Below are 975,175 nucleotides of genomic sequence, written 5' to 3'. Positions count from 1 at the left end.
ATTGAATGGATTTATGACTCTTCAGCCACATGAAGTCTTTTAGATGGTGCATTTCAGATAGCATTGAGATCAGTTGTGGATATAATAGAAAACCCAATGATAGTGGCTTAAAGGAATAGGGATGGATTTTTCTTATTACTGTGTTTCACTAAAAATAAGACCTAGCTGGACCACCAGCTCTAATGCATCTTTTGGAGCAAAAATTAATATAAGACCCAGTCTCATTTTACTATAATATAAGACCATGTCTTACATAATAATAATAATATAACATAATATATTATGATATAATATAAGACTGGGTCTTATATTAATTTTTGCTCCAAAAGATGCATTAGAGCTGATGGTCCAGCTAGGTCTTATTTTCGGGAAAACACGGTAAAAGTTTGGAGGTTAATGGTTGCTGGCAATGGTTCAAGACTTCAAAAATGTAAGACCAATGTCTTTGTGATTCTCTTGGCCTTTCCCCTCATGGTTCCAAGATGGCTACCATAGCTCCAGGCATGACATCTGCATTTACGACAAAAAGAAGGAAAAGTGGTATCGTCATGTTTTATATTTGTCATGTTTTATTAGGAAAACAAAAGCTTATACAGAGCCCAGCTCCATCACCAACCCCAGCAGATATTCACCCCCTGAACATTAACCTGAATTTTCACATTATCACATCTACTTACAAAGGAAGCTGGAAAAGTGAATAGTTAATTTTCCTAGCTTCTATAGTGGAGCCAGGAAGGGAAAACGTGATTAGGAATGGGTGTTGGAGCTATCAATCTATATTTATCCGCCACAGGAAGACCAATCAATTATTTTTCATTTATTATTTAGAAGACAAAAGAAGTTTCAGTTGGATACAGGGAAGAAAAACTTTTAATTAAATGTTTTGGGGTTAATAAGATTATATACGTTTAAAGTATACAATATTATAATACATTCTCTGTGTATTACATTGTGTGCTCACCGTCCAAAGTCTAGTCTCCCCCATCACCATATATTTGACTCCCTTTACCCTCTTCAACCTCCCCCCATCTCCCTAACCCTCTGGTAACTTCATACTGTTGTCTGTGTCAATGAGTTAAAAAAAAAACCAAAAAACTTTTAACCCTCCAGTCAGGCTACTGAGGCAGACAGTGATGCCTCTATCCTTGAAGATCTTCAAGTTGAGAAATATTCAATATTATATGTCTTAGAATATTTAGACATTCAGTTGCCTGAAGTGCATCAGGTGATTTGATTAGGCCTATGATTATTTGATTCACTATTTCAAACCTATAACTTCCATACCTGTCACAGCACTGTGCAATACAGCGCAAGACAAGATGGTTATCCCCTCTGATCCCCTCTTCGTCGGTCCTTCTGCCCCTCTATCTACTTCATTGGAAAATTTCCCAACAGCACTTTTCTTTTAAAGGTTCTAAGGGTAATGCTGTTGCTCTTATTCAAAACTAGCTTCAGGTGTGTCAAGAAAAAAAGAAAAAAAGAACAGGATAACCAAGGTATAAGTAAAAGATCTGGAAATCAAGATGTGTTTAATTTACCAAAATGCATTTGGATAAAGTTAAAAATTGATCCAAGGCCCCTATTAGGTAGATGGGAAGTAATTACTTGAATATGATGTGGGCTTTTTACAGCAGAGTCACAAAGCTTCCCTAGACATAATATTATACAAGATTATGTGTTATGCTGACTTCTAAAGTAAACGCATTTGTAAATCACTTGGCAAACGTGTGGAGAGCCCAGGGTTTATTTCTGCTTCATATTGCACTGTAGTCTTGGCTGCACCAGGTTCCGTAATGGCAGCAGCTAACCTTTTCCAGACAATCCTTCATGCCCTGGAGCAGAGCAGACAATATGCCATTGTGAACTTACACAAGATTTGCAAATGTGATGCAATTTAGATGTACCAGTGGCCTGAACTTCACAAACCCACCAAAGATTCTGGCTAGCCAATACTTGTCAGCTAGAAAGCATGAGGAAACTTGGGGTAAAGTCCCTTTACTTAACCATGTTTGAAGATGATATAAAAGACACTTTCTCCCTCTGTGGTCTTTTAAATGTGACCGGAATGAGAATTGGGATTGGTTTCACAATAACCAAACAAATCATCTCTTTCATACACATTTATTTTCATTACAGGACTAGATGAGCTTAGGGAAACTTATTAGCTCCTAGTGTTTCTGTAGAGTTTTGAGAGCTGAAAGCTCTTGTTTTCACCACGCACCAGGCTCTTTGAAAGTTAGAGTTATGTCTATGCAAGTTATCTCAAATTCATTTCACCCATTCAACAGATTTTTACTGAGTATCTTTTCATAAGCTGGTGTTCTAAGTGTTAGAGGTATTTCCTATTGTGAACTCACACAAAATTACAAAGTAGTTGTTATTATCTACATTGTAAAAGTTAAGAAACTAAGGTCCAAAGAAAGGAAAAAAAAAAAAAAAAAAACAACTCTCAAGGCCACACAGCCAGTCCTTGGCAAAGCTGAGTGGAAAGCCTGGTCTGTTTCACTCCATGTTCAAGGCTTTTTACGCAATATCTTGCTGCCTTCCTACTATCAACTGTCCTTAGCATAAAGGCCCATCATTGTAAATGTATGAAATCTTTTTTGAGACTGCAATTCATGATCATTTATAGTTATTCTGCCAAAATAGTTAATGTTCATGGTATAAGAATTGAAAGGGGACTCTGCCTTCGTTAACTGGTGTAAAAGTTCACTCTGTCCTCTCCTCCCCAAAACTTGATTTCAGAAGACTTTAAGTTGTAAGTAATGATAACCCATGCTTCCACTAACTGTCCCACAGGCTCGCCTGAGGCTGAGAGTTAGATGGGTCCTGGTAGGAATATCCTCAGAGGGGTGAGGAAAGAACCCTAAGTCTGCAGTTAGGAACTGAGTTTCTGATCTGCTTGCTCACCATCTGCATTTAAGTTGTTTAAATTCTGCATGCTTCAAGTTCAGGGGTGTGAGGAACAAATGAGATAACATATATGAGAGGAGTTTGAAATTGGAAAAATAATATACAAAGGATGACCATTATCTAGCTTGCAAAGCAGAAGGGATTGAAAATGAAAGGCAGCATGAAAGAACACTTCAGCTCAATTCTACAAAATTTCTAATAAAGCATTATTTAATTAGAGACTCCAGGGAGAGATAATGAAATTACACATTGTCTGTCATAGCCCCTTTCTTACTGGTATCTGGGGCATGAAATTCTGAAGAGCGTTCATTCTTCTTGAGCATACGTACAACTGTGGTCGAGAATGGATCCATCTTGCCTCACCAATCTTCTAAAAGCCAAGTATGACAGTGTAGCAGAGAAAGATATCTAATGCGCCATCAATCACAGCTGCTGAATGGGAAGGTCGTCATGGATCAGAGGACAGTGAAGGGCAGCTAGCCAGTTTCCATTTGGTTGGTAAAGCCTGAATGGCCTCCATGCACCGTGGGCAAGAATCACAGAGGCAGGTTTTAAAGTGTCCTGAGGCCCAGACAGGAAGGAAAGGGCACCAGAATGATTGGTGTTGGCTTAAAGACCTCTGTCAAATGATGGTAAGAAGTCTCTGATTCAGCTCTCCAACCCAGAGGCAGGGTACATCACCCTGGCCCATTCTTTCACCTCCCCAAATCACCGCTCCATAACCCCAGTCTTCTTTATTCCTTACCCTCTTCAGCCTACTCCACGTTTCCAATGAGCTCGTTGGTCTCCAGATTTTCCACTGCCGTTTCTTAATTTTCGTATTACTCCTACTTAGAGAGATCAGCTGTTAGTCAAAAGCACACATGGTGTCTTCTAGAGACGGCTTTAGAAAGATGGAGCTGTGAAATGCAGAAAAGGTGCTGGCAGGAGGGGAGTTAGAGGAACTGGACTTCCGCTCTCATGTACGATGACATCTTGGGAAAGGCTTTTTACTTCGCTGAGCCTCACTGTCCACATCTGTAAAAGTGGGAATTATCCTCGCTTGCTTGTTCCACACAAATCAAATGTTTGAAAATGCGTGAAAACATTCTACAAATGCCAACAGTCCCGTTCTTCCCCCAGTGATCCTATGACAAAGGCAGTCATTCAGCTAATGATCATTGCGTGTTTTTGATGGGCCACACTGGGTTGGGCCCTAGAGAAACAACAATAAATCTGGCATTTTCCCTGAGCTCAGGGAGCTCACCTGGGGATGGGATTCAGCAGCACTAATTAAAATAGACTCCGCTAAGTCTCATAAGTGAACATCAGAAAGGTGCCCAGCTCAGACTGAAGGGTTTTACAAGGAGAGAGATAACAGAAGGACTAAATCTGGAAGGATGATAGGTGAATTCTCTAGAAGGAGGGGGCAAAGGTCATTTCAGGGTACAAAGACAAGGAAAAAGAGAGTGAGAAAAGGTTAGAGTATAACAAGTATTTCAATATAGCTGGGGCCTAAAGTGAAGGGAGCAGGGAAAGATGACCCTGGAAAGTCGGGAAGGAGGCATGCCCTAGGTGGCATGCTGCACGCTCGTTATAGTTACGCAGTACTCATGAAGTGCCAGGTACTTTTCTAACACATCACATGAGTGATACTTTTAATTCTCCTGACAACCCATGAAATCAGTCCTAGTATTACCCACTGCTTATGGAAATGGAAATTGAAGCTCAGGGAAGTTAAGTAACTTGCCCACGGTCATGCAAATGGAAAGTTTGCCAAGGAATTGGTTTTTACCCTGAGACGATTGAGAAGCCACTAAGAGATTTTCAGCAGGTTCTGAGGGGCCAGTTCAGATTTAGTTACATTTATTCTAGTGCCTATCTCTTTCCAGTCATTTAGATAATTTCTTGACAGTCTGCATAATTGATAAAGTATATGTCACTTTCTCATGTGGAAGTTTATGTTGTTTGCTTACATGATTAACTATCTCTTCAGTTTATCAATAAAGTAATCCAGTAATTGAAGTCTTCTGGGATGGGGTAGATTATAAATGGAAATTAATACTTAATGATCGATTATACTTAATTAAACTTGGCTAATTTTGCTTTTCCTTCTTTCTCTAAGAATCTTTTGTGAGGGTTAAACAGAAGAATTAGTGGACTTGAAAAATACAGAAACTTATAAAACAAATTATTTGAAATCCTTTTTTTTAGTAATTTCTTTTCTAAGAATGTATCCCAAGTAGATAATCAAGCATACGAAGTTACCCAGACAATAATCGTGAAGTCCACTTGACATTTGGGTAGCATATAGTCTTTCTAAACAGAATACGTCTGGTTTATCACCACCAGCTAGGTTGGTAGGAAGCTCCATCAGTTTTCTAAGTTTGAGTTTTCCTCTTCCATCCCTTGGGATTGTAGAGAATCATTGAGCTAAGGCAGTACAAGAATTTAGGAAAGGTAGTTCCTAGGAGGTTTACTCTGTAGGCTTGATGCGTATTGTAAAGGCCAGCTCCTCTGCTGATGACATCAAACCCTCTGGACCAAACTCAGTCCCAGGAATGTAGAGTAGTCCCCAAGTATCTCACCGTCCCCCTTTCAGGTTGTGCCACCTCCAGGATGCCACCACCTGCCGCCAAGTTTCCCAAGGATTTCTTTCCTCCTGAGAAATCACCACCTCATTCCCAGTCTAGGAATACCCCACCCTTCTGCTTCTAGACTGGCTCTTTCCCTCTTGACTCTAGAATGTCAAAGCCTCTAATCTTTTCCACCCTAGGACTCCCAGTTGACTCACCTCCCTGAGCACACACTTTTGAAAAGAAGGGCCTGTTGACTTGCCCATGGGACCAAGTAAAGTCCAGATGGCCATTACTCAAAGCTCCATGTGGGTCCTTGGGAGGAAAAGGAAAGAAAGACCTCTACTGTTTTATAATGAACCCACGGCCTAGAAAACAAGCCCAGTTTATTCTCAATATATGGGGTCGGACAATTAAGTTCGCAAACTCATCCTAGAAAAAGTGCTACATACCTCATTACTGAATATCACTATGGTCAACTTCGAAGTACTCCCCTTGGGAAGCTATGCACTGATGCCAGCTCCTAGTCTTCGAACCAACACTTCAAAGCAATTGTGGAACTCTTTTTCTGGAATGGCCATCAGCGCTGTCGTTGTATTACCCTTGATGTCCTGAATGTCATCAAAATGTCTTCCTTTCAATATTTCCTTTATCTTCGGGTAAAGAAAGAAGTCATTGGGGGCCAGATCAGGAGAGTAGGGAGAGTGTTCCAATACAGTTATTTGTTTACTGACTAAAAACTCCCTTACAGACAGTGTTGTGTGAGCTGGTGCATTGTCGTGATGCAAGAGCCATGAATTGTTGGCCAAAAATTCAGATTGTCTAACTTTCTCACGCAGCCTTTTCAGCATTTCCAAACAGTAAACTTGGTTAACTGTTTGTCCAGTTGGTACAAATTCATAATGAATAATCCCTCTGATATCAAAAAAGGTTAGCAACATCATTGCAACAAGTTCACGAACTTAATTGACAGACTTGTATTCTGCCACATTCAATTTTTAATGTCATTCAATTCACGTATTATAGTCTAAATCTGGAAAAACTTAACTATCTAGCTAATGGGGTTGTATATTGAAATAATATACAGCAATTAAAGGGCTCTGTTTTTAAAGATTATTTCAGTGATTTGGAAACACTCTTGATATGCTCATTTTTTAAAAGTAGGTTACAAAGAGGAATGTGCAATCTAAATCCAGGCTTTAGAATTTATTACACACACACACACAGGATTGTATCATAGACAATCAGTGTTTGTCTCAAGAGTGGTGGGATTATGATTGACATTTATTTTCCTTTTTATGCTTCTGTGCATTTTCCCAATTTCTTCCATGTATTTGCATTACTTTTGTAATGATACTCAGTGCACAGTGTAATGATGGTGTGTGTGGGGCAGGTATTGGTCCTTTTTCTGGACTCGTTAACTCACTCAAATGAAGTAGTGACTTATCTTGGCAGATTTATTGGCTGGAATAAGAAGTTAACTTGAAAAGGAAATAATAGTGTGAAAAGCAACATATAAGAAACAGAGGAAAGGACAAAAACTTAAACCTTTATCAGGACAACATACTGTTGTATTTTTTAGAAGTTCTTTTTGTTTCTTCTTTAGAGATATAATAAGTGACACAAATATATATATATATATATATATATATATATATATATATTTTTTTTTTTTTTTTTTTTTTTTTTTTGTCAAAAATGAGTTCTTGGGCAACATTTAACTTTCAGAAATAGGACTGATATTTGAATATCTGTGTTGGATGGTGGATCTTTCATTGATTCACTGTATGATTGGGAACAACGCAACAACCTCTCTGGACTTTTAAGTTCTTCCTCTTTCATTTTTACTGTGTTATTTAACAAAAGCTTCAGTAGCACCTGCTACATGCTAGCAACTTTCCTGAGTGTTTTGCAAATATTAACTAAATGAAGAAACTGCGAAACAAACAGGGGTTAAAAGCTCATCAAAGGTCACACAGACAGCATTAAAATCAGGATTCAAATCCCAGACTCTGTTATATTTGCCCCAGTGGGTTGTTGTGCTGGACTATATGACATTAACATGTCTGTCAATTTTTGTGGGCGAAACACCTGCACAGCCCCAGACACGTTCCCTCTCCCTACTTCCTATATCTCCTTTTGTCCCTAGAATTTTCTTTTGGAAACCCAATTGAGAAAATTATCACATTTATTCCAGGATTTATTTTTATGAAACAACAACTCTCCTTCCATTGGGCATTAATTTCTTAACTTCCCTGTTTTACACTCACCTATTCAGTACTGAATATTGAATTCAGTGTAGTGAAAGAGAGATCTTATGTTCGGGTAGCTCAATAAAATGGCACTGTTGGGTCCATACCCTTCAATGTGGCAATCCTAAGTGTCATCTACCTAACTCAGCTAGCCGCTGGTTTTCTGGTTAGGTCAAGTACAAACATCAGTTTACCATTTTGGTATGCCAGGAGAGAGAGACAGACAAAGAGAGAGGAACTATTTTCACTTTTTTACATATAGAATGTTCTATATGAAAATGTGAAGTGGAAACTTCACATTTTTAGAATTTACTAATTTCAAGAAAATTTTTGGAATAACAAACTCAATTAGAGAATGGGCTCGCTAGATTTTAGTGAGTAAACAGCCTTCTTCCTTGTGCACTAACAGTAAAGATTTACTTGCCCACTAATGTAACAATGACCAACCAATCACATTTTTGAAGAATTGAGATCTTCAAAAGCTAGTTCAGGTGCAGGCCTGACCCCAGCATTTGCAGGGCCTGGGCAAGAGTACAAATGGAAACCTCCATACCATATTTTTAAATACTTAAAAGGTACAAATCATGCCAATATGATGTTAAAAAATAAATTCTACTCTCTTACCCTAACAGATACACCTTCCTAAGACGAGAATTGAACTTAGGATTCTCCGTGCTCTGGTGTGTTCATTGTCAGAATGGGCAGCAGTATGGGCAGTCGCCTCTGGCTTGACTCCTTCCTCTGCCCACTCCCAGCTCTTTCTTGCATTAGAAATGGTTTCTCTCACACTTATGGATAGTCCGGCTCACTCGAGGCAGCTCCCCAGCTGCTTCCTCTGTCACCTCTCAAGCCTAGGAGTGCATACACAGTTCACCCTCAGCTGTGCAGGCCAGGAGGTACAAGGATGTGTGTGGGAATCCAGATTTCTTTCCCATTGGGAGGGTTGTGACAGGGAATGAGAGTGGAGAGGCAAAGCAGGGCCCTCAAAAGTGAGAGGCCCAAAGCAGGGGACCCCTGGCTGGGTCTGAAAGCTGTATTTCTCCAATAGATCCTCAGTCATCTGCTATGTTTGGTGGAATGGAAAGGGTTAGGAGGTGAGGCAGTAGAAAATGAATCTTCCACGATGCTACTCTTCGGCCCTCCTAGAGGAAAAGATCCTGTGCCTCTTCTTTTGTTAAAATTAAATTAAACTTAGGCTGGTAGCTATTCCACAATTTGAGTTTCCAATATAGAATTCTGAAAGAACGAGGGCAGTCTCGTTCAGAGGAAAACCTGGAGCGCTCACGCAGAAGCGCTTCATCCTTCATGGAGTTCTTTGGGCTGTTTCTGCTCCACCTTGAGCTGAACACTGAGGATATTTTTAGGCCTGAAAAAGGAGGGGCGACTTTAATGGGACATCAAGACAAGCAAATCTGAGCATAGGCAGAGAGGGTAGTCAGCCAGGATCTATTAGATCGCCCCAACTAACAGAGAGTCAGTTGAGTTCTAGGATGATGGCACCGTCTGTTGGTACAATGCTGCTGCTGCTAATAGTGACACTATCATGTAGTGAGCACCAAGTAGGTGCCAGGCACTATGTCAAATACATTATATCTAGCTAATAAAATATATAATTATGTACATTATTTATTTTATTTAATCCAGCAACCGTTGAAGAAAACCTTAAAGTGGTTCAGGAACTTGGCCTGGAGTAACAAGCTAGTTAGATGGCAACACAAATTACAATCCAGGTTTATCTTCCTACAGAGCCTAAAGTCTTAATCAGTCTGTTATAACCAATTAATGCTTTATAAAAATAGGCAAATTGGTGGAATTCCAGCTGAAGATAGACCTAGCTGGAACTATCTAAGGATATCTTTAATATCTAATAAAAGCTTTAGGCATCCTGAACTGAATGGACAAAGATGGCCTGAGGGAGAAGCCACCTAGAAGGCGATTGCCATGTGCACATGGACCAAAGACTGAGGAAAGGAGCTTTGAAAATTTCCTCACCACGTCGCAGGGTGAGGGTGGGGTGGGGTTTCAGGGCCAGGTGCATAACTTAAAAGACAGGCCTTGTGCTACTACTGGATAGACATGCAATGGACCAGGGCTAGTGACTAGATGCTGCAGTCTACAAAACTTAGCAGATTTTGGAAGTATGGAGAATGTCCTCGATCCTAGGAGCTATACCAATACAAATCTTAGAGAAGCCTGATTTAGGATTCAATTAAGAGAGGAATGGATACATCTCATCCACAAGACTGGATTCAAGAGATGAATGCATGAAAAGGTCTTGAGAGGGCAATCCTTAATTCATTTGTTTTTATTAAGACCAAGAGAAACTGAACGCTTTAAAGTTTTCATGATTCTTTAAACCCCTATCTTTGCTTCCCATAACTGTTTCTTTGAAACTGAATGTAGTAGAATGACTTGAAAAATGAAGAGATTTGTTCCCTTGCTTTGAGGAAAAAATTTAGGAGTAGGGAGGAAGTGGAAAAGAGAAAGGTGAATGGGCAAAGTAGGGGAGGCAAGGCAAGAGGCAGAGAAGAACCCAAGTAGGAGAATAGCTAGTAATTATTCAAAGACAAATGGGATAACTTTTCATGAGCCTGAAGGAGAAGGAAAGGAAAGCTTGTCCAAAAACGGGAAGAGACTTGGAAATTAATGTATGTCCTGAGACCTCCTCCATCCCAATACTGATGCTGACTTACCAGTGGTTCCCTGCTCTGTGGGTAAAGGTTTACCTGGGAGATGGGGATTGAGACTGGAAAGGACCTGTTTCTCTCTACCACAAATGGGGGATTTGTACCTTCCAATTTAAAACACAGAACATGAGGGTTTGCATCCAACCACTCATCATGTTAAAGAAATAGTGAACAACTCATAAGAAATAACAGTATGTTGCTTTTCAAAATTCTGTCTTCATCATCTATAAATTTTACTTAAAGGAAAGCACTAAACAAATATTGAAGTTAAACACTTCAGCAGGCATATCCTTAGGGGTAAAATGTATTTGATGTCAACAATACTTTGAAATGCATCAAAATACTAAGATTGATTAATGGATGAACAGAGGGGTGGATAGTTGGGTATAGCATATATGATCAAGCAAGGACAGTAAAATATTATTTATAAGATCTAAGTGATTCTTAATGGGTGTTCACAACTTTGCAGTTTTTCTGTTTGTTTGCAAATTTTTAGAATAAAATGTTGGAGAGATTCTCTTACTAGAGAGAAGACGCTCTTTTAAAAGACAGTACACAGACACAAGATTTTCAACCTTTTTTTATCATGCCATTTTAAAAAGCTCACCGAATAACAAGAGTGCTTTATCTTTACCTGTTTCTTTTGTGTCACCTGGCAGCCTAGTATACTGGTACGTGATAAAGGCATGTTTCATTACTATACACTTAAATCTTAGGGGAAATATATACTATGCTATTGTTCTTGTTACATGTTAGAGAAATCCCATATCAACTATGAATATTCCATTTGACTATATGTGAATGCATCTATTCACCACAGTATCTGTTTCCTAGTTAACAGATACTAAGTAGAGATTAATATATATTGTCCCTGAAGAGTTTTTTTGTTATGTTGGTTGGTTTTTTTCCCCTCTAAGTTGGACCTTAATAATGAGATGTAATCTAAAATAATGTCCAGAAAAGACTGCAATTATCAAGTGATAAAATGTACGCATTTTATCTTAAAGCACAAAGCATTCTTATGGATTCTATGAGTGTGGTTCTGGGTATTTAAATTTTAAAATCACTCCTTGTAACTGCAGCTGATGCTCTGCAGTGACTGGGAGTTCAGAACAAGGAGGGAGGACATAATTTTTTCCCTATCTTTCTCATGTCCACCAACAAAACAAAACAAAACAAACAAGCTACAAAGTAGTGTTGAACCATGATTGTCTGAGATTCACCCAAATTAACCCCTAATAGTATATTTTTGACAGTTGATTATTTTTTTCAAATTACCTGCAATTGTGGTTATCCTTGTCGTCTTTGGTACCTATGCTATGCTGATTAGAGCATTCTAAGATATATCCATAAATAGTGGTAATAGTTATCAATAATAGATTAAAAGTTATCTAATAAACTTATTTTAAAATATTATGTTTGTTTACACTTAATTACTTAAATAGAGTTTGAAAAGAAAATTTAGTTTCAGGGAACTAGTGGAGTTCAAGATTTTTAAGTTAGCAGCATCTATATGATGAATATTTTCTTTTTTGTAGCAAAACAGGTGAATTTCAATATCAGTAAGCACTAGCAAATGATAAGTCTTAGTGGCACTTACAGTCTAAAGAAATGAAACAAACCCCTGATTTTCTAAGAATATAAAGTATAAATGCTTGAATCATAAAAGCTATCAGTTTCAAATTTGCTATTTTTATCAAGTGAATACAATGGATTTGAGTCCCAAAAAAGTATAACAAACATCTGATTTTCAATGATTCTTCGATATTTTTAGGATACCTGTATTACTTAAATATCAGACATGTAAACCAGTTTGCTCAATCAATGATTAATTACCCTGCTCAGACTTTGACTACTGAAGAGCTTTAAAATGCCAGAAATTAAAAGCCCTTTGCAGAATATCCAGGCTATGTTTCTGTTGTTGTTGTTGTTGTTTTGTTTGTTTGTTAATAAAAAAGAAAAGACTGTCACATAGGCAATGTGGATATGTGAAAAGCCCTCTGTCATCAACAGCCACGCCACTTTCTGGAAAGGTAAGAATAATAGTATTAGAAATGTGGGCTATCTAAAGAAAACAATATGGTAACATAATGGGCATTTAGTGAATTGCTTACTATTTTTAAACAAACTATTTACTAAGTAAAACTGTTTTCCTCTTTCCTTTGAAAAGCATTAAAACCTTGAATGCATTTAGATAAAGTGAACAAAAAACTATAGTTAAATCACTTTTTAAAAACGACGCATTTTCATTTGTATTTTTAAAACAGCACAGAACAAAAAAATGTTAGTTAGCCTGAGGGTTGTGAGAATAAAAGTAAGTAGAAAGAAAGTATAGCACAGAAAGCATATACCCACTGAAACAAGACAATGAACATAATCAGTTATACGAATGATTAGAAATACAACTTACCTCCTCTGACAAAGGTATTTGTGGGGGTGCAGGAAGGGACAAAGCCATGATAACGGATTAAGGAGCCTATCAGACCTCAGGGTCTCAAACAAAATACTCCCAGTTTGAGACAGGTAAGTCTCAGACCTACCTTCTCCCCAAAGATTGTCATCCCTCAGAAATTCTACCTTAGAAAAAATCAAACTTCAGTCACGTGACTATTGGAACCCACATACTGTCTTCATGCTACTGAGGGTAATTCCAGAAGTCACTGTGCCTATAAATGATTACAGTCTGTTCTCCAATGAGGCTTTATGAACCATGCCACTTTTTCAGGTAGCACAATTAGCCCGAGATGAACCGTGCAGCCTGTCAAAGAAAAAGTTCTCTCTCTTTTGGTTATGCTTTTGCTAGAGAGCAGGCAGACACAAACACAACCAAAGTTGTACCAAAGCTTCATTTAATCACTCAGTCAAACATACATGCTTTTTAAATACAGGCTGCACAAGAGCTATTACTGGATGTGTCTCCTGAGCTGCTTTTCAATATGAGAAATTTTTAACACATCACACCAGGATTATAATTCCCTGAAAGGACCTCTAACCTGAAAGCAGACAGGGATTTCAAAAAAGAGACAAAGACATACACTTCATCTTGGCTGCATTTTTAAACCACTCTCCCAGAACAGACTCTTCCCTCCCTTTGGTAAACACACGCTTCTATACATTAAAATAAAGAGAGTATATAAATGAACAACACGGTGCTGTCCCGTGTCAACAAATCAGCTCCAAATCCATGACAGGCTCACCATTTTCCCAAACAGGCATTTGGGGTATAGGCTTCGGGGGGAAAAAAAAAAAAAAAAGAAACGCAAAAATGCAAACCAAATACAAGAGACACTGTAACCTAGGAGAATGTTGTTGGCTAGGCTTTCAGAGGTAAGGTCTTACATACACTGTCTCACTTTTGTTCCGGTGCGAGATAGATCCATGGGTGCCAGGCATGGTGACACACAGTGGGCATTAAAACCACACAGTCAGTCTTAGCCAATTAGGTAAATTAGAGATCATTTGATGGTATTCTATTGTTGCTATTGTAATCACAGTGATTTTCCCTGGTAATGGTGCTTTCGTGATGAAGTGCAGTTCTCACAGGATAATTGTGAAAGATACCGAAAGATTCAGGGATGCAGCATCTGGTTTGAAAAGCTCTTCAGATTCAAATTGGCATTTTACTTTATCTTGAAAATTTATTAGAGATTCAGATCATGCTGGTTTAAATGGAAAGGTGAAAGCAGGGTAATTTCAATCTATGAATTATTCAGTCTCAGCCTGGTGCAATTGCCATCCATGAACTGATGCTCTGACAGTCCCTTCGTAGACCCTCCATTACGCTTGTCATTTTTATTTCTTTATCTACGATCTGTTTCTCAGTTACCAGGCTTGTCCCTTAGGGCTCGGCTTCACAAACCAGAGTGTTTCGAATTGGCAGTAACCTAAATGTGCTGCTGTCTCAAATCGCCGTCTCCACCGGCTGTCTTTTTTTCCAAATCATTATAAACCACATCCATGATGATATCTGTTAGGCTGTTCGATCAGATGAATTAAAACACACACACACACACACACACACACACACACACACACACGGGCATCATTGCGAAGAAGAGTTATGTTCCGCTAACATCACAAGAGAAGATAAAGTGATGCTTTCTCTTTCCTTCTTTGTTGTCAGCGTGACCCATCCTAGTTGCATAGCAAGCATCACGCAGAAAGGAGCCAGTACTAAAGCAGGCTTGCCTGGCACCGTGATTTCCAACCAGAGCAGATGAAGACTGTGTGGAAGGCAGACTAATCCAGACAACTGTATACTTAGCGAGCACGATTATTTAGAGAATAAGAAGAAGCCATCGGATGACCGAAATTAGACTGCCATTCTCCCAGGCTCCACCTGCACACAGACTGCCGTCACAGCGATTCTCCACTTGATGGCTGGTCGTGTCACTGCTAGTCAACAGCTGTCCCCGTATCCAGAGAGGACTGGGATTGATTTAGGTCAGTGAGTCTGGCTTCTCCTTTAAACCGTGTTCTAACTGAGGACTGGGGATCTCCGCCAGCCCCTGTGACCAGCCTTAACTGTGAGCTGGGAGAGTCACACAGCATCAGTTCAGTGGAGTTGCCTGCACAGGCCCCGGCCAGACCAACCATGAAAGGCACTGTCTCCTTTGTCCTAGCCTTTTTCCTGCAGGTCTAGCAGCGTGGCATAAGAAGCCCCCAAACTGTTCCCACCGGTGGTGGGAAACCAGCCGCGCTCCACCAGGCAGTTTGGCCACCAGGCTCCGAGCAGTACCTGCTCTGCTGAAAATTCACGCTGCCAAGTTAGAAGCCATCGTGTACATTCAGACTGCTTCTCTGCTGCTGGCTACACAAAGGTAAATAGTCCTCATGTAAGGAAGGCTAAGTGGTAGCAGGAAAAGAACACTTTGAAACTCGGTCGCTTTGTGCCTAGTTGTCTGCCGCACTGCGACTAGAAAACTGCAGGACCGGAGCTCTGGCAGTTGTGATACTGCAGAAAGCAGCAGCTATGACACAGCAGTCAGCTGACTTGCAGGGTGTTATCAGTCAATGTCCTCCACAGAATCAGGCCAGTTGCTAGGGTGGCACCAGACTGATGACCTAGATTGTGACGCGTGTTTTAAAGAGAGCAGCCTTTCTCCATCCACACCTGGCAGCCATCCTGCACACCTGGCTGGGACATCTTCCACTGCTTTTCTCTCAGGCAGAGCTTTTAATTCACCGCCTTCAGGACTTAACTATTTCTGTCCTGCATGCTAAGATGGCAGGGAATTCTTGGGGTGACTATACCAATGCCAAAACAGGTTAAAATCATCACTGTCCTTATTGTTTTCATTAATTTCAGTGTCAGAAGAATAACTGTGGGAGAACGCCTGCCCACATTGTGGTTTTAAAAGCACACTTCATTTTTTAACAGCTAGAAATTGCCTTAAGCTACTTGTATGCTGTAATGAACTAGTAAATTGTACCTAGTGGAATGGCAAGAGCCATAGGAAAAACTGGAAGGTAAATTAGTCCAGCAGCAGCCTTCAATCACGGCCTGGTTGCTATAAAGCCGTGCCCGTGCTTTCTTGCAAAACACAGGTTGTGCATCACAATTAATCTAACAATGGAGCAAAAGCCTTATATGGTATTACCCCAGTGGGTTGAGGAATGCTAAAATAAGAAGGCAGTCATTACCAGGCATTGTTTAATGACTGTAATCATACTGAATTAATTTAACTTGCTGCAATGTTTAACAGAAAGTCAATTATAAATGTGTGCTAAAAGAATAGCAACACTAGTATTTGCATAGCACCTTCCTCTGAGGAGACATCCTCTGAAGATAAGCTCATACCCTCGACACTAACAGAGCACTCAGAATGTGCTAAGAGCTCTACAGAACCGTCCATGGCCAGCCTCTCTGAGGACAGAAGCTTATGATTCTGAGTCAGACATGTACACGTTGCATGAATAGCATACAGGGGATTGACCTGGGCTAGTCACTCCGTAAGGATTCAGTGATGCCTTTTCCCATTTGTGTCTTATGAATTTTATTTTTCTGTTTGCTTCTCATCGGTTCTCTCGACATGCATCGTGCTCCAAAGAGGTAGTTTATAGACAGCAAACAGAGAGGTCAGAACTAGATAAAGAGCATCGTCCATGGAATTGTAGAAGTACTACTGTAAGTGTTAAGTGACATTTAAATAAAGGACTGATTCCTTTACTTTGAGGCACTGAGCTGGCAGGAATGAGCTGTAGGCCCCTGCTGAGGGATGTTACCCAGAGAGGGCCACACATAGCGTCTCTTCTGCAGCTTTTCCAGCTCTTATTAGGGAATCCCAGGCTCATAAATTCGCCGTGCTACCTTATTTTAAAACCAGCTGTCAGGAGATGGGTCCCAAATGACACAAATCACCAATAACTTTTAGTGTAATTCCTCAGAGGCACTGACATTTTTGAAGAAAATTAAGTGTCTAGAAATGGTATGGCTATCTAATTGGGGGGGTTTCAAGCACCAATTCTCCAGGTGGGAAATCATTTCTGAGGCTCAAGGGGGCTTGCTAGGGGAACATCTCTCTTTCATCATATGGCAGGTGGTCGGGCTCATGGTGCTGACCTACCAGTTGGGTAGCTAAGGCTCAGCCTGGAACCCCCCCAAAGCCAGTATGTGCCACAAATGAGGGTGGTCAGTGTGGGCAGCAGAGACTCTGGAAGTATCTCTCACCCTCCTCAGGACATCCTATCTTTCCTCATGATTTCTCTCTCATCCTTGTCCACCAAGGAAAAAGTGGCCCATGCATTGGTATTTTAAAAAAGCATCTACCATGTACCCAAGATGGAGAACTACCGATTAAATATGCAAGGTATTCTTTTTTGCACATGTGAATTTGTGGTAAGAAATCCAAACATACTGTATGAATTTTCGTTGAATACAAGAATGAGAAAATAAAAATGAGTCCTTAAATGTATCTACCTGTACTGTTAAAATTCTGTACTAATCAATAAAAAGGAAATAATTTTAACAAGAGAAAATCTATATAGTTGTGCTACACCCGCGTGTCGCCTGCAACTGGGGACAGTGTAGCCACACATGGTAGTCACATCTTCCCAAAGCTCCTGCTTCCTTCCTCTCTTACCGCACTGGCCACCTTGTGTGTTGACTTTTTGTTCTCCTAGTGTCCTTCTCAGGGAACCTAAGGCTCTTGCAGGGCAGGGGCATAACACATGCATCTTAATGTCCCCGTGCCTTCACTCTGCCTGGCAGGTGGCTTGTCTTTAGTATTTGTGAAAGAAATGAGGGGATGGTGAAGAACACCTTCCTGTTGGAGAAGAAAGCTCAGAGACATCCAAGCTCCCAACATGAGAACATCAAGCTCTTCTTTCATTGTAGATTATCCTGAAATAATACGCTTCCCAATGACTGAAAGAATGCTAATTCTCAACTCTAAATATTGACTGAAAACCTATGTAGCTAAGAATTTTAACAGGGTGTGTATATGGAAACGTGGATGACGTGCTTTATGAAACTCAATCAAAATGCTGTGTATAGTTGAGGGCTCACAAATTTCATTTATTTTTAGATATTTAGAAGAATGAGGCATACATTTTATTTCCCTTTGCATTTTGGGCAGTGAAGCCAGTGAGGTGGTGGCGCTCCATGCCTTTGTTAGAAATCTGCCCTCTCCAGTACAGATAAGGGAAAAAAACCTCTGTTCCTATGCCCTCTGGAAATCTCCATTTCTGATATATGCGTGCTATTTATTTATTTATTTATTTATTTATTTATTTATTTATTTATTTATTTATGTAGCCATGCACTCGCTGGCAGTCTTGTGAAGTTGGATTACTTCTGAATAATACTTTTATATGCATATGCAATACAATAAATAGGATTACAAAGGAAAATAATTGTAGTAAACATCGTAGCTTAAGAAAGTTTGCCTTATAAAATCAAAATCCTTCCAAGGTGAATTTGCAAAGTCACTTTGATTGTCTTATTATCCAGTAAGAAAGGAAGTTTAAGAAGCACTTAGACAAGATACAGGGCTGGGAAGGAAAATAGATGGCTATATTTACTGAATTTCAATAAACTTGAAGCCAAATATTTCTTCTCAAAAGTGACCTTTTCAGTGACTAGCAGTTTCCCCATTTTCACATTTAAAAAAATACTACTATACTGTCATACTGTCAAATCACATTTTATAGACCCTTCCTAAGACTTTCAAGGAAAAAAAAGTAAAGGCAATTGATTCTCTCAAATTTTGTTTTACAGATGAGGGAGGAAATTGAAGCTCAAAATAACTGAGTCTCGCTACAGCAGCATATACGTCAAGAGGTACTCAACTCCAGGATGCAAATCTCTTAAACCTCCATCAGACCACATCCTATTACATATTTAGTCAGTAATGTGCAGGCATTGGTAAAAACTGGGTACTGAGCCATTGGAGGCTTGAAATCAACCATAGTGGGAATATTTATACCATGTAAATGAACGACCACTAAAGATCAGGGCTTTTTTTTTTTTTTTTTTTTCCAGAGACCTGGTTTACATGTAATATATTTAATGATACCAACTTGTAATCATGTGTTCCTTTATTTCAACCCCAGAATCCAAAATGCTTAAGAATATAAAGCACAACGGTTAAGCATAAAGCTCTCAGGTCAGAGTGCCTCTCTTTGGAACCCATACCAATGATTATCTCTCTGACCTTGGGCAAGTTAATTTACCCATTGGGATTCAACTTCCTCTTCTGTAAAACAGGGCTGATAATACTGTGTGCCTCACAGGTTGTTATGTATATTCATGAAGTGTTGTGCATAAACTACTAGCATGGATTTTCACACATGATAAGCTCCCAATAGCTGTTAGCCATGATTCTTTTCATCTTCTTCCTCCTCCTTCATCTTCGTATTTAATTGGTCAGCATGGCAGGTTGACATTATTTGCACTGCAACAAGTAAAGGTGTTTTTTTGTTTGTTTGTTTTGTTTTTTAAGAGATTATAGGCAAAAAACAAAAACAGAAAAACTATATACAACCAACTTGGGATTCGAAGGAGGGTTACCCTGTGGTTCCTGACTCTTGTGGGTAATAGAGATTTGAAGGGCTGGTGTTAATTTTGCATAACTTCTATAATCTAAGACAGTATCACAATTCAACAGAGAAATTATTGATGGATATATTTTCAGTATGATTTTAGAGAAGTCAAATTAAAACTATACACTTTATTAGGGGTCACTGTATGGAAAATGTGTAATCAGGCCTCTTGCTTCTATGGTTACATAGCCTCATTCATGGATATGTTTTCACTTGTGGAGTCTAATGGCCAAGTTACACACCCGCTGGGACATACTATAATTTTCAGAGCTACGAATTCCTCTATGAATGAGATTGAGCTTTGGGGGAAGAGGCTTTGCTAGAGGGCCTGGAGGACTTAGTCCACAGAGGGCAAGGAGTTAGAAGATTAAGTCAGTTCTGTCCATTGGCTATGAGCCAGTGAGACACCTTCTCTCCCTCTTTCTGTTGGCCTGGGCATGATGACCATGGATGGGTCCCACAGGTTCTGTCCCATCTCTGGGACCTCAATGCAATCAGACTGTTATTGAACGCAGGACCACTATTATAGGGAGAGGGTAGAGGAGCAGCTGAGAAGAGATGGAGCAGAACCACCCTCACTTCTACCATCCCAGTCCAACCACAAAAGAGTAATATAATATTATTACCGTAGTACCCTAGTCTCAAATAGAATCCCAAGGGAATACAAAATAAAGTCATGCAGTTCTTATGCACTGAGTGTTACAGGTAGTATGTTCTATCAGTTCAAAGAAAGGACAGGTCACCTGGTTTTTCTTGTCCTGCCTCTTTCCACAGTTTGGTGGTCATCTGACCCATCCACTCTGCACTTGCTCATTGTCAGAGCAAGGTCCACTTCCAGAAAATGACATCAGATGTGACAACAGGAACTCTCTCAATGGCCAGGCTATAGCCAGGAGACATCAGCCTTCCAGCCCCTGAAGAAAAGTGTGTGTGTGTGTGTTTGCTGATTTTTAAAAATTAAATTTATTGGGGTGACAATGGTTAGTAAAATTACATAGGTTTCAAGTATGCATTTCTATACTACATCATCTATATATCACATTGCGCGCTCACCACCCAAAGTCAGTTCTCCTTCCATCACCATATACGTATTTGACCCCCTTTACCCTGTTCTACCATCCCCTTTACCCTCTTATCCTCTGGTAACTACTAAACCATCGTCTGTGTCTATGAGTTTTTGTTTCTTTGTTTGTCTTGTTCCTTTGTTGTTTTCAGTTTTATATCCCACATATCAGTGAAATCATATGGTTCTCGACTTTTTCTGTCTGACTTATTTCGCTTAGCATAATAATCTCAAGATCCATCCATGTTATTGCAAATGGCAGTACTTCATCTTTTCTTATGGCAGAGTTGCATTGAGTATGTATACCACATCTTTTTTATCCAATCTATTGAAGGACACTTCGGTTGTTTCCATTTGTTGGCCACTGTAAGTAATGCTGCAATGAACATTGGAGTACATATATCTTTACAGATAAATGTTTTCAGATTTTTTGGGTATATACCCAGGAGAGGGATTGTTGAGTCAGTCATATGGTAATTCTATTTGTAATTTTTTGAGGAACTTCCACACTGTTTTCCATCGCAACTGTACCAAGTTACATTCCCACAAACAGTGTATGAGGGTTCCTTTTTCTTCACACCCTCTCTACACTTATTATTTGTCTCATTGATGATAGCCATTCTAACAGATGTGAAGTGATATCTCAGGATGGTTTTGATTGCATTTCCCTAATAGCTAGTGAAGTTGAGCATTTTTTTATATATCTGTTGGCTGTTTCTAAGTCTTCTTCGGAGAAGTGTCTGTTTAGATTCTCTGCCCATTTTCTAATTGGATTTTTGTTGTTGTTGAGTTGTCTGAGTTCTTTATATATTTTGAATATTGGCCCCTTATCGGAGGTGTTGTTTGCAAATATCTTCTCCCATTCAGTTGGTTGCCTCTTTGTTATGTTGATGGTTTCTTTTGCTGTGCACAAGCTTTTTAGTTTGATATAGTCCCATTCATTTATTTTAGCTTTTACTTCCCTTGCCTTTGAGGTCAAATTCATAAAAACTTCTTTGAACCCAAGGTTCATAAGTTTAGTACCTATGCTTTTTTCTATGCAGTTTATTGTTTCAGGTCTTATATTTAGGTCTTTGGTCCATTTTGAGTTAATTTTGATATATGGTGACTGATAACAAACAGACAGTTTTATTCTTTTGCATGTGACTTTCCAATTTTCCCAGCACCATTTATTGAGAGGCTTTCTTTCCTCCATTGTATATTTTTGACTCCTTTGTCAAAAATTTTGACTCCTTTGTCAAAAATTATCTGCCCATATTTACGTGGGTTTATTTCTGGGTTTTCAATTCCATTGTATTGGTCTGTGTTTTTCTGCCAATACCATGCTGTTTTGATTATTGTCACTTTGTAGTACAAGCTGAAGTCAGGGAGTGTGACACCTCCAGCCTTGTTCTTTTTTTTAGGATTGCTTTGGCTATTCAGAGTCTTTTGTGATTCCATACAAATCTGATGATTTTTTTGGTTCTATTTCTTTAAAAAATGCCATTGGGATTTTGATGGGGATTGTAATAAATCCATATATTGCTTTGGATAATACGATCATTTTAACTATGTTGATTCTTCCAATCCATGACATGGAATGTCTTTCCATTTCTTTGTGTCTTCTTCAATTTTTCTTTAAAAAAGTCTTATAAATTTCAGTGTTTAGGTCCTTCACATCCTTTGTTAAGTTTATTCCTAGGTATTTTATTCTTTTTGTTGTAATTGCAAAAGGAATTTTTTTTTCATTTCTTTTTCTGAAATTTCATTGTTAGTATATATAGGAAAGCTATGGATTTTTTTACATTTGTTTTGTAGCCAGCAACTTTACTGTATTTGTTTATTGTTTCTAACAGCTTTTTGGTGGAGTCTTTAGGATTTTGTATATAAAGAATCATGTCATCTGCAAAAAGTGACAATTTAACTTCTTCATTCCCAATTTGGATGCCTTTTATTTCTTTCTCTTGCCTGATTGCTCTGGCTAGGACTTCCAATACTATGTTGAATAGAAGTGGTGATAGTGGATAGCCCTGTCTTGTTCCTAAACATATAGTGAAGGGCTTCAGTTTTTTACCATTAATTGATATTAGCTCAGGGACTGTCATATATGGCCTTTATTATGTTAAGGTATTTTCCTTCTATACTCATTTTATTAAGTGTTTCAATCATAAATGGATGTTATATCTTCTCAAATGCTTTTTCTGCAACAATTGATATAATCATGATTTTTGTCCTTTATTTTGTTTATGTGATGTATCACATTGATCAATTTGCGTATGTTGAACCATCCTTGTGCCCCGGGGACTAACCCCACTTGGTCATGAGGTATAATCTTTTTAATGCATTGTTGCATTCGATTTGCCAGAACTTTGTTTAGGATTTTTGCATCTGTATTCATCAGAGATACTGGTCTGTAATTTTCTTTTTTTGTGTTACCCTTACCAGGTTTTGGTATCAGGGTAATACTGGCCTCATAAAATGAATTAGGAAATATTGCGTCTTACTCAATTTTTTGGAAGAGTTTGAGGAGAACAGGTATTAGATCCTCTCTGAATGTTTGGTAGAATTCAACAGTGAAGCCATCTGGTCCTGGGCTTTTGCTTTTGAGAAGACTTTGGATAACCGATTCATTTCCCTACTGTTGATCATTCTATTTAGATTTTCCAGTTCTTTGTGTTTTAGTCTAGGAAGACTGCATGTTTCTAAGAACTTGTCCATTTCTTCTAGGTTATTGAAATTGATAGCATATACTCCTTCATAGTATTCTTGTATGATCCTTTGTATTTCTATGGTAACCATGGTAACGTCTCTTTCATTTCTGATTTTGTTTATTTGCGCCTTTTCTCTTTTTATCTTAGTGAGTCTAGCTAAGGGTTTGTCAATTTTATTAATCTTTTCAATGAACCAGATCTTTGTTTCATTATGTTTTTCTATTGTATTTTTGTTCTCTATTTCACTTAGTTCTGTTCTAATTTTTATTATTTCCTTCCTTCTGCTGACTTTGGGTTTCATTTGTTCTTCATTTTCTAGTTCTTTAAGGGTTAATGTTATATTGTTTATTTGGGATTTTCTTGTTTCTTGAGATAGGTATGTAATGATATAAATTTCTCTCTTATTACTGCTTTCGCGGCATCTGGATAATTTTGATAGGATATATTTTCATTCTCATTTGTGTTTGTGTATCTTTTGATCTCTCCTTTTATTTCTTCTTTGACCCAGTCATTCTCTATAGCATGTTGTTTAATCTCCACATATTTGGTTTTTCTTGCTTTCTTTTTGCAGTTGATATCCAATTTCAAAGTCTTGTGATCAGAGAATACGCTTGGTATGATATCAGTCTTCTTAAATTTGCTGATGCTAGTGTTATGTCCCAACAGATGGTCTATCCTTGAGAATGTTCCATGTACACTAGAAAAGAATGTATAGTCTAGTGTTCTAGGATGAAGTGCTTTATAAATGTCAGTTATGTCCACTTGGTCTAATGTGTCATTTAACGTTGATATTTCCTTACTGATTTTCTGTTTGGATGATCTATCCACAGCTGTCAAAGACGCATTTAGGTCTCCTACTGTAATTGTGGGGTTTTTTTGGTTTTGTTTTGTTTGTTTTTTGTCAATTTCTCCCTTTAGTTCTGTTAGCAGTTGCTTTGAATATTTTGGTGCTCCCTGATTGGGGTTATATATATTAATAAGTGTTCTGTCTTCTTGTTGTATTGTCCCCTTTATCATTATGAAATATCCATCTTTGTCTCTTGTTACTTTTTTTATCCTGAAGTCTGTTTTATCTGATAAAAGTATGGTTATACCCACTTTTCTCTGGATACCATTTGCTTGAAGTATCAATTTCCATCCTTTCACTTTGTGTCTATGTTTGTCCTCGTAGTTGAGATGTATCTCTTTCAGGCAGCATATGGTTGGGTTTTGTTATTTGATCCAATCTGCTACCCTGTGTCATTTTATTGGTGAATTCAGTCCATTTACATTTAAGGTGATTATTGATATATGAGGATTTCCTATAGCCATTTTATGTTTTGTTTTCTCTATCTCAGTGTCTCCATTGTTTCTTTGCCTTTTTGTTGCTGTCTGTTATTTTAGTGTGGTGGTATTATATGACTTTTTCCCTCTGTTTCTTCTTTTTATATATTATATGTCTCGGTTCTAGATTTTTTTTGTTTTTGGAGTGGTTACCAATAAGTTTATGTAAAAGAAAGTTTCTTATATACAGTAGTGTTTTTCCTTCAGCGTGCTTCTTATCTCCAGTCCCCTTTACAGATTCAGATCTTTACTCTCTCCCATTTTATGTTTTTGTTTTCACTAGTTATCCCTCCTTATGCTGTGAGTTAATTTCTGAGTTGCAAGTTTTCTTTTTAATCTCTTTTTCCTTTTTTAAATGTTTTTATCTTGTTTACCTTTTATGTTATGTTTAAGTGTATATATTGCCCTATTTTGTGAGAAGCCAGAAGAGTGCAAGAGAAAATAAAACTCCCTTCCCTCCCTTACTCTCCCCTCTTTTTTCCTCTCGTATACCCATTACTCTTCTGTTGTTCTATCCAATGGAGTCAGAAAGTTCTTGTACAATTCTTTCATTTCTTTTCTTTTTTCAAAAATTAAAGTTTATTGGGGTGCAATGGTTAGTAAAGTTACATAGGTTTCAGGTGTACAATTATATAATACATCATCTATATGTCACAGGAGGGGTGGTGGTAGATGAGGGTAAACAGGATCAAATATATGGAGATGGAAGGAGAACTTTCATTTAACTCTCAAGTTTCTCTCTTCTTCCATCTGTGTCATTTCCAGATTTCTATCTTCGGTATCACTAATTCTTTCCTCCATCTAGTCAACTCTATTTCCAAGCTGGCTGTTTCATTCTTCATCTCTTATATTGAGTTCTTCATCTCCAGAATTTCTATTTGGTTCTTCTTTAAAATTTCAGTCTCTTTGGTAAAATATTCATTTTGTTCATTGATTTTGTTCTTGAGTTCATTAAATTGCCTATGAGTGTTTTCTTGAATTTCATTGAGTTTTTTCAGAACTGCAATCTTGAATTCTCTGTCACTTAAGTCACATATTTCCATGTCTTTAAGTTCATTTTCTGTAGATTTTTCATTTTCTTTCTGAGTTAACCTTGGTTATTCATGGCAATTAATGACTTATTTTTCTTCCTGAGCATCTACAGGCATGGGTTCTGTAGCAGATTGATATGAAAAAAAACTTTCTTTTGCTTTCCAGTAGGTGTTGCTGGAATGTTTTATTTTTTCTCTCCCGCTGAAGCCTTTTATTTTCTCTCACACTGTAGAGTTTTATTTTCTCTTGCACTGTTCTGGCTTCTCAAATGATGGGGTATTTCCTGGAAGGTGAGCTTCTCGTCTGTGAGCAGGTCCCCTGGGTCTCTGGGGGTGATAGAGTTCTGAGTTTCTGAAACCCCAGTGCTACCTCTGCAGCCTGTGTGTCTCAGCAGCTCTGGTTGCCCATGCAAGGATCCACCCAGAAAGGTAGAGGCAGGGTGGGCTGTGAGAGGCGGCTAGTGTGTTTGTGACTCCAAGCAATGGTGACAGCCCATGGCTGTCTTGCCCCTACAGTTCCTTCCCTATCACAGGAATTAGTCACATTGTGCATCTGCAGGACTGTCTCTCCAGTTCTCAGGGCTGTAGATATTCTTTGCTTTAATCTGACACTGCTACAATTTCTTCTGAAGCCCACTTCTAACACTGGGAGGGTGGTGGTGGGGGCGAGATCTGGGAGGGTGGGGGTGAGTCGGTCAGCCTCCATGTCTTTGTTTTCTGTTTTCTACCTAGTAGTGAGGGCTTAAACCACAGTTCTCATCCTTCTGTATTCAGTCTTTGCTCCAAGGCCTCTGCATGGAACGTTGGGTTCAGCTGTGTTATAGGCTGATCCCTCAGGTAGGAATGCGGGCCACAGGGAGTGCACCTACAGCCTGAATTCTTCCTCTCTGGAGACTACAGTGAGCTCCAGACTGCATTCTGTGGCCCGCATCCCACAGCTCTGCACTCCCCCTTCCCTCCTCCCTTGCTTGCCTGATTTGCCCACCTTCAGATGAGTCAATGTGCAGATCTCTCAGACATGCCTGTGTGTTGCTCAGGTTATCCTTTGTTGAATTTTAGCTGTTCAATTTGTTATAACTTCCAGGAGAGATTTCAAAAAGCACTCATCATGCTGCCATTTTCGTGATGTAAAGCTGAGAAAAAGGTATTTGCAACCCAAATACCAATTTGGTATAATAATGGAACTGCAAAACAACAACAACAACAACAAAAACAGAAACAATTACCATTTAGGGAGTGTCTACAGTGTGCCAGATGAGCATGATAACCTTAATCTTCCTGATCATAAATACAATAATACAGACAAGGGCTGGCATTAAGTTCGTGAACTTGTTGCAATGATGTTGCTAACCTCTCTTTGATATCAGAGGGATTATTCATTATGAATTTGTACCAAGTGGACAAGTAATTAACCAAGTTTACTATTTGGAAGTGCTGAAAATGCTGCATGAAAAAATTAGACGACTTGAACTTTTTGCCAACAATGCATGGCTCTTGCATCATGACAGTGCACCAGCTCACACAGCTCTGTCTGTGAGGGAGTTTTTAGCCAGTAAATAAATAACTGTATGGGAACACCATCCCTACTCACCTGATCTGGCCCCCAATGACTTCTTTCTTTACCCAAAGATAAACAAAATATTGAAAAGAAGACATTCAGGACATCAAGGATAATACGACGACAGGTTGATGGCCATTCCAGAAAAAGAGTTCCAAAATTGCTTTGAAGGGTGGACTAAGCACTGATATCCATGCATAGCTTCCCAAGGGGAGTACTTTGAAGGTGATCATAGTGATATTCAGCAATGAAGTATGTAGCACTTTTTCTAGGATGTGTTTGCAAACTTAATTGTCCAAACTTGTACATGCATACAGCCAGAGTTCCAAATGCTTTACATATAATAACTCATTTAATCCATACAACAACCCTATTGGGAAGATATTATTATTATTCCTACATCAATTCCATTAGGTGGGAACTATTATGCCCCTTTCACAAATAGGAAAATAGAGGCATGAAAAAGTGAGTACTGTTCAAATCACATATCTGGTACAAACAGGCTGGTGGATTCAAACCCAGATTGTCTGATCTAGGTTCAAATTCAAATCTGTGCTTTTAACTATTACTATTTAAATATAGGCTTTCTGCGAATTAGTGTTATTTGTAATAGTCTCTACATGATTTGGAACTGTCTAGAGAAAGAAAGAAAAAATACAAACTAGATTTGGAGTCACTCAGGGGAAGGGATAAAATCTAACATTTGGTAAATAGGGTAAATTATAAGAAAATAAGGAATTATTAGAAAACTAGGCTTTCATTAAAGTGTTCCTTTAATGATATTAGGTTGGTGCAAAAGTAATTGTTAAAAACAAATTAAAATTGTTTTCAAAATTTAAAAACAAATTGTTAAAAACAAAAGTAAAGGTTAAAAACAATTGCAAAAACCACAATTACTTTTGCACCATCCTAATATTTTAACTCAGTAGTATGCTGGTAAATTGGTTCTCTGAGGGAGCAGGGAAGTCTTGGCTTGTAGTATTTGCCAATTTCCATGGTGTAAATACTCCCACTGTGGCTGATTTCAAGATTGCAATAGTTTAACAACCAGTTTGCAAAATTCCTAAATATTTAACAATCATTTCTCACAAGGTAGTTGGAGTTGAATTCAGCTCACCCCAGTTTGAGCTCAAGGAGCAGATCCACTGTCCCCTCCAGAATCTCGTATCATTTTATAATACCTGTACATTCAACTCAGACTTCATATTAAACACATGGCTCTCTGATTCTTCAAGACCTTACGTAGTCTCCTGTATCATTCTTACTCTACCTCTCAAATTGTGTGCTTTTACCTGTTGTACTTAATGAAAGGTGTTTTTACTTTAGTTCTTGATTTTAAAAGAAAGGTGAGACATTTATACTTCTCTTCCATTGACTATCTAATAAATCTAACAAATGGATGTGACTTTTTAAGTGATCCTTGATTGACTGGGTAAAATGAAGTTGGTCAGACTTTTGGAGACCTAAGGAACCTGCAGGTGCATGTTTACATGTGTACATACACACAGGTCATTCAACAATATTTATAGCAAGCCCTGTAAAACTAGGGGCATGTACAAGCACACAACATTCACAGTTTTGGATTGGCACCTTCCCGCACTTTCTCATACTTTACCCATGCACAATGTTTTGAGGCCCCAACAGTCATGCAAGTCACTCATAAGTGCATGATTACCATGAGGTCATGATAAGAATTCAGACCTAGCAAATTAAATGGCAATTAGCCTTTGAGAAACCATGTAACTCTAAGGATAATCACCATGTTCTGTGTAATTTTTTAAACATCTTTGGGGGCACTAATTTGTAAAGCACATATAACCAAATGAATAATTACATAGCAAAGAGCTAAAAGGTAATTACAAAATAATTGCATGCTATTTGATCCCTCCATGAAAACATGTTTAATAGAATATTCTTTTAAACTATTTATTGTACCTGTCGAACACTTTAAAGTTATTCTTTTTCCTTAGTTCTGTTTAATGCTAACTCTTAAATAATGTTATTTGGTAAAATATGGTAACATGCAAGTTTTAAGTGTAGGTTAGAAAATTAGTATGAAGTTTAATTTTTTTCCTATATTAGAGTAAAGGTTCTTCGCTTTTAAAAGTTCATTGTGAATGCAGTCTATTTTGGAAAAATATGTAGTGGTGCGAGTTTCTTGTTTGTTTATTAATGCAGGGCTCTTTCTAGTATCTGGATGTGCTTGCAATATGCTTTCAAACTATCAGTAACTTCTTGTTCCATTTCATTCTAATTACAAGTCTGGCTGCATTTCTCTTTCCCCTTCTCTCTCTGTCCTCTCACCTCAGCAATGGAAACTAATAAAGGTCAGAGATAATAGTAAATATGTGCATGTGCATGGGGGAGAGATCTTTGAGCTAGGAGATAGAAGACATTGGGCAGATCACTTACCTTCTCTAGCTCAGGCTTATTAATTTAAACTGAGAATAAAAACATTTTGTGAATAATGCACCCAAATGCATAATGCATGTAGTAATACTTCAAGAAGTTTGAAGCGCTATTTTTAAATATAAGTACTAATATAATTGTTTTCTTTAAATTTGGAGTAATTCAAGAAATATAAAATGAGCTAGTTGTATACCATTGCTTACCCTCCACCCTCACTGCTCCTAGACCTTGGTTCTCATTCCATCCTGTCTTTGGCAATTTCTTGTTCTTATCATGTTTTACAAGTGGTCAAGAACAAAAAACTGCGAAAAGCCGAATAAGTGGTAGAGAAATTATTCTGTATATCTTAACAGATTAAGTTCATTACTGTTTCACTTCACCGTTAGGAAATTTTAGGTCTTTTTCCTTGAAAGATATTGCTTGCTACAATCAACAGAATACAGAAATGGTCGAAGAGTTGAAACTGGCAAGAATTAGAACTTTTCAACACCACCAGTGTCCTTAATGTAGTATAGATGGTGAAATTTAGAAATATACTTACTTGCAGTTGAAACTTACAACCGTAAGTTGTAAGTTTCTCCATGCCTTTGTAAAATGATCTACTTCCAAAAAGTTTTGCCACATTGACTCAAGGCTCTTCTAGGCTCAAAGGACGTGGTGCTAGGGAATGACAATCCCAGGGGAGATACAAACTGACAGTAGGTTTTCATTTTTCAGATCCTTCATGTCACTGTGGCTTAGTCCACTGATAATTCAAAATGGAACCAGCCATTTTTCATTTACTTTATCACTCAACATACCACTGTTTCCATGATAAATTAAATGCTGTTACAGCCACCAAAGTTATTGCCTACATATGAAAGAGAGCTGAAGAAGTCAGCATTATAATGTTAAGGATAATATAATGAGAAAACCAATACAGAGCCAATGAAATCTCCGAGTTCAGGTTCAGAGTTTCATAGTACATTAAAGTGATTTAGCAGAACACATTTGGGAAAATTAGACTACTTAACAGATGTGTGAATGCTTTCTGGATGCACATTAGATAAAAGATCAGCCCTTAAGATACAAACATCCAACCAGCATCCAGTTTGTTAACTTCTTTGACATATAAAGATGGCTGCTACTGAGGAGAGCTTTGTATTCTGCAGTTACTGGGGATGTTCAACACTGTTGTAAATTGAGGAAGGAGATAAGGAGATGGTGACAGCATATGTTAAACATTCTTTTAAGAAGTATGGTTAACAAGGAATAATTAGAAGTAGTAGTTAAAAAGGTACATATCTATAAATGGGGTTTTGGAGTGGTTATTTATTTATTAAGGATGGAAAACTTTTAAAATAATTTTATTGGCTGAGGAAAACAGTTCGTACAAAGTGGTAAGTTGGAGATATGGGAAACAGGAGAATTAATTAATGGAGTTCCAGAGGAGACATGAGATGGGGTCAAAAGCAAGGTGGCAGAGTTGGCCTGGAGCATCCATCTTATCCTCTGAAACTGAAGTAAAGGTGGTATGAGTGTAGGAAGGAGCTACTGGCTCCTATCTGTCTGAATGTGGGTTCTAGAATTAAGGGCAATGTTGCAAATATTTTTCTAATCAGAAGAGACAGAGGCTATTATCTTCTCAAACATGTATTTTGATACTAATTAATGCCAAGATTGAATTAGTATTTTTAGACAATAGATCACTTTTCCTTTTGGGAAACAGTATAATATAGAGGTGAATAATAAGGGCTTTAGCATTATGTTTAATTTATGACCTACCCACTTACTAGCTATAGTATGTCACTTATAATTCTTAGCTTTCTCAAAATTAAATAGGAATAATAACTAATAATAATAATAATAATAATAATAATAAATATACCTTGGAATTACTGTGAGAATTAAATGAGATGACTAATAGCAAACATTCCAGTAATTTTAGATATTTTGATTGCTGTTACTACTCTTGTGGTAAATTAAAATTAATAGATATGTTCATAGAGTGCTATTAAGAAACATTTCTCCCATTCTGTATACAGTTGATGTTTTAGACTCAAGAAAGACTTTAACTGTATTGAATTTGGCATGTTAGATTCATTTTATTATTCCATTCTCCTCAGATCCTTCTGAGTTCTGACTCCATCATTCAATGTATTTATTGTCCTCCCCAAACTGTGTGATATGTGAATCTCGTGAGAGTCCTGTGACAGCCACTACTATTATATTATATATGTCATATCCATTTTTACCTTCTTCCTGACAAATGCTTGGTTGGTTCAATTGTAGCAATGAGCTCAATTAAAATACTCTATCTCCCAGTATCACTTGCAGCTAGGGTGGTCATGTGAAACAGTTCTGACCAATGAGGTGAAAGCAAAGTCACTGGGTGGGCTTCCAGGTAAGCTTATTAAAGAGGCCAGACCCACGAATATGGAAACCAGATTGTAAGAATAATGGAAAGAAAAATAGCTTGGGGCTTGATGTCACTGTGCAGCTGCTGTGTATCACCCCTCACTGTGTATCACCATAGTCCTAGTCTTGTGGCAAAAACAACCCCTGTTTGGTTAAGCCTATGATATCAGATTTCTGTTACATTTGGCAAATGCAATTTCTACGTGCTACAGCTGCCATCTGTAGTCTCATCTAAATATTTTTTGGGAAAAAAGAAACCTAAATAGAACAGAGTTAAAGATAGAACACAATGGCATATCATTACCAACCATCCTCCAGCTTCATTGGTGTTTTCCAGATTTATTGAGATACAACTGATACATAACGTTGTATAAGTTTAAGATACATAATGTGATGATTTGATATACATACATAGATTATTCTTACATTAATATCTTAGTATAAAATGTCATGGGAATGGGTAATTGTTTCACCAGTGGTAGTCTTGTCTCCATTATTAAATCATAGGTATAGATTGTGTCTAGTTTGTTTTCTATTTGACACAGTGCCTACCCTCTCCTGAATGGGTGGTATGCATTTACTATAGATTTGTAAAACTAAAAGGGGTCTTGCAGCGATCAACTTTTCTTGATACAGATAAGGACACTGGGGCTCAGATGTCTTGTCCTAAGTTCCCAGTGAGTCCTTGAGCCAGCACTCACCCTCATATTCTCACAGCCAGTGTTTATTGCACTGCACCACCCCATTTGAATAACTCACACAAACCTTCCTTTTGTCTTATACCCTCTCTTCAGGATCTCATTTCAGTTTACCTAAAGTTGTATTATTAACCTTTTAAATATCCTCAGGCATTCATGAAGAATTAAAGAAAGTCTTGAATATACTTTGGCTCTGAGTAACTGAGTATCCCGTCCACAATCACAGCAAACCAATGGCAGTAGGAAAGTACACTTACAGGCTTCTGCAGCTACAGGGGCCATGGCGCCAAAAAGGAAACAGACTGAAAAAGGGTCTCAAATTTCCCTTTGGATTTGGAGTGGGCCACTTTGCCTTCACCCCCAATGTTGGGATCTCAGTAAAAATGGCTTTTCCCCAGTAATGATCGTCATGCTTTCTAGATGAGAAACAACTGTAAATTTCTCTTACCACCCTGAAGTGGGACAATATTGGCACAAACATTTCCTTGATATTTAATAACTCCCTAACTCCCTCCACCTGCTGCAGCTGCTACATGACAGACACAGAGAGAGATTAGATATGGCATTTGCACCTGGCCGGCCATAAACTGCCTCTGAGTTGCATAGGAAGGTTAGCAGGCCCAACTCCCTTCTCTCCTTAGAGCCAGAATGTGGAAACATGAAAGAGAACTGTAATTACTTATAAACAATATAACTTCTGTGGCGTGTATAAAATGAATGGATTTATTTGCCTGTGCAGAGTAGAAGCACCTTTTCCCAGTTGTGGACAACTCTGGGCTGTGGTTAGACATGCCTCCTCTTCCCCTGGTCCTTTATATTCAAATGTTTGGCTATCGGTTTTGTTTCTATCAGAGGGATAGGAATGGACTCATTGATCGTGTGCTCCGGCGGCTGGTTAGTGATTCTACTCTTGAAAAAGGACTTTTTCTCTTCATAACTTTGCCTTGGTACTTGGTGGTACATCCGCCTCCAGCTGGCCTCTACTCTCAGCACTCCAGTTTTCCTGACCCAGCATTGATCCTGAGGTGGGAGAGGTATAGCTCAGCTTGGGCAAGGGGGTGGAGCTAGGTGCATTTTTTGGAGTCCTTTCCTTAGTGATGATTCAGTGGATCCTGGATGGCTGAAAGCATGATTCAAATGAGTGTATACACCTCTACAGCCAGCTATCATCTATTGAACCACAATGTAGTAGGTTGAGAGCATTTAAAAGGAAACAACAGACCCCATATTCGCAGATTATTTTAATGCGTTCCTGTATTTTGTTTTCCCTCAAAAATCCTAATGCTCTGCACTTTTGTTACCAGTATGTTATACAAGCATAATTCATTCTTAGAACTGAGTAACTCCTTTGCGCATGTGGAGTTCACACAAGGAACTTGAGTTGCAATGGAAACTTGCCGTATTGGTTGCACTTTCCACTTTTGTTTTCTGCAGTTCCCAAACTTTTCAAGTATGAGAGCCCATTTTCTACCTAATAATAGTTCTGTTTCAGTCTCTGTTGACTGAGAATACCGAAATCTACCATGAAAGCAGCATGTATTTTATATTTATTAATCATTACAACAACAGCTGAAAAATAGTGGTGCATATATTCCAATACATTACTTATGCTGTCCTTGGTAATTCTTGGTATAAATATAGATTCTAGGACTCCTTAAAGTAACGTTAAGGGTTCCCAAGGGTTTAAGGCCCAAATTATAAATATAGTCACTCTTCTAAAGAAGGAATGACTCTTGCAGAAGGAATTTAAAGGGAGGGCTGTTAAAAGCACCTTGGAAAAAACTTAACAAATAAGATCTTTGATACACCATGTTCCACAGGACAAAAAAAAAAAAAAAAATGCAGAAGCTAGGAAGATAGCTTTTAAATTTTCAGCAATCACTTTAGGTGTTATTCCTCTGCTATTTTAGCCACGCTATGGATATTTTAATGGACCAATGTAATTACATAAAATTCCTAATCAGCTAAAAAAATTTTATGTTCCTACAGTGCATAATTCTTAACCAATATAATCACTGTGCATTAGCAATAGTGAACTATGCTTGAAAATCCCTATTTAGTAAAATTACATTAAGTAAAATACACAGTATATGATATACAATTTGATTTAATTTTTATATGAGATTATTAACAAATATTGAGCTGTCATATATAATCTAAAACCATGTTCTCTATTCAGGCCAGTAAAACAATATTCAGGTAATTGAATATGTATTAAAAGTTATTTCCAGTTTCATTTTCCTTTTTGATTTGGAGCAAGCAATGGTTTGTAAAAGATTCTCCAACTCATATCTTAAAACACAGTGCAGAATTCTAGTATAAATTATAGTCTTTGCTTCTCTAAATAGTGTGGAAAAAAACACACTGTATCTCATTTCTCAGTAATCCTCAACTGTTTCTATTTTCTTTTTGGAGTCTAGTCATCTTGATGGAATTACATTTGGTTTGTAATCTAAAGACCTGATGTTTTCACTGGGTGAGAAGAAATGAAAGGATCAACCTCACACCTAAGCCAAACTAGTCCTTGAGTAATCCTCTACAGATAGCAAACATTAGAACAAACAAAGATAAACTTCACATGGGCAGCCCCAAGGCCATGCATCCCTAGGAGGAATACTTTGAGACTTCCCTGGGTGCCTAGTTACAAAATTGATATGGTCCATGGTGAGAAAACACACACATTCCCATGAAGAGTTTATACAAGTTACTGAGTAACCCCCACCAAGCAGGCAGGGGACCTGATATCTTCTCCTCGTAGGGCTGCCCAGAAAGATCTTTGAAAGCCAAAGAGTAGACTACTAAAATAAATGTAACTGCCCTGACAATATGCAGTTGACCTGACAACATCTTATGGCTACACACCTATGCCGCCCTTTCAAAAGGTCAAAATCAAAGGCTGCACTCCAAGTCCTGTTTTGTAGCTCGGGATTACCTTCTTCATGTAGTGTAACACCTTCCTTCACCCTAAAAACCCCAAAGCCTCTCCCCCAGCCCACCATCGAGCCCATTCTCCCTGGATTTGCATCCAGGTGCAAATGCATACATGTGGTGGGAATCCTTCATCCAAATGCAAATATTTTGCAAGATCAAAATTCTCTGCTATGGACTGTAGGGCCAGCCTCTAAGAAAATTTGCATTTTGACTGGTAATATAGGCACAGCCACAGGTTATAGAAATGCAGGGACAATGAGATCATTACAAAATCAAATTAACAAACAAATGAGATACAAATATACTCTATTAACTGTCTACATTTTTGAAACAGGAAGAGACTAGAATTTAGAATGCTGAAATGCATCCAAATGAAAAGGGGCAGGAAGAATTTTAATGAATTACAACCCTACTTGAGATGCAGACTGGATAATTAGAGTCTCCATTACTGTAACTCAGTTTCAGCTGACTTGATTTAGCCCCTTCAGATGATTTGTTAGAAAAAATGAGTGTATTTTAAAGTAAGAGTCATATTGCTTGTAGTTTAAGACAGCTAAGTTACAGAGAATAGGCAAGCTAATATCAGAAAATTTTAATTTAAACACATCTCCAACCAAATGTGTTTAAATGACTTGCTAATACATTTTAAGACAATATTTTTATATTATAAAAAAAAGAAACAAATGAAGCCAGATATTTCCCCCCCAATTTAGTTCTAGAAAGTCCTGTGTCAGTTTGTTTTATATCCTCCTCCTTAATCCAAATATACTGACACTGAAAAACCAAGAAATCTAGAGTCAGTGTTGCAGATAAGCATGAGGGCAATTAAAATTACTGATAGGAAAAGTGTCACCTACAATTTGTAAGATGAAGTTGTACGTTGAGGAGACCCATCATGAGGACACAAAGTTGGACCACGACCAGCATCACACAACCTGATTCCTGGGGGCGGTCGGGAGCTCCCTTCCCCACCAGACGTGTAGGTTCATACCCTCAAGAGCTTTAGGGTTGTACGTTGGCCCTGCACAGACCTGAGCCACTTCTACACACGAGGTATGTGTGGTTCGAGGCTTCCCTGGAGATGGAGCTCCTAAATCAGATCTGTAGAACGCAGGAAGATCAGTCTTAGCAACCATGGGCAACGAAGGATGCCACGTGCATTTCCTGGCTTTTAGGCCTCCCCAAGTGTGGGTAAAATTGCTCATGGAAAATGATTAGCTTTGCCAATGTTGTTTATATTCTCATACTAATCTGAAGAAGACTGCAAGTTTTTTTGAGCAAGAAAAGTCTCCCTGCTGCTGCTTCTCCTGCCAGGCCCCCATTCCAACACATTGCCAGACGTTTGACCTTTGAGCCATCGACCAGAATAGGAAATACAAGCCAGATTAGCTGAGAGACTCTATTTGGAATCATTTCACGTGAGTATTGGCACATGATAATCACATATCCGTCTCTCTTCCTCTCTCTTTCCCACCTTCCCTTCCTGCATTTCTGAAACCAGAGCAGAAGTCTGTGTGTGTGCATACTTGAGTGTATGCAGTGTTCACACCTAACTGTGATTGTAAAACTCTCTCTTATCACACAAAACTTGAAAGGCTTATCTTTATTAGAAGAAAGAAAAAAGTTACCCCACCCCTACCTCCTTAACCCTTCTCCATTCTCCAGTAAAACTTCTACTCCTTGATGTTACAGAGAGCCAGCAACTTGGCTTTTACAAACTCTGATTTTTTAATGCTTGCTTTAAAGGACACAGCACTTTATATGTTTCCATTCTCCCCTGGGATCAACACTGGTCTCAAAATTCAATTATATTCTAAAGTCTGTTAGTACTATGGTATGATGTGGTTTGTTCAGGAAGTACCAAACTCAATGCCAGCATGTATCAAGTATTCAGTAAGAGTTCTTTACCTTCCTACCCCTTATCCTTAAAGCTCAATGAAGGTTGGTATAGCTTATACCGTATGCTCTTTACTCCACTGAGAAAGCTCATACCATTTACAAACCATTTAAATAGTAAGGCTCTTTATTTTCTGCACGATTCCAAATTTGTGCATACAAGGTCTGACAATTAAGTTCACGAAGTTGTTGCAACAATGTTGCTAACCTGTTTTGATATCAGAGGGATTATTCATTAGGAATTTGTACCAACTGGACAGTTAACCAAGTTTACTATTTGGAAGTGCTCAAAAGGCTGCATGAAAACGTTAGACGACCTGAACTTTTTGCCAACAATTCATGGCTCTTGCATCATGACAATGCACCAGCTCACATGGCACTGTCTGTGAGGGAGTTTTTAGCCAGTAAACAAATCACTGTATTGGAACACTCCCCCTACTCTCTTGATATGGCCCCCAATGATTTCTTTCTTTACCCGAAGATAAACGAAATATTGAAAGGAAGACATTTTCAGGACATTCAGGACATCAAGGGTAATATGATGACAGTTCTGACGGCCATTCCAGAAAAAGAGCTCCAAAATTGCTTTGAAGGGTGGACTATTCCCAAGGGGAGTACTTTGAAGGTGACTATAGTGATATTCAGCAATGAGGTATGTAGCACTTTTTCTAGGATGAGTTTGTGAACTTAATTGTCTGAGCTTGTAGTTCCTGACGTGTAAGACTATTGCTTGTATTTATTTTATGGTTCATTAATAGACATTTATGCAGTGCCTTTTAGGTAGAGTACTATGAACAGTACCATAGTGAGGCTGCGGGGCAATGCAGTGTGGTTAACAGAGCAGTCTCAGGAATAACGTTGAACAAGCTACCTTCATGCTGTTCCTTAGTTTCCTTGTCTGTAGGCGTTAATTATAGTGTCTACCTCATAGGGTAATGAATGGGGAGGATCATGTAAAGTGCTCAGAAAAGTGTCAGACACACATTAAGTGTTTATGAAATGATAATTATTTTGACGTCTCCAGGAGCTAGTTGCAGGGATTATAACCAGGGGTCCATGAACTTCTAGGGTCCACAAATGGATTTAGAGTGTCCTGAACTCCTTGAAATTATTGGCAAAATTTAGAGCACTTTGTCTAAAGAAGAAGTTTGTAGTTTTCATCAGACTTTCAAAGACAGTATGTACAAAAAGCTTAGGCTCCATTAAACTAGGGCTATAGAAATACAAGACAAATTTTGCCTTCAAAGACCTCACAGTCTAACAGAGGAAATGGACAGTTAGTGGTAATAAAATATGATAGCAGTTATGTAGAAATGAGTTCAAGATGCAATGGGACACATAGAAGAGCCACCTGAGGGAAGTGATGCAACAAGAAAAGTTTCCTAGAGCAGGTGGCATTTAAGGGAAGTCCTGAAGCATGAATGTGACATAGCCAAATGGAAAAGGGGAATAACAATGTTCCAGGCATAGGGAGAGTCATGCACAAAGGTATGAGCAAATTCTTGAGTATGAATGGGCCAAGAAGAAACTACACCAGAGGTAAAGAAGCTGAAGGAAGTTAGGAGGCTGGTGAATTAGCCACAAAGTGAAGCAATCAGTGCTTAAACCAAGTGGTCTAGGGTTCGAGATAGCAGGTAAGCTTTCTTATGCTTCAGGGACTCTTTATTCTGCCAATTAATTATTTCAGATGTGTACTGAGATAGATTCCCTTGCATATACCTAAAACATATTGTTTCTATCATTCATGCCCACCAACTGTAGTCACTGATATTCATGTCAGAATTAGGAAAATCTATTTTTCCTAATGAGGAAAAAAAAAGGGCAAATTTGAAAGCTAACTTAGTCATAAAAAAGTATTTCCAATTCCATTTTAATTTGTGTCTGAAATCCAGCTGGAATGACCTAAATATTCTTTGTGCATGCAACATAAAGGGTAGCTATGATCATTTCAATGGTGGTGACTAGTTCTACATATTCTGTAGCGAAACATAATCGATTCTGTAGCTTCCTAATGATCTGCCCCAAGGAGTTATTATTCCTGATGGCAATTAATCAAAATTAAAACAGGCTACATAGAATGAAGTAAATTCAAACATCTAGCCTCAGTTAGGAACACCTGCACATTAAGACTAATCATGGGCCCTGCTTGAATGTGACAGGTATATCAATATTATAGAGAAAATAGAAGGGTAACATTTTCCAGCAGAGTTCCAAGTGTATTTCCAAAGGGTAAAGGCTCTGAGCCTCAGTCTGTGTTAAACAAAACCACACAAAATCCAGTTTTCCATTACATTGAAATGAAAATTATTTTCTTCCAAAAAGCTTATATAGTTGTGGCAATTTGCATTACAAAACATAAAACGCAGATACTGGTGACAGCAAAATGGAGGAATAAGAGTTTTCTATTGTCTACACACACACACACACACACACACACACACACACACACACCAAGAACACCAATTTTGACAATCACCCACAAATGAGAGTGCCTTTGTGCAAGTCCAGGAGTGCAACAGAGAAATTCCAACACACTGTTGGAGAAGAAAAATAAAAACTTGAGATTGGACACACTGAACAGGGTAACAGAAACACTTTCACTTCACCCAGGTCACCACTCTCCCAAGGCGGCACAGCTCAGTGCTAAGAGACCTCCTATACTAGTGATTTTTCCAAGGAGGAAGTGAAAACATGTGAGTGAGTGCCCTCCTTCCCCAGCTGTGCAGGATGCTGCCAAAGAAGGCCACTTCCTTCTTGTCCCATCCAGAATACTAATATGTGCTATATGACTGAAGGATGGGGAGGGACTGGGAAAACAGCAGCCAGGCTATCATTGGAGGGTAGAAAGGGATGCAGATTCTACTAACTGCTATGTGGACCCCATTGGGAAGGCCAGCCACAAGCCACTGGGGATGCCTTATCTGTGGATCCCCCCAACTGGACCACAAGCACCCCCAACACTCTGTATGGCCCATCCACACACACCTCTACCATCATGTGGCTGGCTCCTTGTTCATTCCCTCCAAAGGCAGCGAGTGTTGGCCTTTGCAGACAGGTAGTGAGCATGTGTAGGAAGGTGGCCTAACTCTGCAGGTTTGGGAGAAAGCACAAATACATGAGCACTCAGAAGTGACCTAGGGAGGGCAAATGGGAGGCTGTCAGCATTCAGCCAGGCTTTGCAGGATCACGAGAAAGAATACCACCTTAAGAATTTCCCCTCAAGAAATGTGGAGCATATGTGGCCATAGAAAATGTCTGAGAAAGCCTCAGAATACTCAGCAGGGCTGACAGAAGGTATTTCTTTCCCAAAGCCAGTCAATAGAGACTGCAGGCGGTAACTACTTCTTCAAATGTGAAGACAATAACAAAAGACTTCAAGTAACATGAAAAATCAGGGAAATATGATACCACCAAAAGAACACAATAATTTTCCAGTAACCAACCAACTCTAAAGAAATGGAAATCTGCAATTTGCCCAATAAGAATTCAAAATAAAGGATTTCTGGTCAAGATGGTGGAGTAGGTATATGATGTGCTTGCCTCCTCTCACAACCACATTAAAATTACAAATAAACTACAGAACAACCATCATTGAGAATTGCTTGAAGTCTAGCTGAACCAAAGCCCTACACCTAAGGACATACAGAAGAAGCCACCTTAAGACTGGTAGGAGGAACAAAGACACTGAGTGGGCTGGTCCCACACCCGCGTGTGACCATTAAAATCAAGAGGGATATCTCGGCTGCAGAGGTCTCCCTCAGAGAAGCGAGGGGTCCTGGCCCCACACCAGCCTCCCTAGCCCAGGGTTCCAGTGCCAGGGAGAGAAGTCACCCATAACTCTGGCTGTAAAACCAACATGATTGTGGCTGAGTGAGACAAGGGCTGCTAGAGTTCCAGATGTTCCTCTTAAAGGGCCTGTGCACACATATGCTTGCCCCAGCACTGGGGTTACAATTCACAATGTGCCAGGGACATATGAAGAGGAACTGAATTGTCTGGCTCAGGGCCAGGACTGCAGGGGCAGTTTTATCCAAGACAAAAGTCCTGGCAGAATCCATTATTTCTTTGTTGAACCCTTCCACCTTCTGGCACGCAGAGGCAGGTGACCGCCATATCTGAGTTTCCATCAACCTGGCTAACACTCTTTGCCCCACTCTGATGGTTCCCTGAGACCCTGCCCCATCCAACTTGCAGACCACCCAAGCCACATCCAGTGGCTTTTCCATACAAACAGCCTGTCTTGGCTCATGCTGCAGACTTTCCTAAAATCTCTCAAAGGTTCATAAAATCCAATAAGGAGCATCTGCCTTTGCTGTGTACCATACCTCTGTCTGAACAACCCTAATCTGGCCCTCATGGCAGCCAGCCTTGGTTCATGGCTTAGCCTTTCCTCGGTATGTCCAAGCAAAGCACATGTGGTAGCCATCTGTGGATTGCTTTGTGGCTTATGCCAGGTGGCCCAAGGAAGAGCAGAGACTGTGGCTTAATTTGGCCTGTGATTTGGCCCCTCTCAGGAGTCCCTGGGGCTGGCACACCTGGTGGCCAGGTTCGAACTGAGTCCAGTGGAAGCATCACCCAGCTTTCTGCAAGGACGGCACACCCAAAGGACAGACTGGGCAGGCACCAGAGCCCTGCTAAAGTGAATACTGCTTTGTAGGGTCAGCCCCTGGACAACAGCTCCTCCACTGTAGTCATGGAGAGTTCTCAAAACCAATCAGCCCGAGGTTCAGTCCCTCCTATTGACATACAAACAGCAATCAACTACAACAGGAGAGTACAACAACCCACACAAGGGACACACATGCAGCACCCGGCTCAGGTGACCAGGGATACCACACCATTAGGCCCCATATTACATCTACTAAGATGGGGAGACATAGCAGCCCTACCTAATACATAGATACAAACACAGGGAGGCAGCAAAAATGGGGGGACAAAGAAACATGTCCCAAATGAAAGAAAAGAACCAAGCTCCAGATAAAGAACTACACAAAATGGAGACATGCAATCTACCAGATGCGTAGTTCAAAACACTGGTTATAAAGATGCTCAATTATCACAGGGAGAACTTCAACAAAGAGATAATAAACATAAAAATGGAGATAGAAAGCCTAAAAAAAGAACCAGTCCGAAATAAAGAATACAACAACTGAAATGAAGAATACGTTAGAGAAAATCAACAATAGATTAGATGAAGCAGAAGACCAAATAAGTGATTTAGAAGAAAAGTTACCATAAAACACCCAATCAGAGCAGCAAAAAGAATCCAAAAAACTGAGAATAGTTTAAGGGCTCTCTGGGACAACATCAAGTGTACCAACATTCGCATCATAGGGGTACCAAAAGGAGAAGAGAGGGCACAAGGAATTGAATACCTATTTCAAGATATAATGACAGAAATCTTCCTTAACCTGGCAAAGGAAATAGACATACAAGCCCAGGAAACACAGAGCATCCCAAACAAGATGAACCCAAAGAGGCCCAACTAAGATACATCATAATTAAAATGCTGAAATTTAAAGACAAAGAGATAATGTTAAAAGCAGCAAGAGAAAAGCAGTTAGTTACCTATAAGGGAGATCCCATAAGACTGTCAGCTGATTTCTCAGCAGAAACTATGCAAGCCAGAAGAAATTGGCAGGAAATATTCAAAGTGATGAAAAGCAAGCAACTACAAACAAGATTACTCTACCCAGCAAAGCTATCCTTTAGAATCAAAGGACGGATAAAGAACTTACCAGACAAAAACAGCAAAAGAAGTTCATCACCAACAAACCAGTATTACAAAGTATACTAGAGGGACTTCTTTAAAAAGACAAAGAAAAAAGATAAAAATATATGAATAATAAGATGGTAATAACTACATACCTATCAACAATTACTTTAAATGTAAATGGATTAAATCCTCCACTCAAAAGACATAGGAGGGTGGAATGGATAAGAAAATAAGACCCTTACATATGCTGTCTACAGAGACTCACTTAGGATCAAAAGATACATGCAAACTGAAAGTAAAGGAATGGAAAAAGATATTACATTAAAATGGAAACAAACATACAAACAAAAAGCTGGGGTAGTGGTACTTATACCAGACAAAATAGACTTTAAAACAAAGGCTATAACAAGAGACAAAGAAGGACCCACTAATCCCACTTAGGGTATTTATCCAAAGAAACCAAAAACACTCCTTCAAGGGGACACATGCATCCATATGTTCATTGCAGCACAGTTTACAATAGGCAAAATGTGGAGGCAGCCTGGGTGTCCATCGATGGATGAATGAATAAAGAGGAGGTGATACATATATACAATGGAATATTGCTTGGCCATGGAAGGGAATGGATTCTTGGCATCTGTGGTGACCTGGAGGGTATTGTGCTGAGTGGAATATGTCAGACAGAGAAAGACAAATGCAGTGTGATTTTGCTTATATGTGGTAACTAAAGAACAAAATAAGCAAACAAACAAAAGAAAAACAAACTCATAGATACAGAGAACATTTTGATGGTTGCCAGATGGGAGGGGGTTTGCGGGTGGGTGAAAAAGGGGACGGGATTAAGAAGTACAAATTGGTAGTTACAAAATAGTCTAGGGATGTAAAGTAAAGCATAGATATAGTTAATAATATGGTAATAATTATGTATAGTGCCAGGTAGCTACTAGACTAATCAGGGAGATAACTTCTTATATAAATGTCTAACCACTATGCTGTACACCTAAAATTAATATAAAATAATAGTGAATGTCAACTGTAATTGAATTTTTTTTTTAATTTTATTTTATTAAATTTATTGGGGTGACAATTGTTAGTAAAATTACATAGATTTCAGGTGCACAATTCTGTATTACATCATCTATAAATCCCATTGTGTGTTCATCACCCTGAGTCAGTTCTCCTTCCATCACCATATATTCGATCCCCCTTACCCTCATCTCCCACCCCCCACCCCCCGCCCCCCTTACCCTCTGGCAACCACTAAACTATTGTCTGTGTCTATGAGTTTCTGTTTCTCATTTGTTTGTCTTGTTCTTTTGTTGTTTTTGGAAGGAGGGGAAAGGGTGAAGGGAAATAAAAGGTTCAAACTTTCAGGTATAAAACAAGTATGTCATGGGGATGTAATGTACAGCATAGCGAATATAGTCAATAATATTGTGATAGTGTGGTATGGTGTCAGATGGTTGCTGGACTTATCATGGTAATCCTTTCTTTATGTATGTAAATGTTGAATAATTGGTGTACACCTTAAACTAATATAATATTGTATGTTAGCAATACTTTAATAAAAGTCTTTAAAAGAAGTAATGGATCTCAGGGAATATAAAAATATACTAACCAAATTTGAACTAAAACCTTTGCATAATTATAAAATTATTGTGATTTAATTAGCCCAGCCAATGACACAATTTTTTAGTTGGACTTTGTACCATTTGGTATTATAATTTTCAGTTATGATGACCATTAAAACCCACTATCAAAATAAACTCAATTCTGAGCCTGGAAAAAAAAAAAGAATTCAAAATAGTTGTCTTAAGGAAGCTCAGTGAGCTACAAGAAAACACAGAAAGACAATTCAATGAAATAGAAAAACAATACACAAACAAAATGAGAAGTTTAATAGATCTATAGAAATCATTAAAAAGAACAAACAGAAAATCTTGAGCTGAAGAATAAAATGAATGAAATGAAAAATGAAATCAACAGCAGACTAATCGAGCAGAAGAAAGAAGCTGTGAAGTCAAAGACAAGTTATTTAAAATTATCAAGTCAGGAGAACAAAGAAAAAAAGAATGAAAAGGAGAGAAGAAAGCCTATGTGACTTATGGAATATCATCAAGAAAAATAATCTATGCATTAGTGGAGCACCAGAAGGAGAAGAGAGAGAGAAAGGAGTAGGGGAAAAAAAATGTTTAAAGAAATAATGGCTGTAAATTTCCCAAATCTTGGAAGAGACTTGGATATCCAAGTTCATGAAGCTCACAAGTCACCAAAGAGATTCAACCAAAAAAGATATTCTCCAACATAGATTATAATAAAAGAGTCTGCAATGAAAGACAAAGAGAGAAATTTAAAACCAGCAAAGAGAAAAACAAACAAACCTCATATACAAAGGGACCCTCCCATAAGTCTATCATTGGATTTCTCATCAGAAGTCTTGCAAGTCAGGAGAGAATAAAGTGATATACTCAACACACCAAAAAGAAAATTGCCAACCAAGAATACTTTACCCAGCAAAGCTATCCAGAAATGAAGGCAAAATAAAGATTTTCCCAGACAAACAAAAGCTGAGAGAGTTCATTGCCACTTGACCTGCCTTATAAGAAATGGTGAAATGAGTTCATTATGCAGAAATGAAAGAACGCTAATTAGTAACATGTAAATATAAGACACATTTATAAAGATAACTGTATAATCAAATTCAGAATAATACTGTAATGTGGTGGTGTGTTAATATTAATTAATGTATTGCGATAACAACATATTAATTAAGTTAACATATTAACTCCAGCATCAAGGTTAAAGGACAAAAGTATTAAAACTAACTATAGCTCTGATACTTTGCTAATGAATACATAATATAAAAAATTGTAAGTTGTGATATCAAAAGTGTACAATGAGAGGGGAATAAAAGAGCAAAGGGGTAGAGTTTTTTTATGCAAAGTTATCAGCTTCAAATAAACTGTTATAACTATCAGATGTTTTATGTAAGCTTCATAGTAACCAGAAAGCAAACAGCAAAAGTGAAAGAAAGGAAGAAAGGAATTACAAAACAGCCAGAAAACATTAGTAAGTCCTTACCTACTGATATTTACTTTAAATGTAAATAGGTTAAATTCTCCAATCTAAAGACATAGAGTGGCTGAATGGATAAAAAAGAAAATCCAACTATCTGCTGCCTACGAGAGACTCACTTCACCTTTAAGGACACACATAGGCTCGAAATGAAGGTATAGAATAAGATATTCCATACAAATGGAAACCTAAAGAGACCAGAGGTAGCTATACTTAGACAAAACAGACTTCAAGACAAAAACTATAGTAAGAGACAAAGAAGGTCATATTTTAATTATAAAGGGGTCAATCCATCAAAAGGATGTGACAATTATAAATACACGTGTACCCAACATTAGAGCACCTAATTATATTAAGCAAATACTAACAGATTTGAAGAGAGAAATAGAAAACAATACAACAATAATAACTAGAGGGATTCAAGACCCCACTTTCAATACTAGATGAATCATCCAGGCAGAAAGTCAATAAAGAAATATTGGATTTGAACTATACTTTAGAACAAAGGCCCTAACACACATTTATAGGACATTCTATCCAACAGCAGCAGAATACACATTCTTCTCAAGCCCATAGGAACATTCTTCAGGACAGATCATGTGTTAGGGTCACAAAACAAGTCTTGGCAAACTTAAGAAGACTGAAATCATACCACATACCTCTTCTAACCACAATGGTATGAAACTAGAAGTCAATAACAGGAGGAAAACTTGAAAATTCACAAATATGTGGAAATTAAATAACATACTTTTGAATAATGAATGAGTCAAAGAAGAAATCAAAGGAAAAAAACACCTTAAAACAAATGAAAATGGAAACACAACATACTAAAACTTATGAGATGCAGCAAAACAGTTCTAAGAGTGAAATTTATAGCAATAAATGCCTCCAGTAAGAAAAAATAAATCTCAAATAAACAACCTAGTTTTACACCTCAAGGAACAAGAAAAAGAAGCACAGAGGAAGCCCGAAGTTAACAAAAGGAAGGGAATACAAAAATCAGAGCAGAAATAAATGAAATAGAGGTCAGAAAAATAATAGGAAAGATTAACAAAACTAAGAGTTGGGTTTATAAAAAAATAAACAAAGTTGACAAATATTTAGCAAGACTAACCATGAAAAAAGAGAGAAGACTCAAATAAAGTCAGAAATGAAAGATGACACATTATATCTGTTACCACAGAAATACAAAGCATCATAAAAAAACAACTCTGATCAATAATATTCCAATTAGTTGGACAAACTAGAGGAAATGGATAAATTCTTAGAAATATACAACTTACCAAGTCTCAATCATGAAGACATAGAAAACTGAACAGACCATTAATGAGTAAGGAGATTAAATCAGTACTAAAAAACCTCACAACAAAGAAAAATCCAGGACCTGATGGCTTTACTAGTGAATTCTACCAAACATTTAAAAAAGAATTAATACCAATCCTTCTCAAACGCTGAAAAAAAACTGAAGAGAAGGGAACACCTCCAAACTCTTCCAAACTCATTTTACAAGGCTAGGTTTAACCTGATATCAGAGCCAGACAAGGACACCAGAAGAAAATTATAGGACAATGCCTTTGATGAATATAGATACAAAAATCCTCAACAAAATACTAGCAAACAGAAATGAACATCATTTTGAAAGGATTATACACCATGACCAAGTTGGATTTTTCCCTGGGATACAAGAATATTTCAACATATGCAAACTAATAAATGTGACACATCGTATTAACAGAATGAAGGATTAAAATCATATGATCATTTCAATAGATGAAGAAAAAGCATTTAACAAAATTCAACATCCTGTCGCAATAAAAACTCTTAGCAAATTAGATATATAAGGAATGGACCTCAAACTCATAGAGGCCATGTATGACAAGCCCGTAACTAACATCCTATTCAATAGTGAAAAGCTAAATGCTTTTCTTCCAAGATCAGAAACAACACAAGGGTGCCCTCTATCACCACTTTGATCCAGCATACTACTGGAAATCCTAGCCAGTGCAATTAGTCAAAATAATAATAATAATAATAATAATAATAATAATAATAATTTAATGGAGCCCAAATTGGAAAGGAAGAAGTAAATTTGTCTTTGTTTGCAGATGACATGTTATTATATATAGAAAACCTTAAAGACTCCATCAAAAACTATTAATAGAAGTAATGAACAAAACAGTAAAGTTTCAGGATACAAAATCAATATACAGAAATCTATGATATTTCTATACACTAATAATGAACTATTAGAAAGAGAAATTAAGAAAACAATCACTTTTACAATAGCCTCAAAACAATCCAGTACTTAGAAATAAATTTAACCAAGGTGGTGAAATATCCATATACTGAAAACAATAAGACATGGATGAAGAAAAAACAGGATGACAGAAATAATGGAAAGATATCCCATGTTCATGGATTAGAAGAATTAATATTGTTAAAATGTCCATATACCCAAAGCAATCTACAGATTCAATAAAATTACTATCAAAATTCTATTGGCATTTTTTCACAGAAAAAAAAAAAAAAGTCCTAAAATTTGTATGGACCCACAAAAGACCCTGAATAGCCAAACCAATCTTGAGGAAGAAGAACAAAGCAGGAGGCATCACACTGATTGATTTCAAATTATATTACAAAGATATAGTAAGCAAAACAGTGTGGTACTGGCAATAAAATAGACACATAGACCCATGGACCATGTAGGGACCCCAGATATAAACCCACACATACTACATGGTCAACTAATCTTTGACAAAGGCACCAAGAATACAAAATGGGGAAAAGATAGTCTCTTCAATAAATGGTCCTGGGAAAACTGGATATTCACATGCAAAAGAATGAAGCTGGACCTCTATCTTTTATCACTTACAAAAATTGAAATGAATTAAAGACTAAAAATGCAAGACTTGAAACCATAGAACTCCTAAAAGAAAACATATGGAAAAAACTTCTTGATATTGGTCTTGGGTATTTTTTTAATATGACACCAACAGCATAGGCAACCATAAACAAATAGGACTACATGAAACTAATAAGCTTCTGCATAGCATAGAAACTATCAAAAAAATAAAGAGTCAACCTACAAAGTGGGGAAATTATTTGCATATCATGTATCTATCTGATAAGGGGCTAATATTCAAAATATTTGAATCAGAGTAATGGCCTCGTATAATGAGCTTGGCAGCCTTCCCTCCTCTTGGATTTTTTGGAATCGTTTGAGAAGAATATGTGTTAATTCTTTTTTTAATGTTTAACAAAATTCACCTGTGAAGCCATATGGTCCAGGACTTTTGTTTGTTGGGAGCTTGTTGATTACTGATTCAGTTTCGTTGGTAGTAATTGGTCTGTTCACATTTTCTGTTTCTTCTTGATTCAGCCTTGGAAGATTGTATGCTTTTAGCAATTTATCCATTTCTTCCAGATTGTCCAATTTGTTGGCATATAGTTGCTCGTAGTTCCACATGCTGCTGAGAAGGCAAGAAAATAAAAGACAAGAAAATGTTATTGGATTCAGCAACAAGAAAAGTCTTTAATGATTTTGGAGTGGCATGTTAAGAGATTCTGTTCCATCTAAGAAAGCATGTGTGAGAGCAATTGTGGACAGCAAATAAAGATATATTTTTATTTATATAGATATCAATAGATAACTCAGGAAGTTTAACTGAGAAAGGGAAGAGCAAGAGAGAATAAAAATTGAAGATACAGTGCCTGTAAAATACTGTGTAAATAAAATGTATTATAATGATTTTAAAAAACTGAAGGTAACTAACAAGTTAAAGGGGGAGTTTTTGGTGAGAGAATTGTTTGTTAATAGAAAATAGAAGAGACTTAAAATGTTGAAAGGGAAAATCTAATGAAGGTGATGGAGCATGAAGGTACAGGAGAAATGAGAAAAGTCATAGAGATCTCTAGAAGATAGAAAGTGATTGAATCCGGAGATGGTAGGGAGCAGTTTAACACCCTAGATGGCCTTTGTTTCCTTTGTTGCAAGTGGAAAGGAGAAAAGTGATGAGTATAGATGAAGGCTAATTTGCAGATTTGGTGGCATGAAATTAAGAAGGTACCTGTGTATTTTGTCTGTGAATTAAGAGTTGAAGAGGGGAAATTGGTGATGTCACAGGATTAATGAGTTTATGGAGAGAATGAAATGCCTCTGAAGAGAATTGAGAGAAAAGTGACTGTTGTGTGATTTCCTCTGATAGTGCTCAGCTGCCCAGCTGTGAGCCTAAACAGTTGGACTTATTCAAGATTGGGTTTCAACAAGTACATGAAAGAGAAGGATAATGAGGCAAGAGAGTTGCGAGATGACGGAAGTAATGATAGAAAAATCTAAGCAGCACAGGGAAGAATCAAAGACAAGAGGAAAATGATTGACAGGAATGGCATTGCAGGTTCCACTCAAGGGATTCTATTTCCAGGGTTTGGGTTAAGGAGACAGCATGCTACAAGGAAGACTAGTCACAAACAGGAACCTGTATGAACTGGTGAAAGTTGACAGACTCACCAATTCAGAGTAGATGGATAAAGCAGGAGATGGCTCAGAAACCAGCATGAGGGAAGGAAACAGTTCAGCCATGGCTGAGATTAGATATGCCTAGGCCAGAATCTAACCTAAGAGCTAATTCAATGATCATGGTCTGTCTAGTCTTCTGTCCCTCTATTAGGGATTGATTTGTGTCCATGAAAAAGATATGTTGATATCCTAACACCTGGCTCCTGTGAATAGGACCTTATTTGGAAATAGGGTCTTTACAGATGTAATCAAGTTAACATGAGGCCATTTGGGTGGGCCCTAAGCCAATCTGACTGTCCTTGTAAGAAGAGGGAAAGAGACACAGACAAAGTCACACAAGGATATACCATGTGACAACGGAGGCAGAGATTGGAGTGATATGTGTGCAAACCAAGAGATGCCAAGGGTTCCTGGCAACACCAGTAGCTTAGAGAAAGGCATGGAACAGATTCTCCCCTAGAGCCTTCAAAGCGAGCATGGCCCCGCCAACACCTTGCTTTCAGGTGTCTGCATCTAGAACTGGAGAGAATAGATTTCTGTTATTTAAAACCATTCTGGTATTTTGTTATGGAAGCCTTAGGAAATGAATACATCCACTATGCTTATTTATATATGACTGGGCCTGGGTCATAGGTATAGTTCCTAATGTCATAGGGCACCTATAAATGTTAGACTGTGATCAGTATTACTGAGGCAACCCTCCATTTCTAAGTAGAAATTGAACATTTTCATTCTCTGTAAGTGTTACTTTCAACTCTCATCCAGTGATATGGTAATTCAATGCACTGTCACTATCAAGCAAAGATGTCCAAAGGTTAAGTTCATCCAATTGGAGGAGAACTAAAACAAGGCAAAATGCCTTGTATGTAAATTTAGAAGTAATAGATATTTTAAACTAGAGTCAATCACAGTGCCAGAATATCTGGTGTTTACTACATTTTTACTTTCAAAAAGGAGTCAGTGCACTTTTTCTGGTGACAGTACGTGCATATTTTGTGTACTAGAACTTTTTTTTCACAGTATTGTTGACACACGATGATTTAATGTTCCCATCTCTACTGATTGACTTGGCATAAACAATGCGTTTATGTGCCAACAACTAAGATGGATATACATGACCTCTTTCTCACACACATGCAAACACACACACACACACACACACAAACACACACACACAGGGAGAGAAAACGGAAAATGCATCAGTTTTTTATATGAACAAATATTGAGAATATTATTGAGAACAATTAATTAATACCCTAAAGATCGTTCCCAAAAGGCTCAAAGTTAGGATATCTTTATTAGTCAAAGAAAAATGTGACGAAAATTAGAGATTTTCTATGGCCTTTAAATTATTTTAGGCTTTCAGCTTTACAGAGATTATTTAAAACTTAAAGTAATAAACGGTTTATATAAATCAGGGAGGCAAATACAACCGCCCTCAGGAGCTGGGCAGGTAATAAAAATAACTGAAGTTGGCCAGACTGTATTCTTGGGACCAACTTTGTTTACACATTAAATACCCAGCCTCATTTCCATCAAGAAATGTGTTTTCTCCCACTTTTCTTGAAACTTCCTGCTCAGTCTATCTTTCATCTTCTCATCTTTGTAGAGGAATAGCTATACAATTATTTCACCATTCTATAAATTCTGAAAAGGGAAACAACAGAGCAGCAACAGTCTGAATGGCGGGAGAACTTCGCCCTCCATGCTGACAAGACAGGGCTTCACAGAAAAGGAGCAGGCCTTCTCCGGCTCCAACTGGTCAGTCCCAAGTAGGGATGTGCATCCAGCCTAGCTTTTAAAGGGATTTTGTATAAAATCTCTAGATTTCTAAATGTTAGAAACCAATTTTGTTTTTTTAAATACACAATGATGGCCAAAAACAGTTTGAGGCCATACAAAACATGACTAAGATCAGATTTAGCCAACAGGCTGTTAATTTACAACCATTGCTAATTATTGCATTTTTTTTTATTGTGGTAAATATATGTAACATAAAGTTTTCCATTTTAATGAGTTTTCAGTGTATAATTTAGTGTAGTATGTTCACAATATTGTGCAACCATTGTCACCATCCAGTTCCGGAATATTGTCATCATCCCAAGCAGAAATCCTATACTCATTAATTTGTTGTGTATTTTTACTACCAAATTTAAAATGAAGAGAGCTTTAAAATGAAAATGTCCCAAACAGTTATTATATTTGTTGTTAAAAAAAAAAAATCTCGTCAACTCTCAGCTCCAACCTGCTTTCTGCATTATCAGTTCATTTGACCCAACTCTGGACCTCATTATGCCCTTGAAAATGGCTGCTCTGTGCTCAATGAACTTTCCTGTACTCTCCACCTCTGTTTTCCCCACTCTTTCTACCTCTTTGTCTCAATGAAACCTAAGGCCGTTCTGAGAACATCATTTCTCCTGTAGGCCTCTGAAGTGGAAACTGCTTATTCTCACCTCAGGTTTGGTAGTTGGGTCAATGTTTGCCTACTTTCAGACATTCAACCTGCTCTCTTGTAAGAGTCCCCTCTCCTTTGAGACTCACCATTCAGCTAAATCTCACATTCCTCCTCCTTATTGTTGTCATCTGCTGTCAATTGATTCATCTGAGATTTCAAAACCTGGCTTCCAATCTTCCAGTCCACCTCACCTCCTGTCATCATTTTAGACAACTTCAACATATACTGGATGACCCACCCAAAATGCGAGCTGTTGATTTACTGAACTCTTTCCCTTAGCAACCTATAAAATCACAAAATCAGATATCCCATTCTCAAATAAAACTATTGTACTTTCCGCTCATTGACTCCATCACCCCACATCTTCCAACGTATTAACACTTCCAATCCACAACCCCATGTCTTTCTCTTTACCCGTCAGCCCCACTTGACTTTACTTTTCTGTTTATTTAGGTACTTACAGTCCCTCAGTATAACTCCTTTGCAAAAACTATAGTAATTCCCATGCTTCCTTCTCCCATCAGACACACAAAGCCCCAACCCCAGATGAACCCAACCATCTTTCTGTTCTCACACCCAAACTGGAAAAAAGACAGAACTGAACTCACTGGTATCAATAACAAGCCAACATCCAACCTAAACACTGCTTGGCAACCTAACTATGCATCTCCAGTGAATTCGGTTGATCACTTTTCTAAATGATTATTTTGTACTTCCATACTTTCTCACATCTGTTTCTCCCTCATCTTCCTAAAAGCATCCATTGCTAAATTCTATCAATTTTACCTCCAAAATGTATCCTCAAACCATTCATTTCTCTCCTTCATTGCTACCCAAGACTTTATCATTTCTAGGGTGGGTTACCACAGACGTCTTCAAAAGATTCTCCCTGACATCTTATTGCCTTCTCCATGAATTCTCCACACAGCGATTAGAGTGATGTTTTAAAAATGGTAATCAAGGCATGCCATTCATTTATTTAAAACCTGTCCATGACTTTCCATTGCATTTAAAACAAAATCTAAACTGCTTAATATAACCCAGCGCCCTGTATGGTCTGGGCTCTACCCACCACTCCTTTTTCTTCTGTACCACTTCTTTTTCATATTCAGTACATTCTAGCCACATGAGTTTCATGTGCCAAGCTTTCCTTTCTCCTGACTTGGCATATTCTGTTCCCTCTACCTGATGTGCTCTCTGCCTACCCCATGTTCCTCACCATTCTTCACCTAGACAACTTCTATTCATTCTTTAGGTCTCACATTTAATGACCCAATCTTAGAGAAGTCTACCCTCACCAACTCCTTTAAATTATGCTCCTTTGGTTCCTTCTCATGTGCCAATTTATTTTTCTTTACAACACTTACATACTTATGTTTGTATTTACTTAATTTCTGACTTTTTCATCAAACAGTTCCTTGAGGGCAGGAACTATATCTAATTTGATTTCCACTCTATACTAGCTCCTGACACCATGTGTACTGTGGAAGGAGTGTCCAGAAGTATTTAAATTCATGCTGAGTGAAAATTCATTCCTAATTCCATATGGGGAGTAGAGAGAAGGTATAGAAAAGGTAAAAGGTAGGAGAGGTATTTTATAACTATTTTGGTATGATTACTGGCCCCCCTTTTTGTCTTTACTAAAACAAAAAACCTACCCTATTTTCAGTGCTTCAAAAACAATCATACTGTACTTGGGTTAGAAGAGACCTTACTATAATAACCTCATATTACAGAAGAAGGAATTGTATTTTGCTATTTTTTTTAAACTACAGGGTGATTTCTTTGCTAATGTTTTAAAGCAGGAGTCAGTAAATTTGGCTGGCACACCAAATCTGGTCAGACACCTATTTTTGTAAATAAAGTTTACTGAAACAAAGCCATGGTCATTCACTGGCTATATCTGCTTTTGTACTACAGCAGTAGAGTTAAGTAATTGTGACTGGGAATATGGCCTACAAGCCTAAAATATTTGCTCTCTGGCCCTTTACTGATGTTTGCTAACTCCTGCTTTAAAGTATTGAAAAGTAGGTTTCCTTTCAATATCTTCCCCTTTTTCTGATTTGCTTTTATCTTTCTATTGACGTATATAAACATTACAGGCACAAAAAGCACTGATCTTTAGTGTACTGCTTGATCAATTTTTACGTAGGTGTACACCCAGGTGAAGCATTACTCACATGAATATATTGAAGATTTCAAGTATTCTAGAAGGTTCTCTCATATCTATTTCCAGTCAACCCCTCATGGCCAGATGACCACTTCTTTAACTTCTATCACTAACAATTAGATTTGCCTGTTCTTGAGCTAACTTCATAGAAATGAAAATCATACAACACATACCGTTTTTGCTAACTTCTTTTGCTCAATATAATGTCTGCTCTTTTGTTTCTGTGTAGTAGTCCATCTGATGAAAATTTCGTAAGATATTTATCCATTCTTCTGTTAATGGACATTTAGATTTTTTCCAAACTTGGGACATGAACATTTTTATATGTGTCTTTTGCTGGGCAAGTATACACTCATTTCTTTTGAGAATATATTGAGGGGTGGGTTTGTAGGACATACTAGCTTAGTAAGGGGTGACAGTTTTCCATAGTGATTATACCAAGCTACATACCCACCAAATGTGTGAGAATTTCAGATGTTCTACATCTCTCCAATACATGATATTGTTACTATTTCAATTTTAGCCATTCTTGTGGGTCCATAGATGTACCTCTTTGTGGCTGTATTTTGTTATTTCCCTAATACACATCTTTTCATATGGCAATTTGCACAGCCTCTTTTGTGAAGTGCGTGTTCAAGCCTTTTGCCCTCTTTTTAATGAGAAAAAAATATATATCCTTCATTAGATATATGCATTATGAATATGTTATACCAGTATTTTGTTTCTTTTATGCTTAGTGTTTGTGTGCCCTGTGTAAGAAACCTTTGCCTACTCCAAGGTCATAAATATATCCTATGTTTTTTCTGCACATTTGTAACCGATATCTGATAAATTATTTTTTCTGTATATGATGTGAATTAGAGGTCAATGTTCATTTTTTTCTGTGTGGATATATAATTGCCCTGATACCATATATCAGAGAAAAAATAAACCCAGTTTCTTTTTTCCACAAAATTATAGTGGTGTCTTTATTATAAATCAAGTAATTTTATAGGTGAGAGTCTGTTTCTTCTGAAACAATGAAATATTTTTAATATTCCATTTTATATCCTCTATTAGCTTTTTAGTTATATCTACTTGTATTGTTTTTAGTGGGTTGGTGGCTATACTAAAAATTTGCATATGCATCCTTGACTTATTAAAGTTGTCGTCTCAAAAAATGTAAGAAACTTACAGCAGTTTAACTCCATTTACATCTCTCCCACTCTTTGTGTTATTGTTGTCATGTATTTTACTTCTATATAAAAACCCCTAAGACACAATTACCATAACTGATTTAAATGTCAATATTCTTTTAAATTTACCCATATATGTATCTTTTCTTATGTTTTTCATTACTTTCTGTACATCTGTGCTTTTACCTGGGATTATTTTTCTTCAGCCTAAAGAACTTTTAATTTTTCTTACAGAGTGTGTCTGCCCAAAACAAAATTTCTTAGTTTTTGTTTGCCTAATTTCTATTTCTTTTTAACCTTCACTTTTGAAGGGTATTTTCATTTATTAGAATTTTAGATAGTTTCTTTTTATTTATCTCTCAGAGCTTTATAGATATAATTATATTGTCTTTTAACTTCCATAGTTCCAGTTGAAAAGTTAGTCATAAGTTTTATTTTTTCTTCTTGTAATATAATGTGTCTTTACCCCCTCTGGCTGCTTTTAAGATTTTCTCTTGGTTTTTCAAAGATATTCTTAGGAATAGTTTTCTTTGTTTTTAAGCTTCTTGAAGTTCACTATGATTCTTGGACCTATGGATTTATACCTATCATTATTTTTATAAAATTCTCAGTCATCATCTCTTCAAATATCACTTTTGACCCATTCTTTCTTCTCTCCCTATAGGACTTTAGTAACAAAATGCTAAACCGTTTGTCTGTATCCCTAGTACCTCTTGCAGTCTGTTTTATTCTATTTCTTTTTTTCCTGTACTTACATTTGTATATTTTCTATCTGTCTTGTGATTCACTAATCCTGTCTTTTCTTTTTTCTTGTTTTATGTAAAAAATATTCAGTGAGTTCTTAATTTAAGATAGTGTACTTAATATTTCTCAAACACCCATTTGTTGCTTTTTAAAAGATTCTAAGTCTCTGTTTACTTTATCTTTTCATCTACTTTTTCTATTTTCTTCTATTAAAAATATTTATAATAGTTGAAGTCCATGCCTGCCAACTCTAACATCTTGATGATCTTTGGGTCTACTTCTACTGTCTAGTTTTTCTCTTAATCAATTACATTTTCATGCTTCTTTGCAAATCTCATTATTTGGTATTGTATGATAAACACTATAGATAAGACAACTATAGAGTTTGAGAATGTTGCTCTTTCTCCTTCAGAGAGGGCTTATGGTTTTGTCTATTAAGTAGATAAGATTAGGGGCTGATCATCTCAACCCAACCAAGAATGGTGCTAGTTTTGGGTTGGCTCACACCTTCAGTTAGCCCCATTCCATCTGTGGTTTTATATGTCTTGAGGGCCAGACCTTCTTTTGTTTGTTGAAGACTCCACCCTTCAGTGGAACTTTGTCTCTTAAGTACCAGACTTCCGGAAATTTTATTTTGTGTTGCAAGCCCAGTTCTTTCTTGAACATGACATTCCTATAGTTTTGATTGAGAGACTGGTGGATCTCTTTCTCTGTCTCTTCTACCCTTAAAGTTCTGACCTTCAGAGATTTTGGGCTTGGATGTTTAGCTTCCTGCCTCATTCACATTCAATATCTGACAAATGTTTTAAAATGAAGATATATATATATTTCCCCCCCACATGTACTCCATAATGTTTTAGTCAACAACAGGTCTCATCTATTATAGTGGTCCCATAAGATTATAATGGAGCTGAAAAATTCCTATTACCTAGTGCCATTGTAAAGTTTTACCACAACTGATTACTCATGTGATGCTGGTGTAAACAAATCTACTATGCAAGCCAGTTGTGTAAAAGTGATGTATAACATATTTTTACTATACCTTTTCTATGTTTAGATATATTTAGACATACAAATATTTACCATTGTGTTACAGTTGCCTGCAGTATTCAGTAGAGTAACATGCTGTACAGGTTTGTAACCTAGGAACAACAGGCTATACCATATAGCCTAGGTGTGTAGTAGGCTTATGTAAGTGCATTCTATGAAGTCTGCACAATGATGAAATTGCCTAATGATGTATTTCTCATATCATATCCCCATTGCTAAGAGACACAAGACTATATGTGCATATGTATTTTGTGTTGGTGGTGGTTTGTTTTGTTTTTTTGCCTGACCCTTTCTCGAAGTCATGGCTTCGTCTGCAACTGATTTCTCTCTGTCTTTGTGGTTCAGTCTGCTATACTGCCCTAGCACTCAGCAAATATCCTGTGAGAGAAGATTCAATGATCATGTAGAATCCAATTTATCCGTACTGACCAATATGGATATAAAAAATTCTGGTTTTCCCCTTTATTTACCTATTAGAGCCTATGTCCAAACACAGCATATACTCCAGGCAAGAAGATGGCTGGCAGTTTTAGCCTCTTCTCTCTCTAAAGTTTATTTCTTCTAGTCTCATATGCTTTTATAGCTCTCCAATATCTTTAAAAATATGACTTTTGTCATCTTTCTTTTTATCTAGTTGTGATAGTGTTTTGCTACTACCACATCATACTCGGAAGCAGAAGTGTTTACATCTCTAACGATTTCTTCTACTTTTAATGTCATTTTGAAAAAAGAAAAGTATTCTAAAGTGTTAGTCCAGGTAAAAAAATTAGTCCAAGTATTAGAGCGTAACTTTGATTTTTACATGCAGCTGAAAGAAAAATGGAATTCACTTAAAATAAATTCAGTTGATAGGAAATTTAGATGAGGTATATCAATTCCATAAGTAATGCGGAACGCATTTCTAGTATTCACCCAAACCCATTTAGCCTCTTTCCTGGGACACGGAGTACAGCCATACTTCAGGTAGGGCCATGTGCCTAGTTATGTCAAATGAGTTATGAGCACAAATGATATGTGTCACTTTCAAGAAGAGGCATTTAAGAATGAGTGAGCGTTCTCTACACTCTCCCTTTCATGGCAACCACAGAAGTCACATGTTTTGAAATGGAATCACCCAGCCTAGTTCCATAAGCCACTGCTGGGAAAAGGGGCCACTTTGGGGAGTTGCTGGGCTCACAGTGCACTTTGCACTAGTAGGAATGAGTTTTCAGGACATGTCTACATCACATCTCAGCATAGTCCATCCTCTTAAGGCAAATACAGTAAGGAATACCTAAGCTAACATAAAGACATTTTCTCTGATTATTGTATTTTTAAAAGTCTTCCAAATTCTAATAATCTAGATATTATAGGCAATGGTTATCATAATAAAATTACTTTTAAAGGAAGGTTAGTGAAGCATATTCTTTAATTACATAGTATGGAATTTTGCTAGGAATCATGCTTTTCTTTTTCATTTTATCCTCAAAGCATATACATGAAAGGAAAGCTATATCTATTCTGAGCTAAGATATGTCATACTTTCAACTTGAAGTAATTTTAGTGATACCATCTTGCATATTAACATTAGGAACTTTCCAGTCTTGAGAAGTTAAAACTATATAGGAGGGAAGCAAATTTTAGCCTTTAGTTCTTCCTTTTCTCATCTATCATATCATACCCTTTAGCTGAGAGCACTACATTCAAACCTTCCCTTCTCAAAGTGATCTTCCCTCTTTGTCTCTCCCAACCTCTCTTGCCCATGTTAAAACCTACTTGAACCTACTAGGAAAGCTATTATAAAGAACTGTACTGTAAGCTAGTATTGCCCAATAGTAGCTCAATACAATACCTTCTTGGATAAGTCTGCATTTTAATTGGAAACATATGTAATATAATGTAATGGGATGAATCCTAACTACGGCAGCTTTGCTGCTATTTATTGGTTGGAGTGGTGAGCTATCAGAAGATTGCAGATTTTCTCCATTTTCCATCAAAATACCTTCTTGGGTGGCTACTTGTCCAACCTATACATAAAGCCATCCTTGAGTAAAGTCACTTATCTAAGGCCGGACTGTTATTAACTCTCAGTGATGGTCAATTTTACATGTCAACTTGACTGGGCCATGAGTTGCCCAGATATTCAACCAGTATTCTGGATCTTTTTGTGAGGTGTTTTGGGATGAGATTAACATGAAATCAATACACTGAGTAAAGCAGATTGCCCTCCCTAATGTGACTGGTCCTTATCTAATCAGTTGACGGCCTGGATAGGACAAAAAAGCTGACTCTCCCCCAAGTAAGAGAGAATTCCCCCTCTTGACTGCCTGCATGCTGGAACATTGTTTTATTTATTTATTTATTTTTTTCCTGCCTTAGGACTTTAACTGAAACATCAGCTCTTTCTGGGTCTCCAGCCTCCTGGGATTTGGACTAGAACTACAGCCCTGGCTCTCCACCTTGCTGATTGCAAATCTTGGGACTTGTCAGCCTCCGTAATTGAGATCAGTCTGTCTATCGATTAGGTTGGTGCAAAAGTAATTGCAGTTTAAAAGGTTAAAAATAATTGCAAAAACAGCAGTTATTTTTTCAACAACCCAATATTTATCTATCTCCTGTTGGTTCTGTTTCTTTGGAAAACCCTGTCTACTACACCATCCCTTGACTTTAGAATTACACTGTGTGTGAACACCACACTTTTTCAGGGTCTAGAGAGTTGATAGTCATCTCACCCCCAACAATTGACTAAAAAAAGTTTATAAGCAGAAGCAATGGCAAAAAATCCAAGATATACTAAAGAAGCAAATTATTGAAGGCTTAATATGGTTGGTTTGTTTAGTGACCATAAGTAAATAAACTTTGAAACAATCGCAGAAAATGGAGAGAAATGAGACCAGGAGAAAAGAAAAAGAAAAAAGAAGAGCGAAAAGAGCTAGCCAGGAAAGGCCACAGATAGCAGAAGAAATGACAAGAGATGATATGCAACATTGCTGCGAGTAGCAGATCGCCTGAGGTGTGAAAGTATTTCAGGGAAATTATGGGAAGTGGAAAAGAAGCACAATTTGCAACTAGAGTAGATGAGATCTGGGGTTGTTGAAGTCTGATTAACCACTATGTCCACATGGGCATTGATGAATATATTGATTGAACTGATAATGAAGATCTAGAGTCATTATGAAAAGATAACCTTGGATGGGTTTGTATTCTATCACACGGTATTGTGATTAATATTACTCTGTCCTTTCTTACTGCCTAACAAACTACCCCAAACAGTGATTTAAAACAATGATGTACTCGTATTGTTCCCATAATGCTGTGGGTTGTCAATCTGAGTGATTCTTCTGCTGGATTTATCTGGGATCAAACATGTGGCTGAAGCCATCTGACACTCCCACTGAACTCCACGATAGCCTCAATCACATGCCTGGGACAGGACACTAGCATTGGCAGGGCATCTCAGCTTTTCCCATAGGGCCTTTTATCCTCCATTAAGTTAGACTAGCTTCTTCCCAACATGCTTTTCTCAAGCTTTCAGGTGGACAAAGCCCAAGGTGTGGCGCTTATCAAGCTTCTGTTTGAGTCATGCTTGCTAATGTGCCATTGGCCAAAGCAACTCATTGACCACATCCAGAGTCAATGGGGGCGGGTCCACATAAAGCAGGAATACCACTGGGCAGATTTATCCTAAGAATCTACCACATCCACTGTGAATTTAAGAATTTAGAATATCAGTAGCCTTCTCCTTACTTAGTACTTGCCTGACACCCATATTTCATAATTCACGGCGGGGGGGGGGGCAGTAGTACTTACACTCTATCGAGAATTTTAGACACTGTTTTGGGTGTTCTAGTGAGATATAGCCTGAGCATGCACGTTTAAAATGTATATTGTTTTATTATAATTTTGTATCTTGCATTTCTCCTGTATATTTTAGTTAGCGCATTATGCTGATTTTTTTAAAATACTAGATGCATAGTAGGTTATATTATCCATGGATTTTCTTTCAGGATAGTAAAGTTACATTACAAAACACTTGTTACCACGAGGCAGTGTTTTAGGTCTGGTATTTGTGAAATTAATGAGATAAGTTTGAGTGTTTAAGGATAGTTTTCAGTTATTTGTAAACCTTTGTAGACCAGATGAAGTGTCACTAAACTATTTTAATTGTGATTGTTGATTTCGATCTTTGTGTTGTGAGAATGTGGGGCAGGAAGGGGAGAAGTGTCATTCACGCTTCAGGAAGCAGTGAAAAATCCCCAAACGTTGGTACCTTACTCTTCTCCAGAACCCTAAACTGCCTCAGCCACCCTCCTTAGCATGGCAAATTTGCTTATAGATTATAGTTCGACTTGTGAACTTATTGTAGAACAATATACACAGGATTCCTTTCTAGCTTGAGGTTGTAACAGAACAGATGGTGCAGTTCCTGAGCCCAGCAGCTGGAAGGGACAGAGGCTGCACTCCGCACACAGTAGGGGCACTGTAAACCAAGTACATTGCGGAGGTTGACGGGAAGCCATCCACTCCCCAGGCAGTATCCTTATCTCTCCAAGCCCACACCCCTGGCCGGAGCAGCGGTGAGCTCGGAGCAGATGGTGAGTCCCGGATGCCAGATGTGCAGCACACCCTGCGCCGTCTGGGGCGCTGAGTTCTTTGGTCCCTGCCCCACCCAATCCCTCCCCTCCCCACGAGCTCCCCGCCACGGTCTGCGCCACACGTGGTATCAGATCACCGCGGGATCCCAGGAGGGGAACGGAGGAGTGGGAGAGGCTAGATCCTGCGCCCGCAACGCGCTCGCCTCTCTTCTCTGCCTCGCGTCACCTGGCAGCGAGTGCGGTCTCTGTGCCTTCCACCCCCTCGCTGCAATCGAGCGCCTTTCTTCCTCCCATCCTGTCTTTCTCTTATCTGACATCTTGTTTTCGTTACTCTGCCCACTCCCCAGCGAGTTTTCCTCCCAGCAGACGCGCGGACCCAGCCCGCTCTCGCACACGCTCCAATTGTAGGTCAACTGGTTTGCTAACGTGGACTTAGGTTTGCTCTTAACGGCTTTTCCATAAGCGAAATCAGCCTCTTTCTCCACAGGGCTCCAACTGTCACTGCTTTTACTCAGCTGTTGGGTTGGGGGTGGGAATCTCGTGGGTTGTGCTCGCATCCCCACCGCGTGCTGAGGTCACTAGGACGGTTTCGGGACGCCTGGGATGGGGTAGGGAGCCCATTCAGACACTTGTAGAAATGCAGAGACACGCGAATGAATGCACTGGGACACAGCGCTGAACCCCTTCACAAAGCGTTGCTTCCAAGGAACCACGCCTGGGGCGCAGCCTCTACCAGTTATTTACCTACCGTAAGCGCCCTCCTCTCAGACCAGACCTGAAACCAGGATCGAATCACTCGGGCATCGGGTACACCCCCTTGGCAAGTTCGCCTGGCATCCTGGGGCGCTTCTGCGGCGCTCGCGGACCCGACTCCCCACCCCACCGCACCTTTCCCGCACCCTGCACGCTTCCCCTTGTCATAGTCCCGGGGCAGGGGAAGCTTGAGGATTCGGGTGCAACCAATTGTCAACCTCCCTTTTCCCTGTGGCTTTTTCTGCTCCCACCCGCCGCGTCCACACGCCTGTTCTGCCCTGCTGAAAGAGCCCAGGCAGCTGCAAGCTCAGTGGGGCCTCTCCGTCTGCCCGGACCTGGGCGAGTGCCCAGACCCGGTCCGAATGTCGGGTGCTGGCCGGAGCGTGGGGCCTACACGCACAGCGATCAGAGCGCATTTAGGCGTCCAGAGCGCAAACTATGGGCACGGAGAGAAAGGGGGCAAGTGGCTAGTAGTTCCGGTCAGTGACGGAACTGGGCACCATCGCCCAGGGCCAAGTTGGCTCTGGGGTGGGAAAATGGAGGAGCCGAGCACCCAGGAAACGACCCCCAGTCAGCCGCGGCCGGTTACAACTTTAAAGGGGGGGGGGGTTAGGAGTTCGCGAGGGCGCGTGGGCGTCTTCACTTGGGCTGCGTCTGTGTGCGCGCGTGCGTCTTCAGCTCCTTCCCAGGTCGTAAAGCCTAAACGGAAGACGGGTGTTAAAGTGCTGCTGACAGGATCGCCTGAAACATGTTTACAGTAGGAAAGACTTTCCTCCAGAAAGCACAGCCTTAGTCGATTCCAATTTATTTCCTCCCTGTAACTGGAATCGAACGGTGGGGCTCGGCCGCCGAGGCGGGACCCAGCTGAGCGCCGTTAATCCCGCCGAATCCGCTCCGAGCTCCCGGCAGAAGGAGCGGGACCTGAGCCACAGCGTCGCTGAGCTCCGCCAGGCGTCCTAGCCCAGGGAACCATGTTTTCAGGAGGAGGGGTGGGTTTTTGCTGCTCCTGAAATAACGCGCGCCGCTTTTCTGCACCGCTCTCAGCAACGGAGAGCTGCTGGCGGAGAAACCGCGTTCTAACTCCTCCCGCTTCTGCAAGATACGGACGCGGTAATTGATAACCTCCCGGATTCAGTTACTAGATCCAAACCCGAGACTGGCTTCCGCAGTCTCGGGGAGCTTCCGACAAGTGAACAGGAGGCGGCGATCGGTTGCCCTAAACTTTGATTTATGAAACAAAAAACATCAAAATTAACCGACACACCTTATTAACCGCTCACCGTTTAAACTGCTACTTAAGGAAGGTAGAGTAGTGGAGGATGATGTGGGTTCGGGAGAGGAGGAGGGGGAAAAGAAAGTCTGAGGATCCCCACATTTTCCCACGTCTCTGCGGACGCAGGGAGGCTCAGCGCTGCCACCTGGCGGCGCCTCCTCCGCAGGATGGGAGCTGGCAAAACCTTGGCTTCGCGTGGGTGTGCCTGGCCTAGGCTTTCCGAAATGGGGCAGAGGCTCCAATTCATTCTTCGAATCTTCGTGGCTCAGGCAAACACTCGTTTTCTGCTTGTTCTCATCAGAAAATCGAGAGAAAAGGAAAATGAGTTGGCATTGGTGTGAAGGGCTTACTTAGGCCCATCAGGTGCTAGTCGCTGGTGAGGAGGGGGAGAGAAATGGTTGAAATTATTAGAAATGTGGGGTTCTTATCTCTTATTCTAAGACTAAAACTATAGCCTAAATTTCATTTTACTCCAGATTTATATTTTGATATTTTGCAAATAAGAATTACCTCCATACCATTTTGATTATTATTTTTCAATGCAACCCCCATAAGGGAAGTCCAGTTCCAATACAACTTCATCAGCCCAAAGCGATGAAGGGCAAGTTATGTTTGTTTACTTGATTGAGAAGTCAGCCTTGGATGGAGGATTCTTTTCCATAAAGTGTGGAACCAAAAAGCCTGTGGCCTTTCAGTTGAAAAAGGCCAATGACATCAAATTTCCCAGGGCTTCTTTCCTGTCTGTGAAAGTAACAAGACAGGGTTTTGTTTTTTTCCCTCTTTATTTTTATTTGAAGAGAGTATTTGTCAGGTCAGCCCAGCTCCTACAGCCACTGTTTCTATAACCAAGGCAAGGCAAATCTTGCAAATCAGTGCAAATCCAGATTTGTTAAACTAATTTCCCTTCAGGTTTCCCCCCCTATATTCTATAGGAATATATTAAGCAGTGGGATAGAATCTTATTTCCATCTACACCCCATACTATTTTATGGATGTGAGATTGTACGTTGTATAGGTGAGAGCAGAAGAAATGAATTAGCAGATAATACATTACATCATATAGAATTCCATTATTTAATGGAAAATAAAATATTTATCTTAATTTAAAATTTGAAATGTCTAGCCTCATTGCTAATAAAGACAGTCTATTATTTTAAAACAAGAAATTGTTTTGCAAAATTATCTTGGTTTCAGTTAATATGGCTTAAAGAGTAGCATTAAGAATTACTTCATGTACTGCAAAGCCAGCAGAGGGAACACTGAGTACTGATTTAGTAGGGGCCACCAAATATCTGGTATTTAGGGGAAAAAATATCAGTAATGGAGAACTGGCTACAAAGCATATGAAGTTAGGTAATGAGAATACAGGAATCTTTTCTCATTATTTGGTATTCAGAGGCCTAACACATTCCAGCCTGCACATACATACTCAGTTGGTGAGAAAGATGACTTTAATAAAAGGCCATTTGTCACATGTTTTCTTTTAAGAGAACTAATAACACATAAAAACAAATCTACTTCAGAAGTTTAAGCATTCATATATATTACAATAATCCTATAAAGTCAATGGAAATTACTAATATATTTCTTCAATTCTAAGATGAACTTTTTTCATTTTCAACATGTCTGAATTAGATATATGTCCTACAACTGGGGAATGTCACAGTTTCATTGGCAGTTCTTCCTTAGTGGCATGTAACAATGGTGTTTCTTAAAATCTATTGGATTTGTTGCAATACAGAAAGTACATCTAATGATTAGAAATACACCAGTGACTATTTTTTTGGTATAAAGTTTTTAAACTTTGTGTGCTCTAAGCATAAACAAAATTACTATGACTGCTTTGATTAACTTCCACTTTCCCCCATCATATTCAGTGGTGGAAGGGTAAATGGATTTAGAAATATAATCAATTATATTGATACTCACCTTGACTGAATTGTCACAAAATAGCTACACTCTCAAATCTTTGTTGGTATAAATCCCAAAATAAATATTTTTTTTTTATTTTAGTGACGGTATAGATTTTATAAACAGACCTCTTAATTTTTATGTCAGATTGATAACATTTAGGGGTATGTTTGGGTTGCATACCAAAGAAAATTAAATGCATGCTAATACACCCAACTTTGTTACATGCAAAAAAGGTCCCTGTGGGTTTTTGTTTGCTTTTAATATGTGTTTCCCCTTCTAAAAGGAAAAGCATATAACTTGGGTAGCTAATGGTCAAAATGTTTTTGCTTTTACCCACAAAATCATTCTTGCTTGTGGTTGATCTTTAGAAATCAACTCCGATGTTTCCAAAGGATGTTCTTTCCAGTAAAATTCTAAATCTGACAACCTGGGACTCTTGCCAACCTACATACAAGATAAATAGAAATCTGCTACCTAGTACTAGTTTGATCTGAATCAAAACCACCTATCATTGGCCTATAGAAAAACAGTTGACTTATTATGGTGTTAGGGAAGAATTTGTAATTTTCACACCTTGGAACAAAGGTAATTTTGTGTCCACATTAGCATGTGTTCTGACTACCTAGGCACCTTATCTTTGCCACAATACTTCTCACTGAAGTTCCTTTCTTTTAAAATCACTAGGAGTTCAGTGTTGCCACTTTTGCCCTTGGATGGAGTTCACATCCACCATCTGTGATTTTTTTTTTCACATTGGTGGCCATCTCTTCAATGTTGGTCTGTTGAACAATAGGCTGCTTCTGCTAGCAGGAGTGCCTTTGGCATCTGAATTATGAAGGGAAGGATAATACCATTTACTGAGGGCTTACTGTACATCAAACTCATTGAACCCTCACAAAAACCCTACATAAAGTAGCTTGTGGTGTTCCCATATCACAGATGAGGAAAACTGAGGCTTGGTCACATAGCCAGGGTTACAAAACAAGTATGAAGGATGAGCAGGTAGGTCTAATATAAATCTAGAGGCTCCCTTCTCTTCTGCCACCTCCTACAGTTTGCCTTGGCCTTTCAGTTCCATTCGATTCAAGTAACAAATATATAGGAAGAATATACAGGAGGATAGATAGATAGATAGATAGATAGATAGATAGATAGATAGATAGATAGATAGATAGATATGGAGGAGGCAGAGGACAGAGAGTGAAGCAATCTTTAATTCTGAAGTAAAATTGATTCCCATCCTTTACTCACCATTATTATCCTATACAAAACTCTATGGAAATTCTCCCATTCAGTTAATTATGGACCACTGCCTAATGTGTTCCAATGAAAAGCTCCTCTGTTTGGGCTACTCAGGATTTACAGGAGAGTTTAAATCATTAAATAACCATAGTTAACCCCCGTTTGGTTAAGAGAGCAAGTCATTATTGCAAAAATTCCTCTTTTCTACCACAAACAGCACAAAAATTGCTCTGAAGGGATTTACACAACACATCAACATCTGTGCTGTACCTAGAGTTGTTAAAATAATTGTGATGACAGGTGTCTAGGTACCACTTTCTTAATGGTTTTCAATATCCATTGATTTATTGTTGTAGGTTTCCCTCCCCTTTTTACATCATTGGCTTTATGAAGGAGCAGAGGAACAGATTTGCACTAGAGACTGATTCTTTATGCCAATACTGAAAAGAACTAATAAAAATAATCACTTGGCTTTTAAGCAGAAAGCTTCCATTTACAGTATTTCACCCTTAGCCTCCCTCCCTTCCAAGCCCCTTGTTATCTAACATAATGGTTAGAATACATTTCCGTCTCTCCCCTTAATAATTTCATGCATTAACATCCTCTTCACACACACACACACACACACACACACACACACACACACACACACACACACCCCGCAAAAGGAAAAAAAGAGGGAGCAGAAATCTCAGCTGTACTTCTAGCCCTTTTAAAAAGTTTGCTCTGTAAATTGGAATGAGGTCAGATTTGGAGCTTCTCATTGCACGCGGAGATTATTATTGCATCGGGTTCCAAGCCAATGGGAAGCACAGGGGAGGGGCTTGGCACGAGGAAGCGTTGGTTACAGCGGCTGATTGGCCCCGGCCAAGACTGTGAAAGGATAAAGAGGCGCGAGGCGGAATTGGGGTCTGCTCTAAGCTGCAGCAAGAGAAACTGTGTGAGGGGAGGAGGCCTGTTTCGCTCCCGGGTCTCTAGTTCTTGCACGCTCTTTAAGAGTCTGCATTGGAGGAACTCTGCCATTACCAGCTCCCTTCTTGCAGAAGGGAGGGGGAAACATACATTTATTCATGCCAGTCTGTTGCATGAAGGCTTTTTGGCTTCCTACCTTGCAACAAAATTGCACAAACTCCTTAGTGCCGATTCCGCCCACTGAGAGTCCTGGAGCCAGAGTCTTTTTTGCTTTGCATTGTAGGAAAGGGACTAAATGATAGAGACGATGTCGCTTTCCTGAGCTCCTCAGAGCGCTTGTGAACTGGAATCAACTGCTTCAGGGGAGGAAGAAGAAAAAAAAGACTTGTCTGGAAGGCGGCGAGAAACTTGCATTGAAGCTTCAGCAACCAGCATTCAAGAAACTCCTCTCCACTTTAGCACGGTCTCCAGACTCAGAGCCAAGAGACAGAGCAAACTGCGGCGCGGTGAGAGAGAGAGAGAGAGAGAACGAGACAGAGAGGGACAGTCTCCAGCCTGGGAACTATAACTCCCCTACAAGAGGCTCAGGACTCCTTCCCTGCATCTTTTGGAGACTTTCCTCTCCCACCTCCGCCGCGGCCAGGAGTGGAGGGGCCCGCTCGGCCGCCGCGCGCCTCCTCCCGCTTGGCGTGCGCTTGGCTCAGGGAGCCGACAGGGCCCGGCGATAGCGCCGCGGCCGCCGCAAGGCTGTGAGCGCGCGTGGGCGCCCGCCGAGCCGGGGCCATGGTGCAGCAAACCAACAACGCCGAGAACACGGAAGCGCTGCTGGCCGGCGAAAGCTCGGACTCGGGCGCCGGCCTCGAGCTGGGCATCGCCTCGTCCCCCACGCCCGGCTCCACCGCCTCCACGGGCGGCAAGGCCGACGACCCGAGCTGGTGCAAAACGCCGAGCGGGCACATCAAGCGGCCCATGAACGCCTTCATGGTGTGGTCGCAGATCGAGCGGCGCAAGATCATGGAGCAGTCGCCCGACATGCACAACGCCGAGATCTCCAAGCGGCTGGGCAAACGCTGGAAGCTGCTCAAAGACAGCGACAAGATCCCTTTCATTCGGGAGGCGGAGCGGCTGCGCCTCAAGCACATGGCTGACTACCCCGACTACAAGTACCGGCCCAGAAAGAAGGTGAAGTCCGGCAACGCCAACGCCAGCTCCTCGGCCGCGGCCGCCTCCAAGCCTGGAGAGAAGGGCGACAAGGTCGGTGGCAGCGGCGGGGGCGGCCACGGGGGCGGCGGCGGCGGTGGGAGCAGCAACGCGGGGGGCGGAGGCGGCGGCGCGAGCGGCGGAGGCGCCAACTCTAAACCAGCGCAGAAAAAGAGCTGCGGCTCCAAGGTGGCAGGCGGCGGGGGCAGCAAGCCGCACGCCAAGCTCATCCTGGCGGGCGGCGGCGGAGGAAAAGCGGCGGCCGCCTCCTCTTTCGCTGCTGAGCAGGCGGGGGCCGCCGCCCTGCTGCCCCTGGGCGCTGCGGCCTCCGACCACCACTCGCTGTATAAGGCGCGGACTCCGGGCGCCGCCGCCTCTGCGGCGGCCTCGGCCCCCACCGCGCTCGCGGCCCCGGGCAAGCCCCCGGCGGAGAAGAAGGTGAAACGCGTTTACCTGTTCGGCAGCCTGGGCGCGGCAGCGTCGCCCGCGGGCGGCGTGGGTGCAGCCGCCGACCCCAGCGACCCCCTGGGCCTGTACGAAGAGGGGGGCGCGGGCTGCCCGCCCGACGGGCCGAGCCTGAGCGGCCGCAGCAGTGCCGCCTCGTCGCCAGCCGCCAGCCGCTCGCCCGCGGACCACCGCGGGTACGCCAGCCTGCGCGCCGCCTCGCCCGCGCCGTCCAGCGCGCCCTCGCACGCATCCTCCTCGGCCTCGTCTCACTCCTCCTCCGCCTCCTCCTCCGCGGGCTCCTCGGCCTCCGACGACGAATTCGAGGACGACCTGCTCGACCTGAACCCCAGTTCAAACTTTGAGAGCATGTCCCTGGGCAGTTTCAGCTCGTCGTCGGCGCTGGACCGAGACCTGGACTTCACCCTGGAGCCGGGCTCGGGTTCGCACTTCGAGTTCCCGGACTACTGCACACCCGAGGTCAGCGAGATGATCTCGGGGGACTGGCTCGAGTCCAGCATCTCCAACCTGGTCTTCACCTACTGATGGCGCGTGCTGGAGAGGAGGGCCGGGGCGACAGAGGGAGAAAAAGTGGACAGAGAGAGAGTTGAAAGAGAAAAGGGAAAATAAAGAAAAACAGAAAAAAGGAAAAGGAAAAAAAAAAAGTGATAAGCGGGGCCGGCTCGGGCGCGTGGCGGTCGCCGGAGAGGAGCGCGCGGCGTTTGGGGACCCGCGCTCCCATCCCCCACATCCTCCGGGGACGCGGCGGAGAGGAGGGAGACGGGCGACCTTTTATTGTTGTTGTTGATGTTGTTGTGATGGCGAAAAAGCTCCTTTGAGTGTCCTCCCCTTTGCGTGAAGAGACCCCCCATTTGCTCCCGGGCTTCCGGACTGGTCTGCACCCCAGCGAAAAGCCGAGTTGGGAGTTTTCTCGAGACTGAAGGAATCTCGTCCCTTTTCTCATCGCCCCCTTGGTGTTCTTATTGTTTTTTATTTCTTGGTCAAGAAAGGAAGGGGGTTAAAACAAAATCCATCGCACCTCTGGGGATTTTGTCCCTAGCACCCCGCCCCCCCTTTTTTTCCCTGAAGACGCAAGGCTCGGGAGGCGAGTTTGACCGACGGCAGATGTTTTGGGGCCACATAGTCTCGAGCCGCCGGGACCGAGAGACTCCACGTTGGCCAGTGCCCGTTCACCCCCCTTTTTCTTTATATTTTTTCTTGCTCCCCTCCACCCTTCACCCCTCCCACCCCCCCACCCCCCGCCGCCGGAGATGTGGAGTGACCGGCGCTCGGAAATGGCCTGAGAACCTGGTTGGAAGAAGCCACACCAGCGAGGGCGGGGGGCGGGGGCGACGAGGACGCAGACTGGAAGGGGGCGAATAAACTGAGATGCATTTGCACGTTGGGGAGAAGGTGGCGGCGGCTCCGGGCCCCCGTCTTCCACGTGGATGAAAAAAGCGAGGGGACCTCCCGGGCCCGCGGGAGGAGGAGAGGCGACTGTTGGATGTGATCCCGGGCAGTGGAGGGCGAGTGGTTTCGGGGGAAAAAAAAAAGCTTTTTCTTCTCTTAATCGGAATCGTGATGGTGTTGGATTATTTCACTGGTGGGGTTACTATAGCATGTTCTCCTGTCTATCTTTTAAAGATTTCTGTATGAGACTGTTGAGCAGTTTTTAAAATAGGGTAGGATAATATAAAAAGCAGATAGATGGCGCTCTGTTTGATTCCTACAACAAAATTATCACCAGCTTTTTTTCATTCTTAACTCTTTAAAGGATTCAAACGCAACTCAAATCTGTGCTGGACTTTAAAAAACAATTCAGGACCAAATTTTTTCTCAGTGTGTATGTGTCTATTCCTTCTAGGTGTAAATGAGAAGACGTGTTTTTTTCCCTCACCGATGCTCCATCCTCGTATTTCTTTTTCTTGTAAATGTAATCAGATGCCATTTTATATGTGGACGTATTTATACTGGCCAAACATTTTTTCTTATTTTGTCCCTTTTTTTCTTATTTTTCTTTTTACTTATTTCTTCCTTTTTGTTTTTTCTATTTTTTTTTTTTTGCTTTTTTTTTTTTTTTTTGGTAGTTGTTGTTACCCACGCCATTTTACGTCTCCTTCACTGAAGGGCTAGAGTTTTAACTTTTAATTTTTTATATTTAAATGTAGACTTTTGACACTTTTAAAAAAACAAAAAAAGACAAGAGAGATGAAAACGTTTGATTATTTTCTCAGTGTATTTTTGTAAAAAATATATAAAGGGGGTGTTAATCGGTGTAAATCGCTGTTTGGATTTCCTGATTTTATAATAGGGCGGCTGGTTAATATCTCACAGTTTAAAAAATCAGCCCCTAATTTCTCCATGTTTACACTTCAATCTGCAGGCTTCTTAAAGTGACAGTATCCCTTAACCTGCCACCAGTGTCCACTCTTCCACCCCAGTCTCATGAAAAGGGGAGGAGAATTAGCCAAACACTGTAAGCTTTTAAGAACAACACATTTTTAAAAAATAAAATACTGTTCTGTCCAGAGGCTTTAAAACTGGTGCATTTACAGCAAAAAGGGATCCTGTAGCTTTAACTTGTAAACCACATCTTTTTTGCACTTTTTTTATAAGCAAAAACGTGCCGTTTAAACCACTGGATCTATCTAAATGCCGATTTGAGTTCGCGACACTATGTACTGCATTTTTCATTCTTGTATTTGACTATTTAATCCTTTCTACTTGTCGCTAAATATAATTGTTTTAGTCTTATGGCATGATGATAGCATATGTGTTCAGGTTTATAGCTGTTGTGTTTAAAGATTGAAAAAAGTGGAAAACATCTTTGTACATTTAAGTCTGTATTATAATAAGCAAAAAGATTGTGTGTATGTATGTTTAATATAACATGACAGGCACTAGGACGTCTGCCTTTTAAGGCAGTTCCGTTAAGGGTTTTTGTTTTTAAACTTTTTTTTGCCATCCATCCTGTGCAATATGCCGTGTAGAATATTTGTCTTAAAATTCAAGGCCACAAAAACAATGTTTGGGGGAAAAAAATAAAAAAAAAATCATGCCAGCTAATCATGTCAAGTTCACTGCCTGTCAGATTGTTGATATATACCTTCTGTAAATAACTTTTTTTGAGAAGGAAATAAAATCAGCTGGAACTGAACCCTAAATCTTGACTTTTGTCATTATTATGCCCAAAGCCTAAGATAGGGAGGGCCCTACAATGTGTAGAAACTACACCGTCTGCCTTAGCATTTAAATAAGTTCTCAGAGAGGAGCCTGTTAAATGCCATCTTATTGAGGAATACTGAGTTCTTCTCAGCCAAACTTGGCAGGCCTTGACCCTGAAATGATGGCGTCAGCTGAATATGTGTCAACTCTATCCGCTTTCTAGGAATTTTCTGAGTTTACCACATTAAAAAAAAAAAAAGCCCTTTGTCTTGAAATTTTAAAAAGAGGAGGGGCAATGTAGACAGAATTCTTTAAAGATGAAACTAGCTAGCTGATCTTTTTAAAACTTTTATTTTCCTACAGTTGCTTTCTCCTTGACTTGCCCATAGTTACCATCTAAGAATGGCTAGAATTGTTTTCCACAGATTAAGAACAAATAAGCCTGTTATCAATACATTGTGGAGGAGAAAGCCTTTACCAATTATAAAATTTAAAAGTTGTATAAGCTTCTTCCTTAAAAGCAGAAAGGTTTATGTAGTGCTAAAATCTTGATTTTTGCCATGCCCAACGGTTATTAATGTCAGTGAAGTGCTCCAGTAAGGATGACCTGGAGAAGCTGGCTTGGTGAAGGCTGGGAGGAAAGCTCTCCTCTTAATCTGTGAACAGCACACATTCAGCTAGTGGAGAGTTACACTTTCATAAACAAGAGGCCCACAAGTAGTATTGAGACCTACATACAAGGAGAAAAAGTACCTTTGGATTTCCTAAGGTCCATTAGTATTTGGTTTGGAATCTACAACATGCTAAGTAGCATTATTTCCTGTTTATTTTGAGGGTTAAGAGTTGCCATTCACAAAACCCATCACTTTCCAAATGTTTGTTAATTGAAAATGTGTGCTTTATATGTCTTCTAGTTTTTTAGCACTGGAGAGGAAGGGTTAATAAACAGACGTGATTTAGAAATAACCCTTTAGTCATTGGATTGCTTGTAGGTAAGGGAGAATGTCCAGCTGGAAAGAGTTTTGGAGCCTGTAGTACAAAACAAGCAAATTTTTTTTTTCAATGAAAAGCAGTAATTTGCCCCCTCCAAAATAATAAAACTGTGTTTCAATATAATTTCATCTTTTGAAGATCATTATGTCTGCTAGTTTACAAATTTTTCTTTCATGTAGTTACTAATATATTTAGTTTTAATTGCATTTGTGTTCTACAATTGTAATATTTTTTAAAAGGAACTTAAAACAACATGGTATCTTAAGTCTCAAAGACCTCTGCAAAAGGAAGAACGCTTCTATAAAGTGCATAAATTTAATTTTTGTTCATTGTAGTGATAATATGATTGCTTTTTCAGATCCAAAGTATCAAAACCTTGACATAAATTTATATGATGCATTTTTTAAAAGTATATTTTATTTTTAGGGTTCTCCTGTTAGAACTATGTTTATTCTCCCTTGACTTTCCATGTAAGGGTGGCTGCTTTAAACATTTTCTTTTAGAATTTTGATAATGTTGTTTTAAAAATAAAAGCTTAACTGTATGTGTCCTTCCTTAGGAGGTGATAGAGTAAATGTAAGAAACATTTTTGTACTTTCTTTCCTCTGAATCAATTTTCTTTCATAAATACGTGTTAGGTGGCACAAGGCATAATAAACCTGAGAAACCAAACAGTTTAGTATGACTTTTTCTTTCAGATGATTTGGATCAATAGAAAATAATAAATTTCAGATTTTCTTTTAAGAATATCAAGCCATTTTTCTTTAAAGTCACTTGCTTCTGGCCCTGTGCTCCGTCAGAATTGTGAATCAGTAATACTTGCTTAAGCAAGTCTTATCAATTCCTAGTTGAATACCTACCTAAAAGGGCCAAGAGAAAAATAAAGAGCGTGTAAGCTGATGGGGTAGGCTGAGTGCCTAAAAGGGCTTTCCTGGTTCTGTGCTCACTGCTCTGGGGTGCTGGGACCCGGGTGCTGGAGGCATAAAAGAATTCTGAAGAAAATAAGAAAGCAAAGGGAAGTGGACATCAACATTTATCAAGTACCATATTTCCTTTGTTTATAGAATGCTCATGAATTAGAAAACATGGCTTGGGGAATGCTACGGGTCAGAATGTTTAATCATAAATTTAAAATAATTTGAGATTCCTAAGGAGGCATTTGGAAAGATCCATGTGTCAAATAAAACAAAACAAAACAAAAACCCCCAAACCTGCTAGGACTACAAATCCATCTTATCCATTTGGATTTCTCAGGGTGGAAGGTTTATGCTTTCTTCTTCTCAGGTGGTTTTAGGTTGAGGCCCTTTTTTTCCATCTTTGAGGTCTATACAGTACTTTTCCAACCCATATTTACTAATGTTTAACCCTTCCTTTCTGATTCATACTGGAAAATGTTCAACATATACATTTCTATATCTTCATTCTATAATTTGAAAGAGAAAGTGAGGGAGAAGGGGAGGGAGCAGCATCTCCAGACATCTGCGTGGTGGCAGACTTGGCTAAAAATCTACCAGATTCCCGTTTGCGGGAAATTCACATGCTGCCATTTAAGTCCCCCCACACAGTGATTTTAACCCATCTTTCTAATTCTCCAAAACTCTTAATATAGCCAAATTGGTCTCTCCCATTAGACTGGAATTCTTAGAGAACAGGAACTAGGTCTTAAATACGTGTTTCCCCAAATGTGCCTTCCTGTTGCGTTGCATGTAATAAATGTTTAGTTCTCATTTGTTGACTTTATATTTACATTGTTTTGGTGGTGCCTTAAGAGCTTCCAAAAGGCTTTTGCATATTATGCTGCCTATATTATTGCACCTGTAGTAAGTTGGAACCCTGGATTTAGTGAAGAGTGGCTCTTAGACCAACTAGCTCTGGTCTTAGACCAACTTGACTGTGGTCGAATTTCTTAGCCTCATTACACCTCAGTGTTCTAAACTGTTAAATAGAAAGAATGCTTTCTAACGCATAATGCTATTGTGAGACTGGAGTGGAATTACACATGTACAATACCTGGCCTCCTGTATGGGCTCATGAGATGCTAGCTTCTTACCTCATGGAATGTTGCACAAAGGTGATGCATGTACACGCCTCGCACAGTGGAAGCAGCATAGAAGACAGTTCTGAACAAGTCCCTGGAATCTGTGTCTCCCAGTCTGGGACATGAACCCTCACATTAGAATTACCTAGAGATTCTTGTGAAGGGCAGAAATTATAAAGATTAGCACAAACTCTGGGGCTGGGGGCCTAATAAGCCCCCCTCCCATATATTTACAGTGCTCACTGAAGTGGGAGAATCACTGCCCCATAGTATTTTTGCATATTCTCCTAATAAATACACAGCAAGGGATTATTACCCCCTTTTGTTACATGGAGAAATGGAGTTGAGAATGGTTCAATGACTGGTCTGAGGCCACGAGGTCAGAAGCAAGAGAAAGGGCACTCCCTTTCTCTTGATCCCTAGTTTGGATTTCCATAAATGTCTTCTACACTCCAGTAATAGAGATAGAGACTTAACCAAGGCCTGAGGCCCCTGGGTGCCTCAGACTTCCTTTAGCCCTCGGACTTCCTATTCCTATCCATTTCCCAAGGACACCCTCCTACCATCCTTGCTGAAAGAGTAAGAATAAGTGATTAGATGGATTGAAAAAAAATATAGATATTTATATCTATATGTATATATATGTATGTATGTATATTCCAGTTCTAAGATAAAATATGAACTCGGACTGAGTTTTGGAAGAAGTTAACTGAGTCAGAAGAGAGTAGAAACAGTATAAATATAGTGAGTGGAACTTCCGCTTGTGTTAAGAGGCAGAGAAAGTGAGAAAAGTGGAAATTATTTAGAGGAGCACGTTCAGCCTTTACAGAGAGGGCTACAACCTACCCATTATATCCTAATGAGATTGACCGTTGGCTACAGTTAACTTGAAGGGTTTTATGGTTTCCTGCATGTGTTGTTTTCCTTCTCAATGTTAAAAAGAAAAAGAAAAAACAGGTTCACATCACCAAACAGTATTTCCCAGGGGGCCGTTTGACCAGGCTGCTGCATTTTGACTTGTGCCTTAGTTAACAATGTACCTCCATGTGTGTATGTCAGTGAATACAGGTGATAATAAATTTAGCCCATTTTATTTTCTTCTGACAGTTTCAACTCAGTGCAATTGGTTTATGGAGTGCTGCCAAACAGGCTAGGCCTAAGTCAAGTCAGGGCAAGAAGCTTCATGTAGGGCCTTCCCTTTACCCTGAAGACTTTCTGTTTAAAAACAGTTGTAACTCATTTGTACACCAGTACACAGACTTGCTTTGCATCACACACAAGACCTTCAAATGATATTCCATTTGAGTTTTTGGGGTTTAAGGGGGAGTTTTTTAAGGGTAGGACTTAAGAGTAGAAACAAATGAAATATCATCCTTTACTTAGCCTGTTGGTTCTTTAGATATTTTCCCAAATATATAATTCTTCAGACTAGTTTTTGAACATAGAATAAATATGCTATTTCCTGACACACAGTGCAGTTGAAAGACAGGAGGCAAATGAAAAACCCTATTATCCTTGGTTCTCTGGGTAGTGAATGCCCAGCAGTATAGTGTGATGATTGGCTAAAGTGCCTGGTGCATGTAACTGCTTTTATAAGAGCTGAGCAGCCCCGCCCGGTTTAATGATCAATTAGCTCCCCTTGTATGCGTGGTTAATTGCCACTTTCTTCCCAGTGCTTGTCCTAACTTCCCCAGCTCCAACACCTAAAACCTGTGAAAACAGTCTCTTCTGGAACTCCTTCAGTCTTGGCCTCTGCTTTCTCCCTCCCCTTTCCCACACACCAGTTGTGGGCCTTTTATCTCTCCTGTTTGTCAATCCCCTCAGACTTTGAATAATTTATTTGAAGTTCCTGGGATCTTGTGGGGCTATTGTCTCAAAACACATGGCACTTTGTTCCTCACCTGGCAGAAGTAGGTCCAGAAGCCTGTCTGTGAAAGAGGTGGTCGTAAGTACATTTGGGAATTTGCTAACAGGTTTGATTTTGGGGTGAGCACTTCATGAATCCAAAAGTCAGAGGGAAAAAAAACTGTGTGGGGTGAGGGAGAGGGGTTGTTGAGGGTGAAAAGTATTTTGCATTTCCCAAATAGTGTCTCTCAAGATATTACTAGGTGTTCTATGAACAAATATCTTGTGGTCAAGTAAATTAAAGAAATGCTAGCTAAGAAGATTTCCAATGTTTATGGTTGTAACAATGCATTTTTATACATGTCTGTGCAAACATATGAGAGTTTTACTTGAGTAGTTCCTAGTGGTGGAATTGCTTGGTCCTAGTGTTATGGACATAGGCTTGTAACAATTTTCTACCCTTGAGCTGTTTAGGTAAAGTGATTGTTGGGGAGAAAAAATAATGATAGGTCTAAGAGAACTAAAATAAAAAATTAAACCAAATTTTCAAACAATCATTTTACCCCCCAAAGAGGGTGAATAGATTATTTTAGCATGTAAATAAGCACATCTGCAAATCATTCTGAGGTCACTTTTCTATCCCAAGTCTCTGATTACATATATGATTTAAAAAAAAACAGAACAGAAATGGCCTTGACCCATATGTGGTGACAAAAAGTATATAGGGATTTTAGCACTACTGAAATGAACGTGAGGACAGATCAATTCTTTGGTTTTTTTCTTCTTTCATTAAGCTGATTCTCATTACTGTGTTATTGGCTTTAATAGTGTTAGGCTCTGTGATTGTAAGAAACAGAGACTTAAGTAACCTGAGATCAAGGGACTTTATTGCAAAGATATACATGACTACAAGGGAACTAGAAATTTCATGAGAGTTCTGGGATAAATATAATTCAAAATCCCTGGCTCTACTAAGCAGGTTGATCAGTTGCCTAATTTAGCATCAAGACCATGCTGCTATTAATTAGATCAGGTATTCTCTTGGTTTTTCTGTGTCTTGACTTTCTCCCAATTCTTGATTCTTTTTTCCATATTTTATCCTTCAAATTCCCTTTCAAGACAGCACTTCCATGACCAGTTACCTCATCAATCACTTGCCAGACAATACAGTGGTTGCTTCTGGGTATGTGCCCCCTTCTGTACCAGTCATTGGGTTTCTACCCACTGATTAGCTGAGTATATTCTTCACTCTCCCATTCCTCTTTTTTGCCTTTGCTCTTGGTGTCTGAAAACCCTCTCACTTCCTCTTACATTCTTCCTTTGGCCTCCCTGTACTCTGGGGGAGTAAGCCTAAAGTCTATGGAACATCTGCCTGTCCTCCTCCACTATCCACAATATCCTCACTTGAAACAGTTTGGTTTTTAATATAACTGATTTTTTTCCCCTGTGGCCCTAATTTTGACACTAAGGTATAGAGATATAAACAACAGGGATTAAGTATACCACATCCTAAAGAGAGTGTCCAGTACTGGGGGCCCTACCCAATCCAGAGCTGACCCTAATATAATCAATATTCTCATCCCACAACACCCAAGTCCAAATAAGCAGACAACTCTAGAAAAAGAAGGAAGAGTGTCAAAGAGTCATGAAACATCCTTGAGGGGAACACAGCAAATCCTTACTCCATTCCACAGTTGAGTGATGGGAAAGTTCTGAGGGATTCAGAACTGGCTTGTTTGTTGATTGTCTTCTACCATTTGACACAGAAAGGATATGAGTTTCCACAGCTCAAGTACACTGAAGTAGGAATCTGAGAAGTCTGTGGGTAGTACTTTGGGGAACAGGAATTGGAGTGGTAAGGAAGAATTCAAGAGAGGGGGAATAGGGCTGTCAGAAGAACCGACATACGTGCTCTTGGGAAAACCACCATTTGGATACCTGCCCCTCAGAAGGCCAGCAATGACCAGTAGGTGTTCACCGGAGAATCAAGACAGAGACAGAGGACGATAGCAGTGGCCAGTTCAGTAACGGGATATTTGTGTTGTTTTCTCTCCCTCCAACACACTGGAAGAGCTAAGTTTTGAAGTGGTGTGGGGAGAAAGTATTTTTCCACTTCAAGCTACTCAAGTTGACTCCAGAGAAAAGGAGAGCAGATGTAAGTCAAGTTTGAAGGTAAATTTTAAAATTGTATTGACTTTTTAATAATTGGAAGTGACCAGAAAGTTATGGACTTATACCACAATGTCATTAGACGCTCTATTTTGTTTTTTATTTTCTGTACCATGATGTCAATCTTATCACACTATATTCTACTGGTGGAACGTCCATGTGACAAATTGGCAAAAGATATTTTGGGATGAGCATAAGAGTACTTGACATATAAGTAAGACAAGGAGTCCATCCTATCTAGTCATCATAAAGCCCAAGATTCACTACTCTCTTTCTCCTTTAAGCAGATGTGCACATAAATATACAACCAGAACAGTTCCTCTTTCATCTGTTTTACATAAAAATTTCTGCTTAAAAAAATGAAAAAAAGAATCAAACCACTGCTTTAGGGTATGATCATAGAGTCACTGATTATAGAACTTTAAACTTTTTAGATTACAAAGAAACTTTAGAGGCCATTTGACCCATTCTCTAGATGGAGCGTACCAATCCCCTAAACCTCACATAGTCCTGGAAAGCAGTCCATGCTCCCACATTGACTATTATTACCAATATTGTTAGTAAAATCCATGTCCCCTCAGAACAAAATAAAACCCAGTATCTTCCCATTAGGACTACTGTTAATTAGGCATTAGAAGAACATTAATATGATTGAAACTTTTTAACTAAATAATCATCCTGTTGCTTAACTACTAGACATGGTTACATTTTAAAAAGAAGATACTAGTTAAGTTCAATAAAGCTGTTCAGTTGTAGAAGGATGGGCAGTTTGACAAAATGAAGTGAGATGCTTCAGGAAATGTGGAAGAAGATATCTTTAGCTGTAGGTTGGTATTTGGTCACCATTTTGGCAGGCTCACTGGTAGTTGGCCTTGGGAATCTACAGGAGGGGCGATTCTTCTAAGTTGTTTCAACTTCTCCCAATTAATTCCTTTTCTTCTTCCAAACCCACATGTTCTCCAAGAGTGGGAAGATGTTAAGGGCTATGTTCAAATGTTGCAGGTCCAAATGCCTGTTACTAACAAAACTGGCTTCAAGAACTTCTTGATAAACCACAGCATTTTATAAATGAAACCTAGCCCCAAATATTTAGGGAGTAGAGAAATCCAAGGTATTCCCATTTCCTCCCTGCCCATTTGTAAGAAGACAGACCATTGCAAATGAGGACTGCCAATTATTTTCCCCGTTTTGCTACCCTTAACACAGGCCTTAACAACTGTGGGACATTTAAAAATAAACCTGACAAAAGGTAATTGAAACTATTTTCAGTTCCCCCTAAAGTAAGTGGCTGGAGTCCACTGTGGTTCTCTAACCTGTGCACACTCACCCTACAGTCCCAGGAGGCCCTCCTCCAGAGCATACACCCCTCCACCCCCACCCCAGGGGTTCCTGCGTGGCTCAGTCCCTGTGGAGGGAGCTCTTTTCTCTCTATCTCTGAGCCATCTCTGACTCAAGTTGGTCCATCTGGAAGTAATATTACCCGAGCGTTTATACCCTGAGCCTGGCTCTCCACAAGTGACTGCATGTTTCCTGAAACCAACTATTGGCAGCTGTTACATAGGCATTTTCTGCTTTTTAGATACCTATAATTACACCAATTATGCCAATCATTGATGTTTATAAAGGATTTAAAATTTTACACACCCAGAAGAGTGTATCAGAAAGCAACATCTAAGACAGAGTGACACCCCACAGAGGGGCCTATTTGGCCACCGAAATTACTGTAGAGTCCCTTAAATTGAGCGTCAGTGAGGCTTCTTATGAGCCTATATGTCTTCGGCAAGTTAATCCTATTGCTGGAATAAAATTCCTTTTAGTTAAGGACCATAGTACTCAATCTTAACTTTTATTTTCAAAGGAAAGAACCATGTGTTCAAGTTAATGAAATTGTTTTTGGCCTCAAACCCTCTAAACCTCAATGTGAGGATGAGAGGTGGGCATTCCTCTTGTCCCAGGCTCCACCTTTATATACAATAAACACAGCACTGGAGCATCCAGTCAGCTTGCCGACCCAGAGAGCAAGAGCCGTCCTCAGTGCCAATGCGGAGCCACATTTGAGCCTGAGGCAAAAGGAAAAAATGAGTAATACTGGTTCTGTCTTTATTTACAATTTTCATACTTTGTTCATCTTGGATTATTTTTTTGTATTCTTTTTTATTTTACTTTTTAAAATATTTCTTTAGGATATTATTTATCTTGGTTACTGAGGTTTTTGGCTCCCCGTTACATTTTGGGCCCGATGAGTACCTCACGTGCTTCACCCTAGCCCTGGCCCTGGGTTCCCTGGTGCTGATCTGACGTGTGGTTTGCTGGCTCAGTGACTGGTCCACACATCCGAGTCCTCACAATATGCCTGCGTTTTATGTATATTCCATTTGCCCAGCAGCCAGCTGGGCAGAATTAAACTGTTTTTAGTGAGTACCTGAGACATTAGAACACTTGTCTTTAATTGTTAGTGTGTATAGTGATTGTCTAGGGTACTTGATAAAGACGTGGATTGCGTCTTCATACCTAGAAATTTGGATTTACTAGCCATGGTAGAATTTGGATCTCTGCATGTTTGTGTTTTTAAATAAAAATGTTTCTGATGCAGGTGGTTTACCAACCACACTTGAGATGTTCATGACAAATAATGTTTAAAATCCCTCTGTTTCAGGGCTTTTATGTTATTTTACAATTATATAAGTAGTTATATTTCGTGGGTATCACCTGTTCCTTAAGGGGTAAAGGGGATTACTGTGGAATGGCAGCTGCTTATGGAATAACCCCCCAAAAGTAACAATAACAAAGTTAACTATCCAAGCTAACTCTTTAAGTAACCAAGAGCCAGAGTCAGGAAGTTCTGTGACGGTAGGCAGCTGGCACTCTCCAGCAGGTACAATTTACTGATCATTCAGCAGACATTAAATAAAACAGCGCATGTGTAAGCACTTGGTATCTAAAAAGCAGCTCATAAAGGCAAGGAGTTATTGTTATTACATTTATTCAGTGTTTCGAGAGACACTTGAGACGTTCCATAGACCATTACATTTCTTTACAAATCCCTGTTAAGCCAAATTGTCTAAATTTAATGGGATTATCCCCTATGGAATGATTTAACAATATTTCTCAAATTGAGGTCTAAGGACCACCTATTTATTATGCAATCACAGATGACCAGGTAGTTTTTCCTGAAAATGGTATTTGGAGCTCCCCTAAAACCCTAAAAAGCTTCTTTACAGACTCTTGTGGAAAGTTGCAGCATTATCTAAATCAAGATGGGAGGGACTTAATAACAGAAGCAGGCAATCAGTTAATATGGGCAGGTTCTGAGCATTTGCGTGAGCTATTTACTGCACTTAGTTTTCACAGAGCTGGCAGCGACTTGACCCACAATCAGCACAGGCAGAATTTGAACTCAGAAAGTAGGATATCAGAAACAGAGCACTTGATCCTTCCACTGTTGCTAGCAGTGCTAGAGGTCGTGCTCCTGTAAGTTTCAGTATCTTCCTCTTCAGGGTAATATTCCTAACCAGTTTATCAGTGCTCCTTCCCTGGATAGTATTTCAGGTGACCACCCCCATCTTTGTTCTCTGTTGAATATTTCATGTTTGCGAAGGGCCTTTGCAGATGGAGGACCCCATCACTCAGCCTAAAGCCTATGTGTTTCTGGCAAGTCGCAAGTCTACTTAGAGACACCCCATCCTTTTGGAGGTTGGCCACTCCGCTGCTGTCTTAGAGCTCCCTGCCCTACACATTGTGGACTTTCTCTTGTGTGCCTGCCAACCCTCAACATCCTTATCTGATGCTGTGGGACCCACTATTTATTTAAATAAAATAAAATTTTATTTTATACTGGTTTTGCCTGGCATAGAGTGGTTTTGATTCTATTTCTTCTATGGTACATAAGTATTGACCTGGCCAACCCAATTCCATTTTTCCAGTGCACACTGGCTGTGGGTGAGACTGTGCTCTGTGTTTGAGAATCTTGGTTATCTTTCTGGAGCAAGAGTGGCCCAGGGCAGCTGGTTAGGTGAGTCCTACACGAGGGAGAAGGAACAAAGTGCTTCCGGTGAAAGACAGGCAGCAGAAGAGGTTTTCACCCCAACTTGCTGCAGGCTGTGCTAGAGAGAGGGGGCTTCAAGTTCTGATCATTTCTGCTTCAGCACATGGCAATCTTTTTAACATCCTGACTTTTTCTTTTTTGGGAGGTGGGCAGCAGGGTGTGTGTGGGCCAGGACGAGATGTGTGGGGGAGGATGGAGAGAGAGCCAAGCCTGGGAAAAATCAGAAAGGTATAGATGGTTTTTTATTTTATGTTTGGAAGTTAAGAGGGTGAAGTTCAAAGGCAAATCTAGCTTCTTTACCCACATTCTCTAGACGAATGCGCACACACACATACTCACTCAATCCCTTATGTCATACGGTTTCTACCACCCTTCTCCTGTTGCATCGCTAACGAGGAAGGTGATATTTTGAAAGACATTTGATCCAGCTAATGGAAGAGGAAGAAAACAGGGAGATGAGATCAGAAGGATTTCTGGGAAAGAAAGGGTGAAACACAAGGGACAAAAGAGTGAGTCATCAGGCCAGAGCAATCATGAGAGACCATCTGGCTCAGTGCTGCCGAATTTGGGGGCTATATTTATAATTTCTAAATTGGTTAACAGTTACCTGTTTTGCTGCATTAGAGAGGTGGGGGTAATGTATTTATTTACGTCTTTACCTCTGACAATGAACATTTGTGCACAGAATGAGGTAGGGTATTATATTTTGGCTTGGGCATCTGAATTGATCCTTTGAGGAAAAAAATATCTGACTGATAATGAAAGGAAAAACAAAGGTAAAATAAGGTGGCAAACACTGGTTTACCTTTTTCCTTGTTGCAGAACCCCTTTCCCACTATTGTGGCTGAAAATGGCAGATACTCAATTCCCAGCCTGCTTTGTGGCCAGGAACGGCCATGTGTCCCACAAGATGACCTAGGGAAAGGCTGCAGGGGAAAGAAGGAGGATGTCTGAGAATGAGTTTCCTGCCAGGTCATGGGTGAGAGGCCTTTGATGAGTGCGTGTTCCTGTTTCCTTCCTGTTTGGAGCAGCTGCAGTGGCTTATCCTGTGGCCGTGAGGGAAAGCCCACGAGAACCATGGCAATGCTGACCCAGAGCCACGACATGGTAAACTATGGAACCAATTCAAGATCAGCACCGCTGACCTTCTAGTTACATGGGGAAAACAAACTCACATTGATCAAGCCACTTGTGATCAGGTGGTCTGTTGCTTGCAAACAAAATCTTACCCTATACGGGCAGAGAAGGCCACTTTCAAGTTACTGCTTGGCTTGCTCTGAGGCAAGTGAAATTACTCTTAAATTATTACCACCACTAATGGCATCAACAATGATATTTATTCAACACTTTATATACTTGTGCTTTATATATATTGTTTCATTTAATACCAGTCCATTGAGACAGATATCATTATGCCCATTTTATGGATAAGGAAATAAAGTTCAGAGAGCTTAATTTGCCCAGGTCTAATAAGAAGTAGAACTGAACCTAGGCTGTGTAATTCTATAACTGGCTTTCTTTTCCATTAGGCGTAAGACAAAAATTTAAAGTGTGGCCTATGTTTTAAGGACATTTTTAGAAAGTAGTTTGTTATGTGTTGTTCATATGTAATAGCATTCACTTAACATCGCACTTATATCGATCAACATGTCCATTTTTATATTTCGAATAGCAATTTAATTAGAATTAGTTTACAAGATTTTCCAATATCTGAAGTAATAAAAGTTTGTCAAGAATGATGTGAGAAAAGAAAGCAAAAGGCACTTTCAAAGAATAATCAAATCTTAAGTTTGAAAGAGACCTAGAGAGTGTTATGCGACTTTGTGAAATGTTTTCCTGAAGTCAGAATTTACCTTAAATATAATATGCATATCTAACAGAGTAATAGCCCCTATTAGAAGGAAGGAAGGAAGGAAGGAACCAGCATGTAGTGATTTTATTAAATTTAGTTTGGTTCCATTTGATTGATGAATTATTTTCTCAATGATCATAATTGGTTAAATAGAATGAGAATCTTGAATTTTTCTGGAGCTAAAGCATTTGGTCTGTGGTTAATCTTACTGACTTCCCTTTCCTTTTGAAAAAGGATGTTTGTCCTTCTCTGCCTGTTGCCTTGATTACTTGAAAATTCCTAGTGGTGGTCCTTTGTCATCTGTAAGCCTTTTGGGTCTCTAGGAGGTATTCCTGAGAGGCCTCAGAGACTCAACCCTGGGGTAACGAGCAGAACAAGTTCCCACTTTGCCCCCCATTTGGTTGCTCTCAGCCAGCATGCTCTCCTCCTTCTGGAGTGAAGTCTCCTGATGGTGAAGATAGAAACAAAATGGAAGCACAATGGTTCTGAGTTTTCTCTAGACCAAGCAATGGGCCTGTCCCTTTCTTTTTAGCTTCATTTCTGAGCCACAGACGTTTTCTCTTTCAGGGATATGTCTTAGAGGCCTCTGGGCTTCAAACTTCCTGAATCTGTTTGAGGTTGGTGCCCTTCTTCTCTCATCATCCTTGGTCATGTCCCTGCTTTCATCTTCAGCTCATGTCCTTTTAAATCTGAGCACGCCAGAAAGCTTCTCACACAGCTTGCTTGCGGCTGTCTTCAGCTTTTCTTCCTCATGCAAGTACTAATAACACAAACTCAAATGATTCCGATTTTGAGAGTTCTGTTCTCTTATACTATTTCTCATTTTCAATTTTATCTGTCTTTGAATATTTAAAATCTGGTTTCTTAATCTCTAAAAGAGTATGTTGGACTCAACCTAGCTTTCCTTTGTAGGATAATTATGATCCTGTGGGTCTCCTTTCCACCTGCTCTCCAAGTTTCTTGTTAATTCCACTGTACTAAAGAATTACTTTCCTGACAAGAATCAAGTCCAGAAAAAGCATTGAAGTTCTACTTTAGAAGGGAAATTCTAGTTTATTCAAATTCCAGTGTAAAAGGGAAATGCACCTGTTTAAAAATTAATTAAAATCTCTAAATAGGAAAAAAAAATCTATTCTTTATTCTTAAACCAATTCTATAGTCTCCTCTTTACTGGAATTAATATGATATATTATTCCTCTTAGGGTGTTAAAATTTACAATGGTGGACTAAAAATCATGCATAGTTGTATTGATTTAATTGGAAGATTTTTAAGTAATTCTTTTCTTCTTTTAATATTCCATGGATGCAAAACTTTAAAACACAGTGTATCTTTCATTATTAGTTATAACTGATTCTTTTTTAAATGCCATAATTTAACTGTACTGTGGCCAAAAATCATGTTTATTCTTAAGACTCCTACTTGACTGTTTCCTGCCAGTTATTATTTTTTTTATGGAGTCTGTTTTCAACCCTAATTTTTCATCAAAGTAGCTTTTGCTACTTTGTATTTGAAAAGAGAAGGTTTTTCCAGACTTTTATGAGATAGTTGAATAAATGATGCATCTACATGGTGTGACTAAAACCTCCTTTGTTTATTAATATATTACAAATAATATATTATGAATAATATAATGAATAAGTTATAAATGAAATCCTTGGAGAATCAAATGTATAGTCTTGCAGTACATAATGCACTGAGTGTGTGTGTGTGTGTGTGGTGTATAAAACCAGTTCTCTCAATTGAAAGGAAACAGATACCATATTTAAAAATGGATTTAATCACTAGGATCACTGTCCCAACAAGAAGTCAAGTGAGCAGTTTCTGGTTGATTGAACAGCTCCACAGTGTCATCAGGGACCCAGGCTCTGTCCTTTTTGCTGCTCTGCCATCACTAGACCAAATTAATGGGTTTAGCAGCTCCAGACATTTTGTTCTCACGAAACAACACCCAGAATCAGGAAGGGAGGAGAGAGTTTCTCCTCTTCCTTTCTCTATCTATCTGTCTCTTTCTCTTCCCCTCCTCCACCAGAGGAAGAAGTTTCCTAAAAACACCCTGCACACATACACACACATATTTTTTCATTTCTTATATACATGTATTTACAATATTATTAAAATTTATCAACATAGGCTACAATTTAACTACTGTCACTGACCATTATTAAGGCAAAAGAAATTAATTCTACTTGTCTTCATTATTTAAAAAAATAAGTAAACTGAGAAAGAAGAAGAAGTCTGAAACAAAGCAGGAGGTGAGGATCATTATACCCTGATTAGGCATGTTTGTTGATAAATCATATTCTCTGCAAGAAAACTCTACCAGTAAAAACCTAATGTAATACAATTAACTGCACATTAGGGATTAATTTTAATTTCCAGCACCAATATTTAAAAAACAGTTACTTTTAAAAAATAATTCTTTAACTTGTATGTACATAGGGAAGACAGTGGACTATTTCAGGACTTAGCTTTAAATGAATCCTGTGCTGTGTCCACAAATTATCAGTATTGGAATCCTGTGGGATTCTTCTAGTCATATTCCACATGTGTGAACTATATTAACTGGTATGAGTTAGCACTGACTTTTGCATGTAAGCCCAGATTTAACCTGATGCTGCAGCAGACCCATTTTAGAGATGAGCCTGTTTGTACATGAACATGAATAGATTATGAAGGCTATAATTAAGGGAAGGGCATGTACTAGTGTTTTGCTTATTTAATTGCCCACTAAATGAAAATGCTTGAAAAAAATTTAAACTTTGCAATTGGCACAAAGCCTTTAGCAAATAAGAGTTATGGATGATTTCTTTGTTTCATTCAGGAAACTCTATCAGATGAGAGCTTTAGTCTGGCTTCCATTCCCACAACTCCACTGACCCAGCTCTCACTGCGATAGTCAGCATCACCTCTGTGGCTCAATCCATTGTGTTTGGTTTGATCTTGATCTGACTAGCCCTCCCTGCACCACTGGACACTGCTGGCCACATCCTCATTTTGGAAATGCTCCTCATGTGGCTTCTGTGACATCAGATTCTCCTAGCTTTCATTGCTCCACATTTGCTTCTCCTGGGCTCTTCTGCTGCTGACCACACCTTAAACATTTGTGGCCAGTGGCTCTCTCTTCTCACCCCGTCCCTCACCTTCTCCAGTGAGTAAGAGTATCGAGCTAACATGTTCTTATTCATGTCCGTGGCTTCTAAAATGAATCTGTGCCCTGGCCTCTGTCCCGCACTCCAGACCTACTAACAGCTCCATGCGGATGTCTCACATCCATCTCAAATGCACACATCTAAACGTGAACTCCTGGGCTTCTCCTCAAGACGTCTCTTTCTCTAAGTCACTCTTTTTGACAAATGACACTATTGTCAACTCACTGGTACAGGTTATTAAAGGAAACAATTCTTCAGCTTTCCTTCACCTGCATGTCCAGTGATTCACTAAGTCTTCTCCAGTCTACCTTCTCTGTGCCTCTGGAATTTCCCTCTTGCATGCCATCCCTGCTGCCACTAATGTAGTCATCACCTCATCATCTTCCAGTCTTGGATATTGTGGCTGTCTTAACTGTTCTCCTATCTAGTCTTGCCCCACTTCAGTCCATTCATCACACTCTCCAGCATGATCTACTTAAAATATAAATCCAATCATTTCACTCCCCCGGTTGGAATGAATCCGTTAATGCCTCTGCATCACCTTCAGGAGGGTTCAAATGTTGTTGCGTGGTTTTACTATACCTTAGGAACTGGTCCTGATTTAGCTGCCTAGTGGCATTTATTACCACCCCTCTTTCTCCTTTACTCCCAACATCTATTTTCTATACTCCAACAGTACGAAAATATTTTCAGTTACTAGAATATACCATGCTTTCTCACTTTTGTGCTCCTGGTATGATTTTCTGGCTTCCTGATATGACTTCTCGAATTTGTCACCTGGCTAGCACTCTTCCTTTAGAAATCTGCATAGTCTTCTCTCTTTGGGGATCAGTCTGGTGTAGGCCCCCTTTGACGTGATCCCTATTACTCTATGAATATCAAAGCCTTTATTTTATAGCCATCAGTTTGCCTTTCTTTCCTACTCACTAGAAAATCTTTCAGGGAGCAACTGTGTCTTATTGGTCCTTGTAAGTACCTCATCTTGAATAGGCCATTAATATATGCTCATTGAATGTGCCATAAATGAGGCAACTAGTTAAGACAGAAAATAAGTTTAATAATTTTTTTAGCGAAAAAGGAAAATAATTAAAAATTATTTTCAACTCACAAATGACTTTGAGGTCATATTTTGGTAGGGAATATGGATATTTTTATTATAGCAGAAACATTATTTTGTGTTTGTTTGTTTAATTGAAGACATTTTGTTGAGGTGAAATGCCTAGACATTGGTGGCAAACACACCTGTCTTCAAACACCATGCATGGTTCCTCTAGTTGTTTGCTCTTAGATGAGTCACTTATACTTTGAAAACTCATTTTCCTCATTTGCCAAATGAGGAATGTATTCACCTTAGAAGTATGTTATGAAGGTTTAAATAAACTTATATAAAAAGTATCTGGATATACTAAATGTTCAGTAAATATTGATCATCTTTCCCTTCTTTGAGTAGCTAATTAACCTAATGGGTTAATAGATGATGTCATTTTCAGATGAGAAAAAACTATCATTTGGCCATCAGATAATATGGATTATAGAATCTAAATATCTCAAAATCGGGTCTATTTGTTCAGTTCTTGAATTATGGTAACTTTGTAAGTTTTGGACTAAACTCATTTCATAGTAATTAATATTATATAAATTATTTTTTTCTCTATAGTATTATAGAAGCATCTACAATTTTCCTGATTATCTATTATAGTAATGAGTCTATTATATTGACCAAAGTGGCCTAATTTCATTTCTTTCTTGAAAGCATTTTTAAGTATACTAAATAATGCATAACTGTGCAGAGTTAACGTAAGTCCAATGATAATCCATATATTGAAAATTACTATGTGGAAAGTCATACATTTAATAATTTATTTTCTTTGCTATTGCAAATGACACAAAGCACTGCTCATAATTCTGGAAAGTAAATCACATTAATGTGGGAAAATGGATTAAAAGGGAGACTGTAATTTAGATAGTTACTAAAATGAGTTTTCAGATAAATAAGCTAAATCTAGGCAGTGAATTGGGCAACCTGACATTTTTTAAAGTATTTTACAAACATTTGAAATGGCTTTTAAAATTTTTCCTAAAGTCAAATCTGTCCTTTTTTCAGGTAAATAATGGCTTGACTTGAAAGCCTTGGCAAAGGGAATAAAGTCTTCTATTCCCAGTTCCCCACACTTTATGGGTTCTTTCACCACAGATCTCTAGCAGGTTAAACTGGCTACATACTGGCTTCTTTTCACAATACATGAGTAATTACTTTAAATTGCTCCGTTTTATTAAGTGAAATCCAAAGAAGCTTCTGTGCCTATCTGACATTTAGTTAATGAGCACAGTGGTACCTCCAGGAGATTAATGGAACTTTGATAAAGGGGTGGTTTAATTGGTGAAGTAGCACATCTGGATTTCTTTGGGAAAGGGGTGAAATAATCCATATATTTGAATGCAACTTAATGTAATTACATTGTAATTTTGTTTTTTGCCAGAAGTCAGTTTGCCACTTGAAGTGAGAACTGGAGGATAACTCATATAAGTAATTAAAATCTATCAACAAATATTGAGTACCTACTATGTTCAAGGCTCTGGGGTAAGTACTATGACAAATACTAAGAAATATAGGATTTAGTATCTATTCTCAAATAACATACACTATAGTAAACAAATTAATTGGGAAACGTGTATGTGTGCATGACAGTGTTCTGCACACATTCATATATTTTGAGTTTACATTTTAGTAATCAACTTTTCACTGATCTCTCTGTATAGGACAATGTGTTGGTAATATCAAGAAGTATTAAATATGGTTTATTATTTTACTTAGAATTTGCTTAGAGAAATAGGGCACTGAGGTAAAAAGAAACAAGTGAAAGGCAGCATATGATAAGGTTCAACATTAATAACCCTTATATTTGCATAACACTTTAAAAGTGCTTTCATATATACCCTATATTACTTTGTAAGCGGGCATTTTCCCGCCAAATCGCGTCGTAACGCGGGGCTTTTTTGACATTTTCTCGCCAAAATTAGACTTCCGTAAAATATTCATACCTTTCGATCTATTTGATATTTTTCTATGAAACTTTCGGTGTTTTAGTTTAAAAAGAGGTCTCTATTTATTTACTTTGCAAAATTTTTGCCGGTTCCAACTAGAGGCGATATGACGAGTTTACTCGTTTCCCACAAACAATGTGTTTTAAAATTATTCTTCTTAGTCCTGCTTTCCCCTTAAGCTATAGCTCCACCTCCCTTTTACCAGTTACTGTCTCTCAGATTGCCTGAAAATCTTACACTCATGTCCCCACTGTGTCACCCTTCTGAGTGCTCTCAATCCACTGTAATACAGTTTTGCCTGTCTAACCTTCTGAAGCTTTCCCCCCATTCGCCAAATTTAACCACGTCTTCAGTTATCTTACCATGGGATCTCTCTGTCAGGGTTGACACCGGGAAATGTTTTTAAAACACTCTACTCCTCTGACTTCTCCAATACCATTTTCTACTGCTTCTCCTTTCTCTCTTTCACCTGAGGTGGAAGGAATTGCCTAGAGTAGCGTTCCCCTAGTAGCCTCTGAGATGGTAAGATGACTTTAGATGGCACACATACCATACCCGGGGAGACCTCAAAGGAAGGCAATGACGGTGGGTTAACAGGGTGAAAATTGGGGGAAAAATAAAAACGGGGACAAGAAAGGGTAGAAGTTTCTCTATCTGACACCAGGCTTTCCGGGTAGGATCCTTTGTATATCCTCAAACACCAGGCCAGACTTCCTCCTCTCTGATTGCTCTGAGAATCTATGTCCTGAGCAATCTGAGGTCCAGGGCTTGAGGGGAGCCCGGGCTGTACCAAAGCCCAACAGTGGGAGTTGAGATTAAGTGGTTGGGGAAGATGGGAGGATGTAGTGTTGGGTTTCAACTCAGCAGCCACCAAAAGAAAGAATGAGGTAAAGAGGAGCTCTGGCATCAGACCTAGCTATGAAACCAGAGGACAATTTCTCATACCAAACCAAAGGGTCTTCCCCGCCTCTTCTCCTGCACCCTGAGCCTCCCACACACATCAGCAAGTCCCGCTGACCTTACCCTCAAATCTGCCTGCTTCTGTCTACTACTGCTCTGGTCCAGACCACCATCACTTCTTGCTGGGCTGATATACAAGCTTTTAACTTCGTGTCTTTTCCTTCTTCTGCCCTCTATACATTCTTCTTCACACAGCACCTAGCAGGATATTTTTGAAATGAAATTAGATTATGTCGCTCCCCTAATAAAAACCCTATAAATGTTTTCCATTGCAGAGTATAACTTCCAAACTCCTCAACATAGCTGCAAGGCCTTAAGTGACCCTGAATCTAATGTTCCCTGTTGCTCAGTAGATTCTAGTCATAATTTCTTTGTGTTCCTTGAATATGCCAATCTTAAGGGCTTTGCAATAGCTGTTTCTTAGGCTTTTCAGATCTCAGCTCAAATGTCCGTTCTCAGAACAAACCCTGCTTAACCAACTCCCACCATCTCCCAACACATCTCTGGTGCATAACTTATTCCGCCCCTCCCGGCACATCCCTGGTACATAATTTACTTTCTTCTTGGAACTCATCTCTGGTACAAAAGTTACTTTTTTCATAGCTTATCACTATCAGAAATTGTTTATTCTCCTCTCTCACCCCAACCATCACTAGGACACAAGTGGCCTGACTGTCTCGATTCTGTTTGTCTCTGTTATCTCAATGCCTAGAATGATGGCTGAGGCATAGTAAGCAGTCAACAAATATTTGTTGACTACTGAATAAATGAGGTCAGTACATCTCTTTGAGCCCAGAGTTTCCATTGAGAGAAAATTAAATGAGATTTTATATATATCACATACATACGGTATATTAATATAATGTCATTGAATATATAATCTCATTTCATATATTGATATGTAATAAGTAAAATCTCATTATATATAATACACACACATAAAATGAGATCATATACTATATAGATGTCAGATCTATATGTATACCATTTATATCTATGTCTTTTTGGCACTTAGCACAGGGCCTGGCCCGTATTAAAAGTGGTAGGTGTTATATTTTCCATGCATAAGGCATAGTAAACTCAGGATTCTGGGAACAATTTCTGAAAGTTACATTCATTCTACTGACAATGCTTATTGAAAAATTTGTAGTTTCTTTAGAAATTTCATCTGAATAACTTGCTGAAAACTTTTTCAAAATTATAAGGAAGCCACTTGATAACAGGTTTTCATAAATATTTTCTCAAACCCGGTGGCAATGATTCAGGAAAAGGAAACTTTGAAAATCACTGTTCTGGCTTTTACCAAATAACTTAACCCATTCAGAATATTTGGGAGTTCACTTCAAAAGGCTGCTAGGGAAACAAAATCTGTTGAACAAACACCTACATCATTTTGATTAGGAATTAATCCTCAGTATCTAACCTTTCTTGAAAGGGCCATTAAATATCTTTTGGCTATTCAGCTCATCTTTGTTTTGAACTAAGAAAAATTGAGCTGAATATTCATTTTTAATTGACTGATAAGAATGAAAAAAAAAAGTTATTTTCTCCTTATTTCAGGTGTTTTTGCAACCTAGTTAGCTTTGTCATTACTTGAATATCATTATTTAATTTTTTTAATTGAGTAACATTTCTTTGTTTTCATAGTATTTGCTTTTATAATTACTTTCTGTTTACAGAAGTGAGGCAGTGTGATTTTTCAGTCAGAACATTAAGTATGTTTGAGTAAAGAAATTATCCTCAAAAAACAGTGATACAGTGCTTATGGTGATGATACAGTATCATTTTAAAATAAATTTATTTAAATAACAAAGCGATTTTCTTTAAATAACGTTGTTGAATAAATAATAAAGCTATTACGCAGCTATGGCAGGATTGTGAGGGTGGTATATGGCCACTTAAGTGTGAGAAACAGGTCTACAGTAGTATTTCTTTTTTTTATTTTTATTTTTTTATTAGGGTATATTAGGGAACAGCGTGTTTCAATAGGACCCATCAGCTCCAAGTCGTCATCCTTCAATCTAGTTGTGGAGGGTGCAGCTCACTGGCCCATGTGGGAATTGAACTGGCAACCCTGTTGTTCAGAGCTCGCGCTCTAACCAACTGAGCCATCCAGTCACCCCTTACGGTAGTATTTCTATCTGTCCTGAAGGACTAGTTTTTTTTTTTTTTAATATTTTCAATCTACTGCAAGGTGCCACTTTTATAAGATAGTAACAATTAATTACTAGAAAAATAAAAGTAAAAAAATGAAAGGCATTTAAAGTACCAGCTTAAATTTTAAATTATTAGATTTAACACTCATAAAACAATTCTGTCAAATTACTATAAAAATCGTAAACATCTATTTTCAGTTTCAGAACTGACTTCTTTGCATACTGGTAACAGCTGCAGACTGGCAGTCAGTTCATGGACCACACTTTGAGTAACACTGGCCTAGAGAAATGATACAGATGGGAGAAAGGTCAGTATTTCAGGAGGGAACAGAGGAAGGGTGATTGCAATGTCTCCTTTTTAAAATCTGTATTTCCAAATAGTCACTACTAACTCCCATTCATTCTTTCTTCTCCATTCCTATTGACTTAGTTCAAGCTCTCGCTTATGAATTGAGCATAAGTGTGATATTTTGTAAAAGTGTTGTTTCTCATCAAACTGTTAAAAAAAGTGAGGCCTATAAAACTTTTCTATAAAATTGTCCAGTGACTGTTCAAGATATTGTTCTGTATATAGTTCATACTTTGAGCATGGATCTGTAAAAACTTTCCTTTAGAATGTAGTACCAGGAAAATATTTTCTTCTTAAGAATTGATATGCTTTCTTTCATTCCTTCAATTAGACAAGGAGGGTTGCATAACACATACTGTTATATACTTCATGGATTTTTGCCAGGAAAATCAGGGATAGATTTAATATACAATCACAGTAATTATATTGTATGCAATATTCTTCCTCATTTACATAGAGGAAAGGAATAGGCATTGGAAAATCCAAGATATGCTTACTTTTTCAGTACATCTATCTAAATAAGCCATTATTCTTTCTTTTTTCTTTTTTTATTGCAAATTTCTAAGGTCTTCTAAAAGTTTTGAGTAGATACAGGCTATAGAGCTGGAGATTTAAGTGTTGTGGTTGTTTTAAAATTGTCTTATTTTATTGCCATGGAATTTAAATTGTCCTCTGAATTGAAACAATTAACAGAAGAGCTCATGATAGAGCTAGTTCTGCATGTATTTTCTGGTTATTGTTGATAGACTGTTGGAAGTGGACCTAGATTTGTTCAGGATATGAAGTAGGCATGATTCATCTGGTTATTTTGAAAGGGCTGTCTGTCCCAGTTCCGGGAGAAATGCATTTGTTTGCCTGCTCCACTAAGGAGGAAGGCAGACATGAAGTGGATTGTATGACACCATGATTACTGGTCTTAGATAAGGAGCTCAAACTGCAGTGTCAACCCAAGGGCATCCAGGCAAAAGTAGTGTGGAATGGGATTTGCAAAGACCAGGAAGCAAAGGCTTTGCCTAAAGTCAGTTTAAACCTTTATTCCTCTAGGTACATTCCTTTTTTTGTTTCGTTTCGTTCTGTTTTCCCAAGTGAGTTTAATTTACCTCACATTCTTATGGGAAATCCAAGAACTCTTTAACTTTTCCAGTATTTTCTATGTAACTGCTGGTCAGGAAGAGATACCATTCCAGGCCTATCTGGTGACATAGCTGAGGAGGAACCAGTGAATGGAAGGTGAATTAGGGTCAGGGGGATTGGAGCTGTGAGATGATATACTCAACGATAAAGTGTACAAAATATAATGGTTGGGTGGCAATGACAAAATTAATATAACTTGAATTGGTATTTGGATTTTTCACCCATTATGAACACTGATTTAGAGTGAGGAGCATTTTGCAACATCAAGATTATTGTTCTTTATTAGTGATTAGGGTTTGGGAAGTCTTGAATGTGCTACTCAGTTGAATTCATAGAGGAGAGATGAGACAGGAAACAAATTCCTGAAATATTTACTAGAGTAGAAAGTGCTGGCTGCTTGTTTCTCTAAAAAACCCCACAGTAATGCGTTTAAGACATTTACATAAAAGTTACTGCACTGATCAGCATAAGGTATTTATATGTGAGTCCTTGCTGCATGGAATGTCCATTTTCATTGGCAAGAGCTTTAGTACAGAAACTGTGACGAACTTAGTGGTTTACCTGTGATAGAAGGAATGAGATAACGTCTATTAGCTGTGTTTAATAGAATAAATTGTTTTCTAGTTGTATTAGGAATGTTCTGGAATAGAGTTGCAATAACATACTAGGACGTTTTGGCTAAAAAAATTAAACATTCTGTTTTATATTGTGAAAATATAAAGCAATGAGCTTATTGATGTAGCAATACTGTTTGTTGCATAAAAGGAAAGACCAAGGAAACAAAACAAATGTAACCTTGCAGAGATGTTAAGCAAAGTATAAACAGAAAAGTTATATTAGCAAGTGATCAGATTTTATAAACAATAGGAACATTTATGGAATTAGAATAATTTAAATCTTGCCATATTTTGGCAATAATTTAAAAAGCAGTTCATTTAAACACTTCCTATAACTCCAGAATATTTATATCGCCAAAGTTGATTTGACTAGAGCTGATGTTTCTATTGTTATAATCTAATTTTATAGAATTATGAGATTTGAAGCCTAAAAATAGCAACAGAATAATAATAGTCCCTTCTGACCATGATGAGAACTGTTTGTAATTCATATTAATATCTTTAAGCTATTCTATGTTCAAAGTGATTACTGTGGGAGTGATTCACTTTTTAAGACAACTAATTTATACTTTGACATTAGTTTGACTGCACAGGTATTCCTGTATAAAATATTTAGTCACTGACAAATTAGAAGTCTCAGAAGAAATTGTTTCCTTTTTTTCATATTTCATATTCTGTAGACAGTTTTCCACTCAGATGAAATACTTCAAAAGCATAAGAGAAAAGAAGAACTTTCTTTATAAAATGAATTTAGTGTTTCCAATGAAATCTTTTCAACACACTTCAAAATTTTTCCTTTTAGTGGCATGCATGTAACCAGCAACAGATAATGTAAGTAATCAACCTCACAATTGGTAGGAATCAGATTATAAAAGTTTTTCATATTAACTTCGTAATTTTTTTGTCTAGAATCTTTTGCTGCTATAGCACCATGGTTTTCTAGACCCTTAATATATCCCTAAAATTGCTGGACCCCCTATTCCATGTCCCTGGCTATATAATGTGCCAAATTTCTGTGACTTCTCAGGGGACTTAGGTTATCACGGTCTTCTCTGGTTCTGGGCTCCTTCTTTTGCTGAGTTATTTTAGATCTGAGACTGTCCTTTATTATGTTTTCCCTGCTCTGCATCTTGTTGATCCAGATAGAGAATTGATTCTTGTTTTTTTTTTTTTTTTTTAAAGTTCCATTAAAAAAAATAAAGCCAATCCCAGAAGGGATTACCATATGTAGAAGTCCTTACTGAATATTTTCTGATGGCAGAGAGATTTAGTTAAGAAAATTCAAATATTTTAGAATGAAATGTTAAGAACACCTGGCCCAAGGATCCTTTGACCCTTTCTAAATATGGCGTTGGACTCTAGCAATATTGCTCTCCCATCCTCTCCCCTTTCTTCAGTCTCATTTTCTCAGGCCCCAATACTCTTTATTTCAAACAAAGAGGTGTTGAGCTACATTTTTTCATTGTCCTGGTTCCAAGCCTTCATCTCCCCACTAGTAGTTTAGCAAGAGACTCTCCTAAACAGACATTGGTGATGTCTCCTAAGGCCATTCTTCCTCTTGTATTAATAGTAGTAGATGCAAAGATCAGGTCCCATGCCCTCCGATACATTTTTTTTTCATTGTTTGATGTAGGAGTTCCATAACAATGTTGAAAAGAATCTGTGAAATCACCATCTGATCTTTTTACCAGACAATCAAGAAAAAGCTTCTGACATTTTACCATTATGTATGAAGTTAGCTATAGTTTTTGTTTTCTCAAGATATCCTTCATCATGTTGAGGAAGGGCCAATACACTCCTAATTTGCTAAATTGTTTGCTTTTCTATGAATGGATCTGGATTTTAGTAATTGTTTTTCTGAAATCATTAAGATCTGACAATTATTCCCCTTTAACTTGTTATTCTGTTAAATAACTTTGATAGATTTTTCTAATGCTAAAGGATTCATATATCCTTTGAGTACATCATACCTGTTACCACTGTTTAAAACACAGTGGTAAATTAAATCTTCTAATATTTCATTAGGATATTTAGATCTGTTTTAATGAGATTAAATTATAGTTTTCCTTTCTTACACTGTTCTTTGCCAATTTTGGTATTAAAGCAATACTAGTTCTATAAAACAAAGTGGGAAACTTGCTCACTTTTTCCAATTCTGGAATAGTTTATGAAAAATAGAGCTTATTGTTTATTTCTTTTTTACTTTAGTAAAAGCTCACTATAAAATCATTGGGCGCTGATGCCTTTTTTTTGTGAATAGATTCATGTTTTTGATTTAAAATTACAGACAAATTCAGGTTTTCACTTTCTTCTTGAACCAATTTTGACCTTTTATGTTTTTAGATGATTTCCAATTTTATATTTTCAAATTCATTGGCATAAAGTTGTTCCTAATATTTTCTCATGATAAATGTAAGACATATAGAAACATATAAACATCCTGTCTTCTCTTTTTTAACATCAGCATAGTCAACATCAGCATCTTTATCTGTTGATCAGCTCTGTAATGTCTTTGTTTCCATTGCATTAATTTCTGTTCTTTTTTTTTCATATTGGAAGCTAGTTGTTCCAGAACCATTTGTGGTACAGACTTTTCTTTCCCTATTTAATTGTTTTGATGCCTTGGTCGAAAATCAAATGACTGTATAAGTGAGGTCTTTCTCTGGATTTTTTATTTTGTTACATTGATCTGGTTGTCTGCCTGTATGTTAACCCACAATGTCTTGATTACCATAGCTTTAGAGTAAGTCTTTATATCAGATAATGTAAATCCTACCCTTACAATTAACATTCATATTTAAGTCTGAAATTAATCAGTAACCTCTATCCTCCTCCTCCTCCTGAACAGCACAAACCCTAATAGAATGCTTAATTTCAATCTCTTCTAATATTTGATGTTACATGGTTTCCCCTTAGTTTTTACCCTCCAAAAAATCAATTCTTATTATTGCTTTTCGTTTTATTATCAATACTTATTTATATTTCTGAATGCATAGCAATTGCTTTGCTTAATCTTAGTATATGACACCTGCTCCTTCCATCAAGTGACATTTCCTTATTAATAAGAGTTGGCGCATTGCAAACTGTCTACATCTTTGTACGTCTTATGTTGCCTCATTCTTGAATGATAGTTAAACCGAGTATAGAATTCTGTGTTATTTTCCCTGAGTACTTAATATTACTATATCCCCTTTCTGCCTATATTGTTGCTAATGAGAAGTCTGCCATTCCTCTTATTGTCATTCCTTTTTGTGTACATATTTCTATCATTCTCTCTTGTTGCTTTAACATTTTTTTCTTTGCTATGTTGTGTCTGTACTTATTTTTATTTATCTTGAGGACCTGATTCTTCGATCTGTCGATTCATGTCTTTCATCAAAATGAATTCTTAGGAACTTATAAGCATTTATTTCTATAAATATATGATTATATATAAAATATATTTATACATTTATAAACATATAATTTATGTAGTATATAAATTGCTTGTCCTGTTTTCTCCCTATACTTCCTTTCAGAAGATTAATGAATGTCTTTCTCATTTTAGCCTCAAAATCTTTGAATTCCTCTTTCATATATTTTATCTCTATTTTTCTGTTTTATTCTAGGATGGATGTATATATATGTGTGTATATATATATATATATATATATATATATTTATCTCCATCTATTTATATATTATATATATATATATATATATATATATATATATATATATATATATATATATATATAATCTCCATCTTGGTCTTTCTTCCAGCCTTTAGCTGTGTTCAGTCTCCTCATTATCTAAGAGTAGTGTCAGTGGCCCATCCATCTACCTGGGACTGTTCCATGTTTTTTGGCAGATTTCCAGCTGCCAATATTGCTTTTCTTTTTGCTTTCTGGAAGAGTAGGCTGGAAATGTTGGGAAATTAGCACCCCTTCCACCAGCCCACTTAAAATGACTCAAGAATTGCTGTATAAATACCCAATTCCCTGGTCCCTTAAGTGAGATAATTCTCACTTTTGTTTTGTATCACATTTTAGTGGTTTTCCTTGTGATAGAGCACTCCCTTCCTTGTATCACTTTTTTACTTTCCTTTTGTTCCATGCATTTCTCTAGTAAACTACTAGCTCTTACATTTTTTTCTGATAATCTGCTTCTGGGAGAACTCAAACTAAGGCATTTAGCATAATTTTTCATTTTAAAAAATTCTATATGATTTTTTTTCAATCTGCCTATTTTTTCCCCTATTTGCTCTTTATGGTACCACTTCTTTCTTTCATAGTTTTATTTTAGACTATCTCAATTTATAGCCTGTTTTTGTTTGTGAGCTCACGTTCAGCAAGGATTGTATTGCCTGTGGGAGTCCAGTGTGCATGATTTGTGGGTATCCCTAAAGAGTACTTTTGATTGCTTATGCCAAGGTACCAGGATTTTCACTGATTTGGTACCCATACATTCACTTCTCAACTTGGAATTCCTGCATCATATGAATGTTATGGACTGATTGATTGTGTGCCCCAAAATTCATGCATTGAAATTCTAAGCACTCCAATGTGATGGTATTTGGAGGTGGGGTCTTTTGGAGATGATTAGATTACGAGGGTGGAGCTCTCATGAATTAGATTAGTGCCCTTATAGGAAGAAGCATGAGAGCTTGCTTTCTCACTCTTTCTTCATCATATGAGGACACAGTGAGAAGATGACCATCCATGAATCAAGAAACGGACTTTCCCCAGACACTGAACCTGCCAGCATCTTGGTCTTGGACTTTCCAGCCTCCAGAACTGGGAAAATAAATGTGTGTTGTTTGGGCAACCCAATCTGTGATTGCCCAAATTTGGTTAATAGCATCCTGAAATGACTGAGACAATGGGTAATAGAAATGTGAATTCTTTATCCATATATTGTGCAGTCTTGGCATTTTGGTTTCTCACAAGACTTTTTTATGCACAAGATCTGTAGGGTGGTGAAAAACTTCCCTGGTGTGTCCCTTAGGGGGAGAGTGGAGTTTTTCTGGCTCCTCTTTCATAGTATGGGCAGTTCTATGCAGGAATCAGCTGTAGCTACAATATTGCACGGCAAAGATCTCATTTTCTGTCATAGCACCGAAAAGCCCTATGGATGTCTGCTACTTTTCTGAGTCTCTCTGTACTTAAGTTATGTTTTTACTGCTCGGTTTGAAGTTCTGTCTTTCTCTCTGGCACTTTGGAATTTCCCTTTTATTCTTTCAAGTGTGTTTATGTGTGATATTTCTATTTGTTTGTAATGGTGATGGGGGATGAGATCTAACCTTAGTGTGGTCTCCCAGTCTGCCACGTTGTTACAATTTTGAGATCCTCTGTTTGAAAAATGGGTTGCCACTGCAGCCACTGCAGAGTAATTTTCCATGCTGCCTTGCCTTGTTCGTGGTGATTGTGTGATCCACTGAGCTGTGAAAGGTTGCCGTGACCGTGGTGTCCTAAGTAGTCCAATCCATACCATGCAGACATTGAGGTATGGATTATATTGACTGGAAAAAAATAGAATGTGTTTTAAATCACAGAATTTTAATAGGACAAAGGTTTTTACCTCTGAGAAGGAGGAATTCCAGATTTACAAATTAAAAGAAAAATTTCTGAAAAAAAGATTTAGCAAAAGTGAGCAGGGCACAAGGATAGATCTTTTCAAAAAGGGCTTTAGCTGATTACTCTTTCTTTTTGGTTTCTGCAGGTGAAAGTATAATGAAAGATAGGTTGTATTTGACATACCCCTAGCTGCCCATCCACAAGGATTTCCTTATAAATACAAACATCACTTAAAAAAAATTGCATGAAGACTTTTTTGGCTTGTATGAAACCACAATCATGCTGATTAATTCTGACTTTTGGTGTAAGGCTTTGTGAGCAAATGTATTCACTGTCTTTAAGTCCATAAATCTCCATGTTCAGTTATATTTTCTTCTGCAAAGTAAGTCCAGATGGTTTTAATTGATGTAATAAGGACAGTAGGTACTTAATACATTCTTGTTTATTCAATTAATATATATTTTAAATAATGGTTTCTAAAACATATGTTTTGAAAGAAACTCACCTGTTTCTTAACATACTTATATCCCACATTCTACACTATATGTGCTGAAATTTTTTATCACCGGCCTCTTTTTGAAGCCAGTATATCTAAATTATGACAATGCTATCACTCCAGAACTGGTTGGGTCCCAGGATGTCCAATTAACAGTCTTCCATTATCAATTCCTGAGATTCAGGGATTGTGTCTCCCTAAAATATGTGAGCTATTTTTCAGCCACATTGAAGTAGATCTTGAAAAACACCAACAAAGGGTGTACACAAATATTAAATGTTAGTTAAATGGTACCATTTCCTAGAAGGGGGTGGTTGAAATATATCAAGCCTGAGGATAAAGGTGTGGAAGGATATATGATTAAGTGGCACTTGGAGTATATTAGATCATTTCCAAATTTTCTAATCCACCATCCATTTCTCTAACTTTCCTATATTTTTCATCACACAGAGAGTAGTCTAGAGCTCAACGTTCAACTACCCATTTCACAGAAGAGAAAAAGAATGAATGGCATACTGCTGGTTTATACTTTAGAATATAAAATATAAAAATGAAAAATAGATGGGAATTCAAGTGAACTATGTCTGGGTTTAAATTCTAGTTTTGTCCCTTACTATCCTATGAGCTTGAACAAATTCAGCTTTTCCAAGAAGAGGGCATAATGGATACTGCCTACTTTTCTGGGTTAATGTAAGGATTAAATGAAATCATGAACATGAAGACAGCACAATTAACTGGCATGTAATAAACACTTTTCTTTTCTCATTTTTCCAACATAGTTCCTGGCTTTCTTATACATTTAGATATTACCATAAAATCTGTCCAAAAGAATTTTCTTTTGAATTTGTTCCAACAAACATTTAATAGGTACCTATTATCTGTCAACCCATGCTACATAAGAGTAAATAATATAGAAATACACTGTACCTGAAATTGATTTGTCTCTATTTAATGTATTAGCCTTCATAAATGAACTTGTGTTTCAAGTGGGTTTGTATTGATTTACCTAGTGTTTCACTTTGTCCTCCATGTGACCCAGGTCACATGTACTTCAGAGTAGACAGGACCAAAGTCAAAGCAGAGTCTCACTAGGAAGCAAGCAAGGCCAGTACCCTCTGGGGTGCTGGTAGTCAAGGCCATGAGATTAGTTTACTAGCATGGCATATTTAATGCGCCGAGCTAAGGACTGAATTCTGATGCTACGTTCTCACTCATCAAAGCAAGCAAAAAACATTTTTAAGTTGAGATATTTTTAAAAAAATTAGTAGCACAGGAGAAAAATAACCCATTACATGGATGAAAAGCAACTTTTTAAGGAAGGAAAAATGAGAAGTCAATAATGGAAGAAAGTTTAACCCTGCGTGTGATGGGTAAAAACACCATGTGTGTGCTCAAAGACCAACTGATGGTGCCTGCAGTGGTAGTCGAATAGGGAGTTATTGTTTAATGGGTGCAGCGTTTCTGTTTGGGAGAAGGAACAAGTTCTGGACATGGATGGTGGTGATGGTTGTACAACACTATGACTGTACCTAAGCCACTGAATTCTGTGCACTTAAAAATGGTAATTTTATGTTATCTCTATTTTGCCACAATACATGCATACATACATACATACATACATACATACATGCATGCATACATACATACATACGATGCAGATACAGTCCCTTCCCTCCACTAAAAATAGAAGTTGGCTGGTTGAATCTGGGGGTTCTCTAGGAAACCATTCCACTTCCTGATGGTTAAAATGCAAAGGCACAGCACTTCTTTCTTTTTTTTGTAACTTGTGAGCTGGCACATGGGTGTATATTTAGGCTTCCTGCGGCCTGCTCTACTTAGAGAAGTCAGAGGCTTTATATATAAATCATTATTATTTACAGATGATAATGATGTGTTTTCTGTCTCAAAGCCATCCTCTAATAATCGTACAGCACTTCATATTTCTCACGGTGCTTTTAAAGCTATTATCTCGGTTGCTCTGCAGAACCCAGGAGACATTATCTTTGTTTTATAGTTTTGAGGAAATGGAAATCCAGAGAGATTAAGGACTCACTGTAGTCTTAGCATCCTCGGCAGGACTAGTAGTTGGGCATCCTGGGTGCTGAGTTAACATTCTTTAGACACAGGACAGTTAGACTTTCATTTTACAGGTGCGACACGAAAACATCTGTGGAAAGAGTGAAAAGAACCACGGTCCATCACGTGAATGTTTGCTTTCTCTGGAAGTAAGTGGTGATGGTCAGCATGACCAACACTAAGACAATTGAACATTTTTACTTTCTATCCAAATGTTTTGGCATTATATCATCATACCCTGAATATGAAAAGAATTTAATACCCATATTGGATCAAAATCATTTCAAACCAGGCCATACTTGTCATTATAGTTAGCAAATGCAAAAGACTAGTCTGAAAAGCTAGGTAGCACTGGGTTAATCAGTCTTAAAGCATCTTTACTTAAATTCATCATTTTATCAGGGCATTCAACTTCCATATTCGCAAAAAGAGACAGAAAATTAGTTATGCCCTGATTCATGGGCTGCATTTTACATAAATGCAAAAGATAAAACTGAATTTTTAAATAACTTTTTTGGGTAGAAAATAAGGGTAGAAAAACACAATTAATAAAGCCAGGGATAAGATTACATGCACAAACACATTTACCTTTTTACCTTGAGTAGATGCTAGAGAAGGAGGAGTAAATTGGGCTTTATATTTCTAAGGAAAAAGACAAATAGGGAACCTGCTTAATTTCCAAATTTAACCATAAGATTAAAGGCACTCTACAAATGAAACACGTCTTGTGATCTTAAAACCTGTGAAACATTTCTCCTATAGATTCACATAAAGTGGGCGGGGTATAATACAGTGAAAAATGTCCTTAGCAACATGGCTACTGTAGACACGAACATAGCTTTCATGTCTGTGGTTCTTTGATATCCTTCAGCAGAGGCTGATGGCATAACACCAAGGCATGTTCTACAAGGGGTCATTGAGAATCTGTTCCAAAGTCTCAATTTCACATATAGTAAAAATAATGGAAATATAATACAATTGGAGCTCAAAGTCAATTTAAAAGAATATCTAAAATACTTATAGCATTTATAGTAAACTTTATCAATGCCAAGTGTATACATATTAAATACTGGTATATATCAAAATCAGTAAGGGCGGGCGTAGGGGATGAAGCAATAACCTTAGCAATTAAAGCATAACACGATGGGTGGGACATTCTTGTTCTCAGGTTTATTCTTAGACAAATATGGTTTAAGGGAAAAGGTTATAGTGGATTGGATGGCAGCAGAATTAGGTGGATGAGGAAGCAGTTCAAATGTAAAAGTAATTAGATAATGAATGCTATCGAAGTAGAGGGAGATTTTTAATATCCTTTCCTAGGCATTCACCAGGAATTATTAATCTTTTTGTGAAATCAGTGATTTAGTTGAAGGTATAGAATTTGTGATTGTTGGATCCATCATATTAGATATGTGCGCCCCCAGATTGGAGTGATAATTCTAGCAAAATCAAAGTCATCAGAGATGAAATTAGGTCATGTGTTTTTGACATAGTAGAAGGGAATATACTGTCCTGATATTTTCCCCAGGTTTTTTGTATCATTCATCCAATTAAACACATGCTGAGTGTGAGGCACGGTGGTAGGTACTAGAAATGCAATGGTAGATGTGACACAGGACCTAGAAGGGATGACGTGTGTAAACACTGCCAGGCATGTCTAAGTGGTGGAATAGAGATGTGAATTAGCTACAGTGTTTGTATGAAGCATGGGGATTGTTCATTTCTTTGCATATTGGAGATCAGGGAAGGCTTCAATGAGAAGGAGAACCCAGGTTAAAGAATAGATCTTTACTAATCCTAAGCCTTGGGAAGGGTCAGAGGGTAGGGATAAAGGAGACAGGAAAGGACACAAGAGAGGCATATTCAGGCATATAAGTTATTGAGTATGGATGGAGATGTTTATGTGTGGGGTGGAGAGACAGTAGGAAATTATGTGAGGAAAGAAGACAAGGTCAAATTATAGACGAAACTGAATTGGACTCTGGAAATGGAGGAAGCTATTGATAAGTTTTGTGTTTTTTTCCTCCCTTAAGGAAAGGAATAATTGACATAAAAATGGCATTTTTATAAAGGTCACTCTGGGAACAGTACTTCAAATTGTTTGGATATGGTGCTGGGTGATACTGGAGGAAGAGACCATTATTGGAGACTGTATTTGTCTGTTTGGGCCACCATAAAAAGGTAATGCAGACTGTGTAGCTTAAACAATAGAACATTTATTTTCTCATAGCTCTGGAAGCTACAGGTTTTATTTTATTGTTTTAAACTTTTATTTATTTTAAGTGTGTTTTTCCAGGACCCATCAGCTCCAAGTCAAGTAGTTGTTTCTATCTAGTTGTGGAGGGCACAGCTCACACTGGCCCATGTGGGGATGGAACCAGCAACCTTGGTGTTATGAGTATCGTGCTCTAACCAACTGAGCTAACCGGCCACCCCTGGAAGCTACAGGTTTTAGATCAAGGTCCTGGCCAATTCCATTCTGGATAAAGATTCTCTTCTAGCTTGCAGATGGCCATCTTCCCACTATGTCCTCATATGACCTTTCCTCTGTGTGTGTTTGTGATGAAAGAGAGAGTAAGAGCTCTCTTATGTCTGTTCTCATAAGCCTACTAACCCTATGTGGAGAAAGAGAGAGCTGTCTGATGTCTATTCTTATAAACCTACTAATCATATGAGATCAGGACCATACCCTATGACCTCATTCAATCTTGATTACTTCCTTAATGGTCCTATTCCAAATGCAGCCACCCTGAGAGTTAAGGCTTCAACATACGAATTTTGGGGAGACACAAACATTTGGTTCATAACACAGACTATTACAGTTATTCAGGTAAAAGGTGATGAGGGCATGAATTGAGTAGTAGCCATGGGGCAGGAGGGGGAGGATGTCAGAGATGACAAGGAAATAAAATTCCTTGTGACAGTTCTTTGTGACTGTTTAGGTCTTTAAGTGTTGAGTGAGGGGGGAGGGGAAAAGTTTCAGTAACTCCCACATATTCTTTGTTGTTATTCCCTATAACAGTGTATTAGTCAGGGTTCTCCAGAGAAACAGAACAAATAAGATATTTATATACCTACTGGTCTATATATCCTATTAGTTCTGTTCCTCTGGAGAGCCCTGGTATATATATGGACTTCTCATGGGATTTCTCAGCCTCCATAATTGCCTGAGTCAGCCGGGAACTCTGACTGCAAGCTGGAGAACCAAACATGTCAGTTGTGTAATTCAGCGTGAATCCAAAGTCCTGAGAACCAGGAGCTCCGATGTCTGAGAGCAGGAGAAGATGGATGTCCCAGCTCAGTAGAACAAATTCACCCTTCCTCTGTCTTTTTGCTCTCCTCAGGCCCTCTTGGTGGATGATGCCTATGCACATTGGTGAGGGCCATCTTCTTTACTTAGTCTACCCATTCAAATGTGAGTCACTTCCACAATCACCTGCAAGCACACCCAGAAATGTTTTACCAGCTGTCTCTGGGCATCCCTTAGCCCAGTCAAGATGACACAAAATTAACCATCACAACTGGTTAGGTGGTAATACTGCTAATAGGAATAAGGATTATGGGGGAAAGTTTCTGATTTTGAGAAAAAGCTGGTAAAATTAGTTTAGGACATGTTAAGTGTGAGGTGTCTGTGGGTCTTGTGAGCAGAAATGTCCACTGAGCAGTTGGATTTGTAGATGTTTGGTTCAAGGAAAAAGAAACTGGGCTGGAGGTAGAGGGGTGGGGTCATCAGAACACAGACCCATAGTGAAGAGGGTCATCATGGGTAGGCAGGTGTGGAATAAAAAAAGGGGACCAAGAATTGACTTGTGGGAAGAAACTGGGCATGGAGACACCAAAAAAACCCTGGCTAAATGTGTTATTACTTTATTTTAAATTTAGGAGGAAAAAAAAGAAATACTTTTGGTTTAAAAGTTTATATTTTCCACATCAGACTTTCATCCTTTTTCTTAGTACTTTTGTATGAGCACATCCCCACCTTTATTGCTGACTCAAAGTGGTATTTTTGCTAATAAAGTAGCATCCCCTGGAAGGTGCTGTAACGAGTAAAGGATTGTACTTAGCTGTAAATTTAACCTCTGTAACTCCAGTTGCAGAATGAAGTCATTTATTACAGGGAAAAATCGCTGGCTCTGAAGGAGAAGACAAATGGTTGCCTCTTTGCCCTAGTTTAAATAGGATGATGGCTGTTGAACAGTTCCTTAAAGGCAAGGTCTGTTCTGTGGAGGCTACTGGCAGGTATTTGTGAGGCCGACAGTGTTCAGGGCTGTTGTGGGGGCAAGTGGTTCCTCTTACAGGTGGGAAGGTCTGTTATCAGAGTTCCTGCCTATGCTCTGGATCCAGAGATCTGTCTCTAGCCCTTGTTATATTTGTTATATGGGCTAAGCTTGCCAGTGGGGGGGGGGGGGAAGCAAGCTAAATAAATAACAGAATAAAATACTACAAAACTGAAGGAAACTTCTTATGAGCTCACATTATATGAAATGTAAAATGAATATTAAAACTGACTGTATAGAGTCTAGTTGCCTAAAGCAGGAGCTAACCCATGCAAAGTAAAAGATGGCCTACTCCAAATCATGGTAGAGAAAGTACAATTAAAAACTGAAAGCATGGGATAGAAAGCAGGTGACTGAGGAAAAAGACACCCTGTTTATTGCTTATGCTTTTTAATTGTATTTATTAGTGATAGGTTTTCTGGATTAAGTCAAAGCTATAATAAAAATGTCTCTCTGAGACACTTCCATGACTGGGATGACCTTGATTTTTCTTTTTTTTTCTTTAGCCTAGAGGAGAAACTTTAATAATACCCTTCTCTACAAAGCAAAATATTTATCAGTTCTTTCTTGTTTAAAGCTGTTATCATCTCAAATAAGTATTTCCCCAGGAAATGAAAAGCAATGGCAAAGTTACATGAATTTGGAACATAAAAATATTGCAAAATTGGAAGAAAACAGGTAAGACCGTTTCCATTAAATTGCACTGCCTTTGGGTTAAAGATTTTATCCAAGTGAGATGTAAAGGATAACTGTTATGAAATAGAAAGTCAGGAATTAAAACCAAAAAATATGCCTTTTAACATGAAACAGGATCAGATTTTTCCCCTTGAAGTAAAGATACAACTGTTGCATAATCACGTTGGCCTGAAGGACTGTTCCATACCTGGGGCAATCATCCAGGAACCTGAGTTGTAATCAGAAGTTGTGATGTACATTTTACTCAAAAAGTACCATCTATCTAATTAATACAGAGGGTTTCAGAGAAAATTCTATAGTGGCTGGAACCCTGATTCCACAGGGAAGCTTATGTTATAACAGCATAAATGGAGAATGGTTAGATGATAAAATCTTGGTGAGTAAAAGCAGAATGTACAAAGACTGGGCAGGGGATAAACCTCAACAGAGGGAAATGTTTAAATCCATTTTTTAAAAGATCATGCTGTTTTAGAATCTTCTAGAATAACAACTTGAAAGTGATCTTTGGTTCGGAGGGGAAGAAAGAATGCAAGGAGATGTAATGCATTAAGAAATGAAAGCAGAGGTTAATGGATTGTCTTGGAGAGATGGAGGGTGGAATTTGTTGAGATCTCTCTTGTACGAATGGAGCAAAGTGCCACATGTGACACATGAGAATTCCGTGGTAAGACAGACTTATACCAGTATGCTCCTAAATGTAAGGTAAGCCATTAGGTTGGTGCAAAAGTAATTGCGGTTTTTGTAATTATTTTTAACCTTTTAAACCACAATTACTTTTGCCCCAACCTAATATTTCCTTCAAAATTATCCCTCAAAATTATCCTTCAGTGAAGGAGTTGGCTTTACACATAAGTCCTTGATACAATCTCTCAATTTATTAACTACTTTCTTTTGAACAACAAATTATTCTTAGGGAAGCCACACTTACCTCAATCTTTGGGCCTCAAGCTAGTTTTGAAAGCTTACAGAAGTCACCTAACAAACTAGAAATGAAGAGGCTAAAAATATTTTATACAGACTTAAAAAAAAAGAATTTGTTTCCTAGGAATAGTTTCATAATCATCAATTTTGCTATCTTTATAAACAAATCCTTTAAAGGTAAAATAAGTATTGTGTTGTGTCTAACTCAACTATACACCTATGGGAAGAATGAATACTTTTTTTGATGTTATGTGAATGACTTTTTGTCGGTTGGGATAAAATTTTTAATGTCAGCATCATGTGCTCAGGAAGAGCTGTGTTTTAAACAATTTTAAGAGGAATAAGATGATGGGCTCTGGTAAAGGGAGATAAATGAATCAGTGGCTATGGGGATGACAAAGATGTATGTAAAGAGAAAACAAAATTGTTTCACAAACTGTGAATAGCAAATAAAAGAAAGAGAGATGTCTAAGTTACTATTTCTAAATTTATTAATGTGACTAAAATATGTAATCACATTCAATAAGCAGACAGGATCTAAAAGTGTGTCTATTCAAGTTGGCAAAACCTTTTAAAACAATCTTCTCACTGGGAAAATGGGGGATTACCTTATATTTTTTCAGTGACATAGAAAACAGAGAGTTTCTCAAACTCCACGGTTGCCTGGATGAAAAACCATAGATTGGACTGAATACATGAGATTCCTTGCTCTTTATGAACCTTCTAATGGTCTAATGTGGCTAAATATATTGACAGAAAGACGGAAGCGCTAGATTAGGAAATCTAGTTTCTGCTGTAACTTCTATAGCACAACAATTTTCTCTCCAGAGTTTGAGTAGCTTTTGTTTTCAATGCCCATCATTCTTAAGGAAGATTATTTACTGAAGTTCCAGACCTTTATCAGTGAGAATCAAAATGAAACTTACTGATGTAATACAGAATTGTACACCTGAAATCTATGTAATTTTACTAACAATTGTCACCCCAATAAAAAAAAAAAAAAAAGAAACTTACCATCTAGTATTTTACTATTTCAAATTTCTTTACTAAATATAATGAGCACTCAATAGATGCCTGCTCTTTTTATTATTGTCAGGCTTCTAGGCTAAACACTTCACACTTCTGATGACATTTTAGTCATACAATCCTGCGATGCAGGTAGTTTGTTTGACAGGTGGTATGTTATTTTATAGGTGGTAACTGAAGCAAAAAAAGGTGACATGACTTGATCACAAGCCAGGTGATAGGTACCAAGGTGATGATTCTTCAAAATTTACATTCTTAATAAAAATTTCCACTACCTCCTGAAATGACTGAGAAAGGTGATGTGACTACTGAGGAGGGACACTTAATCCAACCTGGAGATTCTGGAAGCACTTCCTACTGGGGATGATGGTGTAGAAGGATCTGAAAGGTGAGTAAGAATTAGAAATAGGAAAAGGTGGGCAAATGTTTTCAGAGAGAACAGCATGAGCAAAAGCCCGTAAGTCTGAGACAGCATTGCGGTAAGTAGTTCAGTGTTGTCAGAGTGTACAGCGTGAGTCACATTGATGGGAAATACAGATTGGGGGCGGCTTATGTGGAGGATCCTATATGCTAGGCTGGGAGATTGGATTTTACCCTAGGAAATGGCAATAATTAGAAACAATGACCGTAGCAACAACCTGAGTATAAGTAAAACCAATGATCTGTATGGCTTAGAAATAACACAGGATTTCTATTTTCCAGACAGCTTTTGGATATCAAAAAGATGAGCTATTAGTTATTCTTAATATCATTTTTGCAATATGTTGATTATTGCTTGGATATTTAAAAAATGAAAAACATTTGAGAACAGGCAAGTCTCCTTAGTAATGTTTCTGACCAGAGAAGTTGTTAGGGAAACCATGAAATGTTGGAAATTGAATGGTAGCCATTATTATGTGTAGCTGCGATATTACTTTTAATTTTATATCTCATTTACTCCTCATAATGAAGTCCAGGAAATAGGTGATGACTTCTCAGTTTTATTAGGGAAGTAAAACCAGAAAAACTGCACCAAAGGTGAAGTGACTTGTTGAAAGAAATCTAGTTTAAAATGTAGTATGGTGAAGACACAGTGAGCTCACAGTGCTGGCTGAGGAGGCCTGGAAGTTGGTAAACCAACTGCAAACATTGGGAAGAGTTAACTCTTTCTGTGGGCAGATGCAAAAAATGAAATATATCAGACTCCGCAAAACCCTACCTGCTTGTTAGTAATTTGTTGGTAGGTTTTTTTTTTTGTTTTTTTTTTTTTGTTTGTTTTGTTTTTTTTTTAACAAGAAGATAAATTAATGGTAAGCTACTGTATAAACTTTCCAAGATCTAAAACCTATAAGGAAACCAGAGGTATAACTTGGAAAGATAAATGACTGAGGGTATCTGAACAAGTAAGAATCAACCAGGTAATGCTGTGATTACATTAACAACCCTAAAATCTCAGTGGTTTATGACAAGAAAGGGTTATTTTTTGCTTGCATTGACCACTGAGGTTTGGCTGGGAAGGCTCACTCTAGTACCCAGATTAAATCAGCAGCTGTATCCAGCACTGTAGCAGATGGAAAGGGAAAACGTGAAATCACACACTGGCTCTTAAAGCTTCCACATGGAAGAGACATGCTCACATTTCATTGGCCAGAACAAATCACATGGCCACATTTGATTCAAAGGGAGTAGGGAATTGCATTCCTACCATGCACCCAGAGGAAGAACAACAAAAATTTGGTCAACAACACTAACTATCACCACGAGATCTTAACAAAAATAACAGTGCAAGCAGCCTAACAAAAGGAAAAGTTCTGGAGCGAGGGGTGGCATTAGGGGCTTATAATTATGTGGACATGTGATGACTTATTCATAATGGTGACTAAGAGGAGAATAATATTTAATATATCATTTCATTGGAAGTGTTGCAGTAGTTGGCTAATTTATGCTGTGAGAAGTTTGCTGACAAACACCATAGGATCTCTCACTGGAAATAGTACTGACTAGGTCACACTGAGACTTTGTATGGGATATGTTTATCATCCCTTCATTCTCATCAAAGGCTCAATCAAACCAATTATGTTAGTTCTAACTTTTTTTTTTTTTTTTGAAAAGGTGATTCTAATAGTGTTCCCAGTTGCATTGCTATCTGCTGGCATTGGACTTCAGGAACTTATTTGTTATGAATTTTCTCTACAAAAATTTCATGCACCAGATAAGATTCTACTTGTCGCTACTTCTATACTTTATTCAGTAAAATATCTAATTTTGTACTATCACATAGAAAATGAACTAGGCAACTCAAATATTTTCCATTACTGAAATAATCTCATTTTCAGGGAAAATCTGATTTCGAAACATCATTCTCCAAATAGAACAGATTCCTTTAGAAAGCATGTACATGAGCGGTTTTTCAGATCCGGTTTCCTCAGAAGCTGATAATGAGACCAGGATTGAAGGGCAAGTGTCATAGTCTATTTGGGATGTGATCCCAGATAGCACCAGAAGGACAGTGAGACAGGTAAGGAAGGAAGCCAACACAAGTTCCTTAATGAGCAGGTGACTGCTGTGGGCAACTGACGCTCAAAGTTGGGGACCTCTGAGAGACAGTGTAGATTACAAGTTAATACAAGCATACCTCAGAGATACTGCAGGTTTGGTTCCAGACCACCACAATACAGCCAGTCATGATCTTTTTGCTGGTGGAGAGTCTTGCCTTCAACTTGTAAAAAATGGAACATCTGTGAAGTGCAATAAAGTGAAGTACAATGAAATGAGCTATGCTTGTAGAATCTTCCTTCCAGGTGGGGAAGCTGGGGTAATTTTAAACCAACTTACCTCCTTGATTCCTTGAGGGCTGCTTTGAGGGGCATTAACTCCCTGGCACTTCCAGCCTGCACCCCTGCACTGGCAAAGTGGGGTCTGGCAGCCAGAGGAAGCCCTTGAACAGAGAAGTAGAGAGGGAAGAGACTTGCAGTAAGACGCCATTGGCCTGCCAGGAGGAATGACAGGGTGGAGCCCCAAGGGAAGTGCCAACATTGTCAGTACAGAGAGGATACTTGGCTTTCTAAGCCATTTGCTCTGCTATAGCCATCAATGACCCTAGACGTTAACTTTTTAAAAATATGAAAAATGTAGTGTCATCTGGGAAAACATGGCATCTTTTAAAAATGTAGCAGTGGCTAGGTCATACACAGAGTGGCCAAGGGTGGAGATGGAGGAGTTCTGACCAGTTCAGAACCAAGATTCTTGGGAGAAATGACTTTGTTCATAAGCAGGCTGGGAAAGGGAAATGCCTCAAACGGCTCATAGGTGTGTTTCATCAAGCAGGGAGGAAGCTCTCTTAAAGCCATGTACTTTTCACCTAAGGGCAAGTGGCCCTTACCTCTCATTCCTTGAGAAATGAGAAAAGAGAACCAGTAGATATTTTCAAAGGTTTGGTAATGTTTTAATAAGTTTAATTACTACACTATAACAGGAAGTGGAGTATTGGATATTATTTAGAAGTTAGAGACTCTTAGTTAATTAACTCTAAACTCAAGTGTTTTCAAGATACAGGAGAATGGAATTGTCTGGAAGTATTGACCATTATTTTCCAAGCAGATCTCCGAGGATGGCGGAAAGTAAGGGTTTGTCGGGGGGAGGTGGGGGGGAGGTAGAGTTCTCCTAAAAAGAGAATTCTGGAAGTCATCATAATTAAACAAAGAGGAAAATGTGCCAGGCAAGAGTGGGTGGGAGCTGTTTTCTCTTTGTGGTTGGTTGTGTTGCATTCAAGATCCCTAACCTAAGATGAGGTTTCTGAGCTTCCAGTAGGCGAGTAGCCACCCAGGAGACCCAGGGCTCCAGGAAGACAGGCTCAGGTGTCCTGGCCCCGCAGGTGAGGAAACCCACGCTCCAGGAAGCCAGCTGGGCGGGCAGCGAGTCCTGACTCTGCTGCTCCGTTGCCGCTAGCGGATCCAAGGGCGGGACAGGCGCTCAGGAACCCGGCCCGACGGGCGCCGCTCGCACTCACGCTCGCTCCTGTACCCGACCTCACGCTGTGGTCTGAGCCGCCGCCCTGCTCCTTCCCCACGCCCGCTTCTGTTTGTCTCTATTCTCTGGCCCCACGGCCCAACGCTGCGCGTGTCCAAAGTAAAGGAACTCCTTTCTATCGACTAGGGGAGCGGAGGGAAAGCGCGTGTTACCTTTGCCCTGCACCAAGGGTCGCCCCGTGCGCGCGGGCCGGGACCGCGGTGCGAGGAGAGGCGCTCATCGTCTGGGAGGGTACGAGAAAGCGGGCATCTCTGGTCCTGGGATGCAGTTGTCCCCGTTCCTCCTGTTCACCGCGCCGCCCGCGCTCACTCTGGGGGAAGTTGGTTGCAAAGTTTCCGAGTGAGGCGTTGGCTCCTGCAAGTAGCGCTCAGGGCGGGTGTGGACGCCGGAGGCAAGGACAGAAGCGCTCCTCGCGGTGTCTTTGTTCTGCTCTGGGGGACAGACCTGGCCAAGGAGTCGCTGGGAGAGAGAGGGGATCGCCAGAGACATTCCGGACCCAGCAGGGGCTCTTTGCTTCCTCTCCACCTCCTCCTTTAGGCATCTCCCCCACCCCCAGCCCAACCCCAGCACAGTTCCCAAGGCCCCAAGCCTCCTCCACCCCAACCCTTTACCCCCAAACTTCACTATCCCGCAAAGGTCCCACGTCTAGGATGGGGAAAGAAAGAGGGTGGAGGTGAAAGTGAGCCCTGGGCCAGGTACCTCCTGGAGAGTGGCTGTTTGCTTTGGAATGTTTCGGGTTTTTCCTTTGCCCTAGAAATTGCTTCCCCACACGTGCCCCCATTCTCTCCTATTTCCCCCACTTCTCGACTTTCCTCCTTTTCAATTCTAGTGAGATATAGAGGAAAAATTAGCGCTGTTCTGTCACTCAGAGAGCCAATGCTGTGATCCGCAATTGGGATAAGGGTTTAGATATTGGAGATGAGGATGGGGTCCCCAATTCTGGAGTTTTGGGAACAACTGGTAAAGGACCTGGGGAGGAGTCTGGAGCTGCCCCCGGTCGGGACACTTCATTTGCTTAGGGCGGAGCTGTGGGGGAGGGGATGGACAGGGCGATGCTTGGCGGGACCAGCAGCGCCAGGGGGTAGAGGATGGAAGGCGGCCTGGGACCCGAGCCAGATATTTGGGGCAAAGATAAGGCGTTGGCCTAGGGAAGAGAACAGTCGAGGAGGGTTTGGCTCCAGGGTCAGAGGGAGCCAGGTCATCCAGAGTCTTGCCGTCCCAGATCGAGGATGGGCAAATTCGGGGTCTGATAGCTGGGCGCGATGCTTCAGGTGGGGACCCGCCCTTGAGCCCCTGGACCAAGTTGCGCAGTACCAGCAGCAACAGGTAGTCGGAGGTGGGCTTTGTCCTGAGGATTAGAGGGCTCTCCCAAGGGCTCGCATGTGGGGTACGCGGGGGAGAAGAGTGTTCTAACACTTGGAGCCCCTCTGAGTTGTTTTGGTGTGTTGGGTGGAGGGGGTGAATCTGGGTGGAGGAACAAGGATATAGAGCTGGGGGTGAGTTCCACCTCGGATTGTATAACTGCCGGTATCTTCTGGGGTTGACCCCTTGCCCTTCGCATTTTGTCTCTTGGGATGATGAAAAAACTGGCAGAAACTCGATGCCAAAGTGGATTGTTCACGTTGATTGGCAGGGAAAGTGCGAACAAAGAGGCGCATCTCCCGGAAACAATGATTTTGGAGATTCACCCCCCCCCGCCCCCCCGCAGACGTGAGCACGTTGGGCAGGGGGCGTTATGGAGGGGACCAGGACCGGCATCTCCCGGGAAAGTTGGAGCGAGGTGGTGGGAGGACAGGGTCGGGGCGAGTGGCGTGGAGCTGGGGACTGAGCGGCCCGGCGCCTCAGAGGTTCGCAGCCGGGCGGGAGATGCGGGGAGGGAGGGGGCGGAGAGGGAGGGAGGGAGGGAGGGGAGGGGAGAGGAAGAAGGGGTGAGAGGGAGAACCTGCCGCCGCTCGCCGCCTCTTTGTCTGCTCCGGGACTGGGAACAAAGGGGGGAACTCTGATGAACTCTCCTCCCCTCGCCCCGGACGCCCGGGTATCTCCCTCTAGCAACTTTGCAGCCTCGACTTTCTGCGCTGTCAGGCCACACAAAAGTGTCCGCGCGCCTCGCGGACTGCAACAGGGGAATGTCTCTGAAAAGTGTGACCAAGTGGGAAGAAGGTGAGTGGAGACTGTTGTCTTGTTTACCTCTCTCCCCCTTAATGCGCCCCGCTCTCCGCCCTTGGAGAATAGAGGAGTCGTCCAGTGACGAAGTTTAGCTGGAAAGTTGTACCTCCTTTCCCCCGCTGCCTTCTCTTTTGTTCTTTAACGAACTTGCACAGATGGTTTTATTTGTTCATTTTTAATAGGCGAAAGCCAGGCAGGCATTTTTCTCAAGTGCCTCTTTCTGTGAGGAGCTGGGGCGGGAGAAAGGGCATATTAAGGGGCATTGCCTCGTTGGGTCCCAGCGGCGCGCACACGGGAGAAAACACGCTGAAATCGATGGGGTCTGTCCAGTCTCACCCCTACCCTGCCCAGACTTTGTCATGCAAAAGAAAGAGATATGGAGCTGGGGGTCGTTTCCTCACCGTTTTATAACTTAACTGTCTGTGGAGTGCTCAGCAGATCCAACGCACAATGCCAAAGCTGCAACAATAGAATGCAGAAGAGGTTTGAGTTGAAGGGGAGTGGACTCTTGTGTTTGTGGTCCAGGGGCTTAGAGGAAACAGGTAAGAGTTCACGAAGTTTTCTTTGAGGCTAGGGTGGGTGGGCAAAGCCACAGGTTTCCAACTGTCAGAGATGCAGGGATGGAGGGACGGGGCCTGGACCACTGGTTAGAGTAGGCCATCCCGTGGGCCCCTTTAGTTTCACCACCCACCCAGAATAACCTATACTGTTCTTAGGATCCATCATCACCTCTCTCACTTTACCCCCCTCCCATTTCAGTATGTTTGAATAGAAAGTGGAACATGAGCCCCCAAAGCTTCTCAGACCCTGCCCTTCTCCTGCCTTTTGTGTTTTAACCTTTTGTTTCAATCTGCCACGCCCGCCCCAGAGAGGGATGGCTGTTGCTGCTCTTGTGGGTGCAGAGACACCTCAGTCTCCTCTGTGTTGATAGGTAAAGGGAGACTCCCTAACTTTGTTTCCCAAGTAGCTCAGCTTCGCAGTGTTTCTAGGTTGGTTCTTGCTCAAATGAGGGAATCGCTCCGCAACTAGTAAACCTCCACTTTATATGAAATTTCTTTCAGTGCTTTTCCACTTTACCACAAAAATTGCTTATTCGTCTTGTCCTGTCACTTGGTTAACAGACGTTTAGGGACAGCATCTGGGAGTTAGTTGAAGGTGGGCAAATGTATGCTCTAGCTGTTAGGATGTGTTGAAATATTAGGAATGTGTAGAAGAGGCTTTTTGAATTCGACAATGCAAATTTAGGTCATTATCTTCAGGTATGTTTTATGGGATCTTTCCAAATACCAGCGTAATTTATCACTGTCTCCATTCTCCTCTCCTCTCCCCACCCCAGAGCTAGAGGCTTTCCTCACACCCTTGGACTTACCCGCCTTTTCAGTTTGACAAGACATATGAAACATCAAACTAAACGTGCTGCTAATAACTGGAGGAAATCCAAACACCGTCTCTTTTAACATCTTAAAAGTTACGATTTTGCATAGTAGTGTCCATTATTACAACTTGCACCTAAAAAGGATTCAAGTGCCAGAACTATGTAGTTTTGAATTTTCATGTCAACGACTGCAATATATTAATGCTTTGGTTATTTATTTTTAAAGAAACTGAGTGTGTAGAGTAATTTGGAAGCTAATGTTAATTAATTTCAATTGTACAGGTGTAATTATTATTATCAGCATCCAGAAAGCATCAAGCAGTGCATTGTACTTACGGGATCTTTCTATCAGTGAACATTATGGAAGTACCGATACAACATCATGTCATTCCTGGATGAAAAGTTATCGAACTTCTTCATTTGGAGTTACATAAAAGTTAAAGTGTTGGGATTTTTGATGATGCCTTCCCTATGTGGATTACTACAGTTTGATCACTGGGAATTCTCCACCTTATGGAAGGTACTTTTCTTTTTAAATATTCTATAAGTGCTTCATTTTTGGGTGGGTGCTAATGCCATTAGAGAATTGTCCAGTTATGTTGAGCTGTTGCCTGATGAAAGTGATTTATGACTTTTGGTTTCCTTGTTTTGAACTGGTTTTTGTAGATTCATTTTCATTTGGAATGAAGATTTGGGTACTTCTGATGAAATCTCATTAATTTTACAATGTGTTCTTCAACATTAGCGTGCATATAAATGTGGATTATGTTGTCACTAAGGAAAGTTATGTAACGATGATGGCCCCAAGAGGCAAATGTCCTATTTTATTTATCATTGATTTTGGTTTAGCTATCTCAGTGAATGTTTCTACATTAGCAGAACTTTTGTGGTTTGCATTATTTTTTTTCACTTTTGAAATTTCATTTTAGTAAACAAAATCCAGAAGTAACCAGAAATAAATGAATTTCTAATAAGTGGGAGTCAATATCAAGTACAAGTTCTAACAGAATAAAAACTTGACTATGTAATAACAAAGAAGCTGTAAATTTGTTTAGTCTTTATGGTCTACATCAAGTTTTTATAGTGTTCATTAAGAGTCTTATATTTCTTCTTTTAAGTCTTACAATTCATTTTTGTTCATCTCTGTGAGAAAGCAATTAAAAGTTCACGTAAATACTGTTGGTAATATAGAAGTATTTTGATGCAGTATTTACTTTCCTCCTTTAACTTTCCTTGTTTGCCTTGGAAAGTGAGAGTTTTCTTTGTTTAAAATAGGGTGCTTTGAAATGATTTAAGTTGAAAGATTTGATTCTCCAAATGATTCAAGTTCAAAGTGCTTTTCAATCTTACAGAGGGAGAAAATATCCTTGATACATTACTTTAATTGAAAAATGTTAAGGTCTCGTCAAAGAAGATAATTGGGAATTGCAAATATTTTTATTCTGTTATAAGTAAAAAAGTATTAAGATTTGCTTCTTTCTGGTTGTATAAACTTGTATAAACAAACTGCTTAATCATTTTGGACTTTAGTTGATCATCTATAAGATGAAGATTAGATTCAAGAAACTTTAAGAAATCTTTTAGCTTTAACATTGTTTGATTTACCGATTGCTCCTATAATTAAGGTATATCCTCTCTTGTGAAGTTTATTTTTAATTTGTTGAATAATAGAGTTAACTGATGTGGATAACTTCATGTGTATTAATAATTACTTTGTATGAATTCTTAGCTCAGGGAATATTAGTTTAGGAAATATGTTTTAATTTTCTATAAAGTATACTTTCGGCAATGTGTGATATATGGAAATGTCAGAGTTCCTCAAATGTTTTCAACAAAAGTTTATCTGCTGAAATATTTTTTGGGGGGTGGAAAAATGCAGTATTGTTTCTCATCAAGTGTTTTACCTACAAATGTCTGAAGTAAATACGTTTGAGTTTATTCTAATGGCCACACCGAGTTGGGCTCAGAGGCTGAGAAACAGACTTGGGCATGAAACATACCTGAATTTGAATCTCAGCCCAGGCAACTATTCACTATGATACTTTCGCCAGGTTACTTGATTTCCTTGGGTCTCAGTTTCCTGATTTATAAGTGGGGATTATAACACTTTTCTCATGGGTTGTTCTGGGGAATGTATTTTTAAAAAGCGTATATGTAAGAAAAAACAGAGGGCTCAACATCTGTAAAAGGTCCTATTATTACCATTCACAATGAACTAGTGATGTTTTGATACTTCCAACTTTCTTCGTTGACTGCCTTACAAGTTTCAAGCCACATTAACCAAAAATATTCACTGAAATGTTCAATTTGGATAGAAGTTTTCACATATTTAAATGTTTTTTTCTAATTTAAAAACATGTTCTATTGAATTCTTTTATCCAGTTAAGTGAGGATTAATTCACTACAACCAACATTTGTAAAGTCTTACTATGTGTAAGCATGTTGCTGAAGGTCATAGCTTCATTTTGGAATATGTGGTCCTTCTATTTCCTTATAGACATTTCTGTAAATTGAGATAATAGCAAGTTTCTAGAATGGGTTTACTCAATTTCTCTATTTTCGATGCTATCAATGATGAGTAGACTTATAGTTTTTAAAAATTTTGTTACTCACTTTTCAGCTATAGTGTTAAAGTGATGGTTCAGTAGTTTCTTGATGAGGAAATCAAGAACTATTGCATGTTTTCTGATATTAGTTTTTATAGAATGATCTTTACTTAAATAGAAAACTCACAGTTAGTATAAACAACACTTGGAAGAATAGCATATCATTGTGAAATGAAGTTTGAAGTCCTGGATTTTCATTTTCTAGATCTGTAATTTAGCAACATCTGAGTGATTATTTAGTTTGATGAAGATGCTATTCATTTACCCTTAGGAAATTTTTGATGAGAATGTTAAGGTATTGCTCTTTATTTATAATTTACCAGCAGATAGTTGCCTAGCAATGATAATGTTAAGAAGAAAAATATTAAATAAGTCAACATTAAAATGGGAAAATATTTTTTCCCAGATGTATCCAAAATTTTATGTTTGTGACCACATTTATTTTAATGAGGGGATTGTATCATTTGTATATCAACTACTAATATAATAATTTGTAATTACAAAGTTTCAAGTGACAAATTCCTTTAAATTGTTCAATATGATGCTAATTCTTAAATTATAACCAAATATACTCAGTAACTTTACTGTAAGTATCACATTTTATCGTCTTGGTGATTTAAAACTCTTCGTTGATGTGGATTGGTTTGAATTACTGAAATCAGAACAATGTACCAAGTTATTTCAAATAAATTTATATAGGAAGAAAATCTAAATATTTTTATGTGCCATCTAAAAATGATGAATGCAACATATACTAAATATCTTATAGGTAAACAAAAAGCATTTATCTTTTAAGTTTATAGTAACTCTAGGAGGTGATGTCCTGAATATTTTGTTATATTTTCAGTACCATGTCTACTTATTTATTTGCTATTAGTTTCTTTAGGTACAATAAGAGTTCCCAAATTTACTTTGATTTTTTTCTTTATCACCTCAAATTTGCTGATTTTTAAATGCCAGTCATTTCTAAGAACTTTGGTCGTAGTTTTGCTGATTATTGTTGAAGATACAGATGTTCGGAAATATATTTTTCATGAAACTATGAAGCTTATGTTAGTCATTCATTGTTGCCTCATTCATTCTTTTTCAGTAATATTTATTTAGTGCCTTCTATGTGCCAGACATTGTTCTAAGCTCTGAGGATACAAAAGAAATAAAAATCCCTGTACTCTTGGAGCTTTTACTAGTGACAATAAAAAATATGTTAAAAGTCAGCATCTACTACGGAGTAAAATAAACCAGCAAAGGGAGATATGGAGTAGGAGGGAAAGGGGTTGCAGTGTTCAGTGAGATGGCCAGGGATGACCTCATGGAGAAGGTGACATTTGAGGAATTCTGTGAAGGAAGTGAAAGAATGAGCAAGCGACATCAGGTATACAGGGCAAGTGCCCGGTATAGCAACAGAAAGCAAGGAAGGTGCAGTAGCTGGAGTGGGGAGTGAGCGAAAGTGACAGTGGTAGGAGATAAGATCATAGAGGAAATGGGAATATGGTGAGCAGATCACGTGGATCCTTAAAGGCCATTGTGCGGACTTTGATTTTTTATTTTTGCTGAGGGAGGTGGGATTCCACTGAAGGGTTTTAATGATTGACCTGCTGTAACTAGTGTTGTAACAGGATGACTCTGGCTGGTGGGTTGAGATCAAATTAAAGATGAGCAAGTTCAGAAACAGGGAGATCATTTAGGAAACTATTTCAGGCATCAAGTGAGAGGGGATGGCTACTTAGACAAGGGTAAAAATAGCATGGAGGTAGTGAGAAAAGGTTGACTTCAGAAGATATTTTGGCTGGAGGATTTTCTAGTGGATTGGATCAGAATTATGAGAGAAAGAGAAGAGTCAAGTATGATTCAGAGATTTTTGACACGAGCACCTGCACGGACTGAATGCCTATTAACTAAGATGAAGTGTGGGCTTGGGGTGAGGGAGACCAGAAGCTCAGTTTAGACACAATATTAAGATATGTTTTAAGCATCTTGATAGTTTGATACACAAGTCTGCTTTCCTGGGTAGAAATCTAGAGGTAAAAATTTGTGAGTTGGAAGAGATTACGTTTTATTTAAAGCCAGGAGTCTGGATGAGATCACCAAGGGAGGAGTGTAGAAAGAAAAGGGGTCTATATACTAAGCCTGGGGACCTTCCAGGTTTAGAAACGGGGAAGATGAGAAGGGGTGGGTAAAGAATAGTGAGAAGGGCCTGCCAATGAGATGGAAGTCCTGTGCAGAAAGGGTCTCTAGGAGGAAGGCAAGATCATTTGTGTCAAGTGCTGCTGATCGCTTGAACAAGATGACAATTGAGAGCAGAGGTTTGGGTTTAGGCATTTGGGACAACAGCACTTACTGGTAGTCTTGGTTAGAGCACTCTTGGCAAATGGTGAGAGAGATCACATCTTTTTCCTAATTTGTGTGGTCCTTTACATACCTTTAAAAAACATCTATCCTAACTAAAACTACTCGGTACTTTCTAATTGATAAAATGCTTTCACGTATGCTATCTTTGTTAAGTCTAAGAGAGGTGGGATGATAATATCTATGTTTATCTTATAGAACAAGAAATTAAAGACTCAGAAGTAAAGTGATTTATTGAAAGTCATCCAAATATGAGATAGGCTGTCTTTTAACTTCAAACTCTTTGCTATTCATGATAGGGTAGATAGTAATGCTAAAACAAATTCCAATGAAATGTGATACGGTAGAGGTGATAATAGCAGAGCATACAAAGTATAGGATTATATCAGGGAAGGGAGTGATCTTTTGGGGTCAGGGAAGACTTTCTCGAGTTGGGATTTAAAAGATGCATCTTAACGTGGTCAAAAGGAGGGACATTCTTGCTTTGGAAATAAGGGATGTTAACTGGAATGTATTTGGGATGCTTAAGCCATTTGATTCATGTTGAACATGAAGGAGAATGAATGAGAGACAGGCTAGAGTGATAGCAAGTGCTAGTTCAAGCTTGGATTGAAAAATTGTTTTAATAAAACAACTACTAAGTGCCATCTTAAATGTCCCTTGTGTCATACCTTGTGTATAAGGTAGTTATACACAGCGTATTTAGCGATGCCTGAACTTATGTACATCACTACAAATGCATTGCCTTAGTCACTTTGGGCTGCCATAACCAAGTACCATAGACTGGGTGGCTTATAAACAACAGAAATTTATTTCTGATCGTTCTAGAAGCTGGGAGTCCAAGATGAAGGTGGTGGCAGATTTAGTGTCTGGTGAAGGCCTGTTTTCTGGTTCATAAACAGCTGTTTTATTGCTGTGTCCTCACATGGTGGAAGGGGCAAGGGAGCACTCTCGGGTCTCTTTTATTAGGGCACTAACCCCATTCATGAGGGTGCCACTCTTGTGACCTACTCAATGCTCAAAGGCTCCACCTCCAAATGCCATCATATTGGGAATTATGTTTCAACATATGAATTTTGATTAATTTTGAGGAGATACAAACATTCATTTTATAGCAAGTATATTTTCAAAATTCTCTTCTTCCTTCAAAAATATATGTACGTGTGAATCATATACCATTGAAGAGCCTCTGGTGACTGTATTTCTAGACTATATCAATCAGGATGCTTTTAACATCAAGTAAGAAAATACTTAGCAAAAAGTGGCTTAAAAAGTAAGGGTTTTTATTTTATTTTTTGGTTTCACATTAAAGAAATTTGGAATAGGACTATTCTAGGACTGGCTAATTTAGCCGCTCAGCAATGTCACAGTTCCTGTTTAGCTGACCTTGTCCTGGTCCTGAGATAGCTGCGGCAGCTTCAAGCATCGTGTCTCCAATTGGGAATGGAAGATAGAAAGATCAGAAGAGTTGAATTTTTGCATATACTTATTTATTTTAAATGTACTCGATTCATGATATTTTTTTTGGGGGGGAGTAAATGTACAGAGTTGTACAGAGTTGCAACCATCCCATTTTAAGAACTTTCTGTTACCCCTAAAATATCCCCTATGCTCATTGACAATCAACTTAAGTTCCCACCCACCTGGCTCAGGCAACCACTAGTGTACTTTCTGTCTCTATACTTTCTGGACCGTTCACACATAAATGGAATTATGTGGCCGCAATTAGCAGCCTTTTTATCTGGCTTCTTTCTCTCACTGTAAAGTTTTTGAAGTTCATTCATGTAGCATTCATCAGTAGTTTGTTCCTTTTATTGCTGAATAGTGTTCCATTGTAGGGATATATCACATTTTGTTTTTTTATTCACCAGATGATGGACGTGTGCATTGTTTCATTTTTTAGCTATCATGAATAATGCTGCTATGAACATTTTTGCATAAATTTTCGCATGGTTTTCACTTCTCTTGTGTAGATATGTAGGAGTTGAATTGCTGTATTGTATGGTGAATTTATATTAAACTTTTGAAGAAACTGCCAAACTGGTGATACAATTTTACAGGTTTGAGTGTTCCACCAGCAGTGTATGAGGGTTCCAGTTTCTCTACATCCCGGCCTTTTATATCTTTTAATAATGATATGAGAAGTCTTCCCAGGGTAACTACAGAAGCCCATGACAAAATCTCCTCACTAACAAGGGAAGTGAGATTATTCTGAGAGGCTTAGACTGATCACCTAAGACCCTGGGCCTGGGAAGAGGCCCATTATTGCCCACTGGTGTCAAGTGTCAAAACAAAATGGAAGAGGGATGGCTCGTGACTTAACCCACAGAGTCAGCCACATGTCCGTGTGTCAGGCTTAGGACGTATTATTGATTTAAATATACTAAGTATGTTTATATGACAATTATGTGCTGTTTATATGACAATTATGATTTGAAAGGTGGCCACCAACTCGAACAGAAATAACCCATTCTGTTGGAATTCAGGTTATTCTCTGCTTATCACATTACGAATTTCTGAAAATTAACCTGTCCAAACTAATAGCAAAACAAGCACAGCCTTGGTGAGTGACTTTGTGGGCAGTTGCTAAGCCCCGGCATTCCTTTCCTATGAAGTACCATGTAACTTTTCTGGCGTCCCAGTAACAGTTTTTTATAATCTTGGTTAAGTGTAAGTTAACAACCACCAAATCCTTGGCTTAAGATATAGAAAGATACTTAGACTGTGTTGAGTGTTGGACAACGTGGCAGCAACTTGAAAAATTATTTGAGCTTGGATGGAAAAAAAAACAAAAAACAAACCAAGGTTTTATTTCTGTATTTTCATAGTCCTACCTTATTCTTTTATCTCTTTTTAAATATATTTTTATTATGTGGTATAACATCCATAAGGATAGGTAAACCCACTGTATGTACAGGATATTGATGCTGCCCTCTGTTGAAAAATCTAGAATATGTGGGTCATTCAGTGGGATGATGGAATTTCAAGTGATTCATGCTTGAAAGTCCCTGAAAATCTCAAGCAGAACTTTTGGTAATTAGAATGTATTAATAGATAATTCTGACAATTTAGGCATAGCTACTGATAATCATGGGGGGAATTTTTGTTTGAAATGCATTTCTATGACAGTCTTGCTCTTAAAATCATTTTGTTTTCTTCACATTTTAGAGTAGGTACCAGGATAGACCTAGAATTTTGTTAACTGTTGTTTTAATACTAATTTTTTGAATTAAGCAGTGACTTTTTAAAAAAAATCTAAACAATTCCAATAGTTCTTTCATAATGGGTAATTTCACTCGAGAGATGGAGAAAACCAAGAAGAGAAATTTAAGTTTCTTAAACTATTGGTCTTAGTGAGAATGAAGTATATACATCTTATAATTTATAGTTCAGTGTTCTATTTCTTAGAGAACTAATAACTATTAACAGAAACCTCAGACATTTGTACAGCAATAACTTATATATCCTTTTACTTGATTCTCACTTGAATCCCAAGTAGTAAGTGTTAGTAACGTTCTCATTTTACTGGTGAAGAATTTGGAGTTCAGAGAAGTATCTTGCCCAAGTAATAGACTAGTAAATGGAACAATTCAAGTCCATTAATTAGGTACCAGCATTTAGACAGAGATGAGAGATTATCCCCTTAAGAGGTCCTACTCAAACTGATAATTTTTCTACTTGCATGTAGAACTGGGCCAAGCTGCACATGCTTTCCTCATTTCTTCTCCATTTGGGTAGACCCTCTTTGAACTTGGCCTTTCACTGGTGTGGCTGTCCAACTGGTAGACGTCCTGAGCCCCTGCTTTTCAGTAGTGGCCTAGAAGGAAGACGAGAATGTGAGTCTCCCTCAACACTCTACACCGAAAGTTCTATTGGCTACACTTTTTGTGGCCCTGATTTTGTGTCCCTGAGGCTCACTTTGGCCTGGACCTATGGTTTCACAGCTTCTGTTTGTAGTGAAGGGTGAGCCTACCATGTTACAGTGAGTGAGGTAGGCTGTTAGAGTGCATAACTGAGGCTCTTTAACATTCTTTCATTGGGATGCAAGTAGGATATAGAAGAAAGACGTCGTCTAAAAACTCCAACACCAAAGCTGGGCACTTCTTAGCTCTCTGGCCTCCTGTGGTAACCCCATGTTTCCGCTCCTTGCTCTATTTATCCCCCAACAAAAATTGACATGCTGAATGCTGTCCCTTCCTGTTTGCTCCCTTCCTCTAGAAAAATATCACACTGCACTAGCACCCAGGATACAAATTCCTGATGGTGGATCAGTGTGGAATGGAAAGCCCATTAGGCGTTGGCACAGTGAGTTATGTGACAACCCTACTGAAATACTTCCTATTGTGTGTGGTTGGCCTCAACCATTGAAATAAAGAGATGGCACTGTCACAAAAAGTTACCAGCATATGTTTTCAGCTTCTTTCATTTTTTTGAAGGTTAGTATAGTTTAAATAATAAATACAAAAATTCACTTCTTATCATTCTGTCTTTGGGATAAATAAACCTTGGTTCTATCATAATAAATTTTCAGCATTTGTCTCAGCGTGAGAATTTGGGTGAAAGTTCATAGAATGTTTTTCTTCAAAAATTTCTGTTGAATTCTGCCTGACTCTGCAGCCAAATTAAAAGAAAAAAAAAATCTCCCTTGACTACAATGATTAAACTACTATACCTAAATATATTCTGTAGGTTTCTAGCCAAGTGGCTGTAAGAATGTATTTGAGATACAAGCAAACAAATACGAGCAAGAAGCATCATGTTAACAATATCCTGACGCCAAGTCCTTGTTCAGTGGTGTGGCCTCCTGAGTTCCCAGGGTTTGTGCCTGACGAGGCCTCCAAAGCTGAGGATGGGTTTGCCTAACTCTAGCTTCTTAGTCAGATCGCGTTTGGAACTTAGGAGTTGGTCCAGGTGCCTGGTTATTTTCTGATTCCGGTTCTGCATCAGTTTAAGGCATTATTTACCTCCCGATTCAACTTAGTTATGCAAATCCCATGACTTGGTGTGCAGATTCAAATAGTATATCTTTGCATATCCTGGTCTTTTGTGTTCCTCGGTTGTTTTGTCACTGACCTCAACTCTGTCTGGGCCTATCCTACAATGGTTTCTTGTTCTTGATTCTCACCTCTTTACATTTCAGTTCCCAGAGCTGGTCAATTTGTGGATGCTGGCCAATCCAGTGGCCTGAGGTTCAACCTCCTGTTCTTAGGGAATAATCTTGGACCCTAACGTGTTGCTGAAAAAAAAACCAGAAATCATCTAACGTATTTTTGAGAAATGAACTCTGCATTTGCTTTCATTTCTGCCCTTCTTCAGGGCATTGCATTGATTCACATGCCAACAGTGACATCCCTGAAGTATGGTGAAATTCAGAGCCTCTCAATCATCTGAGAAGAATTAAGCTGTGCTGAGTACCATTTTATGTCAAATATATCTTAGTGTTCTGGTTCTTTGAAAATTGGTGATGGATGAATAATATATGTGCTGATTCTTTATTAACCAGACTATTTGATGACTTGACATAAGGAATTCTAACTAACTAGCTGAAACAGGTTAGCCTTGCTGGGAGACCTTCTGGAGTAATGAATGATAGTAGGGCACATTTTGTTTTGAGTTGCTTACACCCAGAATGAGCAGCATTTAATTCTGAGCTTCATTTACAAGCAGCTGTTGATTGAAACTCTATGGCTAGTAAAATTGGATGCTTTTGAGAGGGGAATTGGATGCCTGGGTCCAATGGAAAAAAGGGAGAATTTTCATGGTATTGTCTTGTGTATCTTTTGAACTTTGAGCTATGTGACTATTTTTTTTACCTACTGGAAACAGGATGGATGGATGGATGGATGGATGGATGGATGGATGGAAAGAAGGAAGGAAGGAAGGAAGGAAGGAAGGAAGGAAGGAAGGAAGGAAGGAAGCAAGGAAGGAAGGAAAGATGGAAGGAAGGAAGGAAGGAAGGAAGGAAAGGAAGGAAGGAAGGAAGGAAACAATTCTAGGGAGCAATACATCAATTAAGTAATATTTCTAAGCCATATGCTTATATAAAAAAGCTCTTGGGAGATGAAAGTATATAGTAAAAGGAATTTTTCAGAGATTCCTATATACTAGGCATTTGAGGAAATGATCTCTGAACCTGTCAACAACCCCATAAAATAGGCATATAGACCTGGGAGTTGGACGCAGGTGCACTTGACTCCAACACTATGCCATGCTGCCTATCTTGCTCTGCTTGGCTGTTATAACAAAATGCTGCAGACTCTGTGGCTTAATAAACATTTATTTCTCACAGTTCTGGAGGCTGGGAAGTCCAATATCAAAGTGTGGGCAGATTCAGTGTCTGGTAAGAGCCCTCTTCCTGGTTTGCAGATGGCTGCCTCGATGCTGTATCGTTACTTATCAGAGAGAAAGAGAGAGAGAGAGCTCTGGTCTCTTCATCCCCTTATAAGAGCACCAATTCCATCATGGGGTCGCCCCTCGTGACCTGATTCAAACCTCCTAAAGGACCCCACCTCCAAATACAATCACATTGGAGATTAGGACTTCAACATATGGATTTTGGGGGAGACACAAACATTTATCCATAGCACTGCCTTTCCAACAAAGATGTGGCATAAAGGATCTATTAATATTCTCTGGTCTTAACTCACTGGTCAGAACTGGCCCCGAGCAAAATTGTCCTGTAGGGGAAATTTGGCTACTACTGTGTATAGTTTCCATCTTCTCAAGCCCCTGTTCTCCCTTTGCTGTGTTCTTTCCTTCCCTTTGTCCTCTCTCCTTTTCTTAGTCATCCAGAGCAGTTGAGGCTCTCAAAATATTATTCCATCCATGCCCACCCACCCACCTACCCAACCACCATGCATCCTCTCATTCAGGTATCATTGAGTACCTATTACATGTCAGGCCTGGACTAGATGCTGGGGATACAAAATTAAGAAAAATGGACGTGGTTCCTGCCATCCAGTAGCTTAAGAGGACAAGGCGTGTCTGTATATAAATATGTTTGGGGAACACTGTGCTTATGTCCCTTTTGGAGGCTCACCAGGCCCTCTAAATGCCCTGAGATGTCTGGTGGTTAGAGTGCTTTGCTTTGCTTTGCTTCTCCTCTCTCTCTCTCTCTTTCTCTCTCTCTCTCTCTCTCTCTCTCTCTCTCTCTCTCTCTCTCTCTCTGTTTTAACTTCTTGAATATGAAATCATGGTTGCCTCTGTTTTTGTTTTTTGTTTTGTTTTGTTTTTTAAAACTTAGAACATTCATTAACAAACTCCACAGAACTAATCTTTTGACAAACATTTATTTCAGAAATAATTACTCTGAAGGTTTCCTTCATGAAGATGCAGTAACTTGACAATTTAATGTATAATCCACTGCAAAATAATATTTGAATTTAAATGGTGGGCTTTAGTCCAAAGAAGAAATGTGAGGAATTTTAGGCACTGTTGATGTGTCCTGCAGTGTAATAATTTGGGGAAGCAGAAACCTTTCTGTGTCTTTCACGTCATATAAGGTAGTTGCTCACTACAGTTCTGAAAAGACTGGCCCAAGACAAACAATGATGACGACAACAACAACAAAAAAACAGCAACAGAAAACTGCAAGATTGTAACGGGCTAGAACAGAACTGTTCAGGAGTGCAGTAAAATAAAGATGATGTAAGCAGGAGACCATTACGTGTAGTCAGAATGATACATACTGTTGGGCTCAGAGCAGCTCTTTGGAAGCTCACAAAATCATTTGAGAATATCTGAGAGAAGGCAGGTGGTGAGCCTCGTCCAGTCCCAGGAGAGCCATCCCAGCTTAGGCAACAGGGACCACATTCCCTGAACTCAGGCACAAAGTTTTCTCATACCACGTGGTTTACCACCTCCTTTTGCTGCTTTGCTTGGTTTTCAGTCATTTAAGTTTCCTCAGTGGTCACCCTGACGCTCTGAGGAGAATGGGTGGCGGTGGGCTGGATAATGGTACCCCAAAGAGATAAGGTTCTAATATCTGAAAACTGTAAATGTTCCCATGTAAGGAAAATGGTCTTTGAGTGTGTGATTAATTTAAAGATCTTGACATAGAGAGATTATCCTAGGTTATCTGGGTGGACCCTAAATCCAATCACAAGTGTCCTTATAAGAGAGAGGCAGAAGGAGATCATCCCCACAGAGCAGAGTAGGTGATGTGACGATGGTGGCAGAGGTTCCAGTAATGTGACCACATGCCAGGGAATGTCGGGGCAAGGAATGGATACTCTCCTAGAGTCACTGAAGGGCACACATGGCTGTCAACACCTTGACTTTGGACATCTGGCCTCCAGATTGTGAGACAATATGTTTCTGTTTTTTTTAAGCCATGGAGTTTGTGATGATTTGTTAAGGCAGCCCTAGGACACTAGTATAGATTATAAACTCTGGGAGGATTAGCCATTGTCTCGACTCTGTACTTGGCTTATTAGGCAGACTTCTGGACATAATAGGCACTCAAATACTTGAGTACTTGAACTGACTTCTTCACTAGCTCAATTCAGACCCTGAAGATTTGTATTTAAAATTTTATTGGAAGAGAAGTAAGACCAGCAAGATCTGGGTATTCATTTGCAAAAGAAGAAATTAATGCCCCTGAGGCTTGCTCTCTTGCTTAGGAGTTTATTGCATCTTGAAGCTTGGATTTATTTACCTTTTAATGTAACAATTCCTTTGCTATGATGGAATATTAATAATACCACAAGAAGCCTTCATCTAGCAGAACAAGAAAAGCAAGTCATTCTAGGCAATGGTTTGACGTCTTAATTAGGCACAACCTTGATGCTTGCTTTCTCCTTTTGCACTGACAATATCTAAATGACAGTGTTCTGGGATTTCTGGATCAAACACGAAATGTCTTCTGCTCAAATCTTCCATGAAATGTAATTTTGAAACTATGAGCTTGGTTCTTACTCAGGCAGAACCCTGAGTGCATTTACTGGGATTAGCTAAATGGGGACTGCAGGATCATGTTCCATGGGAAGTATAAACATTTCTTTCTTTCTTTTTTTTCTTTCTTTTTTTTTTTTTACATATAGAGAAGCTACATAAAATAATCTGGAAGCTTGACTCAGTATAGGCTGGTCTGGTGATGAACATTATTCTTTCCAATATTATGGCATTTTTTGTGGGCATTTTGTTTTTCTGCTGCAGGGAGACAAAGTCTCCTCTAGACCATTCCACTAGAATCTGTTACATTGTAAAGCAAGTAAGACTTAAAATAAAAGGCCAGAACATTTTACTGGTAGTATTAAACCAATGGCAAAGGAAAGGGGAATTACATATCGCGTGGCATTGTTAATGTGTTGGTTTTGTTTTTGTTGACATATGGAACATAGTTATTGGGTTCTTTACATATTTACTGTGAGATTTGTTTTTTAAGCACTTACACCATTGCCTGATGCCACATAGAAATGTTAATACACTAGTAGACTTTGCAAAATTTAGTCACTTTCATTGTTTTTAGTAAGAAAGTGTAGCAGGTATTTATATTAGGTTGGTGCAAAAGTAATCGCGGTTTTTGCAATTATTTTTAACCTTTTAAACCGCGATTACTTTTGCACCAACCTAATAGTAGTATAGCTGAAGTGAAATCACAGTTGATCTCCACTTTGCTTGTGCAGATGGGTGGGGTGAAGATTAGATTTGGAAGAGACCCTTTTCCCCATTGAATTGAACTTGTATTTGCATGATGGTTACCTTATCTTCTGATTAAGGTTGAAATTCATATCAGACAGGTTTAGCTTTCAGTCAACACACCACATATGTCCAATTAATGAAATCCTTGGTTTGTTGTTGGCACCATCCTCATCTCTCTCTGCCATATTTTAAATATGCTCCAAAGGTGATGCCATTTACAGATGGTTCCCGGCTTACCATGGTTTTACTTACGAGTTTTTGACTTTTATGATGGTGTGAAATTGATACACATTCTGTAGAAACCATACAGCTGATGATACTCTACAGTGTACTGTATTGCCAGCATTTTTTGGATATTGTGGTTTATGTTTTTGCATCCCATTATGTCTACAAAATGCCCATCTCTGTCTCCTGCTTCTGGTGAGAAAAAGAGGAAGGCAATGACTCTTGAGATGAAACTCAAGATAATTGCCCAATTGTAGGCTAATGTAAGTGTTCTGAACACGTTCAAGGTAGGCGAGGCTAAGCTATGATGTTTGGTAGGTTAGGTATATTACATGCATTTTCTACTTACGGTATTTTCAATTTACCATGGATTTGTCAGGACATAACCCCATTGTAAGTCGACGAGCATCTGTAGTTTTTCCTACTAATTTCTACAGCCTTCTCACCAAAGTATTAAGTAGTGTGATTGGGATCGTGCCTAAAAGGTTTATTGTGAAATTCTCTAGAGACAGGACTATGTACCAGACATTGTATTATTTTGTCTGGGACATAGCAGTTGCTCAATAAATAATTATTTGACCGATGATTAAAATCTACAAATTTTGGTGTCAGCAAAGCCTTAATTAGCAAGTTAGGTGTCCTGGGCTCACATCAACCTTATAACTTATTTTGTGGTGAAGATGAGTGAAGAACAATGTTCTTAACAGTTTATCCGGTGCTGTCCAAGAGAAATATAATGTAAGCCACAAATGTGAGCCACACATGTAATTTTTAATTTTTTAGTAGCCACATTAAAAAGAAAAATAAACAAATAACATGATTTTTAGTAATATATTTTATTTAACTCAAAATATTGAAATATAATTTCAATATGTAATCAAAATAAAAATTATTGAGATATTTCACATTCTTTAGTCTTTAAAATCCTCTGTATATTATGTATTTACAGTACATCTGAATTTGGCCGAGCCTCATTCCAAGTGCTCAAAAGTGACATGTGGCTAGTGGCAGCCATATTGGATAGCGCATGTTTATACCATCTGGAGGCTCTTATTTTAAATAATGATTCTTGCTAATTAAATATAAAATTCAAATTTTATAAGCTATTGAGTGGGATGCCTAGTCCTGTCAATGAATTGACACAAAAATTGTGTCAGCTGTGCAACTGAAACAAAATTTACAAAATAAAAATTCATCATTTAGAGATTGTGTAAAATATGTAATGCTGTCTAAATTTTAGGGTCCATGACCAAGTTTCCATTAATCTGAGATTTAGATTTTCTTCTGTGCTATTGTGGGGCAAGTTACTTATTTCTCTTATGGCTCAGCTTCCTTTTCTGTAAAATGGGGATAGTATTTGCCTCAAGGTGTAGTGATAACTTTTACAAAGTGTTTACTGCTGAAGCACTCAGTTCTCATTGTTAACTGGAATTAGTTCTTATATAGTATTTTCTCTGGCACACAAAACTCCAAAAGAAAATGGATGATTTCTCCCCTATTTTTGCTAACCTTTTAATAATTTCCACCCCAAAGTCAGGTACCCATTGTAGCAAGAACTTGATATGATTAGGTGATGAAAATAAGATAATTGATATTTTGTTTAAATCAGTTCAACATGGGCTGCTCCAGGTAGCGCCTGTACAGGGGGCAATGGAGTATGCCAAGAAATATAAGACTGGTATTTACAGGTAGGAAACTTGGGAGAGCATTAGTTAACTTTCTTGAGCTAATGAACTGAATTTGGAAGTTCCACTGATGCATTTCCATTAACATATACCAATATCAAGCCAACAGCTCTGATCTAGTTGGGAAAGGTGATTGTGGTAGAGAAATGATTACAGATATCTCTAGACTCTTCATTCTACCAAACGCCCGTTTCACTCTCTATTCTTCTGGTTTTATAAATTGTGGGAATATGAAATTTATGATAGGAAAATGTTTTTAGCCATTTTTTATTTGCCTTGCTTCAGGTAAGGATGAAACAAATAATAAGAAGAAATCATTGGAGTTACTGGCTAAAATCTCTTTCAGTATCTTACCAAAGCTCATCTTGTTTTCTTGTTTTTAAATGATATAAGTATATTTGGAGTATAGGATTTTATCTTGCACTTGCTAAGAAGTTTTGTATAACTTAAGTACCTTTATTTACATGTAGTCATTGATTCTAATTCTAGTGAGGTTATCTTTATAGGTAAAGCTTATCTTTATAGGTGACCACCAGAAGTCTGTTCTTGGGAATTGACAGTCAATTTTTTGTTGCTTTCACCAATAATGAACCAGTGTTCTAGTCTCCGTTAATTGTTTGTGGCAAAACACTTATCAGGGGAAGAATTTATGATTTCAACAATACTTGACAAATCCCTGGCAGACTTAGGGAGAATATTTTGATTATTGAGGCTGGTGTTGATGAAGATTCTTTTCAATTTTGTAAAAAACCTTTGATTAGTATCAAAGTTTGGCCCAAACACAGTTGGACTTTGGTGGTTGAAGACAGCTCTAAGATGTCTTATTGAAAGCAACATACCTTTGCAAAATTCTATATTTTCAAACAAACAAATAAATAAATAAAATGCTTTTTCTGCTTTTCATTCTTATGTAAATTGAAAAATGTACACAAAAGTACACAAAACTGGCCCTTGTATTTTTTATGTTGCACAACACAGATAACTGTGAAGCTGAGATAAACATTCATTTAAATGGAGAATATGGAGCCACTCAGCCTTCCTTTCTTTTAAAATGTTGCTGTTAAAATATGTGGGTACTGGTGATGGTGAGTCTAGATCACTGTGAATGTAGTGGTTTCCCTTTTCTCTGACTCATTGGTTGTAAAAACCATATATTTGGTTTATTTTTGAATAGGTGAAAGTTGGCAAGCCAAATGTGTTTTCTTTGAAGGAGATCAGTCTGATGGTCCCTTTTGCTGTTGGTTATTTTTTGCTCTTGCTGATCTTTGACATAGTCCGCCTTAGTAGCAATGTTGGAAACTCCTCTCTGAAACAGATAGTCTTCTGATTTTTCACTGCACTTTTTTCTGTGTAGAATGTGCACAGAAAGGGAATCATATCTGTAGACCTGCTGGAACAAGCTATATCCCTGTGGTATCTAAGGGGTGGATGCAACGGGTGCATAATTTTCCCTCCTGTGGAAATAAGATAATCACTCTGCAGTGTTCCTGTGAGTCAGGAAGCAGTTACGAAACTACAGATATCCTATCTGACTTAAGAAAATTGAGGTGGTTTATTTGGGGGGTGGGGGAGGGGGAGAAGAAAGAAGAAAAGAGGTAGTAACTTGAAAATAGAAATACTTGTTTTTCTGTATCTACATGCAAATCTGGTGGTTCCTTAATTTTGTTGGTAAAGAAAGCTAATAGGCGTGAACCACTTTTCCATCTTCAGATTGTGCTCTTTAAAACCTTTGTTTCAGCTTTGTTAGGACACTAGTTAGGAATAGAGTAATTTTCCTTCTTGGACCTGAGTTCTGTTAGTCATTTGGTAAGGCACCTCTCATCAAAGGAGCAAAAGGCAGGTCTAGCCAATATTTTAAAACCTAGGAAATACTAATATGAAATAACTGTTCAACTGATGGGTTAGCAGGAAATCCTGGAATAAGATTATTTCTTTCATGATAACAAGAAACTGTATCTCAATTACTTTTCTAGAGAGCTTTTATTTTCATTTTGTGATTACTGATCCTGGTTTGAAGATTCACTTGTTCTACTAAATGATGATGATGTTGAATACTTAGGGATACTTGGTATATTTCACAGTTGAACAGAGTTTTGTTCTCACCAATAACTGTGAGTATGTAGCCTGGACATCAGTCTTTATTGAGCCAATAAAGTTTTATTTACTTGCTCTTCAAAGCTTGGTTTGAAAGCCCTACAGTAGGTAGATAAATAGGTTCAACACAGATTTCAAATATTTTCCTTTTAAATGAAGCACGGGCTGATTTACTTACTGGCTATGAGCTATGAAAACATTTCAGTTGATGTTATTAATATTGCTTGACTCTCAGAGAGGGTTCATTTTGGAACAGGTTCTTGGGTAGTAAGAGAGGTGAGAGTGGTTCTTTCCACCAAAGCTGAGTGATTTACTTAAAGACTAAGTTACAGGAACTGAGATAAATAAAGCCTTACCCTGGACTGTACCCCTTCTTGCCTTTATGATTCGGGTCAGCATCCAAGGGAAAGTGGAATCAATTTTCAGGAATATTTCTCATTAGTAGAGTTGAAATTTCCCTGAAAGGCTTGGTTCCTCAAGATTTTATCATGGAAGAACTGGTCAGGTACCTACCATTTTGAGCCCTGGAGACCTACAGTAAGATGGCTTACAAATGTTGAATATCCTATAAATACTAAATTCATTCCGATATGCTTGCATTTTTGTAGTTAACCATTACATGCAGTAAAAGCAAAGTACTCAAACTCCATTAATAGGGTTTCTTGCAGGCATAGAAGGGCCACCACATGGCACAGTGTTGCCTTCAGGAAGATCCTGGCTTCTTGAAAACAACTCCTAGTACTGTAATACTGTACTAGGCTTATCCTGAAATAGAGATTCTGTAGCAGGAGCACTGGATTAATTTTGATTAATATTTGGTTAGACATACTTTAATTATGCATTTAATTTAAAAAACCACATTGGCAAAGTTAAGTTTCTGCAGGTATCCAGAGTAACATGATGATTTTACCCCCTACCTCACCCTTTCAAGAAAGGACGATATGGGTGTGGGCTCTTGGCCAGTGTTTAAACGTAATAGAGTGCTTCCAACACTGAAAGCTTTTATTCCATAGGCAATTTGGATTCTTCTGAGTTATAGTGGATGGTCTGTAGGAATGCCCGATATCCTCTAATGGTGCAGATGGTGGCTATTGAACATTAAAGCATATGCCTGCAAACATTTTAAACCGCTGCGATGTAGACTCCTCATTTGCCATTACATACTAAGTGTGTGGAGCTGCAAGTGTGCCACCTTAATTACAGGGCTTGACATTTCTAGGACTCACCAAGGAAGATGCAGTTGTGCATCGCTTCTTCCCATGCTGAAATGCCAAGCTTCTGTTTTACAGCACCAAAGATTAAGTCCAACAGGGTAGTCCCTATTCTCAGGACTGGTATTTTTTGCCTCCATCAATGTGCTGATACAGCATTTGTATAATAAAAATGGACCTCTGCACCTCTTTAGAGTGTTTCAAATTTAGACAAATTCATGTTTTATCAAAAGGTTAATCCTGACAAATTATTGTAAATTATTTCTAGAAGGTTTGTTAGAGGTGCAGTTGGATTAATTCTATTTTATGCATAGTCAGATGTATATATTTTACGAAAGATTTACTGCCTTTTCTGTGATAAAACTAGAACCAGAAGACTAGGGATTCTCACCGTGGGACCAGAATCTTTGCCCTAATGTGCAGATAAATGATACCCCTAAAAGGTTAAATTAGAGCATTAATATTCCTCATTGCAGCTCTCTATTTTCTAGTATAATACATGTTTTTCCTGTTTTTGTGACTGTTTTTCATTCTCAGTTTCTCTTTTTAGTGGGAAGGTAAAACCCCTATTCATTTATCTTCTGGAAAGAAGTATCTTTGTGTTTTCATGACAGGCACTTCTCATACCTATTGTTTCTAGAAGCAAGAGGACTTTTTTCCGTTTCTTTGCTTTCTGGGTCACACAGATACAAAGAGAGAATGAAACAAAAGTGGGTCTTAAGAGAGGAATATAAATTAGTGTTTCAAACAAGCCCAAAAAAGAGAAAAAGTATTGAGCGTATAACTCCAGGAGATGACTTGATAAATGGAAGAGATAAATTAAGTACAGGCAACCCCTGCCTTCGAGGAGCTTACACTTGGAGGCACGCACGTACACGACAGCATATAAAAGCAACTCATGAATAAATGCATTGATGTCTTGGAACTTTCCATAATGAATGATGTATTCCACTGCTAGGGCTGCTGTAACAAAGTGTCACGTACTGGTGGCTTAAACAACAGAAATTTATTATCTTACAGTTTGGAGCTGGAAAACGCAAGACCAAGATGTTGGTAGGATTGGTTTCTTCTGAGGGCTAAAAAGGAAGGATCTATCTATTCAGTGCCTCTCTCCTTGGCTTGTCGATGGTTGTCTTCTCCCTTTGTCTGTTCACATCATCTTCTCTGTGTGTGTCTGTGTCCAAATTTTCTCTTCTTATAAGGGTACCAGTCATATTAGATTAAGCCCCACTCTAATGACCTCGGTTTAACTTAATTACCTCCTTGAAGACCCTCTCTCCAAGTACAGTCACATCCTGAAGTACTGGGTGTTAGGATTTCAACATACGCATTTTAAGGGACACAATTCAGCCCATAAAAAATAATTGCACTTGATACTGACACTCACTTCTTTTCTCATTTCTTTCAACTGTTGTTTCAAGTATCGAAGAAGTCAGAATTTTCAATATTGTGAAGTTTCTCTTTAACTGTTCTGTGTTAATGATCTGGAAATTGCTTTTAGGGTTTCTCAATGAATTTTGAAGTTCTATTATAGAGCTTGGGAAGGGTGACTTATCACTTCTTATCTTCTGGTAATCTTTATTGGTCTGGTATTGCACAAAACAATGAATAAAATAGGAAAAAGATAATATTTGAAGAAGGAAATGTTGGGTCAGCCCTTATTAAAGAACCTCATCATCATCATCGAACACTTATTGAATACCTGCCATATAAGGGTCCTTTCAGATAGTTCTGACATCAGTAGAGTGATTTTTTTTTTTTTCCCAGCATGTCTGCTGAGTTAAGAATTCTTGGGAGAAAAAGAGGGTATGAGAATATCATCTCTTGGGTACACTGTTTTCATAAATTTTGTTAAGTAAAATATACATAAGAAAAGAACACCAATCTTAAGTATACAATTTAATGAAATATCTATCCCAAGATAAACTCTTTAGGTTAAGAGTGTTGATAGCTCCTTTCTGTCCCTCTCAGTTACTGTTCCTCCCAAGGGTAACTACTGTCAAGACTCTTATTACCCTAGATAGAGATTTTGTACTGTTTTCCATTCATGTAAATGGAATAGTATACTATGTGCTCTGTTGTATTTGGCTTCTTTTGGTCAGCATTTTTTTGGTGAGATTCAGCCATGTTGCTGAGTGTAACAGTAGTTTTTGTATTTTCATTGCTGTACAGTTTTTGATTGTTTGGATATGTCACCCTGTGTTTATCCATTCTACTGTTGGTGGACATTTGGGTGTTTTGCAGTTTTGGCTTAAGAGTAGTGCTGCTATGAACATTCTTATAAATGTCTCTTGTTGAACATACGCATGCATTTCTTTCATGGGATGGAGTAGCTGGGTCATAAGGCATATATTAACCATGAGTAGATACTGTCAGGCAGTTTTCTAAAAGTTTACCCATACATATATGAGAGTTCTGGTTGTTACCATAGCTTTGCTAATACTTGATACTGTCATCAACAATTTTTAGATTTTAGCCATTCTCTTGGGTGAGCAGTGGGAGCTCATTGTGATTTTATTTTAAATTTCTCTGATGACAAATGGGGTTGAATATCTTTTTATCTGTTTTGATTATGCAAATATCTTCATTTGTGGAATTATTTAAAGTAATCATGGCCATTGAACCATCCTTCATGTTCCCAAAACTCTTCTGAGTCTTAAGTAGATAAATAATGGATTGATCTTTCTGCCAATTTTGGTTCTTTATTGCTAAGGTAAAGGGGTTGATTGACTTGGGCAGACTAGGTTTATACTTAATAACAGAAGCCTTGTTCCCTCTCAGCAGTTTTGACAATAAATTTATGGACCCAGTTTGGGCAATAAAATTATAGTCACCCTGTTTATACCCATCATCTCTTCTGCACTGTTTAAAAGTTTTCTATCAGAAATCATTCATTTATTTTGCTGTTGATGTGCTCTTAGCTTTATGCCAGGTAGTTGTATAAACACTGGGGTATAAAGATAAATAAGGCTTTCCTACCCTTAAGGTCCTAAGTATTGTGGAAGGAACAGATTATAGAAGAACAATTTTATATGATTTAATCATAGCTCTGTAACCATAATTCTAAATTCCAGTGGAGTTAGATTTCTGCAAGAAGAATATCTATGCTAATGAAATGATTTGTTATACCCAATAGCCTGTGTTGATGATCTACAATATGGTTTATGCTACTAATAGCGACTTAGCAATTATATTTGGTCTAAATCACTGAGAAAATTCGTTGTGTTTTCTTCTAGCTTTGTGAAGCAATAGTTTAAAAAATATCCCTCTTGGCATTCCATTTGTCTCAAGATCTTAATTTGTGTTGTATTTTTATGGCCAGAGAATTCTGTCATCAGTTGTTTCAAAGAACTCATGTTGTGTGTGCAAGCCTTAAACCTTTGAGTAATGGTAAGAGAAACTTGTCTTAATGAGTTGAACTAAACGTCTTTTTAAAAAAAATCATTCTGGTCCCTATGTCCTCATTCAGTTGGATCTAGCTGAGTTAAAAAGGCAATCTAATACTGCCCCATACCTAGCAGAGACTACTGCTTTAATTTAAATGTGTCCTGTTGTCACATCTGCTCAGGTGCTCAGGTCTCACTCTGTGCTCACTCCCCTGTGTAATTTAATTGTAAATACTGTCTTGGAGTTGTATGTTTACTTGTCCATTTCCTAGATTAGATTGTGACCAACAAAATCCCTGGCACCTGGCATGATGCCCAATACAAGTTAGGTATCTGGTTAATACATGCCTTTTGAAGGAATGAGGATACACAAATAACATTAGAACCCAAACACACTCATTCATTCCTTCCACATGTAATTACTGAGAAACTGTCATGTACCTGGCATAGAGCTAGGCACTGGGGCTGGGTCAGTATGGCCCAAAACAGACATTCCAACTGCTCCAATAATCTTAGATTTAGGGGTTGGGAGTGGGTGAAGAGCAGGCAATAATGAAAAATCCCACAAAGCAGCGTTTAGTTACAAATGGGGATGAGTGCTTTGTAACACAGGAGCATGTGACAAAGAAGCCTGGCCCATATTTGGGAGCTGGGAAGGCTTCCCAAAGAACGTGGCACCTGAGATCTGAAGGATGAACAGGAATTAACTAGAAACAGGTGGCACAGACCCAAAAGTATCTCAGGCTGAGGGAATAGCCTATGCAGAGGTTCTGTGGTGAGAGGGAACATGGTGTGCTGGACCACAGAGATGTCCAGAAAACAAACCTGGGGAGATAGGCCATAGTTTAGACTATTCATGGCCTAGCAGGCTTCACTGAAGATGTTGTTCTTGAAGAGCAATGGTTTGCATTTTAAAGGTTGTATGAGAAGGTATACTGTGTTTCCCAAAAATAAACCTAGCCAGACAATCAGCTCTAATGTGTCTTTTGGAGCAAAAATTAATATAAGACCTGGTCTTATTTTACTATTATGTAAGACCGGGTATAATGTAATGTAATATAATATAATATAATATAATATAATATAATATAATATAATACAATATAATATAATATAAATACGGGGTATTATATTAAGTTTTATTCCAAAAGATGCCTTAGAGCTGATTGTCTGGCTAGGTCTTATTTTTGGGGAAACAGGGTAAGATTCCTATGACCAGATTTGTGCTTTATAAGGATCACCCTGTGCTAGGAAATAGCTCATTATTTTACAAATGTAAATAAAGGGATAGAATCAAATATTTATCCTCACTTTGCTGTGTAATTTATATCTCAAAGCAATTGAATAACACAGGAAGAGATGTTTCTCTGTAGAATTGTTCCAGCTAACACATGAAAAGGAGTGATAGGATACCAACGTTTTGTAGTACTTAATGAATTATGTGTCTAGGCAGTAATTATCAATAGCTGTTAACATTACAAGAAGAGAGACAAGCAAACATTATGTGATTCCTGGAAGTATACAACACCACATTTGGTAGCCTTGTCAAAAAAATCAACCCTGAATCTGACCAAATTTATGGACCTGACTAGCATATTTTTAGGAGATTGTGGAGGAAAGAGCAGAAGAGTGTGCTACCCACATCACCAGGGAGATACAATAAGTAAAATACAGATCTTTGGAAATTCTACAGCACAAACAACCTGAATTATTTCAACTAAGAAATTGCAAGGGGGAGAAAAGAGAGATGGAGGGGGAATTTATAGAGTAAAATCCACAGATTAAAAGATTTACATAAATGTATAGACCCTATTTGGATTCTGATTTGAACACACTAAAACAAAATGAAACAAATCAACATTTAGGAGACAGTTGGGATAATTTGAACACTGGCTGGATATTTAATGATATCGAGGGCTTATTATGTATTATTCTTGTGTAATAATGTTATTTTGATTATGTTTAAAGAACAACAGAAAGAGTCCTATCTTTGAGAGCTACATACTGAAGTATTTATGAAACGGAATGATGTGATATCTAGGCTTTGCTTCCAAGGGGAATAAAAGTGGATGAATGTTGAAATTGGGCAATGAGTCAGTGTTAGTCCATTTTTCTTTTCTTTCTACATTTGTTTATGCTCCACATTTTCCATTATAAAAAATTTTGAGGGGTGGCTGGATGGCTTAGTTGGTTAGAGCGCGAGCTCTGAACAACAGGGTTGCCGGTTCGATTCCCACATGGGCCATTGAGCTGCGCCCTCCACAACTAGATTGAGGACAACGAGCTGCTGCTGAGATTGTGGAGGGGCAGGTGGATGGCTCAGTTAGAGCACAAGCTCTCAACAACAAGGTTGCCGGTTCAATTCCCACATGGGATGGTGGGCTGCGCCCCCTGCAACTACAGATTGAAAACAGTGACTGGACTTGGAGCTGAGCTGTGCCCTCTACAACTAGATTGCAAGAACAACTACTTGGAGCTGATGGGCCCTGGAGAAACACACTGTTCCCCAATATTCCCAAATAAGAAAAAAAAAAAAATATCTAATGAATATTTAAAAAAAAAAAGTTTTGAAAAGTTATAGGGAAAAAAAAAAAGAGATCACCCTAGGTTTTACTTTTCTCCTCACTGCCCCCCCACCACCCTAAATCCTCAGTATGTTCAAGTGAAAATTTTATCAGCCGTTCACATTTTCATGTATTAATACATTAAAATATTGTAATTTTACTATCTTGACATATTAGTTTATTTTAATTAATCATTTAAAAGAATGACTAATCTTTTGGAAAATTAACAGTTATTTGTGGAAAATTTGGATATTTAGGAGAAATCTAATGAAGATAAATAGCACTGATAATCCTACTATCCTGAAAGAGCTATAATTAATATTTTTGGTTATCTATTCTCATTAAAGTAAATATATGTATTTTTAAATATTATTTGCATCATAAAATTGTTTGATTATATGATGAGTTTCCTGGTTCTTTTATTAACAGTCCATTGTGAATATTTTCTCAAGGCATTAGAGATTCTTTTATAATCAAACTTTAGTGGTCATTTAGTATTATATCATATAGACCTTAATGGCAAAAAATTTACTTCCCTCTTGTTGAACATTTAGGGTTTCTTTTCAAATTTTTAAATTATGACTATGTGAATGATGCTCTAATGAATAGCCTTATAGATATATCTTTGCGCACACCCTGATTATTTCCTTACAATGAATTCCTGTAAGTGAATATCTGGGTCAAGAGCATGTATTTTATAGCACTTGATCCATAGCCCTTAAAAAGGTTGATACTTATTTGCACTCCCATAAGTTGTACATGGGAATGCTTGTTTTTTTCTGTGCCCTCATCAACTCTAAATATTTCTGTAATTTTGAAGGGCCAGTTTGTTGATGAAAAATGGTATTAAATTGCTTCCATTTGCGTTTTTCTGATTACCATTGAGGTTGAAATTTTTTTCCTATATATTACTGCATTAGTCTTCCAATTACCAGACGTGTCCTTTGTACATTTTTTTTCTATTTGTGCATTCTTTTTATTATTGATTTTATATATTCTTTATATATTAAAGGCAGTATCACTTTGTTAGTCATATTGTAACAATAGTCGCTGCATGTTTTTCAATTCAGCTTATGGCATTTTCTGGCATACATTTTTTATATTTTTATATTCTCAAATTGATTAATCTTTTTGTTCACGGGTTCTTTCTATGGTATTGTAAAATCCTTACCATTTAAAAATTGCTGTACTTGCCTCCCCCCCCCCCAAAGTTTCACTTCTTTTACATTTGACTCTAATTCACATACACCTTATTTTGCTATATTGTTTAGAATAGAGATCTAACATTATTTTTCTGGGACCAATTGTCCCAGAAATTCAACAATTCTCTCTGATTTGAATTACTATCTTTCTCGTATATTAAGATCTTTTATACGTGAACTTCCTATACTTTTCCAATGCCATGCTACCTAATATAAATAACAATATTTTAAGCCTTGCAACTTTATAGATTGTTTTAATATATAGTATCGATACTTTTTTTTTTTTCTTTACTTTATTCTGTTAAAAGAAAATGTATTGGCCTTACTTCCCCTTTTAATCTCCCAGATGACTTTCTCTCTCGTTAAGGTCCAACAAGAATTTTCTTGTGATTTTGAATGAGATGACATTATACCTACTTAAGAGAGATTCGATATTTTTACATTATTCAATCTTCTCATCCAGTAAGGAATAACATGTCATCTTTTAACTATATATTCTTTTATGTTTTTCAGATAAAGTTTTGTATAGGCCCTACATCTTTTTTGTTACTTCCTAGATATTTTTTACTTGATGATATAATTGTGATTGGGGATCATGAAAATGTAACAATTTTATCGAGATACAATTTACCATTTTTTGGCTTACTTTCAAAGATGAATTAACTACCAGGCACAAAGCACACATACGACCTTAATACCACTTTTAGTTTTCTACTTAGCCTTTTTAAGGGTGATTCTGATTGTCTGTCATTGCATATTGTTTTTCAAGACAGGAAGCAGGATTATGTAATGTAAAGATCCTTGTAATGTAGAGATACAGAAACATTAAACTCTGGTCTCTGCTTTATCATCACCTGGCTGTGTGATCTTGGGGAAATCATTTAATGTTTCTGGATTTGGTTTTTTTCTAAGGTTCTTTCTAGTCTCTGTTTCTAAATATATAATAGGCCCTTAAAATATTACAGCCTCACGATTTGTGATCTAGAGAGAGGGATATCAGAATTTAAATGGTAGCATAACAAATGAAGTGATACTGGAGTGAAATTTTGAAATATATTCTGTATTTCCTCCTTTTTCTATTTACCTAGTATATGTTCAGTTTGGCATTTTAATTACTCAGAATATTAGCTTTGTGTCCTAAGTCTATCAAGTGTGATTAAGAATAAAGCATGACCTCACTCTGAAGGATATGTCACCCCTTTATTTTAGATGCAAGTTTTAACACTTCTGGGGGGGAGAACACAGTTTTATTTTAAGGTTTATTTTTTTTTTTTACAACAAATGACCCAATTTTAATATTTTGTAGCTGGTAGCTTCTTCATATAGGCTGTCTCCTTTTTACTGCTACAAGAAAAGTGTTCACTTAAACTGCAATCTGAAATGCTTATTGATTATAGAAAATAATGGAAAATTAATGACTGGGAATCCATGCCACAGTCCAATCATGCAGAGAATATGCGTCTAGTGGGGCACTCAGGATTATGAACTTCTATTAGTTGTTTTTCATTTCTACCACTGAGTATGTAACAACACTCTTCTCAGAAGTAACCGAACTTACAGAAATAGCTCATGAAGTCATTTGCTATTTAAATGGTCTGCACTTTTTAGAATAAATACTCTTTAACTAGGACGATATTAATATATGTCTTTGACAGCAACTGCATTGAGAAGACAGCCTTTGCAAAGCACTTTTGTCACCCATCCAAGTATGGCTCTTTTATGTGTATCTGAAGGAGCTATTGTGTCAACAATGAGCATCATAATGAGTCTAAAAATCTGACTCAATAGAACAAATGTATTTTAATGGCATGCATTTTACTTTAAAAGGATGTACCAAAATAGAGTGAGAGCCTGAAAGCAGGGCATTATTTTATAATGGAAGACTAATATATGGGTAGTTCTAGCTAAAGTAAGAGTGTAACTGGGATTGAAAATTGACTTAGGGTGGATAAAATAACCCCATCAGCAAACCACAAATGACTCTATAGGAGAGTTACCTGGAGTGGTATAGGAGAGAAAATTAAAATGAGTAGAGACACCCAGGAATGTCCTTTACTGAAGTTCACCCCAGTGAGATGCACGATTAAGTGGGGCCTAGGACTCCCTTCCTATGGCACTCAAGTCACCTAACAGCTTGCTACGAACTTGCAACATCACAGTTACTAAACTGCCACACAAGCAATCCTGGAATAACCTGTTTCTTTCAATGTTTAAATTCTGCTTAAGTGTGCTGTGATATTGAGGGGCAAAGAGGTAAGGTTGGAGACAGATACATTTTGTAACATTTTTAGGATCGTGCAAAAGGGGTTTATTTTTAGAACTAGGGACCAAACTTGCATATTAAAGTCAATATTATATGACAAAAATTTTCATTGGTATTGACATCACTATACTTCTGGAACTGATTTTTAAGGACTGAATATTATGTGTGTTTTTGGTAAAAAAAAAAAAAAAATAGCATTTTATGGGACTATTATGTAGTACATTTCTGCATTTGTGTTTTTCAATTTATTAGGCTCCCTAGCCCAAAATATTGGATGCCTTGTTTGTGTGTATTTATATACCAAAGAAATTAGGCATGTGCTGGCAACATGGGGGCTATATTTTTTATTACTGTCAGTGGTGATCCACATGGATTTTTGTGTGACATCTGCTGGCTAAAAACAGCAGCAACTCTGTTCCATCAAAGGAAAGGCGTTTTAGGAGACAGAACCCCTTTGGCAAGATGGAACAGAGGAAACCATAAGAAGAATGTGAGTAGTGAGTTGTCACTTAAGACATTTTATTTTCTGGGCAGGGTTTCCTGTTGACTCCAAATCACCATTTATGTCCCTCACCACCTCCTCTTTTGTGCTTAGATTGCTACACAGTTCCAGGTTTCTTTTGCAAATTGCTTACTTCAGAAATGCATGGTGTAGTTCTTTTCTCCTTCCTTTAGATGCCTCCTTTTAGATACTAATACTGTGTGATTTGCAACTTCTTGAGGTGCAAGTCTGGAAAGAGATAAATAACTATAAGAATTAGAATAAGCACTGCTCATTGAGTGCGGCCACAGTGGACAGGTAAACTGACATGCATAGTGGTCTCTGATGAAGGTGCCTCTTACCCTGAAGTGCAATCCTGAGTGTCGTTTGGCAGGAAGTACCTACGAGCTTTACAGCTTTAATATGGAACAGGGACTCCATGATCTGCAGCTGAAGGGTGGTGAAGCTAAATGCGTATTTCCCACTCTCCTAGGTTGACGGAAATATGATCTACCTTTAAGAAAGTAATATGGACAGTTACTTTGGTGCAAGAGGTCCGATGTCTTTGAGTGCTGTTGTATGCTGTATCACTCCAGCCATGTTATAAACTATTTAAGAAAATGGACCATATCTTATCTACCTCTGCATTATCTGTGAAACAGTGCCTTCCATTGAAGCACAGATGGCTGTGGTCGAATGAATTGAACACTTAAATGCTTGAATGAGGGAAAGAAACTTAAGGACCATTCCCTCTCAAGTCCACATTCCTGAACTCTTTGTTCATCTGTGTTCTGTGATTCCCCCCACTGAAAAGACCCTTGGCATGTATAGATGATACAAAGAAGACATTCCTGTCAATTGGCACAAGAGAATGAAGGGCAGAGGTTAAAGAGAAAACAGGGAAAGTGAAGCTTTGGGGCTAAGGAAGTGTCCCCAGGCTGGGAAGGTGGATGGGGAGTCTCTGGTAGGGTGTTGCCCCCACCAGTGTGGGGACTGCCCTGGGAGGTCATGGCTAGTTCCATGCAAAGCCCCAGAAGTGAGCTTCTCTTTACAGAATTCCATACTATATTTCATTGAACAGAAGGCAGTCTTTTGTTCTTTGGCAAGCTGCACATTCCAGAGTCTGATGTGAAGAGGTCAGATTTGTGAATGATGGAGGGGTCCGTTTAAGGAAAAGTCATCTTTGTTGAAAATGGAATGGAATAGCTCAAGGGTGAAAGGCGAGGCGAGGCAGATGCCGTTTTTGTGTATTGGTGTTCCCCATGATCTAAAACATCACCGGTGTGTAGTAAACACTTTAATATCTAGTTGTTGAGTGAATGCTACCACACATCCTACACTCAAGAGGCTGATGCAATTGGTCATGCCATGCTCAAAGTGAGGGGAGGAGCTAGAATAACAGGATTTTAAAGTTTTCTACCACAAAGTCCATCCCTGTCACTGTTTCCTACTTCTTCTTTGAATGCCTTCTTCTTCCTTGACCTTCTTTGAGACATTGTTTGTTGTGTGTTTCACTAGAAAGGTATTAAACTTTTCCCTCATTATCTCCTGTGCCTCGCTAGAGTGACAGTTCTCTTTCCACAATGAACTTGCCACCCAGAAAGAGTTTGTTTTATTGAAATGACTGAAGTCAGTTTTCTTTTTGCTCTTAAATGAGTTTCTGAGTGCCTTTCGAAGCTGCTAGTAAAGAGAACTCTGGCAGGGTGACCAAAAGGCCGGCGCGGCCCATGTCTAGTTTAGACAAAGTTAAAAAAGGGCTCACAGTTGTAGTCTCTCTCTCTGAGACTAAAATTACTCATTGGCACCAGAAACTCTTTTCTGTATTTTAAAAATACTTTAGCTTATAATTTTGCACAAGACATTTGCCTGTGTTGATGTTGGCACCACTTAACTCAACGTCTTTTTCCAATGCATTGCGTACCCACACATGTGTAACCCAGGATGACGGCATAGGAAATATTTCCAGCCTTGAGCCATACTAAAGAGAGGAAGGCAATTGCAAACACCTGCAGCATTCCTTAGCAATCTCTTGGCTTACCTTTTCACTTGCTCAACCTCAGATAAATTTGCTCAGTGATAGAGATCTGAGCACATTATGGGAAAATCGGAGACAAAACTTTGGGAAACGTTTATTCACAATTCAGCAAACATTGATCGGACCCAGATTATGTGTTAGGCACTTTCCTGGGTTTGGGGGCTGTGGGTATGAATAAGGCAGACACCCACCCCTCACAAAATTAATTTATTCTTTTCCAGGGGAAGTAAGGTTAGGAGAAGATACTCAATTTAAGAGTTACTTGTTTTTCTGCCACTCGCTGCACAAACCACTTCTTCCACTTACTGCTTAGCATAATTCTGTGAGAAAGACTTTATATACGTGGGAACTCTGCCTTTGAGGGTTTGGATAATCTGTCCAAGGGTCCACAGCTCCATTCAAGGTTAGTTAGCCCCAAATCACTTTGATTCTAGCAAATGCTCTTTGGTCCTAACCAAGTTGCCACCTGCTGTTGCATACCCTACACTCAGCAGTGCTGATGGAATTGGTCCTGCCGTGCTCTAAGTGAGGGGAAGAGCTGAAACAGCAGGATTTTAAAGTTCTCTGACACAAAGTCCATCCCCACCACTGTTTCCTACTTTTTCCTTGAATAGTTGGATACACACTGGCCTGGGCCACAATGCCATCTTTTCATGTAGGCGTTGCTTGGGGGGAAAAATCTTTTTTTTCTTGAATTCTTGGTCAACCATAGGCCATTGTTCACAGATACAAAACTATTAGCCTAGTGTCAAAACAGGATACTTATTTTATTCTGGGAAGAAAACCTTGAAACACATCTGATTTTTAAAATTTCGCTAAAAAAATAATGAGGTAATTTTCAGTAACCATACCTCCTAAAGATATTGCTTTTCTTTTAAGAATTCAAAGTCTGATATTATCTCAATTTACTGCATTTCTCTAATGCAATGTAGAATTAGCTATAAGCTTGAATTGCATGTTTCACAAGCTAATAAAATGGCAAGAATCACTAGCAGCAAACATTTACCAAGAGAGTATTTCCTATTTCTGCTACTCTATAGTATGTCTCAAGTTTTCATCCTTACTCTTGGGGTGCAAAGTCAAAGAACAGAAAGGTGCTTCATTCATAATTTGGTAATACTTGAGTGCCTTCCCCTTGAGGGCATAGCATGCCACGTTTAATATTATCCTCTTTATGGCATGCCACTTTTAGTATTAGTTACTTCTTTAAAAATATACTGTTTTATTTAAGCATTTAAACAATTGTGGCTCCATTGTGTACTTTGTTTGTTTCATTGGAAATACAAAGGAAGCTGTCTTGCTCACACACAATTGCAAGTCACAGTTGAGGTGTTTGTGTGTGTTATTGCTGAACAGAATAGATTCAGCACATAAGTTTGTAGCTGCGATGTACTCTAGGATGTGGAATTCCCTTATGTTTGAAAGGATGTGGAGCATTCTTTTGAGGGCTGCCTCACATATTTAATGTATAGCTTGTGTTGTCTGGGGACTGCTACTCAGAATCTGCCATCTGTAGTGGGTGGCAACCAAATCTCAGCCTTGAAGAATTCATCTGTTAATTTCTTTCTTTCTCTGACTTGATGACACCATTGTGGTTACTCTTCCTCCCTCTCCAATCAATAACATCTCATTTTCCATTATTACGTCTTAAGTATATTGCAGTGGTTGCAAGCTGTTACATTTTCATTTTAGAAATGTGATGGCTGGAAAAATCTGTGAGGAAGAAGTGTAGTAGGAGTTCAAGTTCTCCAAACAGGGGGGTCTTTCAGATGAATTAGTGTCGATGAAAGAGCAACTCCATCTGCCTTCGTTTCTCCGTGTTAGCTCACCCAGCCCATGTCACCATTTTATAGATGGAGAGCCTGGAGCTTGGGCATGAAGTCCTGTCCCCACGAGTCAGCTGTACCTCCCAGAGTCCTTGATCCTGACGCCACTCTTCCCTGTTGCTGCTTTTAAGTTTCACACTTGAAAGAATATCAGAGGATTTTGTACTTGGGTATCAGGAAGGATGTATTTGGCTATCAGTAAAAATCACCCTGTTCTATGCTGTTCTTTACCTAAATGTGGGAGTGGCAGACCGCATACAGTGACTGAACCTGAGGTCACAAATTGGTCTTTGGCAAATGGAAGTCATCTCCTGGAGAGTGATTTCCTATAAGTCTCTGTGTGCTAGTCTTCTTAATGTTTGATTCTCTAAGGGACACCACGTTTTTGGGGGGTGGTGTGGGAGTATTCTTGACTTTCACCCATGCATTTCAGATTTAGAAGAAAAATAGTAGCCTGTGTTTGAAAAGTTGTGTGGGAACCTTTCTTGGGAAGAAATGAAAATGTTTAGGGAATGTGTTCCATAATTGGGCGAAGAGTGTGGTTTAAGATTGCTTGGCCAGGTAGGACTGTGCAAATTGGGACTGGACAGTGGCTGCATGTTATCAGACAATGCTGATGGGTAAGCCCACCTCAGAGGACACTTTCTTTGTGATAGTTTGGGTTCGGGTGTTGATGGGAGGCTAGGCGTGGGGTTTGCTGAGTCTCCCCGTCCTCTGACATTCCCACTGGCCTCTGTCTTGGGGCCAGTGTAAGGCAGTGGTGGCTCTGGGCTGGAATGGGAAAAACACTGGGAGGAATGGGAAAAATTCAACTCTTGCTCCACTTAACCGGTTCTTTCTGGGAGGTGTGTCTCTGTGCAATTTGAGTTATAATGAAAATCACAAGGTGCAATATTATATTCCTTTTAACAACGAAGAAACATCGTTAGGTAGAGGTTTTGCCCTGAAGGAATGGATTGAACTGATTTTTGTAGTGAGAATAGGGTCAGTCTTGTAGATATCCATGATTTCTTTCTCTCTCTTCCTCCCTTGCTCACACCCCCTTCAAGTCTACTCTATAATCTGTTGATTTTGTCTTTATAATATTTTCATGTGGGTTTCCACACCTAGGACATGCCCAGGGCTTTCTTATTGTACAACCTAAAACCACTCTTCTTACCCTTCCGGCTCATCTTGTCTGCTCCTGTTGAAACAGGTTAAAATCTTCCGGAGCAGGGTGGCCCGAGGCAGTTACCTCATCTCTTGGTGCCTCAGGTGCCTCATCTGGAAAATGAGCAATGCCATTGTACCTACCTCTTGAGCTCTTGTGGGTTTTAGATGACTTAAAATAGGTAAAGTGCGCAAAGCAGGCCGGGCACACAGTAGGTACTTTACCAGTGTTAGTTGTGTTTGTTGTTATTGTTATGCTCATTTCCCACCCACAGCCAGGTAAAAACTCTCAAATGGCTGGTGTCACTTATGGGGTAACGTCCAACGTGGCCTGAAGCAGGCCTCACCTTACCCTGCACCTTTCCGCCTTCTCCCTTGGTACTGATCTACCCCACCAGTCTGCCGGGCTATGAGTCCCTCCTCCCTTTACTCTCAGTTCTACTCATCTGTGTGTGTTTCCTATCACCGTCCTTCCCCTATGAAAATCTCTCTTCTGGGATTACTGTAGTCTCCCCTTACCCATGGGGGATACATTCCAAGACCCCCAGTGGATACCTGAAACCACAGATAGTACCAAAACCTAAATATACTAAGTTTTTTCCTATGCATACATACCTATGATAAAGTTTAATTAATAAATTAGTCACAGTAAGAGATTAACAACAATAACTAACAATAACAAAAACAATTATAACAGTGTACTATTAATATAATAAAAATTATGTGAATGTGGTCTCTCTCTCTCTCTTTCTCTTTGATACCCATCTGATAACCGAGGTGACTACTAAGTGACTCAGGGCTGGGGAGTGTCTGCCGCCTGGAGATGCTGGACAAAGGGATGATTCAAGGTCCCGGGTAGGATGGAACAGTACTGCTTGAGATTTCTACTCATGCGACTTAGAATGATGCACCGTTGAAAACTTATGCATTTTTTATTTCTGGAATTTTCCATGTAATATTTTTAGACTGCAGTGGACTGCAGGTAACTGAAACCATGCAAAGCGAGACTGTGGTTAGGGGGTACTGTATTACCCTCACCAATCTCACCATCTTTTGAGTTTGAACAGCTCACCCCTCTACTTTACTGTGACTTCAGGTTCTTTTTCCTTTTCCTCTGCCTTTCTTCTGACTTTTTTGTTCCCTTTTACTCCTATCCCCACACATCCACTCCTACTTTTCGTTAGTACAACAGCTTAAACAATAGGAGGAAGGTTGCGCTTTATCGTATTCCTGGACGTGTAGCACATAGATTGGATGACCAGAAGGACTGACAATTGACACCTCAGCAGGCTGAGAGGACCCTAAAGCCCCCTTACCCTGAGTGTGGGTAAAGTAGAGGATAATAAAAGTTAATGAGAATGAAGTTGCTTAGCGCAGTTCAAGGTGGAGAAGCATTATTACAGCAAGAGGATAAACAGAGGTATTTAGGGTGCAAATCTGCAGCACTTATGTTTTGCTTAATAACGTCAAAGAAACTGCCTCTTCATTTTATGGAAAAACAATATTTTAAATTCTAGAAATTTTACTTAATTCTTTTTATGTATGCATGCGTATATGTGAGTATGGGCGGATACACATTCGTATTTTAAAATAGAATAATTTACTGTGAATTTGCTAAATTAAAATAGTGTGTATTGTTAATCTTAGGGAGATATTTTAGGACCACATGCTTAAATGTTCTTTTGAAGCACACTATCATTTTTGAGTAAGCTCTTTCCCTTTCGTGGCTTTTCATTCACCTTTCTCCAAAATCCCTGTAAATTTTACTAATAACTAAGGTGAATTAAACAAGGCCCTGACATTCGAATATATTTGTTCAAGATCTGGTTCATAGCTTTGTTTTCAACTGGTTTTGTGAGCTTAAAAGCCCTGCATGCTTAAAAACATTTTTGTCTTTTTACCTCATCAAATAATTGGTGAGACCCTGAGGTTTGCAACTGTGCAATATCCAGAGTTGAAAATGTGAAAAATAAGGCTAAAGAAAAATTCCCTTTTGACATGCTGGGTATAATCCTTTCTTTTTGAAGCAAGTGGAGGTATTTTGAAGAAGGGCAGGTATTTTTCTGTGAGGCCAGGAGGCAGTTGCGTGGATCTAGAACACGTGCTCAGGAATCATCACCTTGTTGGCCTCCCCAGATATTCTGGCAGAGTTCAAGGTAAATGCACATCTTCCCGTTTTCTAACTGTCACCTTCCTTTCTGCCCACAGTGCTCATTGATATTGAGCTGGTGAGAGTGGATAAATAATTTATATTATAGTATCAGCTTCGTCAGAAACCCGTAAAGATTTCTTTAAGGGTTTGGATCTAAAATCTTTCTGAATTAATACCTAAATTATTAATTATGTGAAATGAGAGTCTATTTCTTGCCTGTGGTGTATGTGCTGCTATATTTTTTTGAAACTGAATGATTTGTGGATCCCTTTATCAGTTGTTCCTCTTTTTGGGTCTAATGCAGACAGCATGGAGGAAATGGAAAGTTCCTGACATTTCACAACCACTACTAGATGTCTCTTATGGCCCTGATAAATTCAGCGGACGAAATAAAAGCAGTGAGTGAGTCTTTTGGGCCTCAGTTTTCTAATCTGCAAAATTAGGAGATTCATTGACAGTTCTTTCTAGCTTTAAGTTCTCTAATTCTTTCTTTTAGAATTTGTGTGGAATTTATAATATTTATGGGAACTAAAGTTGAACCCACTAAAAAGAGAAAAAAATCAGGTTATCTGTCACAGGGTTGTTTTTTCAGCCTAGTCTCTGCCAATCCAAACCTTGTTATAACCACAATGTGGGAAGATATGATGTCCCATTATTATTTCTTTCACTTGAGAATGCTTCAGCTATATAGATCTGTCATAGCAATTGTTATACTGGTGGGTTTCCCCATATCCATCAGAAGAAGAAAATCCATCACACTTTTGACTACTTTTTCCTCTCCAAGAAAATGATCTTTAAGAGAATGACATGTAATATAGACTTTACGATTTTTAAGGCATTGGAGAAACTGCATCTGAAATAAAATCAATACATGATGCAGTAGTTTGTTTACATTTAAAATATTGAATGGCAGAGCATTTTATCAAAGACTTTGGAACCAAACACACGTCCCAGACTTACCTAGAGTAAAAGGACAGAAGGTCGTAGAAATACGGGTCTGGCCACTGTGTATAATGCCTAGCTGTGGTTCAGTTACTCTATATGTATCACCTACACCAGCAGAATGAGGTAGATTCAGAAGAGGTTAAGAAATGCAGATATTTATTAGGGTCAGTATGTTTAGAGATTTGGTACTTAAAAAAAAAAAAAATTCCATCCCATAATCTCAATGTAAGTTCTAATGCTGGTTCCCAGGCAGCTCAGAAGACAAAAGCACAGGTTTAACCTTCATATTTCTGGTTTTCTTTTGCACTCTGTTTTATAAGTATAGGTATAAAGTATGTGTTGCTGTTGCATCTTTCTAGAGAATTCCTTTTTTTTTTTTTTTTTAATGTTCTGTAACAGTTTATCTAGCATGGAAATTACTGGCCCTTGAAATTTAAAATAATTGGCCAATAAAGCCAAATGGGCATTGAGTCTTTTTGTTAGAGTAAATTACTTTATTCATTTCTTAATTTCTTCTATGTTATTGGTTTACTTTTGAGAATTGAAATCTATACAGAAAACCATCAGTTGCATTAAGATTTAAAAATTTTCCCATGAATCATTTTGCAATATGTATGTGTATCAAATCATCACATTGCACACTTTAAACTTACACAATGTTATGGGTCAGTTATATATAACAATAGAGCGGGGGAAAAAATGAACTTTTACCATGAAATTATATATTAGATAATCTTCATTTACTTAATAACATTTTAAACACATAATCATTTCTAATTTTGTTTTCTATTTTTCTTTCATTAGGCCTGTATTCTTTCCCCACAATATCCAGCTCCTGGATTCACTTATTTATTCTAAGGCTTTTGGTTTTCTTTTAGTGTTCCACGTGCTCTTTAATCTTTCCTTCTCCTCCAGCTTTCCTACTGTATTCCCATGGCCCCTCTTCTCATATACCGTGGGACCATACTCACAGGTCAACCTGAAATCCCCCTGCCCTGGGAACAGAAGGCCTTCGCTCCATCATGGTTCTCTTTCTCCTTCCTTTTCCTCAGGAAGGATGGTAGAATGTACGGGCTTTTGTGTCTGTCGGATCATTTCCTACATGTCTACCATCACCTGCCTTCGACTGTTAGTGCCATTGCTGCTCACGGTCTCATGGTTTACAGCCACTATCACTGTGCTGGCTTCACAAAGGGGCTGCTCTCTGCTTTCTCTCTCTAGTCCAAGCTTGCTCATAGACCCTTCCCGTAGTTCCTCCAAGATTTATAAGTTGAGGCTATAATGTTAATATGATTATATTAAAATTTAAGGTAATAGGAGAAAATTATAGCATGGAGAATAATTTACAACTAACAGCGAGATAGGATTATTTTGGGGATCCGTAGGCCCAGGTCATCCACAAGGTTGTAGTTTAGGGTTAATGTGTCCCCAGGCTCTGGCTGCCTTTCATGGGGGTGGAAGTCAGCATTTCCCACCATCCACGGGCACCTGTAAGTCAATCTAGACTCTGGAGAGTCCAGGCCAAAAATCTCCCTGGAATTGGAGAAAAAAGGGAGTTTCTTTCTCAGCCTAATTTTATTTTCCCTTTCAGGATCTACCTCTTTCCAGGATGACTTATGAAAAGAATACTCATTTCCATCAAAGAATATGTCACAATTACCTAGAGTTTTGTAAGCTTGTCCTATAGCTCCAGCCAGACAGCCACATAATACAGTGGTCCATAAGTTGTTCGCTTTATGTCCACAGGCTTTGAGTGATCTAGATATCTATCCCATGATGCTCTGCATAACATTTTGTGACTGTATGCCTTCTGGAGAACAGCACTACAACCTTCATCAGATTGTTAAAGTGGCCTGGCATTGCTCCATATGATTAAGAATCACTTCAGTAGTTTAACATCTGGTCATTGCTTCAAGTCTGGATTACTTAGATAGGACATCCATAGTTTCATTTAGGTAGGACTTCACTCATGGTCCTTCCTCCATAAACACATAAAGATCAGGCTTTCATATCTTCTCTCCAGGGATCTGTGTCTCTGCTTCTGGTCTCCTACAAACAATAGCTCACATGCAGACCTACTACTCCAAAGAGGAGTTTGTAGAAACCACATGGTCCAAATCCATTCTTGGACAAGAAGCATTTCTCCAGGCTTAGCAGAGTCTGCAGAGATGCAGTTCTGCCGAGGCTTTACAGCCACGGCCTTGTCACAATCTTCATTTCATATAAGGTCTTTGCATAATTAAACTGCCTATTTGGCCAGTCTCCCTAGGACAAAAAGCAGTCTTCTACAAAGGGGTAGGATTTGGGAGATTGTAAAGACAAAATTTAATTAGCTTTGAATTCTTATAACCACACATACCTTCTTCTGCCAGCAATCTTTTGTAAGATGGAAAATTCTCTGAGGCCACTTGCCCTAGGACATGGAACCCGGTGGAGCAAGGATGGCAGATGAAGATTTCGTTTGTCCTGCAACATCTTGCCCCAGATATCTCATCTTATCTCCTGCTACGCTTGGAATTCAAGCACTCAGGCATCCATCCTGGCCTGATGTTGGATTTCGCAATTCTCTCACAGTTCCCTTGGACTCTGACTGAGTCCTTCTGTCTTTTATGAAACTGCATTGTAATGAGCCCAATGTATGATGCCTGGCAATACATTTACTAAATGCTATTTCTCTTTTGTGTGTGGGACTCATTCACTCTTCTAAGCAATGCATGGATATTCATTCCAGTCCAGGCTCCGGGTTAGGTGTAGGAGTGGGGTAAAGTCATTTGCAATGGGATTGCAGCTTTGAAAACTGGGGACCAAGGCAAAATAGTCTTGAGGCCCTCCTAAGATAAAAGAATGTTCCAGGAAAGTTTTCTTTCCCTGGGCCTCATTTTGCCTCTGCCATCCACCTCCCAGCATAACTTTTTAGTTTGAAACAGGATTGCTCTTTTGCTTTTATCTACTGCTTTTCTGTCTTGTGTGGCTCTCCTTATAAGAGGTGGGTTCTTGAACTTTGAAAACAATATCCTGGATAGTTTCCAATAGGCATGGAAAAATGGAACCCCAGGGATGCAAATTTGGGTCATCCCTCATTTTTTCAGGATAATGCAGTTTCTTGCTCGGGTGCCATCAATGAAGGTTGAGGACCTCTCACATCCATTCCACACGTTGTAACTAAGGAGGTGTATTGCAAAATGGTGTTTCTGAATCTAGCCACAATCAGTGCAAGGGTAGACATTTCTCCAGACGTGATCATGCTTTCTTCTTGCCTTTGTTCCCCATGATAAGATTTCCCCCACTACTGGTATGTTTTCATGAACATTTCATAGGAAGTTGGGAGTGAAAAGTATCAGACGCTTTACTATCATATTTCATCTGAAAGTTTGAAAATTTTTATAGATAATTTTACAAAATTATAATTTGTGATCATTTAGACATTAATAGGGAATTGTAACCAATTTAAAATAATGTCTTTACTCCTGAATTTGAAATTTAACATGAAGGAAATATAGCATTAGGAAGCACTCAATAGAGTTTAATATTAAAGCATCTTTCAGTTTAACATCAATTTTTAAGTATCACAGTGAATTATTTTATTGTAAAGGATTTGATAGTCCTCTTTAGTATGACTAAATGTTTCATTTTGAACTGGATTAAACAATTATTTCACGGCATTATCAACACCTTAGTTGAAAACAGAGTATGTAAAGAAAAGTTGTTTCATGATAAACCATTTTGTAATTTGGATCTTCCCTAAATTACATGGTCTCCTCCCCAACACACCTGATTATTTTGAATTATTACCATTGTGATCCATGTTCCAAAGGAGGAGACAGTTTTCTGAGTTTTCAGGGCTAGGTGGCTGTGCTGACCCGGGCTTCTGTGGCTGGTGAGGTTACCATTCACTTCCCAGATAGCGCCTGATAGCAGGACCGGGGCTGAGCCTGTGTTCCCTTAGTGTTTTGCCGGGTTGGGCCTGTACTATCTATCTTATTGCAGTGTGCCTCTTTATGGTATTTGTTCAAGCTGTTTGTGTCCAGCCTGGATCAGGTAGATTCCTATCTCCTTGTTATCATTTGTGTTTAGTTGTTTTTCATTTTATTTCTTTTCCTCAAATGCGTAAAAGATGGTGTCTTGGGCTGCTGTAACAAAAATATCACAGACTAGGTGGCTTAAACAATAGAAATTTACTTCTCATAGTTCTTTCTGGAGGCTGGGAAGTCCAAGATCAAGGCGCCAGCAGATTTTGGTGTCTGGTGAGGGCCTGCTTCCTGGGACATAGACAGCTGTCTTGTGTCTGTGTCCTCACATGGCAGAAGGGGTGAGGGAGGTTCCTGGCGTCTCTTTTTTAAGGGCGCTAACCCCATTCATTAGGGAACCACCCTCATGACCTAAGCACCTCCGAATGGAAAGGCCCCGCCTTCAAATACCGTCACACTGGGGATTAGGTTTTAACATATGAATTTTGAGGGGTTACAGCATTTAGTTTGTAGCAGATGGGTTAATATACTGTGTATTAGACCTCCCAACAAAGCCTAGAATACAGCAAAGAGTCACCAAGAGCTAGAACCAAAGGGGATTTTAATGTCATCCGGTCCTTCCTGTCATCGCAAAAATGCCAAGACTGAGGCCTAGAAAGTTTTGGTAGTTTTGACAAGGAAACCCAGCTGTTGGTAGTAGAACTAGGACTCCTAAGGATTCCTTTCACTAAGAGTGGTGCCTAACCGTGTCTCCATGTCTCCCTTCTCCTGCCTGTACTTATTTCTGTCTGGATTTGTAATCCTATGTGGATTCCTATAGCTCATTGCTGAGTGTACCAAGAACAGGCACATCACCCCCCCCCCCCCCTTTAAGCACATGAGCTGTAATGTGGATCTTTGTCTTTTTGTGGGGTCTTCTTATTTTTAATACACTTGTTGCAGCATATGCTGGGAGCCTGCTGAATGTTTTCAAATGTCAACTATTGAATAATTTCAAGTATTTTTATTCATTAGTCCTCGTAAGTACAAATGCCATTTCTGTCCCTTCAAGTGTATAAAACATGGGAGTTTGGGGCTTGGCAACCAACGTACGGGTACCTTTATCGGGTACCTTTATTTTGAAATTTGTTTTGTTTGCAATTAACAAAAGATAAAGGGAAAAAAAAGGCCCTTTCTGATGGTTTGGCTGGGGTCCTAGAATTTGTACATGCCTTTGCAATATGCTCATGCTATATAGCATATCTAGTGTCCTCAGTCCCTGCTCTTGGTTTCAACTGACCAAGTTAAAGATTAAAGGAAGAAAATTGCTTTTCTGCTTCCTTGGGATTATATCATAGTAAATACGTTAAAGAGTTTTTAAAAATTTTGGTGACATACACATAACATAAAATTTATCACCTCAACCGTTTTTAAGCGTACAGTTAGTTCAGTGACATTGAGTACATTCACATTGTGGTACAACCATCACCACCATCCATCTCCAGATCTCTTTTCATCTTGGAAAACGGAAACTCTGCATAGTAAAATATTTTGTATACACCAATAAATCTATAAAGGTAAAATAATAAAATTCTTAGGGCAGAAGGTTCAATAGTGACATATCACTAATTTGATTTGTAGTCTCTCTTTCTTTAATACTTCAACATCTTTAAGTAACATTTATATGGTGTTTTATTATAAACAGTCTTGTTTGATATTTAAAACTCATGGGAGGTAGACATTAATATTCCCATTTTATAAATGAACAAATTCAAGTGGTCGTAGAGGAGAGGTAATGAAGGAGTCAGAATTCCCACTTGGTGCTGTTGGCCTGAATGAAATCCTTTCTGTTTCTGTTACACTGCACTTCAGTACTGCGACGAATCTTTTCTTTCTTTATCTAGCGTTCTCTTTATTTGGTGGGGGTGGGGTAGGTGTTGAGAAGGAGAGGTGGATTTCTGGAATTTCGTTTTAAATTGTGGGTCTTGCCCTAACAGCAGACAGTCTTGTTCGTAACCTTGGGCGTCTCATCAGATCAGGGGTTATGGTGCTTTGCCTAAACACTTAGTAGATGCAGCAGATGTCTATTCAAATATTACTTTAAAAAATGTCTGGACTTGTATTTAATTTGCTTCCATTATTCACTAATTAAATTGCAGATTCTTTCTCCTGGGGATGTTGCACTAAGCTGAGTTTCTTCGATTGTTTGTGTTGGACAATGACAAAATAAATCTTTTGCATTGTAGCTTCATGACAAATCTTGCTGAATGGGCTAAATAAGTCCACAAGCATCTTGCAACAGACTTATTAAAAAAAACCACACAATCTATTTCCTTTTCTTTCTTTTTTTTTTTTTTTTTTTTTTTTTTGGCAAGACGGAGCATGGACAAATAGTGGGCTTTTGTTTGTTTTTATTTGTGTCGAATATTTTGATTCTGGTGCTTAAAATACCTGGAGGGTCTTAGATACAGTGCAGGCCATGTGTTCTATTGAATGTCAGCTCCCTTGGTCTGCATGGATTTTTACCAACAACAGCATAATGGAATTCAGATATTTTAAAACCACACGTGTGTTTCTCACACGGCTGTCACATTTAAATCTTTAATCAGTCTTTTCAAGAGGTTAGGCATAGCAACCAGTTTGTCCTAGGACTTCATCTAGGGTCCTTATCAATTGTTGCCTTGCTATATTGTGTTTATAGAACCTTCTCCCATGTGCTGTTTTCATTTACAGAGACGGGGGAAGGAAAAAAAGAAGGAATGAGCCAGAAGAGTTCAATGTTCCTCCAGACCAGGGGATTGTCACAATAAGCCCTTGATATTTTTGAACAGAAATGCTTTCTTACACTGAAAATGTAAATTATCTCTATCCCTCTAAACACACACACACACACACACACACACACACACACACACACACAATTTCATGTTAATATTCACTCGTATCCACAGATAATTTAAGACTTCACCCTCACAGTAAATAAATACCTGACACTTGAGAGCACCAGCTTTGGGGCAGCCAGTGTTTCTGCTGAGCCTTTCACATAGATTATCATATATAATTATAACCTGGTGAGGAAGTTGGTCTTCTCCTCACTTTACAGATGAGGAAAGTGAGGTTCAGAGAGGTTAAGAGACTTGCACAAAGGTCTCAGCAATAATAAATGCAGGTCTGGGATTGTGTCTGTTCTGTGATAGAAGTACTCAGGGTTTTAAAAAAGCAGCAATAGTTTTTCTAGGATTGTTGCTGATTTTAATGTTCTTTAGACTTGAGAGCCCATGTGGAAGCAACTCAAGCATATGTATATTAAAGACAGTCTCAGATAAAATGTAAGAAGTTCGTTTTGCTTCACAATGTGCTAACTCTGGGAGAGCTGAAGTGGGGAGCTGTCGAGCTACCAAAAATATTGGATGGGAAGCTGAATGCTTTTTAAAATCAAGTGCCTCTGAGTGACCCTAGACAGTTGGTGAGAAAGAGTTTGTCACCAACATAAATAATTGGGAAGAAGTGTTGGAGGCGTTTGAAGCAACCCAGAGATTTCCATGTGGAACTGTTGAGAAGACCCCAAGGAGTGTGAGAAAGGAAGGTTGTTTGGTGTCCCGGATGAAATAAGGGCTGGCTCTTAGCACCACAGATGGAAATTGCAGCAGCAAATAACAGAACTAGGAGAGACATTTCCATCTGGATTCATTCAGAAAAGGATGTCGGAGAACTATAACAATGGAAGTAAATAAATCATCCCTGGTTCTGTCAGAATAAAACGAAGGACAAATTTAAAGTGGGTTCTTCACATACGTATTCCTATTTTGAGGCACCCTCAGCCATATAAATTATATTGTAAAGACCTGTTTTAGCCTTATATATTTACCTTATTCTCAAAGTCAAACACTTCTTTCCACAGAATATCATACCACCTTATTGTTAGGCATATATTCTCCCAGTTTATTTGTGGAATGAAATGTAGATATTTTGTTCTTAATATTGTTTCCCAGTGTTGGTTAGTTTGAAGACATTATATGGCAGACACAGTCATATTCTCTAGCTGTGTTGTAGTGTTTGAGAAATGCTGAGGTAGTTCAGTAACCTTTTGTAGGGTAGTGATGAAATTCAGGACTGGAGGGTGATTTATAGGTCAGTAGGAATAAAATATTGCTTATTTCTAAATGTCAAGTCACAATGACCTACTTTTTTTTTCTTCTTGCTTATCTTTTTCATGATTCAAGTTTTCAGGCATAAATTATTTGGGGGCTTTTCCTCTTTTTCTTTGCTGCCTCTTCTCGTAGGATCCTTGTGCTCTGGTACTTACCTGATAATGTGGATCTTTTAATCATATTTTAAATTAAAAGGCATGGGAAAAGATTTTGACACATTTAAGTAGGCAAATGACTGTGTTGTATTTGTATACAAAAATGCTTTCTTCATTGAAACTAGCAGGATTTCAGATATTTAGGAGGCTCTCTCTCTCCCCTCTCCTGCCCCCCCGCACTAGAATTGCTTGAAAGCAATAGAAGGTTGCCCCCCCCCCAAGAAAAAAAATATCCACATGTTTACATGCACATAAGATTTTTTTCATACAGTTTCAAATGGGGGATTCATCCCTGACTCCTGGTTTCAATCCTTTGTTCTGAAATATCAAAAGTCATTTTGAATGTACTTGGCTTTGGGCACTGGCTATTTGTGTGGTCCCCAGAGAAAGGTGGCTTTTTGAGGTTGTATGAGACTTAATAGGAAATTTGGACATTTCTAGATTTCAAGCGAATGCGCGATGGGGCACACTAAATAAGGAAAAGAGAGAGCTTGAGTTTCAGAGTGCATATCATGGGGATGTTGGATTGGTGAGAAATGAGACTAGAGAAATATTAGAAAGCGTAATTAATGACTTAGTTTTTTTTTTTTTTTTTTTAACTTGGCACATACACTAACCATGAAGATTTACAGTAACAAATGCAGTGAAGACAAATAAAGGTAAATATTTAAAGCTACATTAGACCTTGAGAATTAAGGACAGAGATCTTTGAAGGCAGGAACCATGTCCCAGTAATGTATGTTCAGGGAGCTCCTGTGTGTGAGTAAATAATTGGCTCTGGGAGTGGAAGAGGCCAGTCCTCATTAGAGATCTTCTGGGATGAGAAGAGTTTTGGGTCAGAGATTTATCTTGAAGCTTATTGGTTTTAAACTATTTCCCCCCAAGGCATCTCCGGGATAAGCCACCTAGGTGGGGCGGAAAATCTGGAAGAGTTGTGGGGCCTCCTTAACCTCCTTTCTCTTCATCATAGAGGCACTTTAACTCTCCAGCTCCTGAACTGCTACTGAGAGAACTGCAGCTAAACAAGCTGCAAACTTTGGCCTAACAGGAGCCAAACTGTCATCTTAGACCACATTTACCATCCCACTAGCATTATAGAACAAAAGGCCACAAAACAAAAAAACTTGTCTTCACCCTTTGGTGAATGCCAATAATCCTGTTTATACCATTCACACGACATCTATAAGTAATGGCTTATAGTGCCTCAGTTTGTGTACCAGACTGAAAAGCCCTTAAATTAAGGTCAGGGATCTTTTCTAACACAACCAAGTAGTCCTTTTACTACCAAAGGAAGCCAAGCACACTGGTGATTAGCAGATAGTTGCTGAGCAAATACTAAAAAGGCCAGATAGCTAGTGTCACTTACAATCTCTAAACATTCTCTTGAATTTTTTTCTAACTCCTGATCAAGTTGGAACAATTCAAGGTGATGTTGCCAGAGGCTGAGCCATTTGCTTGTAGTTATGACAATTAGTTTGTAACTTACCCTAAGTCTCCATCAAAACGACATTGTAGTCCTTGCATTTTTGGTTTCCCATTGATGTTTATGATGTATAGATTTTAAAGGATGGAATTGCAGTCAGATTCAGATCATTTTATTGCGTGGCCTTAGTTGTGGTCAAAGATGAAGGAGATTCATTCATTACATAGCCATTCATTGACTACCGTCTGCTAGGTATTGTTTTATGCACTGAGGCCCTAAATACGAATCAGATGTGGTGTCTGCTTACAGGCAGCTCTCAGCTTGGTAGGGAAGATAGATGCATGAGTAGTGATTGCAATATCTAATGTGTTAAGTGGCTGAGAGGCGAAGCTAGGAGGGACAAAGGAGGGACTAATTGATTCTGCTTGGGGGCGGGGAGTATGTGCCAGGCACTGGACAGGGTGAGGAATGAGAGTGGAATGGAGATATTGCAAGCAGAGAGTAGAGCCTGTGCAAAGCACAAAGGAAGGTTTGGAGATCACTGAGTGGTAAGCCTAGAGTGTCGCATGTGAGGGCCAGGAATGGCTGGGGATGAGACAAGAGGTGGTTTGTAGAGACTCGGGAAGGGTTTTTCACCCCCATACAGAGTAGTTTGGATTTTTGCTTGTAGGCCGCCAAGTGCTTTTGAATCGGTGAAAGCAGGTTCTGACTATCAGTTTTGTTTTTTTTTTATAGTGAATATCTACACCCAGATCTCAGTTCTTGCCTGGGGTAAATAGTTAAGTCAGGACTCGTTGGCCAGAGGAGCTATTTCACCACCCTCCAGCAAATTATTAGGGAAACTTAAAATTCAGTGTAGGGTAGAGCGACTGCCCAATTAGCACAAAATCATTGTAGAAAGTGGGGAGATCCGCTTGAATATAAGTTCACTTATTTGTTTGCTTAGAATTAAGAGAATTAGGGTAAACATGAAGTGTTTCTCATTCTAGCATTTTGATTTGGGGATCTGAGTAAGACTAATCGCATTATCAGTGCTGTTCTTTCTAAACTGGCTTAATATGGGCGGATGTCAAAAAATAGTGGCCATTAGTGTAAATAAAATAGCAACAACAATCAAAATACTGAATTTAGGTCACCTTGCATTTGGTAGGGTAAGAAAACTACTTAGACCCAGTACCTATATGACCTGCATAACTGGATTTCCACGTTCTGGCCCCCTATTCCTGACTGGTAGTTTTAGTAAAACAAAAACAAAAACAAAGCAAAAAAAAAACCCTAAAACTAAAAATCTCCACTTTGTCATGCACGTAGTAGCATTGTCACCCTGTTCATTCCTTTATCCAATGACAAAAATCTATTAAGCACCTATGAATTGCTACTCTTGTAGGTTAAAATTTAGGAAACAAACAACAAAAAAGAGACCCTCTTTACAGTTCATTTCCAGAAAAACGCTTAATATAGATACTTCAGGAACTGTTGGAATGAACACTTTGTTATTCACTCATTAATTCACTAGATATTTATTTATTTTGAATACGAAGGAAGGGCCAGACACTATGTTCAGCACTGGCTTTGGGAATTTAATGCCAAACTCCATGTTCAGCCCTTGTCTCCATGTGCGTTTTCCATTCTAGGGGAGTATAGACAAATGATGATGGTATTGGAGTGTAACACGTGAAATGCTCTGACAGTGTAAACATAAGGTGTCTTGGGATAGTACATGTGGGTTATCGGACCCAGAGTTAGAGGGAAAGACTTCTTGGAGAAAGTGGTATCTACAGAGAGACTTGAGAGCAAGAATAAGTCAATGGAAGGTGGAGAGGAAGAGAGAGGGAGGATGGCACAGGGAGGGTGTTGCAGGCATTTATAGGAGTATGTGCCAAAGCCCAGTGTGTGTGTGTGTGTGTGTGTGTGTGTGTGTGTGTGCGTGTGTGTGAGGGGGGATTTAAAACACCTTAGCCAGGCTGTATGTACTGTGGAGTCTGAGGTGGCTGGAGCATTGTGCAGAGCCTGATCAGGCTTTGAATTACTTTCAAATGTTTGGAATTCATTTTAACACCAATAGGAGATTTACTTCCTAGAAAGATCAGTGTGGCGGGTGTGTGATGGGGTGAGGTGAACTTGAAGGTAGACAGGAGGTTTCTGCCGTAATTTGTAATTCGATTGGGAGATAACAGTAGCCTTAATTAAGAGAGTGGCTGTAGGAACGCAGGAAAGTGGCTGGAATCCAAAGATTTTTCAGGAGGTAGGTTCTAATGAGACTTGGTGAGTGATGAGGTGGTGGTTTTGGGCAACTGGTTAAGAAGAGGATGCTCTGTCCTCAGCTGGGAAACATAATACTTATCAAGGGGGGAGGGAGGATGGACATTATTTTCAATGTAATTCAAAAAGTATTAAAATAAACTGTTTGAGCTAAGAAAACTATTCTCTGCTAGCTCAGCCAGTATGTAGATGTGTTGGAGACAGGAAAGGAATAAATCCAGAAGGGTGAATGCACTCCAATTTTGAGTTGTCTCTCTCTGCTTTTGAATTTCAAGGCCAATTGAATATGGTTCATTAGCTGGAGGGAGACTGTGATCCTATAATCTTTTTCCTTTTCAGAAAACTAGAGAAATGTAAACTCTCTTGGAGAAAGTGTTTTTTTGTACCCTTTGAGTAAAAGCACTTTCACTTCCACCTTTAGTTGATAATTAATGGAGTCTGGTGCTTATCAGAAGCCATCCAACACTCTTGTGTCCAAGTTGCCAGCACTCATATTTTATGTCCATTCCACTTTGAGCCAAATAATCTCCAGTGGTACTTAGCTGCTAGGATCTCAAGCCCCCCATTCTGTTGGATTTTCACATTTTTTAAAATTAAAAAACAAAACAAAGCAAACAACTCTTCTAGAAAAGTGCATTTGATTTGTTCCTGAATTAAGTTTTTCACCTTCTGAACGTGTCATCCACATCACTAATGGAAAAATGTGGTCTGTGGTCCTCGAGAGCTTGTCCTTTTCATTTTAAAATGTTTAAATATAAAATATTAAAATTGTCTGCACTCTGTGAGAAGAATGTATAGCTGGAATTTTAATTTGATTATCTTTCCCAATTTTCCCAGGCTTTCCTAGGCAAGTACTTTGTTTGAACAGCTGTACTCCCTGTAAAGCTCAGTAACAAATGAATCAGGAATGATTTTCTGTAGCAAGTCAGATGAAAGGAACTTCCTAAAAAGACAGGTCATTAAAAAAAAGAAGGAAGAAAAACTAGCCAAAATTTGAGAAATTTAGCAACTATTTTTTAAAAATACAGCAATTTGCTCTAATCTTTTCTAATAATCTTAAAATATGCTATCATTAATTGAGAAAGCTCCTCATTTTTTTTTAACGTTTTAGTAATTGGGTGGAAATAAGATTTAAAACTAAAGTCAGTAGGAAAAGAAAAGTGCTAAACTCCGAGAAGCATAAAAAAATAGGAATAGAGCCGTGTAGTCAGTTTTCTATTTATAATTTTCTGTCATCTATATGTGTGTACCCATGTGTTGGAGTTAGGGGGATGGAAAAGGGAGAGGGAGATTCACAAAAAGATCAAATTAACATGTGAAAAGATATTTGAAAGAGCTGTGGGATAGAAAGGCTTTTGGCTTTCAACATCTTACCTACTGGATAGATGTGAAAGCATAAAATAAAGCTAACCTAAATTCAGGGAAACATTGATTCACCCAACTGAATAAACAACTTACTGAATTCGCTAATCTAATTAATCAGACTGCCTCTCCTTTCCAAAGTAGATTCACAAGCAGTAAAATAAATTAAATCAACATTTCCCCTCCCACTTACTAAAAATAAGCTTTCTTTCCCTGGGTAAATTGGTCATTGAAATTCCCAAGGCTGTACTCCCTTAGTCCACTGGCAAGAAGCAATTGTATGGATATAAAATTGTTTCTCTGCAGATTGCAGAGTTCGGGTTCTGAGTATCATATCTTAGCTCTACCACTGAAACTGATGAATAGAACAAATATTAACTGAAGGTTTTCTTGGAAATAAGGGGCCTATGGTTGGTGTTGATTGCAGATAAGGGAGTCTGTGATTTACAGAAGGATCTTTTATGAAGCTTGCAACTATAAAGATGGTAGGAAAAAATGACTTGGGGAAAAAATCCTGGAAAATTAAGGATATTTAAAGTTTGAAAGCATTGTAATTGTGAAAACTTAGACATAGAAGTAGTACAAATATTTCAGTTCAATAGTCTGCCGATCTGGTACTTAATGTTGAGTTTGCCTAACTAAACCACTAGAATAACATTCCATTTTAGATTGTATGAATATATGTATAATACAGTGGGGCCTCGGTTTTCGAACGTCTCCGTAGATGAACATTTTGGTTTATGAATGCCGTAAACCTGGAAGTAAACGCTTTGGTTTTAGTACACGACTCATAAGTCAAACATGTCACACATCTTCCGCTGAGTGCAAGATCCTGAGGCCTAGCTGTCGGCTGTTTTTGAACGTTTCAGAACTCGTGGATTACGTTCGAAAACTGAGGTACCACTGTAGTTTTATACAGATATATTCACAAAAGTACAATATACCAGGAAAAGTGAAGGACAGAGTAAACAGGGAATAAAATGAATCAAAAGATTGCAAAAACAGTGAATGACAAGCTGTATGCAAATTATAATAGAGGGATATTCTAGATAACAAGTATGAGTCAACACTGTATCGCTACATTTTTAAAATTTTTAAATTTTTTAAAGGCATGGCACCAGAATGCAGAAATAGGAGTGTAGATTAGAACTGAGAGAGAACCCTTTACATTAAAGTTCTGCTCACACTTGCTGGTTTCCTTGCCTTCATCATGAATGGGCATACTTCCAAGGAAGAACCTAAATGGAATGTGCTTCCAGCTAACTTCTTAATGCCACTCACCTTAGTCATCTTTCTGGTGCTTTCACCTTGAGGATCAAAGAAAGAGTCCCCAGGGATTGCCTTTTTCTACATTTCCTTCTCTGATGGACCTATTCCCATTCTCTCCAGTCTTGTTCACCCTTGGATATTATGCTCAAAACTCATTTACATGCTCAACTAACCTTAATTAAATTGTAAAGGAAGATCAGGGCATGATCAAATTAAGTTCTGAATATAGTTGAATAGTTGGGTATCAGTTTAATGGATTAAACAGTTCTTGGAACAGGTTCTCTTTCTGACAGTAAATCAGTATTATTACTCTCACTTCTTAATACTCTTCTACTTTCAAGTGTTGGTTCAATGTTTATTTTTAATTTATAGACTATTTTGCTTTCTGGAAATGCATGCTCACCTCTTTGTATTCAAAATTGCTTTCCTCTCTGACTGGGAAAGTTGTTAAACATTGGAATGCCCTTCTGAGATGGGCTGTGGAATTACTATTTTTTACTGAATGTGATGGATTTTCATGTGTAGTAAGGATGGTTTAGGCAAATCTCTGAAGTTTGTTTCTAAGCCCTGGTAAATCCCAGAGTTATTGTTGTTGGGTGTTGCAGTATGGCTACTTCAGTTAATGGAGGCAAGATAGTAACTATATTTAGTAATATTTTAAATCCACCATCTCTGTATTGTTCTGTGGTGAAATATACATAAGATTAAATAAAACATTTCAAGCTTAGTTATCATGTATTTGGTTGTAGTTTATCATGTTATCCTTAAAATTCCATTTGAGGGAATGATTGGTTACTACCAGAGATGATCCATGTAAAGCATTAAGCATAATGTCTAGGACCATGTAAGTGTGCTCATAAATGTTAGCTATCACTATTGTTATTTTTAATATTTATAATAAAATGTTTTTCATATTTATGTTTATTTTTATTTTATAACAAAACTTGTTTTTATATTCTCTGTGCCTTTGTATGACAATTCACACATCACACATGCATTGAAACAGCCATCAAAAATTTATTTTTTGCATACTGTATTTCAGGCATTGGTACTAGATTCTAGTGATGTAGACATGACTAAAACAAAGTTTTTATCCCTCTTAAAATGGTTTACCTTTTATAATAATGTGTTATGCTGTAGCATATTTATTTATGTCTTCTAGATTGTGAGTTCATTTGAGGTCAAAACCATGGGAGACAAAAAATTCATGTCAACTTAACCTAAATCACAAAGTAGTTTGCATTGGTAAACTTTCATTTTTTAAATTTCTATTTTATAATTTTTATTAGCACTTAGCACAGTGTCTGACACAGACAGCTCTTAATAAACCCAACCATTATTATCAGGCCGTTTATTTTCAATGTTGCTCTGTTCATGACTTTTCATTAAAAACTACTATTTAGTGAGGAGGCTGAGAAAAGGATTGAGCATCATGCTAAAAGACTGGGTATTCTTTTCCAGTTTTATTGAGATATAATCGGCATATAACATTGTATAAATTTAAGGTGTACAACATAATGATTTGATAGACGTATAAATTGTGACACGATTATCACAATAAGTTTAGTTAACATCTGTCGCCTCACATAATTACAATTATTTTTTTTCCTGTGACAAACTAATTTTAAAATACTGTATTCGGTTCTGAACATATTAGGGATGTTGACAGCTGTAGCATAATGATATTCCTATCTATCCATTAGGAGACCATACTGTAGCTGTAAAAGCTATTGTTATCATCTTCACCGTTACTCCCTAGTAACAATACCTTGTGTTACGTAGAGGTCCCGTTTTCTGGTCTCATTTGAACCTTACAATAATTCTATGAGATATGGAGCACAGCAGATTCTTCTGTAGTTTATGGATTTGGGCAACCTTCCTAGATAATCTAACTGATACCCCTAGTATCATGGATCTACTAAGTCGAGCATCAGGGTCCAAATCCAAGTTTCTTCTAAATCATTGTGTTCACTACTAGATTATTATGGCCAAGTTATTACTTGAGCAGTCAAAGAATCCGGAACTGTTTTATCATGGAAGAGAAAAGCTATGTGGGAAAGATGATCACTGTCTTTACACGTGTGAAAGCCTATCTTGTAGCTGGGGTATTAATTTACTCGTACTCTGAAACGTCTCAGGGTAAAGCTTCTAATGTGTGTTGCTTACGTATACTTTTATTTTGGCTTAATGAAGACTTTGTTCTTTCCTATGTGCAAGTTCACGGGTGGAGCCTGGCCTGCCCTGCCCTTGGGCTCTGGCCTCTGCCCGCCTATGTGCCTCATTTCATTAAGTTCTTCTAAGTTCTTCCTACTCCATTCATGACTCCTTGTTGTCTCTCCTCCCTCCCCTCCGCCCCCCCCAAACACACACAGGTCCTTTGCATTGCTGAGCCCTCTGCCTAGAATGCTATTCCCTTTTCCCCACAGTTTTGCTTAGTTGAATCTTACGGATCCTTTCGGACTCAGCCTAAAAATTCCTTCCCCAGAGAAGTCTTCCCCTAAAGAATGTGAATGTTGTGTGACAACCTCACTGAATGAGTCAGGGTCCCTAATTGGAAGCAACAGAAACAGACTCCAAGCAGAAATGAAATTTATTGAAAGGATATTATAAGTTCCTAGGAGGGAGCCCTCCTTGTGTTTCCCCGAAAGTAAGACCTAGCTGGGCAATCAGCTCTAATGTGTCTTTTGGATCAAAAATTAATACAAAACCTGGTCTTATTTTGCTATAATATAAGACTGGGTCTTATATAACAGAATAATATAATGTATTATAATACCGGGTTTAAATTAATTTTTGCTCCAAAAGATGCATTAGAGCTGATTGTCTGGCTAGGTCTTATTTTCAGGGAAACATGGTAGTTAAGTTTTCAGGAACAATGTCTAAAACCATGTAAGAGAACTGGCCTAAAGCGGAAACTGCTGCCATTTGTGCTGCTCCATGGAGCACTAGATGCTACGGTTTGTACTGCTTCCAGGAAATCTGCTTTATTGCATTTGCTGCCAGCAGTTGTGCTGTGCTGCTTTGGGAACTCAGCTTTGCAACTAGTGTTGGCCCCTAAGCCAGACACCTCTGTTGCCATCCGGACAAATCGAATTCACACCAGTATGTAGCATCCTTCTTTAGGTTGCTCGCATGTGAATCCCAGTTTTGCAAGAGTGAATCTAATTGGTGATGCTGAAGTCACCCTAGTTGCAAAGGAGGGTGGTGAACTGAGTTCCATAATGGGAAGGTGGGACTCAAAAAGCTGAAAATTACCCAACCACATCAAGGGTGTTCAAAAGGTGCTGACCAGCAAGAAAACATGACAAATATCTTCTACACTGACTGAGAACCAGTGTTCTCATCTATATTATAGGCCAATCATACTTACCTTATGGGGTTGTTGTAAGGATTAAGTAAGTTAATGTATGTGAAACTGATTAATAAACTGTATATAGAGATATAAATATAAAATAATATTCTTTTACTATGATTTATAGCTTTGGTCACAGTATAAAATCGCATGCTTAATAAATTGATTCATTTACTTTAGAGGTTTTTAAAATATGAAGGATATTCTACTTGCCCCAAAGGCATTTTAAATGTTCAGGAGAAATTGAAAAAACGAAGTAATTCTTATATTAAAGAGCTGCCCTCATACATTTACATCATCTCCACATTTTTTATTTTGTAAAGGAAACATACTAAATGATGCCAAGCATAGAAATTGTGGTTTTAAAAATTTGGGTGGGTTTTCAGCTACTTTTGACTTCGTTTCTGAATTTTAAGTCTCTGTTCTAATCTAGTTTGTACTCTGGTTTCATCATGAATACAGCCCTCTTGTTCCAAAACAGACAATGGGCTTATTCAACCCTCAGTGCCCTCTGCCTTTGGTTGTTCTGCTATGGTTCTTTGGTGACTCGACTAGAGGGATTATTATCTCAGAAAAAATGTAGACGTGACAGCTGAGATTTTAGCACAAGTAATAGCAGTTGTGTAAAAGAGGGTGTTAGTGTAAATGGTTGTAGCAGTTGCCAGATTTGCATTAATGCTCACACAGTGGGAATTTTTCATGTAATCAGTGAATGCAATTCTGGCCTGCAGAGGTCAAGTTCCTCTATAGAATGGGAGAGGTCAGTATCAGTGTAATTTCAGAGGAGAAAGAGCCATGCAGGGCTATTTTCTTATTTGGCAGACATGTTCCGCAGTATAACGTATCAGAATTTTGAGTTATGGTACTTGTTTTGCTTTCCTTTTTTGTAAATATTGAATTAAAATAATAGATTGCTAGAAAAAGTAAAACATGACCCAGCTTGGCAACGCTGAGAATTGGGTTATAATTCTCAGATTGTTCAATTTCTGCCATCTTAAAGTTGTCTTTTATTCATGAATATGGGGAATTCCAAAGATAAGTGTTTTCAGTTTTCACATGCATTCTTCCTCAAGTGATACTTCATACGAGATAGGACTGCCTCCTGAATCTCCAAATTTCTCATGTTGAATTCGGAGGAATTTCCTCTCAAGATATCCTACGTCTTTCTCCATATCTCCTCAACCATTTTTCTCCCCATTGACTCTCTCTCTCTCTCTCTCTCTCTCTCTCTCTCTCTCTCTCTCTCTCTCTCTCTCTCATTTACCGTAACCTAAATAGATTAACGTTTGTTCCAGGACTTGGGATGTCTGTAATCCTTCCATTGTTTTTTAGTAAAGGTCTTAGCCTAGAAGTGGAAGCTGCCTTATAAAATAGCATGTAGTAAATAGAGTTCACTGGGGTACACAGAGCACTCTTGTAAATAATAAATTTTGGTGATTCAAAATTTATTTAGATTTTCTGATATAGATCAGTATTTATATGATCTGTGACTATTTTCCAGCTATGAAAGTTCTAATTTCATCTCTCCAAATGCATACTGTGCAGAAGGAAGTTGCCTGTTGTCTGTTGGTTGGGGAGGCGAGTGAGGTAGATTGAGGAACAAATGGAATGTTCAGTGCTGAAGCTTTTGCTTTAATTGGTGATACCAAAAGTAACCTGAAACTCCCCTTTAGTCTATAAAGGAGTTCTCAGGTGACTGTGGGGGTGTATTGTGATTGCCTTTTATTTTATTGACTCACTAAATTCTTAGATTACTCTCTACCATTTAATATTGACAAACCATAAAATTCTTACGGAAGCTGCTCAGTGGTGACTTATAAAGAATTATCTTGTTAATAAATTCAGCATCATTTGGAATTCAAGCTTAATTAAAATGGAAAAGTAAATGATTACGTAAAGATTTTTCCTCATTTAAGCTTAAATCCTTTTATTGTCTCTTTGCCTTTTTTCTAAATTCAAAAATAGATTTTATTTCAAACCCATTTTTCCAAGGTGATTTTTTCCCCAGAATCCATTGTAATATCTGTTCTGTTGTTAGCTTTTGAATTAAAGGTTTTTTTGTTTGTTTGTTTTTTTAAATTTAATTAGAAAGGTCGAGAAGGAGTTCTGAAACAGTGTCTGAGGGAGATAAAAATGAAAAACAAATCTTTGTTATCCAGGCATGTTTTAAGTTTTAAGGATGCTGTTTAAAGATAATGATTGTTTATGGACTCTTTAAAGATGTTTTCTCATAAGAGTGGCCAGATAACAGATTAGTTATCTGAGAGTGGGTGGAAAGGCCTTTGAAATTGCCTGGGTGACAATACTACCTTCTGGTACTTAAAACTCTCTTTTGAAGTTGGCTTTTTATATTGGAAAATCAGAAAATATGTTTTCCTTTCTTCTTTTATTAACCAGAAAGTAGTACATGGACCAGAGTTTTAGTAAAATCCTTAGAAAAATATACTGTTTTTTTTTTTTTTTTTTTTTTTTTGTGATCGACTCCCACTTTGCATCTTTCAGCCTTTGTGGATTTCACGATTTTTCTGAGTTCAGATTCTTAGCATAATATGGATGCTATTTTTTGTAAATGATAACTACTTACCAAGTATACACCCTCATGCCTTAGAATTTGAGGGCCTCTTCCTTTTTCCCTTCTCCAGATAGTCTTTACTGCAAAATAGTGATTAGACATCTACATAACTTATGAAGTGATCACCTGATAAATCCTGCAGCTCCCAAGCTTGTTGCATGGGTGCTAGACTTATTAGGTGATCACTTCATAAGTTATGTAAATGTCTAATCACTATTTTGTACACCTGAAAGTAATATAATATTGTATGTTAACTATAATTGGAAAATTAAAAAAAACACACAACTATCTGTTTGTATTTTTGTTTTAAAAGAGAGCTTTGGATTGAGATCAGTGTTGTAGGGCCTGGGACATTCCTGTACCACCTTTGTTATACAGTCACGCTAACAGAACAGGGTAAATGGAATGGGCTGTCAGGGGTCAAGGCTGGAAACTTGCAGAGACAGATAGTGAGTTTGGGTTCTCCGGAGTAATGGGAGCCCCCTTCAGTCCAAGCTTATCTGAGCTCACAAAGGAGATTCACGGTCTATTGCTCTGCAATAGCTATTTGAGCAGGCACTTTTCTTCCCATCTAGCTTTTAAGTGCTTCTGGGGCCCTCAAGCCTATTCACTTAGGCCTCTCAGATTATGAATACATAAACCTTAATGATTTTGGAGTCCTAAAGGAAGACATACTAACTAGAGCATCATCAAAACATGATTCCACTAATCGAATGAACAAGTACATTTTAGGGTACCACAAATTCATTCGATTTTAGTAGAGTACAGTAGTCAGTTTCTGCAACTCTTGCGAAGCAGTCTTCTGTGTCAGCATTGATAGGATGGTTGATATTGATTATAAATTTGCATTCAAATAGTGGAACTGGTATTGTATGACGCAACTTCTGAGAGCAGCAGCAATGATTTTAGTTTTTATGGTTTGACAAAATACATAAGGCATTTGATGAATACCTAAGTTGGTTATTTCAAGCATTTTTGAGCTTTGGTCTTGCTATATTCAGAAGTTATGGAGATTATGTAGTTTATCCCCTTTTTCAGTTTTGTCTTTCAAAATAAAAATTGTTATGATGATGATTATAAATAGGCTGGGTCTCTTAATATATTTTAAATACTTCAATTGTTTTGATGAATGTTTGATATAATCTGAATCCAACTCAAAATCCCTTCATGAGAGAATAGAAGCAATCACATGAAATTTGTTATAATAGGATTTAACCTGTAGTGTTCCGATTTTCCCTTCAATTTTTATCAAGTTTTTAATTGCCCACCAGATGGTTTCTTTTAGAATTGGCCTTTTTTTTTCTTTTTTTTTTTTTGGCTTTAGTGCCTGTGGGCAAATGTAAATTTATAGGAGAATTAACAAACCGGGGATCTCCGTATAAATTAATAACTGCACTAGGGAATCAAGTAACTGATTTCTCTCCTTTTCTAGTTGGCTATGCATGTAAGGTGGTAGAGCTAGGACTGGGAGATCAGGGGGTTTATTGAGACATGACTGACTCCACAGTGTTTTATTAATATAAAAGGAATGTATATTTATTGTAGGAAATACAGAAAAGTAAAAAGAAGAAAAGAAAATCCATTATTCTCCCACTCAGAGAGAATGTGAACATTTTAGTATCTTTCATTTCAGTCTTTTACTGTTTTGAAATATTTTATGTGTAAAAAGTATACACATATTTCTGTAATAAAGAATAAGAAACTACCTACCTGTATGTACATCCACCGTCAGCTCAGGAGAACAGTAGCCATCTTGTTTCATTCCCCAGTCATGCCTTCTCATTTGTGCCCAGATGCAGTTTTTCCTTTTCAGTCAAAATTTGTCTTTCAAGGTAAAAAATGTTATTGTGATTATTAAATCTTAATATATTTTAAATAACTTAGTATCCTGGATTTATCATTTTCTTGTATTCCTTCATAGTTTCACCTCCTATGTGTGTGTCTCTAATAATAGCTTTATTTTGTATGCTTTAAGTCTTCAAATAAATGGAATTGTACTGTATTTCTTCGAATGCAACTTACTTTTTTTCAATCAACATCATATCTTTGGTGATGTGTGTGGCTGTGGTACATTTATTTAAACTACTGTATAATATTCTTTTGTATGAATGGACTACAGTTTATCCATTTCCTGTCAGCAGACATTTGGATTTCAGTTGTGGGGCAGATTCTATCAGTGCCTCACCTATGACCCTTGGATCTTTCTTGGTCCTCTCACCAGCTTCCAGATGCTGTTATCTGCATCTATGCCAGAGGACTCTTCCCCCTCTCCCTGCAGAGAGCTGAGTGGCCCGTGCTCAGTGCAGCAGGCTACACATGACACTGCGAGCAGCTCTCAACCAATGACTTGAGAGTTGGGGGTCTAAATACCTCAGCTCCCTCAGATCATTACAGCTCCCTTAGTTGCCCCATAAGATGACACTCCAGTCATCCACTGAGTCACTGGTTTAATCATATACCCTCTATTGGCTGCTGCCTTTTTTTCCATGCATTACTTCTTCACAAGTTGACCACTTTTCCTGTTTAGTTTTCCTTCTAAATGACCTTAATCCTTACCTCAGGGTTTGCTTCTGAGAGAAGCTAAATTGAAACATGTTGTTTACAGTTTTGGTCATTGCAAATAATACTGCTGTGGACATTCTTGAATGTGACCTGGGACAGACCGTGTTCTTCTGGGGTATATTTCCAAGTAGAATGACTGGGTTACAGGAAATGCATATATTCAACTTTATTAGATGATGCTGACTCCTTTTCTAAGAAGTAACCAACACTCACAAGTAGTGAATAAATATTCCCATTACTTAACATCCTTGCTAATTTACCTTTGATGTTGTGGTGAGCACAATTTCTCATGGTTTTAATTTGCATTCTTGGATAGTTAGTGAGATCGTGTATCTTTACATATATTATTGGCCATTTGTATTTCTCCTCTGTAAAATGCATATTTGTATCTTTTGTCACTTTTTCTGTTGGCCTGTAGTTTTTCTTTGTAGGAGCTCTTTATGTAATATATTCCAGGTAGTAGTGTTCATGTGTTTTAAAAATATTCTTTCCCAGTTTGTGGCTTGTCATCTCGCTTTCTTATGAACACTTTTGATGAACAAACATTAATTTAAACAGATGAATTCAGAAGAAAGCATGAAGTCTTTTACAGTTAAATATGATATTACTTGTAGGTTTTTCTTAGATGACCATTCAATTGGAATGTTTAGATCATTTGTATTTAACGTAATTGTCTGTACGATTGGGTTTAAATCTACTATCTTATTTATTTTCTATTTTCCTTATTTTCTTTCTTCTTTCTCTCCCTCCCCTTCTTCCTTCTCTTGTTTTTGTTTTATATTTAATACTTCATACATACAATCAGAAATCCAATATATTATTATTATTATTATTATTATTATTATTATTTTTAAGGAGGGCGCAGCTCACAGTGGCCCATGTGGGGATCGAACCGGCAACCTTGGTGTTATCAGCACCATGCTCTAACCAACTGAGCTAACTGGCCACCCCAATACATTAAATTTTAACAGCGTTTTTATCATGTGGACAAATAGAAGATTCCTTTCTATAGTAGAATTGCCAGCTGTGTAGTGGATATCTGGAATAAAGTGTTACTGACAGAATGGGTTTTGAAATCCCTCACAGAGTGAAAAGTATGGAGTGTGAGTTTGTAATATTGGGCCACATTCAATGGGTGACATTGTTTGCTAATAAGGTGGCTCTTGAAATGCCACAGAACCAGACAAATATGCTAGTAGGCACCAAATAATTGAACATGATACTTACCTTTAAAGACTAAGTGAGACAGTGATAGGCAATATATAGAGAGAGGAATTTAGAGGAATATCTGTGTGTAGCTCATCAGGTCCATGGAGAAATTATTCTCACATCAAAAATCTCGTGCAAGCGACCCAAAACCATGGCTTACTCCATTCATCAAATGAAGGAAGGCTTGTTGCTCAGCTTTCCTACATTAATCTGCCAGTAAGTTCAGCAAAACTCTCATTGTTTTTTAAAAAACAAATTGAAATGACACAAGCAAGTTTTATCAGTCCACCTAAGTCTTCCTGCTTTAAACGGCTTAGTGTAGAGGAGATTTTGTAATGTTTATAAAATGAGGTTGTGTTAGGTCATGGAAATGGTGTTTGTTTGTCTGGCAACTATTTCAGTGGCTGTTGTATACTGCTTGATATGCTTTGTTTGGGAACGTGTAATACCATAAGCATACAATTTTTTGCTCTGTATTCTTAAAGCAACATTGTACTCTGTGTACATAGTGTAGTATATAACAGTTCTTGTGATATAATGTGTGAGACCTGACATGTGTCTCACATTATCCAACTACTTCACTTTATAGAAAAAGAAGTGGGCACAGAAACATAAGAACTCATTTCAATCATGCCAACTATGAAATCTCGGTAGATCATATAAAATAGATTTTTAGCCCATAAATGTATTAGTAGTTGATTATTGATTTGACAAAACTATTAAAAAAATTCAAAAAGAGTTGTTCTTTTTACTGTCAGCTCCCTTAATTCAGAATGTGACTGATGTTTTAAGAATGAGGAATACAGGCTAAGTTTCAGGAGAATGTCTTTTTCTCAAGTGACACATTCAGTGGAAAGTTGTGGGAAGGGGGGGTTAGGGATCATAAGTCTAAGCTTAGGAGTGTTATAGCCAATCTCATAAAATTCTCAAGGCCAAATCTCATGCATGCCTGCCTTTATGTAGCCCCTGTCAGTGATTGCTTAAGAAAGAGGCAGCACTTAAAAATGGTGAATTTTATGTTATTTATATTTTACCACAATAAAAAAAAATAGAAATGCAATTTTTTTTTTAAGGTAGGCTGTGGATTTACCCCACTTTTTCTAATGCATTGGGTAAGAGTGAAGGTAGGTTTCAATGGGTACAAGTTCTGTGACTTACCTAAAGGGAGCTACCAACTCTGAGGACAGGCATCTCTTTGGATGGTAGAGCTGAGGGGACAATCAACAAAAAGCAGTGAGAATTAAAGTTAGCCAGCCTGCCTGCTACAGGCTGCCCAACCCTCTCCTTTTTCTGCCATATTGAAGAGGACTTTATTCCTTTCACTCTGGCCGTGCTAGTCTGAATGACTCAAGATTCCATGTAAACTTGAAGAGATGGTATTTTTTCAATACCTGATATGTGTGAGGCAATGTCCTAGAAATTGTGTATACATTACCACAGTTGTCTATTCCGAGCATACACTGGAGGTAGTATTATCCCTATTTCATGCACTGCATAACGATGTTTCAGTCAGCAATGGACCATGCATATGATGGTGGTCCCTTAAGATTATAATGATCTGAATTTCCTGTAAGAAATGGAAGGCTATGTGATTCAGCAAGATTTTTTTTTTTCCTCTTTTTACTCTCAGATGGGAGCAATATCTACAGGGCTTGGCAATAGCTTCCCTCTCACTCACAGCTCCTCAATTTTGCGTGCACAGATTATATCCCAGTCGGTCAGCCACTGAGCTGTTTCAGCAAAGAGGAGGCTGTCCCCCAGCACTGTATATTCAGAGGGCGCTACAGCCCTCCTGGATGTAGCTTGATGGTCTTTAGAGTACATTGTAAATTCTTTGTTGAGGCCTTAAGATCCTGTACAAGGACACAAGTTCACAGGAGCTACCTTAACAAGTATTAAGTAACACTGCTGCTTTAGTAAAAGCTTTCTCTGGTGGTGTGGGGCCAGGCTGTCCTGCACTTAAAATGATGTAAAGTATAGATAAGCTTTATTTCTTCCATCAGTTCAATGGCAGAGAGTTCCAGATAGGGTCAATGGAACCAAAAACAAATTTCCAAAGTCAAAATATTGCGGGTGTTTCATGTTAAACACCCTCTGTTTTTTATGAATACCACAAAGTGCGTTAATTTGATCACTGCTCCAACATGCAATAGCCAAAACCACATTGCCGTGACAATCCCCTGTGTACCTTTATCTCTCTTATCTTAATTTATTAGTCCCACTGATCCTCAGGCCAACTTTCCCTCCCTCCTGACAGTCACTAGTATGGTGATCTACACCTCACCCAGCCAGTTTCTCCTTGATATTACCAATCAATCCAGCCCATATCTCTTCATGGAGCAGCCTTGACAGCTTTGATGTTCTATTTCTCACCCTGTTGGGAGGAAGCAGGGGGAGGACTTGTGGGACCATGTTTATAAAGTCTACAGTGGTGAACAGTATCGTCCTAGGCTTCACATTCACTCACAGCTCATTGACTCTCACCCAGAGCAACTTCCTGTCCTGCCATCTCCATTCATGGTAAGTGCCATGCATAGGTGTACCATTTTTTATCTTTTATAATTTTACTGTACCTTTTCTGTGTTTAGATATGTTTAGATACACAAATACTTACCATTCTGTTACAGTTGTGTACAGTATTCAGTACAGTAATATGTTGTATAGGCTTGTAACCTAGGAGCAATAAGCTACACCATATTGCCAAGGTGTGCTATAGGCTGTACCATCTAGGGTTGTGTAAGTGCGCTCTATGATGTTTGCACAACAAAATAGCCTAACACTGCCCTTTTCAGAAATTATCCGTGTTGTTAAACAATGCATGATTGTATATAAGAAAAATGAGGCTCTGAGAAGTACAATAAACTAGCCAAACTTACACAGGTAGCAATTTTAAGTTAGAATTTAATCCCAAGTCACAGTTGTTGAAGTTCTTGATCTTTTCACGATGACGTAATTGCTTCAATTTTTTTTTTACCCATCCAAGTTAAGTGGGGGCAAGAATTTAGTACCTCAGACTTGCTATATATTTTTGCAAGGGAAACAAGTATAAGAAATAGGATTTTGTTTGGCATGAAGTGAGTATTTCATTTATTTATTAGATTTTTAATGAGAGCCCACTTTTAAAATATTGGATTTTGTTTGGCATGAACTATTTTTCTTGTTCATTAAATTTTTAATGAGAGCCCACTTTGTGCTAGGCATGGTGATCCAGCTCTGAACAAGACAGACATGGTTTCTGCTTGCATGGGAAAATAAATTATGCCATAGCTGTGTAAACCCACTTTATCTGTGTGCAGAAATTTATTTGAAACCTAATTAAGAACAAAAGTAAAGCTTTCAACTATTTTTTCTGCTACTTTTGTTGCCATCAGTTGTCGTCTGGTTTAGCAGGAGCAAAATAGAGGAATTCGGCAAAATGCCTGTCTTTGGAGAACTCCAAAAATAGATTTAATACATATGTTAAAAATAAATGCATTCAGTTCTTATTATTCATGGTAATTTTGCTCTATAAAGTCACTGTAATCACTGAATTAGCAAATATGAAACCATTGCTCCTAGAGGAAATATAAAGTTAGGTTCCTATGAGCCTTTGGTCACAACATTTCCTTCAACTAAACAACAAATAACCTTGTTTTATGTGTGTTTCTGTGTAAAGACACTTTGTTTAATAGTTATTGTAGATTCATTTACATTGAACTCATATCCAATAAAACTGTAACTCGTGCCTGAAAGAAGTTTATCTAATACATGTATGTTCTCTGTAAGGCACACCATAGCCTTCTTGCACTGGATAGCATTTCAGCACTATACTTGGGGCACATTCTAAACAGCAAAATCTCTGACAAAAAGCATAAAAATGCGAAAAATGGGCACTAAATAGACTGCGGAAAGAATACTTGTTGACAGTACGAGCTGAAAAAAGAGCATGCCTTGTTGGACCTCAGCTGGTAACATTGTTTGGTAACTCAGAATTTTCCCTGCTCTGCACTTGTCCACTAATGAATGTGAAAGTGCCGAGAGTATTGATTTGGGGGTTTCAAATAAATTTTAGCTAGTTAGGCAAGTTTATATATACTGTGACTAATGAGGATCAACAGTACCAATTTCAATAAGAAAATACAGAATCAAGAGAAATACCAGGTGTGGCTCTGCAGAGAATTAAAGAAGAGCAATGTGAAGACTCCAGGGTGGAGTTGCTGATGGGAGGTCAGGTGAGGCATCTCTGAAAAGGCCTGAGATCTAAACTGAGGTCCAAATTTCACAAAGAAGCCTGTTCTGTGAAGAACAGGGGGAAGGGCATTTGAGGTGGGGTAACAGGCAGAGCAAAGACCTCAAGAGAGTATGGAGTGTGGTGTGGGGAGCCCAAGAAGGCCAGTGTGACTGCTGAGGACTGGGAGAAGGGAAGGACTGGGGAAGGGAGGCAGGCGCAGGTCTGGTCTCTGCGGCTTTGTAGGCTGGGTGAGGAGTGAGGATTTGATTCTAAGTATACCTAGACCAACATCCCGGATGATTACTATGTTTGTGCTGTTGAAGGTCAGTTTAGGAGCTGATTGTGAAGCTGTGGGGAACTGTGGCAGTGTCCTGGTCCTGTGAGCTATTTAAAGTGTGCCGTAGAAAATTAAATTTTCTTTCTTGCGCAAGTCTTTCTTCACCCTGTGAGTGACCTTCTTTGCCTTTCCAACAAATTCCTGGACAGGGAATCCTTCCCTTGTCAGAAGTACTTGATCCTGACCACTCCTTTGTTCTTCATTTCCTGACTACTCTCCATTTGCACTCCATCAGTGACTCTTGGTATATGAGGTGTGATAAAAAAAATACAGTGAATGTTTACATTAAAAAAATTACTACAGTGAAAAACACATTGCCATTAGTGCCCTTCAAAATACTCCCCTTCGCTTCGAACACACTTATCCCATTGTTCTTGCCACTTTCTGAAGCAGCTCTGGAAGTCCTCTTTTGTGTCTTTAGTTGCGCTGTTGTGGCTGCCTCGATGTCCTGAATCATTTTGACTTTGGGGGAGAGCCAGAAGTCGCACGGTGCCAGATATGGTTGAATAAGGTGGGTGAAGACACACCGCAATATTTTTGTTTGACAGAAATTGCTGTATACCAGAAGTGATGTGTGACACACAGCATTGTCATGACGGAGGATGATTGATGGCACACTTTAAAACACACCTCTCAATTGTAGTTCACACCCGACTGACTGTACTGAACAAGTTGAAACTTGTCACACACTGTTACTAAGGTTCAATGTGCCACTTCCCGTATTGAAGATACCTGCTTTTTTGTTGGATGGCACTCAGCAGCAGCATTCACCATATGTTTGGATCACAACGGATAGGCTCCATGTCAAACATCACTTCTGGTGCAGAAATTTCTGTCAAATAAAAATATTACACTGGGAAAAATATATATATACATATTACACTGTGTCCTCATCCACCTTCTTCACCGGATCTGGCACAGTGAGACTTCTGGCTCTTCCCCAAAGCCAAAATGACCATGAAAGGTAAACATTTTGAATAGATTCAGGACATTGAGGCAGCCACGACAGCACAACTGTAGACACTCATGAAAGAGGACTTCCAGAATTGCTTCAGTGGCAAGAATGATGGGACAAGTGTGTTCAAAGTGAGAGGGAATATTTTGAGGGAGATTAATGGCTATGTGTCTTTTACTGAATACATTCTTTTGATTTAAACATTCACCGTATTGTTTGGTCACACCTCATATTTCTCTGGCAGTGTTATCCCATTTTTTAAAATTCCTATGAGTAGGGGGACGTTTTTGCTTCTTTATTTTTCCTCGCCCTAGATACAAGAGCTCCTATATGTGTCGAATGACACTGAGCTTTTGTATTCTGGTGCTATAATCTTTTCTTCACCCTGTGACCATTATGAATGAGAGTGAAATATGAATGGGTGATAGCATAGGAGTTGACTGGGTGGTGGGGACTGAGGGGTAGGGAGGGGGAAGAGGGCAGTGCTTACAGGAGTGAAAGTTACCTAAATGCTCCATGTCTGAGTCTTCTCTTAATAAGGAATAGCAATACGTGCTGGGAAACAAAGGGTTGAAAGAAAAGAACGTTTAAGGTTTTTGATGTTTCTTAGTTTCTATGGTTTTATGGCGGTTGTAGAGCCGTTTGGCTAGCTCAAACCCTTTGGGAATGTGGCAAGAGTAACATAAAGATGCACATACTTCACTACCTTTAGGCATGTTGGTAACTCAAAGGTCTGATTTGAACATTTTATGCCACATTAACCAGTAATTTATTACCTTTAATCCCTGTCTAGATTACTCTTTAGTAAATGGATTGTATTCAGCCCTTCGGTTCTGTTAAGAAACAGAGATTGAGGATGATAGAATTTGTGAGTTTTTAAATTTCATGGAACATAGTTTATATGTTATATTTGTCAAACGTCCTTCAGCATGTTTGGTGAAAGTAGGCAGATTAAATTTGCCTTTTCCAATATCCTCTGAATTTTTAATGAGCTGCTATACGTCTTGTCATTTTTTCCCCTGCCTATAGCTATTGTTTTCAGCATAGCTGTGTTCTATAATTCTTTTTTCTACAAGAGTAATTTATTTCTTTTACTTTTCAAGATGGCTTCCATTTGTCTGCATGCACGTGCCAGATTTAGTATAATATAAGATATGTAAGACCCCTTTTCTTTAGAAAAGTTTTCAAATGTGCCCATGCTTTGAAAATCATCATTGTGTTTTCCAAATACGAGGAGGAATGATTTTCCAGAAAGAAAAAATATATTCCCAGTAGATGTCAGTTGATTTCTTTAATCATAAATTCATATTATGGGCCTTTAAAAAAACTGAATGTTTGTACTAACCACTATAAAAATACAATTATAAGCTACTGTGTCAATTAGGAATTAGAGGTTCTTAGACCCATGGATTATTCCATAGTTCTGTGAACACACTAAGTCTGCATGTTAAAATTCATTTTAAATATAATTAAGGACAGAAGTAAAGCTTTTAACCAGTTCACTGCTAGTTTTTGACACCATCAGCTGTGGCTGAGTAATGCAGGATCAGACAATAGACTTATTTAGCAATATGTATATAGACACATATATGAGAACTCTAAAAATACAGATACTGAAAAATATTTTACTCAAGTCGAAATTTTCTCCACTTACACAAACACTATAATTTGGTTCTGGAAAACACGTTGACTGTTTTTTTTTGTTGTTTTTTTTTACCTTGGTTTTAAACCCCAGAAGAAAAAGCACAGCCCCTACTAGTCAGAATGAACATGTTGATGAGTTGTGTGTCATTGAAAACAACCCCTCACTCTCGAGAAGATTAAGAACACAGCAGTCTCAATTGTGTGATGGGCATTGCTTGGGATCATGGACTAGACAGGAAACTGTGGCTTTATCTGTGCCCAGCTGTCTGCCATATGCAACCTACTGAACGCAATGATTTATGTTGAGAAAATGTGAATGATTCAGTGCCAGATGTAGCTCTAATGATGGAAATACAACTCAGAATATACAGATCACTAATAGTAACTTCATAGTTACGCCAGAAGATCAAATCAATATATTAACCCTATGTGCATGAAGGTAGAGCCACTTAGAATTTCCATTATTACTAATGGGGGTAATTTTATGAAAATATCACATCTGTGACAAACAAGTGTATATGCGTTTGTCACTATATTGGTAGACATGTGAACTCAATATTGGTAGACACTATATTGGTAAACATGTGAACTGCTTTGTTTTATAGACCTCTGAGGGTCAGTATCTGGGTGATTGGTGACTTATAGCATCATACAAAATAGTCACATTGGGGCTGCCGAAATTTTTTAATTCAGGGATCTAAGGGAGACTATTTACAAGGAGGTTGCCTGAAGTTAAATTAAAGTTCAGTTTTATAATATACACACTCACCATGTGTATGATAGTGACATTATATATCACCAATCATATTTCTTACTACACATTCATTTATAGCATGTCTTTATCTATTATTTTGTATCTCCCAGAATAGCTGTTGACTTGCCTCTTAAGATTTAGTTAAGATTTCCTCATATCCTTCCATAAATGTTGAAAGGTTTGAACCCACTCCCTTACTACCCCTATCAAGATGTCTTTGAATTTCCAGGGATCTTCTGGCCATTTCTTGTTTTGGGCTCATTTTCAAACTAACTCTTAATCTCGTTCATATTGGCTCCTACAGAGCTTCCCCTTTCTTCTTTCTGCAGAAACTCAAACATGAGCCTCAGGCTCCTTTCCATGATTTTCACAGAAAAAAATAACACAATGCATTATGAGAATAGCGATCTTAATGACAATTTGGCAACAGTGAGGGAGTTTAGAAACACAGTAATACCAATAATTTAAAATTTATAGTAAATATCCCTGTTCTTCAATATCTTACTGGCCATCCTTTATCCACAGACTCCAGGATTTTGCAAGTTGCCAGTCTTTCTCTTGTCTCTCGTTGCCCTCAAGTGACTCATAAAGATGTTTTCCTAAATAAAGGCAGTTTCCTCCCAATGGGAGATTCTGGCATCAGCTGTTATAATAATACTTATTTTCCCCCCAACAAACACACTTGCCATGCAGGATGTTCTCAAATTCTAAGCTCACTAGCTTTCTGTCTGTATTTTGTAGCGTATCTGTGGATTTTTTTGTTTCAGATTACATCAGGCTGTGATTACTTTGACCATCTATGCCAATGGGGAAAGGCACTGGTACTTACTAAAATAAAAGAGTTATCCTGGTTGCTTCTCATACTTTTCCACTTTATGGCACACATGCAGGAATAAATGGATAAAGTTGCCTGTGGCCAAAGATGAGTGGCCCAGCAGCTCCAGCTAGTCCCAGGGCTTTGGCCATTTAGGCCCCATGCATCCAACCCAGAACTGAGGAGATCAGTATGGAAGCACACCTGTAAACATCTCATGGCTACCCATTGGGAAGTTCTGGAAGACTATAGCCTCACTCAAGCCAAGGAAAATCAAAGGAGCTCCTCCTTTGTTTGGGCGAAAAGTCCCTGTTTGGGACTTGTGATACTTTAAGGAGATGTAGTTTTTAAATACATAGTTAAATATATATGGTATTAAGTTGTATTACCTCTAAATATGGAACTCTAAACAGAACAAAACCTAAAGCCTACCCTACAATATTAATATTACTGCATTGTTTTTTATTAGGTGATATTTCTAAATGTACTGTATTAATATGAGACATATAACAAATCTTTTGCATTTATTTTTATTTTAACATTCTAGACATTGCTCCTTTTAATTAGCTGGATAATTTAAGGGGGCTTTGGAACATCTGTGGGAAAATCACGTTAACACATGGGTGGTTAATTCTAAAGCTCATGTTCAAGAGGCATGGTGTGTGATCATTTATTTTTTTCATTCACGTATTCATTCAGGAAGTGTTGGCTGAATGCCTGGTAGGTGGTAGGGAAAGAAAAGAAAAAAGTGTGTCATAGTTGCTTCTTCTAAGCACTTTGGAACCTGGAGTTGAATGGAAAGACAGTCCTTGGATATTTGATGCATTAAAGTTATGGATGAAAGAGTTTATAGTTAATTGCCAAAATAACAGATAACAACAATGAAACAGGAATTCTTCTGAAACGGTGCTTAGAGTGAGGCAGCATTGTTAGGGAGTAAGGTATGATTTAAGCTGGTCTGTGAAAGACGAGTAGGATTCAGAGTGGCTAAAAGTGAGATAGCACTAAAACTGTGGATTCTGGCAGAGTGCAATTTAGGATAAGAAAGGGCTTGTGTTGAAAGAAAATACATACCTCCCAGAAGATAGGTAAACATTAGAACTAAGAGTTTCTCTAAGTAAAATTTTATTTATTTTTTTGAAGGAGAGGGTGAGATAAAGAAGAAATGATCAATGATGTTGGTATAACTCTAGTGTAAAATGATCCAGCATAATTTATTCACTAAATATTTGCAAAGGATTTTGTGTTAACTGTTCAGATGGGTGGTTATTGTTCCAATAATGAAGAGTAAGTGTCTCAAAATGGTTGCCTACTAAGAGAGCAAAACTAGGAATAATATGCATTTTTAAGACCTTGTAAATATTTTATTTGTTCATAGCCAACACCTTTATGGAAGGGAAACACTTTTGCTACTTTATGACAATTTATCTTGTTAGACATTCTGGAAGTTCTAATGGATGACAAGAGAAATAAGAATTGTCTGCTTCCCTTCTCACCCCAACTCAGAGTAACCACTTAGAGGTTATTTATTTTCTTTTTCTCCTCAGGATTGCTTTAGGGTCTGCAATAGAAATGATATAAAACTGTGATTTTTGAATTCCTTAGGGCTAGGGGGCCAGGGCTATTTTAAATCCTTAGAAAGAAGCGTGACTAAATTCTTATTTCTTTCTGGAATGTGCTGGTCTGAATAAATTCTTCTCATGAGTTTTGAAAATAAGTTTGTATGGGAAAGTTGCCCAAGAATTATAGTGTAAAGGGGCCAGAAAGTGTGTGTAAGGGGGAGAATCCTAGCTCTTCTACTTATGTCATTTTAATCAGTAGAATAACTCAGAAATGGAGAAGAATCTTTTTGCCAGTTGTAAAGAAATGAACTCATACCTGTTAAGCAGGTTAACCTTGTTTGTGAAAGCTTGCATTGCAGTTTTCAGTAATAGTATTTTTCTTCCACTACTGACCAAATCTGAAACTTTAAATTGTTCACACAAGAGATGTTATTCAATTTATAAATCAACTGTTTAAAACATCTCCCTCCCTCTTTTCCTCCCTCCTTTCCTTTAAATGTTTTAAACCTACACCAGGCCAGGCACCCCTTCTGGTGCCTCTTGCCTTTCTTCCCACATGTCCCTACGCTTTGATTACTTTCCAAACCAAAACCTCTAGATCTTCTCGTTCTTACAAATGGCAGTGTACCATCTGATGAAATGGAATGGATGTATCATCATTTATTCAAGGAGTTTCCTTTAAAAAAAAAAAAAAAGCAACAAAATGTAGCAGTTCTCCTAATTAAATTAGAGTTAGAGAAGGCATTTAATATTTTATTTATTTAAAAAATTCCACTAACCCTAGGGAGTCCTGTGTGTGCGAATTAGACATGGCATGTAACATTTTTCAACAGAAAAGCTGAAGAGAAAAGCACCCCAAACAGACACAATACATTCTGTTTTTACAGGTCCACAAATAGCAACAAGACAAAGCATTATGTGGGCTGCCCTGAGGTCTTCTGCAGCGTGGGCTGGCCTCTCTTCTCGTAAGGAGAGATCTGCGTTTGATTGTCCATTGCCCTTCATCTCTGTGCGTATTCAGTCATAGGGGGTTTTGTTCCCTAACTGCTCTCCAGGTTCGCAAGAGGGGCCATCTCCCTCCCTAGCCTGTCAGGCTTCCTGCATGTGTTTGGGTGTCCTAAAGCTCTGAGGAAGCCTTCCCACCAGGGCATCTTCCAAGGCATATTTTTCTGTTATATTGTGTGCAGAATTGGAGCCTGTATTCCAGAAGATTTGGTACAAGATGTAGTCCTGTTTCCAGAGAATAGTCAGTCTCGGCTTTCTTTACCACTATGAACACCTTGATAATTTGGTCTGCCTGAACCTAATTTTTTTTATTTTATTTTACCTACGGGGATCAAAAATTTCAAGTTCCTTTATTCAAATCTACATAAATGTCATCATGTAAAAGTCATTTGAAGATTGTTTTTCATGCAACAAAGAGCAACATATCATGTCTTTATTTTTGGCCCCAAAGTTGAAATGAATGAAAAGTGTTTTAACAAAATGGATTTATTGGGAAGTCCAGTACAAACATGGCCGAGAAGAAAATGTGGTGTATATTCTCTATTTACGAGTTGACCATCGTCACTTTTGTAATTTGAGAAATAAAACCTTCCAGAGATATACAGAATTAATCTCACCCTTTGAATTATTTTAGTGGGAGAGGGTTTTTTGTTGTTGTTGTTGTTTAAAACTCAGGTGAAGTCTGATACTTTTGTCTGAAGTCCACTTGGCCTTATTTTGTTTGACATCATTGGACAGCACAATGCAACCTTATACAGCACGACTACTGTGCCTTAAAAAAATTAAAATGGGTCAGTGAGAAGATAAAAATTTAATTTCTTTTAACAAGAGGAACATGAGAAAACTATAAAGTGCTTACCCAAATGGAGATATTTCCATGGATTTGTAGTTAAGTGATTTGGAAAAGATTGGTTTATTTCTAAATGTAAAGTGATATCCCCACTAAGACATACTTGTGGCATAGGAAGTCTCTAGAAAAAAAATGAAAAAATTATAAGCCATGCCCATAGACAATACTCAGCAAAAACAGAGTGTGGAAAGACAAGACGATGAAGCTAATCTTAGTCATGGTAGAGAGTGGAGAAAATTTGAGAATTATGTGCACTCAGAAAAACCCTGTATGTGCAACAGTTCATACTGAGGTAGCCTGATTGAAAGTATTTCTCTTAATATTCTATTATAGCACTTGTATTACCTGCCCATGGTCTCAAAAGAACTTTCACCCAACAATTTTAGTCCGGCTCACACAATGTCCATTTATCTTTCTGAGCCATATTCATTTCACAGTGGTGATGCAACTGATTACAGAATCAGTTAATTTGAAAGAAATACAGCATAAGTACAGTGAATCATGAAATGTTTTTATTACATTTTTAGATTCTCATTTCCTTTGCTCATGGTCCTGTGGGAGACTTAAGCAGTAATATAGTTTTGATTTCTTTTTTCCACATTCCTTGCCCATGAGAAGGCAATCTTCCATTTATTGTCTTTATTTAGTACATTCTGATGGTTTTAAGAAATCAGGGGTTCACGCAGTGATAATTTATTGAGCATCTACTAAGTGTACAGCACTCAATTAGGTGTTAATTTGACATTTTCATTTCTTTCAAATTTGGTTATTTACTGATTTTTAAAGAATGGATATTAAGGTAGACTAGAATGAAGAGTTTTGTTTTCTTTACCAGTTGTTTGCGGCTTATATTAATATGGATTGAACAATGAAATTTGCTGTCTCCACACCATCTACCCTTCAGACTTTTAAAGGCACTACTATAGAATTAAAATTAATAGATCCTTCCTATCGGCCAAACTCATGGATTGGAGGCACTTACTTCAGAATAATGTTGGCTTCTAGTGAATTGAATAGATTTGTATAGAAATTCTGTTTTCAGAAATAGAACCAGAGTTTGGATTTAATTGTCCCCCGAAGATCTGCTTGAAAAATTTGCCCCAGGCCTGCTTTGCCCTTTTTCCCAAGTCATCCCAGAATTACCACTTTTTTTTTTTCTGCTTGGCTTTCATAAAGGTAAGAAGGGCAAACTTGGTCTGTTTTGCAGTGCCACTATTTTTACCTTCCATGAAAAATCTTACCCTCCCCCCTCCCCCCCCACCTTCCACCCATTCCCACTGCCTTGCATAGACAGGACAGACAGAGTGAATGTGAAGATGAATTCAAGGACAGTGCTAATGTCCCTCACCTGCCCTTAGCCACAAGATTTTTTTTTTTTTTTGCATGAAATTAGAAGTTCATATTAACTGCTCAACTTTCAAACTTTAATGGAGAAGCCAGTCATTATTCTTCCGTGGTATGATCAGTCAATTAAGTTTGTATTATGCCTCCTGTCTTAATATTTCCCTTCTTTTAGCTTCTCCCCAACCCCAGAGATCAGTTTCTCTGCATGTGTCAAACTTCCTTTTCTCTCCTCATATTTCATTCTTCCAGGATCTGTAAACTGTCCAAGTTCTCATAGCTCACTTAAAAATGGATCGAGTCCAGAGGGACCAGTGCCGACTTCTCGTTAATCTATGAGTTTCAAATTCACAGACTTGCACCAAGAGAGGTGGGAGAGGAGGAAAAAAAAGAAAAGAGTAAGCTCACATCTCCAGGAGAGCAAGGCCCTGCTCTGTTTCTGTGGCAGGATTGTTACCTCTAAGTTCCACTCTCTCCAAGGTGAATTCTGAGCTGAGTGGTAGAGGGATAAGTCAAGTTGAATCCAGAGAAGTGAGGCAAGTATTTGCCTAGGACCCTGTGATTTAGCTTGCTGATCAAGGAAGAACATGTATATTCGCTGAATTCCCAGGCATTTCAGCCCTCAAGGAAGAGGATTAGGAGTATCCAAGGGTATTGACCTGACTGTATGGTGAATTATAACTAGAGTCTGTTTTAACTAGCACAGCTTGAGTTTCATACTTGAAGTACAGCTTAAATCAAAATACTCTCCACCATATTCTGGTGGGAAATTTGTTAAATGTTAAAGTCTAATCTGAAAGCAAACATAGCTTTAAATAAAACTATGCAACGTCATTTAATAGTGTTTATAACTTGAGTGACGAGTGTCTGGACCTAATAACCCAGATAGGAGAAGTCATTCCGCGGCTCTCCTTTCCAATCTGGACCTGTCTGGAAGCGTTTGTTTGTACTAAGTTTCCCAGTCTAAAAGTCTGTGTCATTGTTTAGATTCTGCCTGAATAAACAGGCAGAATGATAAACTTCCTCTGCAGGTGAGGTTTATATCTTTTGAACCAGACCATAGCCTCTAAGCTATGGCTTTCCTGTCCAGAGCCTGCATAATCAGTTTTGCAAATATTTTGGGGAGGCCCTACTATGTGCCCAGGCCAGTACTGTGTACTTGTAGGCATAATGATGCCAAGGATACATAGCCCCTAAGGAAACTGTGGTCACTTTGGGAAACTGAATCTGACACACATGAAATAAGATGCTCATTTAGTAAAATCCTTAAGTAAATATAGTCAAATTTCATGATGTCAATGTCATATTCAGCTCAAGCAGATATTATACACTTGGCAATCAGAAAGAGGAAAAGTGAGTCTTGGCTTTAGTTATTAGGGGACAGTTTGATGAAATAAATTGGATTTGAGATGGTCTGTGCAAATGTGTTCAATTTGGGGAGCCAGATTTTATACTTGATCTTAGCCAAAAGGCCAAGAAGCGACAGGTGCTGGATTTTAAAAGAGCAACCAATAAAATTAGCATAGATTTCTCATCCATCCCCACAACTCTGGGCAGGGGCCTGAACCAAGGGTCCCCCAGTTCATCAGCGCTCCCAAAAACTCTTATTTTCTGAATATGCTGTAAAGATATCATTTTCTCTGTACACATGAATGAATAATGTTAATAGTACCAAATTAGAGGGTTTTTGGATGGCCAAGGGTCTTTAGACCAGGTCCTATGAGGAATAGTTGAAGGATGACAGTGCATGAGCTCAGGGCTGAGAAGTTTAAGGACAAACATAATACAGATTTTCAAACATTGCAAAAACTGTTCTGTTACAGAACAAGTTAATTTGTTACAGATCAATCTAGGGTGCAAAGTTGGGCCTGTTGAGTGTATGCACCAGGGAGCATACAAGGATTTAGCTCAAATAAGAGTTTTTGCACACTTAAAATGCCTGACAGAGCAACTGTGTTTCAGATCAGTGAGTTCCTCATCGCTGAAAGTGTGACGGAGAAGTTGGGTGTCTACAATGCCGGCTGTGTGGAGAGGGTGGCAGGGTTGGACTAAGTGGGCTGCAGGGTTCTTTTCAACTCTAGTATCTTGATTACTGGGTGTGTATTTAGGAAACCCAGGAAGAAGAAATATGGTGGTTTTCTAGGTAGAGGTAACTACAGGGCAGACAACACCTTTGGGGACCAATGAGGAGAACTGGAGGTGTCCTGTGTTAGGGGTGTGCTCAGGAATGACAAAGGCACGAGTGGATGATAGGGAACTTTAAATATTCTGGTAGTCAATGGGGAGCCATCATGCTTCCCGTCCTGGGGAAGGATATGATAAAAGTCAGTGTTTGAGGAAGTTGTGCTTTCTATTCTGTGCTAGAGAGATGTAGGAGAGAGAGATACATAGATAGATAGATAGATAGACAGACAGACAGACAGACATAGATAGATAGAGATTGGTTTCAGGCAGGGAGGCTATATAGGGACTTTCTCATTTTCTTCCATCTTACCTGTGCTGTGGTGGGGGCAATGGAAACAGAAAAAGGGGGCAAAATCAGAATTTAATGGAAGGACTAATACCAGTTTCTTTGAAAATGGCTCTGAAATAGGATTCTCCTAATTCTTAATTGAGAGTTAATGTGGTTGCTTTTTAGATCAGTAGACCACAATAAAGAATTTGCATTTTGGTCTACCACTCCAGCCAACCAGTGACCTGAGACAAGTCATTAAAATTCCTCATATTCTAATTTCCTAGTTGTGTCATTGCAGCGAGACAGAACGTTTATAAAGCATTCATAGTCCTGGATGAAAGGTGCCGCGATATATTAATATCATACTATGATTATTTTGTTATTGTGGTTATTGTTCTTAGTTACAATGATGAGGCCATTTCATATATCCTGCCTTAGGGATATTTTTGTCTTCCAGCAGGGTTCTGAAAATGCCTTTTCTGTAAGGTATTCTTTAAAAACACTGGCAAATCTTTCAAATCTTTGTTTCAATATTGGTACATCAAGGGAAAGTGAAACATATGTAATATTCAAGATTATCACTCATTTCTCCCTCAATCTAATATCTAGAATATATTGAAAATACATTGTCCTCATTTATTTACAAGAAGCTATAATGATTTAGATTGGTGCTGTCCTGGGGTATTGATGTTTTTTTCTGTGGAATTCTCTGAACAGGCCTTTCCTGAAAAGAATACATTAAGACTGTCAGAATCATTCTTTTCAGCAGACTAAGCTTTGCAGATGCCCTTTGTTGAGGAAAAAGAAAATGCATTATTCTGAAAGTCCTTCTGATCTTAAGGAAAACTGAAAATATCAAATGTTCTTCTATCATTTGAACTTCTCTACAAGAAAATCCCAGAAATTTTTATTTTCTGGACTAAGATAATTTAGAGTTTACGGTATTTTAAAACATGAGATTAGAAATGTGCTGAAGAATAATGAACTTTTAACATGGATTTACTGAAAGGAAAACTTCCTTTGCCCTTGAAAAGCAGAAACCATAGAGCCCCTTTCTATTTTCTATTTCATACTTTTTTGCTCCTGAACATTTCCCTGAGTGAAGTGACGTGTCTGGCATAATTATCCTGGAATATAATTACTTAACGTGTGTCAGGAAGACATACTTCAGATATGTATTGAGCTCTGGTTGGCTGGGTCCTGCACAAGACCATGTTTTTTCAGGATTGCAAAACCAACTACCAAGCATTGGGAAAAGAGGAAAGGAGGATATCCCCTTCCAATGAGTTGGTTTCATAGTTTAGAAATCCGTTTCGTGCTTGCACTGGCAGTGCTTGAGGTCGAGAGAGAATTTATAGGGGCTTATAAAATGTGTTGCCCTTTGTACCTAAAGCCACAGACCTGCTGTTAATAGGACATGGACCCGAAGTTTTTCTGGTGGTAAAATTTATAAAGCCAAACAGTAACCTCTTTGGGAAGTTCCTCAAAGACAGGACTGAGTCTGTTAACTTCTATTTGTATAATGTCTAGCACGGGGCCACAGGTTGACAAGCCCTTACAAATGTCTTTGTTGTTGATGGTTGAAACTGGGAGTTCAGTGGGTTTGTTTACCATGAGAGATAGGAGGAGAGCTCGTAGAGGGGGAGGGAAAAGATAGATGGGCAGGTCAAGGACATATTTTGGCAGGTGTTACTACTATTCTTTAAGAAAACGAAAAAAATGGCTCAAGTGATCTTCCAAGAGCCTCCTGGCTCTGTGCTAGGAAACCGGTTCCTGGTTTGAAGGTTATCTGAGATGTTCGTTGTGATTAGAATGCAAAAGGTCATTTGTGGCTGAATTCTACCTTGGCTTTACTGTCGGCCTACGCTGCTTCATGTTTTAGTTCAGGCCCTCCACACTTTCTTTCCTCCCTCTCTCCCTTTCTTTTTCCCTCAATTACTACTTATTTGTGCCTGTTTCTCTTCTAGGTGGTAATGATCTCCCTCTTTTCCATCTCCTGTCTGGGGACCATTTAGGGAAGGTGGAAGTACTTCTAACCAGCATTTTCATATGTGGGGACGTTGAGGCTTGCTTACGGACAGAAAACAGGACATTTTGTAATGTGCGTATTGCGTTTTCTTCCACATATAGTGCAAATGGACCATCCTGTCCATAGGATGAATATAAACTGTAGAACTATTGCAGTTGATTGTTATTGTTTAGAATGTATTCATCTAAAGCAATTTTGTTGAGAAAAATTTCTCAATTTGGGAAAAAATGGAGATTAGAATCCAGTTTGCAATTGTTACGTTGTTGAGTTATTCCTGAATTAGCAAGAAAAATGAAGAAAATCTTCTCTCAGGTAGTATGTTGCAACTGAACTGAAATTCTGCTCTGCACAAATGTGCTTGTGAAAAGTTAAAGTAATTTAGAATTAAAAAGCCTGTATGTTGCTAAGTTAATAGTTAACCTCCTTCTGGGTTTTACCGAAAAGATGATCTATAGTAGAAGGAAGAAAAGATACATGCGTACAAAGTATATGGTGTGTTATGCTTTTTAAAAACTTGGCATGCAAAAATTACTGCGATTTTAGGTACATATTCTTATTTTAAAAACGTTCTTTTTCATTTGCTACATAGAACTCTGTTCGCTGAGGACTTTTACTTTGTATATTGATCAACAGGCACACTTTCTACTAAGAAGCAGGCCTCCAACCTGATTTTGTCTCTGTCCTAAGTATAGTCATGCTTAGTGCAATTTTAACTTTGTCTTACACTCTGGATTTCAGTGGAGCCCTTGTAGCCACACGTAGAAAATGTCACCCCTCGCAGGTTCTCATCCGTTGGTGGGATGGCATCCTTCAGTTCCAGCCTGTTTGTTCCCAGCACCAGGTTGTTGTGCCCTTTGCATCTGCAGGGGTCCAGTGACCTTCGTCAGTGGTGACCCTCCTCGAATCTGGTTTTGCTTCCAGGTTAAAGTGACACTACACTCCGGCTTGCCCAGCACACTCTCATTGCACACCCACTGTCCCAGTATAATTATTTGAAGCACCTCTTCCATTCTCCTGGTTTATTCATGACTTACCTCAGGTATTATTAGTAGGGAGAGACCAGTTCAAGTCGGGTGTTACTTTATACCCAATACTGTTGTTTTGGGGAAGAGAAACCATTGTTGTTAGTAACTTAGTAACAATGGCTCTATATTAATAGGTTTCTATCTGGGAAGTGGGTATCAATTATTCATTTAATCGATATTTATTCATCACCTATCTTGTGGCCAGTACAGTTCTAGGTATTGGGAACATAGAAGTGAAGAAAACAGTCACTGCCCTCAGGAAGCTTATGTTTTGGTAGGGGAGACTGGCAATCATGAAAAAAAGATAAAATTTAATGTTAGGTAATAATAATTGCCATAAAGAAATAAAACAGAGTGTGGGGATAGAGATGTTGCCAGAAGTGCTGTTTTAGACGGATGTCACAGACAACTTCTGAGCAAGCGACATTTGAACCATCATCATAGTCATCTCAGATGGATCCTGTACAACAGGGAAGGCCTCCCTGAATTACCTGAAATAATCCCAGAGGGGCCTGGAACCTTGCCAGGGAAAGGACAGTGATTAGCACCAATGCTATGTAATTTGTTTTGTGTTTTGTCTTCAACTGCTATGAGCTTGCTTTCTACATCTTATCTCCAGGCTCAACAATCCCACCATTTGTTTACTTGGTGTGATACCCACGTCACATTTTCAGTCAATTTCAAAGTTCTGAGAGCTATGGAGAGAGGTGTGCATTTTTGAACATGGCGCAGCAACACTACTGAATGTGTCCTGAGGCTGTTTCCTGTCAGTCACGTGGCTGTGTAGGGAGGCATTCTGGGAAGTTCTTTCTATGTGCCAAGTCTTAGTTCAGAGCTTCCTGCCATCTGAGAGGATTGCAACACTTCCTGAAGCTTATAGTGAAGGGAAATGGGCTCCTATATCCAGAACCTTCAGATTTAAGTGTTTGCCAAGTGCTTTGCAATCTGCCTTTCCATAATTCTCTCATGTCTGTGATGGGGTTTATCATGCTGGTACAGCACTTTATTGCATAATGTCGGGACAGATGGAGGTGGCAGAATGGAGCAGAAGAGCAAGAAATGACACTTAGCTGTGAGCTCTTTATAAGGATGGTCTGTCTGTGAGCTTCCTGTGGGGAAAAACATGTGACTGGCACATGGTATTGGCTTTCATTAAAAGTTGTGGCGTAAATAAGCTACACAAGGTGAGGGTGAGCTGCTTTTTATCTGAAAAGTTTTGAATACAATTATATTTCATATTAAGAGATCCTGTTGTTAAAGAGGAATTCTATTTCATACTCTTTTGCAGGGCAAATTTTCCTGATCTGGATTTTGTAATGAATTTTAAAGATATGGCATTTAAAAATTTTTGGTAAATGAAGAAAGCGTGAGTGGTGAGGTTGCCACTATATGGTGGGTCGGGGTTTGAATTGCTGACAGTATCTTGGATCCTATAACTGATTGGTCTGCGCCTATGTCCACGTGTCCACCCGTCCATCCGTCTTCCCATTCATGTTTGTCATGTAGGAAGTGGTTCTATGACTTACCAGTAGTGTGGTTACTCATCTCACTTGGACTCAGTTGTCTTACCTATAGAATAATAGGTATTGTTTAGATTAGTTAAAGGATTCTGTTAATTCTAGAATCCTGAAGAGTCTTACAGTTTGATTATGTGCAAGACATTGGAAACAATACAAACATGAATTAAACGTGGGTCCCACCTCCAAAAAGCACACAGTCTAGTAGGTGTGCTGACATATGGAGGGCTAGTAGTAATGCAATTAGAATGTGATCAGGAACCAAACACAGCTACAGTGAAATTGGGGGGAGAATTTGGAGACGGGGGTGGGGGGGGTTATTTTTGGCTGCAGGTGTTAAGGGATGCTTGAGGGCTGGAGGAAGGTGGCATTTAGTTTGGAGGGAAGTGACACTTATTAAGTTGATGAGCGTCAGTCGATTATCATCCTCCTCCCATTTAAATTTCACAATGAGATAGGCTTTATTATCTCCATTTAGCAGATGAAGAAACTGAGGCAGGGAATAAGAGTAAGTAACTTGTCCAAAGCCTCCAGGCTGTTCAGCCACAGAACTGTGATTGAGAAGGAGGCCTGTTCACCCCATTTCATCCTTCTGTCTTAAAGGTTGAGGCAGTAAAGCAGTGAGGGAGCAGGACAACTCAGGTGAGTAAAATACCACCTTCACTGGCATGACCTGGTGGAAGTGCCTGTGTCCCTGAGGAATAGCAGGAACATCAGGGGACCTGGGGCACTGTGCGCCCCAATGCTAATGGTAGAAACGGAGCCTGGGAAGGCAGTTTGGGGTTCCTAGGAGAGGCTCCCAGCATCTGGCCCTCAGGTCTTTATTTGGCCCAAATGGAGATTTTGTGTGGGGACAGACATGATTAGAAGAATACATTTCAGGATGTTTATGACTGTGAGACTTCATTATGATTGTAACATGCTTTCATCTACCTCAGCAATTCAGTGTGATGCTGAGGAAACTCCTCCCAATGTCTCCTGCTGTCTAAGCCCTTGAGAGTTTCATCCAGGGTTTTACACTAAGGAGCACACAGCCCTGGCTCCACCAGTCTGAACATCAGCACTTTTTAAATCCGCTGCTCAGTTTTTGGGATTTTGCGAAGAAAATTCCTTCATCTTGCCCCTCTCTGCTGTTCCCTCGACTTTAACCTATTTTCTGCTATTTCAATACTTCTTTTGCTCAATAAACAAATAATTAGCACTCCTTTGGTTTTGCTAGTGCAAAATATACCATAATATTTAGATTAAAACAGTGTAATTACTACACTAGAAAAATATATCCCCGGTTACATGATGAATTCCTCATTTTCCTTTTTATTCGTGGTATCCTGGGGTGGCCTACTGGAGAAAAAAATACTATTTGATTCTCCCTGGGTGGTCAGACAGGACTTGTAAAGACTCTTGTTTGTTTTGTGTTGAGGCTTCAAAGGCATGCAGGCTTCCCTACATAAAGATGTACTAAGAAAATAGGGATTTTTTTTGAAACTGCGATGTATAAAGAGAAATTCAGAGCCACCGTCTTCCTTCAGAACTACAAGCTAATGTGATTAGAGGGCCCCCTTTCACCACTCAGCTTTGTTATTTCTACCTCTGGTCATTACCACCAGTCTTATGGGGAAATTTGTATTATAAAAGCTATTTCCACCTGTGTTGTTTTTTTTCACCGTCACACAAACATGTACTTTAATTCTTAAAACCACATTTATTATTGAGCAAAGTTAGATTTTTTTTTTTTTTTTTAAGATCTAAGAAATCTGGTGTGTGTGTGTGTGAGAGAGAGAGAGAGAGAAAGATATTCAGGATGCTGCCTGAACATGTTTCAGGCCACGTGCTCTGCACATTCCAATTAGTAAGGCCCTCCTGCTGTGGTGTGGGAGAAAAGTTTGGAATGGGGTTAGGGCTGGCTAAATGTAGTCTACTTTTTAATGCTGTCTTTACTGAACTCCCTCATTAGCACCTCCAGGTCAGCTGGTTCCGTGTGCACAGTTGGTCTTTTCTGCCTTGCATAGTGTGTATCCACCATTTTATTTACCCATGCTTATTTTCTCCATTTCATAAAATTAATTGTACTTGATGGGGGAGGTTGATAGTGCTGAATTATTTTAGGCTTGGCAGGAACAGAGCAGCTGAGTCGTGGATCAGACGAGTGATCTAATAGGCTGTCTTGCCATCTGATTCATGAGACGAATGTGTGTAGCCAATTACATGAACCCCTATATAAGAGAAAGATGACCTTGAGCCCCTGTGAGCCAGACAGTTGCTTTAGGCAACTGCCGTCTTTCCCCGAAAATAAGACCTAGCTGGACCATCAACTCTACTGCATCTTTTGGAGAAAAAATTAATGTAAGCCCAGGTCTTATTTTAATATAATATAAGACAGGGTCTACTATAATGCAATATAATATAATATAATATAATATAATATAATATAATATAATATAATATAATATAATATAATATAATATAATATAATATAATATAATATAATAATATAATACCCGGTGTTACATTAATTTTTGCTCCAGAAGATGCCTTAGAGCTGATGGTCCAGCAAGGTCTTATTTTCAGGGAGACATGGTGTGTTCACCTACTGAAGCTGCTCCACCTTCTTGGTATAACAGGAATGTAGTATATTGCTTAACCCGTACAAAATTATTTCTTCTTAAAAAAAATAGTCACTATGTGAAATAGTTGAACTTGCCATGACTTGCCCAAAACTTTGCTTTTGGAATGAGGTGCTTAGAAAATAAGTATTTTGGGGGTATAACCTTTAAAAGAGAGCAAAACCTCCAAGCTTCTTCCTTATTGTGTCCAGACATAACCTGTTGTTATAGACTATTTTTTAAATGAGAAATATTAGAGAAAGGAAAATACATTTTTTTGAATAAGGAAATTAGAGATATTATAAGCTAATTTTGCTGGATATTGTATTGGGCAATTTTTTGTAGATAAATACATTCTCACAAAATACCAGAATTTTTAAAAAGATAAATCTGGGTGCAGGAAACAAACTTAACCCTTGATAACATCTTGCTTATCTTTTTAAGTCCTGGAGTCAAAGTTCGCCATGGCTTTGATGTGACCCTACCAGTAATGGGCTGGCACTCTGTAAATCGCCCACGGTGTAGTGGGAAACACTTCCCCCTTGGGGTCAGCCAGCTCCTGGTTTTGATCTATGGCTCTGCTACTGCTAGTTCTATGACCTTGGACAAGTTACTGCACAAACTCAGCCAGTCTCTTTGTCCACAGCCTTCTCTTGCTATTGAGACCAACCTTACAAAACGGTTTTGGAGGTTGCATGAAATAAGCTACAGAAAATCACTATCTAGGGTCTAGCATGTGTGTTCGTGTTTGTTCCCTTTCTTTCGTTCTGATTCCATCCCCAGGGTGAGTATGTGTTCAAGTGTAGAAATATTCTGTTAGCTTTGGGAGTCACTATGGAGAACATCTAAAACATTTCATTTTCCAGATAATGAAGTCTAGGCCCACAAAAAATGAGTGACGTGCTTGCAGTGCCCTAGAATAGGAGTAGCAGAGCTGGTGGTAAAACCATGCCTCGCTGGATGCTTCCAGCTTTCTCCAGGTGGAGGGAGGCCTTAGCATTTTGTAGCAAGTTCCTGGCCTGGCTCCAGAGCAATCAAGGCCAGTGTTAAAGGTATAATTTAATAAACAATCAACTTTCGAAAATTTCCAGTAGGATCCTACAAGGTAGACAGAGCTGTCTACTGAAACTTTACTGTGTCCTTCAGTATACTCTTACAACTTTTGACTCAGTTTCCCTTTCTCTCCTAGTACTCAGGATACTACAGAAGCGTTAACACCCAGCATGTTCAGTTCAGGTAAGAGACTGTGGATGGGGAAGCTTTCCAGATAAAGGCTCAAACTGCTTCTCTTTGTGGCTACAGCCTGGTGCTTGCTCTTTCCTGGGCTGCTCCAAAGATCCTAATGGTCACCCTTCCCCTGGTTCTTTTCCTGGCCTCCTTAGAGGGAGGTGCATGGCAGATGTCAACTCTCTATCCTTTGTGTTTTAATCTTTTTTTCAATGTGTATCTCTTAAAGATAAGAACTCTTTGTGTTTTGAAACAAATACGATACTATTTTCACACCTAAAACAAGAGTTAACAATAATTCATTCAAATCAAGTATCCAGTTAATGTTGAATACTCCCCTTGTAGAGACAGATACTGTAAAATCAGATCTCTTAGGGATGTGATATACAGCATGATGACTGTAGTTAATTCTGCTGTGTGGTATATTTGAAAGTTGTTAAGAGTAGATTCCAAGAGTTTTTACCAAGAAAAAAACATTCCCCCCCCCTTTTTTTCTAAAGTATCATTATGTGGTACACTTTAAGCTTATATAGTGCTGTATGTTAATTATATCTGAATAAAACAGGAAAAATAAAAGCACATCTCTATGTGGTATTTCACATATTCGAAGGTACCAGAAGTTTAGTCTAGAGTAGTGGTTCTCAAGGTGTGGTCCTGAGATCAACAACATCAGCATTGTCTGTCTGGAAACTTGTCAGAAATGCAAATAGTTGGACCTTACCCCAGATGGACTAAATAAACGACTGTGGGATGGGGGTGTTTTAACAGGCCCTCCAGGTGATTCCAATGCGTACCCTGTTTCCCCGAAAATAAGACCTAGACAGACAATCAGCTCTAATGAGTCTTTTGGAGCAAAAATTAATATAAGACTTGGTCTTACAGTAAAATAAGACCGGGTCTTATATAAAGTCTTGCTCCAAAAGACTCATTAGAGCTGATTGTCCAGCTAGGTCTTATTTTCGGGGAAACACACACGGTAGTAGAGTTAAGGAACCACCAGTCTCTACACACCCTATTTTACACTTGTCTTTGTGTTTAACACAGCAACATGTACTGAGACTCAAAATCCTTACCCCTGGTCACTGTGATATACTAAGAAATATATATTTTGGTATTTGTCCCTGTGTCGTGACCAGAGTTCCTAAAAACCTTGTAATTTCCTAAGAGCAATAGGAGTATCTTTTGTTCTAATATTTATTGCCCCTGCTCCTGAAACAACTCTGGAGTGTTGAAGGTAAAAGAACCATCTTTTGTTATTCAAAACAAGTCCCTTTCAACTACACCTGAGTTTCTGTTACTGCGTTGACTTTTGGAAACCCCTAAATAAGGGAGTCTGGTTGCCAGGGGAAACAACCTGTGATTAGAGGATTGGCACTTTCAGGGAAGGCTGGAGGTTGAGTTAATCACCAGTGGCCAATCATTTAATCAATTATGCCTACTTAATTGCCCTATAAAATGAGGTTTGGAAAACTTCTGGTTCCATAAGAAGGGGTTTGGAGCACTTCCGGTTGAACTGGCGCTTGGAAGCTCTGCATACCTTGCCCTAGGAGCTTTCCGTCAGGCTGTTCCTAAGTTATATTCTTTATAATAAACCAGTAATCTGGTAAGTAAACTGTTTTCCTGAGTTCTGAGAGCTGTTCTAGTAAATTATAGAACCAGAGGAAGGGGCTGTAGGGACACCTGATTTATAGCTGGTTGATCGGACGTACTGGGTGATAACCTGGATTTGCAGTTGGCATCTGAAGTAGGGAGCAGTCTTGTGAGACTGAGCCCTTAACCAGTGGGGTTTGTGCTCACTTTGGACAGTGAGTGTCAGAATTGAATTACATTGTAGGACACCCACTCAGTGTCTGTCAAAAATTGGAGGATTGCTTGGTGTGAAAAAGAAACATATATTTGGTGTCAGAAGGAATAAAGGAAAACGGGAATGGAGGAGAACGGGAGTTTTTGCTCTTTGATTACCGATATGGAGCCAAGCCTTTCCTTGTCTTTTGGGGCTTATCCCAAGCCTGCTCCACCTCTGCCTGTGGAGAGCCTTCAACTTAGCCTGCTGCCGCATTCGGAAGGTTGTGTGCAGCTGGGCTGGAGGTCATGGTCAGGACTTCCTGGGACAGGGCAGACTGAGTGAAGTTGGAGATATAATGTATTTCCTAGAGAAATTATGCACTTCTTTTTAAAAGTGCATACAGGCATACTTTGGCGATATTGCGGGTTGGGCTCCAGACTACCATGATAAAGGGACTATGGCAATAAAGTGCGGTATAATCTTTTTTGCTGGGGAGCGTCTTGCCTTCCCTTTGTAAAAAACTAAACACCTGTGAAGCGCAATAAAGCGAAGCAGAATAAAAAGAGGTATGCCTACAGTTCTAAGGGTGTGGTTCTCAACCAATGCCTGCACAGTGGACTCACCTGGGTGGCTTAAAAAACACTGTCAACTGGTCTGACCCCAAGAGATTCCAGTTCCAGTTGAGTTGGAGGTGTGTGTGGGTTGGGGTAGGTGGTGAAAGGGGTGGGGTCCCAGCCTTAGCATGGCTCAAAGGCTCTCCTGATGATTCTAACTGCAATCATGGTTCAGAACCACTAGACTTGTGTTTGTTTGAGATTCAGATGAGAAATAACTGAAAATATCTTGCAAGAGTGCACTCTTGGGAGTCTTACGCTGCACGTCAGTTAAGTGCTTTCATCAGCTATTAGTGACAATATGGGGGGTATTTTTCTGCTATCTATATAGCCTTTTCTGTTTGTTGCTTTGTTTTTCGCAGGCACAGATATGTTGCACAATATATCTGGCCAGTTTTAGGTAAGGAGATTTGACTACCATTTGTCTACCCAACTGTAGGTGTCTTAAGGGGGGAATATGTGTTTCTATAGCTGGCAAGTGACCTCCCACCTCACCTCGGCAGATCCTTTCATGTAAGTAGATACAGCTCCAGGAAGCGAAATTAGAGAGACTGATGTTACATCTTGCAGTGTGAGGCATTTTAATTTTTCTAATAGTATCAGTGGGGCCAGAACCTTCCTTGCAGTCCCGAAGTAATGGAAAGGAAAGATTGAGCTGTATTTGTTGGTTGAGTGTTGAAATATTCCATGGAAAAGGGAAAGGGAAACAAGTTCTACCACTGGTTTTTCTTGGCAGGTTTTATCACCTTCCCCCCCAAGTTTCTGGCAACTGTGATTAGAAATTGACTTGCAGGATTTGCTCACACTCCTTCCCAAGACATCTTTTGCTTGCTTGCTGCTGACTAGCAGTAGTTAATTTGCTATCTCTCACATGTGTTATCCAAAAATCACAGAACTCATTAGAAATAAACAGCATGAACTTGGTCCTCACATTTAGAGGATTAGCCAGATGTAAATCTAAGTTGCACTTGGGAGGTTTTGTGGGCCTCATTTAAAAATAAATAGAACTCTAGCCTTGAGTAGAAACAGATTTTTTTTTTTTTTAAATGAAATATCTTACTGGAAAACAAATTTTATTTTTCCAATAAAAAATATGGGGAGGAGGTAAGCTTTTCTGGACGCCAGCGCTTATTTTATTCCATGCCCTTTACTTCTGCTTGCTGAAGGCAGATGTGGCAGAAATAAAGACCCAATTTTATTTTCCAAACTGGGAAAAAATTGAATCAATTCAGGAATTTATTCTTAATTGACAGCAGACGTTTAAAACCTGATTGGTCACGGTTGATTATTTAATGTGCCTTTTAGGAAAACAAATATACATTTATGTGTTTCCCAAACCATGTAGACTCAACACAACATAAGCAGGTTATTGAGGTACTGGTCTTGAGAATCTCTAATTTTTAGAGCTTTTAAAAAACATTTCTTGCTAAGAGAAATTGAAGAGCTATTTTTCATGTGATTGTAATACATGATTTATGTGATTAGAAAATTTCTGTTTTCTATTGATATGCAAACTCACTGCCAGCAATACCAAATATTCATCTGCCACCTGTTTTTAATTCCAGCAAAACCTATAATTAGAATGAAATGAAAAATACCTTACCTTTGAAGAATCAGAAAAATAATTCAAATATATTGAAACGTTTTTGTTTATCCTTCCAGATCATACTAAATCAGATGAGTATACAAATGCCAAGGGGTTGACTCTACAGGTAGTGATTATATTTCATGCAGACATATAAATTGAGTTAAAGATCTTCTAGAGACATCCCCATGAGCTGATTTTGATCATTCTGGTTTCTAGCACTCCCCAACTTTCACAATTATATGTCACACTACCTTCTGTTTTCTATTTATTTATTATAACAGTGACTATAACTTGCCATAGAAAAGCATAGGCTTTATCAGAACCAGTACAGGACTTTCACCTGTCCTGTCCATCTTTCTGCCCATGAAATCATTCATTTTTTATTCTTGTTCAATCCTGAGATCAGGATTACAGTGTACATTCCTACTGTTTTCTAGGGACAAAGATAGTTTGCCCGGGTAGCTTTTCTTGAGTGTTTCAAAAGAAAGAGATGGTCAGATCTGCAGCAGACTGGCTTTTCAGGATGGAACCTACGTCACTGAAGGTGTGTCACGAGGGGAGTAGTATAATAGTTTACTGATCTTCCTTACTTCCCAAGAGCTACTCACCCCTTCCAAGCACTTTAGTAGCAAGGTACTATAAAATGTCAGTAATTAAGGCTACAGGGAAGGGGAAAGAGAGAAAAGTGAAATATCAGAAGCAAGCAGTGCTATCCATATTCATATCATGTCCATAGGACCTGAGAAATGGATATTGAAGTGGCAGAACCAGACTGCCTCTTCGTTCCTATGAACTAATTAAATGTGTTTTCACTTAAAAAGGATAACAATGTTAGATCTTAATGGGATTAACCTAACTGAAATTTATTAGGAATTGCTTTGACAGTAAAGATTATGGATGACTTAAGTTCCATTTTGAGATTGTAGCTTTGATTCCTGTAATTTTTGCTATTGCTGCTCTGCCGGAGATACAGTTACCAACAAAACTTGAGTGTGGTGTGATTGAGACTAGGAATATGATTAGAGTTTGAATATTTTTCTCTTTTTTTTGATGATTAATTTTTACTTTATTTTCATATGAAAGTGAGGTCTCTTTAGCTAAAACAAAGGCGCGTACCCCCAACTTTCAAAAAATAATAAAAGCAATGGTGATAGTACCTTAGGCTCTATCTTGCTCAGAATTATCTAGATGAAACGTTTCTTCACCGTAAATTCATTGACAACTACCTATTCCTCCTTTTTCTGTGTATGTGTTGCAGGAGCTCAATATTTTTTTATTGTGGTGAAATATACATAGCATAAAACTTACCATTTTTAATCATGTTGAGCATACAGTTCAGTAGTATTCAGTGCACTCATATTATTGTGAAACCTTTATCACTATCCATTTCCACAACTTTTTCATCTTCTCCAACTGAACCGCTGTAACCACGGACTCCGCATTCTACCCTCCCTCCAGACCCTGGCAATTACCGTTCTACCTTAATTCTATGAATTTGACTATTCTAGATATCTCATAAGTGGAATCATAGAGTATTTCTTTTTGTGACTGGCTTATTTCACTTAGCATAATGTTCTCAAGGTTCATTTATGTTGTAGCATGTATCACAATTTCCTTTTTAGGACAGAATAATATTCCATTTTATGTATATGTCACATTTTGTTTATCCGTTCATCTGCAGTGAGATGAATGGGTTTCTTCTTCCTTTTGGCTACTGTGACTAATGCTAGTAAGAATATAGATATACAAATATCAGGATTCCTCTATCATTTTTTTGAATTGCTTCCCTATGAGAAATATTTCATTCTGATTATTTGATAAACACAGTGGCTGGTTTTGATACTGACTTAATGACTTAAATATTGTTGATAGCAAAGAAAGCCTTTTATGTAGCATAATTGGAGTTAGTATGTTGGGTAAGGGTTATGAAGAGTCCCCCAAAACACATGGGGACAGGTAAACAAATGGCAATAAAAGCCATTTTAGAACACACCTGACTAGACATCATGACCCACTTTCTCTGGAAAAGACCTGTTGGGATAGAATTTTTTTTTTCAATCTGATTTGTAAAGATCTGTGTTTTAGAATAACATTAGACATAACATACAAATTTTGGAATTTCATTAAAAAATGTAAAACAGCTGGAAAAATTAAACTCTCTGGTTAATCAAAATCATCAATGCAGAAAACAGTTGGGGGTTCTCTAGATAGTCAGGCTTATATCTTGGAAAGTTGATTAATAGCTCATACTGCTAGCACATACCTACCTGAAGATGGTATACTGAGGGTACCAAAAAAATGGATATACATGATTTTATGAGTATTCATCTTTTGTTATTGGTATATATTGAGTATTACAATTTTAATACAATTTTTCCATTCTTAAAATGTGTATACTTTTTATTGGCACCCTCTGTATATTCTATCCTCACATTCTTGGTGTTTTTGAAGTTTTCTCTACCTTCTAAAAACAACCTTGAGGTTATAATGCTTTCACATTCCTTAAGTTTAACTGGACCAGAGACAAGCTCCTTCCTGAGTTAATGCTGTTTATTTGGCATGTACTATATGTCAGAGTTATATGATAGCAGTAGTTAACCTTTGTTCAGTCCTTGGCATATATGAGGCACTGCTCTATGCTCTTTGTACATGTAAGTACGTAACTTAATTTTCTCAGCATCTTAATGTGTTTGACACCAACATAACTTCATTTTACAAATGAGGAAAGTGAGACAGAGGAGTTAACATGACCAAGGACACAGGAATTGGCAGAGTTCAAGACTTGAACTCAGGCATCTGGCTTCAGACCATGTATCTTTGATCGCTATGCCACACTGACCTGGTACTTCACTGTTCATCTAACTTACGAGCTGTGTGGGCAACATTTGCTGGACAACAAATTCTTTTGCAGAGCTTTTACAGTCAGTTCTGTGTGTCTGTCTAGAAACTCATGCCATATTAAATGATCCCATAGTAGTTTAGAAGTTCAGTACCAAAGGACCAAGTTTTCTTCTGAGCACAGTGCCTTTTATTCCACCTTTAAAGGTAAACACATTTCGTAAGAAAGGAAATTAAAAAGACCATGCTTAGAAATTTTAAAAAAGAATTTATGCATTTTTATAAAAGGTGTTATTACTTCATTATGAATTTACATTTCATAAAGAATTTACTAAAAGTATTAAGAATTAGCCTTACTCAGAAATTTGGTATTAGAGAGTTTGTAAGAAAAGTCTACCAGTGTCCACTTATAACTGAGAGATTGCTCTCAATGTAAGATGTTGATGTTTTCAAACTTGTAGCCACTTTCGTTTCGGGCACTGAGATAAGACGCAGCATGGGTGAAATTATATGGTTCTTGTCCTTTTCCATCTGACTTATTTCACTTAGCGTGATCCATCCATGTTGTCGCAAATGGCAGTATTTTATCATTATTATGGCTGAGTAATATTCCACCTGTATATGTACTACATCTTTATCTGATTATCAAAGGACACTTAGGTTGTTAACATGTCTTGGCTATTGTAAATAATACTGCCATGAACATAACCCTGTTTCCCTGAAAATAAGACCTAGCCGGACAATCAGCTCTAATGCATCTTTTGGAACAAAAATTAATATAAGACCTGGTATTATACTAATATTATATTATATTATATTATATTATATTATATTATATGTATTATATTATATTTATTATGTTATGTTATATTATATTATGTTACATAAGACCGGGTCTTATATTATAGTAAAATAAGACCGAGTCTTATGTTAATATTTGTTCCAAAAGACACATTAGAGCTGATTGTTCAGCTAGGTCTTACTTTCGGGGAAACGCGGTAGGTGTACATATATCTTTACAGATAAGTGTTTTCAAAACTGTTGGGTAGATACACAGAAGAAGGATTGCTGGGTCATATGGTAGCTCCATTCTAAATTTTTTGAGGAACCTCGATACTGTTTTCCATAGAGGCTGCATCAATTTACATTCAGACCAGCAGTGTACAAGGGTTCTGTTTTCTTGATACGCTCTCCAGCACTTGTTATTCCTTGTCTTTTTAATGGTAGCCATTCTAACAGGTGGTACCTCATTGTGCTTTTCATTTGCATTTTACTTATAACTAGACAGACAATGATAACCATATGATCTCACTCATATGTGGGATATAAAACAGAAAGCAACAAACGAACAAACTCATAGACAAAGACAACATTATAGTGGTTACAAGAGGGGGAGGATGAAGAGGGTAAGGGAGGTCAAATGTATCGTGACAGAAGGAGACTAGACTCTGTGTGGTGAGCACATCTTGCAATATACGGATGCTTTATTATAGAATTATACACCTGAAACTTATATAATATTAACCAATATTACCTCAATAAATTTAATTTTTGTTTTTTAAAATGAAGCAGCGTGGTAGTTCAGCAAACCTTAATTAAGGGAGTGTAAAGACCATGCATGGGCTTAGTTAGGCAAAAGGTTTAAAAATTACCCTTAAGTCTTCATTTTATACTCTGTAGAAAGAGAGAATTCATTTTGGTCTGTTTACTGGATTAAAAATAATGTATGTAAATTGTTCAGTAAAGAACCGGACATAGGTTTCTACATTTATATTATTTGTTATGTTAATATAATTGTTTTCATTTTTGACCTTTGACTGTTTTGAAAACTATTATATTTACATGGTTCAAAACCCAAGAAGTATAAAAATCTCCCTTCCATCTCCATGCCTCATCTCTAAATTCCTCCTTTTCAGCCCTCACAGGAAACCACTATCCTCAGTGTCTTATGTATCCTTCCATAGTCTCTTTATGCTGCACAAGGAACTATATCACCACTGTACTTCCTCCTTTTACACAAAAGGTAGCATATTACACACATTGTGCTCTACCTCCCATTTTTTTCACTTAACCATGCGTTTTTAGAGATCTTTCCATATCAGCTTATCGGTATAGTTCTCATCCTGCTTTTTTAAAAAAGTGCTAGTTTTTATTTTGCTGTAGCTTGACTCACCATCATTACAGTCGAGTTCCCATGTTCCCTTCTCTCAGTTTCCCCCAGTGGTAATCTTGCATAACCCCACAGTACATTGTCAAAACCAGGACACTGACCTTGGTACAGCACTGTCATCTCAGATAGAGTCCTTTTTTGGATTGTACCAGTTATTATATGCATTCTGTTTTTGAGGGGTATATTTCTATGAAATGTTATCATCCCTGTACATTCAGGTACTCATCATCACAGTCGGTGCAGAGCTTGTTCCCTCACCACAAAGGAACGCCTTTCCTGCTACTTTTTAATAGTCATACTCTTCTCTGAATCGTAACCACTGGCAAGTGCCAATTAATCAATTAATCCACACATTCTACTTTTAAGAAAAGCCAACCATATGTTATACCTTCCTTAGGGGTAAGAATCCTATTTTCAAAAAAAATTTTTTATTCCCTGCAGGCCTGAACATTTAATGGGTGTGTAATAATGACTTGTTGTAGCGCAGAGTCAAAATCAAAATAAAGCCAAGCCAAACAGAAAACTCAGAGTTGAAAAACAGATGAGTCAGGATAATTTGCTTTCAGAATAACAATAAAGTTCACTTTCTTAAATAGGAACTTCTCAATGTGCATTAAGTGATAACTTACTTCTTACAGGACTCAGTAAACATGAAAGTGTGAATGGTCAGAAACACAGCTTCTTGAAAGCGTAACTTTTCACTTCAAATCATTTTCTTTTTTTAATCATTTTTTTTGTCTTTAAGGACCTTTGTTGCAGCATGATAAGGTTTATTTTTCCTAGTTGAGTGAATGTGAGGCTGGGAGAGGGAAGAAAGCTGACAGTTACTGAGTCTAACATGCCATTTGGTTTTGTCCTCCCAACAACTCTGATGTCAGAGTTATCATTTTACAGGAGAGATTCAGAAACTTGTCTCTCGTCAGTTTATATCAGACAAGAATCCAAACCCACGCTCATTACTACTCCATAATGATGCTTTGCTTAGGTTAAAGGTCAAGTTAGAATTCAGGTTCCCTGTCTCTTTTTTTAAATGGCGGTGGGTATGGCATTTCAGCACATTACTCACGTATAAAAGATACACACTGTAATAGTTTATAGAAATGTTTAAGGGCTTCGGAGTCAGCCAGACTTCTGTCTAAATCCCAGCTCAGCCATCCGCTAGCTTCATGCTGACTATGGACATGTTTTATTTATTGAAGCTTCATGTACTCATCTATAAGTGGAGATGCCGGTAGTTCCTCCATCGGGTTGAGGGAATTAAATGGAATAAAACACTTAGCATAGTGCCTGGTACATACCACTCATTCAATAAACAGCAGCTATTATCATATGTGAGTCTTCATTGTATGGAGTTTCCACTTCTAAAATCAAATTATGAGCAAATATTAAGATTGTGTTATGTGCAAAAGCAATGTACTGTTGATGGAATTAATATAGCTACACAGTGACTTAATTTTTTAAACTGAACAAAAATTTTAAATGTCATTTTGCCTATACAGTTTTAAAATTTATCATTAAAGTTTCTGTATCTTTAAATCTAAGGCTGCCATTCCCCTCCTCCTTCCCCCTCCCCCCCAATGTTCTTGGCTTTTGGTCTCTGAATGAGTAGCTTTTCCCAAAATGAAAAATTTGTATTTATGTGTAGGACAACTGTGGAAGAACTTTTGTAGTTCAGCTCTAAGATTCTGGTAATCTTATCCCTATTCATCTCTAGACATATTCATTACCTGAGAAATGGTGAGGCAGGCAGCTGATGAGGGTGGGTGGATGTGGTGGGTGGTGAGGGGTGCTCATTGTATCCATCTTCTGTAAGGATAAGAGATAATTAAGTGCAATCCGCAGGCATTGCCACTGCAGTCACATCCTTGGTGTTGTTCAGGGAATGTGCTTAGCTCTGCTCAGCAGGATGTTTGTTTGTTTAGGGTGAGGATTCTGTGAGAAGCGTTTGTATCACTGTGACAGACAGACTGCAGAGAGCTCTTTCCTGTGTTACAGATTGCTAGGAAATTGGATAGGACCTCCTGAGAAATGCTATCCCATGCCTTCTCTCAGGACAAGTTTGTGACATACATTAGAAGGCGGGGGGTGGGGGTGGGGGTGGAGAGCCGGAGGCTCCATGGGAGTGAGCTGCGATTCGCATACCATGGACATGTAATGTCTTCTATACTTAGGGACTCTGCACATAGCAACAGAGTATACTTGGCACACCATGGAAAATGTATTAATGTTCCCTCGAGAACCTCTTGGACTTCTCCAAAAGAAAAAAAAAAGAGCTTGCTTGGCAGATCTCATCAAAAGTCTAAATGATACAGTTTAATGTTGACTTATTGAGGTTGAAATCAGATGGGGATAGAACAGTGGTTCTCAAATCTGGATGCATATTAGAAGGATTTTTTTTTTAACTTTCCAGATGATTTTACTGTACAACTGGGGTTAAGAGCCACTGGGATAAGGAGAAAGCACATTGACAAAATGACAAAAGGGCAAAAACAACACCCAAGAAGAAAATCAAAATAAACCCTGCACCCTACATTGGGTGAATGGGTCCCCATATTTTCCAGTGAGGACACTGGCCTTTTCAGTTGGCTGAAATTTCTCTCTTCACATTCTGAAAGTGGGCCCAATGGGCAGATATCCTGTTGACTGCTGTGTCCACCCAGCTTCATTTCTTGGTGTGTGGGGTACAACTGCCCTGCTTGTCTCTGGAATGAGTAGCGGATGTCCCCCTATTTACCTTTGGAATCATTATTTCAAGCCTCAGCCCTCAGGCTTTAAGCAGAAATGTGTGGAACATTCTAAGGGATATTGTGTTTAAAGCTTAATAATTTGTCTCTTTCATATAAGAGAAATAACTGTGCAGCGTGGACAAAAGCCCTCTGAGAAAACCAGGTGTTACACATTTATTCCAAATAAGTCATTCCCTCTCTTGAGCTCTCAAGTTATAATTTGGAAATCATTCTTTTACTTGTGAAAACTGGAAAGCTCCCCCCCCCCCCATCCTTTTGATAGGAGCTGTAATAAAAGTTCCCATAGGCAAAAGTTTTTGATTTGATATGATGCAGTGGCTCTCTTTCTAGGGAAGTCCTGGAAAATGCATTGCTGGTTTCTTCCCCCCACCTCAATTGCCTGCATCTTTTATTCCCTTGAGCTTCATCTCCAAGCATGATGTCACTCACATGTCTTCAGTATATCCCAGGTCCTTTTGCAAATGGAAACTACAGAAGAAACAGAAATTGGTTGAGTGCATAAAGTATCTTTCTGAGATATCCTAAAGGGTCTGTTCCAGAGGCACTGAATTCCAAAGTATTCACTGACATTTATCGTCATGCCTCAAATTATTAAATGTCTTTCTGATCACATGATGCCATGTTTTGCATAGTGTGACATATCTGTCCTTTTTTAAATGCATAGGAATTGGCAACACTCTCATTTCACTGGTGGTTTTGCTGAAGCATTATCACAAGACAGCCGGAATGATTGATGAGAGCTCTTCACAGGCAGGGAAATGCTGCCAGCTTGCTTTCTGTTTTGTCTTACGTAGAGTTTTGCTCCCATTTTCTTAACTGAAATAAAAAATTATCCCTTTTCATCCTAGTAACCATAATCACATTGTAAGAGACTTAAAAATTATCATTTCCCAGTGCTTTTCCTCAGAGTGTAAGCATTATTATTTAATGTAAGATTATTCTTTTTTTTTAATATGGAAAAACATAGACCAATATTTAAATTTCCTTGTTTTAATTGTAAGAACTCAGGACTTATTGGAGAAGTTCAAGTGTGTCCTGGACTCCATCTGAAATGGCAGCAATATCAGACTTGATGTACCCTTCATAATTTTTAAAAAGTAACATTAAACTTGTGCCTGAGAATCAGATGACTTTGGTAACATGGGATCCAGTGAGGCAATACTCATTTCTCTATATCCTCTGATTTTTTTTTTTTTTTCGTGTCTTCTGAAATTTACTCTAGAGACAGCCATTTGTGAAAGAACCACATGCCTATCCCTGACTGGACAGGCCCAGAGATGGAGATAAGCAGGCTTTTCATAGATACCTATTTCTAGTTCCTTCTTGCAGGAAGGCCGCGAGGGTGGAGGACAGCTCTATATCTGGAAAGTTGAGCCAAACATGTGGCTCAACATTTTTTTGTAAACATGAGGTTACATTTGAACGTAGTATATTCTTAGGTAACTCTGAACCTTGGCGCCTGTGGCTTGTAGTCCTTTAACAATCATATTTAACTTTGTCTAAGAACTTGTGCTTCATTTCACCTTCCTCTTCTAAAGTATTATGAGTGGTCCATTCTTCAGAGAAGAACTCCTATCTTTTCTGGTGTTAAGATATAAATTCTTAGGTCCTTCCCCATTCAATACTAGGTATTTAAGAAGTTCTCTGCATGTTGGGAGAATGGGATATTGCTCAACTGATTAATTATTTGGTTGTTGTAGTTAGGATTTATAGATTCTGCAACTACTGTAAATGGTTTGTGGTTAGATAGGCAGAGTGAATCACTATTTTAAACTAACAAGAATAGTGACTTTAAATGGAGGTTTCTGATTGGCTGCCTAAGGCTGTTACAACTGTGTCAATAATTTTAGAAAAGATGAATCGGAAGTATTAGTCATCTTTATTTGTGGATCTAATCCTGTGGATAAGCAGTTGGATATTCCAAGCAGTAATCCTATAGGACTTGGAACATAAAGGTCATACATCTCTAACAGTAAGACACAGAAACACATATGTATATAAACATAAATTTTGGAATCTGTTCCTTTTTTTGGGGCATGGCTGTGTGGTTCATGTCTCTAGGTGGTCTAGAGGCTCATTGAGATTAAAAGAGTTTTACATTCTGGTTTCTTTGCGGAAAAACAGCAAATAGAGTTCAAATTAATAAGTATTCTTGCTTGGTTGCAAATAATTCCTTACAGGTGATGCTGAAGCTGAGCAAAGCCAAGGGCGGGGAGAAGAGGAAAGGGATCTGTAAGCCTGTGTAGATACATTTCCTGTTTCCCAAAACTTGGTTCAGTTCTACCATCAAAGCTAAAGAAATTGGTTGGTTTTCTTCCTGGGATGGTCTATGTCACAGTCCTGTCAATCAGCTATTAAGTCCCACTATTTAGGCCTTAGATTGGGGCATTAGAGTTCACAACAGCTGGGCATTTCCAACTCTTACTTGATTCTGTCCTGCTCCCATCGTCTACGTATGCTTGGTCCTGGAAATGGAGAGGGAAGAGTGAGAAGAAAGAACCAGATTTCCCATTTAGATTTCAGTGACTTGGAATTAGGAGTTGGCTTAATTAGATTTCACCTTCTTTTCTCTTAACTTGAAGAAAAACAGAGGTGTGGGGGTACTTATAAATAAATAGTGTGACCTAAATTGTAGCAAGGGTATGTGACATCTATATGATGACTAGATGTATTTTAGAAATACAATTTTTGTACCAACAGTTGTTATGTTAATTATATATTTTTACTAGGCTGAAACTAAAAATAAAATTATGCCTTTCAAAGCAGTCCAACTTTTTTTTATTTTTAAATTATAGAAATCAGATGGGCCTTCAAGGCAATTAATATAGGGTAGGTTATATTGAACCTGCCTTTAGAGATGTGTAACAACTTCAGTTAGTGCCCTGATGGGCCAACTCATTACTCATTTTAACATTGGCAATGGGCAACATGTTACAACACTGGTCTTAGGTGAATGCTACCTAAACCTGGGCTTTTGAAATTTTTTTTCAAATGGTTAACTGAGCTGGGAAATCAACATCAATTCACATTCTTTGATTATTGTTCAGTCATTTGAGAAAAGTTTGAGAGACTTTTTAAAAGAGAAGTTCATGTGCATTTTACTGTCTTTAATACTGAACCATTTCATACCAAGAACATAAGTTTTGAAGTTAAAAGACCATTTCATAGTAATTGTAATTATCACAGCATTTAAAAGAATCGGTTTACCAAGAAGAATTAAAAAAACCTTGAAGAATTAAAAAACGAAAAGGTGGGGGCAGCTGGGGACTGAGGAGCAATTTGGGGTTATGTTGATCCTCTCGGGGCTGCCAGACTCTCTGGGCAGCAGAGTTCACACAGCTGGATCAAGGTCGCACCCTGTAGTTTCTCTTTCCACTTGGACAGAAATGGAGGTGTTGGGCCTGTAATCTGGTCCTTGCCCGTAGCCAAGTAAGGGTTATGCAGTATTTCTGTTTTGAACACATTTGTCCTTATTTTCCCTTTTCTCTGCTTGCCCACTAGAAAGGAAAAAAATAATCAGAGGTACTGCTTGGGTGGAGCCACTCTTAGATCTCAATGCCCCAGGGTTTTCTAGGTTAACAAATTAGAGCTTTCCAGTCTGCTGAGTAGGGGTGAACTGCAGCTGCTCTGTCCTGCCTTCTCAGGTTCCCTTCCTCCCTTTCCACTCCAGAAGAGAAAGAAGCCCAGTTGCTGAGCTCAGAGGATGCCGGTTGGGGAGTACAGAGACTGTTGACAGCAGCTATGTCTTTTTGTGGGAAGGAATTCCAGCATATTCTTGGAAGGGACGAAAAATATCCACCTTTTAGTTTGCTACTTTTGTCACATGGCTGCGTGTGCCTCAGAGCTAGGCCATGCTGGGGAGGGAGGATGATGTGGATTAAGATTCCGAGAGGATGGATGGGAGGATTGAAGCCTCTGGGGCTCCATCAAAATAGGAGTCAACATCCAAGGAAGCAGAGGCAAGCCCGTTGGCTTGTGGTCCTTGTGCTCCCGGGTGAAAGATAAAGGACCTCCGTCAGTTGTGTGGGAGTTGAGAAAGCTGGGAAGGCAGCTTGATCCTCCTTGGAGAAATAAGATTTCTCATGCTGCCTCCCCCTGCCTCTCTCTGCTGGGGGTGTGGAGCAAGCAGTGAGGGAGTGGAAGGTTTTCTGCTGGAGTTTATTGAAAAAACAGCTGCCCTGCTCCATTTCCCTCCCTCCCATTCCCCCACCCCACCCCACCCCACCCCACCCCATCCTTCTTTCTGTGGCAGGATATAACTGCTGTAAACTTTGGAAGGGGTGAAGCATGTGAATAGTTTTTGATACAGGAATTTTTTTTCTTTTTCTTTTTTTGGCATAGAGCTATTAGGTTAATGCTAGAAAAAAAAGGTAAATAAAATTTGATATAGTCATTCTAGAAATGATTTGTATGCACATTCTAGAAATGATTTGTATGCATCCAGAAGTGGGTCAGAGTTTAGTGTTTGACTCTACAAGGGCCTAACTCAGATAAGGTAACAGCCAGTATTCCAAGCTGGCCTGTGCATGCCAGGGCTTGAAAGCCGGTTTGTAGCTCTTCCTTTATTATCATAACCTCTTGAACAGAATACACCATTTGAAACGACAGTAAATTCTTCTCAGTGGATAAGTTTATGACCTAGTTTTTGACCAAGAGCACTTATGGGATTGAATGGTGCAGGGAAGAGTAAAACGAGCTGGGACACCATTGGCCAGAAGTTCTGTGCAAATCGGGAGCTCGGGGCTAATTAGAATCCGAGACATTAAGCAGCAGCTGTTTTATGGTGTGAACTTTTGCACAGAGGATTTCAAGAAGCTCATTCTCCTTGGAAGTCTGTGTGCAAAGTGGTTCTTTCCTGGCTGTTGCTTCATTCTTCTTCGGAGGCCTCTTTGCACTGAGTGTGAGCCTTTTGTGCCAAACCTCACAATAACCTTATGGCGCCTGGAGCTGCTGCACAGCCTGACCCAGGGGATTCTGGGTGTGCACAGTCAGAGCTGAATGAGTTCTGCTAACTCTGGGATCGGTCCCACACCTCAGAACTGGAGCTGAAGAACAGAAACGACAGGGATGTCACAGAGAAAATGCTTCCTCTGCCTTTCCCTCTCAGAAACTGTATGCTTGGCCCTCACCTCTCTCTGAACTCTTGGACCCACTCTCACCCTTTCCCTTTGTACTCTGTTAAATCTGACCTCGCTTTCTTCTTGTACTTAACATGTGAGAATAGATTTTTCAGGGAGAATCCTAAGAAATACATTAAAATGTACCTAAAGTTCACTAATGGTACACAGACCTTGGGGTATGGTTAACAAATTGTTTCCTTCCCATCCCCTCTCCTCCCGTCCTCCCATCCCTACCTCCAATTGTTTTTCTTTCTCTCCTACCATTGTATTTGCTTTTACAGTGGAACTACTAAACAAAACATTCTTAGACATGTTTTAGAAAGTGAAATCACTCTCTAGAGGGCATGATGAAGTCTGGGATCCATGAGAAATTGCAGAATTGAAAAGGACAAAGCTAACATGAATTATTAGTTAGGTAATTGATTATCATTAATAAAAGGTACTGAAATGATTAATATTACTTAAATGATTACAATTATAGAATGCACTCAACTTTCATATTACACATTTCTTTTTTAGACATGCACATCTTACTTCAGAAGATATGCATGCTAGTTACTGTTATTCATAGACACATGAAATCTCTATGCAAAAAGCTCTTTAAAATGGAAAAATATATTCCTATCATGTACAAATAGAGAAATAATTATATCAGTGGAAGTGTACAAGAAAATATTAATTATTAAGACTCTTTAGACATTGTTTTTAATTTACATTAAAGTTTAATTGAAGTTGGAAAATGTAAAAGAGAAATATAAGATTGCATAAACAATATTATCTATGTAAAAAATGTACTGTCAAATGTTTAGAAGAAACTATACCAGAACATCAACAGTAGTTGCGTAGGGATAATGAACATTTAAAATTATTTTTTCACATTCTCTCCATTCAATTTTCCTCAATGAGTAAGCAAGTTTTTTACAATTAGCATCTTTTACTAACACACTTTAATGAATAACTATGAGAATGGCTTCCTCTGGGTCTGTTTTTCTGATAGGGTTCAGATGAGTGTATGAATGATAAAAGTTCAAAAAAGTTATGGCTTTAAATCTATTCATATTTGCAAGGCTTTCAGTCTTATGTGTAACTCACAATTTTGGGATAATCCTGGGTGGGTGATTTATCCCCAGGTTTCGGGAGGAGAATAGAACATTTCCTGTCTTCATGGTAGGCTGCCATCTTTCTCATGTGATTTTTTCCCTTGGACTTTAAGGACGCGTTTTTCTTCCCAGTTCACATTATGTTTTTTGGTTTTTCTTCTGGGATCTTGCCCTCCTTCCTTTTTATTGTTGGTGGTGTACATTCCCTTTCAACCACCGTGGAGATGATCCCTGAATCTCTTTATTGAGAATGACTCATAATTGGGGAGCAACAAGTCACCCTTAAAGTTAATAGCGCTTCTTAGGGACCCCGTTTGTGGCAATAAAATTTGCAACTAGGCATGAGCAATTTCAGTTTGCAGCTCAGTGTTTTAATTGCTTGGAGATGTCCATAAAAATATACTGTGGCAAGTTAAAATTGCGTATGAACTGCTGGGATTCTTTTCTTAACAAAAAAAAGGTGCTCCCTAGAAAGTGCTTTTCTGTTCGGCAGTGACACCTGATTGTTGGCCCAAGCATTTGCTGCAGCCTGAAATGATCGAGCTGTACTTGACACGCAGTAGAGAGGCACATGTTTCGCAGACGGCGGGCTTTCCATACCTGACCTGAGACATTATTTGAACCTGAAGTAGCACCACCCAGCTTGGTGAATTGAATAAAGCCTTTTATTGTTGAAGTATTTTAGGCCTGGACTCGACCTACCTAAGAAAATAACATACCACCTTTATTATACCACCTAAAGAAAGTGAAAACTATATAATTGTCCCTATGCTCCCTCTACCTTTTTAAATCTCAAAAGCACACATAATGGAAATTAGAATTTTAGGATGAAAATCTCTTCCCCTTTTTTTGTTTTGCCAATTTCCAAAGGTTAAGGGTGAAGAAGTCTCCAGGTGTCATGCTTTCACTAATGATCCCATGTGGTAGATCAGTGTTTCAGGTGCATTTCTATTTCTTGCCTATATCTGTACTTCTTACCTTCTTCCTCATCTGTCTTTCTTGGTGTCACCCTCCGCCACCCCAACTGCCCAGTCCCAACATCTCAAAGGTCGATAAATATCTGAGATTATTGCCTACTTGTAATGCCCTTCAATTTGCTGTATTTCTGTAACAGAGGCCATCACAAGCTAAGCTCGGACATATCAATTATACCCAAAGGATTCTCTCTTGCTGGGTAATTGTGCTGAATAAAGACATTCTGGGTAGCACCTAGTACCTTATACCTAGAAGGGGATTTAAGAAACATTGTATTGTTAACCAGTGAATTGCATAAGTAACTATCCTTTGAAACCTAACAAAAGTAACTGATTTGGGGAGTGGGTTTTAGAGTTCCTCTGCCTGATTCTGTAGATTGTTTGTGGCATACAAACGTGATATAGTATACATTCTTATCCCTCTTAACATCGGGGATACTGAGAAATGCATCATTAGGAGATTTCATCGTTGTGTGAATATCAGAGTACCCTTACACAAACCTAGATGGTATAGCCTACTGAACAGCAGGCTATATATTGTACCACTGTCATATATTCAGTCTGTTGTTGACTATCTTGTTTTGTGGCACATGAGTGTGTATTTTTTTTTTGGGGGGGGAGGGAGGATCATTCTACTATCTGAAATGAATATGTAACATGAGCAATAGACGTTTAAGACCAATAGGGAATCTTAGAGAATTTATGATGAGAACATTGTGACCTCACACTAACGGAAAGCAGATTCCTAGAGGAGGTAGAAAAGTACACACTCTGAAATCAAACTCCCTAAGTCACTTACCTTCCTGTAGCTTAGTTGCCTAGACCTCATAGGGTTGTCGTACAGTCTGTACTACGCAGGCTCTTCAGGTAACCCGTGCCAGAATGAACTTGAGGCTCTCCAAGCTGGCCTGCGTAGCTGAAGACCACAGACACCAGTCCTTGATTGAGTTTTGGTCTTGACCACCACTGGTCTTGGGCCAGTCACTTTAACCTTCTGACTTCAGTAACTTCCCATGTGGAATGAGATGATGGTGCTATATGATCCTTTCCCTTAAACCTCTCTAACCCAAACCATAGGTCCAAGAGTCTGGCTCTATGGAGGGTAAGGGGCTCCTTGCAACAAATGCCCTATCTGGAGCTAAGGCAGTGCCCTTTCTCGAAGCCCAAGTCCCTCTTTCTATACTGTCAGCCCTGTTGAAGGAGTGAGGGTGGGGGGACAGGGGCCCATAGGCATCTTCACTGTGTTGGATGTTAAGTGCTTGGCCTTAACTGCCACCATTAACAGCCTTGACAGAGGTGGGCAGTAAACTAACTTCCTTGGTTCTAAATTGCCGTCTTTCTTCTTACACCCTACCTGTGTTATTTTATTACTTGTGAAAAGCAGAGGAGACTCTTGGAGGACAAATAATCCCTTGTAACATTAAAACAAACAAAAAGGCACTCCAGATGGCTATTTGTGCTTGTTTTACAACTGGATAACCTAGCTGCCCGCCCACCCATCATTCTTTCCAGTTCCCTGTGGGGCCTCTGAACCTTTTCTTTCCTTCAGTCTCCCCCAGGTCAGACTTAACGATGAACAACACTGTTGGCAGGTCGAAAATGGGTCTGTATACTGGGGCAAGGCGGAGAACAAAGCTCAGTCTGTCCCCACTTTCTGAGGCCGATGGACAGCCTCGTAATAATGCACCTGACATTTGTTGAGTTGTTCTTAGTTTCTAGGGAAAGTCACTGTCCATAAGCGCGCAGAAAAGATAAATTTATTTGGTATCTACCACGTTTGTCTTGATCTTTCCATTCACAGCATTCTCATATAGGATCTTAACTTGCCAGTGACAAGATAAAGCATGTAAGAGGGGGAGGGTTTCCTCAATCTACCTAAATTCTATCCAGTTCTTTCAGACCAATTTTTGTAACTTAAAAAATAGAAAATCACTACTGCATTTTTTTGAGAAGGAATTACAATGACATAGTTGATGTTTAGAATCATGTTTGAATCACCTCTATCTGAGGGCTAATTTCCGTATGAAAAGAAAGATCATATATATAATATCTATGTATTTCTCAAACTCTTTTCTCCAGTACTGTAGAATAGTGACTTGTGCATATTTGATGCTCAATAAATCTGTGTTGAATGAATAAACGAACACCTCTAAATCTTGTCTCATCCTCTATTTTGTACCCTTTGCCATCAGCACAGTTTTTGAAAGTCTGCTAAAGCCAAATGAATCTGCTTGCTATTTTTTTGCACACAACATGTTTTCACTGTCACTTTGCACCAGTTGTTCCCTCTGCCTAGGTTGCCCTCCTTCTCCCATCCAGCAATTTATATTCTCTATTACTACTGACAAAGTTTAGCTCAAAACCTAAATCTTCTAATAAGCCATGAGTGAGTGGCCCGTCTCTCTGGGTTGTCTTCTCTACTTCTTTCCTCCATCACTGACGCTGGACTGGCTTGTTCTGTTTCAACACCCGAAAGCCCAGGCTTTTTCTTAAATAATGAGTGTCCTTTTATAGTGGAAGAATGGGGAGTGTGGACCTTGAGTGTGTGTTAGAAGGGCCAGCTTATCCTCTTTTCACAGAACACCAGGGGCGGACAGATTAAGTATGTTGATGCCTTTTTGGTGGCAGTCCTGACTCCCGGCTAGCATTTATGGGCTCACATGTACCTGAGATGAGGCTTATTTCCAGATGACTCTTTCGCAGTCCTACTCTTTCCTCTGACACCAGTCATTAAGAGATTAGATTTCTTGAAATATCAGCATTTGTTGGTCCCCTGGCTGCTTAAAGCTCTGTAGCCTAAGAAGGAAGGGATTTCTGAATAGATTTTCAGCAGTGAAGAAACGCTGAGTTTTAAAATAAACATTCATAGCGCAATGCACTCTTTTACCTGCTGTGGATGGGCATCTGCCTTTCAAAAACTTAATTGCAGTCAAGGGCATTTAGAGGTGTTTATAGAGAGGGAGGAGATATTGGTGGGGGGAGACTGACCTTTGTGTCTCATTCTATTTGGTAGCCATCACACAATATTATTTGAATATGCCAATTCTTATCATATATAAACTTCTTAGTTGGAAGGAATTGCTCAGTTGCCTTCAAGACATATATATTTTTTTCTGGATCAGTGTTTTTAGGACCAGAGATTACAGGATTCTTCATGGATCAAGTTATTCTCTGGCCTGCTTTTCAGCAGCAGAGAGTGTGAGATTTTATGAAATAGGGTTTGTCGTACTGAAGTGCTTACTGATAGCAGGAGAAGGAATGAAATGAGGCCGAGGATTCAAGCTGGTTGCAACATCTATAAGCAAACTGTGTGAAAGTAACTGTACTTAAAAAGGGAAGGATGTGACCACTTGACATCACTTGGCTCTAGGGTTGTGAGGACCTGAAAATGGCAGATCCAGTTTTGTATGGTAAATAGAATAACATCCTGCCTTTATGGTATTTTTATGCCCCGTTTCTTAAAAAAAAAATCAAAAAAAAAATCTTTGTGTTGGAGCCTCTTTGATGGACAGGAGCAGAAGGCAAAGCTGTATATCTGATGGTCATCTCTAAACCATTTGCGTGATTAGTGAATTGGGACTCTTTCTTGTACATGGGTAGTGCTGTATTAACAATGATTTGCCTAGTAGGATTACTAGAGACAGAGAAAAACTTTCTCTTTGACTCTACTCCATCCTACTGGGTCTTGTACCTTGCAGCTAACTGTGGAAACCCAGTACAACTGGTGGTCAGGCTTAAAAAAAGATGAAGTGCAGTTCTTCACAGTTTGAGCAGAAAAATAAGGAAGTGCCACTTGGCCTTTGAATAGAAGCTGTACCTGTCCGGACCCCATGTACATTGATTCTTCCGTTAGCACGTCTGTTTTCATTTTATTACTGACGCTTAGCTTATGAATAAATCCAAATGGCTTCTGTTCTTCCTCTAGGTCTTGCTAATTGACGTTTTCACAACAAATCATTTTTCCTTCCTGCTTCTTCCTTAACCTTACCTGGGGACCTGCTTTTCTAGGTGCAACTTGTCATTTTCGTTTCCTCCGGCTTTTCTTTCTCTCCCATTTGCTGCTTATCCCCACTTCTTTCCCTAGCGATGAAATGAAAATCTTGTATATTTTAATATGTTTAACAAATAGTATGAAACAAACCAAAATTTACGGCTGAAGTATTTTAAGCATTGTTTGTTTTCACAATTCATTGCTTCATTTCATGGAATATTTAAGAATATACACTTTCTTCATGTTTTTGGTGGTAGACCTCATGGCCACAAATTGACAATGACGTGTATGCCACCAATTTAACCTAAAATGGAACTAGTGATGGAGCCTGGACAATGAGCAAAAGTTTATGACCAAAATGAATAGTAGGCACTAAACATTTCTCACATTGTTATCTTCTCTGTGAATCGTTGGTAGGGTCAAGGAATAATTTTCATCAGCGTCTTGACTTGTCTGGCCAATTAAGCAGACATGTCTCTGCAGTGTAAGCCTATTAAGTGAAAAGGGTTGGGTCCTATTGGGTATAATTGTGTTTAAGAATAGCCCACCATCCCTCTTGTAATTTTAGCAAAATAAATAAGTATCCTAAATAGAAGAAAGTCATGGTGAAGCAGAGCAAAACCTGTAACTGTTACTATAGGCCAAATGATGTTACATGTACGTGTTTATCAATGTGTGGATTTCGTAGGATTTTGTTCCCTCTGCGGTATTTGAGACTCATGTGAAGTAAACTAGGCAGAAGAATATTAGCTATTTAGACCTATAAAGGATATTTGGAGCTAGAATATAAAAAGCACATGTAATAATTAATATAAAAGCAGCTGAAAGTGCCTGAGGTCAGTAGTTGCTACATCTATATTGCATGTAAACAAAGTATTAGCTAAAATTACCTTCAGAGGGCCCTAATTGCATCTGTTTTGATTTAATGTAGTTTGATTTAATGCTATTTTTAATATGAATTTGCTTCATGGTTGCTCTGTTGATTGCAATTTCCGTTCCCTGAGAAAAATGTATCTGAAATGGGATAGTTATAAACTTTTTTTTTTTTAACCATTTGATGACCCTGTGTATATTGAAGGCATGTTATCTTATTGCATAGAATATTTGGTTGAAAGAATGCAAAGCTAACGGATATGAGGTAGTAATTTAAACTTAATTCAATTTGCTTACAGGTTTTAATGTAAAATTCATCTATAATGAAGTGCACAAATCTTGATGATATGTTTGAGTTTAGACAAATGTGTACACTTGTGTAACTTGGACTTCTATCAAGATGGACAAGGTTACTAACGCTCCAGCTAATTCTTGCTTGCTCCTTCCCTGTCACTCCCTGCCTTACTGTAGCAATAGACATGTACTGATCTGGCTTTTTTTTCTAACATAGATTAGATTTGCCCAACCTACAGCATCATGCAAATGAAGTCTCACAATACGTACACTTTTAAGGCTTCTTTCACTCATAAGCTTAATTTTAATAAAGAGTTTTCACAGTATATGTGCACGCGCACGCGCACACAGTGTGACAATTAAGTTCGCAAACTCATCCTAGAGAAAGTGCTACATACCTCATTGCTGAATATCACTATGGTTACCTTTGAAGCACTCCCCTTGGGCAGCTATGCACCGATGCCAGTGCCTAGTCCATCCTTTAAAGCAATTTTGGAACTCTTTCTAGAATGGCCATCAGACCTGTAGTCATATTACCCCCTGATGTCCTGAATGTCATCAAAATGTCTTCCTTTCAGTATTTCCTTTATCTTCGGGTAAAGAAAGAAGTCACTGGGGTCTAGATCAGGTGAGTATGGACGGTGTTCCAATACAGTTATTTGTTTACTGGCTAAAAGCTACCTCACAGACAGTGCTGTGTGAGCTGGTGATGCAACAGTCGTGAATTGTTGGCGAAAAGTTTAAGTCATCTAACTTTTTCACACAGCCTTTTCAGCATTTCCAAATAGTAAACTTGGTTAACTGTTTGTCCAGTTGGTACGAATTCATAGTTAATAATTCCTATGGTATTAAAAAAGGTTAGCAACATCATTGCACCAAGTTCGCCAACTTAATTGTCAGGCCTCGTGTGTGTGTGTGTGTGTGTGTGTGTGTGTGTGTGTGTGTGTGTGTGTGTGTGTGTGTTTATCTAAAGGAAATTAGTTATGATTAGCACTGGTGTAGATATAAAGCAATCAGAGAGTGGTCTTGTTTCAATTAAGAGAAAGGCAAACTTAATATATTATAATTTTTAGATGGCTAAGCTAACAAATACTTATTGATCTGTTTTTTAATTGAAATTTTAATTGAGAGAATTAGAGACTCACATACGACTGTAAGAAATAATATAGTCTTTACCCAATTTCCCCCAATGGTAATATTTTGCAAAAATATAGTAAAATATCATAAGCAGGATATTGAATGTTGATGTAATCTACTACTTTCAGATTTCCACAGTTTTACTTGTGTGCGTCTGTGTTTGTGTGTATCTATTCTGTACAGTAACGACACTGAGCATTTCCAGCAACACAGGGATCCCTCTTGTTGCCCTTTCATAGCTACACCTGCTTCCCTCCCACCTCTCCTCTCTTGTCCCTACAGCCTGGAAACCACGTGTTGGTTCTCCATTTCTTTAAACAAACAAACAAACAAACACACAAACAAGCATCATGAGAGTGGAATCATATAATTTATAACCTTTTTTGATTGGTTTTTTAAACTCACTGTAATTACCAGGAGATACACTCAAGTTATTGCGTGCATCGGTAGTTTCTCTTTTTTTGTGTGTGTGTGGAATAGTATTCCACTGTATGTATGTACCATAGTTCATTGAACTGTTCACCTGTTAAGAGACATCTGGGCTCTTTGCCGTTTTTGGCTATTATGAATGAAGCAACTTTGAGCATTTGTGGACCCGATTTTGTGTGAACGTAAGTTTTCATTTCTCCAGGATAAATGCCTGTGAGTGAAATTGCTGGGTCGTATGGTAATTGCATGTTTAGTTTTAAAAGAAACTTCCAAAGCATTTTTCAGAGTAACCATACTATTTCATACTACCAGTAATGTATGAGTGATTTAGTTTCCCTGCATCCTCACCAGAATTTGGTGTTGCCATTATTTTTTATTTTTGCTGTTATCATAGGTATGAAGTGATAATCTCATTATAGATTTAATTTGTATTTCTCTGATAGCTAATGATGTTGAGTATCTTTTAATGTGCTTATTTGCCATCCCCATATTCTTTGGTGAAATGTCTGTTCATGCCCTTTCCCCATTTTCTAATTGATTTAAAAAACAAGAATCTATGCTTAAACAGATGAAACAAAACACAACCCAACTAGCTTTCAAGTACATTTAAGAAATACCTCATTTAGCTTGAGAGGTGCTATTAGTAGCTGCATAAGTAGATAAATTGAATCAACTGATGGATGTAAATGGATGTTTTGCAACAAATGAGTGAAAAGAATTGTGAAATTTCTGTGGCTCCCACAATTTTTCTGTCAATAGCTTGGGCTTCGAATCACTCCCATCTCCCAGTTTCTGTGCCTGTCCCCTGCTCTGCTCCAAGTCTTACATTCTCCTTTTCTTTTCTCTATGACAAACTTGGGTGACCGATTCACCCCCTTGACTAGTTTGCTTCTGAAGCATAGTGATGGATTCCTTAAACAGGGTTTATGGATCAAATGGTTTTTTTTTTATTTTTCAGTAGGACTGGAGTTTTTGAGATTATCTATCTTTGCATGTATTGGTCATATTTGCTTCTATCAGTCTGCGGACGACAATATGACAGAGTCATCTTGATGCAAGGATAAGAAAAGCAGTCTAGAAACAGTGCAGAGAAGCTTTCCAGTATATTTACTAATGAATTTACTGTAGAGTGACATATGAGGGTCATCAGAACATTTTCTTAGGTGATGCATTTCAGACCAAATAATAAGGTAGACAAGAGCCTGAAGGCTTCCAGACGAAAGGACCTGGATTTGTGACCTTGTTCTGCCCTTACTAATTTAGTGACATTGGTCAGATTACTTAACCTCTCTGAGCCTCCAGTTATTTATTTGTGTAAATGGGTAATAATTCCCACACTACTTCCACATGAGTTATAAATATCAGATAGGATAATGTAATGCATTTGTAAGTGATAAAGTGCTACGCAAATGTAAGCTGCTGTTGTGTTTATAATAATTATACTTCTTCTCCCCACGAGTTTATAAAGCAAACAGAAATACAACCTGGAAGAGAAACAGTCATTTTCACAGATTGAGAGCGAGTAATTACTGTAAGTTTCCTAAAGGGGTGGGGCGGGGGGGGGGGGCAGGAATCCTACACATTATTTTCTTAGATGTGATTTTGTTTGGTGGGCAAGAAAATGCTGAAAGAATCAATCAACAAGCAATGATTGCACTTCAGTTAGGCCATGATATGGCCACTGAGCAAAGCTAAGAGTGAAAATGGAGTTAGTTTAGGAGTATTCTCATCTTACCCATTTAAGTTCTAGTTTTAAAGATGGGTTATTAATCAGCTGCCAGTCAAAGCCTTACCTGAGTTCATATTTCCCCCTACTTTTGTCCTTAATCATCACCTAGATTAGCCTTGTGGTAAGGAAGCCAGACAGACCCAGGTTTGTACGAGGAGTATTAATAACTGTGTGTGACCTTGGATGAAAGACTAGATTTCTCTCTTTATCCATAGTATAGATTTAAATTAAATTAATTGATGGTGGCAAATATGCTGGACATCTGCCTTTAAATAATAACTTAGAGTGATTTTAGATACGATAGACATAGTATAGTTGGCAAACTTGTCTATAAATGGAGAACTTCAGAGAAAAGATCAATGAGGATTGCCGAATTGTTTTAAAATAGGTGATTGGTAACGACCAGTTTGGGAATTGAGGAAACCAAGAGCCAGCTCTCATGCATGCAATTCTTTACCCCAGATCTTAATTTAGGCAATTAAATTTTGTGATTTAGGAAAATTAGAAGATCTAAAGGCTGTGGTAAGGATCAGAAGAGATTAATGTATGTTAAAATGCTTTGGGAATTGCAATGTGCTATGTAAATTTTGTTGTCAGTTGTAGAGGCCTTGGTAGAGGAGGTGGTAAGTACCGTGTTTCCCCGAAAATAAGACCTAGCCGGACGATCAGCTCAAATGTATCTTTTGGAACAAAAATTAATATAAGACCTGGTATTATATTATATTAATTATATTATATTATAATTATATTAAAGACCCAGTCTTGTATTACATTAATATAATACTGGGTCTTATATTAATTTTTGCTCCCAAAGACGCATTAGAGCTAATTATCCGGCTAGGTCTTATTTTTGGGGATACAGGGTAATAGAAGAAAGGGGTGTGAGAAGGGTATGTATTCATCAAGTTTGAACACTTGTCTAAGAATACTTCCAGTTATTTGACAGTGTTGGGGAAAAAAATTTATTCTAGACTCCATATGTATCACTACCCTACTCTTGGAATATACAGCCATGAATTGAATCACTGGTTACTTTACGTTTTAACAATTCAGTTGTAGATGATGCTGTTAAAAAGATTGTCCCTTAAATCTGGAGAACTAGTTCAGTGATTTCGGAGAGTACAACAGGGAGATTCTTAATTTAATGGAAACTCAGCCAATGATTAGATTTGGTGACAGGAAGGGGGTCAAGTGGATTATGGAAAAATGAGGAAGGAAGTGAATTGAGTCATTATGCTTTTAGTTACGGTATATTTTTACAATTGATTCTGAGGGTGGTATATTTAATTCATTACAGCATTTAAGGACCAATTTCAGATTAAAAGAATGAATGATTGAAGCTCTAACCAAACTAATCCCAGCTACTAGAAAACCATAACTTTTTAATGTCCTTTAATCTGAAATAGATTATGGTTTTTCTGTAGTATTAGACTCTTCAAATATTTATTTCCTTTCAAGTACAAGGGTATATTTCACGCTTTTTGCCAATTTTTAAGTCAGTTGCTTCCTGCCTTTGAATGTAGGATATTGGTAACTTTAAAAATGTGCATGTTTTAAATGTGAATTACATTAGGAATTTGTTTACACTTGTCCTTCCCTTATTAAGAATAAAAATTATATCTGGTCAAAAATGCAATGTTCTAACCTTTAAACATCCTCTTATGTTTGTTACTTGTATCTGATGGTATGAGCGGTTCCTATATTCAATTCTTGCCCTGAGAAAGAGAACTCTAAAGGAATTTATTAAACAGTGGCTTTGCATGCATTCATCACTTTTCCCTTTGTGACTAATTTCATGTAGCCCTTTCCATGTGAATCAGATTTGTGAATGATCTCTGTCAGCTCACGTGAATAGGGCCACATGGGGGCTGTGCCTCTGTTTCTTTCCTCTCTTTGCATGGTTGCTTCTGGAGCAGTTTAGCCTCACACCTTTGTTCCTTTCCTTCTCTAAAATTCTTAGATGTTTGTTAATTCACATGAGTATATGCATCCTTCAGCTTTTCATACTGACCCATGATTGTGACTCTGGGGAGTGCTGTTAATATTATTCTTGGTGTTGGTTGTAGTCGGTATTTGACTTAAAGGCTTCAGAGAGGCTTTGTCTGTCAGCTTATTGAAAATAGCAATACTGTGCCCCCCAGTATTTTGTCACTTTCTGTCCCCCTTACTCTACCTTGTTTTCCTTTATAGCACTTAGCACTATCTGATGTTAGTAAATGCTTATTTGCTGACTGGTTGATTGTAGGTCTTTCTACTAGAACGAAGCACTACTTGGCAAGCACTTTGATTCTATTCCTTCAGCCTAGAACTATGCCAGGCATACACACAAGTATTGGTTCAATCAGTTAATATAATAATCCCGTGAAACACAACCATTTCATGACATAGGTTCTCCTGATGTTTATTTCAGGTTTGAAGCTTGGTATCTTTAGACTGTGTTTCTCTTTCTGGTTTCTAACACTATGTTTTGTTGCACTGGAGAAGAACTTACTAACGAACGTTATTTTGGAAGAAAGGAAGCCAAATGAGAATGGGTGTCAGGTTATCAAGTAAATATTGGAACAATTTTAGCCTCTGATTGGAAATGTTTATTTTATTCAAATACTATGTATTTGGTCTGACCTTGGAGTTAGTTACTTTTAAAGCTGCATAAATGTTAATGAATGTTTATAATGTGGACTATAAGCTGAAAGCATTTATAATATAAATATTTAAGCCATATGTTAGAAAATTACCAGAGCATTGCTGCTATTTTGGATTGTGGAGGGAAACTGTCTGATTTATTGACGAGAGCTGGAAATTTGGAGTCCTGGGTTCTATTTCCATTTGAGCTTTTGACAGCACTTCACAAAATGTCTCTGTTGAGTAAATGTTTAATAGGACATTATTAATCCCTTTAAAATAATACTTTTATAGCACTTCGACTTTTTTGTGCTCCAGTTACTCAGGCTTTATTGATGTTTTGTTAGTCCATTCTTCAGGTTTTTTTTTTAAAACCTGTTAAGGCCTCCACTTTAGTGTATGTGTATATATTTGTGGGGAGTTTCATTCCATCTTATCAGAGCCTCATTAGTACATTTTTTTTTACCTCACATTTGTTTAAGGTTTACCTGAAAAAAACCAAAAACAAACAAGTCTTCATAAAATACTTATAAATATCAAATCATATAACTGTGCCTATAGTAGCAAACATAATTTACAAAGCAAGAACAAAAATAAAGACAAATTGGACAAATTTTGATGGCGATGGGGAATGTTGTTTGAAATGTAAGTAACCGAAGATATGAGAACCTCCTTCTCCAAAGCAAAGAAAGCAAAGGAGCTGGACCTCGATAAATCTTGAAAGGAGGTAACTATGTACAAACCAGGTGCCCTATTTAAAGCAACCTCATTTACTACCATTAGTGTTATCAGGTCTTGTAGGTCAGCCTTCTTTCTGTCTGGTGTGTTTGGTTAATTTTTCACTGAACAGGCTTTACAATTGGAGCAATGGAATAGACTATAAACAACAGCTAAAACCACTACAGAATTCCAAAGGCCTGAGTCAACTCCGCTTACTTGACTCTTTTCTTCTCTATGCTCACCGGTCTTGCTGGGGATCTGAGAGGGGCGGTACCACTGGTACTCTATCCTTGTGGCTCTTGATAAAAGTGTAACTCCCAGTTTCAATTGTAGACCTGCTGAATCAGACACCACTGGGGAAGAATTTTGAAGTAATTTTAACCAGTGATTCTAAGGCACATTCAAGTTTGAGAACCACTATCTATTTCTAGTTTAGAATTGTCCCTTGTCTTAAGGAAGCAATTGGTGTTTCTGTCTTCTCCTGGACCACGTTACGCTGTGAATGGAGGGGAGAAAACTGATATATGAAGAAAGACTTTTTTTTCTCTTCTGAATCCATTTCTTAATACATAGTTTGTAGGAGGAACTGAGAACCCATACACTCATTTCTTCAAGGGGCCTGCTCTGTATGGGATATCGTGTATCTAGTAGATTTTAACGTATTGATGTATATTTGCAAGGAAAACATCTGCAGATATGAATGAGAAATTCTGTGAGCGCAGCAAGATCATACCCATTGGTGCATATAACCACTTTGATGAGGATGCCATTTGGCTGACCAGGCCAGATGCATTTAGTATACAGGGTGGGTTGGGGCCGAAACTTCAGTTCTGAGCGACACTGAGAGCTTTTTACATGTGATTGGTATAGAATCTTCTCTCATAAAACAGCACAAGAGTCTTGAGACAGGGTTCAAAGTAGAAATACTACTAGCAGTTCTAAAAGGGAATATATATGGTTGCGACCTTTGTGATATTTGTTTTATGAAGGGTCTCTGTAAGGGTCTTCGTTTCCTAATGTGTGAAATACAGCCCATCTAATGTTACAATACACTCTGCCCGAGACTTTCAGCAGGGGAACACACTTTAAATGTATCAGGAAGGAATTCTAGAGGTTTCGACTAATCACGGAAAAACCGAGCTTCGTTGTCTTACATTGGGCACCTGTGATGAAAGGAAAAAAAATTTTCCTGGGTTCATGTAAATCAAAAATATTGGTGTGGCCAGCTCCCATTACATCATTCATGGAAAGAGTCTGTGTGGGAACTCAGTAAGTCGGGTTCCTTGCATGATGTGATGGAGAGAGTGAGTAAGATACTGAACATTTTCTGTGTTCTTGCCCTTAACCATCACCAATTTGCGAGAGATTAAGAAGTTGAAATGCAGTAGGGAGAGTTAATTTATTTTGGTACAGGCAGGTGGCTAGGTCATGAAATTTCGTTGAAATGCTTTAATAAACTACATTAGATTAAGTATTGTTTCTTTAAGTAAATTAAAGGGCTTGAAGAAACCCAGGAAGAGACCAAGGTGTGCTTTTCTCACTGGTGTGACAAGGCGTATGCACTTGAAACTGTAGGGCAAATGAAGAGCATGGCGGAGCTGTTTGAAGAATTGTGATGTGGATACAAACTGGACTTGCGCATTGGGTATATGGAAGCCGGTGGCTGCACATACTCTCATCTCAGAACTCATCCGAGACATGAGGATTTGGGGAAGTCACAATGTTAGGAGAGATCCACAGACTTTCTGGAGAACCAATGCTGACTTAAATTCTTGCAGCTGCGTTTGGAATGCACCTCCCTGAGTTCCCAGCTCAAAATTTGGATTCTCTCCCTATTCTGTAGGCTTGTGGGAAGGATTAAATTGGACAATATTTATAAAGCTCCCATCCAGTTTCTGGTGCACAATAAGTATTTGGCCAAATGAGGTTCTCCCTTGACCCCCCATGAAAAATTAAATGTTTTAATGGAGGAAAAGGAATTATTCCCGAGATGATAAAGCACCGTTGCTGCCAGTGGCCTTCTAATGTGCTTTTCCTTGTACCAGTTTTTATTGGAGACAACCCTGAAATGAACTTTTCCCTTTGAATAGTAACTGCAGTTGTGTGAGAGAGCCAGATTTTCCTCCTTGCTCTCTAGGAGTTCTTTAAACCATAGATGATCCCATTAAACACATGAATCCATGAATATTCTTGCCCTCAGAGTGTGAGGTGGGGATAATGAGGCAGAGACCACAGTTACTAAGCGACAGAACTTACACCTGGTGTGCCCGGGACGGTGTAAGAAGAAGCAGAATAGTTCTTCCCAGGAAACCAAGAACCAAACAGGCACCTGTAACCTCAGACATCTCAATAGAGCAGGCTCATGGTTTTGTTTGTTTTTCATCTCTTTGCTATGTAGGTTTTTAAAAAATGATAGAAGCAGCAGGTTATGCAGGTTCCATGGGACACCTGTTTATTGAGGCTCTGCCTGGGTGCAGGGCGGTGAAGAGTGAATAGACAGCTGTGCATCGATAGGAACTGTGAAGGCCCTCGCAAATGCAGAGCACTTACACACATACGAATCTGCCTCAGCCTTAGATGTTTTGACTCTTGCTTTGATTACTTGGACTTTTTGAGAGGCACAGCTTCACTTAAGATTAACCGAAGCAACATCTTAATTGTACGAGTAACAGCTATTGGGACAACCAACTATAATTAACTTTGATGTTTTCAAATTCCTTCTTCCATTCTTTGGTTTGCCTTGTGCTTTGATCCGTAATGATGTGTGCAGAGTGTATTACACTAGAAGAGAAATGTCTGTGTTCATATTAAACATTACCAGACCATTCTTTTCATTGAGTGCCGGGTATTTTCATCTCATGGGTAAGATGGATTGGTAAGGAACCTGCTGTCCTCTGGTAAGTATGTTTTCAGTTGAAATAACAGCCCAAAACATTGCAAATTCAGGGTCTGAATAAACTCTCTACCATGGCCTAGACAAATATTTGTGATGTTAGGAAATAAAGTAGGGTATGGAAATAGACTCAAAAGATAATTAAGTGAAAATAGATTTATATCAATCTTGATTCAAACTTACCACCTACTTATCTGGATTATAACTTTTCCTGTTATAGTCCTGGCTCAGGGAAGAGTTGGAAACTCACTAGGTGTTCATTTTCCTACAACTTCCTTTTATTCTCTTATTATTGTAAATTTGAAGTTAATATAAAAATGTGACCTATTCCTCAGGAATTAGAAGATACGTATTGTAGCTCTTCGGTCACTTGTGTCACTTTGGGCAAGTCCCTTCATTTTCCTGAAAATCAACTTTCTCATCTGTAAAATGGGTGTTGTTACTTGATGGATTCCTGTGGTATCAAATGAGATAAATGTATGTGCAAATGCTTTGGAAATTTTTAACTAGTGTATAACTAGGATTTCATAATTATGCAGAGAGAAAGGCAGCCCACACTAAGCAGACTAGCATGCATGCTGCTTTTTCAAGGTCTAATCATTTACCTCACAAATACGTACTTGCTAAGAAAAGTTCTGTCCTCTAGGTATCTGCCTCTTATGTTAGAGGCTCCATTAACCCTTCGTATCACTGTTTTGGAACCTGTATCCATTAGGTGAAAGACTCACTGTTTTATGGAGTATACTGACAAACTGAAAATTATTGCTGGTTCAGATAAGCCCCAGTCAGTTACAGAAAGCAAACACAACTTTCTTTTTCTTTTATGTTTCTCTCTTTTCCCTTTTCCTTCTTTCTTTTCCCTCCAAATTTTTTGGAACATACAAAATTTTGACATAGGTGCCCAGATTTTTAGATCAAATTATGGATACAGGAATTTGAACTTGTCTTATCCAGGATATGATATTTTACATTTTATTTTCAATATAGATGAGCCGATTTATAAACCTATATCTAATCATTTTTTGCATTTGAGGTTTAAGAACTTGACTAAATATCACTATTTATTTTGATCTTGTACCCATTAGATATATTGAAATCAGGTTCCCCTGTAATTCTGTTTGCATTTTTATATTATATTTCTTGATCACCACCTCACTGGGTGTTAGTTTAGGAGGGTGATTTGAAGCAATTGCTTCTGCAGATGATTGCTTCTTTATGTACGTGTCCACTCATTTCTCATGTAAAAAATATGAATTCATCACAAATATGACACAGTTCTTACAGTAAGTGTGTGCTAAGTATTAGATTAGCACGGTGGCATTTAGAAATGCTCATCCCCCTTGTTCCTTTGAATGTATTTTGTTGTTTTGTTCTGTGTGGCATCAAATTTACATTTGTCCTTTTCTCTTAAGAGACAAGTTGTGGGAAGGAAAAGACAAGATCATAACATTAAGATTGAATGTGTTTCTCAATCTTCACATCCTTCACTGGTTTCTTTGATGCATTTGAGTTTGCTATAAAATGTTAGGGGAGGAAGGAAGGCAACCAGCGATAATCAAAGGGGAAAAAAGATCAGCGTAGGACTCGGTGACATTTGAGGCTAAGTTTTGGAGCTGTTGCAAGAGTTATTGCTGCCTGTGACTGTTTGGCCTGGCTACATGTCAGAGCCATTAACTTCAGAATAGCAGAGCCTTTAAGAGAATGTACTCTTTTAGAAAACTCCTCATTAATTTAATTTATGGAAGGGGAGAGGAGTTAGGGAGCAAAGAGCTGCAATCATGGGGTTTAAAGAGTGCCTGTAGTTTAGGTGCTCTCTCTCTCTCTCTCTCTCTCTCTCTCTCTCTCTCTCTCTCTCTCTCTTTCTCTCCCTCCCTCTCTCTCTCTCTCTCTCTCTCTCTTTCTCTCTCTCTTTCTCTCCCTCCCTCTCTCTCTCTCTCTCTCTCTCTCTCTCTCTCTCTTTCTCTCCCTCCCTCTCTCTTTCTCTCCCTCCCTCTCTCTTTCTCTCTCTCCCTCCCTCCCTCCCTCCCTCCCTCCCTCCCTCCCTCCCTCCCTCCCTCCCTCCCTCTCTCTCTCTCTCTCTCTCTCTCTCTCTCTCCTGGATTACATGAAAAATTAAAAAGATCCCCAGCCTTGCGTTTTTGTGGTCTCAGAGACCTGTCCTACTTGAGATGGAATTGCCTCCTCAGCAATGGCTTTTGGAGTTCAATGCCTAGCATGGATCCCAGCTGGGAAATCAACTCTAATTAAGCTTTGGCTTGTTTTGATTCTCTTCCAGCCTAGTGGTTGAAGAGCTTTGTGTATGTAGTCTCTTGCTAACAACTTTTCCCACACTCAGGAAAATGCACCTCTGCAGTGTTGATTCTTACCTGAAAGGTTTGGCGACCATCTCAGAAGAAACAGCAGACTTGTGTACATGTGCGCCTCTCCCTTGGGTCCCACTCATGGCCATCACCACATGTGGGGAATGGAAGGAACAAAGCCGTCATTACTAATAGAATAATGGGAAAAACCGTGGTGTCTGGGTCCACCAATCTATGAGAACATGCCAAGATTGGCCATTCCTCTTTCTCTTAACTGTGTTTTGCCCCCCTCCCCTGCTAGGATAGAAGAGGGAGGGTAGGGTAAGCCAGGTGGAGACAACATTTAAAATAGTAAGTAAATCATTCAAAATATTTGAGCCTACCTACTATTTGTCATGTGTTAAGGTCCAAAGGAAGGAAGAATGTCATCATGCTGTCATTGCAAGGCAGGGATGTCGTTACCATGGTGCGATGCATACAGTGCCATGATAGCCGCGGAAAAACATGCTGCTAGCCCAGTGTGTGTCCTGGGGAGGCCAAGGGAAACTACTGAGGAAGTGCCATTTTGAGAATTGCGAGGTTTTGGAGTGAAAGTGGGACCTTTATGTACAAGGAGTATTTTGGACAGTGCTATGGTGAATGAAGGGATATGTTCACCAGTAGTTCACTATTTCTGTAAGTCATTTACTTGTTCTTTTAATATTTATTATGTACTATCTTTGTTCCAAATGCATTCTGTGCTACCGTGTTTCCCCAAAAATAAGACCTAGCTGGACAATGAGCTCTAATGTGTCTTTTGGAGCAAAAATTAATATAAGCCCTGGTCTTATTTTACTATAATGTAAGACTGGGTCTCATATAATATAATACAATATTATAATATGATACCGGGTCTTATATTAATTTTTGCTCTAAAAGATGCATTAGAGCTGATTGTCCAGCTAAGTCTTGTTGTTGGGGATACACGGTATGTACCAGGAGTAAAACTGGTGATCAAGCCAGATATGTAATAGAGTTTTGTGATGGATTGGATGTGGGAGAAGGTCTCAAGATATCTGACATATACAACTAGATTGATGGTGGTCCATTTACTGAGCAAGGAGGAGGACCAAGCTTTGAGCAGGAGTAAGGGTAGGTGGCAGATGATGTAACAGTTTGGCTAAGCTCCTTTGACATATCTGAGGGAGATGTTAAGTGGGTGGTTGGCGTGACGGCTTTAGAGTACAGAGCAAGCCTCTGGGTGGGAAATACAAACTTGAGATAAAAGTATGTAGATGGTAAGTGATACTGTGGGTGAGATTGACTAGTGAAAGAGCAGAGGGAAAGGAGGCAGTCCTATGGGCCAGGGTCACCAAACGACAACATTTCGTGACTAGGTAGAGGGGATGAGCTCATAAAGGATACTAAGAATAAGGAATGGAAGACATGGTATGAAAATCGGGAGAGTATATTACTATAAAAGTCAAGGGAAGAGAGTATTAAGGAGGTGAGACCAACTGCAGCCAGAAGAGGGGGAAAGCCAAATGTTCACTGGATTGAGAGATATGAATATCACTGTCATTTTAATTTGAGTTGTTTCTCTGGAGTGACTGGGGTGGACGCTAGATGGGAGATGAGGCTTTTGCTCTGGGGGCGCTTTGGAAATGCATGTGATAATTTTTTTGGCCATACTTGGTTGGAGAACAGGGCTGGCACTTAGTGTTAGTGAGCGAGCTCAGGATGCTGGTATCTTGCAGTGCACACAGGTTAGTCCTGCGCATGAAGAATTGTTTTGTGCGTAACAAGATCCTCAAATGTCTCAACAGACCTTCATATAATGTTAAAAACAAAACGTCTTTCAAGTATTTGAGCTGGAACCTAACTTTGCTTTACATATAGGCACAAAGTATTTGTGGTTAGGTTTTAATATATACACACAGATTTTCCAGGAATAAAACTAATTTGTAAATGGGAGGAAGATTGATTGTACATTGTTTTATGTGGGCCTTTACTAAACATTGTTCACAATTTAGGAAGATCATGTCAGCAGTGGCCAAACCCACTTGTGGGATCTGAATTACCAGTCAAAACACTGCTGATCAGTGTTTGTAGCTGTTGTGTTCACCGTGATTCTGTATATGGGTGCAAGCATCTGTCTACTTCATTATATCCTCTAGTATGGTTTTACACAAATATTTAAATTAAATAAACAAAATTATTTTAAAGTACCTTCCTCTTGTTTTTTTTTTTCCTTCCATCTTTTTATACTTAGGACACTAGAGTGATTTGCTGTGGGAAATTATTATGGAGATAGGTTATGCTACTTATGCTTTTTATTTCATGATAGGAAAGTATGCTATGTAGAGGGGGACTTAGGATTTTCAAGCCTACCAAACCCTGGCTAGAACTTGAAGCATCATGTACTGTATTTCCCCGAAAATAAGACCTACCCCAAAAATAAGCCCCAGTTAAGATCGTCAGCCAGATGGACGTGTTTAGTTATAAGGATGTTCCAGAAGATTATGACATGACTGCATTTGAATAAATGTAGATTGTTGTAGATGAAAAAATAAGACATCCCCTGAAAATATGCCCTAATGCATCCTTTGGAGCAAAAATTAATGTAAGACCCCGTCTTATTTTCAGTAAAACACGGTATACCATTGAAAAGAGCTATGTATCTTGTAGTCTATTGCTCCTTAAAGCATGATTCTGAAACTAGGTCATCAGAATCACCCGGAGGGCATAGACAGCGCAAGTTCCTGTGCCCCACTCTACAACTACTAAATTCCCGTGGGAGACTCTGTAAGATGTACTATAACAAGTCTCCCCTCCCCATATATTCACGATTCTTTTCCCACTAACACTTGAGAATGCACTCCTGTAGACAGGGATAGTCACTTAAGAATTTAGAGAAATTGAGGGACAGAAGCAGATTTTTGGGTTAAGAATAATATTCTGATGGGACTTGAGGAGGTGGTTGAAGGAGCTTGGGACTACGTATTGGCTGTAAAGCAGTGAGGTTTGTGTTGTAATGTTGCAGATGAAAAATGTTGATGGAACAAAGCATTTGTGGACGTGGAAGGGAGGAGTTATTAAAAAGTAAAACAATACAATATAGTGATAGCTTATGGGGACTAAAGTAATAAAAGGGGGATAAACTGATTAGTGATGGTTTCTGGCTGGGTATTTGGTGGGGTCATTGATCGAGCTGAGGAGTTCAGGATGGTGGGTTGCTAGGCTGTGAGTTCTGGTTTGGGCATGCTGATGCTTAGTTTCCTGTGTTACCTTTAAGTGGGGATATGAGAAGATACAGATGTGATTCTGTTTAGGAGAGCAGTCTCCCAGAGATTAGAATGAGGGAATCACTCATATGCAGGTGGTAGTTGAAGCTGATTGTTGGTAGAGATTGTCCCCCAGGGAATGTATGGAACTTTCATTAAAGTGTATATATGTGGGCTTGTTTTTTTCCTTGTTTCTAAACAAATCTTACTCCTAAAAATATAAGACTCCTTTTCGGCATGGTGGTTTTGATTATTGAAGACAGAATGACTTGCAAAGTGAGATTAAGGGGCTATAGTTACATCTTTGCTGAATAAGCTTAATTGGGGTGTAGCGTGGGAAACCCATAAACCCTCTGATATGCAGCACACCTCTTGCTTAGCTGTGTAGTCCAGCCTTGCAATCAGGGCTGTGCCTGAAAGAGACTAATGCCATGGTTTATGACATGGTAAGGAAAACGGTTACTAAAAACAGCTGCCAGTCTACAAAATCAGTGCAGTTTATAGAAATTGCATCCGTGAGATCTATTGATCAGGAAGGACCCAAAGCTAGTTAATTTTTGTTTTTTCTTGCCTTTGCATTTTCTTTCCTCTTCAACAATATATATACTCTAGCTTTTGAATTTATCATAATTTGGGTGGAGGTATCTTCAGTAAGGAGATTCTAGATTTTTCTAATAGTCATTTCCCAGGGAATTCCTTCCTTTTCACTCATCACATTTGAACTTACAGATAAGATGTAAAATTAAAGAGACTGATGTCTTGGTTTAGCCGTTGACCTCTGCATATCAAAAATCAGCTTTCTGTTTGGTCCTCCTTTCTCTCTACCATTATGAGACTTGGCGGTGTCAAGTTATTCCTTTCCTGAACTCTGTGTACTTCTCTTCTTCCTCTGATAGTTCAGTAACGAATTGGGCAAATACTTCAACAAATATGTTTCTTAGTCAACACTAAATGCCTTTAGTTAGAAGTCTAAGGCCCCCATCTCTTATGACAGCTTTCACTGCTGGTGAGTTTCACTTTACAGTTTCAAGTCACAAAGTCCTTGGCTCTGGGGACTGACTTCATAGGGGAAGAGTCAAAATACTTTAGACCGTTTTTGTAGTGCCAGCTGTGGCTCATGTTGTGTCAGCAATTCCATCATCATAATTCCCAACATTCGAGGGTTTAGAATGAGACTGTTAAGTTTACCACAAACTGAAGTTGGGTATTCAAGAGTTGAGCCTGAAGCAAACTTTTTCATTTTAAAAAAATGCAGTTTCTCTATAAAGCCACTTATAAGGAAGCAGAGCTGGTGATTATTGGTGTTACAGTACCCAAACGACTTGGTTTATTTCATACTGCAGGGACATTAGTCTGTAATATAAACCAATCACTACAGGAGTTTGGGGAAAAGACTATGAACGTGAGTGATATTTAATTTTGAGAGGTGTCTGTTTGAATAATTGAAACTAAATTTGCTCTGAATTTTAGGACCATTTTCAAGGCCTGTTTATCCTACTGTCTTCTGGGGACACAAAAATGCATCGGGCTCATGATGATAAATTCAGTAGCAATACACACATGTTCAGGACCTCAGGCAAGCCGCTTTTCCCCCAACCTAGGAGTAAGGGCCATTGCACACATATTGATGAGAATGCAGTGCAACTTGGGTCTGCTGTTGAGTTGGGACTATCTTGATTCAATAATTTGCTTCCATTTCCAGGTAAGCTTGATCCTGAAGGACCTCTTAGGGAGAACAGATGCCTGGAGATTTTTGTTTGTTTGTTTGTTTTTTAACAGTAATGATGATGGAGTTGGGTGGCTATACCCCCCGCCCCCTCCATGCTCTGGCCTCCCTTGTGACCAGTTGGAAGCATATGCAAGATGTTAATTTGTGTTAAGCACAAATCTATGGCCCTGGAACAGAAACAGTGTGACTCCCATGGGGATGAACCCATGACTCTGGCCTCTATAACACTCCATGCTTGCATCGCCTGAATTTCGTAGCCTATAGGTCATAGGAAGGAAAACTAAAGATGACTTTGTCTGTGGGTTACGTCCCGCCAGTCTTGTCCTCTCTCTACTATGTTGATAGGCATTCATTCCATTTTTCTTCTTCTCTTTACCTTGTTTTGGCTCATTTCCTTATTCATCTCTTCTTGGTATATCTTCTCTTCCTACTTCCTTACTCCAAATAATTTATATTTGGGAACTATTTGTAGAGAGTCTACTGAGTACTGTAGTAGGTGATAAGCTCAATGTTTTCATGTATATTCTTTATGAAATTTGGATGGAATCAAATTTATTGATTCTAAAATGATATGTATATGTATACATATACACACATATTGAATGTATGTATTGTTAAAAGATAAAGTAAGGCATATTAAAATTTTAACTGGTTTATTTGAGCAAAAATTGATTTGAATGAACAACGTCCAATCTAACAGATAGGAGCTGTACAAAATGAAAGATATTTGTAGGTGGAAGGGTGCAGGAACAAGCAGTTATACTGGGCAAAAAAGGGGGTTATTGCAAGGTTACTTTCCTATAGGGGACAGGGGGGGTCTACCAGGCAGATGATCTAATCTAACTAGTGCTGATCAGGTCATTCCTGATTGATTGGTTTAAAATTCTTATCCTGGGAGAGATGAACCTATAAATTAAGTCTCGTTTTGGTGACATGGGGCTTAGCACAAGTTACTCCATTTTGGGGCCTGTTGTCTTTTTTTATTTCTTTTTAACAGTATACATTTTGTAATCTGACTCCAGATATTTCTGTAATTAAATAACATACCAGTTATGCTATTTAGGTTACAGAATTGAAAAAACTTTAATGAATTAGAACAAGATGTTCTTTCTGACTCCAGGGCATGTGGTTGGTGAGCAGGTGAGGGCTCGGCTGTGTGTCCCTTCACCCTCCTGATAAGACATGATCGTATAGGGCAGAGCTTGCACAACCTTATGGGGGTGGTTCTGTCGTTAATTGGTACTAAATCTCTTTTCAATGTGTGAGGTTTTTTTTTTTTTGAGTTTTTTCTACTACTCAAAATGTGATCCCAATTTTAAGCAAAGTGTCACAAATACTCAAGGGATAACAAAGTATTGTTAATGTAATGAAAAATTCATATATCTAGGAGGATGTATCTAGATTTTTAGATTATTAGAAATGGCAAATGGTCTGAGGAATTATTTGTGCAGATATCTGGCGGTTCATATAATAATGTGATGATTTGCAAGCAAGGATTAGCCAGGCCTCTGAGTGTGACCCATCGTTATTGTTTCCCCCTCAGTAATTTAGAAGATAAGTTTCAAGCATAGACATCTTGTATCGCACTGAACGGGTAAGTACTATGAACGCTAGGTGTAGGCCTCTTAGCTTCCTAAAGTGTGATGGTCGTCAATTAGAATTATATGCCTGCATAAATAAGTATCTTGGAAATTCATATCCTAGTTTTCTCTCCAAATCCAGTGCCTTAAGTATAATAAGATGAAAGGTAAGAACCAAGGAACCCGATAAATAGGGAAAGCACGAGTTCTGCTTTAGGTCCCCTGTGTGCCTGTTAAGAAATGAGCTTATTAACCTCACCTTCACCATACCTGGTCCTTTCCATACTCATTTTCTGTCTTCTGTGTGTAGATAACATGACCCATAATGCTGATATAACTCTATCCTCCTTTAATTATAACTATATTGATGTTGTCAATATAGTTAAACCTATTATTAATACCTGGGGACGTAAGAGGGAATATGACTGTGAATTTGCTGCTACCAGTATGAGACCTTATTTTTATATAGAAATCAAATCATGAAGTGAGATGCAAACCATTTAGATGAAATGTGTATAAGAACCAACTTAGGTCATTATAAACAGAGTGAACAATTTGACTATCTTGGAACGAATTGTTTCAGAATAAAAAGTTAACCCTGGAGTTCTGTCTTTTTCCTTTGAAAATGATAGAGTAGTTCCTCAGCTCTGTGATTCTCTTCCTGTTTGGGGGGACAGGATGTTGGATAAATGGGAAGGTCCTCATATGTCTACTCTACTAGCTTTGCAAATGGATCAAGTTTCCATTGTTTATCTGGGGAACAGTTCAGTTGTCTCTTGTCAAACTGGAAGAATCTTCTTATAAAGAGAAGGCGATGCTTTAATGGTGTTTGTATCTATATGGTCTTTCTATTCCATGACCTTGAATTTTACTATAATAGTTATAAAATTGCTTTTCAGTTTGTCTTCTTATATGTAAAACTGATCAACGTGTTGTGTATAGGAGGAGTGATTCGTAGTAACTTAAATATGTGTCTCCCCTATTCCTACTCCCCCAAATTCCCAAGGCATTTCAAAATGAGTCTTTTAAATGAGATTTGAAATTTTTCTTTCCCAAAATCTCAAACCTATCTTCATTTCTGTTGTACACTTCCAATGAACAATGGAAATAATACTCATATTTGATTTGACCATTGATTTGTCCCAAGCAGTATTTTTTTCCTATTGGTAGGGACTATGGGAAATTTTACTTGGGGTGGAGGAGGGGCAGGGAAAGAAAGAATGTTGTTCTTTATGATATTGTTCTCAGATTTTTGGGAATACTCCTTCCACATACATACATTCCTTTCCTACACTTTCTCTCATGAATTTCAAAAACAGACACAGTGCTTTTGTATCCCACAAAGGGATTACATAAAAATAAAAGAAACATAAAATTGGATTGATTTGAATGAAAAGACAAGCTAGAGTGAGATGAAGAAGATACCTCGTAAGGTAACTTACGTACCAACTGCTTGATAATATTGAAGAAAGATTCATAATAAAGATGGCAGAGGAAGCAGATACTGTGATACATAAACAGACATGAAGGCTTTTTGTCCTTTTTTGTTGTTTTAGAAATATAAGAATCTTGGCCTGGGTTTACCTTCGTCTACTGGATCAAATTATGGGGCAATTATTCTCCAAATATTCTTATGACATATGATGTAGTCTAAATGTGTAGTTTCTGGAGTCAGAATTGAGGTTCAATTCAACCTGCCATTTCTGACTTTAATGAGTGTATGTGTTGTGAATATGTATGTTGGATTTGAATTAGCAATTCCTAAGAAATACAAGCAACAGCCTCACCTTTGAAGAACTGGGGGAAGGATCAGGGTTATGAGCACAGAACAGAGTAAAAGGGTGTGATTATAATGAATTAAATACATATTTTTGATGGGTCTTACTCAGTGCCTCTCACACCTGGCCTCATCTGGTCACGCCTTTGCTTTTACACATATGATGTCATTGGCAAAGCTGGGCTTCTGGATGCTTCCCAGCACTTGCACCCTGAGCCGAGGCTAATTCTGTCACCATGATTAGCTACATGTGGATAACTTATCTATGACAATTAAAAAATCAACAATTGGCTTTTTCCTTTTGCCAGCTGGCCACTGTCTGCAGTTGTTAGTTGGCTTGTGCTGAGGGAATATAAAATTTAAAATTATTCTAAAGTTAATTAGGGAGGGACATTTGTTGCCAACTTACTACCCCCATATAATACAACTACAACCAAATGTGAATGATTTTCGGATGATCCAAATTAGTTTTCCCCTCTGCCAACGAGCATGGAGCACCAAGATTAGAGAGTAATAGCAGAGCATTATTAATAGGTGGGTTTTGGAAAGGATTCCATTTGCCTTAGAAAAGGTTATTGGGAGGAATACCATTCAGAAACATTTACTTAAGTATTTATTTTTGGATTTATGATACCAGTGTGCTGCCTTTTAATTTGTTTTAATTTGTTCCTTTTCTGTTGAATACTTAGATTCTTGTGTCTTCCTTTTGATTTTGTCTTTGTGAATTTTTTTTATAACTTTAAAAATGACAGCACCCATTGCTTAGCATATGGGACAAAAGGAACTCCCCCCCCCCCCCCCCGGTATTTTTTGTTTTTTTTTTCATAAGGAATCTAAAAGTTTTTTTCCCATCTTTCCCGCCTTCTGTTAAGCCCCAGATGACCTAAGGATTTAGAGGTCCTGGGTCAGATCCTTTCTTCTTTGCTTCACACACAACTGTTCCTTATATTGTGATCCTTCTAATTTGTATGGGGACTGTGCAAGTAGAACAATATATGTGAGTTGTTTATAAAATATATAAGCTTTGAGATGTGGCAGGGCCTGTCTTTATGCTTTGGCTTAGATCAGTGCATGTTAAGAGAAATTAATGATTCTGATTACATAGCTCCCAAACAGTGAGGACCTTAATTCCTCTTCTGCTTCTCCCTTTGAATCAAGTTGATTGTGAAAAGTAACGGCTACAGTCATTTGATTTGCATGTTTTTGGCATCCAGGAAAGCATAGGGTGGGGTGGGGGTGGGGGGGAACTTGTCAAAGCCAAACCTAAAGAAGCTTGTAGACATTGAATTTGCTCTGAGCAATTATTAATTTTTTTTCCCTCCTTGTACTTTGTTAAATATGTAGGAAAGGAACATCAGCTTAAGATCTGTCACTCTGGCTCCAGGCCAGCATGCCAAATTCTGTCATCTTTGCTGCATGGCCAAGCATCTTTATTACATGTTATAATTCTGCTTTTGGGCTAGATCCAGCAATTCTGATACAACATCAGATGGTTAGGGGTGTGGAAGAGGAAAAGGGCTATATTCATCTCTAGATGAGGTTTTGGGAGAAGTGTGAGAGCAGGATGTATGTTGCAGTTGTCTAGGGCAGGGATTTTTCATGGATGCCACAAACCTCTCTGCTGCTTAGAATTTGGATTGCATTATCAATTTCTGTTCATGCAGATTGTTGTTTTTAGACTGAAGACAAATGCTCTGGCCACCACATCTCCCAGGAGCTCAGCAATTAGCACCAGCCTTGAGAACAGTGTCACCATCATAAATGTGCAAGTTTTGTCCTATTGCCCTGTTCTTGGGGTCCACCCGTGACACTTGACCTCCATCAGTCTGGTGGAGTGGGAAGCTGAACTTCTGAACTATTTTGTCTGCACTGGTCTAAGATTAACCATTTCAGGGTTAACTCTTCTCACTCCTTTCTTCAAAATTGCTTTAGAGGGGAGGGAGTAGTGGGGGCAGATAATAGTTTTTAAAAAACAGGAGGGGAAAAACGATTACATTTAATTCTTGAGCAGTGAGCCTACATACTACCTTTTGCAATAGTCTCTCCTTCCTGCTCTTAGGGGTTTTGCAGATGAAGCCCTGGCTTTGGTTTGTCAGTGAAGGACTGTTTGAAGCTGCAGAGAGCATTCAGCAGCTTTGCAGCAAGCAGTGACACAAGGTTCCGGCCACTCTACCCCGCCTTCCACGTATTGTTTCAGGATTGTCAGAAAACAGGCTAGGATGAGGAGGAAAGTGAAGTTCTTTTCCCCCTCCAGTTTGGCTGCTGAATGAAAGCAGTCACTTTATTTAGAAGTGAGTAGGGAGGGAAATGCAGCTTAGGGTTGACACCCTTCTGGTGCTTATCCATAAATATGAAATGGTGTTAGAACACCAGACACCAGAGAGCTTTCTGATTGGCTGTTGGTGATGTCATCTTGTCATTAATACTGTGCTCAGAAAATAAACTGATCTGCCTCTTTTCTTTCTTTCTCTTTTTTATCAATCTGAAATGCATAAAATCTGTTTTGTAATAAAAATGAGACATGTCAGTCAGAACATTTTGAAAAAATTACTGTATTTCTCAGGTGTTCAAGAGTCATTTTGGCCTTCACTTGGGTGCTGCAATAATAAACCACAAGTATTCAGCCTGTGTTGTCTTACTGCTTAAAAGTAAGGCAGACACTTTTCAACACCTGGACACCAACGGTTGACATTTACCCACATTAAGTGCTAGTGCAGAGTCCATGGGAATTTCTATCTGTCAGCCTTTAAATGTCCTGGTGTGGTTTTGGGTATGGGCGGGATGTGGATGGGTCATGAAAAGTGCTTTCTTTATTTTCTTAAATCCTAATTTTATTTCTTTACCTCTGATAACTCTTTAGTCGAATCTAAACTGGCCTGCTTTTCATTTAATTGAGAGATTAGATGAGTATTCATTGTATCGCAGCAGGAGGATCACACTTGTGGCATGGCTAGGCTGTGTGTGTGTGTGTGTGTGTGTGTGTGTGTGTGTGTGTATGCATGTGTGTGTGAAAAATCCAATAGCATCCTTGCTACATAGGATTTAAAATTCTCAGAAGGAAAGCCACTGCCCAGCAACTCTGACCCTTGCATTGATTTGTGACCCCTGGAGTCTGGGAAGGCTTGACAATCCTCCATTCCTATTGGTTAACTCTGACTGAAGGAGAGGTACTGAGTTTCAATTAACCATTGGGAAGCATTGTATGTAAATATAGCTCTATGTGTTTTCTATAAGTGAAATATAGAACTCATCTTTTAGGGAAAGCCGCGATTCTTTATCATGAGAAATATTGGCTTGAATAAGCTCACCCTTTCTTGTAATATTTAACTTTCCTTGTGAATAACCCTTTAAAAATGTACTCCTTTGTTTGTTAACGTACTATTGAGTAGAAGAATCTCCTATCATGTAGGAATGTTCTGTAAACTCACCCCCTCACTTCTCTCCCTGAAGCAGTTTCTTATAGTGAAAGTGCATCTAAGAGGTTACTCCATCACTAATGAAATGGCTGTCCAAGGTTATTTTACGCATGCTGTGGACATATTACTTGAATTAGCAAAATGCCTAGCAAGCAGGTGTAACTGATTTTTGCCATGCAACTGTATCTCTTATTACAGGGAGACACCACATTACTTTTCAAAGTTTCCCTTGTTTTCAGCAAGGTTAGAAACCATAGATTTAGCAGCCTTTGGGGTCAGAGGGAAAAGAGCAAGACAATGAATCCCATTCATTCTTAAGTGCTCTAATGAGTCATAGAGATAGTCTATTTTCCAGGTTAGAGCTCTGTCTCTGACAGGCTTTAATTATCTGTGAGTTGGAACAAGAAGTGTTATAAACATGCAAAAGTCTTTCAGGAATAGATTTTTAAAGGAGATGAATCACCCAAGTTGGTGTCCTGCTCAGCCTTTTTCCAAGGGGCCTGTTCCTTCTACTCCCTTTGCTCCATTGCCACTTGATCACGTGACAGCTGTTTGCAGACTAAAGGAAAGAAAATCATTCACTGCCAGGAAACTTAATCCTGGGCAGGTGCAGTTTGAGTAATGACTCTGGGCCTGAAGGTCAGCATGGTTGCAGAGGCCTAAGCTTTTGCAGATGGTCTGAGTGGGAGGAGCAAGATCCAATAACCTTTCTCCCATCCGCAGCCCCCAGACTGCCCTCTCCTCTGGGGTAGTGCTACCATTTCTCCAGATTCTGCTGAACTTTTGAACTCAAGTACAGTGCAGTATTAGGATGTTTGTTTATAGGTTTCAGATAAAGCAGTAGCGGATTTTAAGGAAACAGTAGACAGATCCGTTTTCCTTTTCCTCCAGTGATGTTAGCGATCTAATTAGAAGTCAGTGTTTTAGCAGCTTCCTCTGTATGTGCTTTGGGTTCTTTTCTTTCTAAAAGACGCTTGTGGACATGAACAAAAGCCGGATGTTGCACTAGAGCTTCTGAACAAGTGCTCAGCATTAGATATGTCTGGAGTTTACAGAGCACGCTTTCCTCCACACAGACCCAACGAGAGAGATTGTGTCCGGTGTTTTGACTTATTTTCATCGTTAGAGCTGCTATTTTCACTCTATAACACTGTCCCTCTGCCACTGTATTTCATATCCATTACTAAAGGACATTTTTTTTTCTATTTATATTGCTTGAAACTAATTGAGATTCCAGGTACACAATCATGTTACACCCAAGGGCTTGTGTACATGGAAAATCATAACAATAGTTCAGTAAAAGATGATCCAGTCACCCTTTCTGGGGACAAGAGGGGAACCAAAAAATCCCATACAATAGTTAAGCATGCACTGCAGAAAGTATCAAATATGTAAATTTCTAGAGATAAGAGTCCAGCATAGTCTCAGTTGCAACCTAATTTAATGAAAACTGTGATTTGGGGGAGAGTGTAGAATATTTACTAAACTAATCCATTTCTCTGAATAGCTCGCTCATTTTTTGTGGCTTGGTGACCAAAACTTAGAAATCCACAATTATACTGTATAGATGAACCTTGTTCCATATTTAGTGTATAATCTCCACTCAGGGGCTACATAGGGCCATGAGCACCCACGTAAGAGCTAAAAATATAAGTTGCCGCCCACCTTGTCCTGAATTGGAATCATACATAATTGCTCTTTGCTTTAAAAATCTTTGTTTTAGAAAAGAGTTCAAGATCAAGTTGTTAGTGGACAGTCTTTTAAATGAAACAAGTGCCACTTAGCTCTTGGAAGAATATAAGGAGATAAGTCCTGTGTCAAATCACGATGGGGATACGTTCTGAGAAATGTGTTGTTAGGCAATTTTGTTACTGTGTGACTGCTTAGGGGCCGTGATAAAACACAAGACTAAATCAAGCACAAGAGAAATGCAACCAAGACGAGAAATGATGCAAACACAAACACGTGGCATAGTGTCTCCTAACAAACTTTTTTTTACAAGTAGAAAGAGTACACTAAATTAACAATAAAAAATATAGTATATTAGATACATAAGCCAGTGACATTTATTATTATGTACTGTGCATAATTGTATGTGCTGTACTTTTATACGACTGGCAGCACAGTAGGTTTGTTTACATCTCCGTCATCACCAACATGTGAGTAATGCCTTCATTTAAGATGTCACCATGGCTTTGACATCACTGGGTGATAGGAATTTTTCAGCTCCATTATAATCTTACAGGACAACCGTTGTAAATGCGGTCTGTCATTTACCAAAAAGTCATTTTGCAGTGTGTGATTGTCATGCAGGGTGTCATGTGGGGTCTCTGGTCCCGCTCCCCACATATGAACGCAGGACATGGTGAGGCCAAAAAGGAACACCCACGGAGCCATAGATGGGGGAGTCATACCACTCTAGTCTCGCTGGCGGCTGGGTTGGAGACACAGGAAGCAGGAGCCACACTATCTGCAACCTGCCGTTCACTTCTCTGCAATCCGCAACCCGCACTATGCTGTGCTAACTGCAGTCTGCGCTTGCTAGCTCAGCCACCATCTTCTTGCTAGCCCTCATTTTTTGCTAGCTTAGCCACGGCAATTATATTCGTGGCCAATGGCTCACTGGTTACAGCTGACGGCCAACTAGCCACAGCTGATGGCCATCCAATCCCAGTTGATGGCCATTTACTACCTGAGCCAGCACCTTTCAACGTGAGGCCGAGAGCCTGGAAACTGCACTCCTGGCTCTGTCCCCACAGTGACTGTACTTGTTGAATAAATATAAGAAATGAAGGAATGGCATTCTTGGCAGAATTGATACCTCTTATTGCTTACTTAGAAAGTAGCGTGATTAGTCTGGAAGCTCTAGACTCATCCTAGAAGTACACATATCAAGAAGTGAGCATAGAATATCTAGAAGCAGTAACTGATGGGCTAGGTTGCTGGAACTGGTAACAATGGAAAGTATAGAAAGTTCTAGTGGTTTCCAAACCTGGCTGTTTGTCCATGTCATCTCATGAGCTCTTAAAAACACAAACCTACCGAATCTTGGACCTAATCTCCAGTATCTCTCATGCACAACCCAGAAACCACTGCCTTTGTCCACAGATCAGAAATGCCAGGGAGGAGAAATGGATTGAACCCATGGAGGTTTTTCAGGGAGACCGTAAACCAGAGGTGGCAAGGCTCTGTCGGCACACAGCGAAAGAATTATATCGTTTTCTTGGTTTGTTTTTAAATGGATTCAGCAAACATTTATTGAGCATAACACATTGTATCACATATTGTCTTAGAAATACACAGAACAAAACTCATTTCTGCTGATGGGCTCACAGACTTATCTTGAACAGAATCACAGTGTCACTTGTCCCATGTGTTACGGCCTTCTGAGCACAATTACTGTAGGAACTGAGAGGAGGTATAAATAGTAGCTGGATTTGAAGAAGGCTTCTTCAATGGAGGTGATATTTAAACTGGCGTTCTGAAAGAGGAGTTGGGTTTTTGCCAGGAGTAGGAAGGCCAAAGGGGAGATTAGGAAGATGAAAGATGACAGCGCATGTGCAAAGACCAGGAAAAAAGAGCATGGAATGTTTGGGGAATGGCGAAGGCAATGGGTGACTGGAGGCGAGAGATATGCCTGTCATCAGTAAGGTAATCCCCCTTATTTGTGGAGGGAGTATGTTCCAAGACCCTTAGTGTATGCATGAAACTACAGATAGTACCAAACTCTGTATGCACTGTGTTTTTTCTATGTGTGTATGCATACATATGATAAAGTTTAATTCATAAATTAAGCACAGTAGGAGGCTAACAACAACTATTAGTAAAATAGAGCAATTATAACAATAGATTTTAATAAAAGATATGTGAACATGGTCTCTCTCTGTCTCTCTGTCTGTCTCTTTCTCTCTCAAAATATTGTGTTGTACTCACTTTTTCACTTAGAGGAAGCACTTTTTGGCTTCTCTTTGTCATATCTGAATTGCCAGCCTCACTATTCTTGCATGTTGGGACCACTATTAAGTAAATGAGGGTGACTTAAACACAAGCACTGTGATACCACAGCAGTCGATCTGATAACGGAGGCTACTCAGTCATTCGTGAGAGAGGAGAGTGTACAGCGTAAGGGCACTGGGCAAAGGGGTGATCCATGTCCTCGACTGGAGCGATTAAGAATGAGTGAGATTTCACCACATGACTCACAAAGGTGCACAATTTAAAACTTAAGAATTATTTCTGGCATTTTCCATTTAATGTTTCAGACTGCAAGTAACTGAAACAACGGCAAGCAAAACCATGGATGGAGGCAGGGAGGGGGGGTACTGTACTTTTGTTTGCTAGACTAAGGAGTTTGGGATTTTATACTTTAAATAATTCTTTTCTCCCCATAAGGGGAGGGAGCGATGTATGGGTTTTCTCTCCAACAGAATGTAAGCCCTCTGAGGGTGGGGAAACCTATCATCCAAAGGTGGTTGTCGCTTTGTGCATGTAGTAGGCACAAATAATGCCTCTTTCGTTACTTAAAACGTTTTTATATATGGCTCATGAAGCAGAATAATCAGTTTCTCTGAGAATAGTTGTGTGCCTTATTTTTCTTTTAATAAAAACAAAAATAAATTAAGGGGATAAAAATAATTAGAGGCAATCTGCTAGTTCTCTTCCTTTTTGTCCCTTTGATACTTCTTTCATTCTTTTCATATCTTGCTGTGGGGATGACTTGCTCCCTGCACCACCCGGCTCCTCCCCATAACATCAAAGTGAGTGTAGCCCACAGAACCAAGAGGGCTTAGAACGAGCCTGTTTTTCTTCACACAGCTCCCAAGATGGATCCACAGGGATATGGGAATGGAAAGATTTTAAACATTTGTGATCCCTGTCCACTCCATTTTTATCACTACAAGGCCTTCACAGACTACATACATGTTAAATGGCCCATATCCGTAGGCCAGAGGTGCTGTTTCTAAGAGCTTGCTTCCTGTTTTTTTTTTTTTTTGTTTGTTTGTTTGTTTGTTTTTTATTATTGCTGGTTTGTTCGCATCTCTGCAGAATATTCATGAGATAGAAAAGGGATTTTATTTTTCTTTTAAGGATGCCAAATCCAGGTGGGGAGTAATGATCTTGATGAATCTTAGCACTTGTCAATTTGAAAATGTTCTGAGAAAACAAATGGAAAGAGACGATGGATTTGTTTATATGGTATCATTCAATGATTCAAAGCTGCAGATATTTCCTATTCTACTTTTGAAGGTAGGGATTGCAATGAATAATAGACAACCCTTCAACATGAAACATTATCAGGCTTGAGGGATTTTATTGGTTTTTTTGATATTTCATTGTTTTGTCGTTTGTCCTTGTCTCTGATTACTCATTCCTCTGACAAAAATTTGGTCATGCTGTTGCTTTCTTCTTTCCCCTAAGCTGATATTGTATGATGGGAATTATTTCTCTCGTTTTTTATCCCTTTCTCTTATTAATTTCGTTGGTTTCAAATAAAGCATTTATCTAGACCTAGATGGTTTCAATACCTGTGTCAATTATACATCTGCTTTTGTCTTTTCCTTCAAATATTTTGTGTTTTCTTTGTAAATTTGTTCATTGCAACGAATTTTAGTTAAAAATTAAAATATAATAAAACCTGTGAATCCCGTATGTTGGGCTAATGTTTGTCTTTGCTTGCTTAAACCTTCATCAATGCTTCAAAAGTAATAGCTAAGTGATACTATCCTAGATGTGGTGGTGGTGGTGGGGGAGAGGTGTTTAAAAATCCTAGAGTATAAACTGTTTTCGTGTGTCCTCAAGTACTTCAGAAGTCTCCATTTCCACAGCAGTACTTGATATGGTAATTATATATGATTCTCCTGTGTTCATTAAAATATGAGCCTGAGGCTCCGCTGACAATTTGTTAGCTTCCCATAGGTTGTAAGTAATAAAATTGCTTTGCTTTAAAAAATCTAATTCAGTACTTCCACTAATTCAGATGAGCTTTCTCTCCATTCTTCTCCCAAGTAGGTAATGAGAAAAATTGTTTTTTAAAATACCTCTGAGAAAATGAGGGTGGTCTTGCCATGGAGGAGGAGGAGAAGATGTGGGTTATCTTAGAAGGTGAATGTGATTATTTTTATTGCCTTGGTCCTAAAAGACCTGCAGTTTCAAATCCTTTCCCTCTTAGTTCCTGCAGTCAAATTATCTCCTTATTTCCAAAAGAGATACACATTTTTCCCTAAAATTGAAAGTTTCCATCATTTCAAAAAGGCAGAAGAAATGGATGGAAAAAAGAGTTTAAAAACAAGTCCAAACAAGAGCCAAAAGGTGGAAGCAACCCAAGTGTCCATTGACAAAATGTGGTATATACATGTAGTGGAATATTATCAGCCTTAAAAAGTAAGAACATTGTGACACATTCCACAACATGGATGAAACTTGAGGGCATTATGCTGAGTGAAACAAGCTGGTCACAAAAGAACACACATTGTATGATTCCATTTACATGAAATACCTGGAGTAGTCAAATTCGGAGACAGTAGAATGGTGGTTGCCAGAGGCTGGGGTGAAGGAATGGGGAAGTTAACATTAAATGGGTACAGTACCAATTTTGTAAAATGAATTCTGTGATTGTACGATGATGATGGTAGTACAATAGTGTGAATGAACATAATGCTACTGAACTATACACATAAAAGTGGTTCAAGTGGTAAGCTTTATGTTATGTATTTCACCACAATTAAAAATTTCAAAAAACGACAAAAAGGAAAAATTACTGTTTTAAAGTTATAATGTAAGACAAATGTCATTTTTGGTAATTTTCAATGTTTACCCATGCAATATAAATTACAAATATGTTTATCATTGCACCATCTTAAGAAATACAAAGATGTACACAGTCTTTGCTAAATAAAATCATTGCATTTAATGTAAAAACAAAACAAACCCAAGTGCAATTAGATTTTCTAATTTGTGGTATTTGTGTGTCTCCTGTGCAGACATTTTTCTCATTTGGATTCCTGACGTAAAATAAATAAAATTGCTGTTATTGTTCTCTTTCTCTCTCTTTTTCTGTATTTGCAATTCCTGGAACACTTGAAATTATATACATATTTAAAAACAAAGGATTAAACTAAATTAATGCTACTTAAAATTAGTATGTGCTTGACGCATCTGAGGATTTGTTAGCATTCACATTCTGATTTAGTGAGCCTAGGGCAGGACTTGAGATTCTGCAGTTCTAATAAACTTCCCCTTCTGAAGTACTTGGAAGCCCTGGATGGTCTGCTGTCCTCAAGGCTAATTTAAGGTTCTGCCTTCTAAGGTGTGCTAGTCATTCACTTTACCACTCCTCCCCCTGCTTTCTAGATTACATGATACTGTGGCTGTTGTCACCTCAGTCTTTTAGACCTTGTGGATTTCTGCATATTAAAAATCTTTTTTAGTTTTGTTTTAGTGGATCACTAAGTGAAAGGAAATGAGGTAATGCTCATCTTTCACAGGAAGTTCCCGTTCCTCTCTTCATTGTTTGTGGCTATGTGCTTGGTGTTGGGAGATAGCTGATGAATTTAGTAGGATCAGCAACATATATCAACAATCCCTGTCTTACCTAACGTTAAAGTGCGTAAGTATTTATGGAGCACAAAGTATGTGCTTATCCTCAGAGTTGATAGATATGGCTCCTGCCTTAAGGAAACCAGTTGGGTATGCTTTAATCCAGAGATGGAGGGAGAGGAGCTTGGGTGACATTTTTGAATCAGGCATGTTCTTACAGTCTGCCTTGTCTTGTAGGTGGTTGGAAGTTTCTTCTTTAGAGTTAACGTTTTCACTGTACCTCTCTGTTTCTGTCTTATCCACAGAATACCCTCCTTTATTTGGTTTCATATTTTCCAGCCCTGCTGATACAATAAAGTAGAAAGAATCACTCTATTCTTCCCAATTTTAAGCAACAGAATTTGCTTATTTTGTGAAAGGCCTTTCTAAAGTGTGTCCCTGCTACTTCATCATTGAAATTTCAGAAAATTTTTGTAATTCGGCAGTGTTGAGGGGAAAATAAACATGGCCTTATAATATTGTATGGAAGGCAAAATTCTGATATGGTCCCGAAGATCTTCTCCCTGACCCCTATTGCATATATGACCTGAAGAATCCCTGGGATGGTGGATATGATGGATTTTAAGTTTTGTGACATGGTATGGGGTGACCTTAAGATAGGGATATTATCCAGGTGAGCCTGACTTAATCACATCAGCAATTAAAAGCAGAGTTTTGTCTGCTGATTGAAGAGAGAATGAGAAGGATTCAGTGTACCTTGGTGGCTTAAAGATGGAGGGGGCCATGACAAGGAATGCAGGCATTCTAGAAGATGCCTGTCAGCAAGGAAATGGGACCTCAGTCCTACAACCTTGAGGAACTGATTTCTACCAATGATGAGAATCAACTGGACAGTTGGATCCCCCGCACCTCCAGAGCCTCTAAATAAAAACTCAGTCCAACCGTAACTTAGATTTTAGCCCTGCCATAAGCTGAACAGACAACCCAGCCATGATGTCCAGGACTTTTGACTACTATGCAATGCATATTAGTGTGCAAATGCATTCACAGAAGAGTGTACAAGCTTCAGCAGTGAAAATAAGATAGTCCTGCTTAGCCAACTGGACAGAAAGTCCAGTTACCTTACCGATAGTGGAAATAAAAAAATGTCCCTGATATGAAGAAAGTATCACACAGTGGAAAGAACAGTGAGAGGAAAGCTGAGCAAATCTTGGCTCTTTTACTTCCTAGCTGAGGCAAGTCACTCACTTCTCTGGGCCTCAGCTATAAAATGAAGAAGTTGACCAGATATAACCGTGGGTTTTATTTACCAAGTGTTGTACTCATTTCCATAATTTTCCTTAATCCAGCCTAGTCCCGATCCACTAAGTATAGAATGAGGGGTGTCTGTTGCATGTCTTTTTGGGTAAATTTTTTAAAAGCAGCTGAAGATTTTCTGGGTTTGTTTCTTAGGACCAGTAACAAATGTTGTCATGTCAGAATTGCAATAATCTGATGTTTCTACCAAAATGCTACATCAAAATATATTACTTGGAAAAAGTAATGTCTAAGGTCTGCTCTAGTTCTAAAAAAAACTAATGTCCATGAACAATTTCCATATCCTTAAAACCTAGAGATTTCCTTTTTGGTTGTTTATAATATACAACTAGAAATTGATCTTTAAAATCTAGTTTTGAAACCTAGGATGATTCTGATGAGACATATTTCTTTGCCTGGAACACCTGCTCATCAGAATTCATTCTTTGTGTGTTTCTCCAGCCTTTTGGGGTAGGCACATAGTTCTTTCTTGTGCATCCCTGTGTATGAGCCTGGTTCCTTGAACTTAGAGTCATGTGTATATCTGTGTCTGTGTCTGAGTGCTGGGTTTTAAAGGAAGTGGTTGCCTGGAGTTCTCTGAGTTGTTCGTCTTTCTCCTATGAGATGAGTTCTTCCCTGAGCTTAAGGATCTTGTTCAGTGTGAAATAAAAATCTGCAGAAAATTAAGGATACTTAAGTTACAATGTTTTGGGAATATGATGATATTTCAAAGGAAAAGTGCTAATTATGGAGAGCTTTCCTTCCTCCAGCACTTGGAGATTCTCTCACTGATGTGAAGTTGCTGCTGGTTTTCATAAGTAGGACTGTAACTGGGAAAACAAACCTCACCAGCTCATCTACCAGGAAGATGACGGAAAGTATCTGTCAGTTACTAGAAAGGGAGACAGGACCACTTTTTCAGCCACCTCCCAGCATGTAGGGAGCTTCTAGGCATGTTTTCTTGCATGGAATTGCCTACGTGGTTGTATTTAAAAACTTCTGAGTAGCTTTCCTACCTATTTTAAAACATAAACAGGCCAGAGGTGGAAATGCCTCAGTTGTGTAGTTCATGGCTCCACTACAGACTTTAATGAAGTCCTTCCTTCCACCCACAGGGCATCCCCTCCGCTTGCACAGAACCCCATCAGAGCAGATCTGTCGTGTGAGCTGTGTTCCTCCATCACTTTTAATTTTGCCTCAGTCCTCATTCGACATTTAGCTTGTGAAACTAACTCTTGTGGAGTTATTGTCTCTATCATCTTTAAACAATACCAGAGGCTGGTGGGGAAGGGAGAGGGAGTCACAGCACCGACACGAGCAGAGCAGGTGCCTATTGGAAAATGTGCAAAAGCAGTGATACGCTGGGAACAGTCTTGTCCTTCTTCCACATCCATTCTTTACTATTCGTAGAAGTGACATGTTTCCTGACAGAAACTCAGGCTTCTCATGGTCTGCCACGTTCTTGAGAAAGCTGTCTTGCGAATCTACTCCATGACACTCATTAACCATTGCTGCCATTCCAGCCTGGTGAGAACCACCCCGTGTGTGTAGGGTTACAGCAGAGTCCTTTGGATTTGTAGTGTGGTAAGCACTTTGCAAACAGTTAAGCTTTATGTGAATGAAACTTCAACAATTTTATTGAACATTTATAGTGTACCTTTAATTTCCTCATTCTTATCTGTTTTATAAAATTGAGGAGTCCAGAGATCAGTAAGAGTGGTTTGGTCTTAGAATGCTTATGTATTTAACGGTGTGCAAAATTTCTGGGGACTCCTTGTGCATAGATGCAGCCAATTTTATTTTACAGGTTACCTAACCTTCCACATGACCAAATTTCAGAGTTGTTAAGTTATAGCTGTAGTCTCTTAAGCTGCAGCACTGAACCAGTGCACCATCTTCAAAGGTCCTTCAAAGTGGTGATTTGGGGAGGATGCCCACTGCCTCCCTGACACAAGGGAATGCTTCTACTTGGAGCCATTTATTGTTTGGTTAGTGGAGCTGGGGTTTTACCTGAGGTCTTAGCTTTGAATACTGCGTTCCCTAACTAAAGGCAAATTATATCAGTTTCGGGGGCTTTGGTTTCCTTATGTAGGCAGTGGGTGTAAGGATAGCTGCCTCATAGTGTCTTGTGATTATTGAATTGGAAAACTGACTGTCAAGTACCTGACAACAAAGCCTGGTACTTAGTGAGCAACATATGATACAAGTTAGATGTGTGTTTTTTTGGTTTTTTTTTACGTTTGCTTTTTAAATACAAAACACCATTTTATCAACATTAACTTACTCTCGTGTAGACAACAACAAAAACCATACCAAATTATACTTTATATAATGCTTTTAAGTGCAAAACTTACAGTGTGGACTCTTCCCAAAGCACACATTTACATACTGTATTCCCCTCCCTTACCTTCCTGATAATGTTTCTAAGAATTGCTTGGGGCAAATCACAGAGAAGGAGCCCACGGAGGGGCTCAGCCAAAGGCCCAGAATCCACCAGGCAGCTTGGGGTGCAGAACCGTGCTCCAGTCATTTCTTATTGAGCACTTTCTCCATCTCAGTTGGAGGGTGAGCGGTGTCCCCTGCGCAAGCCAGTTTGTCTTCCTTGGCTACACTGCGTAAAGTGTGAAGCCACACAGGATGCTCTTAACAAGTGAATCGACATGTTTCTTTTTTTCTCTCTGAAAAAGGAAAGATACATCTCATGTGGATGCTGGCTGCAAGCAGTGGCTTTGGGAATGTCTCGAGGTCAGTCAGGGCTGCTGTGGCAGTGAAGTGTCAGTGTGTCGATTTTAGTTTCAGTCCTTTGGTGCAAACAGACCCTGTCCTTCAGCTCAGCTTTGTGTGTGGCCTTGACTGGGCTTCCTCCTCTGCTTGATGACAGTGCCAGGACCTCCACACTGCCAGCACCCACCCCCTGGCTGTACCGAAGGGCTCCCTTGGAGATCTTTGGAGGAGTCTGAGAACTCCTGCAAACTCCCATTCCCTGTGTTACTTTGCTTCAGGTTCTTTTTGCTGCTAGCGAAATAATTTCATTTTTCTTCTTTTTTCTTCAGAGCTGCATCATCTCGCTGGGTCCAGTGTTCTAGTCATCTCCCTTTTCCTGTGGTGCCTTGTTGTTTGTTTAAACAGCTCATATTATATCCTGTCCTTTCCTTTTCCCTACTTCCGGTCCCCCATGGTCCAGGGGCAGGTGTCAGGAAAGGTTGGTGCTGTTACGTGCATTGTCAGGTTCATGGACTCTCTTAGGAGTCAAGGCCTAGTCTAACTGGTTTTTCTTCCTCTTTCTTGATTTCCTAGTGTTCTTACACCACAGGGTAAGAACTAAAACTGTAGAAAGTGAGAAATCTGTTGGACTTTAGAAGTGAATGTTCTCTTGAGTGGAAGTCGGAAGACTTACTTCAAGTGCCCTTTCTGCTGTTTTCTCGTTGGAGGACTTGCCGAGTAAGTTATTAACCTTGTTTAAGCTTCTATTTCCTCACATGTAAAAATGGACATAATATCTGTCTTCTCTGTGGGTCCACTGGGAAAATCAAATGGGATAAAGTATATGTAAGAACTTTGCAAGTTGCAAAATGAGTTAACCAACCTGTCCAAGGCAATATGCTAAGTGCTGTGGGAGAACTAGTCTATCTAGAATAGTGAAAAAAAGGTGCAGGATTTAAAGTGATAAGACATGGGTTGAGTCCCAGATGTGGCACTTACTATCTGTGTGACTATCAGATAAATTACCCTTTGGTATCTTAATGTTTGTGTCTTTAAGAGGGAGATAAAAATACTTGTCTTGCTAGGTTTTAATACTTGTTTTAAAAGGAAAGGAGGAAAATTTAAGGACAGACTATGGAAACTTGAAAGCTAACATGTATATTATTATCATCATTTCAGTATATTTTGAAGCAAACATAAAGCTTTTGTCCAAAAGTAATTTGTTTTGGATAGGCTTAAAAATACTAAAAAAAATACACACATGAAAAACAAACACAAAAACAAAACAAAAAGCTAAAATGAATTGGAATCACTCATTATTTTAAAATTATTTCAAGGTTAAGACTTGTTTCATTGTAGTGACCTTGAATTTCACAGTTCACAATAATATGAAATGCAGTTGAAGTAATCTCTAAATAAAAAACTGAGGTTTTGATACTGAAACTCTATATATGTAGAATAACATAGGAAATTTTTTACTGTTCCAACGAGAAACATAAATCAACAAAAATGCAATTTTGAGGAGTACTTAAATAAACGTGTAGTGTCTGACAAGTCAAATGGACAGATACCAAATAAAGATACTAAGTATTTGATCAATGTAATTAATAACAATTAAGAATTAAGGGATATATTGTACTTTGTACCCCACTGAGAATGGACCTTTTCACATGCACAAGACATTTCCAAGAATTCGTCATATCACTGATTCCACTATTTTCAAATTTTGGGTAATTTGACTGTATACCATTAAGTTGTTTGTAATAGTTGAGTTAGTCTTTCCTGCTGTTTTAGAATATGTGCTTTTGACTCCAGCTGAAAAAAAGAGGCTTTGAAAACCTCACAGTCTGATGAGAACCATGACCATTTGGAGCTAAACTCCTCCCCAAAGAGCTTACCAAGAGAAAGCAAAACGGACCCATTCTGCCACAAGTTACTACCCCCTATCCTCCTCAACCCCAGGCTTTCCTAGTCTGCATAGAAGATTGGGGAAGAGCAAAGAGGACAAAGGCCCATCAGCTACCAGAAGTGAGAGGAAAAATTTCAAGAGACCTACTCATAGAGATTGGGTGTGACTGCAAGGAGGCAATGCAGGCATTGGATGTCCTGGTTGAATGTCTGCTCAGCCTGACTTGCCTACCTGACCCTGTATTTATCTGGGTTGGGGAGGAGAGACCTGGAGAGGCAGAACAGGAAGAAGGGCTGCCAGGCGAGCAGCTCACATACCCCCTGTTTAGGTTGGCTAGGATATGGGAGCTCTCCAAGGGTGAAGTGAACACTGAATGGTAGTTGGTCTTCAGCTATCTTGCTAGACTGTCCCTATGAGGCTGGCTGCTGGTACTGGGAGCCAAGGGCTGGGTAGAAGAGGTTGAGCCAGAACTGGGGTCAGATCAACATCAGAGAAGTTGTGCAGTGAGGAGGTCCCATAGGGCTGTCTGGAGAACTCACCCACCAGCCCACACTAGCTAGGGAAGTGATCATGGCAGGTCATATAGGCAGACATTTGCCTTTCCCACCGTACCTGTTGCTTTCAGGAGGAGGACGAACTGGAGCTCAGAGGAGGAATAAAAGAATAGATCCCAGCCCTCCCTGTTTTCAGTCCAGGCCACTGCTTTGCCTAGTGTCAGGGCAGGGGCTTGCGTAAAATCACAGTTGAACTTGAGAATAATAATTTAAGTTGGCCTAGAGTTTTTTTTGTTTGTTTGTTTGTTTTTGTTTTTTGTGGTGGGAGGAATATTGGGGAACAATGTGTTTTTCCAGGGCCCATCAGCTCCAAGTCAAGTCATTGTCCTTCAATCTAGTTGTGGAGGGTGCAGCTCAGCTCCAAGTCCAGTCTCCATTTTCAACATTTAGTTGCAGGAGGCTCATGCAGGGATTGAACCAGCAACCTTATTGTTAAAAGCTCGCTCTCTAACCAACTGAGCCATCCAGCCGCCCCTCTGGCAGCTCAGTGGCAGCAAGTTGTCTTCAATCTAGTTGTGGAGGGCACAGATCATTGGCCCATGTGGGAATTGAACCAGCAATCCTGTTGTTCAGAGCTCGTGCTCTAACCACTGAGCCATCTGGCTGCCCTGGCCTGCTATGGACTAGAGTTTTAATAACCAGAAATTACCCCCACATGGTGAAATCTGCCTCAGATTAAAGATGGGAAAGGGGTTCAAAAACAGCAGTTGGTAGCTCTGATGTGAGTAAAGCCATTTCCTGTTAATTGTCCCCAAGATGGCAACTCTCAATAAATCCAGTTTCACAAATCCTCCTTCTTTATGTCATTATGATAGCAAATATTCATTCCAATATTCAAATTTATTCCAGAAGTGTTGGTATTAAGTGATTAGCTTCCAGGATTTTTTTTTTTTTTTTTTTTTTTAACTTTAATTTATTTAAGTGTGTTTTTCCAGGGCCCATCAGCTCCAAGTCAAGTAGTTGTTTCAATCTAGTTGTGGAGGGCGCAGCTCACAGTGGCCCATGCGGGGATTGAACCGGCAACCTTGTTGGTAAGAGCACTGCATTCTAACCAACTGAGCTAACCGGCCGCCCCAGCTTCCAGGAGTTTTGCTCTTATTAAGCTTGTAGACCTTCTTCATACTGCATATGGTGTGAAGTCTATATGAAGATAAAAAGATGACCCAAGGCACTAGATGTTTGCATAAGAGAATGATTTGTGATGACTTGATGGCCTCTTAGTGCATGAATGGAAGTGTCTTCATTTTAAGAATTGAGTTTCTGTTGTTGAAAGTGTGTAGGGTAGATCCCTGAGACATATATAAAACAGATTCTAGACAAAATAATACAGGGATGCACTGTGGAATTGAAGGAGCCTCATACTCCTTATTTGCTTAAGGAAGACTATAGGCATTATATGATGCCATGTCAACACAGCTTAATAAAAAGCTACCTTGGAAAGGGAGAAACAGATACAACATGACTTTTCTAATGTTTTCCAGAGAGTCAGTGAATGAATTGAGAAGCGGATCCAGGATTTCATGTATCAGCACCATAGGTTTTATCATGTATATAATCCCTTTTTTCTGTTTCTGTCAAGATTTTAAAGGGGGATTATGGTTTGAGTTAGAGAGAGCAGGCAATTCAGGCATACCACATGAAGTTGTTAAATCTCAGAGGCTTGAGATTTCTTGGTTCCTTTTAAGTTTTGGGAGTAGAGCACTCCTGGGGAATGATATTAGGAATTGGCCTTACGGAGGAAATGCAGCTTTGGGGCAGTTAGCTTTTGAAGCTGAGAGAGGATAATAGGTCGGTGAACAGGAAGGTGGGTAAGTTGCTTCAGGTTTAGACAATCAGGGCAGTGAGAGGTGATAGTCCTCTGCAGACTCTTACTAATAGTTCTTTAGCAGGACCAAGTGGTTCTCCAGATCGAGCTCAATTTCCCATTGAGTGCGTCTTCTGGAGTTTTGACAAATCCTGGGTACCCTCTTGTGAAGTGTCTATCTCTCTGTGCCCTGATTGCTAAGGCTGACCTATCGTCTCAGCCAACTGCCCATTTCCTTTGGGTCTGAAAGGAATAGTTTAATTTACATCCTATTTTAAAGATTTAGGGCTTGGGGAAAAAAAAAATACCTGCCAAAAAACGTGGCTGTCTTTCTTTCCCACATTATTAGAGGTCCTGTATCTGGTGCATAAATCAGAATACAAGTTACTTCTAGAAGCAAACAGCAGGTTGGCGGGTAGAACGGGATGAAAGACTAACTGTCTGACACATCATGTGCTTTCCTGAGTGGGAAGTTTGAATCTGCTTATTGGCAGAATAAGACCTAGGTAAGAGAGAAGAGAAAGGGTGGAAGAAGGACTGAGGGTTATTTTAGGAAGAGCAGGGCAGTTTTCACCCACTCAAGAGATGAAAGGACGCCTCGGGAGAACTGGCACACCTCAGCAGGCCTTAACCTCAGGCTCTGTGCAGGCGAATGTTTTTCTTGCTTAAAAGGCATTGAGTCACCTTGGTAAACGTCATCCATAACTTGGAGGTGGACTTATTCCTTGCCCCAAGCTCCAAAGCTACTGTGAGCCCTCGTTAGGAAGACACTAGCATACACACAGGTACCTACGACACAAAGCAGTGTTGCTGTCCTTCAGAGAAGTGGCTTGGCAGCTAGAATGATGCTGCCTTGCTGGGAGTCCCCTGCCAAAGAGTTAAATCATCTGAGGAGAAACCCGAAATTCCACGTGGCTGCCATGCATCAAGAGCAATGTTTGGGGCAGTGCTCACAGGACTCCAGCTTGAGGGAGACTTGATTCTCGACAGAGAGGAAAGAGCTAATGGTTCTCACCCGCTCCTGTGTGGGACTTTTTCTTTCTTTTTTTTTTTTTTTTTTGATACTTTGTTGGGATCATAAAAGAGTGTGAGTAGGTGCATTGCTGATAGTAGCGTATTAAATCTTTGAAGCCCTTGCGTGTGCTGGCTAAAAAGTCCTGGATGCTCCTTGTGCCAAACGGGGGGGACGTATAAATGGCTTTGAGTTTCAGTTTCCATGTCACTTAGAATTCTGTGCTAGAAGAGCACATCTGCTCTTTATTTTACAGATGAGGAACTTTAGTCCCAGAGAGGGAGTGATTTGCCCCTTCCCCTGAGATCAGCTGGCAGAGTTGATACAAAAATCTAGGTCTTCTGATTCAGCCCAGTGCCTTTCCCTGTATGTCACACCGTTTCCCTCATTATCTTGAGATTTGCTGGAGCCACAGGACTACATAATGATTGTGCATGTGTGGATTTTAGTGCTACAGCTGAATTAACTCATCATGTCAGTCTAAACCCTGAGTGCGTTTCCGCCACACATGGTAAACCGCCACTCCTGCGGTCTCAGAATTGGGTGCCTGGAGGGTATAATCACCTGGAGAGCTCTGCTGCTGCAGCCTCTGTTTGCACTTCTCTGCCTCCACGTGTCTGGAGGCCTGGACCAAAGGGGTGGAGCACATGTAAAGGCATGCAGCCCCACGCCGAGCCAACGTGGAGCCCATTGAGCGGTATTCACGTGGACTCCATATATTTTTGAAAATCCGGGGTGTGGTTTTAAGGTGGATTTAGTTCCGTTTTAAGAACACTTGTTTAGCAGGGTCTGACACTGAGATGGAGGGGTATTGCCTATTGCCCAGGCCTCCAGTGATGAGGATTTCTTTGTGTTTTCTCTGGGCTGGAAACATCTCTTCAGAATTAGCTTTGCCTTTCCAACTCGTGACATCTCTTACATTATTGGGTGCAGATTTTGTGTAATGGATTTTATTGATAAGGAACTGAATATAAATCTTAACAGTGATATAAAGTGATTGCTTAAGGGGACTTTTGCCATTTTAGGCCAGGACCAAAATCAAATTATGTCCCAGGCTCTGTGGGATTTAGTTTCTTGGTTGTGGTGCTGAATCACCCTGCATATGTTCTCGTTCTAATACACAATATAAAACCTATCAAGATACTTAAGTGGATTTGGGGATTCAAATAGCAGTTATGGAAAATCATTTCTTTTTGTGTGAAGTGTACTCGCTCCTCCCATTTGAGTTATGCCAGCCTCATTTACAGCCCGTAACTTTGTGCCCGTATCCATTCCCAGAGAAGAAGTGTTCCTTTTCCTTACAAGCAATTTCTAATTTTTCAAGGGGCCAGCCAAAGTTTGCTTTTGTTGCTTTTCTATATGCATGCCTGATTTCTCAGAGCCTTTACAGGGAACAACAACACACACCGTTGGGCTGCCTGAGGCATTTTAGCTTTAGGTGTTGGTGCTGTTGATTTGCCTGTACTGGACCTTCCTGTACAGCCTCTGGGGTTCCTCATTTCCTTCTGTGCTCCCTTGGTCCCACGTACTCGTTGCTCATTTGGCTTTATTGACTGTGAGAGGGTATGGGCAGGTGGGAATTACGATACCTTTGCGTCTGGTTCTTTTTGTTCCCCCTTGAGAGCTGGTATTAAAGAGGAGGATGGGAAGGTAGAGAACTGGAGGAGGGAGAGGAGGCAGAGCAAGCAAGGGTGATGATTGCCCATTAGTTTAGCCGGATGTTAGCACTAGGAGATGGTAAATGAAAGCAGGCTTCCCCTACAAGGTCCCTTTCCTCCTCGTTACTGCCTCAGGCCCTTAGTGCCTCTTTCCTGCCTAGGTTCTATAAATTACTAGCATTTATTACCTCAGGTATATATTGAATTAAAAATGTGTCTGTAGGCTGGTCTGGAAACCTAATCACTCTTTATGATACTGTTTCTATGAGAAGCTGTATTCTGAGTTCCAAATAAATTACGAACATTCCTTAGGAATATGAAACATCTGCACGTTTAGGTAAGTAAATATACCCTTTGTCTCTGGGTCTTTTTAAGTTTGTACTTCCTTTCAGAATCTAGAGTTGTGACAGATAATTTTGAAGATACCAGAAGGGCAAAAAGCATATTGTTTTCTGGCAAATCTCATTTGCTACCTCCACATGTTTCTAAGAGCTCTACATTTTCTTTTCAGTATCTTTCAGAAGACCATGTTTTGGTCTTTGGATAATTCTACTTTCAGAATATAGTCTGTAAACTGGGAACTTGCTTTTAAAGTACTATACAGAGTTTTCTCATTTTAGAATATCTTTTTTTTTTTTTGGCTGACTTCCCTAAATACTGTAAACTCAAGAAAAAGCTCCATGGTTGCAGATCTGGTATCGATTATCATTAATTCTTTCCTTTATGACTTTTCCACTTAAATACACATTTAGAAACAAACCAAATAAACATTAAATAACATAACTAGATTTTTGACTTGGGTGGTCCAGTTAGTTTCAACATGTGCTTAGCTTTGAAAGGTGGTTATAAAAACATTACATTTAACCAACACATTAAATGATTGCAATGGATTTTTTTATTTAAAAAATTTAAGTGTATTGATTCATGTATCTTTAAAAAGAAACCTGGGATTATTTATAATTGTATTGCTATACAAAATAAGTGAAAAGGTAAATTTTTGGACTTATCAGTATTTGGTCTCTATTTCATTTTATTCTGTAAAAACCTGATTGACTGGTTTCCATCTATGTGACTTTGGCCAAGTCACTTAACTCTGAGCTTTGGTCTCCGCATTTGTGACAGGGGAGATATACTAGTTATTTCCCGGACTGTCACTTCTGAAATGCTAGGATTCTGCAATTCTGTAAATTTAAAAATTGATTATTTAAAAGAATCACACGAAGCAGAACGTATACTATTTACTTTGCACTAGAAGTGGGGAGATGGAAAGTTCTGGAATGATCAATAAAGGTTAAAAATAACATGCAATCCGAGCCTCCTTTAAAACACCAGTCTTTATTCGTTGCCCTGTTTATTGAACTGTGCATATGGTTGGGAAAATAGATGGGGCATCTGGAAAAAATATTTAAAAAAAATTATGGGCAGAGACTATGCTTTAGCACCTTAAATACTCGTATGTTGTATTACAGTGAGTGGCAATACTGCCATTAAATGCAGTGCTAACTATGTGAATTAGCCCCATTAGAACCATTGTGGATTTGGCCCAGTGGTGTTTCGGTGGTTTCTGGATTGTTTGTGAGAAATCAGAGCTTCTAGAGCAAGTCTTGGTTCTTCAGGTTGGCATTTTGCGTGTATCTCCCCAGTACAGAAAGAAGTCCTTTCCCTTTTTGTTTTTCTCTTTCACATCTTTTTGTGATTGTCTTTGCTCTGCCTTTCGAGCGGTCCATTTCCCCACATTACAGTGAGAGTTTCTTAGGCGGCAATCAGTTGCCCTAAGTTACTTTCCATTAGGGTTCTTAGCTGGTTTCCTTGACTAAGAATTGGGGATTAGACAGTGATCTTGTAAAACCACGCAGAGAAGGTGGTTAGGTAGAGGACAAATATATTAAATGTTAAAATAAAATTGGCACTTTAACTTACCTTTTTTCAAAATGAGACGTGAGCTGTTAGTTAAATCTGGTTCCTGCAAGCAGAGCCTGGGGCAAGCCATTCTGATTTGTCACGAGGCAGCCTTTGGGCAAATGTTAATGGTACATGAAGGAAAAGTGACCACAGTGTTTCATTTAGGTTCCTTTGATCACTGTTAATTGGTTTTTAATAATACACCAACCTTTTATCCGAAACCAAAATATTTAAGTCTGGCAATAGGTTCCGCTCACCCCCAACCTAGACTGGAAAGAAGAAGATTGGCTATTTTGTCAATATCTCATGTAAGCAACCTCATTCTTAAGAAAAACTGTAGCAGTGGAGACTTAGGAGCTTTTTTCCCTGTTTGTCCCAGGATGATGAGGGAGGGGAGAGATCATATTTTTCGTGTCGCAAGACCCTACCTACTACTTGGAGTATAGTAGGGACTTTCTGTTATTAGGCTTCTTGTTGGATTTGGTTTCTTAGGACCCTGCAAAAATCTTCATTTGGATTTTTTTATAAATGAGATAACATCTACTTGGTTTGGGAAGGCAGAGGATAAAATGAAATATGTCCCTTTTGTCCTTCTGTTGTAACTTCAGAAATGAGGGTTTTCCCCCCTTAGAATGGGTATAATCATGTTTTTTTTTTAACTCTGTAAATACAGAGTAAATGTTAACGTTTATACTTTAATATTCACACTTAGTAATAGAGAGTTAATGAGAGACTTAAAAAATAATCTTAAATCTTACCTCTCAGTAACAGGCTGGTACAATATGATTAAGTTCTTAGAAATCAAAGAAAGAGGTCAGTGCCGTCCGTGTTAGGACCATGTGTTGCTTAAAGTGGGAGAGAGTCTGGCCCCATCTATTCTATCTGCACATGATTGGTCTCTTTATAAAATGGGTTTGTTACCATCTCCACTTAGAACTTGGTTACTTAGCTCTGTTTCTGTGAGTTGCATGGCCATGTTTTTGCCATTACTTTGTCACCTTCTTGCTTGACTTGATATTTTTAGGCTTCTCAAGGATTTATTATTCTATGATGCAGGCATCCTGCCTTTGGATAATTCCACTAGCTGCTTCTGTACTGGAACTGATGTTAGAGGCTCAGGTCTGTGAAGCTATTTCTATGCTTTGGGTACCTTGGGTGCTTAAAGGCAGAGCCTGTGTTTGTCAGTTGGTGGTTTAGACAAGTTATAGGTAAAACATTATGACAGACTCTGTCTAGATTCTTATCTCTCTCGCTCCAGCAAAATGAGACAGAGAGAAATGAAGTTTCTGAAAAGGCTTTGTTTGAAAAAGGGAGATGCTGGTGTCTTAGAACAACTCAAGCCACTAAAACAGAATAGGGCCTGGAGGTAGGGGAAGCCATCATAAAGCTTTACGTGAAAAGCCAAAAATGTGTGAAGTTAGGCCTGGTAAAATCTAAAACACCGAAATAAGCCATCCTGGAATGTGAAGGTGTTGGTTTTATAAATTAAATAGAATGAAATCTTCAGTGCACCTGAGGTCCCAGGATGGGTTGGCAAAGACATAGTGGACGTGAAACATAATCTCATTTTAAATGTTTCCATTTGTTTTACGTGTTTAGTTTGTTTTATAATATCCAGATGTGAAATCTACAGGCTGAAAAAAGGTCTGTTGTTAAGACAGCAGAGTTTCTTTGATATGAAATAGTTTAAGGGGATCTAAGAGACTGCAAGACTTATTTTTAGACAACATCAAGCCACACTTGTGAGGGGAGGAGTTGGGAAGAGTACATGTGCTCGGAGCCTGGTTAGCCTGGAGTTATCTGTAGTTGCCTGGAGCTTGGAAAAACTGGAAGAAGCAATTGCTCAATATAAACTCCCGCAAACCTGCTTTTCAAATTATGCCGAACTGGCCATGTCAGATCTGTGACCCTCACTTCTTAAGTGACCCAGCTCACTTCTTAACATGCCCATAGTTTCACAAGGAAAATGACCTGGGTTAGAGGAATCATTCATTACATTTTAGTCCACAAATTCCTTTTGGCTACCACCTCTTTAGCCCATTTTAAACTCTGTTAGTGGAGAAAGTGATATCTAAGCAACAGTAAGAAGATGAAGTCACTTATCGTGAAAGTTCTGTAAACCATTCATTATTATGAACAGAAGATCTAGTTTCTTTTGGGGCCTGTAGTGAAGTATTAGTTTCATGGCTATTAGGTTGTGTGTTTTTTTTTTTTTTTTTTTTTTTTTTTTATCACCTTGAGTCATCCTTTGACTTGAAGATCTAGAATAACATGCCATCTACAAAGAAATGATTACAGTAGTTGGTCTTGACACACAAAATAATTATATTTACAAAATTATTTAGAAGGTTTTTTATTTGCTTCCTGCAGCAAGCCTGGCATAAGTCTGTACTATATAAGTGACGTTTTGAAGACAGGATAGACATCCTCCTGCTTTCATGGGGCCGTTGGTCTCTTCTTGCCAGTATGTGGCTGAGTACCAGACTTAACAGTTACCACCACCACCCCCCGCCCCTTCCTCCGTGAAAGGCACTGTGGAAATGCATAGGGATATAAGGCTCCTGGCACACAGCAGACACTTAGTAAACACTGGATATAGGCAGCTGATAGTAAGTGGCAGCCCTGGTGCATGAATTCTGAAGTCGATGATGAGCCATGCTAAGTTTTTGTTTCCCAGCCTCAGTTCCAGTGCCCAGGCTCACACAATACGATCCTGGAAGGATAGCTGCTGGCATTTTACTGTTCTTTTACAGACTCAGCTTAGGAGGATTTTGCAGTAGAGTTTGAATCTTGATCCTGATTGTCCTTCCCCCAGTGTCGCCGCTTTGAAGGCTTTTGTTGTCTGAGGAAAGTTGTCCTCCCGGCCTTCTTACCAATTTTGGCAAAGGATCAACGGATAAACCTCATGCCCCGAAGATCTCATACAACTCCGCTGGTATCAGGACACTGATTACATGCAAGCAATCCCCACACTAAGAGCTTTAAACGTGAGATTTTTCTTTGAAATTTGAAAGAAAGTGGAATAAAAAATGTGCTTGCTTTTCAACATAGATTGATTAGCTGGCATGGAGGGAAGGCTGGCCTTTGAAATCTATAGGCATCACGTTGCAGGCGTGACCCCACTGACCCTGGTAGATTAGTAATGGTCTACGCAGCCTGCTCTGTCAGCACGTCTGGCAGGGCGTGCACAGATGGTGCCAGTTGGAGAAAATCACTGCTGAACGCCGCACTGCAGCCTAGCCTTGGCCGTGCAGCCTCGGGAGGAGGAGCCGAGACTGGGCTGTTTACAGACTTGTTCCTGCCCAGCGCACTGGAATAGACCTGTGGGGATGCCAGTCCGGTCTAGGATGCCGTTGCAGATTGTGATTTAAGTAATGCTTTCTTGTCGTAGTTTAAGCCTTCCTGCACCGTTGAGCAACTGGGACTTTTACAAGGTCTGTGGCCTTGGGGTTGCTCTGAAAGGGAATTTGAAACGATTACTGATCTCATTCCAAGGAGTCAAACATATAATGCAATACTTGTTTTCCTAGCTTCAATCAGCCTCAGGAAAATGGGAGTAGCCTGGAATGGGAGGAGGAGGAGTCTCTAAGAGTTTGAGTAATCAATTTAACTGAAGGGCAAAACGAATTTTATTATAGAAAGCAGCATACCTGACCTCTGTCCTTTCCAGCCGCCATTGGTTTCTGGGTTGTCAACTGGTAGCCTGAGCGTCTAGAATCAACCCGCCTTGTGTGGGGTCAGTCCTAGAAATGGTGACTCTGCTCCCCACAGATAGGAAAGAAAAGTCTCATTAACATTTAGCCTTCAATTGAAATAGCCTCAGCATCGAACTGAGCTGAAACTGTAAGCGTGCTCTTCTGAATTAGACATTTTGTTCTTTGAAAATTCTGCTTGGAATTGCATTGACAGTCCAGTGTTAAGGAAATGTACCCTCCTAAAATACCTGCATCTGAGCCGTATTTCCGCAGGTTGAGGACAGGCTGAAAGAATACTGATGTTAAACAAAAAATCGTGGGGTGTCTGTAATTGCAGAGTGTCACTCCATCAGCTGGTGGACAGTCACCATTTGTAACTTTGTCTCCTTCCGGCCACAACTTTGTTCATTGAGTCTTTGTCCAGATTCGTCCTGTCTTTGCTACTTGTTACTGTTTAGCTGACTTGTTGGATTTTGGGGGGACTGTTTTATGAAATATGTTTCATTCTTGAAGAATTTTCCTTGGAGATGTTGCTGTGGTGAAATGGGAGCTGCTTTTTTAAGCTGTCACTTCTGATAAGTTTACAGTGGCTTCATAAAGGAAACTTTGTTTATCCCCAAAGACATAAGGAAAGAGATCTTGTACAATAGGTGCTAGTGCTTTTGGGAGATCGAGGCATAGCCTTAAGAGCTGAAAGCATGAAAAGGGCATTTGCTAAACTCAACACCGTGGGGACACTGAAGACAGCATCACTTAGTAGAGTCTGGAAGAGAGAGACACTCAGAAAGCATACTTAACTCTGACAGAAGTGAAGTGTACCTCTTCTTGGTTAATAGAGCATCGCCTATGCAGCTTTTTGACTAAATGTGAGGTGGATGAAGAAAGAGACGTCAAAGATGGCTCCCTGGTAGGACAAAAGGGTAAATGATGAAATGCATTGGCAAGAGGAAGATGAGGAATTCATCTTGAAGCAGTTTGTACTTGAAACGTCCATTATTAGGTCCTTGAATGCCTGGGTCAGGATTTGAGCAGAGAGGTCTGGGGTATAGAGAGAAATGGGGGCATTGTTGACACATAGCTGGTCATGAAGCCACCGGAGTGAATATAATTGTATAGCGAGCTAAGAGAAATGAGAGTGAATGAAATTCCGTAGAGAACAAAAAGCAAACTAGAATTCTCCTCCCACTCTGGTATTTGAACAGTGATGTGTGTTTGCTTAGAGAAGATGGGTAACAAAAAAATTATTTAGTAATTAATTGTGTTGGGATCATGCTTCTTATATCAAATAGATAGGCAAATTCATAAGAGCCTTTGGAAATACAAAAATGAAATTCTTGAAAATAACCCTGAAGTAGAATTTTGGAGTGCTTTGGTCCACTTCACAGATGCTGCTATACTATTTGAAGCAGATGCCAAAACAAATGAGAAGACGGATAGCTGAGAGTTTGTAGTACATGAAGCAAGCATCTGCTAGATTATTTAGTAGTGGGAGCAGGAAGAGCAGAGGGATGAGAGCAGCAGAAGCCAAGAATAAAACCTGGTCAAGCGGCCACATCAACAGAGCTTGGCAGACAGGCCTACTGGCTTTGGTAATTATACTGGTGCCTGCTGTATGTGTGCCTTTTCCACTGAGTTTAAAAAAGGCTTTCCTCTAACTACTGGGTCTCTGAGAAGTTGAGCTGCTTTGCCCTTGGTGGTTTTTTCCTGTGGAATCTTTGCTGTGTCTGTGCTCTAGGCTGTGTCTGCTGACTCCACGATAATACTCTGGGCCCTGCTCTTTCACACAGCTCCTGCCCATCTCCACCTCCTGCCTGAGCTCATAGAAGGTTTGTGAGGACATGCCCTTCTGGAAGAGCCCAGCAGAAACCGCATGACTGCATGGCGAGGCTGGCACATGTAGACTTGACCAAAGCCTTGTCTGTTTTTATTTTTCTTTCTCTCCCTCCCCCTCCCTTTTTCTCTCTCAGTACTTTTGACATAAATAATATGTAACGGAATAAGATCGATAGGAATTTCATGGCAAGGCTTGTAGCTTGTGGTGAGGGCTCATTAGCACTGGAACTTCCTTTGGATTAATACTTTTATTTTGAATAGAACTCCCTTTTTTTTATACCCACAATTGCCACCATTTCTGTTGTAAGTATTCTAATTCTGGGAATGATATAGAAAGAAAATATACCCAAAAATGTTAGGGAAATGAATCCCCAAAAGAATTCTGTACTTTTGACTCTGTATACCTCCACTTCATATAATCCCAGAATAAATGTCCAAGAGACTTTTCGTTTTTATCCATAGCTGGGGTTTTGCTAATGTTGTTTTCTGGGAGAAGGTAGCCATAGACAATGATTATTGATGCATTTTGGCCCTCTGCTTTTTGTATTATCCTTTAGAAGGGGATACAGGGTACACTGAAAGTAGGATATCCTAAATATGTGCAGTTGGAAATACTTCTGGCATGTTAAATTTTTTTGTTATAAAACTCAATTTCGTTGGTCATAAATGTGTTTTCTCTCTTTGCCCAAATCAGTATTTCTTTTTAAAAAATTGTTCACAGCTTCCTTTATGTAAATATTATGCAATCATAAAAGTTAAGTCCATCCCCCTCCCCTCTTTTTCTGCCTATCATGTACTGGGCACTGTGCTACCTTCAGGAACTCAAAGATGAGTAAAAAATGGTCTCCGTTTTCAAGAAGCTTAGAGTCTAGTGGTAGTGAATGCAGACATAAATAGATGCTTGTAGTATAGTATGAGAAGGGCTGTGGGAGTATAACTAATCCATTCTTGGGGGCTGGTATCAGGGGGCGCTTTTGGGAAAATACTCTCACTTGATCTTAAAGAATGAGGTGGAGTTAGTCTAATCCAGGAAGAGCGGCATGTTTTCTAGTCAGAGGGGTGAGCCTTAAACATCACGGGATAGGCAGATACCTGCAATTGTTTTGTATTCGGTATTGGTGAGTTCTAAGAGACGGGGTGGGTATCCTGATGGGAGGCAAGGCTTGAGAGTAAAGCCAAGGTCAGGTCTTGGAGTAAGGTTCATGTAGCGGCTGATGGGTGTTTGATAGTAGATGACTCTTCCAGTGGTATGGACAATGGATGGAATTGGGAAATGGGAAGAGACTTGTAGTAAGGAATCCAGTTGGTAGTTAATGCCAGACAGAATGAAGGCCCGGATTAAGGCAGGGACTAGAGGACAGTCGGGAGGAGATGGATGGATGTGAGAAATATTTGGAGATGAAATAGGGCGGACTTTGTGATTGTGGTTATGGTATGGTGCGTGTGGGGGTGATAGCAGGTGAGTTATGGGGATCTCATCTCTCCACCTGAAATGGTTGGGTGGATAGCATCAGCTGGGATTGGGAACAGAAGAGGAAGAATAAACAGTTGTGAGTTTGTATCATTAACACATTTCCTAAGTATTTTTTCAACTTTCAAACTGCGTCTAGGGTCCTGTTTTATTTCTCCTTTATGTGTCCGTCCAAGCCTGGCAGTAGTGAATTTGAAATCTCTGGATTGTAAGAATTACTGTCTGTATTGGGCCTTTATATCTAGAATCATGAATTTAGGAGGACTAGAACTGCCCCATTCTCGTGATTTTGAGGACTTTCCTCATATAACCCACAGTAAAGCCTGTTAGCACTGTCTTCACAATATATTCAGTTTCTGGTTCCTTTTTATGGTTTCTACTGCTACCACCCTTACTGTGTAGCCTGCTTACTCCCTTGATAGTCTGCTCTCTACAAAGCAGCTAGGATGGCCCTTCTATAACATAATCAGATTATACTACTCTCTGCTTCAGCCTCCGGTGACTTCTCATTTCACTGAAAGTTTAACAAAAAACAAAAAAAGTTGTAGGTTGGGTTCCCCAGGACAGACACTCTGAGTCTGAGGTTTGCTTGCAGGAGGCCCATTGAGGAGTGCTCTAGGGCACAACACCTGAGAGGGGTGAGGGACACAGGATTGGGCAGAGTGAGGTTGAGCTGTGATGCAGTTCCAAGAGGAGCGTCAGCTGACGTTACAGTGATCGCTGAAGCTCGGTGACCCTTCAGACAGATCCCTGTTACCTTTCATGGACCAGTCACTGTATATACCCAAGAAAGGGTAACAATTCAGTCAGGGCGGTTTCCTTTGTCATGCAGTACTTGGAGAAGGACTCAGCTGGAGTTGTCAACAAGCAGCATTTCCAGCAGCTGGAGGAGTAAGTGTTTTAATCCCCATAGAGTATCTGGATGGGAGGGAACCCACGTGGCCTGCAAGACTCTGTATATTCTGATTACTTATTGCTACCACCTCTGTGACCTCAATTAGTACCTTTTTTTTCCTTTGCTCACTTTGTCACCTTGTCAGTAGATCCCTATGACATGATATACATTTAGTTAGATTTTGCCTCATGGGAATGTAAGCTCTGTGAGGGTAGGGACTGCTCACCATTTTTATGTGCCTTTTGATTGTGTATCTTCAAGTGTTTTGAAACTTGTTCTTAGAGAAGATAGCCTATAAAGTTGTGCTTTTCTTTAGGAAAAGTAAACATCGAAAGATTTAGAAGTGCAAATAAAATATAATTTAGTGGTAGTCGATATTTTGGTCTGATTCTTGTGGGACTCTTTTGGATACACAAATTCACCCAGAGCGCTTTCCATGTAATGAGGTTTACAACAAAGACTTTCCACAGTCCCTATTTTTCAAGACTACATCTATTGTACCATGTAAGGGTGTACTCGTTTGCCATTGCAATATAATTTTATATTGGACAAGCTTCACTTGAAATAAACATGTATTTATCTGAAGGCAGAAATTAGGCTATCATCGTTAATAATTCAGAAGAGTTTTCAATTAAGCATTAACAACAACATTGCCTTTGGCTGTGATCTGAGTGTTTGAGCTCATAATAATACTGACTTATTTTTCTCAATGAAGATAAAATGAAACCCCATATAACCAGAACTCAACAACTCTAACTCTTTAATCAACATATGCTCTCTTTCAGCATCTTTCTTAGGAGAAAGATATATGATAGTAAGACACATCAAGGATTTCAATTTTTTTATTTGTCCTTTCCCAGGGATATCCTGAAGTCTGCGTACATTTGATCCAGTCTTCTGTGACAACATCATCACAGTTCACAACATTAAAAATTCTGATTCAAAAATGTGATCTTGCACTACTTGAAAATTCTTTATCATCAAAAAATAATTATGTTCATTACATGGAAATATGGACTAATTAATGTATTTCCTAAAGATCTCAGTGAAAGTTACAGAAAGGCTTCCTTTTATTGGGTGGGAGATTAATTGGATGATCTGTACTGTCCCTGCTAACTCTTAGCACTCCCCACCCCCGTCAGAATGCTTGAACCATAAATAGTTTTCTGGTTAATCTTTAGTGAGTCAGAAACTCAGTTTAAACAAGTTATTCACCTTGAAGTCTAATAACACATTTAGTGCATGTACTTTTGGTTGGAAGAATCTTGCACATTTAGTGATTGTAGACATACGAATGCGTCTTGTTCATTTCCTGGAGCAATATGGTTGATGCTTCCACATTGCAAGTAAACACAGTGATTCCTCAGACTAGCAGAGGTATTGAAGGTACTTGTATTACTTGGCATGCTTCCTTCACTCTATATGCATACATGTAAAAAACAATAAAGTGGCACTCTCATATTTTATCTACATGCATTTTTTCATTTTATTTATTTATTTGCTACAAAAATGTTCCTGAATCCAGCATACTTCCAAGTAGACCAGTAGCATTCTCAGTGCTTCACGTTTGACCCTAATTTTTTTTTTAATAAAAAGGCACTTTCCCACCTCAGACACTAATTACTAAAATCACATAATTTGCCAGACAAACACGACTCAGTGGTAGTATTTGAGCAACAAATCAATGAGCTAATATTGATGCAACACACATGCCACATGAGCATGACACCATCTGGGGTTCTGTACTTGATTTATACAGGGAGACTCAGCATCTCTGTCTTTAAATGCCTCAAAATCTAATTAATAGCAGACTGAGAAGAAAAGGCTGAAAAACATAACCAAAGCCCTTAAACCAATTTCACAGTTGCTAGTGGAGTAGTGTCATCATTCATTCATTCACTGAGTATTTGCTGAGCGCCCTGCTACTTGTCAGGAGGTGTGCTGAGAGCCGGGAATAAATGGGGAATGTGACACAATCCTGGTCCTCTAGGAGCTTACAGGTGGAGTTTACTGTCTTTGACCATGTACTTAGCAAGATGAAAAGATCATCTTCAGTGAGATAATTATATAGACTACTTATGAGTAAATTGTCTGGAACATTTTCTACCTGACTACTGCAGAAAGCACTCTTCATCACTAGTAACCGGTGTGTGTGTGTGTGTGTGTGTGTGTGTGTGTGTGTGTGTGTATGTATGTAAATAAGGAAGGCAATGTTGCAAAGAGAATCATGGATTTGGGAGTTCTGTATACAAGGTGTGATCAAACAATATGGTGAATGCTTAAATAAAAAAATTATTATAGTAAAAGACACATTGCCATTAATCCCCCTCAAAATACTCCCCCTCCCATCCAACACACTTATCCCACAGTTCTTGCCACTCTTTGAAGCAATTCTGGAAGTCCTCTTTCGTGAGTGTCTTTGTTGTGCTGTTGTGGCTGCCTCGATGTTCTGAATCATTTTGACTTGGGAAGAGCCGTAAGTTGCGTGGTGCCAGATCCAGTGAATAAGGTGGATGAGCACACACTGTAATGTTTTTTGGTGTTTTTTTTTTGACAGAATTGTGTACCAAATGTGATGTGGGACACAGAGTGTTGTCATGATGGAGATGATTTACGGCACACTTTAAAAAACACCTTCTCTCAATCGTAGCTCACACCTGACTGACTGCACTGAACAAGTTGAAACTTGTCACACACTGTTACTAAGGTTTGACACGCTGCTTTCTGTGTTGAAGCTCCCTGCCTTTCCTTTGGATGGCACTCGGCAGCAGCATTCACCATATTGTTTGATCACATCTTGTGTGTATGACAAAAGGAATTTGAAAATTATATTCTTCGTGTATTAATTGTTAGTATTTGGTGGTAGAGGATTGATCCTCATTAAACACCCCTTCCCAGTTTTTAAAGATAAAGGTGGTGGCATGCAAAGGATATTTTATAGTTTGTGGGTTTAATAGTAGTGTAATGGAAATGTAAGGGCCATGTCTCATGCCTTTGAGATTGATTATTGATAAAGGGAAATTAATGGATTAATAAATTAACCGATAATTCCAGGCCTCTGAATTTCATTTGCATTCAGGCTTGGACTTATATAATTTGAAAGAATTACATAAAAGCAGGCTATGTGCATGTTTTCTTTTGTTTCACTGAGTAAATTTCCACGCCATCAGGAAGAAATGTTGGTTGTCTAATGTTCATCTATTTATTTATTCAGATATCACTTGAATGTAAGCTTGAATGAAGGCTGACGTTTTCATATATTTTGGTTATGGCTGTAACCCCAGCGCCTAGGGCAGGAGCTGGTGATAACGGGTGCTCAATGGGTTTTCCTTAAATTAACGACTCTGTTGAGGGCTGGTTGTGTTTTAGGCACTCTGCAAGACATTTAGAAATACTGGGAACTCGAACCCAGAGTCCATGACCTTAGGGAACTCGTCATTTATCAGGGAGAAAGATAAATGAACAGAAAATGACAATTTGTAACAAGCGCTCTAGTAGGAGTGGGTTGAGGAGAGTGAGTGTTCAGGAAGCCTTCATGGAGGTGATGGTGATAATTATATTCCATATAGTGTGTTCTTCAACAGTGAGGGGCCAGGGGAAGGGCTCAGCAATCTATGCACGCAGTAAGAGGGTTCATTTTCTGTAGTGAATTTTAAAACAATAGAACTGAGTAAAAGTTGGTCTTTGTTTTATTACTATTTAGGGGGCAATTCTGATGTAGGACTGCGATAAAATACTCCTTCTCCCAGGGTGGCGTCAGACCTGCTCTCACCCATCCCCATACACCCCTGAGTGTGCCTCAGCTTTCTCTGGGTGGAGTTTGGCCCTTTGAGATACTTGAGATTCAGAGACAATTGTCTCCCTGAGAGTAGAGCCTTCTGGCTTGGTAATGATAATTTTACACATGTGTTCTATAAAAAAACAAAACCAAAATTATTGAAAAAGCCTTAACTCTGAATACATATATAATTCAAGACAACCCGGGAAAAAAAGAGAAAATATGTTTTCTATAACTCTCAGAAGTCTAAGAAGGCTTTTCTTTTCTCATCCTTTCAGAGCAACATGATCTTTTAAAGAATCTGATTAATCTTCAAAGTTGATACTTCCTCGGGTCAACCTCATATACTGTCACATTTCTGTGATCAAAGAATGACCGTTCATTTGTTGAAAAATAATTTTCATCAAAAATTGATGTTTGAATTCTACCATTTTTATTTTGAATGCCTTATTTTAATCCATCGGTCGGTTATGGTTATATGCGGGGTTTTATTTTTTGTCCCCAGACTTAAAAAGGAATTAATCCCTCTCTGTACCAGCCATCTGCCTCCCAAAATTCAGAACTCAGTGATCATCATTCTCTATTGAGTTTTTATCAATATTTTGCCATATTTTGGGTGATGTCCATTTTTGTAGGCTGTTAATGATGTTACCTCACTCTGTTTTTTGGATATATGGAATGAATTAAGAAGTTAGACTCAATATCTAGCACAAGCAAACAAAAATTCAGTTTAAGAAAGCTTTGAATTCCCTGAGATAGATTTTTGTGCCTTGAGGCAATCACTTTTCAAATGGTACTTAATGCTGTCTGTGGATAGTCATACCCACCAAAGGAGCTTATTTACTGGGTGGCATCTACACCATTGATTTTTGCAGAGTAAATCATAAAAGCCTATTAACATCCCATGATGCTGAGCATAGAACTAATAGGAGAACATCTGTGAGGTCAGAGATCAGAAGTAGACTTCAGAAAGTACTATTCAAAAAAGGATGAAATGGAAAACACATACAGAGGCCAGTGGGTGAAGCAAAGACTTTAGGGAAGGTAACAAAGAACAAAGTGTTTCACTGTGTGACTTTTTTGTCAGTGGGATATTATGGTGAATTTAATCTATTGCTAACCTAATTTACTCTTCACCAAAATTTAGCTGATTTGAACATGCACACACCTTTTGAGCTTCCTCTAATTTTCTCTTATTAGGGTTTCAAGTGTTTAACTTAATTAATTGAATTAGAAAATGCAGGAAAATTCAATGTTGTAATCTCATTTAATGCTTTTATATTGGGGTGAGACCCACCGAGGACAGAAATAACAGTTGAAACACAACAGTTGGGGACCAGCAGCATCCTGTGGAAATTCCTACAAAGTAGCTTGGGGTTGCTCTGAGACTGTGAGACATACTAGGGATCTGAGAACTGCACAGTAAGTACAATGCAGACATGTTTCTACTGCTTTAGATATTGTCTGCAGCCCATGTTGGACCTTAACTGGCCTTGGAATGAAGGGGACAGTTGAATAGTTTAGGAACTTTTCTCAAAATCTGGCAGGTATACTAGGGAAAGTAGTTTTGAATGTGAGGATTTCATTATATTTAGATTACAGTGAACAAGTCTTTAATGTTTATTCTGTGCCAAATATTGTGCTAAGCATCGAGAGGTGTAAGATAAACAAAATAGAATCCTTGCCTTCAAGTGATAACTCTAGTGGACCTACATCCGGAAGGCTCTAGAACCTATTACAAGCCTCCAAAGAGAACCCTATGGATGTGTTAAATTAGTTTCAGGTAAATCTTACTTAACTACTCATTTAGTCACCCATTAACCATTGTTTTGGTGGAAACTGGGGGAAGAAAGTCTATTTCTTAAGAATATGATAAGGAAGGCGTAGTCAGATAAGTAGGAGGATTACCAAGAGAAAATGGTGTCTAGAAAACCGAGGGAAGAGTTATTTCCAGAAGAAGAGGGTGAGTCAGGCATATCAGTTGCCACTGAGAATACAAGTAAGATAAGGTCACAAAACTGAGTTAGCAGTGATGTGGAGGTAATTGGCAATCTTTGGGAAAGATGTTGAGTGGAGTGGTGTGGGGTAGCCTGTTTGCAGAGGGTGGATGAGGGAAGTAGAGGCGGCTTCTTTTGAGAAGATTCTTTTGAAAGAGAAGGGATGTGTGTGTGTGTGAGAAGTAAAGGCGGTAACTTAAGAATCAGACACCATCAGTACCATCAATTTGTAATTGTGATTTTGGACAAGTTACTTAATATCTCTGGGCCTCCATTTCTTTGTAAAACAAGGTCTGGTACTGGTAGTTACTACTTCAGAGACTCAAATGAATTAACACAGTTGTGGTAAGTAGATTCCTATTAGGTTGGTATCTTAAGAGAGATACAGTGAAAATGCAGTGGTAATTTAGAAGACAGTTCGGTTAATTCCAGATTATGGACTATATACTGTATTTCTTGCTCTGTATTTTCAGATGTGGTGCAAACATAAAATTTACCATCTTCATTACTTCTAAGTGTACAGTTCAGTAGTGTTAAGTATATTTACATTATTGTGCAACAAACCTCCATAACTTTTTTCCATTTTGAAGAACTGAAACTCTGTACCCATTAAATAATAACTCCCTTTTTCCTCCTTCCCCCAGCTTCTGGCAACCACCATTCTACTTTCTGTTTGTAAGAGTTTGACTTCCAGATACCTCATGAGTGGAATCATACAGTATTTATCTTTCTGTGACTGACTTATTTCAAAATCCTTTTGAGGGCTGAGTAATATTCCACTGTATGGATATATCAGATTTTATTAATTCATCTGTTGATGGATATTCATGTTGCTTTCATCTTTCGGCTATTGAATAATGCTGCTGTGAACATGGGTGTGCAGATACCTATTTTAAAAAAATAAGTGATGTTCACTTTTCTGTTCTATGTGTGTGAGTCATGGCCAGTCCAAGGCCAGGTGCAAGAATGGGTCATGCAGGGGAGATTCAGATCATGTCATGAGAGATTCAGAAGACCACTGATGGAAGGAAGCAGAGCACAGAGATGGAAAGACATTTTTCCTTTAGAATTTATGAAGTCCAATTCCCGAGTGCTGTGCTTGTTGTATTATTTTCCAGTAGAGAAGGGAAGGTCACATCTTCAATTCCTTTTTTAAATTTTAGTTGCTAGAGATCCTCAAGTGTGTCTCCCATCGTGTTGGGCTGTAAAGACATTGTTCTTTGCAATTTATTTTTTTTTGTATTATGAAGAACAGTGAAAATAGATTACCTTATAGATAGGTGAAACTCTGCGATGGATGAAGAGGACATTACAAAATTCCTGCTGCAAATTAATGCAAATCTTTTGTTTCTTTACCGGCTGGGGATGGAGAGTGCAACCACCATTGTGCCTAGTCACTTCCTGGTGGTCTTTGGCCGCGGTGTTGTTGGTCTTATTCCTTTCCCACCTACGTAATGACAAAAGAAAAGCAAAAATTGATGCTGTGTCTTGTGGTTGTCTTTACTGAACTTTTGAAAATGTGGCTGTTTTAAACCTATATTGGAAGAAACTACTGTTTCCCTGAAAATAAGACCCGGTATTATGTTATATTATATTATATTATATTATATTATATTATATTATACCCAGTATTATATTGTACTCAGTATTACATCTATTATATATTATATTATATTATATTATATTTATTATATTATATTATATTATACCCAGTCTTATAGTATAGTAAAATAAGACCAGGTCTTATATTAATTTTTGCTCCAAAAGACCCATTATAGCTGATGGTCTGGCTAGGTCTTATTTTCGGGGAAACACGGTATATGTATCCTGACAATTTCTAGAGAAGGGAGTTGTTTACCTGATCAAAGGTAGAACACTATTAGCAAGAGTTGATGTCCCAGGATGTGCTTCAGAGCTGAACATAGTTCATCTAGCAGGCAATATTGTAATCCCACAGACTGTGGTCATTTCAAAATTTACTCTTTGACTTTGTCAAAGTTTTATGAGCAAATTATGTTAGATGTCTCTTCAGTGACTTGATGTTGAAAAAGCTAATGCAGGGCTATGAAGAAAGTAGATTGGGACTGTCATTTTGTACCCCAAAAGTAGGAAAAAATTAAAAATCAACCAATTTAATGGTCATAATGCATGTTTTATCCCCTAACTAGATGCTAGCTTTATGACCTGCTGCCTTCCCACCTCCCTTCCCCATTTAAATTTGTGGAGAACACGGCCATGCTCTCCTGTTTCCAACTTAGCTCCTGAGGGTCTCCTACCACACCTGCAGACCATCTGTCTGCGTTGTCTTCTGACCTAGTCCCTATCCCAGCTCCTTTGAACTTTTATTTCACTCGGTTCCTGCTTCCTTTAGATGTAGCATTAGGTGTGTAAAGAAGTGACAGTCTGCTCAGTTTATATAAAGGATGTTGGGCATTTTTGCTCCAACCTAACTAGAGCTCAGCCATATCAGAGACTTTGTCACATTTTCTGAGGAAACTGGGGCTCTTTGTGCTGAAGGGAAATTGCTTCGTGGGAGACCTGGGGACTTCTCTTAGGGGAACGTGCTTTATTTACCCCTGAACACAGATGCATAAAGTTCAGCACACAGGTTTCTCATTTGAAATCAGGCAGGAATCTACTGATCCATTGTGCAGACTTTTGTAATTTTAATATGAAAAGGTTAAATGTTTTTTGGACATGCCATAGGATCTAGGCCTGCTCTGGGTGAATTTATGCTCGGCCTAATCTTCCAGTTCTGATTGGATGTCATTCCCCTCAAAAAGCTAGTATTTGAATGTTTTGTAGGCTTTGAAATGTTGATCTGCAACCTAAATAGAAGTGACTTTTGCCGAATAAAAACTGTGAGAAACAACTGTTCCTGGGGGATAAAGCCTAGACACAGAATCAATAGACCAGGATTTCTTTCCTAGCTCAAATGTCTCCATGCTTTCTGAGTAAACAGAGGAACACTTTCCCTCAATGTAAACATTTTTGGTGGATGGAGTTTTTAAAAGGACTGTGCCTGCCTTTACTTAGATAGAGGATTTTAATTCTAAGTTTTGGAATTTTATGAAAGAATGGGAGAAAATACAGTGAGAACACAGAGCAAGTAGTAAGAAGGAGGTATCAGTGGTTACAGTGAAAGGGCTGGCAGGTACCCAGGGCCTGGGGAGAGAGAAGGGCAGAATTCCAAGCAAGACAAGGAAGCAAGACTTTGCTCTCTCCTCCTCCACTGAATATGGTTTTACCTGACTCAATAAATCTTCAGATACCATCTGCTATAGGAAGCCAAGTCTCAACATTTTTCACTTCAGCATGGACTAAAATTCTGTTTGTTCTGGTAGGCTTTCCCTGGACTTCCTCTATTTCCTCCATCCTTCTAGTGCCTGTGGGGGCCCAGTTCATACTAAGCTGTACACTTTTCTCTTTAAATAAGACTTTTCCTCCACTCCCTACTCCTACTGTGGTTTACCTGTTGAAGTGATGATGTTCTTCCGGTCTAGGTGACTAGGTCCCGATATTAAGAAAATTTATGCTAGGGAGTAAATAGCTAGGTGTTTTATCTAGGGGATTTGATACCTAAGACACTAAGCACTGGTGGGGATTTGGGTCTTCTGACAAGAAGCCTAGGAAGAGATTGTTTTGGAGTAGAAGGGCCTCTTGAAATCTTGTATGTATATGCTTAGCCAAATGTGTGGCTCTGGCCATATTTAAATAAATATGGTGTAGTAAGAATGTTTCTAAAAATGCAGAGTTGCTGTTATTCTACCTTAGAAGTTTCATTAAATATTAGAGCTGGAAAAATCCAACATTGGTCTTATTCTGAAGATCTTTTTCATGAATTGATATATGTATGATTTGTTGCCATCTCTTGGGGTTGAGAGAAGGTAAAAAACAAAAAAGGGAAAAAGAAAATCCCCCTGAAGCTCTGCTTCTCACTTGCAAGAAAGGCTTGGCCCACGGTCTTGCCAGGATGAATGAGATTGGTCATGTGTTTGTGTTCTCAGGTTAATTGTTTATTTAGCTGGCATTCATTTGGATCTAAATACCCAAAGCTATTTTACCTGAAGTGCCTGATTTTTGAGTAACGTTTGTGATCATTTATTGAAACATCTAGGAATAAATCTAGCTTTTATAAGAAAAAAGGATAAATAAAAGGGTCATTAGAGTTATTAGAGAATGATATTTCATTTTTTACTTTTTCCAGAGAAAAATCAAGACGAGTTAGTTTGTTGTCTTCATCAAGTATTTTATGTCTCCTCCCAGTTGGTCAGATCCTTTTTTATGTGGCATTTAGGCCTTGAGTTTGTGTGAGTCAACAAATGGACAACAGCAAATGTTCGGCCATCTTACTGGTGTCAAGCCTAGCAAATTGGCAAATTATATGAATACACCAAATGCATAAACAAGTTTCCATGAGCCAAGTATTCCAAATGAGGACAGCAGCTGCCGGTTAGATCCTTAAGAATAGAAATGCCCCTCCTGATCCTCTAATCTGTTGTTTCCCCAGGTTGGGAAATGTCAGCTCTAAGATTTATAGATTTAGGGCTCTGGGATAACAAGTTTCCTCTTTGAACTTTTTAGCTCTAAGAGCTTCTTGTTACCAACCAGACAAAGATCTAGAGACATTTTATGCTTTCCTGTATAATTCTCAAGTCATTCACAACATCAGTGGTGGGCTTAAAATTTTTTTTGTAGAGGGGCACTGGTACAAAGTACTCATCAATAAACCACCAAAATTTTCAGAAGTTCCCTTAAGCTAGTAACTTCTTTATATTGGTAACTGGAATACAAAACTCTTACACTTGTACATGTTTTGCTGTCTGAGCTTAATTGAACCTTAATTGAAAGCAATATCCTTAGGGTAATGGAAAAAATTCAGTCCCTCCTCTGAATGTCTGTAGTTTTTCTCTAATACATCTCTCCCAAACTTCCCCTTAAAATGTTGATGTTAGAAAGATGGTTTTATGCTTTGGAAGGTTGTTACCTGTGTAACTGAATTTGAATGTCTATGGTTCATTATTCAACGCTGAACTTGATATAGGAAACATCTGGTAAATCAATTAAAGCAACTTTAAGCATTATTTACAGTAGCCAAGATATGGAAACAACCTAAATGTCCATTTAGGGATGAATGGATAAAGAAGATGTGGGGTGTGTACACGTACATACACACATGAATATTACTCAACCATGAAAAAAAATTAAATCTTGCCATTTGCAACAACATGATTGGACCTTGAGGGTATTACACTAAATAAGTTAGATGGAGAAAGAGAAATACTGTATGACTTCACTCATACATAAAAAAAAGCAAAACCAAATGAACAAACAAAAACAAACTCATAGATGTAGACAACAGCTTGGTGGTTACTGGAGGGAAAGAGGGTAGGGGTGTGCAAAATGGGTAAATGGAGCCAAATGTCTGGTGACGGACGGGAACTAGACCTTTGGTGGTGAGAGCGCTGTAGTGTATACATGTTGCAGTATAATGTTGTACACCTAAAACTTACATGTTACAAACCAGTAGTACCTCAATTAAAAAAACACACAGGAAAACGAAAAAGAACAGAAAAAAATACAGCTTTATATCTTGCTACAAATAATCAAGTGGCAGGTAGCAAGGACTTCTGATCTAGTTGGTCCTCTAATTGCTTTTGATTAAAAAAAAAAATTGGTAAACCGCTTGGTCTCTGAATTTTCCTTTCTTTGATTCCATAGTGTCAGGAGAACATTTCCATGGATATTTTATTTATATAGAGAAACAAACCTAAATCTCAAACCACCACTTATAAAACCCACAGACTCCTGGGCTGTCATTTTGGTTGCGGACTCTGAACTCTTTTCTGGTTGTGTTCTGTGTGGTAGATGAATGTGTCCGATGGGGCTGCATTTTAAAAGCAAGACAGATTTAAGGATATAATTTAGTGATGTTTTGCTGAGTGCACTCCTCGCTATACATGTCTGTTCGTATATTTTACTATTGTAACAATATTCAGTTATCTCTCAGCCTACTTGAGGCAGGCCTAGCAATTTTGTGATTGTTTTAAACATACATAATAGCTCAATATGTGTCTGATTATGACATTAGCCATTTTTGGTTAACTTCAGTACTATTTTGGACTGTGTGTATGAATCAGTGTATATTTAACAAGTGAGCTGACTAAATGCCATTAAATGAGTTGTCCTTATTTTGGCGTATGCCCTGCCCCAATTTTAAGTTTTCATATTGAAATCTAGCATTTAACTACTACTTTTAAATCTCTGCCTTTTAATTTTGGATACCAAATATGGCAGATTTATTCAGGTGGCCAAGTAGACTTTTTCTGACCTTGAATGTGGTTTACTGGTATTACATTAAAAAAAAAAAAAAAAAAGAGTATTTGCCATTTTAGGATAGCATAAGCCCATGAGATTTTCTAAAGATCATTTTTAAAGTCAGACTTGCAGCTGCCTGACATCTACATTTTTAGCCAAAAGGCATCTTCTTTACATTCGTGTTTAAGTGACCCTGGAATGCAGTGCAGGGGTAGTTTGCTCTGGGTTAATCTTTGGACATTTCATAGCTGACAAGCACCAACATCTGTGGTTTATATTGCATTGTTCTTTAGGTCTAGAAATAGCATTCTCCTAAATCTAACGATAGTTAGGGGAATGTTTACTAAGATGGTTTGTTTTTTGTTTGTTTTTTTCCATTTGCACAGTTTTAAAGCTGGAGGTAAAACATAACACAAGTGTGATTAAAAAAAACCTGTCATTCAAAAAGTAATTCATAGCACTAGTAAGGTTAAAGTAATACCAGGAACTCATGTTTTGTGCTGGAATGTTCATCAAGATGTATTACTTTTGTTTAGTAACATATTATATCTGTGTACTTTAATATGAGTGCCAGATATTAGTTCACATAGGCTTATTGAGGAAAGTGTATTTTTATATGCATATACGTTCAGGGTAAGGCATTTTATTTGTGTTTTTCCAAAGCACAACCAAAAAGTCAAATGAGATACTTTTGTTTTAATATAATTTCAATGGAGTCTGGATAAGAGAGTCCTTTGAAAGTTGAGCAGACCGCAATTCATTTATATACAAAGAGCTTTTGGTCCTACAATGTTGTGCATATAATCTTATTAGAAAGCCCTTTAAAATCAATAAAAAAAAAAAACAACCTTAAAAGTGTCGTAGCATTGAGTTCATTCTTCTAAAAAGAATCTATTTTTAATTACATTACTCTTCTTGAAATGTACAGAGTGGCTTTTATTTTTAAAATGCTCTTATCTGATGTATATATTCACCACTGTCCAAAATATGTTATATTTTGTTCTAAGAATCTCTATTCTTAGTCGTTTCAGAGCCTAATCTTTAAGGCAGCCATTTTGCTGAAAAGCAGTTAAAGCCAACAGTCTGTCAGCCTGGTCTGGTTCTCTCTGAAAGAGGTCATAATGCATTTCTTTGCCCAATGTGAACGTTAGTTCTACATTTTTGAATGAAAGAAACTTAAGGTCAGAGAGTTAAATATAAAAAGTAAATCTTGCAGACAGAGCACTCATTAGCATCCACTCATCAATTTCAAATCTGGGAGCTGGGAGACCATTGTACTGTTATCATACTGATATTGAGCTGATAACAAATTTGATGAAACGCTGGCAGTTGTGAAGGGCAGCTGATAATAATGGTGCAAACTCAACAAAAAAGTTTAGTAAAATCTGCAGGAGGCATTTTCTGTCATTTGGCCTTGTTCTGTTGGCTGTTGGTTTTTGCTTGGCAAGAGGGAGGGTGGTACTTATCTCTCCAGCTAGAGAGATTTTAATGTGCTTAAAAGTGTTGAGCACACACTGCTGTTACTGCCTCTCCCAGACAAGACAAATAAGTGGAAGCAGTGGAGGCAAATGGAAGTTGTATATTGAGTAGGAAATTCCACCCAGACTTACACAATTCACGTAAACCTGATAACAATTTGCATTTTTTTGGTAATAAAAATAAAAGAAGGCTCTTTGAACTATTGAGAAGCCTCTTTTCCTCTTTCTGTTCAAGATGTAGTAACTGAATGGGCACATAATCTTTGAAAATGAGGTGGCCTCAAATAGTGTTCTCTAGGATTAACAGTACATTTTGATTCTTAACCACTTCTATGTAAAGTTAAATGAGATCTTCCATATAATTAAGTAGCATCTTAAACCATATGACTGGTCATGTTTCTGCCCTGCGGAGTTGATGAGAAGAAAGTCAGCCTAACAATAGGGCCAATTCCACTAATTAAAGTCATGCCCAAGTAGGTTAACATGATCTAGATGTTTGATTTTAATACAGCTTGGGAAGGGTACTGAGTCCTGAAATGTTCTGTTCAGAAAGCTTTGCTGTGTAAAATTTGCCGTTAACATGGCTGATGAGTCTTAATTAGAATGATAAAGTTGCTGGTGTGATGTCTATTTGAGAAGGAACAACACTGGGTTGCCTACATATTATTATTTTTAATGTATTAAGATACCTTTCTTTGCGAATGGCATTTCTGAGTACCTGTCTTCTCTGCTCTGTTTCAGGTGTGAATCATGGTGACACAGTGAGAGACGGTGATTTACTGCTTTGGGGGGCATGCGTGTGTATGATTAAGGGATGTAAGTGCAGGACTCCAGGATTTACTTCCTTCCTGTTCCAGCGGGGATAGCCGAGGAGAGTGAGTAATGGGATAATTTATAACACCACAGGCCCTTCATCAAGAGACCTCTAGTCAAAACAGGAAGATAAAACTCAGATTTCAAGAGGGAGAATACAACTTTGGTCCTCTGGACACACTTCTTTGCAAGCAGTAGAGTCTTCAGAGTTTTCGTTTTACTTTTTCAAGATTTCCATAAAAAAGGTTAGTGTGTCAATATTAGTTAAATCATGTAGGAACTCTGTTAAATGTTATATATCTTTTCTCCATGCTTTTTGTTTCTTAACATTCTTACATTGTTGGGACATCAAAGAAACTTAGTGGCCTAATTATAGAATTCAGGTTCTTTTTATAAGGTCAACATATTATCGAGTGTGAGGAGTGTAATGACAAATTCAACAATGTGTTTTTTTTGGAGCTTACTAAAAACTAGTCTGTTTCTTAAAATCTTTCATTTCCATTTATATGTACTTCATTCCAGTTTTGAGACGATGAAATGGGGGTTGTGTGGATAAAGAGTTTTCCCCCAACTTTGTGTGTGTGTGTGTGTTTATGGAAAAAGGGTTTAACTGGCTGTGAAGAGAACTTTATTAAGGAATATTTTTTTAATATTGCGAGCAAATTATAAGAGGAGTTGAACGGGACATTAGGTAATATTCGAATGGTTTGTTTCATCTCTAGTAGGTTGAGATACAGGATTGTGCTTTATTTTCATGTCTTTTAAAAATGCTAGATACAGCATTTAGAACAAAAATCATTCTAAAATTAAGATGTATCATCACTTTGGAATTGCTTATTGTTCAGAGATTTTGGGCTCTATTTAATGTGATAGGATCTTTTGACTTCTTGTTGGTGACATTAGGTTTAGGAAAAGTGAATACCACAGTGTTATTTTTATTTTAAAAGTATTAATTTTACCTTTCACTTTGGAATGTCTTAGCAGTTGGCAGTAGAATTCTTATATTAGAGATCGTAAAAAAAAAAAAAAAAAAAAAATGGGAACAGTTCCAGGCTCTTCCTTTTCTCCCATCTGCCCTAGGTGACTGAAACATTCCCATAAATAACCGGTACCCTTTTGAACTGACCTTGAGGTTCGTGTGATGTAAATATTGATGGCCTTGACATTTCTTGGTATGTGTACAGTTCAGGAGGCACAGTATCTCCAGATAACTCAAAGCAGGTGGATGAGTGGGTAGATAGCCGTGGTCTCACACTGACCCCTGTAATTCAGAGGGGCCCTTGCCATCACCCTATTTCTGGACTTTGTGCAGGGAGAATGTCTCAAAGGCAAAGTAATCTACTAGTTCTGCTCCTCTAGGCCTATCTGTATCTCAATCTCTCTGGATTGAATCCATGTTAACCTGGCCTTATACTAAGAATTTTTCTAGGAGAAATAATATGTGAGTTGTGTTTCCCGCTTTTACATTAAGGAATTCAGTGCTACTACCAGGGTGATTGTGTACTAGCTAATTGTTTGGGCTCTGGAGCCAGAGTTCTCAGGTTCGAATTCTGGTTCTATCACTTACTAGCGATGTGACGGTAAGGAAATTATTCAACCTCTGTCACCCTTTATTTTCTCAGCTATAAAATGGGGATAATGTATTAGAATTAAATGAGAGCTATCCAATTGTGAGGGACAGTTTAGTCAAGATTTCTTAAATATTAGGCATTAATAAACTTTCAGGTATGCTGTACCTGTAAGAGACTAACCTATACAAAGCTGGCAAGACCTACAGTGTGAGAAAATCTTCTGTCTATTTGGAGGTTCGCATTTCTGGAGTATATTATTTAGTTTCATGAAAATCATATGTTGGAAAAAATAAATGAGAATGAAGCATTGACTTTGCAGAAAAGGTTTAACAAGTTTTATTTTGCTATGGGTTTTAAAGTAATTTTTCTGGTTTTACGGAATGTGTGTATTAGACATGGGAATATTAGAATATGTACTTACTTCATTGTATTGTAAAGCATTATTGGTAGCCTTAATTTATACATCCATTGTGCTGCAGTTTTAGTTGCAGAACTACCCCCTGCAGCGATTATTATAGCACTTGAGAGGATGGAATTACTGCATTTTGTTTTGGGTATTTTTTTCACTAAGAAGCATGGGCACCATGAGATGGTACTTACCCATCTGTCTGTGGAAGCATTTGTATGTATATTACCTGAGCAATTAAGCGCCACTGAGAGAAGGGGTTTAAAATGGAGAAGAAAGAGGGAAAATTGAAATAAAAATAACATGATGGAAATTACAGAAGCTCTTTGCAAAGAATATCTAACTGTTCTTAAAAGCAGATTTCATAGCCAGTTGCAATACCATTGACTATTGTCTTTAAGAAACCACGCTCAATCCACAAAGTTGAGACTGAAGTGCAAATCTGGAGATTTTCCAGGGCCGTCAAGCAGTGCAGTCTTCTAGATCTCAGATTCAAGGGGAAAAAAAAAATCCAATTTACAAAGTAACTTCTTCCATTGATTGTGAGCTGTCAGTGTTTGGTAGGTCCTGAAACATTAACTGATTAAATTCTTCAATGCTATGCGGTCATAATTATGGCCTCCGCTGTTCTGAACTTCCAAATTTGTGTATTGACACATGGGATGTTCACTAAATGAGTAGAAGAGAGCAGAGTGGAACGTTCTGGTATCAGCTTGATCTTTCCTAAGGAGAACCAGTAGAAAGACGTTGAATTAAATTGGAATATTATTTGCTGATTGCCTTTGCTTCCTAGCACCTAATATATGGTCCTAGCCCTTAAAAGCACCCCATGTGACTAATTCTCCTTTTTCAAATATACCAGATGCAAAAATACCCTGCAGTGGTAGAGAGGGAAGTTTCAGGTGTACTTCACACTCCTGAGCTCCTGGCCAGCTTGCTTCTCTTGTGTTTTAAGCACTCACCCTTTTCAGTTCAACTTGGGGGATAAAATGAAGTGTCGTTCCCCCCCCCCCCCCATATTAGCTTGTCTTGATTTTTTTCCACAGAGTTCTTTCACCCATGTGGTAAGAGTGGGGTCAGGCTTCCCATAATTCGTTGTTTCTCTGCACACTTGAAAACCTGTGAGCTAATGACTCTGTGGGAGTTTCTGTGATGATGGGGCTGGAGAAATCAATGTCATTTTATAGATGCAGAAACTGAGGTCCAGAGAGGTGAAGAAATTTGCCCAAGATCCTTAGCCAGTAAGTGTCAGCACAATACCTAAAATCAGTGCAATTTTGACTTTTCCACTAAAGCATACTCAGGGGCAAAGGGAGGTTCTGTTGTGGTTAATGGATTGAATTGGACTGACTAGGGAGTGAAAGAAAAAGGGTATAAAGATAGAACAAGGAAACAGGGTTTGTTTGAGATTGTGTTAAAGGAGTACCCTTTGGTCGGGCAGCGTGAATATTTCTCTGATATAAGAGAAAAGGAAGAGATTAAAAGCTCTGTGAAGCTCAGCTCAGATATTTTTAAATAGTAGTTTGTCTTCTGTTGAAACCATGGGACAATTACTATTGATTCCTAATCAGGTAACTCAGTGTAATGATGTCTGGACAATTTCTGCTTCTACCTTCTCGCCTCCTTTGGTCCCTGTTACCTTTTGTTTTGCTAAAAGAAAAAGCAACTGAAACACTGTCCAGAGCTGTTAACTGCAAAGATCTCTAGTGAAACCTCTGGCTCTCATCCCAGGGTGAGGTCACACAGTCTGATATTACTTGGGTTCATGTCGGTGTGTCAACTAAAATGCAAGACATATTGCCATGATTCCTTTTCAGTCATTTGTCAGGAGTGGCTCTTTGGTCACTTGTATGCTTTGTATAATCGTTCAGAAGCAGAGCCCATCCATGAGCATACGTGTATCTTTTCTTTTTCAGTGGATAGTTTTAAATTCATGTGGAAAACATGACTTTTAATTGTAATTGGTATTATGGCTCTGGCCTTATCTGTGCTCACTCATACGCTTAAATTCATACTTGTTTGGGCAAGTCTGGAGGTCTGGTGTTCTGGTTTCCTGGAGTCACTTTTCACCATTGTTTGAGGAACCTCTGGGAAAGACCTTGTTCTTGGGGAACACTTAGTTGAATTACACAAGAGATAGCCACAGGACAAGCAGCCACTGCTGGTGCTTCATACAAGCAAAAGAATTAGTCTATGTTAACTACATACATATATCTGACAATAATATTCATGATTACTAATGATGAAGTGCTTATGGTGTGCCAAGTGCTTTACACGTCTTCATAGCAACACTTTGGAGTTTGTGCTATTATTAACTTATTTTACAGACGAGGAAATAAGAAATAGAGGTGAATAGAGAAGAGACATGTACATTCTTAAAGAGCTTATGGTGTTGTAGAATTAATACTCACGCATTCATTCAACGAGTTGAGTGCCTACTATCTATAAGCTGAATTATAGGAATTTATGTACCTCCTGTGCTAGTCCAAATGAGCTTGCAACTGGAGAAATGTTTACGTAAAACACACTTCAAAATGTGTTACTAGAGGGGAGGATTCCAAGGAGAGAGCATGCTGACATTCACTTGGATTACCCGATTGAACTCCTTTGGGAATCATGTTGGGAACCTCAGGAGTTTTGACTGTGTTAAAAGCCAAAGCAGAAACTCAGGAGAACCGATTCACCAAAATCTGTGTGCCACATTCAGTATGTGAAATGATACCAGTAGCTCTGTTGGGAACGGGGTTGGCAGCAACAGCAGTAAGTGGCTTGGGCAACTGTGGGAAGTGACATAGTTGGGGTCTCAGCAGCTAAATTAGTACCTTGGGCATTAGCACCTGTGACATCGGTGCTCATTGGCAGATACCGCTGGATGGGACCAAGCAGGAGAGGAGGAAATTGGCAGATACTATGTGATGGTAGAGAAGGTAGTGTTCGTGAGCTTATCAGTCATTCATCTCCTGAGGAGTCCATGCCATTTGCTCATGGCGGTGAGGATGCATGGCTAGAAGGGAAGAGTATTGGTAACTAGAGAGAAAGGAATCCCTACTAGCAAATCAGTGCTTCAGTTTGGGGTGTGCTTTGGGGGCATGAATTCCATAAAGCTGCATATAGCAGGTGTTTGTTCTGAGCTTCTTACCTACTGTGCCTCAGTTCTCTTTGGGAAGTGGTAATGGTAATAGAATTTACCTCACTGGGTTGGTTTAAGGCTTAAGTAAGTTAACATAAGCAAAATTCTAACAGTGGTGCCTGTCAGCCATTATCTATGTGCTAGCTCTGATGATTGTGATGAAATAATAGCAGTCAGTCCTTTAGATTCAACAATATCAGGCACAAACTACTCTGCCAGAATCCAGGGGAGATTTTTTTTCCCCAAAAGGAGACATACCTTAATGGAGGACATAAGATATACACAATTGTAAAAGTGATTAACTTTTCCTAGTCAATTTTTGTCTATCTATGCCTGTCAAGCCCAGGATGTCCTCTCCTATCTCTTGTCACGGATTCTCATTCTCTCTGGCCATGTCAGACAACCTACGTGACTCAGATTAGGTTCTCTTATGTCTTGGTACCTTTGCACAGCCATTCCCATCAGTCTAAAATTCCTTTCTTCTTTCATCTGCCTCTTGAAATGGACATCCTCTCTGCAGTCTTTATTTATTTACCCAGCTGCCCAATCAGCTTCTATTGTGTTGCTCCTATGCCTTCTTGTGCATTCCGCCATTAGATGGTGCATTCCCCAGGAGGAATTTATATAAATGTTCATATTTCAGATTCTATGTAGTTTAGCTTATTGAATGAATGAATGACAATTTTTTCTAACTCCACTGTATGTATCTACTAACTTTTCTGAGCCTCAGTTTCCTCATTTATAAAATGGGTTACTTGTAAGCACCAAGAACAGTGGTTAGCATACATTAAGCACTCAACAAGTGTTGGCTTTTGTTATGAATGTAACTTTCAGAAGATATCTTTTCAACACAGACTTTTTGTTTTGATTATAGTTTTATTCTTCCTGATTTATATATTTTAATCTTCCATATTTACGAAAGTACTCTTCCTCCACTACTCTCAGACATACTTCCCTGGGGCCATTTACCTCCCACTTAAAAGCAAAGGAAGCTAATCTCCTTGGCTTGAAATCAATACCATCTAGACTAGAGAGGATATGCTAATTACCTTTGCTAAATGCTTTTTGGCCAAAGGTGTGAAAGTCTGATTCTATTTAGGGAAAAAATTTGAAATTTCTGTCTTAAAATTTGTGATTATGGAATTTGTATTTTGAAAGGCAGTAGTATCTCAAATTTAATGGTAATCTTTTTGCAGTGGACTGAACATAAATTTTTCAAGGTCCTTGTGGTTGAAAGAACTATACAGCAAGGCAAAGATTTCTGTGACATAGTATTTAATTTCATTGCATTAAATTTAATTTCTATAAAAATCCTGCAAAAAAATTTCCCCCCTATATTGGTAGCATGTTTTTGTGGATATTTAAAGCCATTCATTTAAAAAAAAAAGTAAAGATGGTTTTAAAGAAGTGTACCTAGGCTGTCAGCTTGCCTCAGTTTCTTCATCAGTGAATATAACTGGGGCCACCTGCATACCCCCCTGGAGTGTTTGGATGAATGACTCTGAGCTTGTAAAGTGCTTTGAATTTCTTGGATGAAAGGATCTCTGTAAGCACAAGTCTTAGGAAGGTATTATATGTAGGCTTTGTAAACGGCTGCACAGCCTGTTTTGCAAGAACACTAATGCATTTCTGGGTTTAGAGTTGTAAAAGATGTGCATTCAGAAGCCTCAGGCTGCATCTTGTGAGGTTCCTGAGGCATGTGTCACCGCTTGCTTACCTCTAGCATAGATTCTCTCTACGCTACAGGGAGCTACATGCCTGCACATGTGGAGCGACCATTTGGACTTCAAATTGCCTGCATTTGGTTCCTGTGGTATTGAGGGAAAAGCCCAGGATGTTAGGAGAGAGGATGGGCTGCGTGTGCTTGGATCTGTGTCCTCACTTCTTGAGAGCCTCTAGGGTTACTGGAATCATGGCATGAGAGAGCACACAGAAGCGTGCTTTGATGAAGTAGAGCTGGGGGAGGAGGTGTGCTCTGGGAACTGACACTGGGATTGTGAAGAACTGGATTTGAGTTCTGGCTTTTCCAGTTCCTGGGCTTATGCCCTTTGGCAAATTGGTTAAGAGTATTAAGCCTCAGTTTCCCCACCCTGCCCTTCATTCATTGTGATGCTCAGGGCTAGACTACGAATGCAGGTCTACATACTATATATCTAAATATTTAACAGTTATAAATCAAGCTGAAAAAAAAGACACCTGTCAAAATGTGTTCAGAAATTCTTCTAATCTGAGAAATACACTTTCATAACAATCTTGAAAGACTAGGTTTGAGTTTTGAGTTTCCAGTTCTTCAGAGTTCCACGCCTGACGAGACAGCATGCGCAGAAGCGTGGGCCCAGCGAACATGCCTGCGGACATCTGAGTGCACGTGTCCATGCTTGATGGGGTTACATGTGGAAGACTGAGCCACCCTTCTGAGAATATCTGGGAAAAGTCTGCCTAGGCCCTGTAAGTTAGTGTGGACTGTTTGAACAGGGCCCTTCAGGGTCTCAGGACCTAGGACGTGATCCAGAAGGGCATTTTAGGCTCCTGGTGGGCATGTTCCTTTGGTTGTGGACTCCTGCGCATGCCATGGCATGCCCTCTTGCCTGGAACTAAAGAAGGTACTGCTTAAGGGACTGGCTTCTGCATTCATTGCAAAATACATGTGATCGCGCATTTATGAAGTGCTCAAATCACATAGATGAAAAGTCGTTTTTTTCTAGCACAATCATATCCATGTTTAGCAATGATGCAACGATAGAATGATGTCTTATATTCCTTCTATCTCCAAGACCTGGCACAGTGCTCTGTTTTTACTTAGCGTATAATCCATTCATTTGATAACACCAATTAAATAAATAAATATCGGCTCCCTCTTCCTAAGCATTGTCCTTGTGGTGTTGATAAGAGTAGTGAGCAGACACAGCCTCCTGTTTTCATAGAACTGATGCTTTAAGAGGAGGAAACACAATTAAAGGAATAAACATGTAAAAGATATAGTTTCCTTTAAAGATGGCTTACTCTCCCTTCATTCCTTTGTTCATTTACATATATGTATGTATATGTACATGTGTATGTATGTAAACGTATATAATGTGCCCATGCCAGCGACTAGGCGCTCTGCCTCCCCAGAGACGGAAAGAAGAGTGATCACAAAACAAGAGTATGGCGTTAATTGTGTGAAGCTGTTAACTGCAGGCAATGTCCATGCCCTTGGGAACTGATGTTCTGCAATTCTTTCTTTTTCATTTCAGTTCATGAACTTTTTATTCATTCTCCACTGTATTTAAGGGATTGTCCTAAGCTCTATGAGAGGTTAAACATGATGAGATTTCAGTCCGTAAGAATTTATAACCTACTGGAGGTTATATATAAATAAATAAAAATATATGTATATATATAAATAAAAATTTTAGACCAGTTTTTCATGTGTGATAAGCGCTTGCACGTCAACAATTTTTACTCACTTGCCTGCGTCCCTGTGGAGAAAGTGAACTCTACTCCTCTTAGCTTTCTACTCTGTCTCCTTCAGTGGAGCTCCTGCCGGAACCAAGTCACACAGTGGGTGTGTACTGAAGAATTCTTTTCATCACCCTGGAATGCTGTCCTTGGGATTCAGCCTGACTTCTCTCAATGGGGACTCATCCATCAAGAGGGCAGTAGTGTAATTATCTCAGCTACTGTGAAGCCACTGAAAAGCACTTGATGAATCTGGGTGTAAATTTATTGTGAAATTTAACAAAGGAAAAGTCACCTCGTTCTTTTCCCTTTCTTCCCTTCAACTTGAATTGCATTTGGAAAGTACTTCTGTTAGGATAAATATATGTTATTTGATCTACTGTTGAAGGGCCTATCCTTCCTGGGTTGGAATATGAAAATACCTTCCAGAAGCTAAGGAGATACTTTGGCTGTTTACATCCCTTTGTGGTGACAGTCATGCTCTAGTTCTTGGTCTTGATAATTAAAAGTAAAATAAAACAGCTAGGAAGAAAAGTATAACAAATTGTGGTGAGCCATAATTTTGACAATCAGTAACTTCTCACACAGTTGATAAAAGAAAGGGTCAGGTAACCTTCACCGTGTATTTATCATAATCACATACCCATTGTGGTTTATCCCTATAAATAACGATTCTTCTGTTATAGTTACTATAATGTTTATGCAGATGTCAGTTAATTTTTGCATGTGAGTTGCAAGAGGTGGTGACCTTTCTCTGTTAAAGAAGAAATTACGGACTTGGTTGTTGGAGGCTGAGTATAATAGAAAGAAGACTGCTAAACCCAATTTTATGATTTCTCTCACAAAAAAATGAATGTGATTTTTTAAAACCTAAAGCAGTATATTTGGGGATCTATATTTCATCCTTCAGGAGAGACTCCATTTGCACATAGTTTCCCGCCATCTCCCATCTCTCATTCCCCTACCCCGTGCCTTTTTTTGAAACTGCCATTCTGGTTGCAGTTCTGTTTCTAACTAGTTGTATGATCCTGGGCAAGTTTCTCAACACATCTGGCTTCTTTCTGTAAAATGAATGTGCTGGTTATTGAGATCTAGGGTTTCTTCTAAGTTTAATGTTCAATGATTAAATAAAATGAAACGACTGTCAATTGAAGCTACGTAGTATTTCATGTATTTGAATTATTCAGGAGCCTTTATTTATTTATTTATTTATTTATTTATTTATTAAATTCACATGCATAGTCTCTGTCTACCAATACATTGATATACTGATTTTAGTCAGTCTAAAGCGGGGCCTTGGCATGTATATTTTTTATAAAAGTTCTCCACAGATTATTCTGATGCACTGCAAGAATTGAGAATGACCATTATGTTCTCAGTGATTCTAAAATGGGGAGGGTAGTAGGAGTCCTTGAAAATTTAAGAAAGCTGTGGAATTTTTCCTGAGAAGATTGTATATGTACACATTTTTTAAGCCTTAATTTAAAGGTGTTTATGAACCTTCTGTATTTACCAAGTCTTGAGTTAAGAGTCCCTGATCCAGAAGTTGCTTCTAGGATTGTTTTTATGCTCTTCTGCTAATCAAATATATAATGCCAACTGTGATGGGATTTCAGTGACTACTGATATATCTGGTAGGAAATTCAATTGAGAGCCAGCCAGACAAAAATTTATGTTGAAACGAGGGAATAGTGGAAATAGGGGTATTAAATCCTCCCCCAACCCTCCCTTGGCCTTATTTACTGAGATCTGACCTTTCTGATAGGCTTCATGACTTCTTTGGAATGTAAAGTTGGGGATACTAATATTTGCCACCAGGCAATATTTATTTAGTGATGTGAGAACCTAGGGCATTAGTTGACTGCAAGTGTGATAATTAACAGGACCTAGGAAAATGCTACCAGAAATAATGGCACCTTTGTTATCACAGTGATTTTTTTTTTTTTTTTTTTTGCCAATGGCACTGAAAGAAAAGTGATATTTGTTATCAAATCAGGCAGGGAATTTACTAATGATTAGAGAGGCTGCATTCTTTCTAGTATCTCACTCTTGTATTCACAAATATCTTTCTCCCATGGAAAGATAAAAACACTTGACCAGGGCCATAAATTCGTTCTGTATTTGGAAGTCCCTGAACAGCCTTGACCTCCTGTTCTTCTTATATTGAAATGATGCTTATTATGTGGTGATAGTATTATGAGGACAGAGGAGAAACAGTAAGTGCATCAGAAAAATTTCCCCAAAAGATTGTGGCCTTTTGGGGGCAGAAATATGTATTTTTTGTTGTGGTGATTGTGGTAGTAGTGATGGTCCCCCCAATCCCCCAATACACACACACACACACACACACACACACACACACACACACAATCTTACACAAGAACTTTGTTCACAGAAGTAGATGTGAATTGGATTGGCTAAAAGTAAGCACAAAACAAAACAAAAACAAAACCCAACTTTTCACTGTTTTCTGATCAGATTTCTGCTTTGTCCTGTTGATTACACTTGCCTTGATTACTCCTCACTATTCAGCCGGCATACCTCAGTTTTTATAACCTGATAGGCTTGGGGTCCACGGTGATGGAAATGGAATAGTTAAGAATTTAACTTCTTTATTTTGAAGGTGCTTACATGATGTTTTATGGCACCCTTTGAACTATAGACTGGGTATTTCCATGTATATTCTGGGCTTAGCTTTTGAAATTCCAGAATTGGAAACACAAATTACTATCTCACTATCCAGAGTGGAAAGTGTTATTTCTGTAGGTCATTTGAAGTCTGTAGATTGGTCCAGGGGAGGGTACAATGGGCTGGGTCCTGCTTGTCTCCAGTCCCAAGCTTCCTGTTGCACTGTAGTTGACCTGAAGCTAGCAACTGATATGACATCATTTTGGGTGTTGCTGGCACATTTTTCTTTTCTCAGTAGATCTGCACTAAATTATTTTTCCTTTTCAAAACAGAAAATAAGGAAAATTTTGGCTTGCTTTGCATACCCTACAGGTATGTCTGGCTGTTTCTGATGAGTGAAGTATTGTCCCCCTGTTTATTTCCTTCCAAGGAAGTATCTGTTGAAACAATATACATTTCAATCATCTTTATTATAGAGCAGTCTGAAAAACCTTTAGGGCAAGTCAGGAAAGCCCCCTCAAAGGAACTTCTCAGCCCCTGAAAGACTGGCCTAACCAGATACCAGCAGCTCATATTTCTGATTTTTAGAGATTTCTTTGGTGATAATGAGCGACCTCGCAGAATAGTCAAACATTTTATTTAAAACTGTATGTTAGAAGAAGTGAGCAACCTTCTCCAGGCGTTGTTTTCCCTTTCTGAGTGTATCAGTCTTAACAGGACAGAAGTACAGTGAAGGGGGGATCACTTTGTTTAACACATAAATGAAGTTGCAAAGCTCAGGTCAACCTGGGGTCACAGACCCTTTTTTCTTTTCTATTTCCTGGCCCCTCAGGATCTTGTGCAGTATTTTGCTATTAAAGATGGCTGCTAAGGAGGCTATCAATAATTTGAATTTCAGATGCATTAGTATCATTGTTTTTTCCATATTCTGGCGTAGGGATTGAAGACTTTTCTAGAGCCTGGCCAGGTGCCTCTCATACCTTATTATTGGCTCTTGAGCAGTTTAATTTGGTGGTCTTCCTGTACTCTCCCTCTCCACCCCTACCAGGAGTTTTGCACACTTAGAAGTAAGCTAGTTGGACTTAGATGCCCCAAAATAATCATAAGAAAGGAAACCTTCATTTTGCTTGGATTTTGTAATTCCTGACTCCCTTTCCAGTTCAGACTCCTCATCTGCTTTTTCACAGATATCGAAAACAATATGATTTCTCATTACCATGTTTACGTATTTCTGATATAGTATCCTATATTTTCTCCTTACACCACCTGCTCCAGAGGAGTGAAAAGCCTATTTGTGGCATATAGATATGTTCACTAGCAAAAGCAGAGGGGAGGAAAAAGGCTGTGGGTGAGGACTAGAGGAGAAAAATGCTCAGTATGAGTGAGGGGTAGAAATAGCTTTGGGGTTTTGATTAGAACTTCAGTAAAAGAGTGTCTGCCAACTTTGGGTTCTGTTTATCAGCTGTTGGCATCCTACCCAGGCTGGAGTGGGCAGGAGGCAGGCCTGTTTCTAATTCTCCTTCCAGAAGTGGAGTTCATTGTTAATGGAAGAATATTGCATAATTATTGGCTTTTATGATGGTCATTTTAGAACAGTGGTTTGCAAACGTTTTGAAACAGAGGAAACTTGAGGTGTAGTAAAACTTTAAATCAGTTTTTCAATCAGTGCTCCTTTGCTAAGGAAGCATTTATTATAATACAATAATAATGATAAGAATATGCTTTCCACGTTTGATTTCATCAATCTCCAGAGACTTCAACAACTCATGTAAATCATTGCCTCCTAACCCTTTGCCTCTAGCCTCTGGACTAAAACCCATACTCCTGTTTTCATATTACTGCTTCATGTATCCATCTAGCTATACAGGAGGTACATCATATGAAACACGAACATGTTCAAAGCTAATCTGTTATCTTTTCCCAGTTTCTTCCTCTTGTATTCTCACTCTTTAGAAATACATCCAAGTTAGAACCCGGGAGTTACCCTTGACTCCTTTTTCCTCACAGTCAATTGGGTCAGTAAGTCTTTTCTGTTTTATCTGCTAAATATCCTTGGTCTCTGTCCTCTCCTCTCTATTTCTGTGGCTACTGTTAGTTCAGTCTCTTATCATTTCTTGCTAGACAATGACAATAGGTGTCGCCTGTCTCCAGAGTTAGACTTTTAAGGAAATTTCTGATCACTTCTCTTCCCTGCCTCAAATCCTGAAGGGTGTACAAGACCCTTCCCAATTTGGCCTTTCTTCGTCCTTTCCCCACATTTTTCTTCCTCATCCTATGTTTAAAGTACCCTAAGCCCTAGTGTTATTAAGAAATAATGCTCTTTCATATTTCATTTATACATGGACCCTTTCTGTTTCTGGTTCCTCCCCTTCTCACTTCCTCCTGGAAACGGTCCTACTTATTCCAAAAGGTAGCCCAGATGTCTTCTCTGTGATGCCTCTGTCAACATCCCTTTGTTTGTGGCCCCTTTGTTATAGCAAATGTCATGTTAAATTGTAATTGTTTACATATCTCTCTCCCCACTGAACTGGTTATTTCTTAAGAGCAGTGGCTATGTAATGTCTAGTACCTAATAGATAGTCAATAAATATATGTTGAAAGAATGTAAGCTGAGGATGAAGACTATGGGTGTTACACATTTTTTTTAAAAAATGTGGATCATTGTAAAAATGCATATATTATGTCTATTAACAATACACTACATTTTGGCATATTTTCCTTTTGCCTTTAAATTTTACTACATTGCTGTCTGGTGGAGATGAAAGTATAATTTGAAATTTTAAAAAAATCATAAACAGTGGCCTAATACACACAATAAAATAATGCCATAACCACTTCCTCCTTCATTTGGCAGAATATGTCAACCCTGCCCTCTGTCCTTATTAAGTCAAACTTTATTTCCTATAGATTTGTAAGTCTTCTAAATGTCTCAAGTGTCTAAAGTCATTCACCCCATCAAAATCCCAATGACATTTCTAACACGTTGCGTACGGCAGGGTTTAAATCCCTCGTGAAGATTCTCGTGATCCATATGCAACGTGCTAAAAGAAATAGAACAAAAAAAAAGACTCATTAGATTTGTATTGAATCATAAAAGACTTCGAATAGCCAAAGCAATCCTGAGAAAAAAGAGTTAGACCAGAGATATTACACTCCCTGACTTCAAATTTATACTATAAAGTAACAATAATCAAAACAGCATAGTATTGACAGAAAAACAGACACACAGACCAATGGAACAGAATTGAGAACCCAGAAATTTACATATATACGAGCAAATATTTTCGACAATGGAGCCAAAAGCATAAAATGGAGAAAAGAAAGCCTCTTCAATAAATGGTGATGGGAAAATTGGAAAGCCACATGCAAAAGAAGGAAACTACACTGCTATTAGTCACCATATACTAAAATTAACTTAGAATGGATCGAAGTCCTAAATATATAATACCTGAAGTAATAAAATGCATAGAAGAAAACATCAGTACTAAACTTATGGACCGTTGTCTTAGAGAGGATTTTATGAATTTGAATTCAGAGGCCAGGGAAGTAAAAGCAAAAATAAGCAAATGGGACTACATCAAACTATAAAAAAACTTCTGCACAGCAAAAGAAACCATGAAAAAAACAGACAACCAACTAAATGGAAGAAAATATTTATAAACAAATCCTCTGATAAGTGGCTAATATCCAAAATAATAGGGAACTCACACAACTCAACAACAAAAAAACAACCCAATCCAAGACACTTCTCCCAAGAGGACATACAAATGGCCAACAGATATATGAAAAGATGTTCAACTTCCTAGCAGTTACGGAAATGCAAATCAAAACCACAGTGCAATACCACCTTACATCTGTTAGAATGGCTATTATCAACAAGATGAGTAATAACATGTGTTGGTGAGGTTGTGGAGAAAAAGGAACCCTCATACACTGCTGGAGGGAATACAGATTGGTGCAGCCACTATGGAAGGCAGTGTGGAGGTTCTCAGAAAATTAAGAATAGAATTACCATATGATCCAACAATCCCTCTCCTGGGTATCTACCAAAAAAATCTCAAAACATTTTTTCTGTAATGATATATGTACACCTATGTTCAGCATTATTCATGGTGGCCAAGACATGGAAACAACCAAAGTGTCCTTTGCTAGATGATTGGGTAAAGAAGATGTGATACATATATACAATGGAATACTACTCTGCCATAAGAAAAGATGAAATACTGCCATTTGCAACAACGTGGATGGATCTTGAGATTATCATGCTAAGTGAAGTAAATCAGACAGAAAAAGTTGCGAATCGTATGATTTCACTCATGTGGGAAATAAAACTGAAAGCAACAAACCAAAAAGACAAACAATCAAAAACACATAGATGCAGACAGCAGGTTAGTGGTTATCAGAGGGTAAAAGGTGAGAGGGGGAGGTCGAGGAGGGTAAAGGGGATCAAATATATGGTGATGGAAGGAGATTTGACTTTGGTTGGTGAACACAATGCAATATATAGATGAGGTATTATAGAATTGTAAACTTGAAACCTATATAATTTTATTCACCAATGTCACTCAAATAAATGTAATTTAAAAAAGCATAAAAGTCATTCATGTTTCAGAAACCAAGATCCTTTCAATCACAGAATGTCTGAACTTATCGAGGGTGGGAGAACACTGGACAAATTGGATCGGATCAAAGCAATTAGATTATCAACATTGAATTTGTTATATTTTATAGTAAGGAATCCGTAAATATTGCTGTTAATAACAAATTGAAAGATGATGAACAGAAAAGTAAGGTACAAGGGATCCTATTGATGACAATAATAGTTTTAAAATGACTTATGAGCAACTAATTAAGGAATAGTCATTTATTTGGTAGGAGCTTGCAGTTTCAGAGTGTGGCTCAAGTGGTTCCTTCATGCTCTACACCAATATTGGCAGTGCTACAGTGGGCATAGCCGAGGTCTAACTTGTAATTTCCTAATGACTAATTCTAGAGAATTAACTCTCTCCTGATTTTTAATGTATAGTGCACTTTATTGGATTTAATTTTTAAAAGTTTCAAATATTATAAAAATACATATACATGAACCTAGTTTAATAGTATACACATTGGGTTTTAATTTCCAAATATTTGGAAGTGATCCTGTTATTGATTTCTAGGTTAATTGCATTATAATCTGAGAAATACATTGTATGTTTACGATCTTTTAAAATTAGGTGAGTTTTTTTATGGCTCAAGTTAGGATCTCGTTGAATAATTAACTTACTCTCAAAGAATGTGTGTTCTACTGATGTTGGATGGAGCATTCTCTATGCCACTAGATCCAGTTGGTTGACACGTTGTTCAATTCTTTGCTATCCTTATTGATTTTCTGTCTACCAGCTTGATCTATTACTGAGAGGGGGAAATATTGAAATCTCCAACTATAGTTAAGAATTTGTCTACTTTTATATTTGTCAGCTTTGCTTCGTGTATTTTAAGTTTTGTTGTTAGGCGCATATACATATATGATTGCTATGTCTTCTTGGTGAATCAGCTATCATATGTGGTATTATATCTTTATCTCTGGTAATTTTCGTTGTTCTGAAGTCTACCTTGTCTGATACTAATATCATCATTTTTCTTTTTAAAAACTTTAGAGATAATTATAGATTCATATACAACTGTAGGAGTAAATGCTTTACTTAGTTTCTCCTGATGGAAATATTTTACAGACTAGAATATAGTGTCACAACTGGGAATTTGACATTGATACAAATCACTGAACTTATTCAGGTTTCTTCAGTTTTATATATTACTTGTGTGTATATTTAGTTAAATGTGATTTTTTGATATGTGTAGATTTGTATATTTATCAACATAATCAAGATACAGTGGAGTTCTATCATCACAAATGTTGGAACATCCCTCACGTTGCTCTTTTATAACCACATTTACTTCTTCCTCTCCCCCAAGTCCCCAACCTCTAGCAACCACTAATCTGTTCCCCATTTCTACAATCACTTTAAGAATGTTACATAAGTGGAATCACATAGCACATACCTTTTTGGAATTGGCTTTTTTTTCACTCAGCATAATTCCCTGGAGATTCATCCAGCTTGTTGTTTTGTTGTTTGTATCAACAGTTTGTTTAGTTTTATTGCTGATTAGCATTCCGATGTTTAATTTTATAAGAAACTAAACATTGTTTAGCGTTTTCCAGAGTGGCTGTATCATTTTATTTTCCCACCAGCAACATATGAATGATCCAGTTTCTAGAATTTGATGTTGTCAGTGTGTTTACCTTACACATTTACCTTACCTTACCTTTACACATTCTGATAAATGAGTAGTGATATCTCATTGTGGCTTTAATTTGGATTTCCTTGATGGCTAATTATAGTGAAGATCTTTGAATGTACTTATTTGCTATCTGTGTATCCTCTTTAGTGAAAAGTCTGTTCATGTCTTTTGCCTATTATATAATTGAATTGCTTGCTTTTCTAGCTTTTTTGCATTGTATATTTTTTCATCCTTTTACTTTTAACCTACCTATATAAATATATTTGAAGTGAATTTCTCATGGATAGCATGTAATTGAGCTATTTTTAAAGCAAATCTGACAATCTCTGACTTTTAATTGTGTTTAGATCCTGCACATTTAATGTAATTATTGATATATTTGCATTTATATTCACTGTTCCATTTTTCTTTTTTGTTTGTTCCCTATATTTTTGTTCTTCTTTTTTACTTTTCCTGTTATATTTTGGGTCATTTGAACATTTTTAGTTTTCCCTGTTAATTGTGATTTTGGTAATATCTCTTCATGCAGCTTTTTAGTGTTACCCTCCCCCCCATCGGTTACAAAAATACCTATTTAACTTGTTAACATATATCTCATCACTTCATTTAGAATGTAGAACCCTTCTCCTGTAGGTCCATTTACACTTTCTCCTTGATGCCATTGTTGTCATATGTATAACACCTGCATGCTTTGAACATCCTGTCAGGTACTTTTTGCTTTCAACTATCAAACACATTTTAAACTGCTCAAGAGGAGAATAGTCTATTATATTTATCTAGGTATTTACCATTTCTGTTGTTCTTCCTTTGTTCTTGTTACTCATGTTTCCTTTTATTATTATTTACTTTCTTACTGAAGAACTTCCTATAGTAATTCTTTTAGAGCAGGTGTGCTATGAATTTTTAGTTTCCCTTCATCTGGGAATGTCTATATTTCTCTTTTATTACAGATACATGATTTTACTGGATATAAAAGCTGAGATTAGAGTTTTGTTTTTTTTTACTTAAAACCTTTTGTGCTACTTACTTCCTTCTTGATAATTTGCATATGAGATATCCACAATTATTCTAATCATTATTTTTCTATATACAACCTATAATTTTATTCTGACAACTTTGAAGAGTGTTTGTCTTTTTTTTTTTTCAAATTGTGGTAAAATACACATAAAATTCACCATTTTAATCATTCTAAAGTATATTGTTCAGTGGCATTAGTTATAGTCACAGTGTTGTTCAGCCATCACCACTCTCTTGTTCTGGAACTTTTTCATCACCCCAAATGAAATGTCTTTAGTCTTTAATAGTTTCTCTTGTCACAGATTTTTTTGAATATACTTTGAGGTTTGCTCAGGTTCTTGCATCTGTTTGTTTATATATTTTGCCAGAGTTAGAAAATTTTCTACCCTTGTTCTTTAAATACTGTTTTAGCACATATTTCCCCCCTATATCCTTCAGGGACTTTGGTGACATGAATGTTAGACTTTCTGTTATTGAATTGCATGTCTCTGGAACTCTTCATTTATTTATCAAACGTTTTTATTTTGCCTCTGTTCAGATTAGATTATTCATTTATCTTCAAGTCCACTGAATTTTTTCAACTGCCATCTCCATTTTGCTCTTGAGTCCATTCAGTGAATTTTAATTTTGATTATTGTTTCCGGCTCTAGGATTTCCATTTGTTTTGATTTTCTATTTCTTTGTTCGGACTTTTTATTTTAACATTTGTTTCGAGAATGTTCATTTTAGTCATTCAAACATTTATATAATAGCTGCTTTAAAGTCTTTGTCACATAATTTCAACATCTGTATCATGTCGATATTGGCATCTGTTGACTATCTTTTCTTTCCTGTGTGAAATTCTCATGGTTCTTGGTATGTTGAGTCATTTTGGAATCTGTTCTGGATATTTTGAGGATTACATTATGAGATTCTGGGTTGTGTTTAAATTCAACGAAGACCTTCTTTTTTTTTTTTTTTTTTGTTGTTGTTTTTTAAGCAGGCAATTGACCTGCTTAGGTTTAGGCTGCAAGTTCCACCTTCAGGGAGCTATTGTTTTAATATCAGTATGCTTTTCAAAGTCCTGTTTTGGGTGTGCACCACACAGTGGTCAGTCTGTGATCTCTGCAGTGGTTCATCTGTTAGTTCATTCTTTTGGTATGCTAATTACATTTTGATCCACACATTTTCAGTTTGGTGGTGATCCCTGGAATTCATCAACAATGTTATAAGGTCACTTTCCTGAGCATCTCCCTCTCTGTGCACTCTCCCTGGTACATTTCAGTTCCTTAGAGTTCAGCTTGTCAGTTCTTTAGGATCTGCTGTCTACTTCCCTGTTTGGGGCCAAGCAGAAGGAGGACAAACAGTAAAAGTAGCAATAGGGATTGGCCTCATCCTCTTGTGATCAGATCTGCATCACATGGATGGAAAGAGTTCTATCCCTCAGAGGTTTTGCTCTTGCTGACCTCTATTACTAGTCACTGCCTTGGAATTCCCTGTAGGCAATGGCATGGGAAAAATGGCAAAAGAGGGAAGAAAGAACAAAAATGGGGGATTTCCACCTCCCCATAAATGTTAGAAGTCCTCAGTTTTGTTCCGTGAGCCAGAATTAGAGGGCTTCTAAAGCTTTCTCCATCACCTCAGTGCTCAATTCTAGGTTTCCAGCTATATTAACTTCAGGCCAGAGGATTCCTCTGGAAAATAAATGGTGTCAACCCACTGTCACTTCAGATTCCAGTGGTCTTCTATGATTCGCCTCCTGCTATGTACTTTCCAGAGTTTTCAATAGCTGCTTTCTGTCATCTGTCCAGATTTTATGGTTCTATTCAGCAGAAGAGGTGGGTAAAGCATGCTTACTGCATCTACCCAGAACTAGAAGTCTGTCCTAATCCATAATGATTTTTGAACAAGGTGGGGGATGGCATTTATTTCCTCCAACACTGAAGTAGTCATGCATGTAAATTGTGAGGACCGTATTTCAAACTGTTCATTAGTTCTGTATGGTTTTGTAATATGAATTATCATGAACTATAGTTAGGTGTTTATGTATATAGCAATATGGTTATCCAGGTAATGGGACAAAATGTTAAAGACTTATGACATACATAAGTGGGTGTACATATATAAACTTACATACACATATTGTGATTTGATAAGATTAATTTAAATTTAGGCTAATCCTTCAGCGATTGTATAATTGTCTTCAAGTCAAGGGAGGGACATGCTGTACTTAGTATTTGACTGACATTCCTATTCTAAAGAATAAACATCAGTAAGCCAAGACAGTGTGAATCTCTGTCAAATATTTGAGATGAAAACTTTAATTTTCCTACTTCACCATGTTCCATCTTCTTGACAATTAACAGAGAAGAAAGTCATTATAATGGTAAAAAAAAAAAAAAAAAAAGGCTAAATGGAGTTAGTGGTAGAGTTAGAAATCTATGTTTTGAATAGTAAAGTTCAGCCTATTCCCAAAAGGAATCAGAAGAGAAGATTCTAAGACTGACCTAATCATAGGTCAGTCAAAGAATCTGACCCTATTTGTGTATTTCAATCTGAGAAGGATTTAATGCAGGGAATTGGGTTACAGTTGTTAAGAGGCTTGGAAAAGCAAATCCAAATCAGGGCTGCAGGAACTGTGAGTGCTGCTGCCAGTGTGTGCTCCTCTGTCCCAATACTGCCCATTCAGTCACTACTGGACGCTATGACCCCATGTTTCTTTCACGAGTTGTGTTGTACTCTGCACTAATCTGCTGCTATGATAGCTGCCAGTCAAAGACAAATTCTAGCATCACCAGTTTTATCCTGGTGCCTCTTATTGAAAGAATCTAAACCTAGAATCTTGCTGGAAAAGGAGTCTGAGAAATGTAGTTTTCCAGGTTTCAAACTCCTGTAATAGGGTTAGAGTTTAGAAAAATAGGGATGGTACTAATTAACATAAATGTTTAGTTGATTGACATTTTAAAGTTTGTCTTTGTCATATAATGTGCTGTCTGCTAAACAAGATTTTAAGCTGCTTGAGGGCAGGAATGGGTTTCATATTCTATATAACTCTACAAAGCATAGCATGGAAGCTTGTGCTTTCTTAGTGTTCTTTTCATATAATTGTGACCAAAACACCAAGTTTGCCTTCAAATGCAAGAGTGATGTTATTTACCTCTGGTTGGTTCCAGAGCCATCAACTGAGGAACACGAGGCCATCTCCTCTTTAATCCCTGGTACAAACACTAGAGAAATTTAAAACTATGTTCCATAGGACTACTGGGTTAGGGCATCGGTCTTCGTCACATTTACCTACATTTTAAAGAACAAAATTGTCTTCTTACAAGCTGTAGACTTTGGAGGCACAAGTATGTGCAGCTAGGTCAATTAGTAGTTACCCAAGTGACCTCACATCTACTGTTCAGGGGACTGTTTTGTGGATTTCCTATTTAGAGAAATAGAGGAAATTTCTCCCTCCCCTTCCCAGATGTAGTGAAAAAATATCAAAGCATTCTGCAGTTAAAACACACACACACACACACACACACACACACACCCCACACACACAGAAAACCTAGTCTAAGTATAAAAAGTAATTAAAAAATTTTTAAACCAAAAAAAGGTCACATAAAATTTGGCTACTTAAATATTATAGAGATTTTGGCATATTGCCAAATATTTTCACTCTTTTATAGTTTATTTTCACAGATTATTGAATCTTCATGAGACTTTTTATTGCTGTGTAATATTTCACTAATTAGATATGTCATGATTAAGTTTCCTAATTGTTGATCATTTCTTTTTTGCCATTATAAATAATACCGCATGACATATTGTGCCTGAAATTTTTCATATTGGTCATCATTTCCTTAAGATAAAGTTCTAGAAGCAGAGCTACTGAGATCAAGTAAAGAAAGCATTTGTTTTCTTTAATATTTTGAATACTTTTTCTTTAAAGTACAATGTACATGTAGAAAAGTACACAGATCATAAGTGTACAGGTCAGTGAGTATTACAGATTCTCATAGACAGCACCTAAAGCATTGCCAGCACCTCGGAGACCACCCTCATGCCTTAGATTAGTTTTGTCAGATCTTGAACTATGTGTAAATGGAATATCATTATTTCTGTTCTTTTGAGTTTGGCCTTCTCCTCCATTCTTGCACCATGGTTGAGAGGTTTAAAGATGCTATCACATTTATTTTAGTCACAGTATAAAATTCCATTATATGAATATAGACTGTCTACTCTACTGCTGTTAATGGACATAGGTTGTTTCCAGCTTTTGGTGTTATGAGTAATGATGTTATGAATATTTTTGTACAAATCTTTTGATACATATGTGTGTACAGTTTTGTTAGATATCCACATATCCACACAAACACACATGCCCTAGGAGCAAACTTGCTGGGTTATGATGTGTTCATCTATTCAGTTTTATTAGGCATTGCCAAACAGATTTGGAAGCTAGTTGTGCCATTAGCACTGAAAGCACATGAAGTTTCTCGTTGCTCTGCATCCTTGTCAGCATTTGGTATTGTCAGACTTGTTCATCTTAGCCATTCAGGTGGGTATGTAGTAATATCTCATCATTGATTTAATATGCATTTCCCTCTAATGGAGAGTGAAATGTTTAGTGGACATTTCATTACCCTCTTTTTGAAGAATTTATTCAAATTTCTTGCCCATTATTTTTAATTGAATTTTATTTTTTCGATTTCTAAGAGTTCTTTGTATGCTTTGGAAGTGAGCCCTTTGATAGTTATGTGTGTTACAAATATCTTTGCCCACTCTGTGGTTTGCCTTTTGGCTCTCATAATGGTGCCTTTGATGAACAGGAGATATTAATATTAATGTACTCAAGTTCATCAGTCTTTTGTGATTAATGTCATTGGTGTTCTACTTAAGAAAATTTGTTTCTACTCCCAAATCATGGAGATATTCTTCTGTGTTTTCTGGAAACTTGATTGTTTTATTTATTTATTTTTTTAACATGCAGATTTACAGTCCACTTGGAATTGACTTTTATGTACGTTGTGAAATAAAGAACCACTTTTCGTTTCCCAGATGGATATAAAAATCGAACCAGACATTTGTTGAAAATAGCACTCTTTTCCAAAATCCCTGTAGGGCCACCTTCTTCATAAATCAGCTTCTCATATGTGTGGGCTCCTTCTCATCTCATGGTAGAGCATGAGATGCTATTTATGACTCACTTTTTTGTATGCTGATTATCTCCATTGCTGTCCTCCCCTCCGGCTGGCCTCCGTACATTGATTATCTTTGTGGTCTTTAGTATAGGATTTTAGTTGGAATACCAGTACATACTTCCCAGACCAAAAATATGCAGTGTTACCGCTTCTACCTGGTTCCTTTATGAATTTGGCATTCGAGTTATGTCACTGAATTATCTAAAAATGACTAACTTGGTGGGCTTCTTTAACAGTTCTATAAAGCTTGTATGCTGTGATTTTTAAAATTATTTCTCATTATTCATTATGTATGTATTGACTCAAATAATTTCAAGCTATCATTTTTAGCTTTAGTTGCTTCTTCCCTTCCCCCAAGTTTTTCATCAGAGGTGCCTGAAAGAAGATAGACTGATTTAATGTGATTTTGCCGCCCCATTATCTCTTTTTATTGTTTGTTTGGTAAAGGCAGTTTACAACCAGTGAAATTATAAATAGTGAAAGAGGTAGACATAGCTGGTGAGGAAAAAGAGCAGAGAATTTGACTAATCCATAAAATAATTAGGCTATTTTTAAATAATCTGGCACCAGATTTGAGAGTGGGTTAGGAGTGCTAAGGGGAAGGGGTTACTTTAGGAAACTGACTTTAAAATTATCCATTTTCCATGAATATATTTGTATTCTCTAATTTTGCTTTTGGAAACGTTCAGATAGCCTCTCTCACAAGCAAACATTAGTGCTTCATTTCTTCTCATATCCTGAAATGAACTTGCAGAAAAGAAAGCTTCATCAAAAAATTGTCCTGAGTTTACTACATTTAAAAAATACTTATGAATATTAAAAAGGAAATTTAAACATTGTACATAGTGCTTTGGAAAGTAGCATTAACATCTTTTAGCGCTAAACTAGTTGGTCATTGTGCACACATTTTTTTGCTAAAGGTTAACTAAATTGTTTAGACATCTTTAATGGGTGGACATCTATCTGCTGGTATTTACCCAGCTGATTAATGTGCTAGATTTCTGTAGAAAATTCTTTTAATTACTTATTATGAACCGAGAGTGGCTAACTGTATGAGACAGAATTGCTGTATGAAGTTCTTGGTGACCCAAAGAGTTAACAAATATTAGTCTATACAAGAAAAAGAGCTCTTGATTCTTTGAAATGAAGAGGAACTTAGTTCTGTAACTACTATTAGTATAATACTGGCAATTTACAAAGCTGTTTTTCCATTTCTTTGCTTCTACAACTATATAGCAATGCTCCGAGGACACGGATATTATGTTTTTAAAAAGAAGGAAGCAGAAGCTTAGGGATTTCAAGGACTTGGGCCCAGAGGCATTCACCCAGATAGCTTGTAATAACAGCTAAGGTTTATTGAGTGCTTACTGTTTTCTAAGAACTTTTCTAAGTGCTTTCCCCATATTAAAGTTTTAAATCTTCACATTAGTCCTGTTAGGGAGGTACTACTGTGTTTCCCTGAAAATAAGACCTCGCCGGACCGTCAGCTCTAACGCGTCTTTTGGAGCAAAAATTAATACAAGACCCGGTCTTATTTTACTATAAGACCGGGTCTTATATAATATAATAATATAATATAATGAATATAATATAAGATCCAGTCTTATTTCACTATAATATAAGACCTGCTCAGTATAATATAATTAATATAATATAATACCAGGTCTTATATTAATTTTTGCTCCAAAAGACACATTAGAGCTGATTGGCTAGGTCTCATTTTGGGGGAACATGGTATTATTATCACTGTTTTACCTAGGAGAATGCTGAGGCATGAAAAAATTAAGTAATATAGTCAAGATCCTTGATAACTGCAGAAGCGGATGTAAACCCAGCCTGGACTATACCACCATTTTGACAGGGAGTGGAACCCATTTTTTTTTTAATTGACGTATAGTTGAATTACAGATTGTATTAGTCTCAGCTATAAACATTAATTCGACATTAGAATACATTGTGAAATGATCACCATAATGTCTAGTTATCTGTCACCATACAAAGTTAATGCATTAACATGGACTGTATTCCCATACTGTCCATTACATTTCCATGACTTATTTTATATCTGAAAGTTTGTGTCTCTTGCTCTCCTTCACCCATTTTGCCTCCCCCACCTTGTCAACCGCCAGTCTGTTCTCTGTATCTGTGAGTCTGGTTTTGTTTTTTGTGCTTGTTTTATTTTTCAGATTCCACATATAAGTGAAATCATGTGGTATTTGTCTTCTCTGTCTGATTTATTTTACCTAGCATAATAGCCTCCAGGTTCATCTGTGTTGTTGCAAATGGCAAGGTTTCTTTCTTTCTTTTTTTTTTTTTTTAATCACTGAGTAGTGTCACGCGGGGTGTCAGGCGGGGTCTCTAGTCCTGCTACATAAGAACACAGGATATGGTGAGGCCAAAAAGGAACACCCACGGAGCCATAGATAGGGGAGTTATACCACTATAGTCTCGCTGGCGGCTGGGTTGGAAAAAGAAAACAGGAGCCACATGATCCACAACCCTCACTTTGCTGCTTGTTGGCTCAGCCACCATCTTATTGCTAGCCTCCATTTGCTGCTAGCGTAGCCACGGCAGTTATATTAGTGGCCAGTGGCTCACTGGTTACAGCTGACGGCCAACTAGCCACAGCTGATGGCCATCCAATCACAGTTGATGGCCATTTACTACCTGAGCCAGCACCTTTCCATGTGAGGCCAAGAGCCTGGAAACTGCTCTCCTGGCTCTGTCTCCACAGTAGCATTCCAGTATATGCGTGTACATACACACACGCACGCACACACACACACATACTGTGGGGACAGAGCCCCAGAGAGCAGTTTCCAGGCTCTCGGCCTCATATGGAAAGGTGCTGGCTAGGGTAGTAGATGGCCGTCATCTGTGGATAGTTGGCCGTCAGCTGTAACCAGTTAGCCAATTAGCCACGGCTGTGTTGGTTTGTCAGTCAGTTGGTTGGTAGGCAGAGAAGCGGACAACAGGTTGCAGGTCATGTGGATCCAGCCTCCAGTGAGACTATAGTGCCACCAGTGAGAAAATCGTGGTATGACTCTACTATCTATGACTCCATGGGTGTTCCTTTTTGGCCTCGCCATATACTGCATTCTTATGTGGGGAACGGGACCAGAGACCCAGCAGGCCGCCCCGCATGACAAATGGCGCAGCGAGCAGGGTCTTCTGCACGACACACACCCACACATATCACATCACATATCCATTTTTCCATTGATGAACAGATTGTTTCTATACTTTGGCTATTGTAAATAATATAATGAACATAAGAGTGCATATGTCTTTACAGGTTAGTATTTTTGTTTTCTTCAGATACCCAGAAGTAGAATTGCTAGGTCATAAGGTATTTTTATTTTTACATTTTTTGAGAAACTCCATACCGTTTTCCATGGTGGCTGCACCAATTTACATTCCCCTCAACAGTGCATGAATATTCCCTTTTCTCCACATCCTCACCAACATTTATTTCTTGTGTTTTTGATAATAGCCATTCTGACAGGTGTGAGATAGTATCTCTTTGTGGTTTTAATTTGCATTTCCTTGATTATTAGAGATGTTGAGCATCTATTCATGTGCCTGTTGGCCATCTGTACTTGCACATCCTCTTTGGAAAAATGTCTATTCAGATCCTCTGCTCATTTTTTAATCCAATTTTTTTTTTTTGCTATTGAGTTGTATGAGTTTTTAAAATATATTTTGGATATTAACCCCTAATTAGATACATGATTTGTACACACCTTCTCCCATTCAGTAGGATGTCTTTTTGTTTTGTTGATTTCCTTTGCTGTGCGGAAGCTTTTCAGTGTAATGTAATTTCATTTGTTTATTTTTGCTTTTGTTGCCATTGCCCTTGCCTTTGGAGTGAAACTCAAAATACATCACTAAGAGCGATGTCAAAGAGCTTACCACCTATGTTTTCTTCTAGGAGTTTTATGATTTCAGGTATTACATTCAAGTCTTTAATCCATTTTGAGTTAATTTTTGTACCTGGTGTAAGAGAGCGGTCCAGTTTCATTTTTTGTGTATAGGTGCCCACTTGTCCCAGCACCATTCATTGAAGAGACTGTCCTTTCCCCACTGAATATTATGGGTTCCTTTGTTGTAAATGAATTGACAAACATAAAAATGGGTTAATTTCTAGGCTTTCTACCCCATTTTTCTATGTTTCTGTTTTTATACCAATCCCATGATTTTTTGATTACTATAGCTTTGTAGTATAATTTGAAATTAGGGAGTGTGATAATCTTTTTCTCAAAACTGCTTTTAGAATTATTTGTTCTAGTTCTGTGAAAAATGCCATTGGAATTTTGATAGGGATTGCATTTAATTTGGGTAGTATGGCTATTTAACAATATTCTTCTAATCCATGAGCATGGGATAGCTTCTCATTTAATAGTGTTCTTCAATTTCTTTCATCTATGTCTTATAGTTTTCAGTGTACAGGTCTTTCACCTCTCTGGGTAAATTTATTCGTAGGTATCTTATTCTTTCTGTTGCAGTGGTAAATGGGATTGTGCTCTTAATTTCTCTTTCTGATAGGTCATTGTTAGTGTATAGAAATGCAACACACTTTTGTATATTAATTTTGTATCCTGCAACTTCACTGAATTCCTTTATTCTAACAGTTTTTTGTTGGAGTCTTTAGAGTTTTCTCTATGTAGCATTATGTCACCTGCAGATGAATCTGTGTTTTTGACTTCAAGTTCAGGGTTCTTACTGCTTTACAACAGTGCCATATAATAATATTGCTGGTGATTTCTGTGGATTGAGATATGCCACTCTTAAGTCCTGGATTGGAATCTTGCTTGGGTCCTGAATCTGAATCATTGTTTCTGTTCCATTGCCAGCATAATGGTAGGGACTGAAATGTCTGTTGAATTGATTTGGATTTAAATCTGATTCTGTTTTCTTCCCTCTCATTTTTGTTTTCTTTGTAACTAATGCAACCCCCTTGCTGCTCTTGAGACACAGTCTCCCCCTCTCTCCTTATCATGTGTCCTTTGTCACTGCTCTCCCTGTTGTAATCCATGCATCCAGAAGGGCCCACTTCATGCTGTATCTGAGACATTGTGATACTCACTGCTTTTCTGACTGCCCACAGAATTCATTGTCCCTGTTGAATATTTTCACATACGTAGACTTCTCTGGCTTCTATATATTCTGTAACACTTATTTATGTGTGTGCATGTTGTATTGTATTCCCAAACCCTAGATTTCAGGCTGCCCAGTGACTTGTTTATGTTATTTGTTTTCACGTGTTCATGAGTTTGTATTGGGAATCTTGATTCTGTTCCATTGTTTAATTGTCAGTCCCTGCATTGTATTAGGTTGTCCCAACAACTGTGACTTTATAAATATTGCTGTTCTCTTGTAGGGTATATTCCCGCAATTTTTTATTCTTCAGATTTTTTTATTCTTCAAATTTTAAATTCCTCATTGCCTTTGGTTCTCCATATAAGGTTTAGGATATGACTTGCCATGTTCCACAAAACAGCATTTAGTTATTTTTATTGACATTGCTTTAATTTGTAGGTTATTTTGGGGAAAGTTGAGATTGTTTTTCAATTTTGAATTTTTCCATTCATGAGCATTCTCTGTCTCCAGTTGTAATTTTCTTTTCTTGGTATATTCTTGGTGTGTATATTCTGTAAGTGATCTCATACATCTTTTTTTCTTTCTATTATATTAAATTAATAGAAACCTTATACTATTTATTGCTATTATAAATGGGTTCATTTTTCCATTAGTTTTTGAATGATTATAATGATTTATAGCAATGCTTCTATCTTTCATGTTTAATTTGTATCCAGGCACCTTGTGAAATTATTCTTAATTCTATAAGGTTTTAGATTCTATTACATTTTCTATGTAGACAACATATAATCTACCAATAAGGACAATTTAAAATATTTTATTTCCAATTTTTCACCTACTATTTTGTTTTATTTCATTGGTTAAGATTTTTAGTATAACATTGAATAAAAGCTTACTGAAGACATTTTTTCCTAATTTTGATGTTTTATCAATAATTACAATTTTTACCAGTTTTTCATATTAAAGTTATAAACTTGAAATATACTGAAGGACATAAAAAAGCACACCTCAACTATAAGTCTACCTGTCTTGTAAAATTTTCAACCTCTAATGGTAAAATACTAGAAGAGTATGTTGTTTCTTTCCTCCCTTTGATTTTTTAAGACATTTATTTCTATACATACACATTCACACGTTTGCAAAATAAATAGAACCCTTATGTTCATATTAATCTTTACCTGTTTTTTCACTTAAGAGTAGATCCATAACTTTGTAATTTAGCATATTTATAGATTAACTTCATTCTTTTTAATGGCTAAAGAATATACCTTGTGTGGGTGTGCTATACATCTAATAATCTTCCAGGGAGTGTACATTGAGGGTCCTTCTTTCCTGCCTGCAATCAGTGCTGAAATAAACATCTATGTGTACATATTTTCATAGATTTGTATTATGTCTTAAGGACATGTTTCTAAAAGTGAAGCCACTGGGTAAAAGAAAAGGCATGTACTCTCAAAGCTTTATATTGTGGCAAATTTGAAGCATATACTACAGTAGGAAGAATACTATTATGAACGGTCCTGTACTCATCACCCAGCTATGACCAATGAACGATCATTTCAGTTTCATGTACACTTATACCCACTCTCTTCCTGCAATGGGATTATTTAGAAGCAAATCCTAGATACCACATTACTGCATCCTTAAATATTTCAGTAGTAATATCAAAAATATAAAGTCTATTATTTAGAAATGTCAACACAGTACCATTACCATTTTTGAGAAATTAACAGTAATTTCTTTATTACCAGCAAATTTCCAGTCACTATTCAGAATTCTCTGATTGTCTAATTTTTTTTTTTTTTCAGTTTTTCTTTGAACCTGGACTAAAAAAAATTGGACTCAAAGACATATTGTAATCGGTTAATATGTCTTTTAAGTTTCTGTTAACCTATATGTCCCTTCTGCCTTTCTCTACTTTTCCCTTGCCAGTCTTTTGCTGAAGAAAATGTGCTGTAGAAATTCCCATTGTTTGGATTTGCTAAATGCATCCTGTTCTTTTGTTTTCTGTCTGCCCTGTAAATTGGTAGTTAGGTTTAGAGCTAAACAGTCCAATAGAAGAGTCACATGTGTGTATTTGAAGCTAATTAAAGTTAAATCAAATTAAAATTTCAGTTCCTCAGCTGTACCAGTCACATTTCAAGCGCTAATAGTCATGTGTGGCTCAACACTACCATATTGGATAGTACAGATATATAGTATTTACTTTATTATAGAAAGTTCTATTGCACTGCAGTAGTCTAGAGCTTTGCTTGGATTTAGGTTCCATTTTTTCTCTCTTTAGCAAGAATTATTTATGTGTGATATGTTTATCAGAAAGCTCGTGATGTCTAGTTGTCGTGTTGGTGATCATTACCCAGATACATTATTTCAGTAGGGTTTTCACACTGATGATGTTCTAACTAACTCCTCAATTATTAGCTGGGATACTGCAACAAAAAGAAATTATAGAGCTATGTAATTTCAGATTTTATTGGCATAAATAGTTCAGGTTCTCTCTTGTTTTAGTCTCTACTGTGTCTGTTATATACCTTTCATCATTCCTGATACTGTTTGTTTGTGCCTTCTCTTTTTTCATTACTTTGCCAGAGGGTCATATATCTTAGTATCTAAAAATAACTTTTGGCTTAATTGGTCATCTCTATTTTTTTTTTACTTACATATTTTTATATCTTTATCATTTTCTTCCTTCTACTTTGTGAATGGTATTTTCTTTTTCAAATGTTGGATAAGTAGTTCATTATGTATTTTTCATCTCATGTAAACACTTTCTATTTCCTGTTTTAATCATAAATTTTGAGAACAAGTTCTATATGATGTGGATTTTGATTTTTTAAGATATCATTTATGATAGTACAGAGTCAATTTTAGTAACTGTTTTATATGTATTTGAAAATAATGGATATACTCTACTTTCTGGCTACAGGCTTCTAAATGTATTTATTGGATAGTTAATTTTGTTTAATGTTCTACATCATTACTAATATTTTATCTCTGGATTTGCAGTGTTTGACAAAAGGTGTATGAGTATCTCTTATCAGGATTTTGGACTTGACAAGATCTCATAATTCAATTAGTCTTTGTTTTTCATTTTTAACACTATATTATTTGGTGAGCATAAGCATATAATGGTGACATATTATTCATGGATTATTCCTTTTATTATGGAGAGCCACTCTTTAACCCTTTATATGTTTTTGCCTTAAATTATATACTTTTTCTGATATTATCATAACAGCTTTTCTTTTAGTTATTATTTGCCTGGTATATCTTTTCTAATCCTTTATATTTGATCTTTCTTGGAGTGTTTTAGAGTTCTCTCTTTTAAGCCTCATCAGTTTCTCTTTTAGTAGGTGCATTTTATGAGTTCACCCTTATTATTATTACATATGTATTTTGATTCATTTCTACCCCATTACAACTTATTTAGTGAGTTCTAGTTACCATTTTTTTCTCAGGTTCTTTTTTTCTCATTTCCTGATATGGTTCCATAAAACTTCCTTTAATTTTTTTTCCCTCTCTGCTGGATTGGAAGGCACAGATGAAATTTCTAATGTTTTTCACTGATTGGTTTTAAGAGTTGAATATCCTATGTATTATATAACTACAATTTTTTCTAATAAAATCTATAGTTATTTAATGTTTAGTGTCCTCCTGACTTTGAAAAAGTCATTAGAATGCCTTAGCATGCTCTACTAAACAATCCTCCTCGTTTGTTTTTGTTACCTAAAGTTTTAACTTTAACCCTGTTTAACATTAAAAAAAATTGGTTATTACTTTCTCAATCAAATTTACTGATACTTTGCCAATTTCTTTGTTGTTTATTATATTCCAATGCTTTTTTGAATCCCCTGGCTTAACTTTTTATTTCATTGAAGTACATCCTTTAATAGTTTTTTGTTTGCCATCATATTTTTACATAGTTTTTCCCTTTTCCTGAAACAGAAATTTATAAAGTTGTTATATAATTGATATGTGCAAAGAATGTACACATTTGCACACATACTGTATGTGTTTACTGTGAAGCAAAATAGTAAATTAATGCCAACTAATTTACCACAGGCATTTCAAAAGCTGGTCACTTTACCTGTTTATAACCCCTTACTTCCTCTGCAAAGGAAACCACTAATCTGAATTTAGTTTTTTTCATTCTTTTGCTTTTAAAAACACACATTGGGTTTTTAAGAATAAGTTTAATAGATTTAGATTTGTTTATATTTGAACTTCATAAAAGTATTGCATTGTAGTAGTCTTTGTGACTTGCTCTTTATTCAAAATCATTTTTCTAAGATTTGTTAGTGTTACCTGGATCTTCTGTTGTAGCTGTGAATAATATTACATTGTTGGCACACACTGCAATAAATGTATTTATCCATTCTCCCATTAGTGGACTTTTATGTTTCCTATTTTTTTTCTTTTTTTTTTTTTCTGTCAATAGTAGTATGGTTAAGTTCAGTCTTGTACATGTCAACTGATGTACACATTCAAGAGTATCTCTAGGGCATACATCTTGGAGTGGAACTGCGGGGTGTGGACTATACAAATCAGTCATTAGACTCACAACCACCATTGGCTTAGCTTGTATTCCAGCATCTTGTCCATAGTGATGTTTATAATGGCATTTCTCCTTTAATCTTTGCAATGGGTTTGGAACAATGGATTTGTCATTTGTGAATTTAAGGCACTGTCATGATTTGAAGTCACCATCATTTACTTCTTACATGTTTAGTTGTCAGATTGGAGACACTTTCTGGAATTATAAGGTCGAGTCCTTTATATGATGAAGTGGCTAGAGTTTTCACAAACTGCTTTTTTTTTTTTTTGTCTGTAAGGAATGAAGAGAAGCAGCTTGGCTATTCAGAGTTTAATGTATATCATTGTTCAACTGGGGGTAATTTTGTTCCCAGGACATTTGCCAATGTCTGGAGATAACTTTGACGTTCACAAACAGGAGGGGCTGAAAATACTACCTACATCTACGTAGTATCTGAGGGTCATGGATGTTGCCAAACATCCAGGACAACAATCAGAACAGCATCCCACAATAAAGAATTATTTGGTCCAGTATGTAAATAGTGCCAGGGTAAGAAACCTTGATGTACCTAAAGGTGACCAGTCATCGTGTTCTGGAAGTACCAACATTAAAATTTGATGGATTCACACCGTGTTTTGCTTTTTCTTTTCATGCCACATCTGAGCAGGTGTACCTTTGGAATGGCGAGGTGATAAAGCTAATGAATTACTTGTATAATTTCTATGAAGTGTTCCATTAGTGCGGAATGAAAGATTAATTATCAAGAAGTCGCATGTACTGATCTACTCAGTTGTATGAAAAAAGCCAGGTGTAATTTCTATTAACTGCTCTAAAGAAAATTCTTCAAATGCTGGTGGGGATTTTTCCTATCCTGAACTTCTTAGGAATAGCGCTCTTCCTAGCCATCTCAACTCTGATCCAGAATGAGTGGGAGTGAGGCATTCCCATACACATCAGCAGTAGCTGAGGGGGGATTTGGATTTCACTGAATTTGGGGGTGGGGGGGGGAATCAGACACGCCTCCCATTACTTGATTGGGCCCAGCTCACAGTAGGGCTACCCAGTAAATGCTGAGGAACAATAATTCAGGAAGTCTGATTTGCTTCCTTTCTGTTCCAGCCTTCTCCCAGTCCACCAACTGCTGAATCCTGAGTGTGGGCTCTGACAAAGGGAGTGAAGGAGGGGGATGGAGAGGAAAAGGCAGATAACAGCCGAATGTAATCAGCATTTTATTACCATCCTCAGGAAGTAGGAATAGGGAAAAAAAACTTGGTTGGAGCAAGGAAAGTTAATTATGTGAGGTTATTTGACAGGAAATTACTAAATACAAACAGACAGAAGAAACACATTTTAAAGTAGGGTAGGACATCTAAAGTTACTTCACTGTGTGTATTTAAAACCCCAAAGCAAATTCTGAAAATAGCAGTTTAAACAAAAGCTATCTTATCTGATAAAAGCATTTCAAACACAAAGGGAAATTTATATATTGAGCAGGCAATCTTAAAATAAACCGATTTGGTTGATATCTCTGCGAATTTAATTGTGGGAAAACCCCCTTAGATGTCTGAATTTATCCTGTAAATGTTTTGGATTTATTTCAAATCTGGCCTTTCAGTTCTATAAAGGTGTGTCTGTGTATGTGTGTCACCCTGGAAAATTAAGCATGTGTGGAATTAAATGAAAGTAACTGTGTGTGCTCCTTTTCAATATTTTAAAATTTTCTCTAAGTTCAGTTCAGTTTTAATCGTATTTCCAGAAGAGTGTTATATCAATAAAGTACAAAGAACTCGAAAGTGTTATCTAAAATATTTGTTTTCAGAGATCATGTATTGTAAATGTTTTAATTAGTCTGTGATTGATGAATGTAATATCATTTGTTGTTGCTTTGCAACAATTGAGAAAGACTGCAGAGTTTTTATAAATTAGCCAAACATGTTTGGTAGTGTTTTCCTTTAAAAGACTAAGTGATTAAGGAGCAGGACTTTTTCCTACCCTTAATTACTTCTGTTTCTCTTGATGGGCTACTGCTGAGTAACCATTGTTGCAGACTTAGAATGGAGGGCCAAAAGTGCTGTTGAAAATTCTGGACCTTTTAGATAAGGCTGCCATTCTCTCCCCACCCCACAATACACACGTATATAAATACGTATATATATATGTATATACATATATGTATATATACATACATAGATGCATGCATATTTATATATGGTTTTTGTAAGGAAAAGTAGAAGAAAGTTTATTTTTTAGCTCTCTAAAATGGGATTCTCTAAGAATATATTTTTTTAATAGTTAAGATATTGAAGAGTCATGTCATAGAAATAGAGTCTGAGTGAATGTAAAGTTGCATAATCTGTGGATAAAGTTACACATTCCAAGTTCAAAGAAAAAGCAATATTTTGAAAACACAAATGGAGCTCAAAGTCTGCATTCCTTTTAAAAAGCCAACACCTGTGAAAGGAATGCAGGTTGTTTCCACTTGACCTTCAACTGTGGAGCTGGGTGAGGTGCTTAGATCTTAAGGGGGTCTCATCTAGGAGCACTGCTCTATATAGCAGGGTCTCCTGGGGCAGCACCTGCCCTGTCTGTTGTCAGGAAGGGGAAATATGGCAACAGTCAGGAATCATCAGAGTGCTTCATAACCCCTGCTTTGAAGAGCTTGTTTTGTATACTACTAAGTCACACGGTGATGGATGAGTGGGTGTAGATAATGTGAAGTAAGCCATAACCCCTCTAAGCGATCAGGCTTGCATTTTGCAAGTCCTGGGAAACCCCGGGCCACGTAGGAGTACACTTAGGCTGAGTTCTCTGAGTAGTAGTTGAAGATAAAGGCATCATTGATGTTCCAGACAGATTTCTCATCATGCATAAATAATTCCTTAGGACGGAATTAGCTGCCTTGAGTGATGCTTCAACTCCTTTAGGCTGCTCGCACTTAGTTCAGCAGTTTATGGTGGTGTCTGAAGGACTAAATGAACAATTTAAAATCGGGAAGAATGTTACGCATAAAACAGTCTTTTTGAATAAGGAATTTATTCATACAACTTTTGATGGGAAAGTGTGGTGGTCTGGCTCATTTGTTGTTGATTCATTAATTCTGTAGTTGTTTATTCAACAGATATTTCTTAATTACCTTTTGTATGCCTGCAACTATTGTCAAGATTGGGAATACAATTTTGAGCCACAGCTGACATTGTATTGTCTCCACTTCTTTTCTTTTATTTTTTTAATTAAAGTTTATTGGGTGACAATGGTTAGTAAAGTTACAGGGTTTCAGGTGTACAATTCTGTAATACATCATCCATACATCACATTGTGTGTTCACCACCTAGAGTCAGTTCTCCTTCCATCACTGTATATTTGATCCCTTTTACCCTCATGTACCAACCCCCCATCCCTCTTTCCCCTCTTCCCCCCTGGTAATCATTAAATTTCTTGAAACACCATAGTTAACTATCACATACTCATGCCTCCTCTACAATCTGGTTTTGTGATCTTGGGCAACTGACAGTTTCTCTGTACCTCAGTTTCTGTGTATAAATTAAATGTTTTCCCCAAATGACCCTTAAGATTTTGGTCAGTGCTAATATTTTCTATATATATATTTATATATACTTTTGTTGTTAAATATCTTTATTCCTATGACTTCGTTTGGTACTCTAGCAAGCGACTGAATATGGTGGTACCAAGTGGATAAGTGTAGATGGTTATATTCAGATCAGAATTATTAATTGGGTTTCCATGTGAACTAGTTACCTTTTCTGAGTTTATACCACTTTATATCTACTAGCTGTTTGACTGGCACATGCAGTTTCTTAAAACTCAGGGTTATTTTAAAGAGAAAGATTAGATTTCCACTGATGCTGGAAACATTTCAACTGTTCTGAAGTATGATCTCTGAACAGAAAAGATCATTGTCATATGTAACACTCTGCTGAGACAGTAGCCCAGGGCAGTTGAGATGTTTTTAGCTCAAATCCATTGTTAGCTGACAGAACAATGCTTAGAACAGGGTTATTGAAATTTGGATCTTCTACAATGTGATATGATTTGTAATGTTGATGAACTTAACCACTGATTGCATCACCTGATTTTGTAAATAAAGTTTTATTGAGACACAGACATGTCCACACATTTTCATATTGTCTTTGGATGCTTTTGGTCTACGAGGGCAAAACTGACTCGGTGGGACAGTGCCTTATGGCCCATAAAACCAAAAATATTTAGTGTCTGGTCCTTAGAAAGTTTGCTGATACCTGGATTATAGGATATGCTTGTAGAATTTAAAGCCTCAAACACTAGATTCTAAGGTTGTGTGGGACCACAATGTACTGTTTTGAGGAAACAGTTTATATAACTTTTTTGCAATATGCTTTTGAGAGATGAGCCCTGTTAATTTGTAACTTTTTTTTATTTCATGCCATTGAGATGGCAGAATTTGATAACTATATGTAGGGACAGAGTCCCAGAGAGCAGTTTCTGGGCTCTCAACCTCATGTGGAAAGGTGCTGGCTCAGGTAGCAGATGGCCATCAGCTGTAACTAGTTGGCCATAGCTGTAATCAGTTAGCCATTAGCCACTGATATAACTGCTGTGGCCAAGCGAGCAAGGCAGATTGCGGATGTCATGGTTAGCAAGCATGGTTACCCAGTGCGGATTGCTGCTAGCAAGTGCGGTTAGCAAGCGGATTGCGGATTGTGTTGATACTGCTTCCTGTGTCTTGCCTGGCCGCCAGCCATACTGGGGTGCAGGAGACCCCTCGTTGGGGTATTGGTGGATGTTTGCTTTTGTGTCTCTACCAGCTGCCAGCGACAATATAGTGGTATGGCTCCCTATCCATGGATCTGTTGTTGTTCCTTTTTAGCCTCACCATATCCACGTTCTTCTGTGGGGAGCGGGACCAGAGTCCCTGCATGACACTATATATCCCACAGTTTTCACTCTTTTGGGGAGATTTTTAGTTTCCATGAATTGGATCCATAAGTGGTCTTGTCTGCTTTAAAAGCTGGGAACCCAAAATTATTGCTAAAGGATTTTTATTCTGTTAAATAATTGGTCCTACTGAGCCTGAGATCCAGCTTTCTTCACATGTCAGCCGTGAGGAGAGATGAGACAGACTTTTGGAGATGTGTAAGCACTTGGAGACCCTTTTAATCTTCCTCTACTGTTTTCCTGCGTTTGTCATTTATGGGGCTTTACGGTTTATGTGTCTTGCCTGCAGGAGTGCTGACGTCAAAATTAGAGAAAGCTGAAATCAGTCTCAACTCTGGCCATTTGTCCAGGAAGCTAGGCCCACGCTAGTGATCCTAAATGCTACATTATAAACTAGGAAAGCTGAGCGCTATGAGTGTCAGAGTGGCAGGTGGACACTAAGGAGGAAACCCTGGTGTTTCCTGTCCAGGATTTTCTCAGCGACTCAGAGGGGTTTGTGTAGACACATCAATTTCAATGTAAAAGGGTTTAAAGGTGAGGAATGTAGCTGCTCATTAAATGTCTACTACCACAGAATACATCACATTAAGGGAAAAATAAAGAAGTTTTAGGATCCAGCAGGGCTGCTTTTATGGGTTCAAATTTGCCTTTTACAACTAGTCCTAGCACATATTTTCTGAATAAATATTGGTTTATTTAAAATACAAGCTCTTTAGTGTTTGAAGTGCACCAATGAAAAATTTGTATTTGACCGGAGACTTCATGTTTATGGCCAAAAAAAATGTAAATTCTTAGTTTCTTTCATCCATATTTATTGAGTCCCTACTATATACCAAACATTCCTTGCCCTCTAGTAGCTTACATTCTATTGGGCATGATTTATAGGTTTAAAAGGTGACAAATGCCCCAAGAAGGGCAAACTTGTGGACCAAAAGAACATGATGAGGAAGGAATGGGGACAGGGATGTTCCAAGAGGGTTCCCACAGGAGGCTAATGCTTTATTCTGACCCATCCCTAGGGATATTATTTTCCTTAGAAGGGGAGTACAATAGTTCCCCCTTATCCGCAGTTTTGCATTCTGTGGTTTCAGTTTACCGCTGTCAAGTGCAGTCCAAAACTATTAAAGGGAAAATTCCAGAAATAAACAATACGTTTTAAATTGCGTTCCGTTCTGTGTAGCATACTGAACTCCTGTGCAGTCCGGGCTGTGAATCATGCATTTGTCCAGCTTCTCTAGGCCGTACACATTACCCACCCATCAGTCTGTCAGGGGTCATCTCAGTTATCCTGGTGTCTCAGGACTTGTGTTCTAGGAACCTGTATTTTACATAACAGTGCTTCCCCCCTCCTCAAAAGCTCAAGAGTGGTGATGCTGGCAGTTCAGATATGCCAAAGAGAAGCCATTAAATGCTTCCCTTAAGTGAAAAAGTGAGCACAGTACAAGATATTTTGAGAGAGAGACCATATTCACATAGCTTTTATTAAAAGTACACTGTTATACTTGTTTTATTTTATCAGTTATTGTTGTTAATCACTGTGCTTAATTTATAAACACTTTTACTGCGATGTTCGACTCTCGTCGAATGATAGTTCCATGCCGCTGACTGCGGCATTCGACTTCACCCCATGAGTTCAGTGTTCCAGAGAGGACAATTAGGGAAGCAGGTGTACATTTTTCTACACTTTTATGTTTTTCAAGAGTGAATAACAATAGGAAATTTTTGTGCTTTAATAATTTATTTTAATGTAGCACCTTAACTGTATTGCCTTAAAAACATGACTTACTATAATTACTTTTTGTGGATTTTTAACACATTTTGGAGAAACAACTTGAAATCACTTAATGCAGTAAAAGGGTTTTAAACTTTATCATAGGTGTATGTATGTATAGAAAAAGCATAGTAATATATAGGGTTCTGTACTATCTGGATTCAGGCCTCCACTGGGGGTCTTGGAGCATGTTCCCCGTGGATCAGGGGGCATTTGTGTATGTGTAAAGCAAGTGCCCAGGCCTCGAAGGACAGGCCTGAGGGCAGAAGCTCAGACAAGGATCCTGGGGCATCCCCCACCCACGACTATCCAACTTCTGTTTTTCCAACTTCTGTTTTTCCCTCGGCGGGTCCCAAGGACCTGGATTCATACAACAAACAGCTTCCATCCTAAGAATGCAGCCGGTGAAGTCATGCAGTTTTGTGAAACAGACCTAGATGCAGCAACATCAGCAGTATACCAGGCAGATGACCAGTCAGGGTGCCTGCCCTCCGTCCTCCGAACCCGGCTTTCCTGGATGGGTTCTGCTTTTTACGCCTGTAATTTCATACACTCCTTTCTTCTTTCCAGAATATTTTTCTAATTAAATGAGATAAAGGCAGGAAATCTGTAATAAAGTACTAACTTTCATGTATACCAGATTAAAAAACAAACCAAAAAAAAAACACCATGAAAAAAACCCCAGCCCACAGAGTAACACAGTCTGGTGGGAAGAGATCAAAGGGCAGCCCCATGACTGGGTTGGTGAAGGGCTCCTTTCCCAGGAGGTCCACATCCTGCCCCTTCAGGGCAGGGATAAGGCAAAGGAGGAAGTGGAGTGCAGTGGCGTGAGTGAGCACAGTTCTCAGGGACGTGGTCTCAGTTCCAGGGCTCCAGGACTGTGCCTGTGAGTATGGGAATGGTTCGCACACATCTGCTTGTATTCATAAACACAGCTCCAGGAGGCACGGTTTTAAATTACCACTCCCACCACTGCTAACCTCCCCCTTAATCCTGTAAAGATGTCAGGTCCAGATAGACCTTGGTGGGGAAAGGGGGGAGGGGGGGAGAGCTCTTTCTGACAACCACAGATCAAATAGCCGGAGAGCCTGAGGATTGGGTTGCAACAGGAATACCCTAATCTTGATTTCATTGTTTTTCCTCTCCCTAAAAGGGTGGGATTGGGTTTGGAGGTGGCAGGAGAATCTGCAATGGAGTTGCTGACACCATGTAAGGAAAACCTCTAGGGCTGCTATTCCCATTTGGAGGGCTCAGCAAAAAGGCCAGCAAACAAGCCTGCCTCTGTTCAGTAATCCTTCCCTCTTCTGCTGGCGAATCATACAAAGGCAGGCCGGCAGCTGTGTGAAGGGGCTGTTCTGTGCTGGTGAAGGGAAGCTGAGTGACGGCTTTGCTGTGCTCTGAAATTATTACCTGTAAGTGCAGGCTGGCCAGGTGACTGCAGCCGTGACTGAGAGGTATGGAGACTCCGCCCATGCCAGGCTGTCAGCACTCTGAATGTCCAGAGCAGGGGATTTATGCTTCCTGTCCAGCCTTTGAATGCTTCTGTAGATATACTTAGCCGTGACAATGCTGGTGTGGGAATTTCCCTAGGATGGGCCAGGACTTGTTTCCAAAATAACACCTTTCAAAGCATGCATAGACTTTGAAATTAGATAATTGTGTGATATTTATAAAATGAATTATGTTGTACTAACAAAGTCGGGGCAGCTGTTTCTGTTGCCGAATTAAATAACACCTTATGATTCATTAAGGTTAGAGGGGAAGAGGCTTTTTTTTAAAAGTTGCTACTTGATAGTCGAGTCTTTGCAAAAAATTTAGACAATTCACCAAGTAGGTAATACAGTTTCAGGCTACATGTTTATGTCTTGGCATGGTTAAGTTGTCCTGTTTCATTGGTAAAACACATAGAATTTAAAATAGCTTAGGCATGTATGCAGAGAGACACAAACATAATACTTTATTGCTTCTGTCCTGCATGAGTTCTCAGTCTAGTGAGGGAGACAGATGTATACAGATAATTGCAGTACAGTGAGCTAAGTGCTAACAGAAGGATAAAAGGAATGTTATAATGGTATGTGGGATATATCCATTTACAGTGCAAATGAAAAGGAGGGAACCACTACACAGAGGAAGTGACATTTGAGCAGTACTTGATGGACGAGAAGGGACTTTGAAGCAGAGCCGGATGTTGCCTTCTTTCAGGGCCCCTTATTCATCAGACTCCCCTTACCCCAGGGCCTTTGCACATTCATTTCCCTCGGCCTAGAAAGCTGCTCCCATTTCGCTTCTCTAGTTCTGTCTTTTAGACCCTAAATCCCATGTTACTTCCTTGTCAAATCTGGCTTCTCTGAGTCAAATCTTCTCTATTACAAATGCTCATTCATCAAGTACCTCTCCTTCTAAGCACTTATAACACCTGTGCTTGTATATTATTTGCATGGTTATCTGAATATCTGTTTTTCCTACAAGGCAGAGGCTGTCTTTTTGTTCAACTTTGTTTCCTGCCTAAATAAATACTTGTTGAATGAATTAGATGAAGGTGCATTCAAGGTGTGCAAGAACGTGTGTGCAGACAATAGCAAGTAGCTGGGAACGTTGGATTTTGGGGTGTGAATTGCAGGAGGCAAAGGATTAAGCTATTGAAAGAACTTTGAAGATCTAATCTGTTTATGTACTAGCTCATTTAATGCTTTTAAGTATAAAAAGAACTTTCAAAGCTCTGTCTCAAATATATTATCAGTACCAGATGGGTTAAGTTGAAAATGCAGTGTTAAAAATATAAAAACTTATTTTTGCATGTGGTTTAGTGGCTCGAATAGATATACCTCTTAAAAATTGTGATGAAGCTGCAACATACATACAGAAAAATGCGTACACCTTGATGAATTACGACAAAGAAAACGTATGTGTAACTCCCATGCAAGTCAAGGAATAGGTAGAGTTCCTGGAGCCTGAATTGTAAAAATCAATATGTGTCCTGTGCCAGAAGTATAAGGATGAGATAGAAAATTTTCTGCCAGACTCTTAAGAATGTGTAAGCATTAGGGAGAAAGGAGGAGAGGGATTCTCATAAAGCTTCCATGTTCACTCATGAACTTAAGTGGTGTGAGAGCAGTGCAAACCCACTGTCCCCTCATGCATCCCCAACAGGGCTGGCAGGCACAGGGTGGAGGGTAAGCTGAACTGCAGGGGCGCAGGGGGGCATAAAGGTGTTTTTTTTTCGAAGACCCATTGACATCTGTCTCCTCACCTGGAGCATTGCTTTTTCAGCACCCTTATTGGTGTGGAGCCCAGGAGCTGAGTTTAGATCTTGTCAGCTTTCTAGGGAGCGGTGTGGACTTAACCAGCTTCCCGCACACAGGTGACTTTGGGATAGCCTGTAATACAGTGGTGCTGGAATACCTGGGTCTGAGTGGCTGCTCTGTCACTTCGTAGCTGAGTGTTCTCGTTTTGAGTTAATTTTTGTGTCTCACTTCCCTTATTTATTTCAAGGGGATAATAATGCAGTTTATTTAATAATAGAGTTATCGTGAGATTTGATGCATTCACATATGTAAAATGCTTACATCACAACCTAATATAAAGTAAGCACTCAAAAAGAAAGGCTCTCTAGTTAAAAAGACCTTCTTGTTTTTGTCTTGTAGTAGTGTGGGTGTCCCTAATGGGCTACCAAAGTAATATGAGGACTTTTGAGAAACAAGATAGGAGAGTGAATTGTATAGCTTTGGTAGAGGAAAAAGGATGTACAGAAGGAACAGGACTTGATTTTCTAGACTAGGAATTCGGATATAAAAATGATGGAGTCATGGATATGGGTGGAATGCATCTCAGGAAGAAACAGTAAGAATGCACATTGAAAGGGAATATCAATTTGCTCTTCAAGGTTATAAGGGAACATTTGTGTTGGTAGTTGGGAAAGGGATACCATAAGGAAACTGCAAGAATGCGGAAGGTAACAAGAATGACCTTGAGAGTAACCTCAATAGAGGACCTGCCCATAATTCCTAAAAGAAGTACCAGGGAAAGGAATTGAGTACTCATGACTCAGATGTGTAAACTGAATGCACGGTACAGGTTAGAGAATTTGAAAGTAATCTAGAGAGGTAAACTCAGCTGTTTAGGTAGCACTGAAGCAGAGAGGTACTCATTCTTTTCTTTTCTTTTCTTTTCTTTTTTCTTATTGGGGAAGGGGAACAGGACTTTATTGGGGAACAGTGTGTACTTCCAGGACTTTTCTCCAAGTCAAGTTGTCCTTTCAATCTTAGTTGTGGAGGGTGCAGCTCAGCTCCAGGTCCAGTTGCCGTTGCTAGTTGCAGGGGGTACAGCCCACCATCCCTTGGGGGAGTCGAACCGGCAACCTTGTGGTTGAAAGCCCACGCTCCAACCAACAACTGAGCCATCCGGGAGGCAGCTCTGCTCAAGGTGCCGTGTTCAATCTTAGTTGCAGGGGGCAGAGCCCACCATCCCTTGCGGGACTCGAGGAGTTGAACCAGCAACCTTGTGGTTGAGAGCCCACTGGCCCATGTGGGAATTGAACCGGTAGCCTTCAGAGTTAGGAGCACAGAGCTCTAACCGCCTGAGCCACCGGGCCGGCCCAGAGGTACTCATTCTTGAATATGGTAATGGAAAGATGGGAGCTAGAAAGGAAGAATACACACACATATGTATGTATGTATGTACATATGTGTTATTCTACCATGTCGGGTACCATGTTCAGAGATTTGCATTACTTAGTTTTATTCTGAAAATACTCCTGAGAACTCAACATCATTAGCCCCATTTCTCAGATAAGGAAACAGGCGGAAAAAGTTAAATACCTTGGCAACATGTTAAACACTACTGGGGGATTAGACCTAAGGCTGACTTTCAACCAAAGACTCCTATTTTACCACATTGATTCTTTTATTTATTAAGGGGATATGTTTCTGTATTTAAGAAACAGCCTTTAAACTTACAGATAGAAGCACTGCGAACAGCATTTGGGGAAGAATAAAAAGCCAAGAGAAAGAAGTGATAATACTGTGGTCATATACCAAATAGTGCCAGGTCAGATGGAGGCGTTTTTGTACGATGTTTTTTAAAGCTTACATTACAAAATTAACATAGTAAAATGACACGAGGGAGGTGAGATTTCAAATGTCCAGACCTTTGCAATGAATCTCTTTTTTTTTTTTTTTGCAAGAACAGCATGTGGTAAAATGTAGTCTTGCCTTTCAAACAGTTTTATCCCCAGAACGTTAAGTAAATAACCAAAGAAACTAAAGTGCAAAGTTTAATTTAACAAAGAAAATTCAAAATTGTTTTGGGAGTGGCAGAAAACTGGGCAATAGTAACATTATTTCAAAGCTCAGAACAAGGGGAAAAAGAGTTGGTACCCTTTCAGCTATAGTCTGGAGGCTACGACATTTTCGACTGAAGGCCAGTTCTTACTGTGTATAGCTGTTCCTTGTAGTGTTTTGTTGTGAAGTCTTCAATACCCTGTCTGGGAAGAATAGGCAAAGTCCGTGTTTGTGGGTGTTTGGATGGGAAGATTGCTTCGTATGTGTGAAGTCTTCCCTAGCCTTTAAGAGCAAGATTCAACCTAAAGAAGACAATTGAAATGTATTAAGCTTTTTATTAGCTTGAATGTTGAGGTATTTTGTTCATATTATAAGTCAGGGCTTCCCCCACTCAATGCTAATGCAGTAATTTTTAAAATCTTACATGTAGGATTTTCTATTTGTTTTTTTAATCAGGTCCATTATGTGAGTTGGGGCCCACTGCTCTCTCTTGTCAAGATTTAATTCAGTGGCTATTTATGTAAAAGTTCTCATGTGCAGAACACTGTTAACTGATGTAGAGAGATCATTGATGCAGGAATCTCAGGGAGACTGTGGTGTAATGATGAGTTAAAAAACAATAACAGCAATAACAGCAACCACCACCAAATGGCCATCATGAGCAATCTAGGAGTGTTTTCTGTTAGAAGAGGGATAGAATATATTCAGTTGTGTGTATTCAAGGAAAGATAACCAGATGACCTCATACTGGAAGATGCTGGGTACAATCTGTCTTTCTGGCCTCGAAACTAACATAGTGCCTTGTATAAAATCGGCAAAAGTAGGCACGTAATAGGTAATCAATAATTGTTTGTTATTAGGGGAAGTTAAAATAGGTCTTCAGAGAAAGACAGATTTTGTTGATTTGGAAATGATGGTATGTGAATACAAGATATATTCCAAGGGCAAGTATAGGTAAATATAGAGCTGTAAATCATCGAATGTTTCCATAAAAGTGAATTGATTAGTTTTTGTGGTATATGGGGGCATACTTTTGAATTTTAAATAATATTTGCAATTTCATATTTTCTATGTTTATTTTCTTTTAATGCCGTTCAAGTCATGGAAATAAATATTGAACAGGACTGACCAAGCTGAGGCCTAAAGATATTCTTCAATCTTCAGATCTTTAATCTGATATTTTCAGATCTACTTAAATACTCATCAGGAAGAATTGTATACCACGCTTTCATCTGGGATTATTTTCCTCCTGCCTAAGAGCCCCTGTTAGAATTTCATTAGTTCAGTTATTCTGGTGATAAGATCCCTCGAATTTTATGTGAAGGACTTTATTTTTGAAGGATATTTTCACTGGTTATAGAATGCTTGGAGGTTATTTTCTTTCAGTGCATTAAAGATATCATTTCTGATATCATGTCTTCTGGTTTACCATGATTGTGTTGGGAATCTGTCAGTCTTATATTGCCATTCGAAAATACTCTGTCCCCCCCCCCCCCGTTAAAACTCCCCCCCCCCGCAGCTTTAAGAATGTTTACTTTGTGTTCCAGCATTTTTAAGGGTTCCTTTTTGTTTTTGGTGTTCGGCAGGTTTACTGTAATGGTGTAGGTGTGAATTTCCTCCAGTTTACTTAAATGTATGATTTGTAACGTCTTGAATTTGTGGCTTGATTTCTTTGATCAGTTTTGGAAGAGTCTCAGCCATTATCTCTTCAGATATTGCTTTCACCCCATTCTCTTCTCCCTTCTCCTGGGATTCTAATTCCATTAGCATTAACCTGGGTTTCATAGGTTGCTTTTGTGTTTTCTTTCCATGCTTTAATGTGGATATGTCCTCCTGATGTAGCATCGAGTGATCCGTGATGCAGCATCCCTGACATAAGCAAGGATTCAATTGTTCCAAAGATGGCCTTTGGTCATCTTGAGGGCTGCTCAGTTTCTGGCACTTTTTACTATGTTTGGTTGTATGGTTCAGACCTTTGGGATCCCGACTGAAGCTCTGGGTTGTTAACAGGGCCTGTTTCCGTTAGCAAGCCATGACCTCCAGTTTTTGCCTGCCCCGTTCTGTGAGGCTGTTCAACTTCTTAGTCCTTTCGACTCTCTGCAGTAGAATCTGCAAACGTGTGAAAGAGGAAGTCAGTGTCAGGCTGCCTTCTCTCCACAGTCAAAGGCCTTTTTGCCTCTCTAGTCCTCTAATGCCTTCAAACAGAGGCTACGTTAATCGTGTTTTCCCCTGCTTATTTAGTTCTGTGTTGGGAAGGTTGGTCAGATCTAATGTAGTCCATTATATTGAAGTAGAAGTTGAAGGACTTCTTTAAGGTGGTCGAACCCTAAGTGTTTTGATACCTCGATACTCTGTTCCAGTAATTTCAAATGCCAATTGACCGTTAACCGGGCTGCCCTTGTCTAGCAGAAGTTTTTGATCAAGTTTTTGGAAATGTTTTCAGTGCCATAATAAAAACATCGTAATATCATATGTTGGCATTTAAAGACAGACCTTATAAATTTTGCTTATATTATCTCATTCAATCTTCACAACAGCCACGTGGCATCCACCGTTACAATTAAGTTCTCCATGGAGACTTACCTGCAGTTGTAATTAGTGAAGAAATTGGGTCAGTATTCTAGTTGGTGAAATGCTTATTCTGGAAAATGGGGATGGGGAGAAGGGAGTATTTGGGAGGAATTTAGAACATTAGAATTTTAAAGGACTTGGTGACTAACTGTGGAGTGAGGAGGAAGTGATCCCTTTTCTTGGATAAACTGAGAAGAAGGAGGTTCTCCCTTTAAAGAAAGGGATTATATTATGAGGCGAGGTTCAGCAGGCTCAATAACGAATAGAGAAAATCAATGTTGAGCTGTGCTCCCAGAAGGGGGAGTTACTGTGGCAGAGTGAAATTGTTATTGAACATTTTAAGGATGAGGAGAGGAAAAGAAAAGGAGGCAGGACAGTCTTGGGGGAGAGCCTACAGTAGATGCTGCACTTTTTCCCCTTCCCCTTCCCCTCCTGTCCTGACTGCTCCTATTTATTGAGGGCCTACAAAGTGCCAGGCACTGGACTGTTTTATACACATTCTCATTTAATCGTTAGCCCTGTAAGATAGTTACATTATGGTCCCATTTTATAGCCTTGTCCGTATGTCAGGCAACAAAGCCACTGCGCCAAACGGAGCCAAGCGATGAAGCATACACTTGATTATGAGATCGACGCGGATGATCAGGAGGCCAGAACTGAGTCTGCGTGAGGGCTTTAGCATTTCAACCTGCACACGATTGGCCAAGCAAACTGTGGTTTGGGGAAGCTTCTGTAGGCAGCATAGGATACATGAGAGGCTGAGTGAGAGGTGGAGAGAGTAGCGTACAGGGAACAGTTGGGGCTACTTCAGTAGTCATGTTGAGTCATCAAGTCCTCTACTGGAGTAGAGCCAGCAGGAAGAGAAAGATGGGGCTGGTGTGAGATTTCAGAGCCAGAAAGGTCAGGACTTGGTGACTGAAGATGTGAAAGGCTAAGGAGAGAAATGTCACAAAGAAGGTTTTCAGCCTGGGGGCAGAAGCTTTTCCCCCTCACAGCTCTTTCCTGCTTCTGTGCTTCCTGAACTCTTATTCTCCTGACTTATCAGGTGAATGCCCCCTGTCCTGTAAGACTCCATTCAAATGCCTGCTCTCAGCCAAGCCTTTCCTGCCACGCCTCACTCCTCCTTCCGGCTAGGAGGTAGCTCTTCCCTCTTGTTTCAGCTGTTTGTGAAAGCTGTACTTCCAATATAGGAGTGTCATTCTTTTCCCCCTTCCCTTCTTTCCTTTCTTCTTTGCTCTTTAAACAAACGAAAACAACCCCACCCCCCTTTTTGGGAATATATGTACATAGCTAGCACTACTTTGAGTTTTTTGAGTGAAAGGTTGTTGATTTCTTTAGGATTTTATTGTTATTATCTAATAGCACATCTGATATGTATTATGCACTGAATAAGTGAATAAATAAATGGGAAATCATGTGCTAGTGCCAGAAATAGGTATAAATGGACAAAGTTCACAGCAACATAGAATGGAAGTCATCTGTAATTGATATGATTGTCAAATGGTGTTCCTTCTTTTGGTCTTTTTTACAAAAAAAAAGTCCACATAGGTTTCAGTATATGTCATTTGTCACTACTCCGTAAAAAAACAGTCAACTCTACAAGCTCTGTGTTTTGAGACAATAATAACCAAGAAAAGGAAGATTAACAAAACATGCCATACCGTACTGTTATTGGTGGGCTCTTCCATTCCCTCTGATAACTTCCGTTTCCTTTGACAGTTGAGTTTACCACTTTTTGTCCAAATTTCTGCTTGATAAAGGTTCTTGTGAACTATAAAATGCCCAAATATTGGACAGGAGAAGAGGGAGAAATAGAGGAAACACTTTATAGAATGACTCATTTGCTTCAGGGGGTTGAATATAATACAGTCCCAGGGAATAAGTGCCAGTTTTGGAAAGCAGAGAAAAATGGGATTGCACAGAGCTTGGAAATTTAAGAGAGGAACTATGGAACGAAGGTGTAACAGAATTCATTTATTTAGACCTAGGTTGAGAATTTTTATATTACGAAAAATTGCCAATAAAAACAACTTGCCACTTCATCTCAAATCCAGCATTTTGTGCTTAAAATATATGGTTTTGTGGTCATTAGCTGGCAGGCAAGCCTTCCCAGCAGGTTTGTCTTGTGGTAGGGAAATCACACAGCCATAATTGCAGCATTTTTTATTCACCTCTTGAAGGAGATTCTCTCTTGTTGGCTCTGTGTTTAGTTATTTGACTATCTCTAATAATGCAGGAAGGTTAGCATGTGCTTAATAATTTTTAAGCTCCTGGGACTAGACTGGAAATGATTTTATCTGCAATTTGTCCAGTGACAAGCACACTGTTGGAGGAGAATAAATATTCACTATACTTTTTATTAGCTCATGACCAATCATAAATCAAAGCTATGAAAAAAGTTTAAGTAGCTTTTCCCAATTCCTGGGGCTCATAGCTCTCTGTTATCATTTGACCAAAGGTGGTAACTAGGCACCAGTGCTACTCTGGGGTGATGAGTTTCAGGGACTTGAGCCTTGCCCTTCCATCTAGCTTTAACATGTGGTGTTATAAGACTAGTGAGAGTAAACTTTTCAGTGTACACCTCTCCTTTTCCCTCAGGTAGGACTCTGAATTTTAGATTTCATGGATGAATAGGTAACCTTAGTGAGTGATCTGAGACCACAGTACATAAAAATGTGTCGATAGTTCAGGATGACTGATAGCTCCTCTTGTAACCAAAGCCACCTCCAATTTTTTATAGTCCTGCAGCATAAGCCATCTTGAACAGATAATCAATTCCATTGTACAAACAGTCACTTCTGTTCACCAGGGAGACTCACTTTCTCTCCCCAAGCAGGACTATAAAAAAAAATAACCTACATAATCTAAATTATTGAAACTTCTGAAATATTGGGCCATTTTTAAATCTAGCTGTCTGCATCTCCTCTCTACACCTTGCCCCTCTTCCATTGTGAGTTAAAGAGCAGTGGAACCATTTAAGCGTTATTACACAGATCCCTGAGAACTTCAAAGACATATTCATATGCAAACACACACACACACACACACACACACACACGCACGTGCGCACGTGTGATTAGTTAAGGTACCATTTTGTGGCCAGCTTTTGCCCAGAATTTTGATCTTTAAAGGATTAGGAGAAAATTCATTTTTCTCCTTAAAAGAAATATCAGATTGCATTGCAACAACATCCCATTGACAGCAGGAATTCATTTTTCTTGAGCTACTTTCTGCATGTCATTGAATTAAAAACTGTTAGAGTTTGAATTCGAAATCTGAATTGCATGAGGTGTTCACTAAAAATATGCTTGTGAATTAAAGCTTTTGATTAAAGCAGACTTAACTTAGAGATAAACAGTTCATCTACTTTTTGTCATCCATTAAAATGCCATTATACTGTAGAATGAATGATGCTGGGTTTCTTACTCATTTCTTCCACGTGGTACACACAGTGTCTTTTTTGCCATTAAAATATTCAGTGGTATTCAAATACAAATTGAGTCATTCATTCATGCCACAAATATTTATTGAGATTTTAGTAGGTGACAGGCACTCGTTTGAACAAGACAGGGTCCCTGCCCTAGGAGCTGACATTTGAAAATGTAGGTTATCAGGGTCTAATGACTTCAAGTGTAAAATCTTCTTAGTAGCAGTTGGGCCACTAACAAATAATGATTTAGAAGGAATCACTAAACCTCAGAATTTCATGAAGAGGGAAAAAAAATCAATAGTAAATGATTCAGGCTTGTTAGTCATAAACCATTTTTTTCATATCTGGGTTTCTGCTTGAGACATGGTTGTTATATTGACTGAGGGACTTGGGGTAATGGAGAGTGATGTCACATCCACTGCACTGTGCCGTCTCCAGGTTCTAGCAGACAGCTTAGAGACCATATAGAGCTCTCATGTTTAGAAATGTTGACCAATTCCAGGTGGAAAGTCAACCTTGGACATTTTTTTGGTTTGTTTGAAGTTAACAGACTCCTAAAATGACCTGTCAAACTGCCGCCATGCCCTCAACTCAAGCCACCGTTTTCAGGTGCCACAACAGCCTACAGCAGCAATTCTCAAAGTCTGATTTGCAGATCCTGAAGTCCTTCTGACCGTTTTAGTAGATCTACGAGGTCAAATCTATTTTTGTCATCGTGCTAAGAGGTTATGTGCCTTTTCTATCTTACATCTCTCATAAATGTACCGTGAACTTTTCCATTGTACATTTGGAAACTGCATAACTTAGGGAATCAGTATTTTCTAAATGACCAATGATCAATGTTACAAAATTATGCATAGGTAAAGATCAAGTGCTAAATAGGCCAATGGATTTTAATATATGAGAGTATGAAAAGTTCACTGATACGGGTTCAGAGTCCTATAAAAACTATGGTTGTGGAGTTTTTGTGTAATATCAAGGAAGGAATATCCAAAATTATCTGAAGAGGCTACAATATTATTACTCTGTTTTCCAACTATATATTTAGTGACCATGGGTTTTGTTTATGTAACTTAACCAAAAGAAGATGTCACAACAGATTGAATGTAGCACGTAGGAGACTCCAGTTGTCTTCCATTAAGCCAGATAGACGTGAAAAAATTTGCAACAATGGAAAACAATGCCACTATTCTCACTACATGTTTGGGAAAAATCTAAGCATTTTTTATAAAAATTTATCACATGTCAATATGGATATAGGTTTTAGATTGTTTTAATGAATTAATATTAAATATTTATTAGTTTTAAGTTGTAACATAGTAAATGTCAATAGCTGCAACCTACATCTAAGAAAAAGAAAAAGTTCTTTGGAGTTCACGGTAATTGTTAAGATTAATAAAGAGGTCTTGATATTAACCAGTTGAGGAATGCCTGATCTAAAGGAATGTGTTAGCAAATCCACCTTCAGACAGTTCATATATAGAGTGAGAATTTGAAGCGGTTATATTCCCCAGCATCCAAGATCTGCTCCTGGTTCTCATTTTGAAGCAGCTTCAGGAAGTTTAGATTGAGTTTCCTTAATGGCTTAGGGCTCTCCATTCTGAGTGCGACAACAGTGGATGAAGACAAAAAGCGGGTACAGTGATTTAGTAAACAGAGTCCATTTTTAATCTCCAATCTCCGATGTCCCAAAGTCATGCAATCCTCTAGGACCATTTAAGAGTTTCAAACTACAGCTAGTGAAGATGGAGCCTTTTACAAGGCTGGCGTGGCATTTATTCCTGGAGATGCAGCTTGTAGCTCCGCATGCTAAAAGGAAATCAAAACTGCTTATCAGAAACATCTTCCTCTTCCATTTGAAAATGAAGAATTCTGCCTGCTCCACTTCCATCGCAGCAGGAAGCCACACCCAGCTGCCTTCTCTGTCTGGACTTGTTCTCAAGGTCACCTATGTAATTTTTTTCAAAGCCTCAGTGTCCTTAGTATTCTCAGAGATAATAGCACCAAGCCCATCAGTCATCATTTCCTCGTCCTCAATTTTCTTTTTGGCTTCCTGCAATTTTAATCCCAAGCCTCTGCAATTCCTTTCCATGGAGGCTTAAGTGGCCCCATTTACAACCAATTTTCAGCTAATATTTGATGCATTCTTTTAAAATAAACCAACAGGGTGCTCGCTCTGCAGGCTTTGTACCTTTGGACCTAATAAAATCAAAGGCCTGATAGTGGGCTTTACACTGACTTTTTTTTGGTTTCATGATTTTCAAAGAAAAATAAAGAGATCTTTAGAAATGGGAGGTAGATATTTGTTCTTGATGGGCTAATTTAAGAATCTAGTGCTGTCATTAATAAAGGGAAAGAAATTACTCTTTCATTTGTGTTGCACATTGCACCAGTTCTTACAAAGGGGAGAGAGAGGGAGGGAACGAGAGTGGGGAAGATGAGTAAAGAAATCATAGATTTTTCTGGGGGCTGCTTCCGTCTAACCATTTTTGGTTGCCTTATCTCAGGCCCCTTCTGTAAGCCGATCCAGCTCATATCGGCCTGACACATGAACCATGCAAAGCTTCTTTTTAAAGAGATTTTAATTCCTGCTTGACAGGCTAGGCCTATGAGCGACAATAGGTGTTTTTTTTCCTTCTTCTTTTTTTAAACAAGAGTGAAAGCCACAGTGCACCTGGTATTTCATTGAACACTAGACATTTTTTTTTTTCTAGAAAAGAAAAAAAAAGTTAAAAAAAACCCTAAGCTTTAAGTAATAAAACAGCTTAGTTTGCCAGGAGTCACGTACTAAGAAAAGAGAGCCACCATTTTTGGCCTGCCTGAAGATAGTTTTGTCTGTAATCTGTTTTAAATCTGTTAAGGATTTTATCGTGTTTGCTGCCTTGCTATAAAATCATCTCATTCCTTTAATTATTTTTATTCTAGTCTGAAATTTCATCCTTCATTAGCCTCCGTGTGGCGAAATATCAGAGTATCACATCACATAAGATAAATGACATCTTTGGACCCAAGATATTTGGGTAAACTGATCATGTCCAGTGTCTTGGTGGCGGGGGCCGGGGGGATGGGAAGCTAGAAGCTGGGATCATCTTTAAGGGTTGTGTGAGATCAAATCCAGAAAAACAAGGAAATGATTTAGGAGTGGCCTAAGTGTCCTCTTGCAAACATGAGATGAGCTCCATTTTATTTATGACCATAGCAGATTTCAAACGGCTTTCATTTCCCGCCAGTAGTATGTTCTGTAAGCAACTATAAGGTGTGAAAGTAATGCTGATAGCTCTGATAATGGAGATAGTGATGGCAGGGCCATGACAAGGGTGGTGACAATAGAGGGCTGCCGGTTACTAACTGAGCACTAGTGCCAGCCTTCATGTTCAGCACTTTACATACTTGTTTCTCACTTAATTTGCATGCCAGTTCTGAGAACTAGGTGCTGTCATCTTCATTTTACAGAGGAGGAACAGGAAACTGGGACACCAAAAGCTGGGGTAACCTGCTTAGTGTGATGCTGAATGGCAGCTTGGTGCCAGAGCTGATACCACGTTGCACAAAGTTGGTCTAATCAGCTTTTTAACAAACCATTTACATCAAGGGAATAAGAGCCACTTATAACAGTATAGCCCAGCCTCATTTACATAATATTTTTACACTGTCTTAATCCTTCCAGTATGCTGATGAGGTAGATGGTCTTATTATCCCCGTTTTGCATTTCTTCGTATGTATGGTACTGTGGTGATAGATGTTATGTATGATGAGTTGGAAGAATTGGGGAAAACTAAAGTAAGGAACGGTTTCTGGTTATGTGAACTATGTTTTATAGTTCAACATTTGAGTGTTATTAAAGTTCTCGTAGAAGAGATTTTTCTCTTCTAGTTATTAAAAATAGGTTTGCTATATTCATGGGTATAAGTTTTTCTCATAAGGGCTTACAGCACTGCATATTTCTCAGTGGACATATTTTAAAATTGTATGTTTGTTAGTTGGAAGGCATTTTCAAAGCTAGTATGATACACTGATCTGGAAAATCAGGGACCTAAGGGTAAGATTGTGCTTTGCTACTAATTAGCTCTGACTTTGACCTGTCTGGTCCCCACTTGCCTCATCTTTACTGTAAGGGGGTGGGATGATCAATAAGGACATACAATAATTTCTTTTATTTGTTTTGAAAAAGTTAATGACACCTTGTTCTTGAAATTTTTATTACTCAGTAATATAATACTTACACATGTCAATTTTTTTCCTTGTAAATATATGAGGAACTGTCATCTTACACACATTGAAAGACAGATGAGAAGCCATTAGAAAACAACTTTCAAGTCTATTTCTTCTATGGCTAAGGAATGAGGTGCTGTGTTGATACTATATTAGGTTGGTGCAAACGTACTTGTGGCTTTTGGAATTATTTTTAACCTTTTAAACCGCATTTACTTTTGCACCAACCTAATATTTAGTCTTAGGGCCTAGATTATGTTTTTATCAGATTACCAAATCTCAAAAATGTGACATTGCCAACCATCCTTCCTTGCTTGCTTGATTCATTTCTTCCTTTTAAAATAATTCAGTAAAAAAAGCCATTAGGCAGTTCTGAGCAAGGAGGCCCAGTGAGGCTAATGAGCAAATATGTTGAAGGTAATGGAAGCCAGACTTATTATCAGAGAGAAAAGTTACAGATACAGAAAAGAGGAAAGCTAGAATGAACCTTGTGCTATGAATTGGAATTTGAGGTGTTGGTGTGAACTCGTGGTTTTCAGTATGTAGAAATGATATATATGTAATATATAATATATATTTCAATATGTAAACAAACATAAATTCTAAAGTATATGCATCTGTGTGAATATGTACATATGTAGACATATACACACAAAAAACAGACCCATTTCCTGACTGCTCATTGAAAGGACCAGGATGCAGGGACAGCCCAGTGCATATGAACATATTTATTGTCCAGATCTCAGTTTCTAAATACCAGTCTTTGCTGAAAGGAACCACATGTCTTTGAAAAAAAAAGTCTGGTTCTAGGGTTCAGGCAGGGAGGGTGCAAAATGAATTTTGAGTATCTTGTTGTGCCAGAAAATATAGAGGTTTTCAGAGAATGATGGGAAGGTGCCAAAAGAACACAGCAGCCAACTTGAAGGAATTCCCACTAGCAAACCTGGGACCATGTGAGCATCAAAATAATAATGATATTTTAGATAATATCCCACTAAACAAACCAGGCATTTGTGGGGCCATACTGATATAAATAAATGCATGAATAAATGGGGAAAAGAGAAAATTCTTCCTTTAAATAGGATGCAGTCTGATAAATAGAAAGAATATTGAGGTTGGAAAGATGATGATTTGGCAAACATCATAATAACAATTCAGGTAAGAAACATCAGTGGATGCTGAAACTAGTGAGTGAAATTTGGATGAGGATTAGGATATTTGTTTAAACTCAAAGTATCTGTCCATACATCCTTATTAATTATAAAAGGCAACACAATAACTCTATTGGGGAAAATTGGAAGATTCGACCATACCCTAGTTGATCAAAGTTACTATCACCATCACCAGTGATGTGACAAAATGGCATCATATGTCAGCTGATGGGATGCAATGAAAAGAACACAGTGTCATTTCCCAAAAATGTCATCTTTGAAGATTCTCATGAGAAAATCTGACTAATAACCAGTTTGGGGGCATTCTACAAAATAATTAACCAGTGGTCTTCAATAATAAAAAGATAATGAAGGTCAGGGGAAAACTGGGTATTGCTCCAGATTGAATGTGCCTGAAGAAAGAGGACAAACAAGTACAAAGAGTGATCTGGGACCAGATTATTTGGCTAAAAAGAACATTATTTGGGTGGTTGGCTCAACTTGAATGGGATCGCTGGTAAAGAGAATATGGACGTTCCTTGAATAGTTTGTACAACTTTTCTGCAAGTTTGAAATTCTTTTGCAATAAGAAGTCTAATATTATTAGTACAGGAATGCTTAACTTTTAGTTTTCCCTGTATTGTACAAAGTTAAAAGGAATAGTTTCTGAATTCTGGTTTCTTAATATTGAAAAAATTATGAAAACATATTTGAAAAAGAAAAATAAGAAACAGTGAATGAGAAAAACTTGGTTTCCCTTAAAATTATGAAAAGTTTCATAAAAGGCATCTTCACAATTTTTGAAGTCTGTGGCACGTTAGGTGTTGAAATGATATCCTGAAATATGAGGAAACTACAAATAAACTAAGAAGCTGCTTACTACAGGACTTCCACAATTAAGAAACGGAATAGGAACGGCTTGGAAAAGATGCAAACACTGCTCTATGAAGCAGCAGGAAGTGAAAGGAGAGCCTCTCACACTTTAGTCCAAGGATCCAGGAAGTTGGACAGAAGAGAAAATCTCTTCTGAGACTCCCTATTCATTTAGTGTCTAAGTCGATTGTTTTATAATGTTAAACATGGAAATGTTTTTGTATGCTTTTAAAAAGCAAGTGTGTGAAATTTCCAGTAACTGGCTTATTTTCCAGTCACTTCTTTTCTCTATAGAGGTTGTTGTTAATGTCCTCTGTTCACTTCAAACTTCCTACCCTGCCAATTTGCTGCTTATTTAGCTCCTCATCAGAAGAGACGCTTTAGGCATAAACTCCCTCAACTTCTGCCTCCCTGTTCACACAAGTAAGCAGAACCCACCCTCTGTGCCTTCACCCTAATGGAAAGTGGACCACTCCCTGAATCCCACTCAGTTCCCCTTTCCCACACTCTGGAACCCAAATCAGTTTCCCTCTTGTCTTTATCATCTACCATTGTCACTTTTTCCTTCTTTTTTGCTTTCTTTTCATCTGCTCACTCTTATTTCTTTTTTCTCTTTTTATTGAGATAGAATGCATATGCCTTAAATTCTCCATTTTAAAGTGAGAATTCAGTAGTAATACATTCACAAAGTTGCAAGACTATTGCTATGATCTAATTCCAGAATATTTTCATTACCAAAACAAGAGACGTCATACCCATTTATAGTCACTCTCCATTCCCCTCTTCTCCCTAGCCCTTGGAAGCCATTAATCTACTTTCTGTCTCTACAATTTGCTTATTCTGGATATTTCATATAAATGAAATCATGCAATTTGTGGACTTTTGTGTCTTAGCATATTTTTTTCAAAGTTCATCCATGTTCATACGTTCTTTTAGTATGTATCTTTTTTATGACTGAATAATATTCTATTTTAGAATATACCACTTTTATTTATTCATTCATCAGTTGACAGACATTTGGATTGTTTCCACTTTTTTGGCTATTTCTGAATAATACTGCTATGAACATTTCTGTACAAGGTTTTCTATGGATGCATGTTTTCAGTTCTCTTGGGTATATGTCTAGGAGTAAAATAACTGGGTCATAGGGTAATTCTATGTTTAACCTTTTGAGGAACTGCCTGTTTTCCAAGGTGGCTGTACCATTTTACAATTCTTCTAGTGATATATGGGGGTTCCAATTTTTCACATCCTCCCCAACACTTGTAATTGTCCGTCTTTTAATATTAAAGCCACCTAAGCAGATACAAAGTGAATATTTAAAAAAAGACCTCTTAGTCTTTTTTGGACATCACGTCCTCTGGGGAACTCTCCTGAACAGTCCCAACTGCTTCCCTCTAGAGATAGTGTTGAAAATCCCTCATATATGTATTTCCGCAGCACTCTGCTTATCTTGATATCCTCATTACACTGAATTATAATTGTCTGTTAACTTGATCTCCATTACATGTTAGGGAGAGTACTGAAATATTATTTCCTATCGTGTAACCCAGGATTAACACAGCGTCTGACACAGTTCTTTATTCTCATCATATTTTTGGGAGGGGTAGGGTGGGAAGAGGGAATGCAAATGAGAGTCTTGTGGTCTAGACTTCATAGCATTATTACCTGAGCCGCTGAACATAAAAATGGAAATATTAATTGGTATTACTGTATTTGTTAGCTGATACTTAGTGGTCTGGGAGAGACGACAGAATTTTTTAGCCTGTATGCTTGGTTTTCTAGAAAGGTATGTTTTCTTACTATTGTGCTGATACAGTCAAGTTCCTTAATTTACCAAGAAGTTGGAGGGAAAGAACTGAGGCTATAATACAGTATCACACCTAGGTGACTTTAAAAATCTAAATCGACTAGCCATTTTTACTTGCACCATTTTGAAAAGCATAAATGATTGAGAACTGATTGTCCTTAAAAAAAAAAAAAAAATGCTACCAGTTACATATGCTAGACCAAAACAATTGGAAATGTAGATAGATGGATGTGAAGGGGAGTCATGAAATTTGTAGACCTTCAAAATTAATGCTCAATTCTGAAGATGTTTAGTTAAAAGCATCAGAAATCTGAGATTCATTAGCATCAGAGTTGAACAGATAGGGATCAGTGCTGGGGTTAAAAGCGGGAAGTAGAATTAAACATAATTAAAGACTTTAAAAAAGTTTGAATTAAAAAGTACAGCTTGAAGTTTGACTCATACTAAATTATAATGCCCTGTGCATAAGTACAAATTAAAAGACATTAAATTAGTTCTTTTGAGAATTTCTAAAAATCTTTTTCTTTAAAATTAATTTTAAGTAATTTTGTTTCCAGTTATTATTTATGAGCCCATAAAGATTTGTGTTAGTGTTTTAGATTATTCTTAGTTGAAATGATGTTATACTTGGCCTAGATAGCCATTCCTTTATTTGATAGTGTTTTCAGTGTATTCTTGGAAACTCTATCCAGCTTCTTTGCTATGATTTTTGAATGCTTCTGGAATGAAGAGGAAATGGAGGAGGGAAAGAGAGAGAGAAACAAATGTAAGTTGGACGTAGATCAGTGAGATAATATCAAATGAGGCCAAAATGAACTTGGCAGATGCTCTTCTCATGTTTCCCACTCGAGCACACACATATTGTTACTTGGAATACCACTTGCATTTCTTTCATACTTAAAAGACTTTTCCTCAGCTTCAGTAATAAACTTGAACTTCAAATAGGAGCCAGGAATGAAGATTGAGTGTTTTTTTTCTTTAATGTCTGAATGTGCTTAGAATGGATATTTTGCTATTAAGGTTTGGTTAGTAAATAATATAGTAGATGCATTTTAAGCATAGACATGACGGTGTGGAGAGGCAAGATAGTGAAAGATGTACCATCTTTAGATTCATGTAGATCTGAGTTTGAATTCGCATTTCACCGCTGAATATTTGCATGATTTCTGCAAATTAATCTGTCTAGCTTTCCTTACATGTAAAATGGGCATATTAAGTTTTACTTGATAGTGTTGTGTTAGTAAATTAATTTAATGATACATAGAAATCACTCAATAAATGGGAGCTGTTTTAAAATTATTTGCTGGGAAAAAAAGTGGCTCAATAATTCTTAGGAAAAAAATCAAACATTCTTTTGAATGCCAGCTAGAAATGCTATTCTCATGATGTTCAATTTAGATATAAATGGTAGGTCTGTTTCCCTGCTTCCTGTATGTAAACATGGTAGACAAAGAGAAAAATGAAAAAAACCTTGAGTGTTGTAGCAGATAAACTTGTATAGACAAAAATAGTACAATACCATGTAGTAACGTGTTTATTAAAATTAAATGGGAATAGAAGGGATTCAGTATTTTATTTCTTGTGGTATTTATGTCACTGCAGACAACTGAGAATTACCATTTAAAAACTACATAATTATAAATATGTGTATATTTACCTCCTATATAGATCTCAAATAATATATTTATATGGAATATATATAGATATATATAGAGAGATATATGTAAAATATGTCAATATGTATCTCTAATATATCGTTTGTGTGTGTTGCAAAGGAAAAAGATCTAGGTAACTTTCCAAAAAGTTAATTCCTATTATTTTTTAAAATTAATTTTAAACTAAGTTTAGGTCACAAGAAGGTACAAAAATAACAGAGTTCCCATGTAACCTTCACCCAGCTTCCCAAATGATAATATCTTGAACAATCGTAGTAAAATAATCAAAAACAGGATATTGACATTGGTAATTTATGCTTCAAGAGTTTAACCCATTTTAGTGTTTTTTTTTCTTTTTTTTTTTAAGTTCTTTATTAATCTCCTCATGAAAAATCTCAGTCACCACAGATAAAGTGACTGATGAATCTTTACTCCTTCTGTTGTCCAGTCTCCACCTCACTTTTTGCCAGTACCAACATTGGCCTTTGCAGTTCCCCTACCTTTCTTCATTCTGTTCTTGCATTCTTTTCGCTGTTTTCTTGAGGACTTTTTCTTCTCATACGGGCCATGTCTTGTAAGTCTATGTTTGGGTTCATTTTTCTTTGTGTAATCCACGGAGTCATAACTCGTGCCAAAGCCAGTTGTCTTGCCACCACAAAAATGGATTCTGAATCTAAATACAAAGATGACATTTGGTGTGGTCTTATACATTTTGGCTAGTTTTTCCCGAATTTCTGTCATGGGTACTGTTGCCTTCCCAGGGTGAGGGACATCAATGACCATTCCTTTCCGGTGAAGTAGTCTATTGGTCATGAACTTCCTGGTCTGGATGCTTACTTTGTTGTTTATGATGGCAGCCGACCCTCAAGCAGCCAGGGAGGAAAAGAGACCATTCTAGTTTTTAAATGGAGGAAATTCTTTGTCTTACTTAATTGATTTTCACTTAAGTATACTTTTCAAGAGTCATACTTTTCAAAATATCATTTCATTAAGGTACACTTAATGAAATGACATTTTGAAGTAAGAACGTCTTGGTTTAAATCTTGTTTGTCTCTGTCACATATTTATTCCTGTGTAACCCTGAGGAATTTTTTTTTTTTTTTGCATCTATGATGGTCTGTTTCTTCATCTGTGAAAGGCGATATCATTTACCTTGCAGAATTGTTGTAAGCATTGTCAGTTGTGTGTTGTAAGGGCCTTTACAATAAATGGTAACTTTCACTATTACTGTTTTCCTGCTATATTTTCATCAAAATTGAAAGTAGCTGGTCATTATCTTTGTACATTTGCACTTTGTGAATACCTTTGAGTTAAAGACCGGTAAGTAACGTGCTAAAACAACTTGATGGTTCCTTTGTGTCCATCTCTTTTTAAGGTGCCTGCTAGAGCCCATTGGCTTCCCTCCACCTTCCTCACACCTTACCTGCTCAGCCAGCTCATCTCTCTCTACCTTTACACTACCTTCTTCTCCAAGTGCCTTTTGTTATATGGATTCTATGGAAACCAGTAATTTTCAGATTTTTGTTTGTTTCATTTTAAATAACACTTAACTTAATTCTGTTTTATAAGTAGTTGTTCATAGTTCTAGTTAGATACCTACGTCAAACCCTAGCTCCTACAGGCGACTCCTGGTTAGCCCTACACAAAAGTTGTCTTCCAGGGAACATCGTTTCCAGTGGTGTGGTGTGTCCTGGAGAATGCTGCTGCCATGATGTCTTTGGAGAGAGGGGACGTTGTTCTGTTTCTAAACCTGTCCATATATTTTTATCTCTCTACTTGGGTGTAGCTGCAAAGTTCTGTGCCTCACTCTTTATTGTACTTTCAAATTTCATTTAGCCCAGAAGTGTCTAACCCTATTTAAATACTTTAAAATGACTATTTTTCTATGTTGTCCCAGTAAATGTGCTTTGGGGTATAAGGAGGACCTAAAGCTGCCCTCAAAAGACAGTTTTCAGTTGATTTGGAATAGAAATTGTTGTTTCCTTTTCATTTTTGTTGAGGCGCAGATTAGGAAGAGCCCATGGACTTTTCTAGTCTTCTTCTCTCGCATCTGCTCCTGCTCGAACTTAGCTTCCTGTTCTCTTGAAGTCTGTGTAATGGACTCCTGTTTCCAAGTTCTTTTTTTTTTTTTAGTATTTTGGTACTTAGAACTTCTACCCTTTTCTTATTTTCCAACTTTCCATGTTCAAGAGAGGGACCATATTTTCTTACATCTTATTCAAATGTGTTTAAGGCATATTTAAAAATGTTCCTTTATGTTTTAAAATATCCCTTTATGTTTTAGCAAGTGGCATATCGTTTCCTGCTTTAGTTTTGGCCTTAGTCTGACAAGCCAGGGCTGAAGTAGGGGTGAAAAGTTCACTCTCCGGAAGTGTGGAATCACGTGAAGAAGAGCAGCCTCTGACTCCTGGTGATTCCCTGTGGATGTGTTTCTGGGAGAAGGCAGCACAGAGGGCCTTTTTCTCAGTCCTGCTTTATGTGCTTGAATTTTTAATGAGTGCGTGGCACTATCATTATTCCAGGAACTCACTATAATGCCCTTATTATAGTCTAGATCAGTGTTTTAAAATTAGAAGTTGTAACCTATTGGTAGGTTACACAATCAACTTTATAAATAGAGATCAGCATTAACAACGGGAATAGAAAATGAACAGAGTGCATTGCATGTAATAAGAATATGTATTATTTTGTAAAACTTTTGTTTGATGATACATATATACATACACATGCAAACATACGTTTCCATAGCGCCCTGCTTATGTATGTGCATGCCTGCATGCTGGCATTCAGACACGACCCTTTATCCCCAATTCTCTTCATTCAAGAACCCAATTTTCAAAGTGTGTAAGCTTCTCAGTGAATGTATTCTTATAAAATATACATAATTTCATATTTTGGATTTATTGTACCTGCGTTTTAATTTATGTATGTGTGTGTGTTATATCCTATTTTGTTTCTTATTTTCTCCACTCAGCATTATATTTTAAGGCCTACGAATATTGCTGTTTACAGCTAATCCATTGCACCTGACTGCTCATAGTATGTTACAGTGTGCCTACAACACAATTTACTTAGATATTCTTCTCCAGGGATGGACATCCATGCTAGCTCCATCTTACCTCACCATGAGCAAGGCTGCTGTGAACAGCCTCAGACATGCCCCCTACCAGAAAATACTAAGGGGCATTTATATAGCATAGAGACTAACAGAATTTCCGGGCCATAAGGCATATGTATATAGCTCAGACAGTGTAAACACAATAATTTCACAAAGTACTCTCAGATTACCCCTGAAAGCTTCACCAGTCCACACTCTCTGCAGTAGTACAAGTGTTGATACACTCATATTCCCACCAATACGTAGCATTATTAAATTTTCTGTTTTTCCTTATTTCTGTCTAGTGGGTGTAAAATGGTATCTTTTTGTTTTAATTTGCTTTTATCTGACTACTGATGAATTTGATCAGCTCTTTACATGCTTGCTGTCTTGTGGATTTTTCTCTTCTGTGAATTCCCCTTCAAATTCACTGCATATTTGTCCACTGGAAGTTTTTGAATTTTTGCTGTTGATTTACAAAAGTTCTTTGTGTATTTCAGTTGGTCCCCGGATGGTTTTCGACATGCAAGTATTCTTTTAACCTGTCATTTTTCTATTAACTTTGTCCATTATGTTATTTTTGTGAACAGAAATCTTAATTTTGATATAATTCAGTTCATCAGTTATTTTCCTTTGGGAGCTTTGTGAAATAAATAGTGTGCCTCTGTTATTAAATTCATATTTTCTATTATATTAACTTTATAGTTTTATTTTTCACATTTAGGTCTTTAACCCATCTAGTATGTGTATATGGTGATAGGTAGCAATCCAGTGTTGTATTTCTATATGGTGATTTTGTTTCCTTGACAAGTTGGTACCTTTGTGGTGCTCCATTGGTCTCTTCATACTTTAACCTTAAACAGCTAGTGCTTGGTGATATATTTCAATAGCTAACAAAGTAAGTTCTTATTGCTTTTTATTTTCAAAGTGGACTTAGGTATGTGTGTACTTTATCTTTCCATATGAATTTTGAAAAATCTATTAAGTTCCTCAAAATACAACTGAAATTTTAATTTGGATTGTATTGAACTGATAAATTAAAACAGAGACACTAACGTCTTTTAAATAAGTTGTTACACGCAGGAGTTTTCAGTGTGTCTCCATTTATTCTGTCATCGTCTGTGAATCTTATTACAGTTCAAATTATTCTCCATAGGGATATAGATATTCTTGTTAACACTCGGAGTCAATAGAACATGAAGATAAATAATACAAATAATCTATATAATGATTTTTAAATAATTATAGAAATTGAGGGGTGAGCAGTTATTACATTACTAATATCCTTTGATTATAGATTATTTGTGCAAGAAGTAGTAAAGATAATCTCAGATACCCCAACATACTATAAATAAGAAAACTACCCTCCAGTGAGTAAACAACTCACTCAAGATTACAGAGTGAGACAGTGAGAAAATCTTAAATTGAAATCAGGTTTTCTAATTCCTAGTGCATTTCTTTTGCCCATAATAGCCATTTATCTCTGATATCTTGGCATTTAGTGGTATCTCCCCTCCCCCGATAGAATTAATGTTACAGTTTGCTTATGCTTTCAGAAAAATCAGCTTCTTTTGTCACTGTTGCTCACAGAAAGAATGGTTGACCTGCCAAAGTCAAAGAGAGAAAGGAAAAAAAGCCTTTTGATCAGCATATTGTTTTCTTATTAATAACAGTGTGAGTTAGCATTTGGGTCCCTGCATTCTAGCTGTGGTTGATAGAGCCTTTAAAAAACATATAGAGTGGTACTTGCACAAAATAATTGTCACACATTAGCATGTTAATGAAGTGTTAGAGTGTTAGGCATGGCTGGCACGCTGAAGAAGGAGAGAAAGGATCTGTCTTCACTGCTGTGTCAGCCAGACTACACAGTCAAACGAAGGCAGGGCTCAGGCTGACTGGCAGGGCATTATTCATTCTTGACACGCACTTTCTTCCTCTTCTTTCGTGCATGTTGAAACTTGGTTTTTGCTGTCTTTAACCCATCTAATTTCCCCCCAATAATTTGGTTTGGGGACATAAATGAGTGCTCTTTCTTTTTTCAGACAGACAGCAGAACTCATAAGGGAGTAATTACAGGACTAATTCTTCTGTTTTAATGACATCAATTGAATAACATTAAAAAGTCAAAGCCCACACGATTTCATAGCTTTTTAACTTGGCGCATTTGAATCTAAATAATATGCGGTTTTGCTGTGAGTTTGTCTCTGTAGTAGCGTCATTAACTTAAAAAAAACTAAAGAGTGTTCGTGTATGTGTGTGTGTTTCTGGAGCTAATCATGTTGGTGGGTGGCAGAGAGAATCCTTCCATGTTTCCTGAAGGTTGGTGAGATGTCAGTCTGCTCTTGTAGCCAATATAGATGCTACTCGCCCACGTAGGAAACCCTAGAAAGCTGCTGAGATGCCATATGGTCCAGTGATTCCAAAGCTACATCTTAGGGATCAGCCTTTCTTCTGGATTTTCTTCTTATTCCTCCCCACCTGTCAGGACTTCTTTACCGAGCTGTTCCCTGCCTACCGACACCCCATCAACTCAACACATCTAAAATCCAGTTCACTGTCTGTCTAAAACCCAGGCTTTCTTCGGAGTCTTCTATTTCTCCAAGTGTTAACAGCACCCTTCCAGGCTGGTAGGCTCATCTCTCTCTATCTCTGTCCACTAAGTCCTGATCACTACTGCTGTGTAGTGTCACTCATGTTTGTGCCTCTCCTCTGCTCCTGCCCCCTTTGCCTTAGTGCCGGTCTCATCGCTCATACCTGCAGGCTTGAGCTATTGCTCACCGTCTTTTTACCAAAGTACCTTGCAAACTCCTGGTCCAAAACTTACCTCTACTCTGGTGTTGGACATGACCATTTATTAGCTAGTCTCCTCGGGCAGCCTACTTAACAACTTTTCTGAACCTATTTTATCATAATAGTATCAACTTGAAGAATTGTTTTGAAGATTAAGGAGATAATGAATGCCAAGTGCCAAACATAGTACCTGGCATATAATAGGTGCTCACCTTGTCCCACCATCTGCCTTGATCTCCTTCAACAGTGATTTCTTTCTTTTCCACACATACAGGTCCCTTCTTCCTATTTGTATCCAGAGCTCCCTTTTCTCCAGCTCAGATTTCAAGTTCCCTGATAACCCCGTTCCAAAGCAGCCTCGCCCAGCCCTGCTCCATCACTGTCCTGCACAATTGCTTTTTACATTTTGGTCTTTTAAAATCTCTTTATCTCTTTGACATTATCTTGTGTTTATTTGTCTTACTTTTGCTCTCTGACCATCTTCCCACTTCTGCACTAGAATGTGAGCTCTACAAAAGCAAAGGCTGTGTCTGTTGTCTTTGCTGCCGCAGCCCAGAATGAATGAGGGAGCCCTAGATATCTTCTTAAGGCTCATGGGTTGGAATTAAGCTCACACACACACAGACACCAAGCCCTTAAGCCATTTGGAAAACACAGCAGCTGCAGCAGGAAGAGGATGGAGAAGAGGCTTCTAAAGATGAAGAGTTCCGCAGGGGAGGAGAACTTGCCATGATGGGCCTTTGTGTTTTATACCTAGAAGAAATACCCGAGGGGTGGTGATGGTAAGGAAAGACCTGAGTAACACCATAAAATTAAGTTTTTCCTTTTGTTGGATCAAATAGACTTTCTCATGGCGCTTTCTTACGGCCACCTCATTCCTGGCCTTGGATTTCCTTCCTCCTTGCTTCTGATCCCTGCCAGGCCTCAACCTGCCTTGTCCATGACCAGGACCTTCATCCTTATTTATAATCCTACTTCAGGCCATGTAACCTTGCTCTTAGTGACCACAGATCAAACCTTGCTGAAGGCTTGGCCTCCTCCTGGCTGGTGCTGGTCCCCAGCCTCACTCCCTATCTGTGTGACCCTGAAAAGGCCTACACCATCACTCTGTCATTGTTTTTCCTATTCTGCGGACAAATAATAAGCATGTGATTTGTATATTGTGTGAGGCTGTACTGTTGCAACTATAGTATATTAAATCAGAGTGGACAAGAGCACAATGACTCAACCCGTGATGTGGGCAAGAACTGTGTTGTCCTTTTTTCCATGACCTCTGCTCACCCCGCCACCTTCCCATGTCCTTGCCTCTGACCAGTCCATCACTCTGTATATATTTCTCCACTGCTGACACAAGTTCAGTGCTTCCCTAACTACCGCAGGAGAAGCTTGAACGTCTTAGCCTGATGTTCAAGGCTTGCCCAGTCTGGACTCCACTTAGTTTCCAGTCATGGTTGCTAAGCAAATCGCTGCCCTACTTTTCCCAGGCCCACCACCATCACCAGATTTATTTGCATTGAAGTATTTAGCTTTGTCACAGTTACATCCCTCTCTGGAGCCACCCTCTTGCTCCTTGGTGCATTTCAAGTCTGAGCCAAATTCAAGTCCTGGTGCTCCAGGAAGTGTCTCCAGTTATCCCTGTGAAACTCCCCCCTTGCACTTTTTCTTCTCAGCCCTTCACTTACAGGCGGTAGCTTCTGCTCCTTACAGTGCCACTCATCTCACTGTGACTATGTTGGGCGTCCCCACTTGGCTTGAAAGCCCCTTAAAGTAAGGGATTTGATTTTCTTCCTTTAAAAAAACATGTAAGTATTATTACTGTTCTCAGTTATCACTGGAGATGAAATGATATTTACCATTTTTCTGGGCACTGTCTTTCACATACTGTGCTGGATGTTTTACTTACATGGATTATTTCATTTAATTTTCCAGTTACTCTGTGACATGAAACACATATTTTACAAGGGAAAACAAATTTATTCAGCTGATATTTGAGGGAGTCTCAGTTCAAAGGTCTGTCTGATTTTAAAGCTTGTGCTCTTTCCATTCTCCAGTGATGGTAGCTCAAAGTGGTATACATTTGAAATTTGGGAATAAAGATCAGAAAAGAAAGGAGAACTGACTCTGGGTGGTGAACACACGATGCCATATATATTAGGTTGGTACAAAAGTAATTGCGGTTTAAAAGGTTAAAAAAAATTTTTGCAAAAACCGCAATTTTGCACCAACCTGGTAGATGATGTATTATAGAATTATACACATGAAACCTATATAATTTTACTAACCAATGTGACCCCAATACATTTAATAAAAATTTTTAAAAAAGAAAAGGAGAATGAACTTTCTAATATGATCTGAATATTTTGGAACCTATTATCAAAGAGAATGGGTAGTAACAATGGGGAAAGACTCACAGTCTGTCAGTGTGACTAACAAGACACACATAACATTTTTCTTTATGTAAAGCCATTTTTCGTTCTTGTTTCTCCATCAGAAGATTAATGGGCGGCCAGTTCAGTTGAATCAGGGCATGGAGAACACTGACAAGTAGATAAGATAGTATCATTGATAATACCAGAATTGTATTTTAGCCAGTGTTTTCCAGATTCCTTTAAACTTTTTTTTCACTAGAAATGTTTACAAGTAAGAAAACTATTGGGTTTTGACCTTTTTTTTCTTCTGTACTGTTTTGGGAGCCAGGTTGTTTAGTGGAAAGAATGCTGGTTTTACTGCAAGTCAATGTGTTTTTAGGTTTATATTGAATACAGGAGGAGGGGTACCTGAGTGTAATTTCTAAATAATTTGTTTAGAAACTAGAGCAATACAATCCCAGCCTTTGAATTTGTCTTTCCTTCTGTTTTCTTTTTTTGTGCTTTTTACAAAGGTATGCATTCTTCCGTCTGTTCATCCAAATAATTGACTGAGGACATTTACTTACGTCCTAACCTCTGAGCTCTAAGTAAATATTGCTGTCAACTTTCGATGCAATGTTGTATGACAAGAAGAGTACAGGAATATAATTTCTCAGATATTTGGGACAAGCAGTTAACTCTCCTAGGGCCTAGGTTACAAAAAACAAAATTAGAGGATGAGAAACGATGGTCTCTGAGGTCTCCTCAGGTTAACATTTTTCAGAATCTATGACTTCGTGTCCACTTCTTGCCTCATTAATCTCTCCTCCAAAAGGAAACCTAATGTCTGGCAACATCTGAGGAAACAGAAAGAGTATGTTTCTAAGAATTGGAAAGACTGTTGGAATGAAGCAATTCTTTTCTTCTCTCTGTTAAAGACAGCAGTGTCTTGATCATCAGGAAATGAACAGAATACAAGAAAGGGACTCCTTGTCGTATGTGATAAAGAAGCTAAAAAAACCCAAACTTGGATGATAGGATTCTACCTGTCCAGACATAGCCAAGAGGGAGTTGGAACTGGGGTGGTGTAACTGTCCCACAGTTTTTTTCATTTGAAAGAGCCAATCTTATAATATGACTAATAAAGTTTGCTTTCTATGTTCAGGGCAATCCATCCAGAATTGACTTAATGGTAAGTCAGTATCATTATTCCCATTTTTTCAGATAAGAAAACTGAGGTTTAACAGATGTGACCTCCCCATGGTCACACAGATAGACTGGTGGGGCCACGATCAGTTATGTCTCATTGTGTTTCACTACTGATCCTGGATTGTTTCCACTGGGCTCATTTCTATCAATACTGGATATTCTGCTGAACCATATCATTCACAGGCTCAAGACCTAGCTTTCTCTGTAGTTAGCTATGTCTAGGGTGTGTGCGGAAACTCACTACCAGATCTTTTTTGGTGTTATGACTTAATTAAATGTTGCATAATAACGAAGGCACACTTCTATCAGAAGTGTGAAAACACTGTTTACACCTGACAAAATCAACTCATTGTTGTGTCTATCAAGGTATAAGAATGTAAATTGTAAAGTGCTAGACAAAGGACATTTTTGTCATCTTCTTATTCTTAACATTATGGGTGAGCAATACCGATGGAGTGAAATGAATATTTTTCAATTATACTTTTCCTTCCTAAAATACTCATGGATCATCAACCTGATAATCATTTTTACAATAATTCATTGCCGTTTTTTTCTTTGCAGAGCCTAGTATTGTACCAAAAAATACAATTCATTAAAAGAAAATCAATTTTTTAAAAATATTTTAAATTACAGACACAGTATTTTAAAATACAGACTCTTTTTTTTAAGATCAATTTTTACCTTGGTTCCTAATATAGCTGCTTCAGAAATGTTGAGAGGCCATTATATGTTTGGTGTGTTGAAAGTGAATTATAATTCCAGTTGCAAAATTATTTTCTATTCTAGATTTTTGAACCAGGGCTCAAGCGATGAGTGGTTTTCTATTGATTGAGCCTTCTAGAGCTGTGTTGTCCGATCAGGTAGTCACTAGTCACATGAGGCTATTTAAATTTAAAGTAAAATCTAACATTAAATAAAACTAAAAATTTAGTTCCTCAGTCACAATAGCCACATTTCAAGTATTTAATAGTCACATATTTCTAGGGACTACTAGGTTGGAAAGTGTAGATACAGAGCATTTATATAATCCCAGAAAGTTCCATGGGACATTGATGATCTAGGGTCATTTTAATGATTTTTTTAAAAAGACCTTTATTTTTTTACATAATAATTTTAAAAATTAAGACTATTTTTAGAGCAGTGTAAGTTTCACAGCAAAACTGATGGAAAGGTAGTGATGAGGGGCAGTGTAGCCCCTGCCCCTCATGTGCATACCCTCCCCTATTATTAATGTCCCCCACCAGAGTGGTGCAGTTGTTACAACTGATGAACCTACATTGACACATCATCACTCAAAGTCCATAGTTTACAGTATGGTTCATTCTTGGTGTTGTACGTTTTATGGGTTTGGACAAATGTATAATAATATGTGTCCATCATTATGGTATCATACAGAGTACTATTTTTGCTGCCTTAAAAATTCCATATTCCACGTATTCATCCCTTTCCACCCTTCTAATCTCTGGCAACCGTTAATTTTTTTTACTGTCTCTGTAGTTTTACTTTTTCCGGAATGTCATAGAATTGGAATCATCTAGTATTTAGCCTTTTTTCAGATTGTCTGCTTTCACTTAGTAGTATGCATTTACATTTCCTCGTGTCATTTCATTTTTTAAAAAATCCCTGAATAGTAGTCCATTGTCTTGACATGCCACTGTTTCTTTATCCATTTTCCTACTCGGTTGCTTCCAGGTTTTGACAATTATGAATAAGGCTGCTCTAAACATCCGTGTGTAGTTTTTTTGTGTGGACATAACTTTTCAACCCTTTTGGGAAAATACCAAGGAGCACAATTGCTATCTGGTAAGAGAAGGTTTAGTTTTATAAGAAACTGCCAAACTGTCTTTAAAAGTGGCTGTACTATTTTGCATTCCCACCAGAGATGGTTGAAAATTTCTGTTGCTCTACATCCTTGTCAACATTTGTTGTTGTCAGTGTACCTGGTTTGGGCCATTTTAATAGATGTGTAGTTGTGTCATTATTTTCATTTTTATTTCCTTCGTGATATATGATATGGAGCATCTTTTCATATGTTTATTTACCATCTGTTTATAGTCTTTGGTAAAGTATCTGTTAAGATCTTTGGCCCACTTTTTAATCGGGTTGTTTTCTTATTGTTGACTTTTGTATATTTTGGATAAGAATTCCTTATATATTTTGGACAATAATCTTTTATCGGACATGACTTTTGCAAATATTTTCTACCAGTCTGTGGTTTGTCTTCTCATTATCGTGACATTGTCTTTCACAGAGCAGAACTTTTAAATTTTTTTGAAGTCCAGCTTATTATTTTTTTCATGGATTATGCCTTTGGTGTTGTATCTGAAAATATATTGCCATACCCAAGGTCACCTAGGTTTTTTCTTATGTTATCTTCTTGGAGCTTTATAACTTTACATTTAGGTCTGTGAACGATTTTGAGTTAGTTTTTGTGAAGGGTATAAGTTCTATGTCTAGATTTTTTAAAGTTTTTTTTTTTTACACGTGGATGTCCAGTTGTTATAGCGCCATTCATTGAAAAGACTATCCTTGCCTCATTGTGTTGCCTTTGCTCCTTTGTCAAAGATCAGTTGACTGTGTTTACATGGGTTTCTTTCCAGGCTCTGTATCTGTTGCATTTACTTTTCTATTTTTTCGTCAGTACTACACTTTTTTTTTTTTTCCTCCCTTTTTCCGCCTCTCCCCACTACTCCGGTTCAAGCTGTTGTTTTCTTAGTGTAGTTGTGTAGGACACAGCTCCCTGACCCATGCTGGTATTATGAGCCTTGTGCTCCCTCCTGGCTGAGGCAGTCGGTCACTGGTCAGCCGCTCTCAGAAGCTCTCGCCTGCTGCCGGCCGCTCATGATGGCCACTAGCTGCTCATGGTAGCAAACAGTAGCCCACGGTAGCCCATGGCAGCCAGTGGCAGCACACAGCAACTCACGGCAGCCTAGCTCCGGGGAGAGCCATTGTTCACAATCTTAGCTATAGAGGGCGCAGCTCACTGGCCCATGTGTGAATCGAACTGGCGACGTTGGCGTTAGGAGCGCGGCGCTCCAAGCACCTGAGCCACCCAGGCTGGCCCCAGTACCACACTGTCTTGATTACTTGATTACTGTAGCTTTATGGTAAGTCTTGAAGTGGGCTAGTGATAATCTGCTTTTAATAATCTGTTTATTTGGATTGACACATTATAAAGTAGGTTATTGCCATAAAAGGTAGCCAGGTCTTAAAGCCAGAAGAAGTTCTGGTGTGGGTAGTGTGCTTTGGAAATTCTGAGAGCTATTTCTAATTCCACATAGCCAGCTATGTATTATTACGTTGTTTGCTCTAATATATGTAATAGCATTGGCCACTGTAATTTCACCTTGTTTCAGAAACGGTATTCTAAATAACTATAATTTTATTAAATTCGCTGTGTTCTTGGTTTTGAGTGGTTACATCTTTGGCTAGTGGACCTGGTAAGGAGCAGCCACAGACTCAAGTGAATTTAGTATAAAATCCTAACACAGGGAGTCTTAAGTTACAGAACTACTTGTTTAAGTTCGTTTTGTAGTCAAGAAATTGTCCTAAGAAGTGGACCCTTGAAGGCCACAGGGAGTTCAGCAGACTGTCTGGTGGCTGTCTGTCCAAGTTCCTTGGGGCAAAGAAAAGAGACAACGGATCCTTGTTCTTTGACAGCTTGATTGAATGTGTTCAGTCCTGAGTTTTGAATAATTTGTTTAACTAGAGATATTTTGCACAGTGAATACAATTTCTTTGGTATGAAATTTAATCCTTATGGTATCTTTAAGAATAATTTTAACACTTCCCAGATCTCTATATCTACTATCCAGTTCTGGGTAGGTGTCCAAAGGCCATTACTATTTGAGAAGAAAATTCTATTATGCATTTGTGATTTTTTATCCTTAATAACAGCTAGGAAGTGTAGAAAATATATGTATTTATAAGATGATTGGTTTGAACGTTTCTCTTGATGTTGCTCCCTGCAAGCTTACAATATTTGACCAATTGTCTCTAATTCTTGTTTCTCATGTATTGATTAATGAGAACAATGTATAAAAGATAATTCACAAACTGAACAATTCGCTCAATGCTAATTAAAAAAAAATGGCTGGACAGGCATACCTCCAAGGGCTTATATGAATTGAATATGAACTTTGAGAACAATTTTGTTCTCAGCCAGTGCTGGTTGTTCTTTAAAGTCTTTTGTGATTGTAAACGTCTTCACTTAAAATTATTTGCTATAAGTTAGATTAATGTGATACTTTTTGCTTTAAAATGTTCTTTTTTTTTTTTTTTTAACTAGACCCCAGGCATAAAGGAACTGCTACTCACCTTATGAACCCTAGCAAACCCCCTCCTTTCAGAAATCTATTTATGGAGAGGACTTGAAGCAGGAATGAGTGGGTGTGTTGGTGCCTCCAGTGATGTGATCTCAGCTCTCTGGGCGCTTACAAAGGGTGTGAGCTGTTTATCATCCTTCCACAATCAATCCAATCCAAACCTGGTCAGGTTAACACTTAGAAAGCTTCTGTGGTCAGTCAAGAGTATGAGCCAAAGAATTGATCCAGCAGATGGTTTCTTCACATTTACTATCCCCAAAGTTTTCTCTAGTTCAGTTATAACCTTACCTCTTGTAGTTGCCATGCTTGAAATTGGCTCCTTTGAAAGTGGCAAATTGTATAGGTTGTATTTGTTTTATAATCCAGTTTGGTTTTAAGTAATTCAAATAATTTAGCTAATAAAATAATCTCTATTCACTTTGTGTGTGTGTGTGTGTGTGTGTGTGTGTGTGTGTGTGTGAATTGTTTACCTAGATTTGAATAGCAACTGGGCAACACTTCCTGAATAAAAGGGTGGAAAATGTTTATTTCGCAATATGGTGGTCCTAATTTGTTTGCCTTATTTGAAGGTTCAGAACATAAATATAAAATGAGTGACACTAGGTTTCAAAGTAGCAGTTGGCCCATAGTTAAACTGGAATGCTTTCTTAATGTAAGGGGTCATAGGAGTGAATGGAGAGAGGCAAGCACAATATTAACTATTTATTATTAAAATAATACCATGAAAATTCTAGATGCTTCTCATTCTCTGAAAGGAAGCTTGTGAGTGCATTTGAAGGGGCAAAAAAGGAGATCATGCAAAGTTTAGTTTTGAAAACTCAAATGTCCTTTGTTCTTAATCCCTGCTTAGTATTATGGATTTTGGAGAAAACAGTATGTATTTGTATTTTCCATTTCTATTTAACTTGAATTTCTAATCTTTCATATTTGGCCAGCTACTTTCTGAGAACATATTGTACACATGTTCTGATGCTGTTTGAAGGCCCTTTGAGAGACAAGAGTTGATTGAAAGCTTTCAGTTCTACTGAAGTGGGTGGCCAAAGAGCTGGAACTGAACAGCTGCCGTACACCCATTGAACTTTTGTCATTTATAAATTATTTTCCGTGCCATCTGGAGCAAGAATGGTGCCATGGTTTAGAGAAACTCTTTGTGGGGTGCATTCATATCCAGTGCTTATATAATTTGCTTATTACCACATGCAACTAAAGTTTTTAAATCTTTATTTGCTTGGAGGCTTAAGACGTAAATAAATACGAGTGATTTCTTTAAATGTCACATTAAAGACACTACCTCCACCCCAACCAACATTTCCCTCTCCCTCTCTCTCTTCCAGTGACTACATCCTGCCAGCTTTCAGCTCCAGTGGAAAATACATTAATCCCAGAGTCTCCATGAGGTTTCCTGTTTGATGACATAATCAGAAAATCCTCCTCACATTGCCCTTGGGGTTGCTGCCTGGATGCTATGTTGTCTTGGTGGGCGTCACTCAGCCATCAAAAAAATCAGCACAGGCCATAAACTCAGAGCCTGAAATGCGTTTATATCATGTTAAAAGAAATAAAGCTGTGGGCTTGTCTGCAGCACTAGTAGAGAATTTCATTAATCTGCAGGTTCTTGCTGGCATTGAATGCACTGGCTGGTGACTTCCAAGCATATGGCATGAGCTGGTGCAGTGCCACCAACAGGAGGTATTTGAACTGCTCCAGTGTAAGCTGTGAGACGACATCTCTTGGAAAAATGCCACAAACGCTTGACTACTAGACTTTGGTAGTGCCGGTTTAAGTTAGTTCCACCATCCTCCCCACCGAGACTGTTTACCGAGTAGGTTTTACCTTCTTCGTGGCTGATCACAGGAAGCTGGGACAGAGAAAACTACTGGGAAGAGTCAGAAATAGAAGATGGGGATACATTCTAAAATGAAAAAGCAAGATGGCATCTGACATGTAAAGTGGTTTGCTCTGCTGTTAAAAGTTCTGAAGTTAAGATATTGTAAGGCAGAAACTTCAGGAGCTGACTTAGTTGGATGCAGAGAAACTGCGATATAAAAGTTGAACCAAGAATATGATGATATTTAGATGCCAAAGGGCATGGACAGCTTTACAAGTTTAGAAGTTATTGGCATAGGCAATTGAACATATGCTCAACTATGGATTTTTCCTTCGTGATTTGGAGAATTTTTCATGTTTTTTGTTGTTGTTTTGGTAGGCTGCCATAACCCTCCATTTGGTTGACTTGGATCTGGTGTCTCCTGCCTTGGATCTTGGAAGTCTATGCTTGATTAGCATTTGATCAGGATGAGAAGTAGGAGCAGGCCCCCTGGCAGGACTTACATGTACTAGATACAAACTGCCTTCCTGATTTTTCCTCCGGTTGTTGTACCAAACTCTTCTGTCTAGTTCAGGGCGTACTGGTTGGAGAAAGAGAAAAGACATTACTTGTTAGAGTTTCAATGGAGGGGAGGGAAAGAGTAAAGAGAGGGCTTTAGCCTTAGCCCCAGTGAGTTGAAAGCCTGGGAAGATGCCATCATTTATACCTCTTGGTATCAGAGATGTCGTTAGGTTTTCCATATTACATTCTAAGCAACAATATACCTTCCACAGGTGCTACCCATTTGGTTGGGGAGTCTGGACTATATAAGACTAGGATGAAAAAAATTACATTTCTTTATGGCTCTTGTGAATGTTTTTGAATTTTATAAATCACTACTGGATGAAGTATAAAATTTATAATTCTGGATTTCAGGTTCTGTGATTTGTTTTCTTGCATAATGCTGTAGTGGTTACATGCCCAAACTGTGAGCATGTGGTTCATTTAAACGTCGTATGCCTTATACTAGAATAATGGTACCCACAGGGTGGGAAAGGATCTTAAATATCACAGCTGATGGATGAATTGCTTTTTATATTGATGATATTTTTTTCCAAATGTCATCTGACTTGAGGATAGCTGATGACAGAGTCCACTTCTTTCCTGAGTCCATTCAGTCTTTGGGTACCTCACATACTTGTATTGGTCAAAAAGTCTAATTGAGTTTTCATATATGTTGACTTTACCCACTTAGTTAAACTGAAACTATAATTCCCAGAATCCCTTTCTCACACAACCCTCTCGTGTGGTTCTTGGTTAAACTTGGGCACAAGAGGAATGTGTGCAGGTTTTAGAGATAGAAGAGGAAGAGCAGCCAGTTTTCATGCTCTGGAGATCAGTGTAGGGACCCAGGCGCTGTGACGCTCAAATGTGTTGTCATTCATCTCTGGCCCCCAGTACTGGTGTGGAGCTCCCCTTCTCCACTTCCTGTGTCATCTCTGTTGGGTTTTTCAGGTTCTGGACAAAGTGTGCAGCTCTGCGGTAAAGGCATTGCCTTTTCCTGCAGGTCCACCTTATTATCCACGTTGGAGTTGGTCAGAGACTGGGTCTCAGTTTTTCCTTGTTCGCCCTCATTTCATATGTAGCTCCTCTTCTCAATTGCCTGCCTGCTTGAAGTGTAGCAATTCCTCACCAAACAATAGACACAACTCCTATAGTTGCATAAGATTAACTTCTTTTAATAAATCCCTTTTTATATCACCCACAGTGATGTATGCCACTTTCTGGTCAAACTCTAATAAATTATTGAATTGTTCTATTTATCCCCTCTCATGACACGTACAGTGTAACATATGACATGCATTTGAAGATGGCTGTGGTCTCCTTCCTAGCTATAGTTGCTGTCTTTCTAGTTTAACACCTATAATTCCTTCTAGTCGTCTTGATATGACATGATTTCCCCCTCTGTCATCATTGTGATAAATGTTTTCTAGTTATTCTCTATCCCTTTTGAAACCTACCCAAAACGTTTAATGCTATTGCCCAGGTAGGTTGTGACCAGCAGAGAGAACAGGTGACTGATCCTTTTTACTATAGATATACAATGCAGCTTGGTTGGATTTGCAAATTTGCCATCACACAAATCTCACTGAGCTGAATGTTTCAGAACATCCACGTGACAAAATGGTACCCTCCCTGGATACACTGGGAGTCTCTTCATGTCGTTTCTCAGAAATTTCCCCTCACTTCCGCTTGTCAAGATTTGTGTGGATCTTGCCTCTGTAGTTGTTTCCTGTCCAGGTTTTGATCAAAATGTGGAGTCAAAAGGCTTGAGGTTACACCTCAGCTGCTATTTTCTAGCTTTGTTATTTGAAATGAGTAATTTAACCACAATATCTCAGTTTTCTCATTTGTAAAATGGAAAATAAAATGTTTTACCTCCCTCATTGAACAATTGTGAAGGTAAAGAGTAACAGTGCATGTAGAGGTATTGGGGCAAAGAGTAATGCACCATACAAATATTAGTTTTTATTTATCAATCTTAAAAGGAGATAAATATTCCTTCTAGGTTATTGGTAAAAAAAAAAAATGGTGAAGCAACAGGACCAAGGACAAAACCGTATCTCTAGGGACCGTCCATAGAATGACAGTGATTGGATGTTGATGCCATTTTGGTTCAAATGTTTATTAGTCTAACAAAGTACCCTACTGTTCAGTCCATATTTTTACATCTTGTCCTTGAAGTTGTCATGAGTGCCTTTGTTAGGTTTCTTACTCAAGTTCAGATATATTTTGTCCACCATATATCCCTGATCCCAGGCTACTAGCCTTGACAGAGAAGGAAATGAGGGATGTCTTGTCCCTATTGAATCCACACTGTGTGCCAGGATGGTCACTTTCTTTTCTGAGTTGTCATAAACCATTCTTTGAACAATTTGCCAAGAATCTTCTCCAGGATTACCAATAAGTGCCCTGTTGGTATGTAGTATTGGGATTCTCTCTTTTTGTTTTTCTTCCCTGTCTTTTTGCAACTAGAACCTTTATTTTCTTCCTCTTCAGTCTTCTGGTACCAATTCTGTTTCTCCATCAGTATTCATGAAAGGGAAATTCAAAAGCAATTAACTTTTTGTTTGAGTCCAGATTGTACTCATATTGCTTTTGTGATGGCTCACCTCATTTTTGCCAGTGCAATGGTAAATCTTAAGCATCAGTAAGCTGTGTTTACTATTGTGAGTTCAGAATAGTTAAAATCCATGTAATTTGCAGACCTTAGAAATGTATGCCTAAATATTGTAAATGTATTTTAAAATCTAGTGTCGTTTTCAGTTCCCGTATGCAAGCAAAACCAACAACATAAAAAGCCAATATATCATTAAAGACATTATAATAACACAATATTATTGTTAAAAAAAAAAAAAAGCTGGATTCTTTTTTTAAGTGAAGAAGAGCCTGAGAAAAGCCCATTAAATTAAGTTTTTACTTGGCCCTGTTAGTTTAATATGGACGTGAACAGATGATAAAATGATTTGCACTGAAGATTTTATTTAAAGCAACAATACTAATAAAACTGGCTGTTTAGCAACTATTATATTCTATGCTATGTATCTGACGTTTTCCATTTGTTACCTCATTTAATACAATTACTCTGCAAAGTAGGGGTTTCCAAATTTTGGAAATGAGAAAACAGACTCAGACAACTAGTAAAATGCTTAGTAAGTGCCAATCTGGAATTTGGATCATCTCATTACAGAGTTGCAGGTTTTGTCATTACACCACAAGGTAACTCTAAATGACGGTTTCCATTTGACTTTTAAATTTTTATTTATTTAGTATTATGATAACCATGCTGAGTGACCTTTAACTTGAGTCATGTCAGTGGGACTTGCTTTAATAAAGCTGTTACCTTAATAAGTTGAGTGATTGTTGAGTTGTACTGCTGTATACATTTTAGATTAAAGAAATTTACCAATGAAAAAGCTGCTTTTTTCTTTTGCTGGTCATAAGTGGAGATTTTGCTTTATTTATTACAAATCAATTAATGGTCCTTTCCTCTAACACCCCATCCATCAATGCATAGAAGTTTCCATTGATAAGGAAACCTCACCGAGAGAAATCAATTGTCCTTTGTCATTTTGACAGGAATTAGCCATAAAGGTGGATTAATCCAGAATGCAATAGGGAAATACCTGCAGGCGAAGGCCAAAACCTAATTTTGTAAAATCAAAAGTGTCATAAGAAAACTTCACGATCGATGATAACAAAAGGCTTTGCTCCTTGTTCAGACTAAGGATTAATTTGCCTCCCTGTCATAAGAGTTGAAACTACTTTTGTTTTTTTCATTTCACCACTCCAGTCCCATTGCCAGATGCTGTAGAAAGGCTCAAGATAGTGGATGCTCTGTTTCCCAAGGCTTGGTTGGAATTTAAACCATTTTAATAGGAAACTATATAAGAAAATCTAGTGTAATGTCTGAAAAATGTACAGTTGCAGATCTGCACGAGGCTGTTTTCTGGCTCTGCTGCGAGGTTTCTGTAAGACTGGTGCAGCAGAATCTTTGGAAAGGAGAATTTTCATTAACACAGGCTCACCAGAGGAATGTTTGAACCTGTATGAGCATAGTTAAAGCAACAGCTCTATGCATCCAGTATTACTAATAGCATGTTGGAATGCAGCAACCGCAGAAGCTGCATCAGTGGAGTCTTATTTTAAAAGGTGATTGTAAACATGTTGAGTAGTGACCATGATTATGAAAGTAGGCTGTTTCCCTAGCACTTACGGAAATTCATTTTTGAAGAAGTTTAAAGATTAGACATTGAAAATCCTCTCTACTTAGCTGTGAAATATAAAGTATTCAGGAATCATTTGTGCTTCTTCTAGTTCATGTTTATCCCCAGGCTGAAACATTTTAAACCATTTTTGGCCCTTTCCTTCGAGGATATTGCCTAGCATTTTGATTTTTTTTTTTTTTTTTTTTTTAACATATAGGTCAAGTTCTTGACTAGAAACTCATCTAAATAAGATTTACTTCTGAATCCCTGTGTTTAAATAGCATTGGGGAAACTGTACTTAACTAAATGGTTTTCCCTACAGTAAGATAGTAAGCATTGAGTGTGTGTGTGTGTGTGTGTGTGTGTGTGTGTGTTTTCACTAAAAAGGTTTTTTTTCAATATTTTAACGTTACCATCATTTTTAGAAATATAAAAGTCTAATAGCTTTGTATGCTTGTTTCTCCTTAAATATATTTATATTTCAGTTGTATATAACCTTTATATACAAACCTTGATATTGGACAATGCTTTTTTTCTGGATATTCCTTAAAGAAATCTCAAATACCAGTCTACTTCAATTTGCCTAGATAAGCTTTTAGATAATTTCTTGATCTCTTAATGTAACTCAGTACATGACTCCTAGTGGTAGAGTTAAGTGATTAGTATTTGGATTAGAAATTGTATAATTTGTTTATAAATGGTATAACCCTAAAATATGATTATAGTATTTCCAGCCTCTTTCAGTCAACACTTTGGTTAAAAAAGAATTCTCGTGTCCCTAGAAATAAATACTCTCTCCATTTTCCACAAATAACAGTCAAACTTTCACCTAATTAAATAAAATTTCTTTTTAGCTTTTACTTCCATAGCAATCCTATAAGTGACTAATTTTTCTAATCAAAGCAGTATGTTAAATTATGCTGTTGTTAACATTATTTTAATTCCATTTGTGAGATCATGTGCTGAGCCATCAAACAAGTCTCTAAAAGGGGTTGAAATCATACAAAATATGTTCTTTGACAACAGCAAAATTAAATTAGCAGTTAACAACAAAAAAGCCATCTAGAAAATTCCTCGGCATTTGTAGTAAATTGAACAACATACTTCAAATAACTCATATGTCAAAGAAGAGTATATTTTGAGATGATAATAATGCATATCCAATGTATCAAAGTTTGTGGGAGATGCAGCTAATGCACTGCTTAGGGGGAAATTTATTGCTTTAAATGGTTCTGTTTGAGAAAAAAGTAAAAATTAAAAAACGTACTAGTTGATAAAACTATTACAAAATCTAAAACAAAAACCAAAAGAGTGATTACCCCTGAGGGAAGAGGATTGCAATCTGGGAGGGACCCACAGAGGGGCTGTATATGTTCAATTTCTGTAACTGATGTGGATTATGGGTATCTATTATGGGTTGAATTGTATGACCCCAAAACTCATATGTTGAAATCCCAAATCTTAGTACCTCATAATATAATGGTATTTGAAAATAAGATCTTTAAAGAGATGATTGAGTTAAAATGAGGCCTTTAGAGTGGGTTCTGATACAATCTGGTATCCTTACAAGAAGAGGAAATTTGGACATAGAGAAGAGATAGCAGGGAGGGAACACTATGTGAAAGAGATAGCAAGAGGGTGGCCCTCTACAAGTAAGTCAAGGAGAGAAGCCTCAGAAGAAACCAACCCTGCCGGCACCTCGATCTTGGACTTCCAGCCTCCAGAACCGTGAGAAAATAAATTTCTGTTGTTTACAATGTCTAGTTTGTGGTGCTTTGTTATGGCAGCCCTAGCCACCTCATACAGTGTGTCCATTTTTTTAAAAAAAAAATCTTTATTACATATGTTTTAAATATTTTTGTATATTCAGTAATTTGTAAGTCAATTATAAATGAATAAATGGATGTCATATTGAACCAAAAAATTGCCCTTCTGTGTCAGAGCATGCTAATGACATTTTCAGGACCCCAGTTTTAATGTGTAAACTTATGGGAGTAGCTGTGTGTAAATATTTAAAACTTGACAGCACTGTAGCTTGTGGTAATTTTACATACCTCAGAGTTGTGAGGCTAAGTGAGAAAAATCTAGGTTAAGTCCTTAGAACACATGCTGGTACAACACACAGTAGCAGTATTAGTGCTGCTGCCATTTCTTGTGATTATTTCATTGCAGTTTAGTTTTCTTGAAAGGTATAGTCTCCAAAATGAGTCTCCTACAGTAGACCTTGGGAAAAGGGTAGTGAGTTAAATTGGTTGAGAATACAGCTGTTTCCTACTGGCATGAGGTTAAAACATTTTGGAGTGAGAGGGATGGTGAGTGTCCTTTTGGGGACATATTGTTCTGCCTGGAGCTCCAACATGGTTCTCCATCTCTAGCAACAGATAATGAGAGAGAAATTTCTCCTTCCAGGGCTACTTCTGCCTTTAGGACCGCATTCATACTTTTTCCAGAGGAAGTTAAAAGGAAGGGAAGGGTGGGGCGCGGGTGCTGTTGAGTTACTTAGACCTGAGTTTGTGGACCTGAGTGGCATATGGGATGACATGTGTGTCCATCCTTAACATGAGGCATATATTAATTGGTATTTGTTTTGGGAATGATATTAATAGTCAAAATGCTGTTGATCGAGGGATGAAAGGAAGTATATGTGGAGTGTGCTGTTATTAGAGATCAATGAGAATTCAGCGATTTCTCCCTAAAACATTCTTTTTGTAAACAAACCTCTTTCTCTTCCTTTCCCTTCCCCTCCCTCCCTCTCTCCATTTCTCCTCCCCATCATGCCTGGAATTCTAGTATTAAAGATGCTGTGGTCTCTTCCAAGGATTTATTTTTGTATGATGACCATCCTGGAAAGTAAGACCTCGCTCCACGAGATTGATTCATCATATTGCTTTCCCATATGGCAGCTGGACTGAGAGTAAGGATGGAGGACTGGATCTTGAGAGGTGTCCATCAGTTGGGCTCAGGAGTCCTCTGTCCAGAGCATGTGCTCTCAGGGACCTCGCTTCTCTACCATAGCATCTAAACTTTGATAACAATAATAAACTGATGTAAACACATCCTGGATCATCTGAATGGTAATATTATAACAAGGTCTTCCCATGAAACATCAGTACTGGTGTTTACCTCTGTGCCTGCCGCTAATTGTAGTTTTTGTTTCTGGCTTATGATTGATTTGCGAATGGTGAGTTTCTACCAAGTTTAGGCTGGATGACATCTTTTCCTGATGTAGGTTATAGAAAAAGTGGTAGGAGAATTGAACCATCCTGCTGCCCAGAGTAATGCGGGCACTTAGCTCCAGAGACTCTTGGCTCCAGCATGAGCGCTATAGTAAGGCTCCAAGGGACAAATTTGTTGTAGCAAAATCTCATCTATCACATTCAATTAATGTTGTTAAATTAAATTGTGTTGGTTTTACAGTTTTTCGTAAAATGTTGTTATACATTTATTTTGGCCTTATAGTTGTATAGGACTTAAAGCTTAAGGAGTTTATTCCTAGTTCCATATTGTGTATATTTTTTAAAGATCTAATAAAATAATTTAGGTTAATACTGGGAGGGTGACTAAAATTTTGTAGATTTTTCAAGTTAAAGAAATGCTGGTCTGGTGTGTCGCAGAGAATGTTAGGACAGAGTGAGTGTTGTGATGAGGGATACTGGAAGAGGCATGGGAACGGATGAGAGATTTAATAGTTGGAGATGAAGAGGCTTTGGTAGGCACTTTTTAGGTATCCTGGGTGAATAAAGGGAACCTAGAAAAAGATTTCAGTAGGTAGCTTCTCCCCAAAACATGCTCAAGTTCTGGATGAGGTATAATATTAAGTAATGGATGAACTATCTCAAAACATCTGACATCTCTCTCCTGGATTATTTCAAAAACAAATGCATTTCTAAAGCCATTCATTATGAAAATTGAGGTCAATGATCTCTATAAAGAAAGGTAAAGTGGTGTCAGACCCTTTCCATTTAGCTACTGGCAGGTCTACAGGCCAAATGTGGGGTCTTACACTTGCGCAGTGAGAAAATGGAATCAGCAACAGACAGGAAGGCAGAGGGGCAAACGGATAGTGTGACCCGGGCCTCCTCGTGCTAATTCTGAATTCCTGTGTATAAACTGCTGTTGAGATAAAACTATTTTATTTTTGTATCCTTTTTAGTACTTCATTTACTAATCTCACTTTTAGTTGGATTTAGAAATGAACCAGCTTTATATCGAATTCTGAGAAAGGGAGTTGTGTCCCTCAGCTTCTTCTGTGGTTGACACACAATTGTAGGAAAGGAACTTGACCTAAATGACCTATACTCACTTTTAATTTAATAGAAGTATAACCCTATGTCTAAATAAAAATGACAATTCTTTTAAAAATAAACATAGATTGGAAAGTTAACATCTTGCTGATTAACTTTATGAAATATTACCACATAGAAATAACAATGACAGCAGGAAGTAAAGCATGGGAGTTTATGATTTCTGGGCCTTTTGGCATGTTAGTACACTAGGGAAACATGTATCCTGCAAAACACAGGCATTTTTATAATACGAAGAATGTACTGTAATTAGACCAAAATAAAATTTCAGAATCTCTAAATAAAGAATAGAATTGTCACTAGATTTCATCAGAGAAGATGTAAAATTACTTAAGGTTCTGTATATGTGTATAAGTATTTATATTTCATCACATATATCACATATATTACATATATAATAAGAAACATGTTTTAAACACAGTATCACATGCACAGTGAGAAACTTTCCTATATATACTGTAATGCAAAACTTTTTATTTTGTGTGTTTACCATTTAATCCATTTTGTTCCTATACTCTATGGTGGGGAGAACTACAGTGAATGGAAATTCAGTCTTATGGAGAGTGTTGACTTCAGCGAGCTGATTTGAAGCTGGATTTAGTTTGCAGCGCACACTCATCACTTCCCCTTTATAACAGCATCAAACACCAAAATGCAGTCCTTCTCAAAGAAAAAGAGTAGGGCTGGGGAGGAGGGAAATGAGATTTGCCTTTTAGAAATTAACAGTACTGAAAATGTGTATGTGAAATTACAACAAAATTGTCATCTAATAAAAAGGTAAAAATAAAAGATACCTTAGAAGACACGAAACAAGTATGAGATCAAAGATTAAAAAAAGAAAGTGATGTTGACTTTGTGGTGTAGTAAAAGATTAGAAAACAGACAGAAAGTATGAACAAATAATAACTGGAAACGTTACAAAGTAGGTTTGGCTTTCAGATCTTCCCTTAAATGACACCTATTAAGGCTTTGTTAAACTAATTTACATTTATTTGATAATGAAAGAACTTTTGAATGTGATATTTTAAGAGTTTTTCAGCTTTAGTAAGATAAAAATGTGTGCTCTCCCTTTTTCCCCATAAAGCATTCATTAATGTGTTAAATGAAATAAATGAACAATTAAAATCTGGGTTTTCCTTTTGTAACATTTTCCTTTAAGGAAAGAGAGAAAACCTTTGGTGCCTTTCATGTTCAAAGGGATTCTACATAGAATGACCTTTTCATATTGTATGATGCTTAAACCATGTGCTGATAAAAACATATGTGCAAACGAATGACAGTGTAACTCCCACATATAACTTCCACAGACATGCCAATATCAGAATTGTAATTTAGATTGCTTAATGGATCTCCCAAGTGATGCTTGTTTATCTAAAGTTATAATTTTTACCTCCCCTGCAGGAGGTAGGGAGGACTTAGGGACTGCAGATATTTCTTATTAAACTCCCACAGCAATAAGTAATCCATGTTACAGCATAGAGTTGCGTTGAAGGGTGCATGGTGGAGGTTTTACGTATGCTAATTTCATATTGGCAGTCACAGCATTTAGGACAAGTCTTTTACTTAGATCACTGGGATGTAATAGCGTTAACATGTGTCCTGTACTTTCTGTACTAGTGAGTGATGTTGAAAGAGCATCATGAGTGTTATCTCCATTGAAACTTCACAACAGTGGAGTTGATATTATTTTATCCCCACTGCTCAGAGGAGGATAGAGAAGTGAACTAAGTGAAGCTCAGAGAAGAAATTTGCCCCCAGCCACCTAGTATCCGGGAGCTAGGTAGGATATGAACTTACCTAGATCACTTGCTGGAGGGCTTTTAATCAGTCCTCTTGACTAATGATTCCCAAGGACAGGCTTGGATACTAGTAATACAAGTAGGAGGTGAGTCCCAAACAAGTGCCATTTAATTTTGGGTGGCCTATTTAGGGGAAAGGAAGATGACATTATATGGAAGAGTCTCATAGGAGGTGGGGTTGTATCTCAAGTGGAAGGATTAAACTGAATGAGAAGAGTGAAGATTCTAGCAGGAGAAATGCTTTGAATAAAGTAGTGAAGCAAATGTCTGTTCAGGACATGGACAGGAGATGAACTTTACTGGAGGGGAGACTTTCTGTGGGGGAAACTGGGATGTGAGATCGGCATTGCTCATCAGAGTTGTGAATGTATGTTGTTGATGATTAAGGGTAATTTGGGGTCAGATTCTTAAGTCTTGAATGCTTAGCTAAGGAGTTTAGAGCAGTGTTTCCCAAGCTGTATTCTGTGCAGTCCTGGTACCCCGTGAGGTATCTTGTGAAAATGAATTCCATGGTCAAAAAAAAAATGTCGGAAACCTTTTGCAAAGTTTCTACAGACTTCTCAGTCTTGAATTTACTAATTTATACTGTGTATTCCTGAGAAGAAAGAATCTGAGCATAGGATTTTTGTTTTTCAGAATACCCAAGAACAGCTACCCTGCATGCTAGTTCTCTGTTGTATGCTGTTTGGGAAACACTGGCTCAGACTGTTCTGTGTAGGATGAGGCATTAAGAAACAGTTCTGATGAAATATATGGTGATGGAAGGAGAACGGACTCTGGGTGGTGAACACACAGTGTGATATATAGATGATGTACTACAGAATTGTACACCTGAAATCTATGTAACTTTACTAACCATTGTTACCCCAATAAACTTTAATTTAAAAAAAAAAAAAGAAAAACAGTTCCAAAGTGGGCACTAATGAGAATATGTGACGTATGCAAAGTTTTATACTGCTTAAGTCTGCCTGAAGTTTTATTATTCTCTTAGGCATAGATCTCAACAGCTGATTTTTAAAATACAGAGAAGTCCTAAACTTTCATGGAATCCCAAAGTAACTTATAATAAGTACTAACTTTGACGTGTTTTTTCAAACAAATTTAAATGCTGAGCTTTCGGCTTCTGATGTTCTTGTTATTGACACTGAGTTTTCAAGAATTTTTCCTTGTTGATCTCATTTATCTAATGACATCAGTCCTACATTGGGCGTTAGGTACTGTAAGAGGTATGTGGCCAGGGAGAAGCATGACCACCATTTCCTGTAGCATTCTCCACACCACCATGGTGTTGAAGAAAGGATTCACTAGGACCTCATGTAATAGATAAGGACGTGGTGGGACTGAGGTAGTTTCCAGTCTCTCTGGCAGCTGTTGATAAAGCTTTAAATGCTGTTGCTAGCACCCTGCTCTTAAAACTCCATTCTGACAGTTTGGTCTGGTAGAACCATGCAACATACCTGGTACTTGTGATCTACGTTTTCAACTCCAGATTATCACAGGATTATGGGAGATCGAATCCAAAAATTGTTGCCTCCTTTACCCATATTTGGTACAGAACCCTATGGACAAGTGACTTTCTTTAGTAAATACTCGGTTGCATTCTTCTCTGCCTTTTAATAGCTATTTTAAGGATCATTGTCTTCTTTAAGCTTTGAAATAAGGTAGCAAATACATATGTCTTAGTTAAATTAGCGAAACGAGAACATTTGATCCAGAGAAATGTTAGCAGGATCAAAAATACTATTAACTAGTTAGTTGTAAAGGCCTTCAGTTAATATCTCTTCTTCCCAAATACAGGTTGAAACATTAATTTTTAATGGAAATTGTCATGCTTACCAAGGATCATGTAGCAGATGCTTGTATAATTCTTCTAAATGCAGATTTAGACTGTAATCAGGGAAGATGACTAAAAATTAGGAGGGTAAAGTGCAGAATAAATCCTGAAGTTTTCTTAAAAGCAATATTGTATTTAGTCCAAATTCTACTCTAAAAAATATAAATGGAAGTCTTTTAGGAGAAGGGCTTTTTTTTTTAAGATGTCCAGGGGTAAATATTTCCAACTTGTCTTTTTGTATTACTCATTCCATTTTTTTCTTTTTTTGATCACCCTGAGTGGTCAAAAGTTTCTCTACATTCAACAGCAATCTTTTTTATTTAAACTATTCTTAGAAAGTGTGTGTGTGTGTGTGTGTGTGTGCGCGTGTGTGTGTTGCTGTTTTCTTTTGGTTTGTTTGTATCTGGTACTCGTGGAGATTTTTGAAATATTCAAGAAACACTTATGTCATAGACAGTGTTTACTGTCTTTCAACAATAGCTTACTTTTTTGTTGTAGTTAATAGGACATGCGGTATTAGAGCATGTATTTGAGAAACAGGACAGACAGCATCGAGGTAGAATGTGAGGCACTGGAATCCTTATGCTTCAATTCAAGTCCTGGCTCCACTTTATACTAAAGATGTAACTTTTGGCAACTCAGCATCTCTGGGCCTTGGTTTCTCCTTATGTAAAATGGGATTGGTGATAATAGTACCTATCCCATGTCTTTTGTAGCTATTTAAGAGCTTAGGACAGTACCAGATACATAATAAGTATTAAATAAATGTTAGCCATTGTTACTAAACAAATTAGTAAAAAATGTTAGGCATTGCTTTTAGATTTTATTGTTTCAAAAAAATGGTTTCTTATTTTTGGTGGGTTACAGCAGGAGGGGGAAGAAATGAGGCAGGAGGGCAGTGTAATTTTTGTGTGTTTATTTGTTTTTAATATGATCACTGGGACATCTTTAACTGGAAGATCGGACTTGATTGTTATGTTTTTATTTTTACGCAGTAGCCATATCATTTCCCCCCCAAATTAATGGCAAGCTTCAGCACTCTCTGTCTATAGGCGTGTGGAAATGACTTCTATTATAGCTTTGTGTTCTCTACCAGAAGCTTGACAACAAACTGAGAAAACATTTGGCTTACCTTCCTAGTTTCAGAAACCTTCTGTGGCTCTTTGACACTAATGTTCACAATGTTTATGGTCCTAAAAAACCATAAACAGGTATATCAATGGCTGTTATTGCGGTTGTCATTGGTGAAGGAGAGGGGGCACAGAAACACCAGACTCTATATAGTTGTTGGTGACATTGGTTGCTTTTTTGGTCACAGCGTTAAGTGATTAAAAATCAGGTTATTAGTTAACCATAATTTATTTACATAGTTAAATTCCACAGAACTTTCTTTAATGCCATTACTGACCATGAAATTGACAGTTTGATATTTTAGGATGACTTTTGCTTATTAGATGTTGTCTGAAATATTTTGAGAAATATGCTTCTGGTATAAGTCCAATCTCATCTCTGAAGTATTTCCAAGTTCTTTGGTTTAGAAGTTTTCCTGATAGTTTGCCACTAGAAGCTGTGATGTGTGTTTGAGAAATTCCAAAGCCTTTTCAGCCCATCGCCCCTAAATTCTTTCTCTAAATGGTTTCTCAAAGCCTGTATTACTACTTCAACTTCCTCCCAGAGTGATGACTTCTAACCCTGTACCTTCAGTATGCAGCACTCACGTTTGCTCTCACCCCTCCAGGTGGTATTTCATCTAGGTTATACCATCTGCACCTCAAATTCAGTGTCTTCAAAACAGAATTATTTTTCCAGCTGTGTCCACTTTCTTCCTTCCCAATGTTTTGTTAGTGACATCCTTATTCTTCTGGTTACTGAGGTGTAATGCCAGGCAACTTTTAACTTTTCCCTATGCCTTATTCTCTTTATCCACACAGTCCCCGAAACCTTTGAATTCTTCATTAGTACCCTTTTTACCCAACCATCTCTCTCTCATCTTTTTCCTTGCTTCCTACCTGGTCAGGAACACATGGCCCCACATCCAGATTATTGTAACAGCCTCCTAACAAGCCTCTAAGACAAAGGTATTCTGTCCTCTTCTGTGTAGCTTTCTGATTAAAGCCCGTGGTTTATGTTTCACTCCTGATAGGATGCTTAGAGTGGTTCTCAGAAAAGCCCGGACTCTTCAATCAGCTCATCTTCACTTGGCCCTGCCATCATTTGCCCTCAACATCTTCCGTTCTGAGCAACACTTTCTTTTTTATGCTTAGTGTCATAACTTCCATCACACCACACTGCTTTTTAACTTTTTTTTGTTCTAGTCCTTTGGAATCTCCTTCTCCCGTGTTTCCACTCAGCTGTCTTTCATCCATTCCTCTTGCGCTTCAGCTCATGTCTTCCCATTTCCCATCATCTGTACCCCTCCACTTAGACTCATGACCCGACCCTTATTCTCTTTTTCTCTCATTTCTTGCCTTCTATGGATGCTTAACTGTTACCTATCCATTTTATATATTTCTATTTTTATATTTCCATGTTTTATAATTTCCACTCAGTTTTTAATTTCCTAAGGGCAGGTATTATGGATTACGTGTATATTTCCCCTCAGAATGATTTATATAGTAGGCACTTAATAAAAAAATGTGGAGTGAATTCCATGGTTAAAATTTGGGGGCGTCAGAATATGCACGGTTGTGCTTGGGATCAGATGAGATGTTATGAGACAGCATTCGTATAAGTACTGTGCAAATGTAAGGTGGTGTGAGTAATTTGGGGCATGTTTTGGGCTTTGTTGATAGTGTCCTCTATTCTGGAATAGCAACACTATGCCTGGACTTCTCATTACCTTTAAAGTTTAAACCCAGACACTGAGATGTGTTTCCATAATAGGTCTTACAAATAAGAGCTGATTTTCTCAGATGTTGTTTATTTACATCTGTCCAGGTCTTTTATTTATTTACTATGGATATTTGTTAGTCTTTTTCTGTCTAAAAGCTTATTAATAGAGGTGCTATTTTACTGTCACCTCTGCACTGCTGTGGTCTCCATTATGGGGCTAAAGAACCTTATTTATCTTTACACACAATTAGTTGAGGGCAGGGATTATATCCTAGTCCTTTGCATTATCCCTTACCGCCGTCCCATATTGTCATCCCTCTCAGACTAGCTAATCTGGAATTTCAGATGCACCCCCTCTCAGCCATTTCCGCATTTCAACTCGGACCAGCCATGGTAAATCACAGGCTAGAAGGGGAGCTGCTTGCATTCTGCAACAGAGCACTGTACACCTGAGCATTTGGTTGGAAAGGAATACAGAATCTACAGCTCTAGGGCACGCATGAGTCTTTTGCATCTGAGTAACATACATTTTTTTTGCCCCAGATGCATCTGTCTACATTAATTTTTTTCTTCATCTTTTTTTCCTAGGTGTTCATATTAGTGATTATGTTTTTTCCACCCCCTCTCTTTGTAGGATCTGTATTTACTGCTCCGGCAAAGTCTAACTTGATTTCAAAAGTGTGTCTTCTTTTCCATCATCAGGTCACCCTGGTGTTCTCCCTGAATATCCTGCTCAGCCGCCCCTGATCCATGGAAAGCTGTTCTCTGTTGTCCACCCCCCAGACGCCCTCAAAACTAACAGACAGAAAAGGGAAATGGCTAATGGTAAGAATTTTTTCCCCCTCTTCTTAGAAAATTTCTAATACGTTTACTTTTAAGTGCTGCCAATGCAAGGTTTTTCTTATGTGTGGGTGGTATGAGTATAGTTCAAAAATGTTGTTTTTAGGATATTAAAAGTTTAGGAACTTGTTTTGGATCCTTTTCATAGTGATGGTTCAGGAAGAAGAAGATGAAAGAGCACATTACAGATAACTTTTTCAAACATTTAAACATTTTTGACATTCTAAGTTTCAGATCTGAGAGTTCCATTGACTTCTGGCTGTCACCTCTGGCATGACCCACCAATAACTTAAACTCAGTATATCCAGAGACAAACTGTTTGTTCTACTGTAACCTTTTCTTTTGAGTTTTGTACTTCAAAAATTGGTGTTGTCATTCACCTGCTGCCCCCATGCTCTACCAACCACTCATTCCGTATTTAAGTAACGTGCCATGTACTCCAAATATTTTTCTAATCAGTCACCATTTTTCCATTCTTATATCTTCTATCTTCTATCATCTCCAGGCTTGCCTGGTTCAGTCACCTTCTTACTAGGCCATATAGTCTACTGTGGATAACTCTACCCTGCTCCCACTCCCCTAAAATAGATCTCATTGAGTTATTTCCCTTATGGACTAAAGAGCACATTGAAAGCTTTTCTACATTTCCTGTCCCATCTGTATCATTTCCATAATCTTTCCACACCTGGATCGACTGATGTCTTTGATCTGATAGTCTAGTCCTGGTCCAGTTCCTGAGTCAGTTCTGGTTGCGCCAGGGTGAATGTAAGTGTTTTTGATCCCCCACTTACCGCTTTCCGTATCCAATGGGCACTTAAAATTAAGCAATTATCTTAGACCAGAAATTTGGTGGCACGGTGATGTCCTCTGAGTTGCTGTATTTCTCCTATTGTCCCAACTAGTATTCAGAGTCAGTTCCCCTTCCTCATGTGTCATCATTTGGTGGCAGTGATTTGCAGTTCTTCCATCCATCTTGTTTTGACCTAGTCTGGGCTTTTGTTAGGGTCCCATAGCCTAAAGTTGGCCAGTTACTCAAGTCAATAATCGAGCCTTTCTTTAAAGCTTCAGCTTGCACTTCAACTTCTTGATAGTTGAGGTGCCTTCCATCTCAATTATTCTTATCAGGACTGCTGATTATGATACCCAGCAACACCTAGGGGATGGTTCTTTGCTCACTGTGTATGTTAGTTTCCTGTGACTACTGTAACAAATGACCACAAACTGGGTGGCTTAAAACAGTGGAAATTCCTGTGTTAATGGGAACGTACTCTCTCCAGAGGCCTTGGGGAGAATCTGTTCCTTGTCTCTTCCAGTTTCTTTCTAGTGGCTGCTGACATTGCTTGGCTTGTGGCTGCATCACTCCATTATCCACCTCCATGGTCATATTCCTTTTCCTCTTCTGTCTGTAGTCAGACCTTCCGCTTCCCTTTAATAAGCACACTTGCGACTGCATTTAGGGCCCAACTGATAATCCAGAATAATCTCTCTGTCTCAAAATCCTTAATTTATTCACACCTGCAAAGTTTTTGCCATAGAAGGTAACATTTAGCTTCCAGAGATTAGGACCTGTTGTATTTGAAGGCCCTTGTTCAGCCTATGGCACTGTTTTCCTCAGCAACTTTGGACCTGTCACTTGTCCTGGAAACACTGGTCCTGACCATTCCTGAGTCACAGTTCAGCTTATAAAGCCTTTTGACAGAACTGCTTCCTATCTATCTACGTCGCCTACACCTAGAGAATTGGCCTCAGCAATACGGTCCGTTTCGCTAGAGTCTGTCTCATGCCAGGGACTGTTACCACCTCCTGGGCTCCAGTTTTTGCCTTCATCTCATACGTTGAGTTATAGAGAAGTATCAAGTCTGTTTTCAAAAATAGCCTGTAGGCTCCCTTCCCTCTCTATCTCCCACAAAGATCTTGCCATTCAGGCCCTCCCAGATTGTCTGTTGTGCTTCACTTGAGTAGGGCACCCTGAGACGTGCCATGAGATATGGGCTGCTGTTTCTGTATCCAGAATGCCTTTTCCCTCCTTATTTGGTGAAGTCATAGTCATTATGCAAGGTCTTGTTCAAGTGTCACATTCTCTGATGCTTTCCTGAACTGTGCCCCTCTCTGCTTTTCCCTGAAGAATTAGTTACTTCTTCCCTCTCTTCTTCCTCAGCATTCTGTTTATACTTGGTTCTCATGCTATGTGTTACTACCTCGTATCTACGCGTCCTCACTAGACTTCCAGGAATAGGAGGAGATTATTCATCTTTTTTATTTTAACCTCGCACATGACCCACACTCAGTGCTTGATATAATAATATATAATATAATAAATACGTGTTTAATTGATCAATTTCAAATTTTCCATAATTCACAATATCTTAGGCTATGTGAATATTTAATAATCTCTCAATTTTTTATTAACTCCCAAATAATTTTTTAAGGTGGCCATGTGCCATTCATTTTGGCTTTTGTTTCCAGTACACATAAATTAAAAATACTCTAATTTATGTATTCTACACTTAAATTTTATTCATTGTGAGTGTAGGTTAATTACATTTAACACTCTGTGGAACTAATTTACTTTACTATGAGACTTTACTAAATGTGAAAACTACCAGTGTAATCTTGTCACTTAATTGTGTTCTTGTAGATCTAGAACTTTAAGCAAGAATTTGGAATTTTATTTGTCAGGATTGCTTCTTTTGATTTAATGGCGATCTGCCAAAACAAGACTTTTTTTTTTTCTTTTCCCTTGATGCTTTGTTTTGTCTGAGTAGGTCTGATTTCAGCGGTTCCCCGCCCCCCCCCCCCCCCCCCACACACACAACACACACACCTTTTCACTGGCAGCCAGGGACAGAATTGCCCACCATCTCCCTGATCATAAATGTTATTGCCTGTAAGGTATCTAGCCTGTTGCATTACGGGCATCTGTTTCCTATTTCTAGGAGTTTTGTAGAGGGTACTGGTATTTTATTACATTGCATGTCTTATATTTATGAGAAACTCAAAGGGCTTTGAGGATTTTCTTTTTTTGTGTATCTAATCTTCTAACAGCTCTCTGAGGTAGGTAGCCTGAAGTGTTATCTCCATTTGGCAGATGCTATAGGAGAGGCATCACACAACTGATGTGGCCTCGTAACAAATTGGGGGCTGAGTGGAAACTGTCTCCTGTCTTTCAACTTCCATTTCAGCGATTGAGCTGCCAGATGACTTAATTTTAATTTTTAACACCTAGATCCATTTTGCATGAAATATTAGGTTGGTGCAAAAGTAATGGCGGTTTATAAGGTTAAAAATAATTCCCAAAACTGCAATTACTTTTGCACCAACCTAGTATTATTGTCAGCACTCATGGTAGCCAGCGTTCCAAAGTTAGTAGTACTTTTTCTATCTTCTGCATCCTACAGTTCCCTTCTCATTTGTTACAGACAGACACACACACACACACACACACACACATACACACACACACACACTCTCACGCACATGCACACACGCCGGCTCATGTATAACAAAAATATACTTTGTTATAGAAGCATATAAAGTGTACTTTGTATAATAAAAATATACTTTCTTTCAAAATAATTTATATACAAATTGGGTTCAGGAGACTATATGCATATATGAGATTTAGCTTATTTTATGTATGAGATATTGGCTTATTTTATACGTTTTGACTAACTTTTTTGTCAGTTGAACATACTATATAGATATTAGCTAGAGAAGTGAAAACATTTAAAAATACATACAACCCATGATAGTGAAAAGTGGAAGGAAATAACAAATTCTATAAATTAGACAGCAGGTACTCATTAATAAGTGAAATAAATGTTTTTTACTTAGATCATTCTTCCATGCAAAGGACAGGATCATCAAAGTGAGTTTATACTGTAACTTTCATATACTTTTCCTGAAATGTTTTCTTCTCTCTGAGGACAGTTAATACATTTTTTGAACGTAAAATTTTACTGCAAATGTTAAGTTCTTGATCAGGTTTGCCTGACTCTTTAAAGGGAGTGTCTCAAGGGGCTTTGTGACTGCAGTATAGGGTGTGTAGCAAGGCCTCTTTCTTCTTCATGACTGCATTTGGAATGCCCCACTCTTTTGCCAAGTGGCATTAATTATACTGTTGCTACTAGGGCGCTAAGAGCTGCCTGGCAGGGAAATCTCCCCCGTTTCTGGAGTCTCCAAGGCACAGTTTCAGTTTATTGCTGTGGAATGGTGGTGAGGCAGCCTCTGACACAGCTGCCATAGGAATCAGCCTTGAGACCTCTGTGTGATTTTCCTAAGCCCTGAGAAAGGATTTAGAGCACCTGGTGGGGTTTGCAAGGCGCCACCCCTCTGCTTTGTCAGCCTCTCCTCCCACCCCCAGTGCTTCTCAGCACCACCCAGCTGCCCCGGTTTTGCCTTGAAACCATTTGGAGTGGCTGGAATAGAGGCCACCCAGAGCTTCTGTGAGCAGCTGTGGCTGCAGGTCTCCCATTGGCTAGAGCAGAGATGGTTCTCACTTATCTACACTGAACACGGGTGGCCGTGATCCCTTAGGATAATGCAATTTCTTAGTCTGGGGGTGGAAGCTATTGTCTTCCTTTCCAGCTTGTTGTTTGAAGTAGTTTTGAAAGGCTTCCGCCTTTTGCTGACTCACAGACACACACATAAAAATCCCTCCCTCCCCTACTCCTTCCCTCCCTTCTTCCCTCCCTCATCCCCTTTTAATGGCTTTTGAAATGACTAAGAAGATAACAAATCTCCTTGCTAGCGGGTAACAGCTTAAAAAGTAAGTAGAAGGAAATGTTCACCCAGGTCCACAACGTCTGCAAACCTTCATCCAGTCTCCCCTCTTTCACTGCTAACTCGATTTCGTTTTCTGTTCCTGCCTCCCATCTTTAAACATTCTGGGCTGAGCCACACGCCTAAATGTAGCTTGTAATTACAGAGGCGTAATTCACACTGGGGGACTGTGCAGATGAAGAAGTTGAAGGGTGCCATTTTTGTTTCCCCGATAGAAATTTGCCCTTTCTAATGAACATGTTATGAAGACGCTTCTTCACCTACCTCTCACTTGTGCTGAACTGTAATTAACATGAATGAAGAACTTGATTGCTGGTGTGTGCACCTGGGCTCTTTGTTGAGTCTCTCTTAGCAGTTGATGGATTTCTAAAGCAGAAAATCAGGCTTATTCACAATAGAAGCTTATAGTTTTAGAAACCGCATGGTTAGGAGTACTGTAATTTTGCAAGATTTGGCAGGCATCAATGAACCCAGTAGCCACAGTGACCAAGACTAAAAATGTAGAAAGTCAGCTTTCCTTCTTAATTACTTTTAAAGCATGTTAGCACAGTCTCAGGGTCAGAACAACAGTTGCGATACTTCATTGTAGTGATATTTTTTTTCTTGCAATAAAATAATGTTCTTGTGGGGTATTTTTTATTATTATTGAGGAAAAATTGAAAGAGTGTGTAGACAGCTTTCTTGGTAGCATTATACATGTCTGATAATTAATAACATGCACTCATGGTGCACTTGAAAATTCCAAATATATTAGATCTCCTATTTTGTGTGGGTCACTACCTGCCCAACTCAGTAAGTCACTTAACTGATAACATGGGCACCTTTCTTAATGATATTTTAGACAAATATCAGGATGCAAAACTAGTCTCTGTTGTCTATTTTATGGTCATCAGCTCATGAAAATACTGCCCAAGGGCTGGTAAACAAAATTTTCTCATGTTTTTACAACACAGCTCCCCTAGGGTCCCTAGGCCTAATTTGTTCTTAATAATTTTACAAAGAGACTCTATTCTTTAGCTCACCATCAATTTCTAGACTGTCTTCAAACAAGCCTTGGCCCGATACAGACACTCTGCCAGTTTCTAGGCAGTAGAAGGTTCGGGAAAATAGATCATTGTCCTTCAGTGGTAGGTATGATATAAGTTTTAGATGGGGTGTGTGTGTTGTGTTGTGTTGTTTGTGTTGGACATAAACATATATATCGCTCCTAATACAAAAATCAGAAACCTTTTAATTTCCCTAAGGCTTGTCTCCAGTGCTTGTGCCTTGAATGCAGATTATAATAAATAGAAGCAGGCTCTGTCTGGAAATGCCGGACATCGCTGCTTCAGTTAGAGCACTTGTTCCAGGCCTCAGGGGATAAAAACAGAGGGCTGTTTTCTAGCTTGCCCTGGAGCCCCTGAGCCTTTGCAGACTGATGTAACTGCCTTTATATGCAGAATCTTGCCTGCAGCCTCCCACACTGTGGGGAGAGAGTCGGGAGGGTGGGAGGAGGGAGATGAATTATTCAGCCTCTGCTAAATGTCAGGCACTGTGCTGGGTGCTGTAGACATTTCACTGAATCTATATCACAACTTGACACGGAAGTGTTTTGTAAATGAGTCAATCAAGAGCTTCAGAGCTCAGATAGTGGGGCCAGACTGCTTGGGTTTGAATCATAACTGTGCCACCTTCAAAGTATGTGACCACCCAGTGCCTCAGTTTCCCTGTTTGTAAAATGGGGATAATAACAGAACCAACTTCAATTGTTTGTTGTTGGGATAAACTGAGAATTGTAAACGGCTTGGAAGAATGCCTGTCATACACTCTAACACCAATCAATGTTTGTTAAATAAAGGGAAGAGAAAGAGGTTAATGAACTTGCCCCATTCATATAAGTAGAGTAAGTAGCTGGGTTAGGATTTGAACCTGCATCTGTTGGCTTTAAAAAGGTGATCTTTTCACCTCACCACCAACCATACTCCCTTTCTTTTCTTCCTAGTTACGTTTCAATAAATAATTTTTGAGTGAGTTCACTTCCTTCCTCCTCACTTTACCTGATCAGAGCGGGTTTCTGGTCCTGGTATCACTCTGGTTTTTACTTTTGCTTCTTCTGGTAGGGCATCCTAGGGCCTGTGACTTAGAGATTAAACATTTAAGACTCTCCAGGTAAGCAGGCGGTAAGGGCTCCATTCTCCAAAAGACTTTGCGGTTTAGCTGACCATTTTAGTTGCATGCTTCGTCTTTAAAGATGAACTCAATGGTCCTGTGTTGTTTCTTTATTTTTTTTAATTATTGTTATTTTTTAATTTATTGGGGTGACAATTGTTAGTAAAATTACATAGATTTCAGGTGTACAATTCTGTATTACATCATCTATAAATCCCATTGTGTGTTCACCACCCAGAGTCAGTTCTCTTTCCATCACCATATATTTGATCCCCCTTACCCTCATCTCCCACCCCCCACCCCCCTTGAGAGTGTAATGCTGAGCGAAATAAGTCAGACAGAAAAAGCAGAGAACCATGTGATTTCACTGATATGTGGTATATAAACCAAAACAACAAAAGAACAAGACAAACAAATGAGAAACAGAAACTCAGACACAGACAATAGTTTAGTGGTTACCAGAGGGTAAGGGGGGGGTTTCTTTATTTTTTAAAATAATTTTTCAATTTGAGTTGACATGCAATATTATATTAATTTCAGGTGTACAACACAGTGATTAGACATTTACATGCTGTATGAAGTAATCACCACGCTAAGTCTAGTACCCATCCCTTTGATGTCTCTTACTGTTACTTTGTGTGTTGGCTCTTTTCCTCCCTCAAAAACAGAAGCACCTTGTGAGTAGAGTCTGTGTCTTACACTTCTCGTTGTCCTCATCCCAAGCGATTGACTCTCTGCGGAGAACATAGGTAGTAGCTCATGGGTGTTTGGATTGAGGAAGGAGAGTGTCATATTAATGGCTTTGTTCTAGCTCTAAACATAAAGCGACATGGGACAGCTTTTTTACCTCTTCATGGTGGCAGGATCAAGAGTTTATAGTCTGGGTTTGGGGATCTTTGACATGTCCTTTGCTTCATCTAGCAATTTCTGCTGGGATTTTTGGTTCTCAGCTTGTCTCCCTCTATCGTAAGTCTCCAAAGGTTGTGGAATTGGCTTGAAATTGTGTGTCTTATGCCAACTTTCCTTCTTTACACTCTCTCTTAAGAAATGCTGCTAAATATGGAGAACGTATTTACATAGTCCTTAGGTGTGATGATGAGGAACATAACATTTGGTCTCCAGTAAGGAAAACATGGAAAGGGGTTTGATTACTCTTGCCTCAGTCCCACCTAACTCACCTACACATGTCCAGTTTATTTTGGACAGGAGTTTTCAATAATGTTAAAATTTATGTAAACTGCAATGGGATTTTTCACTGAGGATGCAGGAGCTTTAAGGGAAGACAACACTATTAATAGAATGTGGATGTGTGTGGTTTATTTTTGTTTTCAAAATGGAAATGTTTCTTTGGGGGTTTTGGCACACTCTTTGATATGTTGAAAGATGAGAAAACATAATTTCGGAAACTCAGCATTTCTACCATATTAGGAAATTTACAGTGCTTCAGATTTCACATTTAATGTTTTAATTGCCTGGTTTGGTAATAGAAGAATTTCAAGCTTCTCTCTTTCATTTAGAGTTACCACCACTCCCCACCCCCCCTTCCAGTGGTGGCCTGTTTCCAGCTTCTACTTCCTGCCCCAGCCCCAGCCCCAGCCCCAGCCTGGACTGAGTATTTGCTCTGAAAAAGTAGTTCATCACATGTCCTTTTGAATCAATGTCATGTTGACTTCTTACATACTTTTTTTGGGGGTATGTGTGGGTGATACCACACATGCAGTTGTTTCCTATGGTGCTTGAAAATATCTTAGAAGTGCAAATACAATTGAGTTGTATTTTTGAAACTTCTAAGTTGTCTTTGAATAGAAGGTGATACTCTGAACACTAGGGAAAGTACAGAGGAAATCAAAGAAAGTGCTACCATCTTGGTCTGAGGGTGGTATTTAAGAGACATACCTATACCTTATAAAAGAGAGAGGGAGGGGAAGAGAGGGAAAGGAAGAAAGGGGGAAAGGTGGAGATGGGTAAGCAGAGTAGAGAAGAGAGAAAAGAGGAGAGTTAGGTTGTATATTCCATGGAATACACAAGTTAAGGCCTTCTGGAAAAATCAAGGCCCAAAATAAAGTTGGCGTATACTCTTCTTGTAAAAACCTTCTTAGGAGAAAACAGTGATAAAAGGACTTTGGAAAGTCGTTTCTTGTGGACAATAAAATGTAATGGGAGCAATCCTATACTTCATCTTAATAGTTATACACAGTCCCAAGGCTTAGAAGGGAAATTTGCTTTTATCTAGGCTCTATCACTAGGCCACTGAGAGTGGGGATTATTTTCACTTTCCATGGACAGCTCTCTCTAGATATTATTTGCAATTAAAATGTGTATTTCACTTTTCAACATCCAAATACAATTTTGAATTATGTGGTAATCCATGCTTATTGTAGAAAATTTGGAAAACACAAAAAGAACTTCAAAAGGAAAAAAAAATAAATCTATAATTATAGTGCTAAAGACAATTTGGATCTATTTCTTGTTAGTATTTATTTCTATGTGCTTATGTCTATATTGCTATTTTATATAAGTGGAGTCACTGTATAGATATTTTGAATTATTTCTTCCTGTAACAATAAAATAAAAATGACATTTGATGGGTGTATTGTAATTCTTGTGATTGTATCACAATTTATTTCACAATTTCCTATGGATTTTCTGCTGTACTAATTGTGTTGTTGGTGGTTTATTGTATTAGGTAAAGCAATGCTATAAAAAACATCTTGGGCATGAATAGCTTTTCCATTATCCTGATTATTTTATCAAATTAGTGTTTTGTATGGGGACTACTGAGTCTTTTTAAGGAGCCGCACACATATTGGTAAATTGCTTCCCAAGAAAGTTGTATACTCCCAACACAAACATTTCAGAATTCCCTTCAAGATGCCATTCAGCCAAGACTGACCTCCCTCTTTTTTTTTTTTTTAAGACTTCCCTAGTCTGACAGCAAAAATAATATCGGATTTGTTACTTAAATTCATATTTCTTTGTGAATCATTTGTATTGGTGGAAATTTTATTCTTATGTTTATTGGCAATTTGCTTATTGAGTTTTGTAAATTTTCTATGAGCATTTTTGTATTTTTCTGCTGGGATTTTAATCTATGTGACTTCTTTTTTTTAAAATTTTATTTTATTAAATTTATTGGGGTGACAATTGTTAGTAAAATTACATAGATTTCAGGTGTACAATTCTGTATTACATCATGTATAAATCCCATTGTGTGTTCATCACCCAGAGTCAGTTCTCCTTCCATCACCATATATTCGATCCCCCTTCCCCTCATCTCCCACCCCCCATCCCCCACCCCCCTTACCCTCTGGCAACCACCAAACCATTTTCTGTGTCTATGAGTTTCTGTTTCTCATTTGTTTGTCTTGTTCTTTTGTTGCTTTTGGTTTATATACCACATATCAGTGAAATCACGTGGTTCTGTGCTTTTTCTGTCTGACTTATTTCGCTCAGCATTACATATGTGACTTCTTATATATTCATGATATTAATCCTGTTTGTTGTTTGACTTACTTCCTTTTTTACACAGACATTTAAAATGTCATTTTTGACCTGGTGATAAATGTTTATAACATCATTTCTCTTCTTTTCCTTTAGTTTCCTTCTTCTCTTTCTTTTCACTCTTGCTCTACCGAAATTCTCATCATTTTTTTCTTTTCTATGTAATCTATCTCTCCACTTCTCCAACCTACTTTTTCCAAATTCATGTCCTGCCTCTATTCCAAGCAAGTCTTGCTTCAGCCAGATTTCTCTGCTGTTGCCACATATCTTGCACATTCCACTTCCATCTCTGTGCACGTGTTTCCACCCCTTGACATCATATCTTGCCCTTCTTTCTCTTATCATTTAAGACAGAGTAGCTATGTCACCTCTTTCAGAAAATTTCCTGTCCATACTTCAGCATGCAGTGATCTGTCCTTACACTGTGTACAGTACTCAAGTTTTACTTTTCATGTACTAATTTAAAGCTTTAGTTATACTGTCATCTGTGTATGTTTTGTCACCCTATGTATACCGCCAAGCCTTGTAAACATAGATGCTGTTTTTTCGTTCTCTGCATACCCTCTTTCCACCTGAGTACCCCAAACACCCACCTAGAACAGTTTCCCATGCATGGGAGAACTAACTGAGTACTCAGCAAAATGTTGTTGATTGATCACTCTGGTGGTTCTTTCTTCTATCTGGCTTCCATTTCCTTTTTCTTAGTATCATTAATTTTCTTCTTCAGAATAAAGAATCACTTGGTATATTATTTAGGAAACCATGTTCCCTACTTGCTGCTTCCCACTCTGAAACATTATCTTGTGCCCTAATGTGTCATGGTCAACTACCACAGAATCTTGAAGTTCAGAAACTGATTAGCTAATTTTCTCATATCTCTCATGATATATTTTTGTTTTCTTGGCAGAATAGTCAATATTATTTTCTAACTGTTAGTACACATCTTCTCTGCCAACTCCCCATGTTTTATAGCCTAGACTTGGCTCTTATGATGTGTAAGATCCTCCCCACATTTTAGGAAGAGGACTGGGCGTGTGTGTGAAGAATTTAGGGATGAAACACCGAACAGTGAAATATGGGTCCTTAATGTACTGGGAGATTAGGAAGAGAGAGATAGATGTAAGATACGTTACTCAAGAAAGGTATTATAGATGTGATTGATTATGGATATAGACTTATTGGTGAGATTCACATGGGGCATGGGGAAAGAGAGGGCATTTAACAGTTGGAATAAAATTAAACAAAGGTCCAAGAACTGTTAATAGTAATAGTATTTGGTAGAAATGAACATGGTATATGAGTGGGAAATTGAGGATAATAAGGATATCTAGGACCAAAATGGGCAAGAAGAGCACATAGCTATCTTTCAGAAAGAAATCAATCTATGCTATGAATGAAAGCCGACCATGAATTTCTGTAGCCCCTCGCTTGACCTATTACATGGTTTTCTTCTTCAGATTCCTGATGGCTGCTATCCCTGTAGTAATTATGCTTCTCAACGCACTTCTCCATTCTTCCCTCTCTTATTTAGCCTCCCTTGAAATGACATTCTACAGAGACTTTTAAAATTTTCACAAAGAATTTCCCAAACACTACGTCATTTGATACTTATAATAACCTTGGACACGCTACATCAGTTGAAAAGTAGGAACCTGGAGTTCAGTGAGGTTAGTAACTCTCTTGAAGCCACAAAACTAACAAACAGCAGAACTGGACCGTCAGGCTTGGGCCCAGATGTGGTCAGTGTCCTTGTAATCAGTCATGCTGTGCCTGCCATTTATGCTCCCTCTATACGTTCATTCACTAGTTGAATGAACTAGTTTTCATTCACCAGTTTTTGGTAAATCTTGATTGACCATCTCCTATGCCCTGGTCTCCAAGTTAAGGCAAAGTTGAACAAGGCACACTTTTTGTTCCTTCTTTGAGTTGGAAGGGATTATAGACAAAAGCTGGCAGTTGGGGTCTTGGGTGATGTTGCCGTGATGGGGAAGCCCGGTGCTGTGGCTGCGCCTAAAAGGACTTTCAGGTCGAAATTGCTGCAGGGACTAAGAACTAAGACTTCCTGGAGGAAATGATATCCGAACTGCGATATTGGGAAAAGGTTAAGTGTTGGTTTTTTTTTGTTTTTTTTGTTTTTCAGGAATAAGTAACGTAAAGGGCCAGAGGTGAGAGAGGATAATGATAAATTTGGGGAATTAAGAACAGTTCTATTTGCCTGGAATGTGGAATGTAAATTGGAGAATGGCAGAAGAGGAAACTAACGAGGTCAGATCATGTGTGGTTTTGTAAATCATCAACAGAGATTAGAAATTCTCAGGGCACAATGAAGAACCGTTTGAACCGTTTGGAGCCTGAGTAACATGATCAAGTGTGCAGTGTAGGAAGAGATTCCTCTGATACAATGGGAAGGATGAGCTGCTAAAGTAGAACCAGCAGCAGAGAGAACATAAAATAATTCTCTCTTCTTCAGTCTCTGGCATAACCTGAAGGGATCAAAAGATCTCTTTTAGAGTCAAGTGTTCAGACTACCTTTTTTCCAGCTAGATAACCAAGGCCAACTTTGATTTCATTAAAATTGTACACTTTTTTTCTTTGTCTCTAAGTCATGGGTCTAAGAAAACAAGCTGTTTTTATAAAAACAATATGTATAAATTTTTCTAAAATGTTTAGAATAATGTTTAAGTATCTATCTGTAGCAAATACAATTTTAAAAAATCTTGAAAACACAGAATGTAGCTCAGGAGCTCTTCATTATGGACTGGGTTCACCAATAAGACCACATTGTAAAGTAAAAAGAGCTTGGTGAAAACACAAGTGCTTTTCTGTCAGAGAGTCAGCCCTGGGGTCAGGTTGACCAGTAGAGCTAAACTGTTTGACTAATAGAACTGCTTTTTTTCTACGTAATGAAAATACTTTTCTCTTGTAGTCCTTTCTACATTGTTCTCATAAGCAACTCCCTTTAGAGAATACTTCTGTAATTTGTCTCTTCATTTCCCCCCAAAAGAGAGATGCTAGATTGTTTTCAAGGTGCTAGTGGAAAGGAACCGAAAGCAGAGGGTGCGGGAAGAGACAGTGAGGACACAGGTTCTTACAGTCACTGGAGAACTCTGAATTTGGTGACCCCCTTCAGCATCCCTCAGGGGGCCTTAGTGTTCTATTACTTTGGTAGAAAGAGTATGTGACTCCCCTGCCTGCCTTGCAGTCTCGTTGCCATGGAAACTTCCATTCCATACACCTGATTCACACATCATGCTTGGCTAAGTCCAGACAGAGGTCACAGACTGGCATTTGCCCTTTGTTTCCCCTTCTTGTGTTTGCCAGACACTTAAAAATGGATACAGAGAGAAGAGAGGGTGGGTGGGCAGTGTCGTGTGTGAGGAAGCTGTGTGTCAGGGGTAGAAGCTTGAGGATTTCAGAAAATAATAGCTGTAAAGGGAAGAGCAGAGCAAATGGAAAATCTATGTGTAGTTTTAAGCTTCTCATGGAAGCAAAGTCTTTGATCCTATGATGTGTCTGAAGGTGATTTTCTGGATATCCGAGCCAGCTAGGAAATGAGTGAACAGATTCAGGAAGCTTTTGCTCCTTAGTGGGTTTTCTGTTCCATTTTCACTGAATTGTCCACTAATCTGAGCTCCGTGATAAATACCTTAGGACTGTAACCTGGGTTTAGGCAAACCATCAATTACAGGTGTGAAATAGGAATCAAGTCCTCTGATGATGCTTCTTATACCTTTGCTGTAAAGTAAAATATTGTGGAAAGCACAAATAATTCTGTGGAGGTTATTATTCATGAAGGGTGCACACACTGGCTGGAGTATGTTTCTATTTCCCTCTGATGTTTTCTTTTCCTCTCATATCACTTCTTTAATATATAACTTAGAGAAAAGGACACTGTAGGAGAGCAGATTATTAACCTTCTACCCCATCCAGAATTTCTGTTTCATAGGTTGAGACATTTTCTTTTGATTTCTGTTTGTGAGACTGTTTTAGAAATTAGAAAAACAACATAAAGACTTTTCAGATTGACATGGTAATCAGTCCTCCTAAAATATTAGGTTTCAAACCTTATGTGCAGTGTAGTTAGGTATCACCCATGTCTTGGCAATGAAGTTAGCTAGCCAGTACTTGCTCTGCCTTGCCCCAACTTACTCTTCTGTTGCCTCTAATTCGTTAATATCCCTCCTATTTAGATGGCCTCAGTTTACAAAGTGTGCCCTCAACAGCAGCAGCGAGGAGCTCTAGTTTGGTGACAACCAGACAGACCTGAGTGAAAAATCACATCTCGCTTGTGTTCTTGGACGAATGATTTTATTAACCTCCATTTCCTCACCTGTGAAATGGTCTTGATGATGTAAGGTTGCTCTCAAAATACTGTAATTTTTAAAGTGCTTTGCACAGTGCTTGCTACATATCTATTGCTATTATTGCTTTGCTAGGTCATTTTAGAAATAACATTTACAGCACTTGAAATAATACTCTTTCCGTCAGTATTGCTCATTTTTGTTGTTACTGACTTTGGAATAGGTGAGTGTAGACACGAGCTAATATGAGTGGTGGGTTAAAAGAAACAGATAATTTTTACCAAAAAGAGAATGTGTGTGAACCCACTCTCCCTCTCTTTCTCTCATTTGTGCGTGCACACTTGGTCTGTTTTTTTTGTGTTTTTTTTTTGAATCTCACTGCAAATTCATGCAGCAAAATGAAAAGGTTGTACACTTACTGGAAGACAGAATGCTGTCACAGAGACCATCTGTCTTACAGAGCAGTGATGCTGCGTCGACATTTCCAGGCAGTATGTGGGGACGTGTGTGAATTCCTATTCGGATGATCCAAGGGCCATTCTAAGCTTCCTGCCCCCTCTGCCTTCTCTTGTCACAGTTTATTGTTTTTTTATTGTGGTAAAATGTACATAGTATAAAATACATCATTTAAACCATTTTTTAAAGTGTACAGTTCAATGGCATTAAGTACTTTCACATTGTTATGCAACCATCACCACCATCCATTTCCAGAACTTTTTTTATCTTCCCAAACCGAAACTTTCTACCGATTAAACCGTAACTCCCTATCTTCCTTCCCTTCAACCGCTGGCAACTACTGTTCTACTTTCAGTCACTGTGAATTTGACTGCTCTTGATTCTTCATATTAGTGGAATCGTACAGTATTTGCCCTTTTGTGACTGGGTTCTTTCACTTCGCATAATGTCTTCAGGGTTCATTCATATTTGCAGCATGTGTTAGAATTTAATTTCTTTTCAAAGCTGAATGATACTCCATTGTGTGTATAGACCACATTTTTTTATCCATTCATCTGTTAATGGACAATTTGGTTGTTTCCACCTTTTGGCTATTGTGAACAATGCTGCTATATGTACATAGGTGTGCAAATATCTGTTTGACATTTATTGCCTTTTATTATGGTACATGTGGTGAAATGTTAGACTGGATCAGGGTCTTCATTGTGGGCTCTTCAGCAGCAGTAGAATTGATCCTGCTCTGCATGTTTCTATTATGGTAAAAAAAAAAGCACAATATAAAATTTACCATCTTAACCATTTTTAAGTGTACAGTTCACTTGTGTGAAGTATATTTACATTGTTGAGCAGCAGATCTCTAAATTTCTTCATCTTGCAGTCCTAAAACTCTGTACCCTTTGAACAATAACTCCCCATTCCCCCTCCTCCCATCCTCTGGAAACCACCATCCTACTTTCTGTTTCTGTGGGTTTCACTGCTCTAGGGACCTCATATAATTGGGATGATACAGCATTTGTTCTTTTATGACTGGTTTATTTTACTTGGCATAATGTCCTCCAGATTCATCCATTTTGTAGCATATGGCAGGTTTTCCTTTTTTAAGGCTGAACAATTTTCCATTATACCACATTTTGTTTATCCATTCACCTGCCAGTGGACATTTGGGTTGTTTCTGCCTCTTGGCTATTGTGAATAATGCTGCAGTGAACATGGGTGTGCAGATAGCTCTTCAAGAAGTGGAATTGCTGGGTCATATTGTAGTTATATTTTCAATTTTTTCCCCCAAACCTCCATACTGTTTGCCATAGTTGCTTTACCATTTTACATTCCCACCAGCAGTGCACAAGGCTTTCAGTTTCTCCACATCCTCACCAACACTTGTTCTTTTTCTATTTTTATTTTTTATAGTGGCCATTCTGATGTGTGTGAGGTGATATCTTATAGTGATTTTGATTTCTAATGCATTTTCTTAAAACAGTTGTAAAGAACTTATTAAAAGCAAACAGATGGACTAAGATCATAGTTACGTTTAAGATGAAGAGAAACTGGGAAAGCTGTGGAGTTCCCAGATCAGGCGTTGTATCTCCTCTGACAATTCCTCTCAGCGTGTGTGTGCTCTTCTGCTCAGCTGTCTCTACAGGACTGAAGGTTGAGTTTGGCCTCTGTGGTGTGGTGTGGCCTGGCCGACAGTCTGTCGCCCTCTCATCCTTTTGGAGTCCTGGGTGATTAGTAAGCATTTTCTCACAGCAAATGACTCACAATGAAATGTAGCTCCAGATACAAAGCTATTTCCAAAAAAACAATGATGTCTCACTCCTTTTTAACCATTTCTCTTGACTACTTCTATGTGTAATTTAAAAATATTAACACTGATCTTAAGTCAACATTCTTTTATTCATTCATTCAGTGGCATTAATGGAATACCCAGAACAATGCTGTCCAATACAAATATAATGCAAGCCACATATTTGATGTCATGTATTTTCTAGTAGCCATGGTAAACAACAGGCAAAAAAAAAAAAAAAAAAAGAAAAAGAAAAAAAGCAGGTGAAATTAATTTGAACAGTTCATCTTATTTAATCTGATGTATCCAAAATATTGTCATTTCAATACATGATGAACTTAAAAACTGGAGATAGCTTATTTTTCACACTCAGCCTTTGTAATCTGCTGCTCATTTTAAACTTACAGCACTTCTCAATTTGGATTGGCCACATTTCAAGTGCTCAAGAGCCCTGTGTGTCTAGTGGCCACCTAATTAGACTGTGCAGACTGAGCATATTTAGCCAAGGACATATGATGTCCAGAAAAGGTCATCCCTCAACTCAGCCTGGTGGGCAAGATGCAGCAGTAAAGCACTAATGATGGTGTTGAGTGCTCGGGGAGGAGAGGAGCACAGTGGTACAGAAGCCCAGAAGAGGGGCTCCCTGCAGCCGAGCTGGGTTGCTCTGCCACCACTAGACCTCAGTCCTTTGAACTAGTCCCCTGTCGGGAGAGCTCTGAGCTGGAGTTTGGCATGGGCCCCAGTCCATCAGACATTAACTTTTTGCCTCATGTGTTAAGAGAGCCGCTGGCAAGTTTACATTTAATTACAGACTCTGCCCTCGCCCTGGGTCTGTGAGCAGGGATTTCCGCCCTGCAACCTCACTGCTGTACAGCCTGCCTTTCATTCCCACAGGAAGAATCATTCGCTCACTGGTCCTCCAGGCGGTGCTGGCCAGGCACACCAGCTCAGTCCTTTGAGCTGCCACACCTCTGGGAAAGTTGAAAATGTGGTGCTGAGAGAAGGGAAAGAAAAGAGAATTTTTGATTGTTTTCTTTGTCCAGACACCCTTCTACTCACCTCTCGGGAGTGACACCAAGAGCTCTGGTTGTTAATGGAAAGGTCACCGTTCTTGGATGGGCTTCCCTGGAAACACCCTGTCAGCACCCTGACCACCCTCCATGCCCAGCTTCTCAGAGAGTTACAGAGGCACCTAGTGTGGGTGGTAGTTAGGCTCCCGCAGCGAGGCAAGCCTGTGCATCTCCCCAGCTCCTTGCATGGGGATGGGTGGCCAAGTTGTGTTTACAGAGAGCCAGCCAGGAAGCACAAGGGAAGAGGAGGCACTGTTTCCACTTATCCTCCCACCTCCTTTTGGCTTTCTCTTCTGGCATTGCCTGAGGCCAAAAAGGGATGGGAATTTGGCAAAGTGAAAGTATATCATTATATTTACCTACCCCTTTGTCTCATCTTGCGCCTAAGGAAGCGAGGCTGGACTTTTTTTCTACACTCAGAGACTTGAAATTCTTTTCCTCCTGCCGATGTGGAAGAGGCTCGGAAATCAGTTCCTTTCCAGGAGATGAATGATATGGCAGAAAGACAGGGTCAGATGAGGCCAAGGGACGGGAGCCAGAGTCTTACCAAACTCTTGCAGGCAGCACTGTGACTGCTCGACATGCTCTGCTGATGGAGAAGGGGAGGCCTCAGAGCTCCACACTGTCTGAATGCTTCCACCCATAGGTGGGATCGAGGGAGATGGGAGACTTGAAGGGGGCAGGAATGAGTCTGGCCCTTCTGGAGACTCTACTGGTGTATGATGACATGTTAAAATGTGGAACCATTAATATAACCAGCCTGGTCTAGGGCTCTACTTCTAATCTCTTTTCATCATATTTTAAACTTGACGTGATGAGCATGTATTTCTCTGGGAATTGTGTATACCTTCCACCCTTAGGAATCAGATCCGTGGTGTAAGGATCACAAACATCTAAATAATTACCTAAGTTAACAAAAAGGCCAAAGTAAAATATTCCTTCTCCCAGGAAAATAAAATAGATGAAAGCAGAACAACTGCTCCTCTCATTAATCGATACTCACAAATCTCTTAAAACTCAAAATGGGCTTCATAATGTGCTTTAGCAGACAGTATTTTTATTAACAAGAGGTGTTAAATTCAGAAGTTAACTCCAGGAGATGAAAACCGATTAAGACAATGGAAAAGGTCACAGGATTTGAATGTCACACATGCATACTTATTTTGTACTTGGAGAATGAGAGAGGGTCACCGTTCCTACTGTGGCCTAGGATCGTATGCATTTTGGTACTGAACATATTTTGCGTTTTTCTTAGCTTTACTGGATGGGTTGAGGTTGAGTCAGCTTCAGCAGGTCGGTGGACCCGATGGGGAGCGAGCTGGGGTTACAACACAGGCTGTGGTCAGTCAGGCACCACAAGTGACGTCCAGCACAGCCAGACTGTAGGCTGCGAGTTTGAATGCTAGCTCCACTACTAATTAGCCCTGTGTGAGTTACGCAGCCTCTCTTAACCTCATTTATTTTCTGTAATATTGGAATTGTACATTTATATTTATAGAGTTTACCCATGGAAAAATGACTCATTTAAAGTACTCAGTCCACAGTGCCTGACAAGGATTAAATTATTAGAAATACTAATTGCTATTAATACTTCAGCTAAAAATGCTGAGTTGAACTGGTAGTAAACAGCTGTCCTTGTTTATTTCGGCCAGTAGCAAAGCAATACATTGTTTGGTTAACACTTACTTGCCCTCTTTGGAAAATTCTTTAGTTACATATGCTTTTTCTTCGCAGGTGTGTGATGTGTATGTATATAGAAGGCCAGTAATTACCCCTTGCAGATGGAGCTGACCAAACACAGTTTTTCCCATGGTGACTGCAAAAATAAGAAAATAAAATTCAAAAAAAATTTGAGGTTGCATGGTGCTGTCACTGGACTAGGAGGAGTATGGAGATCGTGAAGTTTCTGTGGCTTTTGGTTTTCTTTTAGTTGAAGGTGTTGGGTGAAGATACAGAGGTCCTACTGAGTAACTGAACAGGATGCAGTTGGTTGCTTTGAAGTGAAGAAACTGGTCAAAAGTACAAGTGGGAGGAGAAGTTGAGGTTTAATGAAGGAGGGTCATTATTAATGTTTCCATGGTTTTAGCAGTTTAAAAGTTGGGAGTTTAAGTAAGGTTGTTGGTTGTGGGGAACACATCCCACAGACATTCAGACATGGTTGAAGTTCAGTCTCTCAGTCTTCATTTTAATCTGAAAATAGGGAGCCAAGGCTTCTGAATAACACAGCAAAGGGATTGCTTCATAATTTTAACAGTGAATGCTAATTACCACATGTTCACAATGGCACAGGAGTCTGAGAGCAACACCATTCTTCCCAAAGCCAAGTTGTGTGAACATTGTTTTTCTGGGGAGGAGAAAGAATATTATTACTACTTGGGATTACTAATTCTTTAAAAAAGATTTATATTAATTTCCCCAATGCCTAGGTGTAACATTAGCTTTCAGTGAACAGTTGGTATCTTTCTGCACCATCCATAAAATGGTCTTGGATCCATTCTCTTTGATTCCCTTGTATAAAGGTTAACATGGAAGGCTTCATTTATTTGATTGGAAGATAGAATTGACTGCATTGGAGATTTGGCCCTCTTGATTCTAGAACAGGATTAGAAAAAACTGTTAGCATGCCCCCCCCAATGTATGTTAAATTAAGCCCATATTTTATTTCTAAAAATTAGATTATTTTCCCCTCCAAAGACCCAAGAAGTGTAGTATAAAGTCAACACTACATCATCAGTAATAATCCAAGGGTAGAAAGAGCAGGGAGAATTGGAAACTACGAACTAAAGCCCAACATTTAAAAAACTCTTCTACTTCTCAGCTCTTTCAATGTAAGCAAAGGATAGAAGAGTGAGAAATGAGGTATTACCTTCAGCGAATGCCCATGGTTTGGGGTACTTGGAGTCAGGAATTCTGGATTAGAAGTCAGCCTCTCCCAATAACCTAGTGAGCACTAGCAAATTTTTGTAATTTCTCTGAGTTCTCCTTTCATCATTTGTCAAATGAAAATACTTCACGATATTTTGTGTGTGTGGTTGTTCTATTAGACGAGATAGGATATATGTGACAGTTTGTAATCTGTTTGACACTCCATATCTCTCTTTGTCTCACCTGACAGAGGGGAGGAGGAGGTACAATCAACCAGTAGCCTCAGTAATTATTTTATATCATTCACCCTAAATTATCAAGAGAGGACTGTAAACCAACAATCTCCATTGTCTCACCTCCATCAACTATCATTGCCCCAAGCCCAAGAGCTGCTATTGGTAAGACAAAATCCAATAAAAGCAGGATCTAGGTTCATATCCACGTCCTTTTTGCTCACCCTTTCCCATCCGTGATGGCCAACTGGGGATATTAACCTGGGAAAATAAGTAAATTTTTCTTTATCCTTTTTGCCAATCCTGTATCACCAATTTCAGTCTTCATGAGTTACAGGAGTTGGTAATTTCTTTCTTCCCAGTAGTGGCCTCTTTTATATTGGTAATCTAGGGAACAAACTTTGGAACTCTGGAAGGAGACATGGAATGGTGGCAGTTTCCTTTAGCCTGAGAGCTCAGGGCTTTTGCAATATCTCTGCTCCAAGTTTCCGCTCTGCCTGGAACTTAGGTAAAGAAAATCTGTCTCTACCTATGTTACCATCCTTGCCTTAGTCTAATCTAGCAGGAGTGACTCTTTTCTAATAGGGTTGCCTAAATTTTTGTTTTTTTTCTTCTCTTCATTGAAGAGTGGGATGAACATCTTATCATGCTCTCAACTGGTGTAGGTTTAAAGTATTGGAGAGTTGCCTTTTCAGTGTGTGCATTGGTGGTGCCATACACGTGGCATTTTCCTGCAGGCTCCACACTCGACTGCAACAGCCAGTGCCCTCAGTTCTCTTAGGGCTTGTCGCTGGCCTGGCCCTGAGCATGGACTCTGCGATACCAGGACCCTTGATGAATTCTGAAAGCAAGTTATTAACATCCAACTATGAGAAAGAAGTGAATTGGTGGTCTGATTAAAACAAATAGATATAGTATAAACATTCATTTCAGTGATGTAATAAAAAGAAATAGGAGTCAAGATTAGGAATCTAGTCTTGGCTTTGCCACCAGCTGGAACTGTAAAGGTGGTAGGATAACTTGATTTTTATCAACCTCATATCCAAATACATTATTTTGTATTTCAGTTTATGAAATAAGATTTTAGACTGAATTATCATTAAGACTTCACTCAGCATTATGATTCTGTTTGTATGTCCAGAATTTTATGTATGTCCAGTACTTCTGATTATAGTTTAGTTGTTTTTATTAAGGAATACAATGTTTGTATTTTATATGACTTAAAGAATATCACATGTTATTTAAGAGGGGTCATTTTTATTAACATGCTCAACAGACAAAGCACATTGGAGACGAAATACAGTTTTCCACGACTCTGAATACTCTGCCCCACTGGGGAGACTGGTCAAGAATAATTATCTCACAAAAACAACCTAAGAAACTAAAGTGTAACGAAGACTTCATGTCATATCTTTTGTTGGGTCTTTGGAAAAGAGACTATATAATTAAAAAATCTGAAAAGCTGAGTTCAAGACTAGATATTACTTTTGGAATCACTTGTTTTGGAATTTTAAAAAATGGAATTATCGGATCAGAATTGACTTAGGTATTCTTTGAAGACAGGAGAATTTTAATTGCCTTTGTAAAAGCTGAGCCTCAACTTTAGCTAGTGTTCAGATGCTTCTCTCTCACATGAAACTCTGTTGATAGTTTATGGATTCTTTTCAGAAGAAAGTTAGAAAAATTATCTAGGTGTTTATGAAATCCAACAAAACTACAGTTGGAAGATAGAAATGTTCCCTTAGAAAGCTTTATACCTGTTCCTGAGAAAGATGTATGAACAATGCACCAGCCTGTTCTTGTTCTTGTTTTAAAATAAACATATTTTTATTTTATGTAGTTGGCTCCTGATGAACCATTCATGGAGCCATTTAAGGCAGGAGCTTTGCACTGGTATTGAACCAACTGAATAAAAGCTGTTTATAACCTTGTTATACCTTTCCAACATAAACACTATCTCTCACATAAATCATTTTATATATTAGTTTATGTATAACATCATGTGGGAGCTTTTTCTTTTACTTTTTGTCTGATCTGGATTGCAAGCTAGGCATACATATTCCCTGACAGTGGTGTGCTGGGTTATCTTTTTACATTCCAAATTGGCATAAGCCAGAGTTATTTATTTTACACTTGTCAAGGAATAGCACTTATTACGATATCCTAACCAGGGCTCACAGTCATTAAGTATTTTTTTTTAAGCTATTTCAATTTTCTATCTATGAATACGAGTATAGCCTTTGGATGAATGCTTGCATTGAGTATTCATTTATATCTTACCCTTACCTGTCATTATGGTCCCCCCCTGAAATAGTTTGTTTCTCTAGAGGATTTCTTGGAGCGTGGTTGTCCATGGATATATTTTGTGTTGACGGTATGTAAGAGGATTGGGAACGCTATACATTTTTTTCCCAAGAAGATTAAAATGATAAATATCAGTATGGCGACATTCATCTTTGGTTCTCTCTTTTTTCAAAAAGGTTGATTATAATTTTTAGAGCAGCTTTAGGTTCACAGCAATATTGAGAGGAAGGTACAGAAACTTCCTACATACCTCCTGTCCCCACACAGGCACAGCCTCCCCCGTTACCAACATTCCCCACCAGAGTGATGCATTTATTATAATTGATGGACCCATATTAACAATTTTATTATGACCCAAAGTCCATAGTTTACATTAAGGTTCACTCTCGGTGTTGGACATTTTATGGGTTTAGATAAATACATGGTTACATGTACCCGTCATTATGGCATCCTATAGAGTGTTTTCACTGCCCTGTAAGCCTCCTGTCCTCCAGCTATTCATCCCTCCTCACCCGCCCAAGCCCAGACAAACACTATTTTTTTTACTGTCTCCACAGTTTCGTATTTTCCAGAATGTCATAGAGTTGGAATCATATAGTAATTAGCCTTTTCAAATTGGCTCATTTCACTTAGTAACGTGCATTTACATTTCCTCCATGTCTTTTCATAGATGGATAGCTCATTTCTTTTTATCTCTGAATAGTATTCGGTTGTCTGGACATACCACTGTTTCTTTATCCATTTTTCTACTGAAGGACGTCTTAGTTGCTTCCAGGTCTTGACAATTATGAATAAAGCTGGTTTAACTATCCAGGTGCAGATTTTTTGTTTTGTTTTGTTTTGTGTGTGTGTGTGTGTGTGTGTGTAAATATAAGTTTTCAACCCTTTCGGGTAAATACCGAGGAGCACAATTACTGTAGGTAAGAGAAGGCTTAGTTTTACAAGAAACTGTCAAACTGTCTCTATAGTGATTGTACTGTTTTGCATTCCCACCAGTGATGGTCAAAAGTTTCTGTTTCTGTTGCTCAACACCCTTGTCAGCATTCAGTCGTGTCAGTGTTCTGGATTTTGGTTGTTCTAATGGGTGTGTAGTGGTATCTTGTTATTTTAATTTGCATTTCCCTGATGACGTGATGTGAGAGGCCTTTTTTTTTTTTTTTTTTTTCATCCTTATTTGCTAGTTGTATAACTTCTTTGTTTAGTTGTTTGTTAATGTATTTGGCCTATTGTTAATTTTTTTCTTATTGTTGACTTTTAAGGGTTCTCTGCATATTTTGGATATCCAAAGTCTTTTATCAGTATACCTTTGGCATATATTTTCTCCCATCTGTGACTTATTTCCTTCTCTTGACAGTATCTTTTGCAGAACAGAAATTTTTAAATTTAATGAAGTCCAGCTTATTATTTCTTTTATAGATTGTCCCTTTGGTATTGTACCTAAAAAGCTTGTCTCGGTTTTCTTCTACGTTATCTTCTAGGAGTTTTATAGTTTTATGTTTTGCATTTAGGTATGTGATCCATTTTTGAGATATTTTTGTGAAGGGTGTAAGGTCTGTCTCTAGATTAATTCTTTTACATGTGTAAGTCCAGTTATTCCCACATCATTTATTGAAAAAAAACTGTGCCTCAGTGTATTTGCCGGACTGTTTGTCAAAGATCAGTTCACTATATTTATGTGGTCTTTTTCTGGGCTGTCTGTTATGTTCCATTGATCTATTTACCCATTCCTTCACCACTATCACATTGTCTTCATTGATTACTACAGCTTTGTAATAAGTCTTGATGTTAAGTAGTGTTAGTCCTCCAACTTTGTTCTTCTCCTTCAATATTTTTAGCTATTCTGGGTTGTTTCATTTCTTTTTATGCATTTAGCAGATTTTATCAAAGCTATCCTTGGATTTTTCAAATATAGGAAGTGTTGTTTTCTAGATACAGAAGCTAATCATGATAAATATGATATATCCTAGAAACTTGGGAAGGTTGGAAAGAGTGACTGGTTGACCAAGCTTTCATTGAACAATGTATCTGAACCTATTAATCAAAGAGGTCAGCATTGTTAGAGGAGGTTTCAGTTCTTAAATGTTATCTGACTGTAACAGACAATATTTCTGTTCCTCTTCCACATGTCATTTTCCTAATAAATAATTTCAAAGGTTCCTTATACTTACTGAATAAAAAGCCAACACTCAAGACCACCACTAGTTGACTCCAATCTACCTTTCTAATACTGGTCTCCACAACTCTTTTGTGAATGTGTATTCTGAGAGAAGCCATAGGTTAGGGAGAGGAAGATGCTAGATTTAGAAAACTCTGGATTCAAATCCCCGGGCTGCATTTATTAGCTGTGTGAAATTCATCACGTTATACCATCCCCCTGAATCTTAGTCTTCTAAAGGCTAAAATAAGTAAATGAATATATTTGTTGTCATCTGTGATACTATGTAAGTAAGTATCATGTAGGGTCAGAAATGTAGATCCATTCCTTGAACTACTTATTGTGGCTAATTTAGATTTGTAGTGTATGAACATAGGACATTTGGTATTTAAGAAATACTCATTTTCCATGTCCTCTCTTTAGGTGGTAAATTATTTTTTCCTGGTATCTAGTATCAAAACACTTTGACCACAAACAAAGATAATTTTAAGAATAGATTTGGGGCACAAATAAATTATTTCCAAGTTATAAAATAAAAAAGACTATACACAAATCTTTTTGACATCTATATTGAATCTTTAATTTTACGTGTTACTCAGTTATGAAGAGGAGAGAGAACATAAAATCTGATTATTGTTGGATTACATATATGCTCAGTATTATATTTTTTGGCGGTGTTTAATCCTGCAGAAATATCTAGGAGTATATACAATGCAGTTTTCTCAGATCCTGCTCGCCATCTGCTTTCAAAGTGACAAATGAGCATCATATTATACCTTTATTGCCCTTTATCTACTAAGTCCAAATTCAGGGGAAAGAGGTCACTATTCTTTTTACAACTAACTTGACACCAACACTGCATATTTTATCATTTGTCTTCTTTATACAGTTTTGTGAATATCATTCACCCTTTCTTGGCCCCCTCAAATACTAACCCCCGCATACTTTTTGCAACAGATATCCTTAGCTCAAGGAAATAGGGAACTCATTCATTAGGAATGTTTGATTGGATTTTTCAGAAACAAAGTTGGTTTGCTTTCTTTAGAATTTTATTTTCTTTCAGACCTGATTCAGTGTGGAAGGGAGAGAAATTAACAAGACAGTCTTGGAAAACTGATGTGAATCACAGCAAGTTCACAGATGTACGTAGAAATTGGGAGGAATTAAAATATTAAAATTGCTTGGATTATCTGTATATTAGATGCTTCATATACATTACTTAAGTTTTATCAAAAGCATTAGCTATGGTGAAGATGATTGTGACAATGACTAGTCTCATTGAACAGATAAAGAAACTGGCTCAGAGCCAAGTAACCTGGCCCAAAATATATTGTTAGTAAGCATGATAGAGTTTTCCTTGTTTATTGTATGCAGCAAAAAAACCCCCGATGTATTTTGTGCAGTCATATGGGTTGTAATAAAATCAATACTGCAATTGTACTTTTTTTTCCAAAATCTTCAATGATTTCATGCCCCGTAGGAACATAATATTTTAAGATCAGATTTTTATACTGCTGTCTATGCCATATGCTCAGGATGGCAGTGACTTATGGAAGAGCTTTGCTCAGGAGGGGCATGTTCTCATCCTCTGGAATGTATTACACAAGTGATCTTTAAAAAGAGAAGAGCATATGAAGATGACCATATAGAAATAACTCTATTATCGTGTTTCCCTGAAAATAAGACCTAGCTGGACCATCAGCTCTAATGCATCTTTTGGAGCAAAAATTAATATAAAACCCAGTCTTATTTTAATATAACGTAAGACTGGGTCATTAATATAATATAATATAATTTAATATAATATAATATAATATATAATATAATATAGTATAAGACTGGGTCTTGTATTAATTTTTGCTCCAAAAGACGCATTAGAGCTGATGGTCCAGCTAGGTCTTATTTTTGGGGAAACACGATAATAGAGTTATTTCTATATGGTCATCTTCATATGCTCTTCTCTTTTTAAAGATCACTTGTGTAATACATTTTCGGGGAAGCATGGTATTATTGACTGTCTAATGTCAGCCACGTATGTGCCTGTTTGCTTTATCTGCATTAATTTTTTGCTCCATACAGTGCTCTCATGGGATAGGCACCATTATTTTTCCATTATAGGTGAAGAGGCTGAGGAACAATAGGATTCTTAACTAGCCAAGGTCCTAAAGCTAGGGTGGGTTCAAATCCAAGTCCTCTCACTTAGCCTTTTGAGATAGTGACTCTGGCTCCCTGAGAGCCTTGACTTGGCCTCAGTTGACTTAGGAAATAATTTTGTGTCTGTATTTAGAAGCCTATCATATTTTTTCATTAATTATAAGTCATGTTCACTTTTTGGGACGGTAGCTGTAAGATACAACTACAGGCATAGTTGCATAGAAGGTGAGAGAAGATTAAGTCATTTGGAAAGATTAGGAAAAGCTCTCTGGGCATCCTTTCAGGAAATCCAAGTTTCAGCTGGGCATAGGGACTCAATGTTTGGAAAGAGTGGGAGATTTTATGTCTTTGCACATGGGTGTCCCTGCGTCATCTTGGTCTTCAGCCTGAACCGCTCAATGATGGAAACACAAATCTTGGCAAAGATAAAAGAGGAGAACTAAAGGAAATACAACATAAGTTTCAAAGGACTAGAGTTACATAGCTGTAATTTATAACTCCACTGTCCCTGTGATAATTTACAGTGGATTGTTTATCTTTTTCTGTTTGGGAATATATTTTCCTTTATATTTAAAAATATCCGGTATTTAGAATTCTTTTAAGTATCATGATTGGAGGGAGGAACTATGCAAACTAGGTTCTTTACATTCTTCCTTTTCTTTTTCCTCTCTCTTTTATTCTCTAAGATAATTTAAATGCTTTCTTGTTCATCGGTATACTTATTCAGTGGATATTTATTGAATGCTTAGTGAATGCCAGACCCTGAGGATAAAGATGAGATGCTGAATCTGTCCTCAAGGCATTGGATTTTGGTCGGAGAAACTGTCCTGTACTCAGCTAGGCGCAATGTAAGTTAAGAAGTGCTACATACTATTTTCTCACAGTTGCCAGTAGCAGCTTTGTGCTTGCCTGTAGGTGGATACATGTTAAACATCTTCATTCAGATAGAACATTAACCTTTTTTTTTTTAAATCTGCCTTTCCATTTGATTGTTTACGTTCAGGCCACGTTTCTGTCTTTTCTTTCATTGTTGTTATTTGTGTTTAAGTTAGGGTGCTTAAAAGCCTTCAGAAGCCTTGGCTCCAATTGAATTGGGGAGGGCTCCCTCTCTTCTAGAAAAACAAAGAGGAGAGCTTCTGTGCTACTGTTTAACAAACTCATCCCCTTTTTAGGACTGTAAACCACTAAGGAATGTTTGGCTACTTACATAGGATCCTTGGCTTCAGATCAGAACCTTTTTTGTACTGTTCTGAAGGTCATTGTCCGGACTTATTCACAGTGCACAGAAGTGAACCTGCTGGAGAGGCAGTGCGCAGGGTGGCTTCTCCACCAGCCATGTGCCCTTTATGTTTTCTTAGTGTTCCTTCCGTGCCATGTGCTAACTAACATTGTCTTTTAATCCCATGTGAAGTGCTGTGAGTATTACCTTTCATCCATGCCATGTTCTAGAATGTTTACCCCCTGATAGTTTATCACCTTTGATGGCTCCCTGTTTTAAATAAAACAATTCACAATAAAACAATAAAACAATTCAATTGAAGCCATTGTCCCCTCCCCCCAAAAAAAGTGCTACATTAGGACAAAGAAGGCAGTAGTTCCTCCTATGGTTATCAGCAGACACGTGAGCTCAATCTATGATAGCAGAGCTGGGTAGGCAAAGGTGGGCAGAGAGGGCGTAGGAGATGACAGTACGCAAAAGCCTGAGCACTTGGAAGGACGGAAATAATTATCATCACCTCACAGCTAGAAAACTGAACACTGTCACCAGCTTAGTTTATCTGTGACAGATATGCCACCAACACTCAGGGTTCGGGGATCTCCCTAGCTAGGCTTCATTTATTACTGGCTAAAATTGGGCTGCTGCTGCAGCTTTTATTTACTTTCTAACTTTTTCTGGCTAGCTTGATAGGTTTGAATTAGATGTAGATGTTTTCCACATCAAGCGCTAATCATACTGTGGAAGTAGGGAAAGATTTAAGCTGTCTACTGTGACTAAATGGAATGCAATATTTTCTGTCATTTGTTTCTGTGTCATTTTCATATTTATTTTTCTCAGGAAATACTATTTTTTTCTGGTATGCCATTAGGATATATCTCCTTGATCATTACCTCTGTATCCATATCACTCCTTCTCTCAGCTTTCTTGGGAACCATCCTGGACAAGCATGGCCTGTCAGTGGGAAGACTTGCTCTATTTAGTACTTTAAATTTGCTAATTCGGTAGTTTATATTGGGACAGCCAAAAGCTCATGTTTAAATAACTTATAATTCCTGGGAAAATCATAAATCTGCCTGACATGATATTAAATAGTTTGCACCTATAAGAAACTTTGCAGATGGCTAAGATAAGTATGAAGGGTGTTTTATATGTTTTGACTTAATGTCTCTTCAGTTACATTATACAAAATTCAGCAGACTTCTCTATGATCATTAGGAAAATGAATGATTTTGCTGCTGTAAATCACAAATACCACAAACTACAGGAGGATTGTAATTCACAGGTATGCACATATAGTTTTATGGTATCTTCCATATTTATTCAGAAAAATACATCCTTAAGAAATTTTCCCTGATACTGGTTGCTATAGTTAAGCTACTTACTTCCAACTGTTAACTTTGCTTATTAAACTTGCTGGGTGTCCCAAACATGATTGTGTAAGATAAAAGAGCATGGTGCCATAACTTTATAATGATATGTCAAAAATAGGGTACACACAACATACATACATACACACACACGTACAATTGAATACACACTGTTCACGGTGTTCTGATTCAGGGAAACTGGAAGATGATTTGCAGATATCATGATCAACTTTGTATTTGTTCCAGAAAATTTCACTTGAGGAAAGATATGCTTGGCATACAGCAAAAACCCACATTTTATTATATAATTTGTTTTGTGATTTAAATATTTATAATTTATTCAACAAACAAGGTAGTGTTGAATAATGAGTGAATTTAATTTCATGAGTAAAAAATAGTGCATGAATGATCTACCATTTTACAAAATGAACTGTTGAATTGTGGATATGGGTATGATTTTTGTGAGCCTTGTTTCCTCTTTCTCCCTGTCTTCTTCTAGCCCCATCTATACATCCTAACCTCCTTGGTCAGAGAAAAGCACTTTGAGAGAGACATCTTCAAGAATTTTAATATAATTACATTTAAGATCAGAGTTCTGTTTAATGTAATGTCATTGACTGATTTAGTAATTTCTAGAATTCTGCCCAGACTTGAAAATACTTTCAGTGCCCATTGCTGAATACTGCTGTTTTCTGAATATTTTCCTTCTGGGATTGAACCGTACAGGATTTTGTTTTTTTAATACATTCCAGTGGTATAAGTGTATTGGCTAGTAAAGATTTCTTTAATTGACCTGGTTATAGTACAAATGATCCAGTCCCTCTGCTCCTAATTTTTCTCCTTTTTAAAACCAGAGATTAATAACCTGCTGTTATCTCCATCACCCTGGTGAGAGATTCTGTCAACAGTGTTTTAAAAACGTAGCTTTGGGGTTAGACCTGGGGAGTGGCTAGGATTGTAACAAAACTATATCCATGTTTTTCTTTTCAATTACACATGTTAATTTAATAAATTGTTACTGAATTCATATTCTATGTTCCCTACATAAGAGGGAACATTTACTAACCTCCCCCCCCCCCCGCCAAAAAAAAAAAAAAAATGTCTGTCCAAATAAAATTCCCTTTGGACTATTCTTTCCTGCTCTGAGGACAGACTTATGCCATCCCCCAATCCATTTTCTCTACTCCCAGTGTACCTTGTATATATATGGTGAGCCTTCAGAAGTCCCTGAATGAATTCCTTTGTCATTGTGTCCCTTGTATCCAGTAGAAGTCTACAGCGGAACAATAGTGGTGCATGGTCTGCACTGGGGAGGCCTGGGCTCAACTTCAAAAGTGATTTCCCCATCCTGACAAGGCAGGACATGCTTTCCCTGGGCTGCGAAGTCACAGCTCTATCCTTGTGCAAGACTGTACCTCCCTTTTGCTTTTTTCCTTCCTGGGAGCCACTGAGTCCAAGTGTGACTGCCAAGAGGAATCCAGGAAAGCCAAAGAGGCCGAGCATGGCAGGCCTTCCTGTAGCTTCCACACAGACTTAAGACCCCAAAGAAGTGAGTGCGGATCAGTGGGAAGGAGACAGCCAAGCAGGGGAGCAACCACAGCAGTCTGAAGGCTGAGACAGCAAGAAAGGATCCTTGGCAGTTCTGTCTCCTTGGCAAGATTGGAATATGACTTGGGCTCTCACTAAATTACCTCACAGCGAATTAGTTTTTACCAAGCACCAAAGGTGAGGATGACTCCACTGAGCTGAGGACAGATGAACACATAAAAGAATGTTAATTAGTCTGCAGGTGTGATTGTGGGGATTGTCACTCTTTCAGGAAAGGGTTACATCTCAACTTTTCCCCTATCAGGTGAGGTTCTTTGGTTCAAAGCCAATATAAGAGCTTTAACATAATCTTCTGTGTGTGTGTGTGTGTGTGTGTGTGTGTGTGTGTGTGTGTGTGTATGTGTATAAGACTGGTTTTCCTCTTTATACATATAAATCTTAATTTTTTGTGGTCTTTGGGTGCATGTGTTTCAGAACTACTTTCTAGGTGAATTTAATTAGACTATTGCAGGGTTTCTTTTTGACATTTTAGTAATGAAATCACTGATTGGAGGCTTATGCAAAGTTTGCTGCTATAATAGGATTTACCAGAGTTCCATTGTAATTCTAAATTAGTTTTAAATTTCTGCCCCTTGCCTTCCTTTTCATTTATGTTAGACGTTACTACTATATGGAGAGAAGGTATTTTAATGATAGCAAGATGTCATTGAGAAACCCCTGTTCTACTACTCCTAAAAACCATATAGAATATCAACAGAGGGTGATTAATCCCTGAAATGACTCTCAGGCAGGGTTTCTGCACTACTGACATTTTGACCTGGATAATTCTGTATCGTAGGGGGCTATCCTGTGTATTGTAGAATTTAGTAACACCCTGAACTCTACCCACTAATTGCCAGTAGCACCCCATACCCCCCAGTATACAACCAAAAAAGTACCATGGAGGACAAAATTGCCCCTAATTGAGTACCACTGCTCTATCAATAGGTTTAACTAAGGAAAAGAAGGTTCAAAACATGGTAAACATGTAGATTATGGACCTATTGGTTTTGCTTTTTAAATAATCTGTGTTGTACATCAGAAAAAGGAAGTACAGCCATCGGAGATAGGGTCTGCCACTACAGTTCCCACTTAGCCACCAATTATCCATTACTGACTGGAATTTGGTTTAGATTAATATAAGCAATTATAAGTCACTCCGAACAATATTGATTTTGATGCTGTCATTATCAACCAAAGAACTTCCAGGTGTTTATATAACATGCAGAACTTTACGAAGGGGACAGATACCCTGATCCCTGGGTTCTTTCATAGTGCTGGTTTATTGGGTGGAAAGGTGGAATGGTTGGAGACCAAGATGCAAATGCGGCTCATGTAAGTAAGACTTTAATGACTGAACAAGTGAAGAAAAACACCCACTCTACACTGTATTCAGCAGTTTTATGAATGGGAGGTCAGATACATGATCTAAAGGCAGGTTTCACTGAATTTGCCATCTTTTCTATTACTACAATTGTCTGGAATATTGTGTTCTTCCTCTAGAGGATTGTAATTCATTTTTTTCTCACTCTCCTCCCAAATTTGCTTCTACCTCTGTAGTTGAATGTTTGAGCTGCCAGACAAGTAGAATCATGTCTCTTCCGAGGTTTATTATTAGATGTCCTGTTGTCTTTATTTCAATTTTTTTGCCTCTGTATTGTCTCTTCACATGAACATACTTGTTTGCCAGGTACGTTTGCTTTTCTTTTTCCTCTTTTTGATGTCCCATCCCTCCTGCCCTTGTTTTCTTCCCTTTTCTCTGACTATAGAAACTGTCAGGTGGCCTCGCTGGCATCATCTTACCTTTTTTGAGCTATGTTACCCTGAGACTTGCATTTATTATGCCTCAAGCACTCTCTTCCTTTAATGCTCTAGCTCTCCGAGGGATAGTTAATGATCTTTGCAGCAAATGAAGGTGAACTGCAGTCACATTATTGTTATAATACAGCCAACTGTACGGAACAGATTGGGCTGAGCTTTGAACAGCTGGGGCTGGCAGAGTGAGTCTTGACTCCTCTCGGAAGAGTTCCAGAACTGCCAAATCATCAAACTTGAAGGGGAAAGAGGGACAAGAAAGGTTGTGGCGATAGTGGTTCCTGCAGGTGCTTTTTGCCTTAGTGATCTACCTTTTTGAAATTTTCACGGGTTTGTAGATCCAGGAAAGCATGGGCTAATTAAACCCAGGGGCGGCTGTCACTGCTATTGGACTTGCCTGCTTAGTGACTGTGATGGCATTTTATTGTTCATTTGCAGGTACTGAACGTGTGATGAGATAGATGCTTCTGTTGTTCAAACTTGGGCCTCTCTTCAGCGCATTGAGACTGTTTGCAGTTTTTAGGAGAGTTTTGATTTGCAAAGTGTACAGAACCCTGATATAAATTATTGAAGGATCTGTGGGGACTTTTGGACTTAGACTATAGTGTGTCTTCCTGGTGGAGTGAATAAATGGGAATCAGTGTGGGGTAGGGGAGATGTCATAAACTGGTCTAGCCTATACATATGTTTTTTGCCCATGCAAGGAAATATGTGTGTGTGTGTGTGTGTGTGTGTGTGTGTGTGTGTGAGAGAGAGAGAGAGAGAGAGAGAGAGAGAGAGAGAGAGAGAGAGAGAGTTTAAAGAATCAGCTGCCAATATGTTTTTAAAAAATCTCTCTCTCTCTCTCTCTCTCTCTCTCTCTCTCTCTCTCTCTCTCTCTATATATATATATATATATATATATATATATATATGTATGTATGTATGTATAATAAATATGGTTTATTTTTCCATAGAAGCCAGAAGGTCTGCCTTCCCTGTACTGCATTCTCCTATGGTCAATATCAGCAGGGGCTGAGTAACAGCACCCCCATACTTGTCCAAAGTGGGCAAGGCAGGGCCTTCACACTCCATAGAGTCCTTACCTCACACTGTCATAGTCACTTTAGTGGCCTCTGCAGGAGAAGTTCAGGAGAGAATACATAGAGGCTTTGGGATGAGGAAGAGCTGGATTTGACTCTTCGCTTCACCAACAGCTTTGTCTATTTGGGCAAGTCACTTACTTTTTTGAGTCTTAGTTTCCTCATGTATAAAATGGGAACTTAATTCTTCATCTCATATAGTTGCTGGAAAGAGTATTAAGTGACGTAGCATATTCGACACCCCTAAAACAGCTATGCACATACCTAGTAGAATTGCTACACACGTTAGCCATCGTAATTTTTTAGTTGTCATGTATCATAGGTGAATTGATTCCAGTTCTTTAGAGTCACAATGACCATGTTATAAAATTAGATAACCACTTCTATTACTCAGGACAATGAGGACACTTGTGTCTGGGCTTTCTATTTCTGTCATACATTTTAACATTTACAGTATCTCTAAGGGAATAATACAGTAGAAACTGAGCTCTTAAAGGAGGCATTATCTAAAGAAAGAAAAATCTTATAATTTAGTTCATATTAGGTAGACGCTTGGTTTTCTTTTGACTGGGTCATGACTGATTTTGGATCTAAACTCCTGAAGTTTGTCACTCCACTCCCACACCAATTACATTCGAAGTCAGGTTGATGACAACCCTTTGGACTAAAGATACTCAGAATCTTCAAGGAAGGGAAGGTACAGAAATGAGAGCACTATGTCAGTTAATATGCTTTTTTTAAAAGTGGAGTTAAATTTAGTTTTTGTTAGGCTTACATTGTTATTGAAGGCAGCAGCTAATCAGTACTTTGCTTACAGATTCTTGAAAATTTCAAAGGATTTTTTCCTACATTATTACATTCAATTGGCATTTTTTCCTCTCTAATGTTTGACCTTTGACCTCTGTCAGAAGGTTCCAGCACACATTTGGCTGCCACACCAGGTTGGGGGGCAGGGGCTTCCTGGTTATTATATATATATATATGGTTAAGAAACGCAGGTTTTTCCGCCTATTTTTCTACTTCCTGCAAAGATGGGTGGATATTTCACTTAAATGCATACTCTTGTCTCAAAATGGTAAAGGATAATAGTCCAGTAATTTCTTCTTATACTTTGTGAAAGTATCTGGAAAACTCTCGTGAGTTCCAGTGCAAAGCTTCTTAGAAAAAAGAAGGAAAAATGGCTTAAAAATGTGAAGGCAGTTCTGGAACCAGCGGGAGAAAACTGATGTAAAAGGTGACAAATGATTTGTGATTAGCTCACTCATGGTGTTCAAAAATGAAACCACGTGTTGCATGGAACCAGTTATGTTTTCAAGTGTTGTCTTAAACCCACCTTGGATGTCTGAATGACATTACGAGGATAAACAGTCCCTGAACTGAGACATGAGAGAAGAGAACATTAGTTTTAGAGCCCTACTTTAAAAAATTCATGAGTATGGATAGGTCTACCTCTGGGCCTTGATATTGGACCCAAACCCGGATTCTGGTTCCAGGTGATTACTCAGGACCCCTTCTCCTTCTTGTCTTCATCTGACACTGTTGAGGGAGGGGATGAAGAGAAAGGGAAGGAGATGAAGAGAGGAAGTGAAAACGAAAGATGAAGAAAATGAAAATTCTCTGTGTTTTATCAACATTTTGTCCAAATCATCAAAAGGATTTTGTGTTTAAATCTAAGGAAATATTTACGTTGATCCATGTGAAATTGTCAGTATTTCAAAACAAAAATGGCAATTTTACATAGTTGAACTGAATACAATTATTACAGTTTTGTTAGAATTTCTACAGGTCTCCTGACTGGGTATATGGAGTAGTTTAAAGAGAGAGAAATAGTTTGGCATCCAATTGGTGATTTTTTTTCCCCATATACTTTACTAGAATATACAGGTATTTTCTGCTTGGATTTTCACTGTTATCAGGATTTTCTAAAATTATGATTATTGTGTCAAGCCTCTTAGTAGAGGAGACTGAAAGGAGAGCACAATGTGAGGGTGATTGAAGCCAGCAGAGTCTTATCAGATCCTTCATCTGGGCACATGCATGGCAGACTGCGTTGGGCTGTGGGTACCAAAGATCCAAAATTGTGTTTTTACCTTAGCAGACATAATGTTTGTTTTAAAAATAAGAAATGGACATGAAGAGATGAAATGCTGTCCATATGGATATGATTTATTACAACTTGTTTTTAGGGTAGATTGAACTTTGTTGAAAGTTGTTAAGTTTGCTCAAGTAGGCATTTTTTCCCTATTTTTTTTGTGGGGTCAGAATGATTCCATGAATACTATTATAGTTTGGGCAAGAAAATAATTCACATAGTTAAGAAAAATTAAATATCTAAGAAGGCCCGGAGGTAGTACAATCAGCAGTTCTCTGGTTCTGGGGTTGGGGTGGGGTGGGGTGGTGGTGGTGGTGGTGGTGTGTGTGTGTGTGTGTGTGTGTGTGTGAGAGAGAGAGAGAGAGAGAGAGAGAGAGAGAGAGAGAGAGAGAGAGAGATATTCATGGGGGAGGTTTGTTCAGAATGAGAGACAGATGCTTCCTTCGCTTGCTTGTTTCCTGGTTTTCAAAGCCTTTCTTGTTGTTTTATTTTAAGATTGGGAGCCTTCTGGGTTTGTCAGTGAGGGCGTGGAGAGCCGACGGGCGCATGCGCCCGCCTCTATAATTTGCTCTTCCTTGTGTAATATCAAGTGGAAGTGTGAAGCACCACAACTGCTTTGAGCACAGCCCACTTCCCTTCACCCACAGAGGACGTGAAACAGTTATACCAACATCAATCAAGGAAAACCCACAGGCTGAACTCACACCGTTGAAGCAGGTGCGTGAGTGAGCACTCTCCAGCAGGCACACGTGATTGAGGTGTACCTCGGCGTCTCGCCCACAGATGTCAGTTATGATGACTGTGGGGCTCTGCCCGCTCCTCACACACCCAGAACAGGCATATCATACTGTGGGAAAGAGCAAGGATCTCTCGTGGCATCTCAGTAGCTGATTTACTGAGACTAGGGAAAAATGCAATATCTGGTATCTATGTGTGTGTGTACAAATACATTGACATATATCAAATATATGTATGTGGCTGTATGTATATGCATATATAGAGATGTATGTGTGTACATATACACATCTATATATACATATGTGTGCATGTTTAAAGCAAAACACGTGGGCCATGAGGTGAAGAGAGAATATGAACATCTAAGACATTCTGTTGATCAGGTGAAGGTGTAATAAAAAAACACACACATACATATCTCTCCCTAAGTTGAACCATCGGATATATATTGAGCTTTAGGAATTTCTGCAAAAGTTTTGAGTCATTACAAAAAAAAAAATTTAACACTAGGACTTCAATATGTATTGTACTTTTAAACAATTATTAAGTCATTAGTTCCCCAAATCTAGTTGTAGGTGTTATTGGTTATAAGTATCCACTTCAAGCTGATACTTCAAAATGTTATGCATATTATTTATATTTTAATATGTGGACTATTACCCTTCCTCTAAGCAACATAATATAAAACAAGACACGCTTTTTAACCATCAAAACTGGCTAAGTTTAAAAATAAATATAATACCTAGTGTTACAGTAGGTATGGGTAAAAACATGCTATTTTTGGGGGAAATTTTTATATACTATGTAGAGATTATTTCACAATACAGTTGAGCCTTGAACAGTGTGGGGGGTTAGGGGAGCCAACCCCACAAACACACAAAAATTCATGTCTAACTTGACTCCCCCAAAACTTCTAATAGTCTACTGTTAATCAGAAGCCATACTGATAACATAAACCATTGATTGACATGTATTTTGTTTGACATATTTATTATATACTCTATTCTTACAATAAAGTAAACTAGAGAAAAGAGAATGTTAAAATCATAAAGAAGAAAAAGTACATTTGCAGTGTTTATTGAAAAAATCCACGTATAAGTGACCCATGCAATTCAAATCCGTTGTTCAAAGGTCAACTGTGTGTAAGGTCAAAAGCCAAAAATGTGCTTATTCATAGTTCCTGCAATACAGCTTCTAGGAATATTTATCCTAAGTCTATGATCGAACACGTGTAAAAAGATTTTGCTACAAGAATGCTCCATCACAAACTTATTTTTTATGAATTTTGTTAGAAATGCCTAAACAGTATTAGGGTGGTCAAATAAATTAATAGAAATTTACCATAAAATACCAATTTTGCATTAAAACAATGTTACAGATTTTTCTATGATCCTATTAAAAATACGTCGTACATGCACACATGAATCTGTAGGCCTTGGAAATAATTGGAATATTATATATAAACCTAAAAGTTACTATCTGTAGGTGATTTGAGAGTAATTAAATGTCTTTAATTTGCCTATCCATTTTGAACAATTTTCTAGTATTTGTATGTATTTCCTGCATGTTAAATGTAGCACAGGCAGTCATGAAAACAGCAGTTTAAGTGTGTAAATTATCCAGAGGTATCTCTGAAGACCAGGAAGGGAAAGAGCTTTTTAGTTTTTCTCTAGATGACTGTTTCACAGAAGATGTCAAAGACGATTGGTTGTTTAATTCCACAATAAATGTGTCTATGTGTGCCACTCACTGTTCAAGGCTGTGTTGTGTCGCCCTGTGTTTTTCACATGGCAAATGACTGAATCTGTCTACTTGCTATGCCGATGAATATGGCTAACAGCCTTACTAACATTAAAATGAAAAGTCTAATACGGACATGTAAGCATTAACCATAAACAGTGACTGTTTGCTTTCTATTTTTGCATATGTGTTTTATATGCTCTATACCATCTCACGTGGTTAAACTTTGCCTACCATGTGGAGAGTTGGCAACTTCAGATGTTGGGAAAACCAAACGCAGCTAGAAAGATCATTGGGAGAACTTGACACCATTCATGAAAACTTTAAAGGACACTAAAAAGCTTATCGGCAAGTGCTTTGAAAAATCTGACCTCTCCTTATTTTGTAGGTTTTGGGCTTTGAAACTCAATCTGGGTTTAATGTTCAGCAGGTGTCCTTTGGGGAGTTAGGACAGGATTTGAAGGGTGGGAGATTAGTGTGATGAATTCAGTGTCCGTCCATCTGGAATGTGGAGACTGGGGAGGATATAAATAGGAGGTTTGGATTAGGGATGTCTGGCTGGAGGAGAAGCAGCATTCAGGCAGACTTGGAGATACTCATCTAGAAGCTGAAATGCTCCTTTGAGCCCCCAAGAATCTACCCAAAGGGCAGTCTTCTGATGTCCAGGCTCTATCTCACCACAGTGATTCTTGAAGTGTAACTTCATGTGGCCTCTCATACTGGTATGAGATTAGAAATTAAAAATTCCAGCCCCAACCTCCCAGGGCTCCAAAATGAAAAGATTTTTCATGAGTTCAGCTATAAAAATAGCAGAGATTCTTGAGAAGAAGGGTTTGTTTTGGATGCGTACCAAGTTGCGTGTGTGTGTGGGTGTGTGAGGGGGATATGACCATGGCTACTTGAACTTGGTTCATTTCTTTCCCATTGGTGAAAGGAGGAAGTTAAATTTTGGATTTGGTTCTATTTCCATGTCCAATGAATCAGGAGAGTTAGCCCATCTGTTACTCTACTGCAGTTTTGTTGTGATATTGTGGGAAAATGTGTCGTATTCACTTCCTCTTTCTTCTTTTTATCCTGTTCTCTTATTAAAACAGATATGGTGCCATTAACTAATTGCCTTGGGATAGTTTGAAGTATAAAGGAGGGGGCAGTTTAAGCTATTCCTGAGACAAGCCCAGAATGATAAAATAAATAAAAAATTAAAGGAATCAGTTGCCCTAAAAAAACCCAAAACAACAACAACAACAAAATTGTAAATGTAGTAAGATTGAGAAAAACATGTCACATGACTTAGGCATGCTAATCTAATCACACACAGAAAGCAGCCTGTTTTCTTACTTGCTGGATCACTTCCACTTTATATTCTCACAGGGAACAATATATTAAGTACAGTATTTAAAAATATTTGTTGAATCCCACTGTCTGATTTTGGCAAATCCCAAGGAAAAAAAGAATATATCTTGGACTGCGTGAACCTTTCTGGGAGGATATTGGAGTTTTCCCAGAGAGGCTGGCTTCACATTGTGGGAAACGCTGGTGTGGTAGATAACACTGTTAGAATTTATATTTCAGAGGGCATTTCGTTTTCTTTAGGTTTTTGGACCAGTCACAGCTGATCTTATATCTCTCAGGATCTGAAAAAAACCAAAGTGTATGCTAGTCTTTCCTTATGTTGATGTCATTTCCTTTTGAAGGGCACCCTAGCTTGTAACCCCCTCATCCTGTTAAAGCAGCAGCCTGAGCTCACTAGCACTGAAATATCCCGCGTCCGCAGAGAAGATGTGGGTGGTAACAAGTGAGCTTGGTTGAAAGATAGGGTATTATGAGGTGAAATGTCTTCATTGGGCAATGCATTTTTTTTTTCTCTTAGGCAGTGTTGAAGCATCAACATTTTGGCAAAATCTTAAGCTAATTTTATGTAAATGTGGTATCACATAGCATTGCCTGAGTAATTGAAATTTGTGATGAAAATAAAGATGAAATATTTAGAAAGTAATGTTCTAGCCCTTTTATGTAAAAGTGTGCACTAAAATAAAAGTGTGTGATTATGAGGAGTGTAAGTGAAATAAATTCCTTTAGTTTAAATTTCTCAGCATGTATCTGGCATAAAATCATTTTCATAGATGTTATACAAGGGCTTATCTTACAGCTCTATTCCACTGGCTGCTTAAATGGGAAATAGAAATATCTGACCAAGTTCTTTTGCTCTTTTGGCTTGTAACTTTGGGAAGCTATTTTACCTATAATTTTTTCATCTCTAGAAAGAAGATAAGAGCATCACACTCAGAGGATTTTTAAAATAAACTTTATTTTAGAATAGTTTTAGATTAACAGTAAAGTTACAAAGATAGAAAGAGTGTATTCATATACCCTCATCTGGTTTGCCTCATTGTTACCTTACTATGGTGTGTTTGTCAAAACTAAGGAGCCAACACTTGTACTTTATTATTAACTGAACTCTAGAGTTTATTTGGTTTTCACCAATTTTCCTCTAATATGCTTTCTCTATTCCAGGGTCTTATCCTGGACACTATATTACATTATATTACATTTAGTCATGATGTCTACTTAGACTCCTCTGATCTGCAAATTTCTCAGACTTGTTTTTGATGACCTTGACAGTTTTGAGGAGTACTGATCAGCATTTTATAGAATGTCCCTCATTTGGGATTTGTCTGATGTTTCTTTCATGATTAGACAGGTTTTTTGAGAGGAAGACCACAAAGGTGAATCACCATTCACAACACATCATATCAAGGGTACATACTATCCATGTGGCTTGTCACTGTTGATGTTGACCTAGAGCACCTGGTCAAGGTCATGTTTGCCAGGTTTCTCCATGGTAAAGTTATTCTTTTCCCCACATTTTCTTACTGTCCTTTTTGGCAGGAAGTGAGTAGGCACAGCTCATAGGGTTGTTTTAAGGTTGAAATGAGATACAGCTCTTAGCACAGAACCTGATGACTATAAAACACTCATTAAATGTCAGTTAACTGTTACCATAGTTGTTGCTTTTGCACTAGTCCTCTTCAGTGCTTAAAAGCCAGTAGTCTTTAGGACTTCTTCCTCGTAGTTCTCCAGCTCTCAGTCATTTATTGATGATGATCAAAAAATAAATGAGTTTTCACAAACCTTTCAAGGGAGATGACTGTACTCAAAGACACTTTAGAAAAGATGTAGACGAATTCATTCAAGCTTTACCACTGAAAGACTGTGCTAAATTGGGATCATTAGATCTGGTCCTTTCAAGAATGAGCCTGCAGCTGTGGGGGTGGTAGTTGTGGGGGCGAAGGGAGGGCAGCCTAGTCTTGGGCATGACTAGGAGAAGGAAAGTAACTTGGGAGCTGAGCCCACGTTAGACTGAGGTCTTTTTGTTTGTTTGTTTTCCTTCTTGTTCAGGTTTGATAGCTTTTCGATAGAATTTAGAGTTCTTAGAATAAACTGCTGCAGCACTTCTGTGTAAAATGAGGGCCTTATTCTGTGACCTGAAATGCTTCACACCCATGCAGTTGTTGCTGGGGTAGTTCGCTGAGCCTAGATAATAGAGTTTGGAGTCCTGTGTAACCATGTCTGTTGGAATAAATAAGAACAGCTGGTTTGTTGTACAGATACTGTTTGGCATGAATTTTTTATTTAAGTCTCTTCATGTATCTAGTAAACGGTAAGCAATATTCTAACATTACTAAAAGCTTCCCAAGTCTCCTTCCAATAAATTTCCTTTACTCCTCCCATTTAAAAGTTCATAGTATAGGGCAAGGATAATGTACCAGAGAAGGAATGCTAGGGAAGTACCGTGTTTCCCCGAAAATAAGGCCTAGCTGGACAATCAGCTCTAATGCGTCTTTTGGAGCAAAAATTAATATAAGACCCGGTCTTATTTTACTATGAGACCGGGTCTTATATTAATTTTTGCTCCAAAAGACGCATTAGAGCTGATTGTCCAGCTAGGCCTTATTTTCGGGGAAACAGAGTATTTCTGAGCTAGAGAAAATAAGGTTCCACTTCTAGTATGTATTCTTTTGTATTTGACCTTCAGCTTCTCTCTTAGATAACACATTTTTTGGACTGTTTCTCAGTGAAAGCAAGATGTATGCAGTAGTTCTCTTGCTGTTCTGTATGTACTGAGGAGAGATTTATTCATATTAAAATGGAATACTCTGACCCTGAGTGCTTAATGGTGAGAACATTTGCATTGGCATTAAGGGTAGGTAAGTGAGGAAATATTCTTTTGGTCCATTTAGAGGACTAGCAAAGAGATTACTTCCTTATATCGTTGTGGATTTTGGTCTTAACAAGCTTACTCAAGACTGAGTGCCCCTTTCCTGTCCTGTAGAGAACCCGGGAAGCACTGGAAGCACATAAATGGCATCATTCATACATTTATTCTATTATCTTTGTTATTAAAGGCAGGAAGAAATTTTACTTAACCTGCCAAATTAACTCTGGGGCCTAAAGGAGGAGGAACTATCACAGAAACATTGTCCTGTCTCTCTCTATCCTTTTGTCAAACTGATATTGAGTTCTCAGAACTGGGGACTAGAACTATAAGTAAGAGTAAGGTAGGAGCTATGAACTTCAAGAATCAAATGACAGTCTTTATGGTCTCTAGAAGGTTTTTTTGTTCTTTAAAGCCTTTGTGAGACTCCTGTGGTCATCAAAGATGCTCATGAATGTATTAACTGCCCTCCTTGGGGACTTAAGATAGTCACACTTCCTTTCCTCCTTTGAGGTAAAGCATCACCATGTGACTGGCTTTGGCCCATGAAAGTGTGAGCACAGGTTACATATGTTGCTTCCCAGATGGATTAATTAATTTAAGAGTCACTGTGGGATTTGCTTCATCCCTCCCACATACCTTAGTGGAAACACACATTGAGGTGGAGCCTGCACAGTCTAGTCTCTCAGGTATCCTAATGGAAAGATCTCCTGACCCAGGTTGGACGTGTAGTGTGAGTAAGAAGTAAGCCTCAGTGATTATGAGTCACTAGGGTTTGGGGGTGGTGTGGTGCCGCAGCATTATCAGCCTGTCCTGACTAATGCAGTCAGTATAAATATCTCTTTAGAGTTGCAGGCCTAGATGTTTGGGCTATGGAGGGAATATTCACAGTTATGGTGGTGGCATTGGTAGGAAATCTTGTAGTCACTTGTTACACAAAAACTGAGTGTTGCTTCTTAGAGGCGTGACCTACCTTTCAGTTATAGTTGCTACATTTCTTCAAGGAGATTACATCTCTTCTAACACTGCATGTATACTTTTCAACAAAAATCTTACATAATGGAGAAGAATTCTAAAGAAGGAAAAAGTAAAGTGTACATACACACACACACACACACACACACACACACACCCTCCCTGTTAACTTACTCTCCCAAGAGTCACATGAGAGATTTTAATGCCAAACTACTGGTTGAGTGCCAGGAAGAATTTCTTGGGTGGACATAATGCTTAATTTATATTTAGGGAATTTCCACTACTAAATCACAGAGCTTGTAAAATTTGAAAAGAGGTGGAGGGGGTGGAAGAGGGGAAAACAGGGCCCAGGGATGTGGTTGACAATATTTCTTTTAATTTAAAGCCACCTGAAGGCTTCAGTTGAATAATAAAGTAATCCCCATATGGTTTCCGTTCTTTCAATATTAGGACCTTAGAAACGCAATCTACTTTTAGCCTTGGCTTCTGCTTGCCTCTTTGTCAGGCTGAGAATGCTTCCCGTCTGCTTGCTGGTAGGAATGTAAGCAAAGCTCCATTTCTCCTGGGGGCAGTTCCCAGGCTGTACTTTCTCCATGGGCAAGTCTGCTCATTTTCAGGGAGGACCAACTACTTCAGGGCACTCGTGACTCCTGGATAGCCTGGGCCAACCAGGGCTACCACGCTGATGGGGATTTCATGCTTAATTAGTGAGGGAGCCTCCCTTTACAGCACTTTTCTCAACCCCTTTTTGTTCTTCCCTCCCTTACAGTTCTGTTTAGAATAAACTTTTCCCCCCAAAGGAAAAACAATACAAAACGAAACAAAACATTATTCACTTGGGTTTTGTTGTTTTCCCTTGAAGTTTTTGTAACCCTCAGAATCTTTAGAAGGGCAAATATTCAGTAAATCTGGAACTTGAATATAGAGTTATTTTCAATTACTTGTATGTACTTTGATTTTTTTAATTTTTCTCTTTTTCTCATCCTGTGTAAGGTTACTTTCTTCCTGTGCTCATAGGAGCTCATGATATATACTCAGGAAGTTTATAAAAAAAACGTGTTGAGAAATAATTTTACGATACGATGCTGGAAATCCATTATGACCATGTACTCTGGGTTGTGTGTAACTGTTCTGATCTGAATTTGTAAACTCCTCTACTGATATCATTAAAATGCCATGAGATCACTGTTGTGGCTCAAAAAGAAGCTAGCTGTCTAGGAAGTCAGAAGATAGGCATTTTGATGCTACTTCTTGTGATATTGTCACTATTTAACTTCTATACCTATTTATTTAAAAAATGAGATGAATGGTACTCACTTTTCCACATTCATGGCATTGCAAAATTATTTCTTTACACAAGGACCATCAAGATAATATGTATAAAGTGGCCTGAATTTTGGAAGCAAAGTCTTACCAAAGTATAGGTAGGTGGAGGTAGAGGAAAAACTATTTTATATTGAAGAGCAAGAGTTTGAAAAGGTTGTAAGCTCTTTCAGTTGACCATGCACTACTAAGTGTTTGAGAACTGTTCCCTTTCCACCAAAGCCTGCATTTTGAGGTGGTCCCTCTGGCACAGTCATTGTATCAGTTTCCTCTTAGTTTGAGATGACAAAGTGCTTGTTGAGCACAGAGGCACTCTAAAGATGCACTCAACCAAAATGGACATTCGTGATGCTCAGAAACCACTGGAGAACATACTATTAGGATGAAAATGATCTTATCTGGCCCATAATTTAAATGCCGTTGTGTGTGTCTCCTGTACACAGTGTCCCAAAATGATATTTCGTGTGTTTCTAGTATTGCCTTCTATAAACTAGTCTAATATATTAAACCATGTTTGATTTTTAATTGTCAATTACAAATATAGTGACTGAATCAAATGTAAATGTAATCAAATGTAAAAGAGAATGAAATGTAAAACACAAAGAAAATCAAACACAATCCTGACACCAATTCCAATTGACATAAATGTCTCCATGTTCTATAATATTCCCCAATACAATTTTGAAACATGTATATCACTTAAACAAACAAACAAATAAACAAACACAAACCACTTTCTCCTTCTGATTTCTTTGCATAACTTTGCAATAGTATACTTTAAAATCTACTTCCTGAGATGAAGATACTGGCACCTTACCCTTTTCTTTACCTCTCTATCCACTTCTACTCTCCAACATGTGTGAACTGTACATTTATTTTCACATTGCTGAAGTTGTTAACAATTCTGTTCTGTAACTATTACGAAGTCACCCCTGTTACATATTCAGATTGATACGAAAAATTGAAAACCAGTAACCAGTGTCTGTGCTATATCTATGCAAATAATGTTCATTACAGGGCCAATTAAGATGCTCTGATTATATTCTTTTCCAATTTCATGACTCCTGTGCCTCTCTACGAAAGGGGTCAAATGCAGACTCTTAGTTTTATCAACTCATTGAAACCATACAACATTCAGTTTGCTTTAAACTTGGTTTATAACCTTCTTATACAATTTGTTAACCTTGAGGTATTTGATCTTTGTGTTTTCTTGATGGGGAAACAAATACAAACCTTTAAAAAGTTGAATGTTCTTTCTAGGATCAATGTTTTCCTTCATTAAATTTTGGGATCTCTTTTAATCTTGGTGTTCTCAAATTTCATAATGGTGTTTGGGTCTCATTAATTTTGAGTGGTACTTGGAATAATCTGGCAACCACATCTCCATTGGCCCTGGGACATTTTCTTTTATTATTTTGATATGTTTTTCTTAGGTTTTCTCTGTTCTTTCTTAATGGAATTCCTGTCAGGCAGATGTTGGGTTCCCTCACTTGGTCCTTCGCGTTTCTTACCCTTCCCTCACATTTTTCATCTTTCGTGTCTTTGTTCTTATGTTGTAGGAGATTTTGACTCCATTTTCTAACCCTTTCTATAGTGTTTTTAGTAAACAAATTTTTAATTTCTAGGAGCTCATTCTAGTTCTTTTGTTGTTGTTGGGCATGTATTTCAAAATACGTTAAAACAATGGTATAAAGCACCAGCAACCTGCCAGGACTTCATCTGTTAGAGATCTACATTATAGAATCAAAATTCCCTGTAGGTATTTGAAGAGACAGCTAGAATTACTATCTAGTTTCATAATCTGACCACGTAGGGAAACAATATGAATTGCTCATTGGCCATCTGATTTGAGTTTTACCTTACTATTAATGAGTACTGAGCAGCAGCAATACAGAGAGAGAGAAAAAAAAACACACGCACAGGTGCCACTATTAAGGAGTTTATGGTGCAGTTTAAGAATAAAGAAAATAAACTCCATACTGCTGGATTATGCAGAATGGAATTTTAAACCAGAAGCTGTGGGGGTTTTTTCTTTTTCTTTTTTTAGACTAAGATTAATCCCTTTGTACCCATAGGTATTTTTCTTCTATATCCTGGATTTTTAAAAAATTTATTGAGAGCTACAGAAAATCAAATTGTTAGATGAAGACTATTGGTTTTGATACATACACGTATGTTCATATTCCATTTATAGAACCATCCATCATCTATCACAAGATTAAATTTACCAAAATCTAAGTAGCAATGGGTATTGTAACTTAAAAAAAAAAAAAACTGAGTAACTTATTATGTGTGACAAGTGGCATTTTATTATTTAGCTTGAATTATTTAATTACTATTATGCTACCTTTTATCATTCATTGACACTTATGTGTAAATCTTAGTATACTCACATGCTAAAGATATTTTCTTTTCCTCTTCCTTTTGTCTCCCTCGTCCTCCTCCTTCACCTCACCTGCTGCATATTCTTCCTCTCCCTCTTCTACGTTTTTCTTCAGTTTTATTCTCCTACAGTACTGATATAAAAATATGCCCAGTCCAACTTGTGTCTGAATATTTTTTACACATCTTCTACTCAGTATTAAGATGACATGGGATTATTTCCTAAATAAGTGGTTGGATGCATATTTCATATATTCTTGGTCAGAGACAAGGGGATAATGGTTTTATTAACATTAAGACCACCTGTTCTTAGATGGTAGGAAATGTAAATGTAGCTTTTGTTGAGTTAGGACCTTAATTGGATATCAGAGGACATTTGTTTGTACTTGAACTTTTTCCTACACACTAATTTCTATGCCTTGTTTAAAGACTGTCTTGATCTGGAATGGGATAACCATGTCTGAGGACTTGGATACTTAACCTGGCATCAAAGTGAGACTTAATTGAATCAGCTTGTCACGGTGTTACTTCTGTTTTGAAAGCTCTCTACAAAAATATACAAAGTCTGACAATTTCATTCACAGAGAACAATAATTGCTCCTACTTACTATATCTAAGTTTCCATTCCTAAAATTGTTTTTCAGTTCTGAAATTTGACTGTCAGTATATTTTGACTCAAGAAAACTCATGAAGAAATATTATACTACTTAGAATTAGGCATTATGTTTGTCAGTTTCCATCAATGAAAAGTTATATTTCTTGGGTGAACTAATTCTGAAAATATAAATACATATTAATTGATATTTAGAGTAAAGCTATTTGAATAGGAGTTTAGGATGAGAAACTGGGCTGCAGCTAGAGTAGTAGGATAACTACTCTGTTGTTAAGTATTGCTGGTTCCATATTTTCCTTGTAATACTTATATTTTTATCATACCTGGTTTCACATGTAAGAGATAAAAACTGCTCTCTCTATTTAACCTGATAGAATTGCCTTACGCTTGTAGGTAATTAACATTTAAACATTTTGCTGATGGTCAAAGCCGAAGGTGAAGGTATAATCTTGGATATAATGCTGTTGGTTCTTAGAGCATCTTCTGGCAGAAGGCATGTGATATAGACAACAAGGATCATGGGGACAGATTTAATTCAGTTGTACTTTTTAATCAGAAAAATAGAGTTATTTGTTCAAGTGCAATATAAATGTGGGAATATCTGTATCTCTATCTTTGGATTTCTTTGATTAAAGCAATCAATAAAATATAGGGCCTCAAAACTTGAAATGTGGTGACTGGAACTGCCTCAGAAAGTGGTAAGAATAATGGGATAAGTGTGTTCGAAGCGAGGGGGAGTATTTTGAGGGTGATTAATGGCAATGTGTCTTTTAGTGTAATACAATTTTTTATTTAAACATTCACCATATCTTTTGATCACACCTTGTATATCCAAAAATATTATCATTTTAATATGTAATCACTATAAAAATTACCAAGATATTTTACATTCCTTATTCATATGAAGTCTTCAAAGTATTTTACAGTTTGAATTAATCACATGCTAAACGCTTCTTAACCACATAGTGGCCATATTGGACAGTGCCAACATGTAGGTATTGGAGAAGGTTCAAACCTTGGCCTGCTCAGCTGACAAATATCCTTCTATATAAAAACACTAACAACACTGATAACCTAGCAATAATTTTAAGCTAATCTGTGAAATTAGTTTACTTTTTCCTTGAAAAGAGCCTAGATATGGGCCACTGTAGAAATGTTGGAATCCAAGTGCTTACTGCTGCTCTTAGGTTAATTGACAATGATTAACAGCAAAGCATGATATAAGGAGGGCATCTAATATTCAGTATATTTCTAAGGCTTATTTTCTCCATTTAAGTTTGTCATATCTTTATAGATAACTGGTTATAAACATAAAAATAGCAAAAGTCAACTTCCTTGGTCATCTCCCATCCCCACCTCCTACAGCTCAATAACTGATTCCAACGTCATTTGGTAAGACTTTAGAACTGTGTGGATTATAGCCTTTTCCCCTTTGAGGGTCATCTTCTATGTACTCAGTTGGTTATTTCAATGTAAGCAGAACTCAGAGGTGGAGGCTGGTGAAAGCCCAACCTGTAAATACAGCTTCGTAACAGTCATTCTATATAATTTAAATATGTGCACATTTGCTTCTCTATAACTGATCCCCCCACCATGACAAAGTTATCTGGAATTTGCTTAAGAAACAGTTTTATATAAAATGCAAAACACCTAAATTTTAAAATTATTTTTAATTGACATATGAGAACAGAATTTGGGAGTTTGGGGAAACAACAGAAGGCTATAAATAAAAGCCTATACAACTATTTTTCTGAAAATTCTGAGACAGTGAGAAACTTGCAGCACCATGACAAGCTCCTGCTATGGCCTGTGACACCAGGAAAAGCAGCATCTTTCCTTACTTGACCCGGGACTGCCATTTTGGCTTTATCACCTTGAGGGTTTCCATGACATTGCAGGAGTGCCCACACTGGTGTTGACAGGGATTCTCACAGAGAGAACTGGACATAGACTCTGAGAAAAGAGGTGATGATAAGAGCTAGGAAAATTTAAGTTATCAGAGTTTCTGTAACCGCACCTGATTCCTCATGGGGGAGTGGCCTGGGTACCTTTGAGGTATGCACATAAGGGGTTATATCTTGCTCATTTAGTTATTTACAGGCACAACCAAGCAACTGAAACTCAGTAGTCATCACTTATCCACTGGGGATATGTTCCAAGACCCATAGTAGATGCCTGAGTCCATGGATGGTGTTGAACCCTATATATACTATGATTTTCCTAACATACATACCTATGATAAAGTGTAATTTATGAATTAGGCACAGTAAGAGATTAACAACAATAACAATGGAACAATTATAACACCGTACTATAATAAAAGTTATGTGAATGTGGTCTCTCTCTCAAAATATCTTATTGTACTGTACTCACCCTTCTTGTGATGATGTGAGACAATACAGTGCCTACGTGATGAGATGAAGTGAGGTTCTCATAATGGCAGGCAATTTAAATTTTATGAATTGTTTATTCCTGGAATTTTCCATTTAATATTTTTGGATCAGAGTTGACCACGGGTAACTAAAACCGCGGAAAGTGGAACTACGTATAAGAGGCGACCAAGGTAGTAACTATGAATTATAAAGGTGTCCTAACTTTTCCAAGTCTTTGTGGATTTCTAGACATAGTCTTAGTCATCAAATTTGATCAAGGCCATGTAATTTCAATTTTTTTAAGGAAGGAGTTTGGCAGAAGTTGAGATTGATGGGGCCACCTGCTTTTTGTAATTTCTTTCTTTTTTTTATTAAAGTTTATTGGGGTGACAATTGTTAGTAAAGTTACATAGGTTTCAGGTGTACAATTCTGTATTACATCATCTATAAATCCCATTGTGTGTTCATACACAGAGTCAGTTCTCCTTCCATCACCATATATTTGATCCCCTTTACCCTCATTTACCACCCCTCCTCCCCCCTTACCCTCTGGTAACCACTAAACTATTGTCTGTGTCTATGAGTTTTTGTTTCTCATTTGTTTGTCTTGTTCTTTTGTTGTTTTTGGTGTATATACCACATATCAGTGAAATCATATGGTTCTCTGCTTTTTCTGTCTGACTTATTTCGCTTAGCATTACAATCTCAAGGTCCATCCATGTTGTCACAAATGGTCCTAGTGCATCTTTTCTTACCGCCGAATAGTATTCCATTGTGTGTATATACCACAACTTCTTTATCCATTCATCTATCGAAGGACATTTTGGTTGTTTCCATGTCTTGGCCACCGTAAACAAAGCTGCAAAGAACATTGGAGCACACGTGTCTTTATCTCTAAATGATTTCAGATTTTTTGAGTAGATACCCAGGAGAGGGATTGCTGGGTCATATGGCAATTCTATTCGTAATTTTTTGAGGAACCTCCACACTGCCTTCCATAACGGCTGCACCAGTCTGCATTCCCACCAACAGTGTATGAGGGTTCCATTTTCTCCACAACCTCTCCAACACTTGTTACTATTTGTCTTGTTGATGATAGCCATTCTAACTGGGGTGAGGTGATATCTCATTGTGGTTTTGATTTGCATTTCTCTGATGATTAGTGATGTTGAGCATTTTTTCATATGTCTATTTGCCATTTGTATGTCCTCTTTGGAGAAATGTCTCTTCAGGTCCTCTGCCCATTTTTCAATTGGGTTGTTTGTTTTTTTGTTGCTGAGTTACATGAGTTCCTTGTATATTTTGGATATTAGCCCCTTATCGGAGGCACTGTTTGCAAAAATCTTCTCCCATTCAGTTTGTTGCCTCCTTATTTTGTCGACGGTTTCTTTTGCTGTGCAGAAGCTTTTAACTTTGATATAGTCCCATTCATTTATTTTAGCTTTTACTTCCCTTGCCTTTGGAGTCAAATTCATAAAACGCTCTTTGAACCCAAGGTCCATAAGTTTAGTACCTATGTTTTCTTCTATGCAGTTTATCGTTTCAGGTCTTATGCTTAGGTCTTTGATACATTTTGAATTAATTTTGATACATGGTGACAGATAGCAGTCCAGTTTCATTATTTTGCACATGGCTTTCCAATTCTCCCAGCACCATTTATTGAAGAGGCTGTCTTTTCTGCATTGTGTGTTTTTGACTTCTTTTCAAAAATTATCTGTCCATATATATGTGGTTTTATTTCTGAGTTCTCAATTCTATTCCATTTGTCTGTGTGTCTGTTTTTCTGCCAATACCATGCTGTTTTGATTATTGTTGCCCTGTAGTACAAGCTAAAGTCAGGGAGTGTGATACCTCCAGCATTGTGCTTTTTTCTTAAGATTGCTTTGGCTATTCGGGATCTTTTGTGGTTCCAGATAAATCTGATGCTTTTTTTGTCCTATTTCTTTAAAAAATGCCATTGGGATTTTGATGGGGATTGCATTAAATCTGTATATTGCTTTGGGTAATATGGCCATTTTAACTATGTTGATTCTTCCCATCCATGAACACAGAATGTCTTTCCATTTCTTTGTGTCTTCTTCAATTTCTTTAAAAAATGTCTTGTAGTTTTCAGCATATAGGTCTTTCACATTCTTGGTTAAGTTTATTCCTAGGTATTTTAGTCTTTTGGCTGCAATTGCAAAAGGAATTGTGTGTTTTTTTAATTTCTTTTTCTGAGATTTCATTGTTAGTATATAGGAATACCATCGACTTTTGTACGTTGATTTTGTAGTTGGCAACTTTACTGTATTCATTGATTGTTTTTAATAGCTTTTTGGTGGAGTCTTTAGGGTTTTCAATATATACCATCATGTCATCTGCAAAGAGTGACAATTTAACTTCTTCATTCCCAATTTGGATGCCTTTTATTTCTTTCTCTTGCCTGATTGCTCTGGCAAGAACTTCCAACACTATGTTGAAAAGCAGAGGTGATAGGGGACAGCCCTGTTGTGTTCCTGAATGTAGAGCAAAGGGCTTCAGTTTTTCACCATTAATTATGTGATTAGCTGAGGGTTTGTCATACATGGCCTTTATTATGTTAAGGTTATTTTCCTTCTGTACCTATTTTATTAAGTATTTTAATCATAAATGGATGTTGTATCTTGTCAAATGCTTTTTCTGCATCAATTAATATAATCATATGATTTTTGTCCTTTATTTTGTTTATGTGGTGTATCACATTGATGGATTTGTGTATGTTGAACCATCCTTGTGCCCTTAGGAGGAACCCCACTTGGTCGTGATGAATAATCTTTTTAATGCATTGTTGCATTCAATTTGCTAGAATTTTGTTTAGGATTTTGCATCTGTATTCATGAGAGATATTTGTCTGTAGTTCTCTTCTTTTATGTTGTCCTTACCAGGTTTTGGTATCAGGGTAATATTGGCCTCATAAAATGAGTTAGGGAGTACTGTCTCTTCTTCTGTTTTTTGGAAGAGTTTGAGCAGGACTGGTATTAGATCCTCTTTAAAGGTTTGGTAGAATTCACTAGTGAAGCCATCTGGTCCTGGACTTTTGCTTTTGGGAAGGTTTCTGATGACTGATTCAATTTCGTTACTGGTGATCGGTCTGTTTAGATTTTCCAGTTCTTCATGGTTCAGCCTTGGAAGGCTATATGTTTCCAAGAACTTGTCCATTTCTTCTAGGTTATTGAATTTGGGGGCATATGGTCCTTCATAGTATTCTTGGATGATCCTTTGTATTTCTGTGGCCTCCGTGATAACTTTCCCTTTTTCATTTCTGATTTTTTTTTTATTAGTGTCTTCTCTCTTATGTTAGTGAGTGTAGCCAAGGGTTTGTCAATTTTGTTAATCTTTTAAAAGAACCAGCTCTTTGTTACATTAAATTTTTATATTGTCTTTTTGTTCTCTATTTCATTTAGTTCTGCTCTGATTTTTGTTATTTCCTTTCTTCTGCTGACCTTGGGTTTCATTTGTTCTTCTTTTTCTAGTTCTTTAAGTTGTAACATGAGGTTATTTATTTTGGATTTTTCTTGTTTCTTGAGATAGGCCTGCAATGATATAAATTTCCCTCTTAAAACTGCTTTCGCTGCATCCCCAAAATTTTGATAGGGTGTATTTTCATTCTCATTTGTTTCTATCTATCTTTTGCTCTCTCCTCTAATTTCTTCTTTGATCTGGTCGTTCTTTCAAAGTATGTTGTTTGATCTCCCTGTATTTGTGGATTTTCCTGATTTCTTTTTGCAGTTGTTGTCCAATTTCAAAGCCTTGTGATCAGGGAATAAGCTTGGTATGATTTCAATCTTCTTAAATTTCCTGAGGTTAGTTTTATGCCCCAATATATGGTCTATCCTTGAGAATGTTCCATGTACACTAGAAAGAAATGTATAGTCTGATGTTTTAGGATGAAGTGCTTTCTAAATGTCAATTATGTTCATTTCATCTAATGTGTCATTTAGGGCTGCTATTTCATTATTTATTTTCTGTTTGGATGATCTATCCATAGCTGTCAATGATATATTTAGGTCCCCTAGTATAATTGTGTTTTGGTCAATTTCTCCCTTTAGTTCTGTTAGTAGTTGCCTGGTATATTTCGGTGCTCCCTGATTGGGGACATAAATATTGATGACTGTCATGTCTTCTTGTTGTATAGCCCCTTTATCATTATGAAATGTCCATCTTTGTGTCTTGTTACCTTTTTCACCCTAAAGTCTGTTTCATCTGATATCAGTACAGCTACACCTGATTTTCTCTGGGTACCATTTGCTTGGAGTATCAATTTCCACCCTTTCACTTTGAGTCTATGCTTGTCCTTGTAGCTGAGATGTGTCTCTTGGAGACAGCATATGGTTGGGTTTAGTTTTTTGATCCAATCTGCTACTCTCTGCCTTTTTATTGGTGAGTTCAGTCCATTTACATTTAGGGTGATTATTGGTATGTGAGGATTTCCTATCAGTCTATCTTTAGTTTTCTGGTAAGACTGTGTCTTCATTGTTTTTTTTTTGCCTTTTTGTTGTTGTCTATTATTTCTGTTCGGTGGTATTCTATGATGTTTCCCTTTTTTTCTTCTTTCATTACAGTATATATTTCAGTTCTGGATTTTTTTTTTTTTTTTTTTTTGAGTGCTTATCCTTAAGTTTATGTAAAAGAAAGTTTGATATTTAGAGTATTCCATTTTCTTCTGCATGCCTACTTTCTCCATTCCAGTATTCTGGTTCAGGCCTTTACTCTCCCCCTTTTTATGTTTTGATTGCCACAAATTGTCTCTGTTGATAGTGGTCATATAGCCTCCTTGAGTATTTCCTGTAGTGCAGGTCATGTGTTAGAAAATTCCCGCAGCTTCTGTATGTCTGGAAAGTTCTTTATTCCTCTTTCATATCTGAAGGATATCTTTGCTGGATATATTTTTCTTGGCTCATAATTTCTGTCTCTCAATAGTTTGAATATTTGGTTCCACGCCCTCCTGGCTTGTTAGAGTTTCTGCTCAGAAATCTGATGATGATCTAATGGTCTTTCCTTTGTAAGTTACCATCTTCTTTTCCCTGGCTGCTTTGAGGATTCTTTCTGTGTTGTTGATTTTTGACAGCTTCAATACAATGTGCCTTGGAGAAGGCCTGTTGGGGTTTACGTAATTAGGTGTTCTATTTGCTTCTTGGATTTGAGGATCCAGTTCTTTCCACAAGTTTGGGAAGTTCTCATCGACTATTTGTTTGAATATATTCTCTGTTCCCTTCTCTCTTTCTTCTCCTTCTGGTATGCCCATTATTCTTATATTGTTCTTTCTCATGGAGTCAGGAAGTTCTTTTATTTCTTTTAAGTCTCAAGTCTCTTTCTTCTTCCATCTGTGTCATTTCCAGGTTTCTATCTTCGATGTCACTGATTCTTTCCTCCATCTGGTCAAGTCTACTACCTAAGCTGGCTGTTTCATTCTTAATTTTTCTATTGAGTTCTTTATCTCCAGAAATTCTATTTGGTTCTTTTTTAAAATTTTAATCTCTTTGGTAAAATGTTCATGTTGTTCTTTGATTGTGTTTCTGAGTTCATTAAACTGCCTTTCTGTGTTTTCTTGCATCTCAGTGAGTTTTTTTCAGAACTGCAATTTTGAATTCTCTTGTCATTTAAGTCACATATTTCCATATCTGTAAGTTCATTTTCTGGAGACTTTTCACTTTCTTTCTGAGCTGTCTTGTTGCCTTGGTTATTCGTGGCAATTAATGATTCATTATTTCTCTTCTTAGGCATCTATAGAAGTGGGTTCTGCAACAGGTTGATAGGAAGAGGTCTTTCTTTTGTTTTCCAGTACGTGTTGGTAGAATGTTTTATTTTTTTCTTTGACTGCAACCCTTTTTTTTTATGTCTCACACTGTAGTGTTATCTTTTCTCTGCACTATTCCAGCTTCTCACACAATGGGGGGAATTCCCTGGAAGGCGGGCTTCTCCTGTGTTAAGAGTTTGCCTAGTTCATAGGGTACCAAGTCCCTTTGGGGATGCGGAGAGCTTTTGAAGTTCCAAAGCTCTTCCTGCATCAGATTCAGTGCCCGTATGTTTCAGTAGTTCTGTTTACTCCTGCAGGGATCCGCCCAGATTGATGGAGACAGGGGCGGGGTGGGTTGTGATAATTGTCCCAGAGCAATGGCGGCGACCACCACCACAGCCGGTCCTGTTTCCAGAGCTCCCTCCCCTTTGCCAGAACTAGTTGGGCTGTGAATCTGTGTCTGTGGGCCACAGTTCTCAGAACTGCAAATGTTCTGTTCTTTTGATCTGACACTGCTACTGTTCTGCTTCTAGCACTGGGCATGTGGGGGCAGAGCGAGCTCTGGGAGGGTTGGGAGGGGGCGGCAGTCTCAGTGCCTAAGGCTTCTGTTCTCTGCGGCATTGAGGGCTTCCACCACCATTTTCAACCTTCTTCCCTCAGTCCTTGCTCCGAGGTCTCTGCCGTGAGCATTGGGTTCAGCCGTGTTATATGCTGCCCCCTCAGCCCTGTGGGCCATAAGCGGAGCCCTAGCAGTCCGAGTTCTTCCCTCTCCCGCAGCTGCAGTAGTTTCGGGAAGCAGCGAGCTCGGAGCACTGAGCTAGGTTTGCATCCTGTCCCACGTGGCTCCGTCTCCGCACTTCTCCCTTCCCTCCTCCCCTGCTCGCGTGATTCTCCCACCTTTAGGTGAATTCAGTAGTGAGACCCTTCGTCTTGCCTGTCTGCTGTGCAGGAAGTCCTTTGTGCAGTTACAGTTTTTCAATTTGTTGTAAATTCCAGGGGAGTTTTCCAGAGGCTCACCTCACAACACCATTTTGATGACCTCTCTCTGTAATTTCTTGAAATTGAACATGTTCAAATCCGTTTAAAAAAAAAAAGCATGTATGTCTCAGTATTGTTTATATTCTCATAGTACAACAGCAACAACAATTGACTCTTAGATATTACCACCTCTGGCCGGGCACTATTCTAAAATGTTTTGTCTAGAACTCATTCTCCCAACAACCATGCGATGTGGACACCACTCTTTTCGCAATTGTATAGTGGAGGACACTGATTCCAAAAAGGTTTCATCACTTGCTCAAGGCCACACAGTAGTAAATGGTGAAGCTGGGATTTGAGCCCATGCAGCCTAACTCCCCAGTTCCTGCTTTGAATCACCACTCTAAGTAAATACCCACATGTGTGGTGAATGGATACCTGAAAAAATGTTTTACAAACCAACTTATTCACATGTATTGAGTTTGAAATATATTCAGTCCTCCAGTGAAGCTTTGTGAAAATGACATACATTGGGCTATTTTAACTTGAAACTTAGCAGGTTTTAAACATAGATTTTTAAAACATCAGTCTTATCTAGAATAGAGGTCATCTCTAGGAAAAAAAGCTTTTGTGCTGCTCAAAAAAAATATACTAAATAAATTAATACAGGGATAGAATATTGTATTGTTGGGTAGTTGGTCTAATATAGAGTTCATAGTTAAGAGCTGAATCTTGACCTAAATCTTTCTTTTCGCTTTTTAAGCCATTCTGACACTTCTCATGGACATACCCATGTGACAGATGAGAAATTCAGGCAGAGAAAGACTTGCAGAAATCATCCAAAAGGCTCTTCCTTTGTTCCTGTGCTCTTTCTGACCAGCTCTTAACTTACACCTCTGCAGTCTATATTGATGATCCTACTTTTACTCGCTGGGCTCATTTTTCACAGTTAGTCTTTTCAGTATTTGAAACTCAGCTTTCCCTAAATAACTCCTCACTTTTGTCAGCGCTCAGACCCTCGCAGTCTCTTGTTGTCTGGGCAGGAACCTTACCTGTGAGTCTGATCTCATAAAATCCACCCTCCATCTGCTTTCTTGGATTATTTTTTTGAAACCAAATGTACTAATGTAATATCTTATTCGGAATTCCTTTTTCTTAGAGATCTCTCTGGAGGTTTCTATGGGCTAATGGCACCCCACCCACTTGACATTTTGCCCATTGCATTATATGTTTCTTCCAAAGAAAAAGAAATATAATTTTCCTTTTCTGACAGCATGGGAGACGTTCTCTTGCTGTTACTCTCCAGGAAAAATCTCATAATCTAACTAGACAAACCCTTGCTGAAAAATTAGACCAAATGGCATTTGTAAACTCCAACGAAAGCATTTTTCTTTTGTGAAGTTATTTCCTAGCTGGAAGTGTTGAAACGTTACATATACTGATACCAGTTAGGTTTATGGAAAAAATGAAAAGTTATAAACAGCTGGATACACTGTCAAAACTGAATCCTGCCAACCTCATTTTTCCCTAGTCCTGTTGCTGAGAAATTTGCAGCATTTTTAATTCACATTTATGACATGAATGAGAAAAGTGAATTGATAATGTTTAGTTGCTGAAAGAAAGACTGGGTAGCTAGTAGCTAGCTCTTTTTTGCTTATTTGGTAAGTTCAAATGAAGGAAATAATATTAGAAAATGTATGCTGGTATCATATCCCTGTATCCTCTTTCTCACATTGTTCTCACACATAAAATCAATGCATGAGCAGTTTGCGTGTATGCCTGGTACCATTCGTTTTTGTTTTTGCTTGTTTTGACTTATGCTCTAAACCCACTAGGCAATGAAATATCTTATCTTGAGAAACAAATAATGATCTACCTCTTTCAGGTTACTAGGGAACTATAAAAATCCTAAAGATCTGTAGTATTTGTTTTCAGTATCAGATCAAATAAAAACATTAGAATGTTTTTTGCAATTTATGCTGCACAAATGTGATTTTTAATAAGGTTCTTTTATTTCCTAATTAGCACTGCACTATCTAATGTATTATAAATAATCTTCTTGTGCCCTTTCTGTGATTGAGAACTTCTTGTGAAGGAATAAGCATGGCCAGAGACTTATTTAGCATGCTTGTTAAATAAGATAAACACGATTGCATAATCAAATGTTTGAAACAAAAACAGGATGGAGCAAATATTTTCTAATCTATGGTTAATATTAAATGTAAATAACTTCATTATCTAATGTGCCTTCTGTTAAGAATTAGATTAGTGGCATGCCTGAAATTGAACTTTGAATCTAATACATTTTAGACAAATAACCTCTTCCTTGTCTTGAAATACAAATTATGACCACTAGAGTCATTTTATGAGTGCTAAATATTGCAGTGATTTCTTAAGCAATATTTATCTGTAAACTTACAACCTACGATGGCATTGTCAAAATTTTAGAGCTACATTTGCTTGGGTAATCTACTTAATCTCTGCCAATTGTCAAATTTGACCTGCATAAAATGAAGTAGTATGTCATTTGAAGTATTGTTATAAATATAAGAAATAATGCAAATAAAATATCTCACATAGTGCCTGGGACACAGTGATTATTAAAAGGTAGTTGTGGCTCAGACAATTTCACTGGTGAGTTCTCTCAAGTAATTAAGAAAGCAATAATACCAATCTTACTCAAAATCTTTTAGAAATTAGAAGAAGTGAGAACACACTTTATGTAGCGATCATAATCCTGATACCAAACAAAGACACACAAAAAATAATTTTTACAAGTAGAGACCTTGGGCCGGCCCAGTAGCTCAGGTGGTTAGACCTCCATGCTCCTAACTCTGAAGGCTGCCGGTTCGATTCCCACATGGGACAGTGGGCTCTCAACCACAAGGTTGCCAGTTCAATTCCTCGAGTCCTGCAAGGGATGGTAGGCTCTGCCCCCTGAAACTAAGATTGAACACGGCACCTTGAGCTGAGCTGCCTCCCGGATGGCTCAGTTGTTGGTTGGAGCATGGGCTCTCAACCACAAGTTTGCCAGTTCAATTCCTCGACTTCCACAAGGGATGGTAGGCTCTGCCCCCTGCAACTAAAATTGAACACGGCACCTTGAGCTGAGCTGCCGCTGAGCTCCCGAATGGCTCAGTTGGTTGGAGCGTGTCCTCTGAACCACAAGGTTGCCAGTTCGACTCCCGCAAGGGATGGTGGGCTGTGCCCCCTACAACTAGCAATGGCAACTGGACCTGGAGCTGAGCTGTGCCCTCCACAACTAAGATTGAAAGGACAACAACTTGAGTTGGAAAAAAGCCCTGGAAGTACACACTGTTCCCCAATAAAGTCCTGTTCCCCTTCCCCAATAAAATCTTAAAAAAAAAAAATAAGTAGAGACCTTAACAAAATACTGTCAAATAGAATGCAGTAATGCATAATAATAATAATAATAATAATATAATATATCACAAACGAGTTGGGTTTATTGCTGGAATGCACAGTGAAGCACTTGGAAATTGATATAGTTCACCAGAACCACAGAATAGAGGAGAAAAATCATACGATGATTTAAATAAATGCAGAAAAATTATTTGACAGAATGGAATATACATGTATAATAAAAACTTGAAGTAAAGTGGGAATGGTTGGGAACTTTAAACTGATAAAGTGAACCTATGAAAAATCTACAGCTAACATCATACTTAATGGTGAAATGCTAAAGGTTTTCACCCTAAGATTGATAACTAGGCAAGGGTGTCTACTTTGACCTCTTTTACTTACTATTGCTTTGGAGGTCCTCCTAGCTAGTACTATAAGAGAAGAAAAATAAAAGAAAACCAGATTGAAAATGAAGCGGTAAAGATCTGTTTACAGATGATATGGTTGATTGCACAGAAATCTTAAAGAATCTACAAAAGAACTATGAGAACTCATAAATGAATTTAATAAGGTAGCAGAGCATGGTGTCACTATACAAACTTGAATGTATTTTTTACATGATAGTAAAAAGAATTAGAAAAATAATTTTTAAAATTCCATTTACAATACCATGTTTAAACATAAAATACTTAGGAATAACTTTAGTAAAACATGAAAAACATCTACATTGAAATCTATAAAACATTGCTGAAAGTAATTAAAGAAGTCCTAAATATATAGGAAGAGATGCCATGTTTATTGATTACGAATCTTTATAATGTTGAGATATCAGTTATTTCCCAATTGATGTATAGTTTCAATATAATCCCAACTGAAGCTCCACCAGGCATTTTTGTTTGTTCTGTAGAAAGATGAGCTGATTCTAAAACTTGCATAAAAATACAATGAGTCTAGAATAGTCCAAGCAACCTTGAAAAAGAACAAAGACTTCATGAAACTATAAAACTGTAATAATCAAACTTTGAGTCATGTAACTCAATGGATAGAACTGAACAAGAAATTAACCCATGAGATTCCCTGAAAATAAGACCTAGCTGGACAATCAGCTCTAATATGTCTTTTGGAGCAAAAATTAATGTAAGACTCGGTCTTACTTTACTATGATACAAGACCCAGTCTTATGTTATATAAGACTGGGTCTTATATTAATTTTTGTTCCGAAAGACACATTAGAGCTGATTGTCTGGCTAGGTCTTATTTTTGGAGAAACACGGCACTTGTACAGTCAACTGATTTCCAACCTCAGTGCCAAAGCAGTTCAATGGAGAGAGGAAATTGTTTTTAGAAAATGATGCTGTAAAAAAACCTAGAACATTGACCACTACCTTACTCCATTTACAAAAATTAATTTGAAATGGATCATAGACCTAGAAATAAAAGCTAACGTTATAAAGTTTCCAAAAGAAAACAGAATATCTTTGCATTTTGGAGACAAACAATGGTTTCTTAGGCCACGGAAAGCAAAAAAAATATAAAAACTGATAACACTATATTTAATCGAAGGAAAACTTAAGGTAATCAAAAGGCATTGTTAAGAAATTTACAAAATACCCATCTGACAAAAGATTGATTCCCAGAACATGTAAAACACTTCTACAACTTGATAATAAAAAGACAAATAATTCAATAAAAAAAGAGGCATAAACTTGGTCAGGTACTTCACCAAGGAAGATGTACAAATGGATAATAAATGCATGGAAAAAGTGCTCAGCATCATTAATCACCAGGAAAATGCAAATTAAACCACATGAGATACATCCATTGGAATGGCTAAATTTACAATGACTAACAACACATGTTTGTGAGGATGTGGAGCAGATCTAATTATTACAAATTTGGTGGGCATATAAAATTGTGCTACCACTTTGGACAAAAGTCTGGTTATTTCTTTTAAAACTAAACATATGTACCATGGCACCTACAATTTTACTTCTAGGTATTTTTCAAAGAGAAATTAGAACATATGAGACCACAAAAATACTTGCACAAGAATGTTCATAGCAGATTTATTCAGAATAGCCATAAGTGGAAATAGCCCAGGTGTCCATCAGGAGGGGAGTAGATAAATTGTAAGGCTCATAAATGAAATACTTTTCAGTGTTAAAAAACAAAACAAAACAATACAAAAAACTACTGATTCATGCAACAACGTAGATGAATCCAAAAAACTTTTATGCTGCATGAAAAACTTTACACAAAAGAGTACTCACTGTATGGTTCCATTTATATCAAGTCCTTCAACAGACAAAACTAATTTATGATAAAAATATACAGAACAGGAGGGATAGGGCCAGGGTTGACCAGGAAGAGGCATGAAGGAATTTTGGGGTGGTGTGAGTTTCTTTATCTTGATGGAGGTTTGTGTTATACAAGTGTACATATGTTTGTCAAAGCTTACTGAGTGGACAATTAGAATGTATGTATTTCACTGTATGTTAATTTTGTTTATAAAACACTAAACAGATTTTGAAGTCTGTCTCATGCATGCTGAAGTGTTTAGTGGTAAAGTGTATTGATAATTGCCATTAATTTTTTGAAATGGATAAAAAAATAAAATAGATTGATTAAAGGATAGGGGGATGGAAAGATATATAGGTAGTTGATAAAAAGCAAATATGACCAGATATTAATTATAAAATCTAGGTGGAGGGAAATGGGCTTTCATTGTGTATTCTCTCAACTTTTCTGTGTATATGAAAATCATTTCATCATAAAATACTGGGGGAGAAGGCTATTTTTCTGTTCTAACCATCAAGGGTAGAAATGATGATTCTGTTTTGCAGGTGAAGGCACTGAAATCTAACTCCTCAAAGTCCAACAGAATTGGCATTAAAATTCAAGGGGTTTTAATCCTACAATCCATATTCTTTTTGTGTTGTTGTACCATGTTCTAGATCCAAACACCCAGAGCCCATCCAATAAAGTATGAAGGGGCCTGAAACCTCAGCTGTGATTTGTACCCCTGTGGCTACTGTCCAGTTTCTTAATAAAGTGTCCTTTTTTAAAAAACAAAAATTATTTTTGAGGGGAAGGATGCTTATAGTCAGGTTATTGAGAATACCTTTATGAAGTATCCATAAAAGTAAATCCTAATATGAAATCAGTTATAAGGTAAAATCTTTTTTCCTCAAGGAATTCTTTGTCCTCCTAAGCTCACGTACAGGGAATTTTAGATACAAAAAATAAAATTCCAAGTACCTTAGACTCATAAGCCCAGGCCTATGGGTATCATCTTGTTGATGATGAGCACATCTCCTGCTCAGAGGAGGGCCGCAGGCAGGCCCACTGAGCAGTGTGTGGCAGTGGAAAGGATGCAAAACTGGGTGACTCGGACTCTAATCCCTGGTCTTACTTTAACTGGTCCTGTGACTTTGTACAACTCCCTTGTCCTTTCTCAGCGTCATCCTTGAGCCTGCTTTCCTTATTAATGTGAGGATAAAAAATAAAGCATGTTTCAAAGTTGAAAGAGAGTTAAAAGATAATCAAGCCCAACTGTCTCATGTTATTGGTGAGAAAATGGAAGCCCAGTGATTTGATCAAGGTAACAAAGCCAAACAGAAGCTGAGCCATGCCTTAAAACAATCTGTTCCTGAGTTGTTTAGTGCAACTGACCCATCGCAGTTATCTCAATGCAATAGCTATGAAAACACTTCAAGGATAAATGCACCATAGGAATACAAAGTGTTACTATTGATATGTCTTCATTAAGACACACGTAAATATTACATGTATATTTTTACTTAGACAACATGTCTTCTGGATTATAACATGTATACTATGGTTTTATGTTAAGTCTATAAGTATAGAGCTATGTGTAGATAACAGTCTATCTGTAGGGAAGTGGTGTCTGGTAAAGTTCATTTTTGTTAATACTCTGATTGCTATGGTGGACCTTCCTATAGATTATTTGAAGTGTAATATTCAATATACGTAATAAATTATGAGACAGTGTTTCAATTGGAGATGTTCTACTGGGACCTGGTTGATTAAAAGTACATAAAGCAACTGTGTACAGTATTACCTTTTGAAGTAACAGGACTTTTGTAACACTGTAATGAAATATAAAGGCATGTTTTCAAATATGTTATTTTATTTTTATCCTTGAAAAGCCAAAAGACATTTTGAGGTAAAACAGGCTAAATGAAATTTCTTTAAACCAAAAGTGTATTGGGGCAACTTTTAGATTTTGCATTGCATTTGTGTTTTATAGACATTATAAAACACAAAAAGTGTTGCATAATTTTTACATCTTTATTGAGGTATAATTGAAGTACAATAAACTGCACATATTTAAATGCAGTTGGATCAATTTTGGCATGTTTTTACACTGGGGAAACTATCACCACAATCCTGATAAAGAATATTTTTGTCGTCCCCCAAACTCCTCAGAACTCTTTGCAATCCCTCCCTCCTTATAACTTCATCTCCAGGAAACCATTGACTAGTTTTCATTTTCTAGAATTTTTTAAATTTATTTTTCAATTACCGTTGACATACAATATTAGTTTCAGGTGTACAAAACAACATAATGATTAGACACTTATGGGTGAGAAAGGTGAAGGGATTAAGAAGTACAAAGCGGTAGTCACAAAATAGTCACAGGGATGTAAAGTACAGTATGGGGCATATGGGCAATAATATTGTAAAAACTATGTATAGTGTCAGGTGGGTACTAGATGTATCGGGAGGATTGGGGGGATCATAAACTATATAAATGTCTAACCATTACGCTGTACACCTGAAACTAATATAATATTGTATGTCATCCATCTTCTAGAATTTTAATGGAATTTAAATGTACAATTTTTTTTTGGCCTGGCTGCTTCACTTAGCATGTTTTGTTTTAATTGAAGTATAATTGACATACAATATTATATTAGTTTCAGGTGTGCAACATACTGATTCGACATTTGTATATCTTATGAAGTGATCATCATGATAAGTCTAGAAATTATCTGTCACTATACAAAGTTATTACAATATTGTTGACTATATTTCCTATGCTGTGCATTATATCCCATGACTTATTTATTTTATAAGTGGAAATTTGTACCTCTTTGTCCCCTTCACCTATTTTGCCCATTCCCCTTTCCCTCCTCCAGACTCATCTATGTTATTGAGTGTATAAGAATTTTGTTTTCCTGTTTGTTTGTTTTTTCCTTGTCCTGTGGTTTTCTATTATGTAGATGGATGTGCCATAGATTGCTTATCCCTTCATCTGTTTGTTGGACATTTGGGTTAATTTCCAGTTAATGGCTATTATAAAGAAAGCTACCAAAATTATATGGATATGTTTTCTTTTCTCATGTGTTCATACCTAGGACTAGAATGATTGGATTATACAATGTGTGTATGCTTAATGTTTCATGAAACTGCTAAATTGTTTTCCAAAATGGTTATACCATTTTACATTCCCACCATCAGTGAATAAGAGTTCTGGTTGCTCAAAATCCTTGTCAATACTTGGTATGGCCAGTCTTTTAAATTTTAGCTAATCTAACAGAGGTGTACTAAGTCACCTAATTGTGTATTTAATTTACTTTCCTCTGAGGACTAATGATGTTTACATCTTTTCATCTGCTTTTGGCCATTTGCATATCTTCTTTTGTAAAGTGTGTGTCCAAAACTTTTGTCCGTTTTTTAAAAGTTTTTGAATTGCGAGCATTCTTCTTATATTTTGAATACAAGTCATTTATCTAATATTTGTGTTGAGAAAATTTTCTTCCTGAGTATGGATGGCTTGACTTTTCATTTGTTTAGTGGTGTCTTTCCAAGAATAAAAGTTTTAAGTCTGATTTATCAACTTTAGCTTTAATTGTTTTCTAGTGTTTTATTTGTTCTATTTATGAAAACTTTTCCTACCATAATATTACAAATATATTCTTTTACGTTTTCTTTTAGAAGTTTTATGTTGTACATTTAAATATTTGATCCATTTTGAGGCAATTTTTTTGTTGTGAGGTAAGAATCATCATATTTTTTTCCTCCAGTTTTTATTTTGAGTTGATCCAGCATCGTTTATGGAAATGACTCTTTTCCCCATTGAATTGCCTTGACACAGTTGTTAAAAATCAATCAACTGTATATGCATAGGCCTATTTCTAGGCACTCTGTTTTGTTCCAGATATATAGCTCCATATTTTTGCCAGTCAGCCACATTCTTGATTACTGTAGCTTTAGAAGTAAATCTTGAAATCAGGTGAGGTGAATTATCCAACTTTTAACTAAGTCTTTCCTATTTCCAAATTAATTTTAGAATCATGCTGACAATTAATACCAAAAAAAAAAAAAGCCTAGTGGGTTTTGTTTGGAATTATATTGAATCTGTAGATCAATAGAGAATTGACATCCGTGAACATGGTTCATTTCTCCATTCATTTATGTATTCTTTAATGTACCAATATTTTGCAGTTTTTAATATAGAGGTATTAGATATCTTAGATTTATTCCTAGGTATTCTTTTTATTTTCATTTTTTTTTTTTTGCCACTGATATATTTTATTAGTTTGTGTAGATTATTTCGGATTTCCTGATATTTTTTTAGGTAAACAACCATATAACATGCAAATGTTGTCACTTTTACTTATTCTCTTTGCCTGTTATTCATTTATTTCTTTTCTTGCCTTAATGCAATGGCTCAGTCTTACAGTAAAATGTTGAGTGAGAGTATTGGAAGCAGGCATTCTTGTTTGGTTCTTTATCTGTTGGGAAAAATTAGATCTTTTACTCTTAAGTGTGATATTAGCCATTGTTTTTTCCTAAATGTCCTTTATCTTTTAAAGAAGTTCTCTACTATGCCTAATTTGCGGAGAGTTCTTTTTTTTTTTTTTTTAAATAATTAAAGGGTGTTGGATTTTGTTACGTGCTTATTTTTTCAGTTTTTGAAATGATTATATGTTTTCTTCTCATTTATTCTGTTAATATGGTGAATGGCATTGATTTCTGCATGTTAAACCAAACGAACACTCCTAGGAAAATCCTTCCTTCGTTATCGAGTCATATATGTGTACACACACACATGTGCGCATGCACACACATACATATATAATATATGATAAGGTTACATTTGATATTTTCTTAAGGATCTTTACATCTCTATGAGCGTTATCGATTTTCTTTTTTTTACAATATCTTTTTAGATTTTGGTGTAAGTGTTATGCTGGCCTTACAAAACAAAGTTGGACAGTAATCCCAACTTCTTTATTTTTTGAAAAACAATTATGTAAGATAAATATTATTTCTTCCTTAAAATTTTGCCAGGATTCACCAGTAAAATCACTTTGGCATGGGGTTTTCTTTTAAGAAAAATATTTGATAATTTAATTTCAAATATGTATTCCCTCTTTCTGTTTACCTTGTGCCAGTTTTGCTAACTTGTATTTTTCAAGAAATTTGTCAATTTCATGTAGTTGTCACATATTTTAGTGTAATTCTGTTGTACTGTCTTATTATCCTTTTAAAGTCTGCTGGTTCTGTGCGATTAACCCTTGTTCATTCCTGATATTGCTGATTTGTGTTCTTGCTTTCATTTTTCAATATTTTGAGGGCTTTGTCAACTTTATTGATTTTTACATGTAGCTGTCTATTAGATTTTGTCTGTTTTATCTTTCATTGAGTTTGTTTTTTACTATTTTCTTCATTCTACTTATTTTGGGGTTTAATTTGTTCATTTTCTTCAGATTTTTATGGTGGAATCTTAGGTCATTAATTTTATATCTTCTTTTCAATATAATCATTTAAAGTTATATATTTATCTCTAAGCCCTTCTTTAGGTTAATCCCACATCTTTTAGTATGCTTTATTTTTATTGTCATACAGTTCAAATAATTTTTAATTATCTTGTGGACTTATCTTATATCTATGAATTATTTTGAAGTGTGTTATTTAATTTACAGATTTTGGTGTTTTTCTACGTGGTATTGTTTTCCAATTTAACTACTTTGTGCTCAGAGAATATACTTTGTATGATTTTTAATGATTTTTAATATTGAGGCTTTGTTAATGGATCAGAATATGATCTGTGTTGATGAATGTACCATGCATATCTGAAAGTAATATGTATTCTGAAGTTGTTAGATTAGCGGTCTATAAATGCTAATTAGATCAGAGAAGTCAGTGGTGTTTTTAAGATCTCCTATATCTTTGCTGATTTTTTTTTTTTGGGGGGGGTGGAGGGGAGGAATCTAGTTTTTCTATGAAGTACACAAAGAGGGATATGAAAGTCTCTTACCTAGAGTACAAAGTTGTCTATTTCTTTCTTTAATGCTGATGTTTGTTTTTTATATATATATATATTTTAGTCTGTACTAGTTAGGTATACTGACAGATAATTTTCTACCTGATGAATTGCCGTTATCATTTGAAAAGTTCATTTTAATATCTGAAATTGTTTAATATCTGAAATCTGGCTCTTTGTCTTAAAATTTATGTTATTTGATATGAAAGCTTCATTCCATGCTGACTAACTGCATAGCATATATTTTTTCCATTCACTACTGTAAACCTATTTTCTTTGTATTTCAAGTTTCTCTCTTATAGCCAATGTATAGTACTTCATGCTTTAATGTGCACCTTCCCAATCTGTGCCGTTAAATTAATTAAATCTTTAGACTATGGTTGGATTTAGATTTACCATTAAATTATTTTTTGTTTGCCCCCTCTATTTTTTGATCCTCACTTCCCACTTCCTGCCACCTTTTAGATTATTTTAATATCTTTTCATATTTCATTTTAGTTTGTTTCATGTACATATTTTGTTTAAATCTATTTGTGTTTTTTCTATGAGTTGTATATACCAAACCTTTCAGTCTATTTAGAGTTAACTCTGTACCACTTCACATAAAATGTAGAAAAATCACAATGATAATAAGTTATCCCCCACTGGCCCTTATGTTACAGCTTTTATGTGTGTGATATCTACATACATTGAAAATCCCACCATAAAATAAAATAGTTTTTGTTTTAAATATTTATATGTATTTTAAAGAACTTAAAAGAGAAAATTGTTTACATTATCCAGGAATTTACCATTTGTATTGCTCTTTCTTCATTCCTGACAATCCATGGTTCCCTCTCATATCATTTTCCTTCAGTGTGGAGAATATCCATTAGCATATCTTAAATATCAAGTCTCCTGGTCATGAATTATCTTATTTTTCCTTTATTAGAAAATGCATTTATTTCACCTTTATTTTTGTAGGATATTTTCACTAGACATAGAATTCTGAATTGACAGTTCTTTTCTTTCAGCCATAAGGATGTTCTACAACCACCAGGCCTCCATGGTTTCTGATAAGAAATCCTCAGTATTTCATCCAATTCCCTGTGTGTAATGGGCCATATATATTTAGCTCTTCTCATATATATATATATATATATATATATATATATATATATATATATATATATATATGTTTTCAACCAGTTTGACTATGATGTGTCTGAGTGTGGTTTTCTTCGTGTTTGTGTATAACTCAGCTTCTTGAATCTGTAAATTTAGGTATTTACTAAATTTGAAAAGTTTTCAGGCATTATCTATTCAATTTTTTTTTTTTTCTCAAAACTGCATGATCTCACTTATATGTGGAATCTAAAAAAGTCTATTGTCTTTTAGAAGTGGAGAGTAGAATGTTGTTTACCAGGGAGGGGAAGTGGGGAAACGGGGAGATTTGGTCAAAGAGTAAAAAGCTGTAGGATGAAGAAGTCCAGAAAGCTAATCTATAGCATGACGACTATAGTTATACTGTATTGAATATTGGAAATTTGATAAAAGAGAAGTGACTATAGTAAACATTTCACCATGTGTATCAAATCATGTTATACACTTTACACATATACAATTTTTATTAAAAAATAAAATTTTCTTTCTCTATATCTTGTCCCTCTCTTTCTGATACTCCAATTACATATGTTAGATCTTTGGAAATTGTCCCATAGGTCTCTGAGGCTCTTTACATCTATTTCATTCTTTTTTTCACTCTGTTTTTCCAGACTGGATAATATCTACTAATCAATATCTAAGTTCCTGATTCTTGCTTGCATTATTTCCATACTGCTTTTGAGTCCACCCAGCAAGTTTTGCCATTTTAAATACTGTATTTCTTCCAAAAAATTTTTTCAAGTTTATTTTTCTCTGTTGAGAATTCCTATACTTTCATTCATCTCAAGAGCATTTTTCTTTACTCATGGAGCATAATTATAATAGCTGCTTAAATATCTTTGATAACTCCATCTCCTGGATCATTTCATTTTTTTATCATTTCCCTAGAGAACTGATCATATTTTACTGGTTCTTTGTATAGTGAGTAATTTTAGATTGCATTCTAGATATTGTGAATATTGTGTTATGTAGACTCTATTATAATATCCTATTGTAATCAGTTGGAGATGATTATGTTTATTTTAGCAGGCAATTAAGCCACTTAGATTCAGACTATAAGTTGTGTCTTAACTTTGGGAGCTGGTTCAGAATTCAGTTTATTTTTCTAAGCCTTGCTATATTGGCTTGTGTCTCTCTGGTGCATGTGCAATTTGGGTTTAGAATGAGACTTGTGCAGAATGCTAAAATCTCTGTTCAGCTTGTGAAGCCTTTGAGAAACTCGTTTGAGATTGTTTCATGCATGCTTAGCTCAGGAATTAAAGTGATACTTGTTCATTCACAGAACTAAGGGATCCCTTTCTCTCATCTCTGAGATTCTCCCCAAACTCTGCAGGAGTCCTTATTTCTGGTTCTTCTTGCCAGAAAAACAGAATTTATCTGGTTGTACATCTGCCATGGCTCACCACTTTGCAACTGGGGTCTACCCTTGAGGTAATACTGCACAAGAAAGAAAATAAAATAAAATGGGAAACATCACAATGCAGATTACTTTTTCAGTTTTTGACTCTTATATAATTTGCCTGCTTCTCAGAGTCCCCAGGTGGTTGGTGTTTGTGTGTGTGTGTGTGTGTGTGTATGTATGTATGTATGTATGTATGTGTGTGTATTTATATGTGTGTGTCTTTGTGTATGTATGTGTGTATATACGTATAATTATATAGATAAAATTTAAAGTTTTTAATTGTAATCAGCATAAAAAATGAATAATTAATAGGCTTATCCCACCATTGAGCCAGAATCAAAATGGAATTTTTTTCCCCCAGAAAAACATTAACTCTATGTCAATGTGTAGAATATTTCTTTTAAAATTGGCCAAGCCATTGTGGCAAAGTTTTCTCTTCATGTGCAAATTGTGCAGAGAAGAAGAGGACTGGTTGTCAAATTGTGTCCATTTTATACACACACACACACACACACAATTTAAGAAAATAGCCGTTGTGATACTTTAGATTCCATACTTCAACTACTCTTTGCATTTATCATGATTTCAAAGGTATGGAAGACAATATTATGTTTTTCTCCTCCACTGAGTTATTAAAGATGAAATTGATTATATATGTGGAATGCTTGGAGCCATCAGAATCAAGCTGTATATCATTTAGAGTAGTATTATTACTGTAGTAGTATAGTATGCACAACTAATACTTATAATATTCTTTAAACCTCTTAGGATCAATTCTTTGTGGTGACTTAAATATGTTTTAGTTAAAAATAAAGGGTTTAAGAATTAAGATTAATGACTATATTTCTTGGGAAATGCATATAGTAGGTCATTGACAACTTCCTTATGAAGGTGTGTTTCTATAATGATAAAACATAAACACTAAAGGATAAATTACTATGTCTGAATGATGTGCATTTTGGAAATAGTACTATATTCTTTTGTTGTTTCTCAAAATAATCAGAAGCTAGTGTGAATCATGTAATATGTAGTTCTACTTTTTTTTTGGTGATGATTAAGTGATTCTTAAGAAAATAAAAATGAGGGCAGCAAGGCCATTTCATGTAATAATAAAGTTAATTTTTTTAAAATAAAGTATATATGGACATGAGATAAAGCATGAGATTTTCCATATGTTTAAGATACCCTTTTGACTCTGAACTGGATCAAGTTATTTAACTAGAGACCAGTTACGGAAAATATTGCAGTGAAAGAATTTCCGAATGTGCGCTTTCCAAGCATTTATTCTTGTTTGCACCTTGAAATCATGGATACAGAAATAGCAATTCTCTGAATTTATATTATTATTTGTAAAATGATCCATTATTTAGACATTTTGTAATATGGCAACAAAAATTTTAAAATATCTGAATTTATTTTCTATTTTATTATGTTACCTCTACGGTTTACATGTGGAGATGAGGGTAAGGGGGATCGAATATATGGTGATGGAAGGAGAACTGACTCTGGGTGATGAACACACAATGGGATTTATAGATGATGTAATACAGAATTGTACACCTGAAATCTATGTAATTTTACTAACATTGTCACCCCAATAAATTTAATAAAAAAATAAAAAAAAACATGTGAAAAATTGAGATATAATTTGCATTTGGTAAATACCCAAATCTTACTTTTAATGCTCAATGGCTTTTCACAAATACACATTTAACACATGTAACCTAGATCAAGATATTGAACATTCTGTTACACCTGAAACTTTTTCCATACCCTTTTCCTTTCAATTTCCCCCACCCCCCAGCAGTTAATCACTTTTAACTTTTATCAGCAGGGATTAGTTGTCTGTTCTTAAGTATCATACAAATAGAATCCTACAGTATATACTCTTTTACAGAATGTTTTGAGATCCATGTGTTGTATGTATCAGTAGTTCTTTTATTTCCATTGTTGATGAATATTCAATTTATCAATATGCTCCAGTTTGATTATTTTCTCTTGCTGGCTTATTTCTATTTGGGAGCTATTGTGAATAAAGACACTGAGAACTTTCTTTTACATGTCTTTTTATGGATAGAGTTCACATTTTTCATGTTATGTAAGTTCATTTTAAATTATTTTGAATATAATAATTTGTTGAATTTCCTTTGCATGTCAACTCTTAGAAGATATTTTGCTGTGAAAAGAAAAAATGGTTCCAAGATATAAAAGTCACACTAAAAATTTTCAACATTCTCCCTATTTCAGACTAAGGATTGTCCCTATTAAATTCTCCTGTACAAACTGTAATAAATAAATAAATAAATTTTGTAAATCTATTAAAAGATATAAAAATTAAAACATACCTCATATAAAAAATTCTTTTTCAAACAACTTATATGACTATTTCACCCCTCAGAGCCAAAGCACCTGGTTCCATATCTTTTCTCCACTATGCTATTTCACTATCCTACATAATAAGCAGTTTAGGTGCTCATCTCCCTATGAGACTGAAAACTTCTTGAAGACAAAGACCATCTGTGTCTTACTTGTGTTCTGTCTGTATTATCGAGCACTTTTCCTTGCACATGGCAGGTATACAGTTTATGTTGAGTTAACTGAATAAACCACCTTTTGTCTAGGGTGTTTATTTTGCCTTGCAAACGTCATTTTTTGCTATGGAAACACAACAACACTTAGGTTTATCTCAGGAGTTTACTATTCCCTTTATGTCTTAAGTCTTTTGTTTAATACATGACTTATCCCAGTTTCCTGTTTACATAGGGTAGGCTTTTGATGAAAATTCATACTACCCAAAACCTATAAAAGATTTCTGTTTTATTAATTTAATAACATTGTTAAACTTCACCGATGTGTCATTGAGAAAACAACCTCAAGTGAAGATTTTATATATATAGTATATATATATATATATATATATATATATATATATATATATATATATGTATATATATATATATGTATATACACAAACATGCACACACACAAATATACATATATGCACACGCATGTATATTCTTAATTCATCTTTGCTTTTAAGTTATGTATACTTAGTGCACTATTTACTTAGTGTGTAGAATAGAAACATCATTTTATTTATCTATTGTCAGTGTTGGCAAAAGACACAGTATCTGTTTTATACAATTAAAAGACCTTGAAATTATGCATGATTTTTCACTACTACTGGGATTTCTAGTTGAATCAAAGGTCATTATTCTAATGGTCTAAGACCTCTCTTTTTTTTCCTAGTAGATCTTTGCAATGCCCATCTGTCTGGTTCATAGTATAACCTTTTTTTGATAGGAGCAGGGTGGCAGATGGACAGCAGATGGGAGTTTTGCCCTGCCTTGTGGTTCAGATTCTGGCCCAGGCAGAAACTGTCAGGGACTGTCAGTTTGTCCTCACAGCTTGTGGGCTCCAGTACTGTATTTGGCATTCCAACCAAAGGTCTGAATTAATGCCAAGATGGACCAGGTATTGGTCATTGTGACTAAAGACAAACAGTAAGGGTGGGGACACCCAGTGGGTCTGAAAAAGCACTTAAGAGGAAATGTCTTTTCTATTTCACCCTATGCTGATTTTCAGGACTCCAGAGTCAGCTCCTGCTCAAGATTAAAGCTGCATAATTAGGAAAATACTATCATCATGTAGGTATTTACGTATTTTAAAAATATAATTCAGTTTCCCAAAAGCCTTGGTTTCGCTACAGAACAAGCGAAGAAACAAGTAAGAAATAGAGATAGACCGACAATGAATGGCTTGATCCTTAAACCAAATGTTTTTGTCTAAATTGCTGGACAACTTGTCATCGTCTGGAATTCCTAAGGGTCCTGCATGATTAAAACTTGGACTAATGATAACATTTTGAATACAGTAACTAAAACTGCTTCTACCAAAGCATTAAAAGACAGTTCATGAGATTGCTAGTCTTTACAAGGGGAAAAAAGAAAGTTTTTTGTGTTTTTTTCCATGCTGAACTATCAACAACGCGTAGCGTACTCTTTTTTTTTTTTTTTTTTAATTAGTTTCAGGTGCACAAAACAATGCAATAGCCAGACATTTCACCCCCCACAAAGTGACAACCCCCTCCCCTAATCTACTGCCCTCCTGACATTGTACATATCTTTTTTCTTTTTAATCTGTGCATAAATTTGCTGCTTTACAAGTGACTCTCTTCATTTTAGGTAGAACCCAGGTTGGAGTAAACAGGTGAGGCTCGGTAAATCCTACTGGAGGGTATGCCTTATGTTGACCATAAATAAAGAGCAATAATGTGTCAAACTGTAACCCGAGCTGGGTTTTTTCCTTACTTATTTAGTTTCTTTAGACTTAATGCTTGGGAGAGATCACATTGTGTCCTGTCCTTGAGCCTAGTCTCAATTTTGATTAGTAACAAGAGTTTATGTGTCACTAATATGTGTACACAGATCTTTTAAAAATTGTACATCTGAAGTATAGTAAACTTGCGTATTCTTTCTAGCAAGCCATCACTCACTTATCACCCTATATAGTAAAGGAGACCCTTAGAATACACCATTACTTTACTGTACTCTAAACTAAATTGAAATATTGTGCCCTGCTGGTTAATAATATTTCTGTTCACATAATAGGTAAATTATGACATTATTACACAATTTATTAACACAGATTGTTCACATTTGAATATTTTCTTGTGTTCTGGGAATTAGAGGTCACTTCTACATATGTAATAAATTATGCTGTTCCAAATTATATTAATGTTGGGTTGTTATACTCAAATACATTATGGTTGCATTAGTTCAAGATATGCCTTCAATGTAATTTAGCTACCTGTAGTATTCGCTACCATAGGGCAGTTGAAATCTTAAATTAGAAAAGATTGCTGGCAATTATTTACCTAAACCTTGAGTAATCTGTGTATTATAAAGTGAATATACATTGTATTCCATGTTCCATCAGGTATTCTTTATCTTTCTTTTCAATTTTCTCCTTTCCTAACTTAATAAATATATTGAAATTTTAGGAAACCGTGCGTATGTTCTCTGGTGAGTGTGTGTGTGTGTGTGTGTGTGTGTGTGTGATTATCCATTAGGTTATATATTTGACAGATGATCAAAATACCTTCATTTTGGAACCTTGACACTATATCTGAGCTTCCTTGAAACCAACTCTTTTATTCATTTTTTTACAAAAGAATCTTGAAATAGAAAAACCCTTGTTACAGTGCTGCCTGCGCTGGCCTAAGGACTGTGTTACACCCCCGCAAGCTATAGATGTACTTTAATGTGGATCTTGCTAACGTGATTTCAGGTGAGGTGTGGACAGGATCTAATTAGTTGTCAATCTGTAAATGCTTGGACAGAGGCTTACTTTGAAATTCTCAATCTGACTGATCCTACCACAACACTCTGATCCCAGATGGCTGTTTTATAGTGAGTTCCTGTGAGCCACAGAGTTAAGGCAAAGTTATGAACTTGAAGAAACTAAGCAATCTCTGTACTTAGTCGGTTAGATAGAAGCTCTACCTTGCAGGTATGTTGTCTGCTTTCCCAATATTGTTCCTGCTTTTGGGAAGCAGCTCTTGGAAGGTTACAACCACACTGAGCTATTCTACAGAAAATTTTAAGGTATCTTACGTTGAATGTCTTCCATAAGTAGCTAATTTCTTGATGTAATCATCCTTTAGGTGGTATAGTGCTTATAGATTTCAAAGTGCTGTACATATCCTTTATCTCTTGATTTTTAACCCTACCCCCCCAACACTGGTAAGCAGAGAAGAAATTCAAATAACAAAACAAATCAAAGTTTGGCATCCAGTTTGATTAATTATTGCCTTTTAGTCATAGCCATTCCTACTGGATATATAATGGCAACCTTGAAAAAGGTCCTGAACTTCAAGAAACTTACATTCGAGTGGGCAATGCAGACGATGAATAGAGCCAAATTTTAATAAGTAAATGTTACCACAAATACTAAAGCAGGCAAAAGTGCCAGAAAGAGGAAGAGGGGCTGCTATTTTATGTAGGGTGATCAGAGAACACCTCTCTAATTGTGTGCACATGTGTATTTATATTTTTCATATTTAACTTTTCTATTGAGATATAATTTACAGATTTACGGAATAAGAATAGCACAAATTTTAAGCATACAGTTTGGTGAGTTTTGATGTTACCTGCACCCATATCCATATATAGGGTATTTCTATCATCAGAAAAAGGTTGTTTCTGCCCTTTCCCTGTCAGCCCTGTCATCTTCGCTCCCTAAGGCCACCACCATTCTGACCTTTTTGCCACAGATTAGTTCCGCCTGTTCTGAAACTTTGTACAGTACACAGTCTTGTGTGGCTGAATTCTTTCTTCCTCTTAAGATGTTCATCCATGGTATTGCTCTATTGTGAATAGTCCTTTTTATTGTGTTCGGTTGTCTGGACATACCTGAGTTTGTTTATCTATTCTCCTGCTGATGGGCACTTGGATTGTTTACAGTTTGGGGCCATTTTGTAGAAAACTGTTAGGAAGATTTTTGTATCAGATTTTTATGTATATGTGTTTACATTTCTCTCAGGTAAGGACTAAAACTAAGTGCTTAAGTTTATAAGGAACACCCATACTAGTTTCTAAATAGGCTGATTTCCCCTTCCACCAGCAATGCAAGAATTCTGTTTTTTTCACATCTCCATAAACACATGGTGTTGTCAGTCTTTTAAACTTGAGCTACTTGAGTGGGTGTATAATGGTGTCTCATGTGGTTTTATTATTGAATTGTAGGATTAGATAGAAGTTCTTGGTCAGATATGTCTTACGAGTATTTTCTCCCATTCTGTAATTTTACCTACTTATTTCCCTAAAGATGTCTTTCAAAGAACAAATACTTTATTTTTGATGAAGTCTGCTTTATTGTTTTCTTTAGTTGTCAATATTCTTTTCTCCTCTCTAAGAATATTTTGCCTTCCCATGATCACAAAGATATTCTCTTGTGTTGTCCTCCAAAAGTTTTATAGTTTAATTTTGATGTTTAGAACTATGATAATCTAGGATGCATTTCTATGTATATAATGTGAGGTGTGGGTAAAACTTTGTTTTCCTCCTAAATAATTATCCAATTGTTATAACATCACTGGTCGAAAATATTTTCCTTTATGTATAGAAATGCCTTGGTTGAAAAATCAATATTTTTGGCTTCTGTTTAGGATGTAGAAAGATGAAAAGAGCATTGTTTCCACCCTTACAACAACAAAATGGTAGAAAGTTTGCTAATGCCTAACTTTCTTAAACCCATGAGAGAGCTACGGTCCCAAGGAAACTGACTAAAATCTGAAGGACAATTAGCAGTAAGTAGGTTTATTAGAATGGTAAATATTGAAACCAGAATCCCCCGGATTCAGAAATGAATACAAAGTGAAGACGATGGTTCACTAAAAATATCCCACTTTCCCCAAAAGTTTTGATAAGAAGAGAAGGATTGGTGCACAGGTAGTAAGTGACGTGGGAAAAAGGATTGACTTTTAAGGATAAATGTGATTTGAGATACCTTTATAAGACAAAGGGAAGAAGACAGCGGAATGGGAAAGTGTCATTATAAGAAAAAAATAGAGAAAAAAATAAGGAAAACGCATAAAGTGGTAAAGGAGGTTTGTTAATGTACTGAGATATGTACTAAGAGTTCCTAGTAGTACAAATACCCTTATATAAATATGAAAAGATATATAATTTGCAGCTTCAGTAAATTCTTTATGTCAGATAAAACCTTATTTATAAGTATTTGTTTTATCCTGGTCATTCATAAATAAATATTTACTAGTAAAATACATATTTATATTTACAGACACATATATTAATCTCATATCTTCCTTGTAATTTTTATTTTGAATGAGCTAGCCAGGAAAAAGTTGTTTCATCTTCGCTGACGTGTACTGATATGCACTCTGTCAGAATACAGCTTTTTGGTAATGGTGCAATAAACAACTGTCAGTCTGATGCAGTACTATGTAACAGACACAATAATTCAGTCATTTCATCTTACTTGACAAAAAGGAAAATGGCTTGAGAAAAGGCAGCCTAGAGTACCAGGTTGAAACTCCAGGTAAGGCAAGTTTTAGGGTTTCTACTGTTACTCTGATGTCTCTGAGGGCAAACACGGTGTACGCGTTCACGTCTTTATCATCATTCCTAGCATAGAAGATGCCTCAGAATGTCAAATGTTTTGAAAGAGAGTATACATTTATGTAAGTCCATTATCAACATTTGAAAGCACATGGCTATGTAAACATTTCTAATCTTATATTTGACAATGAGTAGAACCTCTGGAAATTCTAGAATTTCAAGCACAGCCATGAAGTTTCAGCTGACTTTAGAGATTTAGTCATGATAGCCCTTTGCTCTGGTCAGGCTACCTGGCAGAAGCAGTGGAAACGTGCATGCCTATGCTTCTAAATCTTTGACTGTGTGGATAGGATTGTATGATCTAATCTAGTCCCATAATATCCGTCTTATTCTAAATATTCACCCCTTTCGATAGTACAAAGACAGTACATTATTTTAAAATATGCATTTCTCTCTACTCAAAACATGGGAGATGGGATTGTATCTATATCTTAAATAGTAACACATTTTAATAGTAGAAATGGGATTGACATTGGGAACTTTAGGTTGGCTGTCACAGTGGATCATGTAGAAGAACTTGGCCAAGTTTATCAGCCATATTTGGCCTGGTTTTCTGCATATGTTTGCAAGATGCAAAAGCCAGTTTGCTGCTTGAGGGCACAGAAACCTGGAGGACAAGCGTGGAACTTGTGCCATTTAATCCATTGGGTGTCTTTCTTCTGCCTAGATTTTGCCTAGAGAGGACTGATTATACCAGTAGACTATAAACAGAAGAATGATGCTTCTCTTTGCCTTTCATCAGCTACAGATTTTTATACAATGTTCTTGTCAAGCATTTTTGGGAACACAGCTGCAAAAAAAAATTCAGCATGAGCTTTTTGGTAAAAAATACAGTTCTAGGTATGAATGATTGAACGAATGAGAATTAACAAACTCATTTTCTTCACTTAGGAGTTCTCAATTCCTTGTGGAAGTTATCACTTAAAATGGGACAGCATGAAAATATTTGTATTCACATGAAGTTAGTCCCCTATGTAAAATATTTCAGAATTTTTGATGACTCAATCACACAATTAAAGGTCATATAGTTATAGCTGATTCAAACCCCAAAATGAATAGAGATGTCAAAGCATTGAACATATTGGATGTTTACACATGAATAAGCAAGATGACAGAATTTGTTTTCAAGCAGATCTATTTTTTTGCCTTTGCATAGTTTTGGTAGTTCTTCAACTTGCAATTTTCATAGAATATTTTTTCATATTTATATTAGCATGTAATTGGCATATATATAATTACATAGTGGCGTATGTAAAATAAATGCTGCTCCTTCACACAAGAGGAAAATGGGTATGGGTTTTTATTTCCCTTACTAAAATATATCTAGACTATTTAGTATTTCGGAGATAACTGTAGTTTTCCTTTTTAATTGGAGTTAATGGTTTTAAGTGATGCAGCAACCCATTGTTTCATTTTTAAGTCAGTGATCTTAATATTTCAGGGCAGGTATTTGAGTTTCAGGATTTGGAAGAACAGAAATTTTGACACATTTGTTACTTTTTGCCTTCACCACATTTGGTGTTTGAATACTATCAACACTCTTTAGCTATCAAAGGAAATTGTACACTAGTCTCATAAAACCTTCACATAACCAGACACCGAAATACTAACTCAATGTCACTACATAACTCTGGGGGGATTCTCCCTGTACTCTTCTCAGATCACTGGAAAATGTTGTATTTGAGGAAGGTGTTTCAATGAAGTTACCAAATTTATTGTTTTAATGCTGTGTGTGTGTGTAGCCTACTGCAGTTGCTCCAAAGAAGAACTGGTTGCAGTGCATTGAGGTTGTTGAAAGATAAATTGGCCAGTGATAAGTAGGCAAGAAGTGGAGATGGGTGACTCTCATGATTTCCAAGTTGCTGTATACTCTAAATTTCTGTCTTTCCCTTTGTAATTTGCAGATTTATTGAGAGAAGCATTTTCAACGGTCTAATTCTTCAAATCCCAACATGTGCTGGGACATAATGAAACTTCTACCTGTTAGAATTAGTATGAAATTCTAGTAACTATTTGAGGTGTGAAAACAATTGATTTGGAAACCCTGAGAATCTCATGATACTTAAAATCATACAGTACTGACCTTGCTTATGTGTATTATAATTTGTCTTTCCCACTGTATTGTGATTTCATTAAGAGCAGGGCCAATTACCTTTTTAAAATTTCCAATCCCTGGCACAATATTTGTTGTATCGGAAATATTCAATAAATGCTAGTTTAATGAAGAAAATAGTGGATGAAGCAGCTTAATGACTCATCAGGATATATCTGTTTGGTAATCTTCATTGAAGACGTGTTTTTTTTGTTTTTTGTTTTTTTTATAATTTTCTTTGCTTAGGTAAGTGGCGTGAATTCATATCCATATTTTTCCCTTCTGGATCGACTGATGTTGTCAAGGAACTTCTATAGTCATAATAAAAAGAACACTGGAGTTATAATACAAATGAGTGCTCGAGTATAAATTTTGGCTTCACTGCTCACGTGCTGTGACTCACTGGGAAAATTATTTATCTTCTCTGAACCTTCATTTCACCATCTCTAGAATGGGTTAATATCATCCACTCCATATGATTGCTGATTCACAAAGTTACCTTTCTTCCTTTATTCAGGAAGCTTTTGAAATTCCCCATAATATTAAACTGCCTCGCTTATGTAGTAAGGATAAATTTTTGAAATATTTAATAATGCTTTTGAAATATTCCCTGTAAATCCTGTTGCCCAGTAGCTGCCACAATCATAAAATCAATGGTCTTTATTGCATTAGGTGTGCGACAGATACAGTCTAGCTTCTGGAACAAATGTGTCATTGTGCATTTGTCAGAAAAGTTTTTACACAAGCCAGGATTTGTTGAAAATGCTAAAGCTGTCATTTTACGTATTGAGAAGAAAGCCTAAGGATGTAAGACTAAAGTTTATAAAAGTGGGACCCAACCACATAGGAAGGGAAGGTCCCAGTGGTGCAAAATGATGCTTGGTGAGAGATAGGAAATAGAGACAGAGAGGAAGGTGATCTAAAAAGAAAACAAGAAGGTTGAGGATGGAGAAGAGAGCAATGGAGCCTGTGTCAACCTGTCACCCTGGAACCCAAATGCTTTTTGGGAGTCTCTAAACCGCATTGGCCTGGGCAGTAAAGTTGAAAAGTGGCCTCTGAGAAAGGGCCACTCTACTCACGTCTCCTCCAGGTACCGCATGTCTTAGAATTGGCCCAGAAGTTCTGGTGGGGCAGAGATACTGAACTGAGCTTATAAACGGAAGTCATCACACCTTACAGGGGACCAGTGTTACAGCACAAGTGAAATCCGGCAGACACTACTCCTCTGCACCCGGGGTCCTTGTACTGGACACAGCTGTGTCTCTGAGATCAGGAGTGAGGAGTGAGAGCTGAGATGAAGAGTCTAGTCAATTGGAGCAGAGAGAAGCATCAATGTCCCATGCCTATGCTGAGAGGACTACTCCCAGACACTTCAGAAACATATGTAGTGAGGGTTAAGCCCAAAGCCCGAAGACCAGGCCACATTACTTGTGCCTCATTCAGGATGCAGCAGCCCACCTGAGAAGGACAGGAATGGAAGCAGATGCTTTGCCTCCACACCACAATATTATATGATCTTCCTGCTGTGATGCCAGTCTGTCAGGAAAAGGGGGGAGGGAACGAAAACACAGAAAGTGAAAATTTACCCCCAACTGGCTATTTTCTGAAGAACCTGAGTTATATCAAATGAACAAGCTTTAATTTTTTTTATTTTTTTTTAAATCACCAAGTGAGAATGAAGTCTTTTGAGCAAGATAGGCTTAGTTATGTGATGGGAAACTAATTTTTTTTAAATTGGTTTTTGCACATCTATGTTATAATCAGTAAATTTCAAATCAGTCACACTAGTCTGTCTTTCTCTTTGTTTGTAACTTACATATGTATAGTGTGCTCATTTATAATTTACGAGTTTTTAACATTTTATGGTGTACAGAATGCTTTCACATGCACCCTCTCGTCTGTTTCTTACCATAACACAGTGAGGTAATGTCAGTATTATTATGTTTCAGGTGGGGAAATCAAAGACTTGTTCACACCAGATAACTGACGAGGGAGAGGGAGAGGGAGGAGAGAAAGAGAGAAGAACGAGAACAGCTGAAAGGTCTGATCATTCCATGCTCAGGAACCACTACACCTGCTACTGTGTTGGGCCTCATTTTATTTCTCTCTAAAACTCTGTACTCTGTTTACAGTAGAATGGTTATTTGTAAGGACCACTTACACATTTTTCTTTTTAATTGTAAGAAATAGTGCCACAAAGCTCTATCAGGATGTATTTAAGTAAAATATTCTCTTGTTATCTAGCATGCAATGATTCTTTTGATTTGGTTGTTTTAGTCAAAATCTCAGAAGAGTCTGTCTTAGATGAGAGTTTATGAGTACATCTGGACAAAACAGAACAACAACCTATGGAAAACTCATTCTGATCATTTCACACCCAGGAAAAACGCATAGAACAACAAAAGTCAATATTTTATAAATTCAAGGTCAATATTCGATGTCAGTGTCAATAGTGTATGAGTTCCAAAGGATGTGTGTTACTATTAAATTAGAAATGAATCATTCTTATTTGATATATAGTGGATTTAGCCACATAATGGACAGAAACAAAGAGAATACAAAGGATAGGGAGCAGACATAGCTCGTAAGACAATTGCAAACCTCTTATGAGTTTTGATACAAAGTAATAGAGACCATCTCATCTCCTGGGCTATTTATTTATCTTTAGCATTAGTGAATTTATGGCTTATATTCTCTACCTTGATATAGAGTCCTGATTTGCTGCATGTCTTTGCCCTGCTTCCGCAGATACATTTCAGGACAGTGACTATGCATTACAGGTTACATATCTATCACGCAGATCTTAAATAGATGGGTGCTATTAGAATTGGGAGAGCAGCTGTAATTTGATGTTCAGGGAAACTTTTCCCTTTTAAATATGTTTATGTATTGTGTATCACCTTTCATTGTAAGCTTTTCCCCCTCAGTATTTAATCTAGTTTAATTTGTTGAGCCATTGGTCATGATTGTAGAAATCAATCTGTAGGTCTTTCATTGTAACGTAGTTTGTAACCAGTCAGGCTCATGGAGAACTCAATTTGTGTGTTTCTTTGAGAGGCACACATTAAAGCAGGCTTCTCCTCTTTGCTTGGGAATTTTTTCTATTTTCCATCAGAGTTCAGAGGGCCATGCAGCACCCCCACCATTCATACAACTTACTATTTAAGCAATTTCTTTTAGGATATTAAGAGAACATGTTGTCCCTTTTATGTAACTTTTACTTTCAAAGTCAGACCAAATGAGCCATTAGGATGTTGTAAATTCATATCTTAAATTCCTTTGGCATCCTTTTAATATTCATATTTGTCTTCACACCCAGCAGAATTTTTCCAGCCCATCTATGCTGACCACCACTGATGAGGAAACCCATCTTTTTTTTGTTCCTATGGTGACGGCCTCTTTGCTACACACTTTATAGCAATCATTATTTGATACGGAAGACAACAAATTTAAAAATGCTCAGGTAAAATAAATTAAATCTTCTCATCCATTACTTTAGAAAATGATAGCACCACGCATATACAGTTTCAGATGAATTGTTCGAATATTTTTTGGCTAGATTGGGAGAACATGTACACTGATAAGAAGCCCATTTGATTTACAAAGTTTTCCATATTATTCATTAACACAAGGTCCTTAATATCCACAGCTCATTTTTTTCCTACTGATAATGGTTCCATTGTGCAACATATAAATATAATTTAAAAATATCCCTACCTGTATTAAAAATATGCAAACTTTTTTTTTTCACTGAATTCTCATGGGTTGTATTATGTAGTCAACTCAAGACTGAAGTTTATAACTTGAGTTATGGCTGGGGCAACAACATAAGAGAGGCATTGAAGTATTGTAACAGAGAATGTATTAATGATGTGTTTACAATGAGCCTACTTCTGCCATTATTATTAGATAAGTTTTCCTTTTTCTTTTTATCTATTAGGTATTTCACATGCAGCTATTTTTTTCTCTTTGTTTCTCCCATTTTCACTTAGCTCTTCATGTTTTTCCTTCTCTTTTTGATATAAAAATGATATTAACTGGAAAGTGTAAATAGCTTAGAGCTATTTAAGGAGGGTAGGAAAGAGAATTTGCCAGACCTGAAATATTTCTCTATCTGAATCTAGAACATAGCACACATTGATATGAGTTCTCTAATTCATGTCTATTTGGAAATATTGTGTACACATTTCAACAAATTTTGGCAAAAGCCATGTCCTCTAATGAGGAAGTGACTGTCCTCTTCTTGTGTCATTTCCCAGCCCTGAAGTCCTGTTTACACTAAGCTCCTTTGTTAAGGATTCAACATAAAGGTCTTTGATACCGTTGAGCCCATCTTTGAGTCATTCTTAGCTGACACTTTGTGTCTGGCTGGCAATTTTTCCATGAGTGGTAAGGTCAGCCTCACACAATATTACACAACCTCCCCCCACTCCTTGTGCGTCAGTGAGAATCAAATGACTCCTAATAGTGAAAAACAAAATCTTGGAGTAGGGTAGAAAGATGACCAATCTCTAAACAAAGCAAACTGATGTTCAGACTGGAAGGATTCTCTCATGTTCATTATGCATTTTACTGGTTCTCTGTGAACAGCTTTTACTTGCTAAATTACTCTTTTAAAATGTGTCTTTAATATACGTAATCATCATCTATAATTTGTGGTTTCTTTCCTTAATTAATAAAGTTACAGAACATTTAAAGGCAAGTCAGGCTCAGCAGTACAGTGAAGAGGTGTTGAGTATTGAGTCACAGAGTACTGAGTCAGCAGACCTTCCATCCACGGGTCCGTTTGAAGGACCCCTAACTTCTCTTAGTCTGTCATCTCATCTATACAGTTGGAATAATCATATCTACCTCACAGAGTTACGTATAAGTTAATGTGTATAAAATAACTCAGTAAACTGTAAAATGAAATAGGCTCCTATTCCTTTAAGAGCCAGAAGAGTTTGCTGTCTTGATTTGAGAAAAGGTCAGAATATGGAACCTTTTAGAAATTGCAGCCTAAAGTTTTAGAAAGACTGATTTGATAAATATTGGCTTAAACTAGTGGGATTTCCAATAGTCCAATTGCAGCATTTTTCTTATTACTTTGCCTCTGTGAGGCTATCATGTTATATTGGAAAAATCTTCCCTTAACCATGAAATTAAAAATGGAACTGCATTTGAGTTAGCTGCTACTATTTCAGTGACTTGTGGACAATGTATTTTGAGTAATTGGCTCCTTCCAATTGTTTTAGCTCTGACATTCATCCTCTTCTCAGTCCTTTCCTCACTGCTTGGAAAGAAGCAGTGGGGAATTTCCACTGATTCATCTCTGTCCAGTTTTTGATGGGCACATGCAATTTTTTTTCAAGAAGCAGGTGTCTAATTCAGAGAGACTGTAATACATACATTTTAAACCTCGTGGTAGATACACTAATTAAGGAACCTATAAATAAAGTTGAACTTTGGAGCCAAATGGTTGTTGGGGCTTGTCATCTTCATAATGAAAGTCTTTGCCATTATAATCTCATTTGGCAAAGATGCAGTTGCCCCCTTGGGAGATGACTTGCCAAATCGTCATCCATAATTCTGAATTGCTGCCAAGCCAGACTATAATCTGAAAACGACTTTACATTCTTTTTTTGTGGTCTGTGCCCTTAACCTCAAGGATTCAGTTTGTGAACATTGAACTGCCAGAAACTGGAGAAGAGCACCTTTTAGAAAATTACAGTCATTAAGGTATAATGCCATATGGGCTCAAGGGGTGGCATAGATGCTCAGCAGCGTCTTATTCATTAAGACTGAAATATGTATACGGACAGTAATAATAACAGCATATTTTAGAGTCTGTGTGTTATGAACGTGAGCACTGATGCAATTAGATATTGACACCCCACTTTATTTATTTATTTGTTTGTTTGTTTGTTTCTGGTATACAAAGTAACATAATAGTTAGACATTTGCACCCCTCCCAAAGTGATAACCCCCTCTCCCAATCTACTGACATCTTATATACCTATTACAATACCATTGACTAGCTTCATTATGCTATCCTCCACCTCCGTTAATACACACACACACACACACACACACACACACACATTTTTTTCTTATAGTTGACATACATCATTATTCTACTTCCACTTCAGCTGTACAATGCATTGGTCTATGAAGTGCTCCCCTTGGACAGCCTGCATTTTAACTATGTAGTAACAAAGTTCACCTCTCCCTTCATCTTTCATTTGCATGTGCACATGGAAGGAGAGGGCTAGAAATTGAGTGAATGCTGGCCTGAGTGCTTGGCTGTTTATTTACCTGACCGAACAGCCTGAAGCTTATATTCCTCTGTGTTATTTTTTCATCCAAATTAAGCAAGTCCAGTGGGTTGCACAAAAGTGACATACAAATATGTGTTTACTTGGAGGAATGCTTGGTGATGAAGCATCCACATGAGAATCCTGACAACCCAGTAGGTACATTTCAGAGTTTTTCCAGTTCAGAGCTATGTTTCCATCACCCTTGACTAATACCAATGCTTTTGTTGTTGTTGTTGTTACCCTCTGAACAGATCATTTTAAATTGTTCTCCATAGGGATGTCTAGCTGTCTATCAATCTTTCCATCTGAATGCAGGAGTATTTGATTAGTGTGTTTAAAGTAATAAAGATGTCAACAGTAGTGTCACCTTGATGGATGCTAATTATTAGTCTTTAATTGGGTCCTCTGCTTTGGCCACTATCCTTGCAGATTGTGATTTTTATGGTTAAAATGGTGCCCTGCTGTCCAAAGACTTAATCATAAATTTTGGTCTATCTTTGTCTAACGATTCTGCATGTAGTGGTATAATCCCAGTAACATACATTATCTTCGTTCGTTAAAAGCAAGCAGTGGCTTTCATAGGGGTGATTAATGCATTTATAAGGAGCTTGAAGAATCCTTGTTGGGATCACAGCAGAGGTTATGATGATTATTCTTGCTGGGCATTAGAATTAGCAGCAATGTTGCATAGGCTGTCTGAAGATAATTGAAGATATTTATGCAGTCCCTGTTTAGCACATTAACGTTGTAAATGAGACTATAACTGCAATGGTAAAAAGACTTAGGGTTTGTAACCTGAAGATGCTATCAGTATGTGGTTGTCACACCAATGAAACTAAAAGCAAGTTAAATTATTTGAGGGCTTTCCTTCTTTAGAACAAACAGTCTTGTTAAACAGATTTGGGGTCACTCAATTTGAATTATCTGTTGATTAAAATGTCTTTTCCACTGGGGTTTTTCAGGCTGAATTATCCCAGTGTTAATATATGTTTAGTCTTTAATCTCCTTACTCAAGCCCAGAGATAGAATTTTAAATAAGAGAAAACGTGCTCGGTGATATATACTTTTATGGGATTTCCAAGGTACGGATGATTTGTTCATGTAAATATATGTCTGTATGTACCACACATTAATACTTCTCTGAAATAACCATATTTTATTGAAGAGAAGCTCAACATAAAAGGATACCTTACTATTTTATAAGAGCAGTTTGCCTTCAAAGCAATTACAAAATATAACTCCTTGCACATAGTAGATATTTTAAAAGTGTTTTAATACCATTAAAGAAGATACAGTTATAAAAAAAAGGGTTGCTTTTGAGCTAATGTTAGTATGCACCTATTGCCTCATGTTTAATTTTACTTTTTTCTATGCTTATAAATTAAACTAGATAGTACTTCAATGTATGACACTCCTAAATGTTAGATGTGTTTATGTCTCTTTTATTTCCACTAATTTTTATGTTCAATTCTAATGATAACATCCTACTACAGTGTTTTCTACTAGCTCTATTCTCTTACATCTAGGCAAAACTGTTCCTTAACTTCTAGTAAAGAGAAAATAATTTAAAAAGAAATTGAACCATACTCATTTTCAAATAAGGAAATGTCAAACTGCATTATATATAGGAAGACAATTATTCCCCAAGTGGTACCAGCTTAGAGAAAGAAACCACAGACCTCAGAGACCAATCTGGGAGAATAGTCTTTTTATAAATAGCATGTACTTGACATTTCTGGAGGTGGCTATAGTTATAATTTGGGATGATTAATAAGGTCTACTTAATGTATTTCTTTGCTGGACATTTGAGGCTATATGCCACGCTGCATAGCGCTTAGAAAACCCTTCAATTTGAAAGCACTGTATTGGAGAATCTTTAACACCTATTTGGGGTTTTACAATGATGACTTACTGCAAAGTCTTTTTATCTTGCCATCATACAGTTTAAGGTAAAGGAAACGTTAATTTCCATGTGTTCTGGTATGCTCTGTCAGATAATGGTTACCATCAGTGAGCCAGTGTACATCTCTTTACCAGAGTGGTAATGTGGAAAACATACACACACAGAGTATAGCCTCTCTTACAGGGAAACTTTACCTTTTGGAATTTCACTCAGACATTGCAAATATCGGCGGGTCAGAAAGGGCTGTTGGAAAGCTTAGGTTGGATGAGGAAAGCCAGAATTAATTGAAGCAGGAATGGGGTGGGGGAGAAGCCTGGTGTGGAACCTAAGGGAGGACTGGAGGTTATCTGAATAGTGATTAATTCCCTGTGAAGGCAATACACATCCCCAATTTGTTTGTCCACTCATTTCCACAATTGCAGCACTCCGCTTACTAAGGAGGGCGAGTCTCATTAGAATAACCAGAGAGAAACTCTTCTGTGGGCACCGAGGATCAGTGGGCACCTAGTGGAGATCTAGGCCTTATAATTACACTGTGTGTGATTCTGCAAAGAGAAATGCAAACTGCTTGATTGGAGGTGTTAGCTGCGTTGCTTAGTCTCTCACTATGTGATTACTTCCTTTTGTAGTTTTGATAAATTAACATTGCCTCACGTATTCAACAGGAATATTTTTTCAAGTTGTTTTTTTCTTTTTTTTTAAGCCCCAGGGCTTCTGTTTAAAAATTCAGGTTAATTCTCGGAGGCTTTCAAAAGCATTTCTGCATCATGCTACTAATTAAGATAAGGTTATCATTTTAAGTTATACCAGGAATGCAATTAGAGCTTCTAGTGAGAACTGGAGCAATCAATTTTATACAAATTATTCAGACCTGGAAAGGTAGAATACAGTTTTAATAGGACAAGTGAACATACTGTGATTTATTAGATATAATGTGAATTCAGATGACACCTGAACACAGCATCTGCAAACCATCATGTGCCCGACGGACTGGGAATCCAGTTCAACAGCCTTTCATCAGAAGAGATTTAATAATATACCTTCTATTCCCCTTTGTTCAGTGGCCGTTAGTTTAGATTTGAGAGGGATTTTTGTTTTCAGATTTGAATGGTTTTAGACATTAGAAAGTCATCTGTAGGATACAAAGCACAGATGACCTAGCCCTCTCATTTATCTCCACCGACGTGTGTTGCAGTGAAGTCTGCTTGCTTGCTTTTTTCTTTTATAGTGTCTGCAAAGCCAGGTGACCAACTGACAGTGTAATTAACTCACTTTTTCTGTGTTGTCCATCTCTTCTGAAGAGTATTGGATGTTGGATAAGAAAGTTACATGTCTTATCTGCCAACTGTCAGTAATTACTTATTCATTAAATGGATACCTGTTTTCTAAGGATGTCTGAGGACAGAAGAGTTGAACAGTGCCTGAGAAGGTTGTATATCTTTTCCTCCTAAGATCACTGCAGGTCATTCCAAGCGCTGCAGTGGGACATATAAATAAATTATAGCACTTCTGGGCTTTCTTTTCTTGGACACCTTAAAAATATTTGCAACACTTTTTACTTTTTCCCCGGTTAGCTTTTATTCTCATTTAATATGTCAGTGGGTCCACACTTTGCTATGTGCCTAAATTCTTCAAATTGCAGCCATTCATTTCATGTGCATTTACTGAGCTTCTGTTATGTGCCATGAATTGTGCTAGTTATTTGGCATATTGTGAAAAAAAGAAAGTATACAACTATCTACAATATGAGCCTGCCTTTCTTACCTTCACCATTAAACACGTAACATACCGTCTCAACACGTGACCTTTCCGTATAATTTACAGAGATAAATACTATCTGGTACAATCTCATCCATCTTCTCTCTCCGTCATATATACTATTATCTACAGCGGGAAGATTTTTTCTTTCTGTTCTAGCTCATAGAAAATGTCGCATTTCTGTATAAAAATAACCTGATTCAATTACTGAATTATTTTCTTCTTCTCTTCTTTATGTCAATCTTTCTCACTCCTCTGCTTCTTCTCTTCAAGCGTAAAGCATGCTTAAGGTTTTTCCCCCTAACCTATGCATAAACAGTCAATAAAAATCTATTGTCTTACCTTTATTACTCATTCAAATTTCCCAGTTGCCAGTTTTCTTGAATGTGTGTCTGCATAGATTCTGGTTCTTCTTTCTCCTTTCCTTAGTACAAGAGTCTGGCTCCTGGACCAGCAAATCTACAGACCAATGAACACCAGTGGCCTATGTTTAATTCTCGTTCCATGTAACCTCTTAATAACATTTGGTATTTCATGCTTCTGGAAATTTGCAACCTTCTTGAATCCATGTTATTTTCTCCTGGCTTCCAGTCTAACTGTCTGATTATTCATCCTTAATTTGCTTTGCCAAATTATCCTTCTTTACCAGTCTTTGTAGTGACAGTATCCCTCAGGGTTTCAGCTTTACTTTTCTTCTTTACTTATTCTGTGTTAAGAGATTCTTAAAAGAAGATGCTTCAGAGATGAACTGTGAGTGCCCTAAAATCATATCCTACTTATATGGTACAGATTTGGATATGTGTATCTTCCTGAGAAGAGGAGTCATAGCTTTTATGTGATTCTCAAAGGCACCAAAGACTAAAATATGGTTAAAATCTTACTTCTTGAATGATTGCATCATATGTGGCATACAACTCCAAACCACTCCTGTTCCTATGTTGTGTTTTCTCTCAGGTAGCAGCATTGCTCTTCACAGTGGTTCTTTTTACAGTTTTTAAATTAAATTTATTGTGATAACATTGGTTCATAACATTACGTAAATTTCAGATGTACAGCTTTCTAATGTGACATCTGTATACTCTATTGTGTGCTCACCACCTGAAGTCTAGTCTACATCTGTCACCATATATTTGCCTTTACCCTTTGTCCTCCTCCCCACCTCTTTCCCCTCTGGTGACCACCATTCTGTTGTCTGTATGAGTTTGTTTGTTTGTTTGTTTGTTTTGTTTGTTCATTCGTTGTTTTCTATATTCCACATATAAATGAAATCATATGATTCTTATCCTTTTCTGTCTGACTTATTTCACTCTCAGGGTTCATCCATGTTGTCACAGTGGCAATATTTCATATTTTCAATGGCTGGGTAATATTCTATTTATCCATTTTTATCCAGCCATCCGTCAAAGAATACTTAGGTTTTTTCCATGTCTAGGCTATTGTGAATAATGCTACAATGAACATAGTGGCACATATATTTTTATGAATAAGTGTTTGCAAAACAATACTTTTGATAAGGGGTTAATATACAAAATGTATAAAGAACTCATACAACTTAACAACAAAAATACAACCAATCTGATTTTAAAATGGGCAGAGGACCTGAATACACAATTTTCCAAGGAAGACATACGGCTGCCCAACAGATATACTCATATAAAAAGATGTTCAACATCGACCCAGGCTCTTAAAAGATCCTCCTGTGTCTTCTCCTACATTCATTGATATACCAAATTCTCTCAGTTATAATTCACAAATATAATTGGGCTATCACAATTTTGTCTTAACTACATTCTCTGTCACCTATTTCTCACCACCCTGGTCCAACTTGCACAGTAGTTCCAAAAATGTCTTTTAATATATCCTAAGACAAAAAACCTGCTCATACCACTCTCTACTACTGAATATCCTTCTGTATATTCCTTCCCTCCGCCCATATAGGTTAAATTCCAAGTCACTTGGATTATAAAAGCCTTCATTGGAATTTCCCTTACTTATAAGAGCCTTTTGAGCCCTTTGCAATTCCCCAAATATGTTATGGGGCTATTTTTATTCCCTGAAGTGAAGTCCTCTCTGGTCTGCATGGGTGATTTTTATTTAACTTTCAAGATCCATCTCAGCCATTACCCTGTCATCGACATTTTCTCTGGTCCCAGGTAGAGTTAGTCATGGCTTCAACTCTGTCCTTGACTATTGTTGCATGAACTCTGTATCTTAACTTTTTAAATTCCTCCCCCAAACAACATGAGAGGCCAGGGAATTGGAAACCAGTTATCTGAGCATCCTCAGTGCCCAACATGGTGCTTCAAAACATGCTTTCTGAGAACCACAATCTCTCAGCTTTGGGCATGAGTACATAAACTACACTCTGGATCATATTCTGGATCAAACAAACAAATCAATCTTTTCTGATTCCTTCTTTCAAAGAGATTCTAACTCCTTTGATTATTAGTTATCATCTCCGAATTCCCCAGCATGATGCATTCTGAGTAAATGCCTATCATAGGAAACATATGTTGTAATATATATGTTATACACTAGGAGAGAGGCTTGGATCTATTTTGTGAAACAAGATGACTAGCATATATAAGCACAAAATATATTTTCTTTGGAATACCTTTGAAAAGAAAGGTGAATTCTGAGTATGCTGACAGGAGCTTCGGTGTAGTTGATATGTGACATCCTCCTTCAATTTTCAATGAAAATGTAGTATTTCGAAACTTTCCAGCAACAACTTTGCATATTACATAAGGAGAAAGCTCTTCACTCCCCTCCCCCAGGTAACTCACTCCCCCTCTTGCTAATGGTTAAGACAATCATCAGACCAAGGCAATTGATATCTTGGGCCTTAAACTTCACACTGGCACACTTTAATAAAAATGATGGATCTTTTCCTCTTTTCTGAGATTTGTTAGGTAATTTATTAACAAGATGTGTCCTAGGGAAATATATTTTTTTCTGCTATTACTCTCTTAGCAACATTTTTTGCTAATGAGAAAAGTGGATCACAGAGAAGTTAAATTACTTTTTATGGAGTTTTTGTCAGAGAACCATAAGTGTTATATTATTAAAAGTTACATTTTTTTTTCTAAAAGAAATGTAGTGCTTAATAATCTATATTAATACTTTATCCTAAGTCAACCTGGTAAATAGTTTCTAGATACCATGAAACCAGCACAAAGTCATAGTATCTTATCACCTTCTGATCTACCAAAACATCATCACTGTTTCATTTTAGTCCCTATATCTATGTAGAGAAAGAAATCATAGGCATTCTTATTCAGATTTTGATGAAAAATCTAAAAAGGAAACAAGATGAAAATAGGAATAGAAAGAGTTAATTTTCTTTCTGGAATCCCTTTCTTCCTAAAGGCTCCTAAAACATGAAAGGAACTAATTTTTTGGTTGTGTTGGTAGATTAATTGGGTGATGGGCATTCTGCTTTTGTTGTTACCGTTTCTGAATACTTAAAGATTTCCTTTCCTTTTTAGATGATTTAATATTAGACTTGATTAGATGGAATTTAAATCTAAGTCACTCTATTTTTCCAGAACCTTTGCTCAAACTTCATTTCATCCTACAAAGCGTCCTGTTATGAAACATCCACATCAAAATTCTGCCTTCATACCTTGTCACCAACAACTCAGGCTTGTCGTGAGTCTCTTCTTTACTCTCTGAAACTGAAGTTGCTTATGTTAGTTTTGGCCACCCCAATGTATTTTCTTTGTAATAGAATGGAGTCTAGTTTTGTAAATGCTACAAGGCTAGAAGCTGGATTATTATTTTTTTCCTGGATGGATATTCGAAGGCTTGCATCATTGTATCCTGGGGTATGTTAGAGTTGAGGGACTTCTCACGATGTCTGATCATGTCCATGAAACTCCTGCACATCCCAGATTATTGAGTGTCATACGCCATAATGATAATTAATCATCTCTGTTGCAAGGGCTTTTTGGCACATTTAAGAAGTTGAGGGTATGAGCTGATGGGCACACTCCTGTTAACATTGCTTTGTTACAAGACAGATTGGTCAAGGCCCCCTTCCTACTTCCTGAAAAACAAGCAAATCCTCTGGATGCAGATCCCCACTCCCTCTGTTCTACTTGAACTCTTGTTTCTAGCGTTTGGTACCTCCTAGGTTTCTGCTCACAGCTCTCCTATGAATGTTCAGCATCTTATCTTTTCTGCCATTTTGATTTTGCTGATGAGATTACAGATAGAACCAGCCATCTGCTTGTTGCATTCCAGAACTGGCTCTGCATACATCAGTTATCCATTTTTCTACCCCTGTTGAGTCCCAATTCATCAATGACAATCCTAACAGACTGAAGCTTCCTTCTCAGCAATATCTGTGCAAGAATAATTTTTTGGGGGTCTTGATTCCTATACATCAGTTCAAAGGTGCTACCAACTGGTCCCATATTAGTTCTTCGAAGACATTTAAGCAATGTTGTTAATATATGGGAGTGATAAGAAAGTAACTATGGTACAAGATTGTATGTTGAGAATTAAATTGAATAAATCTCCACAAAATGGTTCTGATTTATATGAGTCACAGTTAACCAAAATTTTTCTATAAATACATGACACAAGACATTACAAAATCCCTAAATTCTAATCAAGGTGGTCTCTGGGGGGAGAAAAGTGAGGCAGGACTGGAAAATATAATTTGCTAATAGAAACATAATCCAAGAATTGTACCCTGTTTTGAGAAAGGCTGTGTAAATATAACCAAGTTAGTGACTTAAGAAAGCATAGGAAAGGAAAGTCACAAAGGCAAATGTTGTTGATGCCCATTTAAGCATAGTCTGGTAGAGAGAAATTCCTGAATAAAGGACTTGAATGTTACCAGAAAAATTAATGGTAAATTGAGCATCTGTTAATGTTCCAGGTCTATGCTAAAAGCTTCGTCTGCATTACTCTCATAAATCTTCAAAATGACTTTTGAGGTACCCTTGGCTTTAAAGTATCTATGTGTTATATAGAACTTGACAGGTTCAGGGATTAGCCCTAGTTTTTGCTTATTACCAAGCAATTCAATTATAGAACTGGGATTTGAACCCACATTCAGAGGCTCTTAAGCGTACAGTCTCAACAACTATGCTACGTGACTTTCTTATACCAAGAGTATTTCCCACAAATAAATGAAACTTTTTTAAAAAAAACACTTTTATTTATTTTAAGTGTGTTTTTCCGGGACCCATCAGGTCCAAGTCAAGTAGTTGTTTCAATCTAGTTACGGAGGGCACAGCTCACACTGGCCCATGCAGGGATCGAACTGGCAACCCTGGTGTTATGAGCATCACGCTCTAACCAACTGTGCTAACCGACCGCCCCTAAATGAAACTTTTAAGGTCTTCTAACTATTCATATATCAGACAGGATCCTGTAGGCTCAAGACAATCAAGTTATAGGAGTTCCTCACCCTCCCGCATCCCAATTCCTTTGTGCCACTTTGAAAAATATTTCTTCTCCCACCCATTCATGGAAGCCATTAATCCGTTTTCTGGTTCCATCCACATTTTTATAGAAGGTTCATCAACTTGTAGTTATAGCTTGTCTGGGATGAAAATAGGCATCAGTCAGATTGACAAGAATGTCTGGTTGAATTGACAGTTGTGTATCTCATTGTAAATGAATAGATTGACATTCTGATTAGAATTTGGTTTCTATGTTACTTAGTAGGAGAATTCATTAACATGCTAAGTACAGACATGTGTCTCCTTGAAAATATTATTTTTTGATACAATAATAAGATGGCATATGCAAATGTTTCTGTATTTGTGAGAGTGATGAATGTGTGTCTGGATCTAAAAATATAGCTAAATATACAAAGTCAAGATGCCTGGTACACTCCAACATCTTCTTTAAATATGATTTGAATTTTTATTGGGGAAAATATTATATTGGTAATCAAAAGCCAGAATCATAGTGAAGCAAATATCCAAAATCATATTGAATTTCAAATATCCAAAATCATATTGAATTTAGTTTCAGTAAGTGTTTTGAACACAATTAATTCATCCAACAAGTATTTATTGAGCATCTTCGTCAGGCTAGAAACTGAATGAAGAAGTGGGGCATTGGGCAGAGGGTAGGTCATTCTCAGTCAGAAAAACAGCATGTGTGAAGTGTTTGAAGGAGAAGAACATGGCATATCGAGTAATGCAAGAAGGCAGAGATTGTCAGAGGAAGAGAAAGAAACCAATGTGAGAATGGTGTGAGTGCAAACTGGAGAAGTAGGCAGGCCTGGATTTATTACTAGTTTCTATGAAATATATTACGAAGAGTATCATTTTACTCACTGGCTCTTTCTGAATACACATGACTACTATTTGATTCACATCAGTCCCATCCTTACTGCTGAAGAAGCTTACGCCATCAGCGTACCATTTTTTATCATGTATGCTCAATGATGCCCTCTCATCTGGATTCTTCCCATTGATTTTAGATTTTGACTAAAGTTCTCCCATCTTATATACGCATAAACAACTATTCCGTGACTCCATGTCCCCCTACAGATATTGCTTTCTTTCCTCCCCTTTATGGGCAAATTTGTTGAAAACATTTCTCTTTCTTCATTTCCTTGCATTCCAGTCACTCCTGTAGTTTAGTTTCCGTCTTCATCACTCCATCAAACAGCTTTTTCTAAGTTTACAGTGACCTTCTATTGTCAATCCCATAGTCCTCTTCTTAGTAAACATCTTAATAGCATTAAAAAATATGTGCTGTTTTAATACTAACTCCTCTTGGCTTCTAGAGTATTTTAGTCATGTAACCTTCTCAACTCTTCTGTTCTCATACATCCTTAGAAAACAGGTATCCACTTTATGGATATATATATATATATATATATATATATATATATGTATATATATATATATATACATATGTATGTATATGTATATATACATATACATACATATGTGTATATATATATATATATATATATATATATATATATATATATATATAAATTTCTACCAATATATTTTCAAATTCATCTGCAATGAATCAGTTATTTAATGTTGGTACCCTCAAAATACCTCTTCTGTTTTACTTCCTACTATCTCCAAAATTAGTCTTATCCCCTTGCTTGGCTTATTATGAGAGGTAGTTTAGACCACACGTCCCAGGGACAGAGTGTGTGGGTTTCTGTCCCAGCTGTGTGACTTATGCAAGCAGCTAAATTTCTAACAGTTTCATTATGTATTAAAGATAATTATATCTGCCTCATATAGTTTTTGTGAGGATAAAATGAGTTTATATATGTAAAGTACTTAAAGCAATGCCTGGCAAATAGTAGATGTGCCTTGGATATTTATCCTTAGTTATAATTTGTGAATGAAATCTGAATTTGTATTATCTACTTACATACGTATTCAGTTGTCTATAAGTATCTCCACTTCCAGCCCCAAAGACACATCAGAGGGAATGTATCCAAGATCACATACATAGAATTCTGGTGCTTCCTACCCAGAAAAAGTCTGGTCACTCCTAGTGTTTCTAGCCTTCACGAGTGGCTCAACCATCTTGTCATTTGCAAAGGCCAGAGAAATACACCATGCTCCCCACCCCCCACCATAATTCCTCTTTTCTCTCAATTCTCTCATTTCCATGTTATCATCAAGCCCTGTCAACTTGACCCACTAAATTACAATTAAAGCTTCCATTTGTCAACGTTTTCACTGCCACCACCTTAGCTAGAGATACTGTCATTTCTTGAGTATGATCAAAAAGCGCACCCAGTGTTCACTCAGTGTACTCATCACCCCAAGTAAATTCCCCGCTCTGTTGCCACAATTCTCATTTCCAAAGGCCAACATGATGATCTCCCCTTTACTTTAAACCTTTTCATGGCTTGTTATTAATCTTAGGATAGTCATCAAAGTTCTTTATATGGTCTGTCAGTCCAGCCTCTGAGAACTCTCTAGCCCATCTTGCATTCCACCTTCTGCTTCTCCGTATGCTCCAGCCACACCATCCACTTTCAGCTGCATATATATACTTTGCATACTTCCCCTTCTGGAAAGCTCTCCTCAGTCCTGCCCCATTTACAAATAAATTCTTATGCACCCATTAGATCTCAGCTCAAACACCACTTCAGGAAAGCCTTCTCTGACCTCCTTATCTACTCCAGGTAACTCCCATAAACTATATTCTTTCAAACTGTATTCTTCTCTTTCAAATTTTCATTGTAGTTTAAGTTGGTGGTCTCCAAGATCACACTCAGGCCCAGTGATTTACCAGGACTCACAAGACTCAAGAAAACTGTTGAAAGCTGTTTTACTCGTTGTTACAGTTTATTACAGTGAAAGGAGACCAGTTAAAATCAGCAAAGGGAAAAGGTGCATAGGTAGAATCCAAGAGAGGCCAGTCATAAGCTTCCAGTTGTCCTCTTTCAGTGGAGCCGCAAATAGAGCCCTTAATTTTCCCTCAATGATGTGTGACAACATATGTGAAGTGTTGCCACCCAGGGAAGCTAACTCATGCCTTAATGGCCATGGTGTTTAATTGGGGGTCAGGCATATAAGCCTGAAACACCTTAGCTACTTCATCTCCAGCTCCCTAGAGGTCAAATTAATATAGTGTGATCCAAAGCCTCAGGCATACTAAAATAGGTGTTTGCCATAAATCCCATCATTAGCATAAACTTCCTGGTGTGGCTCAAAGCCTCAGGCATACAAAGACACTCTTACCTGGTGGGATACTGCAAGGACTCACAAGTCATCCATCTCCTGGGTGCCAGGCAGGGGCCATTCCTGAAGATTTTGGGAATATGTAGGGTTTAAGCTCCCAGGCCTGCTGAGTTATTCCTTTCCTGCTCAAGTTTCAATAGTTCTATTATATGATTAATGTCTATCTTCCCAATGGACTGCATGAGAGCAAAAATCTGTAACTGTTTTTACTCAGCATAATATACCCAGACTTTAATCATGGTTGCTGACCGATAGCAGGTGCTATGGAAATACTTGTTGAATGAATTAATAAAATCTTTTTATTGTCCTTCCTTCCTTCCAGTCTATACTGTGTTCTGCATCCTTTAGTCCCCACTGCTTTCATGGACTTTTTCTTTATTATCAAGTCTCATCATTCTGTGCATAAAGTTATTTTGTGCGAATGAACAATATAGAGTAAGAATGTAAAATATATAGTATATTCCCATAACTCCCAATTATATTCCTGTACTTCCAAGTAATACATGTAATCAGTATATCAGATTGTGTGATACCTACTTCTGCTTTAAGAATTTCAGTAATCAAGTCATGTTTAACTTTAAAGCCACTGACTGGATATTGAATTTTATCCTGGCTATCTCAGAAATAAAGGGAAAAGTCCCCTGGAACGAGGGGGTATGTCCCCATTTTCTCTGTGATTTAGAATAGCAGACATGTCTGTCCCAGATGATCCTCAGCATTTTAGTCTTCAAGATGCATGTGATATCCAAGCACTTGGCTCCACGCACAATCTCTTTACTCAGCCAGGAGACAAAAGGTGCAGGGCCTATTTTGGCCAATGACTTTGAATAAATCTCTTTTCAAAATTTTCTTTATTGTGGTGGTATTGGATTCTAGCCCCAAATATAAATATCCATAAATCTATGCTATCATAAAAATGATTGAATCAATAAATGGGGGAGAAGTGACAATTTTCCTCTGCAGAAGGATTCCAAATAATGTAGTTAGATATTCTGCCGACAGGTAGGTGGGACATAACTTGCTACTCCTCCGTGTGGGCTGCACATGGTGACTTCCTCCCAAAGAGCACAGCGTGGAGAATTGGGAGGGGGGTGGGGAAGAAGAGTAACTTTATGAGGGAGAAACGTGTCGAGCACCGCCAGAGCCTGGTGATCAAGGTTCACATCAGCAGAATAAGGCATGTTAGGCTATGCACCCCTAATATGTGATGAGAAGGGCAATGGCACTTCACTTCTGTGGCTTTCACCTCCCCCGAACCCATAAGGAAAACAATCAGCTCAAGCAAAACTGAAGGTCATGCTACACAATACCTGAGCAACACTCCTCACACTGTCACCATAATCAAAAATTAGGAAAGCCTGAGAAACTCATATCCAAGGGACAACTAAAGCCACATGACAAATTAATGGGGTGTCCTAGATGGGGTTCTGGAACAGAAAAGGGACATTAAGTAAAAAGTAAGGAAATGTGAGTCAAGTATGAACTTTTGTTAATAATACTGCATCAGTTATTCATTGTGACATATATAGTAAGATGTTAATAGGGAATATTGGGAATTCTCTGCAGTATCTTTTCAATTTTTCTATATGTCCAAAACAATTCTAAAATTTAAAAATTATTAAACATTTGTTTTGGGTGTGTAAAGTGTTTCAATTTAATCTCAATGCTATTCAGTGTAATTTGTTTATCATTTATTTGTGTTTCATCAAGAAATATCTCAAGTTGACTGCAGTTATTTGGATTTTTAAAAGTGATTTTTCTGTAACAGACACAGAAAACATTACATCATTGCTTTATTTTGGGGAAATAACTATTTTTTGTGATTATGAATTTCTGAAGATTCTTTAAGAAACTAGAAAGACTCTAAAATGTTATGAGTCAGAGTGTATCCAGTTTAGAAATAACAGGACAAAACCATTAAATTAGCTAAATAAATTGGCAGAAAATCAAAAACCGTATTTTTGAAAGCATGAGTCCAGACAATGTGTCTGTAAGATACACTTTACCAACTTAGTTTGATTAATTTTTGTTTTTCTGAGGAGATGATTCTTTTCTGTAATTATCGTTCTGTTTCCCCTGACAGGCTATCTAGTACTGGCCGCCTTAAGCTCCCTGTGAATTGAGTTATTCTCAATAATACTCTGTTTTATGAAGGCATTATTTGAGTGGCTGTCCACTGTGATCTGGTTATTTGGAGTTTTACATAAAACAGGTGGTTCTTCTATCTCATCAACATTTCTTATTATCTAGAATTCACCATCTTTTTGTTGGTGGCCCATCATACTTAGTCCATCACAGATGGGGCTCTATCACACTGTTTGCCCATTTGTTTGGCTTCTATTTTACATCTTGGGCATTTCTCTTAGACACCCCAAGTTCCCTTGTTTTCAGACTTTATCAGGGCTCATGCTATAAGGTTATATGTTTACTTACATTTTGATTAATTCCCAAAAGGCTTTGCAGCAGCTAATTGTATTTATTGGGCTCTGAAATGATCCAGGCAACTCCGATTCTAATCAGAGGTGGCATTTACTTTTAGTGGGGCTAGGACTGATGCCCATAACCCAAGAGCAAGCAGACTCTGATCTGTGAGCCCGTGGTCCCAATGCTGCTCTACAGGGCCATCCTTAATACCCAGATGCCTCGGTCTTGACCCTGTTTACCCAGACATCCCTACTGATCTTTTTTTCATTCAGATAATGCTTTGAACTTGACCTATTGTGCTATGACTAGAATCTCAAGAGCGCAGGCTAGAGTCAAACACAGGAAGGTGTGAATCTTGTCTCAGTCATTTGTTAGCTTTTGGATCTTGAGGAAATTACTTAACCTCAGTGGGGCTCAGTTTCCTCGTCTGTAAAACCAAAATAATAATAGTGGATTTGCAGAGTTATAAAGATTAGATTAAAATGTTTCTAAAGTTCCACTAGAAAGCCTGATTCTATATCATGGGTGCTTAATGCACATTCATCATCATCAGTATGATGATTCGATTGGGTTTATCTGCCTCACCTTCTCCTTATCTGGCCCTTCTAGCTGGCTCTCTATTGCGCCATATCTCAGCCCCACACGTTGATTTATACATTTATATGTTTTTTTTAGTCTCTGTCTCTGACATAAACAAACTTGTCAATTTTTGTGCCCTACTTTAATTTTCTTTAAACCTCTATAGGATGCCATTTTAATAGGTACCACTAGTGTAAACATGCCATTAGAAATGTTATATTTTCTTCTTTGCGTTTTGCTGTCTGTTGTTCTCATAATAACATGAAGAGCTGGGTAGAACCACGAGGGAGATCTGCTGTGGATTTGTATTGGGAGTGTTGAGGTCAGGTGAGAGAGGAAAGAGGAAAAAAAGAGGCAGAGTAATGGACTCTGGTAAAAGAACTCAGGAGCCTAACTGCCTGAATTTGCAACCAGTCTCCCCCCCACCTATTAGCTGTGTGGCCTTGGTCGAGTTACTTAACATTTCCTCAGTTTTCTCATCTATAAAATCGGGATAAGAATAGTAGCTAACTCATAGGTTTTCTTTTGAGGATTAAATGTGGAGTGCTCAGAGCTATGCCTGGCATGTAGTAAGTAATAATTAAGTATTTAATATTATTAGAATTATTCTTTTCCCAAAGCTTCATAATATCGACTACATCTGATCATCTTACTGATAGATATGGCTTGTTACAGCCTCAGTAATTACAGAGTAACAAGTTCATCTTTTATCTTTTTAGTATGCCTATACAAATAAAAGTTTGTTCTTTCCAAGTAGGTACACTAAGAGGTGGTATACTTAAGTCAATATATCAACATTTTTGAAAAATTATTTAAAATTTTTCTTTAGGTTCTGCAAAAAAAAAAAAAAAAAAATTAGTTTGGTTGCCCTCACAATTCTTTGTCTTTTGAATGTAGAGTATCAAAAGTTAGACATTTGTGACAACATGGATAGATCTTGAGATTACTACGCTAAGTGAAATAAGTCAGACAGAAAAAGTCGAGAACCATATGACTTCACTGATATGTGAGATATAAACCAAAAACAACAAAAGAACAAGACAAACAAATGAGAAACAAAAACTCATAGACACAGACAATAGTTTAGTGGTTGCTAGAGGATTGGGGAGGGGGGATGGTAGAAGCAGGTAAATAGGGTCAAATATATGGTGATGGAAGGAGAACTGATTAGGTGGTGAACACACAATGTGATATATAGATGATCTATTAAAGAACTGTACAAATGAAACCTGTGTAATTTTACTAATCATTGTCACCTCAATAAATTTAATTTTAAAAAAAGAAACAGAAAAAAAAACAAAAAACCAATTCTATTAAATTTAGATAAATGATCTATGTTGAAACTCTCTCTTCTAAATATTTGTATATTTTCATGTACTCATATAATTACATAAATTGCATAACTTTTAATCTTAATAAAATTTATACGCAATATCCATGTACACATAAAATGTGTATGAGAATTGAGAGGGAGTGTCAAGATCCAGTATTTAATGTAAAGTGAATTATTTTCATAAAGAAAAAGTCCACCGTTGAGCCACAGTTCATTTAAAAAAATCACACAGAACCTTTATCATGTTCTGTTTTTTAAAAAGCATAATTGAATTTAATTGAATTTTTGACATTATAGAATGAATTCTACATAAACCATGCATTCAGGTAAATGGAGGAAAAAATAAACATCCTTGTCTTTCTGGTTCTGGAACTCTTTTCTTCCCTTCCATATCTTTACATTCCTATAGACACCATAACACTATAGCACTGATCTTGGGGGGCCTGTGGAAAAGGCCATCAAATGCAGGGGGGCCGTGCTCTGATGAGATGCTCAATCTAACTGAAAGACTTGGGTGTGTGTATGGCTGTCTCTTCTATTGCTGGAGAAAGCTTCATTGCTTTAGCAGCCAGCAATATATCTGTATTTATTTGGCATCTTAAACATGGTATTTTAATTATTTTAAAGTTTCCTCTAAAAGTCTGCCTCACTACTTGAATGGAGATGTGGTCATTTGTGCTAATTGCATTTGAAAGTCTCTATTATATTGGTGACAATAAGCTAATGTTTACAACTTTTGTTCATATCAAATGCGATTAGGCACTTAATTATGTAACAATTTGCTACCTTGGTATATTTTGCAAATACCAAAAAGCATCAGTCCATTTCCCTAATGCTGCCTGTGTCTGAACTACAGATGCTTTGCATAGCTGTGGCTTCTACTTCAGGAGCCCAAGGTCTTAGCTTGAGAACTCTCTGCCTGACTCCCAGACAGTGATTTGAGACTAACACAATATTTTTATACTAGGGGCTCTGCAGTGAGGCTTTTAAAAATGAGATAAATTAGGAGACAGTATGACTTGTGGATCTCTAGGATCATAGACAGAGTAGTTTACATGTTGAAAACAAGATCTTAAGAAGCCAAAAAAGCTTCTGACACGAAAGCAGAGTATTAGAGCCTGGACATGAAGAGCCTTCCTTGTTTTACGGAGAGGATGGTGCTGAGACCAGAATGGTAAAGGGACATGCACAGAGACAGGCTGGGCCAAAACTGGGCCCTGATTTTGAGGAAATCAAGCCCACCTTCCCAATTTTTAGTTTCAGTTCTTTCGATCTCAGAACAATTGCATAGTCTAATACATACTTAGCAAAAAGATCAACTATTGTGCTCTGCCAGGTTAATGTCAGGAGGGTTGGATGTGTCTTAGAATCTCATCACAGAGTTAATTTTACTCTAATGCAAGATCTCAAGATGAGCTGGTGTTCTGTTAGGACGGCGTGCCATCATCCCCTCCCTCCACCCTAAGAATGTGAATAGTATTCCCATTGTGAGAACTGCTGATTGACATCAAGCACCTCTGTTATCATGGCTCTAGTTACAAATGCGAAAGAAACTAGATATTTTCAACCTAAAGGTTCTCTCTGTATAGTTAATTAAAGACATTTTAAGAAGACATTTGGATTATGGGAAAGCGATGATATCACATTATGACATTTATTTTATTCCTTACCCCAAGAATCTCAGTAATTGGTTCACCTATTCAAAACCGTTATTTTATCAGAGGGTAAAGGGCCCCCAGTGAGACCTCATTTACCTAATTGGCATCTTCTTTTAAAAATACCTCTGGACATAAATGAACTTTTTGATTCGTGAATGTGCCATTCATTTGCTTTGAGACAATTTAATATAACTTATCTAATTTCAGTGAAAGTCTATAGGAAATTTTAGCCAAGGGTTGACATTTTATTTATGCCATTCTATTAAAGAATCAATTTTATAAATTTAATTAAAATTCCACATAAACATAAATTGTGCGGCTCAGGAGGCATATTGTTGAGGTTCTCACTTTACAGCTGAAGAAACTAGAGCTTGAAAAAAGATAAACTGCTCACCTATAGTCCTATAACGAACAGATAGTTCATTGGAAAATGGGCCCCAGACCCAGAACTTTGGACTTCCCGTCCAGTATTCTTCCTACTAGGCCAGGCCATTTTACCGCCCTGAGTGGGCGGTAATCAGAGGTGTTTCATTCTATGCAAGGCTGTTGTGGTATAGAACAAACAGAAGTATGCTCATTGCTTTCTAAGAACTCATGCCCTCATGGGTGTTATGTCTTCCCATGAAAGAAAGTTGTGTTTTTCCAAATACAGTTGACTCTTGAACAACACGGGTCTGAACTGGACGCAGGTCTACTTGCGTGTGGATTTTTTTCAACAAATACAGTAAATGTATTTTCTTTTCTATGATTTTCTTAATATTTTCTTTAGCTTACTTTATTGAAAGGATACAGTACACAATACACATCACATACAAAATATGTGTTAATCGGCTGTTTGTGGTATTGGTAAGGCTTCCAGTCAGCAGTAGACAGTTAGTACAGTCGGCACTCTATATCCACGAATTCCCATCCACAGATTGAAAATACTGTTTTTGATCCACGGTTGGTTGAATCTGCAGATGCAAAACCTGTGGGTATGAAGGGCCAAATGTAGTTAAGTTTCTGGGTAGTCAAAAAGTGAGATGCGAATTTTTGACTGTGTAGAGGGCCGACACCCCTGACCCCCACATTGTTCAAGTGTCAACTGTACATCCATGTTTCCTTCAAAGATAGTTACTACTCCTTTTTATTTGTGTTTTTAATACCATAGAATCCAATCATGTGGTAACCAAAAGCAACAACGAGACCAAAAAACGGTCGGATAACTGCACACAGTCAGTATCTGATGATGGCAGCCTGTGGTTTAGGTGGAACAAAATGTGAATAGAGGCACAGGTGATCCCCATAAGTTACCAATGTGATGGGCCTCCCACGAAAGCAAAGGCAGGTTATGCTGCACTCATTGAAATCCAGACTCTTAGACTGAGGGAGGCCATAGTGCTGTTGACGTTGTGTGGTTACACCATTGGGCCATGTGGTACACGTCAGTCAAAGAGCTACCGATAAACTGCAACATATTCATAGGCTGGGAAATGGGATGTTGTCTAGAGTAAAAGTGACAGTGTAGTGGCTAAAGAAATGCAAATATTTCAGATAGAGAAGAAAAACCTGAGCGGGCGGTGATCAATTCCTTCTAATAACTGAAGGACCGACATATGGAAAACACACTAGACTTGAGCTCCCAAACTTCTAAATAGAGGGCCAAGAAATAGAAACTACATTGCGGCTTCTGCTAGTGTGGAATTAGACCTTTGGTTCAGGGCTTTTAAAGAATCAAGCTACTGCCTTCGGGAGATGGAATGGCCTGTCTCTCCCAGGGCACTGCGTTTCCAGTCACTGGAAGTATTCCCTCTGAGCCTGAATGGTGGCATGGAGGCAATATTTTAAAGGGCAGCATTCACAATTCAGATTTGCCTTTGGACCAGATGACCTTTTAAGGTGCTTTCCAGCACCTGGGGTTTTATGATTCTATTTCTATTATGCATTGATGCTGGGTATGTGTCACGTTGTTTGAACCAAACACAGAATGGACAGGAGCACAGCCTGGAATGTTGATGGCGCTCACATCTATTTTGTGTTTCAATTTCTGGAAGCGGTCTTTGTCTTTGTGGCGGTTTGGTCCCTGACCTTCTGTAACATTTGGAGCCCAGCCACACTGTCTTTGTTTACTGTAAAGCGCATGGAAAAACTGACTTCCTGACAGTGCTCTGCGAAGTCTAAGGTCAAACCACTCACAGGTGAACAAACACAGTCCTTCCACCTTAAAATTGTCATTTGGCCCCTGTAAAATGGACCAGGGTAATAATACTGTTTAACAGAAAGAGGGGAAATCAGTACTCTGCCAGCAGCTAGCAATTAGTCACTTTGTCAGTCAGCTTTGTGAAGAGTGAATGTTAATTCAGTATCCATTTTGGGGAAGTTAGAAAACATGGCATGTAATTTTAAGTCCTCTAGCAACCTACTAAATAAGCCTATAGACCCTTCCTTTCTCTACACTATCATCACATCGTTAGTATTTCCCAGGACCAAAGATAAAGAAAGCATAGCGTTCTTTTTCACTTATGGGCCTTAAGAGTTACACTCATTGAATGTTTATATCATCCAAGCTATTTCTTTCATGGTAAGACCTCAAAGTGGCCTAGATGGGTTGACTTCCTTTCGAGAGCCATATCCATGTTTTTTTACTAACTTCTTCTGTTCTTTACTGTCATCAAAAGCAGTAGGTCCCCTTTGTCAAAGAAAGGGAAGTATCTTCCTGGACAAGAGTATCTCAAACTCCTCAAGAGCCTAGACAGTGCCTCATTCATTTTATCCCCCTCCAATAACACACTGACTTACATTTGCAAGTCCACATAACACATTTGTGTGTCACTGAATAAAACAATGCCCTTGTTCACATATTACCCATTTACTCCAAATCATTTATTTGTGAGATCCAAGTTTTTCTCTTAATATTTAAAGATTAGTTAACTATAATGAGCTATAGCAATGTAAAGAAAAATAATTCCCAACATAAATTTACATTTTTTCCCCTTTAAGAATGCAGGAATAAATTTGGATTTGGCTATATTTTTTTTTTCTTTCTTTCCTTTTTTGTCTCCAGTGTAAGCAGCCTCTCGAAATGCCCTAGTTATCTAACATTGCTCTTGAACTCCACTTAGAGGTGATATACTATCCTTTTACTAAAATATATCTGGGTATTAAAAGCCCAATTCTTTATTGCTGATGAGAAAGATTATTAACACTTTTTTTCCCTAACTATAATATGAGGCAATAACACCCCTTTTTACTTCCAGAGCCAGAGGCAATATGTCATATTAACCTTCATTAACTGCCTAAGAAATGAGGTTCATTCATTAATTTAGCATTCTGGTTAGCTAAGATAGTGAGAGAAGGCTGTGGGTTCTCCCTTTGCTACATATAAATACACAAATGAATAACTAAATAAAGTAAATAAATAAGTAAATAAATAAATGAAAGGCAAAGTGTGTTAGCACACTTATTTTATTGCTTCAGTAAGTGCAGCTTTGGGGTTGGCAGCTAGTCCTGGATGAGGTGGGTCTGCAGGTGGTGGGTACAGATTGAGGTGGCTGGAGCAGCGGGGAGCAAGAACCACCAATTCTAAACAGGCCTGAAGAGGAGCATCTGAGGTGTGTGATGGGAGAAAGCAGGTATCATCAAAAATGTGGGCCAAAGGTGGGAAGAGAAAGTGGTTTTATTTCTATGTGTGTAATTGCACGATGGATCTTTCCCCTTTGCTGTCCTATGAAATGCCAAACTCTCTGTAGAGTTTTTCCTTGTATATAGCATTGTTTATAATTTTTCCATTTCTACCTCCATTACTTTCATTCACTCATTCATCATTTTGTAAAAAGCGTATCAAGTGTTGTGCTAGCTATTGGGGAAACAGATTAATGACACAACTCCTAAACTCAAGGAGCGGCTTTCTTTATTTATCTAGCTATAACAAACGGAAGGTCGACTTTACTATCATCATTCTCTCCATGCCCCAAGAATACCTCAGTTTTGTCATTTCTTTCTTCATAAAGCTTTGAGAATCCATCTCAATTTTTCTTCTGCCACTACCAGAGTTCAGGCACCAACCGCTTATAGTCAGACTATTGCAGGAGCCAATGTATCACTCTCTTATATCCAATCTCACTTCTACCCCATCCATCTTAGCTATGGCTCCCGGAATCATTATCCTAAATTTTGGTGGTTCTCATGCCTTATGATAAGGGTAAATGCCCTAGCCTTATGATGTGGTTCTCCTCAATCTAGCCCCACTTCTACAAAACGAATACCCTACTTGACCCACAGTGATCCCTTCATGCACCTCCAAGCAGAGTTATGTATTTTCCCCTCTCTGGTGTCCTTCCCGCTGTTTTTCCAGCTCTGAGGTGGAACAGCATGGTGATTAAGAAGGTGTCCTCAGGGGCCTGACATGCTTTCCCACATACTTGTTGTGTGGTCTTCGGCAACTCATTCAACTTCTCGTTTGTGCTTTTGTTCTGTATCATTGAAAAGAGCTTATTAAAGCAATACTCCTCTCATAAGATTAGTAAGATAGTCGGTTCATGGATGTAAATGCTTAGAAGAGACCCTGGCACGTAATAAGTGCTAGTGTTTCACTAATGCCATTGCTATTATTGTTATGACCAAACTCCACCCTCTACCCTGATCACACATGTGTGAATGTCTGCAAATTTGAAAAATCCCAGGGTGTTTTGGGGACCTTTCCTGGCATTTCCATAGAAGTAATTTTCCCTGCTTAGCCCTTCTGTGTCATGACTTATCTGATGCTCATTGGCAGGCAGATTTAGACTTATTTATTATTTTTATAGGAACTAAAACTTGAAGAGATAGCTACCATGTTTCCCTGAAAATAAGACCTACCCCGAAAATAAGCCCCAGTTAAGATCGTCAGCCAGACAGACGCATTTAGTATGTTATGACAATGTTCCAGAAGAAGATGACTTGACTGTATTTGAATAAATGTAGATTGTTGTACATGACAAAAAATAAGACATCCCCTGAAAATATGCTCTGATGCATCTTTTGCAGCAAAAATTAATATAAGACCCAGTCTTATTTTCGGGGAAACAAGGTAGCAAATCAAGATAGCAAATGGTTAGTGCCAATAGAAAAAGTAACACAGGTTCCATAGATTACACATTATCTGAGGGCAGGGACAGTGCCTCGTGTGTCTTTCTCTCCCTTATGGTGCTTTATGCCTAGTTATTGACAAAAGTAAGCCAACATTATTCTTATTATTTTCTGATTCCATGGGTGATATACTCAGAGTATCAGGAAGAGACCATTCTACTTAAATAGTTAAGGTGCAAGCAGATAATAGGATGTCTTTACTGGTAGCATATGAATGTGAAAGAATAAGGAGCCATCCTCAGTGTTGAACAAAGTGTTGTCCAGACCATCTGGACTGGGGCTCTGGACATAATGGTTTAGTGAGTTTAGTTTGGGGGCAGGCTGCCGAATGGACTGAAACAAAAAGAGGGAGACCAGAGAGAAGGTTTTTGAGTGTGAGGGTAAGAGTCCCTGAGCTTAGACTCTAGACATGAGGAATGGAGAGGACATTGTAAATTCAAGGGTTGTTTGTAAGGAAAAAAAATCCATGGGACTTGGGAGCTTGCAGAGGATCATGACAAGGAAAGAGTGAAAAAGTGACTGCTGGGTTTCTTCCTGAATGATTTTGGAGTATCCAAATTGCGAAAAGGTTGTCTTCGAAGGAAAAGAGATGTGTGCAGTTACTAGACTGTGAGCTCCACGACAGCAGAGACCATGCCATGCCATCTTGCACACCACTGGATCCCCAGTACTTAGGGCAGTCCCTGAAACACTCACACAATTGGAGGCTGATAAGTGCATCTTGGCCAAATTAATGACCACGTACCTTGATAGTTACACAGTCAAATAACACAAGTTGGAGACAATTCTTACACCCTGTTTAACGATTCTCTGGTTCTAGTTAGCTGGAATGATCAATTTTTCTAAAAAGTCATACCTCTAACATCAGGGGTGGAATGTCCCAAATAAGCAGCTTTTAAAATTCCAGGATGAGTGACGGAATCTACAAGACCCTGAGGCCATCTCTCTCCTACATGCCTTAATGTAACTAGTAAAACGTACCTGGCAGTGCAGCACCTCTGCAGAGAGGCACTTCAGAAAGCAATTGTTTGCTCTCGCCCTGCTGAGAAGTAGCAATATCTTTGTGGCTTAAGGGCTCTAGCTGCAGCCATGAACAGTGTTAGAAAAATATCACCACCATTTGCCAGCACGAGATGCCAAACTGCAAATAAGAGGCATGTCAATTCAATGAAGCAGAAACATTTCACTTGTTTTAAATGATTACTTGCAGGAGACCTTTATTGTTATGTGTTTGTATGCCTTTAAGTGAGAAATTGCATTTTTTTGAAAATGATGAAAACCATCTCTTCTCCCTACATAAGGACAAGCATTTCCCACTTGGTTGAATATTGCCTGCACCACTCACGGAAGAAAGGAGCGTTCTTGCCAAGCATCTTATTCGTCTAAAAATAAATTATTCAGAATGCAGGTTGAGATACAGATTGCAGGGAGAGATAATAGAATTGGTTTTCCACGCCTGATCATGCTCTGAAGACATGGCGTGTGCTTTTCAGGAATCCACTTAAGTGGAATCAGCTTTGACTAATACAAACTAGAAATAATATTGCTGCCATCCAGCTAGTGTCTGTGGTACAGCATCCTCAAAATGTCTTCAAGGATCCATGGTCTCTTTAGTCTATGTAAGTGTGCATAAATAAAAGTATATATGCATTCACAAGCATTTCTTCAGAGGTGCATTGTTCTCATTGTTCTTTTAAGGAATTTTCTTCCTGGAATCATGAGAGGGGCACGTCTCTCTTATCTCCTTCCGACTCCCCCCTGCCTCGGCAAAATAGTTGACCACATCAGCAGCCGACTCCAGTTGTCATGTGGTTTCTCATGTGATGCTGGGTCTGCAGCACTTTGGAGCAAGAGCCTTTGTGACTCGGCACTCATGGACAGTGGCGTTCGGGGACAGAAGAGATTTTGGAGGGGGTGGGGAGGCCAATACACCGAGAAACGTCAGAAATAAAAGTCGCATGAAGTACTCTGATCTATGTATTCCCCCTTTTTTTTGAAATTTGATTTTAACTCTTGCTTTTTTATGGTTTGTGTCTTTTTTTTCTACCCCCGCAGGAATCGAGCTGCGCTTTTCTTTTTTCTTTTTCTTTTTTTTTTTTTTTTTTTTTTTATCCTGAAACCAGATCGTGTTTGCTCCCAGCTCCAGGGCTGCATCGCCGTGGGCACTCCATCCTCCCCGTTACCTGAGCTGCACCTGATGCCTCCCGCCTTGCCGTGCCAGGTGCACCCGCACCGGACTCCTGGTCTGCGCAGTGCCAACAAGGACCTGCTTCTGGAGCTCTGGCCGGGGCCCCTCGCGGCTGGAGGAGGGGACTTGGAGGACAGGGCGAAGCTGCACAAGAGCCGGGGTGGGACGGATAGAAAGGATACCAAGGACCGGGCAAGGGCAAGTTAGGAATACTATCCATCCAGTGCCCACCGCTCCTCCACCAGGCAAGGGCAGAGCAGCCCTGCTGTGGGCACCCGGCTCAGGCTACTCCTGGAGCTTAGTCCGGGGGTAAACCCATGCCGAGATGTTGCATTGTACCTGAGAGTGGAGCTGAAGATGGATAAAGCAGGTATCTGGTGTATCTGCCTGACGAGGCAGTTGGAGAAAGGAAGGCAGAATGAGGAGTGGATGAAAAGAAAGAGGAGCTGCCGAATGCTGTTTGATTGTCTGCCGCTGGCTCTGCGTTTTCATTCTAGGGAGGATGGCATAATATATAACCCGGTACATGGATGAAGGACCTGTAAATTGTAGCCTGGATGTCCCCGGCGCTGACAAGGGAGAAACTGATGGGCTAGGTGACTGTACCAGTGTCCCCAGAGAAAATAGCAGCCTTGCAGCATGGATTTAAATGCATGTGCATGCATGTAGAGACATGAAAAAAGATTTCTGACCATTTTACACAGGAAGTCTGTCACTTTGCTGGATCAGGCTTGATTGCAGCTTGTATTTTCAGCTTCAGCTCAACTCCCATTTCCTGACTAGCTAGAGCGCATGGCCAAAGCAGCTGCATGCAGCATTTTCTTGTTAAAGTGAAAGCAAGCCCCTCAGCTTTAACTCCTTGACGTTCTGAGTGCTCTGAGCTTTGCTGGGACTGATTGTGGGGTTTTGTTTTCTTCTTTTTTCTACAAATCCCTGTAAACACAGCTGTATTCAGTATGGTGAAAAATTCTATCCTGTAAATAGAAATCTGATCGATTTAATCAAAATAAATGTATCCCAGATGACTTTGAGACTAGCTGGCTACCACAGGCTTCAGATGCTAAATGTTCAATAGAGATGAATGCATTGTAATAGTTACATGTTTTAGAATTCCAGGATCAGCCTATAATTAAAAAATAAATGCTTTTCTAAGGACGAGAGATGATCCGACCGGCTCACAGCTAGATGGTTAAGTACAGGTGCGCATGCTGTTGGTGAGGTTTGGGAGTTGGCGGTGTTGCATTTCAAAGGGCGCGTGCCATGTGGCAGAGTATGGCCGCAGCCGATAAAGAGAAAGCGTGCATCTAACTTGCTGTACGGAGAGGCCAGTGCCCTCAGAACAGCCTCTCATGAGGTTGAAGGAGGCACTGAGGCGGCTTTTGGATTCAGATGAGTGAGCTGTGGTGCTCCAGCCTCAGCCTGGTGGAGTCAGCTCAGACCTGGAGATGAGGAGCTTTCACAGTTGTCATGGGGAGCTCTGCTGGGACGCCTGTCTGGCCCTTCCACTGTTTGTTACTATTTCTACAAAGGCAGCTCTGTGTGTTGGATTATGTTTGGCCAGCTGTTGACGCATTCCTGCGGGTGGGGCTGGGTGAGGATCTTATTACTGTAGTTCCAAACTGTAGAGCTGTGTGCATGGGAGTAGGGAGGGGATGGAAAGCAAGCAAGTTGGAGAATCAGATCACTCTCGCCGCTTTCTGCAGATAGTCCTAGAGTGAATCCAGAAAGACTTACAGTGGAAAGAAGGAAGGTGGGATTAATGGGGAGCTGAGGGAAGGAGAATGAAGCTTAGCAAGCTCATAAGAGAGAAAAACAGACTTAGAACTTCAAAGCTGCATAGAGAAGCAGAATGTCAGCAGCTTGTAATTAGCGGTTCACGGTTGCGTCAGTGACTATCTCTCTCCAAGAATAACTATGTGATGTGTGCCACAAAGTGTAGAAGATAGTCATAACTAAGTTATCAAACCCAGTTCAAACAAGGGCAAATGGATTAAGGAATTTTCTATGTTTGTAAGTCAAATACTGATGGATTACACATAGAAGACTTGCTGAATTCTGCATAATTGAAGGCTGAAAATTCAATTTGTTGGGGGGTATGTTCATTAAATAAAAACTATGAACCTTTAAAAATGCAGATTAATCATGCAGGAAAATATCATTGCGAGCCCCATCAATTTATTTCCCTGAAGAGCCCGAAACAGCACTGCCAATTTCTTATCTCTGCATCCACACATAATTTTTGTTCATTTATGTGCATTAAAATGGAGAGGAGTCAAAAGTGACAGTCAAAGAGACACGGTCAATTAAATTATAAAATTCCCATTTTAGAATTCAAAACTGTCTGTGGGGTTCTGATTTTTGTTGCTAGCCCAAGTTTAAACCGTGAGGAAGCCTTGGTTGTCTTGAAGCCAAGCAGCAGTCTATTAGTAACCCCGTGGGAAGTCAGGACACCACCGTGGTTGAGATCTGAAGGCCACATTTACTTGCCTCCCTTGTCTCTTTCTTGTGCTTGGAGATTTTGGTTCAACGACAGCCCCCACAAAGAGATGGTGGGAGGAGCTGATTGGTTGATAGGCTAGAATGTTTACTCTTATTTGTTTTCAGTGCTCCTCCACAGCATTCATTTTATATTTGTATTTGTGTTCACGCTGCACAATTACTCCTGACCCGCTTTGTTTCTCCGCCCGAAAAAAAGTCAATTTTAGTTCAGCATTCCATGCCTTTGGCTTCCTGGGTAGTATGTGTATATGTATTATTGGCTTACCCATGTATGCATTTCCCCTTTTAATGTGGATTAGGGAAAATTGTAGGCAGAGAAAGCTGTGTATATTAAATCAACAGCTTTTTGAATCACATGTAATATAATTTAAATATACTTACTTTGACGTTGCCAAAGCTGACATTGTCTGAGCCCGTTTAATTTACATCTTCGATTTAGTCAAGAAGCGGAACCTGCCAGATCAGAATAGGGTATTCTCTGCACCCAACAGGGTGGAAGACATTATTTTGTTTGTGTTAGTTCAAACAGCTGGTCATTAATGCAGTCCCCATTTCTAGAGTGAAGTGCTGGTGGACGTGAATGGCTGCCTGATTAATGCTGCCCCTCCGACGGTCCTTCACCCAGCAGACATGCTCACAGCAGAATAATGTAGCATGATGTGATTGCACTCTAACAGGGTAGTATGTCATTGTGTCACCAAGCAATTGAGGTTATTATGGGGCAGGGCAGACAGACGGGACAGTGGGGTTAGTAGACCGTAGCATTTTTAGAAATACAGGCCTGACCTACTTAGAGTTATTCTCTCTGGCTGGCAGCTGCATGGTACATAACGTCTCTGATAGGCTGAGGCTGTTGCTAGGGGGAATTAGCATGAATTTTTCCACACACAGACTTAGTGACTGAATGGTAAGAGCTGACTGGAATTAAAGAGATTTGGTTTAGTATTATACAGATTTATCTGCCTCGTTTTTCTTTCTCAAGTGCAGAGAAAGGGTGAAAAATACAGATTTTGTTCCCATTTGTTCTCTGACCTTCTTGTTCTCCCTGCTCCCCACCCTGCAAGAGGTAGGAAGAGAGGAGAACAGGACAGATATAACATTTTGGTTAATCTCTTACTGTTGGGGTCATTGAAACAATGTTGCAAATTGCGAGATATTTAAGTTTAAAGACTGCTGGGAATGACTAACAGAAGGTTAGATTATTTTTCCTCTTCTGTGCACTAAGCTGTTTGAAGTTGGGCGTGCATCTTTCATACACTGTATATTTAAACTCTTTTTCCCTTTTGGGCTTGAACAAAACATTTATATAAATTCTTTTCTATCCAAACAGATTGAAGCTTGCACTCTCTGGCTTGTTTAAAATAAGGTAGTAAGGATTCCAGATTTAGACAAGAAAATGTATATATACCCTTTTTTATTATAAAATGTTTTTTTTCTGGGCTATTTTGGGTTTGGCTCATTTTTCAAAAGCTAGCCTAATGTTTATGCTCATAGATAAAACTTAACTGCTCCCACCATACCCTCTTTGCTTCACAATGTACAGAAAGACATGGATTTTTCTCCAGAAGAAAGAATATCTGCAGAATTTATCTGGAGATTGTTTTTCCTTGTTGCTGACATATGCACTGCATGTAGAGAGCTCACATAATCAATTTTATAAGATGACCCATTTTTTCCCCTCCTTCTGTGTTCTCCAAGTATCTGTGTGTTTGTGATTTTTAATAGCTCTTTTCTAAAGGTGGATTTTTAATAGATCTTTTAAAGCAATCTGAAAATCTATCAGGAGAAAATTAAAGAAATGTATAGTCAAGAATACTTTTATTTTTCCTGTTCTTAATTGTATACTATCTGTGCTTAAACCACAGTGGCCTTTTCTTACCTTTTATTGCTGAAAGGAATCATTATCCTGTCCTTTTGATTTGAAATTAATTTTTGTAAGAACATACTGTTATATCCCAAGTACACAAGAAACTTGGCTACCTGAGGGAGAAGAATAAATGTAGATTTTTGTACGATTGTAACATTGGATTGATTTCTTGGCCACATTAAAAAAGACAAGAGAAAATTTAGGTGTGGATTTTTCTTTTCATTTAGGTTTTTAAAAACATTCAGAACTATTTAAATATGTATGTTTCCATAAAGTAATTTCCACTTACACCAGAGACCACAGTCAAAACAAACAAACAAACAAACAAACAAATATTCTAATGGTGTCAGAGCCAAGAAATTCATCAATATTCTTTTTTTTTAACCCATCAGTATTTACGTTTCAGTGTATAAATATAGCTTATCAAGCAAAAATAGAGGGTATTTTCTGATGTTGTAATTGATATTTCCTATACTTACTAGCTTTGAGAATCCCGAAAATAACATTTATTGTAAAGGTTTCCAACCATACTAACAGTCTTTCTTAACTGAATAAAATATCAATTTATATTTGTTGAATAAAAGATTACCTTGGTGTGCTGCTCCTTCCAAGATGGAGCAATTTCATTTATTATTTTAGTAAGTGAACATTTTCACTCTTAGTCTATGCTACTTACTTGGCTTAGGTCATTGGACAATCATTTAAATATTTAAGTTCAAAGTTATGGAAATAAATGTCACTTTAAAATCACTTAAGTAAGGGAAAATGTTAGCATAAATGTATTAACATTTGTTAAAAGGACAGATGCCTACTTTGTATGTTGAGTACAGCCTGTGTCCAGGTACCCAATGAGATCCAGTGTTTATTGTTTGATTAATAATAAATCGATCACACTGAAACTGTTGAGGGTCTTATTTGGTTGTTTAGGTTGGTAAGAATTTTTCATTGTTGTGGCTTTCATCCATTATTAGAGAAGTAAATATAGGTAGGTCAAAAACAAAAGCAAAAACAAAATAAGCATATTTTAAAATGTCATTTATGCTGCCTTGGCTATATCGTTAAGCTTAACTTCTAGATACTCACTTTGATAATGTATATCCATAGTATTTATGTCATCTGTGGCCATTGATCCAAAAAACAAAGGAGCCATCACCCTCAATGATGGCAACAATCACTTATTCATTAGCTAAGTGTTTATTTTCTGCTCACACATGAGCCTGGCTTCTCCAGTTAAAGGGTTCAATATGGACCAGTGAGTTTTGGGGATGTTGCTGGGTAAACAAAAAATGGAAAAATAGCAGTTGGTTGTTTTTGGGCACCAAACATAGTTAGATCTTGTGTGAAAGAGTTTCTTTTATTGCATTTTGTCCACTACCTAATGTTATGTAATTCTTATAACTCGGGGGAAGAGCTGGTAATAATAACACTAGATGCTTGGAGAAGATCTGCTTTCCTGATCTCACAGACAAGCTACATCTCTTCCAAACCATCTCAGTGCTTTTATAATATTGAAGATTTAACAATAAGCCAGGATGTACCTTTTGTGAAGCCATAAAAGCAGATTTTCGACATCATTATTTAAACCATTAACAGTCTTTCAAATACCTTTAAGTGCCCAGGCTATATGCTATCTAGAACTGTATGAGTCACTCTAAATGTTTTTGTTTTGTTTCATTTCCTCCTCCTTTCCATTAATCTCCTTCTACTCCTTTAAGTATGACTCTTATATGTTCCCAAGCAAAGGACTAAACAAACCGTATTTTTGCTATTTACCCTTCTGCTCACCTCTGTAACAAACTGAATTTAGACTTGTCTGCCTCCCTCAGGATGATGCCAGCCAGGCTTCCTTTTCTCCGTGCTCCTACTTTATTTGAGGAGTCATTACATGGTCTTTTGTTAGTCTGTTTCTCCATGAACCTCTAATCTGTTCTTCATCTATGTGCCAGGCACATAGAAATTGCTTCACAAACATAAGTTGATTAATGAATGAATAAATGAGAGAAGCCAGATTTCCAAAGATAATGAAGTCTTCTATCTGCAGACATTTTTTTCGTTTGTTTGTTTGCTTGTTTTTAAAGGCCAGACAGTAAATACTTCAGGCCTTGTGGGCCATAGAGTCTCTGCTGCACTTTTCATCTCAGTTGGTGTAGTGAGAAAGCCGCCATAGACAATATGTAAACGAATGAGCATGGCTGTGTTCCAATAAAACTTTATTTTAAAATGAGGCAGTGGGCCAGATTTAGGCTGACCCCTGGTATAATTATTACAATATTTATAATTATAATTATTATGATATTTTGAGGATGTGATTATACATGACATGTATACTGAAGATCAATATATTAAAAATGGAGAAAGATTTCATACAATTGAGTAAAAACTAAGACAAAGGGAAAATAATATTATTTGAGATGAGAATTTAGTGCCAATCTACCAAATTTTATTTCCTTGTTGATGACATAAATAGAACAGTTTATTTTAAAATTCCAGGATAAAAGCAAGAATTGTTACTCATTCTTACAATAGAATGCTATTATATTGTCGAATACATTAGAAAGAAGAATGCAAAATTTTTACTTTTCAAAATTGTCCTTCTAGTGCTGGTTACCTAGAGACAAGGAGGAAGCCCAACCTCTGTTCAAAGAGCTGCCACAAGATTCAAAATGTTCAAAATGGTCAATATGGAAGCGTTGCCACTACATCTGGTTATTGTTAAAGATTCTTTTCATCAATTTATATGCTGTGTGATTTCAACCACCTAAGTCAGAGCTTTCTTTTTTCCCCACCTCCCCAGTCCCTTTTCCATTAGATAGTAATTAATCTGCAGTATTAGAAGGTCTATAGGATCCCTTTCATCTTTTCTCCTGTTCCACTGGAATCTCTTGCCTTTCTCCTGTGTTATGTGACAGTATATGTTGGCCTTGGTTGATCATGTTGGATGCAGTAAGCAGGTTCACATAGTATCCTGGGTGTCAGGCAACCTACCAGCTGTGTGATCTGGGGCTCCTTAATTAGCTGCCCTAAGCTTGAACTACCTTAATCATAAAGTAAGGATAATGATGGTGTCCACCTCACAGAAATCTTTTAAGGGTGAAATGAGATCATGAATAAAACCCAGCTAGCACTTTGTACATGTTCAATAAAAATTTGACTGCTGGTACTATGGCTTCTATTACTGCTCTGGTTCTCCTCATTGGGAGTTATTCTGCAGACAGCGAAGTGTGTGATCTGCCATTAGGCTTTGAGATCTTGGTGGCATCATCATTAAGGGTGACTCTCCTTAATGTCAGGAGTCATCTATTTTATTTATCTCGGGGAATCAAATATCAGAAGTCCTGAAGCCAAGAGCAAAGGAGACACAGAAACCCCGAACAAGTCTAGAAGTATACAAAACATATCAAGGAATGATGTACTCACTGTTTCATATCCATTTTTTTTAATTGGTTGGGTGTGTTTTAGCATGTTTTCTTCTAGGAATGTCCTAGAGGCACAGTGGGTTTTCTGTCTGTTTAGAGTAAGGCCAAGGACTAATGGAACACAAAAGACTGCTATTCTACCCTAAGGCTACAGTTTCATTTTCTGAAAATCATGCTCAAGGGTTATACCCTCCAGAAAATGTACCCTGATTAAGTGGTTTAGGAGCAACACATGCCCACAAGCAGTTCTCACTCTTAAGCTGATTTTGTGTCAAATGATTTTTTTTTAAAAAGCATTTGTTGTTCTTCATTGGCTGGATAACTTCTCTCTCCCTTCCAGCCTCTCTTTAGCAATTACGTTCCCATTGAAACCTTTTCTGTCCCCCAAATGTGGCCTAGGTTATCCTCTGTATGAGCACCCCTGAGGTCCCCAAGCAAAACACTTATTAAACTGTTATTCTCGCTTTTCATGTCTCTGATCACTCCTACAAGATAGGAGAACTGTCTTTCTTTAGTATGATATTCCCAGCAACTAGTAGAGTAGCAGGAGCATGCTAAGTGCTCAATAAATATTTGGGGGCTTATCCATTCTGTATATTCTAATAATATTAAATAAGTCCCTTGGAATTTTGCTTTACTAATAGTAGTAAGCAAACATTAATGGGGAAGTTCACAAGTTAATCTATCTCAATAGGAATAGAACATCACCTGTAAATGAAGGGTTCCATCCATAGTTACGGAATTTGTAAATGATAAAATCCATCCATTATTGGAACTTCTTCGGAGATCAGAACCAACTAATTATACATTTTATTTAGACATAGTGAAGATGAGAAATCATTTTTTTATAAGTCACAAAAATAGTAATTTTATAAAGCACTTTGTACAAAAGAATGATCGTTCTTCTTTTGTGGCCATTTTGTAAAACATATTATCTTATGCCAGGAGTGAGACATGTTCTTAGTTCTAACAAGCCATCGAGAGCTTATTAAATGAAGCACATCAACTGAATTTTATGTTGTGTCTTGTCTTTATATTTTTCTTTGATTAAAAAAATCCTTTAGTTCTCTATCCACCCATAAAAATGTTACTTTGATGCTTTTAAGGACCCTTTTGTAAACCATAAGACTGCAGTATTTTAATAAAAGAGAGGTGTAGAGGCAGGGTCGGGGGTGGGGCTGTAATTGAACATATCTGGTGTCCCGGGGTGTCTCCCTTGTGGCTGCTCGTGGCCACAAATGGCCATGCACCCCAGCATGAATGCACAGCATGGAAGTGAAAGCTTTTTTGTGTTTCCTGCCAATTATTAGGTGTGATTGAATATTTTGAAAGAAACCAGTACATAAAAATTGGCATTTGTCTAGTAGAAGTGATCTCCCCACTCCCCACCCCTCGTTTTCTTTTCAAATGTGAGACACCGACATTCAATTCTGCCTACCCCTCTTATTAGAGGTACACATCAATTTTATAAAATACATTCAATAGATATGGGGCAGACTATGTTGGGCTTACTATATTTTTTCCTTCGCTAACTACTGTAGGTTTCCATGTTTTTCCTTGTTCTGGTACAGGGATGCCTTTACTTCATCTTTTTCTAGGACCACAGTAATCAAAGTTCATGCCCCAAATGAACTTTGGTTTAAGTTTTTAGTTGTAAGAACGAGGAATGCCAATTTTGTTTTCGAAGAATGACCACTGGTACATTTAATTTGCAAAATGAAAAGGTATAACAGAAATTGTAATTTTTGCAGTTTTATTGAACAAATATCTCTGTACATTTCCTTTTTGGGAAAATATTCTATAGGATTTTGCATTTTCACATTGTTTCATCAGAGAACCCAGCAGTAGCATGTGTGATATTTGGCAATTTAATCTTTACTGGAAACTGAGGACTATTAATTAAAGAATTAAGGAAGCCCCAAGATTTTTTAGGCAGCATATATACATATAGAAAGAAAGAGTCTTATAGCAGAATATTAGTTGCTTAGAGCCAACTCAAGTGAGGACCAGCAAACTAAGTTTAAACAATTGCAGCCCTCTTCCCACGAATTCTCTGCATTGCTGGGAGTCGGAAGTCGGCTTGGCTTCATCTGCGGAGCATGGGAAGGATGGATAATTGAAATCCTTGAGAGAAAATACTGATGTGATATGTGCAATAGAAATATACACTTATATTAGAGAAATATACACTTTATGTCTCAGAAGCCTTTGGCGTTTTGAGGAACCACTTTAGCATATAGGACTGCTGTATATTCCAGGAGTTTATATTTCCAGGAGTCTTCTTTAGGACTGACATAATCACGTCTGCCTTCTTTATCACATGTATGAGTAGAAAGGTTAAAAAGGATTGAGATCTATGTTTTAGAGAGCTGCTCTTTTAAAGATCAATTTTCAATATAGAAGGTTGACGTGGCTTTATTATATATACTCAGTCCTTAAAGGAGCATTAGGTTAATTTCCTTTAGATCTATACATTAGACTATAAAATCCATGGAGACAGGTGTTATATCAATTTAGCTCACTATTGCCTGGCTCCAAGAAAGTGCTATATAGTATCTATTGAATGAATTGAAAGCAGTGAGTGGCATCAACATATTTTAACCCAAAATTCCTAATGTAAATGATTAGCTTTCAGTTCAAAATGTAGAAAAAAGAAAAGAAAAAAAGAAATTTCTAATCATGTGACATGGTTATGTCATTCATGTCCCTTTTATTTAAATAAAATAAACTTTTCTGAAGAAAAGTATAATTTTAACCACTCTATTATCTATATGACACTTACTGTTATACAAGGCTTGCTCTTAGAGAAAAACTGTTATGGTAGTGATTGCTTGAGATCTATTTTTCCTTTATAAAATTATTTAGTATTATTTAACCAATCCTTAAAAGTATCCATAAAGAGAACAGGTGGCAGCATTTATTTTTTTCCTGTAAGTAGAAGACTGACTTAGAAAGGTTATTATATAATCATTTGTCTAGCAGGAATTAGAGTAAGTATCTTAGAACTTGAAGAGACCTTAGAAATAATCTGATGCTCCCACTTCCAGTCATTTTGCAGGTAAGAAGATTGGGTCATGGAGAAGTTAAGAAATTTGTTCAAGGTCACACGGCTAGTTTTTACCAGAGCTCATTTTTCCCCGTCTTCATTCTAAAGTTGTATATGACCTGCAACCCTGCTATATCTTAGGCCTTATTCCTCTAGTTCAGAGCTAGTCTGTAATTCTTATGTTTTAGAAGTCATTTGTGCTTGTTTATACTTAAGATATGTATTCCTAAGAACTCAGAAAAAATATGCGGAAATACTGATGTGATACTGGGCAGTAGAAATACATATATACGCAGTAGGCTTGAGTGTGGCGACATTCAATATATTGTAAGAAAAAGTGACAAAGCTAGAAATGTGAAATACCAACCTGGATCTGCTGTCAACTAGCTGTATGACTTTAGCTGAATCATTCATCTCTCTCGAGGGACCAGTTTTAGATAGCGAGAGGACAGCATTTTGATGATTGCTTGAAGCCTTTTGTAGTTCGCTTCCTCTAACAGGCTACCAATGCCCCTCAAAAAGTGATCCTATATTTTTGGAGCAGTGACTTGAAGTATCTCTTTAGTTGATTGTGGCCTATGGACTCTCTCGTGAATTAAAGGAAGTTAATTTCCAAATAATGACACGACACAGTTAAAGTTGTATCATAAGGAGCTGTTCCTACGGCCATATTAAAGGGAAAGAAGAGTCCTGGGTCTAAAATTCTACCAGACTTGTACTGGTTTTTAATTTCTAGAATATAATAATAGATATGGTTAGCTTGAACTTTTGTTTATAGTTGGGCAATATTAGACCCCAAAAAGTTAATATATAACAAAAGTCCATAAAAAAAAGTATTGAAAAGTGTACTATCCAATATGGTACCATCTAGCCCTGAATATCTACTGAGTACTAGAAATGTGGCTAGTATGAAACAGTATGTGCTGTAAGGATAAAATACGCACCAGATTTAAAAGATCTAGTACAATAATAGGAATGTAAAATTTATACTTCATTAATTTAATATTGATTACATTTAAATGTTATTTTTGGAGATATTGGATTAAAATGTTATTCAAATTAATTTCCTTTTATTACTTTTAAAAATGTGATTTCTAGAAAATTTAAAATTTATATGTGGCTCATATTATATTTCTGTAAGATAGTGCTCACCTGTGTTATAACTTGCCTACTTTTATGTGTAGAATAACCCTGTCTCAAAAGCCTTGTAACTGTCACAGTGGATGCAGAATACTAAGAAGAATAGATGACTATGACATTTTCAAGAGGAGTGAGCCTCCCACAGTTAGGGTGGAGGCTTCTTTCTGAAGGTTGCTAGCTGTGCTCACATTCATGTTTTAATGCCAGTGAGCTTATAGTTCCATATATTTGCTGATAAGTGACCTAGAGATGGGTGTGGTCAGCTACCAATTCCAATCAATCCACTGATTGAAATCAATGTTCAAGGCCTCTGTAACTTCCACAGTGCCAGATGTCTTGGCTTTCGAAAAGATTTTTCCTTTTTTAATGCAGCTGGCTGGTTTCAAGTAGATTCAGTCTGAAGTTTTTACAATGCCAAAAGGCATAATTACCCATAGGATTCATGATAATAGGAAAATTACAAAATTTGGAAGAGAAAAGATGGAATAGATACCCTAACGGATCATAAAGGGGTTATTATAACTTTGCCAGTAATAACAAAACGTTTGAGCAATAACAATTGTAAACTTGTGGGATAACCACCATCGTCATGAACAAGCTGTAGGGCTCTTTCAAAGTCGTCCTGAATTTGTTTTGAGAGAGAATAAATAGAACACTGATTATCTTAATGTTGTTCAGTGTATTTCAATATTGCTTCAATATTGCTTTCCCATACTGGGGAAGTATGACTGCTTAACATTATAATACTCAGACTTATCATATCAGAGGCTTTTCCTGTAAGATTTAAAGCTCACTGTAGTCCTAGAGTGGAAATGGACATTTTCAGTGATGAGGAAACAGAGGTGTAGACATGGTAAGGAATTTGGTGATGCTGAACCACTTCTCTTGATTTAGAGCCAAGTACTATTTCCATATTACCTTGGAAATATACTTCCTTAAAACTACTATTATTATTTTTTTAAATCACATTACTAAAGCATAGTATCTTTTAGCTCCCTAAATCCTCTTGACATCTTGTTTCTTAAATCACAGAATAAAATGAAGCAAGACCTGTCCAAAACCCTCAACCCTCTAGGAAAACTGTTTATCAGCAAACAAGTATGGAAATAGCTGAAAAGAACCAAGTACTCTTTGAAGTAAAGGGACATTTTGTTTGCTAACTAAGTGAAAGGAATACTTTCATCGACCAACTAATGTAACTGTTGCAGTCAATTACTTGAAACTGAAAAACAAGCATCAAAAGAAAAGGAAAGGTGACTTTTGCTTTATGATATGACTAAGTCGGGTCCTATGGACTAACACCTCTGCCAGAAAACAACTATAAATTCTAGAGATAATACCGAAAGCAGCCACTTGAAGGCACTAGAGAGTAAACATAAGTAGGCAGAGTGTAATAGGCATCTTCTTGAAGGAGGGGGATTGAATGGAGTTGTTGACTGTCTTTATGACTCTTAATCTTTAGACATGGCATACAAAGGAAGAGTGTTCTGGTGAAGAAATCTAGTTTTTCTACATAGGGAACCAGAAAATGGCATCTGGGGAAATCTCAGCCATCAGAGATAATAAAAGGAAATTCCAGAAGGGAAAGAGCTACGAGTAATTGTTACATTCTGTTGGTCCACATATCTGGCTTACCTCTGTTCCTATTTATGTATAACAGATTCAAAACATCTCAGCTAAAGATAAAATATCTGCATTAGACCAGAGCTATTTATCTAAAAATCAAAATTTGCAGTTCTTAGTTGAAGCAAGATAATTGTAAGCTAAAACAAATGGAACAACACTTGCAGGAGAAGAATAACAAAATCCAGAGTCTCTACATATTACCATTTATACGGTCCAGGATACAATCCAATATAATCATAGTGAATGAAGAGATAGAAATCTCTGCACAAACATAGAAAAGACAAAGAACCAATGGAAATTCTAGAATTGAGAAATGCTAGATCTGAAAAAATTCATTTGATGGACTAACAGCCAAATAGAGTTGATGAAGGAAAAAGTAAGTGAGTTTAAGATAGACTAATAGCAATTATTCATTGTAAAAAACAGGGAGAAGAACAGATTGAAAAAAAAATGAACAGAACTTCAGAGATCTGTTAGATAATATTAATTAATTTACATGTACCTGTAATCCCAGAAGTAGAAGAGAGAAACAGTGGAGCATAAAAATGTATTTGAAGAGGCAAGCCTAGTCAAAAGGTTAAAAGTCAAAGATCAAGAGAAAAATCTTCAAAGCAGCAAGAGAAAAATGGTGCATTGCATACAAGAGAATAATGATTTGATCAGCTGCTGACTTTTCTTCAAAGATTTTGGAGGCAGAAGAGGGAAGAGCATTTGTAGAAGGCTGAAAAAAAAAACACATGTTGACAAAGAATTTTATATCCGACAACAATGTCTGTTAAGAATTAGGAAAAAATAAAGACTTTTTTTAAATAAAAGAAAGCTACCAGTATTCCTTAACAGCAGACTTCTAATGCGAGAAGGTAAAAGAGAAGTTTTTCAGGCTGAAGGAAAGATGACTGTGGAAATTTAAGAATTTCTCCTGTAATCTTTAGAGCAGAATTCCTCAACTTGACTTCTCTAGAAATTTGTGCCAGGAAATTCTTTGTTGTGGGAGCTGTCTTATGTGTTCTCAATATTTAGCAGCATCCCTGGCCTCTACTCACCAGTAGTACCTCCCCCATCTCCCCCAGTTGTGATAACCAAAAATGTCTATACACATATACACATTGTCATATATCCCTTGGGGACCCAAATCACCCATGGTTGAAAACTTCATATATATTTATGTATATGTATATGTATACACACACACACACACATATATATATACACACATACATACATGTACACAAACAATTTTAATATCAAAAACTATACTCGTATATTCTTTGGGTGTTGAAAATCATGAATCATTTTCTTGATGCTTCAAGTTTGGTGTGTGTGTTTGAAGATTAAAATGGAATTCTTAAAAATATTCCAATAACCCAAAAAAGTCAAGAAAGCTAAGATAAACAAACAAAAATAAACAAACAATATCAGGTGGCACACACAAACTCAACCATAGAAATAATTAAACTAGACATTGGGATAAACATTCTTACTAAAATGAGATTGTCAAAATGGATTAAAAAGAGAAGCAAAATGTAATTTTACATTGTCTACATAATCATATACTTTAAATACAAGAGTTGTCTGCAAAAGATGCACTTATTTCAACTATAAAGACATATGTAGTTAGGTTGAAAGTAAATAGATGGGAAATGTATCACACAAACAGGTAAGAGAAAAAGGTTTCAATGGCAGATAAATTTCATTTCAAGACTAAAGTATTACCAGAGAAAGACAAACATTTCCTAATGATTTAAGCGTCAATTCATCAAGACTACATAGCAATATATATGCATCTAATAACAGAGCTTGAAAATACATTTCTCCCTTTACCTGTGATAATATAAAATTTATCAGTGTTAAAGGGAGAAACATGGAGTTCCACCAAATTGGTGATTTTTAACTGCATTCTTTCAGAAACCAATATAACATCTACACAAAAAATCAACAAAAGAAATAAAAGGTCTGATGGCATATCAACCACTTTGACTTAAATATTTATAGAGCATTATATCGAACAACTGTAGATTTCACATTCTATTCAAATGCACATGATGTGTCCTTCAAAACATGATTTCCTGGGCCATAAAACAAGTCTTGCTATATTTAAAAAATTATTAAAATCATACAGGGTATACCATAATGTAAATAAGTTAGAAATCAATAACCATAGGAAACAATCAATAACTCAAGTATTTGAAAATTAAACACAATCCATAGGTCGAAAAAATAACACAAAAATGAGAAAATATTTTGAACTGAATGATAACGAATATGCCGTATATCACGATGTAAATGGTGCTTACAAATTTATAGATTTAAAATGCTCATATTGGTGTGACAGAATAAGAAATATATATTTAATCTCTGCTCCCAGTTCCTGATACAGAGCTCCTAAAACCCTGATAATTTCCTGAGTGATAAGGACAATGGGAGCATTTTTTGTTACAATATTTGGTCTTAGTCCTCAGTTCCTTACACTGAGCTTCTAAGACCCTGGATATCTCCAGAGTGAAAAGAGTGTCTATTTGTATGCTAATGAGATGACTGGTGGTTGGTGTCTCTTTAGGATGGGGGCTGATTTCCAGAGGAACCAATTGAATGATTAGAGTGTTGGAATTTTCAGAGCTGCTCCCTGATGTCTAGGGAAGGTAGAGGGGCTGGAGATGAATTTAATCACCACTAACCAATGATTTAATGAATCAAGTCTGCCTAATGAATCCTTCATTAAAACCCTAACCAATGGGGTTTGAAGATCTGCCAGGTTGGTGACCACAGTGAGGTGCTGGGAGCATGGTGCACCCAGAGAGGGCAAGGAAACTGTGCAACCAACCCCCAATCTGTCCCTTGCTCTATGCGTACCTTCCATTGGGCTGTTCCTGAGAATAAATTGGTAGATGTAAGTAAATTAAGTTCTGTGAGCCAGTCTAGCAAATTCCTTAATCTGAGATGAGGGTCCTGGAATCCCCAATTTATAGCTGGTTGGTCAGAAGTATGGTCACAATATGGAACTTGTGGTTGGTATATGAAGTGAAGAGGGGTGTCAGTCTTGTGGGACTGAGCCCTTAACCTGTGGGGTCTGTGCCAACTCAGTAGTTAGTGTCAGTATTGAATTTTAGGGCACCCAGATGGTGTCTGGAAAGTTGGAGAATGGTTTAATGTCAGAGAACAACCCACCCATTTGCTGTCAGAAGTGTATGCGTAAAGAAAAACTAAATTTTTCTTTTTAATTGGAATGGAAGTTCTAAAAATCAATTAAAAAATTTAAGTTCCCACTGTGACAAGTTAGACAATAAAGAGCCAATTAAACCTCTAGTGAGGAGAAAAAAAGGAAAATTATAAAAAGAAAATGGAAATCACTGAAATAGAAAGTGGAAAAATAGTAAAAACAAAAATCAATTAAACCAAAAGCTCATTCTTTGTGAAGAAAAATAAAATTAACCTATACCTAGACTGTTATATAAAATATGAGAAAAGACAGAAATTGCCAATATCAGGAAAGAAAGAGACACATTATTACTGGTCCTATGGATAGAAAAGATCAATAAATTCGACAACCCGGAGGAAATGGACAAATTCATTGAAAGACAAAATTTATCAGAATTGATGCATGAAGAAATAGGAAATTCACATAGTTTCCTTTATTAATAATTAAAAACTTCCCAACAAAGAAAACTAAAGACCTCAGTGGCTTCACTGGTAAAGTCTATTAGAGATATAAGAAATAAGTAATCCTAGTATCACACAAACTCAGGAAATAGAAGAGGTGACTTCCTCTTTCAGCTAAGATGGAGTAACAACCTGAAACAAATCATAAAATGGAGCTGATTATTGTTTTTAGACAGGTCTAAACAGTAAGTATTTCCTAGAATTTCACTGTCCATAACAATTTTCTGCGATAATAGAAATATCTCCGGACTGCCCAATACAGTAGCCACCAGCCACTGTGAATACTTAACCCTTAAGATGTGGCTAGTGGATCTAGAGAGTTGATTTTTAAACTTAATTTAAATAGCCACATGTGGCTAGTGGTTACCATATTAGGATAGCTTATTAGAATAGGTTACCATACTAGAATACATAAACTTGAAGCATCAAGGAAAATGATGCAATGATTTTCAATAGCTAGAGAGTATACAGATAGTGTCATTAAAATTGTTAGAATAAAAAACGAACACATAACATGCTATATATCACGTGAGTAAATGATTTATCCATAATCCCCTATCACCCAACTATTTTCATTACTGGAATGATATGCTAGTTTTGACTAAATTCAATGTTATTAAAATAGTTTTGTATAAGGATATTTAAAACAAATTTATAATTATGTGTATTATGTAATATATGAAACAACAAAAGAATGTATGCTGTGATATGATGGCTTATGTTTGTAATATATGTACTATATAATAGCATCAGTTTTCAAAGCTCTAGAGGATAAGAAATACACAATAAAATTGTCTGACAAAATATAACCTTTGAGAATGCAATAGGATCTTACAACCAGTCTTAATGAATATAAATTTTTACCATATTGGCAAAGGTTGGAATTGCTAGTGAAGAGGAACTTCTAGTTGATGGACTACCAAATGCACAGGCTTTTCCTGTAATTTGTTCTACAGACTAAAGTTAGTATTGTCAAACACTGTAGGCAACGTTATAGATTTTTAAGGCTCCAGTTTCATTACATCTCCCATAGTATTAAATGTAATTCAAACACTGAAAAATGCTCTTCTCTCATTTTGTCTTTTCTTTTTGATGAGAGATGACTAGATCCACTTGAGAAATGATTATATTGACCATTGTAGTTTTAAATTTTCTTTAGCATTACAAAACTGGCAAGAAGTGGCAAGCTGGTAAGTCCAAACAGATCCGTGAGGCATGATTTCACATCACAGATATTTTCTCTGTAACATAATAGAACAAAGTGTTCAGTATTGAGCTCTTCCCCAATGAATTATGTTCACCTTGCATCCTTTACAAACAGGTTTCATTAATATTAATCATTACTAATTGTAATTAAAACTTAAAACTTGCCAGTGAATAATGGGAATTACACTTTTACAAATTTTGCCTCACAAAGACATTATTATTTTGCTGCATCCTGGTCTTTGTGTAGGCTGATAGCTTTCAAAGAACAAGCCAAATTGTCAAACGCTGTCAGTGCATAATGTCATGTTCGATCTGGAGCTGAAAAGTGTGGCCTCAGGTTTCTGGCCTGTCTTTTCATGTCACAGAAGCACAGAATTGTTAAACAATCTGGGGAAATTGAAGGCAGCAAATGTGTAATAAAATTTTCTATGTAGTTCAGAGCTACATAACAAGAGGGACCAATAAACTTTGCTCTACTCTCACATTGGATGCTGACTTATCTGCAGGAATGCCAATCACAACAGATGTAAAGAAAAACAGATAGAACTTTGTAAAAATAAACTTCAGGAAATAGCTTTAAAGTCTTTTTTTTTTTTTCCCCTCTCTTTCTGTTTAAGCTAAAGCTCAAAGCGTTCCTAAAATATTCTGTTGGAAACAATGAGAATGGAACAAGCTCTAGTTTCCATTTTCTCCCTTGTTTCTGGGCTTTCAGGATGGCCTCTTAGTAACTCTGAACTTGTAGGGTGTTTTAATTAAGGATTTCATTGTTAGAGCGTAATATAAACCTAAGCTCTCCCGAAACAATCATGCTTTATTTATGGTTTTACAACAACCTTATGTTTTATCTTGTTGGCATATCACCATTGTATCTTGGAGTTGCTTGCGAAGCTTTCAGAAAAACCCCAGAAGCTTACAGGAGACGCAATATCTTCAACCACTTTGACTTTCTTTTTTTCTTGATGAAGTGATTTATCTCTGAAAACTGTACTCAATTCACTACATGGGACTTATGAGTACATTTATTGTTTTAAAATGTCGTATTTTCTTAGATCAAATGAAGCGATTATATTGAAAATAAGGCAGTTAACTATTGAAAAATAATAATTTCTCTCTGTTTCTGCCAAGAACATTATGTGTGTTTTCCTCACATCAGGAAATGGGAATAATTTTGACCATTCACTTTATTTCAGAAGGTGTATGTGATTTTGTCTTATAAGAAGTAAAAAAAAGCTAAACACAATACTAACTATTCATTACCAAAATTAATTTACATTGATGTAAGATGTGAATAGAATTATCCTCTCTTCCTCTTTCTAATACAAAATTGAGTCATAAAGCCACAAAGTGGGGCAGAACAAGGTAGGCGTCTGCAATAGAGAGAAAGGGTGAGCTGTGGTGCTCAGTACAGGGTGTCAGACCCAAGGGGGTGAGGAGGCATTGATAGGAGGGCAGGCTGGCAAGGGGGTGTAGAGCCTCGTCAGTGTGAAGAGAATGTTCATGTGCCCGGTGTGGGGTTTTGGAGTGCAAGCTGGGAAAGAGGGCATCCACATCTAGAGTGGATTGAAATACAGACCCCCAAATACATATGTCCAAGTCCTAATTCCTGGGTACCAAAGCTCACTTAGCTTCCAATGGCTGTTGGCATTCCTTGGCTTGTAAAGACATCATTCCAATCTCTGCCTCTGTCTACACATGGCTCTCTGTGTTTCTTCTTTTTGTCTCGTATAAGGACCTTTCTCATTGGATTTAAGGCCTTCTCTATACCAGGATTACCTTATCTGGAGATCCTTACCATAGTTATATCTGGAAAGACCTTTATTGCAAATAAGGTCACATCCTGAGGTTTTGGGGGACATATCTTTTGGTAGACCGCTATTCAACCCATCACAACATGGAGGAGAGTGACTCATCTTGTGGAGTCAGAGGTCAAGAGGAGTGATAAAGACGTCCTTGTGGAGGGCACCTGCCTGGTGTATCAAAACCCATATAGGGTAGAAGAGCATGGGGGAGGCAAGAGAAGAGGGCGAGAGAAATTGGTTATTCAGGATAGACTGATCAAATGGACAAATATATTGAGGGTAATGAAAGCCAAATTGCTCACTGTGAGAGAAGTAGAAAATATGGAAAAACAAAATGTTGGAATTGAGGGTATTGGTGTGAACTCAATTTTTTTTTATTACACTCAGATAGATATAGTAGTACATGGAGATGTAAGTGTGTGTAGGTGTGTGTCCCCCACCTCTGTCCACTGAAGGGGCCTGGGAACAGGACACGGCAATAGCAATGAGCACACTTAGCACTCATATCTTGGCTACTAATGATCAATCTTCACTAGAAGAAAAGAGAGCTTCTTGGAAAAATGGATAATTTTAGAGTTTGGATAGAGAGAGTACGATATGAGCGTGGAGTATCTTGTGTCAGCAAGTATGGAAGTGCTCAGAGAATGATGCGGATATGGACACAGGGACACAGGAGTCATGTTGAGGAGGTTCCCATAGGCCAAACTGAGAATAATTTGAGCATGAAAATAAAGATAGTAACGTATTACAACCTACTAAATACAAACCCATAAATCTATAGTAAATGACTATAGGTACACCTCGGAGATACTGCGGGTTTAGTTCTAGACCATCAAAATAACGGGAGAATTGCAGTAAAGTGAGTCATAAGTTTTTGCTAGTGCAGGCTCTTGCCTTTAATATGTAAAAAAAAAAAAAAAATGCAACATATGTAAAGTACAATAAAGCAAAGTGCAATAAAACGAGGTATGCCTGTATATTGAAAATGTAATGAATGGTATATTTAGATACTTTCAAATATCTCCCCACAAAGTATAGTTACTAATAACAAAGAGGAAAATGAGTAACTTTTGCGTGGAAAAGCCCTGACAAACACCACCTTAACCAAGTGTTCAAAGTGAACATCATCAGTGATATATAAGTCAAAATTATTTTTGAAACATGAAAAAGATGTCAAAGGTATGAAACTCAATGAAAGACTAAGAAAGTGTTCCAGACTGAAGCCCTCTAGAAAGATAGCTCATTGCAGTGTGTGATTCTGAACTGGACCCGTTCTTTTGACAGTGAGTGAAACATAAATGGGGTCTGAAAATTAGATAGTAGTAACATCTCAATGTAGGAATTGCTTAGGAAATACCTGGAGCAAAAAAAAAAAAAAAGCACTCAATGTTAGCTGTGATGATGAAGATGATGATGATGATGATGAAAATGGCTACTGAAGGACCACATGAAAAGATATCTACTCAATATCCTGGAATTCTGGAACAGAAATGTTCTGGATTTATATGTCCAAGAAAACCATTTCCCTCAGGTCTAATCAAGTTAAATTAAGAAGTAAATGTAAATTGCATTCTTTTTAGGCGACAGAGAAATAAAAAGCACTTTGCCAGGTAATTCAACACTTGGGACTCAGGAATGGTAAAATTAAATTGTTTGCATGGAAGGGAAAAATTCAGTCTTCTTATAGTACCCAAAGAAGAGCAATGACTATGTGAATGGGAGCTCAGATAGTCCCAACACTGGAGTGCCGGGGGCAATTCACTGAGCTGTAGAGTTGGATGAGAAAATGGCAAGCATGCCAAGATCCTTTTGTGAGAAAGGAACCCCTCATTCTATTTTCAAGGGAAAAATAAATCCCAGTGTTGAATTAGTACTTCTCCATAGATCTTTACTTGTGTTTTCCAAAGTTTAGAACTCAAAGCATGTTGTTATTTGTATTCAGGGAAGACGTATGTATATTCTCTCTTACTCATGTTGTAATGGTATTTCTGTGGCTTCTGCATATCCATAGGCTGTCATTTGAGCAACTCCAACCCAACCCAGCATAATCTCAATAAAAAGTATGCATCTGTATAGAAAGTGTTTCCATAATGGCCACAAAGCCATTGTCCTAAAACTATCCCATATTGTCTTCAGTTGTCACTGAATGTGGATTTGACTCTTGTAACGTGCAATCCCCAACATGTTGGGTTATCTGATTTTCCACAACGCCTTATATAAGAAACAATAAATTATGAGTATAACTTCAATGGTGAAAAAGTTGGTATATGGAAGAGGGATGATAGAAGCAGAGAAAAATTGAAAGCTGGGGGTAGGGAGGTGGTAGATGAGGGTAAAGGGGATCAAATATATGGTGATGGAAGGAGAACTGACTCTGGGTGGTGAACACACAATGGGATTTATAGATGATGTAATACAGAATTGTACACCTGAAATCTATGTAACTTTACTAAAAATTGTCACCCCAATAAACTTAAAGAAAAATTCAAAGCTGGCAACCTGCCTGATAGGAAGAAAACAAACAATGAAAATGCTGACAGAGAAGTACTTTGTTCCACAGTTCAAAACAGAGCACTTGACAAAGTTTCTTAAGTTGTAAATTCTAGTCTTACCTATTAACTATGGGAGACCTTGAGGGAGTTATACATTAAATTAACTCTCTTTATATCAATAAAATAGAAAAAATAATAACATACATGACCATCTCACCCAATTGTAGTAAGGAACAATTCTATAATAAAAGTGTATTTTACACTTCAAATGTAAGGTATCAATCCCTTACATGTTTATAATGCTGGTTGTTCTTTAAATAATATATTAAATATGTTAATGTCTGCTTAAGCCCACGGAGAAGTATATAACAAATTTATGAAGGATTTGCATTAAAGAGAATCAAATTAAAATGTGGTAAATCCTAGATAAGTGAAAATTCACTTAGCTGATAGTTTAGGACTTTTGGTTGCAAGTCACAGAAACCCAACTAAACATAGGTGACACACATACCTGAGAAATCCAAATTACGGTTCAGGGCTCAGAAGTGGGAAAATGCTGGGATGGGCTTATATTTCATCTGTATTGTCTTTATTCCAGGCGGTCTCTTTGCATATGGTGGCAAAGATGACTGCCTGCAAATAAATGTCTTTTATTTTCTAAGGGTTATCTCAAGTCATGCAAGAAAATCATGAAAATCTACTTTGGGTATATCAGGAGAATTGTTTTTGCTTTTCATAGCTCATTGTAAGTGGAACACTGAATTGAGATGTAAGATAATGTCCTGCAGTGCAGAGGTTGGTGTAGTGTGGCCAGTGGGCGAAGCTGGTGTGTACCCTGTTTTTGGAAGTTTTATCTGAACAGACATAGACATTCATTTACATATTGTCTATGGCTGCCATCAGGCTGCAAGGGCAGAGTTGAATAGTTGTGACAGAGATATTTTACTATCTGCTCCTTTCTAGAGAAAGTTTGCTGAACACTTCTGCAGAGGAAAGTGTGTTTCTAGTCTCAGCAATAAACTTCTTGGATTTTTGTTTTTCATTTTTATGATGATGGTCACAGACTAGATGATCCCCAAGGCTCCTTTTTGAATTCCACTGTTCTTTCTCTGATGACTCTTTGGCTCTGTTCCTAATGCAACTGAATGCACAATGTAATGGAAGTTCCTTCTCTCTTCTGCTAAACTCATGCCTCCTCACACAGTTAAAATCCTGTCCAAATTTAGAAATCTCCAAAGTCATTTTTCTCAGTTAAAGTGAGCTGGATTAAAAATTACCCATAAGGCCACCGACACACTGCTGTTGAAAAGAGCATCTCTTTTATGCATTGTGCATAGGTGAGTACCCACTCACCTAACCAGGTAGCAAGCTAAGATTCTCCCATAGCATATACTAGCATCCATGATGGAATCAGAAGCTCCTCTTTACTATGGAGGATGACAAAAGGGAAGTGTGGAATGAAATGGTAGGAAAAGGATACAATAGTCATGGACTGTGAGAATTAGAAGACCTCTGTGATTTGTTCACTCAAATGAGAAAATGACTCCTGGTCACCTTTTGCATCCTTCAGTGACTATTTTGGCAATGTTTATACATTTGAGTTTAAAAATCTCAAGCTATAGATGTTAAAAGCCTTAAGTGATGAAATTATAAAAATAAAATTAAAACATTAAATAGAGACAAAAATCTCAGAGCCAGCTTCCTCTTCTTCACTCTTCCATTGGTGTTACTTCTAGTTTCTCAAACCAGTTAGGCAGTCCTTTGCTTTTTATTACTTGATTATTGATGGTTTTTGCCATGTGTTGCAATAATAATGGAATCATTTATATGTTTATGACCTTGTTCAATGTCTAATTATGTGACTAGAGAAAGGACAGTGACATTTTCTAATTGCATAACCCTATAGCACCTTGACAGGGAACTGTAGTTCAGAGCCTGTACCTTTTTGTATTTGTGTGGGGGCTGAAGGGCTAATATACAGAGGGTGCCAAAAAATGTATAGACATTTTAAGAAAGGAAAAAACTGTATTGAAATTGTAATATAAGACACAGACAATAGTTTAGTGGTTACCAGAGGGTAAGGGGGGTGGGGGGTGGGAGATGAGGGTAAGGGGGTCAAATATATGGTGATGGAAGGAGAACTGACTCTGGGTGGTGAACACACAATGGGATTTATAGATGATGTAATACAGAATTGTACACCTGAAACCTATGTAATTTTACTAACAATTGTCACCCCAATAAATTAAATTAAAAAAAAGCAATTGTAATACAGTGAATGACGCTAGCATTCATTTGCTTAACGCCATCTTTTGAGTGAACGTCATACTACACATTGCTACCATAATTCAACCTCGAAAAGTAATACATAGATAACATTTCTTAAAATATGTACATTTTTGGCACCCCTGGTATTTAGTACATTATCCTAATTACCAGCATTTTGCGAAGGGATATATATAATTGTTACGATGGAAACCTTCCTGTTTTAATGTAGACTTCTTCATCAATGGTAGACCTAAGTGTTGTTCATTTTTGCATAATACTGACAGAATTACTTAATTTTTGAAAAATGGGAGCTTAACTCCAGGCATTTTACATCATTTCAAGCATACCCTAGTATCTTAAGGCATAAATATTCAACTATCTTCAACAACCTGAGAATAAAAATAAATATTTTAACAAGAAAAAAAGTGTGCCATGACAAGCTCTGACTTAATAAAAAAAGACAAGGAATGGTCTCTGTAGACCAAAAGAAAAATGAGGCCTCAGATATATTTGTACTAAAGGAATGTTATGAATGTGAAAAGCAGCCTATAAAAAAAAATTTACTATGTTATTGCAAGACTAATAATGCTTCTTAGTGAAAAAAAATGTATAACTCGATTTTACTTGTCTCCATTTAATATTTATTAACTTTATTTTTATAATTATATTGCCTGAAGATTTAACTTCAAGTACAACAGGATGAGTTTAACAGTGTTAAACAAGGCACATGTGAAAATTGGAAGTAAATGAAAACAAAATAGTGAGAATTCTTTAATGGGTTTTAATCAGAACACCAACTCAGGTGTGCAAGAAATGCAATTTGTTTTTGTACTTTTGAACCTAATTTTGCTTTTGAGCCTCTGATCCCTGGGTCATCATTTCATTCAATTCAGGAATCCTTCCCTTTCCCCAAGTGTTACACGTAAGTTTTAGGGGTGACACAGGGCTAAGGCTTCAAAGGGAAGGGTCCGGAAGGAGGCTTGCTCTTTCATGGCACCAAGCAGCCATGACAGTCTCTTTCCACAGTGGCATCTATCCACAGTGGCATAGACTGAGATATCTTCTTTTACATGTGACTCTTCATTCATTCTTTTCTACAATAGTGCTTCTTTACTTCTGACTTTTTCTCCAGTTTTCTCAGGACTCTTTTGATCACATGGAGAACCTTCTATTTCTTCTTCACCATGCTGATCCAGGGGTTACTCTGGGGGCTCTTTGAGACCCTATTTTCCTAAACACACGTCACAGATATTCCTTTCCTGGTATCTTGCCACCTTCCCAGGGCTAAAACAGTGTAAGTCCTTTTTCCTCTTAGATCTCCAAAATACCTGAATGTAGCCAACTATTTCTCCGAAGTCTACTGAGATTAAACACCCTTGCTTCCCTTCAAATTTCCCTCCTTCTCTGTGAGGAAACTTTGTCTGGTTTGCAAGTGAGATAGTCTGTCTTTCTCTATTGGGTGTATACTCAGATTATTGCTTATTTGAGATTGTTCTATTTCTTCCTGAGGACTAGGCTATTAAAACCAGTGTTGACTCCCTTTGTCTCCTTTTTTTTTTAAGCCTTCTGCTGGGTTATGCCTTCTCTAAAGCAACAAATTTAAAAATGCTCTGACTAGATAAACAGGGTAAAGATCAAGGAGTATCAGGTAATATTTCCAAATACTATCCTGTCATGAGTAAAAGTATGGTTTGTATTACAATGGCAGAGTACAGGTGATTGAAACACCATCTTGTTCATTACTGCCAATCCTCTTTGTTTTTCAAATGGCAGAAGAGGAGTCAACATAGGTAGAATCATGAGCCAACATCATGACTGGAGAGGTTTTAAACATCCTGTTGGTTGTCTTCCTGGGCTTTTATAATATCTGTCTGAAAAGTAGATTCAATTCTTTGATGATGGCATCAACCCGTTTTTGCGGTGCATAATCTGTTGCAGTAAGTGGACTTCCTTGTATTATTTTACCACCAACTGATCTCTGGGTCCCGTGGAATGACAGAGTAATGGGTATTGACTAACAAGTAGAAGTCTCATGTTCAAGTTCTGACTCTGTCACTAATTAATTCTGAAATCCTGTATTTAGTAATTACCTTCTTTATGTCTCATTTCAAAATATATAATAAAGAAGCAGACTGATTTTCAAGAATTATATTCCAGTTTTATTTTGAATCACATACATACCACAATGGGTGAGTTTGGGGTATAAGATGAAGGAAAGATCTGGATCCTGAAAATTCAAGGAATTCAAGTTACTGGAGAATATCTTGGGGTTCCTAGAACCCCAACGCAGGGAAGAGTTAAAGAGATTAAATAGAATGTTCTTTGGCAAATAAACATTCCTTATTTAACATTTTTCTCAAACCGGAACATGCCCATATTTTTTTTTTATTTCAGCCAGGCTGAACTATTTGACTCAGTTGATATTTCTGATATAAAACTCGATGCAGTAATAGCTGTGTTTTTGCTGTTTTAGGTGCATGTTATAAAGATTCACATGTATTCAATATAGAAAATCCATACAGAATCTCTAGTCCCAAAGGATTTATATTTGTATTACATGACACTTTTTATTTTCACAAGTTGGTTTAATAGAAATTGCTTAGGCATTTTAAATGATGGCTTTAAAATGTGGGGGTGGGAAGAATGAGAACACTTGACCTCTCTTCATAAAATTGAATTGCTCTTTATATTTAAAGTTTTGACACACACACGGAAAGAATGAGAGGGAGAGAGAGAATATCCTTATTTGGTAATGAGTACCCATTAAAAGGACAGTATATTACATTTCATCTTTCTACTTCACTTTTCTATCTTACAGATTTTTGAGCAAAGTGCTATGAGACCTCTAGAGTTAAGAGGCTGGAGACAGGTAGTTTTGATGATATTTCAAGGAGCACTCAATCATGTGTATATTCCGAGTGGCGAAGTTTAATTAGCTGCAATTAAATCCAAAACGTACTGTGTGTCTGGCACTGTGCTGTGTGCCAAAGTGGTGTGAAGGAGAAATGAGAGCCGTTGACACTTAGAGATGAAAAGAAACTTAGAGCGGTTGGTTTCCTGCCCAATACAGTTAACAGGTCACTAGTGCCTTGTTTTAACTTGTGGATCAGTGTCAGCCCCTTATTGCAGAGAGGCAGTGTGATATGAACAAAACATGGCTATCTTTAGACTCAAAAGTCCTGGGTGTGAGTCCTCGCTTGACTACTATCTATTTTATGAACCTGTTACATGGAGACATGATGACTGTCCCATCTGCCGTTCTGCGTTGTTTTGAGTGGCAAATGAGATGATGTATATATCAACGTCTTGCAAACCAGGAAAAGCTACTTTGTCGTAAGACTCCTGTCATGGGCTGAACTGCGTCCTCCCCAAATTCATAAGCTGAAGTCTTAATCCCCATATTACCTCCAAATGTGAATATTTTAAAGATAGTCTTTTTTTTTAAATTTGATGTGTAATTGACATAATATTATTTTAGTTTCCAGTGTACAACATAATTATTTGATATTTATATATATTGTGAAATCACCACAATAAGCATGGTAACTAACATATCACCATACATGGTTACAAAAAAAATTGTTTTTTTGGATGAAAACTTTTAACATCTACTCTCTTAGCAACTTTCAAATATGTAATATGGTATTAACTATAGTCACTGAGCTGTGCATTATATCCCCCACGGCATTTATTTTATAACTGGAAATTTGTACCTTTAAAGAGATAATTAAGTTAAAATGTCATGGTAGGCAATAGTTTAGCAGTTACCAGAAGGTAAGGGGGGAGGGGGTTGGTAGATGAGGGTACACAGGATCAAATATATGGTGATGGAAGGAGAACTGACTCTGGGTGGTGAACACACAATGTGATATATACATGCTGTATTACAAAATTGTACACTTGAAACCTATATAACTTCACTAATCACGGTCACCCCGATAAATTTTAATAAAAAAAAAATGATGTCACGAGGATGGGTACTAATCCAATATGACTGGTGTCATTATAAGAATAGGAAATTTTGATATAGATATACACAGAGGGACGATCATGTGAAGACATGGGTAAAAGGCAGCCATCTCTAAGCCAAGTAGAGGGGCCTCAAAGGAAAATAACCTTGCTGAAACCTTGGGAATCTTGGAATCTTAGCCGCCATGATACTTTGTTATTACAGCTCTAGCAAACTAATACAACACCTTTTAGTAATATTATTTTACATGTGCAGTGTTTGAGAGCCAAAGGACTCAAATAGTGTGCAGTATTTTCCCTTGAAGACTTTCTTATAGGGTGTAAAGAAACATACATATGGAAAATAAATAGCATATGATTAAGTGCCCAAATTAGTTACAATTACATTCGGTGCCATTAACATGTAGGCCCCTTCTATCCCAGCTTTCTACTTTCATGGTTTTGGCTTTTACCAACCTTAGGTATTTTTTATCCAATATTAAACTGATGGTTTCATCTTTCAGAATCCTGCTTCATGCTCTAAGTCGAGGGAAATAAATACTATGCTCTAAGAACTAAGCCAGGTATTTTAAATAGACTTTTCAAAAGTTTAATCTCCGCAGTAACATTTAAGCTTTTATTAGTTCCATTTCCAGGTGAGAAAACAAGGTCAAAGAAATGAAAGCTAGTTGACGGTGGAACTCGTGTTCTAATACTGTTGTGCCTAAACATAAACCTGAGATCTTTCTATGAGAGAGCTGTTTTTTGTCTTAATTCTTATTTTGTGACAAGGATATATAGTCCATTAAGGAATATATACAATGGAAGAGGCAGAGAGAGGCCATTAAAAGTGGCTTTTGTGATTGTTGTATCTGAAACGGTTTCAACAGACTTTCACATCAGCAGCTCCTATTCTGGCATAGGAAAATGAAGGCTGGGAGTGAGCCTGACAGTCTAAATGCATGCGCTCTGTGAGGGGATGTGACTCACCCCAAAGCATGTGAAGTAGGGGAGGACTGGCCTGTCACAACATCAATACAGCCACACTTTATAACTCTTGCAGAAGGAACTGAGGACCTTTGCTTTGCAGACAGTGTGCCTCCTGTGCTAACTTTGGCTGTACAATGTCAGTCCTTGGGCTTTCAGTCACATGACCTTCTACACCGCCGGCTCTTTAGCCTGTGTCCTTATTTCTGCTGAAATAAGCAGAACGGATTGGCATCACGTCTCTTGTTTATGGAGTTTGGAAACCTTGGTGTCATTCTCACGGCTCTCTTCTCTCCACCCCACCCCCCGACCCTCATCCCCCGCCCTTTGCTCTTCTACGTTCTGCTTCCTATCTGCAAAAGCACGAAGCCTTGACCATTTTTCATTCTTGGTGCTGTTTAATTGAGCTACTATGAACTCTGCCCAGGTTCTCAATTTTATTCCCCTGCTGCTTGGGTTGAGCAGATTTGCCTGTATGAATGGTCTGATTTAAGCTGACTGTTCTGTAAGCCATAAACTCTCCAAACAGATCCCAAGCTTCCCAATCTGTGTTGTGTGCTGGCCTATTCAACATGATGCAAGCTTCATTTGCTCATCTCAGATACCAACTCCTCCAGGAAGCCCTCCTGAACTGGATGTAATCTCTCCTTTGAGCTTTCATAGCTACTGCTTGTAACTCTCTTGGAGCATGATTTTTATGCTACCTTTTATTCAAGTCATGAATTTTTAAACTTGTGTCTATGTTTGATAAACATAAAACCCTCATGTTTTTCTGAAATATTCCTGCAATTTTAAAACATACTCAATTTTGTGGTTTAAAACAGATCACGGGAATTATAACATTGAATGTTCTTTTTTAGAATATGCATGTTCCTCTCGAGACTGGTATATTTTCTGCCCACTCCACTGTTTTCAAAGTTCCCCTAATTGAGGTTTACTGATTTAAATATCTTAGACCTTGGATGGTGGAGCCTGTACCTACTACTTCTCTGTTTTCCCCTAATATCTAATGTATTCAGTAAGTATTACTTTTGGATCATAGTAGGGAAAACTGGATAAGGCTTAGAAAATCCACACGTTAAAACTACACAGTTAGCCAGGCACTGAACTGTGGTCAACCAAATAAGCTGAACTGTCAAGAACTTACTTACAAAACACATGGGTTTATGGTTGTGAGACTAGAAAATATGGCTGTATTTTACACCACAGAGGGAAGAGCAAAGAAGTTTATGCATGCCACAGAGGCAGAGATCCTAGACATATTTCCCTGTCTGTCTTTCTGTGCACTGATTTTTATTTTGGCAAACTGAAACAAAGGGCTAGCAACTCCCATCTCCTTTTTCTTTATAAATAGAATGACTGGACTGGCCTTGCAATCACAGCCTCTGTGGGGTACCCACTCCCTCAGTTTGAGGGAACAGTATTGCATCTGAGTCTTAGCAGAACGGAAACCCTAAGCAATGGCTCAACCCATTGATTTTGTTCTCTGTCACCATCCACTTGAGAGATCTCTGTGGGAAAAAAGAGGCCCCACTCGTCAAGGCCACAGTGCTGGAATCAAATCAAGTCATTTATTTCCTTGGGTGGTTTAAGGCTAAACAGAGAAACAATTTAGATGGAAGAAAGCTATGTACTTTCAATGTCATCTTAAAAATGAATATCTATACAGACAAAGTAGATTAAGTGGGTAACTAGGGTTGGGGGAGGAAGTGGGGAGTGACTGTTAATGGCATAAAGTGTATTTTTAGGGTGATTGAAATGTTCTAAAGTTAAACTAATGATGGTCTTGTAACTATACTTAAATCCATTCAATTATACACCTAAAATGGGTGAATTTTATTGTATGTAAAATATCTCAGTAAAACTGTTTTAAAAAATGGGTAGAATGATATGAATGAGAGAAACAGTGTGGCATCAGGGGACATCTCTGCACAGTGGATCCAAAGCTAGGCAGGTGTGTGGCCAGGGCCAATCCGGATGCCATACCTGCAGGATGACGTCCCAGACAGTCACTCAGCAATCAGCCCCCACAGGCCAGCATTCACCCAGTAGCAGCAGGCATCAGAGATGCTGCAATTCACTGCTGTTAGTGTGATTATATTGACTTCAGTTTTTAAGCTTTTTTCTTCCTTTTTCCACTTTCTTAGCTACTAAAGCATAAACACCTGTGTTTTGCAGTTGTCTTTGCAGAAGCCAGTAACATGGGTTTGGTCGATTGCTCTCTTTTGGGTCCTTTAGATGATCAACACCCGTCACTGGCCGAACCAAACACAAACCTTAAACAACCCTGGAAGCATCATAAAAGAGCTGTAATATATGTTTGCTATGGACTCAACTGTGTTTCCCCAAAAGTCGTATGCTAAAGTCCTGTCCCTCCACGTGACTGTGTCTAAAGACAGGATCTAAAGGATCTTAAGGTTAAGTGAGTTCATAAAGCAGCACCCTAGTCTGAGTACCCTGCTCACCTCCCATCCCCGTATGAGGACACAGAAGGAAAGCAGAGAGCCACAAAAAGAGCTCTCACCATGAACCAAATCAGCTGGCTCCTTGTTCTTGGGCTTCCCAGCTCACAGAACTGGGACAAATGAATTTTCATTTTTTCAGCCACCCAGTCTGTGGTATTTTGTTACGGCAGCCTGAGCTGACTAATACAGTGTCCTTCCAGAAAAAGAAGTACGTCCACGTGTCAAGCGTGTTGATTTCTCCATAATAATAGATGTTCTGAGATATTCGAGCCATTTTGTTGTTTTGCAGAAATAAAGACAGGCTCATTTTTCTTTTGTTTTGCTACCCTGGTCTCCCCCATCCTCCCTTGGGCTTTCCTTATCCTGTAACAACAGTAGGGTGGATTGCTCACAGCAGAAAGCATACATCTAATATAAATTGTCGTGAAATTTCTTAGAAATATTTGTTCCCTGGCCAGACTGAGTATGTGGATTCATCCTTGTCCCTGTACCTCTACATACTCAAGCACTAAATGTGATTTGATTTTAGTTTTTACATATTTTTTGAATCTGCTCCCTCTCTTTCCTTATTCCATGTGCCGTTATTCATTGTCAACATCATCTCTCATATGGGTTATTATAATTACCTCCAAAATTTCTTTTGGCTATATCTTTACCTGTCAATGGCTTTCAATTTCCTACTGAAATATAACCCACTTGCAGTATCTCTCGTGCTCTGTAGCTTGTATGTCTTTAGACCCATTTCTACTCATTGCTCTTATGTTAGTCTCCAATATTGCTGTTCAGCTTGCAGTACCTGAACACAGTATGCTGTTTCATTCCTCTGTATCTTTGACAGGTCTTTTTGTTCCTGAAATGTCTTCACTCTTGTATACTCTCATCCATTTTTCTTTATGGCTTAAAAAATGTGACCAGGGTGAACTTCTATAATTTGTAATTTAATATACAGTTTTTAAACTGGGACATTTTTAAGAGTAAAAGTAGCAGCTTATCAATTATTACTCCAGAACCACAATCATAAATTGAAATTATCTTAGGTAAATAGAATAAATTACTATATTATTTCTAGTTAAAACTTTACCTCCTTTAGGAATCTATCAATAACATGCTATAACTCCCCTTTTGTTTCCACATGATGCTGTTCACATCTTTAGCATAATGTATTAAAACGATCTTTTTTACATTCTGGCTCCACAATATGATTTGAAAGGAAGAATTGGACATTTCTCATTTTTTGAGGTCCAGCACTTAGCCCAAGACTCTAGAGATCAGAGATCGATAAGGAGGTAAACCCCATATTTGATGATGCTTCTCCTATTTTGCAAGAAGCAGCTGAGATTTTGAGAAGCTGTACAGAAATCCAGCAGTCTTGCAAGGCTGAGGAGACTTAAATTGAAGGTCAGTGTCCCCCAATATAGAATGTCCTAGGAAAGACTCCAGGTTTTTGGTTGGGATCTCAAAAATGTTTCACACTAGGGAGAGAAGTGACAAGAAATTAGAAAGTCAGTTTCAGCTCAGAAAATAGAAGATCAGCTTAAACTCAGATTCAAATCAGCACAATACTTGATCAAATGAAAAAGCAATCTGCTTCTAATTTCACTGATTGCCAGAAGCAAAATTAAATCCAAACCTAGGAAAATATCATCTAGAGCAGGGGTATCCTAACTTTTTCCAATGTTTTTCACCAAGGGCCATATTCGGTAAAATACACAAACAGCCGGGCCACTCACTTGAGGTGAAGTACGTATTGCCTCAACTGGTTTATTTAAGTAAACTAAATATATTTTTGGAATTTGCTGCGGGCCAATAAAAAATGGATCACGGGCCGCAGTTTGGGCACCCCTGATCTAGAGCCTCAAATCATTTCTCCATTTTTATATACAATGCCTGGTATATAATGAAAAATAACTAGACATACCAGAGGACTAGATAAATTGAACAAAAATGAGAAGAAATAACAATTAAAAAGCCCAAGTCACTTACATATTGCAATTATCAGACATGAACTTAAAAATATCTCTGATTAAAATATTCAAGACATTATGTACACAAGTAAAGGGTAACAGCAGAGTATGGAAAATATTTAAAAAGTAAAATAACTGAAATTAAGATATGGATATATGGGTTTGACAACAGATTAGACACGGCTCGAGAGATGATCAGAACTATAGTCCTATTTCTATTTTTCTGAAAGTAAGTCAGAAGAAAATATTGGTACTTAGGCATAAAGATAGAAAAGGATAAAACTATACAAAAGAAGAGATATATGGAAAAACAGTGAATTGATCTAACATACATGTTATTAAAATTTTAGAAGGGGAGGAGACATTTTGCAAATGAGTCACTAGCTGATATCTAAGTTGCACGTGTTCACAGTAAAATTTCAAAAAACTAGTTGAAATCAGCAGCAAAAATTTGAGAAGTTTTGACTATTGGTGAGACAAGTACTGGAGTTCAGAGTGTGCTAAAGAAAATGGACTCTGGAAATTACTCAAACCTTTATTTGAGACTTAAGAAAAGCCACTTCCTAGGAGTAAGGGTCAAAGCAGAGGGTAAGGGAAAACCTATAATATAGACCAGCATAAAACAAACCTTTGACAGGGTCAAGGTAATGTGCCTATACTTTGCCTGCCATAGAAAAAAAATTGATCTCTTCAGATGAAGAAGTCATCATTCAGAGCTTCTACATTTTTTATTCATAGGGTTTAATATTAATAACAAAAAAAATTGAGACATAGTAAATAGCATGACCAAATAGTAAAGAGCAGGGAAAAAAAAAATTGCAATAAACTGACCCAATGTGATTTAGATATTGGGGTTATCAGACAGGATTGGTAAAATAGTTATGAATAATATGTTCAAAAAAATAGCAGAAAAGTGGAGAATTTAAGCAGAGACTTGAAATCTATAACAGAATCAAAGTGAATATTGGAACTGAAAAATACAATATCTGAAATTAAGAATTTGGTAGATTGTTTCCATTGACTAGGTAAAGCAAAACAGATTTAATGAAAAGGAAGATATGTTAATATTAAATGCTCATACTGAAGCAGAATAGAAATGGAAAATACAGAACAAATACAGAATGAAACCGAAGCAATATCTGAATACATACTGAACAAGAATTTCCCAAACTAGCAAAATCTTCAAAACAGTTTCAAGGTACTCCATGAATTTCCAACAGCAATATCTATACATAGGGAAACTGCACCTAGGCACACCATAATCAGAAAAGAAAAGAAAAGAAATGAGTATGGAAAATATTTTAAAAATAAAATAATGGAAATCAAGATATGGATATATGATTTTGTGTAAGGAATGAAGGAAGGCAGGAAGGAAGGAAGGGAGGGAAGGAAGAGAAAAAGACAGAAGAAATTGAAAAAATTTGGAGTAGAAAAGTTACATTAAAAGGAGCAATAAGAATACTGATGGATCACTTTTCAGATGATAATAGAATTATACCTTTAAATTATGGAAAGAAATTATCTGCCAACTTAGAATTCAATAACAGGTGAAAATAGTCTTCAAATGTGAAAGCAAAGTGATAACACTTCCACACAAATGACAAGTGAGAATTTCTGACCATCACAACTGCACTATAGGAATTCTGAATTCTTTATCAACAAAGGATGTTGATCCCAGAAAGAAGCACAGAGATGTAGAAAGAAAAGTAATTCATCAAAAAAAAATGGAATAAATAAAATATAATATAAGTAACAGTAATAAAACTTCTTGATTAATATAGAAGAAGGCTAAATAATGGAACAAATAATAGACAAATAGAAATAAATGACAAATAGATTTAAACCAGTGAATTAGTAATTAAAAGTAAATGGATTAAATTCTCCAATAATAAGATATAATTGTCAGACTAGGAAAAAACAATAAAACGATTATATCTGATTACATGGAAAACATTCAGTACCTTTCTGTTTATTAAGTCCAATGAAAATAACTTATTTTAGTCTGATTTTATTTTTAAAGTTTTGAGGCTATCTTAAGTAATGTGTTTTGTTTTCTGAAAAGAAATCATTCAGTATGTTTAAATCTTTGATAATGTTAAATGGATACAATTCTCACATAATGTTAAATGAATACAATTCTCACATAATGTTAAACGGATACAATTCCCACATTAATGTGCTTTTAACTCTAGCCAAGCTTATCTATGACTGAAGTGAAATCTGTTCGTATCACTGTTTTTTGATGTTTGTTAAAGCTACTTATATAATTTAATATTATAACTGTATTCTGATTTTCCAATAAATAGACCGAATTATTAGTCAGTTTTGGTGCAGTAACAAAAAAATTCCTGGATATACCCCAGTTCTGCTGTCTGAGAGCTCTTAGTTCGTAGTTTTCTATAGCTTTTAGCTTCGTTTTCCTAGATGTTCTTCCTTTTCCTTCACTTTTTTTTGCCATATCTGAATGGGACATTATAGAATATATCCTACTTGGGTACTGAGCAGATTTATCAGCATAATAGCAGATGGGAAAAATTGGGGCCCACAAAAATTGTTTTAATTTGCAGTTGTCATAGTCTTTTGTTAATCCTGGTTGGTGCCACTTTTATCAATACAGTCTGTCAAACTTTTAATGGCTCCATATGCTGATATAACTAGACCCACAATTCTGTTTGAGACACACCTCTCTGTAGATTTATTTTGAATTTACTGGCTTCCTGGGGGAGTCAAATACACATTCTCTGTATTCTGAGCACTTTTTTCCTAACTAAAAGATTTTCTGTTGGCAATCTTAAACCATATATAGCGTTTCACTAAGGAGGTGATAACCATACTCCATATTTGGTCTTTACCTTGAGATCTAGTCTCAGTTTTGTTGCTCAAGCATTTCTCAGTATTTTCTTTTATGGGTTGTACATGATAAAATAACTATATTTTTCAACTCTGCTAGAACTGGAGTTTCTGGATTGTCTCTGTATACATTAATCCCTGGATTCTCTGTATATACTTTCATATCAATTCCATGGAGCTTCTTTTTTCCTTATAACACATTCTCAAAGGCAGCTAATAATAGCAATCCAGGCACCCTAGCAAAATCCTTGCATTCCTATCTCTTTACCTAAAGCCACAAGTTTAGTAGGTATATTAGCTGACTTCCATGCTATCACAGAAGACATTTTAAACCAATATCACATAACTGCATAACATAGGTCATCATTTTTCTCAGCCTCAAATAACATTTTTCTTACCACCTACCACCTGGCTCCAAGGCCAGAGCCTCATATTTTATGTATTATTAAGTCATCACCCTACTTCTGGTACCAATTTCTCTATTCTGGTTCCAATTTCTATGTTTTTCAGATTTGCTTCAGTAGCAGCAATCATAAAATCTCATTAATTTACAATAACAAACATTTGTTTCTTGCTCTCATTACATTTTGGCAGCTAGTGAATCAGCAGCTGCAGCTCTGGTCCACATGTCTTCCCATTCTGAGATGTACATAGAACAACCTGTATAATATGTTTTATCTCTACATTTATGCTCCATAATATACATTCTTTCTGCATATCTTCTGGTAAAAGGAAAGGGCAACCTAGCTTCCAGAAACAACCAATGTGTCTTCAAGCGTCTGCTTGTATGTGGCTCACATTATATCATCTCCTATGCCTCTGGCCAAAGCCAGTCACATGACCAACGCTTACAATCGTATGGGGAAGTGTACTCCTCTTACATGGCACTGCAAGTCACATGGCAATGGATGGGGTGTTGTATTGTTATAATGGAGAGAGGAACAAATAATAGAGGACAATAATATACGAATACACCACGGCTGATTGTGTCTAAGAAGCTTGATCAATATGGTGGAATGACTTACTAATGCACTGAGAGGCCCATATTCATTGATTTCCTGCCAAACATACTAAATGGAAAACTAGAACCCTAGTTAAAATAAGAAGTATATATGACACTATTTCACCTTTTCTTATGGCAGAATAGTATTCCAGGGTGTATATATACCACATCTTCTTTATCCAATCATGTGTGGAAGAACACTTCGGTTGTTTCCAAGTCTTGGCCACTGTAAATACAGCTTCAGTGAACATCAGAGCACATATATCTCTATGGATAAATGTTTTCAGATATTTTGGGTAGATACCCAGGAGAGGAATTGCTGGGTCATACAGTAATTTTATTCTCAATTTTTTGAGGAACCTCCACACTGCCTTCCATAATGGCTGCACCAGTCTGCATCCCCACCAACAGTGTATGAGGGTTCCTTTTTCTCCACAGCCTCTCCAACACTTGTTACTATTTGTCTTGATGATAGCCGTTCTGACCGGAGTGAGGTGATATCTAATTGTGGTTTATAAGTCAGGCTGAAAATGTCGAGAACCATATGATTTCACTGATATGTGGTATATAAAACTGCAAACAACAAAGGAATAAGACAAACAAATGAAGAAATAAAAACTCATGACACAGACAATAGTTTAGTGGTTACCAGAGGGTAAGCGGGGAGGGGGGTGGTAGATGAGGGTAAAAGGGATTAAATATGTGGTGATGGAAGGAGAACTGACTCTGGGTGGTGAACACACAACATGATATATAGATGATGTATTACAGAATTGTACACTTGAAACCTATGTAATGTTACTAACAATTGTCACCCCAATAAACCTTAATTTAAAAAAAAATGGATTGTCCAATAAAGGTTTTATGAAAGGAAAAAAAGAAAAGAAGGACTGGTATGTCACAAAGCTTTCCTCATTATAGAGCAGTGGAATTATTGTGATATTCATTATTGGATTTGTTATTACCATCGCGTTAGTTATATGTACATTTTATATTTATTAAGCACTTATGATGTACCATAAGTGCTTACCAGGCATAGTGGTAAGCCTTTTTTTGATCTTATCTGTTTAAAACTAACAAGAACCCTGAGGTATAACTATTTCTCTTCTAATTTATAGATGAGAATGTTAAAGGACAGAATAGTTAAACAATTTGCTCAGGGTCACAGATCCCTGCCCTTATCCACTATATTTTCTTTTTCCATTTTTGTATTTCATGTAATGCAGAAAATCTGTTAAAATCATCATCCATCCTCTATTTGGACATTGCAGGAATGGTGAAGTAGTTTATTCTAATTTATCATAGCTCAAATTACTAGAAAACAATTTTAATGGGTCTTTAATCTGTTTCCCTTAATGCTTTTTTCAGTTGGTCCTACTTCTATCTTATGGGGCTAAACATATAGAAAATAATCCAGTGCTTTTTCCTTCAAGTAGCAGAAACAGCCAAGTTTTACCTTTTCCATTCTAAAAATAAATAGTTTCTTCAACAATTCCTTATATGACATGAATTATAGGTTTTCACCATCTTGGTTACCTTTCTCTTGGACTGTCAAACTCTTAAGTGTGGAACAGGAACTGGTGACAATATAACATATATGAACGTTTGTGCTAACAAGCATTGGTGGTTTCTGTTCAACTGAAATATCTCAGAACATGAAAGAGTCCTTGATGTTTCAGCAAATCTGGCTCCTGTCTCTTTCTTTGGCCTGAATTGTTATATTAATGAATGGCTATATTCTGCTGTTACTGAGGAATCAGTGTTCATCACTAATACTTTTGTGGAATCTTGGCCTGAAGTCTCCTCTCGCATCTCAAAGATTAAAAAAGGATTAAAGATGAGTGATGGGTTCCTCTGGGTTGCTTTGGTAAATTTATGTGCTCATATAGAACATTAATTGTTTAGGTTTAACTTCATGGCTCAAGACAAACACCTGCACGTTTATATTTGACACGTGTATTTGTCGAATCCCGAAGCTGAAGGGAAACTTAAACAAACCAACTTCTGGACATCTCTTCCAAATAACACACACAGCAAATACATTAGTTCAATTGTACTTTGAAATGTCAGCTCAGCTGTTCTTTTACTCATGAAGCTGTTAGACGATTGTCTTATTTAAAAACCCTACACATGGAAATAAATATTAAATTCCTCTCTTACCATTTGTTAGCTCTCTTCCTAGTGGTCATAAAAGAGAATTTGCCATTTAACAAGCTTATTTATTTGTTTCATTCTATATAATGAGGAGGTCAGGATGGAGACATTCCAACATGAATATACTGATTAAGAATAACGTGCTATAAATGAGGTTAATCATGTTAAGAAAATGGAAGTTGTCCGCTGTATTTCCTAGGACTTCTAACGATTCTAATACAATAGTTATCTCAATCTTGCAGCCATTCAAATATGGGAAATAAAGTCAGAGAATCAAGTACTACTTTCTGCCATTTGATCTTATTTATTTATGTCCTTTGTTGTTGGATTTGGGGACCCAACCTTGAACTTGTTCAGATAATCAGAGTCCTTAAGTCATACAGCTCACCTGGGAGTCTTGCTGGCCGTCACCCCCCAGGGTTTGTGATTTAGAGGACGTGGGGTGGAGTCCAAAAGATCTTGCATTTCTAACATGTTCCCAGATGATGCGAATGCTCCTAGTCAGGGGACTCCTCATTTGGAACCATTGGTCTAGAGAACCTTTTAAATGGATCTGTCTAGTTGAGGAATTGAGGCCTCTTCCAGGTATTTGACAGTGTGATTCATAACCTACTAATTAATGTGCAGGGAGTTGCCCCTGAGCTACAACACTGAGCCAGTGTAAAAGAAACAAAATAAATCCCAACAACAGTTAGTTCAGTAGTGTGGCGGTGGTACTAGAGTTGGAGATGATTACATTTGGCATGTGTAGAACAAAGGAAAAGGGGAGTGGTTGGGTGAATGGAATCATTCTTTAGACTTTAAAGATGTATTTTAAAATTCCTATCTATAGTCTGTCTATCTATCTGTCTATCTATCTATCTATCATCTTGCAATCATTTATCATCTATTTTTTCCATGATGTGTGAGAGAGTGTCATTTAGGCACAGGTTTATTCAAATCTTCTCAGAGGGGAGACTCAGATTTTGAAAATGTCCATAGTGATTATTTTTCTGAATGAAGGAGGCATATTTTCTAATAACCAGGAAACAGACATTAACATATTACTATACTCAAAGGGTCTGGGTTAAGGTTAATACCTCATTAGCTGCATTAACAATTTGACACCTGTATCTGTGATTAACAATATTAAAACAATGCATAGTGTTGTGGCACCTTAATTCAGGGAAACATTAATTTACTTGAATGCTGAAGATTTATTGATATACTTATTACATGTTAAATGTCTTTTATTAAATTACCATGAAAGCTTTATTTGATTAGAACTTCCTAGTAATCTTTTTCCATTCTCTATTTTCAATTTGTGTGTGTGTGTGTGTGTGTGTGTGTGTGTGTGTGTGTCACTGGTAGTTCTTAAAACAGAATAGAACGGGTTTTTTAAAGTTCCGTGTGAAAGTCAAAGTCCCTGTCTTTCTATAAGCACGTTTTATTTTTTATATTTATTGTGATTACTATTATATTTGATCTTTCTTCTACCATATTATTTTGTTTTCTATTTATCATTATGTTTTGCTTTTTTGGCATTAACTTCTACCTGTTAATGGAAAATTGATGAGTTTCATTTTCTATTTTCCCTTCTACTGAGTTAGAAGTTATTCATTCTATGTAACTTATTTTAGTGAGTTTCTTAAGTCTTTACTATACATGCTTAACAAAGTATAAGTTTAATATAAATTTTGATCTATACGAGCATATAAGGATCTTAGGGCTCTTTAACTATCCCATCTCTTTTTGGTAATTTCCATCTATTATCTACTCTTCCTTGTGTTTAAATACAGGCGTACTTCAGAGATATTGTGGGTTTGGTTCCAGACCACTGCAGTAAGGTGAGTATTGCAATAAAGTGAGTCACGATCTTTTTGCTGGTGGAGGGCCTTGCCTTCAAGTTGTATGAAACACAAAATACAACATCTGTGAAACACAATAAAGTGAAGTACAATAAAACAAGGTATACCTGTACCTCTTAGAAATTAGTTCTTCTTATGAATATTAATATTATTATTTATGCTAAGTGCTTATTTAGATTTACTCAAAATTTTACTGTTATCTTTGATCCTTAAAACTGCCAGGCACAGTGAAACATCTGAGATTCTGCCCTCCTTATAAACTAAGATAGTCTGATAGTTTCATGGATGTTGACAGAACACATAAGTTTCCTGGGTCAGAGACACAGAACTGTTACTCATGGCGATAGTTATAGTAGCTATAGTGTTTCACCATTTTTCTAATGGCTTTGTTCTCCAAAACCACAGAGGTGATTCTCTGATTCCTTGGTATGTTATCGGTGTGAGCTATGGATGATTTTATTTGCCCTCCTTGCTGATCTATATGGTTATATCAGATTATGTGAAAATACTAAAACTTAAGCAGTTTCTGTTGTGCTAAAGGAACTCAAAACCATTTTTTCATTTTTAAGGGTATCTGTAGATATGTACTTTATCAAAGCTGTCACCGTCAGAATCCATCCGCCTTACTGTTAATTAAATAGTAAACTTGAAAGTATGATGTTATTGACAATAAGCCCTGAGGTAAAATTTTGGAAATTGGTCTAAAATGATTTCTGAACGTGTGATTCCAAGTTCAATAAAATACCTCATAGGAACTTTTGTTATGGACTATAGTGTCTCTAAATTAGGAATCTTAAGTGAGGGAGATTGCCCTGGGTTAGCTGGGGGTACAGGCAGTGCAATCACAAGGACCCTCATGAGTGAAAGAGGGAGGCAGGAGATGTGATAAGAGGAGTGAGAGTTATGCAGTATGAGAAGGACTTCACTGTACGTTGCTTGCTAGATGTGAAGATGGACGGGGCCAGGAGCCACGGAACACAGGCAGACTCTAGAAGCTAGAAAAGAGAAGGAAACAGATTCTCCTCTAGAGCCTTCAGAAGGAATGAAACCCTGCCAACACCTTGGTTTTAGCCTACTGAGACCTGTTTTAGACGACAGACTTCAAAAATGTAATAAAATAAATTCGTGTTCTTTTTTAGCCAAGAAATTTGTGGTTAGTTGTTATAGCAGCAATAGAAACCTAATACACTACGTCATTAGATTATTATAATGATTTAAAAACTTAATTGATAATGAGAAAGTGCTTTGTAAACTGAAGTACCATAAATGTTAATTATTATTAATAAAATTAAAGTGGGTTCTAACAACTCTAATTAGAAGGATGAGGTCTGTTTCAAACAAAATTTGGATTAGAAATGGGCTAGTGGGTCTTTGCCATTTTCATCAACTTTAATAGGTTTCCTCCCAAAGTGAATTAACAGAACTGTTCAAAGCAACCCCTCTGGGACCAATCTGAAATTAATTTTTCAGCTTGATCTCCACAACATTCTCTAAAGCATAAATTAAAAAGAAGCAATAATTCTTCTCTGAGCAGAGCAACTGCTTAACTTAGAGGTCCATTGGTGCAGCACACAAGTGGCCTTAGAATAAAACAACCTTTGCTGGTTGTAAAATTTTAAGTCAAATAAAAATTTGTTAAATATGTCATAGCCCATTGCAATTTAGTTCTAATGATAAACTAATTATTTTAAAATTTTGCATCCTGCAACTATGTAGAGGAAGCATTTCCAGCAGTCCTAAGCTCATGAAACAACCAACTTTTAAAATCAACCCATAGGTTTGCTTTAAACAATTCACCTATATAGCATTATGTAGAAAAATGATTAATTGATTAAAATCTTCACTGTTATTCCTGATATATTTCTGTCCAATTAAAAATAATTCACTTCTGTGTCTTGAAAACTTACTTGTTTATCCATGCAGTGGTTTTTGAAAGTATATCAATTATTGAAATTAATGCAAATCTGTCTGTAATAGACATAACCATGGTTTCAAACTGATTCTGATAATTCTGTTCAGTCCAGCATAAAAGGAAAGACAGACATTGTAGGGACACCTACTCTATACTATTACTCTCGACCTTGAATGAAAGAATGCTCCTTTTGAGTTAATTCGTGCTCAAAATTATTTTAATTTAGCAATTAAGTAACAAAAGCTTCCTGGGAAACTGAGCCACTAGACTTCTGGGAATTGTAGTCTTCTCCAAAAACAGAGGAGCTTAAATGACACCAGGGTAAATTTCTGCCTCCAGGAGTTGAAGAGTACCAGGGAAACATGGGTTTTATTTGTAAGGAATTCTCTCTGGGCCCAAACTTAAAATGGTTGGGTGTGGCATGCCTTTTAGCAGCACAGTTTGAATAGAACAAAATAACGAACTGAATTTCGGTTTGCCTTGGTTTGGTGTGTCAGTATTTTGTTTCTTGGACTTTGTCCAATACAACTAAATATGAATTGTGTTTTTGCATTAATAACCTTTGTCCTAAACTGTACTAGCTGCTGCATAAAGTAGACTAGTCCTGCTAGTTCTAGGCATTTGACTTTCCCATGGAAATCCTTGGCCACCTTGTCTCTAAAAAGAATGCAGTCCCCTCTGGCCATTGGAGTAGGCCCATTCTCCTAAAATCTTCAGGTTTTCCGGTGCCCTGACGTAGCATCCCTATTTCCCAGTAATGGCTACCTTTACTGTCTCACTGGAAATTGCTGAGAAGAAGGAGGTTTCTGTGGAAGAAGGCTCGTATGATCCCAAGGCATATTGCTTGGTTTATTCAGAACCCAACACCCGATTATTTACTTTCCCTAAATATTGTGAAGCATCCAAGATAGTCAGTTCTGATTCTGTCACCTTCTTCTTCCTTCTCCATCCATGGCAGGAACTTCGTCTTTCCAGTGTACTGTGAGTACAGAGGACAGGGCTCCATGTTTCCATTATCGATGAGGGTGTAGTAACAGGGCTTTGCTTTCCAATGTCACAATTGTGTCAGCAGACTAGCCCCACAACCTACAAGGTAGGGCCCTCATGAGAGTGTTTTTCACCAACCTGATCTTGTTCCTTTCTCCAGGCGACCACCACACAGTGGCCCAACCAGACTCAGTGTAAGGCAGCCCCTGTTAATTTCAACCAACTATTTATTTATGTCACGTTCACTGGTGTTTTTTATCTCCCTCCTCCACCTCCTCCCCCTCCACCTCCTCCCTGTCCTGCTCCTTCCCCCTCCCCCTCCTTCTTTTTCTTTTATTTTCAGCTCAAGAAATGTGGTTATATCATCTTGTAACACTGCTTATCCTACCTTCTAAAAGACTTTGTTAACAGGCTCATATTGAAAGTCCTACCAGTTTATATTCTATACATCTGATTCAGGCAGTAACTTCCTTCCAATGAAAGGTCCATTTTCTTATTACTTCTCTTCGTTTTGTGCCTGTATAGGTCTTAGAGTTGATCCTACCTTTATCAGCACCTCTTGTTTTTTTTTTAAAAAATATACGGTAATATTTCACTGAGTTATGAAACTTTAATATGAGATGGATGAAATAATTTGCTTTGTGGATTGCTATATACTACTAGAAAGAAAGGGAGGGAAAGAAGAATAGATGGACCCATGACACTCTACCTACACCAGATCAAAAACCAATATAGTTAATTTTTGAAAGCTTCAATACAGTGTGCCTTGGAGAAGGCCTGTTGGGGTTAAGGAAATTAGGTTTTCTATTTGCTTCTTGGATTTGAGGATCCAGTTCTTTCCACAAGTTTGGGAAGTTCTCATCGACTATTTGTTTGACTATGCTCTGTTCCCTTCTCCCTTTCTTCTCCTTCTGCTATGCCCATTATTCTTATATTGCTCTTTCTCATGGAGTCAGAAGGTTCTTGTAGAGTTCTTTCATTTCTTTTAACTCTCATGTGTCTCTCTTCTTCGATCTGTGTCATTTCCAGATTTCTATCTTCGATGTCACTGATTCTTTCCTCTATCTGGTGAGCTCTATTACCTAAGCTGGCTATTTCATTCTTCCTTTCTTTTATTGAGTTCTTAATCTCCAGAAATTCTATTTGGTTCTTTTTTAAAATTTCAATCTCTTTGGTAAAATGTTAATTTTGTTCTTTGATTGTGTTTCTGAGTCCATTAAACTGCCTGTCTGCATTTTCTTGCATCTTGTTGAGTTTTTTCAAAACTGCAATCATAAATTCTCTGTCATTTAAGTCACATATTTCCATGTCTTTAATATCCTCCTGCCCTCTCTTAGACTACAGGTCTAAAATCTGATTCAGTCATTGTGGGGGCCTGATATTCTGCATTTCTAATAAACTCCAGATGATACCCATGCTTTTGTTCCTCTGACTGCACTTTGAACAAGAAGACTAAATGGGATCTAAGTATTTAGACTTTTGATTTGAATTTTAAACATGCAGTTTGTTGTTGTTGTTGTTCTTGTTGAAATGCATAGGAGTAAATTTTCAATCAGTATTGGAAAGCTTAGGAAAATTTGAAATTTGCTGTATTTGTAAGTTTAATCTATTTAAACTTCAAAGGTTTGCTCAGAACATGGAAAGATTTTGCTTCTTAAGATCATAAATTTACCCAATCAGGCATATGAGGTAGAGTATTCTAATTTATAAGTGCAGTTTAAATTTTTGAAGGGAACTTGGTTAACTAAGTTTTTAAATGAGACTGATTATTTTAAGGGGAATTCAGTTTGTGTAACTTGGGTTTATCACACACTAATCAAAATTTCCTCCAAAAGTCACTGTATTTTATATAACATTTACTAAATGTATAAATAGATGAGAAGATTTGCAAGTTGAATTTAAAGCAAATTATGTTTCTTTTTTACTGTGATAAACAAAAATATATTTAAAACACAAATAACTCTAAACAGCTTTTTTTTTTTTTTCAATGTTAAAAGGGGCCCTTGACACTACTGAGAAAATTCACCCAACTCTGGCAGATGTCTTTGAAAATACTTAATTTCCTCTGCATTGCCAGGGCTTGTCTTTTGATCGTTGTTCTTCCTTGGGTGGACATCTGGGAGTACTTTATATATTGCTCAGGACTCTCAGCTCACTTTTAGTAGGTGGGGCTTTATAATTGATTCCCGGGCTTTCTACATGGTATTGGTTTGTCTGGAAGCCTTGCCCACGTGATTATCTGTCTATCTATCTATCTATCTATCTATCTATCTATCTATCTATCTATCTATCTACTTATCTATCTATCTATCTATCTATCTATCTATCTATCATCTATCTATCTATCTATCTATCTATCTATCTATCTATCATCTATCTATCTATCTATCTATCTATCATCTATCTATCTATCTATCTATCTATCATCTATCTATCATCTATCCATCTATAATATCCCTCTTCCCTTCTCTCTCTCCCTCTCCTTCTGTCTCTCCCTTTCCCTCTCCCACTCCTCACAGTTTCCCCCAAAGATTCCCTTGTCTTTTAAACTCTTTACCCTTCTGCCTTCTTCCCACCACATCCCATGGTGCGATCTACTTTTGTCCTCAGTCCTTTGGTCCAGGTTCAGATCCATCTAATTTTCCATTGTGGAGATCGCAGGGGATTTAGATCCATGGCGGTAGAGAATAAGATTAAGGAAGGGGAAACATTTACAAGACAGTAGGAATTTAAGTAAATCCTTTATTAAACTAAAAAATATATATATCTTTTGACTCTTTTCTGTGAATTGGATTGCATGACAAAAAAAAAATCCCCTTCTTGGCTTGATATTGACTTAGCTTCCAAAGAAGGCAGCATAAGTACAGACCTTGGGGTCGAGTGCATTATCCTGAAGCTCCTACATAGATCACTGCTCTCTGGCATTCTAATAGAGTAAATCATAATTCTGCTTTACCTTTTATTTCTGCAAGTTTGTTCCTGCACTCTCCAAATTGTTTCTCCCTCTCAAGAAGGTGATCTCTTAACTAAGCCTGTTTTTAAAGACTTTTTTTTTTTTTACTGCAGTTTTAGGTTCACAGAAAATTTGAGAAAAAGGTACAGAGATAGCCCATATATCCCTTGCCCCTGTACATATACAAGTCCCCTCCCCATTATTTACCCCCCCTTACTCCCACCAGAGTTGTACATTTGTTACAATCAGTGAACCTACGTTGACACATCATTATCACCCTAAGGCAACAGGTGACACTATGGTTCACTCTTAGTGTTACAGTCTATGGATTTGAAAAAAATGTATAATGACACATATCCATCAATATAGTACCATGCACTGTAGTTTCACTGCCTTAAAAATCCTCTATGCCTAGTCATCCATCCATCGGCAACCACTGATATGTTTAGTGTCTCCATAGTTTTGCCTTTTCCAAAATGTCATATAGTTGACATTATACAGTGTGTAGTCTTTTCAGACAGCTTTTTAGTAATATACATTTCAGTTCCTTCCATGTGTTATCCTGTTTTGTTTTGTTTTTTTTTAAAAAAAGCATAGTAGGATCCTATTCTCATCTTCCCAGTGACTGTGCTTGGAAATCAACATGCTCATTTAAGCTCAATATCTGGGATGCTCATTAAATTGAGACCCTTCTCCCCACCTCTCCAGCTTGTGCTTAACTTTCTAGTTTCCTGGCTTGCCTTTCAATTTCATACCAGAACCTGAGTCCTGTCCTTGACCTTACAATGATTAGCAGCTTATCTCTGAAAGTCCCAGCCCTAGGTTGATGGACCATGTCTTAGAAATCTCAATACTTGGATAATCCACATCTGCTTCTAACCAATTAACCTACTAGATTGAAGACATATGATCTGCCTGCATAGTTAGTACAAAGATTTGTCTTATGTTCCCAGCACCTGGACAGTAACTCCTGGATGTAAGTATAAGCCCTGATTGAAACCCAAGGTCCCTCACCGCCTTGAACTTTATTATTTTAACTGCTGGTTTTGCCCTTGGGGGCAAGTCATGCCACCTGGTTAGTTTCCCCAGCTCTAGACCCTTCCATTCCCTGCTGTCATTCCTTTTCCTGCTGCCCTGCTCATGCTCCCAATGTGCAGAGAGCCCATGTGAGTTACAGTCTTGCACATTTGCAGTTCAATTATAATTGATGTTCATAGGCATGTCCTTAAGTCACTACAGGAGCGAAAGGTGCCTTCTAAATCATCAAGGAAAGAATAAATTATGTTCAGTAAAATTTTATTGTTCCCATATTTTCATTCCTTAAAACCTGGCAATCCATATTGGAAATGTGGTTAGCTCAATATTAATCAGATTCATCAACAGTCCATTCCTGAACAGCTTAAAATTTACGGCCTTAGGAAAGATCTAGATGATTGAATATTTCATTCCATATCTGGGTATTTGACATCAGGTCCATAGATTTCAGAGAGAGTTTAGTATAGCGGGAAGGTAATTTCTCGCACATAAGCCCGCAGCTCCTCGGCCATTCATGCCAACAGTCTCTAGTACCTGCTGATACTTTCGTTTCAATTATTGACATCTACAGCCTTCTGGTTCAATTCTTTCATTGTTTGAAGAATTTAGCACCTGGTTCACCACTTCTGCCTCTAATGTTACCTCCTTGATAGTAATGAAATATCCAAATTGTGGCAGGCAGAAGTGCTCACTAAATATTCTATGTGTTACCTTCCAGTCGGTGCAGGTAGTGGGGCTGTATGATTGGTTCTCACTGATAAAATGGTGAGTGGAAATGACAAGGCTTTTAAAAGCCAATGTACCATCTCTATTTTCTTGCTTCTCTTTTGGCAGAAAAGGGAAGACATTTTAGTTATTGCATTCAGGCACATGTTGAGATGCAGAGCCAAAAATGGAAAGCTGTCAGACTTTCTAAGTCACTCAATGGATAGAGCAGTCTTAAAGAGTACCTAAGATACAACTTTGCATGCATTAGAAATGTGGGAGTTTGTTTGCTCCCACTGGAACACTGAAGTTATTTGTTACTGCAGTATAGGATTACTATGATAAATGTGTAGTTTCAATACCCTGGACTTTAAATTCCTTGACCTCTTTTCTTCCAATGGTCTTGACTTTCATTTTACCTCAGCCATTCATCCCTTACACTATCTTGGTTGCCACCAATAACAACACCCTTTGCATAAACTAAATCCTAAGTACCCTTCTTCAAACACCATCCCTGATATTTCCAACTTCCTTCTGCTGGTATCCCGACTCCAATCATTACTCAAGTCTCTAATTTTTACTATTTCTCAATCCACTTATATCTTCATTTCCTTCCTTACCTGGTATATATTTTATAATCTACCATTACCACTCTTCCTGTGCACATTGCCTTCTCTCCCTTCTTGGCAGAACCACATTCTAGGTTAAATGTAACTTCCTTGAAACACACTCACTTTGTGTGAACAAGCAAGTGGGTATAGCTGAAGAGAAACATGAAATCCTTCTGGCTGGATTCTAATTATTATCTAATATTCCTACTGTATTTTCCAAGTCCTTTCACTCCCACACTCTCTCAAATGAGTATTTCATATCTTCTCTCTCCTCAATTTCTCATCGTGTTTTTATCTCTTTTCATTCTCAGCTGATGACCTTACTTCTTATTTTATTGAGAAAATATGAGCAATCTGAAAAGCACTTCCACACATTTTCATGACCAAATCTACCAACCGGCTTGCATCTTTATTCGTCTATTCTGCTATCCCTCAGCCACCTCAGATGAACTGTCCTTGCTTCAGCTAAGGACAACTCCATATTTCTGCACTGGATCCTATTCTCTATGCCTAGTCAAGGTTATTCATGTGCAGTTTTCTCTCTTTTCTCCTGCATTATAAATTCCCCCTTTCTACAAAGTCATCCCATCAGCATAAATATATGTTCTGCTATCTCCTATCTTAGAAGAAAGACAGGAAAACCTCACATAACTATATACAACCCTGCAATTCTCACCATTTCTCTGTCCCCCTTTATAGCTCAACTCATATAATGGGTTGTTTATACATCGTCCCATTTCCTCTCTAATTCATTCCAATTAAAGATTTATATATACCACTCCAATGAATTAGTTATTGTCAAGACATTCAACTTCTACATCATCAAGACAAAAAAACAACAACAACTGTCCATTTTCATCTTACTTCATTTGACATAATTTATTACTTCATCCACATTGAAACACTTTCTTCCCTTGGATTACGAGATCATTCCTTCTTGGTTCCTCCTACCTCACTATCTTTTCCTTCTCAGTTTCTCTTGTTTCACATCTTCTGGACCCTGTGTCATGTGCCCCAACATGGGACTCAGTTTTTATGCCTTGTATCTTCCATCTCCTGGTCTGTCTTTTTTGATTCCATAGCTTTAAGTAATATCTATACTGACTATTCCCAAATATGTCTTCACCCCAGACTTCATATTCAAATTCCAGAGTAGATGCACAATTATGAAAAACTCAATGTAAAGAACACAAAGTACTGATGGATTTTATTTTTGCTTTTCATTCTATAAATTGAAGCATGGGAAAACAACTTTTGCCATACAAGCTATAAAGTGAGTCCCTAAAATATCTCAGTAATTTATTTGAGTTTTTGAGGCATTTGAATACTCTGAGAGATGAAGAGAGGCCAATTTCCTCATAATTAATTCCAAAAGCACTAAGATTAAACTTAAGTGAACTTGTTTCATTTCTGCCATCAGAGACTAGAATCAAGTTAACTTTGTTTGGTGATACTTTATATGCTAAATGCCTCTTCATTTCTCTGTCTGAACATAGATGTGGTCCTCACTGTTTTTCTTTTTTTTTTTTCTTTTTCTTTTTGCCGAACTTTCCCCACACTGTAAGGGAGTGCAGACAAAGAGTATAAAATACACGAGTCTACTGAGTCTTTTGAGACAGATTACAATGTAAGTGATTAAATTATTATTTAAGTAATTAAGGCCAGCTACATAGTACTTTAGGTTTAAAACTTGGGCTCCTGAATATAAATTTTGAAAAATTTATGTTTGGTCCTAATCTGCAATGATGTTTAAAACTTTATTTATTGGCTTCCCATTGGAAAACTTGTGTGAGCAGAAAAAAAACCATTCAAAATATAACAGCCCTGAAAATCAGGGAATTTGGTCAATAACAATCCAGAATCTTGGCGGTATTTGTGCTAACAAAGTTTGGATGGGGCTCTTGCAACCCAGTGGGAAGAACACTGAATTAGAAATCAGGGTATCTGCCACCAAATAGTGGCTTTGAATGAGTCACTTCACTATGGGCTTTAGCTGCTTCATCTAAAAAAAAAAAAAAAAAAAAAATGAAGTTGAACTTGGTTTGTAAGGGTCATTATAAGTACTTAAATCTTACAACCTACTTTTCCCTTCTGTCTTTACAAAGATGAATGAGAATGAATGGGAACTTGTGCCTTCTTTTTTGGTGTGTGTTATGTTATAAACTTTTCAGGCTCATGTATATGACTTCCCTGACTCCTGGTAGAAAGCAAACCCCACTTTTATATTCTCTGAAATAGAGTCCATTTTTGTTCTGTTCTAGTATCCTTCTGTTTTTATTAGGATATGCATCCCTTCTTTTGGAAAAATGCTTCTCTCTCCGAGCCATATAATTCTCTTGGTTTTACCATGTTCTTAAATAATTTCTCTCCTGTTTCATAATGATTATGATTTCAAGCTGCTCCAACTTTAGGAGACTTTTCTTCTGATCATGACTGATTTATCCCAGAGTCAGGCATGTGACCAAACTGGATCAAAATTTTTCCTATATTTGCTAAAACTGGAGATGGGGTGGTGGGGTAGGCATTTCCTCACTTGTGATGAAGTTGGGAAATAGGAAGCAGGTGACTTCACATTCTATTGTTCCCTGCTACGGGGAGAAAATTGGTCTAAGAGCATGATGTGAAACAATGAGGAACCACAAGGCAAGAGATGAGAGATATGGCCTTGGTGGTATCTGAATCTGTGACCAGCTGAATCACTCTGCTTCTTGCAGTTACATGAGTCTTCCAATAAATTCCAGTTTTTGAGTGAGCTAGTTTGAGTTTAGGTTTCTGTCTGTTGCAACCAAGATTAATTACTGACTTTTAATTTCATGCCCAGTCAGATATGGAAATTTGTGGTGGAAAAAGTAGTCATTTTTTTTCGTTTTCTTTTTTTCTATCCCCACACCTTTGTAAGCTATCAAAATAATTGAGGACATATGGAAGGATTCTGGTAGGAATTACTATCAATCTCATTCAAAAATGGCTTACTTTTGTTCTTGTCTGTTCTGCATCTTTCATCCCTTCTTTTCGTAATAGTCGTTGGCTCCCTGACCCCAGCAATGACGACTTGATCTAGGATGCCATAATCATGTGCTTTATGGCTCCAAGACCAGTGATTAATCCAAGGTATAAGCATAACACCGATGAGGGCCTTTCCCTGGATTTTTTTTTTAATTGGATCAGAAGAGATGCCTCTTCGACTCTTGGGCTACAGAATTGCTAGCATATTCATCTGATATGTCCATGGTTCTGCTGTCCATACACAATGCTGAAAAAGTCCACCTTCAGTGTGAGAGAATTAAGCTGGAAGGCAGAGAGAGAGACAGATAAATTTTGGAAAGGAAGATTCTTAATGCTTTGGAAGTTTCCCTTTCCAGTTTTCACCAGCTAGAGGCCCACCATCACAGTTGGGTTCTTCAGAAGCAGATGCTGAGAGGTTTGGCATGCTGTGTATTTTTAGGGATCAGTGATCATGGATTGTACATTGGGGAGGGCACATACTATCTTGCAGAGAAGAGGACTCTGCATCGTCTTCGATGAAAGGGGGAATGCCAGTTCTTACTAGGGATGTGTGAGCCACCTCTGCAGGCTTCAAAGTTGCAGAACACTATGGAGTTCAAAATTTTGAGGGGACTTTGCCCAGATGACCCATTCCAAGTGAAGAGGTCCCATTGTCCCAACCAAGCCCTGATCTTTATCAGCCTGACTTGGTTGGGTATTTTCCTTCTCTCAAGTTTGTCTTTCTATTAAGCTGAAGTCGAGACCAGTTTTTTCTTTCTCCCGTTGTAGGAAATGGAGTGTCTTTATGAAGGACCACAGAAGACCTCTGGCTTTCACACTTGGTTTGCATTGTCTGTTAATCACCTGCCTCTTTTCTATAACTTTTTCTAGAAGAGTGGTTTCTAATGGAGATCCCAGGGTCAGCAGTATCAGCATCATTTTGGAACTGGTTAAAAAATATATGTTCTTTGGCTCCACCTCAGACTTTCTTAAGCAGAAAATTTGGATTGGGCCCAGAAATCTGTGTTTTGCAAATCCTCCAGGTCATTTTGAGTCATGGTAAAGTTGAGAATCACCATCTTAGAATGTCAATATTACTTAGCAATAGCCGTTAGATAACATTGTCCTCTTAGTTACAAAGTCCCAGCAGCTCTCAAGTACCTGATACATCATATCAGCTAGTGCATTTCCTTCTACTGGTATACCGTCTTAGTTCACCACTATTGTGCATTTTCACCATAGGAACTCCACCTTGTGCCAAGGAGCTGTCTGGACTCTACCTACCCAGCGATTGAGTCCCTTTTGCTGAGTCTAGTTTAAGTTAGGATTCTACCACTTGGCACTGAATGAATCCTGGTTAATATATCAGAAACGCCAAAGTGTACCTGTGGGAATGTATTTTTTATTAACATTAATAATAATAATCGTTTAGTACCACATAATCATATAGTGAATTGCTGCTTACAAAGTGCTTTAATGTCACTTTCTGTGATCATAACAATACAGCTGTGAGAGGAAGGGCAAGGCTGAATCTATTGTAGATGCATATGGCTCTCTATATCATTGGATCATATTTAGTTTTTCTTTCATTATGATATGCAACATAATGTGAAATAGAATAGAAACTTCTGGTTGTTCATAGTAGTGCAACATGTTCTCGTTCTTTTATTGCCTCTAATTGAAACTTGCTTCTGTAATCTCAGGAGGACTGAAAAGATAAAGACCTGTCCTCTGACTTCCTCAGAGGCCTTTTCTGCTGTCACTGAGATGACACTATCCATCTACAAAGCATATGACAGTATTCAATGACAATATTTATCACATTTTCTCTGGGTGTATATACCGTTTCCAAATGACACAGTTGATTCTATCATTCTGTCAGTACTCAGATTCAATACCAATCACTGCTCTCAACTAACTGTGATTTACATCAGTTGTTAAGACAGATGAACAGATTTTCCCATTGCACAGTTTCTGTATTTTGCATCTATGTTCTTGATCTCTAGGTCTTTAAAACTGAAATTTGTAGCCTTTACTCCTAGAGATATTTTGATTGTAGATATTTTAACCAATCAACCAGAAAACATTTGTTTAAACATAATATGAGACTGGTATTAAGTTAGGTATTATGGCAGAGAAAAGAAAATGTGTAAGACATAGTCAAAGTTTACAAACCACTGTATGCTGAGGTGAGTTTCTAGGTTGGTTTCCCTACATTCTAGTCTGATGTAAGAATTCTTGTGAAAATGAGTAATTGAGGGGATGTTCATGGTAGAAACCTACGAAGGAGGGAAGGAAACAGGATGGGACAAAGGAAGAAGCTAGGCGAAAGTGTGGTTTCATCAAACATGTAGTTTCAGATTATTTTTATTGCAGAACCCTGGAGAGCAAATCATACAACAGAGTTTGTCCTACACAGAGAAGAGGGGACTGGACTATTTTACACTTTACACCAATCAGTCACTGACTGTGGGTGGCCTTCAAGGGAAGGTGGCATAACACCTCAGACATCTCCAGTGGAGTCTATTCCTAACAGGCAAGGTCCATTTTCTGGAGAAGTTTGCAGGTAATGAAACTTTAGCAGCCAATAATTGTAGCAGCTGGGTAGTGGGTGCATGAGCCTGGTAAATGGGAATCAGACAGGGCAGAAACAACATCTCACGTTTAGAACATAATTACCTATAAGTCTAATAATAATGATAACACTGTTAATAATAGCAAATAATTATATAGTGCTTAATATATGTCAGACACTGTTTTTTGTTTTGTTATTTCCTGAGGTCAGTAGTTTTATTTTATTGTTTTAAAATTAATTATTTATTTTTTTAGTCACAGTTGACATTCAGTATTATTTTATATTAGTTTCAGGTGTACAGCATAGTGGATAGACATATAATTTATGTAGTAATCCCTTTGATTACCCTAGTATTCACCTAGCAGTTGCAGCATTATTGACCATATTCTCTATGCTGTATGTTACGTCCCCATGACTATTTTGTCACTACCCACTTACATTTCTTAATCCCTTCATCTTTTTCACCCAGCTTCCAAAACCCCCTCCCCTCTGGCAACCATTAGTTTGTTCTCTGTATCTATGAGTCTGTTTCTGCTTATTTGTTAATTTATTTTGTTTTTAGATTTCATATGATATTTGTCTTTCTCAATCTGACTTGTTTTACTTAGCTTAATACCCTCTAGGTCCATCCATGCTGTTGCAAATGGTAATATTTCATTCTTTTTTATGGGCATGTAATACTCCATTGTTTATATGTGCCACCTCTTCTTTATCCCGTCTTCTATTGATGGGCCCTTGGGTTGCTTCCACACCTTGGCTGCTATTTACATGGGGAAAAGTCTTGAATGGCAGCTTGATCTATTGGGGAGGGGCCTGGGCAGACTGAGTCCAAGGCACCTATAATTTTTAAAAAGCTTCACAGATGTTTCTGATACACATCCAATGCTGAGAAACACTACAATAGATTGGTAGAACGATCCAGTGTCTTTCAACATTTTTTTCCCAATAATTACCTCGACTGTGTGGTAGATTTCCATGCTCTAAGTTGACACATGATATTAAAAGCATATTTGGAAAAACAAATATGATTTGGCATTGTTTGAAATTAAATTCATATGGAGGCATTATTTCAAATTAAATCCACTTAAAGGAATTTAGCATGTTCTACAGGATATCAGTGGATAGAGATTGAAGCTCAAATCCCAAACCAAAGTCAAGTCAAAGGAAAGAAGGCTGCGTAACAGTCCTAGGCTGCTACATGCCACAGATATTGGCCCTGCGTTTTCCAGCAGCTGCAGCAGTGAAACTTAGAAAACATTATTATTAAATCAAATGCTAGGAGTTTCCCTGTAAAAATCTGGAATATTACACTAACAGACATTTGAAGTAATGCTTGTTGTAACACAACTCTGCTGGGAGGGGCTAGGACAACCCAAGCCGTCTGCTGTACATCATGGTGAGTGGAGTGAGCAAAATACAGTTGAACAGAAGAACGACTTTAGAGTCAGCCAAAGCTCTGGCGGTAGAAAACTGGTGAGTTAGAGGAATAGACAAATTTTCCTAACTGTGGGGTGGACAAGAAGAAGGGGGTAAACTCACTGAAAAAAGAGCCTTTGGTTTTTACTGAGGGATTTTCAGCTGGAGCTCACTTGCTCTCAGTTACGGAGAGGGGTGGCAAACCTGGAGAGAGGTAGGTATATGAGTTCTGGTTAAGAGATTGCTTAAAGGATCTGAAAGCTTCCTGGAAAAAGGAAATTCTACGGGAAATACAGAATCAAGAGGCAAGAAGGTCTTTCTCCCACATACCATTTCCCTGTGATAATGTCCTTGGGCTGCGTTTTCACATCAGGCCAGACTAGCGATGTCTTTGGAAAAAAGGAACAGTCAAGGGATGATGGAGCTGAGTTTCCACATGGACAGAAGAGGGAAGAGCACTGAGACTGTGAACCTGAGCGTTTTCAGAAAGCCTCTGCAGCCTCCTCTTTCCTTACTGTGGCCAGTTTTGCTGATGCCCTATTGTTTTAATTGATGCTTCTTTTTTACAGAAGGAAAAATGCGAAATCATAAAAAAAAGTCAGTGTATTTTACTTAAATGATAACTGATTCAAGTGATCTGTGATATTTTTAATTTCAAGATTAATGGCATCATGGTAATTGAATAGATAATATTTTACTAACTTATTTGGAAGAATTATTTGCAGTGATTTTATTAACATTTTGTATTTATGGTATAGCGCCAGTAAGAGAAATTATTTCATGTTGATGTAAGGGAAAGACTCTGTGTTTTTTTTCCTTGAACTTTAATGCTTTCAATGAAAGGACCTCAAGGCATATGCTTCTTTGAGATAAAACACATTTGCATCACTGACTTTCCTCTCACATCATGGGTCTCTGCCTTCACCCCCTTGGATGTCAGCTCAAAGGCATGTCTTATCTCTTCCTAACATGCAACCTGCCATGTTATATTTCTTAAATGAATGAAAACCTTGTTTAAACAGGAAAGAAACATAATGATCGCCTTACCTGTTTAAATGACTGCATGAGTATGCTTTGGTCATCATCATTAAATGTGTTTAGTTGGCAAGTTCTGCTGTATGAATTACTCTATAAGCATTCCTCACAATAGTTATTAGGAGATGGAAATATAGCTAAGTAACTACTTCCACGTGCATTTTAAAATTAAAGGCCGCAGTTTAATAAACTCAAAAAGGAATGGGGTTTGCAATTAGAACTTAATTCTGATTGTAGTTCTTCCATTCACTTTTTTGTGACCTTGGGCAAGGTATTTGACCTTGTTATGGCCTCAGATGCTTCATCTATGAAATGAGAATAAAATCCACTTCATTAAGTTATATTGAGAAAGAGATGCTATGTGAAAGCACCTGACAGAATACTTAGAGTAGAAACAGCATAATTTTTTGCTTCTTTTAGAGTTTTTATTTTTATATTTTTAATTCTTCTACTTTGAGAATTCACTAGTAATATTGTATATTATTATATAGAGGTTTAAAGCTGATTCTGTTAGTATCTTCCAAGAGTGAGTCAAATTTGCAATTTTCTTAAGATAACAGAGAAGCTTGAGTGAGAATACAGCTGTGGAGCTAGTGGGTCGGGTAAGTCATCTTAGCTCTAGTGATTTTTCTCTTGCCTTTTTGATCAGCTAGCATCACTTTTCCATTTTAATTTTAGTATTTCCAAATATTATCAATACAAACATTTTCTAGTTCCACAGAAAACAGTTCAGAATTTACATGCTGGAAAGGACTAAATGGGTGGCAACATTCAGGATATTTGCAAAAACAGTTTGACAAGTTCAGTTTAAAGAGAAAGGGGCATAAGTAATGGGCGTCAAAAATATTTATGGGCATGAATTCAAGCTGCCTGACTTTTTCAAAATAACTAGTTTACAGCTTTAAAGCACCCACCTAAGGACATTTTTTTATAGAGGACAACATAGAGGATAATGAGATCAGTGCAGCTGGCAAGGTCAGCCGGGACACTGGCTAGGGAATGGGAAAGATGTTCCTGGGATTCATTTCCTTCTAAATAAGGACATATTCCATGATTTTGAAAAAAGAATACCTGTCATTTCATAGATATAGAAAGATACTGGATTTAGAAGTAGTGTGATGAAGTAAAAGGATATGAGTTTGGAGTCAGATATACTCCTGAGGTCACATGCCAGCTGGATACGTTGGAGGAAGTCATGTATCCATCTATGCGTCTGTATCTGAAAAATGGGGACAGTGCCATCCAATTGTCTTATTGGTTATGTGAATTTAAGTGACATAATTCATGTAGAAGTTCCTGACATATACTAGCTTCTCAAAAGAGTCCCCCCCCCCTTTTTTAAACTAATGATATTCTTATTTATAATTTTAATGGTTAAAACAACCAATCCTAAGAGGCCGAGGAGATTTGGAAACTTCACAGAGTTCTCACAAAGAAACGTTTTAAGGACTCGTGTGAAATAATATCATGAACATATGGAATAGATTTCCAACTTGAACACACTGTGGCCTCAGGATTAAGATTAAAATTATTGACTTTTACCCACCCTGGAAAGTTTGACAGGAGTTCAGTGCCTTTGACCCCTCACAAACCTGACTGAGTTTGCCAACACTGTGGAGCCAGGAAATGTTCGATGAAGAAATGTGTCTGCTCCCAAGACTTCAAAATTCATCTGATTTAGAGTTCTGGGTTATACATACAGCTGACCTATTGTGAGATTGACCATGGAGACTTAATACAGTGACCATTTTGTCTTCTGTCCTCCATTTACACTTCTGGTGGCACTTCTTAGAGATTAAATTTCTAGTTCAACCAAAGCATTTTCTTCAGCATTACTCTTTAGCTCATTTCCAAAGTTATGCTACAGTTGGATGAGGTTCAGTTGCCTCTGAGAGACTGTTGTTTGACGTTCAGATTCCATTCACATGAGTTTATCCTTCATAACTCATAGATGATCATTAATAATAAATTCTGTCATAAGTATGATATGTGAAAAGTAATTTTTAGGAGGCTGAACTTCTAAGGCAAGACCTATTAAGCTGTAGTTAGACATTTAAGTTATAAGGAAACTTACTGCCTCTCTGAATTATGCTCAATCTCTTTCTCAGTCTTACTGATGAAACTTCTCATTTTAATGCAGTTGTATAATGAAATTGCAGATTTAGGAAATGTCAGAACTGAAAGTTCATTAGTCCAACTTCCTAGTTACACTGGTAAGATAACTGATAAAAATATTTCCTTTGAAAGGTGATTTGCAAAATATACATATTTCATGAAAGAGAACAAGACTGTTAATGTATGAAAGGATACTGCAGGCCAAGGCCAAATTTAAGAATAGGAAACTAAGTTGCTTATTTGTCCACTGAAGGTTGGACAATAGGAAAAAGTATGACTTAGTGGAAAATATTTTGGATTCTAACAAACTGAGATTCAACTCTAACTTTTACTAGTTATGTGACCCAGTTACTTAACTTTAAAAAACCTCATTATCTTTATCTTATAAATGAAGATAAGATTATGGGAATGTTGAAAATATTGTAGTAAATATGCAAAACCCCTAAGGCACACCTAAAATACTCATATAGAATATCCTCAATAAATATAAATACTTGTAATAACTAAAAACATATTGTGGCTCTGAATCATCATGACTCACAAAAACTATGGTCTTTGAGAAACAGAAAATGATAGATAATTCTCGATGCCCTACTACTAGTCCAGAGTTATAGACCAACCTTAGCGAATTTGAGTGACTGAAGGTCTTGGTGTGCCCAGTGTAACAAGGTGACATTAGATAACACCAAACAGTCCAGGCCATGAAGTAGTAGAATATAATGGTGAATATTGTGAGCTCTAGTGGTAGAGGACCTGTGTTTGCATCCCTGGGCTTCCACTTCTTAGTTGTGTAATCTTGAACAAATTATTCAAACTCCAGTTTTCACATGTATAAAATGGCGATTATAATAGTATCTTTCAGGGTTGTTGTGACGATTATGTGAAACAACTCATGAAAAATCCTTAGGTCAATGCTGGGCCCCCACTAAAAACTCTCTTCGACTCTGTTTCTGTCTCTGTCTGACTCTGCTCTCTGCCTGTTTCTGCCTCTTTCTCTGTCTCTGTTTTTGTCTCTGTCTTTCTGTCTCTCTGTATCTCTCTGTCTCTATGTCTCTCTCTGTCTCTCTCTCTCTGTGTCTCTCTCTGTCTCTGTCTCTCTCTATATATATATAGTTGCAAAGGACACATAACATAAATTCTATAGTCTTAACTATTTTTAAGTACATAATTCAGTAGTATTAAATACATTGACATGTTGTGCAACCATCACCGCTATTTATCTCCAGAACTCTTTTCATCTTACACACCTGAAACTTCTATCCATTAACAATAACTTCCTGTTACCCCTCTGCCCAGCCCCTGGAAACCATTATTCTGCTTTATCTCTCAATGAGTTTAAATTAGCTACATTAGCTATCTCATATAAGTAGAATCATGCAGAGTTTGTACTTTTGGAACTGCCTTATTTCAGTTAGCATAATGTCTTCAAGGTCCATTCCTATTGTAGCATATGTCAGAATTTCCATCACTGTTAAAATTGAATAAATTCCATTGTATGTATTTATCCATTATATGCATTTATCCATTTAGTTTATCCATCTATTCCCTGATGGACACTTGGGTTGCTTCCACCTTTTGGCTTTGTGAATAATGCTGCTGTGAACAAGAGTGTACAAATATTTTTGAGACTCTGCTTTCAATTCTTTTGCGTGTATATCCAGAAGTAGAATTGCTGGATAATATGGTAATTCTATTTTAAACATTTTGAGGAATTGCCATAGTTTTTCCGATAGTGGCTTGGGTGAAGGTGCTGCTATTCAATGCTGTAGATTCCAAAGAAAAAGAATCAGATTTGAGAAGGGGCAGGTAGGAAATAAGTTTAATTTGGACCATACTAAGTAGGAGGTTCAGCTGTCCCACCCATTCATGTGTATATGGTGTTTAGTTCAGTGGCTAGATCTAAGTTTGGGAGTTATGAGGATATCAATTGTCTGTGAAAGACATGGGAAGGGGTGAGATCATCCAGGAGAAAATAAAGGGACAAGATAGGTAGGTATGAGGCATCACTGAGGAACAGGAACATGTATGTGTTAGGCAAAGCAAGCAGAGTCCAGGAAGGGGCCTAAAAGGTGGGAGGAGAGCCAGAGAGTGTGGTGTGAATATGAATTGAAAAAGAATATTTTAAACAGTTATCTTAATGTCTAAAGCTACCGATTAGTCAGGAAAGTGGAGATCTAAGACATACACCCTGTTTTGCATTGTGTGAGGGGGCTGATGACATTGGCATGAAGTTTCATGCGCAAGCGGGGACAAGTCAGATATTTCTGAATTGAAGAGTAAAGAGTAAAAATATAATGTCAGGAGGCACAGAGAAAGTTTCCAGTGGAAATTGGCTATAAGAGGGAGGAGAATTTGAAAGAAGACAAAAATCTAGCAATAGAACTTATATGATGGTAGATAATTACTAAATCTTCTCTGTCCTTTATGGTAAAATTAGCCATTTGAGATGGGGCTAGTGCCACTGAAGAACTAAATTTTAAATATTATTTAGTTTGAATTAATTGAAATAAGTACACATGGCTATGGGTGACCGTAGAAGCCATAGCAGAGAGCAATGGAATCTATAGAATGAAAAATACATTATTAATGGGTATTGAGGGAGATTTTTGTTTTTGTTGTTTTTAAGTTAGTAGAGACTTGTACAATTTTATTTATGTATTTAATTTTTTTATTTTAAAGTTACAGTTGACATACAATATTATACTAATTTCAGGATATACAACATAGTGATTAGACATTTAGACCTTATAATGTGATCATCCAAATAAGTCTAGTATCCATCTGACATCATGCATAGTTATTATAATATTATTTATTATGTTCCTTATCCTGTACTTTATATCCCCATGACTGTTTTTATAACTGGAAATTTGTATATCTGACTCTCTTCACCATTTTCACCCATCCCCTCAACCACTATCCCTTCTGGTACCATTAGTTTGTTCTCTGTATCTGTGAGTTTGTATCTGTTTTGTTTGTTCATTTGTTTTGTATATTTAGATTCCACATATAAATGAAAATATATAGTATTTGTCTTTCTCTGTCTGACTTGTTTTAGTTAATATAATACTCTCTAGGTCCATCCATGTTGTCGCAAATGGCAAGATTTCATTCTTTTTTATGGCTGAGTAATGTTCCATTGTATAAATGTACAACCTCTTATTTATCCATTTGTCTATCTTAGGTTATCCATTTGTCTATCATAAGCAACTTAGGTTGTTTACATATCATGGCTATTCTAAATAATGCTGCCCTGAACACAGGGATGCATATGGCTTTTTTAATTTCTTCGGATAAATACCCAGAAGTGGAATTGCTGAGTCATACAGTAGTTCTATAATTAATTTTATGAAGAACCTCCGAACTTTTCCCCATACTGGCTACAGCAATTTATAATCTCACCAACAGTGCTCGAGGGATCACTTTTCTCTACATCTTCACCAACACTTATTGTTTGCTGATTTTGGATGCTAGCCATTCTGACAGGTATGAGGTGATATCTACTTGTGGTTTTAATTTGCATTTCTCTGATAATTAGTGACATTGAGCATCTTTTCATGTCTATTGGCCATCTGTATGTCCTCTTTGGAGAAATGTCTCTTCATGTCCTCTGCCCATTTTTTAATCAGATTGTTTGCTTGTTTGTTTTGTTGTTAAGTTGTATGAGTTCCTTATATATTTTGGATATTAACCATTTATTGGATGTTTCATTGGCAAGTATTTTCTCCCATTCAGTAGGTTTTTGTCTGTTTGTTTGTTTGTTTTTGTTTTGTTGATGGTTTTCTTCACTGTGCAAAAACTCTTTAGTTTAATATGGTCCCATTTGTTCATTTTTCCTTTTGTTTCCGTTGCCTGAGGGGACATGTTCAAAAATTATTACTAAGAGCAATGTCAAAAAAGTTTACTGCCTATGTTTTCTTCTAGAAGTTTTATGCTTTTAGGTCCTATATTTAAGTCTTTAATCCATTTTGAGTTTATTCTTGTATATGGAGTAAGAAGGTGTTCCAGTTTCATTATTTTGAATGTGTCTGTCCAGTTTTTCCAGCACCATTTATTGAATAGACTGTCTTTACCTTACTGTATATTCTTGCCTGTTTTCATTGATTAATTGAGCATATAGACGTAAGTTTATATCTGGGTTCTCTATTCTGTTCTATTCATCTATGTGTCTGTTTTAATGCTATAGTGCCATGCTGTTTTGATTAGTACAACCTTGTGGTATAATTTGATATCAGATACCCTGGTACCTCCAACTTTGTTCTTCTTTCTCAATATTGCTTTGGCTATTTGTAGTGTTTTGTGGTTCCATATAAATTTTAGGATTATTTGTTTTTGTTTTGTAAGAAAATGCTATTGTTATTGTCATAGGGTTTGCATCGAATCTGTAGATTGCTTCGGGTATTAAGGACATTTTAATGATGTTAATTCTTCCTATCAATGAGCACAGTATATCTTTTCATTTATTTGTATCTTCTTTAATTTTTTTCTTCAATGTCTTATAGTTTTCTAAGTACAGGTCTCTTACCTCCATGGTTAAATTTACTCCTAGATTTTTTTTTTTTTTTTTTTTTTTTTTTTTTTTTGGATGCAATTGTAAATGGGATTGTTTCTTAATTTCTCTTTCTGATATTCATTATTGGTATATAAAAATGCAACTGAATATCATTTTTTTCATCCTGCTACTGCTACTTTACTGGTTTTATTTATTAGTTCTAATAGTTTCTTTGGTGGATTCTTTAGTGTTCTCTCTATATAGTATCATGATATCTGTAAATAAGGACAGTTTTACTTCTTTCTTTCCAATTTGGATGCCTTTTATTTATTTATTTATTTATTTATTTATTTATTTTCTCTGATTGCTGTGGCTAGGACTTCCATTACTATGTTAAATAGAAGTTTTGTCTTGTTCCTGATTTTGAAGAAAAAGCTTTCACTTTTCACCATTGAGTATGATGTTAACAGTGGGTTTGTCATATATGGCCTTTACTATGTTGAAGTATGTTCCCTCTATCCCCACTTTCCTGAAAATTTTTATCTCAGTGTATGCTAGATTCTGTGAAATGCTTTTTCTGCATCTATTGATATGATCATATGATTTTTATCTTATTTTGTTTATATCATGTTAATGATTTGCAGATACTGAACAAACCTTGCATCCCAGGAATAAATCCCACTTGATGATGGTGTACGATTTTTGTAATATATTGCTGAATTTGGTTTGCTAATATTTTGATGCAGACTTTTGCATCTACATTCATCAGGGATATTGGCCTATACTTTTCTTTTATTGTAATATCTTTTTCTTGTTTTGGTATCAGGATAATGCTGGCATGTGAAAAGAGTTTGAGATTTTTCCCTTCTCTTCAATTTTTTGGAATAGTTTAAGAAGGATGGGTATTAATTCTTTGAATGTTTGATAAAATGCATCTGTAAAGCCATCTGGTTCAGGGCTTTTGTTGGTTGGGAGTTTTTTGATTACTGATTTGATTCCATTAGTATTTATTAGTCTGTTCAAATTTTCTGTTTCTTCCTGATTCAGCCCTGGAAGATTGTATGCCTCTAGAAATTTATCCGTGTCTTCCAGTTTGTCCAATTTGTTGGCATATAATAGTTTGTAGTATTTTCTGATAACCTTTTGTATTTCTGTGGTGACAGTTGTCACTTCTTCTCTTTCATTTCTAATTTTATTTACTTGAGCCATCTCTCTTTTGTTTTTGATAAGTCTAGTTAAAGGTTTATAATTTTGTTTATCTTTTCAAAGAACCAGCTCTAGGTTTCATTGATCTTTTGTATTGTTTTATTTTTTAGACTCTATTTCATTTATTTTCGTGGTGATACTTGTTATTTCCTTCCTTCTACTCACTTTGAGCTTTGTCTGTTCTTCTTCTAGTTTCTTTAAGTGTAAGGTTAGATTATTTATTTGAGATTTTTGTTGTTTCTTGAGGTAGGTCTCTATTGCTATTAATTTCCCTCTTAGAACTGCTTTCGCTGTGTCACATAGATTTTTACATTGTTGTGTTGTCATTTTCACTTGTCTCAAGGTATCCTTTGATTTCTTTGTTGATCTCATTGTTAACCATTCATTGTTTAGTAGCATGTTATTTAGCCTCCACATCTTTGTATGATTTTCAGTTTTCTTCCTGTAATTTATTTCTAGTTTCATAGCATTGTGGTAAGAGAAGACACTTGATAAGATTTCAATCTTTTTAAATTTATTGAGACTTGTTTTGTGTCCTAATGTGGTCTATCTGGAAAAAATGTTCCATGTGCACTTGAAAAGAATGTATATTCTGCTGCTTAGGGTAAAATGTTAAAAAAATATATATCAATTAAATCTTTCTGGCCTAATGTCATTTAAGGCTACTGTTTCCTTGTTGATTTTCTGTCTGGATGATCTATCCATTGAAGTCAGTGGGGTATTAAAGTCCTCTACTATGATTGTGTTACTGTTAATCTCTCTCTTTATGTCCAAGAATATTTGCTCTATAAATTTATGTGTTCCTGTGTTTGGTACATAGATTTTATTAGTTATATCCCCTTGTTGGATTGATCCTTTTATCATTATGAAATGCCTTTCTTTTTCTCTTGTTATAGCCCTTGTTTTAAAGTATATTTTGTCTGATACAAGTGTTACTACACCAGGTTTTTTGTTTGTTTCCATTTGCATGATATATCTTTTTCCATCCCTTTATTTTCAGTGTTGTGTGTCTTTCGATCTAAAGTGGGTCTTTTGTAGACAGCATATGTATGGGTATCTTTTGTTTGTTTGTTTTTTTATCCCTTCAGCCACCCTTTGTCTTTTGATTGGAACATTTAGTCTGTTTCATTTTAAAGTAGTTATTGATGTGTAAATAGTTATTGTCATTTTATTAATTGTTTTCTGATTGTTTTTGTAGTTCTCTGTTCCTTTCTTATTCTCTTCCTCTCCTCTTTTATATGTTAACTTTCTATAGTGCTGTGTTTTGATGCCTTTGTCTTTATTTTTTGTATATCTCTTATAGGTTTTTTTGTTTGTGGTTACCATGTGCTTCATATATACCAAACTATATTTATAGCAGTCTATTTTAAGCTGATGGTTGTGTAAGTTTGAACACATTCAAAATCACTACCATTTTTACTCACCTCTTCTATGTTTATTTTTTTGTCATTATTTTTTAGTTCTGTTGTGTGAATGTGTTTATTGTTGTAATTACACATGATCTTCTTACCTTTGCCTTTTAACATTAGTGCTAGCTTTATAGTTGGTTGATCCACTGCTTTTATTACGTGTTTGCCTTTGTCAGTGAAATTTTTTCTATATTTTCTTATTCATATTTTTGATTTTTTCTTTTCTTCTTAAGAAGTCCCTTTAACATTTTTAGCAATACTGATTTAGTGGTGATAAGCTCCTTTCATTTTTTCTTATCTTGGAATCTGTTTATCTCTCCTCTGATTCTAAATAACAGCTATGCTTGGTAGAGTAGTCTCAGTTGTAGGTCCTTGCTTTTCATCACTTTGGATATTTTGTGCCAGTTCCTTTTGGCCTGCAAAGTGTCTGTTGAGAAATCAGCTGACAGTTTTATGGGAGCTCCCTTGTACATAAATAACTGCTTTTTTCTTGTTACTTTTAAAATTCTGTCTTTGTGTTTAACTCTTGGAATTTTAATTATGATGTGTCTTAGTGTTGGCCTCTTGGTTTTATCTTGTTTAGGACTCTGTGCTTCCTGGACTTGTATGTCTATTTCCTTCGCCAGTTTAGGAAAGTTTTCTATCATTATTCCTTCTCATTGGTTTTCATTTCCTTGCTCTCTCTCTTCTCCTTCTGTTACCCCTGTGATGAGAATGTTGGCACACTTGATGTTATTGTAGCAGTCCCTTAAACTTTCTTCATTTTTTTAAATTGTTTTTTTTTCTTTTTGTCGTTACAATTGGGTGTTTTCCTCTACCTTATCTTTCAGATCACTGACTTGTTCCTCTGCTTCATTCAGTCTACTGTTGATTCCCTCCAATGTATTCATTTCACTTATTGTATTCTTAATTTCTGACTGGTTCCATTTCATGTTTTCTGACTCCATTTTTATGTTTTCTATCTCTTTGTTGAAGTTCTCATTGAGTTCACCGATTCTTCTAAGTTCATTGAACATCCTTATAACTAGTGTTCTGAATTCTGCATCTGGTAGATTGCTTGTCTCCACTTTGTTTAGTTCTTTTTCTGGAGTTTTATCCTATTCTTTCATTTGGGATATGTTTCTTCGTCTCCTCATTTTGGCTGATTCCCTGTGTTTCTTTCTATGTATTAGGTAGATCTGGTACATCTACCAGTCTTGGCAGGGTGGATTTATGCAGTAAGTTTCCTGTGGTGACACACTCTCTCTGGTCACCTGAGCTGGGTGCTCCCGGGGTGTCCCTTGTGTGGGTTGTGTGTGTCCTCCTATTGTAGTTGTGTCTTGATTGCTGTTGGGACATCAGTAGGTGGGATTGACCCTCATGCTAACTAGCTGTGACGAATGGATGTAACTACAGAGGACAAACTGTTATGCAGGAGCTGACCCCATGGAGCATGATTTAGTTTAGCAGGGCTTTGGTGCCTGCTGAATCCACATTTGGGGTTCCTCATTTGTAGAGCTAGTTGAGTTGTGCTCTGGTGTGGTCTGGAGTAGGCTACTTAAGCCTCTTGGGAGGGGCTCTGGTGCAGGCCAAGGTCAGCCTCTGCCTGTGCCTGTCCCAGGGCCACGTGGTAGGAGCTACAAAGTGATATGCAGTTGATTCCCAACTCTGATGGTCTTGGAGTTGCCTGGGAGAGTCTAGGCCATGAACTGAGACCAGCTGCCACTAGTGCAAGTCTTAGGGCTGCTTAGCAAGAGGTACTGGGCATGCTGAGACCAGCTGCTGCTTCTTTGGGGTTTGTGGACCTTTGAGGGATTTGTACAATTTTATATGCTTATGAGCATTAGGCAACAAAGAGGAGTGTTTGATGTTGCAAGACAGGAACAGGGAAGTAATCAGTAGAGTCTCTGAGAGAGAGGTAGTGAGATTGATGGGATCTAAAACAGAGATGGATGCATTGGTCTTTTAGAATACATGGGTCCCTGATTCTATGGGAGCAAAAGAGGGAGTGTGATGGGTTTGGATACTGTTAGGTGTGTAGGCTGGTGGCAGGAACTTGAGTGGGTTTCCAGCTGATGGATTTCATTATCTCTGCAGGATGGGAATTGAAGTCATCTACTATGAGGGAGGGGAAGAGTGGTATGTTAGAGGTTTAAAGAGAATTCAGAAGATTTAGAACAGCTTTGTGGAAAAGACAGAAAGCTGACTAGGGAAACATATGAAGTTTGTTGAGCAATTCTTATTTTTTAGATAGGGAAACTGAAACATAGGGAGGTTATACAAGTTGGTCAATATCTCTCAAATACAGAGAACAATAATTGGGCCTTGAATCTTTCTGATTCTACAGCCACAGTTCTTAACACTACCAATCAATTGGACCACCCACTAGCACCTTATCTATTCTCCTTTTGACACTTTGAACCCCATCTTTTATCATATTTATTTATACAAACTTTGTTTCTCTTAGTAATTTCTAGGGTGCAGGATCCATCCTCTAATTCATCTTTGTATTCCTACAGTGCCTAGCACCATTTCATGCTTACAGAGGAGGCTCAGTAAATATTTGTTGAGTGAGTGGATGGCTGAATAAAGAAAGGGAAGATGTATGAGGCACAGGAAAAACCCTTTCTCATACTTGGGTTAACCTTCCTTATTCTTATGCATGATTGGCTCCATTTCTATTTCACATTTCTGGCTTAGACATAACGGGAACCTCTCCCTATTATAATGACGGTTTGGAGAGGCATAATTTAAAATCAAGTGAAGCAATGCAGTGTAAAAAGAAGGGCTGTTATTTTTTAGACATTTTTTTCTTTTAAAAAATTATTATTATTATTCTGAGTACAGCCATGGCTTAAAAACTGACACTTGGAAGGTTCACTTTTTCCCAATATAACTGACATCACAGAATTATACCCTTATCTTTCATTCTCAAGGATATAAACAAACATTGGGATTGGCCAAAGCCCTGACCTTGTGAGTGACTAAGGCCCCTTGGAGTTAAATTCTAAGATTTTCCTCCTGGGACTCAAATTCTATTATTTTGTGCTATATTTACCAATGATGTTACACTTTATCTTTATCTTAGCAAATATTTAATTTGTTGAGAGAAAACATGTCATGAATGTGTTACTCATAAGTTTCCATATTTCCCAAAGATCCTGGCAAGTGGCTGAGATGGAACTTCTGGAGTCCTATTGACAAAACTGAAATGAAGCCAAGTACCAAACTCTAGTGAATTTAAAGGTGGATGATATGGGTATTGTACAGAAGTGAACAGAAATATGCTACATGATTTGATATGGACAGTTGATCAGTTATCAGCCCTTCCTTTGCAAAATTCTGCTTAGCTTTGCAATTAACTGGTTTAAGAAATAAGCATCTAGAAATCAAGAAAACGTATCTTCTCCACTGAAAATTTGGGGAACTTATCTCCTTTTTCCAGTTTCATTCTCTGTTTAGTTAGACATACAGCTGTCAGTGGATAAATCTAAGGATTGACAGAAACTTTGCAAAATCTAACTTTCGTGCTAATGTCTAAGCTTCTGAACTGAAACGCCTTTGAGAGAATAAAATACCTCTTGACACTGATGCTTTTGATATTACTAAAACACATAGTATTTTAGAAAACTGAACTAGGCTGTTTAATTAGAGAAGTTTTTATTGATAAGCACCCTTAAAAACTTATTTGTATTCCAAGCTGAAATCTGACAATAAAAGCAATTCCTTTGATTTCCCAAGTGACCTCATAAAAGGGTTTGGGCTAACTTGCTCTAATTCCAAAATCTGAAAAAAAAAAATAAATTTTATCCAGATGTTCGGCTTGGAGATTCGTGTTGCATTACAAACAAAACGGGATGTTTGTTTTTGGAAAATCTTACTACTGTATATAATTTAAAGTAAAGGTTACAGGCTTTTCTTCATTCTTGTCACAGCTTCTTGTTTTTAGCCTCTGAATGCCACTTTCCCCCTTCTGAGTCTCCAGCATTTCTATGTTTGTCGACAATGTACATGATTAAAATGATATTTTCATATTTCAATGTAGTTGGAGCTCCTTAAAGCACAGGGTTGTAAGTGCAAAAAAAGATATGCAGTTCCCTAATGGCTTATTACCATCACATTTGCAATTCAGATCAGCTCTAAATTGACTGAAATTTTTAAACACATAGCAGGCAGTTTAAACTAATGATTGTCTGGAGGTTCACATCTGACATGAACTAAGCTTCTGTTCAAAACAAATTGCAAATAATTCCTCCCTTAGAGTCAAAATGTCACTTTTAAAACTCCATGTTATTGCTAGATTTTTGTCAGTTACATACAGGAAGAAAAAAATCTGCTTTGTAGTGAGTGTTCTACCTTTGAAAGGACTGAGTGACACCATCTTCCTTTTAAAAAAATATAATAACACAACAACACCTAAGTATATATATGGTTCTCCATCAGTTTCACCAGGAATCACCCCCCTCCTTCCCCTTCAAAAATCCTAATTGTAAAGTAAAACACCCTTGGGGCAGTGGAAGCCCAAGTTGCTTAGCAACCCGCAGCAGGTAGCTGGGATGCAGCTGCAGCTGTCCTGATTCTTTCCTAAGAACCTTCTTATTACTGTTTGTGTTAATCTTTAACCAGGCTTTTAAAACACAGTCTTTCTCTGGGGTCTCTTGTTAGATTGCAGGGGCCTACTCAAATGTTTTCCCAGAAGTAATGGTCTTAAGGGTGGCTATTGAATGTTTGGAGAGTGATAAGCACTGAAAGGGATTAGAATTGCATGTTCCAACTAACCTTATTTTACATTCTTGAAAAATATCGTGAAAATTGTACCCTAATAGGAACAATGGTTGGTGTTGACACACAGCTATAACCCTGCTTTTACTCCCAGCTTGTAAATATGGTGAGGCCACCTCACTATAATTGTTGCTTTTAAAAGGCCCACATTCTCCTACAAAGACCACTTAAGGAATTCATTTAGAATTTGTAGATAGATTTAGCCTGATTCTGAAGTCTCGGTTTAATTATAGGAGAGCTAGGTATGGATGGATAGATATAAAAATAACTTTAATAGGGGATTGAAAAATCTCCTTCTTTAAAGAAGTGTTTCTGCCTCTATTGGGAGGTTCCTGACAATCCAGAAACTCTGTGTTTGGACTTGAATTTGGCCAATCCTTTGAAGATAAAACTGACAAGAGAGCCACATTTACGTTTAATAGTGTAGAGATTTTTACTTTTTATTTCCTCTGTTGTGAGATTTGGCTAAATGTCAGAGACTGCCCACAATTATTAACCAGTGAAGGTAAGCTCATAAAACATTTTAAAATAAAGTGATTTCTACATTCCCATTACACAATACAAGGCAAAGTGAAGACGACACAGTTTCCCTGAGGTCTTTTCATTCCCTTTCTCTCAGTAGATTTAAAAACAAAAACAAAAACCATCACAGATGATTCACTCCCAGGACCTTCATTCTGTGTCATTTAAAAGGAATTCAGGCCTTTTCCCATCATAACATTTGGTTACAGACCTGATCCTATTATGCAACATAATATGTGCTTAATAATACAGATTAACTGGCTTGGAAATTGGAGAAAGGTCACAGCATATAAAGGAGATAACGTTTTCATATTTCTGGACCTTATCAAAATTAATTTATATACATAGAATCTTCAAATTTTGGATTAAAAACATATACACATAAAATACATTTTTCTCCATATTTGTGAATTTTATAGATATTCTTTTTGTTTGAGGTTATTTTTTAAATATTTTGATCTTAACTGAAAAAATAAAAAAGTATGGCTTCCTCTAAAAGGTTGATAGGTGATAGTGCCTTCTAGCTACTGGATTCATATAAACTAGTTCGTTTCTATTCCTCTGATCCTACCAAACATCAAACTCAAGGAATGTACATTATATTTTTGATGGGGAGACAGAGAGCTTGTTATCCAATTTTTAGAACACCATATTTGGATGCGTTGATATTCTGATGATATCAGGTGAATCTCTCCCATTGTAATGTGGCACTTGGGCTTCCACAATACTGGTTTTGCATTTAGAAGACTAGCTAATTTTTCTTTCCAAGAAACATTGGCCATACTATCTAAAATGATAAACTCTCTGTATAATTTTCATTTGTCTCCTATTTAATCTCCAACCTCTACCTTTTGTCTTTCTTTAGTGCTGAATTATTTTGTTATATGAATGATTGCCCAAGTGGGTCAATTTAATTCTGAATATCATTGGTATTGACTACGATTTTGCTAATGAAAATACCTTTGTGAAGTCTTCAAGGCAACTTAAAAAACAAGGTCCTTGATGAACCTAGAAAAAAATTCAGAGAAAAGAACGTATGGATAATCATGTTGATAGATTTCATCCTATCAGTCAAGTTTGCCAGATAATAATTTATCAAATGCTGGTAGAGGACAATACCAGCTTAGAAAAGGGCAATTTGAAACAATGTGCATGTGCCTGGATTGTAGAGGCTTCTTCATGGGGTTGGATTTGGCTTTTGTCTCTGTAGGCTCCACACCTATGATTAGCAGGCATGATGTTCTCGTTATCTCCAGGCAATTATCTGTGTCTACCTAGGGCACACAGTTTTGTGGACTTCACACCCCTGTCCCATTAGGCGCCGAAACTGTGGCCTCAGAGCCATCAATCCACATTGATGGCTCTGAGGCCATTATGCCAGAACAGAATTACAACCCCAGGCCTGAGGGATTTATCATTTTGGGGTAACTCACTGTGGGCTCTCTGGCTTCTATGGTGGTTCATTATTTGGGTATGAACAAACACTTTGAATGTTTCTGGCAATCTCTATTTTTTTTTTTTTTGACTCCTGAATCTAGGTATGAATAAAACAACATATATTTTATTTTTCATTACTATATACATTAAATGGAAAAGATCTGTAGATTTGTTTAGTTCAGGGATTTTCAACCTTGGCACTATTGGTATTTTGAGTATGATTGTCATTTTGGACCCAATAAGTCTTTGTGGTGGGGGCTGTCCGTGCATTGCAAGATATTTAGCAGCATTCCTGGCCTCCATCAACTGGATACCAGGAGCAGCTCCCCATAGTTGTGATATGTTTCCAGACATGCCAAATGTCCCCTGGAGAGCAAAAGTACCACCAGTTGAGAACTACTGGTTTAGTCCCTTACCTGAAACTGTGGTGGAGGCCAGCACATCAGCATTACCTGTAAGTTTGTTGGACATGCAGGATCGCAAGACCCACCCCAAGTAATATGTTTTAACAAGATCCCCAGGTGACTTCGTCTGAACATTAATGTGTGGAAGTGCAGGTTTTTTTCTATCATTTTGAACAGAAGTCTGGCTAATAGCAAAATTTCAAGGTTTGAAATCCAATAGTATCAGAATCCTCACTCGGCAACTTGATGTGTATATTGGCCAACATATTTAAAGCCAGGTTAATAAAAATATTTAAGAAAAAGAAAAGGGAACTAATCTTTCTTTCTCTAATTAGCATAATAGTTTAGATTTTTGGCCCACTTTGTACCAGGTGAATACAAATTAGTGATACTTTGGAAATATTTCTGTATTTTCCAACCTAATCCAGAACTAACTCTAACAATAATAAACACAATAATTTCTCAGGTATTTATTAGGTATTAAATGCTCTATTAAGTACTTTAATCCTCACAATAACTGTGAGGTATTAACCTCATTTGACAGATGAAGAATTTAAGACTCAGAGAAATTAAGTCCTTTTTCCTGATCACACATTTCTACAAAGTGAGAGACCCAGCACCCACACCCATGTGCTTTCCATCATACTATTCTAACTTTCTTTCTAAGCAGAGGAAAAACAATAATGAACATTTTCTCCAAGCCAATTATACCTAAACAATATCCACACTGATTATCAGTCCCAGAAATGAGCAGGGGGAAAGAATCACTATTTTTTCTTTAAATCCCTCTTTTGTTCTATCTTCCTAGGCAGTGGTCTCATTATATCTTGAGAATGTCTGACTGCAGCCAACAGCTTGAGGTGAAGAATCAGGCTCACCCATTTCCATCCCTTTGCCTGGACAGAATTAGCGTCAGCAACAACAAAGCCACACAGTAAGAAGCATTCTTGAAAAGGATGGATTTGTCGCTCTTGTTTTTGAGATTTGCCCACTGATTGCTAGGAATATGTACTATGGGCTGATTAGCTAGCCCAAGGGTTTAATGAATAGACACAAACTGAGAAAGAAAACTAAATGTGGAATTTTTATGATTTAATCGGAAACTAATACCCCTGTGATTTTTTTTATTCTTCCTTCATTAGAGAAAACCTCTGCTTCAGCTTCTGATCCTTTCTTTGGCGGAACCTCTTCTACTTTATTACCAACCTATTTTTTTATTCAACCTATATTCCATTAGACGGTACTCCCAGCTTTCTTTTATCACCATGGTGACACCATGTTCTTATGCCTTTATTAAAAATTTATCTTAAATAGATCTTCTAGGAACTAGTCTTTTAGGCAATGACAGTTTTTCAGTTTCAAATCCACCATAATGTCCAGATACTGGGAATTTGTGTGCAAATATTATTCCACTATTACTATAAAGGGAAATAAAGCAAAATGTTTAAAATTAGATAGCTGCTATTCCTGCTAGCTGCTTATGCATGGAAAAAGACATTTTATATGCATTCCATTCTTATTTTGCAAGTGCACTTGGCATCCAATTTTTTTAAAAGAAGAACTTTGTGTAATCTTGAATTAGTTTATATGATCATGTATTATTGGTAAAATTTAAACTTTTAAACTTAATGTTACCTTTTCAAGAATATAGCCTATAAAAAAATCAGAAATGCTAAGAAAAATTGATATGCATAAAATTGGCCTCACATTGTTTATAATAAAAAGCTTAAAAACTACATATATGTCCAACAATGGGGGGAAGAATTAAATAATAGTATAGTGATATGGTTAAATGATACATATTTCTTAAGAATGATATTATAAATCATTTTAGTGATGGCAAAAGGATTATAACATGTTAATTGATAAAGATACAAAATTTATATATGATATGACTTCTATCTTTATAGCTATGTCTATAGCTTTTTAGTTAATTGAATATCTTTGGTTATATGTGTATCTATCAATTTATAAAATTTTAAAAAGCCAAATGTTAATAGTGACTATACTTGGTTGATTTATCTTTTTAAAGCTTTTCTCTGTTTTCTGCAGTTTCAATAGTGACCATAAAATGCTTTTGAAATCAGAAAGAAAAATATTAAATATAGAATTAATGTAATTTAATTCTACCTGGATTGTAGTCATATGATTAAGAGGTCCTTGTGATTTTGCATATTTTTATTTTATTTAAAGAGTCTATTGTTACAGGAACTACTCTTAACCTGCTACTTTTGTTAAAGAGGGTTTCAAAATAATTATTCCAGATGAAGGACAGAGACTATTGTCTTCACCACAGATAATGAAAAACGAGTTATAGGAGAAAGGAACAAAATCAAGGGACATTGTCCTAAGTGTGTATATATTAAATAGATAATTATCCAAGTAGTCAAATCTGGAGTCTGCAGATGGGTTTGACAAAAGAAAAGATTACAGGTATATTTTTCATTATAGTTAAACAAAAGTGTACTTAAATAAAGCAAAAATGTAAGAGGATTCTTTTATACAAGGATATGATTAATGGGTATTTTGGGGGGAAATACTCAAAGGATGGTGCTGGGATAGTAAGGAAAAGGCACAATATTGGGTCACAAGATCCCTGGGATTCTAGGTTTGGCTGCCATCACCAAGACTTGGATAAGTCATTTAATCTCTCTCGCCCTTGGTTTTTTCACTTAGCGTATAAACAGTTTGATTAGATGCTCTCTAAAATCCTTACAGTTGAAAGTTTGATTTATTCTGCTAGTTCATATGTTCTTGTAGCACACATCACATTATGGGAATTTACATTTCTGAAAGTTGGGTCAAGGTCCTGGATGATCCTCAGCAAGAACAACTGTCTGGGCATCTGCGGTGACGATAGGAATTCTTTGGTGGCCAGTCAGCTCTGTTATTCTCTCCAGCTAAACGACGCCAAGCAGTACGGAAAGAAAGCCCAAGCACACAAAGTCTTTTCTTCATTTCCACCAAACAGTGCTTTTTCACTTGGAACACTATTTCCACATGTGGAAGTATTTCATGTTTTGTAAAGTGCTAGTATAAATTTGTGATGAGAACCAGCAAATGGTGATAATAGCTGTTCAGTTTTATGATTACAAGTATCTGTGAAACACATACAACATGCATTTGGATATATGAGTGTATGTATTAAAAAGACATATAAGTATTGATAAGCATAGATACATGTATTAGATTTTAAAACACCTTTATTGAGGTATAATTGATATTCAACAAACTGTGCATATTTTAAGTATACAGTTTGCTAAATGTATATACGTAAGCCCTCCCCAAAAGCAAATCAACACTCAAAACGTCACTCCAAAGAGTTTCCTTGTTTCCCTTTGCAATTCCTCTGCAAACTCCTATGTGCTCAAAGTATTGATCAACATTCTTTTTTAGGGGGAGGAGGGAACTTTGGATATCCAGTTATCTCAGTAGCATTTGTTGAAAAACTGTCCTTTCTCCCCCTGGCAACCTTGTTAAAAATCAATTGCCTACGTGTGTGGGATTATTTCTGAAATAACTATTCTGTTTTCCTGGTATAGTTATCTTGGTGTATGCCAGTATCACATTGTCTTGATTGCCATAGTTTTATCATAAGTCTTGGAGTTAGATAGTATCAATCCTCCAAATTTGTTCTTTTCTTTTTTCCAAAGCTATTTTGGATATTTCAGGTCTTTTGAATTTTCATGTGAAATTTAGAATTTTGTCAATTTCTGTGAGAAGTCCTGTTGAGATGTTTATTTGGACTGCATTGAATCTCTCAATCAATGTGGAAAGAATTGATATCTTAATAATACTGAGTTTTATGATGTGTGAACACAGTGCAGCTCTCCATTTATATAAGTTTTTCTTAATTTCTCTCTACAAAGTTCCATATTTTTCCTTGTATAGGTCTTGCATATCTTTTGCCATATTTATACGTAAGTATTTTATATTTTTGATACTTGTATATGGTATTGCTTTTTTCAATTTCAATTTCTGATTCTTCGTTAGTCTAAAAATACAATTGACTTTTTTAGTATTGATCTGGGCTCTCAGAACCTTGTTAAAATGAATTTTTAGTTCTAGTAGATTTTGGGGGGTAGATTTTATAGGATTTTCTACATATGTGATCATGTCATTTGTGAATAACGACAGTTTGACTTCTTCCTTTCCAAGCTGAGTGACTGATTTATTTTTACTTGTCTTAATAGACTGGCTTAAAACTTTTAAAAAGATGAGTAGATATGGAGTGAACAGACATCATCCAGATTCTAGGTTAAATGCACTCAGGATTTCACCCCTTAGGATGGTGTGTTACCGTGTTTCCCTGAAAATAAGGCCTAACCGGTAAATAAGCCCTAGCATGATTTTTCAGGATGATATCCCCTAAACATAAGCCCTAATGCATATTTTGGAGCAAACCTTAATATAAGACCTGGTCTTATTTTCGGGGACACATGGTAGCTGTACATTTTTTGTAGCTGTCCATTATCATGTTGAATAAGTCTCCTTCTAGTGCTGCTTTTTTGATAGTTTTTTTGTTTTGTTTTGTGAAATCAGGAATAGATTTGGATTTTTCAAATGTTTTTTTCTGCATCGTGTGTGTGTGTGTGTGTGTGTGTGTGTGTGTGTGTGTTAATTAATATGGTGAATGACATTGATTGATTTTTAGTGTTAAACCAAACCAATATTCCCTGAACAAATATCACTTGGTTGTGATGCATCATATTAAAATATGTATTGTTGGATTTGATTTGTTAAAATGTTAAAAAAAATATTTTGTGTCTGTGTTCATACGGAGACTGGTCTGTAGATACCTTGTAATGTGTTTATCTGATTTTGGATTCAGAGTAATGTTATTATAGAATGAGTTAGGAAGTACTACCCTCTCTTCAAATTTCTAGAAGAATTTGTTTTATTTCTTCCTTCAGTGCTTGATTGGATTGATTAATGAAGCCATCTAGATATGGATTTCTCTTTGGGGGAAGATTTTAAACTAAAAATTCAATTTCTTAATAGCTACAGTGCTATACAGATTATCTATTTCCTCTGGAGTAAGCTTTAGTAGTTTATGTCTTCTAAGGAATTTGTTCCTTTCATCTAGTTGTCATTTTTATAGGCATAAAGTTTATAAAATTCCTTTATTAGCTGTTTCAGTTATCAATGTATTTCCCCTCCAAATCCATTCTTTTTTAACTTCTGTGTGATAATGGAGCTTTAAACATTTCTCCTTTGCCACAAGCATGATGATAAGCTTTGTCGATAGAAAGCACTGGAAGACATTGTACAGGAGGGATTTTTCTTCCCAGTTCCTAGTGAGAGTCAATGCTCTATGTGTCTTTTCACATTTTTGCAGTCAGAGCTTTTGAGCAAAGAACGCTGGCACCCACGTTAGAGGACGATTGGATAGAACTGTAAAGATAGAGACATCTGGAGAGATATGCAGATTTCTCTCCCCAGGCCCATTTGTTTATTTTTGTTTATGTTCCAGGGTGGTGCTATGGGAAATCCCCAGAGAGGATTTGTTTATACTCTGCAGCAAAGGTCTCTCTACAGGGGAGGATGGCAGGGGTGCCAGCAGCCCTATAAAAAGCTTGGTGATTCATGATTTTGGAGTTCCTCTCCTGTGGTGCAAAACTCATTTATAAGCACAGGGTACCTGGGTTCCATCGCCTCACATCGCATTTTCTTATGGAATAATATCTGCATGTGGAAATAGTGATGTGATGTGGAAAAAGAGCACATGATACTCCACCACATAACCCTGGGGGAGAACTGAGTCACGAGGAGTGGACACAAACTGCTCTGTATGTAAAAGGTCTGTTCCCTGAACAAGAGGTTTATACAGACATTGTGGAGGGCTATCTTGTCAGCTTATGGATCTGATAACATTTCTGAACTTTCACAGTGTCAGACTTACTAGTTCCAGTTTGCTGTAGTTTTGTGACTTCTTAGCACTGCTGCATGGCTGTTGGCAGTGCGCTGCCCCAGCAATGCATCCAGAGCCTGCAGTTCTGCTGTAAACTCACAACCATGGCCACTGTACTCATTGTGGCCTGCTAACATGGACACCAGATGTTCCAGGTGTTGTTGCTCTGTGCTGTTGGTAAACAGGCTCCCAACACTTTAATCTCCTCTGCACAATATCTCACCAGCCTTAATCCATTTGCACCCCATCGGGTTCTTTCCCACAATCCTTCTGCCATGGACGCTGCATGCCCCTTGCTGCACACCACCCCACCAAGCAGTGTGCTCCCGACACCTTGACTCCTTTTGTGATCTCATTCACCAGCATTGTTTCACCTGCAACAAGGAGAGGTTTTTCATTTACTTATTTAGTTTTTCCTGCTTGCCCAACACCTGTAGGCCAGCTCTGTCTTAGGCAATCCAGCAAAATTCTCTGCCATGTGGTAAGCTGCAAGACCAATTTTTCCAATAAGGTCTTAATTTAGCCTTGAGGATAGGACTCTTGTTTGTTTCTTCTTGAGTGCTTGCCGTCAAACTCATGGTTTTCTTTAGAGTTTTCTTTACATCTTTATCATTATCCTTCATTATTGTTAATTATTTTTTATAATTGATGCAGACTTTATTTATACAAGACTCTTAAATTAGTTGTATCATGCTGTGCATTCATACAGAACGTGGTGAACTTTCAGGGCTACAGGGAGAAGAGCTTACAAACTCAATAGTTAATGGTTTTTCATATCAAACCTTCTGTGATCAAATTACTGTGTGTCTTCCATACTCTGATTACATTCTGACTGATACTTATTTACAAAAATAAATTTGTAATCACTATGCAATAAACTGCACATAGTTAAAGTGTAAAATTTAATACACTTTGACATGTACCCACCCATAATAAATAAGATAATATATTCATCACCCCTTCAAACCTTTCTTCATGTCAAATGGTATTTTAGGGATCACATAAAGAGAAGTTGAGCTACAGCTATGTTTAGTATAGGTTCATTGGGATCAGTTTATGGGATTCATAGTCACTTTCAAGTATAAGTAAGTTACTGCTGGTCACCCTGGTTTAGGAATGGCTGCTGGAATTATTTCTACTGCCTACTGTTCTCACCAGCGTCTTGATAGGAAGGGTCAGGGCCATATAAACTTGTCCTGGGGCACTGAGCATGGACCTATGTGGCGAATGGAGGAAAACTAAGGCTTACAATATATACATATATAGATCCAGGGCCTTGTCTGTGGAAAATTGTTCTAAATTCTATACTCACATGTACAAAGGCTTGATAGAGGTTTTCCCCAGTCATCAACAAAACTTTTAATTAAATTGCTAATAATGCATCAAAAAGTTAAAGAATCATTTTTAAACTTTGACTAATGAAAAGAAAATAAATTTTGATTAACCATGCTGGAGGAGAGACTAAATTAGTTAGCTGGAATCTTTACAAAAGAGGCAATCAATAAGTTGAAATCAAAAAGGTAGGCAAAACTTGTAGATGTGCAGCTGTCAGGTTATTAATAAAAATGTTTATTTTCCTTAAGTTTATAATGTTTGTGGTATTTTTCAGCTTTTACATTTTGAAACCTGTGGCGCTTTATATTTTCATTCCAAATACATGTTTACTTTTATACCTAACTTTGTATCCGTAATTTTGTATTATTTTTCCTTAAAGTGGGACCCACAAAATGCATGAACTTTGAGTCTCACACAATCTGATTCTGCCCCTGCCGCCAAACATCATTGTACTTGAACATGACACAGTGAATGGTATTGTTTATAAATCAAAGATTATGTAGGGATTCTGAAAATACTGATGATGATGATGGTGATGACAGTGATAGATTGTGATGGTTGTGATGATTAATTCCTGTTTCTTTTATTCCTACAGAACAAGCTATATCCATTAACTTCTTTGTAGAATTTTCTGACATATCAAAGATTTCTTCTTTGTATTTTCTCAAAATTGTACTTACAGCAATTTGAACTTCATCTTGATCTATTCTCACTACACAATGAGAAATTCTGGTCAATATTTGCCATATGTTTCTTTATGTGGTCAATGTCTACAAGGACTCTATTTTTTCAACCAAAACTCAGAGTACACAGCTTTTTTCTAGTTTATACATTAATGGTATTATACAATATGGTATTTAAAACCTTACACAAATATCTGGTTAATTTGTATTTACTTATACTTAACTGCTTTTATTATAAAAAGTACAAGAAAATTGAGTGCCTATTTTTAGTACCTATTTCATGTACATATAAAAGTACATGAAAATTGTACTGGGAAATTGAGGACAATGTTATTTAGAGTATGCTTTATTTAATCTTCAATAATTATATCTTCAGGTATGTTTTTCTTTTAAAAGTTAGCATTGAAATTGGTGACTTCAGCATATTTTAGGTTCAAGATAAAGGTTAGAAATTCTCTTGTGTAATAAGCCTTCAGAATTATTCAACACAGAGTAAAATCATAACTATACTTTTGTTGTATTTCATTTATTTGTATGGCAAAAGTATTTTTCTGATACCTCTAGTTTCCTTTTGTTCTTCATGTGTATCTTCATAGTTTGAATAGAATGCTTTCCTTCTTTTCTCTCTTTATTTGTCATTTTTAAAACAGATTGTTCAATCCCAAGACATACAGCTCTTTGATAATGGCTAGAAAAAAGGGTTAAAAGAATGGTTTAGAACTAATTCAAGACAGAACAATTTGATTCCTGCTTGGAGAAGGACACAGGAGCTGAATAGATGGGCTGTGGAGCCTGGGGAGGAAATTGTGAGTACTTGCTCTGATTGAGTATCATTATCCTCCTGTTGTCTAGGAAGATGATTGTTATAATTAGCGACAAATGTCATGGGCAACTATAATTTACCTTTTCTTGTAACAACTGATAGTTTACCTTTTTCAATGCCTCTTCTACCTACCAATCATGTGGTTCTCCCCACTCCTCCATAATAATCAAATATACGGTAAAATATATTTGTCTTATAGTGCTATATATCAATGATACTTACAACAATAACATGACTATTAATTCTTAAAAAAGCATTAAATGGCCACTTACCCAAATTTTAGACTCTTTTTTTTTCTGAAAGCTAATTGGGATGACAATTGTTAGAAAAGTTAGATTTCAGGTGTACAATTCTGTAATACATTATCTCTATCTCACATTGTGTGTTCACCACCCAGAGTCAGTTCTTTTTCTATCACCATATTAGACCCTGTTTACGCTCATGTACACTCCCCTCCCCCCTTACCTTCTGGTAACCACTAGACTATTGTCTGTGTCTATGAGTTTTTTGTTTCTTAATTTGTTTGTCTTGTTCTTTTGTTGTTTTCAGTTTTATATACCACGTTTCAGTGAAATCATATGGTTCTCTACTTTTTCTGTCTGACTTATTTCGCTTAGCATTATAATCTTAAGATCCATCGATGTTGTCACAAATGGCAGTATTTCATCTTTTCTTATGGCAGAATAGAATTCCATTGTGTATATACACCACAACTTCTTTGCCCATTCATCTATTGAAGGACACTTTAGTTGTTTCCATGTCTTGGTCACTGTAAATAAAGCTGCAGTGAACATTGGAGCATACTTGTCTTCATGGATAAATGTTTTTAGATTTTTTTGGTAGATACCCAGGAGAGGAATTTCTGGGTCATATGGTAATTCTATTTTTAATTTTTTGAGGAAAGTCCACACTGCCTTCCATAGCAGCTGTACCAATCTACATTCCCACCAACAGTATATGAGGGTTCCTTTTTCTCCACAGCCTCTCCAACACTTGTTACTATTTGTCTTGTTGATGATAGTCATTCTATAGACTCTTTTAAAATTAAAGTTCCTTCAAGGAGAAATTAGAAACCATAGGGTTCTATAATACAAGGTGTGACCAACCAATATGGTGAATGTTGAAATTTAAAAAAAATTATTACAGTGAAAGACACATTTCCATTAACCCCCCTCAAAATACTCTCCCTTTCTTTGAACTCATTTATCCCATCATCCTTGCCACTTTCTGAAGCAGTTCTGAAAGTCCTCTTTTGTGAGTGTCTAGTTGCGCTATCGTGGCTGCCTCAATGTCTTGAATCATTTTGACTTTGGGGAAGAGCCAGAAGTTGCATGGTGTCAGATCCGAGGAATAAGGTGCATGAGGACACACAATAATGTTTCTATTTGACAGAAATTTCTGTACCAGAAGCCAAGTGTGACACGGAGCATTGTCATGATGAAAGATGATTTATGGCACACTCTAAAAAGACACATTCTCTTAACCATAGCTCATACCCGACTGATTCTACTGAGCAAGTTGAAACTTGTGACACTCTGTTACTGAGGTTGAAGGCACCTCTTCCATATTGAAGATCCCTGCCTTTCCATGGTATGGCACTCGGCAGCAGAATTCACCATATTGTGATCACAATGGAAAGGCTTCGTGTCACACATAGCTTCTTGTACGTCAATTTCTGTGAAATAAAAACAGTACGTTGTGTTCTCATCCACTTTATTCACAGGATCTGGTACCATGTGACTTCTGGCTCTTCCCCAAAGTAAAAAAAAAAAAAAAAAATGACCATGAAAGGTAAGTGGTTTGAATCGATTCAAGACACTGAGGCAGTCATTACAGTGCAGCTAAAGATACTCACGACAGAGGACTTCCAGAACTGCTTCAGAAAGTGGCAAGAATGATGGGATAGTTGTATTCAAAGTGAGAGGATGTATTTTGAGGGGGATTAATGGGTAATGTGTCTTTTGCTGTAATAATTTCTTTTTAAATTGAAACATTCACTGTAGTTTTTTTTTCATGAACATGGGATGATTTTTATTAATTTAAATCTTCTTTAGTCTCTTTTAATAGAGTTTGTAGTTTTCAGAGTGTAAGTTTTGCACTTCTTTTGCTAAATTTATTCCTAAGTATTTCATTCTTTTTGAAGCTGTTACAATGTTTCTTTAAATTTCATTTTAAGATCGCTCATTTTAAGTGTATAGAAATATAATCGATTTTTTAATTAGTTTCAGGTGCACAAGACAAAGTAATACGTGGACGTTTATCATTTATATCCTTTACACTGTGGAGCCCCCCTCCCCCATCCACAATCCCTCTGACATCGCACACAGCCATTACATTTCCACTGTCTCTATTCCTAATGCTGTACTCCGCTTCTCATAAGTATATACATACATATACATACATATATAGTTGGCATTCATTATTGTTCAGCTTCAGCTTCAGGTGTACAGTGCAGTGATAAGGCATCTACATCATCCCTGAGGTGGTCTCCCAAATGGGACAAGTGTTCATTGGATACCCTACAAAATCTTTACATTATTGATTACATTCCCCAAATTAATTTTCAAAATCCCGTGGCCATCTTGTGGTTACCGACTGTTTTCTAATCCCCTCACCATCCCCCTTATCCCCACCCCCACATCCCATCTATCAACCCTCACTTTTTCCTCTATGTCTCCAAAACTGTTTCTGATTAGTTCATTCACTTATTCTTTTCTTTAGATTCTGCATATAAATGAGATCACATGGTATTTGTCTTTCTCTGTCTGACTTATTTCACTTAACATAATGTTCTCTAGGTCCATCCATGTTGTTGCAAATGGTAAGATTTCTTTCTTCTTTATGGCTGCGTAACACTCCATTGTATAAATGTACCACAGTTTCTTAATCCAGTCATCTACCGATGGGTATTGCAGTGGTTTCCGTGTCTTGGCTATTGTGTATAGTGCTGCAATAAACATAGGAGTGCATAAAGTTTTTTGAATTAGAGTTTTGGATTTCTCCGGATAGATATCTAGGAGTGGAATTCCTGGATCATAAGGTAGTTCCATTTTCAGATTTTTGAGATACCTCCATACTGTTTTCCATAGTGGCTGCACCAATCTGCAATCCCACCAGCAGTGCACAAGAGTTCCCTTTTCTCCACATCCTCGCCAGCACTTGTTGTTTGTTGATTTATTGATGACAGCCATTTTGACTGGGGTGAGGTGGTATCTCATTGTGGTTTTTATTTGCATTTCTCTGATGGTTAGTGAGGTTGAACATTTCTTCATATGTCTGTTTGCCATCTGTGTGTCCTTTTTAGAAAAATGTCTCTTCATGTCCTCTGCCCATTTTGTAATTGGGTTGTTTGTTTTTTTGGAGTTGAGTTGAGTGAGTTTTTTATAAATTTGTGATATTAACCCCTTATCAGATATATCATTGGCAAATATCTTTCCCCATTCAGTAGCATCCCTTTTTGTTTTATTGATGATTTCCTTTTCTGTGAAAAAACTTTTTAGTTTTATGTAATCCCACCTGTTTATTTTTTCTCTTACTTCCCTTGCGCAAGGGGATATATAAGTAAAAATCTTACTCCGAGTAATGTCTGTGAAGTTTCTTCCTATATTTTCTTCTAGGAATTTTATGGTTTCAGATCTTACATTTAAGTCTTTAAGCCATTTTGAATTTATTTTTGTATATGGTGTAAGGAGGTGGTCCAGCTTCATTTTTTTGCATGTGTCTGTCCAGGTTTCCCAGCACCATTTATTGAATAGACTGTCTTTACCCTACAATACATTCTTGCTTCCATTGTCATAGATTAAATGGCCATATAGACATGGATTTATTTCAGGACTCTCTATTCTGTTCCATTGATCTATGTGTCTGTTTTTTTGCCAGTACGATGCTGTTTTGATTACTGTAGCCTTGTAGTATAATTTGATGTCAGGTATTGTTATACCTCGCACTTTGTTCTTATTTCTCAAGATTGCTGAGGCTATCAGGGTCTTTTATGGTCCCATATAAATTTTAGAATTATATGTTCTATTTCTGTGAAAAACGTCGTTGGTAGTTTGATTGGAATTGCATTGAATATGTATATTGCCTTAGGCAGTATGGACATTTTAACTATATTAATTCTTCCTATCCATGAGCATGTTATGTGTTTCCATCTATTTGTATCTTCTTTCATTTCTTTCTTCAGTGTCTTATAATTTTCTGAGTACAGATCTTCTACTTCTTTGGTTAAATTTATTCCCAGGTATTTTATAGTCTTTGAAGCAATTGTAAATGGGATTTTTTTTTTTTTTTAATTTCTCTTTCTGATGTGTTATTATTGGCATTAATAAACAAATGCAACTGATTTCTGAATATTAATTTTGTATCCTGCTACTTTACTAAATTTATCTATCAGCTCTAATAGTTTCTTGGTGGAGTCTTTAGGGTTCTCTATATATAGTATCATGTCATCTGCATGTGATGACAATTTTACTTCCTCCTTACTGATTTGGATGCCTTTTGTTTCTTTTTCTTGTCTGATTGCTGTGGCCATAACTTCCAGCACTATGTTGAATAGAAGTGGAGAAAGTGGGCAACCTTGCCTTCTTCCTGATCTTAAGGGGAATGGTTTTAGCTTTTCCCCATTGAGTATGATGTTAGCTGTGGGTTTATCATATATGGCCTTTATTATGTTGAAATATTATCCCTCGATTCCCACTTTCTTAAGGGTTTTTGTCATAAAAGGCTGCTGGATTTTATCAAATGCTTTTTCCGCATCTATTGATATGATCATGTGATTTTTATTTTCCATTTTGTTAATGTGGTGTATCACATTAATTGATTTGCAGATGTTGAACCACGCTTGCATACCAGGGATGAATCCCACTTGATCATGGTGTATGATCTTTTTAATGTATTGCTGAATTCTGTTCGGTAATATTTTGTTGAAGATTTTTGCATCTATGTTCATTAGCGATATCGGCCTGTAGTTTTCTTTTTTTGTGGTGTCTTTGTCTGATTTTGGGATCAGGGTGATAGTGGCTTCATAAAAAGTGTTTGGGAGCCTTCCCTCCTTCTGGATTTTTTGGAAGAGCTTGAGGAGAATGGGTAATAATCCTTTTTTGAACATTTTATAAAATTCACCTGTAAAGCCATCTGGTCCAGTGGTCCAGGGCTTTTGTTTGTTGGGAGATTGTTGATTACTGATTCAATTTCCCTGGTGGTAATCAGTCTATTTAGGTTTTCTGTTTCTTCTTGAGTTAGCCTTGGAAGGTTGTACGCCTCTAGAAAATTATCCATTTCTTCCAGATTGTCAAATTTGTTGGCATATAGTTGCTCACAGTAATTTCTTAAAAATTTTTGTATTTCTGCGGTTTCTGTTGTCACTTCTCCTCTTTCATTTCTGATTTTATTAATTTGGGTCCTCTCTTTTTTTTAATGAGTCTGGCTAAAGGTTTGTCAATTTTGTTTACCTTCTCTAAGAACCAACTCTTGGATTCATTGATCTTTTGTATTGTTTTTCAGGTTTCTATTTCATTTATTTCCGCTCTGATCTTTATTATCTCCTTCCTTGTACTCCTTTTGGGCTTATTTTGCTGTTCTTTTTCCAGATCCCTTAAGTGTGAAGATAAACTGTTGATTATTGATTTTTCTTGTTTCTTTAATACATATTTTTCTGCAATACTATGAGTTTCCCTCTTAGGACTGCTTTTGCGGCATCCCATAGATTTTGGGTCGTCGTGTTTTCATTTTCGTTTGTCTCGAGATATCTTTTGATTTCTTCCTTGATCTCCTGGTTGACCCATTCATTATTTAGTAACAAGTTATTCAGCCTCCATGAATTGGTGTGTCTTCCAGTTTTTTTCCTGTAGTTCATTTCTAATTTCATAGCACTGTGGTCAGAGAAGACAATTGGTATGATTTCAATTTTCTTAAATTTATTAAGACTTGTTTTATGGCCTAACATATGGTTTATCTTGGAAAATGTTCCATGTGCGCTTGAGAAGAACGTGTATTCTGCAGCTTTGGGGTGACATGCTCTGAAAATATGGATTAAATGCAAGTGGTCCAATGTGTCATTTAATACTGTTGTTTCCATATTGATTTTCTGTCTGGAAGACCTGTCCCTTGTTGTCAGAGGTATGTTGAAGTCCCCTACAATGATAGTGTTACTGTTGATCTCTGTCTTTATGTCAGTCAATATCTATTTTATATATTTAGGTGCTCCTATGTTGGGTGCATAGATGTTTACCAGGGTTATGTCCTCTTGTTGTATTGATCCCTTTATTATTATATAGTGTCCATCTTTGTCTTTTAATATGTTCTTCATTTTAAAGTCTATTTTGTCAGATATAAGTATTGCAACTCCAGCTTTTTTCTCATTTCCATTTGCATGAAATATTTTACTCCAACCCTTCACTTTCAGCCTGTGTGTGTCTTTTGATCTGAGGTGAGTCTCTTGTATACAGCATATACAAGGGTCTTGCTTTCTTATCCACTCAGCCACCCTATGTCTGTTGATTGGAACATTTAATCTGTTTACATTTAAAGTGATTGTTGATAGGTACGTAGTTATTGCCATTTTTAAATGTGTAGTTAGATTGTTTTCATCTTTCTTCTATTTACAGAAGTCCTTTTAGTATTTCTTGCAGTGCTGGCTTGGTGGTAATAAATTCCTTTAGATTATTCTTTTCTGGGAAGCTCTTTATCTCTCCATCAACCTAAATGATAGCCTTGCTGGATAAAGCAATCTAGGCTGTAGGCCTTTGTTTTCCATCACTTTGAGTATCTCCTGCCACTCCCTCCTAGCCTTCAATGTTTCTGTAGAAAAGTCATTTGATAGTCTTATGGGAGTTCCCTTGTATGTAACCCTCTGTCTTTCTCTTGCTGCTTTTAGGATTCTCTCTTTGTCTTTAACCTTTGCCATTTTAACTATAATGTGTCTTGACGTGGGCCTGTTTGGGTTTATCATGGTTGGAACTCTCTGCACTTCCTGGGCTTGTATGTTGGTTTCCTTCATCAGTTTAGGGAAGTTTTCGGACATTATTACTTCAAATATGTTCTTAATCCCTTGCTTCCTCTCTTCACCTTCTGGTATTCCTATGATGTGCATGTTGTTGCACTTGATGTTATCCCAGAGGTCTCTTAAACCATCTTCATTGTTTTTTATTCTTTTTTCTTTCTGTTGTTCTGTTTAGGTGATGTCTGCTAACTTATCTTCTAAGTTGCTGATTCGGTCCTCTGCTTCATCTAACCTGCTGGTAATTCCTACAAGTGAGTTCTTTATTTCAGTAATTGCGTTCTTTAGTTCTAACTGGTTGTTCATTATGATTTCTCTATCCTTCTTTGTGTCATCTATAAGCTCCTTAAACATTCTTATCATCAGTGTTCTGAACTCTGTCTATGATAGGTTGGTTACCTCTGTTTCATTTGGTTCCATTTCTGGAGGTTATTCTGTTCTTTTATTTGGGACATGTTTCTTTGTTTCCCCATTCTGGCTGACGCTCTGTGTTTGCTTCGATGTGGTAGGTAGATCCCCTAGAGTTCTTAGTTCTTGCTGGGTTATGTAGTATGTGTCCTTTATATTTGACTTATACTACTTTGTTCTTCTCCTCTGCGTGTGCTCCAAAGGTGACTCTTGTGTTGTGTATATTGTCCTGTTAAAGAAGATCTTTAATTGCTTTTCACTTGTAAGTAGGTGGGTTAACTCCTAGGCTGACTAGTTGTGAGGCTTGGCTCTGCCAACCGCAAGGTGTCCTGCTGCGTGAAGGTTGACCGCTTAAATGTGGTTTGGCCTCTATGGGCTCTTGTGCCTGTAGAGAATTCCCTCTGGGTGTGTCACTTGTAGGTCAAACCCGGTAGTACTCTGGTTTGGTCTGGAGTTGGTGTCTGGGTGTGTTGAATCTTGTGCCTCTTAAGCTGGGCCGTGGTAGGGCAATTTCAGAACAAAGCAAATCACCAAGCACAACAACAACAACAACAAAGAAAGAAATCAAATACCTTCACATGTAAAAACAACCGACAACCCACACTCAACACAGGCAAAGATATCAAAGATGTAAAGACAAAACAAAACAAAACAAAACAAAACCAAAAGCAGTGCCAGTCTTGGCTTAAGCCCACCAAGTTATCTCCAGGTTGTCCTCTGCTGTACCAAAGAATCTTCTGTGTATTGTGTAGGCAGAACCGGTCACCTGGCACCCTGAGTGACGTTGGGACTGCAGATTTAGATGCGTGGGGCTGAGGGGTCTGGATGGTAGTTTCTACAAAGTCAGTGCAGTTTCTGCCCTTGCTTGCACGTATGCGCACTGAGCGTAGCACCACCAGCCCTGTGTCCAGTTCTCCTGAGTCTTAGGGCACTTCTTCCGTGTGTGTGTGTGTGTGTGTGTGTGTGTGTGTGTGTGTGGAGATTTCTGAGCCGCTGAAAGCCCAGAGCTGCATCTGCCGCTTACTGCTGATCCCTGGGAGTGCCTCAGCAGTTGTAATTGCCCTGCCCTAGGCAGGCCAGACAGGGTGGGGGCTGGGGATGGAGGCATCTTCGCTCTCCCAGCCCAGCAGTGTCACACTCTTCCTGCAGGCCAGAAAAGGTGGTGGCTGGGGGTGGAGGAGTCTGTTCTCTCCTAGCTCAGCAAAAATCACACTCTCCCAGCCTCTTCCCTGGGTCAGAGCTGGGTCTTCCCAGAGCCTGAGCACTAAGGCTCCTCTGTAATCTGACACTACTCCTCAGTTCAGGGGCCAGTTTAAGTCTCTGGAAGGGTGTGGGTAGGATTGGAAGGGAGGAGAGGCCCAGGTATGGAGTTTGTGTCCTATGTCCGACCTAGGGCCAAACTGGAGGTCTCAGCGGAGGTTATTGCTTCAAATGCTGGATATGCTGCCCCCTCGGCGGGAGACGCAGGGAAAGAGCCCACCTCCTGGCTTTTGAGTTCTCTGTTCGGTCCTGGGATCCCCTGCATCTCTGCAACTGTGGATGCCGGCCGCGTCTCCACAGCCGCAGATGCGCACCACGTCTCCACTCTGCTCCCTTCTCTCTTCCCCTGCTCGCCCAATTTGCCCACCTTCAAGTAATCCTTGAACGAATCTCTTAGCTGTTCTGCGTGATGAGCAGAGAGTCCTTCGATGGGTTATAGATGTCCCGTTTGTGATAAGATCTGGAGGAGAACTCAAAAAGTGTGCCCCGCTGCCGCCATTCCTATGACATCACTCTTCACCGTAGGTTTTTATCACACCACGTAGGGATGCCGGAGAGGTTCTTTGAGATATTTTAGGACTATTTCTTATTAATCTTATTTCTAAGGGTAGTATAGAGGGATATTATTTACTGTACTGCATAATGCCTTTTAAGAACAATTTTCATAGTCTTTAGATTTCATTTGTAGTGTAATTTTTTCAATTGCATTTTTAACTTATTATGGTAATTCAATAGAATTACATGTAACACAAGTTGATTTTTAAAAATAGAATGCAAAGCAAAATTTTATAAAGCATTATAGAATTAATTGTGAAGAATGTTTAACTAGCATGTACCTGTGCTAGGCATTTACTACATGATAATCATAGTTGTTTAATTGCCTTTAAATGAAAGTAGCTCAAGTGCTCTTTTTAAAATATCTGACTATTTTGGAATTCATACTGTATCTTGATGAATAATCCCATTGCATAATTTTAAATAACAACACCTTATACTTAGAATAGTAATTAAGTAAAAAGTATCAATCAAATAAGTAAATAAGTAGCCAATAAATCTCAGACAAAGACAAGTGTTCCCAAAACTGGAGGGATGTTAAATAATATCTCACAATATGTTTTTACCTGAGTGTAGCTACTGCCCTAATATTTTTGTTTCTTTTACTACCACAATTTTAGAATGGCCAACATTTCATGTCAACATGTCTATTTTATATCCTACGATCTGTATTTGTTCTTTATATCTTCACTGATACTCTGTTCTAGGCTACCATTAGTATTCTTTTAATTATTTTTCATAGCCTTTGCTCAGTGTTTATTTTCCATAACATCACTGTAGATTTTAATATTGATCATACACTGCTTATTGAAATACTTGGCTTTTGGGACATTGATTCTTGGTTGTCTTCTATTACCTGGACTGCTGCTTATCTCACTACTATTTTTTTCTACTTTTCTAAATGTGTATGGTCTTTAGTGCCCATTTCCAGAACATCTACTCTTTTCTTCCTTCCTTAAGGAGTATCTATTTTCTATGTCTCAACTATCATTTCTCAGAGGACAAGATTATGAAAACTAACATTTTTCCATCTCTAGACTTGTCTTCTAGACTCTTCAATCTAGAATAGTCAAGGACAATGAGACAGAACTAACAAGATCAAGGATTTTTTTTTGTTTTGTTTTGAGGTCATAAAGCTATCTAGTGAGAGAGTTGAAAGTATGGAAAAAATTGAAACAATGAGAGTCGGTTATTGAAGAAAACAAAATTGGAGTTTATCTGAATTTCAATTTTTACCTTTATTTGAAATAAGACTGTGTTTTTCTTTTCCATATACATTGTTATCTTTCATCCTTTGTTTAATTTCAGAAGTGGTTCTTGTGTTGCTGCATAGCTTTTTGCTAAAGGTCAATAAAATATGTACTATATCCAGCTATTTTCAAGTAATTAGTTCAGGTACTAAACAAAGGCATATAATTTTTCAGGTGATAAAAAAATTCAATTGCTATTTATACCCAAAGTTATATTAATGGCACTGGGGCAAGTTCATTATTTTAACACCACTTGCTGATTTTGCTGGCAGTGATTACAATCAAATATAATACTTTTTTTTATAAAGTGCTTTTAAGCTACATACTCAGAGTACCTGGATCTCAAGTGACACTCAAGGTGACCCTTCCTTTGTATGTTAGTTCGTAACTTCACTTTCTGAGCCTTGATGAATACATTTGCATAGGGTTCATTTTGGTGATTACAGGGGCCACAGAGACCAAACTTACTGCATTTGTCCAAATTATCATGCAATCAAAAAACAGCATTGCTACGAATGTGTGGCTGCTGCAAGCCGTTATCCCTGTGGTAACTTTTCTGACTTGCTAAGCAAAATAAGTCAGATGGAAAAAGTCAAGAACCATATGATTTCACTCATGTGGGATGTAAGACTGAAAACAAATGAACAAACAAAAACTCAGACACAGACAAGTGTATGGTGGTTACCAGAGGGAAGGGAGGTTGGGGGGAGGAAGAAGAGGGTAAAGGGTGAAGGAAGGAGAGTTGACTTTGGGTGGTGAACACATAATGCAATATACAGATGATGTGTTATATGTAGTATTGTACACTTGAAACCTTTATAATTTTATGAACCAATGTCACCCCAATAAATTTAATAAACTTAAAAAAATCATAGGATTACTCAATAAAGTCTTGACTTTTTTCTTTTTTTATCATATTGTTCTTATATAAGGATAGGACTCAAAAACAAAGAGAAAAACAAAGAAAACTTCTATGTGAAAGACTTAAACAAAGGCACAAATTGGATTTTTTGTGTGCTAAATGAAACATAATATTAAAACAATGAGACTGATTTTTATATAAAATTGTGGAATTAGTCTCATTATCTTAAAATCATACTCTGACTATTCTTGTCACCATAAAAGAGTAAAGAATGGTTTGCTGCCTAAAACTTGGTTTTACTAATGAAGAAAATATTTGTGCACCCCTTCTGTTAGTTATTAGAAGTCTTGAGGTAAAAAAAAAAAGCCCGCGGTTGAATCTTAGAAGTTAAAGTCTATTTGCTTACCAGGTTAATGTTCTCCCCCAATTTTATTTTGTTCATATTCGTTCTTTTTTTCTTCTCTGTCACTTTATACTTTTTCCAAGATGTTTGGATAATAGTTGTTTAGCAATATGTCCATACCTTGAATAATTCATAAATATAAACAACATAGAGTTCCATAAGTAAAACTGGTGATTCCACACATGCCTTCTGCTCTGTATCTTCGCTGTATGGGCCTTCGGCTGCTTATCATTTTTTTTTTTTTTGAAGGGCAGTTCCACACAAAATATTTTCTTGTTTTGTGTTTCATTTTCTGAAATGAAAATATCTGCATATTCACTTATTGTAGTCTATGTATAGGGAAACAGTATTTGATAGTAAAGAAAATTTTAAACCAAGTATTAGGTGGAAGTGAGAAATAAAATCTTAAAATGATTATAAGAGTACACATAACTAGACAAAATCATTATATTTTATCGATTATTTGATACAAAAACATGTTGGAATAGAAAATTGGTGTTACTATAAACACTTGTAATATATTGCTATATTGGAAATTTGGAGATGGAAATTTAAGGAAATGATTTGAATATTTTTATTTGAGTTATTTCTATTAAAGCTCATTTAAATATTCCTATTCTTATTCAAACAATGAGTAAATTGAAGCACTGTGAGTTACCATATATTGTAAGTCTTACAAAAATATCACCATATTCATATTCTTGTTAAACTCATTTTGCTATGTGCTAGGTCCTGCCAAAACTTATAGTAATATTATGATAAATCTATTGAGGGTATTTTGAGATATAGTAATTGAAGAAAATGTTTTCTGTGTGATGAAAGGCAAAAAATTAAGGTAGTAATAGTAAATACTTTCACAAAAGATACAAATTCTATAACAAATGATTTAAGAAGTCCCGTAATATGCTTATTTATATTTTTACTAAAAATTTAAGAATTTAATTTCATTTCACAATTAGACTTTTCTCCAATAATTTTAGATAAAACCACAACAAAATAAACAATCCCCCTCACCCAAAAAACCCCTAACACCTAAGGGAAACCAATTTAATTTTACTTTCAAGGATATTTATGAGTTATACTCTCATCTTCAGTTCTGTTCCAAAGTAATAAAAACATACGTCCACAATATATTTATTTTCTCCTCCTCCAGATGTTAGTCTGATTGGATTATTAGTCAACTGTTAAAAGGTGCACCAGTTTTGTTTTCTCTTTTTTAATAAAGCAGGCTACTCAATCTCATTGTACATGAAGAGAAAACAAGTTGTAGGCAAGTCTATTTTACGATTGTAGATTTAAAGCAGACTTAAAACCTACCAAGAAGATATAATATCACTCAAAGTAAATTAAATGAAAAATAGTTTAAACCTAAATAAAGAAAAAAATGATAAGAATATTAAATGCATATTATAAAAACCTATACAGTTGCTACAAGTAGAATAATAAGTCAGCACTGAGCTTTCTAACAATTATCAGAAACTGGAACCTGCACTGTTCTGTTATTCATAGTTTACATTTAAAAATAAACCTATTGTTCAAGAGGTACAATTATTTTGTATACTGATCCCAGGAAGAAATTTCTTGCAGGGTTTCTCATTAAGTCAATAATGTAAAGAACAATGTACTCTGTGATATTCTTACACATAAAGAGTTCTGTGGTCTGTCTTTAAAATATACATATATTAAATATTCAAGAATTATTTATTATATGATATTCATATTAACATATGCAAATCAATATATAAATATATTAAATATTAAGGAGCAAAGATTAATATAACACCCCATATTATATTATATTATATTATATTATATTATATTATATTATATTATGTAAGACCCGGTCTTATTTTACTATAAGACCAGGTCTTATATTAATTTTTGCTCCAGTCTTATTTTTGGGGAAACACAGTATAAGTACCATGAGCCAGCAACGGCTTTAATATGCACCTGGCCAAGTCATATGTTTCCATACAGAAGGGCTCAGATACCAATCACTCAGAAACAAAAGTAATCATTTTTGGCAAGCTCTCCATAATGTACAACTGGGATTATAATTTGTGATCTTATGCAGTAGGTTAACTAGTTTTCTAGGTATGTATTTTGCAATCAATTCTCCTCTACTATACAGAGAATGGCATGCTATCCAAAATGAACCATTCCAAAGGTGCTTTCCTGAGACTTTTTTAAAAAAAGGCCAAAGGGCACATGTGATTGGTTTGCCTGCATGCGTAGTTTTCAAGCTAATTGTTTTTCAGCCACATACCCTCTGCTGGAGAACTCTGGGTACCTGTTGGTCCCTTCCTCTGTGTATCTAAAATTACATCCCAAGGAACTTCTTGCCTCTTCCCTCAGGGACTGAGAGGCTTTCTGTTCACCATATATCCTGTTGGGCAGGCACCTCAACTTCCCTAAGGATATTTTAGTCCATCCCAATTTAGGCACATAGTTCCAAGCTAAGGCAGAACACAAAATAGCTGCACTCCAGCTAACTGTTAAGGAATACTACCTTAAGGTCCCTGCTGCTCCAATTCTATGGAAAACTCACTTGAACAAAAGCATGTTTATAAACACACACATACACACACACACACACACACACACACACACACACACACACCCCTGGAAGGATATGTAGTCTGACTGAGAACTACATTAGTTGATTGCTTATTGCTGTTGGGCCTCCATATAATTGCTTTTATTGAATTGCTGTTTTAGTGCTACGTCTCAGCCTACATTGAGTAATTTTATGAGAAACAGTCTCATGAAACATGTTGCTGCATTTAGTGTAAGAATGCTTTTGGGTTTCTTTCACCACCGAGCCCCATCCTTATGAGGACCCATGGGAGCAGATTGTCTTAGATTTCAGAAGCGGTAATGCTTGTTCTGGGCCACATTCCTCCCCACCCGCCCCTCATCCATGCTGTGGATAATGTATCTGATTGGGTCACATTGGAACCCTGGACTTCCTGGCTCTGTTCCCCAAGGCCCTCCTTGCACCGGATGCCAGAAAATGTAGGGTCAATATATGACCTTCTTTTACCAAGAGTTCAGACCCACAGGCAGCTTGTGTATTTACTTCAGTCCTTGCTTCAGCTAATTTCTCCTATTGTCTTTTTCCCCTTGATTTCATTTTTTATCCTCTTAGTTTTAATTTTTATCTCTTATTAGTATGTTGTATAGATTTTGAAAGCTACCTTAAATAATTTATAGAAGTGGGCATGAGATTTTTGAGAACAGTGAAGGCTTTGACCTTTCACTGTTACATGGCCTCCAAGTTTACGGCCCCTGGTGTGCTTTAAGCAGCTTCCATGTGCAGTCCGAAGGCCCTCAAGCTTTGTTCACTGTTCCCTCTGCAGGCTTTTTCCATACTGATAAAATGATATTTTACCACCTTCCCCAGGGAAGACATGAAACATGGTTGCTGTTGTTCCTGCTTCTGTACAATACTTGTGCTATGCTCTTTAAGCATATACATTTTAATGTAAAATGTAAGACTTCTTGGAAGTATTAGATTCTGTGAGCTTAATGTTTTTGATGACTCACATTGTCACTCAGTTCCTTGGGTGATTTAGTAAAAGATCTGAACTCGTCTCTGAAATGAATGCACTCATTTAATAAAAAATGAAATGTTTACATAATTATTTTGATAGAAGTTGACAGTAAAACAAAAATTCTGATGTGTGCTAGTATTAAATATTGTCAGTAAACTCATTGCTTCTTTGTCTGAAAATACTTCTTCCTTAAATGGCATAGCAGAGATTCAGTATACTCTGTGAGTAGCTTTAGCATTCACACTTTTGAATAACAAAGATAAATATAGGAAAACCATTTTTATTAGGTTATCATTCATTCACTTGTCCATTTACTCCTACAGTCAACAACTACTCTGTCCATTGTACTATTAGATACAGTAATGAAAATTCAAAATCCCTGCCCTAGCAGAACTTACGCTCTAGTCAGGGAAGGCAGATAATAAACACAAAAATGAATTAATAAACAGCTAAACATTTCAGATGGTTGCGGATGCTATGCAGAAGAAGAGGTGGCTCTGTGTAGTGATGACTTTGATAAGAGGAATCAGAGCAGGCCAATGATCTTTTTTTTTTTTAAATTAAAATTTATTGGGGTGGCAAGTGTTAGTACAGTTACATAGGATTCAGGTGTACAATTCTGTAACACATTTTGATATGAGATCCGGATCAGAGAGGAACCAGTCATGCAAAGATATGGGAAAGAATCCTCTAAATAAAGGGAACAACTAGTGCAAATGATCTTAGGTGAGAACAGCTTTGTGTGCTCAGGGTCCAAGAGAAGCCCAGCATGATTTGAGGGGAGAGACATCAGAAAAAGGTATGCCAGGATGAAAAAGGGCAGGCAGAGGGCAGATTATTTGGGGTCTTTAGCTGTGCATGTCTATCTGTTGGGACCTTGAGGAAGTCACATAACAGGTCTTGGCCTCAGTTTCCCTTTCTCTAAAGTAAAGAGGATGAAAAGTACTTCATAGTCTTGTTTGTGAATATTTTATGTGTTAATTCACCACTGTTAAGTGCCTGGAAGAATGTCTGTTCTGAGTAAGAACTATATATGTTATCTGCTATTATTATGTATGTATGTTTGCACAGTACAATTTTCCCTAGCTAACAATTTATTGCCTTGATAGAATTTTAAAGCTAGACTAGGTCTTGGAAATTATGTTCAATCCTGACATTTTACAGATGAGGCTTTAGCTCAGAGAGGTCAAATGGCCTACACAAGTTCCCACAACTATAATAGTAAGTAAATGTTTAGACTAGAATCTTGGTCTCTTGACTCTCAAGCCAAGAGCTTTCTACTATTAGATGGTGTTGGTCTTTAGTTATCAACCTAATAGCTTAGAATGATTTTCCTTAGCATTTGCCTGATAGGATTATATTTAGAATAGTGTTATTAAACCTGTATTTTTTTGTAGGGACTGAGATAGTTACCATATTGGTAGTGAATTTCCAAGCTATTGATTCACTGATAACTGAAAGATATTTGGAAGTAATTAGAATTTAAGATTATTCTAACTAAGATTAACCACAGATTCAAATATCCCCTTAGTAGCTTTGACATTTACACTTTTTGAAAAAGATGAATATAGGAAAATTGTTTTCGTTTATCATTTATTGATTCATTTATTCATTTCTTCAATGACTCCTCTATGCCCTCTTCTGTTCTAAGTACTGCAGATACAGTGAAGAACAACATGAAGTGCCTGCCCTCATGGAGTTTAGACGGAGGGAGTAGAATATAAACACAGTAAACAAACAAATAACTAGAAAAGGTAATTTTAGGGCAGTCCCAGAAATATTTTAAAATTGGAAAATTAGGCAATCAGTGATTTGAATGTCATTATGATAGACAAAAATATTATCAAAAAAATTGGAAGCGCTAATCACACTTTAAATACTTAACTCATTTAAACAATTTATTTTTCAAGCCTCAGTTCTCAAGCCTTACTACCCACCAATAAGCTAATTAATGGGTTGTATATATTCAAATGCAATTATGCACATGGTGTTATTGAATGGAGGGTGTTACATTAATACCTGGCATAAAGTCTTTGCTAAAGCATCACTATAAGATTAAAATTATTTTACCCAAAATATATGCTTTAGTAGTTCAGAGTAATTTTAAACTTTAACTTGTCTTTTTTTATGACATTACAGGTTTTTCAAGGCATTGGAAAATCGGTGCTTAGGGTAATCTTTTCTTTGTCTTTTTATAGGGAGTCTCTTACCTAGGAAAGGTTTTGTTCCAAAAGTTTACTTGTAAGCCGTTTTGAACTCATTTCCTATAGACGCAGTGCTCAGCATGGTGGTGAGGTTTAAATGCTGGTTCATGGAAGTTTATTTTCTCATTCTTAAAGCTGGAATTTTGCATTTATGTTGTTCCCTTGCATTCTGGCCCAATTTGGTTCAGAAGGAGGATGTGCATTTTACTCCTTCTCTGAGCTCAGAATTGGACAGAGTCCATTCTTCGAAGCTGATGAGATATTCGTTTTGCACCCCCTGTTCTCCTTTCCGCACTCCTGCATTCACATAGCACCTGCTTTTTAGGCAACCAGGAGTTTATTGCAGTCAAAGCTATGTGTGCCTATTTTCAGTTTTCCATCTTATTGGAATAGTATCAAAGTTGATAATGGAGTACAAAATATGGCTAGTTGGTATTCAGGATGCCAGACAGGTATTCTATACTATTGGAATGACTTCTTTTAAATTTTGTTCAAATATTTGATTTTAGGGCACAAGAACTTATTTTCCTAGAGTTACCTCCCTTTGCTCCCTCAAAACATCTTCTGGTTAGTCAGCGCTTTGGCTGACTGGTCCTGAAATGTTCATGGATTGCTCTTGTTTCTTGCTTTGGGATGGTATATGGAATTTGAAAATCTATGAGATTTCCCTCAAGGCAAGCTTAGGCCTATAAACAAAAGCTAAAAAATTATAGCAATATTATCCGATTAGTTTGGGTTCACCCTGCTTTTGGCATCTGCTTTATTCTCTATAGTGCCGTTGTGCACTTCGCTGTCACTTTAGAGAAATATACTCTATGAAATCCTAGCCTAAGCAAAAGCAAACGGAAGCAGTTAAGTTTGTCCCACACCACACAGTATGTAGTTCTGCTGCCTGCCAAAAATAGATGTAGTTTATAGTATGTTCAACTCCATTGCTCATATTTTTTCATTTCCTCTTCCCAGCTGAATAAATGGGGGGAAAACAGAAAAAAATTACTCCCATAAAAAGTACATTTTCCCCCCTCTATGTTCAATTATGGAGGGACATCTATAAATACAGGCATAAAGCCCAGAGGAAAGGAGATATTTCCGCAACGTTGTCTGATAGTCACTTTAGGTTCCAAATAAAAATTGTTTGGAAATATATTTAGGACATATAAGCAGAAATATTGACATATGGTATGTGATATTTGGCTGAGTTTGTGGATGACATATGAGCCTGCCTGAAGGAGCTTTGCTGGTAATTGTATAACCTAGGAAGAGTCTGATTGCCAGAAACATGGACATTCAGGGATCTATGAAAACTTACTGGCCATGCAGAAGAATTTATTTGGTGATTAAATCACAGGAATGTAACTAATACAAAATATGAATAAAAGTAATGAGACTTTTAGAAATAGTTAAACGATTCAGTTTTTATTCTTGTAATTTCCTAAAGATGTTATTTGCTGGGCCCCAGGTAGCTATGACAAAAATATGACCTTGGTTAATACCTACAATTGATTCGAATTTCCAGGCTGCTTAGGGTGTGAATTTATCTGTTCATTGCAATTTTACCTCTAAAGCATATGACACATATGCTTATAGCATGTTTAAAGTTATAATGCACTTGGATTTATGTGAAAGAGCAAGATTTGCAGCAGTATATGCTTAAACCTGTATTCACTTAAAAAGGAGAGCTTTGAAGAAATAGCATAATTTATTATATGCACATTGGATTGAAATTTGGAAACTTAGTTTCTGGTTTTACTTTTTTTACGTCTAGTTTTATGAGTTTAGATAAGTGACTTAATTATTCTTGTATTTATTTATAGATCACAAATATGGGAGGTTATCTAGTTGATTTCCAATGAATCCCACTGGATAATTTTCTGGATAAAAGCCCTTTATTATGCCAAGAGTATTGGATGAAATATCTACAAAATTATATAAAATGCAAAGAAAAACTTTCTGAATAATTGATTTTTTACAATTATTTTTACTTAATCTTGTGGCACCTGCAGATGTTTCTATATTTATTATTTTTGGAGTTAGGAAAAAAGATGTCACCCTTCTACCAGGAGCACATTAGCCATTGATCCTTGAGGGACCATCTTCATCTAGCAGCTCTGTAGCCACCTGTATCATTATCAGAAAACAAGATGGTATACTCAAATAAGGAAAATAAAAAGAGTTTAATGAATTGAAGGGCTAGCTGGAAGTTGTAGTCAGAGTTAAGGAGAACCTAAAAGGAATGGCCAAAATCTTTGCGACAGGCAAGAGCAGGAAGACATTAACAACTTAAGGCCTTCAGGGGTAAAGGGAGAGAGTGGACATTGGAATCTTTAGAGACATTTGTGGGTAGTTGTAGTTGTAGCAGAGGATGTCTGACCAGAGCTCTGTGATTGGTGGGGAAGCCTGGCCACTTTCCAGCAGGAATGGAGTTGTAGGAAGAGAATAAATACACTAATCTTTTTCTCCACTGACTTTCCAGTCTTTCAAGTGTCTACCACTAGTGAAATTCAAGTAGAAGCCAGGGGCCAAGGTGCCAGAGAGATGCAGTCTGGTCAGGTCAGCCTCCAAAGGCCCATATCATAATAGAAAAGGATCAAGAGTGATTCTGGAGGGACTAATAGAAAATATATAACTTTGTGGGGGGGTGTAAATATCTATTACATTGTTTTGTACACCTGAAACTAAAAGCAAAACAAAACCCAGAATATATGTATCCTTCAACCCCCAAAGTTAAATCTGGGGTTTAAACTTTTATTAGTTTGAAACAATAAAAAATTAGAAACAAACGAAAAAATCAAGTACATCCATATTTTATGCTATAGAAATGTTTTGTTTATCTTATAAAAATTAGATGTGTGTGTTATTAATAGACATTTAAAATGATTCTTGGCATCATTAATGGGAAAAGTCAATTTCCAATTTGACCTAGACTTGGGTATCTGTCGCCATATTGCTGTAATAATAATATTCTTACTATGACCCCAATTGACTTATCTAAAGATTTTGAAGAGATAGGTAGTGCAATCAGAACTAGGAGGGGACCCAAAGCAGTTCAAGATCTGTTTTTATATGTTGTTGAATTCAGTTTGCTGATTGGTATTTGTGAGAGTGAGGTTTTTTAAATCTAAGTTTATGAGATATTGGTCTGTAGTTTTCTTTTTTGTATTACTTTTGTCTGTTTTTGCTGTATGGCAATACTGGCCACATAAAATTAGATGGGAAGGGTCTCCTTCTCTTTTATTTTCTCAAAAATGTATAAAATTATTCTTAATTCTTTAAATTTTTGGTAGAATTCTCTAGTAAACCCATCTAGGACTGCAGATTTTTTTTTCAGCAGCTTATACATTATAATTTTATTATAATTTCATTAATGCCATTAAAGGTTATAGGACTATCCGGATGATCCAATTGTTGGTCAAGTTGTCGTAATTTGTGGAGAAACTAGTCATTTCTTCTAAGTTGTCAACTTTACAAGTGTAAAACTATTTTTAGTATTCTCTTGTTAACTCTTTAAAACAACTGTAGGATCTGTAGTGATATCCCCTATTTCATTCCTAATATCAGTGATTTGTGTCTTCTTTTTTATTTTGTCAGTCTTGCTAGAATTATTAATTTTATTGATTTTTTTCAAAGAACCAAAGATTTTTGTTTTATTAATTTTTTGTTTTCCTATTTTCATTTTATTGATTTCTACTATTATTTTTATTATTTCCTTCCTTCTCCTTGTGTTGGGTTTACTTTGTTTTTTTGAGATACAAAATTTTACTATTGATTTCAGACCTTATTTCTACTGTAAGCATTTAGTGCTATAAATTTCTCTGTCAGCATTGCTTTAGTTATATCTCACATATTTAGATATGTCATGCTTTCATTTTTTAAAACTGAGTTCTATGTACTTTTAAATTCCATCAAGATTTTCTTTTTGACCTATGGATTATTTAGAAATGTGTTGTTTAATTTACACAGGTTTAGAGATATTCTAATTTTCTTGAAGTTATTGATTTCTGATTTTTTTTCAGTTATAGTCAGAGAACACACCTTGTATAATTTCAATAGTTTTAAATTTGTTGAAATTTGTTTTATGGCTGCAGGATATGGCTTGAGTTCCATGTTCCATGGAAAAAAATGTGTATTTTGCTATTGTTGTGTGGAGTATTCTATCTGTGTCATTTAGGTCCTGTTTGTGTTGTTCAGATCTTCTCTATCCTTGCTGCTTTTCTGTCTAGTATTATCAGTTTCTGAGAGAGAGGTATTGAACTCCCTAACTATAATTGTGGATTTATTCATTTGTCCTTTCAGCTCTATCAGTTTTTGCTTCATGTATTTTGAGACTTTTGTTTGGTGTATACATACCTAGGATTGTTATGTCATTCTGTTGATTTGATCCTTTTATCCTCATGTTCTTTTACGCTAGGAATTTTCTTTGCTTTGAAGTCTACTTCATCAGATATTAATATTGTCACTTCTGCTTTTTTTGTTTTTTAAGTAATGTTTGCATGGTGTATTTTTTTCACCTTTTTTTTTTGGCTTAAACAACAGAAATTTATCTTCACACATTCAGTCTATAGCATTCATTACATAACAACATACAGTTCATAACAACAGTTTACAAATGTCAGCTAATAATAGTAGCCATGATATTGTCAATGTAATTTTTTAAAAAATTTATTGGGGTGACAATTATTAGTAAAATTACATAGATTTCAGGTGTACAATTCTGTATTACATCATCTATAAATCTCATTGTGTGTTCACCACCCAGAGTCAGTTCTCCTTCCATAACCATATATTTGATCCCCCTCACCCTCATCCCCCATCCTCCCTCCTCCCTTAACCTCTGGTAGTGGTTTTTCACCTTTTTACTTTCAGATTTCATGAATTCTGGTGATCTGTCCTGAAGTTCACTGATTCTTCCTGTCATGTCTACTCTGTGAGTATTTTTCTTTGTTATTGTGTCTTTCGACTATATAATTTCTATTTGGTTCTTTTTTATAACTTCTATTTCTTTGATAAGATTTTTTTTCATTTGTTTTAAGAGAAGTAATTTAGCTTGAAAAATTTTTTAAATTAAAGTTTATTGGGGTGACAATTGTTAGTAAAGTTACATAGATTTCAGGTGTGCAATTCTGTAATACATTATCTATATCTTACATTGTGTGTTCACCATCCAGGGTTAGTTCTCTTTCCATCACTATATATTAGAAATATTTTTTTTTTAATTTTATTTTATTAAATTTATTGGGGTGACAATTGTTAGTACAATTACATAGATTTCAGGTGTACAATTCTGTATTACATCATCTATAAATCCCATTGTGTGTTCATCACCCAGAGTCTGTTCTCCTTCCATCACCATATATTCGATCCCCCTTACCCTCATCTCCCACCCCCCACCCCCTGCCCCCCTTACCCTCTGGCAACCACTAAACTATTGTCTGTGTCTATGAGAAGTTGTGGTATATATACACAATGGAATACTATTCGGCGGTAAGAAAAGATGATATAGGAACATTTGTGACAACATGGATGGATCTTGAGAGAGTAATGCTGAGCGAAACAAGTCAGACAGAAAAAGCAGAGAACCATGTGATTTCACTGATATGTGGTATATAAACCAAAAACAAATGAGAAACAGAAATATTTTTATGATGACTGCTTTAAAACCTTTGTTACATAATTATATCTGATTAATTTCAGTGTTTGCATTGGTTGGTTGTCTTTTCTCATTCAAGTCTTCATTTTCTTGTTTTTTTTGTATGACAATCATTTTCAGTTGTTGCTTGGACATTTTGTCTTATGCTTGAAGACTCTGAAGTCCTATTTAAATCTTGTTTTAGCAGAAAATCACCCTGTTTAGATTTAGCACGCAGTTCTTGGCTTAGTTTGTGGGCTTTGGTTCCATTGACAGTTTAATGTTCAAAGCCTTTGCCATGTTATTTTGGTCTGTTAGACTTCTCAGATGCTGCTTGGACTCCCAGTGGCCCCCAATGGTGCTGCCTCAAGAAGCAAAATGGGTTTCCCGAGGCTGGGCCTCCGGGTATCTCTAGGTGATAGAGGGTAGCCCAGGCCTCTTGGGAAAAAGAGGCTTTCTGAGTCAAAATTTGTTGTGACATGATCCCCTACCCATATCCCCATCTGATCCAGTGTGTCTGGGCAGAGGAGGAGAGTTTTAGGCTCTTGGAGGCAAAGAGACATTCCAGGCCCTGCTACCTGTGTGGCTGACTCCAACCTCCTGGTTCTACCCACCCACCTTTGTGTCCCCAGGTGGAAGGGAGTTTTAGGGAACTTTAGGCTTGTGGAGGCTTCCCTGACCAGGCAGTTGTTCTGCTAGGATCTTCCCCTGAGAGGGGGACAGAGCGTGTTTTCAAGCTGAGCTGCTTTTTTGGGTGGGATTTCCTTACAGACGTTCTCTGGAGGGGAATCACATGCCCAGGTGGATAAAGATGCTTCCAGAACCATGTTGCTTTTTTGATGTCTCTTGTTTGTGCCTCAAGTCTCTGCCAGGAGAGTGTTTCTCCCATCCTGCCTGTTTCTCGGTCCAGCTCACCTGGTGTTTGTTCAGTCTCTATCACAGAGAGGAACGATCCTACCCCGGCAGCCTTGGGGGTTAGGAAATGCTGGGTCTTGGTTGCCTTCTTCTGTTGGGTGCTGCTGTGTTCCTCCGCTAGTCAGGTCCCAAAGAATAGCTCACCTATTCTTATCAACTATCAGCAATCTACTTTAACGGCCTTTTGTTGTTTCTAGGATGAGGAGTGGGCACAAACTGATCTATGCCATCTTGTCTGGACCAGAAGTCCAGGTCTATTTTATACAAAGGGAAGATATATATATATATTTTTTTTATCTCCTTCTTTTCTTTTTTTTTTTTTTTATTAGTTTCAGGTGCACAAGACAAAGCAAAGCTTAGACGTTTATCATTTATATCCCTCACACTGTGTGAACCCCCCTCCCCCCATCCACTATCCCTCTGTACGTTCCCCAAATTAATTTTCAAACCCCCATGACGATCTTGTGGTTACCGACTATTTTTCAAAACCTCTCACCTTCCCCTTATCCCCACCCCCCCGCCCCTCTAGCAACCCTCTGTTTTTCCTCCATGTTTCCAAAACTGTCTCTGATTAGTTCATTCACGTATTCTTTTCTTTAGATTCCGCATATAAGTGAGATCATATGGTATTTGTCTTTCTCTTTCTGACTTATTTCACTTAACATAATGTTCTCTAGGTCCATCCATGTTGTTGCAAATGGTAAGATTTCTTTCTTCTTTATGGCTGCGTAATACTCCATTGTATAAGTGTACCACAGTTTCTTTCTTTTTTTTTTTTTATTATTATTTTTTTTATTTTTTTATTTATTTTTTTTATTTAATTAGTTTCAGGTGCACAAGACAAAGCAAAACTTAGACATTTATCATTTATATCCCTCACACTGTGTGAACCCCCCTCCCCCCATCCACTATCCCTCTGTACGTTCCCAAAACCTCTCACCTTCCCCTTATTCCCACCCCCCCGCCCCTCTAGCAACCCTCTGTTTTTCCTCCATGTTTCCAAAACTGTTTCTGATTAGTTCATTCACGTATTCTTTTCTTTAGATTCTGCATATAAGTGAGATCATATGGTATTTGTCTTTCTCTTTCTGACTTATTTCACTTAACATAATGTTCTCTAGGTCCATCCATGTTGTTGCAAATGGTAAGATTTCTTTCTTCTTTATGGCTGCGTAATACTCCATTGTATAAATGTACCACAGTTTCTTAATCCAGTCATCTACTGATGGGCATTTCGGTTGTTTCCAGGTCTTGGCTATTGTGTATAGTGCTGCAATAAACATAGGAGTGCATAAAGTTTTTTGAATTGGAGTTTTGGATTTCTCCAGATAGATACCTAGGAGTGGGATTGCTGGATCATAAGGTAATTCCATTTTCAGATTTTTGAGATACCTCCAGACTGTTTTCCATAGTGGCTGCACCAATCTGCATTCCACCAACAGTGCACCAGCGTTCCTTTTTCTCCACATCCACGCCAGCACTTGTTGTTTGTTGATTTATCGATGATAGCCATCTTGACTGGAGTGAGGTGGTATCTCATTGTGGTTTTTATTTGCATTTCTCTGATGGTTAGTGAGGTTGAACATTTCTTCATATGTCTGTTTGCCATCTGTGTGTCCTTTTTAGAAAAATGTCTCTTCATGTCCTCTGCCCATTTTTTAATTGGATTGTTTGTTTTTTTGGAGTTGAGATGAGTGAGTTTTTTATAAATTTGTGATATTAACCCCTTATCAGATATATCATTGGCAAATATCTTTTCCCATTCAGTAGGATCCCAAAGGGAAGATATTTTAATGAAGGAAGTTGTGAAGGAAAAAGTCTGCACCAAGCACAAGGAAGTGGAAGTTGTGGAACCCTATTTCTTTGGAAGCCATGGGAAGCTGAAGAAATGCAGCAGGTCCTCAAATAATGTTGTTTTCTTCAACGTCTTTTAGTTATAACATGTGGGTGAGATGCCTTAGGAACATACCTTGTTTATATCTATTAGCCTACGGTAAAAATGATCTCATTATACATCATTTCACCACTTTCTAAGGACTTATTTATGACATTAAGTGAGGAGTTACTGTACTCTAGACAATTTGCACATCTATCTCTGAGTGAGGGCGCTTTCTATTTCATCCAATTTTAAGACTTTTATGTTTCTTCATTATTTCTCTATACAAATGGATGTGTACACGTAATGATAAGCATAGTACTTTTTTTTTTTTAATTATTATTGTTCTAAGCCATTGCTCTGCTTCTGGCATGCCTTGAATTTTAAACCCTTGAGGAAAAGAAATCTATTGTAAAATTTGGAATATTGTTTAGCAGTAGATGAATTGATAGAATAATAAAAGGGTCAATGGTGATTACTTAATTGAGCTGACAAAATTTTATATGTGCATATGAAGGGAGATATTTACATGTAATTTTATTCCCGTCCTCTGGTGCCGTTCTGAGAGGTTTGATTTAAGTTATTTATAAAAGAAATTATTTTATTATGATAGTTAAACACTTTGGTATAATTATGTGAGTCCATACAGAATCCATTATTCCAGTGGCCTTAAAAGTGAGTGCCCTCATCTCTTGGGAAGAAAATATTAACATTTTTGTCTCATTGTCCTTTAATTTATATTTTGTGTATATTTTCAAATGTCATAATATATTAGAATACTAATACATGTATGACATTTTAAAATTACATAATTTGGGGCACTGACAGGGTGCTGTAAAGTAAAATATATTGGAGGTTAGTGATTCAGGAAATAGAAGATTATCAATATTTGCTGCATAAAACAGTACTTAAAATTTGGGGCATAAACCAGTGGCACTAGTGGCTCTGAGTCTTAGAATCATGTTTCAACAGTTGAGTTGAATAAGATTTCTCAGTGCCATTTCACAGAGAGCTTTCAGTGAAGAAGCCACCCCTAATTAGGCTTACCTGACTCCTATCACGCTGGTATGGCGTGCAAGCATGAATTTGTTTTTAAAACATGTTATCTTTTCCACTTGTACATGCAGTGCTTTTTAATTGTCATTCATTGCTTTATTTGTCTTTCCTATCTTTCCTATCCAAATAGGTTATAATTATTGCCACACATTTCTAAGTAGCAGAGTCCTATCTTGCTGCTTACTGGGCATTTGGGAAAGATGCTGCTGGGGAATAGTCACTCCACTATTAGAGTTTTATTTTCAGGGGATTAGAAAGCTTTTCTTTCAAGATTCCTTCAATATGAATATTATCTGAGGAATGAACACTTTTTAATTATTTATTGGATTAGTGATTAAGTGACCATCTGCTGAGACTAAAACAATGAAGGAACAGTAAACGAGTGGATTCAAGAGAAAAGACTGAGAAACTCTTAGAGAAAGTGGGTACATGTTGAAGGATAATATTTCTATATTTTGTTGAGGTTTAGTGTAGAGCTTGCTCTGTAAAGAAATGGATTGTTTTCATTTTATTTTTATTCATTCATCCACTATGCTTTACAATGTATGTTTTATCTAAGTGTTTTAAGAGATTAGTGACTGACCACTTGTTATTACAGGATAATAAGTGCTTTAGTTCTGGTATTTGATATAGTCTAACAGAGGCTCTCAAGCATACTCATCTCTGTGATTTGCTAAAGTAACATTTTTGATGACTTCTGGTACAGTTGATGAAATATAGGAAAATAAAGTTCAGATACATTTGGACGAAACCTTAATTATCTCCTCTCTGTCCCTTTGACTTTACCATCATGGACTGACTCCTCTAACCTCATGCTTTTGAATGCCTTTTTTTCTTTTTAATATTTTTTAATTAAAAAATTTTAATTACCATTGACATACAATATAATATTAGTTTCAGGTGTGCAAAACAACTACTGATTAGATATTTATATACCTCACAAAGTGATAACCCAGTAAGTATTACCCATCTGACACAGTACAGAGTTGTTAAACAATATTACTGACTGTATTCCTTATACTTTATATCCCCATAACTTTTTTCAATTACAGTTGACATTCAATATTATTTTATATTAGTTTCAGTTAATCTTTTTTTAAAAATTAGTTTCAGGTGTACAAAACAATGTAATAGTTAGAAATTTACTCCCCTCACAAAATGATAATCCTCCTCTTCCAATCTACTACCTCTCTGACATCGTATATATGAGGTCTACCAATTACGTTTGAGAGCTCATTCTAGAAAAAGTGCTAGTTACCTCATTGCTGAATATCACTCTGGTCACCTTCAAAGTACTCCCTTTGGAAAGCTATATACTGATGCCAGTTCCTCGTCCACCCTCTAAAGCAATTTTGGAACTCTTTTTCTAAAACGGCTATCAGAGCTGCGGTCATATTACCGTTGATGTCTTCCTTTCAATATTTCCTTTATCTTCGGGTAAAGAAAGAAGTTACTGGGGGCCAGATCAGGTGAGTAGGGAGGGTGTTCCAATACAGTTATTTGTTTACTGGCTAAAAACTCCCTCAAAGACAGTGCCATGTGAGCTGGTACATTGATGTGATGCAAGAGCCATGAATTATTGGCGAAAACTTTACGTCGTCTAACTTTTTCAGGCAGCCTTTTCAGCACTTCCAAATAGTAAACTTGGCTAACTGTCCAGTTGATACAAATTCATAATGAATATTAAAAAATTTAGCAAATTTGCAAACTTAATTGCCAGATCTCGGAGCTGTTACAATTCCATTGACTCTATTCACTATGCTGTGCTCCATATCCCGTGACTATACCGGGGGGTGCCAAAACAATGTATATACATTTTAAGAGATGTTATCTGTGTATCACTTTTTTAAATTGAGTTGAATTACGGTAGAAATGTGTAGCATGACGTTCACTAAAAAAATGGCACTAATCAAATGAATGGTAGCATCTCCATGTGACAGGCAGGACAGTTAAAGAAAATGGCCGAAGCATGATTGTTGTTCGCGGAATGCAAGACCATTTTGAAGTGGTATTTGAAATTCAAGAACGTTGTGGAAGCACGACGACAATGGAGGCATGAGTATGCAACAGAACTTCCTTTTTTTCCCCCCTTCTTCAGCCTCCCCCACTCCACCTCAAGCCATAGTTTCCCAATCTTAACACCCTTTGACTTCTATCTGTGGGGGGACCTTCAATGATGTGGTGTACCATAGAAAACTGACTACACTGGTGGTGCTTCAGGAAGAAATTGAAACGGCATGCACAGCAATACAAGTGGACACTTTAGTCAACGTTGCTCAAGCAGTAGTTCACCATACTCAGAAGTGTCTGGACGCTGATGGTAACCACTTTAAGCACCTCTTGTAATTGCAGAAGTCAAACGTGGCTTATATTCATCTTTTGTTATAGGTATATATTATTACAATTTTAATAGAGTTTCTCCTTTCTTAAAATGTGTATACACCAGGTATATATATATATATATATATATATATACACACACATATATATATATATATATACATATATATTTATTTATAGTTATATATACATATATATTTATAGTAAACATTCAATATTATTCAGCTTCAGCTTCAGGTGTATAGCACAGTGCTCAGGCATCTACACAGTCCATAAAGTGGTCTCCCTAATAAGACAAGTATCATCTGACACCCTACACAATCTTTACAACATTATTGATTATATTCCACAAACTGTCTTTCAGGTCCCTATGGCAATATTGTGACTACTAATTTGTACTTTCTAATCCCTTTACCTCTCCCCCATCCCCGTCTCCCTTCCATCTAGCAACCATCAGTTTTTTTCTCTATATCTCTGAGTCTATTTCTGTTTAGTTGGCTCATTTATTCTGTTCTTTGGATTCCACATACAAGTGAGATGATATGGTATTTGTCTTTCTCATCTGACTTATTTGACTTAGCATAATATTCTCTAGGGCCATCCATGTCATTGCACATGGTAAGATTTCATTCTTCTTTACGGCCGAGTAATACTCCATTGTATAAATGTACAACAGTTTCTTTATCCAGTCATCTACTGATGGACATTTTGGTTGTTTCCATGTTTTGGCTATTGTGAATAGCACTGCAATAAGCACAGGAGTGCATATAATTTTTTAAATTAGTGTCTTAGATTTCTCTGGATAGATACCCAAGAGTGGAATTGCTGGGTTATAAGATAGCCCACTTTCACCACTTTTATTCAACATAGTTCTGGAAGTTCTAGCCACAGCAATCAGACAAGAAAAAGAAAAGGCATCTGAATTGGAAAGGATGAAGTAACATTGTCATTATATGTAGATGACATGATACTATGTATAGAGAACCCCAAAGACTCCACCAAAAAAACTATTAGAACTGATAAATGAAGTTAGTAAAGTAGCACGATACAAATTAATATTTAGAAATCAGTTGCATTTATATACACCAATAACAAACTATCAGAAGGAGAAATTAAGAAAACAATCCCATTTACAACTTTTTCAAAAACAATAAAATACTTAGGAATAAATTTAACCAAGGAAGTACAAGACCTGTATTGAGAAAATTAAAAGAGACTGAAGAGAAATTAAAGAAGATACAAATAAATGGGAACACATACCATGCTTATGGATAGGAAGAATTAATATAGGTAAAATGTACATACTGCCTAAGGCAATATATAGATTCAATGCAATCCCCATCAAATTACCAATGACATTTTTCACAGAACTGGAACATATAATCCTAAAATTTATATGGAGCCATTAAAGACCCTGAATAGCCACGGAAATCTTGAGAAGTAAGAACCAAGTAGAAGGTATCACGCTACCTGACATCAACTCATACTACAAGGCTATAGTAATCAAAACAGAATGATATTGGCATAAAAACACATAGATCAATGGAAGAGAATAGAGAGCGCAGAAATAAATCCATATCTAAATGGTCATTTAATTTATGAAAATGGAAGCAATAATTTACCTTGGGGTAAAGATAGTCTACTCAATAAACGGTGCTGGGAAAATTGGACAGACAAATGCAAAAAAATGAAGCTGGATAACTTCCTTATGCCGTACACGAGAATAAATTTAAAATGTATTAAAGACTTAAATGTAAGATTCAAAACCATAAAACTCCTAGAAGAAAATATAGGAAGTAAATTTGCAGACATTACCCTTCGTAATATTTTTACTGATATATCATATCCCCTTGGGCAAGGGAAGCTAAAGAAACAATAAACATGTGGGATTATATCAAACTAAAAAGGTTTTCCAGAGCAAAGGAAATTATCAATAAAATTAAAAAAAGGTTGTCCTACTGAATGGGAGAACATATTTGCCAATGATGCATCTGATTAAGGGTTAATATCCAAAATTTAAAAAACTCATACAACTCAACACTAAAAAACAAACAACCCAATTAAAAAATGGGCAGAGGATATGAAAAGACATTTCTCTATATAGACGGCCAACAGACATATGAAAAAATGTTCAACCTCACTAAACATTAGAGAAATGCAAATAAAAACCACAATGAGATACCACCTCACTCCTTTCAGGATGGCTAGCATCAATAAATCAACAAACAAGTGCTGGCGGGGATGTGAAGAAAAGGGATCCCTCGTGCACTGTTGGTGGAGTTGCAAATTGGTGCAGCCATTATGGCAAACAGTATAGAGGTTCCTCAAAAAATTGAAAATGGAGCTATCTTATGACCCAGCAATTGAGTGCCTTTCGACTCTTATGTTGACCTCATTCCCTCCAAATAGTCAAGACTTATTGCTGGTTCCTAGATCTCTCACATCCTTTGCTGCTTTTCGCTAGGCAGAGCCCTGTTTGATTTCTTTCAGTATTATAATAATATTCCAACTTGTTTCTCTACTGCTTCTTTTTCTCTAATAGTCCTACTCTCTTACAACCCTCAAAACCATTGCTCTGCTTTTGGCATGCCTTGAAATTTAAACCCTTGAGGAAAAGAAATCTATTGTAAAATTTGGATTAGTATTTAGCAGTAGATGAATTGATGGAATAATAAAAGGGTTAATGGTGATTACTTAATTGAGCCTACAGAATTTTATATATGCGTATGATTAATGTTCTACTTTCCAATTATAAACATACTGTTCTCTTGCACTAAAATTTCCTGGTTTCCTGTTACTTGGTAGAATAAGTATAAACTCAACAAACTGGAGTAAATAATCCTCCACAATGCGTAAACAATCCTTACAATGGTTTTCCCCATTATTATGTTGTGTGCATATTATTTACAGTTGTGAGTATAGCATATCATGGGAGCATAATAATGAGAGGTAATTACAAGTCTGTTAAAAAATGAACAGTTCTTGTATTTTCATCAAAGTTGATAATTTACTTATATCTTATAATGTTGTATGTATTGACATCTCAGTTCCTTTTGCTCAGGATATAGAAGATAATTAGATCATAAAATGATTCTAAATTAATTGACAGATATGCTGTCTTATTATTTTTGCCTTTCGATATCCCATCAACCCTTCAAAATGCCATCATAAAACCATCACAGTCATGGCCTCCAAAAAATCCTTGTTCCCACATCCAGATGTCTCCTAGCTGTTTGTTAATTCACTCCAGCACTTTGTTTAGCATCACCTGTTATACTTACTTTTCTCTACCATGTTGGATAGTAATTTGCATGTTTATGCAATATTGTCTTTCTCTACAACTTGGGAACCAGCTTCTGGGAGATGGAGATTTTTCTCACGTTTCTTTCAGTCCTTTTAGTAGCATGACACATGATTTACTAATCTATTAGATCAGTGAATTTGAAGGGTTTTTCGTTTGTTTTGTATTGTTTTGTTTTGTTTTGTAACCATTGCTGTTATTCTTGCTATAGACGGACCATTCCTTTAAATGAAATCTTATATGGAAATCTGTCAAAGAGGAAAAAATATAGACTCACTCTGGTTGGCAAGGGAGTGATTGTTATATTTTTCCAAAATATCCTCTTTCTAGCTACCCCTTGCTGTCTCTACAGAACACCTATGGCTCTGCTCAGTTTTGTCTGAAAACGACAGTATTCAGTTTATATGTCATGGTCAAACAGGGAGAGGCCTTTTAATATCATCACCTTAGTTGTTTATCTGAAGTCTTAAATCTGTGCTTGGAATAAACTCTTAAGAGAAGAATGCATGAAGATGTATGTGGGCTAGTGGTGAACTTATGTTTCATACAATTGCATTGTCCTTTTATTGCCAAATTTCACCCCTGATAAATACCATCCTCTCTGTTGGAAATATCTAGAAATTGAAGAAAAGGAAGTTAAATGTCAACACAATAGAATTAGATGTTTTCGGCATTAAATGACTTAGAAAGACAGTTCATAAAGGTTTTCCCCATACCCTCATATCTGTTCAAAGAAGAAAGCGGAACTGGGAAAAAGCTGGCATTTCACATGCATGCCGGAGCAGTGGGCGAGATTGATAGATTGGTTTGGGGCATAGTATTCTGTTGTGTTCTGAAAGGTTTGGGTCATCATAGCTAATGGCCAGAGCAAGACTCAGACAAAAATAATTCTGGCTGTGAGGAAAGAGATTGGTTTGGGTGGATAATGTTTCTGTACGTGTGAGAAATGTTTCTTTGCATAGGAGGAGAAAATTGCCTTCAATTCTGATCTGAAGAGGTGTCAAGTTCTGCTCCTCTCTAGAGCTATTGCAAGTCAATTATTAAGGGCAAAGAATACTTCTAATACAGGGGAAAGTTTGGAAGAGGAAGAGAAAAGAGGAAAGGGAGGTAAGGAAAATATGAGATATTTGCTCTTAGGGTATAAAAATTTAGGTCTTCACCAAATACGGTGAATATTCTAATAGCATCTCATCTTTCACAATCCAAGTCTTTTTATTCACTTTTCCTCTTCATGTTTCTTCATCCCCCTTCCCTTCTACCTTTTTATTTTGTGTCTATTAGGATGTTGGAGGGAATATTTCCTCTTGTCTGCTGTCTAGGAATTCCTGCTAAAGCCCTAAAGCTGCTGCAAAAGAAGCCTGGTGTACCACTACTGTCTAAGGAAAGCAAGCAAGAGACCAACCCAGGTTGTTTAGAGGCAGCTGAACAAGCTGAGATGCTCTAACCCAGTCACCTCTCTCCAGTTTCAATCAATAGACGATTAAGTGTATGAGGAGGGTGTTGTAATTCAGTGGCCGAGTAGGAAATGTTTGTAAGGCCGACTCTCTACGATTATTATTAACAGAGGTAATTACTCATTGGTTCTAAAAGAAAGAGAAAATGGCATTTCTCTCCTGTTAATCTATGCTTATGAATCCAGCTTTCTGATCCACTCTGTGAACAGGAGAAGAGAATTGTCAAGAGACCCCAGGAAGGGGTTAGAAGCAATTTAGTATTATTGCACCTCAGTTGTTTAGAGTGGTTATTATGATGCCTGAGTTTCCTGTTGGTCAGCTGGTATGTAGATAGCTGACCTTGAGCCAATTTTCTACTGCCAGGTGCTTGTGAGACAAGGGGAACCATAGTAGTTGCTGTGGAGAATACTGCAACTGGCAGAACTGTGGGGTAAAGAGAATTGAACGAGAGCGTATCCCCTGGTAAAGAAACTACAGACTGAGGTGTCCCCACTTGTGAATGTCCTAGGAAATCACAAGAGAGACACTTGCCACTCAGAGGGCATTCAAGGTTAATCAGCAATGAGAAGGCTACCCTAGCACCACATAAGTCAGTGATGTCAAGCCTTTTCCATGTCTTCTTATCCTCTGTCTTATCCAGCATAGCCAGAGAAACGGAGATCCAGAAGAGGGAGGGGAAAATACCTTGAAGAACTTAACCACATCTGCTTTCCCTGTTAGATCTCTGAGCCATACTAGAGAAAAGGGAAATATTGAAGAGGGTGAATATGGGATGGAGTGGAAACTTGAATAGACTGGACTTGTCAGACCCAGAGTGACTAGGACATAAGGAATGTGTCCGAGATGATACTGAGGAGATGGGAATTCAGGAGCAGGGTTGACGAGAGCCACTGGAGAAGGATAAAAACATTTCATGTTTGTATCTGCCAGTCTCAATGTGTCCTCCCACCCAGAATTCACAGGTTGAAATCCTACCCCCCAAAGGTGATAGTATTAGTAGTTGGGGCCTTTGGGAAGTAGTTATGAGGGTGGAGTCCTCATGAATGGGATTAGTGCTCTTATATAGAAGACCCACAGAGCTCCCTAGCCCCTTCTGCCATGTGAGGATACAAGGAAAAGTCCGTGACTCAGAAGAAGGCCCTCACCCCACCATACTGGCACCCTGATCTTGGAATTCTAGCCTCCAGAACTGTGGGAAATAAATTTCTGTTGTTTATAATCTGCCCAAATAGACTAAGCCCAAATAGACTAAGACAGTATCCTAATAATTTTAGACTGTTCAGTAAACCTCATGTTATTTGGGTGCATTACACTTTCATACTACTTATACTGTATGTTATATAACACTGAGAAAGTTAACTGATACTAATACCAGGCCTGACAATTAAGTTCGCGAACTTGTTGCAAAGATGTTGCTAACCTTTTTTGATATGAGAGGGTTTATTCATTAAGAGTTTGTACCAACTGGACAAACAGTTAACCAATTTAGAAGTGCTTAATAGCACTTCTTACTATTTAGAAGTGCTGAAAAGGCGGCATGATAAACTTAGATGACCTGAACTTTTTGCCAACAATTCATGGCTATTGCATCACGACAATGTACCAGCTCACATGGCACTGTCTGTGAGGGAGTTTTTAGTCAGTAAACAAATAATTGTATTGGAATACCCTCCATACTCACCTGATCTGCCCCCCAATAACCTCTTTCTTTACCCAAAGATAAAGGAAATATTGAAAGGAAGACATTTTGATGACATTCAGGACATCAAGGGTCATACAATGACAACTCTAATGGCCATTCCAGAAAAGAGTTCCAAAATTACTTTGAAGGGTGCACTAGGCACTGGCATTGGTGCATAGCTTCCCAAGGGGAGTACTTTGAATATCACCATAGTTATATTCAGCAATGAGGTATGTAGCACTTTTTCTAGGATGAGTTCGTGAACTTAATTATCTGACCTCGTGTATGTCTGGCTTTTATAAAGAATCCTGAGCATTTAATCTTCTTGTTAGCATGATCAGCATGGTTAATAATTGTCAAATTTTTTGATTCTAATAACCTGATCCATAATAATTTACTGTGATTCTTAAGTAAGCTGATAATTGTCTTATTTATAATGCTAGCTCCTGCTATTTGTGACAAATTTTAATAGGAACTTCTCAATAGTAGTGATGGATTGTCTTTTGATTTTCTATTAAATGAAGATAAGAAACTTTGACAAATTGCCTCTAAGGAGTCAGCTTTTATTTTTTAAGATGAGACCCATTACACCAAGCATGCATTAAAAAGCCATAAAACTAAAAGTAGCTTGCTATGGGATGGATCATTAAGAACCATCTCAGAAATAGAGGAAATGGATGTGGGCTTAGCAGTTGTTGTTGTAGATGAGTCGGCACTTCAGGAGCTTGAGATAGTTGTCAATCTTATTTGAATCCCTGCGTAGGCAGTGGAGCAAGTTATAAAACGCAAAAAGGCGAGAGTCTTCATCAGCTATCTGCAGCGATGGAAGTCCCGACCAGACAGAATAGACCTCATTTTCTTTCACTCCAGGTTGAACCTAATAACCAAAAAGATAGTGGCTTTAACTATGTTATTAGAATTTGCTTCTCTTTATCCTTCTAATTGTTGAATTAAGCTTTGTGGAAGAGACATGAATGTAAAAGTCAATAGAGGCATGGATTATTGAGCCAGTGAATCGGAAATCTATTTGTGATCCAAAACTTAGAAGCACAACTCAAGTATGTTTTCTCATATGCATGTAATGACAGATGTAGTATGTTTGTGTAGGAGTAGATAGATGGAGAACCAGAACGTTGCTATTTCAATGTAGATGTGAATGTGAGCAAGGCACAGAGGAGGAGCTAGCCTCAATCCTCTCACTCGAGGAATGATTTCATTTCCTGAGTCTTGTCTCTGATGTGCACTTAGTACTTTATTTCTTCCAACAGGCCGCCATAATTGCATTGATCGTTTTCCTGCTTTGAACCCATTCTACTCTCCATCTAGTCTATGTACCAGAGACCTTAGAAACGATGAGGGCTTTACTTGATGTCTTGAGAGGCAGATAATCTAGGGATGACTAAGGTTAAGATGACCTGCTGAAGTAGTCAGGACACTTTCACAATCCACCCATGACAGGTAACCCCCAAATTTCTATGAGGAAGAGCTGCTTTCTTTTGAGGTCTGTGGGGTGGGAGGTGCAGGAAAAGTACCTATGAGGAGGGGGGTGCCGGCAGCAATCCAACAGTAGTGAGGGCTGGGTGGTGGTGGCCGCCTGACTGGGATAACAAAAGGCCACTGAACAACATGAGGGAGGAACACGTGCTGTGCTGCTCAGCACTCTACCAGCCTCTGTGCTGGAAGTCCCGGGGATCTGAGAGACCAGACCGAGGAACAACTTGGCAATGAGGGATGTGAGCCAGTTTGAGAGCTACTAAGTAGAAATGTGGGGTGACTGTAGACTCTGATCACTAAAATAGCTTTCTCCAGCAGACAAAGTATATATATTTTTTAAGCCTGGGATTCCCTGTTGGAATTTATTATGTTGGTGCAAAAGTAATTGCAGGTTTTGCAATTATTTTTAACCTTTTAAACTGCAATTAGTTTTGCACCAACCTAGTAAAGAGTGTGTGTGTGTGTGTGTGTGTGTGTGTGTGTGTGTGTGTGTAGACGCACATTTGCTGTCTTGTGTTATGTTTTTTATTTTTGGTGCTTGAGCCCTAAGACAAAATTTACTGTGCAAGGGACAATGATATCTGAACAAGAATAAATAAATGTGTGGTAAAACAAAAAGAACAGAAAATGATGTGTTACAGAACAAACTAGTGAATTCTGAAAGAAGGCCCATGGTAATGAAGAAAACAGATATTCCATGATTTGAGTATCTAGGTGTTTATTTCATATGTCCCAAGGTAAAAATGTGCTTTGTGTTTGTGTTGGGTATATTCTTCTCCTATGAAAATGATCAAAGTGACAGAAAACATGTACTTTGTGCACAATAAGAGAAATAAAAAATTGCTCCTGTTATGATTCCTATAATCATATATTGTTCTTTAGATGATAAAATATTTCTGAGAACTTCAGAACGCTGTTTAGATGTTATCTCACACATGTTGAAATGATCCCATCTAAATGTAGATATATATTGCAAATGTTAACTCAATCTAAATATGACAAATTATTTGGGGGACATTAAATGTAATGTGTGGATTTAATTTTTGAAGCCCTCCCCCAACAAAATTTAGGATGACACAACTTTCTGAAAATTAGATAACAAAGAACATTTCAGAAAAGATACATTCCCTTCCTTTGTGTCCACTGAAGTCTAGTGCTTGTTGGAACAGTATTGATGTCATGGCCTCATTTTTTCAGCGTCCTTCCTTCCCTAACAAATTTGTCTATCAGGGAGTTGGGGGAGTGGGGAGAAACACCATCCAATCTGCTTTTGATTTTCTCTTTTCTCCCTTCCCACTCTCATACTTTGGTGTAGGAAGAAAAGAGAAAGAATATGAGCAAAAGTTCAATAACAGACATCCTGGGATACTTGGAGGAAAATATTGATCTTGCGGATTCTACTCTCCAGTTTCCTTTACCATGAAAATATTTTAACCGCCTGTCCCCTGGAAGGGCCAAGACTTGGGTAGATTTGTCTGCAGAGTAGGGAAAGTTGCACCTGTCAACCATCACAATAGAATGCTAAGATTCACTTGCAATAGAATCTATCTCTACAAATGACTAGGTCTTGATTTGTTTAATAGCATATAAATAAAGCATACAAAACAAAGAATATTTCAGAAAAGATACATCCCCTTCTTGCATGTAAAATTACTAAATCTTGTCCACACAGAGTGAGATATTTCAGAACTAATTCCTCATCCGAGAGTTCACCTCTTTCATGAATGAGAAAAACAAGCATCAAGAGGCCCCTTACCTGGCCGACAATCTTCTCCATGCCCTCTAGAAGCTGTTTGTTTTGTTCCTCAATCTCTATTGCTCTTGATAGGATAGTGTCTGGGGCTTCTTGCAAACCACGCATTTCTGCGACTAGATGATACAGTGGATCATTCCAGGAGCGCAAGACAGTGAGCACCAGGTTCAGAAGGTCTTCGTGCTAAGAAACCATTAAAATAATTACATTCAAATAAGCACAATACAATGGGTTATGTGTGCTTTTTGCTCAGAGAGACTGACCTAAATATAAATATCTCTTTTATTTCTATGTGCATGTAAAATTATTTGTAGATGGTAAAATTTGTAAAAATACAATATTTAAGCAATTGGCTTACACTTTGCTAAAATTTTTAAAAATCTGGCTTATTTAAATAACTACTTCCAATGAAAGTTCTAATTTTATAGTATGATTAATTTTGTTTTCTTTCTGAATTCTACCATTCACCCCTTCAGGGAATTATTTTATATTTGACTGCTTTGCTTGTTCATGGGGAGAAACCAGATAATTTTGTTGGAACCCAATATGTGCCTTTCCTGACTCAGGAAAGATAGAACCCCCCAGTATCAATGACAAAGGGTCCAAATCATTTTCACCCAAAGATTCATTCATATTAATGAATCAAATGGTTCATCAATATATTCATTTGTGCTTTGTAATTTTATTTTACAATATTAGAGGAAAGATAACGAAGCAGTCGTGGAATTCAGAACCATGATCCCTCGATCTATCAACCCTGCCCCATGCTGCTATCAGAACAGTCTAATTGTTGTATTCAGGTGACTAAAATGACATAATGCTATCTTGAATAACAGCATTAAATGAATTCACAGTGGAAGTTTTTGCCTTCTAGTTTACTACTACAAAGATCATGCGTGAGACTCCAAAGAGGGCCATCATCTCTGATTTAAAAGGTTTACTTCTTCGATGTCCATGAAGAAGGCTGGTGGTCAGGGAAATGCAAAGTAGAGAAGAATGGAATACACATTGCATTGGAAACATGCAGTAGGATATGAAAGAAAGGGACTGGAAAGTGGATGGCAATATAGTTTTGCTAGGGGCATTAAGCATAACAGTCAAGAGTGAGGGTTTTGAATTGGATGAAGCCCAGACTCATTGCTTACTGCTGATGTGACTGGTGCAAATTCTGTAAACTCTCCAAATCTCAGTTTCCTTATTACAGTAAGTTTAATAACAGTACGTTGTGTTATAGGATTTTGTGTGATGATTAAATACAGTAATGCACATAAAGTGCTTTTTACAGTGTCTGGCAGTGTAGTAACTCTCAATAAATCTTAACTCCTCTTTCTCCTCCTCCTTTTTTACCGTATTCCTTTATTTTATTATCATTATCATAATTATTAATGAGCTTAGCAGACAGAAAAAATGCTAGTACCATTAACAAAGTTGTAAAGAGAGAACAGGTTGTGTTTATGGGGGGTAAATATATGAAGATGTTTATTTTAAATCATTTAAATCATGTTAACCATGGTTATGGCAGGAAATCAGAAGGGAGAGATTATAATGATAAAAAAATTGAAGCTGGGGGTTGGTATGTTGTCATCAGAACAGAGGCAATAGTTGTAGTCATGAGAAGTAAAACATCGTTTACAGGACCTGCTTTGGGGGGAGAAATAAGAGATGGCAAAGGAGTGAGTGAAGAATGACAAAAGAAGTAGGAGTCAGAGAATTAGGAGAATCAGACGGAAAGCTTTGAAAGTCCAGAAGAGATGGCTCAAACGGTGCAGTGGTCAGTAATGAGAAATGCTATCCTTGTAGGAGCCACTGGGTAACAAGCCGTAAATAAAACTGCATGTGTATTTCTTACATATTCATGAATTTTGCAAACCTTGTATTTTACACATGAAAGTCCAATTCATCTCATGTTTTCATACAGGATCATATATGCAGTCTTGGGTTTAAGGCATTGGTTATCATCCTATTGTCTGCATGGACAATTTATAGATTTGTTATTTATTTTGTTGCTGCAATCTTTAGTCAGCATTTGATTTTATTGATAATTCATTGAGCACATAATGTCATTTTTCGTTAATTGCTTACTCTTCCTGCTTTTTGCTATGCATGTGCAATTACCATTATTTATTATAGTACCTCTAATAATCAACAACATGGTAATACCCGTACACTGCCTCAGATTTTTTGTGACAAACTTGGATAAAAGACTCACTTTAGTCTGTTGGGCTTGCTCCTTGTCATCAGGGGTAGGGAGGGAAGAAGTGTGGCAGCTGTTGATGGTCTTGGTAAAGAATCCCTTGCCCTGGGCATACCGTTTATCCTGTAAGTGATCAAGCATTTCAGTTAGGACTGTTCAGGCATTGAATCAAAAAATCCATTACCAAAATATTAACACTCTTGATATATATATATATATATATATATATATATATATATATATGTATCTATATATGTATCTATAGATACATATATATATATGTATCTATAGATACATATATATATGTATCTATAGATACATATATATATAGATACATATATATATATATATATATATATATATATATATATATTTCTTTTTTTTTTTTTTAAATGAGAGCCACCTAAAAATTGAAACTAAAGAATTAAGGAAGTTACCCCTTTCTCTATCTTTTCTATTATCCCTTTACACACATTGTATTTTTCATCTAACTTTTCTAAATTCCAAACTCTTCTCTTTGCTATTTCCTTGTTAAATTTCAACCTTCGCACAAGTTACTATTTGGAAAGCAAACATTAAAAATACCAAAAATATGAAAAATTAAATGTTTTACTAGGTATCATCTTACTTTAGTATTTGAACCAAATATCACAGTGTATATGTACTTATATTTAGCCATTTGCTCTCTTGTTCAGTGTAGCTCTGAATCAATATGCTCTTTAATAGGCATTATTAAATTGTAACTTTTCTTTGACTAATCTCTGAATCCATGCATATACTTTTCTATGTTCACGACTGATACAGACTGCAATTTGTTGATCATAACAAAATAGAAAGTCAGAAAAATGGCCCACAATTTAAAGAAATATTAAGCAATGGACTGAGAATAAGAACAGGAAAAAAAAAAAGCTAACGCGTTGACAGATAAAATCGAATCTTTTGCCAAAGTGAAAATGTAAAGAAATTGCTAGGAAGATTTCAAAGACCAAAGATGGCCAGTCAAAAATGGAAGACGAACAAAAAATTAGTGATTAAAAAGACCTAGATGAACACATATTTGTTATAAACATTGAGTCACGTTCTTTATGGAGACTCTTTGAGTTATTAAAACTCTAATCTACTGTGGGATCCTTGATTGACCTAAAAGAGTTAACATACAACTTTTAAAATACCTTAATCCAAAAGAGAATAATTTTTTCCAGTTCTAAACTAATCCTTCTATTTTAGTTCTAAATGTATATACTGGAAATCTCAGAACAATAATTTATAGTGTTTTGGGGGGCTCAGAAAAGCTAACTTTTATTATTTATTTTCCTAACATGAAGTTTAGTTTAACTTTGTTCAATCCCCCCAATTCACTGCAGTGCAATTTTCAGTTATTAAATACCTAGTGTGCTAGATGAATCAACATGCTTCCTTTTCCTCAGCCCTACCTAAGAGTACTTTTTTTAAGTGTCTGTCCCCCCACCCCCCACCCCCGGTTCATATGTTGAAGCTGCAACCCCCAATGTACTGTGTTTGGAGATAGGATTTTTACTGAGGTCAATTAAGGTTAAATGAAGTCATGAGGGTGGAGCCCTGATCCAGTAGGATATTGTCCTTACAAAAAGAGATGGCAGAGAGTCCTCCCTCCCTCCCTCCTTCCCTCCCTCCCTCCCTCCCTCCCTCTCTCTCTCTCTCTCTCTCTCTCTCTCTCTCTCTCTCCCTCCCCCCCGTCTCACCCCCCCACCCCCTCCACCCCATGTGAGGACACGGGGAGAGGGCAGTCTGGGAAATAGAGAGCCCTTTCTAGAACCTGACCATGCTAACACCTAGATCTCGGACTTCTACCTCCAAAACTGTAAGGAAATTAATTTCTGTTGTTTAAGATACCCAGTCTATGGTATTGTGTTATAGAAGCCCAAGCTGACTAATAAAGGCACTTAGAATTTTTTGTAAATTTTTAAAAATAAGAATTTAAAAAATGAGTCTGCTCTTTAAGAATTGTTGGGATGTCATGAAACGGTCCCCTTTCTTGCTCCACAATTTATTATGTGAGGCCTCTCTTTGCCTGTAAGATACATAATTTGAAATTTGCCTGATGTGTCTTTCTTGTTTAAAGTGTGGTGTAGCCCAGTCATTCACGATGAGGTTTCTTCTGGGAAGAAGCCACGACTGTGGTACTTACAAATTCATTGAACATTTCGGAGGAGAGGTTATGGATGTAGTGAGACAGGATGACTGCGCGGTCAAACAGGTCTCGCAGGGACACTTGGCAGTTGGCAGCCCCGCTGGGACAGACGGGCAGGGAGGCCGCGCTCTTGCACAGGAGTAGGTTTGATACCAGCAGCAGCAGGAGTGGGAGTGACCCTGCTTAAAAACAGGAGCCGTTCTCAGGTGATCTATTCAACTGAGGTTATCAAAAGTCATTCTATGGAGGATAGTCTCATTTTTCCCTATTGCCGGCAGCAAGAGTTGGTTCTGCCATAGCTGGGGTGGGAAGAATCAACTCCTTCCACTGTATACATTTAGATCTATAATTATATTTGTACAGATGCATAGTTTGAGAAGTAGGTAACTCCCTACATTTTTGTACTGCTCCCAGACATGCTTCTGTACCTTGCAAATATGTGGAGCTTAAATTAATGCTGAGCCCAAGGGTTTAGGCCATTCTCTTAAGATAGTTGACTGTTATGGGAGTTTCTGCAAAGTTTCAGCATCTTGGCTCTCTAGGAGTTTGTAATTTGTTTAACTCTCTGTTGACTAATACTTTCATTTTAGACACTGAAAGGGCAAGAACAGCACAGTTGATCGGTTTCGTTTACCTTCATGCTTGATAAGAATAAGCACATGACTGACTGATTGTTAATATGGAGTATACAGAGAATGCTAATATAAAAATGATGCTGTAGCCTAGATCTGCTAACTAACATTAATAACTCTATGCATTTGCTTGACACTTTGCCAAAAATTATAATTTTTTTAAAAAAAATTTGTTTCACAATAACCCCGTGAGATAGCCTCAGCCTTCATTATTATCATCAAATTATATTGATGAAAGACAAGGCTTAGAGAGGTTAAGTGATCTTCCCCCAGTCCCATTCCAGCAGGTGGAGGAGGCTGGATGCCAATACCATCATCTTTTCACTTCCTCATGTCATATCACACACACCTGTGTGCTGTCAGTCTGCATATGTATAACAGGGACCACATCAATTTGTTTTCTCAGCAGATGGACAGACACAGACCTCTAACTTATCAATACTTACACTTGCAAAAGAAAAGAAACAACATACTAAAGTAGCTTTTGGACTTTAAATAACTCCAAAACAATATCAGGGATAGAAATGTGTTGATCAGAAAACTAAATTTTTATGGAATCTTCAATAATTGTAATTGGAAATGTCTAAGTTAAAACTAGGCAAGTGCGAAAGTTTTCTGTGTGAAAAAATACTTAAACCTAAATCCCTAAAAATATCTAAAAAAAAGTTTAGACTGTAACTAAACAACCTGTTACCTGCAAATTAAAAAAATTTTGATGTTGTGAGATGATTCATATAAGAGACTTTTAACTTTTCAAAAACATAAGTTTTTCAAAAGTTTATTTTATATGCATTGTAGTTATGTAATGTAGATGGATGGATATTTTATCTGCATGTATAAATAAAAAGTGCTTTCCGATAGAGAAATTGGAATATTGGTACTAGGAAATTCATAACTAGATAGATATTCTTTAACTCTGAGTACGTTTATCTGTACATTTATCCTCTGAAAGATTTTCACAGCCTAAGTTGAGATAAAATAGATAAATGTTTTTCTTCTTCATTTCATAAAATAAATTTTATGGTTATACTAATTTTTTTTCTTGCAAATATCAACCAAGAAAGTACAGGAGATTAGTTGTTACTAGCCTGTTTTTCCTTTTGAAATGTCATTTGGCTTAAACCCAATTGACAAAGTATTTTAAGAGACAATTCTACTATCGTCTATATTTTGGCTTCAGAATTGCAAATTTCATGAGGTTGACCCATCTTGCCCAAATCACGTAAGAGGCCTGGGAACCAGAAAATGTTAGTTTCTGCCTTCTGGAATTGTGATAAATTGGACCTAAAAACACTTTTGGTCTTATTCCAGTTCAGGGTTTCTCAATCTTGGCATTATTGGCATTTTGAACTGGATAAATTTTTGTTCTGGGGCCTATCCTGTACATTGTAGTATGTTTAGCAGCATCTCTGACCTGTACTCACAAGATACCTGTAACACCCCACCCCGCATTAAGACAACTCAAAACATCTCCAGACATTAACCATGTGTCTATGGAAGAAGAAGGATTCCTCCATTTGAGAACTGTTACTCTCTTCTATTTTGCCCTTGTACAATTGCTTTTTAGAGCAACGATTAGATAGCTTTTCTAAACTCTGTAAATCTTAAACCTCTTGCTATGAGGATATTAGCTAAAATTTCAAATGAATAACCCCACAGGAGTGCTGATAAAGCCAACAACTCAGGGAGTTGTTGCACATACCTTTCAGTGACAACCCGTTGCTGTCCATCGTGGTTATAGTTCGGGAAACACCCTTCGCCAGAGAAGATCTGGTAGTCCTACAGCCTTCTCTTCCCCAGATATTGGCTTTATAAACCTTTGACATCTTCATGAATGTATTTAATCAGGCATTTGCTTCCCTTTTACCAGTCATCTATTTCCGTCATTGAGATTACCCCCCATAATTTCAAACATCAAATGGTATTTTATTTCTTATTCATATTCAGGAAGACATACTGGTCAGAAATGAACATTCTAGGAAGGATTTTGATTAATTAGACCAAAGGAAATGAGAGAAATGATGAAGGTGAGACGTGGAAACTAGTTTGGGTTAGAAGACCTGTAAAACTCTAGAAGTCATTTATTTTGAAACACCTTCATTTCTCTGCAGTTTCTTGAATATAGTGTTATATTTCACTTAGGTACCTTAGGTATTATCAAAGGGTTTTATTTATTTCATTCAGATTTTCTGGGTGAAGTCAATATTTCAAAGCTTACACACTAAAACCGGGAAATACAGAATAAAGATTGAGAAAATCGGATTTTTCAGTGCCTCGTTGTACTCTCATTATATTTCCCTCATTTTCCCCTTGTTTTTACACACCTTTTTGTCCTTTTTAAAATGGACAGTATCCATATGGTACTTTGTTTTCAAATGTGCCTTTTTATTTGGTTATCTCTTTTAATTTTAACACATATAAAAGTTCTATTATCACCCCTACTTTACAGATTAAAAAACAGAGGCTTGGAGAGGTTAAATGTCAAGGATACAGAAGAAGTAATTACTCAAGTTAGATGCTGGAAGGATTATTGCTTCAAGAGGAATCAGGAGGGATGTGAAGAAGGCTGGGAAACGTATCGTTTAACAAACACTGCTTGCTGTGCACCCACATTGAGGACGGACAGAAATTATCACGACCTTAGGCAGTTTATTTTGGGGAAAGCGACATAGTGTTTTTTCAACGACAAACACACACACAGGAACACACACACACGCACACACGTGCACAAACTCATATCCTTGTATATGATGTAGTAATAGAAAATTCACTTCCACTCTCCTCAAGGATAGGGGTGAATAAACTGTCATTAACATATGATCACTTTATTTCCCTGACCTCAAGCCACTCTGGGGTTAAAGTGACACAAACTCATCTTTCTGGGCTTAAAAGTTCCATTTGCCTTTTAGAGACATCCTAAATGAAATGATTGTAATGAATAAGAACTAAGTTGTTGACGACTTTCTCTAATTTTATGTCCATGCATCTAAAGCAGCCTGTGACCTTTAGTTTCAATTTTACCATATGTCTCTTACAGTAAAATTGACAGATGAGGTAATTTAAAAAATAATCCCTTTCTTATGACATTTACTTTTTCTATCGTTGCTACTGCCACGTTTGTGCTTTAGCAATTATCAGACTAAGTGCTCTTATGGGGACTTAGAAATCTTAACCAAGACTAACATCACTTAAAAACTACCTTCCTAATTGCCTTAACTTAAGCAACACTAGATTTTCAATCATACCCATCAACTGTGATGATTTATAGTCTCTAACAATCTAGAGCTGGGTTAGGATTCCATACACTCAGACTAGGTATCCATTTTTTCTCCTGGACAGTGAAAGTATGAATTATTAAGAGAGCAGTGCCGTGTGGTAGAGAAATTAATGCTGCCCTACATTTCCCTCCTCTACTAGAAATTTAAGAGTAGGGAAATCTGTCATGAGAACTGACAACTTAATCTTAAAATTTAAAGGTGTTGCAACTTTTGTAGGTAGCCAGGAAAAGAATAATCTAAGGAAACCTGAGTTGTGTTTATTCAGTGGTGGCCAATTGATTTATTTACCTCCAAAGAGGTATGTGTTTCTCTGTGAAATTTCTTGTCTGCGTCCTTGCTGCTTCACAGCTCTAAGTTTCCCCTTAATGGGATAGTGCAATATCTAAATAATGCAAAAGGCATATATCATGCAAAAAGTCATACTTGTCATATTTTTTTCTGCCATATATGTCACCCAGTTTTCACCTTAATTTTGTATATGTTCTTTTGCAGATCGTTTCTTTCTTAAGCCCTGACCTTAATTTAGAGCAATAAAGAAATTCACTAAGAATGGACTTACCTGTTTTTATTTACAAAAATTTGTTTGCCATTTTGGTCTGAAGGTTTAGGATCAAACTGAGTGAGAGCTGATGATTATTAATTCCTGTCAAGTAGCTGAATAAATAGCTCAAATGGTGTTCAAGCTCCATGATATTTTTAGCTCCTGAAACTAATAAACAATTTTGCTAGCTTTACTAAATGACTCTTATTTTTAATGTTAAGTGACATTAAATTGGTTTTCATTTCTAATTAGTAATGGAGCTTGTACTTTCTTTATATTTTCTTTATCTCTTTTTAAGTTTGGAATGATATTGTTCATCTGTCATTTATGGTACAAAAATATTTAAAATGCTTCACATAACTTGAAAGGTAGATATAGTGGGAAATCTAAAGAGCAAAAGATATTAAGAGGTTTAAAAATTATCAGAATAAATAGATCACAAGGATATTTCAATTTCTATTAGTGAATTGTCTTTAAAAATTTGCAAATGATTAAAAGTGTATTGTTACTAACAATTGTCACCCCAATAAACTTTAATTAAAAAGAAATAAAACATAAAAAAGTATATTGTTTATGAACTTAAAAATTCCAATTAGCCATCTTCCAAAACTCAGACTAAAAGTTAAGATAGGATATTTGTTGTTTTCAGTATAAAAGATCAGACAATGTAAAAGGCACATTGGAGAAAGGATCAACCATAATGGTAATTTCTTGATTTGCACTGTTGTCAGGATAAACAAAGTAATGATTTAATTACTGTCTACTATTTACATTCACTTCATGCATATTAAGACATACATTTTTTTCATAAGTGCCTGTGTTCAATGTTTTTCTCTTATTAGAGCTTTGCACACCATCAACTTCCCAAGAGAATTCTAGGACCCAAGTTCTTAATCTGTTGGCAAAGTCCAGAGAGCATTTGTTCCTCAAACAAAAAAGCCGTAGTGGAAGCATTTGAAAGTTTCCCCGGTAATTCCTTTTCTTTTTCTTTCTTCTGCTTTTTTTTTTTTTTTTAATTATATGATATTCATATCCTTTGATCTAGTTTTTTGAGTTCTCTGTATTAGTTTGCCCTATGACTTTCTTGTTACATGGTTGTTCCGAACCACCTGACCCTTTGGACAAATTTTAATGCCTGATACAAGATAATGCCAGATCTAAGAATGATGTATCTAGAAACTTCACAGATTCACACTTTGAGATTACATTTTTTCAAGTAAAAGCATCAAATATTTGACTGTTACTCATGCTAAGTGATACAGACAATAACTTTCTTTGGAAAAGATTCTTTATGCTTCGTTACATATGTACATGTATGTGTTCCTTGTCTAAAGGGAAATAGATCTGAAGCATGCCCACTTCCAAGAATATCTGTCTGTCTGTCTGTCTGTCTGTCTGTCTGTCTGTCTGTCTGTCTATCTATCACCTTCTATCTATCTATCATCTATCTGTCTATCTATCTATCTATCTATCTATCTATCTATCTATCTATCTATCTATCTAGCATCTATCATCTATCTATCATCTGTCATTTATATTGAGAGTCATTGTCTAATAGGAAAAGGGACTCTAAACAGGATGCCAACTTTCAGGCATAATTTTCATCTTATAATTAGCACAGTCACCACCAAATAGAATGGAAGCTATAGCAATAGACCATGGTCCCTGACGCTCCCTGAACTGACAGGCATTAACTCTTTTATTTTTCACTTGTGGTGAGATTGTGGGGATCCTAAGAGAAGGACTGGGACAGTTAAGAGGAGTCAGGGCACCTGGGACGTCAGAGCAGCAAATCTCTACTCATCTGAAGAGAATGATTTCAGTATTCTAACAACTCCTAAGGCCGTACAAGCACTGACACAGATCATCTCTGCCATCCTCCACTGTTAATCATTGTCAATATATTGAAAGAATTCAAATTGAGAAGTAGGGCAGGGTCTTCACAGGAAATACCATCCCCAGTCCCAGGCTACACAACCACCACCCTCCAATACATTTTTCTATTAGAATTTGTTGAAAGTATCTTAGCTGTGACATGTCCATCTATCTTTTTCTTTCTTATTCATTAAATGCAACATTTCTTACTATCGTAATATATACTTTGATATTTAGGGATTAACTAAATGGACACTTGTTTAACAAAGCTCTTTATCATCTGGGGTTGAAATATAAATAAGATTTAATTCCTTGATGGAATGATTTATTGACAAAAAGAAATTTATATATATATATATATATATATATATATATATATGTACTTAAATATATATATATGTACTTAAATATATATATATATATAATACTCTGTAGTTCTATATATATAGATTGGTAAATATATAAAATGTATATATGAAAGCATATATATATATATATATATATATATATATATTAAACTATAGGGGGAAAGTAAAGGTACAGGGTGCTGATGGGGATTTCTGAGATAAGGCTATCACAGAATTTTGATTCTCCCTACTTCTAATAAAATCAGGAAAAACTAAGCTTAAAAAAATGCTAACAAAATTACATTTGCTTCAAAGGTGAAAGGAAGCATGAGTATATTATTTTTACCCTCGTACATAGCTGGGAACAATGGATAATACAAGCTGATTTTTTTTTTTGGAAAAGGAAAGGTGTCAACACATGATGCAAAGTTATCATTATAACCACTAGAAGAATGGAAAACAGATTATAACCCTTCTAACTTCTTAGGAAAAGAAAATATCACACAAATACATATATACACACTCAAATGCAGACAACATACAACAGATTCCATTTAACAAAAGGTAGAAAACAAAGGAAGCATAAGCAACAAAATATGTAAAATTAGAGGCAAGAATAAGATCAATCATCAAACATATTATGAGATAACTTTACTTATTAAAAGAAAAAAATGATTCAGTTTCTCTAAAGATGGCAAAAACCAGTTAGATGCTGGATATAAGATATATCCAAAACAGTTGTTTTCAAAGTGTGAGGAGCTTGAGGTTGATTCTGACCCCTAGGGTACATTTGCCAATGTCTGAAGACATTTTTGACTGTTGTAACTGAAGGTGGGTTTGCTCCAGGCATGTATGTACTGGGAAGAGGTCAGAGGTGCTGCCATATGTCCTGTAACACACAGCACCCCACCAAAACAAACTATTGTGCCACCCAAAATGTCAATGTTGAGAAATGCTGATAAAAAATAAAGTGGCTAAGAAAAGTTAAAATGAAAATTTAACAAAACCACATCAAGGAAATTATTTAAAATTGCTGGAATAATAAAGTTACTAATATCCAAATTTAAAATTTAAGGCAAAAATTATTTTAAAAAAGACAGTGTTTTGTGATGTTGTTTATGATCAACAGTGGAAACAATCTCCGTGCATTTAATAATAGGATGGAATTTAATAATAGGATCCAAAACATAAAGTGTGTGTGTGTGTGTGTGTGTGTGTGTGTGTGTGTGTGTATGGTGAAATAACCAAGATGCAAGATGTATATGTATCTATTTCAAACACCTATAAAATGTTTACAACAAATGACATTATACTTCTCCATAATGAAAATGTACCAATTTTCTAAAAATTAGAACACATGGCAATGAGTATATATGTAGTTCAGTTTGCTTTATTTTATTTTCTCTTAATAGTCACCAATGATTATTTGATTGCTGGATCTAAATAACTCCTGAGTCCTTGACTGTACTGAACAATTTTTTGACATTCAACCCTGTGTTGTTCCCATTGGCTTGTCATCTTCAGTGTCATGATTTTACTTGTCATGTCCATGAAGATGATCCCAATTCTATTTTTTTCCCCGACTTCTCTTCTAAGCTGCCATCTACCTGCTAGACATTTCAGCCTATATGTCTTCAACCAAGATATGATGAATTATTAAAAGAAAATCTTTATTCAGCTTTTCTTAAACTACTGTCTTCTCTGTCACTCACAATTAACCTCTCAGAGTTGTGTTTATTTCCTTTTCTTTTGTCTCCCTTGAATCACACTCAACCAATTGGTATGTTGCAATTATTCTGCCTCTTTAACCTCCATAAAATTTTCTTTTCTCCTCTCTCCAGGTTATCTTGACCTGGATATTTATAATAGCTTCTCTTTCATTTTCTCCTGACTATGTCCATTTCAATTTCAATCTGTTTATCCATCAGGAAGATTAATCATCCTGAAGGGCAACTTCTGAACAATCTCTAATTTGTCTAAATCATTGTATTTGAGATCAGAGGAGCCATACAGTAAATCTAACCAAATATCTCATTTTACAGGTAAAGAAAATGCAGTAACCATGTATAATTATTGACAGAACTGGCACTGGAACTCTAGATCTTTTGCCTGCCATACAGGTCATCTTTTTTTTCTTGCCTTCTTCAGTCATATTTGTGCCCACTGACATTCTTATGCAGCTAATGGTAAGTCTTGGTGAGGAGATACAGATGTGACCTTGAAGACAGCTTGAGAAACATGTTACTTCAAGGAAAAGTGCCAAGGTAATTGGGTTCCCAAAGAAAAAGCAGAGAAACAGAATATTTTAAGAATTTAGGAGCCTTAAAGGAAACATAGCCACTGTCAAAGAGAACTTGAGTGTGATTCTAAATCATGTTATAAAAACAATGCATTTTTAAGAATATTTCTTAATGAGTTATGTAGATAAGGAATGAAAAGCTATTAATGTTACTTCTTCTTCAAATTGGTCTTTGGTTTATCTGCCACTTTGATCTTTAAGAATTCTTTTACTAATATGAGTCTTGTATATGTCATAAATCTTCATTTAACTTTTTCACTTGTCACTCCTACATCATTAGTAACATGAAAGTCAGAGAATTCATGTAGATTAAAAAAAAAATTAAAGGTTATCTGCCAACCACTTGAGAGAAGCAATATTATTATTACCATTATAGGTAATATGGCATTTGAATGTTCTTTCTTCTACAGGCCATTTTGTACTCATATCTTATAAGATTAGTTTAATAGATGAGGAAAGGGGTATTTCTTCCAGAAAAGGGCATTAATTTTATAGAGAAAGAAAGAGGATGAATATAGGCTTTCTGTTAATAACTTCAGAGTAGGAGATAGACTTTACTTTCGGCCTCATCTGAAAATAGACAATTTATGAAAATCATGGATACACAAATAGGAAACAGGAAATTGTGAGATGTTTTCATGTTTGATTTATACAAAGCTTGCCCATTACGATCACATCAAATATATTGGTACATATATTTATCATTTAAGTATATTTTTGGAAGATAAGTATGTGAAGTAACTATATCTTCTAAACTCTTCTCTACATAATTGAAGTTTAAAAAAATGAAGTAATCATACGATTCAATGTAAGAGAACTTTAATCTCAAATGTCAAGACAGAAAGATTTTGCCCCTTATTTTTCCAAGCAATTTCAATGATTGCTTGAAATTGTTGAAATTTTATTCATTCCATGTGCTTGTATAGATCTGATTCTTATTTTTGGTTAGAACCTTTCACATTTTTGTTTACACATGAGCATATTTAATAATTCAGAACAGTCTATCAAATTGTTTACTAGGCGTTGCAGACTCTAAGCAACTGTTAGTGAAATCATTAATAATTTTTACTTTTCAAATACTATAATGACAAAAAGTGATGATGAAAAGAGTGAAACTATTTTTTTGGTGCTCTGTTCCAAATCCAATAACATACCCACTGATGGGGAGAGTGTTACTTGATTATCTTAACTTTGAAAATTCTGTAACTCACTTCAACTCACTGTGTTTGGGGAGCAGTAGTTGTGTATGTGTGTCTGTTCTAAATTACTCAGATATTGTCACAGTCTCACTGTGTTTCACAAAAATATATTACATGAAATATATATTTTAGTTCCTCATCAGTGTTTTAAAGTTTTAAGAAAATGTATCTTTAAAAAAATTACAGGTAGCATTTTCATTATTTGAGGTGTTTCTAGCAATTCAACTCAAAATAAAAATCTCATAAAAATGATTCAACTGGAGTTTTTTCAGTGACGCTAGAGGAAAGTCAAGGGTATGAAAGTGGACATAAGGCAGTTTTTGATGGATTTAAAATTTTTATATAACATGTATATAAAATGAAAGGTGAAAAACTTAGTCTAGATAGCATCTTATCACCCACGCCCATTTCACACTGATAACCACTACTTCCTTCAAAGGTTAACTAAATTATAAACGCACACCTGTGGAATATTTGTGCATTTAAAAAAGTCATTAAAAGTGGAATACACCTTCCTGTTTGGTCAATTTTAATGAATATATTTGCATTTAATAATAGCAGCCCACCTTTAGAGCTTTCCTGCTCATTTTCTCTGCCTTTATCCTAAGCAGCCAGATTTCCAAGGTTAAAACCAAAGGCTTTGTGAAAATGTCATGGGTCTGTCCTTGTCAAAAAAAAAAAAAAAATCTTCAAACTTTTCTCTTGTAGTTTAGTTCAGTGTCATTGAAGCACAGGAAAATTTATTATCCCAAACATAAAACCAAAAATGTTGTTTTGTAATGTTATGAGAGACTTTATTATGTATATTCTCCTTTTCAACTGACACATTTTAGCACAGTTCATAAAAGTGACATTAAAACTGTTTTATTTTCATTATAATCCCAAATTACAAATACATACATATATATATATATATATATATATATATATATTCAATTATAGTCAACATTCAATATTATATTCATTTCAGGTATACAGCATAGTGGCTGTACATTTATATAACTTATGAAGTGAAGTCCCCTATAGGGCTAGTACCCACCTGGCACCATACATAGTTATTACCATATTATTGACTGTATTCCCTATGCTGTACTTTACATCCCATGACTGTTTTTATAACTGCTAATTTGTATTTCTTAATCCTTTTACCTTTTTCACCCAGTCTTCTGATCCCCTTCCTACTTGGCAACCATCAGTTTGTTCTCTGTATTATGAGTTTGTTTCTGGTTTGTTTGTGTATGAAATTAGACCACTTTCTTACACCATATACACAATAGTCTCAGAATGGATTAAAGACATAAATGTAAAACTTCTAGAAGAAAACATCAGCAGTAAACTCTGTGACATTGTTCCTAGTAATATGTTTTTGGATATGTCTCCTCAGGCAAAGGAAACAAAAATAAACAAATGGGACTACATCAAATTAAAAAGTATCTGCATTGCAAAGAAAATGATCAACAAAATGGAAAAACAACCCACTGCATGGGAGAAGATAGTCACCAATGATACATCTTATAAGGAGTTAATACTTAAAAAATATAAGGAACTCATAAAACTTAACACCAAAAACCCAAACAATCCTATTAAAAAATGGGCAGAAGACCTGAATAGACATTTTTCCAAAAGAACATACAGATGACCAATAGACATGAAAAGATACTCTGGGGCGGCCGGATGGCTCAGTTGGTTAGAGCGTAGGCTCTTAACAACAGGTTTGCCGGTTCGATTCCCACATGGGATGGTGGGCTGTTCCCCCTGCAACTAAAGATTGAAAACAGCGACTGGACGTGGAGCTGAGCTGCGCCTGCCACAACTAGATGAAGAAACACGCCCTGGAGAAACACACTGTTCTCCAACATTCCCCAATAAAATATTAAAAAATAAGTATCACTGTCAAGGCTCTCTTTCTAAAAGAAAAAAAAAGATGCTCAATGTCACTAATCATCAGAGAAATACACATTAAAACCACAATGAGATATCACCTCACACCTATCAGAATGACTATCATCAATAACTCAGCAAACAAGTATTGGTGAGGATGTGGAGAAAATGGAACCTTTATTCACTTTTGGAGGGATTGCAAATTGGCGCAGCTACACTGGAAAGCAGCTGGAGGTCCCTCAAATAATTAAAAATAGAACTACTTTATGACCCAGCAATTCCACTTCTGGGTATTTTTCCGAAGAAATCCAAAACACTAAACTGAAAAAATATATGTATCTCTATGTTCATTGCAGCATTAGTATTTACAATAGCCAAGATATGGAAGCAACCTAAGTGTCCATTGCTAGATGATTGGATAAAGAAGATGTGGTACAAATATACAACGGAATATTACTCAGCCATAAAAAAGGAATGAAATCTTGCCATCTGCAACATGGATAGACCTAAAGAGTATTTTGCTATGTGAAATAAGTCAGACAGGGAAAGACAAATACCATATAATTTCCTTCATATGTGGAATCTAAAAAAACAAAATAAACAAACAACTTTATATCTTACACCTTATCTTTTAGAAAAGGTTATGTGAGTAAACTCCAAAATTTTGGATAAAGAAATATGCTTTCTCTTTGGAAAAAAAATTGTATGTCATTGTTTGTTAAGGAGTTATATAGACGTATGCACAAATCATTGAATAAGAAAAAGGAGTTTTGAATTACATTATTGATGTACGTTCTGGTTTACTGGGGCTGTGCCTATATGATTGTGCCAAAATAATTACTTTATTACTAAATTTGATGAATATGATTTCTCATGGTTTGTGAAAACTCCTGATTCTTGCATGTTCCCTTCTGCTCATGAAGCTCTATAAGCTAGTGATGTCCAGCAACTTCCAATTGAATCTAATCCTCCCAAGGTATAATGAAATCAGATAGACCAAATAACTAATTTGTATCAGTGATCGCTCTGTCCAGGACTGATTTGATGATATATTGAATAATATTAAGAATACTTTTTGAATCTATCATAAAAGAGACTATAAATGGTTATTTTGATCATCTGTTGCTATAAAAAAATTACCCCAAATTTAGTGGCTTAGAACAACAGAATGTCTTCCTCTCAGTGAGTGGTTGTGCCCGTTTTCCTGAAAGGAAAACTGAGGCTCTGTGAAAAAAAAGCACTTCCTGATAAATAAGATCTTGTGGTATACAGGGAAGGTGAGAGTGACTTTTGAGCATGAGATTGACCTCTAGCATCCCATGAACTTAACACTCCATATCCTTTGTGTTCCCTTCCTAGATATAATCAGGTAAGAGTTACTGTGTCACTTTAAGCAAATTATTTATCTTGGGCCCAGAATTAACCTTCAGTAACAGAGGGAATACCTCTAACCCTCCTGCTCACAGAGCTATCACAGGGATCAGATGGGTTAATGACTAAGGAATGGTTCTAGGCTTAGCTGTGGAACTTTGGGCAAATCCTTGTGCCTATCTGCACAATGAGGCAGTTGGAACAGAGGGTCTCTATGGTCCGTTCCAGCTATGATATTCTAAATTCTATTCCCACTTTCTTTGAGCACCTATGTTCTCTCTGCTTTCTCAGAAGATTTCATTGTGTGGCACTAACATCAGTTCCCCTGGTCTCCAGGGCACAGGGCTGATGGGGAGCAGCTGGTCCTGGCAAAGGGGAGGGCCCAGAGCAGAGTTTTAAATGGATAGGAAAGAGGCAGCTGGACACAATCAGGGGAACAGACAGAGTAAGAATTCCATCCTTCTGTCCCTGCCAGCGTAGGTAGGTGCAGCAGCCATAGATTCAGTAACGGCAAGAGACCTTTTACTCCCCTATCACTGACCATCCTGGTCCTATCTCTGGCTATGGTGAAAACAACATGTCGACTCACAGGGGTGGCAGTGACATCCTAGCTGCCATGCAGGTGGTAGACATTACCAAGTGGGTGGGAGAAGAACACTTGGAGCCCTGAGCCTGGGCCCGGAAGAGAAGAGCAGTGAGGGTGGGCTGGACCTGCTAGAAGAAAGGGACTGGCAGCACTGAGGGGGAGAAATGCCACCTAACTCAGGAGGGGCAAAACCAGGGTGTGGGGGTGGATTGGTGGAGGACAAGTGTGTTGGAATCCTGCTAGGGAGCTGGGATAGAGCTGAGGGGCTTGGGAAAAGCCCAGTTCAAAGACCCTCCTGTGTAGACATATCTGGACCTGTTCTTCAGTGGCTCTGGGACTTCCAGAGAGATGAGCAGCTGGGAGATGAAGTGAGCAAGATGGCAGCTGGGACCTGGACAAATCCTGTGCCTGCATGTGGGGTTATGCTCCCAGCGCAGCCCCGTCCACCTGCATTCACCTCCCCTTTGTCAAGGTACTCACATTTGACCCACTAAGTGTGTGTGTGTGTGTGTGTGTGGGGGGGGGGTGTTCCTGTGAGGATGGAAGTTGTGCCGAGAAAGGGGACCCCAATCAGACCTAGTCCTGGCACTTTCCTAAACTGAGAATCCACATAATAAAATGATGACTAAGGAGAAAAAACAACAACAACAAAACAAAGGAACAGAATAGATTCCATCTATCAATGGGAAGGGTATCAACATGACATTGTAAGAAAAGTGTGTGGAATGGAAAATTCTGTCGTGTCTGCTTTGGAAAACACAATCTGCAATAATCATTATACTCTTGTGCTGATAATGTTTATTTCTTAAATTATCCTGCAAATGACCTTATATGTGTACAATCTGATCAATAGTTTTTATTCAGCCAGCAGCACATTTTCCCCTATTCTCCTTCAAGTGTTACCATGGAGTGTCAAAGTCCTCCTTTGGGCCAAAAAACTGTTTCTAAAACTGCTTTTTGTAACGTGGAATGTAAGTTATGCAAAGGAAAGAATATCAGAAATAATTATTTTGTCTTTGCAGAGTCTAGATCGGGGGTCAGCAAACTTTTGCTTGAAGGGCCAGATAGTAAATATTTTAGGCTTTGCTAATCCAAAGGTGAACTGAAGGATATTATACAGGTACTTATAAAACTATTTAAAAATGTAAATAATATTCTTAGCTCATGGGCTGTACAAAAACAATTTGTTCAGCTGGAGTTGGCCTGCAAGCTTACAGTTTGCCAACCTCTGGCCTTGATCATTAGACAGTGGTACAACTCAAATTTTTAAAGCCTGTGAATCACTTTTTGTTTGGTTTTAGGGGGTGCGTAGGTGTCGAAAATTTGACATCTACAGTGGTCACTGCAAATATTTTGCTTAATGCTTTCGATTTTAATTGCAGACAATTACTGCAGATGGTGTTGAATGAGTCTTCCATAAAACTTGTCAATTATTTTAAGTTATAAAACTAGTGTGGACATGAATCCTAGATATCCAGAGAAAGAAAATAATGATGATGAAGGAGGAGGAGGAGGAGGAGGAGGAGGAGGAGGAGGAAGAGGGAAGAAGAAGAAGAGAAAGAAGGAGAAGGAGAAGGAGAAGGAGAAGAAGTTCAGAAAATCCAATTCCTTTTTTTTTTTCTTCTTTACGTCTTTGGATGAACCTTAGGTACAGTGGTAGTGTTATTCATTTTCTTAATTTCATTATCATTATTTTTGAATGCATAGCTACTCCCACTGTTTCTCTCTCTCTCTCTCTCTCTCTCTCTCTCTCTCTCTCTCTCTCTCCCTCTCCTCTCTCTCCTATCTACCTATCTCTATCATCTATCATCTCTTCTTACTCCCTTCTACACTCCCTTTATTTCATTTTTTATGTTTTCTATCTTTATTTTTATGTTTCCTATCTCTTTGTTGAAGCTCTCCCTATAAGGATCCTTGAGCATCCTTATAACCAGTGTTTTGAACTCTGCATCTGATAGATTGCTTGTCTCTATTTTGTTTAGTTATTTTCCTGGAGCTTTGTTCTGTCCTTTTATCTGGGACGTTTCTTTGTCTCCCCATTTTGTCCTCCCTGTGTTTGTTTCTATGTATTAGGTAGGGCTGCTATGTCTACCGGTCTTAGTAGAGTTCTCTTATGTAGTAGGTATCCTGTAGGGCCCAATGGCACAGTCTCCCTGGTCACCAGAGCTGGTACTCCAGGTGTGTCCCTTGTGTGGGTTCTGTGTGCCCTCCTATGGTAGTTGAGCCTCAGTTGATGTTTGAACATCAATAGGAGGGACTGACCCCTGGGCTGATTGGTTGTGAGGACTGGCTGTGACTGGTTGTGAGGAGCTGTTGTGCAGGGGTTGACTCTATGGAGTAGGATTCACTTTAGCAGGGCTGTGGTGCCTGCCCAGTCTGCCCTTTGGGTGTTGTCCTTGGAAGTGGCTGGGTGATGCTTCAGCTCATTTCAAAGCTGTCCACTTTGTATGCCAGCCCCAGGGCCACTTTGGAGGGGACCCGCTGCAGGCCAAATTCAGCCACAGCTGGTACCCTTCCCGGAGCCACCTGGTGTGAGCCACAAAGCAATCAGCCACCCACACTGTGTTTGGAGGTACCTTAAGTGGCCAAGCCAAGAACCAAGGCTGGCTTTCACTAGTGCAGGGTTTAGGGCTGCTCAGCCAGAGGTACGGGACATGCTGAAGCCAGATGCTGCTTGTCTGGGTTTTGTGAATCTTTGAGAGACTTTAGGAAAGTCTGCAGCATGAGCCACGGCAGGTGGTTTGTAAGAAAAAGACACTGGAAGCATCTGGGGTATGCCCACAAGTTGGGAGGGGCACAATCTCAGAATCACTGGGGATTGGCGAACAAATTACGTCAGCCAGCTTGATGGAGATTCAAATATGGCTTCCACCTGCGTCTGCACGCCAGGAAGGGGGAGGGCTCAACAAAGAAACAATGGCTTCTGCCAGCCCCTCTGTCAGGAGAAAGCTGTCTGTCTAGCTCTCACCCTGAGGGCAGACAACTCAGTTCCTCCCCATATGTCCTTGTCACCATTCGTGCTGCTGCCCCATGTTGGAGCTCAGAGCCAGAGATTCGTCTGTGGGTAAGTCCATGGAAGATTGCTATAAGAGGAGCACCTGGGAGTGCAGCCGCCCTCCATCCCACTCAGCCACAATCTCTGCTGGTTTTCAAAGCCAGAAATTATGGGGACTTTTCTCCCCAGCACTGGAACCCTGGGCTGGGGAGGCTGGTATGGTGATGCGACCCCTCGCTCCTTCAGGGGGGATGTCTGCAGCTGAGATATCCCTCCCAATGTTTAATGGTCACATGTAGGTGTGGGCCAACCTGTTCCACCTCTCTGCCCCTCCTACCAGTCTTAAGGTGGCTTCTTCTGTTTGTCCGTAGTTAGGGCTTCGGTTCAGCAAGATTTCAGGTTTTTCTCCATGATGGTTGTTCTGTAGTTTAGTTGTAATTTTGATGTGGCCATGACAGAAGTTGAGCACAGCATTTGCCTACCCCACCATCTTGGTTGGAAAAAATTCCATAGGAAGATTTACTCTCTACCTGCATTGACTTTTAGGTGCTATAGTGTCCAAGCATTAAAATTGGGGGCATTCCCAGAAGTGCATAGATGTGAGCCCTGCCTCATAGTCTTTGTTTTTGGTGCTGCAGCCTCTTCCTTTCTCTGGTCCACCAAGTCCTAAGCTTTCCCTCCTGAGCACCCTCCAATTCCAACCATTTGCATAAGCCTTTGTATTTTTTCTTTCCAATTTGTTTCTCAGACTACTATTGAGCCTCTTGATGATTTTCTTTTCAGATTGTTTTCTACTTTGGTTTTCCTGATACTCACTAATATATTTGACCTTAGATTTACCTCTCCTCCTGGTTTCAGTATCTGTGTATACTGAGTTTCTCTTACTGATCTAAATTTGGCTTTTAGCTTCATCACAATTTTATGAACTTTATTTTTTTTCTGGTGTAGTTTCTGGTGTACAGCTTAAGCTATTTATTTATTTTGTTCTGCTTGTTCTCAGCTTCTCAAGCAACTTTGAGAACTTTGTTTTATCTCTAGACTATGCTGCCTCACATTTTGGTCCCACTGCTAATTTCCTATCATTCCACTTTTTGCCACTCATATTTGGTCTTTGTCTTTTTCTATCCACTATAATTTCATTACTGTATTGGTATTAATCTTCATAATGTATTATTAACCTGATGTACCAGAGAATTAAAAGAAATAAAAATACAACATTAAAAATAAATCCCCCCCACCCAGAATCATATAATCCATCAGTGCTACCATTTTTAAAAATTATATTCTATCCATATATTATTAATGTCCCTTACCTCATTTTTCAGGTCTATGTGGTTCAATTTTGAAATAGCATTTAGACAACATTGGGTTGTTAAACTGTACAGACTCATGAATAACTATGTAAATGTTAGTTATTGTCCATTGGGGCTATTCTGGGGCCTATGTTATAGCTCACTGTGGGATGATTGCTACCGAGTGAAGGTTGTATACTGTGAAGTGCAGTCACCAAACAGGTGGGTGGAGATAAAAGAAAGCAATGCCAGGGAGACATGGAAGGTCTTTGTTGCTTTGGAAGGAAAAGCTTTCCATGACTATCATCTGGAGTGTAAATTCTTACTCTTTCTTTGTCTATTTAAAAAAATGAGTTATTCGGTTGTCTTGCTGTTTAGTTGTTTGTGTTCCTTGTATATTTTCCTTATAAATTCCTTATGAGATATGTGGTTTGCAAATGTTGATGGTTTTTTGGGCTGTGCTTTCTAGTTTGATGTAGTCCCACTTGTTTATTTTGCTTTTGTTGTCTTTGCTTTTGGTATAAAATCCAAAAAATCTGCCAAGACCAATGCCAAAGCGGTTAGCCTCTATGTTTTCTTCTGGAGTTTTTGGTTTCAGGTCTTATGTTCAAGTTTTTTTTTTTTTTTTTTTTTTTTTGTCTGTCTATTTTTTTGTATGGTATAAAATGATTATCTAGTTTCAATTTTTTGCATTTGAATATCCAATTTTCCCAATACAATTTAACAAAGACACTGTCCTTTCTTCACTGGATATTATTTGCTCCTTTGTTGTAAGATAATTGACTCTATATGCATTTGTTTATTATTGGGTTCTCTGTTCTGTTAATCTATATGTCTGTTTTTATGCAAATAGCACACTATTTTGATTATTATAGTTTTGTAATGTGGTTTGAAATCAGGAAGTATAATGTCTCCACCTTTGTTTTTCTTTCTCAAGATTGCTTTGGCTATTCAGTATCTTTTGTGGTTCTATACAAATTTTAGGATTTTTTTTTTCTATTTCTGTGAAAAATGCCATTGGGATTTTGATAGAACTTGCATTTAATTTGTAGATTGCTTTGGGTAATATGGACATTTTAACAATATTAATTTTTCAATCCATGAGCATGGACTAGCTGTAATTTTATTTGTATCTTTTCCAATTTATCTCACAATGCCTTATCATCTTCAACGTACAGATCTCTTACCTCCTTTGTTAAATTTATTCCTAAGTATTTTATTGTTTTGATGCCATTATAAATGGGATTGTTTTCTTTATTTCTCTGTATGAGTTTGTTGTTGGTGTATAAATATGCAACTGGTATATGTATATTTAATTTGTATCTTAAAACTTTACTGAATAGACATTTTTTTCCAGAAAAGAAATACAAATGGCAAATAATACATGAAAATATGCTTAACATCACTAACCACCAGGAAAAGGCAAATTAAAACCACAATGAGGTGTTACTTCACATCTGTTAAAATAGTTTTTATCAAAAGAAACAAGAAACAGCAAGTATTGGTGAAAATGTGGAGAAAGGGGAGCTCTTGTGCACTGTTAGGGGGAATGTAATTGGTACAACCATTATGAAAAATCATTAATGAGATTTTCAAGAAATTTAAATTAGAAGTACTATATGATCCAGCAATTCCACATCTGGGTATATATCCAAAGGAAATAAGACTATTATCTCAAAGAGGTATGTGTACTCCCATGTTCATTGCAACATTATTCACAATAGCAAAGGTATGGAAACAACCTAGGTGTATGTCAACAGATGAATAGATAAAGAAAATGTGGTACATACAGGCAATGGAATATTATTCAGCCATAAAAAAGGAAATTCTGCCATTTGTGACAACATGGATGATTCTGAAAGGCATTATGCTAAGTGAAATAAGCCAGGCAGAGAAAGACAAAACTGCATGGTATCATATGTGGAATCTAAGAAGTAAAAAGTTGAACTCATAGAAACAGTGAATAGGAATGTGATTGTTAAGGGTGGCGGTGGGGAGAAATAGAAGAATTTGGTAAAGGGTGCAAACTTTTAATTATAAGATTAACATGGTCTAAGGATCTAATATATAACATGGTGACTATAATTGATAAGGTTGTATTTTATCATTAAAATTTTCTAAGAGAATGGAACTTAAATGTTGTCACAAAAAATAGGTAAATATGTGAGGTGATGGACATGTTAATTGACGAGATGAAAGGAGGAATCCTTTCACAATGTATTCATATATCAAATCATCATGTTATTCACTTTAAACACTTTCAGATTTACTTGTCAATCATACCTCAATAAAAAGAAATATTTTACTCTTTCTGTTAACTATTTGTGACATTTGATATATTTGTCTTATTGTCTATGTAGGAGGAAAAACTTATCCTTGGGAGTATCTTTTGAGAGAGGCAGAATCAAGACGTTAGTGGATATTTTAATTGAGTAAAGTACCATTTAAGCAAAAGGGTTAATGTGTAAGTAGTTAATGATGGATGGAAAGTCCCTCAGCTACATGTTTCAGTTTTAAGAGGACCCCACTTTTTGGCTTTCTAGTATCTTTGTAGGTGTTATCTCTTTTAGGATTAATCAACAGACCAACCTCAATAAAAATGGTCATTGGTATAACTGGTGCCTAGTCCTTGGAGGTGCCAAAGTCCCTGTCCCTTATCATTTGAAATGTCTTGTGTGGATTAAAAGCCACCTCCCTCCCCTCTACCCCCATATACACACACTTGTGTTTTTGAGATTTAAAACGGTGAGCTAATGCTAAGAAGGAGATCCTGTTTTCCATGCTATACTCCTCCTGTCAGGGTAAAACAGGTGGTGTTTAAAATTTTTCAGGGTGCTTGAACGGCAGTGGAAGTTGTATGCGTGTATATGTATGCCACTTATATACACATGTACACACACACACACACACACACACACACACACACACGACAATAAAGCTATTGACATGGAACCAGAAGTTAGAATCCCACTTTCCATTGTACTCGTATGAAGATCTCAAATTTAGACTTCTGTTACTTTAATTCTCTTCTTTCCAGTATAATATGTGAATGACAGAAAATAATATTAACTTTACCCCCTCATTTTCTTAAAAAAAAAGAAAAAATTTGTAAAGAAATACACAAAATACACATATATAAACATACATATAGCACAGCCATAAAGTGCAGCTGAAGGCTGTTGATAAGGATGTTGTTAACTTTTTTCTGAAAGGGTTGTGACAGAGTCATGACGACCAGTCACTGAAAGAATAAAAGTTTTTGATTTTGCCAAATTATTTTTTCCAGGATACCTCAGGTTCTAAAGGCTTTTGCGGGATACAAATGAAACCAAAGAAACTTGCTCTTATGTTGCTATTACCTTGTATTGTGGTACAATTTTGAATCTTTCGGAGTGCCTTAGACTCTTAAGTCTCATCTGAAATGGCTGCTATTAAACTCTTTATTTGTTGACTTGTGCATATTTTACTTAAACAATATTTGTATTATGTATCAGCATAATAGATGGAATTTAAGCTGATTTTCCAATTAGTAGGATATTTTATGTTTTTTTACTGTGTATGTTTATATTAAAGTTACAGGGACTTTGCATAAGGTTTTCATTTTTATTTAAATAACACCAAACATTTTGTAGCTGGAAAATCCAATTGGGATGACCTAATCTCTTTCATTCCTGTTGCTTGCTAAAAAGTATGAACCACATCAGATAGTGACCATTTTGCAACGTATACAATTCCTGGGAAATCAGACCACAGTCTCCTTTAATGATTCATCCATCCCAGGACTCAACCCAGGCTGTTGGAATTTCTTATGATACATACCTTAAATTTTGAAGTCACCCCATATGGTTTTTTTCTGCTTTATACAGAATTTGAAAACCTCCTTAGTCTAATAATCCCTAAAATATTTAACATAGTCATTATTATTAAATGATGTTGGACCTAATTTTCTTTAAGGTAAGCAATCTTAAGCATTTAACATTTCTCATGTTTTTCTTTCCACTCTATCTTTTTTACAGTTCAGGACATGAATTAATGATCACAACTGAAATTATTTTAAAGCTTCATAGTTTACAAAGCACTTTTATATCCATGTTCTCTTGTATTTGGTTCTTCTAAGGATGTTGCAATAATTCGTCTGGTTAGATCAGGAAGCAAGAAATCTGGGAAGAGGATGAAGTTATGCTAATATGAAATGAAGGGTCAGACAGAATAGGAGATAGATATGGGAGCATCAAATAATGCAATGTGTATGTATTTCAGTTGCCGAGCTATATAAGAGATGTTAAATGTTCAGAACAGTTTCCCTTTTCTGATTCACTAATTTTTATATCAAAGTCAAAACCTCTTATTGTTTATAGACTTTTGCCAGGTCAGATTATTTATCAGCAATGGGACAAATGGGACACCAAACCCCACTGTGACCAACGCAGTGCACAAACGACCCACACACTGGGTGCTCACATAGACCTTTATGAATGAAACAAGCTGGTATCCACGTTGTGGCTACCAGTCTCTCTTTGGTCTCGTTCTCTTTCCCTTCAATGTTCTGTATTCTTCCGTACTGTACACTCCATCACCCACTGGTTAGGCAGTGAAAAGAGCTGAAACACATTTGTATAGGAAGACCTGGGGATGAAGTTGTGTCCCAAAAAGCTGAAATTACCTCCATTCCGGTAGACTGCAGAGAAGTCGTTTCCCCATTTTTTTTCCTGAGCATCGATGAACATGATTTAAATGCTGCAAAGTTTGTGTTGTATTAAAAAAGGAAAAATTAGAATTATTTGTAAAGTTCCTAGCTGAAGGATGAGTAGATGACCTGGTCCCTGAATGTTTAAACTCTTAGAGAAATTTCTTTAGCTGTGATATGATGGTCAGGGTTGAAAAATCAGAGCTCAGGGCTTCTCTTGGCCGTCACTTGGCTGGCAGATGACGTCCTGCTCTGAGTTTGCTCTCTTTGTCTCTGCTCTGGTTGTCTCCAGATTGTAGAGCAAGAAAACTTAAAAGGCTATTGGGGTTTTGTGGGTCAGATACCCAATGGCAAAAAATTTTCCCCACTCTGCTATCCCACAAAGAAAATAACCTCTTTTTGAAATTGGAAACTTTAAAGGAAGATTTATGAACCTTCAGGTTTATGAAACCATCTGGTGCTTTGGAGTGTGCAGGCTGGTGGCTTTGACAGTTCAAAGTTTGGACTGGCCCCCCACACCCCTTCTTAGAATAGTTCAGTTCAGTCTCTACATTGATACCTAAGAGGCTGGTCTTTTAAACTTACTGGAAACTTGTAAAAATCAGTAGGATTTAGAAGAATATACCTGTTGCTTTTTAAAGGTAATTTTACTGTTTGTTACATGCCACATGAAGGAGTCCCGATGATGAACTCTTGAGTTTCCACTCTGCTTAGCTTCCTTGCAGGAGCACTGTGTAATTTTGGTTTTGTTTTGACAGTTGGTGACCTTTGACCCCTCTCAGTAAAATGTTTAGGCTGAGGAGAACTGAAAAGAGCTTTCAGATGGGATATTTCCAACCTCTTTCAAGCTAGAGTAATCTTCCCCTCAGCACAGCAGCCCTTATATAGAAATGGTTTTCAGCCTCTATACAGCATTCTGGCGGAACAAATCAGATCAAAGCCTTGCTTAATATGTTTGAAAAATGCACATCCGCATTGCAGAGCAAAAACATGTTATGGAAATCAATAATATCATATTCAGGCAGCCCTAACTTCAAAGTGACTCCTATGTGTGTTCTCAATTTCAAAAGAAAATGGAGAAAATGAGAACAGGGTGCATAAGTTTTCTCTGCTTAATTCTATTTGTAACTGAGCTGAGATCTCAAATGTCTCTTTACTGCTTTTTGACAGGTCTCCAAGGACTCTGGGCGTAGGGCAATCTGCTTATTAATTGCCTGCACCTGTGATAATCTTGTACACTTAGGTTACAAGACTGGCAAACTTTTTTTCACCCCACACTTTTGGAATGCAAATTATTTACACTTTTTTTGGAGGAGTAGCATTTCAGTGAGAATATAAAATGAGAGACACAGAAATAATGTGTATTAACCCTTTAGATTCTTCCATTCCCTGAAAATTGGTTTGTATTGATTTTTTTCCCCTATTATTGTTACAATATTTGTTGACGACCATTGTATAACTGTCTGTCACTCTATTAGGTACAGTATAACCATATATTTAATTATAAAATTATCTTTAATAATATTCATACCTTTATATTATATAACCTTTGGCAGACAGGACTATTTTTTTACATGTTGAACATGCTTTGTGCTAACATTAGAACATGTCGTCATAGGAGTACATTTATTCATATAAACTGTTTAGTGTGTTATATCAGTACTTGCTTGACATCTGTATCATGCGTGCACTGTCTGATTTGCTAGAAACGAAATAGTCACCATATTGTGATGAAAGGATCATATAAAATCAACTCTCCCGCCAACCCTTTGTTTTTTCCTGAAATGGTGATAGTAAACTATAATATGGTAGAGGACCATGTTCAGGATATAATGGTCAAAACAAGAGGCCCAGGGATTCAATCTTGAGATCTGATCTGTTTCTTAACTTTGCCTTAACCTGTTGGATGTCATGTTGAAAGTTAGGCAAGGTGACATTGTTTCTTCCATAAAAATAACTCTTATTTTGCTACTCAATGTCTGATAAATCTACTTGTTTATAACCTTTTTCCAACACAATGTTAACATGTCAAAGTTCGTATGACAGACTGAGATGAAAACTGTTTGAATTGTGGGTTTTTAAATGATACTACACAATCATTTGTTTAGAAAATGGGGAGACTCCAGATTGACCAGATATGATACACTCGGATATTTGTCTAAACTGACTCATTTGTGACTGAATCTTGGTTTTACCAGAGCTGCATTTCTTTTCAACTCAAACTCCAAAAATGCATCAAAGATTTTGATCAGGTTCCTTTGGATTCACTTTTAGCAAATTCCTTCAGATGCAGCTTATAGACTAAGGTATGCCTCCCAACTCTTTACAGAATGAAATTGCATCCCCTAAAATGTTTCCTTCTTATACTGCTCTGTAACTGATTGGTGTAAAAAGGCTTCTTTTTACAGATGTAGGCCTCTTTCTTTCCCACCATTTTTCAACTGGTGGAAAAGAAAAGGGCTCTTTAAGCATTGTTCAGTGAAGACACAGCTAAGCTCAAGATTTTAGAATCACCTTTCACTCATTCCTTTTTTATCCTCGTATCCTATCCATCCCCACTTCTCTCAGACATTTTCTCCAGAGAACAGGTATTTTCACTTGACTCTCATGTCAAGTGCTATGAAAATATTTTTGAGTTTTGACAGATGTATCAACTTCAGCTTTTCTAACTAGCAACACCAAATAGAGTGACAGAACACCATAATGACAGAACAGTGTAATTTCTGTCACACACATTGATTTCCATCTGCATTGATAGTAGTGATATTCACTACTATCACTACATCTGTTGGTAGTAGTGATATTCTGTTTCCCAGTAATCCTGGGGATTACTGACATTACAACTGCCAATTGGGTTTGATCAATGGTTGCCATCACTTTTTAGAAAGGCACGTTTTAAAACATCACATGATGTGACTCTCAATTGCTGTGTTTGGTAACCCCTCAGAATCCATCTGTTGTCCTTACCCAGAGATGTAGAAAATCTCTGGAAAAAAAAAAAGTATATATATATATATATATATATATATATATATATATATATATGTGAATTTTTGTCCTTTCTTGATAAAAATAAAAAGTATTAATACCAGTAACCTTTGTAATATATTATTTGTGTTTAATACTTCTTATTTTTACTAAGAAAGGGTAAAACTAATTCACTTAGTTATATTTGTTCTTTCATCCTCAGCTATGAATCAAATTCTAATTTTCACTCTAAATTTAGTGAGACCCAGATAAAATGTGTTACTATTCCTTGCTTTATTAAATACTTCATTATGGAGTTTTCTTCATGTGTTTTCTGACCACCAAGTTTTGCCAGAGAAAACCCGAAGTTTGCTTCAAAACTATCACAAGAATTTGCCAGCTTTGAACTCTTGATGGTTTGTTTGAGATTTTATACTAACCACACATTTCTGGGTATATGAGCACACATATCCATGCTTTTCTGCAATATTATGGTAAAAGTCTTGGTCAACTTGTTTTCAATGGGGGTGGAGAAGCTGTATTTTTAGTATTAGAGTGACCCCTGGGTCCTGGGTAAAATGCAGATTGCAGAAAAGAAGACATGACCAATCCAGGAACTTTGGCCTTTGGCCCAGAAATATATCTTGATGGGTCTCTGGCCGAATTTCCACTGTGATTCTTTGCACAATAAAACTGACAACCATGAGTTTTTCTCAAATGTTTACACTGTAGTTTCCTAACAACACATGAACACTATTGAAACATTTAGAAATAATCTCTGGATTCTCAAAATTGACAAGCATTTGTCTGACCTTGAAAAATGTTGTAGGCCAGGAATTTGGAATTCCTAATCTGGAAGAACTAAATTAAATAAGATAATGTATGTGAAAATGCTCTGTAACTTGTAACTACCATACTAATATCAGTCATTGGTATTTGTAGTTCAATAATTTTCTTTTGCTTCCATGAAATAAAGTTCAAGTTAGGTCACTGTTATTTGATTTAAATATGTGTCATAGTGAATTACAATTTGAATGCGGTTCAGAATTATAGATTCTATTCTTGCTTCTGTATACCAGACATCTGTTGGTCCTGCCTCTGCAGAATACTTTTACACCTACGTCAGGAGAAAGTTCCTCCTTTTTTTTTTTTTTTTTTTTTTTTAAAATTTTCTTTCAGGATTCGTCTATTCTCCACCTGTGTCCATGCTTTTTGGGTGGGTTTGACCTTATTATGCTACTCCAGGGATGGCCATTGTCTTAATCTGACCATTAGGGATTTACTGGGATGACTTCATGGGTGGGTATGTGAATAATGTCAGCTTAACTATAATCATTTATGGGACTTTTGCTAGAACTAACTGGGAGGAGTTAATCTTGTAGCTTCTAGTAGTGGTGTTTTCCATATGGGGACAGTCTGCCTAAGAATGCAGTCAACATGGAGAAAAGCAGAGGGATGGAGAAGGAGACATATTCTTGATGACAAAAGTCAAGCTTCTGCATCTACCCACACTCAGAATCACTTCCATTGACCTTCCTCGCTACATGATCCAACGAACATCTCTGCCCTTTTGTCTGTTTAATTTGTTTCAGAGAAATTTCTGTTACAGGCAACTGAGTGTTCCAGTTGACTCTCATTCTGTCACTCATTGATGGGCTAAGTAGTTCCGTGATCTTGGATTTGCCACCTAACTTTTCTCAGATTCAGTTTCTTCATCTGTAAAATTAAATTGTGTTATTTAGAATTGGAACAGAAAGCAAAAGGCACACTGAAATTTAAACATTTCAAAGAATATTTGTTTATAAATAAAGGTATGGGAACTGGGTAGCATTAGCTGACTGGGATCACCTTATGTCCAAAGAGATGTGGGGAGAGCATATCTAACACCTGAACAGAGAGAGTCTTGCAGAGAGAACGCCTCGAGGAAGCCATGACTTGTACTGGGGGCAAACTTAATAGGAGGAAACCAGGGAAATAAGTTCACTAGTCTCATTGTCCTCCCTTCCATCTTCTCCTGCCAGGACTTCCCATTCCCTAATCCCAGCAGGAAGACTGATGGTAAGGGGACCTGTTGAAGTGGCCCACAGAGCTCACCCCACGGAGGCAGATAGCTGGGTGGAGAAGAGTAGAGAGTGGGGGGACAAATAGATAGCACTTGGCCTGGCAGATAATCTTGAACTTGTCTTCTAATTCTAAAATTAAATGAGAATCAGTGAAAGAACTAGAATGAGGTGACTTTGGGATCAGCTGGGATTTATGTACCTATGTGATGGGGAAAAGAGGAAAATCATATATATATATATATATATACATATATATATATCACATATATATGTATATGTATATGTATATATGTATGTATACATATGCATATATACATGCACATCTATCATTCCAGTTCATCAAGAGCACAAATAATTTGCTCATTAATATTTATTGTTTTTAATGACATGGAAAAAAAGTTTAGCTAATTTACTAGTTAAATTAGATAATGCACTTGTTCAAATTGTTCTTGAAAGTTTCTTTTAATAATTCGAGTGGGACTTTATCTGAGTGTCAGTTTTGAAACTGGACAAACAGGTAATTTTCTTTCATATTAGGTGCAGTTACCAGTCATTAACTTTATCAACGGCATGTGCTTGAAAAAAAAAAAAAAAAAAAGCAGAAAATGAAAAAAAAAAAATATATTTTTACAAAATAGCCACTAAATGCAGGCCAGGTGTTTCATCTGGTTTTTCAACTAAAGAAACAATAATTTGTTTCCATGCTGGAATAAAAGCTGACCATGTGAGGCTGGCTTATTGCAAGACAGTAAAGTATGTACAAACCAGGTATACTGTTCTTGTGGGTGATTTAAAGAATGTTCAAGAATAACTTTTCCTTTATTTTTCCCCCATTGACTTAATTGCTGAGTAAGCTATGGCTGCACTGTATGGTACAATAGAATACTCAGGGAGAAAATAATAATTTTGCGTGATAATATGCAGCTCCTGTAAATTTAGAAAATGCCTGTTCAATTTCTGTTTTTTATTAGAACTGTGTCCTTATAGCTATGAAGCATAAGCTTATGTGTTAATATGCAATGTAGTAAGACCACCCTCCTCGTTGGTAGTAGTGATATTCTGTTTCTCTAGTTCAAGAAACAGTCCTCCTGTCTGGGGACGGTTCCCCTTGTGCCCTTCCCTCCGGGGAAGTCAACATTCAGCCCGGGGCAGAACTGCCCACTCCGTCTGTGTGGAGCTTGTGCATGGTCCTAACCTCAGGTCTCCAGATCCCACAAGTCTGTCTTGGCCATGGTGGGGTGCAAAGTGTGCAGTGTCTCAAGATTTTATTCCGTCTCAGAGGGTTTCACCATGAGGGGTTTAACGCATAGCAGTAAAAACAGACTTCCCAGAAAAGAATGCAAATATGACCTTCATTGTCTTCACAAACTTAGATTAGAAATCTTAGCAAATTGATTGAGGTATATTTTCATATAACTTTTTTTTTTTATTGGGTGTCCAAGGAATACCTGCCAACTTGTAAAGGCATGTAATTCATAACCTGAGGACTTACTATAAGTGATTTCTGCATAGTGACAGAACAGTGTAACACTTGCCATATTGATTTCCATCTGCATTGGAGAGCTGCAGTCTGCACACAATGGAAGAGTTCAAAGATCTGGGATTTGACCCAGAAAAAAACCTGACTTCCATCACTTGTGAGGAGCATAAAATTTGATTTCACTCTAAAAATAGCCATTTCTTTTTTTTTTTTTTTTTTTTTTTTTTGAGTTTCTGTTATAGCCTCGGCCCCATGGGGGTTATTTAGTACACATTGTCATATTTACATTTATAGTCACACAATAATACATGGCAGGAATTAATATCCTCCTTTTACAGCTGGGGAATCTTTTTCTCTCTTGCTTTACTTATCCCTCTCATGTATATAATTTGTTTTACATTTTAACCGTGCTTTTTCCTAAACCTCTCACAGATTTGTCCACTGCATTCCTGACTTTCTACCACAAGCTGAACCATCCCTTACCTGGATAATCAACAGTTTCCTAGCTCATATCCCTGTATCCACTTTCGCCTCTTCCATTCCATGCTCTGTAGCTGGACTTAGCTTTAAAAATGCAAATCTAATTGTCTCCACTCCTACCCTCGGTTGGCTTCCCCTTGTCTACAAAGCCCACATTCACATATGTGGCAGGAGCCTCGTCTTGTTCTGTCATCTCCCTTCTCTCTCCAGGATCAGTTCCTCTAGCACATCATCCTCCGGTGTCTTGCCCTTGCTTATTTTCCTTTGCTTAGAAAGCTTTTCATTGTAACTGCCTCAGTTTCTCCCACTGATCCCTTAGATGTGTAATGTACATGGCAGTTCCTCAGACAGTGACTCCTAACCTTTAGGCTAGGTGTCCTTGTCATATGCCCATCTTTCCCCTTTCAAAAGGCATCTTAGGATTGCAATTACTTGCTCAAATTTCTCTCTTTTCCTCTAGAAGATATAATCTTCATGAAACCAGTAACCTTACTCATCTCATTCTATTTTCACCTTGTAATGCAGAGTCTGGCTCAGTGTAAGCATTCGATAAAACATTTTTTCCAATGCATAAAAGTTTTTGAGAACACGGGAAACCTGCGAGTCCGCACCCATATCATGACCCATGTGTGTTTGACGCCATAGTACAGCTTTCCCTCCATTTCACTGCTGCCCTGTGGAAGGGACGATGTGGCCAGGAAAGTTCACTTATATTACTTTCCTATTTTCTTTCTCAGGAACACTATTCTGGATTCAGCTTTAAATATTGACAGGTTCTCAGTTCTTTGTGATAATAGAGCATATATTTTAAAATAGTATTTTGAAAACTCTAATGGACTACTTAATGATATATTTGTATGTTCTGAAAAAGTTATATAATCTATAACCCTCCTGTGAAAATTATCGTAAACTAACTCAAATTTTTATCTTAAATTTTATGTTAAGATTTAAAGTAATTTTTATCATCTCCTAATCTTTCTTAAGTAAAGCTTTCCCTAAAACATTGTTTTTAAATTGCAGTCATTACTTGGGTATTTACTTTTGCACATGTAGTACCAAGAAGAGGGAGGTAAGCTGCTGTCGTATAAACGTGTTTGTTCATATCAATAAAGAGGAGGAATTAATTTGTTGGCAAGCACTTTGCATGTGGAAGGTGAATCTGGTTTATGTTTGTCAGTATGGAGTTAGTTAATCTGTGAAGTTTATTAATTCCCAGTCTAAACATTGGTGAGTAATAGAAGTGCAAATGTTGGCCCTGGCTTTGTTTAGCTCATTTCTACTGATATTTATAAACACCTCTTTAGTTAGCAATTTACAAAGATTACAGATTGCCTGAAACCACAGATAATGAGGAGTGTAGAAACATTCTTCATCCCTCTGTACAGACCTTATTTTTTCAGGCGTTTCTGAGATATGACTAACTGAAAACATAGAAACAAGTATCTATGGCTGTCTAGTGGAGGGAGAGTAAGCATTTAAGTTTGTTTCAAATTTTAAGGAGGTAATTGATATTTGGTATGTGCTGCCCAGCAGATACCTGCTTCGAACTGGTGCCAGTTCACCTCTGGAAGAAAGTTTTGGGCCAGAGAGTCTTTCTGGAATCCAAGAAACCTGGCAAAAGTATGAAAAAACAGTACCTGTGGAGACCTTTGCTTTCCAATGCAATTTGAATATTAGTGGAATTTATTTTTATTTTTCTTGTTATCTGCATCCATTTTGTAACCTTCCGTGGACATTCCTATGATTTCCAAATGAATTTAAGCAACTGTGATGAAGCATTTTTGGTGTCTGTTGTGTAATTATAACTAGTGGCAGTATGTGAAGGTTGGTTGGTTTGTTGTTTGAGAGTTAAGAATATTCAGCTCAACCATGCCACTCCTCAGTTTGCTTATAAAACTGACCAGTTATGGTTGCATTTAATTTGTAAACATGCGTGAGCTTAGAGCTGAATCCAATCTCTCCCTGACTCCACTGAAAGATCTCTTAGGTTAATGACTGTAGAACTAGACATTGGGGAAATATAGTCATGTTTCAAATGACTCATGAATGCAGAAGACAATTTTCTGTTGCCGTTTACTTGAAAGATGAACTGTTTTCGAGTATTAGCCATGAAATATAGAACTTTTGAGATACTTTTTGAGGTTCTAGAGACAAAAATAACTTTGTAACATTTGTTTCTTTTACTAATTTGTGTCTTTTGCAATTTGAGAACTAAAGGGGATATTCTTTAGAGAATAAAATGTTGAAAGAGACATTTTCACAAATCTCTCAAGAGTTACTCTTTATTTTCAAATAAATGAAAATGATGCATGTGCTCCTCCTTACAGGGACTCTTGGTACGTTTTACAAGTCAGTTCTCAAGAAATGAAACTATTTTTAGGTGAAGCAGAGTGAAAATTCTCAGTTGTGAATCCAAATTGTCTGGAACAAACTCTCAACTGTGTATATACTGCATGGAGATTCTTTTTTTTTATTGTATTTTTAAATTTTTCAATTACAGTTGACACTCAATATTCGTTTATATTAATTTCAGGTGTACAGCTTTGTGGTTAGACATTTATATAATTTATGAAGTGATCCCCCTGTTTAGTCTGGTACACATCTGGCACTATACATAGTTATTACAATATTATTGACTACATTCCCTATGCTGTACTTTATATCCCAGTGACTATTTTTTAATAACCAATTTGTACTTCTTAATCTCTTCACCTTTTACATCCAGCTCCCTAACCACCCTCCCATCTGGTAACCATCAGTTTGTTCTCTGTATCTATAAGTATGTTTCTGTTTTGTTTGTTCATTAATTTTGTTTTTCAGAGTCCACATATAATTGATTTGTGGATGTTGAACCAACCTTGCATCCCAGGAATAAATCCTTCTTGATCATGGCATATGATCTTTTTAATGTATTGCTGAGTTGATTTGCTTATTTTTGTTGAGAACTTTTGCATCTATGTGCATCAGGGATATCAGCCTTTAATTTTCTTTTTTGTAATATCTTTGTCCAGTTTTGGAATCAGAGTAATGGTGGCCTCACAGAAGCTTAGGAGCCTTCCCTCCTTTTCAAGTTTTTGGAATAGTTTGGGAAAAATAAGTGTTAATTCTTCTTTGAATGCTTGGTAAAATTAACCTGTGAAGCCATCCAGTCCAGGACTTTTGTTAAGAGTCTTTTGATGACTGATTTGATTTTGTTAGTAATAATCAATTGGTTCAGAGTTTCTGTTTCTTCTTGATTCGGTCCTGGAATATTGTATGTTTCTAAGAATTTACCCATTTCTTCCAGATTGTCCAATTGTTGGCATACAATTGCACATAGTATTTTTTGGTATTCCTTTGTATTTCTGTGGTATCAGCTGCTATTTCTCTTTCATTCCTGATTTTATTTATTTGGGTCCTCCCTCTTTTTTTCTTGATGAGTCTGTTTAAAGGTTTATCAATTTTGTTTATCTTTTCAAAGAACAAGCTCTTGGTTTTACTGATATTTTGTATCTTGTTTTAGACTGTTTTGTTGATTTCTGTTATGATATTTATTTATTTCCTTCCACTCACTTTGGGCTTTGATTGCTATTGTTTTTCAGATTCTTTAAGTGTTAAATTAGATTGTTTATTTATGATTTTCTTTTTGTTTCTTGATGTAAGTCTATTGCTATGAATTTCCCTCTTGGGGGTGCTTTCACTGTCTCCCATAGATTATGGGCCATTGTGTTTTTATTTTCATGTCTCAAGGTATTTTATGATTTCTTCCTTGATCTTATTGTTGAGCCATTCATTATTTAGTAGCGTGTTATTGAGCCTCCATCTGTTTGCGTGTGTTTCAGTTTCTTTTTTGTAACTGTTTTCTTGTTTTATACCATTGTGGTCAGAGAAGGCACTTGATGATTTCAATCTTCTTAAATTTATTGAGATTTGTTTGTGGCCTAACATGTGGTCTATATTGGAAAATGTTCTATGTGCACTAGAAAAGAATGTATGTTCTGCCGCTTTGGGGTGAAATGTTCTAAAAATATCAACTAAATTAGTCTGGTCTAGTATGTCACTTAGGACCACTGTTTCCTTGTTGATTTTCTGTTTGGAGGATCTGTCCACTGTTGTCAATGGGGTTTTAAAGTGTTCTACCATGACTGTATTACTGTTGATCCCTCCCTTTATGTCAGTCATTATTTGCTTTATATATTTAGGTGCTCCTATGTTGGATGCATAAATGTTTACAAGCATTATATTCTCTTGTTGGATTGAGCCCTTTATCATTACGTAATGTCCTTTCTTTTGTCTCTTCTCATAGTCTTTGTTTTAATGTCTATTTTGTCTGATATAAGTATTGCTATCTGATCTTTTTTTTTTCCATTTCCATTTGCATTGAATATCATTTTCCATCCCTTTACTTTCAGTCTCTGTGTGTCTTTCTATCTGAAGTGGGTCTTTTAGGCAGCATATGCATGGGCCTTGTTTGTTTGGTTTTTTATCAATCAGCTACCCTTTGTCTTTTGATTGGAGTATTGAATCCATTTACATTTAAAGTGGTTATTGATAAATAGTTCTTGCCATTTTATTCATCATCTTTATATTTTTATTCCATTTTTCTTCCTAAGGAAGTCCCCTTAACATTTCTTGTAATACTGGTTTGGCAATGATGAATTCCTTTAGCTACTTCTTGTCTCAGAAGTTCTTTATCATTCCATCAGTTTTAAATGATAGCTTGCTGGGTAGAGTAGTCTTGGTTGTAGGTCCTTGCATTTTATCACTTTGAATATTTTGTGCCAATCCCTTCTGTCCTGCAAAGTTTCTATTGAGAAATCAGCTGACAGTTTTATGGGGCTCCTTGTAGGTAACTAACTGCCTTTCTCTTGCTGCTGTTAGGATTCACTTTATATCTTTAACCTTTGTCATTTTAATTATGGTATGTCTTGGTGTGGGCCTGTTTGCATTCATCTTGTTTGGGACACTCTGCACTTCCTGGATTTCTATGTCTATTTCCTTTACCAGGTTAGGGAAGTTTTCAGTCATTATTTCCTCAGATAGTTTCTCAATCCCTTGCTTTCTCTCTCTCCTTCTTCTGGTACTCCTATTAGGTGAATGTTGTTATACTTGATGTTGTTCCAGGGGTCCCTTAAACTATCTTCATGTTATTTTTATTATTTTTGTTGTTCTGAATGGGTGTTTTCTGTTACCTTGACTTCCAAATTGCTGATTTGGTCCTCTGCTTTATATAATCTGCTTTTAATTCTTTCTACTGTATTCATTTCAGTTATTGTATTCTTTATTTCTGACTGGTTTGTTTTTATGTTTTCTATGTCCTTTATTATGCTTACTATCTCTTTGTTGAAGTTCTCACTAAGTTCCTTGAGCATCCTTATAACTAGCATTTGAACTCTGTCTTGGTAGGTTGCTTGCCTCCATTTTGTTTAGTTCTTTTTCTGGAATTTTCTACTCTTCTTTCATTAGGGACATGTTCTTTGTTTCCTCATTTTGGTTGTTTCTCTGTGTTTGTTTCTATGTATTAGGTTGATCTCCTATGTCTCTTAGTCTTTGTTGGGTGGCCTTATATAGGAGGTGTGCTATGGGACCCAGCAGTGCAGTCTCCATAATCACCTGCACTGGGTACCCCAGGAATGTCCCTTGTGTGGGTTGTGTTTACACTCCTATTGTAGTTGAGCTTTTGGCACATCAGTAGGTGGGATTGAGTCTCAGGCTTATTGGCTGTAGGATTAGCTATATTCACAGCATATCAGCTGCTGTGTGTGGGCTGACCCCTCAAAGAGGGATTCACCCCAGTGGGCTCATGTGCCTGTTGAGACCACCCTTTGGGTGTGCCACTTGTTGAGTTAACAGGTGGTGCTTTGTTGTGGTCTGAAGGCGGCCTCAGGGTGTGTTGGTTCTGTAGCCTCTTGGGAGGGACTCTCCTGCATGCCAAGGTCCACTGCTGCCTGTGACCAGCCTGGGACTACCTACTGGGATCTACAAAGCAACCCACACTTATTCTCTGCCTGTGCTGGACCTAGAGATGTGTGGGAGAAGCCACACTGCAAGCTTGCTATTGGCACTGGGGCAGTTCAGCACAAGGCCCAGGGCACCCCTTGTCTTGAGATCACCTGCCAGTTGCCTGTAAAGGTCAGATGCTGAAAGAGCCTTGGGCAGTATGCAAGTTGGTTGAGGTGGGGTCTGAGATGGTAAACAGGGTGGGGTAAGTGATGTTCATGAAGTTAATGCAGATTTGGGTGTGGTGCCAGTGCTGAGCCTAGAGCCTTTTGCGAAAGTCTCATAGGACTGCCACTGTCTGCCTTTGGCCCATGGACCCCCAATAGTTGTTCAAGAAAGATTGGTTGGAGCTATTTGCCCACTGCTGAAAAAACAATGTGGTGCGCAGGAGGAGGCTGGTTGTCCAGCTGCAAAAAGTGAATCAGAGGCGCACAAGTTGGGTGGGGTGGGATCCCAGAGGAGTTCACCAGACCAATCAGATTCGAATTTGGACATGTGGGAGAGGGCTCTACCCAGGAAAGATGGCACCCATCTGTAGGCTACACAGAAGGATTGTTCAACAGAAGGACAATGGTGGCTGTCCCTCTAGTTCTCACCCTAAAGCCACTACTCAACTCAGTGTTTCCTTGTATGTCTCTGACATTTCCTGAGTTGTCATCCCTCTGCTAGATCCCAGGGTGAGTGCCAACAAGTGAGTCTGTGAGTGCGTCACTTAAGATGTCTGGGTTTCCAGCCATCTTCTGTCTCAAAGGGATGATTGGAATCCCCACTGATTTTCACAGCCAGCTGTTGGGGGACTCTTCTTGGCACTGGAATCTGGGCTGGTGATCCCAGTGTGGAGTTGGGTCACCTTGTTACTCAGGGGGGCCTCCACTGTCAGGATATCCCTCCAGATTCTCAGCCACCACATTGAGTATGGGGCAGATTCCTGATCATTATTTAGATCCTAATTAGATAGCACACTTTCTGCCATAGTTCTGTAAATGCCTCATGGGTTTGCAAATCTATTTTGAACCCAAGGTAGATGCTTTATCAGTGCCATTCATTCTTGCCTAAATGTATTTGGATGACAGATAAGAAGTCACAAGCAGTGACTTTATGAAATCACAAGCAGTGCTTTTGCCATATCCTAATGGTCTGCTTACATTTCATATGTATGGGACAGTGCCTTAAAGTTTCCCAAATCATTCCACTACACCTGATTTGGTAAAAAGCAAAGTGAATTTGTGATACCTGAGGCTAGTCTTTGATGACACAGACAGTGAGAAAATAGCATGTTGTGGCTAGCCATTTTATAATGAAGACATTATTGACATCACTCATACTGTAATGCATTAATTTATTCATTAATTAACATTACTTTTAAATACATATTGCAAATACCTTTTCTTAATACAGCATTGCCACATTTACTTCATGAGGTACAAATAACTAGAAAGCATACATTTTACCTTAATGGGTTCTGTGTTCTTTTTGAGAAAACAGGACATATATTGAAGGGAAAAAAAGCTTCACAGAATAGTTTCTTAATGATCATAGATTTTAGATTTGAAAGTGACTTTATGACCTTTCAAATCAAGGTCCTCTGCAATGTCTTTCATAGAACAATGGCTCTCATAAACATTCACATAAGTGACCTTCAATTAACTCTCCCACTGTAGGATGCCCTCTATTCTCCTCTAAAACATATGTACTGGTTTCCCCATTTTGCTGAATAGTCACCTTGGCAGGGGTGTGGGGGAAGGGGAGAGAGCTCTGCAGCTAGCCCATCACAGCGCCCTACAGGTGAGTTAATGCTTACCAATAGAGAATTGTGTCTGTCCTCATACTGGTTAATACCCATGCTGCTTGCTATTATAATTATACATTGTAAAGAAGTGCTTTGTAAATTGATGACATATGAGTGTGATAAGAGCTATTTCAATAAAAATGAAAGTTAAGTACGTTGGTAAGACACTTGAGTCTAAAAAACATCACTATTGAATTAGGAATGATCTACAAAACATAAACACTTAAAAAAATTAAAACTTAGGAGTCTGTACTCGGATATTTTTCCAATATCTTTATATTATTTTACTTTAAATGAACTAAGTCTAGAAATCATAGAGTATGTATAATAAGTTCAATTTTTGAAAAAGAAAGAGGGTGGCATATTGGAAATTTCACTCGCTGGGCATATTTAAAGTAGAGGCCATGGCCACGCATGATGGGAAACATTTATTTATCATTTGGTGGTTCGGATTACTGTATTTAAAGGACTTTTCAATTAACCAAGAAATTACTTGTGCTGATCAGTTTGGTTAAGAGGGATTCTACCACTGACTATTGCTTCCTCTGGGATAATCATAATGAACATTTGCATAGTTAAATGTTATGATAACTTCTGCAGAATAAAAAAACTCAAGTTGTTTGACTCAGTGTTTCACAAACATTTTGGAATTCACAACTCTTTTCTGATTCACATTTTGGGAAATTGTAGTTCCAAAGGAAAATTTTCAATCATCTACTAGTCTGTATTATTTGTGAAATATCAGCAACGGTAAAAACTGTGCTGTGCCCTTTGAGGAAAACAGAAGTGAATCAGATATAACCCTAACTTTCTGGTTGTTTACTACCTAAAGTGGAAAACACACACACACACACACACACACACACACACACACACACACAATTAATTTTAACACACTGAGGCTGTTGCCAATATGGTAAGATAGATACAAAATATTAATTTAATATGTGAAGAAACTGGATTACAGAGAGGTTTAAATACCGTTCCAAAGTTGGGCAGTGTATGATGGACTCCACATCTAATATTCTTTTCAGTTTAATAGCATAGTATAAAAAATTCCCATAAAGTCTGACAAATATAAAGTAAGCTTCCATAGTTTTCTGCTAAATTAATTATTTTTGATTCTGAATTAAATTATAAAAATAATTTTGTCACTGACTCAGATCTTAAATTTTATTTTCTGGAGTATGGAATAATAACATTAAAAAAGAATGCGTGCATTTTTTTAGTAGGCTTTATGTTAAGTACTTATTTTTTAGCATTATTATTCAATAAAACTGCCCAAATCCCCTTCCCCCACCAGCCCTATATGGGGATGGATTTTCTTTCCCTGGAGAGATAGCCAGTTTGTCAGGGTCTCACTGAAGCATACAGGACTTCATATGTAACTATGACAGGTAAAGCCTCATCTTCCATGTTATAATAGCAAGGAGTAGCACAAGTGGGTTTTTATTGGTAAAAAAAATATTTCTGATAAACCCTTTAATAGTTTGTTCCAATTTATTATATTAAAGGAACAGAAAGAAGAATACAGATAGTTTTTTTTAAACTCCTATCTATATACAGTTAGAGAATAAACTTTGTTGAAATGGTTTTCTTAGAAAATAAACTTATAATGGTTATTTGTTGAAATGGTGAACATTAATCAATAAACTTATACAATGTCAAAAACCAGTTTTTCCTTTTTCTTTACCATGATAAAAGTTCCTTATTAGATATTGAAAAAGAATGATTTAAGAAAAATGCAAATATCTAAAATATTATTTACCGTGGATACTAAGGTCATTAGTTCTTTATAAAAATTATATAAATGTTTAAAGGGAAAACAGATAACATTTTAAAATTAATGTTTTCCTTTTATAAAATTGGAGAAAACAAAGTCCTCTTAGAGTTTTGAAATGACACATTTGGATATTTCATTATTTCATAACCTTCCCTTTGTGTTTTATTTTGTATTTATTTGACAATGCTTCTTTATTTTGCAGGTCTGTTTGGTTTTAAAATATTATCCCAGGGCTTTAAGCATATCTCCTTATTTCCTGAAAGTGAAATCTGAGAAATGCATGAATAACTGAGAAGTTTTATAATTAGAAGAAATGGCATGTCAAAAGCAAGGATATGAGTGAATAAGCTTGTCCAGAGAGCAGCTGGAAGTTCAATGTCCCTAATAGTCCACTTTGCCTGGAGCATTCATTGGGTATGTGGTTGGGTTGTGTAAAATAATTTAGGGCCAGATTGTGAAGGGACTTGTGTGACGTGTTGATGAATTTGGACTGTATCCTTAAGGAGTGGTGAATTTTGAAGAAGGTGCGAAGTTAGAGAAATTTTTAGGAAGAATATAAAAACAAAAGGTTTTATCCCTAATATATCTGAAAGGCAAATACAGTCTAACATACTATTATCTACAGACTGATTTTTCGGTTGTAAATCAGACATCCAAACTATCATTGCCTTAGGTATAACTACTGTGCCTGCTAAGAATAAAAAGCAAAGAAAGCTGTGCACAGTTTTTCTTATATATTTCAATTGTCCATTTTAAAAGGTGAAGCAGCTCCTTTAAGTCATACATTTGTAAGGTTATTTCACTGAAGTAGATTTCTATGCCCTGAGACAATCTTCCTCCTTACAAAGATTTCCTTTTCTCTCTCTGCATGAAAGCCCAAGAGAATATTGAGAAGACTGAGAAAAGGCAGGTTTAAAGCCAGCTCTTGAGTAAGTTTAAAACATAACACAACATGGAGAAATGCAAACCCAGGGAGAGCAGGAGGCTGCTTTCAGCACAAACATGGAGGGTTATGGAGGCTGGACTAAGGAAGTCACTAAAGGGAGGTGACATGGAGAGGTTCAAAGATGTTTTAGTAGAATTGGCAAAATTGAATGATTGTAAGGGAGAGGGAGAAAAGAAAAAACGATCCCAGTTCTTGATTTGGGCAACAAATTGCATGGTAAGAGAACACAAGTCAGATCAAAGAGGAGTGAGATCGGTGGTTTGGGAGCAGACCACTGGGGTTTCTGTAACCAGACTAAGGAGTTAAAGCATTTGTGTCACTCAAAGGGAATTTGACAGTTTCAAAGGCAGGGAAGCTCTCTATAGGTATCAAAATTATGTGTCCTTCAAGGGCTATCCTTTCTGCTTCCTGCTAAAATGGCCTAATGTGAGTATAGTGCACATACAGGCAAACGAGTGAATGCTCACTCTTCTCTTATTTGGCCAGAGTAAAACAACCCAGGAGTACACTTGTGGTTTTTTGTAATGTATTTGGGTATTTATTGGTATTTATTGCTTTGGTATCCTAACATCATTATGTTAAGCTTTTAATATGTGTAGTATTACACAGGCATACCTCGGAGATTTTGAAGGTTTGGATCTAGACCACGGCAATAAAGCAAATATCACAATAAAGCAAGTGACAGGAATTCTTTGGTTTCCCAGTGCTTCTAAAAGTTATGTTTGCACTATACTGTAGTTTATTGTGTGCAATAGCATTATGTCCTTCATGAAAAACATACTTTATGGTTCAAAAATGTTAAACATCATCTGAGCCTTCAGAGAGTCAAAATCTTTTTGTTAGTGGAGCGTATTATCTTCAATTCGTAAAAAACACAGTATCTGCTAAGTGCAATACAGCAAAGCACAATAAAATAAGATATACTTGCATAAGGATGTGGTTACCCAATAGGTGTATAGAAATCCATGTAATAGTAAACTGATAAGTTGCAATTTTACCAAAGAAAGTAATCATGTATCTCAATCTTTCTTACATAGACAAACGTTCCTCACTGTAAGAAATGTTTGTCTGAAGGACGTTGAAGACACACACAGACACACACATACACACACAGTCCGTTGTGAATGACATAAAATAACGAAGTTAGTAAATATCCATTATATCTTCTATCAGAAATTTGACATTCATTATAAATTGGACAATGTTATTATACATTATTGAAATGAAATGAAACATGTAAAATGAATGAGTTCTATTTTACAAGGTACAACCACTTTGTGGGCAATGTATTTGTAACAGTATTTTATTATGTGTTTCCTGATGTGAGGGAAATATAAATTGTGATGTAGTGTTCTGAGGTGATTTAGATTTAGAAAAAAAAATGAATGGAATTTTTGCGATGCATACATTAAATTGTTGGCTTTTACATTTGATTTTGCTTTACATATAGACTTCATAATCAGGTTTCAAATACATAAAAGGGAATTCATTCAAAAAACTAGAGTTAGAAATTCATTTTAAATATTTAACGATTTAATTAAATTTTATTAGTGTAATACTCCTTGTTTTGTGGATGAAAAATTGACAAGCATCTCATCTGGTTTGTTTGTTTCTTTTTCATTTTTGAAAGCATCTTGTCTAGATTTTATCATTCTGTATTTTTATAAACAATGATAAATACTAATCTCTTAAAATCATTTTTTTCACATCTATTGAAGTTGCCAAGAAAGAAGTAGTAAATAATTGTGAAGTATTAAAATCCACAGAATTTACTCATTGCATTGCTCTTTTGATTTAAAAATTGATATTTTGTACTGTGTCTCTAGAAAAAATATTGATATGCCTTACTCCAGTTTTCTATAGTTTTCGCCAAACTACAGAAACTGTTTCATGTCCTACTTCTCAGGCCAGGTGCAAATGATGCTCACTGCTGCACTGGAGCTTGGGGCATGGGTAGAAGCCAACAGAGAGGACGAGTGAAGAGTGAATTACACGAAGCACCCCACTCTCAACAGTGTGTTCACTGTGGGGGGTTTGTGGGGACTGGAAGTACCCCAAGTTTATACCTCAGGATTATACAAGCTAGTGTGGAAATACCATCAAAGTACAGGAAGACTTTGACCACATGCATTTCTATGGTGCCTCATATTCGTATTCCACCTATGTTAATTGACATAAGCATCTATGCCCATGTAGGTCTGGATGACTTGATGACTTGAGAAATTTTACTGACAAGATGAGGGAAAAGAAAGAGAGTGTAGGTTGCAATATTTATCCAAGAGGCAGCAGTTGACCCTGGGTAGCAGAAAATCTGATTCTCCAGATTTGCCTGATAGAACACCTGCTGTCTACCTTGATGGTGATCAACAGTAAGAATTACGTTCAAATGTGCTTCTGAAGGAAAAATAAGGTATGTGTTCGAAATAATAGATATAGATAGTTATTAACCATCCTCTTTCTTTTCAGAACAGCAAATTTACTTAACTAAAATTCACTCTTACTTTCGTCAAACTTTTCAGATTTGGGACCACAGGCTACCAGTAGGTAGGAAGTTATATTGAGAACAATCATATATTCCATTGAAAGTTGTCGTGTTATAACAAAAGATGAGAATTGGTCTTTCCAATTTGGTCAGCACTAGACACACATGGTTATTCAAATTTAAGTTTAAATTAATTAAAGTTAAAGAAATAAAAATTTCATCCCTTTGATAGCCACATGTCATTTGTGGCTGCCATACTGAACAATGCAGAAATATTTTCTTCATTACAGAAAGTTCTATTGTATTGCACTGGAGTAGGAATTCTACGGTTATTGTTCCTAGTAAACAATATTTTTTTTACGTAGGTACTACTAGACCTATTAACAAACAAATACCAATAGTTCAGTTCTCAGGAGTATTTCTAAGTTATGCTTTAATGTGTGTGTTCCTAGTTGTCAGACAACTTTTTTCTATGTGATGAAGATCCAGATTTTTTCTTCTGTGACTCTTCCATGCTCCAAATCTTTGGAGTCCTGCTTCTAGCTGCTGGAAGGGAAAGAAAGTGTACAGAATCTGCATTGGCTTTTTAACTACCTTGACATAAAGGGATTAAGTCAACTTTCCCTCATAATCCATTGGTGAGAACTCGTCTCAGGGACCACCTCTATGCAAGGCTTTCCAATAGCAACGTTAGGTTATGGAAGGAGAAGCCGTTAAGAAACTCCTATAGATAAGTTCCTCAATAATTGAGAAACTGCAAAATAAATATGAGTTTTGCATGGAAACGTAACTAATGGTCAAGGAACACTTTGCTAGTTGTTAAACTAATTGTAGTCTATCATCTTTAGCATACATATATAACTCTTCTTTACCTTTTTTTAGAACTGGTTTCCATGTTTTAATTTGATAATCTCTAAGAACCAGTTAATATCTTTATCTTATACATTAAAACTCTTTGTGCTTTACAAATTAAGAACAATTCAATAAGACAACCTCATTTTTACTTACTTATATAAAATGTTATAGATTTATGGGAAATTTAAACAAAAAGAATCTTTATGTAAGCTTTCTATTTTATAGATGAAATAGTGATTATCTCTGTTTCTAGTAATTTTCTCTTGTGGGTTTAAGTATGATTTAATTTAGAAGAATAGAATTTGTATAAAATTAGAATTACATATATTATATGGAGCAAAGTACACTTGTAAATGAGTCTTCCTACAAAGAGATGCTGGCAGAAGTCTCAGAATTTTCTCTTGTAAATCAACTCTCAAGTTAAAAGATAAATCCCAGAGGATTCTTATTAAAAATCTGCATGTGAATATCATAAGTGAATGTCCAGTGCATATACAGACAAGCATACTTACCCTTATTGACTTTGGCACTTAGGAACACATACACATTCACAACAGAAAGATGCTTCAAGGTTGCCACTACACCCAAATTCATTTTGACCATTTTCTTCTATTCCTCTCTTTATATATCTATTGCTATCTAATTTCTACTTCTAAATATCTCTCTCTTTCTCTCTCTCTCTCTCTCTCTCTCTCTCTCTCTCTCTCTCTCTCTCTCTCCATCTCCCCTTTCTCCCCCTCCCTTGGTAATCCTTTCTTTGTACAGTAGTGTAGGACTGTAAAAATGACCTTACAAACTGAAAATGCCCAAAGCAGATTTAATAATCAATAGGAAAAATTAGGTTTCTTCAGTGACCTTTACAATTTTTTTGTTAAAACATTAAAATCTCTGTTACATTCAGTCATAAACGTATAGGGAAATGAAAAAAGCAGTGAAACTACTATTTATTTAGTATTTTATAATTTAAAATGAAATCCTGAGATTTAAAGTGTTTTATTTCTTTGTAAGAACTTATCAAGAGTAGTTTGAACCATGCTTGCCTTCTTTTCATCACGTATCTTATGATATGGAGCAAGTACATTCTAGACCATGGCAAATGGCCATACTTCATTTTAAGTTTAGATCACCTCTTGACATTTCATCCTTTGTGCTTTCAGTGTCAGGAAATATCAGTGAGAATTCTTTAAATGTGTAATTTACTGATGTCACTCCTCTGGGATACCTTCACCCTTTTAATCACAACCACTTTTCTTGTTCATGTTCGTAAGTTCTCTTCCATTGTCTTAATGGCTACATGTTCAGAGTCTCTTGAAAGGCAGCAGGATCAGCTATTTATGTAAGATTCTAATTTTATGTGCACTGTTAGCACTTTTCATTTCTTTGCTGTACTTTCACATTTGTTGGCGATTTCACTCTTGATTATCCGTTTTTGTAAAATGTTACATGTGATTTTCATGGAGAGACAAGGGGGCAACACAACACCATGGTGTCTCTCTGTGCATGCACTGAATAACAGATGCACAGTAACCAACCAACAACAGACTTTGAAAGAAATGACATGATTGGGCACCGAAGAGGGTGCTCATCCATTCTTTACATAGTGATTTGTAGACTGAAGAGCTAGCAGTAAAGTGTATACTTCAAGTGATTACTAACATTTGATATATTGTGGGAACTGATATTGGAGACTGGTATTGTTTCACAAATCCCAGTAACTAAAATTTGTGTGTGTTAGAATCACGTAGACAAACATTTCTTCTCTGCGTCTTTTCTTTACATGGAATCCTCTCTCTGGTCCTCAGATAGTTTCCCGTTCTCTGCTATTATTGCTACTGCCACGTCCCATATAAAACGCACAACCTGAAACCCTTTATTTACTCTCCTTCAGTGTGTCTATGACATAAAATGGACAACCTTGAAGAAAATAAGCATCACCATTGAGAGAAAGCCATAAAACATTTACCTTTGGAAATTGGCTATTGCGTTGAATTTGAGAAGACTAATGAATACCACACTGGACAGGGAGAGGGACACCCAGTGCGTCCATACAATCTGTGGATGTGACAGCATTTTCACTGAAGAGTAATATGTTAATTACTTGAGATAGAAAGTATAACTTGAAACTAATTAATTACTGGGTTTGAAAAAGAGCAATGCTTATATTTGCAAATAAATTAGATGTGACTCTTATGTGCATCTAAAGCAAATGAAACCAATTTTAAACCATATTTTAATGACTAAGGTTTTCCTTTGGGTTATCCATAGTAGAATCTATCTATAGTCATGGTTTTTAAACTTTAAAATGTATTTGAATAACTTTTTTTTTTTAAATTAAAACATAGATTCTGCAATGGGGTGGGGTCTGAGATTCTGTATTTTAACTAACTCCCAGGAAATGCTAAGGCTGCTGACCAAATCTTGAGTATCAAGGATCTAGAGCTACCAAGATTCTGCTGTTTAGATTTAGGAAGCCAGTGGCTTGAGCAAATAAAACTTTACCTTATTTAAGATTGTTTTATTTGACTATTTCCCACTTTCATGAAAGTGGAAAATATGCACTTGTGAAAACCACTTCGGACTTTCCCTATCTCTTAAACGTATGCCTCATGTCTGCCTTTCTTTTCAGCACTCTCTCAAAGACTCATCTTTCTTTACTCCTACATCATCACCTTTCATTCATTCTCTAGTTCACCAAATCCTGCTTTAAGCTGGATCTAAATTGTCTGACAAAGAGTGTCTAAGTGGAAATAGGGACCTCTATGTAGTCAACCATATGATGTGTGTGTAAGGTCTGGTAATGTTGAGCTACCGTCATGAGATTATTCTCCTTTGGCTTCTGGAGTATCACTTCTCTTGTTTCTTCTGCAACTTTTCTGAGGCCGCCTCCTCTGTCTCTTGTGTGTGGTCCTCAGTTTGTTCAGCCCCTTCAATGTTACTCTTCCCAGGGATCCATTCTGCTAACTGGCCAGCTGCTGTTCGCCCATCATTTCCCCCATGGCTCGAGTTACCATGCATATTTCAGTGACTCCCAAATTCTGATCTTTCTAACCAGAAAGATTGTCATAGCTCCATTCTCAGAGTCACCTTTGTTAAGTTTCTTGACTATTCTGACCTTCACAATGTTCTTGGGGATTAAACAATTAACTACTTATAAACTTACTGGAAGAGTGACTATCACTTAGTAAGCGTGTGCAAAACACAAACTATCAGCATTTGTTGCAATTTTGAGTGACAAAAAGAGACTTTGGGTTTTTGTTTGTTTGTTTTTACCCTGTATGTCAAATAATTTAGGTACATATTTAAGTGCTTTGAATGATAATCATGAGATTCTTTTGATAATATTTTTCATTTCTCTGTATTGCAAAGTAACAGTTTACAGTAAATATATCAATTTGAATTTCTCCAGGATGGGATCTTCTGTTTTGACCCTAATGCATTTATCAACAGTTGATTTAATGGATGCATTCAAAATATGGATATGACATATTTCCTTGGTCATAGTTTTGGTTGTGGGCATCACTTTCCATATGAAGCCCTATTAAGTATAACTGTCAATTTTTATCAAGGACTACATTATAGGTCAAAAATTTGTTTTTATAGATAGAATTTTTAGAATTATCTACATCTGGAAAATACTTTAACTAATTTTGAGCTTACCATTCTATTCTTTTACATTAATAAAAATGAAATATCCTAAGACATAGCCTGAAGAATTTTAGCATGAGAAATGAGCTTGATAAACCAATTTATAAATAAATGATGTACTTAGTGAATTTAATTCAATACACTATTAAATATTTATGAAGGGTCACTTTATATTTGAATTCAGTCTTGCGAGCCTCAAATTTTTCATGAGAAGACAAATATGTGAACAAATAATTATAGTCAGATGTGTTAACTTCTATGCTAAATGTTAGTAAAGCATTCTATGGTAGCTTAAAAGAGGAAACAGCTAATCTGTCTGGAAAAGTCATGGGAATTTTCAAAAAGGAAGTAAAATGGATCTGAAGGAGATCTGTAGGAGTGGAAGGGGGTGGGAACTCCAGGTTTGGGGAAGAACACACACAAAGACAATAAACCCAAAAGAGCACTGCAGGTTTGGGGAAAGGTGGTTAATTCTGTAGGTTCACTCTACAATCTTTGTGGGGTCCAGTCAAAAGGAACAACAGAGGCCTCCCCTGTAGCCCACACCCTTTCTTGTTCTGCCTCCAGCTTTGTCTCTACAGTGAGTGGCTTTCTGGACACCTGAGCCGAGAGGTAAATAACCTTACTTCCCATCTGCTCCAGGGAAATGCCTCCTCACACTGGCCGTGGAAAAAGGCTTAAGGTCCTTTACACAGGGAATTTCAGGGTTCCAGGGTTTCAGGGTTCTAAGTCTAGAAGGCATAGGCCCTAAGAAGGAACAATATCTTGTTCCTGGTGAAGAAGGCCAGAGCAGGGCTTCTTATATCCAAGTTTAGGCAAGTGTCCCATGCCAGGTCTGAAGTTACTTATTGTTCATGAATAGGTTGCTTGGAGGTGGTTGGGCATGGAAGATGAAGCCGAACATTTGGATTAGAAGCAGCCTGTGATTAGTTTAGATTTTACAAAATATAGTGGCCATTGTCTCTGACTGTATAGTTATCGTTATCTAATTTTACTGTATAGAGTCAAAAAGTCTATAGAAGAATTGTACTCTTCAGTTTTTGATATGGTAGTGAATTAATTATTGATTAGTAGTGTTACACATTTTCAAAGAATTAGAATGCCAGGAGCTCTACCTAAGCCAAAAGCTATGTTAGACATAATTAAATATTTTTTCCCGCCAAATGTGATTGCTGCTAGCACTTCTAATTTTGTGGTGATTCAAACAAAAAATAAGGATGGCAGGTTAGATGCTGGTAATATCAACAAATGTAAAAATTGTTATCATTTAAGCCTTTTAGTTGTGCCGTGATTAGCCTTTATCATAACTCATATGTACTGATTTAGTCTATATATGTAATATAAGAGTGCTTATATTTCCTAAATATTAAACTTCATACTCACAAGTGAGGCCTAGCAAATACCTAGCTAAAACTCTGCAGCAGGTTAGAAAGTTGTAGTTAAATAACTACTATATATCCTTCAGATAATCACATTCCAAGTGGTTTTATTCTCTCTCTCTGCCTCTCTCTCTGTGTCTCTCTCTCAGTCTCTGTCTCTGTCTCTGTCTCTGTCTCTGTCTCTCTCTCTCTCTCTCTCTCTCTCTCTCTCTCTCAATAATTGCAATGTTCCTTTCACTAATTCTGATTTATATTGCAAACTATTCTTCATCATAGAACATGACTTAAATTTACAATAAATCTACCATGTTTGCTAAGAAATCTTATGGCTGCTGGCACAATAGAAAAATAAAATGGGGGAAAGATGATATGGAGAAGTGAGTAAGGCAAGAACTCGAGAAAAAGAAGAAAAGAGGACAAAAAGGGATAAAAATGTTGCATACAATGCATGGTATTGCGTGGTTAGGTGATAACTGCTCCAGTTGCCACTTAATATAGTCACCAAACATGTGTAAATACCTCTAATGCGTTTTACAGATGGGCAGAATATTAAAGCCTAGGACACAAATTTTTCTATAGAGCTTCTTTCTGGTGAGAGTGGACACTCAGAAATTAAAAATTTGTTGTATGCTGATAAGTAAATTTTTTAAAAACCAAAAATAAGTGAAAACTGTGCCAAATCCCTAATTGCTCCCTTGAACTTTGTGGCCAAATTATGAACATGATAAGGAGTTCTAAACTCTACTTAGGACTGATGAAGATTGCTTTTTCAGTCTCCTTTCATATTAATCTCAGTGACTATGACAATGGAATGTTGCTATAACGTGCCAGCAAGATTTCATTTCACATGCTCTCACGATAGACATAGAAGAAGAGGAAGAGGAAGAAGAAAAGAAACAATGTTCTATGGCAACTTAACTCAAAATGTTTTTTATCTCTATTCTTTTTGGTTTCTTATAAGTCAAACTTATTTATTTTGCTGGAAGCTATTTAACATAGAAGACATTCATTGGGTATGGAAGAAGAGAGTCACTTTTCTCAGCAAAAGGCGTTTTACTCTTAGGGCATATGCTAGAATCATCAAGGCTGTTAAAACACAGGTAGCTGTATCATCCTATAAAAATAAAATGAAGTAAAACAGTCCAATTGATCAGTAAAGATTCAAAATCTTTAGTGCTAGTTAGATGAAACATCCAGCTCTAAAACCCAACTCTGTTAAATTGGCCACATATTTTGGCATTGTGTTGATAAAGTCTTAGTTCTATAAAAGTTAAATTAGATGACATCAAGATTTTTCTGCTAACTTGATTAATACAACTCAAATAACTGGCTGAAACATTAAAAATTCAGTTTGAAAAAATAGTGAATTGGTTTTTAAAATACATAAAAAATTAAATTGTATTGGGGTTAACTTGTTTTTAATTGATTGGGAGATATTATGTAAAAACTTAAAAAAATGCTAGAGGAAAAAATCTATGTAGAACAACACGGATTTCTCTATAAAAATAATATTTTGTAATTACAGAGTTCTCTGCACTTTTTCAAAAGTTTGCATATATATTTTCTCATTTAATTCTTCAAACATTTTATTTTTTTAAGAAATGAAGATTACTAGGTTTTCCAATTTAGAGATGAAAATGAGCCACAGGGAGATTAATTGACAAACCTAGAGTGGCAGATTATTATTATTATTATTATTATTATTTTATTATTATTAAAATTTGTTGGGATGACAGTGGAAAGTAAAATTACATAGGTTTCTGGTGTACAATTCTGTAATACATCGTCTATATATCACATTGTATATTCACCACCCAGAGTGAATCACCATATATTTGAACACCTTTACCCTCTTCTACTTTCAATAATACCCCTAAATTGTTCACAGCTCCTGTATCTATTCCCATATGTCGTCCATCAGCACTCTGATGGATCTCACTCATGTGATTGCTTTTGGCCAATGGATAGTAGCAAATGTGGTGCCAGTAGAGGCTTGATAAGTGCGTGAACATTATGCTTGCCCTTTCTTCCTCATGGGAGTCGTTCTGCCACCAGGTGAAGAAGCCTGGTCTGGCCTCCGGGAGGTCCAGCCAAGGCCTTAGACGTGTGGATGAAGTCATCCTAGATCAACCAGCCTCAGCAACCCAGACAAAGGGGTAGGTAGGACCGGCTGGACAATGTGATAATCATGAACTAATAATTGATTAGTGTTTTAAGTCACTATGCTTTGAGTGGTTTGTTACGCAGCAAGCACTAACTTACAAACCTAGATTCGGAACATGCTAGAGGTGGAATCAAAACCCAGATCTTTGAAATCTAATTTTAGCACTCTATTTTACACAGAAATTGAAAAGAAATTAAAGGATTCTAAAAATTAAAAAGGGAGAAGTCAAATCCTTTTACAATTATCAAAGTCTTTGGTTTTAGTTTGTTTTTACAAAATACTTTTCTCTTTTTAACTAAACAGTTGTTTACAGACACATTTTTTTTTCCCACTTTTATATTTGTTTTGTAGTCTCTTGTGTCATAATGTGTGGCTTTTATTATGTGGTTATATTTTGTAGTAAAAAGTAAGATAAAACCATTCAGGTTTATTCATTTACTTTCTTGACATATTATAATTCGTGGCATATGTAGTTTACCTTATACAGACTTATAGAGTTGAATAAAATAACCAAGGTCGTATAAAGTAACATTTTTTATTTTCAAACTTCTTTCTGCAGTGTTTTTGCACATTCAAATCAGTAGTTCATAACTGCTAAAAGTAAAACATTGTTTTTGTTGTTGCTTTACATGACACCAAAATATTGTGCAAAGTGTCCCAATGAATACAAACATCCATTTTTTCAATATTTGTTTTCTTAGTAGTTGCTTTGTTGAATCAGCTTCAACTCTTGATCAATATTCTTCAGTTTTGTACCAAGATTTTCAGGCACAAAATTATTTTTTAAAAACTAAGATATTTTAGGGAAGGGGGTAAAGCAATGACTTTTCAGGGTAGTCTGGCAGCAACTTTGAAATCCAGAGCTGTGGCCATGGCTTCATAATGTCCCACTGGAAAAAGAAAAAAAAAAAATCCGTGGAAAAGTAAACATTTTGACAAGGATCTAGACATCAATTGGAGCTTATCCAGTATTAAACAGAAACACATGCTTTGTTCAAGGCATTTGCAGAAACAAAACCATCCTGCCTTCTTTAATTAATTATTATTTCTTTTAACGTTCAGCCTTCTATTTATGCTATGTCATGGCTAAAGGACGCATTGGAACTGAAAATAAAGGCAAATTCTTTCAACTAAAAATTGAAACCCTCCTACTCTCCCCTTCCCAGTGTCTTTACCCATGACCTCAAGGCCTGTTCTACCCTGCTCTACCTTACCTCTCTCTACATGTGTTACTATAAACAAGCTTTGGTCAAGTGTTAGTTATAAAGTGCCAATAAAAAGGAAGCTGGACATACACCCCTTTCTTTGAGGAAAATACTGAGATGAGACTCAACCCTCTTTTTCTGGTTCTATTTGCCACCTTATCTGAGATGTACCCGCTGGGTGCCCTTTGATATGAAAGGTTTTCATTCTGGGAATAGAGAGGGCACTATCTCCTGTAAACAATAAGTTTGAAAATTACGTCACTGTAACAGCAGTACCAGGAGAGAGTGTATATGATTCTTCTGGACCATATAAGCTACAACTTTGATAGGCTATGATCCATTAAGTAGCAAAGAGAATAGGGATACAAAACTGGATGGTCAAGGGGCTTCATCCAGTGGGATAAACCAACACCAAATCAAAGCAAAGGCCCCCAAGCCCAAAATATTTTTGTTTGTTTTTATAGAAATGGCACGATTGGTTAATTAGCTAAAATTTTCATTTTTCAACTCATTGTATTGATGTGAATTTGATGCCTTTCTCATTCTATTAAAAAAACATAAGGTTGTAGAGTGTAGATACAATGAAACACTGACAATGTTTCGGCCACATTTCCTTAAAGATCAATTATTTTCTAATCACGGTAAAATAATCATCTGAGTAAGGCTTCAGATGAATAGGTAAAATTTCACAATTACCTATTTATAACATTTAAAGGCAGTGAAATGGGAGAACGTCTGTTAATATTTCTTTAAAATCACAATGGTAACTGATGCATCCAAGGCCATCCACCAGGGGTAGGGAGGAAAAACAAGGTCATAAAAATTACTCTGGGCCCAAATGGTAATTCTATGGCTTTCACCAATTCCTTCTTTTTTCCAGGAATTTCTTTGTCAGACAAAGGTAGAACTAAGAGAGGGCTCACATTTTTCCATTAAGCGCACCCTTTGCTGCTTAGAACTGGCCCGCGTGGTTCCTCCATGGCCATGTCATTTGTGTTACTATTGCTGGCATCGTCATTGGATACCACTGATTACAGTGGAGAGCTTGCCCTGTCATCCACTTAAAGAAGGGTTGTGGGCTAAAACACTCCTGCATCATACTGCCTGAGGTTAGACTGCCTCATTTCCCCTGTCCTGGCCTGGCAAGTGTCCTGTTTCTCACAGCACAATTAGGGCCACATCTCACCCATCACCATTCCTCAGGAAAATTAAAACTTTACTCTCCTTCTGTATGTCAAATTTCCTTCCGTTGGACTTCACATTAAATTCCTCATACATTCCACTCCACTTTCAGGACTCCTATTTCAATTTATTTACTTATTATTATAACACAACCAGTCACATGGCATATGAATGGAAGACTTAACCCCAATTTAAAAATTAATTAAATAAATTGGATTATTCAGACTAGTTTTTACCAAACCAAGGTATCCTAGGGTACATGAAGATTTCCAAGGGATATGCTCATAGGCAGAGTTTAGGGGAAACAATTTGCAGCCTCTCCACATCCATATTCTCTTTTCTAAATTTTTCTGTCTGAGAAAGCATGTGTATTTGAAGACTCAGATCGAGGACTTCTTTCTCACTTCCCTTTCAGAATTTCCCATATCCTGTTTTATAAAGAAAGGCATGCCTTTCACTCATCTTGAATCTTGTTATTGTGCGGTGCCCCAGGGTGTACAGACCTCTGGGATGCCAGACAAAAGGACCATTTGAAACACTGTTGTTGACTAACCCTTCTTTGATCGAGGCACCATGAGCTCATGGTAAGTCTTCATGTCTTTCTGCCTTATATTTATTTCTGTTAAATGTATAGTGAGAGGGTTTCATGTTGTGACATTCTGAATTCACATATATTGTAGAACAGAATGGCAGGATGGGACAATTTTCATTCCAAAACCTTCTCTGCCTGTGCACTGCCCTGTGAACATCTATTTCAAATGGAAGAGGCAGTATGTTTACAACATATTGATTATATGCATAAACTCTGAACCCATGTAGCCCTTCTTTATATTCCTTCCATCATCATCATTCACTAGCTCTGTAATTGTAGGCAAGCCTCAGTTTCCTCATCTCTAAAATACCATCGAAATAGTGGCCACCTCATAGGGCTGCACTGAGGATTAATGATGAAAAATCATTTAGCGGTGGACCAGATCAAAATAGGTGCTTAACAAATGTTTGTTTCATGTATAAACACACTAACAAATGTGTTTATTACCATAGGAGAGCATCCTCAGGCAAAACTAACTGTCTGGCTGTGCAGTAAAGAACTTATCTTTATCCAAAGAAAAGTCTGGTCTTTGCCCTTGTCTCCTGGGAGGTAATCTCTAAGGTAGTGTTTTGTCTGAGAAAAGTTGACAGAAGTTGTCAAAAGTTGACATTGAGAAAAGTGCTTTCTTTTGGAGGTCTTGGGCCAGCTAGATGGTAACAATGTGATTTAGAGTGAGATTTTTGGGCCACAACTACAGTATAATTTAGGGTAGTGGCTTGGATCATGCGGTGTCAGCTTGACTTCTGGAGGGGCTGAAGATTGAGATCAGCTGTGTGGGCAGTCAATCTTACCTAGATGATGGAGCCCCAATAAAACCCCTGGACACTGGGGTTTGGGTGGCCTTCTCTGTTTGTAAATACTCTATGCATGTTGTCACACATCAATGATGGGAAAGTAAAGTTGCCCATGACCCTATGGGGAGAGAACAACTAGAAGTTCCACGTTTCATACTTTTCTTGATTCTGCCACATGTGCTTTCTCCTTTGGTTGAATTTAATCACTAGCTTCAGCAGTAATAAATTATAACCATGAGTGTAACTGATTTCAGTGAGTTCTTCTAGCTAATTATCACACCCAAAAGTGGTCTTGGGGACCCTGGAACTTGCAATTACTGGTAGCAGTGGGTGTGGGCTTATAGATTCTTCTCTCTAAACTTTGTACCTGCAAAAGGATTGTTTCTTTGCGTCCATAAGGCTTGAGGTTTTCATGTTGGTCAACTTGGATTTTCTAATAATTTGTCTAGGAACTCAGAAATCAACTCTGATTTTCCAAATAGTGACACATATGTGGGAGAATTACTTTATCTGACTGATACCCAAGAAAAAACCTGGAGTTGCTCATAGCTTGTCGTGGCTCCCATCAAGGAGTTTGCAATCTCAGAGTCTCAGCCCATGGCTGTTGGTCTTCATGTAAATGTACCTTGGCTTCCAATGTGCACCCCAGGACACTCAGTATGGATGAGGAATTGGGTTACCTTAGACAAATTTAGTCTCTTCACTGTGTGCTATGATCTGAATGTTTGTGTTCCCCCAAAGAATGCACATGCTGAAAACCTGATGCCCAAGTTCATGTTATTAGGAGGTGGGACCTTTGGGAAATGATTAGGTCATGAAAGCAGAGCTGCTGTGAATGGAATTACTGTCTTTATAAAAGAGGTCCCAGAGAGCTAACTTGGTCCTTCTATCATGTGAGAATACAATGAGAACTCTCTGACCCAGGAAAAGGCCCTCTCTCAGCCATGTTGGCTCCCTGATCCTGGACTTCCAGCCCCCAGAACTGTGAGAAATAATGTTTGTGGTTAATAAGCCACTCAATCTGTGGTATTTTGTTATAGCAGCCTGAATGATGGTAATGTATTTCATATAACTGCTCAGTCCCTTTGCTAATTCTGTGATATACTCTAACATGCATCTATACACTCACTTTACTTCACCTTCTTCCACTTACTAGGCACTCACTAAGTTGCAGGCTGTGATGGTTAACCTATGTGTCAACTTGGCATGGCTATGGTGCTCAGTTGTTTGGTCAAACACCAGTCTAGATGAAGGTATTTTTTAAACATGTAATTTACATTTAAATGAATAGATATGGGGTAAAGGAGATCACTCTTTATAATGTGGGGAGGCTTCATCCACTCATTTGAAGGTCTTAAGAGCAAAGACTGAGAATTCCTGAAGTAAAAGCAATTCAGCTTTTAGACCGCAACTTCAACTATTACCTGATTCTTTAGCCTGTTGACTTAGTCTACAGATTTTAGACTTGCCCTCCTTCACAACCATGTAAGCCAATTACTTAAAATCTATTACCCTCTCCTCTTGATAGAAAGATCAATATAAGTATGGATATATAGATATAGATGATGTAGATATAAATATAAATATAGACACAAATATCTCCTATTGGTTCTGTGTCTCTGGAGAACCCTACAGGTGTGCAGGTTCCTAAGCATCATCTCAAAGTTATTGTTGAAGGCAAGCTAGACCTAGCCTACTGGACTACTGGAATAAAGGAAACAATAAAAACAGAATATGGCTTGGGTAGAGACAATGTATAGAATGCTTTTCCATTTCCCTCAAAGTCTCTTATGTATTCCTTTCATTCTGCTTTTCTGAAAATAATTTACTAAGAGTCTATTGTTCCCAATATATTCTCAATAGATTGTTTCCCAATATTCTGGAAAGGATATATTCTGATGATAGTATCCATTTAAGATGACGACTCAAAAACCTGGTGAGAACTTCTAGCCAAAATGTAAAACCAGCAATATGAATTACTCATTGTATTCCATGTGCTTAACAGAATTCATGCATTATCTCATTTGGTCCCCATTACTACAATGCACATTAGTTATTATGTCTCCCATTTTAAAGATGAGGAAATAGGCTTGGAAAACTTAAGAAATTGTGACACTTATGCAGATAGTATGAACAGAAACAGGAATGACAGCCATGATATCAGATTCCAAAGCTCACCCTGTGTCCTGTCTACTATATCATGCTGCATCCCCTATTAAAAGATTTTTTTCTACTCTAGGCTTGTTAGAGGTAAGAGTTATTGACCTAGCCCTATGTGGGATGCACAGATGGTAAAACATAGCTGCTAGTACCCTGAAAAAGCTTAGTCTTGACAAGTGAAATAAGATTGCCAAGTAAGAGATAAATATTGTACAGGCCAGTGAAGACATAAACTGCCACTAGAAGTCTGGGTGGTCATGCCTAGGGAATCTACATCTAAGTCATGAATTGAGGGTACCACTTTACAAGAGCATGATCGGGCAGTAGAGATGGAGCAATAGACACTGAGGCCAGATACCGTGCTGTAGTCTGAGTTCCAACATCTCTTGTATTTGAGACAGTTATTTTAACTTTTCTAGGTTTAAGTTTTCTTATCTATAAAAGGAAATTAGATTAGAAAATCCTTTACTTTTAAAAAGATTGTGCAAATCCTTATATAAAACATGACGCCACACTAATTTTTCTTTTTCTTTTTTTTGTGGCTTTCTCAAAAAGGATAATATAGATGTGTCATGCAGGTTCTCTTTTTGAATCAGTTATATTCTTCATTATCTTCTTTACCTCACAGCATATGTGTCTAGATTAGTTTTAGAAAAAATCCTTGGTAGGAATCATAGTACTATTGTTATTAAATACTGTTTTCATTTCTTTGGTATTCCATTAAAAGACTGAGTTGTGGTTAATGTACACTAGTGACAGAAATTATTTTAAAATGTCACATTGACGAAGTTTACCAGTTTAAAAATGGTCTTAAAGTGTACAGAAGAGGCATAATTTGCAAACTTTTTTCTGCAAAAAGCAAGTTTTTCAATCTCTTGCTTTGTCTCTATCTAGTACCCTTATGATGTGAACGTTGTTACACTTGATGTTTTCCCAAAGGTCTCTTAAACTATCTTCATTAATTTTTTTTTTTTTTTTTTTTTTTTTTTGCTATTCTGCCTGGGTGTTTTCTGCTACCTTATATTCTGAATTGCTGATTCGATACTCGGCTTCATCTATTCTGCTGGTGATTCCTTCTAGTGCCTTCTTCATTCAGTTATTGTATTTTTCATCTCTTACTGGTTCTCTTTTATGATTTCTATATCCTTCTTTATGCTTGCTATCTCTTTGTTGAAGTTCCCACTAAATTTCTTGAACATCCTTATAACCACTGTTCTGAACTCTGTGTCTGGTAGGTAGTTTGCCTCCATTTTGTTTAGTCTTTTTCTGGACCTTTCTCCTGTTCTTTTTGGGATGTATTTCTTTATTTCCCCATTTTGGGTGCTTCTCTGTGTTTCTTTCTATGTATTAGGTAGAACTGCTATTCTCCCAGTCTTGGCCTGGTGGCTTTATGGAGTAGGTGCCCTGCAGGACCAGTGGCAGATTTTCCCTGGTCACCTGAGCCAGGTGTTTGTTGTGTGGGTTGTGTGTGCCCTCCTGTTGTAGTTGAGCTTTGATTGTTATTGGCATGTTAGTAGGTGAGATTGTCTCTCAGGCTGAATAGCTACTGGATTTGGCCACATCTATAGTTTACAGGCTGCTGTGCAGACTGAGATTTGCCCAAGCAGGCTCTGGTGCCAGAGACTGCCCTTTGGGGGTGTGCCACTATTGGGGCTAATTGAGTGCTACTCAGCTGTGATCTGAAGTCAACCTCCAGGTATGTTTGTTATGGGACCTCTTGGGAAGGGCTCTGGTTCAGGCCCAGGTAAGCCACTGCCTGTGGTAGACCAGGGGACTATCTGCATGGAATTGTAAAGTGATCTGCAGTTGGTTGTTGCCTGTGCGGGTCCTGGAGGCATGTGTGAGAGGCCATGCTGTGAACTGAGGATGGCTGCCTCTAATATTGGGCCTGGGGTAGTTCTGTAAAAATCCAGGGCACCCAGACACCTGCTGCCACCTCTTGGCTCCTGTAAGGCTCAGCTGCTGGTAGAGCCTTGTGTGGTATGAAATTTGGGTGAAGTACAGTCTCAGGGAGTCACCTGGGTGGGACAAGTGGTGTTTACTAGATTAATGAAATTCTGATTTGGTGTCAGTGCTGAACTTGGACCTACTCAGCTAAAGTCCCAGAGCACACTGAGGCCAGCCACTGCCCAACTGTGGCCCAAGGACCCCTGGAGTTGTTCAAGAAAGAGTGTAATGTGGATGAGGTTAGTTGCTTGCTGAGAAAGTGACTCCAGCATTGCACGAGATGGGTAGGGCAGGGTCCCAGGGAGCCACCAGGGTGGAATGAGTGAAGTTTACCAGGCCAATGCAGATTTAGATTTGGCTATATGGGGGAGGGCTCAACACAGGAAAGATTGCCTCTGCCTGCCTGCTGTATGGGATGACTCTACACAGGGAAAATGCAACTATCCCTCTAGTCTTCACTCTGAAGCTGCACAATTCAGTCTCTCCTCGTATGTTTCTGATGCCTTCTGAACCACTGTCTCTCCGCTGGAGCCCAGGGTGAATGCCTGTGAGTGAGTGAGTCTGTGCATGGGCTGTTTAAGAGGATGTCTGGGTTTCCCTCACCCTTCTGTCCCACCAGGATGGTCAGAATCCCCACTGTTTTTCATAGTCAGATGTTGTGTTGTGTGGGCTCCTCTTCCCAGCACCAGTACCCTGGGCTGTGGAGCCCAGTTTGGGGATGGGGTCCCTCGCTCCTCCAGGGGCACCTCCACAGCTGACAACCCATTTTGTGTTTCTACCCCTCCTACTAGTCTCAATGGGGCTTCTTCTTTATAACTTTAGTTAAAAAAATTCTGATCATCTAGACTTCAGATGGTTCTCCAGGTTGATTGTTCTGTAATTTAGTTGTAATTTTAATGTGGTTACAGGAGGAAACAAGCACATCATTTATCTACTTCACCATCTTGGATCTCTCCAGAAATAGTTGCAAGTGGCATATTTCAGAACACTGTCTTGAGTTCTGTCTTATTTAGCACTTTTGTCAATGATTTAATTATCAGATTATCAGATGACATGAAAGTGGGAGGAACAGTGTATGTTCAATAACCGGATGCAAATCCAGTGGGTTTGATCTAATCAGATAATGTTTAAAAGCAAACGCATTTGCAGTTTTGTAATTAGGTCCAAAAATTCAGGCCCAAGAGTTTGGGTAGAAGAAAGAGACTCATTAATTTTAGTCAACTATAAATTCTGTGTGAGGTAGTACCTAAACATTCATTGAGATTTTGTTCTACGGTAATAAAACTATTTCATTCAACAAAAAATAGTGAAGGCCTTATGTATGAAAAAAACATACAACAATAAAGAGTACACACATGAATACTGTAATCTCAGGACTTAAATTTTAATACAATAAACAGAATTGAAATGAATTTTACAGTTAAATGTTGTACTGCAATTGTCAAGAGAGAAAAGTACAGGGTACCATGTGTGCACACAACAAGGGAACCTGTGCTTGTGTCAGTGCCAGGAAAGGCTTCTTTGTAGAAGTGATTTTTACTGAGATTTGAAGATGACCAGGAATTAACCAGGTAAAAGAGAGAGATTGTTTTCCAGGTAAAGGAAATAGCATTTATAAAGGCCTTTAACTAAAAATGAGAAAATAGAGTGAGATGAGAAGACATACCCGCATTGAGCCTTAGAGGAATTTCGTTCAGTTAGTGAGACTTGTGGTATCTAGACAACTAGTAGAAGGTGCAATGTGTACAGTGTTGTGAAAGAGATAACAATAAAATTCTGCAGAGCATAAGAGACATTTCTATTTGTCTAGGGAATTAGGTAAAGATTCATCAAGAAGATGACATTGCAGTTGGATCATTAAACAAAGATCTGATTTTGGCAGGCAGGGATAGGGTGTTCTCAATATACACAGAGGAGGATAAGACAATAATGATTTGAATTTTTAAATAAACTTAACCAGAGACGTAGGAGAAAAACTAGGAGAGTATGGAATCATGGGAATTAAAGGAAGAGAGTGTTACAAAGAGAAAGGTCACAATCTGGAATAATTTTATGGCATTCAAATAAGAGGAAGGGTAAACTATACCCACTATATTTATCTAACTAGAAATTAACGGTGAACTCAGCATGAGTATATTGAGCTGTGACTATATAGAGAGGAAACGGAGATAGCAGGGAGGAGGCAGGAGACTGCAGATAGAAAACTCAAAATTGTGAGATTTTAATGGTAGCCTCCTTGAAATGTTCATGTTTTGTGTTTTTGGCAGGAAGTATAGTGCAATAGTCATGTAGTGGTTGTATAAACATTAATTTCAGTTGTTGAATGAATGAATATTTGAGAAAAGAAAGATTAATTATATTAGAAATAGGACAAGACTTTAGGGAAAAAGACGAGATTATTCTTTGGTTCTAGCAAATTACTAACTTTGTGACCTTGGGCAAGTCACTTAACCACTTTGAGCCCTAGTTTCATCATTAACAAATGAGGATAATGACAATTGATCTAATTTTCCTAGGGACTTGGTGAGATTGTGAAAGTAAAAAGACTTTACATGAATGTACTTTCTAGACCGTGGAGTGCTTAACTAATAGAAAGTAATATTTTAATATTAGAAGGATAAGAAGCAATGACAGAGGCTGACTATGTGGCCTGCCCATTTATTCCTCTTGGACTACATTTCCCAGTGGCCCTTGCAGTGATAAGGCCAAGTTACTAAGTTTGAGCCAATGACATGTAACCAGAGGTGATGTAAGCTACTTCCATGCCTCAACCATTGAAACCTCTCACAAGGTCTCCTTCATGCTCCTTCTGCTTCTTCTGGGTTAATGCAGATGGGTGTGGGGGTTTTGAAATATAAGTTGTTATGACCAATTTGGAAAATAATTTGGCATGCACTATCCTCAAACTTTGAACATTGTCATAACACATAGTCCTGCTATTGTACTTTTAGGTATATTTACTCCAGATAAATTTGCAAATGTGAATTAGGAGACATATAGGTATGAGTTTTTTTGTTTATAATAACCCAAAACTGAAAACAATATAAATATGCACATGAAAGCCAAATGCCCATCAATAGAAGAAAACATTTATATTCACAAAAAGATTAAACGTAAAAATTAATCACCAGAACTGAATAAAACTATGTAAGTGAAAGTAAGAAATAGAATGGAAAGTGAAAAAATGCACAAGAAAATACATGTTGTGATAAAATTAGAGGGAGAGAAAGAGGGAGGGGGGGGAAGAAAGAAAGAGATATGAAAAGGCAGAACCAAACAATATATTTTTCAACTTTTCAGCATTGTATGCATTTGTGATTTTATGTGAAAAGAGGAAAGAAATTGCATAAGTAGTTGATTGTCAAAACAATACTGCAAACAACCACTCCAAAATTCAGTGGTTTAAACAAAGAAACATGTATTATTTATCTAGCTCACAAGTCTCTCGTGTTCATCTGGTATTGTCAGTGCTTGGCTGATCTTGGCTGGGCTTGCTCACGCTTCCATGGGAGCTACAGGTTACCCAAGTGGTTCTGGTAATATTGTCTGACACAGGTTCTCAGCTTTGCTGACAGATCTAGGATGGCCATGACCTAGTGTGAACAGCTTTCATTCACATGTTTGTCACCATCTAGTGACTAGCTAGCCTAACCATGTTCTCATGAGGGTGCACAACAAGCAAGTACCATCCTGCAAAGGGGCAAGAAGGAATACACGTGCTCTTTTCAAAGCTCTGCTTGTGTCTTATTTGCTTACATCCCATTGGCAAGAGCAAGTCACATGACCGAGACTGAGACCAGAATGGGAAGGGATGATGATTTTTATAGGGCAAAGGTCATGGAGGACATGAAGCAGGGCTATTAATGTAGTCAGTCTGTCACAGGAACCCTCATCACAGAATTCAGAATTATGATGTCCCCTGTCATGAAGGCAGGGGTTAGAAAAGAGAAGTAACACACAGGGAGCTGTTGAATTATTGGTAATGTTCTAGTTATTAAATGAGATAGTAGTTTTGTTAGTTTTTACTTTATAGTTGTGCTTTATAATCTGCATAGAGATCACATATATTCTTTGGCACCAAATGCTATATAAATATACCATAACTATAAAGTAAAAACTAACAAAACTGCTATCTCATTTAATAACTAGAACATTACCAATAACCTGACAGCTCCCTGTGTGTTACTTCTCTTTTGTTACTTCATATATATGTGTATCTTTAATATTGGGGAAAAAACCTTCAAATGTAAGGAAAACAGAATAAGGGCTAATTTGGGAAGTCCAATAGAACATAGAGCATCTGGATTCCTTTTTGAGTTCCTGCAAAATGGGATATTAATTGTCACTTTTTAAAAGACTATTGTGACTTTGACAAAGAAATCACTTATTAGAAGAAGTTGAAGGGCAAGGTTTGCCAAACTGGTGAGAATAATTCTCTCTTTCTTCTGGAGACTGAGATCAAATTTCATCAGTGTAGAAAATGCACGTTTATTCTGCACTCCTTTCCTCTCTTTTATTCTGTTTGTTTTATTCCTGGAACAAAGATACCACAGCTTGTCTTCGAAAGACTTCCATGTGAATTTGAAAGAGTGTCGAATTTGGAACATGCCATAGTTCAGATAAAACTCCTGATTTTTTTCAAAGTTCTCCTCAATTGGACCCAGATCCCAGACCTCCGGGGTTTGATTCATTCATCTCTAGCTGGAACTATGTTTTTTCACCCCTCTCCAGAAGACTGGGAGAGTCACTTTAAAAAGATGCTGCTTTTTTTTTCTCACATCACAAAAGAATTAATGCTTGTGCAGCCCTTTGAAGATGTGGTGTCATGCATGTGCTATTATTAATAATAAACTACAGATCTGCTTCACACCATCTGAAAAACAGGGCTGTGCTACCATGAAAGAACTTTTATTTTAACCAGTTCTCCATTATGTTTAGCCCAGATCCAGCTCAGTTTTACACTGGGGCTAGTCCCAGAACGTGGGTAAAGAAAGGAAGCAGCTGCAGGGAGACAAAACAACATATACCACCCAAAACATGAAAAAAAAAAAAAAAAAAGTAAAAAGGAGACTTCTGTAGCCATTAGAGATCAATGTCACCGCTGCAAGCATTTTAACTAGAACGTGGGTTTGGGACACAGCACCTACTGAAGACAGGACGGAAAGGGGCATACCTTTGATTCTTGATGCATTCTGAAGAAGATAAACATTCCCAGGGTCCTGAGCCTGCACAGACAGGAAAGAAGGCGCTGATCGCAATCTGCCCTTAGTCTTCCTTTATATTTGCTTAGTGCTTTGAGCTGTTCTTTCCCTTTTTCTTTTCTGAAAGTACTGCTGTCATTCTTCCAGTAGCTTTTTGCATTTACAAGCTACCTTTACATGCCTATTTATTGAGGAGATGTATGTAGAATGACACTACTGTAAATATAGTCCAGTAAAATCTTCAGGACAGGTCCCATTTTGAGAGGCAACTGCAAACATGCAGAGCTGAAATACACAAGGCGGCTTCTGTGGGCTCCACTGACAATAGCAGCCCGAGAAGGAACAAATTTGAGAGCTCGGTCTATTATTATTATTTTTTATTTTTTAAAATCTTTGCACCTGTCTTTGATGGCAAGATTCTCCGCTCATTCCCTTCCTTTTAGCCTCCCCTTGGCTCTGCTTGTTTTGGAGCTGGTTATTTAAAATGGACTTCAACCTTATTTCTAAGTTACACATGATTTGAAGGAGGAGAAAGTATTTCTTGTTCCATTCCAGGCCCCAACACTGAAGGTGTTGTATATGGAAAAGGGAGCTGGAGAGAGGGGGAAAGAGGGAAAGAGGGAAAGAGGGAAAGAGGGAAAGAGGGAAAGAGGGAAAGAGGGAAAGAGGGAAAGAGGGAAAGAGGGAAAGAGGGAGAGGGAGAGGGAGAGGGAGAGAGAGAGAGAGAGAGAGAGAGAGAGAGAGAGAGAGAGAGAGAGAGAGAGAGAGAGGCGGAGGAGAGAGAAAAAAGAGGCAAAAATTCAAAACTCAAGGAAATCAAGACCATGCTGTGCAAAATTGTTACAGCTGTTTCTGTTTTTATTGGCTGTTTCTTTTGGCTTCACTTTTTCAGCAACTGCAGTTCATATGAGCAGGAAGGCACACAGCATGGCCTAGATGCACAGTGATGGCAGGAGAGGACCGGGCAGGGAGGGAGAGCAGAGGGCATTGTGTACAGCTCTTGCTTGGAGGGGATACACATCAAAGCCTTTCATTTTGATAGATTTGTGGAAGCCGTGGCGATAGAATTCAGATGCACTTAAAGGAAAACTCCTAAAAGCATCCCACCTCCCTGGCTGGATCAGCTTAGTGGCCTGTTTAAGGCATTGTACTACCCCTGGAAATGACGGTCTGATATCTCGGAGGAAATCAAGTGTCAGGACACATCCCTTTCCCTCTGTCTCTCTGACTGTGATTCCCCTAGACTATTGCACAGGGCTGAACATATGGAGTGCGTATTTTCCCTGGGGGTCTCTGTTTCTCATGGTTACAAATGGAATGAGCTATCTGCCTGCTCACTGACCCTCTGAGGATATTGGCAGCTGGGATACAGAGCCCTAGGGCTTGGAGTAAGCTGCTCACCCACCTTGATCTCCTGCATGGCAGCTGGAAGGTAAGCCAGAAAATGGCATGTGGAAAAGCCCGTAATTACTTTCTCTTTCTTAAAACTTCCTATTACATTGGGGATTTAAACGACATTTTGAAGCTTTATACAATTGCTTAAACTGAAGATCTTCAATTTGATACTATTTTTAAGCACACTTGTCCTAGTCTCTCTCTCTCTCTCAGTTTTAACCAAATTAATTCTACAAATCCTAAGGAGACATTATTCTAAAAGTGAATACTGTGTCCCCAAATGAGGGTAAGTGGACACGAGAACTGGGAAGTACGGAATGAATACAGCAAGGGGAAAACATATTTACTTACAGCTGTCTTGCAATTATAACAAAAGGGAAACTATAATGAAAAGTTGATTTACCAAAAAACCTACCTCTGGTGATAAAATGTTGCATATTCTCACATTAAAAAAAAAAAAAAATCCTAGCCAGCTGTAGAACGAAAGGCCGATCCCAAACCCACTGCCCATGAGTTGGTTCTCCTTCGAGACTTACTGGGCTTTTCTGAACTGGACTTCTGAGGTACAATCACAACCTATGTGTTTCAGCACTCTTATCTGAAAATGGAGCTAGACTGGGGAAGTTGGACTAATTAAAAGTTACAAAGCACTTTGAGAATATAAAACCCTAGGTAATTGCAAACATTAAATCTAATCACATAATTAGGTGTTGAAGGTTGTGTTTTGGTCATTTTGTTTTCTGAATGTAGGCAGAAAATGATTCCTTCCAAGCTTGTTCTCTTTATTTTCCGAAAGAAGTCTTTGACCTGAAAAAAATGGTGGTTTGAACGTAATGCTTTCTTTAACAATGTGTAGTTTGAGATTTGTCATGCTTTACTGCATCTTTTAGTATCATTTCTTCCATTCATTATGTTACTTTTTTCTTATGTGTTGTAGTGACTAAAAATACATCATTATTACAAATATAAAATTTGTTTAAAACTTCAATTGGAGCAGAGTGTAGAAAATATAGAATGAGTCTGTGTTTTTGAAAGAGTACTTACTATCCTCTTTATATAGGAAAATGAGTGATTTCAAGTATTAGCGATGCCTTGAAAAAGCTATTGCTGGTTATGAGATTGAAATTGTGCCTTGTAAAAGACACTCAAAAAAATCAAATTTCATATTTAGTGCCAACACTTAAAGGTTGAAATTATGAGTAGTTCATTCCCACCTCAGCCTCTGACTCAATATAAAGGTGAGCAGTTTTCTTCCTTTGGGCTTTGGCCACAGAATGGGATTGATAGCACTTGACCACAAATGGAATAATTACGATGAGGTTTGGAAGCACACAGGATTTCTGTTCTTTGATAACATTTTCCTCTTGTGCATCTGTTAACTATTATTACAAATTTGAGATACCATTAATCAGTAGCATCTTTTACAAATGAAGACTGGATTGTTGCATATTGAGGTTCAGCCAAGCAGCCCCATTAGCTGGCGTACATTGAACCTCCCTTGCAAAAACATGTTTCTGCTATTATCCTTACAGAAGGCTGTGTGTTCACACACATGCACAATTATGAGACTGAACACTCCCTTCTTTTTTGGGTTGTTCTTTGATCTTTTGTTGTTTTGCTGCTTGTGTCCATATGGAAATATTACCAACCAGTGAGGCAATCCCTTTCCATTATGATTCCTTGTCCAGAATCTTCCTCTCTGTTGTTTCTTATTTGTACTAGGCTCCAGATTGATGTTAATGTTTCAAAGGAGCACACCTCATCAGGTTCAAAAGCTCAATTTGCTTTAAGTAACCATCAAAGATTACATTTAGATTTAAGCACCTGTTTAGACTGAAGTTTTTCTGACAGGCAATGACAACTTGGGCATTTCAAGAGAAACATAGGTTGTGTGCGTGTGTGTGTGTGTGTGTGTGTGTGTGTGTGTGTGTGTGTGTGTGTGTAGACATATGGTATTAGGTAGGTAGGTCACACATGCTATCATCATTATGTTTTTCAGGGCAGTTCTCTGTGCTGATTTCCACTATGCCTTTACCATCTAGGCGTATATATAATACACAGGCATGACCTCATGCAAAGAAAATTTATTGAAAAGATTCAAACCCTGAAAAAGCTCAATTTGTGGATGGCAGTTTATATCCTTTCCTAAATTTTCTTCCTGTCCATTTTACCTAATAACTCAAGTCCTGGAAATACTCGTCCCCCCAACCCCACCTTATTACCCTGGAAAATACCAAAGATATGAGAGCATAGAAGTATATGCTTACTAAGCGACCTTTCCTTTTTTAAGAGCCTTCTGAAGCGCCTCCCTAGGAGAGATTAAATAAAGTCAATTCTTTTCCTCTTCCCAAGACTATCTCCACACATCAAACAAATGAAAATCCTTCCAAAACTCATCTCCCTTCATGCCCACACTCAAATATGCTGTTTTATGTGGGTCGACCAAAGTCTTTTTCTGATTTTCCTCCCCATCTGTTCTTTGAATAAACATTCATCCTAAAGAGAACGAGGACTTAAAGGATCAAATTTGGTTCCTGTATTTGGAAATGTTTTCAAAAGACCACACCGCACTTGGCTATTCGGTCAAATTAGGTTCCGTTTGCTTCTAATAGCACTTAATTACCTCCCACATGCTTCTCAGACTCTTTCCCTTCTTAGTCTGCACAACTTAGCTGTTATGATATCTGAAAAAGTTTTGTAAAAAATCAAGTGTGTGAGCTGGTAGAACAGTTGTCGTTGACTTTGCCTCCACGATTCCACAGCCACCAGTCTTTTCAGGTGACAGATTGGCTGGACAGTGTGTCTTGGATTGTAGAAACCAAATGTTGTTGTTTGGTTGCCATAGACACAGTCCCTCAATTCCTTTCTTTTTTAAATGAATTAATACGCTCATGGGATTTAAATGCTCACTTGAATGGAAAACAATGTGCACTGATGAATCCCTGAAAGAAAGCACAACCCAAAGTATGAAAAATCCAGAACAAATCATCTTGTAGTATCTTCTAGGTGGGATTTAGTTATCCTGATTAATTAGGTTTTATTTTTCTTTCTCCAGATTAAAGGGGAGGGCAGTGTGGAGTATAGAAATTCTGTGGAATGTAATGCATGTTTTCAGTTTTCAGCATATCCAGCTTAAAATCTCTAAATAGGTTGATAATATGTTTGTTAATTTGAATTGAATTCCAGTGGCATAATGTACAAAGACTAGTTATTTTCATTATTGCATTTAGGTTAAATCTGGTGTTGGCATTTTTTTTCTTTTTAAAGCCAGATAGTAAATAACTAGGTTTCATGGGTCAAGAGCAAAATTGAAGATATGTAAGTTTTTATATAACGATGGAGAAACCTCTTGTCCCACTGCCATCCTGTTTGTCTGGTTGGCCCCTCTTGGGTGGTGGGCACACTTTGTATACAGCTACTGTCAGCTGGAGACATTCTGTATTGCCAGGAGGTGGGGCACAATGGGCTGGCAGGGGTGTGGGGCACAGGGAGTGGGGATGGGGAAGGATGGTGGCCATCAGCCCGAGAGCATGCACTATAAGTAGAAGGGGGAAGTGGGGTTGAAGGGGCAGGCTAGGCTGGCTTGGCCTCTGTGGCTCACAGTGTTAGCGCACAAGGGACATGCAAAATAGGTTTTGGCTGGATTTGGTCCCTTGGCTGTAGTTTGCCAACTCCTGGTTAAACAAATACCTGGATGATGATGACTCCCAAATATTTGTCTCCAGTCTGAGCTCCAACTCTCTGTTGTACTTTTCCTCTTAGCTACTTGGCAAGCTCTTTAAAGAAAAGATGTTTCAAACTGAAGTCGTTATTACCGTCTTCCCTCTGTACCCTATTTCTGTAAATAGCACATCTACTTGCCCAATTGCACAAGTCAGAATCCGTGTGTTCATTTCCACTCCTTTCTGTCTTCCTTCTGTTCCTTGGTCATTTAGCTCCTGGACTGGAAACAATGTAAATGCATGAACAGATCTAATTTATATTTACGTTCCTCACTGTTTGCAGAGTGCTCAACACATAGCAGGCTTTTAAAAATTGGTTGTTGAATTAATCTAGCAGTCATCAAACTCAGTTGATTCTTCTTGATTATTCTGCTGTCAAAATTCTTCAATGCCTTTCCATCGAATAGAAAATAATCATAAAATATTTAGCAGACCATGCAAAATTTCTCCTGTTTTGACTTTGCCTACCCTAAAGTCTGACCATATAGAATTAAATTGAATGCATCAACATCTCTCATACTTCATGTGTCTATTCAGGAAGTGTTACTCTTTCTGCCTGGAGCACCTTTTCCCACTGGTTTTGTATGGTAACCCCCACTCATCCTGCAGGATTTGACTCCACTATCATCTGCAGGAAAGCTCCCCAAGGACTTCTCTATTCATTAGGTGTTTGTTCTCATGGCACCAGGTTTGCCCCATTTCACTACACTTCAGCAGTGCTGAGATTATTTACTAAGTGCTTTAGCAAATATATACTAGATTATATACAGCATGAAGGCAAGACTTTGTCTACGATTCCTTGTATTTTAGTTTGACACTTGAACAACACGGCAGGCAGGAAATGATCATCCAACTGAACTAAACATGACCCACCCGCAGTGTAACTGAGAAACCTCGGAACCCTTTCTGCATCCATGCAGACTGAAGAAGACCAAACCTTCTATTTACCTGGAGCCAGAGGAAATAGACTACAATTAGTCTCTATCAGGGATTGCTTTGTGTGTGGAAAGGCAAAGGGCTCCAAAGGGAAAGGACCTAAAAGGAGAAGATGAGCACAGTGCTTTAAAGCCCTGAGACATGGTCTTTGGTGTAGCAATTTCCCTGGCTCTGGGTTTGTATTGCACACAAGGCAAAGTTATTGCATTTACAAGTTACCTAGACAAGAAGAGGCTGAGCCTGACTGGGGCCAATCATTCGGATCAGCACTTGGGTGTAAATTTTGTCTCAGTTATAGCAGAGATGCTCAACCAACTCCAGAGGAGGCTGTAAAGAACCTTGAAATATTTCATTTTACGCTTAAAATAAGAAAAGTCCAGAATAATCATTATAATCAGTGATTGTAACAGCCTGTGTGTGCATGTCAATATTAAAATAAAACAAATAAAATCCAGTAATATTACACTTAATTTCTCTGTTTTCTTTCTGAAGTCTAGGTAGGCAGAGAATTACAAATAGGCAAAAATATAAACAGTCATATCATGGTATTTATTTAGAAAATCTGAGACAAAGCTTTGTGACAATGACATCAGGAGAGAATATGTATAATATCAACTAAGTTATTATTTGGATGTAAATATTATGTTGTTTAATGCATCCATCATATAATCAGGCATTGTTTAAAATCTCTCCAACATATACTGATGATTGGGATATAATAATAGGGAAGAGATAGTAGAGGGAAGATTATAGTCTTTTGGAGGAAGTTGTGTTTTTAAATTTCATAAGTACTTGTGGACATTGTATTCAGACTTTCCAGTTATAATCTTTCTTTAAGTATGAAGGCTGGGAAGTTAGATGGATTTGGATTATTAGTATAAAAAAAGCAAAACTATACAATTGAGTGCTTGGAGAATGCCTATTTCACTTCTTTTTCCCCTATATTTTTTTCATCGCAATAAAAAAGGGATAAAAAGTTTTCTATAAGTTCCACGTCAAAATGATTTAGAAATAGGGCTTTTTAAGAGTAACCAAGAACACTCTTCTCCCCCAGTGATGCAATTAATTTACCAAACCTGTGACTCAATAACTTTTTTAGGGAGAAAAACTTCTTGTGCTTTCCTATCTTCTTGTTTTCTGAAAAATAAAATAATACATCATGTTGTGATCCATAATTAATTACAAGAGAATAGAATTCATTTTTGCTTAAAATGTTGGTATTCAGGAAAAGTGGGAAATAGGGTTTTTTTACTATTCTTTCTTCTACATTGGAGCAGAAACTGGCAGAAATAAATGAATCACAAAATTGTCTGTGGACCAGTTGGACCTCTGGAATTAATGAGATTTCACCAAGTAAAACTTTCTCTGAGGCCAAGTTTAGGCTCTTAAAAAAAAAAAAAAAAGTGTGCTTGTGGGACTTTAAAGACAAAAACCATTTCCTGTATGGTTATGCAGAAAAGGATTTACCCCACAAAATTTCCCCAGAGTCCTCACTAATAAAATAAAGTCAGCTGAAAATCACTTTGTTCAGCATAGACTGTGACTCCTGAAAGGCTTATTGAAACTAATCAGTACATTTCTGTCTTATACCATCTTTGTGTTTCACACCTGAAGGTATTCGTTAGAACCAAGTGAGGAAGAGACGGTTTCCTAGACACAAGGTGTTGGTAGTCTTGGCAGGTGTCACTTACTCGCAAGGTGGGCTGACACAGGATGAAAGCAGCTCATCTTAAAGGTTCTGTATGTTGCTGTAGGTGACATACATTCAATGGGGCTGGCAAGCCTCTGTGTTATCTACTTTCTTCATTCTAGATTATTTTGCTTTGGAATATTTCATGTAGGCTTCCAAGCCAGCATGAAAGAAAGAATCACCACACCACCAGGAAGAAATAAAAAGGAGCAGCCAGGAGAAATGTATCAGGCTCTGGACACTACATAAATTACTGGAAAAATAGTGTATTCCTTTGGGGGACCCCAGTGGTTCTTTCTAGACTTGGTGTTTTCATGGATTACATTAAGACTCCATCAAAGTGACCTTGTCCTATTATTTCAGGCATGTCTGTTTTTCTCTATAAGAGTGTCATCGTTAGATGGTTGGGACCATCTCTTGATTTCTTCACCCTTGCCATATAATTATTTTCAGTGCTATGAAGAAAGGAGATACTAAAGAGAATTTGAGAAATTGAACTGTAAAAGGAATGTCTCAAATGATGCATGAACTCTTGCCCTAGAGCAAGACAGTGCTGAATTTTTCTTTCACTTTTGACATTTAAATAAAATACGTAATATCACTTTACATGTTTATGTTTAAGTTTTCCTTTATTTTAATTACCATATTAAATTTTTTTTCCTGTCATCTATAGTTTCTCTCTCCTTCTCTCAGTTGAATTAATAAATTTACAGTGAAGCTTTATGGCTCTTCATCTAGAAAAATTTATTCCAATTCTAAATCTAAGTCCTCACTTGCCAATTCCTAAGCATTTGTTATTGTATAGTCCAGCCTACTTCTTAGGGATGTTGTGGCAGAGGTAATACTATGTGTTCACCAAATTTCATTGTAGTTTTCTCTTCCTTGGGTCCATGGCAAATCATATGTCCCAGTCCCCCTGGGTTATGTGGTGTCAGATGATGGACTCTGGCTAATGAAATGTGAAAGGAAGGAACACATGTCAATTCCAGGCTGAGAACATGAAAAGCCCCGCAGGATTTTTTGGTCAGTTTTATCCCCTGTCGTGGACAATGGGAAGGCCTCACACTGAGATGGAATAACCTCAAGATCAAAGCCGCTTGAATCACTGTGTCACTGTGTGGAGCACACTTGCCCCAGAGAATGGCCTAGACCCACTGCCAGACTTTGCATCTGTTTTGTTTCACTACTAAGAATGGGAGTTGTTTATACAGCATAAACCCAGCCTAGTCTAGCTGAAACTGAAAGGATGCAGTAGGAATGCTTGTCTATTCTCCTGTGAGCTCCTTCCATTTCATCACTGGGAAGAACTCAAGCAGTAAACAACAGTCTTGAACTGAGGATCCTAGATTTTTTACATGGTAGGTTCGTAAATTATTATTAGTGTGCTAGTCACATTCTATCAAAGGATAAAAGAATGAGAATGAGATATATATATTGAAGACAAGATGCCACAATGGAAAGAGTATTATGTTGAAGTCAGATAGCCCTGGATAAGATTCCCGATCTGCCTCTTGTTGTCTCCATTTATTTGAACTTTGTAATTTACTTTATGATTCTTGGTTACCTCATAATTAAAATGAAGATACAAATATCTGCTTTATAGAACTGGTGGTAGGATGTGTTGGCATGTGCTTGATTCATGGTAAAACCAACTGGATTTTGTTTTCACCACTGATAAGCAACATGACCTTGAGAGAGAACCTGACCTTTGTAAGCATGAAGGTTTTTTTTGATTTTGAAATGTTTAAAACTAGAAGGAGTACTTGTCATTGGGGTTGTGGTGAGGATTAAGGAGAATGTATAAATCCTGTATTATCTGGCATATGATAAATCTCAATAAATGATGATTCCTACCATGACTTGGCAGACTCATGTGGGGCTTACTCTCCATAGTGGTATCTCCAAAGGCTGGATCTTACATTTGATGAAGGGCATGAAGGGTTTCCCTTACCCCAGGCTCAGTATAGATTCAAACAGTTTCTTTTTGATAATCTTTTATTTGTGTGGTGGTACAGATTAATAAAATGACACTATGTTTTGTTGTGCTTTGAGCCCTGTCACTCAATATTTTTATAGACAGCCCTTCCAGTACATTTTGGATTCTGCATGGAGAGAAATAGCCTTCAAGTATGCTTTCATCCTGGGGTTATTATGTCATAGAGATAAAACCTGGTTTGGGTTTTCTTGGAATTTTAAAGAAAGCACACATACCATCTACTCCTTAACTTCCACTGGCTAGTTTTTTAAATCATCCTAATCTGTGTTTACTAACAAACACACAATGAAAATGTAAGATGGAGTGAGTGTTTGCTGACAGCCTTTCCCATCCTGATTTGCTCCCAATTTTTGACAGTTGAGTTCATTTGAGACGTGGAAGCACAAATATCAAGCTAGCATCTTGCATACATTATATTGCAATAATTCACAGCACAATAAACAGCTGTTAATGAAGAATCTCAGAGCAGAGATATCTGGTTTTATGATTTACTCTATGCATCTAATTAGAAAAGAAATCTTTATTGCCTCTCATTTCCATCCTGCCCCTTCACATTTATGTCTTTTAGCATTTTTTTGTTCAAATTGGCCCACATTGGCTCATGCTCCAGATGGATTAAGATGTAATTGTATTCCCTTAAATCTTGACAACTACCTTTTTTTGCCAGCTTCCTACACTTTAGGCCTTCTACTTCTCAGGAGCCCCAACACCCGCTGGCTGTCCTGGTCCATCCGCCAGCAATCTGTTAAAGGAAATCATTTTAAGTTTCTAATGACTTTATTATGCACTAAATAAGCGCATGAATATGAGCAAGGCGCTTACCTCTTTGTGTATTTATTCATCTGTAAAATAATGACGTTTGACATATTATAAATCTTTCAAGGCTGAGGATTCTGTGGCAAACCAGAAATTATGTCAAGAGCATTGGGGCTTTCAAATAGAAGACTGGAGGAGGTGATGCTGAATTTAATCAAATAATTAATTTCTACTGGTAGATTGCTTCATAATTGTCAATAAGTGTGTGTTGAACACACCCCATATGCATGGCACTACGCATTATGGTATAACACACACAAAAAATGCAGCAGACGTTGTTCTTACCTTGTAGTAGTTCTCAATTCACTCATGGAGACATGTATGTCATAGAATTAAAATAAATTAATTAATGTCATAATGGAGTTACAATCAGTCCAATGGCTGGTTTATGTCAATTTTAGTTACTAGAGTTGGTAGATAATTATAGCGGCTTACTGCATCAAAAATAGTATCACTTTCAAAATGAAAATGATGCCTGAAATTGTTGCCAGCATACTGTTTAGAGATTTGAGGTCTAATTGTTTATTGCAAAGAAAATGTTTCATGTGTTCTCTAAAAACACATTAAAATCCAACACATCCTTCTTTATTAATAACTAGGAAGCAAAGGAGATGGACTGTAGGTAAAAGGATACAATTTAGTGGCTTAAAACAACCATTTTAATTTGCTCACAGTTGTGTGTGGGTGACGGATTTAGGAATGACTCAGCTGGGCAGTTTCCACATGGGTTCATCTGGGGATGGAGAATCCATTCTCATTATGCTTCTCTATGCATGTATCTGGCACCTCTGTATTCCTTAGTCTATCTTTCTCCACATGGTGTCTCATTTCCAAAGCCTCTCTATGCTGTTTGAGCTCCTCTCCGAAAGGTAGTCTCAGTTAGTCTCACTTTTTTTTTTTTTACCTGATGACTTAATTCTAAGAGTGCAGGACAGAAGTACCCATTCTCTTTGTGATACTTTCAATAATTAAAAAAAAGGCTTTATCATAGGACATTAGAAAAAACAAAACAGACACACAAACACCTGAGTCACATAATTCTGATGTACCACTGTTGACATTTTGATTGCTGTCATTCCAATTTTATTTTAATTAAATTTTATTGGGGTGACAATTGTTAGCAAAGTTACATAGATTTCAGGTGTACAATTCTGTAATACATTATCTATAAATCCCATTGTGTGTTCACCACCCAGAGTCAGTTCTCTTTCCATCACCATATATTTGATTCTGTTTACCCTCATCTACCACCCTCCTCTCCCCTTACACTCTGGTAATCCCTAGCTATTGTCTGTGTCTATGAGTTTTTGTTTCTTCATTTGTTTTTCTTGTTCTTTTGTTTTATATACCGTGTTTCAGTTTTATATATCATATATCAGTGAAATCATATGGTTCTCTACTTTTTCTGTCTGACTTATTTCGCTTAGCATTATAATCTCAAGATCTATCTATGTTGTTACAAATGGTACTGTTTCATCTTTTCTTACCTCCAAATAGTATTCCATTGTGTATATATACCACTACTTCTTTATCCAGTCATCTATCGAAGGACATTTTGGTTGTTTCCATGTCTTGGCCACTGTAAATTAAGCTGCAATAAACATTGGAGCACACATATCTGTATGGATAAATGTTTTCAGATTTTTTGGGTAGATACCCAGGAGAGGGATTATTGGGTCATATGGTAATTCTACTCTTAATTTTTTGAGGAACCTCCACACTGCCTCCCATAGCAGCTGCACCAATATGTATTGCCACCAACAGTGTATGAGGGTTCCTTTTTCTCCACAGCCTCTCCAACACTTGTTACTATTTGTCTTGTTGATGATAGCCATTCTGACTGGGGTGAGATGATATCTCTTTGTGGTTTTTATTTGCATTTCTTTGATAATTAGTGATGTTGAACATTTTTGCATATGTCTATTTGACATTTGTATGTCCTCTTTGGAGAAATGTCTCTTCAGGTCCTCTGCCCATTTTTCAATTGGGTTGTTTGTTTTTTTGTTGTTGAGTTGTATGTGTTCCTTGTATATATTTTGGATATTAGCCCCATATTGGAGGCATTGTTTGCAAAAATCTTCTCCCATTCACTTGGTTGCCTCTATATTTTGTCGATGGTTCCTTTTGCTGTTCAGAAGCTTTTAAAAGTTAGATGTAGTCCCATTCATTTACTTCAGGTTTTACTTCCCTTGCCTTTGGAGTCAAATTCATAAAATGCTCTTTGAACCCAAGGTCCATAAGTTCAGTACCTATGTTTTCTTCTATGCAGTTTATCGTTTCAGGTCTTATGCTTAAGTCTTTGATCCATTTTTGAACTAATTTTGGTACATGGTGACAGATAGCAGTCCAGTTTCATTCTCTTGCACGTGGCTTTCCAATTCTGCCAGCACCATTTATTGAAGAGGCTGTCTTTTCTCCATTGTATGTGTTTTGCTTCTTTGTCAAAAATTATCTGTCCTTATTTATGTGGGTTTATTTGGTGGGTTTATTTATGCGGTCTGTGTATCTGCCAATACCATGCTGTTTTGATTGTTGTTGCCCTGTAGTACAAGCTAAAGTCAGGGAGTGTGATACCCCCAGCATTGTTCTTTTTTCTTAGGATTGCTTTGGCTATTTGGAGTCTTTTGTGGTTCCATAGAAGTCTGATGATTTTTCGTTCTATTTCTTTAAAAAATGCCATTGGGATTTTGATGGGGATTGCGTTAAATCTGTATATTGCTTTGGGTAATATGGTCATTTTAACATTGTTGATTCTTCCAATCCACGAGCATGGAATATCTTTCCATTTCTTTCTGTCTTCTTCAATTTCTTTTAAAAATGTCTTATAGTTTTCAGCATATAGGTCTTTCACATCCTTGGTTAAGTTTATTCCTACTGATTTTATTCTTTTTATTGTAATTGCAAAAGGAATTTTTTTTTATTTATTTCCTGAGATTTCATTGTTAGTACATAGGACTGCAATGGACTTCTGTACGTTGATTTTGTAGCCAGCAAATTTACTGTATTTGTTTATTGTTCCTAATAGCTTTTAGGTGGAGTCTTTAGGGTTTTCTGCATGTAGAATCGTGTCATCTGCAAAGAGTGACAATTTAACTTCTTTATTCCCAATTTAGATGCCTTTTATTTCTTTCTCTTGCCTGATTGCTCTGGCAAGGACTTCCAACTCTATGTTGAAAAGCAGAGGTGATAGGGGACAGCCCTTTCGTGTTCCTGAATGTAGAGCCAAGGGCTTCAGTTTTTCACCCTTAATTATGAGATTAGCTGAGAGTTTGTCATATATGGTCTTTATTATGTTAAGGTATTTTCCTTCTATACCTACTTTATTAAGTGTTTTCATCATAAATGGATGTTGTATCTTGTCAAATGCTTTTTCTGCATCAATTGATATAATCATATTATTTTTGTCCTTTATTTTGTTTATGTGATGTATCACATTGATGGATTTGCATATGTTGAACCATCCTTGTATCCCTGGGATGAACCCCACTTGGTCGTGATGAATAATCTTTTTAACACATTGTTGCATTCGGTTTGTTATAATCTTGTTTAGGATTTTCACATCTGTATTCACCAGAGATATTGGTCTGTAGTTTTCTTTATTTGTGTTGTCCTTACCAGGTTTTGGTATCAGGGTAATGTTGGCCTCATAAAATGAGTTAGGGAGCATTGTCTCTTCTTCAATTTTTTGGAAGAGTTTCAATAGAACAGGTAATAGATCCTCTTTGAAGGTTTGGTAGAATTCACTAGTGAAGCCATCTGGTCCTGGACTTTTGCTTTTGGGAAGGTTTCTGATGACTGATTCAATTTCCTTACTGGTGATCGGTCTGTTTAGATTTTCCAGTTCTTCGTGGTTCAGCCTAGGAAAGCTATCTGTTTCTAAGAACTTGTCCACTTCTTCTAAGTTATTGAATTTTGTGGCATACAGTCCTTCATAATATTCTTGGATGATCCTTTGTATTTCTGTGGCATCCCTGCTTTCATTTCTGCTTTTGTTTATTAGTGTCTTTTCTCCTTTTATCTTAGTGACTCTAGCCAAGGGTTTGTCACTTTTATTAATCTTTTCAAAGAACCAGCTCTTTGTCACATTAATTTTTTCTATTGTCTTTTTGTTCTCTATGTCATTTAGTTTTGCTCTGATTTTTATTATTTACTTTCTTCTGCTGATATTGGGTTTCATTTGTTCTTCTATTTCTAGTTCTTTAAGGTGTAATGTGAGGTTAATTATCTGGAATTTTTCTTTTTTCTAGAGATAGGCCTGTAATGATATAAATTCTTTCTTAAAACTGCTTTCGTTGCATCCCAATAATTTTGGTAGGATGTATTTCCATTCTGATTTGTTTCTATGTATCTTTTGCTCTCTCCTCTAATTTCTTCTTTGACCCGGTCATTCTTTAAATGTATGTTGTTTAATCTCCACATACTTGTGTTTTTCCTGCTTTCTTTTTGCAGCTGATATCCAATTTGAAAGCCTTGTGATCAGAGAATATGCTTGGTGTGATTTCAATCTTCTTAAATTTGCTGAGGCTAGTTTTATGTCCCAATATATAGTCTATCCTTGAGAATGTTCTATGTACACTAGAAAAAATTGTATAGTTTGATGTTCTAGGATGAAGTGCTCCATAAATGTCAGTTATTTCCATTTCATCTATTGTGTCATTTAGGGCTGCTATTTCATTATTTATTTTCTGTTTGGATGATCTATCCGTAGCTGTCAATGATGTATTTAGGTCCCCTACTATAATTATGTTTTGGTCAATTTCTCCTTTTAGTTCTGTTAGAAGTAGCTTGGGGTATTTCGGTGCTCCTTGATTGGGGGCAAAAATATTGATGACTATTATGTCTTCTTGTTTTATAGTCCCCTTTATCATTATGAAATGTCCATCTTTGTCTCGTTACCTTTTTTTTCCTGAGGTCTGTTTCATCTGATATCAGTATGGCTCCATCTGATTTTCTCTGGATATCATTTGCTTGGAGTGTCAATTTCCACCCTTTCACTTTGAGTCTATGCTTGTCCTTGTAGCTGAGATGTGTCTCTTGGAGGCAGCATGTGGTTGGGTTTAGTTTTTTGATCCAATCTGCTACTCTGTGCCTTTTTATTGGTGAGTTCAATCCATTTACATTTAGAGTGATTATTGATATGTGAGGATTTCCTATCATTCTATCTTTGGTTTTCTGGTAAGATTGTGTCTCTATTATTTCTTTGCCTTTTCGTTGTTGTCTATTATTTCTGTGTGGTAGTATACTGTGATGTTTCCCTCTGTTTCTTCTTTTATTATATTATACATTTTAGTTCTGGATTTTTTTTTTTTTTTGAGTGGTTACTGTTAAATTTATGTAAAAGAAAGTTTCATATTTAGAGTATTCCTTTTTCTTCAGCAATGCTTACTTTCTCCACTCCCTTATGGCAGTTCAGACCTTACTCTCCCCACTTTTATGTTTTGGTTGTCACAAATTATCCCTATTTATGCTGGTCGTATAGTCTCCTTGAGTAGTTCCTGTAGTGCAGGTCATGTGTTAAAAAATTCCCTCAGCTTCTGTATGTCTGGAAAGATCTTTATTCCTCCTTCATATATAAAGGATATCTTTGCTGGGTATATTATTCTTGGCTCATAATTTCTCTTTTTCAATAGTTTAACATTTGATTCCACTCCCTCCTGGCTTGTAGAGTTTCTGCTGAAAAATCTGATGATATTCTAATGGGCTTTCCATTGTAGGTTACCGTCTTCTTTTCTCTGGCTGCCTTGAGGATCCTTTCTTTGTTGCTAATTTTTGACAGTTTCCATACAATGTGTCTTGGAGAAGGTCTGTTGTGGTTGATGTAATTAGATGTTCTATTTGCTTCTTGGATTCAAGGATCCAGTTCTTTCCACAAGTTTGGGAAGTTCTCATTGACTATTTGTTTGATTATACGCTCTGAGAGTGCTTTCATTTCTTTTAAGTCTCAAGTCTCTTTCTTCTTCCATCCATGTCATTTCCAGGTTTCTATCTTTGATGTCACTTATTCTTTCCTCCATCTGGTCAACTCTACTACCTAAGCTGGCTATTTTATTCTTCATTTCTTTTATTGAGTTCTTAATCTCCAGAAATTCTATTTGATTCTTTTTTAAAATTTCAATCTCTTTGGTAAAATGTTCATGTTGTTCTTTGATTGTGTTTCTGAGTTCATTAAACTGCCTGTCTATGTTTTCTTGCATCTTGTTGAGTTTTTTAAGAACTGCAATCTTCAATTCTCTGTCATTTAAGTCACATATTTCCATATCTTTAAGTTCATTTTTTGGAGACTTTTCATTTTCTTTCTGAGCTGTCTTGTTTCCTTGGTTATTCATGGCACTTAATGATTTATTATTTCTCTTCCTAGTCATCTACAGTAGTGGGTTCTACAACAGGTTGACAGAAAGAGGTCTTTCTTTTGTTTTCCAGTAGGTCTTGGTAGAATGTTTTATTTTCTCTCCGACTGCAGCCTTTTATTCTCTCTCAAACTGTAGTGTTATATTTTCTCTGTACTATTCTGGCTCCTCATACAATAGGGGAATTCCCTAGAAGGCAGGCTTCTCTTCTGTGAACAATTTGCCTGGGTCATAGGGTGCTGCCTCTATGGGAGGATGTGGAGAGCTTCTGAAGTTCCAAAGCTCTTCCTGCATCAGATTCAGAGCTCATGTGTTTCAGCAGTTCTGTTTACTCCTGCAGGAATCCACCCAGATAGGTGGGGACAGGGGCGGGGTGGGTTGTGAGAGGTGGCCCAGAGCAATAATGATGACCTTCACCACAGCCAGTCCTGCTTCCAGGGCTCCTTCCCCTTTGCTGGAACTAGTTCGGCTGTGAGTCCATGTTTGTGGACCACAGTTCTCAGACTGAAAATATTCTGTCCTTTTGATCTGACACTGCTACTGTTCCGCTTCTAGCACTGTGGGGGCAGGTGGGGGCGGGGCGAGCTCTGGGAGGGTAGGGAGGGGCCTGCTAGTCTCAGTGCCTAAGACTTCCATTCTCTGCTCAGCAGTGAGGGCTTAAATCACCATTTTCAGCCTTGTTCCCTCAATCTTTGCTCTTAGGTCTCTGCTGTGAGCATTGGGTTCAGCCGTGTTATACGCTGTTGCCTCAGCTGGCACTGGGGACTATAAACAGAGCCCTAGCAGTCTGAGTTCTTCCCTCTCCCATAGCTGTGGTAGTTCTGGAATGCAGTGAGCTCTGAGCACTGAGCTAGGTCTGCATCCTTCACCCATGAGTCCCCGTCTCTGCAATTCTCCTTTCCCTCCTCCCCCGCTCACACAATTTGCCCACCTTTAGATGATTTTAGTAGTGTGCTTCTTAGTCTTGCCTGTCTGCCCCACAGAGAGTCCTTTGTGGAGTTATAGTTGTTTAATTTGTTGTAAATTCCAGGGGAGATTTCAAAAGGCTCACCTCATGCCACCATTTTTATGATGTCATTCCATTCCAATTATTAATATGTTATCTACTGGGAAGAATTATGTATATATATACATACATGTATATATACATATATATGTATGTATATATATATTAGATAATATATATTGCTTTATAATAATCTCTATATGATACAATATATAGTGCTTTTGATAATGCTTAATACTGAAAAACAATAGAATTTATGTTTAATATAAACATTACTTAAATGAAGTGTTAAACAGAATCAAATGGGAAAAGTATGTGTGGGATGTTGACTGGAGTTAGTGGGGAAGCCTTCCTACAGTAACTGAAGCTTCATCTAGAGCTTGAAGAATGAGTAGATTTAGGATGAACAAGAACCTAACTAGCAGCTCTATCATAAGAATGAGCATAATATAATTAGAAGACAATCTAGTTTGTATCTGTGTTTTTTCCTAACTTTGGTAAATATGATAATGTTTTTTGTTAGGTTTTACTATACAAAGCTTTGCATTTAAAAACATATTCAAGAGATACAGGGGAAATTGGGACCAGGCATTGGTTTTTAAAATGCTCTCTTGAAGATGTCATTAAAATCTGCATAGTGTTCTAAATAAACCAGCAGATGGATTCAGTGACAGCTGTGATATATTGGTTCTAAACAGAATCATAGGGTGTGGATTTGAGAAGTTGGTGAGTGTGGAAATAATGAAAGACACCCTCTAAAGAACATCCATAATTCATGATGAGATCAGCTCCAGAATTTTCAAGTTTTTTCTCCCAAGTGAAAGGAAAAAAACAAAACTTTCTCTTATTGTTTTCAATATACTGTTATGATAAAGAAGATTAGATAGTTTTTCCCAACTAACTTGGCAGTAAATATTATATCCTAAGCAATATTAATGCATTAATATTGTTCTTCATAGTATCAGTAGCCAAATTACTAACATACTAATAAAGTGATGAAAATTAATGTGAGTTATATGAGGGCAGAAACTTTATTTTGTTTCCTTCTTTCTCCTAACCACTCAATAGTAAGTAATATATAGTAATGCTGGATGATTGATTGAATAAATGCAAGTCTCCACATTAAGAAGAAAATAATCCCTTATGAAAAATGGGAAGAGATAAATGGCATGAGAAAAAATAAGGAATTATTTTTAAAACAAATTGGAGTTTTTGCTTGTAAAAATTGGTCAGAAAAATATTGTTTTTATATTATTTCAACGTGATTGAATGTAATCTACCAATAGAAAATCCAGAAAATCTTGGTGTTAGCAAAGCTACATTGAGATTCTTACTTGCATCTGTCTAGCTAATTAGGTATAGCTCATATAGCTATAACTGATTTAAGATAATATCTTAAAAATGACTGAAGGATTATTTTTTTTTTAAATTTGAGTGTGATTGCAACGAAACTTCTTGCTATTATACAAAGAAGAAAAACAATATGGTAAATAGAGAAAATGCATTATTCTAAGCAACTACTAGTATAGGGTAAATTAGATAATAACCACTATATGAATACTTGCTCTTGAATGAATGAATGATCAGTTTGTATTATATCATAATGAAGATGAGTTGACAGAAAAAGGTTACTCAAGATGGTTTCTAAAAAAAAATGAGCATATTAAAATGGTACTTTTAGTTCATAGTTATAAACTTTTTGTTAAAAATAATTATTGCCAAATAACATAATGATAAATAGATCAACAAATCCTGGGCAAATAAAATAATGTTTCTTGGTTAATTGATAATTCAAGTGCCTCACTTGATAAAGTCAATATTGCAATTAACGTTGTTCTACTTGGTAGGAATCTTGAGTAGAGCCACTATTTCAGCATGGTGGTGGTTCAATGTTAGTGGTCAGAAAAATCAGTTAAGAAAATTGCTAAAAGTAAGATTCCTGGACCTCAACACTAATGATTCTCATTCAGAAAATCTGGAGTCAGGTTCTTCTTTCTGCATTTGTATCCTGTAGTTCAGGTGATTGCTGTGCGGGTCATCATCAGAAATCTACATTTTGAAAAACAATTCTTGAAATTCCTGCTGCTGTGTTCCCACTCAGTAGATTCATTCCATTAATAACTAATGGACCAGGTATTGTTATTTTGGGGAGACATTTTTGTTGTGCTTCCTGGGCATTATTTTGTGACTTTTCTTCCAACTACTATAAAATCTTCTATGCCTTTCTGAAATAACTACTCACACTCACTCAGGATTTATATTCACAAATAAGACTCGTTTGAAAATTCCTTTCTTGTGTAATCAAGAATTATTGGATGTTAGTAACCATGTTCTACATGTCTTTCTTCCCTTTTTTGTACTATGCAACGGGTTAAGTAGCATTAGAATAAACGGCTTTTCAAAGCTTGTAAAGTTTCCCTATGAAACCATGTAGACCTGGTGCTTTTCATAAAGGGGGAGACTGGACCATTGAGCAGTTCCTCTATTTATTTTATTTGTACTATTTGAACTGTTTGCCTATTTTATCACTTCCAGATACATATTTTACATTTTGGAAAATTGTATGTTCTCAAATTATTTTTTGTTTGTGTAGGATTTGTAAACTGGTTTTAGATGGTTCTTTGAATTTTATCCATACTTATGAATATTCCTCTCTTATTTTGTGTATTATTTTGATATCTTATTCATTTCCCTTCAGTTGGTCTATAGGTGAACCATGGAGACAATGGCAGCATTAATTTAAAGAGAATAATTTTTAAAATGAGAAAAACAACTTCCTCCCTATAGTGAAGGTATATAACAACACATATACAAATACATAGGAATTGGCTGTTTTCTATTCCAATTAATCTTGTGGTGTACTTGAAAAATCAGATTTGTAGTGTTCTAATGCATTCATACAATACTTATATGGAAATATAAATAAAATAATGCGATTCTATTTTACTACTGATGTATGCTGATTACATACTATTTAGTTTTAATTTTTGACACTGATGGTCAATGTTGATTATATTTTGAATATCTATCGGTCTCTATATTTACCCATACATTTAATAGGATTAAACTTTTTCAAAGGGTAAGAACACTTAAAGATTTGGAAAATTCTCCTAAGCGTCTAATCAAGGGCTGAGATCAAGAAATATGGCAGAATGAGATAAGAAAGCAATGAGTTCTGCTCAGTGCCTTTTAGTGTCAGAATGGTTATTTGTCCTCACTAAATCCTCCCTGAATCTGAAATTTAACTGTTATTAGTGATTATTTTGTTGGCTGATCTGAAAAGTAGGAGAAATAACATAATATTAAGTGTCTTAATTATCTTGGATAATATTACTCATATTTTACTTATTTCATTCTAATAGGTATGGTCTGTTAATCTTGTGGGGGTTACAAAATTGGAGAAAGAAGACACTTAACTTAGTTATTTTTTGTGTATAAAAGGGAAAAATGCTTTTCTACAAAGCTCAATTGTAGCACCAGAGAGGTTGTTTCCCATCTGTATGTAAGTGATGGGTTGAAGGCAGAATTCTAATAACTTTTTCAATACATGTGACACATGTAGTCTTTTCTTCCCCTTGGGGTTAGAAATGGTGGTGGCTCTAGTTATGTCTAGAATTTCTATGACAATGCCCTTTGTCATAATAGGTGCCAGGTACACTGCTGGCACTCAATAACTAATGAATAATGATAAGATATATTCACACCTTGAAAATGAGATGGTGAATTTTTTTAGTTTTCTTATAGGGTTCAGCAGAATGAGAATTCTCATGATGGTACACAGGGTGAGGTTCTGGCCCAGGGATAGCAGGTGATGGCAGAGGGCTCTGTTTCAATATGTTTTGTACAGGGAATCACAGCTTTGGTCTGCTGAAGCTGGTGAGTTTTCATCAGTTACACACCAGTGGTGTTACAGATTTGTGGAATCTGTCATTCTGAAAGGATTCTGAAAGCCAGAATGTGCCTCTTATTACCGATGACATTGGCATCCCCTGGCATTGATAATTAAACGTATGAAGTGAGAACTTCTCTAAAAGCAATAAATCAAACAAACACAACTTCGAGAGCAGTAAGAAGTGGTGGTGTTTTTCAGGTTGAGGATGGAGAGAAAGAGCTTGTGATCTCATTTATAGCAACTCATATTATTACACAAAGTAGAGATAGACAGATAAAAATCATTGTTTCAGGTGGGTTTAATCCAATTTAAATTCTTTGATAATACCAGGTTCTTTTTTTAAACCATCTATTAGACAATTGGAGTTGGGTGTCAAACTGGTGTCTAAGGGCAATCGGTCTGCAAGAAAAGGTAGAATTACAAGTTATTAGTACTCCAGTGGGAATCTGTATTGGAGAGCTTTACAAAAAGTGACCCTGATTTAATCATTTGCAACTTCACCATGAGGACTGTAAAGTCTATTAAGATTTAGAGAGCCCTATCCAACATTACCTGTGAAAAGTGAAGGTGACTCTATTGGTTTGAGGTTTATGTTTCCCCACTTGTGCACCCTAAAGACAGCTCGTTTCCATGGAGTAAGGCAAGGACAGATGGGATGGGACCAGTCCACCTGCCCAATCCCTTGCAGAGTCATTGTGCTTGGATCAGAGAGCCATGGCAACTAAACCCTTCCTATGCTCACTAAGTGAGTCACCACTTGGCCATGCAGTCCCGGCCAACTCCTGAGGTCGTGCCTGACGTAAAGGTCTGTTCTCCATTCGTAGGGAAAAGGGACAGGGTCAGAGGAGCAGACTCACTCTGGGTCATACTGACCCATGACACTGAGATACAGACATTGGGCTTTTTAAAAATAATGCTTTCCCTCTTAATCTTTTCCTGGTATATATTTTTCTCTTCTCTGATTTGCCCCAGTTCTATTCATTGTTCTGAAAACAGCTGCTTTTGAATTCCTTGTTGGGGTAAGCCTAGCTTTCACAGGCCATATCCCTGTTTTAAGGGTTGCACAGCATTCTTTGAAAATGTTTTCAGGTATTTTGGGGTGGTTTATTTTGCCAGCAAGATTTCAGCCCCTAAATATGATATTTCATGTATCCTTATGAAAATGCTGTTTCAATATCATGTTGCAAGGCTGTGCATTTATAGCAGTCCTAAATATTTAGATAGACCATGAAAATGTAGTCAATTAAGACAAGTGTGATTTTTCTTAATGACAATGTTGATTCAATTATTCAGCTTTGATTTCCTTTCTCTGGGACGTGAGTAGATGTTTTAATTTAATGTGGTTGATTTCTGGTCCTCTGAAGACAGTGTCTGTGATTAAACTGTGTCCACTCTCTCTTAGAACCTACTGTCTGCTCTAATTTGTTCCTGGTAAATGACAACAAATTCACAGCCTCAGGTAGCTTTTTGCTTCTTTCATTTCTCAAAGCTGCCTTTTCTTTCTGTATGTCTTAAGGTTTTGTTTGGGCATGCGTTTGAGGGCTTTAAGGGTTTTGACTTAAGACCCCTGGATTGGAGTCTTCGATTTAAGTTACAGCCTAGGATCACCCAAGAGTCAGCAAGATCCTTTATTGTGGAGGTCAGGCCCATCCTTACCCCTGGAAGGACCACTGAGCCTGCTAACATAAGTGTATACTCTCAGAAGGGCACCTCGGGCTCCCCAGTAGCTTACAACTCCAGAATTTATTTTTGGGGTTTAGCGAAGTAGACTGAGATTCCACATATATTTCCATTTGCCAAATACTGACCAGTTGGAAAACACAGAAATCAATCAAGTTTGTAAATAAATGAAGGATGTGGTCATGTGACTATGTCATCTTTTTCCTTCCGAGAGTTTTCAGGTCTTAATCCATGGGGATTTGTACTGGGCTCACATACGTGCAGGAGCGGAGGACTTTAGGTTGTCCATGTGTTAGTTTTAAGGGGCTTTTCTGAGTCAGAGTGCAAACAAGTCCTTTCTTTTAGACCTAAAGATAAATGTGAAAGAGAAAAAGCAACTTTGTTTGTTTTCTCAATTCTAAAAGTTTTACCTATGGATCCATAGGTCCAAAGTCTGTATATGTAACGGGCTTAGAACCTCAGGGGGAGGGGAATCTGAGCCAGAGGACTGGGGAACTCAGCTTGCAGACATGGTCGCCCTGACTACCGCTGCTGAAGCCAAGCACTTGTCATTGTGCAGCTCAATACAGAAGAACCAGGGAAACCAAACTTGCAATCAGCGACATACCCTCTGCAAAACCTCTGTTGAGAACATTGGATCCTTCCTTTTCATTTGACATGGGCCTCAGGTGGTCATACACATGTGCTCCTCAGAGAAGAGACGTTTTTAAATGAGGTAACCCGAATGTCACCCAGCTGAGGTTGTTTTGGGCATGGATCAACATGGATTTTGTACAATAAGCTTTCCTAGGAACCAGGTTTACTAGATGGTTAGAAATGAAAGACAAGTGAGGAGAAAGGAGAACTCTCAACATAAGACTTCAAATGACTGCTGTGACAAGATGCCTCATTTCCAGAGAAATGAGGAAGGTAGTATTAAAACATTGAAAGAATTCAATGGCCATCAGGCACTCTCAAAACAAAAATAGTGCAGGCAATTTGAGACAAAGAAATAAAAGGAAAAATGCCTATAATTTCCCTAATAACTTGGATCCCTGGTTTTCTGTGTAATAGGCTAATTTCACAGTGGCTTGTGCTGTTGAGAGAAAGTACCCTTAGTGTAAATGCTGAGGTAATATACATTACATATTAGGGAGAATCCAAATAGACAAGGTTTTCTTTTTCTTCTTTTTTTCTATCAGGTCATTAAAATTTATACTTAATCTGAATTATTTTATTTCTCTCTTTTCAATATTAACTGAATTAGTTTTAGTCTAGAGAACAACTCATTTTATCATGGTTTCTCTTTTTGTTTTTCGGCCTACCATACTAACTGATCATTTGGATTATTTTGAAGAATATAAACCATTCCCATTACCTAATTAAGGAATTAAAGATTTAGAATGCGTTCAAACCAGGAAAGCCACTATGTCTCCTTGGAAAAACAGTGCCTATTTTCTCTCTGTGTTTCTTTATTTGTAGTTAGTCTGTGCCTGAGATTTTAACATTATTGTCTACATGATTATAATCTCTTTTGAGACACCAAAATCATGAGACCTATCTGCTTTCAGACTCACGTGGCAAGATTATTTCTCAGAGTGCATTTTTCAAAACATATATCACAGGCAGTAATTTGTACATGTTTCAACTGGGAGGTTTTGTAGCTGTGGTTCCTGTCAGTGGGACGGCATTCATTGTTAGGTTGGTTCAGTATTATATTGATTAGTTCGTCCTTCCATACTCCAAGGACACTGGTTTTCTTTCAGAGACTATATCTTGAGTCAGTGTTAAACTTCAGCATTAAATCTCTTGTAGACCTCTCTTTTGTATTGCTGAAGGGATTTTTCAACTTACCCAGCAATCTTGTATATAAGAAGTTGCATTTTGTGTTCTCAAATGCCTTATTTCACTGGCATTGTTTATTTCAGTTTGGGACCCTAGGGACCTCTAGATCTTACTGCTTCTTCTAGAAGCTGTGCAGTAGATTTCCAGAATGCCCATGGTATTGAATGGTGATTTACATTCATCACAGAGTTATAATTTAAGATGTTATTGTGATCTCATCTTTCCAGATATGCCATTACAGTCAGAAAAACTTCCTGTATGAGCGTTTGTACCTCTTGCTTTGCCATCGCCTCATGACTGAACAGTCCCTTGGCCTATTGAATTAAAAACAATTAAAAAAGAAAAGTCATTCAGCCAAGTCTGACTAGCAGAAAGCAGGGACACTGGAAATAGCATGCCGTTTTTAAGTTAAAATGTCCTACTTTTTGTAATATTTTCACTTTAAAATGTGGAAAAGGATGACATTTGGCTGTCAGAGATAACATTTCTGACACATTCTGCATTTCTATATTTGAGTTTTAGTTTTGGTTATGAAGCTGACTTAAAGTATCTTAGAGCATTAGTACAGGATTTGAAGTTCAAGTTATTTCTTTCACTGTATATATTTAAGATTTTTGCTGCTAGGTATCCTAAACTAATAAAAGTTTCTATAATAAATCACCAAAACTTACCTTAGTTTTATCTATTCTTTGAAATAGACTACATTAAATATGGTGAGATTGTGCTAAACTTTCACTTTAGGTAGTGCTGCAGGTAAATCGCCACATCCACATTCCTCCCATCGCCTCGTCTCCTCCCCCAAATCAATCATAAGACACTTAAAATGATATGGGTATGGGTTCTATAAACATGAAGATTGCGTAATGTAACAGAGTGCTATTGTGTTGCTCAACCTTGCCATTCCACTCCCGAGTCCTCCTCCTTACCCTGCAGGTGTGGCTCCTTGGAAGAGTGAACAACTACCTTGATGTGAAGGACTGTTCCTATTTTAACACTCAAAATCTCACATTTCAGGTAGCTCCTCAGTCCCAGGCAACTAGGACAACTGGTCACCCTAGTCTGCAACTACATCGTGTTTCATGAGCCTCCTCTGTGTCCATGGCTGATGTAGCCAGTGTTGTACACTGTTGTCAAATTGAACATCACCTTCTCTGTCCTTGGGATTCTGAATGCTGACCTGAAAGAAATCCACTAAAAATAGTTGTTGTTTGCAGCACAGTTATGTTAAATGCAGCTCTTTAGAGGTGTTCAACAATGACTGCATTTTAAAATCACCCAGGATTCTTAAAACATACGGCTGAGTAGGCTTCGCTTCCCAAACTCTGATTTAATTGGTTTGGGGTGGGGCTTGGGTATGTTACTTAATAAAAATCTTATCTGGTGTTTCTCACCTACAGCCATGGTCCAATTCACTCCTCTAGAAGGAAGATATACAAACTCACAAACTGCTAGTATTGAGGTATCTGGAATTGCCTTGATTTCTGCCATTTCTGAAACTGGCTTGTTCAACACTTTCTTAGACACCATATTTCACAAAAAACCCCTCTGAGATGAAGGTCCATAAGTTTAATGCCTATGTTTTCGATAATGTATTTTATTGTTACAAGTCTTACATTCAAATATTTAATCCATAAGATCCTCCAATACCTTAACTGTAAGTCAATTTTAAAAATATCAACCTTGAATTGTTTCCTGTTTTTCACAAGAAAACCCCACAAATATTATAAAAACGTAGTCAATTTTGTCCTAAGTTTTCTACTTTGGGAAAGGGAGATGGAGAAATAGATTGAAGCAGGGTACAGTTATGAAGGAGAGACTTGAGCTCAGGACCCAAAGAATAATAATCTTATAGTTAAGGCCATCATTTCCGCATGGCACATATTAAACACTTAAGCATTGTGAATTAAAGGAATAAATGAATTAATTAATGCATTCTATAGTCCCTTGCATCAAAATTCATATGATCATTTACAATTAAGTTCTAGGAAAAATTGCTACCCTAGATGAACTAATGTGTTTTAAATTTTAAAAATAAAATATTAAAACAATTATAGTACTCTATTTCCTTTCACTTTGCTTTGTTGCCAAAAAACTTAGAACCAAAATTATGTTCAATTTACTGATGCTTGACACATTTTCTTTTTCTTTTTCTCTCTAAAATTTACATTTTTTTAGAATTCAAGTTGTCTTGTTATCTGAGTCTCATCTGTTAAGCTATTTTAAAGTTTCTTTTGAATTAAGATGTTATAGGCTATTAAGAATAAAAAAATACAAGAATGAAGTGTTCATAAGAACCACTGTACTAGTTATTAATACTCATATGACATGGCTTTTGGATATTAAAGAACTGTTAAATTACCAATGCTGATAAGTCAATGCTATGATAATAAATTTCGGGAAAAAATGTCAGTGTACTTACAGGGAAATATCTTCAAAACATGTTTCATGCAAAAAATTAATATTTTTAATATGCAAAGAGGTTTTATAAATAAAGATATAAACATATAAAGACAAAGCTCCAATAAAAAATGAGCACAGATTATAATGTGACAATTCACAAAATAATAAAGGCTATTAATCATATCAAAACATGTTCAGCATTACTAGTAGTCGAAGTAAAGCAAATTAAGACAAAAACTAGGTGTAGGGTTTTTTTTGTTTGTTTTCAAATAGGCAAAGATTTTAAAAATATCTGAAGTTTCCAATAATTTTGTTTATAAAAATAGCTATTGGTTGGTATCAATAAAGGGTATGGAACAATATTTCTAGAGGATGAATTGATAATATAGATTAAAATATTCATACAGTTTCACTATTCGAATAAGTTAGTACACATACATCGTATATGTTATAAGTGTTATGTATAAATTAAAAATAAATACATATGATACATTTTCACTGTGCATTCGCACACACATCTACACACACTATTAACCTGAATTTGACTGTGTCATCGATCTGTATTATCATTATACATGATTTTTATATACCTTTCTGTAATTCCTACAGAATTTTATATACCTTTCTGTAATTCATTTTTAAATGAATGTATTATTAAAAAACAACAAAATTATACCTAGAGAAAGGCAACTGATGCATGTAAGCGTGAAGAGCCATTCTCTTGATTTCATATTCCTGTAGTCTTTGCAGTCGTGGTAATCATTTCCCACAGTCACAATGTTGTTGAGAAATGGTTTATGCATATTCAGCTACCATCCTATGATGGCGGCTGGATGGTCTTTGCCAGACTCTGAATTTATTAACAATTGAAATGTATCCATGAATTGGGAAGGAGAGGAGATGAATGAGGGGAAATAAACCTGACGAAGTCATAAATTGAGTACTTTTAAATTCTTTTCATAACCACAGATATGTGCTTTGGTTATAAACATTGTAGACAATCATAAATTTGGATTTTAACTTGTTTGTTAGAATTAATGTTTTTCATACCCTACCAGGAAATTAGGATGTAGAACCTAATTATGACAAGCGTTTGTGGGTTAAAAGTTTTGCTCAAAGTCTTTATGAGAACAGTTACATTTTGGACTAGAAGGCAGTATTTAAAGTTGGGAGCATATTCATCATTCTTATTTCACTGTGATCGTTGCCTGTTCCTTAGATTAAATACATTTATATACATATGATTAATAGTATACATAAAACCACATTTTGTAACGAAATTTTTTTAACAGGAAAATTTTGTAAAATTTCTTATTTTTGGTGCATTATTAAATGCTAGGTATGGGGATAGGTGTTTTACATACCATGTAACTTAATTCTCTTATCAATCATTCAAGGTATATCGTATCATTCCCATTACAGAAATGATGAAAAAAGTAGTTTGCTTATCAATGAAGTATCTTTTGTTATCACCTTTGTTTAAAAATATATATCATTGGAATCTGTTATTTTCTAATCCTACGATTGTTTCATACACTTATTTGGTTCAATAGATTCTTTCTTGCAGGATATGCATTTTAGGTGACCATAAACTCTCTGTATATGTGTTAATATATTTTAGTGTAAGTAGAATTTGAGGCTATTGCTTTTGAATACTTTGATCATAATTTTGGAATGTGTACTTCCACAAATTTATTGAAATTATTAGTTGGAGAGATGTCTGATGAGCTCCATTAAGCATGGAACGTGGTTGTTCAGATTCACTATTTTAAACCAGTAAATATAATACTGAAATATGATACACGGGAAAGTTAAATATAAAACAATATATTACACATGCATTGTTTTAAAAATGTTAATGGTAATATGAATTATCTTACTATTCTATTTTGTTTTACTAGAACCTGCATTTCCAAAAAATCTCCCCCAAGAATTTTTAAAATCCCTACAATAAAGTATTCCATGCATAAATTAAGTTTGGAAAGTTCTGGGTTAAGTATAATTAAACAAGTTATTTGGAGTGGGCCTTCACAGAATTTTTAAATGGCCAATATACTTTGTAAACCTCCAAAAATTAATAATAATGAATAACTTTAGCATGAAGCATTTCTCAAATGTATTTGGCCACAGAATACTATTTAAAGGGAACATACCATGGGACTTGAGTTCTGTGAAACACTCTGAGAAAGAGTTTATGGCATCTAGACCTGTACTGCTAGAGTGGAAATGATGAAAATGGCTTTATTTTTGGCAAACAGCAGGCACCCTCCCTTAGGTGATATTACTGTTCCCAAATGGAGAAATATTTCTTAGCAATAACTGTAATACTAAAAATGTATTATTTTTACTAGTACTTGCATTCCTGTTGACTTTCTATCTTAGTATGTTTTAAATTTAAGGGCCATTTGAATGTGGAGTCTATTACATGTGTATAATAACATTTGACAAACAGAACAAAACAATACCTCATTTAACAGGGTCCTTAAGCCTATATTAACATATTTCATTAAAAATGATTACCATATAATATTTTTATTTAATAGCAACAGATATATTTGTAATAAAAATTCAGCATCAGAAGGACAAGCACAGAGTATTTTTAGGGCTGTGAATATAATGTCTATGACATTATGATGGTGGATATGTGTCATTATACATTTGTCAAAAACAATAGTATGTGTAACACCAAGAGTGAATCTTAATGTACATTACGGACTTTGGGTGATAATGATGTATCATTGTAGGTTTATTGATTGTAACAAATGTATCACTTTGCTGGGGATGTTGATAGCAGGGCAGGCTATGTATGTGCAGGGGGTATATGGGAAACAAACCTTCTGCTCAATTTTGCTGTGAACCTAAAACTGCTCTAAAAAATAGTCTATTAAAAAAAGTGACAAGCATATACATTTTCAAAACATGAAGAAGAACCTCTTATTTCTCTCTCTCTGCTGATGGAGGAATACGGTGAATGAAGATGAAAGAAGAGTGTAAGTGGGGAATCTAATGGATTTATAGAAACTTTATGCTCTAAGCACATTTCATATAAAAATAGGTCAGTAAAAACTTTTGCATATTGGTGGACAATCACAGCACTGCTGATACTCGATATCTCAGTGACCAGAGCTTATTCAGATGCACTTCCTTTTTATAAAGTTATTACCTACTGATAGGAAAATTAATCTGTTTTTGCTTCAGAGAGGAGTAAATATGCAAAAAAAAAAAAAAATCCCTAGAATATTACTGATATCCAAATATCCCTAGAATATTACAGATTACTGTGACATTTCTTGGAATTACAATTCATTTTAATAGATTTATAGCTTTTAAATAAGAGTACAGTGTTTTCCATCTAACTCTTGAGTTAGTAATGGAAATGGAAAGGGTAACTTGGAGGATACATATGATAATGAGTTTAAATGAAAGATCACTTCAGGAAGACAAAGCACATGGAATCTAGAAAAGATTTTTGCATTCTACCTGATGGAGTCATTGCAGATTCTAAGTCTCATGTATCAGTGTTGGCATCTTGGAGTTGTGTGGCCGTCTTTAGTTAATTTCAAGGTAGAGGGCATTGGCCTCCTAAAAGTATATCATTCGCATTCTTTAAATTCTAGCACTGGTACTAAACTCAGCGAAATTACTAAATGACCAGGCAAAAAATTCTAATTGCCCCAAGCCATCCTAATGCAGTCCCACAAGTCATCAGCTCAGCCTTCTTAATATCTAGGTTTTTCATAGAAAGGTCAGTGTATTGGGGTGCAAAGGACAAAGAGGAAGGCATTACTCCAATCAGTTATCCTCTCTCTTCCATGTCCCACAGATGGTGCCCATATGATTTGAGGGTAATTTCTCAGGATGTCTTTGACCAGTAACTGACTTGATGATAATGGCCTGTCTTTAATTTTGGCTTACTGCCACTGGTCTCTTACCTCAGAAGTTTGCCTGAGACTTGATTTCACTTTTACCAAAGTATCATGCAAAAACCAATAGGCACATTTAGCTACTCTTACCTGAGACCATTCCTATTCTGTGCATTTTTCTTCAATAGCAGGCTTTTCACTGGCTATTTCTCCCTAGATTCGCATTGCTTCTTCTCTCAAATTGTGACATCTTCCACCACATTTGCTCAAGTGTTTCTATATAATCCTTGGTAAAGTAAAGTTTAGCGTAACTCCAGAACGGAATTTTTTGTTGTTGTTGTTGTTAACGATAGATGACCAAAGCAAGTTGATTTTTTTTTAAAGCAAATCTTTCAACAGTTAGCCATCTTTAATTTTTCTCTCATTACCTTATCCCTTAAGAAAAACACAATGAAAGTTTTAAAGACAGCCTCTATACAATAAGGAAATCATTTAATAATAAGTTTAGGAATATTAATTAATAACTATAGATTTATGAAAATTTAATAAATTTCCTCAGTATTAACCGGCTGCATAATTCAGTAGTTGGAAATGATGACACCTTTGAGTGCCAACACAAGAGACTCAGATATGTTTTCTTTCTGGCTCAGTGGTTCTCAGGGAAAGTCCTATTGGCATGTGAGTGGGAAGAGACTTTTCTGGTGGAATGTCTAGTTGCTTAGGTTGTTTAATTAGCTACATGCAATTAGCTCTTTACAGGCGTTCTGACAACTAGAAACCTTCTCCTTTCCCGTTTCCTGATGACCTCTAGGATACACACTCCAATTCCAGATGGGAAACTGCTGTAGCAGGGTTATGTCCACCTAATTTATAAGAGAGGTAATTTTGAAGAACAGTGTAAGTTAAGTGTAAATTATAAAGTGGTGAATATTTGATGAAACAGAACACACCATTACCAGTCCTTTTGACTGAGAATTTACTATATTTTGTTTCTGTGGTCCAGTAACATATTTTGTCCTAAGGAAAATCAAACCAACTTCCCTATCCTTATGATCTCTTCATCACCCCATTGAAAGTCATGCTAATGTAAGGAAGGTCGCTAAGAGTCTTTTAGATGTCTTTAATATTAAAACCTCTAAAAATTTGCTAGAAAAATCTGTTTCACTTTTCTTATATTTTATATATGAGGAGGAAATTGGCTAAGAGTTTAACAAATGTAATAATTTTAGTATAACAACCACAAATATTATAAGAGTTTAATTATTATTTACTTATTTTAATAAAAAATAATAGGGAGGTTAAATCTAAGTAAAAGAGTACAATGGCATTTTATCTTTTAAAAAAAGTAAAAGTAAGTATTGTAGGAGACATAGATCCTAAGCCTGGTGATGATTATAAATAAATGGCTGGGTGATCTGCATTTTATCACCACCTCACCAGCCTTCAGTTTTCTGAAGGCTGAAGGGTTTGCATGTTATCAGTTAAATCTAAAATTCAGTCTTTCCATAATGTCCAGTTAATCTGTACAAAAACAAATAAATAGCAACAACATCTCAGTTGGAAATAAGTATCTACAGAATTATATGTTACAACTGTCAAAGAATGAGATTTGATTCAGGAAAAAACTCCAACTAAATTTTGTTTTGCTAATCCTATAGCTATGTTAAAGAAATGTTAATTTACATAATGTTAACTCCTAGCAAAATTCTGGTCAAGGTAGCAATAACATCATTTTTATTTGAGGTCATATTTCTTGAGAAAGGTACAGTATGATTGTATGGATTACTGTGGATTTTATTTATTCAGGTCTTTTTTTATGTGTTGAATTGTGATGCACAGTACAGAAAATCGCATGGAGTCTAGACATTATTTAATAGCACAGACTGCCAAATCATGCTAGGGGCTCTAACTGCTTTTCAGTTGTTTGGAGGGTGATAATTCAAAATGAAAGACAAGTGAAGTGTTATATAAACTCTTATCTTTTTTTGTTCCCCTAGTAGAATAGATTAATAGTTCTTATCCCAGGAAAGGCTAAAAAAAAAAAATTAGCACGTGGCAACAGTGTGTTTATGCTCATTTTCTTAGCTTGAATTCTTGCTGATGTGGCTAATGAATTTCAGGAATAAAGTAATTTTTTTCCACTGATTTACCTAAGGTATGTAAAGTTTAATAAAAGCAAGGCATAAATTGTGTACTTTATTCATTCACGCCCTACACTTTTTTTATTAGTTTCATGCGTACAAAATACTGTAATAGTCCGACATTTATCATTTATACCCCTCACAAAGTGATAACCCTCTTCCCCAATCTACTATCCCTTTGACATTGCATATAGCCATTACATTTCCACTGTTGCTATTCCTCCACGTCTTGTGACTATAAATATACATATATATTTATATATATAAGTATGTATATATACATATATATATGTATATATACATAATTATAGTTGACATTCATTATCATTCAGCTTTGGCTTCAGGTGTACAGCGCGGTAATCAGGCATTGATATCCTATTTTCTACCAGCCATTATGTTAGAGGATTTAAAAAAAATGTAAACTGAACTACCCTCAAGGGTCGTACAGTGGACAGGGAGAAACAGATATTCAAATAAATTATTGCAATTCAATGTAATTATTATGATGGAGGAAGGTGCACTAATAGAGTAGAAAATGGAATACTAGACTCTGGCTTTTTGATCAGGAAATACTTCATAGAGAAGATAGTTAAGACCTCAAGGAAACTCAGAGGAGACATGGGAATTTGATCTTATAGATTGGAGCAGGTGGATGTTCCTGGTAGAGGCACCACTAGGAGGAAAGCATGGGGGATGGGAGAGCCTATTGAATGTGAGACACTAGAAGCTGTTGAGGGCTTGTAGCTTTGTTACAATTGGGGAAGTTAAGACAGAGAAGGATACAGAAGTTAGACCATGAATATTTTTGTATTTCCTGGTGAAATGCTGAGCTTCTATCATATTGCCTTTGTTGCCCCTCTACGGAGTTAATTTAACCTTGCGGGTTAAATGTGGACAAGTTGTTGGATATTTGAAGTTGCTGGATACCAAAGCATCATCTTCTTTGAACAGTAAGTAAACTCATCTTAAGTAATTTGAAATTTTGTATTATTTGACACAAATATATAGTAAAAAAGAAAAAATTTAGAAAACAAATGTATCGTGAATTTTAGAGATTAAACATGAGGTTAAAGAAATTTCTCTAATGAAGATGAAGTTCAGAGTTACATGCCTAGAGTCCCCATGGGTCTTGCCTGGGCTCTCCTTAGTCGTTAGGGCCTCTAGCATAGGGCTTAGGAGGGTTTCCTGGACAGCAATGCTTTACTGGTTTTCAAAAACAAATGATGAAAAAAAAATGGATAAAGCTATTCTTTACAATAAAATAGAGTTTACCTTTTTTCTTGTAAAAATAAGAAATATTTCCAGCAAAATAATTCAACTTTGTTATTTCTGTTGAAAGCCTCCTCCATTATAGTGCTTATGGTCCTTATCAAGATGAAGCAGTAGAATAAAAGGATCTTTTTCATCTGAGGCAATCCAGTCGAGTTTCATATTACTCTTTAGAACTTGAGAATTAAGGCTGTCCTGAAGGCAGACATATGCTCCATACAGATCTTCCAGTTAGCATGAGGAGTTGACGACTAAGATCTAGGCAGTTTTGTCATGCTGAAAATTGACATTTTATATCATATTTCAGCACTATTATAAAATGGCAAGTAGTTAAATAAAACATTAACATGGAACCAAGAGAGATATGCAACAACAATTATTATTTTCACTTCAGTTTCTCTTATTCATGGCCCACAAGGACTTTATTTAATTTTGTTAGGGAGTGATTGATAATCTCTTTATTTAAAAAAAATGATTACTTCAAAGGAATTCAGTAACAAATGTCACATATTAAATTGAGTTCATAGTTACTTAGCTTAATTGAAAACAGTGAGAACACAAAAGGGAACATAAAACCATTTTAGTAGGTATCATTTCAACAAACCAGTAAGGAAAAATATTTTCTAATTTTTAAAAATCAAGTGTTATTTTAAAAAAATAATTTTTCTTAATCACCTTAAGAAAAGCCCAAAAGCCTTTGTTTATTTCTGAAAATGGACACAGAATGTCAATGAAAATTCTGTCCTCTGTTTCCACTTCACATACTTGAAATCTCTCTGACCCTGATAAAGGTACTTCATCTCTCAACCTCCTTTCTTCATTTGTGAAAAGGATATAATAGTTTATCTATCTTTGTCTATGATTAAATGAGATAACATCTATAAACTAGAACATTTTATACAAATATAAGGTTGTATTACTGTTCTGTCAGTTAGTGACCATAAACTGTCTCTCACAAATTCTGGTAATTTTTTCATTCTTTTTGTGGAATTTAAATGACCAGTTTTGTGCAAGCAAGCTTACCATGCTTTAGATTTTTCTATATCTTGAAATGAAATTTTAATTCACATTTTTTGAAGTTCTCATATTGCTTTTTCATGATTTTTGTGGTTGCCATATTTTCACATTCAGAAAATTAAAGATAAAAATATAAGTATTAATAATTCAAACGTATTGCAATCATATTTCCCCCAAGTTAAAAAATATAGGAAAAAGAGTAGCCATATTGTTACCATCCAAATACAACCGCTATTAGCCTCTCGTTATATTTCCTGCCAGTCTTTCCTCCTATTTATTATAATAGGGTATTCATAGAATTTTTCACTCTAATATAATATTAAAACAAGATTTTTTCTAGATAGCACTACCATTTCTATAAAGGGCTAGATAATAAATATTTAAGACTTATAGGCAATAGGTTCTCTGTCCCTTCTAATCAACTGTGCCATTGTAGCTGCCATATACATATATATATATATATATATATATATATATATATATATATGTATATATATATATATATATATATATTCAATTGGAATTTGTCTTAAATCCTCATATTTAATGTTAGGTTTAATTTTTTCCCATGGTTAATCTCTTAGAACACTGTTGGAGTAAAAATGATATTGTTAGTTATACCTCTTCATTTGTCTGCTTCTGAGAACAGTGTATTTTTTCTTAGTTGACTGAATTTGACATGTAACGTTGTGAAAGTTTAATGTGTACAGCCTGTTGTTTTGATAAACTTATATATTGTAATATGATTGCTGTTGTAGTGATATTATTATATTACATATTTATATCACAATATTATTGTCTGTATTCATTATACTTTGCATTAGATGTCTAGGGCTTATTTACTACTCATTATAAGTTCGTACCCTTAAACACCATCAATCTTATCCTACCTCTCATCCCTTGGTAATCACCATTTTACTCTGTTTTTTATTTATTTATTATTATTATTTTTTAAAATTTTATTTTATTAAATTTATTGGGGTGACAATTGTTAGTAAAATTACATAGATTTCAGGTTTTTTTTGTGTGTGTGCATTTTTTTCCCAGTGTTTGGCTTTTTTATAGTCCATATATAAGTGATATCATATAGTACTTCTCTTTCTCTGTCTGACTTATCTCATTTAGCATAGTGCTCAAGATCCATCCATGTTGTCACAAATGACAGGATATCCTCCTTCTTCATGGCTGAGTAATATTCCTTTGTGAATATGTACCATGTCTTCTTTATGCATTCATTCATTGATGGACATTTGGATTGTTTCCATAACTTTGCTATTGTGTATGATGCTGTGATAAACACAGTAATGCATGTATTTTGTCAAAATCCTGTTTCCCTTTGGGTGTGGAGTGGAATACCCAGGAGTGGAATTGTTGGATTATATGGTAGATCTATTTTTTAACTTTTTGAGGAACATTTATGTTGTTTTCTATAATGGTTGGACTAATTACATTCCCAATGACAATGGAGAACAGTGTATTTTGAGGAGGTTAGAACTCATATCACCGACTTATTTTTCTTTTCGAATGTTTCTAACTTCCTATATAAATTAAATGAATGAAATGTCACATTACACAAATTTTAATTTGCTTAATCTTTATATACCTTGTCTTGAATAAATCCATCAAAATTATTTTTTAATAGTCATACATATACATGGGACAAAATTCTGAAACATACAAAAAGGTAAATAATGATTAATTTCCTCACACCTTGTTCCTCAATCACCAGTCTCCCTTCTCAGAAAACACCACGTTTTTTTGTTTCTTGTGCACTTTTAGCTATAGTGTATGCATACGATAGCTTGATAGAGAAATTTTGATGAAATGCTATTTAATTATTATTGGTCTTATTATTTTTAAAAAATTATTTTTAGTGCAATATTTGGTATTTAAAAATTTTCAGAAATACATACATCTTATGAGGTCTTCAAATTTATTTACATTTCTAGTTGCTTATAGTATTAACAATATTTAAAATCTTGTTTGAAAACACTTCCTCCTTTTTATTCTACAGTGTTTTTATTTGCCACTGGAATTAATAAGGTTAATAGGGTGGTAGAATACCTCTATTTGTATACATGTGTTGATGGTTCTTGCTTTCATTAATTTTTTTTTTTGCTTTTTATTATCTTGTTTTTAATTAAGTCTGTAGGTCTCTGTTTTGTGAGGGTATAACAAATTGTTATTTACAAGTTACTCATATTAAGCTTTATTTCTCCCATCTTATTTGGTATTTTTTATTGAGTTTGCTACTTCATTACTTCTTTTTATTATCTTCATTCATTTCATTGGATACATTAATATTCTTTTATTGGTTTGTAAGTTATATAATATACTCTTAATCCTGTAGGGTTTACACATAACTTATTAAAGCCCATTCTCAATTTCTTAAACTTAGTAATCTATATATCTTCCCTCAAGTAAAACATATCCCTTAGCTTACTCCCACCTCATTCTGCTGTCCCCATTACTCCCCATATTCATATTTCTAGAACTTATTTTTGGATTGTTAACAATATAATTTTGTTATTGCTTTTCCTTGCTTATTTTGACAACGTGACTAAGTTATTTACTTAACCGTATTTTTCATATGAGTTGTCATGTTCTCTTTGTTTTCAGAAATATGCTGAATCCTCTAAGGCCTTGTCTACTTGTTTTGCCCTATCATTTAAGTGATAGTTAGCTGTTTATATAATTCTGGGTTTGAAGCTTTTATCCCTCATCACTTTGAATATACAAATTTAATGTCCCCTTATGACCTGGGTTGCTTTTAGAACCTGATTTTCAATTGAATTTTGACCTTTGTAGGTTATCTGGCCTTAGTCTTTGGAAGGTTTTAGCATTTTTAATTCACACTTGTTTTATGAAATTCTCTGAAATGTTCCTAGTTGTGGGATTCATCCATCTATCCATCTCCCTTTCCTTCCTTCCTTCCTTCCTTCCTTCCTTCCTTCCTTCCTTCCTTCCTTCCTTCTTTCCTTCCTTCCTTCCTTCCTTCCTTCCTTCCTTCCTTCCTTCCTTCCTTTTCATGGCATTCTATGAGCCCTGTTAATTAGAGGATAACATATATCATAAATCTGGGGAAAATTTATACTTTATTTCTTTAAATATGTCCCCCCTTTCCATTATCTTGTTTTTGGGAATTTCTATTATGCGAATGCACCTTTCCTTCTATATTCTTGTACCTTAATTTTTATTTTAGAAATCCTGTCCTTTTATTTTTTCTGGGTGCTTTTTTGAAGGGTTACCCTATGTGACTATACTTCTTTCTAACATTTTTCTTTGCCAATTACATTCTGTTATTGGAACTACTTACTGAGTTCTTTATTTGAAACATTTTATTTTTTCATACTCAGCATCTCCATTTGGTTTCTCCAAATGATGACCCATTTCTGTATCTTATCTCCAGTAACTTCCCTTATCTCTTTGAGGACACATATTACACTTGTTTTAAATTCTTCTTCTTTTCTCATATATTAATTCTGCTTCATTTGTTACAGATTTTAAAAATTTATTTCATTTTAAAAATAGCAGTTAGTTTTAACTACTGTGTGCTCCAATATTCATTGTAGCTTTTTCTTATCATGGTCAAGACATGGAAACAACCAAAGTGTCCCTCAATACATGATTGGATAAATAAGATGTGGTATATATACACATTGGAATACTATTCTGCCATAAGAAAAGATGAAATAGTGCCATTTGTAACAACAAGCAAAATAAGTCAGACAGAAAAAGTCGAGAACCATATGATTTCATTGATATGTGGTATATAAAACTGAAAACAACCAAGTGCTTCTTAAAAATGCAGATTCAATCATCTTTAGTTTCTGAAGATTCTTTTAATTAAAAATATTTCTTTCCTGTTTCATTAAATTTTTTCTCACACTTCTGAGACTGTATACCTAAGTTGAATCTGTATTACATAAATGTCATTTTCTTCAGAAATTCTTTAATCATTTGTTCACTTCTGTCAAGATTTCCTTTCTGTTCCTCTTATTTCCCATTTTGCTGCTTCCAAAATAGACTTCTTTTTGTGACAGTTTTATTATTTGCATCTTCTCTCTTAAGTTCTGCCAAATTATTTTTCATTGCCTAATCTAATGTTTCCTCATTTCTTTCTTCAATCCTTATATCTCTGCTATAATCTCCTATTTTATAGACCTGGTATTTCCTTTAATTTCATTTGAATTCTTGGAAATGGCTTAGGTCAGGAATTTTAATCTGTTCTGTAGAAACATGTTTTCAGAGCTGTTCTTTGCCATTTGTTTTTCTTATTCCTTTTCTGCTTTTTGAGGAGAGTTAAAAATATGCTGCACTTCTTCTGTTTGATTATTACTCATCCTTTTTAGAGTATAACATACAAAATTTAATAGCTAAAGTGAGCTTAAACTATATGGGAAACAAAGGAGGTCACATAAAACAAAATAAAACAAAACAAACAAAATAAAACCTATATATATTTTCGAAGTTTGCCTGATCAGCATATAGAGATTAAACATTAGGACTCCTTTTATTGAATTGTTAGTTGTACAGGGGTCTAGATGTACAGCATTTGTGTATGTGTGTGTGTGACACCCACTTATTGTTTCTAGAAACAATGGGTTTTGTTTGCTTATTCCTTCTCTGATACTTTTCCTCCCTTCAGGTATTAGGTTGGTGCAAAAGTCATTGCGGTTTAAAAGGTTAAATATAATTGCAAAAGCCGCAATGACTTTTGCACCAACCTGATTGATATGATTGCTGACAGTTTTTTTTTTTTCCCCAAAAAACTTTGTTTAGCATTTCTTGCAAGGCAGGTTCACTGACAACAAAGTCCCTCAACTTTTGTTTGTCTGAAATAGTTTTTATTTCTACTTCACTTTTGAAAGACAATTTCTCAGGTTACAAAATTCTAGGTTGGTGTGTTTTTTCTCTCACTTCTTAAATATGTCATTCACTCTAGTCTCTTCTTGTTTGTATGCTTTCTGAGAAGTTATAAGTGATTTTTGTCTTTGCTGTATTCTAGGTTTTTGTTGTTGTTGTTGTTTGCTTGTTTTTAATTTCCTCTAGTTCAAACATGATATGCCCAGGTGTATTATTTTGTTTGTTTGTTGTTCGTTTGTTTTTTCACTTATCCTCTTTTGTGTTCTTTGAGCTTCCTGGATCTGTAGTTTGGTGCCTGACATTAACTTGGGTGAAATTCTCAGTCATTATTGTTTCAATTATTTCTTCTGTTTCTTTTTTTCTTGTCAGGGTATTCTCTTTATACATATCTCACACTCTTTTTAGTTGTTCCACAGTTCTTGGATAGTCTGTTCTTTTTAAATTTTCCAGTCTTTGTTTTTTTGTTTTTGGTTTTCAATTTTGGAATTTTCTATTGATTTATACTCAAGCTCAGATATACCATGTTCAATCTACCGATAAGCCAATAAAGGCATTCTTGTTTTCTGATACAGTTTTTTGATCTCTAGCATTTCCTTTTGGTTCTTAGAATTTCCATCTCTCAGTTTACATTGCCTATCTATTTTTACATTCTGTCTACTTTATCCATTAGATCACTCAGCATATTAATCATAATTGCTTTAAATTCTCAGTCTGATAACTCCAACATCTCTGCCATACCTGAGTCTTGTTCTCATGTTTTCTCTTTCTCTTTGAACTATGATTTTTGCTGTTTAATATGTCTTGTAATTTTTCCTGATAGCCAGGCGTCATATACTTGGTAAAAGGAACTGCTGTAAATAGGTCTGTAGTAATGTGGTAGTAAGGAATAGGAGGAGTAAAAGCATTATATAGCCCTATGATTTATTTCAGTCTTTTAGTAAGCTTATATCTCTAGACTGTGAAGTTCATTTGTGTTTCTCAGTCGCACCCTCCTACCTCCCTATTAGGTGGGACAGGATGGCTAAAGGGGGCTGGAGTACGATATTTCCTTTCCCCCAAGTCAGTTAGGCTCTGAAAAAAACCCAAGCAGGTTAGGCTTGGGTTAAATGGTTTCTGTTGTGGGAGGATTTTGTTAGGATGAATAAAATACTCTGATATAATCCAAAATGGTTCCTTTCCCTCTCCACCTGCTGGAAGTATGTGGAGATTTTTCTCCAGTATTCACTATGAGAACCTAGTAGACAGGCAGGAGCTAAAACTCACAAAAATATGCCCTCCCTCAGGACTGGGTCCCCCTAGACACTTTTACCTTTCAGAGTTGTTCACATTGAGCTTCCAATAATCCACCTACTATAGTTCAAGTTTTCTTGCTCCACACTGGCTCCCACAGATGTTGTTGCTTTTGTAAATTGTAATTCTCTGTATTCTCCTGCTGTTATCTCCAATTTTAGAGGAAGTGGATTGCCCTGTGACCACACTTCTCTTACAGATATAAGAAGAGTTGATTTTTCAGTTTATTCAATTTTTACTTGTTAAGGTGGAGTGAGGACTTGTAAGCTTCTTACGCACTGCTCTGGATATAGGAAGTCCTGTTACTCATTTTAAAGCATGTTATACTGGTTTGTCCTTATATTCCTGACATCTTGAGGGGGACAAATGGATACTGAAATGCGTCTGTAGCCAACATATTTACCTTAGTCTTTTGCTTTTAGTAAGAGCATTTTGTTTTGGTGCTTCATAGCATTCCACCAAGCTGAAGAAATATGTGCCCCACACATTCTTTTTGTGATTACATCTCTGGGTACCTTCTCTTTGTGTTATTTGCACCCCTGCCCAATTTAACTGCCATTGAGAGTGCTTTGTTACATATATTAACGTTTAAGGTCTTAATGTTAACGTAATCAAAAATGAGAGCGAGAGAAGCAGAGATCTTAATAAACTGCCATGTTAAAATTAGAAAATACCTATTTTATTTTGCAAAACAACTTAACCTGTTTCCTTTTTTTATATCTTATGGAAACATCATCCTCTAGGTGTTTTCCTAAAGAAAAGAGTCATCTACCTAATATCGACCCTTAACCAGAATGGAATTATCAGTTTTACAATCATGACTCTGCGTAACCTTCTCAAATTAAATTCTTAGACAGATCACCATCTCCCACATTAGTCTGTTGTCACATCCTTGGGGAAAATAGAAAAGTTTGTGACCTTAATGTTGAGGACAAATCCCAGTGGTATTTTTCTCCCTTCTCTTTTCTCATTACATAGATAGAACAAGTAAGATTTGTTAATCAATTGATTATGAAGCCTGATTTTCTCTAACTTCACTGCTAATAATGTTATTCTTGAACAGTGATCTGATTATCTCAAGAACTGAGAAATAAAAAGCAGTACATATCCATGAAACTATTGCTTTTCCCTGGGGGTAGTGGATAAACAGACTAATTCAGAGGAAGAAGGACAACTTACTTCACCTTGATCTAGGGGAATCAGAGAGTGAATACATAAAACTGGTTTTCTCTCGCCTAAGGAATGGTGATGAGATTTTCAGATATATTCTTGCTGATATGTAATCCAAATTGATATATAATCCAAATCCATATTCTTGCTGATAAATAATCCAAACATGTGCAGTTAAGCTTTTTTTCTTCCCTAAGTTACAATCAAGTGGAGCACACAAAATTTCAAAAGGTGATTCAAAATTTCTCTGCCAACATGTCAAATCATCAGTGATGTGTTTGCCTTACCATTCATATTGTTTTTAAAATTTTCATTAACCTATAAAATTAAAGGTAAAATTGTTTTATACCCATTTCCTTCAAGTGAAAGGAATGCTTTCTGTATCATCTGAAGGAGTATAGAAGAAACAAAGAATGAATGAACACTTAGGATACCATTAATTGTATTACTTATTCAGACAAGTGGCGTCATTAATATGCAGATCACCAGTATCACATCAGCATCCACGGCCCTTCCATTTAGTGTCAATTGCCAACTTTGAGTTAAGTAGACTTAAGTCTTAAGTGTCTGAAAGACAAGTCTGACAAACATACAACAAAACAGATGACTAATTTCAAATGCATCAAAATATCTCAAAGACAACCGAAAGGATTAAGACCTGTAGGTCAGATTCATGAGAATTGTGGGTTTAGATTGAGTTGTCACCAGGGGCATTCATTGCTTCTCTTTTGCTTAGATATATCTATGTCTAATGAATCATTCAGGAAATACTTATTGGGCACTTACTGTCTGAGAAGTAGCAACACTAGAGACATAGTCACAAATATAGGATAAATCAGACTTCCTTCCTTTAGTAATTTACAATGTTAGAGAACAAAGACTCTACATAACATATAATAGAAAGTAGAAGATAGTGTTATTGAAAGAGTTCTTGCAAACACCTGACCACTCCACATATTGTGCTGTGTTCCACATCTCCAACTCAATACGAGGTTTAGCCCTTTCTGTGATTTCCACATCAAATACACAACCAACAACAAAAAGAACAAAAATCTTACACAGACTGCAGACAGTTTGAGGGTTTGGCAGAGAATGAGAATGGATTATATCACATAAATAAACAGAACCTTAAATGTCATATTAGAATTTCTTGTATTAAAATATATTTGACCATCCTGCTATCGTGATACCCACCTGGTCCTTGTATACAAGTACCATCTCCATCAAGAACTGGTGTGTTTTTAAGATTATGTTCTCTATTCTGTGTCAACAGCCTGCTCATGAGTATAATCTGTGTATCTCTAATAAAAATAAATTGTTTCAGGGAAAACAGGAGATTACAAGTCTTTCATTTCTTTGCATAGGATCCACAAATGTTCATACTTGGTAGACTATTCATGAGATATGGTACATTCATAGGACATTGCTTTTCTGTGGGGATCCAATTACTTCTATTTGGTCCCTTTATAGGGAACTGGCAACCTAACAACATTTACACATGGAATGAAAATTGGTCATATGAAAGATGGCCCATGTGAAGAGGCTTAGAATCCCAGGATATAAGACTTTGAAAGGATAGTAGAGATTCTGAGCTTAACCACCCCCTATGCTACAGTTGAGAAACTGAGACATAGAAAGGCAGACCCAAGGACACCTGGCTAACTCATGGAATGAAGCAGTTTATAACCTTCTCTTATAGTTCCTAAGATTTACATGCCATAAAGTGGTGATATGAAATGATAATATGGGGGGTTGTAGAACAAGATTTCACCCTTGAAATTTGTTTTTAAGACCCTTAGAATTTATGTGATTTTTCCAACTCCCCAGGTTGATCGTTTCTGATGCTTTATAGCTGTGAGTGAATGCATATCCCAGATCCAAATCATTTCCATAGGAGAGCAAATATCAATTCACAATACAATATGGAATTTGACTTTAATTAAAAAATTGAAATGAAAACCCTGCTTAGAATTAAAATATCTTTTTCTCTAAACTCCCTTAGCTCTTACATGTATCTTTAATATTGCTGTATAGCTTTACTATTATATAATTATTTACATGCTATATTTCTACTCATTAACTCTAAGCATTCTAAAAGTGGAAACTTCCATTTTGACACCTCTATCCTGGGTTACCCTAGTACTTTTGCGTGAATGTTTGCTCCATAAATGTTTGATGTCTTAATAAATAAATGAAAGGGACTTCTGTCTTCTAAAATTAAACTTACTACCTGCTATCTCACTTAAAAAAAAGATGTATGGTAATAAAGATAAAATGGACAAAAGATCTACACTGTAGGTGGTGAATGAGTAGCTTTTCTGGCTGATTAAAGCTAACCTTTTTGTGACGGTGAAATATCTAATCATAAATGGGACTGCTTTTTCTATTCATAGCTACCAAGCATTTTATTCTTTCCACTGGTCAACGTGCTTTACTTTTATGATGCTCCTTTATTGCAAACCACTTAACACATAATGACTTGCTATGAGGTTTTCTGGTCTTTTTCTTACTATATGATACTTTCTTTTTTAGACTTGACTTACAATGTATATTCATTTTAGCAGAGTCACACAGTGAGTTTGCGATGAAGATGATTGCAGAACTTGGTATTTTTCATTTTTCATCATTATTCCTAATTGCTGACTTTTGGAATTATTTAGATGAATTTTTCATATACTCTCTGCAAATTCATTCTATAGACCATTTTCCACTGCAGATGAGGCTGGTAGCATCAAGCTTATTTTTTTAAGATCATCAGGTTACATTCAAGCATGAATGTGTTTTAGAAATGTCATTCCACATTGAGCATTTGCTTACTTCATTTTTAATGGGAAAAACTTAAGGCCCTTTAGGTCAAACCCATTAACAATCAATAGTACCAAAAAATCATTAAAATAATAAAACAATCCATTATTGATGAAGCTAGATGATGGCATCATCCTATGTTAACATTTATGCATCCCAACAGTTAATAATAAATCTAGAGTGAGGAACATAAAACGTGTAAAAAATGAATAATTAATTTGCTAGAGATCATTCATTAAGGTTGAAAGTAATTCACCAATATGAAAATGAGCAGGTAGAAGCAATACTATAATTCATTCCCAAGAAATTACCATTTAACTGAGGAATAGAAAAGATCCAGAGAGAATGAGAGAAAAGTTATTAATCCCAACTCTTTCATTTAAAGAAAGATATAGGTTACGAACAAGTGACTGAAGCTTTATTTCTGTTGTTAGCCACACTTCCAAAATCTTTTTGGGTGGCATTTTGCTCTGTGGGTCAGAGTCAATATAACAGAAGAGTTGCAGAATGAGTAGGTTAGAGGTTTGTGTTTATACGAAGGACTAAAAGGCACAGAGCAATGCTATTCATACCTGTACACTGTTGAGAGTGGTGTAGGTGACATTCACTGTCCTAATTGGTTTCCCATTTTGGGTGAAATCTGAAGATTATTTCAAGAAAAGAAGACTGTAATTCCCACTAAGAAAGCTAAAAGTAGATACAAGTGGTTTGAATAGAGATGTATCCTTTTCCGGGCTTCTGCCAACTAATATAGAAACACTTGACCTAAATACAACTCCTCCCCAGAACTCTGAAGCTAGAAGAAATGACATGAGGTTCAGGGTCAGATAGAGAATTTTTTTTGATGCTGTGTTGGAGTTGGGAATCCAGTGGTAGAACATTTAGAAGTTAGAGTCAGCAGCCTTTCTGTAGCAGCATCTGGACTCTGCTCTGCCCTCCTCCATTCTTCCTCAAGTCTGATTTTTTTGCCCTTATCATAAATGTTTCCAATCACCCAATTTCTGATTAAATTAGTCAGAATCCCAGTTGATTTATCTGTACTACATTTTCTTTATCAATAAAATGGAGATTAAAGAGTGTACCTATCTTCTAAGATTGTTCTGAGGATTAAATGAGATAATGTGAATAGTGCTTGGGATTTGGCTCATAGGAGGCACTCAATAAATGTAGGCTATTATTGTTTTCATCAATGTATCAAAATAGTTGACATCAATTAGGTTCTTCCGTAAAATATTTTGTCTTGGATGGATTAGGTATTTACCTGCTTAGTGCAGTAGACTAGACCAAATGACATTTATGGCTTCCTTCATTGATTTCCTAAAGGCTGTTTATTCCTCTGTGGCAGCAGTAGCTTTTGGAATCTTGTGCTGGATGAGGATGTGGTTCTCAAATTAGCATTGCATGTTCAATATATAAGAAGATGTCACTAGAAATTAGTAAATACAGATCACAGAGTAATTCTAGAAATACCAAATCAATATTTTAGGTCAAAGTTGAGGACATTTTAGGGTTGAGTGTATAATTATACTTCAGTGGATTTTAAACAAACAACCTGTTTGTGGCAGCTTTGGGTAGCTTGGCCAAGGTCCTACATTTTCTGAGGTAGGAGACTGAGTCTGGGAAATCGCTGAGGACTGTAACATTCTTAGGTCATGGAGCCACAGATTCATATAAGACCCACATTCCCAGGATATTGGAGAGGAAGTTAGATTCTGTTTCTTTACAGGAGTCACCCTGTCTAACTCTCTCTCACATCTACCCAACATTAATATCTACATCATATTCCTCAATGCAGAATTAATATACCAATTAGGCTTATGGAGATGTTAGTGTGTTTTTTTTTCAACTTAAGTGTTTTGAGTGTTTCAATTAAACCTATATACCCACCATTAGGAAGGATTATTATTGCTTACAAGCAGAACAAACTAGGCATACAAATGTTACATGCTTCCCACATGTGAGATAATTTCAGAGTGAAGCTGGAAATGAAGTATTGGTGTCCTGAAACTCAGGTTAAATTGTAAGTATATGTTTGGGTTTTGATGGAAAGAGACCATTTTTCTAAAACTCTGTACGTTAACTTTTGATGGAAACAGGTCATTTTTCTGAAGTTTTGATTCAGGTCTAATTTTAACTGATGAAATGGTGGCATTCTGTTAACTTGAGGACATATTCTTTTAACCAAAATCACTTAATTTCTTTCATATCCTTCCATTTCCCCCAAGGTTCCTTCCTTCATTCTTCCTTTCACTCACTTAATTATCCCACAACCAGTTTTTGCGTGCTTGTATTTCTACTATGTGTTATGCACTCGGCTAGTTTCTGGGAGTGTCAAGATAAATATGGCATTGTTCTCACCAAAAAATGTCTCACTTTAATGTGGAAGATGGGCAAGTGAATAGGAGATTATAGTTTAGCAATAGATTATTTCACGCCTATCCCATCAACTACTAGACTATATGCTCCAAGAGACCAGAGGCCACCTGGTTTCTAGCATGATGTCTAGCATATAGTAAGCACTTAATAAATATTTGCAGAATTGATGAAATAAGTAAACAAGAGGAAAGGCAGCCCATCAGAATGAATATCCTATTTTGTCTGTCTTCCACAAAAATTACCAGAGGATCACAATGCACATTGTAGTCTGTAATTCACAAGTCACAGTTCATCCTAATAGGTGCATAGATTCAATGACTTGCTTCCATGTTGAAAATCTGATTTTTATATGTCAGTAAGAAATGTGGGAGGAATACCAGAGTAGACACGGACACAGACCCAAGAATATGAGTTTTGTTTTTTAGGTTTATGGTGATTGTGATATTTGTGTCAATCTTGGGTCTTACATCACGTGAGTAATACAATTGGAAGTATTTGTTCTTGCCTTGACTGGTTTCACTTAATACCCAAACTGTTATTCATTATGTTGGCTATTCTACATTCCTGTAGATGAGGGATAAGTTTCAGTGATGGATGTTTTAATTCTTTGTCCAGTCTCATAGTATATTTCTGCAGATTAAACCCTTTCTCAGTCTGACATCTCCCACTTTCAGCAAATTCTTCCTGATATTTAGATGAATGATTTATCTCCTCCTACTTTATCCTGATCCTTTGTGAAAACATACTTCTATAATTTTTTATTTTAATCATAAAAATATGTGCTAAGTATAAAAAATAATTTAATATGATAATACAAATATGCATATCTATAGTTCACTACCCTTCATTTATATAATCCTTTCCCCTTGTAATATTATGAAGTCAAATTAAATTATATTTTTTCTTATTACAATTAGATGGGTCAAAAGCTCATTGAAGTTGTTAGAGGGTTGCATAAATTGCAAAATTATCTTAATATCCTAAGAAAATAACTTCAGTTATATCTTTTACGCATGCTTCTTGTTAAATTTAAATTAGAAAACAGATATTCTAGAACTTTGCTCCTTCGATAAATGACATATATACATTAATCTTTGAATAGGTTTTTAACTAATCTAATTATTTTAGTCATTTGCATCTACTGTGCATTCTTTTATATATGCATTTATTCATACATTCATTCAACAAATATTTACTGATCGCTGGTAAGACACACTGCTAACAGTACATGCTAAAAATAAAATACAGACAAATCATGAAGATTGATTGCATCAATTACCAAAGGAGATATTCATATTATTTATCAATGTTAAATTAGTATTTAAATTTTTTGTGCATATTTACATCTTACAATCATGTGGAGTATTTCACATTTTTGCTTATAAATATTTAACATGAGAATCAATACTTAATTTTTCCTTCAAATTCCTTCCTAAAAAGATGCCTTATCAATGTTGGTAAGTACTAAAGGTTAATCAAAATTCTGAGGTCATTGTTCACCTCATTGTTCACAGGAGAATATTAGTCTAACTTTACCGTAATGGCAACTTCATCCTCTTCATTCAGAAAATTAATACATTGTTTATCATTCCTTTAATTGCTTTACATCCCAAATTGCACCTTTCATTGAGATCTACTATATTAGTCTAAGCTATGGGCTTCTGCTGATGTTAGGATAGGCTAGGGTGTGCTACAGTTAAAAATTAAAGCTGAACCCCCAGTGACTTAACACAATAAAGTTTTATTTTTTTGTTCAGATCACATGTCCTACATGAGTTAGTTTGGGAGATGGAGGGGAGTTCTATTCTTCGGTCATCCAGAGACCCAGGTTGACCTTGCTGGTCACTGAGCCAGAGGACGACAGAAATTGGAGAATCACAGAGTCTTTTTATAGCCTCAGCCTGAATTAATCACACGTACTATGAGTCTGTTTCTTCCTTAATGCTTTCTCTCAGAAACGTGGAGTTGCCTTAAATCTATTTCTCTGCACCACTCCTCACAGACTCAAGTTCTCCTAGTAGCTACCTTGGCATGATCGCGTCTCCCTCTTCACTCTCCATTCTCAGTGCTGGTCTTCTCCACCGTTCCCTGACGCTTAGGTTGCTGAAGCAGCTCCTGAAGACCGCCAATCAAATCTACATCACACTACCAGAGAATCACTATTAGGATGTTGCTGACATTCACAAAAACCTCTATCTCTTTATTAATATTGAAATTTTGACTTTTTTCCAAGTCTCTACATAAATTATTGGATACCCTGATTCTCTAATTTCATCAAATTGTTCAATTTTCTATTTTACAAGCCCGTCTGTCTTTTCTTACCTTGGGCTTCCTTATCTCGCTTCCAGTTGCGCAAACCCAAATCCATCCCTCTAGGCACAGCCTAACAATGGTCTTGCAGTCTTTCCTGCTCTTTTTTCCGTTCATGGATACTGTTGTGCTCTGTGCTCCTCAAGTCCTTGAATAGCATAGGGTTAGCATCCACTTTCATGCTATTTGAATTCACGCATTTGTTAATTGACTGGGTATATGTGAGAAAACACGCAGTGCTGCATATGCAGGGTGAACCAAAAAAAATTTCAGCTCTCACAGAGATTACTATCTAATTGGGCAGGCATATATTAAACAAATAATTACCTAAAATAAATGAGTAATTGTAAATTATGACTAGAACCATCAGGAAAAGTTTCAGGATTCTCTGAGTGAGAATTCCTAAAAGACCTAATTTAGAGATGCACTGCAATGCTAAGTACCCAGACCCTGAACAGAAGGTGCTGTAGTTCAAATCCTGCCTTCCCACTTATAAGCTGTGAGATCTTGTGCAAGTTGTTTAACTTGTCTGGGACTCAGTTTTTATAGTTATGCCGTGGGGATTATAGTCGAACCTACGTGTGTAGACCGTGTGTGTTAGCTTGCACGATATTCATCTCAAACTCCGTCTCTCTTACTTATTTCCAGTATGATTATGAGAAAAGACAAATGCTCTTCAAACCTTTCTAGTAGTGGGTTTGGGGGTGGGGAGAGGCTCCTGTGACACAGTTCTGGCCCTGCGTGAAAGTACTGGGGGATGCCTCAGGTAACTTTTGCTTTTCTGATATGGAATAGTGATGTACTGGTTCTCCAGGACGCTCGGTGTGGAATGGCTAAGACCATGCCCTAAGTTTGTCACTTTCTGATGGAGACTTACAGGAAAAATCCATGACCTGCGGTCCCTTGTTCATTGCTGTGTGGAAATGCCTGGTATAGCCACCATGAAAGATAGTGTCCTGAGCCTGTGCTCTGTGTGCCTGAAGTGTCCTCTCTGTCCACTGCAGCGTTAGCCGCACTCAGTGCCCAGAGAGATGGTGCAGTGTTTACTCCTCAGGCTGAGCCACTGAGCCCACCCAGAACTCAGATGGAAGGGCCAATGTTTGAGCATCATTCCCTTTAGGTGCCAGTATGGAAACTTGGGAAAAGTGCTCCGAATGTTCAAATACATCATCATCATTAATGTCTTTGAGAGGAAACAAGAGCAATCTTTTGTGGCAGTCCTACTGCTGGCATGATACTGGCTGAGTACTTCCAACTCATGTGTGGCCTTGGGCCCTGGTATAGATTGCAGACATTAAAGACGCTCCGGCCCCAGGTAAAGTGAGTTCAAGCCTTTATGTGCTCTCTTTTGTACCTCTTCTCTTTGGTCATGCACCCTTTGGCTCACAGTGACCTCTGGCTGCCCACACAGCTCCACAGTCACTAGCCTGGGCCTGCCCTGTTCAGCAGTGCCCAGTGCCCTCAAATTGCCTTTGTACACAAGGTCCACCCAAGTAGGCTTGTCTTCGTTTCTAGTTCCTCTCAACACTGTTGTTGGCTAGAGTTAACTGATGAAATTAAATTATGCTCAGGTTTAATGGGGTTATTACTAAATGCATCATAGAACCCAATAATAAGAGTTTAATAAGAGTCCTAATGAAAAACCAGAAGGAATTAAATTTAGGTAAAAATGATATGCATTGAACACCTATTATGAGTTAGCCACCGGGCAAGGAGACTTTATGTGTATCTATGTCATCCTCCCAACCTCATGATATGAGTGTTATTATTCATAAAATAAAATGAGGAAGTAGTAAAGTTATAAATTTTTCATGTAGCTAATTAGTGATGAAGTTGGGATTCAGACTTAGTTTCTTAAACTCCCAGTCTGGTGATATTTCTGTGTTGAGGGGAGAGGATATCCTGATGGTTAAGATCATGAATCTGGAGCCTTGCAACTTGGTTTGATACTGGCTTTGCTGATCGTTAGCTGTATGACCTTGGACAAGTTATTTAATATCTCTGTGCTCCTGTTCCCTCAAATGTAAAATGAAGATGATAATAATAATAACATCAATGATACTAGCTACCCCATAGGACGATTATATGAAGAGTAAATGAGTTAGTGCCTGTAAAGGCTTATAATAGTACCTAGGCCCCAGTAAATGATGATTAAAGTGTTAATAATTATACTAGACAATGGACTGTTAGTGCCTGGGCATTTCTGGATCTTTAAAGCAACATCACATAGAAAACTGTCTACCTGATAATGCTAATGTATGGATCTTTATGAGATCAAAAAAAGTGTTGCCAAGTGTAGACGCCTTAACGTAGAATAGACAACTCAGTATATGTGAGACACGTTAGTTACCCTTTTCAGTAGAGGCCAGGAGATCAAAGTATCACTTTTAAAGAACCTAAAAGCAGTGTGTCTATGACTTCGGCTGGTCAAATAGCTTGTTTTCCATAAGTCTTTCAGGACCTTCCAAAGCAAGTCAAGTGTCATTTTTTGAGGTAACCGTCTTAGACTATCAAATTCTCATTTACATCCATGAAAAGTTTCCCAAACGCATGTATATTATTAACTTACAGGTACATTGAGCTTACGTACATCACTTTTATGGCACAGATATCTAACTTAGAGTATAACTATGTCATCCTTTTAATGTGCTTTGTGTGCAGTGACATAGAGGGACGCAAATGGAGCTAAGAAGGCTCACAGCATAATTCCAAGCAAGCAGTGGTGTCCACTCTGTTTGGTGCTGATGCCAAAGGTAACATTCTGCATGAAATCAGCCCCTTCTATTAGCCTAAAAGGTATCATTTCATCCACTGAAAAGTACATCTGCACACACTTTGGTCGTGAAGAGATTATTGAGGCCGAGCAGCTTTACAGGGAGGAAACTCATAGTCGGCTCCCCATAAATTCTTCATCAGTTTGCAAATGTACATTCAATTCAACACAACAAAAATTGAAGGGCTTTGCCTGGAAATTCTAGTTGTATTAATAGAGTTGTATAAATTAGTGACACTACAGACCATTAATGGTTCTAATTAGACGTATCAAGAGCAATGGAAATAAGGATGAAAGGGCACATGGGGAGTTGTCACAGTCAAACAAATAATGCTAGCTAGTTCCAAACCTGAGCCAACTTAATCAAGCAATGCAGCAACCTACTATTTAAGAAAAAATTTGAGTACTTTACCTATGTTGTCTCATATAATGTTTGACTAATACGGAGAAGTAGGTATTGCTTTCACTCCCTGTAGATGAGGAAATAGATACTCAGAGGGTTAAGTAACTAGCAAAGGTCACAGAGATAATAAACCACTGAGCCAGGATTCAAATTGACCCAGACTGATTCCAAAACAAAGTTTAAACTCTTTATGCTCTTGAACTTTTATAAGACTTCAGCTTATGCTTTGTTCTATGGTGGAGACAATTTAAATACTTGCATTATCTTGTTTTGTCACCTCATTGGCCCTATGACAATCAGGAGAAGTAGTTATTACTAACCTTATTTTCCTGATGAATAGACTGAGGCTGAGACAAGTTCAGCAATTTGCCTAAACCGGAAAATGATTGAAGACAGAAGCTAGGGTTTTAATCCAATCCTAAGTCCAAAAATCATGCTTATTTTAGGGGAAAAAAAGCCACTATTAAATTTATAAAACAAAGTTTGTGTTTTCTACATCTTTCTCTTCTTAGTGAGTCCTACCCCAAATTTTATTTGGTGGTCCCTCATCAACAGCTAATTAAAGCTCTCATTAAGGAACCTAACCCAGTAATTATTTTATTCCATGGTGTTACAATTACTAGTATGAATATCGAGAGTAATGCTTTGCAGTAGGAATGGGTAGCTGCTGGTAAGATTTCAGCCACTCAAAGTTATTTTGGACTGGAGATTCTCTTTGTTCCACCTCAGAAATGTATGGAAATTCCCTGCTCGATTTTCAGCCTTGTCTATAGTAATGCCCCATAAATAGACACACCATTTGCAGACTCAGCCCACCCCAGCTTCTAACACTTCCACTCAGGTTTCTTGTAAATTCTTACCTTGTACTGAGTTCTTGTCACGGGAAGTCTGCATCACCCTCTAAGGGCAAATACCTGCAAACACATACTGATACCTTTGACTAAATTAATGTTTTGGCATCGGGCCAGTTATTCCGTTCCTCTTATCTAGGCCTTGGACCTTCCTTATTCTGGAACATTCTACACTCCTACCAATGAGTGAAGTGCTGGTAACTAGTTGAACCTTGCTCCTAGCGCATTAGTTCTCTTTATTGTGTAACAAATTACTACAAAGTTAGCAGCTTAAAACAATACAGATTTATTATCTCAGACTTATTACCTCAGACTTTTGGTGGGTCAGAACTCTGGGCATAGCTTACCGGTGCTTTTTGCTTTAGATCCTACCAGGTTGCAATCTAGGTACTGGTCAGGCCTGTGTTCTCATCAGAGGCTGAAGTGGGGAAAGATCCACTTCTCAGCTCTACCAAGCTGCTGACAGAACTCATCACCTTGCAGCTGTGGTGCTGAGATCACACTTTTCTTATTGGCTGTCTTGGCTGGGAGCTAATCTCAGCTCCTAGAGGTCATTGCCAGTTCTTTGTTGCGTGACTCTCCCCAGATACTCTCTCAACATGATAGCTGACTTCAAAGCCAGCAAGGGTGTGTCTCTCGATCGGATCTATGTAGACAGTTTTATATAATATAACATAATCATGGGAATGATGTCCTGTCACCTTTGCAATATTCTGTTGGTCAGAAGCAAGGCACAGGTTCTGCCAGGATTCAGGGGTTGAGAATAATACTAGGGCGTGATACATTGGGAGAGTCAATTAGGGTGTGCTGGCCACATCTGGTAACAGTTTTCTTCAACACCAAAGACCACTCAAATGTGCATTTCTGTGACTTGTTATTTTGAGATCTTGATTTCCCATCTCTGCCATTTGATGGTTGAGTTGGATTGAGGTACAGATTTTAATATGTAAATGACACTGTGTGTGTATGAGAGAGAGGAGAGGAGAGGAGAGGAGAGGAGAGGAGAGGAGAGGAGAGGAGAGGAGAGGAGAGGAGAGGAGAGGAGAGGAGAGGAGAGGAGAAGATTTCCATGTTTGAAGACACTAATTCATTTATTCTGTATGAATCTCATTCTATCATCTCTAGCAGGAACATGTACCTCTGGCAGGTCTGGGCAAGTTGAATTTGCTTAGCCTCCTCTCTTCTAATAACTTGCTTCAACTGATCTATATTTTTGCTGTTCCAGTCTACCTCCATCCTTTATCAGTTTTAACTACATTTCCTTTCTCCAATTTGTTTCTGTGGCAGAATGAAAGAGATTCTAAACTTGGCATTTATGCATTTTTTATTCACTCAAAACAATAAAAAAATTAAAGGTTTGCTTTTATGTATATACCGAAATACTGCATATAATTATAAACATCCCTTTCTGCCTATACCTAATCTCTCATACCCATCTGGATATTATTGGTGCTCCTTACTTACCATCTCTCACAATCTGTCAGCCCTTCTCCAAACCCAGCACATGCCCCCTTTCAGGGTTTTATCATCTCTCTCTGATGGACTGTTTTAAGGATTTCTTTATTGACCTTTCTACCTGTGGTTTCTTTAAGTCTTTCTTCCACATTGTTCGTAGATAAAAAAGGAAAAGAAAGAAAGAAAGAAAGAAAGAAAGAAAGAAAGAAAGAAAGAAAGAAAGAAAGAAAGAAAGAAAGAAAGAAAGAAAGAGGACTATGGAAATATTTTATCAAAATATTATAATATTTATATCAACATTTAAGTGAAATATAATACTTTAGGAAAAAGAAAGGAAGGAATGAAGGAAGGAAGGAAGGAAGGAAGGAAGGAAGGAAGGAAGGAAGGAAGGAAGGAAGGAAGGGGGAGAGAGAGAGAGAGAGAGAGAGAGAGAGAGAGAGAGAAAGAAAGAAAGAAAGAAAGAAAGAAAGAAAGAAAGAAAGAAAGAAAGAAAGAAAGAAAGAAAAGCGTATTATTTTACTTCCATGCTTCCAATTCACTGGCTACAAAATAAATCAATATTGCATGCATGCCATCCAAGGTCTTCTATGACTTGGTCTTTGTCTATCCACACAACGCATCTTTCATTTTCTTCTATGTTCCTACTCTGCTTCCATCATAGGTCCCTGGGTGCACCTTGCTCCTTCAGGTAGTCATGCTTTCGCATTTATTTCCTCAAGCTCCAAGGCTTTCTCATAATGCTTTCCCTCTGTCATCTGGCTTTTAAATCTCTACTGATTCTTTAGGACCTAGATCAAACATCATCTTTTGTTTGAAAAATTCACATCTGTTTTCTCCCCATCCTTCTTCCCAAGGGATTTGATAATTTCTTCTCTCGTGCCACAATAATATCCTATTTGTTCTACATTGTTATTCTTTTAATACAATTGTTTATTTACATGTCTTCTTTAATTTCAATTTCTTAAGCTCAAAAACTAAATATTGGTAATTTCTAACTTTAGGACCTATCATAAGTCTGTGTGATTCAGAGCCCTTGAATAAATTAAACTAGGAGAGGGCTATGGAAATATTTTATCAAAATATTATAATATTTATATCAACATTTAAGTGAAATACAATACTTTAGGAAAAAGAATATATTCCAGTGGAGTTTGCCAATAGAAAGTAATACCAGTAAGATTTTTTGCTGAGACAACAGTGTTCATTGTGTGAAAAGCACAAGCATCACATATACAGATGTTTCTTCTTCCCTCCCTTCTGCTTCCCTTCTTCCTTTGTATTATTCCCTCCCTTCCTCCCTCTTTTCCTTCCTTTCCCTTTTCTCTATCTCTTTCTGTCTTTCACTTATTTTTCAAGCTCACATTGAATTACTACTTCAGTGTTTAACCAGATAGTAAGCATTTTGTCTTCTTCTTCATTATATATTTATTGGATAGTTCCAAGTACCTATGAAAGAAGAAAAAGTCCATCTTGACATTTTTTTCCTTATATGAATTATACATAGGCATATGTGAATTTATCCTAATGAAAAGCAATGATTCAATCAGTTAGTTATTTAGGGTGGTAGTGTCGTAGCCAAGATAAATTAAAGTACCTCAGTTTAGTTTTGCTTCTGTGTTGACTGTACTTCTGAAGTCTGGTCTTAAAAAGTTATCATGAGGTTTCTGGGTCTACCGTGAAACAGTCTTTCTTTTTCCATCTGAATGTTTTGTGGTGAGAATTGTAACATTTAATCTAGTGTCAGAAACTGATATGCTGAGAATTTTAAAGGAGGTGATGTTCAGACAACCCCACTGGGCTTAATACAGCCAGTATGTGAGATGCACATGTCCTTGTACATAAGGTATTTATCTGGGGCTCCAATGCTATGGAGTATATGTCATTCCATGTGTAGCTATGACCGGCAGGGATGAAAGTTTCTTCCCTGAAGCAATTTCCAATTCCATGATCAGTTTAACTAGAATGCCCCAAGCTTAGATACATTCTTTCAGGATAGGTAAAGAAGCCCCTTCATATTTTAGGTTTGCAACCAGAAAAAAAAAAAAAAAAATTCCCTGGCAAGCAAGGTGGCAATAAGTGAGTCCTGTTCTGTACAGAAAGTACTGTAACTCTGGCAAGTAAGTAGTAAGGAAAGAATGTGTGTGAATCTAAGTTGTCTCCAGAAAATATTAGACACTTGCGGAGTGCCTCATGAAGCCTTTGATTTCGCATCAGCAGACTATGAATCACATATAAAATATATACCTTCCCTTTCATCATCCTCTTCAATTGAAAATGCTGGGGGGAAAAGTTCCTCCTTATTGGGAGGAACTGCATTTATTTGAAAAGTCTCTCACATTGACTTTCTCTGGTTATCACTAATAAAAACATAAAATGCAGTTGTTTCAGTGTGTCAAAAACATTCATATATTGGACCCTTGACATAGGAACATTAAGAGGTGTATATTAGATGTAGTCCCTTCATTTGAAAATGCATTGCCTAAAACTTCGCTTTAAAGAACTTTTTAGGTTTCATCAGCCATTCATGTTCTCTCTTATCCATAAGACTATCTCGTCTTTTCAATAAACACACTCTCCCATTTATTACCTTTTTTTCACTCCTTCATTTATTGGATATAGACCTTCATGTATTGAGAGCTATTATATGCCAGCAATTATACTGGGTCCAAAGACAGAACTGTACAAAACCAAAAAAGGTTTCTGCCCCCATGGATCTGACAGTCCAGTGAGAGAGATACGTAATCAAATATTTTATGAACAATATGAAGCCATGATCACTACTGGAAGAAGTACATGGCTCAAAGAGAAGAGTATGAGTAGGGTGATTAATACGGTTTCTCCAAATAAGTGAAAAGCAACCTCTGCTTTTGTTAGTCCCTCATTTCATTCTTTCTTAAATTGAGGTATAATTGACATGTAACCTTGCATTAGTTTTAGGCATACAACATAACGATTTGATATATGTACATATTGCAAAATAATCACCACTGTAAATTTAGTTATCTATCATAGTTACACATGCTTTTTTCTTGTGATGAGAACTTTTAAGATCTACTCTTTTAATGGCTTTCAAATACAGTATACATTACAGTATACTTAGCTATAGTCACTATGCCGTATATCCCCAGAAAGTTAGTCCTACGTTTGAATCTCAGTTTCTACTCAATCCAATTTGGAAAAGTTTTTATTTTTCACCCAGAGATAAGATGTGCTTTTATGGCTTGTTTTAAGGATTATAATTAAGCTAAAAGTACTAGTTCTGTTTTATTTCTTTGTATTCTTTCCTACTTTGTTCAGATCAACTTTTCTGAACATAAGCCTCTTCCATCAGTCGTTAAGCAAAAGGGGCTAAGAAATCAAGAAGTATGCCATCCTGCCATAAGTTACTGAGGAAAGGTTTTATGGAAAGCCCCTTGATTTTTCAACATCTATTTTGTTCTATTAATTTAAGGTCATGTTTTTATTTTCTGTGGTACTTAAACCCAATTACCTCTCTAAAATTTGAATTACCTTGTTTTATTTTATTATTGTTTTTGTTGTCATTTAAAAATATAAGGTTATGGTAGATTGGTTGTATTAATGATTCCTATTCTTCAATCTTCCCTGTTGCTACACCTTTGGTCATGTGATTGCCACTTTTCTCACTAAAGGGGTAAAATCTACTACCCTGTTTTGGATTAGAGCTGCACTTGCAACTTGCTTTGGCTAAGCAAGTGTCAGTTAGCAAAGGTGATACAAGCACAGACTGGAAAAAGCCCTTGTGTATTTCTGCTTGCCAATTTCCTTTGAAATTGCCATGAGAACATGCCCGGGCTAGCCTGCTGGAAGGTGAGACATGTGGATGGAAGCCAGATCTTCCCAGTTGTCCTAGCGGATGCCATCCTCATCAGCAACAGCTGGGTGAACCCCAGCCAGAACTGTCCAGCCAAGCCCAGCGGAGCCCACCAGGGTCACTGACCTGGAGACTTATGAGCAAAACAGATGGTTATTGTTTTAAGCCACTGAGTTTTAGGGTGATTCATTTTTTCAGCATTATTGTGGCAGTAGAAATCTGATATAAGAGGAAATTCTTATTTGTCACTTGATTATTTCTTCATAATTTTCTTCAGCAATCCACATTTGCTTTTCTGATGGAAGCCAATAAGAAAATTTGTAAAATGGATATTTGGCTAGGAAAGACCCTTCAGGAGGCTTTAGATTCTGTAAAGTGTTGGTATACTTATAGTGAGACACTGGATATTTAGGGAAAAAGAAAACAACCCCAAACTCTCCCTTTTTCTAGAAATATAATAAAATACATAGTCACTATATCTCAGTAAAATGTGTTTCCTTCAACTATGAAGAAATTCAGATCACCATATGTCTGTGGTCTAGAAATGAAAATGCCACATGAAGAGAACAAGGCCATTGACTTTACTATGAGAGGTGCACAAAACTATGCTGGTGTGAAATTTTATTGACTATAAGCTCAGGTTAGTTTTATTAGTTGTAAAGAATGTTTCTCATATTCCTATCCTTTAGAAATGTGCCTTCCTGCTTAGGCAAGGAAATGTGACTACAGTGCCAAATTTGACAGCTGATTTTGTATAACCACTTAATTCCACGTCCCTTAAAGGAAGTGACTCTGAAAGCAAACAAATGGGAATGCCTTGAGTTGCATAAGTTAGGGTGTTGTACACAACCAGCGGAATTGTACACTGTGAATTGCTTATTTTTTTAACTAGTTTATATTAAAGAAAGTTGTGAAGTTATTAAGAGAACTTTAGGTTTAATTTAAATTGCTTTTCCCAGCTACTCACATGTATCTGGTCTTCTTCCTGCCAAAAGTCCAGGAGATGGGATGACCAGTGAAGCTCCCCAGCCTTGGGGGAAAAGGTCGCAGAATGGGAATATAGCAGAAAGAGGCCATGCAGCGTGAGAGGTCCTGGCTGCCTCTAAGGGCCGCTTTATTTTAACACAGCCCCATGCAATGCAGATCATGGCAACTGACTTTCTAAAGGTAGCTTGCTTTTCAGAAAAGGAATTCCTTTAAGTCAGCACACCACCTCTGCGGATGTACAGCTATTTACAATGTCTTAATTTAGTCTAAGATTTACTTTCACCTTTAGATAATGTTGATATGATTATTTTATAGATCATCCATATAATGGAATATTACACAACATTAAAAATGATGCCTTTAAGGAAAATTTTAATGGCTTAAAAAATGCTGTATGATATAGATGAAAAAGACCAATTTTAAAACTGCCCATGTGATATAGTCATAATTACTTGCATACGCATTTATTTATTTGTCCTGTGAAAAAGACCAGGTGGAAGTATACCAGAGTGGTTATCCCTATGTGATGGACTTATGATTATTTTATTAATCTCCTTCTCACTTTTTGGATTTTCCATTTTTAAAAAGTGATTAGATGAAAATTTACACTTAGGTAAATTAACATGTTAATTAAAATATACTGGTTTAGGAGCACTTTGAGGAAAAGGAATGTAACTTACTTATTTCCAAATTCGAACACTTCATCACTCAGGGCTTCAAACGTCGTAGGAAAAAAAAAACACACACACAAAAAATACATAGTTGATGAATGAAAAGGAGACCTTAGATAAGAATTCAATAGGCTGAATGTAGTGCTTTAGTTAATAAAGCAGAATAGCAAGGCTATTTTAAGGTGCAGTTACAAGAAAGCAGATGCTACCTGAGATCTAGGAGCCATCTTTTTATCAGTATACAACCTTTGGATTGTCTCTCTTAATTGCTTTTTTTCCTATTGTTAAACAGGCTAATTATTTCTGAATGCAGCCTTTCCATCAGAAACACAACTCTAATGGGTATGTAATGGAAGAGAAACTGTGATTGACAATGAAAATAAAGGGAACATGTTTTCCTATTTAGATGAAAACCTCATTCCTTTCCTCCAGGAGGACTTCCTTGATTTACTGAAACTACTATTCTGCCTAACTGTCTTCATTACATATTCAGTCAAACACTGTGCCAAACGCATACTCTGTTTTCCATTTGTCCATTTTGGTATTTTTCCCCATAGGCAGGAATCATTGCATAGAACTTTTCTACTATCAAGTGAAAGCTCTGTGTTGACTAACATGCACGCAGTTGCTTACTCTGCGCTGAGCACTGTTGTAAGCCCTCCGCATAGGTTAGCTCATTGGTCCTTTCAATAGCCATAGGAAGTAGGTGACTCTTCTCATTTCCATATTACAGATGAGAAAGCTGGGTAGAGAAGTTAAAAACCTCGCCAAGGTCACATAGCTCCTAAAGAGTGGAGCTTTGCCCTCAAGTCCCAGCTCCTAATCTCACCGTTATACTGCCTCTTTAGTAACATTAGTAAGTGCTTAGTCAGTGTGTGACAATTGCTTGAAACAAAGGCCCAGATATTTTTGTGATTCCAAAGTCTTTGTACACCATAGAGAAGAGTAATAGTATCTGATAAATTTGATTAAAAAAGTTTGGAAGCTTGATCCTACTTTAAATAAGTCACAAGCAAATGTCATTTTAGTTTTGTTTGAATCACTCAAGGGAACATGAGAGGATGAGCCTTTGGGATGAGTGTGTCTATGTGGAGATATTAAAACACCTATTTTTGCTGTTAGAAGTAAACATTGCTGTCCATGTAATTCTGCATTTTGTTTTGGTTCTTATTTTGCATATGCAGCAGATTTCTAATGCATGTAAAAAAAACAACAGAAACAGCAAAGACAACCTGTATACCTGTTTAAATGAGGAAGTAAGTTAATGGGACAGGAAGGCTTTAAAATAGTACACTGTGTGCAGAGAGTTCACCCATCTCTGCAGCTCCTGAGCACAGAGCAGGCTGTTGGGAAGGTCGGCTCCAGTGGAATCGAATAATAAATCCTCTGAGGACCAGAACCTGATCTGGGAAGGCGGCTTCAGTGCTTTCTCTCAGCTGTGCCCCAACTCACATGTGTGCTCTGGGTCTAATCATTTTCCCTCTCTCTGCTTGAGTTTTCTTATCTGTCATTTGGGGAATTAATAACTGGCCTTTCCTTGGAAAGCATTTTGAAACCATTCCCTGAAAGGTATTGGTTATCCCTGTTGTTATTAATATTACCGTATCACCATTACAGGCCAGCCCTGGCTTGGAACGGAAAAAGTGAGACGACCTTGCCTGACGTTATTGTAACCCTATGAGCCAGTCAGCTTTCTTTTATATCTGACCCTGATGGCCTGGTGCTACCCGATGAAGCTCAGCCTTTTGACAGCTGGCCCAGGGTCATCCAGTTCAGAGCAAAAGTGGGCCCTGCGGACACAACACTTGGAGGGCTCTTTGAATGATCCAGCTGGGGTGGATCCAGGTTCTTTCTGTGCCAAATGGAAAATTAAGTCTGTGTCCATCCCAGGGAAGCACAGCATGGGGAGGTAGCACACACCGTTCTTCCCTTTTTCTCTAAATTGATATTTAGTCTGAGCTGCTGCATTTATGTACTTGATTACCTACCACTAACTACGAACATTTCCAAAGCCCATGTGCTTTGCCTCTTGGCTTTGAACTCTTCAGCTATGATAGAAACTTTATATTTTTATGTCTGCTTGGCTGAAATCTACTCTTTGGGGAGGGGGGGAAAAGACAGTAATTGCCTTTTGGGTGATTTCACCTCCACTAATTCTTTTCATATATTCGGAGGGGGTTTTTGCTAGAAACTGAAGAAACAAACCGGCGTCCTGGGCTAGCTACATCAACATGGGAAGAGCAGACTTCACTGGCAACAGCCTGTTTATAATCTCCTGGGCCCGTTTCTGTTTTCATTTTCCTGAAGATTGAAGTGGACGTAGTGCAGAAAACAATAGCAGGATAATACTGTAAGCCTCTTGGTTCCCACACGTGTTTTTCACTAGCATAATGCAGACATGTATCTAAGAATCTTCTGTCCTTACACCCAGGGGTAAACAAAGGATCCCACAGTCTGTTGCCTGTCCCCGTGGAATTAAAAACAAACGTATACTCTATAATATTCCTGAAGATTAAGTTATTTGAAAAGCATTTTATTTTATAATCATGCAAATACATCTGTTCTTGTTTTTCAGGCTGGTAACCAGATCTCAAAGGGCCAGTAAATAACCTCTCTTTTCCTTTCTTCTTTGCTCCCCTAGCCTCTGTCCCTTCCCCTTTGCTCTTTGAAGCATAAGATGGGGGTGGGTGGGCAACCAGGCACTGAAAACCCCGCAATTACTGAGGGTCAGTTTTCATCTATATTTCTTCTGATGCCTTTACTTTTCTGGACTTCACATGGTTAAAGAAAGGGGAGGGACAGAGGTTGATGAGAAGGTCAGCCTATTGTGTTGCCTCTGGATTCTGTGTATTTGTCCTTCCTAAGTCTGTTTACACTCTGAGTCACTTGACTGCAGCACATTCTATAAAATCTAGCCTTGAGCAGAAGTCTTTGGGTACTGGGGAGGCACACTGAGTAATTCTAGAATGTGAATAGTTAAAAGAACTGGAATATATATATATATATTTTTTTTTTTTTAAATGACCTGAAGCCTATGAGAAGATAGCTTCCTTAATTAGAATTGACTAATTCTGTAGTTTTTTTTTTTTTTTTTAATAAATTAAAATTGTTTTGCATAGTATGTGGAAGCACTGTTCTTTTACAGCAATAAAGTTCTCATGGAATATGTCCATTTCTGGTTTACTGAATGGAAGTGTCCACTGTGAATACTAAGCATTGCATTTATTGACACAAACAATATGAATTATAGGATCAAATGTTACAGTGGGACACTAGATATTACCTGATCTATTATTGGAATTCCAGTAAAATTATATTGAAAGGGTGTGGATAGAAAGGAAATTTATTTAAGAATACCTTAATATATTTTTGATGAATGTATATTACAACTTAAGACACAATATTAGTAATTCATAAAATATATCTACCTATTTGCAGATATGAAAATTAGAGATTAGTATATGTGTAGTTTATTTTGAAGGATAATCAAGTACTTTTCAAAGACTTTAAGTTGATTACACGCATCAGCTTTTAAAAACATTGAATTTGCCTAAAAATATATGATATATGAAATTCAAACACAATGAAAATTTTTAAATGTTTATAATCACAGATGGATATTTAGAAAACTTATAATGATTAAAACATAATACTGATTTTAAAAATTTATTAATAATTATGAGTAGTCAGATTTCTAGGCAAATCATTACTCACAAGGAAGAAAGTTACTGTGTTTCCAAAACAAACTTCACTTTAATTATTTAATAATCTTCTGACTCACGTTACCTCATTGTAAAATAATTTATAATTTGACGATTTTAAAAATCACTAACTCAATCTAATCTCTCCAAAGTCATTAAGGTCTGACTAGGTCGGGGGTGGGGGGTGACATTTCACTAAACCTGAATCTTTTATTTTATGCTCTATTCTGGCTCCCATTGGCATTTTGCTAGGTAATCCCGCCAAAGGGCTGTGCTGTAAGTTCAAATGTGTTTTCCTCCTGAGCTGAAGCCCATGAAAGCAACAGACTTTTCTATGTCAGAACATGGACTTTTTTTTTTTTCTGATTTGAACATTGAAATCAAAGGTTAAACTAAATCACTCTTTTTCAGTCAACACTCTAGTGTAATCGTTATATACTTATATTTATATTCTTCATAATACAAGAACATATAGGATTATAGTGAATGAGTGGAAGCCTCTAATTGTTTCCCCTGCAATAAACAGTATTTTGTCCTTAGCCACGGCATTCATTAAGAGCAGCAATTCTCAGTGTTGGAGATGGGGAGTGAAGTAGAAGAAATGGTATATCAGAATCTCTGGGAAGGAGGTTTAAATTGGGTGTTGGGTTTCAAAAAATATGCTTGCCTACTTGAGAATCGATTCCATAGTGAAACTCTGTCACTAATGGGATTATACTAGGTGAAAGCGATAGGCTTGAAGCCATTGATTTAAAGTATTTGTAGCAGAGTGTTCAATTTAAGTGAATGTAAAGATCTCCCCCTCCTGAGAGGACTATTTTCATGAGTTAATATGCAATGAGAAGCGTGTGTTTGTGTGTGTGTGTGTGTGTGTGTGTGTGTGTAAAGTAAGTTTGGAGAGAGGATAGTAAATTTCTCACTCCAAATCATAGGAAAGACAGGAAACAGGAGAACACTGTTTTCTGTCCTATACTCAGAGACAATCCTCATGCTGATACATGTGAGATGCCCCTAGGGACTCTCAAGACTTGGAGGCACATCAGTGGTGGTCTGAGATCCCGTAATATTCAAGTCTCAGAGGTAACCCTGTGAAATTTAGATATTAAGGTCAACATTTCATTTTCTCACAGTCTTGTGAGACCTGGGAAGATTTGAGTAACTTTAACAAAACCTTATAATAACAATTAAGATTTTGGGTATACTAGTAATTCAAAACTCTATGTAAAGTGTCAAACTCTTGAAGGCTGAATTTTAGACACAGAGAATCATTGGCATCCAGAAGATATAGAAATCCTGATTATTTTTTTGAATGAAAAAGAAGCCTGCCAGCAAAATACCACATTCTGAATAAAACCTTTTCATGTGTGGATTATAGGCAGTAAATATTTTAAATCTTGAGATAGGAATTAATTACTATAATTGTTCTTTACTACAACAATTGATCGGTTGTGTGACTTTTGACGTCTTTTAACACTCTATGCCACAATTTCTGCATCAGTGGAAGACAGTTAATATTCACTGCTCCATATACTTTAGGAAATATGCCTTATTAGTGCTTTATTTCATTAGTTAATGCAGTGACTGAAGCAAGGTAAAGCTTATTTGTGTATCTAATTTATAAAAAATCTGAGAAACCAAATTTCAGAAAATAATCTGAGTTTCCAATGTTATGGCAGAATTCTCACACAGGAATCCCTATCCCCTCACACCCCTAATTTGCTCCCCCCAAATTACTTGATGCCATTGAACTTCAAGCATACTGTTTACTGTAATTAAAAAGGTAATTTTTCTTTCCCAGCAGATATCAATGTTTATATGTACAAAATTTCTGAATGCAAATGAGGTGAGTACTTTCTGCCTCAAGAAAATTTCTGGACTACAGCACAGGGAGGCGTGACCCACACAGAATCTAACAATTATGTAAAGTTGAGATACTAGAGGTCAGAAGGTCAAGGAGTCTAAAATTTGTGAGACATAGTATTGGGATGAGGCAGTTACGTGGAGAAAGTGTACCTGAAATGTTTATAAGGGGCCCCTTGAAATGGTTGAATAGAGTTTGACAATGCACAGGATGAAACTATACAAGGCAAGATGAGAACAACTCCCAAGGAAATAACTATGCACAAGATGTAAGGAAACCATGAATATGATGAAGAAATAAATGGAAGATATAAAAAAAATGCAAATATAACTTGCAGAGGTAAAATATACAATATCTGAGATTAAAATACACTGGAAGGGAATTATAGAAGATTTCACATTTGGAATAAAAAATACCAATGAATTAAAGTCATAGCAATAAGAAAAATCCAAAGTAAAGCATGGTGAATTAAAACTAAACAAAGCCTCAGTGACCAATTGGATAATACCCAGTGGTATAACTGACGTTTGATCAGAGGCCAAGATGGTGAGTCAAGCAATATTTGAAGAAATAATAAAAATTTTCCAAATATGATGAAAATGTTAAAGCCCCATATCTCAAAAACTCGGTAAACTGAAAAAGAAGAATTATTTTAAATGACAAATGCACATCATAATAACATCGCAAATAACTAGTGATAAATATAAAATGTTCAAACCAACCAGGAATGTTAAATTATGTAGAGAGAGAGAAAAAAATAAGAATTACAGCAGACTTCTATCAGAAACTATGCAAGCCCAAAGAAAATGAAATGACATTTTTTATGGTGTGAAAGGCAAAAAAACCAAAAAACAAAACAAAACAAAACAAAAAAAACTAAAAGGTCAAATTAGTATTCTATATGCAGTATAAATGTCTTTAAATAATGCCTTTTTCAGACTTGCATTATAAGAAATGCTGAAGGAAGTTCTTTATGTAGAAGGAAAATGACACTAAATAGAAATTCAGATCTGCACAAATAGAAAATCAGGCATGGTAGATATGGCATGGTAAATATGTGGGTAAACATGAAAAATATTTTTCTCATTTGTAAATGTTCTTGTAAAATATTGTCTAGAGCAAAAGTGATAATACTATATTATGGGATCTATAACTTAAAGAATGGGAAGGATGAAATAGATTATATTGTTATAAGTCTCTTAAAGTGTATGTTAGTAATATAGTATTTTAAGATAGATTATGATAAGACAATAATATATATTCTAAAACTAAAGCAATCACTCAAAATTAAACAAGGTGTTAGCTTTAAAAAGTCAATAAAAGAGGTAAAATAGGATAATAATAATGAAATAAGCTCAATTAAACCAAAGGAAAACAAAAACAAAAAAATATGTATATGGGACAAATTGAAAACAAATAGCAACATGATAGATTTACATTCAACTATATTAATTTTAATTGCATAAAAGTGGTTTTAAAATGACAAATGGCAGAGATTGTCCAATTTGGGGTAAAAAAACGTGCAAGCAAGTGTCTACTATGTTGGTCTGCAAGAAAGCCACATTAAATATAAATATAGATGGGTTAAAAGTAAAGAGATAGCCAAAGAAAATCATCCAAACCCTAATAAAAAATAATCTGGACTGTCTATGTTAATATCAAACAAAATAGGTTTTTTTTTTTCCTTTTTTTCTTAAAGATTTTTATTAAGAATATAGCTAACATACAGTGTTACATTGGTTTCAGGGGTATACCATAGTTACTCAACATGTCTGTTCCTAAAGAAGTGATTACCATAAGTTCAGCAACCATTTGACACAGTATTATGCTATCACAATATTATTGACTATATCCCTATGCTGTATGTTACATCCTTGTGATTTATTTGTTTTATACCTAGAAATTAGGGTTTCTTATTCCCCTTCACCTTTTCCCCTTTTTTAAAATGTTTCAATTATAGTTGAAATTCAATATTATTTTACATTAATTTCAGGTATACGCCATAGTGGTTAGACATTTATATAATTTAAAAAGTGATCCCCCTGATTAGTCTAGTACCCACCTGGTACCATAAATAGCTATTATAACATTATTGACTATATTCCCTATACTTTACTTTACATCCCCATGAATAATTTATAAATACAATTTGTTTTTCTTAATCCCTTCCCCTTTTTCACCCTGCCCCCCAAACATCTCCCATGTATCACCCCAACAAATGTAGTACCTATCTGACACCATACATATGAGGTCTGACAATTAAGTTCGTGAACTTGTTGCAGTGATGTTGCTTACCTTTTTTGATGTCAGAGGAATTATTCATTGTGAATTTGTACCAGCTGGACAAACAGTTAACCAAGTTTGCTATTTGGAAGTGCTGAAAAGACTGCATGAAAAAGTTAGATGACCTGAACTTTTCGCCAACAATTCATGGTTATTGCATCACGACAGTGCACCAGCTCACATGGCACTGTCTGGGAGGGAGTTTTCAGCCAGGAAACAAATAACTGTATTGGAACACCCTCCTTACTCACCTGATTTGGCCCCCAGTGAATTCTTTCTTTACCTGAAGATAAAGGAAATATTGAAAGGAAGACATTTTGATGACATTCAAGATATCAAGGGTAAAAAGATGAAAACTCTGATGACCATTCCAGAAAAAGAGTTATAAAATTACTTCAAAGTGTGGGTGAGGCACTGGCTTCGGTACATAGCTTCCCAAGGGGAGTACTTCGAAGGTGACTGTAGTGCTATTCAGCAATGACTTATGTAGCACTTTTTCTATTATGAGTTTGCGAACTTAATTGTCAAATCTTGTAGTTATTGCAATATTATTGATTATATTCTTTACACTATACCCTACATCCCCATAATTACATTGTAATAAGCAATTTGTACTTCTTTTTCACCGATACCCCCAACTCCCCTCCCATTTGGCAATCATCAAAATGTATTTTGTATTATGAGTTTGTTTATATTTTTTTATTTTGTTTGTTTATTTTTTTCTTTAGACTCCAAATATAAACGAAAAATATTGTATCTGTCTTTCTCTGACACTCCACTCAGCAAAATACCCTCCAGGTCCATCCATGCTGCCGCAGATAGCAAGAACACATTCCCTTCCATGACTGAGCAATATGCCATTGTATATATGTACCACCTCCCCTTTATCCATTCATCTATTAACAGACCCCATATCTTGGCCATTGTAAACAATGCTGCAATGAACACATGAATGCACATGTCCCCTTGAAGTAGTATTTGGGTTTCTTCAGATAATTACCCTGAAGTGGGATTACTGGGTCCTTCTTTGTCTCTTATAGCCTTTGTTTTAAAGTCTATTTTGTGAAGTGTAAGTATTGCTACTGCTGATTTTTGTTTGTTTTCATTTTCATGAAATACCTTTTCCCATCTCTTTACTTTCCATCTGTACGTGTCTTTCAATGAAGTGAGTCTCTTGTAGCAACATATTTAAGGGTCTTATTTTCTTATCCATTCAGCCCTAACATGTCTTTTGAGTGGAGCATTTAATCCATTTATAGTAAAAGTAATTGTTGATAGATATGTAGCTATTGCCATTTTATTATTCATAATTTTGATATTGCCCCCCCCCCCCATTTTAAAGAAGTCCCTATAACTTTCCTAGCAATGCTGGTTTGGTTATGATGAGCTCCTTTAGCTTTTTCTTGTCTGGGAAGCTCTTTATCTGTCCTTCGATTCTAAATGACAGCTTTGCTGGGTAGAGTAATCTTGGTGGTAGGTCCTTGCTTTGCATCATGTTAAATATTTCATAGCAATCCCTTCTAACATGCAAAGTTTCTGTTGGGAAATCAGCTGACAATCTTATGGGAGTTCCCTTATAAATTACTATTTGCCTTTCTCTTGCTGTCTTTCGGATTCTCTCTTTGTCTTTAACATTTATCATTGTAATTATAATGTGCCTTTCTGTAGGCCTGTTTGCATTCATCTTGTTTGGGACTCTCTACACTTCCTGGACTTGTATATCTATTTCCTTCACCAGGTTAAGAAAGTCTTCAGTTATTATTTCTTCAAATTAGTTCTCAATTCTTTGCTTTCTCTCTTCTCCTTCTGGTACCCCTATGATGTGAATGGTTATGCGTAATGTTGTCCAGAGGTCTCTTAAACTATCCTCATTCTGGGGGATCCTTTCTTGTTTTTGCTGTTCAATTGGGTGTTTTCTGATACCTTGTCTTCCAAATCTCTGACTCAATCATCTCTTCTGCATCTAGTCTGCTGGTGATTCCTCCCAGTGTATTCTTCATTTCAGTTATTGTATTCTTCACTTCTGACTTGTTCTTTTTTATGGTTTCTATGTCCTTTTATATGCTTGCTATCTTTTTTTTTGACATTTTCACTAAGTTCCTTGAGTATCCTTATAACCATTGTTTGGAATTCTGTGTCTGGTAGGTTGCTTGCCTCCTTTTTTTTTTTTTAAATTTATTTTTTAAAATTTATTGGGGTGACAATTGTTAGTAAAATTACATAAATTTCAGGTGTACAATTCTGTATTACATCATCTATAAATCCCATTGTGTGTTCACCACCCAGACTCAGTTCTCCTTCCATCACCATATATTTGATCCCCCTTACCCTCATCTCCTACCCCCCACCCCCCTTACCCTCTGGTAACCACTAAACTATTGTCTACGGCCATACCACCCTGAACGCGCCCGATCTCGTCTGATATCGGAAGCTAAGCAGGGTCGGGCCTGGTTAGTACTTGGATGGGAGATTGCTTCCATTTTATTTAGTTGTTTTTCTGGAGTTTACTCTTATTCTTTCATTTGGGATATATTTCTTTGTTTCCTCATTTTGGCTGCCTCTCATTGTATGTTTCTATGTATTAGGTAGATCTGCTATGTCTTCCAGTTTTGGCAGGGTGGCCTTATGTAGTAGGTGTCCTGTGGGGCCCAGTGGCACAGTCTCCTTGGATACCTGTACTAGGTGCTCCAAGAGTGTTCCTTGCTTGTGATGCGTATGCCTGCCCGTTATAATTGAATCTTGATTGCTATTAGCCTGTCAGTGGATGGAAACAACCCTCAGGCTGAGTAGCTATGGGTTTAGGCCACATCCAATCTACTGGATGCTGTGTTGTGAGCCACCCCATGGAATAGGATTTGCCCCAGTGGACTCTGGTGCCTGTTAAGACCACCCTGTGTGTGTGCCACTTGTGGGGCTAATTGTGTGGTGCTCTAGTGTTGTCTGAAGACAACCTCCAACTATTTTGGTTCTGGGACCTTTTGGAATGGGCTCTGGTGCAGGCCCAGGTCACCACCCACTGCCTGTGACCAGCCAGGGACTACCTGGTAGGAGCTATAAAGTGATTCGCGGTTTTTCACTGCCTGTGCTAATGTAGGAGGCATGTAGGAGAGGCCACCCTGAGAGCTGAGAATGGCTGCCACCAGTACAGGGCCTTTGGTAGCTCTGCAAAAAGCCAGGACACTCTGAGGCCTGCTGCCACTTGCCAGCTCCCTTAAGATTTAGCCACTGATAAAGCCTTTTGCAGTAAGCGACTTGGGTGAGGCAGGACCTCAGGGAGTTACGGACTAGGAAGAGTTGTGATTGCCAGGTTAATGTACATTCTGGTTTGGTGACAGTGCTGAGCCTGGAGATACTCAGCAAAAGTCTCAGAGCACACCAAGGCCAGTCACCACCCACTTAGGAGCCCCGGAGTCTGATAGTTTTCTAAGAGAGAGTGCCATGTGGGAGGGGCTGACTGCTCGGTGAGATGGTGCCTCAGTTGTTCAGGGGTTGGGTGGAGCAGGGTCCCAGTGAAGCTCACCAGAGCAATTCAGATTTAGAATTGGCTTTGTAGGATAGGGCTCAACAGAGGAAATATGGCGCCTGTCTGCTTGTTTCATGGGAGAAAGAACAGCAACAAGGAAAATGTTAACCATCCTCCAGCCCTCGCACCAAGGTCACACACCTCAGTCTGCCCCCCATGTGCCTCTGACACTCCCCTAGTCAGCATCCATCTGATGGAGTTCAAGGTGAGTGCCTGCAAGTGAGTAAGTCTGTGCACAGGCCCTTTAAGAGGATATCTTGATTTACCGCAACCTTCCATCTCACCCAGATGGTCGGAATCCCTACTGTTTTTCACAGCCAGATGTTGTGGTGGCTCCTCTTCCCAGCACCTGTACACTGGGCTGGGCAGCCTGGTGTGGGGGTCTGGGTCCCTGGCTCCTCCAGGGGAAACCTCTGCAGCCGAGATATCCCTCCTGATTTTCAATGTTGACACACAGGTGTGGGGCCAGCCCATGTCGTGTTTCCCCCCTATTACCAGTATGGATATGGCTTTTTTATATCCTTAGTTATAAAACTTCTGTTCAGCCAGACCTCAGATGATGCTCCAGGTTTACTAGTCTATAATTTAGTTGTATTTTTAATTGTTCACTGAAGGAAGCAGGTGCAGTGTTTATCTACTCTTTCATCTTGGACCTCTAGCCCAGACAAAATAGATTTAAGAACAAGAAAAATTACCAGTGATAGACTCAGTTCCTAAGGATGAAGGAATCTCATCAAGAAGATATAATAATCCTAAATGTGTATGCAGTTTCAAAATACATGACAAATCACTGACAAAACTGAAAGCAGAAATAGACAAATTAATATTCAGTCACAGATGTCAATACTCTTCTTTCATTAATTGATAGAACAAGCAGAAAAAATTTAGTAAGGATTTGGAACAGTTGAACACCACTATTAACCAGATTGACCTAATTGACAGTTACATGTCACTCTACCAAACGATTGCAGAAAATATATACTTTTAAAGCACACATAGAGCATTTGCCAAATAGATCATTTAAAAAATACAAAGTGTTAAAATATGCAAACTATGTTCTCTGATCATAACGTAATTAGTTTAGAAACAAACAAAAACCCAGAAAGACATCTGTAAAGTCCACTCAAATTTGGAAATTAGTAACACTCCTCTGCATATCTCATGGGTCAATGAAAAAATTACAATGTCATTTAACTGCATGAAAACAAAAATATAACATATCAAAATTTGTGAAATGCAGGTAAGCGCTGAGGATGAAATATATAGAATGAAATGCTCATAAAAGGAAATAAAATGGTCTAAAATCAGTGATTTAAGCTTCTACCTTAAGGGAAAATAATATCAAATTAAGCTGAAAGTAAGATGTAGGAAGGAAAGAATAAAGATAAGTACAAGAATCAATGAAATAGACCATGGACAAAAAAAATTAAAGAAATTAAAATTTTGTTCTTTATAGAGATTAATAAAATTGCTAAACATATAGCCAAGACTGATCCAGAAATAGAGAAGAAAAAAGTTACCAATATCTGAAGTGAAGGTGAAAACATACATACAAATCCTACAAATGATAAAAAGATAAGGAAATTGTATAAACAAATTTATGCCAATTTTGACAAGATGTAATAGACAAATTCCTTGAGAGACAAAAACAAAGGGATAGAAAGCTTACCCAAAAACAAATAAATGACATGAACAGTTTTATATCATTGAATTTGAAGTTAAAATTTTTCTCACAAAGAAAATCTAGATGCAGTTGGCTTCATTTGGTGAATTCATCAAAAATTTAAAAAAAGATATAATACCAATAACTATATCAACTCTTTCAGAAAATTGACAGAAAGAGGATATTTCCTAATTAATATTATTAGGCCAGAGTTATCCTTATACAGAAAAACACATTGCAGGAAATTTGCAGATCAATATGCCTCATGATCATAGCTACAAAAATCCTTAATAAAATAGCAAATCAAATCTCGCAATACATACAAAGAATAATACATTATGACCACTTGGAACTTATCCCAGTAATGCAAATTTGGCTTAACATTTAAAAAATCAATCAACATAATTCACCACATTAACAGACAAAGATGGGAAACCATGCAAATATCTAAAAAAATGTGAACAAGACACAACAATCAAACCTTTGAGAAAAATCAACTCACTTTCAGAGGAAAAACTCTCAGCAACTTAGGAAAACAAGATTTCTTCAACATGAGAACCCCCCCCCCCCATATCTTTATAGCTAACATCACACTTAATGGCAAAAATATTGAACATGTTTTCTATAAGAAGGAGAACAGAGAAAAATTGTGCATAACAACTATATCTATTTAGTATTGTGATGATGGTACCAACCATTGAAATGTAGGAAAAAATGGAAATAAAAAGTATGCAGATTGGGAAAAATAATAAAATTCTCATTATCTTAACATGAACATTTATTTAGAGAATCTTAAAGAATGTCTAAATAATGTACAAGAATAACACGAGTGAGATTAGCAAGGTTATAGGGTACAAAAGCCATATATAAAAATAATTGCATTTCTAGGTGTTAGAAGCAAATAATTGGAATTGGAAATTAAAAAGAGAATACCATTTACAGTACAATTAAAATATGCAATATAGAGAGATAAGTATAACTGAATATGTGCAAAATCTGTTATATTGACAACTATAAAACTCTAATGAGAAAAATTAAAGATGATCTAAATGAATAGAGAGATACACCATGTTTATGGATCAGAAAACTCAATGTTGTTAAGATGACAATTCTTCACAAATTGATCTGTATGTTTAGTGAGATTCCAATTTAAAAATCCCAGCAAGCGTTTTTGTAGAAATTGACAACCTGATTCTTAAATTTACATAAAAACCCGAAGACAGTAGGATAGCCAAAATGGTGGGAAAAAAGGAACAACCTGAAGATCTTTAACTATTTGATTTCAAGAATTACTATGAATATTTAAAAATACAGTATAATGATTGATACATAAATTAATGGAATGAAACAGAGAATCCAGAGATAGACCAACACATACATGCTCAATTAGTAAGGTAATTCAATAGAGTAGAGAAGAGTCTTTTCATAAAATGGTGCTGGAACAAAATCTATATCTATAGGTGAAAAAAAATGAACCTCAAATTTTACCTCACACTATATAAAAACTAACTCCATATGGATAATAGACGTAACATATGTGTCAAAACTACAAAATACTGGACGAAAACATAGGAGAAATGTTTTACCAATGAACATATATGAATGGTCAATAAACACAAGATGCTTAATACCATTAGTCCATAGTGAAATGCAAATTAAAACTACACATGCTCTGCAAATACTAAAATTAAAAAGACAGAAAATACCAAGAGCTGGTATTGAAATGGAGCAACTGGAAATATCATATATTGCTGATGATAATGTCAAATGACTCAGCCACTTAAGAAAGCAGTTTGGAAATTTACTATCAAATTAAACAGCCTTCATAAGCCTAATTAAAAAAATAAGTTTTTCTGTGCATTTATATACTCACCCAATTATTTGCTTCACTAATTATGTGAGCAAGGGTGTGGTGATCAGGGCCACTGATAACTACAACATGGTAAACACAGCTTGGTCCTGAAAGAGCCTACAGTTTAGTTGAGGTGACAATTAATTGGGCTCATACAATACGGTGTCCTGAAGTGTCCACTGTGGGACCAGGAAGGAAGACTCTTGATAGCAGATTTGTGAGATAAGGGAAGGCATTTTGGAGGTAATGACCACCAAGAAACCTAGAGGCCTTCCAAATTCTGTCTTGCTACTGTCTTTCTATGCTACTATCCGTGTAGATTTTAAAATTTCTTCCACCTCCACCCCAAAGCCCAGGCATCAGAGTTATACTACACAGTGATTTCCTCTCTAGTGCCAATGAAGGTAGGGAAATGGTCAAAGGAATGAACATTAAGCTTTATCCCAAGGTTAGACCTAGCTGTGCCTTGGCCATGTCTTATTCATATGTGTCTGCTTACTTATCCATAGAATAAGTGAATTCAGCAGAGACATGCTCTATGAATTATCTGTTGAATGAATAATGAGGGAATTTCTGGGCAATATGTGAATCAGGAACTGAATCCAGTGGTGGGCAATGAGGCATAGTGGGTTATCTGGGGATTCTGGGTCTGTGAGTAAATGGTAACTGCCACTGTTTCCGAGACCTAGCTGGTCTGCTGGCAGCATCATAGCTGACAGGATGGCCTTTGAGTGCTAGATTTTCATGTAGAATTTGGGGCGACCTACCTCTGTTCTTACTATATATATTGTTCTTCTCAATAAATAAACACTAAGCCTGGAGAAAAGCTTTCTGACACTTTTAAAGCTATATAGTGTTAGGGAAAACCTAGAATTTTCCAGACTATTCTTAAGCCACTTTACCAGACTGAAGATTCCTTGATATGTATATTATTTTAAACAGTTTGGTTCATAGACACAATCAATTAACAGATGTGTTCTTATTCACAGCAATAGATTAAAAAAATAAAATCTCTGGTCATAGCAATTTGGAATCTTAATGTTATTCAGATGAGAAAAAAATGTATCATCTGGTCTCTAAGAAAAAATATCATCTTATTTCTACAAAACTGGCTTTAAATAACCAAGGTACTGAGGTCGTGAATTTAGAAAGAAGGGATTTCGGGTTCTTTTGTTTTTTTCATAAAACATGAGCCTTTTTCTGTTCTCTACCATTCATAGTGTGTTTATTATTTCATTATTTTTCTTTCCATCTTTTTTTAATCTATGTATTTTTATTTCTCATTTTGCTTTGTTTATGTTGCTTAGCTTGTGGAGTTTCCATATTCCCTACTTAAATCGATGGCTGTCAAACTTGAGCATGTATCAAATAACTTAGAAGGTTTGGTAAACACAGATGGTTAGGCTACAACTCTAAAGTCTCTGTTTCAGAGAAGAGGGAGGATGTGTGTAAAAATTTGCATTTGTAATAAGTTCCCAGGTGATTCTAATATTGCTGGTTCTGTAACCACACTCTGAGAATCACCGACTTACGTCATCCCACTGGTCACAGCTAAAGGAGGTTGTGAGTATTCTATCTAGAAAGGGCTAACATGGAAGTGAAGTGGTCTGGAAGCTTAACTGTACGAGAACCATACAATAAATCTACGATCTCTAGTTCACTTGCTGATATTGTTGTTAAACTTAAGATTGGAGATATTTTGAAATCTTTTTATAGCTGTTCCAGTAGATTATAAATTCAGAAACTATAAAGTTTTAAAACTTTTATCGTTGTTGCCTCTTCCCCTGTAAGTTTATTTTCTTATTTGCCTAGTCTCCTTATAATTTGTAAGCGTCGTTGAGTATTTTCTACTGAAAACATCATAAAATAGATCCTATCTTATAATCAAATGGTTCTGACAGCTGAAGAAAATGAAAAGGAATATGCTTATTTTTAATAGGTCAAGAATGGAAGAGTAATTGGTTAACATAAATGAAAAAATACAGAGCTCTATATTGTCTGTACACTTTGCATTTCACAGGGTTGAGACAATACATCTTTATTGTCATATTTGTAAGCTTGGTGGTTAGACTCTTTCCATATGTTTTGCCAAAGCTAAATGTAACAACATTAATAAATAAAAACCCTTTGAAAAATCCAGAATCTTATTTTAGGCTTTAGAAAATCACTTTTCTTCTATTATTTTATTCATACCAATTTTTGTCTTCCTTCATTTGACTTTCCGGAATTTAACTATATGAGACAGCTGGGTAAGAAGCAGAGAATTGTGGATTTTCCATCTAGTCTTTTTCTTATTCACACTTGTTTTGTTTGCTTGTGTTTTTTTTTTTTGTCCTTCACAGTAAAGTTGGTTTCTCTCTTTATTGAAACTCATTTTAAACTTCCAGGTTACTTTTTAATTCTGTGAAGTTTTAGTCTTGTATCTGAAGGGAGTATTGTGTATTTTGTGTACTGCACTGATAGCTGCAAATAATTGAGTCCCTATTAACCAGTTAATCATGGCAAGATATGGATTGTTGCCCCAGCTCTTTTGGTCCATATATGTGATGCATGCCATTTGAACTTAAGAAAATTCTCTGCTTCTTACCCAGCTGTCTCATTGCTTTTTTTTTTTTTTTTTAAGATTTTTATTAAAATATAGCTAACATAAATATTATATTAGTTCCAGGTGTATACCATATTTACTCAACATTTATATACCTAAAGAAGTGATCACCATAGTAAGTCCAGCAACCATCTGACATTGTAACTCATTATCACAATATTATTGACTATATTCCTATGCTGTGCATTACATCCCTATGACTTATTTGTTTTATACCTGGGACTTTGAATCTCTTATTCCCCTTTACCATTCCCCCCTTTTTTAATTTTTAAATTATAGTTAACATTCAATATTATTTTACAGTAATTTCAGGTAGACATCAGTGGTCAGACATTTGTATAACTTAAGAAATGATCTCCCTGACTAGTCTAGTACCCACCTGGCACTATACATAGTTATTACCATATTGTTGATTATATTCCCTGTGCTTTACATTACATGCCATGACTGTTTTGTAACTACCAGTTTGTATTTCTTAATCCCTTCACCTTTTTCACCCTGCCTACATAAGCCCCCTCCCATCTATCACCCCAACAAATCTAGTACCCATCTGACATCATATGTAGTTAGTATTCCTTATGCTACACATTACGTCCCCATGATTACTGTGTAACAACCAATTTGTACTTCTTAATCCCTTCCCATTTTTCACTCACCCCCAACACCCTCCCATCTGGCAACCATCAATATGTTCTCTGTATCTATGTGTTTGTTTTTCTTTTGTTTGTTTATTTTGTTCTTTATATTCTACATATAAGCAAAATCTCATTGCATCTGTCTTTCTCTGTCTGACACTCCACTAAGCACAATACCCTTCAGGTCCATCCATGCAGCTGCAGATGGTGAGAACTATTTCCTTTCATGGCTGAGCAATATTCCATTGTACATATGTATCACCTACTCTTGTTCCATTCATTCATAGACAGACACCCAGGCTACCTCCACATCTTGGCCATTGTAAACAATGCTGCAATGAACATATGAATGCACACATCCCGTCAAAGTAGCATTTGAGTTTCTTCAGATAAATATCCTAAGTAGAATTACTGGGTCCTTCTTTGTCTCTTGTTATATAGCCTTTGTTCTAAAGTCTATTTTGTCTGGTATAAGTATTGCTACCACAGGTTTTTTGTTTGTTTGTTTATTTTCATTTTAATAAAAATATCTTTTTTCACCCCTTTGCTTTCTGCCTGTGTGTGTCTTTCAATCTGAAGTGAGTCTCTTGTAGGCAGCATACTTAAGGGTCTTATTTTCTTATCCATTTCACCCTCCTATGTCTTTTGAGTGGAGCATTTAATCCATTTACATTGAAAGTAATTGTTGATAGATCTGTGGCTATTGCCATTTTATTATTAATAATTTTGATCTTCCCCCAACCCCCCATCTAAAAGAAGTCCCTCTACATTCCTTGTAACACTGATTTGGTGGTGATGAACTCCTTTAGCTTTCTCTTGTCTGGGAAGTTCTTTATCTGTCCTTCGATTTTAAATGATAGCTTAGCTGGGTAGAATAGTCTTGGTTTTAGGTCCTTGCTTTTCATCATGTTGAATATTTTGTGCCAATTCCTTCTGGCTTGCAAAGTTTGTGTTGAGAAATCTGCTGACAATCTTATGGCAGTTCCCTTATAAATTATTGGTTTCCTTTCTTTTGCTGCTTTTAGGATTCTCTCTTTGTCTTTAACCTTTGCCATTTTAACTATAATGTGTCTTGGTGCGGGCCTGTTTGGGTTCATCTTGTTTGGGACTCTCTGCATTTCCTGGATTTGTATGTCTGTTTTCTTTCCCAGGTTAGGGAAGTTTTCAGTCATTATTTCTTCAAGTTAGTTCTCAATTCCTTGCTTTCCATCTTCTCCTTCTGGTACCCCAATGATGCAAATGTTGTTACCATGTTTCCCCGAAAATAAGACCTAGCCAGACAATCAGTTCTAATGCTTCTTTTGGAGCAAAAATTAATATAAGACCCAGTCTGGTATTATATAAGACCCAGTTATATTATATTATATTATATTATATTATATTATATTATATTATATTATACTATGCCCAGTCTTATATTATAGTAAAATAAGACCAGGTCTTATATTAATTTTTTTCTCTAACAATGCATTAGAACTGATTGTCCAGCTAGGTCTTATTTTCCGGGAAACACTTGATATTGTCACAGAGGTCTCTTAAACTATCCTCATTTCTTGTTGTTGTTGATTCTCTTTTCTTTTGGCTGTTCAATTGGGTATTTCAATTGGGTATTTTCAATTGGGTATTTTCTGTTACACTGTCTTCCAAATTGCTGACTGGATCCTCTGCTTCATCTAGTCTGCTGGTGATTCCTTCTAGTGCATTCTTCATTTCAGTTATTGCATTCTTCATTTCTGACTGGTTCCATTTTTTTATTTCTATGTCTTTTTTTTTAATGCTTGCTATCTCTTTGTTGACATTCTCACTAACTTCCTTGAGCATCCTTATAACCATTGTTCTGAACTCTGTATCTGGTAGTTGCTTGCCTCCATTCTGTTTAATTCTTTTTCTGGAGTTTCTTTCTGTTCTTTCATTTGAGACATATTTCTTTGTTTCCACATTTTGTATGCCTCTCTGTTTGTATCTATGTGTTAGGTAGATCTGCCATGTCTCCCAGTCTTGCCTGGGTGGCCTTATTTAGTAGGTGCCCTGTTGGGCCTAGAGGCATAGTCTCCCTGTTCACCTGCACTAGGTGCTCCAGTAGTGTCCTTTGTGCAGGTTGTATGTACCCTCCTGTTTTTTTGAGACTTGATTGCCATTGGCACATCAGTGGGTGGGATTGACCCTCAGGCTGATTGGCTGTGAGGTTAGGTCATGTCCATAATCTACCAGCTGCTATATAGGAAGCTTACCCCACTGAGTGGGATTTGTCCTGGTGGGCTCTGGTGCCTATTAAGACTGCCCTTTGGGTGTGCCACTTGTGGGGATAATAGGGCAATGCCCTGCTGTGGTCTGAAGTCAACCTCCTAGTATACTGGTTCTGGGGCTCTTGTGAGGTGCTCTGGTGCAGGTCCAGCTCACCCACTGCCTGTGACCAGCTTGGGACTACCTGGTAGGAGCTACAAATCGATCCCAGTTGTTCTCTGCCTGTGCTAACCCTGGAGGTGCTAGTGTAGGCTACTCTGTGAACTGAGGATGTCTGCCACCAGTACCTGTCCTAGGGTAGCTCCTCAAAATGCCAGGACACCCTGAGGCCTGCTGCCACCTGCCAGCTCCCTTAAGGTTCGGCCACTGGTAAAGCCTCATGCAGTGTATAAATTGGGTGAGGCAATGTCTCAGGGAGTCACTAGACTGGGGAGAGTTGTGGTCACTAGGATTAATGTAGATTCTGGTTTGGTGCCAGTGCTGAACCTGGAGATACTTTGTGAAAGTCTCAGAGCATACCGACGCCAGCCACCACCCAGTTAGGACCATTGGTCTCTGATAGCTTTCTGAGAGAGTGTAATGTGGGTGGGGCTGGCTGCTCTTCGAGAACGTACCTCAGATGTTGGGGGAATTGGGTAGGGCGAGGTCCCTGTGATTCAGCACGGTGGGGCAGTGGAGCTCACCAGAACAATCAGATTCAGATTTGGCTGTAGCATTGGGGATGAGCTCAACACAATAAAGATGGTGCCCACCTGCTGACAGCACAGAATGGCCCCACACAGGGAAAATGCCAACTGTCCTCAAGCCCTAGTCTCAAAGCCACACAAGTCAGTCTGTTGCTCCATATGCCTCCCCCAAGTTACTGTCTCTCTGCTGGAGCCCAAGGTGAGTGCCTGGGAGTCAGAGGGTATATGTGCAGACCCTTTAAGAGGACTCCTGGGTTTCCCTCCACCTTCTGTCCCATGCAAATGGTCAGAATCCCCACTGTTTTTCATAGCCAGATGTTGTGGTGGGGGCTCCTCTTTTTGGCACCAGTACTCTGGGCTGGGGAGCCTGGTGTGGGGCTGGGGACCCTCACTCCGCTGTGGGGAACCTCTGGGGCTGATATCTCTTTCAGTTCTCAGCCGCCACAAGGAGGTTTGGGGTTAGGCAGTTCTGCATCTCTGCCCTTCCTACCAGTCTGGATGTGGCTTCTTCTTTACATCTTTAGTTATAAAACTTCTGTAATTTAGTTATAATTTTAATTTGCTTATGGAAGGAAGCAGGCACAGTGTTTATCTACTCCACCATCTTGGATCTGATCTGCTGTGTCATTGTTTTTGTTGAATGGTTTGGGGGACATAGATGGTAGGGGCCATGGGTGATTGAGAGAAGACTTCAGAGGAATTACAAGTTGCTCATCCAGAATCCTAGGATATTTTGCTTACCATTAAAGAGCAAACCCATTCACGATTAAGGCTTGCTTTTTGTTCTCAAAATGCTTTTAGATTCCTTGTTCACCTAAATTTCAGGTCAGCTCCTGGAGAGGACCATGTCACAAACACTTGAATATATTTGACTGTGTGCTTAAGAAAGGGCGGAGAGTGCATACCAACCATACCAGCAAACATATTACCCCTTGGGCCCTCTTTGGAGCCCTTCAGGAAAGTCAATGGGATCTTTGTATAAACAGGTAGCAAAGAACTGGGCTCATTGTGTTTGCTTCTTTGCCTTCAGTCGTCTGTGTTTGGATTTTAATCTCCTGAACTGAACCTTTGTGAGTCATTATAGCTTAATTATACTCTCATTCTATTCATTCCTCTTCCTAAAACGTTAGTAATTTTTTTTATTTTGAGAGTTTAAATTGGTAAGTGCTCCTGCTCCCAGATAATGTATTAGGTATTAATAAATTGTGCCTGAAACTGGCATTGTTTAGGGGCGAGCAGATGTTCAGAGATGAGTGATATGAAGAGAATTAGAATAAAATGAGAATGGAAAAGAGTTCGTAATTGTGATGTGAAGGGGGTCCTATTATACGCTTGATAAAAGGTTTTTAAGCCAAAGAGCTTTAGAAATCCATTATCAATTCTAATCAATCCAATATGTTTTATATTCACATGTTGCATGAAGACATTGTTTTATTAGAGACTTCTTAATGTTCAGAAATTTTTACATAGACATTCTTTTCTTCCCTCGTGCTGAGGTTTCTTTTTCTTTTTCTTTTTTTGCCATGAGGAAGTTTTGTTTGGCCTTGAGTAAATGAAACTCAGAGCCCAAAAGGCTCAGTTAAATTGAGCTTGAAACTGAAAACCCATGACAATCTAGTGAGCACTGAGCAAAAAGAATATTTTCTCTGCTTTACCCCAGTGGAATCGTCTGACTTTTCTATTTCTATTTTCTCTTTGCTTTCAGAAGTAGAAGATAAAAATTTATGAATGTATAAAGCTAAACCTTCTGAGATATTAAATTCTTATAAACTAGAACTCTAATGACCGATGCAATGATTCAAATTAAACTAACATTGGTTGTGAGCAAACTTTATTGACCTAGTTGTAATGAAATGCCCTGGCACTTCGTGTCGGCTTTCAACTGGCGACCACAGAAGCACCACACTCACTGCTGACAGCCCTCAGATCTGTGCCAGTTGGCAACTTTGGCTGCAAGGCCATAGATCAAATGGAGATGGAGGACGCATTGCTCCCCCTCTGGCCCCCTGGACCACTCCCATGCTCAATTCAGGATTGGGACAGGCCACAACATGCTCTAGATAAATCCAGTGAAACTCATAATAGAGGCACCTGTTTAAGAACTTCAGTGGAATTGAATAGTTATACCTGTCATCTCCCTGTAATTAGTTTCCACATCAACTTTAAGCCTGATAGAACATTCCAGCTGAAGTTAGGACATAGAAATGACAACATTTTCTTCATTGTAAACTAAGATTTGTGTGCAAAAGAAATGTTTTAGGGAAAGACTTTGAAGACTGGCTGGCATTTTAAAATTTGTCTCTGCCTATTGGTTGGTTCACTCTTTATCATAAATCTTGTTAATTATATTTTATACATCCCTTGAGGCTTCAAGACTGACAGCACTGTGTTTAAGGAGAAGGAATGAAAAACTCCCAAAAATACTTGAATTCAGCCTACTTGGCTGCATGCATTATGACAACATCTTTCATCACTGTAGTAATCTCATATAGTAATGTTGGGCAGCATAACAATAAATTGCTTTTATCTTGCCTTTTTTGAGCTTAGAGATTTCCCTTGTAGCAAACATTTTTCTGTAGAAACCGCATACATTTTTCTTAATGTTTCTTTCCTTGGGGGAAAAATTGGGTAAATGGATATGTTTTTGCATCTATTTGGTATTTTAGGTTTCAATGAAGAAAATCAACGCTCACATTTTAAGGCTTTCCTTGGTTCTAAACATTTACTCTTACCACAGGCACATAACTGTCTTTATGGTATTCTTAAAAGCACCTAACTATATGCTAAATATGGGAAGTGAAGATGGGTCATGAGGGAAGGACAAGAAAAGTCAGAGGTAAGATGAAAATATTTATGCTACTGAAAAGATTTTAGGCCAACTTTTTGTACATATAGTCTTGATGGCTAATTGGTACTTCTGGCTTTTAATATAGTTATGGAGTTGGTCCTGTCGGTATAGAAAGGATATTGCTTTATTTCCATATTGCCTGACCTAGAAGATAAATTCTAGTTCTTCGTGAATCTCCTGTGTTCTCAGGAATAGCAAACAGCATTCTTCATCAAATCCATCCCCTAATATGAAATGACCATTCAAATTCTAACATTCTTAGACCAAGGTGAAAAATTCATTCACTGTAAGGTGAATACACCTAATCATAATAGCAACAATAACTTGTTAGTATTTCCAGTTAAAATAATGTGAATGTAATTGATTATTGTTTACATTTGGACATTTGATGCTTTGATACATTTGGCATCTGTTGAAATAGCTGAAATGGTACTACATCTTAGGTACTTTAAATATGTCATCTTATTGATTCTGATAACAACTCTTGAGGCAAATACTTTTATTGTTCCCATTTGTAGATGAGGAAACTAAAGAGCAAAAGTTAATTAATTTATTCAAAGTTGACCAATTAATTAATGATGAATACAAGATCCAATCCAGTGGAACCTGACCCAACAACTCTTGCTTTTAAATGTTATATTTTTGTGTTGGAGAAGTGAATATGGCTATGGTTCTGTTGCTTCTTTACAAACAAAGAAGTCCAATGGTTATGTTTCTTCTTGTAGGTAACTGTCTATTGACCTTGATATTACAACAGTCCATGTTATTTCAATGATTCAATTTTTTTTTTTTTTTTGAATCCTTCTCTGGATGGTAGGACTCATACTAGAGAAACATAACAGAAGAAAAACCTCCACTGTTAGGTTCCTGCTCTAGTCCTTATCTTAGGACTGAGTTTTAAAATCAAATTGACCAGAAAGCAGCCTAATCCCTCAGTGGTCCCTTGCAATGGGGTCCCTGGGAGAGACAAACTTTCCCAGAAAGTTAAGAGTGGTCCCTCCATTTATATCCTTGTATTAAAGCTTCCCAAATAATCAGTGGGTGTTTCTTATCCGCACAGGTGACTCAGCCTTAGGCCTAACTGGGGAAGTTTCTTTAAAACTTTGGTATCCAAGGTGCCATGGTCACCCAGCTACCACCTGAGAGAATCTAACAAATGAAAATTCTTGGTCCCACCCCAGATCTACTGAACCAGAGTCTGCATTTTAACAAGACCCTTTAGTGATTCACATGTGCAGTACAGTGTGAGAAGCTCTGCTTCAAAGAACATGAGTGTTTACTCCACCAGAATATGATCCAAAGACCAAGATCCCGCCTCTGTCAGATATTGGCTATGTACACTTGAGCAAGTCACATAAAGTCTGTGAGCCTTAGTTTCCACATCTGTAAAAGAGAGAAAATAACTGACGGCACAGAGTTGTTGAAAGATGAAAATAGAGAACACATGCAACGGCCTTGAAATGGTGCTGGTATAAATTGTTAAATAACTCTGCTCAGCTTATAGGTCAGGTTGACCCCGTGTGTGGGGGGGCACTTCATGTCAGGCTGATCCCAAGAGCAAGGACAACCCATTCTTTTCATCTTGCTCATGACTTCACCCGGGCACTGTATGGTGTGGACAGCAGTGGAGGAAGGAGGTGGCATGGTGCTGGGCCACACGTGCATCATAGCCAGAGTCCTAGAAGCTCTAATGTCAGGGAACGTGCAGAAGCAGGAGAAAGGCAGGCAGAGTTCAGGGAGACCTGCTTCTTTTAGTTTATTTGTATATTAGCTTTATCTGTGTATAAACACATATGGGCTATCCCACATGTAGCCCAAATCCAGGGGCCTGTCCAACGTAAGAACTGAAAAGAGGAACCATAAGTCAATATTAAAGGACTTACAACAGAAGACAGAATACTAAAGTGACAAAAAGGGAGTGCTGATCACTCCCAAACTCTGAAAGAGCTGTGAGGATATCAATGCCCCCACAAGAGAACAGGCAAACCTGCCCCACTTCTGCCCTCTCTGGGGTAGGCAGGTGAGCACATTGATGGAGTGGGGATTTTCCTATTGTCACTGGTGGGCTCAGGACACATTTTCAGAATGCATTATAAAAACAGCACTTCCTCAGCGTCCCTAACTGTGGTCACATTTCCTGATCAACATGGGTTTTGTTATAATAGTTTCTCTCTGTTGACAGAAATGTAGTTGGCGACCTCAGGCAGCCTGCAGCTGGAAAGTGAGCCAAAATAAACACGCCCTTTGGCTCCTCCTAGCTTCAGATGATTGTAGTTTTTGAATATGTGCCCTGGCAGCCTCCATTTTATCACTGTTATTTCAATTTATTGCTAATTTTTTTTTTTATAATTCTAGTAAAGATATGTATTCCATGATAGGACGAGGGTTAGCGAAGTTCACTGAAAGAGGCGAAAATGCAAAGAGAGGTGTAAAACTGCCTGGGGCAGAGCTCTTTACAAACAAGGAATTCATGACCTCCCACATCACCTTTCCAGTGTCCTGCAGCCTGAGTTGTTTTTCAGATTATATGAACCACTGAGTGTAAAAATATGCCAACATGTTCCAGAATGTACTGGTGATTTTCTCAACCTGGTTTTAATTCTGGTCAACAACAAGTACAATAAAATTAATAAAAACAAATATGGGCTTCAATTGCATTTTTTTTTCTTATTACCATTTCTATTTTTATTTTCATGTTTCTATGCATTAGATATCAGTGTAAACCCCTGAGACTGTAGCAAATGGAGTGGATAACAGACCATTTCACTTGCTCTGCCTGTCTATAATCTACTCATTCATTTATTTTCTCTCCCTCTTTGAGATATAGTCACTGTCTCCCTGACTCTTCCAGGCCAGAAGCCTAGCAGATGTGTGTGTATGTGCTGGAAACTTCCACTAGGCTTGTTCACTGTGTCTGACACCCCACTTTCCACAGCACTGCTTCCTCATCCTTTGTCCATTTCCTGCATATATTTTTATAACTTTTTCTTTTTTTTTTTTTTAACTTTTTAAGATTTTTATTAAAATATAGGAAACACAATATTATATTAGTTTCAGGCGTACATCATAGGTACCCACTTGGCACTATACATAGGTACCCACTTGGCACTATACATAGTTATTACCATATTATTGATTATATTCCCTATGATAAAGAAGTGATCACCATGGTAAGTCCAGCAACCATCTGACACTGTACCATGTCATCACAATATTATTTCCTATGCTGTATATTACATTCCCATGACTTGTTTTATACCAGGAACTTTGAACCCCTTATTCCCCTTCACCTTCCCCCACTTTTTAAAATTTTTCCATTACAGTTGACATTCAATATTACTTTATATTAGTTTTAGGTGTAAAACATAGTAGTTAGACATTTATATAATTACAAAGTGATCCTCCTGACTAATACCCACCTGGCACTATCATAGTTATTACCATATTATTGATTATATTCCCTATTCTTTAAATCCCATGACTATTTTATAACTACCAATTTGTATTTCTTAATCCTGTCACCTTTTTCACCCTGCCTCTAACCCCCTCCCATCTATCACCCCATAGATCTAGTATCCATTTGACACTATATATAGTTATTACAATATTATTGACTCTATTCCTTATGCTATACCCTACATCCCCATGACTACGGTGTAACAACCAATTTGTACTTAATCCCTTCCCCTTTTCACCAAACCCCAAACCGCCTTTCATTTGGCAATCATCAAAATATTTTCTGTATCTGTGAGTTTGTTTCTGCTTCATCTGTTTGTTTATTTTGTTCTTTAGATTCCACTTCTAAGTGAAATCATCTGACATTTCTTATTCATTGTCTGACTTACTACACTCAGCACAATACCCTCTAGGTTCATCTCTGTTGTCGCAGATGGCAAGATTTCATTGTTTTTTGCAACTGAGCAATGTTTCATGGTATATCTGTACCACCTCTTCTTTATGCATTCATCCATTCAGGGACACCCAGGTTGCCTTCTTATCTTGGCTATTGTAAATAATGCTGCAATGAAAATATGGATGAGCATTTCCCCTCGAAGTAGCATTTTGGGTTTCTTTGGATAAATATCCAGAAGTGGAATTACTAGTTTCTTTGTCTCTTGTTATAGTCTTTGTTTTAAAGTCTATTTTGTCTGGTGTAAGTATTGCTACCCCAATTTGTTTTTTGTTTGTTTGTTTTCATTTTTTATGAAATACCTTTTTCCATGCCTTTACTTTCAGTCTGTGTGTGTCTATCTGAAATGACTCTCTTGTATGCAGCATATGTAAAGATCTTGTTTTCTCATCCATTCATCCACTCTATCTTTTGATTGGAGCATTTAATCCATTTACGTTGAAAGTAATTGTTAATAGGTATGTAGTTATTGCCATGTCATTATTCATATTTTTTATTTTTTTTCCTTCTTAAAGAAGTCGCTGTAAGATTCCTTGTAATACTGGTTTAGTGGCGATGGATTCCCCCAGCTTTTTTTTTTTTTTTTTTTTTTTTTTGGTCTGGAAAGCAATTTATCTGTCCTCTGAATCTAAATGGTAGCTTTGCTGGGCAGAGCAATCTTGGCTGCAGGTCTCTGCCTTCACCACTCTGAAAATTTCATGCCAATCTCTTCTGGCCTGCAAAGTCTCCGTTGAGAAATCAGCTTGACAGTCTTAAGAGAGCTCTCCTGCAGGCAACCAACTGCTTCTCTCTTGCTGCTTTTAAGATTCTTCCTTTGTCTTTAACCTTTGGCATTTTAATTATGATGTGTTTTGGTGCTGGCCTGTTTGGGTTCATCTTGTTTCAGACTCTCTGTGCTTCCTGGGCTTAAATATCCCTTTCCTATGCCAAGCTAGGGAAATTTTCAGTCATTATTAATTGAAATACATTCTCAATCCTTTTCTTTCTCTCTTCTCCTTTTGGTACTCCTATGATGTGAATGTTTGTATGCTGGATATTGTCTCAGAGGCCCCTTGAACTGTCCTCATAACTGTCCTCATTTTTTTGGATTTTTTTTTTTTTTTCTGTTCTGATTGGGTGTTTTCTGCTACCTTATCTTCTAAATTGCTGATTTGATCCTCTGCTTCATCTAATCTACTGTTGATTCCCTGTAATGTATTCCTCATTTCTGTTGTTATATTCTTTATTTCTCACTGGTTCTGTATGTTTTCTACCTTCATTTTTATGTTTCCTATCTCTTTGTTGAAGTTCTCCCTGAGATCATTAGGAATCCTTACAACCTGTGCTTGGAACACTGCATCTGGTAGATTGCTTGTCTTCATTTTGTTTAGTTCTTTTTCTGTAACTTTGTTCTGTTCTTTTATCTGGGACATGTTTCTTTGTCTCCCCGTTTTGGCTGCGTCCCTGTGTTTGTTCCTATGTATCAGGTAGAGCTGCTTTATCTTCCAGTCTTAGTAGAGTGGACTTACGTAGTAGGTGTCCTGTGGGGCTCAGTGGCTCCTTGGTCACCAGAGCTGGGTGCTCCAGGTGTGTCCCTTGTATGGGTTTTGTGTGCCCTCCTCTTGTAGTTGAGCTTAGGTTGCTGTTTGCACGGCAATGGGAGGGAATGACTCTCAGGCTGATTGATTGTGAGGGGTGGCCATGACTACATAGGAGGAGCTGTTGTGGATGGGCTGACACCACAGATCAGTATCTGCCTCAGCAGGGCTCTTATGCCTGCCTAATTGGTCCCGTGTGTGTGCTGTTCTCGGAGGTGGCTAGGTGATGCTCCAGTTCATTTCAAAGCTGGCTGCTGGGTATGCCAGCCCCAGGTACACCTGGGAGGGGACCCACTATAGGCCAAGTTCAGCCACAGCCCTTCCCCCAACCCTGCTGCCACCTGACATGAGCCATAAAGCAATCCACGGATGGCTGGAGTGGGCACCTTGCTTGGAAGTGCCTTGAGAGGCCAAGCTAACTATGGCTGGCTGTTGCTAGTGCCGGGCTTAGAGCTGCTCAGCCAGAGATATAGGACATGCTGAAGCCAGATGTTGCTTGTCTGGGTTCCATGAACATTTAAGAGACCTCAGGATAGTCTGCAGCATTGGCCAAGGCAGGAGGTTTGTACGAAAAATTCATTGGAAACAGCTTGGGTGTGCCCGAATGTTGGGTGGCGTGTGGTCTCAGAATCATCAGGGCAGAGCCAGGTTGATGGAGACTCAGATATGGCTGCTGCTGCTGTGTCTGCGTGCTGGGAAGGTGGAGGGCTCAAACAAACAAAAAAGCACAGTGGTTTCTGCCAGCTCCTCTGTCCAGGAGAAAGCTGCCCCTCCAGCCCTTACAGTGAGGCCAGACAACTCAGTTACTCCTCCTATGTCCCTGTCGTCTTTCAAGCTGCTGCCCCAGTGCTGGAGATCAGAGCAAGTGAGTCCATCTGCAAGTAAGACTGTGCACTGGCCCTTTAAGAGAAGTACCTGGGAGTACAGCCACCATCCGTTTCACTCCGCTGGTTTTCACAACCAGATATAATGGGACTTCTCTCCCTGTCAGTGGAACCTTGGGTTGGGGAGCCTGGTGCAGCACTGGGAACCCTCATTTCTCCCAGGGAAACCTCTGCAGCTCAGATATCTCTCCTGATTTTTAATGGTCACACGTGGGTGTGGGGCTGCTTGTTCTGCATCTCTGGCCCTCCTACCAGTGTCGAGGTGGTTTTTTTTTGTATGTCCTTAGTTGTAGGGCTTTGGTTCAGCAAGATTTTGGGCAATTCTCAATGATGGTTGTTTTATAGTTTAGTTGTAATTTTGATGTGATGCTGAGAGAAAGTAAGCACAGTGTTTACCTATTGCACCATCTTTACCGGAACTCTCATATTTTTATAACTTTCATTTAACACTTGTCATCTGTCTTTGGTTGTTAAGATGCTGGCTTCTCTGACCTAAAAGTATTGTCACTTTTTAATCTTCCTCATTTGCATCTTCATTTGAACTGGCAACATTATTTTGAGCCAAGGAGCTTTGAAGACAAATTTATAGAATTTTAAAAATTCTAACACATCATGCTCTGTGTTATGGAAAGGGCTGATGAGAGAATGTGATAGTATCTCTCTGTAATTTCCCAAATGTGAAAAGAATTAACCAAACTCATGGTAGCTCCCAGAAAACCATAATTAAAGTGAATAGAGACATTGCAAAGCAAGCAATTAGTTCTCTACCACTTGAGTCCTCAATTCAGTCTGTTTTTTTTATTCTATGTCTTATGGCCTAATTTAGTTGAGAGGCAACAATTACATCACCTCCTCCCCCTATGACCTATGGCATTTGTCAACATTGTCAGGATATAGGTAAATTAGTTTTTTTCTTTCATGGTTTGGAGTGAGGAATACAGCAGCCAATAAGTGACCTCCACTAAGTAGGGTGTTACCTAGAGGGGAGCCACTATTAACCACCCAATTGCCCCTACATATAATTCACCTGTGAAGTTGCCGAAAATACATCTACCAGACAAATCTGCCCAAGAAATCAGGGTTGTTTCTTTCCTACTAGTATCCCTTGGGTTGTTCTCTCACATTGTCACTACAACCTTTCTCATTTGTTCTTTGCATGCCTGTGGAAATTTATTTTACTCTACCAGTTTTTTTGTTTTTGTTTTTTTTAATTCAATTTATTGGGGTGACAATTGTTAGTAAAATTACATAGATTTCAGGTGTACAATTCTGTATTACATCATCTATAAATCCCATTGTGTGTTCATCACCCAGAGTCAGTTCTCCTTCCATCACCATATATTCGGTCCCCCTTACCCTCATCTCCCACCCACACCCCCCACACCCCTTACCCTCTGGCAACCACTAAACTATTGTCTGTGTCTATGAGTTTCTGTTTCTCAATGGGAGAAGATTTTTGCAAACAGTGCCTCCGATAAGGGGCTAGTATCCAGAATATACAAGGAACTCATGCAACTCAACAACAAAAAAACAAACAACCCAATTGAAAAATGGGCAGAGGACTTGAAGAATCATTTCTCCAAAGAAGACATACAAATGGCAAATAGACATATGAAAAAATGCTCAACATCACTAATCATCAGAGAAATGCAAATAAAAACCACAATGAGATATCACCTCACCCCAGTCAGAATGGCTATCATCTACCAGTTTTTTTAATCTGGTAGAAAATGTCTTGATGGAGACTAGAGGCCTCAGACATGAGGACAAAATTCCATAATGAAAACTGTAACTGGGTTTGAGAAATCTTTGGGGGAGATTGAAAAATATTGGGAATTACAGCACAATGTAATAACTGCTAGAGGAGGAGTGTGTGTGATGCTATGCTTGTAAATTTTGTTGAAGTTTTTTTTGAACTTTCTCAAAGCTCTAGGGTAGCGTTGTCTGATACAACTTCCTGCAGTAATGAAAATATTCTATATCTGTGCTGCCATTTGGTAGCCACTAGCCACGGATGCCTACTGAGCACTTGAAATATGGGTAGTGCACGTTAAGAACTGTAATTTTGTTTTTACTTGACTTTAATTTTAATTAATTTGTGCTTCAAGTTCAAAGTCACATATGTTATTGACTTGTGTACTGGACAGTGCAGTTCTGAGATGTCAGTCATGGGCAGACATCCTTGGTAGCCCATATTTGCATCTCATTTCCTAGACGATATGAAGGGCATGAGCATACGTGGCATACTCTTCTCCCCAGCATCACCAAGGTCATTAATAAGAAGTCTTTAGATGCATCCTTACACTTCCTTTAGGAAATCGTCCCACAGAAGGTAAGTGCTCTCATAGTAATCTGTACTTACTCCCATTCGGCATTATAATTGCCTATTTATTTATAGCTTCCTCACTAAACTGTATACACTGAAGTGACTGTTTCGTCTCATTCACCACTGAATATTGAATGCAGACCATAGAGGCTACTAGACAGGTATTTGAAAAACATTAGTTGAACGAATAGTTTTCCAAATGGATTATTGATGTGGAATATCAAAGCCAAAGAGGGCTTTGTTATCGTGCCATAACCCACTGTTGCCTACCTGAAATCCTTCTTTATTTCTTCCTTCTGACAGGCAAACCCCAGTGATGTTGGGGTGTCCAGGTCCCCACTATGACTCAGTTAAATATGGCCTTTTCTCCCCAATACTAGGGCTAAACCCTGATTGATACAAGCAAATCATGCTATTGGGCCCAATTCCCTTGGCAATAAATGGTTTGAAAGTGGGCATGTAACCCAGTTCTGATCATTAAGATATGAGGGGTTTCTGCTGGCCATAGTTTTAGGAAAAGAATATAAGGAAGAGTGAAGATAGCTCATCTTTTTCTTTTGAGTATTCCCATGTCTGGATGTGAAAGCTGGAATTGCTGCAGCCTTGTTGTACACACTGGAGGAGTTAAACTGAGAATTGAGAGTTGAAACAGATATAGAGTCTTCGATGTTGAGCTGCTTAATCAACCAACTCTAAAATTTGCCCAATATCTGCACATTTTTATAATAAATGTCCTTATTTTTAAAGTCAGTAACATTAGGATTTTCAGACTAACATGTAGCCATGGCTTGACTGGGTCCTCTGAAAAACTGTAATCAAGGGGCAGCCAAGGCTACGTTCTTCTCTGGGGAAGAATCCCATCTGAGCTCACATGGCTGTTAGCAGCATTCAGTTCTCTGGAGGCTACCAGGCCTCTTCATGTTTTTGTGAGCTGTTGGCCAGAGGCTGCTCTTATCTCCTTCTTGTATGGCCTTCTCCATGTGGCAGCTCACATCTCAGCTTGCTTCTTCAAAATCATTAAGAAAGAGAGTCCCCTTAAAGAGGGTGTTATATTCTTATGGAATGCAATCATGTGCATCTCGTCACCTCTGCTGTATGTTCGTGGTTAGAAGTCAGTCTCAGATCCTGCCCACCCTCTAGGAGAGAGCGTCACATAAGGGCTTGATCATGGGGCCACCCTAGAGTCTATGTGCCAAACTTCCTCATTTTAAAGGTGAGGCAGTAGGCCCAGAGGGATGGTGTGGCTTTGGAAGATACAGCTGCTTGGTAGAACAACTTGGTGTAAACACTTTGCTATTTTATTAACCCAGTACTTAAGCCACAAAGTAGGTCTGTGAAGTTATCCATGTGACTTAGTCATTTTGAGCCTAAGTTTCTTAATTTCTAAGACAAGCTTCATGATATCTGTCTTGAATTGTTTTACAGAGTTTCATACAGTAACATTTTCATGTGCATGTCATGGTTTCTGCAGATATCAGATGTTAAAAATATATTAATTACTTTACGCTTTTTACCTTTTTCCACTGCATCATGTAGTCTTTTTCTCATGTCTCCTTGGTGAAGAAGACGAGCATGTTTGGGTTGTTGTGCTTTATTTTTAAAGTTTAGCGTGTAATCTGGTAGGTTGGAAATGATTGTGAGCAAAGGTTATTTGGAACCATCTCAGGAGTGAACACCTAGGTCCAGAGTCAAGTGGGGATCCCTTATTTAAAGGTGCTAATGTAACTGTGTCTTTGCTTTGGCCCCAATCTGTGAACTTAAAGTCAAAGCAATTGTATTGTTGAATTGAGCTCTAGGGACTTTCTCCCAAACATTTTGGTTTTAGCTTTTTAAGTAAAGGTCAACCAGTAACACTGGAAGGCATATTTTTGATGCCAGCGGATCCTCATAAATACTACACTATTAACTGCTTTTAAGAAGGATACAGGCTGGATGCTTAATGAAAATTATTAAAATGCTGTTATTATGCTGTGATTCTTGAAATGAAATGGAGAAATTTCCTTGGGTTCAAGATGAGTTCACTTCGTCAAGTCTGTATGAAAATTTGATTCCTTCTCTCTGACCCATGGTGAAATGTTTTATAGCAGAAGGTCAACAGGGTATGTGTTCTTTCTCACTACTCTATCTGATGGCTGTCCTTTGGGGACAAGAGTTTTTATATGCTTGTGAACTGTCATGTGTGATATGAAAGTAATGTCTCATGATAGACTTTGACAGAGTTAAGAGCCAGACTACTGTCCCCTCGTTTATTAAATTAGGCTCCTGAGGGAGTGACGTGTATTAAAAATGTTCCAACAATACTCGTGGGCATTTCTCCTAGGTTCTTAGTTCCATGGTGCCATCCTGGTCTTTATTGCAAACCTGAATTGCAGTAGCTAAAATGATTTTGTTGTCTCTGCCCTGTTATCATAATAAAAATAGCTAACATTTATTGAGAACTTACTATGTACCAAACCAAGCCTTGTTTTAAGTGCTTTACATGTATGAAGTCACTTAGTCCTTTCAAATATTTTTGATACAGAAACTACAATCCTAGGAGGTGTATGTTTTTTGAACAGATATAGATATAACATATGCCATGAGCTTAAATTTGCCTCTATTTTGGCATCAAAATACAAAATATTATTCAGGATATTGGAAGGTGAAGGCAAATCTATTCTTATCTGTACTTGTCCGACACATCATGTAACTGATTTACCTTGGCCTCTGTCAGAGTAAGAGAACCAAGATTCAAAGTCTCATAGTTTATTATGGAGACCTCTTCAGGTCCTCTTTACTTCTTATTTCCTTGCTCGTAAATATTGTTCATTAAATATTATAAAATTGGAATTGGAATTAATATAGATATGCCTCATCAATTATAAATGATGATTCAATATATTGTTATGTTATAGATTTGTTCATTATGTACACATGTTTTAGAGAGTTTCTTATAGTAACGTTTTTATGTACCTGTCATGGTTTCTGCAGATATCTGATGTTAAAAATATAAATTACTTTGTGTAATTAATGTTTTATACATAAGTAGACAAGGAAAGAAACATTTCTTAAATAAGGTTTACTTGAACGTGATAATTAAAATAATAAGCATACAATGTTCCGTCCAAATGACCTATGAATATTTATCAATAATTAATATATTTGAACAACCTTACATTCATGAGCCTTTAGAAAGGGTAAACAGTTTGTGCTGGCATCAATAAGATTGTTTCTCTTTTCCTCAGTTGTGTTTTGTCAAAGGAGAGGCACTCACTCATGGTTTCTCTATCACACATAACTGTATCATCACCTATTTTTATTGGATTACCACTAAATACAGCAGAATTTTAATTCTTCTCCTTGAGGAGTAAACCATGATCATATGCCGTAATTTTGACCCTGGAACGACTACCAAATTTTATAGTTTGGGTAACTGCATTTTAGTGAAGGTCCCAACTAATCAATCATCATCAGGATGGAGAAACCAATAATACTCTACTTAAATATTCTATGACTGCAGATCTTTGGAATAAAGGAGTTGTTTGATGATGAGGTGTTCCCCCCCGCCCCAGCCAATACCTTTGATTGATACTACAAACTAACCAGTGTTTGAGTCGATGCCAAGGCCTTTCTCATGTAATAGACTGCTGAATTCCACCTGGTTTAGTGTCTTCTAGAGGCCATTAAGAAACTAAAATCCAACGTCAGAGATTCTTTCAAAGAAGTAATACACATAGTATTTTACGAACTATTAAAAGAACCTAGATCCAGCACAGCTTCAGAATTAGGTATCAGTAATTTGATAATTTCCTTAATGTTCCTCACTGCCATAATAACTGGGTAACAAGGAATAATGGATTTACTTGGAAAGTTTTATTTCACTTGCATGAGTGTCAGAAACATAGAAATGGATGCGATTCTTTGCATGGCATCTTCATAACCAACAGACAGCTGACATTTTAACTGAGCAGGTTCATAAGTAGCTTGGGTGCTAACATATGGTGACATTTGAAATTATACGTCCCTACTGTACAGTAAACTGATTTTTTTAAAACTTACACAAAACAAGGCTTACTTAATGTGCATGTTTTATAAAGTCTCAAAGAAGTTGTAAAATAGTTGAAAGTGGTAATATAACTAAAGGAAAATAATTTATTGCCTTAAACAATAAAATTATGTTATATTTAGAAAAATAAAGGCATCTGTATTGTGGGAGAGATTTGCTGTCTTTCAAAGACTTATACAGGCTTTGCTTAGTCTTAGAAGCCTGGATGAAATCAGTATACCCCAGGAGAAATTGGCAGGGCAGATTACATCTGGATTGAAAACACTGGGAAGAAACTTTTTGTCTTGGAGTCCAGTTTGTGTGGAGTAGGGTAGCTGGGTACCCAACTCAAAGGAGAGGCTTCTCCAGCAAGTCAGACACAGGCAAGAGAATCTGGAGAAAATTTAATTCTAAATAGCTAATGGTGGTTTTAATTTTTAGCGTGGAGTTCCAGATTTGTGTGTGCATATGTGTGTAAACTTTTCAAGAACTGGGTTGAGGAGGAACTTAGTAAACTTGAATGGTGAGCTAGTCTCATTGTCTCTACCGGGAACATCATGGCTCCATGCATCAACCCAAATCCTGCCTCCAAAATTTTCTGCTCGTCAGAGAAGTCTTCAGATTCAATTACTTGTCAGTATTTCCACCTCATTTGGAAATGAAAGTTTCTGGTCTCAGAGTTCAAAGTCAGGTTTGAAACATTTACTTAATTTGCAGTTTCTACATAGGTTTCTGTCTGATTGCCAGGATGTTATGGTTTTGATTTCCCAAGTCCCAAGTCCAGGGAGCGCTGATGTGACTTAAGATACAGGCCTTGGAGAAGATATTGATTTGTAAAATAAAGGAAACAAGATGAGAGGAATGATGAGAGTAAGAGACAAAAGCATTGGGAAGAGCAAATAGACAAATAAGTGAATAAGAAATAAGTGAAGAAAAAAAGGGATAGGTGAGAGAAAGTATATGGGAAAATGCGTTATTTATTTGTAATGTTTTAAATTTTATCTATATTAGAATTTTAAAAGACCAATGCTAGTTTGTCAAAGTACTGACAAGAAACCACTGAAAGTATTCAAGTCTAACAGCTCATAGCTATCATTTAAAAAATACCAGAGTATAAAAGCTAGATTAAGAAAATAAAAATACAGAATTTTTTGCATGGGTCCTTCTGATGATAATTAAAATAAGATGTATTCATATCTATTAAATACTTCCCATCGGTTATATATAAAGCAAATGTCTATTTCAGTTGTTTCCTTTGCATATTTTAATTTGCATTTCTCTGTTATATTTTTCTTTGAGATAATACCTATAAGTGTAACTATTCTACATGCTTGCTTGAATTCTAATCGTTAATTAATAAAGTCAAAAAAGATGAATGCTTAATTTAGGCCAACAATTTTATTAGAATTTTGGCCTTAAAATTACCATTTCTTTTTTTAAAAATTAAATTTATTGGGGTGACAATGGTTAGTAAAATTACATAGGTTTCAAGTGTACAATTCTGTATTACATCATCTATATATCACATTGTGTGCTCACCACCCAGAATCAGCTCTCCTTCCATTACTGTATGTTTGATCCTTTTACCTTCTTCTACCATCCGCCCTCCCTTACCCTTACCTTCTGGTAACCACTAAACTATTGTCTTGTCTATGAGTTTTTGTTTCTTTATTTCTTTGTCTTGTTCCTTTGTTGCTTTCAGTTTTATATCCTACATATTAGTGAAGTCATATGGCTCTCGACTTTTTCTGACTTATTTAATAATAAATAATAGCATAATAATCTCAAGATCCATCCATGAGGTTGCAAATGGCACTATTTCATCTTTTTTATGGCAGAGTAGTATTCCATTGTGTATATATACAACATCTTCTTTATCAAATCATCTATGGAAGGATACTTTGTTTCCCTGTCTTGGCCACCATAAAGAAAGCTGCAATGAACATTGGAGCACATCTATCTTTACGGATAAATGTTTTCAGATTTTTTGGGTATATACCCAGGAGAGTGATTGCTGGGTCATATGGTAATTCTATTCTCAATTTTTTGAGGAACTTCCCCACTGCCTTCCATAGTGGTTGCACCAATCTTCAAAGGCAAGGGAAGTAAAAGCTAAAATAAATGAATGGGACTATATCAAACTAAAAAGCTTTTGCACAGCAAAAGAAACCATCAACAAAACAAAGAGGCAACCAACCCAATGGGAGAAGATATTTGCAAGCAATGTCTTTGATAAAGGGCTAATATCCAAAATATATAAGGAACTCATACCACTCAAAAACAAAAAGACAGACAGTCCAATTAAAAAATGGGCAGAGGACCTGAATAGACATTTCTCCAAAGAGAACATACAGATGGCCAATAGACATATGAAAAGATGCTCAATGTCACTAATCATCAGAGAAATGCAAATAGAAAGTATATCTTTGATTTTAACTAATATTTGTCATTTTCCCTTGATGTTTTCCTATGAATATTCCCTAATTAACTAATTAACCTTTGTCATTTCAAATTAATTTTTGTACCTGAAACATACTATTATAATTAGACTAATAAGATTGATTAGGATTAAGTGTTAACCTTTACATTGTCTAATAATAAAACTGTTTAAAAGATGGCATTCATTATTGTCACCCAATTTCTTCATGTATATACACTGACACTGGGAGAGTAAGACCATGGTGTCCATTAGTCAAGATGGGCAGACATAGACTTATGTCCACAAACAACCAATAAACATTTGTGTGTGGAAGCTTTGTTTTGTTTTATATACAATGAAATCAATTTCTACTGGCAATTGCTACATTTTCAGCATTAAACTGCCAAAGGTGTAGCTTAGCTTTACAAATTACTGATATTTTTCTCTACTTTATAACTGTATAATTTCTGAAATTCAGTTTTTTTTTTGAAGAAGAAGAATTACAAAGTTTAATTTTAAATACCATGCCACTTATGGCTTGAAATTTAGCAGCATTAGAATTGCTGGGGAAATGGGTTTTCCTTTATGAAATTAAATTTACTTTCTTCCATACAGAAATTAGACTTGTTTCTGGTTTGTGGGTTAACATCTAACTAGTGAAAAATGGTCAGGAGTATTGTCTTTAATTTGAAAAATATGTAGATCTTTCAACTAAAACCCTACTAGATAGCACTTTAAATAGGATTAACTTTAAGTTTCTCTGTGTATATAAGACAGGAATTCATTAAAATAGATATTTCAAACTCCTTGCTTAACAAATGAAAGTAAAATTAGGGTGACATTCTGGACTGTAAGCTCTCATGGATAAATGAATGGATTTGTCTGTAAAGTTTAGAGATTTACGGGAAGGCAGAGTACAGGCAGGCCAATTTCTATCTTAGATGTTGGAGGGCAATAAAAGGAAAGGAAGGGCAGAAGGTGGATGGAAAAGAGAGTCTTCTTCCCTGCATAACTCTATAATAAAACATTTAATTCTCTTACTATGGCTTGCTGATTCGAAGTTACTTTCAAAAGCCTGTTATTATCTTCTTACTGTGGTCACAATAGAATGGGCAACAAGATAAATAATAAAAAATTGTTTCTTGCCTTCTTAGAATTTCAATACATAGGGGAGATCCATATGCCTATAAATAATGATCACATATTCTATTATTCCCATATTTCAAAGTACAACACCTCTTGCAACAAACACAGAGATAACCCAAAACTGCTTTGCAAAAAAAGAAGAAAGTGGATCCATAATATTTGAATGAAATGTCATGAAAATGGATCCATAACGTTTGAATGGGTGAGAGCAGATGACATTATCTTCCCTTCTTGACATCGTCCTAAAGGAAGCTGGATGCTCAGTGTCAAAGGATCACCAAATCAGCTCCAAGAGGGAATTTCAGTAGAAGGAGATAAACTACAAGCTTGTAAACTTACTAAGACTTTCTCTAGGAAATCTAGGAAACTGTAACACAAAGTGAAAGGAGGACTTCAGTTTTCAAATAAACTCTGGCAAATTTATTTATGGCAGCTTAATTTTTTTCTGATAACCTTTTGCATTCCATGATCTAAGCCCACTAAAACTTTACTTTTTTCTAAGCTTAGTATACCTAGTCAACATTTAAACTTATTTCAAATTCAAACAAGATTGCCTAAATTCTGAAATTTGATAGTTTATGAAATTACCCTCAGTTTTCTCAGTATGATTCTTTTCATTGCCCAATGTTTTAGAGTAGTGCGTGTTTATTCTTCCCCTTTAAAGGTTGATCTCTGTCTCTGGTAGGTGCTTGCATATGTGTGACTATATTGCCTTTTTTAGAATACATGAACAGGCATTCTCTATTATGTGGATTTTAAAAATAGTGTTTAATAATTTATATATTTGAAATATCAAGGGTATTTTATATACTTGAGAACTAGAGCATTTCTTCTGATAAGAAAACAAGAGATTTTTCTATATTGAATTACTTTAAGTGATTCTGAAGCATTTATTTATTGAAAAGAAGGAAAAAACCCAAAACTTCATTGAGTTGGATGAATCCAAATGTCCTTTCAGATTGTGAAACAGCTCAAGCTATTATGTAAATGTTTGGATTATGGTAGAAACCATGATATATTTTTCCAAAAGTCATTGCTCCCTCCATTTTAAACTTATGTGCTCTTTGAGAGAAATTTAGTCCATGTGTTTGTGCTTCATTTACACTTAACTCATTAAAATAATGTTTGCTAAGCACTATTGGGTATCCAACCAGCTTCTTTTTCTATGTGAATTTTTTTTTTTCTCCTTAGAACCAAGAAGTTGAATTTGATCACACCACTCAACTTTTTGTTTTGTTTTTTTAAGCTTCCAAAATTTGGGAACCTAAAAGATGTAGTGGATTCAAAGCAATAAAATACCTGCTGTCTCTTATCAAACAATTACTTTCCTAAAACTGGGATTATAAGAGAAATCATTAATGACTAAGAAGTAAGCTTTCTAGTATTGCTAAAACAATTGGATTACTACAGAATGACTAAAACTTGATGTGATGAATGGCAGTGATTAAAGAATGTAGTGGTGAGGCTTGGCCATCTTGAAGTAATATTTCCCTTGTTTATTACACATTTAAAAATAATCTAGCAAATATATAAAAGAAATAGGCAAGCATGGTGACATAGTCAATAATACTATATTGTATACTTGAAATTTGTTAAGAGTAGTTCTGAATTGTTCTCACCAAAAAAAAAAAAAAAAGAACTGTGAGGTGATGGGAAATATGTTAACTAACTTTATCATGGTAATCATTTTGCTGTACCACTTGATATATGTATATCATGTTCTGCATCTTAAACTTACACTGTGTTGTATAATTATGTCTAAATAAAGCTGAAAAAAAAAAACAAAAAACAATTAAATAAGAAATAGGCTATCTTTAAAAGGAGGTTTGATAGGGCAACATTGACATTATTGCTGTTCTTAGAGGGGTCCAAACTCAAGGGACACATAAACCACAGTGTTGTCCAGGAGCAGTCTCTGGGGAAAAAGAAGAGCTTTCAAATACTTCAGTAAGAGAAACAAATATTTATGTAGTTCTTCAATTCCTAGGCAACGTCTCTTCTAAGACTTTTATGAGGTTGAAAATTATAGATAGACAGATGAATTTTGCCTTTCTAAAGGGATGAGAAACGTTGTGATAGCAAAATTCAGACTTTACTGGTGTCACCCGAAAAGGGTAAAAGGACAGTGTATCAAGAAAGAGGGAAGGGAAATGTGGGCCATGAGATCAAAGAGGTAGGTGGGAATCAGCTTGTGCAGTCCTCTTTGGGCTGTGATAAGGCGTTTAGGTTTAGTTTCAATTGTGATGGAAAGCCACTTGGAGATTTTCAGCAAGGGAGAGATATAATAATCTTATTTATGCTTCAGAGCTCACTGGGATGCTATATGGAGAGTGGATTACAGAAAGGCAATAAAAGAAAAAGGGAGATCAGTTAGGCAGTGCCTGGAGTAGTCCAGCAAAGAGAAAATGGTTATTTGACCTGTCGTGCTATGTAGTAGCTCAGTTAGGGAAAAGTGAACAGATTCGTATTATATTTTGAAGACAGAATCCACAGGGCTTGCTGACAGATTGTGTAGTGGGGAAACAATGAAACCAGAGGTGATTCCTTGTCTGGCTTCAGCAACCTGGAGTATGGTGATATATACTGGGAGAAATAGGTGTGGTTAAAGGGGTAATTTGTTTTGGTTTTGTTAAGTTGCTATGTGCCTACTAAGATGCCCACTGGAGACCCAGGTATAAATAGCAATCAAAGTGTAGCCAATAAATATCATAACTGTAATAAATGTTCTTAGATAAAAGTATCCCTAGCTCTACTCTCTACATGGACTCTTCAGATTATTTTAATGAAAACCAGGACCGACAATGTGGTAGACATGGATAATCATATGTGAACACTTTTTAAAAGACACATCAACTTAAGGATTTTCCTAAACCTATGAGACAAAGAATAGAACAATCCACTGCCGTTTATTGTTTGTAGAGCCCTGTTAATTATTTTATTGTTAAATTAACTGTTTATTTGCATATAATTTATTCCAAAATACCATACTCAGTAAATCCTTTTGTTATAGTTATAGATTTCTTTGGGTATTACTGAACATAAGTACCTCTTTAACACTGTCCCGTATGAGAGAGATTTATTATTTAAATCTAAATTAAACTAATATATATAAATAAATGTAAATAATATTACATATAAGTTAAAGTGAACATAAATTAAAATGGCTTTGTTTCTGAAAGAGTATATATGTAAAACATAAATTTTATATATAGCTATTTCTGACGCCCCTGCTCTTCTCCCACTGCCAACATTCCCTGAGTCTTGTTAAATATTCTCAGTCAATCAGTGCTTTCCAGGATTTTCTGAGTTAAATATAGTTTATATTGAATTTTGTTTATTCTGCTGTGGCCTCTACTTCTACCAATTATTTGTGTTTGGCAAACAGTTTTGATTGATAAAACATGACAAAAGTGATAGTACTTCACCTAACACAGAGAGATTAGAATTATAGTTGTTAAAATGCAAGTCTCCTGGGAACCTGAAATACCTTCAAGAAATGGCCAATTATGCAGAGGAGAAGATCAATAGACAATAAGGGATTGGTAGAAGTTCTCTGACATTACCAAGTGCTTTATGCTTATCACTGCGACCTGGAAGAATTTGCCTACCATTATATGAACTATAGTTGGGAGAATATCTAGCTGGACAAAAATCCATCCTTTTAGGGATTATAATATCAGGACACCATATAGGGCTGGGTGAGTTAGTGGTACCATTTCTGGAACATTGTCTCATGAAAAATGGGGTGTTTATTTGTATACATATCTTCTGAATTGAGTGAACACTAAATTAACCCAAAGTAAGACCTGGTAAACATTCTTCTCATAGAAGGGATCTGGAAAAATCCTGTTAGATGTGCAGCATAGCTCATATTACATGAATTTATGCAGAATAATATGTTGAATCAGTAGTACTCAACTTATTGTTTTTTATCATGATACAGAAGTTGAGTGATACTTATATAACACTTTCTGATGTGAAATTCCCAACATCCCAGCTGAAACTCTCCCACATTTTTCCTCCTTAGGAAAACAATAATGCAAATGCATGATAATAAAAATACAGATACTCTTATCGTGCTCTCATTTGTATAAAACATGTATATCATTCACAAACTTTGATTTTTTTGTTATTAATAATTAATTTTATTGCACACACTTCACAGCTAATGTCTGTATTGATGAGAGGTTCTGAGACTCCAAGTACAGCAAATCCAAACACTTTAACGATCCATGTGTGACATATCTACCCAGAATGAAGCCAACTCGAAGACTGAACATTCTGCAATCTACTCTTAGAATGCAGCTCTTTTTATACTATTAATATAAAATTTGGCAGCTTTTCCTTTATGTCTTTTGGGTTGTATGCCACACTTAGAAAGGCTTTCTGTTTTCCATGATTATATTTTTAGAAACAGCTTATATTTTCTTCTAGTACTTTTATGGTTTAATTTTTTTATATGAGTATTTGGAACCTCTGCTCTGAGTTATGGAGAAAGCCTATCACAGCTAGCTAGTTTCCTTAAAATAGCCAGCTCGAAGACTTTAACCACAATTTAAATCTGAAAACAAGTCCTCACAGACTTTAGAGATACTAATCAGGTTTTAGAGTTAGAATGTACTACAAAGATTCTCTAGTATAATGTTTTCATCTTCAAGATGGGGAAATGGAACTGGAATGTCAGAAAGAAGCTCTCTTTCCTTACTCATGACATTCCTCCCTTCTTGCATCCATCCCTCTGCTTTACCATCACTTAATTAGCAAATCTTGATCTGGGCATCACCTGCTCTAGATGGCCACATTTATTGATCCTCTTGTTTAATTTAAGAGGATAAAAAGTACTTCAGAATTTTAAAGCCCTTGAGGGAGGTGGGAACCCAGTACATCCCAAGGGTCAGATTGCACATATTTTACTTCTTGCCCAGATTCAGAATATTGTTGCTGGTTATTATAAAGTCTAAGGGTTAGTTATAAAAATATCCCTGAATGTGAAACCAATCTGTTTTCTCCCTTGGCTTTATTTAGCACTTGTCAGAAGGTTAAAAAAAGGAGGGTAAAGAGTTGAGAACCCATCTACCGCCTTCAGCAACAACACAGCATCCTAAATGAGTGCTATATTTCCAGTGTTATTCCATAGTCTCACTGGATTACAGAGTCAGCAAAAGGATGCTTTCAGAGGGAATTGAGATTTAATGAGACGTAAAATGTAGAATCAGTTTTCTATGACACAGACATTCTCTGGTCTCATTTTGTTTTCATGCATATAGATAGGTATAACTATTGACAGCACGGTCTATCTTAGGGAAGCCCATGAAAAGACTAGATCTGTTTCTTTGGGGAATACACTTCCTTTGCAGAGACCAAAGATTTATGGAGCCACATCTCTGAAATAGTTTTTTGGGGACTCACTATTTCAACTCACAAAGCTGCATGCAGATAATTCTTAACAGTGAATATTATTTTTAAAAAATCATATTTACTTCCCTCCCCCACCTCTCCACAGCAGTGTCTCAGGCTGTTTAAAAAAAATGACAATGGGTATAAATAGTAATCTAATTATAGTTAGAAGAGATTTACAGCTCTAATTACAACTGCTGTTAAATTTCAAAGGGACTGACATAAGCAATCAACACATCCCATACAAGAATCCATCTTGCTATTGTAAAAGCTACCTGCCAATTGTTTGTCAGTTGAATGACATGCAACACTGCACACATTATCTCCAGAATTAGTGATACCGACAGTTTTGCCATGTTTAATGTATGTAGGGAGTATAATGCAAAGGCATGCAACGTAAGAATTACTCAGTTAGGGACTGTCACATTGCCAATATATGCATATTTCATCAAGTATGTTATCATCTCTTTCTCTCAATGGCATTTATTAATATTATTATTATTTAGCACAATCAACTACATATTCATAAATTCTCTATGGTACAAAAGACCATTCTGAAACACACACACATACACACACACACATATATGTATATATATTAACAAATATAGGGTATTTGCTATGTGTCAGGGTAGAAATTTTATAATAGTTTCATTTGAAATTCAGGATAATCCTTTAGTGTATATACTATTATATCTATTCTTTTGGATATTTTTTGTTATGGAATGAATATTATACATTTTTGAGATGAGGCAGATATGTGTTTTTTTTGTTGTTGTTGTTTTGTTTTTTTTGTTTTTTTTAAGTTTGATGATAAATACGGGCTGAGGAAAATTGGTCAAACCATCTCAGCCTCTACTTTCATCAACTGGCCATAGCTGGGTACACTGCCCTCCCTATCTGAGGCCTTGGTCCTACTCTAGGTCCTGAACCATGTGGAAAAGGCATATTTAATTCATTCCAGACCAGTTATCTAATAGAATTTCACATGAATTATGCTCTGTGATCTGGCACTTGGCTGTCCCAGGGCAAACCATCCAGCATCCAGCAATGTTCTCAAAACTCAGTGTTCCCTACTTTCCAGGCTGGATTACCTGTTAGGGCTCCTTCTGTTCCAGAGATCCTTACAAGGTACAGGAACTAATAAACTGTAGCCCAGGAGTCAGGCTCTGCTGTTTCATTTGCTGTCCCTGTGTGTCAGAGCTGCTCTCCTGTGTTCAAACCCAAACATGAGAACTTCTTACTAACATATTACTTACGTACTACTCTCCACAGGTGTTCCCAATACGTTTCTCCAATTCCTTAGAACCTATTTTCTGGTCTGGAAATCCTGGCCTGACTGTTAGTGAAATTACACTTTGTATCAGGATTGATAGATAATATGAACCTGTGCGAACATATCAGTTGCTAGCATAGTGAGACATTTCCCATTAATTGGTAAAGAACTATTGATCCCAGGCCCTCCTCTCACCCCCAGGTCCTCCTCACTTCCCTCAGCTATCATGGGCTCTCAGGATTCCCAACGTGCATATTATTCAGCAACTGATGGGCACATCAGAAGATACATGGGACACCACTCCCATTATTATTGGTATCCATTCTGCTTGGTTGGTAGTTGCACCTGTTGTGCTGTGTCTGTTCAATGTTTGAATACTACTCCTTGCCATTTTGTCTTTGTTTTAGAATAGTAATAGCCTTCTATTTCAGGGTACAGGACAGATTTTCTGCCAGGTCTTAACTCCTTTTTATTTCTTATGTTTTCCATGTTGACATACTCTTACATGCCCTACCTCACAAGGGACAGATTGATGTTTTCATTATTTAATTACTTTTATGTTTTTTTAAATCATACAGCTATGGACAACCCCACTTTTTAGTCAATGGAAAATAATAAAGGTACAAAATGCAAATTAGCAAAATGAAGGAATTTTAAAACAGGGGTTTGGCAAGGATAATGCAGTGTAACTAGACTGTAGGTCAGGGCAGGTGGTCACGTCTCTGATTCAGTGACATTTGAAAGACATAATTACAGTAAGACGGCCGCATTCATGCCAACACGAATGGTTTCTTTCTCCAGATAACTGATCCCAAAGGATAGTAGGAATTATTTTCTTATGTATTCTACTGGCATTTGTTTTGTCAGAACATAATGAATTACACATAAATTTTGTTTTATAAATGGTATGCTAGGGTTTAAATACAGTCCACTATGTCATTCTGTCAGAGATTAGCAATAGCAAACTGTTTTGTTGATTGATGCCTTATTCTCAGTGCCCAACTGAAAAAAATTATTACTGAATTTATGATGAAAAATTTCCTTTAAAATGAATTATTTAAATAGTTTATACTGACTCAATAACAAATACTTTTATTTTTATTTTTTGCATGTTAAAATTGTTACCAAGCCACTGATGTGATTTTCTTATCACCCTGAGAATTCCCTATAGCATTCATGATGTATTAGATGGCTATATAAATGATGCTTGGTTATAATTAATGTGAAATTTGTGTGATAGCATGAGATCCTTTTATTTTTATTTTTCAATTGAAACAAAAGTTTATTGACTGCTTTCTACAAGCTGGTTACTGTGCTGTGTGCTTAGTACTTCCTATATGACACGAATGAGACAGGATCACTGCATTTAAGGAAAGCACAGTGTTTTGGGGAACAGATATTAAACAAATAATTACAAGCAATTTTCAAGGTATAAAACAAGATAGAAACCCATGAGTTCCTTTTTTAATAATACCTGACTTCTTTCAGGAAACATTGCAACCTAACTTTACATCATCTCAAATTTCTTATGTTTTTTGTTGTTTTTGTTGTTTCATTCCCATTGGTATATATTTTTAAATGGCTAATTGCCCTCACTGAATTAAGAACACATAGCTTTGGCAACCCAATACTTGTATTTAGCTATGTAGAAGACTAAATTCAAGATTGCATCTAAATGGCACCATTGAATCAGAGACAGAATTAAGCCTACATCATCATTGAATATTTGACCTTTGTCTTTTTGGCAGCAAACAACTTGGTTGTCTGGTTTTGAATAATTAAAATAGTAAGTCCTTGCTCAGGTTTTGTCTAGCCAATTCCTTTAGGAATCCAGTTTTAATTCTCAGGGCTGAAAACTTTTCACCTTCATCTTATTTATGGTTTCTTGGTCAAGATTTTTATCACTATACCTCCTGAACTCTAGGCTAATTACCATGAATTAAAAAAATCTGAGCTTTCCTGTCCGTAAAAAGTTTGACGTAACTTTTTCTCTATTTGATCGTAGAACTCTCTCCCTTTGACTCAGTCTAAGCAACAATAACTATCAAACTCTAGTGTTACTTTTTTAAGAGGCCAGATAAGGACAAAAATTTGATCTGTCTGTATAACAAGGCATGGGGTTCTCTTTTATCTTGTTATGGATTAGACCATGATCCTTTGAAGACTGGGGAAATCCCAATATGGATTGAATAAGTCCCCGTTTTACTGATTTGGTTTCAACTCTGAAACCAAAGAAGAAAATCTCCAAAACAGATGACTTTGAAGGACCTCTTTTAACCTTATTTATTCTGCTAACTTTCTGGAGGAGCCCATTCGCATACCTCTCTCCCTCCCAATAAGGAGTTGGAAGACAAATATATTACAGTCCTCACAGCTCTTGAACATTAAAACGACTTTTAGCCTGAATAAACTTTTTCAGAAAATTTAAGATTTAGAAAGAAAATTAGGTCACTTAAACTGCTGAACTTATACTAAGAAACAAAAAACAGAATGAAAGGAAGAAAGAAAGAAAAAGAAAGAAAGAAAGAAAGAAAGAAAGAAAGAAAGAAAGAAAGAAAGAAAGAAAGAAAGAAAGAAAGAAAGAAAGAAAGAAAGAAAGAAAGAAAAAGAAAGAGGAACTTGTTTTGAAATATTTTAAACTGTGAGTAGGAAGGAATGAACTTCTCACAAATGCCCTGAAGAAAGCACTAAATCTAAGTCAATAGAATTCACTGGAGAACACTTGGCACTAAATAAAAAGGTTGAGGCATTGGACAATAACTTGAAAAGAAGTAACTTAAGAATCCTAAGTCCAACTGAACACGCTGCTGTGATAGAAAGCCCCAGTTGAGTTGAAAATAAAATTGAATCTGTATTGGAGCCAAATTTTGTACCTTTTTAAGACATTTATAAAATTTCTGGGCCTCATGTTAAAAGTCTAGATATAGATTGTCTTGCACTTTAATGTTGTTTTAAAAGTATCTTTCTGACAAAGACAGATTCCTAATAAAAGTCCAATGAATGAAAACTTTCACACGGGAGGCAGTCGATATATTCTTAGACTAAACCGAAGAGAAAAAACGAGGATAACTGAAAGATGCTCTGTTTTCAGAAGAAGTAGAAGTCAATGTTTGTCCTATTTAGGAAATAACTTAATTCTGGAAGTATACCTTTAAGGTAAAATTGTTAGAAACTTGAAAAAAGTTAATAGGTTTGGTGTGTCTAAAAATTCTAGTTTTCTATGTTTAGTGTGAATTGATAAAAGTAAAAAAGAAGAAATCCATCCTAATATCATTGCCACTACTCAAACCTGATTTCATAAAATTTAAAGTATTTACCCTTTCATCCCTCTCGGTGCTTGTCTGGAATGATTTTGCATATATACATATATGTAAAATCTTAGGATATGCATCTTAAGTCAAGTTCATTGGTAAAGTCAAAATATCAATACTTGCAGGAAATTTATAGTAAGAGAGAAGAGTTGAGCTGTGATACAGTCATAGCATAGCCTTAAGCTGATCCTATAGGAAACTCTGGAGTTTGAATGTCCCTTCAGAATTATCCCAAATTGAAGCCAGAGGCCTCGTCTTTGCATCCTGCATCAACCAGTCATAGGCTGTGGGCTGCCTCTGGCAAGGGTGTGTAACCTTGGATGAGGCAGCTGTCTGTGTGAGGGCAATGCCCATGGAGAGATTCAATTGTCAACCACCAGGACATGACATTGTGGCAGCTTCGATCCTCAAAGGGTACTAAGCACCATTTCCATCCACTTGTTTTGTGAAAAAATTTCATCCCACCTGGAAAGAGCTCCTCCAGTCTTCTAGTTGATTTCTTTTACTTAGGAAATTATAAGAGGAAGACCAGTGTGGGGAAACAACAGCTCCCATGGCTGCATATGGCATGGCCTTGCACTGGAACCCTAGGGTTCTGTGGTGTGATCCTCTTATTGTGACTTTCCACAAACTCCATAGAATGTTTCCTGTCACAGATACCTCTAAGCCCCATATTGTCTATCACGTGTGACCCAAATGGCAGTGATCCTTGCACTTTAAGCTGGCTCTCCTGTAGAGACCTTTTATGATGTGCATAGCTGGCAGCCTTCTATGTCTCTCAATGAGTTGGAGCAAAATTCCCAGTTGTGAAATAGGATGTTTCCAGAACCTAAAGAGGCCAACGAGGCAGTGTGCTTTCTTCTTCAGAGTGGGAACAGCAAGATGCAAGAATTTGTCCTTTGCTTTGGCTTACTCCAGATCACTGGATCACTAAAAGCTGCCCTGATGCTGTAGGCCCTAAAATTTTCATCACTTGGATAAAAAAAAAAAAATTTCCAAAACATACCCCAGGAAATAGCCTTAGCAGTAATTGGATTCTTATTTTCCTAGCGGGGCAAATGGATGGTAATATACAATAATATGCACGACAACACATAAGAAGAAATTTTGAGGGGAAGGATTGTTAAGAACCCGGTAGTTTCACAACCAGATTCTTTTCTGAGCCTTGTGACTTTGGTCTTTTTCAGAACATGGTCTGACATTATTTTGATACTCTTGGTTTCTATGACCCTTTGTTGAATTATCTTCTTCCTTAATCCCATATCCCTTTAAACAACATTCACTTATTTACCAAATGTTTATTAAATATCTACTTTTTGCCAGGCCCTGTTCTTGGTTCTGGGAATATAGCAGTGACCAAAGAGGCAAAATTCTTGCCTTCATGGAGCTCATGTCCTAGTAGGGATAAATAAATAAACAAATAATTAATTTTATATCTACCTCTAAAAGCAATTTACACCTGAAAACAGTGAGATAATAAATTATGCAAATTTCTGTGAGAAGAATGTTCCAGGCAGAGGGAATAACAAATGCAAAGGCCTTGATGTAGGAATATGCCTGCCATGTTTTAGGAACATCAAGAGTGCAGTGTGACTAAAATGGATAGAGCGAGGGGAAGAGTATTAGGAGATGAGCTCATACTAGTAACAAGGAACCAAACCTTCTAAGACTTCAATGACTATTGCAATGACTTTGATTATATTTGGCATAAAATAGGAAGCCATTGGAGCATTTTGAGCAAAGGAGTAACATCCTCTGATTTACATTTTAAAGTAGTCCCTGTGACTGCTGTATTGACAATGGGCAGATATTACCAAAGGAGAAATGTAGGTTGGAGGTTATTATAATCAACTGGTGAGGATATGATGTTGTCTCAGGCTAGAGTGATGCAGCTACTAAGTAGTAGGGTTCTGAGTTTATTTTGATTCTGAGTATGTAGAATTTAATAATTAATTGTATACAATGTGTGAGAGAAAGAGAAATTTCAGAGATGATTCTAATATTTTGGATTGAGCTATTAGAGATATAAGAAATGGGGAAAGATATAAAGAGATTGTAGGATTAATGTATGGAAGGTGTTGGTGATATCTGAGAATGTTAGAGTTGGGATGTCAAGATGTGAGACGGTGGTCAGAAAGCAGTATTCATGAAATCAAAGTTTGGGTTGTTTTAGAATTTAAGTAGATTGTTAAGAGTAAGATTATGATTGTGGGAATATGTGGCTGATGTAGCAAGGTCTTTGGAAGAGACAAAGTCAAGGAACAGGCCAAGGAATTGGAAGAATCATCTATGTGGATATTGAAATCACCAAGAATAGTGACAGGAGTAATGTTGGCGAGAATGACAGCTGGCCAACAAAAATATTTACAGGGAATGAAGGGGTTGTGTGATGGCAAAAAGTAAGAATGACATGAGATTCAAAGCTGGGGTTTTAGGAAGAAAAGAGAATGATCTCCGCATGACAATTCATAGCAAAAGGGACCCCAGACCTGGTGAAATAAGAGCCATGATAGAAAAAAAATGGCCATTTCTTGAAGGTACTGCAGGGGAGGCTGTCCTGGAGGGTAGAGCTTAGTTTTGAGAGTTAGGTTTGGAATAGAGTAAGATGATGACATTCAGAGAAGTGGTGAAGACAACAGGAGATTTTGCTGATGACATGTCCTGTGTTCCAGAGGGCACTGTGGAAGAATTTTAAGAATCAGGACATGGCGTTAGAGAAGGTGTGTAAAAAGCCACATAACAGTGAGCTTTGGGGGATTAGGAATGGCTTCATAGGATAGGGCTTTCTGTGTGACTGACATAAATAGAGATTAAGGTCCTGATCATCCCAGGGTAAATAACAGTGGTGAAATTGTGGGCATTTGCGGGGAGGAAACGTGAGCTTTTGGCAGGAGCGTACAGAGATCTAAAGCTCCCGCTAATAAGGGATTGTGACCAGTGAAAGAGGGGCACTCTTATGATTGATCTGTCATAACATCTCACTTTCCTATACATTGGGTCCAGAAAGAAAATGGAATCAATAATAATAATACTGTAAACATAAAGTAATAAAGCTCTACACCATTCCTCTATGTTCCTATAAAATCTGCACATCATTACTAGGTTAACTTTTTTAAAACTCTGATTTTATCATGTCATTTTCTTAAAACCTTCATTAATATATTACTTTTACCTGAATAATATTTCTAGTTCCTTCACTTGATATTTAAGACCTCCTTTAAAATATAACTAGTTTTCATTTCTCATTTTTTTTGGTTTATTCATTTACTAATTACCTGTATTTATTGAGCCCCTACTTGGTGCAGGCACTGGGGATACAGATGGTGAATATTCACTGCCCCAGCCTTCTCAATAGTCTTTTGGTTGCTTTGGTTTTCTACACGACCATGCACTTGAGACCACTCTTTCTGATCTCCTTCCCCTATTACCAACTTAAAATATGTTTCATATACTAGAGTTTGAGCATAAGCTTAAGTGTTTTCATGGGTCAACACTTCTGTCATTCCTCTGTATGTATCTATAATTTACTTATGCTTTAATGTCCAGCTCAATTCCAGCCTCTTTTTCCAAAGGATACTCTAATCACAGGAATATCTTCCTTTATAAACACAAAACATACTGTTTTCACCACCAGAACAAAGCCCAACACCAAGTACTTGCTCACTAAATATTTGGTGTTGAATGAATAGCACCTGTTAATACATTATATAATATACTCTAGAAAAACTGAGTTAAGTAGCCAAGAGCTGTATACCTGTTCATTCTTTCCTTCACTCTTTCATTGAAAACTCACCCATTGAGAAGATATTATATGTCAGATGGATTTGTTTAAGCCAGGACGCCTCTGGTTCTTCTACCTGACAAACATCTTTTTGAAAGCCATTTAAAATTAATTTTTTAATGAAAGGTAAAATTGATACATCCCCAAGTAACATTATTAAGGTATGTTTACTATTTACACAGCAGCAGGTTTCTATTTGGAAATGGATTTATTTTAAAATATCCTATATTAATTACCCACTGCTGCTGTAACAAATTACCACAAATTTAATGGCTTAAAACAACACAAATTAATTATTTTATAGTTCTGTAGTCCAGTAATCTGAAACGGGTCTTCATGAGCTAAAATGAAGGTATCGATAGACCTCTCTAGAGGCTCTAAAGGAGAATCCATTTTTTGTGTGTGTGTGTGGCCTTTTACCACTTCTAGAAGCTTCCTGCTTTCCTTGGCTTGTGGCCCCTTTCTATGTTCTGCCATCCTTGTCCGTATTTACGAAGCTTATGATTCCACTGGGCCCACCTGGTTAATCCAGGATAATTCCCATATTTTAAGTCAGCATATTAGCAAATTTTATTTTACTACAACCTTAATTCCCTTTTCCTATATAACCTAATATATTCACAGGTTTCAGAGATTAGAACGTGGACATCTTTGAGGTCCATTATTCTGCCTACCATATACCCTTATGGAAATAAGGCATCAGACATCATTATGTTGGAAGTGTCCAGGCTTCTGAAGGTTTGGCATCGTGCTACTTATTAGTCAACCCAGGCCTGTGCATTTCAGAGGTGGGAGTGCAGGTTAAAAAGTCACCCACAAGCCAGCATTCACTCCTGATCTTTTTGGATTACCATTTAGACTTCAAACATTCAGTGTCTAATCTTGCAGACCTTGTTTAGGGAAACCTACAGTCCTATCATAAAGCTTATGACATTTTGTCTAGATAAAAGGACTTAATAGAATTGAGCAGAAAGAATGCTTGAAAGCATTAGACTAAAAGAAAAATGTGATCAACTTGGCAGCAAATCAGGTTGTGTGTTGGTTTACTTACTGGAAATAATTTATTTACTCTTAATAAAAAAAATAACAGCAATTCTGTGTAGGTGAATAGAACTGCGTATTTATTTGAAATTAGGACTACTACCATTTTACTACAGACGACCGGCATTTGATTGTAATTTGCCTCATCTGCCCAAGCTGTAATGAATATTGTACAAGTTTCAGAAGTGGGTTTTGTGGTTTTGTGTTGGTTGGCTCTGTCAGGCCTTGAGCCATGTGTCCCCAAGGAGAAAAGTCTTAAGAAAAGGAAAATACATGCCCTGAAAGACTGAAATGAAGGGAACACCCAGGTCAGGAAAACTAACTTCATACAAGAGATATTGCAAATCAGATAATTGTTATTTTTTGTAATTAAATGAAATTACTCTCTGGAGAAAAGGGTAGTTGGAGATTCTTCTACTAAAACAGAAATTAAATGTCTAACATGAACATCAAGGTGAAAATCTACTGTGTACTTCATACAGAATTAGCTAGAATTATTAAAATTAATATATTAATTATTAAAATAAAGACTATGTCTAAAATAATTTGGAAGTCCTGTGGACACTTCATGAAGGATGATAAACCTATACAGTTCTTTCCTAAGATGTACATGTTAGGAATGGGTAAGCTCTTCTTCCATCAGGATTTTTATCATGCCAGAAAATATAAACACATACACAAAAAGTTTTCACTACAACTTTATGTCCTTTGGCTTTTTTTCCTTGAGACAGTTTTCCTCATGGTTTCTTTCTAAAATCCTATTCACGAGAACATTTTTTTAAAAATCCACATTAAAAAGTTAATTGTACAGAATATCTTTTAGTTGACTTGCTTAAGATTTTATTCATTGCATGTTCATTGAAAAGTGGGGAAATGTGTGTTGTTTAATAACATAACTCTTTAAAACTTGTGCTTGCACTTAAATCAAAAGTATGCTTTTGGAAAACGTATCTTTGCATTTCTAAGATTATTGCCCATTATTTCACTTTTGAAAACAGGTGAATTTTTTAAAAATCATGGCATTGTGGGATTGAAATGCAGAATAAAATTTGTAAGCAAACCATCTATATCTCAATTTGTTGATCTGATGTATTTGTTTTTACCAACTTGGATACAATTTGACTCATTCTCCTTGCCCTGGCAGCAGTTCTAGATTTAATACTTCGATTGTGATCTTAACACATTGTTTTTATTACTGACAGTATTTTCAGTTTTAACGTCTTCAAGAGCACATTCTTTTCCCTGTGCTATCAAATTTAGTCCTGTGAGGAATGGAGACACCATACTCACCACCTGGATTTTGTTCTTTAATGACAGGTCCATAAAACTGCAGAGCTGGAGGAAGCCTTAGTTTGTAGAGTTCTGAAAGATCTCTGAGACTCACTCTCAGTCCTTACCTCACCCTGCTCTGGGAAGAAAAGGGGCTGTTTAAAATGTGCATTCTAACATAACTTTGCTCAGCTGGGGAGGGGTTGACGGTCCAGGAAGCCACAGACAGGTGTACACAGGAAACCTGCCAGGATTTCTGCTGGTCACGTATGTACCCTGGGCTTATATGTGTGTGTCTTTCCCCTTCCATTAGAATGCAGCTTCCTCTTCAGTTCAGCATGACACACTCATGCAGACATGTTACAATACATACTGTAATTAATATGTGTTGGAAGTAATATTATAAATATGATATCCCAATTTTGGTCAAGATGGTATGCATTTTCACACAGCTCTTTTGCTCCAGGCTGGTATCAAGGGTCAATACAATATGAAAAGAGAAAATTAAATAGAGTCAAGGCTTAGAAAACTTGAAGGTATCTCCATGGAACAGAAGTGAAATAAAAACGTGACAGTGTGAGGAATTGAAGTGAAGAGTCTACTGGAGTCGGGGTCCAAAGTAGGCATTGGTCCCCAGAAGTTCAGCTTGTGTGGATCCTGAATGTGCTCAGAAGAAGGGGTTCCAGAGCTCAGCTCACAGGAGAAGCCAGGACCTAAAAGGGGCTCTGGATCTCCAAGAGCATCTTATTCACACCCCGAATATGTATAAAGGCTGAAATAAACTGCTGCCAAACTGCTGTCTTTGGCTATAGATAATGGAGCTGGTCTAGGTGATCAGGAACTAAAACAGATCAACAGCTGATTGAATAATGGGTCCTGTAATGCCCTCAATCCCACTGCAAGACGGGTTTCAACCCACCATTCTAAAACCTGCTTCTGGAACGGGCACCAAGAGATAAAGATGGGCAGAAGTAATGCAGAAAACAACAGCAACCTCAACAAAACCAAGAATTCAGCAAGAAGAGAAGTGAAGCCAGAATAAGGATATAAAAGAATGAGACAACAGAATTAAAAGACTTGGTCTTATAGGCTAGATCCAGTAGATGTGTGAAACTGGTAACACTCACTCTCCATAAAGAATATACTTTTAAAGTACACATGAAACATTTGCAAATATTGGTCATGTACCGAATCACAAAGAATGTCTCTACAAACTTCAGTGAATAGGTATCATGAAAACTAATGCTGTAAATTTCACAATAGATTTCTTTTTTCCTTTTTCTAATCTTACTTTACTGAATAAGCTATCTTGTGAGGATCCTGTTTCTTGTGTCATTGAAAATTGTTATAAGGGATGTATCAAAGGATTAAAAGTATGATAGTGACTAATGGGGAAATCTGAGGCAGGGGAGATCCATTTAGAGAGCTGTTCAATTAATCCATTTCCAGTCAAAGAGGGATTTATTCCCAGTGAGATGGAAGATAACTTAGTGTAGCAGTGAAGACTGCGGGCCTTGAATCAGACAAACCTATGTCGACTTTGACCTTCATCAATAAGTTACTAAACTTTTCTGAGCCTCATTTGCCTCATGTGTGGAATAAGGATAACAGATCCTCCCTCTGCAGGGTGGTTTTGAGGACTAGAGATGATATATGTAAACACTTTTGCAGTTCCTGGCACATAATTACTACTTGCCAAATGTTAGACTGGTGTTTGTGGGGAGTGAATGTTAGGGGCATCTGTGTGATGAGTCTATGTGAAAAATATAATGAAAATTACTTGGTCATTGACTTGATTTTCGAAGCACAGAAGATTAAAAGACAATTCCAGAAGCTGCAGGAATCCAATATTTGAATAAAAATTGAATATGAATATGTTTTCTACATAGTTCCAAACATCTAGGCATTTCTTAAAGTCTAGATAAATAACTCATTTTTTTTCAGCTTTTATTCACACATTTGGAGTCATATCAACAGCTCACAGCTTACAAATCAATCAGGCAGTTATGTGAATCCTATTTTGACCAGAGCTAATGATTTTTTACAAGATATAAAATAAATATGAGGCATCTAAATTTTAAAATCATCCAAGTATTTATTTAGTGTTTCACTATTTTAAAATTGCACTCAGTGCCCAAATCAGCCTCGGGTCTCTTTATAATTGGCACATGCACTTTCCCTTAAATCCAAGGTAAACTTAGCTAAATTATAACTCACTTCACTGTTAATAAATTAGAGCTTGATCTGAAGTCCAATCTTTATGTTATTTTCTATATTTTAAGTGATTCACAGTATAAAGTTATGAATACTTTAAAACATTATTCATTTAAAATAAAAGCTGAAAGAATTAAAGATCTTGATATTTAAAATTTTTTCTTATTGAAATAACTATAATTTATCTGACTTTACATGGGCTACAAGAGCGATGATTTAAAAATGTATTCTTAATTGAAAACTATGAGGAAAAAAATTTTGAGCCATGACCAGAAAATACAAAGTATATTGGAGGCTACAAATAAAAAAATATATCCATATATTTTAATATTATGTATTGCTAGTTAAGCTGAGGCACCAAAAGAAGATGGTGAACAAATCAAATGAGCAAATAAATAAACATAATAGAAAGGAAAGCATGGATGAAAGATGTAAAGAAACACAAGCACAAAATACACAGAGACCACTTCTATACAGAAGTGTTAAAACTGAGACACACTTCTATACAGCCTTCTTGGGAGGGAATGTGATGGTAAGTCCATCCTCACTTAACTCTCTCCTTACCTGTAACTACTATCACTCTTTCTAGATGCGGACAGGATGATGTCCTTTTTCCATTTCAGAAAATTCCAATTGGCTTCTTCCAATCATGTCACCCTCCTTCTGTTTATGAATCACTCCCAAAATGTTCATTTTTTCTAATATTTACAGTGAATTCTAGAAATAAAAGTTTTAGATATGTTATGACCCAGAAACGGCCATCTATACTAAGTTTTGCTTTCTTTACACTATAAAAATTTTTTCAATGAGCTTAATACAGCTGTTGCTATCATTTCCTTGATATCTGGTCACTTCTCCACCACTCCAGCTAAGCTTAATTCTTGTTGAGCAACAATAATCCAACTAACAAATCCAGTGGCCTTTTAGACTTTCCTTTGTTTTTTCTTTGTCTTTAATAATATAAATACCTCCCTTCTTGCTTAAGATCTCTTCCTCTAGGGTTTGTAAAAGTATAAAATACTAGTTCTTAACGTAGTCACTATATTTCTCCTTTGTTTCTTTCAAAGATTTATTTCCATTTATGTATGTATGTATGTATATTTCCTCATTTCACATGCATCCCTATCCAAACACAAATTTTATGACTCTCTTTTCTTATTTGATACCTTTCAATGACAGAGATCTCATTTTCTCAAATTTTGATAATCACTTTCAAAGTAGTGACTTCTAAAGATCCAAATTTAACTCTGACTTTAACCTACCTCTCAGGACAACTATCTACTTTTATGCTTCTCACGTGGCATTTCCCTGCTACTTAAAAGTTATATCTGGAAGCAAACTCCTCGTCTTTCTCTGTAAACATGATGACGTTCTTAACTTCAGGAAATTTAAGAACTGTGCTTTAGTCTGATTCTGTCACTCTTTGGATCTACTTATCTAGGCACCAAGAATAATCTGGACTTTCTCTTCATTGTGCTTCTTGTATATATACATTCCATTTTTATTATCATCATCTTAATTCAGGTCTTTCCTTATTTATGTAGTATTGGAATAACTGCTTAACTGGTCTCCCTGACTTCAATCTTTTCTCCATAAATGCTCTTGTCAGACTGGTTTCCTAATACTTATTACATCATTTCCAATGGCTTCTCACAGGATCACATACTTACTCTTATCCTGATATTCAATGCCTTCTACTTACGTCCCCATTCTGTCGTGCACTCTGCCCTGGCTTCGGTGTTGTACTCAGTATGAACTTGGTCTGATTTAGCATCTCACCACTCAGTTCCTTCTCCCTATTTCTTTCCCTGGAGCCTCTCCCACATTCTCTCTGCCTATTGAAATACTTCATTTAAGGACCAGGCTAACCAATTTTACCTGCACTTCCTTCCTAAAATTTTTCCTGATCGTCTCAGCCCAAATTATGCTTTTCCTTTACTGAGCACCTCTAGTCCATGCAGTTGTGTATTGTCTCTCTAACTAGACCGCAGTAACTCCTCAAATAATGTCACTTTGTGCAATTTTATTGTAACATTGATGAAATGGCGTAGAAATTTAACTTTTATTTATATCGATTAGCTTATGGTAGTTTTTTATATACATTGCTTCGTTTGAAGTTGCATAACCTGTAGATGATAATTAAGGATTTACTGTATATACCCTTCGGTGCCTGGAAGAGTGCTTTATACTTTAACAGGAAATTAATAATAAACTTTTAACTGATTTTGCTGATCATAACTTATTTATCTAATTATATCTCTTCTCTCTATAGATTGCCTCTCCTCCTAAGACAGTTTTTCACTCTCATCTCTTCCACATTTTCCAAAAAAATGACACACTCAGTTCTTAGCTATTGGAAAATAAATGCAACCCTTCTTAAATTGCTATGTCAAAAAGAGTAAATTAAATACCATTAAGGTAAACTGACTGGTTTTTCACCAGCCAACTATCTGATATTTTACTGGCAAGAGCCATTTTGTGGGTCAACTGACTTAGCTTAGGATAAGATGCATCCAGGTTTGCCTGGGACAGTCCTGCTTTGCGTCTGTTGTACTGGGATAATAATTAATAGTATCCTCTTTCACTCTCAATATTGTCCTGGTTTTGATGATGAATTATATGCTTACTTTACCTGTACTGCCTCTTGTAAAAATGCATTTTTTTTTCTACAGAAAAAACAGAAACTAAAAAGGAACACTGTAATATTTTAATCAGGTGTCATTTAATACTCCCCTACTATGAAAGACCACAAGCATTTTTATTAATGAGCTGAATTTTATGATTTGGTTGGGAAATGTGTTTGCTTCGAAACGGCTTCACCATGCTTGCAAATCCCATCTTAGATGAAGCTCAGTGAAGTGCAAGGGTGGGCTGAGGTTTATGAATTAATCATAGGTACCATACTGAGAAGGGCCAAAGGCAGAAAGTTGTGTATGATTGAAGGAAACCACAGTAACAGATTTCAAAGAACAAGGTATCAACTAGCTTCTGCTTGACCTGAGCTATTGCTAACTGAGAAAAAGAAGCAGCTTTTAAATTTGACTGAGTTCAAACCAGGGCATGGAAGCTACAAACCAGTGAGCAGAGGGCAAAGGAGGATGAAGTCAGAAACCTGTAAGAAGGAAAGAGCCATGCCTACCATGCTGGCCCCAACCTCAAGGAAAGACTGTGGCTGCAATAGTTAAAAGAACCCAGAAACAACTGTTTATATATTTCCTGTGAGACATCATGGCTTTCAAAAAAAAAAAAAAAAATAATGAAAATTGAAAAAAAGCAAAAAAGCAACTTGGCAATGTTCCAGTTATACTACAGAAATCTGTTCAATGTGGGCTCTCAGATTTCAGCAGAGGATTTGCTGTCAAATATTTTGGTTCTAATTCATGGCAAATTTTCATGTCATTTATAGGAAACTTTCAGATTAACTCATAGAAGCTTCTTATACATGGAGCTGAAAAGGCATGTTTTCAAATCTTAAAAGGAAAGCGAATCATTTCAAAATCTCCTCTGTTATTTATATATAAAAAATCAGCCCATGTACTATTGCAGTCCTAGAGAGGTCTTCAGTTCCCCTTACTTGGAATGCAATTTACATGTAATGATTTATTTGATTTGTAAAATATATGCAGCTCATGACAAAAGACCTTGCAGATATTTTATGATGATTTTCAGAAATTGGGCTCTTGAAAACTGTATTTGCTCTGTCTGAAAGCTCCAAATGGACTGTTACTACATCTCAACCTTCATTCGTTATTCTTGGTGGATTCCAATGGACAGGCTGCACTTGCAATCAAACTTCTGCCTTCGAAAGTTGTCAGTTCTGGTCTGGAATAGCATGACTGAAGATTCATTTGTCTTGTCAGAGTTCAAAAGGGCACCCGAGTATTAGCTCTTGGCCTTTCTCTTTCCTTGATTTTTTTTTTTTTTTTTTTTTTTAAATAATTCTGCAGTGCTACTTGGACTTTGGGCTCAACTCTTAGGCATGCACACCTTGGGGGTGGGGCAGCGGGAAAACCTCCTTCTGCCCACCTTCCCAGTGGAAGAAGCTGAGACTGCAAAGAGTGGGAAAATGGAACTTGAAGGTATTAATTTTTAAATTCCCAAACTAGTTGCTGTATCTGTCACTTTAGACTTCTGAATTTCATTAGTGTTGACAGAGATGAATGACACGTCCCTATTGCTTGCACCTGCAGCTCCACAGCACTGGCTCCTTTCCTAGCACTAGCGTAGGGCCTCGCGCCCATGTCTGGTGTTCTGAGCGTTAGTAACCATTTCCATGGAACGGGGTGTTGGAAAGGCAATGGGACTTCAGGCCAGTATCCAAAGAAAATTTCTTCTTTCTCTACTCCTGTTGCCCTTTGGCCATTCTCTTATAATCCCCTTACCTCTAATACATTGAAATAGTTACAGTTTTGTAAGACCCATATCATATGAACAGAAGAAAAGTTAGTGAATGACGATGAGAGGAAGAAAAAGAAAGACAAAGGAAGTGTATGATAAGAGAGGAAAAATGCAAGAGAACAAATGTTTAAGCTCATTTATGTCGCCAGATCATTTATCTACTCACATATATTGGTACCTTCCGGTTTAATCAGTTGTTAAAAAGCAGAAGCTTTGGGTCAACATCATGTCCATAGTATAGTGGTATGAATACAAAATTATCTAATACCAATGAATCTGAGTTACCTATTATGACTTTAAAACTATTCTAAAATGAGATCAAAAAGGTCCATGTGAATGTATTTCTATCTACCATTCCATATAAGTACAAACCTACAGATACTTAGCACTGCCAGGTATAATACACACACATACAACTAGCCATACTTTGTATGCAGTGGACAGACATTCAGTAACTGCTCATTTGCTCTCTATAATAACTGAGACTAACTATTTGCAAAATATTAATGAATAAAAATTTGTTTCATTAGTTTAGTGTATAGATTATTTATTTATATCTATATACATATATGTAGATGTATAGTTTAGTGTATAAGTAGATTTTATATATATATATAAACATATTTTACTTGAAAAATTATATATATATATAAACATATTTTACTTGAAAAATTTACAGTATTTCAAAACAGAGAATCATTTCATATAATCATTAATAAATTCAATTATTTAGCTTCTCCCATTAGCTATTCTGCAGCTATGTGGAGGGGGCAATAATAACTAAGAATAATTTACTCAGATCAGTTTCAGACATATTTTTACCACTTATTATATGTGTGATCTTGATAAAATCATTTAAACTACAAATCAGTAAGAAAAAAATGAGCAATTCTATAGAAAAATGGGCAGATATTTTAAATAAGCACTTTGCAAAATTGCCTATCCAATTGGCCTATAACCTTCAGGGAAAGTCACAATAGAATCATAATGAAATACCACTACACAGTCAAGAGAACAGCTATCATTAGAAAGCCTGCCAGTAGTTTTACAGTAAGTCTCATAAATTTCTGGTGGGGTTTTAAATTGCTATGACCACTTTGGAAAACAGTTTTCCATGATCTAATGAAGCTATATATAGGCATATCCATATAATCCCACAATTCTAATTTGACGTAGATGACCTAGTGAAATGCATGCATGTATACACCAGAGGATAGGAATAACAAAGTTTGTAGAAGCATTATTCAAAACAATCACAAAGTACTCATATACATACCCCAATATCACCAATAAGACAATGGATAAATTATGAAATAATGAAAATGATTGAACAGCAGTTATAAACAACAGCATCAATGGATTTTTATCAACATAAAGTTGAGGCAAAAAAGCCAGATATAAAGGAAGAAATACTGTATGATTTTGATTACAAAAGCCATGACTGTATTGTACCAGGAGGGATATTGAAGTAGTAAAGAAATAAAATGATTAGCATAGAAGCCAAGACAGTAGTTATCCTTTTTTTTAGGATTGATGAGTTTTATTTTTATAAAATACTTAAAATATTTCATTACATTTTCTTTTTTTGTGTGTGTTTTATTTCTTTTTATTTAAATATAGTTAGTATACAATATTTTACTATATTGTATACTGTAGGTGTACAATATATTGTAGGTGTACAATATATACCTACATTATATACCTTATGATGTGATCGCCACATTGTCTAGTAATTATTTGTCACCATGCAACCTTATCTCAGTTTTATTGATTGTATTTCCCTTCACCTTTTCTACCCATTCCCCACCCTGCTTGTTTTAAGAAGGAGGAAGGGGATTGTATTGAAAAGGGACATTCAAAGACTTTCTGGGGTCTGATAATATTATATTACTTGAGCTGGGTGGTGCATACCTGTACATTTATATTTCGTACACTTTTCTTTATATATGTTGTTTTCACAATAAAGAAATATCTTTAAAATGCAATACTTTTAGCTCTCTGTACCATAGTCGCTAATACATAATAAATGTGGATTAAGCAAGCATATGGAAGCAAGACTTCTAGGAGGAATCAAAGCCAAGAAATCAGGTCCAAAAATTATTTAAAAAATAGAAAGGGCAAGAAGGACAAATTGTGTAAACAAAACAATCCACAAGTGGGATGGGATATTATTAGCATTCCATCCAAGTTTGGAGATACTGAGAAGGTTTACTGATGCTCAGCATAGCATAACGATTCCCTGAATTCAGTTTTGCAACTTAAAAATATAGTTATTATTTCTTACCTTCAACATTAGTATGCACCTAGTATGTGTCATATTCTCTTCTAGGCTAATGGGTCACTTCCCACAGGGAGCTAGTGATGAAGAACAAAATGTAGAGAAGCATGTATAATAAGATACAGACTTATGTACTCCAATTTCAGCTGTATTGAACTCAGATGAAGGATCTGGTCTTGCATGAGGACAGGAAATCTTCTTGTACTGTAAAACATGACAAAGAATAAAGGCTTGGTGAGGGCAAGCAAGGAGTTATCACTTGATTTTTCTAGGCAAGAAATGGACAAGGGATTGCCCACTATGAGTGAGAGGGTGCCAGAAAACATAGAGGTTTGAGGAGAATGGTAAAGTTTTAAAACAGCAAAGAAAAGTAAGAGAGATGGGTATGGAAACACAGAAATATTGTAAGATCAGCTTGGGTTGAAAATCATTAATTTACAGTGAATCAATATGGGTAGTTTTGTAATATTTTTAGCCATTTACAAGCATCCAGATTAGATTAATCTATGATTGAGATTGCTGTGAGTGTCCGAATGAAAAAAAAATATTGAGGAAGATTTGGGAATACTGGGCAGGAGAGTTAATTGGATTGCCGAAAAATTAAGTGTTAACACCATATTGAAAACTTTTGTTAAATAAATCTTAACAGTGAATGATGATATCTTCAAGATTGAAAAACAATCCTATAGAATAGTAATTGGAACAACCATACATCAGTGGAATGGTATTAATTTTGCTTCGTAATATCAGCTTCACTTCGAAATTTTTAAAAAAATTGTGTGCAAGGCTTTGCAATACCTTTTTTTTTTAGTTCACAGTCCACAAAAATATTTAAAAGACCTACAAAATTAAATAATTTAAGAAGTAGTTATTAGACAAAATTTGAACTTTTAAATGCTGAATGTATTTGAAAGTAAAAAAAAAAAAAAAAAAAAAGGTTTAGATGGGATAATGATTTAGGCCCCACCTCATTAACGCACAGAGAAATACTTGCTAAGATATTTAAAAGAGAGCTAAAAAAAACAGGTGCTGGCATAATCGGTGGTTAATCGTCTCATCTTAGAAAACATATTTTATAACCAAAGCAAACAAAAAGAATAAAAATAATAAGTCTTTTTTTTAAGCTTTTAGCTTTTGGTTATTACTAGCAGGTAGAAAACATGCTATAATTTGTGTCTCTTCAAGTTAAAATTAAGCACAGTGGAACTAAACAGCCACTTAAGATGGCTGCAGACGGCATCTAGCAAAACACTACCAATACTATAACAGTGGAGAGTAAGAAGTGCTATTTGTTCACGGCTATCTGGAAAGAACTTCTCAAGTGGATAATGCAAACCTTAGGAACACCTGTATAGGAGTATTACTTGGTATTCTGAGGTCTCAGAGAAGCTATTACTCTGGTTCTTAATGTTTCTGAACATGGAATCAGCAGATTTGTTTTATTTTATTTTTAACATGGTAGCTTACAGCAGGTCAAAGCCTGAACATGTGCTTAAAAACAGATACTATGTAACCACCAAGTAGCTAGGTAATCTTGAAAAAGACTTCATTTTGTGAGCTTCAGTTTCAACTATAAATCAAAGACATGGTACTCCATGCCTCAAGAATATCTAAAAATCCTTTCAGTTCAAATATTATGTTCCTTTTCAAGATAGTATTTTGTGAATTGTACATCTTATCTCTCAACAGTGACTGGTCCAGCTATTTTCAATTTAAAAAAGTGAATTATTCTGACATTTTAAGAGGGTGACCTAACAGGTCTGGGGAGTGGGAAAAGTGATTAGAAAACATACAACTTAGGTTTGTATCGAGTAATTTCATAAAATGTTGTTCATAATTTCAACATTGATGGCATGGAATTATTATACACCCTTCCTGTTGCCAGATCAAGATGTAATAATATATGTGAAAGAACTTTGATCAGATAGCAAAATAAGACCATAAAAGACTATAAAAATATGAGATTTGTGCTCTGCTCAAGTTTGATAATCGCATTATCATTAATCTATGGAGTCTAGGGGCTCTGAAGTCACATTGGGGTGAGGAGTATAGTATTTATAGGTCTACCAGGAAAACTGGATTATATGTAGTCTGTTCGACCTATTCTCCCGTACATTAATTTTTTAATACAAGCAGTCCCAGCTATATTATCTTTGATGGTATATTTGGGTGTCCTTATAGGTTAATACAAATATTCATTTGGATGAGAAAATGGGCAAGAACAGCCAAGGAAATTCTTAAAAAGATCAGTGGTGAAATCAATGGCAGGGTGGGAGGTGGGGAGAGGTTTGTTCTGTTTAACGAAGCATTTTAAAGAATAAACATTAGAACTCTGTCATTTTGATATAAGAATAGTCAAAAATATCATTAGTATTGACTAGACAAACTATTTAATTTGCTAATTTAGCATATTAAAATGAGAAAATCCTGAAATAACATTGTGACATTCATGATCCCTTTTTAAAAAAGTTAAAATCCTATCTGAAATTCACAAAATTCTAAATGTAGAAGAACAAAAGTATAAAAATTATAAAATAAAATGGAAAGTATACTAACAAACTTGATCTTGGTTGGGATTTGTTCTTTATTAAGATACAAAATGCCAAAGCCATAAAGGAAAACAAAACAAAAAAAGGCAGGTCTTGAATTGGAGAAGGCAAAAACTGGAACTGGAGAGTTAGGTTGAAACAAAACAATGTTTGAATATAATAAGTGGGGTCTTTCTTTAGGGTCCGGGGCCTGCTAAGCGTCCAACATGATGTTACTTTTATATACTTTTATATACGTAGGCTTTTATATACTTTTATATACGTATACTTTTATATACTTTTATATACGTAGGCTTAGTGTAGGGGCTTTAGACATCTTGAACAAATGCTTCTAAACTGACTTTGGGGATAGATGGCGATAGGAAATCTGAAGTTACTGATATTCATTGATAGCACACTTGAAGGCCTAGTGCGAGAATGAAACTGCTCTGTGCTTTCTAAGGACATTGGAATGTCTAATGAGTAGGAGTGGATGAGGGCTGAGGCAATTTACTTGGGTCTCCAGGTTTAGCTGGAACTAAAGATTTTGTGGGAGGGAGAGAAAAGCAGAACAGAAAAAAATGATCTAAATGTATGATTTTAAATTCTCTTCACAGTTGACACTGATGTTTATTTCTAGGAATGCAAAGGCAAATAAAATAAAGCTAAATCAAAGTCAAGTTTTCCAATGATACGGTTTGGCTTTATTGAGAATTAAAATACATTGTAGCATTGTGTTCACATTATATGAATCTTTAAAATACAATCTTATGTCAAGGTAGACTCAATTTCCATCTGCTTTTCTTCCATTCTTATATGTTTGAAGCTGTATTTATAGGTATTTATGTGAAAATAGCACCTTTAATCATACTTTATTTAGGCTTGCCAAAGAACAGTTAATAGATTTCAGAGACTCTGGCTAAAGTATGAATTTATGTGAAAGGTTCATGGTACTTTTGTGTACACAGTTATGTTTTGCTCTAAACATAATTAGATTTCATTATGTGCCCAATAAACATTTTATTGAGGTTTTCACAATATCCATGTTCGTAGAGCTTTCTTAACAGCAAAACACTTGTTGAGCTTCAATTTTTTTTTCAGTCATATTTGTTGTGGGAAATCGATTGTTTGGGAACTGGAAGGACAGTCTGCTTAAGGCTGAGAAAAAGAAGGCTGGAGTGGCCTCTACTCTCTCTACCTGAAAGGTCTGCCTGCACCTGAGAGGTGATGGGCGCACCTTCTTCCACCCTGTGCTTTCACACCACTTTGGCTTTATCCTTCTCACCTTAAATACTCTCCTTTCTCCCTCCTATCTCTACATATTCCCAATTCTGCCATTCTTCAGGGCCTATCTCAACACACAAATATTTCTATTAACTTTCCTCATCCCCTGATCCTTTTTAATTAATATCTTTTGAATATCCTTGATATCTCTCTAGGACATTTATCACCATCTATTGTATCTTGTGAGCTACCTCATTTTACACTGAAATGTAAGCAAATCCCCAGGGGAAGAGGGTGAAGGCATTTCTAAGATTATCACTTTTGAATGTAACCAAATTTCCAGAAGGGAACGGAAGGGAAGAGGAGGGGAGGGGAGGAGAGGGGAGGGGAGGGGAGGGGAGGGGTGGGGAGGGGTGGGGTGGGGAGGGGAGGGGAGGGGAGAGGAGGGGAGGGGAGGGGAGAGGAGGGGAGGGGAGGGGAGGGAAGGGAAGGGAAGGCTTTACCTTTACTAACCTGAGATGTCTCCATTATAGGGAGATGTCTCCAGCTTTACTTTCCTAGAATGTCTCCTTATACAAACACTGGCTGCAAATGACTGTTCTCAGAGGCCTTGGACCATGCAGACATGAGATAATCAGGGAGAATTGTTTTCCAACCACTACCATGTATAAGGCACATTGTACACATTATGTACAATCCTAATCATAATTCTATAATTTAGATACTAGTATTCCAGTTTTGCAGATAAGGAGACTGGAGCTCAGGAAATGTCAAATATCATGCCCAAAGTTCCATTGTTACTAAGTATTAGAATCAGGATTCAACTGTGGTCATTTATCCTTAAAGCCAATACTCTATCACAAAACCAACACAGTACATCTTCCACTGAAAGTAGCCTCGTTATGTTTAATGTGAATTTTTTTTATGGTGTATATTTTCTATTTTTTTTGTTCTCATGTAAATTTCTTGAGGACAGAGTCATGTCTTATATCTTCTATTGTGCCTAATGAAGTGAATAGCGTGTGATTATTGGATGTCTTATTAAAGTTGCCTGAATGAAGGAAACCTGTCAAAATATGTATGATGAAATTTTGACATTATACCACGTAAATAATATATGATTGTGGAAAAGAGGTCATATCATAAAATTCAAATATAGCAACCTCTTATCTGAAATATTAATAATGATCTCTATTTTTTACTCAGCTGACAATTTAGCCTGACTGTTTATGAAAATTTGATGTCTGAAGTTTAGAGAAAGTAACTAAGAGTTGATAATAATCAATGAGGAAGAATATATAGAAAAATCGTATGAGTCAACTCACATGAGACCTAATGTTTTAATATGTTATCTTGAAAAATGAAAAAAAAAATTCATTTTAGAACTAAACTTCCATGTAGCAAAAAATGTGCTCTATGCCAGAGTTGAAATTAGTGGTTGAGTTACAGACTTTTTCCCCTCAATCTAGTTCTGGGGCAAAAGTCTTTTTCTTACAACAGTTTATTCTAAAATACTCATCTTCTATTTACATAGTCTATTTTTATTGTCATAATTCATATCACTGGAATATTTGTTCATAGTTCTTCCTTGACTGAAAGCAGGCTGCTTCACTATTCAGAATTTAAATGAGTTTCTTAAAAAAACATTAGAGAATGTTAAACACCTATTGCAAAACTTAGTCCCACCTTAGTTATTTAATTACTCTACTCAAGTCATTCAGTAGAATAAATATATTTGGTGGCATTTTCCCCTTTGGGCTAGTATTCACTGTTTTCTTTTCCTCCTTATGTTACATCACGAGTTTTTAAGGCTGTTCTTGCATTCCTAGTAAATACTTGCTTTGAACATGTGCTCATTCTTGAGATAAGAAACTTCTAATCCCAACATACATTGAAAGAACATCATACATTTACGTAATATGTTAATAAATATTAAAGATGATATTTTTAAAATAAAGGGGGTAATTTTACCATTCTTCAAAAAGATATAACAAGAAAACAGGAATGCAAGTACTGATGTGGGGGAGGAAGGTTATGTTTCATTACTCTTTAAACAACTTTGGCAGTTGTTTTCCTTACATAGATGCAGGATATTAAAGTGTTAGCTCTGTGTGTGTGATTTATTGTGAAACCTCTTTACCCCCCAAAAAACCCTGCTATTTTGGTAGAGTTCAATATATTTCCTTTGGGGAAGATTAAATAAAATATGTTAACTCAGTTAAATTTGGAGTTTGATGACAAATGACTAAATGTGTTCAAATTAGGCAGGCACAGGAAATCTGTCCAGCAAAGGACTAAGCTGGGAAATAATGCTTGAATGTACACTGGTAAAAGTTTGCAGTTTGTTGCTTTAGAGTTCAGCATTACAATATGCCGTTAATTTCAAGTAGAAAACTAAACAAGTAGAAATAATATTCCTATATTCTGGCACACAATTCAGCTATACAGCTATACACTAAAATTCAAATATAAAGATAAAATGGAACTAGGATGGGGTAGTAGAACATATTTTAGATTTTATTTTGGTGTATGACACTTTTAAAAGGAAAGGATATCTTCACTAAACCCCAAACTCCACGTCAAAGTACACTCAGGGACTACTCAATGATCATCTTCTGATAACAGAAATAAATAATTCCAGAGGTAGGGAATATATTCTTACTGTGAATTTTTAAAGATATTATTTTATACGTAAGGATTAATTATAAAGATTGGATTAGGAATCAACTTGGGTTTAATCAAGTTCAGGTCATTTGGCTTTGGACGGTAAAACCAGGAAAACAAATACTGAGGCCTATTTTTAACTGTTTTGCTTCAGATCAAAACTTCAAAATGAGTTGATGGCAGACCATTGGACATCCCAACTGAACATGTTTCTGAAGGTAGAGGTTTGGAATTCTGAAGATAAAGCATAATGCCCTCCCATCTTCATAATCCCAGAGTGACTTAGCTGAGAGGTATAAAAGATAATTTACCGTATTAATACTAAACTCAGAGATATAGGAATATATTTTTTTAGATGTGAATTTCAAACTTGAGAAAAACACATACAGATATACACAGAGACCTAGAGAATATCCCATATGCCCCAACACCTTCCTTTTATTTAAACCTTGATGCCCAAACAGAGCTGTGTTCATTAGGAAATACCCAGGGCACCCCTTGTATCCTCAGAACAGAAACTGGGTTCCCCTGCTATATCTCTTTATAGAATAACTATTTCTCCTGGAGGGCAATTCATATTTCCATCCCCTATCCTTAGTAAAGGGAGGATCAATCTCAATGAGAACAAAAACCTGGTAACAGTAAATTAATGAGATAAAATATTTTATCTCTTAACTATTATTTTTAATTAAAAAAAATTTGTTTTTCAATTACCGTTTACATTAACATATTAGTTTCAGGTGTACAAAAACAACATACTGATTAGACATTTATATAACTCACAAAGTGTTAACCCAATAAGTCTATTACCCATCTGAAACTGTACATTCTCATTATAATTATTACTGACTATATTCCCTCTTCTATACTTTACATCCCCATGGCTATTTCTTGCTCAATTATAGTTGATATTCTATATTATTTTATATTAGTTTCAGGTGTACAACATATTGGTTAGACATTTATATAATTTATGAAGTGATACCCCCCATAAGTCTAGTACCCACCTGACACTATACATAATTTTTACAATATTATTCACTATACTCCCCATACTGTACTTTACATCCTTGTGACTATTTTGTAATTAATGGTTTTTATTTTTTAACCTCTTCACCTTTCTCACTCAGCCTCCCAATACCCCATCCCATCTAGAAACCATCAGTTTGTTCTCTGTATCTATGAGTCTGTTTCTGTTTTATTTATTTTTTTCTTTATATTCCACATACAAGTGAGATCATATGATATTTGTCTTTCTCAGTCTGAGTTATTTCACTTAGCATAATATTCTCTAGGTCCATCCATGTTGTCTCAAATGATAAGATTTCTTTCTTTTTTATGGCAGAGTAATATTCCATTGTATATCTGTACCACATCTTCTTTATCCGATCATCTCCTGATGGGCATTTCAGTTGTTTCCGTATCTTGACTGTTATAAATATATCTTTTTTGAATTAGTGTTTTGGATTTCTTCGGAGAAATACCCAAGAGTGGAATTACTGTGTCATAAGGTAATTCTATTTTTAAATTTTTGAGGAATCTCCATACGTTTTTCCATAATGGCTGCACCAATTTGCAATCTCACCAACAGTGAATGAGGGTTCCCTTTTCTCCACATCCTCACCAACACTCATTGTTTGTTGATTTATTGATGATAGTCATTCAGACAGGTGTGAGGTGATGTCTCATTGTGGTTTTTATTTGCATTTCTCTGATGATTAGTGACATTGAGCATCTTTTCATACGTCTAGTAGCCATCTGTATGTCCTCTTTGGAGAAATATCTGTTCAGGTCCTCGGCCCATTTGTTAAGTGGATTTTTCTTTTTTTTTTCTTTTTTTGTGTTGAATTGTCTGAATTCTTTATAAATTTTGGATATTAACCCCTTACACATGTATCATTGGTGAATATCTCCTCCTATTCAGCAGGCTGTCTTTGCGTTTTGTTGGTGGTTTCCTTTGCTGTGCATAAACATTTTAGTTTGATGTAGTCCCATTTGTTGATTTTTTTCTTTTGTTTTCCTTACCTGAAAGGATAGATCAAAAAGAAATATTAGTAAGAGCAATGGCAGAGATTTTATCACCTATGTTTTCTTCTAGGAGTTTTATGGTTTGGGGTCTTACATTTAAGTCTTTAATCCATTTTGAGTTTATTCTTGGATATGGAGTAAGAAGGTGATCCAGTTTCTTTTTCTATTTTTTTTTTTTTTTTTGCATGTGTCTGTCCAGTTTTCCCAGCACCATTTATTGAGTAAACTATCTTTACCACAATGTATGTTCTTGCTTCCTTTTTCATAGATTAAACGATCATATAGGAATGAATTTGTTTGTGGGCTCTCTATTCTGTTCCATTGATCTATGTTTCTTTTTTTATGCCAATACCATGCTGTTTTGATTACTATAGCCTTGTAGTATAGTTTGATATCAGGTAGTGTGATACCTCTTTCTTCTTCTTTCTCAAGATTTCTGTAGCTATTTGGGGTGTTCTATGGTTCCATATAAATTTTAATATTATTTGTTCTAGTTCTGTGAAAAATGCCATTAGTATTTTGATAGGGATTGCATTGAATCTATAGATTGCTTTCGGCAGTATGGACATTTAAACTATGTTAATTCTTCCTATTCATGAGCATGTTATGGTCCTATTTATCTGTATCTTCTTTAATTTCTCTCTTCAAAGTCTTATAATTTTCTGAATACTGGTCTTTTACTTCCTTGTTTAAATTTATTCCTGGGTATTTTTTTGATGCAATTATAAATGGGATTGTTTCTTAATATTTCTTTACATTATTGGTGTATAGAAATGCAGCCAATTTCTGAATATTAATTTTGTATCCTGCTACTTTACTAAATTCATTTATTATGTCTAATAGAGTTTTGGTGGAATCTTTGGGGTTCTCTATAGAATAGTATCATGTCATCTGCAAATCATGATAATTTTACTTCCTCCTTTCCAATTTGGATGCCTTTTGTTTCTTTTTCTTTTGTCTGATTGATGTGGCTAGGACTTCCAGTACTATATTGGATAAAGTTCTGAAAGTGGACATCCTTGTCTTGTTCCTGATCTTAAGGAGAATGCTTTCCCTGTTGAGAATGATGTTAACTGTGGGTTTGTCATATATGGACTTTATTATGTTGAGATATATTCCCTTTATTGCTACTTTGCTGAGTTTTTATCATAAATGAATGCTGGATATTGTGAAATGCTTTTTCTGAATCAATCGATATGATCATATGATTTTTATTTTTCATTTTCTTTATGTGGTATATCATGTTAGTTGATTTGCAGATATTGAAACAACCTTAGAATAAATGCCATTTGATCATGGTGTACGATCTTTTTAATGTATTACTGAATTTGGTTTGCTAATATTTTGTTGAGGACTTCTGCATGTATGATCATCAGGGATATTGGCCTACAATTTTCTTTTATTGTAGTGTCTTTGTCTGGTTTTTGAATCAGGGTAATGGTGGTATCATAAAATGAGCTTGGGAGCTTTCCCTCTTCTTGAATTTTTAGGAATAGTTTGAGAAGGACATGTGTTAATTCTTTGAATGTGTGGTAAAATTCACCTGTGAAGCCATTTGGTCCAGGACTTTTGTATGTTGGGAGCTTGTTGATTACTGATTTGATTTCATTGGTAGTAATTGGTCAGTTCTGATTTTCAGTTTCTTCTTGATTCAGCCATAGAAGAATGTATGCTTCTAGGAATTTATGCATTTCTTCCAGACTGTCCAATTTCTTGATGCATAATTGCTCATAGTATTTTCTTAAAATTTTTTTGTATTACTGTAGTGTTTGTTGTCACTTCTCATTTCATTTCTGATTTTATTTATTTGGGTCCTCTTTTTTCTTGATGAGCCTGGGAAAGGTTTATCAATTTTTCTTTTCAAAGAACCAGTTCTTGGTTTCATTAATCTTTCATATAGATTTTTTTGTTTTTGTTTTTGTCTTTATTTTGTTTGTGTCCAATCTGATCTTTATTATTTCCTTCCTTCTACTCTAGGCTTTGTTTGCTGTTCTTTATCTAGTTCCCTTAAGAGTAAAGTTAAACTGTTTATGTGAGATTTTTGTTGTTTCTTGAGGTAGGCCCGCATTGCTATGAACTTCCCTCTTAGGACTGCTTTTTCATATTCCATAGATTTGGGGTTGTTATATTTTCATTTTCATTTATCTCAAGGTATCTTTGATTTCTTCGTTGATCTTTTTGTTAACACATTCATTGTTTAGTAGCACATTTAGCCACCACAGGTTTCTGTGTTTTTCAGTTTTTTTTTATTGTTGTTGTTCTTGTTGTAATTGATTTCTAGTTTCATACAATTATGGTTGGATAGGATTCTTGATATGATTTCAATCTTCTTGATTTTTTTGAGACTTGTTTGTGGCCTAATATGTGGTCTATCTTGTAAAGTGTTCTGTGTGCACTTGAAAAAAAATGTTTATTCTGCTAGTTTTGGTTGGAATGCTTTAAAAATATTAACTAAATCCATCTGGTTTATTGTGTCATTTAAGGCTGCTGTTTCCTTGTTGATTTTCTGTCTGGAAGATCTATCTACTGGTGTCAATGGAGTGTTGAAGTACCCTACTATGATTGTATTATTGTTGTTTCCTCCCTTTCTGTCAGTCAATATTTGTTTTTTTATATTTAGGTGCTCCTGTGTTGGGTGCATAGATGTTTACTAGGCTTATGTCCTCTTGGAGTGATCCCTTTATCATTATGTAATGTCCTTGTCTCTTAGTTTAGTTTTCAATTTAAAGTCTATTTTTTCTGATATAAGTATTGCTACCCCAGCTTTCTTTTTTTTTTTTTTTTAATTTCTATTTGCATGAAATATCATTTCCATTTGTTTATTTTCAATCTATGTGTGTCTTTCAGTCTGAGGTTGGTCTCTTGTAGACAACATATGGGTGGATTTTGTCTTCTCATCCACTCAGCTACCCTATGTCTTTTGATTGGAGCGTTTAATCCATTCACATTTAAAGCGATTATTGATAGGTACATAATTATTGCCATTTTATTCATATTTGTGATCTCTTTTTGTTTGTTTCCCCCCTTCTTCTTAAAGAAGTCCCTTTAACATTTCTTGCAAAACTGTCTTGGTGGTAATGAATTTCTTTAGCTTTTTCTTGTCTGGGAAGTTCTTTATCTCTCCCTCAATTTTACATGATAGCATTTCTGAGTGGAGTAGTCATGGTTGTGGGCTCTTGCTTTACATCACTGTGAATATTTCCTGACATTCCCTTCTGGTCTGCAAAGTTTCTGTTGAGAAATCAGAAGACAGTATGGGTGCTCCCTTGTATGTACCTAGTTGCCTTTCTCTTGCTACTTTTAGGATTCTTTGTCTTTAACCTTTGCCATTTTAATTGTGATGTGTCTTGGTGTGGGCCTCGGTGGGTTCAACTTCTTTGGGGCTCTCAATCCTTCCTGGCTTTGTAGTCTACTTCCTTCTCCAGTTTAGGGATGTTTTCAGTCATTATTTCTTTCAAGTTCTTGATCTCTTGCTCCCACTCTCCTCTTTCTGGTATTCCTATGATGCAGATGTTGTTACGATTGATGTTGTCCCAGAGGTCCCTGGGACAACTATATTTGTTTCTTTTTTTTTTTAATTCTATTTTCGTTTTGTTGTTCTGATTGGGTGTTTTCTAAATTGCTGATTCGATCCTCCACTTCATCTAATCTGCTGTTGATTCTTTCTAGTGTATTCTTCATTTCAGTTATTGTATTCTTTATTTCTGACTAGTTCTTTTTTATGATTTTTATGTCCTTCTTTATGCTTACTATCTCTTTATTGAAGTTTTCAGTTCCGTAAGCAGTGTTATAACCAGTGTTTTGAACTGTGGTAAGTAGGTTGCCTGCATTCCATTTAGTTCTATTTCTGGAGTTTTCTCTTGTTCTTTTTTTGGGATATGTTTCTTTGTTTTCTCATGTTGGCTGCCTCTCTGTATTTGCTTCTATGTATTAGGTAGCTCTGCTATGTGTCTCAGTCTTTGCCAAGTGGCCTTGTATAGCAGGTGTCCTGTGTGGTCCAGCGGTGCAGTCTCCCTGATCATCTGTGCCGTGTGATATTGGAGCGTCCCTTGTGTGTGCTGTGTGTATGCACCCATTATAGTTGAGCCTTGATTGTTTTTGGCATGTCAGTCGGTGGGACTGACTCTTAGGCTCACTGGCTGTGAGGATTAGCTATGCCTACAGCATATGAACTGCTGTATGGGGGCTGTGGGGGCTGATCCCTCAGAGGGGGATTCACCACAGCTGTCTCTTGTGCTTATTGAGACCCTCCCTTTAGGTTTACTGCTTATGGTGCTAATCGGGTAGTGGTCTGGTGTGGTCTGAAGCTGGTCTTTGGGTGTGTGGTTTCTGGTCCTTCTTGGGAGGGGTTCTGTGCAGACCAAATTCAGCCTTGCCCGCGGCTACCTGGTAGGAGCTACAAAGCTATATGCAGATGGTTGCTGCCAATGCTGGGCCTGGTGGCATGTAAGGATGGCTTGCTGTGAACTCAGGCTGGCTGCCCCCAATATTGGGCCTGGGTCAGGTTAGCAAAAGGCCCAGGGCCGCCCTAAGCCTGTTGCCACCTGCCAGCTTCCCGTAAGCCTCAGTTGCTGAAAGAGCCTACTTAGTGATGTGGGCTGGAATGGTTGGCCTGCTGCTGACAGTCACTCTGGAAATGTCACCTAAGTTGAGTGGGACAGGATCCCAGGATGTCACCATGGTGGGGTCAGTGATTTTCACAAAGTTAATGCAGATTTGGTTCTTGTGCCAGTGCTGAGCCTGTGGCCACTATGCAAAACACCCAGAGAACATCCCGGCTAGCCACCATTTCCCTTTCCTCACAGAACCCTAACGGCCACCCAAGGGAGGCTGTAATTTAAGCTGGAGCTGACCGACCATCACTGAATGTTTCTCAGGCTACTGCAGGGCATCTACTGTTGTGAAAGCATTCCCACAGCCTGCAGGGTGGGACTGGCCACCCAGGAGCTGAAAATGCCCCTGGCATTTCAGCCACACTACTTGGGCAAGGCAGGGTTCCAGGGAGTTCACCAGGCCAATGCAGTCTCAGATTTGGCCCTATGGAAGAGGGCTCAACACAGGAAAGGTGGCACTTGCCTGTAGGCTACATGTGAGGTGGGCTCTACACGGGGATAATGGTGGCTGTTTCTCTATCCCTTGTCCTGAAGCCACACAACTCAGTCTTTCCCTGTGTGTCTCTGGAACATCTTGAGTTGTTTCACCTTTGCTGGAGCTTAGGGTGAGTGCTTGCAAGTGAGTTAGTCTGTGCATACGCCTTTTAAAAGGATGTGTGGGTTTCCAGCTTCCTTCCATCTCACTGGGATGGATGGAATCCTTGCTGATTTTCACTGTCAGATATTGTGAGGGCTCCTCTTCCTGGCACAAGACCACCAACGTGCTGTAGAGCCCAGTGTGGAGCTGGGAGTCCCTCACTCTTCAGCGGTGACCTCCACTGCTGAGGTGTCTCTCCCAGTGCTCAACCACTACCTGTGAGTTTGGGAGTGGTCCATTTAGCATCTCTGCCCCTCCTACCAGTCTCTTCGTGGCCTCTTCTTTATATCCTTAGTTATAGGGGCTCTGTTCAGCTAGTCTTCTGATGACTCTTGAGGTTGATTGTTCTATAATTTAGTAGTAATTTTACTGTGGTCATGGGAGGTGGGAGGCAAAGCATTTATCTGTTCCACTGTCTTGACTAGAGCGCATCTCTTACTTATTCTTACATTTCCTATGAAGCCTAATCTGCTTTCCCAACGTCATAAAGCTAAACAAATTATTGTCTTATAAGATCAATTATATATTTTGTTTTCTTCCAAAACATCTAAAAATGCATCTTTGGTATGGTGTTTTCTGTTGAAAATAAATCAAAAGGGTAGGTATTCATGTCACAAAACCATAATGGTGTATCATTTTCTTGCAATAAATCTCTATGTAAATCTATTTCTGATGTCTAAGAAATATAGCCCAGCATCTAGATTTCAGGCCATTGAATTAAGAATGGATAGCATTTCCCAGATATTTGGAATTTAATTTCACATAATGAACCAAAAGGATATTAAAAGTTGATATTTTTAGTAGTGTTGAGTTAGCAGTATATGTAAGTGAAGTTTGCATCACCTTGAAGGAATGACCTATTTTTTTGAAAACATATCATGTTACAGAAAATGTAAGAGAGACTGTGCATATGACACTCCACGAGCTAAACAGAACCTGAAGAATATTTGAAAATGATACATAATATTTTGTAACAGAAAAAATAAAGGCTGGAGAAAATCTCCCACCAGAGAGAAAAACACATCTATTTATTAACTATTTTCAAGAGTGCTATTCAAAATGGAATATAAATTGCAGTTTAGTCTGAAAGATTTTCTAGGTCTTTGATATTATTCTGGTCCCACTTTTCTATCTTCAGACAAATGCACTGCTAACCAGCCACTCACATGAAGCATTAGTAGCTGGAGATACCATCACCCAGGGTGTCATGTTGGATCTTTGTCAATTTTGATCAATTTTAAGTGTAAATGATTGAATAGTTTAAAAATGAGTAGCTTTTAGAGAACTGTTATAGGTGAGTAGAACTGCACTTAAACGATCACAAGATGGGAGCAGGTTAATGTGTCTGGCAATCTAATTGTTATTGGAAAAAATAATCTCCTTGAGCCTAACAGCCGTGGAGAATTAGGCAGCAGGACTTTGACAGATAGGCATCAAGTCTCTGTTTGAACTCAATGTTTCCACTTTCATCTCTGGTCATGATAACTTCTGAGGAAACTGAATGACTTTGACCGAATTTAGTATAAAGTTCAAGATGTACCTTAATTTCAATTAATGGGTCAGCCTGCCATCTTGATTTATGAAAAGTTTGGATTATTTGGGCCTGTTGTAAATATTATTTTTCTTGTATTTTGTTTCAAAGAAAATAGCTAAGCTCTGTAATATTGCCTTCCTTGATATAAATGTTGATTTATTGTAATTTTTGGTTTAAGTTCCATGGAGGCAATTTGTTTCAGATAACATGTTATATTCTTTAACATAATATGTTATATTCTTTAACATAAATAATAATGGTGCAATGTCCTCTCATCTTTAAATCAAATAAATAAGATTAAATTTAGCGAGAATTTTTTTTTTTTTCTGCAGTAGATAGAATGTGAAGGTGTCAATCTCTGAAAACTCTGGTGACAAGCTAAGTTTTGTGAGGCACCTAGAACTCTAATTTTTATATCATATAGTTGGCAAATTTTGTGCTCTACCCCACGTCTATATATATATATATATATATACACATATATATACACACATGTATACACACACACACACACAACATTTTCAGGAACTACAATGCACTAAAATATGACCCGACAGATATTGTAGACGTACCATGAAACATGTCCAGCCAGTTCCTATATAATATTGCCCTTCCATTCTCCTGGTCTTTGTCTCAATTCCTCTCCTGGCCAATTAGAAGACTCTCTGCTTCGAAGACCTACTGATGCTGGTTATTGCCAAAGCATTGCTGCATTCTTGGGAGTTGTTAAGTGTAAAGACAACAATATTCTAAGCAGTGGTTTAGAAAGTCCCTTTAGACAGAATAGTGTTACACATTTCAATAATGGTAACTTAAAAATTAGCTCTTTTAAAAAAAGTATAGTCCCTTCCCTTTGAACCTTTTTTGAGTCTCATACTACCCCATCAAGTAGAATCTGGGCTGAGACAAACAGCTTAGTAGCAAATGTCCACAGAAAAAGTTCTCCCACTACTAATTATGCTGTCTTACTGGACTGTGTTTGTGTGTTGGATTTTCTGTTCCCATTGAGTTATCTTGCAGGAAACTCTTCATTCTTTCTTGCTGGTAGCTTTAGGTTGGGCTTCCCCATTAATGTGTCTGGACGCATCTATTGCAAAGCAGGGGACAGAGTTAAGGTTTAGGCCATTTGCCTATCATCTCCATTACTTTTATAGATAAAAATCCTTTGGGGGAAGAGAAGAACCATTTTTTATGCAAATTATTATTAAATCTTCCATGTTATTCTCTGGGGCCCTGTAACTGCTGCAGGTAGAATTAAATTCTGGAGGTAGCTTAAGATGGATGCATTACAGGTTTCCCAATGAGCTAAAACATGCATTATTGTTGCTGTTATTATTGTTTTTATTGTTATTGATTCTCTTGAAACAGTCATTCTCTGGAAATCTGAACAGTAACCTCATATGAGTAGCTGCATGTCAAAATGAATTATGCATTTTAAGATTTGTGGAGCTTTTATCTGAACTAGGGAAATGCCTTGTCTATGCTCTTCTCTCAGAATACCATGGCTGAACTTACGCCTGAATCTTATCAAGTCCATCTGGAGCATGGAAACATTCCCAACATCTCATGAGATTTATATACTCCACAGCCTCTTTGGTGCTGATAGGGAGACAGGTAGGGCTACCTTTTAGTCATCACGCCTTGGTGTGTGCAAGTAGCAGTTTCATGGTCACAATTTCTCATTTCAATAAGGAACCCCATTTCTGATCTAATCTTCTTTCTTGAATGGATCAAGCATGCACCTCCTTTCTCTGACTCTGTCTGATAAGACCCCACAGACAATAATTCTTTCAGGATCAAACCTGTACTAGCACCTACTGACAGCTTCCTAAGTCTCCATATTCTGTGATTATTTAAAGTATCCCTCTAATTTGGACAGAAAACTGAATATGGTCAATTTAATATGTGTTATGTTGAATACATGCCTCCTTTTGCTTTTGCAAATAAGTATCACAAGAAGAGTGTGTGGTTTCTGCGGACCTAATAAATCAAGAAGTTAAAATAGTTCATCCAGAAGGTAAATCTGTCTCCTAAGAATGCAGCAGTAGAAAGCAAAGAAGAAATCTCCACATATGGTATTTCCCCTGTGTTTTGCATCTAGCTCATAAAATACCTCTTAGATATATTATAACATTTCAGGCAAACAAAATACTATATTCAGTTCAAAGAACAGAAAAGATAACTGAACTTGTAAAGAAAAGAGACTTCTCACATTTTGAAACTATATCTACATCTATATCTATATATTCTAATTGTAGAAATAATACACTTTGTTCTAGAAATAATGGTTAATATAAGGAAGGGTAATAATTTCCTGGAATCTCATCACTGAGTGTTAACAATTGTTCATTTATTTTCAATTTTCTTTGAGTCTATCTATCTATGTATCTATGTATCTATCTATGTATCTATCTATCTATCTATATACCTATCTATAAACTGCCCATACTACATCATAATAATAGCAAAAATAATAGTAGTAATAATGAAAGCTAACATTTATTGATCATTGAGCATTTTTTTTCTGTCTGGCCTTCTTATCCCCATTTTTGTAGAAGAGAAAACTGAAGCAAAGAGAAGTTTCAAGGTCACATAACTAGCATATGGTAAATTTAGGAAAGGTGCATGCACACACACACACACACACACACACACACACACACACACACATTGAAACCCACAGACCCAACATACATGTACCTCCACCTTACACGGGCACAATACGCACATACACTTTTTTTTTTTTTTTTTATCCAGGTTGTTAACAGCTAACATTTTATGGTGAAAGATTTTAAAATAATATAAGCCTATTATAAAAACTATGAAAAATGCACACTAATAAAAAAGAGAAAAGAACAGTCATCTAATCCCACCATTTAAAGTAACCACTGTAAACATGTAAACTATTTTCTTCTACTCAACTTGTTCTATTTTAAATTTTTTCAATAACTCTCTCTATATATGGCTTTACATGCTTTTTTAAAAAAAGAAACAGTACGAAAGCAAATGCATTATTATTTCATAATAGTGAAAGCTATGGGGTAAGGTATCATAAATATTTCTAATCCCCGGATAATTTTGTTGAGCAAATACGGTTCAAATGGACATAAAACAGGTGTTAATACAGTACTAAATAAGAAAATATGACTACTATTTGGAATTTCAGATAATCAATTAAAAGATAATTTCTGGAATTCAGTAATGTCTGAGTTTAATAGGGATGTTTCCATAATGAAGACAGATTTGGAACTATCCTTTAACTTCAGGAGGAACATGGTTTATCATGAGCACCTCATCAAATTATTTAGCCTGGCATAAGCAAATGCACTGACATAAAAGGAAGCCTGTGTAGGGGACATATAGGGCATATATAAACTGGGTGCTCAATCCTCATGGAGAATAAACTTCAAGGTTCATATGGGAAGGAAGCAGAACATAAATTGGGATAGGACAGAGGCAGATTTGGAAACTCCTGAAATCCAAAAAGACTTGCTTCTATCTATAGAACAGAAATATAGCTGAATAATGTATATTGTTAAGTAAAGAACTGGTAGTTTTAGAGATAATTTAAATTGATTTATGTGTGCTTAGATGGTAAGAGATCTCACCATAAAATCCTTTGTTCTTTGAAGTGGGAGGAACAGACTATTATGTGAGTATATCCAAGAATGTTTGTATCTTAAAAATAGAAACTTGTATTTTTAGCCAATCAGCTAATCTGTGTCTTTTAATTGCAATGTCTAGCCCATTTTCATTTAATATAATTTACTAATATGATTTGGAGTAAATACATCCCTCATTAATATAGATACAAAAATCGTAAACAAAACATTAATAGATCAAATCCAGAGATATATAAAAAGGGTAATGCATCATAGCCTAGTAAAATTTATTCTAGGCAAATTAAGATGAAAAAAATCCATTGATATAATTGACCATATTAACAGAATTAAGTGAAAAATATGATCATCTCAATAGGCTTGTGTGTGGAATGAGCACTGGATCAAGCTCAATACTCATTCATAGTCAGAAGACTTCTGTAAGCCAGGAATTGAAGGGAACGTCATCAATTTGATAAAAGATCTATAAAACATCTTCAGTTAATATATTTAATGGTGAATATTGTAGCCTTTTCTCAAAGGTGGGAGAGTTGCCACCATTTTTTTAAATATTATATTTCTAGGCAGTGCAATAAGAAAGTCATATACAAACAAACCATTAGAACTAGTAAGTGTAGTATTATTCCATTGTGTATGAACACTAACTAAATCAACTTTCTAGAACGGGTTGGTAAACTTTTTCTATAAAGAGCCAGATATCTTAGGCTTTTTAGGGCATGTAGTATCTGTTGTAACTACTTAACCTCTGATGTTGTAGCATTAAAACAGTCAAAGGCAGTATGTAAACAGGGAAGCACCTCTATGTTGCAATAAAGCTTTATTTATGGACACTGAAATTTGAGTTTTATATAATTTTGTGTGTCATCAAAGTATTTTTCTTTTGATTTTTTTTTTAACTGTTAAATATATAAAAAACATTGGCAGGAAATGGTCCATATAAGAACAGCTGAAGGGTTGGTTTGGGCCCATTGGTTATAGTCAGCTTAACTCTGTTCTAGAAGAATACATAATAGAATACATTTATGATTTTGGAGTAGCAAAGACTTCTTAAAGATATATGCATTACTAATCAAATAAAAAAATTCTATAAATTGTACTTCAGAAAGTTAAAATCTTTGCATGTATAAATTTAAAATATTATGCATTCACAAGCAAGCTACTAGTTGAGAGAAGATATTGTAGCACATATCCTGAGAAAAGACTCATATACTGAATATATAAAGTATGCCTTCAAATCAATTAAAAGCAAAAAAGATAGAGATACCAATCTTTTAATAAAAGGCTCTTTACAAAATGGATTACCCAAATGGCTATTAAGAACATGAATATCATTAGTGAGCAGGGATACACCCAAACACAATGAGATATCACTACACCACCACAATAGCTAAATTTTAATAGCAGAGATTAAAATAAATGGCAACCTAGTGAGAACATGGAACAACTGCAACCCTCATTCATTGCTGATGTGAATGTAAAATTATACAACCACGTGGAGAGCTTTTCAGTAAATTCTACAAGTCTGAAAATAAGCATACCTCATGATCCAGTAATTTCATACCTAAGAAATATAACTAAATCCAGTTTTTATCATACTCACCTAATATTTTGGGATCCATTTGCCAGATTCCTAAGATTATCTCTAAATTGCCTTTGAATTCAGATTTTGGAAAGAAAGGTGAAATTTTTTTAGGCTCTCTTTTTTTAAAAATTAAATTTATTGGGGTGACGTTGGTTAGTAAAATTATATAGGTTTCAAGTGTACAATTCTATAATACATCATCTATATGTTGCGTTGTGTGTACACCATCCAGATTCAGTTTTCCTTCCATCACCATATATTTGACCCCTTTACCCTCTTCTACCACCTCACCCCCCCATACTAAACTGTTGTCCATATCTATGAGTTTTTTATTGTTTGTCTTGTTCATTTGTTGTTTTCATTTTTATATCTCACATATGAGTGAAATCATATGGTTCTCACCTTTTTCTGTCTGACTTATTTTGCCTAGCACAATAATCTCAAGATCCATCCATGTTTCACAAATGGCAGTATTTCATCTTTTATTATGAATGAGTAATATTCCATTATGTATATAACCGCATCTTCTTTATCCAATCATCTATCAAAGGACACTTTGGTTGTTTCCATGTCTTGGCCATCATAAATGATGCTGCAATGAACATAGGAGCACATATATGTTTACAGATAAATGTTTTCAGATTATTTGGGTAGATACCCAGAAGAGGGATTGCTGGGTCTTATGGCACTTCTATTCTTAATTTTTTGAGGAACCTTCATACTGTTTTCCATAGTTGCTCTACCACTTTATATTCCAACCAGCAGTATATGAGGGTTTCTTTTTCTCCACCACCTCTCCAAAAATTGTTACTACTTGTCTTACTGACTTTAGCCATTCTAATGGGTGTAAAGTGGTAATCTCATTGTGGTTTTGATTTGCATTTCTCTAATACCTAGTGAAGTTGAGTATTTTTTCATGTATATGTTGGTCATTTGTATGTCTTCTTGGGAGAAGTGTATGTTCAGGTCCTCTGCCCATTTTTTAATAGGACTTTGTTGTTGTTGTTGAGTTGTATGTGTTTTTATATATTTTGGATATTAGCCATTTATAAGAGGGGTTGTTTGCAAATATCTTCTCCCATTCGATTGGTTGCCTCTTTGTTTTGTTGGTTTATTTTGTTTTGCATAACCTTTTTAGTTCTATATAATCCAATTCATTTATTTTTGCTTTTACTTTCCTTGCCTTTGAGGTCAAATTCATAAAATCCTCTCTAAACCCAGGGTCTATGAGTTTAGTATTTATGCTTTCTTCTGTACAATTTATTGTTTCAGATCTTATGTACTTTGATCCATTTTCAGTTAATTTTGATATATGGTGACAGATAGCAGTCTAATTTCATTCTTTTACACTTGGCTTTCCAATTTTCCAGCACCATTTATTAAATAGGTTTTCTTTTCTCCATTGTATATTTTTGGCTCCTTTGTAAAAAAATTATCTGCCCATACATATGTGGGTTATTTCTGAGTTCTCAGTTCTGTTTCATTGATCTGTGTGTCTGTTGTTCTATAAATACCATGCTATTTTGATTATTGTCACTTTGTAGGGTAAATTGAAGTCAGGGTGTATGATATCTCCAGCCTTGTTCTTTTTTCTCAGGATTGCCTTGGCTATTTGAGGTCTTTTGTGGTTCCACACAAATCTGTTTATTTTTGTTGTTGTTGTTGTTGTTATATTTCTTTTAAAAATGCCATTGACCCCTAGCTAGACTCACTAAGGACAAAAGCGAAAAGACACAAATAAACAAAATCAGAAGTGAAAGAGGAGAACATATAATAGATACCGGTACCACAGAAATACAAAGGATCATACAAGAATACTGTCAAGGATTATATGCCACCAAATTCAATAACCTAGAAGAAATGGACAAGTTCTTAGAATCACGAAGAACTGGAATATCTAAATAGACACTTCAGCACCAAGGAAGTTGAAACAATCATCTTAAACCTCCCCAAAAGCAAAAGTCTAGAATCAGATGACTTCACTAGTGAATTCTACCAAACATTCAAAGATGATTTAATACCTATTCTTCTCAAATTCTTCCAAAAAGTGGAAGAGGCAATACTTTCTAACTCTTTTTATGAGGCCAACATTACCCTGATATCAAAACCTGGTAAGGATAAGACAAAAAAAAAGAAAACTACAGACCAATATCTCTAATTAATGTAGATGCAAAAATCCTAAACAAAATACTAGCAAATCAAATATAACAACACATTAAAAAGATTATACGTGTATATCATGATCAAGTGGGGTTCATTCCAGAGGCACAAGGATAGTTCAACATATGCAAATTGATCAATGTGATACACCACATAAACAAAATAAAGGATACGAATCATATGATCATATCAATAGATGCAGAAAAAGCATTTGATGAGACAAAACACCCACTTTGATTAAAACATTAATAAAATGAGTAGAGAAGGAAAGAACCTCAACATAATAAAGGCCATATATAACAAACCCTCATGGCTAATGTCGTACTTATAAATATGACAGGAACAAGACATAGATACCCCCTCTCACCACTATTATTCAACATAGTATTGGAAGTTCTAGCCAGAGCAATCAGGCAAGACAAAGAAATAAAAGGCATTCAAATTCAGAATGAAGAAATCAAATTGTCACTTTTTGCAGATGACACAATTCTTTATATAGAAAAACATAATCTACAAAACAACTATTAGAAACAATAAACAAATACAGTAAAGTTGCAGGATACAAAATCAATGTATGAAAATCCATTGCGTTCCTACATACTAACAATGAAATTTCAGAAAAAGAAAAAAAAAGTTATTTTTACAATTGCAACAAAAATAATAAAACACCTAGGAATAAAAAGGATGTGAAGGACATATACACTGAAAACTATAAGATATTGTTAAAATAAATTGAAGAAGACACAAAGAAATGGAAGATACTCTGTGTTCATAGATAAGAAGAATCAACACAATTACAATGATCATATTACCCAAAACAATATACAGATTTAATGCAATTCCCATCAAAATCCCAATAGGGTCTCATCAATGCCAACACAGAGATTAAAAAAAAAAAATCTCATCTTAAACATTCATGTTCTTCTCAAATCCTAACTAGCCAGGCTGCCATTTGAGTTGCTGTCATTTAGTCAAGTGGTTCTCAACTGGGACAAAATTGCCATCTCAGTGGACATTTGTCAAATTCTGGAGATATTTTTGGTTGCCAAGTGTGTGTGTGTGTGTGTGTGTGTGTGTGTGTGTGTGTGTGTGTGTGTGTTACTGGTATCTAATGTGTAGAGACCAGGGCACTGCTAAATACTTTACAATGCACAAGGAATCCCCAACCCCAACAAAATTATCCAATTCAAAACACTGAGTTCTGAGATTGAAAAACTCTGTTCTTGTCTCTTTTTCCATGTCATAACCAGATTCCTGGTTTCTTACTTTCCTGTTCTGGATTTCCCACAGGAACTATCCATTCTCCCCTTCCTATTATGCAGAACAGTCTAGCCCATGTTCTAACATCTTGGTGTGAGACAACTCCTATGCTCTAGAGAAGGAGGAGGGAAGTACTCCTAAGTTACACCGAGCATTTAAAAATACTAAAATATTTATTTCAAAAATTGAATATTATATTAAATTGAATATTCTGATTAAACCAAACATTAAATTAAATTTAAAGTATTTTCTCAAACAAAGGCAGTATTCTCCCTAAGAGGAATTGTGACGCATAGAAATCTTCCTATTTAATTATTCTTAATATGGAAAAAAAAATGTGCCTCTTCACTAAGATTAATTGTGATAATTTAATTACTCAACAAGTAGTAAGTGGTCAACAATTCATTACAGAACACAGTTCTAGATCAATTCCAGTTAAAACAAACATGGACAACATACCTATAATACTTGCTTTAAATACCATACTTCATAATTCTACAAATATTACTTAAAAAGTTAACATGTTCTAAAATTACTGTAAAGAGAAATGCTCAAAAAGAAAAATGAAAACAATTTTAAAAGTGGCATTGATCATAGTAATCCTCTCTTCCCTTTGCAAATTGTCAGGACATTACTTTTGCAAAGCAAAAACTTTATGTTTTCAAGTAAGAATGAGTTAGTGGTGAGAGGGTGTCTTGGTAGTGGCTGTATTGACACGTGTAATGGCTACAAAAAATCTGCTGATGGCGTGAGAAATTTTTTACCTCAAAATAATTGAATTTTGACTGTGACCTAAAACACTGCAACATTTCTGATGAGCCAAATCGTCCTCAGGTCGCATTTGGGACACGATTCCTAAGAAAACCTCTGCACTTAAAGGTTTTTCCTCAGACCCTAGGAAGCAGATGAAACTTGGCATTACTAATCTGAATCCCTCAGCTACTGTCTGGGAATTCAAATGGCCTCAAAGGCACTCTCTGACCCCGATGGCAGGTGTCTGAGTCATAACCACCATGTGGATTTAAATAGCAAATTAACTTCATATGTTTGTTTTCTTGCGTGTTTGTTTTTTAGTTCCCTTGGTGTAGCAGGTCTGTACTGTCACAGCTACATGATAAATATGTCTTTTGCCCAGCACAATAATCTTTATCAACCACAAAGACGGTAAGTTATTTCACACTTCATTACAGCTATCATTTAGTGAATTATTTCCAATGTTCGACTTAAAGCATCAGTAGATATTTATAAACATATGCAGGGTGTAGGAATACCATATATAGTTTTTCTCAGCGGACTATCTGACATTTCTTAGCTAATGAGAGATTAAATGAGAAATCTGATCATTGCATGGATCATCTCTGTCTGTAAAGTATTGTTGATAGTCTTGATTCCAACATGATTTAAAACAACACTAAAGTTCCAGGAGGGACATGGCATAAATTTAGAAACTTTCCATGTTGCATTTTGAATCTTACATACATAGGCTTAGTTACACAGTTTTCTAAAAATCTGTTTTGATTATGTTGTTCCTTCCCTCAGACGTCTGCAATGGTTCCCACTGTTTGAACTGAGACGATGATCATAACTTACTTTGAACAGAACTAAAACTTAGTTTCTGAATCAATCACGGGCCATTTGCTACATATTGAAACTATTATCTTTAATTGTAATTAATTTTATATATATCTTGTTTCTTCAATTACATTATAAACTCATTGAAGCCAGGCACTCTACTCTTTATATGCTTCTAGGAGTAATTGGGAAACTCTTTGTGATTATTGGCTACTATTAAAGAATATTTGGCAAGATATTACAGGGGAAAAAAGATCACAAGAAAAATTACCATTTTGTAAGCAGAAATAAAAGGGAATAAAGAAAGCCTAGAACTTTGAGACCTTGAAGAATTTAAAAATCGTCCTGCTCCCAGACACAAGCAATAAGGGAATAAAACACCTCAAGGAGACAAGAGCTCCTTGAGTTCCAGTCTTGTGGCCAATGCCAAACTGAAGTCGTGTGTTCTTATAAGTCTGCAGTTTCAAGGTGGTTACCACTAAGTAGAGTGAGATGTGTGCTAGGGTTGAAGGATGTAATAGACTAGAGCAGATATGAGAATCACTTCTAGGAGAAACTCTGTGTGTGAATATTGGTACATGGAACTAACTAGAAGAAAAGATCAGAGTTAAAGTTTTGCAGGAAATGTATAACCTAAAACACCAAAAGCTGATACTAAAAATTTATTGGTTCAAAGTTAAAATACACTAAAGTTCCCACCATCCTATAAGCAGGAGCGTGTTCCAAAAAAATGCCCACTTCAGATGTAGCCATGGAAGATAGTGAACAAAGACCCCTTACCCACTGAAGTCAGAACCCAGAGCTATAGCGATTGATGGAAAATGGAGTCTAACTAAGGAATTTCCCCACTGCCAGTTCAGGAAACTTTATAATTCCTAAGCCATAATAATATTGCAAACCGGCAACTATTGAAAGTCCTTCCTCTTCAATAGTTTTATGTGGCTACTGTCCCAACTCCACCATTGAATATGGGGTGTATATATGGTAAGAAGTGGCAAATAAACTTTTCCTCTCTAGTACATGTTTTACTCTATGGTACATATGTGTGATTTTCCACAGAACCCTCAAAATGTTGCTCTACTTTATAATTCTAATATGATTTAATTTAATAATATTCGATGATATTGATAATATTTTACCACTGATTCTTAGTTTTTAAAATTTCTCAAAGATTTCTTTTTTTAACAAGTCTTTCAAGATCCACAGGTACACATATGCATACGTTCACTTGGATGATGCCAAGGTCATCCCATATTAGAAATGAACTCCAGGACCAGGGACATAATAACAAACTCTACAGAACCCATCAAGTTCACTCAGTCCAAACCAACCACTCAAGTGAAAGGCAAGTTGTTGGAGGCCCTCATTTAGACACCATAATACTGTGTTCTCAGTGTCATGCAATTTCACATTTACTTATTAATTTATAATTTAAATGTTACCTATTAAGCACTTACTATGTGGCAGGTATTATGCTAAGCACTAAGGACACACTGATGAATAAAACAGATACCATCCTTTCTAGGAGTGTTTCTAACTGTTGTTGGAAACACAACGCTGGATAGTAAACACACATTTGGATAGTAAGTACTCTGCTGGCAGTTTGAAGATTTTAGTGGTAAACACATTAAAATGTTTTGTAGTCCTTTTGCAAATATAAAATGTAAATGATTTTTAAAAATTTAATTAAGTTTATTGAGGTGACACTGGTTAATAACATTATATAGATTTCAGGTGTACAGCATTACAATATGACATCTGTATACTCTATTGTGTGTTCACCACCCAAAGTCTAGTGTCCTTCGTAGGATTTCACTGATACGTGGCATATAAAACAAAAAGCAACAAATGAACAAACAAAACAAACAACCAAAAAAATTCATAGATACAGACAACAGAATGGTGGTTATCAGACGGAAAGTGGGATGGCAAGGGAGGAAGGGAGTAATGGGAGTCAAATATATAACAGAAATAAATTAATTTTGATTTTCACAGATATACTCTGATGTTATATTTTTAAAGGTTTAGCATAAGTTGTAAGGACTGACCTGATCAGTTTATCTTGACTAATATACAGTTAGGGTAGAGTTTGTCTTAATTAATTGTTAAAAACTCAGTGCTACATTTTTTATTTGCCAGATTTGTTTTATTTTTACTATTGTATTAGATTGTATCATAATGTCATAAAAATAAACTCTCAAAAGTTATTCACAAAAATATAAAAGGAATCAATGAAAATACTTGAAAATAAGGTTTTACTGGAGACTCAATCTATTTTCCCAAAGTCCTCTGAGTATTGTTGATTACGAAGCTTTGTCAATTAATGGCATAAATTCATCAAAGATTTCTTGTAATTTTTAATGTACAGTAACTTTTTCCATATTACAAATAACATTTCCAGAATAGGGTAAAATAATGCTTTCGGTGTGTGAAGGCTTCATTCAAAGGTACAAAAAAAGATACAAGTCATAATATTGCTAAGAAGCTGTGAAACCTGCATGCTTCATGAAAACTATTTCAGAGAGCATAGAATGATCAATTGGCAGTATCCTTTAATCGGAAGGCATACTTGGATGTTGTATCCAAGTATAAATGACATACAATATGGAGGTTTAATGTGTTAGCAGAATTTTTATACTACAGTTGGATAAAACAATTGGCTTTTCATTTAAATAATGATTATTTTAAGAAACACAATATAAACTGGAAATAGCATTTGGTTTATAATTGACATAGTTTCAGCTATCTGATCAACAAGGAGAGGCATTGTCACATGGACAAAAGAGGTTGCACAAAGAAAACAATCCACACTCCACATTAATTAAAGAAAACAGTTGGAAGTCAATAATATGTCTCCTAATCTTGATTCAGTGATGAAGAAAATAATTAAAATTGAGAATACAATCACATTTTTCCTCTGAAGGCTTTTTCATGATGATATAGAAACCCTTGCTATAATATGCTGACTATCTAAGACAGGTACTCACATATGTATCTGATAGGAGGAAAGGGAAGATTTATTAAAAAAAATAATTTCTTCAGGACTAATAATGCTAAAGGGATATTCCAGATTCAGTGTAACATAACCTAATGCTTTAGAATCAAACTATCATGGTTTTAAGTGCACTACTGTAAGGATTTCTAAAAAGAACTGAACTGTCTACCAAATTACTTCATCGTCAAGAGATTGACTTTTTACTACACTCTTTGGAAGAAACATTCAATCATGTGTTACTGGACATATTTATGAATATCATTAAATTTCCTCAACTAGAACATAAATGTCTACCAGCACTCAGTGCACTGAAAGATTGATTAAAAAGCAGTTATTATTACCACCCAAGTTAAAACTCTCTAACCACTAGCTTCTGAATGTGATGTAGTCAACATTTGGTATCAGACAGAATGCTAAGTGGTCTTCAGTGGGAAAGAACGAGGACTTCTAGGTTCAATCCAAATAGCCAGAACTATCTGACAGATGTATCAAACACTTACTGCCTTTCTCAGAGGTTTTTGATTGCAAGTTCATTTTCTAATTTAGGGGAAATAGAGAAGCAATAGAAACTATTCTGGTTCAAACCATCCATTATCGAATCGAATAAGGAACAAACACTTAACAATGACTAATTTTAAAATAAGATGCTTTATTCTATTATTTTAAATGATGAGAGACCTATTAAAATATCCAAAATTAATGGTTAATTTTTGTCAAGCTTTAGTTAAGGAGTCTTTAGGTAGACTTCCCCTGACTGCTTCCATCCCACACTCTAAAGACCTCTGCCATCCAGTTGCAACCCCATTACTAACCCAGGACTCTATTTCTAATTAGTTCCTTAATGCCAATGTATGGCATATATCTACTTTTGAATAAACTGTTCTCTGGCAAAGTTGACTTTCAAAAGGAAGGGTGAAAATGATTAATTTGCAGAAGGAGACTTCCAGCCCTCGGATTGATTGCCTATTAATTACAGTATTTGTTTTTCCTCAAGCTTATAAGTAGTGGTAGTTTACCAATCAGAGGATGCAAGTCTCATTAAAAATATACAATACACACTGGAACATTTTTACCTTTCAGATACTATAATTAAGAAGCTAAATCACTACTTATTTAATAGTGCTCACCAAATTCTCCACATAAATAGTCCTGATTCTCAAAGTATTATCAATCCCATTGTAAAGATGAGACAACTGAGAATCAGACAGCTTCTGTAACTAGCCCAAGGCTGCACAATTAGTGAAGGGCTCACTGTTTATAAATAACCATTCTGGGCTTTGCATGTTATTATCATACAGATTTTGGGGTGAATGATTACAGACTCTTTGGGGGACCCTTTCCAACAGAACTAGGCCAAAGGCTATCTGTGTGGATAATGGAAATACTCTACTATAAGAAGGAGGGTTTGTCTTCAGGAAAGGAATGCTCATTCACATGTTCAATATAATACTTAATGAGGTCTTCCTGGCTACCCTACTGTAAATTGTACAGCCACCCCCATCCAACTTTCCAGACAGTCTTCCTATTCGCACTTTTATTATTGTTTTGTCCCCTCACTAAATTGGAAGCTCTATGAAGGCACAGGTTTTTGTCTGAATTATTCACTGCCATGTCCCCAGTACTTACAATAGTGCCTGATGTATAGTAAATGATCAATAAATACTTGTAGAATAAATATATATCAATTTATTCTACCCAGATCCGTGTCCTTAAGAATCCCAGAAAGTGTTTTCTCTAGCTGTTATATTTTAAGGCTAATTATGATTTTTTTGGTATTTATATTCATTAAGAAGCAAGCTGAAGTCTATGAAATCAACTTCACGACCAATAATAAAACTATCAGAGGTATTCATTTTGAAAAGCCCTCCACTTATGCATTCATGATAAAGTTTTTAAAATTATCATTATTATGGCTATTAAAAAGGTATTTTCCATTAGTTCCTTAGAGAATTTTATTTATGAAATCATTGGCCTATACCTATGTAATTTGAGATGAGGGGAGAAATACAAATGTGTGTATCTGAGTGTGTTTCTATCTCTGTATGTATATATCTGTGCTTGTGTATAGATAAATTAGATATAGACACAGACATATAAATACTATATATTTCATAGCTGGTATGCACAACATTCCAGTCTTGGAATGACACATACCCAAGGACCTAATCTCTGTACTCTGTAATCCTGCCTATGAATCCAAACATCTTCAGTACGTCCTTTCCTCTGTCTTTGGTGGAGCATCACCACACTCACCACTCCCATGTGGCCGGCCCCTGTAATCTGTCACATCCCACAACTGTGATGAATGTTGGACACTAGGGATTTTTTTTCTGAAATTCCTGTTGACTAGTCTTATTCTCATTGTGATATTGGAAATCACATTTTATTATCTTTTCTTTCCCCAAGACCTGTGTTTTTCTGGCATTTTCTTCATGGGACCACGCTCTATGTAGCTGTCCAAGTCCATTTACCATTGAGAAATATATTGGTTGGAGTATATTTTCACAAATGAGAATTTAAACAGTAGAGGTCTCTGATGACACTCTGTTGGTGGCACAATTGAGTAGAATTGTGGGTTTGTATTTACGTGAATACACAGATGCACAAAGCATGGGCTGTGTGCAGAAATACGTAACTAAGTAACTGTTTAATTTCACTTTTGAAGGTCCAAAAACTTATTTGAAGTTAACCACAAATGAGAAGATTTCTTTATAACTTATAAAAGCCTTTTTAAAATCCTAATTATGCACACTTTTTAAGAAATGCCAAAGGGTGATTATTTGGAGAGAGCTAGGAAGGAACCAAAACTCGTAAAAGGGCATGATCATCCTTAAGTCAAAACTGACTGCACATGCACATATTTAGTTTTAATTACAAAAATAATCTCTTTTTCTTATTCATGAAATATAAGGCATTCTGATTTTTTTCCCCTTTTTTTTTTGACCCTGAGAACAAAAAACTAACTTTGACTTAAGAAAGTCACAGATAGATAGCAACCTTAACTCTGCTGCTAATTAATGCTATCAAAAGACCTAGCAGGATTATTCTGCAGCCCTTTTATCTTGGCGTGATGAGTAGCTTCAAATAGCCTCCCGTCTCCCACTACCAGTTGGATGTAATCTAAAAACTGAGTAATTGCAGCAACCATTCCCAGTAAAAATAATGCAGCCTCTTCCTCCAGAATATGAAGTAAAAGAAGATAAGCAGCCACATAATTATCTAGTGACCAATTTTTTCCTAAGGTGGTTGTAAGTTCAAGATTAGCTGGGAAAGGAGTGCCATAATATTTTTTTCTTCTTTGGCAGTAAGCAAAAACCTCTTTACTTGAAATTCTTTCATATAATTATTTCCATATTCTTTTTTCTATATATACATACACACACAATTCTTGCACACCATTTTAATTTTAGAAAGACATGTTCTCTACATTCATCAGCCATGCATATTAGCATTATCTGAAATGTTTCAAGGTGAATTGATTTTCAGATTGTATTGCAGCGTACTGGAGGAAAAAATAGTAAGGTTTTGGAATATAACCTCCAGAATCTTTATAGACTTTACATACTCTATATGACAGTTCATGCTGAATATTATCAGAGTACATATTTAACTTTGTGGAAATATAAAAATGACTCATCTTTTCCAAATGTACATATAAAATCATGTCTTCTGAATGTAATTCTCATGATTTCCAAAGCATATTTTATTTTTCTGTATTGCTATTAAAATCAATTTATGCTATAAATGCCATCATTTCTTGTTTTCATGGATTTATGGGAAAACCTTTTTATATTAAGAATTAAAGAATGAATTTCATGGTTTGGTTCCATTATTACAAAATATAAAGAAAACACTCTAAACAAAGTACATGCAGGAATATTTCCAAATGGCTTGTGAGCCAAAATATTTTCTAGAAATGAAAATAAAAACATGCAAAATTCCACATCTTCCATAATATTCCACAATAAGAACTAAAGTGAAAAATTTCTGACCAACTCTAGCAATTAAAGAATATTCATTCCACTGAAATTTGTAGTAGGATTAGGGGGAAAAATCATTGGTGTAGGATTTCATTTGTACCACAAAAAAAAAAAAAAAAAATCTCACCCATAGTTTGAAAGAACTATTTTTTTTAAAAAGCCATATTTTAATGTCTTATAATAGCTATTAAATAAATAATCAGTACTTAGGAAAATATTTTAACCAACCTTTTTTCCCTGTTCTCTCACAAGCTAAATTGTTTGCTATTTCTGAGAGTAATACCATTGTACTTGTTAGATAATTTACAGTAAACACACATCCTCTTAATCACATCACAGAAGCTTAAATAGATTTGTAAAACCATTTAAAAATCAATACTTAGCTTTTAGGTGATGAATTCATTAATGGAGTGTGAATGCTTGAAGTCTGCATTACCCAGCATGCACTATGGCTTTTCATAACATCACTGTCAATGGGAACAGTATACAAAGTAACATGATGTAACTATTTGGGGAAGTGCTGATAAAAATATATCAATCCTTGTTTCTCAATACCAACATTCTGGTAAAAACTGCTTTTTGGTAAGAAATACAATTCAGTATGTTTCTGCTACATACGGTGATGGAAGAAAGAAGTGTTGTTGATAAAATAATCAGAGAAAAAAATAATCAGGGAAGTTCCAACTTTTTTGAATTAATCAGGCAAAAGGTGATAGTACGTACAATGGCATGATATGAAATTGGGAAGGGCTCTAAGGGTTGAGGAATCTGATTTTATTGTTTCCTCCATAAAATTTAAAAAGAAAATATATTTTTCTGAAAATCTATTTTCATCTGGGTTTATTTCATCCTTCCTCCTTCCAGTGCTTCTTTCCACTTCTTTTAAAGTTTCTTCCTTAAATATACAAACTAGGATTTCTATAGGAAAGTATAATCAGACACTGGTCCCTGCTTTCAAGAACAAACACTCTAGTTGGATAAGAGTATAATAAAGTAGACCGCTATTAATAAAAAAGGAGTCATTGAAACTGGAAAGGTCTGTATTTTAAGGGGCAAACCTATGATTTTGGTGATGATCTTTAAGAACATCAATTTAAGAATATAAAATTAAATATGAAGGCTTCTACTCTGGGTTATGATTTCAGTCAGACCCAGGCTATCACTGAGAACACCAGTACAGCTGGGAAAATTTTCTAAGAACTAATCTGTTTAAAGGAGCTGGGGAACTACTGTGGTAACCAATACTTTTGGAAAACAATCTCCGAAGGTGGTTGGAGAACCATGCAGAAAAGAAAAAGTCCACTTTTAATATCAGGACATTTGCTGATTCTGGATATGGGACAAAAAGCCTAGGATCCAAAATCTTGGACACAGGATCTCCACTAAGAGGAAGAATAATCAGTAGAGGTTTTAGCAATCTTGCCAGAACAGAGACCAAAATTACAGTCTTGAGGATCCCAGCCCCTAATTATGCTTAAAATCATTAACAAAAGATAACTAAAAACGACTCAAATTCTAGTAAATTGTTTTATACTTCTAAATCTGTGGGTCAAATAAGAAATCAAAGGGAAATGAAAATTATTATAGACTGTGATAATGAAAATAAGATAAAAAATATTTGAGATGCAGCTAAAGGTGAATTAAGTAAAAAAATGTGCAGTCTTGCCTTCATATGTTAGAAAATTTGAACAGCAGGAAATTGATGACATTACTAGCTAGTTCAAGAAATTAGAAAAAGAACAATACATTAATGTCAAAGAAACAAAAGGAATAAAAATATGTAATAGCAGAAATGAATGAAATAGAACAATCGACTAAGTCAAAATATGACTCTTTGAAAAGTGATAAAATTAATAGACCTAATGAAAGACTAACCAGAATCTGGGGGCTAGAATCAGGCAGATTTGTCCATTCAGCACCCTGCAGCTTGGCTCTGCAGATGGGCAGAGCAGCTCGCTGAGATTTCTACTCAAATGCCTCTGTGAGGAGGAAGTTGGTCTGCCAAGGTCTGGGAACTGGTTGTTGTAAGCCCTGCCCCTCTTCTCCATCCTAATCCAATCTCTATTGGTAAAGTCCCACAAATTCCCCTCACAGTATCTGTCAGGTGAGATCCAAGTCAGCCTCCCAGGACGCTTCACACAACTTTGGGGAAGCTGGATATCAGTCTACCTTGGTGTCTTGTTTTCACACTGGAGAGACCTGGGCCCAGGGTAACTCTCTTAGTGTGGTGCTGTGCTGGCCTGGGGGAAGGGTGATGCGATCAGTATCACTGTTCCCCTGACCCTTCTAGTATGGTTCTTCTCTATCTCTGTGGTCCAGTGGGGGTGATTCTGCCTCACCCCTGTGTTCTGAGATTTTCACAATGTTGTCTTATCTATGCATCGATTCTAGTCTTAACTTCTTGTGAGAGAGATTGAAGTCAGAAATGAATTCTGTCTCCATCTTGATGATGTCACTTCATCAGCATAACCTTCATACCAAAGCTGAACTGAATATCATTAGGAAAGGAAATTTTCAGGCCCATCTCTTTCATGTACATAGATGCAGAGATCTTAAGCAAAATGATACCCAAAGTGAGGAAAAAAGCATTTGATAAAATTTAACTCTTTTTATCATAAAAATTCTTAACAAACATAATACATGTAATTGAGGTTGTATCTAGAAATTAAAAAATGATCTATAACCATTAGAAATAATATGTAAGATTAAAAGGTTGTTTGATATGCTTTATTATAAATATAAAAAATTATTACTCAGCAGTAAGATATCATAGAGAATAAAATTTAAAGAGCAATTACATTTAAAATTATATCAAAAATATTAAATGCCTAGAAATTAATGTATTAAAAGTTGCAGTTTAGTCTATTATAAAAATTATAATTATTAAGAGAAATTAAGAATATCTTAAAAAATGGAGGGAACTAACATTTTTGTGAATTTGTGAATTGTAAGACTCAATATTTTAAAAATGTTACCTCTTCATTAACTGATATATAGATCTGAGTCTAGCTCGATCTAAAATTCATATAAATGGTATCAATAATCAAACATGTACTGTTTTGCCTGACTTCTTTCACTTAGTTAATGTATTTGTTATTCATCCATGTTGTTGTGTGTATTGGTAGAGTTCTTTTTGTTGTTGTTGTTATTGTTGCTGAGCAGTATACCATTGAATATACTACAGTTTATATATTCACCTATTGATAAACCCTTGGATTGTTGCCAGCTTGGCGCGATACAAATAAAGGTGCTATGAACATTCCTGTATTTCTTTTCTCTCACAGAAATATCTAGGGTGGGAATAGCTGGAATACATGAAAAGCATATATTTAAAGTCTAAATAAACCACCAAACACTTTTCCAAGTGGTAGTACTATTTCCTGTTGACATCAGCGGTGCAGGAGAATTCCAGTTACTCGATCGCTGTCAACACTTGGTATGGTCCGTGTTTCTAACTTTAGTCTTTATAATAGGTGTGCAGTGCTATCTCATTCCAGTTTTAATTTTCTTTTACCTAATGACTAATGATTTGAACATTTTTTACGAGGTTTTTTTCCCATCTGTGTATATTCTTCGTTAGGATGTCTGTTCAAATCTTTTGCCCACTCTTTCAATGGATTGTTGGTTTTTGTTTTCTTTTCAATTATGAGTTGTAGGCATCCTTTGTATATTCTTGGCATGAGCCCTTTATCAGATGTATGAGTCACAGTACTTTCTCTTAGTCTGGTTTGTCTTTTTACTCTTAACAGCATCTTTTACAGAACAGACATTGTTAATTTTGAGAAAATCCAATTCATATGTTTTTCTTTTATAGGTTGTACTTTTGGTGTCATAGCTATGAAATTTTCGCCTAAGTCAAGATTAAAAAGACTTTTCTCTTGTTTTCTTATGGAAATGTTATAGTTTTACATTGAACACTTAGGTCTATTGTCCACGTTGAGTCAAATTTTTGTATATGTTGCCTGGAATAAATAGAAAGAATTTCCCTTCCTTCCTTCCTCCCTCTGTCTTTGTCTTTATTTCTCTTTTTCCCTTTTCCTTTCTCTTTCTTTCTTTCATTTGCAAATAGATTATCTAGCTATGCTAGCGTAATTTGTTGAAATGAGTGTTTTTTTCTCCACTGATTTACCTTTCTACATTAGTCAAAAATCAATTGTCTCTACTATCTTTTATCACAATAAAAAATCTATTTTCTCTATATGTGTGGGCCTATTTCTGGACTCCCTGTTCTGTTGATTTACTTGTCTATGTGGACTTCGATAGCTAACAATACAATAGTACTGATATTGTAGTTAAATTATATCTTGCACACAGACAATAGTTTAGTGGTTACCAGAGGGTAAGGAAGGAGGGTGGTAGATGAGTGTAAAGGGGATCAAATATATGGTGATGGAAGGAAAACTGACTCTGGGTGGTGAACACACAATGAGATTTATAGATGATGTAACACAGAATTGTACACCTGAAATATATGTAACTTTACTAACAATTGTCACCCCAATAAACTTTAATTAAAAAAAATTATATCTTGTAATCAGGTAGTGTTAGTTATCCCTTTTTGTTTTTCAGAGTTGTTTCATTTATTCTAGGTCCTTTGCATTTCCATAAGAATTTTAGAATCACCTGATCATTTTCCATAAAGCCTTAGGAATTTTGATTGGGATTGTGTTAAATCTGTAAATCAGTATATGGAGAATTGACATTTTAATGGTATTGAGTTCCACACCACGGAGACAGTATATCTTTCTATGTAATTATGTCTTGTTTAATCTCTCTTGGAAATATTTTGTAGTTTTCAGTGAACAGGTCTTTTACATATTTTGTCAGACATATTTCTAAATATTTTCTGTTTGGGCATTTAAACTTTTAAAAATTTCAATTTATAATTGTTCTGTTCTAGTATACAGAAATGCAATTGGTTTTTGTTCATTGATATTTTATTCCATAACCTTAGAAGGCTCACATTACTTATAGTTACCTTTTAGTTGACTTCATTGGATTTTCTGCATAAAGAATCATATAGTATGTGAATAAAGTTTTTCTTTTCTATTCTGGATGCCTTTTATTCCTTTTTTCTTGCCTTATGGATTGACTAAAACCTCCAGTACAATGTGAAATAGAAATGATGAGAGCAAACATTCTTGTTTTGTTCTTGATGGTAGGGAGAAAGCATTTGGTGTTTCGCCATTAAGTATGATGTTAACTGTAAGTTTTTATATTTGCCTTTTATCATGAAGAGGATGATGTTGTCTGTGGCGCTGAAAAATTTGATGATGCTGTGCCTTACTTTACTGTTTTTGTTTCCTGTGCTAGGGTTTTGTTCAATTTAGTTCTGTGTGTTTATAGGTTTTTTGTAAAATGAGCATTTTTAAAACCATTATTTCTTCCTATTTGTTTTTTCCTATTCATCCTTCCCTCCTTTGGGGACTCCAATAACATATATATTAAGCTGCTTGAAATGGTCCAATTCACTGATTCTCTATTTTTAATTTTTCTGTGTTTAATTTTGGATAATTTCCATTGCTAATCTTTCCTTTTGCAATCTGCCATTATTTCCATCCTGCACGTTTTCATCTCAGACACTGCTGTTTTCATCTCTAGAAGTTCAATTACGATGTTTTAAAAAAAATATCTTCCATGTTTCTGCTTAACTTTTTGAACATACGCTTTAATGTCATTGTCTAAGTCTAACATCTATATTAGTTTTTTGTTGGTTTCAATTGGGAGATTTTTCTAAACATCACGGTCGTATTTTCCTATTTCTTTGCATGCCTGCTAAAAATTTTTTTTTTTTTAATTGCATGCTGGGCACAATGCATTTGTATTGTTTTGGGTGCTAAGTGTTTTTTAAAATATTTATACATATTTTTGAGCTTCATTTTGGGATACAATTAAGTTATTTTAAATCATTTTGGTCTATTTGGATCTTGCTTTAAAAGGTGTTGAGCCAGGCCACAGCAGTGCTCAGTAAAGGGCAAATTGTCCCCCACTCCACCCTTATGAAGGCTCTACGAATGCCTATGAAACATGAGGCTTTCCAGTAATACTGGTTGAAACAGGCACTATTCCTAGCCTCATGTAAATGCCAATCATTGTTCCATCTATTTCTTTCAGGTGGTTATTTTCCTGTTTCCACACATTATGCATTAATTAGTAATCAAGGGGAATCTGCTGCAGTTTTCTGGAGTTTGCTTTCTAAGTAGCTCTCTTCTCTATTATTCTGTCCTGAGAATTCTGGCTGGCTTGGACTCCCAGACTCCCATCTCCTCAATTCAGGGAATCTGTCAGGTTTCACTTATGTCCCCCTCCCTGTGCCACATTCTGAAAACGTTCTCATGGTACTAACCTGTAGTTTCATAAGGCTCATCTGGTATTTTTTTGTCTCAGAGATCATTGTACTTCATTGCCTGAGTTGCAGTGTTTTGGAAACTTTTGTTTTATATATATATATATATATATATATATATATATATATATATATATATATATATATATATATATATATATATTTTTTTTTTTTTTTGCGTGTGTGTGTGTGTGTGTGTGTGTGTTATTGTTATTTTGGGTAGGAGGGTTTATCTGGTGCTATTCTATCTTGAATAGGAGTGGAAGTTCTTCTCTCTGTGTGTGTGTGTGTGTGTGTGTGTGTGTGTGTGTGTGTTTAGTTATAGATTCTATTTCAACTGTTTTAATGGTTACTCTAGACGTGAAGCTTTTAGGCTAAAATTGATAAAAATATTTACCATCCTGATGAAGAATAATAAAGCTAAGATACTTTAACTCTAATTACCATCTTCTGATTTATATGCTGTATTATTGTAAGTACAGTTAACCCTTGAAAAACATGGGTTTGAACTGTATGGGTCCACTTATATGCAGAATGTTTTCAATAAATACTGTACATATATTTTCATTTCCTTATGGTTTTCTTGATATTTTATTTTCTCTAGCTTACTTGATTTTATAAATACAGTATATAATACATATAATGTACAAAATATGTGTTAATTAACTATTTATGTTATTGGTAAAGCCTCTGGTCAACAGTAGGCTATTAGTAGTTAAGTTTTTGGTGGGTCAAAAGTTATATGCAAATTTTCGACTGTGCAGGGTGGGTAGGTGTGTGTGTTGGTACCCCTAATTCCCATATTATTCAAGGGTCAACTGTACTCAATTCAATCTTGTTTTTATTACCCTCACAAAGTAGTTGTTATTATGGCTTTATACAATCAATGTTTGTTTATATTTACACACATGTTCAATATTTTCTTTCTTCACCTTTTTTTCTAGTACAATTTTTCCTCTTCTTAATTTGGCCTTTAGGAAGGAACATTTGTGAGAGATATTTTTTGGTATAAAATTCTCTGAATGTCTTTACTTTGCCATACTTTGAAAGTTAGTTTAACTAGGTATATAATTCTAGGTTGTTATTTCCTCCTGGCAGCTTTAATATATTATTTCATTGCCTTCTGGCTTTCCTTGTTGATATTTCAGTCATTTCTGATTTTTCTTTCTGGTGTTCATTTTTTCCCCCCCTACTATGTTAGGTTGGAAGTGTCAATTTCATTGTAACTATTCTCTCCGGGCTTTCTGAACTGGGGCTTCCCAGATCTTCCTTTTCTAAAAAATAGTTATTGCTGAGGAAGTTATCCTTCATAAGTGTAAATTTTATGTAAAGTTGGAGGGTGGATTGTGGTGGAAAGATGAGAGGGGGAGGCCTTTCTCTGATCAGACATCCACTTTGATTGGTACCAGGTTTGTCTCCTAATTATGCTTCTGTCTGACACTATAATTCAGGATCAGGCTGCTTTCAGGGAAAGCACTACTTCCAGAGTTCTTTTTTTACCACCAATCTTGATTCATATTTTTATTTTATTTATTTATTTTTTTGGTCTTGAAGATTTCCTTTGCTTTTCTGTGAGATAAACAAGGCATTTAAAGAGATGTTTACACAAAATAGTTTTGGATCAATTTCAGTTATTTTGTTGTAGGTTTTTGTTTTGTTTTGTTTTGTTTTGTTAGGACAAAGTTTCTGGAAATCTAGTTCACCTGATTATCAGAAAAGGTAGTATGACAAAGATTTGTGTATTCTCTTTGTGTACAGGTTTGTATTACTCTAGTACTACTAGTCTAGTATTCCTTACTAGAATGTGGACTCCATCCAATTTGAAACTGTATTTTAGTTATTTTTGACCCCTAGACCCAGCATATTACCTGATATAAAATATACATCCATAAATACTTGAGTTTTTGAAGAAGTGTGGCAAGGGGGACCAGGTTGGTGTCATTTTTGAGTAAGAGTGAGTGGTCAACATTTCAAGTTCATAGGAAATGTAAATGCACAATCAGGAAGAAGACAGGACACTGGACACAAATTAGAAGGTAATTTTGAAGGAACAGTTTGTAAGATGGTATAGAGAAAGAGTACAGAGACATGAATAGAGGAGTGAGAGTTAAATTGTGCAGTGGCTTCTCAAAGTAGTGTGTACATGATGTGTAAAAGATGGAAAGGGTGATCTTGATGGGAAGGGAAGACTGAGAAAATAACATTTTTAATATGAAAAGTCTTTAATCAGAAATTAGAGTGGGAAGATCAAATGATGATTGAAAACTTTAAGTAGAGGAAGAGTGAGTAATTAGAACAAGTTCACTAAGAAGGTAGGAAAAGTATAGGATCAAGAATATAGTTAGAATGGTTACCTTCAAAACAGAATAGAGAAAGAAACAATGAGTGGAAATATAATTCAGTTAAAAATAACAGTCAAGAAAAGTTGATGGAGATTTTACCTGCTGGAAACTATTTTATCATTGAATTAGAAAGAATTTCCCACCTATTACATAAAAAGGAGAAGCAGTAGCTGGTTGGAATGTTGGTAAAAGGACAAGAAACTAAATCCCGAATAACTTAATTGGAAGAGCTGCAAGAAAATTTATAGTGATAGCTAACACTGAATTTCTTATGAAAAAAATAACAAAGAGTAAGATTTGGAGAATAAGCCAAGAGTATTCAAAAGAAAATATTACCTATCTTCTCATTCATTTTCATTTAGCCCTCCCATTTGAGAGGTGAAGAACATGAATCTTTTACTATGTAGCAATTATCACAATTTTGTTGTAGGTTTGTTCAGAGCTTTAACTTGGGATGAAAGGGTCAAAGTTGTGAGTCTTTCCTGAGGCCAGAGAAGAAGCATTCCTGTACCCCCAGTTAGATGAAGACATGAGTCAGGACTGAGTCTGGACTGATTTCCCCTCTGTTTTCAGCTTTGAAGAGCTAAGGATTCAATATTGAGTTTTAGTCTATATGGAAACCTCAATATATGGTGCCATATCTGCTGTAAAAGTGCTAAATTGTGTCATGAAAAATGTAAGATGTATTTCCATATGAAGCAGACCCAGAGGACATCTTTATAATTTGCTACAGACTTCATTAGTATTCCAGGTATAATTACGTTAGAAAAATGTTTTCCCAATACTTAAAAAAATATATAATATTCAAGTAAATAATGTCCAAGCTGGTAGGCATTCTTTGACTCATTGACAAGAAAGTATATATTTTACTGAGGCCCTCGCCTACCCTTAGATTTTACAATTGATGCTTTAGATAGAAAAGAAATCCACAGCCCTGAATATCCACGTTCTGAGTCACTGAAAGGCAATGGCCCAATCCAAATATTATAATGAAAGAAGAAACTAAGAAGGACCAAATAAGAAGCAAAGATCAAATGGAAAATGCTCTTTCCAAAATGAAACACTTAGTCTAGGAAAGCCTCAGGTGTCAAACCTTGAACCTGAGAAGAGCTTGGCTCTGAAATCTTGGCCTCCGGCATGAGTATGTCTGTTACTCTTTGTGTGGCTCTATGTGACATATATGAGTACTTCTCAAGTGTGAAGGAAAAAAAAGAATCCCAGCCCAGAGTCTAGGGCTGTCTGAAAACAACATCTTATCCATCAGTCGCCCTCACATTGCTGCTATCCAACTTCCTCTTTCCAACCCCAGGTCCAGAGGTCATACTGCTCTCTGTGGGCCCACAAATGGGCTCTCTGCAGTGTCCCATATGAGATACATGTCCCTTTACCACACTATCAATCACAATGCAAGTCTTGTTCCGAGTTTGCTCAAACTACCAACTAGTAACTAATGACTCCTGTTAGTAAATGCCAGTGTAACTAACATAATTAACTTGTGTTAAATGCTACTATGGGAGTCTTTTAGATTAAAAACAAACAAACAAACAAACAAACAAAAAACGCTTTCATAGAAAGAATGGCTGAAATGAAGGTAATGTCAGGAGCTGGGATTAACCACATTGTAGGAAAGAAAACACTGGTTGAAGCTGGTCTTGTATATATTCTTGTCCCAGACTTTTAGGTGAAAAGGAAGAATTTCTAACGTTTAAGAATACTGAGCAGGTACTTTGTGCCAGACATTGTATTTGTCGCTTTCACATGCATTCTCTCTTTTAAACCTTCCAAAGAAAAGTACAGAAACAAGCCAGAGGGATTTAGCAACTTTTCCCAGAAGATTGAAACCCATGTATAAATGAAACTTAAGTCAAATCATGTTTATTCCCTGTTAATGATACTCAGATAGTTTCTAATTATACTTAGAATAAAATCCAAAGTCTTTATCATGTTCTACAAGGTCTTACATTTCTGGCCTCCATTTATATCTCTGCCTTTATCTCCTGTAGTTACCTCCCACCCTATCTGTAGTAACATGGCCTCCTTGCTATTCTTCTAACATGGAAAGTTTACTAACACACAGGGTCTTTGCATATCCTCAACCCACTGCCTAGAAAGCTCTTCCCTCAGATATCTGGATGGTCTACTCCAGTCTCCTCTCCAATGTTTCCTCCTCAGAGAAGCTTTCTGTGCTACCCTATATAAAAGAACATATGCCATTCCAAATTATTCTGCATTCCTCTATCCTACTTTATTTTTCTTTGAGGCTTTTTTCACTATATATTATCAATATTGAATTATATTTTTATATCATATTTTTATTGTTTCCCTCTGAAGTGTAAGTAAACTCTGTGGGCAGGGCATTTTACAATTATATCAGTGCGTAGAACATCTGGCACTTAGGAGGTGCTCAATCAATGTCAAATATATGAATAAATTATTTGATTAGTTTTCTCTCCACAGTCTTACACACCATTTTGATGCAACACTAATGTTGGTGTCTTAGAGTTGTTGCTAATGTTTACTGGGTGCTCACTGCATTTGAAGCATTAGTTAAATGCCTTACAAATTTTATTATATTTAAGTTTTACAAACACTTAAAGGCATATGAGCAAGAACCCTTATTATTACCCCAATTTTATAGATGAAGACATATTATGCTTAGAAAAATTAAGTAATGAGTCACAAAACTAATAGGCACAGCAGTTAGGATTTGAAGCCAGGTATGTCTGACTGTTGAATCCATGCTCGTAATCACTATTGACACACATGCCCACGCTGTCTAATCAGTGATATTTCTATGTTCATCCTCTACTACAATCAGTGATTTCAATCTTGCCCCTTCTTGTGTAGAAGAGTAAAGTTGAGGCCAAGAGTAATTTAGAGAATAAGAAATACCCCAAAATCCAGAACCCGTATGTTCTTACACTTTCCCGCACAAATGATAGCAGCCTGTGACTAATAAAGAATCTGTTGAAGAATCTTAGCTACCAATCAAGAAGGAAAAATGTTTAGGTACTTCCTGACAACACTAATCAAAATAATACATTGAGTGGCAAATTCAGAAGGAAAGTGTGAGAAATTTACATTTGGAAGGATGAACAATATTTGGATAAAATAAAAACCTTTTGAATGTAAACTTGAAATTAACCCACAGTATTTGTGAGACTTTATCACATTCATGTTTGACAAAGGCAGACTCTCAATTCAAAAGTAGACTTCTGACACAGCTTGTAACCATTTTTAAGATATTTAAATGATCATAACCTGGATAACTAAGAAATTCATTCCAGCACTAACTTCTTCATAAACATTGTACATATTTGACGATGATTGTTCTCAGATGTTGGAGCAAATTTCAGTGTATCTTACAGAGATTGACAATAGCATTGATATTCTATTATATTGAAGGAGAAAACTCATCAAAAACCATATTATACCTACTAAACTCATAAAAAAATATATAGAATATGGATGGATAGACACCTAGACAAAGATCAGTACTCATACATGTCTATCTCAACTTTATTGTTTTAAAATATAAGAGTATTTCCATTTAGAAGGCTCCATGTAGCATTTTTACTCATTATTTTCCACCATCGCAGAAGTTAAATCTAACATTTATCTCTGTTATCTCCTGAAACGACATAAAAAGGATAAAGGATACACAACTTCCTAAGGAGAGAACTGGAGAGGAGACATCATCAAAAAAGAAAGTATTTTAGAAACTTGGAAAGAACAGATATGTAGCAGCTTATTTACAGAACAGAGAATCTAGCTGAGCCCATAGAAGGGAAGAAGGAGTGGTGGGGAAAGGAAACCAGAGGAATGATTTCACACTGTGGCACAATCCTGGACATGCCCAGGAATCAGAGGCAGCTCTTACTGCTAAAGGTGGGAATCACTTGGGGCTGTAACCAGAAGGAAAGATAAAAGGTTTAAATACAAGAGCATTTGAACCTCCAGATCATCTTCCCAGGCCAGTGACACTCTTCCTCTACTCCAGCAGAGGACTGGACATGTGCCAGGTGTACAAGTTGACCCAGGCAGACCCTGGGGTTGGGGACATCAGACCCAAGCAAAGGCAGGAGTAAGAATGTGTCATCTTTTTGAAAGAAGACTAAAGTGCTCGCTTTGGCAGCACATATACTAAAATTGAAAGAAGACTAAATAAATATCTACAAACTGACCTACAGTTCCTTTGTTGGGCTTTGTGTCTCCACGAAGCTCAGTCAGATCAGTCTAATTAGACCCTTTTCCAAGTCCCATCACCTCACTGTTTGCCTTCCTCGTGGGAAATTTCCTTTCTTGAAACATGACCAGTCAAGAAAAGAGACCAACAGAAAATGCCATTTGGGCATTCCCGAATAAAATGTCCCCATCATGTGGATTGCCCAGCAATGAAGACTGCCACAGAACAAGACTCATTCCCACTTGGAGACCTTCCAAGCAGCATTTTAGTGCCTCATTCTGAAACAAGAATGGACAGATATCACTACTAGGCACATAAAGGAAAGACTCCGACATACTGAAAGACAGAGGCTAAAATAAACAGAAACAGAAATATGCTTGAAATCAACACAATGCAGAGAAAATAAAATTTCAAAAGAACTATTATTTCCAGAGAAGAAAGAGAATACTATATCACATCCATTTAAAAAAAAAAAAGAACCAAACTCTATACAAAAGAAAGTCAGAATGGGAGAGAATTCTCATAAATTAAAAAGAGTGCAGGAAAAAAGTCCAAAACCTGGTCTGAAAGATAAAGTTAGGGGTAATCAACCCAGAAAATAGAACAAGGATGGGCTCTTTCCTACTTGCTCTTCCTTGTTATGCAAGGGCTGGAAACCTAGGGCCTAGTTTGCAGCCAAGATTCAACAATGAGAGACCAGCACATGATATGGAGGAGGTACTTGGGTTTGGGAAACAGATTTCACGGTGGCCTCTGGACATCGTGCTGGCAACCACACACCTCAATGCAGAGGGAGCTACAGTTCCTCAGGCTCCTAGATTCCCTGAAATCTAGTAGGGCTTTCACTTGTCCTCATTCCTCTAGCCCGTCCTATGATTTGTGAAGACTTATTCCTGTTTTATGTTGCTCTCTGCTTATAGTACCATGAGTAGTTTCTGCCCCCCAGAACACCCAGACCCACACTCTAATGGAAGTCCTAATTCATGTTTACCTGCTATGTGTACCTTAGCATGTCCTCACATAGCAGGTAAACATGAATTAGGACTTCCATTAGAGCGTGGGCACGGGTGTTTGTGTGTGTCGGGGGTGGGTAGTGGGGAATTGGAGGTAATGCAGGTCACTAGTTTGTCACTAGAGGAATTAATAAGTAAATGGCTATAGTTAGTGATGCATGGGCCTGTATACATATACACTGTGATGTGTATGCAGATGAGAGAAGTGGATGGGAGACAGGATCAAGTGTGGATGAAGAGTAATAAAACTACTCTTGGCCAACCTGACAATGATGATGCTATTCACTGAGGAGTAAGATTACTTCAATTCTCTGCACCTGCAGTCTCTCTCTCTCTCTCTCTCTCTCTCTCTCTCTCTCTCTCTCTCTCTCTCTCTCTCTCACACACACACACACACACACACACACACCCTTGGAACTACTGTCTACTGATGGTTGCCCAGGAGTAATCTGTGACAATGGCAGTAACCATGGCAGTGACAATTAAGAGGGAAGGTTAGACAAGAACATTTTTAGGTGTAAGGTCATTGAAGACAGGGATTTAGTTTAGATTATCATTCCATTCCCAGTGACTGTAAATGCTCAATAAATTTTTGTGCAAAGTTCCCTCAACTGAAGTAAATCATAAAAATTCTCAGGTATCTCTTTTTTGTGCTCTTGCATCAATAGTGCAGTTCCCTTAATTTTGACTATATTAGTGTTGTGTACAGGGACATAAAGTTAGCTTTCTACTTCCTGACCTGCAGCTTCTATACCAGCTCTCTGGAGAAAGGGTTAGTGGGTGAATTCGGGTGGGTTAGGTAAGAACTCGGTCTCTGAGTAATATTTGAGATCTTAAACAGCCACATCTGGAATGAGAGGACTCAGCCAATGATTATTCAAGAAACAGAATTATTTTTCATGTGTTTTAAAGAATTTTAGTTTTAGACTTAAGATGACTGAGAACTTTAAATAATTAGGGAATCCCTCTCATAATATAGGAAGATCAATTCACTGCACAAAAAAGATCACTATAAAATTAGTATTCAGTAACACAAGTTGACAATTATAATACAAGTTAAGAAATACAGAGTGTGTATTGATGTATTTACATTTATAGTATATATGTACATATTTACATTTATATTTATGCACATATATACCTATGTACATATGCCATACATATATATACACCCATACATATATACATATGCACATATACCTATACACACATGTGTATACATATACATATACATATACATATACATATACATATACATATACATATACATATACATATACATATACATATACATAAAATTTATGGACTTGACCCAGAAAACATTTGCTCTTATAAACATCTTTATTGCTTAATAGGGAATTAGGTCCTGCTTGCCTGTGTGTGGCATTAAGTTAAGTTGGTCGAAAATAGCACCAGGTGCATTCAATTAAAAAAGCTTTAAAGAGAGGTATCACATTTTACCACTTGGTTGTATTTTGAAAATATATTTAACAGGTTTATTCCAATGTCAGGATTGCAATAAATGAAAGTCAAGCTGACTTAAAACAGACATGTCTTGTGGGTTAATCTTCCTGTCTCCTGATTTCCATCACCTACTTTGAAACTATTTAGTCATCTACTTACAGACCTTGCCAAAGCCTGTGGCTGAAACCTGCAGTTGCTCTTCTCTGTGCAATAGAAGAGCTACACATTTTTCTTCACTTGGAATGCTATTAGTCTATCCTAACCATCAGAACTAACAAGGCACAGGGCCAATTATATCCATTTATTTCTGTAAAAATGGCTGGATGGACTTATGTGCAGTGTGAATACGAGAGACTTAAACAGAGGCATAAAATAAGCTTAGCCTATTTGTGAATGTCTTGCCTCTTATTACTATCCACTTAGTGGCTTTGGCATGTGCGATGAACCCCTAGGAAGGACACTGAATAGCAGGCATCGGAGGTATATTAGAGCTTTATGCAGTGAAATTATTTTTAGACTTTCCTGAGGATATAAAAAGTTTATGAAGAAGTTTAATATTGGAAACTCAGGCACAGAGGGAAATAAGATACACTTAGCTTTAGATACTGAATTTCTGTGGGAAATGAGTCAATACTGATCCAATTAGTTGTTACTAATACTTTCCTGGAAGAATATTCCTTTAAATGCAATCACACAGTAGTTGCAGTCTTACTATTTCTTAAAAGACAAGACAGACACATGCACACATTTTCACCTCTTGTATCAGTTCCTTCAAAACTGAATGATTCTTAGAACAAGTTTTTACATTAAACAGCTAGGACACCTATAAAGCTGTTCTCTTTCAGTATTAGCACTTGTTTGTGCACCAAGGCTCTACAATTTAACACACTGTCTTTGTAACCCTAAAAATCACAAATGAAAGGTAGATAAACTACATCTTCAAGGCATATAATAAAGTAAATCTGTACAAAAGTTAAAATTCACATATTCCTTGTCCATTCAAAGCTTACTCATTCCTTAATAAAAATCTTAACTACTGCCACATCCAAAAAAGTCTTCCCTGATTATTTTTGTATAATCAGGTACAAGTTTTTGTTTTTATTACAATCTGTTTTGTATTCTCTAAATATTTCATGCATAGAATCTTTTCTCCTTAATTTACTTGCAAACTGCTCAGGGGAAGGGTATGCATGACATTTTAAAACTTCCTGATACCTAATTAAGATGTTATAAATTCATGCTTTGAAATCCTTCCTCTTTGATCCAACATATGGCAAATAGCAGATAAAATATAAAAGATACTATTAAATAACTTCAAAGTACTAAATGTATTGATAGACCAGAAATGGAATGAAATGCAAAATGTTAAGAGAAACTAATATTACACGTCTGTTAGAATCTGAGACTGTAAGCATGAAAATTTAAAGCAAAAGCTTTCAATAGGGCAATTATTTCATTCTAATAAAATGAAGATTCTAATAGAAGCAAAACAATATAAAGAATGTGTATTACTTAATGGAGCCTTGAAATACACAAAGCAGAAACAAGCCAAATTTAAAGAAAACTGACAAATCTGGAAATACCATGGACAATCTTAACATTTTTATCATAAAAATATAAATAAAACAGATAAAATATTAGCAAGTGTATGGAGATATTTAACAAAACAATAAGCTTGCTCATGTATGTTGATAATGTATATATAAAAATAATATATATCATAAAACAGATCACACAGCAGATCACAAATAGTATTTCAAAATATATCAAAGAATTGATGTAACACAGACCGCCTAGTGTGACCATTGGTTAAATATTGTATACTGAAGTTAACTCCCACAGCACTAGCTCTCTACTAGACACATAGTAAGAACTCACACATTGGATAACCTGAACTGGTGTCCTAAAAAATACATTACATTCTAGATTTCAATTTTTGCTCTTTTCTGTATATGTAGCTTAAAAACTCTGTCAACTCTTAAGAGTGTTAACAAAGCAAGTAGAAGAAAAAAAAATTGAGAAAACTAAACAAAACTAAATTAGTTTTTCACAATATAAAAAAGCTATATGCTTTCATTTTTATGTTTTTCAATTGTACTGAAAGTTTGTGAAGTGGCTACAATTCAAAGTAACTCAACTATTTCAAAGTTATAACTGACTAAGGTGTTCTTAATTATTAATATTAATTTGTTCAATATAATATTTATGTATTTTTGTATTCATCTGTTCAATAAAAAATTTATCGATTTTGTTATATTATTAAAAGAAAATAAAACTTGGTTAGCCATCATGAAACAAGATGATAGCTGGTAAATGTTTCAGAATATATGCCGTTTGGACACTTAAAAAAAATAGCTTACATGGTTAAAGTTTACAAGTATAAATATTCTAGGAGAAAAAGAAAAGTTAGCTTTTTTAAAAGAAGGAAATATTTTATCTGTAATATTTACATTGGAGAGATATCGTGTCTATACCAACATTATTTGATGTGTGGTTAACATCATTTTACCTTTATAAATATCTGCCAATGACAGATCATCAACATAATTATTGTCCTACTTTGGTACTTTTTATTGTAAGAAACAGAGGCTCACTCAGACACCACAAGAATAAATCTGCACCTTCATTTCTTCCTTCCTAAACTCCATTATCAAAGGCAGATACACATTTGACTCACTATTTTTAATGTAATGTTTTTAATGTAAGGATGCATGTCAACTGAACTCAAATTATAACTGGAAAAACCTTGGAACTAAAACTGCTCTAGGGAATGACAGTTTTTTCTATCCGACTTTTGTGATCCTCCTAGTAACTTACTGTTCATGATATTTCTGCTTTCTTAGTACCTGCTTGATTCTTCTGTCTTTATTTTCTCTTAACCAACTTCTCTGGTTGGTTATCGGTAGTATTTCCTCAATGACTGCACTCACAGTGAATAGTTGGGAAGAGAGAGAGGGGGGGGAGAGAGAGAGAGAGAGAGAGAGAGAGAGAGAGAGAGAGAGAGAGAGAGAGAGAGAGAGAGAGAGAGAGAAATAAGAAAGGGAAAGAAAGGCAGGCAGTATAGCAAAGCGTTTTAAGAATTAATTGAGAAAATAAAGTGGTTATATCTGTGTGTCATATATATGCTAAATAAATGGTAGTTAAAACTAGCAGCTCTATTATAATTTTACTTTCTATGGAAATATTCTCATGATAGTTACACTTTGGCAAACAGAATATGGGCTTTCGTTATGTCTGATTTTGAGAAGCAAAGACAATAAGACTATATTCTAATTATTTTATTAAGTGTTTCAATTTTACAAGTATACTACATTTTGTCTAAGAAAAAAAAATTCACCATGAAGAATGACCAAAGAGAAAAGTGATAATATTTGTTCAAAGTGTTACCATTTATATATATATATATATATATATATATATATATATATATATATATATATATATGGCATTTACTGAGGCATTTAAAAATGTGTTTTTGTCACCCATTCCATTTAAAAAATGAACAAACCCAAAAAAGTCTTGTTGAAGATTTCAAATGCTAGTTTACGAAAGTTTTGCTGAATTTCTACTGCACTGATTTTCTTTTACTTGATCGCTCTTGATCGTGATTTCTTTAAATGGAAATGTTATAAATTACTTATTCCCAAAATGAATATTTTGCTAGTTAATCTGAAAGCTAGAAAGCTATTGGAAGGAAAAGTCAGAGACAACTGAGATTAAGACAGTTTACATCATCAAAAACTTTAGCATGGCTTTCTAAAATTTTGGTTATTTTAATCATTTATATGACACCTTAATGTAATGGCAAGAAGTATAAAATTGAAACTACAAAACTGAGTTCCAAATTTGCTTAGAGACATGCCATTGTTGACTATGGCTCTTTCAAAAATGTGTTTTTGTTGCATGAAGAACACATCCCTTAAAAAAAAAATAAGTAAAAAAATACGATTATAATAAAATTAAAGGAACATTGTCAAGACGTCAAACTAAATTTAGAACCAGAAATAACTGAGGGAGGGGGGATAAAACCAATAATAATAAGAAAAAGTATGTATCACATAATGCAATTTTAAAAAATTGCACTTTAACAAACTAAAGCTAGTATTATCTATTTTAATAGTAATGGACCGCTTAATAAATACCAGGTAACATACTTGACACATATTGCTCTGTTTATTTCAAATAGTTGTTCTCTCAAATGGGTATGAAAATTATCCACATTTTAGATTTTAAAAACTAGGTTTCACGTGGGCTAATAAATTAACTATATTATATATTTTATCCTGTCTTTTTACTCAACTTCATATTGTAAGCATTTCCCAAGTCACTAAACTGTACTTTAAAATGGTTAAAGACACAGAATATGCCATCTAATTAGGTAATGATTATGTAAACAGATCATGTTATAGTCATCTAATCCCCAGTTATTTAATACTCACCAGTATTGATAACTTAATTGTTTAAACATTGATAATTATATAGATATCATGCAAAATTCAAATTAGAAAAATAATCATATTATTGAAACACATTTTATTTTTAAAATTTATTTCCCATTAATTATTTTTAAATTAAAGTTTATTGGGGTGACGATTGTTAGTAAAGTTACATAGGTTTTAGGTGTACAATTCTGTAAGACATCATCTGTATATCACATTGTGTGTTCACCACCCAGAGTCAGTTCTCTTTCCATCACCATATATTTGATCCCTTTTACCCTCGACTGCCACCCCCTCCCCATTCCCCTCTGATAACCACTAAACTATTGTTGTTTCTATGAGTTTTTGTTTCTTTGTTTGTCTTGTTCTTTTGTGGTTTTAAGTTTTATATACCACGTATCAGTGAAATCATCTACCCAAAGAATCTGACATCATTTATCCGTAAAGATATGTGTCCTCCAATGTTCACTGCAGCTTTATTAATGGTGGCCAAGATATGGAAAACAACCAAAGTGTCCTTCAACAGATGACTGGATTAAGAAGACGTGGTATATATACACAATGGATTACTATTCTGCCATAAGAAAAGATGAAATAGTGCCATTTGCAACAACATGGATGGATATTGAGATTATTATGCTAAGCAAAATAAGTCAGAGAGAAAAAGTCGAGAACCAAAAAGTAATTTTTTAAATCTTTAAGTCCCCAACAAATCAGTATTATGAAATACAATTATTCTTAATCAGCTACTTTTATTGCTTTTAGAATGATTTTCTTTCCATGGTCACTAAAACAATAGTTTTGTAAACAACTATGATCTTTCCATTTGCCCACTCCTACACACCACTCCAGAACATTTACAATTGGCCAATGAGGTCCAAATTTCCAGCACACATACATCTTGGAAAATCTGCACCCTGATCTCTCCCACCCCAAATCTCATCATCAAAGGCAGATACAAATTTGATTCACTGTTGAAATTGATAATGACACAGCTCCTTGGGAACATCCCTCAAATGATCCTTTAACTGCGGGACATCCCCAATGATACCCAGTTGATCCTCACCCCCAGCAGATCCCTTGGATTTCAGAAATCCCGAGGCTTTAAAGGTTAGGCTAAGTGGACACTGATAAAATGAAGAGGTGAGAAAATAGAGAGGTACCACATCTTTGACTTTTTCAAAAGGACAGTGGGGGATTTTCTACCCATCTTAGAATTGACAGGATTTATTTTCTGTGTATTTATGTCTGGTAGAACATTCTAAAAAGAAAAGCCTTGACCCCAAATACCAACCATGTACAAACACTTCTGTTGTATAAACCCAGAGGCAGCTAATATTTTTTAATGATGACAAAAGTATGTAGAAACAATTACATTTATTTTCAATCACAGTTTACACCAAACTAATTGAAAGTAAAACTAATTAAACAAGAAAACATCAATTAGATATCCATTCTCTCTCGTACAATTATATTGTTTTATTGCCCATGTTTCATAATTGTTGCCAAGCAGCTTTTAAATCCTATCATTAGTTATCCAGAGAAAGAAACTGAAAAGCATTTTGTTTTGGACTCCATGGTGTTTTGCTAGGTATGCTGCTGCTGAAATTAGGTCCTTTTTACATATAGGTGTTGTTGATACTTTTTATTTTTAAAACATCCTGACCTTTTAGAAACATTTGAGCTCATGGAGATTTAGTTCCTGAAATTAATAATTGTGAGTATTCGGTTTATACAATAGCCAAATCTAAACCTGTTACCATAAACAGTACTTCCCTATTCTCCTCAAACAAGTGAGATAAGTTTAAAAACAAATTGGTTTCAATGGTAGAAGCAGCCAAGATCATGCCATTTAATGGCATTATTGAGAACACAGGTATAAAAGGAACAAGGTGTCTGTGAAAGTGGCCTCTAGCTCTTTAAATACATTCAACTTTTTCCTCAACCTTCTTCCCATCCCCCACTTTCTGGCACTAGCTAGCTATCATTAGGTGATAAATTTAATCGATGAACACTCTTTTTAAAAATAATATTTCCAAGTAACAAGAACTTATATGTTGTTTCATACAGAAGTTGTACTGGATGTGTAATTCCATATGCGATATGGAATTTGTCTGGTGGAGGACTTTTTCTCATTCTTCAGAGCCCTACTCCTTTTGATATATCTTTTCCCTTATTTAGCGTAATAATAATAATAATCTAATCCCATCCATAATGAAATTCTGCTTCACTTTTGTTAGTACATCATACACCTTCATACCCATTGTCTGGACTTTCATAGCCACAAACTCATTAGTATTTATAATGGTCCTGAGAGAAATTCTCAGAATTACTTTAAACATCGTAAGATCATGAAAGGCTGAGAAAGCTTATACCTGCTCCCAGCCTTACAAGACTGGAAAACGCATGAGAGATGCCAAAATCCTTTCTATCACATTTTCTTTCTATTACGTCTCCCATAAACCTGTCCTAACAACCATATTCCCAATGATTTCTCCTGGAATTTCTCCATATTTATGCGAAGGACACATGATTTAGCTTTTGAAGATGAGATTGCATTGCTCTGTAAAGAAGTCTCTGGTGCTTTACCTCATAAACTAGATTTTAAACTCTTCAAAGACAAACATCATCTGTGCCAGCCCTTTAACACTATATTGTGTATGAGTGAACAGGGGTGGAGGTGTGAGAATGACATTCCTTTCTTTGCCTAACAGAATCTCTATTACTCTTTGCAGATCTAGATCTTCAACTAGATCTTTTTTCCCCCGCTTTCTTCTGCCTCCGCCGCCCACTCGGGTTCAAGTCGTTGTTTCTCACTCTAGTTGTGTAGGACACAGCTCCCTGTCCCATGCTGGTATTATTATGAGCCTTGCGCTACCCCCCACCACGGCTGAGGCAGTAGGTCACCAGTCGTTGGTCAGCCACTCATAGCAGCTCACGGCAGCCCAGGTCCAGGTAGAGCTGTTAAACTAAATTCTTGCCTCTGCTTCCTACTATATTTTTGGTTTCAGTTTTTGATAGGTTTTTGGTTATTCGCTCTGACTCTGAGATCCAGAGTCCAATCTCATACCTGTTCACCTGCTATGGTTCAACTACCCAGCAATAAGCTTTGATGTCTTGTCCATTTGGCTGTGATGACACTTACTTAGAGTCTTAGGCTTTTAGGTTTGGTCACAACTTCAGATTGAGGTCACACCTTGAGACTGAGCTGATGGCATAACTATGTACCCTTTTTGGACATGCTTTCTAGAAAGATTTTTTCCTCCTTTACCAACTTTGGTACATGATCTGTGCATTAGTGCAGCAAGCTTAGGGCTGAGAAAACAGACATGTAGTAAGGCCGCTACTTACAGAAACTCCATATTCCTTCCTACTATGGGCTCCATAGCTGCCCATGATGTCCTATTTTCTTCTACAGCCATTAAACATTCCTAGTTTTCTTGTACTTCCCCTAAGAAATTGAAAGGAGGAAATGTGTCAGATGTATCTTTGTAGCAGAATGTTGATTTGTGAATTAATTGTTGGTACATTGTTGGTATTACTTAATTTGTAAAACTAGGTATTTGTGGGGCAGATAAGTGTTCTAAGAAAACATTTGACAAAAAAATTAAAAGAACTGGTTTAGAACAATCAAAGTGCATCATATTTGTTTTGCCTGTTGGGAGAAGATTAACTTCTTTTGCCCAGAACAGGTCTCTACCACCCAGAGGTAAAATGGCTGGTCCGACACAGCAAACCAGAAACAAATTTGAGTTGTACTGAAAAGGGTTAATTGTTCAAATTCTCCATTGGTCATTGTTAGCTACACTAAGAAGGACTATCTATGAGTTTTAGACACAGACAATAGCTTAGTGGTTACCAGAGGGTAAGGGGGGGTGGGGGGTGGGAGATGAGGGTAAAAGGGATCAAATATATGGTGATGGAAGGAGAACTGACTCTGGGTGGTGAACACACAATAGGATTTATAGATGATGTAATACAGAATTGTACACCTGAAAAAAAAAAAAAGAATTGTACAAAGTCAAGATTCCAAACCAGATATGCTTAACCGTACAGGTATTGCTTAATGTTAAAAAAAAAAAAAAAAAAAAAGAAAGAAAGAAAGACTATCTATCTAGTTAAATGCATGATTGATATAGAAAAGTCTTTGTCATAATAGCCAAGAGTACTGTTACGATAAATTCGACTAGGTTTCAGAGTGCAAGTTCACACCTAGCCAGCAAGATTCAAAAAAGAGTAGAAAGTTGTATAAAAATTGCAGTTACATTGAAACTCTCATAAATACCAGTTTACAATAGATTTATCTGGCAGAAAGTCTCTTCTTAAAATAGTATTTCAGCTGAGATGATGCGTTTTTAGTCTATAGCCCCCAGTAAGTTCTTTCGAGTTACCAAAAAGATATTTGAGCACAAGCAGACCTCTACCTAATTCTTAAGGACAATGAGTCCAATTTTCTTCTCTTGTAGGAGCATACTGAAAGCATTTGACATACTCTCTCCATGTTATAACCACATAGTCTTATATTTCACAATATGAAAAATCACTGAAAGGGTAAAATCCTTGTGCAGCACTGGATGTAAACTTCCCATGTAAAATAGGAAATTTTGTTATGGCTGGTTTGTCATACTCATGATGTTGCTATATACGTTCTGTGACACCCCCCGCCCTCACCCCCCCAAAAAAGTACTACACGTTTTGAATACTGATTACCAAGAGATGTGCACTCTAGACGTCCCCAAAATACCCCCGACTCTATCCCTTTGCCAGAGCACCATTCTTGAGCCCCACTGCAGGCTCCAGTGTTAGCCCCCAAGGAAATAAAAAAATGATGGAAACCACTGACCCAGCTACCTCTCATCCACCGCTCCTGAAGCAAGAGTGGAGTTTTCTGTAGTGCGCAGACCCATGGCCTCGAGACCGATGAGCGCGGGGCCACGGCCAGCACAACCGCCGGGACACCCAAGCAATGCACGCCATTATTCTAGTGACCACGAGGCAGAGGCGGGGCCAGCGGGCTCGGTCTCGGAGCGAACGCCCTCCTGCTCAAAGCCCCGCAGGGCCTGGAGCGTTGCGGTGCGCGGGGCACTGGAGCGGGCGCGCAGCCTGGGCTCAGCGGCTGCCCCGCGCGCTCGCGTCTCTGGCGCCTCCTTCCGGCCGCCACCACCGAGGCCGGTCGGGTGTGCACCGCCATGTCGCAGTCCTGCGGGCCCAAGTACCAGAGCGGAGACCTCGTGTTCGCCAAGCTAAAGGGCTATGCCCACTGGCCGGCCAGGATCGAGCACATGGCCCGGCCCAACCGGTATCAAGTGTTCTTCTTTGGGACCCACGAGACTGCCCTCCTGGGTCCCAAACACCTCTTCCCGTATGAGGCGTCCAAGGAGAAGTTCGGCAAGCCCAACAAACGGAGGGGCTTCAGTGAGGGGCTGTGGGAAATCGAGAACAACCCCGGGGTTCAGGCCTGTGACTATGGAGTTGCCCAAGAGAAGAGCAGCGCCGAGGGGCCCATGCCGAAGCCACAGCCCGAGGCCTCCGCTGCCACCCAGGCCCAGAAGGGCAGCCCCCATGGCGGAGAGGAGCCCGGGGAGCTGGGGGTCGACGAGCCGGCACCTGAGCGGGATGAGAAGGGAGCGCTGAAGAGGAGCGTGGAGGAGCTGCTGGAGGACCTGCTGGAGGACGTCCCCAAACGCCGCAAGGAGGCCGACCCGGAAGGCGAGGAGGAGGTGGCGGCTGCCTGCGAGGCTGAGAGGCTGCTCCTGGAGGAGGCGACGGAGTCGGGTCCTGCCTGGGAGGTGCCTCGGGAGGAGCTGGAGCCCCAGGAAGAGGCTGCCGAGGAGAAGGAGGCTGAGGTCCTGGGAGTCGGAGACAGCGAGAGCCCGTAGTCGCCAAAGTGTCAAGAAGAGCCCCGCCCGTTCCCCATGCGGCCTGACTGTTAAGGAGAAACTGGCCGTGGCCTGTGAACTGGGACCACCTCCCTGCCCCCACCAGCTACCCGCTACCCACCCTCTCCCCTGCTTTGCACCAGGCCATGAGGTACCTGGATGGGCAGGCCACCTGCCCCTCACCTCTGCCCCATGCGCTGGGACCCCAACCAGGGCCTCTGCTCCCTGGGATGAGATGAGGCCACCGTGTCCCTCCTTGCCTGGAACTGTTGCTCAAGTCTTCTGTTGGGGCCTAGACTGGCGGTTCCCACCTCCCAACACCCCTCTCTCCCTCCCCCAGGTATTCTGGACCTCTGCCTTGGAAGCAGGGGCAGGAGTGGAAGGGGTGAGGATGCCAGGAGCAGGGGACACTTCCAGAAGACAGAGGACTGGAAGGAGTAATCCTCATACTGTGGTGGGGGAGGATGGCAGGAGAGTGACATCTTCCTGTGCTCCTGTCCACTCCTGTACTTATTATACCAGCTGCCTAGAGGGGGAAAGTGGGGCAGCTTGTGGGGGAGGGTCTCCCTTCCAAAAATCCTTTTGCCAAGACCCAGGGAGTTTTTTGAGAGTTGTACTTTTTCATCAAATGATTTGGCGGATTCCAAGTTGTTTGTGAGATCAGAAGGCTTAGCTTTGCCCAGTTTCTTGGATGGAAAATGGTGAGGAGAATCTGTCCCCATTTAGATCTCTGGGGCCAGATGGGATGTTCTGGAATGACCCCTGGCCTCCCCTTTTCCTCTCCCCACAGCCTCAGGGCCACCCTACAGTCATGTACATCACCCAGACAAAAGACAAGGAGCATAGCTTAAGAAACCTTTTTAATAAAAGGAATATTTTTGAAAATTAAGAACTACCCCTGGGTATACCTCTACTGGACTCCTAGCTCTCCCATTGTTAACCGCTTTTCCTAGATGAACTAGGAGGTTTCCTTACTGTTTATGGTTTCATGCCTTTCTTTTTGTAGTTAAGGCTTTGGTGGTCCTTTGCAGTGTCATTTCCGATCCGCATCCCCAACCTGGTCCCCTCAATATTGTCAGCAGACCTGATACCTAACCTACTGAGAAGATGGATATAGGTGGCCCCTCCTAATCTCTTCCTAGTGGTCTCTCTTCATCTTTTGCCTCTTTTATCCCTGACCTTCTCCCTTGGGCTCTGATGAAAAAATTGTTGACAAGCTAGCTTTGGCAATTTAGATCTGAATTATTTCAGTTCTAGAAAATAAAACCCGTTGATTAAACAAATCTCAGGTCTGTTCCTTTGTTTTCTGAATAAGTGACCATTAAATGAAATGCTCCTGTGGTTTTCTATCCATCCTGTGTTAAAAACAATAATTTGTAATGTACAGGGTTATTTTAAAATCACCCTTGATAAACCTTTGTTATCTTAAGGTCTCAACACTGCACTCCACGTATAGTAGCCACTGCCACTGATTAGAATAAATGGAAATAAGTCAACTTAAAATATTTGAATGATGACAAACTGAGACAACTGAGTTTCTAATAATTTACATGTTTTGCCAAACAATGCATCTAGGGGAAAAGTAAGGTCCTTTTTGTTGTTGCGTTTCCAGATTTCATCACTTCTCTCTTTCCTCCAACATTTTTTACATTAAAAAAAATCAGTTGCTTTATATTTCCAGTTCTTAAAATGTGTAGTATTTGCAGGACATTTTGTGTCTTTTCAGTGGCTTAGTGTGAATATCTGGGCATATTTAAATATACTTAACAATAATCATATGCTGGGTTCCTGGTTCTGTATTCACTGGTGCATGCATGCAGAGGCTTAGTAAGTACTGGAGTCCTTCTCATAGAATATGCCAGGTGGGGTTGGCAACTGAAGACAATCCTATTTCTCCGTTTCTGTGTAAGATAGTATTATACTCCAAGGCATATAAATCACATGATTCCTTGTTTTTCAACTACTGCTACTGCAATAATATTAATACTAGGAGTTGCTGTTCAACGAATGTGTACCACATACGGAGAAGAATGGCTTCATTCGATCTTTGTAATAATCTGGCAAAGTAGTCATTAGTATTCAAATTTCCCATTAGAAACAGCTCTGGTTCAGAGAAGTTAAGTGGCTTTTCTTGCACTTCACAGAACACTCAGGATTCAAATACAGATTTTACTGGTCCAAGCCTAAGCTTTGTCCCCTGAATTGGATTCAAAACAGCACTAACCATGAAATCAGAAGTTAACAAAATTGCTGTTTCAGTATTAATAACAAGTGATTGTGAGAGTAGCTTACATTGAGCCTGTAAAGTGAGCCAGGCAATAGACTATGTTCTACATATAATGTCTTTATTAATACAACTACCCAATTAGGTACCTACTATTATCTCTATTTTAAAGCTGAGGAAGCTGAGGTTCAGAGATCATAAGTAATTTTCCCACGGTTAGACAACAGTAAATGAAGCAAGAGTCAAAGGCAGGTCTTTCTCATTCTAAATCATAGGTGCTTTGTCTTATTATTGTATTACTTTCTACTGAATAAAATGGGAGTACTTGTTCTCCTGTACTATTTTGAAGTGAACATTTAGAAATTTGTATAGCGAAGAATATATTAACAGACATTGCTAGTAGGCATGTGAAAAAAATCATTTGGGGGTAACTGGCAATTGTCATTAAATGACTTCGTGAAATGATGAGGACAATTGCACATTCAGTATTTTTTCAATAAGTATGTGAATATAGGAAGTTTGAATATGGATTGGTATATTTTCCATATGCAAACATGTGATTTTGATAAGGTTTTTATGGAGGCACATCTTCTAAAATGACTCAATAAGCTGAAAGATAGAAAATGAAATTACAGCCATTTGAGTCTGTCTCTTCATATTATTTTTTTCTTTCCTTTTCGTTTCTATTGTTCGGGATAGAAAAAGTTGATGATTATTAGGGAGCATCACATACATTTGCTTCCTTGGTGACTATAATATGGTAGTCAAAATGGTAATCGGACTAGTAGTAAATATAAAGAATGATACTCAGCAAACAATTAAAATCTGACAAAGAAAATAAAACATGGAAAAATTTGTATTCTCAGCCCTCTTATCCTAGAGAGCTGCTTTGGTGGCCAAGAGATATTTTTGTATGCTTTGGTGGCCAAGAGATATATTTGTGTAGACTGAAAAGGATTCTGTTTTTAATATTTCTTTGGTTGTCTAAACCCATAGTTCCAGTGCTGTCTTTGGTTTTCTTCTGAACAACATGTGCCTCAGTAGCAAAATAACTGATCAATAATTAGTTACCTTACTGACCAAAGGTCACTGCCCGGCCTTTTGCTGATGCTGTGTTGTTCAAATATGTTCATGAGTGTTCTAAAGATCGTATTTAAGCACTCCATGTAAATGTGCGCTCATCACATTGTCAATGATATGCAGACACATTTAACATCTGGTTTCTGTAAGGCTTTCGAAATATTTGTATTTCACACAAACATCACTGATTAGATCACTTTGGCAAGGGACTCAGATGCCACTGAGGGTTGTAAATTTTGTTTCTTTATTTGAGCTCTCACCTGTTCTGTGAATTCTCATCAGTGATGCAGATTCATCTTCGTGGCTCATACCTCCATTTTATGAGCACATGTTTCCTGAAACTATAGTAGATATTCAGATCACACGAGGTATCTTCTATTCAGTTCATTGTCAATGCTCTTGTCAAAAAAACTTCTGCTACACATGCTATGAACACATGCTGCTCCTTGTATTTAGAAAGAACTGCCTGTCTTCTGGGCCTACCAAACTACTCAAGATAAGCGTCAACCCTGTGTGATCCTGTAGCATTCTATTCTCACACTGATCATATTCTAAATTCCTGTAAATTATTCGTTCTTCCACTAGGCTGGAGTAGAAAGGAACTATGTTTCATTAATATTTTATCCCCATTCCCAAAACATGCCATAATCACACAATAGCTATTTTCCAAATGCTTGAAAGTCTGTTAGAAAATACTGTTTATAATAGTGATGGAATAAAAGTTGTATGTGATGTTGAACACATTCTGATTAAAAACAGGGAGCCAGTGTAAACTGGCCCGTGGACTAATGACATATGCAGGTTAGGGTGATTTTGTGTCCATGTAAGTAGCTTCCTAAATTAGGTGACTTGAAAAGCATTGATAGTTCTCACAGACGCAGAGAAATTGCTCTCTAATGCCAAGGCAATGCTATTTATTTTATCCAGGTTTTCTCATTACTTGAGTCACTTGTCTTAGTTAATCCCACATATGGGGCATCACTTTCATAATGCCTCGGTCCCCAGGTAAGCAAGATAATATTTTGGTTGCTGTCTTCTTTATACAGGAGCTGTATATTAACCATCCAAAAATTTACAGTAATAAAGTGTTATTTTGCCAAGGAGAACTTGCATCTGACATTCCTTCAGCTTGTTATGGTGAAGACACCTCTCTTGGTGTAGATATTTCTCAGAATTTAATGTATTTAAAGAATGGGTCTGTTCACCACACAATATAGTCCCAATCTCACAAACCAACTATCTGGCTTATATGTAAACGCTTATCTTTCCCATTGCTGGTAGAAAAATTCTGACATTGGGCGATTTTCTCTTTGCAGTCTGATTTTACATGTAATCTTCAACTTTACTTCAATGGTCTTAGACTGCCAGAGGATACATAGAAAAATATCATGGCAAAGGCCCTGGATGGCCGGAGGTAGCTTGCGGCATATGTTTATCAAGGGCAGTCCTAGTCATAGCATGGCCGTGAACTCGGCGTGGGCAGCAGTGACAAAAGTTCACCTCCTGCTGGTCCTGGTGTGTAGTCAGTGCGCGAGGACTATGGGTCTTTTGGTGAATGCCGTTTTCTCTCTTGTTATCACTTAGGTACAAGCTCTTCTTTGTGCCCAGAAAACTAACAATTCTATTCCAAGTTCCCCTGATGAAGCTTCCTCAAAATTGCTACATCAGAATTAGGTATCACGCCATTTTCCAATAATACCCTTGTTTTCCCTTAATAGCGTTTACTCCACTCTTAGTAAACTAGTAAACCAGTAAAATCCCTTTACTGGTTTGTATCAACAAATAGGTTGATGGACCAATTTGCATTTTATGTAGACAGGAAGTATGATTATTTAGCTTATTCTAAGGATCTAGCAAAGTACCTGATTCATATTAAGCGTTTTAATAAATGGTGATTAATAAAGAAATGAATGAATGAATGAATGAATGAATGAATCCTGCTACTCTCCCTTGCACCCCAGCCATCAGAGGAAATGTTGAGGAATTTTGTCATGCCTAGTAAAATATAGTAAGGGGAACCTAAGAATTTTTTTTTTAATGAGTGTGTACCATTTATTAAATAAGATTTTTAAAATATATATATATACAGGTAAGTATTGGTCTCATAAAATAACAAACTTTAGCAAGAAAGAAGCCCAAGGAGAATAAATCAAATTATCCAAGGTCCCTATCTGAATGAATCTGAGTGTGAATAAACATATTAACACAGTATCAGGCTACTTAAATTATATTTCTCTTTAATAATTTCATACTTCATTATCAACTTTCTTTAATGCAGGAGGCAGCTTGGTGACATCTGGCTTTGGAGCCCCCCAAACTCAGATTTAATTCCTGGCACTACTATTTAAGAGCACTGCTTTCTCAGTTTACCTCAGCTGAAAACTGTGATAATGACTTACATGTGATGGATTTGTTGTGAGAAGCAAATGAGCTCATATACGTTAAAATGTCAAACATAGTACCTAGGACAAAATAGGCAGTTTTTACATGTAAATTCACTTCCTTTCAATGTAGTCCAGAGAACTAACCATAGTATTTGAAATAATTAGAGCCCAACTATCACTTTCATTTAGGAAAACACTGAGGGCCTCTGCCAGATTCTAAGCAGCTCCCTGGTTGTGATGTACATGACAATTCTATATTTAGTCTGCCCATACACAGAGAAAAACTGAAATCTTATTCTCCCATTTCCTCATATTATTCTTCAAATAGCTTCTTTAAATTCCCTCACTGTTAGCTCAGTTATTTTATATGAACATATTCAATTTAAAAGATTCCTGTTTTTGGTATGACTCATCCCTCCGGTGGCCAGTTTTGTTGCTCCTGTTATTTCCCTGGGATCCACTCACTGTTTTTCAAAGACTATTTCTTAAATGCATCTCCTTGAATACCTCGTATTCCTGATATTCTTCAAGTGTAGAAATAGCAATTGTGTTGCTCTAGTTATTTCTTAGCTCCCTTGCCTTTTTGCCAAGGTACCTATCTGTTCACACATAATTTTAATGAGCTGCCCAATTCGATTACTAAAAGCCATTGGAGTGTTACAAGGGATTGACCATTCTTTACAGAAGCTCTCTCAGGTTTTCTGTCCTCCTGTGATTTGCCAAGTGTCACTTAATTTTTCTTTTTTTTTTTTTCTTTCACACCCTGGCCAACTCTTCATCACAGTCATTATCCACCTCTCTTTGTGATCTACTTAACACTTCATTAAAAAATATGTTCACTTCTGCTCCTTTCTCACTGCTCTTCACTTGTCAACAAGACTTGCTTTTTCCCTTTCCTTTTGATTCTTCTGATGCTCAGAATTTGTCAATCATTAGTTCTCTCCTTGGTGCAAGTTTCTTCACATGCTTCTGCTCAGCAGCATCTGTATTTCAGCCTGTGCTTTATTACCATCAATTTCTATCCTTTGTTTTGGGTCCTTGTATGTACCCTTAGATGCTGAGACATAAGCAGTAATTTTAGTCAAGGAATACTTTGAGACACTATCTCAAATATTCTTTTAAAACAAAAACAAAAAAAAGAAGAGGACAAGAGTAACTGTTCCATTGTATGTGAGTCACCCTTTTTTCTGTTAAAAATTAAAATCTGCTGAATTGTTAGAAACCTAATAACAACTTAGCTTTTGCAGTTTTGGATTTAGAGGTGGGTGCTGGAGGAAAAAGCATTCTTGCTACAAATAAGTGGGTGTGCCTCTATTGCCCGAGGGCCTGTTGAGAGCCCTGGGGACAGAGCAGTGAATCTCTCAACCCTCATGAAGCTTGTTATCTATGGAAAAACAGGCAATCAGACAATGAATAAATACAGTGATACATTTAGAATTCAGTAATATCAGAGTGTGATAGAGAATGGCTAAGTGAGGCACATAGCTCTCAGGTACTCTGTGGATCATTTCAAATTAAACTGTTTTAACAGAACAAATACTTCTGTCATTTGACTTAGCACTATTACCTATGCTAAAGGTTCTGTCTGTTTAATCCATAGAAAAAGACCCCAGAGACATTCATGCCAGTAAATATTTCTATATGTGTGCAGAAAAACAAACAGTGGCACCCTTTTATTATTGAGTGTTTACGAGGTGCTAGACTCTATTCCAGGGGCTTACGACACATCAGTAAACAATATAAAGAAAGCACTTGGATTCTTGATATTCCATTTTGGCAAGTAGAGAAAGGCAATTAAGAACAAATGTAATAAATAAGAAAATCATTCTGTATGTTAGAAGGTTATAAATGCCATTGGAAAAAACAAAGCAAGCTAAGGAGGGCTGTAGAGAGGCAGGTGGGGTTTTTGCAGTGTTGAATAGGACAGGGTGGGTGGTGACCAAGTTCATGTGCACACCTGGGACTCCCGCTTTTCCTGCCCTACAAGTCATCCCGTCAGAATATATGCAGATAGCGAGGCATCCATATAAAGATGACCTAGAATCAATGTAATTGTGAAAACATAATTAATACACAGACTCAAATACTTATTATTGATAATATATTATTCATAGTACACCTCATAGCAAAGAAGACATACAAATCCTATGGTATTTGAAATGAAAATCGTTGCTTAATACCACAGATTTGCCAATTTATCATACATATCCACGTGGCCTTTCCCCCTCTGTGGTATAGACCAAGATTTTATCTTTATGCTATTTAACATTTCATGTGCTTTTTTTCTCCCCAAATAGAAAATATTCATCCATAAGGGCCATTAAATTTTCTACATCTTCTGCAATACCTAGCAGAGCACTTTACAAACAATCATCCATTTTTACAATTAAATTGAAATCACAATGTAGATAGATGTCAGCAGCACACCTCAATATCCTGAGAGTATGTGCCCGTGTGAGATGTTTCATGTAAGATATGAGTTATGGTAGAGGTCGGATACCAATGCAACTTGATGGAGTATTCATGAGGAATGTTGTTGCATGCCTATAGTTTAAGTTTTGCAGAGTAGGTATATTGGCCCAAACAGATCCCCACCCCAGTCTTTATTAGATAATATCCCTGAATGTAAACTGAGAACTTCACACTGGAATGTGCTTAGGGAGGGCAATATACTCGTGCAGGTGGGAAATATTCTAAGGACAAATTTTTATTGTAATTATCAAGGTTATAAGGACACTTCTGGGTTGAATTTTTTGTTAGTGTTTAGTCATTTTCATCTTTGAAAGCCTTCTCCATTTTTTTTTCTTCTGGTCCCAAATCTGAATTGTTTCATGGTAGGAGTAGAGATAGGAGTTGATATAATAGATATAAATAAAATGTGTGTCCAGGGTCCTGTATTCTATACAGTTTTCCAAGGAGAGGCCTTGTGATATTCTGGGCTTTTGTAAAACAGAACTTGAAATACCCATCTTTCCGATGGACAATATAAGCCTGGGTTGGATGATCATACAGAATGTGTGAAAAGATGAGTTTAAGATAGGTTAAGAGCCTCCTTTCACACTAGAGAGATAACCAATAGTTTTGCTATTTCCAATTGATTGGCATTCCTAACAACTGCTCACCCATTAGCAGGCATTACCATTAGGTCTGAATGTCACAGCCTTGGAAAAAAATCCATTGTTAATGTACCTCAGTGAGTCAGGAAAGGGCTGTTTGGGCCACATCAGTTAATGAGGTAGCTGAGTTTCTGCCTTCTCGTATTTCTTATGACTATCATGAGCAATGGACACCCCAAGTATTTTTAATCATGTTGATATAAATGCTTGAATGCTAAGCAGATGTAATTCAGTGCAGCTATTCTGCAATATTTCTGATTCTGTGGGTTAAAAAGAGAGAAAGAGAATGATGAAAATGATATTTTACATCACAAGTATTCAGTATAAATGACAACAACAGAAAAACAAAACACAATCTACTTTCTCTTCCTCCAGAAAGTATCACCTTATCAGCTCCCAGAAATAAATATTACACCATTCAGGAGAACAGTCCTCGGTCCTTTTATGCCCACCACATGAACTGGTTAAAGAGGTTCCCTTAAAGCTGAATGTAAATAATAATGAACAGGTTAAAAATGGTGGACAACACTGGTCCCTAAAACTTTACACCAAGAGCATAGCTTGGTGTGCGTGTTACCACGGAAAGTCAAAGAGAACCTTTCTTGCCAAATGTTTTAGATTTAATTTTTTTTCTGGTCTTGTGGGATTAGGATAAATACTACATATTTATAAATTTTGAAAAACAAACAAACAAAGCCAGTGCCACAGATTGTTAACAATAAGGTGCCTCATGGTATACTTGAAGGGCTGTTTTGGCTGTTCAAATAAATGGATGCCCCCAAGGAGTACATCACGAAAATAATTAGCATAGCATATAGCTTCAGGGCTGCTCTTTCCACACTTTTCCTCCCTGGCTCAGGAGGACAGACAGTGGTATATTGCTACTATTGCCACCATGTCCCTCTAATCATGGTTATTCATATCAGGGAACTTGGGGTCACTCGAGTGGGCTTTGCACATAGGACCCTACTATTCATCCTGTGTTGTCCTCTATATTGTAAGCTATGGTAAATGGATTAGAAAGCCAGTTTATTCTTTGTATATGAGATGTAGATTTGACCTTGTGTTGTCCTTCTGCATATTCTATGATCTTACAAACTCTAGAAACAAGAGTTTCAAGCAGCTTTGTAAAAAATCTCCAACTGTGCTTTGGTCTTGAGTTTAAATCATACTATTCCAATCATTTGTTGGGTTGGCTATAAAAATGCCGGGGGCATCCAGCTGCAACTGAGAGGGCAGACATGTCATTGTTAGTAACTAGAAAGAGCCTGGTAGTGATTCAAGGTAACTCAGAATTCATACTTAAAAAACAAACAAACAAAAAACACAAGTGTTAGTGAGATGTAGTTTGCTGAATTCTTTGTAGCTGTGAGGTTTTCTTTTTAGCCTTCCTGTCCCATTCATTATATATGCAGTCAGTCACCAAATATGCTGGTTCCATGCTGTGCTCCAAAAGCCTGACAAAATGCATCAAATATTAGATGAATCATCTAGCCTTCCTTTCTGTAGGTCACTAGCCCTGAGATTTTAACTACATTGCTATAGCTATAAATTGAAGTAAATTCCTAACACTTAATATATGTGCTAGGACTTAGTAGACACAAAATAAATATCTAATGAATTAATAAAGAAAGAAATGACTAAATGAAAGGATATTGCTTATGGTATTTCAAATATACCAACTTTATTTTACTAAATAAATTGAATAAAAAAGACTTGGTTAATATTGCACACCCAAGAAAAACTTCTCATGGAGGCAAAATTCTATGGCTTCTCAATGTTGGCTTATTAATAGTTTCTGAGAAGTGGCACCTAGATACGTAAAATAGTTTCACCTTACCTAAGGTGCCATTTCGGGGGTTATTTTATTGTCTCCAAAGAAAGTATTAATACTCATTAGCAACTGATCTCTTTGTTTTGAAAGCTGGCTTTCTGAAAATAGAAAGGGATTTCTATTTCAGGGGAAAAAAATCATTTTCACAGTGTAGCTGGAAACATTGGCGGCATATCAACCAACCAAAAGGTGTCTCCCATTGAATAGTATGATAAGGTAACTTGTGATCATCTCAATTAGTAGCTTCATTCCATAAATTCCAGAGTTTAAGATTAAGGTAGATGAGGTGGAATCATTGAAACAGTTATGAATTGTTTACATTTTCATTTGGATAACACCTATATATCTTATGAGTTGTATTAAACATAAAACTTTGTTTTTTCCTAGTATTATCAACCTTCTGAAGTCTCCTTTAGTTGATGAAGAGTTATAATCATAAACAAAAGTTGAGGCTAAAGATAAAAACAATGAAAGTAGACTTGTCATAACGAAAAATGAAAAAGGGGATCTTGGGAGTTTTTTGGAACCAAAAAAAAAAAAAAAAATCAGATCAGACTGTACGATAATTCAAAAGTGATTCTGATACCTGGCCAGGCACACTTCTCACTGCTGTCTCCTGGTGAGCATCTCAGCTCTGATTTTGTCCTGTCCCATGCTTTTTCAAGTTAGTGATTCTACCAGCATTTTCAGGTAAAGTTGCCAGAAACACTCATTGAGAAATTTTGGGAAATCAGTCACAGAAGTATTTTTTTGTAAAATTATGCTCTGTTATGCAAGAACAAATTTCTCTTACACATGTATAGCGTGTTTAGATAAATTTCCCCCCAAAATCATTTTTAAGAGCTCTAGTTTTCCTTATGATAAAAATACTTCCACATTCCTAAAATGATAATAAAATGGTGTTTTTTTTTGTGGTAGCAAATTATAAATTTACTTTGGGAGTTTATAAAATATAATTTCTGAAAGCTGTAGATTAGCATTTATAATTGCACAGAAAAAATTTTAAAAGCTCAACATTTGAATATTTTTGCATTAATGAGGAAGAGAATTATTTAGGGAGATCTAAGAGTGGATTATGAATGTTGATCTAATGTCCTTCAAAAAATAAAGAAAATGTAATGATTAAAATCAAATTCTAAAGCCCTTATCCAGAGTCTATCTCTTAATTACCTCCTGGTCAATATTATTTACAATGTATAATTAAAGAGGTGTTACGTTCCTTTAAACATGTATGAATGATACGATTTATGAAGGTGGTAGGTGTGAGTGACATTTAAAATCCTTCCTATTCAAACAGGTCAGTAAGAGTTCTCATTGTTGTGATGGAATAAAACACACATCTTTAACCTAAATCCCCTAATGTTCTCTCTGTACTCTACGTATTTAATGTTTACTGTTAACTGTTTCTTTTCTGGCAAACAGAAATTCATTTAGTGACTAGGAAAACTCATTACCCAAATCCCAGAAATATAGTTTTCCATGACAGTCAGCATTTCTGGTTTCTTATTGCGAACTCTGAATAGTGACAAGATTCTCATAAGCTTAATGTGAATGAGAAGAAAACCATCCACCATCAGGGTCATGTGACTATGCTTTCCTTACAGATTTGGGCAAGTCACGCTGAGAAACAATAGAATATGTACAACATTTAAAAAGTGATATTTCATCCTGCTGCAAATGATGTCAGAACTTAGTTCCTAAGTTTGAGAATTGGAACCATTTACTACCACTTACCATCACAAATTTCAATCAAGGGAACAGGAAATGTGAGAATAGTGAAAAAAATATATGTTTGACGGCTCTTGACAGCATTATCATAGAGGGTCAAATTGACTAATGTCTTTTGTGCCATGTGACAATGAAAGCACACTAGAAACCTTGTAAGTTCAGCCCCAAGAGTTTCTGACATCCAGACAAATGAGGCTGTGATGGCAGGTTCTGCACTTCAGCATAAATCAGGGCGCAGTTGGTGAGTGTTCACCAATTGGGGTACATGAATATGTGATATTGACCCAGAAACATGGGTGATTGTCTATTGCTTAGATGGATATATAATATTGACCCTATTTTACATTTGAGGTTTTGTTAAATACGTAATTATTTAGAGTAATATTGTGAACCCAAGAATATGTAAAAACAAACAAACAGACAAAGAAAAGAAAAACTTTTGGAGTAGCCAAAGTAGATGACATTAAAGCTCATGCTGGAGAGAATCTGATGTGTCCCTGGGAGTTTGGGCACGTCACGGAGAACTGTGAAGGCAGGTGGTCAGTCTGCTCTATGAAGACACCCCAACGCTAAGATGCTGTGAGTGTGTTGTGGCAGGCCAGAGCTAACGGGGACAGCTGAGGAAAATTACACTGATGCACTTGGCATGCAGGGAACAGTGCCTCTGCAGGGCCTCTGGTGAGCCTGCAATTCTCCCCCTAATATAGTCACTATGGTTTTACTTGCCACACAAGTCTTTGGCAACAGCCTAAATATGACACATACCATAGCAGCACACTAAGGACTTTTTGCCCTTTTTATCCTATCCATACTCCTGGACAACACAGAGGTACCAGAGCTCTGAAGAGAGAGGAAAGAAAGGAGAAAGAGCAATGAGTTGTGGTTGCCAGGGCTGATGGTAACGCTGGACTAGGGGAAGCAAAAAGCATGACATAGGCTGTAGACCGAAATTTTAAACTGGGTTAAATTAGTTAGGACTTTTAAGCAACTGATCATGGTTGAGAAATGGTGGCATCTGATTGAGATGACATTAAAGGACACAAAAGGGGAATTTTATAGCGGCATGTCTGAAAATAGTTATTAGTAAGAAAAATCACTTTTCCATTCTATTAAGTAAGCTTTTCAGTTTACCGTCGTATTCCGCGCCGATTTCTTTTCCTTAGTTGTGGTGTTGAATGAATGAATGGATGAATGACTGAATGGATTTAGACCTTATCACTAACTGCAGAGTTAAATGCATGTTTTTCTACATTTAAAATAAAATCAAAGCCTCAGTGAGCAGATGGCAGAAGCTTTTATTTTCCAGGAAACAAAGAACCTGCCCATGTCTTTTAACTCACAAGAGTGGGAGGCTGAAGTCTCCCCCATGGGTAAAATCAGTCTGAATAAATCGCAAATTATCAGGCAAGCCAATCTACAGCTTTCACATTTTTTATTTCACTTACATTGTCAAAAAATCTTGTTTTTCAGTGAGCTATATGATTTTTGAGAAAATTGATACTTTTATACTTACATTTTCACTTTTATTAAAATTAAGCACACACACATTCTAAAAAGAACAATTTCCCCAAAAGGGAAACCAGGATTTCCAAGAATAAAATTTTAAAATTCCAATACTTGGCATTAACATTGACAGAACCTAAATTCCAAAAGGTTTTAAACCTGACAATGTGAACTAAATATGTCTGCTCCCTCTATATTACAGTTTTTTAAAGTGTTATTCCAACAAAAGCAACTGAAACTGCGCATGTTGTTTGTTATTTCATGGCATAGGATATTTGGTCTTATCAGAGTCTCATTGTTTGAAAGAGACTCTTTTTTTTCTAGTGTGAATATGAAATATCTCCTTTGGGGTCAGAGGCATGCATAAAGATATATCATTTGCCTTTTAATGGGGGCTTTCTGGTGACTCCACAGTTTTAAATTGTTCTATATGCATCAAATATTCTTTACTGAATGTTCTTGCTATGTGCTCTACAAATATGGATGGAAATAATTATAGTGAGGATGGCTTCATATGATGATGTCACTCCAGAGAAAACCTGCACCACAGGGAGCATTTCCAGTAAAGTACAGCAGAAACTGCAGGGTAATCAAAGTGCAAATTCCAATTTATTTAACCAATATTGTTTTTGCTCCTCCATTTCACAAAGCTGTCCTTTCTCATTAAATTTTTGAAAGAGAAAGAATGAATTTTACCAGCATAAATCTGAATGCTAGTTGACCTTTCTGAAAACTCTGCATGGAACACTGTCATCAGCTGTCTTTTCACACACATGGTGACAAAAAGAAGAAATTGAGGCTTATAAGGAGTAAGCTGAATATATGCAAGACTTGATGCCATCCAGCTAGGCTTTTATTTGAAGAGAAGTTGATGTATATTGAAGGGAGTGCATTTGTTGATAACTCCATGGGGGTCTTGAATAAGATACGTGTCAAGGGATTTTTGTGTGTTCTGGATGCACATCCCAGGGACTGGCTTTGATTCGACCTTACCTTTTACTCTCTGTTAACAAACAAACAAACAAGTGAATATAGAGTTGGTAACACCTATATATTGGTGACAGTTTGAAAGAGTTAAGTGCCTTCATTTATTTGTCTATTCTTTTATCAGGTGTTTATTAACCACCAATGATGTATCAGTTGACAATATACTTGGTAAAGGGATTACAAAAATCAAATAAGACACTTCTTGACTTTAACATGCTCATAATTAAGAGGGGGCTTTCCCATTTGTAGGCAGAAAATTGTAATACAGTGTGGTCAATTCCATGATGGAAGGAGGCCCAAGGTACTATAAGAGTACCTAAGAGGGACCCTAACCCAGATGGGTCTGAGAAGGAAGCTTCCCAGAAACAGTGACATCTGATGTCTGATCTGAGTCTTTAATGACCAGTCCACTAGGAAGAGATGAAGTGAAATAGTTTGAAAGCTAAGGGACGAGAGTTTTGCAAAATACCCAACATAAAATAATAAATAAACAAACAAATAAAGTTAATGGGGAATAAAGTCACTTTTCTTTTGTTGGAGAGGAGAACATGTGAGAATGAGAAAAACATCTCGTGGAAAAGAGAAAACAGGAGTTTTCCATAAAGGGTTTTATCTCCTATATTGTGCAAAAATATGTGGATTTGATTGTAAAAGCTAGAATAGTTATTGACGTAATTGTTCTTAGTCTCAGGCTAGAGAGGTCTGTGCTCTGGAACTCATGAGTTAGAAGGCCTTCCCTTAACGATCACACACACAAAAAGAAAGCTACTGAAGAATAAAACCACCTCTGTACTCTGATTTTACGAAGCACTGGTGTCCCGTTCCACACATAATTGAAAACCTCAGCTTTTGTGAAGAATATTGAGGCCCCAGAGAACATCTCTTCACATCTCTGACCCCATGTCTACAGGTGATGGGGTCCTCACTCTGAAGATATGTGGCTCTGCCACTGTACATTGTAAATGGACATTGCTTCAAAAATGGGAAGAACTTGAGAGCGCAATAGTGGAAATAATTTTCTTTTATAAATTTATGCTAATTGATTAAACTTCTTAGATAACATGTATGCAATAGATTCTTGCCTAGCAAAGGATAATTTTCAAATAAGACCAAAAGAGAATCCATTCCCTTGATTCTCTTTGTGTTCTAGTTTGCAGACAAAGAGGTACACAGTAATTAGAGTGGTAGTCCCAAAATTTACATATGAAGTCCAAGGAATATTTTGCAGTGTTAAATATTTATATTAATATTTATGTTACTTATTTTTTCCTCTCTCTCCCTTTCTTTTTATATATAGTATAAACACACATACTCACTAACACACAATATATACATACGTATATGTATATATATAAACACATAAAGCATGATAATTCTACATCGAATGCTATAACTTGAATGACTTTGTATGAAAATGTTAAATTTTTAAAAATTCCATGGACATGTCAGCTTTATTTAAAATATTTGATTTAACATTTTGATATTCTTTTATTATGATTTATCTTTTCTTTTAATTTTACAGATAATTCTGAATACTTTGAAAGAAAAGACTTTTTTGCAAACATAAAAATAATATTCATTATTATTTGTTTTTATATTTAACTTACATCTTTAATGAGTGAAAATATATTAAACTTTTTAAAGTTGGAATATTTTAAATCTTTAGATCATTACAATAATGATTATATACAATACTGATTAAAATAACATAATTAGTAAGTTTGCTAAAATAAGTACTACAGAATATAATAATAATCTATATTTTTCTGTTTTTATTTCTCATTCTAACATCACCAGACTCTAAAGAGAACGCTTGCATGTACAATAATCCAATTTAATTGTTTTTACTATGCTCCTGACTCATTTATATAAAAAACATAGCTTTACATGTTGTGTTGATATTTTGTCAACAAAAAGGCATATTTCTCACAGAAGAGGAGCATATTCTATTTATCAGTTTGTTAAATTGATGCATAATTGCTCTGTATTTAGCTATATGTACATGGGATCCCACTTGTACTTGTGCTGCAAGCGCTGGAGCACAAGCACTTGCAGTAGCACGATCAACACAGCACTTGAGAAAGTGTCACTCCAGCAGAGACAGTAAGACCAGTTAGGCAGCTGGTCTCCCTTTTCATGGGTAACGTTTCCACCTCCAGCCTAAACTTCTGAATCAACCCTACTTCATCCTTTTCATTGCATATCTTTGGAGAGGTTTAGAGCCCTGCCTCTATAGGTTTTCTGGCCAGCAAGTCATGGGCTACAGGCCTATCTATTTTCAGAGCAGGCATTTTTGACAGCACAGCTACAGGGATGGGTGCACTGAAAGTCTTCTGTCCTTAACGAAAAAGAAAGTTGAGAATCCGCAGGAGTCTGTCTTGGGTTTCGAAACCCAAGATACCTAATGCCAAGCATTAACCACAGGAACTGTTTAGGGAAATTACCAATACTTTGAGCCCATAGCAAACCCATTGGGTGGAAAGCACTCCATATATAAGTAGCAAAATAAATGAGACTCTTTAGAGTTCTAGAAATCTACAGCCTGACCACTGGCCCAGTGAGGCTGCAGGGTTTCCCTGGTTCTTCTTAGGTTGCAGCCTTCCAATCTGACCCATCACGGGCTCCTCAGCCATTCACAATCCGTTGTCTTCAGGGAGAAATAGAGAGGAGCCAGGTGGTTTTGAGATGCTATTTCAAATATTCCGCAAAGGTTCATTATATGGGCAGAAGAGAATTATGAAAACAGAAACCAGGGTTAATTTTTTTTTTCAAAGCACTTTTCATTCTAGCTTCAACCTGAGATTGAAGGCGAAGTCTCCTGCCTACTGTCAAGCCAAAATAAGATGTAGAATGCATACTAAGCAAGAACCAGGGATTCCTTAATTAGTTTTTCTTGGATTTACACATTTAGAAAGATTTCTTCTCCATTTTTATCTTTAAAAAAATACAGAAGTTAAATTTGATGGTGATGCCTTGGTGACATCAATTTTCTAAAAATGGGAAGCAGATTTTGTTTAGAAAATACACTCCGTAATCTTAGAATGGTTTCATGTTTTATCATCATTGATAGGAGAGTGTATGAGAATACCAAAGGTTAATAAGTACTAAATTATTAAGTAGGAGATGAAATTGAGTCATCCTGAGAAATTGAAGTTATACATATAAATATATGTATAATTTATGTATATATGCATACATTTACATATATTATAATATGTAGAGAATAGTATTTTAGTAAACAGTGTAATTTTTGTTTTCAATTTGTACAGAATTTATGAATTTCTCATCACATCTGTAGGACTTCTGAAATGAACTTACGTAATTAAAACAGGATTAAAAATGATTTTTAAATCTGTTACTGTGATTATTCTTATTAGCAGTTTAACATGGCCCTAATACATTTTACTCTATTTTATGTGTGACATCTCTCCATTTCTCACAGGATTGGGATGTGGCAATATTATCAGCTCCAAAGACAGCTTTATACAAGATTAGCATCTTCAACAAGAGTGTCAGGGGCATGTAGATGAGGAAAATGCAATCACAATGACTCACTATGAATTTCCTGGGACAAAATTACACTTAAACAGAAACAATGAAAGGTGAACTTGGTGAAAATGACTGATGGCCAGTTCTCCCTAGCTAAATTTCACTCAAAATAGCCCAGGTCATATCCAAGTATGTTCTCATCCAACAGTTGACTAATCTTCTGGTTTTGGTCTTGGATCAGCTACTTCCTACATGTGGGATCCTTAGTCAAGTTAACTTCCTCAGTGTATTCTGCTGCAAAATGGGGAGAAACGGCATTTGTTGGGGTGTAATGTAAGTGTAACTACTTATATGTCTTAAGGGTTAAATGACATGATACATGTGAAGCACTTAGCACAGAACCTGGCATATAGAAAGCTCAAAATATTTTATATTTGTATATTTTAACCATTATTATAGTACCTGACAACTATATTTTACTAAGACTTGAATAGCTGTGTGTTTCCTGTTACTTGTCAACAATAATTGATCATATTGGCTATTTGTTTTGAACCATAATGAGGACAGACTCAAAAGATAAACCAGTTAGTTCTCTTATTATTAATTGGAAAGAATCATATGTAATGAACTTCAATTATAAACTCTGAAGCAGGCTAATTCTTTATGAGTGTAAAAATAAAGAGCGTCAAGGCCACAAAGAATTACATCCCACTTAAACATTTGCTTCTAAGCCCAGGACAAAAGAAAATTGATTGGTCTCAAGTAACAATTCTCTCCTTTTGGCCTCCTGGATCATGTCTGGCCGAGACAGAAGAAAACTGTTCTTGTTTCACTAATGGAGTTTGTAAAGCATTGCTCATGATCTCTCTACGGGTCCGCTTAGACTCAGTAGAGACTTTAGCCTGAGATATAAGGAATCAGAAGTTGGACATCAGGAACGGGCCGCTGTCTTAGATGCCTGAAGAAAATAAAGACCTGCAGCCCTAAGACTCTGCCACAGTAAGCACACAGAGGCACAGACCACAGAAGTGAAAACTCCCAGGTTAGCACTTTGGAATATTTATTTTGTCTACTTCCAACATATTTAGTCTGGAACATTTAAACTGATACTTTATTGGTGTACACATTTGTCCAAATTTATAGCAGCCGGCACTGCATGAAGCTTTGGGGATGCAGGTTCAGGGCTAGCTGATTGTTTAGAAAGTCCATATGTGAAAAGCCAGATCTTTCTGTAAATGTAGATAAAAAGTGGGTCAAGCCAAGTGTATGGAGAATGAGATAATGGGAGATTCAAAGAGTTTTCCCACGGGGGCCAGTTTCTCTGATGTCCAACTGAACTACATATTAATGAAGGGTGAAAACCTCTCGCAGCTGATAAGCAAGCTGTCTCCTGGCAGTTATCATAGCTCCTGTTGCAAAATAGGTACTTTATTTGGACTTTATCCATTCCTTGACTTGATCTCTGTGAGGAAACACAGCCTCAAATAATTGCAGGTCTATTAGCACATCAATTACCTAAAGACCTTGATTTTTAGCAAGGAGTGGATTTTAATCAATCACTTCAAATGTTATCGAGAGATTAGTTGTCCCAGAGAATAAAATTAACTACAATTAGACTGTAATAACTTGCAAGTGCTTCTGTCATATATTTTCTAGTTCCTTTAGAATTAATGCATTTTGCTGCTACCTTATATAGAAAAACATGTTTAGACTTTGGCAGTAATAACTGGAATTAATGTTCCCTTTTAATTTCCTCCGTTGTAAGGCACTGAAAGGACGCAATTAAACAAATAAATATCTCACACTTTAATATATCAGAAACCTTACTAAATAAGACAATTTAAAATAAGAGAAACAAAAGCGTTTGTTAAAGAACTACCTCATTTCGATTCTGAAATTCAATAGTTTTAAAGTGTTAGTAGTTGGATAGAAGAAAAAATGAAGAGGGGTAATTAAAAAGAAAATGCAGAGAGGTTCAGTGATTGTCAATTGAGGTGACAACATGAGGGCTCTAGGGACATGGGTATTCTGTCAGGCATCCAGAATCCTTGGTGAGGGATTTTATTAACATATTGCACATGCTGTATTCAAGCTGAATGGGGGACTATTACAGTGTCTGTAATAATTTACTTTGAAACACTTTGGCAAACACTGTACAACATCATGTATGTGCCAGTTAGTTTAAACTTCAAGTTTAGGGCCATTCAGTTTCTTGAATCAACAATCCACCTCCCAGGATGGCGCCTAACATTATATGAAAAAGGCTAAACAAGGGCAACTAAAAGCCCATAAACTTTCTTGATCAATACCTGAGGATTTTTTCTAATCAGCATAATGAAGGTCAGACATGGGTTGGCTCCGTGAAATTAGTGACTTGTTATTCAGCATGATCACGGGTAGAACTGTACTCTGATTAGATACAATGAAAAGTGTTCTAGAGATCTGACTTGGCTGATACATTTTAGCAATGTTGTACATATTTGCAGGGACAGAATGTAGGAATTCAGGAAGGCCCAAAGCCTGTGTTCTTAGGGATGTACCCTCATGCTGGATCCCTTATTGGCTCTGTGGCTGGTCCTTGATGGTCTGATGCTGACTATAAAAGTCACAGACTGGGTCATGCCTCCAGAATGGTGTAACATCTACCTGGAGGGAAAGTTTCATGCAGGGTGGTGGTCAGGGCATTTAAAAAGGCAGAAAGAGGAGATTTCATCAAGCTTACAGAAGAGGTAAGATGAACTATTAGGGGTTTGATTGCACATAAATGTTTAACATAGTCTATATTTATAACAACAGAATTTGATCTAGCTTACTTTTATTATAACATGATAATAAGGTTTTATTGCTAACTTCCTCTCACCTCAAACTATTCAGTGATTGACTTTATTCACCAAAAATAATTTGAGTTGTTCTTATTTAAATTGGCTTAGGCCATTTTGAAACATTGCATCTGGTTACTCCTATATTGGAGTTAACTGGAAATGTCAGAGATACCTAAGTTATAGTTAATTTATTCCTAGTGTTATAGGAGGAACTCAATACTCTGACTCAGAGGGATTCTTAACCTAAATTTAAGGGGTCCATAACCTGGATGGAGAAAAATTACATTTTCTGTGTCACTAGCTACCAACAGATTTAGTATTTCCTTCAATTTTGAATGCAGACAAACCACATTTTAGCAGCACCTGTGATTTTGTTTACTGAGAGGAATCACAGATATTTTTCATATCATTTTATGGTTGTTGCAGATACCTCTAAATGTTATTTAGGATTATTACCACTTAAAAATTATGGTCATTATTAGACCACTGCTAGACCTTTTATTTAATGTATCAGCAAAGAATTACATGAATGATTATGTCACAGACTTGTTTTCTTAATATTTTGAAACTTTTTTCAATATAATTGGCTTTCTTTTTAACTCGACGAATTTTATACTATGCATTTAAAAATAGGATTTGGGAAAAGCATTGACAGGAGTCACCAGACTGCAAAAGGGTTTCATGGCACTAACAGGTTACGAGTCCCTATCCTAGAGAGTTGCTTCGGTGCCAGGTCTAACTGCCTGAACTATTTCCTTGTTTATGTGACATCATAGAAATAAGTAAATGGTGTATAGAAGGGTTTGGATTGAGGCATCAAACAGAATTTAAAGAATAAGGGCAGCTAGGGGACCAGTTTCAGGAGAGGAAAGGAATAGAGTAGGAATGGAGCTGTGGGTATGCTTTCCTGAAACTCTCTTCTCCAATTTGTATGAGAGAGGAAGATAATTTGATGGGGAAACCAAGACTCTTACCCTAACCTTTCTCCTGCCTCGACATCTCCTTCTGTGAACAAAGAAGTCTGTGAACCAAAACAGGCACTTGGGGTGGGGAAGGTAGGTAGACAACTGTAGCCTGCAGAACTGTAATACTGGGCCACAGACTTGAAAGCTTTGGACTGGCCATCTGGCCAGAATTAAATGCTCTGGGTTTAATTTTAGTGGGGAGAAAAAGTCTCTGGTACCACCTTCATTGGGTTCAGTTTTCTTACCTCCAAAAATATGTTGCACCAATTAGGAAGGGGGTTCCAGACCCTTGACGAAATAGATGAGTCTGTGCTTGGCAGGTCTTCAAGGGGAATCTTTGCTCTGTTCATTTGTGAAACCTAAAGAGAAATGACGGGTGAGTGCCAATAAAGTCAATGGACAGGTCTTGACTGACCTCTCAGAGACTAGTCTTAAGGGTATCTGCCCCTGGAAACCTCAGGTGTGAAAAAGCAAAACCTATGCTCACCAGCTGGCCTGTGTCCCTTATTGTTAAATGAGCTTGTACAAGTCGTTGCCTCTTCTAGAGTCTCAGCTTCTACATTTATCAAATGGTGATAATAAATAAATAAATACATACATACATACATACATACATACATAAATAACATATCCCTTTTGGGTTGCTGTGAGATTTAAGTCACATCCAAATACCTAGCATATATAGGTACTTATTGTATGTAAATTTTTCCATATCCTTCCTGGGGTCAAACAGTTTAGGATGCTCGATTGCCTCTGGATAGACAAATGTACTGTCTCTGAAAAGCCTGTTAAAATTTCTTTGTTTTTCATGTGTCTTTTCTTAAAAGTATAGGGAAGAGCTGCAGCTTGTTTTTATTGATATTCCAGCAAACAAAGACCAAACACTCCATGGTGGACATTATTGTTTTAGGGGAACACAGTAAAATTAAGAAGTAAAAAAAAAAAAGAAGCATAAAAAGTAGCTGCCTTGTTTTCCATGTAAGGACCTGTTTTCTCATTTTCTTTTATTTACGCACAAAGCACTTCTTTATTTCATACTGCCATATCGGAAACCATTGGGAAAAACAGGGGTAGGAAGAGTAAACCATTTGTTGCAGGAACTGTGGTGTTTCTCCTTAAGCAGTTAACGTTGCACTTGGAGAAACACCAAAACGTGATCAAGTATGAGCTTGTGAAGAGCTCAGATACCTGCTCTTCTACTTGTTGATGCATCTCAGTAATGGGTATACCCTCAACCACTGCTTTTCCAAACTAGGAGTTACCTTTGTTCCTCTCTTTCCTTAATTTCTCTACACTTAATTCATTAGCAAGTCCCTTCTTCTCCACTGTCAGAAAATAAACCAAATCCAATCACTTCTAGACCAAGCCATCACCAACTCTTGCCTAGATGACTAAAATAAGCTTCTAAAGCGTCTCCCTGCTTTCACTCTTCCCTTTCAAAATCAATTCTCAACACAACAGTCAGAATAATATTTTTAAAAAATATAAATTAGATCCAGTAACTCCCCTGCTTAAAATCATCTAACGATTTCCCTTCCCCTTTAGGCTAAAGTTCAAATGCATTATCCAGGCTTTTAGAGCCTAACGTGGGATCTTCGTGTGCACTCCCTCCCACCTCAGGGTCTTCCTGTTAGCCATTCCCTCTGCCTCTCCTTGCTCTTCTCCCTAATATTCATATTGGCGGCTTTTAAAAATTTTTAATGTCATTCATTTCTCAAAGATGCCTTTCATAGCCATTGGATCACTTGGTGGCACTTCATCCTGTTTTAATTCTCTGCTTTGCAATGATCCCTTGTTGCTGTTTGCTTGTTTATTCAGGAGTTAACATTGATATAGTGCTTCCCGTGTGATACGCATCATCTAAATCCTTTATGCATTTTAACCATATCTTCTTTTTGGATGATCCTTTGCACTCCTAGGTTTTCAATAACCATCAACATTCATGGTCTATAAGGTGGGCATGTCTCCTCTTATTCACGATTGTGTCTCTACATTTTGCACAAAGTGTAGCACAGATGAAGTACTCAGTTAATATATGTTAAATCAATAATTGGTGACTTGTAACTTTCCTCTGCATTTTATAGCCATTAATTAATTGCCACTAGATGGTTCAAAATTGAATATCTTATTTTTCCCCAAAACTGCTTTTTCCTTCTGTGCACCTATATATATCAACAGGTGTTAATAGCACTTATATTGTTGCCCAAGCTAGGAACATCACACTGGTGACTCTGAGCATATTGCTTCTCTTCCAATTTCTATTGAAATAGTTTAAACTCTTAAAATAGTCTAAACCCTCCAAGGTGCTAGCATGAGCTAGAGAGCTTACTTCACTAGTTTTGTTTCTCTCAACTATGTTCAAACTCCTGCATCCCTCCACCTTATATGCTATAATGTTACCATACTAAATGCTTGTTCACATTTAAGGTGTCATGCATTCTGCTATTCTGCTCCCTCAGATTGTAACACTCTTATCCCATTCTCGTTGTATTAAGTATGTTCCACCATCACTGCCCTTGACCTGCCTGCACAGCAACCTCACGTAAGCCTCTCCTTGATAATTTTCCATCCCTTTTTGAGACATTTCCCCTGGAAAATGAGGTGTGTGTGTATGTGTGTGTGTGTGTGTGTATGAGTGTGTGCATGTGTGCACGTTTGCCTCTTTCTCTCTCTCACTCTCCTTCCCTGGCATGCTAAAACATGATTCTGATTCAAGACACCTGGAGCAGAGTACTGAAAATACGTATTTTAAAAAAGCCCCTCAGGTGATATTAATGCAGCACAATCATGAATCACCTTTTTGTAAATAGCTAACACACTGTGTTATAGTTGACCGTTTATTTGTCAGTATTCTTCACTAACTGTGAGCTCTATGTGGCAGGGAACATACCTATCTTCTTCACTTTCTAGGAAACACAGAATCTAGCAATAGGAGACACAAATTTTTGTCAAATAAACGCATAATCTTTGTGATTTTATTTGACTATTTAGGGTTCGGGCCTATAATTTTAGGTTGGTGAGTAGGAGTATCAGGTAAGTGAAACGTCTCTAAGTCATTTTAGTAAATCATGTCTCTTACCTACCTATCATAATTTATTTAAATGTTTTCCATAGTTTTGCTATCATTCTCAGGATTTTTAATGAGACATACATTAGAGCTTAAATCCTGAATGCTAATGATTCCTAATGTTTTATAAAGGAATGAAAAAATTTGCTAAAAATCAAAGGCAATGTTAGCTTCCTTGACAGATTCCTTAACCTTGACCAATATTTACTAAGAGTTTCTTTTGAGAATAACACTGTAGGATACGTGTTAAGAATAAATTGTCAAGTATAAATGCCATTACCAAAGTCCAGGTAAATGTCAAGGTAAATGTAAGTCATGGTGAATTAGATGGAAGTTTGCATACATATGTACACACACACACACACACACACACACACACACACACACTTAAAGCTTGGGTAATATTGCCTGTGGAATGTTAACTAACATTTTTCCAAGTGTTACACTGAAGCTAATTTGAAGGTTTATCAGTTGAAATAGAAATGAAATGTTTTCCCCCTTAAGGACTATTCTTTCTTTATAGCCCCTGGCTTGCAAGTTTCCGCTAATCATCAAGGTGCAGCTTGTATTGTCATTCCCCTTCCTTCTTCACCCCATACAAATAATGAAAAGTGTCTTAAACTATGTTTGAAAAATCAATCCTTGTATTTATGTTTCTAAAATGACATAATTAAATATGATTACCATGGGGTGTTTATACTACTTAGAGAATGGAATAAGATAAAAGAATTGCTGAGATAATTTACATGACTTTCTACTTGGGGAGTGTCAGAATGAAATCGGTGAGTTGGTAACTGTCTTCAAATTATACAGGATAATCAATTTTTAAATTAAAACTAGACTTTTATCTGATTATTAATATAATAATCATTGTAGCACATCTTGATAGTTTAGTAAAGTACAAACAACAACATATAATGCCATATGCGGAGAGGATTGTGGTTAGTATCTGCTGTCTAAACTTGTTTTACAGGACTGAAAACAGTCTTCTCCACCTCTGATGTTCTCTCCCAACTGGTGGAAGCTCTTAGATTACTGTTTTGAGAAAGATAGGAGCTGCTTCTGAGATCACATGGAAAAATAACAGTGAATAATTAACAAATACTAACATGGGCATCGGGGGAAAAGTGTGGGAACCACGCCATGCATTTGATATCTTTGATTTTGAATAAGATACTTATGTGGATAAGAATATGTAATTTTTTTTTCTATTTTTAGTATGGATGAGGCTAATTTTGAGGAAATGAGATAGCGAAGGTGGGGTAAAAACTTTCAAACCCTCCTATTCAGTTGTGTACAACCTATAATGTCATTGCTTATATGTAGAGAATTAAGCTCATTTCATCGAATTTATAACATTAGTAATTATGCCTTTTATTCAGTATGCCTTCTGCCATGGGCACGGACCTTTCTATTAAGTGCCTTCTCGCTTTAAAAATATGCATTTCCAACTACAAGCTACCAAGCCTTTGAAGTTCACCTCTTAATTATTACCTTTTAAAATTTGTTTATTATTCTTTGCTTACCATTTTGCCCAGAAGAGAGCAAAAATGAATGGTGGAATGGAGGAAGGGAAAAGAAAAAGAAAGAATAAAGAAAGAGAGGAAAGATGTGTGACAGTAAAGGAAGACTAGAGAGTAGAAATAGGAATATTAAAATGGAGGGGAGAACACACAGATTTAGAGAGGTTAATTGCAACAGCAAATCCCAAGAGAAAAAAGAAAGTGAATCCTTAAAAGGAAAGTGGAACAGGCTAAACCTTCTCAGACATCCCCTTCTCTGGGGATGCTGACTGGACACTCTGACCTCCTGCAATCAATACAGTCATTTGCAATTAAGCTAAGGGAAAGGTTAACGCAGAACAGGAAGGCCCTACCTCCACCCACTCCTATTAGTTTTGGGAGTAGCAAAGGAAGAAGTCTGCAGATGGATAAATGATGTCATGGAACTTTGGTGAGATGAGAACAGAGAGAATGGAAAGGCAACCTGCTCAAGTACCTTCTCCTGTTGTGGCTGCCGAGGTTAAATGAGCAGATCCAGAGGAAAGTCAGACACTGGAGGGAGGAAATGGCAGGGAGAGAAGAACTCTGGGAATCTGAACTGTGAAAGATTCTCAGTGTCCCACAACTACAGAGCAAAGGAAGAGTGATGCAGGTCAGGGGGTTGCTCACTAATATGTCAGGGGAGAGCTGAGAATCCTTCAGCTGGACTAACCACTTGTTAGTGGAAATAATTGAGAAAAAGGTAGAAAAGCATTTGTGCTTGAGCTAATATGTCAGAGGGGAAATTGTGTTCAAAACCCATGGCTTCCCTGAGATACCTGTACTTTGCATTCTACTTCTGAAAGGTAGAATACTAATTTTCACTGATATAGAAGAACCAGTGGCTTTAGCTTAAAGAGATAATGGTTCCTACCATGTTTCCCTGAAAATAAGACCTAGCCAGCTCTAATAAAATCAGTTGTAATGCGACTTTTGAAGCAAAAATTAATATAAGACCCAATCTTATTTTACTATAAGACCTGGTATAATATAATATAATATAATATAATATAATATAATATAATATAATATAATATAATACCGGGTCTTATATTAATTTTTGCTCCAAAAGATGCATTAGAGCTGATTGTCCAGCTAGGTCTTCGTGGGGACAGAGTCCCAGAGAGCAGTTTTCAGGCTCTCAACCTCACGTGGAAAGGTGCTGGCTCGGGTAATAGATGCACCAGCTATAACTAGTTGGCCATCAGCTGTAACCAGTTAGCCATTAGCCACTAATATAACCCCTGTGGCTAAGTGAGCAAGCGTGGATTGCAGCTAGCAAGTGGGGTTGGTTTGTTGGCAAAGAAGTGGACTGCAGAGTGCGGTTAGCAAGTGGGGTTAGCAAGCAGGGATGGCAGATTGTGGATCATGTGGATCCTAATTACTGTGTCTGGCACAACCGCCAGAGAGAGTGGGTGCAGGAAGACCCCTCATTGGGGTACTGATGGATGTTTGCTTTTGTGCCTCGACCAGCTGCCATCGAGAATATAGTGGTATGAACTCCCCTATCTATGGCTCCGTTGTTGTTCCTTTTTGGCCTCACCATATCCTGCCTTCCTGTGCAGGGAGTGGGATCTGTGTCCCTGCATTACAGCCTTACTTTTTGGGAAACACGGTAGTTAGGATGGATTGTGGAGAGAAGACCAATGATTTAGCCAGTGTAGCTGACCTTCTCTTCATCAACTTCATGGAAATGGTCAATCTCAGGCACTTGAGAAGGATTAGGCCAAGAAGATACTGATTCCCAAATTCAAGGGAGATGGTTGGGATTGAAAAGGGAGACATTTGTCTTAGTGTGTTCAGGTTGGTACAAGGGTGGACAATTAAGTTTGCAAACTCATCCTAGAAAAAGTGCTACATACCTCGGTGCTGAATATCACAATGGTCACCTTCAAAGTACTCCCCTTGGGAAGCTATGCACCGTCGCGAGTGCCCAGTCCCCCCTTCAAAGCAATTTTGGAACTCTTTTTCTGGAATGGCCGTCAGAGCTGTCATTGCATTATGCTTGATATCCTGAATGTCATCAAAATGTCTTCCTTTCAATATTTCCTTTATCTTCAGGAAAGTCATTGAGGGCCAGGGGCCAGATCAGGTGAGTAGGGAGGGTGTTCCAATACAGTTATTTGTTTACTGGTTAAAAACACCCTCACTGACAATGCTGTGTGAGCTGGTGCATTGTCATAACGAAAGTGCCATGAATTTTTGGCGAGAAGTTCAGGTCATCGAACTTTTTCATGCAGCCTTTTCAGCACTTCCAAATAGTAAAAATGGTTAACTATTTGTCCAATAGTACAGATTCATAATGAATAATCCATCTGATATCAAAAAAGGTCAGCAACAGTGTTGCAGCAAGTTCGGGAACTTAATTGTCAGACTTCATAGAACAAAATACCATAGACTGGGTAGCTTACAAATAATAGAAATTTATTTCGCACAGTTCTGGAGGCTGCAAGTCTGAATTCAGAACTGTCAGCGTGGCCAGTGAGGGCCCTCTTCTGACTTGTAGACTTCTCCGTGTACCCTCACGTGGTGGAGGGAGACAGGGATCTCGTAGAGTGGCTCTTATAAGGCACTAATCCCAATTGTAAGGCTCCACCCTCATAATTTAAGCACCTTCCAAAGCTCCCACGTATTAATACCATCATTTCTGGGAAATGGGATTTCAACATATCAATGTTAGTGAGATGCAAACTTTCAAACCATAGCAGCCCCCAAAGTGAATGCTTAGAGGCAGCAATGATTACTGTGCTTGCTGAATTTTCACAAATTCCTCTTTATTCTAACTTCTCAGATCTTTGGATAGCAAATAATGAAAATAGAAAATGTGTATTAACCCCTAGAATGGCAGCAGCATGAATAAGGTAGAACTATCTCAGGGTGAGGTTAACTTTTGAATATTTGCTCTGATTTTTCCTAATTCCGATTCATATAGTTGTTATAATGATTAAAGAGTACAGTGTGTAAATTCTCTAGTACACAGAGGATTTACAATAAATGTTAGCTTTCATCTTCTCCTATTTACAGTGGTACCTCAGTTTTCGAATGTAATCCATTCCGGAAGACTGTTCAAGTTTTGAAACGTTGGAAAACAGCCGACAGCTAGGCCTCAGGATCTTGAACTCAGTGGAAGCTGTGTGACATTTTTGACTTCTGAAGCGTGTCCAAAAACAGAAGCATTTACTTCCGGGTTTACGGCGTTCGTAAAATGAAATGTTCTTCAACGGAGACGTTTGAAACCCGAGGTACTACTGTACTTAAAAAAGTTTAACCTTAGTTTATTGGCTAATACATCCTAAGGCAAATTGTCACCAGTTGACTGTTTTGAGAGTACATAAAACTGCTCTCTTTCGATTGATTCTAATGAAATTAATGAATACCTTAGATGACCAAACTGTACCTTTAATCTTCCATAGCAAAATAATATTAATAATGATAACATATACCAGAGGAAACTTAATCACCATATCATATTTTTTGATATCAAATTCTGTAAGTAAAGGCGAGTATAGCAAGAGAGGAAGAAGATGATACACTCAAGCAGGAAGAAATGAATGTAGGACTTTTCATGGAGATACGGTCAAGCTGGGAGAACCAGAGCATCACCAAGCTGTAGGACAGGGCAGACAGATGGAGCTGTGGTATTCTGTGGAGAAAGGCAGCCGCTGTCAGCCAGTAGCCAAGTAAGGGGAGAACTTGGGGCATACACACTTTGACCTCACCCTGCTCTTGCCCTCTATTCTACCGTTAGGTAGGCTCCCATTAGCTGAAGCCGGAGTGAAGCCTGGGAAAGGAAACAAAGATTATCCAGCATAGTTGTGTGTGTGTGTGTGTGTACATACCATAAGTAAACTCAAAGCCAAAGGAGGCTCATTCCATTTCCTCCACCATGAGTCCCCCAACCCCTCCCAGCATAAGGTTAAATGCTATACCCTGATTATTTGGGTTTGGAAGATAATAACTTAGGAGTTATCTATATTAAGGCAGAAGGTCAGAGGAGTGATTCATCATATAATTTTCAAATTCTTGTTGTGCACTGATAGGATAGCTGGGAAATGACTGAACTAGCCTGAAATTTAGTCTCTGTTCTTTGAAGGGAAAGAAACAAGGCTCCAAACTGAGGTCAGATGTGAGTGGGTTAAAAATTCCATCTGCTTCTTGAGAAGGGCTGAAATAATTCCCCCCGTGAACAGGTCATCTATTATTTACCTCACTTAACCCAGGACTCATGGCACTAGAAGTATCACCACGGGAACTCTAGCTTGGCCTTTGGACTAATAACTTTCTTGGGAGGGAGCAGTTTTGCTGTGAGAGGACTGGATGTTCTATTAGATGAAAGCTTTCAGATGTTAATGAAATTGGATTCATCCCTGACCCATTTCCTAGTCTTTGGTGTTTCACCTGAGCTTGAACTCAAGAGATAGCCAATTGGGAGATAATGTGCTAAGCATGCTTCTCACATTTGTTTTACAGGAGAAGCTAAACAACTTTTGATTTTATGTATAATAAAGATAAGTAACAGTTTATATTTTCAAATGAATTGAGAGCAAATCTGAAATCTGTAATTAGTGACCTGGCAACCCAGTCAGTACTTTTCATTTCAGGGATCAGGTTAACAGAGAATACAAATAATCTCTGAGTTTGGGGTATACTAGAGATGATAATCTCCACCAAAACCTAAAAAACCCCAAGAAGTCTCCTTACTTTTTCAGCTGGAAGTATGCAGAGGTGTGAAGGAGGTAAGTCATAATCGCTGCTTCAAATTTTGTCAACATAAGGAATTTTTTTATGTTATATATTGACGTTAAGTCATTTGTTATTTCTTTATAATTAAATTTTCCTTTAGACAACCTTGAGATAAGACAGTCCTGTATTTCAGATATTCCTTAGATATTTATGAAAGCAATAGTGATGTTATCAACCATAAAATTCCAAGAAATTAACTGTCTGGAAAATGCAAAGGAAAGGGCACTGACTTGGGTGTTACTATGAAACATTTAAGAGAGAGTTCTATCCATTGGAAAGTATGTTGATGCTTAAAGGTATTTCACTTCCAAATTTTCTCAACATGGATGTAAGCTTCTACACAATGTGCCAGAGTAGCCTTTTCAAAGCATAGGCATTATGTTTGTTTTGCTTAAAGCTCCACAAAGTTTTCCTCATTTCCGTTGAAATAAAACCCATGCCACTCATCATGGTTTTGAAGGCCCAACATAATCTGGCCCCTGCCTGTTTTTCCCACCTCATTTGCTACCACTTGTCCTCATACTGTACTCTAGCCGTCCTGAGCCCCTCGTTCCTTGAAAATGCCAACCTTGTTCTTGCCTCAGGGTCTTTATATTTTCTGTCCCCACTGCCAGGATGACTTGTCCCTCAGCTCTTCATTTAGCTCCCTCTATCTGCGTCCTGAGTCCTATTCTGGTTTTATCTATAAACTCAAAAAACAAACATGATTTGGATTAAGTTTTAATGCCTTTAAATTTTATCTTATCACTTTTAAAATAAGATAATATCCTTCTTTTTTATTTTTTTATTTATTTATTTTTTACTTTTCCTGAGAGTCACACTATCCCTAAGTGGCTTGAAATTCTTACATGGAAGCTGGCAAAATATCTGCAGCCATAGGAGAGTGGTGAGATAAGCTTGAAAAAATGTTTACGTGTTTGAGTAGCAAACTTCAACCAGTGTCATTCAATATAACTAAATGCCTCTTGAATTAACAAGCTTGTCCTTCATTCTAAGCATAGTAAAAACTCTATGTATTGTGAAGTAAAAGGACATTTTATTAGTCAACATTTATTGTACGTGTATCTGTATAATATTGCTTTCCATGGGGGCTTGTTTTCATGGAGTAAATGTGTCAATTACAGTGACACAAATATCGTCTATGAAACAGCTATATTTACTAATTTAAATTGATGAATTGGCATTCTGTTTTCCCATCTGATTCTCATGTGCCTGGGTAATGTGAATCACTCCCTGAGAGATGAATCATTCTTTCTGATGTGGACATTTTTCATTTTTTTTACCATGGCATTCTAGTGCTACATTATGACGGATCAAAATAGGCAGCTGGTCAATTTTTGTAAGTGAACAACTTGATCTAACTACCACTCAGATCAAGAGCCTCCCTCAGTCATTCACCTCAAAGGTAATCATAGATTAATTTTGTCTGTTCTTTAACTACATGGAAGAGGAATAACATAATATTTACCCTTTTATGACTGGTCTTTTGCTCAATATTTATCCCTTCTTTCTGCATGTTGCAATGTTTGTTTTTTTCCTGGATATATAGTATTTTGTTGCCTGCTATCACAGTTTTTCTTTATCTATTCTATTGTAGATGGATATTGTTTTTAGTCCAAGTTTTGGGGCTTTTTATGAGTAGTGTGCTATGAAAAAATTTTATGTCTTTTAGAGTTCATATATACGCCTTTCTTTTGGTTATATCTATAACTGGCATTACTGGGTATATGTGTGTCCAGACTTACTAGATACTGCCAAGCAGTTCTCAAAAGTAATTGCATCAAGGTGTACTCCCACCATCAGTGTGTGAGAGTCTAATTTGCTCTAAATTATTTGAATTTTAGCTATTTTTATGGATGTTTAATAGTATCACATTCTAATGCTGCTTTTCTTTAATGACAAATGACATTGAGCACCTTTTAATATATTTATTGACCATTTGGAAATTACTAAATTATATTTATTGATCATTGCTCCAAATTAGGAAAAGCCTCCATTTTTCAAGACTCTTCAAAGCCATCTGCTGGGAAAACTATCACAATGACCTTGCTTAATTATAATGACTTAAAGGCATGTGACAATACCTGGAAATGTTCAATTCACAACTTGACACATTGGGTGAAGAATAGTCCCTAACAGACAACCACTACAGACATTAAAGCCAGGTTAACAATTCTCCTCAGAAATTCACATTAGCCAGAGTAAAGAGGGACTGATTTTTTATAATATTCCTTTGGACTGCAAGAAATTAAAATGAAACAGATATTCAAGAGAGGGCATTGAGTTCTGCTAGGGAAATCTCCAATGAAAGGAGGGAGTTAAAGAGTATGCATCATGGGTGATTTTCAAAATATTTTATCACCTGTCTGGTATATGATATGGATGTTACTGACTTATCATGTGGATGTCAACCATAATAGGCTTACAGCTTCACAGATGTATGCCAATGTGCATGGGTCCTGGGTACCAGGATGCAAGGAACCAACATAGACTCAGAAGGTATTTGAGAAAAAAGGGATACACACTAAAGAGAAAATATACTATATGTAAATACTTTTCTTCATAGTTTTGCTTAGACCTACGCTCAGTGTTAAGAAATCTAAAGTCTATTACTAACCAGAATTACTAAACCATGTGTGATGTCATATAAATCATCATGTTTCCCTGTAAACAAATTTGCTTATCTCTTTAAGTTTAGGAATAATATCTTCCTCATTTGTCCTTCTTTGTTTCAATTTAGGTTCAAATTTGAGAATAAATAAAACCTATTACCAGCAGAACATATTATTGTTGGATAGTTAAACAGGTACTATTGGGTGTTGTAGATGCCTTTTAGATTTAGTGTGATAAGAAATGTGAAACATGTAACATAAAAATATTTTTATTAGCTGTACATTTAGATAGATAAAACACTATTTAAAAGTTGTTCTGAATTCAGAACAGAAAGTATAGTCAAATTTATAAAATGTAACCTTATCAAAATTTAAGAAATCTGTAAATGTTTGATATCTCATGACCTTTACATTTTTTTAATCAATGTACTGTGATATGATAGGTGAAACCTTATAGCGTATAAAATATTCCCATTAGATATACATTTAGGTACAAGAAAACTCCACTTAGAAGTAATCTATATTCAGAATATAAGCTACAGTAATATTTATAAACCTATAAAAATTAAGAAATCTTCTTATTCTTTAGTGACAAGTCTCATGACCTTTAGATTACCTATGACATTCAATTTCATTTTTAGTCCTTTTAATTATCTTTCTGATACTCAGATATTTTACAGTGAATTAATTCTTATGTGGAAGAGTTTCATCTTCATTGTAGGGGGTATGAGTCATTATTCCTTTCATCTTATGCACAGCATTTCCCCATAGTCATTTGGGTAATAATGAATACTTTAAACATTTCTGAATATAGAGAGTAGGCACGAGTTTGATGGTCATTTATTTGGAGTGAGGAAAATGATCTTATAATGTTAGTGATTATGCTAATTACTTCAAAGGGGTGGATTCAGCATGTGAATAGAGAAAATGAAATGAGAAACTAATAATGTTGCTAAAACACTCAAACATCGCCTATAAATGATTTAACTTTAATGTAGCATTAGAAAAATAAGTTAATTAAAATTATGTAGGATATTTTTAGATTAAAATTTGATCAACTTTAAATTATGTCTCTACCTTTATTATTTTCTAACATTTTCTTGGTTTGAATTTTGATATCAATTTCTTATATGCAATTTGGTTAGCTCTCCTCTTCAACACTTAAATAAATCATTGCCCTTAATATTGCCTCTATGAGACCGACATTTCAGCCCCTTAGAGAAAACGTGAGCATCTCTAGGTCAGCTTGCTTTTATAATAGTGTTGGGAAGCCCAAAGGCCGCATATAAATAAGCATATCTGAAAACCCTCGGCAGAGTTGTGCATAATGTGTAGGTAATGACTAAGTTATAGTGAACTGAATTTCAATTCAGGCTGGTAACAAACTAGAAAACGAACATAGCTAATTTAAACCAGATTTGGTAGAAGGAAAAAAAATCACTGACTACTACTCTTCTTCAAATGGGTTGTACGTATTATTTCATTATTAGAACTATTGCTCTGAATTAATTAAGCAACCATAGCCTTGCTAGATGTTATGAAATATAGACAAAGTATAGCTTAGGGCCTGGGGTTGACATTCTACTTAAACTGGCAGAAAATAAGCTTGTGTCAAGTGGTCTGGGTGAACAAAGCAATTAGCCTAGGAAGATAAAAAGAGAATTGGGGTACTCTCCTTTGGTAATAATGGGTAGCATAATATTGGTTCTTTTCCTCACTATACTGTGTCAGAATATGTATATATATGGAATTCCCTTGATAATTTCAAACAATCTTTTATGAGCTTATTTTGTTTCCTCCTTAACAGAAATATTTTATAGTACCACATTAAGTAGTCATACAGAAAAAAGAAAACATATTATTTATTGTTAATGGGAAAAAGAACATTTGTGAGTGACATTCTCCTATCAATGATTCTTAATGCAAATATTTATTAAGACTATATGATACTATCTTAGAGAGACTATCCCACTTGAATACTGGAATTTACCCAGTATTACTGTTATGAATTTTAAACAAATGTCACATAAATGGCATTCATTTATTCAATAAAAATCAATTGAATGCCAGGTAGCAGAAAATGCTGGTTGTCAATTTCCTTTTTCCTTTACTTAATAAACAAGTTTCTTAGTTTCATTTGATTGCATAGCCACCCAGATAAGAACTATATTTCCTGACTTCTCTTACAGCTTGAAGTGGCATGTGACTAAATTCTCGCCAGGATTGAGCAGAAGGGACGAAGACCTCCTTAAAGGTATGGACCCTTCCCTTTCCTTTTTCTACTGTGTGGGAGATCCTTCACGAGAAAAGGCACTCACCTGTAGCCAGTATGTCAGAGAGAAATACTCTGATCTTATAAAAACCCTTACATTTTGAGATCTCTCAACTATTCCATCTTAGCTTTTTGATTAAATGATGTAGCCTCTTTTGACACATAAAATACTAATTGCACTTTTGCAGGGGGAATACTAACTATTACCTTCATTTTTCTTAGGGTAAAATATTAATACACATAAATTCCTATTACATACACATATAGCCTACAGGTAAATTATTTTTAGAATGGCACTACTCAGAGCCAACCATCCTAATATTATTGCAATAGCAATGTACGCCCTGTCAATGCTCAGATTGCATGCCTTCCCTCCCTACTTTGGGTAGAATCCCTTTCCCATGAAAGCCTAGGCTTATAATCACATTAACTCATTGAAAGAAAAATTATCTCCAGAAAGTTCATGTTAAATATCAGGCATTATCAAGCTCATATTGATAATGATGTCTGAAAATATCTCTGTAATGGACTCAGGCCGATAAAGTACAGCGAGGCTTAGTTTTTACTAAAAAATCGATAGCATTCTTATGCACAAATGATAGTGATATTTTTCCTTCAATGACATTTTCTAAAAATGATAACCTTGGCAAGATTCTGCAAATCTAAAATGTTTTTCCCCCTAATTCTCTTATCCGTTGCTATCCCCTTCATCAATTAGCACCCCACTTCCAAAATGATAAAGGAGGTGATTTGGAATTTTTTTTTAGGGAAATAATGTATGTATGATTACATAATATTACACTTACAAAGAAATTAGAACTTTGTTAGTTTCTTTTTATTCCTCATGTTTTGTTGTGACATAATGGATATATAATATTGTATGAGTTTAAGGTGTACAACGTAACGATTTTATATATGTATATACAGTCACCCTTGAACAACACAGGCTTGAACTGCGCAGGTCCAATTATACACAGATGTTTTCAATAAATACACAGTTGGTCCTCCATATCCCCAGGTTTCACATCCATAGTGTCAACCAACTGCTGATGGAAAACAGTATTTTCCATCAGCAGTTGGGAATCCTTGGATGTGGAGGGCCGACTTAAGTTATACATGAATTTTTAATTGCATGGTGTGTTGGCGGCTCTAATCCCCATGTTGTTCAAGGGTCAACTGTATCGCAAAATGGTTAGCACGGTAAGGTTAGTAACATCCATCACTATACATAGTTACAGTATTTTTCATTTATAATGAGAACTTTTAAGATCTCTTCTCTCAGCAGTTTTCAAGTATGCAATACATAATTGTTAACTAAAGTCATCATGTTGAATATTTTATCTCCAGAACTTATGCATATATATCTTATAACCGGAGGTTTGTACCTTTTTATCACCTTCACCCAATTCCCCGCCCCCCCCCCCCCACCTCACATATCTGATCTCTGTTTCTGAATTTGGTTTTCTTAGATTTCTTATTAAGTGAGATCATATAGTGTTTGTCTTCATCTGTCTGACTTAGTTCACTGAACATAATGCCCTCAAAGTTCATCCATGTTGTGGCAAATGGTAGGAGTTTATTCATTTTTATGGCTGAAAGATATTTCATTGTGTATATATACAACATTTTCTTTATTCATTCAACTGTCGATGGACACTTAGGTTGTTTTCATGTCTTAGGTAGTAGTTATTGTAAATAATGCTGTAATGGACATGGGGGTGCAGATATCTCTTTGGGACAGTGATTTCATTTCCTTTGGATATATACTCAGATGTGGAATTACTGGATCATATGGTAGTTCTATTTTTAATTTTTTGAGGACTATGCATATTGTTTTCCATAACAGTGTACAAGTGTTCCCTTTTCTTCACATCATCACCAGCATTTCTTATCTCTTATACTTCAACAGTAGCCATTCTAAAAGGTGTAGAGCAATATCTCATTATGGTCTTGATTTCCATTTCCATAATAATTAGTGATATTAAGCACATTTTGATGTACCTGCTGGCAATTTGGATATTTTCTCTGGAAAAATGTCTGTTCAGGTCCTGTGCCCATTTTTAATTGGGTTATTTGTGGGCTTTCTTGCTATTGAGTTTTATGAGTTCCTTATATATTTTGGATATTAACCCCTTAAGTTTTCCCTCTATGTTTTCTTCTAGAAGTATTATGGTTTCAGGTTTTACTCTTAAGTCTTTAATTCATTTTGAGTAAATTATTGTGAGTGGTATAAGGTCTAGTTTCATTCTTTACATGTGAATATCCAATTTTCCCAGCACCGTTTATGAAAGAGACTGTCTTTTCTCCATCGCGTATTCTTGGCTTTCTTGTCAAATATTATTTGCCCATATAAGCATGGATTTATTTCTGGGCTCTAGATTCCGTTCCGGTGATCTATGTGTCTGTTTTTTATGCCAGTACAATACAGGCATACCTCATTTTATTGTGCTTCACTTCACTGTGCTTCAAAGATGCTATGTTTTGTACAAATTGAAGGTTTGTGGCAATCCTGCATTGAACAAGTCTATCAGCATTGTTTTTCAACACAATTTTGTGTCCCTCTGTCTCCTTTTGTTAATTCTTGCAACATTTTAAACTTTATTATTATTATTATTATTATTATTATTATTATTATTATTATATTTGTTATGGTGATCTGTGCTCACTGATCTTTGATGTTACAATGTAATTGATTTAGGGCACCATGAACCGCACCCATGTAAGATGGTAAACTTAATCAGTAAACGTTGTGTGTTCCGGCTGCTCTACCAACTAACGGTTTCCCCATTGCTCTCCTTCTCCTGCCACCCTATTACCTGAGATACAACAATATGGAAATTAGGACAATTAATAAACCTACAATGGCATTTAAGTGTTGAAATGAAAGGAAGCACATCTCTCACTGTAAGTCAAATCTTGAAACGATTAAGTTTAATGAGGAAAGCATGTCGAAAGCCAAGATGTGCCAAAAGCTAGGCTTCTTGCACCAAACAGTTAGCCAAGTTGTGAATGCAAAGCAAAAGTTCTTGAAGGATGCTAAAAATGCTATTCCAGTGAACACATGAATGATAAAGCGAAACAGCCTTATTGCTGATATGGGCAAGTTTTAGTGGTCTGGACAGATCAAACCAGCCCCAACATTCTCTTAAGCCAAAGCCTAATCCAGAGCAAGGCCCTAACTCTCTTCAATTCTATGAAGGCTGAGACAGGTGAGGAAGCTACAGAAAAGAAGTTTGAAGTTATCAGAGATTGGTTCACAAGGTTTAAGGAAAGAAGCCCTCTCCATAACATAAAAGTGCAGGGTGAAGCAGCAAGTGTTGACGTAGAAGTTGAAGCAAGTTATCTAGAAGATCTAGCTTTGATAATTAACGAAGGTGGCTACACTCAACAGTATATTTTCAGTTAGATGAACCAGCCTTATGATGGAAGAAGATGCCATCTAAGACTTCCATAGCTAGAGATGAGAAGTCAATGCCTGGCTTCAAAGCTTCAAAGGGACAGGCTGATTCTGTTGTTAGGGGTTAATGCAGCTGATGTCCTTACGTTGACGCCAATACTCATTTACCATTCAAAAAATTCTAGGACCTTTAAAAATTATGCTAGATCTACTTTATCTATGCTCTATAAATGGACTAATAAGCCTGGATGACATCCACTCATCCATCAATGAGTGGATCATCCATCAATGAGTGGATGACAGCACAGCTCTTTACAACATGGTTTACTGAATATTTTAAGCTCACTCGTGAAATCTGCTCAGAAAGAAACAAAACAAAACATTCCTTTCAAAATATTACTACTCATTGACAATGCACTTCGTCACCCTAGAGCTCTGATGGAGATGTACAACGAGATTAATGTTCTTTTCATGCATTCTAATACAACATCCATTGTGCAGCCCATAAATCAAGGAGTAATTATTTTTATGTGCACTGGAAAACCAAAACAAGTGTGGGACTCACTTTATTGCAATATTTGCTTTATTGTGGTAGTCTAGAACCAAACCCACAATATCTCTGACTTGTGCCTGTACTGTTTTCATTGTAATACTGTAGTTTTGTAATATAGTATGAAGCTGGGAACCGTTATGCCTCTAGTTTGATCTTTCTCAGGATTGCTTTGGCTGGTTGGGGTCTTTTGTGGTCTATGTGAATTTCAGGGGTTTGATCTATTTCTGAGAGAGAGAGAGAGAGAGAGAGAGAGAGAGAGAGAGAGAGAGAGAGAGAGACAGAGAGAGACAGAGAGAGAGAGAGAGAGAGAAAGAAAGAAAGAAAATACCGTTGGAATCCTGACAGAGATTGCAGTGAATCTATAGATGGCCTTGAGTAGTATAGGCCTCTTAACAATATTATAATAATTCTTTCAATCCGTGAACACAGGATATGTTTTCATTTCTTTGTGTCTTCTTCAGGTTCGTTCATCAATGTCTTATAGTTTTCATTGTAGATATATTTCACCTCCTTGGTAAAGTTTATTTCTAAGTACTTTATTATTTTTGATGCCATTTTAGATTGGGCTTTTAAAATTTCTTTTTCAGAAAATTTGTTGTTACTGTATAGAAGCACTATAGATTTTAAAATCGGATTTTGTATTCTGCAATTTTACTGATCTGTTCATTAGTTATGATAGTTCATTGGTAGAGCCTTTAGGATTTCCTATATACAAAATTATGTCATCTGCAAATAGAGATAATTTTACTTTTTCTTTTCCAAATTTGATGCCTTTTATTTCTTTTTCTTGCCTGATTGCTCTGGCTGGAACTTCCAGTACTATGTTGAATAGGAATGGAGAAGTGGGCACTCTTGTCTTGTTCCTGATCTTAAAGTTTTCAATTTTTCACATTGAATATGATGTTGCCTGTACATTTTATATATGGTTTTTATTATGTTGAGGCATGGTCCTTCTACACCTAATTGTTGAGAGTTTATAATCATGGATGGATGTTAAATTTTGTCAAATGCTTTTTCTGCATCTATTAAGATGGTCATATGATTTTTATATCTCATTGTATTAATATGATGTATCACATTTATTGATTTGCTTATATTGAAACATCGTTGCATCACAGGGATGAAACTTACTTGATCACAGTGTATGATACATTTAACGTGCTGCTGAATTCACTTTGTTAGTATTTTGTTGAGAATATTTGCATCTATATTTATCATGGATATTGGCCTGTAGTTTTCTTACAGTGTCCTTATCTGACTTTGGTATCAGGAAAATGCAGCCTCATAAACTGACTTTGTAAGTGTTCCAACTATTTGGAACAGTTTGAGAAGGATTAGCATTAATTCTTCTTTAAATATTTGGTAAATTTCACCAGTGAAACCATCTGGTGCTGGGTAGTTCTTTGTTGGAAGGTTTTTGATTACTGATTCAATCTTCTTACTCATTATTGCTCTGTTCAGATTTTCTATTTTTTCTGTTTCAGACTTATATTTTTTTAGGAATTTGTTCATTTCTTCTAGGTTGTACAGTTTGTCAGCATAGAGTTATTTACAGTAGTCTCTTATGATCCTTTGTATTTCTGTGGTATCATTGGTAATGTCTCTTCTTTTGTTTATAATTTTAGTAGTTTGGGCCCTCTTTTTTCTTGGGTAATCTAGCTAAATGTTTTTCATTTTTCTTTTCTTTGCAAAGAACCAATTCTAAGTTTTGTTAACATTTTCTATTGTTTTCCTATTCTCTATTTTATTTATTTCGGCTCTAATCATTATATTTCCTTACTTCTCCTAATTTTAGGCTTAGTTTATTTTTCATTTTCTAGTTCCTTTAGGTGTAACGTTAGAGATTTTTCTGTTTTCTTGATGTGTGTGTTTATAGCTATAAACTTCGCTCGTAGTGCTGCTTTTGCTGTATCCCATAAGTTTTGGTACATTGTGTTTCCATTTTCATTTGTCTCAAGATACATTTTTATTTCCCTTATAATTTCTTCTTTGATCTATTGGTTGTTTAGGAGTCATGTGTTTGTGTGTTTTCAGTTTTCCTCCTGTTATTGATTTCTAGTTTCATATCATTGTGGTAGAAAAGACACTTGGTATGATTTCAACGTTCTTAAATTTGCTAAGACTTGTTTTAGGGCCTAACATATGATCTGGCCTGGAGAGTGTTCTGTGTTCACTTGAGAAGTGTATAGTTGACATTCAATATTATTCTGTGTTGTTGAGAAGTGTATTGTTCTATTGTTGTGTGAAATGTTCATTATATATCTGTTTGGTCAATTTGCCCTACAGTATTGTTTAAATCCACTCTTTCTTTATTGATTCTCTTTTTGGATGTTTTATCCAATGTTGAGAATAGGGTACTAAAGTCCTCAGCTCTTACCGTATTGCTGTTTCTCCTTTTATTTTTGTTAGTATTTGCTTTACATATTTAGGTATTCCAATATTAGAAGCATAAATATTTAAAACTGTCATATGTTCTTGATGGACCAACCACATTATCATTATGTATTGATTTTCTTTGTTTCTTTGGAACAATTTTAGCTTAAAGTCTACTTTTTCTAATATAGGTATAGCTATCCCTGTTTTCTTTTGGTTATTATTTGATTGAAGTATCTCTTTTCATCACTTCATTCTCAGTCTATATGACTTTAAAGCTAATGTGAGTATCGTAGGCAACAGATCATTAAATCTTGGTTTTATTTTTTAAAATCTATTCAGCCATCTATATCTTTTTGTCTTTCATGTATATCTTTTGATTAAATGATTTAATACGTTTACATGTAAGGTAATTATTGATAGGTAAGAACTTACTATTTCCATTTTATTAATTGTTTTCTGACTATTTTATAGATCCATTGTTCCTTTTTATCTTGCTGTCTTATTTTGTGATATGAACACCTTTTGTAACAGTATCCTTTGATTCCTTTATCATAATCTTCTGTGCACTTAGTATACATTTTTCATTTCTGGTTACAATGATGCTTACATAAAATATTTGTTATTTGTAATATCCTGTTTTAATCTGATAATGACTTCATTTTGATAGCACTTCTGAACTTTACTTAGCCTCATCCCCTCACATTATAGATTATTGATATTACATTTTAAATATATTTTTTGTAGTTTTTTGTTTTTGTTTTAGATAGTCTTATTTATTTATTTATTTATTTGTTTGTTTATTTATTTATTTATTTATTAGTTTCAGGTGTACAAAGCAACGTAATAGACATTTAAACCCCGCATAAAGTGATAGCCCACCCCTCAAGCTACTACCCCTCTGACATCTTATACAGCTGTTACAATACCATCAATTATCTTCCTTATGTTGTGCTCCACAAATCCATTGACTATGTATATCTATATATTTAGTTATAGTTGACATTCAATATCATTCTGCTTCAGCTTCAGGTGTATAGCACAGTGGTCGGACATCTACACAGTCTATGACGTGATCCCTCAGATAAGTCCAGTGCCCGTCTGGCACCTTACATGATCTTTACAACATTGTTGATCATATTCCCCACATAGTATTAACTACCAATTTGTATTTCTTAATGCCTTCACCTTTTTCATCCTGCCCCCAACCCCATTCCCAACTATCAGCCTGATAGATTTAGTGCCTTTCTGGCACCACACATAGTTATTACAATAATATTGACTATATTCCTTATGCTATAACCTACATCCCCATGACTACTGTATAACAACCAATTTGTACTTCTTAATCCCTTCCCCTTTCATCCATCCTTAACCCCCTTCCTATCTTAAAGAAGTCTCCTTGTAATACTGGTTTGGTGCTGATATACTCCAGCTTTTTCTTGTCTGGGAAGCTCCTTGTCTGTCCTTCAATTCTAAATGATTGCCTTGCTGGGTAGAGCAATCTTGGATGTATGTCGTTGCTTTTCATCACTTGGAATATTTCCTGCCACTCCCTTATTGTCTGAAAATTTCTGTTGAGAAATCAGCTGACAGTAGTATGGGGCTCCCTTGTAGGTAAGTAACTCCTTTTCTCTTGCTGCTTTTAAGATTCTCTCTTTGTATTTAACCTTTGGCATTTTAATGATGGCATTTTAATGATGGTATGTTCATCTTGTTTGGGATTCTATGTGCTTCCTAGGCTTGACTATCTATTTCCTTTACCAGGCTAGGGAAGTTTTCTGTCATTATTTCTTCAAATAGGTTTTCAATTCCTTGCTTTCTCTCTTTTTCTTCTGGTACCCCTATCAGGCAAATGTTGGTATGCTTGATATTGTCCCGGAGGCCCCTAAAACTCTCCTCAAATTTTTGGATTCTTTTTTCTTTTTGCTGTTCTGGTTGTGTGTTTTATACTACCTTATCTTCTACATCGCTGGTTGGATCCTCTGCTTCATCTAATTTACAGTTGATTCCCTGTAATATATTTTTCATTTCCATTATTATATCCTTTATTTCTGACTCTTTCTTTTTTATGGTTTTCATCTCCATTTTGAAGTTTCCTGTCTCTTTGTTGATGTTCTCCCTGAGATCGTTGGCATCTTTACAGCCTGTGTTTGGAACTCTGCGTCTGGTAGATTGCTTTGCTTCATTTCGCTTAGTTCTTTTTCTGGAACTTTGTTCTGTTCTTTTATTTGGAACATGTTTCTTTGTCTCCCCATTTTGGCTGCCTCCCTGTGTTTGTTTCTTTGTATTAGGTAGGGCTGCTATGACTTCCAGTTTTAGTAGAATGGCCTTATATAGTAAGTGTGCTGTGCGGTTCAGTCATGCAATCTCCTGAGCCATGTACTCCAGGTGTGTCCCTTGTGTGGGATGTGTGTGACCTCCTTTTGTAGTTGAGCCTTGGTTGATAATTGCATATCAATATGAGGGACTGTCCCTTGGGCTCACTTGTTGTGAGGACTGGCAGTGACTACAGTGGAGTTATGGTGCAGGGGCTGACCCTGTGGAGCAGGATCTGCCGCAACAGGATTCTGGTGTCTGCCCAATCTGCCCCTTGAGTGTGTTGTATTTGGAGGTGGCTGGGTGATGCTTCAGCTCATTTTGAATCTGGCCACTGTGGGCACCAGCCCCAGGACCATCTTGGAGGGGATCCGCTGTAGCTCTACTTCAGCCTCAGCCTGTGCCTCACCTGGGGCCACCCAGCAGGAGCCAGAAAGAAATCTACAGATGGCTGCCACCAATGCTGTCCTTGGAAGTGCCTTGTGAGGCCAAGCTGTGAACTAAGGCTGGCTGCCACTAGTGCTGGCTTAGGGCTGCTCAGCCAAAGACACAGGACATGCTCAAGCCAGATGCTGCTTGTCTGGGTTCCACGAACATTTGAGAAACCCTAGGAAAGTCTGCAGCTTGAGACAAGACAGGCGGTCTGCACAAAAAAGCCACTGAAAACAGCGTGGGTGTGCCTGAAAGTTGGGCAGGGCCAGGTCTCAAATAACCAGGATGTGGTGAATGAAGGGGGGAGACTCAGATATGATGGCCACTTGTGTTTGCACGCTGGGAAGGGGAAGGGATCAACAAAGAAACAATGGCCTCCACCAGCTTCCCTATTCAGGAGGAAGCCACTTCTCCAGCCCCTGTTGGGACATGGGTAACTCAATTCCCACCATTTGTCTCTGTCACATTTTCAGCTGCTGCCCCAGTGCTGGAGCTCAGAGTGAACTTACCCATTCCATTGATGGGTAAGTTCGTGTGCAGTCCCTTTAAGAGGAGCGCCTGTGAGTTCAGCTGCATTTAGTCTCACTCTGTCACAATCTCTGCTGCTTTTCACAACCAAAAATTATGGGGGACTTCTCCCCCCAGCACTGGAACCCTGGGATGGAGTGGCACTGGGATCGCTTGCCCTTTCAGGGGATGGGGAGGGATCCCCCACAGCTGAAATATCCCTCCCGATCTTTAATGGTCACACGTGGGTGTGGGACTAGCCCATTCTCTTTCTCTGCCCTTCCTACTCTGGAGATGCCTTCTTCTACGCGTCCTTTGAAAGGCTTCTGTTCAGGTTGATTATAGGTGATTCTCAATCATGGTTGTTTTGTAGATTAGTTGTAATTTTGATGTGCTTGTGAGAGAAGGTAAACACGCCTTTACCTACTGTGACATCTTGCTTGTCCCAGTTCCACTTTAAATATTTTTTATGTCATGCATCCAAAAACAAATTATTGTAGTTATGATTATTTGTAATACTTTTGTAATTTTTGAACTAGAGTTGTAAGTGAACCACCATTACAATATTACACAGCACCATTACAATATTAGAGAATCTGACTTTGACTATATTTACCCTGACCAGTGAATTTTATACCTGAATCTATGATGTTATGATACTAATTAGCAATCTTTTGTTTCTACTTGACAAACTTTATCTTCTAAAGCAAATCTAGTGGCAATGAATTACCTTAGTTTTTGTTCTGTAAATTTTTTATTTCTCCTTCATTTCTAAGCTCTGCCAGGTATAGTATTCTCAATACGTGATGTGTTGCTTTTCTGTTGCTACTTTCAAAATACAATGGTACCTCAGTTTTTTAACGTAATACGTTCCAGAAGACTGTTCCAGTTCTGAAATGTTTGAAAATCAAGGCACGGTTTCCCCATAGAAAGTAATGCAAAATGGATTAATCCATTCCAGACCTTTAAAATCAACTCCTGAAACTGCAAATTTAGCATGAATTTTACTATCTAATGTTACCATAGATCCATAAAATTTACGGTGTTTGTAAACCGAAATGTTCGTCAATGGAGACATTCGAAAACTGAGGTACCACTATACTTTCCTTGTCTTTCAATTTTGATAGCTTAATTACAATGTGCCTTCATGCAGCCTTTTTTGGGGGGGTTTCTTTTGGCATCCTGAATCTGGATGTCTATTTCTCTTCCCATTTGGGAAGTATTTAGCAATTACTCCTTTAAATATGTTTTCTGTCTTTTTTTCTCATCTCCTTCTGCAATTCCCATAATACATATATTGTTTCCTTTTATGGTATCCTATTTGTCCCATAGTGGTTCTTTACTATTTTTCATTCTTTATTCTTTTTCTTTTGGCTTCTCTGACTGGATAATTTAAATAACTCACTGATTTTCTCTTCAGATTGGTTAAGTATGCTGCTGAATCTCTCTCATGAATTCTTCAATGCAGTCCTATTCAGGATTTCTGTTTGTTTGTGTTTTGTGATTTCTATTTCTCTGTTACATTTCTCATTTTGTTCATGCATTTGTTTCTTAATATTGTTTAGTTGCTTGTATGTCTATTCTTGAAGTTCACTAAAATGCTTTAAGATTATTCCAATTCCTTTGTTAGTACATAGATCTCCATTTCTTTAGGGTCAGCGGTTGGAGCTTTGTTAGTTTCCTTTGGCGATGTTATGCTTACCTTATTTTTTGAATTGCTTGATTCGTTACATTGGTATCTGCATATTTGCATAAATGTTTTTCTCTTTCAGACTTCACAGGTTCTCATTGGCAGAGACAGTCCTTCCCTAGTCAGCTCAGCTTAGAGTTCTGGATGAGTGTGCTGGTAGGGCCCTTGGGCAGGCAGGGATTGCTATTGGGATTTATTTTTGAACAAGGCCACTGCCCAAACTCTAGGGTCAGGAATACTGGTGCCACCTGCCTGGAACAGTTGAATAGGACTGCTGCCTTGGTTTCCTGTCCAAGCACAGCTGTAGGATGGGCTCTGCAGTTGCCTGGATTCTCTTGTCATGCTCCTAGTTTGGCAGGACTGGGTAATAAACTCAAGAATAGGTGGTGCTATGAATTGGCTTCAGTGCCCATTTGGGGCAGTAGAATAGTCCCCATAACTGGTATGCCAAGTTGTTTGGGAACCTGTGTACTGAGTTGCCTGGCCAGATGGGCCAACTGGCTTTGCTCCACAAATATGCACAGCCACTGGCTTGGTTCTCTGCTCACATGGCATTGTAAATGTGTCTTTAGGATGCACTATTTAGCTTTCTGAATGCTCTGGTTAGGTTCCTGGTTGGGCAGCTCTGAGTGCTGTATTCAGCAGTGAGAGGGGCTTCAAATTAGCTTTCTTACCTGGGTCAGGCCACAGAATAGGCTCCAAGGCTGGCAAGGGTCATTGACTGTGGACCAAATCTGGCAGAATTGCACACCAAGCTCCCTGGCCAGACAGAAACACTGACCTGGCTCTAGAGACAAGTAGAAATAATGGCCAGACTCTCTGTCCAAATACTCCTGGACCATGAAGCTTCCTGGGTGTGCTGACCAGGTTTCCTGGTCAGGGAGGTCTGGGAGGAGCACTTATCAGTAGGCAGAGCTGTGAATTAGCTTCCCTATCTGGAAGGCTCCTGTCCCTAGTAGAATAGGCCCTAAGGCTGGACAGGCTCATTGGTTGAGTTCTCCAATTAGGCAGAACTGCAGCGAGCGCCTTGGCCAGATGGGTCAGTGGTTTGGCATTGTTGAAGGGCAGAGCTACTGGCTGAGATCTCTGCTCAGGTGCTGCAGGTTACACAGCTTCCTGGGGACTCAGTCCAGCTTTCCTGGTGGGTTAGGGCTGAGGGCTGTACACAGCAGTGGGTAGTGCTATGAATTAGCTTCTTTGCTTGGGTGGCATGGCAGATCAGGTTCCAAAGCCAGCATGGTTCATTGTTTGGGGTCTCAAACAAGGTAGAAGTGTGTGCTGAGTTACCTGCTCAGACAGGGCCACTATCCTGGCTCTGCAGATGGGCAGCACTGCCCACTCTAGTGCTTCTGGGCTACAGAACTTCTGAAATGCTCTGGCAAGACTTCCTTGTCAGGTAGGGCTGAGGGTTACACTCAGAAGTAGGCAGGACTATGAAGTAATGTCCCTGCCCAGCGTGAAGGGGTGTCAGAATGGGTTCCAAGGCCAATAAGGCTTGCCATTTGGGGGTTCCAAATCAGGTAGTACCATATACCAAGTTCTCTGGCCAGAGAACTTGGCACTGCAGATGGGCAAAGCTGCTGATTGGGATTTCTATTTGGATGTTTCCGTGAGTAGGAACTCAGTCTGCCAAGATTCAAGCTCTGGCTACTGGATCTAAGCCCTGCCTGTCTTCTCCATCACAATCTGATCTCCAGTATTCAGGCCATGCATATGAGTCAGTCCTCATGATGTAAGATCTGAATGAGCTTCCAGGGAAGTGATACACAATGCTGAGGGAGCTGGATGTCCTCAGTGGCTCTCTCTCACTGGTGAAACCATAGGCCCAGGTGGGGGGCGGGGGGCTCTTGTTGTGATGATGTGCCATAACAGCAGTGCTGTGGTTAGAGTGTAGCTACTGCTTTTATACTTCTAATGCCGTCCTTCTTGCTCTCTGTGATCCAGGAAGGTGCTTCAGCCTCACCCCTGTGTTCTAGGGTCTTTCACAATGGTATGATGTCTATGGATAGTTGTTAGTTGGTCTTCTTGTGAGGATGGCTGAAGTCAGTAAGGACCTACGTTGCCATCTTGATGTCACTAGAACTCCATTAGTTGCTAAAAATGAATTATAGCATTAAGGTTGGTGTTGAAGACAGAAATTCAAAGACTTGATTCAAAATAAAAGACAAAATAAAGAGAAAAAGTCATTTTCTGTTTTCTTTTCTTTCTTTTGTTTCTTTTCTTTCTCTCTCTCTCTCTCTCTCTCTCTCTCTCTCTCTCTCTCTCTCTTTCTTTCTTTCTTTCTTTCTTTCTTTTTTTTTGTTGGGGAACAGTGTGTTTCTCCAGGGCCCATCAGCTCCAAGTCATTGTCCTTTCAATCTTAGTTGCAGGGGGCGCAGCCCACCATCGCAAATGTGAATTGAACCAGCAATCTTGCTGCTGAGAGCTCAGGTTCTAATCAACTGAGCCATCCGGTCACCCCTCCGGAAGCTCAGCAGAAGCTCATTGTCTTCAATCTAGTTGTGGAGTAGCTCACTGGCCCCTGTGGGAATCAGACCGGCAACTCTGTCGTTCAGAGCTCGTGCTCTAACCAACTGAGCCACCCGGCCATCCCAAAAGTCACTTTCTTTTCGAAGAGTCTATTTAATAATCTCAGACATTTGGAGTTATAAAAGGAGGTTTTATAATGAATATCTATCTATCTATCTATCTATCTATCTATCTATCTATCTATCTATCTATCATCTATCAATCTGCAAGAAAGTTTAGACAAGAGGGCTCAGAATCAGTGCCTTTCCATTAAAGAGCTGATATTTTTCAGTGACCTCAAAGAGATCAGGGAAAATTCTCTTCCACATTTTTATTTTAGTTTATAAAAATGTATCATTTTCCCTTAGAACCTTCACACACGGAAAAGAAAAATCCTAACACTTTAGCATTCACACCCTTTATCTTACTCAGAACACTGGTCTCTAGAAACTGATTTTAAATTTTAGCACAAATACACACACACACACACACACACACACACACACACAGACTAGTTTTCCTAAGACTGGGTGTATCTGGTAGGACCTTAGCTTCTCTCTGCCTGACAAAAAACATTGCCTCCTAGCACGTTTTACTATCTTTTGCTCCTCTGTAACCATTTCAATTAATAAAGAAAGACACATATTTTCCTATTCAGAGTTTAAGTCTTCATATATTGTCCCTGAGACCGTTAATCTTTGTATTACTTTTAATAGAGTTTACGGTCTAGCCAATACAGGCCTAAAAGTAGTTTGAATTACCAAAATTACACACACACACACACACACACACACACACACACACACACACACACAAGCATTATCTTTAATTTACTTGCAGGAGCTTGGATGTCCAAGTCATCCAGCCCTCAGGAACCGTCTCTCTACCGAGTACCTCTCTGGCTACCTTCCTCTACTGTGGTAAATGAACACGTGCTCTCAACAGAGGAGGGAAACAGGGAAATCTGACACATCATGTCAGACACAAGCATCTAATAACATTGTTGTGGAAAATAAATGAAACAAAACTTGGCCCTTTTGCTTCTGTTTCCTTCCTATTAACATCCCACAACCACTTGCTATCTTATGAGACAAGGTAATTGAAGGATGGCTTTTTACAATCTCTAGGATTGTAAGACCACCCCAGTGAGGAAAGAGAATCAATGCTAGACTAGACCATAACTGCACAGCACTCAGGCACTGAGAGAGGACTGATGAAATGCCTGCACATTTTCAAATGGCCTTGGATTGTGGTAACAGTCAACAACTAATCTCCTCACCCATACCCTCACCATCTTTACACAGCTTAAAATGATTTCTTGAACACTGTTGGTCCTCAGCACAGTGTTCATTAAATAAAAGAATGAATGCCTTAGGTTCTAGGCCTGCCTTACTAGATAATTGATCGTATGATAATTGTCAAATAATTTCTCCTGTTACCCTGTTTAAACTCAGGGGGTTGACTAGTTAACCAGACTCATCTCAGCTCTAAAGTTCACTGACAAGGAATATGGAATTTAAGTGATAAGGAAAATAAGGTTCACACAGGTTACTAACCTGGTGTCTATATTGCTCATTATCAACAGAGATGGGATTGTTGGTGCTTGATGTACTTGGTGCTTGATGTCTTAGTATTTTCTATAGCATTCATCTCTCTCTCCCTGTGGTTTATACTGTAAAATTTTGAATGTAAGATGGCTTTCCTTTCATTACTTGATATGTTTTGATACTATCAATAAATGTTTAAGGATTAAAAATTCACTTTAGACCAATCTAACACAATCAGAATTTGATGGGAAATGTAAATAGAAAATATCAAATATATTTCAAAGCAACAAACAACCTTTTGGATTTCCAGCAGTTTCAATTATTATTGCTATTTCTCCTATGGATAAGTGATTCCCATACAATGGTTTCCTAATGGGTTTCCACCTCGTATCTCCCGAGACAACCTGGGAAGAATCATGATGCTCAAGAGAGAACTCATGATCACTTAGGGATTTCTGAAAACTATGGCAAATCTGATAGTATCACAGAGATAAACATGAAGCAATTTCTAAATATTGTTTGTCATCACCATTGGTATTTATAAAGCTAATTTATTATGGGGTTGAGAAACAAAACTTTTTAAAAGAATGGGAAAATATTGTATCTGCACATATAGGAAAAAAAAGTATGTATGAGCCTTGTAAATGCCTTGTTTATCAGCCTGGATCAGTACTGACTGATCAGGTAACTAGGAAACCATCCCAATTCCAAGAATTTACTAGAGGAGGAGTATAAAAAAAAATGCATTGATGGTAACTGTTCTATATTTCAAATCTATTAAATAATGATTAATTACTTAAACATATAGTTATGTTTCAAATTAAGACAGACTAGATGTCATTATTGAAATGTTTAAAGTATACCCACCAAGTCCTTGAAAGTATTTGGATATATTTGGACATATTTTCTTTGTGGCAGGATGTAGGTCACAAAAATAATCATCTTTCATTTTTAAAATAGAAATATACTGATGCATAAATGTATTACTTATAATATATCAGTCTGCAGGGGATTATTTTTCTCATAACAGGAAATAGCCGAAGTAGGTAACTATATTCTTCTGGTGTAAAACAGAACTGAACAATCTTTGGCAATTACAATGCATAGACTATACTGGTCCTAGAGCAGGAAGCATAACAATTTGCATATTTTAATTTAGAGGTTAGGGACCCCTGTCAATGTAACAGCTTGGACCAGGTCAGCAAGGAGAAATCGAGAAGAGAGAAATAATTGAAAAGGCAGTTCCCAACAAAATGAAATTTGTCTCGTTGTCACTTAAGGTTGTCTTCTTGTCTTTCTGAGGGAGCAAGGTCAGCTTAAGAATGAAGGGAGAGTAGAGCATGGTAGATCACTAGGACTAAAGGATAATTTTTTTTTAAATAACAGTGGCAATTGCAATATATATTTATGAAGGAGAGATAAAAAGAATGCACATAGCTTTCCGGTTAAGAGTCAGCAGGTGTCCTTTGAGTAGAAATATTGCAGCCGTGTACCTGGCAGATCTAAAGTTTGTCCTCAAAGACAAGCAGGTTACAGAGGAGATGAAGTGCTTAATGAAATAATTTAGTGTGACATATTGATATGGAAGGCTGGAGACAGAAAAGGATTTGCCACAAAATTAAGGTATGTCTCTCTTGAAACAGTTCCCCATTCCTTTCTCTGAAGGCTATATAAGATTTTCATGAGAAAAGAGCCCGTTTTATTTCTTTCTCCAAATTTATGCCAAGACATAGATGCCAGTGTGAAGTTCAACATCTGCAACCACATGAAAATCTCATTGGAAAATAGTCCAGAGGAAAGTCAAGTTATGAAATGTTGTTTTGGTTATGTTTTAGAGAGGTTTTAATCTCTCCAATGTCATGTGTTTTCAGTTAAAACGTACATTAGTAAAAAAACTAGGGCACCAGCAGTGAAGAGAATTAGGCCTGGGAAATGTTAGTTTTAGATAGAGCCACCGGAGAATGGCTAGAGCTATTATCAGAGCATAAAAACAGCAGCCAAATTTCATCTCTGAGTAGGGATAAACATTGTCATAAGTATCTGGGCGTATTAAAAAAAAAAAAACCTTGCATGAGAAAATGAAGATAAGTCTTTTATGTTTGGGATATAGTTTTATAACTTACATAAAAAGAAAGAAAAATAGTCGCAAAAAAAACCCATATTCTGTGGTTGGAGAGCTACTTTCTGTCCTAACACATTAGTGCGAAACCCACTCATCATGATGGCTCTCAATGTCAGCAATTTTCAACTGTTGGGACAATGCAGGTCAAAGTTTGCATGTAGGCAGGTCGGGAGCATGAAATGGATAAGAGCTCCCACCTCCCTTCTGAGTTAAAATCCAGGACATAGCATAAATCACTAGGTGAGGAATCCAAATACTTGGGTTAGGGTACCAGCTTTATAGATGTGCAACCTGGATAGATCAATTTGTATCTCCAAATTTTTGTCTTTTCATCCTGAAAAAACACATTGTTTTATCTCACAGTTTTCTTGAAACTACATACATAGTGTGTTATTTTAAGCTATAAAGTGTGTTGCAAATTTAAATTTTTCTTAATAATTTACATAGATGAATGTACATACTTGACTTACAGATTCTTTCAAATCCATTTGCTGACCATTTTACCTAAAGTTAAATCTCAAACACCTGTACTTCCTCTTTGGTTCCAATTGGATAAACAATATTGCCACTCGCTTCTATACACTTAACTGCCCAGGGCATCTCATGAGAAGGAGTGGACTTGTCCTCACAAGTACCTATTCAATATGAAGAACTGTTGCTCCAGAAATGGTCCCCAAATTTTTGTCACCCTACTGACTCCTAAGTTCACCGTGCTTTTTCCCCACTGACAAATAATATAAAAAAGTATTAGTTACAAAACATATCTAATAATGAGGTCATGTGAAACTTATATAGCTTCTGGTAAGAAGATGCTAAGTGGCAATTTTGGAAAGAAAGTTTATAGAATATTCTTGGCAATGCTGAACATTTCCATTAAGAAGAAAAAAAAGGTAGAAAGAGAGACCACACAACATTTGCTATGAGAAGATATTTCGTTTTCTCCAGAGAAGTAACACTTCCTCCTTTGTTCTGGAGGTTTTCCAAAGACTTTAAAGTATTTTTGCAGATTACTTTACCTAAAGTTATTAAAACTCACAAACTATCCATGAAGTAATCAAGTAGAAACTATCCATATGCCAATCAAATAGATATAGAAACAGTAGTCATAAGAAAATGTGATTGTCTAAAACTTCTAAAAAAAAAGAAAACAACCTAATAGATCCAGAAATAGATTCTAAGCTGCTGAGGCTGGAGCAACACTTCCTCTCTTCAGAATTATTATTGTTAATAGCCTCTGCACATAAACAACCTCCTGCTTGTGGAGGATGGATGAGATCATGCTAACAAGCCACCCATTCTTTCCTTAAGAAATACTGCTGTCATGGCCCATGAGCTAATTCACAGAATGTTCATGTGCCATAGTGGTCACACACACACACACACACACACACACACACACACACACACACACAATCTCATTCTAGGTTCAGATTGTTTCTATTTGTTTTCTTAAATTAAGCTTCAGTTGAAATTTTAATTTTAACTTTTAGCCCACAGTTTTGACAAAATTTCATACTCTGCTTTTTTCTATTCCTACCTGTTCTTCCCTCTCTATATCAAATAATGAAGAACTAGACTATGGTAGAATGGATTTTTAACGGATTTGATAATTTAGCTATTGTCACTTCCACAAAGTCTGCTCATTAAACTAATGTGTATTATGGACATGAAATAGAATTGGGAAGGTTAAAAGTCATTCAACCTTGACTGTGAAAAAGATATCTGATGAAGTTATATCAGAATTACACTTGGTCTTAAAGATGTTTAAAAAATGAATATTTTTAAGAAAAAAATAGTTGCAAATAACATCTCAGTGTAATATAGATAATTTGTGCAATTTATATGTACTTTTCCTGCCATAATACTTCTGAGAAATGAAAATGCAAAAGATAAAGTAGTAAACAAATTGGCTCTTCAAAGACCAGCTCAAGTTATAGTTAAAAGGCACTTTATCCATATGCATGGTTTAAAGACTAATGGCACACATTGGGTTTTACTTCAGACTAGTATATGAAGGCAAAAGCCATTACCAGCTTCATATTCTTTAAATATGGAAGATGGTCTGGTTACATTGTTGGCAAACAGCCGTTCCTGAATCACCCTCTGCAGTCTTTCCGCTACAATGCTCATGAAACCAGGAAAAGAAATGCAGTTTCAACAACAGTGGAAACTGGAAATGTTCATCAAAAATGTGTCAGGCAAAAGTTGGAGAATCAACTAAGAAAAGCTTAGCCTGGAGGTAGAGTGGTAAAACCAGCTGGGTGAATAAGGTAGGGGATTTCCATCTACACAGACTCATAGAAGCACAAGTCCATCTTTCCATTTTGTGCAAGGTCCTCAGTATACAATCCAAACACATCGTTCCACCCTTTGGCCCCACTGCAGTCTTTAACTCAACTCTCAGCCCAATATTCCTCAGGAATGAAACACGAGTGAGGCCAACGTGGATGTGGGTAACCTTTTGGATCCAGATGTTGGAATATTTATTTCACCATTTGGGGTTTTCTGCAACGTAAAAAAATACAGAGAACTTCAGGCTATAAAGCATAAAATAAGATCATGATAAGATAATCAGACCTTAAGACCAAGGACTTGTTCTGTTCCTCCAGTCAAACTATCCTTTCTAAATTAAAGACATCACAGAACCAAATGTCAACTGGGGTTGTAAACATGAATATGTCTTATATCTTCAGATGTGAAAGAATGATTCTAAAAGGACACAGGTAAAATTGATTAATACCAACAAAGAATAATCCATTCTTTTCAAGGACAAAAGAATATGTTTTCAAAATAAGTATTATATGAAGTAATTCTACTACACAAAACACAGAAACTATAGCATTAGGAAGGAGAGGAAGAACATAATTTGAAAACATGTCTAATAAAAAACATGAAAGCTTGTACATTACTGTATTTATGCTCCAAAAAATTTTAGAAAAACAAGTATCGTGTACAGGAAAAATTATTAAAGTATTATTATTAAAATAGACTGAAATGAAGAATGAATTGGAGAGACAGAAAGTGGAATGGTCGTTGACAGGGCGTGGCATAGGAGGGAATGGGAAGTTGTTTAATGGGTACAAGGTTTCAATTTTGCAAAATGAAAAGAGTTTTGGAGCTTGGTTGGTTACAATATGTAGTTGACACGACTAAACTCTACACTTAACCATGGTTAAGATGGTAAATTTTATGTTGTGTATATTTTATCACAATTACAATTTTTAAAAGAAACAGTCAAATATAAAAAAATGAATTGGATAAGGGTTAAGCTGAATATATCAGATATGATGAAAGATTCATATGCATCTCACTGAATAAGAGCATGGGCTTTGGATAAAAAAAATGCCTAATTATGTATCCTGGTTTCACTAGTTTCCAAATATTTTATCTTAGAAATGTTATTTTATCTCTGAGAGACTTATTTTTCACCTTTAAAAAGGATAAAAATAGTACTTTCTACATAGGATTTCTGAAAAAATTCATTGAGCTAATATATTTAAAGTGATTAAATGGTGTTTGGCATATAGTTAAGTGCTCAATAAATATTAATTATTATTAATATACTCAAAACCTAAAGCATAATCACAGAATTAAAATTATTAGTAGAACTAATAAAGAGTGATATAAGCTTTACAAAAAACTGAGCTTTCAATAATATATAAAACCTTTAGTGTCTGTCTTAGAACACAAAAGAAAAATATAAGGACATGAAAACAGGGAAAAGATGATAGATGTAAAGGTCAGAGAAAAATCTTCACCATATGCTTAACTGGTGGCATAATAAATAAAAATAATATAATAGACGCAATTTTCTAAGCTAAATGTTATACTTTAGCATGCAGAACAAATTATGTACCAGACAAATAAATGGAGAAAAACAGTTAGGCATAAGATCATATAGTTTTGTTTTCTTTTTTATATATTTGTAGTATTCTTTTTCATATATTTGTAGTTTCAGCTTTTAAAGGAATATCCTTAATTCCATCCAAGTAAACCATTAAAAATAAATAAATAAATAAATAAATAAAAGCAAGAATTGTGTCACAAGTATCTTCATAATTCTAGAAACCATTCAAGGGACATTAGGGCTCATACTCTCAATTACCATTAGCAGTTAGGCAGATAACAAAACAGTGAAGTAGTGCAAGTAAGTGCTGCTGTGAATTGAAGATTGTAGGTTCAGACAAAAGGCAGTAGTTTCCACTCAACTCTACATCTGTATAGCTATGGAAGAAAGTTATTCCAGGGCTTCCAACTGTTCTAACCTTTTAAAGATAATCTAGAAATATAATTTTTATGTGAGATCTCCAGATTTTTAATTGCATCAACAAATTCACAGTTTCTGATAATACTGTTTCCCTGAAAATAAGACCTAGCCGGACAATCAGCTCTAATGCATCTTTTGGAGCAAAAATTAATATAAGACCCAGTATGATATGATATTATATTATGTTATATTATATTATTATATTAATTATATGACTGGGTCTTATAGTAAAATAAGACTGGGTCATATATTAATTTTTGCTCCAAAAGATGCATTAGAGCTGATTGTCCGGCTAGATCTTATTTTTGGGGAAACACAGTACACTATAGGCCAAGAAAAACACATCAGCAGGTAATATGGTATCTGAACTAATCCTTGGTCACCAGTTTATACAGAACAGAGATATAATCTAAAGGAACGAATCCATTTCTAGCCAAGATTCCATTCACATGTAAGAGAAAAATGTATTTTCATATATCGATCATTTAATTTCCTATGTCATATATTGTACATCTTTTTCCACCCTTTGGCTTTTACCTTATTTCTTAGTATGTATACAATGGACATGTTTTGTTTTGTTTGTTTTTTTCAAGATTTTTATTAAAAATATAGCTAACATACAATATTATATTAATTTCAGGGATACACCATAATTATTCAACATTTACATATCTAAAGAAGTGATCACCATGGTAAGTCTAGCAACCATCTGACTCTGTACCATGAAGAACTGGAAAATCTAAACAGACTGATCACCAGTAAGGAAATTGAATCAGTCATCCAAAACCTTCCCAAAAGCAAAAGTCCGGGACCAGATGGCTTCACTAGTAAATTCTACCAAACCTTCAAAGAGGATCTAATAACAATCCTGTTAAAACACTTCCAAAAAATTGAAGAAGAGACAGTACTCCCTAACTCATTTTATGAGGCCAACATTACCCTGATACCAAAACCTGGCAAGGACAACACCAAAAAAGAGAACCACAGACCAATATCTCTGATGAATGCAGATGCAAAAATCCTAAACAAAATTCTAGCAAATCGAATGCATTAAAAAGATTATTCATCGTGACCAGGTGGGGTTCATCCCAGGGGCACAAGGATGGTTCAACATATGCAAATCCATCAATGTGATATATCACATAATCAAAATAAAGGACAAAAATCATATGATTATATCAATCGATGCAGAAAAAGCATTTGACAAGATACCACATCCATTTATGATGAAAACACTTAATAAAATAGGTATAGAAGGAAAATACCTTAACATAATAAAGGCCATACATGACAAACCCTCAGCTAATCTCATAATTAAGGGTGAAAAACTCAAGCCCTTTGCTCTACATTCAGGAACACGACAGGGCTGTCCCCTATCACCTCTGCTTTTCAACATAGTGTTGGAAGTCCTCGCCAGAGCAATCAGGAAAGAGAAAGAAATAAAAGGCATCCAAATTGGCAATGAAGAAGTTAACTTGTCACTCTTTGCAGATGACATGATGCTGTATATAGAAAACCCTAAGGACTCCACCAAAAAGCTATCAGAAACAATCAGCGAATATAGTAATGTGGCCAGCTACAAAATCAACGTACAAAAGTCCATTGTATTCCTATATACTAACAATGAAATCTCAGAAAAAGAAATAAAAAAAAACGAAAAAAACAATTCCTTTTGCAATTGCAGCAAAAAGAATAAAATACCTAGAAATAAACTTAACCAAGGATGTGAAAGACTTATATGCTGAAAACTGCAAGACATTTTTAAAAGAAATTGAAGACACAAAGAAATGGAAAAACATTCTGTGCTCATTGATTGGAAGAATCAACATAGTTAAAATGGCCATATTACCCAAAGCAATATACAGATTTAATGCAATCCCCATCAAAATCCCAATGACATTTTTTAAAGAAATAGAACAAAAAATCATCAGATTTGTTTGGAATCACAAAAGACCCCGAATAGACAAAGCAATCTTAAGAAAAAAGCACAATGCTGAAGGTATCACACTCCATGACTTTAGCTTGTACTACAGGGCAACAATAATCAAAACAGCATGGTATTGGCAGAAAAACAGGCACATAGACCAATGGAATAGAATTAAGAACCCATAAACCCCCATAAATATGGACAGATAATTTTTGACAAAGAAGCAAAAAACATACAATGGAGAAAGGACAGCCTCTTCAATAAATGGTGCTACAATGGATATGGGATATGTTTTAGGCAACTTATAGTTAATCTTGCTTTTTAAAAATCTAATTATGCAACCTCTGCCTTTTAACTGGGGTTTAAATAATTTACGAGGTGTGACGAAAAAAATATAGTGAATGTTTAAATTAAAATAAAATTATTACAGTAAAAGTAAAAGACACATTTCCATTAATCCCCCTCAAAATATTCCCTTTCCCTTTGAAAACACTTATTCCATCGTTCTTGCCACTTTCTGAAGCAGTTCTGGAAGTCCTCTTTCGTGAATGTCTTTAATTGCGATGTTGTGGCTGCCTCAATGTTCTGAATCAATTCAAAATGTTTACTTTTCATGTCATTTTTACTTTGGGGAAGAGCCAGAATTAGCATGGTGCCAGATCAGTGAATAAGGTGGATGAGGACACACCATACTGTTTTTATTCGACAGAAATTGTCATATACCAGAAGCGATGTGTGACATCATTGTCATGATGGAGGATAAAGACATTCACGAAAGAGGACTTCCAGAACTGCTTCAGAAAGTGGCAAGAACGATGGGATAAGTGTGTTAGAAACGAGGGGAAGTATTTTGAGGGAGATTAATGGCAATGTGTCTTTTACTGTAATACATTTTTTTATTTAAACATTCACAGTATCTTTTATCACATCTCATAGAGTTGATGTGATTATTGACAATCCTGCCATTTGTGTTCTATTTGTCCCATCTGTTGTTTGTTTCTTTTTTCTCTTTTCTGCCTTCTTATTTGAGTATTTTTTTGTGAATTCATATTATTTCTTTTGGTGCATCTGTATAACTCTTTATTGTGTTATTTTAGTGCTTACTTAAGTATTTAAAGTACACATATTTAACTTATCACAGTTTACCTTCAAGTGATATTATACAAATTCATGTATACTATAAGAAACAAAAAAATGTGTTTCCCTTCTTTCCCCCCAGCCTTTGTGCTATTGTAAATATATGTTTTGCTTGGACATAAATTATAAACCACATTATATATTGTTAGTAATTTGCTTTAAAGAACAGATTCTTTTTTAAAGATAAATAACTGGTTTTCTTAGAAAGCTTTCTATGTACCTATATAGCTATCATTGCCAATGCTCTTCATTGCTTCCAGGTTATATATGTTTGAGAAATTTTTATTTAATCTTTTTTTTGAAACATATTGTCAATTTACCGATTGACAGTTTTTCTTTTAGTACTTCTGGTTTGTATTACTTTCAGTGAGAAATCTGCTGTCACACTTATCTTTGTTCTTTTGTATGAAATGTGGTTTTGGTTTCCACCCCTGTCTGCTTAAAGACTTTCTTTATCAAAAAAAAGCAATTTGTAATGTGACTTGGTAAAGTCTTTTTCATGTCACTTGTACTTGAGGTTTATTGAATTTCTTGGATATGGGGATATATAATTTTCAGCAAATATAGAGAAATTTATTTTTTTCAAATATTTTCTTTGTACCCCTGATTTCCTATCTTTCAGGGACTCTGATTATGTGTATATTTGTTCCAGAGCTCACTGACATTCTGTCCAATTTTAAAACTTTCTATTTCTTTTATTTTAGGTAGTTTCTACTGATATGTTTTTAATTTCACAAATCTTTTCTTCTGCAACATCTAATCAGCCATCTATTGCATCCAGTGGATTTCTAATCTCAGATATTTTAGTTTTAATCAATACAATTTAGTTCTTTTTAGAATATGTCTTCTGTGTCTACACTTAACATGTTCAGTTTCTCCTCTATCTTTTTGAACATATGGAATACAGACATAATAGCTTTTTAAATATCCTCTCTGCTAATTCTATCATTTGTGTAATTCTGGTTCTCTTCAAATATTATTTTTTGTTCCATTATCTTTCTCTCCTTGTAGGACTCAATTGCATTTCTCTCTAGGATGGAGTTGGAAAATTTTTCCAGTACTAATGGCCAGGTGGTAAATACTTTAGGGTCTGCAAGTCATTTGTTGTGTCACACTACTTAGCTTTGCCACTGTAGTGAGGAAGCAGCCATAGACGATATGTAAATATATCTGTTTGTCCCAGTGTTTCTTTTATCAGAAGATAACATCCTTCTTGCCATTAAGTTATGTTTGTCAGATAGTAAGATTACTATGTTTGTTCCCTTTTGGCTCATATTTGCCTCTTAATTTTTTTCTTTTATACAACATATTCTTGGATAGTTTTGATTTTTTCTTTTTAAATCCATTCTTAGCATCTTTACCTTTTAAGTTTAACTTACTTTTATAGGTAACTATAATTACTAGGTAAATATAACTACTGTTATATTAGTACTTACTTTTCATGTGAACTTCACTTTTTTTCTTTATTCCATTTGTGTTTTCTGTTTGATAGATTGTAATTTTTTCTGCTGTTTAAAATTTGTACATGGCATTTTTTTTTCATTTTTATGGACTTCCCCAAAGACCCATATTCATAATTATTTTTGTAACAAATTTTTTAAACATGGATCATGTATACTCACATATGAGGTAGACAATTTCACAAACTCATCCTAGAAAAAGTGCCACATACCTCACTGCTGAATATCACTATAGTCACCTTCAAAGTACTCTCCTTAGGAAGCTATGCACTGACACCAGCACCTAGTCCACCCTTTAAAGCAATTTTAGAACTCTTTTTTTTGAATAGCCATCAGAGATGTTGTCATATTACCCTTGATGTCCTGAATGTCATAAAAATGTCTTCCTTTCAATATTTCCTTTATCTTCGGGTAAAGGAAGAAGTCATTGGGGGCCAGATCAGATAAGTAGGGAGGGTGTTCAAACACAGTTATTTGTTTACTGGCTAAAAACTCCCTCACAGACAGTGCTGTGTGAGCTGGTGCATTGTTGTGATGCAAGAGCCATGAATTGTTGGTGAAAAGTTCAGGTTGTCTATCTTTTTCATGCAGCCTTTTCAGCACTTCCAAGTAGTAAACTTGATTAACTGTCCAGTTGGTACAAATTCATAATGAATAATCCCTTTGATATCAAAAAAGTTTAGCAACATATTGCAAACTTAATTGTCAGACCAAGTTCGTGAACTTAATTGTCAGACCTCGTAAATGTATGTCTATACATAAATGTATACGTGCTTTAAGAATTTTACATATTTTTCTTCTAATAGCACAGTAATTAATATAACTTTCCCGAAAGGATATTTTCCTTGACAAGTCAAATGATCTTAATTCACTTGTATTCCTCAGGTTCCCTACCTCATCAGATTGAATCATGTTGAATTTCAGTTTTATACAGACACACACACACACACACACACACACACACACGCACACACACACACACATATATATCAGGGATGCCAAAAAAATGTATACAAGTAGACACTTTTGTCAACATTGCTCAAGCAGTAGTTTGCCAGAATCAGAAGTGTCTGGATTCTGATGGTAACCACTTTGAGCACCTCTTGTAATTATAGAAGTCAAACGTGACTTGTAGTCATCTTTTGTTATTAGTATATATTGAGTATTACAATTTTGATACAGTTTTCCTTTCTTAAAATGTGTATACATTTTTGGATATATATAATTTTATATATAAATATATATATATTTCTCCATTTGCTCTAGATACTCCCTCCTCTCTCTTTCACACACACACACACACACACACACACACACACACACACACCTCCTTCCTCTTTGTCAGCATTGAATATTACCACAATATTTGATTATTCTACTTATCATATCACATCCATCTGTCACCTTCTGGATTTGTTCTTTTATTTGACTACATCCTCTAAAACGGTTTTCACTTGGGCTATTTGTTTCTTTCTTTGCTGTCTATGAAGCAGTATTCAGAATTTCTCTTTATCTTTGATATTTTAAAATTTAACTCGACTCTGTCTAGATGTGGGTTTTTCAATATCAATCTTATTTGGCACTCAATGTTCATTTTAAATCCAAGATCTTCCATTTCTTTAGTTCTGAGAAAAATTCCTAAATTTTTATATGTAATATTCCCATTTAGAACTTTGTTGAGGCTTATTGTCCTTTTATATGGCTAGTATTTTCTAATAGCTCTACATCTCTATCTATCATACTATTTTAATTCTTAGTCTGCCAGTTCCAGTGTTTCTGCTTATGGTGGTACACATATAGTTCATGCTTTCTCTTTTAGGTATTTGTAGGCCTTAGCATCTAGTTATTTTGATAAGTTCCTGTTTTCCTTGTGTACCAGCTACTCTGTTTCAGCGGGTTCTGTGAATAGAAAGATGGTTCTGAATTTCTGGAAATGTGTTTTGGGCAAGGGCCAAAGGCCAGGATCCAGTCTATGTGAATTATGGTGAGTTTAAAAATAGAGGAAGGTGTAAGCCCTTGGGCAGAGAGTTCCAGGCACCACAGAACCTTGGTGGATTCCAGGCTGTTAACTGTCACTCCAGGAGTTTCATCTGGTCAGTGATTCATGTCTCATTTTTAATGGGAACAGCAATGGGAGGAGGCAGTTTTCCTAGGTTGATATTCATCAACTAACAAGTATTGAGGGGGAAGAGGGAATGCCCAAGGGCAGCTGGTCAGTCCTCAGCTGTTTGTAACAATTCATCCCTCAGGCAGGCCCTTGTGCCACCTCACTATTATCTTAGGGGTTCCAGTTTAGTGATCTGAGCTGCTATAGCAGGTTTCTGCTGGGGAAGGTGAGGGTTGTCCAAAGACCATATATAAGATAGGCAAGTGCAAAATTGGAAAGGCTTTCTCCACTTGATCTCCTCAAGGTCATTTTTGGAGCATTATAGGCAGGTGGGACTCTACCCTTTTCTACCTGCAGCAATTCCAGACATCCCTCAGCATCCTCAGGGCCTTCTGTTAATAATTTTGGTGAACTTCTCAAAAATGTCATCCTCAGTGACAATATTAGCAAATGTTTTGGTTGATTTGACGACACTGAGCCAGCAGTACAAGCTATTTCACAATTGTGGCAGGAAGTGGAGCCCTTTAGTCAGTTGCTTAGTTAATTTTACAAGTAATTTGCATTTGTTTGTTTGTTTAAATAGTTTAAAACCTTTCTCCCAACATAGGCTTCTTTGCATAGCTTTTTCTGCTCAAGTGTTTCATACTCCACACTGTTTCATATTCATCAATATATGCACAACCATTATTCCTTTAAGAGTTTTGTGCCAAAACGTGGTGTCCATTTCAATAAGAACTACACGAGTTTAAATTGTTGTCTTTTAAAGTGAAGGAAAATGGGAGAGCTGGAGCTGAGTTGGCTTTCTTTTGCTGGATCTCTCATTTTGAATAGTACTCTCCCACTACTAATGGTTAAAGCTGCCAAAAAACAGACTGTAGTGTGAAAGGAGTTGAATTACATTTTGCCCGTCCCCCCCACCACACACACACACACACACACACACACACACACACACGCACACACACACATACACACATTTAGGAGCATTTTCAAAATTAGGCAACAAAATGCAGAAATACAAAACAAATTAAAATGCAGAAATTACTACTTGCACAAAGTCTGTACAATTTTAATTCTAAACACTTCTAAAAACTCTTCTGAGATTACATAAATATTTTTTTGTGTGTGTGAAGGGAGGGGGGATGGATAATTTGAATTATAAAAAAGCCTTGATAACCCCCCACACATCAATTTACCTGTGAACAAAAAGATTCACACTGAGAAAATGGGACTTGGGGCTATTTGATAAATTACTACACACTACTTGAATATTCCATTAGCAAAATAATAGCTCGTTATGGAACCTCAAAAGAATGTAGTGTAATTACAATAGTCCTCTCCTCTCTAGGGGGGTGGGAGGAATGCAAATGTTAACAATGATCGCTATTTAACCAATGTTAGGGGAAAATGCCTCAAAACAAACTCAGAGGTTATATGATTTCTGGAATTCAGTGAATTTTTTTGTAATTTGTACCAGCTTTAATTAATTGAACATGTTTCTGCCAAGTGAAGGTTATTTGCATTCTTGGACTCGTATAAACACATGCATGTATACGCCATGTGATAATGATGTTAGAAATGCTTTTGTCTGTTATATTTTGGTGTAAATCACACCTGGGTAGATAAGAAAAGTGATGGCATGTTCATACTGCCAGTACCAGGTGAGAACATTTTGAGAAGTTGATCGTTGATCAGAGGTGCTAAGGTAGATGATCAGAAGAGAGGGTTGATGGAAGGAAAGAATGCAGGAGAGGATGAGGGAAGAAAGAGAAGGGAAAAAAGTAATAATAAAAAGCAGTCTAGTGTCTATCAAATAAATATGAAGACTTCTATCACAGAATTGAAATACAAAGTACTAACTTAACAAAATTCCCCAAGTTCGTGAGTTAATAAATTCACAGCAAGTGTCCTTCTCTTGTTACTAAACCAAAATGAGTATATACGAGTAAACAAAACTCATTTTTCTTTAAGAATTTAGTTTCATTTTTCAGGCCTGAGGTGGTTAACAGTGACATTCCATAAACCACCTGGAAAAGCTAAACTGTGCTCATCAAGTCATTTAATCTCTTAAAGTTAAAAAAGTTGCTGTAAGAAAATAAAAGATATAATTATTACCTTCAGCCAGGAGAGCACAAATCAGTAAAAGGAAGACTAGATTCAACCTGTGGCTTCTATTCCTTTTGTAAAGCTGGCATATTAGCCCAACTTTAAGAGACTGGCAAAATTTTCAAGGCAAGAATTTCACAGAGATCATTATGCTTAATTAGCAGGGATATGTGTTTCATGTGCTCTACCATAGAGTCAGCTCTTCCTCCTGGTGACTCCATGAGTGAGTGACTCCACACTGTCCTGTCCTCAGCAGCCCTGCTCAGCTCCTGTGGACTCATGTCTATGGCTTTTGTTATGGAGTCGATCCGTGTCATACTTGGTGTTCCTCTTTTCCTGTTGCCTTCTATTGTCCCCAGCATTATTGTCTGTTTTAAAGAACTCTGTCTTCACGATGTGACCGAAGTAGAACAGCGGTGTTCCAGGCTTCCTTTGCTCTAGGACCCATTTGTTTGTCTTTCGCGTGGTCCAGTGTATCCACAGGGCTCTCCTCCAGTACCGTATGCCAAACAAATCAATATTTTTTTTCCAGTCAGCCTTCTTCACTGTCCAACTTTTTCATTTGTACATTTAATACTGAATACAAGGGTGTGGATGAGCTTAGCCTGTTGTAATGGTCAGCAGAGGCAAGGTTCACTTGCAGAATAATTGAGGAAAAACATCTACATGTTCAGAACAGCAATACGGAACAGTTGTGCTTATCAGCATGCCTATGACATTTTATTCAAATACCCTAACCTGTAAGATGAAGATAGACGCTTACCCAATTGATTTACTGGCACTATCAAAGCCAGAACTAGATGGACACTCAACAAGTATTTTCTGAATAAATAATATAGTAAAGAATGTGAAAAAACATTACAGTAACGCTGTATATCTATTTTCAATACATAGCCGCTTTCCCATTATCTGTACTAATGTTGGCCTTCGGTGGCATGGATAATCCAAAATCATGACTATTTAAATTTGGAAAGTATACGTATTTAGGGACAAATGATTTAATTTTCTAAAAACTTTTCTTGGACAAAGTTAAAATATCCTTGTAGTTCTTCCATACACGTAGGCAGTGAGATCGGAAAGTGACTAGGAATGTAACTTAAAAATCAGACTCTTTTCGATAATCTATAAGCAGAAAATCAAAAGTGGCTTATTTATCATTCATTTGCAATATTATCCAAAGATTCAAGCAGTCACTTTTTGCAGTATTTTGTAATTTTCCCAGAACATAGATTTTTCTTACCTTTGACTACTTTAAAATTATTCTAGAAGGATAAGGTTCCAGTTCTGGGTTACATGGAATAAGCATTCCCTGTCTGCCCAATTGAAAGCAACTACAAAACCTACGTAGAATGTAGGGAGCAGCTATTGGTGGACTCTGTAAAATACAGTTGACCCTTGAACAACATAGATTTGAACTGCTGAGGGTCACTTATACCGAGATGTTTTTTTCAGTAACTACAGTTGGCCCTTCATATCTGCGGTTTTCACATCTGAGGATTCAAACAACTGCAGATGGAAAACTCCATTTTCTCATTCCCAACTGCGAATCAAATATACTGTTTCCGCAAAACTACGATATGCGGTTGGAATTTGCAGATGCGAAGGAGTAACTCTAGTTAAGTTTTTGGGGAGTCAAAAGTTGTACTCGGATTTTCGAGTGCACAGGGATTGGTGAGTCGAACCCTCCTTCCTGTTGAAGGGTGAACTATAGTAGCAAGAGACTTGGAGACGAAGATCAGACTTTCAAAACTCACCAAACCAGCAGTGACTTTTTCTTTTTTCTTTCTTTCCCCCCTTTAGTATCCCCTGGTCTAGACTTAACAGAGCCACAACCCTGGAAGGGAGCGCTATGGTGCAGACAGAGCAGAGAAAGCTCCCAAAGAAGCTTGGCTTGAGTTTATAACCCTCAGAAAAAAAGTGAGAAGCCCGACCCTCTACCTATGAATTGTTTTTCCCTTCTGTGCCAGATCCCAGGCAATCCCGTGGCAGCAATGGGGGCTGCAGCTATGGAAACCAGGAGACACACTACATGAACTGCATTTTGAGAGTGCCGGGCTGATTTTCATTACTTTGTCTCTCTTTATCACTCCACTGCTTGGCCCAGGTTGCAAGTAGGCTTTCATCAAAGTATTTTTCCAGCCCCATACTATTTTCTTTCTTTCTGGCACTCTAATGATTCAAACACTAGACCTTTTGGTGTTGTCCCACAGTTACCTAATGTTCTGTTCATTTTTTTCCCCCATGTATTTTCTTCTTTCCTTTTTTTCCCCCCATATTTTTTCTCTGTTCAGATTGAACAGTATTTATCCATCAACCTTCAGGTTTATGGTCTCTTTCCCCTGCCATCTCAATTCTGTTGAGACCATCCAATGAGATTTTTATCTCAGATTTTTCAGTTCTTAAATTTCCATTTAGTTCTTTATGTCCTCTATTTCTTTTCTGAGAGTTTCTGTCTTTCCATTTGTTTTTGTCACCCTTCCTTGTTCGAGAAGTTTTATAACTGTGCCAGGGGCCTGGGGAATGGTAGTCCTACCCTTTTAGTTCTTCTGGCTGGTGAAATAATTTAAACAGCATACAGCAGGTTAACAGGAGAAAATAAAAATTTTAATAGATGTGCATGAAGAATTCACATAAGCATGAAAATTCCAAAATCAGTGAGGCAACATTGGATATATAGGACATTTTTGGACAAACGAGAAACGGTGGGGGACTGAATGTTAGATTTTAGCTGTGAGAATGGGTGATTTACAGGTAGTTGAGGAAGAACAGAATATACATGTAAGGAAGATTCTGATGGGCATCACAGACAATGGGACACAGGGCATATCTAGCTAACAGGGCTGGAGTCTTTCTGACTAAATGCTAGGGTGAAGGTTCTTAAAGTGATGAAGGCAAAGCTCCCTTCCTAAGGCAGATTTTTGCATCTGAATCTCTTGGGCAGGAAAGGGAGGAGAGTCAAAGAGTCTTTCTGAGCCTTGTTTCTGAATTAACAGCTTAAAAACAATATCCCAAAAGGCAGCTTCAGGGTGGCAAAATTTTGATTCTCTTCAGCTGCTTTATAGTTTCTGTCAGAGAATTGCAATATCTACGTCATCTCAGATTTTCTTTTTCTATACAAGTTGAGATTTTCCAGGTTCTCTGTGTACTGAGTCATTTGAGTTACATTGTGGACATTTTGAATATTATGTTGTATCTCTGGGTCTAGTTGAAACCGTACAGAGCATGATAATATTTTTGGTTTAACAGCAATCAACTTGATTGAATTCCAGTCATAAGTTTTGACCAGACTTCTTTTGGGTTGTGGTCTTAAAGTCAATTTGGTTCTCAAATCCTCTGCAGTGCTCTTCAAATTGGTCCTGTATGTCTCACACGCAGCCAGTCAGGGACTTGGGCAATGGCTTATTCCATCGTTCAGTTCTCTAAGTCTGTGTGTACTGTTTACATTCAGGTCCACTCACATGTAACTCAGGTGAGCGCAGGAGTTCATATACACATGAAAGAAGTTGCTTTCTCAAGCTCTTCTTTATCTGCTATCTCCCTGGTACTTCTTGGTTCCTCCAGGCTCCCCACGTTTTTAATCCTCTGGTGAAAGAACTGAGGCTATAATATATCCTGCTGTACTCTTCATTCTCCCTTGGCTATACCCACATTGTGGTGAAGGGTGTGGAGGAGCAGAAAATAGGGGAAAGGGAAGCAGGAAAGGGAGGTGAGTACGTGAAGTAACTGGGGACTCCTCTCCTTATTTGAAACCACAGCTTCATTATTAGGAGGGGATTTCCTTCTGTCAAAAGTATGAGCTCCTGCTGGGTCCACCCATTGCCATTTCAACTACTGCTGTAGGATCATTTGGGCACTGAGGCACTAGAGAAGAGAGCAAAATAAATATAGAATTCCAGAGGAGAAGAAGATTGGTGAACTCACTCTTTGTTTGACGGTACTTTGAATTCTGAGTTTCTTATCCAATCCACTTGCCACTATTTTCTTTGCAGTGTCCTCAAATAGCTGCTCCATGCACATTCTTTCCAGGTTTCAAAGCTGTATTCAATGAGAAATGACGAGTGCTTAGTCCACCTTAGCCAGAAATTAATCTCTCTCTTTTTCTCTTTCTCGCTGTCACTCTATCTCTATCTCTATCTCTGTCTCTGTCTCTGTCTCTGTCATCTCTTTTCCTCTCCCTCCCCCCCCCTCTTATGTATTTATCTACCTATCATTCCCTATACTGGACTAGCTTAGATGCTAGACTATAAAGCTATAAAGGGTTGAACAATATTTTATTTGGGTAGCCCTATTAGCTGTTTGGATTAAAGCTTTTTCACCCCAAAGCTAGTCAGAAATCCTTTGTATAAGATATTCAAGGTGTAATGAGGTGGTTTAGGAAATTGAATTAGTTCATACGGTGCACAAATATCCAGCTATATATTTTTCATCCTGCTGTAGAGATTAAGAATTACACATATGATAAGCTTTGTTTTATTATTCTGAATGAATTCATGTTTTAAGGGACATGACAAACTGAACCATCTAACCACTCTAAGTTTGGATCCCCTTGATAATATTTTTGCTAAGTGGCATAATTCTAGGATGAATCTAGAAATACTGCTTTCTATGGCAGTCCAATTTGATTGGTATGAAATGTTTCTTTAAATTGAGGCCAAATCAATTTTTCTACATTTTCAGCCCATATTTCCTTTTCAATCTCTTGGGGTCTAAAAGAAGAGGGCTTTAAAAACATCTATTTCTTTCTTTTTTTTTTTTTTTCAAACAGGAAAACACTTTAAATATTTGAAGACAGCTTCGCTTTCCCCACCTAAATATTCCTGGTTTCTCTGAAAGCTTTTCATATAACAGTCTATGGACATGTTTCTCTGGGTGGTCTGCAGACCAGCTGTTGCAGAATCTTCTGAGGTTCTTATGTGAAAAATGCTGGTCTTAGGTTTCACCTCAGATGTGCTGAAACAGAATTTCAGATTGCAGAGCTGTCGCTCTATTCTGTGGGAGTTGGGCCCCAGCTGGGGTCGGTGTCAGCCTGTTCTGTACTCCTTCTAACTGAGTTTTCTCTGCCCATCAAGTGAATACCAGTGGGGAACTCACCCTTAGAATCTCAAAAGTACTTTAAAAATGTTTCCAGAAATTGGCAAGGGCATATGCCTTGGGATTCCTGTTTTCTCTGATGGATGATACACTTTATATATACTAAGTGATGTAGTGAGAGCCAGGGTCTCTGAGAGTCTTAGATACTGAACTGAAGTTACAAGTTTAAAGAGCAGTTTCTAGGTCAAAGAAAACTAATTAGGGAGAGAGAGTAGATGTGTAGGGTTTGGTAAAGACGTTGTTGTTGTTTTTGGTGGTGATTGTATTGTTGCTATTTTCCACCTGGGTTCACAAGCTAAGCTGCAGTCTATGCCTCCATAGGAGAGAGGCAGGAGAAGTTTAGCTTTAGTTCTTTCTTTGAGTCCTGATAGGTACACTTTTGTACAAATTTTGATTCTCAGGCACAAAGTGGCAGTTCCCTGGGAGAAAGAAATTTTAGCCCAGTTTTCCGTTAGATTCAACTGAGAGTTTAAAAACAAAATACCAATGATTGGACTCCAGGTCTAGAGATTATGATTTAGTTGGTCTGGAAAAAGGCCCAGACATCCATTTTGTTTAAGTGCTCCAGGTGATTCTAATATGCATCAAGGGTTGAGAATTACTATCCTAAATAATTAAAATAGAACTACCTTCCTGCTGGCATTTATTGTCAAAAGTGATGTGAACACTTCCAGCTAACTGATTACAGAATCATGAAACACCTGGTAACTATTTAGGGCTAAAACTCTTCTCTCCTAATCCACTGCTTTTGGAAAAAAATAAAAATAATAATGATAATATTTTCCAGTTTGAATCTCTAGAGAAGAGAGAGGTGTTTGAATTATTTTTTGGGAAAAAAAAATCTCTTTGCAGCGGGGAATAAATAAAAGGAAATAAGTTCAGTCTAGAGAGAACAATCCTTCACTTTGCTTCTGAATGAGTAGGATACAGTGAAAATCAGTCACTCGTTTTTTTTAAAAATAATTTAGTTTCACTAACCTGTTTAACATTTAGTGTCTCCCCCTCCCCCATTCAGACTGTGAGGACTAAAAAAACTAAAAAACAATGAAAGTTTTTGGAGATATCAGCTAAAATGTGTCCTAGATCATTTAAAAGACAAGTAGTTATTTATTCCGCCCCTAGAAGCATACATGTAATTGGGATTGTGGGCCTAATCTCTTTAGTTTGAAATAAAACCAACATGTTTTTCTTATTTTTCACTCTCTGCATATTCATACATAGTAGTTTTTCCCTATTCTGAAAACAATACACTAGCAAACCCACATTATAATCAATCTTGACCTTATTCCACCCCGCCCCCCCGCAAGATTTAACTTTTACAGCTGTTGTGAGCTGTGGGCCAAATCAAAGCTGAGAGAGGAGCTTTGTAGTTTCTGAAATTTCCCCTTCTTTCCAGAAAGTAACAAGAAGTCTTGGAATGACTGAGCCACTGCCAGCCAGTGACAGATCTCACAAGCCTGCGTCCCTCTCATCTCTCAGGAACTCAGCTGATTGAAGAAAGCCACCTGTCCCTAGGCCACCAATTTTCCCTGGAATCCAGAAATAATAAATAGGGGGAAGGATCTTGTTTTCTGGTGAGTGCCCTAGTGATGTAACCAAATGTGAGCAAACTTTGGTCGAAATTAATACCCAGAGCAGAGGCATAGCAATGGATACCTTTTATTTTTCTGTTGTTATTGCCATAGGTATTTCTATTGGAATTTGAGTTACTACTGCATGGTATGTAGTTCCGTAAATACCTTTTCTCTCCGTTTGGAGTTTTAGCTTTTAATTGTCAAGAAGATGTTCCGGTGACTTTTAGAAAGGATTTGTGTGACGAATCAGCTGTCTCAACACACCGGGACATGATCTAGGCCTGGCCAATTAGATGTTTCAGCCTTGAAATGTTCATTGAGAGCTGGCAATTCAAAGATAGAGAGATTGAAGATGCATTCATAGCTCTCACGATGTCTAGTGAGGGTGCGGTGTCCAGTCTCATCAGTGTTGTGTGGTAACTGAGGTAACATCTCAGGGGAACATTTCTTCTAAAAGGCAATTGCTTCTCTTCTTGCTGCTTATCCTTACCAAGTTCCCTTACTTTTGGTCTATTTCTAAGTCTGATTTTTCATCCTCCGGCCAGTTCTGTGAGCCCACTATTCTTCCAATAAGTACTTTTCTATTTAAATTACCCAGAATCCGTTTCTATTGCTTGCAAGGAGCTTACTTGGTATATATGTGAGATGAAAATGGTGCAATCATTAGAATGAGAGGTGATCATTTTAATTCCAAACCTAGCAAGATTCCCTGGGTAAATTTCTGAAGTCTTGCAATATATATGAAATTATAATCCAAGGCATAAACAATAGATTGGAGGTAAATAAATAAATAAAACCAACTATAGAGTACTATAAAAAGTTAAAAGGGATTATTGAATTTTGAGCATAAGTGTACTTTACTGGAACTCCTTATATTCAAGTAAGTGCTCATTTTACTAAAAGGAGGTGGATACAATCCTGCTTTGAAGCAAGGGCTTGTCTGCATTCTGCATATATAATGGCTGTTTACAGGCTCTCAGCAATGAAGTTTAATGTGAGAAATATTGCCATTTTTTGTGTGTGTTTCAATACTGGATTGGAAGTGTCATCTTCTGATAACTTGAATCTGGGTCAGGTATTCTCCACTATTGTGAGGTTAAGGAAAACAAGTAATAACCACTGTGTCTTGTGGAATGTTCTGGCCCTTTTATCAATCACTTAGGTGACCTTGTTACAAAGGATTCCTCCCTGGGGCCCCGAGACTTTGAGGAACCCCAAAGGAAAGGAAATAAAAGCATCTAAGCAGGCTTTTTTGTTGTGTGGGGGCTGCAGCAGGTGAATGGTGGGAGTCTAAGCACTTGTCTGGTTAGACAGAGCGAGTTAAATAAGAGCTGCTGAGGCCCCTGGGAGTAAGCCATTCTCTCTATAGTTTTCCTTTGTAAAGGATAAAGATAGGGTTGAGTGAACCCAGAAGCTTTTTCCTGTCAGGGGGGAATTGGAACAAAGATTTTCTTTAAAGACAGTGTGCTTAGTTCTGTCTAGTGATGGATGACTCTCAAAAGACTCACTTGTGATAAAACCCCAATGTGTAGCTTCATGGTGGAAGCACAGAGTAACTTCTCTAAACTTTTCTCTACTTGTCCTTTGTTCCCTTGACACCTCATTTCCTGTTTCTGGCTCTGTTCCCTCATTTTGATTCCATCTGGCCTTTTACCTAGAAGTATTATTATAAAAATAAACTCCAGGTTGCCCCCCTTGTGAAAAGAAATATAACTACAAGTTGTTGAACCACCATCCATTCACAACTGAGTGGCACTGTATTGGAAATGGTCAGAAGAATAGAAGTTCTTAATTAGCGTTAGACTTTCTGCCCGATCTTAACCTTCTAAGGTCATTTTTTCCAAGAAACTAAGATTTACTTGCAATACAGGCTTTCTGGAATGAATAAATAACAATGGTTAGTAAACCACTTCAAACATCTATTACTCCAGAAATGATGAATATGATAACAATCCTACCATTCACTCTAAAGCAGGGGTGTCCAAACTTTTTTCAACGTTTTTTACCAAGGGCCACATGAGGTAAAATACACAAACAGCCGGGCCACTCACTCGAGATGAAGTACGTATTGCCTCACCTGGTTTATGTAAGTAAACTAAATATATTTTTGGAATTTGCTGTGGGCCAATAAAAAATGGATTTGGGGGCTGCAGTTGGCCCGCGGTTTGGACACCCCTGCTCTAAAGGAACAACTCTTCACTTTTCTGTACTCATTCACTCAATTCCAGCTTTTTCTCAGCAGCAGGGTGCATAACTTCTTGCAGGTATACTATTGTCATGTGTTTCTCTACGTGTCATGAGTGATTTTGTTGACATAACGACTCATATTTCAGATAAAATTTTTACTCCATGAAAATAATTTTGTATTACCTTATATTTTACAACAGTACTCTGGAGTGTTACATACACATGATAGGCTGGATAAATATGGATGGAAAAATTGCTGGAAAGATATTTGACTAAAGTGGCCTAATTACATAAAACCAGTGGAATTAGCCCTCATTTTCAACACTGATTCTGTGTTCCATCATTATTCATATTTAGCAAATGCCTCCTTAGCAAAGGTTTCCCAAATAGCTAGAGAAGTGAAAATTGAGAAACCGTTTCTCAGCACATGCCCCAGCACGCCTGTGTGTGGTTGTGCAGCTGAGCATTGCACACATTTAAGGAGAACCAGTCTCATTGCAGTCAGTCTGTGAGGCGGCCATAATGATCCCCATGTTTGTACATTTTTTCCCTTTTGTTCCCCACGTTTGTACATTTTTTCCCTTTCTTTAAGACAGTACTTACTAAATAACAGAAATGACAGAGATATCCATCAGATCACTGGACAAAATATAAGCATGCTGATTGTCAATTATTCCATGATTTTGTGGGAGTTGGTTCCTGTCTGCTTCCAGTCTCATAGCACAATAATTCCCCTCCATTCATTTATGCAACACATAGTAATTGGATTTCTTCTATGTGCCAAGTAGTTAGCTAAGTAATAGTGATATGATACTCCCTATTCACGAGTCATGCTGGCAAACCTGAATTTTGTATTCTGCATTATATTTCTGGATCTTTGCACAGTTTATTTTGGCCCTTTAAAAAAGTATAATTAACATACAATAAAATTAATCCTTTTTAGAATAAAGTTTTATGATTATTGGAAAGACCTGTAGTCTAGTGACCACCACCACAATCAAAATCTTGAACTATTCCATCTCCCCCACAATTTCCTTTCTGCCCCTTTAAGGTAAATACCTCCTTCCCCCCATGGAAACTGCTGATTTGTTTCCCCTCCCTATAGTTGTCCTTTTTCCAATAAGCCATATAAATGCTGTGGAATCATACATTATTAGTGTACTGGGTCCGGCTTACCGCCCTAAGCCTAATGCATTTGAGATTCATTCATGTTATTGAGTGCATCAATAGTTTGTTCCTTTTTATTGCTGAGTAGTATTCCATAGCAAGGACACACCATAGTTTGTTTATCCATTCACTCAGTGAGGGACATTTGGGTTGATTTCAGTTTTTGGAGATTATAATAAACCTGCTCTAAACGCTCATATAAAGGTTCATATGTAAACATAATTTTTCATTGCGCTGGGGCAAATACCTAGAAGCGAGAATGCATCATTTGTTTAGCAGATGTTTAACTTTATAAGAAATCAACAAGGTCTTTTTGAAAATACTGATACCATTTTACATTCCCACCAGCAATGCACAAGAAATCTAGTTGCTCCACATCCTTTCCTGTGGTTGGAATTTTAGGTGTTCTTTTTTGTTTTTGTCTATTTTTTATTTTAGCCGTCTCAATTGTTATTTTGGTTGTGTGTTTTCTTAATGACTAATGATATTTGCACATAGATTTATTCATTTCTTTGTCTGTACTCTTCTCTGATTTTCTTAGAGTCTCTATCTTATATAGACTGTGACAACAAAGCAAATATCATGTTCTCTAGAATACCTTCTTGGAGATAAGTTCTTCATCCTTGATGTTTGAGTGGAAATAGAAACTTGCTCACCTGCCTCTAACTGCCTGTTTCAATATAAAAATGGTGAATCCCAGGTAAATTGAGACTCTGCTCTGTTTGTATCTTGAGTGCCTGTTTCAGAGCCTTGTGCTCAGCTTATATCTGACCAATTCATGATTTAATGTATGAATTCAGATCAACTGAGTTTCCTCATTGTCCAACAATAGGGTTACACTATATAATTACAATAATCCCATCTATCCAGTTGCTATATGATTGTATCATTTAGCCTGGCTGCATGAACAAGGTCTAGCAAATGGGTTGAGGGTGCAGGGTGGGGGTAAACAGACACACGCACACAAACACACAAACACAGCAGCTGATGATATAATAATAAACTATTAATTATAAAAACATGTACTGAGTGAATTATGGTGGCAGGAATTGTTCCAATTCAAAGGTTTAATGCATTCTATAATTTGTTCCTCATAACAACCTTATGGAGTAGGTATTATAAACTAATATCTTTATTTGATAAATCAAGAAATGGAGTATAAAAGAGGTTTAAGTAATTTTCAAAGTCACCCACCTATTAAGTTGCAGAGCTGGGGTATGAGCTCAAGTCTTCACTCTAAACCCTTTGCTGTTTCCTACTCAGCAGCATAGTTCTGTTCTGTGCTATGTACTGTCCCAGATTAATGGCGCCCTTGTATCCTTTCTAACAATCATAGCAGAAAGACCTGGGAAGTAAGGGATCTCCTGCCTTTGAATAAAACTAAATAAAATATCAGTGTTTTAGAAATAACCTCTTTAAACAGATACTGAGGGGAACACGGAAATAATAGGTGGAATTACTGAGCTGTTTGGATGTCTAAGGAAATTTATCATAGTTGAAAATACTGTACCTTCCTCTGAGAAATCAAAATGCCATATTCTAGGGGGATGGATGAGGAGGCTGATGTTCCTGCCGATCAGAGTTCAACAGCAGTTAAGTACCAGCAGTTTATGTAAGCTATTCTGGGGCATACAGAGGTTCTATTTCTTCCATCACTCCTGTCCCTCAGCCCAAGATCCTGTTGCTTTCCTTAATTGCTTCTGCTTTATTTGGTAGTGCCTGACAGTTTATTAAGGCAGAGAGAAACTGTGGTGATTTATCATTAAACTTCCACTGTAATTACATTTCCACACACGGAGGCTCTTGTCAGCCTTATAATTCAGCTCAATATTGCATACGTTAATGTTATTAGGATATTAACAACTATTAGATGCTAGGCAGAGCAATCTGTTTTTTCATTAAGCAATAAGTAATATTCAGGGATGTGCTATTGAGGATATTGACAAGCAAACAAAACCCTGGGGCACAGAGACAGGCCCCAATTTGAAGCTGAACATTGCACGGCCATCCCCCAGTTACAGAGACATGCCATCAGTCACCCCAGTTGTTTCCTGGAAGTGTCTGGCCATGACAAGGCCCTGAAGGTTCTGAGTTGGGGGAAAATGTTTAATGCATTTTAAAAACTTAAACAGCCTTACCGTAATATCACTTATTGGGTAAATTCTTGAGGTTAGACGATGCCATTCTATTGTACTGTGAGTCAGGTAGGCAACAGGCTTGCTTCTTTCCTCACCTTTTCTTCTCTCTTAGGCTCAGCAATCATTCTTTGTAGTCTCCCTGCACAGGCCTAACAGTGATAATCCTTCCTCCAATATTTCTCACTTAGTCATCATATTGACTGTATAGGAGAGGTAGTCTGGCCAGATCTAAAATCCTATCTTAATCAATGAACTATGCGGTGATGAAAATTCTGGGAATTATTTCTTTAAAGTCACAAGATGATTGATAAAATGAATGAGATGGCTGGTAGTAGGATAACAAAGATTTACTCAAATTCTTCAAAGCAAAATGGAGTACTCTGGTTAAGTATTCAGCAAGTAGAGAGATTAGTGAATTGTTTGGTCTTCTGAATGAAAATGTTCTGATTTTTTGAAATTATTTTTTAAATTAATTTATTTTTGACAAAAATTGTATTGACTTAAGGTATCCAATGTGATGTTTTGATATATGTATGCATTGTGAAATGATTTCCACAATCAAACCATCAAACTGGAATTCCTGGATAATAAGGTAGTTCTAATTTTAATTTTTTAAGGAAACTCTGTGATGTTTTTTATAATGGCTGTACCAGTTTACATTCCCACCAACAGTACACTAGGATTCTTTTTTCTCTACATCCTCACCAACATTTATATTTTGACAGTCTGATTATGGTTTTAATTTTCATTTCCATGGTGATTAGTAATGTAGAGCATCTCTTAAGATAACTGTTGATCATTTAAATGTCTTCTTTGAAAAAAATGTCTATTTAGGACCTTTGCTCATTTTTTAAAAAATTGGGTTACTTGTTTTTTTCCTATTGAGTTATATGAGTTCCTTGTATACTTTGGATGTTAACCCCTTATCAGGTATATGGTTTTCAAATATTTTTCCTGGTCATTGGTTACCTTTTTATTCTGTTGGTTGTTTCCTGTGTTGTGTAGAAACTTTTAGCTTGATGTAGTCACACTCATTTATTTTTGCTTTTGTTGCCTTTGGTTTTAACTTCAATTTCAAAAAACAAAATCATTGCTAAGACAAATGTCAATGAATTTTTCCCCTATTTTTTCTTCTGAGAGTCTTACAGTTTTAGGTTTTACGTTTATTCAATTTTGAGTTACTTTTTTATGTATGGTGTAATATAAGGGACACATTTCATTAATTTGCATGGACTTTTATCCCTTTATATTCAGTCTATATGTGTCCTTAAAGCTGAAGTGAGTCATTGGTGAGCAACATGTAGTTGGGTCTTGTTTTTTAAATCCATTTAGCTACTCTATGTGTTTTGATTGATAAATTTAATCTATTTACATTTAAAGTGATTATTGATAGATTATGACTTAATATTTCTGTTTTGTTAATTGTGCCTGCAAGTTCTATAGATCCTTTTCCTTTCTTCCTCTCTTGCTGTTTTCTTTTGTAATTTAGTGATATTCTGTAATGGTGTGCTTTGATACTTTGTCTTTATTTTTGGTGGACCTACTCTAGTGTTTTTTCTTTGTGGTTACCATGAGACTTACATGAAATATAATAGTCTTTTTTAAGCTGGTAAAAAGTTAACTTTGCATACAAAAACTCAATATTTTCCCCCCATTACTCCACATTTTATGTTTTTGCTGTCATAATTTATATCTTTTTACGTTGTGTATCCATCCATTAACAAATTATTGTAGCTACAGTTATTTTTAATTTTTTCATCTTTTAACCTTTATACTATAGTTATTAACGATTTACAAATGACCATTACAATATTAGTGGTTCTAAATTTGACTATATATTTACCTTTACTAGTGAGTTTTATTCTTTTATATGATTTCATGTTACTGGTTAGCGTCCTTTCTTTACAGCTTCAAGATCTCCCTTTAGTATTTCTAGTAAAGCAGGTCTAGTGGTGATGAATTCCTTTGGTTTTGTTTATCTGGGAATGACTATCTCTCCTTCAATTCTGAAAGATAGCTGGCGTAGCATTTTTTTTCTTTCAGTACTTTGAATATACCATACCACTCTCTTGGCCTGTAAGATTTCTGCTGAGAAATCTGCTTGTAGCCTTACGGGTCAGGGAGGGGTGGTTCCCTTGTATGTGATGAACTTCTCTTGGTGCTTTCCGTATTCTCTCTTTGTCTCTCGTTTTTGACCGTTTTATTATAATATGTCTCAGTGTTGTCTTCTTTTGGTTGAACCTGAATGGGGACCTTTGAGCTTCATGTACCTAGGTGTCCATATCTTTTCCCAGACTTGGGAAGTTTGTAGTCATTATTTTATTGTAGATATTTTCTGCCTCTTTCTGTATCTTCCTGGGATTTCCATAATGTGAACACTGTTTAATAATGATGTCCTATAAGTCCAGTAGGCTTTCTTCATTTATTTTTATTCTTTATTCTTTTTCTCCTCTAACTGGATTTCAAATGACCTAGTTTTGAGTTTGTTGATTCTTTCTTCTAATTGATTGAGTCTGCCATTGAAATTCTCTCTGGCATTGTTTTAGTTCAGTCATTGTAATTTCAGCTCCAAATTTGTTTGTTCCTTTTTTTTTTTTCATTTCTGTGTTTTCCATTTTCTTTGCTAAATTGTTCATTCTGTTCTTGTATTATTTTACAGATTTTGTTAAATTGTTTATCTTTGTTCTCTTGTAGCCCTTTGATCTTCTTTAGAGCCATTATTTTGAATTCTTTGTCAGGGAATTCATGGATCTCCATTTCTTTGGGGTCAGTTGCTGGAAGTTTATTGTGTTTTCTTGGTGGTGTCATGTTTCCCTGATTCTTCATGATCCCTGTAGCCATATATATATATATATATATATATATATATATATATATATATATGTGTGTGTGTGTGTGTCTGTGTATTTGAACAAGCCGTCATCTCTTCTAGACTTTATGGCCTTGTTTTGATGAGGCAAGACCTGTACCTGTGGATGGGAGCATGCTGTGGTCCTGGGCCTAATGGTACAGGGTGACAAGTGCAGGGTGTGTGGTGCTCCAGGTCTAAAGGGGCATGGTGTTTCATTGGCTCAGGCAGCTAATGTCCAAGACATCAACAAGCGTGTACTCCTTGACAGTGAGAGCATCAGGAGGTCTGTAATGGCTACAAGGGCTCTTTTTGTCCTCAGTGCCATCTCCAGGTTCAACGGTGATGGACTCGGGTAAATAGCAGAGGTGGCTAGAGCCAGTGGTGCACATGCCCAGCTGCAGGGGCTGGCTGCAGGTGCCTGCACGATGACAGGGGCTGGCTTTAGGCATATGTACAGGGGTGAAAGCTGAAGTCAGTGACAGGAGCTGGGGCCAATTTCAGGTGCACGAGCAGCTGTGGAGTCTTGGGCTATCAGTGTGTACTTGTGTGGTTGCAGAGGCGAGCCACACGCCCATGCACAGTGTTGGGGGGACAGTGAAAGGAGTTTATGTCAGTGGTGTGCAGGTGTGTACCAACATATAGGTGCTAGCTACAGGCATGCACAAAATTTCAGGCCAGTGACAAGAGTTAGAGCTACTTTTGGACACCTGAGCAGGTTCAGGGTGCTGGGTTGTTGATGTGTCCTCATGTAGATAGAGGGGGTAGCTACAGACCCCTGCACAGCAGTGGTGACTCGTGACTGGAGTTGGGGCCAGTGGTCTGCAAGTATGTGGCTGCAGGGGCTAGCTGCTGGTATGCTCAGCTTGTAGGCCTGTTACAGGGTTCGAGCTGGCTTCCCATTCATGAGCAGCTCAAGGGGACTTGGTTGTCTGTGTCGCTCCTGTGGCTGAAGGCACTAGCCATGGCACACACACTGCAGTGCGAACCATTGACAGGAGAATGGGCCTGGGGTGTGCATGTGCAGGGCTGCAGGTGTTCGCTGTGGGCACGCATGGCAGTGCAGGCCAGTGATAGGAGTTGGGGTCAGATGCAGGCTTAGGAGCAGCTGTGATGGAGTTGACTGTGAACCTATACTTGTACAGCTGCAGAGTCTAGCCGAGGATGTGTGCATGGCAGTGGAAGTCAGTGACAGTAGTCAGGCCGGGTCTAGGTGCTAAGCTACTAAGGGTCCCTGTGTTGTCAGCATGCACTTGTGTATCTGCAGGGGCTGGTGTACACAGCGTGGGGGATCAGGTGCAGTGGCCTGAACTGGTGCTGTGCACTCACACAGCCAGAGCGTCCAGGGATGGCTGCCGGTGTGGACCCTGGGCTGGGACATCTGCAGCAGTGCTGGCTGGGATATCTGCGTTGGTGGAGAACAGGGAGGGACTCTGGCAGCGGGCCTCTGGGAATGCAAAAATCTGTGGGGCCCTTAGTGCCAAAAGCTTCAGGGGTCCACGGCATCTGTACTGGCCATTCATTTCCTCAGTGGTGAAGGCTGCTCGGGTTGGCTGAAGAGCAGGTGCTGGGAGTTGTGGTCACTCCCACCACGTGGCAGATACTGGCAGCCCCTGCCCTTCCTCCTTGCTCTAGCTGTCTCTAGATGTGTCAGCTCTGCTGGTCTCTGGGTGTGGGGAAACCTAAGTGTGCCCTTCGTGCAGTGCCCCCAAAGGCTGGAGAAGCTGGGTGCTCACCCCAGTCTATTTTCCCTGGTGGAGAGAACTCCTTCAGGTGAGGGAGCTTCCTCTTGGCACTGAGCAATGCGGGTTTGGGTGATGGGGTGATGCAGGCAAAATGAAACTCTTTTTCCCTACCCTTTTTGTTTGTGGCTCTTGTCAAGAGTTTGCTCCACTGTGTTGTTGAAGCTTCTTCAGTGGCGTCCTGAGCTCGCTCAGAGCTATTTTTGTTTGTGCATTGCTGTCTAATTGTTCTTTGTAGGGTTGTTCTTTGAGGTTTCTTATTCTGCCCCCTTGGTGACGCCAGTCTCCTTAATTTATTTTTGTTTATTAGCTATAGTATGGCCCAAGAGAGCAGTAGGTCTACAAAAAGGGAAGTACTATATAAGGCTATTCAAAAGGAAATATATTTCTGGAAAGAAACACAGCAAGATGAACCCAGAACAAATTGTTTGTAAATTATGTAAAATGTCAGAAATTGATGGGATGGCTGTGAGAACAACAGTTTTAGTTACCATTTGAACAAGGTTTATATATTTTATTACTATTTGCTTTATTACTGGGCTTCTTTCCAAATGTATTGACAAACTATGGGATTTTCTACAGCCTTGTAGATTTCTCCCAAATTAGAACAATCTATGTATATTAACTATTTGTAGCACCTATGGGTTGTATTCTAAATTTGTTGTAACATAAAGAACAAAGATGTAACTATGTCATGTAATAACATGATATTATATATGGTAGAGGGGAAATCACCACTTCAGTAACTTTCCTGCCCTTGTGTCCCCTTCACCTTTCCAAAGGAGAGTTGCTATTTTCATTGTGTTTAACATATGACAATCTTTCTTTGGCCTCATCTTGTAATGATACTTTATCATAATGCAAATTATTTTTATTAAAGCAAGTGGTTATTGATATTTTTCTCAGAAATATTTTCTGAAACATAGAGCATAGCAGAATTTGAATTTTAGTCAATTTCTCTTCTCTACTGAACTCTTCCTTACTCTTCTCAAATTTCTTCTGTTTACCCCAGCACACACAGGATTTGCTATTTTGGCCAGAGTCTAAAATAAAAATTGGGACATTTTGTAGCAGGGCGATAACCCCATTAAAAAGCAATATGCATGAATGTAGCCCTATCATTTTCCTTCTTGTTTCCATGTGGTAAGTTGACATGCTTGCCCCACTCTCTTTCTCTCTCAATCTCTGCTCTATATTGCAAAAGCCACACAGAGTTTGGCCTGATTCTGGGTGATGATGACCCATCTTGATCTCACACAATTAAGCAAATTTCTTACTAATTTGGGCTCAGAAGCTTGCTGGAGATGAGAACTTAAAGCCAAAGAAGGGCCCCTCTTTCTAAGTCAAGCATTCTAACCCAGATTTATTACGGGGTTTAATTAAGAGTTATGGACGGTTGGATAATTATAATAATGTAGTAATTGAACTTCTGATGTATCACTGTCTCTTCTGTGTACAGCTCTTTCTGAAATTCCATGAGATAAGAATGATGGGACCTTTGGGAATTTGGCACCTTCCTCAGTTTCACGGCGATAAATCAATATAATAAAGACCCTCATCCTGATTCCTAATATTTTGGTTATTGTGTAATTTTCAGTGTATTACGTTTAATGATTTGCTTTCAGACCTCTGTAAAGATGATAGAAATATACAACCCCTTCCAACAATTGGCCACTGGTGATCTTTAAGAAGAGCTACATTAGTGGATGTTATTGATGTTTCGTTTTCTGAACTATTTATATATATGTATTTTCCCCAACTACATTGCAAACATCTTAAAGAGAAAAATGACATACCCATCATATTTGTTGGGCCCTATCACAATGCATAGAACATGGTTAGTGTTCAAATATTTGTTGAGTAGAATTGATGACTAATGTGTGTTAATGTTACTCGTCTAAAAGTGCTAATTTTCTGCTTATGGTTTTGTTACACTCGTGTTTCTCTGCATTTTTGGCATTTAGGAAAACAATAGTTATTTACAGGTCTTTTGCCCTTTCCATATGAATTAAATAATACGTATAAATCACTGGTGCATTTGATTTTGAAATTATAATTACATTGCCATTAATAGTAAAAAGGTTAGAAATAGCAAAACCCTGATCTTACAGCTTATTTTCGGTACAGACTGTCAGTCAGCTAGTGCTATGGATCAGCAATACCAGTCCAGTTGCATTGTTGAATGAATACATGTAAAATTAAATTTGCTGAATGAAAGAGCTATGTAGCAATTTTGTTTTGTTTACAATTTTAGAGAGGCTCAATTTGTTTGGCAATATATGTAGCAAATCCTGTTGGTGTTTCGTTTAAAGAACATACGGGAGGGGGCTATTATTGCCTTTCCTAATTTCTGTATATTTTCTATCTTCTTAGTTTCTACAGCTCTCCACTGTTGTTGCACAGTGGAAAGCAAGTGGTTTTCTTTGCTCTGGTGTGCTTAGAAATGAACAATAAAAGCTTACTGGTGGAGGGTGGTTTCTTCCAACATTAAAATTTTATAAGGAACTTGCCTTTGTAAATTTTATATTAGAAAAGCTGGTAATAAGAAAAACAGTTCTGTTCCAGGCCACATATGACTCCATCAAATAAGATTGATATGGCAAAAAGATAAAGCATAATTGAATAATATTTGATTTGGCAAACTGTACATTTAAATTCCTTTTTATGTTAGAATGCTATGGGTAAAGTGCTTAAAATTATGTCCTTCAAATACTGAGAATTACGTGTTTTTGTGACACCTATTCAAATCTCAGAGCATGACTACACTGCCCCGTAACAGAAGGTCTCAAGATTTTAGTGGCAGAATTTCAGGTAGTAATGGGGCTCTTTGCAGAATGCCATAACATTATTATTATATTATTATAATATCACAATGCTATATGCAGTCACAACTGTAAAGAATTACATGCAGAGAAGTGGAGGAGCCAATAAACCATAAGCCATACTTGCAAAAGTGTGGCGTTGTGAGTAGGAGCTCAAATCTGGATACAAAGATGGGTTCAAATTCCAGCTTGACTACTTACTCAAGAGTGCTCTTAGGAAATAGCTTCCCCTTTCTCTAGCAGAAATGGCCAGCTCTGCACGAAACACTTAGGCTCCGTATCCATAGTAGGGAGATATTGCTGGGCAGAGGCTTCTAGGTCATGGTCTCAATTTCCCAATCCTCTTTGCTTCTAGATGAAGCCATATAACCAATTCTCACTAATGGGAGGTGAGCAGGAAAGGAGTGTGTCGTTTCTAGACTGACATGATTAAGAAGCAGGTGTGCCTTCTCTCCTTGCTCTTCCTTTTCTGCTTTGGAAGACAAGTGTTGGAGATAGTAGAGCTACAACAGTAAAGACCTTCAGTTTTGAATCACTGCAAGGAAGACTATCCACTCAGTACTCTCAATGGACTGTTGTACGAGTATATAACAGAAATAAATTTCTATTGGCTTAGCCACAAAGAATTCAGGGTTTTCCTGTTTTAGCAGCTAGTGTGGCCTAACTGCTGCATTCACTAAACTTCCTTTTTTCTAATAGATAAAATGAGGGTAAAGGCATTTAAACTTTATACACACAATGGTTATCAGGGCTCTATACGTTAATGCATGTAGACCATGAAGTACGGAGGAAGCTCTCAGAAACTGTTGAATATTGTTATGAGGGTTTGCTGTTGTTATTTTGATATAGTCTCTGTAAATTTTACTAACACCAGTATTTTCTAGAGGGCAAGCAGTAGCAGACCCCAAAGAATTAATCATAAATATATGTGGAAAATAATCAACACTGAGAATATAGTCAATGATGTCATTTTTCCCCCTGTGGGTTGGGAAAAGTTTTCCATTATTTTAGTTTGCTGAATAAAGTATGCTCTGGGAAACAGTCCCTTGAAATTCAGTTAAAAAATCAATGTAGCTTTGCTCCAAACATAAAAATAGGAATCAGAGCACAGTACCTTCACCTTTTTTTTTCTTCTTTTTTACTTCTCTTATTTTAAGAGATTCACTTTTGATCATCTGTTATTTCCAGGTATTACACTGGTTGATTTTACTTGTCCTTAAAAGTAGGATGGATGACATTCAGGAAGTCACTGGTAAAGCTCTTAGGTAACAGTAATGGGAAATCAGTGATGAGCTCCAGCCTATGTAAAACCTGAAGGCCAAGACGGTGTGAAGGGGAGAGAAGCAGAGCGGTGATAGAACTGGTACAGCCAAGGCAACTGGTCATGTGAGGGTGTCTATAAGAACTGAAATCACCAGTTTTGAAACTTGCTCTAAATTGCACAAATTCCAGTTTACTCCTGGGCCACAGTCTCAAGACACATGAATTTCATTATTCCAATAGTCTCTTTTCTATAGCAAATCTGCCTCCTTGAAGAGAAGTGATTTTCCTGACCAGAAAAACCCACAAAAAAAACACCAAAAAACACACACAAAAAAACAAGCTAATATTCAAGTGTATTTTTCTCTTTAAACTCCATCCATGAAGACTATCTACACTTTAGTTTACAAGTTCCACCAGTGTGTTGTTTTATATATGAAGATTTTTCTAGGTTTGTGCACATATTGCCTATGGCTCTTATGGGCCATTTTTATTTTGCATAGTACAGAGGTTCCCCTTGCTATCCAAAAGCAGAGCATGCCTGTGAACTCTTTCGTGAGCTGAAACGGCATAAAACAAAGACTAGCCCCTGCTTTCCCAGAGTTTTTCCATAGGCCACTCCACTTTTACAAAAGGCCTACCTTAGTACTGAAAGAAATCCAAAGAGGAGTTTTGCTTTTGACAATAAAAGCCATTACTATAGTAATGTAGGTCTTTCCTAATAGCAAAGTAGTGTAACATGGACTTTTGGGAAGCAGGGGATGCTCGCAGTGTGACATTAAGATTGTTATTCGCAAAGTGGTTGTGATGATGAAGTTTATATAGACAGATACAATTGAAAGTTAATTTAGAAATACACTTTGTCTACCTTTAAAAAAAAAATCAAAGACAGAAATATTTTGGGGAAAGATAACAGAAGGTAAGGTATCCATTCTAAGGAAAAACAAAAATGTTGTCATTCTACTTTGGTCCTCCGATAGCCTTACATCCAGGACTATTCAATAAAGTCCTGTGACTTCGAAGTGTGGTGTTCATGTACGCAATAAAAGCTGGCCTCGGGTTTATGTGTAGAGTTCATAGAGGTTGCAGTGTGAGAAGACTGGATTTGGGTCATTACAATCTTAGGCAAGTACCTCACTAATGTGCTGCATGCTTATTAGTAGAGAACCTTCCAGTGACTGAGCAATTCTGTCAGGTAAGAATGTTCTCTGAGCTGCTCTGAGTCTGTCAGTTACTGTCAGAGTGAAGAACTGGAAGGCCTCAGGCAAGGCTGAAGGCCCTTGATCCAAATGGTCATTAACTGACAAACACATCTGACCCGGAGGGTATTAACATTGCAGAAGTATCAAGAAAACCAAAAACATCTGTAATAATGAAGTACTTTATATGTGGAGTTTTGATGTGTTTTCATATTTTTCCCTTGTAGAGTTTTATTCCTATTTATTCTTATTCTTGCAGATGACTGATGGGAAACAACATATAATTTTTCTACAATAGGAGAGATATAAGTAAAGATAAAGATGGGCAGAGCTAGAGCATGAGCTATAATTATATATACATATGCATATATATGTATATATATGAATATAGTTCTATCTCTGCATCTGTATCTATCGAGGAGAGACAGAATATCAAATATCTTTTGATATTTTAAGTTTTCATACAAATCATTTATGGTATTTAGTGGGTCAAAATAGCTTTTAAATTTAACTTCAGTAATCAACATCAAAACGTGCAATGTAGCAGAGCTTCTAAAAGAGACTCAAAGACATGAAGCCTGCTTTTAATTGTGCCACGGACTACTTCTGCTGCTCTGAAAAGTTACTTATTCACTTTTGTCTTCAGTTTCTTTACTGGCAAAATGAATAATTTTTTTTTCCATTTTCTTTAAATATAGTTAGAATTTAATAAAAAATATAAAATGAAGTCTCTTGTATTATACAATATACACTGTTTATATATCAAATTGAATATTATAAGTCCAGTAAAAACAAGTATCAGGTTTATCAATCAGTATTTTTATGTTTTTACTGATTTTAAGACAGTTACTTAAATAAACTGTCTTTGTGTATGCTATATCCATGTGGCTGTATATGCCTAAAGATACAATTTTCAAAATTTAAGTCATCACCTGGTTACCTTGACAATAGTCCCAAATCCTTTTTTTTTTTTTTTTTGATAAAAGATACAAATATTACTGCAACAAAAATGCATGTTACTTATACAGCATTTATGAAATTATTGGGCATTTAATATAGTTTAAGTATCTACAGTCCTATGGAAAATTTTCATTTTTTTGGAAACCCTCTAAGAAATCTGTCTTGGTAATAATTTCCTGGTTTTCTCTTATGAGGGGAGAGTAATAGAGATATAAATAGTGTGAGAAACATCCGATATCAGATAATCTTGAAATTTCTACTTTTTCTATTATGAGTGGTCTAGTACTAGACACTTCAGCACATTCTCTTGAAGTCAACAAATGAGTGTCACTCATCCATCTCTTAGATGCTATGCTCTGCATAGCTCTCTGAGCTGTTATAATGTTATAATGTGATTTCATCGTGATGTAGAACAAAGGGTCGTTTTGAATGTGCCCAGAAACATTTGCCCTAATTCAGAGGACAGAAATTGTGAAGCTTGAGAGAAATCTTCTTTTCCCATAACTCGCTCTGTCCAGAAATGCTTGGCTGAAGAGCCTCACAGTTAATCCACATGCCCAGAGTGGAAATACTTCTTTAACAACGGAATTTCACACTGGTGTTAAATGGAAATAAGAGAACATTCCTAATTTTTTACAATTTGCTTGATTAGTTCATGTCTATCCCTTAGTGTTTTTATTTCAGGTACTTAATAAGACTTTCTTTTTTTAAAAAAACTAATTCTTTTATTGCCAAATTCTCCCTCAATTTGCTCATCACTGGTAACTTAAACAGTTTGTTTTTTCCCCCCCGCACAATAGTAATGATAGCTTTCTTCCACCTCTTCCCCTTTTTTATACTGAAGCCTGTTTTCTATTATATCAATGAGTGAATTGCAAAGATTTCACAGGTGTAATTAAGTTTGGCTTTAAAAATATGAGAAAGGGGTAGAGGGAGATGCAAAGCCCTTGGTTTTATGATGTCACTTTGGAAAATAGACCTTTTCCTGTCACACAATGTCAGAACGGCATAATCAGTCTGCTTCTTGTTGCCTACGAAACAGGCAGAAAAAAAAATGATTGACAGTTTTGCATGGAAATAAATCTATATCAGAAAGCAACTTCAGGCTGGTAACAAGACTAAGGAGGAGACAGATGCTGATATAGGAGCCAAAGGGTGGGCCGTCCCTCCATGTCGTGTGCCCTGATTTCTCCACAAACTACTCTGGGCTGCATCCTCCCCAAACATCAAAGTTCACAGGTATGGAACCCAAAAAGAACAACACTCAGTGCTGATGGCAGGACCTCTGGTCACAAATGATATAAACTGAAAGGCATTTGAGACTTATCATAGAAATGGACTTTCCTTATTTGAAGTTCACTTGCCTAAACATCCACAGGGAAAAAGGAACCATGCTGGGGTTTAATGATTCATTTCAAGCATTTAAAAATATATATATCAAAATTTGTCTTTTTTTCTAAGTACGTATATGCTTCAATATTTGTATTTTGGTTTCTTTCAGATTTTAAGTTTCACTATTGTAAGGAATATCTACAAAGCAATATATTATTGCTAGTGATAACCTAAAATGAACTGACATTGTAAAGCTAAATGTGCTTTTTCAGCAGTAAGCTCTATGGAGTGAGATGGTCAACAAGATGAAGGTGCCATTTTCCTTCTAGTGCAGCCACTTGATACAGGACAGAATAGCGGACCTTCCAATCCCATGACTAGTGACAAGATGCTAGCACATTTTAGTCTATAACCCATTTCAAGGGAAATTCACCTTTTCTAGCATTTAAAATTTTTTGAAAAAATGTATATGTTTCCAACCTGATTCCATTTGAGTAAAATATAAATAGATGAAAAAAAATGAGTTAATTAGAGCTAATTAAATACAATTTTTCTTCTAATACCCTTCACCTAATTATTTGAATTCAGATAATCTTAAAGGGAAAGAACAAGGCAAAATTATAAAGAAAGTTGGAATCTATGCATTGTCGTTCGTTGTAAACAAGCTCAAAGGCTGGGTATTTGGCCAGATGACAATTATACTGGAGGGTGCTGAGCACAGTCCAATATTGATAAGTTTGGTCCATCTATTTTGCATTCTGCCCATATCTTTGGGACTTAGAGTCTGGCAAGCAGAAGAGGGATTTTTATCTGCTTGGAAAATATGAGTTGGAAAATCAACCCAAGTGAAATTTCAGAAGCCAAGGGGAGAGGGAGAGTGCTAGAAAATTTCTAATTCTTCCTTTGCTTTTATTTAGAAGACATTATATGATTCTATGTATTTGTTATTTTAAGACATTTTCTAAGAGTAGCTAGAATTGCAAAGACATTATTAAGATGACAATATTAATTATAATTTAAAAACGATGTCAGCATTTATATCATTTAAAAATGAACTCAAATTAGTTAGATGCCTTAGCCCAAGTTTCTACCTTTCCTCAAATAGGTTAGACAATTTCAACTGTTGTCTTTTTGATGCTTTCTTAGCTGAACATGTTTAAATTTCCCTATCATGCTTTAAGCTTTTGTGTTTATGTTCTGATTTGTATTTTACTGCCATTCTTCTCTCAGTATTATCAGTGTGTCTGCATTATTTTTCATGTTTCACTTGCTACTCTTAACTTTTAGCGGTGGAAAATGAATGTGGAATTAAAGGTATTCAGGTGTCTCAATCTATTTAAACAGAAAAATTTCCTCTGAAAGCCAAATCATCAGTACCTATGCACTTGTGTTGCACAGCAGTTGAAATTAGATATTTTATTGAGTTATCTTTATATAGTGTTATTAAATGTTAAGTTTAGTTCTAAATTTTTTATAAGTGTTAACTTATTTAATCTGTATAACAATGAAGTTATTACCTAGAAAGTTTTATTTTCATCCCTAATATTCAGATGAGGAAATTCACGCACAGATTGGTTAAAGAACTTGTACGTGTTCACACAGGATCAAGCGTTAGATCCAGGATATAAGCCCAGTCAGGGTGGTTCTGGAGAGTCCTCTGTTAATTACTACACCAATGCCTGCTAACCTAGTTTTGCTGACCATCATGTTAATTATAAAACCAAAACAAGGAATACGCTTAACAATTCAGTCAAATAAACTTTAGTGGGGAAGTTACTTTATATTAAGTCAGAAAATAGTTATCAGATGCATAATATATACCAAGAAAGAGGCCTCCTACTATACTGGCATGAATGCAATGTTAGGTCCAGAAAGAGTTGGCTGGCCAGAAGTGGAAGAGGTGGAATGAATCACATTAAATGTGATATCTAAAGTTACTCTATATGCCGTATATTGTTGATTAACAACTGATAGAACAAGAAATATCGATCTAATCTTGCCAAAGAGTAATTTTAAAGACTAATTTTATAGCAAGTGCCACCCTAATTTTGATTCTGGTAAAATTAGTAACTGAGGCTTTAAAAATAAATTGAGATTCCAAAACCATAAGCAATCTCAAATGTTTTCATTTCAGGATTCCTTTACATGCTTAGAAATTATTGAGGATGCCTCCAAACTTCTGTTAATATGGGTTATATCTGTTGATATTTATGTTAGGAATTAAAATAGAGAACATTTCAATATTTAATAATTAACTTATTTTAAAATGACAAAAATCATCCACTATGTGTTGACATAAATGTATATTTTAATGGAAAATAATTAGTTTTCCAGTACAAAAAATAAGTGTGGCATTGCTTTATATTTTTCAAAATTTCTTTAATGTGTAGTTTAATAGAAAACATAAACTTTAGTGGGGAAGTTACTTTATATTAAGTCAGAAAATATTTATCAGATGCATAATATATACCAAGAAAGAGGCCTCCCACTATACTGGCATGAATGCTTCTCTATTCCGTCTTCTATGATCTCACACCTCACATATTCTCTGGAAAACTCCATTGTACACTAGTGAGAGAATGAGAGTGAAAGCAGGAAAATAACATCTTGGTTTATTATGAAATTAGCTCTGATCTCATGGACCCTTTAGGTCTTAGGATATAATCAATAGTGTTGTAAAGATTATGTAAGGTGCCAGATGGGCACTGGACTTATTAGGGAGATCACTTCATAGACTATGTAGATCCTGACCACTGCACTATACATGTGAAGCTGAAGTTGAATAATATTGAATGTCAATTATAATTAAACATATTGTCACAGGATGTGGAGTATACAGCATAGGGAATATAGTCAATGCTATTGTGACCGCTATATACTATGTCAGAGGGGTAGTAGATTGGGGGGGCTTATCATTTTGTGAGGGGTGTAAATGTCTAACTATTACATTACTTTGTGCACCTGAAACTAATTAAAAAAAAGTCTTAGGAACCCCAAGAGTTCCCTGACCACACTTTGAGAACCACTGCTATCAGATTTATTCTACTTTATCTTTCGTCATGCTTTATATTTTTCCCTTTTTTCATCTACTATCAGAATTTGAACTTTAGAAATTCACTTTATTGCTTATCTATGATTTAAAATAAAAGAACTAGGTGACCCATTCCTAGCACTGGTATACTTCATGTATTTTAAATAGCTATGAATAAAACATAAATTTAAAAAAAAATGAAGATTAATGAT

At 37.2% G+C, this 975,175-nt stretch overlaps 3 protein-coding genes, 4 long non-coding RNA genes and 1 pseudogene across 16 annotated transcripts; 4 read left to right on the top strand and 4 right to left on the bottom strand.

Moving 5' to 3' along the window:
• Window positions 1-334: 334 nt before the first annotated feature.
• LOC148755726 (uncharacterized) lies at window positions 335-65,658 on the bottom strand. Its single transcript, XR_016018675.1, has 3 exons — window positions 63,669-65,658; window positions 49,504-49,703; window positions 335-510 (listed from the first exon to the last, which is right to left on the bottom strand). It is a non-coding gene; the product is annotated as an uncharacterized LOC148755726 (long non-coding RNA).
• Window positions 65,659-69,009: 3,351 nt separating this feature from the next.
• Window positions 69,010-73,822, top strand: SOX4 (SRY-box transcription factor 4). The gene has a single exon (XM_074335172.2). It carries the CDS (start codon window positions 69,798-69,800, stop codon window positions 71,202-71,204), a length of 1,407 nt encoding a protein of 468 aa, XP_074191273.2. The 5' UTR covers window positions 69,010-69,797; the 3' UTR covers window positions 71,205-73,822.
• An 8,831-nt stretch (window positions 73,823-82,653) lies between these two features.
• Window positions 82,654-117,758, bottom strand: LOC141572394 (uncharacterized). 3 transcript variants are annotated; one of them, XR_016018673.1, is made up of 6 exons: window positions 117,384-117,757; window positions 116,038-116,140; window positions 115,838-115,940; window positions 106,281-106,394; window positions 103,458-103,676; window positions 82,654-94,118 (listed from the first exon to the last, which is right to left on the bottom strand). It is a non-coding gene; the product is annotated as an uncharacterized LOC141572394 (long non-coding RNA). The 3 variants fall into 3 exon arrangements; XR_016018674.1 differs by lacking the exon at window positions 103,458-103,676; XR_012497756.2 differs by lacking the exons at window positions 82,654-94,118; window positions 103,458-103,676 and having other exon boundaries at window positions 105,045-106,394; window positions 117,384-117,758.
• Window positions 117,759-119,172: 1,414 nt separating this feature from the next.
• Window positions 119,173-527,557, top strand: LOC141572137 (uncharacterized). 7 transcript variants are annotated; one of them, XR_016018671.1, is made up of 8 exons: window positions 119,173-119,391; window positions 121,055-121,292; window positions 207,139-207,185; window positions 267,012-267,139; window positions 297,447-297,763; window positions 390,299-390,421; window positions 474,826-474,917; window positions 476,199-476,334. It is a non-coding gene; the product is annotated as an uncharacterized LOC141572137 (long non-coding RNA). The 7 variants fall into 7 exon arrangements; XR_016018672.1 differs by lacking the exon at window positions 207,139-207,185; XR_016018668.1 differs by lacking the exon at window positions 267,012-267,139.
• On the bottom strand, window positions 358,939-359,325 carry LOC109448692 (small ribosomal subunit protein eS24 pseudogene; annotated as a pseudogene).
• Window positions 527,558-587,938: 60,381 nt separating the features above from the next.
• Window positions 587,939-616,553, top strand: LOC148755725 (uncharacterized). The gene is made up of 3 exons (XR_016018478.1): window positions 587,939-588,346; window positions 610,720-610,780; window positions 614,168-616,553. It is a non-coding gene; the product is annotated as an uncharacterized LOC148755725 (long non-coding RNA).
• Window positions 616,554-624,647: 8,094 nt separating this feature from the next.
• Window positions 624,648-634,167, bottom strand: PRL (prolactin). 2 transcript variants are annotated; one of them, XM_019734255.3, is made up of 5 exons: window positions 634,051-634,167; window positions 631,714-631,895; window positions 629,562-629,669; window positions 627,356-627,535; window positions 624,648-624,982 (listed from the first exon to the last, which is right to left on the bottom strand). In XM_019734255.3, exons 1-5 carry the CDS (start codon window positions 634,076-634,078, stop codon window positions 624,791-624,793), a joined length of 690 nt encoding a protein of 229 aa, XP_019589814.3. In that variant the 5' UTR covers window positions 634,079-634,167; the 3' UTR covers window positions 624,648-624,790. The 2 variants fall into 2 exon arrangements, with proteins under 2 accessions (XP_019589814.3, XP_019589813.3); XM_019734254.3 differs by having other exon boundaries at window positions 631,714-631,898; window positions 634,051-634,135.
• Window positions 634,168-880,103: 245,936 nt separating this feature from the next.
• HDGFL1 (HDGF like 1) lies at window positions 880,104-880,793 on the top strand. Its single transcript, XM_019734252.3, has one exon. The coding sequence runs from the start codon at window positions 880,104-880,106 to the stop codon at window positions 880,791-880,793; it is 690 nt and encodes a 229-aa protein (XP_019589811.3).
• Window positions 880,794-975,175: the final 94,382 nt, after the last annotated feature.

This window comes from Rhinolophus sinicus, chromosome 14 (genome assembly GCF_057876585.1).
Source record: "Rhinolophus sinicus isolate RSI-liver-muscle chromosome 14, RSI-T2T, whole genome shotgun sequence".
Lineage (NCBI taxonomy): Eukaryota > Metazoa > Chordata > Mammalia > Chiroptera > Rhinolophidae > Rhinolophus > Rhinolophus sinicus.
This window is presented reverse-complemented; position numbering and strand designations above follow the sequence as displayed.

Excerpts from the sequence above, each read along its gene's own strand:
- SOX4 (XM_074335172.2), top strand. The coding sequence starts at position 69,798 with ATGGTGCAGCAAACCAACAACGCCGAGAACACGGAAGCGCTGCTGGCC.
- PRL (XM_019734254.3), bottom strand. The coding sequence starts at position 634,078 with ATGGACAGCAACGGGTTGTCACTGAAAG. Across the intron at positions 631,899-634,050 it reads CAACGGGTTGTCACTGAAAG|CAGGGTCACTCCCACTCCTG; the intron begins GTATGTGCAACA and ends CCTGTTTTTAAG. Across the intron at positions 624,983-627,355 it reads TGGAGAAGATTGTCGGCCAG|GTTCAACCTGGAGTGAAAGA; the intron begins GTAAGGGGCCTC and ends TTTGGTTATTAG.
- HDGFL1 (XM_019734252.3), top strand. The coding sequence starts at position 880,104 with ATGTCGCAGTCCTGCGGGCCCAAGTACCAGAGCGGAGACCTCGTGTTC.